The sequence below is a fragment of the Cuculus canorus genome, chromosome 8 (genome assembly GCF_017976375.1).
Source record: "Cuculus canorus isolate bCucCan1 chromosome 8, bCucCan1.pri, whole genome shotgun sequence".
NCBI lineage: Eukaryota > Metazoa > Chordata > Aves > Cuculiformes > Cuculidae > Cuculus > Cuculus canorus.
In genome coordinates this window covers 2,401,830-3,555,262 of record NC_071408.1, presented here as the reverse complement: position 1 = coordinate 3,555,262, position 1,153,433 = coordinate 2,401,830, and the positions used below count along the sequence as shown (strand labels likewise).

General features: G+C 42.5%; 8 protein-coding genes, 3 long non-coding RNA genes, 1 other non-coding gene and 1 pseudogene across 30 annotated transcripts; 6 read left to right on the top strand and 7 right to left on the bottom strand.

The window, feature by feature from the left end:
- Positions 1-437,548: 437,548 nt before the first annotated feature.
- LOC128852936 (uncharacterized) lies at positions 437,549-471,144 on the bottom strand. Of its 5 annotated transcripts, none has more exons than XR_008451085.1 (10): positions 471,060-471,144; positions 470,372-470,634; positions 468,516-468,663; positions 466,118-466,301; positions 464,512-464,675; positions 455,595-455,677; positions 453,928-454,050; positions 452,341-452,519; positions 450,817-451,063; positions 437,549-438,267 (listed from the first exon to the last, which is right to left on the bottom strand). It is a non-coding gene; the product is annotated as an uncharacterized LOC128852936 (long non-coding RNA). The 5 variants fall into 5 exon arrangements; XR_008451084.1 differs by having other exon boundaries at positions 468,545-468,663; XR_008451088.1 differs by having other exon boundaries at positions 450,941-451,063; positions 468,545-468,663.
- A 352-nt stretch (positions 471,145-471,496) lies between these two features.
- On the bottom strand, positions 471,497-524,574 carry LOC128852937 (uncharacterized). Of its 2 annotated transcripts, none has more exons than XR_008451090.1 (9): positions 524,483-524,574; positions 522,006-522,157; positions 518,152-518,286; positions 488,548-488,697; positions 488,163-488,301; positions 486,470-486,561; positions 479,010-479,364; positions 477,355-477,468; positions 471,497-471,583 (listed from the first exon to the last, which is right to left on the bottom strand). It is a non-coding gene; the product is annotated as an uncharacterized LOC128852937 (long non-coding RNA). The 2 variants fall into 2 exon arrangements; XR_008451089.1 differs by lacking the exon at positions 471,497-471,583 and adding an exon at positions 473,689-473,766.
- Positions 524,575-550,113: 25,539 nt separating this feature from the next.
- PLA2G4A (phospholipase A2 group IVA) lies at positions 550,114-775,251 on the bottom strand. Of its 5 annotated transcripts, XM_054073588.1 has the most exons (24): positions 773,739-775,251; positions 741,568-741,671; positions 739,969-740,022; positions 725,929-726,040; positions 684,019-684,076; positions 661,802-661,919; positions 616,486-616,581; positions 616,190-616,330; positions 608,917-608,998; positions 593,012-593,160; positions 590,382-590,495; positions 588,349-588,386; positions 585,729-585,870; positions 578,387-578,523; positions 573,926-574,148; positions 572,416-572,530; positions 568,184-568,321; positions 567,132-567,224; positions 564,423-564,494; positions 562,079-562,321; positions 557,038-557,222; positions 553,967-554,162; positions 553,628-553,785; positions 550,114-552,180 (listed from the first exon to the last, which is right to left on the bottom strand). In XM_054073588.1, exons 8-24 carry the CDS (start codon positions 616,220-616,222, stop codon positions 552,049-552,051), a joined length of 2,250 nt encoding a protein of 749 aa, XP_053929563.1. In that variant the 5' UTR covers positions 616,223-616,330; positions 616,486-616,581; positions 661,802-661,919; positions 684,019-684,076; positions 725,929-726,040; positions 739,969-740,022; positions 741,568-741,671; positions 773,739-775,251; the 3' UTR covers positions 550,114-552,048. The 5 variants fall into 5 exon arrangements, with proteins under 5 accessions (XP_053929563.1, XP_053929564.1, XP_053929565.1 ...); XM_054073589.1 differs by lacking the exons at positions 661,802-661,919; positions 684,019-684,076; positions 725,929-726,040; ... (1 more) ...; positions 741,568-741,671; positions 773,739-775,251 and adding an exon at positions 652,190-652,505; XM_054073590.1 differs by lacking the exons at positions 661,802-661,919; positions 684,019-684,076; positions 725,929-726,040; ... (1 more) ...; positions 741,568-741,671; positions 773,739-775,251 and adding an exon at positions 634,680-634,783.
- On the top strand, positions 669,246-677,987 carry PTGS2 (prostaglandin-endoperoxide synthase 2). Its single transcript, XM_009565436.2, has 10 exons — positions 669,246-669,337; positions 670,658-670,774; positions 670,884-671,027; positions 671,481-671,624; positions 671,991-672,172; positions 673,001-673,084; positions 673,271-673,517; positions 674,529-674,815; positions 674,979-675,126; positions 675,281-677,987. Exons 1-10 carry the CDS (start codon positions 669,286-669,288, stop codon positions 675,685-675,687), a joined length of 1,812 nt encoding a protein of 603 aa, XP_009563731.1. The 5' UTR covers positions 669,246-669,285; the 3' UTR covers positions 675,688-677,987.
- On the top strand, positions 757,823-777,351 carry PDC (phosducin). The gene is made up of 4 exons (XM_009565441.2): positions 757,823-757,882; positions 773,471-773,554; positions 775,274-775,434; positions 776,095-777,351. Exons 2-4 carry the CDS (start codon positions 773,494-773,496, stop codon positions 776,620-776,622), a joined length of 750 nt encoding a protein of 249 aa, XP_009563736.1. The 5' UTR covers positions 757,823-757,882; positions 773,471-773,493; the 3' UTR covers positions 776,623-777,351.
- Positions 777,352-778,041: 690 nt separating this feature from the next.
- ODR4 (odr-4 GPCR localization factor homolog) lies at positions 778,042-796,522 on the bottom strand. Its single transcript, XM_054073593.1, has 14 exons — positions 796,392-796,522; positions 794,385-794,518; positions 793,831-793,962; positions 793,366-793,461; positions 792,110-792,216; positions 791,346-791,382; positions 791,094-791,234; positions 790,375-790,470; positions 789,791-789,856; positions 788,111-788,239; positions 787,339-787,429; positions 785,662-785,847; positions 780,321-780,413; positions 778,042-779,107 (listed from the first exon to the last, which is right to left on the bottom strand). The coding sequence occupies exons 2-14, from the start codon at positions 794,481-794,483 to the stop codon at positions 779,040-779,042; spliced, it is 1,341 nt and encodes a 446-aa protein (XP_053929568.1). The 5' UTR covers positions 794,484-794,518; positions 796,392-796,522; the 3' UTR covers positions 778,042-779,039.
- Positions 796,523-796,875: 353 nt separating this feature from the next.
- On the top strand, positions 796,876-836,685 carry TPR (translocated promoter region, nuclear basket protein). Of its 2 annotated transcripts, none has more exons than XM_054073583.1 (51): positions 796,876-797,068; positions 800,229-800,333; positions 800,778-800,851; positions 801,986-802,082; positions 802,428-802,531; positions 803,198-803,362; positions 803,690-803,782; positions 803,890-803,970; positions 805,404-805,491; positions 806,011-806,151; positions 807,126-807,217; positions 808,013-808,210; positions 808,707-808,814; positions 809,325-809,551; positions 810,727-810,890; positions 811,290-811,429; positions 811,514-811,662; positions 811,959-812,121; positions 812,572-812,706; positions 813,470-813,610; positions 813,769-813,937; positions 814,432-814,598; positions 815,544-815,696; positions 816,372-816,488; positions 817,432-817,635; positions 817,728-817,912; positions 818,352-818,499; positions 818,892-819,029; positions 819,738-819,869; positions 820,106-820,236; positions 820,572-820,782; positions 821,144-821,290; positions 821,737-821,935; positions 822,589-822,794; positions 823,502-823,563; positions 824,500-824,708; positions 825,002-825,274; positions 826,030-826,178; positions 827,041-827,124; positions 827,446-827,646; positions 828,687-828,818; positions 829,350-829,440; positions 829,636-829,820; positions 830,188-830,256; positions 831,240-831,331; positions 831,980-832,086; positions 832,831-832,926; positions 833,122-833,278; positions 834,876-834,994; positions 835,506-835,604; positions 836,549-836,685. In XM_054073583.1, exons 1-51 carry the CDS (start codon positions 796,918-796,920, stop codon positions 836,602-836,604), a joined length of 7,104 nt encoding a protein of 2,367 aa, XP_053929558.1. In that variant the 5' UTR covers positions 796,876-796,917; the 3' UTR covers positions 836,605-836,685. The 2 variants fall into 2 exon arrangements, with proteins under 2 accessions (XP_053929558.1, XP_053929557.1); XM_054073582.1 differs by having other exon boundaries at positions 831,237-831,331.
- Positions 836,686-836,761: 76 nt separating this feature from the next.
- On the bottom strand, positions 836,762-856,405 carry PRG4 (proteoglycan 4). Of its 3 annotated transcripts, XM_054073584.1 has the most exons (12): positions 855,064-856,405; positions 854,340-854,438; positions 852,325-852,447; positions 850,034-850,153; positions 847,177-847,296; positions 841,621-845,193; positions 840,447-840,530; positions 840,215-840,354; positions 839,246-839,402; positions 838,248-838,427; positions 837,920-838,045; positions 836,762-836,901 (listed from the first exon to the last, which is right to left on the bottom strand). In XM_054073584.1, exons 2-12 carry the CDS (start codon positions 854,434-854,436, stop codon positions 836,798-836,800), a joined length of 4,824 nt encoding a protein of 1,607 aa, XP_053929559.1. In that variant the 5' UTR covers positions 854,437-854,438; positions 855,064-856,405; the 3' UTR covers positions 836,762-836,797. The 3 variants fall into 3 exon arrangements, with proteins under 3 accessions (XP_053929559.1, XP_053929560.1, XP_053929561.1); XM_054073585.1 differs by lacking the exon at positions 852,325-852,447 and having other exon boundaries at positions 855,064-856,404; XM_054073586.1 differs by lacking the exon at positions 852,325-852,447 and having other exon boundaries at positions 850,034-850,150; positions 855,064-856,404.
- LOC128852938 (uncharacterized) lies at positions 840,538-881,594 on the top strand. 7 transcript variants are annotated; one of them, XR_008451093.1, is made up of 8 exons: positions 840,538-841,220; positions 841,339-841,644; positions 847,433-847,532; positions 857,218-857,335; positions 872,237-872,480; positions 874,121-874,306; positions 874,783-874,918; positions 879,704-881,594. XR_008451093.1 is itself a non-coding variant. In XM_054073594.1 (7 exons), exons 1-6 carry the CDS (start codon positions 841,196-841,198, stop codon positions 874,804-874,806), a joined length of 645 nt encoding a protein of 214 aa, XP_053929569.1. In that variant the 5' UTR covers positions 840,538-841,195; the 3' UTR covers positions 874,807-874,918; positions 879,704-881,594. The 7 variants fall into 7 exon arrangements, 1 of the variants encoding a protein (XP_053929569.1); XR_008451092.1 differs by having other exon boundaries at positions 840,538-841,444; positions 841,585-841,644; XR_008451096.1 differs by having other exon boundaries at positions 840,538-841,644; positions 874,142-874,306.
- On the bottom strand, positions 874,925-1,071,726 carry HMCN1 (hemicentin 1). Its single transcript, XM_054073595.1, has 107 exons — positions 1,071,455-1,071,726; positions 1,039,194-1,039,264; positions 1,036,064-1,036,222; positions 1,035,511-1,035,633; positions 1,024,910-1,025,081; positions 1,023,151-1,023,257; positions 1,016,405-1,016,525; positions 1,015,605-1,015,868; positions 1,015,206-1,015,350; positions 1,012,200-1,012,321; positions 1,006,804-1,007,079; positions 997,378-997,519; positions 996,316-996,443; positions 995,536-995,649; positions 994,317-994,475; positions 993,413-993,607; positions 992,382-992,480; positions 990,780-990,907; positions 988,148-988,292; positions 986,497-986,609; positions 985,462-985,621; positions 984,490-984,664; positions 981,980-982,107; positions 979,544-979,816; positions 978,509-978,604; positions 977,908-978,102; positions 976,767-976,897; positions 975,947-976,094; positions 975,320-975,446; positions 973,905-974,059; positions 970,977-971,255; positions 969,609-969,890; positions 969,198-969,306; positions 968,463-968,632; positions 968,099-968,253; positions 967,194-967,317; positions 965,576-965,677; positions 963,280-963,456; positions 960,694-960,845; positions 959,803-959,926; positions 956,072-956,247; positions 955,666-955,762; positions 953,505-953,627; positions 950,709-950,870; positions 949,534-949,815; positions 947,889-948,056; positions 943,737-943,850; positions 939,774-939,860; positions 939,069-939,260; positions 938,165-938,338; positions 936,843-936,956; positions 934,877-935,022; positions 932,825-932,975; positions 931,916-932,119; positions 930,805-930,918; positions 929,067-929,254; positions 928,125-928,221; positions 925,014-925,175; positions 923,917-924,030; positions 923,616-923,818; positions 923,308-923,389; positions 923,044-923,175; positions 922,664-922,813; positions 921,811-921,970; positions 921,104-921,228; positions 919,487-919,670; positions 919,227-919,324; positions 918,591-918,869; positions 917,828-918,018; positions 916,270-916,351; positions 915,346-915,482; positions 911,783-911,924; positions 910,457-910,601; positions 909,179-909,306; positions 908,684-908,840; positions 908,090-908,211; positions 907,728-907,892; positions 907,496-907,603; positions 906,879-907,016; positions 906,590-906,724; positions 905,851-906,120; positions 904,937-905,127; positions 904,357-904,570; positions 903,663-903,797; positions 902,931-903,121; positions 902,296-902,377; positions 901,222-901,491; positions 900,172-900,342; positions 899,801-899,971; positions 898,649-898,819; positions 897,241-897,411; positions 896,662-896,832; positions 895,961-896,131; positions 895,421-895,570; positions 894,943-895,080; positions 894,559-894,680; positions 892,847-893,084; positions 891,092-891,154; positions 890,192-890,311; positions 889,828-889,962; positions 889,274-889,387; positions 888,772-888,897; positions 887,015-887,143; positions 882,900-883,250; positions 879,696-879,815; positions 879,016-879,142; positions 874,925-877,580 (listed from the first exon to the last, which is right to left on the bottom strand). The coding sequence occupies exons 1-107, from the start codon at positions 1,071,690-1,071,692 to the stop codon at positions 877,214-877,216; spliced, it is 16,890 nt and encodes a 5,629-aa protein (XP_053929570.1). The 5' UTR covers positions 1,071,693-1,071,726; the 3' UTR covers positions 874,925-877,213.
- On the top strand, positions 884,101-884,174 carry TRNAN-GUU (transfer RNA asparagine (anticodon GUU)). The gene has a single exon. It is a non-coding gene; the product is annotated as a tRNA-Asn (tRNA).
- A 39,985-nt stretch (positions 1,071,727-1,111,711) lies between the features above and the next one.
- LOC128852962 (U1 spliceosomal RNA) lies at positions 1,111,712-1,111,865 on the bottom strand (annotated as a pseudogene).
- Positions 1,111,866-1,115,454: 3,589 nt separating this feature from the next.
- LOC128852939 (uncharacterized) lies at positions 1,115,455-1,123,019 on the top strand. Its single transcript, XR_008451097.1, has 3 exons — positions 1,115,455-1,115,823; positions 1,116,589-1,116,719; positions 1,118,190-1,123,019. It is a non-coding gene; the product is annotated as an uncharacterized LOC128852939 (long non-coding RNA).
- The last annotated feature ends 30,414 nt before the right edge of the window (positions 1,123,020-1,153,433 follow it).

Sequence of the window (1,153,433 nt, the reverse complement as noted above, 5' to 3'; positions counted from 1 at the left end):
TTTGATTGGGGTTTTAACAGCCCCTGCAGCCTGCATTTACACTAATTTGTAGCTAGTGCAAGGCAGAATATTTAGGCACTAATTAGAAGTCTTTGCGTGCTCCTCTGTTTGAAATGTCTGAACTGAGTCAGAAGCTCTTGCTCCAGCAAGACAGAATGAGCTGGTTATTAGTAATGAAAGCTGATCACAGAGGGAGATACTCAGACTGTGAATCTAATTCGTAACAGGCAACAGAGCACGGCTGCAGCGGGGCGAAGACGAACGTTTCATTCTCTTGTTATACACCTTGGCAGGGGAGAAAGCCCAAACGGAGCATGTCACAAAGCCTGAAGCTCTTGTGCTGGAGTATGTGATGTACCAGAGAGAAGAGGTGGGGGCGGAGGTGTAGAAAAAAAGCCCTAACGACTCATGGCTCCCGGTTTGTTTAATAGACAGTAGGATGCATTTATAACGAGGGTTCATGTTCCTGTCTCCACTGAACCAAGCCATGGTCCTAGCTTTGGCTTCCCACATCATCCCTTGTCTTTCCCAAGGCACCAGAACCTGAGAGATCCCATCTAGGAGGGACTGTTGTTCTGATTGCCTTCGCACGGGTGCATGCGAGCTAAGGAAGGGTTTCTCACCCAAGTTAAAGGATAAACCACAATGGGCACCATTTGCGTGTTTAATTTATTAACAGGTAGCTTTAAGTAAAATTTAATAAGGCTGTATTTTTCTCCTTGGTTTACTGCTTGGCTAAATTATTTGATTTAAAGAGCAAATAATTCCGGTTTGGGGTTGGAATAAAGACCATGTATTTCCTCCTGCTTTCCCACTAGGTCTTGGCTCAACTCTTTTCCAGTGACAGGTATATTCATCAACTGCTTGTGTGAACAAATTCCATCCTGCGGACTGTGCATGACAGTTGGTTACGGTCACGGGAGTCACACAGCCATGCAGCTCACTACTTGGATGATGTACCCTGCGTAACTGCAGAGAGTACCTGAACGATTCCCTGCAACTTTGGTTTGCTCAGGGGCCTTCAGGGAGCAAAAGACTGTAAAAGAGAAGGAGGCTTTCAGAATCTGAGTAGGGCTGTGGGAAATAGTTTCCTTTTCTATTGAAGGACCGCAATATTGTCTGTGTAAACGGCCTTGGTTGGCGAGCAAGGATTTGCATAGTCTTTACAAACATTAATGATGCATTCCCTTGAGAACTGCGTTAATCCAACAGTGCGTGCTGCAAAGGTGAAATAGCCCTTGTGGTGTTCTTAAACAGTGTCCCTTACCAAAAACCGATTACACAAGCGCATCTACTGTGTATGCAGAAAATTATAGTTAGATACCGCTTGATAACTCCTGGCAAATGGACAATTATGAACATTTCTCATGGTAATTGGTCTCTTTCTCTGTAAGGTCACAGAAGGTTTTGCGAGCTGTCTATTAGCTGTGCATCTCGGCTTTTCTTACATAGTGTGAAGCACATTTAATACACACTTTTTCAGTGTTCATGAAATATTTTAACTTTGCAGCAGTAGTTTTGGGAAGTCAAACAGAGAAATTTTGCATGACAATAATAATTGCTCCAGTTCCTAAAACCAGGAGCAAGCCTGACAAAATATTAATACCACTGACACCTTGAAAGTATTTTGTTTTGTCTCTTCCCTTCTCCTTTCTTTGGAACATTTGCAAAGAAAGCATGACACCTTTGCATAAAGAAAGGATTTTCTTATGCAGCATGCGACTGTCATCAACACAAATGTAATTAGGACAGGAATAAAAAATATTCATCAATGTTATTAGAGTGAACATGGTACTCAGAGTGTGACAACCAAGCTCTTATGGAGAAGTGCCTACCCAACAAGCCGTCACAGGTGCCAGCAGTAACTCTGGCTGGGCACACCTCGTAGTATTTAAAATTCTTTATAGAACTGCTTTGTGAATAAGATTTCAGGAGAAGCAAGCAAAAGGTGAAAAATCTCTGTTATAAAAGTTTCAACACAATTTCTAGAGAGGGCAAACATAAAAGTTTACAGTTCCCATTATGGCTTTCTCTGAACCAGACAAACCCTTGAGATTACGGTAAGGCAGACATGCCAGGGTTATAAATATATTTATAGGAAGCACTGGTGCAGTGAGTAAATGGGCTGTTGCTTCCAGCAAGCTCCCAGGAGGGATCTCACACGGGCTCTGCAGCTTCTCCAAGGGCAGGCATCCTGACCGGCAAGTCCCACCACCAGCAGGTAGCAATGAACTTTCAGCAGTCTCCGAGAGTGCCCTGGAGCAGATGTGTCATGCGGGATCTTTCTTGCTGCAGCAAATAACTGTTCTACCCAGCCAGACACGCTCTCTGTGCAAATATATAACCTACGCGTGTACATACTGAGGTCCTCGGGTGCATCCAAGAAGCAATGAAGCCAGGAGCAGGTGGGAAGGGGTGGAGAACTTCTGTCTATTTTTGTGACTGTTACATGGGGATATTGCACGGAAAACTTAGCTTAGTAGACTAACAATGAGTAAGTATTCCTTTTTCCTGATAGCCTTAAAATAATACTTTTCCTGCATATCCTGCTGTGTCCCAGAGAATCACGCCTTGATTAGAAAGAAAGTAAACCACACGTCATTATGTCCCAAAGGTGATCTATTTACACCATAGAATGGTTTGGGTTGGAAGGGAACTTAAAGGTCATCCAGTTCCAACCCGCTCCCATGGGCAGGGACACCTCCCACTGGATCAGGCTGCTCAAGGCCCATCCAAACTGGCCTTGGACACCTCCAGGGATGGGGCAGCCACAGCTTCCCTGGGCAACCTGGGCCAGGGCCTCACCTGAGGAAGAATAAAGAAGAATTTCTTCACTATGAGGGTGGTGAGGCCCTGGCCCAGGTTGCCCAGGGAAGCTGTGGCTGCCCCATCCCAGGAGACGTTCCAGGCCAGGTTGGGTGTCACATAATGGGAAAATCATCCCATATACCGGGAATGTTTTTCAGCTGTTACTATAAGCAGCCAAGGCGAACGGCACGGTGTGTTTGTACAGACAAAAGGAAGTCTTGATACTGCAGAAAGCTGCGAGGAGCTAATGTACCAGAAGAATTGACTCCTATCACCATCAACAGGATTTTTCCTGCTTGGAGTCAGAGTGAGTGCTGTCTTGTTCACAAATGTGTCAAACTCCTTGGATATTTACTCCACTCAGGTCATTTCTAATTCCAAAATTTCCAGAGCGCTGCCTTATTATGATAAATTGATTGCACTTAGGGACACGTTGTTGTGCCCATACCTTTTTACTTTATAAAAAGACTCAAAGGACAAATTAGTTATTAAGGTATCTGTGGAATTGCTATGGGAAAACACCTGCTTATTTGATCAATTAATGCTAAGTCATGGTAAGGTCTGTATACCTGTAGGTTTTGAACATCTCATAATCTTGACATTATTTATACTCCCCACGAGCCTTTGAAATGCACTGATATCCCACGCATTTTAGCTCTGGGAAGGTGAGGTGAAGTACTAAGAATTAGAGAAAAAACATAAAATCAGATGATATTAAGTTTTCAAAAATCAGAAAGCAGTGTTGCCAGAGGTAAAGATTAATATATCTCATTTAACAAGACTGTGATATTCACATGTCACATCTAGCATTTCCATGAAGAGTTTACTGCCGATAAGGTAGTCATTTTCAAACACATTAAGGACTTTAATGAGTTGTTTTGAAGCATTTCAAAACTATCAAAGTTAGAATAAAACTCAGCAGCAGAGTGAAATATCACGGAAACTTGGTACACAGTAGTCAGGTTTTAAACTTTTTTCTTTAAAATTGATGCTAAAGTGAATTTGTTTCTCTAAAAGTGGTGTAGCTACCTGATAAAGTAGAAAAAATGGTTCACCAGTTTCATCTTTTCATAGTCTGAACTGGATTGCTTCTGGGCAGCCAGGTGAAGCACCGCTGCTCTTGTTTCAGTGGCTTGGGAACGGTGGGACAAAAGGGGGCAGCTACGGCGATTTCATTTTAGCAGTTTAAAACGTAGTAGTAGGTGTGAATACCTTTCTTCGCACAACCCTTCCTACCTAGAAAAAACCTCTTCAAGACCAAGGAGGTCAGCAAAAAAATGGAAAAAAATACAGTGTGGAAAGTCTTGCTTATCAAAGAAGAGGGGGAAATGGTTCAGAGAGAGGAGAGTACATGTGGAAAACTAGATGCAGTCTGTAGATCCTCCAAATATCAATAAATCCTTTGCTCTAAAATGCACTGCGGTTGTGTGCAATCCTACCTCGGCAAAGGATTCTGGGATAATGGTTTGCATCCATTGGTTTCTTTTTTCCCAGTTGACTTTTTCTTTTTTTCATTCTTTTTCCTTTTTTTTTTTTTCCTTTTTCTTTTCAGTGGTTGAAGAGCTCCCGTTCTTAATTAGAGCATCAGTAGGGATTTTGCAGGTGAAACTTTTGCAATTCACACATCTGTCTTCTTCAGGAAGGTTATTAGACTGGAGCACGGATCCATTTGTCTCCTTTTGCAGTCTTCTGACAAACTGTCCTTTCTTCACTACGGGAGTGTGAGAATTGTAATATAGGCGGAAAATTGACCCTGCATGAGCAGGTCTGCGAGAGAAGGAATACATTAGCAAATGATCTTAAAACAACAAGGCAAACTCTAATTTGCAACATTTAATAAAGCATGCGAAACTGTTGAGGAAGAAAGAGAAAAGGAACTTATTTATAGGCCATTAAGAAGAAAAATTATGGCTTAATCATGAAATAATTTGCCCTTGGTGTTGACATCGCTGCTTCTTTTCTGAAAAAGGAATGTTTGAGTCTGTCTTACCCTGGAGCAGTGGAGGATAGACCACAATGTTTTTTCTTTTCTCTGGCCTTACTGCTGGAGAAATGTGGTGTTTTATGCAGAATGTCCTCCCGATGGGTATGTTTTCTTAAAAAAAAGCTCACTAAACGCATGAGTCGTGATGCCTCTCTTAATTGTGCTTCTGCAATGCCTCTTTTCTAGACTCAGTTTACTGCCCTTCTCCTTTGATATCTCAGGCAGGAGCAGCACCTACCAACCATTCCACCAACTTCTATAACTGGCACTAAAGTTCTTGTTGCTGAAGTGTATGCAATTTGCTGCTCTGCTCGTGTCACCACAAAACTGGAGGTGGTATCTGTTAAGAAGCCTAATTGCTAACAATTCAACACCTGCGAAAAAACGTCAACGTTAGAAGATCACTCAAGTCCTTAATTCCTAAGGAAGATATATCTCACTCTTGGTGGTATGGGATATTTTAACTTCACCTCTGCTCTGGGTTTCAGGAGTAATTCTGCAAGTGTTACCTGTCCTTGGAAGAGGGAATTGCTTGGCCTACAGAAGCGGGGTCAGATCACTCTGAGACAAGCAGTGTGTAATAATCTTTTGTTTTCAGAGTTCTCCTTTTTCCACAAGGTTTTATTCCATTTTAAGATCACTTGTGTTTATTTTTATTAGTAGTAGTATCAATAACTAATGCAGCTTCAGTCACTTTTTGTGTTGTAACTCCACTTACAATCCCCAAATAAATATGTTTTCTTTCTGCCTCCTGGCACTGCTATTTATATGGCTAGGTTGCATTTTTCCAGTACACTTTTCACCTTTTCTCTATCTGCTGTTGTCTTATAGGGCATTTACTTTAAAAGACTGTAGGGCGATTATCACAACAATGAGCTCTGAAAATAAATGGTAATATAATAAAAACCTTCTTTATAGGTGGCTCCATTATTTCTGCCATTAGACAAATGGCTAAACTAGATATAATAATCAAAATACATTAGGAATTTAAAGCAGTATGTGTTGTGCTGGTTGAACATCTGGAAGGCAGTATCTTTTTTGTTCACTAAATTATGCCAGAGGAACTTTTGGAGGAGTAGAAAGTTCATTGATGCTTGCCTGACCTATTCCACGGGGGCCCATTATTTATTGCAGGTTGCCCAGTTACCTTCTGCTTGGTCATTGAATTCACCTGACATGAAGCTTTTATCTTCTAGTGGAAGGTTGTTGACCATGTCATTTATTTCAGGAAAGATTTAGTCTGTCACTTTTAGTCATAGCTGCATAAATGTAGTGATGATAATAGTAGAAAACTTGATCTCTTAAAGTGGCAACAGTTATTTTATCCCCTGGAGCAAACTGTCAGGATTCCTAAAGGTCTTATATGAAATTGCAAATTTACCACCGTTGTGTCTGAGTTCTAATTTTAGATGGCCACGTTAAAAAGTGTAGTTCTGAGGAAATGTTCAGTGAATGAAGGCTATGTTTTGGAATTCTTTATCTAAGAAAATAAGCTTTTCCAATTAGTTCAAAATCCAATTGATATATTTCTAGTCCACTTTTTTTCTGAAATACGATGAAATACAAAAAAAAAAGTCATTAATTTCCTAAGTACTCAAGGTAGCTTTCTTTAATATTGGATTTTGTGTACAGAAAAAGTTGAAGACTGCCTGCTAAGGAAAAAATAGCAGCTGATGATCCAATAACTGAAGTCCACCAGCCTTTCATTAGTAGCTGATCAGAAATGCCAGGAGTCTTTAACATCAATCCCTAGAGCTATATTTGACTGTTACAAATTCCAAATAGCTTTCAGCGAGCCCTCAATTAACACGTTGTAGGCTATTCCACAAAAAATACCTCCTTTGTAAAATATATTTAACTCATGAGGAAGACATATCTTAAGTCCTCTTTCTACCTGGTCTGCAAAGGAATGGTAACAGAATCATAGACTCATGGAATCATAGAATAATCTAAGTTGGAAAAGATGCTTAAGATCATTGAGTCAAGCTGTTAACCTCACAATGCTGACGCCACCACTAAACCATGTCCCTAAACACCACATCCACACAGCTTTTTCACATCCTCCTGGGGTTGGTGACTCCACCATTTCCCTGGGGATGGTGACTCCACCGCTTTCCTGGGCAGCTTGGTCCAGTGCTTGCTAACCCTTTCAGGGAAGAAACATGAGACATGGCAGAGGTCTACAAAATCCTAAGTGGCAGGAAAAGCCTGACTATGGATGGGCAATTCTCTGCTACTGCAAAATCTTGGGGTCATCTGTTGAAGCCAGGAAATCACAGGAGATTGTGATTACTTAAACTATGGTGGAAATCCTAAACTTCACGTGAGTGTGAAGGGACCTCGTGGAAGAAACTATCATTGACAAAAATTGAAAATGCACAAGGAAAGTAGAAGCATTCAGAAAACTCTTCCCTATGTTGCAAAGATTTCAGCTAAGAGGGCAGTCACATGCCGTGGATTGGGGCTCCGCTCTTTAGCATTACAGGGCACATGACCTGCTATTTGCTGTCTTGCTCTCCCACCCTCTATCCCAGCTACCAAAGGTAAATCTCAACACATTATTTTTCTGTCTTGATCCATAAGACATCTTTCCCAGTCTAAATAGGCATTGATTGTGTCCAATGGACACATTGATTGTGTCCATTGATTGTCCCACATCCCATTGATGTGGGAAGACAACCACACAGAGGATTCTATGAAGGCACCTAAGATGATTCCTGTAAGATTGCATGGTTAGAGGGAGCCAGAAGTGAAGGTGTCTCTTGCTGGCAGTGAGCTGCTTCCACATCTCTGAGTTTAGCTACAGCAACAGCCATAAAAATACATTCCACTGAGCTCAGGTAAGTCATTCAGTTGAATATGAAGTTGCAGAAACAACAAAATTAGATGACATATATGTGGTAATAAATTGCTTTACAAGGTTTTGAAAGAACTACTATATGCTGTAGCTACTTCAGCTGCCAAAACTGGCTCTATTTGGTTCACAAAGGCAGTAGAGATATTCATTCGTATAAATAACAAATCAAATAAATATACTTCTTTTAAAAATTATAAACTGACGGTTTAATGTAGGCTTCTTTTTTTTCCCAGGTCATTTTAACTTCTTCAATAAAACCTCGTGAATGTAACATATCGATATGCAGGCACTTGTATAGACAAAAAGATGTAATTAAGATTCTTGCCCATTTATTTGCATCAGTTTCAACACAGACTTTTCCTCAGAATTACCATCCCTCTACAAAACAGCAGTAACGAGTTAAGCTCTCTGTTTGCACGGAGTTCTTTTTTAAGTTGTATGTCATAAAGCAGAGGTGAAATCCCAGAATAAAGCTCAGATCTAATTAGTATCCTCATTTGAGCATTAAGTTCATTTTCCTTTAGGTTACAACTTTCTAAATGTTCCAAACCAGATGCGTCTCATGATTCCTCTTCCACTTACTGTAACGCATGCGGCACTTTAGCACTCTCAACTGGCACTTTAAATCACTCTCCTTGGTGCCGTCTCATTACATGCACATACACACATCCCTCCACTGATGATCTGACCAGGAAAATCAACCTCATTCCTTTCTCCCTCCTGCCAAATACCTGTTACCATTCCAGACAGCTTTGCTTTGCATCCTCCTACAAAACGCTGCGTGGTTTCCACATTCTTGACCAACTGTTGTCTCACGGAATAACAGCGCTCCCTGCAAAACACAGGGATGTGGGTTTTTTCCTAACAAAGGCTGCATCGTCTCCAACAAAGCAAGGATTACTGAAATGAAGTATCTTTGCAGCTTGGGGTACTTTCTGGTGCACGGTGATGTTGCAGTAAATGAAAATTAACAAAGACTTGTACTCCTTCAGTATCTAGGGTACGTTTTTTAAGTTTTTATTAGGAAAATATTTAAAGTTATCCTCTGCAAGCGTCCTTTCTTACCTCTGCTTCTTTAATATGCATCTCAGATTAGCCCCGTTCAGGTACCTTTAACACTGCCCACACAAATAACTCACAAGAGATGTAAAATGATGGCTTCTTAGGAAGAAGTCCGTTATTAGCTTGCTGAATGCGGGGAAAAAGATGAATGTGCCTTGAAAAATTGCTTATTAAAAGTGGTCACATGACGGGATCATTGCTCCTATCCTCTGATGACTCTCCAGCTGCCCCTATCTTTTTCTCCAAAATAGAACTGGAACCTCAGCAGCTCCCGTATTTCTAATCAGCATGGTAATTCAACATCTTCTCTATTTCCCCCGGGACCAATTAAGAAAAACATCAAAAAGTGTAGTGACTTTAATTAGCCAGTTATTCAGCATGGGTTTATCATTAGCCTGCTCTGTAACCACCACCCTCATCACAACTATAATGATGGAGTAAATTAAGCTATAGATATTGACCACATTTAATAAGCAGTTCCAAAGCAAACTGGATTTCACCAGAATCTGGTAGGTTGGTGGATGTGACTGCAGATCAGGACAGCCTTTCAGCAGGCTGAGCTCACTGTCTTTGGACCCGTAGCTACGAGTTTGAAAGTGTCTGTGAGTTAAAACACTGCAAGGAACTCTCGGGGAGGCAGCGCAAAAATCAAGATTGATTTAAGAATCTTATTAGTAAATAATGCAAGATGAAAAAATAATCCTTTCTGGAAAGCAGTACAGGATTTTTATGTGTGTTAAACAGCAGATCATTTTATTTGTTGATATCTTGTCTAATATTAAACCCAGATTATTGATTTCTGAACATTATCGGAGAAGGAAGAAGAAGAAGACATGGAACATCTCTGAGGAGTCTTAATGAGGTCTTAGGGAAAAACATTCAACAACTGCCAAAGAATCACAAGCCATAGCCTTTGATGAAGGAGGTATGGGTGTGGTTTTGGTATTCTCTTCTCCGTGGCATACATACCAGTGACAAAGACGCAGCCCGTTCAGATGACCTTTGTGATTACGATCTCTGCACGTTGTAAAAGCTCTTACACTTGGATCTTAGATGTATAAAAAACCGACGTGACTTGGTGAGAGGCGCGAAAGAGAGCCAAGGCCTGACAAATTTCTTCGGAGCCTTAGGCTGGCGTTTCAGTTTGTATCGTATGTCTGTACCGTGTGAAAGTGTACTGCATGCGCTCACAGACGTGAGCAAGTCTAATCAACTCATTTCAGAACTAACTTCTGCACCAAGACTGATGCTATCAGCCTGGAAGATGATTATTTGGACTCCCACGTACAAAGAAAGGAGAGCAGCTCAGAGGTCCCAGTTTCCAGTGGGGTGGGAAGATCCTGGGAGCCAGCCCTTGTCTCCTGCCAAGAACACATGCTTCGTTCCAGTGCTTTAAAGTGTTTGGAGCAAGTCCAATCATGCACATGTTCACATCTAGCTCATGAGGCTTGGGACTGACCACCGCTCTGGTGACAAATTCATGCTAATCATAGAATCATAGAATCACTAGGTTGGAAAGGACCCACTGGGTCATTGAGTCCAACCGTTTGACTGCTAAGGAGCATTAATATCTGGGAATTTTAGGAGATATATCAGAGCTTCAAGCTGATTCTTTTCAAATCCCGCGTGATGCCAATGAAGCCTGAGGTCAGTGCACAAGTATTCTTGCTAAGATTAATGGAAGCTTCCATCGTGACTACTTAAAGGCAAAGAGAAGTGTCAGGAAAAGAAGGAGGAGGTGGGGACATTTGAAGTGATGGTGTTCCATCTTCCCGAGTAACTTCAGAACACGGTTTCACTGGGTACATCTGGACAGTAGGAGGGTAAATGAAGAAAGCAAAATGTAATTTTATAAAGCAGAGTTTCTACTCCTCCAAGAGAGTAGAGGTACTACAGGATTAGCATGAATGGATTACATTTTCTGGAGGAAAATCACAGTGATGAGTGAACACACAGCACTCCCACTGACATGCTGATAAATAAAATGAGTGATGCTAGAGGGGCATCATGGTCCAGATGATGTTCTTGTTCTTCAGAGACTCTGAAAAAGAGAGAAAATGGGGAATGAAGAAAGGTCCCCACTCCCTATGTGCCAACTAATAAGGGGAAACAACTTATATAGAATGTTTTTCCCTCCACTCCATTATTTGCTTTGCTCTTCCATCAGCAAAGAATGTTGGTAGCTGACTTTTCCCTTTCTACTCCCCGAGTGTAAAGATGCATCTGAGATATCTGAAGATCAGTGGATCTCTATGCAAATACTTCAGGGAAAGCTTTTCCCGTGCAGTTAACTGGGGGGCCATCTACCTGCCCCAAATATACCTCCGTTTTGTCAGTACTTTTGGATAAATACATTTGCATGTCAGAAGTACAAGCTGACACATGTTTTTCATGCTCAGACACGTAACTAATAAAGAGTTATGTATTCAAGGGGATGCAATAATGTAAACAAATGATTCACATTGAATATTTATTAGGTCAAAGTCAAGCTTTGGTTACAGTCAGTAGTTATAGTGAAGTCACTAGATTGCACATAAGATCAATTCTATTTTCCATAGCAAAGAATTTTTACTTTAATGGAAATGTAAATCTGTATGTTTGCCTTATAAAATAACTATAGAGTTCTTAACGTGCCATACATTTCTATCCAAGGACAAAAAGAACAGAATTTTCTGTTTACAATATACTTCCCTCTGGTTAACTCCAGGCCAAAGTCAGACACAAAATGCATTGCTTGGAAGGGCACTCAGGTGTCCCCACCAGAATGTGCTGCTGAGTTACCCATTATTCTGTTGTTTTTCTTTAAAGAGAAAGCATATAATTAATGGTGTAATAGAAATAATGGTTTATTATTAGCAGATAATAAATCATATGTGATAAAAATCATGCTATGTATAAACTAGTAGAACAGAACATATTAATAGTTTGTTCCTCTAGTCCTGTTGTAATTGGTGCAATATGTGTAATGCAAGATCAAAGCTATCGAAATATGTCTGTACCACTATTAAGAAAAAATTCAACCTCATGTTCTAATTCCACATACACATGAAAAAATGTGAATTGCTGCAAGCAAAATCAAAATAGAGAATAAAACTACAGTTTTATGATGCACAATATTGAAAATTCAGTTGTGCTGGTGGTGCCCAAATTTGTCCCTACCTTCGTAGTCACGCTAAGGATCTCTAAATATACCGAAGTCAGGACTTGAATAAGCTGTGGCTTTTAGATATCATGAAAGTTAGAATCAGTTCTTTGATCTGTCCTGTACTACTAATAGCAACAAAGAGAAGGACTGTATTTAAAGAATCTACAATCACTTAACACCCACTATCTTCTTAACGTATAAAGTTGTCTTTATACGTTGCCAGACTTATCAGGAAATTAATTCTCTGTTCTATATTACATGCTACTGCAAACCTTTCAGGTAAGAATTTATCCAGCTGGTTTTTCACACCTTACACATCAGCATGGCAGAAGGGAGAAAATTCATGGGTTGAGATAAAGACAGTTTAACTAATAAAGAAAAGCTCTGTGCTGAAGCAAAGCTAGAAGAGGAATTCACAGGTAAGAACCCACTTACTCGTCCTTTCACTCCCAGCACATCAGCATGGCAGACGTTAGAAAACTCATGGGTTGAGATAAAGACAGTCCAAAAGATGAAGAAAAAACATGTGCTCAAACAAAACCAGAAGAGGAATTTGCAGGTCTGACTCCATGCAGATGCTCATTCCTTCACTCTCTGCTCATCAGCATGGCAGAAGGCAGAAAACTCGTTGGTCAATACAAAGGCAGTTTAACCGACCAAGAAAAGCCCTTTACTCAAGGAAAGCAAGAAGAGGAATTTGCATGTAAGGCTCATGGGTTGAGATAAAGACAGTTTAACTGATGAAAAAAAAAAAAACTGTACTCAAGCAAAGCCAGAAGAGGAATTCACGGGTAAGACCCCATTCACTCATTCTTTCACTCCCTGCACGTCAGCATGGCAGAATTTAGAAAACTCGTGGGTCGAGATAAAGGCAGTCTAAAGATGAAGAAAAGCTGTGTGCTCAAACAAAGCCAGAAGAGGAATTTGCAGGTATGACTCCATGCAGAAGTTCATTCCTTCACTCTCAACTCACAGGTTGAGATAAAGACAGTTTAATGGTTAGAGAAAAGCCACGTACGCAAGGAAAGCTAGACGAGGGATTCATTCACCCCTTCCACCGGTAGGCATATGTTTAGCCATTTTCAGGGAAACAAGGCTTTATCACGTGTACCAATTCCTTGGGAAGTCAAAGGCTTTTATTATGAGTTTGTTCTTTATTGTCTCCTCTCTTCCCTGAGCTTTCACCGCCAAGCGTGACTCCTTGCGGTGCAGAATAAACTTTTGCTTGGCTGGGGTCTGTTCTTTGGGCTGTGTCCCCTTCCAGTCTCTTGTCCATCCCCAGCTTATTCATTGAGTGGGAAAAAGGGGAAAAAAAAAATGTTGGTGCTGTGCTAACACCGCTCAGCAATCAGGAAAATGCAGGTGTGTTGTCAACACTGTTTTGGTCACAGATGCAAAGCACAGCACTGTAGGCATCGCTACAAAGAAGTCCCTCCCCAGCTTTCTTGTAGCCCCTTCAGGCACTGGAATGTCGCTCTAAAGTCTCCTCAGAGCCTTCTCTCCTCCAGGCTGAAGAACCTCAACTCTTTCAGCCTGTCCTCTCATGGAAGGTGCTCCAGCCAGAGCATAAATAAACCGGAAAGCTTTATTTCAGTCATATTTTCACTTAACTAATAGGAAAACTTTGAACAATCTACACTCATCCGGCTGCAATATGAACTCTAAATTGTTAGTGATGGTTTATTGGCGTATGAACATGGAACTGAGAAAAAGATTACAGCAGCTGATACAAACTTCAGTTTTTTCTTTTCCAGCACAGAGCTGTTAAAAATATTTTTTATTAAGCGTGTTTAAATGGTGTAGTGTAACAGTCTCCCACAACCACTGCACATTATCCTCTCTATTTTTCCATTGCCTTAGAACAGCAATTAGAAGTTGATGAGAAATGTCCAGGAACAATAATAGTTAAGGATCAATTAGGAATCCATGCAGCTAGGAAGATTAAATATTTATTAAAATAACAACAACCTTTCAAATAATAGTTCAAACATCATTACTCTAATACGTTCTTGAACTTGTATTTTCTGCCTCAGTTCACTGTAATTGCAAACTGCTATAGTGACAGTGAGTGTTTCAGACTAAAGTACATTAAAACCATAAAGCTCTTACATTACTGTGACAGTGGTTGAGAATTTGTAAACAAATTTGAACCGCCTTATTTTTTATTTGCTTGCACATTTTTGAAGTTATTTTCTGGTATAAAATGACAAAACTATCCCATTTAGCTAAATTTAACTGGAATTTGTAGCATGCATGCCTAACCTTCCGCTTGTATTCAGGCGGACAAGTGGTCATAGACACAATGTTCCTCTTCAGTAGCAGACCCGGAGAAGAGGAGACATTGGGAAGCTGTGTATGAGGCGGGAAATATATTTGTGCAGCAAGGGCAGGGCTTTCTTTTGGAATTCATTGCAAAAAGTGAAAGTTTCTGAAAGGTTTCTGTAAGCAGATGGGTCAAAGTGGAAATGCCATGTGATAATAAAGCAGCAGCTACGGCCTCTGTCCGTGCCTGCCTTGGTGACATACAAAAAGTACACAACCCAGTGTTGCTCAAACACATAATCCAAAGGTCTACTCTGAGTCATTTAAAATGGTAATTTTAAGTCTATGGGGCCAGATGAGCACTACCCAAGGGTACTGAAGAAGGAAGTGGCTGCATCATCCCTGGAGGTATTCAAGGCCAGGTTGGATGGTGTTTGCAGCAACCTGATCGAGTGGGAGGTGTCCCTGCCCAGGGGACTGGATGATCTTTAAGGTCCCTTCCAACCCAAAATATTCTATGATTCTGACTATTTGAGAGGTGCAACTACCATAATGCCTACAGGAAGAGCTTTGCTTATACCATCAACCTGAACAGTGGTTCCATCTTGCTGTCTGGAGCAGGTCTGCGTTATAGAAAGTGCACAGTTAAGAGCACCTTCCCTTTACCACAAATAATTTAAAACATAAACGGGGTTAAGGTTCTGATGTTTATTCTAGCGAATAAATGTCTTATTGAAATATGTCTTTAAATTTAGAAGAAAAAAATCTCAGTTCATTTTATATAAGACAATGGGGAAAGAGGCACTTGACACTCTAGCTCCATTTCTCCTTAACCATCCATTCTTCCCTTTTACTGGTAGCAGGGAAGTGATGGAAGAGCCAAACTTGCATAACAAAATGATTATGTCATCAAAACAGAGTTTATTTTGTTTAATAAAAACAAGTAAAACAGCTGTTTAAGATAATCTCTGGATGAAGTAGGCAATGATTCTAAATGCCTTTAAGATTTGAAAATGCACAGCTGTTCGCAGAGTTATCCTACGGTTAAGTTGCCTTAACACTCCTCCATAAAGGTTTCTTCTAAACTGCTAACAACGGAAGCGCAGCCACAGCCACGACCTGCAGCAGCTACGGAGCAAGTCAGGCCTGCGGCAGTATTTATTTCCACAGCAGTTACTGCTGGCAAAGCCACAAGAGGTACTTCAGCCCATAGCCACAGCTCAAAGCCAAGAATAAATACAAATATTATTGTCAAGACTTGTCCTTTCCAGGCTTTGTGCATACTCCATGTGTCGCTGCGCTTCAGCAGCCTTCCAGAAGGTCTCTAATTGAAGCTTGCATCTTGATAAAGGATGGAGATTTTGCAGTGATGATTGGTCTAATCTTTGTGTCATTGATGTCATAAGGCCAGCTCACCCAGATAAGCAAAACACAGAACTATTGGCAGAGCATTCGGCTTCTTCTGGAATGTGTGGAAGCCGAATGAAAGTTGCTACTTCATTCTTTCACTTAACAAGAAAGCGTTCAGTGCTTGTAAAGTGAATTAGTAAAGGGCAACAAGTGATGCTGATACATCAGGTAACAAATATGCACAGAGATCCTCATCTCTGTTGTTTTGCATTCTTCAGTCCTTCATCGCAATCTCTTCTTCCCTCAACTCCACCCAAACACAAAGGGTGCTGAATCTTAGTCTAGTAGCAGCATAATGTTATAAATCAACTAAATTAAAAAGCATTCGTGGGCAACTTGCTTTAATGTAGATCTTTTATGACAAATACTACTTAGAAAAGTGCATTTAGAAAGAGTGAAACCGTTTAAGTATAAAGATATCTAATGGATCTCGTGTAAACAAGTTTCATACTTCAAACCTTTCTTCTTTTCGTGCCCAACAATTTTATCTCTGATCTTTAAAATGCACTGTATTTCTGTTGCTGGCTCTATGCCTTAGGGAAAACACGCTAATCATCCCGCCTGTGCTTCCTCATGTTCTCAACTTATTTCCCTCTGTCGCTTCCACACATGATTATAACTCGTTGATAAGAGAAACAATTTAAAACTTCAATTATGAAAGCATTTCTTTGTTAATTCCCTCCTGGGTAAATGACTTCCTCTCACACTAGGAAGTTAAACATCTGACAGCACGACTGAGCTTCGGGAACTTTAATTTTCAGTCACAAAAGCCTGCTTTTCTGGCTACTTTTCACAGTCTTGTTGGAATTTACACTGATTTGTTCTCTGTTTTACTTTCAGGTTCAAAGATCCCGAGCCTCAGCCTGGAGCCAATATTCACATTTAGTTCGGAGTCTTTGTTTTAGTTTACATTACGCTTCGTGTATTTCATTACCTGGGTAGATGAAGAATATAAGCCTTTTTGGTGGTTCTTCCTTTGGGCATCATCTACCTAGCTCAGCGAGCAACGTGGATCGGAGAAGTACAGCACAATGCTACCAGAAAGATTAAGCAATAACAGTAGGCTGTTTCGTGAAGTAAAATTTTACAAAGGAGCTCAGAAATTATCTTATCAATATTACAATGAGATCTATTATCAATATTGCAATGAGAAAATCAGAAGGTAGAACACATGGTGGGATGAAAAATTATGTAATTGTTACCTATAAGTAGGTAAAATTATGTGCCATAATAATGTTATTTGCAGTTCAAATAAAGGATAAAAATTGCAGGGAGTTGACTGGGTTACTTTTTTTTCTTTCCTTTACCTCTAAAGTCATACTCAAAATAGCTATAAAAGAGAACAGGGAATCGCACAATTCAATCGCAAATGCAACAAAGTAGGCAATAAAAATTATCCTTATTTATCCACTCATCTTTATTTCACTGTTGTTAGTGGATAGCAGAGCAAGTCAAGCAACCAATATAACATTCACAAGCTTGCTGCTAAAAATACGTAACTATGATTTAAGGTAATTTGTTTAAAAGCCTAATGAGGTTGACATTTGAAGCAGGTTCCTGCCATTTCTGTTGCTTCTGGCTTCACTGAGATGAAATAAAATCGTGGCAGGTGACTCATAAGATGAGTTCATCTGCCAGAGCAGAGCAGATACTCTGAAATATCCATGTGGAATGATGTTATTTTTGAGCTTTATTGGATATGGTAGCAAGTTCTCCTGTACTGCTGGATTTGGTCCAAGGACAAGACAACCTGGAAGGAGATAGATGGAGGCTCTCATGTGGAGAGAATTTGGTACAGGGGAGGGAGGAGAGACAGGAAAACCATCACAGGTGTGGCAGAAAGAGGATCAGTAGTGTGGAACTGGGCACAGCACAGGATTCCTGAAGGCAGAGGGCACAGTAGTAGCAGCCGAGGGCAGAATAGACCGAGAGAGGATTGGAGAAATCAGTTGGGAGGCAGCTTTGACTTCCACAGTTTACCAAACTGCACCAGATAAGAGCACCTCCAACACAAGCTTAGAGGACAGGAAAACTCTGCTGAGCTGCAGTAGAATATCAGTGGAAGAAAATTACTTCAAACTCCTTTATATTTCTTTATGGGACACGATTTTTATCATCCTAAGCTTCAGCTTAGCGTATTTATTACAGTAAAGGGGTGAAATACCTGTCTTCATGTTTTCCGTTTCTCTTGGGCACCATGATGAGAAAGTAAATTAACGTCTGCATGGTACACTGATCCTGGTCATTCTTGGCACTCATGAATAACAAGAGCATTCATAGTCATTAAAATAAACAATTGACTCAACTTGTTCACATTGAAAAGTAGTGAGCAAAACCAGTGGAAAGTATACTGGTAATGCACACAGATGGTGTCATGGCAGTGGCAGACCAATGGAGCTCTTATCTCCATTTGGAAGGTCTTGAAATGTGTTCAGCCTACAAAAATAATATAATGGCTCTTAGCCATTGCCCTATCACCATGAAAAACAAAATGTCTTACTTTAGGAAACAGGATGATGTTGGATTGGTAGCAAGCTCTTCAGATCTGGATTGTCAAAAACCATCTTTGGATGAAGAGATACAAATTCTTCTATATAACAAAATTGTAAGGACAAAGACATGGGAGATGATACCAGGCAGTGAAGAAACAGGTATAAAAGAAACCTAGAGAGATGAATAGGAATGTGTGAGCAAATATTTTTCATGCAATAGAAGTATTCACAAATTTGAAGGGTTTTTTTTAAGCTATTATCTAGTTTACTTGGGGATGGAGTGTTTTGCTTTACATTTGTATCTCATTTTGCTTAAAAGGTCCTTTGACTTATATATAAAGGCATATTACTGAACACACGGTGAAGGATAAGCTACTGACATAGAAGAGTCTATGGGCAAAGTCCACACTAGCAGAAAACAAAAGGTGGCTGAGAGGGTGCTGAGGGACTAGATTAAGTGGTTTTGTGAGAAACAGGATAAAAACAGAGAAGAAATGCTCAGTGTTTCTCTTGGAAATATAGAAATGTTATGCATTCCGTACCGGCCATGAGCTAGGCTCAATGTGAACATTAAGAACCATCATATACAGTGTAATTTCTTATACTGCTTTTTCTTACTTTGACTCATGACCATAAACTTTAAAGGAAATGCGATCCGAGATAAGCAGGTCTTTTTGCTCCTATCTGTCTCTTCTCATCTCGGAGAGTCCTGGTCAAAAGGTCACAACATGGATAGTCTTTGCAAGAGGACCCAAACTGTTCACTTGGGCTCCTTTTACTTTTTGTCACACTGACATCTGTAATAATCAACTCCCTTTAATGCACTTTGCAAGCAGTGCCCTTCTCAAATCAACAAAGAGAACATATCCAAATAAGAATTGTTTTTCTCTATCAAAAGGTGCTGTATTCCAGTTTAATCTGATTTCAGTTTAAATTCATATTCAGTATACACACTCTCTTTGAATTTGTGTTTTTTAGGTGAATAGTGTCAGAGACAGCAATCTGCACAAAATCACACTTTTCAGAAGGGAGAGGATAGAAAAATAAACTCAGTGTACAGCTCCAGAACCACTTTTGGCAGTGAAAAATAATCAAGGAACGATATCACTTAAAATACCTACATTTTAAAAGGTTTCCTATCAGTATTAAAATGGATTAAATTGATTAAAACAATGATATCTCTTGACTGAAATGTGTTGGGAAAGTCATGGCTACAAAAGCATCTTGATTCACCTCGGGAAGGTAACTAGTAAGACGAATGCCTTAAACAGAGGTGTGCTGAAAGTAAATAAAATTGCAAAATAAATAAATGCTTTGTCAGAGTTTACAAGCTCAGAGCCACACTAAGCTTTGTATACAATTTGGCCCAATGCTTAAATACCTGTACGATGACATATTGAGGTTAGAGTTTCCAACGAAGCAATGTTGTGTATCCGACGGCATTTATATTGATTTTTATCACCAGATAGCTGCAACGTGACAACTGATGGATTGTAGGGAGCACACTTCGTTAACTCCATATGCCTGTGTCTCGCAAGCAGACTTTTTAATCCGCTTACTTTTTAGCACCCCACTCAATTATTTCTCTTAGCAGCACGTGAGTCTGGCTTGTCCTTTAGTGGTCTTTCCAAATGGGGAAATCAATGGTATTAAATACTCGTGGAATGACATGTAGATAAGCAGCTATAAAGTTACCTATATGTATATTTGAAAATATTTTATATATTATAAGATTTTCAAGAGATATTTTTATAATAATTTTATAAAAATATTTTATATTAAAATATCTTTGTGTATGCGGCGTAGGAGTCTGTATTTATTTGTACTGATGATTATTCTTCCAATTTATAGAGCTCTTTTGAAAGTTTTATTATTTTCTTCACTATGTTAGTAATATGTTTAATTGGAATGTGCTTGAAGAGAAGAAGAAAAGCAAACAACTGAAGGAGAAAAAGCATTTACATTTAAGGAACTTGAAATTAACTTCTGCGCTTAACTGCACTTTGTCAGATCAGTCGTAACCTATCTTTAAACCAAAGAAATGACAAATTAATAATCCAACTAATTGACAACATCATTATATTTTGCCAGGCACGAAAAATTTCGACCTAGAGGTACCCAGTGATGAAACCGACCTGTGTCATCTTCTATTTCTGGTTTACATGAGACTCTTGTTTGAAACATACACATTTAATTGCTTCAAACAGTGGGACTCCGACATTATTCTGATGACTACTGAACTGTTAAATTGATCAGCACGCCGCGAATATGTATATGTTTTTAAATCAGCCTACTGGCAAATTTCCTTTGCCTTAATGCTTTCCCATTACCCTTAATTAAATCCTTTTCTTATCCATTGCATCCCAAATTATATCACTAACCCCTCTCTTCCTCATTTTGGTAGCGCCTCCAAAATTTACAAAAATTAATGGCTCCTCAAGCTTTTAAACACTTCAGGCAAAATTCACCACACGTGGTTTCATTTGGAACAGATGGAGCTGCACCAGGAATGAATTTGGCTGCTAGGAATTACCGAGCAACCTGAGGACTAAGGTATTTATGCATTTTTGCTTTGAAAACCTGAATTCTCCGGTAACATCAGGAAAGATAAAGAAGAAAAACCCCCAAATTTTAAAGATGTTATGATCTCTGTGAGGCTCAGCTTACCCTCAACGCACGCGTTCACAACTCCCAGTGACAGTGATGAGAAGCTTGCCATGGATCACAGAGGGTCATAAACCTGCGTCTGGTGGTTGGTTGAAGCATCTATTTATCTAAATATATTTAAAGCTCTTTCCCTACAGACATTTTTACTACCTGGTATATGTGTTGGAATTGAATTACTACTACCTTATTTTAGTTTTATGTCTTTGTAATGACATTAAAAGCAACACTTCACATAAAACTGGAGAAAAGGGATGGCGAATCAGGCTCAATTCAGTTTTCTGTAATTGTGCTATTAAAAAAGGTGGGAAGTATCGGATTATGAAAGAAGCAAATAATTGTAAAAACTAGATTGTTTGGTTTTCTTTTTTTTTTTCTCCACAGCATCTTGAAAAAAATCTGCTTGGAAACAGAAAAATCAATTTTACTGAAAGCATTACTTTGATAATAAAATATATGTATAACACAATTGCTTGAAAAGCAAAATGCCAGAGAAGAAATGTGCCCAATTAATTTTGAAACATTTAAAACAATCAATTGAAAATTTTTTAAAGCAGCACCTTCTGATGAAACATAGCGTTTTACAACATTAAAAGAGCCTGTGGGTGTAGTTCTGAACTGAAAAACCTGAAAATGGTCCAGGTAAACCGCAAATTGCTTTGAGATTCTGGAAATACAGAATGAGATGTTATAGAAAGAATTGCGTATTACTTGATCTGGGCCAGGAGAAGGGGGAAAAGTGTGACAGCTGGCTTTGAGGGCACTTAAGCACATTTCCCTCCAGAAGGCCGTCAGGAAAAACCAACGTCCATGTTATAATTAAATTACATGATATATATAGTCGAAGAGTTATCTCTATTGGTTCTTAACCGTAATGAATTGTTTTGAGGGCCCAAAATGCTCTCATTTTACAAAATTATATGTTTTCCACTTTGTACTCTAATGTTATTTGGAAAATTAATCATAGGCAGGATTCTAGCTTCACTCTGTCACACAATCCCCCCCCTGTCATTTAAGGGAATGGCTTGCTAGGATTGATTTATAGATATTATATAATATAACATAATGATACCTAACAAAATTTCATTACACAGTAAGGTTAATTTGAATTATGATTTGTTCTCCCTGGCAGGCAACAGGAGACACTCGTGTTCAGTATCTGCTGCAGCGTTTTACACCAGGATTTCAATGAACTGTAGCGTTCGGAAAGTGCAGCAATTAACCACCCTGAAGATGGAAAACATAAGTGTTCTACGAGGGTTTACAGGTATAAGTTTTTTAAATGTAGTTACTACAATATATGCTGAAAATCTTCTGCTTCGAAGCAGTTAAAAAGGTAGCACTGCCTCGAAGAGGCAGTGAAGAAAAGCAGTATGAAACAGGAATAATGTTTGGTACTTGGTGAATGATTTCAGATTTGGAGTTAAACGGAAGGACCAATACAAGCGTTGCCCTTCATACAGGGTTTGTGCTCACGTTTTTCTATTTTTAACTGCCTTCTCTATAGAAAAGCGGTAACTGCTGAGCAATTAGTAAGTGTTTTTATACTTCGATCTAATTATTTGTCAGCAATGTCATTCCAGGAAGACCTGCGAGTCAGCAGATACTGTGATAAAGTCATTTGATGATAATACATTGTCATGAGAAATAAGAGTGTATTTTATTCTTCAGACAAGGAATTTTGGGTAGATCATAAAATGTTACCTGAAATCTGATTCGGAGAAGTAATTAAACAAGCCTTTACAGAAAGAAAGAAGAAACAAAAAACAATAAACCGAGACAGGTCCCATTGAAAATTGCAATTACACTACTTTTCACTGTTTACAGGAAAGAAATACCTCAGGAAAAAAAAAGTTTCATCAACAAAACTTTCAATAGAGGATCTGGCAATCAAAATGTATTTGAATTAATAAAGCACTACAATTAATTCTGTATTTAGCACTTGTTTGGGAAATTTCCCATCAAGGTGAAATCCTCCTCAAGCTGATGCACAGTGGATTGTGAGTCTTCGCATTACAATATTTCCCTTATCCTTTAAAAAAAATACACCTTTTAATCAGGTCACAGTATCAGAACATTTTTAAGAGGGGATATTGAAACTCAGACAGGAATAATTTCCTCAGGGCTGGTACGACATGAGAGCCTGCATGTCTTTCACATCATTGAAAGTAAGTGATTTTCTAACTCACCACTTCCAAAGTCCACAAAAGCAGGTTCAGCTTGGGCTGCTGGCAAGAGCAGCAGGGACAAGGAGAGGAGGGTCTGCCAAGAGCAAAGAGATGATGGAATCAACATCCCTGTGGATTTCTTTCTCCTTCTTACAACCTATCCTGCTACTGACTTGCAGGGTTTTTTTTCATATTACTTACAGCTGTAAATGTGAAAGCAAAGTAGTAATGATTTCAGTCAGGTGCCAAGAGAACAACAAAACACAGGTTCTTAAAATCTAAGGAAAGATGTGAGGTAGTTAAAAAGATAGAGTGAGGTCAAACACACAGAGGTTCTGGTTCTTTCTGTTACAAGATTCGCCAGGAATACTTAACAGATATAGAAAGGAATATTTCATTGGAGACCAAATCACTTAAAGCTGGGGAGTAATGATAGAATCTCTACTGTGAGGAGCTTCATGGATTCGTTTGAACAAATTCAGATTCTCTGTTATGTTTGAAAAGTAGACATAAGAAATACCTACTTGCTGGAACTCAGTAGACTTCCATGATCGTAAAACTGGGGCTACAAATAGAAGCAGACCTTGAGAAACCATTCAATAATATGATAAAAGTGGCAAGAACTTTGAGATCTGGAAACAGAATTGAGTTCTTGTCTTCTTCAATATTTCATTTTCCCTATAACTGTTTACAAAATAATCCAGGCTTTACATTTCAGTGTCACTATCATTTAGGGGCTTTGAAAGATGAGATGGAGTCTCTGTCTCTGCTAAATGAGACACATCTGAAAACACAGCAACACATCTCTGGGGGAGGTGAAAGCCAAGATAAAATGTGAGGTCTGAAAGAAAGCCTTGGCCACCGGCAAGTCTTGTGGTTTGTTTTGGGGTTTTTTCTTCTTAAGAAAGTACTAACCTTTCTAAATGTGAAATATATGAGGACTTCATGCCCTTAACAAATGAATGAGTATGAGAGAGAAATGGAAACCAGGCCTGGGGGAAAGTTTGATCCCTGGTTCTTAATAGATACACAGAATGCAGTGCAAGTATAATCAGACTGAGTCTGTTGGAGAAGAGAGATGTGTGGCACACCAATTACCGACAGCAGGGAAAATTGAAAGAAATTACATTCAAGGGACTGTGAAATGTGAAAGTCAAGGAAATAAATTAGATGTTGTATGACCTCTAGTGTAATATGTGGAGAACTAATACATTTAACCTAGTTGTAATCATGTCATAGCTAGACTGCATTAGGAACTTTTTCATTTAAATTTTCCTCTCTGTGGCTCTGTGCTCAACTTTTCAAAATGGAAAATAATGCAACAACACAGGCAGATCCTGAGTTGGTTCTGGAAAGTGGAGATATGCAAAGGAGCACAGCTCGGAATTTGATAATCATGCATCATCCAAATCTGATGACGTTAAATATTTGAGGTCACCGGAGGTTTCCTTGAAGAAGAGAAAAGACAATCTATCTACTGCAAAGTGAGACGCACTGTACCAGCCAATAGGCTGGAGTGTCTACTGAGTAAAAATGATCTATGTAAATATTCTTACTAGTATTGGAAAAGGAGGAGGAGTGGTTTAAATTGCTTAAAGATATGATTGGAGAGCTTTAGATATAATGAGACTTCTTCAAAGAAAGCACAGATTTTGGTTGTCATTTGTTTTAAAGAAGGTTCTAAAAATAGTAAAAGCTCCGATGACTGAGAAGCAAAAGATTTCAGGAAGTATCTGGTGATGTGATCATACTGAAGCTCCGAATATCTCGATGTCTGCCTGCTACCTGATTTAAGTATTTCCCACTTTACGTCTATTGCTTCTTGTCCAAACAATCAGAGACTTGGAAAATAGTGCAAGCAAAAGCTTTTTATTTCTTCTTGTCTTCAGGGTAAACAACTGCCATTGTTTCATTTTTTCCTCCTGATTTCTGTAAAACATTCTGATTGCATGCCCTTTGATCTTTGTTTTATGTTCCTGATGCAGTTAAGATGCTGCAAAACCAGCGTTCAGTAGACATGAAATCCATTTCCGAAGTTCCCATCATGAGTTCACCTCAATCAGAATTGTGACTGATCTGCCCAGCAGAAAAAAAACCCACAAAAATACCCCCAAATCAAATAATCTTAATAATATTCATTTGTAAAGGTACTTGTTGGATGTGGGTGAGAAGTGCAGGAAGGGAAGAGTTAATAAAAGATGCACTACTCTGTGATATTGTGACAATGCACAGGAATATGTCTTTTGCCCATAGAGGTCTTTATCATAAGCAGAAACAAAGGCTTTGCTCCTGCAGCGCAGTTGTGAAGGTGGATGGGACAGCCCAGTTGTCTTGGAAATTATTTGTGTCACTGTTTAGCTGAGTACAATCTGGATACAATCCCTCCAAATGCTTTACTACGTTGATGGTGGTTGTTAATTGTTATGTGTATGTCTGGCTCAAAAATGAAATTCTGGGGGCCTGTACCTTTCAGAAAGACTGGCAGAAATGATGGTTACACCTTAATGCTGATTAATTAGAGCTCCATCACTGTTAAACTAGATTTACTAAAAGACTTTCTTGGCTCTGAATGAGTCTGAGCAGCCTGGCCCTAGTGGCCTGTTGTATTTAACTAAACTTTGCTTGATCATGCTTAAAACAGGTTAAAAAGTAATGTTTCCTGTCCTTATACTTCTTGCATCAGAAAGATAACTCTACCGACATAGGAAATCTAATTTTACTGAGCACATCCTGCATAATTTTGAAATAAATTGTATCTAAAACATACCACAAACCCAAACACAATGTTTATAGGATTTCAATTTACTTTTGTCTGTGAATGTGTGCTTGTATTCTTTGGATGAAGCGTGACTATCAAGTTAATACATATTTGCCAACCATCTCTTCACAGATAAAAAAGTAACTTTGGTCTTGAATTTGGAACTTATGCAGACTGTCTATTTCTGTCCGTTCCCTTGAACCGTGCTACTTTTTTTTCCATGAAAAAATCAACTTTCACAAGTGAAAAACAGACCACTCAGCCAATCCATCCATACTTCCATCCCTCAAAGCCCAGTTTTCACACCAAACCATTCTCTTCTCAAAGCCAAACAGGCCCTCACGTCCTTTCTGGGGATCTACGTGGTGGTGCTGGGTTTGAAGATGAGATGAGTTGTGGGAGTGATCTTCCCAAATCCCAGCGGTGGCAGTTGTGTTGGTGCAGATTTGCTGACCACAAGGATGTGGCGTAGCCAAACTGTCCTTCTGCCCCAGATATGCCATCTGTGTCCTGCCCTTCACTCTTCTGTGTGTCTTGGGCAGAGGCATGGGAATCTTGAGTTCTGCAAACATGGAAAGAACCTTACCACCAGCTAAGCACAACTCACTGAAATCATTTAAAAAGGTCTAATATCTGCTCTCAGACCTGTTCTTTTCTATACTATTTACGTTCATGCTATTTAGCCAGTGAACTTTGTTTTCTCTGTGTACTCTTTTGTACAAACGTGTCCTGATTTTCGAGCAAAACACAATTTAACAACTGAAAAAATCAGAAACTAATGTGTCTGTGCTTCTCTGTGACTACTTACCTCATCTAAAGCAATTCAGCCTCTCTACAGTCTTAAAATACTGATGTAAAAACTTCAGCAACTCAGCTACTAAATTATTTTCTCCAGCTTTCAAAAGCCCTATGGATAAAATAAAAGATTTTACTTGTGAGGAGCACAACAACACTGTTTTCGCTGAAGTAAATGCAGCGTCACAGTAAAACAAATCTACCGGAGAAAACAAAAAGATGAGCACAGAAAAAAAGAAAGAAAAGGGGGCGAGTAAAAAATACAGAATTACATCGAAAGAGGACTGGAATATAGAACATGGCCAGGATGTGGGAGACTGTAATTCACTGCAGGGTACAAACAGAAGAAGTTATTGAGTTCCAGCGATAGGAAGAGGCTCTTGAAAAGAACATGGAAGGAGCTAGAAGCACATTTAACTCATGGCAGGAGTATTTTCCTTTTAAAGCCACTGTCTCTGGTCATTTAAATCCAATTCTAGCGAGCACTAAGTTGTCTCAGAAAGACGATCTGAAAGCCTGAAATTGTTTCCAGAACATACGATTAAACTGTCATCTGGATCCAGGCTTATTTGGAACCAGACGAGCACAGAACTGAGAGGAGAGGATTTGGCTCCTGTTTTTCCCTTCTGCAGAAGGCGAGACTTCAAGCACTGTGAGATTAAGGTAATTCCTGGATAGAACAATGATTTCAGAAGTGAACTTACTTCTTAGAAAATTCACATTGTTACTGTCCGCTATATCATTCTAACCTTCACAGTTTCTATTCTATCTTTTGCCACGTAATTTGGAAAATCTGCCTTTTAACGTGTTTAAACACTAAGTTAGTGATGTTGATAAGTAACTGATAACTTTTATCTCGTAGAAAAGGCAGATGACGTATTGAAGCAGCTTCAATGATGCCCCAAACTATTTGTTGGGAATGCCCAGTGCTGCACGAAGCACGTTGTAGGGACTGTAGGAGGAGGCACGGAAAGAGAAACAGCCTTCTGAGGGAACACTAATTAATCTGACAGGCCACTTGGTATCCAGTGGCGAAAGCAAACGTCACCGATTAATCAGAGTGACATCCGGAGGTCATTCACGAGCTCCTCATACATCTTTGCATCTCTAAACATGAAGGTGAGGAAACCATGATAAAGTTGAACGTCATGACTTCCTCCTTAGCACTGACCTCTTCTGCAACATGCTGTGAAAGGGCTGTCAGTTGTTGTTTCAGCCGTTTGAACTGAAGAACAGGCAGTAGGTGGTGCTGTCTGTGTGGGCTCTTTGCTGTCTGTGTGCTCTATTTCCCACCAGAGGAAATGTCTGTTCTGGACATATCAGCTTTTCATCAGAAAGCACAACCTTCTTTAGGTCAGAGTCACGGAGTTCAGCGTTTGTGGAATAAAAATGAAACAGCACAGAGAAAATTCCAAAGCCTGGGACACATTTGCACTGTATTTTGGAAAAATTATTCCTACGGTGCGGTGCTCCTTTCTGGTTACAGAATCACAGAATCACAGAATCACCAGGTTGGAAAGGACCCATTGGATCATCGAGTCCAACCATTCCTAACACTCCCTAAACCATGTCCTCAGCACTTCATCCACCCGTTCCTTAAACACCTCCAGGGAAGGCGACTCGACCACCTCCCTGGGCAGCTGTTCCAGTGCCCAATGACTCTTACTGTGAAGAATTTTTTTCTGATATCCAACCTAAACCTCCCCTGACGGAGCTTCAGGCCATTCCCTCTTGTCCTGTCCCCTGTCACTTGGGAGAAGAGGCCAGCTCCCTCCTCTCCACAACCTCCTTTCAGGTAGTTGTAGAGAGTAGAGGTTCTGGATCTGCCACCTGTAGTGGCATTGGACCACGTGGATTTCTACCCGCTCCATCCCGGCTGTGGGGCTTTGCCTTTCTCCTGTTGAATTTGATGAGACCCCTCTCATCCCGTCCCTCCAGACAGTTATTATAAAATAACTACTCTGCTTTTGTAGATATGGCATTGCTGCTCTGATCTCCTTGGATAACGTTGATCCAGAGATGCCTCTGATGAGCTCTGCAATAGAATTTTCCAAAGCTTACCAGCAGAGTGAATATCGTTTCTTACTTGAGGAAAGAGTCAGCAATTATAGAAATGTGTGAAGCTGAAATTCAGCAGTTTGAGCCCATTGTCGTCACTGACTCTTGGATTTCTGTATGCACCTGGTCAAGGAGTCAATTCTAGTCAAGCTAAGGTAACCGAGAAATCTTCAGCGGGTGCTCCTGTATTTCCTCTTGGAGATGGGCACCAAATAACCCATGATTTTGTTTTAAGGCCTTGATGTGTTATGCTTTCGGAGCTTTAGGAGGAAATCTGATTGTCCATATGATCTTGGTATGTAAGATAGTTAACTTTGCACACTCAAGAACCTCGGTCATGTAAATAGGCTCTGATGGGTGGCTCAGGGATGCCCTCCTGTTGAGTCACCTTAAACAGGTGAGATTCTGACAGCTGGCAGCTTTATTTATTATATAAAAAATATATTATGACTAAACATATCATAAATAAATAAATATTTCATTGTGTATTTTTCTTTACCCCATAAAATATAATATAAATAAATCTATCATAATATATATAAAAATATTTATTACATTTGATATATATTAAAATATATACTTATTTATTATCTACTTTATATTTCATACATGAATTATATATTTATTTATGATATGCATTTAATATATAACAAACAGGTAATAAACATATATATTTATATACATATTTCAAACATAAATGTGCATTTTATATGTGCGTATATAAATGATATATATAAATTTTATATAATATACGAAGCATATATTTTTATATATTAATATATTAATAATGTGGATAATATATTAATATAGATACATTAATAATTTATTATATATAAGATATAAATATATACAAGATATAAATATATTATATATATTATATAATACATAATACATAACATATGCCATATGCCATATGACAATTAACAAATAATATACAGTATTTATATTAGATATAAATATATAAATATATAAATATTATAGGATGCACATATACATATTTATTTTTATATGTGTATATACTTGCATCAATTTGCTTTATATGTGTATTTTATACGTACATATATATTGTATACGTAGATATAAATATACACATAAATACATATATTATACATAATATAAATATAAATATATACTAAATAGGAATAGAAATAGAAATAATAGAAATAGAAATAGAAATAGAAATAGAAATAGAAATAGAAATAGAAATAGAAATAGAAATAAAATAGAAATAGAAATAAAATAGAAATAGAAATAGAAATATATAGAAATGTATTTTTATTTACATATAGTTTATTAAAATATATGTGTATATATATTGTATACGTAGATATAAATATATATATGTGGATGAAATGTGCATTTATGTGTTAAATATGTATAGAGAGCAGGTAACAGTAAAGGCTGGAGTTGGTAATTAGTTTCCCAGGGAAACACCTGTCAGAGTCAGAGTGTCTATTCTGACCAAAAGGTATTTTTTTCTTGCTCTAGCTGGACCTGACTGAGCAGAAGATTTGGACTACGTTATCTTCAGAGGTGCCTCCAAACCCCGTTGTTCTGTTATTTTATTAGAAATGTCAGATCTTAGAAGACGTCACGGTGTTTCTTCCAAGAAATCCCACAGTCAACTGTCATCCCACATAGCTCCAGGCAGTTCAGACAAAACCATAGGTGCCTCTGCAGTTAATACACAAAGAGAAGCATATCCAGAAGAAAACTGAAATCCGCTTTACTATAAGTGCTCCAAAACAAGTGCAGGTAGACCAAAAGCAGCAACTTTACACTGCAATTTTGCCATAGCTATTGCTTTTTGACAGAGTATCTAGAAAAGTTACTTCTCACAGGACCAGAGCCGGAGTTTTTGATCTCATATTCCTCCTTTGAAGAGAGACAGATAAATCTCTTTGTATTTCCCTCTGTTCCGAACACTTTCTTTTTAAGGCTGCGAAGCTGTGTCTTTAATGGGTACACAAATGCAAGCTGTGTATCAGGGCCACATCAGGAGCAATATATATCACTTCCAAACGTTTCTCTGCTTCTCAAACTGTCCCACTTAATTGACAATTCATATAAAATATTCTGGTCATGTCAAACCCAGAATTCCTGACTAATTCAAGTCCACGTGTGAGTCTTATCATGCATAAGTCAAGTAAGGTTGATCCTTGGCTTATACAGACTCGTATCTTGACAAAGGTTTAAAACATTTCAGGAAGTCCTTAAGGAGAAAGGTAGAGGATTGACAGAGGGGGTATATATATCACCTTTTTCTTGGCTGTCATGATACCATCAGGTTTTATACAAGACAAGCGTGAAAGGTAAAATGAGTCAATCACTGAAAAATAACAAGCAATGCGAGGATGACTTGTCTGTGTTATAACCCACAACTGCTGTTGCACATCATGGAAAAAGTACTATCTCAGTTATCATCTTGGCGAAAGAATAATACTTGCGTGCCATAATTAGAGTTGTTTGAACTGATTTTACTGTGCAGTAACCTGCAGGTAAAGATGAAGTTCAACTTATAAGATCTGCTTCATAATTTAGACCAGAATAACATTTAACGTATTCCTCAGGTTGCTTTGTGCATTTAGCAAAGACCTGGCTGCTTGTTCCAAGGAGCAGAAAAAAACCAGGGAATATATTGAAGGGAATATATTTAGATGCCCCTAATTCTGTCCTATTTATTAATGATACTTTCTTACTACATTAACAACTTTAAAAAGTCTTTGGAGCTACTTCACTGTATTTGTCTAATTACTCGCCTTTCTTTTCCAGAACTAGTAACATAAAACATACTTGAAGCACTGGAATGAAGTCATTAATCAAATTGCAAATTTAACTGTCACGGAGAGCAACAAAAAATTGGCAGGAATAGATGGCGAGTGGTACGGAAGCGCTCCTGGCGAAACTTGACTCGATTTGTGATGTTTTGCAAACAAGTCACTGTTTCATGGAAATACTGTTACCATTTCTTATTGCTCAGGTAGAGCAATAAGATATTTCTTTCTGGATAGAAAGAAATAGTAAAAGATTCAGGCAACTGCCAGACCTGCCAAGGCATGGGAATGTCAGTCAGTGCTGGTGGTGGTGCCCCTCATTGGTAGAAATTGAGGGCTCACATTGAAAATTACAACAGAATCCTTCCACCTCCTAAACCATTGTCCCATCTACAACCAGATGGGCCAGAAGGCGTGCTCACCGGGCTGGGAACCGGAGCTCCAGTTCTTATTTTTCTGATGCTGCACAGCAAGTGGATGTAAAATGTCTGAGGGCTTATTTTAGAAAAAGCCTTGTGACCCTGTTAGCTTTGGATATTTGCACAGTTCTCCTCCCTTCAGGTTATTAAAAATTCAGGGATGAAATGAGTACATAGTTCCTTCACCACAATGCCAACAAAATATGTGGCTTCCTCTGGCATTGTGGAGATCAAACGCTGCCTCTCACGGACAGAGACTATAAAATAATGTTTCTGTCAGTAAGGAGCATTAACAAATTTTTTTCTTCTATTCATTTCTATATTTTGAATACACTTTTTATTAATTCAAGATGTTTTTGAGGTATCTGACAAATTTGAAACTGCCCAATAAGACCAAGAATTCTAGGAAAGCAAGACAAGCAAATACATGTAAACATTCTGTGTACTCAGAAATCAACCTAATATTTAGTAGTTTGATCCCACTATTTGTACATAATTAACCACTGCAAATAATTGTAGTTTTTATTGTATTGTCCTTACTTCTGAGAAATTCTCATGCTTCCACCTTTGTGCTGGGTGACATCTCCTTCTCGCATAACTAAAACCTGTGAACTGGAAGTACGCACATATTTTAACTTTCTGGTGGTAAGTTATCTGTAAGAAGAAAGTAATCTTTTTTATATAATACCAAGGAAATTAATCCTCAATATTTAGTCACTTTCCAGCCCACTTTCAAACACCTTAACAAACCACTCAAATAAAACATGCATTGTAATTTAAAAGGAAATATATTTCAAGAGAGTTAATGTAGCCCTCTGAAATCAATATATTGAATAATAGATGTCTAATTCAGTGCTAGTGTGTTAATCCTTTGGAAATGGCACATTAGCAGCCTTGTTTAGATGGGAGAGTCTTTGCATGAACGTTATTCATTCAAAGCGTGCCATTCACAATTCATGTTAGACATCTGATATCATCAAGTAATGCGTATGAACTTGTTTAAGACTGAAGATCTGGGTATATCATAGATCATTTTCCATCTACTAAGGAAATGAAAATTACATGATAGCACATTTGACTCCTCTAATGATTTTTAACCTTGTTTAGGCTTAACTTACTAACTTAGTGACTAACTGTTACTCATAGTAACTGAATTTTGGGCTGATAAAGGTGTAGCAGAGTTCTGGATCCATTCTGCTATGACTTGGGAAGCGGGCTGGTGGAGGATCCAAGCTTTGCATTTGTTTTTGATCAAAATGTTTATTTTTGCCGAATTGGCAAGTAGAGAGGGTTTTCCCAAACCAAACCCTGGCTCCCCTGCAAGACTGAGTGACCGAGGACTCGGGTTGCTGTGAGGAGGGTGAGGGAGAGGAAAGGGTGGAAGAGAAAGAGACTTCTCAACTTGGAAAAAATCCCTCCGAAGTATACACATTTATTGCCAAAAAGATTGAACAACAAGCTCATCCCTGGCTGTGTCACGACACTTTTATGCATCGGTGTTATGAAAGATTCAAGCTATGTTGCCTGTCACTATTCCTCAGTGTCTTTGATGCTGCCTTGCTTTAGAGTAAAATAAAAAGCAGCAGCCAGGGACTCAAAGCCCTGTTTTCTGCTTAAAGACCTGTTTTTAAGCTGAGGCAGCACTAACAGATGCATGGCTTGATTCCCCCTTTGAACTATGGAAAGAAGAAGTACAGTTTTGAAAAGATATGAAGTGTTTGTTTCCCAAAACAGCATGATAATTTTGGTGTTCAGAGAGTAACCTGAGTCACGTTATTCGAATGAAGTGAAAAGTGGTGCGCTATAACTGAAAGATGGTGGCATGAGTGCATACAGACAAGCACAGATCAAAGATAGCATCACACAGGTACCCGCGGTGATACAAGGGTAGAAAGAGATCTACAACAGATGGTGGAAAGAGAGAACTAGGATGAAGCAGCTAGTGTGATCTATAACAGGTCTTATCTACATAGTGACACGTTGTAGGGTAGTAGAGCTTGATTATGCTTTACCATGGGGATGCAGTCTTTCATTCTGCAGTGCTGGTTGGTTATGCCGCGGTTGTGCAGGAATTAGTACAACCCACATATGCATTAAGCATGGCACACGAGGGCGTGATAGCACCGGGGCCATGCACTGCTTATGCGTTGGGTGCCTGGTGGGATGCTGTCCCTGTTACATCCTGCATCATCTGCTTATTTTCTGGCCAAAAGTAACATATTACACCTTGGCATCTTGGCTTGGATCAGAAGCAGCGTGGCCGGCAGGTCCAAGGAGGTGATTCTGCCCCTGGACTCAGCACTGCTGAGACCGCACCTCGAATACTGTGTTCAGTTCTGGGCCCCTCACCACAAGAAGGATGTTGAGGCTCTGGAGTGTGTCCAGAGAAGAGCAACGAAGCTGGTGAGGGGCTGGAGAACGTCTGATGAGGAGCGGCTGAGAGAGCTGGGGGTGTTCAGCCTGGAGAAGAGGAGGCTGAGGGGAGACCTTATTGCTCTCTACAACTACCTGAGAGGAGGTTGTAGAGGGGAGGGAGCTGGGCTCTTCTCCCAGGTGACAGAGGACAGGACAGGGGGGAATGGCCTCAAGCTGCACCAGGGGAGGGTCAGACTGGATATCAGGAAAAAACTTTCACAGAAAGGGTCATCGGGCACTGGCAGAGGCTGCCCAGGGAGGGGGTGGAGTCACCATCCCTGGAGGGGTTTAAAAGATGAGTAGAGGAGGTGCTCAGGGACACGGTCTAGTGGCAGATGGAATGGTTGGACTCACTGATCCAAGAAGTCTTTTCCAACCTAGTGATTCTATGATTCTATGATTTGCTTGATACCCAAGCTAATTGAGGCAGTACATAGCCAGTAGTAGTCTTGGGTTGGTCTATGTCGGTGCAAATTTAGTGCTGCCTGGAAGCAAGGAGGAGAACTATAATTGAGAGATGTGTCTGATTTCCACTAAATCCAGTCATGAAGATTAGTTATTATGGTTTGCTCTGGGATGCCTCTTAAAACTCACTCAAGTCCACTATGTTAAAGTTGGAAATTAATCTAGATTTACAATCAAAGCCATAGTTTCTTTTTCTTTCTCTCCCCTCTCCCCCAGCCCCAGTTTTTAACTAAAGCCAGCTTGCCATATGTTGAATTCCATACCTATAGAGATTATTGCAGATAGAAACCCCTCGACTGTGTAAATAGAGACAACAAAATGGCTTCTATTGCACATAATGGATCACCATTTATTTGAATTAAACATTTAAATGTGGCTAATTAACTCATTAACCTTTACATTAACAATTATATTTCACACTGTGCACTACACTGCTGCTCTTCTGTGGTTCATGGGTTTTTCAATTATATCTAAGTCCAGTGGTCTTTCAAAGATTTCCTATTAACTCCTCTTTTATCATCCACAAACCGGGGGAAAATATTCCGGAGACTTTGTCTTCTGATAGGCTTGTGGTTACAGCCATCGCTGCAAGAGCAGTGGTTTGCCTTTAGTCATTCAGTTTGAACCACAGAATCCTGTGGTATTTAATTAGAGAGCCTATTTAAAGAGTTTATGAAGCAAGAGGCGTAGGAAGGGTTTTGTGACAGTGATTAAGATTTCCACTAGCTCAAGGGTTTTGTCTTTTCATACAGCCGTGCTTGCCTTCACCATCTCAGAATGACTCTTCTGGGTCCTGTTCAGAGTTCTGCAGTGTTCAATCCCTATTAAAATTCCAATCTCAACTCCTAACTTCTGTCTGTCTGTTTGTCTGTCTGCCTTCCTGTGTCTGTGCGTGCATGCCTTTCCCTTCTCAGTTAACTACAAGTTGAGGATCGGATAGTACTCCAATATTTGGAAATCTTGCATTGAAAAGCTCTTTTGGTTAAAAGAAAAATAACATAGCTGCAATTCTCTGAGCTGTAAAATGTCCAGTGCTCCGTGTAGTAAAGTTGTCTGAAGTTTTGGCCTCAGTGCCAGTTAGCAAGTCATGGAACTGCCCTTGCTGAACTCGTATAAATGCCACATAGCTCAACAGCCCTAGTGCAGAGCTGATCAGCTCCTCCTGTGGGACATGCTCCTAGCAAGGTCTGCGGCATGTCAAGGCACAAAGTTTTCCACTGGAATGTAGCCCGAGTTTATAACACCAACATATCACACTGTTCCTCAGGTGTGAACGTTGTCAGCCAGAGTCTCTACGAGATAAAACCTCTTAAATCACCTTTTCCTGGAATGATAAAAAAAGAAAGAAAAAGTTAATTACTGAAACTCAAGATGTATGATAGCTTTTTATGTGTGACTACTCAATGACAGAAACAATTTAAGAAGCTATTGCAAAAATGATGACATTAGATTTATGTCTTCTGAGTTTTTCCTCTTTTCCTTCTGGCTTTCACCCAGTTCGCCAGGTAGAGTTTAGTGCCAGAATATCCGTCTGCTTCATTAAAACGGCATCTATATGTGTTTTTATAATCCATTGTGTGTGTTCTCAGGATGAATTATATCATTTCAAGATTTGCTCTTTGTTGATCTCTTTGAAAATATCGGCCACTGCTCCATAAATCATCACAAGCTTCTCATTTCTGTCATTTAATACTCCTCCCACTTCTAACAGTAATCCAGCGATGCTCATTCTACCATTTTATGAAGCTTCACATTGATCTTAAAGTACATTGTAAACAATTCCTGAATTTGGGAGACAGGAGTACTGACACTTTTATCTTACTTTTCATCACTTCTGGATTAAAAAAAAAAAAAAAGAGGTTTAGAGTTTTTCTTTTTTGTGATTGTAACCTCGAATTTCAGGTAGAGAGAATATAGTTTACTGGTAGAGAAACTGGCAATAATATTGAAATAAAACAATGCAGTGTATCATTTGTAGAAAAGCAGAGACGTAGGCTCAATTTAACACTTCACAGGAAAAATGACAAGTTTCTTTAATGCCATGTTCAAATATTGGCTTGGAGCAGGCTCCAAAGGAAAGGAAATATCCCCTAGGAACGCTACTGGTTATTCAGGAATATTAAGCCCCAACCCGTTTCCTAGAACACAGCTGCTGATGTTCCCTTGACCTAGCTTGACTTCCCCGAGCAAAGTTAGTGAACACAAATACTGAAAAATAGAGTTCGTGTTGACAAGACAGTGTAAACCAGGATTTCCAAAGGGAATTTCACTTTTCTGGAAAAAGGCCTTTCTGTTTTCCATCACAGTGATCTTGCACTGCGAATTTTGCATCACGCTACTCACAGTACAAAGGAAATTTCAGCTCCGTGCTTCTGTTTGCTCTTAAAAGCCCTTCACACTTTATTGTTTTTCCTCAGTGTGACATCAAGCAGAGCGTAGTGGAGTGGCAGAACGGTTACAGTCCTCTTTCGCAAAACTTCCATAAGCGACCCACTTACAGTTTTGCTTATCAGCATATTCCCATGCTTTTCTTCCCCATCCTACCAGCATTTATAGCCAAAAATTGTTGTCCGTTGTGTACTCTTGCTAAAGAGAGTAGTACATCACATCTCTGTGACAGACTAATGAACTCACGCCAAGGAGAAACACTTATGGTTATTCATACATTATTGTCCCTTTTAAGGGTCTCATTCACTTCATGTTACATTGATGAATGCATTCTGCGTATAGACGTGTTGCCAGAAGTTTTTCTTCATGAGGATTTTATTTTCCAGAGGTTGAAGAAAGGTTGTCTGGCTTTCTTTCAACTGGAGATCCTTTTTTTTTTGTCTTGAATCCATTTAGACACTGATCACAGGCACTGAAACATTAATAAGGATGCAGTTGCATTTTAGGAGTGCTATGAAGATTGACCTCTCTCTCGCAGAGACAAAGGACTTTAATCTACCTATAATTGTGACAAACTATTACCAAGAAAGAACATAGTGGAACTGACTTCGAGAGCCCACCACAAGCTGTCCCCACACTGACCATTATCCCAGAAAAGAAAGACAACTTTCATGTACAAGACGCCAGATCTTCTGTCCTTCCTGAGGAAACATATCTTCTTTTCTTGAGCTGAGATCTAAGGACAAAACTTCATCCCAAGCTACAACATTTCTGTGGTGTTTTGTCAGCCCAAGCCATTGTTTCCATATCCCAAGAAAGTTAGAAAGTTAAGGAAACTAGGAAGCAGGTGTAGAAGCTTGGAAAAGAAAAAAAAAACAAAACCCAAAACCCAAGACATTGCAGTGATTCTTTATGCAAAAGTGTAATCCAAATTTTTGTTTAGTTTATTCAGGTGAAAATATGTCTGTGTTTTAGGTAATATATGTTTTTCTGTCTCCTGAATGTCTCTAAATGCCACTAAACTTGTCCTGCTCCTGTTTTGATCTGGGTGTCAAAAGCAAGTGGTGTGAGAGCATAAATATCTATGGTTTGTCTTCTGCCTCTAGGCAGAGGTGCGAGGCAGTCACGGCAACGGCTGCCAAAGTCAAGGAGTTGGTCACCCACTGCAGAGAAGGAGAAGTTTCCAACTATCCCCTTGGACACCAATTTGGGCTCTTTTCTTGGATAGTTTTATTGCTTAAGAAATTCTCCTCTCTACCAACCATCTTTGTGTCATGTTCAGATAACTTGTAACTAAACAAATGAATGGAAACATTTTGTCTAATCAGATTATTTTGTTGCTAATTAGACAGAAAGGAAGAATTTAAAAACAAAAACCAAACGAACAAACCAAAAAAAACCCCTAACCTAACAAACCAGCACAAAAAATCACCGTGAAAGTCAGAGATGCAGTTAGTGTGACGAACAGTTTCTCTCCATTCAAAGTCAGTCTGGTTATGTATTTCAAAAAAAATACAATAGTTTTTGGGTTTTGTGGGCTTACATTTTAATGAAAAGCCACAGTTAATTATGCAGAGTAGAAAAGAATAATGTTATGCATAGTATTAATGAATCTCAAAAGCTCAGTATCATTAAAAAGAAGTTCTTTGGAGTGATGAAAGTACCCAAGAGTGAAAAGAAATGCCAGTCTTCTGTCTGTTTTGAGCTGTTTAGCAACTGAACATGAAAGAATCATTTTGACTCAGTTCTGCAGATCCCATAGTATTTTGTGTCAGTTTGTTCAGGCACCATTAGCCAGGTACCGAGGAACTCTGCAAGCAGGATATGTCCAACTCCATAGCTCCCAACCAGCCTCTCCGTCTTTTCCCATCAGCATTTTATACTTTTCCACATCAGTGATTTTCTTCTTGAATCCTCAAGCTGTTGCTATGCCCCATCTCAGGAGCTGCGCCTGTCTCTGCAGTTTCACCTTTCTCATCTTTCTACAGGCTTTTTTTTCACAGCAAAATGATCCAAGGTTTTATAGTTGGGCCATATCGAGCTGCGACCTGAGTCCGGACTAAACAGAGAGCTAAAAATGCTGGAGAGGCTTTGTTGTCTTTTTTGTTTGTGTGTCGTTGTTTGGTGGGTTGTTGTTTGGGGCTCTTTTTTTGAGCTGGTGGTGGTGGAGTTAAGTTCCATTTAAGATGCCAGGACTGCAGAGAAGAAGGCTCATATAGTTGCACTGGCTTTGGTACCACATTTTCCAAAGCAATTGTATTTGCTTCCTTTGATTCTTGTGCGCACCTTTTCACTTTCAAATTCCCTAGCAGATAACTTTCTTTCTTTCATTCCCACACCTTATACAATAAAGTTGGTTTTCCTCCCAAGACGATGCATAGAAGATTCCCTGACATTCGAACAAATGTGGGCTGTAGTACCAAAAAAAGGATGAAAAAAAGGAACAAAAGAAGCAACATGCCATACAGCTAATTCTTGACTAACCCTGTGTTTAGAGAACATTTGTTCCCCTTTTGGAGATTGTTTTGTGCAGTCTCCCTGGTGGGACGGCACATCAGACCCTGGGCTCCCCAGGTAGGTGCTATTCCCCTCCTTCAACTGCCTCCAGCCCTTGACTTTCAGTTCAGGCTCCTGCCACCTGCTTCTTTTCACTCTTCTTCCTTAGGGGAAACCTCACACAGCTGCACTCACTGAGAGCATGAATTCTCTCAAGAAACAGTTGTTGTAGGTGTTCCAGTTCTTTTCAAGATTGCAGCGACGTGGGTAAACAGCTGAAGACCTGGATTTTTCCTGTGCTTCCTTCCTATCCCATTTTCAGATAAGCATCACGCGGTTTGAGGGCTTTCAGCTCCCCTCTTCTAACCTCACGGCAGCACTCTCCTACGCCAGCAGATTAGCTGGAAGTATCAGTTGGAACCTCACTTACTGTCTTAAAATAGCAAAGCATGATTTTTCTGACCCCTTCTAGGATGTACATCTGCTTTAGATCAGATAAGATTTAACAGACATTTTAAAGTAAGGCTGTCGTCTGCCTTCCTGGAATACGAAAAGAAGGGTATTTACAAGCCACACACCTTAGAAAGCCTTTCATTGTCCCAGAAATCTCTTACTTATATACTCGAATATATGTGCTTTGTTGAAAGTTTAAAGCCACTTTCCTTTGTATAACTATCTCAACGCTTGTTCACTGTTTTCCACTTTGCTTCTTATCACGTCTGGGAATGGTGCATTACACAGGCACCCTGCAGTGAGGGAGGATTTCAGAAATATATCGGTCTGCCCCAGAATCTATCATTTATTAATCACCATGCCTGGTGCTGTTCCTGCCATCTATCCTCTGCCCCAACCTGAGCCTCTTCAGAAGCGCGTTTTCCTTTTTTTATATATATGTTTTGTATCCTGCAGCAGGAGTGAAGTCAATCAGGTTCAATCAATGCCGACACTATGAAACACAAAAGCAGTACATCAAAATAGGAAGATTTGAGGGCAAGGTTGCTTTAGGAATGCACAAGTAATAAACTCCAGCTGTGCCCTGCCAGTGGCTACATCAGCTACACAATCTGTTTTATTGGTTTGTTTGTTGGTTCAGGGCTTTTCTGTATCTCTGCGTATCTGAATTCAGCCTTACATAGCTAAATCGAAGGGTTTGCCTATAGAAAGAGTTCCATCTTTGAGATGGAAGATCCATAAACATAAATGAGTTTCTTTCAATAGCTAAGTGAGCAGCAGATATCTATTTCTTAGGAACAAACTTCACAAACAAGCCTTTACAAATCTCCTTTGAGGAAAACAAAGGCTTTGCAAAAGGTATAACGATCTGTTGCTTTTGGACATAAAGTGGCTTGGATATCCATCAGCTTCTTCCTTTTTAGCAATTTCCCTAGAATATGGCTCAAGAGTGGTTTGCAAACTGTGGCAGATTGTGCACTGATGTCTCAAGGGCTCGACTGGTGATCCGGTTTGCCCACAGAGCTGTATTTCTTTTCTAAGAAGGTCTCTGTGCTTTTCTGAGGGCTCACCGAATGGTGAATGCGCAGGATGGTAGCTTTGAGACATCATGCACGGAACAGACGCTGAAATATTCAGGATGAGGATAACAGGAGGTAGTCCATGGGTAAAAATTGTTTAGATCCAAGATAAATTATTCACATAGCCTAGTACAGATGAATGAACAAGAGGCTGAGCAGAAGACGAAAAATCTCAATAAACACCTAACTGCCAAGTAACTATGGGAATATGACAACTCTTGAAAGCTGTTTCGTGAAGTTTTCTTTTGGCCTTCTCTAAAGACTCTTTTTACGTAGATAGGTGGAAAAATCAAGGATCTGAAATACGTGTTGTGCAATCAGGGATGCGCTTGCACCTCCTTAATAAAGGGTTATTTCTGTTTCTCAAAGGTCATATTTCCAGCTGTCTTTCCTCAGAGCAGAGGTTTTCCCTGTGCTGGTAAATGTTGGATTTAGCTGTCGCAGACTTTGTCTGGGGTAACTCACTGGAAAAAAAAAAATGAGGTAAGAGAAGTGAAAATCTCTCATTCATCCTTATTTTGACTCATTAAAATAATTTATCTTTAAACCTCCAAAGCCTACAGGGCATAGAAAGATAAGGGTTACATTCAATTTCTTGCTATATGTAAATGTTATATAACAAATTTCATCTTAGGGGATATTTTAAAGGTATTTCAGGGAAATATCTGATTGTGAAAGATTTCCGATAGCCTTGCTTATTTCAAACCTGAGAAAACGTGTTTCCGAAATGATTTTCAGTGCTTTCAAGTTAACTTTTTTGAGAAGTTAGTAATTTTAAGGATTGTTCTATTGATTAAGAGACAAAAAACAATTGCACGAAGAACTCATGTGTAAGGGAACACAAGGTGGATTTGTCCTATGACACTTTAAAAGTTGTGCTTTACAAAAAAAAACCCCTAAGAAATAAAAAAAAAGAATGTGAGTTTTTTCCTTATTAAATTTGAAATATTTGTAGATGAGCAAAAATTTTTTTAAACTGAGAAATTGAAAATGTAGCATTGCACCTCAGTACAAAATATTAATCAGTTTAGGCAAAACTGTGTTCACTGGCAGAAATTTGATTTGACTCATTTGAGTGTGATAGAAGTTGCTCATTGTTTTAAGTGGTTTAGATTTGATCTTTGTACAAGTTTCTAATTGATCTTTTGGTAGCTGAGCTAATTAAAGACTTCTTACTGCTATTATGTCTAAAAAATGAAATTAAGAGTCTATTATTCTCCATCTGAGCAACGTACTTGCTGCATTCACTGATAAGCCCAAATCTATTTCGAAATGAAGCTGACCAAGAAACCTTGTCGTCAAGGCAATACCACGATGTCATGTTTTTGTGAATACTGACAAAGAAATTATGAAGTGTATTCTTTAGCCATAGGTTTTCCTTACAAGCAACATTAGCTGCAGCTAATGGAACAAATTGAAGCCAGCAAAAGAGAGAGAGCTTTTCATTTCCATCCCATGACTGTCTGGAGCTGGAGACAACGTGCATTTTATTACCCAGAGTTTCAAAACTCAAGTTGATTAACAGTTTGGTCAGCTTTGCTATGTGTGTGTACCTGGAGATACAAATTAGCTTCCCATGCGATTTCTGTCGGGAAGATTTGTAGGCGATGGTACACTTCAAAGTTTCACAGTTTTTAACAATTTTAAACCAGGTGTTGGCTGAGGATGCTCATGCCTTTTACCACAGGGCTGGTTATGAGCTACTAGAACCCCACTCTTCAGTATTTCCCAGATCTTGGGGTCAGGTGTTTAAGGAACATGAATTTAAGCAACTTCCTTTTGGCTGGGACCTTGATTTTTCGTATGACTGGAGGCTTCAAACCCATGCAATGACTTAAATACCCCTCACAACATCAAGTGTGTTATTAGATACAATTATCTTCCACCTATCAGTAAAAATGCAGAGGATCATTAACTTCAATGATGTCAGGGTGTTTTTACCATTACATTTACCGTTCTTACTGTTACATTCACCGTTATTACTGGAAACCTGCCTTTTATTATTATATTTGACCTCCAACACATGGAAAGCATTTCTCAGCCAAGAAGGAGAATGGAATGATATATATATTTTTCAGGCTCATTATGATTCTGATAGAAGATGCAGCCTGTGTGCCAAAGAAAGAAAAGCAGGTGAAAACCAAAGAAAATTATTTTGACAAAATAGGCTTATGTAAAAGATGTTTAAGTTTTTATAATTTCTTTTTTAACTATTAGTGCTGATTTTAGGAGAAGATGTATTCATCTGTTACCTAAAGGGGACAAATCTGGGGACTGATTACAGCTCATTTTATTGCCCCTAGAAAAGATAAGCCCATATAAATTAGTTCTGCATTGTGAGAAACCTGGAATATCGTCTATGAGATGCTGACATCTGTATGTAAAATTTTCATATTCATTAGAAGAAAGATTGATTTTTAGTCTCACACTTTAGAATATACATTTATGATATCAAAAACTAAGGGTTGATATGTACAACCACTCCAATCTGAAACCAGAGAACTCCTGTATTTTTGGATATACAAGAAGTTCTTACACTTTACCGTTAGCCTGACTGGCCAAGTATAAAAAGGACAACTTCTCCTATTCTACAGGTTATCCACCATGTTTTAGACACTGTAAATTCATCAGTTTGTATGCTGTTTGTTCTTCTTGTCCAAGTTAATGGCTATCCTCTGAGAACCCCGCAGTGCATCTAAAGTAGATATTGAAATTACACGGGAGTCTGTGGGAGTCCAGTTTCCAAGTGCTGTCGTGAACTGCAGCTCAGGCAGAGGCTTCTGATGAGCGTTGACATTGTCCAAAGAGAAAGAAATCTGAGTCTGAGCTCCCTCTGGAACTGGACCCAAGTACATTTCTCTGTGGTGTGAATGAGCTGTCACCAGAACTCCAAGTTAATCCTGTTGCAGTATTGCATGATTGATACCTCCGGGCACAGACACGCATTTCCTCCAACTGATGATTTGAATTTGTAGTCATCACCAGGGATTTAATTCTATCGACAGTCAAACTATAGGCCTGATGTCTAAAGACCGACGATGTTCAAAGTACTCCATTCTTCTGCCTCAGGGCATTTGACACCTGATATGACCTGATATGGCAGCACCACTTCGAGGAGCCTTCCTCAAGGTCTTGCACGTTTTGATCGAGCAAAGCCCCACAGTCCTTCATATAGTTTTGTTGTAAAGACTATAGCACATTGCAAGGTGTGGTATTCTTTCATGTACCAGATCTATCATCACTTAGAAGTTGGTTGCAATAAAAAGCAGAAAACTCAACAGCTGACTGCCTTCAGTTATGATGAAAATTACAACATTAGGCTTTATCACTACCTCCTGGGATGCCTTAAAGCTTAAATAACACATAAGTACAACTTATCTCACAACTGGTATGAATGATAATTACCCTCTTGATCTATTTTGCCTAAAATATCCATGTAATGATAATGGTGCAAACGTTAATAGATGAATGATCACATTTTCCCTCATTTGTCTATCAGCGCATTATTAATGCTGATAGATAAGCAATTGCATATTCCCTCCTCCCAGCATTTCAATCTGAAGTCAGACTCTCTGCTACTTTCTTTATTTAGAATAAACCAGACTCCCACACCAAACAAAGCGACATCAACAATTATTATCAGTGTTAATTTCAAGCATACACAGAATAATTTGGCCTGAGATTTTATTGCTGCTGAAAAAGGTAAAAGCAAGCACTATCCTTGGCTTTTACAGCATAGTTTATTCAGAAGCTTTGCAATGGTTTACTCCGGTATGAACTAGTTGAATATTTTTTTAATCCTTTAATTTTAATTAAGAGGCTAATGGATATAATTGAGAAAATCTTTATTTCCTTTGGAAATATGCTTTTGGGATATTGTAGAGAATGCTTTCAGGAAGAAATGCCAAAACATATGGGTTTCATATACCTAAAAACCATTATCTTATCCCTTTTTACGGATAATGACAAGAGAAACAGAAATGCCCTTTGTGTCACATGTTTATACACTGCTTCTGCGCATACTGGGATTTTTTTATTGCTGCGTTGTCATACATTTATATGTTATAAATGCAATTTACTCAAGGTCAATAGGAAAAATTACCTCAGTCAGGAACAGGACCCAAACCAATTGCCTGGCTTCCCAGTCCAAAGCTGTAATTACTGGCCATTTCTTTCTTGCACATGGTATTAGCTGTGAAATATTCGTGGTGGTTAACAGTAATGACAAATCTTTCCTGTTCTTGCATGCAATAAGTTTTTTTTGTTACATCTATTAGAAATAATAGAAGAGATTGTGTGAAAATGGAGAAAGAAAATCTAAATTAGAGTTAAGGTTCATTGAAATTAATTCTTGATCACTTTCCTCTCCGTAAACTCGCTAAAATAATTATCCATACATTCCTGTAAAGATCTATTTTATTATCAAAAAAACTATCTGTAGGAAGTAGAGTCAACTGAGTGAAAATCTACACTCACTCTGAACAACTGAACTCCAAAGTTTCAGAGCAGAGGAAAAAGGTAAAAGCATCTCAGCAAGTAAAATCAGAAATTAATTTGCGTAGTAAATTTATAGTATTGTATCCAAACATGACATTTCTAATAGGGTTATCCAAAGCTACATTTATTTGGGGCCCTGGGAGAATAAACAGTAAGGAAAATAGTTGAATTAAACCTGATTTCTTTCCTTGAAATATCTCAGAATTAAATGTTTGGACTTGGACAGAGCTATGTAAGAAACAATCTTACACGCGAAAGCCTAGGATGGTAGAAAATGTACACAGTGAGTTATACACGGAATAACAGTCTGGGAACCTGTGCAGAAAGGAATGACTTATAACTATATTGTTTCTAATGTACGCTTATATTTATTCTTAGGTACAAACAATATATTTCCAAATATAGTCTGCATGGCAATATTTACTGCTGGAAGTTATTTTAGGCAGAGTAATTGATACCTAATTAATCATAAAGCTGCACCTCTTTATTGAATCAAAGGACTAAATTGCTGTGATTATGAGGTGTGCAGAGACTTCAAGGTTCAGATGCTTGCATCAGTGAGATTTCAGTCTAAATCTTGGATCATGGACATGAGGTAAGAGTAGATATACAGGAAAACATCGCTTTAGGAACTGAAACAGAAGGTTAGGAGCCATGGATGTTGGGAGGTCTTAATACCGTTGACCTTAATTAAATGGTTTTTTTGTTGGCTTACTCCTGGCCCATTGCCGAAAGTGGGTTTTTGTAGGTTTTTGTTGGTTTGGATATTTGTTGTGTGCTTGAAAAAGAAGTATGAGCTGAAGCTATCACAAGCTTTCAAAGCCTCGAGCCTCACGTGCTTTGAATTCACATCTTGATTCATGATCATAGGGTTTCAAAACTTATTAGGAAATCCTAACCAGCCATGGCGAATAGACACTCCCCTAAACACCTTAAAGGGGCTTTTGGAAACTATGAATATTCTTTATGAAGGTTAAAGGTGGAAGTCTTGAGAGCTGGATACACTTCTGCAAAGTACCTAGATGTCAGTGACTCTTATAATCTTCCAAAATATAAGTTGTGAGCAATAACATTCCATAACATATAATTGATTTTAAACACTAGTAACTATATAGTAATACCGAGAGTATCTTAAAGTCTACTACAGATGCTCTTGTCTGCAGGCAGTGAAAAAGCCCTGATTAAAATGAACTGCAGTGGTGTTTGTCTAGCGTGTGATTTGACACGTTATAAATTCATTCCCATATTAATTGAGAGTATTTTTTTTTTTGAGTGGTCTCTGGATTAATAATAAGAAAGGGGGACAAAAGACAAGAAGGTAATTTATTTGTTCTTTCTTCAGTACTGACATTTTTCACCTTAATGAGCACTTAAAATGTAAATTATGCAGTCAGCTTAAAAACACAGAGCAAAAGATATCTGTGAGGCCTTTTCTTATTTTTCACATCAAAATTAGCTGCAATTATAATAAAAAATTTTCATTGTTTCACACAAGACTTTGTGCAAAAGTACTGGGCATCAGGAAATAACATAAAACATTGAGGGTTCTTGCTGATATTTTCATTGATTGAGACCTCAAAGTTATGAAGTTTTGTTTTTTTTACTTTAGCTGAAGACAGAAAACTGAATCAAGAATCCTTTTAAGTATTTCCTTCAGTGTTTGGGGGTTTGATTTTGGGTTTTTTTTGGTTTGTTTTTCTTTTTTAACAAATAAGAATGGAGTATTGAACCTAGTCTGGCATCTTCTACTACATTCTTGAGTAAGAGAGACCAGACCACATGGAAGCTACTTAACCTTAACTCCTTTTATTGGCATGTAGTGTATAACTTCTTCATGGTTTATAAAGTACTTTGAGGCATTGAAGTGAAAGGTGCTTTAGGAATGAGGTGATATTGATGGTTGTTACTATTATGCACTTATTTTATAAACCTCAGAAAGGGAAGATTTCTTTATAGCTTCATCCTTTTTTCACCCATATATAGTTGAAATTAGACCTCAGAGCTCATTGATGCTGTTCTACTATCTGGCTTTCAAAAAGAAAATGATCCCACCAAAGGAAATTTATCTTAAAGAAAATACTTCCCAGTAGAAACACTTCAGTTATCCCTAACGTCGTGGACCTCTGAAGGGAAAGGACAGAGATCTGTTAACATTATGCATATTGCGCCTTCATTTCCCCAATAATATAAGAGTTATTTATGTAGTTCTGTTTTGGAAGACGTGATTCACTTGAGATTACTTGGAAACCTGCGTAAAAAGTTTTAATAATGCTACGAATGCAAAAAATATTAACATTTGTGAAAGCTAATATACTAAGAAAAACAAGCAAGTGAACGATAGCCTAAAGAATTCAGTTCTGGGAACTGGCCCGTTCTTTGTTCTCAGCATTCATAATCCTCTGAGAAAGCACACAGAGCCTATGAATAATTATTAGGGAAAACAAAATATTAAGCTAAGAAAAAGAAATCTTTCTATTTCTTTGGTAATATTATCACTATTTTTACAAGCTAACATTATAATGGATACAACACCATAATTGTTGAATTATTCCCCATCTTCTAAATTAATTTCCTGAGAGTTTTCCTATTTTCATACCAGAAATGTTTAGCACAATATCTGTTATAAAGTTCAGTAAGAGTCTCCTGGAGCATCTTGTAACGCAACGAAAACTTTTCCACAGGACTCTTTCTCAAAGAATACACATAATTGTCACATTTTCACTCCAGCCCAGCTTGATTGGCAACCAAACATGAGCAGTCTCTCCCCTCCCACTCTCAGTTCCTGAGCAATAGGGTCAATCTCTGGGGTTTTTTTGTGTTGGATGTCTTCATTACTGCTCTGAGATTCCCACTTCTAAACTTTCACTAGAGATACACTAGATAAGTGGGAAACTGTTTCCTCTTCTAATCCATGCCTTACAAATACAAGAGTGAGGTACTGAAGAAAACAATAAAATATTCATTGAACGCAGGTAAAGAAAGCAGTGATAATCAAAAAATGAAAATTTATTTTTGCTATAAATCTCAAACTTATTTCCATTTCCAAATATTGAAAAATAACCCCTTTTTCCCACATAAATACGTGTATATTTTAATTGCTTTTTCATACTAAACACTAAATGAAATATTTTCAATCACAGTTTCATTAATTGTTATAACATTGTTTTATTTCATGCGTGAACTTTTTGAGAAATTGTGTATTTGTGCGATTGTCTGGAGTGAGGTTAAGAGCTTTTGTTTATCAAGACTTAGTTATATTTTTAGCCAACTTAAAAATATATATTTTTCTTATCCTTCTCTTCCTTCCCCTTCAAAAAAATTCTATTGCAAATACAGTGACTGTGCTGCCCAATGAATTAAAAATCTAAATGAGAAATTCTATAGGCAAATTGGACCTTTCCTTAGCAAGTGTCACCCTTTATCACTTCCTTGCATGCCTCCTATGCTCTCTTATGGTTTTCTACCAATGACTTGAAGTTTCATGTAGCCATTTTAGGTGTAATTAATTTTTTTGTGGAGCAAACACCTAATCAGCACTTTCCAGGGTACCTGCAGCTCCGGGGTTACCAAACTATCTGTCAACATTTCCATGGTGTCTGTCTTAGGTCACGTCCTTCATTCCTAGCCTATTGCAAGCAAAGAACTGAGAGGAAAATCAATCACGTTTTGTTTTCATTGCAGCTTTTACTGACTATACCTAAAGCTATATATATATTTTTTTGCAGTTGTTTGTTTAGAACTTTATTGGAAATCCATTTTTAAAACTTATGTATACTAACAAATACACGAATGCACATACAAACATATGTGTTGCATATATAACTCCACAGCAGCCTTATGTTTCCAAGTGCTCTGGAGACTTTTTTGGACTTTCCAAGAGGAGTATCACAAAAAAAATATTGAATTACTATAGAAAAAAACATTGCCTTTCTTCAAAATTCAGGAATGCCTAAAGAAAGTATTTGTAGAAAAGAGAAAACGGATAGCAAATCCCAGGACATGATCAATGTACTAATTTCCAGCATGAATGAACTCTCCAGAGTTGAAATGGATGCATATTTATCTTCTGACTAAATCAATATTTGTCCTACGGAGAACTATTGATAGTCTCAAGATTTTTTTATGATATAATTGTACAGCTTTCAATTACTCTCTCTTTTGTTCAGTTCATGCTGAAAAGAGAATCGGGTTTTTTTTTTTACCACTGTTGACTTAAGCTATGAAAAGTTAGCATTTTAAAAATTGTTTTATGCATCCCCGGGAAAGGTCCTAGAATATTTTGCAATGTTTTGCCAAATATCTGTTGTTGGGACTACTGCATTAATGCATTTTGCAACGTCCTACCATTGTTTACAAACCATTTTTCATTACCAGTTTGTGCCTCTATCCGTTCTACTGTATTGATGAAACCTGGGAATTGAAACATGGTGTTTATTTTGTGGGAAATTGATATGTTTGGACAGTTAATTCATGGGTGGCTAACTTCACTGCTGCTGCTATTTGATCAGTGCACAAGTGCTGATCAAATTTCTTTCACGCTGTCTTCTCAGGCTGGCTTGGAAGAAGTAACAAAACTTATAGTTTGATCTACTTTCTCTCAGCAGGCTCTGACTATGAACCGTGGCATAGCTTTATGTTTCAAAAATTCATAACTCTAAATAAGCTCAGTTGCAACACCTTGAATTTCAGAGTTTAAAATGAAAACAAAGGTAGATGTTGATTGTTGTTCCTACCCTTCTAAGTCTTCATATAAACAGATATGTTTGTTTCTTCTTGGGTTCTTATTACATGCATTGCCTTCATTCAAACTTGTGTTTGTATTCATGTCATGTCACAAACTTCCAAAGATGAAGAGTCCAGAAGTTAAGCGCTGATGGTGACTGATCACATGTCACCTACTCCAACTGCCTGTCCACTTCAGGGCTGACCAAAAGTTAAAGCATGGCATTAGGCACATTGTCCAAAAGCCTCTCAAACACAGGGCATCAACCATCTCTCCAGGAACGCTCCTCCAGGGTTTGACCACCTTCTCAGTAAAGAAATGTTTCTGAATGTCAAGTCTGAACCTGAATTGTTGCCAACGTTTCTGATGGGAGAGGTTCAAAAGGATCATCACTTCAGCACCCTGCTCCGAACTCAGCTACACAACTAGAGAGGAACGATCAACCAGATCAAAACCTCTCTTAAAAGATCGTCAAAGGTCATTCCAAAAATTAAGAGGTGGCTAAACTGGGCCTGATTGTGGAGTCTGGGTTTTCACACTCTTTCTGGGTGCCAGGGAGCCTTATGGAGTGTTTTTTACGTGCACCTGTGCATGTCTGGTCCTCTTACCTGAGCACCTTGCAAGAGAATGGTGTGAGCTGGGCCCAGGGATGCTCAACGCCACCAAAAAGGTAGGGGCTGTTTGCCAATCTCAGAGTAGAGCTGGAAACCTCTGGGGAATTTCTTCACTACGAGAGTGGGGAGACACTGGAACAGGTTGTCCAAGGAGGTTGTGGCTGCCCCATCCCTGGAGGTGTTCCAGGCCAGGTTGGATGGGCCTTGGGCAGCCTGAGCCAGTGGGAGGTGTCCCTGCCCATGGCAGAGGGGTTGGAACTGGATGATCTTTAAGGTCCCTTCCAACCCAAACCATTCGATGAATCTATGTTTCTACGATTCTAATTTTAGGGTAGAAATCTGAAGGCAAGTAAAAACAAAACAAGATAAGACTATGCTCAAGACCACCAGTGCAGCCTCTAAGGCTGAGAACAGCCTTCCCACCATGCGGTTCAGATCCTGCCAGGGCATTGCTGGGAAACAGGGGCTGAGAAAACTCTTAAAGATGTCATGAAACTGGGCAAATGTGCCACAGCAAGGGCATACAGCTTGTGAGGGCTGCCCTGCTCTGTATGACACTGCCTTTGAATTCACACATCTACACTGACAATAGAATCACTTCTAACAGCTGTGACCTGAATCACAAAATTAGTTTGAATCAGCACCCCTGGATAAAGTTTCTGTTATTTCTTTTGCTTCTGTTACTGCTTGGTCACCTCCATGACATTCTTTCTCTGAAGAAACGGTGCTTTGCCATTTCATTTTAGATCTCTCCTGCCCCTTGTCTGTATAGCATCTCACAGTCAACAAAACAGTAAATAAAATAGCGGTTATTTGCTTGTTGGCAGAATTGCTGGTGCTGTTGTCAGCTCTATCTCCACCAGCTGCAATGTCACAGAGGTGCCGTTTCCAAGTTAACTATCATATACATACATATAACTATCATATACCCATGCATATACATAAACACAGAGATATACAGCTAGTTCGGTTTGAATGCAATATGTCAGAGCAGGTTTTTTCTTAGAAAGATGGCACCAGAGCTCAATGTTGTATTTTTCGTTGATGTGCGTATAACTATAGATATGAATATTTATTAATATAGGTGCATATAATGCAAATATACAATGCATGAAATCCTGAATTAGGTAATCTAATCATAGAATCATAGAATCATAGAATCATAGAATAAATTGGGTTAGAAGGGACCTTAAAGCCCATCCCGTTCCAACCCCCTGCCATGGGCAGGGACACCTCCCACTGGATCAGTGGCCCAAGCCCCATCCAACCTGGCCTGGAACACCTCCAGGGATGGGGCAGCCACAGCTTCCCTGGACAGCCTGGGCCAGGCATCTTTTTTTGCTTTCCTCTTATAAAAAGCTTCAGCAGACCAATGAAACAAGCCAGATATCTCAAGTTAGACAGCAGAAAGATGCGTCAAAGGCTCATTTCTTCTTTACTACTAATCTTTGCTACTAATCACATTAAATACTGTTATCTATTTCCCATTTTTCTGTTGTAACTGACCAGTGCAGTTGCCCTTGCACAGACATTTGTAACAGTAAGTTTCATAGGAAATGAATGAATGAATGGGAGTGTCTGGATTTGGAAGCACCAGAAAGAGCAGCTTAAAGTGAGAGACATTAAACCTCACTCTAAAACAAAGAACAGATCAGAGTAGTGATGAGGTCCTAAGGCACATCCAACATCCCCCACATAGCTATCAGTTCAAGGAGAAGGTAAAAGATGGGCTGATGACTCTCTATTCATCACCCATCCTCTGAGCACCTGCAGTTAACCCTGGCTAAAGCATTCACCCCCCACTTCTTTGGTGCTTATGGATGTTGTAGCATGAGATGGAGTCAGTGAATGAGTGAAATGGGTTCAGGTTTGAACTGCAAATGCCTTTCCCTGCTCTGTCCCCCAGAGCCTTGTGACCTGGCTGTTACACTTCTGTGATGTTAATTGCTGTACAGCGGGTCTATAACATTTGAAACCACTGTTCTTAGCCCAACACACTATTATACCAGGATATTTTGATCATTTATTTTGTGCAATTTAAGTTTTCAAGCCTTTTGAATTTGTAGGCAGTTATACATTTGCAGAGACCAAGGCTACAGGTCCTTATAGACACCAGAGAGTCACATTAAATCAGTATTGTTTTAAAAGTCCGTTCTAAGTGAGAAATAAATTGAGTGCAAAATGTTTCCTTGTCAGGATGCTGCTTCGGAAATAAACTATTCTTGCAATTTCAGCTCTGTTCCAGCCTCTAAAACTTCTTATAGCAGTGAAGTCCACCTAGTTCTGTCATTGAAGTGTTCTCATTAGGCTGTGACAGATGAGGAAAAATTCTTAATATGCCATTGCTCTTTTTTTTTTTGTTTATTAAAGCTCCATCCAGATCAAAATATTTCTCACTTTGTCTCATTTCTCATTACACTTGAAAGGCTTTTGTGTATGCTCATTGGCTAGTGAAGAGAAGTGGGATGTTTTAGTTATTTATTTTTGTTCTGCAATTTGTTAAACTCTCTATCGCTCAGTCAAAAGGAACCAGGGCTAAAAAAGGTAATGAATTGTGCCTATATCATTCGTGTGTTTCAGTTCCTGATAATTGAGGTTTCATTTGTGTATTATTTAGCTAACATACACTTGTCTGACTAAGCCAAGTACCAAGAAAAATAAACAGAAGCCATAATCGAGGTTTTCTCTGAGACAATTAACTGAAGTGCTTATAAGGTATGAGCAAGGGTTTGTTATTAGGAACAGGAGAGAAAACTCATATTTCATTCAGTTTGGGTTCATTCCACAACAATTGTTCCTGAAGGGACTGCACTTCAGAAAACTTGCAGTTTTGCAATGAATGCCTTTTCTGATAACCAGAATTAACCTTTTATTTTTTTTTTTACATTTTATCTAAAGTTCTGAATATTTTTACCGTGGTTTATTTACCAAAACAGTGTTGTCCTGCATTTAAGATTTGACATAAAGTGATACAAAAACGATTTTCATTAAGTGAAAAATAGGAGTCGCAATTTTGATAACACTTTAACCACATACTACTTCCTTCAGTTAAAAATTACTTTAACTACTTTACTTACTTTTAATCTTTTTCTTTAAACAGCGGAGACAAGTGTCAGTGCTCCTTAGCCATCAATTCATTTGAGAAACCATTCCTTTTCACAACATCTCCCCTCCTAGGAAATCTATCCTCCAGGGAAGACAAAACCACATGTTTCATAAGGGTTGGCAAATTGTGGGAGTGTTGATTACTCACAGAGTGGATGGGTGGTTGCCTCAAGCTTGCTGGATCATGCTTCTAGTTAGTTCATTCCTTGGATTCAAGACCTTCTTCTCTCCTGAGTGAGACTGAGCTGGGCATCAGTATAAAAATCTGGACATTTCTCTTTTAGTTATTATTAAATAATTTTAGAAACTTAGGTTGGGAAAAATATGATCTTTAGAAGCTCCTTCTTGAAGACAATCTCCAGATAAATGAAAATATAGTCTTAAAGAAATTTCCCTTCTCTGAAATGTGTGGAATCTGCTGGATAACACGCTGAATTATTAAACTCTAGTCAAACAGCTCCACACATGCACTGCTGTGTTCATATGTGCCCCAGAACAGCATCAGAAAACGGGATTCAATAATTGCACAGTGGCCTTTTTGCTGTTTGCTGAGAGTGCGCTGATGCTGCCACTGGTGATGGATAGAATCAGAGAATCATCGAGTATCCTGAGCTGGAAGGCACCCACAAGGATCATCGAGTCCAACTCCTGACTCCACACAGGGTAAACTAAAAATTAAACCAGCTATCCTAGTGTTGTTCAAATGCTTTTTTGACACCACTTCCCTGGGGAGTTTGTTCCAGGACTTGACCACCCTCTCAGTGAAGACCTGTCGCTGTTGAGACACGACACGGTGATGTGGAAGCAAGTTTCTTTATTGAAGTTACAGGGCTGGCCGGCCCGGTAACTTCAATAAAGAAACTTGCTTCCACATCACCATGTCGTGTCTCAACAGCGACAAAGACCGTTTTCCTAATGTCCAGTTAAGCCATTCCCTAGGATCCTATCATCAGACACCAGAGAGAAGAGAACAGTACCTCCCTCTCCACTCCCTCTAATGAGGAAACCGTAGACAGCAATGAGGTCACCCCTCAGTCTCCTCTAAGTTGAACAAACCTCGTATCCTCAGACCCTCCTCTTAACTCATACCCTCCAGTCCTTTCTCCATCTTTGCTGCCCTCCTTTAGACACAACTTAATCCACAGTTGGCTCAGCTGCCTCCCAGAGAGTTCAGGGTTACCCAGAATGTACACAGAAAGCTAGGTGGCTTCTCAAAACCCTTCAGACCAAGGTGTGAGGTTTACCTCTGAACCCTCATGCACTCGGATTTCTGGTCCCAGAGTTGTTGCCTTGCCCCACCAGGAGCAAAAGGCTGAAAAGCTCACCCTAGAAATAGCAGTGTAGCATCACCAGAGAATGGGGAAGGAGAAAGGAGAAACTTCAAGGGAGATGGTGATGTATTTCTAAACATCTCCTGGCTCGCACTGTGGAAAGAAGGTGCTGACACTTCCAGCACCTCTAAGAGCACCCCAACCACAAAGTACAAGAAATTAAGTGTAGAGGCACAGAGGATGAAGAGAACAATGGTATGGATACTATCCAAAAGCAAAGGACCAGAAGAAAGAAAAAGGAAAAATGTTATGGAAGAATTCCTTCTAATGTCTACAGAGCCTTTTCTTCTTTATTTTTTTTTTTCTTTTTTAACCACTGTTCTCAACTTTCATCTGACTGGGGAGTTATTTAAGTCTTTGGAGAGCACACAAAATAAATCTTTTTGAAATGTATGCATTTCTGCAATGGCTGCATATTCCAACTATTTCCCACAAGTGATCTGTCAGTGTCTTAGCTGAGACTTCGCTTAATAGAGTCTCAAATAAACTTTCTGTGTACTGAAAGTCTTTCAAGTTCTGGAGCTTAGAAAATCCTGTGATGCATCCCTCCTCATTAGTGCTGCTATATTCTGAGTTTCACTCTTCACATCCGTTCCTTCCATAAAACTCTCCAGCTGAGCCTTGAACAGCCTTCATCGCCATATTTTTCAAGTAATTAGACAAATTAATTCTATTGATGAATTTAAGCTCAAGGCAAATTTGATATATTTGGATAATTCCTTATATATAAGCAGAGAATATTTTTGTACCTGTTATCCAGAAGCTATCACTTGTTTCCTTGCAGAAGCTTTAATTTTCTGCCAAGTATTCCATTTTTTTATTATTTCCTTCACTTTCTTTCTGACAAAAGTAACTCACACTCATAACGAAGAACAAATCTCACAAAGAGAAAACAGGACATTTCTCTGGGCTCTTCTGAAGAAGCTTATTCACAAGGATTTGACGCTAGTGGAATAAATATAAATTTCCAATTTATCTTATATCTGTCAGTAGGTCAAAGTCATTTTTCATGAGTCAAAATTAGTTAAGCTCAACTTATGCCTTGCAAGAGAATGGATTTTATAGGAAGACATCAGCTAAAGTCTGACATCTGCATCAGTGTTGAGGGAGGACGTTGTGGAAAGCACTGCTGGACAGGTGTGGTACGAAGTAAGACGGCAGATTCTCCATCCTCAAGTCTTTAAGTACCTTTATGTGCATTTTTTTGTTCCTGGGAAATTTTAAAGATATGTTTCCATTGCTCTTTGCAAAGGAGCGCAAAGCTTCAAGATTTCAATAGCGCACACACCCAGCAATAGCAAAGTAACTTCTGTCCCTGAGTGTTATAAATCCAGGTAAAAATCTTTTTCACCACGTCACAAGTTTAGAAAATAAAAGGACATATTTGAGCGAGAAACAGGTTTATTAGAAAGTCCGGCTCTCATTTATAGCATTAGGATGCAATTACTTCATTTCAAAAAATTCTTTTACATGTAATAAGATATTTTTTGAGATCTCCGTAGATTCTTATGACTTTACAGGTTCTGCATCTACTTTATTTTCATCGATATGTGGGAGATTTCTTGCCTGAATGCATGTTGCAATAAGCCAAAAAGTATACAAACTGAAAGGATGTTACTTAACAAAAAGTTTATTTTCAGTGAAATTTTTTCCTCTAAGATGGAAAAGTTTCCTAGCAGAAGGGTTTCCGAGCAGTATGGGTCTATGGAATTGAGCTGCTTTTAATACATTCCTAATTTCTAACTTATGCCTAAAACCCACCTCTTTAATGTTACTGAATTTAATTTCAAGACATTCACGTTTAACTTCTCCATATTTTTCATATTTTTGGAATTTTTCATGTAATGGCATACTGTGCAAAACTGTTGGACAACAAATTAATAAATGACAAGCTTATAATTACAACAAGTTACCAACATGGTCCTTGGTTAGCCTGGTGCAACCTGGGGCATCAACAACATGCACAGAACTCTCACTATTTTACTCTTCTTTTGGCTATGAAAATTATATTTCATCCAGGTCAGTTTTAAAGATCTGATTTCCATGATATTTACTTCATACCTTATATCTGCCTCCGGGTTTTGAGTAAAAAGGTTTATTTAATCACAGTACAATCTTCTGCTTTTTTTTTTTTTCCTTTTTGTTACCGATGCACGATGATTCCATTCACAGAATTCATAAATAAAAGGTCTCTGATGAGATATTCTTCTGAATAATTCATAGTCGAACAAAACACTTTTCTGATATTCCAGACCACTATTATTCGTTTTGGAAAAAAAAAATTGCCTCAAGATCGTTCTGAACAGAGTTCTAATTTCATTTGGGTGAAATATAGAGAGACTCAAAGACCGTTCATGTTGTAAATGATGTGCAGCATTCCGTTAAATGTGTTTACAGCAGATGCAAAGATGTAAGGCCTATCTTAGAGATGTTCATCCAGCTTCCCAAAGAGAAACAATGCTGTCTCAGTAGGATCTTTCAGAGATATTGGCTCTGTTTTCACAGAATTAAGCCTGAGTGCAATGCCTCGTCTGTCCTGCTCCATTGCTCTTTTATTCCACTTTTCTTGTAATACTCTCAGCCAGGGCACCTGATTTCACTTGTCCTTCCAGAACTATGTTCACGTGGCCCAGCGTGTATTTAATCTTGCCACGTGCGACTGTGATTTGGAGAGTGGCCTCTCTTTTCCCTGCTCAAATAACTCACCCCGTGCCATTTAGCTTGGATGGGAGGTCAGCCAGGTTCAATACCATCTAACACAACCCCTGGCTCGTCATGGCTCATTACTTTGAAAGCCCCAAAGCTGTTGCCTTCACTTCATCTAATCAAACCATTCTTTCTGGCTAGTGGAAGCCTTCTAAGGTAATTTCGAATCAGCGCTTAAGATGGAAAACGGAAGTTTCGGATGAGCGTGCACCATTGTAGCTGAACAGCCAGGAAGGGTATTCTCAACACCAGAATGAAATTCCTGAAGAAGAAGATGATGTAGGACCTCACCGGCATGTCGTGCTCACCGTGCCATTCCTTGCTTTAGAATCCTAGGCAGCAACACTCTGGGACCTGAAGCTTTAAGTCTTTTTTTCTGCCTTGTTCCTCTGAACCAGAGTTGTTGCCCCTTCACTGCTGAAGGACTATCAGCTTTTTGGGGGATGGAGAAAGGAGAATGTTGAAAGAATTTTTCCTGAAAGGTTTTCAGGATGAGAATTACCTTCAAATATTTAAAAGTTGATGAAGAGAAAGAAATATTTTCTTTCCCAGCTCTCTCTCCTTCTTCATCTTGCTTTTTAAATGTAGATGTGAGTTTTATTTGCTTTCCATTCATTTTTTTTTTTACACCTTACTTCCGATTTTGTATCTTGAATACAGACCCTACAATATCCTGTGTGTGAAGAGGAATAAAACGGTATAAAATATACATCTTCAGAACTTTCACTTCTCTGACAGACTCTACCTTTTCTTCCCCAGTGATAGAAAGGACCCTTTCAGATTTATTTTCCCAGTTGTGAAAGCTATTGTATATCAGGCACACTAAACTGCTTACCACTCGAGTTTCTTTAATAGAAAAGGAAACTTTAAAAGAGACACAGTCATCTATGGATGGCTGGCAAAGACAGCCGTGGTTAGAAAAGAATCAAAAGCAGTTATAACAGAATAAATCTAAATCAATGAAACAAGTAGAATAAGATAATAGCAAGGGAAGTGAACAGAGCAGGTAAAGAATTACTCCTTCTCTTCTCCCTGAAGAAAGCTGACAGCGGAACAGAAATAATCTCTATAATAAAAAGGTGTGCTCAGATTTTTAATGGAATATAAAATAGAAAAACATGTAATACAAAATAATCAAACATCTAGGAAACATAAGCTACAAGGAATGATTGAGAGACCTGAGAAAGCTTAGGCAAGGGAAGACTAAAGGGAGATGTGGAACAGTCATCAAATACGTAATAAGGTGAAAAAAAACAGGAAAAAAATCTCTTCTCAGATGAATAAGAGAAGACTAATGACCCTAACTTGCAGTCACGGGTAACTAAGTTAGGAAAAGGCCGATGAAAGTTGGTGGAGACTACTTCCTTGGTAGTATTTACTTCCCTTAAAGTGCTGAATTTCAGCCTGGATAACCTCTTGACGTCTTTCTTACCCTAATTTTCTGTGATTCTGTCAACAGGAACAATAAAGAGGTTTCAAATGCAAAGTGACCATTTGGCAGCTAAACTGTTTCACCTGAGTCAGATTAGAACACTCATTTTAAAGATATTCTGCTTTTCCAGCCCTGTTTTGCTTGAAACTACATTTTTATTCCTAAAATCCTGGAGCACTATACTTAGTTTTTGTGGATTCTTTTCTGGAGTAAAAGTAGATGATGCATAAGTAGTGACTGTAAAAGCTAAAAGATTTAAATAGCCGAACTAGGATGCTTAGGTCCTTTCAGTGATTGTTGAGTTTCTCTTGCTACTTATTTATGCATTTCAGTATAATTGGTACAACTGGGTGGCCTTAAACCGCAGGTAGAAGAAAAACTTTCTGACCTCACGTTTTAGCAAAAGGCTCATTCTGCTTAGAGCAGTCTGACGGGCAGGGGAACAGCTGTTCAAGGAATCTGAAATGTGTTCTTATTCAACACGTAGTGAAAGTAAACAACCTTGACACTCCAACAAAGGTCAAGGATGAGACGGGATGATGCTGTTATGTATAAAGAATAGAAGTACTGTGATACTTCTCTAGTATATATTTAACTTTTAGTCTTGTCTATTGTGATTAGCGTAAATGCAACTTGTTGCCCAAATGCATAATGTTATGGATGCTTCAAAATAAGTAAAATTTTTTAATCATTGAGCCCCACCCCTATAAGGACAGGCTGGGAGATCTGGGGCTGTTCAGCTTGGAGGAGAGAAGGCTCTGGGGGGATCTTAGAGCAGCTTCCAGCACCTGAAAGGGCTCCAAGAAAGATGAGGAGGGGCTTTTGACCAGAGAGTGCAGGGATAGGACAAGGGCAAATGGTTTTCAGCTGAAAGAGGGGAAGATTGAGATGAGGTATCAGGAAGAAATGTTTTCTTGTGAGAGTGGTGAGGCCCTGGCCCAGGTTGCCCAGGGAAGCTGTGGCTGCCCCATCTCTAGAGGTGTTCCAGGCCAGGTTGGATGGGCCTTGGGCAGCCTGAGCCAGTGGGAGGTGTCCCTGCCCATGGCAGGGGGGTGGGACTGGAGGGGCTTTGAGCTCCCTTCCATCCCAAACCCTTCTATGATTCCATGAATGACCCATTTAACCCTTGCCAGGATATAGTGACCATTGGCGCATGACAGTATGAGACCTTATTTTAGGGTATTCATTTTTAAATGCTTATTAATTCTGAAAATCTTACGGGGTTCAGCCAAGGAAGGGAATATAAGGATCAAATGCTTTCTCAATACAAAAAAGTGTCAGGAAAATCTATTAGGGAACTTATTAATTTATAAACATCCTGTGGATTTTTTGCACTCTTATAGTCAGTATCACAGTAGGAACTGCACTAAAAGTGAATACAAAGGATTTTTTTCTCCCCACCAATCAATATTCATAGAATCTGTTGTATGTAATTCTCAGCCTTAGTTAAAACGAAACAAACAATAAACCTTACAGTTCATAAAAATGTCTTAGAGATCCATTGGGATCACATTCATTGCACCTTCACCTCTAAAGTTCGCTGGATGAGTCCTGGAGGACATCTCTAAAATAACAGCAGCCTCATGAAAACTTGTTCGCATCCAGCTAGGAGCTAATGACTGTTGGTGCAGTAAATGCTCTTGCAGCAGTTTGATCCAGCTGGGGAGGACTATCCTTGCTCTTTTTGTGGATATAATTTCACTGCATCATTCCTATCAAATTGACATCACATGGAATATTTGGCTAGTGTCATAGAAGTCTGCCTGATTTTTGCCACTCAACTGTACCTTTATTTCCTGAAGGTTTATTTGGCTTTACCTTACGTATATTTTATACTTGATTTGCAGTAGGTATAGCATCTCCCAGAGGTATACAGTGGCATCTGCAATATTTTGCTGCCTAATACTTAAAGTGCCACTTGTTCTAGAGCCGAAGCCTACAGTGAATTGCAGCTCTTTAGAGGTCCAGGATCCACATTATCAATACTCCTTTTTCACACCCAGAAGGGAGCCTTTTCACTTCAATATTCATTTAATATTTAACTAGATGATCCTTTCCTCTTATTTAAAAAAGAACATTTCCTATCATAGGGTATCAAAGTTTGTTCATGTTGTTAAACCATACTGAGCAATAGTGTGTGATACCCAGAGTCATACTGAAACACTCGGGCTAAATTTAGACTAGTAAATTAAATATGTCCACGTGTGTTCTATTGGCTTAAAGCCAACTGCGGCAGAATTATCTGTGCCCATGCTAAATCTGTGTCTGACCCATCAAAACAGGATGGGTACAGCTAAACAGCCAGTGGAAACGCTGCTCCCAGCGCCGCTTCCTCCGAGCCTGGTGATGGTTGGGGTTAGTCCTTGGAGACCTCAGTGAGATCCTTTCCTGGGGCTGCTCTGGGAACTGAACACCTCAGGCAATCACGTTCAGTGCTGATCAGCGTTTCCTGGCTCCTTTTTGTGGATTAAATTGTAATGAATACCATTTAATGCATTTATTACTGCTCTAAATTTTCCTTTAAAATTCTGCCCTTTTATCCCCACTGCTAAACCCATTTATTCTTCAGTTTCCTTCATGGTTAAGTGGCTTAGGAGGGACAGGAGCAGAGCTTTTTATCTCCTTTAGGATTCAGTCTCAGGGAAGTGCTGGAAGTGACAGAAATTTTGGACCAGCACTCACTATGCCTGAACAAACTCTAGAAAATTAACAGAGGATGCTGCCTGGCGCTATCCCAGCTTCCTCTTGACCTGTCCCATCCTTTAAAAAAAAGCAAACAGAAACATCAATAACATTTTCAAACACCTTCAATAAAAATATATTTTTTGCTTCATATGATGGCTTTTTTTTTGTGATACATATCATGTATAGCTATGATTATTCACAGAAAGGGTAGTACAAATAAAACCTTTTTTTTTCATTTACTGCATTCATTGCAAACAGACTTCTGTGGTGTTAATTAGCAGTTACATCAATGAAAATCAAATTGGATTCCAAGTTCATGCCAGTCAATGAAGATGTATTTAACTTGAAAAGTTCTGTTCTGATATTAAGTGCACTAATTGATTATTATTCCTCGTCAGTTGAAATATATACCTTCATATCTACTGCATTACTGCGTGGGCAATCACAATCAGATCACGTTCAGAATAAATACATACAATTACCTTTGAGAAGCTGGAAGGCTTTATTCAACAAATGTGTTCTGGTTTCTAATCCTTTTTTGCAAGGGATTGACACAATTTTCTCTGCTGAACAGTGTCAAGCAATGATCTCAAGTGTTAAAGGGCGACAGTGTATGTCATAGCTTTCAACATCATTTTATAATCAGAATATTGCATATGGTTCGAATAGGATAGCTGGTGAAATTCGTTACCAATTAGAATGTTCTTTCCTCTTCTCCTCTTTGTTTCTTTGATGTTAGTTTTATGTCAAACAATGCTCACTTATGGGAATCATCCAACAACCGCACCAATGCAGGACAAGAAATTGTCCTGATGTCTCCATCAGCCGCAGCAGCTGAGTAAATGAAAAGTAATTTTATGCTGAATGTTCAGAACTGGAGGAAAATGATGCGGAGAGAAAATATGAGGGAAGTGAAGGAAAAGCAACAGCTGAGCGATAGCTCCTCTGTGTATATGTCCGTTTTACATTCATAGGGAAGTTGAATTTTTTTCTCTCTCTCCTGCTGCATTTTAACAGTTTTCTGATGCTAATCCTAAAAACTTTCTCATCTTTTATTGATCATCTGACAGCCATAACTTTGCTCATTATTCTTCCAAAAGCATGCTATAAACCCAGCACATTCCAGTAAAAATGCAGATGTATTTCATAGCCATCACCAGCATACACCCATCTGATTCATCAACGCACTTTGTGAAAAGGTCTTTTGTATCTGCCCTTCTGACCCCTTAAAGAGCTGCAATAACATCAGAAATTTCAAAGTTTAACAAGATTTCTTTTTCCTTATGGATCCTTTTATTGAATATTGGTGTAGCCCACCTACTATACATATTAACACACCTTCTAAATATCAGCAAAGGCTCTAAACCCATCTAAGTTCCATGCCTGGAGCCACAACCTCTCCTCCAGTTTCCAGGGGAATGCTCAGGCCACAGCATAATCACTTGCCCCTACACCTTAACTCTTATGACAACACTTTATTTGATGATAAAACTGATATTACGTGTGCCTTTCACCAATGTAACACGGAGCAGCAAATGAAAAACAAACCTCTTTCTGTCCCTCATCCCTTGCAGGGAGCTTACCAACCTGAAATTACAAAAAGATCATAGAACCATAGAATAGTTTGCATTGGAAGGGACCTTAAAGATCATCCAGTTCCAACTTCCCCCTGCCATGGGCAGGGACAGGCTAGAAAAGCAAGACAATCCTGCTCGAAGCAAAGAAAAGAGAAGATAATAACTTTTCTAAGAAGGCTAGGAAATTTGTAGCATTGTCTTAAATCAATTGGGATGAAAGTCTGTCTGGAATTGCGTAAACGCAGAGAAATCTTCCTCTGAACACGAAGGTGAAGCCGGTCACTTCTTACAGTCCCATCTGGATATTCTGCTGCCTTTCTGCATCAAATCCTTCCTTCCGTGTCAGCTTTGATGACACTGAAATTTCTGTGGCAAACTGAAACAATGGAAATTGTCTCCTTTAAAGCACCAAACCCAGAATTACCTCTCCTTTCTAGCTCAGTTTCGAAATGACTGCAGTGAATATAGAGTCAATAGTGGGAAAAGGTCGCTTGATCTACAGCTCTGAATAATGCATAGATTGGCGCTGACTGAACTGCAAACTTTGCATGACACTGCACACGAGCCTGTTGGGAGGTCTTATGGTGACAACCCAAAGCTCATCTTGTGTCTAGCCTTGTTCCTTCACATCTTCTACGCAGCTTTTAATATTGACAGAATACTCAAAAAGAAAATATCAGCTTAAAATTAGGAAAATTAATGTTATTGAAATGTTAATTTCTCTTATAAGTCTTGCCATAGAATTCTGCTTTTTAATAAATCTTTACCTGAAAACTCTGTATTTCAGATTTTGTAACTCCAAAACACGTATTTGTGTCCTTCACAGCTCTTTACGCCTTCCCCCAATTTTTCACTTGCTCTTTGGAATTTTAATAGGAAGGTCCATCAGAGGATCATAGTTTAATAAACCTAGAGGTCAAACAATGTTGGTCTGTTGCCTTAAAAGCAGTATTTTAATAAAATTATGCTGCACCACAGGGACTGGCATTCTTTCCAGACCTGTTATTTAAATTCACATGTTTTTTGGAGGATATGCTGAAAAGGTTTTATTCACTGGGCCTATCATATTCCAAAGGCTAAAAATTCCTTAATTTCTGTTTAGCAAGACACTAGATTAAGAAAAGTTGCTAATTGTATTTGCTGAAGTTCCTGTTAATGCTTCCACCTTAAGTAACTAGAGTAGAGCCTTATGGATGAAATCCAGTTTCTGCTTAGTATTAGAGCCCTTGGCTGGTTATTATGTAAACAAGTTAATAAATACACATAATATGAATCACCCTGGCTTAGTTATTTGGCCAGAGAATAAAAGGACTATAGTAGTTTATACAGGCGTTTATATAGCTCAGCAAATTGGCAAAATCACAATGTTTGTTTAACCTCCAGCAGTATAAAACATTCTCTAACCTGAGCAGAGAGTAGACTTTAAATATCTGCTGGCTGGATGTCCTGATGGGTTGTCAGGGTGAAAGGATGGAGGATACAGCTGCAAGCTGGTTACGTATATCTGATGCCAAGTTTTGTAGCCCTCAATCTCTCCAAGGCTCACCCCCAAAAAGCTGGTTGTCCCTGTCCCCAGTCAGTCCCAGAAGTCAGATATCCTAAACAATGAGGGGTTTGCTCCAAACTTCATGTCATTGTTTTCGTCCGCTGAAATAATCAGGAGTAAAGATTTTAAGAATAAGGCAGGCTTCAAATAGGTCTTTTATTAACCTTATTATCATGAAGAAGAGCCTCTGCTCGTTGTAAAACATTATAATCAGGGTAGCTGCACCTTTTAGTTTATTCCATTAGCAGCCACGAGGAAACTTAGGAATAGCAAATATGTGTGGGAATAGGCTTTGTGCTGAAAAATACTAAATTTTAAAATACTAGTTTGGACTCATATCTGGCTAGATTTTTTCACTTCTACACAATATAAGCTCCCCCCCAAGCTAAAGTTGAAGGTAGTGTATAAAATCACATCTTTTTAATGGAATACCAACATCAGGTACACCAGAATTAAACAAACCCTTCAACCTTTTTTTTTAACTCCTGTCTCTCCGAGGAAGTGTTTTAATAAGCCATTTGTCAGAAAAAGCTGATTCATTCAGAAATGTTCTGCTCTAGAAACAATGTCCACCTGAAGAAGATAATCATAGAATCATAGAATAGTCTGGATTGGAAGGGACCCTAAAGATCACCCAGTTTCAAACCCATGGGCAGGGACACCTCCCACTGGCTCAGGCTGCCCAAGGCCCATCCAACCTGGCCTGGAACACCTCCAGGGATGGGGCAGCCACAGCTTCCCTGGGCAACCTGGGCCAGGGCCTCCCCACCCTCATGCTGAAGAAATTCCTCCTTCTGTCCAGTCTAAATCTGCCCCTCTCCAGTTTATACCCGTTCAGAAGGGACTGTTGAGGCAAAGGAAGGCTTCATATCCACCTGGGCAGGTACAGTAGACATGAGTTCTCCATCTGCAGAAGTGTTATGTATCCCAGATGCCCTTCAGGATTTATCTCTTACATCATTTTTTTCCCAGCATGATGTAGTTCTGACTAGTGAAGAAATAAATCTTCCTTCCCCAGACAGCCTCTCTTCAGCAGTCTATTCTTACTTGTGTGGAGACTACAATTCAGATTTACCTGAACGTTTCAGGGTTTTCCTTTAGGATATGGAAACTGCTTAGAAATCTGAAGGCAGCAATTCTTTGTTTTCTTTCGTATATACAGAGCCATTGGTCTCTCTCCAGGATGTCCCGAGTCTTTACAAAAACATGAAACTAAATAGAATGAACTTTGAAGGACATATTTTGCACAAAATAATATTCTTTCTATATCTTTTTTGTGGTTCCACCATCCCCACAGGTGGGTGGTCTCCACTCCTAAGCCACAAGCAAGGGCTGACCCAAGGTGAGAGGTGATGAAGGAATAAAGACGAAACACCCTAATCCATGCAACAAGAGAAAGGATGTTTCTTTTCGGGATTTTTTGCTCTTATTGGCAGTTGCAGACATTATTGCAAATAGTGAGAGTCCAGGGCACAATAATGAATAGAATATTGTGTATCTGAGTGAACTTAATGACTTTGGAAGAAGTATAGTTATTATGAAAAAAAGTAAGAAAAACAAACTCAATTTTTAAACTGATACACAGAATGGGATAATAATGCAGTATTTTATTGAAAAATCTTACGCTGTGTTTAAAATGCTTATCATGTTGGCCAACAAAGTGTTGAACCAGAGAATCCATAACTGTCCATCCCTGCCATGCATTTTCAATGTGTGTATATAACCTATTGACACAATCTCAAATCTTCAGTATTTTTGAACAATCTGTTTTATTTTCCTTCTGACAAATAGAATATATTTGTCTTTGAATACTACATACTTTTTAGCATGTATAAGCCTTCTTGTCTCATGAACTACACTAAAATTGGTCCTAGGTTCATATATTTCATATATTCCTGCCTACACGAATGAATTCTGCCTAGATTTATCATACAGGGGCGATGAATTATGTAAGTTTTTGTTACAGTGTCAATGAATGTGAGGTCCAGAACAGCCTTTGGAAACAGCGGAATTTCTAGATGCACTTATGGAACAAAATGCTTATGAGGAGAGAGAGGAAAATTTGCACACTGATTTCTGACATAAGATGTTCTGGGATACAAGTAGTTTATGTTTGAGAAAAAGCACATAAATAAATGAGGAAGCAAATGATCAGAGGTTTCTCATCTTATAGAAAACATGGATGTCTTCTGGCCCTTAAAAATAGACTGTGGATAAAGCACATTAGGAGTTTTATGGGGCAAATGAACACTTCAGAAATGGTCAGAAATTAGGGCAGATCTGGTTCTTGAATGTAAGAAGTTCATCTTGGACACAAGTCTTCTTCATCCTGGGTTTTACAAAGCATCCCCTCTTGAGGTTATGGATTCACCAATTTACAACAAAAGTGTAATGTGTGAATCTTTCTTAATGAAAACACTAACTTCAAATATGTTGTGTAAAATTCATTCTAATTAGGGATTAGCCTGAAGTCACAATCTTATCAACATGGGGGAGTCTCCATTTACAAACAAGCAATGAAAATGGACCACAGAAAAGATATTAATGTGCAGATCATGAATTCCTGTATTAGTGCAAAAGTGGACAATCAGCCCTTTAGGGAATTTATTCTCTGGTCTCCTTTGAGGTCCACCTCTGTTGCAGCCCCTGAAATTCATTCAGTCTATGCCCGTGATTAGTTGCTGTTTGTTGCTTGTACTCTAGATTTCCCCTCTCCTGAGAGAAAGAATTCAGGTGAAATGATTTGCGATTTCTGTTGTTTCAGTGCACTCTGATATCTCTCTTCAAGTTCACAGTTCAAATTCCTTCCCAGTCTTGTCTGTTGGCTTTTCCACACTTCTTCTATAAGTAGAATTCCTGCCGGTTTCTGGCCCATTTTTCCTTTGTTACAACAGCTTTTTCCCGTCCTGTGTTAATGCCTCACAACTCTAATTTAACATGACTTCCCACCATTTACTAAACAAAACTAAACTAAGGAATCAAGCCACAGTGCCTCGTGAGTCCCAGAAACTGATTCTTCAGGGATGTTATTGGGTTTAATTAATTTGTACCATGTACAATGTGCAATGCTTTGAGATCATCTTATATAAGAATTTGCCTGCGCTTCCACGTGACTGTTAATCACTAGACAGACAAAGCAATGAGTCTCCAATTCTCTCTTACCCAGTTATAAATGGAAAGAAGAAGAAAAGGGAGAATTAACATGCTGCTTCTCTACTTAGGTCTCTGACATTCTCTCTTGTCTCCTAAGAAGGGCAATTTTCTAATCGCTTCCCTCCAGCTGCATTGACATTTTTATTTTTATATTTGGAAATAAAAGGGCGAAACCTCTGACAACTAGTTGGTTTAACAAAGTTGAGGGTAAGGTGAATACCTCCCTAAATTAGCTCAGCACAAAGGAAGCTGCTGTTCAGCACTTATTTCCAACTGGCAGATATTAGTATTCCTGAGGGAAATATGTACAGCGAGCAGAAGGATTGAGGATAAAAAGCATTTAGGCATCCAAATATAAAACCAGGACTCAAACTATGGAAAAGACATCCTGAAAAAAACCCCAAAATCAAATAACTGAACAAACAAATCCCAGTGTAAATGAAGACCTTGAAATTTTCTTTTCGTTTAAGAAGAAAGCAAGTTTAATCACACAATGCTTATTATTCTCCTTGTTGGATCCATTATAGCCTGCTTCAGAAGATTAAAATTCAAGTTTTCATTAACAGAAGAACCCTGAGTATGGTGCTTCTCGAAGGAGTTACGATGACTTTAAAAAAGGAAAGAAAATGTGGTGGAGTGAAGAAGTGGGTATAAAAGCAAGAGAGTCTTTCAAGATTTTAAAAAAGAAGAAATTACGGAAAATGACAATGATTTCCTATGGGGACCACAGAATGCACAATGCTGCATCCATGCTGTTTTGAAGATATTAAAGTAAATATAGTACATCTGTTGTACAGCATCAGGATAATATATCACAGTGGGAAATTCCATGATGATTACATATGCATTCAGCTCTTCTGTATACTCCAATTCCTCCTCTTCATTATTTTCCAGACCAGACAAACAGCCATTATGAACCAAGTGAAATTGGAGAAGAGAAGACTCAGAGGAGATCTTATAGCGACCTTCCAGTACCTGAGGGGGGCCTACAGAGAAGCTGGGGAGGGGCTGTTCACAAAGGCTGTGGGGATAGGACGAGGGGCAATGGGGATAAACTGGAGAGGGGCAGATTGAGACTGGGCATAAGGAGGAATTTCTCCACCATGAGGGTGGTGAGGCCCTGGCCCAGGTTGCCCAGGGAAGCTGTGGCTGCCCCATCCCTGGAGGTGTTCCAGGCCAGGTTGGATGGGCCTTGGGCAGCCTGAGCCAGTGGGAGGTGTCCCTGCCCATGGCAGGGGGTGGAACTGGATGGGCTTTAAAGTCCCTTCCAATCCAAACTATTCTATGATTCTATGAAATAAATACTTTACGCCAGCCCTCCATACTGCTGCTACAATAAAGAAACTGGAAGAATTCTGCTTTGACCGTTTCCTCTGTCCTGTGGCAAGGTCACTAAGTGTTTTGGCTTTGTAAACTCTCAGAAGTTGTGTTTGTTCCCAAATAACTTGCCTATATGTGAGCTCATCCCAGTGCTAATCCTGCAATTATAGAATCACTGAGGTAGGAAAACACCTCTAAGCTCATCCAGTCCAACTGTCAGCCCAACACCACTGTGTCTACTAAACCACATCCACAAGTGCCATGGCTACACAGTTTTTGAGGCCCTCCAGGGATGGAGAGTCCACCACTGCCCTGGGCGAGCTCTGCCAAGGCTTTGCCCCTCTGTTAGTAAAGGAATTTTTCCTACTATCCAGTCTAAACCTCCCCTGGTGCAACTTGATGCTATTTCCTCTCACCCTATCACCTGTCACTTAAGAGAAGACACCAGCACCCACCACACCACAACTGCTTCCAGGGAGCTGCAGAAAGTAATGATGTAACGATCCTACTGTGTCTGAGGGGAAAAATGCTTCCTCACCTCTTCCAGCAGAAGAAACATTCACTGGTGGTGCACAGTTGGGGAAAGGGTTGTGACAGGCATGTATACACAAAGGTAAAATAAAAGGCAAAGGATTAAAAGACTTTATGGAAATATGCTGTAGTTCTGTGCTGTCATGTTGTTTATGATGCTTTCTTCTGACAAAGATTCAGATTTGCCATATAGGAATCATATTACAAAGAACTGCTATTTCTCTCTCCATTTGATTCCGTAAAGTTATTGCCTGGTGTGATGTAAGACATCAGCTCAGTTAGATGAGGGAAAGGTGGGGGGAAAGGAGGAGAGGGAAAGAGCGATATTTCCTGATGGGTGAGCTCATACCTCTTTTGTTGCTTGCTCTCTACCCAGTGAAATAAAATCCCAACATGGTCACCAATTGTGTAGAAAATGGGATGTTGCTTGGCACTGAAAAAAAACTAAAAATACTTTCCTCACTTACATGGCACACTAAAATCAAGAATTTCAAAACTTCCATTATCACAGGCAGAAGCTTATTATTAATGTGTTTTTCTTTTTCAGAGCCTCTCCACTGAAATAGAATTCAAAACCCATGCTGCGACTCTGCAATATTGTTCACTGCAAGAAACTATTTTGTTCTGCCTCAGAGGCAATACATTTTTATGTTTAATTTTGCCCCGGGTATATACAACACTTGTTTATGTCCTTAAAATGTCTTTTAAAGAGATTGATTTCAATGCGTCTCTAGTAAATCCAGCTACGAAGATTTAATTCTCTCCCTCATGCAGCAAGACAGCATTTACATTTTATTTTGGTAACTCATATGTCTGCGAGGTAACGATGGACACAGCATCTCATGGCATGCATAAAGAGATATGCACATATTTGTTTCATGTTCTCAGTGAAGCTTAATTATATAATTTTACTTAAAGTTTTATTACTAGCTACTTTAGCCTCAAGTGCTGTTACCGAATTTACCTCGGCAGTAAATTAGCTTCATGTAAATAGATTCTTTTTCTCTGAGAAAAATACCAGTAAATGGCACATGAGCATTTCAGAAAGCTTTTCATTTGACCCAGCGCTACTCCCTTGGAAATGGCATAACCCGAGGTTTAACACATGTGTAGGCGTGTTGTGTGTCTGTTCTTCTCTGTTGTCATCTAACGTGGAGGTGAGGAAAGCAGACGCTGGGTTTTATTTCTGTGCCCACCACGAACAACAGGGACCCTGAGGGCAAGTCTGCAGGAGTTTATCAGCCCAGAGTGTTTTGCTCAACATGAATGTTGTTTATTACACACATTTTTTCTGTAAAAGACATTCAAGGGAAAACAATGCCACTCTTACTTGAGCCTTATTCTGCTGGTCTCTCCAGTCCTTCAAACATGAGTGCGTGGAGTTAATATCTTGTAATATTAAGTATAATAATGAAATTTTCCCCCTCACCTTGCTAGGAAATCATTATCCTTTCCAAAATCAACATAACACTTTATTCCAAACACACTGAGTGTGAACAAGTCACTCATCAACTTCAAGCAGTAAGTTGGATGTTAATAGCCCTATATATGCGAGCATATGAAAATACTGGTTTAAACCAGCAGTCTATTTAAACTTGACTGTTTAAAATTTATGCATTTACTTAGTTTATACATAAATGTAGTTTATATATAAACTGCAGTTTCTTAATAGTCAGGCAAAGAGGGTGAAAAAAAAGCTGTATATAATAATGTCAAGCACAAATGACAACGCTTGCTTTGCATTTACTCAGCTTTTACGGTGAATGAGTAGGAAAGAGCGCCTCCAGAAATTTAATGAGTCTAGAAGGTGAAGCATAAGTAGAACAATTTCAGGAAGATTATCAGCAAAGAACTTTCTGACTTCTGCAGGCTTTCACTCTGGACAGGGACCATCTGCTGGTGAAATTCTCAATAAAAGCAAGTTTTGCTTGGGTAGCTCCATTATTGCAGATAAGCCCCTGCAGCTGAAACTACACATTTTAATTTTCCATTACTAGATTGCATCTCCAGATATTGTCAGATGCAAGGGATTACCATTTAAGAGAAATAAATAAATATATCTTTACAATGAAAACAGAGAAAATAGCAATTGTAGCCTTAAACCCAAAGCTATGCTAATATGCTCGTGCATTTGTTTTCTTCGTCTTTTTCTACCCAAGCACGGTTATCTAATTCTATATATACTGGGACCTGCAGACTGGAATTATTTTGCTATCAAAACTGTTACCCATCAGTGGATAAAATACATTTCTCTGAAGGAAGTGCAGTTTTCAATATAAGCCAAATCTAGAGCTGAATTGTGCCATTATAAACCTATTTGAAGTGGTTCTCCATGAATAAATGTTATTTTAGGACCTGTCAATATAATTTGTTATCAAATTTCATTTTTTACACTCTCCTATATGTTTGTCAGTTCAAAAAAACAGTTATGAAAGATTGTCGTTTCTCCTATAGAAGGAATGATATGATTATCTAATGTAAGAGAATTACATTTGTAATGTCCAAATTTTAAACAGAATACCTATTCTCTTGGGAAAAAAATGGGCAAGCAAGAAGCATTCTGTATCTATGCAGAATTGCTCTCTGTGCCCTCCGAAGCTCCTCCAAGTCCAATTTAACCCTTCACATTTTCCTGTTAAATTTTCCGATGCACTTTTATGCTGTCGTGGTGTTTGGCAGTTTAAGCAACAATATTGACATTTATTTTGAGCACAGCAGAATTTACAGATTACATTAAGGCACTGTGAGTACTGAAAATTGGGGCTAAGGATTGCAGAAGCAATTGCTGACGATGCATGATGGGATAATTAAGCTGCAGGTGAAATTCAAAGTAAAAGTAAAGAACGTGTAGAGAGACAGTTTAACTTGACTACTAACATGAAGGGTTGGAAGCTTACTGCTAGTACTCTGGAATGAGATCTTGGGTTGGCTTAGATAATTCCATGGGAAGTATCACTCTATACTCAAAATGTACTCGCTAAGAGAACACGAATGAAGAAAGATCTGTATAAGCAATTACTAAATAGAGTAAGATTCTGCTGTCTGTGAAACGGATGGTTCAAATGTAGTTTACAGAGCTCTACAGAAACAGGAGCAGCTCAGAAAAGGCAGAGAATCATGAAATCATAGGATAGTTTGGGTTAGAAAGTTAGTAAAAGCCATCTAGTCTAACTTCTCTGCCATTAGTAGGGACATTTTTCACTAGACCAGGTTGCTTAAAGCCTTGTCCAACCTAACCTTGAGCATTTCCAGGGAAAGGGCTTGCTCTTGTCCTGTCACTGCATGTCCTGAGCATCTTTGTGGCCCCCTCTGGACTCGCTCAAACAGATCCATGTCTTTCTCGTCCTGGGGATTGCAGAACCGGATGCAGTACTCTGAGTGAGAGTCTCACAAGAGCAGAAGTAAATACAGAATAAACAAAACACCAGAACTAAGAGACATCAAATGAAACTAGAAAAAAGCAGCTCTGAAATAACGAAAAAGAGGTGGCTCTTCATAAAAGATGTAATTCAGTTGTGGAACTTCTTGAAAGAGAAACAGGAAAAAGTGACAGAACTAAAATACGGGAAGAACAGGACTTCTGATGCTGGAAGCCCTTAACCTACAGAGAAGGGAAATCTTTCATGGAGGGTATTGAAAGTATCGTAGGGAATTATCACTATCCTCTTAACTTGTTCTTGTTTGATACTCAGCTCCCTGCCGCTGGCTACTGTCAGAGTCTGAGCAAGATCTCTCTCCGGTTTCAGTTCAGTCGCTTTTGCACCTTGCAGATAGAATCTCGCAGATACAAAGACTGTGTGATGGATTTCTTGAATATCTTAATCTGGTATATGGATTTGTGACGCTTTTCTCAGTCACTGTGTCAGCAGGTATCTCTTCAACTTACTTTCACATAAGTTCCTGCTTTCTGGAGTGGGCTTCGTGCAAAGCAGTTATGATTTTAACATGCTTAGATCATTGGAAATTGCAGCTGACTTAGTTTATTTATTTTATTTTTTTTTATAGCCTTGGATATTTTGATGCAAATTATGCATAAAATTGTTGAAGAAGAAAGAATAAAAAAGACAGAAAATATCAATGTCCCACTTTCTATTCATCACCCTGTTGAAAACTGGTGGAGTTTCTTCTCAATTCAATGAATTTACAGTGATGTAAATTGGTGATAACAGACCCTGGTATGCAGGGTTTAATATTTACTGATAAACACAAAAGAATAAGTAGCTCACGTCTTTCTCCCACATGAAATATTCCTTTACATTCACTGACTTTTTATGATAACAGTGTTGATATATTAGAAAAAAAATACCTTTGGGAATAAAGAGCTCTGGAAGTTCTCCTGTAGTAAGGTGTTCTCCTAAGTTTGAGAAGACGATTTGTATCTGGTACAATTTTAATTCTAACCTGTTCTCAGGTTTACAAGTACTCTAGATGTAAGTCATTCGGTGAAAATGGATCTGTGGAATGATTATGTCAATATAAGCATTTATTCAAAGAGAGAAAAGAATTATTCCTGCCAATCTAGTAAATAGTCTGTATGCTATAAAAACACTTATGGATGGTAAGCATGCTCTGAAGTGGTCTTTTCTGGCTATGAATCACTGACAAAATGTGATATGATGCATAAACACATTTCAGTTTGAAGTTTGCCTATGAATTTGTCTGTGGGTGAATGGTTCTTCTGCGAAAAGCTTTGTTTTGTTCCGTTACATATGCTTCTCTTTAGAACTTCAGATCACATTTCCATACACAAACGAAAATAGGAGTCAAGAAATCTTTTCAACTCAATTGTTGTAAATTATTCATTGTCACCAAGTATAAGGGGAAGACTTTCAGGGAAGTCATTGGAAATCAAATATTTTGGGCTGGCACTTAAGCTGTATGGATCATTACAACCTGCAGAAGTGAATGGTCTGGCTAGGAAATAATCGTAGAGTAATTTGGGTCAGAAGAGACCTCAAAGCCCATCCAGTTGCACCCCCTGCCGTGGGCATGGACACCTCCCACTGGATCCGGTTGCTCCAAAGCCCATCCAACCTGGCCTGGAACACCTCCAGGGACAGGGCAGCCACCACTTCTCTGAGCAACCTGGGCCAGGGCCTCACCACCCTCAATCTGTTATGCTTTCTGCATGCTGTTAATGGTAGAGGGTAAGGTAATGGAATAAAATAACATCTTCTTGTCTCAGAAACACTTCAGTCTCTACTTTCATCTTCCTGGATTTCTCCAATCTTGAACCTGGGTTTTGACATTTAAAAAAAAAAAAAAAAGAAAAAGACAACATAGGCCAAACCACATAATACTGACTTAGAAAGAGCTAAGTAGGGGATTTGTCCTTTCAGGGTTTTGATCCATGTAATCTCTCAACACAGGCCAAATCCCAAAGTCCTTAATTATCTCAGCTCCACTGTTAGCCTGGCAAAGCTCCCACTGACTTCAAGGTCTGAATTAATGCTTCAAATCTGGATCAGAATGAATGAAATTGAGAAGCCATCTGAATATCATAAATCCAATATAAAGCGAGCACACCCGTTGATTGGAGCGTTCTCCTCTGTGATATGATTTTTTAATGGCACCCAGCCCACATGGCAGCTGAGGGACACATTCCTCAAACATTTCTGTTGATACATAAAATTAGATGCTAACCTGTTAAAATGCTTAAACTGTACTTTTTTCCAAGGAGCTTGCAGTAGGTCATGTTTTGTTAACATTTTGCCGAAAAATAAACTTCACAAACAAAGCAGCGTGCCAAAAATCTATGGATTCTAGCTGTTAAGTACCTGGAGGAGACCTACAGGAAAGTTGGGGAGGGGCTTTTTACAAAGGCTTGTAGTGATAGGATGAGGGGCAATGGGGATAAACTGGGGAGGGGCAGATTTAGGCTGGACAGAAGGAGAAATTTCTTCACGGAGAGAGTGGTGAGGCCCTGGCCCAGGTTGCCCAGGGAAGCTGTGGCTGCCCCATCCCTGGAGATGTTCCAGGCCAGGTTGGATGGGCTTTGAGCCACCTAATCCAGCGGGAGGTGTCCGTGCCCATGGCAGGGGGGTTGGAACTGGATGGGCTTTAAGGTCCCTTCCAACCCAAACTATTCTATGATTAACAGCAAAAGTGCACATCACACTTTAGGGTCATACAGTTATTGTTATATCACACTGAAAAGAAGTGCAAAAGTTTCTTCCTTGGAAAAGGATATTAGTGGAGTAACATAAACCAACCCATCAAATTTTTTTTCCTTTCTGATGTAGACAACCCCGAGTGAGTCAGACTGATTTCATGATGTTTAATTGGAGCTGGATGCTTTGAAATAGAAATATGTATTGTTTACTTTCAAATTCAAATTGCATTCAAACTCATAGTGAAAGGAAAGTTTTGAAATTAAAGGCTATTAAAAATATGTTTGAGATCTTTAAATCCTTTCAAACAGTTCTCAAGAAATTGCTTAACTTGGGAAAATGAGGTCTTGCTATATGTAAGGCAGCATAGTCTTACAAAGAGTACCATGGTCTGTCTCAAGTTACAGTAGAGATATGTTTCTGTGGAGAAAAAGAGGATTTACTCTATTTATAACTTATTGTAGGTTAGGCATACATGTCAAGTATAGAAATATACCCTTGGGGAGGACGTCATACTTAAACGGTACTCTCACAAATAAACTAATATTACTTTTCAACTAGGATACTTTATTAGTTATTCAGATACCACCATCCCCACCCTGCCTCAAGTAAATAAGCACGTAGCATTTAATATTTTAATTGTCCTTGAAAAGGAGTGTCTTGATCTACTATATTTAAAAATTTGGTAACCCTGGCCTTAGAATTAAAATCAAGCATTACATTTAGCTGATCCACTATGGTTTTCTCTGAAAGTGAAAGGTAGACCTGTTAAGGACCCGCAGTTGATAACTTCATTGTGAATTAAAACTTCATTTTTAAAAGATCATAATCTTCCTGAAATTTGAGCTTTACATTTGTCAAGGCAATTTTAGTATAAGGCTCGGGAGAAAAAATCTTTAAAGTATCCATTATGGCACAAATACTCTCAGAATAGAGCTGTTACGTAGGTAATATTTTTCATAAGTGAAATGAAACATAACCATGGGAATGGCTATTTTTTTTGTTCCATTCAAGAATGTCCCTTTTTGTGAGATGCAAACCTCCATTCACTTAGAAAAGCCCGTTTTTGCTTGTGGTCAGGAGTTCGGGAGGAGCCGAGGCCAGGTGAAAAATGGGGAGAACATTTGCAAACAACCCACATCACCGGGTTCTGTGGGCATAAAAAACATATCTATCAGTCTGGCAATTCATTCCTTCCTAAGGCTATTAATGACTTGAGTTAACGAGAGATGTAGATTACTATTTATAGTAGTGATGTGCCTTCAGTTCTTCCTTTATAGCACTAATGAGGCATTTCTTAGCTGCTGAAGGGAAGAGATTTTAATTCTTCACTCTAAAATCATGGCTGGGCTCTGTAGCTACAGATTCCAGGCATCTGGTAGATCATTTGCTAACTGTCAGCAGCAAAGACTATCTATTTTCTGGATCAAACTACCAGAATATCACAGCCCTTTAATTGGGGCTCTGAAAAAATAAAACTTGGAGGGTCGTAAACTTTTATTCGGTTACACTACAAAATAGGCTAAATGATATGCACGACTGCACAAAACCAGGGTAGTCTCAAGCTCCTCCTTCACTGATTAATGGGCTCATTTTCTGCTGCAAATTTAAAGCATTAGTGTAGGCAACTCCTGGAGCTATTCTGTGGCTCCAAAGACGTTGGTTTTCCCCTTGGTTTCTCAGCTCTACAAGTACCAGTAGGGAACAATTGATCTGATCATTGTCTAAGGACACCGTAAAAACATTCGAGTGCTCACTATTCTAAATTAATTCTGATGGAGAACTACAGCAAATTGATTCTTTACTCAACTTTTTCTGTGGTGGGTTTGTCCTTCCTCCTTTTTCTATCTACCAGAGGTCCACCTGGGAGGTATCAGAAGTGTGAGAAGAAAAATAAACCTGTTATGTCTTGAGTAGAGCAGACTACCTGAAAAGAGAAGAGCTAGGAATTTCATTTTGGAAAGTGCTTTTGGTCTTGTCAAGACCAAACACAAGACTTTTTTCAGTTTCTTTGGGAGCTTTCAGGGCTTGCTGGAAGGGAGAAGCCATGCTTTACTACATGAAGCAACTATGATGGTTTTCCACTTTCCTTGTGTAGATTCCTCGGATCTGACACACCCTTCCAAATGGCTCTGCTCACATGCTGAGATTTGGGGCAGAAACCAGCCTTCTCTCTGGCCTGGGAAAAACTCCTTCTGAAGTCTGAGAATCCAAATGTAGAATTTTTCATTGACTATTATTTTATTTCTTTAGAAAATTCAGTAAAAGCTATATATATTAATATTACTCTTTGCCCCGTCCTTGGATTGCAACCTGAGGATGAAAGTACATAGATTTTGAATGATATTCCCAAGAGCAGATTATCTCTCTCCACACAGCTGCCCTTTTAATGTAAACCTTAATGTAAGTGTTGCTTATAATACATTTTAATTCAGTAACTTAATTTTTCACAGGGCATAGGACAGCACAGACTTGGTCAAATGGATCACTGATATTACACAAACTTGACCTCCATGAGGTTTTCTGTGGATGAATGTTAGGCATTACTCTGTGTAAAAAAGCTTTCATTATTTAATTAAATGATCGGTTATATTGTTTTTTTTACTGATAATTCATCTTTTGTCTAGCAGTATGTCATTGACAAGTATTTGATCACTTAGCAGCATCACATCATAGTAACAACCAACCTAATCTTCCCGCAGAAGCATTTAACACAGCTTTTTATGCTTTTTCTTGCTTAAGCATCTCCTGTGGCTTTAGCCTACTGACAGATGCTGCTCATTGCAGCATCTTCCACTATCGAGGGTATCAAAAGGCTCAATTACAAAAGCCGGAAGAGCAGATCACAGTAGTAGACTTTGCAGTCACTCTGAAAATGGGCAAAACTGCCCAGAGTGAGGACATATCTCCAAGGTTAACCACCGTGACAGGAAGAATGGCAGTTGGTGTTTGCTTTGCTGTTTAGAAGAGTACAGGAACTGGACTCAACCTGCTCGGTAACAGAGAGCTCTGTGGCCGTGTGCGCATCCAGAAAGGGCACTGCTCCAAATGTTGAAAGAAAAATCTAAATACTTTTTAATGTACCTATCTCAGTGTTAGCGACTCTCATAGATAGAAAAAAACCCACATTCCTAAACCCATTTATCTTCTCATTCATACTTGGCTTGGCCTACTTTTCGCTTTTGACTTCTCATTATCTTGAAGATGAAGGACTGATCTCCCACTTCATAAAAATCAGGAGATAAACTTCTTTGTGCAAAGACTTTCTAGTTTCTATTAGATGAAATTCTGCTTTAATTTCTGTATTTATATCATAAATATTTTAGAATAATTAGTATCCCATATTGTTATTATCCTTATATATTGGAGAGGAAAGGTGTGAAAGTGTTATCATTTTGCAAGTATTTCCTTCTAAATTTTTAGAAGAAAGAGAGTTTTCATTGTTAAACTCAAAATAACACAGTGTACAAGAGAAAACTATGTTTCTTCATGGACCATGAGCAGATACTCTTCTAAAAGCTTGTTAATGGCTGTAAACTGGAGAGGGGCAGATTTAGACTGGACATAAGGAGGAATTTCTTCACGGAGAGAGTGATGAGGCTCTGGCCCAGGTTGTCCAGGGAAGCTGTGGCTGCCCCATCCCTGGAGGTGTTCCAGGCCAGGTTGGATGGGCCTTGGGCAGCCTGAGCCAGTGGGAGGTGTCCCTGCCCATGGCAGGGGTTGGAACTGGATGATCTTTAAGGTCCCTTCCAGCCCAAATTATTGTATGATTCTGTGATTCTAATATTTGACCAATATCTTTACTCTAAAAACTATATTTTACTACTGGCAGCATATATGACACCATTGTTTCTGTCAGAAAAATCATTACCCTGAAAAGCTTCAGATTTTCTTCGAGTTAATCATAATTTATTCAGGTATCTATTCAGTTAAAGTTTTCACCGCAGCTGGAGAAAGATATTTCATGCTTCTCAAAGCAGTTTACGAATATACACTTGCCAAGTTATCTATTAATTTAATCATCATCAGTTATCACTTACAAGATTTGAATAAATAAGGATTTTCAATAAACTTAAGGCAACTCAAAAGGAAGAGGCTAATTTTGCATTAATGCTCATTTGGAAAAAAGAACCCAAATACTCAGATAGTGAAACCAGGAAAATAACAAAAAATGTCACTCAGCTATTCTCTTTTTTAAAAGACACAATATTATTTCTCTCTCTTTTATGTTTTTACTAATTCTTTATATCCAGCCTTATAACCTATAAAGTGGCAATATCATGTTTAATTTTCTTTGCCTACCCAGAAGTCATTCTACAGTTAGACAGAAGTAAAGTAGTTAAGAACTAGGCATTTTATTTGAAATGTCAGAATAAAAAATATTATTTTTAGTTTACCCTTCAGTAATGGACAATTTTGCCTGGCTATTCTTTTTTTTTTTAATTTTCCTTGCAAAATGCAGTACCCTCTATCTGTCCCATCAGGGTGCCCTTATGATTTCACATTTTTGTACAGGAAAGTTATGCCTCCTCATCTGTTCTGTCATCTCGTTCCAATTTTGTGCCACAACCGATCTTTTCTCAAAAGCACTCCTGTAATTTTTTTGGCTTTGAACCAATCCTTTTCACCTTGTCCTCCTGAAACAGCCCACATGTGATAAACTTTCTGAATTGCTGTCTCATTATCACCAGCCCATGTTGGTTTTTCCAGTATGGGTGTTTTCACATGACAAATGACCCTGTCAGTTTGATCTAAACCTTCTAGTCTGGAGACTGCGACGTGGCAAACACAAATAACTGCTCCATTTCCACTTTCTATTGGGCAGTGATTGTGTTTACTTCTATAAGGCACTTGGCAGAATATCGACCCCTGTCATCTTCATGGGGCTGGGGTCTATCCCTGGTGTAAACAATAACACACAGGAAACACGAATAACAAAATATATTGATTGTGAGTGTCTCAGCAAAGAGAAATTAAAGAAGAGTCAGCATTAGCTTCTTAGGTGGGGGATTCTCTGCATAAAGAAAAGATCATTCTATTTATGTCGAGTAACAGTGATGAAGAATTGAAGCCAATCTATGGAAACTTATTCCCAAGAAGCACATCATTGCAAATATGCTCTCTGTAAACGTGCTGAAAGGAGGAACTCATTAGCAAATCAGTTGCTTCCACCGAGTTGAATGGGCATCAATCACATTCTGCAACTGGGGCAAATCAACGTCGGGCAGACCCGCTCGGCTGCTGTTGTTTGGTGCGTGTGTTCCCGAAGGTGCCCAAGGAGCGGCCAGCTGCAGCGTGGTGTAGAGGTAGCGTGCCGTTTGTCTTGCAGGACAGAAGCATATTTTATTTACTCCCTTTGTGGTTTGTTTGGGTGTTTTTTCTTACTGCAGGAAGACAAGCTGCAGTTCCATGATTAATATTGAATCTGTTGCACTTCCAAATCACCCAGCCGTACAAATATGATTTGGACCAAAGTGCCTTTCTGTTAAATGAGCCACATCACCCAATATAGACTTGATGTTGTCTTTATGGTCTGACGATGACTTTATGCCAGCTGCCGTAGGCCTGGTGATACCTGATCTGTCAGAGACTCTGCTGGCAAAAAGTTAATCCATCAACGTTCTTGAACAAATTTGAGACGGTAGCGAGAATTTGTAGCATACCAATGCTCTGTATCATGCGCTCGTGACCTTTTTGATCTGCTAGCAAGGCCTTCGAGATGCATTTACTATTTTTTCAAATGTCAGGTTCTGCGCTGCTCGCCCTTTCCCTGCAATGGCAAGAAGTTGTGGTTGAGAAGCTGATTGACAGCATGAATGAAAAGGTACAAAACTACGTGCCTGCAATGAAGATGACACAAGTCAACATCTACCTCAATCATCATCAAACTTTAATCTACACGTATAATTGATTCAGTAGCTGAAGAGCCGCTCCATCCTGTACAGATATTTCCCATACAACTTAATATACTTGCTTCCACTCCTACTAAAAACCACTTCAAAAGCAGCTGAAGCAGACACCCTGTTTTGTTTTCCAGCCTGAAAAGAATACATGGGAGTTTTACAATGAGCCATAATGAGCCATAAAGTGGGATTTGAATAAAGAAGCGTATCTCATGAAGTACAGCAAAGTCTGTATGCAGGCAGGTGGGTGTTTTTGAGGGGGCACTTATTTCTCTGCTGCTGAACGGTTTCTTGCTCTACATTGTCATGCAAATTTCACCTTGAGGTGGTGAAAAGTCTAAATTGGCAGTAGAATATTTTTCGTGCAGTCTCTACTTCCACAAACAGTCAGTGCCTTCTCTTTCCATCACTGCTTTGTATTCAAAAGAATGAAATCCTGTCAGCGTCTCATCCAAACAGCAGTGTCAGCGTTAGCAACTGAATAAAACATCTGCATTTTTTTCCAATTAGCCGGTCTGAGATTGCATTTCCTAAAGTCCTTCTCATGGATATATGGTTTAAGGGCAAATCTCCTTTTTTTTCCAACCCATAGTGAAGCTCTCAACTAAAGTAAAATCTCCAAAAGAGTCCACACCTACGCCTGCATGGGACTCCTGGATTTACATGAAGGAATCAATCATAGCCAGCTCCTGGGGAACTGGCTTACAAAACAAGACTAATTCCGAAACAGGCGGCTCTTTTTTTCCCTCATTGAAATGTATCTGTGGGTTTCAGGTTGTGGGTTTTTTTGTTTTAAGTTTTTAACTAAATAGTTTATGGGTGGCTGACACAAAACCACTTCCCTCTTTACAGCCAAATCACTGTGAAAGATATTCAGTGGCTTTGTTTCATTCAATTTAGGCAAAAACATAAAGATTTAAAGGTGTTTGAAACAGTTACATTTTAAACGTTTTCCTTTGTACCAAAAGAAAAAAGGAAAAAAACTCAGGGGTTTCAAAAGATTTATAAAGTCTTTTGTTTTGGTTTTGTTTTTCCTCTTTCTTTCAACTTGCTAAACAAACATCAAAGGCGTTAAATGGGGAGGCAACATAAAAGTGCATTTTTCTGATACTGAGTACAATGCATATTGAAGTTACGAGACTCATAGCCTGGAAAAATTACTTTCTAACTATTCAACAGAAAAGGCATTGGTGAATTCATGTGTGATTGGTGAATCCATGAGCTCTGGTGTGTTCCTCTCCAGACCTGGAAAACTGCCTGTGGCGTAGTCTCTTTATTTCTTTAGCCCTTCTACTGAAGCTGTTGATACAAGTGGTAGTTAGCAATGATGTGCTCATGGAGGTGTGTAAATCATCTCATTTCAGTCTGGTCAGGAAATGCCAATCAAATAACACACTTTCTGCTGTTATAGAACCAGTCAAGCTTCGGGTTAGTAGCCTGCCAATGGAAAAAGTCTGTAGTTAATGGTCACAAAAGATTGTTTACATGTGAGCTTCACACTTTTGAGACTATGGATGACGCAGTAACTAAAGTGACTAAAAATCTGGATGACATTCAATGTGCCTAATTTTGTCCTACTGGAACACATTAGGGAGACACATGATGGAAAAGGCTTAAATAGTGCTGCCCAGTCTCCACAGATGAGAATTGTCTACATTTTAGGTGACTCATAACTATTTCTTTCCCACCTACAATAAAGAACATTTCATAAAATATCAGTAAGTGCACTTGTCTTTCACGTTTGACAGAAGAATTGCTGTCAAAGTTGTTTAAAAGAAGCATCTGATTAAGTTTCTCTCTCAATCTTCCATTAGCAAAATTGCTACGTGGGCAAAAATTCCCAGAAAAAAAAAACAACCAACAACCCAAAAACTGAAGCAAAAAACCCTGATGTTCTTACATCCACAATATCCTTATTTTCTCTTACAGAAAGACACAGACTTTTGGGTGGCAGAATATTTAAAGTTAGTAAATCAACATTTGCCTCACTTTTTATAGTCCAACCAGCCCGGGCAGAGACTCCTGGACACAAAGCTGGGATCCAGCAGCAAGGAAGGACTATATTGGGTGGTGCTGGTTGGCACTGGACTCCAGAAGCTGAGCAGGAATGAGTCCTGGGACCAAGTTTCTGGAGGAAGCAGCTGCATCTTAACATCCCTTAACATCTGGAACGGGCAAAAGCTGTTGGATTTTGACTGAGAGCTCTAAGCAGTGTAAACAAGTACCTGTATAAGTGGCTTTATGGTCGTGTTTAGCAGTTTTACAGAAGAAACTGTAAGCAAGAAGGGGATATCGCCGGTGTCTTAAATTACTGAGGAATGGCCAAGAAGGCCAACGGCATCTTGGCTTGTATCAGAAATGGGGTCACCAGCAGGTCCAGGGAGGGGATTCTCCCTCTGTACTCAGCACTGGTGAGACTGCACCTCAAATACTGTGTTCAGTTCTGGACCCCTCACCACAAGAAGGATGTTGAGGCTCTGGAACGTGTCCAGAGAAGAGCAACGAAGCTGGTGAGGGGGCTGGAGAACAAGTCTTATGAGGAGCGGCTGAGGGAGCTGGGGTTGTTTAGCCTTGAGAAGAGGAGGCTGAGGGGAGACCTTATTGCTCTCTACAACTACCTGAAAGGAGGTTGTGGAGAGGAGGGAGCTGGGCTCTTCTCCCAAGTGACAGGGGACAGGACAAGAGGGAATGGCCTGAAGCTCCGTCAGGGGAGGTTCAGGTTGGATATCAGAAAAAAATTCTTCACAGTAAGAGTCATTGGGCACTGGAACAGCTGCCCAGGGAGGTGGTCGAGTCGCCTTCCCTGGAGGTGTTTAAGGAACGGGTGGATGAAGTGCTGAGGGACATGGTTTAGGGAGTGTTAGGAATGGTTGGACTCGATGATCCAATGGGTCCTTTCCAACCTTGTGATTCTGTGATTCTGTGATTCTGTAATATAAAAAAGGTGTAAAAGACATAATCAAACTGGTAAACAGGATTTTGGTGAAAAAAATTACCCTTTTAGAGAAACAACCTGATGCCAACTGCAGAGGGCAGTTCCTCTGCTCTGTCTTCACATTATTTGGGAGTGCTATTGTTTCAGTGAAGCACAACCCTAACTTCTAATCAAGAAGAAGACACAGAAAACGTGATAGACTACCGCAGGCAGAGGGAAGTATTATGGATGAACTAACAGATCAAAGTGAAAATTATGCGAGCTGAAACTTCCGAAGCTACCCATCAGATTTATTAATCCAATATCTATTAAAGGTGAAAGAGAAATAAAAATTCCAGTCCCTTAAAACCTTTGGAAAATCCCATTGGCAGTACTCAATGATGGATAAGATTTCAGAAGTTGATACTACAGTGCTTCTTCACTGTGCTTACATATACATACATACATTTAACATAAAATGTTGCTTTTAGAGTGCCATGAATTTCAGTGCATACTCTTGGCTAGGTCAGTGATCAGTCACCATTCAAAAATTAATGCCAGGAAAACCTGTTTTCACTTCAGGTGCAAACTAATCAGTCTTCCTGTCCTCTGACAAGCTGGGCAAAATTCAGAGATCTCTCAGCAAGAGACAAAATGTTCAGTATTTCTTAAGTACGTAAGAGTTTTTGATTTCCCATAAGTACATCATAGTAAAAAGGTTCCATGAATTATCCAGCCCAGCTCTTTAATAGTGAACGTGGCCCAATTTCTCTACTTTCTTGGCTGAAATTTATATCCCCCAGGAGGTGGTAAACTGCCCCCAATGACGCTGTGTGATTGCAGGAGCATCAGTATCCATGACAAGGGTTCATAACAACTGAATGATGACATCCATAAGGAACTGTGTCACTGTAAGCAAAGGTACTTGAATGTAATTGTTAATAGGAAAGTTTCAAATCAGTGCGGATTTATATATCATGTGCTGAGAATTCTGTGTCACTTTTTAGCAACACTTTTTATGTCTTGGAAGTTTTAAATGTTCATATTGGCTTGGGTCAAAAAAACCCCAGTGTTAAAGTACCAAAGTCCCTACAGATAGAAATTCTGAATTTGATATCACCTGAAACATTAGGAAATACTTTCAGATCTCTGGTATGGTCTCATTTGCACAGATGCCGTTAGGGAAAGGCTTAGGAAAAGGGGAAGAGATGTTTGTTTTTTCTTATTATTTGAGACTTTCAGCCTATGTTGCTGAGATAGGATTTACTTTGTGCTTTTCATCTTAAAAAAACCATAAATTGGAGAATTAATTTTCCCATCATGGATCCTACCTGAAAGAAGCACCTTCTGGACATTGAAATAATTGGAAAACTTTGATGTTTAATGCTCTCCAAGGCCATGCATTTTGCACAGAGATGACTCTCTGGCTCCCACTGCGGATCAAAACGGTGCCACAATCCACGGATTGCCTTTCCCTGGTCTTAAAAGCTCTGGAGAAATGGACACCACTGACAGAGTGTCCTTTGTCAGCAACCTGGGGTGTTTGCTCTCTTTAACAGTAATTCATCAATCCCTTTTAAGCCTGAACTTTCTGAGGAAACTGAAAATTCAGTGCTGGCAAGCAAAGGTTTGTTGTATGCATTTCTGTTTGCTGTAGTTTCAATTTGACACTTTAAATAGAATGTTATGATATAATTTTTATTCATTTATTATTTAGTTAGTTAATTACTTAGATAATCTATTATAAATTGAATGTACATTCTGTGGTCTCATATGGAAAGAGATTGAAAAACAAACAGAATCTTGTTTGGGTATGCATTAATTTAGAAGTCAGATAATCAATAAAAGGGACATCTGAATTTAGTGCAATTTGAAATACTCATGGCAAATATATTGAATTGAAGAAATTGTCAGATTTCTCAGCAGAAATTAGGCAATTTTGTGTGCTGGCTCATAAAAATGTGTAGGACAGATTTTGGGTAGAGAGATTGATGCAAATGTAATTCGCAAAAGCAGTAGCACAGAAGATAATGTGTCAATGCACTTGAATCAGAAGAACTTCTGTGGTCTTTGTTGCAAGCAGAGTACACACACAGATGGATATGATCCTCTCATACCGTCCTTTCATCTTGGGACATGAGTGGTCTGTTGTCCAGCCCTGTAGTTTATATAGATGCACACAGTCTCATCTGAAAAATCTGGGAATAGATTACAGAATCATAGAATAGTTTGTGTTGTAAGGGACCTTAAAGCCCATCGAGTTCCACTCCCCCCCCTACCAGTAATTGTTATAAACTAAGATAATGGAGGTTTGTGCCCATATTCATCAAATAAGAAATAGTGTATTAGAAAGGCAGCAGGTGAATACTGACTTGGTTCTGTACAGATCACTGAAGACACTACACATGATCTTACTTACTTATTATTCATTATTCATACACTTCAATTTCCTTGCACCCCTGCACACTTATCAATAAATGTATAAAGCTGATCTGGGAAGCAGGTAGAAAATACAAACGATCAGCATATCAAAACCCAAGAAGGTTCTGTAAACTGCAGCGACATCATAGCATATCACAGTTTGCACACTGGAGATTCCTGAGTTATTCTATTTTTGAAACACTAGTTTCAGTATGAGAAAATACCTGACGGGGCATTTTGGGGTTAGGAGCTAGTTAACATGTAAAAATTAAAAAGAATCAGAAATGCAAAGTTTTCTGAGGGTACTCCTTTGCCAGGGTCTGAATTTAATATCTGCACCTATTTATTCTCCATTGGCACCTATTTATTAGTCTATTAAAAAAAGAACAAGCCCAAATGAACAGGAAAAAAAGCTAATATCAGTAGTGAAACCCCTTTATTATTACAATCAGATTTTTTTAAGGAATCTTTGTATAGAAAATAGCTACATGTTATTGAAATCCCAACACTAAAAATCTTAGCTTGATCGCAAGGGAAAAGAAAGTGTCTGAGTTCCTTCAAAAGAAAAAATAATTGCCCTCATTTACATCCTAATTTTTGCTGACAGTAGGTGTTTTCTTAACGGGATTTTCGTATAGTTCATTCTAAATGCACCCTTATGGAGAGATAGAAAGTTTCATGCAGGTAAATTGAGAGGAGATGGAATATTTTAAAGTTTGATTAGTGTAAAGCTCGTTGAATATAACAGAACCGATGGTCATTCCCTTGGCAGAACTGGAAGTTCTTTAACTGCTGTGGGGAAATAAAGAGTGTCAGTACAATTGCCAGTGTACTGGTAAAAGACCTCATGTAAGACGACCATCTCATATCTGATATAGGAATGACAGAAAAACAGAAGAAATTGGCATTCGCAACATTCATATAGAGAAAAATCCACAAAGAGAAACAGATTTTATCCAGACTCTATGGCATGTGAGTTACGTGCAGGGGCGTCAGAGTGGTCCAGCATTAATTAATGCCTATGTACAGCCAGAGTTTGTTCAGTCCGGAATGGCTGCTTGAACACAACAACATGCAACATCTTCACTGTGAGATAACCGTGTAGATAAGTTTAGCAGCAGTGTTCGTTTCCCCCAGGAAACGGCTATAAGTGCTTAAGCCAGTGGGTTATCTGCTTAACCTTGCTCTCAAGGACATATCGGAAAGGGAAATAAGTACTTTCTGTTGCATTATTGGGAAACGTTATATAAAAAATTTAAAGGCCCGTGCTGTTCATTATAACTTAGCTCTCCTCCTACAACTACAAGGTATCACCGAGGCCAAGAGCTTTGCAGAATTTAGAAATCAATTGGATAATTATAATGATCCATGAGTTGTCATAGTAGAGACTAAACAAAGAGTAATTTCCTCTACCTCAATAAATAAACAAACATGCGCCTTGGAAGGGATAACGAATTTTCAACCTTCAGGGCATAAGCAGGCTCTAACTAATGGGGTTTGGGAAGAAATACGCAGGAAGATATTCCGTACCCAAAACAGTCTTAATGGTTACTGGTTTAATGCAGGAATTACAAGTTACTCAGCCATTAGGGCTGAGAGTTTGTAGGGGTACGTAGTGGTGTCTGCAAGGCTCTCCCTGCACCCACTGCCCTGCACAGGAATTCCCTACCTTTGCTGGTCCAGAAAATATTTCATCACCTTTTCTACCTTCCTACCCAGGGCTGTTTAGAAATAGAAGTTGGGTCCCTCCTGCGCGGAGGAGCTCTGTGAAGCCGCTTCGGCACACTGTGGAGGGACAGGAATCAGGTCATTAATTAAAGTGAATTAGCATTTCGGTGTCTGTGTAAAAACGCAACTCTCTGCGACTGCAACTGCTGCTGAAAGGCAGAGAAGATGGATAGAACACCCGCAGACAGCGAGAGGAGCCTGCTTCCGACAGCGTGTGGGCAGAGACTCGGATTCTGAAGGCGCTTAGCAACGGATTCAAATTAGGGGAAACTTTGTGTAAGTAAATCTGTAAAAAAAAAATAAAAAGATCAGAAGGACCTCATTCTCAACAGGTCAAAAGGGTGTTTATAAATATCATCTCACTCCCACAGTCGGTGTGAATCTCAGACTCTCCCTGAGCACTTTGGGGCTCCAGGGATCTGTTTTCCTCCGAGGGAGAGCTGCAGGCTGGCAGCAGCTTCTAAAAATACCCTATTTAGACTTCCTTCCCAGCCTCTAAGTGCATGCATAGGATTGGAAGTCACCTTCTATCTTATCAATCCAGTCCCCTCACCTCACAGGAAACTGCTTCAGTTAATCTTTTTCACGAAAGGAACAATCCCTGTTTACGTGATAGGAAACAGCCAAATGTATTCCTCCACAAATTTGTCTTGGAATTCTGTCCTTTCCTACCCCTGTACCAGTTCTAACTGAAATGTAGATATTCAACGTTTCCAACAATAGTTTCAATAGGTGAGATTGTGTGTTTGTGTGCATACATATAAGCACATTTGCAGGTACATATGTGTGTGTGTGTAGCGTATACTCAGGATTTAGAAAGACAATTGCCGGTGTAGGTATAATCTGCAATTAATTTTCCAAATTTGCCTTCATCCTTGGCAATCTGAACGTTGCCAAGGTGATTCTGCCCCTCTTTTCCTCTCTTGTGAGACCTCACCTGGAGGATTGTGTCCAGTTCTGGAATCCTCAACAGAAGAAGGAGATGGAGCTGTTGGAACAGGTCCAGAGGAGGCTACAAAGATGATCCGAGGGCTGGAGCACCTTCCCTACGAGGACAGGTTGAGAGAGCTGGGGTTGTTCAGCCTGGAGAAGAGAAGGCTCCCAGGAGACCTTAGAGTCACCTTCCAGTACCTGAAGGGGCTACAAGGAAGCTGGAGAGGGGTTGTTTACAAAGGCTTGTGGGGACAGAATGAAGGGCAATGGGGATAAACTGGAGAGGGGCAGATTTAGACTGGACAGAAGGAGGAATTTCTTCACGGAGAGAGTGGTGAGGCCCTGGCCCAGGTTGCCCAGGGAAGCTGTGGCTGCCTCATCCCTGGAGGTGTTCCAGGCCAGGTTGGATGGGCCTTGGGCAGCCGGAGCCAGGAAGAGGGGTCCCTGCTCACTGCAGGGGGGTTGGATTGACATGATCTTTAAGTTCCCTTCCAACCCAAACTATTCTATGATTCTACATGGTGCTCAAAGAGGGAAATCCTAGGATGTGAGTCGTGCCCATGATGTACCAAGCTTAAACTACAGTAAGGTTACAAATGCTTTTGGAGACAAAAGAACACAGGAGATACACAACTTTTTTTTTTTGCTTTTGTGACTGTTCCTTGGAAGAAGCGGGTCACTCCACAGGTGTAGTCAGGAATCCAGTGAGATATGTTGCTGCTAATAACCTCATGGCAGCCAGTGATCCTGTGACGTGAGAACATCCTCTCTGTTACTGCAGTGAGACCTGGAGAATAAGTGCCAACTGCTCCACCCTTTCGGCAGGTAGACTTCCCATTTATGCTTGATGCCATTAAAATTAATTAGCTAAGAACTAGTTCATAATGTCTACAGATATGGAAATAATAAAAAGTAATTGACTGGAAGTAGTCATAAAATATTTTGAGCAAAGGTCATTAATTTATGCTAGCTCAAACCTAGGACTGCATGCTTGAATTACCAAAATACGTGAGCCATAAAACACATATTAGGTACTTATACAAAAACTATCTACTGTTTTATACTGACTATATACTTTGTGGGGTTCAGATCGTGGTTGTGAGGGGCAGGGACACGAATGCAGGAGGTTGATTATCTCAACAAGCAACCTGTATTTCCCTGGACAACTTATTCCAGTGTCTCACCACTCTCATGGTGAAGAAATTCCTCCTTCTGTCCAGTCTCAATCTGCCCCTTTCCAGTTTATCCCCATTGCCCCTCATCCTATCACTTTCCAGCCTTTCTGTGGTCTGTGTTGCAGAAGATGTTGCAGATGCCTGAAGTAATCGCTTTGCTGATCAACTGATCTCAGAGCTACAGGTGAAATCACAGCAAAATGTCTCAGCACGTCTAGCACATCCTTAAAGGGACTTTCCAAGGACTCATTGTCTTGGTCAGATTCATTTCTCAACAGAAAAGAAGACAAGAAATTAGTCTTTATGACACCTGCAGCTAGAATATTATTTAAGAATAAAGCATAAGTGAAAAAATGAATTTTCTGTTTCACATTCAACCAAACCACGCGAACATCAGGAGGAGCTACGTTTGCAGAGCGGATTTACTGATGATAAACGCCCTGGTACTAACAAGACCTATTAAATGAATAATTAACAATTCTTTTTGAAGAAGCAGATTGGATTCTGATGTAATTACTCAAATGTAATGGAAGCGGGTGTCTACCGAAGTGATGGAAAAGGATTATTTTGTTTTATATAACTTCCACTTCAGACCTGACATTTAATTTTTGTGAAATAAGAAGAGGAAGATCTCATTTTAGATGCTGAAACCTGAATATTCTCTGGACCTTATTGCTGTTTATTTTCTGCTGTAATTGGCAGAATGTACATTTTATAGCCAATTCAACTACAAAAAAAAGTATATATTTCATAGAAAATTTTACCATAGGAAAGTATCCTCTTGTATGACATGTCTGCACAGATTACTTAGAAGTAATGAGAAATATAGAATTCCTGGCTTATTATTAATTAATTAATTTCACTCTTACTCCCCAGTAATCTGTACTTGTGTCTCCCAATACCTGAAACTGTTTTGGCAGGATGGTTTGTGCCAACTTCAAGCACATCTCACTCTTTATGAGTGAAATTGAGTAAGAACCTATGATTTTTAAAAGCATTTATGGCTTCTCTATAGTGAGAGCGGTCTTGAAGCGCCAGTGTGCTCTGGATTTACACAGGCACCACCTGATGTTTTCAGACAATGATTTATTCAACCAATTTCAGAAGAGCATCTGCAGTACCTGTATGGTAAATTATTTATTCATGGCTACTTGAATAAGTGTATGAGTCTGAATAAATTTTATGAATGTAATAATTAATGGGAAAGGCAAGTCTGTGACCACGGTGGCATTGAGTCAGTAAATAAATCTCAGCATTTCATTGGCTGAATCATCAGAGGTTGATGGTAGATCTTTTTCTGAAGATGGTATATCCCTGTAGCTGAGGTGTAGAACCAATACAAGCTGTGGGAGGGAATGACTTTAGACAAGTCATTTAATTTATCTTATTTTTCTTTCGACGGAATACTCACAGAATCATCAGTTCATGCAATGAGGTTCTGATTATAAAGAGTTTTGTATCAGAACTATGTGTTATTATTCTTTTAATGTTATTGTTTACCAACAATATACTTTGAGTGCACTGTAATCGCTTTGAGTGCCATATTGATGATACAAAAGAGAATTATTTGCAGATTATTTCTTTTGTATGCAATATAATAATTGCATATAATTAGGAGCAAAACCACTACAAAAGTTTGAATGGGGTAGTTTTATGTCTGATGATCAGATATGTAATTACCAAAATGCAAAGTATTTCTTTTCTCTACTTATCTTCTCTCTGATTTTTCCTACTACTTTTGGTTGGTTTTTTTCCCTAGTAACCAAATATATGTAATTTTAAAAGAGATATATTGTTGTGGGGAGTATAATTGGAAAAGAGAACTTTAACAAATCTGTTCCTGAAAGGCAATCATATACTGATAAAATATGTACATTTAACATTTTCATGTTGCATTCTTCCACTGTGCATCATGATAACTGGATTTGTGGATCCGTTTATTAAGGTCCTTCCTTACAATTTCACTGTTTCTTTTCCAAAGGAATGCTAGCAATACCCAGTTTCTTTAGCAGCTCTTCTGTACATACCTTCTCTCAAAAGCACCTCAACCATCACTCACTTATTTCTTCTAATGTTCCTCTCAGTTTCTGAAGGAATTACCCATTTTCTTGAAGCTTTATCTGGCTTTAGTGAGTTTTTCCTTACCTAAGCCTTCTTCTGCAATGAAATCCTTTCACTTGTACCTCTCAGCAGCTGGAGAACATGGTTTCTTTTATTTATACCATTTCACCCCAGATCTCCCTCACAAACACAGAGAAACGCAAAACTCATTTAATTTTGCCACTATATCCTCTTCACTTCATATTAAGTTTTTCCCTAATCCCTTAGTGGGCTAATTATTTCAGTTTTCAGCCCTTTATCTCTTTCTCTTTATATATTTAAAGAATCTTATATTGTTTTTTAGTTACTCCCAGGGTAATAATTCCCTTTTTATTATATTTTTTACATTGCAACATTTTGGAGACGCTGACATCCATCTTCCTCTACTACTTTTATTAATTTTCAGGGACATTCATTTACACAGCTCAGATACATTTTCTTCTATTATTGCTCTCTCTCTCTCTCCGGTGCCTCTTCCCTCCGGGACTGCATCTTTTTTAAAGCTGGCCCAGAGCAATTACAATACAATTAGAGGGGAGCCCACTGCAGGACAATTTTAATTTCCTTAAAATATTGCCTTTCTTCCTTCCAAATCTATGGCAGGGATTTTTTTTTTTCTCTCTTTCTTAATTAGGAGAAGACAGGTCAAAATATCGAATTACAGGATTTCTGAGGTTTCTAGTCCCAGAAAGAGCCGTGTTTCAGGCAGGTACATGCTGTCTTTCTGCCCAGTGCCGCTCCTGGGATCCTCCCTTCCATGAAACAACCACTTTTCATGTATTATCTTCCAGCTGCTACACTTCTTGTCTGACTTCCAGGCGGCAGAATTTCGGTTTCTTACAACCGCAGCTGTAATGGACTCAGCATGCTACTTCTGCTTGCAATAACAAATTTGGCCCAACAAAATGTAAAATACGGTAACTATAAGATGTACATTTGGTGGTGTACTTAGATCAGCAGAATTAGGAATTTCATACTAAGCATGTTTCCAGAGAGATAAAACGAAAATGCCTAAAGCCTATATGTCTCTCTGAATATATTTTATATATTCTTATATATAATCTTGTATTCAATCTTATATCCATATAATTACATATGGATAATAGGCAATTTTTTTTCATAATTTTGTGTGTGCTTTCGCTGGAGCTGCATTTGAACTTTTCAGAAAGATGAGGTTATTTTTCCTTTCCTGGATTTTAGCCAGTCAAACATAATTTATAATGAGGCAGCTGATGTCTGGCCTACTAACTTAAGTCCACCGTTACTCACCAACTCACTCTGTTCCACCTCAAAAGTGTAAATAGCGAAGCAAGTACACTGCGTTTGGAGTTTTTGTTTGGTCTGTTTTCATTTCAGTAATGCCATAGGGCTTTCAAATGTTGCTGCTGCACGGCTGGAGTTTGAAAGGAGTCAAGTAGCATTTTTTGAGCAAAACCTCTGAATGATTTTGTAGATTACCATTAATTAGTCCGCGCGGAATCCAATCGCTTCCTTAATCTCTAAATGAGTGAGCATTGTTGAGAGAGCTACCGATGTTCTCCGTCTGCAGATACTTTCACTGCTGTTTAGCTCATCCAAATTAGAACAAAACCAATCTTAACCTCTGTTAATATTCTTTAAAATGCAAATTTGATTTCCCCAGCTCATTCAGTGTAGAGCCCTATGGAGTTCTACTATTCACCACTGTTCAAGGCAGGTAATTGGTAGAGCAAAGGAAAAGATCCCTACAGGCTTAGTGTGCTCAATTCCTGTATGATGCACACACGATTCAGGGCTTGGACTCCATATCCAGCACATGGCAAAGAAAAGGGGTGGGGAAAGAGGTGAGATGAAAGCATCATCACTTCTCCTTTCATGTTCATGCAAGGGCTTCAGATTTTGCATAAAGCTAATAATCATGTTCTTTACTTATTTATATTTATCGTAACCCGTGCAGGTGTTTCAGCAGGTGGACTTCCAAACGATTTAAGAAGTATAAAGGTCTGCTTCTAAGGTATTCCATCTCGCTCAGTCACCTAACACAGGAAGGTGGTTCCGATTGGAAGTGCCATGGGTGACAAATACTGTCTGAACACTTTTTCATGAGGGAACAGAAAGAGATAAACAACCCCGGGCTCATAATGCTCCCCAAAACATTATCATCATGTTTGGAATTGGCTGACAAAAAGACTTTAGGACTGTTTCAGGACAGACTTGAGTTAGAGTTGCTGTTTTAACTTGCACCCCGAGGACTGGGTTTGATTTTATAGAAACAAAGGCAAAGCGAAGAATTGGGAGATGGCTTTGTCTGTGAGCAGAAATGTGTGTGCACTATAGAACCACTCCATCAACGCCGAAGCAAGACAGAAACACATAACTCAGACTGAGTGTGAGATGTACTGTTTTCAGCGTTTGGTTTCAGTGATTAGAACGTGTTCGTGAAGGAGGGTAAGTTAATGAGACTAATATATTATTTGTCTTATTGTCTACATTCATGCAGGGAATAAACCATGTGTCTTAGTTACCTATGATGATATTTCCTTTGGTTTAGAACTGATTCACACAAATAAAAATGTAACTTCTATGAATTTATGTTTATCGTTTCTGGACAATTCTATGGATGCTTGCAAATACAGCAGAGCCCCATTGGATGGTGAAAAGGGAAGATTCAGTCTGATTCTCTGGATTAAGTGGATAAACTCAGCCAGAACTCACGAGAGGAGCCGTGATAACACCAACAACTCTAACGAACACATCTTCCTCAGGATACATTTCTCCAATTAAAACTTACATTACTATTTAAGGATCTCTAATGGATGTTTCTTTACGTGATGGATGATAGAAGGGATTGAACAATGTGTGATCTTTAAGAAAAGTCCTAGTTAATGTTTAGAAATCTAGATTTTTGAAGTAGCGTCTAAAATGGTAGAGATTATATATATATTTAAATTGGAGAAAAATATCTGCCTTAGAGCTGCTGGCAGGACTGCCACATTCTACAGTGGTTTTGTGGGTTCCAAAGTCAGCTTCATTTATGTGAGAAGTTTAGAAACTAGCTCACTTGCAGGAGGAAAATAAAGCAATTTTTAGATATGTCGGTGAAAGAAGATTACAAATGAATTTTGTAGATATCGTAATGCACAATTCTAGCTGTTTAAATTACTCAACGGGTAAACAAAAAAAAAATGAGCCTTTTTATATGATTCTAGAGGAACAAATCCTCTGTAAATCTATGTTTACAGAATATCCTAGCGGATGAAACTGGAATTTTGCCCCAGGTCAATCTGTAATTTGGAAACACCAGAAGGCTGTGCATTTTAATTAACTTTCTACTCTTTCTCTGATGCCTTTCCCCTCTGTTTCCTTTCTGCTCGTAATGATAAAGAGACAAAATCCTGCCCCAATTCCATGCTCAGGAATGCTTCCCAATTTGTTTTCATTAACTTCTACTATGCAAATATGTTTAATTATTTATCTGCTTATTTTCACAGGAAATCCTACAGAGGTGCAAGTATTGTTTGTAAGGATGTTGTGTCAGCAGGAGTTGGAAAATCCCATCATCCATTGTTAAGTGAACAGAAGTAATGCATTCTCTAATTTCTTTACTGGTAAAGGAAGAATACTTCAGTTTGGGTTAATATTTGAAGGCCAGAGACACGCTGAATCAGGTGGTACCTCTCTTATAAGCTTCAAGTTTGCTGTGTGGGGAGTTGGAAACTAAATCTTTAAAGACTGTGAGGAAAGAATGTTGCTACAGCACATGGATGTAGCTGTGTGTGTTCAGGTTCGTGCACGCGATATAAATCGTAAATGTGATTCTGTTGTACAGACCAAGCAAATTGGATCCCAGTGGCTAGTGTGGTAGCCTACTTTATCCAATCACCCACAAACCCAAGTTTTCTCTACCCAAAACAACACTCACTGTCTCTGTGAATGATTTCATGCCCACCTCTGCAGCGGTTATGGGGCAGGGGAAAGATGTAGAGATATTGCAGGTGAGAAGGTCATTGGCAAGAGCCCAGGCAGGTCAAATGTATGGTTTAGCAATAGAAAAGCATTTTGAGTTGCACTCCATACTACACGCTTAATTAAAACCAGTCGAAGCCAGTGGGAATCTCTTTAGTTCTGTCTATAGGACTTTGGCTTAAGGGCTTTGAGTTTAGGTTTGAGATCTCAGAGACAGATGGCTTAAGACAATCACATCCACATTGATCACCACAGGAGATTACTCTTCTTATGTTCCATTTCAGTTTTCCTGTGCCTCAGCTTTCCTGTCAGGAGAGTGACTTGGCCTACTCCAGACAAAAGCCAATGTGTGAGACAGTCTAGGAGTTTGGTTTGGGCTGCAGGACCATACAAGGATGAGGCAAAGACAGCAGTGGATTCAGCTGGCCTTGGGTCAGGCTGCACAAAGCTTGTTTTGTCAACATTCTCTAAATGTCTGCATTTGGTGCTGGTAAGTCATATACTTGAGATTTTGTTTCTTAGCCACTTTGTTGAGATTGTTGTTGACAGGAACAGAAACAGATCCTGTTGATTTTACAGCTCTGCCTTTGCTGTGCTTTAATTCACACAAAGTGTGAGATGGTCAGGATGAAGTATGAGTAACCTATCCTGTTCTCAGAGGCTTTGGAAAGAGATGAGATACATCTGAGGATAATTTATAATTGTTCATTGAGATCCATTCATAAAAATCCTAAAAGTCTAGGATTCAAAGCTTCATGACAGACATCTTTACCTAATAGATGGGATTGGGAAGAAAAATAAGTCTTGTAGCTTATCATTGATCCCACCATGGAATATCGCGTTTCATTATGTCTTTAGGACTCTCAGAGAGATCCTGTTTGATACTAAGGAGTGTTCTGTGTTGCTCCGGTACACAATGAAATTCCATCTTCATTTTCTCTCAATTTCTTTTCATTTCTGATATCCTGGATGCCACTCATCCGAAATACACCAAGTGCAGTACACACACCTATTGCTCTTCTGCCCACCGGTATTCCCAGTTCTGGTTCTGACCCAAGGCAGGACGCTGCATATGTAAAATATCATTGAAAATAAAGGAAGGTTATTGACCCTCTCCAAATTCAAGAGAGATCCTGGTTCAAGTATCAAATAATGATTCAGGCAGTGCTTTTGTACTACTCTGTCCTAATCAGAGAATCAATTGTAATTGCAACCTGCAGTAGGCTTTTTATTCAGATGCTCTATTTGTATGATGAGGCTTAACTGAGAACTCCTTTCAACATTAAAAATGCACAAAATATATAGAGGTTCCTCAAGACTTCACCAGGGTATTGCCTATGGATTAAATCTGGGTCAGACAATCAGAGTGCAGACAAAGCCAGCTGAATCTAATGGCCCATAACTCAAATGTTGGCATTTGGAATTAAGTTGGAAATTGGTTGAATTACATAGGAATAAACCATTTAGTGATCTGGGATTAGGACACGCCCAAGAGGAAATTAGGTTGGTTGTTTGGGAATAAATATAAAGAAAGAAAGAAAATGAAAGACAGTCTTAGATTACAAAGCTGATGCCCATCTATTCCAAAACCAATGGTGTACTTAAAGTTATTTCCAAAGTGGGATGAGATGAAGAAGAGAGATTAAACTCTCTGCAGTGTGCAGTATTGACTTTTTTGTGTGTGTGCTGTGAACCTTTATGAAAGCAACATCTGCTCCCATTTGTATGTTAATTTTTTTTGGCATTTAAAATTTGGCTTTTAAAAATCATTTTCTCTCTTTTCCCTTAGAGTGAGGAGCTGAGATATAAAGCAGGTGTTGTACAGAACTATGAGAGCATCTGAGTTAAATTAGAAATAAAGTTATCTCAAAGAAATAACTTCAGTCATCATAGAAAGTGAGTGTCGAATGCCAAGTTAAGGCACGCTAATAAAATTTGAACCCATATTGCCAGATCAAATAGCTTTGCGTTCATTTTGTTTATGTTTTATTTTTGACATTAGTCTGTCTTTTCCATTCTCCTTATCATGTTCTCTATTCCCTCCCAAGGCAACCATTTCAGAAGCAGGAAAAAGAGCTGATCCTCCATCCATATTGCTCATCCCCCGAGCGCCTGAGACGCAGAGCTGGAATCTTTAAATAGAAAATATATTAGTTTTCTCTCTCTTCATGATCTTAGCTTTGTTAAAAGAAAATGTCTGCAGTGCCTTTACATTATTTGTTTCCATGAGTTCATAAATATCACCAGATCACAGAAAAAATGTAAGTTCAAAGGGACCTTCAGGGGCCGTCTGCCTTTGTCCAGGTGAGTTTTGAGTTTAGGGTATCTCTGAAAGCAGAGATTCCACAGAGCGACTGGACTTAACTACCCACACAGTAGATTTTTTTTCCCATATCTAATAAGACTTTCCCGTGTTCCAGCCTGTGCCTATTGCCTCATTTTCTGCTGTCTTGTATCTCTGGAGACAGTCTGCCTCCCTCTTCTCTACACCTTCCACTCAGCAGCTGTGGATAGCAATAAGGTCTCCCCTTCTCCAGACTGGACAAATCCAACTCTTGGTCTCTCCTTGCACATCACAGGGAGCCCACAACTGGACACAGCACTCCAGATGCAGTCACGGCGCTTCAGTTTTCTTCTCTTCTGCACCAGGTGGTACATATTTACAATCCAGACTGGTCTGACCTGTGACACTTACCCTCTTGATTGGATCACATTTCCACTTGTTAGCTAATGCTAATGTTTTGCACGCTTGTTTGAGAGCTCAGGAAACTGAATTCCTCATTTTAATTAGAAGACAAACAGTTAAACCCAAAGCTCAGGTGTTTGTGGTAATGTATAACATAATTGTCTCTTAAATCCTCATTCCTGTGCTCATCACATCCCTTCACTCTATACCTGACTCGAAGCCCATCAGTGGAGAACTCCAAAGACCAGAAAGTAAAGGCACCTGTGAGCTGATTGGCAGGAAAATCCCCAAATATCTGTTGCTGTTTTTCCCATTGTTTCTCAAACAGAAGTGATCTTCAGTTCAGAAAAAGGAAAATATGGATTAATGTCTTCATATCCTCAAGCATCTGCAGGAGCTCTGTTTTAAAAGCCGTTGAGTAGATCTAATGTAAATATAGATTGAATATGTTTATGTTCATGTTCTTCAGGAATGAGATCACTTCTGCAGGTCTCTGGATCGCCCTCCTTCTGGTGTAAGACAATCTTTGCTGTTAGATTTTATATTCTTTTTTATTTCCTTTTTTTTTATGTTTGTTTGGTTTGGTTTTAATTTAGTTCAGTTTTGTTCTGGTTTGCTTTCTTGATTGCTTTTCTGTTTAAACAAGTATGGGGACCAGTTACAAGGTTAAGTGTACATCATTTAGTGATGTGGTTGGGTTGCTAGTCCACAATGTTCTCGTCTCCCTATGCCAACCTCCTTGATTTAAGCCTATGACTCAAGAAGAGCCCTAAAAAATGTATTTTATGTTCTTTTTAGTGTTTACTACAATAATGTAGGAAGGTCCTATGTATTTTCTATGAACTCAGCTTCTGTTTTTTTCTTTCATAGCAGAAATCCCTTCTCTGGGATTCCAGAAAAGAGTACTCAGAAAGCTGGAATGTAGGAGCAGCAGCAATTTTATCAATTTATAAGTCAGTTAGTCTGTATTTATTGCTTTTACAATGATAGCAACACATTATTCTGGTATGAATTGTAATGATTTTCTAAATTCTCCTTTCCATGGATTAATTTTTTAGTTTAATGCACTTTTCCTCTCCTTTACAGAAAGCAACCACATTAAATAGGCTTCAAGAAAGGTGAGTACATTTAAATAAAATCCAAGCTGTTCTTTAAAGAAAATGTGCCAGAACTCTGGTCATCTCACTCTGTACCTCAGTGCTTCATGAGTTACTGGTATTTCGTACCAGAAAAGGAACAAAAAAGAGGCACCCTTCAATCACATCCAGATTGTAGGGTAAGAGGTGATATGATAATAAAAATTCATTCACCTCCCAGAAAATATATTCTGGATTTTACAGATAAATCAAACTCTGACCAAACTCCCTTACCTAAAATAATAGTGCATTACAATCAATGCAATATAATTTTGTGAATCTTAAGGGGCGAAGAAGTATTTTAGTCTAAATATCCTATGAATTTAAAGAGAATTGGGTTAAACCCATAACCACAAAATCAGAGTAATCAGATGGAAGTGCTGTTGTAATGTAACATTCACAATCAGACTTCTGAAAAATGAAGTTCAGCCAGTTTCAGGCGCTGGAGTAACAGAATTGAAATTTAAGTTTCTTGTTTCATTTAAAATTCATTTTTTGAGTGTGTGTTTGTTTGTTTGTTTTGAAAGACTTTGTATCTTCTCAGCTGGACATTAATCTGAGTGAAGAGGGTTGATGGAGATGTAGTTTGGAGCCCGTAGTCTCCGATATCCACTATGCACTGCGCTCGCCAGCCTCTCCGTTGGGCTGTGGTGAAGGCTGGTGGCTCCCAACAGGATGGGAGTGGGAATTGTCTGCAATTCCATGGCCCCTAGGCTCGCAGGGTGACCTGAGCAGCCCCAGCCCTGATCACCAGGTAGGGCAGAGGATGTTGTCCCACAGCTCAGGTTCTGCGGTGCCCAGCAGGTCACTGTGGGGATCTTCCAGGCTAGAGACACGTGGAGGCTTGAGGGTCTGGTCAGGGTCAGCGTGGCTTGTGGCAATCCCTTCTGGTTTAATGTAGGTCTTCTCCTTTGAATTTTTTCGCATGTCATGCTCATCCTGTGGTGTTAGTGTGTTGCAGGAAATACAGCCTGCCCTGAGATTTTTTGTTATCAAAGATTTTGTGGGCTTGATGCAATAACTGCCTCAAGGAGAAGAACCTACAAATGTTTGTCATGGCAGAATTCTGTTTTAAAAAATCAAATGTTCTCTAAACAAATTATTGTTGAACTGCTCAATTTGAAAAAAAAATGGCAGTCTGTCCTGATTCCCATAAAAATTATTGTTTTGGGAATCTAGATTGAATGGCTCCCATTGCTGCCCTAATGGCTAGCATGGCAGCAAGACTACAGAATGCAGAAGGAATTATTTATCCTCCGTTTTGTATGATGTTTTTCTCAACAGAGTCCTGCTCTGGCTGGTCATTAGATGTTTCTGTAGGATCTTGTTCATTAATCTCATATCAGTATTTGCCATTAACTTCCTTTTCTTCTCCTTTTTATTTTGTACATAGTGTTTATTTGGGGTAAGGTGAGGTAAAGAATCCATTTCCTTGCTATCGTTTTAACAGTGGAGCACTTACCTGAAGGAAAAATAATTTGATGCCTGTTCTTTGGTTGTTCTTTCTATTAATTAAGGGACTTTATCTTCTCAACTTCTAAATTTCTAAGTACTGTCTAGATCCTGTGACCTAACTTGCACCGAGGTCCTGCCTGTTCTGAGTTAGTCTGGACCTTTTAAACTAAAGTTTCACATTTAATAATCAACTACTTCTTGATAATGAGATCTTTGCCTGCCTGAGATATCAAAACAACTCAATTTAATAAAAATGAAAGAAAGCAGCAAGAACGTTCACTCGCAGCTTGTAAGCTGCTTCTTGCTGCCAAATATTGAGTATTTGCTTTCATATCAGTGTTTTGACATTTATAAATTGGAGTGTGTAGGGAGAAAACGTCGCGCATTCTTTGTATAATTAAATGGCAGAAAGACTCTTTGGACAGTTTCACAAGTATTTCATAAAGTTGGCTCTCTATTTTCATATTTAAGCACTTCAGATTCACAGAAATATCACAGTATAATACAGTATAGAATATCACAGCTTCTCCCATCCCCCAGGCATCCAAAAATCGTGGGTAGTTTGTATATGAATGAACACGAAACCATCCAGGATTTGTGGGTTTGTCATCAGCCGAATCCGAAGTACACCGTTAGCCCTGACAGGTTTTTAAAATACTTTAATCTAAGCGCTGTGTAGAGAGGTTTTTGTTGCTTTATTTTTTTATGTTGTTGTGATAAGGGTTTGCGTATTTGTGTTTCTGCAAACATCCAGCTTCAGGGATCAGGGGATTCTATAATACTTAGAATCGTAGAACCATAGAATAGTTTGGGGTTGGAAGGGACCTTAAAGCCCATCCAGTTCCAACCGCCTGCCATGGGCAGGGACACCTCCCACTGGATCAGGCTGCCCAAGGCCCATCCAACCTGGCCTGGAAACCCTCCAGGGATGGGGCAGCCACAGCTTCCCTGGGCAACCTGGGCCAGGGCCTCACCACTCTCTCCTTGAAGAAATTCCTCCTTCTGTCCAGTCTAAATCTGCCCCTCTCCAGTTTATCCCCATGGCCCCTCATCCTATCCCCACAAGCCTTTGTGAACAGTCTCTCCTCAGCTTTCCTGTAGCCCCTTCAGGCACTTGTCTTCCTTTTGGAAAAAATTTAGTCACAAAGAGAGAAAAAAAAGAGAAAATGCCCTTTGAAATCAGTCTGCATAGTCACAAGTTAAAAGTCAATAACGAAAAACCTTCTTATAAACAAGTAATCTAGAATTCCCCCCAAACCTCTATGCCAGTTCTGCACAGCAATTGAATCAGAATGGAGAAAAAAAATTTGGTTTGAAACAAGTTTCTAAGAACACAGATGATGGTTTTCTTCTCTTTTACTGATATGTCTATTTTTTTTATGATAACATCATAAATACTATAGAAATCCACAAAATTGTGTAAAACACAATCAGCATAGATTCTTATTGGCATTTCATTTGTTCTTTTTCAAAACATGTTAATATTTTTTATTTTTACTTCATATTTTACAGTGAAAGTTTGAAGTATATCTTCAGAAGGAATTTCCTGAATTTTTGATATAAATAAATTTTGTTTTTCAAATTAAAAGTACAAATCACCAAACCAAAGTTCTTGACACAACTTGTCTGTTACCTATGTCAGTAAAAATGAACCCCATCAGTTGTCTCAAAATGAAAATTATTTTGGAAGGCTATGCTCTGGATTGTGAGTGCTATAACGCTGAACAGTTTGTAATCCATATCTCTTTAGAAAATCAACACTTTTCAGGCTGATGTAAACGAGCATTTCAGAGAAAGTACAGTTTATCTTCTTAATTTCCTTTAGAATAAATGTGCTGAGTTACAGCAAACTCAAATGTCTGATATTCTTGGATTAAACTGATACAGTTTGAAGCAGTTAGAACTAATGTTGTATTCTCCATGCATATATATAAAAATGTACTTTTAGCTGTATCCTTTCATTCCCTCCAGAGACAACACTCTATATCAAGCCTAATAATTTTTTAACAGAAAGGAAAAGGCATACAGCACAGCAAAAGCTGCCTTATATTTAACTCTTTCCCAGGGGATTGGCCAAGGTTTGAGTGTGGTAGGTTAGAAACTCTGTTGTTCTTGGGACTGGTGTCCAAGAAGAAGCCTCTGCGAGGTCCTGGGAGCTGGGACTTTACCTTTCTAATTTAAGGGCAGAGTTTGTGAGGTTGTTGACTGGCTCACACTTGTACATTTGCAAACCAAGTCTTTATTAGGTGAGATAATTTAGCATCCTAGGCAAACACCAACTCAACGTTCCCCCTTACTTTCAGGTAGGGAACAACTTCACTCCGCTTCTTCAAAGGTCAGAGCTCAGGCATCTTATTGCCATTGTTTTGACCACTCAAAGCAGAAATTGTTTCATCTTCTTCTGTCAAAGCTCACAAAGATCAGGAAGAACACATGTTATACGCAGTACATCAGGGTCTACTTGTTGCACAAGCTCCAAGACACAGGAAAACCTCTTGGACTGGATGTTGTAACTTGCAGCTGAGAGCTCGGTGTTGAAAAGTTTTAGATACTTGTTTTCAGGCCACAGGATGATTTCTCTTAATTGCATTCTCTTGCTCAATGAGGGGCACACACGTGCATTTTTAGCACGGCATTGCACTGAAAATGGAGCTGGTTAATTAGGGCAGACTCAAACAGTACTTAAAGTGTCTCGCCATGCTTCGCTTTATGTCTTTGTTTTATACCCTGCAGTGTCTAAAGTTTCAAATACATTTTGTTAAAAGCAGAGTTAACACAAACCAACAAAATCCTATATTCCTATTTGCTCATTGCTTATAAGTTCAGATTTAAAAACAACGTAATAAGTCTTGGGGGAATGTTTTCTGGAGCTTGTGGTTTTACCATAGCTGCTTTTACATCAGTCTTTTGCTGCTCCTAAAACAAAATTGCAGCGTTGTCCAGAAACATCTAATGAGTTTGAAACTGCCGAAGTATGTCATCAACATAAGACTGCAGCCGCTGGGCTGCTGTGCTCTATCTAGACTATCGGGGTGCTTTAGGGTTAATGGAAAACATCCATTAATTGTGAGGTTTGCTTTATGGTAGTGTGCTCTAAAAGTAACAACTGTTTTCATTTTAATTTCATTGTGTTTGATCTGTTAAGGTCGTATTTTGCAACTTTCATCTTCTGCCCTGAGGGATTTAAGTGCGTTTTAAATCAAAATACAGTCTGGATTTTTTTTTTTTAAGTTTTTTTTTTAATGTGAACCACTAGGCCAAGTTTCAATTAAAGGTTGTGAAGTAGCCGGAGACCAAGAATAAAATCATAGGCAGTGATGCTGGTGCCTCTCGCTATCAGGGCTATGTGGCAAAGTATTGGCAGCAGGAGGGCCAAAGCTCTGCTCCTCAGCGACATTGGCAGAACCTCTGTGGTAAAGGGTTTCAAAAACCATAAAAAAATACCTTGAGGCAGCTGTGAGAGAAGAAGGAGAAAGTGTGAGAGGAGCAACTCTGTAGATGCCAAGGTCAGTGAAGAAAAAAGGGAAGACGATGCTCCCCGGAGCAGAGATCTCCCTGCAGCCCATGGTGAAGGCCATGCTGATGCAAATTGTCTCCCTGCAGCCCACAGAGGGCCATGTTGGAGTGGAGATCCACGCTAGCCGGTGGGGAATGCCACACCATAGCAGGTGGATGCACCCTGAAGGAAGGCGCAGCCTCTGGAGAGCTCAGGCTCCTGGCAGGATCTGTGGCCCAACAAGAGAAGCCAGCACATGAGCAGGCTTTCTGGTAGGTTCTACCTGTGAAGGACACATATTGGAGCAATCTGTTCGTGAAGGACTGTATCCCATGGCAAGAACCTCATGCTGGCGCAGGGGAAGAATGGGTGAAAGAAAGAACGCTAAGGATGGATCACAATCTTCATTCTTCATCCCCTGCACTCCTCGAGGGAGGAGGTAGAAGGATCAGGAATGAAGCTGAGCCTGGGAAGAAGGGATAGCTGGGGGGTTAGAAGGGATAGAAGGTGGTTTTAGTTTCATCTAGTTTCCTACCTTCCACTGGTGTTGTGTTTCTTGAGCTAGGACCTTTCCTTGCAGACATGATGTGAGCATCATGTAAGGCTGAGTCTATCGCAAAGAGGGATTTGTTAGCGGCTGAGGCTTATTATGATTTCCTGTCTTACATAGCGAATGTTACCTGGGTTAAATCATCTATCACTAACTCTCTTCCCATGAGGAATCCAGCTGCAATGGCCTCAGTCTCCAGCAGAGAAGGAGAATTTGAGTAAGGGAGATTTGCGATGCCCCATGCGATCTTCAATTTCAATTGCAAGACTGTAGGATGTGATTTTAAAGCACATTTAAATAGAGAAAAAAATAGAGAAAACAAAGGCAAAATATAAAGGTTTCCTGGTTTTGCATAATGTAGTGTTTCATACAGAAATTGATGTATTGAGAGGTGGGAAATGGAGGAGGATAAATGCCTTTGTTCTCAAAATGCAATGCACTGAAAAGCTGTCCGTTCTGGATTTTTACCCATTCGTTGATACAGGAAGATGCAAATCCTGTTGTCTGTGATAGAGTTTTGCAGAACTTGTGCTATAGCCCTTTGACTGGTTTTGGTCTGGATTTTCCTACTTTCCCTCCTTTTTACAGTGTTTCTGTTTATGTAACTCATTTCTTAACTGATCTAGGAAATTGTTTCAGAGGTGTTTCTGTGGCTTGAATTTTGAACTTCCATGCCTGTTGTACATAAATCTTGCGGTTCTTAGCTTAATATCCTTTGCAGTCCGGAGGCCGTGTCCCATCAGCAATGATTTTTCAGTAGAAATGTTCATAAAATATCTTTTTAGGGGATGTTCCTAGGTTTGCTTAATTAACTACACAGATCTCATAAGGCTGTGTGGCAGGTGGACGTGGCTGGATCCCAACCACCTACCAAAGCCTCTCTATCACCCCTTTTCTTCAGATGGACAGGAGAGAGAAAATACAACTGAAGACTCATGGGTTGAGATAAGGACAGGCAGCAACCACATGTCAATTACCGACATGGGTAATAGAGAATCATTCCAGGGGAATTAATTTAATTTATTACCAATCAAATCAAAGTGCAGTAGTGAGAAAATAAAACCAAATCTTAAGGATTACCTTTCCCCTACCTCTCCCTTCTTCCCCACCTTAGCTTTACTCCCAGTTCTCTCTGCTTTCTGCCCCTCAGCTCAGGGGGATGCAGTCTTGGGGTTGCAGTCAGTTCATCACACATTGTCTCTGCCAATCCTTCCTCCTCACGGGGGGGTGACTCCTCACACTCTACCCCTGCTCCACTGTGGGGTCCCTCCCACAGAAGGCAGTTCTTCATGAACTTCACTAATGTGACTCCCTTCCATGGGCTACAGTTTTTCATTAGCTGTTCCAGTGTGTCCTTTCCACACGGTGCAGTCCTTCAGGAACAGACTGCTCCGGTGTGGGTCCCCCATGGGATCACAAGTCTTGTCAGCGAGTTTGTTCCAGTGTGGGCTCCATTCTTCGTGGGGCCACAGGTCCTGCCTGGAGCCTTCTCCAGCACAGGTTTCCCATGAGGTCACATCCTCCTTTGAGCATCCACCTGCTCCACTGTGGGTTTCTCCACAGGCTGCAGGTAGGTATCTGCTCCACCATGGACCTCCATGGGCTGCAGGAACATGGCCTGCCTTACCACAGTCTGCACTATGGGCTGCAGGGGAAGTTCTGCTCCATCGCCTGGAGCACCACCTCGCCCTCCAACCTTTGTCTCTGCAGAGTTTTCTCTTACACTTTCTCACTCCTCTCTCCAGCTGCAAATACTTGGTTTTTTTCCCCCCTTTTAACTATCTTATCCCCGGGGCGTCACCACCACCTCTGATAGGCTTTGCCTTGTCCAGCAGTGAGTCCTTCTTGGAGCTGGCTCCATCAGACACAGCAGAAGCTTCTAGCAGCTTCTCCAAGAAGCCCTCTGTAGCACTCCATCCAAATCCCACACAGGCTGAACAAACTGGAACCTCTGACCGAACCCACCTTGCTCTCTGTGGTTAAATTGTCCACTAAGAAGAAACAAACACCCTTCCAAATATGTCTTTGTCTGTGAGCTGCTGGTAAAACTATAAACTTTATAAAATTATTATTATAACTGAGATTTTTTTTTTCACAAAGAGGTTTAAACTCAATACGTTTATGACCTAAATGTATCCACTTCTATATTGCCCATGCACCACTTTTTCCCAAACGCTGGCAGATACTTTCTGAACCGCTTGCTCTCCCCATTCTTAGGGATATAAATGAGACAATGTTTTTGCTACAGTATTGAGCAGTGTTTAGATTAAGGAAGGTTGCTGAGAAATCAATCTGAATGCTGACTGATGCTTTTTGCCAGCTTTCAATTATCAGTTGATGCTTCCAATGCTCCTCTAATGTCAGTAACTGACACACCATAGCATCCTTAACAACTGATCTGTACCTTTATCTCAAGATAGTGGAATTTATTACTTTTAATTAGTTTAACTGCTCACTTGAAAAGATTCTTTATTTTCAAGCTTTTTTTCTTTCTAGCAAAACAAAAAATGAAATAAGAGAACCAACTTTGCATTTTAATTATGTCAATAACACACAATTTTCTGGTCTTTTCTCCTTCCCTGAAGTTTAATTAATTTTGAGCAAGTAATAAATTGTCATAGCTTTCAGTTCTGTTCCTAGATTCAAAATGAATACACTTCATTTGATGAAATTAGATTTGAGATCTGTTATCATCTCCATGAGCTCCAATTCCTGGCTAGAATTCAAAATGCAAATACTTCGCAAGGACAATAGCTCAGCAGTCTGTGTTAACGGCGATTGGTGTGGCCTCTGACAGTTGGACACGTCCTACTCATACCATGATTCATACCATGTCTTTCCAATCCCATCATTGCCATGATACTGCCCTGAGTACTCTGATACTTTCTTGCAGGGAAACAGTCCTCTCTGCTTGTTGCCGTTGTGCCTGGGGTCAAACTGAGACTGTTCAACCAAAATACCCCTTTGTCCTTCAAAAGAGCTAAATGCACTGAAGCGTGGTGACCAGGCCAGAAGATCTGGAGGCTTTTCTTTGCCTCAGAGTCAGTCAAAGATTAAATACTCGTGTCAACTGGAGATTTATCATTTCCTACTTAAAAACCACCTTTCTTTGGGTGTTGTGAACACAATAAATACCAACCTATAGTGGCACATGGAAGGTGTTTGGATTTTGCATTCTCATAGTTTCTGCTGGTTTAAAAGTTAAAGTCTTAACTTTACATACTTCTCCTAAGTAACCAGTGATAGGAAGAGAGGAAATGGCCTCAAGTTGTGTCAGGGGAGGTTTGGATAGGAAACATTTCTTTACCTGAAGAGTGATGAAGCATTGGAAGAGGCTGCCCAAGGCAGTGATGAAGTCTCCACCCCTGGAGGGGTGCAGAAAGCATGTAGCTGTGCCACTTGAGGACATGTTTTAGTAGGCAGAGGGGTGCTGGGCTGAAGACTGAACTGGATGAGCTTAGAGGTCTTTCCCAACCTTAACAATTCTATGATTTTATATACTTTCTAACTGTGGAACCTGCCGCTGTCAAGGTCTGACCCAAGAGCCTTGGGTAGGCACGTCAGAGCGTGATAGCAAAATCTAATTAGACATGCATAGCTAGATTTGTGCTTGGCAATCATTAACTCCAATGGTAGCCTTCTTTAAGGAAAAAAAAAAGATTTGAGAGACAAATCTGTTAAATTGGGATCAGTAGGCTGGAGACTCTCAAAGGATGGAGTACAATAGCGTATGATATTGGCATGTGAAAATGTAAGGAATGATGAAATCTAATTGCAAAGAGTCTAAGACCACTGAATTTAAAATGAGAATCTTTCATTCCACTCAGTAGCATCCTCCAGTTTTTCCCCACGCTTCAGACATATAAACCTCCATGCAGCGTGCAAGGGAAGTCAGTGTAATTGCAATTATTATAACACTATCAGTATTGATTTATTATAATAAATGCTATCATGTTATTATTTATGCCATACAATAGTACAAATACAAAAATGTAAAGAGACCTGGAGTGAAAAGCTTGGAGCATGGATCTCTCCGCTCTCCAGCTCTGCCCCAGCCAGGTTGAACACCACACCTTTCACCTTGCACTGCTGACGCAATTGAGCTGCAGTGGGAGAAGAAATGTTCATCCTGGTTCAAACTGACAGACTGGTGCACTTTCTAAGGTCAGAGACCTCTTTTCAGCAGGTCTCTGCTATTCCTCGTACAGCTCTGAATTTTACCGTTTGACTGAAAATGAGACAATTTGTAACAGTGAGATGAATAACATTGCAGACTGTCCAAGTTCTAAAACTGGAATAAAAACTGCTTTACTGAATAGCTGTGTTTCTATACTGAAGAAAATACATTCTGTTCAGAACATGTTGCAGAGGTATTTTGCTCATGTTTTCCTTCTCTCACAGTGAGATTGCAGGCAAACCCCATTTTCTTGCAAATGGAGTTACATGGCATGATTTTTTTTCTCCCTTGCTTCTGTCATTCCTCATTTGCACCAAAAATCTTATTTCCATTTCTTTCTATCCAGCAGGGCAGTGTTATTTATTATTTTGCTTCCTGCCGATTATTGATTCCACTCTGCAGAATAGATTACAGTTGCTGGTTGAATTATTTTTTCCTCTGGGAAGAGAGAAAATCTTTATAAAAAGAAAGTGTTTAGTAAGCTTATCTCCTGGTCCTTTCAGAGTTGAGATTCAGGCAAGAACCAGCTGGAAATTCCAGGCTCTTCTTGTTGGGCTTTACTTCCAGTGAATGTGCTGACAGCAGATTCAGGAGTGCATTTCATCCATTAGGGGCAGCTGAGGTGATGTATATCTGAATTTCTGATTTTGAATATTTTATCCTCAGTCACAGATGTTTTTGAGTATATTTTCTGGAACAAAGAAGCACAATTAATTCAACTTTTTTTCTGATATTCAGGTTGCATCATGGGAAAGAAAAACGGTGAAGTCCAGTTCTAAAGCCTTGGAAACTGTAAGTTAGGAGCCAGCTGTGCTGTGTGTGTGGAGGCAGAGTATTGGGGCAGATCTTGTGAAAAGAAGCTTGGATATCCGAGGTTAATGCAGGATTCACCTCTGGAAGAAAGCTGCTGTTATCAAAGAATTATGTCCTATATCCAGTTTTGTTGTAGCTTCCAGCTACCGGGGTGTAATTCAAGTCTGGGTTAGGACTCTGGTTGGGGTTAAGATCTGAGGGAAGAAGATGTGAAGGACACATATTCTATTAGATTCTCCTTAGCTATAAAGATATATATACAGATAAAAGGTTATTGTGGGGGGTCGTTGCCTTAAGTTGCATTTGGGTGCAGGTGCTGCCCATGCAGTTGTAATTATAGCTTTGACTTTATTCCCTGACCATGCCGCAGGGCTCTCAAATCCGGAAAAGGTTCGTGGGGTCTAAACATTTTCACACTTTTAATGTATGGGTGCATAACCCCTGGCTGAAATAAAAGCCAAGACTTGGGTTAGGGGAGGGCTTAGTTTTCCAGCAATTAAGGAACCCACGTCATTGCTGGGTGCTTGTGGGCTCTTCAGTCAGTAAACTGACTGATCTTAGGTCATAATTAGGTTGTTTCTTCCATTTCATTTTTAGATTTTACTGTATTGATAAGATAGTGGTTAGTGTTACAATGGAGGTAAAGTTAGAGCAACTAAATACAGGAGAATCATTTCATATTGTTGGAAGGTGCATGACCATGAGAATTATGAGTGAACTGGATGAAAGCTGCGTCCTATTTTTTATTATACGGATGAGGTTGTAGTCTCTACAATTTTTCTGGCGGGGGTTTTAGAATTTAGAGATTGAGGATCCCATGCTATTCATAGGTTCTGCAAAGCCCTCAATGTCTGGGTAAGTCCTGGCATGGATTTAGGAGAAAGTTCTAGGATAGGCACGCAAATCTGGACTACGATGCAAAGTCATGTTAAGGTTTCGGGCTGGGAAATACAAATGCCCTGAAGACCAGTTTGTTCCTATGTACCTCTGGATTCCCCTAGGCAGGGAGAGGATTAGTAGAGAGGGCAGTGATGCCTCTCAAATTTTATCAGCATTAAGATTAAGGAAAATCAAAGACTGAGGGTTTATTGCAGCCTTCTGCAAGGGTTTCGGTGTTAGGGAATGGGTTGGTATTCGTGTTTCTTTCCATTAAAGCAAAGTGGCCTTAAATTTCACATTGTGGGTTAGAGGGCTGGCTGGTATTGTTTTTAGACAAAATTTTATGCTACATTTAATTTTATCCTACATTTAATTTTATTGATAAAGATAAGGTTACATTCTATGATTTGGATTCAAAATTATATATTCATTTTATACTGCACTTAGGAAAAAACTCAGAAGCAGAAAAAAAGACAAGAGCTGATTATCATCTAAGCCTCATATTTCTAATAAAGTGTAGTAGCTTTATTACCTTTCAGACTTGCATTATCTTTCATATTTAGGAGTACTTTTTCTACCAGATGCATTTTTGGCTGCACCAAAAATGGTTAATGCCTTATGTTGCTTTTTAGTGTAGGTTAATATCACCTGCATATAATTCTCAGTGGATTCAGATGTGGCAGACTGACACCACACAGTCCCATTTATTGTTGGTTTTTTTACACCCACAGAAAACTGATTTCAATAAAGAACAGACAGATTTGTTGTTGTGTTGTTTAACAGAGGAATATTATCCTGATGCAAAATAATTTTAGGATTTAGATTTGAATTAGATTTTTCAGATCTAAAGCCTAGATTATTTTTGCATTTTCTAAACCCATTGAATTAGGAAGTAGATTAGTGTTGTACTGGCCAATGTCTCATTATTGCATTTTACCCTAGGTCCACATTGCCCGTATTCAATTATACAGTGAATTTTGTGGTTAGAGCACCATATAATGCTTTAGGTTTAAAAAGACCTTTAGGAGTCAAACCCCATCACTAAACTATGTCCATAAGCATCACGTCCACATGTCCCCAGGGATGGTGACTCCACCACCTTCCCGGACAACCTCTGCCAGTGCCTGACAACCCTTTCAGGGAAGAAATTTCTCCTAATCTCCAGTCTAAACCTCCCCTGGCCCAGCTGGAGGTCAGTTCCTCTCATCCTACCACCTGTTACCATTCAGGGAGCTGCAGAGAGTGATGAGGTCTCTCCTCAGCCTCCTCTTCTCCAGACTAAAAAGCCCCTGTTCCCTCAGCTGCTCCTCATAAAAGCTTGGCTTTCAAAACGAACTCCTCAAGAACCCAGCTCCTGGCTGCTTTCTCCGAGACTTACAAAGAAAGGAGGTAAGCGGAGACTAAACAGATGTCATTCTTTTTATTTACTCTTTAGTATGGAGAAAAGGTTTCTTGCGTTTGGATTGGATGGGGGTTAGCAACTGGAAAAGTGAAACCTTGGGAGCCCAGCTTGCTTTTGGATACTCTGTTGACCACAGAGGGAGAAAGGATGCTAGTTTCTGCAGAGGCTTTATATTCTCTACTTGTTCTCTACTTACAACATAGATTAGGTTACAGCTGGGTTTGGGAAATTAAAGCTCCAAGAGCTTAGTTTATTACTTGATTTTGTATTTCCCACCCACTGGCTTAGACGGAGAACTTATGCTGGGAGTGTTGGACTGAAGCCTTTGGGAAATAAGCTTAAAGAAGTGAAATCGTTCAATTTTGTTCGATGCAATTTTGTATCGTTGCTAGAGACAGGAAGAGGGTTATTAGAGCTGGTGGTTGCTGGTGACATAAAGCCTTATGGCGTCTTTTAGTGTTACAGTCAATGTGATAATTTTAATTAAGGTTAGGGGTTGGGAATCTAAAACTTGCTATTTTACAGGACCAAAAGATTAAAGAAGGGGACCAATAAGAGCAAGCACTGTATGTGGTGTTGTTGTTGAATGTAACGAAGGTTACTGTTAGCATTCAGGTCAAGAACAGGCCTGGGGAGCTTAAAGGTATTACAAACCACTCTTACTGGATTGTCAAAGTCTGGTGTTTCAGTAAGAAACAACAGTTTAGCTTTCCTTACAGCAGAATCTGAAGCCTGGAAAGCGGAGCAGCTGGAACTGAGATTTAGGAAGAGACTTAGCCTGGGTTGCTGTTAGATTATCTTGTTGTGATGATGCAACACAAGGTCACTTGTGTTTGACTGTCCTGCAACTACTTTTGCTTTAACTGTGATGCTGTTGGGAATTGCTATTAACGTTAAGGCCTTTTTGAACAATGTTTTAATTGAATTGCCAGTGTGGGAAGAGACTTGGTTTTATTCATTGATGTTTTCAATTTAACTACCTGTAGTCCACGGTCCAAGAACTTGTGAAAAAAGCTTATCCACATTATAATTTAAGCTAAAAGTCCTTTTCTGATAGATCCACCAAGCAAAATTAAAATGAAACAAAACCTCTATGTCTTTAAATGAAATCTCTTTGAATCCATAACACTTGTTAAAAACCCAGGAGATGTAAAAGTGGATAATAAGATTATTCACAATGCATATTTCCATAATATCAATTAGTACTATGAATAGTCTGGAGTTAGGTGTAAAAGAAAGGTCAGAATAATTGTTTTTATGTCGTTGTCTCTGACTGACTATGCTTTACTTAAGGGTGGGATAGTAACCTGAAAAACTGATCAAAGGAATGTACCCAGTGGAAGAGAGCCTTCCTTGACTAATGGTACAACAGGTGCCCAAAATAAAATATATGTCAGTATATTTTATTGGACAGAGAATTTTGGGGAGGACGTTTTGACTAATATTATTATTCATACAGAATTAGAAAGTCGTTTAAGTTGGAAGGGACCTCCTGAGGTCATCTTGTTCACACTCACACACACATGCTCGGACGTGTCACCTACACCAGGCTGGCCAAGGCTGCTTCCAGGCTTTGAATCCGCCCACAGAGACTACAAAACCTTTATGGGCTGAGCAATCTGTTTTAAAGTAGATGCAATTTATCTGAATTTATCTGACATAAAATTAGATCCCGTTCCATAAAAACCTTGTCATATTTGAATGAAGTATCACGTTCGGTGCGTTACCACCAGCTATGTTATGGCTTCTTATTTTCATGAAAGCAAAATTTATCCAGGATGGTTCCCCTCAAAGACAGTAGGTATGTCTGAGAAACCCTAAAGGACTGCAAGAGTGCTTTGAAGCATAGTTTCATATGCTTTTCATTCACTAATGGCCATTTTCAGCAATAAGACACATATTGTACCTGGGAGACCTTTGATCTAACCTAGACAGTATGAGGCCGTTTTAATACCCAGAGATTCTTATGTTTAGGAAGCAAATTTGTAGCTGCTATCCAGTTGAGTTAAAGGTACTGGGGGGGGAAAAAGCCAGGTATTGACCCTGAGCAGGGAGAAACAGTGAAAGTCTAAGAATACAAATGAATTGACAGTAGAATAAGTGACTATAGCTAGAGATAGTAAAAAGACACAATATTGTTACAACAATTTGAACTTAATTTATGTTCTAAAAAGAGTAGTTTGGAGGTTTTTGTGGTTTCTTGTTGTTGCTATGAGTGTCTGAGTGTATGAGAAAGGAATAAAGGTCTGCAGTGTCTCCTGTATTCTGTTGGAAGGCGAGGACTGCAGTATACCCTCTTCAATTTCAAAAAATTAGAAAATCTTTATGCTTACTTCTTCCTCCCATTTTTTCTTCATCACCTGTCTCTGCACAGAAGGTTTTTTTTTTTTCCTCTGTCTGATCCAATGAAGTGAGCCGTGAATTGAGGATCCTCAATTAGTCAGAAAGCACTTGCTGGACGCAGATAATATCAACAGGGTTATAAGGTAGACACGAGATTGTGGCTCCATACGGTTAAGTGGTTTACTCATAAAAATGGTTTTTGCTTTGAAACAGTTTCCTTTTCTTCCTCCACTTCTTTAATTTATGATTCCTGCTGAGCTGCATATTGAGGAGTAACAGATACTCTCTAAACCCTCACGCACCCTGCTTTAAATCTCCATTCAGCTGCTGTGCTCGTAAAATCCTGCACAATATTATTACAAAATAATTGATCTTTGAATAAAGGATGGCAAGATTAAATGGATTGGAAAGGATTTTTAACGTGAAGCTTTTCCAAAATCATGTTTTCATTATTTGCAGATCTGCACTCTTGCATAAAGTCTTCCAGCTCACAGGCGTACATTAAATCTACCATCTTATGCCATTTTGTCAAGTGAGCTGGAGATGTTTGTCTTTCTTGCTAAATTAAAGCTTCAGGAAATCTATCGTGTGTTAGAATGAACACTGGCTACACATCTAGTAAAAACCTCCAACTAAAATGCATTTCATGAGTACAGGATCCGAACTCTCTCCAAGTCAGCACATTTGAATTTATACCCTCACTCTCTCTCTTCTTTCAGTCATTCGACTTCTTCTTGTCTAAAAATATAACCTGCAAGTTGTTAACACGACTGAGGGACACTACAGGAGCACCCGTCTGAAATTACGAGAGGGACATTTCACTAAGTACATTTTGGCTTCGGGTTTCCATTCTGTGTTCTTTCGAACTTCATATTAAAAGGCTTTTACTTTGCATGTGTCGCTCTTCTCAGCAGCAGCGAGCCGTTAACTTTGTGAATATTTGGCTTCTCTCCGGTTTTCTGACATGCACTTAAGCACTTTGGGGACCGCAAATCATCTCCATGCGTGGCAGTCTTAGGGAGCAGCCGTCAGCCGATGCGCACACATGCATGCTGTCATTTTTGTGTTGTCAAAAAATCACTGTCTTATACTGTCTATATATAAACTGGAAACCCTATAGAGTTCAAGTAAAGAGAGTAGAAAATTCCTAAACTCTGTGCCGCTGCCCTTTGCAATATATTCTATCTGTAACTTTTTGAGGTTATTGTCCAAATTTATTATCAAGTTTTCTTTCACTGCTCATTATTTTGACCTTCTGGCTTAGGAAGCGTTGAGAGACTTTTGTTTTGTTTGGATTTTTTTTTTTGCAGTTCACTCTATTTTTCCAGCGCTAATCTGCTGACATATTTATACTGCAAGCTATCAAAGTAATATACTTAATATTTATATATTGTTTATTGTGGCTTACTGAAAAATACTAATCTATCAATAGACTGAAATAAAAAAGGAAAATAAAAGGGTTTTGGGGAGTAACAAAAAGTAACATATTACAGGAGAAGACGCCAAGGTATATTTTCTTTTTTCACAAGTAATAGCAAGCAAGTTTTGTGTAATTTATTTTTAAAATATGTTGTTTATCAGCCTTTTTTATCTCATTCCAAGAAGAACTGAAAGCCAAAGGGAGTAGCTGTCCTAAGACATATTATAGCACTTCTGCAGTGCCGTGAATAGATGAGGAAACTTGTGTTTTATTTCATGAATTTCAAATTATTTAGTGTAATTTAAATTAGATGTAGAGTTATAGATCCTTGTGACCACACAGCTCGTGTAGTCAACAGAAGTAACGTAACACATTAGATAGCAGCATCCCTCGGTTCTCTTAATGGACTGCACCTACGCCCAAGGTGACTGAGATTTAGGGGTAAAAACTGTGATACAGGAGCTTCGTTCTCTGAAACTACCTAAATGCCCGGAGTATACATGTGCTGTCTGATGTGTTTAAATGTGTCATCCTCACGGTAATTACAGACTCGCACTGTGGTGAGAAAGACCTGGATAGGATGTTCTGGTCTACCTTCTACTCATCAAGGTCCAGCAATGGTGGGCTACCCAAGATCGTATGCAGTGGTGTTTTGAGCATCTCCAAGGATGGAGACTCAGCAAACTCTGGGCAACTTGTTCCACTGTTTGACCATTCTGTTTTCTTACATTCAGACTAAAACTTTATTAATTCATGCCCGTTACCTCCTCTATTGTCATAGAATACCTCTGGCTCCATCTTCTTCTCTGTCTTCCCATCAAATAGTTATAAACATTGGTAAGATCCCCTGTGAGCCTCCTCTTCTCCAAGATAAGCAGTGCTGGAACTCTCAGCCTTTCCTCGTATAAGAGTTGCTTCAGTACCTAAACTGTTTTCACTGAGCTTGTTTTTGTACTGGGAAGCTCACAACTGGACATAGGACTCCAGATGTGGCCTCACTGGCACTGAGTAAAGGGGAAGGGTGACCACCCCAACCCTGATTAAGCTATTAATATCTCTGATGAGAAGGACAGGGATGATTCTTCCCCTCTGCTCCCCTTTTTTTCTCCACAGGGCGTCATTTTTTTTTTTACACGTAGTTAGATGAAAAATAAACAGGGTTTCCATTCTCATTTTTATAGGTGACAAATAAAGCACACGGGAGCTTTTTGCCCAACTGTGAGAAATTTACCTGTGCTTTGAGGTACATGCTGACCCCCTTGCCACGCAAAAGCCTCATCGTGGAGCAAAATGAGTAATCTCATCATAAAGCAAAATAAGCTTTGAGTTCTAATGGAGAGGTGACTCAGTCAGGTACTAGCTGCCTTTTCAGAAAATTATTAAAGGAAGAGGTCAAGATGCTGATGTACGTGTGGACCTATAGGACAAAGTCTACGTGTGGACCTATAGGACAAAGTGAGATGATGAATGGGGAATTTTACTTGAAAATGAACTCTAAATGCCATGGCTTGATCTTACCTACAGTATTGAAAAGCACGTGAAGACCCACAAAAGGGTATGATGAAAAAGCAGTGAGAACAGTGTTGGTTCTAAGATAAAACCATGGTGGTTTGGACCCGTCTTTAGAAAAACAGCTTAGAGTTTCCACATTGATCCCCAGGGCATTGCTATGTTTTTTACTGAACTCAGCTTAGAGTGAGTTTAAATGATTCGAAAGATTTAAAAGGTATTTTCAATGTATTTGATTTTTATTTGCTTTGAATTGCAATGAGAAAGTACAGCTTTTATGCGGCAAAAAAATAATTTGAAGAGGTGTTATCTTTTTAGCTTATTACCATTTTCAGAAGATATATCTGAAAGATAAGTTTTATATAGAATCGAGAACTTTCTCACAATGTCTGTAAGAAAAGATCCGTTTTTCAGGTGAACGCATTACAATTTAAAAATTAAATAACATTTTAAATCCTGTTGATAAGTTGAATGTAATAAAATAGTAAATTACTTTTTTCCATTGCACCTCTGAGTTTATTAATGACTTCGCATGTTACAATTCATACTAAACTTTAGTAAGTATATTTAAACAGTTTCTAACAAAATACTTGTAATGTGCATGAAGTGATAGTGAGATATAAACGTTATTTAATCACTGAAAATGACAATGCAAAAGAGAATTCAGATTAAAAAGAAGATTAAAAAGAGATATCATTTATTGTATCATATGGTATGTGTGAATTTATTGAATTAAATTGCCCCTTTATTTCCTCCTAATGTTTTAATGATGATACAACTTTTTTGAGGGAAGTCGGATGACTCTTTCATTACAAATCATGAACTTACAGAAGTTTTCTAGTGTTTTATGCTTGCAAATATTCAGTCATATTTATTTTTTCCCCTGTGAGGTTGGCTGAGGTGAAAATTGAGCTGCCTTTTGTGAAGTCCATCTTGTAGATAGTGCTGCAAAAGCAGGAACCAGGGTTCAAAGCAGAGCTTTAGGAGCTCGCTTTCCCAGCAGCTGTCTCCCACAACTGTTTGGAAGAGGTAGAACACTTCAAGGACAAGAGAATATGCATACACAAAGAGACACATTTAGATAAGCTAGGAGAAACATACCGGTGTTAGAGGACTTTGAGGCGCTTCTTGCTACATGAAGCCACCTACTGCGTAGCTCATGTGTCACATAAAGTGAATAAAACCAGATTTCCTCAAAACCTCATGCTGCTGTTCCGTGAGAACTCCAGTGCTTGGATACTGGGTGTTAATTTAGCACCTCTCAACACCACAACCAGAAATTCAAAGTCTTCTATTGAGATAAGAAATATCACACATTCTGCCAGCGTAACAACTGTAAAAAAAAAATCAAACCTTTAAAAAGTCACAAAATAGACTTATAGGCATTGTTTGCATAAAATAGGTGACGCCCCCACTCCCCCCCCAAATCATATATGCTATTCTTGGAGTGAAAACTTAAAATTCAATAGCATCATCCTCTCCTGTTCCCTTGGTTGTGATAGATCCACCTGTCTGCTGACCTGCTGCGCCCCAGCATTGTTCCTCTCGACGCTCTTCAAGGAACCGATCCCAGAGCAATGAAAGCACGGCGTTCACCCCTGCCTATCGGTTCCTTGTTAAGCAGGTAGCAAAGTCCTTCCTTTATCCTGGGGTCAGCGGGTTCGAGTCTTGTCGCTTTTGAGAGAGGTCATCAGTATCTATCGTCTGTAGCTCTGAGCTCGCGGGGTAGAAATGACATTTACAAATTAAACTGGATGCTTTGACTCCTTTTCCATTTAACCTGCTGACTTTCTTGGTGCCAGGAAGGCTGCTAGGTGAAAAGACTTTTCAGATGGTACAGTCCTCGTCCTTTCTCAATGTGTTCTGCGCTGGCTGTGGCTCAGGGGGTTGGTTTTGGTCGATTGAATACAGAGCCTGCAATAAGCTTTGAAAGCTTGCTAGACATCCTTTCCTAAGCTAATTATATTTAAGTTGTCTTATCACAGCGCAGATGTTCTCTTTGGCTTTCTGCAGGCAAGGATCCCATGGTCTTGCAGTATAAATATTTCCGAGATGTTCACCTGCAACTCTTGAGTATTTTTCTCATCATGCGGCTTTTAAAAACTTGCAAAACACTGAGGAATACATTTCCTTTTGCCAGTGGAGTGAGGGCATTTTCTTAGTGCGTGTACTATGCTTATCTCCTTCATTTCCCTGCTCTCAGACCAATAGAAATTTTCCCCTTTCATTGTTTGAAGATGGATAAATGGACCTCGCATGAGAAAGGGTTATTTAGTGCAAGAAAGAAAAATGCAATTGGTATGTGGCGTGGCAGTCATGGGAAATGGTCAGGAAAGGATAATATTTCAGTTCCACGATACTGGGAATCTGGGGAAATCCTTTTGTCCCATAGTACTTGCTTGGCCGCTGGCAGCTCGATACCCCTTTATGAAAAGATTTAGTATTGATGAAAACTCTGCTGTAAATAAATTGAAGGGTTTTGTGTGTTTGGTATGTGTTTTTCCTTCCCTTGAATAAAAAAAATAGGAGAACCTCAATACAGAATGTTTACCAGTTAAAATCAAACTACTGCAAGAGCAGCCCGAAACTCACTGGGCCGCTTCCATCGCCAATCTGAAATGACAGAGAAATTTCAGATTGTATTTTAGTGGGCGAGTGTCTTTGCTGAAGTATTAGACTGAAATGGGTGTCAATTAGAAGGAAGAATGAACGTAAAGATATATAAAATTTAGAGAATAGCACGGCATAGTGGGAGAAGAAGAGTGGTCTGGTGTTTTCATGGATCCATAAAAGCCATTTGCAAAGTTACTTTGTTCATATAAAGCTTTACAGGTTGTGAGGTGCTGAGATAATAATAGCCTGGGATATAATAGCATGGAGGAATTTGCACCTACTGCAGTTGGTGATATAATGGGAGAATTTCTCTTCTAATCTAGAAAATTGTCATTTGTAATGAGATATGTATCTCATGTCCTGACTTGGAGAGAAAAGATTGAAAAAATGGAAATAAATACATCTGACACCTTTCACTGGCACTAAAAGCTCATTTAAAAATAATTCTGAAAAATTCATTTTGAGGAAAGATTAAAGACCAACTCAAGCACCTTCACAGACGTTAAGGCAATTCGCTCTGGAACGACAATACCTCACACAGAAAGACACACAGCAAAGAAATGAAATGTACTGGAATCAACAGAGTTCCAACGAGCAGACAGAACCACAGAATTATGTTGTTAAAATGACAGCTAAAATGGGAACTGCTATGGTACCAGTTACAGTCATTCTCATCTTCTGCTCTTATTAAAACCCTCATTACAAGAATGAAGCCTTAGCATTTTAATGCCGATTTAAAAGATAAATTTTCTTTCATTTTGATTTCCTTTCGACTATTTATTTTAATTATAAAATATTGACTGACTAGCCTAAATATTTTTTTAAGCATATCGCCTTGTGTAAGTACCTCATGGGGTTTTTGAGGTCCTTCTTTTCATTGTACATCGCGTGCAATATGAACGGTCAGGTCACTTTGCCTTGTTCCTTCCTTAGCATACTAATTCTAAAAGAGTATTATATTGTAGTAATCTAAGTAGTGTTATATTGTGCTAGGAATAATGCACAGGAAATCTTCTTAGATGAGATTTTAGGAAGAAATTTGTTACCATGAGGGCAGGGAGGTCCTGGCACAGGTTGCATAGGGAAGCTGTGGCTGTCCCATCCCTGGAGGTGTTCAAGGGAAAGTTGGATGGTCCTTGGGCAGCCTGAGCCAGTGGGAGGTGTCCCTGCTCATGACTGGGGGTTTGCAACTGGATGAGTTTGAGGTCCCTTCCAACCCAAACCATTCTATGGTTCTGTGAGAACTTATGCTTGTATTGAAGTTGGCTCCCAGGGAGGGGGAAGGTATGGATTGTGCTCCAAGGCTTGTACAGGACTTCAGCGCTTCTCACAAGCAGTTTACCTTTCTCTGTGAGCTTCCACTGCTTTGGTAGAAGATCTGGTGCCAAGAGCACGTGGCAACTGTTTCGCTCAGCAGCTACACGGTGGCCAGCCGTGCTTTGCTCCACTCGTGGGGCTGACTCCATGGGTGTCATAGCATTAGTGTGTAATTGCTACCACAACACACACTGTCATTCTTCTCCACTAATGGTTGCAGCTCCACGCTCCCTTTTCCCTCTGCCGTGCACCAGCCTCTCTTTGTCACTGGCCCTACAATTATTCATTATTGTGCTGTTGCAGGATTGACGCTGGGCTGCTGCACTGAGATAGTCCAAATTATAGCCAAAACTTGATGGTCTAATGTACAGAGAAAATCAAATGCATGCAAAGAATAAAATAAATATAGGCAGTCTGACTGGGAAAAGTCTGTAAAATACAACTGGTCTCTAAACAGTTTGTACCTATATTGATTCAATAAGAATTTAACGTACATAATTTCAACTACTTCAATGCTTAATGGTATCATTTTGTCATGTGTTCCTCTCATTCCCAATTGGGAGAACTTGGAATTGATACAGTAAGCAAATGCACCCTGTTTTAATTAGCCTTTTAATTTATTTTTTTTTTTTTACAAATAAATACAAAGGCACTGATGGATTCCTTAATCCATTTTTCAACAGAATTTGTTCACTAATTATCAGTTATTCTTTCTTGTCCTATTACACCTGCTTCAAGGTAACAGTAGATTGTCTCTGGAGGGAAAAGAATTTGTCATAACTGTGGCCCCTATTTAGAGACAGAGAAATGTTTTTCGGTGCACGTCATTGTGTTTGACAGCTTCCCTGCACTTTGATAATAAAAAAGAAATCCTTGGCAGAGGCACCTAACTGCCCCCCTGCAAAAGAAAAATTAAATGGGCAAAGAAGGGAGCTGTAAGTAAGCTAAATCCCTATTTTCATTTCAGGAATCTATCCTAAGGATGGCCTGTCAGCTGTTCAAGGTGCGGAGCAGGGCTATAAGGACCTAGATCAACCCTCTGGGAAAGTCCTTCTAATTAGGCATGTCCATAGATTGAGGTGAGATGTTGGCTCATGAAACCTTTTCCAAAAGGTAATGGGACAGAGAGGGTCAATAAGAACAAGGATCTGGGAGGGAATGGCTTTTAAAAAATAGTATGCGGCAGGCAGAAATGCCAATGAGGCAGATATTGCCACCAACCGATATCAGAACCCTATTTTCCCTTTGGCAAAGTAGAAAGGTCCTTATGAGGTTCCCTGAGTGTAATGAGGATACGATGAGGCAAAAGGTATGCTGCGAAGAAAGAAATGCTGTTATACTGTTAAAGATCAGTTTGTAACGTGCAGATACACGAGGCTCCTACTCAGGGCTGCCTTGTCAGCTTAGATTTTAGATCCTTACCGTCTGCTTTCTGGTATGTCATTAGTTATCTGTTTATCCATTACAGAGTAGGACGAAAAAAAGTCTCTGAATAGGATGCTGCGTTTAGAGTTGTTATCTGAGACAATAATACCCGCCTAACACAGTTCCTAATAGGCAGGAACTGAGCCGAGTGTGCAGTTAACAGTCCTGCATATAAAAAGCATCTTCCTTTTTGTTTACTTGTCAACTTCCCTGTTTCCTCACCAGCCTTCCAGAGACAAAAGAACAAATGTCATCCTGTAAACAATGAGGGAGTACAGAACCCATGGAAGTTGGCAGCCAGAGCTGTAGCATAAGTAATAAGGTTTTCTTGGTATTGCAACTCAAGGGCATGTCAAAAGGGAGCAGCTCATTTGCCATGAATGCTATTGACACTTATTTATTATGCTTTCTTTTAAAGGAGGTTAATATTTCAAATAATACAAATTAATGGAGATGTCATTCCTCAGCTTAGTTATAAAAAGCGCTAAAATGGTCAACAGGTTTCTCATACATCATTGGCTGGGAATGTGGGCTGCTGAAAGGAGAGGGGAAGAAAATTTAAGAGCAGGTTTCTGTAGGGAATAATTTAACCCTATGGCTATTTAGCTCGTGACCTAATTCACCGACACGGATGTCAGGTATTTTATGTTGCACCCAAAGTCGAGGCACACCACCCAAAAAAATGGTATTTTACTACAAGCGGGAGACAGAAGAAATACTGCAGGATGATTAAGTCTCTTTATTATCTTCCATTTTAGGGCTCACTATTTTCTGTTGACCCTCTGAAGAAGTGTATTTCCTCGGGTATTTTATAAGTGCCCCGACCCGATCAGTAGGATTTTTAACACTCTGACAGCTTCCCGTGGAAAGGCAAATGCTTTCAGTGAATACCTGAAAAATCATGACTCTTCTGGCAGTATCCCATACAGTTTGGAGCACATTTCCAAAGCAACTACTTATGCTCAGCTTTAATTCAGCTTCATAAGACAGTTGCAAACATGTTATGTACCTTCAAATACACGGTTTGGGAAGTTAACCTCAACTGATAAAGTTATGATTAAAATACCTAGTTTTGTAGCTTATGGCATCCGTAAAGTTAATTAACACATTTGTTAAGGAGTTGGCATTTTTATTAAACTACCTTTGAAATTGTTTAACCTTCTTGCACTATACACGATGCTTAGATATTTGTTGGCTACTTACTTTAAAAACTGAACACAAAATGAAATATTGGAAACGGGAGACTTTGCTTAATCAAACACTTAAATTTATGGATCACAGATTTGGAAAAGCATTTACTTTGTCATACATTTAAATCCCATTTGCTCTGAATTCTGAGCTAGGGCATATTGTAATGTTTTATTCTTACTAGGTATGTACTCTTTTGGGCAGACTTGGCAGAAGAAAATACACTATAAGGTAAGGTAGCTGAAACAATAACAAAGACTCACAGTGGAAAAAACACATTGTCTCCTTTCCTTTTGTCATCCTCTCTGCCCCCTCTTCCTTCTCATAGCTGTTACTCAAACTTCTTTATAAGCAGGGATTGTGTTTCATCACATTGGATGAATTCTATGTATACCAGCACACAAAGAAAACGGAATTCAAGAGGTTTTATGGAAACTTAGAGGTTGTTGAATCCATAGTAATAATTCTGTGCTGCCATAGAGACAGGCTGCTTTTTCTTTAAAATGACTTTAAAAATTCCAGTGACACAGCATTGATTCCTTTACTTAATATTTTACCCTAATTTATGCCTAAAGTTTATCATTTGATGCTCTATTAAATATTAGTCAGATTTCAAACTTACCAAAACAGGGCACAGTGGAGGGTTGGAAAGGCAAAATAAAATCTATCAAGGAAACTTAGAAAAGCCTTTATAGAATAAAAGTTACATATAATATTAAGCGGCTTTCCTCACTGTGCAAAGAGAGAGTACATTTAAGCCAGGATAAAAAGCAACAGACTTGTAGGATGTATTGACATAGCTTTGCTGTGGAAAATAAACAGTAAGTAGTGAGTCACAGAACCACAGAATAGCTGAGGTCAGTGACCTCTGAAAGTCATCTTGACCGATCTCCCTGCTCAGGCAGGGGGTCCTAGAGCTGCTTGCTCAGGACCACGTCCATACAGCTTTTGAATGTCTCCAGGAATGGAGACTCCACAACCTTCTGGGCAGCCTGTGCCAGTGGTTGGTCATGGTCACAGTGAAAATGTGTTTTCTGATGTCCAGAGGGAACCTCCGGCGTTTCAGTTTGTGCCTGTTGCCTCTGGTGCTGTCACTGGCTCCTCTGAAAAAAGCTTGGCTCCACCTTCTTCACACCCTCCCTTCAAAGATTTACCTACATGGATAAGATCTCCTAAGCCTTCTCTTCCCCAGGCTGAACAGTCCCAGCTCTCTCAGAATCTCCTCACAGGAGATGTTCGAGTCCCTTCGTCATCTTTCTGGCTTTTGGTCTCTCTCCAGTATGTCCATGTCTCTCCTGTACCGGTGAGCCCAGAAGTGGACTCAGTGCTTCAAGTGTGGCCTCATGAGTGCCGAGTAGAGGAGAAGGATGATCTCCCTTGACCATCCGGCATCACTTTGCCTGATGCAGCCCAGGACACCAAAGAGAGCAGTAGCCTTTCTTTTCCTCTTCAAACCACGGCACAGATCTCTGGTATAGAACTGTCTAAAGGAGAAAGAAGAATTCTGTTTACACATCTTATTGTATAAGGAGAATATGACTATTCAGATCAGAATTTGGCACAAGGTTCATTTGTCCCATGGGTGGAAGTAAAAATATATGCTTTTCACTAATTATGAATGGAGGAGAAGCAAAGAGGCTCTTATCAGTTCTTCAGTGGAGATGCCACCCCGTTACTGAACACAAGTCAGAAAAATTGATACTGTAGGAACCTGTCACTGGTACAACTGGGAAATTCTTGATGGAGAGGTGTGAATGTGTTTTCAGATACTTAGAGAAGGCCACTGAAAATTGTTCCTTCTGCCCAAAACTTTCAGATTCTATGAAAACCTAAAAAAATTCTTAGGTTATTTGCTCCCTGTGTGCGAAAGAACTGGTGCCTGAATTCAACCAACGTTGCAATCCACCCTTTAATTCGATTGTGAACTAAGCTGAACTATTTTGAACTCAGAAGAATTGTGTTCAAATGCTTAAACTTCGGCCTGGCTCATGTGAACTTCGACTGCTTGGTATATTGACTCGCGCTCCTGCCTGACTGAGGATTTTAATGCTGCACATTCCAGTGGCACTCCCAGAAATCCAACTCTCCTCTTCAGTTTATGACTACTTCTGCTCAGCCAGGTTGTTACCTCAAAAATGCCCTGCCCTCCAACCAAGAAATCAATAGCAAAATAATTTTAATTATTTGGAAAATAAGAGAGTCCTTAAAAAAATAATAAATAGAGACCATCCCTCCATTTCTATATAAGTTTTCTTAAAAGGCACAGTCTTGCTTAAGTGATTTAATTACTCTACCTCTCCTGTGTGCACCATACATGAAGAGATGTAGCCATCCAGATAATAAGGCCATAAAAGATGGAAGTCACAAAATAAAATGTCTTCTTTTGTTTTCCTTCTCCACCCTTCAAAGGAAATAAACTCAGACAATACAAAGAGAAGATAAAACCGGGATGCAGTTAGAAGTGAAATGAGAGATAAAGAAAATGTTTGCTTCCTCAGATATTCCCACCTGATATAAAAGATAAAAAATTGGACTTTCAAGATGATATTGCCTGAAATATTTACCTTATTTATTCTGCCATCAAACTTTTTCTCTGTGTGCAGAATGTTATGTTCATCGAAAGAGTAGTGTTTTCTGGTTTTTTCCCAATAATATTAACTGCTCTTCCCTTGAACTGTGGAAATGGTAATCCTCACTAGATGTAACAAAAATACCAACCAAGGCAAGTATCTTGCTTTTTTCTTTGTCATTTTTATGCTGGTTTTGTCATAAAAAAAATCCTGCAGCTGTACAGGATTTTCTTATTATTTGATATTTTATACGTACTGGATTTGGTGAAGTTAGCAGTTAATGTGTTTAGGAAACACTGGCACAGGTTTCCCAGAGAAGGTGTGGCTGCCCTATCCCTGGCAGCGTTCAAGCCAAGCCAGGTTGGATTAGGTTCTTAGCAATGTGAGCTGGTTGAAGATGTCCTTGCTCATTGCAGTGGGTTGGACTGGATGAGCTTTAAAGGTCCCTTCCAACACAAACCATTCTGTGATTCTGTATTCTAATGCAAAGTGGGTATCAACTGGCTTTGTGGAAATTATTGGCAGTCCTGGAGGACAAGTTGAACGTGGTACAAATGTGTTATCACAGCAAAGACCAACAGCATCCTAGGCCTATTTTTAGCAAGAAGGTAACCAGCAGATCCATGGAAGTGGTCCTTCCCTGCTATTTGACGTTTGCAAGATTGCACCTGAAATATTGGGTTCAGTTTCGGTCTCCTCAGTATAAGAATGGTGTTGACTCTACTGAACTAAATGCATCGGTGGGCCACCAAGACGATTAAACGGCTGGGAAGTATGACGTACCGTGACAGCCTGAGAGAAATGGGTATGTACAGTCTTCATAGCGTTCTTCTCATTTCTAAAGCTAATTGCTTCTTGATAATTTAGTTAATTAGGCTAATCACTGTTTTTGTCTACGTTTTGGATGCTTAATAGACAAGGTGGAGTTAAGACTCTTCTCAGAGGTTCACAGAGAATAGATGAGAGAGTGTGGTCACAAGATACAATGAAAGGGATTTCAACTGGAAACCCCTAAGGGCAGCTGAGGCTGGAGGACAGAAGGATCTGGAGCCAATCAGGACAAAGTTGTTCTCCATCCACAATTACATCTCCAACTAGCAACAAGGCTAGACATGAATTACCAGGAGGTACAAGCACACTTTATGGTTCTGGAATCCTCAGTACAGGAAGATCAAGGAGGTCCGGAGGAGGGGCACAAAAATGACCTGAGGGAACACACACATCTCCAGTGAGGAGACACAGAGAGTTGGAGTTGTTCAGCTTGGAGAAAAGAAGGCTCCAGGGAGCCTTTCAATTATTAAAGGGGGCCTATTATTGCAGCCTTTCAATACTTAAAGGAGGCCAACAAGAATGACAGCGAGAAAGTTTGCAGGGTCTATAGAAATAGGACAAGGCAGAATGGTTTTAAACTTATAGATAGGAGATTTAGAGTGGATATAAGGAAGATATGATATAAAGTAGTAAGAGGGGAGGTTCCTAAAAAGATAGACTGCTGTGATTAGGTGGAGACATCAGCCACGTAAACCAGCAGCTCACACGCTGCCAGTCTGTCACACACCACTATCCTTTTATGCTTCCACTCCATTTCCTCCCTGGTCCACCTTGATCCTTGCTTTCAGAGGTTTCCTTTTTTTTCCACCTTCTCTCGATGTCAGCAAAGTCAAAACGCATGCTGTAAATCTTAGGAAATGTAAATATTGTTGTGGGAAAATAAGATTGGAGAGGAGGAATTGTTAAACACGCTCAAGTGACCTTGCAGCTGGGATACAGAAAAACACATCAATCATGCTAATCAGTGCTCAGTCTGGTGTGCTCGGCAAGTAGAACCTTTGTGTTTAGATAACACAAGCCTGCGAGAAGCTTAGGGCCATCTCAGAAAACACACTTGAGATTTCTGCCCTGCTGTGAGAAAGACCAAAGCACAGTGAAAACTACTCCACCTTTCCCTGACAAATACAGGCAAAGCAGGAGGTTTGAGATTTGTACTTTCTAACAAGAACCAAGCACTGCAGGGACTGTGTTCCCACCTGCGTTCCCCTCTACTCAGGTGCTGTTTCAGAGTTTCCATTGTTCACACGACTGGTGCTGCCTCTTCCAAAGGCAAAAGTGAAAACCAGCTTGAGAAGGGCTGAGAAGTTTCTGAAATATCCATGATAGTCCCTGAACTATGGAAAAAGGTGAGAAGCATTTCTACCATTGAGGTGAAATATTCAGCATGTGAGCTGTGATCTCTGTATTCCTGTCCCAGAAACGGTGATTGTTCACAAGGCTCTGTTGTAATTTACTCCCTTGAGTACAGCCTTTGCGGTGTCCTATGCAGGACACGGTGTGTAGGGAGATGGCACAGTGCCTGAGGCCACATGAAGGTCCAGCTAGAGACGAGGTGTCATAGCCATGGCTGTACTATTCATCCCACCCACAGCAACAACCACTGATCTCTCGGAGAAAACACTATGCAACGGGAAAAAAACCAAAAAAGAAATGGGACTGAGCTCAGAAAACTCAGAGGGAAGCATTCGTCTGATGGTTCTCAAACTTCTTTGTGAGAAATAAGCAGATATGAAGGACAAAGGGAGAATGGTGACCTGCTAATGGGCCAAGCACCTGCTCTGGAATGCCCTTCTGGGGGGTATCTTTTTGACTTCTCACTGGTTTAAGCCTTGGAAGACCAAGCATCCTCCTCCTTCTCACAATATTCTTGCAGCAGTAAAATATTTTGAGCAGTGCAACAAAGCACACACCCCCTGTTTATTTAAAAATCACCTTCCATTTGAGTGCTAAAACCAAGTTTAAGACTGTTCGTTTATGAAAGCAGAGAGACCTTTTGTTCACAATGTGCTAATTCGCAACAACCTATTAAGTTGCACCACAGGCACCGTTGTGTGCTTAGACACAAATTGCTGAGAGAAAATGTTTTAGCGCATTTCATTTCCATGTATTCAGTTGCAGTATATTTACAATTCTGCGGATTGTGAGGTAGATGTAAATAAGTTTCCCCCTTGTATGTAAGTAAGCACTTTGTAGGATATTTCCTTGCTGATTGAAAGTAAATTGATAGCAACATTACAGTGCTGTGAATCATAATTTGTGCCTGGCTTCTTGGATCATCAATTTCAAAATATATCAGAACATATTGTTATAGAATAAACAGTTCGACTCTGTTTGAGGCTCTCTTGCTCCTTCGAGTGCTCAAAGTACTGCAAAGTGCTCCAGAATTCAGTCAGCTGCCTCCCTTCAGAGGAGCTAATAAACCGAGGTTCTCTCTCCCTGTCTCTGGGATTAAGCTAAATCCAATTGCATCTTTCAAAACAAATACAGCTGCTAGTTAAACATCCTTTCTGAGGTATGAAAAAAGTAAGAGAGGCAAATTCTTCATGTCTTACCAAATCCACTTAAAACACAGGTGCCTCCAAGGTCTCTAATCTTATACCTTTATACATACAGCAAACTCCCATAAAAGCCAGCAACCAATTTCTGATACATAACACGAGCCCTTCCCCCTCAACCTTTTAAATGGAATCAGTGTTAAGAGACGTTCGTTTCTAGGTCATTTTAATCACTAAACCGAGAGCAACAGAAATTATAATTCAATTGATCTGTCTTTGTTGTCTCTAAGTATTTGCATTACCGACTCTCTTTTCAGCTTAAGCCGAAACAAGATTTTCCCTGGTCAATCTTGTTGACATACGTTCCTCCACTAATCATATTTAATGAAAATTTCAGGGATATTAAAATCATTTATAAGATACAGGGAGAAGAAAAGAGCCCTTCTCACCAGGGACCAAGGACAAAACATGGTGTATCCAAGAGGCATTGACTACATCATATATAAAACCAACGTATTTTTAAAGCTTATTTGTCTCTGCAGAGCGGAGTACACAAATAATGATCACAATTTAAAGTATGTCAACTTTAAAGAAAGATGTGGGGCAACTTATTATATGCATAATAAGGAATGCATAATATATAGAAAATACTCAGATAATGTTGCTTATGGCATAATTTTACAGATTGCTTCTCAGAAGCATATTTTTTATGGGGAACGGTCAGATATTCTCAGTAACCCTAATGGGCTCCTATGAAAACAATTAAATTAGACTGCCAAAGGACACTCATCCATCATGTTTTAATTTCTCCTTTACATCCAAAGTGATGAACTGGTCAATATGCTTCAAAAGTAGTTTTCCACTTTTGTTTGTGATCGTTCCTATAGTAACTCTTTCCCAGCCCATCCAGGACATTTCTAGAGTATGCATGTAACAGTTTCTCAGCACAAATGGTCAACCAGATCACAGCACGAGACAATTTGCTGGACCTGTTACAAGCAAGCAAGTAAAAACAGGTCAAAGAGGGAAGGTCGAGTGCGACTGTGGCTGCAGTAACCCTGAGATGGTGCTGGTTTGCAAACCTGAGAGTAGTGATGCAGCAGAATCACAGCCTTGGACATCAAGAAAACATGTTTTACCTTATTAGCAGGGTCCGGTGGGAGCTGGAGTAAAGGACCCAGTAAACAGCGGGGGAGAACATGGGAAAGACTGAGGCACTCGGTGCCTTTTTGCACTTGATCTTTTCAGCCTAGAGAGGAAAAGGTTTGAGGAAGACCTTATTGCTGTCCACAGCCGCCTAATGGAAAGGTGTAGAGAAGACAGACTCTTCTCAGGGGTGGTAGCAGTAAGAAAAGAGGCAACAAGCACAAGCTGGAACATGGAAAATTCTTATTACATATAAGGAGAAATTCTTACCACGAGGGTGGTCAAACATTGGCACAGATTTCTCAGAGATGTGGAGTACTCATCCTTGGAAACAGCCAAAACTCAACTGGAAAAGGCCGTGAACAACCTTCTGTAACTGTACCTGTCCTGGCCGAGAGGTGGACTAGCTAGGTGACCTCTCGAGATCTTTTCCAACTTGTAATATTAGTCTGTGTCTCCGAGATACAGCGACATACAGGGAGTGTTACTGTCTTTCCCAGATGGAGTAGAAAAGGAAAGGGAAGAGGGAAATTTATTATAAGCCACGTGTGTCTGGGTTACCAGTTCTTTGACATTACCTTTCAATCACTAGCCAGAGGCCAGCATTTCTGCTTGTCGGAGTACCCTTGATGTGTATAAGGGGAAAAAAAAAAAAAAAAAGAATACAGTGCCTAAAATATTTTTCCAATGAGAAAATTTGATGATAGAAGGTCACCTCAAACTGTCCTTGTCCTGTTTTTCTCTTTCCTGTGAAGTTTCTAACTTCTCTTCTGTTTTAAAACATCTATAACTTTGTCCAAATTTGACAGAAGAATAAGCTGGTTTTTAGCTGTATCTTGTCAAACTCTTTCAAGATCATAAAAAACCAAAACAGAGAAAGACTGTTGCCTTTTCTCCTTTCTAAGTCTAAGAAACACAGAAACTCTTGCAGCACAAGTATAGCAAAGTCCTGAGAAGAGAGTTCAGAGCCTTAGGACCAGAGAAGAAAAATCCAATAACTGAATCTGTATCTCAAACCACAGCTGAAAAATTATTCAAAGGAAAGGTAAGTCCGCAAGTACTTTTTAAAATTTGTCTAAGGTTGATTAAGAACCTGAAAGTGCCTGACTTTATTCAATATTCTACCAACTTCAGTTTGTCACTCTTCTAAGCGACTGCTCATACCAAGATCAAATTCTCCACCCTTGGAAGACACATTAACCCTATTAGCAGAACAAAAAGGAAAACCTAAAGTTAAACGCTCTTCTCCCTTGATCTGTGCACAAGTACCCTTAAAGCTGTTGGTATGTTTGGATTAGAGGGTAAGACTAAAGCACATTAGAACTACACATCTGGCATTTATTATGAGAGCGTTTCAGATGACTTGATTAACTCTGAATGACAGCTTTGAATCTCTGCCTAATGTGAAGTTGATGGTAAATTGGTCTCTTTAAATCTGACAGAAATGATCAAAACTCTATGTTAGCAGAAGTTGTTGCAACTGTATTTTACTATGTTACATGAATGTCTGTGGAACACACTGGCCACACAATTAACCACTTTTTTTTTTAATATCAGCTGATTGTTTTAAGGTTAATTGTCTATTTACTGGTGACTGTAACGTTCCAACCACTTGCTTGGATATACAAAGCCATTGTCCCCAGTTCCATGGATGCATGGGAGGCCTTCTCAGAAGCTTTATGATCCATCCAGTTTATGCCCATCCAGTTCCAACCCTTGCCATAGGCAGGGACACCTCCCACTGGATCAGGGGCTCCAAGCCCCATCCAACCTGGCCTGGAACCCCTCCAGGGATGGGGCAGCCACCACTGTTCTGGGTAACCTGGGCCAGGGCCTCCCCACCCACACAGGAAATATTCCTTCCTAAAATCTCATCTCAATCTCCTCTCTTTCAGCTGAAAACCATTCCCCTTCATCCTGCCCCTGCACTCCCTGATCCAGAGCCCCTCCCCAGCTTTCCTGCAGCCCCTTTCAGCACTGGAAACTGCTCTAAGGTCTCCCTGGAGCCTTCTCTTCTGCAGGCTGAACAACCCCAACTCTCTCAGCCCTCTGTCACAGGAAAGATGCTCCAGCCCTCACATCATCTCCACGCCTCCTCTGGTTTCTCTCCAACAGATCCTAGTCCTTCCTGTGCTGAGGATTCCAGAACTGAATGGAGGACTCCAGGCTGAAGTCTGATGAAAGCAGGGAAGAGGAGCAGAATCCCCTCCTTTGAGGTGATTCGTTCTGTTTTCCACAGCGCCATAACCACCATCCCACTCCATGAAATAAAAACTAGAAGACTACAACAGGTTCCAACCTTTTAAACGTAACTTGAGATAAAACCCAATTCCACGTTGTCATTATTGATTTCATATGCTCATTTATTAAATTCACTGAGAAATAAGATTGTTGTTTCCATGGCACCCAACCCCATAAAAACGATACACTGATCGCAGCGTAATTATACATGAGAATAAAAATTAATAAAATCGTTCTAAACCTACTAAAGTTCATGCTTGGTTTGGGTTTCTTGCAGCTTCTCATCACAACAAAGATAAGCATAGAAAACAGGCCATCACACTGTTTTTTTCTAGTATATTTTCAAGTGCTTTTGTCTAGTCTTGTATTTTTGAACACAAGTACGGACTTGTAGGATAAGCACAAACAGTATTAATCCATGCTTCATGTCCTCTTAAAAGCACCTAAGTGCTAAATTCCAGGTCCCTTCATTACTACCAAACCTGTCCATCAATCATTTTGTCTCTGTGAAGTGTTTTCCTGCCAAGATGAATGCGTGAGGAGGTGGAGTGGGTTTGCAAGTGTGTAACTAGTCTTTAAATTATACTCACATCTATGTTTAAACACTCGGCAGTTCCACCCTCTGAAAGCATTACAGCATTGAGAAATGCCCCCCACTTTATTTCTCTTTCTTCTGCACACAGCAATGGTTCGCAGACAAAATGGTTTTTAGAGAGTGCATATATCAATTATTTTATCCTTTATGGAAAGAATATCTAGCCATAGCTCTTCGTATAAGGTACTAGAGATGCCATTAAGGAGTGACACTAAAATGCAATGTAATTTTGTGGAGAATAATAGCTAAGAGAAATATTATAGGAACCTGTTCCTTTTCTTGTATTTCTGTGTCAGAAACTCAGCAATTTCACCACAACTTGAAAAAAAAAAAATACAGCATTTTTATATTTTTCAAAATGATGGGAGCAAAACTGTCAAAATATGGAGAATAAAATCACAAACACAGATTTCACAGTTGTTGATATTTTGCACATGGACTGATTTTTTTTTAATTTTTCGTTGAATTTGTGTCAAAAGTTTCTCTTGCCAAAAATGCCCGAATTCTTCTATAACGCATGAAATAAAGGATTGGATCAGAATTTAATGCGTTGCTAAAAATACCAGCTGTGGATCCACCCATGTGTTCACGTATATTCATAAGTATATTTTCATCTTGTCCCTGCTGTGTATAACCTCACGTATCTTTCCACGTAACCAAAGATTTTATAGTTGCCATAAGGAACGTGTGACAAGTGGCTTTGGGGACTGGTGAGAAACGTCATCCACAACAGCCTTCGCCTACACTACAGACGTGTTTGCAGGAAAGTAGGTAGAAATGTGTAAACACAGCTGAGATAGCTGGAAGAGATTTCACATTGTGCTTCCGTAGGATAAATCTACCATTATGTGCTTGGCACACCTTGTGCTATCTTACATCTGTAGCTCCAAGATTAGAAAGCACGCGATCATGGAGCACTTGCCCTTCTGCTCATAAATTGCCATGAAGGTTGAAGGTGGGAGGTGTCCCTGCCCATGGCGGAGGGATTGGAATTGGCTGATCTTTAAGGTCCCTTCCAACTCAAGCCATTCTATGATGTAAAGAGTTAATTCTTTTATGCACACACACATACTCACAAGTAAAATCTGTATTTTGTTTTAATATAAAATTCTGCTGGAGTACATAAATTGGCAAGAACTTGCACTGCTTTATTGTTACAAATGGTTGTTGTCTACTTTAATGTACCAATAAGTATAGCGATAAGGATACCAATAAGTCTGGTATACCTCATCTGCTCTTAGATTGGTGTAAACAACAGGAATACGCTACCTTCCTCCTGCATACTGTGATTAAATGGCTTCTTAAAGCTATTAATGCACGTCTGCATGGGAGCAAAATAACAAAAAAAAAAGGATTAAAGAAATCTCTCCCCCTTCTTTCAACTATTTGCAAGAGAAACTAAGGATGGAATATTGTATTTTCCCCAGAAATAGTCTCCTTAATGTAAAAGGAAGTCTATTTCTTTAACCAGCCCATGGATATTTTTTGATAGAATCTTTAATTATTATCCCCTTTTCATCTGAGGCATCTTGTGTGTGTGTGTACATATTACAGTACATGCAAAATACACACAGAATAAGTTATCAATAAATAAATAAAGAGTAGGAGCAATATACAATAAGCGCATACCTTTTACTCACTCCTAATTTACTTACTACTGCAGTCTGAAAAATGGTGAACTAATAGCATTTACGCAGATTTTCATGCAACTCTTCATTTGTAATTTCCACATTTCAAATCTACCATTCCTTCAAAATATGTGGATCTTGGCAAACACCTAGGAAGCTTATTCTTTCTGTACTACAATGGCAAGTATTTTTGTTGAGGTGTCTTCCTGCTTCTGAAGGGACAAAGAAGTCAACATCCTGTGACTGAGAGTTCAAATCTGTCACTGAAAAACACCTGGCTGAATGCTGGGGTTTGATAGATTTGGGTGCAGCTGGACTGACCACTGTAGCAACACAAGTTGTTCGCAGTATGCCAAAAAACACAGGGGATTATTGGGTAGAAACTTGGGAATCAAAGGAATTTGGAGGCTTCAGGCAGGCAAGGACATTAAACATCTCCACTTTGCACTTCCTAGCATGTAACGTATGTGTACTAGATACCGATCTGCATCTGGGCAACCAGAACCACAAGCTGTGTCCAGCTTCGGATGAACAGGTCCAGTTTTATGCCCCAGAGGAGTCTTCCACACTAGTCCCATCACTAGTTTCATTTGTGGAGTGACCTGAGGTCACAAGTGCTTAGGGACATGTTTTAGGGAGTGTTAGGAATGGTTGGACTCGATGATCCAGTGGGTCCTTTCCAACCTGGTGATTCTGTGATTCTGTATCCAAAGCCTTCCCTGCCCCAAGCCAGCCAATCCCTCCTCCCGTGGCCTCTCCTCCCAGAGGACAGCCCCGGGACTTCTGCTCATCTTCCACCAGTTTGTCGATGTCCAAGACTAGAGAAAATATCTAAATGTGCCCCAATGAGCACTGGAGAGGAGCAATTACCACCCTTCTACCTCTTTCCAGAGAAGATTATGGATAAACATTTCAGTATATCATCAAATTCCATATAACTTAAGGTTTTCCTAAAAAAAGAATCACATTTTCTAGACTATAACAATACTTTATAAACAATATCTCTGAAGAACTTTCTCACTAACTTTCGCATTCCCATTTCCCTTACACACAGACCCTGAAGCACCTCACTAACTTCTGAAAGGTGGAGCGAGGCCTCTTTGGAAATAGTTATCCCATCTTATATGAAGTTTAATAGCACCCTTATTGCAAACATCTCAGTGCTTCAGCAGGTTTATCCCGAACGTTTCAATTGTGAGAACAGGTTGCTCTCCTGCTCTACTTCAAACACAGCTCAGAACTCACAGAGATAAAGACAAGTGTTTTCTTTCCACCATTTACACGAGGTAGAACTCCACAATTTTAATTCCATGTGGAAACACAACCATGTATTTAGTAAGACTACCATAGACATTTGAACTCACCTGGAGTATTGCATTCTGTTCTGGAGTCCTCAGCACAGGAAGGACTTGGATCTGTTGGAGAGAGTCCAGAAGAGGCCACGGAGATGATTTGAGGGCTGGGACACCTCTCTTTTGAAAGGGGGCTGAGACAGTTGGGGTTGCTCAGCCTGGAGAACAGAAGGCTTCAGAAAGACCTTAGAGCAGCTTCCAGTACTGAAAGGGGCTGCAGGAAAGCTGGGGAGGGGCTCTGGATCAGGGAGGGCAGGGACAGGATGAGGGGGAATTGTTTTCAGCTGAAAGAGAGGAGATTTAGATAAGATCTTAGGAAGGATAAGATCTTAAGATCTTGTTTTTCTGTGAGGGAGACCCTGGTTGCCCAGAGCAGTTTTGGCTGCCCCATCCCTGGAGATATTCAAGGCCAGGTTGGATGGGGCTTTAAGCAACCAGATAATCTTTAAGGTCCCTTCCAACCCAAATCATTCCATGTTTCTATGAAAGACAATTATTTGGTTCACCACCAATGCCTACCTGAGTGTATAGCACTGGCCTAGGAACAAAAACCTTCCTTCTGGACATGAGGAGTAAAAGGATAAACTGTATTTCTTTTTATTTACCTTCCTCATCTTCAATCTATAATATTAGAAGATCCTGGATTGTGGTTTTGGGACTTACTTTTTCATTAGCTACTTCTCACTCCCTGCTTGAAAACTCGTTTTCCCGGCATATGTTACAGCAACAACAGATACCCTACAAAGTGAAAAACAAAGCTCATCTTGTGCACAGCTTAAGCAGTTTCCCATAGTCAGCCATGCAAACCGTGCGTATTTGGGAGGGCATCCAAACACTGATAAAATCAGAATTTTGACATCATTTTTAAATATACTCCATATTAGGTCCCTTCAAAAAAATAATGACTTTTTTTTCACTGCATCCATTTACTGTTTTCCTTTCTTTCCACTGCAGCGATGTGAATTACTCATTTTGCTACAAAACTTAACATTCCTCGTAAGAAGTCAGCAGTTTTCAGATGGAGAGAAAACATCTCACAAAATCTAATAAAATCTGACCATTATTAAAAATCTAATAGGTCCGTTAACGATGGTTTTCCTGTGCTAATGGAGGCTTTGCCATTCAGGGGCATTAACAGGACATGTATTTAAGCTGTTCCTGTAATCAATGGCTCAGCGGTAGCTGATTACAATCTTAGCCAATTAGAAGAGTGGCAAGTAGATAATTATTGGATTTTCAAGGAAAAAAACCCAATGCCTTAGTAAATTCAAGCTAATTCAAACTTCAAGTAAATTCAAGCTTATAACTTAAGGTTTTCTTAAAAGCTATAGTATTTTCTGGTTTACAACAATCCTTTCACTCCCAAGTAGCCTCTTCACCCATTTGTGATTTACTGCAGAGCAGAAAAGACTGGCAATGCATGGAAGGGACAAATACACACAAAACAAATATAACAAGAATTCATTCATGGTAGATGCTTCTGAGAGTTAGTTGACCTCCTCTCCAAAAAAAAGAAATTAGCAACTATGCCCTTAGCTCATTGGACAAAGCCTCAACAATGAGGACAGGTTGCAAAGTACTAAGACCCAAAATCACTTGCTGACTCAAGAAGTCTCCAGTTCTCAGTATGAAGTTGAAGGATGCTTCCAGACCCAGCAATTTCAAAATGAATGACATTGGCCATGTTTTCTTCGCCTTTCTTACAAAGGAGACAATAAACCTTCAGGCCATGTAGTGCGTTATTCACAGTCAGGTTATTTGTTGTATCAAATCGATATTTGATCGATTGCTAAGGTTTAATTTCACCAGTAAAAGTAAATACATTTTAATTGGGCGCCCTCAGAATCTGCCGGTGAAGCTGCTAAAACTTATCAAATAAATACATAATTGTTTCTATTATTAAATGAATCTTTCAGACCCTGAAAACAGAGAAAAATCTACTCCCAAATCCAGTTTTCTCATAAACCTTAGAACTAAAACTGAGCCAGAATAACAAGCTTTTCCGGGAAAATAGGAGAAATACAACATAATGACCTCTCAATTTTCAGAGCCCCGGTAACCTAACCCTGGGAAAATGCTGCATTGAACTGAAGAAAGTAGGTTGTGAGACACACTGACGTTCAACAGGGTACCGGTCACACTCCTATAGCCAAAATGGTCATTGCAGCAGAAGGTTGGCCCCGATGAGGGCAAAATAACAGAAAAAAATAAACATAAATGGAGGGGGAAAAAAAATGAAGAGAATCAAAGAGCTTTTCCAAACACTGAAACTTGTCTCAACCACAACGCTGGATCTCTACGGTCACGACACTCTGATTAAAACAGTAGTTTGCCAGACCTTAAATAGGTGCTTTTCCTGAAAGTATAAGGATTAATCCTTTTTGTTATTACTTTCAATATTCCTCATTAAAGAACCACCCATATATGACATATATAAATGTGTGTACACTACGTATTAATTCAAATTAAGCCCTGCAGTGAATAACGCTAAAGCCCTTGGATTAAGCTATTTAATTCCTCTCCTCATCTAATTGCTGAGTCTATTATTTAATGTCTGTTGTTTTTCTCTCTATTAATCTGTTTGCTTTACTAAATTGCTTTCAGTTTTTCAACTCAGAAGTTGTACAAATGAGAGGGAAAGTAAAGGTTTTAAACTCAGGAGGGATGCATTTATTTGGAAGAAGAAGAAGTAAAAAGCGGTTAAGGAACCCTCTAGATTGTAGGATCCTTGTCACAAGCGGTCATCCACAAATTAGGGAAGAGCTAGAAAGGTTCAAGCGAGGTGGGAGGACTGTTAGTAAGAGCAGAAAGATAAGCAGTGGCTCCAGTGGGTGTTGGAGCCCGTGGCTCCGAGGAGGCTGTGCGGGACAGCAGCTCTGCCAAGGCCTGAATTGTGAGGTCCAGTCCAACCGATGGACCGGAGCTGACAGAGATAAACGGCTAAAGCCAAAAAGACAAAATACTGTGCTTAACATTTTAATTTTAAACACAATCGTGTCACCAGGCTTCTCATGTGCTGCTGTAACTAATGGCTATGAACAGGCACTGCGACAGAGAAAGGTCTGAAAAGCTTCTCCCTCTCGGTGTTATCTGCCCAGGTCACTCCATTTGTGAATTATTGCTTGCATTTAGCATACAGCTGCTTTGTTCTGGTTTTTTTTCTTTGTTTCCTTACTCCTGAAGGAAAGAAGCAGAGCAGAGAGGTTACGTGGAACAAATATACGGTTCCTGCTCATTCCGTAGCTCTCCGATGAAGCTCTAATGCTGTTGATAACACGTTTTATCAGCCTCTCTGCCACCACTGAGCTCCACTGGGTGCCTCAGAGAGGACAGACAGGTCCTCTGGAACATCTCTAAGGTATTGTGCCTGCAAGACCTCAGATGCGCTGCCGTACATTATAGGTCAGTACATTATAGGTCGCTACTGCGGGAAGATTCAGCTCCTAGGAAAGCGCAGCAGGAAAGATTTGCTCCTGTGAGCCGCTACCTCATCAGTCTGTATGATTTTCCCATGGCAGTGATAGCCATTATTACAACTTTTGGTAAAAAGCAATTTACTCAAGAAAGTAATAAATAAATCAGGGCTTCTTGTACTATAGTACCAATGGCTTTAACATAACCTTTAAGGACTGATTCCAGCATTCCTGTAAATCTATACACGAGGAACATGCGCATATTTGAAGTTCACATTGTTCCTGGTATGACTAAAATATCTTGTGCAACAAGCAGGTAAAATAATTGCATCGTTTCTGCAAATCTGTTCTCTGTTCTGGAATGAGCTATGCTGCTGCAGAGACACCTGCATTATTTTCTGTATTCACAGTTTCCCTTCACACTGATAATTGGATACATGGCTATTTCCACAATATTTTTTTCCCCATCAGCTCAGAAAACACCTGATTTTTTTTGCCATGACATCAGTCAGCATGGACGTACAGCACAAAGAGCAACAGAAATGACATTAATCCCTGCTTTTAACTGCAATATGTACAGATGCCTTAGCAGGATCTGTTTTTCTTAGGAGAAACAGCGCTGCTCATGGTCTGAACCAAATGTTTACACCAATCACTGCCCCTCCAGTTAGGGGGAAAAAGAGGGTAAAACATTTCAAGAAACCCCACAGTTTTAATTTCAAATTCCTTCTAAAATACATAATCTAGATAAGATTTTTTTTTCTGTGCTGTGGTCCAGGGTTCTGTGTCCTCTCCTGGATTTCCACAAGGCACCAGCCACGGCATCACTGACAAAAAATCACACAAAGGCATTTCATCAGCTAAAGAAAAGCAGCAGCTCTGTGGCCATCTGCCCACTTTGCTTACTGCAGAGGTGTTGGGCAGCCTGGAGCTGTTGACTGAGTTTGCCCAGAAAGAATTTAAACAACCTGGCTATTTAAATTTTGTGGATTTTTCTTTTTTTTCTTGGGTTTTTTTTGGGTTTTTTTTGCTTCCTTAATATGCTCAGGCTGTAAAACAAAGTCTCTTTTCTGCCTGTAAGCTCCAGGATATTTACATGACTGCCAACTATTCCAGGCTGGGTAGCCTGGTAAAACCCTGTTGACAAAGGGAACACCTTTCCATCAGGTGCTGCTTTCTAAAGCCCAGAGATGGCTTTTTTTCCTGGCACCAAAGTAACTGTCTCTGGGAATGAACCATGCAGGCATTTTGGTCATCCTCCTCTCATTTTGCCGCAACAACACTCTCATAGGGACCTAACGTTAAAGCCCATTCTCTGCAGATGGGCTATATTTTGTTGTACCTTAAACAACCAAGGGAACCACTGCACAGAGGGCTCCCATCTTGTTTATGGTGACATTTGATATAATCATGGAAAATGGACCAGTTAAATTTGAAAGCTCTCGACTATCCATCAGCAACTGCCCATTCATCCAAAAAGCAGGGCTGTGCTTGGCATCCAACACCTTGCAACGCACGGTAGTTTTGAGCATTTTTCTTTTCAGCTGTTACACAGAGGGGGTCAAATACTTCTCAGAATGCTTTGGGTCAGAAGGGACCTTAAAGCCCATCCAGTTCCACCCCCCTGGCATGAGCAGAGACACCTCCCTCTGGATCAGGCTGCCCAAGGCCCATCCAACCTGGCCTTGAACATCTCTTCTTCCTCTCGTGGAAGGTATCAGCACCACAGGGGTTGCTGTCACGTAAGGTTTAAGGAGTATTAAGAGGTGTGTCTCTACAAATGATGCAGCAGGAATTGCTTTTTCTCCTTGAGCATCATGTGTCCACCCTAAAATATATAGGCGTGGGATAGAGTTGACAATGGTTTTAACAATAGAGGAAATAATTGCCTTTGAAGTATGAGCGATGCAGTGGAGAAGGGGACGCAGTGCAATTGGTTACCTCTTCATCTCTCTCCAAGTAGTCTATTACTTTCAAAGGTTTCTGTTTGCATAACTATCAGTAGTCCTGGGCTTTGCTGTAAAGAGGTAAGCTGGTTGGCTCTTGTTTGAGCTCTGATCTTCTCTATATTCTTCAGGGACTGCAGTTACAGACTAACCTCGTAGCCAGAATCAATCTGTTACAAACAGAAAACTACATTTACATGCAAAAGCTTTTTTCTTAGGATCTCAGAGCTTTGCTCACCGAGATCGTAAGAGTAAATCCGATGTCTAAACTTTTCCACACATTTTCTATTCACTTCATGAATTTCCCTCCGGAGCATTCTCTGTTGTCCCTGATAAGATATGAGATAGCGCCTCTGATGGCCATGAATCTGAAAGAGTAATTGTTTCTTACATTTTTGTTTTGTTTTGTTCTATTCTTTCCTCTCGGCTGGTAAATCTTTAGCTGGGATCAGTGTGATTATAGAAAAGACAAATCTGGTCCACCGTATACTGAAATGTGCTGTGCTTGCAAAACAAAAACCTTATGAAATAAAGTTAGGAACTGGTTGAGTGTCTGCAAACGAGAGCTACGCTGTGCTTTTAATGTCAGTTATTTCATTTCAGCAGAACTCACCCAGTGACTGAGTTTATCGGGGTGACAGGGAAGGGCTTTATTACAGTTGACTTCAGTTAGGGGAATGCACAATGAGATTCTTTAAATTAGTCGAATGTGTTTAGACAGCTAATATCTCAAAAAGTCTATTATCTGTATTGACTGCAACACTACAGAATGTTATAAAATTAATTATGTTCTTCATAGCTTTAAAATGATTGCCTCATTTAGAAATATAATTACCTATCATTGAGGTTTTCAGCCAGAAGGGGTTTTTTTAGGAGCATATAACAACTCTAGTTTGCCAAGCTTCAGTTAAATCCCATGCCTCCTCCTTCCCCTTGTAAAAGTTTGATATTTTAGAGGACTCTTTTTTTTTTAAATATCAATTTTTTTATACCAAATATTTCATATCATTATACACAAAGGACAGATTGACACTAAAATGGCAGCCTGGCTGATAAAACAAGAAACCAACAAATCATAGAATCATGGGATCATAGAATAGTTTGGGTTGGAAGCGAACCTAAAGCCCATCCAGTTCCAACCCTCCTGCCATGGGCAGGGACACCTCCCACTGGATCAGGAGCTCCAAGCTCCATCCAACCTGGCCTGGAACACCTCCAGGGATGGGGCAGCCACAGCTTCCCTGGGCAACCTGGGCCAGGGCCTCACCACTCTCATGGTGAAGAAATTCCTCCTTCTGTCCAGTCTAAATCTGCCCCTCTCCAGTTTATACTCACTGCCCCTCATCCCATCACTCCACATCTTTTTAAACAGCCCCTCCCCAGCTTTCTTGTAGCCCCTTCAGGTACTGGAAGGTCACTTACAGCATTTTATAGACTCCCTGTAATGTAAGAGGGTAGGGGAAGCAATGTCCTCCTCCTTAAGATTTAAAAGCAGGACAAACTACTATTCAGGAATAAACATTACGATTCATCTCCTAAATGGGTCATTCAAAGACACACAAATAATAGGCTTAAAAACCTGAAGGTCTTTTCCCCACTTTCCCAAGAAAACTGTTACAAGGGTTTATGTTCTGGTTTAAAATTATTTCAGAGAAACACAAATATAGTTCCCACAGACACGGCAAAACCAAACCCACCGGATTTGGCCTGTTACAAACCATAATTTCTACGTGCAATAAGGCATTGGTAGATAAAACCGTTACTAAACATTGTCAAGCGTAAGTAGATGGCACCCGTTTATTGTGGATGCTCAGATATCCAAATCACGGCAAGCCTGCCATCCCGCTCACAGGCTTTCACCTCCTCATCCAGCAAAGCACCACGGAGTTGAGAAATATTGCCCAAAGCAGAGAATACATTTTGTTACTATTATTTTTCCTGTAGACATTATTCTTTCTCCTTGATAGTATCAGAGATCATCATTCACCAGAGCTATTAATCTGGCATGTGTATTGACATTGTGTGATTGTAAAAGCTGCTATTTATTTCCTGCTGCCTTAAAGCTCAAATAGAAAAGAAATACTGAGATGGCCCAAATCTAAGGAACAAAATAAGAAGAGAGAAAAATGATGAAGTGAGATAATTTAAGTGCAAAGAGATGTGATCCTAATATTCAAGACATTGGTTTTGCTTAAAAAATACAGGTGTGGGGTTTTTTTTTTTGATTCAAGTTTAGCTTAAAATTAGAATGTGGATGTTCAGATTGCAGCCAATTCAGTGAGGAAAACATTACTTTATTCCAAAATATATTTTAAATAAGAACAACCAGTAAAAAAAAAAGATGAATCAGTAAAAGAAATACAAGAGTGTAACGTGCATGTGTCTTTCTCTCACCCCTCATTGGTGTAGGTGATAATGTGAAATACATCAGTAAAATGAACACAGGCTGGTTATTACAGAGACACAGTAAGTCAAAGCAAACAGCATAAATCTTTGTCTCAGAGTAGGGCTTTTTAGCACAACCCCTTAAATCCAGTATAAAATATGACATTGAACATAGGTATAACATCACGTACATCTCGGATCGCTTCCACAAATGCAGTGTCTAAAGATGTACCTACACCAAACGTTTTAATACATGAACTATAATGCCTGTAGAACACTTTACCTTTTTTTACTTACATAAATATCTGCACCGATCGCAGCTCATCGTCCTGTCAGGGCACGTGTCACGTCTTTTGGCTGCTGGTACATATGGGTTTCTTGCATCACACAGCTCTGCACCGCATTCTTCTCAGCAGCCTGTGGCTCTGAACCTTCCAGGACTATCTTTTTTCCCTAATTTGCAATTTTTTTCACTCTTTCAGTACGCCGAGCACATTCCTATTGCTCCCTATGCCCTCCCAAAGGGATAAATCTAATAAAAAAAAAAGAAAAAAAACCCCATGTTTTCAATATTTTTAATTCAGATAATATTTCTTCTTACCTAGTTTTATCAAAAAGATACCAGAAAGTTCCCAAATCCTGGCAGTAACTGTTCTAAAACACTTCTTTCTTGGGTTTGTTTGCAATTGGTCTTATTAATATGGTTTAGTAAGAATTACAGAATTTTTAAAAAATTATTTTTATTGTAGAAAAGTTTCAATCCTGGCCTGAAAGTTATTCTTTTACTGAAGAAAAGGCAAATAAATTTAACTTCAAGGAAGTAAAGCATGGAAACAGTAATTCAAGGATCTTCCATGTCAGGAAAGTCTCTATCATACGGATAGGGATTCCTTGGATAGGTGAGTCTGTAGCCACTACTGAGCCCCAATCTTTAGACTGTAGCATAGTTCCTAAGCTCAAAGCCTGACTTTTCCTCTGTCCTTAGTGAGACAGAGCACCTACTCTGCTTGTAGACAGCGTAGTGCTCTACGGTGTATCAAATCACCCGGATTCTTTCTTTGCCTGTTTGGAATAGCATATAAATGATGGGGGGGTTAAGTATTTAGCGGAAGCGAAGCCCTTACGATCACAGCACATAGTCACATATCCTGGGGCACAGAGTTTTCATACACAATACTACAATACTTAACGCTTAAATATATTCTTCTGTACAAATTATACATATCCTAGAATCATGGAATGGTTTGGGTTGGAACAGACCTTAAAGATCATCCAGTTATAACCCCCTGCCATGGGCAGGGACACCTTTCACTGCATATTTATATGTATATGCAAAAACACACACATTTAATATTACAAGAAAATTATTCGAATGCCTATCGTAGTTCTGAAAACAGAGGGTTCTTGTTTTGAACCACCAAACAAGAAAGCAAATGCTGGAAATAATGCCTGTGTCTGAAACTTATCACTTTGAGTCCTGGAAGTGCTGTGAAGGTATAGGTTTGTCAAAAAAAGGGGGGAAATGAAGAAAGATAAAAGATCACAAGATGTGTAGAAGCAGCACTGTTAGTATTATGTGAACTGAATCCAGACTTAATACTCCCTTAAAGTAACTAAAAAAGTAAACATCTTTTCAGAACTCCACACAATGCAAGAAAAAGTAATTTCATCTTGGATCAATATCTGAAAGTGGTGAGTGGAAATTATAGCTCAGTAAGGATTTTGGCTCACACGATTCCATTTCATTTTGCTTTCAGATGGTACAAATCTGGCTTCCCTGGGCAACCTGGGCCAGTGCTTCACCACTCTCATGGTGAAGAAATTCCTCTTTATATCAAGTCTAAATCTGCCCCTCTCCGGTTTATATCCATTGCCCTCTTAGTCCTATCCCCACAAGCCTTTGTGAACAGCCCCTCCCCAGCTTTCCTGTAGGCCCTTCAGGTACAGGGAGGTCACTATAGGGTCTCCCCGGAGCCTTCTCTTCTCCAGGCTGAACAACCCCAACTCTCTCAGCCTGTCCTCATACGGGAGGTGCTCCAGCCCTCGGCTCATCTTTGTAGCCTCCTCTGGACCCGTTCCAACAGCTCCATCTCCTTTTGTTGAAGATTCCAGAACCGGACACAGTACTCCAGACGAGGTCTCAAAAAGAGACACCTATAAAAGAGAGACCTATAAAAGAGGTCTGATCTTGGTCGCTCGGGATGCGTTATTGTTTTGGTTTTAGATTTTTTTTCTACTTCTGTTAGTTATGAACGTGTAGTAAACAAAAAGCAGACGAATGGCTGGTTTGACTCGCTTCGCCCTCAACTCTCTTTGTCCCTCGCTTTAGAAAAGCCAGAAGGCAGCAGCGCACACACCAGAGTCAGCGGGCAACAGGACAGACTCCAGAAGTGCAAGTGTAGGACATGCACCTCGCAACAGCTACAACGTGGAGGTGTCAGAGCTGTGCCAGCAGTGGAAGAATTTGCTTAATGAAAATTTTCCCCAGGCATCCAATAACGTCGCTTGTGATTTCCACTGAAGATTACCCATCAGTTAGCACAAATTTGCTTTTTAATTGGCCTGTATTGCACCTGCCACACTCTGACTCCCCAGTCTCTGAAGTGCTGGCGAAAGAGGGAAGGTAGATATCTGGGGGGATTTAATCTTAATACTTTACAGGAAGGGCATGCACAGCAACAATTAATGTTTAAAAGAGAAGAATAATGTGCACTAGCACGAAGTGATGAGGAAGAGGGAATGAGACCTGGGGAGTAACTAATGAACAAGATTAATTAGCCACAGCAGAAAGATCTAAAGCTCTAGTGAATTCAGTGGGAAGCTTTAATTCTGTTGACTTTTGTGGGTCCTGGGAACAGCCCAAGGAGACCAGAAGTAGAAAATCCAGCAGCGAGGCTGCACTTATCCAGGCTTATTTTTAAAAGAATAGCAAAGTTAGTGTGTGCTGAAGGTAAATTGTGGACAGCTCGGAGAGTTAACTAAAGGGAAATGCAACACAGGAGGCTGAGGAGCACATAGTACTGAGTGTGTGAGGAGACAGCAGCTCCGTGTGCTGTTTCACCGCAACTCAGCTACTTGGTTTTGTTGTTTATGGTTCCGTTGCTGTTGTTGGCTGGCTTTTAGGGAGAGAGAAAGAAAGTAAATAATTAAACTGAAAAATAGAGGATGTTTTCACGTAGAAAATAATGGTTAGAAGTTTGGCCTCACATCAGATCTGATGTGCTGCAGAGTACACAAACAGCCAGTACGTGGTATTTTCTGATTTGGGAGGCTGAAACCTGAACAAAAGAAACTAAGGGTGAAAACAAAACAGGAGCACAGAAACAGGGCCACACTGACCTGGTGGAGCTCAGGAGGAGGCTTCCAGGAATCCGTGTGCAGGCCACTGTTCCAGGTATGAGATCCTCCAGGTCACAATTTCCCGTCTCGAAACGCGATGCAGCTGACTCCACATTCATGGGTGCTACCAGACTTGCTGTCTTCCTGCAAGGTTAACCCATAACAAAGGCAACCAGGTTGGTACTTTGATGCTCCTGGTGACAGGGATGAAAGAGGGCAAAACAGGTGACAATGGTGACCCAGGACAAGGGAGAGAGGAAGAAGGGTCCGGGAGGAAAAGAAGTCATTAGTTTTGAGTAAGCACAGAAGGACATCGTGGAAGCAACAGCAGAGCCAGAGGAAAAGGGCAGTAAACCATCTTATTCTGGTAAGGGAGAAGGAAAGGGTGGGACCGAGAGGCTCTCCTGTCCAGCATAATCTAAACAAAATACTTATGATTAAAATTGCACCTTTTTGTGAGATCAAGTAAGAACAGTTTTCCTCTAAAGCTTGTATAAACCTTGTTATTGCATTCAAGTTCCTCAACTTAATGCAATGTACTTTAAATACTTTTAATTCTTTGCCTCTCTTGGCTTAAATTTTCTGCTTGGTGTTTCTCCTCTTTGGACATGCAACGGTTTTGAGAGTTCTCACTGTGTGGTGTTAGCAGGGTTAGCGAGAGCCGCAGGCACAGGGCACAGAGACCTGAGCCATCAGGAGCTCTCCTCTCTCTCGAAAGCTCTCCTCTTCCCCATTTTCCTAGTGACCACCTTCACTGCTCTCAGTATTCCGATGGACAGTTTGAGGTTTGGTCTTTTTTTATAGTGAAGTGTTAAATATATTTGGTTTTCTTAAAAGCAATACAAATTGAGCTTTCAGTGCAAAAGTTTTAGATTCTGCTCAGTCTTCCTGACAGGTTTTTTTTCACATCTTCAAACTATTTCTCCCTCTCTTTCAGAATGGTTGGATACTTCTTGTTTGGATTGCTATGTAGCTCTGAGAATATAAGTTTGTGTATCGTAAAATCATAGAATCATTTGGTTTAGAAGGGATCTCGAAGACCATCCAATCCTACCCCCCCGCCACAGGCAGGGACACCTCCCACTGGATCAGGGGCTCCAAGCCCCATCCAACCTGTCCTGGAACATCTCCAGGGATGGGGCAGCCACCACTGCTCTGGGCACCCTGGGCCAGGGCATCCCCACTCTCGCAGGAAAACATTTCTCCCTAAGATCTCATCTCAATCTCCCCTCTTTCAGCTTAAAAAGCAGGTATGTAAATAAGAATAAGTTCCTTGCTGTACCTTGCTGGGAAATTCTGCTTCCAAACTGCAGAGCTTCCTGGCAGCACTGCCATCTGAAGGAGCACGACTCCACAGGTCCCAGATACGGTGGCTCTGGAGAAATGTTATCATGGAGACATCGGGGCCATGGATGCTAATTTCTAATGTCTGCATCTCCTAGGGAATACCGGGAACTGTGGAAATTGGAGCATGATAAAACCTCTCGGGGCTGGACACACGGTGTAAATGTTGGAGTTGTCCTGTGCAGGGACAGGAGTTGGACTCGTTGATCCTTTTAGGTGCCTCCAACTCAAGACATTCTGTGATTCTAAGAACTGTCTCAATCTAAAACAAATACATATTTTGATTTGCAATTAAACATGGAATTGCAACAATGGAATCCAGGAAATCTGTGCAATTGCCTTTAATGTTTTAAACTCCTTTAGACTTGCAAAACATAAAGTTTCACTGATTTATTGAAGGTTTTCATAAAACTTACCACATTTCCTCACAGTGGAGCTGGACAAGCAGCTTTACCGGAGGGATTCTGCATGGCAGTGAATGAGCAGCTTCTCCTCCCCTCTCCTACACACCACGTCCTTGGCTGCGTCGTCCTGCTTTTTTCCTTGGAGTGGTTAAAATAACCCCACAGGCATGTAGTGAGTCACATGAGCTGGAGGAAAGCAAATTTTTCCCCTCCAGAATTAAATTTCAATCAGGTCAATGAATGTGTCGCAGGCAGAAGGGAGGCAGGATCACCTCCAGATTCCGTGTGATTTTATACTGTGCCTCACTAATCATGCACTTTGCATTTATTCTCTGTTTTCCTTTGCCTTCCGCCACCCCATCCCCTTTCCCCAGGTGCCCGCTCCCCCTGCTTGTAACCATTCATTGAGTCCTCGGCTTATTTGCAGGAGAAACAAAGTTATTCAATAAAGGCATTCAAAATAAAGATATTCATACAGTAGCCGTATAAATAAGACTATTTGAAATTTTATCTTTGCAGTGCTATTTTGTGTTGTAATATCTGTGATATATTGCTGTTCCCTTTACGTTATAACAGATTGTCTATTATAGAGGCAAAATTTAATAAGGGCATGTACATTAACATTATGGCATAATTTCCTGGCTGCCAGACAGGAGATATTTTGAATGTTAAACTGTGTTTGATATGTTAATATATGATGTAAGCACCAAATGGGGCTCTATTAACATCACTTGCTTAAACATTTTCTAATTTTCCTGTTAAGTTGGAAAGGGGGGGGGGGAGGTACTTGGTTCAAAGCAAAGAAATTGGGAGCTATTTGATATACTTTAATAGCAGCCCAGTTGTTACAGTTAGCAGCTATCCGTGTGAAAATCCAGCGAGCAGGAGAACACATCTTGTTAATGGTATAAGCACCAGCAGCGAAGAGTCCACACACAGCAGCTTTCTACTGCACAAAATAGAAGGAAAAATAATTGTCATCATGCACTTGTTCAGCTGTCAGAGTCATCATTCAGAAATAGATGGGCTCCATGAGGCCACCACTCCACCTTGCCTCTCGAATTTATGCTTCCAAATGATCTGCATATTTCCTTTTTATGTAGCACGTACAATGTGCTGTTGAAAGGAGCTGCAAAAGATTTAGGTAAATTGAGAAGCGCCGCAGCGTCAGATCAACAGCCTTAGAGGCCAACTCCAGCTCCCCCAGTGACCTTCATCTTCACTAGGGACAAATGGCTTCTTTTTCCTCTGGTAGCATCTGGTTTGTTTCTCTACCACTTTTAACCCCTTTTGGTTGGATAGCTTGTCTTTTGGGTTGCTAAAATTTAGATGTGATGAATTTCAAGCGCCCTTCGGGGTTTGAGGCTGCAGCAACATTGAAGTAATTATCATCATTATCACCACACATAAGTAAGGGTAACTGTAACTGTTTATGCAAGCCTAGAAAATATTAGCTTTTTACAGGAGTAGATTAGTTTCTTATTTTTTTATGAATCTATGGGTTGACCAGATAAAGGGCAGTTGCATCTATCTTCCAGTCCAAAGAAGAGCAGATACTATAGACCCTAAACAGACATGAGGAAACCTTTGACTCAGCCTTCGTTAAGCCTGAATACAAGGTGCAGCTCAAGGGCAGCCGTATCTAAACTCCATCCCTCATATCATTGCTTGTACGTATATACATGTGCATGGATGTATGCTTTTATGTATAGTGGCTAAAATACACCTGTATGGCTAAAATATAGCACAGTCTTGACACCGTCTGTCATCAAAAGGGTTAATTGCCAGGATCTGAGCCTCTGCTGAGGGCTGACACTGAACTACAGCAAACTGGAGACTCGTCTTTGTCAGTCAGATGTGACATTTAAACTCATTTCCCACCTCTATACTTTTTCTGCCTTAGGTGCAGCAACCGGTAATGTCATTAGCAGAGGCAGGGTGTTGTTACCAATCAAAAAGGCAGCGGAATTAGCCTTCTGCCCATAGTCATTGAACCAAATATTTCTCTTTCTACTCTGAATTTTTCAGATATCCTGAAAATAGCTAAGCAAAACTTTAAATCTGTCATGTTTTAGTTACAGTAACCACAGAACCCACTTTATCTGTTGGTCTCAAAATTGTGTCACCAAAATCATGAGAAAACTCCCTCGGTTTGTTTATAAGGGGATTTATAAGGGTCTCTTCCTCTTCCAGCTGTAGTTTTAAGAGACACTTTCCCATTACAAATACATGCCAGAGATTTAAGACCAGTGAGAGCACCAATGTTTGCAAATGACAGTCAAATCTAATCTGTCTTTTAGAAATTCTCTAGGGATTTTCAGTTACAGAGTGCTCAGCTGTTCTGTTCTGGGCAACTAAACCACGTGCATAGGACTTGAATAATTCCTCCCTGCAGGCTGCACGTGATTTCTGCATGTGTAGAGTTTGATTCTGCAAAACAGTTAACAATTAGACGGTTAGGGTGATGGAGGGGGGGGACATAAATGGAAGGAACACAGTGTTCTGAATTAGAGATTATTGACCCCAACCATACCTCTTCCACTACTAAATCATATGGGCACCTCATATGCCCACTTTTTAAACACCTCCAGGGATGATCACTTAACCACCTTCCTGGCAGCCTCTGCCAGTGCTCGATAACCCTTTCTGTGAAAATTTTTTCCTAATGTCCAATCTAAACCTCCCCTGGTGCAGGTTGGGGCCATTCCCCCTTGCCCTATCTCCCATCGCTTGGGAGAAGAGCCCAGCATCCACCTCTCTACAACGTCCTTTCAAGTATTTGTAGAGAGCAATAAGGTCTCCCTTCAGCCTCCCTCTTCTCCAGGTTAAAATATATGCATTCAGGAATCAGTCTGAATCCAAGGTTATAAAAATGGGGATGTGAATGCTCTGCTTCACCAGGGGAAAGAAAGACATAAGAGAGAGAAGAAAAAAAAACCAATCAAAATACCTATTATTCATGGCCCTAAGACTACGAGGATTCCAATAGCTGATATGAGTCAGTTTGCTAGCTATGCCCACTACAGCTTACTCTAATCCTTCCCAGTCCTATGACCTTCATATTCTTGATGCATCTCCCGTTAGAAAACGTTGAGCTAGGACATCCCCCGTAAAGAAAAACTCCATCATAATAGTCAGACTTTCAGTTCATCAAGTTAACTAAGCGCAGGAGGTTCTCCACCATTGCTCTTATTCTTGTTTTCAGTACCTCCCTAAACAAGCTATTAAAAACCACTGCGGTGTGATCTGTTTTTTTCAGTAGCCATTGGAATGCCTTACATAAAATTACTGTGTGGGAGTTGCAGCAAAGTTCTGTGATTCTCTTTTTTTTTTTTTTTAAAAAAAAAGTCTTAAAACTAGTCTTCACAAATTCTGAAACTGAAATCAGGCAACTGAGTGAAAAAATGAGGTTTGACAATGCTGGAACCTCTCTGCAAAACCAGACACTTCTTTTCAGTAGCACAGACTTTGAGAACTTACATGTTTTTTTTCCTCTTCGGCCATCTAACTTCAGCAATTTTCAGTTTGGGATTTGAAATAATTTGGGACATTTCCAGTATACAATGCATCAGTCCCAAGACATACAGTGAATTGGTGATATTGGCGGTTGGAACAGAGGCTGTTCCAGTCTGGGTAAGGAGACATGGAAGTTAGTTGAAGGTGGTAAAAAAGGACCAAAGATTGGCCACGACAACAGGAGGGAAGAGTTGCCAAACAATCAAATCAAATTCTGTAGTGTTGATCTTGGTACAGTGTACAGACACATGTTCCCAGAAGATTTGCCTCACCACGCTGTTCAAAGCTAAGTATAATTTCCTGTTATAAGCAGACATTTCATCCAATCCATGTTCAATATCTGGGATTCACTGCTATCACAGAGATCTTCTCCATTTTTCTTGTCCTTATTCCACTGACCTCACACGAGGATACTAACAACTCTTCCATAGATTTGTAGATCACCAAATTGTTTAAGCTTTTCAAAATCTAGTAGAATATGACCCAATTAACAGAATAATTTCCTAGTTCTTTTGGAGACACAAGGGAAAAAAAGCAAATTTCAAGGAAAAGTAGATGAAAAAAACTGAGGCAATGGACAGTAGTGATTATATTTCTCATATTGTGACTGCGAGATAACCTGCAGTCAATGCCATTTGTGTGTAATGTCTCTTCCTTAGAGGTAAAAGGCTGTTGTAGAAGTAGTACAAGTACAGGGTTATGTTGCACATAATGTGGACAAAGTGCTGCTGGGGCTGAATAATGACCCGACCTCCACATCTACCGCACTCGAGGGAAATGGAGAGGAAACTTATCACTGTGGGGACCACAGAGTTACCGGCTGGTCAGTCCTGAGTGTGAGCTGTGTGTATATAAATACTTGGAACTCACTGTGCGTATGTGTAAAGTACTGCAGACAGTACTCTCCAACTGGTGGAGAATCAGTTCCTGGGGAGTTCATTTCAGTTCTTCTTGGTGAAAAGGAGTACACAAACCTACTGAAGGACATAAGGCTGGATTTTTTTCTTTCTTTTACTTGTTTTGCCATGCTAGGATAGCATTCAAAAGATTTGCAAGAGTATTAAAGGTACTCTTTAAAGCAGTAAATATCTTTCCTTAAACCACGCTGTTATTGCTGGTTGATGGGAGGTACTTGCAAAGCCTCCTCTATAGCTCTCTGTATTCAACAGAAAGCATCACATTCATTTAACTTCTATGCTTAATCATGTCCAACATGACTAGGTCTCATGGCAATGTCTGGAAACAGCTTTATAACTTGCCTTTTTGTTGTCACCACCCATCTGGGACTGCACATTTTGGTCAAACTGCAGGAACAAAAACCCAGTATAAGCCATAAATGAAAACGAGAAATAGATGAAATGAATAATTCCAACAGAAAACTACTCAGAGTAACGGACAAGAAAGAAAATGATGAGATTCAAAGATAGGATGTGTATTAAATCTGTTTCAGTTCACGCATTACTGAAATCACTCCTTGCTGTGGTCGAGAAAGGTAAAATGCTTTTGATAAACTATTGGATATTACATCTCTCTGATTTGTTTCACTTTCAGATTCAGGAAAAGCAGTGAACTTGGTTGACTTCAGCAAAATATTTGATACAAAGTCACATTCTGAAATTATTGGTTAGGGTGAAGATGATGGAGAGTAATGCAACGGTCTTGAGGTAGGTACAGAAAGAGCTAAGCCCTTAACGACTGAGCTGTGAAAAGGCGTGCGGCTATGAGAGCTGTTCAAAACAGAGCTTTAGGATAGATTTCATTTGTTATTTTCATTAACACACATAGAAGAAAAAGGGTAAGAGTATGTGAAACACAGTAAGCAATTCTATGGCAGAGCTTGATTAATTTAGAAAGAGTTTTGTATGATAAGAAAGTTTTCTGGGATAGCAAATCCCCAGACTGTTCCTTCCAGCCCGACATTGCTAAATTAAAATCTGTGTTACCAAGCGCTATCCAACCATTTTACTCATGTTTCAGACACTGGAGGGTTACGCAGTGTTGGAGTGAAGAACCCAAGAGGGGCAGATGCGCCCACACTCCAGCCATGCCCACAGTTGTCCCTTCCAGGCAGGTTGTGGCTGACGAAGAGTCGGTGGACACTATTCCCATAGCTATGGGCCTGGCTTTCTAAATATAGGCTGTCTACGGAGGATAACACTTCTAAAAGTCATCATTAATATTTGAATGTTTGTGGACACTTGTTGGAGACAAGGTTTCTTTCTTTTGCCTTTCCTTTTTCTCCAGCTTCAGCTGAACATGCCCACTTCCCTCCTCGTTGCTATGATGGACGCGCTGTCCTTTCCTCTCAGCTTTGATATTGTGGTCAAAGGAACTCTGTGCTTCCTGAAGGTCTGCCTCATTCTTCTTCCTGAGCCTTGTCCCATATTTATCAGTGTAATAAAGCAGCTGCAAACTGCCTGGCTGCCTCCATAGAGATTTGTTTGTTTGTTTGTTCATTGGGTTTTTTTTTTTTATATAAACATGCCAGGTGATTTATTTAAGACTTTTCATATCATGTTCACCTGACAGAACATTGCTGTAATAATTTGCAATCTGTTTCCATTTATGTGTTCTTTTCAGCACATCCTGACAACAGAAGACCACTAATAAATGGGAGATGAATTATATTAATCCTTTCTGCCATTTATAGAAATGTTTTTCTCCCCCCTCCATATTTCAGCTCAGTCCCTAGGCATATCATTCTCTGCTGAGTTATAACAATGTGAAGAAAAAGTCTTTTTAGAAGTAGTAGTGATATTTTTTTCCTCACAGGGACACCAAACGTCTGGCTTCAAAGATAATGGCAGCAACAATTATTTGCATCATAGCCAGAGCTAACTTGATAGCTGAAAGCAGCTGGTTTTATCTCTCAGCCTCCTGACCCGTCCCCGTACGAGATGCTTTGCCATTTCTCTCTGTGATACCAAACGTTATGAAATGCATATGAAGAAAACCAGCTGCAAAGTTGCCTTTTGTGTTTGTTTTACATACGTAAATGACTTCTGCAGGGTGAATCTAAATAAATAAATAAAAGCAAATATTTAAATGCTGCTTCTCCAATAAGAAGTGCAAACTCCTAATAAATTTCCCTAATAGACCATCAGTGGCTCAGAGGCGTTGCCTGTGGAGGGGTATTGCTGCCTCAAAAGAACACAAGTAATAATGAGTCAGGTTGTTCTTATTCTGCACCAGGAGAAGGATCTGCAAAGTGAAGGGCTCAGATATGCAGTTTATCCAAGTCATGGTTCTGCTGCCTCTGTTAATGTGATTAAGCATAAAGCATTCACTTTATGAGTATGGTACTACCTCCCAACGCCGAGTACACAGCTGCAAGAAAGAGCTGCTAGCAGTCATCCTGGTGCCCTACGCACATTGCAGGATCCTTTTGGATCTTCTGGCCCTTCTGAGCAGCTTCCACCCCCTGCCAGCCTGCATCTGGGGGTGGGACCTGCCTAAGGTTAGGGGGCTGGGGCAGGGAAGAGGCACTTTATAGCCTCCCTCCCTCACCACCCGTTTCCTTCTCTGCAGTGCTCCTGCAATCCCTGAGAAACAGAGGAAGCCAAACCGGTTAGAAAACATCACCTGATTCTCAGACTTTGTAGCTTCAGTAGTGCATTTGTGTAAGTTATATTCATCAAGAGAACCTTATATAGGCAGGAAATGGAATTGGTAAGATCCAGATGGGACGAACTACTATTTTTGGTATTATCTCTTGACCTTTCCATTGCCTTCCTGAAAAACTTCAGTCCTGACACAGCACTCTGTCAAACAGCTCCCACAACTCAGACACAATGTATGTTTTCTGAGTTTCACCACCAAAAAAGCTACCGCCATTACTTTTTTAGACTGATGCTGGATGACCCTCCTTTAAATTCTGCAAGACTGTGGCAATCACAGGCACACACATATTAGTGCCTCTGTGTGTGTGTGTGTGTCTGTGTGTCTACGATATCTCCAAGCGGTATTTTTTAAACAAAAATATCTTGAACTGGCTGACATAGTTTATTTTGTTTTATAAAAGGAGCAATTTGGCATGAGCAAAGCTACATTTCCCTGTGCTGTTATCAACAATAAATAGCTCCATCGTCACCAACGCTTTCACGTTGTCAGCTGTTATAACACCAGTGTACATAACCAGAGCGGGCATTCTGTCAGACTATTCATTTTATATATCCGAGCGTGGGTATATCTCAGCTATATCTCTCACTGCTCCCTTATTTCCGATACAGATTTATCTCTGTCCCCTCAGAACTGTCATTTGCTCCCTTTTATTACTGTGAAATATTTGCGCGGCGATAGCGGAATCATAAAACACAGGTCAAGGAACAGTACCCTGTGTTCACAACATGCAAATGCGGTTCCTCTCCTTTCCCATCCTTTTCATCTTTGTGGATTTACAATGTCTTGTTTCCCTTTCTCTGGCTCCTTGTGCTGTGTGATGTTTCTCACATTTAGAGCTTGGCAGGCTGAGAAATGCAATCTTGGCTGTAGCAACAGACTGCAGAGTCTTGGCACAGTTGCCCACACAGATGCAAATATATTGAAATTGCTCATTAACTGAGAAACCCTTAGCTCTTCAAAAGGAAACAAATCTCTTTTTTCCTCCCCCTTTTCCCCTTGCACTACACTTCCGTTTAAAAATAAGGCAAGAGCACCACTTTAGAAATACCTTGTGCATTAACAAACATACAGCAAGGTCACAGCCTTTGATTCCGCTCCCAAATATCCCATGCAATCCCCAAATGCTCTTACCCTGCATCTATACTGTACCAAGGACCCTGAGCAAAGAGGACCCTCAGTCTGTGAGATGATCCGGTGAACTCAGCAATGGGGACCACCGAACCCATGGGGCAGACAACCTCCCAGTACAGCCCAGTCTGGGACTGGGAGATTGGGGTTCATCCCACAACCTTGTGCCCCTGTGCTTCTTCTTGGTGGAGATCAGCCTTCTCTCACATAACCCAACTGGCTGAAAACAATCTCTAAGTCTGGAGGTGTTTTGGGGTGTGTCGCCCTGAAAGTGTTGCTGGAGGTATTTCACATTATCAACACTCTTTGTTACAGACAAATGCTGAAGGTGTTTCATACAATCAACACTTTCTGTATGAGACAAATGCTGAACCACCTTTGGAATAGAGGAGCTGAAAAAAATTTCATTCACCAGCCAGAACATAAATAACAACAAGGCTGTCTAGGGATGAAAGGACTGACAATATGACAGATGGCTAATGCTGTTTTCATGGCCCTGTGCTCTAATAAATAGAGAAAAGAAGTAGCCAGCCTTGAACCAAAGAAGAGAGAGAGAGGAGCAGAGAGCTTGGGAGGGTAAAACAAAGCTTCTGTAGATCTTATTTCTATATATATGTATAATACAGAGAGGAAACTGAGGCTAAAATGCTCTTAATATCTCTAGAGCACGTTTAAGGTCTTTGAATCCACTGCGATTTTCCAAGTGCAAGTTGAACTGATTTAAAATAACGCTAATCAAGTAGTAGGAAGATTAAAACTCAGAACTGGGACCATACTAAAAACTTTGTCTGCTGGGCACCTTTGTCATAATTGCTAAAGGTCTAAGTCACATTAGTGTCTTAGTGGCACAAGAGGAAAGAGGACGTACTGTGAATTTTCTTCTTGCCTTATGTTCTTATTTTGTTCTCCATCCAAGATGATCAAAGAGGAAAAGGAAACAGCAATTAGGAACTAAAAATAGTGTTAGAAACATTAAACTTCCTGCCAGAAGATAAAGCTTTGGGAGCAGGGCTTCAGGTACTTGGCTAGATATTTCATCTCAAAGTACCTGACACATGAAACAAACTCAACAAAAAGAAATGCTTTGTAGAAAAATGAGGATCAATGTGACAACACTATTGTGCATCCTGGTTCCCAAACGGTTTGGGTCCGGGGACGATTTTCTTAGCCTTTGGCATGCACAGAAATAAGTATTTCTTTTAAGGATAAAAGTTGACAGCTGTTTATGATGAGCAGAAGGCTTTTTCCTTCAAGCTTACCAGGACACCTCCCTGAGTTAAATGATTTTTCTCCTGGCTCAAGGGTAGATTTATAGGCACCAGATGCAGAAAAATGGTAAGCAACTTTTTTTCCCCTGCAGGAGTTCCCACAAAGCTAAACAGTCAAGCCCAAACAGAGCCTCAGCACACAGAGATGCAGAGCTGGTGAAGCGTGACATAATTTGTAAAGTGAAAAGCATCCAAGCACACGCGGAGACTCATTCATAGAAACAACACTGCACACTCTGTCATCTGCGCGAGTGTGGCTTAACAAGGAGGTGCCCACAGGTCTGGGGGAGCAGAGGTTGGTTCGTTTTCTGTGTTTTCTTACCCACATCCAAAGTCCTGAGGGAACTTCAAAGCTATTAATGGAATAGAAACCCATGCAGACGGACTCCTCCCAAAGTGGCACATTAAAGCTGCTGCAGAGGTGTCTAACAACACTTATTTTTCAACTATATTTTTCTTCACTATTTATAAAACCCAATAGTATGTTCCAGTAGTGACTGGAGGGTAAATAGAAAGAGGACAATGAGATCTAGAGTTGTAACAATCCATAGGAGGAGAGTGGGAAAGGACAAAGTAGGAGGAATGTTTTGGACAAAATGCCTGAATTACCAACAAAAATATTACCTGCAAATCCCTGCCATGCACCACATGATACAATCAAGCCAAAAAACCAACCCCAGCCCACTAGTCTGACAGAGGCTGGGGGCAAATTCCTCCCTCTCTTCTCAGACTTGTTTGGTGATTCCTGCATGAGGGCTATTTACATACCACAAGCTTGGTTTTTGTTTTCTTCGATCCTGTTATATGCTCTTTTCCACAAAATTTTCAAACTCAGGAATTCCTTTTTTTTTTAAAAAAAAAAAATAATAATTTCATTAACAAAAAGGAAAGGAAAGGAATGCAAGGTCCTATGCAAAACCAGAATAAAACAGACTGACCCTCTAGCTCAGGAATCAGGACTGGAAAGGGAGGAATAGAGAGATGAGTATAGAACATGCTCAGACCTGACACAGTGAGTCAGGGCTCAGCTCAATCCCTTCACTCAGTGCGAGTGGATGCAGGTTCAAATAGAGATATTCCCCTACCCTCAGTCAGAAACGTCAGTGTGCGAGAGCAAACGGTGAATGAACGTCCAGTTTCTTCTGCAACTGAAGAAATCCACAAAGGAAACTTTTCAATTATTGGCTGAGGCTGATGAAGAGATCCCAAAGAACCCCTCTGTGCTCAAGTGAACCCATTGTTTGTCGGCACAAGATATGCAAGCAAAACCGACAGAGATCCCGTGTCAGTTTTGAAATGAGAACATTAGTTGCAAATTATTTGGGTACTTTTGAGCTTGAACCAAGACTTTGTTTCATACCTCACTCAAAAGGTACAAGTCCTAAACACTCAGTCTTCCTTGGAAACAGTTCAAGGGGTACCATATAACTGTGCTTGTAGATGAATTTTACTTGTTGAAATTTGATTCAAGTAGGAGGGTGGCTTTGTTCAGCTCCTGTCGTGGTCTTATGGATCCCTCTGATCTATCATTCTTAAAAATAAGGCACTTTTTTTTTTTAAGGTATGGATGAGATCTCTACTGATTTCAAGTTTGGGATCTGCAATCGCTGTAGTGGTGGGATCTCTGATAATGCCAAGATCTCTAAATACTCTCCTTCTTAACAATGCCTTTAAAATTTTGTTATTTCATGTGGAAAAGGTGCTGCTGTACTCGGTATAACTCTGTCTTTCTGGCAAATAATTCACTGTTAGCATCAAGATACCAGAAGAACATTTTTCTCTTTTGAGAGGGTTGAGGTGAAGGATAATCTGTGGTTTAAAAATAAAGTTATATGTTTCATGCAAGAGTTACTGTATGATTATACTATCACCCTACATGAATCTAAATAAAATTCTTAGTAAAACAATTTTGGCTTCATGTTTTTATTGCTTTCATCCCTTTTCTTCTAATAAAGCCCCTGGAGATTTTCACTTCAAACTGTATTTGAAGTGGTGCATTTGAGGGATCATCTTTCAGAGGAGATCATGGCAACTTGTGTGTGTAGCCAAGTAATTGTACAAGGTAAATAGATGGTCAAGGTAAAGCTCAGAGATAGCTTCTGTATAGAGGGGGAAAGTAACCTTTATCTAAATACCAAATTGCCCCTCTGGAATTTTAAGGACACTTTTCAACAAAAAAAAGAGAAAACACAAATCAGAAGCATCAGCTTTTCTTCTTTTAGATTTACACCAGTTTTCCACTGGTGGCAAGTTCAGCAGCTCTCCAAAGTCAAAACCAATCCTAAAGATTTCATTCAATATATATCTTTGGAGGGACTTTATTATTAAATCCAACAATCCTTCATGGGAAGAGGTACCCTGGGAAGAAAATCCATGCTTAATTTACAGCTTTTTTTCTTTAGGAAGAGGGCCAAGAGTTCCCAAAAATGGAACCTGGGTTTTTTTCTCCCTCTTTACTGCAATTAACTGCTAGTTCTGCACTCTATTTGGTGATCACCTCTGTGTTTGCATCACCCAGTCCTAGCTAATCCCGCTGGCACATTCTGTTTCATTGCTGAAAGCTTTCAGTCCTCCTTTTCCCAGGCTAATGTGGGTTTTCCCTAAGTATAACCACACTCCCGCCCTGCGCTGCCGTTTCTGCTTAAGTGTGCACTCCTCCTGCTATGCTTGCTTAGCCACTCCAGAAAAGACTATCGTTTCCATGGAGAAAGCAGAGCTGTCCAGGACAAGTAACCACTTGTGAGGCTGTGTGTGGTTTGAGATTAAAAGAGACCATGGCCAATTTTCACCATTCAATGACTGCAGATTGCAGCTCTGTCAACTTTTGTCCATGTACAATATTTATTTGGGGTTTTAGCTTATATAGAATCATAGAATGGTTTGGGTTGGAAGGAATCTTAAAGATCATCCAGTTCCAACCCCCCTGCCATGGGCAGGGACAGCTCCCACTGGCTCAGGCTGCCCAAGGCCCATCCAACCTGGCCTTGAACACCTCCAGGGATGGGGCAGCCACACCTTCCCTGGGCAACCTGGGCCAGGGCCTCACCACTCTCATGGTGAAGAAATTCCTCCTTCTGTCCAGTCTACATCTGTCTCTCTCCAGTTTATCCCCATTGCCCCTCATCCTATCCCCACAGCCTTTATGAACAGCCCCTCCTCAGCTTTCCTGTAGCCCCTTCAGGTACTGGAAGGTCGCTCTAAGGTCTCCTCAGAGATCTTATATATTGGTTCAGAAGCACATGGAAATGCCTCTTGGGATAAACCTCCTTCTCAAACGGGGAGGATATCTTTTCCAGTTCTGGGTGGGAAAAATAATTAATTGAAAATTGAGCACACACACGCTTTCACTGAGGTTGTCCACTATTGTAATGGGCATTACTCGTAACTCAGGAATTTTGGACCCTGGACATGGTCACGAAACACAGTAACAACCCGCTTCAACCTTGTTGATCATCACTGTTATCTTTTCTCCATGACTGGCGCTTTAAAACCAAACATTTCTGTTTAATGAAGAACATTTCACTTCACTGATATGTTTCCATTTTTTCTTTTGACTTCCACTTTTTCTACCTGAATCAGATTTTGTGCTAACATAACATACACATCTTAATTTCATTTCTATTTCATCATTTCACTGTAGGGACAAAAACTAAAACCCTAAAACATGCTTGCATTTATTTTGTTACCCAGCAAAGACGATTGTGCCACGTGCTGTAAAGATTTTACATTTGAGTTGTCACATCTATAACACCCAGCTGTCAGGACACTAAATATTTATAAACAGAGATTGTAAATATGGTGATTTAGAAACAGAATGAAACACACACTTTTTATTCAATTTGACCTTATCTGTCACAAACGAAACAAAAAGTGCTGTGAGCCTTGTCAGGAGTATCTGGTATTTAGGGTTTTCTCTGCTCCCCACAGAAATTAAGAAGTTAGATTAAGTAATATATCAGCAAAAATAAAACGGTGGGGAGAAAAAAGTAGCTTTTTGTCTTACTGTCTGAATGGGTATCTTGGTGTCGCAGAGTGACATTTACCCCAGTACACCAACAGGTAGAAAACCAGAGCGATTCTTTACCCGTTATCTCTGTTTTATAAAGCAATGACCTATATATTTTCCCTGACTTGTACAGATAGAATTCTCATCTGAGATAGCGCTATTAATTACTTCCCAGATTGTCATGTTTCTTCACAATAGAAGGCAGGAACATCATCTTAATTAGTGCAATCGTACAAAACCAGAGGAAATGCAAATAAGAAACAGAATGAGTCTTAGAGCACTGGAAGCTCTTAAACAAGCTCTGTCACCGAAGGCACGCTTTCAAAACAGAAAGCAACAGCATAAAATACTTCAATAAAAAACATCACACTGTTTTACGCCCTCTGGAAAAGCACGTAAATGCGTATCTTTCGTAACATCTTACCCTTCACTCTTTTGAGTATTTCTTTCTTAATTCAGAACTGCAAAATGACAAATACTTATAAGCATTACAGAGTACTGCAAATCCTGTTTTATAAGTGCCCTTACAAACTATTGTGAGTTTTGCAGCGTTTCTTCCTTCACATTTGAACTAAACATGAAAAGAACGCATTTCTCTACAGGCAAAAACCAAACCGATCCAAACTTTTCATTCTGAGAAAATGAAAATTCTGATTTTAAACGTTGATGATAAAGAGTTTTGAAGCAAAAATTGTTTTCACCAGAAAAAAAAAAAACCCAATACAAACACAAGGCCTGAGAAATACCATTCGATACTGTCAAATCCTACTTTTTCAGGCCTTTACTACTTCTAACGTTAAGGCTTGTTAATTGAAATCCCACCAAAACCAGAGAGAAAGTGAACTTATCCTCACAGCTAATACTTCCAAACCAGTGTAACCAAACTAACGAAGCTACTTGCAGAGGTCAGTATGGGAAAACTGCACTAGATTGGGTAACCCCGTGTGAAAAGAGATCCATAGCGGAACAGAGATGGCTTTTAAGCCATTAAAGTTTTTTTTTCGCCCCTGTATTTAGCCTTTGATTTTCACTTCTGCATTTGGTTGGATCAATGCATTCTTTTCTTTTCGTTGCACCACTACACACAAGAACAGACTGATAACTTTGGTGCCTGCGTTGGTAATGAAAGGATGTGTTATGTTGCAACGTATGCTCAAAAACGACGGCAAGAGTTAGGATTTTCAAACCATTTTTCCATACTCCATAGAACACTGAGGATCCCTTAGGATGTTTTAAGTCCCTCGGCACGATGTTTCACTAGCCTTTTTGTAAATTATTTTTTAATGCAGTCTATTCATCCTGTATCTGGTACTACCTCCTGCTTATTATGTACCATTTCCATTGGCCAAAATGGCCCTAGCTGTTTGATTTCAGATTGCACCCAGAGCCATGCCTATGAGACAAATTAATTGCCTGCCCTTTACACATTCAAAGGATTTCTCTCCCTTGGTCTCTGGTTTTGTTCTCAGGTAGAGGTATTAACCCTCCTTCAGAAAATATAACCCCCGTCACTAAGGTGGAATACAAATGAGCAATTAACCACAGCCATATACTTTCAACCCTGGTTTTCTACCACCTGATCCTCTAACGGCGCTTTGACTTGATGAGATATACATCTTTACCCTGTATGGAGCAGAATTTTAAACCGAGTTGTAACAAGTGGAAACGGCAGGAGAGCTTTCTCAGAAAGTAAATGGCAGAGAAAACTACATGGCACTACCTGAAAGGCCATTAATGTCTGTCAGAAAAAGAAAGGTTATTTAATGCCAGAGGAATTGATACTGTACTTAGGCCAGCCCAAACGCTTATCCCACTAGTGAGATAACCTTCTATTCTGTGAATTAATTTATGAATCGTCTTTGAAGCTGAAAAACTTCTCCAATTATCGTTTCTGGCCAAGCACCATCAAACAGTCTCTCATTTGAGAAGTTGCCTAGGAAGGGAAAAGTTGAGTAACTCTGAGTTACTGTTGGATTTAATTTGTTTTTCCTACATCCCCTATAAAACTCCATTTTAATATATTTTGGCTTCTCGGTGCTTCCTGAGGTATCATAGATACCACTAAGAAAACATCTTGATGAGCCTCCTGCAGACATTCCACACCACACGCTCAGATGCCTGCTACAAACATCTCCATCCTATCGTTATCGAGGTGCTGAGAAGTCAACACCGCAAAATTTTCACCCCAATTCTCGCTTGCTCGGGGTGTTCACATACAGTGCCGAGCACGAGGCTAAATTAAAGCCTGCGATTACAATTGAAAACAAGGTTGTGTTAAAGAAACGATATCTGATTGGCAATATGAGACCGTTTCAGAGCTGCAAAGTGTTCCTGTAGTGGACTCAGCAATAACAATAAAGCTTCATTAGGAACTGTACAGAATATCAATACTTTTAAAGTGAAATATGTTGCCTGAGGCTGGTGTAACTGAATTTGCACTGAAGCCATCTGCCAACCCGGCAGTGCCGGGGAGTCACGGCTTTTTCCACTTCTGACCAACAGAGCCGATGCCAAAGAAATTCTGCATTGAAGCTTCACATGGATAAAGAGAAGCATTGCGTTGGCAAGCTACCATGACTAAATTGCACATCGAATAGCCAACACATAGAAAGAGAAAGGGAAAAAGATGTCTGCTATCATGGAAATGTTCTTGGTATTTAAACCTTTCTCAAAGACTACTGACAGCAACGGGAGTTTGCCCCCACTGTAACCTAGGTGTATCAATACAAATCACACTCGGCTGAAATTACTTGTGTTTGTATCAGGCTTTAATATGTGTTAGTGGAAACTATTCAATCTCCGAGGCTGTCTTTTCCTTCCTTTATATGCCCACCTGGGAAATATGGAGGATGTAAAACTCTGCTAAGATCAACCTTCCTTGGCAGAAATATTTTTATTATCCCTCTATTTCTTAATAGCCAGCACAAATGTTGGGGAAAACTAGTTCCACATAAAGAAACTAATTTGCCTCCTCGTCATTATATTCACAGGGATTGCGTTTCAGCAGTCAGAAGGAAGTAAGGGAATATTAAAATCTTTAGATAACTGTCTACAATTATGGGAGTCTGGAAATATTGCCTATAAAGGGAGGAGGTCTCTCGCACCGCATTGTTTGTGACTGCCCGAACAGCACTAGGCAGGTATAATGCCCGAGCCTGGATTCCCTCATCGGTACGCCCGCAACCAAAATTCAGCAGAAAACCACTGTAGCATATTAGATACCACTAGTCTCAATTAAGGGCAATTAGCACTGCCACTGTGCATGGGAGTGAGACAGATTATTGGGGCACCAGAGACAAAACAGATTCAGAACAGGAAAGAGAACATGGCTTTAACATCCTGAAGTGTTGTTTATAGCAATTCATAAACGTTTTGCACTGTGTTTATCTGAAACGGATGATGTTCTGAAGGAAAAAAAATGAAACCTGCCAGACAGAAAAAACCAAAGTACTGCAAGAGAAAAAAAAAATAAGAGAAATATCCCAGCAAATCGAGCCAACAATCTTACTGCTTAATCAGGTTATTATAAAAACTACCTTCCCAGAAAACAGATGAGAGCTGAGAGCAGCTATCAGAGCTAAACCACAGCTGTGTCCCTCCTGTTCATTTGGAACAAAATAGAAAACCACTAAGAATTAATTTGATAGTGAATTCAAATATTATCCTATCTAAAAGTATTTTCCTTTAGGACTGAGAGCTTTAAAACCAGTCAGCATCAGGTTGACAGGAGGATTCAGATCTAGATCCGGACTGGAAAAAAGTAAATCAAGAGGAGGATTTCTTGCTATGTATTTTAGGAGTTACCAGTTGGGAAGAGTGTTTTCTCTGGCTCAGGCTCCTCTTAAGGGTACTGCTGGCTCTGCCAGGGAGAGGACAATTGCCAGAGTTCAAAACTTTTTTGTTTATTATTACTTATTTCCTAATGCCTAAATAGGGATCTCTGTCATAAATAGGCTTCTTAAGTGTTGTGGTGGTAATTGAGTGATTAGGATAAAATAATATGAATTCCCTCATTACTAAATGGGTCAGAGCTCTCTGGTGCTTAAGGGGTGGGGGCAAAATGACCATTTTATAAGATATTCTTGTTACTGCTATTCCAAATTCCTGAATTCCATACCCAGACCAAGCTCTCAAAGACTGCATAATTTATTCCACTTTTATGAACGTGCCTTCTAGAAGAACAAACCATCTTTACAACCTAAAGAAAAATATACCCAGGAACCAAATAAGTTTCCCTAAACCATAAATTTAACACAGAAAATCTTCCCTAGGCTTTGAATTTCATAGAAGTGTGACCAAAAGAACTGCAAATAGAACCAGCAATCCTTTGTAAATGCTTTCAATTGAAAGCAGATTCGAAGCCTTCAAGAAAGCAGTGTTCCTCTGACCAGAGCCTCCATCATATCAGTTGCTATTTCCACATCTGTACCTTTTATTCTGCTTTAATTGAATGCAAAGAAAGCAATGCTAGCTAAAAGTAAGCACAAACCTCCGTTCATGCAATTAATGGAGAGAGAGAGAGAGAGGAGGACTTGCAAAGACTCACAGAGGGTCGTGGGAGTCTCTCACACACAGAGAGGCTCAGGCAGAAGATTAGAGTGCACAGCTTTTATATCTGACAACTGAGAAGATTAGTTGTCACAACTCGCTGTTGTCTGTGTGGACAAAGTTCGGTAATTATTGCTAGACCACGGTGCCTTCCTGACAGCTCATTGTTCTCAAAGCAGCGCTTTATCTGATGGCCTTTTCAGAGAGAGGTGGATTCTTTACCTACAGCCTTTCCTGCTCCTGGTGCTTTTCAGTTGCTGTTGATTGTGTACTACGTGATCCACCTCAGCCAGGGGTGCCTGACAGCATCAGTCCTGGATGTTCTCAAGCAGTGATCTAAGCGCAGCATCAAGCTCTGTAAGTCACAAATGACTTGGCATAGACATGAGCGGGCATTAATCACATGGAATTTTCTCAGTTAGGGGATAGTTTTATTTGGACAGTCACACACACAGACATTCGCACATCTATAGTTTGTCCTGGTTTTGTGTGTCCAGCACACCTGGCATCATTCAGCCCAGCCTTTTCAATGGCATGGTTCTTTCAGTTGAGAAAATGCAGAATACAGCGGCGTTGTGTGTCATTCCATCTTTGATCATTTTTTTTCTCAAAGGCATAAGATCTTTACCAACTATTTCTATTTCAGATAAAAAAAAAAACAAGTAAGTTTTTCTTCATCTTCTTTTATGTGACAATGACCATAAAAATTTCTCACTGAGTCAAATAAGTCAGAACAGCCAAAAGCTTAGCTTTCATCCCCAAGGAAAACAAAGAGGTGCTCAGCTAGGAACCTTTCCAAACCACTCCGGTTCTATATGTTGCTTATGTTGTTCTGTTAGAGACCAATCTGCAGACATCACCACTATTTTAATCTTCTTGCTTAAAAATGTACTTGTACCATATTCCCATCAATGACAACATTTTCCACGGCACATATATTTTTAGGTGTATATGCAGTGTCACCTTGGTTTCAGTAACAACATGACGCATCATTTCTTCAGCTCGTGCTGAAGGCCACTGCGTAGCAGTAAAGGTCACTTTCACATTTTGCCGTGTCCCTTTAGGCCATTCTCATTTCGTTCCGTAGATGGTTTGTCATCTGCATCATGAGCCTTTTCTTCAACTGAAAATGGTGAAACACTTCCTAGTTCACTGTTTCATACTTAAAGATCTCCCCTCGTCAGATTTACAAGCAGAACAGCCCTATTGAAAAGTCTCATTTGGCATTTCTGCTGGGCAGGCTTGGAGCTTTCCTACAAGCCCTCGTGTATAGCTGATTTGCAGCTGCGCTCTCTGAGGAGTAGACTGTAGAGAAAGCACTGGTGATAATACCACATTGTCCCCTCTGTGATGCCACTGTGCCCACACTTCATGAAAAGGAGTGATGAAGTGAGACAGCATCCATCTCAAGCTTTTCTCATTGCCTGGAAGGCAGTGTCAAGGTCCTATTCCTCATTCATTCCTCATTTGCACCAAAAATCTGAGGAGGGTAAAGTTTCCAGGTGACCTCTGGATGAATGACAAGGCTCACTTACTCTCTTCTGTCAAAGCCCAGAGAGCTAGTGACAATTTCACCCTGCATTAAAAATGCAGTGGATAGGATAATTACCTCACAGAAGCCACAATTAATCTTCTTAGGTGTCCTCCAAAACTGGGGTAAGTTGTGGGCCTACAGTATCTGTGTCACAACACTTTCTTGAGCACTTGCCCGCATCAGCTGGAGCTTCATGGTTAATACTGCCTGGTGTGGTCCATGACAGTCTGTCCCAGACACCAGCCAGGTCTTGGCAACAGCACAGTAGCTGTCTGGAGATGATCACCATGGTCTGAAGGGAAGGAGGGTTAGCGTAGATAGCGCTCAGTAGGCTGGTTTTATTTAGTTGCGTGTGGGGAAAGGACTGTCTCCCAGAAGGCACAAGCTCCTGCCTTGATCAAGAGAGGACGCCTAATCTTACAAGGCTAAAATTAGCGTTTATGAACACCTCCACTAGTAATTTATCGGAACATCAGGCAGTGACTAAACTTTTCTTATAAGCCTGCTGTGATGATGTACCATAGGTAGCAAGTATTAAAAAAAAAAAATCCTTTTTTCTTTTCTTGCTAAGCTGTTTGATGTGACAAGCGGCTATTTCTGTTGCGCTGCCGTGTTTGGTGAGCGTATTAAGTGTCACAGCAAGATTTCTACATCATCGTCATCCATTTGTCTTCCAGCTATGTGTTCATGAATTTGTCTCTCAGTTTGCTCGTAGCTTGTAGCGTCTGACATGAATGCTTTTATTGAAAGCCTTGTTATGTATTCCTTGAACTACCGCTACCGGGCACCAACAAACATCACTGACCATCTTCATTTTAGAGTGTATCTATCTCCCTCTTTTCTGTCTACTCACCCACTCTTTCATTTATTACCGTACACTTTATCTCTGTCTCATTTTGCCTTATTTAACTGCATGGATTCCTGTTTTCTTATTGATTGCTAACACATCTGAGAAGCAAAATTTTCAGCAGATCCATCTCAGTCTCTCATTAACCACAAAGTCACTTTTTATTATATTCAGCCACCTCATTTTGATGAATTGCTGTTTACGCAGAAAGGAAGCTGCCAAGTCCAGCGGGCTTTGGGATTGAAAGCTCCCTCCTTCCTAGCCCATCACAGACTGGTATGGAACACCTTCCCTCTCAGGAGTTTCTTCTGCCCTAGACTGATGGACGCAGTTGCTGCTGTCTCCCAGTCCCACTCAACACCCCTCTCTCCATTTTCCCAGGCTCATTCTTCTTCAGCCTTGACTCCTACCTTTCTCCATTGTAAATGTCACCCAAATAAACATCCTGCCCCTAATTATGTTTTCTCTGTTAGTTGCAGCCTTGCAGCATCTACACGCAAATTTGGTATTTCAGGTGTTGTTACCAAAGTGATCATGGCTTTACCTATCGCTACTGATAGGTTAACCAAGGCCTTGTTGGCCTTGCAAGATTGCACCCTCTAAAAGGTCCCTATCACACCCCTTGCATTGCTGTGAAGCCTAGTTGTCTCTCTCATGGTCTCTCTGTGCAACACAGCCGTCCTTGACAGCCCTATCTGTACCTTTTGCACCACCTCACTTTGTTACATCATGTCCAGCAATTATTCATAGAATCATAGAATAGTTTGGGTTGGAAGGGACCTTAAAAATCATCCAGTTCCAACCCCTCTGCCGTGGGCAGGGACACCTCCCACTGGCTCAGGCTGCCCAAGGCCCATCCAACCTGGCCTGGAACACCTCCAGGGATGGGGCAGCCACAGCTTCCCTGGGCAACCTGGGCCAGGGCCTCACCACTCTCATGGTAAATAAATTCCTCCTTCTGTCCAGTCTCAATCTGCCCCTCTCCAGTTTATCCCCATTGCCCCTCGTCCCATCCCCACAAGCCTTTGTGAACAGCCCCTCTCCAGCTTTCCTGTAGCCCCTTCAGGTACTGGAAAGTTGCTCTAAGGTCTCCTCTGAGCTTTCTCTTCTCCAGGCTGAACAACCCCAACTCTCTCAGCCTGTCCCTATATGGAAGGTGCTCCAGCCCTCTCATCATCTTTGTAGCCTCCTCTGTATCCTTCTTGTGTTGAGGATTCCAGAACGGGACACAATACTGCAGAGGAGGTCTCATACTCCAGATGGTCATACCCAGTTGTTTCCCAGGTTCTGCCGATTTAGCTAAACCTCAGACCAGGGCCAGGGTATCTGCCTGCATACCTTAATACCTTTTGAGCTCTGGTAACTGCTCCAATTAATATGCTTAGTTCTATAACATCCATGATCTCACTGTTTATTTCAATATCTGTTTTTGTAAAGTGCATTATTGTCTAAATCCCAGAATTGGCATCCAGCTTTGTGTAACGATTTACAGTTCCTCATGCACTCCTGTAGGAAGCTGCAGAGCTCCTTGGTGCTCCTGCATTTTGCACTGGGGATGATGTCAACTCTTCTGATGTCTCTGCAGTCCCTCACCCTTTGACACACCAGGTCATCACTTGCCTTCGCCTGGCAGGTTTGTCCCCACAGCGAGACATGCAGTTTCTCCCACTTCAGTGAATCATTCAGTTCACACGCAACACCGACTAACAAAATTACGGACATAAATCCTGGTAAGAGACAATCAGACCTTTTATACCTTAATGCAACGTCAGTAACACAGTGGAGCTATAAGGTGGTCAGCAGAGAGTTACTCGGTTTCCTCCCCTTTCCAGCAATCAGTAGAAGATGCACGCAAGCTCACCACACTGAGTGCTACCAGCTGCTCACATTTCCCCACGGAACCTCAGAAATGCTTTGAAATCTAATATAAGGGCATATTCTAGAAATGAAATTATGCAAAGGCCCCCTTTCTTTGCACACAATATTAGCCTGTTCCTAGTTAATTCTGTTCACATTCTCCTAGATTGCCTTAATATATCACTGTGTGGAGCATTTCAAAGTTAATATTTTGCTGAAGGGCCAAATACTTGTATTAACCTATGCTTTATGACAGACTTTAGTTTCACAATTACAGTTTCTATCATTTTCCTGGTTCGCAATATTAAGTCTGAGAAAATGGCACTGCGCTAATTCATCTGCATTAGAACGCTTCCTAGGACCAGATGCATTACCTTCCTCGTTGCTCTTGCATTACTTTACAATAGGCCACGACCGAATTAGAAATGGACGCTTTTCAATTCATTTACTTTCTATGCAAAAAAAAGCCTACCATTTTCCAGGAGTTATTTAGTGAATACATTTAAACCCACCACGGAGAGCAGTTGTGACTAACCGCTATTGTTAAAATGCTTGGATGGCAGAACTAGCTCCTAATTTTAGAAAAATAAGAGTCGTTATCTGGACTCAACAAACTCAGTTCCCACAGAAGCAAGTCTGATAAATTGCTTCAAACTGTCTTTTCTTGGTATTTGCAAGCACACAGTTCAGAAAGGAGTGATGCATAAAATTTCATGGGGAAAAAATGTATGTAGGTAATATATAGGTACATGCATATATGTAAGTAGAAATAGGTACATAAAAATGAACATAAATAAAAATATACACAATAGATACTGAAGTATATACGTATATAGGGAGAAAACGTGTTTATCATAACCTGATCACTGAGCTCAGTAGTGCAGTAGCTGTTTTCACACCCGTGGAATCACTATATTCATGGATCTGGTCCTGTGACTGATGTTGGATCATTTGGTTTTTATCAGGTAAGGAATGTTCCCTACACATTAAATAAAATATACTAAAACACACATGCAAAAGTTCGCACTGGTTATATTCAGATATTTCCACGTGAGAAGGAAACCCAGTCTTTTCTCTTTTAAACAAATTTGTGTATATGAAATAGGATGCACAAGTATAGAGAATGATTCAATATTTAAACAAACATCAAGATTTGTTGCTAGCTCTGACTCCAGGTCTCATAAATACTGCATAATTCAGGTGGATGTGTAGTCTGTGGTTCACAAACAGAGAATGCGTATTGCAAAGCGTGGCATCTGCCCTTCTTTTCCTCATTACTTTATCTTTCCTATTAGACTGTATTTTATAACACATTGGCCCATCCCAAAATTCTAAATAAAGCAAAGCAGACAACCAGCAGGCACATCTGTCTTTGCTTTTTTCCTCTGTCCTACATACCTCAGCCACTCTTATCATCCCTTGCTTTTGTCCTCTCTAAAGCTTTTCATCATATAAGCTTCCTCCAGCAAATCCAGCAGTCATTGTTCTGTCTGTAGCTGTCATCGCACACCCTGTCAGAATTGTGAGACAAGTTCTCTCCCCACCACACTCCCTCTGCAGCCCTGCATCGTCTCTATACAAGTAACACCCTATATATCCTCCCTTCTCGGTCTCATAATCCTAATTAGCATAATCTGGCCTCTTCGAGCTGCACTTCCACAAAATCTACACACATCTACACGTGTTTTCCCGTAATTAATCTAACTGAACACAACACTCATAAAAGCAATAGGATAAAAAAAGGAGGAGTGCTAATGCTCGAGGTGAAGATTAATTAATTCAAGAGGATTTTAAAGCTGCTTATGGAAACAATGCTTAACAGTCTTTGCTTTTCCTAAACCGTACACTGCATATCTTAATCTAAATATTCTCCGTGTGCTTGTCGCGTGTCTTCTTGCGCCAAAACCAATGTATTATAACTCAGAGATAGACACGTTTCTAACCCAGCACAGTCAGTCCCATCTAACACGAATCTGAATACCACTGGGGGTTAAGGATTATTGGAAGTCTTTTAGTAGGTTGTTGGATTTTCTTGGTGTGGAAACTACGGAAGAAGAAAAAAAAACTGTTTTTGCTGAAAAAGTGTTAAAGCTGATTTTGATCTCAAGTTCCACCCACTGACTGCCTGTATGCAATGAGAACCCTTCAACCATCCAGTCACCACCTCAAGCCTTCCGCTTTCCTATCTGTGCAATGAGACAGTAACAGATACCCATATAAAAACTGCCTATAAACAACTATGGAAATATTTAACATATGTTTCAGGAAATAAAAAGCGCCAGAGCTTCTTCAGTTTCCACAAGGACCTCTCACAAGAACCAGATGAATTTTATTTACCTTTCTTAGAAATAATTTGAGAACAATCTTTTATGACATGAGCATGTTCTCACTGATCCTTTGGCTCGCTGTGTTGCAGCCCATCTAAATAAGAAAGCCCTAAAATGAGGTATATGCCCGAGGGGTGTGCTGTAGCGAGTGTCCTTAAAAAAAAAATGTCTCAAAATAAAAACATGGGAATCAACCTGTCTATCCTTCACTTAATAACTGAATCTCAATCATTCTGCCTTTAAGAACACTGTTACAAAGTCGAATAAAAATAATTTCTATTTCATCTCTCAGTCTGGCCACAATTCGCTGGTGGTATTGTTGATACATCTCTTCTAGGACAAGGGGGGATGGATTTAAGCTGAGAGAGAGGAGATTGAGATGAGATCTTAAGAAACATTTTCCTGTGAGGGTGGTGAGGCCCTGGCCCAGGCTGCCCAGGGAAGCTGTGGCTGCCCCATCCCTGGAGGTGTTCCAGGCCAGGTTGGATGGGGCTTGGAGCCCCTGAGCCAGTGGGAGGTGTCCCTGCCCATGGCAGGGGGTTGGAACTGGATGGGCTTTGTTCCAACACAAATCATTCACTATTCTATGATTCTTTAGTCAGTACATAGGGAATCATTTACCATCCAAAGGCAAAAACCTCAAAATTCTGCCAGCCAATCCATAAATGATCTAGCACTGTACCATGGGCAATTATAGATGCTACTCAGGCAGTTTTAGCCATGAGAACACGAAAAGTCTGGAAACAAAACTAAAGAAAAATTTCACAATAACACCTATAACAAAGGAATTAAAACAGAGCCCCAAAGTAATTTTCATTTGAAATTATTTTGATGTAAAAGGGGTCAAAAGTTCATCTTAAGACCAGCAAGGGAAATTAGCTATGAACTGGGAAGAATCATATTCTATATCCCTTATTGATGACTACAACTATTGGCTGAGAAAGAAATGCAGCCACCAGTTACACATTGTAACCTCACGCATCACAGGTGAAGCTGAGAAAGAGGTTTAAAGCACTTGTGAAAGGTAGTCACTGAGAAAAAGTGATGCTGGAAAATCTGGGATGTGCTTGTTGTGACGATGCGACTTTCATTCATATTTATCCAACCCTCTAAGAAAGGGGCCAGAAATAACATCCAGAATAATTATAAAAGAAGCCATAATTGTCCATATTCCAAGAAAGATGCTGTAACAGCTGTGTAAAAGCTTTACTTCCCCTCCTTTCAAAGGGAAGTAAAGATGCTCTAAAATATTTATATTTCAAGAGTACTTAAGGAAGGAAGTGGTTGGATTTCAACCCAGTCTATGGCAAACATCCCATGCAAAAGAAGGTGCCCTTCCATCAAGCAATATTAGAGAAACAATTCCTAGAATATAGAACAGTCTGATAGATGCAGCAATGAATTGAGACACAATGAGGTGCTGGAGATAACGCAGTGCTCTGAAAAAAAAATACTTGTTTGGTACAAAAGCAATTTTAAATATAAGAGAATGGATGGCTAAGAACTGTAAAGAAAAATAGCCAAAGAAGTAAAGACAGCAGAAAAAAACCAAATAGCTGAGATCTCTGCTTCAAGCAAGTGTGTTGCAAGCAGTTGCTCACATAATTAATACTGGATTATTTGTTTGTTGATACCCTCACTCACTAATTAGCTACTGACACATATTCTGCATTTCCAGGAGCTCTAGTGTTATCTGACAGGATTATCCAACCAGGGTTAGAACAGAAACACACTGTCTCGCTTTGCAGTGGAAATCACCCAGCAGACTTAAGAGCCAGTGCCAAAGCCGGTGCCCCTGAGCTACAGCCCCTTCCCCCCAGCTCTGTTCCCTTCTCCAGACATCTCCAGCCCCTCGATGTTCTTCTTGGAGTGAGGGGTTCAAAACTGAACCCGGGATTCGACGTGTGGCTTCACCAACGCTGAGCACAGGGGAACAATCCCTTCCCTGCTCCTGCTGGCCACCCCATGGCGGAGCCAAACCAGGATGTTGTTGGCCTTCCTGGCCACCCAGGCCACTGCTGGATCATGTTCAGCCACTGTTGACCAGCACCTCCAGGTCCTTTTTTGCCATTTTCTGCTGTGGGAAACATCATGCTGGCATTCCTTGATTGACCGAGAAGACTTCAACCCCCCTGACATCTGCTAGAAAAGTGGCAGAAGCTGCAAGCAGTCTAGGAGATTCCTGGAGTGTGTTAATATAACACCCTAATCCAGAAACCCAAGTCAGAGGAGATGCATCACTGGACCTATTGCTCACTAACACAGAGGAACTTATTGTAAAGGTCAAGACTGCTGTTAGCTTGAGCTGCAGTGATCACGTCCTGGTGGAATTCACTGTCTCAAGGGATATAGGCTAGGAGAGATGTATGGTAAATAGTCTACAACTTATGACTGAAGCTTTGGAATGCTTAAGGTGGAGGAGATGCCCTGGGAAATTGTCCTGAGGGATAAAGGAGCAGAACATAGTTGGCAGCTATTTAAAGGCATTTTTCTGAAAGGACCAGAACTCTCAATGGCCGTATGCAAGAAATCAGACAAGGAAGACAGGAGACCAGAATATATGAGCAAGAACCTCCCTGTAAAACTGAAACATGAGACAAATGCACAGAGAGGGGAAATAGGGACATTTGTCCTGGGAGGACTGCCCAGGAGCGCAGTCACGGGCTCAGGAAAGCTAAGGCACAGCTGGAGCCAAAAACAAAACAGCAAACAAAAGGCAAATTACGTAACAGCCTTATTCATACCACATTTGTTATATTCTAGTTTAGAAGCAGAAGGAAACGCATGCAAACAGGAGAAAATGCACGCAAAATCAATCCATTTTTCTTCTGCCAAACCTTCTCACTGAATCCTTTCCTGTTCTGATAGTGGCATTGTCTGTGCACAGTTAGATATTTGATGTTGTTCACTCCTTTTCACTCTTATTTTCCCTCTGGCACGTCTAAGGAGCCACAAAAACAAAAGGACAGATAATGAAAGTGATGTGGTCTAATGAAAGTACACGTTGTGCTGTTGAACAAGTTCTCTGAAATATGCTTAGAACCAATACACACCCACACAGAACATGCCTTTTCCTCCATTAGCTCCTCGCTGTGTTGCTTTTTGATCCTACAAGCTTTTTAGTTGTAATGAAGGAAATTGAGGCTAATGAGTCGAAAGGGCAGCAATGATTGATTCATAATGTAATGCCTGACCTTCTGCAGGGCAACCTTTAGTAAAGGCATTGACAAAAATAAGTTAGGCTGTAAGAAGGAATGTGACGGCGGCAGTTGGAAGCCATTCAGGAGGCAGCAGATAGGTAGGTGATGCAAAAGGTATTTATCTAAGCGGCTAACTGCACTCTGAACGCCTGTTGATTTGAAAGCAGCGGGTTCACAGGGAGAACTTGAAGAGAAAACCAACTAAAACCAGATTTATTTAACAATATATGAGAAAAAGTATTTCGGAAAGAGCCTTTCACTGAGCACATTAAGGATTCGGGAGTTGCAAGATGATGTCATGCAACACACACACAAATGTTCTTTGGAGGTTTAGGTTTCTTTTTTTTTTGCCATAGTGTCTCAAATCCATTTTCACACTCATTCGCCTTTTCAGTAACACGGGCAGAACACCTCAGCAGGAACTGTCCTGACACTTCGTCGTACTCGTTCTCTTTCAAGAGCAATGGGGTGAAAACATTACATGCAGGTGCATCAAGAGGCAGAAGGGATGTCAGTCTCCATACAGGGTTGACTCTCTTTCTTTATACTTCTTTAAATATCTATTAGTGCAGCACCTGTTGGAGATTGCTGCTATTTTACATTCAGCAGGGATGTCATAAGAAGGAGGAAGCTGGGCTCCGAGGGAGAGCCAAAGCCTAATTCTGGCCCTTAAGTGACAGCGACTATTACAAAGAGTACGGACATCTCTTTTCCCCAGAGACATAAGTAGGGAGGATTTCCCTGACTCTAAGGGACTCCCAGGGAGCCAGGTGAGTATGAGACAGAAAGGGAAAGAGCAGGGATAGATTAACACATTGCAACACATATCATTGCTAAATAATACAATTACAGCCACAATAACAGAGTTTTAACAAGTTTAAAAATCCCATTGCAAAGATTAATAAAAAAATAGAGTGTTTTCTCTGTTTCTCTCCTCTGAGAGAAGAAATACTCCTAATTTCCATTTTGGCCAATAACTCAGAGAATGAAAAGGACAATGATAACCTTCAAAAGACTGTTCATAATTAATTTTTTTCACTACATACTCCAAAACAACTTTATAAAAAAAAGCTCAAAGTGAAGAACTTCCTCAAACTGAATTAAACAAAATCTTCACAATAGTAAAAATTAGGGCCACAAAAATAATCTGAGGGCTGGAGCACCTCCCATATGAGGACAGGCTGAGAGAGTTTGGCTTGTTCAGACTGGAGAAGAGAAGGCTCTGAGGAGACCTTATAGGGACCTTCCAGTACCTGAAAGAGGCTACAAGAAATATGGGGAGGGGTTTTCGGTCAGGAATTTAAGGGACAGGACATGGGGAAATGGTTTTCAGATGAAAGAGGGAAGATTTGGATGAGATCTTAGGAGGAAATGTTTTGCTGTGAGGGTGGTGAGGCCCTGGCCCAGGTTGCCCAAGGAAGCTGTGGCTGCCCCATCCCTGAAGGGGTTCCAGGCCAGGTTGGATGGGACTTGGAGCCACCTGATCCAGTGGGAGGTATCCCTGCCCATGGCAGGGGGCTTAAACTGGATGGGCTTTGAGGTCCCTTCCAACTTAAACCATTCCAAGATTCTATGCTACTGAAAATAGATTTCATTTTTCAAAACTCAAAATATGTTGCAATTGGAAGAAAACTCAACCACTTCAAGAAGTCAGATACCACTGCCATATCTGTTCATTATTTCTCAATTGTTGCCAATGACCGATTTGGGATAAAGAGAGGTGAAAATCTATGTTCCTGGAAACTTCTTTTTACGTTGGCATGCAGTACTTTCAGCCATCACTAGCATATTAAAGTGTCCCAGCTTCATTCTGACAGCAATACCTTTTTTTATGGCCAGATGTTAATTTACAGAAAAGTAAATGCAGGAAAGGTTGAGCTGACCTCCTAAATGATTGACTGTCTTGACTGGGAAATGTGTCATGAGGCTGCAAATCTTTAATGGACAGTCACTTTAATTATTTAGATAGAAGTGTCAGCTGAGCAGCCCACACGGTGCCTGCTCGCAGTTTGAAGTTAGACAGAAATGTTCCCAGAATTATCTCACAGAATTATGAGATGAGCAAATAAGGAAGAAACACAGTACGAATCAATAAACACGCAGAAAGAATCCAAAGTTTCAACTCTAAATTCAATATGTTTTTCTTCAGTATTCATTGTATGATACTGAGTAAAGAAATCTATTTTTTAATCAAAATTTGGCTGAAATCCTTCATGAAACTGTTCTCTAAATATCGGGGAAAAGGCATACAGTAAAGCAGACCTCAGTGCTTCCCTATATGATTAATAACACTCTCCCTTCTTCCAGTCATATAATTTTCTAAAAAAATTGCTGTGGAAGAAATAAGTTAAATCTCCAAAGACTGATAATGATATTGGTCCAGACCTCAAAAAAAAACAAACAAGGAAGAAAACAATGCATCCATATCCGAGGAACATAGTAACTATTCTTAACTTACTGTGTTGTGAATCTGCAGGATTTGAGTTTAAAATAATAGAAGGGTTTGGGTTGGAATGGGTTGCAATGCCCACCCAGTCCCACCCTCTTCCATGGGCAGGGATACCTCCCACTGGATTGGGAGCTCCAAGCCCCATCCAACCTGGCCTTGAACCCCTCCAGGGATGGGGCAGCCACCACTGCTCTGGGCAACCTGGGCCAGGGCCTCCTCACCCTCACAGGTAAACACTCCTCCCTAAGATATCATCTCAACCTCCCCTCTTTCAGTTTATGTTTCAGCTTAAGTTTCTCCAGATATAAACAAAAAATCATAATTCTTACACAAAACTTTTCTATTAACAGGGTAAATCTGAATTTTATCCAACACCATTTCATCATGCAGCCACACAGCACTCAGGACACTGCTGGATCAAACAAAGTTGTTGGAAGGTTGCTCCAGTTGTTCATGTCCTGACTTTTTTTTTCCCCAAGAGTTATCACTTAAAGATCATTTTATGCTTTTCCTTCTAGAAACCTGCTGAAGGAAAACAACGCCTCCCTCTGTCACGGCATCTTTCTATGTTGTTATCATTTCAGGAGTTCACAGAGAGAAAAAATGTTTTGAATGACATGCTGCTACAGTTTCCAAATGAGGATCAGACAGTCAAGCAGGGAGCAACATTTTTTTCCTTCTCCTTTCCTCTTGTTTTTTCTGTATTTCTTGTTCTCTACCTGGACTAGCTGCAAATAAAACTCCTGCTGTGCATTAGTTTATCCTCACAATATACACCTCAAAGCACAATATTCCAAGGGATGCAATAGATCTCACCACTGCCAGTAGGATCAGAACTCCTTACCTAAATTACAGGCACTTCAATGGATATAATCTTCAAATAAGCATGACAAAATCCAAAGAACATTTTAGTGTTCTTACACGGAGTTTCTTTTTAATTTTTTTTTTATATACAGGGGATATGATTTCCAGATGGCAAATACAGGAGTTTTTTTTAACTAATTCCCTTTTTTACTTTTAATTGCAAGTACCATAAATGCAGTTCAGGAAGAATGGATGAGATTTGTAAATTTGTCATTCTCAAATAGTGGGACCCAGGCAGTGAATACTCAAAACATGACAAGAAACATAAAATTTCACCTTTTCTTTGTTCATCTGGACTGAACTGAAGTAAAGGATTTTCCAGATTTGAGTTTGGTTTGAGGGAGAGTCTTAGGAAGATTAATATTGTAAAAGGCACGGGGTTTGGTGCTGTTAGAAATATAATCAAGTTTTGAGAGATTAAATCATAGAAGTTAAAAGGAAAGCATATTTTCCATTGCTTCTCCCACTCCCCACGTTTCCAGTAAATTGTCTATTAAGACAGTTCTTTATGACCTTTTTATGCTGCTTTGGTAGCATTTTCTACACTTAACTCCATCACATCCTCTAATTTTACTGCGGCAACATCAAAACGTAATGATCTTCTTGCCATAAAGAAAAGTATTGTCATAAAGACATCTTTTCACAATCTGGAAATGTTTAAGTGGAGCAAGCAGGCCAAAAGAAAAAGCCTCCTCAGCACTCAAAGCTCAGGCACAAACACCAAAGCCACAAGAACTAATAACGTATGCACGAAGGAGGACAAAAGGGTGAACAGTTCCTAAGGACTTAGTTTGGGTCTTTTTCTCTTGCTTTTATCTCCTTCTCCATTTTCCCAGAAATCCAAGATATCTTTAAGCTGAAAGAGGAGAGATTGATATGAGATCTTAGGAAGAAATCTTTTCCTGTGAGGGTGGGGGGACCCTGGCCCAGGTTGCCCAGAGAAGCTGTGGCTGCCCCATCCCTGGAGGTTTTCAAGGCCAGGTTGGATGGGGCTTGGACCAACCTGATCCAGTGAGAGGTGTCCCTGCCCATGGCAGGGATTAGAACTCGTTGGGTTTTGAGGCTCCTTCCAGCCCAAACCATTCCATGATTCCATGGCTCTCTAGGTAATAAAAAGTAATAACAGAGAAGAAAACACATCACACAAGAATATAGGATACATATATACATACAGCAGATATCTTGAAAATAGAGAAGCAGGTTTATACTGGAGGCTCCAGGACTACAAAAAATTCATCAGTAGTCAGGTATTAATCATCAGAGGATCACAAACTCAGGAGCTAACTAAAAACAGCTTTGGGGTAGCAAAAGACCAAAGAACACGTGTCTATAATCTATAGCTCGCACTGCTTGGTAAACTCACACACACCATGGAACCATAAATCAAGAGCAGGTCTGCATTAGCAAATGCATAAAAATGAGCTCAAGCAGACCCAAAAATGCAGAGGAGGAAACCTTCACCGTTAGAAAGATAGACCTCTTGGCAAAGGACTCTGGATGCTGACAATTCTCTGTAACTCTCCTGTCTCTGCAGTCACAGTTTAGACCCAGCCTGGCCAATTTTAGCAGCTAAAATCAAGCAATTGAACTCTCAACTCCCTTACTTCACACACCACTACCCCCATCCCAGGAAGCAGGACTGAAAGAAAAAGCCTTGTGAGTCAGGAAACTAAAACTACAGCTTTAGTAAAGTAATAATAATAAATGCATTTGCAAATATTTAAAATTGCTCCCCCAACCCTCAAGGACTAAATGTTACCGTAAAAGCTGTCGAGCAGGCAAGGAGAGCAGCTGGAGGGAGCTGGACCCAGGAACTGGATTCAGGAAATCACATAATCCAAGATTAGAGTCAGAGACAGACAGACAGACAGACAGATGATGTCCTCACTGGACATCAGCCATCACAGAAAAGAAGAAGACCTCCCTGATCCCTCAGTTTTATACCAAGTGTGACCTATATGGAATGGAATCCTCAGTTAGTCAAGTTGGGAACAGCTATCCTGGCCACCCCACCCTTTCTTGCCCCTTAAGTATTCTCTCAGCTTGAGGATGGCCTTTCTGCATCCCAGTGCCCTGTGTGATCGCTGCTAGAGAGAAACCCTGTCTGAAACGCATACAGTTAACTCTCGGTAAATGAAGCTTCTCAGATGAGACTCAGCTGAAGTTAGAAAACTGATTCTACTTTAGCCCAAACCACAACACCTGGCTGAAATCATCAGCCTCGGGAGTTAAAGGGGCACTGACAGAGGAGCATGATATCAGAGAAAGGGTGGAATAGGAGCTATATCAGCTTTAACCACATATAATGTGAACTTTCAGCGCTAGCTTCATTGCAACGGAACTAATAATAATTCTTTGATCAGACTGTTAAGACCTTAATTAAGCTAACAAATTCTCAGCTTTGCATATAAGGTGTATTCCTTTGGGCCACAATACTGCAACAAACTGATGAAGAATTTGAGTAATATATTCTGTAAACTGGATGCAACAAACTGGTAACAGATCGGGAGACAATGCACCGTTAACACAGAGTGTTAAAATTTAACACGACAAATGGGCAGCAGCTGTGATGTACAAACTTCCAGGAAACCAATCGCGTTCTCTGCAGAGGCACCATTGAAGTAGTTACAGCAAGTTAAATTCTGGTTCCTTCTGTGCTCCAGGTTGGAAAGCAGCTCCCTATTAAATGTCTTTCTGTCTTATCTTCCTGTTTTGCTGTCCCCTCACCAGTAAGATTCCATCCATCTATTGCCCAGCAGTACAGAAAGTTCAGAAAGACAGTGAATTTACTGCCCATCCACACTAAAATCCAGATGCGAGTAACCTCTTCAGTGAATCAGAGTCACCTTTGCCTCTAAAAGGTCCAGTAATGAGATGATTTGAATTCTAGTCCAATGTTAAGAACACGCCTTCCTGAGCTGATTTGGAGTAGCCTTTGAAGCTATGCAAGATGGAGTTTGATTGGGATATAATCTTGATTCTTCTTTTTCTTTTATGCTTTCTCTTGACATCTAGCTACTCCTCCAGCTGCTTTCCACCTAATTACCTGATAGCCTAAGAAAAGCTTCTTTGCTTCTGTTCATGCATTTTTTTCTTCATTCTATTATTACAGAAACCAAATTGCATAATTTTCATTATATATGCTTCATGTTTTGGTGAGGATTTTGAGATAATACTTACAAACAGAAATGCTTAAGGTTTTTAACTGAGAAGGAGAAAAGCAATGGAGGATCACTTGTTCATAATCTGACCTTTACATATCGTGATTTGTCAGACTGAGTAGGACTTCGGATGCTTTGTGTTCTCTTCCTCCACTGAGACAGTGTCTTTCAGCACAAATTACAACATAACTCATTTCCTTAGTGATAGAAGAACATGTTCCTTTATCATAGGGAATAATATTTCACTTGTATTCTGAAAGCAAAGACATTTTCCAAGACTCACACTACAATATTTTTAAAATCATTACATTAGTTAGCTTAACCAAATAGCTTAACAACTTAAGAATTTAGGTTATTTTTATTGTTTTCTGCATGTATTTCCAATCTTTTTTTCTCAGTCTCTCAGGGTCCCCAGAACACTGATGATCAACAAGTTCTTCCATGTCCTTATTATCTTCTGATGGGATGCCATATCCATGGAGGTGTTTAAAGCCAGGTTGGATGGGGCTTGAAGCAACCTGATCCAGGGGGAGGTGTCCCTGCCCATGGCAGAGGGGTGGAACTGGATGGGCTTTGAGGTAATTTCTAACCCAACCTATTCTATTATTGCATTTACAGGCAAGGTGTTTCCTATCTTCTCTCTGCAACAGCCACCATTCCCTTCCATCAGGCCATCGCCAGTTTTCCTTTGGTCTGAAGAGGTAGCATCCATACCTACGGCTCCTTGTCTTCACTACTGAGGATACTTGGGCCATGTTCTCTTTCATTTGTCATTTTGCCACTCCTTATAAAGCAAGGAGTCTTGATCTTTTCAATCTTGCTTCACACAGGAGCTTCATATGCTCCTAATCAGTTTGAAAAATCTGACTGACAAGCAGAGAAGTTACAGGTTGGTGAAGCTAATGGTTTCCTTTGACCTGCTGCTGTGTTGTAAAACAGCCGATTCCTGAGCATCCGAGCTGTCCGCGCACTGTCGGCGCTGGAGACAGACAGCAACTTTATCAGCCAGCTGATATGATTCCATCTCTACACGTCAAGCAAAGCCTCCAGTCATATTGCTAAAGATTTTTCCCATCTCTTGGGTGGTTCGGAGGTGGAGAGACCTGAACAGAACACAGTCATCCGAGGGCAGGCATACTTTTTATAATATTATTATAATAAAATCATCTATATCATCTTTTATTCCATTTATCAAGAAGCTCAGCATTGTATCTGACTTTTAATCACTGCTGAAAAATGAATAGATAACGTCAGAGATATCTCTGTAAATAACTGTTGTGATTGCTTCTTGAATATTGTCTCTGGATGCAGGCTTGATGTCCTGAGTTTCATGTCAGAGACATCCCATCTTAGAGCAAAGAGTAAATTTAGAAGCTATGGGTTCTATTTTCCCATCCCCAAACACACCAGGGCTGGTGGGTGAAGACTTCAGACAGTTGATAAGGATCTTAACTACCTAAAGAATTCAGTAACCCACTAGGAAACACAATCCGATTCCTATTGTCGGGCAATGAGTTAATTTGCCAGAAAGGAGCTTCACCTCTCTCAGGCTGAAGCATCACTAATTGGTACACTTCAGAAAGGCCACACAGAATCTGGAGGATAATTGCTGCTGCACTGATATTATCTGCAGGAGTAACCTCTGGACAGGCAGCAGGGTTACCCCAGCTGGCCTTTCTAAATTGTAGATCCTTACTGTAAGCCCTACGTGATAAAGTGCGAGCCTGAGTCGACTCACAGAACTGCTCTGTTCTGAGGGCTGAAAAAGAGGATTTTAAACCAAATCCAGGAAGAGGCAGGTTTTTTTTTTATTCTCGGCCAAGTCCAACCGTGTTAATTTTCACTACTCAGAAAAAGATTATATTAAAGTGACATAATGATAATATCTACCTATTTTAAAATATTATTAATGCTAATAATAATAATACTATAATTTTATGCTGATAGATCTCCAATCAGTTTCTTGCCTAAATACTTTCTTATAGAAAGCTTTGAGAATAAGGACCGGTACTCAGAGAGTGACAAGCCATGTCAGTATAAACTGGAGAGGGGCAGATTTAGACTGGACAGAAGGAGGAATTTCTTCCCCATGAGAGTGGTGAGGCCCTGGCCCAGGTTGCCCAGGGAAGCTGTGGCTGCCCCATCCCTGGAGGTGTTCCAGGCCAAGTTGGATGGGCCTTGGGCAGCCTGAGCCAGTGGGAGGTGTCCCTGCCCATGGCAGGGGGTTGGAACTGGATGATCTTTAAGGTCCCTTCCAACCCAAACTATTCCATAAGTCTATGATTCCAAGTCTATTGTACTTGACAAAAAATCAGAACCTCCCTCAAAACCAAGTTAAAATTAGTTTCAGATGAAAGCCATATATCTGAAAATACAGGACAGCATAGTGAAAACATGTAAGGCCTCTTGCTCTGCGCCTTTAGGCAGAATAAACAGGGGGTTTTTTTTCCCTTCAGTTCCTGTAGGATAGAATAACCATCCTCATTGTGAAACTCCTTATTTAAAAACAATTGTAAAGCACATTTGGAGTGGAGAGGATATTTTCTCAGGGATATGTTTTTTCCATGATGAATGCGTCAATATTCTGCCATTAACAGTGTCAATATGCAGAAACAGATCTTTAAGTTATAGATAGTCATAGAGCCATTAAATGATAAATTAACATTAGCTGTTGTTTTTTTCTTCTAAAGATCAAAACCAATGCTTTAACTACAGGAGATTTACACTAACCCTGACTCCATTCCTCTCAAAAAAATGTACAGTTTTCTTATCACCCTTTCTTCATAGAAAAAGATGATGAAAATGATGCTAGCAGAATGGTATAAGACTTTGTGTAGTGTTCAAGGAAGTACTTTTCAAACTAGCAGAACTCTTCTTTACAATGAATATCTGAATTCTGAATTTTGGTTTGCTGCCTTCAATCTTTTGGAATAGATCAAATATTCAACAAAAAAAAAAAAGAATCAAAACAGTAAACATCTGTATCGAGGAAATTCCCTAAGGCTTTCTCATGTGAATATTCATTTCAGTAATGAACCCCATGATTAATCTGTTTCACCCCCATCATATTTCTCTTGGAGGCCACTGTGCTGGATGCTCATCTTGCCACAAAACTTCTTATAAAGGTCAGGGTTGTTCTGTTGGTAGCATCAGTGGAGGATTGCCTTCTTCAAACCTCTGTGCTGTAAGAGGAGATAAGTAAGTACATTTTCTTTCTCAGGACTTTGTCAAGAATCTTGAAATACAAAGTTGGAAGAAAAGTAAAAGAGAAATCATTATATGCAAGAGAAGTCAAGATCAATCATCATGGAATGGTTTGGTTCTGAAGAGACGTTAAAGCTCATACAGTTCTACCCCCCAGCCATGGGCAGGGACATCTCCCACTGCATCTGGTTGCTCCAAGCCCCATCCAGCCTGGCCTTGAACCTCCAGGGATGGGGCAGCCACCACTGCTCTGGGCAACCTGGGCCAGAGCCTCACCATCCTCACAGGAAAACATTTCTTCCTAAGATCTCATCTCACTCTCCCCTCTTTCAGCTTAAAACCATTCCCCCTCATCCCGTTCCAGCACTCCTGGATCAAGAGCCCCTCCCCAGCTTTCCTGGAGCCCCTTCTCAGTACTGGAAGGTGGCTATAAGGAACAAGCCCAACCCTCTCAGCCTGTCCTCATAGGGGAGGTTCTTCAGCCTTCAGATCATCTCTGTGGCCTCCTCTGGACTCGCTCCAACAGATCCATGACCTTCCTGTGCTGAGGACTCCAGAACTGGATGTGGGGCTCCAGGTGAGGTCTCCCGAGAGCAGAGTAGAGGGGGAATTCCCCTCCCTCACCCTGATGGTCTCACTCTTCTATGCATCCCAGGACACAGGTGGCTGCAATTGCCCAGATGATGAACCATTATGAAAGTCTGAGAGTCCTTACATTGTGTGTCTGGGAAAGCAAAACAGTCTTTAGAGATTTAAGCTCCCTACAACGAATGGCCGTTTAAAGGTAGTTAGTCCTCAAGCTCTTACAACAGAGAAAAACACACAAATCAAAGGCAGAACCTGCAGTCTATTACCATCCTCTTGTATTCATGGCCTACAACAAGAAATGGAAATGAATACAATTAAGCTCTTGACATCAAACTTTCAATTACTGCTTAAATCTCTATCTCTAACCTGTTCATGAAACATTTTTTTTTTGCCAGAAATACTGTGCCAGAGTTCTTAATCACCTTCTGTCTCGAGGTGGATGCTGAGACAAGGGAGGTTAAGTGTGGAGAACAGGTCTGTAAAAAGAATGAGGAGAGAAACTGTAATTTTCTCATGCTGCCGTTCATTATATTATTCCCCCGTGTCTTCTGCCAGCAGCACTACCAGTATTTTACCCTGGCTCCATTTGATCCACGGTATTTTTTAGTCATGAAATAGTACAGCACTGGATGGCTCAGAGCTGTTGGTTCACCGAGGACAGGTATCAATGGGCACCTCTGGAGAGGAGGGCACGTGCTGTGAGGGTCATCAAATCATGGAACTGTAGAATCATTAAGGCTGGAAAAGACTTCTAAGCTTATCCAGTCCAACCATGAGTCCAACTTCTCCATGCCTACTAGACCATGTCCCCAAGTGCCACATCTATGCAGTTTTTTAACCCCTCCGGGGATGAAGACTCCATGGGCAGCCTGGTCCAATGCTTCAAAATCCTTTTAGTGAAGAAATTGTCCTAATATCCAATCTAACCCTCCCCTGGTGCAGCTTGAGGCCATTTCCTCTCATCTTGTTACTTAGGATGAGAGACCAGCACCCACTTCACCTCAACCTTCTTCCAGAAAGAGTGCGATGAGGTCTCCCCTCAGCCTCCTCTTCTCCAGACTAAACAGCCCCAGGTGCCTCAGCCTCTCCCAGAACTCATGAGCTCCAGACCGTTCCTCATCTCTGTATGAGCTCCAGCTCCTCAGTGTCTTTCCAATACTGAGAGGCCTAAAACTGAACACACAATTTGAGGTACATCCTCATCGTGGCCGAATGCAGGGGAAAGATCCCTTCCCTACTCCTGCTGCCTTCATCGTGGCCCATCCAAGCCAACATGCTGTTGGCTTTCTTGGGTTTCCCTATTGATCACAATGATTGGATATTTCATCCGTCCCTCCTTTACAACAAAGCTTCAATCCCCACCCACCGCAGCTGCAGAAAATACTGCAGGGTTCACTGTTAGATTCTGGAAAAAATCCACTTTCTACCTTTCCCGGCAAGGCCTCCTCAGAGCCCGGTGTCTTCATCAGGAGCTAACGCTGATTAGTGCCTCACAGCATCAGGTCATTAGACATTTCTTAAAGATTATAGCATGAAGTAAAGTAGTGAATTAATTAAAATAAGAGAATTTTGCTTCTCATAATGCAAAAGCAAGCTTGGCTTTAGAAGAAGGAACTTTTTTACTATTTTTTTATGGCAGTAGCACTGTAAAATTTCAGTTTTCCCAGCAACGGAATCAATGGAGTATTATATCTAAAATCTTCTGAATTCTCTAAATGTACCGAGTGATTCGTGTAAGTCATTTAGAGGGCAGACTGCTGCAGAATCACCTTCCTGAGAAGTTCATAATGCCAGCCTTACTCCCTCTCCTGTTATTGAATTCTTCCATAAGAGATATGAAAACATAAAGATAGTGTCACAAAAATAGTGGTTGTATAGGAAGTTATTGCCAACCAATCCATTAATGAAACGTGTGCGTAGGAGAAAATATTACTTCACCTCATCACGTAGGAAAGCGAAAAGGTTTTCCAAGCACAGAGTCATCCTTGAACATATATGAATTGCCAATATTATTTGCAATTAAGCACACCGAATGAAGTACACATAACTACACCTTCAATGGTTATCACAAACCAGAGCATTAATACTTATTCTTTGCATTTAATTGCCCATTCCCACCACATAACATACTTAGTTGTAAACTCCTTGAAGTGCAATGAATTCTTTTAGTAGCTATACAGCAATTCAATTTTAATTTGCTTTTTATGTAGCATCTTTGATACAATATATCTCGGATTGTGTAATAGTAAGGTAAAAATAATGAGAACACTTTTCAGAGCTGCATGCTGCTATTCCCATTGTGGAGCACTAAGGTAAAATGATATATGGACATAAGCTAGAGGTAAAAAAGAAAATGAAAGTATATTTTAAATCAGGAAAAAAGTAACATTCAACTACTACTCCATTAGCTTTCATCTTTCCTTCATTAAATGCTTTTGGAAAGACATTTTATGAAAGAATAACACTCAGAAATGCTCATACTGTTCAGAACAAGGAAGACACTTCATATTTCATGAAGGTAATTATTTTGTTTCTGGTTTCATCTTGCATAGGAGACCACAAGGAGGGCCTGTAGATAAAGTATCCATTGCTAACTTCACCAACTTTCAGGCAAAAATGTCAGACCATAGCTCTTAGATGGGCCAGAAACTTCAGGGGCTCATAATTTAGATGACAACGCAATTACTCATATTCTGTGGTATGATAATGACCTTTGTTAAAGCAGTTCAGGTCATGAAGTCGTGTCAGGAGTCCGGCAGGCAATGCGTTTCGAGCAGGGATGAAGCCTTTGAGACCTGCAGGAACTTGCTGGTAGAAACTCACAGCAAGGTACAGGCATAGCAGAAAGTGCAGAGCAAGGATGAAACACACCAGTTGAGATTACGCTTAACACTGCTTCTCTGTCCCAGTCCACCACGTCTGAAGAGCACTTGAAAAGTGGGAGGGAGGAAATTCAGGGAAATGGAAAAATTGTTCAAGGGAAGCCCAGTTTTGTTTGAACAAATCCTAGGGGATGAAAATCATCCTTGTCTGGGCAGATTTATAACTTTCCTAAGCACCCAACTCCACTTGGTTTCAACAGAATTAGAAATCAAGAGGATCTCTAAGATGCCTAAAAACCTGAAAAAAAAGCTTTCCTTTCATCATTCTGAAAAGTAAAGGGTTTTTTTTTCTTTTTCTGAGGGGGTGATCAACTTTTACGCTGGCCAATCAATAGCTACTAGCATGTTGGGCCACAAAAATTCGGATACCCCTTTAAAAGAAGGAGAAGGAAAAAGAGAACATAGAGCAGTTTCTGTGTTCCACTGCAGGTCATAGTGATCAGAGGTGTTACTTGTAAAAAAGCAGATTATATGGCTGCTTTTATTTACTCTGAGGGTTCCTCAAGTTCAGAGAATGCCATCTAGGAAAGAAAGAGTTAAACCATATAAGCTTTTAATTGAATAGAGTTTCCTAACTGGAATTCTCAGTAGCACAAGGCACACCCTGCACGTCAGCAGCTCAAAGCTATAAATGAACAACAGCAAATCAACAAGAAAACCAAACGAATAACACCAGCAAATTACTCAGCTTTCTATGCTGGCAAAATATCAAAAGCATCCACAGCTCCTTGTAATTTCCATCAATGTATCTTCCATCTCATTCCCCAAAGCTATTAGATGGTCCCAAAAAAATAATGACTTGAGAAAGGCGGTCACCTACCAACTGATACACGTCAGAGCCAAACAGATCTGGCGCAGGAAGGATCACATTCCTTACAGGCTGATGGGACAGCAGCCCTTCAGCTAAGCAGTTTTCCCAAATGGAGGTTGCTAGGTGCTGACCTGCCTTTAATGCCACCTGCCAACGCGAGATACAGTTTCCAGGAAACATTCTGGTGTTAATGTGGTATTTACCTCTTAAATAGAAAAAAAAAACCCTTCTGAATGCATAAGCATTGTTCGACCGAGGGCAGACGTGAATTGCTCTGCCAACACCAGTCTCAAGCAAATTACCCAGGCACACAAGTTTTATCATGGATATCCTACCAAGCATTCGCTGGCATTGAGAACAAATGCAAGAATACTGAATTAAATGGTATCACCAGAAATGAACACAACAAAACCACACTGAATCAAGACACCCAGTATTAATGAAGACATTGTTACAACCTCCATGTTCTCAATCAGCTTCAGGAATCATAGAATCATACAATAGTTTGGGTTGGAACGGACCGTAAAGATCATCCAGTTCCAAAGGTGATGTATGTCTGGAAATCTGTAATACTGACAGACTGAAGGACTTAAGTTTTAGTGATATGAAATATTCGAGAAGCACGTTAGTAAATTCTGATTTAAAATTCTACTGCAGTGGCTAAGAGTACACATATTTCTTTATCTATTACTGTGTGCTGCCCTGCTGGAAAAAAAAGGATATTTGAAAGCAAACTGGAAGACTTTTCGACATGGCTTCTTATAATGCACAAAACTCAATGCACTCATTGTGGAATCAGAAAGGATTGTTTATGAAGTATAAAAATATATACATTAATGAAAAGGATGAGGTCACTTTTGTGCAACCATAGTCACAAGTGGTAAATATGCCTTTCCATTCAGAGACTTTTTCTGTGATAGTGAGAGCTGCGTATTAAAAAGTGATCTTATAAAGGAGATAACCTTCCTTGATTTCAGAACTGTCCTAAAACATTAAGAAAGGAGTGGAAGTGTCTTGGTTGAAGTGTCAGAACTCTCTGATTATTTAGAAAAAAACCCATTTTTTTCCTAACTGATGTGCAAAGTATCTGCTGACTCTTGGAAATCTTTCCATTCTTCTATGCTAACCAAGGAACTGACATGTATTTCTGGCTGAGATAAGCAAAGGTTGATTGTAAATGCTACAGCCATGTAAAAATCTTGCAAGTATTTATTCACCCTACTATTAGTAAGAATCACTTTTCCTGTCTTAATAGGATTCAAGATTGTGAAGGAAATAAATTAGCATATATTGAAATGACAGCTACTTTTTCTTAAGCATAGGCATTATTGTTTGTAGGAAGAGATTTTTATTTTCTTATATGCAGATAAGATCATGGATCTATGATGACAGCAACATTCTGGAGACTGAAACCTACTGAGAAATGAAGAATAAATAGGTTTTTTTCAGACGTGGAAGTGAACTTTTTTATTTCTTTAGTAAATATTGTAATTTCTTATAAAATTACAGATAAGCAGCACGTCCTTAAAGTTTTCTTGATTGGATGTAGGCATTGGGTTCTCTGCACTCAGAAGTGATACAGACTGTTGATTAGATTGAAGGCTTTAATAGAGCTGCTCAATCCGTGCTGCTGTGAGCCTCTCATTTCTGCCAGGTCAGAGCAGTTTTTTGTTTCTTTATCCATATTTTAAAAGGACACGAGACATCCTCGCAGAAGATACACACCTCTTCCAACTCAGGTCTGGATCACAGCAGTAGCTTCACATCTCTTTTGGTTTACACTTTCCTTGTGAGTGATATTCCTCATGGAGGCAATGTGCAGCCCACTGGGATGTATTTCTGAGCAACAATCACTAACCACAAAAGAACTGTGTGTAGTCTGAAATTAAAGCAAAATCCAGCTAAAGCCTAACAAGAGAAAAACTTTTATCTGTCTGCCTCCACGAACAATATTATGATCCCTCCAAAAAGCTGGCTGGCTAATAAATAGCTATTTTTTCCAATACCTTACACTGGGATTATAATTCTTCTATTCATTTTGGCTCTTTTACTGCATAAGAATTCCCGCTGACTGCAATTATAGTAGAATTTGGCTCAGAATCGGTACTTGGGAATAAGCTGTATCTGATTCCCTGGTTCAGAACACGATCCGTGTTGATACAGAGACTGACACTGTTCAGAAGGCATGGTCATTAATCCTATCACTCCGATGTGTAATCTGATTAACCCTCAGGCTTTCTCAGCGGTTTGGGATCCTGTTTCGGGAGTTTTATTTTTTAAAACGTATTAAGAGTGCCCTGAACATTATTTGCTCTGCTACTGTTATTGTTATTATTGTGAGCCATTTTTCCTAGGAGCTTTCTTACAACCTTGGTGGTGGGGTGACTGCAGTGTGCAAATACCAAAAATACTCTTGCTTTTCTCAATGCCTCCTTAAAGGAGGTGCTTTATTTTTCTCTTATTTTCTTTAATTTCTGAATTTACCTCAGCTAAACAGTATTTTTTTTAAAATTTACACTACTCCAAGCAATTTCAGACATGAGGATTTTCACCCATTAACTCGATTCTCAGAGCCATAAGAATTCTCCCTTTGATCTCCTTAGCATACAAAATAAATTCTTGATCAAGTGACTGCAGGTTAATCTCTGTTTATGTTGGAGAAATTTGCTACAAGATTAATGACCATTGGTCAGTTTTTTTGTCCACTTTCATTCTTCAGAACAGTTCTGGTTTGTATACTCTGTAGTCTTAAGAAGAGGTTCTCCTGGTTGTTGCATGAATTCTCAGTTTACATCTGTCAAGAGACTGGGCAGAATAAAACATAGCCCACGATCGACCAAGTTGGGCTTAGTCAGAAAGAAATGGGAAAAAAAAGTTATCACAGACTTTGACAGAGACTTTTGATGCTTTGAGGCATTTTTGCTATGAATTTTAGCCAGCAATCCATGTCTATTTTCCATCTGACAGTATATTTTGATGATGGTAATAACAAAGCATAGAATCATAAGACCATTGAGGTTGGAAAAGCCCTCTAAACTCATCCAGTCCAACTACACACTTTTTTAACCCTTCCAGAGATGGAGATTCCACCCCTGTCCTGGACAGCCATTCCCAATGCTTCAGCACTCTGTCAGTAAAGAATTTTTTCCTAGTAAGCGTGGTGACATCAATGTGAAATTTAGGTTTATCCAACGAAACATAGAATACATCGTATCAATGTGTGTTCCCAAACCAAAATATTCATTATGAGAATGCTGAAATGAAATGGGCCCAACAAAACAAAGAAGTCAAAACCCCTACAAGAATGCTTCCATTCCTAGAACTGAAGTACAATTTTTCTGCAACCTGTGACCGACATCAGTGAAATATTACTCCATCTTGCTAAATGTTTCATGACTTGCTTTTGGCTAGTGATTTCTTCTGACACACACACTCTAGAAACAGGGAGAGAAAGCAAATCAATACTCCAGCTAATCTGAGTTTCTGAAAGCAGTTTGTTCCTTCCACATAATTCTCCTGATAATCCATACAGCAGATTAGCATAAAAAAAATAAAAGCCTAAAATCCATAGCAGCCAGAAAGGGAACATTATTTCTAGACTGAAAGAAGTGTCACCTATACTACTGAAGGATCTGAAAAGTTTCCAGTTTGTTTAACATTAATATTAAAGTCAGCCAGGAAAGCATGATAGCAGTAGTGGCGTTGCATACCATGATGACCCAAAAAGCATGTTAATTTCTTCCCTCTATTTTTAATTCCATCCAGCCGCTAGCCATCCATTGCTCAGTGCAAGATTAATGAATCATGCTCTAATTGCTTTTCACATGTCAAACTCTACTCTGAGTCTTAAGGTTTCAAGAATCTAATGTCAAAACACTTCTTCTTTTTTAGCTAAATCATGGGAAACTTACTCCATCAAATGTGGTGATGCATCAGGAATAATATTAATTACACAGTTTCTGAAGGTTTCAATCTGTTCTGTAGTTTGAGTAGATTACAAGCATTAGCCATTAGTTTGAACAACGTAAATTGATTCAGGCTTCTGAAGGAGATGTGCTAGCACAACAGTAATGCTTCCTTGTACAAAATCAGTCTCATCATTTTCTAATCATCAAATCAGTTCATTTTTTACATTAATAACTTTTGTTGAGCATATAGGCTTGTGGCTTATGATTGCTCAGGCTCAGTGTGCTGAGTGCCCTCATGCACCATACTTTGGAGAGGTTGTTTTATGGGGTTGGATTAAATTCAATGACTTTGCTATAGTTAATCCAAAAAAGTTTCTTCTCTTCTTCTTTCATACTGACAACGAGGCCAAGAGGTCAATATCTTTACCACACCAATACCAGCTTGGGGGTTTGACACTTCACAGACGACAGCCAAGGCTTTAAATCAAACCATCTTTTTAGATCCTTCACCACGCTTGCTCATTATATTGTCTAAACGGAAGGCTGAGCTGTCTGCCACGTTAACCCCTCTCCACTGCTCCTGCCTGTGATATTTCTTATTTGTACGTGGTATACAGCTACAGGCCTTACAAATAGGAAATATGAAGCCAATAAGGCAGAGGTGGTTTTAAAATGCTTTTCCAGTTCTGTAGATGTGACCGAATAGCACAGCCACCTTCTGGCGGTTGCATTTTGTCTTATAGGTAAACTCTACAGAAGTGACATAAATTTGAAAAAGTGATCGCTAGTTTGCTGTGCATCGATTATATTAATTTGACCAGAAGACTCTGGAGAGGGAATTGCGCTGCCTAGTCATCAATAATTCACTCTTTTTTTGCTAGAGCCTAAAATCAGACAAGTCCCTTAAAGAGCTTGTAATAAATGCAGCTCAGGCCTCCAGAGATTCATTCCTGCCCAGGAGTCTGAAAATAGCTATCTTCAGCTGAATTAAAAATGTCTTTAAATACATCATGACATTCCAAAATTCTGAGCTAGTTCAGGTATGTCCCTAGATTTACATGGCCCCGAATAACTCTTTTTTGTCTAAAGGGTTTTCTAAGTTTATAGCAGAGTAATAATTTCTGCCTCAGAGGCATTAAAATATTAGCAGTAAGTTTTTCCTGTAGAAAGGGAAATGCAGAGGTCTGTCCTCCTGAATGAACATCTCAGTGATATTTTTGCCATGGGAAAGGTACCTGTGCCTGGTTACTAAGTCTATGCCGCGTCGTGATAGGCACAGCTGTAGCAGCACAACCCACGCGCGGGAGAGACACTGCAGCAGCCTGACGGCAGCCTTCAGAAAGACGAGGCTGGGGCTACTGCCTTGTCCCCCTTCCAAAGAGCTTCGAGCAGTCAAATTGCATTGAAAATGAGAGAAAATTGGACAGGTAATTCCACCACTCATCTGGAAAACGAGATCCTGTGCTTTATAGGACACAGTAAAGGAGCTTGTAGGCATTATGTGGTGCTCGAAGCACTGCAGTTCACAAGAGAAAACATATTGGCTGAGCTCAGGGTCTCAAATTGTCTTTGTTTGGACTTCCTAGGGTAATCTCCCAAGGAAGAGGATCAGCTGCTGCAATCTGCAAAGTACAATGTTGTTCCATCATCATCCAGTCTTCCTTGTTTTTCTCCGTGTCATACTGAGCACAAGAAGGGGCTGTCAGAAGGGAAATTAAACGAAAAGAACTCTTTAGTCTGGCACTGCACTGAGCAGAATAATGCACTGCATCACTCACCAGTTGAGGGAGGGGATTTTCCTGCTCTGCTCCCACTGGCGCAGCCCCACCTGGAGCACTGGGGGCAGTTTAGGGCACCACAGGATGAGAAGGATCTAAAGCTCCTGGAGAGGGCCCAGAGGAGGGCATGGAGTTGGAGAAGGGTTTAGAAGGGAAGCCGTATGAGGAGCAGCTGAAGCCACTTGGTCTGTTCAGCCTGAGGAAAGGGAGACTGAGGGGAGGCCTCATTGCGCTCTGCAGCGTCCTCACAAGAGGAGGAGCGGGCGCTGAGCTCTCCTCTCTGGTAACCTGAAGGGGCTACGAGAAAGCTGGGGAGGGGCTGTTCACAAAGACTTGGAGTGATAGGATGAGGTGAAAAGGGTATAAACTGGAGAGCGGCAGATTTAGAATGGGCATAAGGAGAAATTTCTTCACCATGAGAGTGGTGAGGCCCTGGCCCAGGCTGCCCAGGGAAGGTGTGGCTGCCCCATCCTTGGAGGTGTTCCAGGCCAGGTTGGATGGGCCTTGGGCAGCCTGATCCAGTGCGAGGTGTTCCTGCCCATGGCACAAGTGTCCCTGACAGTCCTTTGAGCCATAACATCACTTCTGACCCTGTGTTTGGTGTTGGTGATGGAATGAGTTGCCATAAACGCATGTTGTTACTCATCTTTCCTACAGCCTCACTAACACTTTTGTTTTATAACGAATTATCAGCCTCCACTACTGTGGGGACCACAGCTGGCCTTATCTTTAATCAGTGTGAAATGAGTGTTGAGTTGCACAATTCTTCGGGTTTCACACAGGGCTTCTGCTCAGAGGGGCCCCGTTGGGTCTGGGTTTATTGCATAAAGGCAAAGCTCCCCTTCAGGTCCTGCATCCAGTGATTGGAGTACAGCTTACCACATAAGAGCGTTACTTATTCCACTCTCACTGTGAGGAGGCATTGTCCCCAAAGGCTTGAACACATTAAAGTACAGAGTTTTCCATGGTACAAGTCTGAAAACTAAAATTCAGATGTTCTGAGTTTATTCGAGGGGATGATGTCTGCAGGAATCCCGTCACGACTTGAGCAGCGAGGTCGAGATCGTTGAACAGGGCTGGCAAACCCTGCCAGAGGTGATTTATGAAGGTGACATGAGAACTGTGAAACTAGTTACTGGTGTGCTAGGAAGCCTTTCAGCTGCAAAAAATAATCTTATCCCATTCTCACCAAACTTTTTCAAGTGCTGCCAGCAACAAGGAGTGTAACTTTTTCAGTTTTCTGCTCAGTGGTCTCCGAGGAAGGAAGCCCAGCTACTAGCAATGTTCAAATTCTGGTTTTCATACAGTAAGGTTTAAGTGTAAAGGGAAATTCTCTATTTATTGCCTATAAATTGTAGTAAAAATAGGATATTAGTGTGTATGGTATACATTCAGAAACTGAAATAGTAAACTCTCCCCTTCTGGATGCTGTTCAGCATCAGACACAGCAACTCATTTTTGAACCCTCTTATGAATGACAGTAGATCTGAAAGCTGTTAAGAAATCGTTGTGCTGATTCACTGAACCCACATCTGGATGCTATCTGTTAGCTTTGAAGAAAACACCCTGCCATACACCTTAAGGCATTGCACCGTTTTGGAGAGCACGTGCAGGGATCGCCGCAATCACTGGCTTCATTACACCACATCATTGATTCTTCTACCACAATACAGCCACTTATGGCAGAAGCAAAAGGAAACAAGCTACGCTTCTAGAGGATTCTGTCTGACACTGCTTAAAAATAACGATGTCTTCTTATAGAGATTGCTCTTAGGGTTATAACGTGTGAGGCATGACACACATTTGGAGGAAGGTTCAACAACCATTTAAAACATGAAACAAACAAAGTTCATTAGGTCAATAAGGCCAATATTAATGTTTCATTTTCCTCTGTGGCATTTGATAACTGCCTGCACAGAGACAGCAGTAGACATTTACGCAGTGAGGGGCAATCAGACTTTTTTTTCTGAAATTCTTAATATGGATTCCTAGAGATAATGTTATGCTATGATATCCCTGTGCTTGCTTTCCCCTTGTTATCAAATAAGCATTCAGAAAAAATACTTTAAAAAATGTGCTATATTACATATAGATAAGACATAGATACAATACATATATACAAAATACATATCTATAATATGTATTCTCCATCACTACGGGTCTATGGACCACAATCTGCAAACCAGTGAACTTCAATAGAAATATGCAGAGACCAATATTGTTCAAGAAGCATAAGATTTAAGGTCCTAACTCATGCCATTATTTATTAGCAATTGTACAAATCATAATTAGGTCTATTTTAAAAGCCCACACTGGAGGACTCGTTGCCATTTATTTACAACAGCCCTTTATAAATCATTCATCTGGAGAGTTCTCTCCCATGTGTCGTGAAAACATTTCTGTAAAATCCTCTTAATGGAGTCCATGAATCAAAGCGCAGTAAGTGTCACAGACTGAATCAGTGGCTTAAGAACCAAGCAGGTCTTTTTATAGGCAGGTGTCAAAAGCACTGACTGAATTAGAAACTTTAATCTACGGCAGTCAGTGAAATTTATGCCCCGAAGAGGGAGCTTGAAAGTCCTACCTTTTTCATTGCTACGGATATGAAGTTCTGCCAAGACCTAAAAGAAGGGCCATAGGGATGAGAACTTTTTAGTCTGGAAATGAGAAGACTGAAGGGGATACATGATAAAGTTAGACTAATTCTCAAACACTTAAAAGGCAACTATAAAAAGAAAAAAAAAGGGAAATTCACTGTGTTATGTGGCTTAAAATGCAGAAAGGGGTGCAGAGGTTGGATCATTGGGAACACTGTCAAATAGCAAGGGCTGAGGTCCTGGAATGGATTATATGGAAGCCTGTGAAATCTTCATTACTAGTCTTTAGGCACAAGCCAAACAATCTAAAGAATGATTACATAGTGACAGATTCTTCCCTCCTTATAACAAAATATAATCTTAGTCTGTTACAGACGGATCATTAATGATTTTTATTACTTGGCAATGGGGAGGATTCAGTCGTTGCTGTGACTCATATCTCTAATGTCCCACAGGTTCTGAAACACTGACACTCCGGCACTAACACCTACTCTGGAGTCCTTTTGAACCAGCTTTTGGACCTACTTGAAGGGTCTTTCTCCCCCCTCCAATGTCATATGTCATCAGGCAACCCCTAAGCAAATGGGAGTTTGGGAAACGCAGCATGTATTTAAAATGTGAGGCAGGTTTGAAAAGCAAATTAGTCAGGTGAAAGGAGAAGCAGAAAGAAAATGTGGGTGGGGTAAAGATATTTAGATGTTAATGAAGAAGGTAAAATCCAAACCAGAACCTTACTGGTGAAAATCACTCCCCTAAACCAGAACTCAGTTATTAAACAGAAGTGACCTCATTATAAGCTATTCCAGTATCATGAGTTACAGCCCCATTATCTATTTGAATGACAAGTATCCAGTGAAATAACCGGGATATCACCTTGGTGCTCACTTATCCATGGAGATGCTGCTCAGATAACAAACCTAAATGAAAGCACCCCTCAAACCACTCTGTGACTCTGCAGATTTATTACGGTTGCCAGTGGTGTCTTAATTGTAGCTGTACTCTCCCAGGAAGTGCATTTCCACATGCCTTTCTCCGGCTGCAACGGGACTGTAAAACACAGGAAATTTCTTAATGTTGTCTTTCAAGGTATCAGCTACTTCCTTGTCAAATTCCTTCTTAGCCCTGATAAGTTCAGCTCAGCATTTCAAACATTCCAGTTAATGGTTTTCTTATTTCCTTAATTAATTTTATAATTTGTTTTTTGAAGTAATTACAAAATATGAATTGATGAAAAATTTCATCACTTGTTTCGCCAAGAATTCATCCTTCCTTCCTTTTTAAGATAGTGAAATAAGAATGTGAAATATAGAAAAATGATTTCTGATGCACAAAACGCCCTAAACCTTTAACATAGCACAAAACCTGAACTCTTGTTAGAGGAGCCAAGCGTAATTGGCTGAATGGTGAATTAAGAGCTCAGACAATGAAAATGGAGAGCACTGCGTACGTATGCAAAAAGCCCTCTGAAGAGTTGTAAAAATCTATTGCCAGTGTCACTTGATCACGAAAACATTAAAGCAATTAGATGCCACTCTGAGCTGTGCAAAAAAAAATGGATTCAGGTGTAATTTAACACCCAGTTTGTTTAATTCCTCAATAACTTCTATTAATGTTTATTAAAGGCACTTCCATATGCAAAGAGCGATAACGTTTCTGGGATCTATAATGTCAGCAGGTGGTGGTACAGGAAAGTACACCGAGGACAGCCTGCTCCACTTGGAACAGTCGCTTCTTCCGACTGTAACAATTTAACAGAGAGGAAAACGGTCCCACAGAGCTGCAGAACAGAGCTCTGCCCGATGGTTTTAATGAGCAGAGCAGGTCAGGCAGAAGGAAGGCCAAGGCTTTGTTAAGTTGCCCTACGTTTCTCCCAGTCCTGAGCTTCCTGGGGACTGAAAGGTGGAAAGGAAATTCTTTAAGACCTTGTTAAAGGCAGAACATGCAAGCTTCTATAACCCAATGTTCCTGTACTTACCCTTCTTTTAGTTATTTCTACCAAATCAAAATTCCTAAGATAAATAGACATTATTCCATAGACCCTTAGTCTAAAATTACATGATCTGAAATAAAGACTTACAATTAATCTATAGCATCAGTTGCCGTAGTTTTACTTTTCAAGAAGTTAGATATTTTCAAGCTATGCTTGGTGATCCTTAACAGTCCACTATTTCCATATTCAGGATAATTGTTTGGGTCTGTGAAGCCTTGGAAATAGAAGAAGTTTGAGGGTGAAGAGGAAAAAAGATCAGAAAAGTGATTGTATTTTTAATTCAACTTTTTAGGAAAAAAAGAAGTTTTTTTCTCCTACTATCTTTTACTCATTAATTAAAGTTGACGCTTCCAAAACCAGTGTTAAATTTAACTGTGAATTAAGAACTCATCTGTTAAGCTCATCTATTTTAAGTTAAGGTGACTAGACATGAAACCAGCTGCTGCTCCTAACGGAAAATGAAGTTTATGACTACATATCAGATGCAAAATCTAATTCTTATGCAGAAATGTTCAGATTTGCTGATAGCAAAACCCTCTACCCTCAAAATAACATTTGTTAATCAAACTACAAGTTTTGGGGTTTTTTTTAATCAACCTATAAGAAAAGATTTTCGTGTTGTGTGGATTTGTGGATTTTAACTGTTGTTGGATGTACATGGAGCAGGTATGTGCTGAATTTACCTTCACTGACTTGCACTCAACTCTATCAACTCCCAGCTCATTCCCTATAAATGTTTGAAAACGCTGTTTTGATTGTGATCAATCAATATTTGCACCACAAGATAGAATAGTTTTAGGATTTAAAATATTTTTCTGCGATTTCCTTGTGGCAGATATGTTTTACAGAAACCAGAAAGGCTGCACAGGTCTTAGTTTCTTTAATTTCTTCCCATGAATATATTTGAAGAAGGGTGGCAAGAGGAAGAGTTTTGAGGTTTGGTTTTGTCATTTTTTGTACTCCAAAAAGAAACTGGAATTGTTTTCCGGGCTGATAACCCTGTGAGCAGCACAGAAATCTAATACATGGCAATGAAACAACGAAAGTGATATTCGCCATGTGTTCATTTTTCGATACGCTATGAAATAAATAATAAATAAAGCTTCTTAGGAAATGAACCATGTTATAGTTCAGGTCTAATTTTAGGAGAATACCTGAAGGGGAGGCTACAAGAAAGCTATGGAGGGACTGTTTACGAGGGCTTGTAGTGATAGGATGAGGGGCAATGGGGATAAACTGGAGAGGGGCAGATTTAGACTGGACATAAGGTGGAATTTTTTCACTGTGAGAGTGGTGAGGCCCTGGCCCAGGTTGCCCAGGGAAGCTGTGGCTGCCCCATCCCTGGAGGTGTTCCAGGCCAGGTTGGATGGGCCTTGGGCAGCCTGAGCCAGTGCGAGGTGTCCCTGCCCATGGCAGAGCAGTTGGAACTGGATGATCTTTAAGGTCCCTTCCAATCCAAAATATTCTATAATTCTAATAGAGGAAAAAAAAATAGCCCATTTTATTTAGAATCATGTTGGGTCAAAGCAGGAAATCATGGAGGTTCTGTAATTTCTTTTATGGTGAAAAAGAAAAAACAAACCAAGCAAAAACTCATAATAAAAGCTATGACTACATAAAAACTACATAGCTGTCTTTTAACGAGCCTGCTTTCACATCTATACATCTGGACATAAACATATGCATGTTGTACTGGGAAGCAAAACCAAAAAAGGTCAGGAATGCAGAAGACAGACGGACACTTCTCATTAATTAGGTTTCCAATCAACAGCACAATCAGCACATGCACAGAGCTGCCATGGGTACTGCTTGCAATTACCCACTGGAAGCCTTATGCTAAGGCACTCCTACACCCCAGTGGCAGAAAAGGGACATATCGTCAAGCAAACTCTTTTGTTCAATAGGGATAAGCAAACAAGCAAAACCATCCGATGAGCAGATTCAGATTTGGGATTTTTCCTTAAATATTTCATTAACCAAAGGGGATGTTTGCAGATGCTCTCGTTTTTCACGTTCAGTACTGGGACACCAATCAGCATTGAGGTTCATGCAGTGAAGACGTATGTAAATCCCTTCATTACAAAGTCAATCTTAATATGGAAAAGGGCAAGTGCTCCACGTTCGACAGGGTTATAACAGTTCAGTTGCTATCGTAATGAGAGTGTCACGGCTAAATGCCATCACACCGTTTTAGATGTCCTAATGCCTAATTCAATTCCCACCGAAAACAGTAGGGATCAGATCATTCAATTAACTTCAGTGGCCTTTGGATTGGAATTAAGGTTCGACTCGGGATGAGATGAAGTTCTCCATGGAGAGACTGAGCACTTCCAACTCCTGTTGAGTTTGGCACCTTCTCTCTAAAGCTAAATATCCAAAAAGAAAGTAGGAGAGAGTGCCTTTTCTACACCGAAAACTTTTAAAGAAGCCTAGGAGAAGTTGTCTCCTAACTGCAGTCATTTCCTCTGAAATTCCAAAGCAAAATGCTTAAGGGAAAAAAAAAAATTACCTTCTTTCTTAATTTACAGATTATTATAGACAAAGCGTAACACAAAACATACAGGTTCGTATTCAAATCTTGCCTTTTTTACGTAGCACACTGGGAAAAATTAGCTGAGAGTTTTTTCCGTGGTTATACTATTATGCAAGGCAATAATATTATAAATTAACTGCTACAATCCAAGTAAAATTTGTCAGCAGGAGTACACTTTTCCATATATTTAATGCTTGTTTGCAGTTATGTCCTAGGAAGGACATAGATCTGCTGCTGTTTTCAGAATATCAGAGAACACACGTGGGATACACACAGGATACACATGGGATACACATGTCCAACAGGAAACAGTGCAGTAACTGAATGACATGATTAGTGCGTCCTCTAGAAACATTCAGCATGACAGATGATGACAATTTCCTCATAAATCTCATCTAAACCATGAAAAATGCAATGGAATCTCATTTCATTAATGGGATCTTATCAGTACTAACGGAGGAGGTAGAATTTGAGTCTGCAGAGTTTTCCTGCCTTACTTTCATGACAGAATATTCCAGAATTTGAGATCATGAGTGCATGGAGAAAAAAAAAATCTTAGTCCAGATGAGCAGCACAATATATTTTGCCTCTCCTGTGTTGCTGTATTATTTTTACTGATCCTTGATGAGTGACAGGAGAGCAGAGCTGCAGCCTACTATTTCCGAACATCTTACCAAGCCGGCAGCAGAGGGGTTTTGTTCATTAGGACTAGCGGAATAAAAGGAAAAAGAGAACATTTGAGACTCGGAGAATCTAACGTAACAATTCTGCATTTCCTCCATGCTTTCAAGCTGGAATGTTTTCATTATTTTTAATATAAAGGAAACTCTTTTTAAAATATTTTTGACGGAACCCATTGAATGAGAATAAGGCTAGCCTCCTCCGCACTGCGTTTTTATTCAGTGAAAAGCTCGTAAATTGAAGTTCCAGTAACATTTTTAAGCATCATTATCTCCCCTATTCCACCTACACCTCCTAAGATTTTCTATTCATTATAGAATGTGGTTGCTAGTTGACTCTGCTGTTCACAAGTGTTTGATTTACAAGTAACATTTTGGAATATCTTGGTGAAGAAGGTGGGAATTTTGAGTCTTGAGCAGACATTCCCCACTTTTGGCAGCACTGGGATCCAAGAGTTTTGTTTGGTGCCCTGTTTGCCTTTCCCACAGCAGATTTAGCACTCCAGGATGGCTTTACTGGATGATTTTTTTCAGAAGGAAGAGTGAATACCCTTGAAACTGTCCTATTGCTATTGGCAATAGAATTATTGTTAAGTATTACTACAGCTTCCATTTAGACTGCAAAGTGACTATGTTAATGAGATATCTCACTACACCGAATATTAGTCTCTTCTAAAAAATCTGACTGTCTATATCACATTGACAGTTGCTGATGGGCTCTTTTCTAGGGGTTTAATAGGAACAAAAATCCGTTGAATATAGGAACTGGTTCTGGGTGCTGAATAGGTGACAAAAATTCCTGGGCTGGTATGTTACATCTAAGATTCTCCTGCCAGCTAACAGTTCTTACTAGATTTTAAGACAGCCTTATAATTCACAAAAATATCTCTAATCACTGAAGAAGCAGAACGAGTTATTTGACTGGTGCTTTTTCCTAGCAGGTATGCCTTCTGCCATTACAGGGTTAACTCTGAGTTGCATAATTGCTTTAATTATCTGAGAAATTCCAGCGATCTGTAGACATGAAAATCTTAATTCATACAAGTCTGAGCTAGAAATAGAGGGTATAAAGAAGAAACGATATCACTGCAGGCCACAAGACTGTGGACTGCATTTGCCATCTTGTTTCCCTGGAAGAGGAATAAGTACGTGAGAACAAACGTCTTCAAGTCATTAAATCACATGATGCTTTCATGCCCTTTTTCTCCCTTCTTCCCTCACAAAGTCACCAGCAAGACAATCATTGGGCTTTCTCTGCTGAGCTGCCTGGTGGACATTGTTCTTTCCTCCTGCAGTCCTGGTGAAGATCAGTAAGGACAGGACAGAGGTCTGGACAACCTGTTGTGGTGGGCTGGCCTTGGTGGGACAGCTTACCCCCTTTCTACCCCCTCAACAGCCACTCTCTCATTGCCCCCCTTCAGCAAGACAGAGGGAGCAAATAACATGGGAAAGCTCATGGGTTGAGATAAAGACAGGGAATTCACTTAACAATTACTGTCGTGGGCAAAACGGACTTGGGGAAATTTAATTGATTTTCTCCTTCCTCTTCATATTTTTTGCCTGCTCTGACCATGGATCCTGTCCATGGGCCACAGAAATTCCGGAAAAGCCTGGTCTGGTGGGTCCTTGCCACAGGCTGCAGGGACAGACCTGCCCCACTTGGTCCCACACGAGCTGCAGGGGAATCCCTGCTCCTATGCCTGCAGCAACTTCTCTTGTCCACTGCCAGGACCGGTCAAGGAGGACCAAATCAGATCCAGAGAAGGGACTGCTGCATCTTTTAAATAAAATATTTTGAGGACAAATTGGTGACCACTCTACTTTTCTCTCCCAACTTTATACCAAAAGCACAAAGACCTCTCAGCAAAAGATGCTGTTTTAATTTTTGACATCCCCAGAAGACTCAGAGGGTCTTTCAGCATTAAATGCTTTACTTGCCCAGAGCACTGCTGCTGGGGACCTCCTCTCCTGCAATGCCTCCCTCTGTCAGCATCTTCAACGTTGAACACCTCATTTGCCTCCAAGTCACAGCATTGAGAAAGGAACAAAAAGATTTTAAATATGAATTGCAGTTTTCCTCATTGTTTCTGAAAAGCTCAAGTTTGTTGATCTTTGGATATGCTGCAGGGGAAAGCTGCTTGCAAGGGTTTCTGCCCAGATCACAAGATTTGCAGTCCCTTTTAGGAAGAAAAGTGAATCTTTCTCTTGGATACTCGATCAGCCTGGCAGCTCTGTACCTAACCTGGATTCAGCAGAAATTGAACTGTATTTATGCACATTACAGCTCCATGAATATGCTCCAGCCTGTAACCACCCAGAACAAAGTTTCCTGCACAATTGCAGACTTAAGGCCTGAATAAACTGCAGTTCAGCCAAAGTTCAAGCAAATACTAGATGTAAAAGTAACTAAAACACCAGTTAAATCTATTGTGTTTTTTCAAATCTAGCAAAATAACGGAGATCAAGTAACTGTCATAAGATGTCAAAATTACAGTAATTGATTACACTGCATCTCCCTCCACACACGCAGTTATCTCTAAAGTCAAATATAAGCAGGCTTTCTGTTTCAGTTAAAAATTTTATTACTTTACCGTTATGTTATGAACACTTAATTTTATAGGCTACGATTATAGGAACTGCGTTTCTGAGTTTCTGCTTTTCTGTAAGCACTGCCTTTGTGTAACGATAAAATAAGATGAAAGCGTGCCAGCGTTCAATCTGCACTTAAATCTCTGCCTCTCTTTGGAAACCAGCTGAACCTCCACACTCAGACACAGCTTCTGCGTGACAGACAAGGCACAGCTGTGACATTTATCCTTCAAGTTCCATTCAGCGTCTGACCCTTAAAGGCGTATTAAAAGAAAATATACTGTCTATGTAGCTACAAACACACACAAGTGCCTTTGAGACGACTAGAAGTGGGGCTGGACTCCCTTAGCCCATCCTCGAGGCCAGGTTTGCTGAGTGCCGGGGTGAGCGTAGCGTCAAAGGAAGGCAGAGTCCATCTTAAATGACCTCTTCAAAGATTTCCATGTGAGACATTGAACTCCCCAAAGTGGAGGGCAGCAAATGCAAAGATCTCAGAACAGAATCCCACTGAAATTAAGGTTTCAGCTATATAAAGTTGTCACTGCTTTTGAATACAAACATTTTTGGATGCTGGGCTAGGCATCCATCTTCCAACTCAACCCATGGGAAGCTATAGGTAGAGTCAGCATAAACTGAGGAAAACCTTTCTGGTGCGTTCTTTATTTTCTGAAATAGTAATTCAGGTTTAGGAGCCCCATGGCTTTGTACCAGACTCAGACTCAGCTGGAACAAAGCTGTAAGGCAGCTCTGAAATGCATTTCTTTCATATCAAACACAAACTGCTTTGTTGCTTTGAAAGAATTAATATTCCAGTACTTGTTACAAAAGCCACAATCCCAATCCTTACTTTCCAAACAAGGAAGAAGGAAAATGATGGAGAATGCCCCCTTATGAAGAAATAGCAAGTAGAAGACAAAATATTGAGAGTCTGAAGTATAAATGCAGGAGTTCATAGGGATGTTTAAATGATGTGTGGGTTTGGCAGTTGGAGACATAAGTGGTGGCATTGGCAGCGTTGGGTTTACGATTTGACTCAGTGATCTTAAAGGTCTTTTCCAACTTGAAAGATTCTGTGATGTTCTTACCAGTAAGCCTGCAAGCAGTTTCCTATGTTCAGTCTATTGCAGCCTATATATAGGTACAAGCAATTACCCCCCGGAATATTTTAACAGTGAAGGGAAGTGCTGCTTTGAGCACAGACTATGAGCAACAGAGATAACAGTAACTTCTCTTTTAGCCTGGAGAAAATGGAGAATAACCACTTAGAAGGAAACACAGCACGTTGTGTGGCTCAAATTGCAATACAATAAAAGGTTTTGAAATATCAGCACTTTTAAACCCCATGTAATGAAAACTCGCACAGGTCAACAGTGCGTCTTCTAATTAGGCAGTAGGTTTAGGTCAATTCCAAAAATAACTCTGGCACAATATTTGCCAACATATTGGCTTCCCTGAGAATGAAAGGAATCTACAGCTAAGCTTACCCACGAGGATAACAATTAAAATAACCACTAGAAACCACTCTGCTATTCAAAGAGCTGAGTTTCTTTGCTATGCTGACACCAGGCACATTTTTCATTAAGTATTCCTACAATAACAAAGGGGTATGAACTACTCCGAAAAGCATTTCTCTGAATTTATAATCACCAATAAACTGAGCATGGGTTGATAGTATTATAGCTGATAAAATCCAACTGTTCTGCTTAAAAGGTTACTTACCCAGCAGACTGTCTCTCAAAATCTGTCTCTTTACACGTGCAACCTGCATTGTGACAAATACAGCACGAGAATACCTTATGTAAATTCCAGTTTCAGGTAAAATAATAGCAGTATTGGTTTATTGCAAGATATTTGGCTATATAGAACTTCTAAAAAGAAAAAAAAAAAAGATAGTAGCAAAACTTCCATCAACTGAAACAGCAGAAGAATAAAATCTTGTCTCAAAAATTGCCTTGAAATAAAAATTACTTTTGCAAACCTGGCTCCGAGACAACATAATTTTAACTTGACTTCAAAAGAACCTCAGTTCTATCTGTGAGCTCCTCGGGGTCTACATTGGATTCACTATGAATTACTCCTTTATCTTTAAGAAAATCGTTAGATTCTTAAAGATATTTGGGAACTTAATTCCAACAGATGTTTCTTTAATATTTATACAGATTCAGTGGCGAAAATTCTCTTCGCACTCCCTTATCGGATACTTTCTCCATTTTCACTCTTTTCCATTTTCCTAGAGGAGTTTACTGATTGAACATAAACCAGCAAGTCGTCCAGATTGTTGCAAAAACTGGATTTAGGGTACAAGAATGGATAGAAGTAAGAAAAACAAAACCAGGACAAAAGTGGATTCTGTAAGATACCACTGTATTATATGCAACAGCACGTGAAGTATTTCCCTCCTGTTTGGGTTTGAGGGTTTTTTGTGCTCTACTGTAACATTAGCATACACATTTCTGTTGGTAAATACAGAATCATGGAATGGGTTGGGTTGGAAAGGACCTCAAAGCCCATCCAGTTCCACCCCCTGCCATGGGCAGGGACACCTCCCACTGGATCAGGCTGCCCAAACCCCATCCAACCTGGCCTGGAACACCTCCAGGGATGGGGCAGCCACCACTGCTCTGGGAAAAAAACCATTCCCCCTCACTCTGTCCCTGCACTCTCTGACCAAGAGCCCCTCCCCAGCTTTCCGGAAGGCTCTTTCATTACTGGAAGCTGCTCTAAGGTCACCCCAGAGCCTTCTCTTTTTTCTCCAGGCTGAACCCCATTTCTCTCAGCCTGTGCTCAGACAGGAGGTGCTCCAGCCCTCGGATCACCTTTGCGGCCTCTTCCAGACACATGTGAATGTAAGTGTGTGAAATGTAATTCTGTGCATATTTGCACGGGGTTTTTTAATCATTATCATTATTATCATTTCACTTTAAAAGATAAATTAAAGTTTGCATGTAAGTCATATTAAAAACAGCCTAAGTGTAGCTCAGGCTACACACAGACATCTTAGTAGTAAACCACCTATTGGAAGATTGCCCTTCTGTTGATCAGTCTTAAACTCAAACTGTCTTTCTTTTCTTTCTTGATGGCCAGTGGCAAAATACATACAATACTCAGAAAAATGTCCATGAGACAAGAGCCAAGGAAAAAGTCTTCCGTGTACACTTTCTCTCATTTCCAAGTTCAAATCAGAACCTGTAATGTTACTTTAACGTAGTTTGCATCTGTTAATCATACCATTAATGTTATGACTGACAGATAGAAATTAGTTTAATGGAGAGTTCAGGGTTCTTAAATCAAGCACGACAGGCTTTTGGGTTCTCATGATTAATAGATCAATACCCAAGCCACATATGGTCTCACCGAAAAGGGAGAAAGATAATGAGTTCATGCATCCATTGAAGGAATTTTAAAATATATGGTGGACTACATTACAACGAAAGCACATTACACAGGAATTAATGCTTAATAATTTGTCTGTCATAGGCAATGCTAAAAGAAAAAGGTGAAGCCCAAGCAGGGATAGTCACAAGTTAGACTGCAGGACATCCAATGAGATGGAGGAGGGATGGGGGTAAGAAAGAGAAGAAAGCATCGTTGGATTCATTTAGAGACTTACAGAAAATTCCCAAAATGATGGTTTTTGCCATGGCTAAGTCTCATGGTTTGTGCGGTCCTCACCTACAAACACCGAGCTTCTAAAGAAACAAATACACCCACGTGTTTTCTGCCCACTTCTTATTCCTGATCCTGAGGAGGAATTGTATTTCAGACAGATAATCTGCTCTTGTAGCTTTTGATGAGGACAATCCAACGGAACTAACTGTAATGATGAAGGAAAACACAAGTAATGTAAATATCTGTTGGCATGCATAAAGCTAAAGGTAAGAAGGAAAGCCAGTAGATAATGAAAACAAAGAACCAAGAGAAGTCGTTCAGGATGGTGTGAAGCTAGAGTAAGACTTATAGAGTGAAAGAACGGTTGGAAAGTCTTGGCTGAATAAGCTACAGACCACAATTAGTTTTAAGTTTCTCTCATTAGAAAATTATGAGTTCCCAGAGATGAAATTTTAATATCTGATTTTATAATTGCCATTTTATCACAGCAACCACATAGTCAAAAAAAGTTGATTTTTAATCTCAGAAGTTTTGTCCAGCTGGTATGATTCATTCTGATTCCTCCTCCTCCTCACCTCAAGAGAGGAAAAAAATACAGAGAATAAAAGTTTGGACAGGATTTTCCTGAATTTTATAAGGAAATATCTATGCATGAAACTAAAAATATTTTGTTTTATTTATTTTATTTACTTATTTTATTACTTGCTAATCTACTGAAATACAGTCCCTCATTTGTTATCTTTATCCATATCTACATCGAATGTTCTTTATCCAATGCCTGTAGTCCATTCTTCTGTTCTTTCATACTTATTAGTTAGCTCATTACAAGATAAAGATTTCAGCATAAACTTATGACTTCAAAAAAGAATTCTATCATTCTGCTTTATTTTCAGGATGGGGCAGAAGTGCACAGAAAAGTAAATTAATCATATAATTTCCAAATAAAGTGAGCAACACTGAGGAAAGCACTTGAGGTGTTCTCATTTCTCTGAAATTCCCATCCTACGTGTGGGAACAGATGGAGGGCGCTGGCAGAGATAAAGGGAGGGGTACAACTCATTACTATATGTCAGCGTACATGAGATCACTCACAAAAAATACAAACAAAACTAGGAGGAATAGAAGAAAATTACATATTCCTAAAACCAGAAAATAAATACTGCATTTGTTGAAGTGTTTTTCCCCGAAGAAATTATTTGTATTGCCAAGAACCATCAAGTCCATTTCAAACTTGCATCTTTGCAACGTACAGGGAGAACAATTACTCTTTGTACAAAGCTAGTAAAGTGTGTAAACTAATTTACTGCATCAGTGCCTGTAATAAATGTTTCCTAACTCATCTCAGATCATATATAGTACATTACACCTGTAATTTTCCCAGGTCATTGGCAGTACATTACTGCAGTGCTGCTAAAAATCCATCTGCATGCTGTGTTTTCTTTCTGTAAAGAAAAGACCACTGCTCCTGGTGTCTTAGAACCGGATTCCCTGGAGCAGAGCAACGTCACCAAAAGTCTGTGTAGATTTGATAAACAATTCAGCAAATTACAGCGGACACACAAGCAACAGTGACAGAAGAAAACCATGAAAGAGCATTTTGAAACTCCCAATTCTCCCAAGTAACAAGTGACAGGATGAGAAGAAATGGTCTCAAGTTGTGCCAGGGCAGGTTTAGATTGGATATTAGGGAAAATTTCTTTACTGAAAGGGTTCCCAGGCACTGGGACAGGTTGTCAAGGAAGTGATGGAATCCCCATCTGTGCATGTGTTTAAAAAATAGGTAGATGAGGTGCTCAGGGATATGGTTTAGCAGTGGACAAGTACGGTTGAAGTCGATCTCAAACGTCTTTTCCAACCAAATGGTTCTATGAGTCTATCAACTCCTTCATTTCTACCCTCATCATTTTGCTTTGGTTAAATCAAACATCTTTTCCAACCAAATGGTTCTATGAGTCTATCGACTCCTTCATTTCTACCCTCATCATTTTGCTTTGGTTAAATCAAACGTCTTTTCCAACCAAATGGTTCTATGAGTCTATCGACTCCTTCATTTCTACCCTCATCATTTTGCTTCGGTTAAATCACGCTCAGTTAAAAGACTGAGTAAACAAGGTGATATAGGGACAATGAGACAACTAAGCTTGCCTGATCTGTAGTAGACAACAATTGAAATGACCTGAGGCAAAGTGGCATCAGTGGCAAAAAGTCAGCTCTGGTCACTACTCTAGAAGAAATTTTGGACTGAAAGCTCTTCTGGTACCCCCTGGAGTCCTCTCTGCCAAAGACATAACTTTCTTAAGCGTTCTGCTCTCCTCTATCTGCACCAGCCCAGGGGAAGTGTCGTGATTTTTTTTTTCGTGGAACTAAAAAGAATTAGCACGTACTTGGAATTTTTTCTCTGAAAAGTTTTTGAAAACCAAAATATCCACATTGTTAAGAGATTTGATAGAAATAGGAGAAGTCACTGACAACTGCAATAAGGCAATTATTGGATAACTTACCTTCAGGGAGAGTGTTTTTGTAACTTCTAATTGGAGATTTAGTTAAGATCTGAATCAAGAGGTTTTATATTCCTTCTGTATATTATATTTTAATTGCTTTTTTACAGTCTGGCTGAAAGTGCCACAAGGTATAGAGTTATAATTTGACGGTATTATAAATTTTCCTTTGGGAAGTGTGAAAAGTCAGCAGCAGAGGGGAGCCTAGAGAAGGTAGAACTCCAAAGGAACTGCCTCCATCCAGGTAGATGCCCCTGGGAATTAAGCACTTCGCTTCCTTTAACAATTTTAAACCTATCCCTCTGCTGAAACAGCTATTGCATTATTTGAAGGTGTATTTTTCTTTCTTTCTTAGTCTTCTCTCTCGTTTCTATTTTACATGATCAGCTCAGAGAGAGTGCCTTAAGAACTGTTAAGGGCAAAAACGTACCCCGGGCTTCATGCAAATGAGACTTGGGCTCTGCGTTTTAATGACGAATGCCTGTAAAGTTTCTGCTTGCTCATTAGCAGAAAGATGTGTCAGGTTATAGAAGTGGTATTGAGACTGACAGTAAAAGAGTTTCAGGGGGTTTTGGTCTGCATCTCCTATTTCCTAATGTTTTAGTTACTCTTTGCAGACTCTGATGTGATGCAGCAGGGAAGGTACTAACCGGGGTTTGCAGAAATTGCGGTAAAAGCTATAACATTTTACAGCGAAGCCAAATTCTTACCACAGCCAATAAGCATGCCCTGACTTCCATAGCCTGCCATCAAAAATATTCTGCATGAAGTTATTCTCTATTAAATTGTTACACAACTTTTTATTAAAACACCTTGAAAGCTTACTGGAAACATTAAAATAAAATACTGAGATTACTTCTAATACTGGGCTGCCTCTTGGGAAGGTCACAGTCTTGGAAGGTAACCCGTTTTACAAGCAGATGCACTGCTGAGAGAGGGAACACGTAATATTGTTAGCGCCGTACAACCTGGAATGTCTCATAAGAGAGTTCGGTGTGTCTCAGCAAAAATTCATTCCAGAAGAATTCAATCACTTCCTGGGAGAACTTTCTGATGTGAAAAAATAATTGAGTGCTTGACATCTAGCTTTATGGGTCAAACACTGAAAAGGCAATATCTCAGCAATAAATTGGGATGAAATTGTAGAATTTTAGTTGTGAGGGAAGTTTGCGGTTTTGTGGAACAGATGGTTTGGATTACGTGGGTTTCAGAGAGTGCTTTCCATTAGGACAATAACAAACCAAAAGCAATGAATTTGTGGGTTGTTTTTTTTTTTTGGCCCAACTTGATAGATTTTATATTAACCATTTTATATCAAGTGTGATATTCCAGAAGTGAGCTGACCTAGATCTAAAGCTTAAATCAAGAAAGAACACACCTGTTTCAGAATTGTCTTGGCCTTCAAAGTCATGTGCTTTTTCCAAAGGGAAAAAAATAGTTCTAATAAAGGAGATTATCTCCTTCTCACAAGATGGTCTATTATATAGTCATAACTGATGATGGCAATACCACTCGTGCTAACTTAATTGCAAGTGTTATCTCGCTTCTAATTTTGCCGACATACATCTTGATCGACAGATTGGTAAAAAAAACAGTCTTAATAACAAGATATTTGATAGGATTATTTTAGTGACTTTTAAAAAAGTGGTGATCTAACACGATCACAAGACCTTGTCACACAGACAGCAGCTTTAGCATCCACCTTTGATAGGTTTTCATGTTTATTTTACTCTGTTCTTTCTTAGGAAAGGGAACAAATAAAAGATCTAGTAAACTTTTATTTACAAGCTTAAATAGTATTTCTACCTATGTTGCTGCTATATTCCTAATGCTGGAGGGGGAGTGGAAAAAAGGTGGATGAAGTTGCATGGCTGCAAATGAGGTCTTGCATTTGTTTTGCTCAGTGTTTGCAGCAGTGATATAAAGGAAGAAAGGTTTTAAACCACATCAGAGTTTAAGAATTGTTTGCAAAACATTGGGGTTTAGGTTAAAAAGACAACTTGAAATCTAAATAGTCTTTACACAGTGTCCTGTTGCACAACCACATGGGGGAATACAGCTAATGCACCTTTACATTAGTGAAATGTCCCATGTCTGCTTCTCACAGGTAGCTCCAGTCCTACTCTGCTAAAGTCCAGAACAGGGGAAAAGCACGTTTGTGTCTGCCTTCTACCACAAAAGAGGCATTCGGACATACCTGACAGTGCTATTAGTAAACCATGAAAGCCACAGCACATCATTATTTATTTTTTTCTATGTTCAAGTCCCCTTGAAAGCGAGAAGTAAAGGAAATTCCTTAAGACCAACACACCAGAATACATTATCAATGCCAAAATCAATAATATTTAGATTATGTATTAGTCACCTCGACCATCACACTAAAAGGCCATAATTGCACAGATCAGGAAAATACTCTAAAAAATTAATCTAGGGCATTAAGAATATTTAATCAATGGAAATTTTGCACAGATCCAGAAAGGGGATCCTGTTCTTTTAGGAAAAAATGTTGTTTCCCAGTCTTTTTCTGTTCTAAATTCTTTGTTTTCTTTGGACTCTGAGGGTGATCTGACATGTAATTTGAGCATTGGCTATTGCAAGTCTCCCGCATTGATTTTCTAGCGAATGTGAGATTATAATTTCCCTTTCATTTTTCCCTAGTATTGTTTTGCACTGTGCTTATAACAAAGTCATCCTTGATCATTCACGAGTCTAAGTGTGAGTTTTGACTGGAGAGCCATGTTAATGCCACATGTGGGGTTTTATTCTGCTCCACTACTTGCCTTTTCCTGAAAAAAACATTTGAAACCAGTGGGAAAGACCAGACATTTCATTTTCTTAACCTCAAACAGCGGAGGCTGTTTCCTCTCCTTTGAGATTAGACTAACATTCAGGGTTCACACTCCTGATTTCTTTCTTGCAGCTCCCTTTGCAGAGACAATCTCAGAGAACAATGTGGGAAACCTATTTTTTTAAGAAGCCTCAATTATTTTCCATGACATTTAAAGAATCCTGTTGTTCAACTTGTTTTATAACACAAAGCCAGAATCTAGCAGTGCAAGTACTGAATCTCGTTTTCCTATCATCACCCCAGTGAAGGAAATCAATCCATCAGAAAGGGTAAGAGTTGAAACCAGCTGGCAGTAGTAATCCTATAAAGACATCAATAAACAGGGGGAAATACCCTGTATCAGGGCAAAATGTCAGATTTGCTAAATATGCAGTGCACGTGTATAAAGAAACCTGCATTGTGTTTTGGATGGCAGTGTTTTTTTATCACAACTTTGGGGGTTTTGCAGCACACTAATATTCACCACTGGGAAAAGCTATTTAGCAACCGATTAGACGCATCTGACTATTTATTGCACCGTGCTGTAAACACCACATCACGCTTGAGGGTTGGAACTAGATGATCTTAAAAGTCCCTTCCAACCCAAACTATTCTATGATTCTAAAACCAAAATCATGAACTTGTTCTAAAAAGCAATACTCCCATGAAGAAAAGACGTCTTGGTTTCAGCAGTGAAGCAGTTTCTTGACTGGAGAGAGCAATTCCCATGTTTGCATTTCATCCTCTGCAGCCGATAGCTCCAGCCTCTTGTCTTTGGTCCCAGGGAATTTCACAGCAACAGTGGCCCACGGTTGAGAGTCTACAAAGGCATATTTTGATCTCTAGCACCCAGAGTGCCACCAGGGACCAGTTCTGGGTGTCCACAGGCAGGAACAAGGACAGGCCAACCTGCTGTTAGTCTTAAATTCACACCACAAAACCAAACCAAAACACAAAAAGTCATTGAAATCACTGATAATAACCACTGTCACGTTATCAGACTGGTAAATTTTAAAACCCTAAGTACTAAAAAACATTATTTGTGCAAAGATTTTTGTGTAGCAGGGATGTAGGGAGTCGTCTTTGTTTGTCTGTTCTTTGTTAAAGAAATCCACGCTACCCAGAAGAGTCCTCCAAGGATTCAAAATTGCAGACAGTTTCTGCTCCAAGTACTTCCAGCAATTGCTGGCATCTTTTAAGACTGTCTGAATAGAATTTATTAACATATATATCCAGAGCTCTATCCTCTATTGAAAGGCAATATAACACACGTTCCCTGACAGATTAAAGCAAGCTGTACTATAAATTGTGCAGATTGAGCCCTCTTACATGGCTTATCCTAATCATAGCTCTGCCATTTGCTTCTCATGACAGGATAAAAATAAAAGTCCCATAAAACTAAAATAAAATAGACAGTCTGCCATTCCTCCCTTAGAAAACATTTGTCAGAATCTCTTCAAAAATAATTGGGAAGAAAATGTGCTGAATTCTACAATCTATTGAGTCATTTTTAAGGCTCGTCCAGGCATGTTAAAAGGCGGCATTCTTTATGATCAGCTAGCTTGAGAGAGGATGTATTTTACATTGTCAAAAGCCTTTCATAGTTTGCTTTTTTCTCCCTTAAGAATAAGTTTCCTCGACTTTAAACTTAAATATTTATCCAGTGAGCAAGAACAGTGAAACATTTAGGTTCACTTTCTGTTCTACGGTTCTCAGTGATCTAAACCATGCTTTTCCCCATACTTTTTTCCTGCAGCCTCACAATTTGCATTTTTTCCTTCTCTAGAGCGTCTGCTTTTGAACTGTTGATACTTAATGAAAGCAGTGTGGAAGTCTTCTTTTGCTGTGTATGAAGGAAAACGGCTTATGGTACATTCTTTGGCTCTTTTCAAATACTACTGCTGACTGAAACCTGGACCCTTTGAGTGCCACAGGCAGAGTTTGGCACCTTCAGCTGGGGAAGTTGTTTCCCTTCATGCTAAGGAAATGGCCTCTGCAATTATGGGCTATTCTGCAAAGGGTGATTTCTGGAAACTCAGTATTCACCTTTAACCACAACGGTTCACATCTAGGAGGTGCCGCGACAGTCCAGTGATACAGGGAGACAAATATTTAAAAGAAGGATTGGTTCCTGCTAGAGATGGCGTGGCAGAGGAACAAGCCAGCACCAAAAAGCACCTGTTCTCTGCTCAAGTGGAGGAGGTGCAACGCTCTTTCTCAACTCTGACCATACAACAGAGATGAGGACAGTAGGTTGACCCATTTGACTTCAGATCTATACAGCGACGCCAGCCAAGAGTGACAGAACAATATGTGGGCTGAACACCCTTCTCTGCATTTCTCCCTACCACTGTGAAATACAGATGTCTGGGGAGAGGACAAAAAGCATGAGATGCAAACTATTGCCCCTGAAAACTGTTCTATCTATTCTATGACACATAGGATAGCTTTAGAATAACTTTACTACGCTTCTGATACAGAAAGGACCAAATAAAACAGCAATATTCTGCGTACCGAGGGTCTTGTCAACAGCAGAGAGTGGCTTAGCGCTTCAAAGTTCATCACCAGGATTGAAGGCTACCTCTACATAATCTGTTTTCAGAAAGACTTAAGCCTCACTAGAAACTTTATGAGCTTTTGTAATCAGAAAGATAGTTCAGTTAGCTACATAGAATTTATTTTAAATAATAATTTACAGCAGAATTTCATCCACTTCTGTGGCGCTTCATGTGATTTTTTTCACTATTCCCATGTTTAAATATCTCTATTGGCAACTTCCCTTAGGCAGGAATATTGCGACATTTCCTTTTGCAGGTGGGCCACACCAACTGGTCCAGAGAAAGCAAGCAGAATGGTTGATGCAAATCAGGGCCAGTGTACTTATAACACTGCAATTATACAAAATCAGCAAAATAATTGAAGCAGAGAGTAATAAAGCCAGCCTTAATAGTGCTTGGCTTCACTACAATTTGTCATATCTAATTGGATTAACGTCTCAGTCAATGCTACAGGTAGTTTAGAATGAGTATCAGTTGTGAGATTAGAAAGAGCTCTTTGCCTGATACTCAAAAAAAGTGATGACATGCAGTAAATTCAGATTATAGATACACAGGTTCCTATTAGGCATTAGAAACTGTGCGTATTGACCAAGATAGGAAAACCACAGGTATGAAGGGTTGGTACCAGCAGGTGCTTAGCATCTACCACAAAGGACTGAATCTTCCTTTTGCCGTAGGTCATGAGGAATTAAGGTTGTAGTCTTTTCCCTCTTAATATACTTGAAAACATAGTTGCTTTCAGACTACATCATTCCTGGTTTACGCGAGGACCAAAAGCAGCAGAGTTGCAGCAGTGCAAAGCTGGTTTGCCACTCCATGTACTCCAGCTCCTCCGAGTGCCGAGCATCTGCTCGCTGGTTAGGGAGCTCATCCAGCTATGCACAGATTACATTTTAATTTCTAATTCTTGGAGGAAGCATGCGCCTGAGACAGAAGAGATAAACAAAGCATATGCTTTTCTATTAAAAACAATTATACTCGCTGCCCGTTGTGGCACATTACCATACCACACATTTTTTACCTTAAGAATATGCATTGCAAAGCATGTGTCTGATTAGCCCTCTCAAGCATGGTGTCTCAGCAGATTTTCACTGAGGCAGAAAGAGCTAGATTTGCAAATGGATTTTAGTGCCGCAAAAGCATCTTGAGGCACTTGACATACAGAGTGGAATCCGATGTCCTGGCCTAAGCATCTGGGCAGGAAAACCGCTCTATGCCTCAAAACGATCTCCGCTGAACAGAGTGGGAAGCTGGCTCTGCTAACCAGCGGGATAGGGAGTTTTGGACAAGGCAGTTGGCATGGCTGAGAACACTCCTTCTATTCAGGTTTCAATACGGAATGCTCTTTTCAGTCATGCAGTGACGGAGACCAGCTCACAGGGACGCCTAAATCAACAGACGGACTACCGCTCTGGTGGCAAGTAGCAACATTTTATTCTCCAAACGGAGTTTTTATACTCTTCTGGTTGAGATAACATCGTACTTGTATGCACTGTTTACATACTTTATTATTATTCTTGTCGTGAGAAAGCAGGCTCTACAAGTTCCACAAACAAGGGTCTACGTGTCTGTCCAGAGTTCACATAACATCCTTAACTAAGTCTGCAGGTGTTCCTGGAGTGTATACATTTAGCTTGGGCCCTGGAATGGGGAGAAACCCATTATATTGCCAAGAACCTCTGTGTCCACATCCTCCCTTCCAGGAGGAGCGGCTTTTGATCTCAGCACAGTTTTCTGTTATCGACCCTTTCAGGCCCTACAGAACACTGCTCTCAAGGCCTCTGGCTTCGTCATTCTGCTTTTGACCCTTTCAGGCCCTCAGAATGTATAATGGTTCTCCTCAATGCAGCTCTCTATGAGGAAAACTGAATGGAAAAAGATGCGTTTTTGCATAGAAAAGAAACAAGCCGAGTGACCAGGGCAAGGGTGTGTAAATAGTGCAGACGCAGAGAGCCATTACGCAGCTTCTCGCAATGAAAAGCAAAAGAAATCAATGATTTTGATCATGCTACAGCTTTAAAGAAGTATGTTTTCAAGTCGTGCACAGTAGTTAAGTTGAAGAATGCATCACTGAAGGCCACAATATATTTTAATTTATTATTTATTATATATTAATTTATATTTATTTATATTTATATTATAAATAATTACAAAACATATGTAACTGCGGAAAATATTCCAAAAACAAATTAAAGAATGTAATTTCATTGGTGTCTGTTAACTGCAATAATTCAAACGGGTTCATGGCTGTTCCCAATTCAGCAGGTTATTACCACAAGCTGAGGGGGAAGGTTACTCCATACTCTTCCTGCCCTTGTTCCCTTCTGCTTGGTTTCCAGCAGAGGGACAGACCTAGCCCAGTTCTGAAACAAAACATTTCCACAGAGATTAGGGGGAAAAAAAGGGAAGAGGACAGGACTGGGGAACCAAATAGGTTTGGGACACAGATAAATAAAAGGAAATTTGGTTGCAGGTTAGAAGTAAATAGGCATATCAAGAAGACCATAGCTTGGTCATTAATCATAATGGCTTCAGTTGTGAGGATAGGCGCAGGCATATCTGGGGAAAAATTAAAAGCATCCCCAGGAATGACAGACCTCAGGATAAGAGAGCAATATATAAATCAGAGACAAGTGATAAAAAAAAAAAGAGGTGAGGATAAGGTACTAAAAATGAAGCAGCTGCAGTGATATAAAACCCACAAGCCTGTACTGTTCAGACACTCAATCTGACAGTGAAAATGAATGTTTCTGATATCCCTACCAGCTTTAAAATCCAGTCAGAGGGGATACTGCTCCTTTTTCCTCCAGTGAGTTGGTGTTTTATAGCGTGTACCCCCAGTGCAGTTTGTGTTTGTTCCACTCCCTCTTCCCCTGTGAGGATTCAGCCTCAGATACTCCGATCTGCCCTTTGATCGAGTCCACTTCAGAAGCTTCCACCTCTATTTGGAATTTAACATCTCTTCTTAGGAGCAATTGTCCAATCAGTAGTTTAATTTCTCCTGCCTCACACAGAGATGAACTCAGAATAAAATATTGATTTTTCTCTAAACTTTATCCCACCATCCTCAATAGGATTTGGAAGTTTCTATAGAGATGACATTTCCGCTACGACTTCTATGGTTTTCCAGTTCCAGGTGGGTGGCAGAGCAGCAGAAGCAGAATAATAAAGGAAGGACTTTCAGCAGATTTCTAGAAAAAAATTAGGTCCGATTTCATTAAGATGTGATTGGGTGACAAATCGTCCTCAAAACCGCTCAGTGTTCAGAGAAGTACAGACAGATGCATCAGGTAAAGACAAGCTGACAACAGACCTGTTCCCACAGCCCTTGGGAAACAGAGAATCCGAATGTAAAGGTCTTCCCCCAAGCCAGAGAAGGCAGAAACACTTTTAGTTGTGCGCACACACACAGAGGAGAATTTCCTAATAAGAAAAAAATCTCAGATCCACTAAAAAAATTCAGATTCTCTTAGACATGTAATATTCAGAACAGAGAATTTAGCATCATAGAATGGTTTGGGCTGGAAGAGACTTTAAAGATCATTGAGCTCCAACTCCTGTATCAATGAGCAGTAAGCGAAAGAACTGTGTTAATAAAGAAGAATATTTCCTCCAAATTTAAGTCTCTTATAATTTCTCCCTTTTTAGTTCAGGGCTATACAGAGACGTGGCACTGTTTATGAACCAAAGAGGAAAATATCCGGATCTGAGCCATTGGATTACAAATTCAAAAATGTCTGAAATACCCACATAGGTCCAATTTAAACTGGAAAACATCGAGAAATAATAGTGAACATTCCGATGAGCTACAAAATACTGACACATGTTTAATGTCAATATCGAGAAGTTAAGTGTATCCTCGTTAGAGGGTTCAAAGGACAACATTGAAGGTAGATACATGTGTTGGCACTTTCTCATCATCGAGAAGAGAGGAAGAGTCTTATAAAATGAAATTGTGTGATCACGTAATCAAAGATGAAGATTTAATGTGTGACATCTAAAAGGAATTAATATGAATTAGGCTGTATGCCGTGTTGTACAGCAAGTATTATTTTAACAAAAGATATATAAATGACTGTGAATTTACTTTCCAAACGCTGACAATTTGACTTCTCAGAAGTCAGCATGAAAAATAATGAATCCTATTTAGCTCTCTAAAAGACTACATATAATTATATTTTATAATTATCGGATTATAAGCATGTAGGAGAGGGGAGAACTCACTGAAGCAAATTGGTAAGAACCAGCAATATCACCTAAAATAAAAAGATAAAACAAAGGTACATTGAAGCCATTTGATATTTCCCTGAGTGAGTCAGACAGATCAGCTGCACATAATGTTTTTAATGCATCAGGCATAGTGTGCTAAATGTTAATGATTACGTTTTAAGGGTTTAATGGCTTACTATATTTTTAATGTAAGAAATAGCCATTCTAATGGGAACGTACATAGGCAGCTACTTCCTCAAAGTTATAAAAAAAAGATTCAGTGGTCCTGAGGGGGAACCACACAGTTGTAAAGGTATCAGGGTTAATTGCCTGAGTTATTGGGACACCTTTTTCATGAGCTTAAGTTATTAAAATGGGAGGCTTTGTGCAGTGAACTTTAGATGCATACTTTTGACTAAAAATACAAGCTGATCTTAGGCGAAAAGAATAATTTTAAACATTTCTTAACATCTTTTAAGATGTCTTCATGAGGTTTTACAAGAGAGAAAGCATGAAAGATTAAATTTGGGATTCTTTAACAATTCTTCTCTAAAACAGAAACCTACTAGCAGGCAAGAGTCCTCTGAGTGGAAGGGTAGGGATCTCCAATTCTTGATTATTTTTCTCCTGTACTCTCAATAGATTCAGGGTGAGCAGAGGGAGTCTGAGAGAAAGAAGAAAGTGAGAGGGAAAAGGGGATGGGAGAAAAAATATATATAATAATCAAACCACAAATCAAATCCACCCTGTCCCCAAGATAATTCCAAAGGAACACTATGCGCAAGTGGGATTTTTCTAGCTTGGCATGCAAAATTACAGAATTTTAAGGTTCTTTTTCTGGTTCCATGAGAAAAGACGTGTGCAAGCATACGTGCATGTTTGAGATGTAATGTAAAAGGAAAGCATTCAACTGGAAAGGGCTTTCTCTTCCTTTGCTTCTGGAAGATCTGGGGAAAAGAGCCTTCCTTACAGGCAAGCTAGAAAGAACTGAAGTTTACTTTTAATTATGCCGAAAGAAAACAGGGAAAAGCACAGCTGAATTCCTAAAGGAACCATGTGAGAAAGCACTGCCTAGAAGAAAGAAATGCCTCCCTGCAAACAGAATCTAACGTCTCCGGAGAACACGTGTAGCATCTGACACAGCTGTAGATGGTGTTCAGCTGTAATATTGAGAGAGATATATTTCTTACACAAACTGGGAGATTTGGGGTTCTTTATTCAGAGTCAGCTAGTGCGTCAAGTGACTTTTGTTCTTAGCTACTTACTTCTTTAATGCCTTTCCGAAACGAGCAGAAAATATGGTCCTTCTCTACGATACAATTAGGAGGCTTTCCAATAGAAAAACAATGGCAAGTAACAAGCAAAAAGACCAATCGCCTCTTATTCGTTCATACACCCCCATTAAAATGACATTACAGCTGTGAAGTCAAGCTCTTTGATGTTAGGAAACGCTAAAGTTAAGATTGGCTCACAGTCAAGCAAGAAAGGTTAAATACAGTTCACGTGTGACAAGTCTTGCCTGCTTCTCCCACTGGGTGGGCAAGAAGGGGACCCCCACGCCGCTAAGGACCGTGCTGGTGACACTGCCGGGGTGAGGATGCCTGTGGGAACATACACATAAAGGACGGGGATTTCTTGGGATTGCAGAAGGGTGTTTATGAATTTGTTTATCACTGTGTCTGCTATTGTGGTTTGCCTGTTACACTGTTAACGCTGATCCTGGTAATATCCTGATCTCTGCTTGTTAATAACATGTCATATGAAACAACAGACACCTCAAATCCTCGTTTGATATAAAACTATGAGAACTGAGCAATTTTTCCTTCCTATGATCAGTGCTAGGAAGTGGCCTTTTCACCAGACACTGCAGAGGACACTCAGGAGGTCAGAATAAGGATGTTTTGGTTTTTACTTCCCCACCACTGCTAGACAAAACCCATTTCTCTCATCTCCAGTTCTGCAACCCAGCCCATTCCCAGTCCTTTTTTTCTTTTTCCACTTTGGCTGTTTTATTTTTCATTCTTGGTCTCATTTATTGCTTTAAGACATCCAGCACAGTCCAAAACTGAGTAACTTTAGTGTTTCTCAGCTTCTCCTCTTTTTCCTTACCCTGTTCCTTCATGTGAACTCAGCCTCTTTGGCAGACTAATCAAAAAAAAAAAAATATGTTTAAGAACAAATCTATTTCTTTCCAAGGCAAAAACCTGTCACTGATCCAACTGTGCTCATCGTACTTATCTACCCAAGAATATATGAAGGCTACACGAATAGCATTAATCTGGATAGCTGAACCCAACTCACCAAAAGGATATCCCATGCCACATGACATCACATTCAGTAATAAAATTTGGGGGAAAGGAGCAAATGTTACATGTGCTGAGGGTCTGCTGCTCAGGAAGAGACTGGACGCTTGCCTGCTGATGGGAAGTAGTGAATAAATTCCTCTCATTTCTTTGTGTGTGCTCACAGCTTTTGCTATCCTGATTAAATTGTCATTATCTCAATCCATGAGTCTTCTCACCTTTCTCTTCATCCCATGGCAGAGAGGAGAGAGAGAGAGACATAGGATTAGGGTTTGGCTGCTGGGAAGGATCAACCCTCCACAGGTATAAAGACCAGATGGCACTGTAAGACCCTTGGAGACTTACTCTAGAAGATCTCCAGGAAGATGAACCCAGAGAGGCTTTGTGCTGCACAGACAACTGTGCAAAGGTTTTGACGTCTCAGAAGAGATCACGCGAGAAGCCAGTGGGAAGAATGACATAGCTTAAAGGGTGAGTAGCATGGAGGGAATGGGGAGCAATGTTAAGCTTGACAGTGAGAATACCTGGGAAGCATAGAGCTTCATTCATCCTTGGATTCACTGCCGCACTCCTGGCTTGCAAGGCAACCTCTGTCTCTGCTGTATCATACGTATCTTTAACGGCACTTCTGCAAGAGTCTGTCCCCTATAGACTGTGGTGGTGTCTGGTAGCTAACGGAACGCAGCAACCTGAGGCTCCAAACTGCTGCAAGCAGTTCCTTCAGAACCTTCAGGAGGTTTCTCATCTATCCATCTCTCTCCAGAACAGATATGAATACACAAACCATCTCCAGACTTGAGTCTCTGCTTCCAGCCCTGAGTTGCCAGCACAAAGACGCAAGCCAAGTAGAAAGGAGAGAAGGTGGCCCAATATTTTGCCCAAAGCTCACTCAGAAGCCATGATCTCAGCGAAATCCCTAAACTCCACTGATTTCGATTTGTTCTCTAAATTTATCCTTCTTGAAAAGGGAAAATGAAAAGACGGATCTGCAAAAAAGAATGCTGGATTCAAGGAGATGTGAGAAATTTGTTCTGAAAAAGAATGCTGGGATAAAATTGCTACCGTTCCTCTTTGTCAAACGAAGTTGACGTTAGACAGCTGAGTTAGAACGTGTCTCAGACCTGGGAAACTGTTCAATCGGATGTAAGTAAATTATATATGCGATTGAAATCCTAGCAAAGCCATAGATTAAAATGAAGTAATAGATGATAAAATGGATTCTGTAGGGTATGACTGTATAATATTCAGAGAAAATGTAAAATATTGCTTTTTAAAATCATTTTTAAAATTTTAAGTAGACTTGCGTATTTATGGGTAGCTATTCTTCAGCCCCCTGTCTTGTAACATATTCTGCTGGCATGTCTTGCAAATTTCCAGCTCTACAAAAAATGCATGTCTCCAGCAGCAAACTGCCAGGATCACGTTTCTTTTCATAGGCATTGTATTAATCAAAGTTCAGGCAGAAATAATTCCGCGGCTTTCATTCATGCCCTTGAGAAATCAGGCTTTTGCGAGGCCCGCACTTTCATTACTTTCTGAAACCCCTCTGCACCTCATGTCACCTCAGTAGTGCTTTCTTATCCTGCTTTCTCCAGCCTGGAGATTCAGGAGTCTCTGCAATTTCAAGGTCTAATCCCACCCGGCTCTGTCTGGCTGATCAGGCTACATCAGCCACCTTCCTCACCTGGTAAAATGAACATCACAAGGTCTAAAGCGTTCGAAGGAAGCCTTTAACTGCACTTCAGACAAAAATCCCGAATGCTCACGTAAGCCTGGTGCGAGCAGAGCTTCATTAGCAGTTAATATTGTGTAAATCACTTAAGCAAACATTGTAAACTTGAAATGGGATTTCTGCCTCCAGTGAATCACTTTTTCAGTACCATTGAGTACCTGGGTTAAACACAGGAGCTACGCTGCTCTTCCGAAGCACTGGGAGCACCAGGGTACACAATACACGGGCTCCACTAAATCCCTGGCCAGCCCACAGAAGGATGATACTTCAATTAAGCCGCGCGTTTATCTTTTTGCCAATTGCCTCTCTCTGTTCCGAGACTTTGAAACTGAAAATATGACCAGAGCTGACTTAATTTTTGCAGCTGTGTGAGGGTGAAAGTTACTATTAGATTGCTCTAGTGCTCAGACATGTTTAAGGAAATAATGTTAAGATGCATACGTAAGCATTGAATTCAAAGGTTCTCCTTTATTATAAAGGAGAACCTTTGAATTCAATGCTTACACCTTTGAATTCAATTTGAATTCACCTTTGAACTCAATGTCACATTATTATAATGATGCATTATATCATTATATATATATATATATATAAAATCACAAAACACACATTAAAAGAAGTGAAAGTGGAAGCATCAGGAAATAAATACAGAAATGGATTCTATAAGGCCTGAAAACAAAATGTTCATCTTTCTAGAAAGCCCTCTTAGGCTGAGTGTATGTGTACTAGAGCCAATTTACAGGAAAACCAGATGGACATGAGGGGCAAATGAGCAGAATTCTCTCTTTTTAAGAAAAGCTACTTTTGTTTAAAAGGAGAGTAAGATCAATAGAGCAAAATCCCTTTGATCTTTACCCAATGCTCAAAGTCTTTTCTTTCCTTTTATAAGATGTACTTGGTATTTATGTTCCCTGTGTTAATAAGGTCCTCACAGCAGGTCTTGTCTATCTACATTTGTAGGATATCTGGCACAGCAGGGTCACCTGAGTTCATATCTTGGGTTTGTAACAGCACTGGGAATACACCTAAATAAGTATTTCTAATTGATTCTATTTCAGCAGTTCCCCAGCAGCAATCATGATGCAAAGCTCGTCTAAACAATGGGAACATTTTCAGTGAAACTTATTAAGATACCATAGGAAAAAATAACCATGCATACACCAGTTACAGCGGTGTACAAGAGAAATGAAGCATGAGCTCAAAGGCCGGTTCAACCCATTAAAAGCTGCAACTTGAACTCAGGTCTCCCATGACCTCAGCAAATGCCCCTACCATCATGTTTCTGCTGTGTCGGTAGGGCAGCCAGACATCGCAGCTGATGCTCTCCTGCTTTAAGAGCTAATACACTCATCAGGTCTGAAAGAGCACAGTAAAGCAATTTCAGGATTTCATCAGGTGGAAAAGACTGGGCAAGTGCCCTGTGTGAGTCTGCTAACGATCACTGCAGTGCTGATCATGGCACCAAAGGTACAAGGGCCATTTTCAGACTGATGCCACTACTGAATACCTGAGCAAGCTCAGTCCAGAAGACACGAAAGCCATGCAACAAGAGCAGAACTCAAACATCTATAAATTAGAACTGCACTAATCAGGATAGAATATTCTCTTCCATTCAATCTAAATTTAAGCATTTAAAATGAACAGCAGTATCCAATTATGTGCTGTCATGATGTTACCGAAATACACAAGGGCTTGACACAGGATCTCCGAGCAATGTGCAAACCAAAGTGTGAACAAGGAGGGCAGACTGCTTGATAGGCAAAATGACAGTCAAAACTACAACCCAAGAAAACCACTATAGGTGGCAGATGAAACCGCTCGTCTGTGGGAGGTGGGTTGAAAGCAGCATAAAATCACCAGCATTTGTTTCTAGAGAGGAGACAAAACAAGGCCACCCCAGTTTTGATTTCTCTCTTCAAAGAGCCGTCCAACTTGTCTTTGGCTTACTAAGACCACTAAGGACCACCATCATCTCTGCTAACTACGTGGCATCAGCTCTGTGGTCTTCTATACCCTTTGATAATTTAGAATATAAGCATTAAAGATCAACAGCTCTGTATACGTAGTGACAATAATGTCTAACCACCGTCATTGACTGCACAAAGCTGATCTGGGCTGTCTAGGATTTTAAATCAGTAAAAATAAAATGGGACATTAAACACTGTAGGATTTCATCACAGTAAATAACAATAGCTATATGTTCAGTATTGAGTAAATACACATCTGTGACTTTCAGGCTCATTTTCATGCAAGCACGTTTTTCTTAAGTTGTTCATAAACCCTTTAGATACGTTGGATACCTAAACCTCTTAGAAGCGGTCAAGGAATTTTTATGGCACTCCTGGAGGTGGTTTAAACATATGCCTTTGTGTAATTATTAAAAAATAAATTAACGAGCACTGTGTTGGGCAGAGCCCTACCACCATTCGCAGTTCTACAAGGAGTCTACACAGATGCGCCACCAGCCAGCTCCACAAAACCACCTGCACCAGTACCCACCCCAGAGCAGTGCCATGGGGTGCCTCAGCCCAGCCTTCGGTCCGTTCTCCACCCAGCTGCCCAAAGGCAGCCCCTGAGTATGCCAGGGTTGCTGGAAGATGATGCCAAGACTGTTCCTTATCTCATCACCAAGGGAAACTTCAGTCCCTTGCAGGGCGCCCTGCTGTCTCTGTTCTGCAGCCACACATCACCACTGCTGAACAGTTAAAACGTTCATTTCCCCTTCAGACTTCAAGTGTTTCTAAAGCACAGCCCTTCCTAAAGTTACTATGAGTTAGACCACTGAAACCTCCTGTAAATCTTTTAATTTCACAGAGACAAAGGTATTGTTGAAACATTTGCTTAGAGTCGTGTTCAAAGCTTGGTAAATTCTCACCTTAGAAAAATTCCAAACACATAAGACTTGAGCCACGTCCAGAGAACCAGACAGACTCAGTTTTTCCTGCAAAAGGTACTGAATTACATGTGCTGGTCCTTGTTTTCCAAGCATTTAATCCCATAATCAGGACACTTGGCACAACCAGCTGGTATCTTATTCTTTCTTTTTTTGCTAAAAATTTCTACCTTCATTTTTTAGTCACTGACCACGAGTAGTCCTAAATGCCAGCGGAGGGTGCGTTGGCCAAACGTGTCATTAGGAATCATCACTTACAACCCTGGCAAATACATTCGTGAGGCTGCCAGTGGCCACCAGACGTAGAAAAAAAACAGGCAATAGACCAGCCGAACACTGGCAATATTCTGCAGTACACATCGGTAGAAACCTACAGCTGGAAAACAGGAGGGAAACAGCTTTCGCCTGCCATCAGGAAATCACAGACACCAGAAGGCTTCACTTCCAGAGATACTTTGTTTGCCAATCTTTACCTCCTGTTTAGTCAGCTTGTGAGCTTAATGAAACCCTTTCCAAGGTACAAATGTTCAAGTGATTCAGAGAACCAACATTCAAAGAGAAATAGCAACTCTTCTTCTCTCTGCGTCCCTGTGGAGCGTTCAGCTTCCCAGGTTGGCAGAGATCTGAGAAGATGAGCACCTCAGTGATAAACAGGTAATAACTCTTGGCCTCTTCATGCAAGAGTGACTGCCGAGCTCACATCTTCCCAGCTTTCCATTATTCTTTCAGTTCATTTGAAAGACTCAAAACACCTACACTTTTACTCTGGCAGTTTGAAGTCTGGCAGAAAGGTGGGCCGTGAGTTATTTCCTGATTTGAGAAACTCACAAATTTCTAAATCTCTCTGTTTCTCATTTATTTTTTTCTCAGCACAGCTTGTCCCTGGCTTGCTGCCCAATATACATTCCACCGTGCCCATCACTCATCTCTCTGTACCACTCGGAGTACATTCAATTAAATCCAAACAATTTAAACAAATGAAAGAAGAGAGCAGGCTCCACTCTTTTAGTTCTGAGTGAGAAAAAAAAAAGAAAAGGCTTGTAAGAGCAAAAATGTGTTAGTGTGCAACAGCTGAGGACTATAATGCACGCAGACAGAGGAGAATTAAACTTGTAGAGAAAAATGTTCACTAAACTCACTTTAGGGACATAAATACATTCTTTCCAGGCAATTTTGAGGGCTATAACATACAGTTATAACAAGAAGAGAAATCACTTCTTATCAGGAAAAATAGATAGAAGAAACAGGTATTTTCTTCTTAGAGCACCTACTTTATCTTAATAGACACAATAGCATACGTACCTTAAACCAAACCACCAAACCAACTCTATTTTATAAAGAAACACTTACCAATTAAAAAAGCAGACATCAGAATCTTCTTTTGTGAACATTCAGCAGGTCACCGAGTAACACCACATTTTTTTTCCTCCTAAATTTAATGATAATGTAAGGCATTTATTCTCTCATTGACTGCAACAAGAATTTCAATTGAAAAAAAATAAAATGTAGGAAGCTGCAGAAATACTCAGCAGCTTTTCATAAAAAAATCTCCTGCAAACACTTCATGATACACCTGAGGAGGATTTCTTCTCCTATTTATGCCCATGGAGCCTATTGCACTGCTGATGATTTACAGGTGTTACTTAAACGAAAAATCACACTCTAAGGCAGACCTCAGTACCTGTTCTTGCCAACACAACCCACAAAAGGACCACAATAAAAAGGGGCGGTTCCCCACCCCTACACCACCCTTTCACCCTTCTGCCTAGGCCTAAATTGGCCTAGATGTAAATCACCAGCTGATGAAAAGGACTCAAAGTCCTCAACAGATACATTGGAAGGAGTTTTATCTTGGATCATCTTTTCTCTAGTCCTGTGGACCGTTAAGGACTGGAACATTTCAGTGTCTCTCCCAGTTTAGGTTACTCTGAAAGGAACAAGGTTCATCACTCAGGGATGCGCACCAAAACACAGCATGATAAAATATATGATAAAATTTGATTTAAAAACCCCAGGGGTTTAATTTCCAAAATTGTTATAACTAGAACACTGAGAAAACTATTTAAAGTATCCTTTTTCTTTGTTCCATGCTTTACCTAAGAACTGGTTTCTCTCATGAAAGGAATGAAGTACTGAAATGCTGTGAATTGCAGTGAAGTCTTGGCTAAAGCTGATTTTTAAAGTGACTCTGGTCAGGATCCCTTTAGGGTCAGCTGTGAACTCATATTAATTGATATTGTATGCTTGACTTCAGCAGAGCAACGCCAGCCACATCGGATGGAGGAGTCAGTCTCTAAATGTTTATGACTATATCACCTCACTCTTCTCAGAGGCACAGTCACAGGTGTTTGTGAGGCAAAGGGGGGTGAAAGGAACTTCTGCTCCCACTCCTGCCTTCCTTGTGAAACTGATACCAAAAATGCCGGCAAATAAACTCTCGAAGACTCATTTGGGAGTTTTAGAAAGCAAACACCCTTTGTCAGGTCTGGACACATGAGGGAGTGATCTCCATCAACCACGTGCAGTGAGACAAGTGCTGGTTAAGAACAGATTTCCCATTTATATGCATATGAATAAATTTTCCCAGAAATCTTATGCATATTCCATTGCTTTCCAAGGACTAATTTTAATGTTATTGTGAACTTCACAACAGTCAACACTCTTGCTAATTTGGAGCTGGTTCCAGTTCTGCCTGACCTTGCATTTGAGGTGGGGAGAGATGCAAACAGAGGGGATTAGAGAAGACGACACCTCTGTTCAGCACAGAGCACATTGAACACAAGATGTTCTCATCTCCAAAGAACTAACGTTGTCTGGAAAAACAATGTTTGGAAGAAAACCTGAAATCAGAAGACATTCCATCTGACTTTCAAAAAATATAGTTACTTCAATGAAACGTAATGAAACATCAGAAACTGCGTGGCCAACAAGTCCAGGGAGGTGATTCTAAAGTGCCCTTTACTCGGCACTGCTGAGACCGCACCTCGAATCCTGTGTTCAGTTCTGGGCCCCTCACCACAAGAAGGATGTTGAGGCTCTGGAGCGTGTCCAGAGAAGAGCAACAAAGCTGGTGAGGGGCTGGAGAACGTCTGACGAGGAGCGGCTGAGAGAGCTGGGGATGTTCAGCCTGGAGAAGAGGAGGCTGAGGGGAGACCTTATTGCTCTCTGCAGCTGCCTGAAAGGAGGGTGTGGAGAGGAGGGAGCTGGGCTCTTCCCCCCCAGTGATGGGGGACAGGACAAGGGGGAATGGCCTCAAGCTGTGTCAGGGGAGGGTCAGACTGGACATCAGGAAAAATTTTTTCACAGAAAGCGTCATTAGGCCCTGGCAGAGGCTGCCCAGGGAGGGGGTGGAGTCACCATCCCTGGGGGGGTTTAAAAGACGGGTAGATGAGGTGCTCAGGGATGTGGTTTAGTGGCAGATGGGAATAGTTGGACTCAATGATCCAAGAGGTCTTTTCCAACCTGGTGATTCTATGATTCTATGATTAATTCCACTGTTTCTAACAGTAACTACTTCTTGTATCAAACCCCTCCTACTTCTTATATCAGAACCCCTGCCCCGAGCCCAGCAGTACTCACAGCCCCCCCCCCTTTTCTCTCAGCCGGCTGTGGCAGGGATGTTGGCTCACACTCTTTTCCCTCCCTCCTCGCAGGTGTGTGGCACTCGGCCCTTTCTTAAGTGTGTCCTCCAGAGGTGTCCCCAGAGCTGGGGCTGTTGTGGCTCCAGCTGGAAGCTGGCTGCGACCACCACGGCGATGGCGAGGCACCACGCAGCCGTGCTGCTGCCAGCACGCACAGCCAGCTTCCAGGCTGTTAGAAACCTGTCCTAACCAAAATATATTGGATCAGTCAGAAACCTCATAAGGGGTGCACTGAGTGTGAAAAATTGAAATTAATTTCTGCAGTTGAGCAGACGGTGATCTGACTCGCAAAAACCTGGGGCACCGTCCTGGAGTCGAGAGCTGTGGTTGACAGGGAGAAAAGCGGGGTGGGTTTGCAGCTGACACCATTGCCACTCCTCTTCCCGATAGTTTTTCTTCCACAGACATCTCCTAAAGTGGAGCAAGACATTTTCTCTCCCTCTGTCTCCTACACCATGAGTGCCAACAAGGGGTTGAGGAGGGCAGGGTGTCTGTAGGATGGCGCTAACAGATCGCAGAATCATAGAATAGTTTGGGTTGGAAGGGACCTTAAAGATTATCCAATTCCACCCCCCCTGCCATGGGCAGGGACACCTCCCACTGGATCAGGGGGTTCCAAGCCCCATCCAACCTGGCCTTGACTATACAGCAAGGGTTAATGTCTCTCTTACCTCAGACAGGTTTATCCCACCTAGACAAGCTCCGTGGTCAATACACACAGGGGAAATCGTATCTAAGCACGGTAATTTATATGTGTTTTTGAAAACCTGGGACTCAAAACTCCCTTCTGGCCCGGTCTGAGGTGAAACTCACTGTTTTCAGAACCCAGAAGTAATGCCACCGAAAATGAGAAAACAAATTAGGGAGCACAGTTGGTTATACAGATGAAAATCTGCAGCTTATTTGCCAGCTATAATTGACTGTGCACAGTCATCTAAAAGCAAGATAGAGAGTTGTCTAAAGCTCATCAAGAAGTTGATGGATTTTTTTTCATGCACTAATAAAGAAAGGATGGCTGCTATGCTCAGATATTATAAGGGACTCTGGTTTTAAAATTGTGGGCTTTTTTGGCTCCCCCAAAAATTGGCTTAGGCTGCCTTCCATTTCTTGGACAGCTTAATGCAGGTTACCTTAAAGAACAAGAGTTTTTGTAGGGCAAGTGCCTAGATTTTCCCTGAAAATAGAAGTGTTTCAGAGCTTGTGAAACCCATTAGATGATCCAGAAATCAAGTACCCTAAAGTTTTTAGTGCCTTTTGGTCAAGTGAAAGGACTGTCATGAAATTTAATCTCAGACATGCAAAACCATTGCACTACTAGCAACCAAGTCGCATAAATTAAAACAATAATAAACTACATAAAAGTATAAAGCTTAGAGGTGGGCCATAAAGATTATCCACACCTCTGCTATGAGGACAGGCTGAGAGTTGTTCAGACTGGAGAAGTCCAGAGAGACCTTAGAGCAGCTTCTAGTACTGAAAGGGGCTACAGGAAAGCTGAAGAGACAGGACAAGGGGGGATGGCTTTAAATTGGAAGGAGAAAGATTTAGATTACACATTAGGAAGAAATTCTTCATGATGAGGGTGGTGAGGCCCTGGCACGGGTTGTATAGGGAACTTGTGGATGCTCACTCCCTGGAGGTGTTCAAATCCACGTTGGATGGGGCTTGGAGCAACCTGATCCAGTGGGAGGTGTCTCTGCCCACAGTAGGGGGGTTTAACACTATGAGGTTTATGGTCCCTTCTCACGTAAGCCATTCTATGCTTCTATGGTATACATAGCAAACCATAACAATAGAACTTAAATATTTTAATACCCTGATCTGGTTTTGGTCTCCTGGACAAAAGGTTCCCAACCTGCAGTCTGCTAGAAACCTGCATAGTAAGTAACCTGTAGGAAGCTCAGCATCCTATTGCATACAGCACAATTTTCATAACCTTCCTGAGGCTTCCAGTGGTGCACTTCCTAATAAAGTTATGTGCTAAAATGTGAACAGTTGAGACGTGCTGACAAGTTGAAGAATTTGGCAGGTGTTGCACTGAAGAGCAGTGCTGCCCTCCTTTTGAAAGACAGCCCCACATCTCTCAGGGGTGGACTGGGTGTGATATAGTGACTTTTCAGCTTCAGATTCTAGCTGCTGCTCCTCTTCAGGAGGTTCTAACATTCATTAGGGGACAATGTGCTCATTTGAGATACTTCACGAAGCTAAGATATATGATTCAAAAGCTCTACATCATCCAATTACATAGTTCTGAATGAAGATGTTGAAAAAGAGGAAAATGTTCATTTTCTAGTTTCCCTGTCTTGCAAATTAGTCTGATATTCATTCCCATTTGTATCCTTTATGTGTAAAGACCTGTGTACTCCGACGTTTTGTGCCCCTCTTTGGACCAGTTTTATAATGAGAATAAAGGAAGAATGCCTGTAACGGTGGGGCTGATTTTCAAGTCATTTGAGGGACATAACTGCTTCCAAGTCATCAATCTTAAACAGTCTTGGGCACCTGCACCCCCATCGTGCCTTAGAAAGCCTCTCCATATATATTTTGTAATAACTTTGGGAGATCAGCTTTTCTTCCCTTTTCTTCATTCCTTTAGCAGGGCCATTCATTGCTTTATGCTGCTACCAGGTGTGTGGGAAGAGACAACAAAATTACACATCTATCCATGATTTGGTGACATTCCCACTAAGGCATTTCCATTCCTGGGACCTTTTAGTAATAATATCTTGCATTCAGTTTGTGCCTTACTCTAAACTGTCATCGCTCTGCAACTGTGTATTATTTGTCGTCCTTATGGTCATTTGCTAGAGAGTTAAATTTCCTAAGAACCAAAGACTCTAAACGCAGTGGCCTGAAATATTAGCAGGTTACATCACCTCATTAAGCAAAAGAAAATGGTGTCTTATTCAAAGCCTGCATATAGACCAACATTGTCTTTATCCCAGAGATCCTTCATGCTCAACTGAATCTTTCTTGGGTCAGAAATATTTTCTGTACCTTAAGACCATGATGGGAGTCCTGTTTTACAGGTACCAACAATTTTACATGCAGCAAAGAAACTTCCTGAGAGCTGAAAATAGCTTCCCTGTTTGTCCTTGGTTTTCCCAAAGGCAGAAATGTTTGGCCATTGCTCTAACTTCCAGTAACAACATGACCCTGAAGGCGGAGAGCATCGAGCAGGAGCTCCTGAGAGACTTTGGAGTTTATCCCTGTACTCTTGCTCTTTCACCTCTGCAGCTTTCATGTCTATAACATATGACAAGATGAGCATGAAGGGGTTCGCCTGTTTTAATGTAGCGACTGTGGCCTTTGTAGGCATGAAACCATGAGGACTCGGGGCAGTATTGGTGTGGGCTACGTGCCCCGGTGTTTTGCTGATCTTCATAGCTCACGTGGAGTTATAATCTTCACCCAGACAACTCAAGAGAGGGCAGGGCCCTACATGTCCCTCCGGAGGGCCAGGGGACACCTCGGCTTGTCCAGGCAGCCAACGGGCACAGCACAGGGAACTGCAAGATGAAGTAAATGGCTCTAGAACAACAAGTTTTCTTCCTTTAAACCATTTTACCGTTAAAACGACACACACAGCTGTATATGAATGGTAATTTTAGAATAGGTTGTTTATGAGAAACAGCAATAAAACCCTATTAAATTAGCTTATTACTGAATTAATGTACTCTCTTGATCCTGCCAGTAGCTGAACAGATGTTTCAGAAAAGGTGCATGAATATCTTTTGTACATTGTATAGCCAGCTAAGTGAAGGAACCCTTCTTTAAATACTCAGCCAATTACTGCAGATTATCCTTTTCCAAAAAGAAGAAAGCTCCACAGCGAAATTTTTTTTATATTCCCTTATTTTTGCTGTATAAGCTCAAAGTTTCTAAGAAGTGGTCGCAAGCAATATATCTACTATAACCTAAGATGATAAATAATGTTTGAAGGCTTATTTAGTGCATTACTGCCTATTTATCTTATTATGGAAAAGCACAATTTTCCAGGCTGTAAAATGAGAATCTGTTTCCGTGTAAGAGAAAAGCTTGCAATACCTCACAATTAAAGATGTCTTGCTGTAATACTTAAGCAGTTGATCTCAATTCTTCTAGTTTTGCTGGTTTTCTTTGAGTACCATGAATAGCAAACCTCAGATGTGAAAACTTGCTCTTTCAATCTCTTAGGAATATATTTGCCTTAATTTGAGCAAATGTTTTCTTTCTTTTCTGACAATTGTCACTCCTAACTCACTACAAGGTGTCAATTTTATGGTTTCCCAATGCGTGGTCCCTTCTGTCTTACTTTCAGGCACCCTTTGAAATCATTGTGCTGTACTGTTTAGAAAAAAAACCTTATTACATGTGTAGTAATTGGCAAAGAGAGAATGGTAACAGCTTGTTTCCATACCCAACCACGCAAACCAGGCCAAGGCACCACTTTTCATTCTGCTGCAGTGTCTGCTTCTTCGTGAAGAGTTTTGCTCAACTTCATATGAGGATACTGGTGTGTGTGAGCGCTCTCCTCTCTTCTCTGTTAACAATGACACCAAAAACTGACCCTCTGCTCAGCCACTGCATACTAACATTTAGTGTCTCAAATGTATATTTGTATTTTAGGAATAGTTTTTCCAAGCAAAAGGGAAGTGGTTAATTTAAGATCATATTCTACAGCGAACATTTAATGCATATTTAACTAAAGATTTAACTGGTACCTCTGGTCAGTGCTTGTACAGGTTCCTTGTACACTGCGCTACCGTAACAAATGAGTATTTGACAGATCTCATGCTTTTCCCAGTGCTCAACTGGCTCTTCATGGAAAAACATTAAACATTATTTTTTAAGACTCAACAAAAATGATCACCTAGGTTTATAAATATAGCTATATCACAAGGGAAATCTGAAATTGCAAAGTACTCTAGAAAGGCAAAAGTGCTTTGACAAAATACACTTATAAAATCATATCCAATGTACTTCTACCAAATACGGATTAAATCTGCAGGGAGAGCTGAGTTTTCAGGACATTTGGACGAAAGAGGCATAAAATTTCCAGCTGAGAACTCCAGACAGTAGTGTTCTTCATGGCATGAGCAATTTCAATGATCTGGAACCATCTAACCACTACCCAGCTGGATTTAGAAAGAAGGAACAGTTATTAATGTACTTGTCTGGCTCGTGGTTCATGTGAGAGCCCAGGAAAGCATGGCAACATAACATGGCTCTGGAGCGTGTCCAGAGAAGAGCAACAAAGCTGGTGAAGGGGTTGGAGAACAAGTCTTACGAGGAGCGGCTGAGAGAGCTGGGGTTGTTTAGCCTGGAGAAGAGGAGGCTGAGGGGAGACCTTATTGCTCTCTACAACTGCCTGAAAGGAGGTTGTGGAGAGGAGGGAGCTGGGCTCTTCTCCCAAGTGACAGGGGACAGGACAAGGGGGAATGGCCTCAAGCTCCGCCAGGGGAGGGTCAGGTTGGATATCAGAAACAGATTCTTCACAGACAGAGTCCTGGGGCACTGGAACAGCTGCCCTGGGAGGTGGTCGAGTCGCCTTCCCTGGAGGTGTTTAAGGAACGGGTGGATGAAGTGCTGAGGGACATGGGTTAAGGGAGTGTTAGGAATGGTTGGACTCACTGATCCAGTGGCTCCTTTCCAACCTGGTGGTTCTATGATTTTACAGGCTGCCAACACAACCTGCAGTAAATAGGACTGTTCATTTCTTCTAAGAAGTTGGCCATTGTTCCACGGGAGCTTCATGACCTCTTTTTGGAGAGAAAGTTGAAGCTGAGTCTCTTTGATGCATTTGAAATATGTGCCAATCCAGAACTGGCCCCTTTCCTAGGGAATATCACATTGCTGTGAATATACCCCTGGTAGTTCAGCAACGCCTCTGGTGGTCCGGGGGTTGACAGTGTGCATTGTTAAGTAGCTTATATTAGGTTAAATAATTCACTATGGAAGGACAACGAAGCTTAAAAGGCAGAGCAGATGGTTAACTTAACAGAGCAGAACATATTGCTATACTAAGCGGTAATTAATTCAATTGGAAACTATCGCTTAGGCAGTGGCTGATCTCCAAAAAAAAAAGGTAAACTGAAAGCACACACTGATGTATTGAGAACTGACAATGTGAACTGTTTCTTTACCGCTATTCATAACCACTTGTTCTCTAAGATAACTCACAGAGAAATAATCCAGACTTGATGTAAAAGAGAATAAGGACATGGAACAGCTGCTGAACTCTTGGAGGGGGCATGGAGAGAGGGTTTGATCCAGGACAGGAGGAACAGGCTGACTGGCGTGAACCTTCCCTAAGGGAAGAGCCCCTATTCATATAGTCATTCCATTAAAACTGTAAGTAGAGCAAACCAACTCTGTGCACCACACACATACAAGCTCAAAGGGGGATTAAAAAATGCTGGCATCAAACTCTCCTATCCTTTGGGAAGAATACAGACAAAATGAGGGTATGTCTGCCTAATGGACTATGAAGTGCAAACAAAGCAACCTGTAGCAAAATGCACAGTGTATCGAGGCTACCCCTTCTCGTATTACTTGATTTTTTGGCTTCATTTTTTAGATTTTATTTCCACTCCAGCAGTTGTTCATGGGATTGGTTTCTTTATTGTTTTTTTTTCCCCTTGATTATATCACTTTTAAATTGTGATTGTTGGTTTTAGCTGCTTTTTGTAGCTTCTAAGGACTTTCCTGCATAGTTTTCAGCTCATATGGAGTGTCTGAGTGCCTGCTGTTGGCACTTAAGACAGCGTCGGGCCACCAGACAGCTGCTGTGGGACAGTGGGTTAGCTGCGAAGGTGGCAGCTAGCATCTCCTTACATGGGAGATGTGTGTGTGAGCATCAAAATACTTGAAAGAAAAAAAATTGGTTTGCGTGGTTGCATCATATTTATGGCTTAAAAATGTATTTTTAAATGCAAGGGAAATTATTCCAGTGGAAATAAAACTTATCAAATAAAATTAGCCAAGCATCACATAGGATAGGATATGATAGTATCTGTTATAACCTGTAACCTGAGCCAATTAAGCACACAAAGTCAATTAGATCCCAGAGGAGATGAGAAGACTGTGTGCTCTCCTCCGTGGATACGGGGCCAAGGATACAACAGGCATTTTCCCTGACACTCAAGGCACCGGCCACCTGATTGCCTTTATTCCAGTGGGAACTGGGGTCTCAAAAGGCAAAACTCTGAATTCGAAAAAGTCTGAACTTCAACAGGAAATAAACCAGCAAATATGAGAAGAAAGGGAAAAAAAAAAATCTTCCAGTGCCATCAATAACTTCAGCAGTTTTAATACACTCGCCACGAAGGCAGAAAACATATCGGAAGATTTGTATTGTCATACTTCACAGATGCTTGCTTGACACAACAAATATGTTTTTGAGGAAACGTCATAGAGAAAGCTAAGCTTAAAACCCCTGTAAATGGAAATTTTCTTCAGCACTGAGCAGGTACCGTGGGGAGGGTTTTGTGGGGGTTTTCATTTTAATTTGTTGCAGGGAGACAATTCATTACAGGCGAGGGAGGTTAGGAGTAGTTTCTCTGTTAGGGCTGATACAGCCAGCTTAGATTGTGTCATTTAAATATAATTGAAAGCCTAAGCTTTTTCTTTTTCTTCTTCTTTTAATATTCCAACAAAAGAGTTCTACTTAGATTTCTGGATGGTTTCCCAGAGACAGAAGTTGCCTCTGTAAAATATATTCTACCTTTGCAGAAAAGCCCTTTTACCATAAGCACAAAACCAAGGATTGAGTCAAGTATAAGAGAGAAAAAATATGGCTTGGGAGCCCGATGGCCCTTCTGACAGCATTTTTCTTTGATGAAGCACTGCTGCTGATAAAACCTGCAGCTCTAGAACAGAAATTCTACAGTATTTCTTCAATACAAAAGTCGTGGTGGTCACAGGAAGCCAAGAAAGTCTTTCTCACTCAAGAGTCGCTCAACAAGGAAATCCTAAGAATTCCAGAGTTTAGGGGGAAAAAAAAGATGTTAGTGCAAGGATAGAGGAGAAAGCAGTGTCTGCTTTAGCGTGGTGATGTCCTGGGTGGGTACGAGCAACTGTTCAACATCCCTGATTTTAAATCTTACTGATAAATAAGCAAATGTCTTACACCTTCTTTGCTCTACAATATACACTAATGCTTTGCCTGGAAGGGGCAGGTTTGGGTGGAGCAGGGGAACTTGGCAGTCTCTCTGTGCTTACACACCCTGACATCATAACATCAGGGTTGTAGGGGTTTTAGAGCCGTTTGGTGCTCTAAAAGGGGTGCATTCATACACAAACTAATATTGGTATTTGAGAAAGATCTCCTGCAGAAAAGAGGATAAAAACATGTGTCCACTGGGGATAGGTACAAAAGAATGACCTGTCAAGTAAGTAGCCGAGGGTACAAGGCTCGGAGGAGAGTGGTAAAACATCAGGATAAAAGATCCAGGCAGGTTATATTATGTCATTGGACAGCTTTGGACAAGGGGAGCAGTCGGGGTCGCGTTCAGCTGTCTCGTGCCATGATCAGCACGATCCTGCTCATGCTGGGGAAGCTGAAAAAAATGAAGTTTTATTTCTTTGTATTTTTTAAAATATCCGCTCTGTTCTGTAGAAGTGCTCTTTTGTGTAGTCAAGCCATACTTGCCTAGTCAGTGTTTCTGTATTTGCATTTAGAGGGTGATTTCAGACAGGAACAGAGGTTTTGGTCTTGTTTCACAGTGTTTAAGAACTTTGATCCATAGCATTAAAAAAAAATGGTTTTTTTATAATTCATGTTATTTTGATGTTTTGATATTTTTTATCAATTCACGTGGCTTTGCAGAGCTCACAGAAAAGCAAACTACATTTTTGAATTGCTGTTACACATCCTTTCTATGGTTTCTTTACATTCCTATGAACTCAAATGTGAATACTAATGTTCCATCACATACTGAATTGTGATTTAAACAAGAAACTCAAAGTCCAGAATCCAGTGCATGGTGAGACATGAATTCTACCCCCCCACCCCATGTAATTTCACCCAGGAGTCAGCCCCACTAATTATCAACAAAGGATTGCTCAAGTTAATCAGCCTTTTAGAAGACTTTGGGGACCTTAACTGGTGTTTACTGCAGTGCCTTTTGAAATGTAAATCGCTTACAAAAACTTCAGAAAGCCACAAACTCTATTTGGATTCATTTATAAGTATTTAAAGATCAAAGTCGCTCCATCCCAGAAAGAAGACACAAAGTCTTTTTATCCAAAATGCTGATTTATTTTCCCGACAAACTTTCACTGAAGTGTTTTGTCTCATACTTTTGGTACCTGCAAAGAACACTCAGGAATCCTTCTCTCCCTTTGTCTAAAGATTCATAAATTGTGAGCTATGTTTCTTTAGTTCATAACCTCTCCTATCACAAGAGGTCACTCAATCTCTGAAAGTGACAGCTTCGGATATAGCTTTACAACATTCCAAATGGGTGACCCACAGTAAATTATACAGCTTGTTCTTTTCTGGGCAGCTGCTGTCAGTGTTTTTCATCTGTGGCTTTTCTGCAACCCTATTTGTCGTTGAGAAAAGATTCTATGGTGGAGACCATTAAAGAATTCTCATGGACCACATTTTCAGAAGTGAGGGGTCTGAACTTATCTGTTACACAAAGTCAGAAGAAACAGTAGCTGCTCCAACATAGATCAAGACAGATCTCATTGGCTTTTAACATGCACTATAATTATTCCAGACTGTGAGTTCTCGTGCCATCTGGATGAATTAATTTCGACATTTCACCCATATTATAATCTCAAATGTAATGATCCAATTATTGATTCGTTGTTTTTTCCAGCTTCTTTTTCACTTTTGAACACTGAAAAAGGATGACTATGAAGGTCAAGACGCATAGTATCAATCCATTCCAATACTGTGCACAACTGCAGTTGTTGCTGTTGTGACACAGAGAGCTGGGAGGAACTGCTCGGGTGTCACAGACAAACCCTGTCAGACCTCCCGGCCAAAGGAGAAGCAGTGATCCATGTGCTAATCTTCAAATTCATCCAAAAGTCTGACCCAGTCAGGCTGCACAGAAGAAACCTCACAGGTATCAATGTATAGGTATCAATGTATAGGTATCAACAGGTATCAATAGGTATCAATGCCAATACAAATGCTTGATCTAGGATGGTGCAGGTGTTTAAAACACACTCCGGTTCATAAGTGACTGGACAAATTCTGGAAGAAAAATCCAGCTAGTTCTATCAAATGTTACAAATGCCACCATCGTACTATTCCTGGCTCCAGTCTCCTCGGCTTGGAAGGTACCCAAAGCCTTGCAGACAGTGTTATTCTTAAGCAATGGCCTGGCTGTCGCTGATGGAGGAGTCTGGGTTGGCTCTAATTAATTACCTGGCTTTAATATGTGTTAATGTGCACTGTAATGTTGTGCACTGATGAATTATGCACATGAAATAGATGTGGACAGCTATGAGCTTCTGACACAGTTAGCACAATACCAACGTTATGTACCAACATTATGTAAGGAGTACAGCCCTTCTGCTTGTCCATACACCATTTTGGTGGCAAAACCATGTTTTATCAAGCTTCAGAATATGAAGGTTTCCCTCTTTCCCTTTTTTAAGCTTAACTGAAAAGTTAAATGAAAAATGCCGGTAATAATAATTTAAAAAATAGTCATTTTAAAGCATAATTTATCCTAACTAGAACTCACTCAAATACTGAAGAAGAGGTGGTCTTTTTAGTCACACCCAAGCCACAGATGCCAAACTCACTAGATAAAGACAGCAAGTATTTCTGGAGACATTACACAAGTCAGGTCAGAGACCAGACAATAAAGGAAGAGAATATAAACCGGGGGTCATTCCTGTGCTCGGGCAGGAACCTAAGGTTCCAGCTATAATTAACCACTACTAGAAAGCACTGCTAGCTTTCCTGCTGAAATAAACGCGCACAGATTTACCAAAGTCAGCACACCAGTGACAGGTACACTGGCAGAATATTTGACCCACCTACCCATAGGTTCCTTCAAACTCATTTTCCCCTGCTAACTACTTAATTTCTATCCGTGCTGCGGACAGCCAAGCTGATTCCTGCCTTGCCGTTCTCCCACCTCCCTGCTTTTTTCATATTACCCCGTTTACAATCTATATTTATCTTCTTTACTGGGGGTCAAAGCACGTGGATTAGCATGATTCCAATTAGATAACTTCTGGGATACATCTCTTTGAAAGAAGATGTTATAAACGGTGAGGTAGAGCTGGCAAGGTGTTTCTAAAAGGCAAGAAAAGACGGTTCCTGCTCAGCATGGGGGTAGGAAGAGTAGCAAGGTTAATACACTCTATAGAACCGTTGCTTAAATTAAACATGCCCTTTGAATGATATCCAGCCCCAGATACACTGGATAGCACCTTAAATTGCTTCAGTCTTGCTTTTTCTTCTCTCGCCTTTTATCCATTCAGCGAGTCCTGACTCCAGCCGAAGGCACCTGACGAAAAGCCAGTACTCCAAAGCTTCCTCAGAAAATAGCTTCTACATGCTTGCTCGCCTTCCACTCTCCTCCTTCCCTCGCACAAATTTTTGCGCTCACCCCTCGACTGCAAACTGCCAACGCCTGCGCAGAAACCTTTAGCCAGATCTCCTCTTGGAAAAGGCAAACAGTGACAGGGGACAGGACAAGGGGGAATGGCCTGAAGCTCCGTCAGGGGAGGTTCAGGTTGGATATCAGAAAAAAATTCTTCACAGTAAGAGTCATTGGGCACTGGAACAGCTGCCCAGGGAGGGACTTGAGTCACCTTCCCTGGAGGTGTTTAAGGAACGGGTGGATGAAGTGCTTAGGGACATGGTTTAGGGAGTGTTAGGAATGGTTGGACTCGATGATCCAATGGGTCCTTTCCAACCTGGTGATTCTGTGATTCTGTGATTCTGTGAAACACTAGAATGCAGCTGGAGCCTTAGCAAGAAGGCTCCTTGAGAGGAAAAGCGACCAAAGCCCTTTTGCTTTGGCTGCAGAGATAACGCATCCTTGGCTGACCATTTCTGTTGGGCCACCTGGAAATTCCAATACCTGTAACGTGTTTTCCTTACTAGGGAAACATTAGACAACACTTGTGGAGTTACTCCGTGCTACTGGAGGGAAGGAAATTATCCAGTGCTCCAATTGCTTGCCAAAAGCAGAGAGCTAAGCTTGGGTAACAGCAAATCCTCAGAGAATGCCTAGAATGCCTCTTTCCCCTTCTCCCTCTTCTCCCTTTCCCTTCTCCCTCTTCTGCCTTCCCCTTCTCTCATTATTGCATAGATGTAAATACTTAAAAAATACCCCTTCATTTCCACAATGAAGCAGGACTGCCCGTTCTTGCGCTATTTACAAGCAAACTGAACAGTGTGCTTATTTATTCCCATGCAGTGACAAACTGGAGAAGGTTATTAAGCTGTTCATTGCTCCAAAGGCGGCAGTTTATTTCAATTCAAGCTCAGGTTTCAGCTGGCGTTTTACCATGGCCACAGTTAAAGTCATGAGTTATGTATTTCCGAGCGTTTTGATGCTCTCAGCGGATGCACAGATCCCAATATCAATGACGAATTTGACCTCATAGAGATGTTGAGCTGTGTTAAGTGTGCTGAGAAACTGTCTGCTCCTAGACAGTGCTGGTGTACTTAGGAATACACACGGGCAATTGCCATCTGTATTTCCTTGCATGTTAAAATGAAAGGAGATTTGTTGTGCTCAGGTGAAATTCTACTGTCTGTAGTCCATATTTACAACATATGCACCTCCTTGGGCCCTATTCCATTTCAACATCTCTAAATTTATTAAATATGAACCCAGAGAATGAATACTTCAAAATTGTACTCAGGAAGGCCACAAGCTGAAGCAGTCAGGAGCTTGGAAGAAGTTGCTAATGATCTTCGTAGCCTCAGACTTTGCCTGAGCATCCAAGAGGGGAATCTCTGTACCACCAGAGGCTCCTAAGCCGGTTGGATTCCCAGGCATTTTAAAAACTTCCTAATACCCACGCCACAGCCAGCAATTCAATGCTAATTATGAACTGACAAACATCATCAAGTCCGATTTCTGGAATCTGAATGGAATAATCCATCTCTAATTCAAGAAAATTGCCATACTTACTCAAGATAATTAAATATTATGTGCATGTATAATTAATAGATGTCTAAGCCTTCCAGAACAACAAATCCATCTTCATTTAAATTTAAAAACAGAGGACATTTAGATAGAAACTGATCGATGCAATCATGATTATTACTTCCCTCCCGCCCCCCAGTCTCTGACAGCGATTGTTTGGAAGCTCTTGGCACTGAGAAACTCTGCTTCCATTGAAGTCAATGGCAAAAAAACCCCCATGGGACTAAAACTTGACAATGGATACTGACAGCACAAACCAAAGGCTTTAAAAACTCCATCCTAATGTTTCTTCCAGGATGTGCACAGGCTCCCACAGTAGCAATTTGCCTATACAATAGCTTAGTTGCACGGGATTTTATATCCAATCTACCTGAAGTTTTAGAACAGACACAATAATTCTACATATATTCATAGGAAACACCCCTTAGTGAGGTTACTGTTCAAATTAAAGCAGGAAGCAGGCTGTCTTCAATTCATGCTGATTACGTTTTAAATGGGGCTTCGGTGTATAATGATTAATATTTCACTATAATTATTTGTTCCAATTAAATGTAGCATGATTAAGTGACATTTTCCCCTGTGCAGCTAAACTGCATTTTTTTTTAACAAAAAGTAATGATAAAATTAATTAAGGGAGATTTGCCTTGCTTATTGTGCAATTTAAACTGCTCTTCTTTTTCAATTGCTAATTGAGAAATTGAATTTCTCCAGTATAGTTCTATTGTAAACAAAAGTGGCTGCAATATGACAATCAAAAAAAAAAAGAATGAAGCTTTCCACAAGCAAAAAAAAAAAGAGAGAAGAGATTCATAGCATTAAACCTAAGAGTAGCTCCTGTTGGCTTGATCAATGGCTGTATATTTGATAATGATTTCTCGGTGTTTGGTTTATGGAAGACTTTGGAAACAACTGCAGGAAGAAGCAGACTGTTTGCAATTCTGGTGTTTGAAACTTCCAAGGAACTAAAAGAGCAGAACATGAAAGGTGCTGAAAAACCTATTTTCTTATTGTTTTACTTACGCAAGAAATTTGTTAATTGATTGAGGGACTTCAGCTCTGAGTTTTAAAGGGAAAAGCAGGTGTACAGGAGGATAATTAAGTGTATGGCTAGTAAGAAAAATGAATGAAAATGTAAAGTAGACACTCTGTGGGGATAACAGCCATAAACATATGTTCCTAGAGAAAAAAAATCAAACCAAACCAACAAAAGCCTCAAAAAAACAGACCAAGCACAGCAGAACAGGACCAAAAGGCAGAAAGAGGCACACGCACCACCCGATGGAGCACAAGTGTCCCTCTTGCATCTGTCCGTACTTGGGTGTTGGTGCCCATTGCTCTGCTACTCTTGCTCCTACAGGTGGAGCAGAGAGACACAGTAGATTGCCCAGCACTGAATCATAGAATCATGGAGTTATTTGGGTCACAAGGGACCTCAAAGCCCATTCAGTTCCACTGCCTCCCATGGGCAGGGACACCTCCCACTGGACCAAGCTGCTCCAAGCCCCATCCAGCCTGGCCTGGAACACCTCCAGGGATGGGGCAGCCACAACAGGAAAGCATTTCATCCTAAAATCTCATCTCAACCTCCTCTCTTTCAGCTTAAAACCATTCCATTCGACGCATCTCTGCAGTCTCTGATCAAGAGCCCTCCCTGGCTTTAAGCCAGGCTTACCCTGAGAGTGCCAGAGCTGGTCTGAAATATTCAGTTCTTGCCACCTAACGTAGGTGCTGCAACAACACCATGAAATCTTTGTATAACATTAGCGTAATCTTCCAGTACTCTGTCCATGAAATCTGTGTACCGGTGCTCCCACTTGAGTACAGCTCATTGACCTTTAGATGCAACAAGGCTGCTGTAAATTAGCCCTGAGCCATCACAATTAGGCTTAAGCTGCTTGCTTGCTTTCTCAAGGCAAAATCCAAGTTGTTGATGGGCTTCTAAAGAAGGTTTATTTGTTCTGAGACAATCGCTTGTGACTCTTGTCTTTAACAGGTCTCTTACAGCTGAGAAGTTCCAGCTTGCTCTGGAATTCCCTTCCCTTGGATATTCATTACACTCTGGCTGATATTTTTAAACCTGCCTATGGGATTTGGATGCCCAATTCCCATTAAAATTAATGTAAATTAATGGGAAATGAGTAACCAAATTAATTAATTGAATTAAAATTAATGAGAGCTGGGCATCCATATCCTTAAGGCAAGTTTTAAAATTTCAGCCGGTGAGTTTTAGGACACAACATCGACATAAATGTGCACTTTGGGTGTGTATTGACCTACAGGAAATACGGGAAGGCGTTTCCATCAGGTCTTTGAAAACATTTAGAAGTCATTTCTGGCGATGTATGACTGAAATTTCTCCAAACACTGACCGATGCTAAAAAATGATAGTCTTAAACTCCCCTATACACCTATATCCACATCCTAGGCAATGGCTGTACATAATTCAGCTTAATTCCAGGTAATAAGAGCTATCAAAATATGATTTAGAGCTGCAGTTTGATTTTTAAAGAGGGAATCTCATAATATATTTAAACATTACCATATACTATTATTCAGAACTTCCCACAGATTTCCCGAACTGTCACTTCCAGCATTATTATTTTATATTTCTAGGATATATTTATGATTGCCATTTAATATATTTAAGCTACTGATTTCCCCCACATACCTTGTATAGTTCTTCTATCCCAAAAAAACACCCCATAAAGTTTATAGGCCAGCAAGAAACTGGCTAATAATACAAATCATGGATTTATACTAGCATTGGAAGTAGAATTTGGATGTCCCAAAAGCATTTATTTTTTGCTGACAACAGAAATAGAAACAACAATGTGTCCATAGAAATCAAAGTGATTTGTTTTAATGTAGTTTTTCAGTTTTTAGAGTGACCTTACATCCACTGGAAGCCTTTCCCCTGAGTTTTTAACTACACCACGTTCATTTTTCCTATAGGGAAGAACTTGTGCATATTCAGGGACCTCACATCACAGTCATTAGAATCAGTTCACTTCTTGTAAGAGCAAAGATGTCATTTTTCACATCCACGAACAGAATTCGTTTGCAAAATGAAGGTTTGGCAAACATGAAACAGTGAAGGTATGGCAAACACGTAAACCTGGGTGTACCATTTTATTAATAAACAGGACTTTCTCTAAAATACATTACTTAAATTAACAACTTAGTATTGAAGTAAATATAATAGTTGGACTAAGCCATATAAAGCTGATGCCTTGAGATTGAAAGTTCTCTTATAATAAACTTTGTCAGAGTTTTTATTTACATACGATGGCAGAGAATGAAGTTTTTTTGTGTAGTTCAGAAACTGAAAAGCACCCCCATGTATAAAAAAGAAGGCTGTCAGATTCTTTTCTATATACAGGTCTGTCTGTATCTTTATGCCAACGTTTTACAAAACTAACCCAAAGTAGGCTGCTTTGAGCACCCTTCCATTCTTCAGATTCCTGAATTATATGGAATTTTAGGCCGACAGAGTATAACAGAATGAATGCTCATTACAAATGCCTGCAGAATAGGCTGCAGTCATGTTGAAAAGATGGGAATTTTGCTCTTGCAGAAATCATTCTACTGTATCACAATTGTGACAATACCCCCACATTAAAATGCTGTTAATTCCTCTCTAAATCGTTCCGTCACAGAACATGACAAATGACCATAGTCATTTACGTGCAGGAGAAAAATTGATTTAGGTAGAACTTGCAGGCTTCCTTCACGCCTTCCAAAGAGCCCGTTAATCTCGTATGACCCAAAAGTACATGTCAGCAAAGTATCTCCAGCTAAGCCACAGCACATCCCAAAATCCGGAGCATGACCACAGTGTGACCAGTTCTCATGGCCCATAGCAGAAGACGCTGTCCTGGGAGCACTCACTGCACATGGATTATTAGAGACTGAAAACATTATTTAACCCGGAATATACAGCTGGGCTGCGGGGAAAGGGAATAGGTGCAATTGGCCCAGAACTTACTGGAAGTGCCAATAAACTCCTGTCCAATGGGGAGCGTTAGGATCCTGCTGCAAATCCCACTAGCAGTGTCTGCTACACAGCACTGATGCTGCCCCGAATGCATCCTGCTCAGAATCGGAACTGAAAGAGGAAATTGGGCTTTTTTTTATTATTCTGTGTGGTAGACACTCAAGTGCTGTACGTAGATCACTCTAATATAGAATCATCAAATCATTACTTGTGGAAAAGCCCTCTAAGCTCATCCGGTCCAACCATCAGCCCAACACCACCGCGCCTACTAAATTGTGTCCTGAAGTGCAACAGCTTTTTTTAACGCCTCCAGGGATGGAAACTCCACCGCTGCCCTGGGCGGCCTCTGCCAGTGCTTCACCACTCTGTTAGTATGGAAATTTTAATATCCAATCTAAACCTCCCCTGGAGCAACCTGAGGCTGTTTCCTCTCATCCTGTCACTGGATAAAGATAAAGCAAGTCACACTGCTAATTGCAAATTCATTATCCAGAATGTTTGCTTATTTCTACGTTTCCCTTCCACCTCTCAAAACTGCATCTCGTATTGCAAGTGCAATAAGTCATAACAAGTGGGTTGGTTATTTGGTTGGTTTTCAACGGCATTGAGTCAATAGCCCAATGCAACATAGCCTATAGGCACTCTTCTTGCTGTGTTCAAACACAAACTTTGTAACAGCAGGTGGAAAAAATAAAAGTTAACAAAATTATAAGAGTTTAGGAAAAGAACTGCCAAGACAAAATGATTATTTGTTGTCCCATTATGACCTGTAATACACATCCCTGTTGGCCAAGTCTGCTTGTTCACTACCCTGAAATATTCACAGCCTTTTCCTTCTGCTGTATGTTTTATTATTTTTTTTATTTTATCACCACACACACATCTAAACAAGAAGTTGTGTCATATTAAGCACTTTAAAGGATTTACATTACACACTTATCACTGAAAATGTTGAATGTCTTTAATAAAATTGCCCCTAATTTTTAATAAACTCAAGAGTTTCACATAGGAACACACACAGATATAAAAGCTGAAAAAAATAGATTTATGATGTCATAAAGGGTAATTACTGAGAATATTATCAAGGCAAAATTTCTACAGTGCTCACTACAATTACTGTCCAAGGATCTGTTTAAAACTTCTGCTTCCTACAAGTGATGTAACAGTGGTTCAGAGGAAATAAAGCGCAAGTCATCAACTTTGCTGGTGTACTCACCACCTGGTTAGGTGTGGGTTTGATGGTGGCAAAAGATATGTAATGGCTTTTGGAGCTTTTCCCGCTTTGCAATTGCTACACAACTATATGTTTTATTGCAATTATTAAATGACAACCTTTTATGACTTATGCACTCTTAAGCAAATTTTCCAAGAGAATACGGACCACGTACTGGAGTAGATACAGAAGTCCAGTTCTTGCAGTGCTAGACAGCCAGAAAATAGAGTGCCCCAAACAACCTCCATCCACATTCCACTTTAAGCAAGGAGAAAGTCTCTTCTTTTAAGCCTACTGGAGCAGGAAGCATTGACACCCACCGGCTGCCAACTCTGAACAAACCCTGACAATAGTCACTGGGACGTGTCCCTGCCTGTGGCACGGGGGTTGGAACTGAATGATCTTTAAGGACCCTTCCAATACAAACTATTCTATGACCCTATGATTCTATGATTCTATGATCTCTTTGTTATGGAAACAGGGTACAAATGGAGTCTTGTAGCTGTCGCTCAAGCCTGGGTCTCCTTCTGAACCTCTGCAACTCTATTCCAAATTGTGTTGCCTTAAATTGTTGAAGATGCTATTCATATCGCTCCTGCTAACGCTGCTCACTGACTTGGCTGACGTGTTTTACACATGGTAATTCCTTTCCCAATCAATTCACGTCGCCACTACCCTGAATTCCTGGGAGAGGCTGGCAGAGCTTGGATCTACAACAACAGCACCTCCTGGGAATGCCGCAGTTAAATACACAAATGTTAAAGTGTTCCCATCCAGGCAGATACATAGACAAGACACTGGAATTTGCTAAGCCATTACAAGCCTGCAACAAATCTCCAGAGACCTTTATTTACTACAGAATTATTCTTCCCAGAGCCTAGATAATTGGAACAATACAATCTATAGTCTCTCTGACAACAGCAAGACATGTTGGGATGTTATAGTGGACTTTTGACATGACACATCAGTAAACTGTATCTGTATTTGAGGAAAGGTTAAAACAAAGTCCAATCTACATTTTCCCTGGAGAAGTTTATGCTACTTTCCAAACCACAGACCTGTCCCATATTTCACCCCTGCTGCAAACACCAAATGATTTATTAATGGTCCGTGCTGTTTAAATATTTCTTTCCAGCTGTTTCTGATGTGCATGTTGCTTTTCCATTAGCAAAACATTAGACACTGTCCATGGGAAACCCCTGCAAAATCATTTCATTGACCATGGTGGCAAGCCTTTTCTCATTGCTTGCACACTGGATGTCTAGTCCCACGCTCTGGGGGCAGTTTCCATTTAATTTGGTGAAGGATACGCATTTGCCTTTTGCAGGCAGTGATTATGAGTTATAGCAGCTCACCAATGAAAATGCTGGATTCCACAGGGGTTGGAAAAATTACTTTGATATATGCAGTTATATCACTATTCACACACACTCTCCCCACCTCCAGCCTCTTTAAAACATTTCCTTACTTTAGATGTAATCATAGGATCATAGAATCATGGAATGGTTTGAGTCAGAAGGGACTTTAAAGCCCATCCGGTTCCACCCCTCTGCTATGAGGAGGGACACCTCCCACTGGATCAGGCTGCTCCAATCTGGTCTTGAACATCTCCAGGGATGAGGTAGCCACCACTCTCTGGCCAACCTGGGTAAGGTCCTCCCCACCCTCATAGGAAAATGTTTCTTCCTGCTATCTTATCTAAATCTCTATTCTTTCAGTCTGAACCTCTTCCACCTCATCCTGTCCCTGCGCTCCCTGATCAAGAGCCCCTCCACAGCTTTCCTGGAACCCCTTTCAGTACTGGAAGCTGCTCTAAGGTCTTCCCAGAGCCTTCTCCTCTTCAGGCTGAACAACTCCAGCTCTCTCAGCCTGTCCTCGTAGGCACATACATGAGGAGGTATTTTTGCTACAATAGGTCAGTTAAATAAGTACCTTCATTGTATCAACCACTGTTGGTGGTAGGATGCTGAACACTACAGAAGAGACCAAGGATGTGAATTCTCTTTGAGGAAACTCAGTAGGCAAAGATAAAAATTCTTAATGTATTTGGGGGAGTTCTAGAGCTCTAAGAACTTCTTATATATAAACTCTGAGTTTAGCATTTAAGTCGATAATCAGTGTGTTGTTTATGACTGAAAACTGTTTGAAAATAGTCAAGGGACACTGGCATTTCTTCAGTCTAACATATAGAACAAATAATTGTCTCTCATTTTGCATTTTGTTTTAAATGTATCAGAAGATTATTGATGTCAATTGTTTAGCCTTTTTAAAAGGGTGAACACTGAGAATTAGTCCCTTAAATGCATTTGGTAGACAAGAGCTTAATATTAAAAAATTCTAAGCAAACTACTCAATAACAGAAAGGCTCGGTCTGATTTTTGCTTTACATTAGTAGATTGTTTTTCCAAAAATTTGCTTACCAAAATCAATAAAACAGCCTCACACTGACTAATATTTATTACTTAAGACATCAGTCAAAACTAGAGGTTTGAGTAAAAGCAGCAGTGGTCCTACAAGTTGCGTCACTTGGAATATATTTCATGCATAGGCAAGCTCCAGAAATTCCCCTGAAAATCAGTCCTTGTCCTGCTTTTCTCCTGATTTGAGGTATGCTTGCATATGTTAACATGAAAATGTAAGGCCTCCTCTTAGTTCCAAGGTGTTAGTCAGCATATCCAGGCAAAGCACTGCAGAGGTTCAATCCATCCCTGCAAAACCGACTGCAGCTGCTGGAAACAGATACAGTAAGAGAAGGCAGGAGGTATAAAACCATTTTCACAAAGCTCTGTGCTGGCAAATGATTATATTTGGCAAATCAAAAAAAAACTCCAAACCTAAAAACCATCCTAATGAACCCACATATGTTGCAGGAGAAAACTTGTCACCTGATACAGACTGCATACATTTGTGACTACAACATAGAGTGCTTTGAAAATCAAGTAGTGACTGGAACACATTAAAAGATAGAAAACAGACATCTGAAAGGGCTTCCCTTTGTCTCAATAGAGAAACTTAATAAGTAACAATTTTCCCAACAGGGTGCATGCTAAAAAAAGATATTATAACATATTCTTCTGTCAGCAATATGTTCCTCAGAGGTTTCTTTCCATACTTCACTCAGACTTTTCACAAGAAAAGGAGAAGAAAAGACAGTGAACATCTAGATTGGATTAATTTTAATGGGCCCATAAGAGGGGTTTTCAGGTGTGAACATGCCCAAACAGATCTTCTGACACACCTTTCTATAAAGAGCACCCCTTGACCGTGCTTTTGAAGAGCTTATCTTTGAACAGAACACAGTAGAATATTTCAGTTAGAAGGGACCTACAACTATCGCCTAATGCAACTGACCAAAAGTTAAAACATGGTATTAAGGACTTTGTCCAAATGCAATATTGAGGAAATATTGTCCACAAACAGCAACAGTCTTGGAGGATCCACAACCTCTCCAGAAAGATGGAGTTTGCCTTCCTGGCTGCCAGGGCACTGCTGGATCCTACTGAGCCTCCGCCACGCAGCATCCTCTGGTCCCTTCTGCAGGGCTGCTCTCCAGCCACTCCTCTCCCAGTCTATACTCGTGCCCAGTGTTATTCCATCTCAGGTGCAGAATCCGGCATTTGAACTTATTAGATTTCATGCCATTAATCACTGCCCAATGCTCCAATCCCTATAGATCTCTCTGCAAGACCTCTTGTCCCTTGAGAGACCCAACAACACCTCCCGGTTTAGTATCATCAGCAAACTGGCTGATGGTGCATTCACCACATTCATCCAGATCACAGATTATTATTATTCCTCCTCCTCCTATTATTATTATTATTATTATTATTATTATTATTATTTCTAGTTCAGTAAGTGCCTTGTCTATTATAAATACGTTTTCCACCGAGTAGCGCTTTCCATTTACCACTGTTCAGTGACACTACTGGCACTGACTCTTAAAATAATGATCTTTCGTATAGAGCAGTGCCACTTTGCAGAACAGCGCTTTGATGGACTTCCCAACCCAGCGAACACCCATGTGTGCCTGTAACTAAGCAAAAGTGTGTTTGCTTAACCTTAGACAATGGTTTGACAGTGCACTAAATCTGACTCTGGTCTCCCAGGAAGGCTTAAAAATACTGCAGTCACATGGTTGAAATTCCGTTTAGTCGCCAGCAATATTTCCTGAGCAGTGTTGACCGGTAAAGAAAATTTTATTTCAGATAAGTTTTTGCAGCTCTGCCACAGTAAACATTATACTGGATCAGATATTTTCTGTCTTTCTGCAGCATAAACCTTTCAAATCATCTGGGAAGAGCGAACAGCCCCATATCTGATCAGATCTCGTTTTTCCTGCTGGGTGCCTCGGTCACGTGTGGATCAAGCATGAAGAACTGTGGCTTTAGATGGCACTTTACTATCATTCCCACTACTGAGCAGTAGTTGTAGGAGGACTCGTCATTCTGAATGAGGCATTCAGTTCGGCTGGCGACTCACAGGGATTCATCCGTGTTGTTCACCCAAGTTCAGTGTGAATACAAGACAAAAGACTGTTGTTTTTATTACATAAATGCCTTGAAGGCTCAGGAAATGTAAAACTTCCTGTGCCAATACTGTAGGTATTGCATTATCAGTCACTGGCTCTAAAAACTTATAAACTCAACATAAATAAAAGTGTAATAAAACAAAGTATTTTTATGTGTAAGCATCTCACTGAAACTGTGATTTTGTTTTTTAATTAACACTTCAGTTGAGGAAACAGTCAAATTTGAAGTTGAAGGTAATTAGATTATTCAAGTCAAATTGCCTGCTTTGGGAAACCTGAGTAATGAAAACACTCTTACTATACTTTACTTTTTATAAAAGTCAAATATCTGTTTCAAAAATTTCCCAGATGTAATAAAAAGGGATAAAGCCAGAAAGGAACTTCAGGAGCAAAATTTGATTGTTGATATGAAGCTATTTCTTCTCTAGGGTTTGGGGTTTTTTTCATTGTTTTTCTTATTTCACTTTTTTTTTTGTTAAACCTCACTATTGCATGATTTTTCATCTCAGCCAATGAACCAAACCAATCAATCAGCCCTACTGTCCTTCTCAAACCTTTGGAGTCTCAGAAAATGCCAGTCGGAGAAATGGAGCAACTTGCCCAAGGTCACAGAAGAAACTAGGAAATTATGTGAGTCACACTCCAATGGCTTAGACATCCTCCCTCAATAGACTTCATTAATAAAAACTGGCTGAATTATATTAATAGAAATTAATTTTGTCCAGGCTGGAGTGGAGTATGATAGGGACATAATACAACTGTTATAGGTGGCTCTCTGTGGCATTGCTCTCACTTAGCTATAATATATATGCTTAAGTCTGTGAGCTATGGCAAGTGAGAGGTCTCACATGAGCATCGTTATAAGAGGAAAATGAAATACGCAGGATAACAGGCACTCAGATACAAATCAGTTTTCGTGTGTATTTGGACCGTGCAGTACAAGTTCTAGTATTAGTTTATAACCATAGTTTCACTATGGCAGGAGCTTTGATTCAGGCTCTCTCTCCTCACTAATAATGAATGAGTTTATGTTGTCATATTCCGGGGTTTAACAGATGGAAATCACTCAGCAACCTTTTACGTAATCTGAAACTCGTATTTCAAAACATCAGGATGCACGAACTTTATTCATGGACTTAGAACATGTAGGTTTTTTGCACCTTGATTCTGGGTAAGTATGTGCCACGCAGCTTTATAATATAAGACAGGCAGAAAAGATTTTTATGAACAAGGCATACGGGTGGGGGTGATGTAGATTTTGTCCTGTTATTAAATAAGCTGTCCCTTTTTAATGACTGCTGTTTGAGAAATGTTAAAGCAGCAGCTTCTGGTGTTACCAGAGAACATCGGAGAGCTGTTCTCAACATACTCTTGCTAAGCTCATGAGACTCAGTTTTTGTCTTTTCGTTTGGGTCTTCCCCATACAAGCTGCTTTCTTTTTAATAATCCTTTCTGTTTGATTTTAGGACTTTGCTTAACCAGAGTTTCCCACCTCAGCTCTGCTCCCAGAAGAGCCCACAAAGTATACTTTTTCAAACCACCAACTAAAGTGAGGTATCATCTCCTCCTGCTTCGGTCTCTATTCTCCTTTTTCTGTCACCTAATGACTTTTCTACTCAGCAAATATTCAGTCTGTACCAATTAATAAGCAAATTAATACAGCAATAAAGGTTAGCCAGCTTTAGTTTAGACCTTCTTGATTTCCCTTATGGATTTCCTTTACCTTACTCTAATAGCTGATGACAGCCTTTATCAAATTTATTACTTTTGTCAATCACTGTATTATGAGCATTCATCTGAGACAAGAGTTACCCACCAAAGCAAACGTGAATTTGCATGTAAACAACTTGCTTCATTTCTACTGATAGAAACGGGCTGGGAAAACTGTGACATTTAAACCTGAGATTCTAGAACTGAGGCCTGTTTTCTCCTAAGTTTTCTCATCCTTCTCCCCACCATTAGTGTGAAATTCCAGAATAGTTAACGACTTTTCGACCATAGATTTTGCCTGATGTGTGCCTGTAACCGGCATGATGTGTCTGCAAATACTGCACACTGACTCTTGTTCTAAACGTCCTACTAAGTCAAACTGACATTTCTTAAAAGGAAATCTCAAACAGAACACCACACCCCAAAATCTAAACCAAGCAAAGCCAAGGGATCATCTGCAGTAGTCAACTTCACATGACTAAAGCAACAGGGCTACTAAAAGTGTCCAAAATTAAGCAAAATTAGGCTCTTCCAATTCTGCAACCGTTAGATGGAAGCTTGTGTTTCCAGTTTCCTACTCAAACAAAATATGTAGGCTACAGTTAACCACTACTGGTCATTACTAATCACAAAGTCAAGTATCCAAAATTTTCAAAGTGACAGAAGAAAGAGGATGCTGAAAATAAGTTTTAATAATATCTTAGGCCCCATAATTAAATTTCTTCAGTAGTACCCAACAACTGTATATCTATAACCATCGACACCTTTAATACCCTGAGTTATTACAAAACGTTAAGGCTCTCACTCAGATAACAACATAAAGAAATGTATGGCTTAGGACTTTTCCAGCTGATTTAACACCAGATTTATTCCCAAAACACTCAAAACTTTGAGAAAATTCTTTGCTAATATCCATTTCAAATACATGTAAATCCAAATCCCTCTGCCCATCCATAACCATAGCTTTTTGCCTATATGTGCTGTGCCTCACCACTGCACACCAAGCTCACGACGCATAAATAGCATCAGAAACAGAAATTCTGCGCGTTTTCTTTAAATGTATCACCATATGAAGCCTAACCCTGAAGCCCTTACTCAGTTGTATGAACAAGAAAGTAATTATTTTAAGTTTATTTACTCTGTAGCACTGATTCTGCCCACAAAACATGGTTCTCGTGTCATTATTTCAGTCCTAAAGTAATTCATGTTTAACCATGACACGACAATTTTTCATTTCTCGCTCTGCAGACAAATTTCTTCAGTAAGAAAGAAGATGTTGGGACAGGCTTGCTTATAGTGATGAAATAAGTCCCTGTCTGTGTAACATCTCAGACATGAAGTATTCTTATTTCTTGTCATAGCAAGACTTTATTCCATTATAACAGCACATTGTAAGCCACAAATACAACAGAATGTCAAGCAAAGCGTGTTCATGGTGACTCAGGACCTGATCCTGAAAGAACCCCTGCCGCAAGCTCTAACAGAGCTTGAGCAGTCAGAAAATTCTTGGATTAAATTTGGCTTTCAAAATTACTTTTTTTTTTTAATTAAAAAATATTCTGCTAGAAGTTCCTCTAAAAGGAAAGGGTTTCTTTTAGAAAAAGAGTACTTTTTCCCTTTTCTTCCAGCTCTACCCCTAATCATTTGTTTCACCATCAACTTTCTGCTTGGAATGATTTTAAGAACAAAAAGAACTAGATGTTCCTGTTTTCATCTAATTATAAATATCCGAAGAACAGGTAGTATGGAAATAACTTTTTTAGTAATTGCCATATCAATTGCTTCTTCCCAAAGTAATTCATTATTGGAGTTGTTACCTGAAATTCTACCTTTCTACCTCGCCCTGCGTCAGGAAGAGCTTTGTTTCCTCTTGGAAATCAGTGATTTGGTTAAGACTTTTAATCTTAAACCTGCTAAATTGTGATAACAATTAGGTTGATTTCCTTCCCTCCGCAAGTGCTATACAAAAAACCATCAATCAAGGTGTATCTAATTATGAAACTAAGTTAGGAGGTGTTTGAACAAGATGGCTAAGATTCTCAAGGGACCGGAGAATTGAATTGGTACTTCAGACATATCAAATTAGTTAATGATTTGGGGACCTTTATTCTGCAAGAGCATGTAAATTAAAAAAGAATAATGAAATTCATTAAAGCTCGGTAACACGGAGAAAGGAGGACATTTGGGCCTCACTGCACGCAATTTTTAGAACCTGATTTATCTTAGTAGAATGACAAGCGGCTCGGCGAGGGGAGCACTTTTGTTTTCAGCAGTCACATTACAAATGACCACAGTTCACCTCTCGTGTCTCGTTGTCCAACAGAACTCAGCCTCCGACCCATTTCAAGCACTTGCAAAGGACTGTGCCTCAAAATCGCTGCAGACCCTTTATTGGGTCTGTGGACTTAGTCCTTGCACATCCAACATCCAGGAGGTACGGAATTATAGGTCATAGATTGGTTTGGACTGGAAGGGACTGTGAAGGTCATCTTGTCCAACTGCCCTGCAGTGAGGAGCGGATCCCACTGGATCAGAATGCTCAAAACACCATCCAACCTCACCTCAAACACCTTCAGGGATGGGGCATCTACCACCCCTCTGGGCAACCTGGGCCAGTGTTTCAACACTCTCATTGGGGACTATTTCTTCAAAGGATGTAGGACTGCTTGGACGAAACATGAACAGAAACACTGGGAAGCGTCCTGCTTTTCCACAAAGATTGTAGGCAGCAGAGGTTCCCACCACCTCAGAGCTGCCTTGATTTCATCTAAGCTTGTGTCTTGACAAGTAAAATCAGGCTCTTCATTTATAAAGAGCTTCTGTCTTGTTCTAGAAGACTGCCTTATCACGGAGGGGCGTTCCCAGCCAGCAAGCAGACACATTTCCGAGAAGCAAGAAATGAGAGTACTGGAAGGCACCCTCTCCATTGCGAAGAGAGATAAGCTGTCGGGATACAGGAGTAGTGTAGGCTCCTGCAGGGCACTCCACCTGGGGAGAAGTTTGTTTAAGCCAGAAGGTTTGGTTAGAAAGAGTGCTTATGCTCATCTTCCCTTCATCCCCTCTATATTAAGATTCTGTTTGACAAATCAAGATTACTGCTTACTCTTATGTGGTTTTTTTCTGACAATGAAGGCTTAGAGTCTATAAAGTCGATCCTGAATCAATACATTTGCATTGAGGAGTTAAGAGGTTGACCGCAACACCTTTGAACAGAGTTGGAGATGTCTACATACATTCAACAGCGAGCGACAAGTAGTTTGGCAGAACATGTTAGCTCATGTTCTGCATGGAGTCCTTTTAAAATGTCATATTCTCTTCTAGTTTCCAATTAGGTTTCAGTTGGGAATCTACCATACTTTTGTGAAGTAGCTCGTTAGCACCCATTTTACCAATATTCTTGGAAGTGTATTGTTATAAAGATGGATAAAGAAGGGCCGGTTGCCACAGTTGAGAAATTTCATTTTGTTCTGTTTTGGTTTCTTTCCAAAAGGAAATACAACATCTAAATTTTAGTAAGGACTCAAAAGATGCTTTTAGACAAGGAAAATGCCATCAGCCAAATTCCTTGCGTTATCACACATGCTGTTGCACAGCTGCTCACTAACACTGTTGGTATCAGTCAATACAGTTCCTGTGAGTAAAGCAGAACAATTCCAAAATACAAGTTTCAGAACTTGACCTAAAACACAGGTAAAAATTCAATGTGTGCCAACTCAGAGTATTATTACAGATCATATTTCAAATGTTAAGCAAACCATAACACCCATGTTCGCTCTTGCCTCGTCCTTTCTAATGTCCTTCAGAATTACCCGAACGTGGAATAGTTTTAATACTCATCATCTGGTAAAAAAATACATTTACAATCTACTGACCAAAATCTGAAGGAGGATTAGGAGGTTTTTGAGAAGGTTTTATGATTACCCTGAAAAGACCAGGCAGATTTTGCAGAACTGGGTGACGTTGTATGGTTCTAGCTTTGCTTCCATTTATGTATCTGTCATCTCTTTATTCCCATCCACGCTGCTGCTGACCAAGAAGCTTTTGAGGAGCCTCCACTCCAGCAGGATATGTTTGCAATGCATGGTTGCCTGGGTTACCAGCTAATAAAAGATGTATTGCAAAATAATTTTTCTTTGGAAAATTAAAAGCACTTATTTTAGTGCCTTTTAGGACCACATTTAACCCAGGTGTTTCATCTAGAGGGATTTCAAGTGTAAGCAAGAAATTACTCACACAACTAACACCCACTGTAGAGACTGCTGGAAAAACACTGACTAGAGAACCAGCGAAAAATAACCATAATCATAGAATCCATTAGAAAAAATTCCTGCAGCCAATCAAATTAACCTGCACACAGGTTTTTTTATGATTGATGAAGTATTTATTGAAAGTGGCTTCAGTGGTTTTAGCCAATGCAAGTAGATTTGGGTTCACGGCACCTTCAGTTTTCGACATCTGCTATTTTCTTAATTAAATACATTTAGAAAAATTATTACAAAAGTCCATTTCTGATATCTTTGGAACTCACTCAGTAAATGACTGCTGAGTAAACAAACTGTTAATCTATACTTTCTGAAAAGGAGATTTTGGTCCCTGAGCAGTGCAAGCAAGTACCTAGGAAAACCGTGACCCTCTTGACTGGAAAATTGCCTTTCGAACCACAAACATGCAATCAGACCTGTTGCAAAGGTAATGAAGATTAACCTAATATCATCGAGGGATCACTAACAAAACTAATTTAGATCATTCCACTAGGAGCACGTGTCAGATTCCACTATATTATTTGTTCTTAATTTATGAAAATGCTTTTAACTCCCTGGGTACACAAAGACTGTGCCTCGAACTTATCAGTTTCTTTATACCATATTTTCCTTGTTGTTTCCTCATTTTTAATGTCACTTGTTAGTTCACAAACTCTTTTTTCACTACGATGACATGATAACAAGTAGCTTCCTTGGGATGAACATTGCTAGCACTAAGCTGCATTAAAATATTCTGCTGTCAAAATCTTACCATGTTCCATGTTTTTTACACATTTGTGTAAAATTCTTGAAAGAAGCAGGTTTTTTTTTTTTTTCTAAAACAAACCCTAAACATTGGGTTCAGAAAAGTGTTTTTTTCCTAAAACAAACCCTAAACATTGTTTTCAGAAAAGTGCTTTTTCCTAAAACAAACCCTAAACATTGGGTTCAGAAAAGCGTTATGGAAGTCACAGCACAATTATTTTTGAGAAACGCTGTTTTGCAATCCAGGCTGGCATTGACTGAAACCTTTTTATGTCACTCTGCAGTTTGTGGAATCAAATTGAAGAGTTCCTACTGATTTCAGGACGGTTTTGGAGCAGACCTTTGCTAAATGAAATTTTATTTCTTCAGGGCTCCAATGGACATATTTCCTCTTCTTCAAAACCCAGCGTTCAGAAAGCACTGCCTCGAGCCTTTGTTAGCACAGATGTGCCCTGAACAACCATCCTGAAAGGAAGAAAGACTCACGAAGGCACATCATCCTATAACAGAACACTGAAGCCAGTGTGAGTTATTCCATTTTCTTCCAGTAAAGAAGTCGAGAATAGAGGCACGTATTCTCACTGGCATTAGTCAGATCCCTCAAACAAAAATTTCAGTAAGAAGAAACTTTGTCATTCCCCCACTTTTGATGTTTTGTCATTTCTTTCTACAGACAAATCATGAACAAGAATAAAAATTGAATTACATTATAGTAACTTGTCTGGTAGAGTTTAACGGGACAAAGGTACCTCACATTTGTTTTCATCTCGGCTGCTCTTTTTAGCCTAAAGGGGTATCACACTTGTATTTTGAGATAATTCACCTTGAGTCGCAGGGGAATTTTGAGAAGAACGTTAGGGTATGTGAGCAAAAACTAACATTCCTTGTAAGTTTTATTAAAAATCCTCTTCTTTCATGCTTTTGTAAACTTTTGTGTAAAACGCATTCTGATATAATTTTTAATAATGTTGTAATAAATAACCTTCTTTATCCAATTTATTAATAGCTATTTTAGGGTCAAGGAAATCATTAGGTTTTTTGTACATGTGGAAAGGTAGTCATAGAATCATGGAATGGTTTGGGTCAGAAGGGTCCTCAAAGCCCATGAAGTTCTACCCACTTGCCATGGGCAGGGACACCTCCCATTGGATCAGGTTGCTCCAAGTCCCATCCAGCCTTGCCTTGAACCCCTCCAGGGATGGGGCAACCTGGGCCAGATCCTCACCACGCTCACAGCAAAACATTTCTCTCTAAGATCTCCCCTCTGCCAGTTTAAACCTGTCTCCCCTTCTCATCTCCTCCTGTCCCTTCCCTCCCTCATCAAGAGCCCCTCCTCAGCTATCCTGGAGCCCCTTTCAGTACTGGAAGTACTCTAAGGGTCTCCCTGGAGACTTCTCTTCCTCAGGCTGAACAACCCCAACTCTAACTAGCATTTAAAACAGTTTTGTAAAATTTATCTTTATTATAAGCGTGATTCTCACTCACACATTGATAATCTTCAGGACTAGAAAGTGAATATGTACGGTAAAAGTCTCGCCAGTTGAAATATATGTGATGCTTTATACATATATACTTACACAAAACATAAAATAAATACATATTTTAACAAGACTTCATATCCTGCTGAAGGAAACCACTCCAAGCCAAGGAAGGGAGTGCTGCCAAAGGACAGCCCTGCTGTGAAATTTAAGAATGCAGCTTGTCATGAGGGGCAGTTTCTGGCACAGATGAGAAATACCACTTCTAGCCAGTTACAGCATAGGCAAAGATCGAGTAATACGTTTTTAAGGGGTATTTCCAAAGCTGGTAAATATACTGTTTAGTGCCAAAAAGGTCTAATTCCCATTAATTCTATTCTATACCAATGCACGAGTCACTTCTTTCTATGGTAAAGGCTTTCTTAAAATTCATGACCAGTATTACATGGTTGTTTTACAAACTGAAAGGAGGGCACTGGTGTTTCTCTATGAGGAAAAGCTTAAATACAATCCTTCCACGGGATACACTTTCTTCTAATAAACTCCACTGAATATCCCATCCCTGGAGGTGTTCCGGGCCAGGCTGGATGGGGCTTTGAGCAGCCTGATCCAGTGGGAGGTGTCTCTGTCCATGGCAGGGGATGGAACTGGGTGGGCTTTGAGGTCCCTTCAGATCCCAACCACTCCTAATAGTAAATTTAGGAGATGGCTGAACCACCTTTGCAGTCACTGCCTGAAAAGGAGCTACAACGTGTCCACGAAACAGGGCATGCTGCTGTTCCTGGAGAAGAATTAGGCAGAGAAAGGAGGAAGGAGCATAATAAAAGCTAATTCTACATCTTTAGCAACCGGAGAGGTCCTAGCAAATGCTTTTTGGAATTGGAACTATGTAATTTGTCTGTGCGCTGATTCACATATGACAAGCTCTGAATGAAAAGTGCATACCTGATCTAAAAGCTTCTATCTCGCATTGACAAAGCGCCCAAGTCAGAAAATACAACCTCAGGGGTCTGATTTATTTATTCATGTTTGCAAACTTATTGTTTTCAAACTGCAAGAGCAGAGTTCGCTTCTGTCCTGGTTCTTCATGATAACACTTTCATGAAGATATTGAAGATGAAGAAGAATCTGCTTTTTGAGCTTAATAAAAAGATAGATGAGTGGACCTGAAATTGGTACAGCCTTTGAAAACAGCCTGCCGAGGAAAATTCTTCCTTAGTTCGTTCTGAAAAGTGCATTTTGTTTCATTACAAATCTAAAAAGGGGCAGAATGAGATGGAAAACTGCAATTTCAGAAAAAGAAATCAATTTTGATATGCAAATACAAACAATAAAAGATCAGATTTTGCTCCATTTTCCTTATCATTCAAAGGGGTTTTGTTAGTTTCTCCTTTTCAGCACAGTCTTCTGCCTGCACGAAAAGCAGAAAGTTTTACACTGGGACATTTGACAGATGTGAAGGATTTCTTGCTTCCTACGCTGTTTATAAACATTATTGTATCAAAATTTGTTTTGCCAAGGGCAAACATTACCTCTGGAAAGAATTCAGCTTTCATGAAGAAGAAAGTAGCGTTTCAGGAGCTATCTGCAGAATTTCCATTATCCGAAGGCACATTACGCAGATCTCCAAGGTTACATGCTCTCCAAGGCACATTACTGAATATGTGCAAGGTTTCCATTTTCCTGACAGGAACAATTACAAATGCCATGCAAGAGTAATTTCATACAAAGACCTGAGACAGGCACCAGAAATTCTCTTCGGAAGCAGTTACAAACGCTTACGCTAACACTGCAGTTGCAAAACAAAAATAGTCATCGGTAAACAGACAGGTATTGACAATTGTCTTAAAACCTAATTAAAGGATTTTATAACAGGCCATTAAGTAGGTATTACCTGACGTGATAATAGTTTCCTTCAAAGTTTTAGCATACCTTTTAAGCTCAATTGTTCAGATATCAGAACTCCCCATCCTGCGCCTGTCCCAGTAACACCAGCAAGAGCTGCTGAGCGTCCCATTATGACTGCCTCAGAATCACAGAATCACAAGGTTGGAAAGGACCCATTGGATCATCGAGTCCAACCATTCCTAACACTCCCTAAACCATGTCCCTAAGCCTCCCATCACACTAACACTTCTGGTTAAAAAAAAACCCAAAAGCATGGGAGAAGGAGAAGCTTGCTTTGACCTTCCAACACATGCAGATCCGAGGAGTCAAGGCAAGTGCACCTTGGAGGACTGGATGCCTGCTTTTTTCGCCAACTCCCTATTTGATTTGGAATTCTTAGAGAATGCTGAAGTGCTCACTCGGTCTTTTATAGGAATATTCAAAGAACATATTTGAAAATATACTTTGCCATACAGCACTATGAATAAAATATGATGTTTTCAACACCGTTTTGTTTTGACGAGAGGATACACAAGCACCATAGATTCATTTTTAATTTCGCTCTGGACAGCTCTGGGATGTTTTAGTACTTTTTCCACCATGTTTGCCCTCAGCTTCTGCGTCTGCGAAGTGAGGAATAACCAGGAAGAATGTTTTGCAATACAGCGTAGAACTAGAGCAGGGAAGATATATAAGTAAGCGCTAACATAAGTTACCTGAGCCAGCCCGTGCCTGCGCTGGACGTTGCTGACATTTGGAAGCAGATTGGAAAAAAAGGTGCACTCAGAGTTGATAAAGGTCTTGCAGCACGTGATGGGATGACTACGTTAATGGGAAGAGCCTCTCCCACCATTTCTATTTTTCACTGGGCATTAGTCTATTTTCTGTCACGTTCGGCTGGATTTCATATTTTTTAAGATTAACCACTTGATATTCCATCCTCTTCTCCACAAACTACTTGGTGCAATAGAATTTTCCCCTGGAAAACTCTCTCTCATCAAATCAGCAATGTTTTTGAGAAGCAGCACAATATACCAGCAACAAAGGCAACAGGAACCTTCCTCATGTTCAGGGTAGAGTTTGTGATTCATACAGTGGAGAGAAACGTAACTCAGCCGTAGCTGGAAAGCAAGAAATCCAATTCCCAGTCTGTCCTCTGCCTGACTTTGGAGAGGGCTCTGAACCATATCACCTACACCAGCACCTTCACTAACAGCTACTGCGGGCTCTGCTACAGTACGTGCATTCTTTCCAAAACTAAAGTAACACTGAGTCATCAGAATAGGGTCATTCTTTTCTGTTCAACTGTGCTGAGCAGATGCTTTTAACTTCATCTCAGGTATTACCTGAAGAGTGGTGACCAATGAGTGATGACTGCCATGACTTTTCAGGCAGGAGTTTAGGTCAACTTAAATCCAGAACATAGATTTTCCTTTTTTTTTTTGTCATTATCTATGTCTCCTCTAGCCACTCTTCTCCCTCATTCATCCACAGGCAAGCATATAGGATGTTTATACTGTCAAAGCCTTCTTCAGTTTGGGGATCTCCTCTCTTGTGAGACCTCATCTGGAGGACTGTGTCCAGTTCTGGAATCCTCAACATAAGAAGGAGATGGAGCTGTTGGAACGGGTCCAGAGGAGGCTACAAGGATGATCTGAGGACTGGAGCACCTCCCATACGAGGACAGGCTGAGAGAGAAGGCTCTGAGGAGACCTTATAGTGACCTTCCAGTACCTGAAGGGGCTACAAGAAAGCTGGAGAGGGGCTGTTTACAAAGGCTTGTGCGGATAGGACGAGGGGCAATGGGGATAAACTGGAAATGGTCAGAGTTAGACTGGACAGAAAGAGGAATTTCTTCCCCATGAGAGTGGTGAGGCCCTGGCCCAGGTTGCCCGGGGAAGCTGTGGCTGCCCCATCCCTGGAGGTGTTCCAGGCCAGGTTGGATGTGCCTTGGGCAGCCTGAGCCAGTGGGAGGTGTCCCTGCCCACGGCAGTGGTGTTGGAACTGGATGGGCTTTAATGTCCCTTCCAACCCAAACTATTCTCTGATCTTTACCTTTCTGTGAAGCAGCTTAAGTGTGATGCCTCCCACAAATTAGCCGTACAAGCTGCTGAAATACAGTGCTGTATTTCTCAGATGCCATATTAAAATTGTAATGCTATTCACAGGGACATTATAGTAACACCGTTGTCTGAGAATAATAAACCAGTGTCAATTTTATTTTGTTAAGAAATCAGCATTGTGTAATAAAGTGTTTAGGAGGGGAGAGAGAGAGTCAACCACTGTGAAGTTCAAGCCAGCACCTCTCTACAGCTGCAGCATTTCTTACCTACTTAAAGTCTCTCCTGGAGCCACTTTTAAGCTTCAAAATATTTCCTCCTTCTGCCATTTTACACACCAATATGTATTACTTTCCACATCTAAATATAGCGACATAAACTTTATACACATCTAAATGTTTAAAATACTAACAAAGGTATTCCGCATTACCGTTTCAAAAGGTAACGTGCCACAGTTCTGATGTAAAGAGAGCTCATATAAACACAGAATCCTGGAAGCAGAATTTTGGAGGCATCAAGCACTTTAGTCCAACCTCCTGCTCAAAGCAGATCCATTTGCTACGGGTTGCTCAGGCCATGCGTGGTAATGTTTGGGATATCTCCATAGGGCAGAGGTTTCACAGTCTGAGAAACTTGGGCCAGTGGTTGCCCACCTCCTGGTAATATTTTTTTCCCCACCCTCATATTCCTCGAGTTTCCTCTGACTTATGCCCAGTGCCCTTCACCCTACTGCCATGCATGCCTGAGAAGGGTCTGACTCGGTGGTTTATCTTCCAATCGGGCAATTGTAGACAGCAATAAGGGTTCCCATGAGCTTTCTCTTCTTCAGCTTGAAGAGCTCCAACTGTCCCAACGCCTTCATAACACCTTCCTTAGTTTTCCCAAGAATAAGCTTGGTCTGAATAAACCATTCTAGCCCAGACTGGACCAAACAGGTAACTCCATTCCAAATACTAAGACTTTTGATCCTTTTTCCCCTCAGGAGCACTACTCATGCCATTATTTAACTTCTTTCTGCACTTTCCCAACTTAATGCTCTTCATCAGAGCAGGACACTGTTGCAGAAAATTTGAATTGCACATACAGGAAAAAATATCTCCTACTTCTCTACAACAGAACAGCTGACTGGTTTTCACAGTTTGGTTACTGAGCTTTGACATATAAACAGAAATTTATTCTGACTACTTAATTAATATTCAAAAAATTTACATTTCAGATAAAGGCCACCCATTGTCACATGTAGCCAAAAAAGACATTCCAATAGAAGCTTCTAAAGCCCGTCTTACTTGTTATTTTGGAATTATCATAACTTTTAGTCCCTGAGGATAGCAAGTAATCCGCTGATGTTTGTCAGATACTGATAGAGCATTGCTTTAGAACCACTCACAAGTTACAACCATCTGATCTGTGACTCTTCCATGAAAGGAACTGAAAAAGATGACAGCAGAAATCCATTTATTAAATGCCAGTAGGTTTTCCCATAGTGCTGTTCCTGAGATGGCGTTTCAGAAAATTCTGCTGTTTCCATTTATGCCCTGAAAGAATGTTTGGATGACCCTGTCAAGGATATTAATCGTGTTTGGTTGATGCTATGCAGAGGAAGGATCTACTGTAGTGGCAGTAAGAATTCCTCTTCCTTTATTTTGAGTACCTGCATACCTGCTGTGAGTGACCAGGAAATTTTGTTTAATGTTCTGTTCTTTAGAATAAGAGCCTAAAGCTTCCTTTTGGAACCACCCCAGTTCACCATTTGTAGTGCTTTGGGTCTCTAAATCTAATATCTTTAACTCTGAGTTTTCCAATTAGGGAATTAAGACTTATTTCTATTGAAAAGTCCTATTCAGATCAATACTAACTCATTTTTAATCCTTAACTGAGGAAAAAATTGTGGAAAATGTAAGACTTTTTTTTTTATCATTTTTTTTTTTCAGCCATTTGTATGACTCTCAGTCCCAAAAAGCTAAATAAAATCAAAAATCACTAAAATGGCACTTGCCAACATCTGCTATTTTGAAGATGTTAGAACTTCTTTCTTAGTGGGTTTAGGTAACATTTTCACTCCAATATTAACTTTCAAGAAGTCAAAAGAGCATTACTTCTTCACTAATATGAACCCATGCCTGATATCTGCCCTATTTTTGGTTATTAGTCATCTTGTTTAACAGTTTCCTTCTTCCTATCAAGGTACAAATGCTCATTTCATGAAACATACTCCATGATCCCACAGAAGTTGGACGCTGCCTTATCAGGGTCCCTCTGCCTCGAAGGTTTGCAGGTCATGGCAAGGTACCAGCCTAATGTCCCATCTATTTCTAGCTCTTTTTACAAGCCAAACTCCACTCACAACTAATACAAAAATTGGAGTTTAATCATACTGCGGTGATAGACCTTAACGCTGTGGACAACTCTTTTTCTTGGATGTGTTAATCAATTGCAAGAACATTCAGCATCCACTTTAATGTCACCCTCCTGGAAGGAGCAGGAGAAGTCTCAGGCAAAAAGGATTTCACAGCTTGCACCAGAGTCACAATTTGAGAAAAAAAAGCAATGATTTCATCTTTTTAGATAAAAGCTTTGACTTGAGAGCTTTAAAGTAGAAAACACCACGCAAATACCAGTTAACAAGACAGTACAAGCCAGACCAATTGGACTAAGATTAGACCTGCTGAGCAAGTGAAAAGACCGGCTCACGTAGGTATTTCATTTACGGTCAGGGTTATGCTGACCCCCAACCACACTATCCAAGCAACAGTCACGTTTTGCCTGTATCTTGCCTCAGGCTTAACAGCTCTTTTCATACAGAGTGGCTCGTGAAGACAGCTGGCTCTCCAGACCCACCTCGACCAAACGCCAAAGCACGTATCTACCATGACCATTGAGAAGCAGGAATTTACTATAGGTAAATTCCTATATTTCAGTAAAATATAGGAAGTAAATTACTATAGGCATTCTCTACAGGTTTTAAAGCAACATTAAAATCCCTTTTGACTCGGTGTTTCACAGTTAAAGAACCATCACACACATTCTGGTGTTCTTGCTATGAAAGAAAGCATAGCCCCTCAGAATATATTAATAAGAGAACCTTAATTGGTATTCCACATTGGAATTGGACTTAGGGGTTCTGATTGATGGGAAGCTTGACAGGAGCTGGCAACGTGCGCTCGCAGCCCAGAAGGCCAACGGTGTCCTGGGCTGCATCCAAAGCAACGTGGCCAGCAGGGCGAGGGAGGGGATTCTGCCCCTCTGTTCCTCTCTTGGGACACCTCATCTGGAGGATTGTGTCCAGTTCTGGAATCCTCAACATAAGAAGGAGATGGAGATGTTGGAATGGGCCCAGAGGAGAAAAAAAGGTTCTGGAGAGACCTTTTAGTGACATTCTATCCCTGAAGGGGCTACAGGAAAGCTGGAGAGGGGCTGTTCACAAAGGCTGTGGGGACAGAATGAGGGGCAATGGGGATAAACTGGAGAGGGGCAGATTTAGACTGGACACAAGGAGGAATTTCTTTATGACGAGATGGTGAGGCCCTGGCCCAGGTTGCCCAGGGAAGCTGTGGCTGCCCCATCCCTGGAGGTGTTCCAGGCCAGGTTGGATGGGCCTTGGGCAGCCTGAGCCAGTGGGAGGTGTCCCTGCCCATGGCAGGAGGGTGGAACTGGATGGGCTTTAAGGTCCCTTCCAACCCAAACTATTCTATGATTCTATGATAGCTGTACCATGCTCTACCGTGATGTCAGACAATTACATCATGAAGTATTTTTTTAACTAACAATCTAACTGTGGCAGGTAAGTGTGTCTGGCACAGTGTGGCATACAAAGCTCAGTTCTACAAGATATGCATTCAGTCAGTGACTTGGGCACAGGTGACCCTTACAGCACCAGGGAAAAAAGGAACGGAAAAACCTGTGAAAGCCACTGGGAAAAAAACCCAAAACATGGAGCTTGAGACTTGTTCTGGACTGGTCATCAAAGGGCTGTACAGGAATTATTGTGTGGTGCCAAGAGGGCTTAGGGACATAAAGGGAACTTTTCCATATGGTGGAGATCATGGCTATGCAGCCTTTTCAAAGTCTTGAACCCATAACTAAAGTGGTTTCATGGTTTTTGAACAGAACTTGTCATTGCAGCCTGAAATTCCCTGAGCTGCCTTAGGTTTCACTTGGGAAACACAGGGATGAGTTGGACTAAGGGTGAAGGGAAAACTAAAAACTTTTCTCACCTTTCCTTCCCTCCTTCCTTTCCAACCTAAAGATCTTACACAAAATAATGGAAACATCTGGTACATCTCGACAATGGTGCTGCTGGCTTCAGTATTTGTAAGAAAGGCAGTCAGAGACATCTGCTGTTCCATGCTGCCTGCTCCAGTGATCTGCCAGCCTCAGGTGTTGCCTCCAGAGCCAATATTTCTTCCCTGCTAGCAAACAAAAGAAGAACGGTCCTGTAGCAGCAGTGACTCAAATTGTACTTTGGAAAAACAGAACAGAAGGGCACAAGCAGGTTTCTAAAGCAAAGTCCTCACAGGCCTCTTAAGGAGGCTAAAGTGGCAGAGGGAAGTGGTTTTGTGTTATTTGGCATCAATTAACCCATATAACACATATTTGTGTTACCATCTCACAAGTCGTTCTTAAGGACCTTGGAGGACTTCTTTCTAACAGTGTGATTTTTCACTTGGCAACATTTCTTCTCTAGAAGAGAAACTATAATGTTCCCTTTCTCGTCCACCTTCACCTCCACTAATGAAACAAGCACCTTAGGAGTGTCACCACTCCAGTGGTGGAAACTGGTGTTGCAAGAAGACAATCAGACCCCGAGCCATTGAAGAGTGCAGATGCAATAAACTTTCTAGGCACATGAACTCTTCCCAAACTGTTAACGTGTTCCTCTAAATTCTATCAAATTTCTATAGAGTAGTGTTGAGACTAACGACTCAAATGTATAAACCCAATTTTCCTTCAGGAAAATCCTTTTTAAAAAGAAAAACCAAAAAACAAACAGTAAATAAAAGGAGTTCACTATGTAGATTTCCAGGTATAAACCATGTTAAGAGAAGTCTTAATCACACCCACAATACAATCACTCCTTAAAAATGTCTGGTGGGTTGACTTTGGCCAGATATTGGACCTTCAATCAGCCATTGCCTCACTTGCAGTCCTCAGCTGCATCAGGTGGGAGGGAGATAAGACTTAAAAGCTCAAGGGTTGAGATAATGACAGGGAGATTGCTCACCAGTTACCTTCACGGGCAAAGCAGACCCAACTTGGGGATAATTTGATTGATTGCCAATTAAACTACACCTGGGTGGTGAGAAACAAACTAAAACACCTTTCTCCTAACTCTCTTCATCCCAGACTAAACTTCTTTCCCAACTGCTCTTTCTCCTCCCCAAGTTGGGAAAAGGAATGGGGAATGGAGGTCGCAGTCAGTTCATAACACCTCCTCTCCACTGCTCCTTCATCCTCACTTTCCCCCACTCCAGCATGGGTCCTTCCCATGGGCTACAGCTTCCTTCAGGACAAACACACTCCAGCACAGGTCCGTGTGCTTCAGCAAAGGTACCTCCTCCACCGTGGTCTCTCCAAGGGCTACAGTGCAAGCCCTGCTCCTGCAACACCTCCTCCCCTCGCTGTTCCTCACCCCTCACTCCCTAGACAATGTTTTGCCCTTTCTTAAGTACGTTTGCAAGGAGGTGCCACCAGCATGGCTGTGGGGCTCAGCGGGGGCTGCTGCCGAGCTGTCTGGGGCTGGCACGGGACAGCCCCTGGTCTCCTCACAGAAGCCTCTGCAGCCCTCTCGCTGCTGACACCTTGCCAGAAACACCTAACGCAAAACATTCAATTTCAGGGTTAGGTTACTGGACTGAAGAAAAGAATCCTTTTCCCACCGCAGGTGGGCTCTCTGCACCCCTATGCTATTACTATTGTGCACATTGTTTTGTAGGTTCCCACCAAACGGATTTTCAAGTCTGTTTTCCCTAATCCCTTCGCTTTCATATCCATAATACTCAGTGTAAGACTACAAAATAATTATGACGTTAGCACCTCTTTCAAATATGAAATATTGCTAGCGTGTGGTCTTCAGTTAAACTCAATGCTTTTCTGGGAAAGTGCCTGGTTCCTTGCATGGAGGCATTCGGATACAAGCAGGAAGAGAAGCTCACAGACCACTGCAAGGCTTTCTCAAGCTGTTAGGAATAAGCTAACAGTGGCTAATTTTAGCTTTTGGGGTCAGGTTCATTTGTGCTGTCTGATTTCTTTCTTTGTTTTGTTGCGTAGTGCCAGATGGGCAGGGAGCAGACCGAACAGGCTGGATTTACATCAGCAGGGGAGCTCCAAGCAGTGGGAGCTTGCAATTCACTGCTGCCCGAGACAACCCCTGGCTCACGTTTTCCTTTCCTTCCCACTGTTGCCCAGCGTGAGCTCACCCACCTCCCCAGTTCTCCCCTTCAGTTAACAAACTCAGCTGAAGTGCATTCAACTGCAGCCAGGAGATAATGCTGAGAAATAACAGTAGACACTTGAAGGATGAAGATATGAAAGGAAAATGCCCAGAAAGGAAACATCTTCTATTTCCACTCCAGATTGTTGATATTTCCCACGTGGAGAAATACGTATCCTGCCACATCTGTTCCATAATCATGGAAACACCAAAGAATCTGAATGCTTTGTTTGCCCCTAAAATCATCAGGATAAATTTTGATGTCCTTATAAGAAAACTGTCATGGAAAACATCCTCTCCAAACCACTGTTAAGGTCAGGCATGTGTCTTAGCCACATTGCAGGGCGTTCTGTGCCCAGTGACTGCTTTCCTGATCCTGCAACACAGAATTTGATTTTCTCAGTCCTGCCCCATCACCTTTGGGATCTCTGAACAGCCCCCAGGGAGGGGCTGGCCCTGCTCACCACCAGCAGAGCTGCTTGCTGGGTGCTGCAGGACTGCATCCCTCATGGATAAGAGCACAGCCAGCATGACTGGCATCCTTGGCCCTCTTTACCTTGCAGAGCAGCCAGATCTGGCTGTTCCCTGGCATTGCATTTCTCAAAATCAAGGAGCCACATCCTCACATTACGCATGTCAGGGTCCCATCTCTACTTTAAATCTGAGGAACAGGTACAGAGAGACACAGAGAGCTTATTCCCTGTTGAAGTCCCCGGTTTTAGCCGTGCCGATAAAAGTTTCTCATGAGAAGTTCTAGAGCTAGTCCAGGGGTGGTCATAAAGATGATCTGAGGTCTGGAGCACCTCCAGTCTGAGGACAGGCTGACATAACTGGCATTGTTCATCCTGGAGAAGAGAAGGCTCCAAGGAGACCTTAGAGCAGCTTCCAGTACTGAAAGGGGCTCCAGAAAAGCTGGAGAGGGGCTCTTAATCAGGGAGTGCAGCGACAGGATGAGGGGGAATGTTTTTAAGCTCAAAGGGGGCAGATTGAGATGAGATCTTAGGAAGAAATGTTTTGCTGTGAGGGTGGTGAGGCCCTGGCCCAGGTTGCCCAGGGAAGATGTGGCTGCCCCATCCCTGGAGGGGTTCCAGGCCAGGTTGGATGGGGCTTGGAGCAACCTGATCCTGTGGGAAGTGTCCCTGCCCATGGCAGGGAGTGGATCTGGATAGGCTTCGAGGTCTCTTTCAACACAAATCTTTCCATGGCTCAATAATTCTGAGTATCTCTAACATTTATTTTCTCTTTCTACTTAAACCACTTCTCATCAAACTGCCTTAGAAACACTAAGCTCTGATTTGGGGAAAATAGTGCCTATATGGAAACACTGAGATGCCGACACCACTGTAACAGCATAGCTCCACTGGAATAATTTTCTCCGTGTAAATAAACCCTGTGCTAACACCATGGCACCAGTGACAACGTCGTGCATGTGACAGACTGATGTGGATTTTGCAGACGTTTTTATATATAAAGAAAAAAGACAGTCTTTGCAGCAAATACGTTCATTGGAAGCAATTGTTAGAGGCATGGAAAGAAAGCAAACTCAGAAAATTCCCTAAGGAGACACTTGACAAGAATCCTGCTACTGCTAAAAGGAAGAATGAGGGATTAGAGAGGACAGTGCTTTTATGCGAGCTGAGCAGACATGGATGTAATGCACATCGTCAGGATTAGAAGAGGAGGTTTATAACTTAGAGAGTTCACAGCTTTATTTTTTTTTTTTATTCCAGAGTTACTGGCATTCTCTCTTATATCTGCAGCTATCAGGGTCATGAGGAATTTGAACAAAGCAGATGAGATAGTAAGGAGAAGGACATGTGAAAAATAGAATTTTCTGTTCTCTGTACTCAAAAGGCGATCGTAAGCATCAGCAATTGCCCCAGACAAATAAACAGTCTCCCACCTCCTCCACATCCTGACCAAGCACTTTCCAACTACGTTCTCATCTCCGTCGTTTTTATTCTGTCACATGTGCTCATAGCCTGGCAAGTAAGTTCCACGCTGGATACAGCACAAAAGTTGTTAGGGACACATATTGCATGATTTCAACACTTAGAAGTGAGCTCATTGGCACGTTCCGTAACACGTGCCTAAAACAAAGGGTAAAGCCAAGCTTTGTTTTTAGCATAGGTGTCTTAGCCTGGCCAGTGCTGCAATAAGTGTCCCTTGGCGAGTCCGTGTGACAGCCACGACCATGAACAGGTGAAGATAAAATATCACTGAGAGCACTTCAAAACAAAGGGAAAAATATTGGCCTCGGATCCAATTTCTGTTTGTTTCCCATAATGGTTGTTCACCAACTCAGCCCGTTCCAGAAGCGATTTTGCATTGTTCGCCTGCATTGTGGAGGGAGCTGTTGTAGCACACACAGACTTGTTCCAACCTGTTTCCAACTACGTGAGGCGGTGACCGGGCAGGGCCACCACAGCTGCCGGCAGCTTAATGCATTCTAGTGGCTTTTTTCTTTATTCAGCTATTTTAACACGCTTTGTCAGCCAACCCTGGGCTGTGGAGGTGTGTGGAGCAGCACGGCTGCAGACCAAGCTTGTGCTCCGGCAGAGCTATACCAGCTGCTGTCAGCAAGCTAAGCTTGAAGAGGAAAGGCTAATAATTTTCCTTGAGCACAGGAGAAAACCAATAATAATTAAGTCATAGAATCGTGGAATGGTTTGGGTTGGAAGGGACCTCACAAGCCATCCAGTTCCAACTCCCCTGCCATGGGCACGGAGAACTCCCACTGGATCAGATCGCTCAAAGCCTCCTCCAACCTGCCCTTAAACGTCTCCAGCGATGGCTCAGCCATCCAATACTTTGCCATTGTCTTTTTCACATAGGTCTTATTGTAAAATGATTTGGACCACAGTGTTTTACTCCAGACAACATCAACTCAAGTTGTCTCCACCACAACAAGTCACAGAAACTGTGTAGGTGAAATTTTGCTGCCATTTTTTTTACCTATTTATAAGCAAATGAATCTGGACATAAGCCTCAAACCCACCTGCGTTTGCTAGTGTCCACTGTGAGCAAATTTCTTCATCCAGATCTAAACCTCGTTTTTGGATAAATACTTTCCTGAACAGCTGCCCGGTGCTCCTTTAATATAAGTTGTCTCAGCAGCACTAAAGCTGTATACTGAGGGATTGACTCCTGGTATGGAAAGGCGAGTACAAACAGGTGTATACAGGTAAGAACATTAGTTTAATAGAGCCTAGGCTGTACAAGAGAGTATCACAAGCAGAGCAAACCCTTCACTAAAATATAAATTTAGTATATACTGCTTTTCTAAGGCAGGTGTTTAAATGAAGGAGCTCTACCCTGTTTCTCAAAGTCAGTGGTCCATCTTGCTTGCAGTTTAGCTTACTAGGAAACAGATAGCAAGGGCAGAGAAACATTGCAGAAAAGCTCAGGAAGTTTGGAACCCATTTCACTTGAAGATACCAACACACAAGACCTCACAACCTCTTGGGAAAAAAAAAATACAACTCACCAGGTTGTTTCCTCTCCTCTTGGAAGTCCTAGACAAGTCCATCTGTGTGGGTATGTAATCCTACCTTTCCTTCAGCTGACCAGTGTTATAGGAAGCTCGTTAAGGAAGATTGCTAACCTGGAGCTCTGCTATAAGAGCCCACCAGGGAGAGGTGAGGCACCTGGGACTTGTTGCTGAAGGAACTGCATGAGATTACGTTCACCTTGAGACCTACCGGGCTGCTCTCTAAGGTAAGAAAGTTCCCAGAGTGGGTACAGTTTTGGCGCTGGAACTGTAGTGTAGGGTGCGTGGTTATAGGAGAAAAGAGAGGGAAAAGCTACTGAAGGGTTAAAATGGATCGATGTAGATCTATGAGGAATTTATCTCAAATGGAAGCTGTGATTGCAAACCAGCAGAGTTCTCGGCCTTTCTTGCTCTGTTATGTGCAAACCAAACTGTCTGAGCTGTACTGTCACGTGTGTTATCTGAATTCTTGTGCTACAACTTTTCTGTAATATTGCTGGAAGAACTTGTGTCCAGGACTGGATTGAGCTCATGGTTGTTAAAAGGACTTCTTTTGCTGTGGAAGGGATTAAGTCAATGATATTAATTGCCATCAATTGCAATTAAAAGGCTTCAGAAGCTACTGTAGTCCAAAATGTAGCTGTGAATTATGTCCTTTTCCTTGACACATTAAGGGCGTCAGCCCCTTCTCAGGGCTGTGTATCAGGTACTGAGAATTGATTGCTGCACAAAAATGACAGCGGGACGAGGCCCATAAACTTCAGCACATACCACAAAAATACTGAAAAGAACAAATAAAAACCGAGAGCAATTATTATTCCTCCCCTCACAAACAACAAAAAAAAAAGAACAAAATAAACAGAAAGGTAGGAAGGATATGTTTTATCCATCAAGATTTAACTGCACCATTACTTTGGCCCTTTATGGGCCAAGATAATAATCTTTCTCGGTGCTTGTCAGGTGGAATCAATCAGTAATTTATAATATGTGCTTTGTAACCTGGTTCTCTTTTCCTAACTATCAGATACATAAATTACTTCACAATGTTAAATCCATAAATATTATGTGCCATCTCTTCGGGGTTCCAGGGATGTTTATAGCTATTAATCAAGCTGCTTCATTCCTAGGTTTTAGTGGTCTGTCTCAGCCTGACTATTAATTGTTTGTTTAGGACATGGGCACTAGAAATCACGAACTGACTTTGATGCCAGCACTAATGCCTGACTAATGCTAAACGTGTGCGTTGAAACACGGTAACCTTTCGTTTTTGATGTGAGAAAAAACACCTGCTGATATAATTCTGAAAGTTAAGTAAATATACTTCACTGTAGAGATGGCAATTACAAAGAAGGAGCAAAAGGACCACAGCTCAATAATGCATCAGCAGTCTGCAGGAGTATTTATCTTCCCCAAACTGGGGAAGGACCTTCCTTCAGGGCTTTAAACCACAGAGGCTGCCAAACATCTGCCCTTACTTCATGTATAAGGTGTGAGTTCTCGTATTGCTGGTGGAAATCCATGGGATCTCAAGTGGCCGCTGGGTTTTTCCTGTGTCCAGCACTTCTCAACTGCTCAGCCCTCATCAGTCCACCCAAAAGGCTGCAATGATATTTCTGGTAAGGTGTGTGAGACCTTACTGGGCAAGAATCAGGTTGCCGTTGCACCAAGTGATCTGCAAGGATCTGCTTTTCCAGTCTCCTGACGGCAGTGTCACAAATCTGTAGGAACCAGAGGCACTCTTCTGTTACTGTTTATTGCATCTTGCGCCACAAGAACGACTATCGGGTCACCCCAAAACACAATCCAGATCTCTCTGCCGTTTCTGATGGTAATTTCGGTTTAGCAAGCATCCTTCTGCAGAACTCAGCAGTTTCTGTCTCAAGAGCTTCCTCAGCAAGGCTCTCATCTCTTGCCTTCGGTCACCCTTGTGTCACAGTTTAGCCCTGGCCCGGCTTGATCAGCAGCTAAACGTGAGCAGTTGTAACCTCAAATCCTCCCTCTCACCCTGGGAAAAGGGGGTAAAATGAGAGAAGGATTTGTGCACTAGAAACTAAAACACCTTTAATGAAACAATGATAACAATAAAAAAAACCCTATTATTAAGAAAACAATAAAATATGCACAAATATACAAAATCCAACCCAATGACTATGTCAGCACTGGGGCTTGTTAGAAAAGTTAGAAAGTTAGCTGTGCTTTAGCTCTAACCAGAACACTGACTTTTTCCTTAGCTGTTTTGTCCAATTATCTTTTTTAACCCACACAATTTTTGGCCACCCTAAACACCTTGTTTGAAGAGCTTTACTGTTTAAATGTGTTTTATTGAAAAAATACAGAGGGTTTTTTTTTTGGGTGGGATGTTTGTTTGTTTTCCTTGGGCCTGAGATATTTCCTTTAATACTTCCAGTTCTTCTGCCAGGGGAGACAGACAATGAATAACAGCCCCTTTTTCATTTTCTCTGCTCTGTCTGTGATTTATACATCTCGGTCTCATCCCCTTCCCCTGAAATGCCATTCCTTGCCTTTGATGAGTTTTCCTGCCCTTCTGTGTTCCTTTCCCAGCTCTCTCGTACCTTTTTTGAGGCCAGGGATCAGAACACCAAATAATACTCAAGATACAGGGATGCTATCTATGCAGTACTGTAATTATGTCTTTGGGGATCCCCCCTGCCCTCTGTTCCTTTCCTAAAAATTCCAAACATGATTTGACTTTGACTGCAATGGAGCAACGATGTGGAGATTTTGTAAATATATGACTACTTGAGAAGTTGTAATATTTATTTTGGAGTTCAGTATTGAAGCCTGGACTGTTTTTCCTGTATGCTTCGTGTAATATTAATCATTCTTTAATCTATTACTTTATTATCTGTTAATTACTGTTCTAAGACCCTTCTGCAACTGTTCTTAACCCAGCTTTCCTCTTTTTGCCTGAGCAATTGAATGATCTTCCTCCACTTAGACAGCTGGCCAGGGAAAACATTCCTTCGTTTCCTATATTTTAGCCAACTGATAACAACCCACGTCAGGGCTTTTGGCTTTTACCACCCATAGCTTTGTTTCTCTCAGAGACTTTGAGGGGGGGTCCCAGGTGGATGAGGAGCTCAGACAGCAGCACAGGATCACATCAATGAATAGTCCATCTGGTGAGGTGGCTTCTCTCCTGCAAGGACCAACAGCAGATGCCAAGGGAGAAACGCGCCCACGTGGCAAACGTGCAGCGATGCTCTCCCGGCACATTTACCTCCAGCAGTTTGTAGAGCAGTAATTCCTTTAGCTGATAAAATCAGCAGGTGTCCATGTCCACACAGTCAGTGTCTCCGTCCCTAGAGTGCAGCACGTCGCTCAAGAACAACGTAACTCTACAGAAGCCATTTGGACTATACTTTAGTATTTTAGATGAATGTATGAAGTTGCTAGTTCATCTCTTTATTATAGAGAGACAGAAACTTGAATTCTGGGAGGCAGTCATGGGCTTACAGAGTTAACAATTGTCATGGGAGCTCCCTCTTTTACTTCAGCATAACAAAAAATACAGACATAAAAGTAATTAAAGTACAAATTAGCATTAACTCTTAGTATTAATATGATCTCTGCTAACCTGTCTCCAACAAAGAGTAGTCGTGGCTAGCTAAGATCATTATAGTAAATAATATACAACACTCTTTCTTCCCAAACACCTGATTTTTGCTGCTGCGTAGCATCTGTATATTTCCCCAGATACTTCTCTGCCTATTAAGATAGCAAAAATACCTTTTTAAATGGCATGAAATGGTGAATTGCTGAATTGTCACTTTCATTCATTTTGGTAGAGCTTTGAAAGTCATGTACGGATGGTGTTTGCACAAACAGCTGAAAGGCTGTGGAAATAACGAGGGTACCTTGAGAACCAATTAAACCTTCCATAAGTTTATGATGCTGAAAAGGAAGCATTGTTATGCACATTTTCTTTACAAAAAAAAACTGAAGAGCGATATTGAAAAGGCTTAATCCCACCTGCTGAGTAACCTCAGTTGCAAGGCAGAACGTTGAAATGAGCGTCCAAGCTGTTTTCAGAAACTGTTTGATATTTTAGAAAGGGGTGTATCTACTTTTTATTTTCTAGCAGGATAAACTTAATGAAGCTGATAATTTCAAATTAGAACTGAGTTGCTGGTTTTACAGGACTGAAAAATCTGCAAGAAAAACTTTACGAGACAGATGCAAGCCTAGTATCCCAATTTTTTTCACCTTTATTCTTTCTTTGCCTTTTAGTGCCTCTGGAGGCATATTTCTCTTGGTCAGCAGCACGTACCCTTGCCTTGTAGGGCAAGAAGAGATTCCTGTGGGTGGTCCACAGAGCATATCCCTCCACCTTACTTGCAACCAAGGGCCTGAATCTGGCTATCCACTAGGGTTTAATGCACTTTCAATGCTTTGCCCGTCCCAGTTCATCCCTGGCTGGTGTAAGGAAAGGTAGAATGCAGAAAAGAACCTTCAGAAAGCATCCCGTGTTACCAATCACTAATAGCTATTATTCATCTATTATTAATATCCCTGTTGTTGGTGGATTTTCACCTCACAGACGCATGTAGAAGGGTGTGAAGTGGGGAAAACGCCTTTCTGAAGATTCTTCTCATCGTCTAAATGGGGAGCCCAGGTTCTCGGTGGTTATCGGAGGTTGAGTGTTAAATGAGGTGAACACAGACGGCTGATCAAAGATGCTGATATGATCCATCACCTTTAGCTTCTGGGTGCTTTTGTACCTCATAATGGCCACTGTAGATTGCAGGGAACTAACAGACCTTGACAAAACCTCTTTTTCCTTTGTCACCCTGGTTATAATTTCAGCTGCTGAAGAAAGTACCGCTGTACCTCACCAGCTCTGTCCTCTCAGCTGCTCTCTCGGCACTGGGATTGTCTCATTAGCGCGCGTCCATCCCAGCTTTACAGTATCTATGGGTGGTACCACAGAAAAAAAAGGTCATAAAATCTGCTTCATGTATCTTAAGGACTGGCCTGGGGAAACATTTTTGTTTCATTTATCACAGTCGATAAGTGGAGAACAGGAATCTTGGAACTGCAGCAGAAAAGAAAAGCAGCATAACACCTTGGCATGGTCTTTAATGGGAGTATTCCTTTTTTTACTGCAGGGGTGAGTCTTAAAGCCAAAATGGGAATGCCTATGGCTTTTGAATCTAAAGATCCAGCTGGCATCAAGAGTTAAGATGGGAGCTGCAACAAAGCATTAGAGCTCTAAAGCAAACATTCACCCTTTATAGATCCAATTAAAAAATTACAAATAGATGGGTACTCGCTTGCTGACTACACGATGATAGGCATGACCTCTGCCACCCTGCTCCCTGGCAGGATAAATCGGATCGTGCCAGACTCTGGGCTGCAGTATGGAGATTTAGATCAGGGTGAACCAAGGTGCTAATGAAAGTCTCCTCAGTGGCGCTGCTGTAACACTGGGTGATCTCTCATCGCTGCGGGGGCTGCAGGTGCTTGGAACCTTGGTGCTGTGTAAGACATCGCTGGTTCATCTGGAAGACAACTTTATTTAACCGCTTTATTTAGGATGTGGCCTCGGGTGTGGGGGAAAAAAAAATCATAAAACAAAAAGTACCTTTGTTTTCTAATAAGTTCCTTTTTGTGGAATGAAAAAAAAACCAAACCCCCCCAAAAAACCACAACCCCCTCGCCAAATAACCACCACCACCACCCATTAATGCTGATTCCTATTTTGATGGGAAAGCTTCTCATCCCTATAGAACTCAAGATGTTAAAAGCCACAGCCTGACCACAGGGACTCCTTTGACCTGAAGAGACATGCTAAGCAGCAGAGAAAGCAGGTGATCTGACCACACCATAAGAGAATTCATAATACCCAGAAAATAGCATTTCAAGTCTTTTCCACATGGTAGGCAGATATATTCCACTCTCTGGGGTAACCATAGCTGAGGCACATTATGCCTCATAAAATACATGTGGCAAATGTAGTAGATAAATGGCTTTGTCAGCTTGCAAAACTCTGTATGATTATCTAAATTAAAATTTTAAGACAAGGTAAATTGCTGCATTAGTGTTTCAAAAGTACAATTTAATTATTCTCTACATGGCTTGCATTATTGCAAGCTTTTGGTCGGAAATAATGTCATTCCTCTTAATTGCTTTAAATGACTCTGGGAGATCTGATTTACACATGCTCATCAACACATCTGTTTATTTTTAACAATATGCTAATTTTTAAATGGCTTTTCCATCACTGCAATCACTGTCAATATTGTAAAGAAAGCGTAGCTGGAGTTGGAAGAGCATCACCCCTTGTAGTTCCCGTTGGGCACCAAACGCTTGCCAGGGCTGTTTCCACTTTTCTATGGGTTTGTTTCCCTGTCAATTCAGCAGCTCCAATCTTGCTCCGATTTTACCGTACGGTGACTTGCATGCTGGACAGGAGCACACCTTCTCTTTGATGGGTGTAACAGCAGAGACATGATGTGAGGCAAACTCTCAATTACTTGTAAAATGCCTCCAGTTCAGTCCTTATAGACTACATTTTCCTCTAAATCGTATCCTTTGTGATGCCTGCTCATACCTTTTTTCTATTTATTTTTTTTGGCAACATATATTTTTTTCTGGTTATATTGACAGGTCCCAGAGAATACACAAAAATACATCAAATAATGTGTATGTGCAGTTAGTGAATAGAGTAACTACAGGACTCGGGGGAGGTATCCTCTTTTGTTATCATTTGTAGATGACTGTTTTCAATAATAGAGCTACAGCTACAAAATGTAATGACCATAAAGGCACAGAGAGGATAGGTCAGAAATGTCTCTTCCCTCATTTTCACCACCTATCTATAAACACTACAACACTTTTCCTCTCAGTTCCCCATCCTCAAAAAATTTTAATATTACTCAGTGAAGAATCCCCAAAGACCACCTGGAATATCTATCTTCCAGTTAGGTCAGTTCTACCAATATGTTATGACTTACTGTAAATGAGAAAGGTATCCCTTTGAGGATCCGGTATATTGAAGTGTTGCCTTGCAGGCTTATTGTTGCCAAACAATTCAATAGTTTTTTTTTCTCTGACTGACTGGTCTTAATCCAGCAGAATGAAAAAAGCATCTTGTTATAAAGATATTAGCCCTCTATTGAGGACACGATGAGCTGTTGGGAGGATTTTTGTCTGGGTAGAAACTGCTGAACAAAGTTAGTTCTTACCTCTCACAGCAACTCTGTAATGTCAAAACTAGAAGTCAAGGTCTGAGAGAGCAGTTCAAGCTGTTTGCCTGCAGTGGGAAGCGGCTTTAGGATGATAAGGCATTGAGATGAAGGGTTATTCTTATTATCTACTAATTTACTTCCCTCTGAGCTGGAATTGCCCTTTCACTTGTCTCCTTCACCCTCCAAAAGAGGGCAAAATAAGAGGGAGCTGTTGAGTAGGGTCCTCCAGCATTGAGGTCAAGAGGTGAATAAGTGGTAGTAAGACCCAGACTGGGGAACAGATGATGTCCTCTTCCTACAGCAAGTCATATTGTCCTCTCCCTAAACTCTTCTGTGCCTTTGGCTGGAAGCTGCACAGTCCTGTCTGCTGCCACCAGCCCATTCAGCCACTTCCCCTGCATTGACTTTTGTCTAACGGGTTGCACTAAGGAGAGAGGTAGCTAAAGTCATTGCCTTCAAAGAACATAAATAATTATTCAATGCTGAAGTCCCCACCAAATCACATTCTTGTTTAAGTTAGCTCTTGAAAAGGGTTGCTTCCACGATGCATTGATGACACAAAGGCTTTTATTGCTTTCCATTTCTCCACCTTGCCTCTTTCTGGTGTTAACAGTGATTTCTCACTTTCATCAATCTGAATCAAATACGTCCTCAGCTGACGCTGAGAATTTTCGCTCTGACAAATTTGAGGCCCATCTGTATTTATATCAAACATCCCCTTCCTCCAGTTATGTTATATTCATCTTGTACAAGAGCTCTGCTAAGATCCAACAAGATCTGTTTATTAAACGAGCTCCCATTAGATCTTTGTGCTGTTCTCTGGGAACGGTCAGTCTGCCTCCAAGCCCAGAAATGACAGCGCTTTAAGGGCAGGGAGAGGTGTCTAATTCTTTAAAGGCTGATAATGACACTTCTTGTTCTCAGGCTTCCCAAATTGTCAGGTTACGTCTGGCTCAGCACGCCAAGCCACCTGCTGGGGAGGTGGCACCTCTCTGAGGTGTCCACTGGAGAGGCAGGTAGTGAAGCTGAACCGTGCCAGCATTTAAAGATGAAAATGAGCCTTGGGCTGATGAGGGTCTGGCAAGACCTCATAGGGCATGCTGCAAAATTACAACAACTAGGTGGGAAGTGGCTGCCTTGGTATGGAGAGCACAGCGCTTCCAGGCTGGAGTGCTGCAATTATTTCACATATCGGTTGTCTAAGTCCATGGTGACAAACAGCCTTGACCTTCCAACCGCACCCACGCGGGGCAGCCAAAACATGCAGTAACCACAGACAGCTGATGATAATTATTTCTGAACCGATGGGCATGAATGTATTCCAGTACAACTTTCAAATCTCCACACAGGAAAATATACATCAGGTTAGAATTAAAAATTCTTAGAGTGTCTTACACATCATTGCCTCACAGTGTCGGACAAATACAGGCATAAAATAAAGCCAATGTCTTTGATGTATTTTGTTTATTCCCGAAGCAGGAAAGTCTTGTCATAGTAATCTCCCATAGTGTGAATTATCTCACCTAATGACCAGGTAGATTTGGGAAGGATTCTGAGCAGGCTCTCCACAGCCAGAGCTGAGACAGTTCTGGATTTGTACATGGGTTGTTTTGCAGACAAAGTGTTGCTCGTGATAAAGGTGGAATCTCTGAATTTGTTAAAAGAGCAGGCACTGTAATACTAATGAACATCTGCAGGGTTTCTAAGCAGATGATTGATATCAAACGTTCAAGATGCTAAATTTTAGAAGTAAAATTTTTGAAGTAAAAGAATATGTAGGAAACAATCCTACACCGATGTTAAGGTGAAAAACATTGATCTCCGTTACATATCTCAAACCCTAAAAAATTAACATCTTTTTAAGACTGTCAATAAATATTACTTTTTAAGCACATGTAAAGCCAGGGGAGGTTCAGATTAGGTAGCAGAAAAAAATCCTTCATGGAAAGGGTTCTCAAGCACTGGAATAGCTGCCCAGAGAGACGGTTGAGTCTTCATCTCTGGAGGTGTTTAAAAATTGAGTGGATGAGGTGCTCAGAGATATCATTTACTAGTGGACAAGTTTAGTTGGACTCACTGTCAAAGGTCTTTTCCAACCTAATGGTTCTATGATTCAATGGAAAAATATGTCAACAAAGAAAAGAAAATGTAAAGAGAGGGAAAAGAGCCTTTGGAATTGTCTTAGGTATGGAAAAACAAAGAATGAAGACCAATAGTGTATGGTGAAGTGGACAGATGCCATTCTGCCATTTGGGGTAGAAGTCCTTCTGTGTCCTGGATCAAGGTACATCAGGTCACCAAGTGTCCTGCTGCTGCATCGTTCAGCTCTCCTCTCTAGAAAGCAATGAAGTTGTTTACAACTTTTCTCAGAATTCCTTCTAGACAACTATAGAAAAAGCATAACACACTTTTCAAACTCCTTACTTGACACTTTTTAAAGCACTGCCATAAAGGAACGCTTTTTCATTCCTATCATGATTTAAAATGGGTGACGAGTAATGAAAGAACATACAGGCACGCATATGCACATCTTTCAAATTGACAAATCTGTGTTAAATCCACCACTATTAGCAACCACTGATCAACAGAGTATTCCTTTCATGGAAGGGCACAGCTGGCTTGACAAGGTGTCCTTCGGCTGGCACATTTTGTCATGCTTCATATTAAACAGCGACAAGACATAATGATACCTTACGTGTAAAGTAATGTTTGTATGGTACCTTCCTTAGCTCAAGGGATGTCCTTGAAAAATTGATTTATCTATTTAAAGAAATCTCAGTAGCTCACAAGTCTGTCTTGTTGTGATAAGGCATCGTCACCGAATGGAGCCTAACCTACACATTTTATAGTGCTATGACACGCATTGAACTCAAATGCAGGGCTAATTCTGCCCTTCTGTGCAATTCCCAGGCTAAATGCAGTTTAACTCTCCAGCTTTTAAAGGACAGTAATAACTTTAATATATCAACATATTACTCGGAGGATTAACTAGACAGTCACGGCTAGGCTTTATAAATATACCAAGTTCTGAGAGGCACATCAGTATATGTAAAAAGCTACAAAGATTTGCATTTGATTTATTAGTTGTGTGTGCACCAGTATTTTAAGATTGCTGAAAGCCATATATTCAAGAACTCGGCAGCTTCCCTGAGCAGTGCAACACTCCTGGAAAACCTTCCCTGTTTGCAGCAGTTCCTATGGTGATCTAAAAGGGCTGCATTCAACCTAAGCCATTTGCAGAGCTGTTTTATTGTCTTGCAACACAGTGTATAAGCATCTATGAAGCTGCTTCTATAGCTGAGGCTGCACAGCTTCTCTGCGTGTGGATTTTCTGGAGTCTACTAAGGGCTGAGGTCACACTCTGCCTTTCGCTCACAAAGTTCTCTCACTTTTACCTGTCACTGACTTCCGTGAGGCTTACAGAAATCCAATATTTTGGAGTCTGTATCCTGCTGTTTGGTCTGGTTGCACTTGACCTTTAAGTCTTAAGTTGACGCTCCTCCCCAGTAATGCCCTGGGATCTGTGTGCTTTTGTGGCCGTGCACAGTGTGATCGCAGGTATCGCTTTCTTGGGTTAAAGAACCCCCTCCCTTACTTGTGTTTTAAAGAATTTTCCTTCCTAAACGTGCTCCCTTTGGGCACCCCCAGAGATGTGCAGAGCCTTTGCACTTTCAGAAGGCTATTTCAGGGTAACCAACCTTTCCTACTGATACTTCAAAAAGAAATCAATACAGGACACTTCCTGAAATCAGAAGTCTCGGTTCTTTCTAGTTGAAAAAGGAAGCGGTCAGGTGCTTTCAAATTAGTTAACAACAGCGTGTTCAGATTCTCTCTTATTGAAGATGAGCAAACAAAGCTTTATAATAACTTGTCATAACATCTCAGCCTAATGAAAAGATAGGAGTATACAATAGACAGGATTATGACCCAGCTCACCCAGGTGTGGTCTGCAATAGAATTCTTTACTAAGGTGTTTCAATGAAGAGAAAAACACTGAACAAGAAAATATGCATCATTTACCGGAATAGCACTTTCTTTTAAATATTGTAGACTTTGGAATGTAATGAAACTATATTTCACTTGAGTGGAAAGCCCTCCTGCAGCAGAAAAGACAAAGTAGATATGTGAATCAACCCTATGTTTAAATATCATTGCAATTGTAATTAAACAAAGGGGTATCCGGGCCAGAGGAAACATCAGCACTGTAGACAGCATTTTGCACCTTTAAGTACCTTCATTGGAATTTTACTTTTTCTTCATGACACAGGCGTAACCGGAGCTGTAAAAGCATAATTTAACACTACAGTAAAAATAAATTGTAATGCATTTATTCTGTATCATATTTATTATGAATGTTTCTGCTCAGCAGGATAGTTAAAAATTAACATACTATAAGTCACTGAGGGGAAGTTTAGAAGGCAAGAGGTGAATCTGTCATTTGCCAATAGATCTAAATTTTAACAGAAACCAGGCATGCTACTGTGATACGCCTTTTATGTAGAAGACACAGAAGAAATTGTGGCAGTGCTGAATAACTCCAGCTCCTACTGCTGAAGGCTTTACAAAATGACTTTTTCAGTGCATACATTGCAGTTTTGGCTGATAATAATAAGTAAAACTAACCCAGGAACTAATCCATCCAAAGGACTTACTGACACAGCCTTTGTTGTCTAACGTGAAGAGAGCGTTGAACATGATCCTAAAGCCCCGAGGGTTGGTGCTGTCAGGGTTTCATCCTCAAGCCCTACGGAGATAGAAAGAAACACAGAAACATCGAGGTCTACAACTTGGGCTGTTAATGATGCTGACAGTAGGGATGATGGGGAGGAAGCACAAACGAGAAATGTATTCTGTTTCATCATCTCTGTATCCTAGCGTGCTCTTGCTCGTGTTGTCTCAGGAATCAGCTTCATTTGGAGGGGATTATGTAGATCTTTTTTCAGTTAGAAAAGCTGTTAACCCGACTGCTGGCTTTCATGACTTTCATTTTTCATGAATTTTTGGATGGAAACCCATGAGAAATGAAGACTTGGATCTGTAAAGTGTGTCCCACAAGCACTGTGGCTCCAGCAGCTGATGGAGGCAGGGAAGCTTGAAATGGATCCAGATGTGATTCCCAGAGCTCTCAGCCCCTCACTAGTGAGACCTGCTGGGCAGAAGCTCCAGGCTCTGCTAGGGAGGCAGTGCTTTTGGCCAGGGGTGACTGAACCACCATCCCTCCCCAGCAGGGGAGGTCCCAGCTAACTAATGGCATTCATGTTATTGCTCCCTGATGCCTGCTGAGGCCAACGTGGAAGAATCCCATCCCAGAATTACATTAGATGTCATAGTTGGTAGTTGCTATCTGTGATCTTCATGCCTACAGTAAATAAATAAATACATGAAACTGATAAAAATACTTCCAGCTCATTTTCGCTACCCAAATCTGCTCGTTTCAGTAGAAATGCAAACTTTTGCAGGTTGGTTGTTTGCTCCTAGCAGAACATCAAAGGAACCGGGGTAATATTTTTATAAAAAAAAATTTTGATTTCCCACGAGAAAGAACAAAGTTATCTTAAATCACCTTCTACAACTGCCTCTTCAGGAAGGTGCTGGAGAAAGTATCAATCATTCAAAAGCTGGATTGCTCCAAGCATCTAGTTACTCTTAGTTTCTTCTGACTTCTGGGAAGAAAAAAATACTTTAAATTGCCTTCTGATTTTCTGTAGTTCAGGCATATCATTTGTGGGTTTTTTCCTTCCCTGCTTTTATTCATGAGTTGTCACTAAAGTAAGAAAGCAAAACAAAACAACGGATACCTCAGAGAGCTTGACAGTAGGTTTTGCCCTAAAGCCACCAGTTCGAACCCATCATAAGTCAGCGGTAGCTCAAGTATCTGATACCTAATGGTTGTCTGGCGACCTCAGTAAAATATTTGAGCGTGTTGGTTTCATACAGCAGATCTAGGCTGTCACAGCAAGGGATTCTGCGGAGAATGTGGAATACATTCTTGCTGGGCAGGTGACCCTTCAGGTCAGTGATGAGGAATGCATTATGGGGTGCAGGTCAGAAAACTTGCTATTGCTTGGTAAACACACAGGAAACCGCTGCCTCGTGTTAGTACTGAGAAGCCTTGATCCGAGATAGACTCACTCTGAAAGAGAATATATGCATAGAGATTGAGTTCAGAAATAAACACATTAAAAAAAACCCCAAAGTTAGGCTCCTAAATGTTTTTCTAATCACAGTAAAATACTCTTGCTCTCTATATGCTTGTTGAAATACGCTGTAAGTGGGAAAGAATCAAACTGTTAATGGAAAATGGATAAAAGGTTTTAAATTAATGCTTCTAACTATTTTTACAAAATAATACAAGACAGAAGAGACTAAGAAGCACCCAGAAAAACAGAAGAAATTAAACAACAAGTAGCCCAGTTCCTCCCTTACTGAAGTTAAGGAAAATACACTTATTTTTTCACTGAAACAGCCTCTATGCTTCTATATAATCTTGTTGAAAATCACCATTATCTTTCTTTTGAAGAAAATCCTCATAGGAATCATTAAAGTTACTGCATAGACATTATTTCTATGGGAATAAGGTTTTGTCTCCATCCATGTGCTCAGAGGTGGGACAGAGGACCATTCCCATCCCCGAGGGCACACGCAGCCCTTGCACAGCACATGTCAGGGTGAAGGAAAGCCTCTCCTGGTCTGTTCTTTCCACTTATAGTGCTTTGCTGGCTCTGTCTGGAATGTTTTCTAGCTCCAGAGGAAAATGCCTCTAACGCTAGCGCTGGGTTGGTGCCGCTCTGCAGAGCTTCCCGGAGCTTGGAAATGAGATGCACCATCCACAGCAAAATTAGATGTTTGACAGAAGAATTATTATATGAACTTTTCTGACTGGGGTTATGTGAAGTGCAGATTAGACTGTCATAAAGGTGCTTTCTGGTCTTGAAATGTATGGCAATATAGGGAGCACAATTAAGCTGCTTTATTGCTGGTTTACTGGGAAGTTGATTACCGGGGCAACATTTGTTGGTGGTGGTGTTACAAAGAGAGGGGTTTTTATTATGGCTTTTGATTTAAATAATCTGACCATTTACAGTCATTAAAGAAAATCTGTGTCACCTCATTAAATCGATAGTTTCAAATGTCTTTTGCTGTCAAATTCTGTTATGGCATACTGATAAAAGTGTGTCTGATTATTAATTAAGGACAAATGAACCCAGGGAGACCTGCAGCTCATTTCTAATGTGAGTTTCGGAGGGCAGTAGTAATCAAACATGCAAGTTTGTCACCATCACAAGTAGTCCCGTGGCATCAGTGGCATGAGAATGCCTTCACAGCTCTGAGGTTAAGTGTAGACAGAGCACCCCTTTCTCCTGGCCGTGATAATTTATGCGTATCCTTCTAGGAACTCCGTGTGAATCTCACCATGGTGTTTTCCATACTCCTCTCAGGGATGGAAGCTTCTAGTATATCAGTCCTTTGCTTTATGAAGGGTGACTCCTTTGGCTTTTGGATAATTCAAACCTTATCAAATGGGAGAAAACTCACTTGGCTGTACAGCTGCTTACGTTTGTGTGGTAGGCACCTAATACCAGCTTAGGAGCCACTGAAAGATATCATTCCTGGTGAAGAAAATAGACATCAATCCACCTTCCAGTACCTGAAGGGGCTACAAGAAAGCTGGGGAGGGGCTGTTTACAAAGACTTGGAATGATAGGACGAGGGGGAATGGGTATAAACTGGAGAGGGGCAGACTTAGACTGGACAGAAGGAGGAATTTTTTCACTGTGAGAGTGGTGAGGCGCTGATGGCACCTGGTGGAACAGGTTGCCCAGGGAAGTTGCGGCTGCCCCATCCCTGGAGGTGTTCCAGGCCAGGTTGGATGGGCCTTGGGCAGCCTGAGCCAGTGGGAGGTGTCCCTGCCCATGGCAGGGGATTGAAACTAGATGGTTTTTAAGGTCCCTTCCAAGCCAAACTATTCTATGATTCTATGTCCATCAGTTCATTTCCTCGTTCCTCTTCGCTTCAAAATAACTGCATGGTGATGCAGTCTTTAATCGTGTCTTCTGGCCTGAATGTTCTTTGCTTTTCTACAAAGGTTTGTTTGGGAAAAGGTGCTCTGTACGATATTAATCTGTGAAGGTTTCCTGGAAAAGGCTGGTGGCGTTCACCTTCCGACAGAATAAGACCAGAAAGATGGGATCAAGAAACAAAATTGTCAGCATGTTTGCTCCCTCCCCATTTAAGAACCTTATTACCCGTGATGAATAGTACCTCTAGATAAATAAGCATGCACTCCTTCTTCTGGAATAATTGGCTTTATCTTTTGCCTACCAGCTATAAGCCCTACTTTTAATTTACTCTTCTTCTTATTCACTTTTTGATGTAAAAGTTCAATGAGGGTTTAAATTCCTTTCCCCATGCAGCCCTTTTATCGTGCTTCTAATTACCTAGCCTAATTACTCTGAACTGGTATGAGCCTGTGCATTTTTAAATGATTTTCTTTAATTACAATTCTTTACTGAAGAAAATGTCACTGAAATACATCTTACTAAAACAAAATAAATCTTCCAGCCTCTTGAAAACGCAAACAGATAATGTGGACATTTGAAATATTTTACATTCACTCTCATCTTCTCCACAAATTTGTGCAACAAAACATAGCAGAAAAGGGGGCAAAATAGAAAAAATATTAAAATAAGAAGATAATAGATGTGAATTCTTTTTAATAGAATTCTTTTTAATAAGAAAAAAATGTGAGTGTGTTAGTTGAGCATGAGGAGGACTAAATTATTATAACTACAAAGAGGAGGGTGAGAAGAGTGCATAGAATATTCTCCAAATTTCACTGCGTTTTTACACTTTTAAGTGTAAATGCCATCCTCTAGGGGGGAGCAAAGTCTTCATTGTGCTGAGGCACTCTTTGAGTAGGGATTAGAATCAGTGGATGGTAATCGGTTGTGAATAAAACACCTGACATTTCCAAAATGGGTCCTACAGATGCAAATTAACAACTGCTTATTTTATGTTTTTTTTTCTATAAGCATAAGATACGCTTTGGATTTTTTTTTAATCTGTGAAATATTTTCATAATCCTGCAACTTCAACAGTGACAAATTCACAAATGAGAGTAAGAGAGAGTTGCAATTGTAATTTGAAGTGGCATTATAGAAACTTCCCTGTAGGATACAGGTTATTGGGGAAAAAAGAAATAATTTTTACAAACCAGTCTTCAAATCTAGTGGATCGTGTTTAGTACAGCGCCACAAAGAGATGACTTACTTAAAATTTCCTTAGCCGTTAGACCTGGAAATTTGATAATGCAAAGGTGTTGATATTTACATTTTAACATATAAGCTCTTCTAACCAAAGATCTTGTTTATTCAATTTTGGGAACAAACTTGGGTATTTTCTTTTTAAATAATCCAACGTTGTTGGATTCGCATTGTTGTCTGAGATTATTCCAATACAAATCCCAAAAGGGAACAGTCATTTCTTTGTTTAATGATATGAGAAACTGAACCTCTGAAAACTGGTGCATCTTTACGTACACGTATTGGTTCATTTATCGCCTTGCAAGGCTCAGCTTCAACTTTTCCATTAGCCGCTACCACAACAGATAAAATAATCTCTGTTGTCTGGGATATATTTCTGTCACTGATCTGTATCGCAGCTGCTGTATGAAAGATGAATGTTACCCCTCATTGATACTCCTTACAATTTAATTAATTTCTCAGCAGTATATTAATTAGGCAACAAAACCAGCCTAGAACTCGGATGCTTATAAATGAGGTCAGAAATTGATACCAACTTTCTCAACTCAGCCAAAGAAAGTTGGTATGAGGATATTGGCTGTTTATGATAAGAAACATCTGTTGTCTCTCAGGACCACAAAAGGCAGCTCAGCAAACAACCAGCACTTGGAAAGCTGGTTTGCAAGGAACATCAGTTCCGGTCTTCTCTAATGACCGCATCACATCCTATGCATTGGTGGATCTGCAAACTGTTGCTAAGGGGATGGTAGCCGAGAAGGAAGAGTCCAGTGGCTTCCGCAATGCCATCCCTCGGAAAGGACAGAAGTCCAAAGGACAGTGCAGCTCAAGTCATTTGGTCTGTTCAGCCTGGAGAAGAGGAGACTGAGGGGAGACCTTATTGCGCTCTGCAGCTTCCTCACAAGGGGAGGAGGGGGAGCAGGCTCTGAGCTCTTCTCTCTGCTAACCAATGACAGGACTCAAGGGAACAGCAGGAAGATGCCAGGGGAATGTTAGGTTGGACATCAGGAAAAGGTTCTTCCCTCAGAGATTGGTGGAGCACTGGAAGAGCTCCCAGGGAAGCAGTCAAGGTGCCCAGCCTGACAATATTTCAGAAGCATTTAACCACCACTCTCAGCCTTACGATGTGAATATTGGGGTTGTCCTTCGCAGGGACAGGAGTTGGACTTGATGCTTGTGGGTCCCCTCCAACTCAGGACACTCTATGATTCTATGAAAGACAAATATAGCCCAATCCAAGCTCCCTAAAAGCACTCACTGTCCATCCTCGTGGACAACTCTTTCAAACAAATCACTTCAGTTTTCTTTTTAGAAGACGGGCATTAAATACAACAGGTTGAAAGAAGACTGAAGATTTTATTGCTGTGGCCATAGACTTTCTGGCAATGCCTACTGCCTCAGGGACAGAGCTGTTGGAAACAGGGCCTTGAAAGTCAGAATCCAGCTCAGAAAAGGGCTCAAACTCTGTTCAGGCAGAGAGCAAATTTGGAAATGCACTGGGTTGGTGTGGTCACATCAAGTCAACACAAGTTCTAGGATTAAAGTTTTTCAATATATGGAGTACACTGTAGTCACAAATAGCCAACACCATGGGGCTCTACAGAGGACAGGCGCTGTTTTCTTGCTTGTGTGTCTGGATTAGCAGGATCCACAGGGAGGAAAAGACACAGCTCCTCTCTTGTGCTCCTCTACATAAGGCAATTGCTCCTTCAGGAAATAAACAACAACTGGAAAACCTTCCTTCATGGAAGGATGGCTCATTCCAGATGTATACTCAGGAGCAGTTTCCTTTAATTTGGTTATCAGAGCTTAATATGAGTGTCTCAAAGGGTTTCTTTGCTGAAAAATCTCATAGCACAAAGCAAACGTGGTTGCAATGAATCTTTTTAGTGTTACTGGTGTGATGAACTGACTGCAAAGCTAACAGAGAAAGATTTGGTTTTCATTATTTTAAATAGGATGTAAATATACATGAAGTGCTTAGATAATTGTTTCTTGAGTTCTAAGGGAAATATGAAAGATTACCCTCAAGTCAGAGGTTCCCCTCATCCGAAGGCTCTTCTGTGCTCCTGGTGTGGCCTGCTGAAACAATAAGCAGCACAGAGGGAAGCGGATGAAGATATGCCTACTCTTAAGCTATTGTCACAGAGCTGCAGCATAGCTTGGGTTGGAAGGGACCGCTGATGGAGCTTGCAGGACCTGCAATGCAAAACCAGTCAAACAGAAAAGTGCAGTAAACACAGCTGTAAGATAAAACAAGAATAATTAGGAAATCGTTCTGATGTAGAACGATTTCCTAATTACTCCTGCTGGTTTTGTCAGATTCCCTGGAGTGCTGGAAGGCTCAAGATTGAAAAAAAAAGACCTCAGTGAGTTAGTACTACTCTTCCTGTTGGTGTTTGTATAGTTGCTACACAGGTTATGGCCACTTGCTTTCAGTTAATGAGAAACTCCTTTAGTGCTATACTTGCCTTTAAAAGAAACATGTGAGGATATTTATGAGCGATATAGAATCATGGAATGGTTTGAGTTGGAAGGGACCTTAAAGCCCATCCAGTCCCACCCCTGCCATGGGCAGGGACACCTCCCACTGGATCAGGTTGCTTAAATTCCCATCCAACCTGGCCTGGAACACCTCCAGGGATGGGGCAGCCACACCTTCCCTGGGCAACCTGGGCCAGAGCCTCACCGCCCCCACAGGAAAACATTTCTCCCTAAGATCTCATCTCAATCTCCTCTCTTTCAGCTTAAAACTATCCCCCCTATCCTACCCCTGCACTTCCTGATCGAGAACCCCTCCCCAGCTTTCCTGTGGGCGAAGCCTACATGTACAGAGCCTAATTTTGATATGTGAGAACTATCAGGATAATGAGAACTGGTAGAATTTGCAGAACTAGAACTAGCAGTGTGTTTTTAACACACTAATAATGCCTCAGTATTTCAATCAGAACCTTGTTCGGCCAAGTGATGTACTTCACACAAAATAACAGAGGATTCAGTACCGGTACCCAAAAACTTGCATCTAAGCCAAAGCGTAGGTTGCCACGAGGGCAAACCCATGGGGAAGAATAAGAGTCCCCTATTCTCTTATGATCCTTTGAGAACAGCAACAAATAATAGATAAAATTAGTCAAAGTAATTTATTTGGATTTTCAAAAGCCTTTTGTCAAGTTCTCTAGAGAACATTAAACTCAACAGTCTTGCAAGAAGAGGTAAAACAGCAGAAATGAATGATTTACTTTAATCACTGAATAAAAAAAAAAAAAAACGCTTGGGAGCTGCAAGATTTCCATATTTAGATTTATTCTTTCTGACTAGGGGAGGAGCAGTAATATAGCAAAGTTTGCCAATTATTTGGATAAGTTTAGATGAAAGGAGACACATTAAAGCAATTCAAAGGAATCCAAAAAAAGCTGAGTAAAAAAGGAGGGCTACTCGCTCACAGGCAGGTACTGATATTGCGGTAAATAGTTTGAGATAGACAGAAACATTCCTGATCCCTCTTCTGTAAACACCATACGAAAAGAACCATGGTTTTGGTGAAGGAAAGGTAGGGAAAATTTATTTTTTTTCTTCTTAAAGCTGAATATTGAGATAAAAAAAGGAAAAATGCCCAGGAAAAAAAATTACAACGGAATTTGAATTATCAACTAAACTGAGGTGTCTCATAGATCCAAACCGCATCTCATCCTTTTGCTTTCAAAACAGTTACGAATTAAGGGTCAGAACTCTTGCAAAAGGAAAAGTTCACATGGAAGATTTAGGTCTGGATCTAGGAGACAGGCGGAGCTAATTCTCAGCACCCAGTTATCCTTTCTCTTGGTACTGAAAAGCACCTTTTTATCCTGCCAGGAGGGGTTAGAGCTGAATTTCCTTCAGGGAGGACAAACCACGGTGTTTGCCTCTGTGGTGGAAACCTGCTCTGAGGGGCTTGTTCAGGTGTCTTTTTTTGTCCAGCTCGCTTGCTTGTCCCTGTAACTGAGCTGTCACGCTACACACTATACATTGATGGTCACTACTTTAAAACATAACTGCAGCTCCTGCCTGCCTTTAAACGTATCACGATAGCTTTCCCACTGAAGATTCTTGATGAATAATTTGTCATCTCTTCAATGTCCTTGAATCTATCTCAGGGATGCATTTGTTACTAATCATATCCTCTCAAGGTTAGTGAAAGAGCAATACTAAAAAGTGTCTTTTCTGCGGCGCGGGGTCAGTAATTCATCTTTACCGACCAGTCAAGAGTGCAGTCTGAGCTCACGGCAGCACATAATCGATGGCTGTGTTAGGGAGAGCACAAAAATTATCACAGTCATGTTTAACACTGAATTGGTACCACGCTTTGTTAAATAAAACACATTGCACCAGTTGCTTTAAACTAAGTTAGCAAAACCAGGATTGATAAGCAGCACGAAAACACACAACATATACAGAGATATTAAGCCACAGCTTTCTAATATTTCTCAACAGTCAAATTCCAGTGCTGTTCAAGGCTTAGATCTTTGTACTTTTCCATCAAGTAGCCAGCCTGTGGCAGATGGAGGTGTTTGCTACATTGGATGCTCGCAAAAAAAGTATTTGCCATTCCTCTGCTGCCATCTGCCCTCAAAAAGGTATATGTGCAGCCAGCTCTGTCCCACCTTTAGGAAGTGTAAAAGGCATCAAGGCAAAGACTAAAACCAACAAACAAAAGGTCCTAAAAACCAGTCACTCTGTTCATTCTCATTAAAGACATTTAAAAAACAAATAAAAAAGATTTAATAGCATCAAACTAGAAAATAAAAAGATGGCTCGAATCATTATCCGTGACAAGGAAACTCCCTAAAAAAGAAATGATTGCAGGCATTTCACTCATAGAGTAGCATCTTTTTAAAAGCAGGCACTGCATGTTTGATTCAGTGGGTGTGCAGTGAAATTTTGATCTGAGGAATGTTGGCAGTAACAAACAGGAGGCAAAAGGTATGTTAATTTTCACCATGAGTTCATTGCCTTCTTCAATTTGTAGCGCGTTTGGGTTGTGCTTAGGCTTCATGAGAAGCATTTATAAGAAATCCAATCTCTTTTTGTTGTGGTTCAAAAGCAGCCTATTGAGTTGGCTCCTCTCTTGCAGTACATTTCTCTCTATTTTCTCCACCAAGTACAGAAAACCTAGGAACTCGTCACCTCCCCCAGCATGGAAGCGTGTTCCACTTGAGCATAAAGCATCTTCATGTCTGTACAGCTCTGCATCTCCACATGACAGCTGGTAGTGGGGAAGGAAAGGCCACAATGCCTCTGACCAGGATTTTACTATCCCTCACTCGTTCTCATCTAAGCATAAAACATTTCTCTTTCCCCACTCCAGCCCCCCAAAAAAGGGGGAACATGGGGGTGAAAAGGAGGCCTTTTTCCCCCTCTATTTCTGGGTTCATATCTTTTCAAGGTAACAATGCACTTTTTCAGGGAGATGTGGCCTTTCGCTATTCATTTGTCCAAGCAGCAGCCAATTGATGGGGGCAAATAAAGTGGTACTGTCTTGAGGTAAAACTAAACTCTGAGATGTGCAGCCCTCTATTCCTTTCGCAGATAACCACAGAGTGGTGAAAGCAGGGTCTGCTGCACATCCCATGTAAGAGATTCTTTCCTTCAAATGGAAAGACAACACTGGGATCTTAAAACCAAGCATGACTGATCCATGTCCTCCAAGAGCAGGCTGCACTTTCTGCGGTGGGGTCAGTTTATGTTCAGTTATCAGTTTTAGTCCTCTCCTTATCATGAGATCTTTTGGAACCATGTTCTAAAACAAAATCGATGATAGAAATAAATTCAGTACAAGTTCCAAAGCACTTAAAACCAAATTTATCATAAATCTTCACAGATAAATTTGTTTAGGCACAGAACACGTTTAGGCCTTCTGAAGGGCCGTGGCATTGGCTGATATTAAAGAAAGCACAAGGTGCCGCATCTGTCTTTAGCATCATGAAAACAGCAGGCCACGTATTTCCTTTGGGATAGTTTTTCTGCTTTCTTGGATTCAGTCACACTGAAACTGAAGAGGAATAATTAACAATATGTGTTTAGTGCCACGTTCGTAAAACACCCAAATCCCTGAAGTGGGAAGAAGGTGTTGAGAGAAGCCAGAACTAAAGCCAAGGAACAAACAGTTTCTGTTGTGTATTTTTAACATTCCTCCTCGGTACAATTCAGTGCCAATTTTATTTAAGTATTGTGGCCCACACAGCTGCCATTTCTTAAACAGAGGATTGTATCCATTGCAGATGACAAGCCTTCAAGAAAGCCTTGAACCCAAGAAACCCTTGAACCTTCAAGAAAGTATGTACCCAAGACATACGTCCTCCGCAGGACATCCAGGACACGTGGGACTGAGGAGGTCTGCAGTGCCAACATGATGCTCCATCTCCCCAGGTAGGACACCCACAGCCTGTATTCCAAGCATCTGGGGAGAAGACAAACAACTCCTCCTCTTTCCAGACAGAGGAGACCCAGCTGCTGCTGAGGCAGGTTAGGGGTTGGATGGGTTTTCTATACCAACGACATTTCTTTGCTCTTTATCCAAGTGCGACGTGTTATTCACCAGCATCTTTCACTCCACACAGTTTTCTCTGTCTGACTTCAAGAAAATAGTTCAAAATTTTAGAGGACAGACAAATGCTGTCCAATGGAAAAACCACTAGTCCATAGAGTACCTCATGAGCTTATTTTCTTAATAGTTATTTCCTTGTTTCTCCGTGTTCCACAGAATAAGAAACACAAAATAGTGTTATATTGGATTAACTGAGACATCAAAGAGCCAACATACCTTTTTTTCTGGTTATATCTCTCTTCCACGAGCTCCTAGCATTGCAGCATGTTGCCAAAGAAAGAAGAAAGAGGATTAGGTGTATAATACAGTTCAAAGCTACTATGATAAAAATCCAACAAAGGAATCTAACTTATTTCAGATACTCTGTCAATCCTTATCCACCCAGCGCTGCCAAGAGCTACATTGCCAAAAGACTGATGGAAGATTAAAAAAAAAACAACCCACCTTCTGATCCAGAAAATCCGTGCCCGCGTGTTTGCACCATCTGTCAGGCAGATTCAGAGATGCCCAGCTGAAGATGGGCTGCTGTTGATCCATCTGCAAAACATGCCCCGGACCAATTGCCTGACTTATGGTAAATTTGGAAGGCTGGTCTAGTGTTTTCCTCTCTCTCTATTTTTACAAAACAGAGATCTTCCCCATAAATGTATCAATTCACAACCTGCGCCCGTTCTGTGCACTAGCATCTGGCTTATCCTTGGTGGAGAAAGGGGTGGAATGATTAACCGGACAGTTCTGTTTGAACTACGCTTTCATCTTTTCCTCCTGTTATTTATTTGCCACAGAACTTTGTTTTGTCTTCTGAGCAGGGAAATGCGATTTTACTTTATTTTGATGGTGAGAGTGGGAAAAGAAACAGAGAGAAAAGAATTTAGAGCTTTAATGTTTAGGGAGACTTTTCAAACATCCCACTAAACAATTGCTCTGAATCACATAAGTTAAAAAAGCAATTGCATGTAATGATAAATTGCTTTTTCACATGATTGCAGGCATCACATCTGATGTATAGTAGAGAAATGTACAGTACATGTCAGCTCTTTCCCTTATACATGGATTGCTTTTAATCAAAGCACTCAAATATCTTTGCTTTCCTCTCTACAACGCTGAGTAAGGGACAGAATATGTGAAAATTTCCATTACTAGCAAGAATACTTGGATTAAACTAAAAAACAACCCAAACCTCCGCCTTTTTAGGTGTCATTAAGTCACACATTTTCACAGAGATCCACAAGCCTCAGCTGATTCCAGTGGGAGAAAGCATGAGGAGTTCAAGCAGTTGTCTGAGAACAAGTTAAATTAAAAATGCAAGCTGTGATCCTGTTGGAAGGCTGCTCTATCCACACAGTGACCTTACTGGCTAATAACAACCTCCTTTTTTTTTTTACTATTATTTAAATCAGAATAAGGTACCAGATGGGGAAACCAACCAATATTCATCATCATGTGCAAACCCAGAAATGGAGTATCTATAATACGAAAAGATAACATACCATATGTGCTCCAAAAATTAACCAAAAGAAAATGCAGCTAATTCACGTCATTTCCATTTAACTGCTCCCATCCTTTGAGTTTTAATTTGCGGGCACTGAAGGTGAAACTCAAACTGCTCATCTTAATCATTGTTATGTACATACAAAGATTTATGATTAGACACAAAAAGATGATAATTTGGAAAAGTATGATGATACAATGAGCACAACATTAAATATTATGCCGAGGGTAATATTTCAGTTAGAACAAGGAGCCGGATATCACGAGTTCTTGCGCTTCTGCCATTTGTAACCTGTTTGAAATGGGGTTTGGAAACAAATACAAACGAATCTTCCGATGCTTCATTCTGCAGTGAAGCTATGGTTTGTAGAGGTGTAGATACTGGAGTGGCAGTGGTTGTTACGGAACTGGCCATGAACACAGAGTGAAAACCAGAGCACAGAGAAGAATTAGGTTTCAGAGGTCTCTGTTATTTTAGAGTGCAGGAGCGAACCACACTTGTCTTCAGCACAATCATTTCCTCTACCTGCCCGTTGCCTGCCTGCCATCCCACTGCACGTGTCACCTTGCCGTGGCTGAGCTGGAAGGCTGGTACACCCTCAGCACCACCCTAATTGCCAGTTTAAGGTAGGAGACAATGGTTTTGCACTGAGGCTTGTCCACATGCTCACATATTCTTGCTGTGGTCCAGCAGAAGCAATGGCGATTAGACATCCCAGCCGCTTGGTAGTGAACAGATTTCCCCTACGGCAGTCACTGGGGATCAGACACTGAACCCACAACTGCCTCGGAGACAGAGCAGGTTAGTCAGAGGGCCTTAATGGGAGAAATCTGGCTCTGCTCTACTGGCCAGCTATTTCAAAAAGGATTTCCATCATGCCTGCGTGTTAGCAGGCTTCTTGGGGATTATATAAAGAGGCTATCAAGCTGACCATCTCCGACAGGCAGGGCGAGGGACTGACTGTTCTCCAATTCCAATGAGCTGTGGTTAATGCAGCATCTGCCTTGTCTGTCTTCTGCCTGCCCATGTATTAACGCACAGCTTTCTGCCGTTCTGGGAGTCTCTCAAGCATATAATAAATAGAGTTCCAGCTCCCTGGAACCTCCTGCAGCAGCTGATAGTATAAGTTGTTTTTCTGGGACTGCTCATTTGGACGTTCCTGGGTTTGGCAGGACAGCAGAAGTAGCCACAGTTGAACACACACGCTTGGAAAGTTGGTGGCGTTGAGATGAGCTCCCACTAAAGCTGCAAACAGAGCAAAGGGGCTCAGGAGCAGCGTGGCATGAGCTGCCCACCTGCACCCTCCTTGGGAGGGAGCAGTGCTGGGACAGAAGCGCAACCCTGAGCAAAATAGGATGGAAGTCATATGTGCATGCAGAGCACGTGGATTAATTTTCCAGGAGTTTGCAGTTTTCTGTCACTTGATCATAGACTCAGAGAATCATGAAATAGTTTAGGTCAGGAGGGACCTTAAAGCTCTTAAAGTTCCACCCTGCTGCCATGGGCAGGGACACCTCCCACTGGATCAGGGGCTCCAAGCCCCATCCAACCTGGCCTGGAATCCCTCCAGGGATGGGGCAGCCACCACTGCTCTGGGCACCCTGGGCCAGGGCCTCACCACCCTCAGCAAAACATTTCTTCCTAAAATCTCATCTCAATCTCTCCTCTTTCAGATTAAACCCATTCTCCCTCATCCTCTCCCTGCCCTCCCTCATCAAAAGCCCCTCCCCAGCTTTTCTGCAGCCCCGTTCTGTACTGGAAGCTGCTCTAAGGTCTCCTTCAGCCTTCTCATCTCCAGGCTGAACAAACCCAACCTATGCTCTTCATTATCTGTAATCTTGAAAAGAACTCTTCTCTCCTGCGTCAGGTGGAAGCCATAAGTGACACTTTTCTGACAACTAGGCCATTTCTAAAGTTACTCCCTCAAATCATTTTTGCTCCCTTATCCAAAAAAGGCTGATCTGATGTTGTACCTTCAGCTTAGCAGAAAAACTAATGGCAGCTGATGGCTTTATTTAGCCATATATTTCAATGAAACCTGTAGGACTGTTGCTGGTTTAGTGATCTCTTATCCACAGTTTATTGTGGTTCAAAGGAGCCAATGGATTCAAAAGATACAGGAAAAGGAGAGTGAGACAAAAATCTGGCAGACACACAAAGCGTTCTCCTATCAGCTTTCTTCCTTAGGGCAATCAAAGCTAGAAAACTGAGAAACACACCCACTGTAACAGGAAAAAAAAAAAAAAAAAGAAAAAAAAAGGTGCTATCCTGATTTTTCCTTCGCCCATTTAAAATTGGAGCACAGACACCTCAATGCATGGATGTGAGATGAAACCTACAGTGTCTACCAAGTGCAAAATTAGACAAAAGTGTCAGCTCCTGGATAAGGACAGAGAGCGTTCTGCCTTCTATTTGACTGTATATTTTAAAATAAAAGAAAGAACCTCAGTAAGGCCTCATGGGGGAAAAACCTGCCTCGATCCAACATCCCACGGCCACCTCAGGGGTTTCTTCCCAGCACAATGATGTCTGCTATGTGGCTGGTTTAGACTCCTGCTGTGAATTGTTTAGAAGCTCAGCCGTAGGAGTCAAGATCCTAAACCGAGCTCCTGCCACGCTTGACTTTTTGGTATCTCAGTCTTTTATGGACTTCGGAGCCCGGTTCTGGCTAAAGAAAGCTGACCCATCCAATAAGCTGTCATCGCGTAGCTTAAGGGGGTAGAGAGATGGATATCTTCTCATATTGCTCCCAAAGCTATTAAATACTGGGAAGATCCATTTAGCACATACCCATTTTGGAATGTCATCACGGACCTGTTTATGGAGTTATTACTCTCTGTAAAACTAACTCCTGCTACCGCTGCCGGTGCCGATTCTCTTCCTCTATGGAAAGTTAAACGAATCTGTTCTCCAGGCGGTTAAACAAATACAAATGGCAATACCATTCCCCCCCAACTACAATCTACCTTCTTGTTTCCAGCGGCCTATGAGTGTTAAAGTAAAAATCCATATGAGTAAATTCAGTGCAAATAAACCAAAGCTAAAAATCCATAAAAGTAAGTGTGACACCCAGAAGCCAAACACGGTTGGCAGGCAGGAGCAGCCCAGCTCTGTCATGTTAACAACCCGAGTCATTCACTCCAAACCCCTGCTCTGACAGGGAATTGGCTCTTTCCCTCACTCCCCTGGAAGAGGCCACCAAGCAGGGCAGCACACGGAGTCATTGGCAACCTTCAACGTTTTTTGTAATCCAATTAATGGAAATGTTCCTTCTGCAAAGAGTAATGCTGCCGAAAATGTACTGTTCTGGTTTTAAGTGACGTATAGGACGGCGTGTTTATTCAAGTGCTTCCTGCTGACTTTACCTCTGGCTCAGCGCACAGCGCTGTGTGACGGAGATATGGTTTCCAGAGCCACTTCTTTTACAATCTTGCACCCACTATAACTGTGCGCTCGGTAACAGCTGCCGCTTCCCCGAGGAGTGAGGAAAACTCTCTCTGATTGTGGGTTCTTCCCTGCAATCATCGCAAAATTCATCTGGGATTCAATATTAGCATTTGACAAACATCCTCATGTCAACAATCTTTGCATTGCAAATACAATGTACATATAGGTACATCAAAGATCAAAGCGTCTAAAGCAGTGATATGAATTTGAGACTTGCTCTGTTTTCTTACCTCGGGCCTTCTAACGAGGGCTTCTCATTAAAGGATACGGTTGGGGGTTCATGTGCACAGTTTAAAGGAAAGTGAACATCATTGAAGCCACTGCAGAGTCTGTTATCTCCTCCCCAACCAGGACTATCATCACCTAAAATCTTTTCAAGCTAAAAAAAAAGGTGGCTTGGAAGGAGTTGCGAGATTGCTGTGAAAAGGCAACTTGAAAATAGATTCTAGCTGAAAGGAAAATCTCTCCTGGGAAACTTTCATCTACTGATCTCAAACAAATCCAGAGGGTTCGGTTTCAATGCCTGCTGAGATCTTAAAAGCATTGTAGGTGTTAATGATCCCCGTGTCACAAGCACATGCTGACATTGCAAAATGAACCTGGAACAGGCTCTGACTATCAGCTTCCCAACAGGGAAAAAGGATGACAAGTGGGGACATTCCCTCATGGAAAATAAATTCCAGTTGTTGTGACCCAAGGGCAGGCACTTGGCCTTGTTGAACCCCACACGGCTGGCCTCGCCCCATCAATCCAACCTGTCCAGCTCCTTCTGCAAAGCCTTCCTGCCCTCAAACAGATTGATGGTCTCTCCTAACTTGGTGTCATCTGCGAAATCCCCTCATACAGATCATGGCCAAAGACATTAAACAGAAACAAAGCCCTGGGGGTCACCACTTGTGACCGACTGCCAATGGGATTTAACTCCGTTCAACACAACTCTCCAGGTTTGGCCATCCATCCAGTTTTTAACCCAGCAAAGACCAAGCCTGTCCAAGCCATGAGCAGCCAGTTTCACCAGGAGAACGCTGCAGGAAAAGATGTCAAAGGCTTTACTGAATAAAAAGCCTTAAGGGTGTCTCGAAGGCTGAAAAAGTGGTGCTTCTGCATTGTTGAAACTGTGCATAGATGGAGGACAGTGAAAGAGGTGTATGGTAGCCCTTTCCAAACATCTACCAGCAGCACTTAAAGCAGGGAAATTGTCCCAGTTGGAATCACAGGGTGTAATGCAACACCATAAATCCTCACACTCGCAATAGCTCAGAGGTAACAAGCAAGACTGGCCCACATTTTTTTTTGTCCAGTTGCTCCTTTTCCCTGTTCTTCACCTCTACCACATGCTGAACAGCACTGATCGGCGCTACGCTGACCAACAATGAGCTTTGTGAGGAGCTCATGTCAGGGCAAAAGCCACAGAATTCTGCAAGAACAAAGAAGTTTGAACAAGAAAGCCATTTACTTCTTGAGTAATTTCTTTCTCAACCTCTTCAAAGTTACCTCATTTCATGCGTGTTTAACACCTCCTTTTCTTCTGCAGAAGGTGCAAAAGGTGTCAGGGGAGAGAAAAGGAAAGAAACAATTTGTTCTAACTCCGGCCCCGTAAGTGTCACTTACTGCATGGAATATAATTGAGAAAGGACTGTGCTAGAAGTGTAGACGTAAGATTCAGTGCTTGGCTGCAGATTTACATGTCATTGCTGCCTTGCATACAGTTCTCTTCTGCTTCAGGTCACAAGTGGTCTCTGCACGCTGACTCCTACCATGCAATTTTTTTATTAGTCACTTCACAAACAAGGCTCTGCAAAATATGAAAGAAAAGACATTCACGTTTAGTGCTTCCTACTCGTATATTCCTTTTGCCAGGTTAAAAAACAATTAAGCATGGTTTAATTACTAATCCAACACTCAAAAAACATATTTACCCCCACAGGGTATCGTTTTATCCCATTAGTACTTGATCTGTGGAAATACATTTGTATTTCGGTTTCCTATATAAATCAATATAGAAAGGTTAATAATACTGTATTGGTCCAAAAGGGATGTTTTGCATTTCTTCCACTCCATGGAAAGGCTGCAATAAAACTCAATCACAATCTGGTTTGGGTGGAACAAAGCATTTTATTCCCACCATTTTTAAACTTGTGACAGCCTGTGAGAACAAACCCAGCAGCATTATGCTTTTTTGTCAATACGTATGAAATCGATATCACAACCGTGTAGCTTCACCGGGCACAGTAACATCAGTTTTATGCCAGACACGCCAAGTTCAGTCTCAGACAAGATGAGATTTGTTAATTAGCCCCGCAGTAAATGTAACATCACATCCAGAAATCATAGAATGAGGAGGAAAAAGGTCAAGCAAAACACCAAGAGCAGCATTTGCCAGGGCAGAAAGCTACAGGCATGGGAATGAGAACTTAAAAAAAGTTATAAAGAGCAGCATAGGGCTGGCACAAGTGGTTTGGGAGGACTGATGCATCCAGCAGATATCTATCTTGCACACTGTTGATAGCAATATGCAGTCGACCATTAGTCGACATCTCTGGTGTGATCAGTGTCCGGTCTAAGAAAGCTATTTAGAAAATGTTTTCCCTTTTACTCCCTAAATTTTTGACTTTTTAACACAAAATTGAGAAGTGATTCTTGAACAAAAGTCAAAATTTCCTGCAGGAGAGAAGATGGTTTCTATAGGACATATCTGTTAATTAAAAACCATGTTTCCCTCTAAAAAAAACCAACAGGTTTGACCTTAAATTTCCCATCAGCCTCTAAAGGTCTCTGCCTGTCACACAGCTGCTGTGAGGTGGTTGCAAAAGGAGAGGGGTGGGAATCTGAAACTAGTTAGAAGAGAGAAAATGATAAGAGGAATTATTGCATTGTCCTTTTTCTCCCAAATCATGAGTTCGCTTTTGTTGCATGTACACTTAAACTGAACTCTGATGAAAGGGCCTCAGAAGTCTTTGGAGAGCAAATCAACCCGCGTAGCACCCACAAAGGCTTTGGGGGGCCTGAGTTTTGAACCTCAGAAGGTCAAAACTTGTTGTGCCAGCCCGTTACTGACCATCTCTCCCTGATGGCAAGGGGCAAAGCTCAGTACCAGTGTGTGCGGAGCAGCATTGCCCCAAGCTGCAGGAGCCCTGGCTGTGCAACGCCAAAGCATCAGGTCTTCTTCTGAAACCACCACAACCCCTCCGTGGCTTGTGAGATCTTCAATGCAGCAGGAAGAATGCTTCTTCCTTATTGTTTACTTTAATTTCTAAAAACCCCAAAATCTTTCTAGAGTAATCTAAAAGTATCTATGCCAACTTCTCTTAAAGTTGGGGGCCACGTTTCATTTAGTTTCGAGATATAAAATAAGAAGTTGTTTACTCTTTTCCATTTGAATCAAATATGCACTGTTTCTATAGCAACTCCAACAGTCCATCGCTCCAACTGCTGCACTAACAGAAAGTGTTTAACCCTTTGAAGTGCACGGATCCGAATCCTTCACAATGAATACCAAAATAATTACCCTTCATCACATTGTCAGACTGCCTCTGACAAAGGATGGTGCAGGCTTTTTATTTCATTTGGTGAAAAATATTCTGCTAAGTAAGTGGCTTATTAACTCCTGTGAACAAGAGAAGCAAGGAGTCCTTCATCTGCTTGGATTTGTGACGAGGGTAACGCGTCAGTAGATGCAAGTGTACGGTGCTAAACTCTCAAATCTAGGAATTTACCTTAAAATGTGTGGGATCCTTCACAATAGATACAAAACCATCAGGACAAATTTATCTTTAGAATACTATGGTGCAACACAAATCCCAGGTTGGAAAATGCACTGCATGGCAGTGCTGACTTCACACTTTATTCATGCCTCTACCAAGCATTCATACTATGACAACACCTTCATGAAGCACTTTTCTTTTCCTATTTCTCCTACCTCCAAGCACAAAAGCCCCTTCTTTCAAAGCTGGACACGAAGCAGCTTATGGATGGGCTTTAAGATCCCTTCCAACCCAAACTCTTCTATGATTCTATGTTATCTTCTGGGTAACCCTCTTATAGCCCCAGGTGGGCAATACAAGTGTAGATAACATTGGAAAAGATATCTAAATAGTCTTAACTTCTAAGGTGGTTTTCTTCTGGATTTAAATGCTGTCAACAAACAAGTGACTCCACTACGCAGTATCATACTGTACCAAGAGATGAAAAATTCAAGGACAATCAACCTGAGACTTCTGACGTTGTCTTCATAGTCAGAATTACCTGCTCTAGAAATCAGCCTCATTACTATCTTTGATTTAAAACTGAGGGTCTGATGAGGTGGGAAATTTGCAATGTTTCTGTACTTACTGCTTTATGACTTCAATAGCAAAGGCTTACGTCTTTTCAGCCCTCATTACATTGCACAAATTGTGCCATGTTTTTGTGAAGCATCTTAGGAAAACAATATTTCGGTAAGAAGAAAACAAAATGGAAAAAAGAATAAAGAAAATTATTTTAAAAGAACAAAAAAAATTAGTGAGTTAAAGCATCCTATTTTAAAATGTAATAACAAGAGTGAGTCATGAAAAGTCCTTTCTGAGCTAAGCTAAATGTGTGCGTGTATATACTTGCAAGCAGTTTCTCCCCTAAGGAAGGTGTGTTTTGCTGGATACTTTTTGCAAAAAAGATTTTTAAAGATCTATATTAATATCTTGTTACATGTGTTGGGGACTTTTTTATTGTGTCCAGCTCAAGAATTCAGAGGAGTTGTTGATGTTACCAACAACCCTTTTCAATGCATGGCTGCAACATCAGCCACAGAATAAGAAACCATCAGTAAAAACTTAAGTGGCTTACAAATGTTAAGTCTGCGTTGTCCTTTATGTTCATGATACACTTGCTTACCTGGCATCTCGGTGTGTTTTTAGCACTACAAATCCATAGTGAGCCTCTCAGCACAGATTTACCAGGGGCTGGTGTCACAGGCTAAAGGTCATGATGTTCTATCTTCAGTCCTGTTGATGATGCTGTCCTCTTCATGATGCGATCCTGTTGACTAGTCCCCAGGATTCATTGGTCTAGAGCTAAACTGGGTTGTGTCCACCTGGGATGCCCTGATTAACTGTTTTTCATCCATATCTCCATATCCCTATGCCTGCTGTACTCAGAAGATCATCCTGCTGCATTACCCCATCAAGAGATAACTTCAAGAGAATGGTCAAACCACAACCTGATTATGAAGAATGAGACAATGTATTTTCCTTGAAGAAAACAATGCCACTGTGATGAAAGAATGATAATTTTCTATCAGCCTCTCCCACCTCTTTACTCACCACTTGCAGCTGCTGGAGTAAGCTGTTGCGAGGGAGAAAATGTTGCAGAAACTTGTATACCACATTACAACACGGATTATAAAAGGACTAAAGCAGCTTATGGATCTTTTCTATGAGGTTTGCAGAGGTTTCCATGAGGTTTGGGTGTCTTCTATAGAAGCCATAATATCGATTGACCTAGTTTTTTTTTTGTATGAGACAAGCTATGCTCTATCCCTTAATTATTTCAGACAAATTTCAGTGGCCACACTACTAAGGAAAATATCATCTTTCTCAAAATCACAACAGTTTCAAACACTAGTTTGGGAATATGATTTGCCTTCTTCAAAATAATTGTAAGAAACTTGATTGCTGGGGCTGAGGAAGAAAAAGAAAGAGTGACGGTATGCACAGTAGGAGCTTTGTGATCTATCCTTCCAGCTGAATTGATCCATTTCTTGCTCTTCATGCTCCAAATTGGACAGATTGCAAATATATGCGTGTGTATTCTATATGGTAACTCTATGTTCTTTAATACCTTGTATTTCAGAAATGGAGGGATAAAGAAGATGAGAATTGACACGAAATACACAAAAAGGATATTAAAACCTTCCACGTCATAACAGCCTGGATGTTATGTACACCATGAATACACCACTGGAGCGTACTTTAGCTGATTAATTGGTGGACAAATCTCTCACTGGGAGTCGCAGCACTGGTTGCCAGATTTCCCCGAGACTTCATTTTCCAGTGTTCAGGCTGAGAAAGTGTTGAAATATATAAATTACGGTTAGAAGTCCTAGCAGAAGGGCTCAGCACATCAGTGGCTGACCCTGCAGATTGCAGTGCCGAGTTCGCAGCCAGGCACTGCCGCGAATGTGAGGATTCAATCAAAGTGCAGAGCAGAATGATTCTGGAGTTTGATTGCAGCAGGCAGGGGTCTTGATGAGAAACAGTGGTTGTTCACCCAGGAGAAATTTGAGAAGAGCATCCTGTCCACACAACATGCCTGAAGCCATCTTACTGGCATTCACGGAAAAGCCTGCAGGGGGAAAAAAAAAAGGAGAAATAAAAGTAAAATGATTGCATAAATACCTGTAAAGCACACCAATGTATGCATTTTTATGGAGTAAAGGTGAAACACTGTGTGGATGCCCATACACAGAGGTATTCATGCAACATTCTTCACTTTCACTGCCAGCCAAAAAATCAGCGCAAGACAAATAGTCAATGATATAAACAAAAAGGATATTATTATCAGGGATCCTTTATTAAAAAAAAAAAAACTATACAGGCAATAAAGTAATAAAATTAATGCAAGGTATAAGAAAAAATTGGTTGCAGCACTCCAAATACTCTTCAAGTTGTGATCCACAAGGATGATAACAGAAATATAAGATAAAGCTGGCAAGTCATAATCACATTAAAGCATATTAAAGGAAAAGTGGCTTAATAAGAGACCTCTCCTTATGTGGTTTTCTGGAGTGGAAGTTTAACTGAATCAAAGAATATGCAAAATATCGTACACGTTGCTTCTCTAGTTTGAATCTTTTAGGGTAGATTGAGCTGTAAGATATATTTCCATAAAGTTTAAAGCACAGGTGTTCCTGTACAATACACAGAATTTTTACATTCTACTTCTGAGTCCATGAGGAAATAACATTTCACTTCTGAAAAGTTGATCGTAAAAGTCAAACCACATCAAACGTTAGCGTGGAGGGTTTTTCTTAAAAAAAAAAGGTGTACAATTTAAATGGGCATTGCTGCACCACAGCAACCTTTTCATTGAAACCAGACTTATTGACCTTAACTGCCTATACGCTAATTAAAGCATCTCTCATCCTGTTTGTCCTATTCAGCATTACTCTGCAAGCTTAGAATGGGTTTCACAAAGCAACAGCAGTGATAAGTGTTAATAGTACTGGATGATTTCTCCAGTGCAATGAAGATATTTCTTTGGCTGCAGCCAAGATCCTCCAGGGAGAAAAAAAAATGAGTAGGAGTGGGAACATGCCCTCGTAGCATCACTGCTTCACCATTTGCGCTCTAAAGTCTGATCGTAAAGCTTTTGACTACTGCTCACGCAATGGAAAGATGCCCATACATTTATCTAGCAGCTGTCTTTATGCACTGTGTTTATCTAGAGGGGTGTACTTTGAGAGATATGCGAGCAGCTACGTGAATTATTGGAATGCCACATAGAAGGATGGGCAATGAAGTTGATTCAGTGACTGGCACTGGGGAAAAGATGACAGGATCACTTGGGGCAAGAATAGTATTTATGGTATGCCGTTTTATATAAATAAGAGCCTTCAGAAAGAGGAGGAGGCATCTCACGAGATCTATACGAATGGCTCCATTTCTGTCAATGGAAAGGCAGCTGCAATGGAAACCTCAGTAAAAAGGATCCTCAAAGGCAGGACAGAGAAACTCAGAAGAAAAGCAAAGAGATTGGAAACTTTCCTTCCACTGTCTGTGCATTTGTACTCTCAGCAGATCTGCAATGCGGCATCACCTCTACCCTGCACAGGATCTGAGCTGCTGGAAGAGGCAGAGGCCAGAGGACACCACTCCCTGCTCAGCCACTGACCTGCTGCCGTCTCCGGAGAGGCGGCTTCATTTTCCCCTTCCTCATTCCTTCTCTCTGCACAATGAGGAAACAAGATTCAGCCTTGGTACGATCTGCTGAGAATAGCATTATATAACTGCTAGACATTGACTATTAATTAGGAAACTATGAAGACGAGTCACATTTTTTTAAAAAATATGTTGTCTCTTAGCAACTCGGCTTCCGCAGCTCCCAATAAAGAATCAGAATATGACATTGTCCCATTATTTTCCACAGTAAATTTGAAATTTGGCTTAATTAAAACTTATGCTCTAGCTGGATTACCAAACAAGTAACTGCTAGTTACAGAGATAAGTGATTTCTGTCCATCTACATAACTGGGATAAAAGCCCTGATTTGGTATTTTTACAACTCTGTGTATGAGACACAATTTAGTGCAGGTGATTGCTACGAGGATCTAAGCTTTCTCACCAACAGGACGTGAGTGAAGTCTAGACCAGCTTCCCAGTGACTCTAAGTCCGCTTCCAAAGGATGACTGTTCAGAGACCAGAGCTTGATGCTGTGGAGGGATTCGAGATTGGATGCATCTATAGAAACATTTCCTTTAAGACTCTGCAAACTCAAACCCCTTTTTGGGGGTCTAATAGTAGTAAATGCCAGGAGTTCCTGCATTTGGCCAACACTCTCAGACCCATGGTGTGAATGTTGGGGTTGTCCTGCACAAGAACAGGAGTTGGACTTGATGATCCTTGTGGGTTCCTTCCAACTCAGGACACATTATGATTCTATGGTCCCCCTGGTTTTTCAGTCTTCGCTGTTGTTGTGTTAAAACAACTTTTCGCGTGTGAGTTTACACAAAAACATACACGAGATACACCTGGAGCTGCTGCATATCCTGCAAAAATCCATTAGAAGCAGTGCTCCAAACATAACACAACTCAATGCCTTCAAAGCAAAACAGCCCAATTCAGCTGTGTGAAGAGCCAAGTCCCGTGGCTGTAATTTTTACACAGGTATCCACCGAGTTGCTATAGCTGGGCTTTGGGAAGCAATGAGCCCAGAAAGCTGTCAAAATGCTCCCGAGGCTCCTCAAAACTGCACTGTCATTGTTGCGACACACCTCTGGGTCCTTCAACAGAATCTTCTTCTTGGTGATACAGCCAAGGATAACTTCAAAGCCAGCATGTTTATACCCATTCGCACCAGCAGAGCTGAGTACAAGTCAGTGACGCTTCATGTTCCACCAGCCGCCAGTGCCATCGTGCATTGTAGAGATCTACAGGAGATCGAGGGCATTGGAGGTTGTTCCCATAGTCATAATGATCAGCACAGACAGGTATTAAAAGCCTGGTGCGAGACCCAACCCAGAGCTTTGTAACAGAGCCAGAAACACACTGTGGCTCTCCCAAGCCTCAATTGAGCACTCTACCTATCTAGTCATTATACCGCACCATGGAAATAAAATCCTGGTATCCATCTCCAGACAAACAGGTACTATTATTCCCATAAAAGCAAATGAGGTGAAGAAATAACCACAGTTCTGTTGCCTATGGCATATGAAATACATTTTTAAATTCTCCCAGCTCATAGTAAAGGCTCATCATTGTTTAAAGCGGCAGAAGATTCGGTCTTTGAAACTTTTAAATATTTAATTTGCATCTTTTTAAATCCAAGGCAAAGTTTGGATTGCAAGGTGCAATGAGGAAGGGGAATATTTTTGTTCTAGTAAACACAAGTGGAGCCTGTTTCTAATGAGTAGCAATCAAGAGACACTGCAGGGACACAGAACATAAAATAAAACAGCGAGAGAATCCAATATGCTGCTATTCCTGGCAGTTCTAAAAATTAATTCAAAACTGCATCCATTACAAGAGTAATAGAAAAGTAGAGTTCCACGTCTGTAAATATTAGGACCGTGGCTGATAGCTTCATTTCCTCCCCTGCTTCAATTAAATGTGGCAGCTTGCAGCTGAATGACACAACGTGGCCCCGGTTTGTAAACAAAACAATTAATGTTACAAATGTTTGTGCCTAATAAATAGATATACTGCTGTACCGGTTAGAATTATGCCTCATGCAATAGCTGTGCACTTCCAAATAGGTATACCTCTTATTAAGCATCTGATTATTAATTTCTCCATTCCCAGTGCAAAACTTTATAACAGAAAGAAGCCTTCTGCTGTAACATCTTTTGCAAATCACACCAAAAATCTTAATAAAGTAGCTCCCAATCTATTTCAGATCAAATTCTCCCAGACAGTTGTACGTTGTCAGCCTGACCCAGATGCTTAAAATGCATTAATGTTTATGCTTTAAACTGAAAAAAAGCAATCACCGAGTATGATAATCCACGAATCAGCCTGTGCCCCATTGCACCTCGGTGGATTTGACTGCCTGATCTTCTCTCATCCTTGTGTAACCCCAGCATCCCTGGTTCATTTAATTCCTTAAGCTTTAATTAAAAAACAGCAATGAAAGCCGGCAAGACAAAGCAGCTGAAAACTCCTTTATAGCTTGCAGAACAGCTAATATCGCTCGGAGAAGAGAGAGCAAACACTGCATTCAAATACAAAGTTGGCCTCCTGAAAGTTAATCTCTCTTCTGTTGTATCTTGCTGAAGGATACTTCACAGCGCTGATCTTTTATGTATATTCTTGTGTCAGGGGAAGAAGAAACCATAACACTTGTACAGGAGTTTGTGCACCACATCTACTCTTCTTTTATCCAGTTTCCTCCTCTTATCTTCAGTAGTAAATCTGGAGTTGATATAACTAACTCCAGGAAAAAAACCCAACAAAATATTATTAAGGGTGCCTAATTTTTAGAACTTGAAATGCCCCTCAGTGGGATTTTACAGCATCTACAAGGAGACTTCATCATAAGCCAGGAGATGCTAGTTTGGTTTGCTGTTGCACGTGGAAATGGAAGAACTGTGCTAGAATCTCATTTTGATGGGCAAGGGGGGGTCACTTCCAGGAGACCCCACCTGGCCATCACCATCTGGGTGTTTTAAGAGCAATGTGGCCTCTGACCTGGCCACAAAATGCTCCCAACCACAGGGGTAACAGGAGGCTTCCAGAACATGTCAAGAGGAAGTCTTCTTGCCACCACATCATCTTCCCAAAGCAATGTAGACTCGATGTGCACTCAAGCTGTGTTAACACCAGAAATCTCCTGTAGGTTACTAGTTTGTCTGGAACAGAGAACAGTCAACAAACAACACCAACAAAACCCGCTGATACAGACTAAGACACCGCAGTCTGGGCTGCTGAGGACCCTGGTGCGACAAGATCCCTTGTCAAGGTATTATGTGACCTATGTGACTCCTTGCATGACCACAAGCGACCACCAATGTAATCCGGCTGCCGAGCTACCATGCCGGGAGGGTGTTCTTGCTGAGAAAATTAAACTTACGAACTCATCATGGTCATATTTTCCTGCCTGAACACAGCCTGCAGAGCCTGGCAGGACCAAAGCACAGCATCAACTCTTTCAGTACATGTCAGACCAAAGCATTTCACGCGTCCATCACAAAACAGCTGTCTTATACAGGTGTCGACCATCCTTCCTGACACAAAGGCGAGCATCAGCACTTGCACTACCTGCTCCAGCTGCTGCACAGCTTTATTTAAAGCCCCAGGAGCTGCAAGAGCTGCTTTGATCATGTTGAGAGTGGTTTTCATTGTTTCAGCGGAAGCTGTGATCTCTAAAGGTGGGCAAAGAATGCTTTTCCCCATTACAGGAGCCTTTTGATGGCTTTAGATTTTGTCTTTTCACCTAATCAAACAGAAATGTTTTTATTCACTTCCAAACTAACTTTAGGCCAAGGAAAAGGTTTCAGTGTGAACCTTCTTCCCCGTAATTTTTGCATGTGAACTGTATGTGAATTTACAGTTCAGAATAAGGTCATAAGACAATCAAGACAATTTATATTAATCTTTTCAAGAATTTCCAAGTAATTCTGAAGTGCAAACAGAAAAACCAAATCATTTTAATCTGACAGAGAGGAGACTGAGATGAGATTTTAGGAAGAAATGTTCTCATGTGAGGGTGGTGAGGCTCTGACCCAGGTTGCCCAGAGCAGTGGTGGCTGCCCCATCCCTGGAGGGGTTCAAGGTCAGTTGGATGGAGCTTGGAGCCCCTGATCCAGTGGGAGGTGTCCCTGCCCATGACAGAGGTGTGGATTGGATGATCTTTAAAAGTCCCTTCTGACCTAAACCACCCTACGAGCCTGTGATTCTGACCTCTGACAATGCAAATGTTGGTCTTTCCCAAAAATTGGTGCCCATGCCTCAAATTCTCCCTTTTCTAACTGGATTTTAGCTGTAATGTGCTGACATTGAATTAAGTGTGCTTCCGCATTTGGGTTTTATAGAGTTGATTCTTTAGTTCAGTAGTCTTATGGCTTTCAAATTGACTTTTTAAATAGGAGTTTATAGCGTTTCACCTTTCTCTCAAATGGATAAGCCTGTAAGAACTTTGCTGTTTGATTAAGCTATCACGCATGAAGAACCAGAAAAATTTAAGACAATTGTTCATTTAAATGGCTGTTAATTACATCCTCCTGACATAGTTATTGTACTATAAGCACACTTTGGATAGAACTGCTGTACTATCTAATTGAACTCAAAAATATTTCTGACATTTTAATGAACACACCAATTAGTTTTATTTTACAAGACTTTCAAATGAACCACAGAGGATTAGAAAATGACATTCAAGGTCTGCATATAATTAAATTGCATAACACAGAAGGGAGGGAAACGTAGTGTCACGTTGAAGGAAAAAAGATGCAGGGACACATTAGCATTTGAGATACTTTAGAATAAATAAGGTCTTTGTCAAAGAGAAGCCATTCTCTTTTTTTAACACTCAAGTTCACCGAAGTCAATGGAATGACACAGTGTCGTTGTCACCAACCACAGACTGCATGCCTGGGGGCTCCAGGGCTGTTATCCTATTCCTTGTCAGAGATCCCATTTGGATTTCAGTTTTAGGGAAATTTTGCATAATTATTTATCTAAGTCGAGTGGGACTGAACAGTGCAGCCGTGCAGGAATGAAGTAGCTGGGGGAAGAGAAGTAGTCGCTTCTAATTCCAAAAAGTCACGGTGCATGTGAGGCGTTCTACCTGAGAGATCAATTGGACAGGAACAGAAATTGAAGGCATTTAAATCAGTTAAATTAGACTTATAGATTTCACAGTTATCCAGCCATCTGGATGCATTTGACTAAGCTGCTGAGGCAGAGGGACAGATCACAAGTGTTCTCTCTGGAAATAAAGAGTTTAACGTCACGAACCCCTCTCCAGACATCAAAGGAAGGAGTAGACGGTCAGAGCAGCGCATTTTCCAGTGATCGATACCTCTGTAAACCAATCCTAAGCATGAGGAAAGTATAAATGAAATAGATATACACAAGTGCGTGTGCATACCTTAGTATGCAACAAATTGTGCGCACATAAACCTTAGGTCTCTTTAGTCAGCGGTTCTTCAAACTCTTTAAGCTTTCTGCTAAGCCTCCAGTCCCTTCAGGTGCTTTCTGTGCTGCAGAGACTACTGCCAAAAGCAGCATCCCAGCTGCACTCTGAATGAGAGAGAGACAGGAAAAAAACGTTGTTTTCCTGATCATAGAAGTCATCCTTTGAATTTATCACAGACTGGCATTTGCTTCCTTTGTACGGGAATAGCTTGGCATGCTAATATTGAATTCTCTCACCGTATTTGTCTTGCTTCCACTGTGATAGGTAGTGACAAAATAAGCATATTAAAGGGGAAAAGGGAATATCACTAAACTTGTAACAGCAAAGTGGATACAAAATGCTAATAATTCAATGCTCAGTAGCACCCACCTGAATTTCATTATACCCTAAGTATAATCTGGTATTTGTATAAGGAGGACAAATGTTCCTAAAAGACATGTTGCTCATAATCATTTCATGATAAAAAAGGCAAATAAAATTAACTGGCTGGTGTTTTGTGTCAAAACGAAGAAGAAAATGAAAAGGAAAAGAGAAAAGGAAAAATCAAAGGATGGATTTTCAACAGATGTGAACCGCTCTGGAGGCGGTTACTGCTTAGACAAATAAAGCCACAGGATCTCGGTTTTCCCATGTACATCAATTTACCACAATGGAATTACTCAAGATGTCCCACAATGTACGAGCAAGTTTGGACAACACCACATCCTGGCTGATGAGATGTAGACAAAGAATGGCAACTCCTGTTAAAGAACAGGAAACCAAATGAAATCTTGAAAGAAAACATTAATCCTAGGAGAATGTGAATCAGAGAAAAAGATTTTCTTCTATTTTTTTCTATCAATGACATAAAAGTATTTTCTGCAGCTTTTTTTTTTTTTCATATTATAGCAAAAGTAATGAAGGGGGTTAAGTGGACTATTGAAACTGTTTATCCATGGAAAACTGGGACCGCCAAAATGAAAAACTCAATCGCAAAATAATACTAACTTTACAAAAGTCCTCTTTTCCTAAAAGATTTTCCAACTTTCAGCCAGTGAAAAATAAAAGGTTTTGTTCTTGGAGATATTGTTTGCTTGCTTTGGACCGTGTGTCTTTACTTTCAACTCCAAAAATAGAGGAGAAAGCGGGAAAAGCCACTACTATAATTTTACCTAATGTGTCTGGATGGTTAATAATGCCTCTCCGATTTCTCAGGTTCTAGGATAAGGTCATACCCCTAGAAAAAGCTCAGAATTCTCACACACATCTGTCTTAACAAGAATTTAGAAATTAATAGAAATTTGCCCTTGAAGTAGTAGAGACAATTCAGTAGAAGGCAGATAAAGTAAAATAAATCAATAGCTGAGCAATCTTGGAGAAACACAACTGATCCAATTTGTCCTGAAATCTGGCATCTGCTATCATCTCTAATTTGCCAGGTCTCATACAAACCTAAAATACAAAAAGCACTAAAGCAATTTCACATCCTAATTTTGATCATTTTATACCACTGTAAGTAACGAGTTCTGTAGCATTTCTCCCAATCTCCTCCAAAATGTGAAGAACCAAACCGTCCAGTTACCAGCATTCACTTTCTTGAGTCATTTGGTCATTTCTTACGTGTGAAACACTGCGCAAATTTAAAGCCTGATCCTTACTTGTTGTCAGTCAAAATAGTTTCACCAGGGAAGGGGAAAAAAAAAGTATTACACTCCTTGCTGGCTAAGATTGTCTCACAAAATGCATCTTAACATCAAAACTGCCAAAAAAAGTACTTACTTCTAAAACAATTCAGAACCTACTTACTACGTAGGAATAAAGCATGGAAAGGTGCAAGTAACAAGATTCAGTAAATCATATATAACTTTCCACATTGGGAAGCCATAGCCACAGCCAGAAACAACAGCATTTCAAAAAGCATTTCCTAAAATATGTGTTTTCATATTGCTTAAAAGCAGTTCTTTAAAAGACTCATTCCGTGCGTATTGTGGAGAGATCAATAGAGATTTTAAAGAGTTTCAGAGTTCACTGTACAGAACAAAGAGGCACTAAAATTTGATAGCATCTAACCTGTATCAGCTATCTATATTTGACTTTATTTAGCTGTGCTTTGACTTGTTTTGCCAGTTTATATGAACACAAGATTGGTTGCCTAAAATTTCATGTCCCAGATATTTGTTTCTGGTGCCTATTTCGACACCTGCAATGGAGTCGCACTGCTTCTCTGTGGCAGAACATTTAGTCCATTACCAACAGGCAATGTAAATTTACCACATAGATTGTAAAGTCTGTAAATTAGTAATATTTTTTATTACTTATTTTTTCCCTTAATGCCTGTAAGATGCTTATACCTTCATGAAAAATCTATTTATGATCACATTAGTTTTACTTGAATATCTTCTAAATCTGTGTTTGCACCACTGGGGATCACATCAGATTCCATAAGGAAACAAGGCCAATAGTAAATTACCAGAGGCTGCATGAGTATCCTGGGAAAATGTCACTAAATGTTCTTTCTATTCTTACCTCCTTCCCCAGACGCCTGCTGCTGGCACCAGATGGAGGCAGGACACTGGGTTAATTGGATCGTTGATTTGATTGGAGTTGGATGTTCTTGTGAGATGATCGTGTTGTGCGTCGTACTCTGATTAGTACTTGTACTTCTTGACTGACTTGGTCTGGGTTCTGATGGAAGAATCTCAAGGTGACGTTTCCAGCTGTGTTTCATGCAGAATGAAAACAGGAATTCTGAAGGTGAGGACGGTTATACAATCAAAAGTCAATCAACCTCACACGGGACACTTGGCAAATGCACCAAGCAGGTGTTTGCACACAGAACTTGGACTTCCAGGAACAGCCAAGGACCCTAAGCCATCACCAGGATCCTGCTGTCCACTTTGCCCGTGCGAGAGGACAGAACTGACCAAATCAAAAATGCCATTTGATACCTCTGTCCTATGTCCTCCTCGTGGAGCCACCCCTGGCCTGGGCACCTTCCTTTGCTCTGACACACGGGTGGAGTCATGGTCATGGTTATGGATGCAAACTGGTGTCCTCACAGCCAACGCTGTCAGCAAGAATGAAAGCAGGAAATCTGATTCATGCTTTTTCTAGGCATTCTGCCATGAGGCTCTTTCACATCTTGCATGGCAACAGCACAAGACTTTTGGGAAAGCAAGGAGAAGCTGTGATGGGGGAGGCAATAGTGAGGAGGAGGCTCCTATCTCATGCAGAGGCAGTGTAAAGAAGGGGGTCGTGATAAAACAAGTCTGGAGAGACGGGAATTATTGGAGTCGGGGAATGAACATCCCCCATTTTCCTTCAGCATAGGCAGACCTTGGACACCCCCACTCTCACCACTCAATAATTCCACTCCAGGCCTTCCCACCCAGTGTGTCCCCAAGCACCAGTGCCCTGTCTCAGCCCCTTTCCCTCTGACGTGACAGAGCCAAAGCAGTTCTGTCCTCCCCAAATCCTTCCCCTCTTCTCTGCTATCTTGCAAACCTCAATTTTACTTATACTGCCAAGCAGGCTTAAACTGCTGCTGCTGACAGGACACAAACCAATCAGAAAGAAAGCCTGTCTTCTGCTGCTCGTAAAGCCAGGTGTTCAGCAGAGAGCAGGAACACAAGCTATGAAAACTTTTTGACTTATTCAGCTTTCCTGAGTCTTGTAATAGTGAAGAGCTACGTCCATATGCAGGTACCCAACTCCAAGTGCAACATAAAATCCAGACACAGACTGCTGTGAAACCTTGATAAGGAGATTAAAATTTGCCATGAAAATAAGGCACTGAATGCACTCCACCGAGTTCCAGGATAGACAACGCTCTAGCAGCTCTGGAGCTACGAAAGGTTCAAAATACCCAAAAGATAATTTATGCACTCAGACCACCCTTAAGGGAAGTTGTATGAGATGCAGTATCATTGGTAGGTGGGTAATTTCCCATTCCACACTCCCATCCTGTGAGACAGTAAGGTACTGGCGATCTGCTGCCAGCTGAAGATCAGCTGGATGGAACCAAGTCCTGGAAGACAGCACTCACGCTGGTGAAGAGAAAACATTGGTTTAAATAAATAATCACCAGTGTCTCTGTTTGCGCTAACCCACAAGAGGAGAGAGTTTAGTTTAATTTCAGGATATTTACCTGCGCTGAGCCCGTGAATAGATGGATAAAAATACATATAAAGGGCCACAGATGTATACCTGTCAAACATACAAAGAACGAGAGGAAAAAAATTAGGCATGCAAGTAGACATTAGCATGGGGTGGGAGGATGTCTGATTCTTGTCAAACAATCACAAAAGAGAACTATTTGAGAGCCAAAAATATGGAGGAGGTGACTGTGATTCAATTGTAAAGGCATTGAAGACAGCAGTTTTTGAATACAGCCTTTAGTTAGAGTTTAAGAAATCAAAGTCACTGTATTATTAATATGCCTTAAACAGCAGGTAAACTAGCAATTTCTTCCTCTCCAGGCACCTGGCATTCCTCACAAAGTAACACTCTGTTTTGACATCCCCGCTACTTGGCACAGGCTGTCTGTCGAGAAGAGGAGCCGACAACTGAGGGATCCTGGTGTGCCTTCCACAGCTGGTGCCGAGTAGACCTTAAAAAAAATAAAATAAGTAATAGATAAGCTTTATCTGCGTGGATGTTGGCACCTTTGTCATAGCACCTATGTGGGCTGTGGTTAACACCACCCTCCAGCTCTGCTCTGATGAGGAGGCTGTCTGTCTTTCCAAGCTATGAATAACCCAAGCCAGGTAACACTGAGGAACATCCACATCTGCTCCGTGAAAATCCTAAGCCTAAAGTGTAAAAGCTGTCGGGGGTCTATCTTTTTACAAGAGTTGAAGAAGAGGACAAGACGTCGAATCCTTTATCTCTGAGTATGTGCTTTGCACAGGATGAAACCCAGAAATAGTGCATGCAGCAAGGGACCACGTAACTGCTTCCACGTACTAAAAGAGTGTTTTAAATACCAGGATGCAAATACGCACGCATGTTCCATCTCCTCCAACGAACCGGTACATCAAAAGACTCGGACTTTCCCAGAATGGCCTGGTAGTCTCCAGCAAATGCAACCTGTGTGTTTGGACCCTCTCAGGATCAGAAGGTCCCTCAAGTCAGACGCTCACATTATTACTTGAGCACTTAAAGCACAGCAAAGCAATTGTACCACCACCACTGCCTCTGTGAGTCAAGCCCAGCCCTTCAGAAGCAAAATTGTCTATTTGGTTTTGTTACTTGCTTATTTAAAATCAGTTTGCGGAAAGCAGTAGGTTTCCCTAGAAACCTCTGAGCTGGAGCAAAATGGATCCTTTATGAAAAGACTGTTCCATCTTAAGATGTTAATCTTGTCTTTAATCTAAAGGCTCATAAAGGTATTTTCAGATGCTATCATACTTTTACCTTTTCTAAGCTTCTACTTGTACTTTGAAAGGATTGCCGTACTTCTTAAAAACACCCCAAAGGTCCAACATCTGGATGCAGTTTCCTTATAGTCACAAATAGCTTCAGATTGACATCAGCTCACTTTGTGACAGCAGGTTAAGCAAAATAACCTACCATTCCTATCATTATGAAACTTTTCTTTCCTTCCTTATTTCTGACAAATGCTATTATAAAGTTAACAGGAGTTTTAGCAAGGATATTTTTCTAATAGGCCTCGATTTAATTCTATTAATGCATTACAAAAGCATCGTCTGACTGAACCAGTATGAACTCTGCATAGAATTGCTCACTGTCCTCTGGCACAGAAGAATTTTCAATTCAATAAATGATTGTTGTAGTTAGTGGCAATACAGTTGCAAGAGGCATCTTTCAGTTTAACAAACGTATGATGCTATAAGAAGTATGTTGTGATGCTTGAACCTATTCAGCACGTTCTGATCCCTGCAACGGCTGAGGGGTTGTGCAAAATGTATGTTTTGAAGCCTTGAAGTATATTATTCTTCCATTTGTTACTCAGCTGGATTCAAGTGTTAAAAAAAAACACCCGTGACCCTAAGAAATCATCTTTTTCTCCGGTGAAGTATCTGCTTTGCCTTTGAATGGAATGTTTAAAGGGGAAAAAGAGAAGATGCAGTAACGTGGAAAGTTTGCTGAAAAAGACTTTTCAAGAAAGAAGTTTTTCTACTCCAATAGGAGGATCAGAAGAGGGGTGGCCGAGTCACCAGGAGTATTTTGTGAAAACCTGGAACTGGGCAGTTTCAACAGATTCCCTTCTACTATTTACTCAGATTATAGTGCTTGTTCCTGAAAGTCAGTGACTCCCTGTTCAGTTCATTACATCCAAGTTACACTCCAAATAAGTGAATGTAGTACTGCAGGTCCTTCTTCTCTCTGCACTTTCATCTCTGCAACCACTTTTCTGTCTCTAATACTTTAATTGGAAACATTCATTTTCATTTTGCTTCGCACAGGATAAGCATTTTGCCTTTAATTGTGACGAGGCACCCCCCAGTGAAGCCTGTAGATGGAAAATCCACAACGCCTAAACCAAGATTCTGCTATCTGAACCACTTTTTTAGTCACTCACCACCTAGAAATTTGGAACTGCGTGAGTGTGGGATGTAGGATGAAGATAGATCGCTGGATTTCTAATGAGCAATCCTTCGATATTTACTTGGTTAAAAGACAGTGGGTACTTTATCTTGCCTGTCATAACAAATATGTTCCTCCTGGCAACTCAGCACCTTGTGTTTAACACTACATTGACAAATGTAACTTTTCCCCTTTTCTGGTGAATACGGGCATAATTTTAAAGGGAAAAGGCCTGTGGGTTAACTGTTTTTTTTTTCCTCTATTCGTCTTTTAATTTTATAAATGCCGTGCTTATCCTAGAGCTGAAGAGAACTCCTGCAGTTTAAGCCTAAAACCCCAATTCAAAGTCACGTCAGTACTCTCCCTATAAATTCTCAGCTTCATGCACTGCTCAATAGCGTAAGTCAATTGAAACAGAAAGGTTAATGCAAAAGTCCTGAAGTCAGATAACAAGGATCAGCTTCTCAGCCAGACTTACAGCCAAAATTGCACTTGCCACTCTGAGGACAAAATGATACCTCCTTCTACATGGGATTTATCAAAAGGGTTCCTCCATACCTTTCCCCAGCATCATCTTCCTCGTAGACCTTGAAAAAGGACCTAAGTGGACTGAAAAATGTCATGACAGTAAACAAAAAAGAGATCTGTCATCTTTGTCCTACTAACTGTTTTTCCAGCAAGTTTTTCCTTGCTGGAAAGTGTGTTTTACATTAGCTGGAGTAACTTGGTCATATAGATGTGGCTGCAGAAACTGATGGTTCTCAGCCCTTTTGAGACACCTTGACAGCGATGGACTGGCAACACCTTTCCTGACATTGTTTCCCACCGTTCTGTATGGATATTGCCAAACCAAGAGGAGAGTTAGGAATGGAGTTAGGAGTGATGTTTTCTCCTTTCCCGATCCATCTTAAGATGACAATTCGATTTTCAGGTCAAGAGAAAATTCTTAAGCTATGGAAAAGTCACAGGTGAGGAGAATAATGAATAAGGGAGATGGCAGAAGAAGGCATGGATCTGCTATGGGTTTTATGGATGAGACGCATAGGACACGGCATGAGGAAAGAACACAGTGTGGGACTCATGATAAACAATGCAATGGTACATTTGCTTCTGCACAGCCAGCTCTGCTTTACTCTCAGATCACACAAAAACGCACAGACATTCACTTCTCCGGTCTTCTGACAGCAGCAATAATATAAAAATATATCTATGAGTATTCCATTTTCCCTCAGTCAAAGTCCAGCCAGATTCACTATTTATCATCATTTATTCCGGTAAATAGAAGCCACACCCAGGCCAATTATCTCCCTGTCACAGCTTGTAAATGGTGTTTTCGTATCATGGGATTCCTGTTCAGGAGCTTTGTTTTGACTTTGAGGCCTCTAATCTTTATCAGGTATTACACACCACTCATCACTGTCAGCATCCAAAGCAGCATTAGCATCTGTGGCATTACTAACAGGACCATCTTCAGCTTGTGAATCATCCTGCAGCTTATCCTCCAGATTCATACTTGGCTGAAAAAAACTAACTCCGGATGACTCTCTGGATGGCAGCTGTTCACCGCCCTCCACAGAATCCGAGGGCAGGGAATGATTTTATGAGTAATAACATTAACCAATTGGATAGCTTAAAAAGGTTTTCATAGCAACGACACTTGAGTTTGGCTCAACAAGACTTTCACCAGAGCTGAAAGCAAGTTTCCTGCTTATTGACAAAAGAAGCAGGAGACATCACTTTCCGGAACACTCCGTGCTGAAAACTCATACCACATGTCACACAGACTTAGTTGCAGGGTGAGAGGCAACCAGCATGCCTGGCAAACTGTCACCTTGCAGAGCGATGTTCTCCCACACAGCTCAAATACACCAAATACACGGTTCTCCCTGCAAGTCTAATTGCAGTGTGCAAGTCCAAGTCCCAAAAATTCGTCAGGGACCCTGCTTGAGTACAGACAAGGTAAATGACTCCTTGCTCGCATTTGATGCAAATAAATGCCAATTTCCCCATCGCCTTCCTTTGCTTCTGTTTTCCTGCTAGGCTTTAGTATTGTGTCAAAATACAACTGCGGTATTAAACAAGAGGAGATAATTACAGCAATGCCAAAGCCTGTTGAAGCACAAACAATGTGAGATTAAGGTGGCTAATGGCAGAAGATATTATATCTACAAGGAACAAATACGATTCTGATTATTTAAAAAAGGAAGTATTGTTAGCTATTTTTCATCTTAATAACTTTATCAAAAGAGATATTAATGATGGGGGAAAAAAGGCACAGCTTATCAGAGGAAGCGTGATCTTCTGGTTGGCTCACTTTTTTGTGAATTAAGTCTATTATAAAAGTTTCTTTCCTCAACCTTTTTACATTTCCCTATGAGGAACAGGCAGAGGAAAAAAGGAGGATAAAAATATAAACTGCTTTGGAAATGTCAAATTCAGAATTCTTTAGGTTTGGTTTTGGTTTTTTATAATCTAACAAGCGAAAAAAAAAAAAGACTTTTTTAATTTGAGGGAAAGCTTTGGTCCCACTTAGTAGCAGAAGAATTAATGAAAATGTCTTTTAAAAAATGAAAAAATAACCCTATTTTTATCTTGAAAAGTAATGTAGACCTGTAATTCCTGGTTTGGATTTCACAGGTAAATTGTCTATGGAAGCTTCCCTGGCACTTTTCTTCTAAAACCACCCATGCCAACAGAGGTAGAAATAGAGCCTTTAAAATTTTCAACACATTTTCACTTGTTTCTCCAACTAGACTCTTGCTGTTGGTTAACTGAAGCCAGGAGAGCATCAAAAAAATCCCACAAAATTCCCTTGGCATCTCACTTCCCTCTCTTTTTGTGATTACTCATGAACCTTCCCCTAGAGCTCAAGCATCTGTCAGAATATGGAATCTGGTAATATATTTATTACAGTAGATAATATTGGATATTAGTCACTTCTGCCCACCTCTTTTCTCACTACAAGAAATACCAATGGCCAGCTAAAGCCCCCAGGATGAGAAGTCAGTTTTAAAGTATCACTTTAAACCTATAGTCTTCTCTAATTATAGGCATTGGCAGCTGCCAAAGTGGCTCTGAAATATGCAGAAGAAAAACAGTGCAACATGAACCCCTCGGGCTCTTATTTCTGTACTACTTTTCCTCTTGACAGTGCATTGTGGTTGCTTATTTTGATCCTATTATCACATGCAGAGCAGATCTTGATGCAAATAAGTAGTAATTTCATGTGACTGAAACCACACGGTGACTCAAAACACCACTGAGTGAAACCGAGCCTGAGATGTCTGCTGGAGTCGTGGAACCATGGAATGGTTTGAGCTGGAAAGAATCTTAAAGCCCATCCAGTTCCACCCCCCGCCATGGGCAGGGACATCTCCCACTGGATCAAGGGGATAAAAGCCCCATCCAACCTGGCCTTGAACATCTCCAGGGCAGCCACCATCGCTCTGGGCAACCTGGGCCAGGGCGTCCCCACCCTCACAGCAAAACGTTCCTTCCTAAGATCTCATTTTAATCTCCCTTTTTCAGCTAAAACCCGTTTCCTCTCGTCCTGTCCCTGCACTCCCTGATCAAGAGTCCCTCCCCAGCTTTTCTGGAGCCCCTTTCAGTACTGGAAGGTCACGCTAAAGTCTCCCTGGAGCCTTCTCTTCTCCAGGCTGAACAATGCCAGCTATGCCAGCCTGTCCTCAGATGGGAGGTTCTCCAGCCCTTGGATCCTATTTGTGGATTGGAGGATAATATTAAATCCATATGGATTCCTATAACGGATCCCTTTTGCTAGTAAACAACGTTGTGTGGCATTGAGGCCAATTGCATGCGTCTACCCAATTGCCTGGCTCATACAACCATCCTGATCCCGAGGTGCTGTCCTCTCTGCAGCACACACTGCTTTACGGGGTCCAGCTCAAGTTATCCTACAGCACAAAGCAGAAGGCACTGCCAAAATTGACAAGGAAACATACTTAAAAAAATAATCCAAGGGGATCAATTTTCCAAAGGCTGGAACTCACAATCTCAGGAGATTTTAGTGAGGAAAAAATTAGGTCACTTCATAAAAAAGTTTCAATAGAGTTGTGGACAAAAAAACTCTACACCTACATAAGAGGCCATTTCTTACGGGAAGGCAACATGGTTTGTGAAGAGAAGTAAAACTGTGTTAAGCTGGCTCTGACCATGGACAGAAAGTAGCCAGGGTGCTTCTCTTCCTCCCTCACTTGTTGTCTTTCAATTTAATTCTTCTAAACACTCCTGGCTGCAAGGACATGGGGGAACACCATGTAACCAGTGTCAAGGCCATCAGTCTCTCAGGATAGAAACACTCACCTTCTGCTCATGTTGGTTTGGCCAAGGAGGATCCCTTCATTCCCCCTCTGAGAGAAGAGATCTCAAGGCACGCAGCTGCAATTTATATTTCAGTCACACCAAGCTGTACATTTTCACATTAGAAATATGAACTATGGAAGAGATTTTTAGTGCCATTATTTATTAGACAAGTTCTCTGGATTTTTATCATCCATAACTCATGCCTTTGAATGGATTTGCTGCTGATTCCCTTAAGTCATGTACAGAAGGTCTTGAAGTACAGTATTTCTAAAATACCATTTTTTAAATTTCACATTTACATGCATTCCATCTGCACACTGAGAACATTAAATATCATAAATGTAGAGTTAATGTCTCATTTTTTTAAATTATGTAGTTTTGTAATTACATTAAATGAGAGGATACTGACTTCTAGAAACTGAATTCTAAGTCCCTTTCTATTGCCAAAGCAGTCAGGAATAGCTTTAAATAAGTTTATGCTATAGGGATCCTTTAATGATCCATCTGCTGAAATTAGAAGGAAGGGTAAAAAGTAGCAGAACCATAAGACATGAAACTTCAATTCACCACACATTAATAAAAAGCTCAAAGATTGATAATCAGCAAGACTCCGATGAAGTTTTTGAAAGTTATATCCATTTTCACTTAGGAACAGAATTCCAGTAGTTCTCTCCAACACAAAAAGAGAATTGAATAAATAAACTAAAAATTTCTTACACAAGTCTACCTTTCACAACTCTAGGCTTGAAAACCGTTATAAGAATCTCAGAAAGCAGTTTTATTTCTACGTGAAGGATTTCATTGTTCAATATTTACCTAATCACGTTAATTTTCACAAACACCAGACTGCATGGATACCCTCGTGTAACTGATTTTACTAAGTTTATATCGGTAAATAAATCTGCAGAGTTTATGGTAAACAATCAATTGTAAACTGCTCGTCTCTCAAGGTCTTTGGGAAAACTCTGGGAACGGTGTGGGTATACATGATTTAGCTGGAATCTGTTTATTGGGGTTAGCGCAAGAGTAATTGGTGGAAGTTTGTAGATGACCTTACAGTCATCTGGATGCTGGCGCATAAAGCCTGCTTTAATGTTGCAGCATAACTCTTACGCAGAGTTTATTCTCCGGCTTAAATATAATTCAAGTTAGATGGCAACTAAAGGGACCCTGCTCCTTTTCATTCTGCAGAATAACACTTCATTACAAGGTAAGTGATATCCCAAATTTATGGGAAGATTTACAGAGCAGCATATTTTCCCCTGATTGCTTTTCAACTGAAATATCTCCTCAGACCAAAAAGGGCTCATGCCATTTAGTAGCCCGGCCGTGACAAAACTACCTTCTTTGACTGAAACAAAGAAGTTTAGATCATAAAGCAATGTTTGGGCATGTCTTAGGTTGCCTTGCAACATCCTGTTTCGATATTTAGTCTTTTCATATTTAGAAGAATACAAGTTACAACTCCTCAAATACAGATTAGTTGGAAAGACAGTGCAGAATGTTGATGCCACTACCATGTGTCTCACCCTTATCTGGAGTATTGTGTCCAGTTCTGGAATCCTTAACATAAGAAAGATACAGAAATGTTGGAACAGGTCTAGAGGAGGGTTACAAAGATGGTCTGAGGGTTGGAGAACCTCCCATATGAGGAGGGCAGGCTGAGAGAGTTGGGGTTGGTCAGCCTGGAGAAGAGAAGGCTTCCAGGAGACCTTAGAGTGACCTTCCAGTACCTGAAGGGGCTACAAGAAAGCTGGGGAGGGGCTGTTCACAAAGGCTTGTGGGGATAGGACGAGGGGCAATGGGGATAAACTGGAGAGGGGCGGACTGAGACTCGGCATATTGAGGAATTTCTTCACGGAGAGAGTGGTGAGGCCCTGGCCCAGGTAAGGTGTGGCTGCCCCACCCCTGGAGGTGTTCCAGGCCAGGTTGGATGGGCCTTGGGCAGCCTGATCCAGTAGGAGATGTCCCTGCCCATGGCAGGGGGGTGGAACTCGACGAGCATTAAGGTCCCTTCCAACCCAAACTATCCTATGGTTCTATGATTCTGTACGTGTGTATATATTTGCATCTGAGTGCATGTGAGTATGAGCGACCGCAACAGCCAGCATAAATGGACATTTCAGATGAGCTGTATTTACTGTATTTACCAGATAGGGGTGTGACATTCCTGAAAATTCCCAGCTTTAGCTAAGGATTGTCATTGTGGTCAGTCTAGATAAATCTCTCAAATGACCAACAAAAGCAGTAACAACTTAATCCAAGTCTTACCAATGCATAGGGCAAAATTAAGCAGTTACACTGAAAGTATTCAAACTCTGTTTGGGAAAAAAGTCTGGACTTTGTATGCCAAAGCTGAGGAAAGTCCACTATTGAATGCACTGGAATGCACCGGGCTACAATCACTGAACTGCATATCAAAACCCAGTAGAAGCTCAGAGATGTGCATGTTCTTTCCCCACATACACGCCACCAGTCACACTTCTGCATGTCCTCCTTCTCCCCTTTTCTGTTTCTTGGTGCTGCTGCTCAACTTTAGCAGTGATGTTACATGCATAGCAAAGGATGGAAAATACACAAACTGGAAAATCACACATTCATAGAATCACGGAATGGTTTTGGTTGGAAAAGGACCTAAAGCCCACCCAGTTCCAATGCCCCTGCCATGGGCAGGGACACCTCCCACTGGATTAGGCTGCCTAAAGCCCATCCAACCTGGCCTTGAACCCCTCCAGGGATGGAGCAGCCACAGCTTCCCTGGGAAACCTGTGCCAGTGCCTTACCACTATCATAGCAAAATATTTCTTCCCAAATCTCACCTCAATCTCCTCTTTCAGCTTAAAACCATTCCTGCTCATCCTGGCCCAGTATTCCGTGACCAAGAGATTTCCTGGAGCCCCTTTCAGTACTGAAAGCTGCTCTAAGATCACCCCGCAGCCTTCTCTTCTCCAGGCTGAACAACCCCAACTCTATCAGGCTGTCCTCATATGAGAGGTTCTCTGGCCCCCAGATTATATCTGTGGAGTCCTCTGGACTCACTCTAACAGATCCAAGTCATTCCTGTGCTGAGGACTCCAGAACTGGATGCAGGACTCCAGGTAAGGTCTCACCAGAGCAGAGTAGAGTGGCAGATTCACCTGCTGGTCCCACTGCTTTGGATGCAGCCCAGGACACTTTTGGCTTTCTGGGCTGCAAGCCCACATTGCTGGGTCAATGCTGAGTTTCTCATCCCCCAGCACTCCAAGTCCTTCTCCTCAGGGCTGTTCCCAATCTGTTCTCTGTCCAGTCTGTCGCTTTTCTTGGGACTGTCCCCTCAGCCTTGTTCAAGTTCACGATGTAGTGCACAAGAGGACCTGGCTTTTATGATAAACAAAAGCATTTTGATTTTTTTTCAATAAAGCCGTTCTCATTTATGTTCTACAACCTCATATGTTTTTTCCTTGTTGCACAAGGCAGTGCACGCTGAAGGTGACATTTTACCACGACCGTACTTGCAATGCCTTGTGCCACAAAGATTGCTTTGAAAGAAAATAAAGAAAGGTTTTTTAAAAAGAGGGGAATGACAGTTTTGGAGCCATTTTTCTAAGATGTTTAGAGCTGCAGCAGCAGGTACGTACCACCCGAGGAAAGACAGGAATGGACTCAAAGCCCCCGAAGCCAAAAGAGGCCTTTGCACCAGCTTCAATAGCCCTGGAGCTGGCAGGCTCTTTGAGCGCGAGCGATTGATGAGCTGTCCTTGAAATAAAGGTTTGCCCCATTTTGAGATGCACTAAATAGAGTGTCAGCAGCTCACTAAAATCTTTCCAAACAGTTTCAAAGCTCAAAGGCCGGTGCAGACAAAGGAAGGTGTCTTTCCTTCTCCCTTCCCCAAAGTTTGGCTATAGAGACTCTTGCAAAAGCAGGGGTCCATGGTAGTTTTGTTTGCATCTGTCTTCTGTTTTTGATCTGGCTTCTCAAAAGTGAGGCAGATGCTTCTGGTAACACTGAAACCAACGTGGGAGAGCCCTTCTCCTCAGGGCTGCTCCCAATCCATTCTCCACCCAGGCAGAACTTGTGCTTGGGATTGCCTTGACCCCAGTGCAGGACCGTGCCCTTGGCCTTGTGGAACATTCGGCTGGCACAGCCCCACCTCTCCAGCCTGTCCAGGTTCCTCTGGAACCATTCCTTCCCTCCAGTGCATCAACCACGCCTCACAGCTTGATGACATTGGCAAATTTGCTGAGAAAACTTGTTGAGAAGTGGCTCTTCATTTCATTTCTGGTTTACATCTATAAAAATGTTTACATGCTGCTTATTATGACAGTACCTTTTTTCTAAGGTTCTCATCAGCGTCGTGGCTCTTCTTTCAGCTCACTCCCATTTCACTGTAGCACCTTAGTGCCAGCACTAGAGCTGGGCACCACGACTCAACACTGACGTACTGTCACTTCCTCACCTCTCTCTAAGTCTTCCCCTTCAGTGCTCACACCCTTCGCAAAGTCAGAGCTTCCCAGAACAGACATCTACTACAATTTTTATTACTAACTGCAAGACCCTTCCTTTGGATGTGTTGAAACTGTTGTTTGCAGTTGCTCAGCCAACTAAAAAATTAAGGTTAAATTTTTATCAGCTATCAGTCAACTTAAGTACATAATGTCTTTTTCCTCCTTCCTCTTTGCATTATGTGGGTTTTTTCCCTCTACCAAGTCAGTCATCTCTTCCAAATAATTGACAAAGGGAATAAACATCTGCCTTGGGAGGAACCTTCCCTGAAAGCACCTCTCAGATACCTGAGACCTTGGCTATATTTGCTCAGCTCAAACACATTAACCGATTCCGGCATGTGCAGGGAAACTAAAGCATGGATAATTTTTATGGGGGAAGCCTGCCCAAAACCTCTGGACTGTGTTTATGAGGTTAATAGGGCCATTGCCTGCTTGGGCCAACCAGCCAAGTTATAATGCACTAGATTGTCCAGAGAAGTTGTGGCTGCCCCATCCCTGAAGGTGTTCAAGGCCAGGTTGGATGGGCTTGGAGCGCCTGGTCCAGTGAGAGGTTTCCCTGCCCATGGCAGGGGTGTAACTTGGTGGGCTTTAAAGCCCCTTCCGACCCAAACCATTCTATGACGCTATGACAACAAGCCCCTTTGGGTATCATGTACACACAGACTTCCAATATCATGTAGGAGTCCAAGCCCACAGTGGGACTTCTACACGCAGGGTTCAGGCTGTATCCCAGAGCCAGACATGCCAAGCAGTGGGATGTTCGTCTCCAGGTCCCCTGGGCCCATGGTGCTGGTCCCAAGTTGGATGGTGCACAGGGGAAGGTTTGCAGAATGTGAAATCTGTGACCATCGGAGAATACAAATCATACAACAGAAACATTATCACAGAAATCATAATCCACCTGCTATACCAATTTAATGAATTATAAACGTAATGCCCTTCAGTGATGCGGTTCCTTTCTTGGAGCTATCTCATCCCTATATTCTCTTGAAAAACCATCAGAGAGCACAGCACAATCCAATTCATGTCCTGCTCCAAGACAGCCATTCCCCAGCGAATCTACTTTGGTTTGCTGCAGGCTATGTTGAGGATGTTTTGCTTTCTTTTTGTCACATGCATCTTTTTTTTTTCCAACTGAGACCGAATAAGTAAAATTCAAGGAAAAAAATATATAATCCCATAAATATTTTTTAAGTGATTCTAAGTAGAAAGAGCTAAGCTAAAGTATCTTTTAGGATTTTCAACTTTACTCAACAATGACTAACATGCACAATGCAAAGAAATTACCCAAGTGCAAAAGACATCTATCTGAACTAGTAAATTACAACGGCACTGAGAGCAAATCCGCCTGTGACTTCTATTGCCAAAATCCTTTCCTGCTTTTTCACAGTTCCAGCATGAAAGCAGGAGAATCAGAGCCAGGTACTAATTCAGTTCAGCACATCTGTCTCCAGAAGCTTTTGGAGGAACTGTTTGTTGATGGAAGAGACTGTTTTTTGATGGCCCAGAAAAGAAAATAAAAAGAAGAATATATATAAAGGTGCCATTGTGTCCTCTCTTTTCTCATGATAGGGGTGACTGTGTGCCTGTTGGCATTCGTAAGTGTCCTCCAGTGTAAATTAATGACTTCACTGAGGTAGTTCAAATGCTTAAAGATAAAAACGTGTCTAGAAGTGCAACAGAGGGGCCTTTGAGTGAAACATTTTATACTGCAAGAGCCATCTACACTTACGAACTACAGCAAGGTTCTAATTTTACCATGTCCTTTGTCCTTGTCTTCCAGCATAAGGACAAATAATTTGGTGTGATATCAAATACAGAGCTGTGCTACCTTTGTTTAGATAAATGTCCATGCATTGGCAGCGTGACCTCACTTCTCTATATTACTCCAAGAGGAGCATTTAGGAGTCCTGCAAATCCAGCTCTGACTTATCCAAGGTGTTACCTGCAGCAATTACCAAGACTTTAAGGGCAAGCGCTACATAATTCTTGGAGCTGAAAAAAAAGGTGTTTCTGTGAGATAAAATGGTGTGGTTCAAAATATCAGAGGTTATCACACAAGTGGGTGTTAAACTGCTGGAATTGTTTTCAGTGCCTCGCATTAACAGTGTGTGGAGACTGCAATCCAGCATTTATTGATTTAAAGTAGTGCTGTGTTGGTCTAGAGAGCCTTCTAATCCCTATTTTGCCAATAACCCGCACCGAGTCCTTATACCAACCAGCCACTTGACCTTTGTGTTTCTATTTCTTCTCAAGCATTTGATGGAGTCATTGACTAAAAATTCATTAAAGCAAGGACTACTCGTGTTCTATGTTTGTGAAGCATCTTACACACTGTGGCCTTAGCATCTAGGGCCTGCAGCTCCTGCCACTCTATAAATACAGGCATGATAAGTACCAAGTAGAAGCTTTCTTTTCATCCCAAGGCTGTTGGTTGTTTTGTTGGGTTTTTCTCCCAAAGAAATCGTGGAGAGAGCTGCTGCAGAAACAGCAGGGTCACTCCAGTCATCAAAAATCCCAATTTGAAGTGGAATATTCATTTTAGAGATATTTTAACCTGCTGGCACAGTCAATTACTTTGTGTGGATGGCATTTTAAAAGCATTTCTTTCCTTTGAATTGAAATAACTTCTTAAGGAACGAAAGCCATGTGAATAGTTGCCATCTGGATGCAGCTAACCTCCCAGAGAATGCATCGAGCCACGGGTGTATGCATATAGATTATATTTGTTCTTTTTAGTCAGCGATCTTAATTTTTTTCATTTCCCATTTGACCTGTCTTGACTGGCAGCTAAAAATTTCAATTTAAACAACTGGTTGACATTCATTTGCTAGAACTTATAAGCAGAAATAGCGTTCTGATTAGCAATGAGGCTCTCACCCTCCAAAGAATAAAGAGAAATCCATTCTGAAGAAGTGTATGAATATGTATACAATGCCAAAGCTGTTATACTAGAACCAGATTATTGATTTAAATTACCTTCGGTTATTTACTACTGAAAGTTCTGCAGTATAAAAGAGGAGCAAATCTGCACAAAGTGCTGATGTTGGGCAGACTTTACGCAGATTTGGTAACGCACTTTAGTCCTGGCTTGCAACCTTGCTGCTAGAATGTCCATTTTCCCCTTCACCAGTCATGCAGATTATGTCTAATACTGGCATTTCTATGATGGAAATTTCAATAGCACCTCTTGATTTTAACACTGTAGGATTTACAAATGAAATGAGTGAGCAGGGATGAGGCCACCCCAAACTTCAGTGGTTCTCTCTTTGTTAGAAACTTACACCATCTGACCATTAAAGAAATCTTGTTTTGAGCTGAAGATCTAATTTATAGTCAACTGCGATATTTTAATTTACCAGGCACCAAAAAAAAAAAACCCCAATAAAACAACATCTTTAAAAAAAAGGTGGTACTCAGGACAGAAATCAAACCCAGTGCATTACCCATCAGGCTGTAATCCTGTTGTTTCTACCTGAACCATTCCTCCTTCCCTTTTCCCCAATGGCCTGTTGTTACAAATGTGATATTCAAGGTTCTATATTCCTTGCAAGTCGTTGCAATTGAAATCATTTCTGGAGCACCAAATACTTCTCTGCCTGCCCAAGTTCCTCAACCCCATTGCATTTGTTTGGGGGGAAATTTCCCAACTTAGCTTTGCAGTTACGCACCTGAAACAACTGAACTGTATTATGTGGTTAAGCCAGGTAAATTATGAAAAGAAGGTAAAGGAAGCTGAAGCCAACTGCAGCATTTCCATTGTCTTCAGACTATCAAAAATTACATTTTGGGTTGGTAAAATTGGTATTAATATTGAATTTATAGATTGCATGACTGTATATGTCCATATAAAAATGTTGCTGTGGCGCTCTATGTAAATGGTAGCACTGAAAACATTTTCGCCTCTGAATTTAATTTCATCTAACTAAATGCCATTTATTAACGTAGACGTTAAAAGGATCTAATTGAAACAGCTGACAAATGCAATTCTGTAAGATTAAGACTGATATCGACTAAATGTTATTATGCAAACTGGTTGCATTCCTGTTTGAACTGGCAAATCTCCAGCTGCTTCCCAAAGTAAAATGACCACACGTTGACCCATATGAAGGAGCACCAACCTGAGCTGTCCCAAGCACAACGTTTGCCGTGCTCACTTTCACAGTACCTCATTCAGCACTTTCCACGTCCCTTCTCGTTTCCCACGTACAGGTGTTCGTGCAAACTCCCTGTTTGCACAAGTCGTCGGCCACAGCCATTTATACAAATATCCGTATCCGCATGCAAACAGAGCTATACCTGCATAGACAATGGTTCGATATTAGTTATTTACTTTTCACTGTTTGCCATTTGTTGTTTTAATTATCTTTGCCTATAATCATTTCAGCTGGCTGATCGGGGAGTAAGCAAGTCACCAAGGAGAGGATCGCACGTCCTGAATGACAAACAGTTCAGGCAGCCAGAGACTGATGTGACCACAGCGGTGAGCAACGCAAACAAGCGCATCTACAAAAAGAACACCAAAGCAACCTCCGAAATGTGTGAGAGGTAGGCAAAAAATACATTTGACTAACTAGCATGCAATATATCTAACGGTTATTCTGGGCCTTGTTTACAAAAAGAAAAAGGCTCAGTACATTTTCTTTCTTTTTTGGAAGATGAAATATTCAGGCAAAAGATAAATGAGCATTTTAAACATTTCCAGGACCAGCTTCCAAACTACCAGCACCATAGAAATGTCCTTGTTTTAACAAATTTTCATCCCTCCCAGTTTCTTACTGCTTTGACTATCAAAGCAAAGGAGTTTTTCAGGGGGGAAAGGGAACTTGGGTTGGTCTAGTTTGGTTAGGTTTTTTGCACTGGTTCAGTTGTTCTTTTTAAGAAAGAAATTAAAGAAGGAACCAAAACCCCATTATTTTTCACAGCACTGCTGGACTGTTGGTCCCTGGGAGACAGAGAGCGAGACTAACGGCTCAAACACAACAAATATTATTAGTTCAGCCATAGCAGTCCAAATGACCTGAACGATTAAGTCACGGAAAGAGGTGTCCTGAAAGAAGTTGTGACATCCAAAAAAACCCGAAAACCCAGCACTGTAACAGCCAAACCAGCCAATGCAGGCCATTTTGTCTAATCTACAAATCCAGCTTTGCCCACTCTGTCTTCATCATGGTCTACAGCTTCCTCACAAGGGGAGAAGGAGGAGCAGGCGCTGAGCTCTTCTCTCTGGTGACCAAAGACAGGACCAGAGGGAATGGCAGGAAGATGCCAGGGAAGGGTTAGGTTGGACATTAGGACAAGGTTCTTCACCCAGAGAGTGCTGGAGCACTGGAACATCTCCCAGGGAAGCAGTCACGGTGCCAAACCTGACAATATTCCAGAAACACCTGGCCAAGGCCTTCAGACCCATGGTCTGAATGTTGTAGTTGTCCTGTGCGGGGACAGGAGCTGGACCTGATGATCCTTGTGGGTCCCTTTCAACTCAGGGCATTCTACGATTCTGTGAGGACCACCAGCAGCAAAAGGATGGAGTAGAGCTGCCTAAAATTCACCCTTTTCCATACCTACAGTAGTTGGCTTACCCATAGCTAGAAGAGCAACGATAGCTACTGTCATACAACTTCTTACAGTGGATTCTGTAGGTTTTCATTGTTATTAGATCAGATGTATTTTTTTTTCTTTTAGGAGATTAACATTAAGATTGAAGCCTGTTTGGTGCCAACATACATGCACTACTGTGTAAACAGCATAAATTAGACCTACTTCCAGCAACTGAAAGATAAGAACTCACAGGTGTTTGCATATGTAATTACAGAAAAACACGAATTTATTCAAGCTTAATGTCTTACAGGTAAAACCAAAAGTATACAATCAGCAAGATGATTTGCCTGCATTTGTCTTTTTAATAAGCCTTTTTTTCTGAGGTAAGTCTGAACAACTCATGTCTGAGCACATCTTCAGTTAACCTTGAAAACTGAAAGTCAATATTTGGGAAAAAAACTCCTTGCACCAAGATGCAGAAAAACTTAAAGCTGAAAATCTCTGCAGGGACACCTGCTAGCTGATGACTAGGCATGTTTGACATGTTGTTATTTAAACAGGATTAAGCATACAGAGAAAATGATTTGAGGGTGTTTAAAAGTTCCCATAAGCAGGAAAATTTCTCAGTATTTTCACACGCATTTGATCATCCCCGTGCCTCGGCTGACTGCTGCAGATCAGCTCCTGCAGCCCAAATACACTCTTAACAAGACAACTCATGGGGACAAGGGTACAGAGTTGAGTTTCATGTCACTTGGCAAAGCAAGTGCAAATTGCATTCGCAGGACCATCTGCTGAGATAGCAATTCCTCTCTGTCAAAGAAAGAACACATGGGTTGAAGCACTGTTAATACATTGTGCTTTTTAAATAAATCACTTTCTGCATACACAGATCATGTTGTGATATTTTTCATTTAGGACAATGTTTCTCCGAGGGCAGGAAAGTAATATATAAAGTTTGTATCCATATGGAGTTTAGGGTTGTTTGCCCCATTAATCAGCACACAGTGCAAAGCATATGTGCTAATAAAGCCCTCGCATTGCATGGGCAAATGTCATGTTCCTCCTCCTTACCTATAAAAGAAGCAAATTGTCCTGATGTATGGAGGGAGGGAGAAAAGAACAAGGAGATCTGGGCAGGGAAGAGGCAAAGGCTGTAACCTGGCCAGACAGTGATGCGCTGCGTGGCCTCCTCGGGTTCTGCTGGACAAGAAATTTTCCGGCTGAGCAACCTCCCCTTGAAAAATAGTGATACAACTGCATCACAGCATTTTGATCATTTTGTAGGTGCTTGTCCAGTACATCAAGGCATCTGACAGGATAAGGCAGAGATGGTTTTATCTGTGAATCTTTTATTCAGTTCTGGAATCCTCAACAAAAGAAGGATATGGAGCTGTTGGAACAGGTCCAGAGGAAACTACAAAGATGATCAGAGGGCTGGAGCACCTTCCCTACGAGGTCACACTGAGAGAGTTGGGGTTGGTCAGCCTGGAGAAGAGAAGGCTCCAAGGACACCTTATAGCAACCTTCCAGTACTTGAAGGGGCTACAAGAAAGCTGGGGAGCAACGATTCACAAAGGCTTTTAGTGACAGAAAGAGGGCCAATGGATATAAACTGGGGAGAGGCAGATCTAGACTCGACGTAAGGGGGAATTTCTTCACCATGAGAGTGGTGAGGCTCTGGCACAGGTTACCCAGGGAAGTGGTGGCTGCCCCATCCCTGGAGGTGTTCAAGGCCAGGTTGGATGGGCCTTGGGCAGCCTGAGCCAGTGGGAAGTGTCCCTTCCCATCGCAGGGGGTTGGAACTGGATGATCTTAAAGTCCCTTCCAGCCCAAACTATTCTATGATTCTATTTCACCCGTAGAGGAAATGCTTTCAATTCAGGCTGAGAAGAACTCCAGTCCCTGCCTATCTGTAGGTCCACAAGTAGGGTTCCAATATTTTTAGCACCATCCCCAGATATTTACTTGTGGGTTGACAGGGAAGCGGAAAAATCTATGGTCTGTTTTGTCCTTCTGGTGCTTTAGATCAAATTTGACAACAAGTTCTGATTGCCCTCCTGCCTTCACAGAGTGCTCATTATAAGATTTGAGTTTGTGAAATGCTGTCCTGGAAGTATCTCTCATGCCTGCAAAACCAAGGGTCGGAGTTACAAGGGTTCCAGCTGTCCATGTGAGAACAACATAAAAGGTCTAGCTTGGCTTCCCTACTCATAAAACTGCGTCTTGAGGACACGACCAGGTGAATGAACCTGAGATTCCAGGGAAAACAAGGAAGTCCCAAAAGATACATCTTATTCTTTTAAAGATAGACAGAAAAATTTTCATACTTGAAAAGAACAATGGTAGGTAGTAGCAATGTATTTTTTTTTAGCTCTAGAGTTTAAAATTCTGCTAGTGAGACAGCAAATTCCAAAATCAAATACTTGACAGATGTTAGTCATCGTTGGCATCTTAAATAAAGAATCAATACTGTGGACAGACTGGTGCTAATACTACAGATATTATTCTTTAAATAAATTTTAATTCGTGCTCTTAATATGTTCACAGCTTGGACATAGATAGAGATTTTACTCTTCCTCTTCATCCTCCCTTGCTGATATTTGACAGCTTTTGTTTATCAGCTGGTTGTGTTATTACCAGCCCTCGCATGCTCCAGTAGCCTCAGTGATCTGAGAGCACTGACAAAATAAACCTTGAGAACGACAATGCTGGCAGCTTAGTGGAACAAAGAAGCAGACAAGCTATGCTTTAAAAAGACAATCAATATTAACTTCCATCACGTTCTAGAAACAAGATAGATTTGACAAATGCTATCAAAAACTTACCTCCAATTGACTTTTGTAAAGGAATGTTTCTCCTATATTCCACTTATGCTCTAGAGGTGATTGAAGTAGTTTAATAACATTTTCATGTCATCAGAGAATTTGTTATTACAACTGAATATTCTAATTCTTATGCTTAGAGAAAGAAAACTTTAATCAATGTAAAAAAGACAAGACATAGAAAAGATACTTGAGATTACTCAGTAGCCTGTAAGTCACCAGGAGACATTAACATAGCGTCTGCTGCCATCACAACATAGTAGCTTACTGTCAGATGAGATTCACTTAATTATTTGGGCAAAACTCTTTTTCATGAAGATAGAAACATGGAAACCTATGCTTAATTGATTCTTCGCTGAATCTGCATGTGATTATTTTAGCACAGTAGCACCAACGATATAGGGTCAACATAGACAGAGTCCTCCTCCAAAAATCTGAAAAATCTCTATTCTTCACAAATAGCTGGACAAATCAACTCCTACACCCAGAAAATCCTTTCTGAAAAGGCCACTGGGAATGTAATTTAAGTGTAATATCTCTGAGCAAAATTTACAAAGCACAAAGAAAAGCTTCATGTTGAAACTGAGGATAGAAATGTGAAAATACATATGGATTTTGTATGTACAAAGAGGGATGTATTATTTGCAGAGTGAAATGCATGGGAACACTGAAGAAGGGCTGCAAAATCATCTCCCTGCAGGTGAAGACACCTACAGCTCTGCTGTATTCCTCTTGGATGTATACCCTTTAGTTTGAAAAGCCTCCAGTGACAGAGCTTGTATAACTTCTGATGATGATCAGTTCCAACACCTATTTCAAACTATTGGAAATCCTGTGATAAGCCGAATTTAGCCTTATGATTAGACTCAATTTCCCTTGCTGCATTCCAAGCCAATTAACTTTCGCCCTGGCACAGAGAAGAAACTACTGAGCAGCTGTGGACATTCTGGAAGACTGGGCTATCATTTCTCTCTAATGTCTTTCCCCCTCAGAAGTTAACCAATACAATTAACTCAATCTTTCCTTGTAGGTCCTGTTTCCTAAACCTGTACTCTTATTCTCTCCCTCTGGAATCCCTCTGATTGGCTCTGATTTTTCTTGAAGTGGGGTACTCAAAAGCTGCCACTAAATGGAACAAAGTCTTATCCCACACATGAACAATTTTCCATATGAAGTTTGCCTTTTTTTAAAGCACAATCCACTGTAATTCCCAGCTCCATTTCTGAAGGACTGTTATCAGTTAGCGAGTTTACTCCTAGCAAAGGACAGACTTTTTCCATATCCTTACACAATGTTCTCAGAGACTGGCTTGACTGGAAACTTATCCCTGTTAGCACAGAACAAAATTTCACAAGGAAAATCAAAAGCACAATTTTCAGAACATTTCATTGATTCTGCATCTACAAGAATCATTTTGGTTACGCAGAAGATGATCTACGGCACAGAAAACCACGCTATCTATAAACATGCACTTCATTAAAAGACTTGCATATCATTCCTATCATCTTATAATACTGAAGCTATTATACAGACCAGGTTGAATTCTTCATTGCTACGCATGGCATGTAGTTATCTACATCAATGGAAAAAAAAACCAACAGTAAACTATCTAACGGTTGATAGTTGTTGTGGGTCCAATAAGACCCACAAGTCTCATTGGACCAGCAGAGCAAGTTTCACAGGGCAGACATCAAAGAAAAATCAGTCCAGGGCTGCTCTGCATTTCAAATCCGAAGAGTTGATTTTGACTTTTAACAATTAGCAAAGGTACAAGCCAAAACATAAAAATACGAGGCTGCAACACTAATAAAGCTCCCAGAGCAAAGACACAAGAAATGCTACGGCAAAAAACCTGGCATTACAGATACTCAGTCAACCTTAAGCTTGCTAAATGCAAACTGGCTTCTGGAAAAAACAAGAGCAGCGTATTCAGACAGTGCTGTTCTTAAGTCCTGCACCCCATGAAGTTTTTCCCTAAGGTCTGGCTTAGATCGGGGCAAATTTAAGAGTGGGTCCTGCCTAGAGGAGGGACGCTGTGTGCTAGGAGCGGTGCTGTACTGGCCACAGGCTCTGGGACAGGGTGGGTGGATGGATGGGAATCGGGGACGGCAGTGAACTTGTACAAATTACAGTGGTCCGAAATTGGCTGTATTTTGTGAACTTCTCCAGTGAAAACCAACCAAATGAGCTCCATTTGGTCACAGTGCACAATATCAGGACAAGCCCAGCTTACCTGCTGCTCAACGCAAGGACAACATGTGCACAGGCTCAGCTCGATCCTTGGCTGGGAACAGCTTTTGGATCACACAAACGGACTCCAAGTGTCCTTATTTACAGACCTCCACCTGTCCCACTCCATTTCTTGGCTCCAGCTTCAGCACAAACCTCCAACAATTTTGCAACCTGCCAGCCAGGAGCCGCGTTGCCCTAAAGATAGGATATTAATGAGCAATCAGGCACGGCAGGTCTGAATGCTGCATACCCGACGGACTCCAGTGAGAGCACCTCTCATCCTGCTCGCAGCTTTCGCGAGGCGCAGCCAGCACGGAGACAGGCACGAATGGAAGGAAGGGCTTGCTTATGCAAAGAGGAGAATAGCTGGCAGAGACACACACTATGGAGATTGTTTTTCTTCAGGACACAGCGAGAAAGCTGCAGAAAGAAATACCATGCAGTCTTTTTGTTTCTGAGCCCTTCCCAATTCTTTTTTTCAGCATAAGCAAAAACCCTATAAAACTGAATAGTGTTATTATTATCATCTTTGCACTGTAAAGAGTGGAACGGGGTTTGTTCACCAGGGATGTCTATTCTATTTACTTTGCTTCCTTTTCCAGTTAAATCCGCTCTTCGTCTGCATCTCTCAGAACAGCACCTGGATTGCTTTTATCATTATTATTTCAGCCCTAATACTTATTTTTACTTGTTAATTAAAATGTGATTTTGCTGAATTAGAATAAAATAACACTGGTGACAACCATCACAGACAGAGGTCCCTCTAAGTATCTTAGCAACATAATTCTTATACTTTTAGCTACATTTTTCTTATATTCTGCAGTTGTTCTCGATTCACTGTCTGCTTCATCCAGTGCTACAAAACGTGATCCAAAACCTTCAGAGAGCTGTGTATGCCAAACTCTGGCACAGGCTTTGAAGAGTTTGATACTAGATCTTCAGACAAACCAGCCACAGCTCTGGAGCCTGATTCTGCAGACGTGGAGAGGAGCTGAGTGATGGCAGGGATGTGCTGCTGGCTGAAGGAGGCAGAGATTCAGATTTAAGCAGTGGATCTAGCTTATGAATGCAAAGATCTTAATCAGGAGACAAAAACTGGTGCAGAGTTCTGTCCTCACACTGAGGTATTGTATCTCTAACAGCAAGTATGGGTGGGATGGCCAGCATCCATGAGCGGTGGGAAGTGTAGGGAGCTGTTTCAGCATCATCTGTAGATCACCATTCAGCACATAGCTCTTTAGATACTCCTCCTCAGCCTCACAGCCCCTCCCTCACCCTATTTCCTCCATTCTTGTACACAATCCCCCCAGACACTCTAACCACAAAACCTTTAAGTTGTCCCAGAAAAATCCCAGTATTTGGTTTCCCAAATGCTTCCTGACTCTCACTTCACTCCAAATTTCCCCCTGTGCAAATCTGTCTCTCAAAGCCCCCAGTCTTGACCTGGCCCATCAATCCTGGCCCCACTCTCCTTGCCCAGACCCTCAAAGCTCTCAGAGCATCACTGCACAGTGCAGGGACAACTACCAAAATTGTGCTGCAAGACTTTGGCCAGCAATTCCCTCACTGCACTTTGGTGGACAACAGGTTGGTAGAAGGTCTGACACAACCTGGCATTTAATGGGTCTTTGTTAAAAATTACATGAAATGAATATTTAATTATGGCCATTTATCAGAACACGTAGCTAAAGAATCTCAGGGTCTTTTGTACAAATGAAAAAGAGGAGCTTGCAACCAACTCAATGTCAATTTTCAACTAAAGCTTTTGCCATTTTCAGCTGTGTCTGAAACAGAAACTCCTATGCTGCAAGGATGGACAGGCAAACAGGTGAATCAGCACATTTGACTGACCATTATCATTCCCCACCACATGTTTAAGGCAGAGAAAAATGCATCATCTTTGCAAGTTCTTATTTCATAGAGTCATCGAATCACTAGGTTGTACAGGACCCACTGGATCATCGAGTCCAACTATTCCTAAGAATCCTTAAACCATGCCCCTCAGCACCTCATCCACCCATCCCTTTATTCTATAAAAAAGAATCATTCGTGCTTTTCCCCCTGACAAAAATAGCCTTTTCTTCTGACAGTCTTTCACAGCTGCCTGGCCAGACACACACTCAAAGATCTGCAGTAAGAGCTTAGACCAAGCCGTGGTGATGAGTGAATGCGAATGTAAAGAAGTGCTACCTGGATCATGCCACGGCAATGAGGGCTTATCAGTGCTGTTTAAGCACCACGAAACACATATGTTGGTGAATAATGATTTCTATTTTTCTTCTCTTCCAAAGACAAATGACCAAGAAAGACCTTCCTATGCTTCCCATGTCCATGATATAATTTCATTCATATTTATTTCCATTATCATCTTAGAAAACCAGAAGAGCACCTTCCTTCCTAAGCAGATAGCTGATTGCAGCCACTGACAGTGATGCTTCTTCCTACTAATCCTATGCCCGAGGCCTGTGGCTCTCCCCAGGAAGTTTCCCTGTATACGTGATGTTACCTGCATCGCATACCATCATATTTGAGCCTTGTATCACAACTGAGAGCCAAACTGTAATAGAGCACCACCATTAATGTACAGGCAGGACCAGATCTGATCGCAGGTCATCTGGGCACAACAAGTACATAATTTTTTCCTTCCAGAGCACCCATCTCCTCTGCAGGAGGCTGTGCTGCAGATGGAAAGCACTTAACTGCCTGCAGCTAAAAGCTTGCTCTGTTTTTTTTACCTCCTGCTCAGGGATTTCCTGGCCTTTCTTTTTTGTTCACCTACCATCACAGGCGAGACTGGGATCCTGATTTAGATGACGTGTTTCAGCAGTTAGGCTTTGCTGCTCTTCTCAGATTTTTGGGTATTTGCTTAAAGCCCAACAAAGGCTGTAAGCATCAAGGGGTTTCTTTCACTTCCCAGAGCAAACTGTTGTCCTAGTGTTACCCTAAAGTTTTTTAAAATGAGTTTCAGAACTTGCTCAGATGCGTGGGGACATTCGCTTGGCCTGATGAAGTTCAAGTCAAGACAGTATTAGGGCCCCAAGCTGTAAGTTTCTAGGTCTCGGCCAAGATCGGTTACTTGGTGAAAAACAGAAGCAACGAGACTATTTAATTAACCTGAAATCTCCCACTGGCACAAAATTAAAGTCCTTTTGCCAAATTCATTAGTAATTTGCAAGCTCCGTTCAGCAGGAGAGTAACAGATATTTGATCAAATGTGCCCTTTCCAGGAAATGACAGCCGTTGCGATGCGGGGGGAGGCACTCCAAAATTCGTCTGATCAAGTGGAGCAACTTGGAATACAGCGTGCTCGAAAGTCTGTTAACCTTCGCTGTCATCTCACAGAACATGCTGGAGGATGAAGGCACCGCGCTGCCTTCCTGCTCCCCTCAAACCTGACATACGGCTTGGTTTTAAACATTTTGTAACACACAGTTAGACCTTACGCACTGGCAGCGGCAGGAAGGAAAGGAAGCAGCCCCCGCAAGGCTCTTCCTTAGAATCATAGAACTACCAGGTTGGAAAGGAGCCACTGGATCATCGAGTCCAACCATTCCTAACACTCCTTTAAACCATGTTCCTAAGCGCTTCACCCACCCTTTCCTTGAACACCTGCAGGGAAGGTGACTCGACCCCCTCCCTGGGCAGCCTCTGCCAGTGCCCCATGACTCTTTCCGTGAAGAATTTTTTCCTGATATCCAGCCTGACCCTCCCCTGTTGGAGCTTGAGGCCATTCCCCCTTGCCCTGTCCCCTGTCCCTTGGGAGAAGATCCCAGCTCCCTCCTCTCCACAACCTCCTTTCAGGTAGTTGTAGAGAGCAATAAGGTCTCCCCTCAGCCTCCTCTTCTCCAGGATAAACACCTCCAGGATAAACACCTCAGCAGCTCCTCATAAGACTTGTTCTCCAGCCCCTCATCAGCTTCATTGCTCTGAGTTGTTCTGCTCCTTGAGTTGTTGTGCCCTAAAAGACAATTATGTACTACATATATAATTTATATTAGGCTTAGGCAGTTTGCAGGAGGTACATTTCTATTCCTTAAGATGCATACCATTAAATAATTAACTATCAGATAATTGCACTCTTCATACATTTGAATAGCCCTTATTTTATCCTTTGCCAAGTAAAAGGAAGGATGTTGGTAAAGCCTCACGGATGCTCGTGGGAACTGCTGCTTTCGGTCAGGCTACGTTAAGCTTCTCTTCGGGAATGAGAGCCACGCTCAAAATACAGCTGCTGTGTCCTAAGGAATCTCTGCAGAGAACTGTAGAACAAAGAGAACAGATCGTGGAGCTCTGTGCAGGCAGTGGGGGAGGACACAGCAGAGGCAGCCCGGGAAACGTGACCCCGAGGAGAAAACACAACAAAGCAGAGCTTATCTACACAGCACTGGCTGCAAGAGACAGTCTGGTGAGCAAAATGTACTGTCTCCTGCTGGTTTATTCTACCCGTGTTCCGAGGCTTTTTGTAGCATCCTCATAAATAAAGGGGATTACATCATCGGATCAGTTCTCCAAACAGCTCTACTGCTGCAGACTGAGTAACCACTGCAGTCAAAAGCAGCCACAACACTCTTTTAGTTTCCCTGAAAAACACCAAAGAGGAAACTTTGATAGAGGCAAGCTGCATTTTTCAAGTCTTTCATTTTTATGGGAAAATATTACACTTCCTTTTGTCTGCCTTAAAAGCAAAATCCCATTCAAAGTGCTGGCACAATGAACATTATTTTTCGGGGGGGGGTGGGGTGGTGGAATTCCTGAATTTAGGGAGCAAAAAGACTCAGGGCACACAAGTCAGAATAATCAGAAGATCTCTGTGATGATCTCTTGCAATCTGCATTACACCCACAATTTGTTGTGCAGGAAAGCTCCCTCGAATGGAGGAAAAGTAAATAAAGGAAAGTACATAAAGCTTCCCTCTTCCAACTGCGCTGTGTCCTGTGCAAGGGAAAAAAAACGGCAGAGCTTAAAGATAGGATCATAGGATAGTTTGGGTTGGAAGGGACCTTAAAGATCACCTGGTTCCACCCATTCTGCCATGGGCAGGGACACCTCCCACTGGCTCAGGCTGCCCAAGGCCCATCCAACCTGGCCTGGAACACCTCCAGGGATGGGGCAGCCACAGCTTCCCTGGGCAACCTGGGCCAGGGCCTCACCACCCTCATGGTGAAGAAATTCCTACTTATATCCAGTCTAAATCTGCCCCTCTCCAGTTTATCCCCATTGCCCCTCATCCTATCCCCACAAGCCTTTGTGAACAGCCCCTCCCCAGCTTTCCTCTGGGCCTCCACACGTTGATGTCAGCACACACTGATAAAAGAAACAAATACCTCCATTTATGCCTGTGTGCTCCTGCGACGGTGAGCACGGCTAAGATGGGGAAGAGAAAGAAAGCTCAAAAAAGTGGCAAATCTGGAAATCATTTTGATGAACTTGCCCAGAGTATCTTGAAGTAATATAGAAGATAAACGAGCCTGCTGAAAACTTGTCGTTTCTTTAAGCATTTTGTCAAGACAAGGAGAGATGAGGCTGAGCTGCCAAAAGACAATATTTGTCCTGTACCTTTACACGGCCCAGGAGTTTCCAGTTAACTGGAGTTAAAGATAATTGAATTAAAAACCCATATAAATGACAGATCTGTAATTTGAGGAGGAAAAAATGGGCTGAGCTAAAGATAATTCACGCAGATTTTTTTTTTCCTATAATTTCACTTTGGTCATATGGACAATATTAAGTAGATGGCAGATCATTTTCCTCTTTCTGACAGTTTGCTGCTAAGATGAGCATTTTCACATGTATCTGGCAGCAGACTGGATCAACTATATCATAGAATCATGGAATGGTTTGGGTTGGAAGGGACCTTAAAGATCATCCAGTTCCAACTCCCCTGCCATGGGCAGGGACACCTCCCACTGGCTCAGGCTGCCCAAGGCCCATCCAACCTGGCCTGGAACACCTCCAGGGATGGGGCAGCCACACCTTCCCTGGGCAACCCGGGCCAGAGCTTCACCACTCAGATGGTGAAGAAATTCTTCCTTATTACTAGTCATATTATTATTTTTTTTAATTACTCAATATTCCCTCTTTGCAGAATGAAGGGCTGAAGCCCAAACTACTCCAGGCACAGCCTCTACCTCCTACTAACTTTGTGTGGCTTGGGAAGAGACTTACGCTCTGCTCCAGTGCACTCAACTCGGTGTAGCAACGCGCTCAGGAGCTCATGTATACCAGATTCTCCCTAAAATTAAGTTTTGGTTCAGTCTTCATGTTCTCCATAAGCAAATAACACCAATCCTTTGACACTTGTCAAGTGCTCCTATGCCAGCCCATCCCTGTTATATAGATTTTCCTTCTTCCACGGTTACGCTTTGGATGGTTTGATCCTAAGTAACAGCCAGACAGAGAACCAGCATTGCAGCGAGATCCCACACGGATCCACCCGCCTGGCTCTGTCTCCACTTCACAGAGCTGAAGTCTGAAGCAAAGCAAGGTCCTGAATCATTTTCTCAAGGCCCTATTATTGCTGTAATTATCCCATTATCCACCCACTCAGCTTTGCTTCCACGCTATGCACCAGCGCAGTGCTTCAGTTGTGAAGCAGAAAGCTTACTTTCCAAACCACCGTTCAGAAAACTAATGCTGATTCAATTTTTATGTTGGCACTTCTTCCAGGCAAAAACTTTTAATTCAATGAAAGTTTCCTCAGAAAACATCTTCTACCTCTAACACAGCTATCAAAACATCTATTCACTTTCAGAAAGAATAAAAGAAGCAAATCTGGTTTCATTTATTTCGATCAGAATTTACATTTTCAGGTATCTTTATACATTAAATTTTTCTTCAATTTTCCCCCTTGCTACTGCTTCTTCTCCGATTTAAGATGGTCTGAGAGTGATTCCACAGCACCAGTTTTAACCTTGCAATGTGCTGTCCAGTATAGTGGACAGTTTTGTGGAAACACTTCCCAGAAGAGAATCTCTCTTCAGTTTCTACTTCCCGGACTTTTCACTCTACCCTTTGGACTTCACAGTGTTATTGAGATTGCAAAATGTTCGAGGTCAGGGTGGACGGGCTCTGAGCAACCTAATCCAAGGGAAGACATCCCTGCCCACAGCCCAGGGCTTGAGCTGGATGATTTTTAAAGGTCTCTTCCAACCCAGACCATCCTACGGTTCTTTTTCTGCACAGCAAGACGCAGAATGAGCGTCTTGGGGGGGGGGGGAAAATCAGTGCTTCAGGGCTATTGTCTGTAATTTGCCAAAATGTTGCTGCTTTGAGTAAAATAGCATTAGAGCTGTATTAAAAAAAATATTGAGATGTAAGCTCTGACTTGGTAGCAGAAGGAGATAAAGAAGCTGGCACAGCCTTGAGTCATGCACTGTCCTCCATCTATTCCAGAGCTACATGCTGAGACCTGTTCCACCCTCTTACCCGCTTTCTTCTTAAATCAAAAACAAAGAAAAAGAAAAAAACAATCAAACAAGTACTTTCCAATCTGACAGTGCAACCTATCTCTGCTTTTCTCAGTCATCGTTTTGTTCTGACCCAGTCTTCTTCTAACACAAATACAGCTGAACACCTCATTTTTATCTAATTTTGTAGAAGGTTACAGTCTTTACCACAAAGAGAGGATCCAACAAACCCAAAAATACCACGTTGTTATTCTTTTTAGTGGGAAAAGATTAATATTATGCCTTATGAGCACACTATATATGGCAATAGGGGTTATATTTATTCATTCCACTGAGTGAACATGGGGACATGAAATTAATACAAGAGATAAAAATGGATGCTTTTATGCATATGTTATGAAATTTATGTATGCACCTTTGCTCACATTGTTCCAAAGGGAAAATTTTTCACAGTAGGCATCAGTTGCTTAATTAGCACAGAATAATTAAAACTCACTGCAGAGAAAATTCCATAGCCCCACAGCAATTATATAGGGAGAGTTCTTGGCTACTGCATGTGCAATTCAAAAATAACTTGTAGGTAGCTTCCCAAACCCCACCAGCTATTCAAAACTGCATTGTAACAGAAACAGTCCACAAGCAGCTAAGAGAATTAAACTAGAAGGAAAAAAAACCAGCAAGCTATCAGCCATCATAAGGTCCAACCAAGCAGTGCGTTAACTACTTTCACTTTATTTTTAAGGTCAGTTCTTTTTATTGATTTATGTAGATTCCCGAACCCTGAGAAATACGTTTAGTATAATTTGACAGCAACAGCAACATCAGAGCTCATTAATAATCATGAAATAGTTCTTTCACTACCAAAAAGGACTCATTTACAGTACGCTTTTCTACATATTCATAAACGTACAGCTATCAAATTTCAACAGATCTCAGACTGCTTAAAAATTAATTTAAGACACTTGTTTGATCTAGAAAAACTCAAAATTCTCCATATGAAAATGTTTCTACCAGCACATGGCTCTTAACAGAAACAAATCGTCAGCCAACATCCATGACTAATTTTAATTAGATCTTTTTTGTTGACATTTGAAAAAAGTGAGTCATTCATTTATTTTATTTTATTTTGAGTTTCTCATTTTATTTTGCTACCAATATTCTGATACATTTCTTTTTCATTTTCTTTTAGCCTCAGTATTTCATCCCCTCCCCCTTGCACTGTGTCAAACTGATATTTTCCTGTCTGTTCTTTCCTATCACGATGCCCGTGAACTGCAAATGCTTTAGCACGGCCACTTCTTTCACATATGAACACTGTCCCCTTCTTGTGACTGGAAATCTGGTAGATGTTGTGCCGACTGCCTCATTACTGAAAGAAATACAGTACACGATTACAGTACTTGTGCAGGGATCTGAATTGCTATATCCACACGGCTTATGAGGCTGCATGTAACCTGTGCTCCTGTATCCAGATAGGTCCTTCTCAGCAAGGTATTATCTGAGTGATTTTTAAGTCTGCATCAGGCTTAGATTCAGCTTAAAATTCAGTAGAGAGGTATCTGCAATTAGACAACATGGTCTAGAAAGCAGATTTAGCACCAGAGCTGCTGTCTTGTCCCTGTAACTAATACTGCTAGGTTTTATGTCGTATTTAATCAGTTGGGACTCAGAAGAGGTAACTTCGTGGGGCTGACAAATAAACTTTTCTGTCTTACTTTATCTTTAGAAAAAAAAAGAAAATAACATCCCAGAATATTTGGCACCTATGTCACAATGACATGAAATTTTTGCAGAGTGAAGAAAAGAATTTTTTTTCAGCGAAGAAACTGCCACTGTAATTGAAATTAATTTGCGTGAGCCCTCAGGAGAATGATGGAAAACTGCTAGATCTGCTGTACTGGATGTGCCAACCTCATCCACAGCCAAGCAGTGGAAGTGGCAAAGAACATTTCTCACTTGTTTTCAGAATAAATAAATGTTTGATGAAGATAAGGAAACATGGATTCAACAGTTGAGTTGGTTTTAGAAGCATGGGGTAGGAAGCAATAAAACAAAGCAGAATGAAGAAGATTAAGTAAAAATCATCTCTGCGTTCTGCACTCATGACAGCCGTTCAGTTCTGGAGTCCTCAGCACAGGAAAGACATGGATCGGCAGGAGCAACTCCAGGGAATGGCCTGAAGCTCCGTCAGGGGAGGTTCAGGTTGGATATCAGAAAAAAATTCTTCACAGTAAGAGTCATCGGGCACTGGAACAGCTGCCCAGGGAGGTGGTCGAGTCGCCTTCCCTGGAGGTGTTTAAGGAACGGGTGGATGAAGTACTTAGGGACATGGTTTAGGGAGTGTTAGGAATGGTTGGACTCGATGATCCAATGGGTCCTTTCCAACCTGGTGATTCTGTGATTCTGTGATTCTGTGATTCCAGAGGAGGCCACAAAGGTGATCCAAGGGCTGGAACACCTCCCATCTGAGGACAGGCTGACATAGCTGGCCTTATTCAGTCTGGAGAATGGAAGGCTCCAGGGAGACCTTAGAGCAGCTTCCAGTACGGAAAGGGGCTCCAGGAAAGCTGGGGAGGGGCTCTTGATCAGGGAGTGCAGAGACAGGACAAGGGAAACGGTTTTCAGCTGAAAGAGGGGAGACCAAGATGAGATCTTAGGAAGAAATGTTTTGCTGTGAGGGTGGTGAGGCCCTGGCCCAGGTTGCCCAGGGAAGCTGTGGCTGCCCCATCCCTGGAGATGTTCAAGGCCAGGTTGGATGGGCCTTGGAGCAACCTGATCCAGTGGGAGGTGTCCCTGCCCATGGCTGGGGGTGGAACTGGATGGGCTTTGAGGTCCCTTCCAAACCCTTCTACGATATACAAGAGGTGTGTTTACTCTGCCCAACTAAACCAGCAGAAGCTGCAAAAAGAGGAAGGGGAGGTTTACCTAAAACAACTAAGAGATCATTCAACACATCTTCACTTTAATTTTGGCCTCCAAGAACCCCAGCTTCTGAGGCCAGCCTCAAACGTGAACTGCAGTCTTTCTCCACCCTTCAAGAAGACATCCCTCTGCAGCTCAAAAAAAGGTCTCAAGAGCCTCCCTCCACCTTCCTGTCCTAAATACTAACTTAATCCAAAACTTAGTCATCCTCCTTTGAATCAGCTCCTTAACTCTAAGTCCTTTAGGCTAGCTGCGTTTTCATGAATGGGTCCTAGATGAAAATCTGCAAGAAAAAAAACTTCCCAAAGCACATTAAAATGTCCTATTTATGTCATTTATTATTGACCACAACATTACACTCTCTTTATACAGGAGCAGATTAATAACTAGAGGAGGTATAACACTGTGCCATGAAGATTCTGCCAGCTGCAAAACCAACACAGAGAACTTGCTTTATTAACTTCTGCAAAGCTTTCAGGGAATTGAAAGGAGAAACAAATCACCTTTTCGGGTCATTTAAGCCAATTTATAATGGACAAAATTACATCAGGACACCATAAGCAGATTTGTACAGGTGTAAGTGAAGTAGAGCCCAAATTACTGTGACATTTTAAAATTCAATTAAATGACTGAAAAATTTCTTTAATATGAACCTCTGTGGTTGGGTATATTACATGGCAGACTGTATTTGTTGCTGCATGTAGAATATTGCTGACTTACAGAATCTATACGCGGTGTGATGGATTACAGGCAGAGACTCTGTTTCCACGTGTCTGGTTTCATTAGCTGACGTGGAATTACTCCTGTTTACACCACAGTTATCGACACCCGGGGAACACTTTAATTCTGAATACACTCTCTTTTGAGAACTGAAGATTTTTAAGATGACTTTACTGTTCCTTTTATTAAGTACTATAGCAATGACTTGGGAAACAAAGGAAAGGTAGTGACAGAGAGATTTGCAGACACACTAAACCGAGAAGTGGGAGAGAGAGCAGAGTTCAGTCAAGGCAAATGCCGATGTGATATACAGTGAAGATAAAGAGAAGTTCTGATAGCGTAAGAAAGTTAAAGCCATTGGAATAAATTTGCTTCTGCAGAGTAATGTCCCAAAGCAGGAGCTTCCCTGATAACTAAGTATGATCTCTGTCCCTGAATGTGTCATCAACTTCATGCCCCATCACACACCTCTCTGGGTGTTGTTTAGTGCCACACTCATCATTTTTAAGTGAGGAAAGCCATGTTCATTTTGTTAGCTTCACTTATTTGGTGCACCGCATTCCCGAACCTACATCCAAGTTGTTTTCCACGGGACACTCTATGAGAACATGGAAAGATATCATTAGGGACTGGCAGAATTTAATTTGCTGCTCTTCATATTACTGCAGCCACTAAAGACAAGTGGCCCAAAGAAAGCCAGACCTGTCAACTCCCACAGAACAGCGAGCTCCAGTCTTGCTCTGGTCAGTCATCCGAGAGATTAAAAACACTAAGCCTCTATGTGTGTGACGATGCATCTATAATTAGTCTGTAAACCACTCTGCGGAGCTTTTTAAAGGTAAATCTCTACAAAGCACACAAATTCCCATTCTCTGTCAGTGGAATGTGCCTAGCTAGCACTTCAGCCTTGAAAAATTGAGTCCTTTTTGGCTTTGAAAGTATGAAGAAGTTACTATAAATGAAGGCGCTATGTTTCCTGCCTTTATAAAACAAATATGTCTAAAAGACCAGAACAAATGTGTCCTGAAAGGATATATTGCAAGACCTGGATCTCAGCACTCTGCTGGAAAAGAAGCTTGTGAGTATCTTATATCACACCAACACACTCTAGGCCCTCTCCAACGCATGTGACCTGGACTTCACTTACAACGGAGCAGCTGCAGCAATGCCACGAGGCCCCATTTGCTTGGCCAGAACCAGCCTTGCTCAAGCACATAGTTTGATTTGCCTAAGGTAGAGCAAATACTTACAAAAGTGATTCCCAACATATTCCCTTTATTTTTTGGCCATTCTGCTTTTTCCACATAAGTGATGTGAAGAAACAGGAATCAGTTTTGAGAGGTGATAGCATCAGCGATGCAAAGAGAAGGAGTAGGTTCTCCTCTTCCCTATGACTCACCATGACCTTAAGCTTGAAGGTGTCCCACTCCGTGAGGGAGACACAACTGTTAAGCCTAAGCAGAAACACCTCGATAGGGGTGAGCGGTTGGAAATGCACTAAACAATTAATCAGAAGTGATTAATTTTAATAATTTAGTGTCTTGTCACAAGAAGTGACCCATGTCCCTGTCAGGCTGAACTATGCTCACCCATGGCAAATGAGGGATCTTGAACCCCCACATCAGGTGCTGTATGAGACCTGATGGAGCCACACAGTGTCCCCCAGATCCCGTTCCAAGACCATCCCACAGACCAACACAACTCGGAGGATTTAACTAAGCTCCAGTAGCAGGTCTTTAAACATATGTAATTTCAGTGATGCCAGCAGCTCAATTAACTTCAGCAGATATTATCCATATGCTTAAGGGTTTCGCTAGACTGCAGTCCAAGCTATTAGTAGCAACATCATTTACTGACTGAAATAGATTTTAACATTATAAATATTGTCAGATGGAAAGACTCGGTTTGGTTGTGAGCAGGAGAAACATGGGCAAGGAGCACAAGATAAACATTCCACAGTAAGTATTCTATATGGCATTATTCAGAAGGAAACGACTCACTTATAATGCAACAACAAAATCCTTGTTGTCTCGTACTGAAGCACCTGGATTTTTAATTAAGTTTCTATCAAATACATAAGCATAACATGAGCGATAGTTAGTGAGAGGTGAACTCTCATTACCACTCCTCCCAGCCAAATTTCCACTCAAGATCTTATGGGGAGAAATTATTCCTTGGCCAGTCGTACATTTTAAATTGTGAGGGAATTCTAATATTTTTTATTAATTTACTTGCAATAAATAAGAGCTTCAGCAAAAACTGTCAAGGAATAAGCAGGGGAAGTGTGGAGTTTGATGTTTAATTTTTAGAATAAAAGCCTACTTCACTTCGAAATACAAAAAAACCAAACTGTGATTATTAGTTCTTAAATAGTGTTTCATCGAAAAAAATATGTCCAAAGTGAAAATCAGCTGCTTAAAGGGATAAATAACTGGAGGAAAAACATTTCTAAATGTTTTGCATTAACCCAAAATGAAACATTGTTTATTTCATTTCACTGGCAACAAAAACCCCTAGTTTTTATCCACTGAATTTCAATGTGGCAGGAAAATCATAAATTGTGGCTCCAGGGGTAATCCTTTGTGTCTTATGTGCTTAGCAGAAGTAAAGGTGCCAAGTTCCCTATTAGCAAAAAATAAATCCATTTAAAAAACCGTCAGGCCAGAAAGAACAATCGCAATCAATTAGCGTGACTTTCTGTACAACACAAGTTTTCTGGTTTTTTTTCTCTAGAGGATATTTTTCATGACTCTCCACCAGTACAAAACAGAAAATCATACTCAGGTTCCATTCAAGCCCTGACAGCAACAGGGAAAATGGCATAACCCTCGGTACGTAATTCCTTTGGTATTAAATATACGTACTCTGGATGCCCGGTCTGCATTCGGAATTTATGTCATTTAGAGTGGGAAGAATTAATTGTAGTCATGACTTTGGTGCCTTTCTTAGTTTCCTATTTGAAAACATTAGTAAACACTGCTATAAAAAAACAAGTGAAACATTTCCCACCAGATCTGACCTCTAAAAATGGCACTTGCGCCTTAGCTGAACACAGGCATAACGGGAACATCTTTTAAACATCCCTGTTATCTAGCAAAGGTTGTTGGAAATGTCCCCATAAAGCATATGTTCAAGACTATTAATTGTATTGCAGGAAATGAAATCTCAGCAACATGTCTCCATTACGCAGAAACCCCAGATGTTGTAGCAACAAAACCAGTTTCACCCATTGCTGGTTGGTATAAGTACCCAAAGTCTGTAATATACCTTTCCATTATGCATTGACTGAGGCAGGAGAGTTCACCAACTCAGAGTGAGATTGGGTTGAGGAGCAGTGCAATACAGAAGGTACTTCTGTAGAAGAAAGAAGCTGGTATTGGAGAAGAGAAAGGCACAACGGCATTATTCAGAAGGAAACAAGTCACATATAACACAACAAGGCTTGTTGAAAAGCTTGCAGAAAGCCCTGTGACAGGAGAGCACACAGTCAGTGCTCTTACACTTCACTGATATCCCAAAGAATTTAAGCAGGAGTTTGAAATGAAGCTGGTCTGTAAGCCTTTTTTTTCCCCCGACTCAGAACATACAGCTAAAGGGCATGTGATTAATAATGTACGCTCGGTTTAAACAGTTAAAATTATGGAGGACGCAAAGATTTTGAGTGGTCTTTACTGGACTTCCCTGCTTGTCAATGACAACCTGTAAAGGAGACTGATATGGAAACCAGAAGTTTAAGATTATGAGTATACAAATGAAAGTAAATGAGTTGTAAGGTGATTTGTATAATAAAAACAGAAATTAGCCATTGACCTTGAAGGTGCCTGGTCAAAAGAAAGAGCAGAAAGACACGGTCTGCCAGAGACTGGCGAGAATTGGATAAAATCAAGATAATATGAATGAGGAAACATCTGATTAGGTGATCCACAGAATCAGATCGGAGATCTCCAATATAATCATGGGCTGTGCCAGACCAGTTTTAGGAAATTTCTGACTTTGCCAAGGAGATCAATCAGCGAACACAACTGCCAATCAAAAGAGAAAATAAGGACACTAATTTCACTGCGTGACCAAAACTACACATTCAAGTGCTGGTCTAGATCAGTAAGAGAGTGCCCTACGCCAGCAATGGTTGCCCAACATCATCAAAGCAGATATCTTTCACCGGTGTCTCAAGCAGTGCATGAGAACATGACTTCCCTGGTGGTGTCACACTGAGTTGCTGACAGATAGAAAGTCTTTCCTTATTAATGGGACGACAAGACTATGAATAAGAGAACATGGTTTGTGATGGTATCGCTGCATATTATCCCTGTAAGCACAAGGTTAGATATCGTTTCGGGGCTAATCATTTAACAGCTGTTAGTAATAACAACTGAAATATCGGTAAACATAATAAAAAAAGTGTAAAACAATGGATTCAATCATTGGTGTTTGTGCAAATTGGTCTTTAAACTCCAGAGTTTTAGCTGCCCTGCAGCACAATCAACATGTTCTCAAAAGACCAGGCTGGCGAAACCAGACTGGAACTGTGCTGTCACTGCCAACCAGACTCAACTTCAATTCACTTGCAAGAGCTGCAGAAAAGCCCTGCAAAGCGTTGGGCAGGATAAGCTGGGGTAGGCAGTAAAGTTGTCCATACTGCTGCCCAGACAGATTGTTAGAAGTGTCATGAGAGATGATGATCACCTCCTTCTGCTGAGCTAGGCTTGCATCCAGGGCAGGGGGACCTGCATTTGATAAGAAAAGAGCCACAGAGACACTCCTGCAGCACACCGTGCCCTGACCTTTCAGTAGTACGGAAAAGTTAGCGTTGTTGCACCCACCGAAGTATCCACTAAATCCACACCAGACACTGTGCTCGTACAGAGCTTTGTTAAGTTTAAAGGTTACTGAATCTTACACCAACAGCACACTCGGATCTCGGTACTGCGAACAAGATTATGCATATCTGAGTGTGGGAGGATACAGAAGAGGAACCAGAAAGCACAACTTGTGAAGCAAAGCACGCGAGGCACAGGGATCGACCACAGATAGGAGTGGAAAGTACTGGGAAAAGGTCACTTTTAATAACACAGTAATCAGTAGATACGGATTCATTATCTGAGAAACACATTATCTGGAGAACCAGTGGACTGCAAAGGGGCTTGGGAAGTGTTTCAGACAGTTGTGCCAGTCCCGTTGGTGTACTTGGTGAGCAGACCCAAGAGGAGAGCTCAGCATCAGAGGTCAGATCGTTGTCTGGGGCAGAGCTCTGCACTCACAGCATCTACCGCTGCATGTCTAGAGGAAAGTGGAATCACTAGCAAAGTCAACAAAGGGCAAGGCACAGGACAGTGTGTGCACAGAACTTGGAGGAAATGAGAGCTTTGACCAAGAATGTCTTTGTCTTTAAAAATATAGAGTCACCTCATTAGTCACGCTGAGAAATAAAGAAGTGCAAGAAAGGGAAGAGAGACAAAGGGAGCAAGAACTCCCTGTAACTAAAGATTAGTCAAACGCTTAGATCATTTCATTGAACAGCCAAGTCCACTTGCTGGATCCCTTATATTAATTTACATAGCAGTCAACCTAGCGTATGGTTTTTTTTCAATAAAATAATGCTCTGTTTATTCTGACCCTTTCTTGGACTTTCTGATAAATATAGCATGAAGTTCCAAACCTCAAAAGTGACAGAAATTAAGTGTACTGATTTTCTGCGAATATGTGGCTTTCTAATTGCAGATTTTTCCTTCTCAAATCAGAGCAAAAAAAAAGCAACTGATGACTACAGCTGGATGAATACTGCAATCATTATCCTTGTTATAATGATATATTTCAATAACAATCACAATACTTGATCCCCACAGATGGTTTTTTTAATAACCGTGGATTATGCTGAGAAAATGCTATTCCTAATTTTATTCTTAATGGGGTGTGAAAGTCTTGATATGTGGTAGAGACTAATTGTCGCTTTAAATGTAATTTACATCACTCGAGGAACATGTATGCTTCGTGGTGTTAATTAAAGGATACCACAAAAGCTTTGGTTGACAAGAAATGGTGGATTTCTCACCTCAAGTCCAATGAAGCAGTTGCCTCGCTAGAAGAAGTCATAATACCATTTAACAAAAGCATATTTTATTATAGATACCATGTGGCCATGTGAAAGAGCATGCATGGCCTTGAGGACATTTGGTATCCACATAACTAAACAAACTAATCAATTGCAGACCAGTAGTCAAAAGTCAAATCTTAATGAACTGGAAAAATGATACTTCAATTTTCTGTCTCAAATCTCCAAATTAACATAATAAACACAGCATACTTCTAGTCAGCGAAAACCCAGTATTTTTAGCTTGTTCCTAGAAGGTTGCTGTGTATTAAAGACATTATTCGCAGTGGCTTTGTAAATCATCAGCTAGTTTTGAGTAATTTAATAAAAATAATATAAATTCGTTATGCAAAACCCACAGGTCCTTGTCCCTTTCTGCAATAATTTTGTTAAAAATACCATTTTCTTCCAATTTTTTTTTTGTTAAAAACTTCCATTCGTTTATGCTGAAATACAAATTTTATATATACAGCTCATAATTCCCAGTGGGTGGGTTCCTGCTGGGAGAGGGTGAGAATTTTCAATAAATCCATTTAGTCAGAGAGAAGAGGCTGCTGAACTGACTGGTAGAGTTCAGAAGTGACTTTTCATTCACTTTGCCTCCACTTTTAATGTATAGAGAGGGATCTGATTGCCATCAGCACAGAGATAAACCTAACAACAATCGATGCTATTCTCCATGCTACAGTCATGTGCATCAATAGTCAAGATCCAAGCCCCGTCCTACATGGCTCTACCAGCATCCAAGTCAGCCTCCAAAGCACTGACTGCAACAAATGATGGAAATTGATTTTCACCCTTATTTTGCTTATCAGAAAATGAGATATATCCATTAAACATCAGTCACTAAGACACAACAGAGGTCAGGGATATCATGAGAATCTGCACCCAGTCCTCCCGAGTCCCCTTGCCTTGTCTAAAGTTGCAAAAGCACCAGAAGTAAAATTTAGCCCAAAGGAAATTTTTTTTAGCCCAGATCAAGGAACCTCAGCAAAGACGTCAGTGAGTTCACTTCATGTGGAATTTGCAGCAAATGCCCATTATTTTCTGAACTCACTCGGCCAGATCATCAGCATTGTCTATTTCGTAAATCGGAAGGGGCTGGGGAAGGATCCTAAGCCAATTTGTTGGGACAGATTCATTAAGAATCATCCTCCTGCCCGTGAACATGGGAAAATGTGGATATTTCCAACAGTTCTCAACAATAAACCTAATCCGTATTGCACCAGTGCCCTACCTCATTTTAGCACTGCAAAATAGCCAAAGCTTTAGAGAATAGATCAGCCATCTGTGCCTGCAGGTGTTTACAATACAGAATAAATTAAGAAGCGACAAGGCATTGAGAAGGTTACAGTTGAATAATTACCATGGAAAACTCAAAATCTTATGCACCATTTCAACTGCTGAAGATTGAGTATCTTTTTCTGTCCTTTTAAAATCAGTTTCCACTCTTGTTTCATTTGCCCTTCCACCTGAAGGACATTTCCCTTCTTCAAATACAGAACACTTGCAGAAATTAAGCTATGTCAATACCTGTGCTATAAAGGGTTTTGTTTCTTTTTTTATTGAATTGATGCAAGAAATTCAGTTACCGGTGTTGAGCATAAAGACCTGTGTTGCCTATTTCCATCTACCACAGCCTGTTCAGAACATCTTCTGGCTCTAGTTTTCTTTCATCTCTGAAAATCAGAGAATCATGGTTTGGGTCAGAAGGAACCTTAAAACCCATCCAGTTACACCTCACTGCTGTAGGCAGGGACACCTCCCACTGGATTGGGTTGCTCCAAGCCCCACCCAACCCGGCCTTGAACACCTCTAGAGATGGGGCAGCCACGACTTCCTTGGGCAACCTGTTCCAGGGCCTCACCACTCTCATCGTGAAGAAATTCCTCCTTAGTCTACATCTGCCCCTCTCCAGTTTATCCCCATTGCCCCTCATCCTATCCCCACAAGCCTTTGTGAATTGTCCCTCCTCAGCTTTCCTGTAGCCCCTTCAGGTACTGGAAGGTCACTTTAAGGTCTCCTCAGAGCCTTCTCTTCTCCAGGTTGAACAACCCCAACTCTCTCAGCCTGTTTATAAGTATTATATGTTGTAAATCCTTAATAAGTATAACAGAATTTTATCACAGAAAATTTTAGGGGGTTTCAGGGCAAGTGAAAGATTGCACTTTTCCTAAAAGTGTTCACAATCAAATAAAAATAAGTTAAAAAAAGAGTTAAAGCATTTTGAAAGAGAGATCATCATCAGAAATTTTTGCATCACATCTATTACCTTGAGCCCTTTGTCTATCCATAGCACCAGCAGATTTCAAGATCTTTAGAGGCAAGATTCACACGTGAGTAAAGAAATTCGTAATTAAGCGTTCAGGTATCTTCCTTATGTGGTTCAAGGGGTTTATGATATTCATAAAAGACTGTGAGCACATGGTCACAAATAGCTCAGATGCAAATCCATTTTTCAGGACTTTCGGTCTAGATAACAGCGCCTGCTCCACAAAGTAATATTCTACCTTTAACAGTGAAGAGAGTGACAGAGATGCAACACAAGTGAGCTGGCAGCAGGCCAGAAAAAGAGGTCCAGAAGTGTAGAAGAGGAGTTTCATCTCCCACACCAAGGTATAGTTTGGCCCAGGGTAGCAAGCGCATCTCTCCATGGCATCACACTGTTCTGGAAAATGACACTACTCAGGGCCAAAAATTCAGACATTTTTCTAGGAGGTAAATAAAGGCACTTGAGCCTTTGGTTTTATCAACTGGTAGTGTTGCAATGAGGAGAAGTCTGAGATCTGTCACGTGCAGAACAGAAAAAAAGTCTGTAGGGTCACAGGGAGACCTTGTTTTTGTAGAAATGTGGGCTCATCCCTAAGGGTTTGATGCACTGATTTTGGAGCCACGGGGTCTCCCAGCTCCCTATTCCTTTATCCCAGACTCATTAAGTTGATAATTTGGTCAAACATCTAAAAAAAAAAAATCTATAGCACTTAAAACCCAAAGCAATTGGTAGGATTCTGACTAAGATAGTGATTGTGGCTAAAACAGAGGATTTGGCTGGGTTAGTAACACAAGACACATAAACAGCACAGTGAGTTGCCTTCCCGTGCAGCTGGCAAACCAGACAAGGAATATACTTAGCTTAAAACATATAGCAGCACAAAAAATATCAGCAAACCTGGCCACGGGTTATCTCTGTAAAGCAGATGTTATTAATATGTCGTATACTGGCTGGTGTGCAGAGGAAATAATAAAATGATTTACAGCTGTAATTATTTTATTATATGGAAAGAACTATACTGAGATGCAAACCTAGTAAACCCTGCTGAATATTCCTAATAAAGGAATTTAATCTTTACCTTGTACAAGAGTAATATGTGGGGGCTGACATACAAAATAATACTTTTAAATATGATTTTACACGCTGCTACCCAAAAGAGAAGCAGTCAGTTATGGTAGAGGTTGCTGAATCCAATAGCACAGTAGGCATGGTGCTTTGTGTCCCTAGGTTCATCTAGTAGCAAGACAGAGTGCGTATTCCCAGTTGGAACGCCTGTATACACTCAATATTATTTCTTTTTTTTCTCTTAACTAGCAACATTCAGTTAATTAGTTGAGTAGTGCAGATTTTGGACGACAATTACCACGGAGCAGAATCCAAAAAACACGTATCAACCAGCAAACCTCATTATCAATTTTTGTGTTGGGCATTCTAACACAGAGTTTAGCTAGTCTTTCCTTAAAGAAAGTAAATCAGGCGTCAGGCAAAAGTGCTAGAAAAGAAAAAAGTATTTCTAATATGTATATTCTGTTCCTAGATTTTGAAGTGAATCTTCATTTTCTGGTCAAGTCCAAGCAGAGTAGGTCAGTTGCTCATTTTATTCTAGCTCCTAACCAAGCACTAACCTCAAGGCAGGTCCTTTGGTTTGATGTTTTCCACCTAACCCGGTAACCTGGACCTTATCCTTGGAGCAATCTCTAGAGTGGAATAACCACCTTATTCTTCTCTTCAACTGTCAATGGTTGACAGGCATGGAAAATGCCACAGCCAATGGCACAAAAGAGTGACTAAAGGCATACAGAGACAAGTTTTCTTTTGCTTGCCCAACTGCCAGGCCAAGAGACCTATAGACCACTTTTGAGTCAAACCTATTTGATTAACCAGATCAATTATTAGGCATTTATAAGAGCATCTAATTAAAATATTAGAAGGTAAATTGGACCACTTGGAATTGCTCTACAGACAACTGCATAAGGCAACTTTTTCCTCCAGTGTAATAAACCTCCTTCTCCAAAGGCAAATTATCTTTTCATTCTATTTTGATTTTTTAAAAACCTTTTGGCATCCGTCTTGTCCCTGCCCATGGAACTGGATGCTCTTTGAGGTTCCTTCCAACACAAACCGTGCTACGATCTACGAGCTTTGAAAAATGAAAAACAAATTTGCTCCTCAATTTCTTTTCCTCTTTCCTGCAGCACATAGTTTTCAGTAAAAATAGAGTAGGAGGAAGGAGAAAGGTACTGCGAGAAGTGAGAAAGCTCACTTTTAAACTATTTTTATACTAGCACGAAGAGACAAGAAGTTAAGACAGTGCAGGATACTGCGGCAGAAACTGGAACGCATGACAGGTGAGGTGCAATAAAAGTAAATAAATGGGGACAAAGATTTCTTGTAGCGAGTGAGGAAACAACCACAAAAACCGCCCGGCACAAAGCCGTAAAACATTTGCAACAAGCACACACGTCAACACACCGAGACCACAAAACCCGGGCAGGCAGGTCTTGATGGAGCCATTGAGATTTAACACCTGAGGTCCAAGTAGAGCCTATGGTGTCAGATGTGACAGACCAGCTGGCACTCGGGTGGATCTTGCCGTCTTTGACGTCCGTGTTGGAGAATATGGGTGAAAATTAACACTGCCATCACATTTAATTATACCCAAGTGCTTTATCCTGCTGCAGAGTGGTGCTGGATAAGAAGGCACAAATATTTGCTGCCAGTATTTCGCACGTAATTTTAGCAATTAACCTATTGTTTCACAGTTACAGAAAAATATTAGTTAGGGCAACGAAGACTTGCAGCAGCATTTTGGAGTTTTTTAAGTCAGCCTGCTGTTATTTTAGCAGAGTGAAACAAAGCTCACCCTGACAAGGAGGCTAAATGGAAATGATCATTTAGTTTTGCTGCACAAAGGTCTGCACTTCATGTGAAAAACAAACTACAGATTTTTGTGTTTGCTGCCTTGTACCTAAGAATTGGGAGAGACGAATATCTCTGCATGAGCAAGTTTTCATACTCTCTCTTGTACGCTGGTAATTTCACTTGCCTGGTTCATCATCCCTTTAGCTTGTCTAACTCATCTCAGATCAATGGGACCTTGAAATTATCTCAAGGTACATTACGAAACCCATAATAGGGGGGTGAAGAAGATGTACTGAGGGATGGGGTATGAGGACAAAGCCTTTGTTACACCATAGCATGGCACAGACTACTCTAAATTGCACCGTTACACATAGAAAATAAAGCAAAACAGAAACAGCATTTCTGTGCTCTCTGTCACTTGGGAATTTTTACATTTTTTAATACAGTAGGAAATATATAGGCATTTCTAATCAGGCTTTGTCTCTGCAATATAACTGGAGTTGGTCGGTTTTCCCTGGTTTTACCCAAATTAAAGCATTAAATTGTAGGATCATGCATTCATATGTATTCAGATCTTCAGGAGGAATAAAGATATTGGAATTTTGCACTTAATCACTTAGCTCCTGAGCCAAAGATCTGTGGGTTCGTTGTTGCCTCCCAGGGTTAAAAAGAGCACTAGAGTGAAATGTAAGAAGTGTGAGGTCTATCGTCATATCTGCCATCACCCAGAAGTGGTCACACTGCTCTCATCCTCTCTGCTCTCAGAATAATAAGAGAAATAAAGTATTATTTACCACAACAACTGCTGTAAATGCAATGGAAAGGGATACGCTGTGCACATAATTACTGTCTTGTGGTTCTAAGGCATTGAGTTTTTTTCCAGATAGGAAAAGAATTAAAGTGTATATTCCTGTGAGAGATTAAAAATGGAGAGGAAAGGACTATGGCAGAAAAACAAATGCACACAAATAATTGGACTTAGCAGACAGGTGCTATCAGAGTCAAACAGATACAGGAAGAACTTGGTGAAAAATAAACGAAATGGAGACACAAAAAGAAACGAACATAAATAAAAATACATGGCATCAGTCTGCCAGGCTTAGACTTAACTAAGTTTATATGCATCAGCTTCAGTGGGACTGCTCTGACTGCCCTCTGCATTTAGAACTGCAGGACTGGTACCTGCACGTTTCATAACCTCATAGATCCACGGTGAAATTAAAATACCCCCACAGGCACCAGATGATTTGGTTACTAGGTTTAGTGTCTACCTGTAGTCTGGACAATTTGATCAGGCTGTTTTGAGCAGTAAATTTCATCCTGCGGTATCGTAGCACCAGAAAAGTGCATAATGAAAATGAACACAGATTTCCAAAACTTTTAAAACTTCTGCAGAAGACAATATAAAGTAAGGATAGGCGCAGGTTAGCAAACAACTTCATAGCAACAATGGGGAGCTGGATTTAAGAAAAAGACAAACAGAGATAATACCATCCTGCTTATAGAAATTTATAGGGCACGAAGATTAGAAACAAGCTTTTGAGATACTTCTGTAAAGTTCAGGTTCCTGTATCCTTTTGATTCCGGGAAGAATAAAAGTTTGTAAATGGTATCAGCCTCTAGATGGTTTTATCTTTAGGTAAAAAGTGGAACGCAAGAGGCATTGAAGTGATCTATAAAAGCGGGTATGCTCATTCATTCCTTACACAAAGCACTGTGAAAGAAGCAGCAGCCATCCAAGGGGATTACTGTACTTGTGCAGATCTGTGGTACCTCCTGCCCATGCTTCAGGAGAACATTTACTATGATCTACTTTTCCAAATCTTCTTCAAGCTCATCTCAACCCTCACGCCGAGGTTGCTCAATATCAGTGATGTAGTCTATGAAATGGTTCTGTGATACAAACAAGTCAAACTCTTCATTGGCTTTGGTTTCTCTGAGTGTCATAATAGGACCTTAGATTCATCGTGGCATCATAGTCACTGTCAGCAGCAAGAAACACACCACAGCAAAGGTACAGACCATGGATGCAAAGTAGGCTTTATGCCAAAACAGGGCTTCAGTGCTCCCCTACTCCTATAATGAACCGAACAGAAAAACACTGACAGGAAGATACTCTATGTCCAAACCACACACCCAAGGGTTTTTTGTCTGTGAACATCTCACTGGATCCCAAATTAACCCCAGCCTCTCTGGGGCGCTTGTGTATGCTCCTACCCCTTTCTTTCTCATCATTTTTTGAAGGTATTTATTAATAGATGCTTTCCTTCTGCCTCTCCTTATCTATCCCACCCCAGTATACCTTTCATCCTCGAAATCCAGCTGCAGTGTCACTGGCAATCTCAGGCCCACCAGCTCCTGAGTTTGTCATTCCTTAAACTCCCTATGGATATGTTTGCAGCAAACCAGTTTTGCTAAGTTTGGGCTGTCTTACTCTTCGATGAGAGCACCGTCTGGTCTGGCACAGACTACTCGCAGTCTCCATCAAACAAATGACGGATTCTGCTTTTACACAGAAATATTCTCCAGCACAGCAGTGTTCGTGATAACAACCTCATAATGTTCTGAAGCAGATGCTCTAAATTAGCTGTGCTCTACAAACCGGAGGAGGCAGGGGGAAGGGGATAGGAAAAAACCAAAGCTTTTAGCAAAAGGTCATATGTTGAACAATTCATTTTAACTTAATTTTAAAAGGCTTCTTGCCACAAGACTCCACAAAACTCTGTTTGGTTTCCTTTTCACTGAGAAAAAAAAGAAAACCTTGGAAATGAGGCAAGTCCTTTGGCTTCAGCCCTGAGAACTGTTAAGACAGCTTAAACTCTCTAAGCACTTAATTAGTTTAGTTCTTTTGCACAACAACAGAAAGCTCCACTTCTTTCAAACCATTTAAGTACTGGTGTAATTTTACTGACAATACAGTCTTTGTATCTCCACGATTTGTTGCCAAAGGAATTAAAGGGATAGAAAGCTTTAACGTGCCTACATTTTACCACAGGATGCATTGCCACGAGGAATAAGTTTTTAAACATACTCGAGACCAAACACTATGGAGAACACACCTAATAACTGCTTGCTTCTCTGAATATGGAAAATAAAAAAGCAAAGGAAACTGTCTCAACTCCTGACTCATCTTACTCCATCTGTTTTAAACACTTCACTTCGATTTCTATCCTTTTCCAGTCTGTATGCGCTTCGTCATTAATTGAGACGCCTAAACAAAAGTTCGGTCTAGACAAAAAGGAAACATTAACACCTCGGGAAAGTCAACAGAAGTGATTTTTCAACAGTTGTTGTGTCTGCCCCATCCCTGGAGGGGTTCCAGGCCAGGTTGGATGGGTCTTGGAGCCCCTGATCCAGTGGGAGGTGTCCCTGCCCATGGCAGGGGGGGTGGAACTGGTGGATCTTTAAGGTCCCTTCCAACCCAAACTATTCTATGATTCAATTTCAAATATTTTTCTTAAGTTTTTCAATAAACAATTCATTAAAACCAATCCCCCAAGAAGTTTGTTTGTGCTGAAACCGTTTCCTCTTCAAAAAAAGATCTGAATGACACCTGATTACAAAACTTCCATCCAGTTCTAATTAGTGTTCTCCCATTAAGTCAAACAGTCTTTATGTAGTACTAGTGTAAAAGAACAGGCACAAAATAAATGTACTTTTATCTAGTATGAATGCAGCCTTTTTAGAAAGCAGGTGTCACATAGATATGGAACTAGGAAAAATCAGATGCCTCTATAATGAAACATGAGTGCAAGAGAGGTCTCTAGATGAAAGGAAACAGAGAATATACATCATTCATGTTTAAAATTTGTACCATTGCTTGATACTAAGATAGATGCTTTGGTGTGAAAAGGCAGTCAGCTTTCACTTCCCAAGCGTGGGGGGGTGTTTACCTCTGAGATTGTCTAGTTTATAAGAAAGAGGAAGAAATAACCTCAACTGCATTGAAACTCATCAAACAAAACACCTCTCCACTTTCAGCACGTGCTACCACGCTAAAGTATCACACAATCTTTATGAAAAAAAATAATGTTTTCAAATATTACAATAGACAGCTCTGTCGTTCTTGCAATGTTTATCATGTTTTATCCACAACACTCAACTGCGAGGTGGAACACAGGTTGCCAGGTGAAATCCTTCCATGTACACAATACGCAGGCAATGGAAACCAAAGCAGCTGCAAGTGGATTTAGTGCACTACCACCAACCACCCCATGGAGAAAACTGTCAATGACAATCATAGAATTAGCGTTGTTAGGTTGGAAAAGACCTTTGAGAACACCGGGTCCAACCATACCTGTCGACTACTAAACCATATCTCTAAGCATCTCTTCTGCCCATCTTTAAAACACCTCAGATGCATTCTAGCTCGTTTGGGCCCTGTATGTCTTTATAGGTGATATAATGGTCATTTGTTACTCACTACTGCCTTTAAGGATCAGTCTTAAAAACTCATCAACACCATCCAATTTCTGCTGGGCTCACTATTTTATTTCACTTGACCAGATCAACACAAAAAAGGAGGATTTTAATTTAAAAACTGTAAAGCCTTTCTCTCATGTAAAAATACTCCAGGAAGCGTCATTGAGAACTGAAAATCAATAGTGTTTTTCTTTTTTCCTAGAAATGATTGTTATTTCGCAGCAAAACTCTGGTGTTAGGGAATACAGCGGTGGGAAATGCATGCACATCTATCACGTGGATTCATGAGGGCATTGTCTTTGGCTCCCATTTACACAGCATTAAATCCTGCTGTGTTGACTTTGAGTTTGACATGGTACTAAATCTTAAGTCCCCAAGCAAAACCCTCTAAAAATCATGGTGTTTCACTAGCTGTCTTGGACCACAAGTGTCACCTTCATTTGAAATTATCTTGTCCCAAGTGTGCTTAACACATTCTCATACTTTCTGATGAGCTCGGGCCATGTTCCAAAGCTCTCACAAAGCCAAAACCCCTGCAAGGGAAGGTTTTTTTCTCATCGCTTTCATAAGCACCCTTTACAGGTCTGCTCAGTCCCAAAGTAGGTCTGCTATTATGCAAAAGCAATTTAACATGATATGAGTTATGACTGAGAGGATCCATGCAGGTGTTCCTGGGCTTTAATTAATGCATTCGCTTCACACTTTTAATTAATTTGTGACAACATTCTCAAGTGTCACCGGTGCAAAGAAAGACAACTTTGCTATCCAAGGCTCAGCAGAAAGCTGTGCACCATGAACAATGCATTATAGGCCTTCTGAGGTGGATGAGTCCTTACCAACCTAAAGAACTCGGGCCAGGACAGTGGTTGGGAGCAAGAATGACTGCATGGCTTTGTAAAAATAAATACATAAATAATCATCTATGAACCAAATTAGTAAGCCCATTACCAAAAAAAAAGGCATTTAAATGTTGTCTAAAAGCAGAGATGAATCCTGCCTTATCAATAAATCAACACCGCTAGATCCTCACGAGTTCATCTATCAAACTATGCTATTTGAATAGGAGTGATCTTTTTATTTAATCAACAGCCTTCTTTTAAAGATTCTACATCAAAATATTTCTAATCTATTCCGTTCAGTCTACCATAAAGTATACTCGGTAAACTTCCTTAGCCGTGTGTCAGCATTTGTCTCCATCTCACAAATATGCGATTTGCTGATACGGCAAATCGGAAGCTGGTTAATTGCATCGAATTTCTCACTCAAAAGGCTTTTTAACTACCCTCAAACATCATCGAGGCTGAGACTAAGTACATGTTTGAATGTTTTCTTCAGTTCTCTGGTGACATAACTGCTGATGTGGTTGTTCTTACATCTATGATTGATCCAAAAAAAAAAAAAAAAAGAAAAAAAAAGAAGAAAGAAAAGGCAAAATTTTAATCCTAATGCAAACACACAGATGAGAGATTCTCCAAAGGAGGCAATTTTGTGCTGCACTGATTTTCATAAAGTTTTCAAGCATTTCATCTTTCATCAATGTTTGCTCCTAAACATCAGGCACTAAAGTAAAATGAGGTCTTTCTTATGGATATAGAATCATAGAATGGTTTGGGTTGGAGGGAACCTTAAAGCCCATCCAGTCCCAAGCCCCTGCCATGGGCAGGGACACCTCCCACTGGCTCAGGCTGCCCAAGGCCCATCCAACCTGGCCTGGAACACCTCCAGGGATGGGGCAGCCACACCTTCCCTGGGTAACCTGGGCCAGTGTCTCACCCTCACAGTGAAGAAATACCTCCTTATGTCCAGTCTAAATCTGCCCCTCTCCAGTTTATCCCCATTGCCCCTCATCCTGTCACTCCAAGCCTTTGTGAACAGCCCCTCCCCAGCTTTCTTGGTCTATAAGAAGACCTTTTCTCTAAGGTCTCCTGGGAGCCTTCTCTTCTCCAGGCTGAACACCCCCAACTCTCTCAGCCTGTCCTCGTATGGGAGGTGCTCCAGCCCTCTGATCATCTTTGTAGCCTCCTCTGGACCTGTTCCAACAACTCCATATCTTTCTTATGTTGAGGATTCCAAAACTGGACACAGTACTCCAGATGAGGTCCCACAGGAGAGGAATGTAGTGAGAAACATAACTTTGATGGCTTTCGACCAACTACTACCTTGCATTTTGTTGATAGCCGTTGATCACATTAAGATATTTTTTTGTCTGTGGGAAATCAAACTAGTCTTGGTCATTAATTAATTTATTCGCAAATCGCTTGCTCTATCCTTTCCCCTTTTCAAGTATTCTGATAAAAGATAACAAGATGTAACATATCACAACAGAAGTAGGTGAGTAATCAAATGGAGACAGTGGCCAGGAAAGAGTGGAAGAAACACCAGATTGCAAAAGAAGCTACTGAAGAAAACTAAGCTGCTAAGTGAGAGATAAGGAGTGGGAGATCCAAAGGCAGTCTTCAAGCTGGAGGAAAATGAGGCATGCAGCGTTCAGGAGAGGAAATAAAGGAAGAGAGGAATCCCAGATAACTTAATGTGTCATTGTCATTATTCCACTACCATTAGCCAACCAAAAAACCCTCAGAGAACATATATTTATGTGATAATTTCAACCTAATATTCAGCATGTAATATCATCAAGTGATGTTAGACTAACTCTATCCTTTCTCTCATGTTCTTCAACACTTTTCATTACCTTTTATTTTTCATTTACAGTTTTTTTCTCCTTTTCTTTGACCCAGACACACAAAATAATTGTTACAGTCCATCAGTATTCAGCAATCCCAGCTCAAGCTGGAGCAGCAAAGTGTGATGATTCACATAAGTCACATGGCTGTTGTTGTTCTGTTCCCTTCATGGCTGAATGTAACTTGTAATTAGTAATTGAAGCAGCCACTAGGGCTTTGAATCTCAATGGAAAAGATAACAGAGAAGCAGCCTTGTTCTGATTTATTCTCTCTGGGAAAATCTGTTAGCTAAGGCTCATCACACATTCTCTTCGTTATTAACCTTCCCGGCAAAGCAGTGAGGGGGGAGCCTATGCCCTATAGCTTTTCAGGAAGGGAGGGAGAAAAGATGCACAGCAGAATATTTGACAGTTTTTACAACTAAAGGTGGAGAAGAGAAGTTGATGCAGGTTTTACTAAAACCTTTCAGATTCTCAGGGGATATACAAATTTGCATGCTCCCGCACACTCCTCCAGCAATGCGATGGCACCGTTCTGCATTGGAATTGGTGCGAAAGAGCCTCGTTGTTGGGGAGATGGAAAACACTGAAAATTCTTTATAGACGGAAAATTTCTCTTATGGCATTGGCAGAAACATATTTCTTTCTTCATCTAAATATTAGTCTTACCCTACTGAGACAATCATGACTTGTTCCCTAGCTGCTCGCACGCAGAAGTTGCACATCCGCATAACCCTTAGACAAACTGAGAAAATGAACCTTCTTTCTTCTCCGCAGATGCATGAGAGACAGACATAATCTGCTTCCCGATAGCAGTAACAGTGATTTACTGTGTCATAAACCAAGGAAAAATGAAAATGTAACCTGCATCCCACTGGTTCAGTTGTCTGTGACCCAAAATCCATTTTGGTTGTGGACACTGTGGGATCTTAAGCTGTGCAAATATATCTGAATTAATACCCCACAAGATAAGAAAAATAAAAACATAGAAAAGAAATATTTCAGATGATAGTAGCTAGCAACTCAAGAGAAAAATACTGGTGTTTGAAGAGTTTTAAAACTTTTTAAAATGAAAGTGGGGAAAAAATAAAAGTGAAGAATAGGGCAACAGCAACTCAGGGTCATTCTGAAGGGCAACAGGGACCAACATTTCCCAATCATGGGGGTAATGAACATATTAACACTCAGCCTAATTACATAGTAACCATATGCTGTGTGTATTAGCCCACGCGTAAAGCTGAATATTCACGAATTATGTATATCGTGAACACCCCTGAGCAGAGGCCCTCTGCACACTGGAGAAGATGCCCAAGGAAAACTGGCTCTGTAGAGCGAGTCACAAGGTTTCCCTCTCTATCATGGGAGATGGAGTGCCTTTTCACCCACTGATCAATGGAAAAATTACTTGCTTGATCACAGGAACAGCTCTAAAAAAAATGCACCCCAATATTTTTGTTGCCTGTTGTCACTGACTTAGAGTGGAAGACCTTGGAATTCACACCTAATTGTTTTTGACACATGAAATTCTGCTTAACTTGTGTCCTGCCAGACCCAATGTGTGAATGGATGTCTGTGCATCGCTGTATCAACGTATAGAAACTGAGAATCACTTCCATGTTCTGGATAGAATTTCTTTCCCTCATTTTCACGGAAAGAAAGCACAGCATTTTGTTTTTAAATTCTAAAATCAATAAGAGAGAAGACCAGGTTTTCAGCCAGAGAAAACCAGCAACGATGTCCGTTTCTTTGTAGCTAGAATAATTGAAAAGTTACATGTAGAATAAATTGATTGCTGATTTTAAAATATATATGTACCACTATTCTCCTTCGTGGTGAGGAATTCAGTGAAAATACCAAACCATTTAAAAAATAATATGTAAATATAACTTTGAGACTATGGGAAAAAAATCCCATATAGAGTAGCAGAAAGCTTGAGGGAGGTTTAATCATATATTCTCAGAAAGGTATAACATTAGCATTGTCCCACCTTATATTGTTCTACTTGTATCATTAGCTTTTATTAGCACACTAGATTCATCGCATACTGGTTTATGACACGCTGTAATGTAAATCAAGGCAGTACCCTCCCAAATGACTAATATAAGCCAGCTAGCTCAACTATAAAAGAAAGGCTTGACAGATGGGAAGCCAACAGAAAACTGCAGAAGGCCGTTAAACTTATTTTTCACCATTTTATATCAAACTATACAGCTGGAAAGGAGAGTATTTTTATAGGTTAATTGTCAGTGAAAGAGGACTAGGGAACACTGCAAATTCCCCACCTCCTAGGCCCCCCGAGCTACTCTTGATGCAAAGATCACATCGCCTTAATAATATTGCTACCCTCAAAACACTAGCTCCTCATGCATCTCGTTGACCCAGTTATGCTGCTGTAAAGCATCCTGATACCCATATAGTTTGTTCCCCAGTGGGAAGAAGATTAAAGCGATGACCCCATGTACTCTTCTGGAAGATGCTGATGCCCAGGATGCTTAATCGCTGCCTTCATGGTAGAAATTACTCCTGCGCCAACTGGGTCGGCTGCACACGAGTCATCTCACTGCTCCAGTAGAGATGATGAAACGTCCCTCTGCCATCTCCTACTGAGAGGGGCTACAGGCACCCACCACTTATCACAGCCCCTTTGCTAAAGATCCCTGGCCCTCTGGGCTGCCAACTCATGGGCTACCTTGTTCCTTTCCTTTGCAATTAGTTGGGTTAGCCAAGACATTTTGGGTAGCAGAGAAAACTCAGAGGTCACTGAATCTCAGCAGATCACCTGCATAAGATACCAAGTTTTATATATACCCCTTGCGTAAAAAGAGAGCAAAGAGACAGACAAACAAAAGGCAGAAACGGCAGATCTAACATCTCCAGTACAAGAGGCTCACACTGGCTTTTCTTCCTCCAAGGGAAGAACAAGTGACTTTTTAGGAAAGGTAATGTTGAGTCAGCTGTGATGGGCCAAAAGTGCAAACTCCTTACATTAATCAGTATGACAATCTGAGAGGCAGTAGCTGTTAGCGACCTGGGAGTAGAGAGGGATGTTAGCAAGGAAAGTGGTGATAAAATCAAATTCCCTTAGATAGATAGAGAATGGCAAGTAGTAATCCAAGGAGGGCTGAAGCGTTGGCTGGCTGCCATAGCGCTGCAAAGCTGAATGTCTCTACTAGGTCCACAGTTTATGATTTAACAGAAGCAAGTATTTTGATTCCCAAATTCTCTTGAAATTCTTTATCAGGGCTTGGCTGGTTCCAATCAGAACTGCTTTGCAATATTCTCCTATCAGCTGTTTTTAGTCACACATGTTTACCCAAAATGTGAATTCTTCCAGATCTAGGAATTATTTAAATATACTATCCCTGAGAGGCTAAAAGAGGAAGAAAGCACCCAAGAGAGAACGGTTTGAATTTCACCTGTGATGGGCTTGCTAACATTCCAAATGAGATTCCCAATGGCATTTGTAATGAACAAGCAGTTCCTTGATGCTATTTAAGCGTAGTAATCAGAAAACAGTTATCCTCCTGGGTAATAATCAAAATGGAGAAGTGGTTCTTGGGACATACTGCCTTTTGCAGTTGCCCATCACTAAATTCAGCTTAGAGACAACGGTTAAATTAGAAATAAATGGATAAACACACTGATAGAAATAATTCAGATAAAGACTAGTTTCCTAAATTGGTACAGTACCCTAGTGCTTGGACACTTAAATTTCTATAGACCTCATTGAATTCAATTTATTTCAGTGAATTACAGGCTCACACTAACACTAAGCCACGTGTATAGTCCATCTTTGAGCAACTGTACTAGGGGTTTCTCTCATCATCTAATTATTCCAACACAATTGGTTAAGATGAAGCCACCAGTAGAGCACTCAGGTTATTTAAATACATGTGAGCCTAACAACCAGCACTTAGGAGCAGCAATCAAAGAATAGAGAGTATGAAAGGTGTTGATAAAGTTATCAGGTTGATGAAGAAAAGGAAACATTTAAATATGCATTATTTTATCATGGTTACTTTTTGAGCTAGAAAATCAGCCGAATTTCTGGAAGCTGTTTTGGTCTCTTCCCATACTTAATTCAGTCCCTGCAATGTTCCACATGCACAACGAATCAGGAGTCCTGTGGGGCTCTGCGTTGTTCTGGTTATGGTGAGCAGTGATTTCATGGATATTATGCTGCCAGTGATACGCATGACTTTGGCTGTACAGGTTTATTTAAATAAATTAATTTTTAACAGGAAATTTGTTTTCCCACATGCCAGTCATTTAGATCACATTCTTCTTATGGTTTTACCATCTCACTTCTTAACGTTTCTTTAAAATTACATAGTCAATAAGAAAAATAGTGATTTTTTAGAATAAAACCTCTTTATTTCATCCAAATAAAGACCTATGCAAGACTTTCCTCATCTGAGCCATCCAGATTACTGTATTTCATAGAATGGTGGAATGGTTTGGGTGGAAGGGACCTCAAAGCCCATCCAGTTCCACCCCCCTGCCATGGGCAGGGACACCTCGCACTAGATCAGGTTGCTCCAAGCCCCATCCATCGTGGCCTTGAACACCTCCAGGGATGGGGCAGCCACCACTGCTTTGGTCAACCCTACATGAAGTTACAGGGATAAAAGCAGTCTCTACAACTTTAGTTGGCACTGAGTAACTGGGTATGAAAATAATCAGCTTAATGGGAACAGAAGCAGCAGATTTTGTGTAAGAACCAAGCAAGGGCTGGCTATGATGCATGGAAGCAGTGAGAAGCACACTCTGAGAGATTTTAGCTGGCATGCTGCTACTGAAGGCATTTGAGCCCCATCTGATAACTAGCTGGAGTTTTACCATGGAATTTAATGAAAATTCAGCAGAAAGTCTCAATTGAATGGAGTCTTTCCCCCTGCCACAGTGAAGTCCTCAAACGGGATATTTTTCTGATCAAGAAAATCTTGAGGGCTTAGGTCTGTTGGGCTTGCTTGAAGGAGAAGAGGGAGGAGAAGAGCTAAAAAAGAAATAGAAACCAAAGTGACAAGGGAAAAATACGGTCTCACGAAGAAATAGAATTTAGAACATCTGCTGCTCTCTCTACAGCGCAACAATCATTTAATCTGGAGAGAGTCTGAGGTTGAAGCATTATTAAATAGAGCGTGGTAAAAACAGATAACCAGCTCTGCAAGAATATCTGAGGTTGGGAGGAAAATCTATCCTGAACCGAGGCAAAAAAGTTCCCCTCATTTGGATTGGATACCCTGAAATATTTCATTTCAACAAACTTAAAAAGATTTTGTTGATATCCTAGTTTATTTTACTTTAAGTTTTCCAGTAAAAAATCATTGTAAGTTTTGAAAGCTTTCCGAGAGGTGCCAAGTTTTCCAGCGAATCAAACAAATCTGAACATTAGGACAGGAACATCATCAAAAGAATATCTGCCTGACAGTTTCAGTTTGAAACAAGTTGCTGTTTTCTGATAGAGAAGCAATGATCAGCTTTAAACACCAGCAATTTGCCTAAGGGCGCATGGCAAGCCCCGAGTGCCTGGTTTGTATTTGGAAAAGGCTCAAACACCACCTTCTCTGACATAGCATCCAACACAGAATCATGGAATAGTTTGGGTTGGAAGGGACCTTAAAGCCCATCCAGTTCCAACCCTCCTGCCGTGGGCAGGGACACCTCCCACCGGCTCAGGCTGCCCAAGGCCCATCCAACCTGGCCTTGGCCTTGTCTGAGGCTTCCAGCCCCATTTTTTGTGGCACAAGAGAGAAAGAAGAACAGTTTGTAAAATTCAAAAGGGCCCCTGGATGCCTCAGGTCTATTTAAACACAGATTAATGAGGTTCAAATGTTTGTTTCATACAGAACCTTTTGCAGAAGGAATTAATTTTCATGTAAACCTGGAGCCTAAATTACAACAACGTGTGCTCAACAGCCACTGCAGGCTAAGCCTCTGTGTCTTGTTCTAATAAAACAACATGAGTGGCACACTGCTCCAAAATATCTCTGTTATCTCCCAATTGGAGAAAAGCAATGCTATCTCTTAAAAATCTAGGAGATGGTCCTTAAAGCGATTACCTCTTCCAAGACACAGTAAATCATCAGAACTAGACAATACTGCCATACATCAAAGTCTTCTTGCTCACCGGATTCCCAAAAAGCACTGTTGAGGTCAGGCTCCAACCACATCCTGAGGTGCTCATACACATGGACAGAAGTCACTGTCTTTCACTGCATCTGACAGCTACGCTACTCAACACCACACCACAACAAGAATTCCTGTTTTCACACCTCAACAGAGGTTTCTCACATGCAGAAAGGCATATCTCACTGCTCAGTCTGATTCTGTGGAATGTTTATTCCTCGGAATCTCCATCGCCATGAGCGTTTCCATCTTTCATTCTTTTGATGATACAAATGCGTGGAAGGTTGCTATAATGTATTGAAATCGAAACTCCCACATTAGGCACACGGAGGGAACAAGATGAAGGAACGAACAGCATAGAATGTTGGCCCCATCACTGCTCTGAGTACACCTCTGGAAAGTACACAGCTTCAAAGTAACTGAGGATATCTAAAACCCAAAGATCAGAAAGCGATGTCTGCAAATAGCATTTCATGGAATCATAGAATAGTTTGGGTTGGAAGGGACTTTAAAGATTACCCAGTTCCAACACCCTGCCATGGGCAGGGACACGGACCAAATGACCAACAAAAGCAGTAACAACTTAATCCAAGTCTTACCAATGCATAGGGCAAAATTAAGCAGTTAACACTGAAAGTATTTGAACTCTGTTTGGGAAAAAAGGTCTGGATTTTGTATGTCAGAGCTAAGGAAAGTCCAGTATTGAATGCACTGGAATGCACCAGGCTACAATCACTGAACCGCATATCAAAACCCAGTACAAGCTCAGAGGTGTGCATGTCCTTTCCCCACGTACACACCACCAGCCACACTTCTGCATGTCCTCCTTCTCCCCTTTTCTGTTTCTTGGTGCCGCTGCTCAACTTTAGCAGTGATGTTACATGCATAGCAAAGGATGGGAAATACACAAACTGGAAAGTCACACATTCATAGAATCACGGAATGGTTTGGGTTGGAAGAGGACTTAAAGCCCACCCAGTTCCACCCCCGCTGCCACGGGCAGGGACACCTCCCACTGGCTCAGGCTGCCCAACGCCCATCCAACCTGGCCTGGAACACCTCCAGAGATGGGGCAGCCACAGCTTCCCTGGGCAACCTGGGCCAGGGCCTCACCACTCTCATGGTAAAGAAATTCCTCCCTATGTCCAGTCTAAATCTGCTCCTCTCCAGTTTATCCCCATTGCCCCTCATCCTATCCCCACAAGCCTTTATGAACAGCCCCTCTCCAGCTTTCCTGTAGCCCCTTCAGGTACTGGAAGGTCACTCTAAGATCTCCTGGAAGCCTTCTCCTCTTCAGGCTGAACAACCCCAACCCTCTCAGCCTGTCCTTTCAGCTGTCATTTGCAGCTATAGGGAAATAAGCTAAATACTCAGCTGAGACAATGAAAGGGGACATGTGGACACTTTAATAAAAGAAAAATCCAGTGAAATGTCTGACTCTTTTCAATAAGCAGATTATGTTTTATGTTAAGAAATCTAAGGTTAAGCTTGACGACTTAGAAGGAAAAACCACCACATTCTAGAAGCTTTTATAAACACTGAAACAAAGTTTCAAATTCTCTAAGTTTTTTTTCAAATTCCTCAAAAATGGTAGTGGAGACAAAGAGAAAACTTTGGATAAAAGTAAGAAAAGAATGAACACTATGACATAATGAAGTGGATAGGCACTGAACGATTTCTAGAACTGATCAGAAATGCCTTGGAAAACATCATTCCATCAACACAACCTCCCTTCACATCCTGTGTCAGTCTGAAATTGTAATTTTCACTTTCTGTATTACCTGAGTTTGAATGAATAAGCTTTACACGGCCGTTGTTTTTGGAAGCATTTGGTAAAATGCATGTGTTTTTTTCAGAATATTTTATTAAGGGAAACAAAAGCCACAAAAAAAAAAATCGAAAAAACAATAAAAAACTAACCACAACAACAAACGAAAAGAAAAGAGAAGACCATTAAAGGAATGCTTTAATTTTTCATCACTACTCTATTTTTTCCACTTTCTATAAATATACACTATAAAACTTCAAAGGACACACAAAGCAACTAGACTTACTCGCTGTGATTTAGTATAATTTTAAAAGCAAATGGTAAGAAAAAAGGAATTTGACAGTTCAAAATACCGTCTTGGAATTAAACGTGGGGTTTTTTTCTAAGGTAGAGTGATTACGAGTGACAGCCCTGTCAATATTATTTCAGAAGCTGGACGCTGCTAAATGCTAACTTTAACATAATGCACTAAGGGCAATTATGTGCTGGGCTTCCATGATCCACGCTACTTTTCACAGTTTGGGATCCAAGAGACAAACCGTTACACAATTCACTGAAATCTAATTTCCACTGTGCCAAACGTCTTCAATGTGCGGGTCCAAGATTAGTATTAAATGAAAATTATATTGTTCAACTAGAGCTTTAGTGATTTCAAATTACTATTCAAAACAGAGTGAACGTTCGTAGATAAATGGTGGTTTTAATTAAACATGTGTGTATTAAGTTATTTCCTTAATTATAGTATCTCCATTGCCTCATATTGTTTTACTGTGTATGAAATTCAGTTCCTTATATTATTATATTATTAGATCAGACTGGTAATTGTCTTTTGTTTTTTTCCTTTCTCTGTGCTTATCTGAGCTTGCAGTGGTCAGTCTCACTCCATTTATCTTTTTCAACAAGAACACAGCAATGAAAGCCTGATGAAGGAACCTCAAGTCTAATTAGGGCTCCCCTTCTACATCTCAATATTCCAGAAACCTGGAGAGCTCAAGTCACGTTCTCAGAGTCCAGAGGTACTCTGATATAGAAGCGGAAACCAAACTCTCATGTTGTGGGTCTTCTGGTTTCTGCCCTTTTCTGGGAAGGACGTGGGAACAGAGAGGGGCTCAAATCACTGCTAAGCAGAGCAACTCCAGAACACAGACACAGGTCTCCAGTTCACTCCAAGCTTTCCAATTTATGAATATTTCTGAGCTTTATGGGCATTGATGGGGTTTTTTTTCCAAGTTTTCTCCTCTGTTGGAATCTTTCAGAACTCCAACTTTATTCACCAATGGATGAATGACCTCTCTCCTCCCCTTTTTTGTCGAATCACAGATGTTACATAGAGTAGAAAATCATATTTTTGATCCGCTCCACCTCAGACAGAGCCAAAGTCCCCCTCCTCCCCAGTTTCATCTGAGTCAAGTATAAAATATTTAAAGGAGAGGGGAAGCTATAGTTTTATTTTGCTGAAAAGTGGTTTGTTGAGTCGGTCATTTGGCTTCAGTATGAATTAAGCCAATCATTTCAACATTCGTAGAAGTTATTTCAGCATTCTTACCCAGTGAACCCTCATGCCCCCTTCTCTCCAGTGGGACTTCTTAGAAGCTCTCACAAGCGTGAGATGCCGTTTTCCTGTGCAGGAACAGTAAATCCAGCTTGTCGGAAGATGCCAACCTCGACTTACACAGCCTACATCCCGTTACATGATAGTTGCGAGGCCCCACGTACAGACTGTGTAACCATAACAGCTTAGGAACCGTGTTCTCCCCGACCCACTCAGCAACAGGGCAAAATCCTCCAGATAACATCCTCCTTCGCCTGGATAATGACACGCTTTCTAACCCCGAGCTTACACAAAGACACATCTCAGCTATAATCCTAAGCATCAGATAATAAACTCGATAGGGACAATACTGACAGGAGACGGCTGGAAAAAATACAATCCAGCTGACAACTTGTGCAGAGCTGCTGCAAGGTCTTCAGCGCTGGTGTAGGTGCTCCCACTCATCAAAGTGGTGCTGGTGGTTACTTTAAAAGCATTTAAATTCCCCATGTTAAAGGGAGAGAAAGAAAACCTGCACTTAATTATGACAGCAGAATCTGTTACATCACTGATTGATGGAACCAGAAAAGCATTTTTTTCTCATTAATTTACAAATCACCAAATCAGAGAGAAAAAGTGAGTTATCGCCCTACCCGTTTCTCCAATTTTACTAGAATACAAGAATTTACTAGAACATTTTACTTCTTTCTCTTTTTTCTTTAAAGAAAAAAAAATGAAAGGGAATGACAGGGAATCTAGAAATATGTTAATGTCTTTCCTTCATCAAACAACTATGAATATACATGACCAAGCTATATTACTATTTCCAGCTTCTTTGATTTATGTTACGGATAGCATGTTTATATAAAGCTAATCTTCACAAGAAGCTAAAGAAAAAGAATAATAAAAACCCACCACATCAACAGTGGGGAATCGAATATCACCTCAATTAAACTAATCCCTAAAGTAGGACAGACAAAAAGTGGGAAAGCATCCTGGATTTCTGAGGCACTTTATGATAAGGGGTTTTTCTTTAATATCAAGATTTATGCAAAAGCGATCTATAAAGATACTCAGCCAAAAAGTTCTTAAGGGTGAGCTCTTCAAATCAGGGTGGAGGTAATTAAGCTGCCCAGACCAGGAAAACTGATCCAGCATCTACTGATTGATATTTATCGCTTTTGATTTCATGTCAGCCCCTCCCAATCCCATAACCCCAACATTAATTTAACCCAGAGCAAGCTGTTTTCAGCATGACAGAAGCGTAACTGAACAAATTCCTGCATGTAAAGTTTCCGCAATAAAGTTTTTTTAGTGGCCACCGAATTTAAAAGTTTCTTATTTGCTGTGTTTTGTGCAGTGGGACTCAACTGACTCCAAGCAGCAGTTGTACTTTAGACTTTTGGCAGGTCTACCAAAAGCGCTCCTAGATCAAAAAGTCTAAATGCTCTAAATGTTGCAGATACCAAATTTTGGGGTGGTTCAGCGCTCTTTCCAGTCATTAGTGCGATCTAAATGACATTCTTCCTCACGCCTCACTGATCCCATAGACAGACAATATCATTAGTCCTATCTAATGAACCACAATCCTAATGATTAGCATATCTCTACTAGCACTCGAATATGCGGACATGAAGTGTATCAGCTGTATCATATCCATTTTAATGAATTTTCTCCACGTGTATCTTAAAATAGACATGAAGTTCTGATATGGCTTAATGTCATAGTTTAGCCCCAGCTGACCTATAAGTACCATACGGCTGCCATGGTGGGATGGTGAGGAGAATCAGAAAGAAAAAAGGTGAAGCTCATGGGTTGAGATAAAGACAATTTAATAAAAGTGTAAAAGAAGAGAAAAATAATAGCAATAATAATAAGAAAAGAATATAAAAAGTGAGTAACACACAGTGCAATTGCTTACCACCTGGAAACTGATGCTGAGCCCATTTCCAAGCAGCGATTCCCCACCTCCCAGCCAACTGCTCTCTCATGGTATGCAACGTCAAGGACTCTGACCGCCAAGGACAAGAGCTCCAAGCAGTGGCATTCCTGCTGCTCTTGCCTAAGGGCTGTTCCCAAGTACACGGTACCTGCACGATGGACAGGCAGCTGGCTTGGACATCCTGAGCCATGGAGCAGCTAAGGAAAACTCTCTTAAAGCTGGTAGAGCAAAAGCCTCCAGGAGCTTTGAGAAGCCAAGCCTCACTTGCAGTGACACATCTCCAGGCAAGAGCCAAAAGAAAGTGAGACTTGAAGAAGCAACCTGAGATCTGCCAAAATTAGCTGTGCTCGCCACTTTAAGTACTGAATAATACCATAACTCCATGAGGATGCCCATGTGGCCTCAGAGTAAAAAGGTACTATTCAGTGTTTCCGTAGGCACTGGAGCAAACAGAAGGTTTGCCCTTAAAGTGGCACTTGACTGAGGCTTGTGGCTTGTCGAGATTCATTTGTCTCTGTTGTTGATATGCTCGTATAATGCTATGTTAAATTACAGAAAACAAAATTATTACTTACAATTATTCACTGACAGAATCTTCACCAGAGTGCTCATAATCATTTTGTGATGATATCTACCTGTTCCGATTTTTCTGCCAAAGCCTAAATGACTCCTGAAATGTCACTCTTTTCCACTGCAGTAAATGCCTTATTTATTCCATTGCTGTTCTGTATATATGAAATTCACCCCATTCAAAGAATTGCATTGTTGTCATTGGAAATAATGATCTAGATATATTCCAGGACTTAATCTATAATTCCTTGAGTGTTTTATAACATGCAGGAGGTAGCACAAAAGACCTTAAGGTATTTTGGAGGAAATATACATTACTGTGTCCGTACGGATTTCTTCAGGCAGGTCTTGTTATCGGAATTTTTTCATTTACATTTCTGCTATATTTATGTGCTCTGTTCTAATGTCGCTTCACCCAGTTTAGATATTAGTAAGTGGAGTAAGAAGCATTTTTATGAGCCATACCCAGTGAAACAAAGAAAAGTTAAAAATTGATATGCAATACTTATTAATATTTCAGTGCACAAAGAACAAAATCTGATTTCCAGAGCCCTCAGAAATGAAACCTTTAGAGATATGGATTCAGTCCTGATGGCTCTACAAAAGGCAATTCAGGATTGATATGATTATGAGGAAGTTTCAGCTCCTCCGAATAAATACATTATGGGTGAGAAACTGAGTAACTCCTTCACTATTTTTTTTTTTCTTTTGAAACAATATCTGGTTGTAGTACTGGAAATCGCTGCTTTTATGGGCTTGTAAAAGGTAGCGTTAAAGCAGATGGGAATCATGCCAATTCCACAAATTCATTTATTATTAACATGAAATACATTGTGAAGAATAAACTATTGGCTTTAGAAATGCTTCAGCATTTTAAGGCACATTTAGCAAGAAGTTTAAGGCTCCCTCATCCATCAGGTACTTGCGTTATAAAACACTAACAAAGTAAAGTAGCAAAAACTGTTGGTCTATATCAATACGTTTGACTATTTTTTTATACTGGGTGAAGAGTTTTGAGGCACAAGTAAGAAAGAAAACCTCGTCATCTACACCAGTCCGCAAAAATGGTGCTGCTTTGTCCTCCTAACTCTTCCACACATCTTAACGGGGTCCTATCAAGCCTCCTTGGGTGTTTCCATTGGTAAAACTGATCCTCCGTGAACAAAAGAGCTAGTTCCCTCATCACACGCTGTGCTGATAGCTCTGTAGAATGAAGTATAAATGGATGCTAACGTTTGGAGAGCCGAAGTATAAATCCTACTTCAACAGACAATATCAAGCCTACCCTTAGTGAACAGGTTGGTTGCTTAGAGTTTCTTACTTCCTATAGCAGAGGCTGTAGAAACATGAGACAAGTGTAAGGAGTATTTTTTAAAAAAGAAGTTATTAAAAAAAGATAATTTGAGAACACTCCCACCCTCTCTTCACATCATGCTGCTATCAAACCATCAAGATGTTTTCCCAGCCTTGCACCTGGGGATCTGATTACCAATGTGAGAAGGAGCGGCCCAGAAACACAAGTCTACCGAGTCCAATTATGTGTTTATCAGTAGCTATTTAGCGAGAGAGCACTAGAAAAAAGGGAGGAGAACAATCCTTTCTCCGTCATTCTTTTGCATCTTTCTCCAGTCTGTAGTTCAGGGATTTCCTGAGCAGAAATTCAAACCACAACATCACATTTAACAACTCTCTGAAGAGCTGTTCTTCCCTCAATTCCAACCCATTTATTTCTTGCCCTTGCTACAGCACTGGGTAATGTCAGGATCTTTTCCTTTTCCTCCTGTTTGGTATCCAGTGAGAGAGTCCCTTTCCTTTTTCCATTGCTGCTCGTTCTGGATGCACGTTTAAGATTTTATCAGCTCCAGCACTGGAGGAACTTAGCAAATGAACACATTGTTTTTCTTTATGTTTTCTTTGCCGTTATATTAGGGAGGATAAAAGCGTGCTTGACAGAAACTAAATGGTTATATCTGCTGTAGTCTGCTTCCTTATCTGCTGTTTTCTATTGTTTCCAGGGAAAAAAACACCTTTTTAATGGGGAAGGAACTAGATAAGAAGTGCAGAGTAAGGACTGGGCTGGTTCAAAGGGACATTTTTCTGCCCCTAGGTGTTAAAGCCATGACCCTGTTCGTGAACAACAAACACGAAGGAGATATATGGATGTTCAGTATGTCACCATAGCACAGAGAATATCCATCATCTTTCCAGACAGCCTGAGGGGTAAGAGCCACAGACACGCGCTCTGCATGTCTAGTCCTAAAGATAACAGAAGCTGTTGAATCTTCAATTCCTGTATATGAAATCCTAGCAACAATCCCCAAATCACTTTCTTCCCCAGCCGTCTCCCCTTGGATGCATCTCACTCACATTTGATGTGTTTCTCCTATCACAGGGAGCCTCCCCTACCCAGGGGTGGTCTGCAGGAAAATAACATAGCTCATCCGGGAAAATTACAGACTGCAAGAGGGGCAGATCTCACTGGCTTCCTTGTAGCAAGTGGTTCATGTCTAATAAAAGAAACACATGAAAGCTGGAAGAAAAAGAAGCCTGAATTCAGAGTTATATTTGGAGAAGGGAGGGGGGATAGAAATTGCTCTGGAGGTCTAACAGGTATGAAGGTTTTATCATTCTATTATAATTTATTATATTATTTATGATAATGATTCTAGTATATAATCCATAATAGTGATACACATGTTATATTGTAGAATCCTAGAACCCCTAGGCTGGAAAAGGCATTTGAGATCATCGAGTTCAACCGTACCTGTCCACTAGTAAATCATATCCCTAAGCACTTCATCCACTTGTCTTTTACATACCTCCAGGAATGGTTAATTACATTCATTTTTTATCATTAAGGCGCACCGGTGATCTCTACAGTCAACTTCAGTAGTGGCCAAAGATGTGATATCACAAATCTGGGTTTTTCAGAACAGTCTGCTGCCCTCAAACACTACCCCAGTACATCGTGCAGCAGCAGTCGCTGCATAACTTTAACCACAGGGCACTGACCAACAATTATAGAACCGGCCAAAAGTCTCCAGTGGATCCCAGACCGTGGAAGGAGCACACCCAAATGCCTTTGTGGCTGAGGGACCAAACCTATCTGTGCCTCTGTTTCCTGAGAGTTGCCATAACACTCCTTTCCCCCTCTATATTTATTAAGTTGTCACAATTTGAGCGAACAGCCAGCTCGAGGCAGCTGTTATTAACCAGGTGGTTATGGTTGGGATTGGTGAGCCTCAAGCACTACGGTGGTGCCAACATCTGACGTGACAAATGGAACTCGAGACTTCTGGCACCGACTGCTTACACATAAATTTATTTCCTGAAATGATAATACACAACTAAAAGAAACAAAACAAAAGAAAGCAAAACAAATGATGTTTCTAACTGACAGTTGCTTTTGTACTTCAAAATGAAAGCATACTTCACTAAAGTGATTTTGCTGTGAGACAGCATCTTTCAAAAATAGCTATTGGAAAAGAACTTTCCATTTGAAATAATAATCACATATCTACCTGTGACTGAACTGACAATGAGAGAGAAGGCCTTGAGACAGTCATAAACCTAAGATAGATTAATTTGTCTAGATATGATACTGTCTTCTTACACTGCCCTTGCAAGACTGAATTATGCATCAGGTGGTTACACTTCATTTATCAGATCGCTTCCCTTTCTCTGCAGTCCGCGAGCAGCATCACCACAGCAGTACTCGCACAACAGCACAGGAGCTTCTCGTTACCTAAATTGCAGCAGATATACAACCTGGTAGGAAATACACAACGGATTTTCTTATCATGCCGCTCACTGTCCCAAACATAACAAAGGCCTGGTTTCACACTCATCTTTACCTCTGTCTCGGTTTTTCTGTTGCAGCTTTACTATCTATTCATCTAGCTTTTTGTCATGCTAAGCAATAGACAATTAGCAAGTCGACTGCAATTACTTTTTTGTGAAGATTATTTTCCAGAGATGCCCTCAACTCTTACGAAAAAAAAAAAGAAGACTTGGCATGCCAGGTTTTATGTTTTTATAGCTGTCTTCAGCGACAGGGACTCTTCTGTGCTGCGCATGCAGATAGAGAGATATTGGCAGTGCCAACGTGCATTTGAATTATGAGGCATCCTCACAGCTCACGAGTCCATTCAGTGCAGGGACATAAGTACACACCGGTTCCTAATGGCAGTGGAGTATCCAGTGTTTTGAGTTGGGATGAAAATACTCATAGTATTTCATAGAATCATAGAATAGGTTGGGTTGGAAGGGACATTAAAGCCTACCCAGTTCCAACCCCTGCCATGGGCAGGGACACCTCCACTGGCTCAGGCTGCCCAAGGCCCATCCAACCTGGCCTGGAACACCTCCAGGGATGGGGCAGCCACACCTTCCCTGGGCAACCCGGGCCAGGGCCTCACCACTCTCAGCGTGAAGAAATTCCTCCTTCTGTCCAGTCTAAATCTGCCCCTCTCCAGTTTATACCCATTCCCCCTCATCCACTCACTTGGACCAACCTGATCCAGTGGGAGGTGTCCCTGCCCATGGCAGAGTACGGAATTGGATGGGCTTTAAGGTCCCTTCCAACCCAAACCATTCTATGGTTCTATGAAGCAGGCTGTATATATAAATTTATATATGTAAATAGATATTTTCAATTAAAGAAAATTAAAAAAATATGATTAAGTATAACAAATATATTTAAAAGTCCATCGCTCTGATAAAAGAGTTATCGGTGGGAAGGATGCTGGCCTTTCGCTTCTCCTTGGATGCCTCCTCACTGAAGAGCCTATGGATGCAGACAGTACCAGCAAAACACAAAACCCTCCAGAAACGTCTGTCTTGTGAAAGACAGACCTTAGTAATTCCCCTGAAATTACCTTATGGACAAAATTAACCTGATACTTGTGTCAGACAAAACACATACTATATTCCTTAGAAGGTGAAGTCTTCAATGAAGAAAGACTTCAGTGAGTGTTTGTAGAAATTTTTAGATGCTTTCAGGAAAAACACACGGAATTATAAAAAGTACCTTCACCCTCTTCAAAACTCCCAAATATATATCTGTTAAAAAAAAAAGTAAATATGTTCCAACTAAAATGGAATATATTCAGAATCAACATGTTGACTGTGAGTTCATCTGTGGGGTGATAACACATAAAGGCAAGCATTTGTATATTTTGTGGCATCTTACACACACACAGAGAGGTATGATCTAAAATTAAAGGGCCTTTGCAGTCACGTGGATTTTAAAGGGAACTGCTCAAAATCTTTGAATTGAAACGCAAATTCATCGTAAAAATATGCAACATGCTTTTTCAATCATACCAAATCCGCAGAAACATGGTTGCAAATTCAAAGTGAAGCAAAACACAGATAGACAGTAATTTTCATTCTGGTATTATTACAAGGGGCAAAAGGCTGAGAAGACTGCATTTGGATTTTCTATATTCAACTTCTTCACCTTTTCTTGCTACAAATAAGACATCCTTTAAAATATTACAAGATTTATGGTAGGTGATCTAAAATGATTTAAAACGATTAAAAAAACACATTTCCAGTCCTTGTCAGCACCAATTTTCCTATCAAATTTAAGACAAAATAGCTAATGAGGGCAACTCAGCCCCACTGACACTGTTCAAAATGCAAACTTGATTTTCCAAATACTCTCCTCCATATTTAATACGGTGATGATTACAAGAAAAGCTATGCTCCAATATGGTAATTTCATCTCTGTTTTTCTGCTGATGTTACTCTTCATTTGAAGATTGCTGTCAACCTCTATTCCACAGGAGATCAAAGTGAGGCATCCAGCTTATATCAGATGCCATCATAGAAAATTACATTTAAAAGATCTCCAATGTAATTAAAAACTCTGTATAAACCATCTCAAAGAGATGAAACATACTGTAATAATTCACCACTCCGTAAACAACTTCTGGGAAGGTGACAAAATGTGACTTAAAACTTATGCTAAATGTTCCATCTTCTTCCTTTGATGTCCTAATTAATTATATCACCTGAAAAACACTATAAACAGGAGACTTTGGGTCTGCTTTTGCATGCTGAGATATCTGGGTTCGCCTTCCCCACTGATGCACAGGAAGATCATGGTAAACTCTGGTAACCAACTCAACGTCGGACAAAGAACTGCAGGTATATGTCCATGGGACTGGATTTATGCTGGGGCCATATCCTTTCATCAAAGGCTGTTGTGTACCATGGAAGCACCTGAAGTCATACAACAGGGACATGCTTAGGGACATGGTTTAGGGAGTGTTAGGAATGGTTGGACTCGATGATCCAATGGGTCCTTTCCAACCTTGTGATTCTGTAACAGGTCTTGCTGCCCTGTCACACCGCCCCGACCCCAGAGGGGAGTCCTAGTCAGGAGCGGGGCACTGTCTCCCACTGCAGTGCTTGGAATATGTCAATGCCAAAAGCCAGAGAAGAGGTACTGATGGACAAACAGACGTTACATTTCCCAAGCCCAAAATACCACCAAGAAGAAACCAGGAAGCCAGGGAGAAAAGCTGCTGTTTCACAACCAAATCTTGTTTAATTTAGCTTGTGAAATCATGGGGCTGGGGGGGTCCTAACTTTTTGTTGTACCTTTTGAACAAAACCGTTGTTGCCTGGTACTAAAGCCGAGAGGTCATGCAGAGACCAAGAGATGTCTCAATACCAGCCAGACCAGATCTATATACACAAGGTAGCGTAGACAGGTCAAGGGCTCATCATCCTTACCTCCCCTCCCCAGAACTGCTCCAATATTGCCTCACTTGGGCACCCAGGAGACCACGAGCAGGTGCAGAGAGCCTTACGACCCCAACAGAAACATCAGCTTCGTCAGCTGTCACCAGAGTACCACCACATCTTCCAGCAACTGTCAAGAGTTAACTAATAAGGTAAGGTTGTCTCCCACTGACTGCTTTTATTGAAGAATTCACAAAGGTACTGCGCTGACTTAATACCACAAAAGACACTAATTGAAATGCATCCAGCTGCTGGTGATGCCAAGAATATGACTATAAGCAGATTCTACTGTTTATAGACTTGGAAAAGATGAAAACATCCGGTCTGGCACGTAAAAGAGTTGCCAAATCCATCCTGGAGAGCGAGTAAATGAGTTGGTATTCATTAACCCTTCTCTATCAGCATTTTTAATAAAATCAGATACGTCTTGGTCCAACCTACAAGCAAGAGTTATTTATTTTTAAATGACAAAGAAATGGAAAATACAAGGCACTTGGCAAAGTATTGCGTTGAGTGCCTTGGCAGCTTGTCATTGATAATGGAATTGTTGTTTGATCCTCAGTCATCTGCAATTTAATTTACCCACAAAATCTACCACTTCTTCTTGCACATATTTTTCCACAATGTGCCTATTTACCTTCCCAAACCAGGAAGAAATACATTAGATGATTTAAAGGGTAGCCCTTAATGCAATTTAGAGCCTTGCAAATTGATTTTCCTTAATGAACTTTATATCCTGACATCCTGTCGTTTTTCCTCTAGTACATTCAATTAGGCTATAATCAGTTATTAAGGGGTAGATAATGGAAATGTGACATCATCCACACAAGGCAGAAATTTTTGCAAGAGATTAATTAAAATCTAATTTTCATGCAAGACTGGACCATCTGAGCCAAAAGGTGCCTAAGATGGCTGCAAAAAAAAATAAATATATATATGAGGAAAAAAAATTCCAGAAAACCCAAGAGGGAGAAAGAAAGAACACCCAGTTTGGGTAGATGCTGAGATGAGAGAAAAGCACAACCAGTTCCTCTTGGAGTAGTAAGAGAGAAAGCCTTAATTTAAGAAATGAATGTGCTGTACTCATCTAAACCACAGAAGAGCAAACATTGAGAATCAAAGTATTTTAGCCCCTTCCTGCAAAAAGCTGAATACATGTCTTTGTGGATAAAACCCAAGAGCCAGTCATGCTACACTTTCAGATGGACACAAGCACACTAACAGTAGTAGCAGCAGTGCTTAAAGCAGAGCAGCCTTCACAGGTTTTGTTAATATTAACTTCTGGTAGAGAGGAGCTTTGGGCTCAAAATACGTATCTAATCTTAACTGAGAACACAGCTCAGCAATTCCATTTGCCCCATATCAAAGAAGGAAAATGTTGTTATTCTGCCAAGAAAATTGATCTATTTATCTGATGCAACATTCTCAGTCAGCATTTCTGTACAGCTCTCCCCACTCAATATCACTGCAGGATGTCTGTAGAGGATTCAGATCTTCAGAGGTCAATATGCCAGGTTCAACGCAAGGTTTGTTTTGCCTTTCCTCTATTTTTTTTTTTTTTTAAATAGGCATTTTCTAACTATTCTTGAAGTAATCTGAAGTGTAACGGTTATACTACCAGCTAAGAATTTGTAATAATAGCATCTATGTTGGTTTTGGAGACCCTCATATTTCAGACTAAAAAAATTCCAACTCGAGAAAAATCCCCAACAGAGTGCTTGATAGTTGTTTGATATTCATCACTGCTTTTCAAAATGGCATCTCCAAAGCAGGCAAGCCTCCGACATTCGGGACGTTACCTCAAAGCAAGGTGTTAGAGGTTAAAAAAAAAAGGTTCAAAGCCTACAAACAGTCCTTGCTCATGTAGCTAATCCTCAACTGACACATCTTGTGACTGCCTTACTGTCCTCATCCACCGACTCCATCGGATTTTGTCTCCATTGATGTCCAGGAAAACAAGAGCCAAGCCTGAGGGTCACAATGCTCCACAAAGATCTCCTTATGGGATCTGGGATTTGAGTCAGTTCTTTTTCGGTCTTTTGATTCTTTGTTGGCTCTTTTTTTGTAGGATTAAAAGTAAAACTCCAGCTTTTGTCCAGGTTTTCAGTTATTACAGGGCTTTGAATCTGTTGAATAACTCCTTCTCTCAAAACAACTTACAGAACTCATAGCTTTCATTTGGTTTAAAAAAAGAATCGTGCGCCCAACATGATGTATTTTTCCTTGAACTTTCCAGGCTTCGTTTTTTCCCCAAACCTTCCAACCATCCCGATAACCATCTATAAACGTAGTCTTAATTAAGAAGAGAAGTGGTTTGGATCATTAGTCTAACTCCGTTTGGAAAAGTTGTTACAAAATTGTAACTGAGGTTTTCAATAACTGTATTTATTCCCCAGAGATAAGGCAATTAAAGTAGTTTCACATAAAATCAGCCTTCTCCCCATTGCCTCAGCGTAGGTGAGCAGAAGCAAGGACGAATCGATACAGGAATATATTCGCAGGGAGAAATGAACAAATATATCTTTATAATTACAATATGTAACATTCCACAGCTGCGTGCCTGTTGTGAATGGTTCTGATCTGAATGTAAATACATGCTTTGTGCCAAGAATAATTTAAAAGAGGAAACGGGATCACGCATGGAATGAGACAGTGCTTTCTATATGCTTTTAAATATATGAGCCACGTTATTCATATTTTCTCTGCATTCCCATGATATACTGAAGAGTAGCCCGTGCTCTAACGTATGGCATGATAGAAATATAAACCAAGAATAGTTAACTGACCAAGAATCTGCAATCTCTCTTTTAATCCATGCTCTTTCTAGGCCCACCAACGTTATCTGCTCAGTTATTACTTAGGTGAGCCAGAGAATATATCAGATAGGGAAGATATCTATGTTTAAAATTATGATGTTGAAAGTACTAAAGACTACAGACAAAGATTTCTTTACTGATTTCACATTTCCCCCGACATGAAAATGAACCCATGAGTCAGTGCTGGGCATCCTGGAGGCAGGGATAGTACTAGGAGTTGTCTGAGACTCTTGTTCAGTATTCACTCAAATGAGCGAACATCGCTTATACCCACCACCCAAATCTGAATTCCCTCATTCCGTGGAAATGCCAAAAGAGCAAAATCAGTCTTCACTGGTTCCCAGTTTCCTTGCCTGGGACTTCATAGAATAGTTAAGGTTTTAAAAGACTTCTAGCTTTATCCAGTCCTACCATCAACACACCACCGTGCCCCAAAACACCCCCATCCACACATTTGTTTAACCCCTCCAGTGACAGAAATTCTATCACTTCCCTGAGCAGCCTCTTCCAATGCTTCACCACTTCTTCAGTAATTAAATTTTTCCTAACATCCAATCTAAACCTCCTCTGGCACAACTTCAGGCCATGCTTGAGGCAACTTCCACCCTTAAGAGTTTCCTCATCCTCTCCTCAACAGCTCCCAAGCCACACCACCTGGAAAACTCCACTTCCAGAGCAGTCCATGCTTGTCTGCTGGATTTGCCCTCTTGGGAGGGTAAGGTCGTTGGAGGAACCAAGGTGCACAAAATAGTGCCAGGCCATTCCATTTCATCCACAGAAAGAAAATAAATATGGAAAAAGCATGCACGACATTAAACACTTTCAGAGAAATTACTATTCTTCATAATTATCTTTCAATTTACTCTCTGCTAGATGAGAGCTGGGGCCCTTGTCTCCTAGTCAGCACAAACTTCACATTTCTTGATGTGCATCTGGGGCTTACTGACAAACGAGCGTGTTGATTACAACTCTCCTCCTCCCCTGCTCAGCCCCAGCTGCTCGTGCAGTTCCAAAAACTCAAGTATAGAACCATTTACTTACTTATTTTTATTATGCGAGTTCTGTCATCTCCTTTTTCAGCTCCCTGAGCGTTGCTGAAAGGAGCAAGCACTGCACTTTTTGGTTCAGTGCCCAGCTGCGCCCTCCGGCACGTGCAGGACCATGGGAGAGAGGGACACCTGGGGCAGGACTGCCACGATCTAATAACTCTAATAAACCCCAAAGCCACAGCTTTTATAGTTCTCCACTCCCACCTCTTGCTGAGAGTAATGAAGTTTCTAGAATCTGGGAGAGAACGAAACTGAGGGTGGAAAAGTAATGGAAAACAACTAGTTTGTGTGCTCTTGGTGACCCTAGTCTTTTACAAACAAAGCCACATTAGATGAGACCTCCTTAAAGGAGTTGGGGCTCCCAGAGGTATTCCTGAAGGTTTTCCACTGGTCTTCCAAAAAGATCTCTGCTGTGTACACCATCTGCCAGACAAACTATTCCCATATTTTCCTTTTCAGTCAACAGATTGGGGTCTTCCCACTCTCTATTCACAAGAAGATGGGTCTTCTGGTCTCCCTCTCTTAATCTATGCAAGGCTGACACACTGTCTGGCTGAAATAGGTTGACAAAGAACAGAAACATTTCGAAAGACACCAAACAAAACTCCAGAATGAAACCTTGCTCTCCTCCTCCCTACAGCATCCTTTCATCTCGCCTTCTTCTAATAACCTTGAAACCGTGTGAGAGCATCTGGGTCTCAAATAAATATAAAAATAATAGCACGCTCATATGACGGAGAAAATTGAGTCAAATAACTTTGCTGTGTTTTGCCCTGGAAAATTTTCTTCTGGACTGCTAGCAAGAGCAACTCCCCGCTCAGGGATGATGCGCCCTCAGCAAGAAAGTTTTTACATCAAATAGCACCAGTCAAGAGGCTTTTTTTGCATGGCAAAACTCACTAGCTTGTCATTCACTCTGCAGTGGGTGAACTAAAGGCACTGCTTCGCTGGCATTATTGTCATTCCCCTCTTTCAGCCTCTAGAACACATCACGCTTAGAAACTTCAATAAAAAAAAATATTACATCCGCGTCAAAAAATCCTACCTGGTCTTCTGCTGATCAGCTTTGCACTTGTGCAAAAGTCTCCTTTCGCTTTTTCAGTGTCATTTCTCCCCTCAAAAAAAGTTACTTTCTTCAGCATTGATCTCTGGTAGATGTTTCTATTCCAGAGATCCCTGTTTTACCCGGTGTTGTTTCAAGCCTCAGCAGGACGGCTGATTTTTAATCAGCCCAGCAATTCACTTGGGTCTCTCGCTGCATAGCAGAGATTTACTTTAGGATTTTTGGTTTTGATGAAAGTACAAGTGAGAAGGAGCAAAGCTTCCGCTCCCTTTGTAATTAATCACAGGTTAAAGTGCTATATGAATTATACAGGTCTCAGGAGAGACATCACTTTTTGATTTTTCAGCAAAGCACACAACTTAAGACATACTTTGCTTTGTGTACTTGGCTAAGAGAAGCATTAGGCACTGAGCTGGAGGGATGAGCTTTTATTCAAAGTTTGGAAATAACCTTGATAATCTGTAGAAGATGATTTTCCAACATGAGTTCTACCTTTATGACTTGTAGGAAATTCAGTAGTGTATTAGATTGTACATTGTGGCAAACTGATAAGGTACAAAAGAAAGTGAAAAGTAATTGTCTTTCAAAGCAAGCACTCAGATTTCTTTTTAAAAGGAGGATGGGAAGAAGAGCCACTCAACACATTCAGTTGCAGAGAAGCAGACGAGTGAGGGTAGCGTTGCAGCCAGATGCAACTCCTGCAAATTCATCAACAAATACCATCACAGCTTTTAACATCCTTCCCTGCTAGGATGCCAGACTCATCCTATTGTTCACACCACAGTAAGAAACAGGCAGTTAATACATATCAGTATCATAAGCAATGCTTCAAAAGGTGTTAAACCTCCCCATATGTGCCAGTTTCACACATCCTAATGAGACGGTCTCTGTTTTCCTTCTTAATAAGCATTTCTAAATTCAGACAAGAAAAGTCTACTGAAAAAAATATACTATGAAAGATTATTTCACTTAAATAGTAAACTGGAACATGTTGCCGAGGGAAGGTGTGGCTGCCCCATCCCTGGAGGTGTTCCAGGCCAGGTTGGATGGGCCTTGGGCAGCCTGAGCCAGTGGGAGGTGTCCCTGCCCATGGCAGGGGGGTTGGAACTGGATGGGCTTTGAGGTCCCTTCCAACCCAACTATTCAATGATTCCATTTCATTCTAAGCGATAGAAACAAAGGAAAAATTCTGAATCCAGCCTTAGAGTATTTTTTTACAGCCATTGCCTGCACAGCTGTTGTGCCATAGATGATGTTCCCAAAATGGGATCTGTGAGGAAACAGCTACATCAATGCCTGCAATGCCTTTTGAGATGGAAAGAACAATGGTAAGGTGGTCAGTGAAGGTTATCCCAAAAAGCAAAATACAAAAAGCCAAAAGGCATCATTTTTGGTAGCTGGATAAAGTTAAAACAATCTAGGTGACATCTGTTGTCTTTACACACAGCCAGGGAAACCAGCCTTGGCTCTTTTTCTCTAGAGTAACAGAGCAAAACGCATCCCTTTAGGGACTTTAAAGTGAAAAACTGTATTCCCAGCAGCTCTGAGAAAAAAAATTGTACCTACTCTCTGGCTTCTTAAAAAAAGTCAATCAGAATTGATGTAGAGACTCCCACCTGCCAGTTCCCTTATGGATTCAAGAACCAGTTCAGAATACTTGGTTGCTGGAAAAAAAACCAACCACAAACCCTCTGGTTGTGTGACTAAAGGTGCAAAGCTACAAACGAAAAACTTCTGAGAATATAAACCTTCTGGAGAACAGTTCAGAGAGAAGAAAAACCTCTATTATGACTTATGTATGATGCTTTTATTAACAGTGCGGAATGACTTTCCTCTTCCTTTCTTTCTTCTCACCCAGAGCTTTTTCTCTATTCTTTCTTCTGAAATTGTTAGTAAAATACAGAAAAAGTACAAACACCGACAATAATATATGAATGGGATTTCAAACTGTAAATCATGAAAAGCAGAAATACAGAAATATTCCTGTAGATTCGTTAATGTATGGTTTATGGCAGGGATTCAAGAAGTCACCTTAGTTCATTAACACCAGGTCAGGCCCCATGGCTTTAAGGTTCTCTAACAGGGATAAATACGAGGGAATGTAAAACAGCTATTACTACATCTGAAATCTCCGAATAGCTCCCAACAAACCTAATGGGAGGACTTGGGCCCCAGAGGATACCAATAAATCTATTTTATTTTTAACAAAAAAATTCAGAAACATTAAAAAGGACATCAATCACACTTTTCCTTACAGAGTGCTCAAAAGTGAAAAATGAAGATGTCCCATTGCATCACAGCATAGCTTCAAGAAGCTTTCAGAGGTTGTTATTGAATTTTTTACTTCATTGCATTAAAATTTAAGATTTTGAATATTTCTTCAATATTAGTAAAACAATCGAGTACTTTTATGATTTTAAAACTTATCTTTCTCTTTCTTGTAAATGCTGTTAAAATAAACTAAAATTTGCTTATAAAAGGATACATTCAAAATGTATTTATTTAATTTATGGAAATATTAGAGAGTGAAGGAACATTCCAGGTACAAGAAAATTAATCACTGTGTCCAAAATGTAGGTTTTGCTTCTCATAGTGGTACGATACCAAAATCAATTGCATTACAACAGGACCTTCAAGTCTGAGGGGCTACAAACTTCTTGCCCTTCCTCACTACTATCCTCTGCCTCCTGAGTTCAGCTGGGCTGCCAAGGGAGGATCTTCAGAGAAACCTGGAATGGTTTGGGTTGGATGGAACCTCATCCCTTTCTACCCCCCCTGCCATGAGCAGGGACACCTCCCACTGGATGAGGTTGCCCAAAGCCCCATCCAACCTGGCCCTAAACACCTCCAGGGTTCAATCTTGCATGGAGGATCAGCGATCCAATTTGTCTCGTGGGCTCAGGGCAGATGTTTTAGTAACCTAAGGAAGTATATTTCGAGCGTTCACCGTACCAGCACGTTCAGACTGTTTTTCATGCACATTTCATGATTTCAGCATCAGTTGATGCTCGAAGTGCGAGTGTGGGTATGGAGAACCTGTGTGTGTATCTTCCTCTGACTGAAATCTAACAGTGATGCATTCTTCACCTCCTGACAAAAACCATACCTATTGGCCAAGTAGTTCCATTTAGGGGTGGGTTATCAGTTTGCAGGTTGTTTCCTTTTTATATCAATACATCTATGCTGTCTGTCTACCTGTAAATACTATTACCTGTCCTGTGATGAGCACTTTAAGGCCCCTTACCTTTAAGGCTTGCAAAGAAAAGAGATGATCTCCAGCTCACTTCCATACCCTCTGCTGAGCTGAACTGCTTTGTTTCAATTTTCCTCTTTCTCTTCCTTGACTCTAAAACCAATGCTTTGATCTGTGCAGTCCTAAAAAGGCAGGAATTATACAAACTACCTCCTGGAGCTTCCAGCAAGCCAGACTACTTCTCCAACCTGTTTTCCCTTGCTGAGGCAGAGGAGATGGCATTGGAGTGCTACTGTTGGAGCACAAGACCAAGCATCTCCAACCCTGGGCTGGAAAACCCAAGCAAGGGAGACTTTGATGGAGATTTATGGCTGCCAACAGCTGACTACAGGTCATCCAAGGTTTCAAGAAGCTTTGCAGCCTGTGGCTTTGCCGGCCTGGGCTAGCTAATCATGAAGTAAATTGGTTTAGATCTTTAGATCTAAAGATCTAAACCAATCTTTAAATTGGTTTAGATCTATATATATATTTATATAATATATACCACTAGACTACATTGTAGACACAAACCCTCAGTTTCATTCGATGCCTCGATGACATTTACAACTACCTCATGACTAGTATTTCTGGGCCACTCCTAGCTAAATATTTACTTCAAGTTGTTTTGGTCATCTTGCAAATAAAGTGATTGGATTTTACTCACTTTATTGTGGGCAGCTCTATGTATAGCTACATTTGATGAGTCTATTTTTTTCTGGAAGGAATAAATCAGGTATTTCTGGTTCCACCCCCTCCTTAGCAGATGCAACAAAAAGTAAGACCAGGACCATGACATCTCTGATTCAAAATTACATCTACAAGCCACAGTTATTTCTCTTTACAAAAGTACCCCTGGACAGACCAAATCCGGTTCATGTTGGTACTCTTCATCCATCTCCCAACGGCCACATGTGAATTATGTTTCCTAAAGCCTGGTAAGAAAATAGGCTTGGAGGCTGATTGACCTCCTAGGGAAGGAGCTTGGAAGACACAGGCTTGTCAACCAAGTTTTTCCCATCTTTTCATCTGCCTAATAGGTCCAGGAAAAGGAGGTGTCATCTGCTTTATATTCCCAGCAAACAGAAAACCTGGACTTCGTAGTTACCAAATGCTCTGTTTAACCCTAAAATGGAAATATATTGAATTCTTAATTTTTAAGATGTCCATCAAGATAAAAAAGACTGTAGGACAGGGTCTGACAGGCAGCGGAAAAACCCAAAGTACAGAAAGATTGCCTAAGGGGGATGTGTTGGATAAGCTCGGCCACAGACCTTGAATAAGCTAAAAACAAGAACTCCCCTCAAGAAAAGAAGAACAAGGAGTAACAGCTAAGTGGGCTACGTGCAAATGGCATAGCAACCATCTAGATAGGAGGAAACCTTGTTACTGTCTAAAGAAGCTAATGACCTACAAAAAGAGTAGATATCTGTAGCAGCAATGCCAAATATTAGCTCATACAGCAATGGACTATAACCAATCAGCGTGAAATGCGTTGCTTGTAAGTCACTTATAACTAGTGTAAATATATGTTAAGAATACAATAAAATCGACATCTTGCTTGCATCAGGCTGTGTCCCATCTCTCAATCGCGGCAAAAGACCAGATGTCCCAATGAGATAATTCATCTTTTGCTTTCTGGAATAAATTGCAGTAGTTTTCCATAAGCAAGTCTGTAAAATTTTCTCTAATCTATTTTTTTATTATTTTTAGGAGCTTCTCTTTTCCACCTGCTTCCATTTTAATGTGCCCTCAATATCAGTTATTTTTGCTTCAGCTCTAAAAGGCAAATAACTAGGATGAACAATATCTCTTCCCTTCACAAACAAAAATATGATATTGCTAGTGGAAGAAAACATAGAAAATTGCCATGAAAATAAAATCTCAGCAAGTGTTTTCATTTGTCAAATTTGCTCAGCGAGAAGGTCGTCAGTAAAGAAAACACAATCCATAAACCCAGCATCAATTATCACAGAGCGTAGGCACTAGGCTCCATTCGTTCTTAATTTTTGCATATCGGAAAATGATCATTACACACACTCAATCAACAGTGAAGCAGTGGATTCATAGAAACTGCAAGAATCCCCATCTCTTGCTGAGCATTGGGGAAATCTATGAAGTTCTGCAAACTTGTAAACCTCTGAGCTGAAACAGTAAGCTGTGTTAATCCATACAACTGACCCAGAGATATAACAGCTAATGTTCCAGGAAAATATGAGAAGCAAGATGCCTTGTTAATCGTGCATTAGTTTTTCACAAAGATAAGTCCTTCATAACCTTTCGTCCCTTAATTGGTTTGCACTCTGAGAAGTGCACTTGTCATTGTCCTGGCCTTGAGCCTTTCAGTGCAAACATTGTTACTGATGCTGCTTTCATGCTGCACGCGTTCCTTCCCCTAAGATGAGTCTATCAACGAAAACTGAGAAATAAGAAAGCAAAACATGAATAAAATGGGAGTTTTGAATCCCAGATATCTCTAATTAGCTGCTTACGGCCACGTTCCCCATCTCACATCTAGGAAAATTAATTAACACGATGGCCAAATCCAAGATTAAGAGAGTCACGTGCAGAATATGTGGATGCAACTTGATACTCTAAAATACTACTGTTATACTATATGGAGTCATGCTGAACAATTCGGGTTTATTTGGAGCTCTTCGGTTCCCATTGTGGTAAATCAGTAATATTTTATTTCAATAAAGAATAAATGAAATAAAGGGAAAGGAGGAAGGAAGATGATGGTAAGGATCTAACTGAAAAAAGGCAATGGAAAGAGTTGAGACTAAGAGTGGAAATGACAAGAATTAGAGCTTGTTTATATAAATCCATGGAAATTGCTAAAATAACCAAAAAGTAAACCTAAACAGAAAACAAAGGGAGCATAGTAATTACATAGAGGGAGAGCTACAAAAAAAATCTAAGATATTCAGAATATTTTGACCCTTTCTTTCTTAAAATCCAGTAAAAAAAAAAATCGGAGACTTCAGCTACGTCCTACTGCTCCTTTGAGAGTATACCTTCATTCTCTCCCTTTTTTCATTAAATTTGTCTTTGTGATGCTGAGCTCAGCCCTTTTCTTAAAATACACTCACGTGGCCTCTAAAGTGCCATCAAGCAAATGCTGAAAGCCAATCTACTCACTTTAAAGTAGATTAAGAACATCTACAATAGATGACTGGGACCATGAAAAGCAATTTGTGATTGTTCCAAACATCCATTCATCAATACTGGAGGTGCCAGCTACTATTGAAATAGTAAGATTTATAGGATACATTGTATGGTGAAATATTCCAATGACATGGCTTCCGGGAGTGATATACTAAGGCTCTAGAAATGAGCGGTACGTTCACTGCTTTCCTCGACTGTGGTAATCTACTTCACACTGACCTTCAGATCCAATTAATTTGCAGCTAATGGAACAATATGTTCAAAGGAATTCTGAATATTACTTGAAATTCCCAAATGACTTTGTTAGCCAACTGTCTTGGAAGTGCTGATAAGCAGCAAGAGCGTGGGGTCTACTGACAGCGCAAAACAGAGTTTTGCTTCCAACATATGCAGCTTGGATTTTGCACACAAATTTTAAGTTTCTTAAAAGGGTTGGGGTGTTTGTTTGTTTTCTCTTTAGCACAAAGGCCTCTGTGATACCTCTTAATGTCAAACAGTCTCATGAAAGAGCATGGGCTTGGCTCTGGAATGACTTTGAGTTTCTTAATTGCTCCAGATCTAACTCCTCCCCCGAGTTTGCTCCACTGCTGAGAGCCAGCGGTGAGGTTGAAGTCCATTGTGCAGTTGAGGCCAGGTTCTCAGTTCTGTCATCTCACCTCGTGGCTAGGATCTTAAGTTAAAGATAGAAATGTCATTTTCTCTGCCTGAGCCTATCAGCCCTCTTCTTTGGCCCCATAAGGGGGAGGCGTGACGTGTCGCAGGATAACCAACATCACCCAGTCAGTAACAAATAATCTAATCTGCGAGGTACAAGTCGTAAGGAGTAAATGAGAGTTGTGGTGTAGTTGGGCATCATATCATGGCTGTGCCTGTGTGCTCTCCCAGAACACTTGGTCATTTATCCCCTCCTGGGTGGGCAACGACTCCTCAGCCAATTTCTGCATATACAACACAGCCTGAGATGAGACAAATTTGAGTCAATGGACCGCACCGAGACAGGAGATTGACTCAACTCTTCGCCAGCTTCATAGGGGAGTATTTGGCTGAGCTCAAAGGAGCTCTCCAGGAGGAGACTTTGGAAGGTCCTGGAGATTCCCCCAGGCAGCTCTGGTCCTGTGTAGACCAATCAACACTTAAATGCCTCGATTAGTATCATAGGTGGAGACTCTGCAGACCCAGCATCAACCCCAGACAGCTGCTGCTGCAGGATTGACCGAACTGAACCTAGATAAGATACTTGTAATTATTTAGCAAAAACTGTTCCTGAAGAGTCAGGAGTGACTGGGCACGCAGATCAGTCTATTTTTACTTCGCTAAAGTAGAGGTGGGTTGTGCCTAGTTTAAGGTAGTAAACAACAACGGATCCTGTGTTCATAGTGGTTACACAGAACCACAGGGCAGTGGAATTACCAGAATTCAACAGAACAGGTTTGGGGGCTCTGACTGGACCCTGTAGGAAACACCATCACAAGGACTTTGGTGAACAACTCTGTCACCACTGGGAAAACGACTGACGGTCCTGCCTGAGAGGTATGATTCCCCAGATAATCATTAACCTAAATCAAAAGACAAACAGATTGGAGAGAGAGGTGCGTGTCTGCAGAGTACCCACAGCAAAAGCCGCAGTGCATGGGCTCCTGCTACTCTTCAGCTGCTCGTTTCCATCTCCCCGAGTAAAGATCCTCTCTTTCAGCAGCAGATGGGAACAAATCATCCCTTTTGAGAATGAAGCAGCTACAAAGCCGCACTGCAGACTTAGAGCAAATCTCTGTCATAACATTAGAGGAGGTAAGGAAGAAAGATATCCATAGAAACTGCTGCTCTCTGTGTAGAGTTGTCTCCCACGCTCTGGCGCACAGAAAGACCTTCCTGAGCTGCACTGTCCATATACGAGTGATACACAGCAACCCTGACAGGTCCAGCATTAACTCTTCACCCTTTTTCTCAGTGAAAGGGAAGAGGCGTTTTATCTTCTAGTGCGAGTTTTACCCAAAGGAAAACTCTTACTGAATCAGAAGTGTTACAATTCAGTAGCTGCATATTTAAAATGTGGTTTCTAACTATTCAAGTCATTATAAATCCACTGACTTCAGCAGAGCTGCGCAGAGTTATGCCAGCTATGAATCTCTGCTCTCTGTTTAAGTACTTTCCCAGCATTAAAATCCTTTTAAAAGAATGTCATCCAGGTGATGTTTGCCCACATGTAAATCAATTAAGACATGAAAGGCTGTATGCAGGTGTGGGGATAGGAGGGGAGCAAGGGGGAAGAGGAAGGAACACTTCTTTTTTTAATTTTCCAGGTTATTTTCCCCTCCAGTGTGTCCTGTCTTCAGCCCACACTGTTCTGTGTGTCCAGAGCTACCCATTCTCTAATGTCATTAAAGGTTCAACAGGATTTATAGCATACATCCTTGAAGTTGTATTAATTGTATATTGCTTCATGAAATGGGAGCTTTGCAACCTGGGGTACTCGTAAGATGAACAGCCTTTGTTAGGTTCTAGCAGAAATACAATTTTGAACCATCCCTCTAGAGTCCCTCTAATGAAGTGACTGGTTTAACTTTTTTTTTCCCCTAAAATACTATCAATGAAAGGTGTCAGCCTTTAAAAAAACCCACTTTCCACATGCAGATTTTGCAAAAAAAAAAAAAATTGGAGCTGTGTATTCTTACAAATCAGTGATGTCCTCCTGAATCATCTCTGAAATGTTTATTGTCACACGATCGCTAAATTATGTTTTCTTGCTTCTCTGGGCTAAGCTGTAAAACAGAAACTTGTTTGGCTTACGCTGTTCCCAGGATCAAGGTGTCACCGTCAGAGCCAAACTGCCTCTCTTTCAAAGAACTAACTCTGCTTAAAAGCACACATAAAAACATTACTATTTTTCCTGGTAACATTGAGGCTCATGGCAGTTTTCAACATTAAATACTGTTAACTGGCAATATTATTCAAGATCCGTGCTAAACTGACCGCCCCCCTTTGCAGCATTAATAGTGGGTCATTTATTAGCATCATCGGTTGCCTTGAGCTCAAGTCTGAGCTGACGACACGCTTCCCAGGGAAGATGAAGGACAGGTTTTAGGCTCTAGCTCAGACTAACATCGAAGCATTATTTTTGACATTGTTTAAAGGATTAGCACAGCTTTTTTTCAGCAGCGCAAACAACTGCTAAGCAGCAAAACACTCTCTCAGTGGTCACACAAGTCAGGGAGCGTGGTGGCCAGGGTCAGATGAGAGCTCAGATTGCTGAGATAGGTCCAAGGTGCAGCTAGGGAACCAAGACCATGGGCCGGGATCAGGCTGGGATCAGGGCAGCGTGTGCCCACCCCCAGGCATCGTTGTGTCATAGCTCAATCAAGGATCAGGAGTGAGGACCTGAGTGGAAGTCAAGCCCTGAGCAGAAGTGGAGAAACCCCCCCGCTTCCCCCAGCTTTGTCCAACAGATCCAATCACAGTCAACTGCTCCAAGGTCACAGCATCTGCACTGAGCGCAGGCAGACTGACCCCTAAGATGGGGATAATATTCCTGTCCTAGGTTTGTACCCTAAGATTTGAAGCATCAACAACAGGAGAGTCAAACCCCCTCATTTCCAAAGAGTACAACAGATGATATAACTCTCGGTTAAGTTCTTCAGACACAGCAAAACTTTGTGCTGGTCCTCCGTCAAGAGGAGATTCAATATTAGCGATTCTTAACTTGCCTCAGGTTTTCAACAGAATGTTCTGCTTGCCAGTAAAATATCAGCAGGTTTACTGATTTTATACCAAAAAGAAGATAATCAAAGGGTTATCCTAGAACTGTTGTTATCAGCCTAAAAATGAGAACAAAACTTTACAGCAGCTCGAGGCGACTGAGGTTCGTCTGGATTAGATGGTGGCAAAACTGAAAGACTGCTCAGCCTATCAGAGCCATCCGGTGTTGTGAGACTCACCACAAAATATACTGATTAAAAAATAAAACAGCTTAACAGAAGCCTCATGGAAGAAGAAAAAGTGAAAATCAAACCACAAAACTGAACCAGGAATACTGATCAACTACAGTCAATCAAAAAGGCTTTAACTGGAAATAAATATTTGCTCCGGATCGCATAAATCTGGCTTATGGCTTTTTTTATTGGCAATGTAAGAATAAGTGAGTTATTCCATTATTCTTTGCTTTTCATTTTACTTATCCATCATAAATTGGCTACTGAAGCCATAAATCTTTTGCCTGATAAAAGTATTTTTCAGTAGATAGTCTTCTGAGAACATATTTAGTGAGATATCATGCACAAACACTATAAAGAAGAAAAAAAACCCAACAGGAATAATTCTGTAGTCTAGGAAAAAACAGAACTATACTCAACATCAGCGTTTAGTTCGAAGACAAAATTTCTTGTTGAGTTTGGAACCTTAAAATTACACCTATATGTTAGTGACGGAAAATTGAGAGCCTTGAAACACATTTAAAGCTTAATTTCCCTGGCTTCCCCTTCCCCTTAAAAATGAGCATAACTATGTGAGGAACATGAGGAAAGGTGAGGGAAGAATTATAAAAGTGAGGGGTTTAGAGATGTTTAGATCACAAATGAAGGGTTTTACTTTTCCTCAGTTACAAATTTAACCTGGTTCTGAAAAACCTGATGCACGCTAAGGGAGGGTTAGATAAAGGAATAAAACGTGGAGGTTTCAGATTTATCTTGCAGAGAACTTACTCAACCAAAAAAAAACTGAGGAATGAAATCACAGTCCTTATCTACACGCCCTTGACACTGATTCAGCTCACATGGATCTGCAGTAAACTCTTTTGCTCCTCAGCATCATTGGCCAGGCCAAGTCCTTTTGTGACAGCTGGTTCTTAAAGCTTTAGTTTCAGGAATCTGCGTGAATAGATCAGTCTTGGTTTTAGAAAATGGCATTGCTAAACCCAATAGCTGCAGAGAAAAGCTTCAAAATGTGACCCAAGTGAATCCTAAAGCGTTCAGAATCTAATGATAAATAAAAGAGCCTGGTGTCTTTATAAAATTTCATCATTCTTCAACATTTGGACTCAGTAATATCATAACCATAAAAACAGCACTTACAGAGTTTAATGTAGAAAAAAAAAGGAAGATTTTTTTAGATGAAAAAGTGAAGACCTTTCTCGTTTCAGCTCCCACCTCAGATGCCTGCAGATCCTCGGTCGTGTCCATTCCACATGCTCTTAGTCCGGTCCCTGATCCAATTCGGTCAATGTGGGTCAAATGCAAAACCTGCTGCCTCAAATAGTAGAATCATAGAATAGTTTGGGTTGAAAGGGACCTTGAAGACTATCCAGTTCCACCCCCTGCCATGGGCAGGGACATCTCCCACTGGCTCAGGCTGCCCAAGGCCCATCCAACCTGGCCTGGAACACCTCCAGGGATGGAGCAGCCACAGCTTCCCTGGGCAACCTGTAAAACTGCTTTACCCCAATGCAAAGTTCTTTTTAGCATGAATGACCTTCCTGGTGGTGGTGACAGTCTCAAAACTCTCATAGTAGTTTATGAATCACATTTTGGGAACAAAATTCAATGCCCACGCAACTTATCAAACACAACCTCCGATTTCCTTTGAGGTCTTCGTAAAGGCTTAGGTTTCGTTCTGCCGAGTACAACTTGCCACTGAGAATGACAGATTTCTCAGTTAAACTGCCGTCTCCCTTTCCCCACTATTCATAAACTCGCATCTATAGTCATTCCGCTGGCCAGGGACTGTTTTTATTGCACCTATGCCATGTGCAATGAAGCCTGAGGTGCTATAAGCACCTCTAGGTGATCATGTAAAGCAAGATATGATTAATATCAAGTAAAGAGCCACTCTGCCCCTCAAAAATAACATTACCTCAGTGTAACAATTTGTGCTTTTGTTTTATCTCTGCATCTCTCAGTTATCGCTGGAAACCTGACATTTCCATACCAACAGGTTTGGAAAGATTGTTCCCAGAAGATTTTCTGGCTAGTATTGTACCTAGCAAAGGTCTGAGTGGTTCATGCACACCTAGGGTTGCACGAGAAGTTGATGATGCTCCTCCAAAGCCCCAACTCACACATTACCAGTCATAAAATCATAACGACACCACTTGAAATTCTAGGAGCGTTTCCACTCGGAATAGGACTTGCTGATCTCAAAGGCGTTCTGAGCGCCATAATTATTGCAATTGTCTGTGGGCATCTGTCTCAGGAGGCAGGAGCTCCGCAGCCTCTGCAGCATAATTTCTTGGTCAACAGCACCATCTACCTCCAATAACTGAACGCTTGGAGCAGACCGTGTGTTATCACTGCTCCCTTGCACTGCTTGTTTCTTTCTGCAAACCCATCAACAGTGATGTTACCACAAGGTCTCTTCTGTACGTAAACCAAGGTTTAGAAGCTTAGAGGCAAGGTTTTCAATTTCTATAGTTCATAAAGCACCCGAAATGGCCAGCACCGTATCGCTATCCGAGTCATTACTGGGAAATTGGCAGCACTAATCAGGCACTGTAAAAAACCACGGCTTTGTCCCATTATATGTCAGGGTGGAAAGCAAGGACAAGCACCGTGGAGTAAAGATGAGTCATGATTACCTTTTTCTGTGCCAGAAGACACAAATATGCAACTTGTTAATTTGTCAGGCTTTCTACAGACTGTATCTGTTCACAACAGCAAGAAAGGAACGTTCTCCCTGGAGAAACAAGCGGGTTGATCTTTAGGATGGAAATGCTCCAAAAAGCAGTGGTGAGACTGCAGTGCTGTAACCACAGCAATAAAAAACACAGCAGTCTCTCTGGGTGGGATTGATGGCTGGTGTAAGACTACCATGGACCTGGGGTATTACTTAGAGTCATAGAACGGTTTGGGTTGGAAGGAACCTGAAAGATCATCCAGTTCCACCCCCCCTGCCATGGGCAGGGACACCTCCCACTGGCTCAGGCTGCCCAAGGCCCATCCAACCTGGCCTGGAACACCTCCAGGGATGGGGCAGCCACAGCTTCCCTGGGCAACCTGGGCCAGGGCCTCACCACTCCCACCATGAAGGAATTCTTCCTAATGTCTACTCTAAATCTGCCCCTCTCCAGTTTATACCTGTTCCCCCTCGTCCTATCACCACAAGCCCACTGACCTGGGCTGTCAGTTTGTGCTGCAGCCTGGGATCACTATATAGTCCGTGCTGTTAGAAGAAATACAGCTGAGCCATGCTAGACACTCAGCATCAGAGCTCCCTCCATAGTCTGGTGTGGGAACCAGTATAAGCAAGAATTTCTTCACAGGATTAGCCAAAAAGTAGAATGAAATAGCCACAGGGAATACTGAAAAGAAATATTGCAGACATGGTACATCTATAGCGTCTCCAAAGCATCTGTGGTCATATGATTTTTAAATGTTTGTTGTACAAAATTCACATTATTTAGGGCTATTATGCACTTACATAGCATTTTGCAGGGTTGGAAAATCAAGAGTTCTGCTTTTTTGCCTCTCTTTTTTTTTTTTTCCTGAACGTGTAGATTCTGGAGGAAGCCATGGCTCCTTCGGTTTTCTCCACTGCTTCAAGGAGACCACAGAAAATCAACATTAATAGAGAAGCCTGGTGCCCTACTTAAAGTCATGTCCTGAATCAACAGCAAGATCCCACAGCGTCGGTGGATTTTGAACCATTGAAATGGAAAAATGAGAAAGCCTGAACAAAAGTGCATGGGAGTACATTTCATGAGGCCTGAAACCTTCCCTAAAATTCAATGCGATGTCTGTGAATAAGCAAATGAACACATAAAAGTGGAACGTCTTTCAATCTTATTAACAGCCATTTATTCTTACTATTCAACCACCTAGATTGCAGTCATAGAACTGTACAATCACCAGGTTGGAAAAGACCTCTTAGATCATTGAGTCCAACCATTCCTATCTGCCACTAAACCTGAGCACCGCATCTACCCATCTTTTACAAACCTCCAGGGATGGTGACTCCCCCCCTCCCTGTAACCCGATACAGAATGTATGCTAGAAAATACAAATCCACCCCTCGCCCTCTTGTTTGGTTTCTCAACATTGCCACACTTTCTACCCTGCAGAAAGAGTAAATGGAAAATAGAGATAACCAAAACCTCTCCATGTTACCACTCATGTTCACAGGCATGGCAAGATCCCCAGTCCTGTCTAAGCTCTGAACCACCGTAGCCCTTCTGTACGTCTACTCTTAGAAACAGGTCTTTTAACTTCAGAAGTGAAGTTCAACTACAAATTATCACAGTCAACTTTTCTTAAAATGAAGATAAATCGAATTGGACAAAAAGCAGCTAAAAGTGTTAGTCAAAACCCGCCCCATCTCCCCTTGTGCCCTGGGATACCTCAGGATGAGACTTTCCTTTCAGGTCCACCATCAGCACCGTGACTCAGGTTTCTCCAGCCCTCCACCATCTCCCCAAGCACCTAGGGAAAGGTCCTTCTTTCCCCCAGCCTGGCTTGGCACCTGCTCCCAAGTCTTTTCTGGAAAGCCCAGGGAATTAGGCGCCTGAATATTCTTATTTATAAAGAATAACATTAAAAATACAAAAAAACCTAAATGCTTAAGATCATTTTTGAAAGCCAGACGTTGCAATACGGATTAATGCAGACTAAAGGATTACAACACAATGAAGCGCAATGTCTCAATGCTTTTCAAATATTGGACCTTGCTGTGGAATCAGAAACACTCAACACCACACAGGACTGAACAGTGTTTGTTCAAAACTGTTCCCTAGTTCCAGAGGCAGCCTGTCAGTACCCACACATCAGATGCCACCTACATATTTTAGAAAGCTATGTGTTTGGGTTTTTTCTTGGCACCAGGGAGATCTTAACACGCAGCCTTTGGTTTCCTCAGGGAATGTGGCCCAGTCTCTTTTCTTTCCAAGGCCAGGTTGGATGGGCCTTGGGCAGCCTCGTTTAGTGGGATGTCCCTGCCCATGGCAGGGGGGTTGGAAATAGATGATCTTTAAGGTCCCTTCCAACCCCATCTACTCTATGATCCTTCACTGATTTTGCATACCATTTTATATTTAATCAAGTTTCCCAATATTTCAGCCTATTCAGCTCCGAATGCTTTAACTACTCAAAATGAGCAAGGAGGGCTTGTCTGTACAAAGGAGCTGAGGAGACCCTAACTCACATTCTTTCACCTCCAACTCCCTCCTTAAGTTTTCCTTTATTACCAACATAACCTTATTTCAATCCGTGCCCTCCCTTCTCCCATTGCTTGGGACTCCAGATAATTTCCTCATTACAAAGCCAACCGAGAGGTGCAAATGATGGCCTCGATACTTTGTTTTGGGAGGATTTATCCAGGGGAGAGCTGCAGGAGTGAAGCCTTCTGCAGTTACCTGTCGCCTCCTACACCGAGCGGTCAGGGTGAGAATCAGTCTCCTCCCAGCCGCTCATTTTTGCGGCACTGAGGCACTCAATATATTTCTGTTGCAGGTACCCACTCTCTCCTTGACCACAACCCACTTCATCCAGCTGTCATTGAAGCCCTTGAAGAATTCAGATCTGGGAGTACCATCTCCCTGTACACACAGAGTCCTCTCACCTCAAAAACAACAACCCCAAACCCCTCAAACTGAAGGTAAATGTGTTCATAACTTCAGAGTGAGAACCATCCATCTATTACACCGCTGCTAAAACCTATTGGAGAACACTTTATGTGGCAAAGCATTTATAGTAATGAAATGCATACAGCATCCCTGCTAAAAGACAAAGGGAAGAAGCAAGCTAACAAGCTTGCAAAGACCAGGGAAGATGTTGGACTCTTTGGAGAGCCATTTAAATTCCCAGCCACCAGTTTGGAGGTGGCGAGTGGGGCCATTATCGATTCAGCGCTGCCACACCTTAAGCAGCAGCAGGCAGGATGCGGCACGGAATGGGGATGCCAGCTTTCCCCACCACACTCCATGAAATACAGTTCTTTCTTTCCCTGCAAAAAGGTTTTATTAAAGCTGTCGGCCTGCTTTAGAATAATGACAGGTGTTACACAAATCAGCAGCCTTAGTTTCTTACTTAGCAAAACGCCGGTGCCCGCTCTAACAGCACAAACTGAAATAGAAAAAAAAAAAAGAAATAACACAGCAAGCTGAAAACGTCCAGCACTGTGGAAGAACATAAAAAATTATCTGATATGCTGTTGTTATTAAGGCACTGGGAGAAATATGGTAGCAATTTTAATGCAATAGATCTAAATATCATAGATATTTTCATTTACAACACCCAAGGATGGACAGGCAAGAGAAATTGCCATTTACCTCATCCTTACAAGGTATTTTATCCCAATGTCTGTAACTAGGTAGGAAAATTATCACAATTGTAGACAGATTTTAACAGAGCCCTGGAAAAACGGCAAAACCTTTTCACTGAGAGGAGGAGGAGACAAACAGCCACGATTTTTCACTAGAAGTTTGCAGTCTGAAAAATTGCCAGCCAGCTGCTCTGCCGTGCTGCGCCTACCTTGGCAGAATGCTTTAGCTGTTAAGTCTGGACAGTTTTAGCACCAATAAATAACGATTGATAAAAAAAGAAAAGGAAGTCACGGGGGGGTCCCAAGAGGACTGAAATCAAGCGGCTAGAACAAGCACCAGGGCTCAGCCAGTCCCTCCGTGCTGGTCTGTAATGTCTGTGGAGTGCAGAAGGGCACCACCGCACCCTGGGAATCCGCACCCACAAAATATCTCCTTACTACCATCACACGATTTCAACGGCATTATTCATAGACTTTGAATTCAGCGTATTCTTTAATGCGTTGCTGCATTAGGGCATCAGTGCAGTGACACAAGTAGCTCTGCTCAGCGAATGGTGTAAAGATATACAGACCCCGATCCGGCAGTTAACAACACACAGAGCACATGGAACTGGCTATAAAAGCTCATCCACTCCTTCACCAAGCTCTTATATCGTGATGCAGCACGGAGAATGGAGGAAACCGAGAAGAAATAAGCAGAACACGCACAAGGCAGAGTGGCAAAGCCTAACATAGGGCTTTCCATCAGTAACAGCTCCACACTCTGTTTCAAAGCATTCACACGTTCCCAAATCATAGCAGATCACTTAGCCAGTGGTTTAATTATGCCTCTGGGAGCTGCTCCAGGAGGTGGTACAGCACCACCAGAAATCCACCACTCCCGCGCAAGCCCCAGAATGGCGAGTGGAGGTACCTCTGCCACTTCCCACAGTGGAAAGGGCACCAGAAAGGCAACACCCTCCCAGGTAAGAGCTAAAGGAGCTATCTTCGGACTGAAGTTTTATCCATCCTCTTAAATTACCTCTCTTTCTGCTGAAAAAAATAACACTGCAAAAAGCAGGAGGAACACTTCAGCCAACAATCCTGTGCTCCCAAGGCAAAGTACTCAAAAATCAGCATACTGTCTTTCTCTGAACACATTTACATGAAACCAAGAGAAGATTACTGCCTTGCACAAAACCATCTCTTCACACAAATTTCTTCCATTAGAAAGCGAGTTTTATTGCCTACTGGTCCTCATCTGCAAGGCTTTAGCTAAAGGATTTTCATGTCTTATTTTCCAGTTAAAGAATTTTAGCATTAGTAACAGTAGTCGCAGTAAACAAGTCTGTTTTCCAATTGACAATAACCATTCTTACCTTTTTAAAGCGCTCCGGTGAAAAACAGCTGCTGAAGGGTTCTTTTGTGGAGTATTTCGTAAGACCTAGAAATATGAGGTTTCCATTAGAAAAAGGAATCTCTTGAAAAAATGAAAAATGTATTCTCTTTAATTATTATGAGCTCATTCAAAACACTGGCCACAACACCTCATAAAAGAGAGGAACCCTACTGAAGCGTAAAACTTTATCTGCATAAAGTCATGCGTGTAGGGAGAAACATCCGAGTTTAATTTACAGGATGCAATGTTCTGCCTTGAACCACATACCACTGTGAGACAGGAAAGGAAAATATGCTCCCCCTCCATAATCTTATAAACAACTTTGGAACAGGACCCACATAAGTTATTTGGTTCACAGAGGGACAGATAAAACTTTGCAGCGCAGCACCCAGTCCCCCTAACCTTGAATAGAACCACCGATTCATTAAATCTGGAAAAGCCCTCTAAACTCATCCAGCCAAACCATCAGCCCAGCACCACTCTGCCTATCAAACCATGTCCCCAAGTGCCATGGCTACATGTTTTTTTAACCCCTCCATGGAAGGAGAGCTGGGACCCTAGAACCATTTAGCTCTCTTCTTATTTGTGTTTCTTAGCACTGCTAAGGCAAGTCTATTCTCAAATCTTGATGCAGACATTCTGGAAAAAAAGATGCTTTAAATATACCAAAGCTGCTAGTGCTGTTAGCGTTCTTTAACACACTGTGGGAGTCTGAAATTGTTTGTTATTACTAAGAAGGTGCAGCATAATTCAATTGCCATAGAGATTTGAGAGGCCATTCCTGTCTTGAAAGTGCTACGGCTGTCCACAAAGAGACCTGGCACGGTCAGGAGCAGCAGTTGAACTGATTTTCTTTAAGAAAGGTAACTTGTTAATTCAATCTCTATCCCTCAGGGGTCAATGCTGGTGCCAATATTGCTCAATGAGTTTATTAAATGACCCGAGCGATCCGGTAGAGTGCACTCGCATCAAAATCAACGATTCATAACTGGGGAAAGTAGTTGGTATGCTGGCAGGCATGGCCACCATTCAAAGAGACCTCAACAGGTTGGAAAAAATAAGCCAACGCAAACCTCCTGAAATTCAATAAAGGCAATAAAGGAAAGTGCAAAGTCCTGCCCCAGGGGTGGAATGATTTCAGTACAGGATGAGGGACAACCAGCTGGAAAGCAGTTTAGCAGAGAAGGACCTGAAGGTTTTGGTGGATGTGAAGTTGAACACAAGCCAGCAGTGTGCCCTTGCAGCAGAGAAGGGCGATGGTGTCCTGGAAAGTCATTGAGGGAGGGGATCTTTCCCCTCTGCTCAGCACTGGTGAGGCAAAGTCTGGAGTGCAGAGTTTGGGTCTGGGCTCCAGAGTACAGGAGAGAATCATAGAATCACTAGGTTGGAAAAGACCTCTTAGATCATCGAGTCCAACCATTCCTATCATGGACATTCTGCATAGACTCCAACAAAGACTCCACCAAATATTATTAAGGGACTGCAGCATCTGACAGACTGAGAAAGTTGCCACCAGTCAGCCTGGAGAAGAGTTCACCTGCCTAATAGAGAAGGTCAAGCCAGATGTGCGCAGAAAAAGCACAGGAGGCAATGAACACAAGCAGCAACAAAGGAAATTTTGAGTAGACAGGGCCACATGTCAAACAAATCCATCATGCTGAACATCACGCTTCACAAAATACATCCACAGGATTAAAGTTTGTGCCGATGGTCACAGAGCATTACTAAAACTCCCACCCAGGTTTTTTACATTCGCCACTTACAAGTCTTCTAAAAAATCTGACTCTGTGGACTTAATTGCATAAAATCCACAAGAGTGACGTTAAGTGGGAATTGATCCTTTTAGAAACAACTATTCCTAATCTTCTGAATAATCTTCCTTTATGACCACAGTATCTGTCTAATGCTTATCTGGGTGCTCTCAAGGGAAATTTCATCTCAGCTTTTTAATGGATGGGGTAGATTTGGATGTTAACTTAAAAGCAAAAATTTTCCCTGATGAAGTGGATGAGATGTAAATCCAAATGCAGCAATCTCTGCTTTATCCCTTTGGCTTTGACCTGCTTGTCCTTTAAACACCACCTGAGCAATGGTTTCTCCCAGAGGTGAGTCCTGGGAAGTGATGGAAATGAACCCGAGTTTCAGAGCATGATTATATGAGGTACCCAGTAATAAAATTAGATCAAACAACATTCTAAGCCAGGAAGACCAGCTGATTAACCGGAATGCAAAAACACCATCATTTTTAAAAACAGAGAAAGGTGTGCTTGCCATAATTTTTTTTTCCTCACATAAATTTTCAGTATTTTGGATACATTTACTCATTAAAAACAAAACCCGCATGAGACTTAAGAAATAATACCAGATTGTTCCTTTAGCATTTGATTAGGAATAAAAGGATTGTCGCCCTCACTTGTCAACAGCCCTTCCTGCCCATTAAAACCCAGCAGCGTGAGTAAGGGAGAACATGTAACACACGATTTTTATTCTCACAAGGAAATTAACTGAAAAAGGAAAGACTTTTCACTTAAAAGTGTGCTAAAATGTAGTTCAAAAACTAGGTTCTTAGGTTAGGCTTCCTTTCTTTCTTCCTCAATAAAGACACAAAGGACTATTAGCACTAGATACCACTCCTTGGCAGAATCGGAAGTTTTTAAAATGAAAATAGGAAAAACAATAACGGGAACATAGAGTTAAATTGGATGAAAGTAGGGATGGTTACTCGCACGGTCATACTTAGTTAAACTAGCTCGGATTTAACAGTCTGGCTTTGCACAGTCGTGCAGACTCAAAAGCAGTCAAAATACATAGCTATGAATATTCGGGTTTAAGTTTTAGCTTGTCAGGTGGCAAATTGCCTGAAGAAGCCACGAGTACCTGCTCAAAAGACAGAGACTCACGCAGACCCTACAAAGACAACTCCCCAAACGCTGCCCAGCTCTCATTATCAGTGCTCTCTATTTTTCTCTCTCTTCAAAGCTAAGAATACCAATCAACTTTAATGGTTGGAAAGAATTATTCAGCCTGTTTGATAAAATTGCCTTCAAGCAACATATAGGCAGTGACAAAGTTTTCTAATTAAACAGTTTCATTAAGCAGAGAGCACACCTTTCTAAATCCCAAAGCTTCCAGCTCAGGGCTTGATCCTCCTCCCACTGAACTCCACAGGAGAAGGATCCCCATATTTACATTTCTCCCTCTTCAGGAGATTTTAGGAATCAATAAGCAAAAGTTATTCTAAGTCTCAAAAAACATGCATTCTCTTTGGGATTCTCTGGGCAAATTACTTATTGATTTTTCTCAGCACATACTCCTGATTTTCGTAGGTCTCAGACTGTTGGGTTTTTTTTCCTGGCATCTTGTCATGCAATCATAAAAATTTTCCTCTGATAATATGGATATAGCCCAAATTTATAATGGATTTTAGTCAACATAAACCCAGGCTGTCTCAAAACACCAAGGTTATAAGGTTAGTGTAGCTGGAGAGTAAACATCATTGTGAGACGCACATCACTCGCTTCAGAAGAAGAGCCCAGATGGAAACACAAACAACTCAAGATGGACACAGCCATAATGTAAAAGCAGCTATGAGAGGGAGGAAGGTGAGGACCCTGAAAGTCGCGTGATGAAGGCCTTTGAACAGAAGCTTCACCCATTCCCTCTCATAATCCCCATCTCATTGCAGTCCCCCACAGTGTCATGGTTTCCACCTACCTTCCCATCTCTGCCATTTGCTCGCCCAAGTGAGCCCTGTCTCCAGCCCAGCTGCCAGGCTGACAGTGCAGATGAAGGAGGAGTGATTTATTCCTCTCCTTAATTTAATCTTTACTGCTTTTTTCCCTCTTCACTTTCTCTGTACGTGGCCAGAACCAGAAGCTCTGGAACACCATAGAGAAATGTCCACCTATGCCCTTCAGACCTCAACCAAAGCTGGAAGGATTCATTAAAACCCATGTTTTGAGAAAGATGACTCCTACCTTCTTGCAAAAGTGAAAAGCCAAAGTTCCTTTGGTGCGAGTCAGGAGAGCCCCAGGACACACAGATGCAGCCTATGGGCAATTCCCCACTCCCAAATAAGTAAACCCCACCCCACCCCAACTGGTAATCAGATCATCGCTCACAGCTGCTCCCTCCACCTGCCTCTCATAGATTTGTTGACCTGTTTGCAGCAGTTTTCACCCAAACTGAGGAGCTGCTCTTCTGTATTCCAAACACGTGCTCTGTTTGTCTCCCATCCCATCCTTTGACAAGCCCAAGGAAAGCCCTTAGAAAGGTCGTCATCAGGCAACCGCACATGAAATAATTTAGTGAAAATGAGGGTCACAATCTAGAAACCTTCAATGCTCTGATTAACCTTCCAGCAGAGAGTCTCCCCTCTCTGGTTCTTTAAAATAACTGAGCACAGCGCACAGGTCAATGGCGACGTCCCAAATAGGCAGGAGAGGCTCTGTGATTCAGGAAGACTTTTGGGCTGCACGTGAGTGGATGCAATAATCTGAGAGAAGACACATCTTCCTGCGCCTGCTGGTGCTCAGCATGACTAAGGAGAATAGGATCCAGTTTATCAGTGTCCCATCTTTCCATCGCTTTCTTCCAAGTTGTGCAAAATGCCAATTTTCATTTTCCTTAATGCTTTCAGGAGGAAAAATCTACCCAGTTTGTGCCAGCAAGGAGGGTTAGTGTTTAAGGAGATTTTTTTCACCTCCCTCATCTAATAGGAAAGAAAAAGGCAGGTTTTTTTTTTCCATAACATCATCTGTGGAGTAGCCCTTGAGCAAGGGTGTGGCAACTGCAGATTGCTTTATCCAGAGAAAGCCTGTCACACAGGGAGAGCTCATATATCAGACAGAAATCAGCCGCACTGACCCACACACGCATATAAATAATACAGACTATGAGATGTTTGTGTGAGCACAGAGATTTCTGGAGGGCACTTTAATATTTTGTTTACATCTAAAAGTAAATACGGTGCCTTAAACAGCTGCCTCACGATCCCTAGCTGTTCATAAATACAAAAAGAAAGTGACGTTTGCTTCCAAACAGCTAGTAAATTATATATCTAGAACAAAAATCTTGCCATTCTGCTTGGATTTGTGCTGCAGTGAAAATATCAGCCAGCATACAGATCTGCAGTGTACAGCAGTGGAAAATACACTCGCTTCCCCACTAATGACCAGAGCTTGAAATGGGAAAAGGTCGGACTTTTCTTCCTTAGCCTTTCCCAGCAGCAGACCCCTGTGAAAGGGCAGCATCGCTCCAGAGCTGACACTTTGCCCAGCATCCCGTGGAGCAGCCAACCGTGGTCAGACCTCCTGCGCCCTGGGGGACTGCGGAGGGGAGGGAAGCAGTTCCAGAAGCAGGCTGGGAGGCAGAGACTGACCCCACGATCTCTTGCCATCACTGATCTCCAAAAGCATCAGCAAAACTTCACTGAGCATCACTCATTACCTGCTGCTATAAAGCCATTCACATGGTCTTGGGGACCCCTCTGGTGCCCTGAAATCCCCTTTGACCTCCCTCAGCCCTGCTTCAGCCTTTGTTGAAGATATATTTCCTCATTATGGCAAAGCTTTAATTTTCCCTGGGCTGCTGAGAAGCCTTGAATTACCCCTTCTGGGTTTTAGAGATGTTGGAGGGGAAGGTTGTGGGTTTTTTAAATGGTCTTCACTGATCTGAGGGGAACACAGTTTATAGGTTTACTTTTCATTCCTTTGTCCTATACGTATTATCTCAGGAAGGGCTTACACACCTGAACACCGTCTGGTTTTTTCTTTTCAGCTACAGCAATTGTTATAAAAAGAGAGATAAACCTTGCCTGACCTTACTTTGATGGTATTAAAACAAACTCATTTTGAGTGGGCTGACTTGTCAAGCTATCTAGATCATTCCCCAGCCTCCTCATTATTTACCACTTCATCAGCCCTCTGTCATCCCTACACTTTATCTGCAATGAGTTTGCACTGCTTCTAGAGAAAAATACTGAATAGTTTGTCTGCTCCTAAGCCATGCAGACCTCAGTTATGGGGGTAAAAAAAAGAAAGAAAACTCTGATGGTTATTTTACAGTAACTACACCTTCAGCCGTGTCAGTCAGGTTTTTAATCCAATTAATGTGAACTTCCCTGATACGGTAGCACTAACGCTTTTATGGAATGTAAAGCAAACCAGGTTAAATCCTTTACAAAAGTCTGCTGGACTATCAAGCTCACCACTTCCACCTAAATTTTGATCTCATCGTGATTAAACAAGTCTTGCTTGGCAAGAGCCTATTTCTGTAAACCATGCTCTCTGCTGTTCATTCTATTCCCGTTCTATCATTCTGTATTAATTGAATACCGTATTACATCCACAGATGATATTGTGCTAACCAAGCTGGAAATATTCAGCTGACATGTGGACTTTGATGTGAAAGGTTGTTCTTTTTAAATATTTAATTGCGTTGCCATCTCTGAATCACTATTAGAGATCTTATCGTCTTCATCTACTAGCGAGCCCGTAACACTGCAAAAGCTTCTTCTTCCAAAGCTAAATCAGAAAATCTTTCTGCCAGGTGTGTTTTTTCCTCAGTATTTTTAGATCCCATATCGTATTGACAGCTAATTTCCTTTTTTGTCCCTTTTTGTGTAGTTTTTTCTCTTCTTCCTGCGCTTCTCCTTTGCTCTAGAATGGGCCTTAAGCTAGAAGCGTTTCTTCCCTCCCCGCGGACTGCTGAACTGCAACGATTCATTTTGAAAGCCCTTCAAACTAACACAAACACAATCTCACGAGAATCTTGTTTATTTTATTATAAAACCCATTGTCTGGCATCTAAGAGGACTTCACACGCATCTCTCCTCCAGCTTCCTCTCTTCTGCTTACGATTCTGTAAGAATATCTGGCAGAGGGCAAGCCCACCTTCCAATAAGTTTGCTAAATTAGGCTGATATCTAGAAAATGGTTGTAAGCTTTTTCCCTTTTCTTACTTTATCTGCGACTGCAGAGACAGCCTGTGAGAACAGATTTCATTTCCGAAGCTGGCCAGCAGTAAGTTTTGTCCTAAACCATATTTATTTTTGTGTTTCCAAAAGTTTCCAGTCAGAGTATCAAGTTTAGTTCTTATCAGATAATTACACAGCACTTGCCTCCTGAGGCAATTTTAAATCAATCTCAGGAAAGGCAGTAACTATACACTGTAGATAATTATAGTCCATTAAAGTACTTTAAGATTAGATTCAGAGATCACTAATCACACAAGGTCATAAATGTACTGCACCTTTCCGTGGTGGTGTCTGCATTTTGATATGTAGCCCTTTCGCAGGAAAAAAATATTTTCTAGCTTTTTTTATTGAGCAAAAAAATCAGAGGCAATAGGAAACTAATTAAAAACGTGCAAAATTATTGCCCTAAAAGCAATTTCAGTTCTAACCAGTCAGTCACAGAGAGAAAATCAGAGCATAAAGCAAGACTGTCATTTTAAGGATACTCTTGACAAAACATGTCATATTTTATATTTAAAATGACGTCTATCCAAACGCCTTCCTTACTTCAAGAAAATGGCTTCTTTAATTGCTGTGAGAGACGTGTGAAGTGTGCTTGACAAGTATTTGATTAAACGAAGAAGCTTCCTTGCAAGTCGCAATGATTGGAAATTCTCTAACTAAGAGTTTTCCCTGTGGCAAAACATCATTTTGCTCAAAACATATAAACTCCATTAAAACAAGCAAAGCAAATCTATCTGAGGTCAGATTATCCCCAGCTGAAACACTTCCTCCATTCTCTGAGCTCACACCTGGGATGTCCTGGAACCACCTAACGTCTTTTGTCATGGCTGATGGTGATCACCAGTAACAGCCATGGGGGTCGTTGGTCTTCTTGTGGTGGTGGCGTGTTGGTGTCAAGGTCCCAAGCACTGCAATGTCAACAGACTCCTAGTCTGGAGGTCTCAGCCAGGTGACTTGTCTAAACAACAACTTCAGAGGGATTTAGACACAACAGATTTACTAAACCCAAGCAAAGTTGGAAGTCTACTGACTTTAAAGGTAAGCCACCTGTGTTTGGGAAAAATGGTTTGACAGAAAGCTCCAAAATGCTTCAACTAAGATCACCATGCTCATTACTAGGTCTTTATCTTCTTTTGTATCAGGGCAAGAATGCTTATGTCAGACATTTCTTCCTTATCTTTGTTTTATGGGAGGTTTTCTCATTCCAGCCTTATCTAGATCGTCTTGCACTCGGTACAACCTCTCCTGCCTCCCAGCCTACATAGTACCAACCATTATCCATCACCTTCAGGTTGGTACTTGCAACTTCAGCTTCAGTTTACCCATCAGGTTTGCTAGATAGGGATGACTTCCACCACTACGTGGGACCGATGTCTACATGTGATTCCTGCCACCAGAGAGCAATTAAACATACCGCAGCGCGTGCGATTAGCTGCTTACTAGATTGCTGTAAAAGGATGTAGTTCCTCCATAATTTGGTAATTAAGTAGTTTTAGCTCTGCCTTGCAGCAGAAATCTCCAGAAGCATTTCAGAGGTACCTGTCTCTACACTGAACATCTTCTGCTGATAACCCACAGCTGAAGATAAACCTGTCTGAACTCCTAAGACACTCCTGAAGGCTACTAGGGATGTGAGCCTTCTGAGGCATGCTCCCAGCTACCCAGAATTCAAAGATGGGGAGAAAAGACAACGGAAAAGCAAAAATTTACTGTACAGTCAAAAGCAAATCTTGATTAGACAAAATTGTAACCCAGTGTTGCTAATCCTGCTGCTACGTGATGAGCGGTTCTGTAAATCCTCACACGACTCAAATCACAGCTCAGATTAGATGTCAGACAATTGTAGACAGGCACAGATTATTATCAGACCAGGCCAAAACAAAATGTTTCTATGATTTGCAGCTGATCTTTTGAAAGCCAGTTCTTTCTACAAATGCTTTATTGTTCCAACACAAGATGAAAGCAAAAATTAAGAAAGAAGAATTTGCCTTAGGACAATCAATCTGGGTTTGCATAGGCCCCATTTACTAGCATGACAGAAAACAAGAAGTATATTTATATGATGTGAAATACATCATTTAGTGTCATATACGTAGACCAACCCTTTACTGGAGACTTCCCAGATGCAGATGGTCGTAGTTTCTCAGGTTTTCAATGGCTATTACTACTATCTCTGCCTCCATGAAGTAGTCCTGTGTTGAGTACTAGTTCTTGAGGAGCAATTGTGTGCTTTCTCCAAGGCCCCCATTCTCTAGATGAGTTATATTCAGGGTTATCCCTTCTGGTGTATCTCACGTCAAAACAACAATGTAAGGTTTACAAATGTTCTTCCAGTGTTTTAGAAAACTGCCCCATCTGGCCCAGAAAAGGGAGTAATTATAAGCATTTAAAATCAAATCTAAATATATTTCCCTGCCTCCCCTCGTGTGCTGCATTCATTGAGACAAAGTCAGAATCTGAAATTCCCTCCCTTTGAATCACAGTATCTGACTTCCTCGCAATAAAAGAAAACTTATTCTGACTTTAGGTGAGTTTATGTTCCTTTATCCATCCTGCGCATTCAGATCTGAGTGTCTCGGAGTTCCTCCCATGGCCCATCAATAGGGTATTTATCTACCCTAAAGCCAGGCAATTCATCTGAGCTAGTTGCCCACACTGCTTCTACAGACATTAGAGAGAAACAGGCACTCTCAGAGAGTAATCACCTAATTTTCTTAGACATCTCCTCCAGAATGAGATTAATTTCTGATACAGTAGCTCCCTAACCTCAGTCAGAATCTGTGAATTGTGCATACAGAAATATCCGAAAACTGCTGACTTCTTTCACATGCAGAGAACTGGCTCATTAATTTTGGTTTGCACATAATTAAAGACCCTAAGAAAGGCTGAAATTACATACCTTCCCATATTCTTACAGTGAGATCGCTAGTGCAATGAACATGGTGATATTTTCATCAAAAACAGACACTTTTGAGGGCTAGGAGGAATTGCTTCTAAGAGTGTTCTACAAGTAATAACTCGCTCCTGTAAGGGTCAGATGGGGCTTTGAGCAGTGTGATCCAGTGAGATGTGTTCCTGCCCATGACCAGGGGCTGAAACTGGATGCGCTTTAAGGTCCCTTTCAACTCAAACCATTCCATGATTCTATATGTGGTCAAGGAGATTTCCATGCAAGATCACTAAACAGCATTTTAAAGCACTGCGAAGAATCAGATTTCTTATATTTTATTCCAATTCAGTTTCTGTCACATACCTATCACTGCAAACACGAGCACCCACTCGTCAGCAGAGCTGCTCAGGTTTGCGGACAAGTCATTAGAGGGTTGGGAGCTGAGCTATCAGAAAATCAACAGAGGAACACAGAGAAATCAATTATTTTTGTTTTCTTTTTAAGATCTGAATTCTCTCAGTAATTATTAGCTGATATAACTTTTAAAATTGGGCTTTAGGCTACTCATCTGGAATATGTTATTAATCATAAGTATTATAAGCGTTATGTACTAATGACTGAAGTCCCTTGCTGGGATCAGGGTCACATTGTGTTTGCTCTGTCCGTTTCAATAGGAAAAAATCCCATTCCCTAAAACATTTGCAGTCTTTAAGAGACAAGGCAGGTGAAATGTAGAGGAGAAATAGACACCGCTAAGTAATAAGTCTGTGAGTAAATAGCAGGTCTGAGGTGAAATCAGGAGTAGAATCAAGGTCTCTCACATCCCAAATCAGTACCTTGTAAACAAAATCATTATATTCTAATTAAAAAATCTTTATCAGTAGTAATTGAATGTAGTATAAACATGGATGGGTCTAATTTCTTTGAGAATACTGTCTAAAAATAATATTCTGAAGAAAGTCTTAAGCACAAGGAGGAAAGTCTCTTGAGAACAAAATTGACTGTCGAACACATTGCCATTTGCTAAACACTAAAGAAATTACTGTTGTGTTATGAATGGCTCTTGGCTGAGGAGAGGAAACCTCACGCTGAAAGCTACTGTGTGGAGCTCTCTGCACACTTAGGCAGACGTGGCTTTTACATAAGGTTTATTACATTGCATTGCTCAGTTACTCTTGAGTCATGTTTAGAAGATTTCCTCTGCAACGCTTCAAATATTTCTTTGCACATGGCAGTCAAGACCTGAGGGATCAGCAGAAAAGTCCATCACTTCATAAACTGTCACATCGGAGTAACATCTGTCTCGGTACCACTCCATGAACACGTTCATTTATGTGACAATGCAAACGAATTACGGAAAAGATCTTCTTGGTATTACTAATTGCCCACTTGCAGTCCTAATATTTTGAGTAATCTCTGGTAGCACCTAACATGGGATTGACCCACGGCACTGGAGACAGTGTGGAAAATCGCAGCTAAGTTCCAACACACATTATGTTCTAAAAAATATATAAAAAAATGGCTTGTACACGGAAATACAGGCAGAAAGATTAAGGGCTAGAGCTTATAGAGAGAAGCGTGCACTGCGTCGCACTGAGATGTGGGATCCAGAGTGAGACCAGAAGCACTGTAAGACCTTCAGAGGCTCTGGGCAAACTCCAACAATCTTCTAATTCAATCCTTTAATTAGAACTAGCTAAGATATCGAGGACAGAAATAAAACCCAATCTTCCCCCATGTCTTTACTTATGCCTGCAGAAGTACTTTTGTCTGTGACCCCAGGAGAAAAAGGAGTCTTGTCCTGGACAACAAGTAATGGTTTTAAACTAAGAGAGGGTAGATTTAGACTGGATATAAGGAAGAAATTTTCTACTACAAGGGTGGGAAGGCCCTGGCCCAGATTGGCCAGTGAAGTGGTGGAGGCCCCATCCCTGGAGGCATTCAAGGCCAGTTTGGATGGGGCTTTGAGCAACCTGATCTGGTTAAAGACGTCCCTGCTTCTGCAGGGGGCTTGGACTGGATGGCCTGCAAATGTCCCTTCCAACCCAAAGCATTCTGTGAGTCTAAGAAAAAGAAGGTAAAAAAACCCAACCAAACAACCAACCAAACAACAAAAAAAGCAGCAAACATACCCCAGAAAATGAGTGTACACTCTTTTCTTTACACAGAAGTGGGAATGTTTGGTTTCTCACTCTACCCGAGTAAAAAATCAATACCAAATCCAGCTCCTCAGGGACCAGGAAAGATGATCTTTGCCTTGTTCAACACCAAACAGACAAAGAACTTCAAGATTACTTGACATGGAGACAGAGAGAGCAGGAAAGAAAGCCAGAGCCTGACTTCACACAGTAGTGGCTGATGCATTCGTGTGAGTCCTGCCTGGTTCCAGTCCTTGCTCTAAAGGCTAGTTAGGTATTTCAGCTAATTTCTGTATAATTTGAAAGGCTTTTACAGGAAATAAGTACTTGTTCCTCCCTGCTCCTGTCTTGCACACAGCCAGGGAAGAGTCGTGCAGACTTCTCGTGCTGTATAATCAAATCCATGTTTGCTGAGGCTGCACTAAAGGAGGGTCACACCCTTCCCTCTTGCTTCCTGCACAAAGACAAGCAGAAATCTAACACTTTGGAAATATAACAGTATTTAGCCTGGACACCTTTCATTTCAAACCACATGTATTTTGTGCAGGGGGGTTATACAATCTCCATTTTTATAATATTTCATTTAAATACATCCCATGTAATGGAATCTTGGTATTTTAATATCACACTGCTGGTAAATGAAACTCTCATCTCATTCTGTAAGAACAATGTTTGCTTTTGGCCTAGAGCAGAGAACAGTGATTGAAACACTTGGGAATTCATTTCAAAGCGCTGTGGAATGCATTACCACGGCCACGTCCTCTCCTTCAGAAAACACCCACAAACTGTGTCAGTCTATAGGGTGCAGTGTGTGAAGGGATGTGTTAGCAATTGTCAGAAACTAAATGAAAGCCTAAAGGAATGATTAATTAGGAGTAGAGCCAGCAAATTGGCACAAATGGTGAACATGAGAAACACTTGTCTCAACAAGCATTTATAATTTCCTTTCCTAATGTCAGAGGCAAACCCCAGCAAAGATGAATACAGGACCCATTTTTGAAGTTTTTATTCAATTTTGTTGGAATATTCATATAGTTCTTGACCCCCTTTAATCCCACCAAAGAGTACAACAAAGCAGTAAAATTGTTATTGAAACTTAAGGTGGTCAAGATAATAAGAAATGGAAAGTTGTTAGGGCAAAAGCTGGGGAAAGGTTTATCACCTATAGCCATGCCGCATCAAATTGAAGGAACAGGAAAAGGTCGTTAGTTAATGATCAGGATAGTCTTTTCATGCCGGAAAATTCACAGAATGTAGAGTCACTTTGCCTTGTAGTTAAGGAAGTGTACATGATCCACAGTATTTCCCAATACTGAACAAATCTCAAAGAGTGAATTCTTCCCAGTGAAGTGCTACAGGAAAAATAATTCAGCAGAAAGATCTGTTATCCTCATTTAGAAAAGGTCACTATATCCAGGATTGTCTTACCTCCATGGCCAAACTTACTTAGACATGGCCTTCTGGAGCTGTGGGTGGTTGTGACACAGCCTTTCCTCCTTATCCAGACTCACAACAGGCATTACTTTCTCTGGAGTCCAAGTGAATGAAAGTTGCTGAAGTCATATTTCTCATACACAATTCAGTACATCAAAATAAACTTATTTTTGTAGTTTTGTACTTCTGACAAGTTACATATATTAATAAAGGAAAGCACTTGTCTTCTGCTTGAATACATTTCCCAAGTGTCCTGTTTTTATTGCTCAAGTACTCATAGTTACATTCCAGCAGAGCATGAGTTTTGAGGAATAAAAGCACAAAGAAATAAGTTGGAACAAAGCACTGAACAGTTTTAGCCTTGAAAACTTTAAGTTCTATAAAGACCTTATTAATTCATCCAAGGGTTGTGATCAAACTTGAGAAGAGAGTCGTTGAGCAGAAAAGAAAATGGACAACTATATAAATCAAATACTAACATTAATGTATAACATTATTAATTAAATAAATACTAGTATTCACTTAAATTATAATAATTAAATATGGCTTCTTTACTCCAGAAGTAGAGGGTAGCCAATACCGATGACTGGTATGTTTGGTATCTAGAAATTATTGCCTGGGCAACATCTGTTTAACACAAGGAAAGAGTGGGAAAGAATGCTCTTAATGCCAAGCTGCAGGAGAAACCAACAACTGTATTACGTTCAAAAGACAAAATGATATGGGGTAGATTATCTTTATACCTTTCTCAAACTAATTGATGCTGTTCTTCAGATAATCTCATATTCTTCATCCACAGAAAATATATGGTTGAAAGGTTTCAGTCATTCCTTTCCAAGGGAGAGCTTGTATCGGGTCAGCGTCACTCAGATACACAGGAAAAGAGCTATTTTCAATGTTTTAACATTGATTTTTTCTGAAGAAAACTCAAAATTTAAAGAGTTTGGTCATTACGCTATCGAGTCTTGCTTTTTGGTATCTATCTAGTTAATTTTTTTAGGACAAAATAAAACCTTGGCCAGTTTAACACTGCAGTAAAAAAAAATGTTACTGTGAGTAAATATCCAAATGTTAATATTTCCTTGGTGAAAATAAATACTTCCTTTTTCTGTATGTTTAAAGCATCTTTAAAAACTTTGTAAGATTTTGTAACCGATGATGTCTGTACATGTAATACAGCAAAGATTTTCAGAAGTGAGAAAGGATGTGAACACACAACCTCTCCCTGATGAATGGAGAAGTGCAAAGCAGTACAGTCCTCCTTTGTTTGTTAGAGTCATAGAATCATTAAGGTTGGAAAAAGCCTCTAAGCTCATCCAGTCCAACCATCAGCCCAACACCAACATGCCTACTAAACCATGTCCCCAAGTGCCATGTCTACACGTTTATTTGAACTTCTCCAGAGATGGGGGCTTTGCCACTCTTTCATTAGAGACTTTTTTTTCCTAATATCCAATCTGAACCTCCCCTGGTGCAATTTGAGGCCATTTCCACTCATCCTGTCACTTGTTACTTGGGAGAAGAGACCAGCACCCACCTCACTACGTTCTCCTTTCTGGGGGCTGCAGAGAGAGATGAAGTCTCCCCTCAGCCTCATCTTCTCCAGATCAAACAACCCCAGATTCCTTAGCCACCCTGGTAACTCTTGTGCTCCAACCCCTTCTCCAGCTCCATTTCTCTTCTCTGGATGCTCTCCAGCCCCTCAATGTCCTTCTTAAAGTGAGGGGCCCAAAACCGAATCCAAGATTCAAGGTACAGCCTCACCAGTGCCAAGCACAGGAGGGTGATCCCTTCCCTAATCCTACTGGCCAAACCATTCCTGATACAAACCGGGATGCTGTTGGGCTCTCTTTGTAGATACCTTATGGTAGACACTCAAATGTTTCTCATCAAAATTCTTTGGGGCTTTCAAAAGGATTGTCCAGTAATCTGCTGCTCTAACAACGTGGCTATTTTGGGTTGTGAAGCCATGTGGTCTCCTGTGGGGTTCAATGGGCTCTTTGTATGCCATACATCTCCAGGTCATAGCGATGCGCTGCCTAATCCTTCAAGAATTTTCAAACCAAAGAAGTAGACAGTTTGGCAAACCAATTTAATTGCACAAATGTAACAGTGGTGATAACAGCGAGCCGTGATGAACATTTTTTGAGGGAATCTGATTGGCTTTAAAAATAGAATGTTCCACTATAAAAGCTTATTAGGAAAACCATGATAAAGTAAGGAGGAAATCTAATACTGATAAGCTAGGTATGCATTAAAAATTTCATAGAATCATAGAATGGTTTGGGTTGGAAGGGACCTTAAGGATCACCTAATTCTAATGCCCCTGCGATAAACAGGGACACCTCCCACTGGCTCAGGCTGCCCAAAGCCCATCCAGCCTGACCTGGAACACTTCCAGGGATGGGGCAGCCACAGCTTCCCTGGGCAACCTGGGCCAGGGCCTCCCCACTCTCATGGTGAAGAAATTCCTCCTAATGCCTAGTCTAAATCAGCCCCTCTCCAGTTTATACCAGTTTATTCCCATCTTGATTGCTTCCCAGAGAACCTTTTCATCATAAAACCTAAGGGATATGTGATTAATACAGCTAAAAAGCAAAACAAATTTTCAACAAAACATCTGAAAATGAGAACCAAAGCATTCCTTCAAAGTGTATTTTCACAACTGAGAACACACTTAAAGTTTTCAGACTGTCTCAATTCACTTCAGGGGAAGAGAGTTGGGCTAAAGGAAGACAATAAAATATATGTATAACAGTGTTCTGCCTTTGGGGGAGGCTGAAGGGTAAAGATATTCTAGTAGCCAGCTGTGAATTAAAGAGCAATCAAACTACAACCACGGCCTTAGGTAGTGTTGTCTTATTTATTTTTTTTTCTTTTCTGCAAGATGTCTAAAAATGTCCAAATGACACATTCTTTTAAAGCTAATGGCATTAAATCTTAATGAAAAAAACCCTCACCGGCACCAGAAGAGTTCTGCCATCTGGCTAACACTCAGAATTTTAACAGGGATCCTAATTAGGTTTCATTACTTGAAAGAAGGCACCAGGTGAGGTTTCTTTTATCTCAGAAATCACAACTCCTGCAAAGCATGTGAAGGAAGCAGAGAGGTGAGGAACTTACTTGGCTGATGTGTGAAATCCACAGTGTTGTTAAGGCGATATTTTACAGCTTCTTAGGTGTTTAAAAACAGATGTTACAAAAAAGAATAGTCTCATTACTGAAAGAAATCATAACATCATAAAATCATGATATTATAAAACTGCAAAAAGACCCTAAATTCAAAAGACTTTTACAAGGAGCTAAAAGTCAGATTGCAGATGGTTTTGTTATCACTAAGCTTGTTATGAAAAAGGGAGATATTTGATTAAATGTATTGTCATTTTAGCAAAACTAACCTTGAATAGGCACCACGGGGTAAATTTAAGGTCAAAAATAGTCTGGTCAACAAGGTGAGGCAAACAAGGCTGTCAGAACCGGGAAACACCAGGACTAATGGTTTAACTTTAATACGGTATTAGGAAAATCCAGTGAAAGTTCATCAGTGAAGAACTGTGGAATAACCACTACAGATCACATAAAGATAACAGTCCACACTAGCATTTGGATTTATAACATTGACATGATAAGAAAGATACAAAAACATCGATTAGGCTGCAAAAAGTGATGAAGGAGAAGCAAGACCCTTTAAAAAACCCCCAAACACTACTGTTTAAGACATGGGGCACGCCTGGCTCAGAGATTTTTTTTTAATGCTTCAGCTGCACAACACTAAGATCTTTCATACAAAATATGAATCTCCCTCCAGGTGTAAATGTCAATAATTATTTTTAGAAACCATTAAAGAACAATGAATAATTTCCAAAAGGAAGTATTTCTGTTTGGAAAAAGCAAATAAAATGTCAGACTTCTGTGCTGCTTTTCATGAATGCAGGATTTAATAAATTCCTCCATTAAGTCTCTTATAGACTCTGCCAAGAAATAAATAATTTCCGTATAACGGGTCACTTGATGTGTCAATGAAGGGATTCTTTCCGCAATAAAAATTATAGTTAGCTGCCTTATCCTTTCTATACTGAATATTATAATATATATAATATATATTTTCCATCAAAACTAAATCCTTGGTATAAAACAGCCATTCTCACAACCTCCTCAGTGCTTTACTGAGTTCTTCAGGAGAAAAGTTTGACCAAGAGTTACAAAAGTAAGATACAGGTGGGAATCTCATGCTTTTGTAGACAGATTGAAAAATACCTATCCTTGGAAATATTCAGAAGGCAAATGGACAAGGCTCTAAGCAAGACAGAGTGACTTCAAAATTAGCTGTGCTCTAAGTGAGGGAAGGAGCAGGTGACCTCAGGAGTCCCCTTCCAACCTAAACAGTTGCAATGAATAACATGGAACTTAGAAAGAAAAATAGAAATAGACTGCTTAAGATATTAATAAATAAAATTATTTACTAACTAAATGGTAAACTTAAATATAAAATGCAAACAATTGAACACAGTGAAATTCTATTATTCAGAAATTATTATACAAAATTATGTGCTCTTTGAAGTAAAAAATTGAGCTTTACTACATGAAACAACTCCATTTTTCATATAGGCCACAACTCGTGCTCTTAACTCCTTGTAAGATAGTTGATGACAAATTAGATTCCCACTCACTATAAAACTTGTTTTCCATTCTTCTGTAAAGCAATAGACATTCGTTTTTAAAATGTTTTATTTTAAGCACGTACTTGAAGCCAATCTATATATGAGCCTGCAAATAATGTGTCCAAATGCAATGTTTGTTGAAATCACAATATTGAGTTTTAAAATGCAAGGCTTGAGATGGGAGAGCAGTTAAGGATGCAAAACCAGGACACAGTGTGAAGACCTCTGTGGCAGTGGAACACAGCTGTGTAATATCTCACCCTGAAGGACACCACCACATCTACCCACAAGAGCCTTTAAACTCTATCATCATGCAAACTGCAAACCCTAAGGAGCTCTAAGGAAGACAACTGACTGCACAAATAATGTTTGCTACATTGAGTTTGCAGCCTCTTACTGCTCAGATAGCCCCTCCCAAATCCCATGGCTAACATGATTAACATGCTTACATCAAGCTATTGGATTTTATTCCTGTTTTCTGAGACACACAGTTGCATAAAATACCGTTCATGGAAAAATGCTGTGGGATATTTTACAATCCTCTAAAGTAATGTTCCACCTAGAGTGAAGAAAATAACCTGAACCCTTCACGTTACTGTCTTTTCTCCGGTTTATTGAATATTTTATAAGAATTCCATAACAAGATTGAAAATGTTTGTGCATAAAGAATCATGATATTGATTTAGTTCCCATAGTTACAAAATATAAAACAACTACCAAAGAACAACAATTCCCACCCCTTCAGTTGTTATATTTTGCATTCCATTTCATTTTCACAAGATGGTACAACACATTTATTTACGTTACTGACAACAATATTCGGTGTATCATGGGAGTTCATTATGGGAGTTTTCAGGGCACTGGCCACGAGAACATTTCTCCTGGTTCATAATTCAGCAACAACATACAAGTGAAGAGTCTAATGATGATTTGTATGTGCTTTGACTTTTCAATAAGTATTGTTATTTATCATTTATATATACCAGCAGCAGATTATCTCACAGGTTTAGACTGGGGGGGGGAGGGGGAATGTATGCGTTTTGCTGCATTTCAAAAGGAAAAAAATTAAAAGCAATAAAAGAGCATATAAATTCAATTAAAAAAACAACCCTCAGAGTTCACAGATGTTTTCTATACTAAAAACTAAGCGGCTAAATTCATTCCTAGGGAGGTCAGTAAAATTACTTTATGTAATGAACTCGCTTCTTGTGCCGGCCAACCTATTTTGAGGACATAACCTGTAATCCCCACACTTGGTTCCTTCAGGTGATGAAATGTGGACTGGCAGCCACAGCCCTTCTGTCTCCAAGCTGTGCGTGCGGCCCAGTTACTGCTGGGGAAAAGAACCAGACCTGTAAGCAAAGCTGCAGCAGGACAGGCTCCCCGACACCTCCCGCTCCCCCCGATTTACAGAGTGGAAAACATTTTCCAGAGTTTCCCACCAATCTCACCCTGTTTTCCTCACTTTCCCTCCACAAGTTCAGCCTGGAGGAGAGAAGGTTCCCAGGAGACCTTAGAGTGACCTTCCAGTACCTGAAGGGGCTCCAAGAAAGCTGGGGAGGGGCTGTTCACAAAGGCTTGTGGGGATAGGATGAGGGGGAATGGGGATAAACTGGAGAGGGGCAGATTTAGACTGGACAGAAGGAGGAATTTCTTCACTCTGAGAGCGGTGAGGCTCTGGCCCAGGTTGCCCAGGGAAGCTGTGGCTGCCCCATCCCTGGAGGTGTTCCAGGCCAGGTTGGATGGGCCTTGGGCAGCCTGAGCCAGTGGGAGGTGTCCCTGCCCATGGCAGGGGGTTGGAACTGGATGATCTTTAGGGGTCCCTTCCAACTCAAACTATTCTATAATTCTAAGTTCCCCCCCATTTTTTTTTTAACCCACTTATTCTGCGTCCCTTCTCAGTATCCTGTGCGCCTCAAGGCAGCGAGCCCTGCACCTCAAGGGGGTGTAGAACTGGAAAGCTGCATGGGCAGAAAGCTGAGAAATTAAATCCCTTCCTTCCACTTCGCAGTCCTATCAATCCCTGCAATCCTTTTTCTTTCACCTGAATCTTCACTGAATTCTTCTGGGTTTTTTTCCAGCTGCAGTTTCCCCCTAAACCTCCTGCTTCATCCCTTCAGCATTCCTCTCCAAGGGCTTTTATTGTTGCTCCTGCAAAGCTAAATTTTGCCTGTATACCAGGTGCTGCTTCTCTTAGGCTCATTAGGACTAGTTGATCCACAAAAAACAAGTTTATTTTGAAGCCTCTTTGTGCGGGTAAGTAAATGCTTGCTGGAAGGCTTCTACAGCCCAGGTCCTGCCTCCTAATCCTATGCATACTGCTTTACAGAATTTTCCGTTTACAATAGACACATTTGTATATTTACAATAGGCAAATGCAAAAGTCCTACATGATTAGACCTGTTAGCAGGAAAAAGACTGTGCTATTTTTTTTTAAACACTGCCAAAATAATATAATTGGAAGTATATGCACAACCCTGAATGCTTTTAACAAGCAATGCCCACCAAGTAATTCCACATCACTGTGATTCATTTCACTAAAACTAGTGAAAACGCAGCAGTGGGCAGAAAGGAAAAGGAAAACCTGTGATACACCGAGGACAACTCAGAAATGTCCCCAGTTAGGCTCACCGACTCCTCCCTCTGCCAAAGCCTTTCGCCCTCTTCGAGATTATCAGTAAAGTCAATACGACTCAGACACTTGGATCATTTACCCCCGGTGAGCTGACAATTCTACTTTATTGGAGACAGAGAATGGAATAAAAGCAAAATTAAGGGTAAAAAAATGGGGAAAATAGATTATTCAAAGTCTGAATATATCAAATTTTGCTTGGCGAAAGCAATGCTTAACTTGAGTTTTGTTCAACTATGAACAAAAAGAGCTTTAAGCAAATAAAAAATAACAGCTAGTATTAAGCTATCCATTTATGTAGTTATTTATGCTCAACGGCAGGCACCGAACCTATGAAACAAGATGGATCTTCAAACGTATTTCAGGAATGCTAAAGCCAGTTTAAAGAAATCAAGAATCTGAGCTTTCAGATTAAAACAAAAAGAAAAAATTAGAAAAAAAGGGAAAAGAAAACTTAAAAAAAGAAAAAAAGGTGGCAGATTCTGGTTTCTTTTGTGGAAATTAACATCTCAGTTTGGCTCCTCCATACTTCTGGAAATAGGAAGGATGGAAGATCATGTCAAATCTTTTAAGTTTCTGTGCGCAAAAACATTGCAAGCTAAAATTTCCATGCCCCCAATCAGAAAACAATGTCAGAAACTGTCAGGTTTTTATGTCTGCTTAGAAAGAAAACAGTAATAATACAGCTTTTGAGAGAGATTCAATTTCTACCTGACGTGCTGCTAAGGTAAGATCAGTAGAAATTAGACAGGCCTAGAAATGACAAGAGAACCACAAGCTCCACCACTCATTGAGGTTTCCAACAGCCTTCTCAGAGTTATTAAGCTGAGGATTTAATTAACAGGACCAAAATGCATTCAAAACTATCCTTTCGAAGCATTCCAGCCCAGGCTGTTTCACTGGTGCAGGTGTCCTTAAAAGGCCTGAAATAGTCCTTGTGATTTTAAGTGCAATGTGTACTATTTTTGCCATTCTAATGCTTTTCGTGTTAATGTTTTCTGTTTTGGTTTGGATACATTGAACATTTTTGAAATACAATGCCTACAAGACAAGCTTCTGCTTTAGCCTAATTTTACTTTTGGCAGAAAAAGAATCATACGCGCAAACGAAAACCAAATCATTGGGGTTCATCTTCTGAGTTTAATACATCTGAGGGGAGCGTGAGCCAGGATTTCCCACCAACTGCAAGCCAGTCTTTGGACTCAACATCTGTGTTCAGCGGCTCAACAGTCTCAGGAGACAATTAGGGCAATTCTTTTCATGGTTATTGTAGTTCTAAACTGATAGGAAGCTCGTGGACCTGAATCATCCACGACCTTTTCATTTTAGTCTTCCCTGGCATCATTAGAGTGATTAGAATTCCCAAGGGAATTCTTCGTCATGTGAAGGACCCCTTTTCCACCTCATTGTCTACTCTCATCAGGAATAAGCCTGTTAATGAGCCCACATGATAATATGAGCTCCCTCAAGGACCACTCCAACTGCAGCCTTGGACCTGCCACTTCCTTCGAGATCTATAGCAAAATTTAGGCAACTCTCAGTATTTTGGGTCTCCATCACCTCCTTCTATAATTTTCCCCTCTGAAGGTGGTATGTGCTAAAATGGAAGGTGTGCCATGCGATATCTTAGCATGAGTCTTTTAAAATGGGCTTCAAACAGGTAAATATTTTAATGAAAAATCCTATTTAGTAATAAGAAAGAAAAGAAAGACGGGTGGTTTTTCTGCAAATTGCTCTACAAGGACAGAGAAAAATAACAGCAAATCAGTAGGTTGCAAACAGTTTTAAAGTCTGTACCCTGAGGAGGGCATGAGGAAAGCTTTTCCTCGCTAGGAAATGTCTTATCTGGATGAGACAGGACGCTTTACAGCACCCAACAAGTGGTGTAGTGAGAAGCAGGACAAGCTCAGGCTGTAGATGAAAGCAGCAAAAAAAGCAGAGAGGTGTCCAACCTGCAAGCAGCCAAGGATCCAGGTGTATGCTCTGACTGTCCCCAAGGGAACAGCTCGGAGCAATGCTGCCCCTGCACACATGTCTCTGACCATGGAATCACAGAATGGTCTGGGTTGGAAGGGACCTTAAAGCCCATCGAGTTCCAACCCCGCTGCCATGGGCAGGGACACCTCCCACTGGCTCAGGCTGCCCAAGGCACATCCAACCTGGCCTGGAACACCTCCAGGGATGGGGCAGCCACAGCTTCCCTGGGCAACCTGGGCCAGGGCCTCACCACTTTCATAGTGAAGAAATTCCTCCTTGTGTCCAGTCTCAATCTGCCACTCTCCAGTTTATCCCCATTGCCCCTCGTCCTATCCCCACAGCCTTTGAGAACAGCCCCTCCCCAGTTCTCTCTTTGCAGGCTCCAGACCCTCATCTGTAAAGTCCTGATTGTAGGTGGAAACAGCATAAATCCGAACAGATGTTTTTCAAATCTTCTATTGGCAAGCTGTTTTGTTTGTTTTCTTGTTTTTAATTAATATCTAATTGAGTGTGCAGACGTGGGGTTATCCCATCAATTGTTGCAAACTCAATTGTGCACCCTCACAAATTTCTTCCTAATATCTAATCTAAATCTCTTCTCTTTCAACTTAAAACCGTTACCCCTCATCCTATCACTTCATCACCTGATAAAGAGCCCTTCCCCATCTTTCCTTTAAATACTAGGAGACTGCTATAAGGTCTCCCCAGAGCCTTTGATGGCAGAAATCTTCCCAGAACACCTGAAGTGATACCTCCAGGCTCCCTGAAAGCTGCATGCAAGCAGGTAGTCATCATCCTCCGTCCTTAGCCCAGAACCAGGTAGACCACTTGCCGAAGGTAACTCCTCCTATCTAGAGCAAACCCAGATCCCAGCCAGGACTAAAACATTCTCCTAATACCACAGGCTCTCTTTCCCCCCCATTTTTCACTTTTAAGTGCAATAAAATTGTAATGTGAGACATTCACTCTGTGTCTTCTTCAGGGTTGTGTTTGGATGCCCTCCTCTCTCTCCCTAAAGTAAAGGCTGACTGCTGTGCTTCATGATAGGATGGGGAAGGATGCTGCCCCACCCTTGCATTAAAAGCCGTACAAGATTTATAGGATTATAGGGAGGGAGAGTGTGATGCCCTGCAAACATTTACTTGGAAGGATTGCAAATAGGCAGTGATTTCAGTCTCTGCTCTCACAACAGAGCAGATTGCACAAAATCAATAGTTTTATTAAAAAGCAAAAATAAACCTCCCACCAAAACCTTCCCTTCCCCATTCAGGTAAATTATAAGTCACGGAAGAGGGATGTTGCACGGTGTTTTCTTAAGCATAGACTGATAATTGGTTAAATAAGAAGGAGGTAAAGGGTTTCTCTTCTCCTAATTTTAATTTTAAAGGGTAAATTAAAAGTCAATATTCGCATCTAGCAGCACAACAAACATTTTGGTGTGTGCACAGCTTGGAAAGATTCTCACTGGGCTACAGCACACAGGATTTGCCTTTCAGATAAGGATTTTGTGGTTGTTGGAATATATCCTTTAATAGAGTTAGAAACATTGCTTAAATTATTTGTCAGTCATGATTAGTGCTGACACAACCATGCAATCAACAAGCTAACAAGTTCAGCATCTTCAGTGCTGTATTATACTAAAACTATTTAAGCAATAGAACTAATACCTTGCCTGAATGCCTTCATTAAAGAAAAGGTGAAATAGTCAAGCTTACATTTTTATGTATTATAGACTCCAGTTAACCATGCTCATTTACACACTCAGTCGTGTTACTTCTAATACCAGAAATAAGTTCGTGCTTAATAAAAGCCACTGACCTCTGCAGTGAAGTAACTGAGGGGGGCGAAAAGCATTTTTTTTTCTAATCTGAACCTTTGCCTGTGGTTATAACCATCTATTAAATCAATTTGGTGCCTCTTTGTCAAGAAAGATCTGAACCTAATGTCACACAGAAGCCTGCTCTGAAGGGCACAAGAGCATCACTCCTTGTACGAATTCTTATCACCTGAGCGGAGTGCTTTGGTCTGTACAAGAAGTGGTAAAAATTAACTACTGAAGGGACCCAATTTCTTAACTGTAGCTGTACAATACTTTCAGATACAAATGAAATAAGACAGTAGTGTGAGCAGAAAGAAATCGGATTAAGTTTGTCTTCATATAAAGATATTAAGCAAAGAAGCAAGGTCAGGTGGACTTTTGCTGGCCTGAACAATGGCAGGAAGCTCTAAAAACCACACAATGAGAGAGCTCAAGGCTGGTGGCAATACAAAGACAGTCTTATATGGTAATAAATTGCCAGGGTAACCAATTATTTCATCTCATAGAAGTCTTTAAAGTGAGCGCTGATATTTCAGGCCTCTTGAATTTCATGACGAGCTCAGCAAAGTTACAAAAGCAGTGAGTGCGTATAGTGTACCTGCCAACGACCCAGCAAAAGTACCAGCACTGGGTTTCCTTGGACTATAGAAACTGCAAACACAAACATCACTAACCTGTAATGTCGAGATCATCACACTGGATTTAGAGCCTGGATCCCCAAGCCCAGATCTGGGGTTTCTGGAGCACAATTTATTCAGCCATTGTGCGGTGACTCTCCATAGCGCACATTCACTGAGTTCATCTTTGGGACATGCTTGGGTTCCTTGTAACCACTGGCCTGAGCACCCACCAGTTCCTGTGCCATGAACAACAACCCAGAGTCATCTACAGCATCCAAGGCATCTCACAAGCCGTTTGTGACACTGAGCAGTTAGTTTCATGCAAATTAAAGCCAAATGACTGCACTTGTCAAATTACCGATGTGGTCAGTCCAGCCTTGGCTCTACATCATGTGGATTCCCACCACAGAACAGTGCTCCCTCTCCCAAGAGATTTGTCACAGTCAGGAACTACTGGGTACCCCTAAGAGTCAAAGCAAAAATTATAGCTTGAAATTCCTTGGGTTCATCTCTGTCACAATTTTCAAAAGTACTGCTAAAAAGGTTTATATACCAACTATTACAGTGCTCTTTTATTCTGCAAAGCAACTCTTAAAATGACACCCAGGGGTTCTGCATTTAATGTTTCGCAAAGTTGCTCAGACTACAAGTAAAAAGGTATTTTTCTTACCACTGGTGTCACAGACCAGCAAACCGTGCATGACTAGTGCTTCACTCTGTCTCCTGTCATTGTCAGCAAGCAGCGTTATACAGCACTAAAACTCTGTCTTTCTCCATACCTTTTATGTTTTGTCCTTTTCACCTTTCTGCTTCCCCCCGTAGATGTATAGACACAAAGACAGCACTTGGTCCTGCACTTTTCTAATAGTGTATCACTACAAAACCAGAAAAAAATCTCTTCCTCTCTTTCTCCAAAAAAACCCAAAGAAGACTTCTCAAGCCATTTTTTATGTGGCTCTGCTTAGTTTGCTGTCTTGGGGGTGAAAATAACATCTAAGTGAATACTTTTCCATACGTTCTCTTCACAAGGCCAGCAACCCTAAAGGAGCAAATTGCTCCTTGTGCTGATGCAACTTTTCCCACGCACATGGAAAATCTCTGTTTCTCTTCATTCCCTTCAAGATCACCAAACCGATGTGACAATTTCATTGGACCTTGCAGTTCCTGGCTTTTAATCGCATCTCAGTGGCTCTGTACAGCTTGCGGTAGCCACCAGCCTTTTCAAGAGGGGGTGGTAGATCTATACTGCCCTTTGAAAGTCACTGCTGAATTCCGTCCTGAATATGCCGAGACACAGGGAAACCACTACAGCTCCCTCTCTCTGCCACGCTTGTATCCTCCTCCTTGGGAGTTCAAATGAAGGAACGAGTTACAGAAATGCCTTGTCATTTTAATCCCTGAAGAAATTCCCGAGTGCAATTAGAAGAAAAGAGGTCACTGTTTAATAGATATCCTTTGGCTTGAACCAAATTTCCTCTGCTATCCTAAATCAAAAGCTCTGTGGAACACAAATAACTTCAAGGTAGCTCTTTGTTAGAGAAAGACAGTCTCCAGGGACACGTGCCGTGTTTCATCCAGGACCTGTGCTCTTCATCACCCCTGGCAGCTCTGGCTGAAGGACAACCCAAGCCAAGTGCAGCATTTAGACCTCTGCAGGCTGGCAGAGAGGAGCATCTTCTCCATCAGTCTTGAAGGACCGAGTAATCCTGGCTGCTGAAGAGCCCTTTGGCTAGCTTCAATGCCTCAAATGTGTTGGAAACTTGCTTTCCTTCAAAAAGGCTGCTCTTAACTGTGGAGAACAGTAGATGAGGTAGCCTTCAATGTATAATACGTTTACTTGACCATAAATGCTGTTGCAAAGTGAATGTGCTGAGAATTACTCTTTAGCATCCTTCCTAAATGCAGACATACACATATCGTTGAGCACTTGGGGAAAATACATTTTTATTGGCTCATCGACAGGGAAAATAAAGTTGCTGGCAGCAAGAACTTTACGTGCCCTAAAAACAAGAAATGCATTAGCATCTTTATTACAAATGTAATTGGGTTTTTTTAATTTGTGATTGGGGAAAGGGTCACCAGTTAAAATACACCACTGTAAAATCTGCAATTTAAATTTCATTTCACCCTGGAATGTAGAAACAGTTTACATAAATAGTATCCATTAATCATTAAAAAGAAAAGTTAGATGCAAATTAGGCTGCTATTATTTTTTCCTGTCATTATTTATGGGTTGGTGATGAAATTTGTCTTCCCAAGGAAGAAGAATTAAGGCTTTTTGAAAGCAAAATCGCGTTCCTAGAGAAAGTATACATTTCAAGCAAGGAAGGCAGAGTACTTATGGATTTGACCCCCAAGGGCAGCCATAGAAATGTGGAGTTTACTGTTGTTTACCTTTAAGGTAGAAGCCTTTCACTTCACCCAAGTACAATATAGCACCTTCTGCATTGCCTCTACCCAGACTACCAGCTTCTGGCAACCCATTTTACTTATCCCACGTTCAGTTTAGAGGAGAAAAAAAAACACAAAAGAAAAGAAAATATCCTGAGGGTAGAGAGTGCTCCCTCCTCAGCTAGTGCAGACTGCCTTGATGCCTCTGCAATCAGGAGGGATAATAAGGGACAGCATTTTGTGACTGCTTTTTTCAAGGCACCCAGTTCCAGAAGCAGGGACAAGCCTTACTTTTTCAATAAAAATTACTAAGAACAAACCTGCCTGTTCTTTCAGAAGAAGGGATCTGATCAGCAAAGTCTCAAGATGTCCTCCATAAAACCAATCACATAGATTGTCATTGCACAAAACCCCGAGAAAAAAAAAAGTGGTTTCCCTTCAAAATTATCCATTAGGAATAGCATAAGGTATATCACATATGTTACAGTGGTCTAGGGTACCGTGCCCTGTTGTCAGGGATACCTTCTGGTTGCAGCAGAAGAGATGATCAGCAGCAGCACATCCATGTGCCCACGGATCGTAAATGATTAAGATATTTTGCTAGATCTGAAGACAGAAGGAGAGCCCTCTGTTACACAACAGTTTATTCTACTGTTTTAGGAAACCTCAGGCCAGTTTAATCTAATTAATCTCATCAGACTTTTTGCACGACTGATGGATCAACAAGAAATGTTATTAGGATTTCGCCAGTCCTGAATCCACACGCTTAATCCACCCCGAAAGGTGACCACCCCATCCTAATTCCTCACAGGTGAGCTTTACACTTCCTTGAGTTAATTCCCACAAAAGAAAGGACTTTCCCAAACTCTCTAAAGAATTTTGAAAGAAATCTCAAATTTTGAAAGAAATTGTAAACAATAAAAACTGATTGCCAGGGAGACTCAGTATCATTGCCTTTTATAATACTTCTTTACGCACTTGTTAGTACACAGACTGTGGTACACAATTGGGGGTCAAATCTTTAGCGGCACTCCTCTTTGTGTACTATTTGATTTCTCATGGGGCCTTGGCTTGCAGCTGTAGCATCTTTTATTTTGTGATTTACTGGAGAGAGCCTGTTAACACTTGGAAAACAACAGAAGAATAACAATTGCTGAGATAATGTAATTCAACATTCAAAAAAAAGAGAAGAGAGGCTTTTTTACTTTGCAATCCAATAGTTTCAAGGTTGATATTGCGTCAGTTCATGGAGCGCCCATGGTAACATACTCTCGAGATATACTTCTCTCACCCATTTTAAAGGCTTACAATAGCACATTTTTTCAAGCTTGGCACACAAGACTATTCATGTTTTCTTCTATGTTATTACACTAATTGTCACTGCTTTAATAGGTATTATTGATAGAGGGGTTCAACTATAAGATTTATAAATGCATCTGCTGAGGTTCCTATAGATGCTACAGAGCACCCCAAGGCTCTTTAGAGTGAAGTAATTTAAACATCAGCCTCTGCTTGAGGCTGTATTCAAACCCACAGTCAAGGCCTCATCAGCAGAAACTTTTTGTTTCCACTGTGCATATTGGTTATTTCATCTGAGTATCAAAACCAGCAGGAAAATTGAAAAGCTTAATAGCTTTTGTGATCTCATTGTACATGCACACAGAAGAAGTAGCTAAGTTTTAGTATATTATTGACCAGACCGTTTGCCTAAACTTCTTTCCTCTTATTTTTCTGCCCGCACCCATTTGAAATGGAAAGTGAAGCCAAACTTTGTGTTATGTTCCCAGCGGAATGGAAAACCACTAATAAGTTACCCTATTTACACGGGGAAACAGTGAATAATCTAATTTAAAATTTGAGAACAACTGTTAGACAAAAGAAGTTTCTGATGTTATTCCTGAAGGACGTGCACCAGCCCTTGAACTCTGTATGTGGTATTCATTACGGTGCCTTGGCGTAAGCCCAGACGCTGTCTCCTACAGACACCTGTTAAAAAATGCATGAGGGCCTAGAGAGCACAGCAGGGCAGCAGAAACCGCCTGAATTCTGCATATTAGCATATTCATTAAGCATAATCAATAATTAATATGTCACTTCAATGAAACATAAGGATTAAATTACGTCTTGGCTAAGACTAGTCTAAAAAGATTCATAAGTATGCAGCCCATTGTTTATTGTGTAAATTTAATCTCAAAGCAGATACCCTGGCATCGACAGAGCAGGACTGATCATCCTTTTTCCAACTGACGATGCTGAGAACTTCCCGATGGAAGGAGATATCCCTCAAGAGCAAAGCCAAGCCTACTGATGACAGATTTATTTCTGTCAGGTATCTTTTGCAGCTCCTTCAGAGGTAGCTGAGGAGTGATCAGAGGTCTTGCAGGGCAGCCTTTTTGAAGGAGGGCTGCGTAGGGCACGGGATGACATGAGGGCACGGGCGAACACAGAGACTCATTGACTGCGAACCCTGCTGACGATCTCACTTCTTGCACCTCCAGGAGCACAAATATGTTTAGAAAAAGACTATCCGTACAATGGAAAAAAGTATAATCCAAAAACTTACAAATCAACCTCTCTATTGGCTCTTAGAGTATATTACAACTCTACTGGTGCTGAAGAATTTGCTGCAATCATCCATAAAAACAGAACCTGGGAGGACCAGAAAGCAACATGCAACACACATTGATGAGGCTGAGCTTGGTTCCCATTCCTCTCAGAACTGAACACCTGGTTTATAATTCGGGATGGCGGGAAGATCCTTTATGGTTTTATATGGCCAACATATCTTTAAAGTGGCAAGGGTTAGAAACACTGTTTGGAACAAAAAAATATCCCAGTCCAGCTTTTTCCCTTCCAAGTCCAACATCTCCTTGTTCCCATGTTAGATACAGGGTAGAATCGTAGAATCATAGAGTAGTTTGAGTTGGAAGGGACCATAAAGATCACCCAGTTCCAAGTCCCCTGCCATGGGCAGGGACATCTCCCACTGGCTCAGGCTGCCCAAGTCCTTTTCTCCCTCACTGCATATCCATGAGCTACCCACTGCCCGGAGCAGAACAGTTAAAAATAAATATGCTTTTAACGTCTTTTCCATTCTCCATTAAATCTTCATACCAAGTGGGAAGGGTAATAGAAAAGCAGATTGCACGTTATTTTGTAGAAGTGGTTGGCCACACTGTTCTCAAGTAGAATAGGGCAGGGAAAAGCTGAGATAGAAATGTCATTGCAAAATGGAGGATTTCCTGCTCTATCTCTGTCCTTTCCTTTGTGTTTGTCTTGATCAGATTTAAGTGATGCTCCCTTGAGTTTCCAAATTATATTATTATTGTTTCAGAAATATTAAAGGACTGTGACACTCGCAACAACATCGTAAACTGTTTCTCAACAAATTCTGATTTAAAATGTGGTATGAAATGTTAATGTATGAGACAGAGAACCCTACAGAAAGATTATGCAACACACTCAGGTTTTTCCTCTAAAAATCCATTTGCATTGAATTATTAGCTTTTCAGGATGAGATATTTCTGAAAGATGATTTAATTTCTCCAAGAACTATTGGTCTTTGCCTGAAATGGGGTATTGAGTTCTGTCCCTGATGATTAATTTGGAATATGATGAACAGTGTCAGATGTGGAAGTTGTACTTTGCATGTATTAATAATATTAGAATTCAGTCATTTTTTCTCATTTCAAAAAAAAAATGTTATGACATCTAGAAAATAAGAACAACACAAATGCATTATTTAAAAAACATGATTTATGGCAAAAATAAACAAATTAAGAGTCTAGTCCTGAATTTGCTAACAAGGCTGAACTGTACAATGCCTCTATACTCAAAGCTTTCCATAGATAGATACTTTGGCCAGGGCTGTTATTAGTCATTTGCTTTTCGATTTTTATACTCATTTTGTTATTAGCAAAGTACTTTAAAAAGGCTAAAACTTACTTCCAGTCGTGACTGCAAGTAAAATTGGGTGCTACAAGATGAAAAATCATCACGCAGGAAAAGAACCACAAACTTCATTTCTAATTGCTAACTGGAAGAACAAAAGTCTTCAATAACAGAAAATTACTGTTCAGCTAAAAATAACTTGATTTTCATTTAGCTGTAACTGATAGTCTTTAACAGAGGCTTTTTACCACAATACATTCATTATCTGACCACAAACAAATTTCTAATCCTATATGAAACGTAGCAAACGTGTCTTAAATTAAACAAATAAGAGAAAAATGACAATTTACTGAAAGAGATTTCCTTTCTATGCCTTCTCCAGAACAAGTTCCCTCATCTCAATTTCTTGCTGTTCCCACAGTAAACTACTTTCATGGGTGAAATGTTGGATCTTATTCTTAGCCTGAAATTCAAGCTTGCACTTCAAGTAAACAAATAATTGTCTCAAGATAGGTAATAAATTGAGCATTTCAGTTTATGTTCCATTACCTGGGGTTATAAGTTGCTGTCAGAGAAAGCAAGAGCTTGTGGGTAAAGAGCATCTTCCTCCCGGTTTTGGGTAACAGCAAGAGCCCCAACAGAAGCCCAGCAATTGCCTGTGAAATGTTGGTACCTCTGAAGGTGTCAGCATGTTGCAGAGCCAGAGATGCCTTGCGCCGACGCATTTGGAACTGCTCTTTGCCTTTACACATCACATCAAGTGAGGAAAGCCTTGAGTTACCTTCTTCGGAAACAGCTGGGAAGAAAAAGTGCGTTGTTTATTCCAAATATTTAAACATAAACTTGTTTTCAAAAGCCATAACTGCAGATTTTAAATGCCTCGTTTTAAAGTGAAACATAAACTTTTAAGCTTTTTCTTTTTCCAGACTTCAAAACTGGTTTCCAGACACGTGTTTCTGTCCACCATGGAAGCCGAGAGGATGTTTCACTATTTGTAAGTTTTACTTAACCAAAAAATCAATTGAGAAATCATGTTGATATTACTAAATGTAAAGGATCGCCTGCATTTCTGAGGAAAATATATGTTTATGGAACAAGAGGTTTAATATTAAACATTCATTTTTCATGGACTTCCATGACTGGTTTCACTGTCTTCAGATACATTAACCTGAAATGGTTTGTCTGAATCTCACAGTATATCCTTAACTGACTCTTAGCAATATAAAGCAAAGTCTATTGGCTGTGCTGTTCCGTCCGTACAGGCAAATATCCTATACAACTTGTAGAAAAGGTATTCTCATTTTCCCACTAAAAGCACCTGGGAATTCTGGCTAGAAATGCAGAGATTTCAAACCTTGATACCACAAACTAATCCACAACGCAAACCAATTCACTAATACACAAGGAGCACTTTGTGTATTTTTTAAAGTAAATGATGTAGATATTTAAAAATATAAATTAGGGAAATGCTCTTGGAATTAAATTTTGAGTGGCAACTAGAAAAATTATTAAATTAGACCTCTGTAATTTACCTAATAATCCTGTTATATTTCTTTAACATAAACTTGATAGCTGTTTTCCAGTTATATTTTAGTCTCTCTTGTTGATTAAACATTATGCATCGATGTACGGCAGTGCAAAACTCTGAGTTGTAATGATAATTATAATTCATTAAATATTGATCAAATTAAATCTAAAATTACTTGGATGCCATTCATTTGCTAAATATAAAATAAAATTCTATATCATGCAAATCACTTAGTAGCTGTATACATAAACTAATAAAATGAAAATGTGAATGCGTAATATTCTCATTAAGAAAAAAATTGTACTTAAATTAAAAACTGTAATTTGAACACGAAGATGATCCCTGGTATTGCCCTTGAAAGGCTGCCATTTGAGTGCTGTCACTAGCAGCTTAATTGAGAACGCAATGTTAAAAAATTGCTTTAAAAAACTTATCTACGTTCCATCTGCACTTTGGAGTTTGTAAGTGCACGTCAAATGTCTGATTTTGGCAGACAAAAGGCTTGCACGTACTGTTTCATACAGAAAACTGCCACTTGCACTTACCAACTGTCTCACTTGTTCGAGTAATGGATGTGCCTTTCTGCCACAGAAGTGTCTGATCCAAGACCTTGGGAGCGATGATAGCAAAGATGCCCCTACTGGGTGCATTTTGATCAGGCTGTTGAGCTTCAAGTTGTGCGTTTCTTGTCACTCTCGGCACCCACAGTTGCTAGTAGGAAAACCTAAGCAGGAACAGAGGATTTTAGCATCTCTGTGGGATGGGTCTCCATTTCTTGATTCTATTTATGTTTCTACACTGTTGAGATTTTAAAGTGTTGGAGGTACTGACTAACTCGGTGGTGCTACACATGGTTAAAATGCCTCTTATCGAACCTGTTATGGATGGTTTTCCTACTCCATTCCTCAACTTGCTTCAATCACTCAGTCCACTAGGGCAGTACTCATTTTCCCATGGGATTTACCAGCCAGTGAAAAGCTCTCACCTTCTACCACAAGAGATAAAGAAGGCATAGCCATCCACATAGCAGCATTTGGGCCAAGCAGGCCCAGGAGGTGGTTGAGTTTTCTCCTAGGAGCTGAGAAATGCTTCTGCAAGGGAGAAACAGTCACCTCATTAAATAGCTGTGTGGTTAGCGTGCCTTCACCCAGCTTGCTTGCATGCGACTATTGGAAGACTATTTCTTTTCTCCCATTTTCTTATTACCTTGTTATCTGAAGATTATTTAACTTTTCATAATTCAAGAGCACTGAGTAAAAACTCATCAAGGTCTTAAAAGTAGTGTCATGAGACAGCAATGGAGATAGTTGCTTAAAACCCTTTATAATAAACATTTCTACTGGTTATCCAGATATATTTATTACTGGTCTTAAAAAGTGAGAAATACCATTGTATTGCTGAGAAGCTTATGATTTTCTTTTCTTTTCTTGACAGTTTGCTAACATAAACACACATTACTCCAAACCAGACACAACAACTTTGGAAATATGGAAATTTAAGTTGACATAATTCTATACTGTGAAGGTATCATTTCAGTGCGGAGCTAAAACAAAACCGTACTGCAAATTTGAGTCTTTCTCAGCAAGTGACAAAAGTCTGGTGGATTACAAAAGTCTTCCAAAACAATTGGCTACTACTCTGGACAAAAGTTGCCCAGGCAGCTTTTAGAATTTATTATTAGGAAGTTCATGAAATAAGATCTTAAATTCAGGTTTAATAGAAAATCAAGGAGAATACAAGAATCGAAGTCTGCTGCTGTACAGCTACAGACAGCACACAAACCTGGAATATCTATGGCTGGCTCATTTCATTTTCACCTCCAACGGCTGGCGCTGCATTCTATTTCCAATTTATTTCTCTATGAAAGCACAACAAGAAGCATGCTGATAACAGCTACTTTCTATTCAGTACTTTTATCCTTATTTGCAATTGTACCTATTCAGGGATGTGCAGCATATTCCACCTGATATATTGGAAAGGGCATCTTCTGAGCTTTTAATTCTGACTTTGATGCTTACAACACTCTTGGTAAGCTCAGACACGGCACGAGGCCCCGTATACTCTGAGCCCAGACACTTCACCTTCATGTTTCCTTCACAGGCATTCAAATTCACGCTCCCTGCAAGCAGTACCTGGGCTTTCAGCAAGGACTGTGGCCATCTGGTCTGCCTGACATCAGATGTGTAACACAGGACAAGTCACTCTTCACTCAGTTTCCGTGGTGCTCCAGCCGGCAGCGAGTCTGGACTTCAGCCCTACACGGAAAAGAAGAGATATCTAATGGCATGATTTGGCAAGAAACATGATATATGAAACACTTAAATGTCCTAGAACAATTCTACTGGCCATTTTCTTTATCCAGCCTCACTTATTTTGGCGCTGGTTCAACAAATGTTCTAATTTCTTCAAAACCTTGCACGAGCACTTCACTATTTTGAGTTGGTTTGGATTTGGGGTTTGGTTTGTTGGGCTTTTTTCCTGAGCAAAGCGTGAGATTTTAAAGAAAAAGTAGCTCTTGCAAAGGGTTTTGAAGGAAGCCAGATGGGTCAGGATGCTTTGTCAGCACCCGGTACGGAAAGAGAGCGAGACAGGACTTCCAAAGGGACCCCATAGGCTGCAGAGATTTCATTGACTGCATGTTATACATAACCAGAGCACACCCAGTAATGAGAGCTATTTCTGTAGAGCTGAGAGGCTCATGACAAATAGTAGCGTTGCAGAAAGAAGGAGCAAACTAGGGAGCAGAGCGGCTGGCAGGGCTGAGCAGCCAAGTGTACGCAGCAGGGGCAGCTGATGGAGGACATGAGTGGTAGAAAAGATGAGCGATACAAACACCGGTGCGGATGGTGAACCGATTTTCTAAAAGACAGAAGCCTGATAGCAGGAACAATGAGCACATACACGACTATGGGGAGCTGCTGAGAGCAAAATGCTTGACTGTTTGGCAAAGAGCAGCTCTGGTAAGATCTCCTTTCTAGCAGCCTACAGCTGTTGAATCTCAACAGGCTTCTACGTTTTCCGTGTTTCATCGTGAAATTTTTAAGGAATCATTTCAGTTTATTCCCCTGCAATTTTTGTCACCAGCTCTGTGTGTACAGCAAAGAACAAACTGTCTGCCAAGATGCACAAACCTTCCGCGCCTGGAGACAAACTGGAGCACCCACAATCCGTTTTAACACAGATTAAATAATGAATGCCATGTGATGGAATAATAGAACATCAAGAAATAAATGTTTACATGAGGACATGTTAACATTTTAAAAACCTAAATTAATTGGTTTTAACAGAAAATTTCACAGAGGTGTGACTATGTCAAACTTGTCTTACATGCTCTGAGCAAGTCAGAGGACAGGTAAGATGTTTAATACCAACAGAGAAGTAGTAGACTAGATATATGTCCAATGACTTGACCGTGTCAGCTACAGGTTCCTTCCCCGTCCCTGGAGGTGTCCAAGGCCAGGCTGGATGGGGCTTGGAGCCCCCTGATCTGGTGGGAGGTGTCCCTGCCCATGGCAGGGGGTTGGACTGGATGGGCTTTAAGGTCCCTTCCAACCCAAACTGTTCTATGAGTCTATGACCGAAAGCAACTAAGAAAGACTGAGATACTAAGTGACAGAAAATCTGCATTACACTAGTCAAAATCAAGTTGGGGGTTTGCTTCTCATTTATAGAGAGACTACAAATCAAGATGAAGTTTCTCTGGTTTGGAATTTTTACCAAAAACGTTACTTGAAATCAGCACCTCTCTCAAATGACAACTTGAGGCCCTGCACTAGGTTCGAGGTGGTTTGGTTCTCACCCCAGGATGACGACTCCCACACCAAACGGGTGTCCTCTCGCTGATTGGTAGGTGTTGATGTATTTCCCAGCCTCAGGATAGCACTAAGGAAAGGAAAGAAAGTTTAGAGACACATTCATCCTGGTGGTAGATGATAGCAAGGCAAACAGGCAGTTTTAGGTAGTGCTAAATTTTCACAACTGCGTTGCATTTGTTTCCTCTCTCCGTGAAATAATGACATCCATAAAAACTTGGACTGAAAGATTATCTAAAATTACTACAGAATAATTTAATTAAAGGGGGAAAAGCGAAGAACTAGCAATATGTAGCATGCACTGCAATGACAACAAACAGATGTTTGCACTGGGACTGCCAGCTTCAACATGTGCTGTTATTTCTTACAATTAATTATTTTTTCACGTTCTTATTAATTTTATATATGACGTCTTAGCTGCACCTATTTAGAAATGTTTGCATTTGTGTCATGATGTCCTAAAAAATGCAGCCGAAATCACTGTAACAATATATAAATCAATGAACAATTAAATTTAATTTGACAGTTTACAAATAAGTAGCAGATTATTATTAAAAAGAAATAGGGGATTACGAATAAATTCAAGATTTCAACTTGTATTTGTTATCCATTATAGTTGCTGGACAATTATTTTTCAGTTGAATTATACACAATGGGGAATAGGATGCCTTACAGAAACTGAATTTGATTAAATAAGATTGATTAAATGAGATTTTGGATAGACTGGAGGATCTCAGAGTTCTTTTCCAACCTTAATGATTCTGTGATTTTTGAGTAGGTTGAGTTATGTGGTCTGATTCTTATTTACACCACGGTCTTCTGATTTTATAGAGACAATAGATGTAATAAGTAGTATAATAGATCCTCAAATACAGATATAAATTTTACTTACACAAACTACAATCCTCTTTAATATGGGCATAAACCATCTCTGAAAATTAAAATACATTGCAGAAGCTCAAAATCTCATTTCAGTTAAAAAGCCGTCAAATAGCAGAGGACCAGTCAGTGGGCTATAATCAGCGAAATTATGGTATGGTATATTAAGGACATGGACACACGACAAAAACATCGGCTGGCAGACTGTAATTAAGGAAAGGGACTATCTTTATCAGCCTTGTTTAAGTGACTAAACCAGCAAATACTAAGAAAGAAAGATTGTCATAATCAGTACTAAAGCAAACATTTTTCATCAAAAATAGAGGCCAATTTTTTGTTACGAAAACTCCCCAATAAACCACTCAGCCTTCCTTCCTCTTGCTGGTGGCCAACCCAATGCTGTCACGCATGACCAAGGCCACTCGCTGCCCATCTCCCTCAAGAACGGCAGCTTCAGAATTGCAGAGCTTTTGGTTGTTTAAAGTAACAGAAGGTGCCCAGACTAGGATGGGAAGCCCAGCACAAGCTTCAGCCCACAAACCAGAAAGATTTAACAGCAGTTTACAGCAAGGTTGAGGCAATTTTCCCCGAATGCCTCGAAAGAGCCAGTGTGAAGCTGCTGCAAGAGGTTTGGGAGCTGAGCGAGGATGGTATCGGGAATGCATCAATGCACATAATTTAGATGATGTATCAGTGTGACACACAAACGGAGTAGTCCTAATTGCATAGCAATAAAGAAAGAAAGCCTGCCTAGAAATTTTCATACTGGCAATAGCATTCTTTTTAATTTTCCATGTTACTTTGAAAAATATATTAAAAATTCTCTATTAAACTCTTTTATTAGGCACAAACTATATTTCTGTGGAACTCTGCTCAAAGGCTATAATTTTATTTCTACAGAGTTTATTAGTTGCATCTCTATTAAGTTTTTTAGGGCTTTTTCAATGCATCTAATGCAAAAGATGAGAACTAGGTAGGTCACCAAGACCTGCCTACTCCTATCCGTATACTAAACTCCATATTCAAGCTTGAAATATTTTCAAATGCATTCTTATCTATATATGTTCAACCTGCTCCCATGTTCATTTTAGGATTTTAAGCGCTTGTAATCGCATAATAAATGCTACGCTATTTTCTCTTACTCCCTTTATTGCTAGACAAGAGAAAAATGAAGATGCCTTAGCGAAGACCTTTTTTAGAGGTCACCTCTATTAATAGCAGAGATAATCTCACCAGGTTATCAATGTTCAACACCACTGTTTTGATTAAACACCATTCTAACATGCAATGACTATAAAATAAGCTTTTCCAAGCAAGCCCCTCTCCCTGGCTAATAGATAGAAATTCTTAACTACAGTGAATGGATGGGCATAACCATCAGTTTTATCTGGATTTTCCAAAGCCACAGCATTGTGACATGTAGGATGATACATTGGTGCCATTGATGTTAAGTGAGCATTTATGCCCTGGGAAAGTACTGTTTTCTGTTCTTCATTCACTGTAGTCTGAGTGTCTAATGGCAGACAGGTAATCTAACATTCATTAAATGTGTAAATTGTGTAGTCATTTACAGACATGAAACAGTAGACAAATCTGTTAAGCACTTTGGTAAGATGATAATTTGAAAGCCATGACATTATCAAACCTTTCCACAGTTCACCACAGCTAATGCATTCAAATCCAACATAGTAAATTTGTTAATGCTGTCAAATCCAGTTTATTCGACACCGCTTATCTGCCAGAGGCAAATGTTTACATTATCGCTCCTCCGGAGACATCCCTTTGGTTTCACTGGGAGAAGGGGAAGTTGCCCCTGTAGCTTGGAACAGAAATAGCCAAAATTTTAGCACTTTTCAAAAGAAAGAAAAAAAAAGGACAGATTATTCAGTTTTACCTTTCATTAGCAAGTTAGTTACAAATTCTGAACAGAGGAGTGCTCAGTGATTTAAATAACATTTCAATCATTAATCACTCAAAATTATGGTTGATCACTGAATGAGAGATACGCGGGCTGGAACTGAGGCTGGCACGCAATTAAGTAAAATTCTCATGCATCAAGGGGAACATTTGGGGGATTGCTAACACTTCCATTTTTACATACGTTTCTCCATGCCATTGTTTGAAATTTAAAGACAAATTTAGCAAGGATTCTAATCCTTATGTAAGATGCATTAATACAAAAATGTTTCACGTTTAAAATCCAAATTTCCAAACTCTGCTACATTTTCAGCAAACTTGAAATAGAATCATAGAATCATAGAATAGTTTGGGCTGGAAGGGACCTCAAAGATCATCCAGTTCCAAACCCCTGCCATGGGCAGGGACACCTCCCACTGGCTCAGGCTGCCCAAGGCCCATCCAACCTGGCCTGGAACACCTCCAGGGATGGGGCAGCCACAGCTTCCCTGGGCAACCTGGGCCAGGGCCTCACCACTCTCATGGTGAAGAAATTCCTCCTTCTGTCCAGTCTTAATCTGCCCCTCTCCAGTTTATCCCCATTGCCCCTCATCCTATCCCCATAAGCCTTTGTGAACAGTCCCTCTCCAGCTTTCCTGTAGCCCCTTCAGGTACTGGAAGGTCGCTATAAGATCTCCTGGGAGCCTTCTCTTCTCCAAAACACCCAGTCGTTATCAGTCCTTCCAGTGTATTACTGCAACTTTGAATAAAAAGTACATATCTGGTTCATCTAGATCTTGAGAGACTGGAAAAGATAATTCTCTGCTGAAGGATTATTCTCTCAGAACAGCTTGGACACCTCTAGCCTGTGCTAGATTCATCAGTGTAAAGACACCCAAGTCAGTTTAAGTACCATCTATGACTGTGTTCCTTCCTCTCACCGAATATACAGGCTACATCCTAGTAGGTTATGATTTTCACAGTTAACTAAAATATACGGCTTTTTCCATCTGCTCAGATTAGCAGCCAAGATCACATCCCTTATGGTGGCTAAAGCAAATTCCCACTGTCTGGTATTTCTCGCACATATCTCATAAACCTATTGGCATTGATTTTATAATCCTGTTGTCTGCAAGACTGTTACAGCATTTTACAATCATAGTAAATATTCATAATAAATGCACCTTATCAAGGTCACAATCTCCACTTGACTTTGGTCCACATGTAAAATTAATAGTGTAGGCACTGCTTCTGCATGAGGATGCTTATCCAAGTACCTCTTAGCTTATCTAAGTACCTCTAAGCAATTTCAGAAGCTTATGCTGCCACAGCAGCTATGGTTTTTTCTTATTTATATGTGAGGCTTTCTGGGTTGGGAGTTCTGATGGTTTTTTTACTTTTCATCGAAAGTGAATAGGAGTATGAAAACACAGATTCAGAACTGAATTTGGACCAGGGTACAAAATTCTCCATAGGTACTCAAATCAAAGGTTTTCTGTCCCCGAACAAAGCACTCTCTTTTCATCAAGATGTCACACTTTTGGGGTAGGGTGGTGCCAACTGCAGTGTTAGCTCCTTGCTGTTCGCATGTGCCTGCAAAAAATAGCCAACATTGCACATTCTGCACCCAGAGCTGCTGAAAGCTTTACTGATGATGTAACCACCACTGTAACCTTGAGCTTAGCAGAGGATTTGTGATACCATAGGCCTTCTGGTGCACGTAACATTTTTTGCTGACTTCCAAGGGCTCCTGACAAGACCAGAGGTCCTCACCACGTTTTAGATAAAATATAAGTCACTGTTTTTCTTGACATATTAGGACACGTCATGAGATTTGTTCTCAGATTGCTTTCCGAAGGTCTCACTCAATTACAAACCTGATGCTTTTCCTCATTTCTTGCCATTTGAAAGCTGGTAGTATAAAAATAATTGAAGAGGACAGGCTAAACCTGTGGAGATCTTCCTTCTTTGTCATCTATTAAAAAAGATCCCCAGCGGATCATCTTCAAAAGAAAAAGCAGCACTACATCGTTAACCTGTACAGAAAGCATTCTCTAGAAGAACAAAGCTATTACATTAGTGGGCAATTAAAACTCTCAGATACATTTCCTACAATATTCCACGCACGTGCCAATATTTAAGCATCTGCCAGATAGCAGGTGGTTTGTAAATCATTATCTTTTCAAATTATGTTGCTAATGGCATGTGTGAAATGACTGAAAAATTACGTTTCCCCTTCTCCATCATTAAAACAAAATAAATTGCTGCAATACATTATCTAAATCTGGAGAGTCATAAAGCACTTGCAAACCTGGGTTTCCTGCTCTCCACTCTACTCCCTTAGAGTTGCCTCTCCCATTAGCAGTGAGCAATACAGCCAGTGACATTTGGCCCTTATGATTTCTTTCTACCAGGAATAACTAAATACTACCAAAAATCAGCAGCATCACCTCCTCCTCAGATGGAACACAGCCTATTAATTAGGAAAAAATCAGCCAATTCTTTGAACGGTATTGACAGATAGCACAGCATGACTAGAGAAATAATGAAGGATTCCTGTAATAGCACAGGGACCTAAATGGAAAAACATACTCCAAAACACTGGTGAACAAAGCATAATTAGAACTATCATTTTTGATTTACAGTGGAGTGATGAAGAGCCTGATTATTCAAATACCAAAGCATGGACAAGTCTCTGGGTTTTTTTTAAGTCACACTTTAGTTCAGAGCTCTCCGTGACTGCTTGCTCCTAGTTCTCAGAACAACTCCACAAAGTAGGAATTTAGCTTCTTTTCCACAAGCTTACCGTCGACAGCATGCGGAGCGCAAACGCTTGCCCTTCCAGGCTGCACTGCCAACAGCTGAAGCTTCTGAGGATAGAACACTTTCACAACTCCTTGGTTTGGCTGCCCAGATACCGAGCATGGCAGCTTCTGTTCTACTTCTCCAACACAGCAAAATTATCATAGCCTGCTGGGTGATAGAGATATTTGAAAGCAGAAAGGATGGATCCAGGACTGCCCTGTTTCTCTTCATGGACAGGAAGAACATTCCCATGGCCATGGATGTCCCAGCTGAAACCAGCTGCCAGCTCAGAGGGAAAGTTCAGGTCGGCCTTTCAGTGAGCAAGTTTTGCCTGTAGTAATAGGACAAGGGGAAATGGTTTTCAACTAAAAGAAGAGAAGTTTAGACTAGATATTAGGAAGAACCTTTTTATGCTAAGGACAGTGAAACACTGGCCCAGGTTGCCCACAGAGGTGGTCAATGCCCCATCCCTGGCGTTCAAGGCCAGGTTGGATGGGGGTTGGACCAAGCTGATTTAGTGAGAGGTGTCCCTGCCCATGACAGAGGGTTGGACTGGATGACCTTCATGGTTCCTTCCAACCGAAGCCCTTCTATGATTCTATGATACTTGGAAATCCAATTTATATCCTATATAAACTTCAAGACAAAGGGAGAAACCTACAGCCCTAAATAACCATTCCATTAAGAAATGATCTGAAAATAAGTAGTCTTTAAATACATGGCTTTCAGGGTCTCTCCATGGTACAAATAAAAATGGCAGAAAGCAAATAGGCCCTTATCATAAAATCAGGTAGCCAGCAGATAAGGATTTGGATAGCAGGCTGTCTTGATTTTGTGTTGGAAAACTTTTCTGAAATAAATTAAGCAGGACAGATCATTTTTATTTTCATTCTTGTTTTTTACCTCTTCTATTAAATGAATAGTTTCTTCAAAAATTCATACTGTTTCCAGATTCTGACTATTCTGGGTGATTCGAGACATCCAGATATTTTCCATCAAGATAACTGGCAGTTAAAATGACAGACGAGGGATGCAAAAGTGATCCTAAGTACTGGAGGATGGCTGTTGTGGCTTTAGCTGTAGCCTTCTGCTATAGTCAATAAAGACAAAACAATAGAGAAGATTTACTGCAGAAAGTAGCTGTAAACGAGGTGCTAGTCAGTGAAAAAGTGTGCTGCAGTGCAGGCACAAACTCTAGCACCGTGCAATTCAGGGATATTTCTATTTCTCTGCCGAAAACAAACATATAAAAATCATAGCAGATTCAAACTAAATTTTTTTTCAATTTAGGAGACTGCATTAGCAAAGCCTTGCAGCTTCTAAGGTCTTCACAGAGAATTAAAATACCATAAAATACCATTATATTTTGACTGCGTCCATGCTTTATTTCCATTTCCATATTACCTGGTAGGATCAATAGATCTGCTTCATTTACTTTAATCAAAAGTTCCCACCAAATATCTCTAGTTAGTATTTAGTCTACGTGAAGCACCTCATCAAAGTCTCCAATGATTCCACTAAACGCAGCCCACCCAGCTGAAAGGCACATAGCAGCAAACCCACACAATTAGTACCATAAATCACAGAGAATGGATTTTCCCCTAAATCTTTCCAGCTTCATTAATTAAGAGAGCTTATCCAAGCTTGCTGAAGTCTTCAGTGAGTTTTAGAGTGTAGCTGCGTCAATGGTTCCCAGGTCAGCTGCACTACTGTGCATATTGAATTATCCACCTGGAGGGCACAAAGCAGTTCAATATCGGAAATGACCTGTTTAAGAGTTTTCTGCAACGCTTGCACTGAAATTTTCCATCTAAACTCTCCTGGATTGTTTTCATCACGTTTTTGTAATAAAGGAGGTTAGACGGCCAATTCGTTTTTTACACCAAAATGAGAATCTGCAAAGTTTTGGTTTACTTCTACATAGCCTTCGCCACAAAGGCTCAGGTGAATGTGGTGATGGACAACGTACCTGGTGGTGAACAGTCTATACACATCGGGGTCCAAGCATGAAGAAACTCCATTGTAAGAACATGCATATGATCCAGCAATACCAAAAGAGGCCACAGTTCTTTCAAATTCCATAAATCCCATTTCCTGGAATGGAAATATGCAGCAATGTGCACTCGCAGCTCAGAAGGCCAGCAGTGTCCTGGGCTGCACCCAAAGCAGCGTGGCCAGCAGGGTGAGGGAGGGGATTCTGCCCCTCTGTTCCTCCCTTGTGAGCCCTCATCTGGAGGATTGTCTCCAGTTCTGGAATCCTCAACATCAGAAGGAGATGGAGCTGTTGGAACAGGTCCAGAGGAGGCTACGAAGATGATAGGGCTGGAGCACCTCCCATACGAGGACAGGCTGAGAGAGTTGGGGTTGTTCAGCCTGGAGAAGAGAAGGCTTCGAGGAGATCTTAGAGTGACCTTCCAGTACCTGAAGGGGCTCCAAGAAAGCTGGGGAGGGGCTGTTCACAAAGGCTTGTGGGGATGGGATGAGGGGCAATGGGGATAAACTGGAGAGGGGCAGATTTAGACTGGACAGAAGGAGGAATTTCTTCACCATGAGGGTGGTGAGGCCCTGGAAGAGGTTGCCCAGGGAAGCTGTGGCTGTCCATCCCTGGAGGTGTTCCAGGCCAGGTTGGATGGGCCTTGGGCAGCCTGAGCCAGTGGGAGGTGTCCCTGCCCATGGCAGGGGATTGGAACTGGATGATCTTTAAGGTCCCTTCCAACCCAAACTATTCTATGATTCTTTGATTCTGTGATTCTAAGAAATGTGAATGGAAGAGTTGGAGGAAAATAAAAGTAAAAATCATTAAGAAATCTCTTATCACTGAGACAACAAACACTGCAACATTAATTAATCCTTTTTAACCCTTGCTCTAGCGTTCTGTTAGCACACGCAGTAAAAGTGGACATGCTTTGTTTAAGAAGCAGCCCCTTAACTGCTTTTCCTCTACCCATAGATGATGCTGACAGGAGCAGTGGTGTTTCCAGCCCAGCTGGCGTTGTGCAGGTCAGCAATATGTCAGATTTCAGCATATTAGTTACAACCTATTCAGGCAATCTCCTCTGCATTTCTGCTGTGTGCAAAATTAACTTTAATTTCCCATCTAGGGCTGTAATTTAATATTGTTGATTACATTAAGGAGCTGTCCTTCACAGTTAACAACAGGTACAAATACACAGTATAAGATACACATCTCAGATAAAATATTTATAAACTTCCAAGTGGTTTTAAGTTCAGAGAAAGTCTACAAAAAATAGATTTTGTTCCCAGAAAACAGTCATTTTAGAGAACAAGTAGCTAAAGGCCACACCTTAAGTGGCATTTACCTACCTAAAGACGCAGGCAGATTTTAGGTTAGGAATCTATTAAGGTTTTCCAGAGTAGCAAATCTTGCATCTTTATTCGTGTAAGTGCTTGCAGAATTTTCTTCTCTGTCATGTTTGAAAACGTAATTTCAGCTTCTTTTTCGCTTGGGCTTCTGAAACAGGTACCTGCTGTGAGGAGCACTTGTAAAGCAGTTTAAAAAGTAGTTGCATAAAATAAAATGCATAATGTTATAACAAGTGCCCTGAGCCCATTATTTAAGCTGAAATCACTCTTGACATTAAATTTTTACAAATACCTTCAAATGTCTGTATGTCTAAGATGGAGGGCATCGCATTAACTTTTTCATATTCATCACTATAGCAAGTGAGAGTCCCTGATCGTAGTGTTAAGCGTTACGCATAGTGATGAATACATTTTGGTTCAACTAATGATCACTTTGCACTTGCTCTTTCAGCCTACAACGTTCCCACCCCACCCCGTCTATCTGAAATTTTCATCCCAGGAGCAGAGAATGCAAACTGAGCACAAGGAACAACCTCACCAATGACCATATCTACTCCAAAGTCAAATGGTTTCCTCCAGTGGGTAGTGGAAAAGGCACAAGAGACATGAAAATGCCTTACGTAAGGAGCACTGCTGTGCATTTTCGTCACCCTTCTCACACTGTACTTGCTTCAGACGTTAAAAGCTATACTCTAGGAATAACTGCAGTCAGAAGTGCAGCACTGCAAGCAAACCTCTGCTTCACGTTTCTCAGCTGGTGTCATGCTCATTACTCCAAGATCATGAACTTGGCAGGTGATTCCTTGCTTCGAACACCAAGCTTAGAGCCTTCAGCTCAGCTTGCCAGAGTTCATCCCAAACGCTCTCCAAAATTCTCTCTAGGCAGAGTTCTCATTAAGATGTGCATGAACTAGATGAAACTAAAAAAACGAAAGCGTATCTTTCTTCTGAAATGGGGCGGTTTGATCCTTGTACTGCAGAAGGTATCAAACTTCAGGATTAAAACATGCTTTAGAGAGACATGCATGACCAATCTGATACCCTTCTCTGATAGCAAAACTGCGTAGGTAAATGAGGGGAGAGCGATCGATGTTGTCTACCCTGACTTGAGCAACACCTTAAACGCTGTCTCCCATAACAGCCTCATAAGCAACCTAAGGACATGTGGTTTGAGAGGTTGAGAACTGCCTGGAAGGAAGAGCTCAGAGGGTTGTGACTGGTGGCTTAGAGGCTTGTTGGAAGCCTGTAGCCAGGCTGCCCAGGGAGGGTGTGCAGTCTCCTTCTCCAGAGGTATTCAAACCCAGCTGGACCCGTTCCTGTGCAGCCTGCTGTAGGTGACCCTGCTTTAGCAGGGAAATTGGGCTGGATGAGCTCCAGAGGGCCCTTCCAACTCTACCATTCTGGAATTCTGCGATTACGAAAAGGTAAGGAGAGGTCTTGTTTATAAAGTGAAGGGCACTTTAGCGTGGATTTGTTTTTTAATTTTAATCTACAAGTGCTTGTTCCTCCTAAAAAAAGGATGTAGAACCATTTTTGCATGTTAATAGATGTTAATAGCACCTTCATATTGCTCCGTTCTTTCCAAATTAGCTAAAATTTTACTTACACAATTAATTTATCAGCTGTAAGATGTTAGTCTCTGTTCTCTTTCTTCTATTAGAAGTGATTGAGTTTCACCTTCTTTCACTCTGAGGAGGGCTGTCCTCTTCCAATGCCTCCAGCTTCTCCTCCATCTCATTAAAAGCTTTTGAAGTTGAAGGCTGCCCAGCAAAGCGGTGGAGTCTCCAGCCCTGGAGGTGTTCAAAAAACATGTAGATGTGGCACTTTGTAACATGGTTTAGAGTAGGGACAGTGGTGTTGGGCTGACAGTTGGACTGGATGATCTTAGAGGTCTTTTCCAACCTTAATGATTAATGATTCTATGATTTAGAGGAATAATGCAACAGGAGTGGTTCTCCTTCCACCCTCCTACCAGCCTTCTTCAGGACAGTTACAGACATCATCACTGTTGTTACCTCATTGAGGTCAATGGGAATGAAGTCAATGGCAAGAAGACAGCTTTGCTCAGAAACACATACATTTCAAAGCGATGGCAAGATAAGAACTCCAAAAAACATGTGCTATAGATAAGAGCCCAAAAAACCAGGACAACAATCTGGGTAATTGAAGCCTGTGGCGGAAAAAAAAGGAGATGCTATGGAAAATTTTCACCTTGTTAGCAGTTCTTAAAATGTAAGAAAACAAATCAAAAGGTAACCTATCCAGTCTTGGAAAATAACTAGGTCTCTACACCAAATATGCAACTAATTTTAGAGGAATTTAAAGTATGTAATAAAAAAAAAATCTTGAATTTAAATAAAATATTAATCATTATATTCACCAACAAAAATTGAAGGCAAATTTGGGACTTCATCTTGAAACTAGATCTCATTTTGCAAGTGGAAATGTTGAAGAATAATTTTTAAGTGCTCGACAAGATCATCTTTAATATTGTACATTAACGGCTGATAGGTTGATAGAGCCATTATTTTATAAGTAAAGTCACTGTTAGGAGTGATAGTGAAAGATTATACAAATAACTTCGTCAAATGCAATGAAAAAATAACTGAAAAAAATCCCAGTTAAATAGTGATACACTTCATAAACAGAATAAAGGGTTCTTTTTTTGCAGGTTTAACTGCTTCATTTGAAATGAGACCATCTGAGGAGGGGACTACAGAGAGAAAGTTCAATTTAAAATTTCCAGTTTTTTAGCAGAAAGCCAACTCATCTCAAAATCACCACGTTCAATGGCCGAAAGAAATGGTTGTATAAGTGAATGGGAGTCTAATTATGTACCGCAGGTAGTAAATGTCATGTTATATTTCAATGATTTTATGCATAAGAAGCTCATTTGTGCGCTATTTCCAATATGAGTTTTATGACTAACTTTAATAAATAAAAGAAAATACGTTCTGATTTTTAACAAAATGTAGTTTCTTATCACAGCAGTTTATCTACATTAAAACGGTATCTTAGCCCTGGGGACAACTCTAGGGCAAGGCTTAAAAAGCAAGGTAAATTATATTAATTCTGCTCACCATTGCGTAAATACATACTGTATTATTTAATTGCTTACCACCACTGTAATTCCTTCCCATAAAATTAATTGTCAATAAACTTTCTATGATGACAGTAAGATTGAAAAAAAAAAAATCAAAAGAAAAGGCAAAAAAGCTCCCAATCATTTTCCAGTTCTTTTGCAGGAGTAATCTTTCCCTGGCAGTCAACAAAGTGCTGTTACCATGCTACGGATCACAGCATGACAGTTCCTTTTTTAATTTCCTTTTTCTTACTAAGAAGCAAGCTTTGGCCGTTTCCTTTAACTCCAAGTTAGCCTCTTCGGTTGTATAAATCAATACAGATCTGGCAGAGCTAAGCCAGTTTGCAACAATTGATGGGATAACCCCACGTCTGCACACTCAATTAGATATTAATTAAAAACAAGAAAACAAACAAAACAGCTTGCCAATAGAAGATTTGAAAAAATCTATTCAGATTTATGCTGTTTCCACCGACAATCAGGACTTTACAGATGAGGGTCTGGAGCCTGCAAAGAGTGAACTGGGGAGGGGCTGTTCACAAAGGCTGTGGGGATAGGACGAGGGGCAATGGGGATAAACTGGAGAGGGGCAGATTGAGACTGGACAGAAGGAGGAATTTCTTCACTCTGAGAGTGATGAGGCTCTGGAAGAGGTTGCCCAGGGAAGCTGTGGCTGCCCCATCCCTGGAGGTGTTCAAGGCCAGGTTGGATGGGGCTTGGAACAACCTGATCCAGTGGGAGGTGTCCCTGCCCATGGCAGGGGGGTTGGAACTGGGTGATCTTCAAGGTCCCTTCCAACCCAAACTATCCTATGATTCTATGATTCTAACTGTGGTAGAGGAAGGGAGTGATCTAAAATCTCTATCCAAGGCACTGCCCAAAGATTTCAAAACATTCTTCTGCTCAGAGATTCAACTCTTACACGGATGTATCTGTAAGTATAAACCGTACAGCAATGTGCTGCCTTATTGTTGGAGTCTCACGTCTGTCTTGATCTGCACCAGCCCAAGGAGGACACGGATTTATCATACTTTGTAATGGTGAAGGATTCCCAAGCACGTAATCCATCTCTGGGGAGAGAGCACAGACCAGGGTGAATTTTATGTTGTGTGTGGTTGTTTCAAGATCTAGAAATGTAAGGTGCATCTCTGTAGGGTTAAAAGGTGCAGGAGAAAAGTTCTGCAAACCACAGTGAACACAGACAGTCACTGACAGAGGGATAAACTTACTGAATAATTCAGCTCAAGGGCAGCTCTCAAATTAGCCTTTTAAAAGCAAAATCTCCTTAAAAGGGGGAAAATGAAGGGAATATACTTTTCCAACAGATTATAAAAATCCTCTTCCTAACTGCTTGCTAACTCTACAGACCTGAGTTGATGTCAGCCCATAACCACTGTAGGAGCTAATGAGCTTAATGGCCCAGCTAAATTAATCAAAATTATTTACAGTATACCACGAGAGCGGACAATTTACGACAGAAAGTCTTGAACACCATCATTGTCGCCAGTACAGTTATAAGCACCATAAATCCAGAGATGATGGATGACTCCTTCCTTTTGCTGATAAAGGGAACTGCCATAGCGTTCTATATGCTCAAGGTTAAAATCGATGGTTACCTGTTAAAATATCTGTTTGCAAGCTTCTCCGGGACAGATTCACAAGCCATTTATTTGCCTGGCTACAAAGATAGTAGAAGGTGAACAGCCTAAAGCTCATGCACGCCAATTTTCCATTTGAACCATCCAGATAAGAAAAATGATTCGTTAGAAGAGGGTAACTTCAGATTAAAAGTAGCAATAAGACTTACATTTCTAGATTTTCTGTGTTTCAGATTCACTGTTGTAGAATCTGGATATTTGCATGCGGTTCATTATTGATTAGTACAACTTATCGTTGAGCATAGAGCTTCATAAATATAGGGCTGGGGTCTAGATTCAATAATCTCAACATTCACCCTGTCCACTGTTTATTCTCAAATTCACATGGAAATGTGGAAATATACTTTTCTCAGGTTTTATTCCCGTGATTCCTAGAAGAAGAGATGGTAGAGGACACAATATTGCACTGCTGCGAAGTGGAAAGTCTTTTTTCTTTTTCTTGAAATGTGATTTCATTTCTTTCACAAAGCATCTAGGACTAACAAACCCTTTCCAAAGCAGAACCCACAGATATTTGGCTTGTTTTCCTCTGGAATCAAGGCTTTGATCACAGTGTTGAGAAACATTTTCCCTCTTCAAGATCCATCATCCGCCAGGAAAAGAAAATTTCCCAACACTGCTAATTCCTAAGTGACAGCACAGTTTAAATCTCCTTCACAGATACCTTAAGGATGAGGATGTGGATAAGATGGATATCCCAGTGCATATCAGAAAGCAATTAGACAAATGGAAGTTCATTTGAATATAGTCTGTGTCTTCTCTAGTTCAATGATACTTCGAAAATGTCAAAATATAAAAATGAAATTCTGGGAGCGTAGAGCAATGAAAGGTAGGGAACAGATAAGAAACTTAGAAATCAGAAACTTAGAAATCTTAGAAACTTAGAAATCCATTAAAACTAAGAAAGAATTTGCCTTTTGTAAAGAAAAGACACTCAGAAGGGCTCACCGTTAAAAAATATGTATTTTTAGTGATTAAGGATAGGAACATTTTGGTATTTTTTTTTAAAGAAAAAGTGTTTAGATGAAACGTACTTGTCTGTCTCGAGGACTTAGGACTGTTCCAGATTACGTGTAGACAGGAAACACTGTTCCCAGAGGAAAAGAAAAAAATTACTGACCTTTAGTAAAACTCATGGTAGTTCTCTGAAGGTTGTTAGCATTATTCCAACTCCTAATGCCATGACGCATATTAAATCTTGTTGATGATGATTGCTTGGTTTTGCACAGTCGCAGTGAGATTTGTTTTTAATACCCTTCCATGGAGTATCCAGGAAACCACATCTGCAGTGCAGGCGGCCCCCAAAGTGCTTCAGGATCTCCAACCATCTGCCTCTCATCGAGATCAAGACATAAAGACATACCTTGGTTTCAAACAAATTACCTGTAAGCCAAGAGGTTTAACATCAACTTTGCTTTTGAAAGGACAATTAGAACAAAGTAAGAGTTCCACGTGAAACTTCTGTACTAGAGAAGTTTACAAGAAGAAACGGGGAGCATGGAGCTCCTGTGAGAAAAATCTGAGTTAAGGAGATCTACTGACCTAAGCTGTGCCCTTTTCTATAGACTGTCTACTCCTGCTAACTATTTACTAGGTCAACCCACAATTGTGGTTCCCTGGGTCTTTCAGAAAGCTGGCCTCGATCTTCTCATAGCAAAGAGAACAAAACACATTTAAGTTTACAAGGAAAGCTTTTAAAACCCTATTTTGTACGAGTAAGCTTTTGCCTTCTTGACTCTTTTATTCTGAAATTTTAGAGGTAACAAAGAGAAAGAGAGGACGCACAGTCCCGACGGATCAGCACAGACCTCAGCCCAAGCATCCACGATGGTCGCAGGACTCCTCCTTCTTTCTTAATCCCAGCATTGCTGGAACTAACAAAGTGTGTTCAGGATCTGCATCATGAAAATATGAGGTTCTCATGTTATGAGATATCGGATAGGGAACACCTCATATGAGATAAAAAAAAACCACACCAGTTTTCTACCAGGTTGAGGCATCCTATGCAAACCTGCACTTCTCAGCCTGGTGAAAAGCAATATTCATCCCTTCAGAGCACTTTATTATGGGAGTTTTTAAACACCTCCTTAATCACAACACCTGCCTCAAGCCTGTCTTTTTAAAAGCTGCTGCCTCAGAGTTATTTTCCACTGCGGATTATGTATTCTGTGCAAGCAGTACATAAAGCTCTAAGCTCATCATTGTCAGTAAAAGTCTCATGCATGTAAACAAGGACTGAACTTGCCTGTTATTTAAGAACAGAGCTCAAGTCTCTTTTTTGATCCAAGCCCATGCTGCTCTTACAATTTCTGAAGGTTAACGCGAGCCTGTTCTTAAAAAAAAAAGGTGACACACAAAATCAAATTCTGATTGCGGTCTGGTCTCCAAATCTGCAATTTAATTTAGCTGTTTTTTCTAAATGTCCTACACATGCCACGATACACAGTAATGTCCTTGCATAATAAACAGTAGGTCATTTAAGAAGGAAAATACTGAAGTGAAAAAGAAAATTACAAAAAAAAAAAGAATCTAAAGAAAGCCACATGCAGAACTACTACATTTATTCTGCTGCTATGACCTTCCTCCTTCAAGCTGAAATGCACCTGAGATTCACACAGACCATTAAAACCTCAGAATTGCTTCCAAGAAAATCATGATTAATAAACAATACAGAAAGAACAAATCCAGCTGTGTTTGACCCCCTCTGGCAGCTCATCCATGTTAGATGCAGACTAAAAGCGGCTCTTCCGTTCCTTCCATTTTCCTGTTTTGTCACTAGGTCCTCGGTGAAACTGTCATCCGGTTCTCGAAAGCAATTTCCACTGCTGAAAAGCACTTGAGCACCTGCATAAACCACAGGTAGAAGAAGCTGAAGGTCTGGATTTGGCTACAGACGTGTTCTAGCCCGGACAACACCCACTTCTGTGCCATGCAGATGTGCCTCAGCTGCCTTCCAGTGGGGCACCTAAAGGTAGGTATGATGTGTCCATACGACAAAAAGGTCTTACAAAAGTCAAAGGATGCCTCGTACTCCACAGGTAATGTTTGCTACTTTCTTTCTACACACAAAATGAAGTTTCAAACCAGGCTTGTAGTCTAAGACAGCTTGAGGTGAAGATATTGTAGAGGTCTGAAAGTGGATTGTGTTCCACTCCCCCATCAGTGCTGCAGCATTAGAAGATGTGGGATGGACCAATCACAGAGGAAGCCAAACTGCAGTGTGATATTATCCTCACCACTAAGGTCACGTCCAGACCTGAGCTAACAATTATTCCCCTAATATTAAAGAGTGGAAAGTGGAAAATATTTAGCACACCTGAAAGCATTTCACAGGCAAGGATGGAAGAAATGAGCCCCAAATCACCTACACGGAAACACACTGTGGTAGATGCAAAAAGAGAACTGCGAATTTCCTACTCTTGGAATGGTTCTAACATGTATTTCATTTAGGAGGGCTCTTTTTTCAAGATCACCTGGGGATCGGATGAAGCTCTCTGAAGATTTAAATATGGAAGGATAGATATATTCTTTCTATTATTTCCAAATTCAATAACTAAGAATTTCAGCTGTAGTCAGATTTTTCTCCTGCCTGCAAACAGCATTCCAGCAGCAGAAGCGAAAATACCCAAACGCATTTTTTTAGGAATATAATAAGAAATGATCGTTTAAATTTAAAGATCGGATTACGTTGCCTATATAAGAAGGAAAGAAAGTTCCTTATTTATACCACAACTGTCTAAACTGACATTTTTCAAAACTCCTTTCAGGAACAAAGCTACCCTTGTGATACACAATGTAAATTCTAAATTGAATCCAAGAGAATGCAGTATTATTGTATTAATACATATGATACAATTTCCATAACATTTCTCAGTGTCTTAGAGTTGTCTCAAACTTGTAAGCACTTAAGCATTGCAGCACCTGATGAAACGGTTTTCCAGCTAATCTGTTCACAATGGTGAATAGTTGGCTGTAGGGTTTGAAAGAAGAAAAAAAAGTCATGTGTTTCTTTTTGACATTAATCCATGGCTGAGCTTATTTGGTCATCAAGGTTAAAAATAGACACGTTCAACCGAACTGCAAACAAATTTCCCAGTGTAGCATTAATGAGAACAGGCAAGTGAACAGCCAATGAAAACAAGGATTATTTTTTTTCATGGCTTTGTTCTAAAACATCTTCATTCCATAATTAGGAGCCTACTCTTCAACTGCAGGAACAGAGGCGTTTCTTTGTCCCAGTAGAGCTACTGATAGTTGCTTTACCAGTTTTGTTGCTGCTGGCAAATAGGCCAGGAGGAAAAGCCTTTAGAAATTAAAGTACCTGATGAGGGAATGGAAAGAAAAAGAAATATCTAGTTTTGTTTGCTGAGTGATTACTCAGAGCCAGGAAGGCTGACAAACCTTGTAGAAAGTTTAAGTGCTTTAGTGGTTGCCATTACCTCTGTGAACAGAAGCACAGCTCTACCGGCAGTTTCCCACAGCAGCAGCTCCGGAAGCATAAATTTAAGCACTTGCCTAAATATTACAGAATTACAGAATCATTTCTGTTGGAAAAGACCTTTAAGATAACCAACCGCAACCATAAACCTCATACTGACATTCCACCACAAAACTGAGTCCCTAAACACCACATTCACATGGCTTTTAAATCCCCCCAGGGATGGGGACTCCACCACCGCCCTGCACAGCCTCTGCCAGGGCTTGACAACTCTTTTTGTGAAGTGCTCTTTCCTAATGTCCAATTTAAACCTCCCCTGGTGCAACCCGAGGCCATTTCCTCTCATCCCATCTCTTGTTCCTTGGGAGAAGAGACCAATATGAACATACTTCAGTATATCCTTAAATATCGGATGTGACTGACTTGTGGCCTGAAGAAGGGAGGACTCAAAAAACCCATAAATGATACAGTAAAAGCACCAAAATTTCAGCGAGATTGCTCATCATATGATAGAGGAACTTGAATATTCTTAAAAGGTCTTAAAAGACCTGTTACAAATTATGGTGCACTTCTTCCAGATTATGCAGTAAGTAGCTGTCAGAAACATTTATGCTATTTCCCCAACTTCAAGGGAGCTGGATCATTGCACATGACAGCAGAATTTGCCCTGTAGGCAATTGCAAACAATTTCAGGCAGATACCTGCCCTCAACCTCAATCCTCTCTCCATCAGTGAAACTTTTCGTACTAATATCTTGGGGCACGAGATGATCTTTTTGTTCTGTCTTTGTTCAGCGACAAGGACAGTGCTCTGTGATTTGCGATTTCAGAAGGACCCAAACACTCCGTTTCCCTACAAAACAACAGAAATATTCCCAAGGAATCTAAAACCTCCTAGCTCTTAGACCATTTAATTATCCTCTTATCTATAAGACACTAAAAATCCAGCAATTTAAGTTGCAACCTAATTAAAATAATACATATTTCAAGACTACGATATTTTGTGCAAAACAATTTATGTTGGAAAAAATCACGTTAGAAAGTTTCTTTATGAATGTCGATAGCTATTTTAATAAAGCGTGTAATTTAATGAAGCGTTTATTCTCTTTTTCATGAAAGAGTAATTGAATTGTTAATTCAAATTGGATTGGACAGATCCAAGTCCTGACTAATTGAATGTAAACAAAAGACGTCAAGGAGGAGTAGCATGCCAAGTTGACATCTTCTGTGGTAATGAAGGAATCGTGGCTATCATTCCTATTCTTTAATATTTTCCTAAGTGATCTGGAAGGGTGAGAAATAATCATATTAACAAAATTGGCAATTTTTTTCTGTATTAGGAGACATGGTTAGCACCAGCAAAGCAAACAGATTGGAAAACTGGACGGGGCGGGAGGGGGTGAGACCTAATTTGGACATATCTGATGTTGTAACAACATTTTAGCTAATTCAGATGGTGAAAAATAATCGAAAGCATATATTGTTTGACTCAAGGAGGAACCAGGGAAGAAAAGATAGGGAAATCTGTGAGCTGGCAGCGATGGTGACCCAGTTAGAGGCTGCTGGAAAAAGACGTCTGGGCATAAGTATACATAGAACAGCATGTCCATGCAGGAACAATCCTGCTGCTCAGTGGAGGAGTTACTCCAGCAGGAATACTGCTTCTCCAAAAAAGCCTCTGGAGACAGCACCCAGGAGCAGTCTGGAGGAGTCGACAAGAGAATACAAGCTCATGGAAGATAGCTCAGACAAAATGTTTGCATGCCTAAGATAACTATGCACCTCGGATTCTGGCTAATAGTAGCAAGGGTGAAAAGAGATGAGAATTAGTTTACATCAGCCTACATTTTTGGGTTTTTTTCCACATTAGTCAATGGCTGAACTTCTCTTAGTCCTTTATTGCAATGCAAGCTGGGGACTATGATAAAATGCTATTACAAAAACGGGCTGAAGTGATCACCACAAATACACGACCAAGATCTCTGAGAGGAAAATGAGTGATCCAACGCGGTGAGCTGAACCACAGTATTACTGAATAAACAGGAAAAAATGAGAACAGATTAATGGACTGAACACCTATAAAACTTGAATGAAAGTCTTCTCAAGGAATGCTGGAAGCTTAAAGGAAGATTAAAGAGGTGCTAGGAAGTGGATAGTCCTTTTGATCAGACTTGGGCTAGCTTACATAATAAATCTGCCTTCCATCTATAAATTACGACATCATATTAAATAATTTCAAACAGGAAATTCAAACATCTTCCCTTATTTTTCTGTATGTAACTGGCATCTCAATAAACAAATGTAACTGTATATTTTAAAGAACATTATAAATCATTCTCCCCTCTAATTCTGTTTTTCAGCAAAAGTATCATTTTATGCCCCTCATTTTTGAAGCTGACAGGTTACTAGCATCATACATTACGTCTAAAACAATTGGAGGAAATAGAGTTGATAAAACAGAAATAGAAAATGTCCAGAAATGAAAAACTAAAACAATAACATACTCTGAAACATTCATCAAAGCGTATTAGCAATAAATTTTAATCAACAGTGTGTCACTTCCCATCGAGTGAAAACAGAGATGCTGTGCTATTCCCACTTACTGACATAATATAACCAGCATTATAGAAAAGTTGGTTATCAGATGGACTTTCAACTTAAATCAGAAGAAAGTAGCACAATAAAATAAAATTGAACTGGGGAAAATGAAAGAAAGAGAGTGTGGAAGAGTGTGTATGTCCAAGAAGTAAATTGTTCAAAGAAGGTGTAGCTGCAAAAGGTGTATTAAAGGCCTGAAATGAAAGTCCATCCCTATCAAGTTAATGGAGTTTTTCCAGCAGCGTAAGGCACATGGTCTGCCCCTGAGTGATTTGTAAGGAGCCGGGCACACAGCCAAGCCTGCGGTCTCTGTCTAATTTTCCTTTGCAAGGCTTACTGCAGATGTGCACATGCACTGAACCAAGAGGGGTGAAGGATCCCAAAGACGTATCCGAGTCAGCATCAACCTTCCCGCCTTGGGTACCTCCTCTTGAACTTAGCCCACAGCTTAAAAACTCCAGCCCAGAAGAAGAGAGCCCTGTAATGCCACAGCTACAGGTTCATTCGTATCCAGACTCCTCAGCTGAAAGCCACCACCAACTTCTACCAGCTCAGGATCTGTCTCCTTAAATCACCCTTTACTATTCAAGTGATACAGGAAAATTATTTTAATAATATTCAAAATACAATTAATAAACTTCTTTCTCAGCCATGAAGAAAGAATTCCATTTGCATCTTATCAATCAAGAGTCAGATCTGCCCACGCAGCGCAGTCTTAGACAGTGATGCGCCTAACAATTAACTGTAACATTAAGAAATTACCAGTGATATCAGTATTAAACTCGTCAGCAAACCTAGGTTACAAAACCAGTCCTATAATACAAATTCATCTGCAAAATGCTGTTGGTCTAGAATAGCATTTTGCATGTTGGTTACCACCTCTGAGGCTTAGAGAGAAGAGTACCTACATATTATTACCGCGAAGCAAAAGGTAGTTCGCTTCTTGCCACCTGAAGCTAGCATTTCAGGGATGATAATCAAACACAATTGCCAGCACAGTCTCCATATTCTCAGCAGAAAGAATTTTTCACGCGCCCGATTTCGGCAATTTGATTATCAAAGCATTACCTTCTAAAACTGGCTGGGTGTTGACTCTTTCGACGTGACTTTGAGAGTCAAAGTCCCTGGATGGAAGGGATTTAGATGTAGCAGAGATGCTCATTATCCTTCACGTTGCCATTCCTGTGAAATATTATGCAGTCTGTCAATAAAGCATGTTCTGCCGTAATTTGGCTTTATGACTACAAGTAGAGGAGATTTTGAATTATATCTGTACAGTCAAGCCAAACATCATGTAAGATCGAATATTCACATCTTTTAATTCATTCTCTTTTTGAAGAGCGCATTTCTAATATTCACACAAGAAAACATTCACATTTGCACTTAGAAACATATAGTGCAAACTAATTAATTAAAACTACACACTCACAAGTCTGAAATAATTTCTATGGTCTAGCACGTTACGTTCACTTAACTTTGCTTTGTTATCTGTCCTCTAAATGAAAATGTTTTACCAATTAAAAGAAATTAACTGTCTGCTTCGGATCATGTTTGAGTATCCACGTTATAACGCAGAGATCTGATGCATTTTTCTGACACTGAAAGAGTCAGAAGATCCTTTTCTTTGTCAGAATTCATCACGGATACTTTGCATTCTTCTGTCTGTTTGACCATATAGCTATAATCTTTAATTAATGAAAGAAGTTAAAAGAAAAGTTAATAATAGCATCCTGAAACTATTAATTAAAAACTAAAGTATTCCTCCTCGGATTGAATGGCTCGCTATATCTCTAAAGGCAAATAATGATACTGAGATCCAAAGTAATCCATCCTCAATGACTGCCACTCCTTGTCATTTGATTGCCTCGATACAGCAGATAAATTCAAATGGCTTCAGTTCAATTTGAGGCGTATGAGTGTGAAGAGCACAGTAATAATAAAACCAATTGACTCAAACTGGCTCTGCATGTGGAAGTGACTGCAAGCGATATCTCTTCTTCTGCTGTTAATACAGACAAGCAGATCATACTTTTGCATCGGGGGCTGTAATTATAAAAGAATTAAAAATAATCTACAGGTACCTAGAAATAGAGCTTAATAGCAGGACTAGGCAAAAAAAAAATGCCATATTATGCATATGCTATAAGCTGATTAGCTGTGGACTTCTCTGAAAGGCAATTGAAATCCATGGGGGAGCACATTCAGTGGCACCGAGGAGCCTTTCAACCTCCTCACCTTCATGTTCGTTAAATAACTTCATCTTTCTAAATAGGATGGCACAATTTGCTCTTCCATTGCAGAAAAAGCATAACTGAAACGTATGCAAACCAAACCCAAAGACAACCAACACAGAGGACAGGAAAACGCAGGTGTTCGCCAGCAATGAAAACAAAAAGAACAGAGTGCAAAAAATGTTGCAAAACAAAAGCAGGCAAAGAACTTATTAATAGAATCACCCCAAAACAAAGCCTAATGAACATTTTATCTTCACCTTACATTGAAATTAACTTTAAAACACCTCTTGCAACAGAAAGGACTGCAGTCGTGGCAACGCTACTCCACATTAAACTGTCTCTTTCAAATTCTCTGCTCCCCAAGGAAACAGATTCCCAGCGAGGCAATCTCAAATTATGGTTAACGTAAAAGCCAATGGATTTGAAAAGGACATTCTGTTTTCATCAGGGTAAATCCAACATACAGCATCAAAGGAAAAAAAATCTGACCTGCTGCATATGAAAAGGCTTCATGCATATTCAATTTTTTGTTTCATCACAGATCACACCATCCTGGTCCTTCCAGGTCTTCCCTACGAGCTTTTTACATGTGTTTGGAGCAGTCCTGATTCCAGCTGCATTTCAGACTTTCCATAGACCCATGGCTAAAAGCTAAATGAAGAGTCGTCAGAAATTATCTGTAGCTTCTAAGCCGAAGATGCTTTAACTTCACTTAAGGTTTTTTGCCATCAAAACAGGAGTTATTGTATTTTCAGAGAGTCAAGCACATCCTGTGGTTCCACGGACATTCACGGAGGTGTGGGTTCAGACCGCTTTGGAGGTACCAACTACTCCAGATACAAACCTGGGAAAAAAAGTCAGAAAAGAATTTCCTCTAGATCCGCCATAGGGAAACCATATGGAAACTCGGGGCACACGAACTCAATATAACTGCACTTTAAAACTTGAACGCTTGTAAAAGCCACATTGTTGGGTTATTAGCTCTAAGCTTCTGGGATCCAATTTGGATTTCAAAACCCTAACAAGGTTTCATGGCATTAGCCTCCGTATCCTAGTGTAAATTTTATGTCAGATATACTTGTTCTCCCTCTGCACACCCCTGCAGTTGAAGCTGAACACAGGATTTCCATTCACTCTTCCTATCATATCCTCTTCACCACATTCCACTTTCAGATGGCTGCAAATTAATTTGGCATTACAGCTATTATAAAATCCAGTATTGCTGCATAAACTCACAACCTACTGAACAGTGGATTTGTAAACTATTAATCATCATTTTCAGTCTCCTAGGGGCAGGGAACAAGGTCACTCAATGGGCAGAAAATAAGAGTTCCTATTTATTCTGCCTTATTTTTTCCCTCCTGTTAGCTAAGCTCTCCTATTGAAAGCCTAAAACAAAGTTTTTATCGTTTCTGGTGCTCCAATATATCGATATCCTGGGGTGAAAACTTCTACCAAGACTGATAAATTATTTTTCTCCACACTATTGCCTTTTTTCCTACACAGCCTGAACACTCAAAAGGGTTTGGACAGCACGTCCTACTTCTGCACAGCAGAGAAGCAATCCTCACCAGGAGCAGAGGAGAAAGGTCAGGTGCCACGATGGAACTCTGCAGACCTCTTCACTGGATCAACTTGAGCTGCCCTCCTTAACTCCAGAAACATCTTTTAAAATCTCTTCTTGCTTCTTTCCTCAGCCAAAATGCTAAGGGAGCAAAGTCCTCCCAACACGTTGTAGGCACCGAGACTTGCCATGGTTGCCCAATCTGGCAACGTCAAACCTCTTGACTCCAGCAGAATGGCGTCAGGTGCCCGGCTGAGTTAGCTCAGGGACACACTAAGTTAGTTTGTCCATTTTTTAGCCTCATAAATACATCTGAATGCTACCACTGCTTGCATATAACAGTTTCTATGCATTATCACCCACGGGAATTTAATGAGCTCTCCATTAATGGGGATAAACTGGAGAGGGGCAGATTGAGACTGGACAGGAGGAGGAATTTCTTCACCATGAGGGTGGTGAGGCCCTGGCCCAGGTTGCCCAGGGAAGCTGTGGCTGCCCCATCCCTGGAGGTGTTCCAGGCCAGGTTGGATGGGCCTTGGGCAGCCTGAGCCAGTGGGAGGTGTCCCCCATGGCAGGAGGTGGAACTGGATGATCTTTAAGGTCCCTTCCAACCCAAACTCTTCTATGATTCTATGCTTAAGCCCTGAATTTCCTTAACTTTCATGCTGGGATAACCACCGCAAGTGCCACAGTTCCCCTGGCTGTTTAAGGATTTTAATCTTTGACTTGTGTCTGTCTCCAGTGACATCAATAAAACCCTGCCCAACTAATTCAGTGACATTTCAGGTCACCAGGAGGATTTGGGTACCTGTGAAACTTCATCTCTGGCACTCATTAGTCCGTCTGTATTTTTATTTTAAAGAAACAGATAGCCGTATCAGACAGAGATAAGGAAAAAAATCTCATCAAGCTTCAAAATAAACACTGAGGGAAAAATAATTGAGCTAAGATAACTTTTCAAACAAATGAGCGCTACTTAATTAAGTTACCCCTCAAGGTGTATAATGTGAGAACCATGACAAACAAAACCAGCGCTGCTTAAACTCAGTATGAATGAGTTACTTCACTTGAAGGAATTACACCAGACACTAACTAGAAGGGCATCACACAGAGAAAATAATATTTTGCCTACTTAATTAGTGTTGTCTACCTTACTTTCCCTTCCACCACTGCATCTCAGTCCTTTGTTGCCCAGTGCTGGCAAAGGTCTCCTCAGTTCCCTCCCGAACTCCCACTCTTACTTCTGCTCCTTACAAAGCAGCTCCAAAAATCAGTCTGATGAGTTTAATGCAATCTCAGCGCTTGTGGTGCAGTTCTTTTATCATTTTGTTACCCAACAGGGACAATCCAAAAGCAGTGACCTACAAATTCAGAGTGAGTCTTAATCAATAGGCTCAAAAATGTCACAAAACAAAATGCAAAACTCCAGCCTGACCCATTCTGCTGCTTTCACGAGCCAAGATTTCACTCCCCAAGTCAGCTTAGGAAGCCACAGTGCTTTGATGGTGTAGGAATTAACCTGTCCATCTGCAGAATTCCCACAGAAACAACCTTACTGCTCTCACACTAAGAGCAGTGTAACTCTACGATCTTCCACTCAGGAGCTGAGCAAAAAAAAATCATTTAAAAAAAGAATTAGAGTGAGAATAATACTAAATTTAATTTATTGCTGTCTTCTCCTCTGAAATGAAATACCTCAAGGGCATAAAATGACAAGTAAAGATTCCCTTTATGCCCATACACTGCATTTTGGGATTCTTGCAAGAGTAAAAATGGAAATGAGGAGTTTGGAGTAGATTCATAGACCTGAAGGGGAAACAAGAGGGCATGTCAAAATTTTACATATTTCATGGACATAAAAAATAGGTTGAATGTTGTCCTATGCTCAGATCTGAATTCTGCCTCCTCTAAAAGGGCCTTTTTAACCCTCTGTCATAGTCTCAGATGCATCTGTAAGGAAGGAATCTACCGTTAACACTGCTTTTGTTTCCATGAATAAAGAAATCCCTATTGCAGGAAGGAACTAGATTACGGGCAACTCTTCCTCCCCTGGGCAAGAAAACCAGCACTTCAGCAAGATTTTTAGTACGTCTTGATGCCTTCAAAATGGAAATCTTAATTTTTTCTGAGTTGGGGTGGGGTGGGATGAGGCATCCGGTGGCTCTTCCTCTCCCCATCTCACCTGGGAGCACGATGGGACCTTCCTGTCCTGTTTATAAACTGTGAGCAGGAACCTCACGAAGATGAAAAAGGTACTTTGAAAGTGTTATTGTCCTTTGCATTATTTTCACAGCTGACGAGTATATATATTAAACCAGCTGTTAGGGACTTAATTTACTCACAGCGAGAATAATCTCTTCTTTTTGTTAGAAGACTCACCAATCTTGCTGGAAGTCTGGTTTCCACTCGATTACAAATTTCTCATCAACTTCCCTGGGATCTGGAGTTCTCTGCTTTTATGGAACCTGAAAACAATCATTACCAAGCAGAGCAAGATGGTATTTTGAACAAATTACAGAGAGTGTCACATTAATCTTGATAGATGAAGAGTAAGAATCACTTTAGGAGTGAAACACAGATCTACGAGTAGTTCTAATGTAAAAATCCACGGCCTTTGAGATTAATTTGGTGGGAAACAAATCTGGTAGGAAAAAATAAGCCATCTTAATATTACCACAGGGCTAATCTTCAGAAACAGATCTGCATATGTGGCAGCAGGGCAGGCTGGGAAGCCTGAATACCTTAGGAACGTGTCTTTAGTACTCTGAGATTGGAGATGAGGCAGAAGCTACAAGAATAATAAATAACAGGTTTTAGCTTTAAAGTAACTCCGGGATTCGCGGCTGCAATAAAGAATAAAAACCTTTTTTTCTTCTTCCTTCCAACCTAGGTAAGACCACCTGAAGCAGCTGACACTGGTCAGGCTGTAGATGTCCACCGAGCCAATTCTAAACTCCACATTCAAGGCAGGTCCCAATCTAAAGCTCATTTTTGCTCACAGAGAACGTGCAAAAGAGAAATTACAGGTTATAATCAGCTGTGTGGAAAACATATTGTTCCATGCCTTTTCATCAAAATTTGGTGAGGCTCAGAGGTGAGCACTTAGAGGGGGATCTGTGGAGAAAGATTTAGCATAACTGCCGCATTAAATCAAAGGAAATCAACAACAATAAATAACCTCTATAGCAGTATTATAATAGGGGAAAATTCCCATACTCTGGGGTTCTTTTGGTTCATTAATCCAGAGTGGCCCATCGACTAAGAAAAAAGCCTAAAAAACAATTATAGAAAGGACAGGAATACTCTTTAACATCTGTTCTTGCCCAAACTGGAGATTTGAGCTAAGATAGAGCCAGGATAAATCGCACCATATTTCTTTTTCCATTTGAAAAGGGGTTCTGCAGATCCCAGATGCTGCACTCGTTTGTAACTCTCCCTCTTTCCCAAGAAATCCCTTGCTCTTTATTTCCTTGGAATTGATTTTTCTTTTTCTCACACTTCAAAACGCCTCTCCTTATGCATTCGCTACAATAAATGGAGCTTAGCTTAAAATTCAAGTCATACATTTGAAGCAAAACCTTTCACATTAATTCCAGACTTTTCTAATAACATTTCTCAATATCTATTTATCTATCTAGAGATATATACACACACACATAAATAGAGACGGGTGTTGGAGGGAATGTCACTAAATGTCTACTCCAAGCGCTAAAAGCCTCCCCCATGCCAGGAGAGCAGCTCTTCTAACATTTTCCTGTCCTTTCCCTGCAAGTCTTTCATTTATTTTCCTTAGTATATCACACACTGATTAAGAAGCTGCAGCAATTGATGCCCTTTAGGTGTCTGTGTCTTCCCTGCACTTGTTGGACACTCTCTCCTTCATGTCAGTGGGTTGTGTCATATTACGAACTAATAAGAACATTGTCACCCAGAAGCCAGGCTCCCTGCTGGGAGTGATGGCTCTCCACATTTGCTTTCATACGTAGCTGAAAAAGCATCTGCCAGGCTTGACCTCACCTCTGCTTTTGCATTTTATTCTCTCTTCATAGCCTCCTGTCTCACAAAAAAATACATCTTCCTCTACCTTTCGCTCCCCCCCAACCGCGGGAAATGCCAGGTGCTTTATTCCATGTTTTAAAAAGCTGATTAAAGGTATATTCCGGGAAAAATTTGCATGCTTGGCTAGCAAGGGGTTCCATTTTTCCCTGCATTCTTTGCTATTGATTATTTGCTTCTTTCTCCGTTTTTTTTTAATAAAATGCTGCGACTGGATGGTTTGAATACGAGGATTAACTCCTACTCCACTTCATTCAGCTCTTACACTGTTGATCCACATCGCAGTTCCACTTTAAACCTGGCTCCAGGTGTTTCTCACTACCCACCTCCTGGTTATCCCATTGGTTTTTTGAGTCCTTCACTGGAACCCACAATCCTTTTCCCATCTCAACCCATACACTGCAGCACCGCACGAGGAAGAGTTTCTTATTCAAGAAGGTGCTGGACCACGTTCAATTTTACTACGAGGGTTTTGTAGGGATTTTTTTGTACAGCCTCTCTTGAAGCACAGCCTCTATTTAATCCACTTAGTTTTGTTATTGATGAGCTCCACTGCCCACAGGCTCAAGTCAGCAAACCTTTTATGCATATGTCACCTCTATTGACACCAGTGGATTGCTTAGAATGAAGCTCATGCTCAGACACTCCTCTGAACTGGAGCCATGACTTCTTTTTTCTTCCGCAGGGGCGCAGCAGTAGAGCTACTATCCTAATTCCTTAGAGCCTAAAGAGGAATGGACTGTTTTCCAATTAAACTACTTTATCAGGTAGGTCAAGTCTTAAAACATTCAATGACACCACTAATTTCACAAGTACAAACACAACATCACTGCTTTGCCACAAAGCACAAATGAGGAACATTCTCCGGATAAGTCTTGTCTGTTATTTTTTGCATTTGATGTCATCTTTCTATGCTTTGTTACAGGCATTTATGTTAAATATCTTTCTAAACCAATGTTTTCCAACTTCGTATAATTAAGAAGAAGTTAGGATACTGATTGCTTATGAAGTTCAACACAAAGTTTTACATTGATTTCCTTTTGGTGCTACTCCAAAATTAAATCCCCGGAATTAGAGTGACAAACACGATTATCAAAGATCTCTCACAGAATAATAAGCTGATACCTATCACCGCCTATTCCTGCAAAGTGGGAAGATTTATTTTGTGTAGGAATTTCACATTTACATGCATCAGCTTTGAATTAAATGCTGATCACTTTATCCCCATAAGCAAAACCTGCACGCCGGGACTGCAGAAAACAAGGATCTTCAAGGAAACGCTTAAGCATGCACATAATGCAAAGCACATGAAAAAGCAGCTATGGCACTGTTATGGGAGTTCCAAGTTTGGTGAAAAAATGTTTGGACCGTTTTGCCCAGACTGAAAAAACCAGCTTCACACTTACTCAGTGCTAAGCATCTCAGTAAAACCCAGAGGAATTCTTATATTCTCCAAGATTTTTGCACAACAAAATACTCCATGTCTAAAATGGATTATTTTCAGCAAACGGATCATGTTAGAACTGGTGGCTTAGAAACTGGAAGGTTTATGGTGCTTTATGAACTCGTTCCCTCACTCTGCAATTGTTCTTCATTATCCTTCAATTCCTGCTGTACCGACTAACAACGTGCTTCCTATAAAACGAGCTGTATCTCCACACTATTAGAAGCGCTCTGGAAATAGCACTTCAAACTTTCTCAAATGTCTCCCATAAATGATCCGCTATGCTAAAGTCGTTGCACAGATAGCTGGAGAAGGTTATTCTACCCTCAGTGCCTAACGGAATCGCCTCAATAGGAAATGCGGTGAAAGAAGTAAGGAATGAGAGCTTTTATTCAAAGAATTTGCCCCTGAAGCAGGCAAACTGGTTTTGAATGTAGCTTCACAACGCAGTCAGCATTTCCCGAGTATAAATGATGTGTCAGGTTTTAGTAGGGCAGTACTGGTATGTCCATAGCAGGGATTATTTACTTGTCCTTTGCCCACGATGAGAAAGTCAGGAGCCGCTCTTTATTTGAGCCCATATTTCACCGTCTGCTCTCTTTCAACTTGCCTGAAGAACAGGAGTGGGAAGAGGAGCTGGCGTGCAGGGAGACTGCAGAAATGGTTCGGCTTCAAAGGATGATAATGACAGAGCTTTGAGCTTTTGTGTTGTATGGGTTCAAGGCTGCTGGAAGGAGACAACCAACACCACAAAGAGATCGGCTTTTGCTGATCTGTGGCTTCTAATGTGCTGAGTTTACACTTAGTCCTCTTATATCATTCAACAGAGGGGCCGCACAAGGACAATTTGACTTAGCCAAATACTGTGACCCCTTATCTGGTTACCTTCATTTAGGTGTATCAGAATTCCGCATTTTTCGCACTGCTTTCTCCTTTCTGTCTCTGCTGTTCTCCATTTTCTTCTCCTACGTCACGATCTGAAAGAAGACGGTCACTGAAATACTTGGTTCCTGAATATCACCTTCCTACCCCAGAAAATTCATCCACCGAGGCCAACAACATTTGGAGATTTTCCACTGCTTCTCTAGAAAGGATATAAATACAACACTGAGCAGGATAATATAATTAAGAGTCAGGAAAGGGCAGTGGTACATACACAGGAAAATAAGCTGATGCTGAAGAGAATGTGCAAAAAACCCAATTCTGATGATTCTTTGTACTTCTAAAGAAAACAATATACTGCATTTACTTGAAGGAAAGAAGCATCAAACACAGCTGAGCATTACAGAGTTTTGGGGGCCTTAGGTCATCCTCACTGAAAGATCTGTGACTGTGACACGCCAGTGCTTCCTCACTGAAAATTACTGGGGGGCAAAGGGAAAATCCAATTAAAAAAACCACCTTACTCTTTTAAAGGAGTAGAATTTTTTTTTTTCTTATTCCAAAGTTTCATAGAAACCTATGCCAGGTCCAGCCAGATCCATAACAAAACCAACAGCTGGCTTGAGACTGGATATTTTGTTGTTAACTCAAAGATCAAGTTAGATTTCTACAGGAGTTTATAGCACATCTACGAAAAGTCTAACTGTGCAACCAGAATTTACCCTCAAGAACCACTTCATACTCTTCTCCAAACTCATGATAAACTAATAGAGAGTAGGTCATTACTTGAATGGCCACCAGGCATCTAATCTGTCCCCATCCCACAGCAGAGTGAGTTCAATTCCATTTTGGAGGCCATACAAGAGATCAGAGCAAGTCATGAGAAGTGGAAAGCCCACACAGGTTAACCCTTTGTCACTACCTTTCTCCACATCTAAGGATTCAAAAGTCTCAATGTCACTGCTATTAAGAACAGCAAGAAGTCAACTGTTTTGATTATTCTTTCGTTAACAGCATAGGAAAAGAAATCCAGACCAGAAAGCAGTGCAGCACAGAGGTCAAACCGTCTGCCTTCCACTAGAATTTTCATGGAATATTAAATAATGGAAAATTTTGATAATTTATGCTCATGACAAAGGTTGTAACAAGAATGAGAAATGGAAGAAACTAATTCTTCATATGGGAAACAGTAAAATTATAATTCACTGTGATCGCTGCCTTAGATTTTAATTTTCTGGTTCCCTTGGGCTCCACAATAGAGAAACTGAAGGACCTTGCAGAAAGATTAAAAAAAAATTTATATCAGTGAAAGAAATTAACTCATAAATAGTTATAGATTATATCATAAGTTTTCAGCAGACCTGTTAAAATCAAAACAGAAAGCCTTATCTAGCTTGTCAGATGGTTTTAATAATGGTCCTTTCAATTAAAAATCCTATAAATACATAATTGAAAACTTATGTTGTTTTCAGCAAACAAAATTACGAAAAGAGCTGATGGAAAACAATGTGCTGACCAAAAATGCTTTTCCCTTTTATCTGTTTAACTCTCCAATTTTCCAGTTCTCTGGCTCTAAACCTAGAAAAGGTTAATCATTAACCTAGAAAGCACAGCCCATGGTGTGGAATCTGGCTCTCTGCCTCCACACAACTAAAACGTGACAGCAGGGACAGCCCAAAAGGGTTAAGTACTCTACCTTTTGTTTCAGAAATGTGGTTGACGGTGCTGACAGTGGAGACAGCAGAGTTGGGAACCTGTTTGAACTGTTGGATTTCTTTTCCACTCGGTGTCAGGGTAGTATTTTCATGCTCACGTGTGCACAGATCTCACTTGGTCTGGAGCCAATGGATGTGGATGAAGGGAAGGGAGTGAAAAGAAATCAGTGAGACAACACCCAGACTGAGACAACAGTATTAAATTCCTAGAAGACAAAAAGCCTCAGCTTTTTCATCCACTTCCCTACTCTAAACAAAACCACACACACCCCGAAACAACTCTGTTTGACAAAAGCAGTTAGGGTTGGTCAAGTCGCTTTCCCAAGCAGAGTTTGCAATCTTCAAGTCAAATGAAGCATGGCTCACCTCAAGGGGTGCTCCTTTCTCTTGCAGCGCTGTCTTTCAAAGAGCATCTTGGCAGTATCCCAGCGAAATTCAAAGTAGACACATCTCACTATGGGGCACATTTCACAAGTGCTCTGCCATGAAATGCTGCTTTGCCCTCTTCTCAGGGGGCTCGATTTCATCAGAAAGAAAAAAGAAAGCAATAAGTGACAAATGCAGTTCTGTTTTATTCTTTTAAGGGATGGGATTCATTAGCATTTTCAGCAAGAACTCATTTTATTTCAATGCAAATTCATTCAGTTTATCTATTCATTAGCAAAACAGGTAGATTAGATACATTTTCAGTCCTGGAATAAAACATAGAAGCTACTTGGCCGGAAAGTTCTGGCATCTCTAAGTAAAGCAAAGTAATAGAGATGAGAGATGCTCATCTTTTCAGAGACAAGCACTCTCAAAAGTCCCCTAACCCTAAAATGCCTTGGACAATTCTCTCTCTTCCACTAACAAAAGCAGCGTGTGACGTGGAGGGAGAGCAACATTCACTGTGGGCACTATCAGCCTTAGAGAAGGGATGATTGCCCTCAGGAAGGAATGGAGTCTCTTAAACAGATGGAGAATCACATCTATTGAGACAAGAGGGAACAGCACCCAAGATCTTCTTATTCCGAGTCATAGAATGAGTCAAATTTGCAATTAAGACATATTTCTGTTGCGCAACCCAAATTTCGCTTAAGATAACACAAGCCCTTAGCTCCATCCACTTCTGAACGTTCATGGAAATAAAGGCAACACTTGGAGGTTTCAAGTGCTTCTGCTACAGGACACTACAACACAGGTTCAGCAGCACCTCTACCAACTCAGAGCCGCACACGCCCGGTCCCACAACAAACAGTAGGAACTTCCTTCACCTGGACTGGGGCAATCCCTGATTTCAGTACACGATGGGGGGGGGGTTGATATGACTGAGAGCAGCCCTGCAGAGAAGGACTTGGGGTGCTGATCGATGAGAAGCTCAAGATGGGCCGGCAGTGTGTGCCCACAGCCCAGAAGGCCAACGGTGTCCTGGGCTGCATCCAAAGCAGGGAGGGAGGGGATTCTGCCCCTCTGTTCCTCTCTTGGGAGACCTCATCTGGAGGATTGGGTCCAGTTCTGGAATCCTCAACATCAGAAGGAGATGGAGCTGTTGGAACGGGTCCAGAGGAGGCTACAAAGATGATGAGAGGGCTGGAGCACCTCCCATACAAGGACAGGCTGAGAGAGTTGGGGTTGTTCAGCCTGGAGAAGAGAAGGCTTTGAGGAGACCTTAGAGTGACCTTCCAGTACCTGAAGGGGCTACAGGAAACCTGGGGAGGGGCTGTTCACAAAGGCTTGTGGGGATAGGATGAGGGGCAATGGGTATAAACTGGAGAGGGGCAGATTTAGACTGGACAGAAGGAGGAATTTCTTCCCCATGAGGGTGGTGAGGCCCTGGCCCAGGTTTCCCAGGGAAGCTGTGGCTGCCCCATCCCTGGAGGTGTTCCAGGCCAGGTTGGATGGGCCTTGGGCAGCCTGAGCCAGTGGGAGGCGTCCCTGCCCATGGCAGGGGGTTGGAAATGGATGAGCTTTGAGGTCCCTTTGAATCCAAACTATTCTATGATTCTGTCGCTCCCGTGTGAGGAGCAGCTGAAAGGAAAAGTACATCCTGAAGCCTTCCCCTTCTCACTGCTCTTTTCATTACAGTCCATCTCAGTTTGTCTCAGACTATGAGACAGACACCTATTGCACCCAGGCTACTGGCTGATGGAAACAAAGCCATTCAGAAGCACTGGAGCGCTTGAGAAAATATATAGAAATGCTTTGTTTCCTACACAAAAAGAATGAAGATTTTTGGTAAGAGGGCAGATTTCTGGATAAAAATGTGTTTTTCTCTCTCATGCTTGAACTAGCTGGGAGAATGGAAAAAGAGAATCATTTAGCTCTACCTCTACCAATTTTTTTCTTGTTTTCGCATGGGGTTCTTGATAGTGCCTCGCTCAGTCTCTTTTTTTTGCATGTCTGTCTAATAAATTAGCAGAGTTTACATTGCAACTTGTGTGTGTGTTGATGAAACCCATAGTCTGTGAGGTTTCTAACTACCTCATGCAGTTGAACTCACAGTTCTGTACTTCTTTATATAGAATCTTAGAGCTGCGCATCGCTAACTGTCCTGGTAATACAGAATGAAGCGGGTTTCCTGTGCCTTAACCCACGTCTAGCTGGGCCAGGCAGGCCAAATGGCGTTTGGTCATGGCACTTCCCTGCAGTTTTTCTGCCTCTCTCCATCACGCTACAGAGCTTGGTTCCCTCTCCTGACCGACAACATAATTTTCAACCAAAGAGCCCAGCTGAAAAATGCACACTCTGCAATTCTGTTTCACTTAAAAGACACAAAGAGGCCATTGTAAGAAAAATAGAATTAACAAAAAAAAAAAAAAAGGCACCAACATAAAGCTAAGAAACAAACCCCCACTCTTTTCCAAAATGTTGTGGTTATGTTTATCTCAGTCAAAACACTGTACCCTTATGGTCAGTTCTTCATCTGCAAAGTGGTCTCTTCCACAGCTGCAAAGTGAGTGAGTGTTACCAGAGAAGCTATAGGCAATATTTGTCCCATTTCTTTTTTTTCATCCCCGAAAGGATGGTTTGTGTTGAGCTGAGGACTTCCAGATACTCCATCCCTGAGGCTAAATATTAGTAGCAACAAAAACAGTGAAACTGATGTACAAGACAATGCCCCTTCTTCCAAGAATCGGCCCGATTAGGTTATTATTTACTACTACATGTAGATAAATTAGAATTCTTTTCTGTAATACTTTAAGGTAAAAAAAAGTTCTTCTTCATGTTTCAATTTGCACTGATATAAGGATACATCTTCTTTAAAAAAAAAACTTTAAAGTATTTTCCTTTTTCAAACAAATCATTTTATCTAAGGGTGAGACCAAGTTGTTCCTTGAGATTGTTTGCATAGAATCTTATTAGCCTATTGATTCTACTTCTAACACCTCAGGCAGTACTTCATTACCATGCAAATAAAGACAGACTTTTTACATGTAGCTTAATGCAGGGCTGATTATTCTCTTTTACATAGCACGGCAACAAAGCACTATTAATGACAATCATCAATAATTGTTCAACAGGTGAAATAGATTAGAATCAAACAGAGCCTTTCTTATCAGTAGGAACCTCCTTTCTCCCTCCAAAACACGAATTCTGTTGATTACCGTCCTGAGGAAACCGCACGACGCCGAGTTTCATCTCTTTCTCTCACAGATGGACACATTGCACCAGCAGACTAAAATATTCTTTCATTGAATCACTCATATAAAAAACCTTTTTGATATAATTGAACATGAGGCAGCTGTGCCCTGGGGTGCACCCAGCAGGGCATCGCCAGCTGGTCGGGGTGGGGATTGTCCCACTCTGCTCCCACTCGAGAACTGGGGGCAGTTTAGGGCACCACAGGATGAGAAGGATCTAAAGCTCCTGGAGGGGGTCCAGAGGAGGGCACGGAGTTGGAGAAGGGTTTAGAGAGTGAAACCGTGTAAGGAGTGGCTGAAGTCACCTGTCTGTTCAAACTGGAGAGAAGGAGACTGAGGGGAGACCTCATCGCATTCTATTGCTTCCTCACAAGAGGAGGAGCAGGCGCTGAGCTCTTCTCTCTGGTGACCAAGGACAGGACCCGAGGGAATGGCAGGAAGATGCCACGGGAGGGTCAGGTGGGACATTAAGAAAAGGTTCTTCACCCAGAAGGTGGTGGAGCACTGGATCAGCTCCCAGGGAAGCAGTCGCGGTGCCAAGCCTGGCAATATTCCAGCAGCAGGCATACCCAGAGTGACCAGCTGTTTTGAGAGAGCCCTCAGCCCAGCCCTGGCAGGTAGAAAAGAAACCAGAGGAAGAGAGGAAAAAGAAATTAAAAATCCCCACAAGCACGTTTGAAAGGCGGCAAAACACAACTGGACTCACTGGAGCAAACATGCCTTGACAGAAAACCCAGCACGAAGCATGTAAACTGCTAAACCCAAACGAGGGGTGATTTTATATGATTAGATGGGTTTTTTTTGCTTTTGTGCTAGCGCACACACACTAAGCATGCTGCCACTGCGGACACCACAGACAGGATTAATAGGGGTGGGCGTTATTAATGGGATGAAATTTGCTTAAAGCCTGGCTGAAACCAAAAATCTCATCTTCTTCAATTCACTGTTTGCATAAGGAACCAAGGGGAGCTGGCTACAAGATCCTGCTGGGCCAATAACACCTGAACAAGTTCAACCAGCAGCAGCAGAGTGCAGGGGAACAAAACAGGGGCGCAATATAAAAGCTAGAAGTAACTTCCAGCTCTTTTACAGTAAGGTGTATAAGTGCAAGCACAAAACAGCAGACAGAAAACAACCGTAGCAGTACTGGAAATGTGACTGTGAGAAAAAGTGAAGGAGACCTCTTTTTGAGTAAAGCGCTAACTCGGAGGGAAGAAAAATGGCGTAAAGAAAAAAAAGAAAAATTTTAAGTGAACAAAACACTTCCTATTTGTTTCTCATAAAGTTAAGGACAATGGGGCTTCTCTTGTAAACAGACAAGGCCTTGGCTATGAATTTAGAATCACGGAATCATAGGCACATAGAGTGGTTTGAGTTGGAAGGGATGTCAAAGCCCATCCAGTCCCATCCCCTGCCATGGGCAGGGACACCTCCCACTGGATCAGGGGCTCCAAGGCCCATCCAACCTGGCCTGGAACCCCTCCAGGGATGGGGCAGCCACCACTGTTCTGGGCAACCTGGGCCTCTCCACACTCACAGCCAAACATTTCTTCCTAGTATCTCGCCTAAATATTCCTTCTTTCAGCTCCAAGCATTCCCCCTCATTCTGTCCCTGCACTCCCTGATCAAGAGCCCCTCCCCAGCTTTCCTGGAGGCAAATTTCCCCTTCAAAACATGAGCCTGCAAGAAAGCAAGCCTCTAGCAAACTGCCAAACTGAAAAGAGAAAACCATTTTGGCCTCATGCTAAAACACATAGCCACTCTATTTTTGGATTTTTCCCTAACAGCCCTAACAAGCCCAAGGTATTGTCAGCTACGTCTGCTTCTTGTTGGCAGGAACGACGTAAGGAAGAGCACGGAGATGCAGGTACCTATTGTATTTATTGGTGTTCTCATCAAGTTCTTCTGCAATCTCCTGCAGCTCAGAAGAAAGTCTGGTAATTAATTTGAGTTTCAGGTTGAGCTTCTCCCTTAATTAAGGATAAGAGATCCGCAGTATTTTGGGAACATGTTTGTGGAAAAAAAAGGAAGGAAATTTCAATTACACGTGCATACAGTATAATGAATTGGGCCTAATTTCTGTAGCAATTGCTAGCTGAAAGCCAGAGCCTTGCTATAATTCAGTTTGATTACTGTTGTTGATTTCCTTTTCATTACTTTTTCCAAAAGAGACGGCTTCTATTCAGAAGCAGTAGGAGAAGCTAAGAACTGATTATCAAAAAGTACAGCAAAGGGGGAAGAAGGACTGAACACACGAAATAACAACAAGTTCGGTGCTTTGAGCAGAATCCCCTGCTTAAAAGGAAAGGATTTTGCTGCATAGGGAAATGATGCTTAATTGCTGAGAAATAACAAGGTAAAGGGTAAAAAAGAAATATATAGGAAATTCTGTTCTGTGTAGTTAAAAGCAAGCCAAATCAATTGTGTAAGTATACATAAAACACTAATGATAGTATCCAACTCAAGCAAAACCAGCTAATGAATCCCACCGACTAGATCTGCCTAGTTCACTTCTTAGCATTCCAGTCACAACTGTTACCATTTCCTCTTAAACTGTCAGAAGACAGAAAGGATTTAAAAAAAAAAAACAAAGAAAAATCTTAGAAATGTATGTATAATATTTCCTAATCACCACTAGTTCGGAAAGATTTAAGAATTCATATGCCTTGCACTGTCAAATATAACCTGAATGTTTTAATACTCTGTAATATCCTTATTGTCCTTTCACTTGCAGCTTTTATAGGCAGGATTACACTTCATAGAACCATAGAACCATAGAGTAGTTTGTGTTGGAAGAGACCTTAAAGATCATCCAGTTCCAACCCCCTGCCATGGGCAGGGACACCTCCCACTGGCTCAGGCTGCCCAAGGCCCATCCAACCTGGCCTGGAACACCTCCAGGGATGGGGCAGCCACAGCTTCCCTGGGCAACCTGGGCCAGAGCCTCACCACTCTCAGAGTGAAGAAATTCCTCCTTCTGTCCAGTCTAAATCTGCCCCTCTCCAGTTTATCCCCATTGCCCCTCGTCCTATCCCCACAGCCTTTATGAACAGCCCCTCTCCAGCTTTCCTGTAGCCCCTTCAGGTACTGGGAGGTCGCTCTAAGGTCTCCTGGGAGCCTTCTCTTCTCCAGGCTGAACAACCCCACCTCTCTCAGCCTGTCCTCGTATGGGAGGTGCTTCAGCCCTCGGATCATCTTTGTAGCCCTATTCTGGACCCTCTTCTGGACTTTCTTTGTTAGGTTTTTTTTTTGCACAAAAATGTACTCTGTGTTAATCACATAATGGTGATTAACAGCACAGATAAAAAAATAAACAATAATGTTAATACTGTTAAAGCAGCACTCAAGTCATATGTAGGATAGGAAAGAAATGCTACATTCCTAGCACTGTTAAGTGAAGGATTCCAACTCATCGATGCACATCATACAACACTCATCAATCAGGAAAGGTGATATCTTTAAAAGATACCAGCACTTTTATCACAAAGAGGTGCTCTGCTGCTAATTCAACAGATACTGGTATTGATCTGACAACTATCTCCATGCTCTCTTCTTTGCTGCACTTTAGGAAACAAGAAAAATTAAGCTGATGACAAATGCAATCCCAGAGCTTACCCCAAAATGGTGTGGGGTTTTGTTGGCTTTTTGGGGTTTCTGTCTGGTTTTTAAGAGCCAGAACCACCTATTGAACTTTGTATTAAACTTTGTATTTGATTAACTCACCTTGTATTTTGTGAACACAGATAGCAGAGGAGTTTTCTGATGGGAAGAACGGAAGAAGCAGCACACCAGTCCTGAAGGCTGACATTATTGGATAGGGTCGGTGTCAATAAACACAAACTCTACCTAATTCACACCTGCTACCTAGTTCATACTTGGTATGTTAATATGCAACTAGGTATATGGCTAGGTTAGCTCTTTCTTTTCCAATTCACTTTGAAAGCTATTAGGTTAAATTGCACCACTACAAATTGGAAGACAGTTTGCATTCCTGTTTAAAAATCTATAGTCTGAGTAAATCGCCCTCAAAGCCTTATCTCAGTTAAACTAAAATATAAGGCTCAATATTAAAGAGGAAAACTTACCTGTTGACAGTAGTGATGGACTACCTTTCCTTAAAAAACATTGCTTAATTAAAAACAAATGGAGTTAACATGAATTAAAACTACTAACTCAAGTGCAATCAAGAGCCAAGTCAATCTAAGAGTGGTGTGACCTTTAAAGGAGAATGTTTTCACTCGTTCAACACACTGCTGACTTTTTGGAAAGATAAAGTTAAAAAAAAAAAAGAGAGGAGAGGATGTTAATAGGTTGTAAGAAAAGAATCTAAAGAAAAACAATCTTACGTCTTGCTCTTCTGTGGCTAACAAGGCAAAGACCTATATTTTAATGAACATTTTCTGTACGCATTCATCTGTCTCCTCGCAATTGCTCTCCCTAACTGCCTAGAGTTAAACCAAACGAGATACTCACCAGGGAAAAATAACTCATAGGAGTCTACCAACAAAAACAAAGTACTGTCAGTGATGGCCTCCTTGGCTTGTCAGGCTCCCTGCAAGATGGAGTTAATTTGAAATGGAACAGCAAGCACTAATCCAGTTTAAATATACAGGACTGCTTCTTTTTTATTCTATTTTATTTGTCAATCATGACAAGTGGTTAGAAGAAAAGCAGTTTCCATGTAAAACATCATGAGTTTCCACATCATTTCACCTAATCCTATTTTTAACTCGCCACCCATTCAATTATTTTTCCCCAAATTGAGTCTGTTTGGCCTGTGATGGCAACTGTCAAGTGCCTTTTTAATTTATTTTATCTTATTTTCTCCCCAGAACCTGTTGGGGAGTGGAGAGTGTGAGAGCAGCTGCGTGGGATTCTGGTGGCCAGGCAGGGTCACTCCAACCCACTGCTTATCTACAGAGATTCCTAAATGCCTGGGAGAAGGCTATTTCCTTCTGCTCCAAAAAAAATTACTAATAAAAGAGTCTTTGGAGGATGCCATACTGCTACAATAGGCCCAACTCCATTTATCTGGGAATTTCCATTAGGAGAGAAGCACAGGCCTGTGAGGTACTTCCCATGCAACGGATGGAATTACAAGTTTTATGGCATAGCTGCCTGCAGAAAACTTATTTTGCCTTTTACAACTTGCTTGATTGCTTTTTCTCTTATTATTGGAAAGTCATTCCATAACCTCATTTCCTCTATCTGTGAGCAAACTTCTGAAGTCCAGCCTGAATTTATGAGTAGGCTATTTGAAACCACTCATTCTTATGCTAACATTTTCCTATAAGTTTCTCCATTGATGACTTTTCTCTCTCAAGTGCTTCTAAAGAGAATGTCTATCACCTGTCCACCCTAATTTCACAATGTATCATCATATAAAATAGACGTCTATTTCTTTGGTCAATCTAATCATTTCAGAAAAATACAGGACATTTTGCGAGGTAAATGTTAAAGAGTTAGGATTTAACATGAGTAATAAGACTTGGGGTCAGTGAAAGTCTTAAGGCAGGAGGCCTTCCTGTTCTCCATCCCTCCTGCTTCCTTCTTTAAAGTGACACCTCCAAAAGATGTTTTAATGACTAACTATGCAATTAAACGTCACAAACCTCTTATCCTCTACAAATAAATTAAACTGGGTGTTGTCCTCGCTAATGCAAGCATCCAATTCTTTCCTTTCTTACAAAACAAGGGTAAACGCACATCTTTTTTTTTTTTCTCCTTGGTTAAAAAACAGTTTGAGGGTCTTTTCCAAGGAATATAAAAGGCTACAAGAGATTAGCAGTCTTGCAACTCATTTTCTCAGGGAAGTCAACCGAAGTCCCAGACTGAAGACTAGATGAGCTACATCAGATTGATCACGCGCTGTTCCCAACGCCGGGAGAAGAAAAAACAGCAGCAGCGCTCTGTCTGCACGCTGTAGAGAGGAAATACGGATTCTGCCGTTTACACATAACTGCAGAAAACAAGTACGTAACAAGAAGAGTTTCTCACTATACAGAAGAGTCTGGGAACAACCGTAGGCTCCAAAATACCAGGTAGTTTTCTATGTGTGGTTTCCATGGATCAGGTTTTATAAAAAGCATATTTTTTCAACTGTTTTCAGGATCCTGTCTTTGGGCCGTGTCCCACACTCAGATGACCACACCAGCGAGAGGAACACGCCGGCCCTGGGGAGTGCCCTAAGGCTTAGGGATACAATGACATTCTGAGTTGAGTGGGAGCAGTAAGAAGGGCGACGCTGAACGATCTGAAGTGCTTTGGAAAACCACAAACACTTCAACTACAGCTAAACTAGCAAAATACGCATTTCACAAGCGGTTTAAAGCTGCTATAAAATGGGGGGGGAAGACAGGATAATTCATGAAAGACAGGATAATTTCGTGTTTCATAAAAGGTCACATGAGGTTTGTGATGGACAAGAACTTAATCCATTTCCTCCACATCACAAACACGAGACCATTCTTTCCTTCACCAGATAAGGTCCTGTCCGAGTCCTAATTTGTAGATAGAGATCATGTATTTTCTTTTTTTTTTTTCTTTTTTTGCGAATTAGATAAAATTTAGAAAATGAGGCTTGCAGGATGTGTCCCCTTAGAGGCAGGCCGTGATATGCAATGTCATCTAAAGTCTCCCTGATGTGAGGAGCTCAAATTCCTTTACTGTCTTGCCTAGAGTAGATGAAGTATAAACAACAGCATTTGCTACAGCCCCAGATGTGTTACTTTCCCTTCTACCGTTTCTCTTCCAGACATGTTTTAATAAATTTCAGAGAAATACAAATGCAGAAGACAGACAGTAGGTGACAAGAATAATTCAGTGAAGCTGAGCTACTCGTGTCCCTCTTGATTTTAACACAACAGCAGCTTTCACTGTCTTCAAAAAAGAAAACTGAGGAGCTCGGCACTCTGTAATAGCTGGGTCTCCTGGCACTTGCGGTTTCTCTGAAGCAGATATGTGAGAAGAAAACAAGAGGCTGCACTGAGTCAGGAGCACCACAGTCTGCACCAGGAATTCATCAAAAGCTGCCAAAAGGGATAAATGAGCGCCGAATACTCCTATCTGGAGTTAGAAGCGAAATAAGGAATTTAGAAGAAGCACTTGCTGCCAACAGGATCCATAAAGCTGGCAGATGGGCTCTTCTGTACCCAGGGCTCAGGTAGATGTTAGGGAGCCAAGAAGAAAGTCCAAGCTTTTAAAGCCACCCTGTCCATCCCCTCCCAAATCATTCCTCCTTCAAGGGTTCTGAGAGCATCATCTTCACTGGGGATGTCTGGCTCTGAACGGAGAGCTAACCAACCCCTTCCCACAGCATTTGTAGTGCTTTGGCAGTTTTTGAGAGTATTTTTGTGGTTACCACAGGAGCTCATTAACCTTCTCCCTGTCGGGAGAGGAGGAGAAGAGCAAACCACCTTAGAGGGTGATCTTTAGTATACTCATCTTGTTGAACTGGTGCCTGTCAAGACAGGAGGGAAGATCCTACCTTCACACTGAAAGGGCTGAGGAAGATTATCCTTTGAATCCACCGCAGGGATGTTTTGCAGGTCAGACCTACGCAGTTAGCCCCACTAAGGACTGACAGTGTCAGCGATATCAGCCTCTCCTGTAACACTCTCATAACAATTAAAATGTTATATGATTCACCGGCACTATCGCTTTTGCCCTCAGCACTGATAACAAAGTTGGTTTGGACAAAGTAGCAGCAAATGAAACACAAAAGAAATAACTTTATTTTTATTATCACCACTGCTCTTCTTTCAGAAAGAAGTCAGGAGAAGAATTTCCCATGAAACGCACTCTTTTTTTTCTTAAAGACCTACTAACACCCATTTTAGACTACATCCAGCCACCACCACTATGGGAGTAAAAAGAAAGCAAAGGGTTTGAGGAAATTGCAGCACTCAAGGACGCTTTGGTTTAATCAGCAGACAGGAGGGAAATGCCTGGTTTTGTGTGGTAGCTGCTCTTTCAGTGTGATTGCAGGAGAGATTCACCCACCTATCATGCTGCAAAGGATCCCTTTTTCCTTACCTTTTCTATCACTTGGCAGATTTTAGGGAGTGTTCACGGCTAGTGGCAACAGCGCATAGCATCACAGAATGACCTGCACTGGAGGGGACCCACAAGGATCAGCGAGTCCAGCTCCTGTCCCTGCACACAACACCCCCAACATTCACACCGTGGGGCTGAGGGCATTGGCCAAATGCTTCTGGAATACTGTCAGGCTTGGCACCGTGATTGCTTCCCTGGGAGCTGCTCCAGGGGTCCACCACCCTCTGGGTGCACCCTCTGCACCAGGATCTGCTGCTGCCGCTAACGCCAAATGAGCTGCCACGGACCACACTGAGACACCAAAACATTTCGGGACCGTTAGATGTCTAGGATGCAACTGGAAGTAAAAAAAATGTTTTAGAGCTATTGTCTTGTCTGTCATACGGCATTACTTTGTTTAGTCAATGTTAAAGCTTGTTCTGTTCCTGGAAGAACGTGTACCTGGCACCTCAGCTCTGCCAACCTGCATTTAAGTATGGTACATTAATTTATCAATAATAACAGAGCATGACTCAAAAAAGTCAGGTCACAAATGCTCATTCCCTCCTGCCACTCAATAACAGAGTGACTAAAATCCATTAAAGGACTAAAGTGGACAACTAAAGACTAAAACCTTAATCCATTCCACCAAGAGGTCTTGAAGCCCTCCCTGGTGCAAACCTCTTCCAAAAACATCCCGCGCTAGAGAAAAACACAATAGAATTTCAAATAAGAGAGGAAAACACCGAGTTTAAAACACACTAGTGCATTGGTAAAAGGGGTTTGTGATGGAGTAGCCATCGCAGCATACTGTATTTGTGGCTTTAAAATAAAAACAGCATCATGAAATCCCACACCAATCCAGATAGTCTAGCACTCTTTTACAAGACTGGGCTGGCAAGGGGCTCTGGATTCATTCGCTGTTGTATATCCCCTTTGAAAATCCCAAACATTCACGTATGTGTGTCTGCTCAAATGCACATTTTACTTCCTTACTCAAATACTCAAAGAGTAGTTTGATCTGATAGATGTAAACATGCAAATACCAACTTAATGCATGTAAAACAATTAAAATTCTACTCACCAGCCCATACACAAAGTAAGCACTATCTGCCTCACATATGAAACAAGTGGTTGACAAGCTGCTTCCCTTCTGTAAGAAATGTTTATTGCAGTGCTTCCCAAATCAGTACTAGGAAACTGTAGCCAAATTAGAGGCTACTTATAAATTTACCATTCAAAATGCAATTACTAATAGCCCAGATGTAATTAATATTAGCTTGCCTTGAGTCCAGAAAAAAAAGCGTACTTACCTAGCACAACAGTCTATGGTATACACTTGGTTCTGTAACACTGTGATGATGCAGCCACGCACAACACACCAGGAGGACAGTAATGTGCTCACCGAAAGGGTAAAGACTGATGTGTGTCGCGGCACAGAAGAGGTACTCGACAAAACTTGTCACAAAAGGGTGAGAGGACTACTTAGAGACTGCCAAATACACTGGAAAGGTGGCTGGCAAAACCAAAAAAAGATAAGCAGCATCAGCAGCTCCTTCTTCTTTTAGAAAGGAGGCCAATAGCATAAAAACATCAGGTATCAGCAAAGAAAATAGCTGGAGATAGATGACAACCCACTCCATTTTGGCCTTTTCTCATTGATGAGCTCTTGATCTAGTTCACCTGGACCTCAGCCTCTTGGACCACCGGGGACCACAGCCACCAGCACACGATGGCATCACCTTCCTGGTCCTGTGTACTCACAGCTAATTAGAACGTTAGTGGTAAAGAGTAATGGTTCTGTATAGTGCTGGGGACTAATATTGTGTAAGAACCGACCGCTCACCAGGAGCGTGCTGTTAATGAACTTAGTAACATCCTGCTTTTTCAGTCTCCGAAGCAATCATACCAACCTTCACTTCCCTAATTCAGCTGTTTATACACACATATTCCATTCCAACAAAAGCTGTCGATCCTTTTATTCAAGCATCGTACCCAGGAAACTCGGCTTCAGTTTTGCAGCTCTTTGCTCCAGAGATTTGTCATGTCACTCGGTCCATCCCTGCCTCCTTCCGCAACACAGGAAATAAACAAGCTCCGTTTTCCCACTTCTCGTCACCTCATTCATTTTAATTTAAACAGCTTCCCGTTCTTTGTATGCCAAAACTTGCAAATGAAGTAGAATATCCAACAAGAATACGGATGGGTGTCTCTCTCCACATGACACAGGGGAGCAGATACTTCCATCTCCAGACACATCGCTCCTGTGCACCCACAGTGCTCTCAAGCCGGATGTTCAAAAGCCCCAAACTGAAGTAGTAGCCCATTATAATTTCAGTGTAACACTGAAATTAGAGTTAACAGACAGTAGGAGCCTTCCTTATGCATCTTTGAAACTCCATCTAAGGAAAGGCAATGGGACATTGTGAATATTTTATCTCTTAGTGAAGATAAAAGCTGGAGTCACACTGTGTTCATCATAAAAACGCTCTCTCTTTTAGACTCTGGTGTTATTCTGCATTTTTCAACAAGAAAGTTTCTAACAGTCTGTTGTTTCTCAATGGATCTCTTCTTCAGTTTCCACTTCAAGTTTTATTTATCTAAATTTTATCAGAGAGAGGAATGAATGACATTTCTACCTGAGTAGCAATCTTCTGGATATGCGCTGCCAGATAAACGAACACATAAATGTGCTTTCTGAAGCTGCTGAAAATCAGAGCAAATTCCTCATAGATAATTTGCACATGTATCATACGGTGACACACCAGGACACAACGGCAGCATTTAGGAACGAGAAAAGAGCTGGTAGTCCATCTGCTCCAACAAACAGCAATATCTTCTCTGAAGAGAGCAAAGCTTGTTTCTAAACGTCGATGTCAACAGCTCGTCGAGGAAAGTTTGATTAAAACAAACAGAATAAAATAGACATTAGGAAGAATTTCTTTGCTCTGAGAGTGGTGAGGCCCTGGCCCAGGTTGTCCAGTGAAGCTGTGGCTGCCCCATCCCTGGAGGTGTTCTTCAAGGATATAAGCCCATGTCTTCTGTTTCTTTCAATGGAAAAGATGTGTCTAGATTTGCCAGCACAATCAGCACACAGTGGTGCGACTGCAGCCAACTCTAGGAGGAATATAGGTCTGGAAACACTTATAATCCAGAATTCCACCTGTGAAATGGATGACAATTTGCATAAAACATGACATGAATTTTAAAATCCTCCTACAGAAAACAGTTGAGACATTGTGTTTGAAGGCCACCACACCTTGCACCAAAACTCTGAAACCTTACCTGCTTTGCACATATATTTGTTTTGGCAGCAATGGCCCCACTTTCCAATTCTCCCTGCATGGTCTCCTGGGAAACGTCCTTCCTGTGCAAGCCAGAAAAAGCTCAAATCAACTCCTGTGTGTAAAGTTCTGCTCATAATCATGTTTTAGCTTAAGAGGCTGAAAGTTTAGGGAGCACATTCTGGTCAAAGACAAACCCACTTGACAAGATGAGATGATTTGTGAAGATAAAATTGTTGCCGCTGTTAATGTAATTAAGTTGTGCCGAAGAGAAGCTGCCAAAATCACAGCACCCTCCACTGGGGTAAACCAGAGTCACTAAAGCGGTTTTAATGCCTATTTACACCAGCAAAGAATCTGGCTCTAACAGTGGCTGTCAAAAAAAGGAAAGACAAAGGCCGTGAAGTTACATCATTTCATGAAAAGCTATTGCTAAATAGTGAGAAATAGCTAATTATCCATCAGCGTATTAACCTCTTTGCTCACTGATGTCAAAGTGTGAACAGGAGCCGTGCATTCGGTGCAGCCACACGCTCCCCGAGCCCCTAACAACGTTTAATATCATGAGCCACTGCCAGCAGATGAGTTCACATTTCAATTTGTTGAGAAGGTTCGGCTCATGTGTTCTGCTCTGCAAACCCCCCCCCTCAAAAGGGCAAGGGCAAAGCTTTCCACAGCAAAAATGGATTGACAGGAAATCTTTGGAGCTAGGGAAAAGCAGAAAGAGCGTTAACACTTCGAGTACAAGTCAGATAACCCAAACCACAAGTTACCCAGGCTGCTGAGTTAGGCAAACCCTACCTAAGCTCAGCTCTCTCATCTCCAGACTATAATATCCTTGATCTTAAGCACCGTTTCTCTTCCTATGTTTCCTGGGGAAGAATTTGCAGTTAAGATCTAAACACTATCCACAGGAAGCTCAGATAACGTTAATGGGTGAAGAGATAGGAATACTTTCTTAACTATTACCAGCACTTCTATGATTCCCATATGTTGTTGAGATTTGAGGGGCAGAGGTTGTTTTGCCTTTTTTTTCTTAATTAAACAGAGCAGATAATTTATAGTCACTCTGTAATTTTCACCTCGCCTACGGAAGACCTTTGAACAGCAATCACTTCTTCCAGCTCTCTGCATTTTACCTACGGACTCAAAGCTGACTTTCCTCTACTGCTGACAAAGTGAACTTGAGCAGTGGGAAGCCAGTAAATCTCAAACAGCGGTGACGCTTTATGGACCTTAAGTAGTGTAAGATTAAAAATGTGGTTTTATCACAGTGTGGTACCAACTTTAATAACTAGACCGGAGGAAGAATTCAAAGCTTTCCGTATTCTATAATTGAAAGCAGCCCAATCACACATGGACTCGTCTAGCGACAGAGGAGCTCAGATCGTCTTAGTCAGTATTTCACTCAAATAGGAAAGCTTGAGGTGGGCATCACATATCAAAGGGACGCAGAGCAACAGGAGCAAGAGGGACTTGAGGAACTACAGAGCAGAGAGAAGGGCAATCCGCCTCGAGTATGTACATGTACACAGATGCACACAGCCTGGGAAGCAAGCAGGAGGAACCGCAGCTCCGCGTGCGGTCACCAGGCTACAGCATCTTTGAAGGACATAAGGTGGGACGCTGCACGACTGGAGTGAGGGATGGACACGAGTCCATCAGGAAAAGCAAGCAGGAACAACGAGGAAGGCAGCTCGCCTGCACGTGAGAGAGCAGATTGGATGTCACAGTTCTGTAAAGGGATGGAGGAGGAGTAGAGTGAGAGCTTTGGGTCCAAAGTGGAGAGAGGACAGTGAGGGGAACACTGTGGTGAGGTCCGAGTGAGGGAATGAAAGAAACCTCCCTTAAATAACTTGAAAATATTTTTTGCCTGGTTCTGGTAGGGGACTCTAACTTCCCTGACGTCTTCAACTAGATGGAGGTGAATGACAGGAAAAGAGCAGGAAAAGCCAAACAACCCTCAGCAAGAACAACCTGAAAGCTCCACAGCATTAATCTGGATGGTGACCTCATTTTCACATCTTTTTCTTAGCTGTTGCTATTATGAAACTTAATACACAAGGCAGAATCTGAAATTATTGCAAATAAAAGCAACACTTTCCTATCTACTCTAGACTTCCACCGAACTGGGGCCACTTTCAGTGATAGGGCCGAAAGCCAATTTTTTTTAATTTCCCTTAATTCCTTAGCTGATCACGGCTAGAAGACCAGCTTTCTGGCACGCCTCGTGCGTCGTCCTCCAGTGTGCTCCTTGTGTGCTGCTCTGAAACCACTATCTCACTCTCACACATGGTCTTCCCCAGACTTTTCTAGGACTCACACTGCTGCTGCGTACTTTGCTGCTCCCTTATTCTCCCATTCTTGTACTCTATCAGGAGAAGTGCATCTCCTTTTACTTCTAAGGATTAACTAAAACATAAAACATTCAGAAACGTAAAGGCTGCTCTTTCACAGCTGCAGCCAGCTGGAAGTTGTTGATTCTGTTCATAAAGACAACGTGTCTGTGGTTGCCTGGGACAGATAGCAGTTGATTTTCTCTATTAGAGGACATTGGAAAGCAGAACAGCAATGAACTGTGAATAATATAATACTATATACAATACACCAGTTCTCTGGAGAAATGGACTTATTTGGGTCTAATAAAAATGTCAAAATGTCATTTTAATGGCTTTTGGTTACTATTTTATCCTTCTCTCTCCCAGTACACGCATCTGCACCTGACCTGAAAAGATCATAAAAATGTCAAGGACACCAAAATGCTCTCTCTGGGTGTTCACAGGTATGGGTCTAAATCAACTCTATGGCTACAATTACTTCTGAACAACAACAAAAGTCTCTTGACACGAACTGTTCCCATTTTTAGCTTCTAAAGCAGCTTAAATATAATCCCATATTTAGGACCCAATACCAACTGTAAGCCTGTGCAAATGGCTCTCTATGCATATACATTGCTCATTTCCCACATGGATTTTCTGGTGTCCTTTTTCATTTACACAAAGCAGACCAAGCAGGTGTTTCTGTTCCAGCTCAGTCTGCAGAGGCGTTTGATGCAGCGAGGGGAGCTTCAGCACACAGGAGAAAGGAGAAAGTCACTCCTTCCTTTAGAAATCATAACAGAACTAGGTAGGTAAAACACGATATAAACACAGGAAAACTCCAAAATTTCTGAGGAAAGAAACCCAAGGCAGCCAGACACACAGGAATCGAAGTGAAAAAAAAAATCATAGAATCATCGAATAGTTTGGGTTGGAAACAACATAAAAGCCCATCCAGTTCTACCCCCTGCCATGGGCAGGGACACCTCCCACTGGCTCAGGCTGCCCAAGGCCCATCCAACCTGGCCTGGAACACCTCCAGGGATGGGGCAGCCACACCTTCCCTGGGCAACCTGGGCCAGGGCCTCACCACTCTCAGAGTGAAGAAATTCCTCCTTATGTCCAGTCTAAATCTGCTCCTCTCCAGTTTATCCCCATTGCCTCTCATCCTGTCACTCCAAGCCTTTGTGAACAGCCCCTCTCCAGCTTTCTTGGAGCCCCTTCAGGTACTGGAAGGTCACTCTAAGGTCTCCTCGAAGCCTTCTCTTCTCCAGGCTGAACAACCCCAACTCTCTCAGCCTGTCCTCGCACGGGAGGTGCTCCAACCCTCGGATCATCCTTGTACCCTCCTCTGGACCCATTCCAACAACTCCATCTCCTTCTGATGTTGAGGATTAGACAATTATACTTTATCAAAAAGCAAGAATGTATAAATGAAGTGGGTAGATGTCCTAAGGTGGAATTGCAGGAGTATTATTCAGCCATCGTTTTGTATGAAAAGTTTAATAACACCTCTTGATTTACATTCTATACATCATTCTGCTTTGTTTTTGTAGTTGCTGCAAATGCTATCAAAACAAAATACTACCCGCTATTTCTAGTAGTACATGTTTATGGTTTCTGGTTTTTTTAATCCAAACAAATTGCAATCCATGCAAAGAGTCTCAATCTCTTTAATTTCCAAATTATTTAAGGACTGATGTTCATTTTCTGGTCCATGAAAAGTCAGGTGGAAAAGTTTCTACCTTGTAAAGTCAGGAAAAAAATGCTCAAGTATTTTTTTGACTCTGCAATAGACAAGTCTTGAAGCCTTAGATATCCCTACACATTTTCTCTTCTGATGCTCAATATCTTTTGTGTTGCCCCATTGTGATAACAATTCCTCTGGGGGATAATGAGGAAAAGTAAACATTTGTTCCACACAGATCCTCTCTTCCATTAATAACACTGACAGGGATGTAGATGTTGGAGGCAGTTTCTGTGCATTCGACAAAGATCCTGATGTGAAACTGTGAAAGCATTTTTAGTTCTATTTATCATCAGGTGTAATGTTTAAAGATTGACGTGTCTGCAAAGTGAACAGAAGCAACCATCGTGGCCACAGCTGCAGAAAGAAAGCAAAAAGCAAGGAGCAGAACTGGCAGTTCCTGAACGTCATCACTTTGGCTAAATGCATAGATCTGCACGAAAGGATAGGCACATCATATATATTTGAATTTAGGTCAAATTTAGCAATCTGATGTTTTGCTAAATGCACAGAACTCTTAGTATAGGCCAAGAGTCTGGAAAAGTTATGAGACACTGCCACAAAACAGTTGCTCAGCCTCTAATATTTGACCACTTTGCATCCTTAAAAGTTAAAGACAACTCAAAACTGTTTGTCTGCCCTTTCATCTTCCATTACTGAAATGCCACTACTAATTAAAACCTTGAGTTAAATTAACAACAGAGGAGAAAACAAATTCACGCTGCCAAAATTTCCAAAAAAAGAGATCAGGAGATCCTGAAACGAATATTTTTCCTCTTTTGAAATAAAAGTAGTACAGCAGCCATGAACCAAAAGTAAAGTGATTTAAAAGTAAAGTGATGTTATGAAAAAAAAAAAAAAAACCATGAAAAATCCAGCTGGAGTTTTTTCTTTTGCCTGACAGGATATCGAGGCACGCTACTGAAATTAAAGATCAGCCTCCTAAATAAAAGGTTCTTCAAACTTCATCTCAACTACAAGAAACAGTCTCATGTCACAAGTCAGCATTGCGGAAAAAGACTGAAATAACATGAATCCAACTCATCCTTAAAACAGGTGGGGTCCGCCTGCCCCCACGGCGCCGCTGTGGCTGGTGAGGTTACCGGCTTTCATTCTTTGCCCCCTCAGCCCATCACTGGCAGTGAACAAACATCTCTTACCCATAGACTTCCCGCTAGAAAAGCACTGAAGCATAGAATAGTTAACATTGGAAAAGACCTCTAAGATCATGAAGTCCAACTATCAACACAAAATAAACGTAACATGCCTACCAAACCATGCCACAAAGCACCACATCTACACGTATTTTGAACACCTCCAGGGATGGAGACTCCACCACCGCCCTGGGCAGCCTCTTCCAATGCAACATCACTCTTTCAGTAAAGAAATTTATCCTAATATCCAATCTAAACCTCCCTTGGTTCAATTTGAGGCCATTTTCTCTCTTCCTTTCTCTTGTTACTTGGCAGAAGAGCCCAGCATCCACCTCACTACAACCTCTTTTCAGGAAGCTGCCGAAAGCGATGAGGTCTTCCCTCAGCCTCCTCTTCTCCAAGCTAAACAGCACCAGGTCCCTCAGCCGCTCCTTGTAACGCTTGTTCTCCAGAAGATTACAACGCACATGATCCCACCTTGAGAACCACATTGGAACGTCAACTCCTACAGGTTAAACCGTTAACTTGATAATCAACGGTAAAAATCAAACAATGCATGGCAGAATTTCTGGATAGGCTGCTGGCCTGAGGGGTACCACCCACACAGCCATGAAGGAGGACTGCCCCCAGAATGCAAGTGGATAAGGAATACGGAAGAATTGCTTTTTCCATAGAAGATTCCCCTGCTCTTTCTATCAGCACTGAGACTCTGCACCAGTTCCTGCTCATCATGAATAAATAAGGAACTTCAGCACAGCACATGAGAGGGGAGGAGTATTTCCCCAAGATTATGTTTTAAACTGCTTTAAATTTAGTGCATTCTGGTAAGATTAAAAAGTAAAATGTAGACCTGGAGAAGTATTTTACGAGCCTGAAGGATCTGCTGCTTGGCAGAAATAACTTAGTGACGCAGGGAGGGGAGATGAAGAAGTGGCAGAGTGAATAAGTTATACCAACACTTCCTTCTCCAGCTTTTGACAGCGGAATTCTTAGAGGACATAGGAAAACCTCAAATCCATAGTAATTTTCAGAGTCTGAACGTCTCTGCCAACAAGCGACAGTTATATTCTCCGGTACTATGGGGAAGCTTTTGTCTTTTTCAAACCTGTAACTTAGCAGGATTGCAAAAACCACGTTGCATCTAAACTCGCAGATGAAGGGAGATACTCATGGGTTACAGCACTCGCACTGAAATCCCTCCTTTGCTGGAAAATAATATGATTTATGGTGCTTCCTCCCGCTTTCCCTCGAGAGCTGTTCCCAACGCATGCATAGCCACCTCACCATTTCTGCATATTCGAGGTTTATGGCATAAATATGCTGGGGAAGGAGCTGAGGAAATAACTCCACCACTGAACTGCCTCACAAGTTTTTTCTTGCCTGCTGGTTGGAGGGAACCTCGTGCATTTCTTTATTAATGAAACCGAGAAGTCTTGTGATTTCTATTACTTCTTTCTGTCTCTGTCACCGCTGCCCAACAGTACTTTCACCACAGTCACCAGCAAAATATGTTTCCCGACACTTAAAAAAGGCTCCGGGAAAGCTGGGAAGAAGCTTTTTATGAGGGAGTGCAGGGACTGGGCAAGGGGGAATGGTTTTCAGCTGAAAGAGGGGAGATTGAGATGAGATCTCAGGAAGATATGTTTTCCTGTGAGGGTGGGGAGGCCCTGGCCCAGGTTGCCCAGAGCAGTGGTGGTGCCCCATCCCTGGAGGGGTTCCAGGCCAGGTTGGATGGGGCTTGGAGCCCCTGAGCCAGTGGGAGGTGTCCCTGCCCATGGCAGGAGGTGGGGCCGGATGGGCTTTGACGTCCCTTCCAACCCAAACCATTCCATGATTCTAAAATTCTGGAAAATGTCAAGATTTTAGAGGCTAAATCTAACCTAATATAAATTGAAGTAAACATGCAAATAGAGTTAGGCAAAAAGAACTGTTTGTCTCTATATCTTACTTATATGCTTCTGTGCTTTTTCAATCATTTTTGTTTTCTTAAATGGGAAGAGAGACCAGTCGCAGGAAATGTAATATAATTGCAAAATTTAAAGGTTACTATGCAAGTATATTTTCATTTATCCTATTTAACTCTGAAATATGCCACTAAGCTGCTAATATCTAATCATCCATTTATAGAAGCTGACTGTTATCCGTAAAAATTTAATTGTTTACATTCACAATGTCATTCAGCAAGTATAAATACTCATTCATTATTTAAAATGTATGTTTCTTCACAGCACATTTACATCATGGCAGATTTTATGTTGTCCCCTCTCAGTGTTGGCTAATCAAGTCCTCAGATGCATTAGCACCATCTCTTGGCTAAACTGTGTCCTGGTCTATAATTCTGCCTTACAAAATCTATCACAAATTGGGTTGTTGTAAAAGGACAGTGACAGGGGTAGACGATGCATCCAAATTCATGATGCTGCCATAAACATTCAGTAGGAGTTGTGGAGAGCTTTGGAAGCAAAGGGTCATCCAGTTGGTTACCCATTCTCCCTGAATACAAGATCTAAATCGGGCCAAGAAATTGGGACTGAGGTGGACAGCCATCCATCCAATGTACCTACATAACCCAGCTCTGATATTTCCCCAGGGAATAACTTCTGAATGTGAAAAAGAGCCAAAATGGGTGTTGCTGCTCAGGTTCTGACTGATAATCCAACTAAGAAAACACTATCGGTCCCATTCTGAATATACACCGAGGTGCCTTTACATTGCTGAAGCCCTAAAACTTAAGTTTTTATGATGACTTTGTTGTCCTAGAATTGTATAAAAGTGATTTTGTGTACAAACGCAAATCAGCTCTACTAATTATTAATCAGCTATGAATACTCATTTGCATCATATTCTTTTCATATTAATGTGAGACTACTTAGGGATTTGCTGCTACTTTGCCATTCACTTATAATTTATACTTCACATTACCTTGTGTAAAAGGCTCTATATTGACTAGAGATGATTCACAAAGAGTTTTTTCCCCTCCTTATGTTTTGTGCTCCATTTCTTAAAGCACTTGTTAAAATTACTTTAAAAAGAGAATGAAACTGCTGCTATTTATTTAGGCAGAAATCTCCACTCGCTTCTGTATTAACATTATCCTTTTGTCAACTGACATCGCGTCATGAAAAAACACCTTACATGTGCTGCATCTAATGGACCCTCAACAGGATCATGTAAAAGCAACGACGGCTACTTGTCCAGTGAACAGGAGAGAGGGAATATCTGCCAAATAAGGCATAAATCCAAACCTTCAAGAAGCTGTATATAAGGCAAACTGATGGAATTTTGGGAATATTCCAGAAGAGAGAAGAGAAGAGAAGAGAAGAGAAGAGAAGAGAAGAGAAGAGAAGAGAAGAGAAGAGAAGAGAAGAGAAGAGAAGAGAAGAGAAGAGAAGAGAAGAGAAGAGAAGAGAAGAGAAGAGAAGAGAAGAGAAGAGAAGAGAAGAGAAGAGAAGAGAAGAGAAGAGAAGAGAAGAGAAAAATAACTATATTAAAACCATTTTTCTTTGCCTTTCTGGATCTGGAGTGATTCTGGACAAGCATTTATTTTCCTAACTTCAAAAATTAGGACTCGGGGAGAACAAATATCCCCAGAAAAGGCAGAACCAACCATCTTGCTGTCACCAAGGCAGAGGGCCCTCCTGATCCAGCCTTAGTTTCATTTGAGTGAGGTGTCAAATCCTGCTTCCCCCAAGGCCTCCAATGTTTAGTTAATGACCTCAATGAAAGCACATGTAGACTCCTGCGAACTTGAAAGGCGCGCTAGGATGACAAAGTTCCTTAACTATAGAACCACAGAATCATTTAAGTTGGAAAAGACACTGAAGATGATTGAGTCCAACTATAAATCAACACTGCCAGGTCAACCCCTACACCATGTCCCTAAACACCACACCTTTAAGAGTTTGCTCTGTGTAGATCAAAGGACACTCAGCGTATCACCACACACACACAGCTGGGGGCATCACTCTTGGTATAAAAGGAAGTATCATTTTAGGGCAAGACAAAAACTGTAAAATACAAACACCGATGATTTCTCACTGGTCAAGGACAGAACTTGGCGTACCTTCCTGTTGAGTTCATGTCATGTATAGAGCTATTAATCCCATCAGAAACCCCTCTACCTCACCTGTAAAAAAAGTGTTCTCCCAGGGCAAAACAACATAAAGCATTGTGTCTTTTTAGTGCGATGCTTTATATTCCAACTACTGTGATATGTAATCAATTTGACATTCTGCTTTGCAAAGCAGTCATCATTCATTGCCACCCTGATCTATGAGTGCAGATATATCATGATTTGCCCATGGCACTGAGTATTGCAGCTTCGTTAATCTATAGCAGAAAGATAATTTACTGCATGACAGGATCAAATACCAGTGCAAAACTTAATGTAAAAGAGAAGTAATAACACTTAGGAAGAAATACGTGCTGTGTGTATATTTAATGTAGACCTATTAGAAAATACCTATTTGCCAGTAACAATTAGTGAGGTGGGTCAGATTCTAGAAGCACTACTGCTTTGAATTAGTACCTTAGCACACAAAAGTGGGGTTTTTTTAGATTTCTTATGCAAATTATTGTGATGAAACTGTTCTTTGTATATGAGCAACTGCAAGTTTAGCTGTAGTCTGGTGGTCCGGCAGTTTTGCCATGGTTTGCAGTGGGACTTTATTTATAGCAAAGTGCCCTCTTGCACAAAACGGGCTGAACCTGTCCAATCTAAAGGCACTTCTAAGTTCTTTCAGGTTTTCCTCTGCAGTTATTTAGAGGCAATAAACAAAACTGGTAATAACTAAGTAAATTATGACTTGTATGCAAAGCCCTGAGGTTCATAAGTCTTCTTTACCCCCTTGGTAGGTTTATTTGTACTCTTGGAGTCAGAGATGCAAGAATGCTCCAGCGACTGAGCACAGCAGAATAGGCAGGAAGTCCATGAGAAGAGTTTGTGGCCTGAAGAAAGTCAAATTAATTTAAATAGAGGCATCTAATAAATGCTATTAGCATTGTCATAACTAGAAGCCTGTTAAGATGTGAATATCAAGTACTCAGAAAGGTATTATGTATATAATTTTATATATATATATATATATATATACACACACATACATACACACAATTTTTATCTATGTAACATACCTGTACCAAAAGATATTCTTTTATCTCAACTGGTGTAATTTGAATATTCAGAGTTGTGAAATATGGAAATCCTGAAGTAAGAATGCATACATGAATAAGGACATTTTAAGGCCATGTGGAAACACATCCGGAAACAGGAGCAAGACAATCATGTCTGAAAATATTGACCTCTATCTGAAGAAAATTATACTAAAATTGATAGTCAAAAGAGAAGTTATTTAAGAAGTTATTTAAGAATAGAGACACTGATGGATAGCAACTTGAATGGACGTGCTATCAAAGAGGAACCTTCTGTTGCAAACCAATTAACCTTGTGTAGGGAATCACATAATTCATCCACGCGTAAGAGTTGACTGTACAAACTGCAAAGGTGAAGCTGCCTCTGGATTGACTCTAAAAGTACAACCATCTGCAGTTAGTTAGGAGAGGGGCAGAACGAATCGCACTGCGGTCCCACGTGTGTACTACCACACCTGTAAGTTCTGTCTTACCATTAAAGGAGAGCATACCTGGTATTTGATCTACATGTGTGTAGACTGCTTGATTGCTCTGGTCATCTGCATCGTTGTGTGTGGTGATTAAATCCGGATGCAGCTAGGAAATGTCCAGTCTTCCCAAACCTTTCTCCGGCCTTGGTCTTCTGACATTCAAGAAGCTATGTGAATCCTTGCCTTGGTGGATGTGGTACCAGAAAGTAAACCAGAAAGCAGACAAAAAAAAAAGCAGGAAAGTACAATAGCTTGTCTCATTCTAGCTGGCTACAATTACATTAACCAGGGATTGTACAATCCCATCACTAGAGAGTTATTTATATGATAGAAAAACCTATAGCTTGAAATTTCAAAAAGGTGGGGGAGATCTCTACTCCCATTATTCAGTAAATGAGGGGGGAAAGTGTTTACAGAGCCACGTTGTTTATATGCTTATCGAGCCCATATTTCCTAGCAAGGGAAAATCTTTCAAGGAACTAGTAGGTTTCTGCTTGCTATCCAAAGAGCCAGTGTATCGTAACTTTGCATCATTGGAAGTACAGTGTCGAGGGCTGTCGAGGGACCCAGCCTGGCTCAATCTCATTCTCGTCGCTTCCAACCACATCTAGTGGAAAAGCTACCCTGACAACACACACAACTAATAAAATCCACTACAGCAAAATTTAATATAAGGAAAGAGAAGAGGAAAGAATGAAAAGGAAGGAAAACATTTATCACTATGCGGAGAACACGGAGGCAAAAACTGAAATCACCTAAAGCATGTTAAAACTGGATGATCTTTAAGGTCCCTTCCAACCCAAACTATTCTACGATTCTATGAAAACTGTAGAAAGGAAAAATCAGAGAAATAAGTTCTTCTTTGAGTTTTGAAAATCTGAAGCTTCTGACACACCTACTGCCATGGTAACGCTTAAGTTCAAGCAGATATTTTGGACAAATAAAAAGAGATACTAAACCCTGCGTGTTCCTTTAAAGGTAGTATCCAAAGTTGCTTAATTAGCTTAAATTGATTCAGAAAGAATTTAAACTACACCACAAAAGGTTTCTAAGCGGAAATACGCCCAAACGAGGCAAGGGAGGGATTTTTCTCCCTGTTGCACTGACCTTACAGGTTATTTTTAAAAACTTCTGTAAGGCTTCTTAATCCCTAGTTCACCCTTGTGAATATTTTTAAGTGTGGGAGCTTTGAAATTTAAGCCAGAAGGATTCAAAACATACCTTTTTTTTTTTTTTCACTTTCCCAGTTAATATTTGATAATTGGCTACGAAAGCACTTATTTGAACAGAATCCAGACAATCTCAAGTACTTTGGGTACCTGCCGTTAAAAGCAGTATTGTTGTGCAACTTACAAATGGCAATTTTCCCATGCCAACTACAAATTATCTTTAACAGTCATTTGGCACAGCGTGCGTCTGCTGGATCATTATCATTGTAAATGTTTTGTTTATTGAAAACCCACTCTCTGTGAACAACCGAGCCAACTAACAATACATTAGGTATTAAATAGCACTCTTCACATTCGTCCCTGAGCAAGTGCCGTTGTACTAATATATTCAACTACGTTATTGCAAGCAGCAGAATATTAGCTACTGCCAAACATTTAAATGTTCTTTTTCAAACCAGCTACGAACATCGCAAGGGAACTGGCTCATTTGAGAGATTCGATGTCGCTGCCAGAGGAGTTGGGGTGATGGCACTGTCATTGCCTTCTTGTGCAAAGTGAGGTACAGCACAGGGAGGTGGGAAGCAAAGAGCACGTCTTGGGGGGTCCCAGTTCCCAAAGAGGGCAGAGCTCGTTCTGTTGAGGAGAACATAGACAGAAGACGCACTTTGCCATCCTTCCGATCTCCACCATCCTACCAAGAAGCATCAGCAAGGGAGAAGGATGGGAGAGTGAGCTCAAGGACATGATTTTATGATTTTTCTGAAGAAGAGGGTGAGAACAACCAAATTTTTCTTGTGCATTGAGGGACATCTAGGAGAAATTCGTTTTGCCTCTCTACCATGTCATCCTCCATTAAAAAAAACCCACAGGAACCATACTGGAAGACCTTAAAAAAAGAAGGGAGGGGGAGGCAACCCCACAGGAATTGTCATCTTGGATGATCCATCCCCTTCTGTAAACCTGAACGCCGCTTCCCTTTCGGCAGGAGAGGATCATTTTAAACAGCCCTAACAGACACGCTTCACTGCTCGGCACTCAGGTTTTCTTACCATATAAAACCATCTATCACAAGTCAGTGAAGACCCAGGAAGACATGAAATACAAAGCAGGCTGAGCTCTTTCCTGCTTTTAAAAATCAACCTAAACATGAAAAAAAAGATATGAAACTTCTCAGCAACGCTACATTTCCCAGGCTAAACCATAAAGGTATTCAACCAAGTCGGTCTTTGAAACTTTTCATTTAGCTCTATGAAGATAAGCAGTAGATCAGCATTTTCATTAAAAAGAAATGTCATGGCTCATTCCTTTCTGTGATTGAAAAGGATGTAGCAACATCTTTCAAAACTCAGGAGAAACACGAATGCTTGCAATAAAAATATAAATAAAAATGTGATTGTTGTTCCATTAAACATTGCAGCCTGTGATTATAATTACTTCCCAATCGGGAAGAATTCCCATGTTAAAAAGTGTGGGTAACAATAGCTAAAGCAGATCAAAACAGCAATGGTAAAGCTCCCTGGATCAGCCAGGAGTTGCTTCCCTAGACAAGGTGCAGGGACAGAAACAACTGCTCTTCATATGGTTTTGGGTTTTTAATTAGAGAAAAAACTTTCATGCCCCAATGGTTCTCTGTTCTCTCCCTCCAACGCACATAATTTAGCAGAGATCTGGAACAAAACTACTTAAATAGCATAAGTGACAACAGATTTTGATCAGAAAGTCCTTACACAGGCAGTGATAGAGGAGAAATAGTATTTAACGGCTAGAACTGGCTGACACAGTGGACTCCAGCTGGCACAGCAGCACCAAAAATACGTCTTTCCCTTTGATGTCAGCAACAACCAGATTGGGATGGCTGAAAGTCTGGATATGGATGATTCATTGTCCACAAAGGAAACCACTATCACAAAACAGGAGATGGTGTCCTTGTGTCAGGCCGACACAGCCCCTGCAGACTGCTTTGTAGAGGAGCAGCCCGTGATTAAAGGCTACTGAGACATAGACCAAAGAGCAGCTCTAGAGCAAAGCAAATCAGGAGGGTTTTGGCCAACGTGTTCCTTCACTCTAGATCTTTATAGATCAGAAGTTTTCTTTGGAGGGTACAAGTTTCAAGGAAGGATTTATCAAGAAATATTTCTTCAGTGTTAAATGACTGGTTCAAATGAAGGACTGATGGAGGAAATGAGGGAGGAGGAAGGAGAGATCCTCTAGAGGCAGTAGCTGACCTTCCCAACATTATGAGCAGTGTATCTAGTCCTTTCCATAACCCAAAACCATTAATAATGTAACTGGAAAAAAGAAGGAGATAGAGCAGTTCTTTCTTACAAGCAACACATGGCAGTTCCTCTAGGGTCCACAGAAGGATGACGTTAACGGGGATGCAACCAAGTCCCGGACAAAATTAGCCAGACTGGCCTCAGCCTCCCCTCCGAATCTCCTGCTCCTCCCAGTAGTGTGACCTCCGTGCTATTTCCATTACCGTCCTCCTAGGAAATCCCTCTGCTGGTAGTCTGGCACAGTCCAGGGTGGGAGTTGCACTTGAGCTGCTGAGTATCAAGGTGGAAGCTGTTACTCGTTTAGATTTTAACATGGAGTTAAACACCTGGGGCCACCAGGGAAGGCACACAGCAGTTCCTGCTCTTCTGTGCAGTTTCTGTGAGGTGTTACACAAGGAGAACCAACCAGAAGAGATTGAAAGGAAACGGAAAAAGCAGGTTTGTTTTAGGTCCCCAGGAGAGGTGGAAGCAACAAAGACAGGATGGATATCAGACCAATGACTGGCAATAAACTACCCACACGTTCAATCCATCTTTCAGACAGTAGACTCCTGGACATTCGTAAAAACATTCAAAACACAAAGAAAACCTCTCAACTGTGCATCAGCGCCTGGATGCTCCGTAGAGTAAACTGGAAGACAAATGCCTCCAAATTCCTCTTCTTGAGAAGCAGTAAAACAGGCCCTGGTTACCAGACAAGAATTGCTGAACAATTTCCAGTCAAAAGTAAGCTTCTAAAGTCCATACCTCTCCCTCTTTTACTGAAGGCTTCTTTCCCAGTTGGTGTGTAAACTCCAGTCAAGAGCAGAAAACAGCAGTAATCTTCTCAGAGCATCTTTCTCCAAGAATCCAAGCCCAAATTTGCAAACCAAAGTGAAAAACCTGAAAGAGTTTTGAATGTTTATACAGGATTTTTCTCCGGGTCTTTAGCACCATAACGCAGTTTACTAGTGATTTAACATAAATATATAACTGTACATAAAAAGGATACACAGAGGCACCCAAAAAAAAAGCATCCAGAGAACCTACAGATAAGGAACCGGAGCCCTTTGATGCTGATCGTGAGTACTTTCTTTGTGTTAACTTTAAAACAGTAATGATTTTCTTTTATCTTAAATACATGAACAATGAAGTAAAACAATGTCAAGTCAGATGAGAAAATCCTAAGTCACTTCAAACAATCGAGATCTGATGCATACTGTAAGCACAGTTCTGCTTTCAACAGATTAAAGTCCTCTCAGATCTGGCTTTTGTTCTAGTCAAAGGCAGGCACAGTGCACAAAGCATCAGGGGGGCTTTCTTTGATCAGATGCATATCTTTACGCTTCTTGTTAAAGAGCTATAAAACTAAAAAAGCCTTATAAGAGGTAAACTCAGAGGATATTTATATTTTCCAAATGACAGTTCAGGCAGGGTCTTGAATTTAGTATCACTTCTGAGGTGTAAAAATAATTATTTGTACAGTACGTTTTGGAGTTATATCTCTAGAGGAGCTAAAGGAATAATCCACGGCTCCATGCAAAACAAGTCGCACTTGGAGAGGGTTGTTACCTTCACTGAAATAAACCTCTGCTTAATATCACTGGATTAGAATAGCGAGAGTTTCTCAGCATTAATAGGGCCTTTTTGTGCCACTCTGGAAGTCCACAGGAATGATAAAACTGTCTTAATTAAGTCTAAAGGTTTTCTCAGCGTAAGAGATTAGCCCTCGGAGAGACAGCCAGAGCACTTCTTTGTCTTCAACAATTAGATCAGATCTGAGGTACGAATGGCAAAGCCCAGAACAGGAGCTGCTAAAAATAAAGCACGGCAAGGACAGGGTGATGTTCAGCCTCAACCTATAGCCTCGTTTATCTCTTTTTTTTAAGGCATTTCCAAAAATAAAACTGAATTTGAGCTATCAAGTTTTTATATTGATTTTCCTCTGTGTCATGAAAAAAAAAAAAAAGAGGTTTAATCAACTGCTACAAAATTGGAAGGAGATTAACCATATAAAAGAGCTTGTAATACAAAGGAAAATGGGACCATTAAGACCCTCAAACTCGGGGTGAGATAAAAGCCACGCTGGAGTGAAGAAGGTTGATTTCTCCAGCCTCTTTTTATCTTGCAGCTCTGCAGACTTCAGCACCCAGCAAAACAGATCAAACCATGCAATGAAAGGCTGCTTTTCCATGGACGACATTTGTTTGTCAGATCACCAAGCCGCACGGAGCAGCACGGGTGCGTGGTAACAGTTTTCTCTTCCTGTGTTTCCTAGGCAACTTAGTTTTAACCGTCAGAGTAAAGGAGAAGGAATTCTTCTTAAAACATCAAGAAATCAAATAACGTTCTAGCAGATTTAAGGAGTTTTATCCTCGTTTATCTAAACCACTCGTCAACATACTTCAACTCAAAGAGATGTAGGTCAGCTGTTCTGTCCTTTCTTGAGTCGTATCTGTAACCGTGACAGGGCAACCACTTTGAACAGCGTCTCCCCAGTGTCTGCTTGCCAATCCCACCCCCCGTCTCAGAAATTACAACTTTCATCACCTGAACCATCTAAGGATTTTTATAACCCATTGCAGGGCCCTTCTGAAAAGTGCAGTTTCTTCTTATAACAGCACCACGTCGAGGACCAGGTATCATTTCTAAAGGCTTGGTCTTTCAAGAAAGAAAGCACAGTGGTTATGCAAATAAAGGCCAGCTCAACGATTTATGTTTTCAGTGAATCAGCACAGAGCAAAGGATCTATACAAACATTTTTTTCAGACTGTAGAAAGCAATTTAACCCTGATTTGCAAGACCACGGGTAAGAGCTACGTAGCTCCATTTCATTAACGTTCACTGCGCACAATGCCTGCTTCCATCTCACAATGTGTCTAAAGGCACGTTATAAGATCCACGCAGTGGATTTCAACTCTACAAGTGATAAAACTACGTGCATGTACCTATGCTTTATATCTGTTCTCCTTCCAAAAATTAGAATGGATCAGGAATTTCTTATTTTAAACTGGCTCTGCAGCATCTATATAGCACAGTTAAAACAAGGTTAGTGCCTTTGTGTTTTCTCAAACCAGACAACTTCTGTACCTGAAGTCAGCTTTCCACTAAACCAATGCAAGAGGGAAGGAATTATTCTGAATTAGTTATACTAGACCACTATTCTCCGTTTCTCCGTAGGGCTGGAATTTGTATGAGTTACAGAAATTTATAGAAATAACATAGGAAGATATTTTTCTCTGTGGGCAAAGCTTTGATGTCCTCAGACAAGAGCATTGGCAAGATGGCCAATTCATGTTATCCCTTGTGGGGATTTTTCATGTCTACGGGGTGAGGATTTGTCCGCTAGGGAATCCACTGAGACTTTTGATATATCTTTCAACTGCATATCAAGCATTTAAGGATAAATATCCTCCCGGTAAACAAATGCCTTGGGTAGCACAGCTTGGGAATACTGCTTCTTCATGACAACTTCCAGTGTCAGACATTCTCTCCTGTCTACATTTGTGCAAAGTAATTTTCAAATGCCAAGTACAATGGCAGAGGGTTGGAGGATGAGAAAAACTCTTTTTTTGCATTCATAGGTGTCAGTGTATTCTTTTTGAGTAGTCCAGCATGGCTATGTGTTAAAATTCTAATGCCAACCATTTGCATAGTCTCCTTTGAATAATGAATAGCGGAGCCGCACCGAATAAGAATCACAGAGTGAATTCATTGTCGACACAGACTCGCCACTGACCTTACCAGCCAGTCTCCTTTACCAGTTTCAGGACATTTTCTTATTTCACTTTCTTGGAAAGCCTCAAGCGATATTTTACTTTCATTTTAATGCTTATATTCACTACGATTTATCTTTCATTACACTGATCCCCACTGTGCGTGCTTCGCCATCCCTTGGAAAACTTCTCTCCGCCCTTTTCACATTGATTTTGACAATTCTTTCCCGTAACAACAATAAAATCCCAGATTCCAAGTAGTAACAATGGTACAAAGAGGAAACTCTTCCATGGTAGCAAGCGATCAATGGAAAGCATTGGGAAGAACTACCCTTCGTCTTAAAGGAATGTATCCGTACATTGGTGATAATTGGGAACATGCTGGCAAACCAACCCATAATGGGATAAAACAGCCATTTAACCAACCCTCCTCTTTGTCATCTGGATTTCAGGGCCTTTTTTTCTGTGAAAGCATGGCTACTATACTGTGTAGATAATGTTTTTAATTCTTTATTTCATTTATGCAAACTCAAATCTAAACAGAAAACTAAGTTTCCCTCTGGCTCTAATTTTGATATCTGAGAGTATTTCTAAGCTGAAAACGCAATATGAGGCCACGGTGGAGATAGTAAACCTTATTTCATTTTCAGGGGTTTCAAGCGTAAAAGAATCATAGAACGGTTTCAGTTGGAAGCAACCTTAAAGATCATCTAATTCCAACGCCCCTGCGATGGGCAGGGACACATCCCACTAATCAAAGCCCCACCCAACCTGGCCTGGAACACCTCCAGGAACCTCTGCGATGACTAAAAAGCTGTAGTTCCCAATCTCTTTCAAATTAACTCTATACGAGACAATACAAAACAAGCACATAAGCAAAACAGTTTGCAAAGTGTTTGTTTTTACCTGAAGTTTTTGCTGGGACCCAGACCTGCACCACATGCGTGTATTTAGCCTTGCAGGTGTGAGCAGCCTGGCTGCCGCGTGGGTGTGGTGGAGGGGCTCCTCAGAGGACACGACTGGAGGACACGTTGTTTTCCAAGATGGAGCTTCTATAGCTGAGAACCAGATTTCATATACACATTTCATGTTAGAGTATTACACCTTAAAGAGATGCAGACTGGTGTCTGAACAGGAAGAACCTCACGGACGCAATCATAAAGCATAACCCAAAACCAATTTAACTGTGCTGATTTCAGCTAATGAAAAGCTCTTAGACAAATGTTACACACATACACATACTCCCTCCACTAAATCTTTGTGAAAAGACTGAAACAGAATCACAAAATCACAGAATCACCAGGTTGGAAAGGACCCATTGGATCATTGAGTCCAACCATTCCTAACATTCCCTAAACCATGTCCCTAAGCACTTCATCCACCCGTTCCTTAAACACCTCCAGGGAAGGTGACTCAACCCCCTCCCTGGGCAGCTGTTCCAGTGCCCGATGACTCTTACTGTGAAGAATTTTTTTCTGATATCCAACCTGAACCTCCCCTGACGGAGCTTCAGGCCATTCCCTCTAGTCCTGTCCCCTGTCACTTGGGAGAAGAGCCCAGCTCCCTCCTCTCCACGACCTCCTTTCAGGCAGTTGTAGAGAGCAATAAGGTCTCCCCTCAGCCTCCTCTTCTCCAGGCTAAACACCCCCAGCTCTCTCAGCCGCTCCTCGTCAGACGTTCTCCAGGCCCCTCACCAGCTTTGTTGCTCTTCTCTGGACACACTCCAGAGCCTCAACATCCTTCTTGTGGTGAGGGGTCCAGAACTGAACACAGTACTCAAGGTGCGGCCTCACCAGTGCCGAGTACAGAGGGAGAATCACCTCCCTGGACCTGCTGGTCACACCATTTCTGATACAAGCCAAAATGCCAAGAAACCTTGCTTTAAAGTCAACATCACGCGTTTCATAGATGTGAGCAAGCCAGGATCTTGTCCTGAATGTCTGAGTCTTTGCATCAAAGAAAATTATCGCAAACTGAAATCTGTGTTGTGCCCCAATACTGTAGGAAGTGTTGCTGCTTTGTAGGTTTTTATGGGGCAGGGGGCTATTTATTATTTAAAGACATCTCCTGTGTATGTCAACCAGGTCAGAGGAACATGTGGCCTCTAACCCAGGGTCATCAGCTTTCATTCCTGCATTTAATTATCAGAGAGAGCACATGTAAGAGCTTAAACAGAAAAAACAGGGAATTAAAGAATGGATACACTAAAAAAAACTTCAGAGGCATTCAAAAAATCACAGAAAGGGTGAGGTTGGTGAGGACCGTTAGATATCATCTGGTCCAGCCTCCACGCTTAAGCAGAGCCACCCAGAGACAGTCACCCAGGACCATATCCAGGCGGCTTTGGAAGGCTCCAAGGATGGAGTCCCCAAAGAGCGCGGCAGGGGAAAACACAGATGAGGAATGGTCACTGGTAAAGGAAGACTGACATTAATCTTTAGGAGATCAGGTAAAACAAGCAGCACTCCTCTAAATACAGAGACACACAAAATGGTACATCTGTTCATAAAGAGAAGACACAAGATTTAATCATAATCTATAAACGCCAATATCAGGAATTTATCTGTGGCGCTGAACTCTTCCATTTTAGCCAATCAATCTATGGGAAGGCCCAAAAATACAAGAAGCACCCAACAAATTAAGGCAGAAGATCTGATTCATGTATTTGATGGTGGCACTTTCAAAAGATACAAGAAATTTTAACACTTCATTTTTTTTTTGAAAAGCTTTGTATTAAAAATCATATATATTCTATAGCCTCTTTTTATTAAAAGTTAAACTAAGTGGTCAAAATATTTGTCTCTTCATTTATTAAATTAAACACTTTATTTCATACCAGAGTTAGAGAGAATCGTTAGAGGGGGCCTTCTAATCAAAACACAGGGTTAAGGAATGGCGTGTTTTACCTACGGTGTCATGCTACAAAACACTAAGACAGATCACAGCTCCTTTATCTAGAAAATGTTTAAAAGGGCTATGTAATTACTTGAACCGATTTAGTCATAAGTCAATCCTGTGATGATTTCCTGGAAGCTTTGGGTTGCTTTCCTTTACCCTGACAATATGCAGATATGCTTCCTGTGCGGGTTCAAGGGAATTTAATTATTCTCAAACTTAGCTGTTAATTCATGAGGAGGGAACAGCAAGCCAGCCAAGACCATCAAGATACTTCATGGCTTCTAAATAACCCATCCGAGAGTTGCTGAAGTTTGCAGTCAAGGGTTTTAAATAAGGGTGAGCTTAAGGAGAGGCACCGGTAAAGTCAAACACATCCATCTCAGGTGGAAAGAGAGATGTTATAAAAGGATGGACAAAGAACAGTTAACAAAGCCATGACTGGCGTTTAGATTGAACCCCAGTTAAATTGCATGCAAAGATATTACCTTTTGGAGAAAATAAAAGATCCTGCTGACACTGATAGCATAGATCCAAAGCTGCTCAAGTCCCAGAACTGATAGGAAGCTTGATATCGCCTGAGTGAGGGAAGAGAAATCACAAATGATCAACACCTGCTGCGTTACTGATTTGGACTCTCTTCTTTTAAGCCTGTGGGCATAATTTGAATTTTCAGTTCCATTTGTACTAGACCAAAGTTTTCTGTCAAAGCACCATCTGTAACAATGAAATTCCCATCCAATTCCAATTTCTGACACAAACCAAACCAAATGAAAATTATTCCAGCAAAACAACTACACGAAAGCACACAACTTCAAAATACCAAACTCTGTTTATCATGCCGTATTTATATATAAATTTATGTCTATAACACCCTCTGGGATGACTTGGAATGGCCACATCCTGCAAAAACCTCAGTAAAAGCAAAAGAACAGCAATCTGAAAAGGGCTCATGGGTCTGCATCCCCAGATGGCTCCAAAAATCACTTAATTTGTTCTTCTGGAGGTAGTTGGGACTGCATGGGTCAGTCCAGCAAGTGTAGGTGTGCCAGCCCAGGGGCACATAGGTGACCGTGTGCACAGCACAGTCAGACACAGGCGAGAAAAGCAATTAGGAGGAGGAAAGAGAAGTGTTTCTGATGTAAAAGAACATCTCCGAATCGCTCTATTTTGTTTTCCTTCTTCTATTTCATGATCTTCTGACAGAAGAAAATGACTGGTGGTGGGAAGATATCCAGCAGTTCTGCATATATTTTTTTTGCAGAAGCATTCAGAGCAGTGGATTCTCAGCCAGGTAACAAAAACAGGAATGAATATCTTACACGGGAAGAAATTGAAGGGTTTTCAACACTTCCCGTATTTTAAATTGGGACAAGCACAACACAAACTGTTGCCTAAACACAACACATAAGCAGAGAAACCTGTCCACATTCTTGCTGCGCCTTTGTTGAATTGTGGGTGAGAGGAAGGGGAGGTGTTGTGAGGCGCTCACGAGCCCTTGCCAAAGCCATCGCGCAACTCATTACTACAGGGTGGAGCCAAGAAGAGATCGAACCAGTAGGGTAGTGCTCAGCACTTCTCTCATCCCAGTAAATATTAATTATTGTGGGCCGGTAACCCAACAGAACTGTTTGGCATGTGCATTCGTGTCTGTCGTTTGGAGAAAAAAATTGAGAAATTGCATGCCTTTGGTACCACGGTGGTGGTGACCATCAACTAATATTCATATTAAGGTTAATCCCAAGGGAAATTAAGCTTCGAGGCAGCAGAAGAGAGAAGCAAGCTGCTGGTGAAGGCACCTTTCATGGAGGCATGAGTTGAAACCTTCTCAGATAAAGGAGAAAGCTGGGCTAAGGTCTCCTGCACCATGGATGACCATGAGCCCTACCTCTTTTCCAATGGATGGAGTTCATGGAAAAGAGATTCCATGGGTATCTAATTTCGGAAGACAGTTCAACATGATGATCCTGCTCTGCCAGCCACAGAAAGCCACAGGTAGAGCCAGCACAGCCTGGGCTGGGGCCGGACATGTACTCCCAACCTGGTCTGCTTGTCCACCTCCATCACAGCCTCCAGAGCCAAAGATCAATCAGCCAAATCACATCAGCCCATGACTTCTCTCCTAAAGTTAACAGACTTTAAACGGTTTCTGAAAGCGATACGGTTGACATGATCAAGAGGATGTATTGAGCTGTTACTACAGACAGCGAACATTTATGAACAACTTTGGATTAATTAGACTGTATATAAATATTTTAAAACAGCACATACAGAAATAACTCGGAATAGGAACTAAAACCTCCAGGATTTACTTTGAGAAATTTGCAGGCTTTCTCTGAAAGCGTGTACGTGTGACCACAGGCTTTGTAGTCACAGCTAACGAGCGAGATATCTTGTGGCTTTTTGTCCAGGGTTGCTTAACAGCTTTGAAACCGCCACCATCCTCTGAGGAGCTGGATGAAGGGTTTAGTGTACATGCCTTTTCTTGCCTTTGAAAAGAACATTCAAAACTGAGCAGAACCAGCTCTTCCACAGCATAAGTTGTCTATTATTAATTAACTTTTGTGCCACACTCAGCTGCATCTACGAGCCCTTTTCCCTGGTCACTGCACACACTGATAACGAAGGATAGACTGGTGCAGTGATTAAAAAGTAAGAGTGGAGAGGAAAAGGTACAGGAATGCAATCTGGCTTTTAAACGGCTTAACCCTACTAAAGCCAGTATCTCTCTGCACACTGAGCCCCTGAACAACCAGAGGAAGCGCTGCTGTTCCCTAATGATTTAGCTGCAGGGATAGCCATTGATTTGTGATTTAAGGATGACCAACACAACATCACCTTCCTGAGCCTGCAGACAGCCTGAAACTATTTTGGGGACATTCAGCAGGATACGTGGATGATTTACCCTCCCTAAACTTCCCAGCGTGACAGCAGATTGAAAGCCTACTCATGACTTTCTGCAGTTGCGTGCTTTACTGGAGATCTCCTAATCGGATGGAAGGAAATAGGGTAGAAGTCTGTGAGCTTCAGGAGCTTTACAGTGAATTATGGCTGAGCCTATCAAGAAGGTCATCAGTGCCAAAAGCAATAGGTTCATTCCTTCCTACCTTGCTCCAGGAGCTGCTTCCCACTGTCCCCAGCCAACCACTGAAGCTCCTCAAACACAAGTGGAGAACAAAAACCCCAAGGAGATGGAGGGCAGGATGCTGTCCCCACCTCATATTGGCTGCCCACCGCAAAGCTCACTTATCAGCAGAAAGATTTGCAGCTTTTGTTTAGATTTGAAGGAGGGGAAGTGTTGGTCCAAGTTGGTTTTCTACCAAACTAATGAGAGCATGAGTAAAGTGTCGAACCGGTGTGGTGGAAGCCACAACCATGTGAGATGGGCCACAAGTAAGCAGACTGGTTTGCACTAGCCCTCCTCATTTGGCTCTATCCTTAAATGAGGGTCCGGAGGAAGGATGAACACAGCACAAGAGATGTAAAATACATAACGCTTCACTTCAAAATACTTTTTTCTAAGTGCTACGTCACAACAAAAAGATTAAAATATGAGAACCCAAAGTTAAAATTAATGATGAACTTCACATTCCTTCAATCCCTGTAACAGAGAATGTAAAGCTCAGTAAAAATTCTTTTCAGGACTGAAGTCATAAACTCCCAGAAGAGTTAAAAAGGATAGCCTTACTTTTGCTGCTTTGCTTTTTGAGTGTTGCCACGTACTCAATGCATCTAATGTGCTTAAAAAAGGGGCAAGAGAGGTCTCTGCAACTACGAGATTTAGAAGGAAATTGTCACTTTCTACTCTTAAGTGACAATTTTGTAAATTCTAGAAGTGACAGTAACAATCGAAAAAGTAAATTATGAAGGGGGGGGGCGGTGAGCAGGAAGGGTTTGACACACAGAGTGCTCTTCACTCTCAGTTGCAGAGGTTTGGTCAGGAATTCGGTGGAGCTGCTATAAGGCACTGCTGCAGACCAACAGTAACATCTAGTGGACACGAGGGAAACTTCTACGGTGGGACATTGCGGCTCTGCATTCACCAGTAGCAACAGAAACAGATCTAAGGAGAAAATATGGCTTTGCCTTTACTCACCCACCTCATTTGTTTTTAAATAGATGCATACACCGACTTAAACAGCCCCCGTCAAAGCTCCCCGGTACTCCGTCACATTTAAATGGGATGCTCTGCCATTTCTTCTGGCAAGAGAGGAAAATTAACTACCCACACCCCAAAAAAAGCCCTGCAGCCCTCACAGCGGGTGGGGAGAGGAGGATGAGCTGCAGGGAAGGAGAGCTTGAAGGAGATGCTCAAATCTGTCCACACACACCCGGCTGCTGCACTTAAGTACCAAAATGAGCGGTTTCCTTAATTCACAGAGTCCCAGTACATTATTTTACATAAGCAGCATGCTAGCACAGACAAATCCATCTGGAATACTCTCTAAGCAAGGGGCACTGTATTTTGCATTGAGGTGGTCTCGTTCTTTGTCAAAACGCTTCATGCAGGGAGCAGCAACCGAACTGCAGACTCACTCTTTTCCTAAGAAGAAGCCAACTTTACTAATTGCTCTCTTATAGCATAGTCTGAAATCTTGGAAACTCAGGGAAGGGAAACAAAGTGAACTTTAGTTCTCCATTCTCTCAGAGTCAACAGTTTGCAATGGGAGAGGCGCCGTCCACCTGTCCCAGCTACATGGTGAAGCCTCATCTCTGATAAGAAGAGTTGGAAATACATCAACTCTTCTATAGGAAATATCTGGAAATGATCACTTTAAACAGGAAGATAAATTAAGAAAATATAATGGAAAATTTAGCATTTTAGAAAACCAAACATGAAACACTTCAATTTGGATATTTTGGTTATTTTTTTTTTTTTAAAATATTATTATCTGAAAGTGTTTTTCTTTTCTTGAAAGGACACTTAGGTTTTGCTTCTTTTACTTTGGAGGTAGCTTTTATATCAGAGTGAGTTTTCATTAAAACTCAGCAACAATCTTGGCTGTACGATACAACTTCTGTCTTTCTGAACAGGAAAAACAGCTTCCTATTGCCTGCAAACAAACAGATACTGCTGGATCTGCAACCTTGTTTGACTGTCACTGTGACAGAAGACATCCAATACAAGCTTTGGGAGGTCACCTTCTCCTCCTTCACGACTTTCTTCTTTTCCTACGCATTTACTAAAACTAAGAGCTAACTTATTGCCCTGAGGCTCCCTTTTGAGAACGAGCATTCAGATATTTCAGATTCATAAAGGCTTCAGAGGCAAAAATCCTCCAAGGATCCTTCCCTCAAGCAGAATTCAACCAACCCTTATCTCTTTCCTAGTTGAAAGCCTATCTGGACAGGTTCAAGGCCAGGTTGGATGAGGCCTTGGGCAGCCTGATTCAGTGGGAGGTGACCCTGCCCATGGCAGGGGGTTGGAACTGGATGGATTTTAAGGTCCCTTCCAACCAAACTGTTCTATGAGTCCATGACTCTAAACCTGTAGTAGCTGTTATCGCAACTTCTGCCCAGGTAGGACCACATCTCCACTGACATCCAGGTGCGCTCAGCCCTTTTGCTTCACCTTGGCTTTATTTTTAATGAGAATTTCTACAGCTGGACTTGCAGTTTCTTTGCTGGAAGTGGTGCAATAGCAATCAGCTGGAAAGAAATACAGTCTACCTAAAAGAACTTCATTCAGTCCAGCTAAAATATTTCCCACTATCCATATGCCATTCCTCCCCAGTTGCTGAACGATACATATTCATTGTCACGAATATTCACGTGTAGCTCCATTTTAAAGACCTTACTATGAAATAGGTTTAGCAGGTAGGATCGATGAAGATGTGGAGGCCCTGAGATCTCTTCCCTCTGGGTCTATCAGCACTCTTAGTATGTACTGAAGAGACAACCACCCACTACAGCTGTCTGACTACCCAAACTCTTATAAATCTTGTTGTTTCTCTCCTTTTGTCTTCCAGTTATTGTTCTTTACAGTCAAGTAGCTCCCTGTTAGCTGGCCTGGATGACAGTCTTCCCTAGCTTCTTCTCGGTGTTTCATTCTGTCTAGTATTATAATCGCCTTGTTTTAGACAAATGTGTCACAAATGGTAACACTTTCAAGCATCATTTCTTTTAACTATTATATTAGTAGTGACATACCTAGTTTTAACAAACAACTTGTACCACTTCGTCTGTTCACTTTGGAAGATCACAAGAAGGCCCGATATCCATCACGTGTATTGTTGCATCCAGATTTTACAACAGCCTTTGAGGGCAGACAACCCTACCAGCAACACAACCTATGTGAGCCAAAAGAACACACCTGATATGCAGGGCCAAGAATTTATTGATAGTCTAATTAAAGTCTTGACAGTTTAATCCAAGACTTATTATCAGTCCAATTTCAATTATATGAACATTTATAGTGCAAAGCATCCGATTAGAACAGCTCTTTTGCAATGATGATATCACTAAAATCCATACATGACAGTCTCTCAGAGCTACCCCTTTCCCTGTTGTTATGTTCATCCTTCACGGAATGTCATTATAGGAGCAGCATCCCCCACTCCTCACCAGGAGGATTATAATGCTGATAATAGGATTTCTTCCTCTTCACTCAAGGCTGCACAGGTTATGACTTCCCTAGTGGTTTGCTTACTTGTCCTTTCCTCATTGGTGCATAAATGCCATGTTATATCAAGTTTTACTGTATATGACAAGATTCCTGTATGTTGGATACTTGTTCTTTGTTCTCTTTGTTATACCAACGTTCAGCTTGATCCAGTGTCCTTGGTTAAATCCTTTAAGGACCAGTAACAACCACTCACCGTACGTGTTCACAAGTAGTTACTATTCTGTGCCCTGTACTCTCAAGGCCTCTCATTCTTCCATTATTAGGGATTATTGCTACAATCTTCTATTTTTTGTGTGTGCTAACAAGTTATCAGCACAAGCTGCTTGTGCGTATGTCCCTATTCCAAGGTCACTGTATGGCCCACTCTAAAAATAATGGTTCATTAGAAGGGAAACCTACACATAAACACACACAGACACACTGCTCTGGTCACCATTTAGTAACAACACTGCAATATCTACAGCAGTTTCACTAGTAGACGGTCAAGGTTGCTCTACAACATCTTGGAGTCTCACATTACTTAGAGAGAGAACGGCAAGAAGCTTCCTTCCTGCTGGTACCTCCTGGTGGAGAACTAGAAGGAAAGGCACAAGCTGTAGAGGAAATACCACATTTCTCTTATTTACATGTGAAACTAAGCGTCTCTGAATCACTCTACTGAGAGCAGATCTTGGTATTTAGTTTCTTTCAATCTTTTGTCAATCTAAGACTTCCTTTCTGCTCACTCCAGACCCTTCCCTGAACCTCACAGCCAATTGCAATTAACGGCTACTTGAAACTTTATTTACATCTATGGAAATAATAGCACAGCTCGCCCTCTCTGGGACAAATTTTGCAGCATTTTGGTTCATTTATTCATCTTCCTGAGTGTTTCTTATTGCTCGTGTCATGCTTTGCTCTAGCTCCTTCTGCAAACTTTCCAGCTGTGATGAAGGAAGTATCCATAAGGACCGGTATATGCTCCATCTGTGTTTTAACACAGATACTGGTTTCTAACGGCTTCTCCTGAAAACTGGATCCCACCTATGGTGGTCTTACGCTACCTCTTAAATACATCAAGAATCGCGAGTTGATTTTGCCAGCAGTCAAACCAACAGTGGGATTTGTGCCTTCTTGGCAGTTTTTCATTGCTGGAGAAGTCAGACCACTGCAGTCTGGTTTCCCCACTCAGCTCATAACGCAGTAGGTGCCTTCCCCTTCCCTCTCTCATCTTCCTGTCATCCCTGAAAATACACTTAGACTCACCCTGAATAAGTGATTACTATTTTTTTAATTTCCCAGAGGTAAGAAAAGCCTCATTAAGTTTGTCACTGAAGTTTTACCGCTGGGAATAACCTGGCAGCGGTGTCCAGAAATAGAACTCAGCTCTGCCAGCCAGTTGGGTTCCTGGGAGCCAGACGGGCTCCCTCCTCGATACAATCCACCTGCTCAAGCAAGGGTGCCCAGGGACCCACAGCACAAACACTTTGGCTCTGAGGAACCCCTGAGGACCAAGCTACCAGAAGAAAGAGGCCAATAACAGTGCTGGAGTTAAAGACCACCTGGAGCTCCACTATGGTGGAGACACACCGGGAAGAGTCTGTGTGCTTTTTTAGTTCCCATAAAACTAATAAAACTGCATGCTACGGTGTGCTAAGCGAGCAAATTGCAAGCAAATATATTCCTGCAGAGAGTTTCTCCATCACTCCATCCACTGGGAAAGCTATAAAGCTTCACGTCGCCTTGGAGGCAGCGTTGGGTGCTTCATGCAGACCAGGGCCTGACTAACAACACAGCCTCGAAAGCTAAATTCCCAAACTCTTCGGTTTAGGACCACCCAACTTAATATTCGGGGTTCTTCAGCTGTAACGCCGTGCAGCCCTGAGGGACAAATACATCACATTTTACTCCTTTAGCTTTAAAGACAGATATGATATCTACAAAAGGCTAAATTCTCTTTTACTATAACAGCAGTTTAGCAACATAAAAGTGCAAATGAATTTATCCAACAGCATCTCTATCCCAGTATTTGGTGCATGCCCGCTAGACCCCAGAGTGACACATTACCATCGTTCCCATCTTGCTGTCTCTGACTCATTCCCTTCAAAGAAATAAAAAAGTAATTTTGAACAAGATCTTAGGAGATGGCATTATCGATAAAAGAAACATTTCTTAAGAATAATTCAGTTTATTACTTACTTGGACTACGGATTGCCTGGTTAAATCGTAATCTATATTTTCTCATTTATTGTTCGCATTAAAATAATGACACATGGTCAAAACAGAGGGTAAAATTAGAAAGGGAAATTCATAGCATTTTCAGGGTGCTTTGTTTTGTACATACAAATATTGACTTCTTAGGATGTTTATAATAGTGTTCTTTCAAAATTTGACTTTGTAAGATCAGACAAAAGCATTAATCAGTTAAACTGTCCTTTGAACCACTTTCAGTTTTCCCTGATTTATCCCTTAGGGGAATAAATGAGCAGAATAAAATTCCATGTTCCTAACAAAAAGGAAAAATCAAAAACTCAGAAACAAGGTGCTGCGGTGTTAGAAGCCTTATGAGCATTTGGTTGGACAGACAGAATGGTACCTCTGAACCTCCCAACTTTTGCACGTAACAGCGAGCCAAGGAGGAGACAGATCCCTGAGATCATAGAGTCACAGAATAGTCTGGGTTGGAAGGGATCTTAAAGATCATCAAGATTCCAACCCCCCTTCCATGGGCAGGGACACCTCCCACTGGCTCAGGCTGCCCAAGGCCCATCCAACCTGGCCTGGAACACCTCCAGGGATGGGGCAGCCACACCTTCCCTGGGCAACCTGGGCCAGGGCCTCACCACTCTCATGGGGAAGAAATTCCTCCTTCTGTCCAGTCTAAATCTGTCCCTCTCCAGTTTATACCTGTCCCCCCTCATTTTATCCCCACAAGCCTTTGTGAACAGCCCCTCCCCAGCTTTCTTGGAGCCCCTTCAGGTACTGGAAGGTCACTCTAAGGTCTCCTGGGAGCCTTCTCTTCTCCAGGCTGAACAACCCCAACTCCCTCAGCGTGTCCTCATATGGGAGGTGCTCCAGCCCTCAGATCATCTTTGTAGTCTCCTCTGGACCCATTCCAACAGCTCCATCTCCTTCTTATGTTGAGGATTCCAGAACTGGACACAATCCTCCAGATGAGGTCTCACAAAGGAGGAACAGAAGGTCAGAACCCCCTCCCTCGCCCTGCTGGCCACGCTGCTTTGGATGCAGCCCAGGACACTGTTGGCCTTCTGGGCTGCGAGCGCACACTGCCGGCTCATCTCGAGCTTCTCATCAGTACCACATGGAAAATAGTCAACGCCTCATGCCCAAGGCCATCCTAAGGGACAGCCCATAGCATGGCTGAAAAGGGTGGTTCATTATGGATGTTTTACTTGGATATAAACCCTCTGCCATCGTCGGTACCTGGCCCAGATGGCACAAATAAAGAAATTGCATTCCCCAAGATGAGTAATGATCCCTGAAAGCTCCTTTCTCCTGATGAAAAGTAAATAATGCCTCAAAATTCAACTCAAAGCATAATCCATTCACAACAATTTTACTTTTATGGAACAAATCTGGTCCCTTGAATGACTGAGGCAGCAGAAAACAGTGAGTAAGAGACTATTTCGTAGAGCTGATAGTCATCATTACACTCACGAAAATAAAGCCCTTTATTTGGCTGGGTAGGGGACAGAGGAATGACGATGATCACGAAAATAGAGGATGATCACACAGATCATCCCATTCTCACCTTAGGAAAGACAAACAAATAAATAAATAATCAATCAATCAAACTTTGCCACTTCATTCCCCGGTGTTTTGCTCCTGCCACACTGGTGTTGCTCTCCTAGTTAATTCAAGCACTAATGAGAGTAAATGATCGACCCGTCAGAGACGCACTGATTTCCAATTCCCATCCTTCCTAACGACCTCAGTGACTCTGAGCATAACCGAGCAGAGTTCTGCTAAATACCTTCTGAAAGGGAGGGGAGGGAAACTCACAAAAAGAAATGCTGTCACCGCAAGCTGTGCCAAGAGGAAAGCATCCTCTTACCAAATCCTCCAGAGCATGCAAACAGCGGTCTGCTGCTCCTGAATAACACCACCATGAAAACCCAGGTCACCACCATGAAAACCCAGGTCACCCGAGCCCCTCCACAACTGAAACCCTGCAGTTTGCTGCCCACCTTCAGAGTGCGCGGAGCGCGGTGCGTGACCTCTCCATCTACTGGGCGTAGGTACCTGGCGAGGAAAGCAGTTTGAAAGCAGTGTCACTTCTGGCTGTAAACTCCAGGGCTGTCCTCAGACGTGATGGATGCTCGGGTCACACCTGTGAGAGAAGGGAAACCTATGATGGGGTTGAGTCGGGGAACACTTTAAGTAGATTTGCACTGGTGCAGCTTAACCCTATTTCTTTTTGCTTTGCCGTCGCTGCCTGGACTTTCCACTATCCTTTCAAGATTTGCAGGCCTTTCTCCATTCCTTTAAAACTTTCTATTGTTCCTTTTATTGATTCTTTTATACCCGATTAAGACAGACTAATAAGAGGGAATATCCTCGTGCTTTTCCCAACCATCCCACGACCCCATAAGCTCCCGTTGTTATTAGCTGCACCGTTCTCTCTCTACCTCCTGGCAATTAATGTTGTTCCCCCCAGCTTGAGCCAAACTGCAAATAAAGAGGAACATAAAAATGTCCAAGTCCCATCCATTACAAAGCGCAGAGGTTGGCACCCCTTGTTGCTGGAATTTACGGACTGCTTTTTAGTTTTATCATTTTATCTCCCTTTAATGGCAAAATCAGTTAATCCTGGGTGGCATCATAAAACTTGCAAACAGAGGCAGACCATAAGTCAGCAAGTCATTCCTAGAGCTCTGCAGCACAAATCCCTGTTGTAAAAAGGAGCAGCTGTTAACTCCTTCCCTTTCTGCTCCTCTTCCAAGGACTTGAGGCAGGCTACAAAACTGCTATTTATCTAATTAACACCTCTAACCGTGCTGCAATTCCCGCCCTTTAATGATATAAAGTGGCCCGAAGGCACAAGTCCCTTAATTAGTCAGTAAAGTACATTTAGTTTTAGAGCAGGGAGGTGAACCTCCTTGATGAGAAGGCTCAAAGCATGATGACATTGGAGGACTCGGGTACCTGGAGCGCTTAGATATTGCAGGCACGGAGGAGAAAGTTCATTTTAAGCTAAAATCCACACCTTCCATCCCACCCCGGTTCTGCAGACCTCCTTCATTTGCAATTCCCCAGATAAGGCCCCAAGATTCACTCAAGCACTACAACATTAAGCAACTAAGGGATGAGATTTTCATCCAAACGTTAAGGCAGGATCCCAAGGGAAAGCCATCACCATCTGCTCAGCCTTCTCTCTGCACGCCACTGGGAGCTTGCAAACCATCCCGTAAAACCCTCCAACACTTCCCATGCTGGGAAAGTCTGCTTTCCTGAGGACGATAACAAAGGAACTGAAATGCATTGTCTTAATCAATTATTGAAACTTTAATCAGTTATGTAAGAGTTTGGAGGAATGAAAAGCAAGCCAACAGAGAGCTGCACCTGCGCTGCTGCGAGCTCATAAAAGGGATGCTGAATCTCATCCTTTGATGTTCTCACATTAAACTACTTCCTCCCGATAGGGTAGAGTGGGTTTCTTTAAAAACCCTGGCACAGGTTGGACTTGGGGACTAAAAACCCCATCGAAATAATGAAAATAAAACAAACAAAACCAACCAGATGAAGTAAGGAATGAATCATTAAGAATAAGAAGAATCAAATCTTGCAGTAAGCAAGAACATGAATGTAACAGGAGTTTAGCTTGTTTAGTAGTTGAAACAAAGACAGTCCCTCAGCAGAAACAAAGGACAGACCTGAGCCCACCAAGGACATAAGATAAACAGCATCAGAGGATTCCGAAGACACAAAGAAACTGCGATGTGCGTTCGAGAGTGGGCGATAAGATACGATAAGGAGATCTATGTGTGTTTAACCAATACTTCCAGATTATGTAACCAGCGTTTCTCAGAATCCATAGGAATATGAACGTTTAACCACTATAAAAGTTCTGTAACCAGTCTCAATGGACACATACATTAGGCGAAATGACTCCCTGTGTGTCCGGCGTCGTTATGTATTAAAGCAATACCTGCTTAATAATCAAATTGGCATTGATTATTGAGTTTGGCCTTTTTTTTCATGGCATCACAGACAAACCTGCTCTGATCACAAATATTTGATGCTGTTTCTACTCACAAACTTATGGTTTACAAAGGTAGTTTTAGATTTGGGTTCAGAGATGCAGATTTTTTTCTCCTTTCCTTGGCATGCTGTCACTAAACTTTCGGCTGATGGTGCAGAGGGATTTCAAACAAGCTGCTGCAGCTCACACTCATGGTTCTCCCCACCAAAGAGCAGATCTTGAGGGCAGAGCCCACCCCTCAGCCCCAGATTTGGTACCAAACCTGACCACGCGTCCCACATCTCGGTGCTACATAGAGAAGCTCAAGGAAAGGATATGAGAAATGCATTGGAAGCATACAACCATGATCCAGCTCCAACACCGGCAAGGTTTGCTGCCAACCTTCAGAGGAGACAACCGCATTGTAGAGGACCTCTCTGCTTTTAACCAGATCATGAGAGACATATGGTTGTCATTGGCATTATGTGTGTTTTAATATTATTTTCTTGAAAGCCCAGTGTGGAAAGAACAGAGGATGTTGAGGACAAGAGCTTCACAAGCCCAGCAGAAGGGATGGTCCTTCTGCAGTGACCAAGAGGTGGCGCCCAGACACCAGCAGACACTGATTTCAGGTGGGACACTGCCCAGCAAGATGCTGCTCGGGTCAGGGTTAACAAAGCAGGTGAAAAACAAATATCAGAACATTGCACATTTTTTTGTAAGCCGTATAAACCCAGGAACATCCATTTCCAGCCTCGATTTGGCAGCTTTCCCGACCCCTCAGCTTCCAAGCACCTACACCTCAGGTCACTGCATCATTGCATGACCCAAATGAGCGAATTTCTCCTTCCCCACGTCTTTGCTAACGGACTTACTCCAGACAGACCCTTGGCTGTTTCTGCTGACCTCACCTTTAGTTTTATACACCCCTTAGAAGAACATCTGAACACAGTAAATTCAGAATTCCACAGCAAAATTTCATGCAGTCTCTTCCAGTCCCTTTTCCAGTTTCATTAAGCTGAAATTTCTCACGTTTAATGGTAGAAGGGATGCAATCCAGAGGGACCTGGACAGGAGAAGAGAAGGCTCCGAGGAGACTTTAGAGCGACATTCCAGTACCTGAAGGGGCTCCAAGAAAGCTGGAGAGGGGCTGTTCACAAAGGCTTGTGGAGATAGGATGAGGGGCAATGGGGATAAACTGGAGAGGGGCAGATTGAGACTGGACATAAGGAGGAATTTCTTCACCGTGAGAGTGGTGAGGCACTGGAACAGGTTTCCCAGGAAATTTCCACCCCCTCTCCCATGGGCAGAGACACCTCCCACTGGCTCAGGCTGCCCAAGGCCCATCCAACCTGGCCTGGAACACCTCCAGGGATGTGAAATTCACTGTCAAGACATTTCACTGAGGCCAAAATATTATAAGCATTAAAAAAAAAGTGTTTATACAAATAAACAAAATATTTGCAGGATTTCAAGAGACTGATAAGACAGTAAGCATTTCAGCGTACCCAGTCACTGAGATCTGGAAAAAGATCTGGAACACTATATTCCCATATTGTGCATGAGGATGAAATTTATGCTGCACTAAATCAACTGCTGAACCACAGGAAGAAACTCTTCCTCGTTATGGGCTGATTTTTCTACAGCTGCTTGTATTAAAGCTTTTCTGACCACAAATGAAGGACGTACCAAGCTTAATACCAATTAACAGCAAGGAAAACCATCCCATAAATCCACCTCACAATTTTATCCAGGGAAAGGAGCTGAGGATGAAGCAAACATGTGACAACTTCATTAAATGGTATTTGTCTAGATTCATAGCTGCCTTCTTCATTGCAGCTGCTTGCCTAAAAAAGAAGAACAGAACGGGGCAGGGCTGCCAATATTTACACGTGCATTTGAGAAAACTGAGATTCCATCCTATACCGAACCCAACGGACCCTCTTCTGTCTCTTGAAAGGAAGAAAAAGAGCTCTGGAGGTTTCACGCTGCAGGCTTCACGCTATATACACCTGCTTTAAAGCCCTGTTCCATCTGGAGTGCCGTAAGTGTTTTAATTAAACTATTTTCATGGCATAATAGCAAGACAACAGAGCAGTAAAGTCAAATACAACCACGCAGCCTTCTCGCCTTTAAACATAATTCCTGCAAAGTCTACAGGTTGCTTTTTTACCCTGCGGCTTGGGCTTTTTCTCTGCCTGCATGGAGTACATTTTTCTCCTTCTTTCCCCTTTCGACTGCTCTCCAGCTAACAGCGGGACAACAACAGATTCAAAAGCCATTAGCGCGACAGGCAGCCTTCATGTGACGACGGTAAAAACCAACAAAGACCGACGTAGCTGGTTTGCCAGCAAGGTGCTGATTTAAGTGGAAATTCTGCAAACAGGGGAATATATTTATTCTCCCCATGAAGCTTAACAATACAGTTGAATTATTTCACTTAAAAAGGGAGTCTTTCATGCATATATTACTACGGCTAAAGCCTATTATATCCTTATAGCATACTTTTTTTGACTTATGTCTAAAACCACCTCCAGCTGCCTTTGCAATTTGCTTGATCTGCTTACTAACAACAATCAGTTGAAAACTCTACAGCTTTTTGTGCCTTCTATGTTTTTCTCCTAAGCATAAATTACTTTAGAAGAGCACTCTCTGTCTTAACTATGAGATTTTTCAAGCACAGGAGAATTAACCTCTTATCCAACATAGTGCGTGCTCTGTATTTATTTACGCCACTCATTACCAGTGCCACGCGGGGTAACAGGCAAACAAATTTCTTCAAAGCACTCACAAAAATTACAGCAGAATTTAAGCACTTCACCTACCAGAACAAAAAGCCTTTACAGTGTGTAGAATAGTGTGTTCTTCCCTTCCTGTTTCTCTGGGTCTGCCTTAACTTTTCTATCATTCCAATTTAGATGACAACATTCAGAGGACAGCTGAAAAGTTTTGGAAGGGTCCACTGGATGGACCTTCAAGAAACTCACGTAGTATGGCTGAATCATTTTGTTTAAGAGGACAAGGAGCAAAATTTGAGCAGTGCTACAAACACGGGATGTAATAGAAGCTATAAAGGAGAAATAGCGAAAAAATGTTGGACTTCCAGGCCACTAGATAGATTTTGTATCACTAATAGACCAACCCTGTTAGGATTTTATATATGGCATGAGTAGTGTTTGTATTAGCACCAGTCACTCCACAACAGTCCGAAAGATGGAAGGTTCTGGGGCTCAGCTGGGTGCTAAAGCAGCTGCTCTCAGCTCCTGAGACAACGGGCACAGCCTCAACCCCTTCGTGGGTCTGGCCCTCCTGCTCTCTTGCTCCACTCTCAGCAGTGGTAAGACATGATGGACCACCACCACCATCATCGCTCAAAGGAGAGCAGCGACTTCTTTGCCACCCAGGATCATTTCCAACTCTTCCTGAAACAACGCCATTTCTGCAGCCAGATACCAAACAGCCAACAATCAGCATTGACTTAGTAGTGTTGGGACCTGTCCTCAGGTGGGAAATGGTGTTCTCCAGAGAACCACATACCCAGCCAGGCTCCTGCAAGCAACCAACACCTGCAGAAATGCTACTTGGTTTCCCCTCTATAGGGCAGGACCAGACTTTTAACTTGCAAATTCGCATCCATTTTAGAGCTAAAACTGACTTTAATTAACACTTTTGCTGCACTACCAACAGTAAGCCATGTCCTCATCTTCAAGTCAAGGGTCTGTAAAAGCTTAATATGTTGTTATGCCTCCTATGGTCATCACTGCGGTTAAGTGTTTGCAGAACCTTCACCACATGTGATTTCAGCACCAAACTATACCCTCAACTGCTAATTGGGTCAAACTCTTACCAAATAACACTACCTGGAACTAAAACTTTCAGGAAATAAAATCTAAAATTAAACTGTTTGCACTGGCAAAATTTTCTCTGGACTCTTTTCCCTTTTTACATCAAATAAAAATAACCACTATTAATCCCAAACAAAGAATTATTAAAGTATCACCCTTATAAAATTCATGACCTTTGGACTTCTAGCAGTTTTTGCACACTTCCTAAAGTTTCCTTAAATTGTGAAACAACTCTCATTATGGGCTTTATTTGGTGAATTCTAAAACAAATTCAGCTATTAATTGCAGAGAGATTGTTTTGGATAAATAGCATAGATCCCGTGACAGTCCTTAAGCGGAAATCCATATAAATATGAGCACATTTTGATAGTTGTCTTCCAGCCTCAGGATTTTCCAATTCGTTGTCAGGAAGAGAAAATAAACAGGTAACTCTTGCAAGATAACCTGTGAAATAATCACAGCCTTAGCCACAGGAGTAAACATTAACTAAGGAGGAACTAAAGGTTTGTTTAGTTCTGGGTTGGAGACTTAAAACAATGCTTGACACATCTGGGAAAAACGCGACAGTGAATTGGTATTTTGCTATTCCCCTTTGGCTGAAGAATCGGGGAGTTTGAAGGTGTTTCTAGCCAGCAACTAGGAAAAAAAGGGCAGGATGACTTTCATTTACCTGTCAATGGATGTGGGGAAGGCATGATGAGATTTACTCTCTCCTGCTTGGTTGCCGTTCCCCCATCCCTGCACCTGTACGAGTCCCCTCACCATGAAATTCTGATAAAGAATGTATTTAATTGGAGATTTTCACTTACCGCTTACAAAATGCAAAAAGCCCCAGAGGCCACTAGGTGGTATATCAGTCCTTCACAGGATCAGAAGCCAGAGATAAGTAAAGATAGGAGAGAAGAGCAAGTAGGTTTAGGAAACTGTGTCAGGAATTTTCACTGCTGGCAAAAAAAAAATGGGTTGAGATGATAGAATCATAGAATAGTTTGGTTCGGAAGGGACCTTAAAGATCATGTAGCTCCAAACCCCAACAAACCACCTATCATGTTATCGGTGCCCGTAAATAATCTACGCTATGTCTGAATCAACCCCTTGGTTTTTCAGAAGGTAAACCAACAGTTTTTATGTATGAAAGCACGGTACGTCAGTGGCAGCAGCTGGAGTCAGGGCAAACTGCAGTAGAGCACACCAAGAAGGCACCGCCCAAGGCACAAACCAAAGCCCACAAAAAGCCAGATATTCCTCTACCACCTGATATTAAATCCAACACATTTTGAAGGTTATGTCAGATCTTTTTCTTCTAAAAAATGATCCTATAAACATATGTATGTATGTACATACAGAATTAAGTCTGGCTACAGAGTCTCATTTTTCTTTTCTTTCTTTCAAACCAGAGCGATCCATTAAAATATATTAGCAACCTTGATATTAGGTCTTTACAGCTGAAATTACCTAAAGGCAAGAGAAACAATACGGCACGGAGCAAAATATTAGTGACTTTGTGATAGAATGCCTATTCTCCATGGATTTGCCTTCCATTCCCTAAGACCAAATCCTCAGCGGCAATCGATCACAGAGGTTGACTCACTTGGGGCAGGGATGTCCTATGTTTTCTCCACATTTTTATGCCTAGAGCCGAAATTCATCCTAAACTACTACCAAACCATTTGTAGCATGACAGTGGCATGTAAAACAGCAGTTCGGTGTAAAACACGAGCAGAAAGCCCACGGGACACAACTGTCCTTCAGCAGCCCACGTGCAGACGCGGCAGGAACCTGAGACACGTGTACCCCACGTCGCGGTTATCAACAGCACCGCCAAGGCCACTCTCCTGCGCAGACACTGACTCATTGCCATTCTTACCAGATAAGAGAAAGGGCCAGCAGCTCTTCCTTGATTTGTCGCCACCACAAAACCACTGGAAATCTGGATTTTCCTACTTTTAGAAGCAGACACTTATTTTCTTCTTAGTTCTGCACGCAGCTGCCCTTGCTCATAGCAAGTCACAGACTGAAGAGGATTTTTATTGCCACAGGCTGCTATGAAGCAAGTGGAGTGATATGTAAATTGTGTAGCAAATAACCATACTTTAACTAAACTAACAGCCCAGAACAGCACCTACAGCTGGAGCTAACGGGAATAAGCTCAGAGGCTCACCGCATGCAGGCACTGACAGGGACTTCTCCATGTTTTCCTTAAACTTAACTACAGGATGCCTATTCTCCATGGATTTGCCTTCCATTCCCTAAGACCAAATCCTCAGCGGCGATCGATCACAGAGGTTGACTCACTTGGGGCAGGGATGTCCTATGTTTTCTTCACATTTTTATGCCTAGAGCCGGAATTCATCCTAAACTACTATCAAACCATTTGTAGCATGACAGTGGCACGTACAACGCAAAGCTGATCAACAATTCATTCACAAATGTCTTCTGTCCATATACTGAGAGCTTTAAGAAAACATTTTGGGTTAGGATTGCTGAAAAAACTCTTATGATAGACTGGCAGACACACCCTACCATAAAGCAAGACTGAAACTTGTTCAATTTTACAAGGAAATCATTTCTATCCCAAGGTTAATTACCTTTTTTGCAGCTCGATGGACTGATTCTGTGCCGGCCTGTCCTCAGGCCACAGGAAGGGCTGGTTCAGGTCCAGCAGGCTTTGTCCTCCTCACCTGAGGGGGATCTAATGGCTCAGAGGCACTTAGTATTAATGTCCTGCAAGATGTGTGTTTGTGCATCCAGGAGAAATCTCACGATTCATTAAATCCCCATTTACTGAGCCCATACATCACAGCATTTAGCACCTTGTTCTACCTTGAGGAAGGGCTTTATCACCTCTGGGAGGCTTGAGCTCGCCCAGGCTTTCCAGGGAGCAGCACGTGGCTGCCCAGGACTGGATTATAACGCTGGGTTAAAAACCATCAGTCTACAGCAGTGAGAGAGGTGGTGGTGGTAATGCAAACACCAAAATAGTTAGGATGCCACTTGAGCACCGTTTCTTCCTTCTATTGGGAGAAGAAGGATTTTTTTATAATTATTTTCCTTTTTCCTAAATTAGAATCATAGAATAGTTTGGGTTGGAAGGGACCTTAAAGATCATCCAGTTCAAACCCCGCTGCCATGGCTGGGGGGGTTTGTGTTTACTCGGCAAAAGAGCATCACTTGGATATCACCTGTAGACTCATGAGACAAAAGTTTTCTGTTTTGCAAGAGTTTATCTCAGTGTCCTGCCACGATCGAACCAGGAAAATATTAGGAAGGCTGTTTCCCGCTGTGATGGGCTGCCATCAGAAAGCTGTGATGCAGATGCATCCATTAAGTCAACGCATTTTTGCCAAGTGCATCTTACAACATCACTGGCAATTATGAGAAGACAATTCCATGATGTCAAATTTTTCAATCTGACATTTATTACATTACACAACACAGCAGCAAAGTTGGCTTTTGTCACATTGTAGGCAATCAATGTTGAAACTTTGCATTCAAGTGATGTGCTGAAACTTTACCAAAGTGAGTTTCTTCAGGCGGCTCAGCTACAGGGCTCCGACTGCTCACTCTAATTTGAAAGGAAACCAAATTTAAAATAGCAAATTCTCCTCAGGTCTACACACAAGGTTCGAACTAGCAGCTATTTTGTGCACAATTCTCATGTTTTTCCAACTTAGCCACCAGAGAGCTTTGGCCTCACCCTTCCAGCCACCTGCAAGGAAGGAGCCACTGGGTTTACAGCTTTTTTTGTGTTCCTCCCTTCTTTTAATTCCTGTTTAAGAAATAAAACCATGGCTGGTAGATGCTGTTTGGATGACACAAAGGCTCTCTGCTGACCAGATTAGAGCAGGTGATGCCACAGCCTCAGCAGCTCATCCATGGAGCTGGAAACAGTAACGAATCTATGGGGACGGCTGTTTCCAGGGTGGCCACACGGCTAACGCACCGGCCAGATGCTTTTCTTTTACCTTTGGTATATTCATAGAATCATAAAGTCATAGAATAGTTGGGGTTGGAAGAAACTTAAAAGCCCATCCAGTTCCAACCCCCCACCATGGGCAGGGACACCTCCCACTGGATCAGGATGTCCAAGGCCCATTCAACCTGGCCTGGAACACCTCCAGGGATGGGGCAGCCACAGCTTCCCTGGGCAACCTGGGCCAGGGCCTCACCACCCTCATGGTGAAGAAATTCCTCCTTCTGTCCAGTCTAAATCTGCCCCTCTCCAGTTTATACCCATTCCCCCTCATTCTGTCACCACAAGCCTTTGTGAACAGCCCCTCCCCAGCTTTCTTGGAGCCCCTTCAGGTACTGGAAGGTCATTACATGCCGTACTGAAAGCAAGTTGCAAAACATTGAGACTTCCAGTGAACCAGAAACCATTTTTGTGGTTCTTTTTCACCATGGCCACATACGGAGCCGCTTGGCTACCAGGTGGCTGCCTGGGCTTTCATCGCACCAGCCCACATCCCGCTGCTGGACCTTCTGGCTTTGCGTGACAAAGCTGTGTGGAACTAACCCAGAACAAGGTGACACTGGCCTGGGGAACAGCACCGTGGCGGATGTCAAGTGCCCACCTCCTCTCACGCAGTGCATCTGAGCAGGCAGTGGGAATGCAGGACGGGCAGGGAAGCAAGCTGAATTTTAAGCTGTTCTTCTGTGGAATAAAGAAAAATAGCTATGACCTTTTGCTATTTCTATTTTTCATATTTGATATTGTGACCATTTATCATATTTGATAATGTGACCCACTATTTCCCTCATCTCCTTTACCGCTGGATGCAACCATTACCCACTACTGCTTTAATGAAGCCTATGAATTACAGGCATCTCACTAATCTCAGCATTGTTTCCACATCTTTCAGAAATGCTATGGAGGAGTGATGAGGAAAATAGAAGTCCTTCTTCTCAGGGAACCCAGATCATATGCTGTTGAACAGTTTCTGTTCCTCGCTGCCAACGCCCTCAGCCACACAGTTCCTGCATCCCTCGTGCTGCCGTTGTTGGCAAACACCACTCACTTGGCACAGCACTGCAGACCAAGGAAGAAACAGTTTGGGCTCAAAAAGAAAATACAAATAAAAGAAGAAAAGGAAGTGACCAATAAAGTCACTGTGAGGACTTCAGGTGCCAAGTGATTTTCTCATTAATTTTCCAGCAAGCCTTTCTCCCACGCTGCCAGGAAAAAGAGCAAGAAAAGGCACACGGGGCATGCAATAACAGCAAAAGGTCTACGGTTCAGTGGGTTATTGAAATCTGCTCTAAAGCAGCTTGAAAGAAATTTCTCCACCTAAAGGGAGAGGAAATGTAGCTTTCAACAAGATGTTAAAAGAGTTAACCAGCATCACTAAATTTTGGACTGCTGCAAGGTAAAACAGTTCAAAATGGAAAGAGGTTACTGGAGGTAAAACTACTTAATTGGTGGTTTTCAACAGCTTTATTAGGCAAAAGGGAAAATGCTAAACCCTGCGCAGGCTGTTGGGCCATGGGTTCCTCGCAGATCCCATCTTCAGCTGCACCGGGATGGCAGAAACAAACCCCGGAGGCTGCCCACGGCACGTATCCTGCCACGGTCACTCCAACGGGGTTTGTCACCCACTGATTCAGACCTTGTCTCAGTTTCTGCTCCCGCTGCAGTCGCTCATCCCACCCTGGCATCACGGGCAAACAAGGTCACAGCTCTTCCCTGCTACTGCCTGCGGCATCTCGGGTGAAAACAAGAGCCCTGGGGCTACAGCCAGCCAGACGGACTTTCATATCCGCATCTGCCAGCACGCAGATACTATCTCAGTTGACAGCTCACATGAATTAGTGTCATAAACAGTATTTGACTGTAACATATAAACGTCCTGTAGCAAATCCCCAGGGTTTAGTGAAACAGGGCCAGACGGACGGATTTGTATTAAAACCACAGCTGCAAAGCATCACTGCTTCTATTTCCCAAACACACCAGCAAAATACTTGCCTCGATTTCTTTTAATGTCATGGCGTTAATTCTGGTTTGTATTTTCCAGAACACACCCTAAACAATGTGTGGGCAACAAACTGTAACGCGTTTAGCACGAGCTGGATGTGCAACGTGACTCCCGTGTTACCTCCTCATCCTAAGGATCTGCCTTACCGAGAGGAGAGCTTCCATCTCCCGGGCAGAGCAGGCGCTGGTCCCAGCCGTCTCCTCCCATGGCCCTGTCCAGTGAGCTGGGAAAGGAGCAGATAAGAAGCTAAATTAGAAAGCGCTAACAAAGGAACTGCATAACTTGCAGTTTGTTTTGCAGTAGAGGAGTTATAGTTTCACATCTGAGTGAGAACGGAGCTGCCTGTTTTACTCCGCTCACTTGCACCTTGTCTAAAAAACTACATCTGGCTGAGGATTAGAGGGAAACAGGCCAAAACCACCCCAAATCACTCAGGTTTCTGCTTCTAGCTTGGCCACAGCCCCCAAGGAGCCTCAAAGAGCATTATTCTGATTAAAGGCAAAATATTTTTGAACTATAAAGTTGGGTCAACTCGATTCTCTATGGTTTTCCTTGCAGGTCTTGGGAAGACCTCAGGAACAGGCTCATGACTCCGGTTGCAGACGGAGCCACAGGGAAGCCCCGGGCACTGGGTGGTCCCCTCTGCAGACATCGGACATCCCTCCTGCCCCAGTGCCCCCGTTGCAGCTAAGGTTTGCCTTTTGGCACCCCAGTTGCCCACATTTCTTTCTCAGATTCAGCTGAATTTGTGGCAGCCTGGGGTCCAGGTTTTTCCTCCCGTGCTGCCATCTCCCGTAGCTCACAGCTGACTGCTCTGGGACTTCTATTCCCACATAGCTCCTGGCAAAAGCTAAAGAGAAGAGAAGTCTTTTGGTTTGGCCGTTGGTCCCCGATTTCTGCTTAAGCCAAGTTTGGTTGCCCCGGCACTCAAGGGTTATACAGTCATATAAGGAATTCCTGTTCCTATTGTATCAAATACTGGATTTTTTTGGTCAGTCTAAAGGTTAACAAGTTGCTCGGACCACTTTAGTGCCACACCGCCTGTTGTTCGCCTGCCAAATAGTCTCATGTTCTTGTTGCCACGGGGAATTCCTTGCCTGTGAACTCTGACAGTCTTTCCCTTTTACCTAGCGTGAGAACGGGTGTGTATATAACTCAATTGCATGAGTCACATCAATACACAAATCAAGGCCGTATGAGAAGTGCAAAAGCAGTAAGAGTGATGGGTGAATTTACAGCTTCAGGAAACATCTACATGCTTTTGCTTTGAGTGAGCAGCAGAGCAGACACGTGTTATGTAAATGCACGCGGTTGCACAACTCGCTCCTCACTGTTAGGGACCTCGCGTCCATCTGGGTGTCCAGAGCAGCTCTCCCCAAAACCAAGCTGTTCGGGGCTCTCTGTGGGTGATCCAGGCTGCGTTAAAGAGAACACTACAGCCCATTGACACCAACCTCTCAAGGTTCACCCCACAGACAAAACATGCCGGGTCAGACCAGAAAGCATGATCTTTCTGGCCTCGGTTTCCCTGCCAAAATGCATTTTCTTCTGGCTGATGCAAACACTCTTGAGGTCAAAGCTCTTGTACTCCTATGCTTCCCGGGTCAATAGGATTTTATTCTGAGCGTTTGTTTCCACTACGAAAGAGTAAAGGCAAGAAGAGAAATCAGATGTCTGCCTCGCAGCTGGAGACAGCCCCAAGTTCCTATGGGAACGCATTGTGACCTTCTTAGGCTAAGGAAGAAATATGTGCATTCTTGGTTTCACATCAATCAGGAGTGGAAGAGATTCTTCATCGCATTATTATTCTCCTTTGGTGCAACTTTTAACACAATGTGTAACTCATAACTCTTAGCATTCTGCTCTGCAGCTGAACTGAAATAAGATTTCAATTTCTAACTTTCTGATCACACTAAGATGGGTTTTTCCGTTTGAAGTTTATGGACAGAGAATTAAAAAGTGGGTTTTCGTTCAAGACTGCAGTGAAACTTCAGCCGTGAACTCACCAATGAGCTTCTGAGAAGCCCAAGACACTTCAAATATTTGAAAAAAAGGGTTACTTTATGACGAATTTGATGTTATCAGAGAAAAAGGGGCTCTTGCTATGCCTAACGGAGTGCCTGCTCCAAAAGGAGATGCGCACTGGTGTCTACAGCAGCATAAGGTCTCTGCAGTGTTGGTTTGAGAACCGGGGCACATGGTTTACACGTGCACATCCATTGCGTCCTGGGCACTTGTTCATCCCCCTGTACACATATCAGACCCCACGACTGTGATGCCTTTAACCTTTTACTCGTAGACCTATCGGTTGTAGCTGACTCAGCCTTATTCATCAGACAGTAATGGTAGAAAAATACCAACGTGCTTTCCATAGGAATGGTGCCCTGCACTCAGAATCAGAGAATAGTTTGGGTTGGAAAGGACGTTAAAGACCATCCAGTTCCAACCCCTCTGCCATGGGCAGGGACACCTCCCACTGGCTCAGGCTGCCCAAGGCCCATCCAACCTGGCCTGGAACACCTCCAGGGATGGGGCAGCCACAGCTTCCCTGGGCAACCTGGGCCAGGGCCTCACCACTCTCATGGTGAAGAAATTCCTCCTTATACCCAGTCTCAGTCTGCCCCTCTCCAGTTTATCCCCATTGCCCCTCATCCTGTCCCCACAGGCCTTTGTGAACAGCCCCTCCCCAGTATTTTGGCGTACCTGCAAACGAGGCTGCTCCGGCCTCAGCAACACGCCGGCAGCCATTGGATCTGAACGGGTTCGGAGGAGCTTCCCTCACTGATCTGCTTTTTAAGAAAAAAAAAATTTAGATGAGATTTAGATGAGACATTAGGCAGAAATGTTTCCTGTGAGGGTGGTGAAGCCCTGGCCCAGGTTGCCCAGAGAAGCTGTGGCTGCCCCATCCCTGGAGGAGTTCAAGGTTGGATGGGGCTTGGAGCCCCTGATCCAGTGGGAGGTGTCCCTGCCCATGGCAGCGGGTGGGACTGGATGGGCTTTGAGGTCCTTTCCAATCCAAATCATTCTGTGGTTCTACGAAACCCAAGATTAAAGGTAACAGGGCCCCAACATCCCGTTGTCATTCCGTAGGAGCTCTTAACAGGAGAGCACAGAACATCCAGCAGAGCGCTGATAACAGTATCAGCAGAAATAAACACAGATTGATGTGCTGTCCCCATACTGAACTGCCCCAAAAATTGAATTTTTCACATATAAACCAAAAAGACAGAATAATGAGCAAAACCTCACTTGCGCGCTCCCTCTCCCAGTGGGCTCCACATGGCATTAGGCTCTTCCGCACCTCTTCAAATAGTGAAAGTAACACAAATGATCAAAATAAACTGAGTGAAAATGGCAGGTGCCAAATAGAGTTGTTTTATTTCTTATTGTCTGACAACGCTGTGATAATATAAACTGTATAAAGCATGATGAAACACTCCCATAAAACAGCGGAGGTACATATTGTAAAATAAAAAATAAAAATATGTTAACAGAAGGAAATAAAAACACTAAAAAGAGAATACGACAATAAAATAACAGTACCAGTTTCCTCCTGTATTCCAAAATTTATTGAAAATATTTAAATTATGCAGCACTAAGATAAGTTACTTTTATTTTCTCTCTTGATTTTAAACATGCACTAACTCAAACAGAAATAAAACCTATTGATCAATACCAAAAACATTATTAATCACATAATATTGCATGTAGATTTAAGGAAGGATGATGCAGTAGCTGTTAAAAGAAATGCGTTATAATTACTTCTCTTCCCATGGACTTACAGATTTTAGCAATTAAAACCAACTCAATAATTCACAATAAAAGGAACAGCCACCAAATTAGCAATAAACTCTGATAAATGAGCTGTTATTGTAGAAACTGTCCAAAAAAAAACCATTCAATAAAAGATCACCTCCGCTTCCTACAGCCCCCGCACAAAGCGACGGCACTCACCACGGCCCCTGGGTCCGCTGGTACCTGACAGCTCCACTGGAAAGGAAGGGGGTGAGATCGGAACCCTAGCGACAGCCAAAGTCCTAACATTGAAATTCCACTTACAGCTCCTTCTGACCACGGTTCTGCAACTCTTCCTACTGAGAATACGCTCTGTAGATTGAGACGAGAGCCTAAAAAGAGAAGTTTTCCTGTGCGGGTGGTGAGGCCCTGGCCCAGGTTGCCCAGAGAAGTCGTGGCTGCCCCATCCCTGGAGGGGTTCAAAGCCAGGTTGGATGGGGATTTGAGCAACCGGATCCAGTGGGAGGTGACCCCAAGGCAAGGGGTTGGAATTGGATGGGCTTTGAGGTCCCTTCCAACCCAAACCATTCTACGATATGACTCTATGATGATATTGCCAGTGGAAGGAGTGCTTTGCTCCTCTGCCTGCCTTGGTGCCCGCAGGGCAGCCAGCGACGCGTTTTCCCCTCTCCCCTCCACAAACACGGTTATATTCTTTTTCACTGTTTCAGAGTCAACAATCTCACCTTGAACTGAACTACTAAGCCCCTCCAATCCCCTCCGAGCTCCAGATGAAAGCAGCTAAGGAATAACAGCCACCAGGTGCATTTGCTGAGGGTTCATCCCACAAACTTAAAACTTAACAGGAAGAAGCCAGCGCAGCGCCCCGAACGCTGCTCAGTCCTGCACGTTGTGCATGGCCACCAGTGACCTTCTGCCCTTTCCCGTGCCACACACGTAATTCCAAAGAGGGGGGAAGGTTTTGGAGGTGTGACTGCATTTTTCTATCCATGTGCCAAGTTATTTTAAGGGACACAATTCATGCAAAAAAGCAAAACTGGAAATAAACACAGCCTGCTGATAGAGTTCTGCTAACGCCAGTACAGCTGATGGTTACCAGTGAGCAAATCCATCCCAGTATAAGAAACCAACCTGACCAGAGCAGATAAGCAGCCAAGCAACTTCACATCCTAAGGAGCCACTGCTGTCTGGCAGCGGTTTGGAATTACCGATTTCTCCAACCAAAGTGAAGGGCAATCTTCTCACTGAGACAAAGCAGAGTGGAATCTGGCCTGATCCCAGGGCCATGCATCGTTTCTGCTATTAAAGTTTTATTCTACCATGTTTCTAATTCCATCTTGCATTTGAAGATATGCCTGGGTTATATCAACTAAAAATCAGGCAATTGCCCCACAAGGAGACACCAATTCTGTAAGAAAAAGAAAGACACTGACCCCAATGACCATTATTAAAATAAACCCATTCCATAGGTTTTAAAATAAAGATATCGGCGTACTGAAATGTTTCCAATGTTTTAAAAACGTACAAAATCATATCTAAATGTGAAAATCCGTAAGAAAGTGTTTTCAGGAGTTGTGCACGGCCCCGTTCAGGAGCAGCGACGCTCCAATAATGTCTGTTGACTCCAGTTATACAGAACCACCTTCTTGAAGGAGTAGGACCTACGATGCGTCCTCTATGTGTGGTTGTTGTTAAGATTGTTCTTATTAAAGAACCTCCTTGCTTCAACACTGCTGAGGGACACAGAGCAGCGAGAGGGGTTCTCTTTTCTGTATTCAATGCTTTCCATCATGGCTTGCTTGATCACCTGGGAAACAGCAAAAAAGGTGTCGTTCAGGGAAATAAATAACATTTTAGTGATTTATTAACCGATAGAAAAGCCCCCTTCAGATGTTAATGACTGCTGCTCCTGATTTTATCACTGCTCCATCATTGAACAAAGTGATTGCTGAGTGTTATTAAATATAAATACTATTTTTGTGACTGTATAAAACAATGATATCAATGTTGGTAGTAAAGATACGACAGGATACCACCAACAGCAAAGAAGTCACACAAGAATACATCACTTAAACCAAATCCCAATGAAATCTGAAGGATAAATCAAAATCCTAAGAAAATCCATACTAACAGTATACAGAAAATAATTATCTTGAGAAAGAGTAAATCCTCACTTTTGCTTCCTTTATGCTGAAGTAATAAGATTTGTTCTTTACTGTGAAAAAAAAAAATCCTTTCTTTATCTGGGATGAGCATTTGCACTTGTGAATACAGCGAGTCACTCTATGGACGCTGGGATCACAGTCTTGTGTTACAGCTACGATCAAGTTCAAAGAACTATTACAGAGATAAAGACATTTCCAGAGATCTTAACATAAAAAAAAAAAAATCCGTTTTCCTTTTTTTTTCCAGTTATAAAATCAGCAGACAAAGACCTGAGTAGAAAATCCTGCCCATAGTGGCCGCATCCCTTGCAGACACCCTTGCTCAGTCACCCTGCAGGACTCTGCGTGGCCAAACAACAAAACCAATAGAGGAATCAAATAAAAAACATGAATTTGAGTGGATCCTAAGAAGCACGGGCTCAAACATTGTGAAAACCACACTTGGTACATTCCAGTAGTTCTTGGAAGATGGCCACATTATCACATCAATCTTCTTAGTCCCAGAAATACTGTAAAGGCTTTCCCCCCACCACCGGAAAGCACCTCTGGCCTTTTAAGCCGTGTATTTGCTTAGCGGCTAATTATTAGAGGGACATAGATGGTAACACCTGCTACAACACTGCTACTTCCATACTTCAGAAAACCAAGAGAAAAGAATAAACTCTCTTCACTGAATTCTCACCGTGTGCCTCACTCGGTTCTCTTCAGGTAACTCCAGCCTCTGCGCTACCTACAGAGACCAGACTCTTCTTTCCTTCCCAGGCTGGAAGGATGCAAGATGACCACTCCAGTTTGCACCTGCTTCTACACAATCTCATGAAGAACTTACCTAAAGCACACTTCAGCCCTCATTAAAATAAAGCCTGTTTTTTTCCGCTGAGTTTAATGGCTTCTCACCCAGCCTCAATTTTGACAGCAGCAAGGAGCGCAACTAAATGCAAGAAGCGCTTTGTATGTCGTAACGACCGGGCAAACACGGAAAGAAAGCCCTGCACCTTCTGTACGACAGAGGCAGGGTTTATCCGCATCACCTCCTTTCCCATTCAACAATCTAGGCCCTGTAAGCCCCCTCCACAAGGGCATACATACGTCTATATTATTGAGGGTGTTGAATTCCATGAGATCGTGAAGCCTCTTGAAAGCCTCGTTGGGATACTGGAAGTTGAAGGTAGAGAACGGTGTATTTGGGTCATCAAAAATGTCAAAGTCTGCAAAATCCTTCTCCTCCTGTGTTTCTCTTGGAACACCTGCATGCAGAACAAATACAAAAATACAATCTAAATGTTAGCTCCGAAGACTCACCATCTTATTCCTTAATGGCTCTTCTGAAATCCCTAACAACAAGAGACAGTCTTATGATTTATTCCAGAGACAAAACATTTCTCATACATAACCAGCGGCAGATTTAGCATCAGAAACTATGCTGACCTGGAGCTTTGTACTTTCGGAAGTTGATGTTGGCCAAAACAAAATGAATAATAGTTGGGCAGTCTTTCTCCGAGGAGGTATCCTTTGGTTTGAAAACATAGCACTCCTTCATGCCCTCTCGATCAAAGACATGCGGGTCTATCTTCGGGAAAGGAAGTTTGTTCATTTTGGCCCATTTTTCGGCGAGTAAAATTTCCTGCAAAGGTAGCAAAGACTCAGGTGCATAAAAGCATCCAGCGTAAAGTGATTTTACATAGAGGTGCCGAGGTCAAGTCGGTTCCTAGCAGCAGTTTTATTAACACAGATGGCAGAAGGACTATCAAGTCAATCTTGTCTAGATGACCAAACCAAGCACCAAACTCAGCCTGCCCAACCTTCACCACCTGCGATGATTCACAGGAAGGAAAGAGCTGCTCTGTCACATAAATCTTTGGGTGAACTTACAGAGCTGACAGCTAGAAAAAACCATCCATAATTTTCCTCGCAAACTGAGTATCGGTGCTATGGAAAACATTGAGAGTTAATAAACACCAGTCCACGCGTTGTTATGTTCAGAGTCATCGCACAGCGCAGACCAGCATTTGAAAGCATGCGAAGTGAGGAAATAAGTCTGGAAAACAGGTTTTTTCTTCCTTGTAACAACTCAGTAAACAAAATAATTTGTAAATAATGACTCAATAGCGTGTAATGAGGGTGTGTGAGAAGAAAGGTCAACATCCTTAATCTTGGGTTTGAATTAAATGGGACTTTTCTTTAGGCAACTGTTTTGGATACACAAGTGATTAAAAGCTAGCGGGTGTAAAATGATAAAACAAGAGCAGAGCCATTGCCTTCAGCCGGCTGATTTCCCTGTGTGTTGGAGTCATAGAAGTGTATTAGAGTGCTCCCAGAGATACCGGGCAACTACGGAACCGGCAAATACTCCTTGTAACGCAAGCAGAACCAATGGGTAAACAGAACTGGTTTCTGTCCTTTAGGCCATCCAGCCTCCGCTTGTGGACTTCGCCTGTGCCTCCACTGGAGGTGCATCACTTTTCTATTACACACACATTTGCGCTTCGGAAATAATGAACCATTCTCTTTAACGTGACTACATGAAAACCCAATGCGCCATTTAATTTTCCCACCGTTTTTTTCTTGCATAAAAGGTTTCTGCCTTTTTGAAATAGGAGTTTACAGAAAAACCTTCAGGACACCACTTGACTTCCAATCCACGTCTCCATCTTACGTTATGCCCCCCAAAAGGGAACAGAAGAGTGCAGCTGATGGAGACAGAAAGCTCAGTGCATAAGCTAAGAGTAATAAAGGGGACTACACACAGCCTTGTGTGCAGCCTCTGCGTGCAGAACGCAGCACAGACGGAGGAAAAAGGTTTCCCAGGAGATGGCAGTGCTGTGTCCGCAAATTTCGCTGGCAGGAGGAATACTCAGAACAAAAAGGGAGCCAAATTCTGAAACACAGAAAACTAAAGAAAGAGGTTCAGTCAATTAAGGAAAAATGAAGGATCTCAGCACTCGTACGAGTCTTCCCAGTGCTCTGCTCTTCCAAGTAGTCCCCAAGAGATCGAGAGATAACAGAAGCCACTCCCCTTTGTATTCTCCTGAAGGTTTTCTTTGCATTTGATGACACTGATCTCAAGTCAATTTTGTTACTGCTGTTATTTTCTAATGTAGTTTTGAGGTTTTGTCAGCTGATGGCAAAAGGAAGGAAAAAACACTCTCTTCTAACTGCAATGTCTCTGCAAAGCAGCAAATAGCACCAGTCATTTCTCAAAGAGGCACGTTTTCTTGGTCTCCTTCAAAAATACTGTTTGAAATCCACCTTGGTTTCAAATAAATATCACCTCTCTTTAAGCACTTCCAAATAGTCTTGTGAGTGCTGCTTTTTCTGTGTTAGCTACCAAAACAATCCAAAATTAAGCTTTCCTGATCAATTGGAGCTGTCTGGGTGTGTAGGTTGTCCAGGTCGGACAAAACAGCAGGTGGACTTTCCACATCTGGATTTTTCTGTGGTTGCTTCGCTCTTGCCTGAACAGATTTAGAATTTCTATTTAAACCAGGATTATCCTAGTGAGACCTTGAATCATAGAATAGTTTGGGTTGGAAAGGACCTTAAAGATCACCCAGTTCCAACGCCCCTGCCATGGGCAGGGACACCTCCCACTGGCTCAGGCTGCCCAAGGCCCATCCAACCTGGCCTGGAACACCTCCAGGGATGGGGCAGCCACAGCTTCCCTGGGCAACCTGGGCCAGGGCCTCACCACTCTCATCATGAACAAATTCCTCCTTCTGTCCAGTCTCAATCTGCCCCTCTCCAGTTTGCCCCCGTTCCCCCTCGTCCTGTCCCCACAAGCCTCTGTGAACAGCCCCTCTCCAGCTTTCTTGTAGCCCCTTCAGGTACTGGAAGCTGCTCTAAGGTCTGCTCGGAGCCTTCTCTTCTCCAGACTGAACAACCCCAACTCTCTCAGCCTGTCCTCCTATGGGAGGTGCTCCAGCCCTCAGCTCATCCTTGTAGCCTCCTCTGGACCCGTTCCAACAGCTCCATCTCCTTCTGACGTTGAGGATAGTCCTCCATGTGCTTTAGCATAGCATAGATGTAAATTAACAGTTAGCCCCACTTCCAAAATGTTTCATATTTAGCAATACCAGAGTGACTGAGACACATTTCTGCAAGATGATGCCAGAAAGCCCTTCGCTGACATCACAGCATCGCAGAGCACAGCTGTGCAGGGCAAGAGCACCAACACAATGGCAAGTGCCTGACTTCATTGTTTAATACTGACACAAAATAAAACTCAGCAGTTAAAGGTGAAGGCAAGACTTCCATAAACACAAAAGATCAACTGCTTCAAATGAGTTATACTATCCTTCTTTGTGCCAGTTGTCTCATGTGAGTCACGTAAACAGGAACTGAGGCAGAGTGCAACATTCTGCCTTGACGTGGAAACAAATTGCTCCAATGCTGTCAATACAAAAGCACTAAGGTCTTCTGGAACCAACCTGACTGGAAGAATACAACTGAGTCAACTTAAATTTATGAGTGTAAACAAAGGAATAACCTATCTTACTTACTTTGAAAGGAGGACTGGAATCACTTGGCCTCGCTGAAAAATCAAAAGAGATGATGAGGTCCACGCCTCTTTGAGGCCTTAAGATCAGTGGATACGGCAGGTTAAACGTAAGCCCACTGTCCACGATATGAATCTTTTTGCTCTTCACATCTAGCGGCTCGTATATCCTCTCAAACTCATCAGGATCTGATGAAAACAAAAGAAACCAAGAATATGCCAGTTAAGAACCGAAATTGCGATGACCTTTCCAGCTTCCCCGAGATTCCACAGAATTCCAAATGTACAGTATCCCAGCTAAGCACATCGCAAACTCCTGTGTCACCTTAGCTCTCACCTTAACAAAATAATCAGAGCTGGAAGGGACCTCTGTAGGCCAAGTGCAAACACCCTGTCCCAAGGCAGAAGCAGGAGCGGCTCAAGGCAAAACTGAAGGAGACAAACACCCGGGCTTTACAGACTTCCCAGCTTTACCCCTTCATCCCTAATAACTCATGCGCAACGGAAAGTGTTTACGGGATGTTGAAAGACAGATTCCTAATGTACATTCCCTCAGCGTCCTACAACTCCTGCCCAAACTTCTTCCTCCAGGTTCTCTCCCAACACCCCTCGTCCTTCTCAGCTCCTCTTCCCGAATAACTGAAGTTGGCCTAAAAAGCCTTAATAAGGCTCTGCCCTCGCGTGATGCTTGTCTGTGTCTGTGTTTGTCCATTAGAATCAGGACAACTAAGTCAATTCACTTGCTTATCCACCTACGCCAAATCCCGTAACTTGACAGTCACTGCCGCACTGGAACAAAAGGAAATGGTAACTCACATCCGTAGCTGAAATCAAATCACTGGGCAGAACTACACAGGGCACTTTCTGCTCTTACCGTCACAGCGCAGTATCAAACAGCCTCCCAAACCGAGGCTCAAACCGAGGTGGAAGACGATGGTTCCCTCTGAGCCCCAGTACTCCCCGGTGCAGCTCCGGAAAGAAATCTTCCTGTCTTTGCACTGCTCCAAGCCTCTGGATACTAATAAATGGTCTGGACACTAATAATTTACCTGGACACTAATAAATGATTCCTGCAGGACTTCTCTCCTGACAATTTTTTCCTGTTCTTAAAAATATTGCCAAGTCCGTGTTTTTGCCTTTTGACTACAAACTATTGCTGATATCTGCAGAGGGCAGCGTAACCCAAGGAATGCTGAATAAAATAATACAAATATCCTTGTACAATCAAATTTCCTAGCACCTACTTATTGGTGATGAAAGTAATCCAAACCAAGATATTTTAATGTGAAGAAAATACATCAAAAATAACTCAAACTCTAGCTCCTTATCATTTCAGGATCCTTGGAAAAAAATTTTGCTATAAGCAGCAAAAAAACCTTAGGACGTTTTGACTTTTTATTTCTGTTTTTGTTGTTATTATTTTTTATTAGAGGACACTTTCTTAAGAATGAGGCACCACTTTCCTCGTATTTGTCTGGATTTCTACAGAAGGAATCACCTCCTAATTGTTGCCTATCGCTAAAAGTTTAAGTATAGATCCATTTTAGAATCAGACATATTTCCTAACCATGAATTAGCATAAATCAATGAAAACGTATTAGTATTTATTGAATTCACCATAATTAAAAACACACTGATACAGAAACACAGTTACAAACAGATCCTTTTAGCACGACTAACCCAGCATTGTCTTCCCCCTCCTTTTTTAAAGACAATATTCCAACCAAAATTTAACTCTTACTCTCAAGAGAATTTCTAGAAATTGCAGGAGCATTTCTGTTCAAGTTTTGTATTACTTTACTGTACAAAATTTGAATTTGAAAGTCAAAAGTGATCCTTTAAACAAGACTTGTGCCACTTATCGTAACGTTTGTGATAGAGTGTTACTGCACACCCAAACTTCTTCCCACAAAGGCACTGCGGAACAGGACGGTTCCTATCGTTGACAGCCTCCACAACTCCATCACTACATTTATCACAACAGTTCTATGATATTTTAACTGATGATAAAGTGTTACTTTAATGACACACCTTTCAAGGCAGATTTGGTTTACCCGGGACCTGGAGCCAGAGGCTGGAAGCAGCATACCACACCCAGCGAGACAAAGGCAGTGGGCAGACTCAACTGTAGGTCAGGACACTGCAAGAGAACCTGCAGTTGCTCCTGGGAGAGATTTAATGTGCAATAAGCATCCTTGGTACTAAAAGAAGTATTACCTCCTTAATGACTTCTGCTGTAGTTATTCTGCAGGGCTGGATAAGAAGCCTTTGCTCTTTTTATACGTTACCCCACCTGAACCCAGGCCAATTGTTCTCCATCCTCCAGCAGCCCTGCTCCATCCAATCATCATTATTCATCCAACATTATGAAGCCTGAATGGACCCTTTATGCTCTGCGAGCCCAGGATATTAATTTCCAGCCCACGTGGACTGCTTTTATGAAAGACGCATCCATATTTTGAGCGGCTTTCAGTCCAAAGAAGCAAACCAGGAGAAGGCTGAGATGTTTACAAGCACAGCTCTGTGTGAAGCTGGCACAGCAGTAATCAGATACACAAACGGATAGTAAGAATTGTTTAGAAATAAAAAAAACCCACGTTCTAGAGACTAAACTTTGTCACAGACGGCAGCTTCAATGGGAGTATGGGAGATGAAAAGGGCATTTGCTACTGACGTGCATCTCCTATAACAGAGTTTCCATAAATACCGAAATAAGGAAGCAGAGATTATGAGTTATTTTTTCCCTACTGTTATTTACATGGCGTTTTCTCAAGCGATTTTGGTGTGTTGTAACATCAAGGCACAGAAACGTAACAACTCCGAATTCACAACGAAGTCACTCAAGGGGTGTAAAGTTTTAAAGCTTATTTGAGATCAGTTAAGAAAATGCTCAGGAAAAATAGCAAAGCCAAGCCAAGCATTTTCTTTCCAGCTCCAGCAGCAAGGATCTCTGCCGTGTACGCACTGCAGCCCCTAAATTCAGCAATCAGTGATGACTGTACCATTGGCTCAGGTCTCCACAGCTCACCTCAGTGGGTCTACAGAAGGTTTGAGACAACTGGAGATGTAAAGTACTATTTATATTCCTTTTAATTTATTTATTTCTCCTTTGGAGAACCTGGCAGTAACGAGAAAGTGCATCCTAAAGCAAATCAGACTGCGCTCTGCACTCAAGCTGATAGGCAAACTGCTAATGGCAGGAGTAAATATGCAAAGTGTGAACGCATCCACTGCTTTGGTAATACAATATTTTAAATTTACACCAAAGTTTCCTTTTTCTCTGTTCCCTCGGGCTCCAAGGCTCTCACACACATCAGCGAAACTCACAGCATTAGAACATGGACACTCCTACCACACTGCCGAATGATTAACCTTTATATAAACTACTGAAGTTTCAAGGGATTTTTAACTATTCTTGACTACAGTAGCACGACTACTTATAGCTGCTAGATTTGAGCTGAAGTTCAGGTTTATGAGTGTGGGCTTCAGCTAACACTACAAAAATTGCAGTTATGTCAAACTCCTGCCAGACACTTTACTCAGAGGAATTTCAGGCACTCCAAAGTAATTGTGGCGCAGGCTCATTCTGTCAAACCAGCATTTTATTTTAAGTGAAATTAAATCCCCAGGAAGTTGATAGTTGATTCTTGAGATTATCTGCATCTCTTAATTATGCAAAATTCTCATCAACTGCCATTTTTTCCAACCCTAAATTTACTACCTACTCTCCTGACTCTTTTATAGCTACTATAAATATTAAGATTACCTCGTTGTAAACACCTCTGAGATGATGATAATATTTAGAAAGTGGAGTACAGATGGAAATTACTATACAATCACTCAAAGGGATTTGTTACATTAACAAATACACATTAGAGAGCGTCTGCTACTTAAGCTCTTAAACGACATCTGGTATTTACTATTGCATAATGACCAGCGAGGACAATCTCTTTCCTCTGAATAGAAAACCAAGGCTGAAGCGACCACTGTTCTTACGAGGGATGGGAGGAACACCGCTTTCAGAGATTTGGAGGCCCTCAACTTGATGGATACCAGGAATAATCCGTAATAACCCAGAAGCATCACAGTTTGCATCATAGAAACCGTACGTGGAGGCCGCACCAAGTGTGCGCCTTCACCGCGACATTGTATTTCCACATCTATAACTCGGTGCTCTGCTGCCCACTGAACGGAAAAAGCAGCACGAGAATACCACAAAATTCATCAGCTCTCACTGAGAAGATTGTGGTGAACACTGCCTATGGAAAATCTTCAAAATACTAATCAAATGCAATTCCTAATTCTCTGCAGCTGCTGTCCCAGACAGTATGAGCTTCATGGAATGAGGGAAGACACTGAACTTCTTCTGCAAATTAACATTTTTCTGAAATTCTAATTTTCCATCCCTATTCCTGCTTAGGCCAACGTGTAATCTGGATACATCTGCACATCAGTCACACCTGACATGCGAATGCACCTGACAGATCGGTCAACCTGAGGAGAACATGGTGTTCGCAAAGCGAGGATCTACAAGAAGTGTGTTGCCTCCACAGGTTTTTCAGAGGAAGACGAAGACAGCAGGAAAGCTACAACATTTTTGGAACAGGGAAGCCTGCGGTGGACAAGGAAAGTTTTGTTTCCATCAGAAGGCTTACGGCCAACAAGACAAAATGAAACCATAGGATATCCTTAGCAGAACTCCAAGAGAATAAGAAAGCGGCCGTAGTGAAGGGCACCACAACAGCTTGGTCACCACTGCCAGGAATTCCCTCAAAGCGAAGCGCTACTCCCTCTCCTAACGGCCCTGTTCGGCACGCCAGGGCAGACAGGAGGCAGGAAGCAGACAGAAGTCACTGTGTGCTGCCCTCTGTGACACCCAGGCACCCCACAACCTCTGCTGATGACCAGGACTCATGAATGCCGCCAAAGGAACGTTCTCGTGCCTACAGCACAGCCTCACGATTGGGGGTCACCATACTGAGAACCCCCTGAGCTTCTGGTTTTACTAATGAACGTGCAGCAACGTAGGCTTTCTATAAACCAACCTGCAACGGCCGCATCCAGTTCGTCTTCCTCCACGGACTCCTGGGTAAGGAGATCTGCCAGCGGAGAGAGCGGGTAACAGCTGTTGAGGTTCAATCCCAGCATGAAGTTGTGCACTTTCCCAGCACGTCCTTCCCTGGTGTTGAAAAGGGCACTATCGCCCACCAAAGCCATCAGCATTCGTTGCACCCAGCTTTCTTGGCTGCTGTTCTGATATTCTTCATTTGCCTTGGCGTTTTCAGTGCCTGTAGAAGAAAATGAAAATAACCAGTAGAGACACAGGTAACATAGGAAGTATAAACCCACGATTTCCTGGTCTGCTAAAATAAAGGATCCATTAAAATAAAAGGAATTGGGTCATAGCCTTCTTTCAAGGAGCCGAGGACTGAAAGAAGGAGCTTTGCTATGAGAATTTCAGGGGAATGGAGAGAAACCATCCTCTTAGCTTCACAGGCCAGTAAAAATTTACACCTGCAGTACAGTAGTGTGGATGTGTCCATCAGGAAAATAGACTGGGAATGCATTAGATGACCTGAGACAGTCTTAATTAATCTGGATGGCACAGGGAACGAAGAGAAGCCGCAGGGAGACCTTAGAGCAGCCTCCCAGTACTGAAAGGGGCACCAGGAAAGCTGGGGAGGGGCTCTGGATCAGGGAGTGCAGGGATAGGATGAGGAGAGTGGTTTTCAGCTGAAAGAGAGAAGACTGAGATGAGATCTTGGGCAGAAATGTTTTCCTGTGAGGGAGAGGAGGCCCTGGCCCAGGGTGCCCAGGGAAGCTGTGGCTGCCCCATCCCTGGAGGTGTTCCAGGCCAGGTTGGATGGGGCTTGGATCCCCTGATCCAGTGGGAGGTGTCCCTGCCCATGGCAGGGGGTGGAACTGGATGGGCTTTGGGCTTCCAACACAAACCATTCTATGATTCTCTAATGATATGGCTTTATCTGTGCTAGCACCCAAAATGCAAACTCAGGGGACAGACTGTCAAATCCATACTCTTTGCAGACCGAAATTCACCTGGATGTGTATTGACACCCTTCTCCATCCTTTGCCGACTGCTTTCCTTAAGAAGCCAAAGTCAGTCTGCATGAAAGACAATGCTGTAGCGTGGGAATTCTAAAATAGCTGAAAATATCCTTTCAGCAAACTACAGATCGCAATCAATAGCTGGTTTTAATTAATTGAAGACTACAAGGGAAGTATATGGAGGTCCACTGTACAGGAATACTCTGAGGAATTGGGAGGGTTTTCCAAGATTTTACAAAACACAAATTTGTAGGTAGTTTGCTATGGCTACAAACTTTGAGAGAAATGCAGCGTTTTGTGCTGGCTACAGTGCTTACACAGGAAATCCACAAACACAGAATGTGGTATCACCCTCTCCCTATTATTTTACACATTAAGAGGAACTGAAGAAGAAGTCATATAACTGAGCTAACGACATAATTCACTGCCTCATCACACAAGATTTTCTTGTCTTCCTCTAGATCCTAAAATTATAGAGCTGCATTTCCACCTTTGCTTAAAAACATGATTTCTTCATTTGAAAAATCACTGTGGTCCCCAAAGGACCACTCAATACAGAAGGCACTAGATGGACGAGATGGAGAACCTGAATGAAATCACAAAAATTCCCAGTGTTTTAGGTGCCTGAGGATAATTTTCAATAGGATCTTTTCTTCCCACTTCCCAGTGTTCCCCTTGTGGTTTTGCCTCCTTTGGGAAATGAGATTTAGGCGTTGTTTAAACACCGTGCCAAGTGCTAGGAACTCCCAGTATCAGGTGTCACTTGTAAAGGTGCTAAAGACATCCCTGAATGCTGAAAACACAAACTAAACGACTCTCAAATAAATATTTGATCAAGGAACCCTTGAAAACAATTGATAATGTTCGTTTGCTGGCCTGGTGACAATTCAACCATGCCTCTCAGCTCAGGAGCTCGCTGGCAACAGATGCCTGGGGTTCACTGGCTCAGCAAACCTAGTTTTGGGATGTGTATGTGAAACTGTAGACCTCTGCGAAGCCCTGCTGAGCTGACATCGAGACTGAAGATGGGCGAGAGAATCATTTGATCATCAGCTTGAGCAGGAGGCATGAAGGCAAGGCCCTCCCGAGGTCCCTTGTTCAACACTCCTCTATTTTGCTGAGCCCTTGGTTCTTTTAAGATCTTTGGGCCAGGCAATAAAGTTTTACCTGCAGTGTAAATGAAAGCACAGCTCTCAGATGAAGACAACTATTGTTCAGCCAGCAAACCTGGCTGTGGCTAACTACCAACCCACAAACTAGACCATACTACACAAAAGCTGATGAAAAAAGTAACCCTGAAATAAAACGTGAGGATTTCCTTACCTTTTGGATGCTGTGACTCATCCTCACTGTCCGAACTATCATTGCTTACAAGGTGCTTCAGCCTAATATTTTCTGTTGGAAGAAATATAATATTACTTCGAAGTTTAGGGTTTGATTGTCAGAACAGCTAAAACTTTCAAACCATTTTGAGTCATAAAACTGTCACAGAAAATACAGCCAAAGAGATTCAACCTGCTGCCGACTTCTCGTCATTCAGAATATGATCAGAATGTATCCGCTTTAGCCTGCAGATTTTGCAAAGCAAAGCTCCGCCGGTGAGGGCTGAGAAAACGGAATGGAATCCTGACACAGCACCTACCGCTCACACAGCTGACACGTTTTATTCACCTCAATTAAAATTTAGATACGTAGCTTCTGTCCTCTCAGTTACTCCCAAGTGAACTAGGAAGACAATGTCAATTTTTGCTATTTATGTGCTAATTTAAAAAAAGAGGAATGTTTAATCTCATTCATACATACACGAATGAGCTAAAAACAGTGAGGGAAAACCAAAAGCCAGCGTGGTTATGAAAGTTCTGCTGGAATATGTGTGAAAAATAAAGGCCAATGCAGTAACACAGGTAGAAAAGGTTGTCATCTACTTAAGTCTGAGAAATAAAACCAGAAAGGATTGGAGTCCTTTGGCAAAAGTCTGCATTTTGTGAAGGTTAACAGAGTTGTTTCCCAGACAACCCCACAGTCCTTGTTAACTGCTCACTGCTACCACAAGGCAGTATTTTAAAGGCAAAATGAATCCTGAAAAACCAACCCATTCCACACCCCAGGTACGGTCTGCAGTGGGGGTGAACTCATGCGAGAACAGAAAACAGGCTGACAACGTTATTTTCACCAATCGTGGAGGGAAGCCTTTCTTGAAATACAGTAGATTTGCAGTGTTTTACCATCAGCCTCATCTTGGAAGCTTATACCCTACAGGCACTCAATTCCAGTGATTAAGTATCTAAAAGACGACTTTAGAAAACTATCCGCCTTCATTCCTTAGTACGATGTGTGCTAAGAATCACCTCTAACTGAAATGTGAAGCCAGTCAAAATAAACTCAGTGAGGGTTCTTTCCTAATGAACTTCAGCATGTTATCAGCTCGTTGTTTTTCTATTAAGAAATAAGAATAAAATAACATCTACTGTTTCTCCCAGAAGGACAACGCGGACATTGGTCTCTTGTGGCACAACCCAGCTGTCATCATAACATCAAGGGTAAAAAAACAGCTTTTATTACCCTTGGTAATGAATCTGGATATAGAAAAGCACCACTGTTGGTTTTTCCTAAAGAGGATTATACCCCGGACTTAAAAATGACACTAAACCCCTCTACGGAAGCAGAACAGCTCAGTCATCAGGTATTTTTCCCTAAATACTACTTCTTTGTAACAGTCTGTGGGTCCTCCATCCCCACACCAATACCATCAACGGACAAACACGCGCCACGGGCAAACACAGACAAATTCTTGAGTGATGACAGAGAAGACAGGTCAAAATAAGAATCAGTGACCAAAAAAGGGAGCTAACCCAAACAATAAATGCGATTACTGCACATGAAATCACCTCTTTAAAGCCAAATTTATTATCTACTGTTCTAGTTGTGATTTAGAACTGCTGTGTGCAACACCAGCTCTTCTGGTGTCCACGAGCATTTTGGTACTCACATTGGTGGTACCAAGGTTTTGCTGGGACATCTTCAGCTCTGGTAATAGATTTTGATTCAAGTCCCACCAGTATTTTCACATCTAATTCCACTTCAAAGCATATTTTTTATACTATATGTGACACGAGCCACAGATGAGACAGAATATATTATCTCCCAACATCTTATAAAGCAATAATACAGATGCTTCCACTATCAAATCTATTGGCAGAGATCCTCTATTAGTGGGGTGTTACCAGAAACAGGGACCTGGGGGCACAGGTCTCATGTTCATTCATAAATAAGCACATCATCAAACAGCTGAACACCACCTCGTAAGAGACAGAAACAGCTAAGAGGCTTGGGTTTGGGGTTTTTTTTTGTAGTTGTTCCTGTTCTTTTTTAGATCAACTCAATCTGTGTTTTCTCTCTACACTCTTCAGAAAAATGTGGCTGTCTAGTACAATTTATTTACTGGTTACGTATTTCCCTGTAATGCCATTTTCTGAATAGGAAAGGAGTGCAAAAACTCCTTTCATCATCAACTGCATTCTTGACTAAAACACAAAGTCTATCCAAACCAAGCTACAACTCATTCCTCACAGTCATGCCATTTGTGCGTTAGGGATAAACCGAAACCATTAAATTGGTAAGCACAGCATCCGACACCAACTGACGATTTATGGTGAGAATGGAACAAATCTCACAATCCAGAGATGACAAAAATTCAGTTTTACTAAACTAATCCCTTCAATAAAACAGCCCATTGTCAAGAGATTACACAAGTAACTACCAAGTATTTGTCAGCTTCCGCTCTCAGCGACTAGGATAACAAGACAAAAAAAGGGAGTTGGAATCTTTTAACTCCAAGGAAATAGCTGGATATAGGCATGTGACCTTCAGTACCTCTGAAACTGCGCAGAAACAAAGTGAAGGAAAGAAAATTCCCAGCAAATAGCGACTTGAATGCCACACTCCTACAATGCCTTCCACCGAGCGAGAGTGCCAGAGAGATTCTTGCCAGTAACCGCTTTGCACAGTAGAAGAATTATTTAGTACTATTACCTAATTCTTCTTCCATGGTGGGACCTTTATTCTGAGAATTGGAGACACCGAGCACTCTGTTAAATAATATAGAAAATGCACTTCCCCAGACACCTGAAAGGGAAAAAAGTAAACAATGACTGGAGGGTGGTAGAAGGAAAAAAAGACATATACTGCACTAGTTAAGCAGTTGCTCGCTCTCAGAACACACTGCTGGTTTTGGAACATAGCGAGTCATAAGTTCAGTTGTGTATACCAGAAATAAAAAAGCAGGGACTGTCAATCCATGGCTGTGAAATCTATAAAATGAATGATATGAGCCGGCAATGTGCGCTCACAGCCCAGAGGCCAACCATATCCTGGGCTGCATCCAAAGTAGAGTGGCCAGCAGGGCGAGGGAGGGGATTCTGACACTCTGTCCCTCTCTTGGGAGACCTCACCTGGAGTATTGTCTCCAGTTCTGGAATCCTTAACATAAGAAGGAGATGGAGCTGTTGGAATGGGTCCAGAGGAGACTACAGAGATGATCCAAGGGCTGGAGCATCTCCTATATGAGGACACACTAAGAGAGTTGGGCTTGTGCAGCCTGGAGAAAAGAAAGCTCTGAGGAGATCTTAAAGCGACCTTCCAGTACCTGAAGGGGCTACAGGAAAGTTGGGAAGGGGCTGTTCACAAAGGCTTGTGGGGATAGGACGAGGGGCAATGGGGATAAACTGGAGAGAGGCAGATTTAGACTGGACAGAAGGAGGAATTTCTTCCCCATGAGAGTGGTGAGGCCCTGGCCCAGGTTGCCCAGGGAAGCTGTGGCTGCCCCATCCCTGGAGGGGTTCCAGGCCAGGTTGGATGGGCCTTGGGCAGCCTGAGCCAGTGGGAGGTGTCCCTGCCCATGGCAGTGGCAGTGGAACCGGATGATCCGTAAGGTCCCTTTCAACCCAGACTATTCTACAATTCTACGAAATTGAGAACTCTACTTCTTGTCTCCTGCTTTCTGTGATCACATTTTAAAGCCGTTGTCCATGCTCTACTAAAATTAGTTTTATTTTAACGTCTCTTTCTGCCACATACTCACTCACCCATCAAGAAATGTAAGGGATTCTCCCTATATTTCTTCACCACTGTCCCCATAAAAAATTTGCTTCCAAACAAATCTGGAGACATAAAGGTGCCGTACTTTGCCATTCCAATCTCATACGGACTGAATTCCACCCAGTCTGCAAAACAAGAAACAAAAATGTGCTTAGTAGGAACATCAACCTGAACATAAACAGAGGATGAATACACATAAGAGAATGAAAGTTCTGTCTAAGGAAATACATTTTAGGTAAATGGAAGCTAAAAAACCCAACAGGAATATCTCTTAGGTTGCGCAGACATCAAAATTTGGATTTCAATTGCAGGACAGTGATGTCACAGCAGATAAAGAATTCTCATTCTCTCTCTTCAATAACAACCTTTGGTGCAAATAAATGAGGCTGTAAAACCAGAAGTATAAAAGTAGCCATCAGGAATGAGAAAAACAAAAGGACATCTGGTTTTCATCTCATGCTTCAATACCATCCGCCGTCACAGGAAATGCAACATGGGTCTAACTTGCAAGTTTCTTCATTGCGATCCTACCAAAAATGTGGAGGGCAGCGAAAAAGGTGGCAGAAAAATTATTTCATACCACAAAATTTGTGAAATATTCTAGGAGAGGCACTTGGATTCCACCAAAGCCTGAAGTTTCTGATGAAATCCAATCTGGAAAGGCAAAGCTGAGAAACTTATTAATACCGACCAATGCCAAGAGTATGTTTTACAGAACCCGCCGTTTTATTGAATAGAGCTCAATATAACTATGGAATCAAAGGTTCAAGGGCATTTACTGATCTTAGCAGAAAATTCCAGAAGTGATTTACATTCTACGATGTGAACTTCTGTTGAAAATGGATTTTAGCTGATTTTGAAATATTTTCTTTGATACCAGAAGATTTACTTATATGAGAGAATCAATTTCAAAAAGAGAGAAATAACTAACAAAAAATAACCTATGTTTTTAGTATTTCACCCATACATCCATCCATTTTCTCTTCCCTACTGTGATTGATTGGAGTGCTTCTGGAAACAAATCAGAAATAATTCTGAAAAGTATAGGCAAAAGAAACAGCTCTGAAAACTCCCCACAAGTCACAGGCTGCCACCTGCTCCTCAAGATATTCTGAGTTTCCGAAGAAACATTAATCATAAGGTTAACTATTTCTCCTGAAAAGATTTCATTATGACTTCTCAGTTTTGTCTGATGGGGCAATGCTTATCTACGCTAAGTCAAATACAACATCCTATTTTCCAAATAAACCACCCACAAACCATCATTTTTATTGGAGTAGAAGGAAATTCCTTAGAAGCCCCAGTCCAGGAATTGAATGGCATTTCCCCGTGGACGTATAAACATGAATCGGCAGATAAAGAACCACATTGGCAGTGAAACTGGATTAAGAACTAGAATTAATATAAACTGTGACAGTCCGCTTTCATTTCGTCTTTGCGCTGATGACAATGATTTCTCAAATCCCATATCCTGCTTATGGAAACAAGGTTTCTGCCCTACAATTGAAGGGCTTCAGCATTAACTTCTGCCATTTCAGAAGCTCCGTGGGGCAGTGGCCATTTCAATAGGCAGGTCGGGAATTTCCCAAGAGACAAAAACTCTACACCAAAAGAAATACTGAGTGTTTACATTCCAGTAAACCCGGCCGTTTTCTTGGCTGGGGTTTAATCCAAAATGTACTGAAGTCAAACCTCTCAGCTGTAGTCACCGCATTTTGGATGTGGCATTTACTGGCACGGAGCGACACGGGCGACCCCTCTCACAGACCTGAGTTTACTATAGTGGCTTTCAAGAGGAAAAACCCCCAAATCAAATTGTGACTGGCCTGGCACTGCAGCAGCAGCAAAGCTGGTGAACGAGGCTCTTAGGGGATGGAAGCTCAGAGAGTTGGGCTTGGGCAGCCTGGAGAAGAGAAGGCTCCCAGGAGATCTTATAACGACCTCCCAGCACCTGAAGGGGCTACACAAAAGCTGGGAAAGGGACTATTGATAAAGGTTTATGGTAATAGGATGAGGGACAACGGGTATAAACTGGAGAGGGGCAGATTTAGACTGGACAGAAGGAGGAATTTCTTCACCATGAGAATGGTGAGGCCCTGGCCCAGGTTGCCCAGGGAAGGTGTGGCTGCCCCATCCCTGGAGGTGTTCCAGGCCAGGTTGGATGGGCCTTGGGCAGCCTGATCCAGTGGGAGGTGTCCCTGCCCATGGCAGGGGGGTTGGAACTGGATGGGCTTTAAGGTCCCTTCCAACCCAAACTATTCTATGATTCTATATCAAAGTTAAATATTGAGTTCTACTCCCCTCTTTATCCCTGGACATCAGCATCTTCAGGTAATTTCTTATCATTAAAGATACTATCATGATATATTAAAAAAAAACAACTTCTTAAATTGCTGTCGGTATGTTCAGTTCAAATGATTCCTGCAGTTTGGGGTATGGCTGGCCCCACCTGGGTCAGAAATGCTCCTGGGAGGGCAAACATGCAGCGCCTGGGGCAGGGCACCTATTAGCAGCTGCAGGAAATCTTGCACCATCACTCCCGGAAGGAATGCGATCTGATATAATTAATGCATTTCAACTTGAAACAACATGAAAGATCTCACCTACACCCACAATCTAGTAAAGACGAAAGAGTAAATATTTCTGTTCAGAAATTACAACGTATTTCACATCAAGAACAGCTGTTCCATTCTCAAAGGAGAACAGCTTAGAACAGAAGCAATAAGGATCCAGCATCCCACTTAGTGCTATAGATGATAGCCTCAAAAAAGAGCAAAACCAAGACCCAGAGGCAGAGCTGATATGCTTTTATAGACCAGCCGGTAAGGTCAGAGAAATCAGACCAGCCTTCAGGTGCTCCTGGTCTTGCTTCAAGAAGGCCATTATTAACTATTATTATTATAGATAAATTTGGTTTCAAAATGGGAAATTAGGAACATTAGGAAGAATTTCTTCACCATGAGAGTGGTGAGGAACAGGTTGCCCAGGGAAGCTGTGGCTGCCCCATCCCTGGAGGGGTTCCAGGCCAGGTTGGATGGGCCTTGGGCAGCCTAAGCCAGCGGGAGGTGTCCCTGCCCATGGCAGAGGGGTTGGAACTGGATGATCTTTAAGGTCCCTTCCAACCCAAACTATTCTATGATTCTAAATAAATTACCCAAATAAAATTTCTCAGAAAAACTCAAACCCCTAAACACCTCTGTTTTCAAACAAAGAGGTTTCAGTTTCCTAAGGAGGAAAGTAGACATCCTCCCATGAAAATTTAAACCTAATTTACAAGCTCATTTTCCATTCCATGTGGATACAATGAGCCTCCTCAGCCTCCTGTATAACTACGTAGACATACATCTCCTTTTCTTTGCACAGCACTTAGCACAGTGGACCCACTCGCAATCAATAATAGATGCCATTAAATCTATGAGATAGATAAAAGCAAAAGACCTTTTTGTGTCAACGGGAGACTTTACACTATGTAAGCAGTAAAAAAGAGGGAGTATATCTAATTTGTTTGTTCAAGTGTAATTCCACTCTTAGAAAAAGATAACCCTGTAGGACTGCAGACACTTCCCTTTATCTGGGTGACAGATTGATGTTAAGCAGCTCGCTGATGCTTGAGAAACACCAGCTTTCCGTTTGGCCTGACTCCTGCAATGTACTCAGCTATTCACGGATGTTGCTATTCAATTGGTAGGAAATAGTTCTTTTGTACCACAGGGAGAACAAACCTTGGCCACCACTTAACGTTCCACTGACACCTACAGAGCCTGTTGTCACTTGAGACTTATTTTCAGGCAAAAAATAAGTCCTACTGACCTACCCACGTGTGTGAACTCTTATCCCTGAGTAACTTCTTGTTATCAGACCTACTGTCAGATTCCCAGAAGCTGCTGAACACGTGTCCATTTCCCCATCACCTTTAAAACCCATCAGACCCGTCCTTATGACATGCCTGTCTGTATCCTTCAACACTGCAACTTCCTATTCTTTTTATACACTAAAATCTCCTTCTACTCAGTTCATAACAATGCAAATTCTGTTAAGCCCTGAAGAATGTTTCATATCATGGCAAATTCCTCCCTAATCCCTGCCATGAGACCAATAATTTGAATGGGTATCAAGTTGCAGGATACAGTTATTCTCGGAAGTAACAAAAAATAAGGGTTTTTTTTCAGCCAGGCACTTCTTTGCAGGAGTGACTCCATACATACATTGAAAAACATACCTGCAAACATCAGCTCTGAGACATCTGGTTTGACGTGGAGACACGTGAAGAGTGGAAGAGCACACTGCGCATTATCAACTTTCTCCTTCATGTTGCTCAGAGTAGTGTCCATCCTCTGAGTGAAAAGAAAGACCAAAGGAATCCTATAAAGTCCTGCTGATACCTGGGAAACTACTCATTGCCCTGAAACCCCCAAAGAGAAGGAAAATGGACAAATCCAGTTGCTTTCAAGAAAAACAGAAGAATTTGTAAAAAGAAGTAATCTGCCTGAAAGCCTTTTAAATGCACATTTGGGAAGGAAGGAATGGGAAAAGACATGACAGGAATACAAAATAAATATGGGATATAGAATCGAAAATGACACGGCCAAAAAAGACAACAGGATTGCAGGACAAAACAAGTTCTTTCCCTCTGCTATTGTAAAAGACAAAACCAAGGAAGAACCTCTTTAGCAGAACCACCGTTCATGACCACGCAATGTTTTCCAACTTGTGCCGTTTCTGAAAAGTCAGCAAAGATATCTAGGAAAGCAAATGAGCCATCAGGAGGCTTCCATTTGCTAACCAAGGACCTGCATCGCCCCCAGAAAATGTTCTGGAGTCCACAACCAAGACAGATTGCAAGTAACTATGACACAATAGCAATAAGATTTGTTATATGTGCATAACTAAGAGCATTATTGCCATTGTTCACTGATCGTGTCAGGTTCAGGTTTCAGCTAAACATCTGTGCCTTCAGCTCCTTAACAAACAGGGACTTTCATTCACCCTCAAAGGATCATTAATATCCCCTTTTTTTGTTAGAAACTTGCCCTTTATCACAGTTACTAAAAGTTGCGTTGCCTGTTTTTCAGTGTTTTTAAATGTTTAAAACCTAATAGCAATGTATATTCATGAAATACACAAGAGCATAAAACTCATCTGTGAATCTATTAACACATTTCAATCTTACGATAAGATCAACTCCGAATTCTGCTCACCTGACTCATTTGAAGTCCGTGTGCCTGATTCAGTCAATTAGGATTTTCAAATAACAAAATACAGCAGTACGAAACCCTCCCATTGTCTTATTTCTCAGGTAATAATTAGAGATGTGGAATTTTCACCTTGAAACCACTATTCTGTTAAGCAAGCGCTGAGGGGTTTTGGTAGCAAAATGTGCAGAAAGAGGTAACACCATTCGTCGTTGAAATTGCTTGAGCAGTAATCTCACTGGGTGACACACAACGTCAAGAGTTTGCTGCAAGTACCCAGAGATTGAGTTCATCTCTGTTGCACACGACATGTTTTCCCAGCTCTTAAAGAAAGGAGCACCATTCAGAAACATGTCCCAGAGCAAGGAAAGCATTTTACAAGCTCCTTACTCAGCGTCTGTTTGGCTCTAACTTTAAATGTTCCCATTGCTAAACACGCTTTCCTAAATGTTACCGAGCTCATTTCAACAAAGCAGCAACAGTGGTTCTTATGCAATAGTTTCACAACTCTAATAATCATTAAAAAAATGAACTCACATCATGGATAAGCGTTTCACCTATCAGCATTCCAAAGATATCCGTGAAGGTGACAGGCTGCCCTGAGCTCTTCTTATTCCACAAAGCTTCAATGTAGCGTTTGACTTTCTGAGGAGTGAGCAGCAGGAGCGGGTTGTGACTCACGGAGTTCATCAATTCTTGATTAATCTCCTTTGGTCCTTTTTCTGGAAAATCTGGGTGTGAATACAAAGTGGACATGTACCTGCAATGGAAAACGGGCTCAGTAAGCGGCAAAGCCTGGTTCAATGTCAGCTGCCCGAAACGTACAATAAGCTCGTAAATAATGTGATATAATGACTGATTAAATCAGATTAATTTCCTCATCATTTATACAGTAAATTTTCAGTTCCTTTTCTCAAGGCACAGAGAACTAAACAATTTGTTCTAAACGTAACCATACAGCCAAACACTCAGCACACATTTCCATAATGTCCGTGATGTAAAAGATCAAAGCATTCCTCGTTTCTGTTTAAGGGACAATGGACAGAATCATCATAAGCTGAAAAAATAGCTTCTTGAGTTGTCACAGCGCACCTCAGTTCGGCAGACTGGAGGTCCTCTAAGTACATACGCACAGTTCTTTTACTCTAAGGTGGACCTCTCTGTCACTCCAGGTCACCATCGCTATTCAAAAATACCTGAAATACATTAGCACATGGCATGCTTTCCAGGATCTCCATGGTTTCATAATAAGAACCAGCACAATAGCTACAACCTGTGCAGACATTTACTCGACTCTTGAGAGTTCAGAAGAGGCCAATCACACCAGTCTTGATTGTGTCACTGAGTAACTCTGGAAACTGAAGGTCTGTTTACTCAACCCATGCAGATAACAGTGGTTGAGGCTTGGTTAGCTCAAGTAAAAACGTGGGTGAAAACTCAAAACATTCTGAAGTCCTCCGCACAGGAAGGACATGGATCTGTTGGAGCAAGTCCAGAGGAGGCCAAGAAGATGATCCACGGGCTGGAGCACCCCTCCTACAGGGACAGGCTGAAAGAGTTGGGGTTGTTCAGCCTGGAGAAGAGAAGGCTGCAAGGAGATCTTAGAGCAGCTTCCAGTGCTGAAAGGGGCTCCAGGAAAGCTGGGGAGGGACACTTGTTCAGGGAGTGCAGGGACAGCATGAGGGCAGAATGATTTTCAGTTGAAAGAGAAGAGATCTTAGGGAGAAATGTTTTCCTCTGAGGGTGGGGAGGCCCTGGCCCAGGTTGCCCAGGGAAGTCTCAGCTGCCCCATCCCTGGAGGTGTCCAAGATCAGGTTGGATGGGGCTCGGAGCAACCAAATCCAGTGGGAGGTGTCCCTGCCCATGGCTTTAAGGATGGAACTGGATGGGCTTTAAGGTCCCTTCCAACACAAACTGTTCTATAATTCAGAGATAGGCCATCCTAATCTACCAGGGGTCCATTTCACTATTATTTCTTGAATTAGCCGGCCCAGACACACCACGCTGCACAATCCTGCAGAGCAGCGAGACACACACACACACACACAGAGCGTAAGAATGCCCCTGAGATCGCTGCTTGGCAATTTACTTGACAGCATGACGAACCCTGTTGCATGCGTGACATAAGAACTCGATTCATTAGTCCTTGCGCAGTCTCTAAAGCGCAGCGTTCACATCGGCTCGTGGGCGGAACAAGCGCAGCACCAAGCTTCCACGTGAGCAGAGAAAGGAAAATGCAGGAGGAAGAATTCAGCACAAGGTTGAAGCAAGATGACAGACACAGTCCGGGAGGTAAATGCATTATTTTGAGGTTAGGCACACATCTGAGAGAACAAGTGAAAACCTGCCTCTCCTCCAGGAAAGGAATTCTCCACCCTTCAGGGAAAAAAAAAAAAAAAGAGCATTATTCCCAAGTAATAGATCGCACAGAAAAAAAAAGAGAGGAAAGGGAATGCCAAAGCACCCATTTATTTATCCATCAAGCAACAAAAGTCCGAATAGGTGACACAGCAAAAGCAAATTTGTTTAAATACGGCCGTTTCCAATGTCTATTCCTGACTGGATCCATTCAGATAACTCTGCTATTTAAATCCAGATTTTATAGGTTCACATTAGATCAGCTATGAATTCACCCCTGGGTTTTGCCACCACATGACCTCATAGCCAGTGGACCAACACCTTTTCAGACTCATTCAATCTGAACAAGAAACTTACTCTGGTTCATATACACTCCTGGCATTTCAAAACCTTCTGGCATTTTGAAAGCTTTCTATCCAGTCTGGGAGAGAGGAAGGAAACTTCACGCAACTGAAAAGTAATTGAAAAAAACCCACAAGGAACAGAACAGATCATTATCTGTTCCAAGAGACTTAACAACTGTGGGGATAGAGTATTTCCTTAGAACGTGTGGAAACAAATCTTATGTGCTTCCTTCAAGTTAAACCAGGGGATAAAACTCAGCCCAGGCAGATTCCCTGCTCATTTAAATGTAGCTATTCCAACAAAAGTCTTTTTCTCTTAGTCTTGAAGAAATAAAATATTCATATAATCTTGTAATTTAGCCTGAAAAGAACCCTGAGGTCTCTCTTCCCACCTCCCGCTCAACGTAGAGCCAACGTATAAGTCAGATCAGGTTGCTCAGGGTTTTGTTCAGTCAAGTTCTGCTTTCACACAAAGTATTCTGAGTCAGATGGAGAGAGGATGACACCTTACCCAGCCCAGTCAAGTAAGGATGCGGCCACACATCCCAGTGCTTGACCACTCTCGCCGCAAAATAATTTTCCTGATAGCTAATAAAGTTTTTCCTGTTGTCACGGCCATTACCCCCCGTTCTTTCTCCACACATCTCCCAAGAGAGTGCGTCTCCTACACAGCCACCCCTTTGGCAGCTGAAGGGCACAACAAGATCTCCCCTCCCCACCACCCTCTATTGCTCCTCGAGGCCAAACAAACTCAGCTGCCTCACGTTCTCGTGCGTCCCAGCTCTTCAGGTGGTTCTTGATGGAACTAATCCACTCTGTTAACACCTTTCCTATACTAAGGGGCTCTAAACTGGATTCAGAAGCAGCCCCAGTATTCAAACTGGAATACAAAATAAACCTGGTTATGAAAAAAACGTATTTTGTGACGTGTGGGATACTCCCTTGACAAGTTCAAGGTTTTCTTAAGATGTAACGTCCTCTTCTGCAACCTGAGCCATTGGCATTAAAATCAAGTTTAAAGTTAGATAAAAGAAAACCTTGCAATTTTTCACTGAATGAAGAAAAGAAAAAATGTAGTGTTAAGGAGTCCAAACAGTTAAGAAATGTGGATTGAATTTTTCAGATGTCTTTGGCTGATGAAAATTACACAGCTTTTAAATACGTTACATCATTTCGTTTAAGAAACATCAAAACACATAGTTTCAACATTTGTAATAAGTGTAATCTGGGACACCTCTTGTAAAAGCCGAGAAGACAAAAGGCTACAGGTTCATAGCACGGGGCAGGGAGAAGAGAAACCTTCTCATTCAGCAGGGTGGTTGAGGCAGACAGAATACTGGGGCTCAAATCGTTCCGCTGCCTCCAAAGCCCGAAGCTCTTAAGGCCCAGAAGCACCTTTTACACAGTGACACCACCCTGATTTTCTCCTGTTGATGTTCCTGTTCACAGGCTGAAGCATTCGTTGAGTCAGACAGAAGGACACCATGACTACCTGGTCAGGGCATCCTCATTGAGACATCTTTGAAGATCTTTACTCCCATCTAAGAAACTATTTTAGAAACCAATGTAGCTTCTAAATTAAACAGTGACAACAGGAGCGATACGAGGCAGCCCCAGCCGGATGCCCTGGAGCACGACAATCAGTTGGGATTCTTTCCCACAGGCTGAAACACAGCTGCTCAAATCTCCTTATGCTAAGATGTTAGGTCCTAGATGTTCCCAGTAAATCCACTAAAAACAGACGAAATGGAGCAAAAGATCTTTCAGTGATTTTGAGAACTTCTGAACGGTGCCCCAAAAGGATATAATTCGTTCCAGGTTGAATGAGACATCTTCAAACAGTGAGGAAGATGGTTTTTTGGTTCCATTTCATCAGGAAAAGAAACCAACATATAAAATGTTCCATATTTATACCAACAGGTTGAATTCTTAATTTTTTTGTTATCAAGATTCAATTACAGAGTCCTGGAACGAACAGGACTGGCTGTTGATAAAGAACTGTGATGTGTGTAGCACCTCTTCTCTCCCATCCCTGCCATGGAAGCTCTTAGGAAGATCACCTGGAGACTGAGTTGCCCTCACCATTCCCGGAATCCTGAAACACCTCCTCCAGCAGATTTGCTCCTCTGCCCAGCTATGCTGCAAGACAGCTCTGTGTGTCTTCTCTGTGCTGATTTGTGCGTGCATAAAATTAGCTGTGACTTACAACTCTAGAAATGCGTCAACTCTAATCAAAATTCAGACTTGAACTTCCCAAAAAGAAAAACTGGAGAAACACAAAAGAAAAAGCCCTTACCACGTCGATCCTGAGAGACCAGCAATGTAAGTCGCACAGTCTAGAATTCCCGACTCGTAAAGTGCTTTCATGACTCCAGCAAACCCAACCATGGCACGAAATCCACCTCCGGAACCCAGTATCGCTATCACTGGCACCTGCACAGATAAAAAGAACGGCATATCACCACATCAGTTCCGATAAAGACTTAAAAGGACTAAATAAACATTATTTATGCATCACTAGTCAAGCACACCAGATTTGAGTGATTAATAGGTCACTGTCCCGATATCCTCAGAGCAGGGAAGAAACCTGTGCTCCTCCAAATCTGTGTGCAAAAGCTCTAACCCGTCCCAAGGAAGGCATTCTGCAGTCTTCTAGTAGTACTTGAGTAAAACAACAACAAAATACTTTAATAAAGCACTTTGAGACGCTGCAGGTAGAATGGAACAGCACTGTAATCCCATCCACAAAGCTCCCTCTTGCCCTGGGGTTCTCTGGCCCCACGAGCGATGATGTGCAATATCTGTATGTCATTTATTCAGTCCCCACTGTTTCACGGAGAGCTGGATGGCAGACGTGCTTTTGGACTGCAGCATGAGAGGAGAGCACTGGTGACCACAAGCAGGGGAAGCCAGGAACCAGGCAGCTCCATGGGAGGTTCTGCCTGCCTTGGTGGAAATCTCCGAGAGGGAGAGCAGGGTTCCTTCCTGCTCCCTACTCATCTTTGACCATTAGCAACGAGGAGGTGCAAACAGACGGCGTGGAATAAAGCACCTGGCATGCAGAGATATAAAGGGAAGCTAAAGATCATGCTCAGCTCCCATGTGGGCAAGAAGGAAGACATGGCTGAAGCAACACAAGACGTTCCCAGGAGAGAGGAAGCTGCGAGCTTGCTACTTCTAAGTACTACTACCACTTAGGCAAATCTCTCCTTCCGCCTTCAGCTCTTCAACCTGTTTCAGAGCCCTGGTGACAGAGGAGGAACAAATGCTGCCAGGGAGGATTTTGGACCAGACACCACTGTTACTCCTCACTATTCATCCATTTGGGCAACGGTGGTACAGGCAGGGGAGATGCTGAGCAGACAAAGTGCTTTGCTCACTCTCAGAGCACGAACAAGGAGCAAAGGCATCAAAGGCTGTGGCCTATGGACTTGATTTTTCCACTGTGAAAGAGGAATGGCTCAAGCAGATGCTACTCAGCTCAGATGGTGCCACCAGTGAGACTCATGAAGCCTTGCTTGATGATGGAGCTGGCCCATGGGTAAGGAAAGAGGACAATAACAGAGTCAAGAACACCTTCACAGACAGAATTGCTAATATAAAGAACAAATCAGCCAGCTTAGACTCGCTGACATCCACCTTCCCAACAGCACTTCTCCAACTCTGCTATATCACATGTATAACCCAAACCATTCCACGATTCTATGATAGGATATATATTTAGTGAAAGTCAAATCGTTATGACCCTCCTTAGCTTCCTCTTTACCAAAGCAACGTGTACAATCTCAAGTTCAGTCCCCTCACACTGATCTGTGGCACTGCCTCAGACCTTCACATAAAACCATTAAAGCCTAAAAACTGAGTGAATAAACCAGGTCAGGTCTCGGCATTAGTTAAGCTGTTGCCCCTGTGATGCTCTGTACTTATAACTCTAATTACCAGCTTCCTGCAGAATTAGAATCTACTTGAAGAAGTTGCCACTCGTAGCAAAGTTTCTAAATAAAATTAGACTCAGCTTCTTTAGAATATCTATCCTTATTAACCATAATCCACAATTGAGAAGATATTAAATTCAGTTATTAAATAAACTATTTAGTTACAAAACCACAGCGATTTTTAAAGCCATCCAAACATCAGCTTCTATCCAACGATATCTTTGTGCCAGAGCCAAAAGCAGTAAAAGTTCCTAATCAGAAACAGAAGGGAGACAAATAATATTTTGGCTGGGAGTTTAAAAACACATTTTCTAATGAAACCATCTGCTGCTACTACATAGCATGAAGAGTGTTTCAAATTGATAACTACCTTGCAAACACGACAGGAGAAGTAAGGAGGATTTATGAGTACCTGCTCACCTGCTCAGCTACTTAGAGTGAGTAAAGCCATTTACGAGGGACCACACTGCAAACCTACCTACACAGGGGTTATTTCACACTTCTTTCCTTCTCAGCTCCGACTCCAAAGCCGTTCCCTTCCACCGCACAGGTTCTCCAAGAAAGAAGATGAAATAAAATAGCGACAGAAGAAAAGCTGCCGGCAAAACCTCAGCCCTGGACACGGGGCGAGCAGCCCCGGGGCTGCTGGAGGAGCAGTGCCCTGGGAATCTACTTTTGAAGGGTCCATGACTGCTGGTCACTTTTTACGAGCTAACTCTTAACACCGCAAGAGTGCTGGAAGTCAAGCAAGAGGGGAAGAAGGCCATCTTGCCTGAGCAGGGATCTTCTAGAACTCAGATGGAAAAAGAAAGCATAGACACTGGCAGCAAGGACAGGCAGCTTGGGAAGACTACGGAGATGCTGTGTGCCACTGCTGGGAGAAACGCCACGTGGCCAAAACTCAAGAGTTCACGGTGGCCACCATTGTAAAGGACAACAAAAAACGGTTTTTAAAATATGGTAGCAACAAAAGGAGGATCAGAGATTACATTGATCCATTACTAATGAGGTCAGTCACCTCACAACCAGGGACACATGAAAAGCAAAGATGTTTAATGCCTACTCCACCTCTATCTTCAACACCGACGCTGGTCCCTTGGACCGTGACTGGGGGGGATGACAAATCTCTTAACTAATCCTGAACTCATTCAAGACTTACTGCTCCTGCTAGGTGTGCATAAATCCATGTGAAGGATATCAAGCGATCAGTGTGCCCAGATGATGGTGACCAAGTTGGTGAAAGGCCTCAAGAGCGAGACTTAGGAGAAGCAGCTGAGGTCACCGGATTTGTTCAGCTTGGAGAAGGCTACGGGGTGATCCCATCACAGCCTACAACCTCCTCAATGGAGAGGTGCTGATCTCTCTCCAGTGGCTGGAGACAGGACAGGAGGAAGTAGAATGGAGCTGTGTCAGTGGAAGTGCAGACTGGACACGGCAAAAGGTTCTTCACTGGTTGTCAGTCACTAGAACAGGCTCCCCAAGGAAGTGGTCATGGCCCCAAGCCCACCAGAGTTCAAGGACCATCTGGACAATGCTCTCAGCCATATGGTTCAGTTTTAGGTGGCCCTCCAAAGAGCAAGGAGCTGCACTTGATGATCCTTATGGGTTCCTTTCGACTTGAGATATTCTATGATTCTGTAATTCTAACAATTAAGTTGCTACCATCATCGAGAGTTTTAGCGAAGGTCCCACCTGGTTCTCAGTTTCTGAAACCTGAGAGAATTTTCCACTGTTCAACAGTGACAAGGCAGCTACCTCTTGATTGTTACTAAGCATAAAAAGAATTAGTTGTGTAGGAAGCCCCTATCTGATCCAATAGGTAATCAGTAAAAAACTCCACTGAAATGCAATTTAAGGTGCCAATAGATGGGATTAGTTATTAAAAAAAAAGAAGCCCACGTGACTACCGAGTTCAGTTTCTTTCTGCAGACTCCACACGCCAAGCCACGAAACTCCCTTCCCTGCAGACTGAAAATGCACAGTCACACGGAAATGACCGTGCACAATGACCAACTATGTTGAGACATTTCTCGAGGTTTCCATCTCACAAGAACTGCTTATTCTTGATGCGGTAAGATTATTTGATTATCTTTATAAGTGTTAAGCTTTAGTAATGGAAACCGCAAGTATTTACTGGCATCAGCATTCATCATGCACCTCCAGAGATAGGCATCTATCAAAAAATGACAAAAGAAAAGTAAAGATTTAGGACATGCTTGTTTTGTTAAGCCAACACCCCAATAACGGGGCAGTTTCTTTGAAGAGTCATATTACTAATCACAAATGTAATAATGTACGTTAAGGCTTTGAAAGCTCTTTACAAACACTACCTAATTAACCTACACAGACAAATCCCAACAGGATGAAGATGGTGGTTTGCAGGTGCAAGCCTGGAAAAAGTATGTGAGAAGACTTCCAAACCACCACTATTCAACAAATCTATTCGTCAGCGAAGTGGCATGAGCACAAGGGAAAATCTGAGTTTTCTTCAGGGTGCAGAGAAACCTGCAAGGAGGATCAACAAAGAATGTCAAGAAGCGTCCTGACTGCAAATGCTTCCTATATCCTTAACCCACAGGCATTCTGGGAACCCCGGATTCCTATAGTGAGGGAGGGGAGGTATACCAAGATGTAGGTGAATGTATAGAATCTCTTGACCTCCACTTGATACCAAAGGAAAGTACGAAGAGTAGCGATCACCCGGCAATGGAATTCAACTCAAGGGCTCTAGAGTAGGGGCAGCAGCTTAAACGAGCTTTCCATAGTAAAGCAAGCTTTGAAATGATGGGAAAACAACCGAAGAGAAGCACCCACTGGGCATTCACCTTCACTTATTTCAGCCAACTGAATACAAGCTGACTCGTAGGCATAAGTCAGGAGGATGTAAAGGCTGAGAGTCCCGTCCTGCTTTGCAGGGGAAGGCAGAGCACGTTCCTGAGCAGGCAGGTTCACTAAAGCAGCTTTGTAGCTGCCATTCAGTTTCCAACAAGTTTAAGGGCAAGAAGTGGTAAGATTTGAGATGATGTGCACATATCTTACGAGTTGCCCTCTAGGATAAGGAAGGTGGAGGCAGAGGGGAAGAAGCTGAAGACAAAGGGAAAAGAACCAAGAAGCCATCTAATGAAGAAAAGACGGGAGACCAAGGCGTGCACGCTTCTGCAAGTACAGAGGCTGGGACTGACGCACTCCACTCACCGAGGCACCTTGAACACAATCAGTAAAGCCAGGGCAGAGGTACCAAACCCATTCAGGCAAATTAGTGAACTCAGACCAAAGGGTAAGTGACTCACATGAAAGCGATGTGGTGAGTCAACAGCAAAGATGTGAATTCAAAAGTCTTGGAGACAAAACCCATTGCTCTAATCCCTGGCACTCAATTCTTCCGAACAACTGAAAGCCACGCCAGGATGGCTTTCCTTTTCCATCGTTCTTATACACGGCACAAGGGACTTAAGTTAGCTTTGAACATATCAGCTTTGGTATTATCCAAACAAATTCCACTGAGCCTGATTTAACAATGCAGATGAAGCGTTTTGGCTTATATCTGTACCATTTCTAACATCCACGGGCCCTGCACCGCGTGGACAAGCTCAGCACCACACAGTTTCCCTGCAGCCAATGGGTGCCTCATCTCAACAAGGGCCGATTGCTTCATCACCAAACTGTGGATGAGAATCAAAAGGATTTGGGAAATGAGACCTATTTCAAGAAAAGCAAGCTCCAAAAAAGATCTCAATCATATTTTCCAGTAATCTGGCAAAAAAAAAAAAAAAGAAAAGCTCAAACGTATTAAATCTTGTTTTGGGAATGAGGACTGTAGATGAAAACCATCTCCAAATGCCATGCAAATGCCCTGGAAACACAGTTCATAAACTCTGGACAAGAATACCTGCAGTGGAATAGAAACTCCACGGCGTACACAGATGATTATTAAAAAGTTGTTCTGCGAATCCAGTCTTAGAGAGCTATACACTGTCTTTAATCGATTATAGCATTTTTAGGAAATTGTTCAGAGCAGAAGAAAATCGTAAAAATAAACTGCACAGGAACACGGGTCCAAGAAATCTCATCCTCTGTGTTTGCAGAATGGGCCTCAAGATTAAGTGAGGAAATCTGAAAGCATTCACTTCCCCATCCAGGCTTGTTTAATTATTTCACAGGTATTAAAGTCTCACAGCATGCCCGCAAGGCACACGTGTTGCTGTTCACGGACAGAAAAACTCAGGCGAACTTTGAGTGAGCGAGTGGCTTGTTTCAGATTACACAATGACTCACGGGGTGCTACGGAAAGAACCAAAATGAAAATTAAACCCCCTTGAAAACGTTCCTTCACAACACACACAACCTATATCTCTATAAACAAAATATGGTACTTGTTCTACCTTTTCACCTTCCTCAGAAAGCTCTCGCAAGCACATTTTACTGTGTGAGACGGAGTTCAAAAGTATTAAACGATGACACATATACCACCTTCTCCAAACTTCAGATAACGTAAAAGGAATTCTTCAGTGTCAGTTCTAGTTTCTGCAGAACACTCACATTCTGCTTACACTGAACATGCACAAAAGGAACCAATTATTGATGAATTAATCAGCTCGGATTAATTCCTCGACCCTGTTCATTGCTTGACAACCTCACTACCACCACCCCTAGTCTTCTTGCCACAATTCCAGAGGCAGAAGAGGATGGGGAACAAGCAAGGAAGAAAGAGTAGGACAGAGAAGCTACTACAAAAGAAGTGGATATGTACAAGTGTATCCTTAATAAATTCAAAATAATACAGGGTCTACAAAGTCACTGTAAAGCTCATCAGGGTTGGGCACCCTTCCTCACTGTGGTGGGACCACAACGACCACCAGTCCATCCAGTCTCGTTGGCCGGACTCTGTAGGCTTGGACAGCACCAGCCAGGAGATGAAAGCTGCAGTTTCTCAACTCCTCTAAGAAATAAACTTCATAATCCAAATCCTTTAAAATGGATTAAAGGAAAAGAAGAAAGGAAGGAAAGAAAACATTTCCTAAGCCTACTCTAACACTCAACCAGCTCAGTTCCTGCTGATCTTTCAGGCACGAAGGCCATACACAGCTGAGGCCGTTTCAAGAGCACAGGCCGGGGATCAAGCACCCAAGGGCAGTTCTAGAGCTGGCATGTGCCCGGAGCAGCCACACACTTCTTGTGCAGCACGTATTTCATGTGCCCTTCAAGCATTCTTCAGATGACGATCTCAGCTCAAAACCATCTCCTTAAGAAAGCTAGGAATTCAGAATCTGAGCAAAACGAAAAGCTTGGATTTATCTCCTTTACCTGATTTTTACCTAAGCACAGCCTACTAAGAATTCAAACAGTACAGAACCAGGCAAAAGTTAGAGCACTTAAAGTTGCCAGCGCAAATGGAAAGCTGTGATTTTTGTCTCACGATAGCATTCACACAGCTTTGTCCTTTTTCACATAATGGGCACACCTTAAGTGAAACTTCAGCTGGGCGCAGGATTTGGTCTCCTTAAGCTTTAAATGTAGAGCACAAGAAAAATTATTCTCTATTCTAAATGCCATATGGGCATAGATGATTAAGAATTTTTCTTGCTTCTTCCATCTCTCTTTACATCAAACCTTTCTACTTCCTAAGTCTCATTCACTTCTTTCAGAAACAGAGACAGGGCTCCAAAGGTGATACTAATCCTGATGTGAATGCTCCAAACTTACATCACGGGAAGTGGTCAAGTTCCTGCTGTTTTCCTCTCCCAGAAAGGTTTTCATACTGTGCATGATATTATCTCTTCTCTGTTGCCGAAATTTCTTCTCCTCATCACACAGAGCCATGCTGAACCGGAGATCAGTTGAAGAGCTGTTTTGCAAAACAGACAGGCTTTAATAAGAGGCATAATTGAAAACAGAACCAAAAGTATCACCTAGAGAAATGAATAGAAGTAAAATCCTCATTAGCTTACAGAAGATGGAAGAAAATAAAATAATTAGTCATGCAACATAAAAGCATCAGTTGATTTCATGGAGTGATGGATGCAAACAATGGCACATTGTATCCTTAAGATGTGTATTTGATATAGAAACCTCGGTGTTCACATACCAGTGAAAACCAGACATAAAATACGCAGTTTCTAGTGGTGCATTATATGGTTGTAAACACTAAATTGAAGTATAGCAGGTGAGTTCACCACTTACAATTATAAAGGCACAGTCTAGAAATTTAAATTCTCTGCTTATCCACTGCAGAGAGAACTGCAACGTGAGTTGCATGACAAGCTGAGAGGGTTGGGGTTGTTCAGCCTGCAGAAGAGAAGGCTCAAGGAGACCTTAGAGCAGCTTCCAGTGCTGAAAGAGGCTCCAGGAAAGCTGGGGAGGGGCTCTGGATTAGGGAGTGCAGGGATAGGATGAGGGGAAATGGTTTTAAGCTGAAAGAGGGGAGATTGAGATGAGGATGTTTTGCTGTGAGGGTGGGGAGGCCCTGGCCCAGGTTGCCCAGAGCGATGGTGGCTGCCCCATCCCTGGAGGGGTTCCAGGCCAGGTTGGATGGGGCTTGGAGCAACCTGATCATGGCAGGGGTTGGAACTGGATGGGGTTTAAGGTCCCTTCCAACCCAAACCATTCTATGATTCTACGAATTAAAAATTTTCATACATTCCTACTAACACAGGCTCTTGTTAAGTTATCAGTTCCTGTGAAAGGAAAAGGTAATTTTGACTCTGTATCCGTTCAGTCTTACAATCAAAACCTGTACGGATCTCAACACAAGTTGTACTGATTGGTCACAGGAAAACCGCTTTTTCTCTAGCTTTTTCCCCACGCTGTGTAATCAAAAATGCACACTAGGCTGCATAAAGACCTCAACGATGTACTTAAATAAAAGCTACAACTTTAGTTCCCACTTCTCTTTTCAGGTATCATGGCAGGAGGTCACCTTCATTGGCAGTCGCCAACTCACTGCACCTGTACGTCATTCCAAGGGTTTGAACTTCCACGCCTCCTCCCAACGGCACTGCCTCTTGCAGACAGCAGTGAGGAGAGAACAAATTTGTGCTGGGATCCATCTCACTGAATCTCTGCCTTTACAAAGATCAGCTCAAAGTGTTTGTGGATCCCTTGACAGGTTAGTGACAAGGCAGCGATTTTAAGAGTCCTTTATGTAAAACAAAATTGTGAAAGGGATCTGTTTAGGCACAGATTGCTCAGACTTTAAAAATCTATTATGCAATAAAATAATGGGCTTCAGAAAAAGGGGGGAAAAGTCTGCCTAGAAGCAATGTTCCATGAAGGTGTATATGATACCATGAACAATAAGTCCAGAATCCAAAGTCTACGTGGGCATCTGGGAACCACAGAGCAGAAACAATCAAATCCTTTTGTTTAACATATCCCAACGCCGGCTGCCTCAGAGCACCACGACGCAGCCAAGCATCTTCAGTTCATTTCACGTCAGATACAGAATATTTGTAACCTACAAACCTGGGAAGGTTTCAGGGTGGTCATAAGGACCTCTGCATCCCTTCCAGCAACAAGGCAGCGAGCAAGGATTCTCCCCGGGGGATGCTCTCGGTCTCCAGAGCCATTGTGAGGGAGTTCTCCAGCTCCAGGCCCAGCGCTGCTATTTATAGTTATAGACAAAATGACTCTTTGAGTGCCTTCTTCTCAGTAAATTCATTTTTAGATTTAAAAGATATTTTTCCCTGATGATGCCTCAAGGTGATTTTTGGTCTTTCCCCTACTCAGGTAAGGGAAGAGGGAGAAAGGAAGTCAGAGAGAAGGGAAAAAAAAGGAAATAAGAAGCGGGCATCGGTGAGCTTTACAGATGGTGCCACCTGGCACAACCGGGATCTTCACCTCTGACCTCGGCGCTGCACGGTATCGACATTCAAACACGTTTCAGGGGCAGCAGATGATTACCCCTACGCGATGAAAGTTAGCGTGAGATGCAAAGTGACCACCGAAGGTAGAATAATGAGGAAAACAGCGGAACCCAATGTCTGTGAGTTTATTGGAGAAGAAGTCCTTGAAAAGGAAAGCACTTAACATAAACCAGAAGGAGAAATTCAAGTGTGATGACTTCATTTGTGCAAACCTTTGGGAAAGGCATACTTATTTGTACAAGCAACGGTTTTCAAGTCAATGACAGAAGTACAATGTAAAAGTCACCCTCAGTTTTAAAGTCTTCTGACTTTACAATACTTGGTATTTCTATGTTAAAACAAGAAATTTTTGCACTTTACCTGACATGTTTTTAAGAAAATTCTAACGAACAGAGTAAAACAAAAAACACTTTTGCTGCTAATACGTTTTCCACTTTTTTAAAAAAATATGAAATACTCACCATACTTCAAGAGACAATTCCAGAGTCATTTCTGTGACCTAAACAAGAAATATTAAAGTATGTTTACACCTCTTACAGAAGGAAAAACCTCAAACATACCTGGAACATAAACTATTACTACCAGGAGGTTTTCTATAAATCACTTTTTTTGAAAAGGAGGGCATTTCTGAAACACACAAGTGAATTTGTCTATGGAATTTTCATTTAAAAGCACAGCATGTGAATCCAGAACACACTACCAGCACTGAACACAGCTGGAACGCTGTTAGGGCCTGACTTCCATTCACCGGATCCCATTGTCTTGGCTTTCTTCCACTGACAATGATTTTTTGCCGGTGCTATTCAACCTTAGCCTGAAGGGATCTAAATTGCCTTCACACTTCTGATCCTTTGGTCCTGGTGCCAGCCACAATCTGCCTGCTACACGCTCCCCAGTGTGCCACGTAAACTGCGTACTTGACTTATGGAAGTAGGAGAAAAACCTGTAAGGGAACAACCGCTCCGTGGTCCTACAAGAAAGCTGGGGAGGGGCTGTTCTCAAAGGCCTGTGGGGACAGGATGAGGGGCAATGGGGGTAAACTGGAGAGGGGCAGATTTAGACTGGACAGAAGGAGGAATTTCTTCACCATGAGAGTGGTGAGGCCCTGGCCCAGGTTGCCCAGGGAAGGTGTGGCTGCCCCATCCCTGGAGGTGTTCCAGGCCAGGTTGGATGGGCCTTGGGCAGCCTGAGCCAGTGGGAGGTGTCCCTGCCCATGGCAGCGGGGTTGGAATTGGATGATCTTTAAGGTTCCTTCCAACCCAAACTATTCTATGATTCTATGAATATACATCTATATGCATATCAAGATAACCAGGGGTGATGGGTACAGCTACAAGTACTGAATTATGCTCAGAATGGCCTGTGATGCGTTACTCTAATAAATGACGATACTCTAATACGTGTAGAACAAGCTAAGTCACACACAGACTCAGCAACGCCTTCCAGGAGTTACCGTGCAGGCAGACAATCCCTGACTCCAGCTGGTTTGCATACTTGCTTAAAGAGAACAATCCAATTGAAAATTCCCTTTTTTTTTTCAGGGAAAATTCCTGCATTATTGCATGTTAACGAGGGTTGTTACAACAAGCTGTTACAAACCTTTTTGAAAGTGAAACGTGTAATAACGAAAGAATTTCTGTGAGCTTTCCGGAAGCCGCAGGGCATCAGCAGGAGAGGTTACGTACTGACCAGGACACTGAGTAACCTCTCACGCTAACGAAGACCGTTAAGCTAAATTGAACCACAAGGTGCAGAAACTGGTTTAGCAAAGGGAAGTTTGAAACTAGACTTGGAAAGAGGGTCCTTTCAGAAGGGACACTATGGCATTCAGTGGCAGAGGGCTGCTTAGCTCTCTCAGGCCTGTAAGGATGGAAATACAGCACCTTTAGAACTCCGCGTTCATCTATGGGCAATGATGGGCTTAGAAAACGAGCTCACATAGGGTACGGAGAGAACAATCCTCACCTGAGATGTCCCCTCCTGTGTTCCTAGACACCCAGCTATCCCTGACTGAAGGGCTGCCATCCTTACCTGCTCCGTGATACATTCCAGTCCCTTCTTGCATGCAAATGTAGCTCTGCGTTAAGAAAAGAGGTACGCGCACAGTACCAAGGCAGACTGATGGGATCAGACAGAGTTTTGGATTCCTTTTCATCTAGGAACATGTATTTCTGACAAGTATCAGAAGCAGGCCAAAGGGTTTTCTTCTGCTTCAATCAGTGCCTGCGGGAATATTCTGAGCAACACCAGACTCAGCGAGAGTCTTTAGGACACAGCACTTCCCCTTCACAAGCACCATCCTCTATTGATTTGTGAAAAAGCTTATCTAATCAGAACATGGAGCAGATAAGATTCAGACATGATAAAAGACTAAAGCGTGGCAAGTTCTGGTCTACACAGTGTCTTAGATCTCCCAGTTTGGGTGTTCTTTTGAGAACTTCCCATCACGTTCAAAGCTGCAGCAACAAAGACAAAGCTGTGCATTGCAACTTACTTCATTGAAAGTTAACTGAACCTCCTTCTTCTCTCCCAGTTTCAGAGAAGATATCGGAAACGTGGATGTGCCAAGAGTCTCATCCATAACGTAGTTGGCATCCATCAAAGTAACCTAGAAAAGATACAAAGGTATTCAGTTCTGCTCTGATAAAGCCCTTTTTAATTCCACACAGCCTATGCCTAAAGTGAAAAAGAAAAATTATATGGAAAAGGACATGGCTAACCCAAGCCAGGCACCACCCAATGCCAAGACACACTCCTTTAAAGCGGGATGAGCTAATGTCCAGCATAGGTGGCACCCTCAAGGCATTGAACTGCACGAGTATGACAGTGCCGTTTAGAAAGGGTTTTTATCTGAGCATCTTTCTGTCAGTGAATCTCACTGCCTTTCTAAGCAGACATAATAACCTCAAATTATAGAATATACAATTACCTCAGATTTCCAGTTAGTAAACCTTCTTTATGGAGACACATAATTTTAACGTGAAATGCCAAAAAATTTACAGCAACTTCCCTGTGAAGATAGAAGCCATACATCCTAGCCTTACGTCTACAGACCGAGGTTTTCAAAGCAATGCTTTGGCAAAAATGCACAGCACTTCAAATTACACAAAGCTTTTCTCTGTATCCAGCCAGATCTTCAAGTCTCTTCTCATGTCCTCCATGTCAGAGCACATTCCTTTTCAAAATGTGATCCTACCCGAAGGCGTGTGTGGATACTGCAGAACACCGTGCAGTGCTTCTGCTCTAACCCACGTGGGGCTACGTCTAGCAGCCCTTTTCCGCAGTGGGAGCCTTCCAAGTTCTCAAGTCAGATGTTCAGAAAGAATTTCAAATTACCATTTTCATGGTTTTTATTACATGGGTTCTCCAAGATCATTTGGTTTACGATTTTTTTTTCCACTTTGAGGAACTCCATCTTCCAAAATATCATATGTTTGCGGCTTGGATCATCTCTTTTGCATAAAACAAATGGAATCAAGATACAATCACTTGAATAACTAGTTGCTACATCTGGCTTTAGCTTCTTCTCAGCTATAAAGAATCTTCTTCATCCTGTGCCACAAGCAACTCTTTGAAATCATGAACTGTATTTCAGGTCAGAACTCATTATTTTAATGGCATCTACATTCTTCTGTTTCCTTGCAGAACGTTGTGTACATTGCTGTAATCTCTGAGGGTGTCTTAAAATCAACAGCAAAAACTTCTTAATGGTATTTCAGAAAGCTTCTTACACTTCAGAGTGAAAACTGCACTTGGAATACAGCTAAAGATTGAGATTAAAATAATCTGAGGAGTTGAGAGGATTATATGAGTTTGGGAATTCACAAAGAAGTTCTGGGTGGGGAGGTGGTTTCATGGATTTTAATTTTGATTCTGCAATCCGTGTGGAATCCAAAGGCTCTGCAGGACACCGCATATGTGCACAACAACTGCAGAACACAAACATCAGTTTTGTCTATAAACTAATGTCTATACCTCTCACGGTGAAGAGAACGTTTGCTGTGAATGGTACACGTGCAGGCCGACAGGCGCACCAGCCAGGGCCACAGCTGCCCACCACCACAGGGCATCCCTGGCTCTCTGCAGGCCATTTGCATGGAATTTTATAGCGTGTGTCTCAGAAACCCACAACAGCCTTTAACTATTGCAAGCACACATTCCCAAATTCTACTTATAATCCATCTCTGCAAAGGCATAGGTGAAGCTACTGTGAATTCTCTAGTATTGTCTTCAGTGCAGGATGCGTATCATACATCTTCATGCCCCGCCAAGCTGGTCATGGGATTCTCCCCGAACATAGAATCATAGAATAGTTTGGGTTGGAAGGGACCTTAAAGATCCTCCAGTTCCACCCCCTGTCGTAAGCAGGGACACCTCCCACTGGCTCAGGCTGCCCAAGGCCCATCCAACCTGGCCTGGAACACCTCCAGGGATGTTTAACCTCTGTCACAGTCAGCCCGTTTAGACTGAAATTCTCCAAGCCTGGGTCAGAAGCCTAGACGTGTTATCACCATCCCCTGCGAAGCACCAACCTAACTAAGGACTACAGATAAAGGTTTGCCAGTTAAACTTAAGGCTCACCTTTAGTACAGCACCCAGAAAGGCTTAACATACTGAGACTTGGTGGTGGCTTAGTCACCAAGCCTGCACATGGGCAAAGCGTGCCCAAAACATCACTGGGTGGGCTCCTCAACCCTCTGCTCCAAGCACAGAGAAACAGAACCGTGCTTCTGCTTTCAGGCTCCTTGGGGAGAAGCAGGGAATGGGCAACGACCTGATGTTACCCCCAGCTATTCACTGTCTACAACAGTTGAATCAACATAGTAAGTAAAAAGAAAGTAATTTAAGGCTGATGTAAAGAACAGCAAGCTACCAGCCCCCAGGAGCAGCCCGAGAGATGACTCGGAGGCATATTTCACAACGTCTCTCAAAGCTAGTCCTTGAATTATACAACTCACACACCACCTCTCGCTTAGCGCCACACCTCAAGGCAAAAGCCAGCCTTTAACATTTAAAAAATCTTGAGAGAACAGATGCCATACACGTCCAAGGGAGTGTTATTTTTATCTGTCAGACACGGTACAACTTCCATTTTCACAGATGCAGCTCCGCCATGTGATTTACCTCAAGAACATTCTCTTGGTTGGGGTCCAAAATGAACTCAAAGGTCTCGTTCCAGACGGGATTCACATCATTATTGAAATGCTTGGTTCTCTTCCTGCAGTCAGGGGCGGACGGGATGAACAGCTCCACATAGGGATCTGGAGTGTCAACTACAGAGCAAAACCAACATTCACGTTAGATAAAACTCAAGTTTGGGTTGTGATAATCAATATAGTTATAGGAAACCACAGATCACCTCCTGGCGTATGACAGGAAAATGCTCAACTACATAAATTAACTGAATATTACACCACAAAGGATACGATGATAATAACAATCTCTCCCAAAGAAACAGGCATTGTGCTTTTAGGAGGGGAGAAATACCCTGAACAAACAGAAGGACACCGGGACTGACTTAAGTTTATTGGAAATACATATGAGGTCCAATACAAAAACCCAAGACTAACTCTACAGCTCAGGAACCAAGAGTGAGAGGAGAGAGAAAGAGATGTTCTAGAACATGTTCTGACCTGTCACAGCGAGACAACACTCACCTCAAGCATTTCCCTCTGTATGAGTGGACGCATGTTCAAATCGACATTTTCTTACCCTTGGTCAGTAACCTCAGTGTGCAAAAGTGAACAGCAAATGAACATGAAGACACAGTGCTTTGTTTGTAAAGCAGTTTTTGACTCATAACAACATCCCTCCGTTTGAGCATCCACCCCATTCGCCAAAGTTGGCTCCTTCTTCCCAAAGATCCAGTCAGTGCTCAGAGGAACCCATTGTTTCACAGCAGAAGATGTGAAAACAAACCCAATAAGATCCTCAATAGCTTTTCAGACAACAATCTGCAGGATTGCTTTGAATGCTGGCAGCATCAATGCAGAGTGTCAGCTCAGGAAGGTGACCGTAGTTGAATTTTCTTTATTTGTTAAATAAAAAGAGTTACAGGCGCAGTCTTGGGGTTTTTGTATCAGACCTCATGTACTTCTACCAGGTAGTGGTTATTATTTTCAAAAACCCTTGCCCTTCCTCTCTTTCTAGCCTTTAATTACTTTGGCTTATGTTACAGAAGTATTCCAGAAAAACAGTCTCCAGTTAATAACAAAAACAAGCAGCTTGGTATATAGTTCTGGGTCCTCTTTCACATTGGCTGCTTTGGCAATCACAAAGGACATCAGACAAGTCTCTGGTGTGCTGCTCAACACAGCACAAGGAGAGCACCTCAAATCCAAAGCCGCTGCAGTCACCACAGCTTTGTGGAGGTCACCACGGAATCAAGGTCTTGTTTAGGCAGTGGATTTTTAGAGCACTAACTGAAAATAGAGAAATGTATGCCAGCGGTAGCTAACCAGAATTATCAGTGGGAGAAAAGTACACGTTGACAAAACTCATCGGATGTGTCTAATGATAGCTGTTCCCGAGAGCAAAGAATGAATTGTTGGCAGCCCTGAAAATCCCACCTTTCCAACTGGTTAAAGCATGTGATGTTTCCTGTCCAGTGAGGGTTTTTCAGTTCAAACTGGGCCTGATTGTAAAGGCTGATGTAGTCCTTTAGAGATTTCCCTAAAAACTTGCTTGGCTGATTTGCAGGAGAACGTTGGGTGTTACTTCAGTGCTGGCGACAACCATGAAAAGCCACTCGCTCAGCTGTGGGAACACAGCTGTGGGCACGTTGTTCCAGCATCCTCTCTCTAAAGTTTGTCCTCTGCTATAGCAAAACATTTTCGAGCAAATACAATGCCACCAGAAACAAGAATATTTTTAAGGGTCTCTTTTTGAAAGTGATTAAAACCCATTACTAGGCAAAACAGGTCAGAACATTCCTCCTCCTACACGTTTGGAAGTCTAAAGATACTTTTTTCAACAAAGCCAAATAATTTTAGAGCCTCTTGAATTCCAGTGGAACCAGTGAGATTGCTGAGGTCCAAAACCACAGTGTCATTTTAGCTGGGACCAGAAGAGCAAAACAATAAGTTTTGATACTTTCAAATGGGAACTGATTATCTTCAGATAAAATAAACCAAACCAGACAACCAAAAAAAGGCTTTTTAAACCACCCAGGAGGTTCTGTATGTGTACCACGGCAGAATGGAATCAAAATTCCAAATGTTTGGCCTGTTGGCAATTCTAGTGAGGAAAATCATCCAGACCTAACGCACCTTCTGATGCCATCACCAAACAGATACAGAACTTACTCACAAAGCACCTTAGATATCTCTGGAGATGCAGAATGATATGCAAAGGTTATGCTTTGAATTAAGTATTCCTCTAGCTAGGGAAGCTTCAGGGATACTAAACAAACCTTCTCCTACACTCAGGCTCCCTCAATTAAAATTCTGTACGTTAATAGACTTTGTGATCCGAAGATTTTGATGTGTGAGAACTTCCTCGCCCTGCTGCAACCTTCTCCAGGACTTTGCAGGGAGTTGGATGCTGTGCTCCACGGCTGTGGGGCTCGGCTCATCTCTAGGATTCGGCAGGTCACACAGCAACCCTTTAGAATGAACAAGCGTCTATTTAAAGTTGGGGACCAGCGTGGAAAGCCTTTAAATAGCAATCTTTATCAGCTCCTAAGAATTTATGCCTGATCTTGTCTCTCTTACCTAAAAAAATCAGGGGGGCACGGGGCCCAAGCCCCAAGTGTCTTTTAAATCTGATGTAACTAACTGCCAGCTATTACAGAATATATTCACTCCCTTGAATTACTACAGAAAATCGTGCCAGAAGGAGGGAAACTGAGGCCCTTTGAAACTAAATAGCAAAATATCTACCAAAATCAGCAGTAACAAGACCTCACCTGGACATTCTGGACATGGAGCACTACTTTGGCAAGAAACACTGCACACTTGCTCAAGAGACTGAACTCGCTGACAAAAGCTTGGGGTTTAACCAAAATACAACGTTCGGGCAAAATATCAATGCTTCCCTTTCCACTCAATCTCTAACTCTAAGCTACGCAACTCTGGGTTTCTTTTCTTTTAAACACAGACAGCAAATGGTTTCCTACCTGCTCCCAAAATCCCAAAGCGTGTGGCAACCCCGTCCCTCTGCCCAGCTGCATACAGATGTCATTACTAACATCCTAGCAGACAGACTCCAAGTGAGTGTTGAAACAGAAACTAAATCCAAGGCACGGAACAGCTAAACTTAGAAAAATCAGTCTTCACAACCCGGTCCTGCCAAGCCGCCCCCTCACTCCCTCCCTCGATCAACTTTTCTAACCCGAGGCAAAGAGTTAATAATCTGCCCTTTCATGTTTGAAAGTTTATTTTGTGCTATTTTCAATTAAGGAAATGAAAAGCTATTCTTTTATAACTTCCTTCTTCAGATCAAGAGGAAAAACACTGGAAGACTGCGTGCTCCGATTAAGATATTGCTATAAGCTATACTATTTTAATCAAAGTCTCACTCATTATTACACGTTGGGGATTAAAAACTACCTACCAGGAACCTGGCAAACATCTAAAAAGTGTTCAGCTAATACATTTCAAAACATTAAAGTTACCATAAGCAGATAGATAAACAGATAGAGTGTATATCTTTTTACACGGAGGTATTTATTCCTGTTCATGGTTTTGCTGGGTGTGTTCTTCAGAAAGCTAATCTGAAAACGTAAGTGAAAAATAGCCTTGTTACTACTAAAATCTGCACTGATTTTAAAAAGAAGCATCTTTATGAAACAGTTTATGGATCAAAGGCTGATGTTTTGCAAGAGTAATCCCTACAGGAGAATTAAGTTACTCTTTGTAAAGACAGCACTGTTACAGAACTGCTCTTTTATTTTAGCTGCCTACTGCAAATACCAACCGCGGTAGTTCAGGAGTAGGAATTCCCAAGAATACTTCTGGAGAAATGAAGTTTCTAGACAGTTCAGCTAGGCTCCAGGCTCTCTGCTCCATAACTTGTGGGTGAGCAATCTGTGGTGCATCTCAACTTTTTAATGTAGGTGAAGTTTGGAAGGTCTGCAAATGGAAAAGTCTGAAGAACGAAAAACTTGGAAGGTCCAAGACCGGACACGTTACCTACAACAAGACCATGGTATGATTCCATGTTCCTCTCTTCCTAATAGTCTCTGACTATTTATGGAGAGTGCCTCAACGTCTACTTGCAACCAAAACATCACACTTCTCCCAGCACCAACGAGCTCCATCCTTAACGGCAAAGCCAATGCTGCGGAAGAGAACCACCAGACATCATTGGTATTTCCCAGAAAAAAAATGACCGTGAACCAACAACTAAGTACGAGTGTGTCTAAAATCCCACCTTTACGCTAAAAAAATGAAGTGCAGAGCTTCAGGACTGCTGTCGACAGAACTAACGAGGGTCCTGCAATTAGCAGTTTATAGCTAAACGAACACAAAGGTAATGAATAAAACGTTTACAATGATTCTGTTGTAAGATTTACGGCACCCACCACCTCTCCAGTGGCTGAAGACAGGTATTCAGCAACAAAGGCAGAGACAGCGTGTAAACGGTTTTTTAAGCACATTGGCTTCGGAACTGTCCAAGAGGTAGGAAGTAATGATCCAATGACTTTTACTCATTTGATTTATCTCCCAGTTAAGTAATTGCTATAAGTCTATCTTTACATTACATTATGAATCACAAGGAGAAACACACAATGGACACTAATTGGAATCAACCATTTTCACATTAAAAATGAGTAATGCTTTAAGCAATCTGTCTATTAAAGAAACCTGTAAATGTTTCTACAATGACTGGAAACCATTTGATCTCTTGTCATTAATTTGGTGGGATGACTGTCATCGGGGGCCCATATTAATATAATTAATATTTCAAGTATATAAATTATATTTCAATCATTCCAATTTAAATTAATAGCATAACAGACATACAGGAACAATTGAAAGCCAGCTCAAATACACAAAACCAAGAACAAAGCCCTTGCCATCCCACAACTTCATTTGTCCATTAAAACCTGAAAGAAAATAAAGACTCTTCAAGCTTTCCAAAATCTGGTTTGCTACCAAAAAAATCTGCACCATAAGGATTTGGGGTTTTTTTTTGACAGATGAGCACGTCATAAACCCTTGTGATCATAACGGATATTAAATAAAATGGTCAATTAATTTAATAAATGCACCACTATTATAGAAATTAAATCTGGATCCCGATTTTTTGGACTCAGGATCTCCAGAACCACGTTTCTGCAACTACAGGACTACTCTGGCAAGTACGTAGCGCGATTCCCTTACAGAAGATGAGTCCGGTCCCACAAAGCATTTTGCCTTCTGGTTAACCAACATCCTTCCCCCTTAAATGGAACCCCACTCCCTAAACCTTACCAGGTCCCAAAGGACCATCTTTGTCCAACTTCTACCATTTTGGGGCTCACTGCGCTCTAGTACAACCTGGTTAGCATAACGTTCCACAGAGCTGAGCAGCTTGACTTGGGAATTTCTGGACTACCTGCCTCTCCTCAGAGGGGACGGAAGGTAGAAATTGCTGGTTGTGCCTCGCAGTGCCTGGCTGCAGGGTTCTGTGGAACATTACAGAAGCTCTCAAACCTACCGTTTCCTTGGAGAAAGCCAAAGAATGGACACAAAGACGTTTCCAACAGGTTGAACATTTACTAGTACCAATCGCAGCGCAGCGTGAGCTGCACAGATCTCTTCCTAAGGCAGAAAAAGAGTTCTCCTGGGTGTTTAATAACTAAACTTTATTCAAATAACTAATTTTATGAAGCTCCCTGGACAATATGCTTCATAGTGGTAGAGAAATACGATTTGCTTTCTGCGCCGCAGCCAGGAGAAATTGTAATGAATTTTAAAATTATGGGTTTTTTCCCAGTTTAAAGGGATTTTCCAGTTTAAAACAAAGGAAATTATTAAAAAGCGTGTTTATCAATAATTGTCAAATATCAATTATTCTTAAATAGCTAACGTTTCACAAATTAACATAACGCTTCCCATGTTAACAAGAGATGGGGAAAGTCAGGGACGAGCTCTTTATCAGGGATTGCGGGGATAGGATGAAGTGGAACAGTTTTAGGCTGAAAGAGGGGAGCTTTAGATGAGACCTTAGGAAGAAATGTTTTGCTGTGAGGGTGGTGAGGCTCTGGCCCAGGTTGCCCAGGGAAGGTGTGGCTGCCCCATCCCTGGAGAGGTTCAAAGCCAGGTGGGATGGGGCTTGGAGCAACCGGGTCCAGTGGGAGGTGTCTGGATGTGGGTGGGACTGGATGGGCTTTAAGGTCCCTTCCAACTCAGACCATTCTATGATCCTATGAAATAAATGAATTATTAGATTTGGCTTACCCTTGCTCTGCTGCACCCTAAAGAAGGCATCTCTGGTATTCAGGAGAACATAAGCATCATTAAATTGCCTAATTAATTCAGTATCAGACTGGCATGGAGGAACGGAAAAAAGGCAGAGCCGTTCGATCCCAATGGAGCAGCCAGCAACGCTACCTGGCCGAGGGACAGGATGGAGCGGACAGCAGCTCAGTGCTCCTTCCCTGCCGATTCACAGGCAATAAAGAGGTGTGTAAGGTCTCTGCCACAGATGCTGGTGGTGCAAGAAAGTCTTTTTCTTTTAGAAAGCAAGATGCTCTTCTCCCACCTGAAGATGTGGAGCCCAAGAATGCCAGGAGCAGGACTGGTTGCGTTAGGCTGCCCCATACAGAAACAACTCACCTTCTTTTCAGATGATCCTTGTGTTAAAAACTACCATGACTGCACAGCCACAAGCACTCCCTTCCATACCAGAAAACACTGCAGCAATTAATAGCAATAAGGCCAAACTTTTGCTCCATCTTTTGTTATGAATTTCAATTTTCAAAGAGGACTGTAGCCGAGTCCGCTATGAATTCCAGCCTCCCGTTCATATGGAGCAGATACTTCCAAGAGCCTTCAAGACAGACAAATTCACAGTCTAGCAGTAATACAGGCACCTAAAACACCTAGGAGTACACACAGAGGTTACCAAGAAGGGGGCGCAAGGAGGAGGTGACAGGTTTTTCAGTGCCTGTGGTTTGGGTGCTACAGGAACGATAGGGCTTTGGAATTTTGCAAAGAGGATGATGCAGTGCAAGATTTCATGAGCGGAAGGTGACTACAAGTGAAGTAAGGCAGCTCCCAAAGCAGCAGCTATGCTTGTGAGAAACCCTGCGATTGAGTAACGCGTTTATTAGAGACGATGCATGGCTTTTATTACAGCGCTTTTCATCTCCGGTGTTACTTAAGTGAGGGCAGGAGCTGAGCTCCCGGCACAGGCTGTGCACCACCACCCAGCGCACACGGGTGGGACACCACTAGCAGTTTTTCTGATCCAGCCTTGAAAGGGGGAGTTAAAAAAACCAAACAAGTCAGCTGAACCCTTCGGCAGGTTCAACCCAAATCCGCGTAAGTGCCAAGATCACAAAGTTATTCACTTCCCTAAGTTATCTGCCCCATTCCCCGCAGACAGAGAGCGGGGAACGGCGACTAAAGCAGCAGTTCGCAATAGCCCAGGGAAAAGCTGGTTTTCTAACAGCATGCCAGAATCTAAGGGGGCAATGGGGGGGTTAATTAAAATGCCTACTTCCCAAGAGCTTTTTCAGCGTTAAACCTGCGAGATGTTTCCCTCTGCCAAGCCAGACATCACGAGGAGGGCAGGAGGCGGCGGCCGGGCTGCGTGGCACAGCTGCGGGTGCCCGGCCGTGCCAGGTCCAGGCAGTGATCATCCAGCCCAGAGGAGGTTCAGGCAGATCATCACATTCCTGGTCAATTACTCAAAACCCACAATATGACTTTTATTCCAGATTTATGTTAACTGATGGAGTATAGATTATTCCTCCTCTGGCATAAAGCCTGCCGATACAAATTTAAACTGGCAACGCTCTCTAAATCCGCAGAACAAGTTTACACTGGATTTGTGTTTGGTACCGTGAGGCTTTAGAGGTTTTGGTCCTCTACCAGCAGCCCTAGAGCTTGATTTACTATACCGCTCAAGTGCAGCCTCCAGGCTTTGGAGGGAAAAGAGGCTCTTCCCTTGACTTCTTAATTCAGCCAATTGTCAGGAACGTTGTAAAAACCTGGAGCTGTTCTAACCGGGCAGAACCAAAGCAAAGTGTAGGCTGTGGCTGGCTGGATAAACACCACGTCGTGGTAAAACCATCATCGAGTGCCACGGCAATCGATTACAGGAAACCGAGAACCAAAGTGCTACCTGTGAGCTGTGCTCACCCCAACCACGCCGCTCCGTCGGGTTACGCTTTGCTTACGGAACAGAAGGAGGGATTGCAAAGCACTTAGTCGGGACAGCATACGCACCCCAACATGAACAGGTTCCTAAAGGGAAAAGGATGCTTGTGCACAGGAGTTATCTGTCCAAGCAGGCATGGCACAACCTACATGAAGCAGATATTCCCTCAATTTCACCTGTCTTAGAGCGCTGTTGGCCAGACACTGCAATAGAGCACAGTTTAGTGCCATGTTTCACAAAAGCGTTCCTTTCTGCAGTGAGCAAGGCCAAGTGATTATCTTTTTTTCTCCCTTTCAGAACATGTTCAGTCATAACTGTATAAATTAGCACATGTATTTACGTGCAAGAACTTTCCTTTGGTACAGACTGATAGATGAAACAGCTTCCTACAAAACGTAACTAACCAGAGGATGCTGCGTATCATACTTTTAAAAACCCATTTTCAAAACCAATTAAAAGTCTTCGAATCACAGATTCAAACTTTCCAACTGAGGTTGGAAAAGCCCTCTAAGCTCATCCAGTCCAACCATCAGCCCAACTTCATGTTGCCTCCTAAACCACGGCCCCCAGTGCCACAGCTACATGTCCTCCATGCAGTAAATCACAGCCTAAAGTCCTTATCAGAGGAGCTATGGAGGAGAAGACTTATGTGGATTCAAGGAAAACCTGTGAAGTGTCTGCAAGAAAACCTCACTGAGGGCTGCTAATTACATCAGAAGCACATACAGCTCAGAGAGTCCCTAATGAAAGGCATCTGAGGGCTTAGAAGAGGATCAGAGGAAAGTATCGCATCCTTACACTGTTTGTACTTTTCCTTCTTATGTGACCATAACTGATGTTCTTTCTGATTCTTCCTTCAAATCAGGCTCTAACCCAACACTAACACAACTTCAAAGCCCTCCCTGGGAAGGGAGACGAGAGGGAAAAGAAAAGAAAGCAGGAAGAAGTCACATTATTAGAGGACAAATGGAATAAAAGGAGGGAGACCCCTCCTAAATGGAGTGAAAGGCCCAAACTGGAAAAACAGTGGTGCCCACGACTACCGAAAGGAGAGCCTCACCACAAAGTTTTGCCTCGAGACATGACAGCACATGAAACGGAAACAGTTCCAAGTCACCATCAAGCTCCTTTCTCCTGGGGCTGCTGTTGGCCACAGCACAGCCAGGGCAGGGCAGGGCGACAAAGAGGACCTTCAACCAGAATACCAGGCAAGATGGGGTTGTGGTCCAAGACAGCAAAACTGCTTTGATGTTATCATTAAAGCATAAGACAACAACAACAGTTCTCTCTCCCAGGAAAAATGATTTCCACTAACATTTTATGCCTGCCTCAGTAACTACATGGCAAGTGTTCAGAGACAGAATTCAGTTCTCAAAAAGGTATTTTTGCAACTGGAAAGAGCAGCATTTTCTGGATCAGTTTGTGTGTAGAAGCGTGTTTCCAACTCTACTGTCACCTCCCAGCAATGCTTCTGGCTAATCCTGCAACAGGCCAAAAATACCACGTCAAGGGAACAGAAAACAAGGCTACAGTTGCCTCAATGTCAGTGTGAGCCCTGCAACAGGCATTCCATAAGCGGTTCTCGCCAGTATTGGTCATTTTTGAAGATGAACATCTTCTGAAGGGTGCATATTTCAGTATCAGCCTACAGTTCCAGAGCCAACTGCTGTGGCTGGCCCTGGAGCATGGACCGCTACACGACACCACCAACACCAGGGCTGGTACCAGGGATGTTGGGAAGAGTCAAGTCAAAAGGCGCTGCTGAAGGCCACAGAGCTTGGTCATCCTGGGTCCCAGGTGTCCATCCAGGCCACCCTAGCACAGGCTGCAGCAGCACGGCTCCAAACAGGAATATTCCTATTTCCGTCCAGCGTTCCTCCTCCGCTTCGCTCTGATAGGTGTAAAGTACCTGTTACAACTCCTGGCCACGTGAAGATCTGGATGTGCAGCTTGCAGGACTTGGAAGATTGGCCAACTCTGACCTACTTCTTCCAGGCTGCCAGGCTGGAAAAAGGGAGGAGTTTGGCTTGCTTTCCTCTTGAAGCTTCCTTGTAAAATTCAGCTCCCGTTTCACAGCAGTGCAGGAAGAGGATTCTCTGATGACGCTTGAGTGGTTAAATCAAGGACACTGTAGCCAAGTTGAAGTGCAAGACCAGCCAGCTGTGATCCAGACAACTGGATCAGTCCTAAATGAGCTGCTGCAATATAAATTCTTTGTCCCTGCTCTGACACGGGTAGGCAAATCTCCAGTGCTCTCCCTTTCAGCGAGCTGAGGTTTAAAACACTGCCTTATGTGTGCCTGAAGTGCACCAGACTAATCCAACTCCGGCTTCAAATGAGTCAGCTTCAACACCAAGAACCACAGCTGAAAGCAAGCACGGTCCCAGGGTAAAGGCAAACAAAAGAGAGCTGCGGTGACTGCAACAGCACGGGACATCAGCTCCTCTCTCCCTCCGTGAGACGCTACAGCCAGGGCCAGGCTGGTGCTGCAGGCAGAGAGAAGCACACACTCAACCCACACTATGTCGCAGCTCCTCATTTCCTCCGGAGACGCCAGAGGCAATCAAGAAACACATCAGTGACACTGCCCCAGTGGAAGAACACCTTGACTTGGGTGGGGATGTCTGCTACCGGTAGAAGCAGCATGGGCCAACCGTGCCACGAGAAGCTGCTTTCCACACCCATCATTGCAAGTTTTGCAAGGAGGGTTGAGATGTGTTGACAGGAGTGCTCTCAATCCTTTGATTTGTTTATCTGCAGCTTAACTACAGTGGAATTGCATCCTTAATCCCACCTGGGTTGGCATAAACTGGGATAGTGGCTGAGTGCGAGGGCCACAAGCTATCCAAACTTAAAACCATTTAAAGGGAAAAGTCTTTCCTAAAAATTAAAGCACCCAGAATTACACCGTTCATTATCGTGGCATCAGAAGTAGAGGAAGGAAATAAAAGCCGCAAATCCAAAGGAGAATTAAGGAAGATCGAGGATCACGAAGAGTAGCCATACACCTGCTTTCCCTTGCAGATGCCACCAACGGTTTTGAAAGCCAGTGCACTTAAAGAAAAATAGATCTTTAAAGGTACAAGACAAGTTTTACAATGCTTCTTCCTTTGGCCCAGTTTTCCATCAAACCCCTTGAAAATCCAGAAGGGGACAGACCCTGTGGAAAGAGCCATCAGAGTTTGCAAGCACTTCTCTTCTGGAGTGCTGCAGTTTGGGACTCCGGTCCTTTTCTACAAGTTCTTGTACTATCATGGAAGTAAGGAAAGGCACTACAGCATAGGGTGATGTCTCGGGTAGATACAAAACTAAACATCCACAACATAAGAAGTCACTGCATGAGAGGCCTGTCTTTTCCAGAAGCTCCAAAGAAGTGATTTTCCCAGGCCTATCGACCCCTGCGGCCAGCAGAAAGCTGAGCAATTCACATAATAAAATCCTTGTCAACAACATGCAGACTTTGAGATATTCTTTTATCAGGTTTTTGGGGCAGGAAAGGGTTGGGGAACACAGGGATGGTTGAAGTGAGAAGATACCAGAAGCTGCCCCATGTCAAACAGAGCCAGTTCCAGCAGACACCAAGGAACCGCGGCTGGCCAAGGCCAAGCCCACCGGCAGCGCTGGTGGCACCTCTGTGATACCTATTTAAGAAAGGGCAAAAAGCACAGCACAGCAGCTGTGAAAGAGGAAGGAGAAAACCTGAGAGGAGCAACTCTGCAGATACCAACTCAGTCAAGAAGAGAGGCAGGGAGGTGCTCCAGGTCCAAAAGCAGAGGTTCCCCCATAATGATGAAGTGTGTCACCCTGCAGCCCATGGAGAAGACCACGGTGACACAGGTTGTCCCTCTGCAGCCCACAGAGAACTATGGTGGAGTAGAGATCCACACTGAAGCCTGTGAAGGGTGTCACATGGAAACAGGCAGATAAGCCTCAAAGGAAGCTGTATCCCATGTAAAGCCCATCCAGGAGCAGACTCCTGGCAGGAGCTGTGGCCCATAGGAGACCCATGCTAGAGCAGTCTGGTTTTGAGAGACTGTACCCCACAGAAAGGGCCCACGCTAGAGCAGTTCTTGAAGAACTGCAGCCTATGGGATGGGCTCACATTGGAGAAGGTCATCGAGAACATCGTGCTGTGAAGGCACCACACACTGAAGCTGCGGAAAAGCACAAGGGAGAAGGAACAGGGGAGATCACACATCATGAACTGACTGCAACCCCAATTCTTCATCCCCCTCCACCACTTGAGGGAAATGTAGAAGAGTGAAGAGTGATGCTGAGCCTGGGAAGAAGGGAGGTTTAGGGGGGGAAAGCGTTCTCAGTTTTATTTTTAACTGCTCTAGTCCATTAACTTTAATTTATTGCCTGTTTTGCCTGTGACAGCAATAGGTCAATGACCTCCCTGTCCTAATCTTGAGCCATGAGCTTTCTCTTGTATTTTCTCCCCTCGTGCGGTTGATGGAAGAGCGACTGTGTGGCTTGGCAGGGATGCGGCAGCCAGCCGAGGTCAACCCACCACGCATCTGCTGCAGTTGCTCATCTCAGTTCCTCGAGCCTGCAAAGAGGCTCCCATCAGAAGAGCCAAGCACAGCTCTAGGAGCAGCAGTCATTAACGGAGAAATTAAACCTTTTGGGAAGGTAGAGCTACACTGACTGGACGTTGACAGGACAGAACCTACACTGTGAGAGGCACCTGAGAAGGCACAAGCAAGAAATGGGTAAAGAAAGTTACTGCTGTGCGAAGGCAGCAGTAAATGAGCAGATCCCTGAAGTAAGAAGGGCTTTGCATGAATTCCTGGGAAAGAGAGAGAGTCTGCTCTCAAAACTCTTTTCCCTTCAAACTCTGGGTCACACGTTCTTACTGCGATTCATCATTCATCATCCCCCACAGACATTCACAGAATGACAAACTCTTGTCAGTAGACCGTCTTCCTTCATACGTGAAAAGGATTTGCAGAAAAAATGTCTATGATGCAATTATTGCCATTTTCATTTATTTTGATGCGCTTTATCAATGAGAAACAAAAGCAGCTGCTGTAGCTGAGCTACTCAGATGCTGGTATGACCCAGATTTAGATTTGATTGCTTGTGTTTGTCTGATCGCTCCACAAAAATCTTAGGGCTTGGAGAGACAATGGGAAACCTCAGCCAAATAAAACAGAAAGAGGACTGGAAGCTACCCTAGCTCCAGCTTTCCCTGTTGTTCCAGCCACCTGGATCAGCCAGGACCCTAAAATATGTCTTGAATCAGCAGTGCTGGATGTGTGAATTGTTTGCTCAAGGAAATACGTTGTCCATGGAAGTTACAGCATAGGTGTGAGCTCTTACCAAGTTTTAGGATGACACAATCATTTATCCTCTCCACTAATGAAGATACTAAGAAATCTGGAAAAACTTGCTTTGCCTATCTCCCCAGCCTGGGCTTGAGGAGACAGAGGTGTGGCTAACTGTGCCAAAAAAGTCAGACCCTCCACGCTCACCCACAGAGCCGAGGCACCACACACACCAGATCTCTCAACTAAGGCTCCATGAATAGAGAAAGACCTCAAATCCTTCAGAGAAAATATCAGCAAAAGACACATTTCCACAAACTTAGATTTACTCAGATCTTTCACAGCTACTCCAGAAAATCTTAGAAAGACCAACATGGAAAAAAAAAGGAAATGTAAAACACAACCTCTCATGTTCCCCAGGACCTCCAACATCACTCAATGTAAAGTTAACTCTCTTGCCCACAGAGCGTTCACTCTCTACACAAAATGAAGCAACGACAGAACAAATTAGGAGAAACCTACCAGCAAAGTCAACAGCTTGACAGTGTCCAGCATGGGAGAGCAACACTCAGGCACCCACCCCAGCCAAGGCATCACATTATCTACCAAAGCCACCCTCCCTGGTAATGAATCCAATCCTTGACATCAGAAACCCAGTGTAAAAGTTCAGAAATTCCTTCAACAAGTTATGGTTTCGGCAAATCAAATTAAAAATATACAAAATGGCTGGCATCCAACGAGAGGCCCTCCACCGCTCACCACTTCATGCATCTTTCTGAAGTGTTTAACGTGGTTTCCAACTTGAATAAACAGCTCCCAGCCTCCAACACACCAAGTTTAATATATATGGGAAAGAAAAACAGTTTTCATTTTCCCAAAATAAAGCCAGGAGCAACTACCTGGTTTTTTTCATTTCCAGGGATTTGCCAGGGCTCCGGGAACAAGCCCTGGGAACTTGGAAGCTCCTTTGGAGATACCCCAGACCACAGGGGCAGCCTCAGGCTGCGCAGCTCCCTCAGACAGGAAGCCAAGCAGGTTTCAGTGGCCCTTGAGCCAGTTCTGTCAGGTTTGACCAACACAAAAAGTTGTTATTGAGTAGGCTTTTGGTTTTGATGATTCAGCAAGACAAGTGTTTTGACTGGAAAAAACCCAATTGCATTGGTGGATATTTGGTATTTATACTACAGGACCATGCTTGTCCAGGGGTGGAGGAGGAGAGCACACCAGGGTCTTCTGGCTTTCTTCACCCTTTCCATATCGTGGGGTCCTCATTTCAATGCCGCTTCTTCCCTTCGCATGTTCCCCACAGTCCTATGCCAGAGACTTCTGTGCCTGAGGACCTGTGTCTTTCCATCAAAGCCATCCTCCTACACACGCAAAACAGTGAGCCCCTCGTTCTACTCTTTACAGCAATATTCCCAGAGTCTTCTTAGATAAAGACCCTCCCAGAGGCCACTAGGACAACACCCCACTGCATCTCCTCTGTGTGCTCCTTTCTCACCCCACAGAAATGCTGAATAGATTCCGATTCCTTCTCCTCTTCTGCCAGGGCTCCTCTCTCTCTCCTCAGGGCTCTTGAATGTTCCCCTCCCACCAACCTCCCCAGTTCAAGACCAACCATAGACTCTAATTAGGAGAGCTATAAGCAGAGCTGAGTGCCAGTGCAGCTCCTTTACTTTGACTCAAAAACAGTTTCCAAGGAGGTGCTGGGAGAGAAACAACCACGTGCGAAAGGGACCTGACCAGAGAGGGTGAGGGAGGCACCACACTCGCTTCCCTACCAGCCTACAGCCTCAGGCTCTGCAGGATGCCCGGAGGAGAGAACCTGGCAGCAAAACGATCAAGGAAGCAGGAATATTCTTTCTACAGAGTCAGCCGATATATTCTTCTCTCCCTTTTCCCCCTTAAGACATCTCACTGGTCATTCTTCCTAGTGGTTTCCGGGAAGGGAAGCAAGGGAAGAAGTGCCGGTGTCTCGCATAGCTCTCCACCACCAGATCTGCTTATCGGGTTTGGATCTTTTCCTTTCTTTTTCTTTTTTGCCCCCTCTTTACTGCATTGACTCAGCAGAGCCCTGGGCTTCTTTCTTTTTAAGTGTTCCAACCACCAAACCACAGTCTTTTGAAGACACAGCAATTACCAGCTTCGCTCTACTCACAGCAGCTCTTCTGACTGAGCCAAAAAACGACACGGAGGTGTTGCCTGCTCGTAGGCAAATTGTTTACAAGTCACTCAGCTTTTTTAGATCAAGAAACAAAATCTGCTTTCCGAGTTAGAGCAAGTGAGCAATGAAATGGGTACATCACCCCAGCTTTCACAGGCAAGACCAAAAAAAAGCCACCAACCCACTTAACAATCCTTCAACGCATGACAAGCCTGATGTGTCATCTCCCCCTGCCTACGGCAAAAGGCTCCTAGAAGAGGCAAAATAGAAAGAGAAATACTCACGCATGTCACCAATCGCTCCTTTCGTGACATTTGTGGCTTTCCTTACTGTCACAGTGAATATGTGTGAATACTGGTGTTCCACCTGGAAGTCAGAGAGTTAGAGGCGATTAAGCTCCAGAACCAAAAATAACCTCTCCAAAGAGGTTTCATTTTGTCCAAAAACAGAGAGAGAAATCACCCAGTCAAAATGTTAAGTGAAACTCATACTGGATAGAGCATCTTAAAGCTGAACTGCACCCTGTAGCTTTACTGAAAGGTCAGACCAGGGTTGCTTGATTTTCCTGCAGCCACACCTACTAATCGCAGCAAATAACACTCCTCCTCTCCACAGAACCTGCTTGGAGGCATTTAGTCAGTCTGGGACAACTTGGTAGGGCATGAAAAAGAGATATTAAAGGGGGATATTATGCAGAGCGCTTGTGTTTGTAATTACCTGCCCCTGGTAAAAGGAATGGATGCGATTAATTCAAAGTATACATTCTGGAACAGCCATGTGCATCCTGCACACGTGAAGGACAGCGTTAGTAACGCACGGGATATACCTTTTCCATACACATCAGTATGCAAAGTGCAAGTGTCCCTTGGACAATGGAGGGAAGCTGAAAAGTAAGCTGTTAAAACATTCACAAGCAAACTTCATGCAGTTGCTGGAGGTTCCCGTTTCCTGCAAAGCTCAGGCACACAGCAGGAGCTGCTTTTCTAAGAGCAGGCCTGCCCTGAAAGGAACAGGGAAGTAGAATAAGGCATGAAATTAAAACAAAAGCAAAAAAAACTTAATGAGAAGAGGTCAGTAACTATTTTTACTTTATCTACATACCCATAAGTTTAGCCAATCTACTGAATGCCATAAGAACACCGCTGCACACCGCAAGGCGGACAACATCAGCCCTTGCAGGGACACAGCACGGAGCCTGTTGGCAAGTTCTCAGTTTTACGGATAGATCAGAGCACCTCAGCACTCACGTCGACATCGACACCTGACAGCCCAAGCTGCTCGATAGCCCGTAGTGCCCCAACACGGAGCCCCCGCTGGTACAGCCTGGAGGGGACCAGCCTGCTCTCCTGCAACCGAAACCTGGGCTCTGGAAGGGGACACCCTCGCACCTCTACAGAGAGCACAAACTGCCTGGTTCTTGCAGCTCCAGACACTGTATCCGAGGTGTAGCTCCCACAGGACCTCAGGCAGTCCCTATCCTACACCGCAACCCACCCCTACCTCAGGACCCGAACTCTAAAACCAGAACAGTGACGTTTTCCATCTTTTCCTCGGCACTCCTTGGCTTGGTGAAACATGAAAATAAAACGCTGCCAATCAGTCACAGGGACCAAAATAACTAATATCCAAATTGTAAAGATCTTACAACGTATTCCAAACAGAAGGCAAACAAAGAAGTACCAGAATCACAAACTCACTGAAGTCTATTTAAAATAGCATAATAGAATGGTTTGAGTTGGAAATGACCTCAAAGCCCATCCCGTCCCACCCCCTGCCATGGGCAGGGACACCTCCCACTGGATCAGGGGCTCCAAGCCCCATCCAACCTGGCCTGGAACACCTACAGGGAAGGAGCATCCGTAACTTCCCTGGGCAACCTGGGCCAGGGCCTCATCGCGAGGAATTTCTTCCTAATGTCTAATCTAAATCTTCCCCATGCCAACTTAAAGCCGTTCCCCCTTACCCTATCACTCCAGAGCCTTGGAAAAAGCCCTCCCCAGCTTTCCTGAAGCCCCTTCAGGTACTGGAAGGTGCTCTCAGGTCTCCTGGGAGCCTTCTCTTCTCCAGACGGAACAATCCCAACTCCCTCAGCCTGTCCTCATAGCAGAGATGCTCCAGCTCTTGGATCACCTCCATGACCTCCTCTGGACCTGTTCCAACAGTTCCATATTCTTCTGCTGTTGAGGATTCCTACTGTGGGATGCACTTATTCAGGCTGCGCTTTGCCTTGTGCTTTCTGGCTATATTTTCATCTGGACACTTGCTTTGTTGTTTTTTTGGTTTTGTGTTTTATTTTTTTAAAAAACCCACCTTTTTAAAGGAACAAACAGTTAAACCAACAAAACCTTTCAACCCATACGTGGCTCCGCTTTTAACAGCGACATATGCCTCCGTCTAAGCCATTGCTGCTTCAACTGCTGGACTGCACAAAGACCTTCAGGTGGTTCTCAGCTATTTCAGAACTGGTTGCTTCAGCCAAGCCTTGTTATTTCCCATCTGCAACACACTTACACCCACAGACTGGAACCAAATCTGATCCTTATAATTGTAAAAAAAAAAAAAAATGACAGTTTCTTATAGTTTATAAGTCATTTTCTCAAAAAGGAAAAGGACAAACTTAATTTTCTAGTAATGGCAAGAGTGGCTGGTGATGCTGAAGTAACAGCCGAGTCAGGACCCATTAAGAAAAGAACGCAGACAATACCAGCGTGAGCTGCTCCACAAGTCTATAGCCGAGAGGTCTGCAAAGGCACAGTCACATCACCACGGCAAAATAAAGGAGAAAATACCCACAGCAACACCGGGGGTGTGACCTCAGTGCAGACACCAACAGACTCAGCCCCGGGACTGCTGCATCTTTTTTCAGGCTGTAATCACCCACGTGCTGTGAGGACCGCGGGAGGCTCGCTTTGGGATGGTCTGCCCAGCAGTAGAGTTCAGCCCTGTCATCTCCCCCTCTAAGCTGTAGGAGTTGTCTGGTTCAAAGAAACTGTGGCAGTGTAAACTACTGCTTTCCAAGTGCTATAAATCATCACTGTGCTGCAAGGCGGCTCAGGAACCACAGCAAAAATGGAATCAAATTCTCTCAGCAAGGACTTTTAACCCAATTCCAAAGCATCAAACCCAACTAAAAGGGTTCCGGTGCAGGAATTCAAATTTAAGAAGCAACACCTATCTAATAGCCTGCTTTGTGCCAACATGAAGAAACCAATGAGTCCAGGACATCCATCACCTTTTGCATCACAGCTTCCAGGAGCGGACGGATGAATGAGAAGAAAGATGGGACTTCCCCCTGAAGAAATTTCTACCTCTGCCACACAGCAAAACAAAGTCCAGCGCTTTCCATCCCAGCAGGGTAGACGGGGACTTCAGTGGGTACCTGGGAACAGCTGGTACCACTGTGAACACAGCTCGGTGTAGTTACCCCTGCCTCCAACCACCGTGACAAGCTCTAACGAGTTTCGTTTGCATCTTCAAAGCGCTGGCAGCTGGTTTATGAGCACGTGCCACCTCCACACACACATCAGATGGCTGAAGCGGGGGTTTCACAACGCAGCACCAGCCCTGGTGTTCTCACACCGACTGGTGCAGTTCCTTCCTCCGATACAACCTTGTAATTAAGAGGAACAGCCCAAAGCACAGACACACCACCTTCCTTATTCTCAGCTGTTAAGAAAGAACCTGTCCTCACTAGAGGCCACAAATCAGATCACCGAACATTTGGCAACGAAGAGGAGGATGGGGTTATAATTAAGTTACAAGTACGGGACACGGGCGTGCTGGATTTAGTCGTCAGCTGCTCTGCGGAACTCCTCTGCAATTCTGGGGTACCAGAATCCTGGCTGCAAAAAGGGGATATACAAGGTGCTCACTGACAAAAACCACTTCTGAAAAGTCATTTTCTCGCATCTCCTGGTCCTGCTCATGAAATTCATACGCCTAAATAAAACACCTGCCATCAGCACGAGGCCGAAGCACCACAAAGCAGCGTATTCATCAGCAGAGATCACAGCTACCACATGTCAATAACTCTTGCTAATACCATCCTGAAAGCAGCTTTTTGTTGCCTTAAGCAGCAAAGCCTGTCCTTCCAGCTGCTGTTCTGCCAAGAAAGTAAAGTCTGGTTTAAGATCTTGTATCCTCTGACATTAATGCGAGTACACAGAGGTCTGGCAAAACAGAAAACCACTATCTTCTCTCCTCACGCCTCACCCCAAATAACACACTGAGGCTTATAATTATAGTTATTAATATCTGGCCATAATCATACACTTGGAAGAAATTTGCAACTAAAATAAACCATCTCCCTCTCAGTAAAAAAAATACACAAGTTTTTGTGTTTTTTTTTTTTACCCTAAAATAAACGCTTTTCAGGCAACTTAAGTGCAATCGGAAATTAAGGCAATTTTCCACTTAGGACCCAGTTTGTAAGGGTATCAAGTGGCCTAAATGTCCAAATTGCCAGCCAGCACAACTTTCAGAAGTGTTTTATTGGTTAGTTTTTGGAAAGACTGAATTCTGAAGAAGTTAGAAGCCCTGTGAAAATGCTACAAGAAACGTATCGAGTCTAAATACTTTCATAAACCCAGTCTGTGCTGGTTCGGGTGACTAAGCCGCATTTTCTGACATGACTTATGTTCACCTTAAGTATTGATAAAAATCTGTACATTGCCAACTCCTCAGTTAATTCTGAAAAACAGACAATGGTGTATAAATCACACGTTGCAACACCACGTGGAGCAACATCTGCATACCTTTAGAAATCCAAGGCAGGTTAACAATTTCAGAAGCTCCCAACTAACTCAAACCCCTGTATCTTATCATCCAAAGCGACTGAGCTTTACGCAAGTGTTTCATTTCCCCTTCCTCTCTTCTCCATAAACTTACAGGGGAAAGGAGGAAAAAAATACGTTTTCAACATGCTGTCTCTGAGCACAGGTTTTCCAAATGATGGAAACTTCACGGACAGCATCCACTCTACTGCTTCAGACCACAAGGTTTTCCAGTATCCTGCACAGCGATGGTTCAATACCTCCTGTTTGCACACCATCTACCTCTTCTCACTCCTCATGCGTCCTTTATTCCTCTCCTGCCTTTGACCGCTTTTCCTCCTCCCAGTAAAATTTCCCTAATAATCTGATTTCCCCTACTTTACATATCACTGCATTTGTGCGTGCATAATGCGTATTTATTTCTTTTACTTCCGTAAATTAAGAAAACTTGAGCAGCTGACTGGGCTGGACAAATGAAGATGTTTGCCCTTTCCCTTAAATAACAGATTTTCATAGAGCCCAGGCTCTTTTTTCACCGAATATCACAATTCAGACAAACATCTGCAAATACACACACGATGTTACCTTGAAGTGATTTTCCCCATTGTTATAACATTTATCCCCCATAACAATGTAACTGAAGACATATTATGCATTTTAATTCTTTATTCTCCAAATCTAAAAGACAGTTCTGTCTGTACCTACAATAACTTTGTGAAAGCTTTGTTTTATTCCTCCGAGTCTTTCATAAAACGTGGGGAAAAAAGAAAAAGAGAAAACACATAATAGTTAACAGGAGTAGTTTTGGAAAGTGCAGAATTGAGTCTTTTAATGCCAAATATCATTAAAAATCCAAGATTTTTGCGTTGTTATGAGTCTGCTGCCTTTGCTGTAAATTTCAATTTTTGAATTAAGAAACCTCAAAGATTTCCATTCACTTTTCAAGTAATTACGGGATAAGTTCTTATATTAGCAGCGCTCCTTCCAGCATCAGGAACATTTCTCCAGCAGTAATTCCACACTGCCAGAGGACTGTACCTATGTTTGCTCCTACGGCTGCGTTTTATTCATGCCAATACACATTAGCATCAAAAAAGACCTTTTATATGAATGATTCAATGAGATGTAACCGAGTGCCTCAGAGGCCTCTTCCATAAAGGTACAGACCAGGTCAAGCATTCCATCCAGGAGAGGGCACTGAAGCAGAGAGGAGGAACATTGTTTTAACACCGTTAAATACAGACATCGACCTGAAACTCGTCTTCACACAAAAGCATTTGCAGAACTAGAGTGAGTAAAACATAAGCCTGACTTCTGCTGGCTGCAAACTCCTGTAAAGGATGTGACTGCGTGGGGTGGAAACCACATAATTGATAAGAGATCACTTCAAGGAAGCACAGGCTGTATTTTTAGCAACGTACAAGTTCAACATTATGACAGGCAAACAGTAACTATCTTTGGGCACACATCACTTTTTCTGCTGTGAGATTCTGGGATTGTTGCGAAAAGTGCCCGATAAGAGCACACCCAGCTTGTTCCAAGATTTCAGTTGGAGTAGGAATTGCAATGTCAGTGTTTACTTTGGGAAGTCACTCAAAAGATAACGTGTGAATATTATAGCCAAAAGCCAGCATTCAACAGGCTGCTGAGCCACTCCACCAGCTCGCCACGCAAAGGGCAGTTGTGCTCCCATCTCCTTTCTCCTCCTCCTCTTGTCTCTGCTGCTTTGCTCACAGAAGTTGTGCCCACACAGTTGTGCCCTTCCCTTTGGCCAGCTCGGACAGCACAGGACACAGAACTGATGTGCTGCACTGAACTGGTTGTCTACCAGTTCCACAAGGTCAATCGGCTTTCTCCAGTCACCCACATTTGATAGCTGCCACAAGGGATGTGGAAGGAACCCCAAAATACAGCGGGAAGGAGGGAGCAGGAGCCGCAGGCAGCGGCGTGATGTTGAGCAGCACACATTTCACCGATATCTAAAGTTTGCAGGCTCTATTTTGAATCAATATCACCAATTTACACTAATTTGAGGTGTAACTATCTAAAATCACCTACTTATCCCTCTGTGCGTGGTGATGAAAAGGGAAGAGAGTTATTTGGTAACTAGAACCATACCAAAAAAATTGTACTGTAAGGGACAAAGTTAGACACGTGATGTCACTTTTGTAGAGTACAGTTCAGGTTGGCAACGAGTGCATGGAAAAACTTGCACGAAACAGTCAATTAAAGGCACTTTGGTGAAACACTTTGATCAGGTAAGTGCTTTAGAACGACTCCCTACAGTCCCATATCCATGAGGCTGTTAAGAGCCTGTATCCCATTTTGATCCTACACGTTAGCAACTACAGCCAGTTATTAAATCATAGAATGGTCTGGGTTGGAAGGGACCTTAAAGATCATCCAATTCCAATTCCGCTGCCATAAGCGGGAACACCTCCCACTGGCTCAGGCTGCCCAAGGCCCATCCAACCTGGCCTGGAATACCTCCAGGGATGGGGCAGCCACAGCTTCCCTGGGCAACCTGGGCCAGGGCCTCTCATGGTAAAGAAATTCCATGTCATTACATGCCTTCAAAAAGCTAACTTATATGAATGAAACTGGAAAGATTCAATTCTCTGAAGGCATTTGCTCTAACCAGGCTTATCATTTCTTTAAGGAATTAATAATAACTCTGATGCTGTGCCTTGAGTTAGGGTAAATTCCAATAGGAAGCATTACACGAGACAGTACACAGGACACTGTTGTAAAGGACACTACACAGAGAAGATTCAAAGCTACTTACCACAATGTGTTGGTATGGATCTATGACGGACATCTTTGCCTTAGTTTTTATTCAAGACAACAGTCCAACTTCTATTTCAGTTCCACACAGAAGAGGCTTCCCAGTTTTTCAAAGGAGAGTTCTGTATGACAGATGCTTTAACTATTACGTAAAGAAAAAACATATAATGAGTCTTCTCGTGTTTTATATTTAGTAACAGCAAATCAGTTCCTTCACTTCAGGAAGGTTTCCACAATTCTTTTGTTTACCAAGGACTTAATTTCATATAAGCTATGGAGGTATCGATATTTACTTGCCTGAACTGGAGAAATTTCTTGTGCTTATTTCCTCTACCTCAGGGTAAAACCACAAAGAAATGTTGAATTCCAGTCATTCAAGTGTTTCTATCAGCTCTAGAGAGAAACAAAAGAATAGAGCAATTACATTTATCCATTACATTCAAGCGTGTACGCTTCCGTGCACGGCAATCCTAGTTAAAAAAAATAGCAGTACTTAGTGACAAATTCTTGGTTCCCATGCTTTGCTGAATGTGGATTAAGATGCTCACACAGCCAGGACAGGACAGAGATGTTTGCATCATCCATACAAGTGCAGCACAGGGATGTGTCCTGCACTCACACCAAGGGATGGGACTTTTAGTATGGAAAAGCCAGTTGGAGACCATAAGTACACCAGCTCACATGCGCGCCAGACAACCCCAACCCTTTGAAGTAAGGGTCCGTTTGGCCATTTTAAGGCAGTTTTTCCTCCACCTTTACTGTGAAAGCTTTTTTTGTCAACCAGGAGATTTCTGAAGCTGCACCTCACTGTACTCAAGATGAAAGAAATTCCCACACTTAATCAACAGCAGCAGCGCAGGAGAGCTCATCTGGCAGCTGCTCAAGTGAAGGAGCAGCAAGAGTGCCCTCTGTAAACCTGGAAGGGAATTCCCACCGAAGCTGTGTACAACCTCCCAGGCCGCCCCAGTCATCCAGAGACTCAGAAGAGCCTTTGATGAGCAAACCAGTTGGCCAGGTTCAAACAGGTTCTTCATAAGCCGCTTTTCTGAACACTATGTGAAGATTTCTACTAAAATGAGGGGCCACCAGAGCCGTGAAACTTAAAACTGTTTCCAGGCAAAGCAGTACACACTGAGAGGTTCTTCTTTCTTTATCTCTAATAAACCATGGAAAACTTTGGACAGGATGAGGTCTCAGATTCTGCTGAACCACAGTCACACCTGAATCCTCAGCAGAAGCTTCAGAACTAAAGGAGAAAAAGCACCATGTGGGGCTTGGTCCCAAGGAAGTGATTCCTAATGCTCAATTTGAAAAGGGCAGAATAAGCCCTAAAGAATGATGGTTTACGGCACTCCCCAGACCTTGCTCTTGCGCTATTAGGTGTGGGTATTCCCATAAAAATTTAGTTTCAGTATGATCACTGGAATATTACAATATCCCTCCTCTAATCCTGCCAGCCCTAACCATAGCCGGAGTCTAGAAATTACCCTGGGTTTATTTATTTGCTTTTATCTAAGAAAGTCTCAACAAGGAGGACTTTAACATACATTCAGTTCATAGTTTTCATTCAAGGCAGCTCAGCGCCAGGGAACAAGCTGCCTTCAACGCATACAGAGCAAGAAACTTTTCAGACTTGAAGGAAACTCTCCAACACGCAAATCCACCGTTATTTCTCCTGCTGCAATAAACTGCAAAGACTTATTTTTATTGAAGTTCTATCAGCAGCAGCACAAGCAGGCATTGTGTTTGTAGGCATATTGTATAGCTGGTCTGTTATATTCAAATTTAAGTAGGACCTAAGGTGAAAATAAAGTACAACACCTGAAAACCTTCTAGAACAAGCCCTGCCGCATCAGTTTCTGAAGAGCTGTAGCAAGCTGCAAAGGCAATCGAGAAAAGGGAGCAGTGAGGGTTATAAAATCACTGTAATGAAGAGGAAGCTTATAAATCATAAAACAGAGCACACATTTCCCCCAACTGCACAACCAGCTGCCAACAAGTTTGGGCACTCCTCTTGAGCACACAGATGAAACCAAGCTGAGGATACTGCTCCATCTGTGGAAATAAGGCAATAGGTTTGCCCTCGGATGAGAAGCCTGGTCCAAATTACCTTGCTAGCATCCCAGAGGCAGAGTTCCCGTTCCCCAGACCACCACTCCACTGGTCGACTGGCTTAGACAGGAGTTCATCCTTTTCCCATAACCTCCTGCTTTACTTATTTCAAGGTCTGCAGGAAACACATTTGTGATCCTACAAACAACAGCTTCTTTGACTACAGAGCCGCAACGAATCCCTGAGCGCCGCCTCTCCTCTCTGATGGATGAGGCAAGGATCATGCAGACAGACAAATATGCGATCACGTAATCAACAACTGTATCACAAACACATGCACAGACTGTGAGATAAAGAGACACAGGCAGAGTCCCTGAACAGGGAGAAAAGGGCCAGGCAGCAAACAGGCTCTGATATGACACACAAAGCTCGATCTCCTGCTTTCCCGTAGAGCTCCAACCAGCAGCATGAGAGATCCCAGCCCTAGTCATGCTAGCAGGACCCCACATTGGAGCTCTTTGTTTGCTTCCAGGGTGTGTTAAGCAGAAGCAGGTAGCGGAAGACAGGCACTCAGCACCCGGGGGCTGCCAAGGAGAGGTATCCATGCTCTGCCAGAAGCCAGCAGGACACCCAAGGGGCAGCAGGCACCTATGTTTGACTTGAACACTTATATCCTTCACAGCAGAGTTAACACAACTGAGTTACTTGACCCTAATACAATTACACCACCCCCTTTGCAAGCCGTCACTGTTACCAATGGAATTTGGGTTTAGCACAGTGATGTACTTCTGTATCTCAAACCTCAGCACGGCAGAAGAGCCACACCACAGCGCTAAAGGCAGCGACCCATTACACTCGGACACAAAGAAAGCCTTGAAGAGTGTTTACTTCAAACATCTACAGTCAATAGAGCCAAGATCCCAAAATCCTCACTTGACACTGCTACTATACACCGCTCAAAATCACTATCTAATTAAGGGCCGCATCACGAATGCGTACAGAGAACCGAGCTCAAGCTGAAGCTGGTGGCAGCCCAACCCTTGCCAGCCTGCAGGGCAAGCAGCACCTCCAAGCAGATCTTCAAGAACACTTTAATGTTATTAACCTGTATTGTTTAGTTTCCTTGATACCTGGTGGCATCGCCAGTGAACCACGCTGTTCCCAGGGCCGGCAGCAGTCCTTCCCAAAGGACGCGCAAAGCGCCGCGCAGGCGATGCCTCCACACCACCACTAGGTCATACATCACCCAAATTAACGAAGCTGGCTGGACTGATTAACCACAAAGTTTCACTGACAAATGCCCAAGTTTACAAAAGACCACAGCAAAAAGGCTCTGGAATTGGCTACAGCTTCGCTCCATCAGGGAACGCAGAGACAGATTTCCACTAAGTCCCTAAATCTCACTTTCACCCACGCTTTCAGCGTTCAACTTTCAGGCACAGCATTACGGTATCAAAAGCCACGAGCTATTAGTGGAGAGGTGGATTGCTGCTTGAATCCAGGCTCTTCTGTGATCTCAGCTTATTTTCACTTGTGACAGACTGAATGGATAAGAGATGGGGTTTGGAACTAGATGACCTTTAAGGTTCCTTCCAACCGAACTGGTTCTATGGTTCTAAAGAGAGACAAGAGCAGAGCAATTCCACAAAAAGAAGTTGCACACAGAGATTATTCCTGCAACATTTTCATTTTGTTGTCGATCCAGTACAGATAATTCCGTTTTACAGCATATGTCAAGCACAAAGGGCAAGAAGAAAAATGAGATTTTCCTATTACATGCTGAGTCTAAGCCTACTCCACAGTTAGCCTCGCCAAGCGGAAAGGCTCTGAAAATGAGTAGCACAGCACAGTATAAATGTCAGCACCAGAATATGTCCTCAAGAGTGCAAGAAAAATCAGAAAAGGGAGTTTGTTTATACCAAGTTGGCCAATTCTTAAAAATCAAAGAAAGGGACAATTAAAAACGAAGTGAATAAGCGCGACTCACAGGTACAGTCATTAATGCTTGATTTAATATGGGAAGAGAAAGGGGTACAGGATAAACTAAGTACTGATTCAGGCTTCTGGTATGAATGTCACCATCCACTTTTATCACATCAGATTACAGATTTCTATTTGTTTACAGATTGATCCTGTGATTCTACATCAGAATTAACAAATAATCTGTTCTGACATCATTTCGCTTAGCATCCTGGGGAAAAAAGAAAAATCACAGCAACGTTATTTCTTCATTTCGATCTTCCCATACCAGAAACAAGGTCTATCTCTTAGTCAGCGTAGAGTCCCCATCCCTCCATTTCCATCACAAAGGAATTTTGTGCTTTGCTTTCCTGCAGTGACTGTGCTTCCCACGCTTTCCTTGCTAAGGGAGTAGGGGTGGAAGGATTCCAAGCAGAAAAGCAAAAGAGCTCAACCTTTGTGCCACATTTCTGGAGGATGCTCTGGGATGAGTTTGGCAAGGAAGCTGACACGCATCAATAGCTAGGCAGGAGATTTTATGATTGGGAAACCACATTCGACTTCCTGCTGAAGAGGATGTAACAGATGAAAAGATGGCAAATCTCTTCTTGAAAGATGACCTGTCAGCCTGTAAGCAATTACTGAAACTACATGTGGCATGGAGCAACTAAGATTTCCTTTCAATGGAAAAAAGAGTGCTAGGAAATGTCCTAGTGAGGCTGAAACCCAGGAAACATCACCAAAATCTTGAGCAAGGTAGATTTACCCCCCACCTACTGCTGGAGGTTACTTCTGAAGTCAAACTCAAGGAAGCCAGAGTGTTGAAAGTGTCAAGCCAGTTCTCTACATCCAGCTGCCCAGCACCTCCTGGAGAACTCCAGGTTGCAGGAACCTCCTGCTGGAAGTGAGTCTGGTGAGTCAGGGAAATCCCACTTGCTCCGGCAATGAACTTAATTAAGCTGGGTTTAGTCCAAGAGAAAAAAAAATCCCTCTCATACACTCTGCAAGTAATGACCTTACCAACAGCAATGCCCAAGAGGCTGGAAGCGTTTCTGCCTGAATACTTGCACCTAATTCACATCAGTCATGGAAATTCCCAGTGACATTCCTACCAATCAAGTGCTCTGTTTTCACCGTGAACACTACTTACAGGCCGGAAGAACCAACAGACTTCAGGCACAATGGTTTATCGTACAGAAATGCTGCTTGCACAAAGGAGAGTCGACAAGAAACACCATCTACAACAGTTTGGAAGAGGTTATGAGAAAAAGTCTCATCCCACACGGTTTTACTGCATGGCAAACTTCCAGAAATATTAGAAAGCAGAATTGAGTAAATTCAAAGTAAAAAGTTCATTTAATCTGAGAATTAAAGAGCTCACAGAGTCAGCAATACCTTTACATAACTTCTCTCCAATGTCACTTATTTCGCTGCCATTGAAATTGCACTAGAAATGAAAAACAGTCCTGAATGTAAAAAAAGAAAAGCTCAGTTGACAGACTCAAAAAAAATATTCTTTAAAAATATCAAAGATCACTGTCTTTTTCTACAGAAACCCAAGCCACAGGACAGATATTTTGAGACTTTGCCATCTAAACTTTGTCAAAAAAACCTCAAGCAGCTGATCAGGATTCCCCACCGCATAGGTCAGACTCCCTGTAGCTTATGTGGGAACCAGTTAGCTTGTTTTTCCAACCAGAAGGCCAAAAACCAAAGAAGAATGTGAAAAATCTGATGGAAGTTCCATGAAAGAGGAGAATCTTTGGTTATATTCCCCACAAAAACAATTACAGTGCATTAGTCAAGTCCACCTGTTATTTAAATCTTTTCAAGAACATCTATGCAAGCCATTCATTATAGGGGCACTCCAATAAAGAAAAAGCAAAATTTAAAAAGCCCCAGCATTATCTGTAGGATTTTGGAATTTCGTTTTCCCACAGATAAACTGTTCATGCATGACAGTTACTCATTCAGGGGTATTCTTCCTTTTGAAAGCCCAACTGAAGGGATCAGAGAACACAATCTCACACTTGAAGACAACGGTGCCCGGAGTACCCTGCACGTTTAAAACTCTCCAAAACAGAAAAGCTCCGTAGCAGTGGCAGCTTTAAAAGTGTAGACAAAAATACAAACACTTAAATAACAACTTCTACAATTAAATTCTATAGGGACGGTTGGGCTTGGTGATCTCCAAGGTCTCTTCCAACCTAGCAATTCTGTGATTTATGATCTTAAGGGCAACACCCGGCTGGACAGAGCTGTTTGTTGACACTCTTCCTTTAAAACTTAGGTGTAGGGAAGGAAAGAAGAAAAACTCCACTCTATTTCATTCCTACCTGGATCTTTGGCAGAACTTTCATCCCTACGCTGCAGGCTGCCAGCCGAGAGCCTGCCAAAGCCTCCAGGAAACGCTTTAAAAAGAACCACTACCGGGCAGCCTGATCTGGTGGGATGTCCCTGCCCACGGCAACGGGGCTGGAACTGGGTCATCTTTAAGGTTCCTTCCAACCCAAACCATTCTAGGATTCTATGAATGTTTTAGGGCACGAGATTTAGACTCCAAAGACCTCAATCCAAATCCCTCATTCTCCCTTGGTGACAACAGGGAAGTCATCCAATTTCTAACTGTTTCTGGACCACTGCCTTTTAAAGGTTTATTAAAATAATGACAGTGTGATTCTTGCACATCTTTAACTCATCTACACTTACATTCCTTTTTTTGGTCCCTGCTGTATAATAGAATAGTTTGGGTTAGAAGGGACACTAAAGATCATCCCGCTCCACCTCCCTGCCATGGGCAGGGACATCTCCCACTGGCTCAGGCTGCCCAAGGCTCAGCCAACCTGGCCTGGAACACCTCCAGGGATGGGGCAGCACTACGGATTGCCTGGTTCAATGGTAATCTATATTTTCTCATTTATTGTTCATAATAAAATAATGACACATGGTCAAAACAGAGGTTAAAATTAGAAAGGGAAATTCATAGCATTTTCAGGGTGCTTTGTTTTGTACATACAAATATTGACTTCTTAGGATGTTTATAACAGTGTTCTTTCAAAATTTGACTTTGTGAGATCAGACAAAAGCATTAATCAGTTAAACTGTCCTTTGAATTACTTTCAGTTTTCCCTGGTTTATCCCTTAAGGGAATAAATGGGGAGAATAAAATTCTATGTTCATACCAAAAAAGAAAAACCAAAAACTCAGAAACAAGGTGCTGCAGTGTTAGAAGCCTTATGAGCATTTGGTTGGACAGACAGAATGGTACCTCTGAACCTCCCAACTTTTGCACATAACAGCGAGCCAAGGAGGACACAGATCCCTGAGACCATAGAGTCATAGAATAGTCTGGGTTGAAAGGGACCTTAAAGATCATCCAGTTCCACCCCCCCTGCCATGGGCAGGGACACCTCCCACTGGCTCAGGCTGCCCAAGGCCCATCCAACCTGGCCTGGAACACCTCCAGGGATGGGGCAGCCACAGCTTCCCTGGGCAACCTGGGCCAGGGCCTCACCACCCTCATGGTGAAGAAATTCTTCTTTATGTCTAGTCTAAGACTAAATTTTTGTTTAAGTATTTATGTTTGACTTTTTGAGGAAGAGAGAATCTTGCAAAGCTGCCTGATCCTCTCAGGCTTCTACTGTAGATGATACTCTTCTGCATGACAGTTATGCAGTGGTTACACACAAAAGGACAACCACAACAGCAGCTAAAAACCCAAGGAGCAGGTAAAAATAACAGCTGGCTCCTGTTCAAGTAAGGCATGTCAACAAGAAAAGAAATTCAGCTGAAAGTCAAGCAAATATTTCCTTTCGATGCCTTTTAACATTCTTTTCCAATTCAACTCCTGTGCAGAGCAAGTTAGCCAAAGGGCTCCTGGAGTTCCCGGCACTCGGCACACACAGGCTGCTGTCGCGCTGGCACCGCTGGGACGGAGGAAGGGCAGCACACAGAAGGTGTTTCGTCATCCTCCACTCCCAGTGTCTGCACAACGCGACTCAACACTACAACTGTGCTGCGTTCTGCTTTTGGACGAGTTACTCAAACCTTGAGCTCTCGCCACTGGTTGCAGTGAAGGGACAACTGTGCTGCGTTTCCTCTGGTCGGGAGGACCATAACATTCACCATAACATTCGAGCATGACAAAGGAGTCAGGGTGACTCAAGGAATTTGTAAGGACTTTCTAGTGAAAGCAGTCATGAACAAACTTCTGACACAGATATTTTTTTTTTCAGACTCTTCTAAGCAATAAGTAAAATCCATATGGAAATATTGTATGGCTGTTGCCAAGATGGAGTTTGAGTAAGTAATGTAAAGCTGTCCTACAGGCACAGAGACAAATCCAGACATCCCTACTGAATCACAGAATCACAGAATCACCAGGTTGGAAAGGACCCACTGGATCATCGAGTCCAACCATTCCTAACACTCCCTAAACCATGTCCCTCAGCACTTCATCCACCTGTTCCTTAAACACCTCCAGGGAAGGAGACTCCACCACCTCCCTGGGCAGCTGTTCCAGTGCCCCATGACTCTTTCTGTGAAGAATTTTTTTCTGATATCCAGTCTGACCCTCCCCTGGTGGAGCTTCAGGCCATTCCCCCTTGTCCTGTCCTCTGTCCCTTGGGAGAAGAGCCCAGCTCCCTCCTCTCCACAACCTCCTTTCAGGTAGTTGTAGAGAGCAATAAGGTCTCCCCTCAGCCTCCTCTTCTCCAGGATAAACAACCCCAGCTCTCTCAGCCGCTCCTCGTCAGACTCATTCTCCAGCCCCTCACCAGCTTCGTTGCTCTTCTCTGGACACACTCCAGAGCCTCAACATCCTTCTTGTGGTGAGGGGCCCAGAACTGAACACCGTACTGCATCTATTATGTTCTTCATAGAACATATATATGTTCTTCAGGGGAGAGACCAAGTGCTAAAATTGTACTATGAAAGACTTCTTTGCATTTTTCATCACCAAATACCTTTATAATCAATTGATTCAATAAATAAATACTAGGTCTAGCAGGACAGCCCAACTGCCATGTCCATTTTCTTGAGAAGCCTGTGGTGGGACATTTTCATAACGGGAAGTGCACCAACAGCAGTGTTCATCTTCTAACTAGTGACTTCCACACAAAGCCAAACAGCCTGGGGCAAAGCCTGATGGGACTCAACAGAGCCAAGTCTCCTGCTGGATAGACTTCCAGCCCTTGAGGTCTTTGTAGGACCTACAAAAAGAGCTCTCAGGTTACCAGCCTGTGTTTGACGCCAAACTGACATCGGCAGAGCATTTCCTCGGCAGTTTTGATTCTCTCTACAGATCCAAGTAGGACTTGGTGGTGCCTCCTTCTCAGCCCTCCTCTCCCAGCTGCAGCAAGCTGTCGTCCTGCCTGGCGACCACACAAGGGAGCAGCTGCTTATTCCGGCCCTTTGCGCTTCCTCTTTCCGTACCGTGTCTCTCGACTTCTGAGGTTCTTGCTGTGCCCACTTCCCTCTGCCATCTGTGCACCAGCCCACAAGTGCCCGCGTCTCCTCTTTTCCAAGGACTATCAAAGTAACATCAAAATGCCTTGAATTTTCTGCTCCACCGTTTTCACCAAGTTTAGGGTAGCAACTGCAAAAACACTAGAGCTCTAGCACAATCTCCGTAGATTTAGGAAGAAAGGTTTGAATCGGGTGATGTTTGCTTCCTTTTTAGACAACCGTCTCAAGTGCTGCTGACAACACCGTCAAAACTTGAGAGGATGAGGGGAAGGACCTAAGCCACTATTAAAGGATGCAGATCACCAACTAAGGCTTTGGAGATGGGTTAAAACTGAAAATAATGTTTTCATTTAAGGGAGTTATTGAAAAATTTTCTATTTATCATAAGCAGGAAGATATATCAAAGATCTCTGTGATCCGATTCTACCAGTACCAAGAGGTTGGCTACACCAGAGGTTACACAAAACAAACAAAAGCCACAGACTACCAAAAAAGCAGTAGCTGCTCGCTACCCAAACCTCAAAACACAGCCTTTCGAAATGCGATACAAACAATCTAATTCACTAAGGAGCCATAAACAATGACTCAAGATGTAAAAAGACAACAATCAAAGTCAGGAGAACCCCCAAATTTACACATTCCCTTGTTAAAACAGCTTTGCAAAATTCAGGGCGTAAGCGGAACTTCCATGCTTTTCTCCAAGGCACGGAGGATTGGTCAGCCAGAGAAAGTTCTGCAAGACTTCAATGAACTATGACTACTCTCTTGCCAAACTGGCACAGCTTTTCATCTATTTGTTCAGACACAGAGGGCTTATATTACCTCCCTCGCCAACTCCGAGGGTCGCTACACCCGCTCAGTGCTCCAAGGGGAACGACTGCCTTTATTCCCAGGCACAGGAATATAGAGAGAAGATCTTTCAGCACAGTTCAACAAGTTTTGTTCCAAAACAAAAAGTCAACTTTTCAAAGCAGAAAGCTATCACTAGAGAACTACATTAGTTATTAAAACTTTGTGGGAGAGTTTGATCACGTTTGCACTCTAAAGTTAATTCAGAGCAGCCAGTCTATACTTTGCATTCACTGGTAAAAAATGTTTTACAAGCAACAAAAGCCATTTTCCTTCCGCTTTACATATCCAACATCCTTTTCATGCCTATGCTGTTTCAGTCCCTAAATTATAAAAGATAAACCTCCAAAGCACATAAAAATAAGCCCTCCCAAAAGAGTCTTTTTTTTTTCCTCTGACACCCCCACCTAATAAAATTCACCATAATTACAGTGGCCATTTCCTCACGACACTGGATTTGGGAGGAGAGAGCATCTAAGGTGATACTACAATAAATAGTTCCAGGTTTTTCTATATAATTGCACCTCAGATTTAACTTAATGCTTAGAAAGAAGCTATTTAATTCCTCTATATCAACCCCCCCTCCTTATAAATTAAACCTATATTCATTAGGCTTCAGAAGAGTTGAAGAGCTGATTAACCTAACAAATTTAGGGCTCCTGGAAAAAGGAATTTAAGTATAAAAAGCAAAATAACGCTCGGAGGTGTGTCATAGTCAAATGCAATCGGTCACTTACCAGAAAGGTCTATGTGAGCACGTGCTATTCGAAGCGGAACGTGCCTGATAGATGCAAGATGTGGGCAGATCTTGCCATTAGTAAAGAAGTGGGTTTTGTTACTGTCGGCACAGTCATCACTCCAGCTTCCGACAGGAAACATAATCTGCCTAGTAAAAAAAATGAGTCTGCAAGTATCACTGAGCGCACACAAACCCATAAAAACGAACTGGCTGTAAGAAAAAGCCAGGGCTTGCTTCCTAGCTTTTTCCTCCCTGATGCCGTACAAGCTACGGTTGTCATTCATTCTGCCCTCTTCCAGCAGCACTGCCCAGGATTCACAGCTAGTAGAGGAAAGTAGCCTTCCACATAAAGACCACAGCCCAAAATCACCATGGCTGTGAAAATCGAGTGCATTCATGCCTTTATCAAAAGATAATGGGATGTTGCATTTAGTGCTATGGTTAGAAACTTATCACTTCTCTCTGGATTAGGAGGAAAAAGGATTCAAACAACACAGCAGCATAAGAATGGTTCGTTTAATATAGAAATTGCCTAGATCAAGATATGATCAATACTGCAGAAGCTCATTCAAGTTCATATTTCTGAAACTTAAAGAACAACGCTGCCTCAAAAGTGCACTATCTTTCACAATTCTCCATTATAGGTTATTTTGAAAAGATGATACCCAAGAGAAACAACCAGAAATAATAAGTTAGATTCCACAGGTCCGCACAGTCACCTTCTCCCTAAAATGAGGTGCAGCTCCGTAGGTTTTTCCTAATGGGACTAGGGTGTTAGGCATCAGCTGAGGATTTTGCTTAGAGTCGCGCTTTTGCATGTCGAGTGCAAAGGCACAACTCTTCCGACACAGCACGCAAAGAGCTCACGCTGCAGTGAGAGCTTCCCTGGCTTTGGCACAGCAATCACTCACCAGTGGCGTTTGTTTTCCAACCGACATTAATGGGGTTTGGAACCGGTCAGAATAAACCCTCTACTTGGGGGCATTTATTTTTAGCATCCAAGTGACAACGCAGTAAGTTAAACACAGCAAGAGTGCAATTCCAGTAGTGAAACTCCATTTACACATCCCAGAGATACAGATGTGGTAACGGGGAAGATAAAGCCAAAGCAAAACACCCCCACTCTTAACATACAAGACTTTCCAAAAGCCAGATTCTTCTGCTTAATAGCCTGGCCAATGCAACTGAGCAGACGCAATGCAACAGCCCATACAACCGCATCCACTGCGTTTCCTATTCCATCACCTCCAGCATTCCACACATCAGTCCTGTTTATCACGCTTGTTATCTAAAACACAGTCCCTTGGGGCTGGGACTGCCATTTCTTGCACAGATCTTACTAAGACCCATGTGCACGTGCAAATAAATATGTAAGTTCATAACCACCATAAGTATAAAAGGATAATTTATTATAAAAGTGGACATTCCTACAGCTCTTGGCTCAGGATGTAGGCACTGCTGTACCTGACTGATAACACCACCAGGAAAAGAAATGGAAAGTCTTACTGATTTATGCTGAGGCCATTTTAAGGAAAATGTCAGATAAATATCAAAGATAAGTCAGTTCAATAGCTTCACTATCAGATCACCACAAAAACCACACAAACTGGACCGAGTCAAAGCACGCATAGGTCTGAACTTATGTACGTGGAAGCTTTTGACCCTTTATTTTGTCTCTTTCCTAAACCTGCACGTGGGAAGGCGGAATGACAGAGACAAGGATTCTTGCTTGCAAACAGCCTACTTTGTATTTCAAAACCTATGCTTTCAGCATCCTAAGGTGGTGAAAATAAACAAGTAACATTTAATTTAGTAATTGAGCCTACAAACATCTGCCACAGTAATTCGTATCAGCAGATAAAAAGCAGCACTGTATCCTTGGCTCTGAGCTCCAGGATGCACCATTATCAGTGCTACCCCTCATCTGGAAGGGGATTGCAGCTCAAAACCCAAATAGCGTTCGCAAACAGAGAGAAAGAGGCACTCCTAGCACATGATTTATATGTGGTCTGCTGGATATCTGCCTCAAAGTCACACTACTTTCATCCTGGAAGCGCTTGTTTTCCCTCCAGGGATTTCTTGGAGAGTCTGAGCAGCTCACTCACACATCGACTTCTACGATGCCGGTATTTGTCAGCCCAGGTCCGGAACACTTCCGTCACTACGCACACTGACGGTCTTGGAAGCCCCACCACAAGCCGAGATGGGAAGTGTCAAAAGGAGAACCTCTTGGGAAGAGAAGCTACAACACGCCTGGCGCTTTTCCCCTCCATCTACACTTCAGCCTGATTTTTCATAGAATCACCAGGTTGGAAAAGACCTCTTGGATCATCGAGTCCAACCATTCCTATCTGCCACTAAACCATGTCCCTGAGCACCTCATCTATCTGTCTTTAAAAAACCTCCAGGGATGGTGACTCAACCACCTCCCTGGGCAGCCTGAATACGAATCACCCCCTTCTATACAACACTTCCAAACTGAAGAATTAATTGTTATTTCTAGGGGAATTCCACCAAGTCTCATTTCCAGTATTGTCCCAAACTGCCCAGTTACTTCCCCCAAAATCTGTTTAAAATAAAAACCCATCTCTTTGGAGCTTTCCCTTTTTGCGGATCACTTTCACGTGTCCCACTTCTCGTCCCTGCACCGTGGGTTGAGTAATGCTGCTCCAGACGTTGACACACAAGCTACTGGAAACTGGTACAGCCAGGAAATTCATATCATTTCTGAGGTAAACAACGAATGAAAGCCCTCAGGAAAGTCTGAATACCAGCGTAGTGTTTTCTTTTTTTTATAAAGGAGAGAGTTCTTTTGGAAGCATTCTATTACTGCATCACGTTACTCTAAGCCAGGGTAGCAGTGAGATCATTTCCATTACTAAGACAGGTTCTGGGATTTGTTTTTCAGACTAGTTATATCACCGAGGCACAGCAAAGGCAGACGAGTTCAGCAAGAGGATAGCCAACCCTGCGGCCACTGCCTGTGAATACAAAGAGAAATTCTTCTACAGATAACATGGAATTTCTGTTTAGAAAGAAGCAAATGGAACACAAAGAGACCAGCTGTAAACTCATTTTAAAGACTGGTGACTGGTCCCCCCAGGCTTTAGCTGGGAGCTGAAACACCAGCTGCACCAGAGCTGTCAGAAAATACTTGATTCTATCGAAAGCAAGCCCTCCTGGTCCTCGACAGGCTGTAAAAGACAGCAAAGCAACCCAAAAATACATTGAAATAAAGTTTAAAGTGTATTATTTCAGTGGATAAAGCACGGTCTGAGCTCGCGTTGTCTGCATCTCGGTTCAGGTGCTGTCAGGCTCATTTATCTCACAGAGTCAAAGGTAGGCTGGAGACAGAACTGTTTGCTGAACTCACACGGGGCTGACTCGCAGCTGAAGCTAAGGATAGGGCATGATGTGCCTGTTTCTGATGGGATTACAACAGACAGATGCAGCTTGGCAGGTAGGAAATTGCAATGTGCTTTCAGACATGCTAATCTCAGTTGGTTTGGGTTTTGTTAGTGAAGAGCACAGGGAACATCAAACAGTTTAGTAGGCTGGTGATTTGGGGCTGACAGTTGGACTTAAAGAGATCTTAAAGGTCTTTTCCAGCCTAATGATTCTACAATCTCCAGACTGTAAGACTCAGATATTTTTGACATCTCTCTGGACCAACCCCTGAAGCATGGGTTTCCCCATCAATGTCAAGCAAATGATTAGCAAAAAACTGTTTTGCTCCCCTGAGATCAAGGAACAAGCTAACTCTGATCATCATGTAAAGAACAAATGCGAACTTACTCTCCCACCATTCAAGTCCACACACTCACTGTGGACCACACCACACCCTGAACTTCTACCTGCAGTGCAAGTCACATTCTGTAGTCAGTTTTCATACACTTGAACCTCTGGGAACAAACAGGAGACACCTTCTCTGGCTGCCACACAGTTCTGTCCCCAATATCTTCCATCCCAACCCGGTCAATGAACTTAATTCACGCTGAATTCATAATTCCAGATCTCCAGAACAGCTTCAGCGCTACTGCCAGCACTGGCAAATCCTCCAGCCCATGGGCAAGTCACAGAAGTTGCCGTATACTTTACTACTGCATGTCAATTAAATCAGACTCAAGCAGAGCCATTTCTATTGCTATTATTATGGGATGGAATCCAGTGCAATGTAGCAATGTGTACCTAGAAGGTCATCGCTACATTGCACTGGATTCCATCCCATGGTACTGTCAGGAAGACACACCAAGGAAGAGAGCAGAGCTTACCCATAACATCACTGATGCCTCAAGGGCTTTAGAGGAATATCTCTGAAGGACACAGCCCAGGCTCTCTCCATACTCAGTACTTTTTCCTCATGTATCACTAAAACTTTTCAACTGAAATCTACACCAAGGCAAAACCAGATTGGCTGAAGCTTTTCCTATTCTGGCTATGTTAGGGCAGTTGACAAGTAAAATCTATTCAAAGCACGATGAAAACACAAGAAGGGCACCATACGATAATTGCATTCAGTAAAACACATTCCAGCTAAGAAGAAATCAAGTATGAGATCTTAGTGAAGCAACTTCATTGGAATTTTCTTTTTTTTTTGCTTTTTTTGTCCAATTCTTCTAAGAAAAACAAATCGTAAACAGCGCTTTGCGCCAAGAGTCAAACTGGTAGTTTTCCAGTGCACATTAACTGGCCATGCAGAAGGAGATTAAATTCTGTGATTCAAGAATAAGCATTTCCGTTTCTCTTTGGTTACACATCCCCGTCACAGCAGAACAAGAGCGCAGAAAGGTGGCTGTAGAGGGACAAAGTGGAGATTGAGACACAGCACTGGCAGAGGACCACTTAAACCCCACACTGCCTAAGCCAAACGTACCCCTAACAAAGAGAATAAACACATCAGGTTTTTATACACCATTTCTCTCTGAAATTCTTGGTGGATTGAACACCTCTTGGTAACCACAGAGCAGCCACTGCTATGAATCAACTGTTTCATGAGGTACATCTGGGCCTACAGAAGAGCAGAAGACCATCTTCATGCTAGAAGCATCCATGGCAATTAGAAGCCCTTCCTGCACCATCGCTCCTCACTTGGGATTAGATCTTTATCGGGTTTCAGATTTTGCATGATTTCATCCGCAAGGACCCCCCAAGCCAAACATGTCACACTCCCCAGCTCAGGTGGCCAAAGGGATTCTCCCCGATGGTACGACGCAAGGTGCCAATGGCCATGTTCTCATAGGGTCACAGAGCTGAGGGACACCAGAGCCTCAGCAGCTCCTGGTCCACAGCCCAGAGGTTCAAAGCCACTGTCAGCAGCTGCTTGGGGACGGGGATAGATCTTGAGGAACACGGGGAGCACAGCCACCTGTGCAGGAACCGGTCATACCACCGCGGCAGCGCCCGCTCCCAGCAACACAGTGGGATGGGACACCAACCAGGATGACAAATTAACCACTGCCCACCAAAGTGTGTACGCTTGATCCCAAAGAGGAACATGTAAGCACAGAAAAATGAGGGATGACGGCTTGTGATCACAGTTCTATCGAACAGGCACTTGCCACGGGTCGCAAACAGGAAATCTTGTGCATGTTTTTTCACAGAATCTCTTTGTTAGAAAAGAGCTTCGAGGCCATCGGGTCCAACCATACCCATCCAACCTTACTAAATCATATCTCTGAGCATCTCGTCTGCCCATCTTTTAAACACCTCCAAAGATGGGGACTCCATCACCTCCCTGGGCAGCTTTTCCAGTGCCCAGAGCCCTTTGAAGGAAGAAATCTTCCCCACAATCCAATCTGAACCTGTCCTGACACAACTTCAGGCCATTTCACACCAGACTCGAAAGAAAAGCAGCTGTCACAGGCACTTTTCAAGATTCCTCCCTAACACATGTGACGCTTCACTTCCCCACACGTTTCAACGGGGATTGCTTCATCGCTCCCAACGCGTGGGGACAAGCGGAGGCAAAGGCAGCTGCAGCCAACCTGGGCTCCAGGAGCGGGGGCACAGGGACAGAACCTCCCTGGGCTGGGGGCACGGGGACAGGGGCAGAAACGCCCTGGGCTGGGGGCATCAGCAGGGCAGAGCCACTCCGGGTTGGGACACAAGGACGGAGGGCAGAATCGCCCTGGGCTGAGGGCATCAGCAGGGGAAGAACTACCCCAGGCTGGGGGCACAGGGACAAGGGTTGGGGGCATCAGCGGAGCAGAGCCACCCTGGGCTGGGGGCATCTGCAAGGGCAGAAACAGCCCAGGTTGGGGGCATGGGGCAGAACTGCCCTGGGCTGGGGGCACAAGGACAAAGGTTGGGGCAGAACTGCCCTGGGCTGAGGGCATCAGCAGGGGCAGAAGCGCTCCAGGCTGGAGGCACAGCGACAGGGGCTGAGGGCATCAGCAGGGCAGAGCCACCCTGGGCTGGGGACACAGGGACAGAAGGCAGAGCCACCCTGGGCTGGGGACACAGGGACAGGAGCCGGGGGCATCAGCAAGGGCAGAGTCACCTGGGCTGGAGGCACAGGGCCTGGGGGGGATCAGCAGGGGCAGAACTGCTCCAGGCTAGGGGCACAGGGATGTGGGACGGGAGCAGAACCTCCCCGGCTGGGGGTACAGGGACTGGGGGCACCAGGAGGGGCAGATCCACTCCAGGCTGGGAGGGCAGGGCAGGGGCTGGGTCAGAGCTGCCCCAGGCTGGGGGGGGCACAGGGGGGATGCACTCGCGCCCCCCCCCCCCCTCGCCGCGGGAAGGCTTCGCTCGGCTCGGCCGGCTGCCCCCGCACCCCAAACTCCGCTCCCACCCCCGCGCCCCCCCCTCCGGCGGGACAGGCTCCCCCAGCTCCTCCTCCTTCCCCTCCCCGCAGCACAGGCTCCCGGCATCCCTGCCCGGCTACCCCCCGCTCCCAGCTCCCAGCAGCACCCCAAGCCCCCCAGCACTCCCCAGTAGCACCCCAGCTGCCCAGGCTCCCCCTGCTCCAGCCCCACAAGCTCCCCAGCGCTGCACCCCCCAGGCTCCCCAGCACCCCAGCTCCAGCCCCACAAGCTCCCCAGAAGCCCAGCTCCAAGCCTCTAGCACCCCAGCACCCAAGCCCACCCTGCTCCGGCTCCACAAGGTCCCCAGCACCCCCCAGCTCCAGCTCCAGCCCCTCAAGCTCCCCCCAAGCTCCAGCTCCCCACAAGCCCCCCCCAAGCTCCAGGTCCCCACAAGCTCCAGCCCAAGCTCCCCCCAAGCCCCAGCCCCCGCCCCAAGCTCCAGCCCAAGCTCCAGCTCCCCCAAGCTCCAGCCCCTCAAGCCCCAGCTCCCCCGCAAGCTCCAGCCCCTCAAGCTCCAGCTACCCCCAAGCCCCAGCTGCAGCCCCCTCCAGGTCCCCCCCCCAAGCCCCAGCTGCAGCCCCCTCCAGGTCCCCCCCCGGCTCCCCGCAGCGCTCACGCACAGCCGCGGGCCCGGGGCAGCGTCCAGCGCCCCCCCATCCCGCACGCGGCTCTTTTCAGCGCGGGGCGCGGGGCCCCTCCCGCCGCCTCTTAAGGAGGACCCGGCGGTCCGGCTGCAGCCGCGCGCGGCGGAGCCGAGGTCAGTCCCGGCTACCTTAAGGGAGAGGCTTTTCCCTTCCGCGGGACTGAGCTGCCCCGACGGCATCAAAACCATCCAGAAGCATCCGAGCTTCCAAATGGCATCCGAGCTTCCAACTGGCATCAAAACCCTCCAAATGGCATCAAAGCCACCTCCCGTAAGAGGAGAGGCAGCCGGGGACGTCCAGCCCGGACAAGAGAAGGCTGCAGGGAGCTCTGCGCCGTTCCTCGATTTGCACTTTGTTTATTTACAGTAATCCGTAACTCTGAGCAGCATCAGGTTCCGAGTGCAAACCACAGCACGAGTAGCTCTGTATTACCATTGGGGATGTTCAGCCTCCAGAGGAGAAGGCTCCGAGGAGACCCTGGAGCAGCTTGCAGTGCTGGAAGGGGCTGCAGGAAGGCTGGGGAGGGGCTCTGGATCAGGGAGCGCAGGAAAAGGATGAATTTTCAGCTGAAAGAGGGGAGATTGAGATGAGATCTTAAGGGGAAATGTTGCACAGGTTGTCCAGAGCAGTGGTGGCTGCCCCATCCCTGGAGGTGTCCAAGACCAGCTTGGATGGGGCTTGGACCAACCTGATCCAGTGGGAGGTGTTCCTGCGCATGGCAGGGGTGGCAATGGATGGGCTTGGAGGTCCCTTCCAACCCAAACCATCCTATGATTCTATCACAGAATCACCAGGTTGGAAAGGACCCATTGGATCATCGAGTCCAACCATTCCTAACACTCCCTAAACCATGTCCCTCAGCACTTCATCCACCCGTTCCTTAAACACCTCCAGGGAAGGTGACTCCACCACCTCCCTGGGCAGCTGTTCCAGTGCCCTAGGACTCTTTCTGTGAAGAATTTTTTTCTGATATCCAACCTGTGAGCCGGAGAGCCCGGCTGGTGCGTTTTTTGCACCCTGAGGCTCAGGAAGAGGAAGAAGCTGAGCTTACACAGGCATGGGAGCCAGTCCATGCCGCTCCATGCCTTCCCACCGCCAGGCTGCTGCCACCCTCTCACCTGGGGGTTAGAAGAGCCTGAACCACCCCCATGGCGCCTTCCTCACATTCCAGACCTGGCTCCGCGTCTGGAAGTTCAACATGTCTGGAAGTTCATTGCACATTTTGGTTGCGCCTGGAAGTTCAACTTTGCACATTTTGGTTGCGTGCAATGGCCTTTCCTGGAGGAAGGGGAAGGGGGAAGGAGGAGATGAAGGGAAGCAGCTAGCTCCTTTGGGTTGGTTTTAATGCCAACACATTCATTTTTATTAATTCCATCACTTTTGCCTTTTGCAATGACCTTAAAGTTTCCCTTTCCATGTTTTTTTTTTTCTGCTTTGCTTTAAAGCATTTCAAATTGAAGTATATTTTCTATATTCAGTATATTTTGGAACACTGAATTATGCAACGGGTCAAAGGTAATGGTTTAAAAGAGGGAAGATTCAGACTAGACATAAGGAAGACAATTTTTATGATGAGGGCGATGAAACACCGGCACAGGTTGCCCAGAGTGGTGGTCGATGCCCCATCCCTGGAAACATTCAAGGTCAGGTTGGACAAGGCTCAGCAAATTGATTCGGTTAAGGATGCTGAGGGTGGTGGTTTCCTTTACACAGCAGTCTTGGCTGGATTTGGGGGTTCATGCAGAATTCACCCACGTGAAGAGCGAGAAGCATTTGGACAACACCCTCAGACACACTATGCACGGACAGGAGTTGGACTTGATGATCTTTGTGGGTCCCTTCCAACTCAGGACATTCGATGATTATATATATATATATATATATATATATGGTGAATTATTGCAGTATTTGCTGCATCTTTTAATGCAAAAAAAAATAATTCCCACCTAGGTTTCCGACCTTCACAGTGAATCGGTGGGAGGACCTGGTGGGTTCGCCTGCTGCGTGCGCAGGCACTCTCCACGTAACAGATCTCGAAGAAGCCAGTGCTCTAGAGACACCCAAAGATGAGACTGGGTTTCGCTTTGATGTTGACATCAAGGTCTTTCCAAATACCCGCTTTTAAGTTCCACGATGGAATTCGCTGGGACTTTAACATATTTTGTGTCTAAATAGGAACTCGCTCCTTTGAAAAAAGCCATAAAAAAAGCTGAGATAAAAGGAAAAAAAATGGCTTAAATGACTCAACTAGGACCTCCTCAAAGCCCAGTAAACCAAAGGGTACACTTCCCCAAGTGAGAGGTAAATAAGTGGCATTCCCATTCTCTTAACAAGGTTCCCTAATGTGTAGTAAACTGGTAGCCACAATTAGAGGACAGGAAGCCACTCCTCGGTGCAAAGCGATGCAAGCCAGAAACCTCAGTTTCTCCGTCTTCTTACTGGTCTCCTGCTATGATGCACTGCGAGAGCTGAGCAACTCTGGCCATTACTTTTAACCCAGTTCTCTGTCTCATCTTGTAAGGAAAAAAAGGCATGGTAGGAAAGTGCTGCCCTGTAAGTGCTGTCACAAAGAAGGGCAAGTTTATGTTTAGAAAGCCTAGGACTGCCAGCTCAGAAAGCACTTATTTGATGTGGACAGCCTCTTTGCCCGCTTCCTCGCCGTGCCTATTTGAGGGAACATTAACCAGAAAAATGCAGCTAAACCACGATGGTGTCATTATTCAGGTCCTTTGGACTTCCACGTCAACTGCTGTCTGGAGATCACCATCAACTCATCTTTTGGTAGGAAAGGACTCTCTGAAATGTGTCAGAAGAGCTCAGTAATGGACTTAGGAGATGTAGAATCACAGAATCACCAGGTTGGAAAGGACCCACTGGATCATCGAGTCCAACCGTTCCTAACACTCCCTAAACCATGTCCCTCAGCACTTCATCCACCCGTTCCTTAAACACCTCCAGGGAAGGCGACTCGACCACCTCCCTGGGCAGCCTCTGCCAGTGCCCAATGACTCTTTCTGTGAAGAATTTTTTTCTGATATCCAATCTGAACCTCCCCTGACGGAGCTTGAGCCCATTCCCCCTTGTCCTGTCCCCTGTCACTTGGGAGAAGAGCCCAGCTCCCTCCTCTCCACAACCTCCTTTCAGGCAGTTGTGGAGAGCAATAAGGTCTCCCCTCAGCCTCCTCTTCTCAAGGCTAAACAACCCCAGCTCTCTCAGCCGCTCCTCGTCAGACGTTCTCCAGCCCCTCACCAGCTTTGTTGCTCTTCTCTGGACACGCTCCAGAGCCTCAACATCCTTCTTGTGGTGAGGGGCCCAGAACTGAACACAGTATTCGAGGTGCGGTCTCAGCAGTGCCGAGTACAGAGGCATGAATATGATTGCTCTTGGGAAGTTACTTTCTTCCCTTTCACTGGTGATGGACTGAGAATATGACCACCTTTCCTGAGCTCTTCATTTGGAGTGCCTACGACATGTACCACGTGCTGCTGAGTGCTCGAGAGGCAGAGTTTCCAGAAGCTGCGTGTGTCTCAGAGGTGACCAGAGGCAGCCACCGCTCCAGCACAAGAATGAGCTGTGTTCCTAGGATTCTTGTTGTTTGACGAAGGTGTCTCCATCCCAGTACAGTCCTGCACCACCAGCCTCATGCAAACTTCTGTGGAGGCACATGTTGGCGACAGGCTTGATGGGCTGTCCCTGAACTGTGCCAAGGAAGGGTTATCTGCAAACCAAGGCTTAATCTCCAGCTCTCTTTCTCTTGTTTTGAAATTTATGCAAAACACCATTTCCAGGGGATGGCTGTGGTCATTTTCTTTTTTTTTCTTTTTTTTTTTTTTTTTGTGGCTTTACAGATAGCAGTTGCAAAAATAATAAACACAAAACCCAACAAACAGGGGAACTCCAGTATTTCTATCAAAACGCCCTGACTTAGGTCTGAGTAGCAAAACTCTGATTTCTCCCTGTCCAAGGAAACAACGCAGACTCTTGATAAGGAGCTGACTAACTAGCGAGCAAATATTCCTCTTCCCTTCTTTTGACGCAAGGACAAACGAAACCCTTTCTTTTTCATTATGACTGTTCCTGTTATTTCATATACTATCACGAAAGTTATTTTTGGTCTTAATCCTATTTCTTCAAGAACCTTGCAGGTGGGGTCTGAGGGTTATTTTTTTTCCATCTGTGACAAACCAAATCCAGCAGACGCCTTCCCCCATCTCTCCTTCTTCTCTACACACTGCGGCTCCTTACTCACCTCACCCCACCCGGGTAGGATTTTATGGGGTGCCTCGCCAACTAATCTCTGAATTATATGCATTAAGAAACCGCTTCCCATTCTCTTTTATGTTATGTTTTCTTATGTTACGTTACGTTATGTTATATTAAGGGTTTTTTTTCCCCCTAACAGCTGCGTCCCGCTGTCTGTTCTGCAATACCCCACACCACGAGGTGTCACCTCAACCCTCCGCCGATGGGTACGTGCTGTCTATCCATTTCCATCTGCCAAAGCCCCCAGACCATGAGCTGTCTCCTGAGCTTTTCTCCCCACAGTGGAAACAAGCCGTGAGCTGCGGCGAGGCAATTAGAGGGTGTGGGAAACGGCATTGTGAAGTACGAAGCAGACAAAGGGCTTTTCTGAAGCAGACATGTAAGGGAAGCTATGACAAATTACAGAGCCGTTTTCGTGTGTCGCTCGAGAGCGTCAAAGCTCAGACACAACTTGAAGCAAACCACTGAAAAGCCAGACTGGGTATATCAGGACAAACAAGCAACTAAGTAAACAAAAAGGGAAATTTTGTCCGATGCTTAACACAAACCCAGTGTTTTCTTCCAGTAATTTTTAAGCACAGACACTTCACGATGTATCAGAAAGAAATCACTCTTTGATCAGGCTTACAAACTCCAGCTGTTGCCGAGAGGACCACCTCCCGCGCCACATTCCTGAGGCCTCCACGAGGAGCGGAACAGGAGGCATTTGCTCTTGTCAAGCTCAAATACCTCTGGTGAAAATGCTTTTATCCTTTTTGTATAACACCACAGCTTGGGGGAATTGTAAACCTTGCTCTTAAGTTTGCTTCTAGTGAAAAACAGGGACTGTTCACAAAGGGTTGGAGTGATGGGATGAGGGGCAATGGGGATCAACTGGAGAGGGGCAGATTTAGACCGGACAGAAGGAGGAATTTATTCACCATGAGAGTGGTGAGGCCCTGGCCCAGGTTGCCCAGGGAAGCTGTGGCTGCCCCATCCCTGGAGGTGTTCCAGGCCAGGTTGGATGGGCCTTGGGCAGCCTGAGCCAGTGGGAGGTGTCCCTGCCCATGGCAGGGGGGGTTGGAACTGGATGGGCTTGGAAGTCCCTTCCAACCCAAACTCTTCTATGATTCTATTTGCTTATCAATTGCATAACCCAGATTGGTCTGGCCGGGTCCCTGCCTCAGGCTGGATTCTCAGCAGGCAGCAGTTATCCAGTGCCTCCCATCACTGACATTTGGCAGAATAAATGCAGTCTTTAATTTCCAGTTTGCTTCACTCAGACAGTTTATCAGACAGATCGGTGCAGGAGAAAACTGAAATTTCCTCTAATTTGTGCTCACTCCCCCACACCCACATGCAAACATTTCCCCTATCACTTAAAAAAATAACTAATCATTCTGGAGGACTTTCCATTGTGAATGAGGGAAATTGGCTCTTAAGAAGAACTCTGCTTAGCTATCTGATTCCTCGGCAGACCTCTTCTTTCTGTCCCTCTTTCCACCTACATGGTGGTTTTCTGGCCAAATCACCCTTGGCAGTTACAGAAACAAACACGGAGGGCTAAAATAGCAGCAGGTCTCAGTCACAATCCTGTGATCCTGAAATATCTTCCGAGAGCCTGAAGTACAGAACATCGGGTGAAACCTTCGTAAGAAGTCGGTCTCCGTAATTGTCTGCTATTATATCTATTATGCCTGCTCTCATGAAATGATAGGATCATAGGATAACTCGGGCTCGAAGGGACCTCAAGAGGTTTGTGGTCCAACCTGCTCGAAGCAGGGGCAGCTCTGGGGGCAGACCAGGTTGCTCAGGGCTTGGTACGATGGGAACTTGAAAAGCTCTGGGGATGGAGATGGCACAACATCTCTGGGCAATCTGTGCTGCATCTGGACTGTCATTGTGGAGGGAATTTCTCTTTCAATCCATTCTGTCCCCCTTTTATTTGAACTCACATCCATCATCTAAGGGCTCCCTGCCAAGTGCCGCTGGGAAGGACCTGTCTCCCTCCGCTCCGTCCCTTCCCCGCAGGCAGAGCTGTTCTACTTCACTTTGGTTCCGGAATCGATGAACAGCCGCGTTGATCACAACACGAGACATCACTTGGATTGTCCTCAACCACCACAATCCAAAGGGTCAGCAGAACGCTCCGCATAGAGTGTGAACTTCCAGCTCAGTTTAAGTCATCTCACAGCACCTGATTTAAGACCTATCATATGAGGTATCACCAGCTGCTTTGCCACACGCTTGGCAGGAAAATCATGTAACTTTTCAACAAATTAGGATAATTACACGCTAAGGCTGATCTATTTTTTTACCGGGATCACTTAAAAGCATTTATTTTAAAGGAGATGAGTACAGGACCAAATATTTTAGGAAATTATAACCTTCTATAATCTACATTATAGAAGTAAATGAAGTTGCCTCAGTCTAAAGCAAAGCCAGTCACAAAAAGAAGCAACAGACAACACATTTTAACAACATGAATGGTATGGAGTTCATTATTCGGAAGATCTGCTGTCCTCACTGTAATTTCCCACCTTCCCTCTTGCCCAGTAACTTGTCTTCAGCTAAGACCAGGGGGAAAAACTGTAGGAACCGGGAGGGGTGTTAACGTGCTCCTTCCCTTGACGGCGATGTGCGGTCTGGGGACCTCCTCCCCTTGGGGCTGCACCAGGACCACGATCTTTAAATAGGTGGACATAACTTCTATCTCATCTGTCTCACCTTTTTGATAGAATATCTTCAGTCTCTGCACCTTCCTGTATCTAGAAATTCCACAGCTTGAGTCGATAAAAAGCTTACTTTTGTTTGTTTGTTTACAGGTTGGTCATTTATTGGCTCAAGCTGAGGTTTGAGTTGTAAGTAACAGCGGGTAATTTCCAAGTCACCAATCACTTACTGACTTCTGTCTGTCACCTTTTTCCCAAGCTGAGGAGTCCATATTCATTTAGTTTTTTCTCTTGAGGTGATCTTTCATTTACTTTTTCTGCCATTCTCCATACGGCAGCTGAGCAGAATGACACGTTTCATTCAAACTATGGGCTGTGAGGTCAGACAGTAGCGATGGGTTTGCTTCTTTTCTATTTCCTCCCTAACCATTTTTAACTTTCTACTTGCCTTTTGCTGACCGCTGAAGACCAACTCTCCTTCCTAAGCAGGAACCCTGAGTTTGGATCTATATCTGTGTGTGCGTACTGCAGTTCGAGCTCACAGAATAACTCCCTGCTAGCTGCAAAGCCGATTCCTTCACTATTAAACCCATTTTTTCCCCTGAATGTATATATTAAATTGCACAGGCTCCAGCAAGAGATTCCACTGGTTATCACTCTCAGTTATGAAAACCAAACACTTCTTCCTATCCTTTTTCCCCTCTTTTAACCAGTTATTATTAATCCATGAGAGGAATGTGTATATTTTATCGTCCTCAAAAATCCCAGTTTAGCAGATTAGATCACCTTCATCTAAAGGGTGATTGAAATCCTCAAAGCAGATGTGTGAGGCACAATTTCCCCTTGAAAAAAAACCAAACTATTCTATGATTCCATGATTCTATGGTTTTGAATTCCTAAAATCTGCTGTCACCCTTGAGAGATCCTGTTACACCTTGCGCACATCTAAAGGAACGGGAAAAAGAGGAAACACTACGAAATACTTTTCAGTTTGAAATTCAAACTAAAAAACAATAACTAAAAAAATGATGTGAAAAAAGGCATCAACACAGAAATCAAAAGAAGTCAAGTCAGTGACACTACTAAGCAGAAGAGTGGTTCAAAATACTCAAAGCAAAATGTCCAGGAGCTTGGGAAGACCACATAGGTGAAAAGAACTACACATTGGGACTGTACTTTGTTCATCCCAGCGGTAACACGGATGTGAATATAGGGCACTCGGGGACTTCATCATGTCCCATCCCTTACAATCATGCTCCTTCTAGCAAACCTTTGCTCGTGCAAGCTGTCCAGATAAAGAAATTGCTGCTACTCTTGGGAATAAATATTTGCAGGATTCACTGCTTATTCTTATTCTTATTCTTATTCTTATTCTTATTCTTATTCTTATTCTTATTCTTAAGCGCTTTGTGTGTAAAGAGGTTTATGGAAGCCTGCGTGATTAAAACAAAATAAACAAATGGAATGTGTAGGAATAAGTTTCTATCGTTGATAGCATGGAGCAGCTCGAGCACTCGCTGTGCTTGAGTGGCAGTCCTGGTGAGGGCTACTGCTGCCATCCACAAACGATCCTTTCTGCAAAGAACTCACATGAGTATCGCAAGAAAACGGAAAGGAACCCCTCATTTATATTTGAGACACCTTTCAGGAGGTAAAATATTTCTATTCAAAAACTGAAGGTAGTGTTTGGACAACCTTGTTTGCCCTTTTAAGAATTACTGCACAATAAACATTCTCTTGACACGTTATTACTAACATCATGGGTCACTGCTTTTCTGCGAACTCCATTCAGGTTCTTCAAAGGCAAAGCTCCAGTTAAAGGATAACTTGCAGATTTCCTCTCCTAAATGAGTACATTTTTGCTATAATGTCCTCTGCGTGTGTGATGGCAGAGATTCTCACCATGGTATTTACCACAAAATTGCTACTGCTGTGCCATACCAGTGTGAGCAAACCCCCAGGGTCCCATCTTGACATTCTGTCTCCTTCTGAAGTGTTTTTAAAGTCTTTCTTCTTTTGCAGTGAAGAAGTCTGTTTCAACAAAACACTTAAAATACTCCAGGACCGTCCGGCTTATTCAGATTAATACGGCTCTGTTTGCAGAGGAACTATTTGCTCAGGCACTTAGAAGGTGAAAATGTGTGACAATAAGAAGGTTAAGCATTTTTCCAGCTGCATCATCTTCCGTGAACATTTCAGCTCCAGTCTCCTCTGCTGTCTTTGTTACTTGAGCCCAGATTTCCAATTTATCCTGTATTCTAAAGGGACTTCTTTTTCACAATGCCCATTACTCTTCTGCTTCTCCTTCGACTCAAATCAATCTGAGCTTTGCTGTGACCACAAGAAGAGACCCATATCAGAAATTAATTAGAATGGAAAGCCAGGAGTAGTGAAAATCCCCGGTGCTATTTCCAGAGTGCCGCCTGCTGCTACAGAGCAGGGATTTCTCCAGGGAGTGCTCACCGCCCAGGAATCCAGGTGTGACAGATCGACGTGAAGGAGCCCTTGAGAAATGTGTTTGCCGAGTGGTGCATCTTCTGCTGATCGGTCGTAGTTTGATCTCTTCACGTTGTTTTGTCTGTCTCATGTCCATAAACTAAATTAGATGTAAAAACCCTGTATCAAAGACCAATACAAGAACATGCACCAGGCAAGGGGTTGCCATGATTCTTCAACATGTTCTAATATTCAGTCAAGCTTCTAGACGCTGTGGGAGTTCTTTGGCTATCAGGAAACCGTTTCCCTAATGCCTTCGATCTACTACATTATACTATGAAAGTTCTTCGGCTATCAAGAAACCTTATTCCCCAATGCCCTAGATCTCCCGTGCTATTACGACAAAAGGAAAGCACATTAAAATATTCCCCATCCACGAAGAGCCACTCTGTAAAACAAGTTAAACTCAAATAGGGAATAGAGTTCTGGACCCACAGTCCTTTTCTGCTACGAGGAAATGAAGACATTTGGGTGTGCTGAGGCTGAATTTGAATTTCAAATTACTTCTAGAACAGTGGAACCTCAATGGATGAATGCTACGTGGTACCAAGCATCAAATAATCAAAAGGAAGTCCTGTATGGAACAGCCTCCCCACCTGCAGTTTTTAAAGCTTGGCAAGAACGTAGTCCAACTCTGCAGAACGCACACGGAACTGAGCAGCTTTTAGCAGAATCAGGACACAGGATCTTTTTTTCTGGCTTTCTTTTTGGTTTGCACTATAAAGAATAGATCATCTGGAAGTTAAACACGTCTCAAACGTTTGCCTTGTATACAAGTAAACCCAAGAGAACCAGGAGCCAGCTATTTCTCAGAGATGGTACAGACTTACACATCTCTCACTGAGAAACTATGAAATCCCTTTTTTATCTCATAAACCCTCAAAGGTGCTCCAGAATAAGAGTGAACCTGGAGACTCTCACTTTTTGAAAGCTGAATTTTTAGGTTGCTGTTGCTTATCACATCGATCTTGGCAGTCAATTCTATGTGCTGTTATGAATACATCCGTTATTTATCTCTGCAGTCAAGCATTCTAATGATTAAAGACATCTGCTCCCAGAAACTGCTGGAAAACATTGAGGCCAAGCGCCACCCCCATCACCCCACCCAGCAGCAATCCATCACTGCCCTCAACATAACAAACTGACACTTAACTTTGCAAGTAGATAAGAAATAGGAGTAAAACCTGGAAAACTCCAAAGCGACCAACACAGAGATCAACACAGAAGAGCTGATAACTCAGGATGCACTCAGAAATATTTTCTTTTTACAATTCTACAAAGCTGGGCAACAGCAAGGAAAAAACTGCATTTCACAGCTCAGAACCTGGTGCTGGGATTGTCTTGGTTTGACTCTTTTGCGCAGTTCTGAGTTAGGAATATACTCTGGATCATTTTCCTACGCCTTCCCTCAGTCTCTTAAATTTACATTTCTTTTTTGAATCCTAGAGACAACCTCTAAAGCAGGAACCTGCAGAGCCGAGGCGATTTCACCCTGCGGGCAATCCAACGTGCAACACGCTTTGTTCCCTTGGTTCAGCACTAGAGCTTCTAGGGTCAGACTGATGGGTTTTCCTCCAAAGAGTTGTCACTGCTGTTATTAGCTATCTTGTTATTTGAATCATAGAATCACCATAGAATCACCAGGTCGGAAAGGACCCACTGGATCGAGTCCAACCATCCCAACCATTGAGTTGTTGGGCTTCCACCAAGCCTAAGACTCCACCGTGACTGACCTCCGAAAGCACAGCATGGAAACAACGCGTGGCCCTAAATCATTTAGTCCGACGAGGCGAGGGGTGGGAGGAGCGCTGGGCAGTGCGGAGAGCCAGGCTGACCAGGACTGTCACAGGACCTCAGTGACAGCACAAATTGGGCCACCTCGCCCTGGTCGCGCATCCCTAGTGCTGCTGCTCAAGGCTGTATGAGCCAAGAAAAGGCTTTCAGCTCTACAAACCCTGTTGTGCAGCTCTAAAGCCGCAGGCACTGCACCAGGACGGTGATCCGGGGGGCATCTATCGGAGCTAAATTAATAAAGAATTAAAATGTCTGTGCTGGATGATTCCTAAATAACCTCGGGTTTTGCCTTAGGCTTATTACTCGTTACGTCTCACAGTAAAGAATGGGACCCTCCTAGAATCAGGGGAGGTTTTGTCACCGAAGAAAACCGTGGAGATCCCTGTCAGAAGAGACTGTAAAGGTCCAAACACTGATTGAGTTCAGAGGCTGGGGAAACAGATGAAGGGTATGTCCACGTGCAGCTGTTAAATACAATGTCACGGGTATTACCTCAGCCTCAGCACGTTCTTAAACCACGGTTTGCTGAACACTGGACAGGATATTTGACCATTTCTCATTTTCTTTTCTCCAGCGTACACTACTGACCAACGCCAATGAAGCGGCAGGGAATGAAGGCACAACCGTCGCATTGAATGTGGCAGCATCTCCCGCTCTTCTGGGAGGGCCTCCCTCCTTTAGCCTTCCTCTAAACTGCAAGTCTCACCCACTGCCTTGGGGAGAACCAACACCCAGAGTGCAGAAGACCAGAAAAACAGCTTTGTTGCCTGGAAAAGAACAGGCTACAAACCCCCATTTCAATAAATGCCACCTAAATGTATTGAAGGATAGACTAGCAGTTTTTGAAACACACTTTATCCTCATGCCGAACCTCCTTGCCCCTTACAAGTGTCACCGTCTACTGGAAAAGACACAGAAATTTGCCAAATAAAACAAACCTTTACAGGAATTAGTAGAGGATGTTATTATTATTATTTGATAGAGCATAATCTCTTCTATTGATGACTAAATGGGCGCAACAGCTTAGCCCTCAATTATTATGCTTCTTTAGATTCCTGAACATGCCCAAATTCAATTGTCCTAAGGGAGAAAGCTCCATATTTACCATCAGTACAACCAAGCGTACCCATGTGAAGCTGCCAAGTAAAACAGCCGAAGAAAAAATAATTACAGACTAAATTTGTGCTAATATGTGACAGCGGAGTGTTTGAGCAAGACAAGCCAGCCCACTGCTGGCAGGAGGACATGGTCTTGTGTCAGCATACTAGGATGAGCAGTCAAGTGCATGAAACACAGGAGAAAAGAAGGTGGCAGACTGCACTGGTACTTTCATAAAGACCCCGGTGAAGAATTATTAAGGAACTCAAGCATGCAAGTTATTAGAAATAGTAAAAAAGCATAAAACAGAAGAGAACAAAGCAGTTCTAATGCTTGAGACGTTTCCCAAATTTATCTTTTATTTGTTTAGCCTTTTATTTGGTGGAGTTCTGCATGATAACAGCCCTGCGTGTAAACCGGGTACCCCAACTGCAGCGGCACTCTTCGCTCCTGGGGTTACAGACCCCATCCGCCCTCCCCTTGTTCTGCTCGCTTTTTTAAAAGCTACAGAAATAACATAAATCATGGGCAGCCTTCAGCAAGCGCTGTCACCGCTCGAATGGCAGCAAGCAGAACGCTCCCTGCTAAAACAGCAAACCAGAACTGACAGCCAGTTCAGCAGAGCTGACATCAGCGTTCCCTCTAATTTGACGCCAAGAACACAGAGCTTGTTCCAGGGTTATGCTTACAAGAATCATAGAACAGTTGGGGTTGGAAGGGACCTTAAAGCCCATCCAGTTCCAACCCTGCCATGGGCAGGGACACCTCCCACTGGCTCAGGCTGCCCAAGGCCCATCCAACCTGGCCTGGAACACCTCCAGGGATGAGGCAGCCACAGCTTCCCTGGGCAACCTGGGCCAGGGCCTCACCACTCTCACAGTGAAGAAATTCCTCCTTCTGTCCAGTCTAAATCTGCCCCTCTCCAGTTTATACCCATTGCCCCTCGTCCTATCCCCACAAGCCTTTGTGAACAGACCCTCTCCAGCTTTCTTGTAGCCCCTTCAGGTACTGGAAGGTCGCTCTAAGGTTCCCTTGGAGCCTTCTCTTCTCCAGACTGAACAGCCCCAACTCTCTCAGCCTGTCCTCATATAGGAGATGCTCCCGCCCTCAGATCATCTTTGCAGCCCTCCTCTGGAGAATAAAACTCTTGTTTCCTCGCTGGCTACCTCTTCCCTCCATTCTCATACGGCCGGACAACTTCTAATTTGATATACGTAAAAATCTTCCCTGCTGCCTCGCCCCTACTGAAACATCTTTCCGAACGTCCCCAAACAAAGCTCTCTATGCAGAAATTTGTGCAAAAGCTCTGTAAAAGTTTGCAGTAGACAATCCAGCTACCTCTGGTCCCGCGTGTGACTGCGCTTTTATTCTATAGTGCATATATTTGCCCGGGGATCATTAATACCACTCAAAAGGGCACAGAGGCTTTAAGGACTTCCGCGTTAGCTCAGTTTTAAATCTGTAGAAGTAGGAGGTGATGGAAGTTTCTTTCATCAGGACATCACCTAAGCCCTGCTGAAGTCCCATTGACGTCAAAGAAGTTTAAAAATACACTTTACTTTAATAGTACGCTTAAAGGCTGGTCTGAAATGGGTCAGAGATGGCCACCTCCCACCTTCATTCAAAAACCTATGGGATTTTGCATTTCCCTTCAGGGGATTCATTCTCATGTTCACACATTCATTTTTTCCAAGGCAAAATCCCTTCTCTGTTCTGTATGTGTAAACCATCCCAAGCCTAATCAGGAGAAATTTCTAACGCTTGAGTAATAATTCTCAGACATGACATTAAAACGCTGCTTTTCTTATAATAAACTGTTGAAAACATATCATTACTGCGGTTAATGAATAATTTGCTACGTCTTTGGTTTTAAGCTTTGCCTAAGGCTGCAAGTTGCTCTTCCAGGCCACTATTTGTTTGAAACAACCAATTTCCAAGGTGTATTTCCTTAGAATTTATTATAACACTACCAATGGGTAAAGGTCAACAAACAAATCCTTCTGCCATAAGCCTTTTCCACTCATAATCCGTCTTCCCAGTTATGTTCTCAAGCTTTCTGATTTCTTTTCTGTTTGCCCAATAGGAATATAACACGCAGACCCAGACTATTCCCATTTCTCAAATGACTACTCAATTAGTTGGTGTCGCCGCAGGCAACGGGCATTTCTTCCTCTGACTGCTCTGGATGGGAATGCATTCCCTCTGGTCCCGGGCCAGCCTTGAATTCAGGCACTCTGAACATCACAGATCCTTGCTACCGATCACTTGAGAAAAGGCAATGTTGTGGGGACTGCCAACTAAAAATCGCTGGTCACTCATATGGAATGCGTGTCCTCGGCAGGACTGAATGAACGCTCAGTCACTGAGATTAAATGCTCAAATAGGCTGGACCTGGAAAGGCTGTTGCAGAGGGAACCACCGCTGCTCAGCAGAATGGTTCTCCTCCATAAGTTTGCTCCAGTGCAGTGATGCGAGGACCAGCCAAGCATGGTTGTTAAGAGAAGACAACAGGATATTTCTTTTTCCCCCCCTCTCTTGCCTCTGGTTTGTGCCTGCTTTGCTTCTCACTACCAGGACGCCTCCACCCCATCCCTTGTGTGCTGTTCATCACCACCACTTCCCAGAAAGAGAAGGCGATGGCCTGCGAGACATCATCATTAAAGGATCCTCTCCCTGTTATCCAGACGAATGTTTCCTCTGTTACTTTGCCTGCTATTTTTACAGACACCTGAGCCTCTTCCTTCACCCCCTGTATAAACCTTCCCCATGCCCGTAGATGGCTTTCCACAGAGCTGTCGTTCAGCCAAGTTATAGTCACCTCCAAGTTATATTCACCCTCTCATAACCCAAACCTTCCAGTCATAAACCTTCTTTATTTCTGGGTCTGCTCTCAACTCCTTCCAGCAGCTTTCTGCTCCGAAGGGAATGCCATGCCCCAGGTGTAATTGCACTAAAAATTACCATGTCCCACTCCGATAAGGGATGAGATCAAAACTCTCTGGGGTTCTTTGGGGGAGGTTATGACAAAGTCGCTGTGAATGGTTACACCAGAATTCCAATGGTGTAATTCTCACCCTATTTCTCTCTATACTTTCCAGATTATTTTCTTTTGCCTGCAAATTTTTTTCCCCCATTCTGAATTTCATTTTGTGTATTTTTCTCCTGATTCCTTCAGCTGTTTGTCACTGCACGTTTACTTCTGTGCCTTCTGTCCTCACAACTCCCTGCCACGTAGAGACATTTCAGGCTTCTGAAATGAGAAGACCTCTGGAACACCTCAGCCATTTGAAGCCTAAAACCAGCAGGAGAAGCCAAACAATGAAGTATTAGAATCATAGAATGGTTTGGGTTGGAAGGGACCTTCAAGATCACCCAGTTCCAACCCCCCTGCCATGGGCAGGGACACCTCCCACTGGATCAGGCTGCCCAAGACCCATCCAACCTGGCCTGGAACACCTCCACACCTTCCCTGGGCAACCTGGGCCAGGGTCTCACCATTTCATTGTGAAGATATTCCTCTTTCTGTCCAGTCTAAATCTGCCCCTCTCCAGTTTATCCCCATTGCCCCTCATCCTATCCCCACAAGCCTTTGTGAACAGCCCCTCTCCAGCTTTCTTGGAGCCCCTCCAGGTACTGGAAGGTCGCTACAAGGTCTCCTGGGAGGGGAGACCTTCTTCTCTTCTCCAGGCTGAACACCACCAACTCTCTCAGCCTGTCCTCGCACGGGAGGTGCTCCAGCCCTCGGATCATCTCCGTAGCCTCCTCTGGACCTGTTCCATGGTACTATACAGAGTGGCACTTTTCAACCCAAGCTTGAACCAAACATCTGAAGTTTTAAAAGTTTGATTCACTTTTGAAGTCTTAAAAAGGTATCTTGGATCTGGACCCTTTTGCCCTAAACATTTTTCTTTTGATTTTTTTTTTTCCTTCAAACACACAGATGTTGAACTGTTTGCAAGATCCAGGCAATAAGCCTGATATTTTTGAGGTTCTAAGTTGTTACAGTTCAAACTGAGCTCAGTTTATTAATCCAGGTTAACAGTGCTTGCTTTTCTTGTCGGTAAACTCTGGCTGCCACTGGGAACTCATTCTTCCTGGCGTACTTACTGAAGCTCAGGAGGTTCCTGCACAGAAACCACTACCTCCTGCTCCCCACACAGCACCCTTAGTTCCTGCTCGCTGTATCGAGATCAGTGGATTCTTAAGTTTCATACATACACAGTGCATTTTCTTCACCTGCCAGACAGGTGCGGTGACTCAGAAAGAAAAAAACCGAGGGGTCCAGCAGACACAGAGGGTCATTAGCAAGGAAAGGTCAGGTAGAAAAACCTCACTGCTCCTTTTCTAATATTTTAACTGAAATTATATTCCCACTTTCAATGTAGCCCCGTGGTAAAAGCTCCACGGAAGAAAGAAGAATCTCGAGAAGGACATCCCTGTGTTTGCACTGTGTCTTAATAGGGAACTGTTTGTTCTAGCAAAGCACGCTGCTCCTCTTCGATGCCAACTTTGACAATGCCTGAACAGCTCTGTATGTTTTTACTGCAGTTACGCAATGCCTCAGATTATGCTGCCCAGCGCACACACATATAGTCTTGAAATTCCTTTCTGAATTAGAGAAATACCGGTACCATTTTCTCATCCACACACTGACGGGATTGGATGGGAATGCAGGAGGAATGGAGGAGACGGAAGGCCAGGAAATCGTTCTGCCATCCTTAATTTTACCTTCTGGTGCAAATGGGATCCACAGCGCACGGTGACGCTCAGCACCACACAAAGCCTCAGCATCTACGTGAACCGCTTGGTTTAGTAGCTTGAACTAATCGACCTCGACATTGAGATGACCACAAGTTCTACAAGTTGCCCTAAAGATTTTATCTACATCTTATCTAAGCTTTTATCACCAGCCGGAGCTTTCAGAAATTACACGCTGTAGATTTCTTATCCAGATTGGAAGTCGGACTCGAGTTTCAAACACACCAAGTTATTTTTTCACACTGCACTCTCAGAAAATCCTGTGAGCACACGTTGACGTGGCTGGATGCACCCTGGATGTACACACGTGCTCTCTCTCTATCGGTACATCTGCCCGGTACGGTACGAGCCAGCAACACGCACAAAAAGCAAAGCAATCACCATCTGCACCAGAGTGTAAAAAGAAAGTAGAGGAGAAATACTTACCTGTTCACATAACCTCAACTGGACCTGCTCGGGTTTAACAAACTGTCGTTAACGAAGCTGGACGATTAAGACTGATGCTTTCCATCGGGACGCTCGCCGTGCTCTGGCAGACAGCCACTCCTGTCGAACAAAGATGTCCCTGCATCAGCTGACTCATCGTTCTCCGAGTTCTTCTTGATTCTGGGTTTAGTTTTCACTTTGCTAATGTTCCCCAAAGACTGCGACTCTTGGGCATTTCCCCAGGACACAGTCCCGTGCAGCTCTTCACCATGCAGAAGGATGGCCTGATGAGGCTGTACGCTTTAATCCCCTCCTCTCAGATGATTTATCTGCTGAGTTGTTGTGCCACCTCATAGCTTCCTAGCTGTGATCCTGCTCAGCCACTCCTTTCTCTTTGTTTGCTTGAAGGACTGGAGAAATCCGATCTTTTGGATAGTGACAGGCACGTACATGAGACATAAATGCCACCGTGCTGTGTTTTTTCGCTAAGAGACACAAGGAAAAGTTAAAACCTGTGCTGGGATTGAGACATGCATAAGTAGATAGGTATCGATATCAGGATCATAAAATTTAGGATGGAAATCTGCTGGCTTTGACCCAGAACCAAAAACCAGAGGTCCTGCTCAGTCAGGACTGTGCCAGGCAGCAGAGAGCACAGGAGAAAACAGTCATCTTGGAAGGAGAGACGTCATGCGGTGTTGTGTCTGCAAAACCACTGAGCTGGGCCTGAGCACAGATGTATCTAAACATACGTTAAGATAATACTTTCACATGCAGGGAACTTACATCCAGTTGAAAACCATCCTCAGATTCTTCCTGTGGCTTCAAATGTTCCAAAGAGGGGAGCTCCACAGTGTCCTCCTCAGGAGGAACTGCTTTGATACCCACCACTGAATGAGCACAGTTCAGATGGCTTCTCCTTAGACACACCACTCGGAATTTCACACATTCAGCTTTAGATTCAACTGACCTGAGCAACCAAGACATCCGCAGCTTGGCTCTTCACCTCGCTAGGTCCATCCTGTTGTTCATGAGGAGTGAAGCACGGAGCCCTCAGGAAATCTGGCCAGCAGTTGTTGGATGCACAATGATCACCCTTTTGCACTGAGGTAGGGTGAGGGTAGGGTGTTTTTTAGGGAGTTTCCAAGTTTCTCAGCATCATCCAGTCTAAACCAAAGACATATCCATCTGCACAAAGCCAGTGAGGCCAAAAAGAAGTCTTTTGAGCTAAATCAGCTGCTTGATAGAAATGCAAAAGTCCATTCTTTGAGAAGTACGCTACAAAACTGATACTAGTAAGCTAAGGTCCAAGAAGACAAAGAAAATCGCATCTAATGGGACCAGAGAAGAGCTTCCATCCCAGTGATGGTGTTAACCTGCCGTCCCTCACCAATGCTTTTCCTTCCAGGATCTTTCCTTGTTGGCACAGACCTGGCTATAGGAGGAATTCACTGCCCAAACTCTGAGCAGATCTCTCTCTTCTTGGCAAGAACCACCCAGCATCCAAGCAGCCCCCAGACCACCGAGCCTCCATCTTCCTTGTATGCTGCGAAGAGTAAGAATGGATGAACCTCCACATCGAGGCTGCTTTTTGTGGGTAACGCGCACATCAGTCTCAGGTGATTTTTTGTTCTAAAGCCCGAATCAAATTAGCTGTGCGTGCGGGAAGGCAGCACGGTACCTCCAGATGTGGCGAAAGGCTATTGCACAGAAAGGCAGCTGTCGTCAGGAACAGCTTCAGCATCTCCTGGATTCTGCAGTAAGTGCGAACCACGGCTGTGCTCACCTTGACCTGACCTTGTGTGCCACCTACTGCTGCTCTTAGAAACAAATACCCCTGTGAGGAAGAAAGATGAGCCTTCAAACTACCCCCGCTCCTGTCGGTGGCCAAGATGCACCAGGCAGACGTCACGCAAAGCATTTACGTATGTTTTTCATCAGACCGCATGAGCACTTCCCCAGAATTTTCTCCCAACGCAATGAGTTCTGCAGGTCCCTTCTCAGCGCACATCGAGGGACCTGGAAAGGCATCTCAATTGCAAATGTCTATAGAGGGTCAATCCAATGAGCATAAGCAACACCCAATGACCAAAGTTTACAATCATAAACCTTCCATCCACCTTGTGAGGGAGATTATTTGCAATTTATGACACCAGAGCCTCCCGCTGCAATTCAGGGCAGTTAATCTCCATGGGAACTGCAAAGAGCGCCCCTGCCCAGAAGAGAAGCAAAAGTGACAAACAAGTCCAGTTCTGCTCTTACCCTTAGGAATTTGGCACAGGAGCCTGAACAATTCTTACCAGGTTACACATGAAGCTAATGGCAAAAACCTAATTTGAATCTCAAAGTCATCCTTCTTCTTCCAGTTCTGGAAGAACTGGTTCACTGATCCCGGCTGTGACATTTCTGCAGAGATATTTTTGATAAGGCTTCACATGATAATGCAGTGCCTCACAGAAAAAGGCAAGCTTGGACATTTGTGACAAAGTAGAAACCTGCAAAGTCATTATTTGCTTCCAAATATAAGACTTTCTTTTAAATAAAACCCGATTATTTTTTTTCCGTGTTCTGTTAGAGTGAGTGAGACACTTGGTCGCAAATGACAGAAGCTTTGAGACTGCGACGAGGTCAAGATTTGAGAACATTCATGTGACCCATATATTCATATGTTATTAATAGAGAAAAGAGAAATGGTTTTGCTCTTAAGAACGTCCATCTCCTTAAGTAACCATCCCTAACCCTAGACAGAGAACATAAATATCCATGGTTGGTCTATGGAAACACATCAGGGAGTGCAGGGATAGGACAAGGAGGAACAGCTTTCAGCTGAAAGGGGGGAGATTTAGATGAGATCTTAGGGAGAAATGTTTTCCTGTGAAGTTGGGGAGGCTCTGGCCCTGGTTGCTGAGGGAAGTCTTGGCTGCCGCATCCCTAGAGGTGTCCAAGGCCAGGCTGGATGGGGCTTTGAGCAACCTGATCTGATGGGAGGTGTCCCTGCCCATGGCAGGGCTTTGAGGTCACTTCCAACTTCCAACCCAAACCATTCCATGATTCTATGATCTCTGCCCTCCTCCAAACTGAGCAGGTCACAAGTCGGAGCAGCAGCACACACAAATCTGTAACGCTGTACATACACCTACATTATCTTTGTTCTGGGTTTTGTGTTAGCAGCTTAAAAAAACAACAGCCTCCCACTGAATTTTCTCCAGGTTTTGCTACTTATAAAGTTTTTCCAGTAGGATCCCACTTATATTAACTCCTGGTTTTGTTACCCGTAGAGAGACGCTCAGCTCTCTATGACTCGTCCAGGTGTTCACAGTTCTAAACTGAAGAGTCTGCAGAACTACGCCTTACGGGACCCAATCGAGCGTATGTATGAGTGCAGTGAATCCCAGCTACCCGCACCAGGTCCTTGGTCAAAGGCCATCCTTGCCCAAAAGAGCAAATACACCAAAGGAAAACCTTCACATTTTTACCGACTCTTTACTTTCATACTCATTTAAAATGAGTATGAAAACCGTAAAAGGCTATGTCAGCTTAAATAACGCTGCATTGGTTCATACGGGGATACTCGGGCAGACGGTGACAACCTGCACGTAGTATGACCCTCCTCAAATTAGAGTTGGAACTGGATGATCTTTAAGGTCCCATCTGACTGAAACCATTCTATGAAATCAATGAGATCGGTAATCTCTTTGGGAGCTGTCAGCTGTGTAGATAAACTTTGTGTCCAGAAATGTTAATTCGTTAGGTGTTATTTCCCTTTATTACTTTTATTTACCATTAGTTTTAATCCCCTGTGTTTAGATATACTTTATTATGCCTTATGCATATTTATTTAGTTGAGTTCATGAAACACAACAAACCGGAAACTTGCTGAGGAACACGTTGGGGTCAGAACCTGAGGGAGGAGATAGGAGAGGGCATGTGTGTACATTGCAATTTGTGACTTGTACGCTCTCACAAAGCTCAGCTAAAAGGGCCCTCAATCACATACATGCACACACCCAACTGCGAGCAACTCTTTGAAAACCAACATTCTCCCTCTTTGAAAAGGAAGCGGGAAGACAATAGGAGGAACGTACAAACAGATAATCATTTTCAGGCTTGCAAAGTTTTCACCCTCATTCTCTGGCTGCCAAACAGACAAAAGAACACAACCACTTGCCATGCCCGTCATTTGTCAAGTCTGATGTCTGAACTGAAGGCATCAGTGCAGCTGCACAGGACTAACTTGGTCCTGCAGAGCTTGCAGCTCATCGTAATCCCCAGGCTTTTCAAGAGGTGGGGTTTTTGACAACCTCTGTGAGCTGAACGGCTCTTGTAGCCACAGAAGGCAAATGATCTTCTCTCACACAGCTCCCTACGGACAAAAGGAGGTGGGGTGAAGGCAAAGAACAAGAAGTTGGCTATTGCTACCACAAAATTTGTATAGATTATTTTAGGGTGAATTCCCTGTGTAACTTGCACGTCAATTCAAATTTGTAATCTAATTTGCCTGGTGGTATTTTATTCAGTAACTAAACAAAACATTTATTTCTGTTAGCGTTGTTTACCCTAACGTTAATGATTATCTTTTAGTTCTGAAGTTGGTAAACTGAAGTTTGTTTCCTTTTTTTTTTTTCTTCCTTGTCCGAGAGGTTTTTATATGGATAGTGACTCTCAAAATAGGCATGGATGCCCCATCCCTGGAGGTGTTCAAGGCCAGGTTGGATGGGCCTTGGGCAGCCTGAGCCAGTGGGAGGTGTCCCTGCCCATGGCAGGGGGTTGGAACTCGATGGGCTTTAAGGTCCCTTCCAACCCAAACTATTCTATGATCTCATGGCTGAAAACCCACATGGCGCTGCCACACCAGGACAGATCTTTGGCTCTGGATGTACTCTTGGACATAAAATAACGACAAGTTGTCTTCCAAATCTGTCTGTCTAGCTTCTGGTTTTCGTGTTTTCCTAGCTGCCTGTTGCCTTCCAGGACCGGTTCAAACAACTGGAAAACCATAAGCCATGCTCATAAAACGCTTCTAATCCGTGACAGATGCCTGGAATGAGCGCAGGGGCAAGTCTGTGTGCCAGGTGGGACTGAGATACTTCCAGCTCTTGTCAAAACCAAAAGCATTTTGTGTATACTCAGGAAAAAACATTGTGCTGCCTTTTAAACAAAAAAATATGCAAACGTGGAATACGTGGTTTGCCACGAGGTTCATATATCCCCCTTCAGATAAGAATATGGATATGGCGGTGATCACTGTGTTTAAAGACAGGCTCTGTGGCTTTCCTGGCAGCATTCCTGCCCGTGAATGCCTGACTCTGAGCACAACTTCCTAAAATCAGTACTAGTGCCATTATTGGCCCCAGATACCAGGAATTTAAAAAGATGGTCAAAAATGGCCATAGGAAATGCAAAGCTCAAAGTGAGAGAAAAAGACTCGCCTTAAGACGAGGACATAGCTACACCAGGTGGAAAAGCCTGGCTTTAATCTACAGGTTAACAATTTATTCATATTTTAGTTAAGCACCTAAGAGGAAAAAAAGGAACAGCTTTGCAAGAGGAAAATTAAAATTGCCCTCCTAATTAAGTTGGAACCAGAACACCCGGGGGGACGTTTTGAGATTTTCATCTGGATGAAACTCAAACAGTTTAGGGCATAAAATGAAATACATTATCCCAGTCAACACTATTTTTGATGACTGCAAGCCTAAAGTCATAGTTTTTGCACAGGGACTGGTTCCAAGCTACAGTTAGATAACTGGTACCCAGCTGGCGCGGGGGGAGCAGTGTAAGAAACCTTCTGGACTGGAAGGCAGAGCTCTGCATACAGGCTCGGTGCACTCCTGTTCCTTCCAATCCAAACCATCCTATGATTCTACGATTCTTGACCTCCACAAACATTTTCACTCTCCAAACTTTGACATTATGCGTAAGTTCTTTATATTTCACATCAACCTTGCACCGCCTTGTGCCGAGGAGGGCTTGCAGGTAGCTGGCAGTCGCTAAATCATTCCATCCCCAGGATAAGACTCGTAGAGCACCCAAAACATTGCAATGTACATCTTGAGAGACTTGTTTGGGAGCAGGTAACAAATCAACCGATGCCAGAATGCTGTACGCACGGCGAGTGCAGTGAACAGAAAAAGGACAATACCCGGCTTACCTCGTAATTCCTGCTCTGCCGAGCACTTTGGGGTTTTTTCTTCCCCATTCAGTATTGCACGCAGTGTGACAATAATATATGGCTTCTCACAGTAGTGCCTCTATGTCATTTACATTCATTTGTGTTAAAGAGCAAGGGATAAGGAGCCCTGGGCCAAGGGACTATTCATTCTTACCAGCCAAGTGAGACGACAAAATGTCCTATACATAAATATTTCTCCTCTTTCCTACCCTCTGGAAAGTCTATAAACATTTTAAAACCCCCAAGAGCTACTTTGCGTGAAACACTCTATATTTAATTGATACGGGGCAGCCATTTCAAATGGGAGGAAGTTCACAAGGTCCTGCTTGCCACAACCACACTTCCATTAACAGCTATCCTGAGATGCCCACGGGGCTGACCCAGAATCATCCGAGCCCAGGAGAAAGGATGAAGGAGCCTTTGAGGAGCTGTGTTTGTGGTTAGAGCGAGCCATGGGGGAGCAATTGGCATCGGAGCTACAGAAGTCAAGAGGAAAGACACTCACTACAGAGTTAGGCAATTTTTTTTCCAAGCAGGAGTTGAAACCCTTAAGGAGCAAAGAAGAAAAGTTCATTGGGAGCCAGCAGGGAATGGTAATCCCCATCCACCCCACCACCATCTGCTGACTGGAAACCACAGAAGGCTCATCACAAGTCCGTGATAGCCTTTGCAACGGGCTGGAAGCAGTGTCTGCAAAGGAACTGGTGGTGGCTCCAAGGAGCAACGACTCCTCAGGGGCACCAGCATGAAAAGAACTCCCCAGACAGAACTCTGCAACAGTGAAATATTTCCAGCCAAACCTCGTCCCAAGCCAAACCTGAGGGCTGATTGGCCCGAGGTCTCTGGCAACTCTCTCCAAAACAATCCCAGGAGAACTGCCATGCGAAACAAAAGCCCAAAATAACACGCATTGCCCGGACACGTTGCAAAGCCCTCATTTACTTAATGAACTCCCGTACCTATACGGAGCACGCAGCAAGGCACGGAGCAGCGCCAGCGCAGAATTTCCACAGCCGGTGGGTAAACAGTAAAATAATGGAAGAAAGTCACGACACTATTAACCCAAATTTATCACCTCTCCACAAAGAAACATCATCAAAATTCAGGACAGAGGACAAATTGTGTGGAGTACAATGCTAAAAACTGTTCACAAGATCAGATGCATGACTCTTACAAATAGAAATGAGATGTTCCGCTAGACACAAGCTAGTCCCTTAACCTGTACGCGGACAGTTCAGTATCTGGAACAAGCAGACACATACTCTTTCCTGAGAAAATACCCTTTCAGAAGGTTTTCCCATGTTTTGGTTTTTGTAAAGGGGTGTTCCTACAGGCAGCAGCACAGCTCGCTGGGTGCTGCTTCCCTGGAAGCGGCCATCGAGCTGATGACGTCCCTTTCACAGCACATGGGCTGAAACCTAACCAGAGCTCAAGCACCGAAAAGAAACATCAAATGTTTTCCCTGGCAGATACCAAACTGGATGCGCTGTGGGTCTGAACTCTTACAGCCACCGCACGATTTGTATCTCCTCAATTATTTTCTATTTTTATATTTTTCATCATTAGACATTTTCCCTAATTGAAAATTCTAGGGAAAGAAATTAAAACCAGCGAGACCGTATTTCCTGATGAGTATCGCAAGGGCATAATTTCCCTCGGAGGCTCGCTTTTGAGCCCAGCGAGCCAGCCACCTCATCATGCCGTTGCATAATTGTCTGTCTCAAAAAGCATGAAAGCATTTGAACAATTTCTAAATGATTTGCCTTTGCTTAGAATCTCATGTCTTGGCAAGACACAACATGAAGTGATGTCTCCTGCACAATCATCCCATTTCACTTTGAAAAATGTAGGACTTTCTCCAGATTTTTTCTGTCCCAAGCTGTACATTTTCTTGGCAAAACCATCCTGGATTAAAACTCTTGTTGCAACTTGAGGAGTTTAACTTGCAGTATTTCTTAAAGTGCCTCCGATTCCCACTGTAACTACAAACAATTGCAGCGAGTTACCCACTTGCTCGAGTTTCTAAAGGCCCAGGAAGGAAAAGGATAGAGTAGTTTGGGTTGGAAGGGACCTTAAAGCCCCTCCAGTTCCACCCCCCTGCCATGGGCAGGGACACCTCCCACTGGCTCAGGCTGCCCAAGGCCCATCCAACCTGGCCTGGAACACCTCCAGGGATGGGGCAGCCACAGCTTCCCTGGGCAACCTGGGCCAGGGCCTCACCACTCTCATGGTGAAGGAATTCTTCCTTCTGTCTCATCTAAATCTGCCCCTCTCCCGTTTATCCCCATTGTCCCTCATCCTACCCCCACAAGCCTTTATAAAGGATCATGGGGAACAGTTTTTATCTGGCCTCCGAGTCCTTTTCCCGCACCAGTAACCACCTTCTTTAATATCATTTCAGTCCTTTTGTAAAATTCTTAATTCCTTCGGACGTTTTTCACTCATTCGAGTGTGCCGGTAGTGAGGCAAAGCGACAGACCATTACAAGAACACTGGAAAAGACTCCTGACTGAATGCTGGAAATGGAGATGACTAGAGAGGAGACGGGGTGTTTGGGTAGCCCGCCCCGGGCACAGCCTGCTCCAGGAACCTCCCCGCCCCGGTGCCAGCTAGGATTATAATTTGTGTGGGCACAGTCCACTGTCCATCCCAAAGAGCTGCCCGGAGATTTGTGTCACGGAACATTTTTGTTTGTCTGACACCAGATGACTCCTCCGGCCTCACAGCTGTGAAGAGTGAGAGTCAGTTTTAATAAACTCAACGACTTAATACCAACGTTTTAATCCATCATTTGCATACCTTGATGGCATCTTTTTCTGTGGGCGCTGAATGCAGGCTCACAACCAGAGCGGAGCTGCCTCCTTCTCAAAGCACTCAGTGTCGTTACTTAAGGAGCTTTCTTTGGATCATACTACAACCCTCAATGGAGTTGCCTTAAAAGTAATTTGCTGATGACAGTAAGCATGGCAGCGTCACAGCCACCAACTTTGGCAGTACTTGGAGAGCAGCTTTTGCAAACCGGCAGACGAGCTGAAGACAGCGCACAATTCCACAGACACCAAAATAAACCTGCACTGAATGCTCCTCTACACGCTGTGGGTGTGTTCACCTCTGCTGGTCATCACCAAAGTCCCATCAGGTGCTGAAAATGTAAAAGCTCTTACAAAAAGTCTGTCTTAGCACACTGAAGACCTAAGTTTTCACAATTATTATTCACACGTGAGCTTCGCATATAGAGAATTTATTACGACGCGTTAGACGTTGATGAAAACTCATCCGCAGCTACGAGAGTGGAAAACCACGATGAGATGTTACGTTTGTATTCAGGATTGTAAAAATATTCTGATATGTCTGTTAAGCATTACTTTAAAGACAGAAGTTTACAATGAACTGCCGGAGTTAATAAACCCATCTCTGCACGGTCACTGGCAGTCACGTACCTTTATCGTGCCCACAGCACTGCACCCCTCTGCGGAGCCTCACACATCAAAGCCTTCCAGGAAAGAACTCGGCACCCCATCAAATGCCTTCATTAGACGTTCACGAGCTGATAAAATTCTGTGAATACAGAGGATTTATAGTTATATATGGTTGTGTACGTGAATTCTACATCTCGCTATATACAGTTACTGACGTGGGTAAATGTTTTAAGCGGAGTTAGGTTCAATTTTCCATGCAGTAAACCCTACCGTGGTTTCTTTTATGCAGTTTATTCTATAGTGCTGTGGCTTTTTTCCTTTCTTCTCCTTTGGGAAGCGATTGTGCCCAAGATCTGATATACAACTCCAGAACAAAAGATTAAGTTTCAGCTATGTGGCAAAGGAGCGTTCACAGCGCATCCTGAGTTCAGCTCTTTTAGTTAAACAATTGATGAATCACCTACGAATGTTGTATCTACGTGATCTGTGGACTTCTAGCGACCAAAGGCAGCTCACCTTGTGAAACGAATTCTTGGGAAGCCTTCTAAAACCCTGCAGAGCAGAGGTTACCAGATGGAACAGCAGTTGCTGTAAATTGATCTGGGAAAAGCGCTTGAGGGGAAAAAAGGAAATCTCTTCTTTAGAAAAATAATGTTTGTTTTCTGTTAACTGAACAAGAAAAGGGATTAACGAATAAAAATAACTAAACTAAATAAACTTTATTGCGCCAAAGCATTATGCTGAAATAAGTCGGTTAAACCTACTAGTTTTCTTTATCCGGTTTAACGGCAGAAAAGCGATGAGAAATTACAAAGCACGGTATTCGCTGGATAACAAGAGGCCAGCGTTCAACAAAAGAGCGTGAGAGTGGATGAAAGGATTTCTTAGAAGTCAAGCAGAAAGTAGTTGAAATATTACGAGGAACGTAATATTTGCAAATCTTCTCTGCGTGGATGGATTTTCCGTGGAGGTTTTCCGCAGAAAGATAGCCTTTTGATTGTTTATTTTTATAGCATAACAGAGCAATTACCCTAATATGAGTTTACAGCCAGTTCGTGAGATGACAATAAGCAGATAAAATGTCAGCTGATGCTTCTTTATGTAAGGGGGCTACAACGTCCAATTACGTATTTTCCTGAGCTAACTGCGATCAAATGTCTCCATAGGAAATATAAAGCATATTGAGGCTGCCCGGAGAAGAAAAACAGGGGCTCTGCTAAAAATAACTCCGAGCACTGAATCACAATAGCAGAGAAGTTTACAGTTTAAGTTCAGTAGCAGATTGCCAATAGAGAAAACCTGTTTTTCTTCATTCAAATAACAATGAAAAATATTTTCCATTCTAATAGACACAGTTCAAATAGGAAGAAAAACCCATAGAGGAGTGCATCCAAAGTCTCTGCAAAACAAATAGCTTGTGTTTATGGCCTTTGCCTTAAAATTCACCATAAAAAGAAATTTCAAGTCTTGCCACTTGAAAAAAAAATGGGCCAGATTGTAGCTAGGATGAAATTTTCCAAGTCCAACTCTGCCTTAAACTATCATATGGGACTAGAATGTCATGCTTCACTCTCCATTCATCTACACTCCTTGGGAAAAGCTCATCCGAGAGCGCTTCAAGCTGAGTTTAAGTCATTCAGGGCTTGTTCTTCAGGAACTAGTCAGGCAGGCCTGGATTTGTGACTACTGAGTTTGCAAATGAGGAAAAGAACAACATTGTCTTAATACATTTCACCTGAAAATCAAAACACACGGTTCTAGAAGCCGTTCTGCTGAGGCTTCATGTCTTTAAAATAATGTCCGTTCGATGTCTAATCACTGCCAAAGCAAAGAGCTCAGCCTTGCTTTGGATAAGGCGGAGAGTCACATTTTAGCCGTAATTAACGAGCAATTCTTGTGTTCTTTTTCTCTCTAGTTTTGTGACACACCGGTGTTTACTACAAGTGTGCAGACTCCCTAAAACCACGTTACGATACAGGTAACTGGCAGAGAAGTCGCAGAGCAAACAGAGCCACCAGGAGAAACCTGGCCATGCTGCAGGGTGACAACAACAAGGTGTGCGGGTGCCTCATTGGTTAAATTTGACATAAATTCACTCTTTTTCACCGTAGTTTTGCTCGAGGTTTTGTCTCTTAACTGAATCCGTCAAGAATATCAGAGGATTAAATCACAAACTGGAAGATGTTAATAAAAACAGAAACAGGGAAAGAGTTACTTGGATGAGGTTCGCTCAAAGCAGGTGTTAATGACAGAAATGACCAACTTCCATATCAGAAAGCAACCCCCAAAATTCCCATTGGATTCCAAATAAAACACAAGCAGTGGATTTATGAGTCTTCTTCAGCAGCTGGAGTGCAAAGTTGAGCTGCTTAGAAAAGAAAAACGGGACCCAAACCAGCTCAGGTCTTTATGTGTTGTCTGTCTATGTTTTTTACACTGTATTTATGGATAATTCCAGTCCAAACTGACCTGGACAATAAGGTATACTCCCATTTCCCTAAGCAATGAACAAGTTTCTTTTGTGTTCCAGCCAACCATAACGCAATTGCAGGAGTCCAGGAACTCCCCAAACGAGGCACCTTTTTACTGTGATTTAAAAGAAATAAAAGTTCCTTGTTTTAAATCCAGGTAATGGAGTAATTTTCCAGCTGAACCTAAGGGTGCCAATAACCCAAATGCCCAGAGTGCTCCAGAAGGACACGGAGAGAACTGGCAGCCCAGTTGCCTGGCCAGACAAACCAGTGGGTGATTATATGGCAGTTTAAGGCAACTAAACAACCAAACACCTCTGTTTTACACATTTCTGATTATCAGAAGGCAGCAAAAGAAGCTTAAAGCCATCGACTCCTCCTAAGGTCCATAGACTGTCAAGAACATTTTCAAAACCTCCAGCATTGTCATCATATCTTTGTGCCCATCAGCCTCGGAGTTTTTCTTTCAGATGCAACGTATTAAACACTTCTGTGATAGCAAACTTCTGACTGAGCACATTTTGCAATAAAAGAGCAGAAAAGTACAGACTGAAGAAATAAAACTGCCAGGAAAGCTTGCCAGGAAATTGCTGCACGATTAAACATGACAATAAAATTCCCACAATCACAAAGGAAGGGAAAATATTGGAAACATATTAAAAAGGCTCGGGGATAAATTCACTACTAGCTTAAAATCAAAGAGCCTCATGGATTTCAATTCTATTTACTCTTTTGAACCAGGTGATATCAGGAGTCAGTGCTCTTCCACATAAAGCACAGATACCAGAAAGTCTATCGGTTCGGTGATTTTAGTGTTTTAATAGAAAACTCTAAATGCAAACAGTGGACAGAGGGAAAAAATGCATTTTCTTTTATTCTTTTTTTACAGTGTGCCTAGAGATAGAATCATAGAATAGTTTGGGTTGGAAGGGACCTTAAAGATGACCTAATTCCAATCCCCCTGCCATGGGCAGGGACACCTCCCACTGGCTCAGGCTGCCCAAGGCCCATCCAACCTGGCCTGGAACACCTCCAGGGATGGGGCAGCCACAGCTTCCCTGGGCAACCTGGGCCAGGGCCTCACCACCCTCACAGTGAAAAAAATCCTCCTTATGTCAATATATAATAATATATGGTTCAATATATATATATATATATTCTAGATATAACCTTTCGCACGCAATTAAACCTCAAGCAGGAACTAACAGCTTCCAGGGCATCACCTCCTCCAGGAATTTCAGGCAATGTAGAAATGCTGAGGTTGAGGAGACCACTGTGCTCCACAGCCCGCCTTCATCTGGACCCAAGCATACTTAAAAGAACTATCACAGAAGTAAAAATTACCTACTGATTTTTGTGCACTGGCTGTTTATACGCTAGAAAAAAATAAATAAAAAATAAGAGAGAGCCCTTGTTAGCAGATGTATCAAATCTCCACCTGGTGGTGAACATTGCCACAGCAAACCACCTTATTTTTAAGACAAATTCCCATCCCAATATATAACTCATTCTTTATTACCCTAAACAAGAGGGGAGGGCGACCTAAACCAGCACTATCCTATCTCCCTGCTTTTCCATCTCCTTGGAGAGATGACAAATCCTTTCACTTATCCTGCAGCTGGCAGACCCACCAGCGACCTTCCCCAGGTGAAAACCGGCTCACAGGAAGACGATGTTGGCCACACGTGGGCCAGGGTGGAAGGGGAAGTGTGCTGCCTGGTCTTGCAGCTGCAAAAGTGACCCTTCCCATGGAGAAGCATCCTCAGTCAAGGCTGAGCTTCCGTCCTGTTCCTCGGTTTACACTTTGTTATTTATAATAATTTGGAACTCTTAAGGATCACCTACCAATATCCCCAGGGTCCTCCAGATCACAGCACAGTTAGCCTTCGCTTATCGTTTGGGCTCGTTCAACCTGGAGAAAAGAAGGCTCCAGGGAGACCATAGAGCAGCTTCCAGCACTGAAAGGAGCTCCAGGAAAGCTGGGGAGGGGCTCCTGATTAAGGAGTGCAGGGATAGGGCGAGGGGAAATGCTTTTCAGCTGAAAGAGGGGAGATTGAGATGAGATCTTAGGAGGAAATGTTTTCCTGTGGGGGTGGTGAGGCCCTGGCCCAGGTTGCCCAGGGAAGCTGTAGCTGCCCCATCCCTGGAGGTATCCAAGACCAGGTTGGATGGGCCTTGGGCCAACCTGATCCAGTGGGATGTGTCCTTGCCCATGACAGTGGGGTTGGAACTGGATGGGCTTTGAGGTCCCTTCTGACCCAAACCACTTTATGATTCTATGATTTTAGTATTTTAGGGGTACTTCTCTAGTGGCACACAAGTAGTTCAATTTTCCTCTTAACGTTGCTGGTTCTCCAACCTAGAAACTTTTTCTGGGTTTACATTTTCCTATTCACCTTATTAAAACGTAACATCTCACTTGCCTGGTGTTTTCAGTAAAGCTTTATAATCTAACAGCACCAATAAAAGCTTTGTAAAACAGAATAAAATGAGTGCAAAATGGACATATAACACCTACAAAGCCAAACCCTTGATCTACGGCATTGTGAATTCCATGCATCCCTCTCCATACCTTGTTCCGCTGGACACTACCTGTGTTTCATGATTAGGGAATTTGGCTCTACACCTCCAGGGATGGGGCAGCCACAGCTTTCCTGGGCAACCTGGGCCAGGGCCTCACCACTCTCATGGGGAAGAAATTCTTCCTTCTGTCCAGTCTCAATCTGCCCCTCTCCAGTTTATCCCCACTGTCCCTCATCCTGTCACTCCAAGCCTTTGTGAACAGCCCCTCTCCAGCTTTCCTGTAGCCCCTTCAGGTACTGGAAGGTCACTCTAAGGTCTCCTGGGAGCCTTCTCTTCTCCAGGCTGAACAACCCCAACTCTCTCAGCCTGTCCTCATATGGGAGGTTCTCCAGCCCTCGGATCATCTTTGTAGCCCACCAACAGCTCCATCTCCTTCTTCTGTTGAGGATTCCAGAGCTGGACACAATCCTCCAGCTGAGGTCTCGCAAGAGAGGAGCAGAGGGGCAGACATGTGATTACAGGCTTCTGTCCACCACCCCATAGAAGACCGAGGATGACCCACTCACCGCTGATGTACACAAATTATTCACTCGCCACAATCCAACCTTTCTGGGCCAAAACCAAGATCTGGTTTCAACTGGACTCAATCCACTTTCTGTAGAGTCATCGATCTGTAATTTAAACACAATCAGCACCGAACCTCAAAGGAGGTTTTTATGGAAACAGCGATGGAGTGTTGCCCTTCGGTGTCTAATGCTGACATCAGGGGTGAGAGCGGGAGCGACGGGAGCCTGCAGCCAGCCCCCGTGCAGGGGATTACACAACCGCCTGCGTCTTTCATCACACACTTTCCACGCACAACGAAGATTAAAAATAGCAGAAGCGTGCGCTGATTAAAACAATAGTGTATGACAAAAAGGTAAAGCATCCTCCAGTGGCAAAATCTAAGCCGCGCTTGAAGGAAGTGAGCAAAGATTTGTTTACGGAGCAGCTGCACAGAGCAAGGGGCGCTCCAAAGGAAACGCGCCAGGGAAAACTTTCAGAATAAGGTGCCCAAGAACAGGATTGTGTCATGTTGGAAGCACAAATACACATGGAAATAAAGCCCAATTCTGCCCTCTGTACCCGTTGGGAGCCACCCATGCATGGGTCCCCTTGCACCCATGGAGAAGGCAGCTTCATCACCACTTAATGAGAGGATTGCAATTAAGTCATTCCCAGCCCAAACTCCTTGTTCCCAGCCCAACCCCCTCATTCCCAGAGCTTTTCCCACCAGGGGACAGGTGTGATGGCCTTTTTCCAGTCAGGATAAGGTGCAGGAGGAGCTGCACTCTGGACACATAGCTTTGACATGGGACAAGGGGGGGATCAGTCCCTCTTTGCCCCCTCCAACCCCAACCCACCGCTCTGCCTTCAGAGGGTGAAGCAGTCAGGGCCAGGTCGGATGGGCCTTGGGCAGCCTGATCCGGTGGGAATTAGATGATCTTTAAGGTCCCTTCCAGTTCAAACCATTCTATGATTCCATGATAAGTGTGTCCGCCCCCTCCCTCTGTGCCCCAAGGATGCAAAGCGATGGAGATCACAACCGCTCCTCAGGGAGGGATGCACAGGGCCAGGGATGCAGAGGGAAAGGGCTCCCAGCCACCCCGCAAGGGGAGATGCAGAAGGATGGGGGTCCCCACAGACACTCAGTAGGGATGCAGGGGATGCAGAGGGATGGGGATCCCAGCGCCCCATTCCAGGCAGGGATGCAAAGGGACCGGGATGCAAAGGGAAGGGGCTCCCAGCCGTGTGTCCCACCCCAGGCAGGGATGCGAAGGGACCGGGATGCAGAGGGGAAGGGGCTCCCCACCGCCCCCCGGTGGGAAGCGGGTGGGGATACGGGGAGGGGGGGAAGGGGATGCAGGAGAGGGGAAGGAGATGGGGATGCAGAGGGGAAAGGGGATGGGGACGAGGGGAAAGGGATGCAGGGGTGGACAGGGATGGGGAAGGGATTGGAGGGGACGGGGATGCAGGGGGACAGGGATGCAGGGGGGAAAGGGACGTAGTGGAAAAAGGAGATGGAAATGCAGAGGGATACGGCTGCAAGGGGAAAGGGATGCAGGGGTTGACGGGGACGCAACGGCGGGACTGGGATGGGGATGCCAGGGGAAAGTGAGGGGGATGCGAGGGGAGGAAGGGACGGGATGAGGGGGGGAAGAGAAGGGATGCGGAGGGGAAGAGAAGGGATGCGGGGGGAGAGGACGGGGATACAGGGGGAAGGGACGGGATGCGGGGAGAGAAGAGAAGGGCTGCGGGGGGAGAGAGGGGCTGCGGGGGGAGGGCTGCGGGGCAGTGGGCGCGGGCGCTGCGGCGGGGTGCGGGGCAGGGCTGCGGGGCTCCGAGCGGCACTCGGGGCGTTCCCGTGGGCGGGAGGAGCGGTGACTCAGCCCCGCGCGGTTAAATAGGCGGCGCTGCCGCGGAGGGGCACCAAGAGCACCCCGAGCATCCCGAGACACGCACCGCCCGGCCATGATCCTGCCCTGCGCCCTGCTGGCCGCGCTCCTGGCGCCCGGCATCGCCGGTGAGTCGCTCCTGCTCCTTCCCATCCCGTCCTGTCTCTTCCCATCCCGTCCCGTCCCTTCCCATCCCGCCCCGTCTCTTCCTATCCCATCCTGACCCTTCCCAACTCATCCTGTCTCATCGAATGCCATCTCGTCCTGTCCCTTCCCATCCCGTCTTGTCCCTTCCCACCCCATTGAATGCCTTCCATTCCCATCCTGTCCCTTCTCATCCCATCCTGTCCCATTCCCATCCTGTACCATCCTGTCCTGTCCCTTCTCATCTTATCCTGTCCCATTCCCGTCCTGTACCATCCTGTCCCTTCCCATTCCATCAAATGCCTTCCATTCCCATCCTGTCCCTTCTCATCCCATCCTGTCCCATTCCCATCTTGTACCATCCCATCCTGTCCCTTCTCATCCCATCCTGTCCCATTCCCATCCTGTATCATTCCATTCCCATCCTGTCCCTTCCCATTCCATCAAATGCCTTCCATTCCCATCCTGTCCCTTCTCATCCCATCCTGTCCCATTCCCATCCTGTACCATCCCATCCTGTCCCATTCCCATCCTGTCCCATCCTGTCCTGTCCCTTCTCATCTTATCCTGTCCCATTCCCATCCTGTACCATGCCATTCTCATCCTGTCCCTTCCCGTTCCATCAAATGCCTTCCTATCCCATCCTGTCCCACCCTATCCTGTCCCTTTCGTTCCATCGAATGCCTTCCCGTCCCGTTCCATCGAATGCCACCCCATCCCATGGCTCGGCAGAGCAGGAGCAAGCGGATCTCTGCCCTCCTCAGCCGCAGAATGGATTTGCTGTTCTCCTCTGTTCTGTAGTTTCTGGGACTTTTTGCAGGGGCATGGAGCGATAGGACAAGGGGAATGGCTTTAAGTCAGAAGGGGGAAGATTTAGATTAGACATTGGGTAGAAATTCTTCACGATATGGGTGGTGAGGCCCTGGCCCAGGTTGCCCAGTGCAGCGGTGGCTGCCCCATCCCTGGAGGAGTTCAAAGCCAGGTTGGATGGGGCTTGGAGCAACCTGATCCAGTGGGAGGTGTCCCTGCCCATGGCAGGGGGTTGGAACTCTTATTATAATCTTTAATGTCCTTTCCAACCTAAACCATCCTGTGATTCTATGGTAGAACAGGTGTCAGGCTCTGAGGTGATCCAGCCTCTCTGCGGAGGTTTATTGCTGTTGGGAAACACAGGCAGATCCCTGTGCTTTCCCTAATAACACCGCTCAAAGGCTGCTGTGAAGCACTGCTGACCCACGTGGGAGCAGTTAGGACGCTGCTATAGCCGTGCACGGCGCTCACCAGAGCGTTTGGTCTCATTCCAGCCAACCCCTGCTGCTCCAACCCCTGTCAGAACAGAGGAGTCTGCATGACTACAGGATTTGATCGGTATGAATGTGACTGCACGAGGACAGGATATTACGGGGAAAACTGTACGACGCGTAAGTATCTTAAATCCCTTCTCATGGAAATGAAATTGGGGAACTCTGATCCAGGACGGCAGGTTGTTTTCTGTAGCTAACTTAGCAATCTTTCTGTCAATGCTCGCAGCGGAATTCTTCACGTGGCTGAAGCTGACATTGAAACCTTCACCAAATACTGTCCACTACATCCTCACCCACTTCAAAGGAGCCTGGAATATCGTCAACAATATTCCCTTCTTACGGGATGCTATTATGAGATATGTATTAATGTGTAAGTACGAGTTTTCTCTTCTAGGTGGCAGAAGTTACTTGTAGGACTCCAGAACCTTACACTCGGTCGGTCCATATATAAAGTTTGTGAGCTAAAACGCTCCAAAGCACAAACATGCCAAAGCAAATTTAGGATTTTGGCATGTTGCAGATTTGTGTGAAGTGTGCTTTGCAATAGAAACGCGTTTTGCTCTTATCTCTAATCAAATCCAGGAGTTTGCTAGCATAAACTTTGCACCAACTTGCCTCTGTTAATAGCTGGATCCAGCTGGTGATCCACGACCCAGTCCTGTTGCTGTGATCCCATTTAAAATCAGTAACTGATATGTGTGGAATTTGTTACGCAGCTGTTGTCAAAAATAGCTGAAAAGATCTGGTGCTGTGATTTACTTCTTGAGACTGAAATGTACAGTTGAAAATAAAAGAAAACCCCACCTTTTATTGTCTTTTGCAGCCCGATCGCACTTGATCGACAGCCCACCGACTTACAATAGTGATTATAATTACAAAAGCTGGGAAGCTTATTCCAATCTTTCCTATTACACAAGAAGCCTTCCACCAGTAGGACTTGACTGTCCAACACCAATGGGAGTGAAAGGTAAGGAAAAAAGCAGATGGCCTAATATGCGCTTCTAGGAATTTCTGCTTGTCTTATCCTCTCGGAAAACACCCTGAGACCTGCTTGGCTAAAACCATTTTTCAACGTAGCTGGCTTAACGGGAGCCACGGTTTCGATAGAGAACTATTCTGGTTCTCGTTATTGAATTACACGCTAAAAGCAGGGCATTTAGTAGTTTCTAAAACCAAGGAAGTGAGCACAGAAAAGCAGATAATTCCCCTTGTTTCTGTGCTGCTGCCCTTCAATAATGCATTGAAAGCCTTAACCGTTTTTGCTGGGAACAACATAAAAGTACTGCGCGAACATAGTTGCTTTGAGTGTCTCACTATTTCTTTTCCCTCATAGGTAAGAAGGAGCTCCCAGATTCAAAGCTGATTGTGGAGAAGTTTTTGCTAAGGAAGAAATTTATTCCCGACCCACAGGGCACAAATGTGATGTTTACATTCTTTGCCCAACACTTCACTCATCAGTTCTTCAAGACGGACCACAAGAAGGGACCTGGCTTCACTAAAGCTTTCGGCCACGGGGTACGATAATAGCTCTGTGACTTGACCACAGCCCTTGGTTCTTAGGAGCTCCTGAGCAGCTCGAATGGGACCTTCCAGGTTGTCAGGGTACACAAACACAGGTGCATTTACATGCAACACTGTTTGCCGCAAACCAATGGGTTTTCCCCTTCTGTAACCTCTCCTGAGGCAAAATTGCAGCACTCGATAGCATCTCTTCCTGGGTCAGAACTGCTTGGGCAAAGCATGTGGTTCTGTTTAAAACAGCTGTACAGTGATCTGTAGGACTTTCATTCTTCTCAAGAATCCACTTTCACCTAAAGTATGTTAAGTTCTGGATACTTTCTGGCTCTGGAAACTTTCTCCAGTTGCGAAGAGCTGTATCTAGTACTCTGAAGTAGCTTGGGTGCTGCTCATTGAAGAGACTTCGTTTAAAAAGGACTTAAAAGGCAGACTTGGATTTAAGATCTTTATCTACAAAACACGCAGCCTTTAGGCAAAGTTCTTCAGTAGAAGTGTAGCGTGTATGCCTAAACCAGCCATAAAATACCTGTGTGTATACAGAGAGCTGCCTGCCTAATAGAAAGCTGCTGACACTTCGTACAGAGTCCTCTTAAACTGCCTGTTGATTTAAAAATCTGCTTTTATGCAGAGACGGCTCCAGTTGCCAGGAAATAATTTGGCTTCATCTTAAATATCTGTGTGTGTTACTTATAAGGAAATTATAATGTAATTAAAAGGTAAACGTCTATGGGTGCCTGTAGGAGTTCATCCCTTAGAAGTAGGACCTATCCTAAAACAGCCAAAAATGCAGCTTGGCTTCACGTTCTAAATGCTTTTATTTTATAGGTTGACTTGAACCATATTTATGGAGAGACTCTGGAGAGACAACTTAAACTGAGGCTCCTGAAGGATGGAAAGCTAAAGTACCAGGTATGTCTTACCTCAGAATCCCTGCTTTCATAGATGACACGTAATTCCTAAATCTGTCACTCTGTGCATGATGTAGTTGATCTAAAGTGTGAGCCTAAAGTCAGCACTAATGGAATCAACACAGCTTAATTCATAAGCACTGTAGCTTACGACTCTCGTTTTGTCCTTTCTCTCCCTGCTTTGTAGATGATCGATGGAGAAATGTATCCGCCAACAGTGAAGGACACTCAGGCGGAGATGATCTACCCTCCTCACGTACCTGAACACCTGCAGTTCTCTGTCGGGCAGGAGGTGTTTGGTTTGGTCCCAGGATTGATGATGTACGCTACAATATGGCTGAGGGAACACAACCGGGTCTGCGACATCCTGAAACAGGAGCATCCCGAGTGGGACGATGAGCAGCTCTTCCAGACTACTAGGCTCATATTGATAGGTGAGTGTCACTCTTATCTACACGTGACTCTGACCCTCTCTGCAGTGTGACATTTCTATGCGTTATCTACTGCAGTAGGTGTATTAAGAAGAGAAGCTACGAAGCTAGAAGAAATTGCTATGAGGGCGTACATCTGAGCCTTTGACCCGTCACTGGGGTTGTGTTAAGATACAGCTTCCTCTCAGCTGTGTTAAAGGCAGAACTGAAAAAAAAAACGAGCTAAGTAATACGTAATTCCCTTTTCCAAGGGAAACAGAAGTGAAGTAGTGAAAAGACAGGAAGCTGACCTCAGCTTCTCAGGGAGAAAGGCTAAATGACCTCAGGCTCTCAGAGCTTGTAGGGGGTTTTGTGGGTGTTTTCCCCTGGGGTTGGGTCAGTTCAGGTATGCTTTAAAAGCAAGGCTGTGACTAAGTCTACAGTTCAGGCAGTTACGTAAATTGTAGTTCTACATAGTCCTCCTGTCTTAATTGTCTGTTCAGTGGTATTCCATCTTAGAATCACAGAATGGTTTGAGTTGGAAGCGACCTTAAAGATCATCTCGTTCCAAACCCCCTGCCATGGACACGGACACCTCCCACTAGAACTGTTTGTGTAAATATACTTGTATATTGTGTTACTACCTGGTGTAAAGGTACATTAAGCTTAAAAAGAGCAGCTTGGAAAGTGAGAGTTGCTTTCGGAGACCAGCTTTCTTCATTATCCCCTACTTCTATCCTAGAGAGCATTGTAACTGAACGCAGTCTAGATACCGGCTAGAAGCAGGCTATAGAAAACACTTCTCTACCATAACCAAAAACTTTTGGGATCTTAAGTACTGTGCCACCCCTTGTTCTTAGATAAAATGATATGAATCATTTACTGTAAGAGATAACAGAATGCTGCAGCATCTGCCACTCCTGATTTTTCTTTAAGAGCAGTTCAGCAGTGGTTACCCTCCTCTGAGAGGAAATACCATTTGAAGTTTCTACGGCAATCGGTACCAATGTTCTCTCCTGTTTCATTGACCAACAGGAGAGACAATCAAGATCGTTATCGAGGACTACGTGCAACATTTGAGTGGCTACCACTTCAAACTCAAGTTCGATCCTGAGCTGCTGTTCAACCAGCGATTTCAATACCAGAACCGGATTGCAGCCGAATTCAATACTCTCTACCACTGGCACCCACTTCTGCCGGACACGTTCCAGATACACGACCAGGAGTACACTTTCCAGCAGTTCCTCTACAACAACTCCATAATGCTTGAACACGGCCTTTCCCACATGGTGAAATCTTTCTCCAAGCAAAGTGCTGGCAGGGTAGGTACTTCCTCAAGTTGCTTGTGACCCAACAGAGACCTAAACTGGGGATGGGACAAAGGGGTAAAATAAAGCCCTCCGGAATTCATCAGATCCTATAAAGGCACAACTTCCTCATGGCTCTTAGCAGGAGATCTTACTACTTTTCATCTTTATTAAATAGGTTGCTGGTGGGAAGAATGTTCCTGCTGCAGTACAGAAAGTAGCAAAGGCTTCGATTGACCAAAGCAGGCAGATGCGATACCAGTCCTTGAATGAGTACAGGAAACGCTTCATGTTGAAACCCTTCAAATCATTTGAAGAACTTACAGGTAAATATTTTCATCCTTCCTAGCAAACAAGGGCCCTTCTTTTAAAACGGCCAGCAGTCTTGCAATGCTACTGCTGGACCAGAACAGGATCGTGTTGCCATGAAAATAGGATCTTTTTCCACTTACGGGTTTTTTAATTCATCAATAATTGCAGGAGAAAAAGAAATGGCAGCGGAACTGGAAGAGCTTTATGGAGACATTGATGCTATGGAGCTGTATCCAGGCCTCCTGGTAGAAAAGCCACGCCCAGGTGCCATCTTTGGTGAAACAATGGTGGAGATCGGAGCACCGTTCTCTCTGAAGGGACTGATGGGAAATGCGATCTGCTCCCCCGAGTACTGGAAGCCCAGCACCTTTGGTGGAAAAGTGGGCTTCGAAATAATCAATACAGCCTCCTTACAGAAGCTCATCTGCAACAACGTGAAAGGGTGTCCTTTCACTGCTTTCCACATCTTAAATCCTGAACCCACAGAGGCAACTATTAATGTTAGTACCTCAAAAACAGCAATGGAAGATATCAACCCCACACTACTACTGAAAGAGCGATCTGCTGAGTTGTAAAAATCCATCTATCTATCTATTTATTTAACTATATATAATAATTTATTCTATTTATAGTTTAAAGTGTTTAAAAACAAAAAAAAAACTTGAGCATCTTCATTGTGGGGGTTGTCCTAGATTCCTTACTCAGGTAAGGCTTCCATTTACAAAAGGGATTTTCTGTGTCTGAGCTCTACGGTGGTGAATCCCTTGTTTAAAGTCTTCTGTAACAGAACTATGTATTCCAAAGTGGACAAAGATTCCAGCTTTTTTTAATGTTGTTTTAATACTTGACAAAGGGGTTTTGGTGTTTTTGTCTTTTCGCTTGATAGATCACATAACACTACAAAATAAGGTTATTGCCTCAGCAATTTCTTAAACTTGAAAACGGGCCATTGAACTAAAATAGCAAGAAAATTTGACTCGATGAAAACTACCAGAAAAGATCATGAATTCAACACAAGAACTCAAAGATTAACCAAAAATACGTATACTTGAGACTCGCTTATTGATGTAAAGTTAGAAAGCACATTGCATTTATTGGTGGTACTACCTCTCCCTCATTGCAAATAAGGCACTTTGTACAGTAACTTATGTTTGTTTTTATGTGTAAATCTACTTTCATGTGGCATTATACTATTTTTAATTTAATTATTTAAAGAAACTAGAACTTCTCTTGGCTCTTGTTTTTGAAGCGTTAAGTCAGAGAAGTATTATTTGTGTAAGAGGACGATATTAAGGCACTGAGCTCAGCAATAACTGACTCTCTCAGGCTGCAACACAAGGCTGCTCGCATTTTGATAGAGATGTTTTATTATGCAAGTTTGGGGAGGTTTGAAACTTAATCCAAAGTATTAGTGTTCTTTCCATAGCTGTCGTTGTATGGTCTACTTGATAAGGTAACAATATCTATCACTTTAAGAACAAATGGACAGTATAGCTTTAGGTAGGGATGTGACCGTAGTATAGCTTTGTGTACCTGAAACCTGGATATTACTGGGGAATAGTGGAAGTCGAGGAGCAGAGAAATGGATACAGAATAGATCTGGCAAAACTTAAAGCCATCATGACTTAAATACAGCTTATGTCTACATACATAAGCCACACTTGTGACTTATAGTTCTATTTATTGGAGGGAAGAGGGATAATGTTTTGTTTCTAACTTATAAACAGAGGCATTTTAAGTGGCTTAATCTTAAATAAAACTGGCTAGCTAGCACAAAATCTCCTAGACGTAGTTGTCCTGATCCGGCACTGAAATATCTAGTCTCATCTGGGCACATAAGAAGTTACAGAGGGTCTTGTACCAGCACTTCGAACTTTGCATATAAGGGTATCTTTTTTTTAATTTCTAGAGAGGAAATGTAGAAGATGATCTTCCCATAAAAACAGCTGGGGAACTGTAGGGAAAAAGAAAGAGTCACTTCAGACGGGAATAGAGCAGCAACCTGGTACTCTGTGCCCCTGCCCAAAATTCCTTGGCTACTTGTGGAAAAGGACTTGAGTTTTACGTTACATCTGAATCTCTCAGACACTTGTAGAGGCTTGTGAACCGTCACGGCTACGGCACTAGTATAGTTTGACTGTGACTTCTGTGTCTCTAAACGAATCGACACATTCCGATTTACCTTTTACTGTGCAAGTTTGATTGTTAGTGTGAATGGGAGATCTCAATTCAGCTGTAGTGAGCGATACCAGGGACCAGTTTGATTTTGGTATGAATGCTCTGGGAGAAAGAAGGGCCTTTGTTGCTTTTTCTGTTTGAAGCACGAAGAAGGGAAGAACTTCGCTCATCCCGTGTTAGAAAGTGGTCAGTACTGTGTCTGCTGACAACCAAAACCGCTTGGACACTTGTTAAACACGTAGTGGTTATTCAGATCCAGCTTTGGAACACACTTCTTCAGAGCACCCTTCTGCCATTGACGAGGAAAAGTGTTTGGCCGAGAGCCAAAGAGAGACAAGTTGGGACAGATCTAGTTATTTTTGGGGTAGGTAAAGAGGGATTCCTCAGATCCTGTCACCCGAGTGAAGTCTTAAGCTGCTTCAGAGAGGAATCGTGTTCATCCTGCATTTTGTTCTCTGCATTCACATTTCAACAGTCACTCGCCTGTGACCCAACCTGCTGGGTTTGGCTGGGTTCAAGTTGCTCGTAATAACTGTGTATGTTTGAGATTATTTATTTAAAATTCTGTGAATTGTTTTTCACTTTATTTTTGTAGGACAAGAATGTTTTTAAAATGCAATTGTTTATATAAATAAATTACCTCCATGGGCTCAGTTGCACTGATTTCTTTCACACTTAATACCGCTGAAGGAACTCTTTCATCTTTGCTGCTTTAAGATTAAATGCAGAACACCGGGGAATTATTAACACCTCACAACAAAGACAGAATTAAACTTCTGTCTTTGCACGGAGGGATGTGAGCTGGAAAGATGGGCAGTGGGGCTGCGGCACGAGCAGGGGGTACTTGATAAACGCCGAGGCAGGAACTGCATGGGTTGGTGCAACATGTTCCTCCAAATATGAGGACAGGCTGAGAGAGTTGGGGTTGTTCAGCCCGGAGAAGAGAAGGCTCTGAGGAGATTTCATAGTGACCTTCCAGTACCTGAAGGGGCTACAAGGAAGCTGGGGAGGGGCTGTTCCCAAAGGTGGTGATAGGATGAGGGGCAATGGGGATAAAGTGGAGAGGGGCAGATTTAGACTGGACAGAAGGAGGAATTTCTTCACCATGAGAGTGGTGAGGCCCTGGCCCAGGTTGCCCAGGGAAGCTGTGTTTGCCCCATCCCTGGAGGTGTTCCAGGCCAGGTTGGATGGGCCTTGGGCAGCCTGAGCCAGTGGGAGGTGTCCCTGCCTATGGCAGGGGGTTGGGACTGGATGGGCTTTGAGGTCCCTTCCAACCCAAACTATTCTAAGATTCTATGAAATGAAGAGCAACTCTGAGGACATCCAATTTCATCCCTATGTTTCTGCCTTGGATAAGAAACAATAGCAAACAACAGGGGATCGTGCCTGTTGTACAGCCTCAGTCGACTCCTCCACCCAGCCACTGACCAAATGTCCCCTCTAGATCCCTTCTGTGCCCAGTGCCCCATGATCATCCCAGGGCTGACTGTCTCCAACACTGCCCCATCCCAATATTTGTGCCTCATCTTCTCACAACCTGTTTCTAGCGATCAACTCAATAGCTACAGCCCTTTACCCAGAGTCACCTTCCTTCCAACCATCCAAAATTCTCCTTGATCCTCTCAGGGACCAACAGCTCCATACCTGTGACAACCCACCAGCTTGGGACTACGACAGTCCTCCAGCCCATCCTCTGTAGCTCCTTTCCATTTCCACCAGCGCACAGTTCCCTTCTATTCCTATTGTACCTAAACACCTCCAGCAACTCTCAAAACTCAGTCCTGATCGCTTCAGCGCCCACCTTCAGCCTCAAAAATTCAACATCCAGAGGGCACCTCCAAGAGCATCACCCCAGTCCCCCTCCAGGCCACAGAGGTTCTCTGTGGAAGGAGGAACGTGCAGACCATGTATGAGCAATGTGAGGGTTTTGCTTTAACCATCAATTAACTCATTCACTCTACAAGTTACTTCATTTCTGACATGTTTCTGCTTTGAGGGGAAGTCAAGCGAGGGAGGGAGTGAAGATGAGGCCAGTCGGTTCCTGAGGAGGAGGATGGGATGGGGAGGCACCGCATGGGGAGGCGCAGCAGTGAGAAGGCAGCAGCAAGGTCATAGCAGAGAAGGTGTTCCAGGTGACTGCTGCCCTAATTAGGGAAGGGCCAGTCCGGATGGATTTGGCATACGATGGATGAGATAGCTCAATCGTGGAGGAGCTCCTCCTTCCCTCTGAGCAGGGGCATGTCCTGATGATACAAAAGGCAAGAATGTTCCTCAGAGGAAACCTGCCCTGTGAAATACTTGCTCTCCAGCCTGGGTTGAGGTAACTGTTTCACCCAAGGCAATATGGTGAAGGAAGGGGGATCAGTGTTTAAGTCATAGCCTTGGAGGCAAGTCCATCAAGGAGCATGAGAGCAGCATGCCTTGGGAGCAGGTCAGCGTACGCCATCCCCCTTACTGAAGGCTTTTGCCGTGGGTCATTCGCTCTCTTGCCCACTGCGTAAGAGATCTTTATGGGCACTGAGCTGGAGCCCCGCAGGCATCTTGACCAGGTTTATTACTTCTGATATGCTTGTGGGAGGTGTGCTGACCTTCACACTGGAGCACTAATGCTCTCAGGGCTCCCACCTTACCCACGTAAGAAGGTTTCAGCAAACTTGGTATCACAAACAGCTTCTGCTTTGCAAGAAAATACCCCTTCGGCTTCCAGCATCAATCCAGAAAAGCCATGAGGTAGTTTGCCCAAGCTGCAGGAAGGGTGGGAAGGAGAGGGGGGACTCAGATTGAGGAGGATGGACATGTCACTGGTTCCTTGCAGCTATTGAAATAGGTGAACAGCTCTGGAAAAGCCTATTGCAAAGATGTGCCGTTTCATTTGGAAGACCAGAGAGGAAAAAAAACCCACCAGCTGTAAGAATATATCTATAGGACAGAAAGGAGCAGGCCAACTTGTCCTGGCCTACTTAGGGGCTGAGCACAATGGATAGAGAGGATATTAAAGCTTGTGAGATTGTTTGTCCTCAGTTCTGAGCAAGTCAGGTTGCCCAGAGAAGTGGTGGCTGCCCCATCCCTGGAGGTGTCCAAGGCCAGGTTGGATGGGGCTTGGAGCAACCAGATCCAGTGAGAGGTGTCCCTGCCCATGGCAGGGAGTGGAACTGGATGAGCTTTGAGGTCCCTTCCAATCCAACCCATTCTATGACTCTACCCAGCAGGTATTAGCACTCAGATAGAACGCAAAGCACAGGAAACCCAGATTTTGGGGAAGAAGGCAACTAGCATACAAATCATCTACTTTCAAACCATCTACTTTCAAACCAATCCACTGCATAGGTGTTCGGGATGTAGCCCGCAGCAGGGCACGTCTACAGAAAGTTGAAAACACATTGCATCTTCTAACCAACAGTTATTCTCATATTCTTTCCTTCTGTTAATTAGTAGCTGTCACCAAAAAGAAACTGGGAAAATACAAAGTGTCACATAACTAGGAGCTTCCTGCTTTCAATTGTCTCAGATCTTTACTTAATAGAATCATAGAATAGTTTGGGTTGGAAGAGACTTTAACGATCACCCAGTTCCACCCCCCTGCCATGGGCAGGGACACCTCCCACTGGCTCAGGCTGCCCAAGGCCCATCCAACCTGGCCTGGAACACCTCCAGGGATGGGGCAGCCACAGCTTCCCTGGGCAACCTGGGCCAGGGCCTTACCACTCTCATGGGGAAGAAATTCCTCCTTATGTCCAGTCTAAATCAGCCCCTCTCCAGTTTACCCCCATTGCCCTTCGTCCTATTGCTACAGTAGCAAAGGATTAGCGCATGCTTCTGTCTCAGGATAAAGCCAAAACTACCTGCAAAAAGTACAGGAGAATCCTGCAGGAAATGCATTCTTGCTCTGCACTTTATTTTTTCACGGTAACCGGGTGTAGCTCATTACTTCAGGCTCACACAGTAGTGGATATAGGTGTGTGCAAGCATCCTTGTTCAAACCTGCCCTGCTGACAGGGAATTTTAACACCCATTCATTTTCCACAAAAGGACTGCATTTCTGGTAGACTTTTCTCCAGGAGCACATGAGGCTTTTGAAACACACACGCTGAAATGGGCAAGAAAGTGAAAGCAATGCCCATGGCAGCTGGAGATGACACGTTCCCCAAACAGCACGCCGTCTCATCTTACTTTTCCCTATACCGTGGAGATCTACCTAAAGAAAATATTTTCCTAAGCCTGCGTTAAGAAAACATTGTGCAAATGATATTGGGTTTCACGTAATGCCATCACGTGTGGCTGCTAATGAGGATATTGCTGAATTTAAGCTGGTGGGTTTTCAGAGATGGAGGTGAGGCCAAGACCGTGAGAAACAGCACAGCCTTGGTGCAAAACCCCAGCTCCACAGACTGCAAAAGCATCAGTTGTTCAGGATGATTTTAAGCCCCAGAAAGCTTCGGTGAACCGCGACAGAGCAATAAAACATGGCTAAAAGCCGTGATGCAGATATGTTCTCCGGTGCCTTCAAAACCTCACCCTAAGAACGACACAACTCAATATCCTTTCAGTTGTGGCTTTCGAGCCCGTTGCCTGGACAATATTCATTAATCCTGCCTAACAAATAATGGCAGAGTTGCTAAGTAGTAGTCATAGGTAATAATTAAAACAAAGCTACGTTGAACTCGCTCAGCTGTGAAATACTAGTTCTTACATAAGGCTGGACGTAACACAAGGTGATCCAATCGCGTTTTAGAGAAGCTGTTAAAAAGGTGTTATGTCCAATGAGGCAGGAAAGTACGTAATCTCAAATCTAATTCCCTAATGGGCTGAGATTTTTTATAGCACAAAGAATTTCAGTGAAAGCAGAAAAAAAAATCACATTTCTGAATTAGAAACAGATGGACTTTTCTCAGTGTTCAATAAACTGATAGAAATTGAGACAAATTCAGGACATATTTTCAGCCCCGGAAAAATAAAATCAGTTTTTTCTCATTGCTTGCTAGGTGAAATGTTCCAGTGTTTGTCACTGTAATTGACCCAGTAAACTAAAGATTTCCCAACCTGATCATGAAATAGAAGGTCTTCTTATGGATTAAGGAAAATACTTGTAACAATCCAAAGAGCAAGCTGGCATTACTATATGGTCAATAAGCTTGGATGTTCTCAATAATCTTCACTCTATATCAGAGATGGATTTCAGTCAACGATAAAAGTTCTCCTGCTCAGTAGAGGGAGATGGATAAAGCACTGTACTCGAGGTTCCACTCATTCTTCCTCAATCTGAAGAAAGAAAATGAATGCTTGCCTCAGTTTGAGGAAAATTCAAGGCACATATAAGCACTTCCCATGAGTGCCAAGTGTTTCCAATACCTACAAAACAAACGACACACGAGACTTCGAAAAGTGACTCTGCCTTAGCAGAGCCCGGAGTTTTGGGTTTGGCAGCACTTTGGTGCTTCTGAAAGCATCTCTGGAGATCTCTCCGGTATTGAAGTCCACGGCTCCCCAAGAGTGCCACCAAGTGCTCTCTACCACCACGTGCCGAATGTCTAAGTCTTTTCAGTTAAAATATCACTTGAAATAAGATACAGAGAAAATAAGAGAAGGCAATGATTAGGCTGGAGAAGAGAAGGCTCTGAGGAGATCTTACAGCAAACTTCCAGTACCTGAAGGGGCTACAAGAAAGCTGGGGAGGGACTGTTCACAAAGGCTTGTGGTGACAGGACGAGGTGCAATGGGTATGAGCTGGAGAGGGGCAGATTTAGACTGGACAGAAGGAGGAATTTCTTCACTCTGAGGGTGGTGAGGCCCTGGCCCAGGTTGCCCAGAGAAGGTCTGGCTGCCCCATCCCTGGAGGTGTTCCAGGCCAGGTTGGATGGGCCTTGGGCAGCCTGAGCCAGTGGGAGGTGTCCCTGCCCATGGCAGGGGGTCAGAACTAGATGGGCTTTAAGGTCCCTTCCAACCCAAACTATTCTATGATTCTATGATCACTGGTGGGTCAAGATCAATGGGGTTTCACAGAGCAGTTTTTAACAGCAGCAGCAAAAATAAAACCAACCAAACCATTCATTTCTCAAATGAACACTTCGTAAACAGAGAATTAAAATCCTCACGGTTCCTTGTTTTTCAGGAAGATTATTTCCTCTTTAAAATCACTTCCTCAGTCACTCCTGGTTGCAAATATTTCTCATAACTCTCTTTAAACCTTTCATGCAAACAAGTCAACATTTACTGCTGTTGTCTTCAATATTTGCCTATTCGATAATCGGGTCTACAATGACTTCAGCTTCACATCAAACTTGACATTGGAGAAGCTGCACATGATTTGAATAATACTGTTCTGCCACAAATATCATTTGCAAAGTTTCTGTCCTTTGCTAGGAAGAAGGGGCAGCTATTGTTGCAGTACTTTCCAGTCTCCATCTTCAATGGGATGCAATGGAAAGACAGGGGCAAAGCCATTTTACTGCATAATAAAACCGAAATGCAGCACCTGGGGACACTTAGGACTATGAGATGATTTGAAAAAACACTTCTGTAACTGCATATCAGATTTAGAACCGAGTTCCAAAGAAATGAAGAGCTTATCTGCTTCTCCTGACTTTGCAAAAATGGACAGGGAAACTCACTAGGAAAGGTTCCCATGAGATTTCTCTCACTTCTGCTTTCAGTCCTAGCGAGACTGGGCAAGACTAGAAAATACAGCATTTTCTATAATTCTAATGTATATTTCTTCTTCACTTACATACCAGGAATCAGAAGACAGACCGAGGAACTGTTTGCTTCAGCACTTTCATAATGGTTGGCCTGAGAAAAAATAAGAGAGAAGGATGCATTACTTCCCATCACATTAAACCTGCTTGCTCATTCTCAATCGCTATGAAATTTGCTGGGAGAACTGGAAGTCAGAAAAAGATGTAAATTTTCTTGAGTGACTAATAAAATTTTTATTTGCTTGCCTCTAGCTCCATTTTCACGGGAAGGTCCTTCCTGTAGAAAACAAGTCACATTGCCTCTGATTCAGCACATGAATGGGTAATCAACTGGGAGATTATGAATAAGATCGCTTATTATTAAGTGGCCATAAAAGCGCCCTCTTGAATAAAGCTTTGAAAGAGTAATCCGTCATCAGATTTTAGGCTAGTCTAGATTTGTGTGGCTTGCACAAAGCCAGCCCCACCTTCCAATTCACAGTCACGCTCGGTTCTTTTAAAATCGGACCAAGTTCTCCTTATTCCACTATTGACATTGAATCAAAAAGAATTTAATCATAGAATGATAGAATCATTTTGGTTGGAAAAGACCTCTAAGACCATCGAGTCCAACCATAAGCCAAACACTGCCAACTCCGCCACTAAACAATATCCCTAGGCACCACATCCACACAGCTTTCAAACATCTCCAGCGGCGTGGCTCCACCACTTTCCTCAGCAAAATCCCCTCCTCATTTCCCTACTGCACTCGCTGTTTCTCATAACCCTTAGGGCACAGACTCTTAAGACAACAAAAAGTGCATAAACCTGAACAAGAAGTTGCGTAAAAGTCTATTTTTTCCTAAACATTTTGCCTTCTAGCTTGTTTTATTCAGCCAGCTTTTACCACTCTAAATCTAGCTCAAAGCCCGGATTTGCTGTAGCCCATAAGTGTCCCAGTTTTTGTCCTCTACTGGGAGGAGACAATCTACAGAAATTTGACAGCCAGGCAAGGATTGAAGCTAAAGTTGAACGTAGATTTTGATTCAGCACTGTCCCAGCTTCTCGCTGGATGGTAAGTAGGGTGGAAATTTACATCTAAGTTGATTTAACAATGTCTGAGCCACATTTCTTATCAGAAGGTGAAGATGATCAGCGGAAGTCTTGTGCAGGGATTCGAACTTCAGGTTTGCGACCTCAGGCTGCAAATCCCACAGCCCAGTAGAGAAGACCTTGGTACCAGCTGGGAAGAAGGACCAGGATACATTTCCCACAATAGATACAGAAGTAGAAAAAAGATTTTTTTTCTTTGCTACAAAGTGGGAATATGTCTCTCCTGAATAATGGAAAGATGTTGAGCAACTCAGCTTCTGCTGGCAGGGCCAATACCGTGCAGCGCTCTCTTTGCATGTGACATATTCTTCTTATTGAGAAAGTATGTGCCTGACTGAAATAAACATGGAATCATCCAATAGTTTGGGTTGGAAGGGACCTTTGAGCTCCAGCAAAAAGCAGGGGCAGCTCTAAGGCCAGACATCAGATCTTCAGCCCATGACAGGTTTAACTGAGGTGCATCTCCATTCTTCTCAGCACTATTGGCACCTTAATTTCTATGATAAAACTACTACCCTGCCCTAAAGGTAGTTCCTTCTTCAGACCTATTTTTAAGCTGTTCCTAACAGGAAGAGAGAAGACAAATCAAGCAGACATGAGAAGCTTCCAGCTTGAAACCAGAACTACAAAAAACGACCTCTGTAACAGCTGCCCATCGATCCAGAGCTCCTCAGCAGATGTTGTCCAAGATAACGTGTCTGCGTGTCCGCAGGCGTGTGTGTGCATGCCAACAGGCTATGCCACAGGCAGGAATGTGCATTCGCGTTCGGGGAATGCAATGATCAACAACAGTCATGCAGCAGAAGAAAACAGTCTCATTTTTATGCTATATTTACAACTATTTCCTGGCTTGGAAAAGCAAAAATCAGTTGCAAAACCAGGTTACCTGTTTCATATTTATTATGAGAAATTCGATATGAGCCAACAACGCGTACTCACAGCCCAGAAGGTCAACAGTGTCCTGCACTGCATCCAAAGCAGCGTGGCCAGCAGGGCGAGGGAGGGGATTCCACCCCTCTGTTCCTCTCTTGGGAGACCTCAGCTGGAGGATTGTGTCCAGTTCTGGAATCCTCAATGTAAGAAGGAGACGGAGCTGTTGGAACAGGTCCAGAGGAGGCTATAAGGATGATTCAAGGGCTGGAGCACCTCCGGTAGGAGGACAGGCTGAGAGAGTTGGGGTTGTTCAGCCTGGAGAAGAGAAGGCTCCCAGGAGACCTTAGAGGGACCTTCCAGTAGCTGAAGGGGCTACAGGAAAGCTGAGGAGGGGCTGTTCATAAAGGCTGTGGGGATGGGACGAGGGGCAATGGGGATAAACTGGAGAGGGGCAGATTTAGACTGGGCATAAGGAGGGATTTCTCCACCATGAGAGTGGTGAGGCCCTGGCCCAGGTTGCCCAGGGAAGCTGTGGCTGCCCCATCCCTGGAGGTGTTCCAGGCCAGGTTGGATGGGCCTTGGGCAGCCTGAGCCAGTGGGAGGTGTCCCTGCCCATGGCAGGGGGCTGGAACTGGATGATCTTTAAGGTCCCTTCCAAGCCAAACTACTCTATGATTCTATGATAGGAATGTTGCAATGAATGAAATAAAGTTAATGTTTAAAAGAAAAATAAACCTATTAAGATAAATAAAAATGTATTAGCCAATAAAAGGCTTTGAACCTACTTCACAATGATATAAGAAGTTAAAACAGGTGAAATGAAACCAGTTTTAAAATAAATATATTGATAACAAGGGCCTGCTACAGGAAAAATTCTTGGAATGGCAGAGCTAAGGTTCCCTTGGTTGAATGTAAAGTTTAGATAAACAACACGATATTTTACTCTCAATTTTTAACATACTTCCAATCTACTTATAAAGTCCCTGCCTCACCAGACAAGTTTTAACCCTCCCATCAACACAGCCCTGAAATAAAAAGGGTAATTAGGACATTAGGAAGTATTTCTTCACCGTGAGAGTGTTGGGGCCCTGGCCCAGGTTGCCCAGGGAAGCTGTGGCTGCCCCATCCCTGGAGGTGTTCCAGGCCAGGTTGGATGGCCCTTGGGCAGCCTGAGCCAGTGGGAGGTGTCCCTGCCCATGGCAGGGGGGGTTGGAACTGGGTGATTTTTAAGGTCCTTTCCAACTCAAACTATTCTATGATTCTATGAAAAAACCACTGTGTGTGCACACAATAATAAAGCAGCTCTTCTCAGACATCGTGGCCACGTCCACTGCTATGGAAACTCATTCGTGACCTTTTTCCAGCTGGGTCCTGGGCTTTTCCTGATCTCATACAAAAGCATCTTTAATGGGAAGTTTATTTTGCTTAATAATATTAAGTGCATTGAGTGGACTCGTGGTGAGTAAGGAGTGGACGTGTGGAGCCACATTCATTCAGAACTGGAAGACACTTCCCCCCTCCCTAGGAAATATGAGGCTGTTTTCACCTCTTTCGCATTCTGGGAAGGGAGGAAACGTCTCCAGTTGAGACCCATGGAAATTTTCGGACAAATCTGTCTGTTGTCAAAATGTAATATTTTTATGGACAGAAGCCAAGTTCAACTAAACCGTCCTTGGGAAATATTTCTCAGGTCTAGCAAGGAATTTCTTGGTCAAAACACAGCTGAGACCTTCCCCCTTCCCTCCATTTGATGGATAATGCGGAGGTTTACCCTCTCGTGAAGACTCTCAGATAAGGGCACAGGATAAGCTTTTGCAGTGCCTCAAGCCTCCAGGTAAGTCTGTTAACTACCAATAGGTTCAGTCTTGCAGGATCACTCCTTCCCCATTGACTCCTTCCTTGCTTTTTCCTTTTTAAAAAGGACAACAAAGTTTCCACTTCTCTTCCACCAGAAAATGGGAGAATTTTGGTAGGCTGACAAGTCTTTTCCTGCCTTACACTTGTCCACACAAACGTTTTCTCACTTCATAAGGGGCCTTGTATTTCGCAGAAAGGAATTTGTCTGCAAAAGACGCTTTCCTGGAAAGGCAAAATATGGAGTTCAGCACCAACACTGATTTTGGATCGTAAAGTTAGTGCGACATTAAAATTCTAGAAAAGGTGCAAGGATCAGCTGGTTGTTCTTTGCTGAAACACTCCGGAAAGTTGCTGGTTGTCAGTGAACCTCTCATAATCTCTCCATCCTCAAATTTATAACACAGTTACTTGCTACCCACATCCAGAAGATAGCAGGCAACACACATTGCTTTTATTCTTCTGGTGACCAGACCCACCTTTCTCATGCCAGTTATCCACACCTGGAGCCTTTTCTTCCTAGAGGGAACTGCCCCAGATTGTAGGTCTCCAAGACCCACCTGCTGTATCCTGGCTTTCCCCTCCCTCTCCTGCCCTTCGTGATCTGCTGGAGAGAGCAGGGGAACTCGGGAGGCAGCCAAACCTGCCTTGCCCATCTCCCAGGAGAACCCACCTTCCGAACAGAAGTGCTGGAAAGCAAAGTCCTGAGTGAGGCAGCACCAACATCAGTTTTGCAAGAGTTTTGCAAAGAGAGGGAAAATTTTGGGCGACAAAAAGAGGCCATAAATGTCGTACATAGAGAGCCTGTAACGCAGTTCTTTGGGGGAGCTCGATGAGATAGCATCTTCTGGACAGGAAGATGCCCGTAAGTTCCCAGGCCCATCATGCTCTAAAAAGAGCCCTGGTCAAAATATATTTACACCACTTGAATGCTGTTTCTTAAATTACCACAGAAAGAATATGTTTAAACTGATTACGTTTAAATTTTCATAGAATCATAGAACAGTTCGGGTTGGAAGGGACCTTAAAGATCACCCAGTTCCAACCCCACTTGCCGTGGGCAGGGACACCTCCCACTGGCTCAGGCTGCCCAAGGCCCATCCAACCTGGCCTTTTAGGCGGAACAGAAGCCTAAGGAAAGGCTAGAGATATTTTATACTGCCTTCAAGTGAACTCAGACAAGGAGAAACCTCTTAAAATTCACCCAATATGCAAAGCAGAGTCATTGTCAAGCACAAAATGCAATGCTGAGAGCACAGCAAAAGGGCTTCTGGGAAGCAAAACAAATATATTCAAATTGGCGAGGGGAAAAGAACACCCCTATTTGTTTATTCTCGATTATTATGCTAGTCTTTCTTTCCCAGGCTTGTGAAAATAGAGCAACCAACCAGTCAATTGTTCATCCTGAGCCCATTTTAGCCATATGTGGTGTATCTGAAGCACTTCAGGGAGCAGGTCCTGAGGAGCACAAGCTTTCATGCCATCATATCCCCCTCCTTCCCCTCATTCCCAGAAACTGGTGGTAAACAAAGAGCTGAATTGCCAGGGGAGTCAGGCAATCCTGGACCCGAACTGTGCAGTCACTGAGCAAAGTTCAGCTGCAGAGCAGCCCCCGCGCAGGAAACCGGACAGGCTTTTCTTCAACAGAGAATGGAGAGTCAGCCTGCCTACGTGGCTGGAAATGATCTCAGAGTTAGGAGAAACTTGGGAATATAAACCAAAAAACTCTCTTTGTGTGATGCAATGGTTCTTGGGGCTGCCACCTCAGAGTGACAGCGATCATAGAATCATAGAATCAAAGAATCACTAGGTTGCAAAAGACCTCTTAGATCATGGAGTCCCACCATTCCTATCTGCCACTAAACCATGTCCTCAAGTACCTCGATGCAGCAGTGTCAGTGCTCGGAACAGTATAGAGTTACAACACGTGTGAGAGGGTCACCTCAGTACATCCAGCATGGAGGAAATCTGACTGACACCTTCTACACATTTCTCAAGGGACATCCCTACAGGACGCCGAGTTAGGCATATCACCCAACGGCAGAGAATGGGCACATGGGCATGGGGGAAGATGGAGAAAACCAGAAATAAGAGACCTGCTGGTGCCTAATTGCCTAAATTAAATGCACCGCACTTCGATTCCTACGCCAGGAGCTTGGAGAAGGGAAGCAGCTCCCAGATGCAGGTGAAAGGGCTCCCTGTTTTCTCCCTCCACCGTTGTCTCCTCATTCTCCTGTGTCTCCTCACGCCCCTCTCCTCTAGCACAGCTCTCTGCAGGCACAAAGACCTCGAGAAGTTTTGTGTAAAGGCTGTGCAGAGCAGACACACGTCTTGATGGCCACCTCTCACTGCTCGGCTCAGCGCCTTTGGAAGAGTGCCACAAGCACACCTGGTGGTGCATCAATGCATGTCGCTGCAGTGTGACAGAGGAAACCCAGAAATACCTCTTCTCAAGTGGGGATGTTTTGGAAGAAAGATAAGGGTATTGCATAGTAAGCTTGTTCATCACGTACCGCCAACGGATATACATCGATAGCCATTGCTGCATGGAAAATCAATTTAGAGTGCGTAAGGCCTTGGCTGGTGTTTACTTTGGCCAATGGCAACTGGGCAAACCTTGCAAGGACCTGGCCTAACGTGTTTACTTCCATGTGCGGTTATCGTTCATTAAACTCACTTATGCATAGATTTATTCTATATTTAAATACCAATAGCTCTGTGCCTCATTTGTGTGTTACTGAGTAACTCCTGGGAGTTTACACCAGTCTGAAGTAGTAAGTGCTTCCGCAATTGCAGGAGAAACATCTCAGCAGCCTTTCCTTAATGGCCATACACATTCCCAGGTGGCAGCCTCATGTCGTCAGTTCTCTCACCTCTTCCGTACGTGCAGTGCTCCATTAATCATTGCTATTTATAATGTCATGGTGCCTGGGGGTCTCCATAGGGAGCAGCTTTTGTTGTACAGAACCAAAAGAAACAACGTGAACCCTCCTGTGAAGGGCTTCCTTTTCAGAAAGACACAACAAAAGAGCGAAGCAAAGCATCAGCAGGGTGGTGGGCTACGTTCCTTGTGTAGGAAAACAAAATATCACAAGGAGGCAGAGTCAAAGATGGAGCAAAGGGAGTAATGGGAGAAAGAGGAGAAAGGGAGTGATGAAGAGAAAGCACAGGAAGAGGTGATAAAGGGCATGGTGAGAGCAAAGGAAGGATGGAAATGGAAGAGTCTGAGAAGGGGAGAAAAAGAGGAGGCATAGCATGAGGTTGGGCAAACAGGCATCGAGGACAAGCAGCCATCAGATCAGTGGACAGCACTCGGTGTCCAGACTCCCAGCTGTGCAAGGAGCCTGACATCATGCTCATCTGCGGGCAGGAAGGGGCGGCAGATATGATGTGAGCCTCCAGCTGCATCTGAGGACAGCCTCCAAGGACAGGCGCGTCTGCAGGGCCACAGTGGGGCCATGCTTCCCGCCCTCCCTCCACCGCCTCTGCTTTCTGGCAATTCCCCTTGCTTTTTATTCCTTTTCTCTTTCCCTTCTGCTGAAGAGCACATTGGTACAACCAACAAGGTCTCTCCCCAGAATATGACAGCTCAGCTCCAACCAGGAAAGTTGGATCACGGAGACCGTGAAGAAACAATTTTGAAATGTCTCTTCCAGCAGTAGGGAAAACCACCCCAGATTACGTGTTCTAAACACTGCTTGAATCCTGGAGGTGCCTGCGACGCCCCACAGGGCAGTTTCTGAGCGATGAGCATACGAGACTTCAAACTCATGGCCGAGATGGCCAAAGGATTTGAAGGCAAAGGCCGACATATCTATTTAACAGATGCATTTCTGTCATAGATTAACCAAATCTCTTTCAGATAAAAGCCATGGGAGGAGTCCAAGCGTTGTAGTCACTTTCTGATGAGCACAACAGATTTTCCAGCTGCAAGGAACATCTGGAAGAGCCTTTCATCCCACTGGGAGCCAGGAGCTCCTCAGCTCCAACAGCACAAGTTCTCTTTGCAGCCCTCAGGCAAACCAGCTGAGTGAGAGGTGCTAGAGGAGTGTTGTAAGAAAAGCAATGGGTTTGGAGTCACTGTGCTCCAAGACAGGCATCAGGGGACACTGAGGATAAGAGAAAAGTGTGTGGCGAGGTTGCTAAGAAATATTTGCCACCTTCTGGGCTCTAAAGCAAGCTGGAAGTGTTACATGGAGGCTGCATAAATACATGGGAAAATGATGAGTTACTGGTGGGAAAGCACATCAGGCTAGGGGGAAATGCTCCCCACACCAGCACTGGAGACGGCTCCGGAGCCGGAAGCACCCTTGGTCTGGAACAGCGTGTCCATACTTGAGTTACACCCATCAGTCGCGAGCGCTTCTACTGATCGTTAGAGATCACATCCCCTAAGAGAAAGATGATGAGCCCTGTTTGGGGTCGCTTTGCTCTGCTGGCCGCTGAGTTCCCACATGATGTCAGGGGGAATGGGGCTCCTTTTGATAAAACCCAGACATTTTTCCACTCTGAGGAAGGAGGTGAACCTACAGCCCCTCCTCCCGTCTGATCCTCCTCCTCTTGCTGCTTTGGGAATCCGACAGAACTATGACTCAGAAGATCCAAAAAAGAACCTTTCCTCCCCAAAGCAGTCAGTGCACAGAGCTGTGCACCTACATAGGATGATTCAGACCATCTCGAGTGTTGAAAGCTTTTTGATTTTTGGAAAATCTTCCTAAATTGTCTGAAATCATAAAGCTTCCTCTGGCTGCCTAAATTATCCATGACTTACACTAATGCATAGGAGGGAGAAATACAGTCTGGATCACTTGGTAGTGTCAAAATAAGATGAAAACATCACGATTCCTCCTTACATAATACAAAATAGCAACTTTCCTGGCTTTTGGAGGGGTTTGGATGTATAGAATAATTAAAAAGGATAGAAATTGTAAAGACAGATACCGTTTCTGCCCTCTTGGGCATCAAGACTGTCACTCAAGCAAGAAGAAACTACCCAGAGTAAAGCATTTTATAATAAGAAGAGTATAATCACATCATTGCAAGGCAGAGGAACTACGAGAACTCTAATAAAGTGAAATCCCTCTGGTCTGCAGCCAAAACGCTGGGAAGCGGAGGCTAGGAGGACTCTCTGAAAGGTATGCAGGCTTAGGCAGCCAACAGTAGTATTATGATGCTTGAAAAGCTTTTCGCAACCACGTCTGTCTAGCTCTTGAGTGGTGGCGTAACCTCGCACTTGGTTCAGTTGTTTGGAACAGCAGCAATCATTTCTTTTATAATTCAAGGACTCCGACATCCTCTGGCGATTGTTGGTAAGAAAAGTATGACTTGCAAAAAAAAATGCAGCTATGCAGACTGATTGTTTTACCATTTGCTGCTCTGCTCTGCTCTGCTCGTGGAGATGCAGCGCCAGCACAGCACCACGCAGACCTGGTGGAGACTGCAAGCAATCACGTAGGACAAATCAGTGTTTTTCCTTCAAGTAAACAAAAAAGAAAGCCTTCGGCAACTTGAGCTAATTGTAGCTGTCTGGCCTCGTGTAATTTGTCTATCACACCTTTGCCCATTATCACCCTCATTGGAAATACTCTCCCCTGAATGAAAAGACCCATACGACAATAAAAATAAGAGTACATACACATTACTATCCCTTGGGCAGCCTGATCCAGTGGGACGTATCCCTGCCCATGGCAGGGGGTTGGAACTGGATGGGCTTTAAGGTCCCTTCCAACCCAAACTATTCTATGATTCTATGCTTCTAAACTAAACTGAAATTCAAACGAGCACCAAAGGGCTTCTAACAATGACACATGAAACACTTTTGAATGCTGTAGCATAGTGGATTACATAGGTAGTGTAATTACACATGTAAATGTAATCCACTGTTCCTGACCTGTTTCACTTCCATGCATTGCACACGTCACTAATCTGAATTAAAAGAAACTTATAACTTTCACAACTGACTCATCTGTCTTCTGTGAATCACTAATGCTGAACCTCTTTCTTTTACCAGAAGCAGACATCAGGTCTGTCCAACAGACACCTTAGGTGTATGTAAGCCAGTTTAGCAGAAACGGGGCGAGTCTGGATCTAAAGTCTGAAAGCCGTTCAGACATTCCTACTCTCATTCCTGATGGGAAACCCTTTTTCATTGGTATTTATGTGGCATCTGTGCAGTCATCCCACATGCTGAAATGGAGCGATCTATAACTGCTTCTAAATAGCTTAAATCCCTAAATTAAATACCATGGATTGGCTGACTTTCAAAAGTGATGATGGAGTAAAAAAAATTGCCTCTGGTAGAGCATCGGTTTAAATGCAGGAGAAGTCATTAGACTCCGAACTAATTTACTTCCAGGCCCCATCAAATGGGCTGTCCCCGCACAGTTCTCCAGGTTAGCTGTCTACGTGAGCTTTGACTACTTGAACAAGCACCATTAGGACAGGACAATCCCTCAGAGCAAAGTTTTCGCAAGCGAACTTCTTTTCATAAGCACAGTTTTGCCTCGCACCCCTGACATGAACATGACAGTAAAACTCAGGGTATCGCCTGAAGAGACCCAATCTCAACGTTGGCTGCTATCCAGTCTGCGGGAGTAGACTTAAGATGTACGTGGAAGACATGTGCCAGAGCCTCACCACTCTCAAAGTGAAGAAATTCCTCCTTATGTCTAGCCTAAATCTGCCTCTCTCCGGTTTATACCCATTGCCCCTCATCCTGTCCCCACAAGTCTTTGTGAACAGCCCCTCCCCAGCTTTCTTGGAGCCCCTTTCAGTACTGGAAGGTCACTCTAAGGTCTCCTGGGAGCCTTCTCTTCTCCAGACTGAACAACTTCAACTCAGCCCGTCCTCATATGGAAGGTGCTCCAGCCCTCAGACCATCCTTGTAGACTCCTCTGGACTCATTTCAACAGCTCCATCTCCTTCTGATGTTGAGGATTCCAGAACTGGACACAATCCTCCAGCTGAGGTCTCCCAAGAGAGGAATAGAGGGGCAGAATCCCCTCCCTCACCCTGCTGGCCACGCTGCTTTGGATGCAGCCCAAGATGATATGATAAGTATCATACATGCCATATGATAAATACCACATCATACCACATCACATCCTATATCATATCATATCATATCATATCATATCATATCATATCATATATCAAATCTTGTTTGGAGGACAGCAGGCTGGTGGGAGAAACCAACTCATAAGAAAACTCAAGCAGGAATGGCAGCTCAGAACATCTCTGGTCCAACCACCAGCTCAAAGCAGGTCAGCTCTGGGATCAGACCAGGTTGCCCAGGGCTTGATCCATGACGTAGATATGACCAGATGGCGTTTGGAAGGTGACTAGCACCGGAGTAGTCACTGTTTCTCACTGCCCAAGCTATCCAAATTATCTGATGCAATTTTAAAACAAAAGGATGACTTTTCCCACACAACTTATAAAACTACACAACATTTTGCCACTGTGTAGTGGCGAAGCCTAACGTATAAATAGATTCAATACTTAGTCAGATTAATGGAAGAAGCGTCATTCATTGCTTAGTAACCATAAATAGAAGCAAGTCAATATGGTCACCCTTATAATAAGGGGCTCTGCTGGTGCATCCCTCAATGTGGCAGCAGAACCAGCCACACAAGTGACAGCAAATTATCAACCCTGGGATGTGAACACAAGCAAACCCCTGCTAATAAGAGTTGCCGGTATGGTTAACGAACCAACAAATATAAATGTCTGCGCCATCAGCTATTCTGATCTCCTAAAAGCTGTTTTCAAGGCAGAGAGGGGCTGGCACCATCACCGCGCCTGCGTTGCGCCGAGGTTTTGTTTTGAGAGGGCATTTGTCTGCTTGGCTGCAAACAGGTCCTCCCTGGCTGAGAACAGCCCCCAGCGCCATACCTCAGGGAAAGTCCGGTTGAAGGCACCAAGTTATTACAGAACTCACATTAGCTCACACAAAACTTTAACAAATACGTAATTTTTAAGGGCTTAACGCATTCATGAAAGCATTGTTTATGGTGACAGGCTATAAAACTGTGCAATAACCTACCAAGGGAAATTTCAGAAATATTCTCATCTGACTCATCTCCATCGAGGTCATGAAATGGAGAAAGCCTTTGAAATGAATTACTGGTTTCTGGGATGGAAAAAAAGCGACCAACACCCTGCCACACACACGCACACCAATAGCCAAGTAAGATCTTTCCCATCACTTACTATTGTTTTTCTGCCACTGTCACAGAACCGCACTATTGACTCAGTCTTCTTGTATGGCACACGTGGCACGCCAAAACTCGGCATTTCCAATTTACAGAGAATTTCAACATTTTCAGCTTCCAATTCAAAGCAAAACAGGCTTTCAAGATTTCCCGAGGAGTAGAAATTCTGGAAAAAGTGTTTTCAGAAATACCAGCCTCAGGAAAAATATAAGAAAGAAGAGTGGTTGGGATCAGGAGCTGTTGCAAGATGTATTTCATCATCTTCTTGCAGTAATGACGCAACTCTAGGCTCATGCTCTCTCATAACAAGGTTTGCTACCAAAAAAATGACTTCATTTAAATTCCTATTCATATTCATGTGTCTGCCTACAACTCACAAGGACAAAGGAAGATCTTCTGACATCGATTAATAAACTGTATATTTTTACATACAGTTTAATAATACACAGGATCTGTATGGCACAAGTCTCCTGATTAGAATATATCCCAGTTTTTCAAAGTCAACTTCTCATAGTCCCTCACCCTCAACCAGGTCAATGGGTAAACAAAAAACATCCAGTTTCCAGTATTTACATGATTAAGCACACATGGAAATGAATTCAGTTCTCCACATCCGAGAAGATGTGGAGAACAACATTTCTCCACAGAAATAAGTGCCTAGGAGTGTACGGAAACATGATCCGAGCACCGCACACTCAAAATCTCTAGGAACTGACATAAAATGTTTCTAGGAGCTCACTCTCCCAAGAGATGGAAGGGAAAAAAAGAACAGAAAATCCTTTAATCCTTTAATCTGTTCAGTGCTTGAGCGCATCCTTCTTGAATCTCCCTTCTTTCAGTGTAATGGAAATAGAAATATCACACATCAAGTAGCAGCACAGGGTGGTTCACCTTGAAAAAGAACTTTGCAAAGCCAGTTATCTTCTGTTCTCCTCAGGTTTTTGACACCTATCTAGTGACTCACAGATTCTCTATGTAGACATGGATTGATCCATTATACCAGAATGTATGCGAACAATGTCTCTTTTTCTTTAATTTGCCATCAAATACGGCATGTAAAGGTCACCATGACCCTAGAAAAAAAATGTCCAGGGATCTGCCCGGGCCTGCAGCATGTAATCATCTCGGAGTTAAACTCTGCCTTCTAGAATAAACACTTTTAAAAACTTTTTTTTCACATGTAAGCAAAGTTTCCTATGTTTCTTCACTTCTATAAACATTACGGCAGCTATAAATACTCTCTCCTGGCAACTCGTGATTCAGCAGCACTACTTACAAATGAACACTCATCCAAATATCATCTTGAACATTCGACGAGGTTAATAGCCAGGTAAGAAGCTGAGGACACTGTGCTTTCCCAGTATGAAGAGAAAACAGAAATTCAAGAGAGACGATGTGCTCTTAGAAAGGAAATCTCTGCCTTTACAGTTTTTCTGTCTTCAAAACTGAAAGCGAATTCTTGCCAAAATAGGAAGTGTGGTTTGGGGATGCGGTAATCCGTGGCAACCCTGTCTAGATAGAGCTCTAAGCTGAGAAGGCCGCATCCAGGGCTGGGAGCAGGGAGAGGATAGCACGGAGGGACTCGGAAACACAGCACATGCCTGCAGGGTTGGCGTTAAGAAGGCCACAGCCACACCAGGCTGAGACTCGCAAGGGATGTCAAGGGCAGGGAGAAACATTTCTACACCTACAAGGGCAGTAAAAGGCTGAACAAGGAAAATGTGGGCCCCCTGCTGAGCAGAGTAGACAGCCTGAGAGAGTTGGGGTTGTTCAGCCTGGAGAAGAGAAGGCTCCCAGGAGACCTTACAGCGACCTTCCAGTACCTGAAGGGGCTCCAAGAAAGCTGGAGAGGGGCTGTTCACAAAGGCTTGTGGGGATAGGATGAGGGGCAATGGAGATAAACTGGAGAGGGACAGATTGAGACTGGACATAAAGAGGAATTTCTTCACCGTGAGAGTGGTGAGGCCCTGGCCCAGGTTGCCCAGGGAAGCTGTGGCTGCCCCATCCCTGGAGGTGTTCCAGGCCAGGTTGGATGGGCCTTGGGCAGCCTGAGCCAGTGGGAGGTGTCCCTGCCCATGGCAGGGGGTTGGAACTGGATGATCTTTAGGTTCACTTCCAACCCAAACTGTTCTGTGATTCTATGATTCTATGATTTAGTGCCATCTGATGCAGATGGGGATGAGGTACTCAACATCTCCTTCGTCTCTTCACCAGGAAGTTCTCCCAGGCTCCTAAGCTTAGGGACAGGGTTCTAAGAGGAGAACTGGTGGTGGAAAAGAATCAAGTCAGGGTCACTTGAGAAATCTTAGTCCCAACAAGTGCATGGGACTTGACAGTGTCACCCACCGGTGCTGAGAGTGCTGGTTGGTACTTGTAAGACCAGTCTGTCATCTTTGAAGGATCCTGGAGATCAAAGAAAGACTCAGATGACTGAAAAGGAAATGTTGGTTCTGGTACATGTCAGACCCATCTGCAAAAAGGGAAAGGAGGGTGGGGAAAGTAAAGGCCAACCATCCTCTCTTCAGTCCCTGGAAAGCCTTGAAGCGAGTCTCTTGGAGACCTTTTCTGAATGTATCAGGGAGAACAAGGCGACTGGGACCAGCAGGGCCTGACCAAGGGTCAGTGATGCCCGACAAGCCTGGTTGCCTTCCATGGTGAGATGCTGACATGTGTGAATGCAGGGAGGGCCATGAACACAGCTCTGTCTTAAAGGCTCCTGCAGTGGGGTATCACAGGGGCTCTCCTGGGACCTCTGTCCTCTGTGAGATCTGTTTCACTGACCTGAGAGAGCATATAGAGCACTCAGCTCACACAGTCTGTGATTGAGAAGATGGAGCCAAGCCCTTCACAGTGGCACATGGCAGGAGGAAGAAGGACGAGCAATGTAAATCAGAACAAGAGACGTTCGGACTGGATTTAAGAAGAATTTTTTTGACCGTGTGAGCAGTCAAGTACGGGAGCAAATTGCCCAGAGTGGCTGTGCCACCTCCGTCCTTGAACGTTTCAAGACCAACGTGGATAAGTCCCTGTGTAACCTGCTTTGAATTTAGTATTGATCCTTGCTGTGAGCAAGAGGGACCTCCCAAGCCCCTTAGACCCGGAGCAGTTCTACGAATTACTTACCATCCAGCATTATTTCTGACCAAAACAAGCAAAAGGGATGGATTTTACCCGCAAGATTTTTCCATTGCTTGAATGAAGGTTTCTACGATGGTAGAAAAAACTACTGTGAATACCAAAGAAGAAATCTTAGCCTTTAATTTCATATTTCGCTCTTTGAAAGTCAATTTTAGATCAGGCTTCAGCCAGTATTAGCTAAATAAGCTTTGTAAGGAAATTGGTTTTTTCATAAGTTTCAACTACAGAACCAAAACTCATTCTTAGTTGGAATTGATTCCCTTTTTTTAGGAAAAAGAAAGCGAGAATGCATTGAAAGAGAAGCATCCCTCGGTTGCGGAAGGTAGTAAAAGAAGTATGATGTTGGCATGTAAGCAATAAGTTAATCAGTTTTATTAGAGCTATCTTGATTCCAAAATAGTGCAGATAGGTTGGCCATTCTGTCAAAAATAACACCAAAAAAATGAAGAGGAATAAAAGCAGGGAAAGAAAACGTGTGAAGCATTTCGCACTGTACCACAGCCATTGGACAAACAGCCCTGACCAAAGCTGAAGAAACAAGGTGAAACGTTCACTACAGTGAAAAGAATATTTCAACATCCACGGATCTCCAGGCCTTGTCCAGCAGAACCCACTGTGTCCGAGAGGATTTTTATTTGCTTTCACATGCTAGAATTAGGCACAAAATATTGAAGTCATTTCCAGTGTTTCCATCCTTCTAACAGAAATTTTCGCAGAGGAGCAATTTGCTGGAGGGCCATTAAGTGGCATTGAAGTGGCATTGACAACTTGGCTAACAACAAGGCAGCCTGAGCACTCTTTGTTCATTATAGCGCTTTTGTAATTGAGTTATTTTAGCTGAGTTACGTCTGGGAATGAAATTAATTATTTTGGGTGGAGAATAAATGGTACCAGCTAAGACAGCTTCCTTACTCAAGTTTACTGTAAAAGGTTTACAGCCCAAGAGGAAGCCCGACTCCCTCATAGATCTAAAATAATCTCAAGTATAAAATCTAGCTAGATTTAGGGACCAAAACGAGAAGTCTAGACAAGCAAAACCAACTATTCACGGATGGCAGCAAGGGCAGCAGAGCATCCCCACTGAGCAGGATGTTATCCCACCACACCTGAGCAGGTAGAGCACGGAAGGTCTAGTGGCCAGGGTTATGCACAGCCTGGAGATCTCCAGACAAGCCCGTAATGATGGGGAAGGCTGGGATAAGCTTGTAGTGGTGATCATGGCGTTTTCTGTAGGACCAACGGTGGAGGCTTGAGCTGAATTCAAGCTCTCTGGCAGATGTGGAGGAAACTCCTACTTCTCCCAGCTTTCTCCCCGAGCTGCCCTTGCCATGGTCTGGTCCGTATGGCTGCACCGTATCAGAACTGGCCCCAGCATGGGCAGCTTGTTCCCTTGAATGGGGGAAACATTTCATTTGAAGCCTTGAAAACTGAACCTGCCCAGGCTGATCCTGGGAATACCTGTGGTAGCAGGAGGCAGTAAGAGAGAGCAGAACAACGAATCCGCACCCCTCAGCTCTCTTCTGCTAGAGGACAGGCCCATGGATTTGCACAGGTCAAGGGTCCACCCATGAATCGAAGTCCACCTATCGAAGGCTCAGACTGCAATTCAGAGGAGAATTGAAATGGACTGATGTTTAAATCACTGCAGTATAATTCCAGAACTGGTGTCAAATGGCCTCAGCCAAAATACTTCAGGAACATTAACCCTTTGTCCCTACACCCAATACTCAACCCATGCTGGGTTTCGCTGCAAAGTGTGTCATTGTGAAAGCTACTCCTTTCTCCTTCAAAGAACAAAACCTTCTCAGATTGAAGTTAAAGATTCCAGATCCTAAGTGTTTCAATCAAACTCAGTCACGCTGAGGTGAAACCTGAAAAATGCTTTTCCGACTGACCTGAAACGTTTTCCAGCTTTTAAGAAATCCATACATCTTAAAGCTACGCTGATAAACACTCTCCTAGTGGCAAAATCCTGAGGACTCTGAAATACCGACATTAGCAAAGCTGCCCAGCAGTCCGCTCTTAATTGTTCCTCCCACTCAAATACCTGATTTAAAGAAAATACGGTCTTATTATCCTTGGCTGTGCAATTTTAAATATAGAGTTCAAGAGACATAGTTAGTTTTAAAAAAAGGATTCAAACAGGCCAGGAGCTTCACTAACTCTTTCACAATTTGCTTAAGCAAGCATTGGAAAAAGTTGCAGTCAGAAGAATGAATTTTACTTTAATTTCATCGCCTTGAGTGGTATGTGGCAATGCGTTTCACTCTGTAACACTTCCTGTTACAGTAGCTAGTGTAAATCACCTCGATTTTGTTTATGCTGACCAAAACCAACATTTTTTATACATAAATCTCCTGGGATTATTTTTTTGGTGGGAGGAGGGTCTTTGTATTACACCACAGTTTTAATACATAAAGTTCCTATGAGTCTAATTAATCTACTTGAGAGACCAGCAGAGCAACAGCAATGGATTTGGGGCCAAAAGGTGTCATATACCCAACCTGAGCAAGGGACACCTAGTGGCAGGTGTCCCTGGCCATGGCAGAGGGTTGGAACTGGATGACCTTTAAGGTCCCTTTTGACCCAAAGCAGTCTATAATTCTATGATTATCAGCAAACAAACTGATTTCAGAAACAGATGTTACAATGGCGACTGGGACAGGAGTGACCAATGGTCACCGCTCATTTTGGGCAGGAGGAAGGTGCCACACATGCTCACATTGCCCAAGGAGGTTGTGCCGTCTCCTTCCCTAGACCTTTTCAACTTCCCACTGGTTCAGACCTGAGCAGCCTGGTCTGACCCCAGAGATGAGCAGCTTTCAGCGAGACCTCCTGAGGTCACTTCCATCTAGAGATATCCTCTGACCCTATGTCACAGAAATGGTACTTCCTGCATACATCAGCCAACAAATATAGTGTGTCACTGATCTTTGACACAATTTTTATGACTTCCTGCATTTATGCAAAGACATTTCATTGCAGGAGATACGATCCATGAGATCTAGTAGGATCATTAAGCTGACCACATGAACAGTTTCCTCACGCTTACACAACCGGTGACTTAGCAAAGAATTGCGCACTATGAACTCTTTCATTTTCTTGAAGAAATACCAGTATTCTTGGATTTACTCTGTTTTCCCCATGACAAAACGCAGTCACTGTTTAGATGTGTTAACCTATGCCGCAATACTAAGTGCATTACTCTTAGTCATGCAGCTATTAGCATTCTCTTAATTTTGCATCCATTTTCATTAGAATTGAGAAAAACAAAAAGCTGTGTAAAGGTCAGACCGTGTTTTGCAGCAGGTGAGAGCTCTGACCCAGTGACACTTCTTCCCATTGTTATAACTAGCTTTGTGCGGGAATGTGATCTGAGAAAGCCTTTAAAGTTGGTGGAGAAAAAGAAATCTTGAAATTGCAACCCAAAGCGTTCCTTTGGTCTCTGAGAGCAGAAAGGGCAGCCCAATGTTGATCATCACAAGACGTTCACCTCCCTTGACACGGGCAACACCACACATGAGAGCATGTGATCCTTTATCCACCTCAGGGTTGGATCCCAGCCCTAAATCCACACAGAAATGCTCAATAACCAATGTTATTGCTAGAGTCTGCGGCTATTTTTGCAAAGTTATTAAATTCCTCCTTACTGTGAGGCTCTTTGCCCAAGTAACAAGCGATAGGATGAGCAGAAACGGCCGTAAGTTGTTTGTGGGGAGGTTCAGATTGGATGTCAGGAAAAGTTTCTTTACTAGTGAGTGGTGAAGCATCGGAAGAGGCTGCCCAGGGCAGTGGTGGATTCTCCATCCCTGGAGGGGTTCTAGAAGTATGTGGCCATGGCACTATGAGATCTGGTTTAGTAGCCACAGGGGTGTTGGGCTGACAGTTGGACTGGATGAGCTTAGAGGTCTTTTTCACCCTTTATGACTCCATGATTCTGTGGTCACAAAGAGAAAACTCATTCTGCCTCTTAGAAGTGAGCAGTGGAGAAACAATCGTGACATATCTTATACAGCATTATCACCGAAACAGGGGAGAGCAGCCAAGTGGCAGCAGCTTCTGGCTCACGTGTGCTGCTTGAGTTCATGCATACACACCACAAAAAAGATTAGATATGCCAGTCTTACAAGAGATATATTTGCTTTGACTGGGGGTAGCTACGCTTAATTGGTTTGATTTTATGATCTGCTGCATTTTACAGCTTAAGAGTTTCCTCTTCTCACTAAATCCTATTACAATTTCAAGGGTGCTCTACTCGCCTAAGCCATCAAGATTTGGTACCAGGCATTGGCTTTGCAACATAATAGCTAAATCCATGGAGAGAAAAAAACAAGTTTAGTTCAATGCTTGAGACATGATGATTTGTTCATATCGTGTTGTACTCTGGCGCACAAGTAGGTCCCCAACAGCAGCATCGCAACAGCCAGAGAGGGGAGCAACTGCAGCCTCCAGGTCCTGCAGTCGATGTCCGTGTAGAGAGCGTGTGTGTCTTCGTATGATCCACCTGAGCTGCCAACAGCAGAGGCATTTTTTGCTAACACAAGCAAAAAGCTGCAGAAATCTATCCCCAAGAGTGACATTTGTGGGCATCTGAGACTTCGGGTCGGCTCCGACAGGCGGTGGAAAGGAGGCAGCACTCTTTGTTTCATCTCACTGGTGTTTTTCCTTCCACATGAGGTGGTGAGGTCAACGTTCATCATTGCTTAGAGGAGATGCAAGGCCATTGAGGCTTAGACACGAGAATAGAGGGGAAAGTTTGCCACGATGCCATATTTATCCCCTCATGCCCCTCATGCACTGGGACAAAGAGGGCTGCTTAAAACATCGGATGGGAACATAGCAGCTAACACAGTGGCTCTGGGGAAAAGAGGAAAACAGCACCAAAACGCAAGCTTCGACAAGACGACGCACAGCTCTTCTGAGAGGAATGTGAGCTGAAATAAGTATTTGCTCTCCCTGAGCTCCATCCAACACATTTTGAATGAGAGGTGCCCACACTACACCCAAAAGTACCACTGAAGCTCCCAAATCCTTGCATTCTTTTTCTTTGCTATGAAAAGTTCCCTTGGTTGAGTTCATAGGCTCGAAGCAGACAGACCAGATCGGCAGAACTTAACAATTGCAGCCCCACCGAGGCTCACGAGCAGCCATATCAAGCCCACATGGGGTTGTTATCAAGCTCAAGTTACTCAAGAGCACAAGCTATTTAATTATGCTGGTTTGCATCATATCCTTTGCTCTGCCCTTCCCCTCGGATCCTTTCTAATCAAATGCGAGAAGTATTTTCTCGTTGAGGAACGTGCTGTTCTGAATCCTGCAACTGCACTTCTTTGGCTTTTCAGAGTTTTTGATAAGATACATCCCAGTGTTTTATAAACCCTGAATCTTTCAATGGGTCCTTCGTATTAATCAGTAAAGTTAGTGGATAAGTTTGTTCGTAGAGGCAAGGCACGAGGCATTAAAGGCTATCCTTCCCTAATATCTATATTCCAATCAAGTTCTTCGTATCGTTAAACGTCGAACTGGCACAGCAAGTTCTGCAGATAAAAGTGCAGTAGACAACGTCCCTTTCTCTGTTCTTAACCAGAGCAGACAGCAGGCAAGTTATTTGGCCCTTTTCAGTAAGTTTTGTACCTGTGTAACTGCTGTTGACAAACAAATATTTTAATGTCTCACCAAAGCTGCGGCATTTCCATATTATATAGAAAGTATCACAATAGGGTGAGTTTATTCTGAAACCTTTGCTATTTCCTAAAACAAGATAGGATTAGCTTTTAAATACATTCCGCTGTGAATGTGAATATAAGAGAGCCAAACAGTGCTCGGAATGGAAATACAGCATAGTTTGCCATTATACCGAGCAAACTTTTCCTCTCCATCCAGCAGGTTATGGGAAATAATAGGAAATACCAAACTCTGTTCAATATGTGGGACTGCGGGACAGGCGACAGCTTGCTGAAATCAACTGCCTGGGGCAGACTGAGCTGGATTTTAGGAGAGCTGACCCTCTGCTTTGATTAGGGAGTTCAAAGTAGCAGGTTTACCATTTCGGGGAAATATTAAAAGTTCCTGGACACACTGACAGCTGTGAGCAGTGCCTAGAAAAAGGGGAACCCCTGAATTTCTTTGAGAGACAGGCGGAAAGGGGTTTTTTTTTAGCCAAGCAAGGGGCTGATGCAAAATGCCTGACTCACCCACGCGCTGCCAGTGCCCTTCCACCCTGCTATGCAAAACGCTGCTGCGTGCAGAGACGCTCACGGGGCATTTGCTGGGACTGCCTGGGGTTTGCCAGCCCGGAGGAGAGGAAACAGCTGCTGCCATTCACCCTTGAACCTGCTGCGTATGAGGACATGGGGCGGGGGCGAGAGAAGCACAGAATCAGAGAATCAGAGCATAGTTTGGGTTGGAAGGGACCTTAAAGGCCATACAGTTCCACTTTTATGCCATGGGCAGGGCCACCTCCCACTGGCTCAGGCTGCCCAAGGCCCATCCAACCTGGCCTGGAACACCTCCAGGGATGGGGCAGCCACAGCTTCCCTGGGCAACCTGGGCCAGGGCCTCACCGCTCTCATGGTGAAGAAATTCCTCCTTCTGCCCAGTCTCAATCTGCCCCTCTCCAGCCATACCCATTGCCCCTCGTCACTACAAGCACCTGGAGGCTGTCAGGCTTTGCCGGGCAGAAAGTACGTGGTAGGACAGCGAGGAAAGGCAGGAGGACATGGGGAGCGCTGCAGGCACTCAGCAACCACCTACTCCGGCTGTCGTACTGTCTACATTACAGACACACTCTAAAAGACCATCCTTGACCAAGAGATGCCTTTAAGAAGACAAACTGTGGACTGATCTTGGCTGAAAAAGCCACAGACTGGCAGCATGCATCAGGAGACCCATCTGGAGAGGCTGCTGCTGACACAGAACCTCAGACCAGCCTCCTAAGAACCCCCAGTGGTGAAATGCTCGGATATTTCCTTGACAAGTGACCACTAAGGCACGTTACAAAGGTTATTTCCAAAATCTTCTAATACATGCTTTTTATTAAGCTTCGCGTTTGAGATATCACCAAGATAGAGCACGTCTGAAGGAGGAGGGGAAGGTGCTCGTCAGCAAGTCAGATGCCGGTAGCACTACTGAACTTGTCACCAAGCCAGTCACCGTGCGTCCCAGCAGCAGCCAGCGGAAGCCGCTGAGCCCAGATCCCAGATACACTCTGTGGAAATTTTCCATTCTTTCAAGAATTGTCTCCTAAAAGCTGATGCAGCTGAAATGGTGCTTTTTGCGCATCAATCAACGTGAATCCTTTTGCATTGACTCAGTAGAAAAGCCACTACGACGACGGGAAGTGCCGAGACCCTTTCTCTCCCGCAGGGAATGGCAGAGCCCAAAAAGCATTTTCTCATCCCCTTGTACGGGCACCACAGGAACACTCCTCACCGAGGACAAGAAGTTTCACCCTTTTTTCACTCTTTTTTCCTCAGTTTGCAAACATGGGCCTACAAAAAACTGGGGAGGGACTGTTAACAAAGGCTTGGCGTGACAGGACGAGGGGCAATGGGCATAAACTGCTTCCTAAGGAAAACTAGAGGGGGCAAGCTGGAATATCAAATGATTCTTTACCAATTAAGCAAATAGTTTGTGTTGCTTTACTTCAATGTTAGATTCCTCTAAATTCAAGACAAATATCATGATAAACCTGGAAAACAGACAGGAAAAGAAAGAGGATGCTAGCAAAATCCAGGGAGCTAGCTGTGTGCAGAAGGCCTGGAGGCCAAGACACAGACCAACAATAAAAACTTTGATGAAGGCTCCCAGGAGACTCATGGCAACCTTCCAGTACCTGAAGGGGCTACAGGAAAGCTGGGGAGGGGCTGTTCACAAAGGCTGTGGGGATAGGACGAGGGGCAATGGGGATAAACTGGAGAGGGGCAGACTGAGACTGGACAGAAGGAGGAATTTCTTCCCCATGAGAGTGGTGAGGCCCTGGCCTAGGTTGCCCAGGGAAGCTGTGGCTGCCCCATCCCTGGAGGTGTTCCAGGCCAGGTTGGATGGGCCTTGGGCAGCCTGAGCCAGTGGGAGGTGTCCCTGCCCATGGCAGGGGGGTCAGAACTGGATGATCTTTAAGGTCCCTTCCAACCCAGACTATTCTATGAGTCTATGATTTTTCATACAAGACAAATTCTCTTGTGTGACTGTCACCACAAAACTACATATAAGACTTTGATGTTGTAATCCAATGTCTTACCTCAAGCTTAACCTCCTAGACTCCTGGAAATTTACTTTAAGAGCAGCGATGGGGAAGCAGATACACCTTTGCTGAAGTGTTGCCAAGAAGAAGGGGAAACCCACTATTAGCAAGTGGAGAATAGTTTTTGGGAACTGCTGCGGTTCATGCAAATTTTTTCCAATAGGAAGAACATCCCTTTATGGGAAAGGTCTTCTAAAACATTCACTGAACTCCAAAGGAGACGTTAGGCTGTGTGGTCCCAGGGGTAAATGTCCAATATGACTCCCTAGAAAAGGCCTTTGTTTCAGTCTCACTTCAAATGGAGACTGCGTTTGGGGATGGGCTGAGCACACCAGCCTTCCCCGATTGCCTCTCCTGCTGTGGCACAGACAGGATGCCTCACGATTTCTCTACATCTGGGTCCACACCCATCATCCTGTCCTTCCAGAAGCATTCTTTACTGAGATAAAAGTCATTTTTCTCAAGCAAAACATGAGTTACCCTGCTGTCAACGTGCACGTGTAAATAAGGTGTGTAAAGGTAGTGATTAATAAACATAAAACCCCCACAAAGATGATCATTTATCTGGGCCGCTGCCTTTCTGGTAAAATTCAGAATAAAAGCTAGATTGAGAACTTTTCAAAACTAAACAAAGATACGCAAAGTTGATGCATAGTTTTATTCTAGAGAAGAGTGTTTCTTGCTAAGTAGGAGGATTTTTGGCTCCAGTCTGAGCTTCAGAACACACAAATACACATGCACGTCTATCAACAAGTGACAACACGTTCAACACATTAAAAGAGCATCTGACTCGGAAGTTCACAGCCAACTGTGGATTTGAAGCCGCAGCAGCTCCCCATCGCTGACACCTCCACCAGCCGCGGAAGGAAGTTCTTAAACTAAGGGAAGCGCTTTGCGTTTCCACATCAGTTTGCCTTCAAACCGTTTCAAAGTTAGAGAATATGAACCAATCACATCAAAACAGGGTTTGTGTATTCATGAGGCGCTGTAAGATAAGAAATTTGCTACTACGTAACATCGGCACCATTGAAGGAGACCGTCACATTGCCAAACACCCCTGACAAGTGCTGCACAGATTTTCACTCCTCCTGGACAAGACCAGAACAAACCACCTTGCACTTAAAACAACCCCATTTAGACTCCTATTATCCAGGATTGGAAGCAGGTGAGGAAGAAAGTCACCTTCTGATGATTTCTACTTTCCAGTAACACCAGCAGAATCTGGGTTGTCTCCATCTAACATTGTACAGCTGAAACCACCTCGGCTTCTCATGCAGATGCTCTCACAGTTCAAACCTTTTTCTACACATTTTCACCCTCTCAGAGAAGAGAAAAAGCTTCAAACCATTGGTGCTCCTACACGTACCAGCTAAAAATGAAGTCATAGCTCACTGCAAGCATTTGTGGAACTAAGACTATTATCCTTGCAGACCTAATTGACTCTTTACTAATGCTGAGGTTTCTAAATCTTTTAAATTCAGTCCTTCATTCTAAAGCCCAAACTTGGAGGCACAGAGATCTATGGTGACTCCAAAGCCCTGGAGAAAATATCCAAGATATGTAGTAAATTTATCTGCAGACCAGAACTGCTCAGGGTGGAATTTATGGTCAGCAACTTTTCAGGACAAGACTTCTTGTCATCTGGAAGTCATCTTCATCTTGACGTCCTGAGCTCGCTTTCACAGAGTGTGGGCTTGGGGGGAAATTCTCAGGCATAGTGGTCACATCCACCCCAACCTTGTGATTTCTCCTGCCACCCTCCATCCTTCTTTGCCTTCTTGCAGATACCGACACCTTCCAGCCATGCTGTAATAGAATACAATAAATATCAAGTAGCATGACCCAGTTTCCTAACAGCTACCACAGAGAAGTGGTCAGAGCAATGAAAACCTGAAGACCTCTCTAATTACGTGGTTTGATTCATATACTACATGTGTAGCGTGTGCTGAAGGAAAAACTTCAGCACTTCTGAGACATCCATCCATCCATCATCTACCTGTTAACCCAAACAGGATTGTCAGGCTATACCAACTGCACTTCCTTGGTCCTAAATTGCTCAACTTGTCTTAGATTTAAACAGTGACTCAAAACGTAGACAATGACTTCTTAGATGCTGAAAACCGGCAGATGGGGAAAGGTCAAGTGATCCTACACCTGCGTGCTCTTATCTGGCTGCGGGTAGGGTGGCTCAACCAAAGTAGTTTAGGTGACGAGAGCATGGAAAAGGCTCACGGGAGATGAAACATCAGTCACACCTTCATAGATACTGACTTGTCACAAGCTTTCACTGTCCAAATTGATCCAAAGCTTCCAGCACCAAACTTTACAAGGGCTCCAAACTCTCTGGTCTTGGAAAGCCATGCACAGGGATAAGAACAATCAGTCATTTTCAACCACCAATACTAGCTCTCTTCCAAGAACTACACACTCCACCTGGTCCAGTTCTAGTTTTCTTCTGAGAACAGGAAAACCCTATATGGTCCAGCTCTACCTCTCTTCCAAGAACTGGACACCTTAACTGGTCAAACTGGAAAGTAGAATGGTTCCCAGCCTCCCAGTCATCACCGTGACAGCTTTCCCAAAACCACAGGCTCTGGTCACTGGGATTCCCCGTGGCTCCCTCTCCCAAGGACAGGTAACCAGGCAGGTTTATACCGAAACCCTGGCTGCTTTGGCCATGAGTCCCTGAGAAGTGACATCTTTTCCTGAATTATTTTGGATGCCAAGAGCTTAATATCATTCCTCCCTTCTCCATTACGAATTTCTTCAGTCGAGATGCATTGTGGACACCTGCATTCTCTTTTCAACAGAAAATTCTCAAAAATTGCCCATTTTTTTCTCAAATTTTTTTTCCCCGTGCAAGTGAACGTACTGTTGCTGAAGATGTCCCCGTATTCCACATTTATATGCATATGAAAGCGATGTTTCCACAACTGTCTGGTGATCAATAAGAACCAATATGTGAGAGGAGGAAGCCGCACTACCTGCAACACGAAATCCACGTTAAATAGCATTGCCAGATCTAAGAAGCAGCTTATAACAACCCAGCTTGTATTTCTGGCTGACAAGAAAGAAGATAAACCTGAGCAGGATGTGGTTTCTCTTCACCTCCCCTCAGAAGACATAAACTTTGTAAAACAGAACCCAGAACTCTTACACTAAGGAAAACATCCAAAAGCCCCAAGATATCCAAGGGAAACCTCAAGGAAGCAAAAAAAAACCCCCACATTAACTCTTTTCTTAAGGAGACCTTTGATCACCAAGCTGCGTGCAACACTCCCTCCGTACCCGTCCCTGACTGTGTCTGACTCAGAAGCACGTAATTTTCTCAGGAGTAAGATACGCCTGCCCTCAGAAAACTGAAATAGAGCAGCCTGCCTCAGTGTTCATCAGTTATCTTAAATAACAACCACAGCAAAACAACCCTGCAGGGGCTAAAATGCTCTTTGACCTGCCTTACTGCAAATTTGTCATGGGAAAGGAGTAAATCAACGCGAAACATCACCGCCCTTACTACCTGCTACCATCCTCTATTCATTTCACAACAGGGTTAAGCTTCTCATCTGTATATATCATAAAACCATAGAATCGTTAGGTTGGAATTAAGGTCTCCCCTCAGCTTCCTCTTCTCCAGGCTAAATAACTCCAGTTCCTTCATCCGCATCTCGTAAGACTTGTTCTCCAGCCCCTTCACCAGCTCTGTCCCCTTCTCCAGACGCTCTCCAATAGCAAAACCAAAATCTGCAGCCTGGTCAGTGCTCTAATCTGGTTGGAAGAGAACCTTATTCTCCTCTTCCTGGGATTTTAAGAGCGCTCTGGAAACAAATAAGTATAAAACTAGTTAAAAAATATTCCAGGTGTCTCATTCAACTTCAGAGAGTTAATAGAAACGTAGCAGGGAGGAGAATTACCTGTGATGCTAATTGTGCTGTCAGGTGATCAGGCAAAAGCACAACTGACTATGATCAGAAAGGCAAGGAAAACACCAAATCCTTCTAGAAAGTTCCCACTACACTCAACAGTTTTAGCACAAGCCTGTTCAAAAAGGAGAAGAGTCTTTGAAAGGACCTTTAGGGTTCTTTTACTGAAATCATCTTTTTTTTTCTATCCTATTTCTGGCATCTTCTGTTTCCTGAAAGTGATTTTGCCAATTCAACTAAAACGTAAAATGATAGAGGCAAGCGAAGGCAGACACTGAAACAGGCATAAGGAACACTTGAAATTTCTGATTATTTTATATATCTGGAAAAGCATTTTGAAAAAAGTCATCCCCTGCCACAATTCCACCTTAAATAAGTCCAGAAAGTCTGATAATAACTTCAAATAAATAGATCAACTTCCTCTCCTAGAAAAATCTGAGGTCAAGCTATTTCCCATTTTACGATATCCTGACCTCCTTAACCTTTATACATAAGAGTCCAGGAGGAAAAAGAGAAAATTCATCTACATATCCAGCATCCAGAAGGAGGAAACTATTTTTCAGTGCTCATCAAATTAAGTATTAGTCTTAATAACATACACAGAGGAGGAAATTTGGGAGCTGAAATGGCACTTCAGCACTTCAAACTGAAATACTTCAAGTTTCTTTTTCAGAGTCCCCGGGTTCAGGGGGTTCACCACCATCCTAAACTGGAGGTAGAAGTTATGGAGTCTGCTTTATATTTGTGGGTTTGGGTTCCTTTTAAAGCAAGCGTTTAAACGTAATTATGGACCAAACCATCCCGTTAGAAATCACACCGATTCTGGTAGATCCAGAAATAGATTTTTAGTTGTATTTGCGTAGCTCCCAGGACACAGAAATACCACCCAGCCAGCTCCACTTCAGAAAAGCACAGGGAGCAGAGCTTGGAGAAGCTGCCTCAGTGCGATCTGGATCAGGGCTGGAAGAACAAGCTGTTTGGCTTAGACAGGTCCAGAAGCATTGGGGATATAGGAACACAGATCAGCTTGCAGGGTCTGGAGACAACGCCTGAACCCAAGGAGAAATACAATCACTATATAAATACAAGCTATACCAATCTTGAAAAGTTCAGATTGACCAAAGAGCTAATTAGATCGCTTCATCTCACTACCAACAGAACATGATTTGCAGATTGATGTGAGACAATCCATGCATCATTATTAGCCGGTGGGGTTAGAAATGGAGCTTCCCTCAGCACCACCAAAAATAACACAGTTGAGACCTCATTCTTTTCCCCATAAAGATTAATTCCATTTTTATTTGCAGCCCGTGGCTGCAGGCGTCACTTCCAGCACAAATCAGTGTGAGGTGCACATATCCAAGGAGGTGCTGGAGGTGTTAAGAATGCAGCTCCATAGGATGGGAAGGAGCTGGTGGTACAAGCTGCATCTGGCTCTTCCCAAGCTCCCTACATCATCCCACAGGAGCATCACCCCAAATTGGTGGAAGGCCACTCTCTGACAGCTGCTGGGAGGTCAGGGGAAGAAAAGATGTCATCAGAGCAGCAGGAAATAATTCGACACACTTTCCATATGTCAAAGGTCTGACGTCTCATGGAGTTTGTGCCTCTAGCATCAGCGTTTCGGACCTATCGGCAAGGATGAAGGGAAGGGCTGTGTCTTTGGGAAACCGTGTGGGGCCTGGCAGGAGGAGGAGGCGGCCGATTAAGGACCTTATGTCTTAGTTCTGTTAAGATTTAGTTAAGATTTTCTGTGTAATTATATTCAGGTGCGTATGTTATAACCCATTTAATAGTTATGATAGGAAAGGAAGCTTTTTAAAAGCCGGCAGCACCTCTGACATTTTATCTGTGCTTGTAACTATTATACGCAAAGTAACTTTGGTTTGCTTTGTGCCTCAAACAGTATCTTTTTTCTCAGAGAAAATTAATTAAAAAGAAATTTAAGTGGTAGGGAGTAGAGACAGTTAATTTAACCCACCACAACGTCAGCCTTCGACCCACAAAGAGGAAGAGCGCCACCAGCGAGATGTTAAGCTTTACCGTGGCCGACTCCAGTGCTTCAGCCCACATATAAAACGAGAAAAGTTTGTGTCTCTGTTTCCCAGAGGCATGGCCAGCGTCTCCCTAGATGACGGACATTCAGCATGCACTTTTCCTACTGTCCTCTCTTCTTCCTTCCCCGGGTTTCAAACAGAAGCATCTCAAACCATCTGCTTTCCTGAATGTCTTCGGGCCAGAGAGGCAAAAAGCACAGTATTTCCACCAGGCTTGAATTAAAAGCATTGAGCCTCTTGCCAGAAGGAGCCCCGCAGGCAGCCAGATGGATTTCTGCAAGGAGAAGGATATGCAGTTCAAGCCCCGCGGCAAAACATTTTGCTGCAGTGAGCTGAGTTCAGCTCTTACCGAGTGCCTTAAATTGCAAAGTGCAGCTCTGTAACCACAGTTTTAAGTGGGTCTCTCTGCAAAGAACTCAAAGCAGCTCTCCGGCAAGCAGAAAAGCGGCACTGCCCAGTGCACACTAGAAGATATCCAGGCTTGTAGAAAAATAACACTGTTAGTAAACACGTTAGGTGGGATTCAGCTCACCTAACTTTATCAGTGCAAAGTTTAAACAATTTGGTCATGCAGGCTCCATCTATGGTCACCCGATAAGAGATGCATGTGTTCAGAGGATGAGTCATCCCACTCAGAGACAGATGTTCAAGATGTGTGGTACAAGCCTCATTTAGTCAAGAATTTCTTTCATATGCTAAATTTAGACTCAATTATTTCTATCCAACTATTATCTCACCCCGAACCTGTGAGGTCTTGTTCTTCTTACATCAAGACTTCAGGAGATTTGCTCATATTCAGATATTAGCATTTCATCATCGCTGAATGATCTGTTCAAAATCCAGTCTTAATTTCATTCATGCCACATGTGTTTTGCCATTGATGCATTAGTCATCCTGAAGATTTCCAAGGCAAATACCAAATTCCCCTTTTCTCCACCAGCATGCACCAAAATGAACTTGATTTCCTGGAATATTGACTATCTTAATGACTCTAGACTAAGATCCGTAGGAAGTATATAATTTGTTCAACTCTGCAATTAGCACGCATGCTAAAAACACTAATAAGCACTGGCTGGATCACTCAGGACCCACCATGGCTTTCCTCTCCTGGATCAACAGGCCATTAGTAAGATCAAAGCTGGCTGAATATTTCCACCTAGATTCCTGGCCCAGCCAACAGTCAGAAGGGTTCAGCACAACTCTCACTATCTCAGTATAAAAAATATCCTTTTATTGAACCCAGATGTCTAATGAAAATAGGTCATTTCAGTGAACCGTCCTCAGAGCAAACCCAGCCCAGGGAGCCTCAGAGCTTTGAAGCTCCACGATGGAGCACACAGCTCACCCTCTTCAGAATGAAAAAGAAGAGGAACAACATGGAATTTTTATTGCTTTCTAGTCTGTATTTGATTAATAGTAATGTCTTTTTCAAAGGGCTCGAGGTTACCATGGAAGAGAATGGCTGAGTTTTAACCCAGTCTCATGGATGTTTTGACGTGCAAGTGGATGAGGTGCTCCAGCCAAGCCAATGGGTTGCTTGAGGGGCTGTGAGATTACACCTTTGCCTCGTTATAAAATTGAGTTTCTTTAATGCAATTGATTTGATCTAATCATTTGATTTTAATCAAATTGATTTAATACAGCACTGAGAAAACACCAGAGCTTATTGTTTATTTAAACCACTGACTACTTTATAAGAGGCCTCCCAGGAGATGAAAGCGAGTCTTCAGTGAGAAGAAGCAACGCGGGATTTCATTCTTTCCACTCTTTTGCGAGCATCTGCCAAGTCTCACGATTACAGTAAGAAATTTCACTGAGAAGAGTGGGAGCTGCTGAGAAGAGTGGGAGCTGCTGAGAAGAGCAGGGGCTGTTGAGCAGGAGCTCCCTGCACACTGACACAAAAGAAGGGTTCTTTGTCCCCACTAAAAGCTGTATTTCAGGAGCAGGGGTATGTGCTGCAGTGCCACAAGCAGAAAACCAGAATTAAAACCAGAATTAAAACTCTTTCTGACACAGCTGACCCTCTGCCTTCCCCCCTCAAGCTATCTGGCGGTGGGGTTGGATTTGTAGAGCCCTGTGCCACTAGGAAGCTGCTTTCTCCCTCCCAGTTAAAAGTCGAGTTCAGATCACGACACCGAGTACTCCGAGAACCAGAGCTGCGTATCAAATCCGTGATGGATCACACTGAGCATCGAAGAGATAGTGCATGGCTGCTCTCACCCATCCCTGGGGCGCGGTCGGGGCAAACGCACGGTATCACACAACGATCAAATCCATTTCGGTACGTTATTGTCTCTGTTTAGCATATCAGACTCTGAAAGGTTTGCTGACTCAGGCGCTCAGCACGCACAAACCAAACTCTGGCTGGTGGTGATGACTGCGACTTCTCATCCAAGCCCGTAGAGGAACCTGGCTGGTAACTAGGAAGTCATTTCAGTGAACAGATAGCAAAATCTTACTCTAATTTTGCTCAGAGCAATTAAGGAAATGAGTTAATTGTATAAAATTAATTACTAGCGCTTGAATCGTTAAAATCCATAGTAAGGACATTAATACTGCTATGAGATATATTGTATTTCGCATCTTTTTGTTGGTTCCCTCTCCGGGCGAAAAAAATGAAAATTACATATGATACAAAAGGCTAAAAGAAGGAAAATATCTAGTGCTAGAAAAAGTCAGTCCTGGAACTGGTTTTGAGGGAAGTCATCTGCAGAAAACTTCTCTTGGGTCAGCTTTGACAATAAGAATAAGCAGTAACAGGAAAGTGCTGCACTGCTAAAAGTCAGAGCTGCTCCAACCTTCCCAGCTCTGTGTTTTGTTTGCTCAAATTACAGTCCTGTCAAAACCCAAGCACGCTCACGTTGATGTGCCCACCTGTATCTCTTCAATGTATTTTTTGTCCTCCTCCCTTTCCCTCCATCTTGGCACCACCCTGCGCTCCATAAACATCCTGTTTATTCTGGCTTTCCCCCATCCTCTTCCCTTTTTAACTCTTTTTTCCCCTTAAAAGAGCGCGTGCAGGCTGAGATACAGAATTTCTCGGCTTGGTTTTATAGAGTTCAGCCTCTCTGCCGAAGGCTGGATGCCGCCAACTGCAGAGGAATTTTCTCCTACTCTATTTCCCATCAGCTGGTCCGCAAGTAACTCGATGACCGAAACACCCACTGCCGAAGGAATCAAGGGGAGGATCCCTATTTTATCATCTCCCTCGTTAAAACAAACAAACAAACAAACACACGCATCGATGAGCTGTTTGTTAAACTGGTCTCACTTCCCCCGGGAGACCGATGCTGCTGCAGTCACAGGGTTTCTGCACAGACGGCACCGCACGTACGATATGCCTGCCTGCTCTGCCTTCCCACAACCACATCATACCCTCTTCTCGGGCGGGGAGGCTCGCACGTTGCCCATACAGGCAATAAATTAAGGAAACCCCAAGTTTCCCCTGCGGCAGACGTTGCTGCGCATTAGGGAGTGGGTTTTCCATAGCACCATCCCCACTGCAAAGAGCAAATAAATTCGTGTGCCACGCCAGAGCTTCCTGGGGGTCTCTGGGCATCTTGCAGTTTAAGAAAGAAACATTTACAATCCGATGACGACAACGAGAAAAGACAAGGAAAAAATGGAGCGAGGGACGATAACTTTCTCCTAGGTAAATGTCCCTTAAAGGAACAGTTCTGCTAAGCTAAAGGCATTCAGACCTACAAAGCTCACACCAGCATCCAAATATTTTCTTAGTCTCCCAACACAGGCGCTGAGCCCAGGCTGGAGGCTCTGAAGTCCTCTGCTCTTCTGTTCACACAAAGACTCGTTACAGCAGATCTAAGGGGCTGGGAAGGGAGATTCTTCTTCAAAACCAACAGTTTTTCAGGTTGTTTATTTTTATTATAATTAACTTAGCATGAATTTACTTAAATCAGTCTCGACGGGCTTTTTGGAAAAGCAGTGAACTGAGTACCTTCCCATACTTGCGGGAGACCACCACGCATTGCAAGAGCACTCATCCTGTTCTCTTGCAGTGAATGTAAAAGCAAGCACACATTTTTCAGCAGTTAACATACAAACGCATCCCACAGAAGCAGCAGTTCATTGGACTGTAAACAAATCACATGCTAGGGGTAAATATACGCTTAGCTTTGAGGCCCCAAACAAACACGCAAAGCAGAACTTGCCTGATCAAGTAGCGACTGAAAACCACCTCTTTGGACATATGAGAAGTCTGGTGGATCTCATCCCACCTCCTCTGAGAGATTTAGGAAGAGTTGCTGAAGCTCTTCCTGATTTCTGCACGTATCCTCCAAGCTACCAAAATTACCAGCACCTTCAGTCCCACGTCTATAAATCACTTAAATGCTGTAAAGGTATTAATGCCTCCAGTGGATCATGGTCCACCAGTTTGTGATAGCCTCATGCTACAGCCCCTTACAAGCTTCAAACATAGCGACTATGAACACTCCTGGCAAAGAAACACACCCCCTCCGTCTGGAGAAACTGCAGACATTAAGAACTCTCATGATTTGGTTCAAATGTTTAAAAACGTCATTGTACACTTTGAACTTAAAGCACGGGAATAGAGTTAAGAAGCCAGGGGGTTTTAGTCCATTGCAACCACAATCATAGGGAAACAGGTCCCGCGGTTGCTAATAAACCAATTTCTGATGAGGGGCAAGAACAGATGAAACACAAAACCCAGCACAGAACCCAAAATAGAGAGAGTCTGCCAAAATTGTATCCATGGATGAAAGCAAGGAGCTGGCAAGAGCTACCCTCGCTGGAGCTGGGGAACCAGATGCAGAAGGGAAGGGAATGGCATCTATTTCCTGAGTGATGCTCAGCTCCAAGAAAGCTAGACATGGTTCCTCCTGCTGCCCTAAGCCATGATCAATTTGACCCAAATAATTTAACAGACGCTGGTCCAACCTATTCTTAAAAACCTCAGCAGCCGAGATACCACACCCTTAGACCCATGCCTTGCTTTCATCAGAAAACGGCAGCGGAGTTTCCTATTGGAAATTAAACCCACAACCTCTTGCTCTATTGCCTGCGGCCAGGAAGAAACAGCTCATTCCCTTAATCCCTGCAAGAGGCTTTTTCAGACTAGAGGACGTCCTTCTTTCCCCCAGACTCCAGAAGTCTGTCCTCCATAAGACGCAACTTAAAACTAAGTCTACAGACCAAAGTCCATAAAACATAGCTTAGAAAAGCGGGACTATAGTTACAGGATTCAAGATCCTCTATATCCATTGAAAAAATCCTTAGTTCAAAAAACTTTAGAAGCAAGGTGTAAACAAATCCATTTTTCCATTTTTCTTTGGTGATCAAAGTGCTCCAGACATTGCTCACTCTTGCCAACATCCTCTCCACTTTAACTGAGCCACACCTTCTTAGGATCACTCAGCCACAACATCCTGAGCACCCCAAACACCGAGGGCCTTGTCCACCAGCCAACACCCAACCCAGCACCAGGAGTCGAGAAGCCACCATGGGAGACGACTCAGGATATGCACCGGCAGTGCCAGGGAGGGGGTCCGGCAGTGCCGCCGGAGCAGAGGACGCACCACTCCGCAACAGGGCTTCAGAATCCTTTTGTCTTCTCCAATCTCTACCCCTATAAACACGTGAAGTTTCGGAGCTCAACTATTTGGCACACCTAGGACCAAACCCAAACCAGGACTGAAGCTGCAGGGTTGAGTTTAAACGGAGCCCTGGGGCGACGGGCAGGGGTGCGGGAGGCCCCGGCTGAGGCCACCCAGCGCCCTGACACACGCCGCCCGCCAGCATATTTATTAGGTGTTAAATTCAACTTTTACAGGTATTTCCATCCTCAGTACCTGGAATTTATTAACTTATATCCCATCTGTGTTACCTATTATAGCACCCTATAAAATCTTCCATTTCCTGAAAGCTTTTGCTGCACTCACAAACATAGTTTTAAGTTTATTTGACCTATCAAAATTAACCAGTGTTAATACTCCAATCATAAAATAACAGTCAGAGAGGAAGAGCTGCACTTAAGTTGAAACAAAGCTTTCAGGAAACAAAGTGTTTCTGTTTAAGAAATGTTTGAAAAGAGAGCACCACGAACAGCAAACTTAATAATATGCTTTGCTGTGTTCTTACTAATTGTGCTTTAGTCTCACAGGCAGTTTTATTAGCTGACCTGTCTTCAAAGTCTGAGCTAAGGTGAACTCACCCTGTGCTTCCAATGAGCTCATAAAACTTCAAGCCAGCAGGTTCACATGCCATTAAAAAATCAAACTGGCATTGAAGAACTGTAGGAGCTTCTTTATCCTTCACCGCCTTGTGTCCCAGGTGGGCAGCACCCATCCTGATCCACTTGTTTGAATGGCTATTTGGAAACCTCCTTTGGATAAATGGAGGTCTGCAGCTCTAGATCTTCACCACAGTAAATCAGGTGCATGCAGTGACTTTCCTTGGAGGAAATACTCCAAAGGAGTCACCAAGGCCCTCGTCCACAACTATTTGGGCACGCAGTGACACCAATGAAGACATTGATGCTGGTGGTGTTGGTCCAATCATAAAATTCACAGTCAGACACATACATTCAGCCTCACACACAGCTCTGAAATAAAACATACACATTGGATGCACAATGTTACAAATAGCTGGAGGAGGATTGACCCCTAACCAGACGGAGATATTGGTAGGCCCCAGGAGGATATGTTTCTGAAATCAGCCTCAACGCGAAATCAGGCTGCTGTGAGCCTTCCCAGTCAAGCTTTTAACATCTCCATGGATGGAGATGGCATGGTCTGCAGCGCTAAACTATCTTCTCTATGAAAACCTTCTCCCTCATGCCCAGCTTTGCCATTGCTGTGTGTGCCTGTTGCCTTTTGCCACCACACTGTACAGCCCCAAGGACAGCGAGGAGTTCTTCCATACGCCCTCTTTGATATGGCTCACTGCACCTCCTGGGAGTGGCTGGCGCCCCTCTCCAAGATGCCTTCTTCTCCCTGATGGACGAGGACTCCAGCCACAGAAGATCTGGGAGTGAAATGAATGGGACGAGGGGAATGTGCTGAGCTGTGCGGCGAAGGACACGGTCAGCTATTACCATGCCAAGACAAAGAAGGCATAGTTTCCAGATTTTTTTCTCTGTGTGTCATCTTTCTCTCCCAGACAGCCAAGGCATTTTCCTACTCTTCTCAACCACCTATGAGGTTGGTGTCTCCAGTCACACTCCGCCCCGTGGCTTATTCTAGCCATGTCCTCCTCTGCCCTTAATGTTCTTTTTTGCCTTTCCTGGTCTATCTCTCATCCAGGAAATCTCTCTGAAGCATCAAGAAGCTTGCTAAAAATTGCAGGTCCACAGGTAAGATACAACCACACAAGGAAGGCTCCGGACTTCCTCAAGAGGTCTGTCTCCCATCTGATTCCACCTTTAGGTATATATTGCTGACAACAAGTTTTTAACATATCTTATTTTACGTACCCTGTAGAGTGAGCAGGTTCGGGCAGACCGAATTTACAGTAAAGGAGAATCCATACCAGTTACCCACACCCAACTGGACATCAACAACACGAACAGTATTGGTAGGAAGTCTAAATAAAGTCTTAAAAGCTGTATTTGTTACAAATTACACGGTGTTGTAGAGGCACGTCTAAAGTCTGCTTTGAAAGATTTTTTTTTACTGAAAAAAGAAATAAAATTGCCTTTAGCCGAGAAAGGGGCTGCATTCTACATCTGGAAACAAGCAGTGGATCGACTAATCCTTCCCATGGGTGTTGGAGAATCCTTGATACAGCTCAATCCTCTTCCAGCTATTCGTAACATCGTGCATCCAATGCGTATGTTTTATTCAGAGCTGTGTGTGAGGCTGAATGCATGTGTCTGACTGTGAATCATTTGTTTAACAATGCAGTTATTGAGGTAGTCTCACCCAAGCTAAACAGTGCCACAGGTGGGAGAGGGAATTTCTGGAATCGGATGATTCAGCTGGAGACCATGCACACGTAGGGAAATGCAGCCTTTGGCCAGTTTCTCAACTTTTACTAATAGAGCTCAAACAGGCACAAAATCAAATGATGCTTCCAAAGACCCTGCTAGAAACACGCTCTCCACCGGATGAGCAGAACTTGCCTGGCAGCGTCTGGGCTTGAATCCGCTGAACAGCTAAGTCTGTCTTCCTTAAAGACCCATTTTAAGCAAAAAAAGAAAAAGGCATCAGCAGAAAAATAAAGCCTCTTTTGAGCACATAAAACAAATAAATAAATATTTTTCTCCTTCCACTGTTTCAGCAGCTATTTTTCCCTCTCATCTGTAAAATCAAACACAATAAACCCCTTGAAACTCAGGTTTCGTTTAGCTTGATGAAACAGCGAAGGAAACATTCATCATTAAAACTGCAAGGCAAGGCTGGGCAGAATACTCATCTTTAAATATTTAAAGACTTAATTAGATAAAGACTTGCATTATTTCAAAAAGGAATTAAAATTGTGCTTCCTAAGGAAAACTAGAGGGGGCAAGCTGGAATATCAAATGATTCTTTACCAATTAAGCAAATAGTTTGTGTTGCTTTGCTTCAATGTTAGATTCCTCTAAATTCAAGACAAATATCACGATAAATCTGGAAAACAGCCAGGAAAATAAAGAGGATGCTAGCAAAATCCAGGGAGCTAGCTGTGTGCAGAAGGCCTGGAGGCCAAGACACAGACCAACAATAAAAAGTTTGATGAAGGCTCCCAGGAGACTCATGGCAACCTTCCAGTACCTGAAGGGGCTACAGGAAAGCTGGAGAGGGGCTGTTCACAAAGGCTTGTGGGGATAGGACGAGGGGCAATGGGGATAAACTGGAGAGGGGCAGATTGAGACTGGACAGAGGGAGGAATTCCTTCACTCTGAGAGTGGTGAGGGAAGCTGTGGCTGCCCCATCCCTGGAGGTGTTCCAGGCCAGGTTGGATGGGCCTTGGAGCCCCTGATCCAGTGGGAGGTGTCCCTGCCCATGGCAGGGAGGGTTGGAATTGGGTGATCTTTAAGGTCCCTTCCAACCCAAACTATTCTATGATCTTGTGATTCTATGATTTTAGGATTCTAAGAGAGCATGATTCAACATTTGGACCAGGTAGGCTTCAGAAAGGAAAGGGAAAACATTACCTACAATTAAATCTACATGTAAATAAGTTGATGTCAGTCATAAATCCAAAACACTGTATGCTGAAAAGCATTCAAAGAGAGCAAGCACGGAGACCAGGCACGGAGCCTGGATTGCCTCCAGTGAAGTAGCTGCCAGATTAAAAGGAAAGCTGGCTGGAGGATGGGGATTTTGTCTCGTGAAAATAATGCGAGGTTTTGGCATTCCTCGTGAACATGTCTACACACGTTAGGTGCGCGTCCCGCCCTGTTTGCATTGTGCCGGGGTAGCTGCCCCCTAAAAGGCAACGCACCCACAACGATGGCACCTCCCAGCTGAGATACTGCACTGGGTTGTTGGGATGTTGCTCCTCCTTTTGGTCGGGAGTGGGGATACGGACCTCCATCTCATCTCTTTCACGTGCCAAAGGAATCAAACGCACCTTCCAGTTGCCAGCAATTTCATGTTATTGAAAAAACAGTTCTTTTTTTTTCTATTTCTACATGAACTCACTGATCCTCCAGCCCATGGGGTCCATCAGGAGCCACGCTGGCTCCTCCCGGCCTTCACACACGTTTCCTCTTGGAGGAACGCTTTCCCATCCACCCCCGGCTACTTGAGGAGAAAGACGGAATACAGTCCCGAAAACCCCATCCAGCCCCACACGTAGCTGAGGGGAAGGGCTGGATCTCACCTGCCCCACAGGGAGTGCACGGAGTCACAGTTCCCCTGTAGATGAAAAGGGTTCATCCTGCTTTTGAGACACTTTCTGAGAAGGCTGCAAAGCCCGTGCTTACAAGAACTGAACATCACTGAAAAAAAAATCCATTTTTTTTTAACTCCAGAAGCGACCTGCTGTGGGTTCAGCTGTCCTCCACAAACAGCTGCTCACCAATTTACGGACAAAAGCGAGAGAAAGAGGAACTTTGGCTTGCTTGAGTTAAGCCCGGTGCTTACTGTGACAAAGGCGAATTCCTTGAACGATGGAAAAGCTTTTCATGCATAAGTTCTGAGAATTGGTTACGAAGAAAACCTTTATCAGAAAGATTTGCAGAGCGGTACTCCTACAAGCTGTGCTGAGGCACGTGGGAGACACGGAGGTGATATGAGACAGCCAGCTTGGCTACACCAAGGGCCCTGCCTGACCGACCTAGTGGCCTCCTACGACTACATCAGTGGACAAATGCTGGGATTGTTCACCCAGGAGAAAAGAAGGCTCCAGGGAGACCTTGTTGTGGCCTTTTCATACTTAAAGGAGGCTTATAAGAAAGACGGAGAAGAACATTTTAACAGGGCCTGTTGTGACAGGACAAGGAGTAATGGTTTTAAACTAAAAGAGTGGAGATTTAGACTAGAGATAAGGAAAGCATTTTTACGCTGAGGGTGGTGAGACACCGGCACAGGTTTCCCAGAGAGGTGGTAGATGCCTCATCCCTGGAAACATTCATGGTCAGGTTAGATGGGGCTCTGAGCAACCAGGTGCAGTTGAAGATGTCCCTGCTCATTGCAGAGGAGTTGGACTGGATGACCTCGAAGAGCCCCTTCCAGCACAAACTATTCAACGATTTGGAGAAGCTGGAGGAGGAGCACGTGAAGGTTTTGGAGTGCTAAAAAAACCTCCTTAAAACCCCAAAAGTCAGGATTGCTTTCCTGGCCTTAGCACTGCTCTGCAGCATAAACCTCGCAAAATCACACCCTCTTCATTCCTCGCCTTCCAGGTTGTAACATGGAGCAACACTGGGCCTCCTCGTGAATCCACAGGGACCTGCACACTGGTGGTACCCAGCGCCACTGCCCAAAGCTGGATGGAAATAGGTTCTGCATTTTCTACAGGCTGTGAAGACGTTAAACTACTCAGTGAAATAAAACTAAAAAAAATTCAATTATTTTCCACACAAACCCTTATTTGGAGTCATTTGCCTTGTGACATGGACTGCTCAAAATGCCAGAGACAGACATTGAAGGGGAATACAGCACGTGCTCCACAGTCAGAACTGTTTCAGAAGAGCTTGCTTCTTTTTTTGCCTTTTTCCCTTAAAATCCTCCATCTGAAGCACAAGCGACCTGCAACAGCTTTACCCTGCTTCGTCAGCCCTTTCTCCCAATGGGAACAGCGCAGAACACTGCTCTGATTAAATCCATTCCCCTTGGTATGACACTCCGAAGATCACAACTGAAAGTATAACTTTCGGTTGTAATTTCAGCCTTCTGGCTACTTATTTAATAGGTTTGTTTAATCTAAGTCTCTTTTTAATTATAGCTGTATGTGATCTTGCTGGTAATGTTACCACGTCACGGCGAAGCCAGGGGTTTGCGCTGAGACAACATCTCGATACCGGAATTGTAACAACAATGGTCCAGAAGCCAAAGGATGGTATTTAATTTACATGATGCAAGTAGTGCAAGTGCTGCAACCCTCCCGGAGCCCTTGTTGTCAGCAGAGATCCTGGGAGCAGCACTAGGGCGAGGTGACTTGCGTGACTTCCCAGTCATCACCTCCAAGCTACAACATCGACCAAACCCTCCATCAAGCTGCAACACTACAACTTAACGCCGTTCTTGTTGCCCAGAGGAACAGCTCTTATATACAAAATGTTTTTCATCAACTTCATTAAAATTAGGACGGTCTCATTGATTATTTCTCATTCTGTTGCAATGAAGCTAAGACTTACGGCATCTCTCACTCCACGCTGGCTGTCCTCTCCCAGGGCCACCAAATAACCCAATAACCCACTGCTGTTACAAGCTGTCGGCTAAGAAATATGTCCATGTGAGACCACAGCACAGTGCAAAGCTGAGCAGAAGCTACAATAAAGCAAGCAGTAGTCGCCTGGCCAGTGGAAAATTGCTTGTGGAACAGGACAAGTTGAAAGCAACCTCTGGGTGGGCCACAGCAGACCCAGATATGGCCCCAAGCTGTGCCAGGGCAGGTTCAGATTGGACATCAGGAAAAAATTCTTCACTGAAAGGGTTCTCAAGCAAAGGAACAGCTGCCCAGGAAGGTGATTGAGTCCCCATCCCTGGAGGTGTTTAATGACGGGCAGATGAAGTGCTTAGGGATATGATTTAGTAGTGATAGGTACGGTTGCACTCGATGATCTCAAAGGTCTTTTCCAACCTAGGGATTTTATGTTTCTATGATGCTATCAGAGGCCAGTCAGCACAAAGCAGAGGTGACCACACTTTTAAGTGGGCTACGAGAGCTCATAGGAGCAGAAAGGGCCTTACAGGAAACTCCCAATTAAAAATTCCCTCACTGGCTCATTACGCAACGCTGTATTGAAAGGCCAGAGGGGAAAGAGGCTGAGGCTCCACTCAAGCTTTGTCTGCAATCAGTGGAGCTCGTAGGCACTGCAGAGAAAACACCTTGGTTTGCTCTTTCCAATTCAGAATAACAGAGATTCAGAAAATACAGGCATTATGTGGCTCGTTGTCTTTTAGGTTTTAATATTCTGTTATTTTTACCTTAACGATGCACGTCGAGTAGTGTGGGATGTACCAGATCAAACACGAAGGGAAACTCTTCACATAGCAAAGATGCTCCAGCCTGTACCGTTGGCTGCCTTCCTTTTAAAACCTAAGTAGATGGAAAACAGAATATTAAAACCCGTGATCATAATAATGAGAAAAATAGAATTTAATTCCAACTCCCCCACCATGGGCAGGGACACCTCCCACTGGCTCAGGCTGCCCAAGGCCCATCCAACCTGGCCTGGAACACCTCCAGGGATGGGGATCCCTGTAATCCCTGCAATCCCAGTCAGTCAGGAGGCAGAGCCAGACTGATCGCTGAGGGAACTGGGCTCGAGGCTGCATTGCGCACTTGGTGTCAGTGTTGGCTGATTGCACGGGGAGGCGGTAGCGCTAATTGAGAAACCCCAGGTCTGAGTCTGGTCTGAGCTGCTGGAGCAACAGGCAGGGGTGTAGCTGGCTACACGGGGAGACGGAGGCTCAATTATTCACTAAGGACACAACAACTCTGTGCAGCTCCAGGCCTGGGGAAAGACAGCTGGAAAGCTGCCTGGAGGAGAAGGACCTGGGGGTGTTGGTTGACAGCAGCTGAACATGAGCCAGCAGTGGCCCAGGTGGCCAAGAAGGCCAATGGCATCCTGGTTTATATCAGAAACAGCGTGACCAGCAGGTCCAGGGTAGGGATTGTGCCCCTGGACTCAGCTCTAGTGAGGCCGCACCTCAAATCCTGGGTTCGGGTTTGGGCCCCTCACTCCAAGGACACTGAAGTCCTGGAGCGCATTCAAAAAGAGCGACGAAGCTGGTGAGGGGCTGGAGAACAAGGATTATGGTGAGTGTCTGAGGGAACTGGGGTTGTCTAGCCTAGAGAAGAGAAGGCTGAGGGGAGACCTCATTGCCCTCTACAGCTCCCTGAAAAGAGAGCGCAGAGAGGTGGATGTTGGTCTCTTCTGCCAATTGACAGGCGATAGGACGAGAGGAAATGGCCTCAAGCTGCACCAGGGCAGGTTCAGATTGGACATCAGGAAAAAGTTTTTCACTGAAAGGGTCAGAGGCTGCGCAGGGAGGTGGTGGAGTCCTCAGCCCTTGAGGTGTTTAAAAGATTGGTAGATAAGATGCTCAGGGATATGATTTAGTAGTGGACAGGTACGATTTGGCTTGATGACCTCAAAGGTCTTTTCCAACCTAGGGATTCTATGACTCCCTGATTCTATCTTCCTTCCCGCGCATCCACCCCCTCTGTGGCCTCTCTCCCTCCACTGACCACGTCCCTGCCAGAAAGCTGCAGGAGGGCAGGGTTAGCATCAGAAGCTGTAATTAAACTGCAGAGCTCCATGACACCATTCTCCAAGCATGTCCGACAAAAGCTCCACTGTGGATCTTCCAGTGTGGAGCAGCTGGATATGGATATTCCCAACGGCACCTCAGAGCAGGACAAGGTTGTGTGGCGGAGAGCCCCGCTGACGTACGCAGCCCTTTCAGCAAACCCCTGTCATTATGGGCTGCCAGGACTGTGAAGTCAGCACGGCACTGCGGGAGGGTGGGTATTTTATTTATTTATCTTATTATATTCTTTTCTCATTATTATCTTGCGAATGGAGCATGTGAGTCTGCTGGGGCGCAAGGGGTATGGTTTGAAAGCATGGAGCAAGAAAGGATGTGCAGCACAATTTAGCCTGGGAAATGCCTCAAATCAGTTTGCAGAGATGCGCGAGGCCACTCACACTTGTGTTACAAACCAAATAGGGGAAATTAAGGGGTCGAAACAACTTGTAATTCTCTTTCCTGCATTTATGTTTAGGTTCCTTGTGGTTCTCTGGTTTCTTTATGATTCTTGGACCTGGTGGGCAGATTGAATGTAGCTCTTTGTATGCACAGCACAAGGAAAATGTCAGACTTTACGGGATATAAATACACATCCGAGCCGGGGTTTGGTGTTTCTGACGCTCGGCTGAAATACTAGGAGGGGAAAAAAGGCATCTGTCATCACATCTCATTGATAAATGGCTCTTTTCTGGAGAGGGATAGCAGACAAAGGAAACAGGTTCACAAAAACCAGCACACATATATATCAGCTGCTTCACTTTCTTCCACATATCAAAGAAATTGTGTTGTTGTTGCCCTGTTTTGACCCATTTCTAGTTCTTCGCCCAGCACTGTTCTTCCTGGACTACCTGAATCAACCAGGAAATCTCATTGAAAAATACCCATCCCCTGAAAGGTCTCAGCGTTTCCCATGTAACGCTGGACAAACGTCAACCCACCCTGTCGCTTCCCTCTTCCCAGCTGCAGCAACAAGGAGAAGTCTGTGAGAATGCAAATAAGGCCATCAGAAAAGACAGTTTGTTTCCAAATCACGCATTAGGTGAAGTTTGCCATTTAAGTCTATCCGATACCTTTCTCTTTTATGTGCTGCTCCGCTGAAATTATAACATCCAATCACTTGAGGGAGAAAAAAATCAAACGTAGAGGAGGTGCATTTTAGTATCGCAAGTGAAACAGAGGCAGGAAAGTGAGAGAAGATATCCACAGGAAAAAAAATCCATCTTAATAGCTGTGTTCTAGATTGAGATAATCTAAACACCAACCCAAGCACATGGTGGCCTCGAGGCAGAGGTCGAAAACTCTACTACAAAGGCAGTGCCTCAACACACCATGAATTCTGCAACCATTTGTATACAACATGTGGTCAACACATCACCGTCACACCATGAAGGTACTTTTCCCTGCATCTTCATGGCCACACCACGCTATCTGGAAAGACAAGCATCAGCGTGACGGGCAGGCTCACTGGGCTGGACGCACATGGCCTTCTCCGCATGGGGCAATAGCATTTCCCTCAAATCATAGTCAAAGTGGACAATTGTGAAAATGTTTTGTCATCTCCAGCTCTGCCCCAGGCTGGGAATAGCCCGCATTGCAGAATTCAAAGTGAGTGATGAGAAACCTCATCAATACCATTTTCTCATTCTTAGCAGGAAGACTCTATTTCCCAAACAGCCGACCGCCCCTAGCAACTGAGGCTCAGGCTGACTCTCTCCCGTGAGGTCTTATCTTAACCCATCTGTCTTGGTTTTGCCAGTCAGGTTTTCTGCAGGACGTCGGTATTCAAGGTGTTCCAGGCCAGGCTGGATGAAGCCTTGGGCAGCCTGAGCCAGTGGGAGGTGTCCCTGCCCATGGCAGGGGGTTGGAACTGGATGGGCTTTAAGGTCCCTTCCAATCCAAACTATTCTATGATTCCATGACTGGCATTCTGAAGGAACAAGGCAAGCAGACGAACTAGCAGCTGCCATGTCTAGAGACCTGAAAAGGTTGATAATGAGACAAGAAGTTTTTTACATTATTTTTTTGTTATCTTCTCTGGAGGACCGTTCACAGTCTACCAAGTAGCCCAAACTGATCAAGAAGACAGAAACTTTGGGATGTCAAAAGCCAGCTTCCTACTAGTCAGGTGAATTAGTATCTCCTGCTTTATACAGTGGCCACAGAGGAGCAGTTGTCTGGGAAAAAAATGCCTCTGACTACGCAAGCCTCAAAAGGTTTTGGATAGAGACCATGCTACAAAGGCAGCACCACCCTCTTTGGGAAGGAGTACTTTTCCACAGACACCAGCATTTCTGGCTGTGATATTCCCCCTGTGCCCTCTTCTCAGTTTTCTTCCATACTTCAGCAAAGATATCTCCACCTCATCCTCTGTATTTCTGTCACTGGGAACATATCAGCTCTTGAACCTCCTCCTCATCTCCTGGTAACTTCCCCCAGTGTAGCCTGCACACACATCCATGAAATTGAGAAAACTAGCCCTGGCGCAGACTCGGGAGTATCAGAAATACCCGTTTCTAAATGATTAGTTAAGAATCTGTAGTGAAAGAGCGAACTTGTTGCTATCACGACTTAATTCTGCATTTGCTCCTCCTGTGCCTATGGAACATGGTACAACAGGTTCCTGGGACCAGCTCCACGTAGATGCTGGAGGTCCACCTGGGCAAGGAATGTTCCTTGTAGCACACGCAGATGGCCTATGTCCCTGGCTCCAGCTCACTCCTCTCTACGCTTGTCCATCTCACCAAATAAACAGGGAAGCATATATGAATGCTCTCTATTTGGACATAGAATGCCAGTGGAGTTGCTTCTCTGCTTTCCCTCCTTGCCCAAAAAAAGACTCCTGGCTTCTTGCCCACATTTCTTACCTATTTCTTTACTCTTTACGGTGGTCTGTACAGTGAGGGGGGTGAGGAGTTGCTTGAGCTCACTGCTCCCAAACAACTAAGAATAAAGTATTTCCAACCCCTATATGAGCAAGAACACATTTAAACCACATACTTTTCAGTATTACAGTTGCAGAACCTGGTATCCATTTCCTAGGAAAGCAGGAAGCCCTTTTCTTACAGCCTTCCAACAGTTTAACTATTAAATGCGAGCACGCCGCTCCTGAACCACGCTGGAGTGGAGGCAAAACAAACATTCTCTTACATAAAGTAAGAAAGCCCAGAGGGAAAGCTAGCGTGAGTAGAAAGTAAACTTCCTTGTTATGCAACTCATCTTGCCTAACTTTTTAAAGAAAAACGTTAAGAACTGAAGCTAAAACAACAGATGCGGAATGATCTTATTTCCTGTTGACCGTTTTTCTCTCTGCAGCCGCACAAGGGCTGTGCACGGCTGATCACCGGACACAGACCACTCCAGCTCGCAAAGCTGCTCTACGGAACAGCCCCGGCTGGTTCACATGACAAACAGAGGCACTTCATGCATGCACAGCACTCGATCGCAGACAGCCATGTCAATATTGATTTAATTGTGTCACCATTTTTCATGCCCTTTTCGTCTGTCCTCCCAGAAAAATGAATAACTCCGCCTTTTTCTTTTTCTTCTCTGGGGGGTACATCGCTTGCACACATCTCAGCAAGCCGTTCAGGCAATCCACTTACAAAGACAGCGTCACCACATCAAGGGCGAGGAGTGAAAGTCTCTTTTCAAAGCCATTTCATCCACGTCTACGCCTTTCTCACCCGCAACACGTACCTGCGGGCACCACAAACCAAGAACCAGAGCAGCGCCAGCACCCCCGATACAGACTGCCAAACCCAGACTGCCAGCACGCGCCGGGCAGAGCTGGAGTGAAGTCAAGAGCAATGTGCTTTTCCTCTTGGTACGGGATCCGTAAGAAGCAGGGCTGGGGAGATGCTGTCCTGCTCTGAAGGAAGGTACTACCTGTGAAGTGCCCAGAAAGCATCCTACCTGTTTGGGATGGAGCATCTCCCTGCCTCTGCTGAGTTCCCAGCAGCGTGTTTAGCCTCTAATTTGAGAAAGGAAAAACACAGTCTGGCACACCACCCTTGAAATACTGCCCACCCGTCTATTATGCCAAAACTAGTATTTATAGTTTCCCTCAAAAAAAAGGTCATTGAGTGCTCTGGAGCACTGAAATACGCACCACACAGTGTGGAGCTGCGGATCCACACGGGACGAGAGAAAACTCACTAACATGGGAACTCAGCTCTATGCAGAAGAGCTCTATTGCTGTAACTCACAGAGGCTTCCCCAAAGCTATGGATTTCCTCCTTCTCACCATAAGCAACCATAGGAGAAGTCCTCTAGATTTCCCATGGCATTCTCTAGAACCCAACCACACAACTGAAACTTGCGACTCATAACAAAATCAGACAAAGCCCTTGCAATGTAACAACTTTAAAAAGCTACACGGACAGCAAATTTTCTAGCACCATCTGATGAGGACAAACACTTCCCTGGTATTTTAGAAGCGAGTCTGTGTGAACCTCATGAGGTTCAACAAGGCCAAGTGCAAGGTCCTACAGCTGGGTTGGGGCAATCTGCGGTTTCAATACAGGATGGGGGATGATGTGATTGAGAGCAGCCCTGAGGAGGAGAACCTGGGCTGCTGGTCCACGAGAAGCTCAACATGAGCCGGCAACGTACACTTGCAGCCCGGAAGGCCAACGGTGTTCTGGGCTGCATACAAAGCAGCGTGGCCAGCAGGGCGAGGGAGGGGATTCTGACTCTCTGTTTCTCTCTTGGGAGACCTCATCTGGAGGATTGTGCCCAGCTCTGGAATCCTCAACATGCGAAGGAGACGGCGCTGTTGGAACGAGTCCAGATGAGGCTACAAGGATGGTCAGAGGGCTGGAGCACCTCCCATATGAGGACAGGCTGAGAGAGTTGGGGTTGTTCAGCCTGGAGAAGAGAAGGCTCATAGGAGACCTTAGAGCAGCTTCCAGTACCTGAAAGGGACTACAAGAAAGCTGGAGAGGGGCTGTTCACAAAGGCTTGTGGGGATAGGACGAGGGGCAATGGGGATAAACTGGAGAGGAGCAGATTTAGGCTGGACAGAAGGAGGAATTTCTTCACTGTGACAGTGGTGAGGCCCTGGCCCAGGTTGCCCAGGGAAGGTGTGGCTGCCCCATCCCTGGAGGTGTTCCAGGCCAGGTTGGATGGGCCTTGGGCAGCCTGAGCCAGTGGGAGGTGTCCCTGTGCAAGCCAGGGGCGCTGGAACTAGATAAGGTCCCTTCCAACTCAAACTATTCTATGCTTCTGTGATTCTATTCTATGCATGGGCTGCAAGCCACGCACATGGCCTCACAAGCCCGCTGAAAAAAAATGGTGTTGAATATTAAAAAATAGAAAACCTTGAGTTGAAATGGTTGAAAGTGCCAACAGTAATTCGTTAGAAAAGTTCAAAACTTCCAATTCTGAAAATGCTATTTGCATTTCACTGTTAACTAAAAAATATATATTTGGCTAAACCTCTCCACAAGGCTTTCGTCACTGTGCAAAACGTTCACCCTCATCTTTATATTTGCTTTTCACTGTAGCAAGTTAAGACACAGAGTCCTTCCAGTTGGCTTGCTCAGAAAGTGCTTCCCCATTAAAAACTTTGGTCCAAGCCATTAAAATGCTTGAAAGCGAAGATGTACCTCAGATCATGTTTTATTGTCCATGGATGGAATGAAAACTGGCCCTGAAGGACATAACAGAAATGGTGGTAAGAAGGCATCATCCTTCCTAGAACATCCCTGTCCTGCTGTGATGGTAATGGAGCTCAGCTTCATGTTTCCAAGCTCATCTGGGGACAGAAATGGCACGATCTGGGAACTGAACTTTCCCAAATGTTCCCCATGCAGACCTTTGTGCACCTCCATCCCCACACTGGACCTTGAGAGCAGTCCCCAGGAAGAACAGTCATTTCTCGTGTCATCTTGGTAGAAAGTTCCTTTTCAACCGTACAGTTGTGGGGTCTTTTTTCAGCCCCCAGCATCAATCAAGCCCTTTTATTTCAAGAAACAAGGTACAGAGAGGAGAAGGGCTCCCAGCCACAACTCATCAATTCTGACCATAGTCAGTGGGGCCTCTTCAGTCCCTCTGGCAGAAATCACTGTAATTAAGTGTCAGGAGTTTGATGAGGAAACCTTTCCTCACACCCACCAGCTTCTTTGTCTCACTTTTTGACAATGCACCAAAGTTACAACATAAAAAGCTTTGGAAATTTCCAACGTTTCTGTTTCCTTTAAAGGCAAGAAAAGAGCTTTTTAGGAAAAAAAAAAAAATTACTTTAGCCCCCAGATATTCAAAACGCAGCTGGAGGAAAAATTTTTACTAGTTCCCCTCCAGCAAGCAGCTTGTGTCGATGGCATTTTTGGAGGGAAAGGGAGCATAGAAGATTAAAAAGATATTAATTGAGCTTAAATAGGTATTAGCTGTTGTAACACGGGAAATCGAACCTTAACTTGCAGCCTTTTGGCTGGATGACTTGGAATGCTCCTTTAGGCAATTGTGCTGGAAAAAAACATGGCTGAGGGAGGGCACTTGCTTTCTTCTTTCTTTGCTGCAGTGGTTTTTTATGTTCTAACCTTGGAGGCATTTCCAGAGCTTTTTCTCAGCAACTGGAAATGGGTTTCAAATCCTTTAGAAGAGAAAATGGGGAAGAGGGCCTGCCTAATTCATGGATGTTGGGCAAAACCGGGCTTCACACACGGTGGATTTTGTAGACAGCTGTCTACCTGAAGAAATCCATGGCTTTGGACCTCAGCTTGTCCCAAACCCCGTCACTTCGCCGTACCCACAACAGAGCAGCAAGACGAGTCAGTCTGTCATCATCTCCTCAGCAATAATGAGAAAACTTCTGTGATTTTTTTAACAGCTCTCAGAAACACCTTCTCCTCTCCGGTTTCTCTTCTGCCTCTTGAAGTTCGTTCCCTCAGTCTGAAAAGTCAAGTTCATGTCAAGTTCACTTTTTACTTCAGTATCATGACTTCAAGCAAGGAAACACGGCAGGGAGGATGGGCAGTGCTACAGCACCACGACACAGATCTTCCAGATTTACAATCATAGAATAGTTTGGGCTGGAAGGGACCTCAAAGCCCATCCAGTTCCAACCCTCTGCCATGGGCAGGGACACCTCCCACTGGCTCAGACTGCCCAAGGCCCATCCAACCTGGCCTGGAACACCTCCAGGGATGGGGCAGCCACGGCTTCCCTGGGCAACCTGGGCCAGTGCCTCACCACCCCCTCATGGTGAAGAAATTCCTCCCTATGTCCAGTCTAAATCTGCCCCTCTCCAGTTTATCCCCATTGCCCCTCGTCCTATCCCCACAAGCCTTTGTGAACAGCCCCTCTCCAGCTTTCTTGTAGCCCCTTCAGGTACTGGAAGGTCACACTTAAGTTCTCCTGGGAGCCTTCTCTTCTCCAGGCTGAACAACCTCAACTCTCCCAGCCTGTCCTCGGGTGGGAGGCATCACAGTGGACTGTAATCATCGGACCATGCACTCAGCTTCTCTCTAATCCAGTCGCCTCACTGCAGACAGACACATGAGAAGTAGAAAGGACCCAAAAGCCGGAGCATGTGTTTAGGATAGAGAGATTTGACAGTCAAGTCCATGCCTACATAATGCAGGAAAACTCAACAAATGTTTGTTTCATCCCTATATAGAGGATGAAATTTTTCAAATGCAAAAATTTGCAGGAAATAGGAAAACGGATCCCTCTTCGATGAGCCGTTATGACCAGACACTGACAGTAAATACTCCATCTGAAATACAACATACACAAACAAGGAGCCTAAGAGAAGAAAAACTTACTATTTCCACCCTCAGGTCATAGCTCAAATTGCTAATTAACACAACGTTTGTACCCAGGAATTCTATCCCACACTGCAGCCTTTCCTCTCTGATCTGTCATCCCATACCATTAACAGTTTCTTTACGGTCCTTATTTTAACAGACAATATCTTTCACCTTTAATCACGTATTGGCGCAGAACATATGCTACTGATTACTAAACTGCATTTAACAGGCATGCAAATATTTGTTTTTGCTGAAACGCAATGAGCTTCCAGCCCCATCTATTGGTGTAAGATGCATTTAAGAGAAATTAAAGAGAAATTAAATTAAATGAATGTCAAGAATGGAAGAACTCACAGTGAAGGAATACATGATCATCTCGTCAGCTATCTCTGTAATTCCTCAAAACTTTTACCATGAAACAAAATCATAACAATTATGGTTGATTCGAGATAGAAAAGGGAGGAAAGGATGGCTTTCAGTTGGGTATTTAGGGTGACAATGATGCTCACAAGCATTTGTCTGAAGTTCTACATCTCCACATTTTACATGTAAAGGGATCACAGATGCAGATGAGTAGAACCAAAGACTCATCAGTGTACGGAAAGGAAGAGGCAGCAACCGTGTTGAGCGGGAGTGGCTCCTGGGGGACACTGGGGAAAAACATAGACTTTCTTTCTGGTTCTTCGCCGGTGAAATCAGGAAGCAGGTTCATACAGGCTGAGAGAGTTGAGGTTGTTCAGCCTGGAGAAGAGAAGGCTCCCAGGAGAACTTAGAGCAGCTGCCAGCACCTGAAAGGGGCTACAAGAAAGCTGAGGAGGGGCTGTTCATAAAGGCTTCGAGTGATAAAACGAGGGGTATAAATGGGTATAAACTGGAGAGGGGCAGATTTAGACTGGACATAAGAAGGAATTTCTTCACCTTGAGAGTGGTGAGGCCCTGGCCCAGGTTGCCCAGGGAAGTTGTGTCTGCCCCATCCCTAGAGGTGTTCAAGGCCAGGTTGGATGGGCCCTGGAGCAATCAGATCCAGTGGGAGGTGTCCCTGCTCATGACAGGGGGTTGGAACTGGATGGGCTTTAAGGTCTCTTCCAACCCAAACTATTCTATGATTCTATGAAATGTAAAATCTTGACAAGAAGACATCAAGTGGTTCACCCAAAGATGGAGCAGCGGATGTGAACAAAAAACAAGTTCCATAGATGAACCAGCAGGACATTTCCCTTGACCTTTCCAGGAAAACGTTAGGACCATTAGTCTCAGCGGAGCGAGAGAGACACACAGACTGACAGAGGCGCAGATTAGCTATGGCAGTCCAGTTTGAACTCTCCCACTAAGTTTGTATTTCATGGATTAAAGCTGCATTTATTACTTATTAGTACAGAAACAAGATCAAAGTCAGGCTGCATACCAACTGCACCGCGGTTGTGACATCTGGTACCCAGCGATAATGTTGAGCATATTAATCCTCATTATGATTTGGAGTTGTAATAAGAAAGTTGGGTACCTTCTAAATGGGTAGCCCAGAGATTGCCTTGCTCTTATACCACGTAACCAAACCAGCTGAAGAACAAAGGAAGCCCTTGCTGCGGTTGCTTATGAACACCTGGCAAAGCAAACTAGATCCAGGTTTCAAATAGCTTTTCTTCCACACGTGACACTTGCATCCTGCCCCTGAGGTGCAGAGAGCCCCAGGCTCTTTGCTGCTGTGTGCCACAGCGATCCGTTATCCTGGAGACACACATCCTGATACAATTGTGTAGTATTTCTAGCTCTTTCTCCATGCACGGCTTCAAGAGTAGCAGCCCCTACTGCCTCTCAAATCAGTTTCTCCTCTCAAAGGTCTTACACTGTTATTTACCCTCCAAATGCCCACCTGGAAGCAGTGTTGTGCCTTTGACTTGTTGGCTTCATTTCATCACTCTCAAACAACTTCTGGTTTGCATTTTCAAAGCAGTAGTTCATTCCAGTTGAACTTAAAAAAGTTCTTCAGGGGAAACTACAGAAAGTAACTTCTCCAAAGCGACCTGCCCAAGATTTAATCTTCCTCTGTTACAATTACATCTGTTTCATGAGGAAAAAACTCATAAAATTGTTATAATTAATGTGTGGTTTGAGCTCGCATCAATTAAGGACTGAAGGAATCCTTCTATTAATACCGGCTTTGTAATGCCATGTCTGTCTCCTGAAATGACCTGCAAGCAACCGAAAATAGCAAAACGAAAACCCTTTGGGGCAAGTATTGCCTCTGAAGTATAAACAGGTTCAGATTCTCATTCAGCACGCAAAATTTCTCTGCTCTAACCCCCTTCTATTTATCGGCAAGGAGCCAACTGAAAATAGATCTGCAATTAAAAGCCTTGGGATTCATGCAGTCAAGCTATTTCTTAATAGCGTTTTCTTTTAGACGCTGAGTTGGCACGAGGATACCACCGTTCACGTTTATCACCCTGTATCTTTTAATTCTTCCGCTTGCATTTAGCTCTTCCGACCATTTCCAAATGTATTAGCTGAGGAGAATTGTTCTGTTAGTGGAGAATTACGGTGCCCACGCAACAGAGAGTATAATTTTTCTACTCTTCTGAAGAGTTTCTTTTTTTTCCCCTAATTAATTTCCTTTCTGTGTGGCAATTACACAATTGCTTATTCAATCTATTCTTCTACTTTGCTTGAAATTCCTCTAAAAATTACAGCTTTTCCCAATAAAGGCTTTCATTTTCTTGTCCTTTTTATTAGGAGTTTTCCAACAAATTTGGAAACAAGCTAACAGTAAGCTGTAAATGAGGCAGAACCTTTTTCCAGCTGCGAATAGCAGCTAGGAAAGCATAGCAGAAATGTTAATTCTGCACAAATGAAAAGAGAAAGGCATAACATAACAAATTTTTCACATCAGATAAAAATTAAGTTAAAATGGAGTTAAGGCTGATCTGACCAAATTATAACTTTGTGTGAGACACGCTACCCCAAACCCAAGCATAATAAAGAGAGATGACCTAAAAATAAACTAAATATAGAGTAAACTTAAATAGATAAATAAAAAGATAGAGAAATAAATAAATATTTCTTTATTATAAAGAAATAAAGACATTTAAAGCCCATTTTAACCCAAAATTCACGCATGGTAAGGTATAAAAAAGGAATATATGTACTCAGTGATTATACTTCTGTCTGTGTGTGAGGCACAAGAGCCTCAGTCCCAAATCTCACAGACATATAAGAAGCCTTTTCCACATTTTCACCTCTTACAGTACCCTTCCAGGGCAGGTGGGGGTTGTTTTAGTATACGGATTTCACCCTGCCTAGGAACAAGGCATGAAGAAGAAGAAAAGTTCTCCGAAAATTTCACAGATCACAGAAAAGAGATTTTGGTTTATGAAGGAAATAGAAAATCAGAAATCTTAAAACTGTTTCAAAACTTCAGTTAGGCAAAGGATTGCCATAAACTGAGCAGGAAATTTGAGCAGTAACTTCATTACACCACCAAAAAATTTGGCCTGATACCAGGAACTGAATTGCACTTTGGGTTTGAATGAAGAAAAATGGGCTTTGCTGCGACCATGTGGAAAACCGAATCAAGTCTGAAAGACAAAATGCCGTAATTTCGATCACAAGACACTATCTCACTTCAATTTCCCACGCAGAACTTCCTTAACCGTGGAGCAGAATCAGCAGAACCACAGCCCCAGAGCTCCAGCAGCTCTTGGTCAGGATTGACCTCTCTTGATGAATAAGGGCAGGGTAAGTCCATCCAAAATACTTAAGCAATTAAAGCCAAAACATAAAACAAAAGTCAAGAGACAATGTTCATCGCTGCTGACTGCTGAGTGTAATTCAGACTCAGTGCGTGAGTGCATGCTCAGTATGTGAACTCACACGTACTCAGCCTGGAGGAATCCCCACCGTGGAAAACGTGCCAGAAGGTTGATTTAAGAGGAAGGATTTAAACTTGGGAGAGTTAAAAAAGAGAGAAGATATTGTTCTCTTCTGTTATCGGGTAAAACAACGGAATGACAGCTTTATTTCAGCAGATTGTGTTAGGAAGCACCACATTAAATCATATCAATAGTCCTTCAGACATTTTTAGAATGATTATTGGTAACGGAAGTTGATTCTTAATTTCTTCTATGAGAGATTCCTGATCTCAGTCTAATAGTGAAGTCACTAGAAAATACTTATCTGTCAACTAAGCAGAGAAGAAAAGTGCAACCACAGAAGCAAACGTGAAAATTATACTTTCTATATGGTCAGGACGTTATTGATACCCTGTACAGACATCCCATAGCACCAGCAGAAACACAGTTCTATCATTCAAGGAAGCCAGAAACCAATTAGCAGCCAGTGAATCGGAATTTGATCCCAGTTCTCTGTGTTTCATAATGACATTTGGCATTGAAGATTTTCCCACTGAAACCAAAGGAGGAATAAAGGCAGTTGTAACGAAACTGCCGCTCTCGGTGATGCCCGGGGACAGCCCTGGGTTAGGGTTTGGGGAGGAAAATCATCTCCTCGTTTCTTTCTAGACTTCAATATCAATTTCCGCATGCCTGTTGAGGACATGTTAACGCTTTCCTTTGGAAATTTTACATGGAAATTATAAAATGAAATATGAAAACTTCTCAGGGCTGTTTTCTCAATGGTGTTTCTAGATAAAGTAAAGAGGCTCGAGCTGGCCTCGTCAGCAGCTGATCTTTATCAAACTCGAGATCTGTATCACGGGCCGTAAGGGACGAAAAGAGTCACAGCACAACGGCTGTGAAATACGGGGCAGCAAGGTGCATTTTAAGTTACATTGCCAGGAATCGTAAAGAAGAATAAAAACACACGAGTTATGACAGAAGGAGGGTTCTGCGCCACTGAGTTGGTATCTAAGGGTCACCAAATCTGAAGGACACGGCAAACTTGCTGCCTCTACACCAGGAACCCACCAGGTACAGCTGTCCCAAATACCAACAAACAAAATATCTACCACAAACAGCAGCAGTCGCAGTAACATCGATTGCAGACGGCAGATCTCCGGCACCTGAAAAAAGATTTGTGAGCAAGATGTTAAATAGCTGTAGTAAGACAGACATTAAAATAAATATTTGGGGAAACAGGTTTACAGCCAGAGTAGTGTAAATACACTTTGCAACCTTTCGTCACTGAAAAATATATAATTGGGTCATTCAGTCTCATTCTGAAATGGGATTTGCTGTATTTGAGGAAAGGGATTAGAGTATGAGTGCGTCTATCTTCCGCAGAGAGATGAACTCTGAATTCATCACACTGCCCTATTCATGTCTTCTCCCACATCCTCTCTCTTTCTAGTTGTTCTGATTAGAGTCTCAGATTGAAACAGCTGTAATTATGGAACAATTCAATCACAGCGTGAGGAAAAGAAACCCACCAGAGCGCAGTTTGGCAAGGATACATTCTGTCTTTAAACAAGGATTAAAATGAAAAAGATTTTGTAAAATCAAATAAACTTAAGCAAGAAATTAGTGCAAATTCCTATAATCTTGGATGATTTCTCTTTGTTACTATTCAGCTGCACTAAGCAAGTCAGAACAGGGATTTGCTTCTTTACAGGTGTCGTTTCAGGCATCCGTAAAGACACCTAGAAAACACGCTCATCATCATTCCCAAAGTTGTGTTGGGAATTTAAGAACAATTAAAACTAAATTTGTTAAACTGGCTGAGTGTTAGACTGAAAAGCAATCTTAAAACCAGCAAGAAGGTTATTTCGCTAGTCTTCTTGCTCAAAGTCGAGCCGAAATTAGAAGAATTCCAATAAACGAAACCAGATGCAGACTGAAATGATTAGGGAAAAAAGATTCATCTTCATCTTATTTTCACAAAAGCAAATACCCCCTGGCTAATATTTCAGAAAATTCAACCCGTAGTCTCAAATTCAAAGGAATTTTGCGAAAAAAAAAAAAGAGTGATTAATGCCAGTTTCCCCCATTCAATGAGAACTGTGATTTCCAGGCATAGACGACTCAGGTCAGAAATGCTGTCCCGGTGGGTTAGACATCAAGAGGCCAATGGGATCCGGAAAGCCAAAGCAGAGCTTTTTACCTATAGAGGATCCCTGAAGATGCCACAGTGTTATCAGTTTCCAATGCCCTCTTCCAGGCAGGAAGAGGCTGCAGGACACCTCCAAGGCATTTGCACATCACTCATGTACGGATACCAATGCCAATTCAGGTAATCTGGGATCTTTCGGCCTCAGAACAGAAAGCTGGAAGCTAGAAGAGTGTCACTACGCCAGCAAAACGTTTCTTAAATCAGGTACAGACACTCCAGCAACAATTAAGAATTACCATCTTGTTTGGCTTCAGACATACTACCTTACCATTGGATAAACGATAATCAAGGATTAGTCTTGGGTGTTAATTATTTGTTTGGAAGTATTCTGTAAGATCAGTGTGAATTATTTCAAATAGGTTACGCTCATTAATACAGAGCAGGTAGTGGGTAATGAAAGGGAATCCGGCACCTTGAATTTAAGGTTTCATTTATTTTTATTTCAGACCTTCAGGTTTCAGGTTAGGAACACGGTGTCCGAAAAGAAGAACAGAAGTACCTGTGTTATGTCTGTAATCCTCCTGATGATGACTGTTATTACTGATGGACCTCAGCTCAGCTTGCCTTGGCTACAAACAAACATCCACCACCCAAAATAAAGGTCTGAAACAAAAATAAATAAATTGTATTAGAAAAAAAAAGTTTTATGAAGGTGGAGCTCACCTAGCTATGCTTAAAGCTAAGACAGCAGCTGGATATGGAAGAACTAATAGACCTTTATCAGCCATTAAGGTTTACATTGCAAAAGCCAGAAAGATTAGGCCACAAGAAACACAGCTGGGAACATCAGAGGTTGCCCGGCTACATCCCTGCAGGACTAACAAGACTGGGGTTTAGAATGGTGAGAAACTCTCAGGGCAGTCAGAAATCTGACCATGAAAATATTAAGGCACACATGGATTAAGATTAGTTCCATCTAACGTTTCATAAGAGCTTTTCTCCTGCCTTTCCATCAGCTACTCTTCCCCTATCACATCTTTAGAAATACTTTTTTTCTGTATAACATTACATGCCAGGAAATTTATAAAACAAAACAAGCAACAGTGAAATATTTAGTAGAACCATTGCTGAACAGGGAACAAATGATCTGCCGTGCCACAAAAAGAGAAACAAGTTGGACAGCGGTGCACGCATTAATAGTAATGATCGTATTAACCCAATCTATTTTATTAATTACTACTACAGTCAAGTCCAAGGAGTCATTACATCCTCTTCCATCTCTGAAATGTGTTCAGAGCTATGCTCTTTAAAACCTGTTAATGGTTACCACCTGGCTTGCTCACAGTAGACCCTTTGGAAAATTTGGAGAGACACTTTACATGTCGCTCTACTAATTCCCAGAATTAAAATTAGTCCCCGTTCTCTGAAAATGAGTCACCAGGTTTTGGTCCACCATCATTGTTTCCAGTCAAAACATTTGAAAAAGGAAACGCCAGCAGCCAAGACAATCAAACATTGAATTCTTGGGGTGGGTATTTTGACACCTTAAATTTTACCATGGAAATTTGTTCTGTTTGAATGAATCAGTAACCTGGAAAAACCTCAAAATGAATGAAAAATACTACAATAGGTTGTGATTCATTTTTTCACCATGAAGCATCTACGTGCATTCGTATCATGCTGAAGGACACACTGTGAAGAAAGGCACTGAAGCTAGGAAGGAGAAGGAACCCAAAGTAGCGTATGCATCAGCAAATGAGGGTGACACATCCACCAGGTTTCAGAGCTCCATCACTGAAGAGGAGCTTTGACATCGTAATGATGAGTCTGGTAGGCAAATAAGGGGAGAAAGGAAGAAAGAATAGCTGAAGAAGTCATCTTTTCACTGCAGGAATCTCTTCCTAGACATTAGGCAACGTTTCACTCCTCAGCATGATGTTAAGTATTAAACATAGTGACTAACAGAGTTTAGATTTTTCGCAAGCCCCATCTGGCTTTTGAAATGGCAAAGTCCATTTCAAGCTTGGAACAGAGTACAGGTACACATTGGCTGATCACAACAAAAGAAACTGTGCACTGGACAGCAAGACACCGGGAATGAAGAGGCATCCTGTTAGTAGGGACAGCAGAATTAACCAGTTTCCCTATTAATATTAACGATATCGTACCAGAGAAGGAGAATTTAGAGAATCACAGCTCTTGCGAACATCCATCTTACCAAAATATCCAAGGTAATTGCATTCATTACTGGCTCCACATTAATTGGCAATAGCACCATATGACAACCGTCATAAATAAGTTTGTCTATGAGACAACGTCTCTTCATCTACAGACTATAATAGTCTCCTGCGCATTGGCATTATTTTACTGATCTCATCAAAATTCCAGCTATTTTGGGCTGAATTGGATCCACAACTTGCACTCATGCAGTGCAGGGAGATGTGGCTCTCTCAGTTCAACCATCACCAGAAGGTCCGGGCACACAGCGCACACCTCCGTGTGTCTCCTCCTGCTTCCCGGCACCTCTGAGGCAAAGCAGCCAGCAGCCATCCTCAGAGAAGGGCAGACCTCAAATGTCAGACCGAATTCAAAGAAAGCCAACGCGGAACAGGGTTGGGCCAAAAAAACATTCACACACCGTACACACGGCACCAGGAATTCCACCCTCCTCAGCCTCCCCCAAGAAACGAGACAGAAAAGGACTTCAGGGTAAGGAAAGGATTTAAAAAAGCCCAGAATTGTGGTTCTATCAATTATTTTCACTTGGGGGAAGAAGGACTTAGAAAGCACAAAACCATTTAGATTTTTTGAACTGAAAAGTTTTACTCCAAACAGCACAATTTTTAACTTTGTTTTTTTTAAACGAGGTAAAACTAAAATGGAAAACTTAACCAAAGGCATCAGTGATTTCAATTTTAAATAAGACACCTTTACATCTTCATGTGGCATTGAGTTAAGGCAAAAACACTCTTTAATGTTTTCATTTCTAAAAGCATTGAAGATGTCATTTCCACTCAAAAAAAGAGCTCTTTTTTCAAGCTTCAGTTCCCTTGCTGAACCATGTCTCTGCTCCGGCCAACTCTATGGAAAACCAGTAAAGTCCACACAGCGTATAGACTGGAGCAACGAACATAGAGAGCATGGATCAGGGGGGTTCCAACAGGGTGGGGGGGAAAAAAAGCATTGTTTCAATTTCAGAAGATCACAGTTAGCCTGCTAGAAGGGGGGGGGGAAAGAGAATTAAATATCCTTAATTTAATAACTTATATGTTCAGAATGTTTCTTCAGAAATCTGTCTGGCACGCAAGACTGGATTCTCAGCTGAGACGGTTGAATCAAGCTGAAAGAGGGCAGATTGAGATGAGATGTGAAGAAGAAATATTTTCCTGTGATGCTGGGGAGGCCCTGGCCCAGGTTGCCCAGGAAAGTTGTGGTTGCCCCATCCCTGGAGGTGTTCCAGGCCAGGTTGGATGGGCCTTGGAGCCCGTGGGAGATGTCCCTGCCCATGGCTGGGGGGTTGGAACTGGATGGGCTTTGAGGTGCCTTCCAACGCAAACCATATGATCCTATGATTAAATGTTCTGAAGGTACTCGTTTTTGCGTGCACTCAGCTAACCTAGGGGATTAAAGTACTTTTTCTTCAACAAGGAAAGAAAAAAAAACCCAAAAAAACAAAACAAAAGATGTTTTCAGAGCACAAGTGTTTCTATTATTTTAGAGACTGAAGTCATAGCAGGTCAGTTAGAAGATAAGCAAAAATAGAAATTGCTATTTTCCCTTGCGTTGGATTCCCAAACCACTGAGCAAGGAGGAAGTCCCTTTATCCGTCTACTCCTTGGCTGCAGGTATGAAATTAGAGCAACACCCTTTATTGACCGTGGACAATACCTGCCCCAGTGTTCACATACAAGAATGACAGGACTAACTGCTTCTCATTTTTTTTATCTGGTAAGTAACTCTATCCCACAGAGTTTATAATAGCGTTTCGAGTTTATAATCTCTCAGCAGGCTCAGCCAGGAGGGCCACCCAGGGGAAGACGCCACAGACGTGGCTGTCCCCTCCTCGTCCCCACGCTCTCCGTTACTAACGGCAGCCCCATGCATCACACCAGGCAGACGAGCCACGCAGGCATGACTGTACCGTGATGTGCTCTAAGGTACTCACATTTTCGCATAGCTGTATGCATGTGGTACAGAAAAGGCAAGGGAAAACCTTTGTGGTGTTTGACATTTTGAGGAGCAGGGAGGAAAGACTGCGGTTTCGCGGGTTTCCTCCCACCCCTTCTCCATCAGCCCCCCGTGGTTTGACACCAAGCCTGTTTTCCTACCGTCTGGATATCAGGATAGCAGACGTGATTGCCAGACTGGTTTATGATTTTTGCCTAGCAATTATCTTCTATCTTTCAATAACACGCTGTACTCTTCTCTTTTGCAGTCAAGAGCTCTCCTGACTTCTCTGAAGCAGCTCTGGAAACTGCTGTCCACTCCAGTCTGGGGCTTCTAGCCTTTTTCTTTAAATATTTGTATTGGAACAACCTGTTGAAATATGCAAAGTGTATACAGAAAAAGCCTTGGAACTGGAGAAGACAGCCAGTACCACTGCTTTCAACCGCTTGTTTTCTTGCTGCAGTAGAGAGAAGCCAAAATACAGGGCTGGAAGGGGTTCAGACTTAAACCACTGGAACAGGGTAATGAGTTTTTTCCATTACTAGATAGAATTTATCTATCAGTTTGGAAAAGATTCTCAAACCCTACCAGTGAGGTTAGGAGAAGGTCAGTAAAAATGAGAGCAAGCTTTCAACAAGCCCCTGCTTTAACTATTTCATTTTATGAACCTACCCAAGAAACCCGAAAGACAGAAAAAATACAGGAACAGATAATGACTGCAATCTTCAGCAACAGCTGTGGGACATATTTAACTTGGAGAATGGTAACGTAGAAGAAGATTTAAGCCTTCTTCGTGGTCTCAAGCCCAGGCCAGATGTGTAACTTCATACTTGCAGCCTGTTCAGCTGTGTAACATAACTCACAGCATCCTACTATAACTTAAGGCAGTTCCTGCTGACCTCAGGGGCTCCTGGAGATCGCTGCGAGCAGCAGGTGTTCTCTCGCACCATCTCTCTCTACCTCCTGGCAAGGTGGAAAGAGAATGGAGGAAGAAGATGATGTCTTTTTAAAGTATTTAATCTATTCAGGCTTGCTTATAAAACTGTGATTATTCTGGACACATTCACTCCACCTTAAGCCTTCATTTCTCTTTCATCCTCCTTTGAAGGACTTGCATCATCTGCGCTGTATTTCCTCATTAGCGGCCTTTCACTTGTCACTTAGAAGTCTCACTGCTTGTAAGGACTACACCTCTGCAACAGAATTGCATCGATACTTGACTTGAGAGAAGAACATTTCATATAAGCAAAAGTTTCCACAATTTTCTCTCTTTGTGCAGTTCCTTCAGTAACTCATTTACAGGTCCTCAGCACACCCAGTCCAAGGTGATGCTGATACCTCCTGGTCAGCTCATGTGCTCTTCAGAAGCCCTTTCATCCTAACGTTGAAAACAGCTGTAATCTGAATTGACACTTTGCTCTTGCTCCTGTTACAGGTGCAATAAGGGAATGGTGTGACAATAACCCCCCATCTCCCTGACCTTCTCCATTCAGAGCACCCCAGCATGGCTGGACAATGCTTTACATATTCACCTTCTCCTTCACACACAAAAATACAAGCACATGTCCTGGTGAGATTTCTCTGACTCTATTTACTTTACTTGGGATATTCCAGAGGTCGGGGGTACCTCAGGAACTACTATTTATTATAAGGGATCAATGATGTGAGGCATTAAGCACGTTCTTCTCTCATGATGACAAACATTCCGTTCATCTATTTGATTTACCTTGACCAGGATTTCTGAAAGGAGGCGAAGGGGGTTAGGTGTGACATCAGTGGATTTCCACGGGCACTCAGCACCAATACTGCACACACATTTTGGTACGTCCTAACGAGATTGCCATTTGACAAGCAAATTCTTGTCCCTTATGTCATCAGCTTCAGGTTCTCACAAACAAGAGCCACAGAGATCACACACAGCATAGAAATCTATAAAGGCAACTTCTCTTAATATCTAAATCTTGACGTGGTAGAGGTCCAACTGTTCCTAAGCAAGCCACTGTCAGGTGAAAGGTTGCCAAAACAGACGATACCGTTACATCTGGGGACCCTACTCCAAGCTAAATGACAGTCCTGACCACGCATGTCCTTTTATCTTCTCTATTTGTATTTTAAGCTCTTTGGGCAAAATACATGGAAATCTGATCCAATCTAGCAAGATCAAAGCTGCAGAAATAGAAGCAAAAAGGATTCCTTTAATTTACACCCTGGATTTTTCTCTGAGCTTTAAAAGCATCTTATTTTGCTAGAGGACTGGTGAATCAGGAAACTACTGTGCTAAGTACAAAGCCCTCCAGACCCTCTCCCTCCTGCTGAAGGAGCATTTTTTTGTTTCAGAAGAGAAACTGAGATTGAAATACTCTGGGTGATTAGCCAAGCCCTCACTATGAATAAACTGATAACTACCACGACAATAGCTCTTAACATTTCCATGGATGCGTTGCAATGCAATTGGTAATGGAAGAAATAGTATCGGTGAGTTAAATGAAGTCCATTTGCCCATTACTTTAGCGGTACCTGAGCAAAGGTAAAGACTACGCTGAGACTGCTTGGACTGATCGAAATCACAGTTTTACCTCTTGACCAATTATTGTGGCCCCTACCAAGAACCACAAGCTTGGAATTTGCAAAGGAAAAATTAATTATATCTCACTTCCTTTTCTCTTTGATTAAAACCAATACACTTACACAAGGTAACATCCAGCACATCTGATTGTTGTGCCCATCCCTCATTCTAACAGAAATAACTTCTTGTGCTCCAACATCCTATTAATAACTTCCCCTGATTGTCTTCTCGTAACACAAAATTTCTCCTAACGGGTTTAAAAATCCTTAGAGAGGTATGGTTGTTCGAACTAAGAAAAAAGGATGGTTTGAACACGGTCATTCTAAGTGTCCTTCTCAGCAGAGCCTCGTGGAGCAGACTTAGCTGGAAAGCTTTGATTGGGGTTTGGTTTTTTGTTTCTTTTCATAAAAAAAGGGTTGTAGCAGCCTTGCAATGCTGGACATGGGTGATGCCTCTCTATACTCCTGGTTGCCAGAAGTTTGCTGCCATCCACTGTGAACATGCCCTGTGCTGTGTCTTCCCAACAGGGAAGTTACGCTCACCTAATCCCAGTGGCACCAGATTTGTTTATTTAATCACATGCACAAAACAGGAATTTTAAGTCTTAAACACCCCAAAGTGTGCACACAGCACCTAAAAGCTCAAGGAGTCCTTAGCAAAAATTTATTTAGGATCACACATGAATAAGGCACAGTCTGTTCGCATAACTCATTGCTCCAGAAGAGCAGATATCAATGGAAAAGTCATTTTCAATGAATTAAACTTGTTCTGCAATAATTCAGTTCCTTCAAGGAATCAGAAGCAACTCAAGCTCTCACTCTCTGACGTGCCTAAGGGTGTGTGGAACATGAACATATGCAGGTGACGTACTTATAGGTATATACATATATGACAACGTAAAACAACATACGTAGCTGAGCCAGAGATTTTTCCTCAAAAAGCAAAGACAGAAAAAGCAAAGAATTTCAACTCCCAGAGGACATTTTCCAGGACTCCAAACAAAATTACAAGTTTTCCTTACCCACCGAAAATACTTCGGCGGAAGTTGCTGAGAGGCAGTAACCATGGAGCCCAAATTATGCCATTTTTCACTGTCATTTTCCAGAATTTAACTACATTATGCTGCAGCGTTTTGTTTCTAAGACATGACCAGTGCAGCAAGCTGCCAAAAACCATCTTTGCTGGACATAATGACTACTTGGCCTCCATCTGAGGAGGAGTGGCTTAGAGCAATTAAACTCTTCCATGACGCAGGGGAATAGACCTGATGACCAATGAAGGGTTCCTTCGAAATCTCTCTCTGTGATTATATGCTGATTAAATACCTGGGTGCGTTGCCAGCTTATTTCTCTGTTTTGCCTAAAATTCAGGCTTGGATCTGCATCATTTTATGACGTCCAGTCTTATATCACGACCTATGAATAACTGCCCACCCCCTCTGTGTGTCTGCCCTGGGTTATTTTTTCATTTCCCCCCTGGTTTTATAATAATCCACTTTCTCTGTGCTCTAACCATAGCCCTTGGACACACATCTCCCACCTGACCCCAGCGTGCAGAGAGCCAGCACAAGGAGTCTGATATTCCCATGATGTATTCTCCAAAGATCTGCCAAAAAGCTGCCCTCGAGAAACTACAAACCCCCCCTAACGTTACCACAAGCAATTTGGGTTTTCACGCTGCCCAACGAACTCTGGAGGAGCAGCCGCCCGTTGGAGAGAAATCGGAGAAGGAGCTTAAGGAGACCACCAAGCACTGCACTTCTCTCACTATCAGAAACAGTTTCTTTGGGTGTTCCTCAAAACGAGCAAATAGTAGAGAGGTCCAAAAGGCCTTTTATGGGCTTTCAGCGACACCAAACAGCCAGTGTGGCTCTCTACCACAAGACTCACTGATTCTCAGAGACAGCATCCGAAGCAAGGGCAGCCGGATAGCCTGGCACTGGGAAGGAGATGCTTCACTCAGAAGCTCTTTGGACCAGGAACTGTGACATTCTATATTCAGACACCCACTTACTTACTGCCTGCAACGAGCTATCAGCTCAACAATTGTCTACCTGGTAAATCAATAGCTACGTGAAATCACCTGCGTTGCCTGGATCCTCTTAGGGGAAACCCCTGTTTGCCTGTAAAGCCTTCACTGAACAATGCGTGGAGTGCAGGTTAATCCCTACGAAGAAAAACAGGTGCAATCTGTCTGCACTCAGAGGCTGTTGTACTGGCGTTGGAGCAACCTGATCCAGCGGGAGGCGTCTCCGCCCATGGCACGGAAGGTAGAAATGGATGATCTTTACGGTTCCTTCCAACCCAAACCATTCTATGATCATATTGAGGAGAGTCAATATGAATGACATATATTAGTGCCTTGAAAAAAATACACAAGGTAAATCCCTACAAGATAATAGCAGTATTGCTTCGTCTTACTCCAAATCACATTCAATTTTAACAAGCAAAGGCCACCACCAATAATGAGAGAGACAGAAAAGTCTCATTATGTGGCAACAAATTAGCATGGAGACTGCACATGCATCCGTTGTCGAATAGTTCCCAGCCTCACCCTCTTCCCATTGTTGCGGTAAAAGAATTTGCTGCCTACATACACCCAGACAGCAGAAAGGAAGGACTGAAGAGAGCACTACCATGCCTTAGGTAAGAGTGCTCCCTTCTGGCTATGGGTCTGAAAGAAGAAAATGGGAAAAGAAGAGGTCTTCATTTGCCTAAACGTAAATTGAGAAAGTCTTGCAGCACATTGTCCTCTGCACTTAAAAACAGAAAAAGTGAGGACACCCCCCCCATCCCCCTGGGTGCAAACAGAGTATTTCAATGCTATCAGAACCCCTCACCCCACTGCCAAGATTTATGGATGGAAAACAAATATCAGAAGAGCTGTATAAGCACTTTGAGGTGAACATTTCCACTAATACATTTCCAAACCCACTAACCGCACCGTGCTTTCTGCAAACTTGACATTAATAATCTATAGTTCATAGACTTCACAAGCAACGGAATACTGATTACTATCAAATTCAATTAATTGCTTCATTTTTTTGTAGGAAAATGGTCACTCTTCCAAGAGGCATCAGGACAACTTAATTAAAGGAACACAGAGAACTATTAACAGTGGTTTCTCCTTTATCAACAGGTGTGAAACACAAGAATTCAGATTATTTTGCAGGCAGGCATGCCACGCAAAATCATTTCCAACGTCACACCCGATGAAGCTAAGGAATGTTTATTTTAGTAAACAGAGCTTCCATCTCTTGATCCAATAATCTAAGATTTTCATCCAACCAGTAAACGCATTTCACATTTCTGCTTCAAAAGCATTTGGACAGTTAAGTAAACTGCAATGCAGACAGCCTAGGGGGAGTTGATAGATACAGCTGAGGAGATAACAAATGTGCTGCAATCCACACGGTTCTTCCTTCACTTTCCATGCGAAAGCACACAGAAAGAAATTCAAAGCAATATTTTTCAAAGGTGTTTTGGTAACACGAGCTACAGTTCATTCAAACAACACTCGAGAAACCAGGATTTACAAAATGCAGCCTGCGGTCATGGAGTTTCGAGTGACTGATTTTATACTTTCTTCACCCAGCGCTTGCTCAAAACTGCTCTACAGACTTAATTTCCCAAAGAGTCTTCCATAAGGTGAGGCAGGGAATTCCTGTCTGTGATTACTGTCACACAGCCACAATGGTTACAACCACCAGTAACGGTACGGATGTGGTCTCAGGATGAAGAGGGAGGGCTTCGTTCTACAAGCCAGTAAATGACTGCATAAAATGTATGTAAGATGATAATTACACATATGGTTCCTGTTCTAAATCAACCACTATTCCTCTTTTAAATATGTAAATAGTCGAAGAAACGTCAAGCATTGGGGTTTTTTGAAATGCAATGCTTCCTCTTGAGCTTCTTGAGAAGCTGGACATGAGCCAGCAAGGTGCACTCGCAGCCCAGAAACCAACCATGTCCTGGGCTGCATCCAAAGCAGCGTGGCCAGCAGGGCGAGGGAGGGGATTCTGCCCCTCTGTTCCTCTCTCGTGAGACCTCATCTGGAGGATTGTGGCCAGCTCTGGAATCCTCAACATAAGAAGGAGACGGAGGTGTTGGAACGGGTCCAGAGGAGGCTACAAGGATGGTCAGAGGGCTGGAGCACCTCCTATACGAAGAGAGGCTGAGAGAGTTGGGGTTGTTCAGCCTGGAGAAGAGAAGGCTCCCAGGAGACCTTAGAGTGACCTTCCAGCACCTGAAGGGGCTACAGGAAAGCTGGAGAGGGACTGTTCACAAAGGGTTGTGGTGACAGGACGAGGGGGAACGGGGATAAACTGGAGAGGGGCAGACTTAGACCGGACAGAAGGAGGAATTTCTTCACTCTTAGGGTGGTGAGGCCCTGGCCCAGGTTGCCCAGGGAAGCTGTGGCTGCCCCATCCCTGAAGGTGTTCCAGGCCAGGAACCCAGTAAAGTACCAAACTACACAGCACCATTCTCCTTCTCAATTGTATATTTAGAACCTCAAAAGAGACCAACGTAACATCATTAATCCAGGGAAATGGGTGAAAGCAGGCATACAAGACAGCTGTGTGTTATGTGACAGATTGCTTCAGGCAAGCAGCACTCCTCCTTTTTGAAGGCCAACACTGACCTCTATGGGCAACATGTCATGGTGCAAAAGAGAGGAATAAAGAAGACATGGAATATGGATCCTTTCTTTGGATGCAATGATGAACTTCACAAGCAGCTACCTCCCTCATGAAAATGGCTTTCATCAGATCACAGAACCATAGAATCATAAAATAGTTTGGGTTGGAAGAGACCTTAAAAGATCACCCAGTTCCAGCCCCCTGCCATGGGCAGGGACACCTCCCACTGGCTCAGGCTGCCCAAGGCCCATCCAACCTGGCCTGGAACACCTCCAGGGATGGGGCAGCCACAGCTTCCCTGGGCAACCTGGGCCAGGGCCTCACCACCCTAAGAGTGAAGAAATTCCTCCTTATGTCCAGTCTAAATCTGCCCCTCTCCAGTTTATCCCCATTGCCCCTCGTCCTATCCCCACAGCCTTTGTGAACAGCCCCTTCTCAGCTTTCCTGTAGCCCCTTCAGGTACTGGAAGGTCACTCTAAGGTCTCCTGGGAGCCTTCTCTTCTCCAGGCTGAACAACCCCAACTCTCTCAGCCTGTCCTGGTACTGGAGATGCTCCAGCCCTCTCATCATCTTTGTAGCCTCCTCTGGACCCATTCCAACAGCTCCACCTCCTTCTTATGTTGAGGATTCCAGAACTGGACCCAATCCTCCAGACGAGGTCTCACAGGAGAGGAACAGAGGGGCAGAATCCCCTCCCTCGCCCTGCTGGCCACGCTGCTTTGGATGCAGCCCAGGATACAGTTGGTTTCTGGGCTGTGATCGCACACTGCCCGCTCATGTCGTGCTTCTCATCGACCAGCACCTCCAGGTCCTTCTCTGCAGGGCTGCTCTCAATCACATCATCCCCATCCTGTATTGAAACTGCAAGGGTATCCTGTGCCGCAGAGGTACAATAGGGCACGACACCGCAGCTCGTGATGAACAGGACACGGGAAACGCATCCCTCCTCTTCCTCTTATTTTAATCTTCCTTAAGTTAATGACAAGGATGCAAACAAAAGGAGTTTTCATAATTGGTTTAGGATCACTATCCACGTCAAGATTTAATCCACCTTTTTGCAACAAAGGGCTTTTTAAGCCAATGATGAACAGTTTTGCAAATATTCTTGCAAGTATAAATTCTTCATCATGATAGAAAACTATCATGAAATAACACTAGTAATCAATTGCTTAAATGGGTATTTTCCTGAAATTGTGGTGTGTACAGTTGCTTGCTGGCAGAGAAAACATAATTTTAAATTAAAAGCATTAAGGGCATGTTTTAATCTAAAATTGTGGAAGTGATAGCTCATCAAAAGTAAGGAGAAAAAAAAACCAAACCAAAAATAAAGAAAAAAAACACAGAAAAAGAGAAAATCTAAAAATTTAAGAAACTTACCAGTTGCAGAAGACTGTAAATTGTTTCAAAATGTTATTTTTATGCCTCAAAAAGCTTTTTGGCCACACTAATTTAGAAGTCTGCCTGCACAAAGCATATTGGGATGTTTCTTATGTTCCTGTGATTTGCAGTGGGTGATGGAGTTAAGACTGAGCGATAGGATTAAGTGGTATCCAGGCTTTGCACTAAAATAATGCTGTCACAGAGAAGGAAATTAATGCCCACAGTCTGAAGTTGTAAAACCGTACAAAGCAGTTAAAAGCAGAAGGTTAGATATTTAAAAACAATACTATTCAATGTCATACTCAAACCAGACTCAACTGTCTCCAAAGAACTGGAAGCTGTTAAGTTTCTATTTCGAAATCCCCTGCTTGCCCTCCTCCTGTTGGACCTGGAAAAGCTCCATCAGCCACTCCATTGCCAAACTACATTTTGCCTACCCGGAAAACAGCGATATTTGATGTTTTAATAGAGTATGAAATATCCTGTTCGCCCTTTGGAAGAGAGCTAAGTGAGCTTCCCAATTTAACGGGACCTTCCATTAAAAATTAACACCCACTTCATAAAAGACATCTAAATATTGCATAAGGAAGTGAAGGAAATGAAGCCCCTGAGATCCCTGACAGTTGCCGCACATCAGGTACGGAACAGCTCGGGGCAGGCTTAGCACAAAGAGACATCGTCAAGCAGGAGATAAAACCAGGCAAACACCTAAAGAACAAGTGTATATAAACTTCATAAATGCTAGAAATTGAGGGAAAAACATCACCAAAGTGGTATGTCTAATTTTAGAAGAAAATATCATCACTTCAGCTTCTAAGAATTGTGGTTTTCTTTTAATTGGAGAGCTGCAGCCTTACCTCCTGCGGCTGCTGTTTCTACAACAATATTCCATCAAACCAAGGTTAGGAGCCCCAGCATGAGCGCATTTAGGTTTTGATTGGAAATTAGAAGAGATTTCTTTACCAGAAGAGTGGTGGGGCACTGGCAGAGGCTGCTCAGGGCAGTGGTGGAGCCTCCATCACTGAAGGGGTTCAAAAACCACGTGGATGTGTTGCTTCGGGACATGATTTAGTAGGCACAATGGGGTTGGGCTGACGGTTGGACTGGGTGAGCTCAGAGGGCTTTTCCAACCTTGATTCCGTGATTCTTTGATGTCCTCCTGGGCAATATTCCTACATTCTCCACTTGGCAGCCATGCAACAGGCTGCAAGGTAAATTTTGAGCCGTAGGATACAATACACTAACGCATAGCTTTGTCTTTCACAGCAATAATCTCAGTGAAGAGTTTCAGCAGGTTCCCAACACATTAATAATATTATTTCTGAAGTATAAACCAACCTTTAATATGAAATTATCGATACTGATATCCTTCTCTGCAATTTTATTTCTAAGGAAACAGCGACCCCATTTTTCAATAATTTGCAACTGATCCTGTTACACTGTTAACAGCTTTACTAATTAATCACAGACTAGCTGGAGGTGCCTATGGAGATCAGCCAAACCCAACAGCCCTGCTCAAGCAGGGTCAGGTAGAGCACGGTACCCACGATTGGCCAGCTGGGTTTTTGAAGATCTCCAAGGATGGAGGCTCCATAATCTGTCCTTCACCAGTGCTTGACCACCTTCACAGTAAAAATGCATTTTCTTATGTTCATAGGACTTTCCCATGTTTCCGTTTGCATCCATTACCTTTCGCTTTGTCACTGGGCACCGCTGCCCACATCCTGCCTCTCTTCTTTATACCCACCCATCAAATATTCATAAACATTGATAAGATCCCCCTAACCCTTCTCTTCTCCAGGCTGTGCACTCCCAGCTCTTTTGGCCTCTCTTCATACGACAGATGCTCCAATCCCTTAATCATCTTTGTGGCCTTCCCTGGACTCACTCCCATAAGCCCACATCTCTCCCATCCTGGGGAACCCATGACCGGACACAGCATTCCAGACGTGCCTCTCCAACACTGAGATAAGTAATAATGGCCTTGTAAAGACATGGGCCAGCTCCCCCAGCACTCATGGGTGCACCCCACATCCCATTGACCTGATCACATTCAATTTGTTAAAACATCCCCTAACTTAATCCTCTTCCACAGTGAAAATGAGTTTTCTTCCTTGACCCAGACCTTCTGGGCTCAGGAGGATGGGGGTTAACAAGGGCTGGTCTTAATGAGGATGCAGATCGTTGGTGCGCTTTCGAGTTTTATCAACAGCCACTGCTGGGTGGATAAGCAGGACTGGCAGTCATAGAATCATAGAACAGTTCGGGTTGGAAGGGACCTTGAAGATCATCTAGTTCCAACACCCTGCCGTGGGCAGGGACAACCCACTAGATGAGTCAGCTGAAAGCTTGTCACTGCTTTATCACTAATATTGGTCAGAAATCACACAAACCCTTGGGTAACCTAAGCTACCAGACGGCTGCTCCAGCAACCTCGTCAGCTTTCAAAAAGCTCTTGGTACCTTGCAAGTCTTGCTCACTGTACACACGGAGCAGGAACCCACACGCTGCACCTATGTTCTCCTTCTATATATGTTATTTTAACTGGGTCACATTTGCTGATTTTGGTGCAACAATAAACTCCACTACTGCTACGTAAGGACCTAAAATGAGCTGAAAGCTAAGGATGGACTGCAACCGTGCCTTCAAAGAGAAAGCAGTTCACACTAATTTTGGTGTTATCTTTACCACAGCATAATGAAATTTACAGTGGGATAATCCCACCAGCTAATTCAGGGTATGAGCACAGAGGAAGAACTCCAAAAGAAACGTGCCGTGGAAGAAAGTAAACAGCTCCAAGGACAGCAGGTCCCCCTCTCCTGCAGAGCATCAGTGGCAACGCTTCCCAGTTCTCCTTGGAAGCACGACCAAAATGAGACAAGAGCTCAAGGGCACGAGGACTTTCTGTTACGGTAGCACCTTGCACACGGGTCATTTCCACACTGCCTCACCAGGAGATGCATGGGCATGGACACCAAAGCCAAGGGCTCCATCCCTTCCTCACTTCTGTTGGCATCCATTACTTGTCAAGATTTCCAGAGCCACCCTCCTTAGGGCTCATCTGAGCAGCAGCACTGGGGCAGGATGGGACATCCCTGGTTGCAAAACATCTGAGCACATGCAAGAGCCACAGCTGCAGAGGTGTAAATACAAGTCATAGAATCAGAGAATAGTTTGGGTTGGAAGGGACCTCAAAGCCCATCCAGTTCCAACTCCCTGCCATGGGCAGGGACACCTCCCACTGGATCAGGGGCTCCAAGAACCATCCAACCTGGCCTGGAACACCTCCAGGGATAGGGCAGCCACAGCTTCTCTGGGCAACCTGGGCCAGGGCCTCACCACTCTCTTCCATTTAAAGCTGCTCTGAATTTCACCATTTCTTAACATCACATAAGTATATAATTTATAGTGTTCCCCATCATAATAATTTATAATCATTTTATGAATATTAGATTATTAAATAATCTATGATATATATTTAGTACATATAATATATGAATATAATTTATCATTTTCCCTAGAATCAAATTCTCTCTCCCCCTTTCTGCATTTACTCTGCAAGAGCCTCCTGTTTAAATTAATGAGCAGCCAGCTATGACTGGGTGATTTATTTAAACATTAGCATCATTTCCATGCATCGTTTTCTACTTTTTATAAACAGACATCCTATCGCAACTCAGAAACATCGAAAAGGCCATCAGGGTGGTAAGGGTAGGCTTTCCTGCGTACAGTAACAGGTTCTTACACTCATAAGCCATCTGTCTATCTTCAGCATTTTTAATACACCTTGCTCTGCAACACCAAGGTGCCATCTGTATCTCTCCTTTAGGCTCAGTTGTTTTCCTCCCTTCCCAATTATATCTATGCACTAAAGCCTTTAAACCTCTCTCCAGCCTGCAACTTCATTGGCTCAAACTAATGAACAGAGTTTTCTAATTCCCTTATGATAATCCTATTACCTGTCCAAAGCTATTTCTGCAACGGTCATCATTACCCAGAGATGTAAATCGGAGACCGGGTCTATCTGTGGTCAGTCGTAATCCAGCTCCTCTCCTGGAAACCACCAAGGACGTTTGTCAGAGCTTGGAAAAAGCAGAGCTGAGCAGCTGAGCCTCTCAGGTAGAGTGATTTCTATGTCGGTTGCCTTTCAATTTTTACTTTAGTAGGGGAACAAAATATGCGTTTTGAAGATGGCCACAGCTGCTAAAATTTATTAGCAGTGTATTAAACCAAGTTGAGTTAACTGATGTGGTCTCTTAGAGGAACCTCATCTTTGCCACCAGGCTGAAATGTAGCTGCTGAGGTAAAAACTAATGCCAGATTCCCAGTTATGAATTTGGCAGGCTGGTTTGATTACACTGAGAATAATAAGCCATGAGAGGTGGCATCACCGGTGTTTTAAATAAATACAGGTTTTGCTCTAACATGGACAGTACACGGTGCTTCACTCCGGATAGAGCAGTTTTGGGAAGAGGAAGTGTATTGGAAATCTGACCCAAACTGTTGATGCTGTGCGCTCAGACTATCAGAACTAATACCTATGACTAATTTGAAGTAGCTTTTCTATTCCTTGCATGGAATCCAACCTCTCTTCATTTGATTTTGCCATTGATTTAATTCAAAATGGGATTTCTGCTCTTTTGTAACCTTCCTTTGAGTACAAACCTGTACATAAGAACCTGCAAGAGAACATAAAATGTGCCATTTCTTGTGCTGGGATGCAGTTCTGTGCTCTGTACTGGGGTGGAGTTCTGCGCCCTGGTGAAGGCAAGTGAAGGGCTCCAATGTCCGGGATAGTCGCCAGAAAATTCCCATGTCTGGGTTTGGTGTTTTCAGAGCCTCCAAGAAATTCTAAGTCTTAACTTTAGAATAAACCCTTCTGACTCGGGTATCTTATTTCAAGCTTAAAATTGTTCTCTTGCAAAAGAATGTGTTGGTAAGTATAAATATCGCTGTGAAAGAATAAAAAATGAAATATATTGGACGTGAAGTTTCACTGTGCAGCTGATGTGACAGCATTGATTTTAGGCAGGTTGTAGTGTGTAACCAAAGGTATAAACAATGTGTGAAGAGAAAAGATCAAGAAAATGGCCCTGTCTAGCTGGTGAGCCTGCTTACTTGGAGGGCAATCTGCCACCGACAGCAATGGAAAACATCACCAAGTCCACCGTTCAGTGGAGGTGCTTTACTTACCCATCAGGATTTTGCTGTCCCCAGTGGCACATCTTTGTCATTTGTACTCAGATTTGGATTTGACAGTGGGCATAAGGACAGCTATATTTTCATATAGATAAGTAATTCCTAAGAAAATAACCATGCCATAGGCAAACAAAGAAAACTTAGGATTAGTATTGGTATTGGCAATGGTATTAGTAAACTTAGACCTTAGAGCAACTTCCAGTACCTGAAGAGGCTACAGGAAAGCTGAGAAGGGACTGTTCCCAAAGGCTCATGGGGATAGGACGAGGGGCAATGGGGATAAACTGGAGAGGGGCAGATTGAGACTGGACAGAAGGAGGAATTTCTTCACCATGAGAGTGGTGAGGCCCTGGCCCAGGTTGCCCAGGGAAGCTGTGGCTGCCCCATCCCTGGAGGTGTTCCAGGCCAGGTTGGATGGGCCTTGGGCAGCCTGAGCCAGTGGGAGGTGTCCCTGCCCATGGCAGGGGTGGAACTGGATGGGCTTTAAGATCCCTTCCAACCCAAACTATTCTACGATTCTATATACAACAGCCCACTAAACCCCATGGCAAAATTTCACCTTGGATCTTTCCAACCTGCTTACACAAACTCCATGGTGTTTGCAATCCACAGCTTTAGGAGTTTTCTGAGAGTACTCGACACTTTGTAAAAAAATTTGACCTTTTGTAAAAAAAAAAAAAAATACAGGAGGAACGTTTTGAGCATCACGTCACAGCTGATATAAAGCAGATCACAAGAATTATATGTGTTATAATTCTCATCCTATTTCAGAATGAGATTTTAATCTGCTCCGTGTTATAAATATTAATGTCTAATGCTAGCAGTTCTAATTACAGCACAGCTAAAACCATAGGGAAATGCATTAGGGAATTAAAGACGGTAATCAAAATAATACAGCTTGAGAGCAAATTGTGTAGCTAAAGACGATTGTCATACGCCACTATATGCAGTGACTGCTTTTCAGTGATAAGAATAAATTCATCCCTAGCAGCGATAGATCTTGAAACCATCATGTAGTTCCCTCATTCCTAATTCACAAAAATCCCTACAGGTATTTCACACCTTCAAAAAGCTCAAGATGTCATCTGTCCATCTCCTTATCCCAACTGCAAAGTGTTTTCCTGGGTGAATTACACTATTAAAGGGCATCCCTGCCCAATTCCAGCCCACCAAAAAAACAAAGAGAGCACCAAAGCAGAAAAAAAGGGGCCTGATCGATATAATCTCCACCTCAGCAGGGAAATAGCTTTCAATAAATATTGGATATTCAATATGAATATTGAACGGGCTGGATTACAGGGATTAGCCAGTGCATCGCTGCACCTAACTGCAGCGATGGGAGGCGGCAATTCTCACTACATACAAAAGCTGTGCAACTTCAGAATAGTCTTAAATGCAGAAGACACAAGAACTTACAAAAAATCCACATCACCCTTAAAATTCCTCTCCCACCTTTTAGATCTATTTTCTTCCTAGACCACTTTCTGATAGCCAGTGATGTAAAACCAGAGTAACAAACCCATATCACCTAAGCCATCTGTGGGCACAAAACCCTCCAGACATTGTTTAGCACTCTGGTCAGACACCAGGGAGCAAGGAAAGGGAAGGAAAAACAGGTTGCCTCCGCGACTTGGTATGTTTAACATGGCAAAAGGATACAGGGAACTCAACTGGAGTCTGGCAACCAGCTTTCAGTGCTATTCCATCTTAAACCATGTAAGAGGCTTCATTTTAAGGCATATGGCTAATCGCAGTTAGAATGAATTATACCCTTAAATCTGAATTCCTTGAATGAGCACAAAGATTTAGCCTGAGTCCCAACGCAGCAAAACGTTTCTGACCGATTTAAATGTAAGCTGGAATGTGCCATAAATCAACACAGAGATCTCTGTTCTATTGCAATCATACACCACAGTTTTTGTCTTTTATATTCTATGCCGATGGAGTTAAGTGAAAGCTGTAGAACAATTTTCACAACTGGCATCCAAAGACATAGCAAATCCTATTCTGCTGCTTACTAGAATGAAGGTATTAGAGAACTACGAGGAGAAGAACATAGAATGGTTTGGGTTGGAAGGGGCCTTAAAGCCTATCCAGATCCACTCCCTGCCATGGGCAGGGACACCTCCCACTGGATCAGGTTGTTCCAAGCCCCATCCAACCTGGCCTGGAACCCCTCCAGGGATGGGGCAGCCACCACCTCTCTGGGCAGCCTGGGCCAGGGCCTCCCCACCCTAAATGAGCAAAAAATGAAAGTGAGAAATGGGCTCTACTCAACATCAGGTCCAAGCAGAGTTGGTCAAATTTTGGGAGACTGCACCAAAAATCGAAACAAAAAAAAAAAAGAAAAAATCCCTTCCAACTATTTCAAAGTGAAAGACTTTGTGAATTCATCTCTCCTCTTGTAGTAATTCCTTTTTTTAAGCTGAAATAACACATTCCAATTTTTCACTGGCACTTTCACTTTGGACAGACGCGAGATGGGGACAGCAACAAGTAGAGGAAGGGTGATAAGGCTGAAAAAGAGCTCCACGTATTTGCCTGCCATAACAAGAAACTAGTTTTAGTGACCCAGAACCCTTCCCACTCTAACAGCCAGAGATAACAGAGAAGGAACATGCAAGAAACCCCAGGGAGCGAATGCCATAAAGCTTTTCTCACTCATTCCATCAGAGGAAGGGATGGTAACATTGCGGGAACTTTGTGATTCCTGCAAAGAGCGCTAAGTTGGGTATTAATGAGCCCTCCCAAGTGTTCTGAGCAACACACCTGCTGCATTGTGGAACTCCACATGGTCCCAGCCCCTCCAAGAAATCCAAGTCTCACCACACCTAAGCCAGCCTTCCAAATAGGGGTCTGTGAACTGGATTAGCAGCAGCCACTCCAGCCTAAACTCAGCCGCGCTGTGGGGCAGAAACAGCTCTTAGTTCTTTTCAGCCACAGAGAAAATCGCTGGGTAACCGTTCCAGCCTAGAGCCAGGCAGAAATATGCTAAAGTTCTTAACAAAAACTATTTCACTGATCTTCCTTTTGTTTGGTAGCTTTCTGTGTTGATGAGAACTTCCATAAAAGCAATATGTTTGTTTTGACAAGATTAAAGCGATGCATTCAAATGGCATCTTGACATGAAACGTGTTTCTCTTTGCATATCCTTGCCATTTCAGTAGTAAAACACTCATTCATAATGACACCGTAATTGAAGTATTCTTAAACGATTCCATTCATGCAGTATCTTGCTTTGCATGCAATTAAATATTCTACCTTCATTTGAAACGAAGGTGTGTTAGAATAAAGCCTTGTCACTTTGACACAAAGTATCAAATCAAATAATCACTGTGCTGGGTCCTAATTGCTGGAATCCTACTAAATTAGCTGCCCCCAGCGGTACTGAAAGCTAATCAGACACTCCCACGCTAGCAGGGATGCTGTCTGGGCCAAAAGCAGAGCACATACCAGCTCTTCCCTTTCCCAGAGAACCCTAAGGAAGGCCTTTGTAATCTGTAAATGAAGCAAGTGGAGACTCTTTTGAAAGCAATTGAGATCGAGCCTTGGCTCTCACCTCTGTGGAAGCACACAATGATGAAATGCCCCCATTGACAGTTTTAACTAAACCCAAGTGTACCACGCTGGCCGTGCAGCTCAAGGGTGGCGTCCTCTGAATCCCACTGCGTACGCAGACCTCAGTTCTTTCTTGAGAAGAGATCCCAGAAGGCAGCATTCAGCAACCGCTCACCTTTGTTCCCTCGCACGTTGGATGCCGTCCCGGTTTCTTTTGTGACACATCGCATACGGTCGCAGGCAAGGGTCACGTCTGAAAACACAGCCGGGCTCAAAATAACCTTCCTAAGCCATAAGCCAAACAGGATGAAGTAAACCCTCAGAAAGCGTTAGAAGTCAGGCCCTATTGGATGAGGAATCACGCCAGCCACTGACCCTCTGAGGGCTACACATTGTGCCTCTAGACCCCGGGACTCCCTCAGCGCCCACACTCCAGCCACCTCCAGGCGCTCTTTGCTTTGCAGACCAGCTCTCCAATGAACATCAATTTTTATTCCCATTATCCATGCCTGCAGCCTCTCTGGATTCGTTAAGTTCTGTAGTTCATCCAAAAAAGAGCTTCAGGCCACTGAACCAAGTTGTCTTGGAGATGTCAGCCATCCCCAGTCTATGGCAAACAACACACTAAAATGCATTTAAATCAGATCTTACTTAGGTGACTGAAATCATTTCAGAACATGGCTCTTCATTTATAATAGAGCAGCAATCATTTTAAGACCTAAGAAATTTATTATACTCTTCTGCTTAGCGTGAATATCGATGCGTCATCCAAGATCCTGCTACAGTATTTAAAATGCAGGGATTAATACAGACTTGCTGTCATTCAGACCAACCTAGTGTTTATCGACTGTCAAATGAACTATAATTTGATTTTTTTTTTTTAGAGAACGTGTTGGAACACACCAATAAATGAGGCTTTTGCAGACTGAGTCACATTTCAACTGTTCCAGTGGGACAGTTAATGCTGTAGGAGTCATTTATCATGTAAATCCAAATAGCTATCACGGTAATCTGAAATAGCATGTTTTTCCTCTGGTTTATGACACTCGTGGTTTTGTATCCAAGTCTAATTCTCCCGAAGGGAGAGTGAGTGCTTTTTGCATGTATTCAGATCTTATTCTTTAATAACAAGACAGAATCTGGAGAATCCACAAATTGAGCCTCTTTGAACGCTGAAGTCACAGCGAGAAGCTTTTAGACACCAAACTCATTAAAATAAAATCCTAGAAAAATCAGATTTCGCTCCTTTTAATGCTCAGAGAATCCCTCTCCTTCCCTAAACACCGTGCACCGTATGTGCCTGCCCCTCCATCCGCTTCCCACGCCTGCTGCAGCTCATTCTCCAGCCGCAGGCAGGTCCCTACAGCGGCTCAGATGTCACCAGCTTTATACTCTGCTGCATAAACAAATCCAGAGGGAGGAGAAAACCCACCGCCAGGCACCTTCTGTAGCTGTTGTCCTTCCTGCTCCTGCTCCTCCGGCCAGCTGCTGCAAACAGAACAGGTCGGGATCAGGCGTATCTTACCACGCCAACCCCAACAGCAACGAAACGGGGTTGCTCGGACACTTGGCAGAAGGTCCCTCAATCCTGCACGCCTTCCTTCAACACAAGGAATGTTGTGTTCAGACACTTAACCACTCGTTTCCTACTTCATTCTCTAGAAACTCGTGCTGTTGAGTGCATTTCCCATTCACCCTTAAGATCAGCACGGAGGGAGCGAAAGAACTCAGGCCCCTCTGCCCACACCCAGGACAGCAGAATCTGCGATACTGCTATTTCTTGAGCTCTGCAGAAGCATTTTCACATCATGCAGGTGACAGCAACGCTTCACCCGGGCTTTGCTCCAACTTCTGTCCCTAGGAGGGAGGTAAACCAGCCTTCGAGCGCTGTGCTGGTGTGCACATCGCGCTCGTGCAAAGCAGATAAAACTAGTCAGAGGCAGTAAGATCTCTGCTGATAAGATAGTTTTGTTCCCTTCACTTTCTATTTTTCCCTCTCCCTTCTCTTCCTCCACTCTCTCTGAAGCAAACAAGTTCCCTGGCACCTCCTGCTGCTTGTTAAAAGCCCTTTTCTGCTCATGCTCTTCTCTTGTGCTCAGGCGAATAGCAGAAGCCTTCTAGAAAGATCCCCGCTAGAAGCTGCAGCCACGCTGGCTTCTTGCGAGATGATACAACCACAGCCTGACCATGGGGAAGGCTGAAATAGTTGGAATTAATTTGAGAATAAAGCCACGGCAGTCCCTGGGAAGGAGTCCTAGAAACAACTAACCACCCGCTAAAAACCTGGCCTAGAATTCGCGCTTCAGTTTCTACATAAATAAAAGCAAGTCCCAAGGAAAGGATTTACTTTGCTGTTTATCTGAGCAATGTTTTGGAGCAAAATAGGAAAAGCATGTTTTAAGCCATTGGCCTTTCCTCCAAATTGTGACATTTATTTACACGGTCAGAGAAACTTGTGCAAACGCGTTAGGCGCTGCAGAACTGCAGCCCCGGTTTGCTTAGTTTCTGTCTGCAAAGGAAATGAAAACATTAATTCTCTGCCGCTTTACAAGCCACACGTGAAGCTGTTTATAATTCAGCTGGTGAAAGTTCACCGGTCACAGGATCCAAAGACAGACAGAAGGCCTCTGGAATGGCACTGAGTATAAAAGATCTGTACAGAAAAGGGCTGAACGGAACGGCTCGCTGCAGGAGGAGCAGCTCCCCAGGGCTCTCTGTGGCCACGCGATGGTGTCTGCCTTGGCTTTCACCTCTGATTAATGAAGGTAATACGAGGAATATATTCCTACTGTTGATTATCCTTCAGGAAATTGTAGTTTTCACCGGGATGTCAGGACCATCCAGTGGAAACTCCGTTACCGCTGATACTGCAAACAAGGGGCCAGGCAACCCTGTCGCACACTCTGTGAAGCTGCAGCTGGTCGGGACGGGGCGTGGACGTCCACTGCTTAATCCTTTCCTTTATAAACAGTTACTGCGTTTTTTGGTAAATGGTCAAGTGAAAAAACTAAACCCAAACACTCTGTTGTGCCACATCCAGCTTTACAGTCCACAGGGAAACTTTGCCTTCCAACTTGGAAGTGCTGATGGGACTGCAGATTTCCCATGCCATCCTCACAGGATCTTCGCTGCCTTTTGATGAACACAAACACACCGTTTTTACACGGCGATCTTCCCATTCGAGATAAACACGGAAAATAATCCCCCACGCTAGCGACTTTCACCTTCTGCTCTGCGAAGGGTAAACGATTTTGCACCCAGTAGCTGCACACGTAGCTATCGTGTGAGTGTTAGGAGAGAAGGAAAACATGTTTTTAATCATATTTCTGCACATGTGAAACATTAGCAGATGGTTGGGAGTTCAGAGAGCTGTAGAAGCATCCCAGCTGTCGGTACGGGCTCTTCCCATATTAACAGAGCGGCTGAAAGCTATTAATACATCATGAATACCCACCAGGTAATGCAGCAGCCCAGAGGATGGGAGATGCAGACCAGCCTAACGCAGTCACCTACTGCGCACGGTAAAAAAGCTGAAAAAGGCACTACAGACTCGTTTTCTGCAGAGCCACCGGGAGGGCTTACTCCCACACATCGACTAGATAAAGCTAAGAAAAAACAGCTTCCCTGTGTTGGTGTCTTAAGTTAAATGCATATAACAAGATAATGTGAACAACTGACTCTGTCAGTTCTTCTAAAACGTGGAGATGTGCTTGGAGACTCTCCAACAAGGAGACTCTCCCTTAAGGGTCAGAAAGGGAATGGAAGAACAGCAAGGAGCTGGCAGTCACCACGACCACAAAGATTTAGCCTGAGTCCCAACAGAGCAAAATGTTTCTGACCGATTTAAATGTAAGCTGGAATGTGCCATAAATCAACACAGAGATCTCTGTTCTATTGCAATCAGCATACACCACAGTTTTTGTCTTTTATGTTCTATGCCGATGGACTCCAGTGAAAGCTGTAGAACAGTTTTCACAACTGGCATCCAAAGACATAGCAAATCCTATTCTGTTGCTTACTAGAATGAAGGTATTAGAGAACTACGAGGAGAAGAACATAGAATGGCTTGGGTTGGAAGGGGCCTTAAAGCCCACCCTGTTCCAACCCCCCCTGCCATGGGCAGGGACACCTCCCACTGGATCCAGTTGTTCCAAGACCTATCCAGCCCGGCCTTGAACACCTCCAGGAATGGGGCAGACAATCCTCTGGGCAAACTGGGCCAGGGCCTCACCCTCACAGGAAAACAGTTCTTCCTAGGATCTCATCTCAACCTCTGCTCTTACAGTTTAAAACCGTTCCCCCTTGTTCTCTCCCCGCAACCCCTGATGAAGAACCCTTCCCCAGCTCTCCTGAAGATACTCCCTTCACCAATCTCTGTAACACAACACAGTTTTCTTAGTCTGCTTCGACACAGTTTCATCTTCAATCATCACCGCAAGACATATGCAAATCTAATTAATCTGCCAAGAAGTTAATAAATACTCCCTGTCAAGAGCTACTGCCTTAGCTTGCCCAGAGCACCCGTTGGTGCACTCTGTCCAACCAGGGCGAGTAGGTCCAACTGCAGAGAAAGCACCAGGTCAGTGTTAAGAGTGTCAGAATTAGAAGATAATAAAAATTCTCAAATGATGAGACAGTAGCAAACAAAATCTTTACGCATGTCAGAGAAGGCGCGTATATGCTCAGAGAAAGCCAGGAATGAAGAATGCGTGAGTTTGAAAGCTGTCATGAACAGCTGTATCACACAAATCGCTTGATTCTCTCAAATCTGAGAGAAAGACTGCTGAGGTAGATCGTGCATTGATAGGGAACCTGCTGGCACAGTCAGGACTGCCCTTTGCAGATAACGATAACAAAGTGCAGACGAAAGCAAAAGCAAGAATTCCTAATGATTTACTTTTACAGTTGCAAACACGCAGTCCTAAAAAACCTCAACCAAGCTGGAAAATAAAAAACAACCCACCCCAGAATTAAGTCCTGACATTTCTGAGAAAATTCTATCTTGTTGACTCTTTTCTGTGTGCAATTTTTTGCATATTCTGAGCCTTAGGAGGTATTTTAGGTCAAGCCCAACCCCAAAACAGAGCGCAGATGTTCACCCAGCATCACAAGGTCTGATTCCTCCCAGCCCTCCCCTGTAGGCACTGTTTTTTCGTTCATGGAAAGGAGCAGTAAGAGTCTGTTCAAAGTCCCTACAGGTCTAGATCTTTAATTAACCTTGCAACCAGTTTCAGTTCCTTCCCTTTTCCATAAAATGCTGGCTGTCAATCCCCCTAAATGCCCATCTCCAGTCACTGCTGGAGTTACAGCTCTGACACAAGTGATTTTGGACAAATTACAGGGATTATATGCACTGCCAAACATCTGTTGAGCTTGGAAAAAAAAACAATATATAAAATCTCTCCCCTGGGCTTCTGCCATTCATCATGCCTGTGCTAATCACAGCAATGAACTCCAACTGAAACTCTGAGGAATGTGTCAGTTCTAGACGGCATAAAGATGTTCAGAAATTAAATATGTACTTAAACATCAGCAGAAAACTCTGTCCTGACTTTCAGAGTATCGTGTGAAATGGTCAATCCATCCGACAAATCAGACCAGGCATTGAGGTTAAACATGGATTGAGGTTTATGCCTTTAAATCTGCATTTGAAAACGTTGGCCATTCTGCTTTCGCTTCAAATAGATTTTTTCTTAGCATCCTTCTCTTCCACCCCCTTGATATACCTCACTTATTCTGTTTCCTCATAACTTAAAAAAGGATGAATTTATCACAATTGTAACAACTACGTAACTGCTCCAGCAAACAGGTAACAAGCTCCAGAATGTCAGATGCCGAGTTTCAAAAGACATTCTCCATATAATATAGAAAATAAAGCCTTTTCAAATAAAAAAAATAGGTTAATGATAACTGAAAATTGACATTATTAATAGCAACTAATATTTTTTCTGAAATAATAAAGCAAGTCCTGTTTCAAAATATCTGCATTCCATCTTCCCACACAAAACACACTGGTATTGCGGCACAAGTGATATCACATCACTGATTGATGTGAAAGACGTTGAACTCATTTCCCATTTGAGAGTGAAATCCAGAAATAAATGTGCAATCTGTACGAGACGAATACTTTCTTGTGAGTAACTGTAGGCCAAATTTTGAAAGACAAAAAAAAAAAAAAAAAGGAAAAGAAAGGGATATTTTTTTAAATCCTGTGATTTTCAAGCTAACACAATGCTGAAGCCAGGGGTGGTCACACGGGGAATTTCCTAACTGGCAGAGCCTTAAGGATAGATGTAATATTGGACTGCATCTATTTAAGATGTTTCCATCTGACAAATAAAGAACAGCACAACTCTCCTAAAGCGGATAGAGTGCATAATCCAATCCCATAACCCTCTCAACAGTCATAGCGACCTGCGGTGAAGCTGACAGCTTTCTACGTCACCCCATCCTGGTTTATAATTTTCCTCCTATGCTATGACCTCTTCTTCAAGCAAATAAAGTCCCGTTCTGGTGTTTTGGAATGATGTTTTCTCCCCCAGAGTGATCTAATTACTACAGGATATACTTCCTCTAGGCAAGCAAAGGAAATTTCCATTTATCCACATAATGAGCCTGTCCTTGCACATCTGGACCACACGACACCAGTGCAAGTGGTCGAAGCAGGCGACTGTGGCTTTGAAGACCAGCTCTTAAATCTGTATTTACCCACTTTAATGTAAGGGACCTGATTGACCCTAAAGGCAAAGCAGGGAGCCGCAGATCCCCCGTTCTTGTGGCTAGTGGCCAGCTGGCTTGGTGCCTGACAGTCGGCACCGGGAGCGGATCCCTCATGGAGCTCACAGACATTAACTCAAGGTCATGGTTTAGTGGCAGATAGGAGTGGTTGGAACTCAATGATCTAAGAGGTCTATTCCAACCTAGTGATTCTATGAGTCTAAGATTCACGGCTCTCGCCTCCCCCCGCAATGCTCGGGCAACGGGGCTGGAATTCTGACCTCTGATCTTGACATTGGGTTTGCTTATGTAATGATGCTAATGCCACTTACAAATCTGAACACGTACATGACCACGGGAGGATCTCTCTCTTTCTCTCTCTCTTTTTTTAAATACTGATGTGCTGCACTCCCTGCCCAGCCTCTTACTCCGAAAACATGCAACAGCTACACAACATCCAGAACACGGCATGGAAAATGAAGCCTTATACACACCCAGACCTGCATCTTCAATCGAATCTGAGCAAATTTATGCCTACAGCTTGTTTATAGTTTGAGAAAATATTTCTCATGTTTACTTATTGGACCAGTAGCAAACCCTCTTACTTTAGAGAGCAAGTTTTAGTTATTGGCATTATTCTTTACAGAATGCATCTTGTCTTTTACAGTCTGTTTAGAGTTTTTTCTCTAATTTCCTTCCCTTCTGTAACTATAACTTACTGCTAGAAGACACTATTTTTGCATTTATAGCTGCAATCTCTTCGAAGGATTAAGTAAGCCGTCTTTACAAATACACAGGCACAATGCTCTCCTCCTGAGCTAGCTCAGAAATTCAATATGTATAAGAGAAAATGATTAAAAAAATTGTAGTTTTGGATAAACAGAAAACTCTGTGAAGGCCAAAGGCACAAAATATTTTTTACTAAGTGGAAAGCATTCCTACATATCAGATAAAAAGGAAACATTTTATTAAATGGTCAATTCTACCCTGCAGCGAGGCTGGCCCACCTGACAACAGAAGGGTGAGCATCAGTAATAGGAATTGTTATTCTTAAGCTACAACAGATCCAAAGCTCATAGAAACCAAACAGCAGCTTCAGGCACACACTTAGGATTTCGGCTCTTTTCTTGCTGCAGAAGTGACTTTTGGGACACAGAAAGGTCTGAAATCTTCTCTATGAAGAAACTAATTTTTACTTAGTAGGCACGGTGGCATTGAGCTGGTGGTTGGACTGGATGAGCTTAGAGGTCCTTTCCAAGCTTAACAATTCTACGACTCTGTGACATGTACTCCACGAGGCACTTGGGCTGATGCTGGTCTAAGGGTGTTGTATTAACAGACAACCTGAATGAACTCCCAAAAGACAGCACTGTCATTCAAATAATTAGAACCCATTTGTAGGTGCGTGCACGAACATCAGCGCTGCAGTCTGTTCAGGGGGGGGCTGCAAAGTACAGCTGCTCCTACGAGAGCTGCTGTCTCATGTCAAGGACAGCTCTAGCTGTCCCCAAGCTGGGCACACCAGATTCCAGTGTGCCTGCAAAGCCAGGAAGGTGGGAACTTTAGATCTGAGCCATCATCTGATGGGTCGTTACCAACTGCTCTACCACACTGTCTGCTTTACTGTCTCAGCACCACGCAGAGACATTTCCTCGTGGAGGTACTTGCCCAATGTGCTCCAGTTCTAGAAGCACCCACATTTCTCCAAACATCAGGAACCTAATTTTCTCTTTGAAAAATGTTCTTATATGCTGAGTATGTAGAATACCACCCCAGAAAACTCCAATCAGTAACAAAAAACCTCATGTGAACCCTTCACAAGGATTTCCTACCCTGTTGATTGCGTATTTTTGCCCACACACGAAACGCAATAGCTTACACCTTCTTCCACTATACTTTCTTGAAAGGAAGAGTAGGTGCTACAGTGTGTTCCCACGGATCATCTTGCCGTTACATGTTCATGTGCCCTTGTCCTCAGGTGCCAAATTGGGAAACATCTGACTTGGACAGCCTAATACTCACAGCTCCAAAACAAGAACGATAAATATTTATAACTGCGCAGAAAGAAGAACAGTTTGCGTGACTTGCTTCAGGCTCACAGCCTGACTTAGTCACAGCGCTGAGATTAAGTTGCAGGAGTTCCCAGCTCGCAGGTCCATGGTCAGGTTACCAGCCTGTGCATTGCCAGGATCATTGCCTTATGCCACGCTGCAAAAGATGGTGAAATGTAGCTTTCCACACCATTATGATCCACCTAATCGTTTTAGATTTATTAGCTACAGCAGATCAGTAATAAACCTTATAGAGAGCTTTCATTTGTTAAGCAACCGGTTCCCATCTCTACCATTCCACCAAAAGCATGGTTTGAGCCTACAACAGACTGCTTAAGTTTCATATTCTGTATTTTTAGTGCCTTTCAGGGCTAAAAAGCCATAAAACAGCAAAGCATGCAGAGAACCAAACTCTCTCTTTCCTTATGGATCAAAAAATATAAGACAGAAGGGTTTTTTGTAGATGTTGATGCAAGTCACAGGAATGACTTGCAAGGCTTCAACCCTGCATAGTCACACAGCCGTCCATCCCTGACACGGCCAAAGTTTTGCCTAAGTGAGAAGGCTGAGCTGCATATTTCTATTTCAGAATTGATTGAACAGCAATGCATCCAGTAATCTTGATCCATGTTCTGACAACAGTCAATCTACAGATCTATCTATATAAAGAATTCAGACTAATAATGTGTAATTATATGTGTAATTCATTACCTGTTTTTCTTCCAAACTTGCTTGCAACACTTCCCGAGTTTTGATTAACTGCCACGAGTGCACGTACGGAATAATTTATTCTCACGTTCACTGATCAGCTTTCATCCCAATATACACACAAATCAGATTCCTTGTGTCTTGCTCAGTTGTTATTCTACTTCATTCTTGATGCTGGTAAAAATGAAGGCGCATTTCCTCTTGTGCATACGTGCTGCAACACTAACATCACTTTAACACACATTTAAGTTTTTAAATACGGCATTCGTGGCACGATAACATCTTAGCATTTGCTTCACGATGGGATTTACTGTGAAGTCAAATAAAGCTTACCCTAACATCTAAAACTAGTCCAGATTAAATGGGAGCACTCAAGTCACGTGCCTTAAGACTGCAGTGGACAGTGACATTAGAATTACAGTTTTCAGCTAAAACGGAAACTTGTGACTGACAGCCAACAGGAGAAAAGACTCAGCAGTAGGTGGTGGCAGAGCTGATGTAGAGGGCTATGTAGGTGTCTATCAACAGTTTAGTGAAAATGCACATGAAGACGTGGTACTTTTCTCCCCCTGTATATCCTCCTGAAACAGCTCTTTGCAAGAAAGCTGCAGGACACCAAGAACATTTACTGTGACTTCCAGGAACCAGCAGAACATTAGCCTGACCTTGAGAGCTTGATGCTCTCTGGCCAAACCCCACTGCCCTGCAATGCACCACCCAGCCCGGCTCCTCTTGCCGACGGCAATACATGAAGGGAAACCTCTCTTCTTCCCCTAAACAGCAGTGGTTCCACTTCACCCCTCAAAAACTCCACCAGAAAAGACAAAAAGGGTGTTGCTTGAGTATCGCTTTATCACGGTGCCCTGTGACTGCTGCCTCTGGCTCCTTGGCCTTATTTAGCGAACGGGTGGAGCAAGAAAGTGATTTTGATTTATAACTCTTGTGATGTTTTATGTAACAAACACGGCCCAACCAGTACAAGCAGTCAATCCCCATGATGTTCAGAGGTCTCTTGCCCAACAGGTTCAAATACTTGGCTCCATATCATGTATGAGAAATGAGCAGTTCAGGCAATCCTTAGAAACAGGGCTTGGAAAATTATCAGGTTCCCAATTCCAAGGGGGGGGTATGAAAAAAAAAAACCAAAAACACCGAGAAAATACTCACTACACATTCCTATTGCGACAGTTTTACAACCACTATTTCACTCTATATTCTCCGATGACTGAGAAGAAACAGCATAATAAAGAAACCCTCGCCCAGGCACTTTCTGTAAGAATCTGGCCAGAAATCTTTTTAAAGAGCCTAACATCTATCCTAATTGCTTTTAATGAGACGATGAGAAGCTCTACAATTATCATGTGCATTTTGATCTTCGCTGCTAGCCAGCAGCCGCTTGAAATGACACACTGCGCTGTACCTGCTTATCCCTTTTCCATCCTGTTATTAATAATTTTCCTTTTTGAACTTGCAGCATCTCCTACTCCAGTCACCAAAATGGAAGAAAATGCCAACGCCAGCTTTGAAGAAGATTTCGAAGGACAGGCGACACACACAGGCAAGAAAATTAACTGCATTTTTTTTTTCTCCTAATAAGCTAAAACATCCCTGTCCACTGGGGAAGCCCAGCATTCGAGTAGATCCAATTAGTTTGCCAACCCCTTTGCACAGAAACGTAGGCTCCAAAGCCAAGGAGAACATACTTTGGAGTGACACCCCCCCGAAGGGCAGGTAACACCAACCTGATCTTTGTGCCAATCCTCCTCACACCTGAAGCAAACAGCAAATGCAGCAGACACCTGAAGAAGCCATCAACAGCAACATCCCAATGCAGTTCGTGTCGGTTTATTGCTTGTCATGAACAATGGCCTTTCTCCTTCTGGGGAATAAAAGAGCAACAAAACACACACCCACGTGCTCGAATTAGTTATGAGGTTTCACTGTAAAGGCTGAATTATTTTGTCCTTCTTATAAAAGGAACACTCGGTGAGTGCCATAAGCGAACCTTTAAATCCTTCTGGCAAAGACAGCTTTAAAAGTTTTAAAAGCATCCTTGCTCAGAATCACAATTCTTTTTAACCCAGCACTCAATTACCATGATTTTTATGAGTTCTGACATTGCATTCAGCTCTACAGACAGGTATCACTTCATCCCACCCCACCAACAGGTGCATATGGCAATCCACCCCTCCCTGTGCTCCAGAGGCTTCTTTTTCTTTGTCCTATAATAAACGTAGCTCTTGTAACTTTCTGGGCTGCTTTTCCAACCAGCATTGCTGCTGTTGGCCAAGATAATCATTTATATACAAACTATTTCAGGAGACCCAAATGCAGGGCGCTACAACCGCAGCCAGGCTTCAAAACAGTTTTAGAAATCAGGCTACCGTAATGCTATTGCTATGCCAAGAGGCTCAGGCTAATTCCTGCTTTGGAACCCCGTTTGCCAACAATCCGGTCACCTTCCCTTTCCACCGAGTGGTGTAGCACCTCTAGCCACCACTTCAAGATGTTGAAATTTAATCCAAAAGAGAGTGTGGCAACACCACATCTCTCTCACAATAGCAAGAGCTGCTTACCTAACCTCTTCTAAATTTTCCATAGAAATAAACTTCACCTCTGAAGACATTAAAATATTCCTTGTTTTTGCTTTACAACCTAAGATGCTGATTAAAATGTTGCATTTTGAAAAACACCTCTTGAATTTTGAAATTGTTTTCTTTCCCCATTTCAAAATGTATTTGCTTTAACCAACCAGCTCCACACCAAGCCCTGCATTACAATCCAAATTCTCGCAGCATTTGCGTTTCAGGTTATTCCTCCAGCAGAACAGGTATGGGTCTAAAAAAAAGATATCTCCAGTATCGTGTAATCTTAGTTTCACCATAAGTCCTTACGCTTGTTATGTATTAAAATACACTGTCTAAAGAGAAATGCAAATATACATCTACGAAACACAAGCTTTGGCAACAGGTTCTAACAGGCTTCGACATCCTTGACCTTGAACTACTCATGTAGCTCACCAAAATCCTTTTACAGGATCCAGGCAGGAACCAGACCACCAAAGGGATCCAGGTTTGAAAAGACCTCTTTCATTTAGAGGTTAATGTAATGTATTGGTTCCAAAGCTCTGGGTTTTGGCACTCCTGGAGAATGCTCTGGAAGGAAGAGTGGTGGATGGATAAACGCTGGCATAGAAGGACAAACCGGCAAAGAGCATAAGATTCTTAAGACAGCTTCTTGTTGTGGGCAGGTTCTCATCTTGCTTCATCTCTCTTAGGGCCCAAAGGCGTGATCAATGACTGGAGGAAGTTTAAACTAGAAAGCAAAGACCTAGACTCCTTACCCTTGAGCAAGAAAGAAATTTTGAGACAAATGTCTTCACCCCACAGATCTTTCAGTAAAGATGATAAGGACACCCGAGAGAGATTCTGTCGTAAGGTAAGAAAAGCAAAACCCATTAATTTTGATTCTCTATAAAACATACCAGTTATGAGCTGGAATATCCTGAATTTGCCAGACTAATTCCTTTGCAGCTTAGCAGAGCTCACTCAATATAGACAGAACAAATGCCCATCCAACCACGTATGTAGTCCTCTCTCAAGCAAAGCCCATCTGCAGTAAACGCGGCAGTATATTTCACGTATCACACAACAGAGTATGACCTTTCTTCCCCCCTTCCCTGCCTCCATGCTCGATCTTTGGTTAAGGCAATGGAAAATTTTTAACACGTTTGAAAACCTACTAGGCAGGTTAGAGCTCTGAGTCTGAACGGCACTCGTTACCATCTATCACCTCTGAAAGGGGGGGACCCAACCCTACCAGGAATTAAACATCAATCCCACCACAGTCACTGGCAAAATCCCCACCAACTCTGAAAGATTCCGGCAACTGTCTTCGATATCATCATGCTGACATGCAAGTGTTGAGAGAGGATCTTCACCCATGTCTGGAAGGGACCTGTCAGAGCCACAGTAGGCAGGGACTGCTCCTCCGGCTAAGCTTTCAATGTGAAACGCTTTAGAGAGCAACTTCCTCTCCTCCCATTTCATTGCCAACAGATCGCCACTTATTAATATAACATTCTCTCGTTATTTACAGATGAGCATGCAGGAGTATGAATTAATTCACGATGAGCAAGAAGACGAAAGCTGCCTACAAAACTACCGCAAACGCTGCATGCAGGATATGCACCAGCGGCTGAGTTTTGGGCCAAAATATGGTTATCTGTGCGAGCTGCAAAACGGGGAACAGTTCCTGGAGGCCATCGAGAAAGAACGTAAAACTACCACTGTCATCGTCCACATTTATGAAGATGGCATCAAGGGCTGCGATGCTCTCAACAACAGCTTGACCTGTCTGGCGGCTGAGTATACCACTGTGAAGTTCTGCAAGATTAAGGCCTCCAACACGGGGGCTGGAGACCGCTTCTCAAACGACGTGCTTCCCACCCTACTTGTCTATAAGGGTGGGGAGCTCCTGAGCAACTTCATAAGCATTTCTGAACAGTTCAATGAGGAGTTTTTTGCTGTGGATGTGGAGTCTTTCCTAAATGAGTATGGGCTGCTACCTGAAAGGGAGCTTCCAGCACTGGGAAATGGCAACACAGATGAGCAAGATGTTGAATAACTGGAGAGCCATAGTCCTCACAGTCTCCCTTTCCTCTTCAGAATGTTGTAAATCCACTTCAGTAACACCCATCTCATTTAGAGAAGGCTGTCTTTGCTAACTTATTTGTAAGATGCACATACATAAACATTGTTTAACTGTTAGTAAGTGAATTTTACTTAAAACACAGACAACTGGCAGTCCTGTACATCACTTTTGCTATGCCACTCACAAGTAATAGGAAGAACAGGAGATACTATTGGCAATCTCTAAGAAACTAAGGACAAAAAGAAACTAAAAACTGAGGGCCTGTCCGTGCCTCCATTAAGCACGAGAACAACTTAATTTCAACAGGAACAGGACTGATCCATCCCATACAAAAAAAGCCGTCTCCATGCTCTGGAATTACGGCAAGTCCTGGCTCCTCAGATTCACTTGTACCAACTTCAGTAGAAAGAAGACTTCACCCAGAAGTTTTAAGGACAAACAAATATCCCAAAGTCCTTGCGCTCCAAGATAGCTCAGGTATCTAGGACATTATTTTCCACTTCTGCATTCAACTTCCGATACTCATGAGGACACAGGAGTTAGCTCAGTGCTTCTGTAAGTTTGCCACCCAGACAGCTTGCACAGATTTATCAGTTAATTGCAGTTCCTTGTTGCTCCATATTTTGACCAGTAATGTTTAAAATGTCTGTGAGTTACTGAAAAAGTATATTGTGCTAATGTAGTAACTCTGAATAAAGCCGCACAGCTCTCAAATCCTGCCACTGGAAGCGTGAAATATGTTGGTAGTATATAACCTTAACATTAAAACATGAAAAAAAAGTTCACATTCATTAGACGTGTACTAAAATCAAAATTTTAAGTTTTGCTAAAGGGATGTTGCTGAGAACCGCAGTTGGACAGTCCGGCTGAGAAGGAGGCACAGAGTAAACTCACTATAAAACTTCCTCTGTCCATCTGTAGGTGTAGAACAAGCCATGATCTCCAGTTTTGATGCAAGACAACAAAACATTGGGAACATTTCAAAGCCGCCTTTTGCACACTGCAAAGCTGAAGGCTGCATTTTACTCTGAGGGCAGAAATATCTGTATCTCACTCTGAGAACAGAAATATCTACACGTTAACTGCCATATTTTGAAGCATGTTATAAAATTCATCTCTTTTTCCAGACAGCACCCAGTCTCCCCTGGAATCAGCTGCTTCTCCATAATCCCATGTTGCCTACAGATTCCACTGTTTGCACCGAATAAATAAAACATCCATGAAACCCATCCATAAAACAGGCAGCAGCCTCCATCACAACGTTCACTTCCCTCTTGAGCAAGACTGAGCACAAAAGATCAACGCTGTGTTCCAAAAATATCGGTACAATGTTAAGAGCAGGTCTTTTTCCAAACATGTGAAAACAGAATAGACAGATGAGGCAGCAGCATTTGAGATTTCTTTCCCATAGTCGCCTTTTATTAAAAGTATCCCAGTACATCCTTGATTATGCTTTAGAACTGACGTGCTTCTATTTTTCCTTAGAGTTCCGGTGCCTTTATACAAAAAAGAAATACGCAGCGGCATTAAAATGCCCTAAAATCTGGAATTATTTTCTATTGTAGTTCAGATCCAAGTAAACATCACATTGCGTATATGAATGACTAGAATTCTTCTCCTCTTCCGCTCTCCTCACGGCAAGTAAACAGCAATGTTATCACCCAGTATGCCCAGGAGAACATCTCATAACGGAAAGCTATCTGTTTACAGTCTGAAAATCCTGATTAGCAAACAATTTTGACAACTTGCATGTAGTTACAAGATGATCTCATGGGCTGCCTAGGTGTAACTGTTGCTGAAAAAGACAACGTCCCAAGAGAGCGATGATTGAATTGGAGCTGGACACAGAAATCCTCAAGAGTCACTGAGTAAGAGGTGGCAAATACACATCCCTAAATTTCTATGCATCTTATTGAGTTCCGAGTTCTCCAGGTATTATATTTACACGCTAAATTGGTCTCACCTTGAAACCACTAGAAACTATTTGTATACCTACTATGCTAGCTAATCAGCATGACCTAAAACAACGCATACGTTGAACCGTTGGATTTGTTAAATCTTAATTTTTCCCCAAATAACTTTAATGGAATGAGATTTCTCTTAGCAAAGGAACCCTTAAAGCAAGAACTGTCATACCAGGTAACTACTCTAGTCTTCCCAATAGTCTGAAAAACACACCAGGAGAAGAATACTTGATACTGTAGCCTTGTGATTCTACTTGATACAGTAAGTGCATGCTGGAAGAAGGTAACCGAGCCTATCATTACAATTTATATTGCACATCTAATTGGTGATATTTAGGCAACAGTTCTTAATCATTAATATATCAAACCCAGATGTTTCCACCTTGTAACTGGCCAATACTTCCAGGAAGCTCCAGTTGCTTGAGTTTAATCACTGAAGTAATTGAAAGAGAAGATCGATGCAAAGACAGCAACAGCAGCTGCTATTACCACACCTGAAATAACAAAGAAAACGCACTGGGTGAGCGGCAAGGGCAGCACAGTCACCGGCAGCAACGGTGTGGAGGGCAGGGGCAAAGGGAACGAGAAGCAATAAGAACCACCTCAGACCCCATCTATCACTGCTAAGCCTAAATCTAAAGGTATAAAGTCAGATAATTGAATTATAAAGCTCCACATGACATTTCTAATCAGAGCAGGATCCTTTCAGAAATCCAGCTGACTGCACAGTAGTCCCAGTTGACTCTTGTAGTACCCTGGCCATGTCCTGGCCTATAAACTCTCGCACTGACTCTGCACCGCTGCTTAATCAGACTAGGTAAAACAACACAAATGTTAAACTTTAAGAAACAAAAGCTCTTAAATCTTTCCTCTTCTGTGTGGCACTACATCTACTCTGTCAGTCTCTTTGTAGCACAGCACTATTTTCCTCTTGATTAACGCACTTGTTACCGATGTGGCTGAGGAGGCAACACACGAAACCCAAAACAACTGACTGATGATTCAAGGGAAAACATTTTTACATCCAAAGCAAACACACATTTCCTGCTACTACTCTTTAATCTTCTAGTCACTGCGTTCTAATTCTAAGAGTTCATAAAAAACACAAGGTACTGCTTTGTTGACTAAAGTGGAACTGTATTTTAATACCAGGCAGCCAAAGCTTGCAGCAAAGAGAGCTCTAAATGCAGAGATACATGAGAGCTGGATAAACCACTACCGCAGAGAAGCTGTATTTGAAAGAGGAGTTCTGTGGCCGCTGTTCCCTGAATTATCGAGGCTGACAATTAGCACCCAAGCCCACATCTATGCATCAGCTTCGAAAGAAGATTAGTGAGTCACTAGCCGATTTATGGATGCCTATTTGACAAAGCCATTCAACCGTGTTATTTAAGCACAGAATTATAGAAGCGGTGGCTCTCCAAAAACACAAGCAGCCTACACGAGCCTTTTGTACTGACTTGCAGGCTGAATGTACGAAACCGCTGGCTTTGTTCAAACACGGGCTGTTTCTTTCTTGCTTCCCCAGAAACTCCCAGCACCAATAACACTGAAATGGGGACTCGCTTTAGAAAAGCTATTGCATTAAGCTATCAGCAGATTAAAAAAGTCTCACCAGTTTATTAATAGTTCCATGGAATCTAACAGCACTGAAAGGGCCCACTGTAGTTTCTGGATTGCCACAGTATAATCAGGGAAGTAACATACCCACATTTTGTTGAAGTTTCAGCAGCAATGTTGCTTTTGTCAGTTGTTTCTGCGGTGTGTTATCCACATTGTCAGTAACTGGACAAATATCAACTGCATGGAAATCAAGTGAAGAAATAAATACTAGGTTAAAAGGTGAAAGTTGCATTTTACAACTAAGTTAATGCAAAAGGACAAGAATTTCACATCAACTTTATAAAAAGTACATGTATGTTAGAAAGAAGAAAGTGTAGAAAAAATACAGTAGCAACAGTCTAATACTAAACAATTCTATATGGCTGGAAGAGGAGAAATAAAGAGAAAGAAATACATTTGGGAAGGAGTTCCTCAGCCAAAACCCCATTTTCCATATCTCACTTTCAGGACAACATATGCAACCCCTTCTACATAACCTAGGGAGAATTTGACTGCTCTGAGAGGGAAGCATCAAAAGCAAACCACCTTCCAAGATGAAAGTTCTCTCTTTAAAGCCGTTTGCCCCGAGTTCAGGTTACATGCAAACCTCCACTGCCACTAAAAAAACGAGCCCAGCATCATTTCCCCACCCAACACAAAAAATCCACAAAGGCTTTTTTTCAAAGCACAGAAATTCGTTTTTGAGGATCCCTTAATGATATACTTTCAGAGCAGGCATAGAGGACACGTTCCCCTTTGGAACAATTACTAAATCCCCAGATTGCTTGGCCAGGATGTGAGGGTGCTTGACTATTTCCAGACTGATGGGATTCAAACCTGCATCTATTTCCTTTCCAAAGATTTCCCTAATCACTTGGCTATATCCAGCTTGTTAGAGAGGAGGAGGAGAGAAAGAAGAGGATTAATCTTGAGTCCTCTAGCTGAACTTGTTCAGCCATGCTTTTGACTACACAGCTCAGTGATAAAGCTACTTGATGGTGGTGGGCCAAAAGTCTTTAATTCTCCTTCCTGTTCCAAACACAGTTTGCTAAGGAATCACTTGTAATCAGAACTTTTGACAATTCAGTAGCTTCTACTGCAGATATCTTTTGGACGAGGAAAGAGTAGGACAAAGTGTTTGTGCTATTGCAGTGAGATCCGATGTCTTTGGAAAGAACAGGATGGGCTCACTGAGATAAGAAAAAGACTTAAGAGATTGTTCTTGTTCAGAAGGCCCAGAAGGAAAACCCACAACAGTATCAGATATCTAGTTTCAGCAGTCCGTGGAATACCGACTTAAATTAAAACGGACCTCCTATTACCAGAGCGGGGTTGTCAATCACCAATAAATTACAAATTATTCAGTTGAGTAACCAGGCACATCCCTTGATGATTCATAAGAAAATGATTCATGGAAAAGTACTTTCTCTATCATATCATTAACTTTGTATAATCTAGATGTGTGATCAGAAAGGTTGTTTCTGTCATCTAAGATGAGTCATGTTCATGATTGTCTTCAAAATCTCAAGCTGCACTTGCACAAGATCTGCTGTTACACAAAAGCGCTCAAACCAGACATTTCAGACCTGTCCTTCGCTATTTTCATCCCTGAACTCACCGGCTCTGAACAGGATGTATGACAGCAGAACAATTAATACCTCTCCGATATGACGCCTAACTGGACAGCAAGAATAAACGCACAAACATCTGCATATATTATGAATAAACACTGCTTTGAGATCTCTCTGCAAGCTGCTCATACATGTGAAACAGAACTAAGGGCAATGCTTCAGCACAAGGGGTGTTTTTCTGAAGAGAAATTACCACATCTCTCCGAAGGCCACTGGTCCAGAATAAGCCCACAGTTTCATCATTATTTTTATTGTGAAAAGGAAAACACAGCCGCCTCAGCCTAAAATATGAGCTGGAATCTTCAACTAGGATAAGTGAACTATTAATTGTTGCAAAATAGCTTTTTTAATATCTTAAGTAGCACAGGGAGAGCCCCACATCCTCTCCAAACTGCTTAACAGTTTTCAGTTCCCTACAATATCACTTTTAGGGCAACCAAAGGTGTTTATGCCATGAAGCCAGGGAAGATTTCCATTTGAGGCAGCTGTGGTATATATCATAGAGTTGTCAAAAGCAGATGCTTTCTAGTACCAATTATATGAGTCCTCAATTCTTCATTAATGCTTCAATATGCTAACAAAGATGGGGAAGTGATTACCTCTACTGCAGTCTTATTTCTGTTCATCCACACAGAGTATCCGATACCTCGCTTCCACTCCCCCGCTCCGAGGAAGAGCAGGGATTTAGTAAAGCCAACCATAAACGCAGAGCTTTCAACTGCCTGCATTAAAAGTATCAAACGCCTTGAAATTGCAGTGTTAGAGCGATTTAGAGCTTTCAATCATAAACAGGTCTGGTTTTACTTTTTATTTGCCATGTAACGCTTTTAAAGTGCGACCAGTAGTGCCCTCCCTGGAGAGCTGTGCAAGGAATCCAGAGAATGAAGTGTAGGAGACAGCAGGAGAGGCTGTACTAAGGAAGCACATAAAACCAACGTCCTTAAAATACCTTTCTTTTATATGTTTCGACTAAAAGCTGCTAAAAAATAAGCCATTTGCCTACAGTGACTAAATCATCTTCTTCTCAAGCACATATTTTAAAGAGTAACAACAACAAAAAAGAAATTATTTGAAAAGCCTGCTTCTGTTCTTGAATTTTAAATAACTCTTTTTATCAGCAAACTTTCCTTGGTACTTCACCATCGATTTGCAGTTAGTTCAAGGTTGCAGCCTAAGACCACAGGAATCCCAATACAAACAGAAAGGTTGATGCCAAAATTCACTACAAACTAATTTTTAAACCATTACTGAGTTACTAATAAAGACAGCACCAAGCCCTAAGAAACACCAAATGCTACCCGAATTGGAATGACGCATGGAAAAAGCCTTCACTCGAGGGAAATCCCAAACTCTCACTATGTCACAAAAACATATTTGCAGCAATACTGAGACATTTCATAGAATCACTGAATCACAGAATGATTTGGGTTGGAAGAGACCTCAAAGCCCATCCAGTTCCAACCTCCTGCCACGGGCAGCGACACCTCCCACCAGATTTGGTTGCTCCAAACCCCATCCAACCTGGCCTGGAACACCTCCAGGGATGGGGCAGCCACAGCTTCCCTGGGCAACCTGGGCCACGGCCTCCCCCACCCCCATTGCAGAGAACTCCTTCCTAACGTCTAACCTATATCTTCCCCTTACAATTTAAAGCCATTCTCCCTTGTCATGCCACTCCAGGCCCTTGGAAAAACTCCCTCCCCAGCTTTTCTGGAGCCCCTTTCAGTGCTGGAAGCTGCTCTAAGTTCTCCTGGGAGCCTTCTCTTCTCCAGGCCAATCAATCCCGACTCTCTCAGCCTGTCCCCACAGCAGAGATGTTCCAACCTCCAGATCATCTCCGTAGCCTCCTCTGGATCCATTCCAACAGTTCCATATCCTTCTTATGTTGGGGATTCCAGAACTAATTTCAAAAACGGCCTTTCTGGTGTTAATAAATGTGCACATACAACCTGTGATTTTAACAAACCACAACTTAATAATGCCGTAACAATAATTAGCAGAATCAAAGTGCATTGTGTCAGTAGCTGTAATACTCTCATCACTGTGAACACAACTCATTCTACAGATAAACTTTAAGGCGTTCCCTGAGACAAAGCCGGTCTCTTGGGTTTTTCCACAACTCTGTGTTTTCCCCTGCTCCTCTTCTTAAAGCACAGGCTTTAAGAAAATCAATCCCACACACCTAATTTTATTTTCAGCAAGCTACAAGAACACACAAACTCATTTTGTGAGCTATCTGGACATCACAACATATGTATTATTGGCATTAAATCTTTATGATGCATCACTCTCTGTCTAATCGTGCTTTCTTCCTTCTCCCGATCACACATCCTTACATAAGCAATAAACCTGAACAGAACCATCTCTCTTCCTCCCACAGCAGTCTCCATTGCTACAATATTAATTTGCTTCCCTATGTGATATTACTTCTTAAAGCTCAGTGTTAATTACCTTTAAGATTATTAAAGTTACTTTTACAATGCAAATGAGATATTTATTTGCTTTCCTGTTACTCTTGAGGTTCTCGAGCTATGCATTACTTCTCAAGATAATGAGTCACATTCACAGCTAACAGGGTTAGGTAAAGCCTGGGGAAAACTGATTAATTCAGAAAGATGTAAGAATTTATCGTTAGCTCTGAAATTAAGAAACTCAAAACCCCTTCCAAGTAAACCAGCAGGTCAAGTAGAACATCAGTAATCAGAGTTCGCCCTACATCGCAAGCTCCTGGTCACATTTCCCATTTTTGTTCCTAAATACCAACATCAAAAAATGTTCACAGTTCTTATCTGAGAATCAGTGTTCATTTTTAATAATTTACATTATAAAACTATAACCTGCAGTTCTTATTCGTGTTGATGGGGGCAGAAAGGGGAGAAATGGGGTCTTGAGCAGCCTTGTCAAGTGGTAGATGTCCCTGCCCATGGCATGGGGGTTGGAAATGGATGATCTTTAAGGTCCTTTCCAACCCAAACTATTCTATGATTCTATGAAATCTCTTCCATAAGATCTCAGGAGGTATTATTAGATGCATTTCAACAACAGATTTGAGTCCTACTTTGAAATGAAAGTCACAAGGGGAAAACAAAGCACAACAGGAAGCAATGTAAACCAGAAATATTCAGGGACCTTAAAGCCCATGCAGTTCCAACCCCCTGCCATGGGCAGGGACACCTCCCACTGGATCAGGCTGCCCAAGGCCTATCCAACCTGGCCTGGAACACCTCCAGGGATGGGGCAGCCACAGCTTCCCTGGGCAACCTGGGCCAGGGCCTCACTGCTCTCATCATTAAGAATTTCCTCCTTATGTCCAGTCTCAATCTGCTCCTCTCCAGTTTATCCCCATTGCCCCTCGTCCTATCCCCACAAGCCTTTGTGAACAGTCCCTCCCCAGCTTTCCTGTAGCCCCTTCAGGTACTGGAAGGTCACTCTAAGATCTCCTCGGAGCCTTCTCTTCTCCATTTAAGCACTCAACTGCTTATTCCAAGTTATTCTAAGTAGTAGCAAAACCACTCAAACTACTGAAAAAGTCACTCGAATGTAAAGCTTCACAGGATTTTCTTACCATTTACTGGCCAATACAGAACCACCTCTAACTCACACACAGTGTAATGTGTGCAAATCTTGTTTAAATATGTATTTGTATCTACTGCAGTTCATGAGCTGCAACCACGGCTGTGCAGATAACGCAGGGAAAGAGTGAAAATATTTGAGATAAAATAGAAATATTTTGGATAAAACTGGCCTATGCCATTAGTCAACACTTTCATAATCCATGACGCAGTCTGTCCTGGTCCTCAGCTGTGGTTATTTACCTGTGTTCATCTCCTCTGCTACGTGGATGTCTTCAGCCTGCACAGACTGATCCAACATCTCAACAAAACGTTCCTGAATTTCTCCAGCGGCCTCATCACCAAACTTATAATCACTGAGCATCACACTGGATCCAGCGACAGGGACAAACAGTCTCTGAGGTAAGACATGATATTCCCTCTGAAAATCTAAAAGAAAAGAGGGAAACAAATACCATTGAAATAAAAGCCTTGCCAGTTATGATTAAGATTTCTCATTAATCTCTGGCCAAAAGATAAAGCTATTGCAAAAGAACTGCTGAAGGCTTCTAGGTAAAAATCCTCCTTTCAGGCATTGCTTGTTTAGTTGTTACTGTTTTATGCAAGTTCTGGCTATTATATTGATTTATGTTCTTACAGTAATCTCTCCAGAAACACCCGAGACATCTCTAAAACAACCCATAAAATGTTACCCAGAGTTTTTTCCATGATTAGGAAGACAAGCAAATGGACTCTGGGAAAGACAGCAGATAAGAGTGTGCTCAGAGCAGCACACGATTTCAACACCACAGAGGATTTACACTGTATTTCAAGCCACAAGGTACGAGCGCCTCCTAAAGAGGACATGGGAAGCTGCACACAACTGAAAACAGGTTTAAACCACGCAGGCTAGAGAAAGCCGGTTAACCCCAAACCAAATCATATTACCCTACAGCAGCTGGTAATTCCGCAAAGGAATCATTTTTTATTACACAATCAACCTGTTTGCATTTCTCTTCTATGTCTTCCAACATCACTACCAAAGAGAGTATCTTTTAAAAGGCTTTCCTTTAGATAAAATCTTCAAATTGGTGTTTGTAAAAATGAAAAAAAAAACCAAAAAAGAACACTGCACTGACTCAAAGAAGTTTAAAGAATGGCCCAGCGTGAGCCAGGAGATCTGGTCTCAGCATACACCTCCTTAGTTTTTAACATAATCATAGAATCACAGACTAAATAGATTCATAGAATAGTTACTAGTTTTCTTGCTTTTCACTGGATCTTTTTCTTTAAGTAGCAAAGAGTAGTTTGCCAAACTTAGGATGTACAAGATCCAAAGGTAAGCTCATCATCCTGTGTGTTGTGCACAGCTTTTAATGCATGACAAGTATACAACAAGATACTTCTTCACATCCTGACTGCCACATAAAAAGACGTATTTCATTTGAAGATGAACGACTGAACACTTAGTGTTAGTATCATAAGTGATACAAAAACAGGGAAGGTTGTATCCAGCAGGTTCTTTTAATCCTACCAACTTTGAGCACACTCCAATATTAACAGAAATCCCACACAATCATTTAAAAATCCCAAAATTTCAAATGCGCAAGTCACAGCGACCACTTCACTGACAGGAATTTCAACTGCAGAGGTTTTAAAACTTACAAAATTTCCCGTCAGTGACAAAGAAGCTGAAATTGCACTGTGTCATCATGAGAACTGAATACAAACTTGTGGTGAAAGCTGCAATGCTAAAGAACGTATCTGAGCTTGACAAAAAAAACCCAGATTTAAGAAAAAGTCAAGGTTGCCAAACAGAAATTCTGCCATTTGCTTTTTATTCTGCTCTAATTATGCCGTACCTTCAATACACCCGCAGAATTCCCTACAACAACCAAAACTTAATGCAAATGTAAGCTAGTTTGGTTTTTCCCCACCTACTTTTTTTGTGAGGTCCTTCATTTATGATCAGATCTTCGAACAGTATTTCACACCGATCACTCAATGTGTTTATTACGTCTCTTTTCAAAGCCTGCAGGGAAAAAGCAAAGCCATCAGTGACATAAAAGCCATTTGCAAAGTTTTTTGACTAGTAAGAAAAAACAGAAGTCCCTCTAGGTGTAATCCATGTTGAAAGAATAGTTTTTCACAGAAAATAAAAACTCTAAGGAGATTTTTTTAAAGTCCAATCAAAAGAAACCAACACCAAAAGAATGATAATCAAAAAAGGAAAATAAAATGAAAAGGTGAGTAGAATTTTAGCACTGTTAGAATAAGAACTGACGACATCTAGACATTACCATTGAAAACAAACAAAATTCATCACAAGATATTGACTCAGTAAGGAATGGGTGAAATCACTGAACAAACAGATCTGTATTATCCCTCTACACATGAAAAAACGGTCTGTAACCTTTTGTTAACTAAGAAAAGTCTTCAAAGCCTGATCACGGTGACAATTTGTGCAAAGCTTCACCAGAGAACAGCCTTACCAAGAGGGGACCCATCTGCTAGAAGTAAAAAGGGATCTGAACCCACCACATATGCACAGAGATGGTTCCTGAAACAATCCCCGTGTTCAAAGAGATGAATAACTTCATTTTCTACTGAATATCCTAACCCCAGCTTAGCCCGTGCCACTTCAGCAAAGAAAAAGTAGTATGACATGCATTGCAGAAAACCATTTCTGAAGCGTTAGCAACCTGTCCACTACCTGAACGGCTTCTTTAACTTTGGGTTTGTTGTTATGTACGTAGGCTTTGCATTTCACCGCACCTCTGAGATTTATGGAACCGCTGCAGACCTGGACTGTAGCTGTTGATCTAGGACTTGAACCCTGGGACTGAAAAATAAACGTTTCAGTTTTATCTTGTTACCAAGGCACTTGAGCATGAGTAACAAAAAACAGAGCTAGGAAACTAACAGCATACCTTGAGATGTTTACACACAGTCAAGTTTTGTTAGTTAAGACTGAAAATCCTTCTCTTTTCCCACTATGGAAAATTATTTACTTTTCCAGAACATTTCATTTCTGGTGATTTAAATATTTGTGTCTATAAGGCTTCTAAAACTTTCCAGGCAAGTGGCTTGAGGCTAATATTAGTCTTGCATTCCAGAAATGTTTTAAAGAATATTTCTTTTGTTTGTGTGTTTACTACATGGTCAGCACAGCCTATGGCATCCCAAGAGTCACCCCTTTCATTAGGACTCAGTTACAAATGGGGTCACATTTAGAACTGTATCAACCCATTGCCTCAAAATATTTACCCTAATTATCACAACAACGAGTGTGTTGTATGAAGCTCCCTAAGACAACACCTGGAAACACGGGAATGTATAAATTACTCATGAACTGCATCAACTACCCCCACCAAAATAAAAAGCTGTCCTTTCCTGGTCAGGGAAGCTGTGGCTGCTCCATCCCTGGAGGTGTTCCAGGCCAGGTTGGATGGGCCTTGGGCAGCCTGAGCCAGTGGGAGGTGTCCCTGCCCATGGCAGAGGGGTTTGAATTAGATGATTTTTAAGGTCCATTCCAACTCAAACCATTTGATGATTCTCTGAGACCATTAGGCAACAGAACAACTTCACACCAAAAGGCCCGGATACTCATTAAGTCTTTCAAATGGCATTTTATAAATTTCTAAAAGTTTTGCTAAAAATAACTTTAGAGAAACCAGGAACCATGTGACAAAACAGGATGGCTGGTGCGTGCAAGAAGCCCACAAAACAATACCTGGAAACATCTGGACTTCAGGAAAAGATGCCAAAATAAGGGTTCAAGTGGGCATAACCTCCAGTAGCAAGGAAACTCCTGACACAGACCTAACAGCTCGAGGCTATGATTCAGCTCACAGGATCTGTACTTTAATCCAAAGCTAGTGACAGAGCTTTGACGAAAGTATCCAAGGGCAGCCAGTGGGATGTCCCTGCCTATGGCAGGGATGTTGGAACTGGATGATCTTTAAGGTCCTTTCCAACCCGAACAATTCTGTGATTCTATAAGTAAACGCCCATAGCGAGCCGTGGCAAGGGGAAGCATGGGGGCGATACTGAACTTCCCAACGATGAAAAGTTACCCTGAAATCAACATATGCAGCAACATATGTTACTATCAAATGAATTAGTTGGCAGGATTTCATTCCTACAACCAGTTTCTCACATTCTTCTCACAGCTGTACTGTGCAATTCTTTGACAACGCAGTTATCACAGCGCAAGACCTTCCAAACAGATAAAATATTCAAATAGGTCCAGTGTCACAGTCAATATCCATGGGGAAATAAAAAGTCTTAGGACAACGTAAACTAGATTTCCAGACAAGAATGTTCTTTAATTTTTTTTAGTCTCTTTTATAAAATAACAGAGTTTATCCTTTACAAACCACTAAACACTTACCAATTGCGTCAGAATTTTGACATCAGAAAACTGAGTGCTGGGTTGAGTGTTTCCTTTCAACTTTTTCTGAGGGGAAGAAAGATTTTGTGAGTTATGAAACAGGAAAAAATAAAAATCTCCCTGAACCAAAATCTCCTCACTATAGTATAGAAAGTGCCTGGTTAACAGCTTTTAAAAGAGAAAAATGGCACAGAGAAAACAGCCATGAGAATATAATTACATAAATAACAGGAGAGAGAAATGTATCAGCCGAACAATGTGTTCCCGCTCTGTTAAATGTTTACACATGTGTAGATCTTAGAAATCTCATTGTCTACATTCACATCTTACTCGCATTCTTTAATGAGGAGACACCACGTAGAAAAATTTTTAGTCAGACTTCATGTATGATTATCGTGTTGGCTTTGCCAGAGGAAAAAGAAGCAGTTTGCAGCAATGAAGATGGGAACACAAGCAAACCTGCTCAGAGTTCCCTGAAAGGAGCCCATTAGATCACCAAGCACTGTACAGAAGATGTCAGCCAACGCTGGAGGTTCCAACTATCCATCTGTTAAGAGTTCAATTCCTTGCAGTTTGGTACTCACATGCCCTTCCAGCAGTTCTGCGTCACCGTCCTTCACTTGTCCATTGATCAGAAAAACACTGTCTTCTATTTGTTTTGACCATCTATTTAATCCATTCTTAGAAAAAGTGAAAACACAAAAATCTCGTAAGAAAGAGAAAAGAGAATTTCACTACAAGAGTTGGACAGTATCATGCTGAAAAACACAGAAATAAACTCTCAAAGTAACTGTTGAAACGTGTAAGTCTCTGAAAAATCTGTCTTTATATTTGTCCAAAGCTAAATGTTAAATCCAACACCTTAAGAATATATCCATTAAGAAATGAGAATTTCAAAATATTTAAGTGCTACGCCAGGGATGTGACTTCGGTAGAGAGGGGTGCAGCCAATTCAAAGTCAATTCGTATTAAAAGCACCCTATACCACTGATCTAATTGGGTGTGACCTTTCACTATGTGAAGTAGAAAAGATTTCAGCTGGAATACTCATGACAATTCCTAAATCATTTTGAGCAATGGAAACTGCCCACACCAAGCACAGCAGCAGAAAAGCTAGCAGTACTTCCATACCATGAATACTTCACCATAACTTCCTGTTACCTTTAAGAGTAACTACCAAAATTCTCCGCTGATTAGATCTACTCCTGTACTCACACTATTCAAATCTCTCTCTCTCATTTAATTTTTAACAGAAAAAATAATGTAGAGACCAGATACACAACTGGTGCAGCTGAGCAGTTACCTTGGTGTTCTTTTCCAGGTCATGGTTTGGTGAAGTAGCAAGAAGTGGAATGTGAATATTAACATTTACTGTGCAGTCCAAAGCTAACCAGGAAGCAGAGAGAGCACTCTGATATTTCCAGTCTGCTGGTTTAGCTGAACTCTGAGGGCAGAAAGAAGTAATAAAGCATCTGTATGAAATATCGGGTAACTCACAGAAATATTACTTGTCACAAATTAAGAGCGTACAAAACACACAGGATGATGAGCTTACCTTTGGATCTTGTACATCATAGGTTCGGCAAACTACTCTTTGCTACTTAAAGAAAAAGATCCAGTGAAAAGCAAGGAAACTAGTAAGAACAACTTCCCATTAACTTTGTCCTTTACTTAACTTCTTTGTTGAGCTATTTTATGCTTTAAAGGAAGTTTCCACATTTCATTAGTGTAAAGAAATGGAAAAACATTTGACTGTAAACTCCAGCTACCACAGCGATGCCGTCCCATGTCTTACACACAGATTAAGATCAATAGCTATTCCCATGCGGAACACCAATGCAACAGTTTGCAGTTTGTCCTTTCCTCTCTTACATCTCTAAGGAAAAACATTGCTTTCCCTCTTTGTATTATTTCATTATCGACAGAGCAGCATTCTTCTGCAGCACTAGCACAGATCCCACCTGCCCGCTACCTCCTCACTTCCATGGAAATCTCGCTGGTAACCGCAAGCTGAAGAAGCTACACAGCACGTTAGATGTTTTCTTCCATTTATGCAAATCAAAACTGACCGGGGAAAGCAGAATTTGATGCCACTACACACACATATCAAATGGTAAGAAATGATGGAAATCTTGCACGGATAAGAGGGTCAATAGTCTTACTCGTGGCTCATCGGAAAACTTTGTGGTTACAACTTCCTGATCTATGCCTGAACTCAAATGACTTCCCCCTCCCAATTTATCACTTGCTCAGAAACAACTACAGAATCAAGGCAGGGGGTAGCAGGCTCACTCAATAAACTTTGCTCATAAAGGATACTTTTTTGTAGCAGAACAAATTTGAAGAGCTGCTCTGTCCGAGACCTCCTCCTCCGCGGGTTTCCAGAGTCGCCTTTTAGTCAAGGACTTTTCCACTGAGAAGATTAGCTAAAGATGAAAAAAGTATTATACATTTTTCCATAAAAATAATGCATTATCATTTCTGGCAAACAGTCTGGCACTAAAGTTCTAAGACCAAGTGATATCACGAGTATGTGTAAAGGAGAAATACAGCTTACAACATGCCACCAAAACATCATGTTAACAGAATGTTCAACGAAGATCCGTAGGCAACTACTTCAAAGCAAAAGTTGCTTGTGAAATCTTAATTCAGCTTCTTTATAAACTGAGCCAAGCAACACACACTCACATATTTAACTTGCAAGCTTTTCTCCTTAGAAAAATATTACAGCTTTGTATCTATGGATTGAAGATCTGCAAAGACACCTGTGCAAAACAGCCACCAATTCAAAAATACAAATTTTAATTCAGGAATCACTGATCATGTGGACACAACTCATCTTTTTTTTTTTTTTCTTGGCTATCAGTTTCAGTAATCACTGGAAAAATAATATCTTTTTGAAGCCAAAACTGGATCACAAACCTTAGGCTTCAAACCCTTCTCATGTTTAAATCAATTGCCGTACTTACCTTATGAAAAAGATAAAATGAACCTACATCTACAGAACTGAAATGAAATGTGGCATTAGATGCCCCAATATTGTAACAAGAAAAGCACTTTAAGTGTATCAGAGAATAGCAAGTTCGAAGTAGTTTTTAAATATAACCCCATGCACCAAAGTAAAATCCCACTAGTTCTAGACAAAACATTCCTTTTAAATGATTCAGAACTATAGAAATTTCCCTATTGTAAACATCTCTAATCTGAACAACCCATTCAGACAAACAAAGGTAACGTGTTACCATTACTAACAATTGTGCCACAAGGATTTAACTTAATATAAGCCTTGAGGATGTTTTCCTTATGCTGGAACACCCACTTTCAGTAAACACAGGGAGATTTGCTATTTCAGTAACAAAAATCACATGAAACAGAACATTAGCAAATAACCCTGTGGTATAGGACCATAGGAGGGTGATATCTGAGGTTTCAGTCTCAAAATCACACCTCAAACCAGAATATTCATGCATTTAGGAATAAAGCAACAAAACAACCATATAAAGGCAAGGCAACGATAGGAATTGTCCAGCTACACCTAAGGATGTTCCCGTTTTCCCAGCAGGAAGCGTACTTACCTTGCGCAAAGCATTCTGACTCTCTTTGGACAGTTCTGGAGTTGCAATAATAAATACACCAAGAACTAATAAGCCTCCAGGAAGCATTCTAGAAACCTTAAAAATAAAAATGAACATGTATTAACAGGAATCAGAGCAACCAATTAACCCCACATATCAATAATTTCTAAAGAGACAAGTAACCATCAAGAGCAGAAATCAAGTAAGCCAGACTGATTTTCACCTCTTGGTTCCTCTGAAATATAGAACACAGCACTTTGCACATTTTCTAGCTTCATCATTATCAAGTCGCTATTCATCATAAACTTTGAAAACAATACAGGTACTTTGGTTTAAAATATCTCTGCCTACTGTGGTTAAGGAGGTTCTCTTCGAGAAAAAGGCACACAAGGGATGAGATTATTGTTTTAAGTCTTATTTCCTTCTTGTTCCTCCCAGCCCCTTAAAAAACTCCCACTGTGGTACCTGACTGGCGTGTGTAGTTATCCATTCTTCATCAACAGACGCCAGTTTCGAAGGAGCGATGCTGTCTTCCTTCTGCTCTTCCTTTGGAGGCGTTCGAACAGCCCGAATTACGTAGTCTCTTTGTGCAGAACACTTTCAAGAACATCAATATAAGCAAATATACCATGAGGTTGATATCAATCAAGTTTTAGAATATCCTGTGTAATACAGCAACTGCAAACCCCGCTTTGTTTGTTAAACTCTACAGGAATCTGTTATACAAATAATTCCTTCATGAATACCTTTGCCTTAAAGAGTAGTTTAGTGATAAGGTTTATCTTCAAGGATTTGATTTCTGTGTGCGATCATCTTTCATAAAACAATTCTAGAAGACTTGTGTAGTTGGTTGACACTGCAAACCCTTCACGGAAATCCCTTCTGGTCATAGCGCCACCCTCTTGCACTACCCAAGCTCAATATGATGCTCATGGACTTATCCCAAACGATTAAGGCCAAGGGGGTTGTCCCCAATTAGCAGGAATGAATGGAACAGACTTCAGCCATCACACACTTACCTGCCCTATTAACAAGCCAGTGACATAGGGCCTCAATTTTGTGCTGAGGTCTGAAAGATACTGCCCGACGGCTTCCTCAACAAAGTAAGTTCTACCCATTGCCGCAGATTTAGAACTAAATGTGTAGTTTCAACCTACAAAACAGAGTAAAAAAAATCATAAATACACTGGTTAGATGAAAATAAAGAGTCTCACATAAAGATCTGTAATAGATTAATACTTTATCTGTCAACACAGGTTTAAGTAGCTTTACAATCCACAAGTTTGGGGTTTTACAAATGAAAAGCAGAGTTCTCTACAATACAGGAAGAAGTACGTGGCCCTTATTGGAAAGAAAACCGTTTTAAATACCTACCACTGAAATGATATGGCAAGTCATGCAGGCAAATGCTAGGAAAAACATGCCTGCAAGGAACAACTTCTTGCTGCATCGTGTTTCATCAGAAACCAGAAAATATATTTCTGCATTCACGTTCCTCTTTAAGGGACTTGCTGCATTGCACATGCACAATGAAACACGCTGTGCACAATTTCCAGTCCAATTCCTAAAGCATTCACAGAATGTCCTAAGTTGGAAGGGACCCACAAGGATCATTGAGTCCAATTCCTGTCCTGCACAGGACAAATCCAACATTTATACCATGGGGTTGAGGGCCTTGTCCAAATGCTTCTGGAATATTGTCAGGCTTGGCACCATGTCTGCCTCCCCAGAAGATGTTCCAGTGCTCCACCACCTTCTGGGTGAAGAACCTTTTCCTAATGTCCAACCTAACCCTCCCCTAGCATCTTCCTGCCATTCCCTCAGGTCCTGTCCTTGGTCACCAAACAGAAGAGCTCAGCACCTGCTCCTCCTCTTGTGAGGAAGCAGTAAAATGCGATGAGGTCTCCTCTAAGTATCCTCTTCTCTAGGATGAACAGACCAAGTGACGTCAGCTGTTCCTCATACAGCTTCCCCTCTAAATCCCTGACCAACTCCGTGCCCTCCTCTGGACTCCCTCCACTATCTTCAGATCCTTTTACCCTGTGGTGACCAAAACTGCACCCAGCACTTGAGGTGGGGCTGCACCAGCGAGGAGCAGAGCAGGACAATCCTCTCGTTTGACCAGCAGGCGATGCCATGCTTGATGTACCCCAGGACACGTCTCAAACCACATTCAAAACATGGCATCTGCAGGTGACCCAAAGGGCCATCTACAATGCTCCCATCAGTGCCCACAGGAACGCAGAACTCAGGAGATGCGTACTGCCACGGACACTCCTCCCACCCATGCAGAACTGCTCTGAAATCAGCTTCATGCACTGAAAACTGTCAAAACCAACTGTGAAGCCAACGAGCCCATGAGGAGGGAGCAAAAGGCACTTGCAGCACCCACACAAGGCACACAAACCACACAGGAATGGCAGAACCGAGGCTCTGGGCCGGGACGAGGAGGAAGGCTGGCATCTGATACCGAAAACACCATCAAATCAACTCTCTAAGGCTTGCTTTGGTGTTTTAGAAAGTAAGCACCATTTCTCAGGCCTGGGTAACACGAGGCAATGATCTCTATTGATTGTGTGGAGTGAGACAAGAACTGGGGACAGAATAGATTTCCCACTTCTATGCACACATACAAATTTTCCCAGAAATCTTATGCATTTTCTATTCCTTTCCAGAAACTCATTTTAGCGCCACTGCGAACTTCACAACAGCCAAATCGTTTGATAATTTGGAGCTTTGAAGCCAGCCCCGCCTGACCTTGTATTTGAGATGGGGAGAGACTGCAAACAGAGGGGATTACACAAGAACCCCGCTCTGTTCAGCACGGATCACGCTGAACACAAGACGTTCTCATCTCCGAAGAGCGAACAGTGTCCGGATACTTAACACAAACCCGCACTCGGAGGGACATTCTGTCTGTATTCCAAAAACAACGCAATAACTCAGAGGAAACCGAGCTCTACTTCAGCTTAGATCCAAAATACTCCATTGTTTCTAACAGCAACCACTACCTGTACCGCACCCACCTCTCCTCGCCCCCGGGGCCGGGGAGCGGCCACTCCGCTCCGCACCCGCCACTCGCTCCTGCACCGCCACTACCCTAAGGTGGGAGTCGCGCCACCAGCGACATCCGGCTCGCGGTGATGACGCACATCCGCTCAGGGCCGAGCGCGGGAAAAGACCGCGCAGAAGCAGCGCTGGCCGCACGCGCCGCCATGCTTCGAGTGGCGGAAGCGGTAGCAGCGCCTCCTGTCTCCAGAGGCAAAGAAGGGGGACAGGGTCGTGGCGAGCGCCAATAAAAATCCGTGTAGGCTTCAATACGAAGTTTTCAGTGTTTATATCTCGGTTAGAATACCTTTCGCCCCTCAACCAGCAGGCTACAGCCAGGCTCAAGATGGCGGAAAGCACCACCCTACCGAAAACGGAAGTACTTCTGGTGTACTACGTCCCTCGCTGAGAACTACATTTCCCGTGATGCCGCGCGGTGCACGCATGCGCAATTTTCCGCGGCCGGCGTCGGCGAGGCCGGGAGGCACTGTGGCCGCCGCCAAGATGGCGGCCGTGCTGCAGCAGCTACTGGAGCGCGCCGAGCTCGCCAAGCTGCCCCGGCCCGTGCAGGGCAAGCTGGAGCGGTTCCTGGCCGACCAGCAGAGCGAGATCGACGGGCTGAGGGCCAGGCACGAGCGCTTCAAGGTGGACAGCGGTGAGAGCGGGGGCAGGCCCGGGCGTGCGGGGCCGAGGGCTGGGCTGGCGGGGTCGTAGAATCACAGCATGAAGTGGGTTGGAAGGGACCTTAAAGACCATCCTTAAAGCCCAACTGGATGGGCAGGGACACCTCCCACTGGCTCAGGCTGCCCAAGTCCCGTCCAACCTGGCCTGGAACACCTCCAGGGATGGGGCAGCCACAGCTTCCCTGGGCAACCTGGGCCAGGGCCTCACCACCCTCATGGTGAAGAAATTCCTCCTTCTGTCCAGTCTAAATCTGCCCCTCTCCAGTTTATACCCGTTCCCCCTCCTCCTATCACCACAAGCCTTTGTGAGCAGAACCCCAACTCTCTCAGCCTGTCCTTGTATGGGAGGTGCTCCAGACTTCGGGTCATTCCCCCCCCCCCCGAAGTGTCTTTCTGCGATGGGAGCAGTGTCTTCCTGAAGGGTTGCCTAGGCCCGGGGAGGCATCCCCCAGCCCCAGCTGGAAGGGGCCAGTGCAGGCCTGGATGTCTGTTCTTCCCCTCACTTTCCTCTGGAGAGAGGATTTCTACTGCTTTTTCCTTTGTAAAAGACTGTTCAGGGTTAAACGTGTGTTCAAAATAATAAGCAGAGTTTCATCATTTTTTTCAACAAGTTTCTGTCTGCTTTGCTTGTAGTTGTGGAAGAAAAACCGTTACTTGTTCACCCAGCTCTCCAGTAGACTTAGGTTTATATTTTTCCAGTTAGATTCCTTGTTGAAGACCTTAACCTTTGGTCATAAACTACTCATGGTAGAATCAATGTTTCTGTATTGATTCGTAGGTTACTCAATCTCAGGAATATAATACTAAAACCTACTAAAATCTGTGGTTTATGTTTGCGCTACACTTCATTAACTGACTTTGGCAAGATTTTTGTTGTGAAGGAGACAGAAAGGTTGAAGGAAAGATGGAAGTGACGTTTACTTCTGACGTAAACTTCACTTCCACCTTTCTTTCAACCTTTCTGTCTCTTTCACAACTGGAGTAGAAAGGAGAGAAGAGTGTAGATGAGTGTAAGCGCAGGGCCGGGGTTGTGAGTATGAAGTAACTGATAAGTTTAGATCAGAAGTAAGTGATGTAAGGAAGTGAATCAGAAGTAAATGATGAGAAGTAAACTTCACTTCCACCTTTCCGTCAACCTTTCTGTCTCTTTCAAATAAAAATCTTGCCAGTGTTAGTTCATATAGCGCAAATGTAACCCACAGATTTTAGTAGGTTAGTGTCTTTCAGGTCCATTCTTCTCACTTGTGGCTGGAGGGGAAGCATGACTTGGAACTGTAAGATATGGTGGTGGTGTGCATCTTGATACAGGATCCTGCGGACTCCGAGCATTTGTCATGAATTAACGTTTTACAGGGCTTTAATTTATCAGCAATTCAGGATTTATTAATAGTTTTGAGATAGATCGCAAAAATAGGTTGTCATAAGATTAGCAGCACTCAATCATCAGACAATTTAACAGCCTAATTGAACAGGAACTCGCTACAACGACTCAGTTAGAGATTCAGGAGTGGCAAGGTTCACCTGAGACATCCTGCAGGGTTTCCTAACTCATGTCCCACACACACATGGACACACAAACACAGAGATGTGTAGACAGGCAGACACGCAGGGGTTAAGCGCTGAGTAAAATGTCCCTTTTCTCAGGTTTAGTGAGTTACTCAATGCGTTGGCATTCCTCAGTGGGCAATAGTTGACCCTTCTCCTTTGTTGGCATTTATTAGTGGACAATCTTTGAATCCTTACAAAATCTACTCTGAGAGGTGTCCCAGCTCTGAGAAAGATCTTGGTCATAGAATCACCAGGTTGGAAAAGACCTCTTGGATCATCGAGTCCAACCATTCCTATCTGCCACTAAACCATGTCCCTGAGCACCTCATCTACCCGTCTGCTAAACCCCTCCAGAGATGGGGACTCCCCCCTCCCTGGGCAGCCTCTGCCAGTGCCCCATGGCGCTTTCTGTGAAAAAGTTTTTCCTGATATCCAGTCCAAACCTCCCCTGCTGGAGCTTGAGGCCATTCCCCTTGTCCTATCGCCTGTCACTTGGGAGAAGAGCCCAGCTCCCTCCTCTCTGCAACCTCCTTTCAGGCAGTTGTAGAGAGCAATAAGGTCTCCCCTCAGCCTCCTCTTTATACCCTGCTGCATTCCTGGAGAGCTCAAAGGGTCTTCCTTATCATCCCTGTTTGTAGGGTTGCGGATGAGTGACTTTGGTCAGTATTGTTCCATTCTGGCTGTGATTCGTGTTAAGTGATTCTGGTATTTTCTACCAGCTGTACAATTCCAGTACCTCCCAGATTTTGCAGTACTGGTACCTTCCTGCTCCAGCTCCGATCCACACGGCGGGAGTTCCAGGGGCCATCAGGAGATGTCTCATCACTCCAACTCACTGCACTTGTAACAAAGACAGAGACACTGGGAGTTTTGCCCTAAACATGGCTTATCCTGAGATCGCAGAGTGGCCGGGGGATGAGGGGCAGCTGTGCCACCACAGTTTGGAAGCAAAAGATAACTAAAAATCCCTTTGTGCTTCCTTAAAGCCTGCTGTGCTTAAGAGCGAGATTAGTTCTGCTGTTACGGAGTGTTTTATGGTTAAGCTCTATGACACAGTTACAGTTGCAGATAACCAAAGATTGGATCCGATTGTTTTTTCCAGTGCTGTGCGATATGCAGCATAGAGCACATGTGCTCGTTTTAAGAAGTTATCATTAAAAATTTTTGAAATGAAATCTGCTGACACTTAGGATTATGGGGATTTTATTGTATGTGTGTAGAAATATGCTACGGCTTAAGAAGTTTTAATTAGACTTAACTGAGACCAGAATACGTGATTATGCTGATACAATGCTATATCATTAAAATCAGTTAGGCTACAGCTTTATAGATAATTTCTGGGAACACACCGCTTTCCATGCTAACAAAGTATTTTAAGCAATGTTAATTCAAAGTGCAAATGCATGTTTTTGCATTCAGAAAGACTTTTCTTCAGATTCTCCTTTAGTCTTATTATTCTCAGATATTTTCTTTATAAATACTACTATTTAATAAAGTTGTCAATTAATAAGGATCCTTGATAAAGTTAAGAAAGAAAAATAAATGCTTATTAAGTGAAATTGAGATAATGCTGTTATTTTGCAGAGCAACAGTACTTTGAAGTAGAAAAGCGTCTAGCTCAAAGTCAGGAGAGACTTGTAAATGAGACGCAAGAATGTCAAACTCTGCGTGAGGAGCTTAAAAAACTTCGTAAGTATAACTGCACGTTCTTCAGTTTGGACAGGATATGCAGTCTTAGTCCAGTGTTGTGCTGAGATGCTTTAGGTTTTAACTAGGAGTTGAAAGTCCATCTGTTAACTGTTTTGGTTACTTCTGTAAGTAGGAAGGTTTTTTGCTTTTGCAATTAAGTCTGCTTTTTTAAAATGAATTTTTTGTTCTACTAGAAAAGAAAAACCTCCTTGTTTGCTGATTTTGTAGTAACAGTGGGTTAAGTATTGAACTTCAGAGCAAATGCCTCTGCTCTAAGTATTGCATTAGTTTACCACAATACTACCTAGTCTTGGATTCTTCTCTTTTTTTTTCTCTTTTTCTCATGTTGTTCAGGAAAATTTGGGCTGAATTGCATTTGGAGAGTGAATTCCATCTTTATGTTATAGTGGAGATACCTCACTACTATTCCTTCTTATCCAACAGATGAACAGTTGAAGTCACTGAGTGAGAAAAATAAAGAACTTGAAGCAGCTCAGGATCGTAATGCAGCAATCCAGGTACTGGAAGGGCTTGATGACAGGTTGAAACAGTTCATTTGTCTTATTGTGGCAGAGAATTCAGTCAATTTCCAAACTGGACTATTATCAGTACAAAAACATACTGGTGTACATATTTTCATGTCTGTATTGCCATGTGTACAGGAAAATTTTGTGCGGTTTTTAAGCATATGCTAGTATTTTAGCAAACTGAATGGAAGGGGAATGTATATTAGAGCAGATGCTTTTATTTCAGTTCGGAAGTGGCTTCAGGCTGAACTTCAAAAATAGAACTAAGGTGTAAAGAGGAATTCTGGCTTCCCACACCTTTTTCCATACTCTGGCACAAATTTCCTTGCGTTATGCTCAAAAGTCACAGGGTTGCAGGATGCGTCATTGCAGCTGACTGATCCAGCAGAACATCAGTTTTGGAGCAGGAAGCGAAAACAGTATGAGATTGATTTGTCCACAATGAGGATCTGTTGTCTTTTATTTAACCAAATAAAACTGTTTCAATGAAGTGGTAATTATCAAAGCAGTCGTTTAAAGAATATTAAAGTTAGATGCAGTTTTGAACAGCTGCTGTTGTTAGCTTTGGATTTCTGTTAGGCCTTCAATTTGTTTCATGTACTGCAAGTTCAACAGTTTTCATCCTAATCTGCATTCAAGTGCAACTCAAAGTGGAGGAAAAGTTGGGGCAGTCTGGACCTCTCTATGCCAATTTAAAGCAAAGGCATGAACGCTGCCTGTTCAGTATGCAGGTCTAGAAAGCCATGTGATACATCTCTCAGCTTTAATATCTAATCTTCCCGTGGTATTTCACATTTAAGCACAAAGGGCCAGCTGGACGTTGGCATCAGTGTGATTTATAGGAGAAGAAAGGTTAATTGAAATGTGTTGGCTATTAGGCACTAGAAGAAAGAGGTTCTTTAACCTGCATTTGTTTGAATTATGTACCCCAACACGATGGATAAAAAAATGGAAGCAACGGTGCTTCCATACTATGCAGCATAGGCTGATTCAGCTGCCCTCTTATCCGAGTTTTCGGTTGCCTGGAGTAACTTACTCTGCTTTGGCATGCTTCTCTGTCATGGTGAGTGAAAATAATCTCTATAAGCTGTTATAGAAAGCTGATCGCATTTCTTTATTTTTCAGAGCCATTTAAGTAGGGAAAAAGAAGAACTGGAAGCTGAAAAGAGAGATTTGGTTCGAACAAGTGAAAGACGGTCTCAAGAAGTTGAACATTTACACGGTATAGCCAAGGACATGCTAACTAAATAGTTCACGTGGTTTTGCTAAATAAAAGACATACTTGAACAGTTGAACTAGCGGAGAGTGTCGGGTTTGTATAGGCACCACCAAATGGTGGATTAACAGGAAATGGTATTTAGTGAAAGGAAACAAGAAAGGAAATTACATGCTAACTGTAGTTTGATCCTTGGTTTCATAGGCATAAAATCATCCATTATACGATATCTTATTGCACACTATACAGTTAAATACATAGTTTCTCGTCTGTTGTCAATTTAGTTAAGCTGAGTAATTAAAACTGGTGATTGTACAGTTAGCTTTTGTAACACTGGTTTCCCTCCTCCAGAGGATGTTAAACGCTTAAATGAGAAACTTACAGAAGCAAACACTGAGAAGGTGAAACTTCAGTTAAAGCTGGATGAACTACAAACATCAGATGTTTCTGTGAAGGCGAGTAGTACTTATATACGTAGTATGTGTTAATGTTCTAATAAGTAGTTGTTGATGTGTGATGTAGTCATCATTTTGTCATCTTTGACTTTGAAAGTAGGTCAAGTGCACTCCTGTCATTTGTAAGAATTTATTTTAATATGAAGTTGGTGGCTCTGACTGGATGCGAGACTTATATTTATAGGAGGAGAGCAGGCGTCAAGTTGGGCAAGCATGACCAAGCCTCGTTGGTGCAAATAGAGGCCACTCCTGCCCACTGGGGAGGGTTCCAGGTCCATGAAGGCAGGTAGAAAGGAGAAAAATATCTCCTTGCGACCCTGCACCATTTCTCTATGGGCAGAATAAACTCCATGCAGAACTGAAAGAGAGGAGGAATCGAGAAAAAAGGAGGAGAACTTCATTTATTTCCTTTAACTAGATATTAATCTAGTTAATCTTAATGTTCTCAGCTAACAAACTTTGAGGAAACTAACTCAAGTTTGAAAAAGTTCTTTGTTTGAGACTGGTTTAGTTTTACCAATGTAATAAGGAACACTGCCTGTCATTTGGTGCTGTTTACCAGATTACGGTACATTTTTGCTACTCCTGCTCTGATTGTAGTATTTTAATTAGCTCCTATATTTTCTGTGGAACCAGTACAATTAAACTATGCAATTTTCTTTTTAGTACCGTGAGAAAAGGTTGGAGCAAGAAAAAGAACTACTACAGAATCAAAACACGTGGCTGAACACTGAGTTGAAAGCCAAAACAGATGAACTGCTACATACTGCTAGAGAGAAAGGCAATGAAATCTTGGAGCTTAAATGTAATCTGGAGAATAAGAAGGAGGAGGTAATGTAATTATTGAATGCTTTTGCTATTTCTAATAAATTCTACATTTTGTTTTACTGTATTAAACAAAACCAAGTACTTTAATAATTGTAGGCAGGTAAAAATAGTGAATGTTTTTCAATTAATTAGGAGATGTTCTTTCTTTTAACGCATGATTTTTAAGGAATACATGTAGCTGCCATTATCTACAATGGAAAATTCAAAGATTTTAATTACAAGCCAGGCATTTTGGAGTCACTGATAACAGCGCTGTGTAATGCTATAAGGCTGCTATAGTGTACAAGACTACGAATTAATGCGTGATGTTCTAATTTATGCTTCAAACAGGTTTCCAGAATGGAGGACCAGGTAAACGGCTTGAAACAATCAAATGAAAATCTTCAGAAGCATGTGGAAGACCTTTTGAATAAACTGAAGGAGGTAAGTGTATGTGTAATGGCATCTCGGTTGCATTAGAGTTTAAAACACAACACGTGTGAGATGGAAATAGGGGAATGCTCCCCAACTCTTTTTTCTTAATTCTCTAGGCAAAAGAACAGCAAGCTGGCATGGAGGAAAGATTCCACAATGAGCTGAATGCCCACATCAAATTATCTAATTTGTATAAGGTGAGTTTATTGATTCTGCATTTGAGCTGAGTCTTAGCCTTGCATGTAATGCAGCGCAGTTGTTTTGCTTTGGGTTTTTTTCCCCCACAAAGCGTGGATGTGGGGAAAGCTAAATTCCATTGCAAAACACAGTAAAGCATTCAAAATATTTCTTTGCTGCTGCCTTCCTTGGACCATTTTGTAGATGAAGCAAAACTGGGTTTACAATAGTAATTTTATGCTTACTCTTTTGAGGCTTCGTACTGTATGTATGTGGTTATGTCTTAGGGTGTTGTGAGGTAGAGGTTTTTGTGTAAAAGATGACTGTGCAGGAGGTATTTCTGCCCTTGGTTTAGAAATTTCTTTCAAAACGGGCAAGTGTTGATCTAATTGAGACACAACTGAAAGTCACGTATTTGTGTCATAAGCACCATCTAAACAGGACATTTTCGTTTGTTTTGTTGACTCAGTGGTTTAAAACTATCCTGTAGTTTATTGACTAAGACAAAGTTGGCTAAGAAGGGCGATTGATTGCTCTTTAGTTTACGCATATTAGATTCACAGTTTAAAAAGTTCTCTTTCCTGAGTTTTCTTGCATAGATACCCACATAAACATTCTACCCTGCTTAATTCTGAGTTCTGCTTTAATACTTTTGCCTGATCAGATGTAAGCCGATGTCCCTTCATTGAACAGCAAGTCAGTAGCTGGCTTTTCTGAAACATAAAGCGTTATCATTTGCCTTTTTGATTTGGGATTTTGTGAGTTGTTTTCCTTTTTTATTCCTGTCATTCATGCTTTTATTATGGAATCATTGATTTGAAGGGACTACAAGTTTGTCTTCCGTTTAACATAAGGTTTGCTATATACCTGTAGCTGCTGATGTATTTTTTGACCTGATATTAAAAGCTTCACTATTGGGTATTTTTACCCATGGGAGCCTATTCTGAGACTGTACTGATTAGGGAAAGTTGAAGTGACTTTATTTCATTTTTTTTCTAATGGACTTGCAGAATTGCTGGAGTGTTGTACAGTCTTGCACTTGTGAGGTCTCCAACTGGAAGCGAAGAAATGTAAACCATTTACATAAATAGTCCCTAAAAATATCAAAATTCTCAGAATTAACAAACATAGAACACTCAAAATTTCTCGACTCCTGACCCAAATAATTTACGGTTCTATGAAGGAACAAAGCCAGCACCAGCTATAAGGAAGCTAAAGGGCATACATTTTATTTGGATTTGTCCTACTAAATCAATGTCTGATAAATCTTACTCTCAGGTGGGCAGTTTGCATCAAAGTGAGACAATCCAAGTGGAGAGTGAATTGTCCCATTTACATCAATCTTTTAGCATTTTAATACAAAACTGCATGTTTGTAATTTTTGGTCAGCTTGAGCTTTAATGTAGTTGCTATTACTGCATAATAGAAAGTGAAATAAATTGCTTTTATTTAGAGTGCTGCTGATGATTCGGAGGCAAAGAGCAATGAACTGACAGGAGCAGTCGAAGAGCTGCATAAGCTCCTGAAGGAAGCAGGTGAAGGTAAGCTGTGAGTGAGAAATGGAGCAGAACAATTGCTCCTTTGTAACTGCTTTGACACATTGAAAAGCAGGTATTGAGCATTTCTGAGAGGAACTTTGTTAGGCTTTTGGGGTGGTGGAAACATCAGTCCGTTTGTTGCAGAAATTTTACCTGTCCAGTTAAATTTCCTTGGGCAGGGAACGAGGGCACAAAACTGTTCTCAAATATACCTGGGATTTTACTTTTTTGTTGAAAGGGTCTAATTTTGCAAGTTAGGCCTTCATTTTAGATTCGCATTTTAGGTTCCTTTTCACTGATAAAAGAACAGTTCATATTTTAGCCCTCTACTAAGGAAAAGTGATAGGCAGCAGTTCATGCTTCTGTCATGCTACTGAGTTTCCTTATCTACATGAGCTTCTGCAGATCATATAAAGTTAGAGTAAAATTTAGGGTGCATATGTAAGTTTTGATCTTTGTTAAAGGACAAAGAATCCTTTAAGTCCTGCAGCATGACTAACTGCTTGTCTGATTTAATTTTAGCTAATAAAGCAACCCAGGAGCATTTGGCTGAGGTGGAAGCATCAAAAGCTATAATGGAAAAAGAACTGAGAGAGAAGATCAGTAAGCTGGAAAAGGAGTTGGAGAATGCTAATGATTTACTGTCTGCTACGAAGCGTAAAGGTAGGGGCAACACTGGGAACTGAAGTGCATAAAGCCCTGAGCTTTCTATCCTGAGTAGTCTCACATGAAAATACTGTGCTGAATTTCTGTGGGAACTGAGTGCATTCATCTTCATTCACCTTTGGTCGTTTCTCCTTATGGATTTGGAAAGCTTTTTCATCTATGTATAGTTTCGCATATGTATGGAAATATACTTTTTATATATCTGAAGTGTATTTTTTTTCCCCACCGGAGAATGCATTTCAATCAAAATACTTTTGAAGTTGTTTTGTTAACCTGACTTACCATCTCGAAGAAACAGGAGAGAAAACATTTCCTTAAGGCTGAATCATCGTGCTTTTAATATTTGGGTTTTTTTCTCGAGAGGGCTTGAGAGGTTGATAGACTATTTTTATTTTGCTCTTACTAGAAAAAAAAGCTGTGTAGAACAAACCTCTGTCCTTAATTTCTAATTTGCATTAAATCTTGCTCAATATTCCCTGTTCTAGTCTATCATTATTTTGTTGGGGTCTGTTTGCTACATATAGGTAATTTCTAAAGGAAAGAGAGAGCAGAGCAGAAAGGAACAGAGATGCTTGAAGTATATTTGCTATCTCCCTATGTTAATTCAGTGAAAATAAACAAGTGCTTTGCCACTGTAAACCTTCTGCAGTTTGCTAAGAAATCTGGTGTCAAGCTTTGCTCCAGCTATTTCAATTGCTTACATTCAGAAATTATCTCATTTTGAAGAATCCAGTAGCAAAAAACCTTTCAGCATTTCAAATTAAAGTAGTCGGAGACCTTGAGAATATTTGAGATGGAATATTGGCTGTAACACCAGTTGCTTGCACGTGTATGTGTAAAACGTGGATTACAGAAAACTCTTAAAACAGACTTAAGGACTTATTTAAACTACAATAGTACTATATTAAAGAATGTTTATAGTGGGAATTACTGCAGCTTTTTGATGGTGACTGGTGGAGTTTTGTCTTCAGGAGCCATACTGTCCGAGGAGGAGCTGGCAGCGATGTCTCCCACTGCTGCAGCAGTAGCCAAGGTGGTCAAGCCAGGAATGAAATTAACTGAGGTGAGTGAGAAGAAATTCTTCACTTTCAAGATTCTTGAAATGCCAACAGAAATACCTTAATAATATAAGAGTTGGGACATCGTTTTGGACTTTGTGTAATGAATGCCTAGCTGAAGTCAGTGAAATCTTTGCCTGCATTTGAGGCAGACTTTACTGGCTAAGTTGTCGGGATTTTTTTTAACATACTTTATTTCTGTAGCACATAAAAACATTTGTAGGGTATTTTGTATTTTTTCCTGAAATACATGTGCTTTTTGAGCACACGAACTTATTTTCTGTAGGTGTTTTTGGCAGTAGCTTTTCTTTTTACTTAAACTTTTAATATTTACTACTCTGCATTTGTCTTATACTTGCAGAAAAAAGTTAACATAATGATAGGTTGTACGTATCCAGGGGCTGGGGGAATTATGCAGTTATTACTTTGGTTTGGTTGGTTAACGGTCATTCTGTCTAGCCATTAAATTACTTTTTTCTGTGCTTGCTGCTTTCTTTTGTGATATTAGTTTTCATATCTCTGTTGTCTTAAACTTTAAGATTTGTCCCTTTTACATAGAATTCTTTTATTGCATACAGTTGAGCTATAAAAGTTTTCCATTTTTAAATTATTAAGGATAACAGCTTTGCCGTGGTCTGAGTCTGGCTTGTTTCTCTGGATTAACTACTTTAGAGCCGTATGAAATTATACGGCCTTAAGGTATGAAGAGTATAATTAGCAGTGGTTCCTTTTTGAGAGGTCTGTCCAGATGTATCAAAAACAAACAAACAAAAGCAAACCATAAAGATCTTCTCTTGCAGCTGTACAATGCTTATGTAGAAGCTCAGGATCAATTGCTTTTGGAAAAGCTGGAGAATAAGAGAATCAATAAGTATTTAGATGAAATAGTGCAGGAAGTGGAAGCCAAAGCGCCAATCTTAAAACGTCAACGTGAAGAATTTGAGCGTGCCCAAAAAGCTGTTGCTAGTCTGTCTGCAAAGCTTGAACAAGCCATGAAGGTTAGTATAAAATAAAGGAACTTGTTGGGGAAAAATGGGTTTTAATTCCTTGATCCTAGTGGCTGTTAGTAAATGTATAAAATGGAATCTCTAGGCCACTCTTGTTGTGGGGAGATATCTGTTGAACTTTCTAGCTTGTGATTTAGAACCAACGTTTTTCAGATTTGATAGTGGTGACTATCAATGTGGTGACTTACAATCTCATATTTTCTGAGAGAGTAGAATTCTTTATAGACAAAGATTAATATTTGTCCAAAGAAATAAAATCGAACTTCAGTGCTCTCTTCCCATTAATTTTAACATGTACACTAATGCAGCATGAATGAGTGGGGCACTTGATTCCTAAATATGTGCAGTTTAGCTTTTGGAATGTAACTTTAAAGTAGTAAAGCACAGTTTTGTTCACAAGGTATGTCTGTACATGACTTTATCTCTCTGGAAAGGGGTGTGTCAGACTTGAATTGCTGCGTGTTTCTTAACCTTTGTTTACTTTCAGGAAATCCAGCGATTGCAGGAGGATGCCGATAAAGCCAATAAGAATGCCTCTCTGCTTGAAAGGGAAAACCAGAGACTGGAAATACAAGTGAAGGATCTTTCACAGCAGGTAGAACAAATGTTGCTGTGGTTAAATGTACTATTTATAATTTATTTATTAATATGGTGCTGTATTTCTGAAGCTTACTTGGAAGTTGTGTTCAGTCACAGTCACGTCAACTGTGGTTGTCATAAGACCTTTAATGATGTTAAAAGCTTCTCCTTGGGACAACTTGGTATTTACATTCTGCTTACAAAATTGGAATAACTTTAGCTGGGTAGGAATGATGCTACTTTAGAATAATATTGTTAAACATCTGACGTTGTATGACTTTTGTTTGATGTGATTGTCCGTTCCCAGAACTGAACACAATCTACTTCTGCTCTTCATGTGGTTTCCTTTTATCAAACTGTTTTTTCTATCATGTAATTATCTTACAAGGATTAATTGATTGTAATAGTCTGTATATTGCAGGACAAAAGTACTTGATTTCCAACATATTACGTATTTCTAACATATTGTTTTGCAAAGTGATCTTATGTGTCTTTGCAAGACTTAAACTAAAGTGTTCTCTTCCAGATTCGCGTCCTTTTAATGGAGCTCGAAGAGGCTAGAGGCAATCACGTCATTCGTGATGAAGAAGTGAGCTCTGCTGACATCAGTAGCTCTTCTGAAGTGATATCTCAGCATCTAGTCTCTTACAGAAATATTGAAGAACTTCAACAGCAGAATCAGCGTCTCTTGGTTGCTCTTCGAGAGCTGGGAGAGGCTAGAGAAAAAGAGGAGCAAGAAACGACATCATCCAAGTAAGTTCCTTGTAATGAACTGTTTATACTAAGTAGTAACAGGAATTTAGTAAAACACTTCATTTTTTTGCTTCCAGTTGTTATTAATTGTGTGCATAAGTGTATGTAAGTGCACATATACTCATGAGCAGCTACGTAATTAATAAAAGCAAATTGCTATTAAGCAGCATTGTCTTCAGGTTTAGATAAAAATGGCTTTTATAGCTATATATCTTGTAATAGGTTCCCTTATCGAAATCCAAAGTAAAAATAATTGTTGGTCTTTTAGTGAATGTGATTTCACGCAGCAGAGCTGTTTTTTGAAAAAGAAAGCCAAGTGTTCCCTCCTGTTAGCTGAGCAATAAGTTAAATACGTGCATATCTCATTCACTAAGTGTGAAGCCCACAGGTAATGTGATTCTGCATAAACAGTTCCTGGCCCGATTCTCTGCTCGTGCTGCTGGCTGTTGTTTGGAATTATTCACATAAATAGAACTGCTTCTCTTCTGCTTTTTGTGGAATAGGCCTAGTTCCCTTGTCATCTACAAACTGCAAGCCCAAAGGCCAGTCTTCCTCTAAGTTTGCTCAAAAATCTCAGTGATGCTTAATTTTCAAAGCTGCAGTAAATGCACACTGAAGAATTGTTGCTCTTCTCTGGACACGCGCCAGGAAAATAAAAGAGCAACGAAGCTGGTGAAGGGGCTGGAGAACAAGTCTTACGAGGAGTGGCTGAGAGAGCTGGGGGTGTTTAGCCTGGAGAAGAGGAGGCTGAGGGGAGACCTTATTGCTCTCTACAATTGCCTGAAAGGAGATTGTGGAGAGGAGGGAGCTGGGCTCTTCTCCCCAGTGACAGAGGACAGGACAAGGGGGAATGGCCTGAAGCTCCGCCAGGGGAGGGTCAGGCTGGATATCAGAAAAAAATTCTTCACAGAAAGAGTCATCGGGCACTGGAACAGCTGTCCAGGGAGGTGGTCGAGTCACCTTCCCTGGAGGCGTTTAAGGGAACGGGTTGTTGAAGTGCTGAGGGACGTGGTTTAAGGGAGTGTTAGGAACGGTTGGACTCCATGATCCAGTGGGTCCTTTCCAACCTGGTGATTCTATGATTCTATGAAGGACTTGGGACAGAACGTAAGGGCTGGGTCGTCTTGGTCTTCCTCACCGTGTGTGTCACTGAAAACAACTGTGGTTGGTTTCAGAATTTCTGACCTTCAGAATCAGCTTGGGGAGGCCCTCAGTGAGCTAGAAAAACTGCGTGAATCACGTCATCATCAGCTGCAGCTTGTCGAGTCTATCGTTCGTCAGCGGGATATGTTCCGCATATTGTTGGCCCAGACCACAGGAGCGGTCATTCCGTTGCAAGGTAGGCTGCATGTTTCCCTAATGGTGCTGTATTGATACTAGTAACTTCTTCTAGAAAATAATACTAGTAACTTCTGCTAGTCTGGTGCTCAGCTTTTCCCTGACTTCCTGGAAAAGATGCGATCTGTTTTTTTTATTTTTTTTTAGATTTAAACACATTTATTTAGAATTAAACACATGATTTTATTTTTACAGCATAGGAACTTGCTACATAATGCTTGACATGTAGTGTAGCTTGTTGTGGGTACAAAAGTGAGCTGCTCAGAAGAGCCCAGGACTTTCCTATCAATACAGTATTGGTTTTAGCTATATTTCAGTGTGGTTATATGATCTTTTGCTTTGGCAGGCATTCACTCAGTTGTGAATGAATCTTTAAAGTCTTCTATATCGTTTTTTTTAGCTTCAGTTATATTGTCAGACGACATTTCTCTTACATCTACTCCAAAGCGCCCAAGCTTACCTCAAGCCATGTCAACTCCTGCTCCGGTGTCAATGACAGAGTCAGTGGAGACTGTGGAGGCTAAGGCTGCGCTAAAGCAGGTACATTTTGCAATAAACACTGTAGAAAGCTATCACTATTTCTTTTTACTGTGTAAGCACTTCAATGTCTGTTCTTTAATGTAGTTGCAGGAAGTTTTTGAGAACTATAAGAAAGAAAAGGCAGAGAATGACAAGTTGCTGAATGAACAAAATGAAAAGCTTCAGGAACAGGTCACGGACTTGAGGTCACAAAATGCAAAGATATCCACACAGCTGGAGTTTGCTTCCAAACGGTAAATCAGCTGTTTCATTCCATTGCCTTAGGTATGCGTCAGCCTGATCATGTTGGCTGCTTGATACCATTTGCTCGGGAAGAGTTGCCAGTTAAACATTTAGTACTGTCTGTTCTCTTAAAGAACACAAAGGAAGTGCTGAAGGTGGGGTGAAGAATATACTTTCTAGTTGAGTGAGCCACATGTGTGAGAGCTGAGGCACAAGAACGTGGAATGTAACAGCTGTGTACATACCTCTCTTGCAATTAAACCATTTAACGTGGCGAGCATACTTTGCTTTGTTGTTCCATTTGAAGGTATGAAATGCTGCAGGATAACGTCGAAGGCTATCGCCGAGAAATAACATCGCTGCATGAAAGAACCCAGAAACTCACAGCAACGACTCAGAAGCAAGAGCAGATAATTAACACTATGAATCAAGACCTGAGGGCAGCTAATGAAAAGCTGGCGGTGGCAGAGGTTAGTAATACAGTGTATTTCTATTCATTATCATCAATGCAGTGTATTATATTGCTAGATATTCCAAGTTAGCACAGGTTTTCTTAACAATTATCTTGAAAGCTGTCAGAACTTGAATGTGTGGTTTTTGAGTGCATCAGCTATGAGATTTCTAACAGCCTGTGTGCGTGTATCTTTGATGCACATATTTGTGATATTCCATTAAGTATCTCAGGTACTGAACAAGGTTGGTACTTTCCAAGGTGGCTCAGTTTACAGAGAAAACCGCATGTGATTAATCAGACAGTTGTGTTCTTAACGTTCTTGACTTGATTGGCGTGAATTTTAATTTCCAATCCATAATCTTAAAAGCTCTTTTTTAAAACTTGTATTAACTGGTCATAATTCAATATTAATGGACAGATTTGGGGGTTGATAACAAAGTTCTTGTAATTATTTGGTGTTTTAAAGGTGAGAGCAGAAAACTTAAAAAAAGAGAAAGATATCTTGAAGATGTCAGATGTGCGTTTGACTCAGCAACGTGAGTCTTTACTAGTTGAACAAAGAGGACAGAACCTGCTGCTTACTAATCTGCGAACTATTCAGGTAACTGGCATTATTCTTAAGTCCAAGTTTGTGTGTCTTTTGGAGTATTCAGAAAATACCCATGGAAATAAAATACAACAGTCAGGGGATTGGATCTTTAAGAGGATTGGTTTTCGTTACAAATTGACACAACATAAATTACTCGGGCAATTTGATTAAGCAAGGTTGCTATTCGTGTCCTAAGTTATGACACTGTTATTTCTCTGGGCAAAGTCCTGAGAATTGAGGTAATGAGAAGAGTTTTCACAATAGAATGGAAACAAAACACATGAAAGGAAAGAATCCGTATGTTAATTTTTGTGATAGCCTGCTGTGGTAGTTTATTTTGCTATTGTTTTAAGGTGTATTTACATTTATACTTTTAAGTCTTCTATTATAAGGTGTATTGACTCTAAGTGTATAAATATCTAGGGTTGAATTTTGACCAAGTTCTATTTCTGTGGTAGATCTTTGTGGGTTTTTTAATCCCTGGAATTAGACTGCATGGATAATAGGTTTTATTCTAATAATACTTACTGTATCAATGTTATTAAAAATCTTTCCAAACTCAGTCATACATTGTGAGTGCTCTTTTTCATTGTTTTCTGTATCTACCTACTATTATTACCATCTGTATCTACCTATCTATTATTACTTGCTCCCTGCAGTAATTATTTTGACGATTGGAGAAGACTTGGGACAATTGTGTAAGAAGTGCTGCTGTAATTCAGAAGGAAATTCTTAAAATGTATTGTAAGCATAATACATTATGCTCTTTTATCAGGGAATCCTGGAGAGGTCCGAGACGGAAACAAAACAAAGACTCAACAATCAGATAGAAAAGCTAGAGCGTGAGATATCTCAGCTGAAGAAGAAACTAGAAAGTGAAGTGGAACAAAGACATTCCCTTACCAAGAATCAAGAGGTAAGTGTAATGATAAATATGCTAAACTCATTCTAGTGAAAATAAAGCCGCAACTGCATGGGTTCTGCCAGCTTAGCGCATTGTTTTTCATACAGGAAATTGATAATCCTATTTGGTCTTTGTGAAAAATTACAAGTTTAAGAACCTTGTGTTTTCAGGTTCATATCCTGGATCTTAAGAGGCAGCTCGAGACTGAGACAAACCGTCACATTAACACGAAGGAACTGCTAAAGAATGCCCAGAAAGAAACAGCGCTGTTGAAGCAGCAGCTTAACAATACAGAGGCACAGCTGGCATCTCAGTCCTCACAGAGGGCTCTGGGGAAAGGTAAGGTGGTTTTCTCCACTGAATTCCATTGAATTCCTCTTTATGCCAAATGTTGCTGTCTGCAGAATGGTAAACTCCATAATTCGTAGTAATTTTGAATTAGAACACTAAATAATAAAACTCTTCATTATTACAATCACATATTGAAACAAATGGTAGCCAGGATGATTTGTTAAATTAATGTCCAAGAAGTCTTTGGCAAAGGGGAAAAATAAAGCAAAACTAATTAAAGAATCCCTTTTATTTTTATTGGTGAGAACTTAAATCTGTTAGGATACTTATTTATAAATAACCAATTTTTTTTGTCTGAATTAAAAATGTTTGTTTTAAGCTGCTATTTTGGTTAGAGCTGACAGTTTTATTTAGGGAAGCTTTCTGAGAGTGATTGTTTATTCCACGTTATTACCCTAAAAAAGTTTCGGTTTTCAACAGAACAGCAGTTTAAAAAACTGAGTTGAACTTAATTGGTTAATTACTGTGTTTTGACGTTCTAGGTCAGCCTGGTACAAACGAAGATGTGGATGATCTTGTAAGTCAACTCAGACAAGCTGACGAACAAGTTAATGACCTGAAAGAAAGACTGAAGACAAGTTCTAGTAATGTGGAACAGTACAGGGCCATGGTTCTTAGCCTAGAGGAATCCCTTAATAAGGAGAAACAAGTAAGTAGTTCCCACTGCTTTTTGGAGGAAAGAGACAAAGAAAATGGAAGTTTTCTTCTTATTTTTGTGCTCAGTACAGTCTGTGGGATTATGGGAGGAGTTCTAGACTGAAGTTAGCCAAGAATGCATTAGGATATAACGTAAGGCCATATTTTTAGATAATTTTATTAAAAACACTTGATCATGGTAACATTAAACCTTTTTGCAGCATGTTTTTAAGAAGCTGAATTGTAAATTAAAGTCAAAGCTGTGTTCTGCCAATGTCTTCCTCTAAAAGAGAGGAATTGACTTTTAAATATTCTTCCTTATAACCCTGTGATCAATGATTACAAGTATTAATTAGCTCTCAGCCAGAAGTGGTTAAATTCACACCTTCTGCATCGGTAAGGTGTTCACTGATGTAAAAGAACGCTCTTTTGGTATGTGACATTCTTGGGAAAAGCTTGAGAAGGACCTTCCAGTCTGTCATATACTACACTACGTTAATAGGAAATTACACCTGTTCTTCCAAGCTGTGCAACATGTGAAAAAAAGATAGACTGGGGAAACAAAATTGTCATTTTCTACTGGTTGCAGCACCAGGAGACAGTGGAGTGCTGCAAGTTCTCTGCCTGACTGTGTTCTGTTACCGTAAAAACTTCATTGTGGCTTGATACCCTTTAACAATATTGCAAACTGAAGGATGCGATAGAGATACGCTGGCTACTGCACACCTCAGTGCAGTCACCTAAACCTTTTCTTAATGTACTTCATGAGGTATCGCAGCTTTAGAGGGAAAAGGAAAAAAGAAATATTTTCAATGCTATTTATTTTTTTCCACGTGTTCAGCATCTTTCTAAATGAGATGCTGTGAATACCTGTTCTGGCTTTAGATTGTTAATAAAATGCGAGTTTCAGCATATTTAAATAGAAAAAAATTGACCTGTCCTGATGGTTTTCATGAAGGTGACAGAGGAGGTTCGCGCAACAGTTGAAGCTCGTCTGAAGGAATCTTCAGAGTATCAGGCACAGCTGGAAAAGAAGCTGATGGAGTCAGAGAAGGAAAAGCAAGAACTGCAGGAGGAGAAGCGTAAAGCTGTGGAGAATATGGAACAGCAGGTATGCACTGTATACCCCCTCCCTTAAACTTCCCTTGTAGAGGGTCTGCGAGAATGCACTTCTATGTAGTTCCCTAGACTGTCGTTTGTTTTCACAGTATAGTAGAGTCCAGAACTAATTCCTTTAGGATGTACAAAAGGCTTACTGAATTTGAGAGGTTTCCAAACGTTAACCTTATCACAAGGGTCATTGTGTGTTTAAAATCATCACTATCTTCCTGAACTTTGAGCTCTTTTTGCAGAAACACGAGTCAAAGCCTTTGAGAAAGGTTCCAAAAAATTATTTTGAAGCCCAAGCCAAAACGAGGTTTTTAGCATGTGTGTATTTTAAAACCAGAGTAGTTTCTGCTCTATTTGTCTGGTTTATAAAGGGGCTGAAAGAAACAAGATTACTGCAACTGCGGGCCTGACTCTGAAAGAACTTTTTTACCAGGAGAACTTTTTTACTACTTTTTTTACCAGGAAAGAGCTGAGAATATTTATAAGTCAAAATCTTAAAAGTATTTCACTTTAGATTGAAATTAGTATTAAAAACAACCAAACCAAGCACCCTTAATTCTACATTATCTATGACTGCATTCAAAGCTTTGCTGCGTTTGATACTTTTAAAATGTTTTGCCATTTAGGCTTGGGTTTTATTTGTTGTTGTTGTCCTCCTCCACCCTCAATACTATAGCTGTCGGAACTGAAGAAGAGTCTGTCAACCGTGCAATCCGAAGTTCAGGAAGCTCTTCAGAGAGCCAGCACTGCTCTAACTAATGAACAACAAGCTAGACGGGACTGCCAGGAACAGGTATGGTTGTAGGGTTTGTCTATTTTAGCCAGAGGTAGTAAACTTAATATTAGTTTTTCATTGTTTTCCAGTTGAACTTAAAAACTTTTTTCGAAGATAGTGCTGTTAAACCGAGCCTGTGGAGGCAAGGAAAGCACTATGAGAGCACTTCTTGTGAACAGCTGCTTATTTAGTGCTTCATTCTTCCACCTGATCGAATATCGTGATAATAGCAACTAAACTGACTTTGAATATCAAATTGTGTTGCAAGCACAGTTTGAGTGCGTCTAAAAGACAACAGAAGAGGCAATGGGTTATTGTTTCTAAGATCTGCTTCATTACATAAATTGATTGAGTAATGTAATTAATGCCTTTTAATGAATTGCTACCTCACTGTCCCGAGTGGGGAGCAAAAAAGGAAAGTGACCTCTTATAGCAAGACAATGGGGAAAACATCTTTCTGACCCAAAACTTAATTGTCATTTTCTAAAACTGGGGCCACGTGGTATTAGCAGCAGCTGATATGTTTGTCTTGTAATCAGCTGGTTTTTAAAGAGCATCCGCTTTTCTGAAGGTAAGAATTCCAGCAAAACTGATTGATGTAAAGGATATAGGAAACTTTTGGCTGTTGTAACCAGTGGATTTTTTTAGACTAATACTTGCCTCTTATCCACACAGAATCTACAGCAAAAGGTTTGGTTGTAGAGGAATTAGTGTGTCCTCCTTCTAGCCACTCGGAGAAAATTATTTCCCATTCTAATTTTTCTTGAAAATAGCCGTTTCTTTAAGGAACTATTCTAGGCTTATCTTTTTCTTTATACATGTTCTTGAGAATCACAGAGGTTTTGGCCTTGGTTTGTATTAGTGGTCTTAGATTTTGTCTAGAACTCGATAATCTCTTTGTACATATTGAACAGATCATATTAAAGGTAATAGAATCTATGTTTTGTATTCTTCTCTGCAGGCAAAGATGGCTTCCGAGGCTCAAAATAAATATGAAAGGGAATTAATGCTCCATGCTGCCGATGTTGAAGCGTTACAGGCCATTAAAGAACAAGTTGCCAAGAGTGCAGCAGTAAGGCAGCAGCTAGAGGAAGCTGCTCGGAAAGCTGAGTCTGAATTGTTGGAGTGCAAGGCCTCCTGGGAAGAGAGAGAGAGAATGATCAAGGTCTGATTGTTGTTATGGATTCCGTGGGTTTGTTTTTCAGTTAACAGAAGTTCCACCGCAGAATTCACAGCCTTTCAACAATTTTGTTGTAGGATGAAGCTTCACAACTTGCATCCCGCTGTGAAGATTTGGAGAAACAGAATCGATTATTACATGAACAGCTGGAAAGTCTGAGTGATAAGATGGTGACCTCTATGAAAGAAGCCATGCCAGCTGCAGGGAATGTTTCTCTCAATGAGGAAGGCAAATCCCAGGAACAAATCTTAGAAATTCTTAGGTAAATTTAGCTCTGAGTTTCTTCTCTCAATAGTTATAAATTAGTTGCCAAATTAAGTAGTTCCATACTACTTTATAGTGAAAGAATACTGTAGAAAATCTGAGCACCTTGCTAGGTAGGGGGTGGTTGTGCTATGTCAGTAACTAATAGAGGAAATTTCTTTCTGCTCCTAGGAAAAAAACAAGAGTCAATTATGACAGGAAGCAAAATCAGTTTTTAGCAAATAAGATTGGCAAGAAGGTTTCAGAGGCGGTATTTTCTCAGATTTTTTTCTTAAGGGCTGCATGTAGATTTTCAAGCGGTTTTTATCTAGGATTTTCTTTTTGTTCTTTCTGAACAATTTCTACACTCAGTAGACCTTTAGATGCTTCATCGTAAAATGTTTTGTCTTGCATTTTCATTGAAGTGATATGGTGTTCATTTTTTTTTTTCACTGCAGATTCATACGTCGAGAAAAGGAGATTGCAGAAACTAGATTTGAGGTGGCCCAGGTGGAGAGTTTGCGTTACCGTCAGCGGGTGGAGCACCTGGAAAGGGAACTCCAGGAACTGCAGGACAGTCTCAATGCTGAGAGAGAGAAGGTGCAGGTATGGTTGGATATTATTGCTTATTATTTCAATGAGTAGAGAGGGCTGTGCTCTCTTTTCTTCTCTGTCTTTGCTACCTGTGCCCAAAAATAGAGTTTTGGAAGAATCTGAGTCTTTTAAACTCGGATTGCACTATAGGCAAATAGGGGATCTTGTTCTGAATCCCACAAAGCTGCGTGGCAATCCAAAAATCGCATAAATAAGGAAAATAAAGGTAGTTTTTCTGAATTTTTTTCTCATCTCCCATTTCTTAAGTGGTATTTACTTGTTTTGAATGTACATATAAGACATGAATGCCGTGATAGCTTCCCAAGATGGTGTTATACCAGATCTGGGCAAGTATATGTGTATGTGCAAGCAAAACAAATGACCTGGTTACACCTTTTCTAAAGGTGACAGCAAAAACCATCGCGCAGCATGAAGAATTGATGAAAAAAACTGAGACCATGAACGTACTGATAGAAACTAACAAGATGCTAAGAGAAGAGAAGGAGCGGCTAGAGCAAGAGCTGCAACAGGTCCAAGCAAAGGTTAGTACTGAGCTTCACGTAATTTTTTCAGAGATTCAAGTCGATGAGTTAGTGTCTGGATATACCATTGCTAATTACAATAATTACATGACCTAGAATGTGATTATTCTTTTATATCGTAAACAAATGAGAACACTTTCCCGTTTAGAATTTTAGAAGATATTAGTCCACCTAGAACATCGTAAAGGTTAAAGCTCTGTTTCATTTAAATGAAACTCAGCACTTATCTTTGGCTAGAGGTGTACCAGTAACCATCTGCAGATAATGGAAAATTATCTTTTTCTTTATAGGAATCCCTATAAAGAGATCACAGTTTTATTAAGAGTTTAAGGAGATACTGCCTCTTCCCCTTTCTACACACCAGTTGTTTTAGTGAAATCCAGTACCGTGCTGCTCGGCTTCTAAGATATAATTAATGATCTGTTTCCTGTACCAAAGTGCAGAGAGTGAGAATCTAGAGTTGTGAAGTCATACCTATTTTTTTTCCTCTCTGTGGGATCATCCCCTGCTTTTGCTCCTCATCCTTCTCCCGACCCCCAGCTGCCACTGAAAAGCAGAGAGTTAGAAAAGAAGTTATATCATGACTTCTTGAGGGTGTTGATTTTGCTCTCTCTGTCTCTCTTACTATCATTGTTCAAGATCTACCATATTCCATTTCCTTCAGGCTCTTAATATCCAGAGAGTTTATCCCTAATTGTGTTTCTTCAGGTCCGCAAGCTGGAGGCAGACATCCTCCCTCTACAAGAGTCTAATGCTGAACTGAGTGAGAAAAGTGGAATGCTTCAGGCAGAGAAAAAGCTTCTGGAAGAAGATGTTAAACGCTGGAAATCCCGGACTCAGGTTGGGAATGCTTCTTTTCAGAGATGATGTGAGGGTGATGAACAACTAAAAGCAAGATCTAAATTTTCGTAAAAACAACAAAGAAATATATTTGAATTATAAAGTATTGTTTATGCAGCTCCACAACAGGCTCTGTGACATTCCAAATCAAAAGCAGTAGCTCTAACTTAGAGGTTTTCTGGATGTAACTATATAATCATCTCACAAAAATGCAAACTGTTTTCTCAACCTTTCAGCACTTACTGAGTCAACAGAAGGACACTGATCTCGAAGAGTATCGGAAGCTGCTTTCAGAAAAGGAGGCAAACACCAAGCGTATACAACAAATGAGTGAAGAAACAGGCAGGCTTAAAGCAGAAATAGCCAGGTATGGGATAAGTCAATTAGTAAAAATTTCTGCGCAGGGCAAAATACTTCAAATAAAGTTTTATCTGGAAGTGTAATTTTTTATCTCTCTCTGTGTAACTATGAAACCTTTGGTATTCTTACTGTAGCTTGGTAATATGCAGGTAAAACGAAGTGAGTTTTGGAAGCTCTTTTAGCTGAAATTATTCTAAACTCAAATATTGTAGAATAATTTGTGCTATAAAATCCTAGAAAGCATAATTCACTACATAATGCCTGTGATATTACATAAATGTGAAATGTAATGATTATTCCAAACGTCTCATTTGCATCTTCCTCTGATCTCTCGTTGTTTAGAACTAATGCATCCTTGACTACAAGCCAGAATCTTGTGCAGAGCCTGAAGGATGAAGTAACTAAAATAAGAACTGAAAAGGATACTTTGCAGAAAGAACTGGATGCTAAAGTGGCTGACATACAGGAAAAAGTGAAAACTATAACGCAGGTCAAGAAGATTGGGCGCAGGTACAAGACTCAATATGAGGAGCTGAAAGCACAGCATGATAAGGTAGATAAATTTCTTTGCAAGCAGAGAAAGCACATTTAAAGTGTATTTTCATCTGGAGTCATGTATAATCTAGCTAACAATCTTGATGTTCCTTTAGTGCAATACTGTATGAATGTTTATCTGTGAAAAGCAGAAAATCACATCATTTATTCTGCTGATGGCTCAAGCTGCCACAAAGCGTGAGCTGTATATCACTTAAGATTTTACAGGGTTCCTAACAAAACTCCAGCGTTTGTTAGAAGTCCTTGGTTTTGCCCAGAACTTTTTAAACACTCAAGTTTGCATGCAAGGGCAACTTGAGAAAGTAATGACGTTCTAATCAGATAGAATCTTCAGCCTGATACCGCTTGACATATTTCAGATGGTTGCTGAAGCATCAACTCAGTCTTTTGCTGAACAACAAGAAGAACAAGTTTCTGCCCAGGAAGTACAAGAGCTGAAAGACACACTCAGTCAAGCTGAAGTGAAGACAAAGGCTTTGGAGGCTCAGGTTGAAAACTTACAAAAGGTAAGAATAGAGTGAACAAGGCAAGAACAGGCAACAATTTCAGAGTACTGTACTGCACTGCAGTCTTAAGTGCGTAGCTGTGAAGAACATGAGGGTGGTTTTCTCTTGTGTGTGCGCGTGTATGCACAGAAACATGCACTTCATGTTTGTGAAATGACCCGTGTGTGCCTCTACCTTGTTGGGAAATAGGGACCTTAAACATGGCTTAAATTGTCCAGTGTGTTTCACACTGTTTCTTGGGATAAGTAAGTGGGAAAGAGAATGCTGTTCTTTCAGCTGTTGAGTTCAGAGAGGACTGGACTCCTCTGTTGCCTTTTAACCTTAAAACAATGCCCATCTGATACTGAGTTGTTGGAGCTTGTTAGGCTCTATATTTACCAAAGAAGCTGGTTGTGGCCAATAGTTGCAATCTCTCTCTCTCTCTCTCTCTCTCTCTCTCTCTCTAGACTGTAGCAGAGAAGGAAACTGAAGCTAGAAATCTTCAGGAGCAGATAACACAGCTACAAGCAGAACTTGCTCGTTTTCATCAAGATCTGCAAGAGAAGACTGCGCAGGAAGAACAGCTGAGGCAACAGATCACTGAGAAGGAAGAGAAAACTAGGAAGACCTTGCTTGCAGCCAAGCAGAAGATTGCACAGTTAGCCGGTATTGTAATATTTCTTTTCTGTCATTAAGATGCCTTCTCCTGCTTGGGTTTTGGCTTTTCCTATGAAAAAGCATTCAGATAGGATGTTTGGGAAAATATGGCCTACTTCATATTTTACTGAAAAGTGTTTTCTAGATTAGATGTTACAGGAATTGTTCCAAAATGTTAATTTTAATTCCTTCAGGAGATGATAAAAGTGTGTAACTAGCTGCACATAAGAGATTAGAAAAGATTTGCTTCATTTTGGTGAGCCAGCATGAAAGGCTCATTTTTCACCCTTCTGTTGATTAGAGCAGATCAACCCTTACTAACAGCCCAGGTAGTTCTCCCCTCTCTTGCCTTCCCTGAGTGTACAGGTGCAGAACATACTCCCTCCTCTAGTTTTCATTGGTGTTGAGAGGAGTAGTGGTGTAAGAGCTTGCTGAAAGCGTCTTGTATTTTTGTGACTACTTCTTTATTTATATTTTAATGTATATACGTTTATTATCTATTTACATATTTAAAATTAATTTTTATTTAATTGCAATGAAGCTTAATGTTTTTAAGACTTCAAAATACTCAGTAACCTATTAAAACAGAGAGGTACTCAGCATGCAGAGACTTAGTGGGCAGCTTTGCAGTGGCAGGACTGAATTCCTTCCTATTCAATTAGGTACAAAAGAACAGCTAACAAAAGAAAATGAAGAGTGGAAGCAAAAGAGCAGCTCATTAGAAGAACAGAAGACTGAATTGGAGGTGCGGATGAGCGCACTTAAATCCCAGTATGAAGGTCGAATCTGCCGTCTGGAAAGAGAGCTCAGAGAGCAGCAAGAGCGACACCATGAACAGAGGGACGAGACACCGGAGTCCACGAACAAGGTAGAAAATCCTTTTAGCTATCTGTGTGAGAGAAAACAAACGGTTTACATGGCTCATGGCTGAACAAGAAGAACCACTGGTATGAGCACCGTTACCCGAGTTGGTTTGGTTTTGTGTACACAGTCATTAATGCTGAGGATTACTTTACATGAAGGTTTTTTCTCTAAACATCCTAAATAGCGGCTGGGAATTCTTATTATAGGACTCCTAGGCTGCAAACAAAAAATACTACTGGGCCCAACAAACTGTGTGCTCTTCAAGTTCCACCATCCCCAGGTTTGGGAAATACTCAAGTTGACTTTAGTAAGGATTCAGAACTTAATGGAAAACTGATTTCCTGCCATAATCAGAATTCCCAGTGCGAAGAAGCTCACATTTATATCATTCAATGTGAATTTGCCAATGAGCTGTTTGCACTCTGCTATTGTATTTTATCCACACGTTCTGTATTCCGGGGTCTAGCTGCTCTTGTCTCAGCAGCCTCAGCAAATACCTGAGATGTCACTGAACTGGTTTACATACTCAGTATGACTGGTATGATTTGTTTTGAAGAATTTGTTATAATCCTAGAGTCTCATTACGTATGCTAGCAAATCCATTAGAGAAATGATTGTTGGCAGAGAGATCTGTCTGCTGAAATATTTTACTAAATCACGTGCTCTGTTTCCTATTTATGTGGTATGATACTTCTGTGTCTTGCTTAATAGGTCCCAGAACAGCAGAGGCAAATCTCACTGAAGTCTACTCCAGCTTCAGGTGAAAGAGGAATGTGAGTTGAAGGGTTTCAGGGTTTGTAGAGTTTCTGTGGTGGTTGGGGTTTGGTTTTGTCCTCCTCTAGTTGCTCTCTTTAGTAAAACGCTGGCTTTTCAGATTTTTCCTTAAGCAGCTTTAAAGATGCTGATTGACACAGGATGTTCCCCCTGTTTTGTCACCTACGTTTAACCAAGTTATGCTTTTAAGCTGTTAAGTTGTCACATTAACCACCAGGAACATGGTATGTGGGAAACACAAAAGATTTTTTTTTTTAAATGTTTTGAGACTTCAGGGTTCTTGAAGTATGGTTTTGATTGTTACCTTTAAGCTTCTTGATCTGGGGGGTGGATCTTTCTTGTGCAAGAATCTCCAACATGAGAAATGGACTGAATAGTTTGTAACTAATAACAGATAAAATAGTCAAACGGCTAAGCTCCAAAATAGAAATGTTACCATATTACTAAGTTGAGGTAACAAACGCACTTTCAGTTGTTATTACAGCTCCTTTTGAAAGCAAGACTTTCAAAAATGCCTCTTAAAATTTGGCTGATCGTTGGCTCAACCTAGAGATGATGTTGCTCTGTATTGAGGGAATCAGTTCGTTTTAATGTAAGGTGTATTACTCGCTGTAATAAAGACCCAGCACAGCTAATAGCACGAGCTATGCGCTGCTCCTTTTGATCTGCTTAAAGATTTCTAGCTGATTACCTTTGAAGAAACATGTCAAACCTCTAAGGTAGACAAAATGCTACTGGGGGCATAGTGGGTCTGTCTTTTTTTTTCCTGTTTTAACTGTTAACAACTTTTGGAAGACAATTCATTACACCCTGGTCAGGCTTTCAAATTTTAGACCTTTAAAAATTATTTCTGTCTATGATAATATATTTATATTTGGTCTTTTGAAAATCTACTTTCTGTGCTAGCATGATGAAACCGATATCCTATTTTTCAGTGCTAGCACTTCAGATCCACCAACAGCAAATATCAAACCAACTCCTGTTGTGTCAACTCCAAGTAAAGTGACTGCTGCTGCAATGGCTGGGAATAAATCTACTCCAAGAGCCAGTATCCGTCCAATGGTTACTCCTGCTACAGTCACTAATCCTACCACGACTCCAACAGCCACAGTTATGCCAACAACACAGGTGGAGACGCAGGAAGGTGAGTGTTTTAGTATAGCGTAAGGATTTACAGTAATCATAAATACTACCTTTGCCTCAAAGTCTCAGTAGTTATTGTTTTGAAAGTACCTCGAATAGTTGTATTGTCCCTGCATTTATTTCAATATTGCACTTCTGTGAGTGCTTCTGTTGCAAGAGAGTTCATGGTTCCTCGCCTGGAGACGGGCATAAGCAATGTTAACTCCATCTGCAAAAACCCACTTCTTGAGGGCATTCTGAAACGAGAATGTGAACTGTACCCGGCAGCTGAATGTGTTGCTGTTTGCCTTTCAGCTATGCAGTCGGAAGGACCTGTGGAGCACGTTCCCGTCTTTGGAAGCGCTAGTGGGTCTGTGCGTTCCACCAGTCCTAATGTTCAGACGTCCCTGTCTCAGCCCATCTTGACTGTTCAGCAGCAGACTCAAGCAACTGCTTTTGTGCAGCCCACTCAGCAAAGTCACCCTCAGATTGAGCCTGCGAATCAGGAGCCCTCCCCTACCATCGTAGAGGTTGTACAGAGCTCTCAAATAGAGAGGCCCTCCACTTCCACAGCAGTGTTTGGCACAGGTTGGTTGTGGTTTATAGCCCTGCCTTTTTGAATTGGTGCTATTAAGTAGCTCCATTTGAACCTTTATCAAGCTTCAGCAAAAGAATGTACTCTGGATTATTTTTCCTCTTAGTTCATTACATGTTTTACAAACTTCTGATGTTGGACTCCTTACTTGAACCTTCAGAAATGCAGTTGTGACTGCATTCCTTAAAATAGGAAATAAAAACTCATGTGTTTATCAATACATTAAGCCATGATGCCTCTCTTTTTAGGGTACCGTTGTAGCAAGGTTAATTTTAGGAGTCATGAGCAAGCTTCTTAAACTGGAATATAAAATATGAACACTAAAGCTCATTCACTGATTGTGATGCACTGTTGCACATCTGTTCATCTGTGTGAGATTTTGGTGTAGAAAGTTTATTTCCCAAAATACACTTCTGTAAACTGGTTTTTTTGTGTGTCCTGAGCCTCCTAAACTTGTAGGTGAACTTGTCAGAAGCAAAGACGTTGGAAAAAAATATCTTAGTGGTATCCTAAAACTTACATTTGGGTTTGGTCAGGTCATCAAAATGGGTCCAAGAACATAGGGCTTGTGAGCGAAGGGGCTCGCATTTTCAGGTCCTGGGAAACAGCACAAATAATTCTGTCTGATTCTGCTTTTTATCACTTAATGCTGAAAAAGATAGTCTTCCAGAGTGAAATAACAAACTTCTTGATTTTCTGTTTTGTGCATTCTTTGCTCTGACAATAACAGAAATGCTTTTTTTTTAAGTTTCAGCTACCCCAAGTTCTTCACTGTCTAAACGCCCACGAGAGGAAGAGGAGGATAACACTGTAGAAAACTCAGAACAGATTCCAGAGGAAACAGTGGATGTACCTCTTCCAAAGAAACTGAGAAGCATACAGAGAGTTGGACCTGAGGTTTGTAAGAACATAACGTGCTCGTATTTAATCTGTCCCTTTGGAAGTTTTTGATGGGAAGAGGGAGTGTATTACTTTGCAGCAAGTCAGTTAATTCTTAATGCGACTTTTTTTATCTGTGAAGGAGGAGGAAATTAGGTTTGGGTATTGTAAAGCACAGGGGTTTAACCAGTTGCGATGACTGATGGAAATCCTAGTGAACCGTAGGGTGAAAGAGAGAGGGCTGTATTCTAGAACTGAGGAGGAAGAACATAAAACACTTTCCAGTGTGGTCTGGCAGGTCATTATCTACAGTTATTCTGGAATAAAATACTGTGTATTTGAGAAGCAAAGATGAGTTCTGTGGAAAAGCTTACAGGAGGTGCATGTAAGATATTGGTGTGAGGGAACCGGTGTGTCCTGTGAAAAAAGAATAAACTTGAGACTGAACCTCACGGCAGGCAACTCAAAAAAGGCAAAGGATGAGGAAGTGAGAGATGTTTTATTAATTGTACAACTCTACGGTGCTGTGTTACTGAAGAGGGCAAGGTTGTACAAGAACATTATCGCTTAATTAGCTGAGAGGAGGGCGGTGGAGCAGGAAACCTTGAGGGTTCTTTGTTGACCCTGAAAAGATTGAAACACTGAGGTCCGGTGGATTGGACGAGGGATATTGTATTTCTCCAGGGCAGAGAAATCTGGGGTGCTAGATAAAAGCAGAGATGAAGAGTAATAGCAAAAGGGGAACAATATGTTGCCATGATCTTTATGGGAAAAGGTAGTTTTTCTAAAAAGTTAAGAAAAAATTAAATTCAGAGCATCTTAGATAACCAAACTTTGGGGCTAAGAGTGTGTTTTAAATGAGAAAAATATGTTCTTTCAGGAGGAAGTGACAGCAGAAGAGAGCACTGATGGTGAGGTGGAAGCTCAAACATACAATCAAGATTCTCAAGACTCAATTGGAGAAGTAAGTGTCTTTGAAAAGAAAAAACCCTTCATCTCAACAGAAATAACTATCTTTTTTTCGTATCAAACTCGCAATATTTTTAGAAATGAAATCTCAAATCGTGTCCTGCAGATTTCCATCCCTAACAATGGCTCCCATCCTGAGTCAGATTTGGAAGTGAAGGAGAAAATACTTGTGTTGTAGAGCCAGCCTCGATTTGGTCGAGATTGAGAGCTAGGAGTGCAGAAACAGAACCGCCACTTCCTTGAAGGGTGTTTTAAAAATACTATTTGCTGCATTTTTGTTGTGTTCCTTCTGGTAATTTCCTTTTACCTTTGACAGGGTGTTACCCAGGGAGAGTACACTCCTATGGAGGATAGTGAAGAAACTTCCCAGTCTATCCCGATAGATCTTGGACCTCTTCAGTCAGATCAGCAAAATACTTGTTCATCTCAGGATGGTCAATCCAAAAGAGATGATGTCATTGTAATTGATAGCGATGATGAAGATGATGATGATGAAGAAAACGAAGGCGAGCAGGAAGTACGTATATCATGGAATTACTTTATTTATGATTTTGTCTTTGATCACATGTAAAGCTCACTTGGCAAGACTTAATAGAATCAGAATATTTTTTTGACTGTGTAAATAGCCTGCACTTTGAGTGTTTTAAAGATGTTTATTAATTCAGTTTGATTTTTTTGGAGCCGTACAATTCCACAGTAACTCTAGATTCTATGAATATTCAACACACAAGGCTGAGGGCTGCCCCGTGCCAGACACAGCCCAATCCAGCTGGCTGTAGAGTGACCCCACTGCAGGACACGTCTGAGCCCATCAGCTGCTGGAAACACTTAACATTTCTTGTAGGAACAGCTGTTCCTTGTAGCCAATGGAAGAGACCGCAATGGAGGGGGTATTTCCCTGCAGGCTGTGGGGTGGAGGATATTCCCTGAAGGAAACTGCAGCCCTTGGAGGAGTAGGCTCTGCTGCCAGGAACTGTATCACTTGGAGAGGAGCCAGTACAGGAGCAGGGTTATCCTGGTAGACAACAGCCCTTCAGCAGGAAGGACTCATTGCTGGCTTAGTTCTTGAAGGACTGCAGGCTGTGGAGAGGACCCACACTGGAGCGGGGGAAAAGGAAGGAGTAGCTAAGAGAAACTGTTCCAAACTGACCACGACCCCCCCATTCCTTGTCCACTCTGCCCTACTTGGGGTGCGGGAGGAGGAACAGTTGGGAATGGGGAAGAACTGTTGGGGACAGTTTCAGCCTGGGAAGAAAGAGGCGGGGAAAGATGTTCTTGGTTGTTGTTGGTTTTTGTCTTGGTTTCTTACCACCCAACTGGTTTTCATTGGCAACAAATTAAACTAGTTTTCCCAACATTAAGTCTGTTTTTCCATTTTATTTTCTACAATTACACCTACATGTACTCCGTGTATAATAAATGCTGAACATCTTCAGGAAGAGATCCACAGGCAGAGGTGATCTGTGTCCCACAAAGTGAAGTGTACCGCTTCCAGACTGGAAATGATTCCACTGCCCTTCCACACTTCCTTAAGGCTTTTTTATGATCTTATCATAGGACTACGAGGATGAGGAAGAAGAAGATGAGGATGATGATGAAGACACAGGGATGGGCGATGAAGGTGATGACAGTAATGAAGGAACCGGTAGTGCTGATGGTAATGATGGATATGAAGCAGATGATGCTGAGGTGAGATTTGTGCCTTTTCTTATTGCCTGTTAAATTTCTTCGAGTAAATCAGTGCTGTAATGTATCTGCACATATTGGAATACTTGAAAGAGAAACTGTTAGCTTGAATTCATCCCAGAAAACTGAGGCTGTGAGTAGATGATTGTATTTTCTGTTATAACTGGTGTTTTCACAAGAACAATCAGCGTTGAATGTTTAAGAAGGCTGAAAAGAAATGCAGAGTACAGGAGCCTGCGGCAAGTACTGTAGCAGCAAAGCTAGTCGGGCAGTTTCTTCAAAAGCTGGCTGTTCATTGTTGTTATTAAACGGTGAAGGCTGTGCTGTTCACGTTTGTGTATGGACAGATGCGCAAAACTTTTGAAATCTCATATGGTTTTATACATTTAACTAATTTTGTAAATATTTACAGAAATATTTTAAGATATTCATATATTTTACTTCCTGAATGCTTCTGTACTGCTTTGATGTTCTCTTTACAACCTATCAGTTGTTTACTGCCAAGTCATGTTGTGCATTTATGGGTTTCCTTAGGGTGCCGATGGTACAGACCCTGGAACAGAAACTGAGGAAAGCATGGGAGGAGGCGAAAGCAACCAGAGGGCAGCAGATTCTCAAAACAGTGGTATGGTTATTCCATCTTTCTTCCAAGTCTGTGTCTGTGTGGGGGTAAAATGTAAAACGTGTTCTGCATGTGTTAAAATATACACTTAAAAGTAAGGATGTAACGCAAAATGTTAAAAGACCATTTTAACCTGAAAGGTTTTTGACCCCATTTACAGGATATGGGTTTACTCCTCTCTATTCCTGTATGTTTTAGGAGAAGGGACCACAAGTGCTGCGGAGTCCACTTTTCCCCATGAAAGTTCAAGAGAACAGCAGCCATCGTCTGCCTCGGAGAGACAGCCCCCCCGGCCCCCCCAGTCCCCACGCAGACCGCCACATCCACTGCCCCCCCGACTCACTATTCATGCTCCTCCTCAGGAGCTGGGACCCCCCGTGCAGGTAGAAACCGTCTCCAACGGTTCAGAAGGCTGCTTGAAAGTTACTGTATGATTTCTTCTAAGTAAAACTGAAGTACACTGCCTGTTCAAGTTTTCTGTCCTGAGTAGAAAGTTGAGTGAACTAGTAATGTGACTGACCCAGAACTTAAATGATTATCTTTTGTGGGTAGACCAGGCAGCAGATACAAGATGGGAAGTAGCTGCTGCGAAGGTCTGTTCTTTAGGAAGCTCTGATGCTGTACTGAGCCTTGCTGACAAAGAATTGTTACGCTTATATAGCCTCTCTCCTTACGTCTGACTGCACAGTTGCATGTTACTGGAATTCCAGGGGAGCATTCACACTGCTTCATTTTTTCTTTACTATAAAGCGAATCCAGATGACTCGAAGACAGTCGGTGGGGCGTGGACTTCAGCTCACTCCTGGTATAGGTGGGATGGTCAGTATATGAAAGTCTACTACTACCAAAAACCTGCATTGAGCTAACATTCATAGATCTTGGGGTTTATTTTGTTTTCTAGCAAAGCCTGGCTGCTGACTTCCAGGGTGGGATGATACGATTCTATCACCTTAGTCCTGTTAATTTCTATATTAATGGAAGCAAATACTGGAAAAATTCCAGGAAGCAAAATGACTTCGAAAGAGTTTGAATTGGTTTTGTCTAAGGCTGTTGTAATTATTTAGTTTTAGCAGCAATATTTAAAAAGTGCTGCTGGGAAAGATAATAAAATGTTTTCAGCCTCATCCTAAAGGAACAAGGCTGGTTTATGCTTTCTGTCTGTCTCCTCCAGCTAATTTTGAACCCTTTATTCAACGTCAGCTGTATTTAACAGAATGAATATAAGTGCATTGAGGTGAGGGGAGAGAGACTGACTGACTGAAAAGTATCTTTTATGAGATCAAAGGCGTCGGTTCAGCTTTTTATGTTCTCCTTGGCTTACATTTACCTGCCACTCGGTTTCTCCTTGGGCCTGGCCTCATACCTGCTGCCGTTTGCCCGGACAGTAACTGAGCACGTGGGAGGGACCTTACAAGCTCTTTGGAGAGAAACGTTTGAAAAACAGAGGAGTAAGACAGAAAAGTGAAGAGAATGCCTCATGGAGGACGAGGTTCTTCATAAGCCTTGGTCTCCAGACCCTTCCCTAGCTCCATTGCCCTCTTCCAGGTGCACTGCAGCCCCTCAATATCCTCCTTGTACTGAGGGGTTTATTTTGGATAGCTTTGGGGTTTTTTATAGTCTGTAAAGGCAATCTGTGTAACATGCTCAGGGTTTAGGTGTGAAACTAGACAGGAATTCTGTTAGAGCTAAATCTATTTTTGTTTGCTGGGCTGTGTGGAAAAAGCAATCCAGTTTTTAACTGAGCTTGGTAGAAACTGGAAATGCGTTATAGGTTCTCTAATCACTCTGTGTTTTTCCAGCAGCAACACTTCTTTGATGATGAAGACAGAACAGTTCCAAGCACACCAACGCTTGTAGTTCCGCATCGTACAGATGGGTTTGCAGAAGCCATTCAGTAAGTAGATGTGAAGAGGTGGGAGGAGAAAAGGCATCTATTTCTTTCTTGTTTTCATTGGAAAGAAAATAAATCGGATTAAATGAACTTGTGATTGGAGTAACCTGCTAAAACATGCTAAGCAGTATGGTAGATGACTGCATCTACAAATAAGTAATCATGGCTTGAATTGTGTCTCATAGAAAGTATCAGCAAATTAAGAGGTAATTAATCGCTAAGATATTGTAAATTACTGATATAAGAGATTAAAAAAATAGGCTGTTCTGTTTAATTTCCTTCCCTGTGTTTTCCTTCTGCCCCCCATTAATATTACCAATAAGAGTAGGAAAAGTTATCTCCAGTTTTGGATTTGGGGTGGTTCTGGACACATTCAGCAGTCCATTTATAATGAATAAATTCACAGGGTGAATAAGTAACAAATGTTCTCTTCTGGGCCCTTCTACTGTTTTGAGATACAGTCCAAAGAAGTCTGATGAACCGATAGCTATTTAATTAGCAGTAGTTTAGCTGATTTTTATGGTCAGTATTAATTCCTTTTGTCTCGTGCATAATTTGTTCCTTTGTTTTGGTCAGAAAGTTGTCAATCCCTCCCCCCGCAGTCACTGGAAAACTTGCAAAATTCTAAATGTCTCTTTTTTTTTTCGCTAGTTCCCCGCAGGTCGCTGGAGTTCCCAGATTCAGGTTTGGACCCCCTGAAGATATGCCCCAAACCAGCTCAAGTCACTCTGATCTCGGTCAGCTTGCGTCACAAGGAGGTAAACCATTCCCGTCCTTTCTTCTATGCTGGTTAGTCAAAACAAATAATGCAGTGTGTCAAATGCAGTTCCGCTTTGGGGACTTGAAGTGCGACTCTTAAATAAATAATTGTCAGCAGAGAGAGACTAATAAAAATGAAAAGGGCTTTCCTTCAAGCTGCTGCATTTTTAATTGTGCTATGGCTTAAAAAGTAGAATGCTTCTGTGGGTGGGAGCGTGGTGAACCAGAGAAGCTGATATTTTATGTAGGACAAATTGCCTGCCAAGCAGAATAAAGTTCTTTTAAGGAGAAATAAAATATTGAAGGAATGGCCTTTAAATTTACTGTTATTTATAGCTTTCCTGTAGCAAAACAATAGGGGAAAACAGCAAATGCGAAGGAATCTTTGGGTTATATCCTTACCTTCTGAGAGGTGGCGATATTGTCGTCGTCATTGTCCTGAATCGGCCCTTTCTCTTGCGTCGCTGTCGCCATGGTCAGGATGTTATTCTGTGAAGAAAGCTCATAGCAAAATAATGGCATAAGTAATGGATGTACTACTACTGCGAAGAGTAGTACTTTCATTGAGGCTTTACCTTTCAATAAATTATAATTAGCTCTCTGACTGTTATCAAAAGAACTTAAAATAACCAAAGTCTCCCTATTTAAGTGTAAATCACTGGAATTCATCAGGTGTATGGAGGAAAGGCAGCACTTGATCTGTTTTTAGCTATTTTAACTGTCATTAAAACTTTGTGTTGCAGGTTTAGGAATGTATGAAACCCCACTATTCCTTGCTCATGAGGAAGAGTCAGGTGGTCGTAGCGTTCCCACAACACCATTACAAGTAGCAGCACCAGGTAAGTGGCAAGAAATTTGCAGGCTAAGGTAACAGTTGGAAACCTCGACTTTCCAGGAAAGAATTAGATGATGGTGCTTATTGCTACATCAGGAGTGTTCCAGTAACCCCCTCCCCAACCTGCCTAGGATTTCCATAGGTTTTCTCTAGGAAATCAAACTAACTGGATGTTTGTTCAACTGCCTTTCCTCTACAGTGACAGTCTTTACGGAAAGTGCATCCGCTGACGCTTCCGAGCATGCTTCTCAGTCTGTTCCAATGGTTACGACATCGACTGGCAATCTGTCCACCACCACGGAGGCCGGAGCGGGTGATGATGGGGATGAAGTTTTTGCAGAGGCAGAATCTGAAGGGTAAACTATGAGTGATTTGCTTCCCTAAGGCTTGATGTCATGTTAGTGTTACCGATTTGTTTTCATCCGAGTGTGCCTGTGATTCATTTTCAGTTCTGTTCTGGTAGGAAGAACAGCTCAAACAGGATTTAGTAATTTTGTGAAGTGGGACAGTCTGATGTTTTCATCTAAACCAAACATTTTCTTCTGAGGTAACAGAGCTAGTGTAAAAGTCACCAAAAAGGGGAAAAAAAGAAAACATTTCTGTATTTTTTCACAACATAGAAAGCTCTGTGGTAGTCAGACTGATGGTAAAGGCCCAGTTCGAAGGACTGGAGTTTGTAGAATACAGGCTAAAGCATTCCTGTTCATGGGGAAAATCACTCCTCATTACAAAGCAAGCGTATGGAACGCAGTCATTCAGTTATGGCAGTGCGGGCACTAAAGTTGTCCCACAAGGGAGGGGAATGAGCAGTTCTTTAGAATTTGATAGACAAATGATTTTGTCTTCCACTTTGCAAGTACAATTTTTAATATTTGTGATAATTGCTGTATCTTGTGTTAGTGGGAGGTGTCCCTGCCCATCGCAGGGGGGGTTGGAACTCGTTCTTTAAGGTCCCTTCCAACCCAAACCATTCTTTGGTTCTGTGACCGAGTACATTACAAAAGTAAAAGGGGATAGGTTATCGTTTTATGCTTTATATTACTTTTCATTTCTATTGGCTGCATAATAATAAAAGAGATGTAGTTCACAATTTACCTAAACTTATATCTACTGATTGCAGCAGGTGAGAGGTTTGGCCATAAGAAAATGAAATGTTACTGCTGCAGGTTAAATACACCGCTCAGTTTTCTTGATGAAGCACCAGCCTGAACTGCAGTAATCTGCCTACGAGGAGATAGGGCAGAAGATGGGTATTCTAACGCTAAGGTCTCATATTTGTTCCTTACAAAACCATCTAATCTGGTGTTCATGGAACAATCTGTAGTTCAGAACAGGCCTTTAGCTTGATAGGAGAGCAAGTCAGTCTGTTGCCAGCAGCAAACAGAGATTTCCTACAGTTTGAGATTTACTTATTGTTTTTAACATTTTTAGTATACTAATCAGAGTAAATAAACTGTGTACTAAAAAGTGAGCTGCATTTAAAGCAGATCAAATGTTTCAGGATTTTCCCAGCCCTGTGTTGCTGTTTGGTTTTGGCTTTTGAAGGCAGTCCAAGTAACTGCAGTATCGCACCAGAGAATGGTCTTGAGCCATAACCAATCAGTGTGGCCCCTCCGCTTCATTCTTCCCCCGTTTAAACATACGCACTATCGTCACATTAGGTGTTTTGGTTCTTCTCGTTAAGTCGCTTGGATGACGTTCTCGGAGAGTTGGTGTGTCGGATGCGCATCTGGAGCTGAGCTGCGTATCGAGGAATTTACGTTGTGATATTTCTAAAAGCCAAATAAATCTCTCACGATGGGGATGTGGGGGGATACAATAAAACCTGTGAGAGTTTTCGGGGGAAAGGCATTTGCATAGGAATCTTTTTGCTCCAAGGTGCTGCTTTTTTTCCTGAGCGTTTTAGAGCTCAAATACACTCATATGTTTTTTCTCCCCTTCCTTCTCTTCCAGAATCACTTCAGAAGCAGGCCTAGAAATAGATAGCCAGCAAGAGGAAGAATCTGTTCAAGCATCTGATGAGTCAGATCTTCCTTCAACTAGTCAAGATCCTCCTTCTAGTTCATCTGCAGGTACGGGTTAATTACTGGAAACAGTTGTTTCCTGGCATTTCACTGAGTGTGGGAGGTTGCTGGACCAGCATCGTGCACCGCTGCTAGCCAGGATACACGAAATAAGACAGAACTCTTGGAACAAGGTCACATTTTGATCCCTGCAGTCTTAATAGCAAACAGTTTTTACGTGAACCACAGGTCACCGGCGTAGCCCACACCAAGAATAATCCTTTAGGCTATTGAAGCTTTGGTGGTTCTGCCTGCTGTTGTGCTCGGGGTTAGATTTAAACATTTTTACGTTCAATTAAATCATTGAAGGACAGGAAGTGAATCCTTGTTCACTTACCAATTTACCACCTAGCGTAGGTGATGAAAGAAACCCCATGCTTACTTGTCTTGCGGCTTTTATTTGTATCGGAAAAGATGTCAATGAAATAAGGATGTACCTTCATAATCAAATCACCTAAACATTATCAGTGAGAAACTACGTGACACAAACATTCTTTCCTGCACTTCCACTTCTTCACAGACACGAGCAGTAATCAGCCTAAACCGTTCCGACGTGTCAGGCTTCAGCCACCGACATTGAGAACTGGTGTTCGCGGTCGTCAGTTCAACAGACAGAGGGGTATGTGTTTGCGGTTGCTCACATTCAGACTCTTTATCTTTTAAAATGAGTTTTTAGTACGTTCTCCCCATAGGAATCATATATGAAGTACTACTTTATACGCCTGTGTTTGCTTGTGATATATTCAATACTGCAGCTCCCTGCCCTGCCTTTCAGTCTGTTACCCTGAGAGCCCTGTGCTTGTGTTTTAGTAGGTTAGTCTGAGCATGTTTCAGATGGGCGAACTTTCTTCTTACGCGGCACTTGGCTTTTGTCAGTGGAGAGAAAGCAAAGGGCAGTAGATTTTAAACTCTGCTCGTTTTAAAGGTAGATTTATAAAATTACGTCAGGGTGTAAATTTAGAAATCTTTAAGTTTAAAATTCTATCTGTTTCCCATGGGGTATGTAGGGGTTTCAGTTATCTCACTGTTAATCTCAGTTATTATCTCGCTATGTCTGACACAAAAAACTTTATGGCAGTATCAGATTTTTGTAATGCAGTTTAGACTTAAACCATGACAAACTTCTGTATTGAACCCTTCAGTGAATTATATTTAGGTTGGCATTATGTTTATGTTGTAGAAGACTTGACAGTAGCACTGAAATATAGGTATTTGGTATTTTAAAGCGGAAAAAAAACACGCTGGAGGAGGTTGACCTGAGATAGATTGTCTGTCAGTAAAGAACAAAAGGGAGGGACTAATTGACTTCAATGTGGGGAGAATGCTGTAGGTGTTCCTTTGGAGGCTCACAAGTCAACAATGCCCTTTTAAATTACAGAGGTGTGATGTGTCCCTATCCCTTGCCTCTAGGGCAGGGAAGGGGAGCTGGAATTTTATCAGGAAGGAAATGCTGTAGGGCAGTAATAAATTCTTACAGAAGGATGAAACACCCCTGGTACCAAAAGTTGATTAAAAAGGTGAAAAGACTTTCTATTAACGCATTTGTTTTCTCTCCCACTGCAGGTGTAACTCATGCAATGGGCGGCAGAGGAGGCCTGAACAGAGGCAACATTAGTTAAACCATCTGTAAAGTAATTACAGCTGTGTATACAGTGTCAGTTTGCCTGTGGTTGCCTGAGTGTAATGAAGCCAGAGCTTAAAGCAGCTTTTTATACTTAGATTTGTGTGCACACGTTTCAATGTCTTTATTAATAAAATTAGAGAAAATGTCAACATTCAAACGGCATCTTCTTTTAAAACCCCTGCTGTGCATCACTTGCTAGGACAGTTGTACCAGTCCTTGGAGACGGTCTTCCCTGTGAGAGCGGTTACAGGCCTTGCTATTCTTTTGCCAATGTCCAGACTGTAGTACCGATCTGAAACAAAGATGTGTCAGAGTTAAATTCCAGAAACTTAGCACCTGGAAAGAATCGTGAAGTTGAAGCTGTGGTTTTAATTTCATTTAGGTACGACTAAAATTTTTCATTCCACATATACATACATATATGTATATGTGGGATTGAAGGGCTTGAACAATGATTTTTTGTCCTTAACTTTATTTTTCACATGTTTTTCTTTGTGTTTAGCCAAGTTTTGCAGTACTGCTAGTAATTAAATCTGTCCCAAGAGCAGGAAGTAGGGAGGAATACTCTTACGCTGCTGGAACATAGAAATAGTCTTAAGAATTTGAAAAATGGAACAAACTAGAAAATAAACAATCTTGCACTAAGTGGGAGCTCTGTGGTCCCCAGTGTGATTTGCCCTGTGTTAAGGGTAAGAATTGGATCGAATTGGGTCGAATTGTGTTAAGGGTAAGAATAGGCAGACTTATTTCAATGTCCTGTATTTGGATAGGGTTAGTTCTTAGGGCTGTTTGTTTCTGAATAATCCAGATAATTCTGAGGAGTGCTTTTCTGTGATCCTGGCTGGAGGGAGAGGTTCTGCCTTAATCTAGAATCATCTTTTTTTTTTTTTTTTTTCCTGTGAAGCAAAAGAAGTTGATGTCCCTCCCGTTTTTTGTTGTATTTTGTCAGAAACATAGTTCTGTGAAAGCCAGTGAAAAAACTATCGGTGTGGTAGCGCAAGGATTTCACTTTGTCATTAATGGAACAAAGCAGGGCTCTGTCACTTTGTGAGCCTGAACCTTTATGGCCGTGCATTCCAGCTAGCTTGAATCGTACTCGTTGCTGCTAGTTGTCCTGTAACTATTGATTGTGTAACAGAAGCATCTCTCAATTACAGGCAACATTTTAATTTTCAGGACTGTTCAGTAGTGCTTAAATTTAGTCTTGCAGCATCACAAGCAGTGGCCTCCCACTTTGGAAAGCTCAGAAATACAGTGGCTTCTTTCTTCCGTTTTAAACCGCACAGTAACCTGCATTAGCTTTAACTTACTGTAAGAGAAGGCGTAGTAATCATAGCCATCTGGCTTATTGTGGTTAGGCAGGGATATCGTGGAATGAATTACTTTCGGGAGCCCTTTCCAGTAGGCATTCACTTTGATTTCCTTATGCAAAATTCCTGCAGGCAAAAGGAAATTTAAGTTAGGAGTTGTGGCAGCTATAAGCTAAAATTTGCTTGTGTGATCTACAGCAAGCAGGACTGACTGGATTAAAACGTTTTAAGAGAACTATCTTCTAAAAAAATGGAACAGAATATTGTGTTGCAGGAAGTATTAAGGTGAAAACTGTTGTATAAAAGAAACTGAATAAATGTAAGTTACCGGATGGAATTGGGTTGATTCTGATGGTCTGAATAACGCTCGGCATTCTTACTGCACGCGGAAGACGTCTCCTTATTACAAGCCGTGGGACGTAAGCTGGGTATCTTATGGTAACTTGGGTTCTCCTTTGGCACGTCTTGGCTGGGCCTTGTCTGTACACGTATTGTTGCATGTTGCCATCTAAAATTCATATTTGTTTGGTTAAAACAAACAAGCAAAAAGCCCCACTAAGCCACCAGCTACGAAAACGTTGTTGATGCCCATATTACATGCAGGAAATCAATAGTATTTTAACACATCTACAGCTGTAGTGGCTTTCAGCTTTCTCTATTCATTCCTACATTTTAAGATAAAGAAAGCCGTGCTTTCTAAATCCAGCACGTGTCTGGATTCATCTAGAAGTATTGTGACAGGATTCCTCGTCACGTTGGTGGTCAGTACAGTGCCAGGGGGACGGCTTCAGCTGCCGTCATTCCTGTTTAACGGAGAGGGTGAGACCATCGTTTTAGGAGGGCTGGATTCTGGAAAAGGGTTTGCATTTCCTTCACCTCTGCTTTTTCAATTCAGATTGCAGTACGTTGGCAGTATATCATTCGTATGAGAAAGAAACCACAGTAATTTAAAATACAGAATAAGGAATAGGAGAGGAGGTTTCATGAACTGGTAGGATTAAAGCTTTTCCCTTCTCTAATGAACTTGAAGCTAAAATACTTTTACAGCCACACAGAACCTATTTTAATGTTACCCCACAGCACAGGGCTGGAGTGGGTCCTTCACCATCCTGTCTGTTTTAGAATGCATTTAGAGATCTGGAAGCACCCGTATGAGTTTGGAAAGCTTCGGGCTATTTTTTGACTACCTACCGTACTATTACATCACTTCCATTTCCATTGTTTGAAAGAAATATACCTTCCAGTCAAGAGAAATGGCAGTTCATTCCTGACTAAGGTAATTCCGAGTGCCTTTTCATCATCTGTGAACTGAAATATGAGACATACCTTTTTTGATAAAGTAAACAGATTCCGGTCTGGTATTGTATCTCGCCACAGGGAGAGTTGCTACTATTTTCCCACTTAGCCCGGCAAATCCATTGGCAAGAGGTTTGGGATAGCCTTTATCCATAACGCCACCAGTGAAACGCCAATACAGGGGACCCTGAGGGATGAAGGAAAAAATGGGCTTCAGAGGAAATTCATTCTTGATAACTGAGCTTCGCACAGACATGAAAAATAACAAGGACAGCAGCATTGTGATAACTGCAGTGTAAAACTGCCTGGAGCTGCTCCTGTACCGTCTGGAAAATAGGAAAGGAATCTTACAGCCTCACAAAATGCTTTCCACGGTGTTTGATCTTAGAAATGAGCTGTTCAGAGTGGTCACTGAACAAAGCAGTTCGCTTTCCAAATCCCTAAACATTCACGGGTAGAACAAACTGCGTGGATTCCAGGCCTGAATGATTAATTGGGACAGAACGGTATAATGTCTTTAATGAGGTGTGTGCATTTCATTATCGGCTTCTTTCTAGAATGGAACTGTATTAGGAACAAATTTAGGCCCTGTTTGAGCAAGGGAAAGATGATAAAATTCCTATATTGTAAGGGGGATTTTTTGAGGAGCAGCTTGTGTAAGGACTAGTCCATTATCAGTTATTCTGCCAATGCTTCGTCTCCTGGCCAATTCCAGGGGGGAAAAAACCCCACTAAATAGAGGTTTTTCCTAATAAATCCTATCTCAGGGCAGAAATGGGGAAGAGATGCTGAACTTCACCCTCAGAGTTTCAAACCCACCCGCCCCCATTTGAAAACGCCGCTTGCTCTATAAAATGAGCACCACAATCCCAGAGCCACACAAGGCTCCTCTTCCCCGGGGCTGCGTTTCAGAACCTTTTTTAAACTGCTCTGCCTATACACCCTCTCAGCGGCCTCGTGTGCCCGTGACCCTCACTGCCTGGAGGAAAGGGCTCCCACCTTGATGAAGAAGATCTTCCCATCGCAGTTGCACCTGGAGAAGACGGAGTTGATGGGGCCTGGGATGCCCCAGCCGTCCCGGATGGTGCGTGGGTTGGTTGTCGGCGGGCTCCTGCCATTCAGCAGCCAGTAGTACTGACCTGTGTTGGGGGGAGGAGAGGCGGTGAAAGGCATGTGGACCAATGGACAGGGAGAAAGGCACTGGACTTGAGGATCCTCACCTCCCACCTACCTCGGAAGACAGCCAGGGTGCCATTTGGCAGGGCCACCATGCCATCTGCTGGCTTCCCGTTGCACAGGTCCTTCTCGTCCTTCACTGCAAAACACAGTTGCTTGGGTTTGTTCAGCTTTTAACAAAACCTGTGTTGCCTCCCAGCCCCCGCTGGGAAACGTGGAGGTGGGTATCAGGTGATGGTTGGGGCTCTCATTCAGGCCTTTGCCTGGCACGGATCAGGCACAGGGTTTAATTACTCATTTGAGATAGAGTCTTGGCAACTCTGGCACTCATGTTGTGGTCCTTGGAGTACAAGACCAGCCTTTCCCCTGACTAGTATGGATATCTTTGCTTATTGCTTACCCAAATACCTGTAATTCAGAAGACCACTCCTAAGTGTATTATGTGCTATGTCTCTCATTTAACTTCATGCTTCATGATGTTTCCTTGATGTTTCTCCAAGTTTCCCCCTCCTTATTTCTTAAAAAAAGCATTTGCATACACTTTCATTTAAATATAAAGGCAGGATGAACTTGTTTTGGACAATAATCTGAATATTTTCCATCTAAAAAGCTTCTTTTTCCCTTGAAAATATCTGTCAATGTGTGACTGAAAAAATTGCCCAAGAATCTGCTGGCTATTTCTGATGAAATAGTGAGGATGTGAGAAATGTGGCAAAATACACAGAGGAAAGAGAATACAAGGAGGAGACTTAGCTGACCTTGTTTATATGTGCCTACAAAATGCCAGGTTAGGTACCATGAGGAATGGTTGGATTTGAGGATCTTAAAGGTATTTTCCAACCTAAACTATTCTGTGACATTCAGCCTGCCTGCTTAGTGATGTTTCTGTAGAACTTAGATATTTATCTTCTTTGTCCTTGACTTCTTTCTGTTTGCATCTTCCACAGCACTTAAGCAAACGTTTTTCAGCAGGACCAGTTACTGGAACCTGTTGGTGAAGCCAGATCATGCTCTGAACTACGTGGAGAACTTCCGTAACAACCCAATAGAAAAGTGAGGTCCCAGCACTCAGGGTGCTGACAGCCGGAACACCGTGGTTACGGTTGGCCACCGGGACAGGAGCGCCCTGTGCTTGTGACACAAGGTCTTGCATTGTCTTTTACTCATGTGTTTTGTTGTGCTCTCTGGTGCAGCTGCTGGTGCTTTGGTACCTACAGGAATACAATTACCTTGTGTTTCTCCGGTCAGAGTGGGTAAGTCCGCAGTTTCTATTAAAGGCTTGTTGTTTATTTCCGGCTCCTCTTTTGCTGGCAGAGTTTCAGGGTCGGCTGGATGAGGCTCATCTCTCGTGTCAGTAACCTCCTGGAAATGTATAGTTGGCTTGGATGTCCCCCGAGAAACAATAAACATTTCTTCTATTGTGTCTTTTTTATCTCTGGTAGTGGTCTCTCTGGTGACTGTCATTTCCTCTCTGGTGTCAGCTCCAGGGGCCTTTTCAGGGGCATCTTCCATTTCTTTCTCGCGTGTGACAGTGGTGTCCTTGGTGGTCATTAACTCTTTGTTCCCAGCTGTGGTTGGCTCTACAACACCACAAGTAGTGCTTGTGCTCTCCTTAGGTGCTGTTACCGTCTCTTTTGTTCCTGTAGTTGCGTCCGTTTCAGTTGTTGTTACAGCCACCCTGGGTTTAGGAGTTGACTCTGTTTTGGCGGTTGTTGTTGACACAGTGGGTTTGGGCATGGGAGTTGTAGCTGCTGCTGTTGTTGTTCCCGCTGTCGTTGTTGCAGGGCTTTCTTCCTTTTCAGCTGTTACAGGCTCTTTTGGAGTGGGAGCCTTGTCTTGAGTAGCTGGGGTTGCTGCCCTCTCTGCAGCCGTTGTTGTGGTCTTTTTGTCCACAGTAGTTGCTTCCGGTTCAGCCGCTGTAGTGACAGCTTTCTCGGCTGGAGGAGTTGTGTTTGGAACATTGTCCTTACCCTTAGGAGAGTCATCTGGTTTAGCTGTTGTTACTGTAGTTGCAGTAGTTGTGTCTCTCCTCGCTGTGGTTAAAATGTTTTTAAGTACAGTAGTTTTTTCACTTTTGGGTGTTGTTGCTGCTTTGTTCACCGTGGTTGTCTCCAGTTTAGTTGTCGGCTCCTGGGTTATAGGAGTAGTAACAGGTTTAGCTGTTGTTTTGTCTCTTTTGGTCGTTGGCGACTCTGTGGCTACAGGGGTTGTCCCCTCAGGTTTGGGTGTTGTTGGTGCCTTGGGAGTTGCCTCTTCGGGCTTGGAAGTGGTGGGAGAGTCTGCCTTGGTCGTTGGTGCCTCCGGGGTTGTCTCTTCAGGTTTGGGAGTGGTGGGAGAGTCTGCCTTGGTTGTTGGTGCCTCCGGGGTTGTCTCTTCAGGTTTAGGGGTAGTGGGAGAGTCTGCCTTGGTCGTTGGTGCCTCCGGGGTTGTCTCTTCAGGTTTAGGGGTAGTGGGAGAGTCTGCCTTGGTCGTTGGTGCCTCCGGGGTTGTCTCTTCAGGTTTGGGAGTGGTGGGAGAGTCTGCCTTGGTTGTTGGTGCCTCTGGGGTTGTCTCTTCAGGTTTAGGGGTAGTGGGAGAGTCTGCCTTGGTCGTTGGTGCCTCCGGGGTTGTCTCTTCAGGTTTGGGAGTGGTGGGAGAGTCTGCCTTGGTCGTTGGTGCCTCCGGGGTTGTCTCTTCAGGTTTGGGAGTGGTGGGAGAGTCTGCCTTGGTTGTTGGTGCCTCTGGGGTTGTCTCTTCAGGTTTAGGGGTAGTGGGAGAGTCTGCCTTGGTCGTTGGTGCCTCTGAGGTTGTCTCTTCAGGTTTGGGAGTGGTGGGAGAGTCTGCCTTGGTCGTTGGTGCCTCTGGGGTTGTCTCTTCAGGTTTGGGAGTGGTTGGAGAGTTCTCCTGGGTTGTTGGTGCCTCTGTGGGCACACCAGTTTTCTCTTCATCTTCTGAGGGGTTAGTGGGAGACTTAGACGCAGTCATGGGTGCTTCTGTGGCTTCAGGAGAGAGCTCTTCCGGAGTAGCAGGAGAGTCTGCTTCAGTCATTGGTTCCTCTGTGGGTTCAGGGGTTGTTTCTTCAGGTTTGGGGGTGGTAGGAGGCTCTGCTTCAGTTGCTGGTGCCCCTGTGGGTTCAGGAGTTGTGTCTTCAGCTTTTGGGGTGGTGGGAGGTTCTGTGTCAGTTGTTGGTGCCTCTGTTGGTTCAGGGGTTGTTTCTTCAGCTTTTGGCGTGGTGGGAGACTCCGCCTCGGTTGTTGGTGCCTCTGTTGGTTCAGGGGTTGTGTCTTCAGGTTTCGTGGTGGTAGGAGGCTCTTCCTCGGTTGTTGGTTCAGGGGTTGTGTCCTCAGGTTTCGGGGTGGTGGGAGACTCTGCCTCGGATGTCGGTGCCTCTGTGGGTTCAGGGGTTGTTTCTTCAGGTTTCAGGGTGGTAGGAGACTCTCCCTCAGTTGTTGGAGCCTCGGTCGGGTCAGGGGTTGTGTCTTCAGGTTTTGGGGTGGTGGGAGACTCTGCCTCAGTTGTTGGTGCCTCTGTGGGTTCAGGGGTTGTGTCTTCAGGTTTGGGGGTAGTTGGAGGCTCTGCCTCGGTTGTTGGAGCCTCTGTGGGTTCAGGAGTTGTGTCTTCAGCTTTTGGTGTGGTGGGAGACTCTGCCTCAGTTGTTGGTGCCTCTGTGGGTTCAGGGGTTGTTTCTTCAGGTTCGGGGGTAGTTGGAGGCTCTGCCTCGGTTGTTGGAGCCTCTGTGGGTTCAGGAGTTGTGTCTTCAGCTTTTGGTGTGGTGGGAGACTCTGCCTCAGTTGTTGGTGCCTCTGTGGGTTCAGGGGTTGTTTCTTCAGGTTCGGGGGTGGTTGGAGGCTCTGCCTCAGTTGTTGGTGCCTCTGTTGGTTCAGGAGTTGTGTCTTCAGCTTCTGGGGTGGTTGGAGGCTCTGCCTCAGTTGTTGGTGCCTCTGTGGGTTCAGGGGTTGTTTCTTCAGGTTTCGGGGTGGTGGGAGACTCTGCCTCAGTTGTTGGTGCCTCTGTGGGTTCAGGGGTTGTGTCTTCAGGTTTCGGGGTAGTCGGAGACTCTGCCTCAGTTGTTGGTGCCTCTGTGGGTTCAGGGGTTGTTTCTTCAGGTTTGGGGGTGGTTGGAGGCTCTGCCTCAGTTGTTGGTGCCTCTGTTGGTTCAGGGGTTGTGTCTTCAGCTTTTGGGGTGGTGGGAGGCTCTTCCTTGGTTGTTGGTGCCTCGGTGGGTTCCAGGGTTGTGTCTTCAGGTTTGGGGGTAGTGGGAGACTCTGCCTCAGTTGTTGGTGCCTCTGTGGGTTCAGGGGTTGTTTCTTCAGGTTTGGGGGTGGTGGGAGACTCTGCCTCAGTTGTTGGTGCCTCTGTGGGTTCAGGGGTTGTGTCTTCAGGTTTCGGGGTAGTCGGAGACTCTGCCTCAGTTGTTGGTGCCTCTGTTGGTTCAGGGGTTGTTTCTTCAGGTTCGGGGGTGGTTGGAGGCTCTTCCTTGGTTGTTGGTGCCTCTGTTGGTTCAGGGGTTGTTTCTTCAGGTTTGGGGGTCGTGGGAGACTCTGCCTCAGTTGTTGGTGCCTCTGTGGGTTCAGGGGTTGTGTCTTCAGGTTTCGGGGTGGTGGGAGACTCTTCCTTGGTTGTTGGTGCCTCTGTGGGTTCAGGAGTTGTGTCTTCAGGTTTGGGGGTGGTTGGAGGCTCTGCCTCAGTTGTTGGTGCCTCTGTTGGTTCAGGGGTTGTTTCTTCAGGTTTGGGGGTGGTGGGAGACTCTGCCTCTGTTGTTGGTGCCTCTGTTGTAGGTGGAGCAGGACTGGTCACTTTGTTTTCCTCTGTAGTGCCATGATCTATGAGAAGAAATAGATGTGAAGTTAATGAGTTGGAATTGCAGTGCAGACATATATTTCACATTAATTTATTTTACCACTTAAAAAGAGCATTTTACCTTTCAAATACAAATACTTGGGTTTATGGTGTTCGCTATAACAACTTTTGGTCTGAAATTGCACATAATTGGCTTTAGAGCTGTTAACATGTGTACCTAATCTGGCAAAGACAACGTATACGTGGACACCTCATTTATATCGATAAGGGCCTGCTTTTGGACCTGGGTGATTGCCAAGAGAGAAGCAGTTTAGAAAAGCCAAACTAAGCTGAACTGGATTAAACCGCAGTTCCTTTTGCCTGCCTTGGACTTCGCAGCCCCTTAGTTAAGATGTAAGTAATACTTTGGGCTGAGCTATCTCAGGTCTGAGTGCAGGATGGCAGATCTTGGCTCGATGTCAGCAGGTGAGGCCACCTGATATTCCCATTCTTTTTCACGGAAGGGGAACCACGCTATAAAATCCAGTCCTTGTAACAGGTCACTTTCCTTCAAACCTTTCTTTAATCTGTTCCTCTGCCCTTGGTTGTAGCCTAGCCTGAACCCACCACCCGCACTTGCAGGAGAAAGCTGGGAAACAAGAGGAAAACAAACTTTGGGAGTAGAGACACCCGACTGCACCTTCCACTGTTCCTTTATATCTTGGGGGTTTTCCCCTTTGGGATTCAGAGCTGTCGGACTCGTTTTACTTGTGTATTTAGTTACACTGAGTTGCCATAGCTGTATTCATTAAAAACTAGCAGTAAAATGCTCTGCATTTTAATCCATCGCAATATTTTCTCTCTGTGATGTTTTGTGGTTTAGTTTGGTGTTCACACTGGTTTTTTTTGGATGATTCCTGCTGTGTACGCTCCACCATTACAACTGGATTGGTTTCCTGAAAGCCTGAATAAAACCAAGTACAGCATCAGGTTGTTTGGGACCATGTTCAGCTCCTGAACAAATCATAGAATCATCGAATAGTTTGAGTTGGAAGGGACCTTAAAGATCATCCAGTTCAAACCCCCCTGAGATGGGCAGGGAACAGATCTGAAGATCTAAAAAGATCTGAGCTGTTGCTGATGGTCACGGCCTGGTGACTGCTGGTAGCACTTCCAGCAGACTGGAAGAACTTATAATGCTGCAGTGTGAGCAGTAATCGCTGTGCAATATTGTTGTAGAAAGAGTGTGGTATGAGCAGAGCGTTACAGAACAGGCTTCCCTCCCACCCAGTGTGTCTGAAATACCATCAGCCAAGCGGGATCCTGTTCATGGTTATTTGAATTTCCTTAATTCCGTTCCATTTGACCTGCTGCATTGATTTTCATTGTAGTAAAATGCCATAGCAGAAAGGCAGGTACTCTGAATTTAAAATAAAAATCAAAAAAGGCTTAAAATATCAGCCAAAATTGACTTCTACACTCATTTCATACTCGTTACTTCAGTTTTCACATTCAAACTGATGTCCTAAGTTATCATCTAAAATGCTGGAACAGAATATCAAAGAACACAGGAGAGCAACATATTTTGCATTCAGAAAAAAAGAAATGATGTATTTTCTGAAGCTGTGTGAGGCCTGGCTTGATTAAAGTTGGAGAAACCAACTAGGAGATTTTCCTGTCTTGGTCCTGCCAATTCATCCCTGTCCCAAAATACAACACCCTTCCTGTTCCAGCCGTGGACCTGGTCCAAACCTGACAACGATGTCTAGCGTATTTTTGGAAGACGTGTGTGAAAATCCAAAGGAGACACAGGAGACATCACCACACTCCAGCATCTGTGTGGGGTGAACTCTTCAAAGTCAGTATCCTGAGCTCTAGGTGAGGTAATTAGTTTATAACCGAGTGCTTCCAAGCTTGGTAACTGTCTGGTAATGTCTCACATCAGTTTGCTATTTCCAAACAAGGAAAATGGCCTTTCAGGTTCTTTCAGGTAACACCCATCCTGTTTCATCCATAAACTTGCCTACCTTCCATAACTTCATGGGGCTGCGTTACTTCCTCTGGCTTCTTTTCCTCATCTGGGGACGAACTTTTAGGTGTCGGTTTGTTTGGTGGAGGAGTCTCAGGTGATGGCTTTTCTGCGTGTACTGAAAGAAAGAAAATAATCTGTTAATGAGAGCGTTCTCCTGCAGAGGTGCTCGCTGTCAACTGTGTGAGAAGGAACCGATTACAAAATATCAGTGACTATCTTCCATATAAATCTGAGTTTCTTTCTCTGTGTAGGTTTCTTTAAAGTATTTTTCAGGGAAAAAAGGAAAAATAACCTTTGGACCCCTAGGTCTTTCATCATCAATGGGAGAAATGTTCCTCCTGGAAGTTTGAGGTGAGGCATTCTTTGCTAACATTAATTTTGAGGTGTGAAAAAGATGAATTCTAAATGTGGAAAATATATCTTATAGCAACCTTCCAGAATCTGAAGGGGCACAAGAAAGCTGGGGAGGGACTGTTCACAAAGGCTTGTGGTGATAGGACAAGGGGCAATGGGGATAAACTGGAGAGGGGCAGATCTAGACTGGACAGAAGGAGGAATTTCTTCACCACGAGAGTGGTGAGGCCCTGACACAGGTTTCCCAGGGAAGGTGCGGCTGCCCCATCCCTGGAGGTGTTCCAGGCCAGGTTGGATGGGCCTTGGGCAGCCTGAGCCAGTGGGAGGTGTCCCTGCCCATGGCAGGGGGGGTTGGGACTGGATGGGCTTTAAGGTCCCTTCCAACCCAAACTATTCTATGATTCTATTCTATTTTTCTATTCTATGATTCTATTCTGATTCTATTCTATGATTCTATGAAAATTTGTCTAGGATTTTTTGTCAGCTTATTGTTTTGACCAGAGGTGTCTTGAGGCTAACTCGCTATAGTCATCTCTAAGAGCTACTATTTTAACCAAGTTTGATAATCCCCCAAAGATTAATCTATATTGTAGTTCATCAGACACGATATTTCTAAAAAGCAATTGTCATTGAAAAAGATGGGAGCTACAGAGTAGGCATGGACCAAGGAATTAATGCAAGATCTAAGTATTCTAATAGGTTGAATTTTAGGAGAAATTGGAGGTTTGTGTTCAGTTTTTCCAGCTTCAGATCTGATCCAGTGGGACGTGTCCCTGCCCGTGGCAGGGGGACTGGAACTGGATGGGCTTTAAGGTCCCATCCAACCCCAACCATTCCATGATTCTATGATTTGGGGGGGTCAAACTGTACAATTGGAAGTGAGACCCTCTCTTTCCACTAATGTAGAAGGATGTTGTCGGTTGTGAAAATGGTGTGATGGAGTTCAGGGTACCTGCAGGATGTCTTTAATTGGTTGGGTGCTGGACTATATCCTGAAGATTTTACTGACAAAGAGAAAGAAATGGAATAAAATCACTGTGGGAGATGATTCAGCCTTCAGAGGACTCGAGGTGGGGAGAAGATTTGGTCCTTAACTGTGTGGGTATTGTGAGGATAGAGAGCTTCTGGAGGACGGGAAGGATATACAGAGTAAACTCAGCTCCACTGTACAGAAACTAGTTATGAAACTAGATTAAGAGCAGTTGAGTTTTGTTCTATTTGAACTGAAGAACAAGTGAAATGGTTAACTGTCTTTTGTGAGCATTCATGCAGGATAAAGTCAGCATAAAGTGGGACGTTTTAAGCAACCTCAAAGGCAGCAAATTCACCTCAAGACACTTCCAAGGCATCTCTCTTCTTCTAGACATCTAGTTCAAAAATGCTCAATACGAGTCTACTTCAGTATAAATCATTATGAGACCAAGTAGCAAAGCCAAGCCTCTATATGAGCCCTTGGGGACTGGGAGTGGTTGGTAAAGCAAACCAAGTGGTAATCCGTAAGGGTCATCTTGTTTGCTCAACTGCACGCTTTGAAAAGTAGCTGCCTTGGAGGTTGTCTGGTCTGTGAAGGCAGCAATCTGGTGCCAAGCCGTATCTGCCAAGTGTGCTCACAGAACTGAGGTTCATGAGGAGCAGGAAGCTTAAAGACATGATGAAATGAAACCTATTCTTAGTGGTGTTTTCTAGACTAGAATTTAAGTGCTGGTGTCACTAAAGCTACGCGAAGGTAAAACTGCTCCTCCAGATCGGTACCTTAGTGCTCAACTAGCTAAAACCTGTCAGGTTCTGCAGGGAAGGACAAAATAATCAAAAATTACCGTGGGGCAGAGTAATCCTTCCCTGAGCTAAATTTGCAGCCCGAAGGTTAAATACTCATTTTTCTGTAAATTCCTCTAGCTGCAGGGTGATTGGGTACCTGCTTCTAACCAGGCAGGTCCTACAGTTCCTGCTTTTCCCATTTTGGATTTGGGGTGGGGAGCATCTAGGTGATCCCTAAATTAGAGCATGGCTAATGCCAAAGTAGGCTAACACAAAATGAACATTTCCTCTCAAAATTCATATCTTGGTGATGGTTTTATCTACCCATATGCACCCTAAAGTGTTCTTTGAGAAAATATCCAGTTTAGTTTTTAATTAGGTTTTGTTTTGTGTTTGGCAGCTAATTCTTGTGTCTTCAGACTCGTGGAAGCAGCCAGCAAGTTCTGGTGTTGACTGCTAGGGATGTTACAGAACAACCCTAAGTGGTGTCAAGTATCTGTGGTAATGAAACCTTTGAAAATGTTCCCTGCCTCTTTGTTCCTGTGTATTGGGTTGTGATGCTGTGGATGTTCTAGCGAAAAACATGAGATTGCCTGGCTGAATTTTGTGGGAAGATTCACTTCAGAACCAATGTGACTAATGACAACAAAGCCTGCACAGTTAATATTTCATGATAGCACAAAGCATCTATATTTACATAATTACATCTAGGAAAATACAGTGATAAAGATATTTCTTACCCTCTTTACATTCTTTTACGTAGTCTGGGCAACATTTGCCATATCTTTCACAGTCTTTGTCACAGTCGCACTCTCTTCCTCTTTCAAAGGCTTCAAAGCAACGTCCTCTGCAGGAGGCTGCTGCGTAAGACACAACGTCAGAGTTAGCATTTCGGGCTAGCTCACACTTAACACTGGGACCTTTCTACAGTGAAGTCATTTGCTTAAGCTGAAGTAAAGAACAGCTTCCTAAAATCAGGTGGTTATTGTGCTCTGACCCAGAAGTTGTTTGTGTAATCGTGGGGTTTGGATCAGGCCATACAACCAGAACTGCGTTTTGCTGTTGCAGTATACTGAGACCACATAGAATTTATAGTAGAATAAACTCAAGAGTTCACTTTAGCTAGGTCCCATCACAGAAGCCTTCCATTTCCCTAGGCAAATAGCAGTTATCCCAAGTATTATTTAAATTCTGGGTTGGGTTTTCAAAAAGGTGTTCATCAGGGTACTGCTTTGCATCAAGAGGAATATGTCTACCAAAGCATTTCTGAACGAAGAATTTGCCTAAACAGTTCATGACTTAGTGGACCTGGTGTCTGTGGGCAAATACTGCAACTTAGTTGTGTCAATGAGTTAATGGCGTTGCACAAAGTGACCGTGTTTGAAGTGTTACCCCAGTCTAGTTAAAACAGCTCTTAAATTATTAGGATTCGAGGAGTATCTAGCATGTTTGGACATGATTAATAAATACAGGCTTTTAATAATTCATTATTGGTTAACTTCTGATAAAGTCAGTCACTGAAGGACTTCTGCTTAGTATCAAATAATGACTGAACTGGATTGGAAAGTGCGTGCACAGCTCTTAAGACTTCAGCAAACCATGAGTGCTCTATTTTCAATGACAAATGACCCTATATTCATTACAATCTCATATTTATTAACATTCAGTAGTGCCTTTAATGGGTACTTAGTTAACTGTTAAATTGAAGTGATGATGTTAGACTTTAGGTGGGCACTTTTGGAGGATGCTTGGTATCTCACAGAATTGAACCAACAATGAACTATCGCTTTGTATTTCCAGACTGGTCTGTAAATTCTTCTCCTGCATCTTTTCCCTACATAAGTCTCTATGGAAGTCATTTTCTTTGAGGCATGCAGAGCATAAAAGATTATTTTAAAATCAAATAATAATCTAGTAAAATTAGGATTACTGCATGGGCAGGTTCTGAACACCTTTTGTCCACTGTAGATGCTGAGTGGGTTTGTTGATGCCACTGGACTCATCCCATATGAATTGGTGAGAATTGTTTTTATTTTAGAATGTTATTAACAAACAATGTCTGGCATTTCTCTAATCAAATAAGCATCAGCCCCACATTGACCGAGTTCTTAGTCAGGCTGTGCTTGCCTGAATTCAGTGATATAGGGTAGAACAGAAAATCTCCTCTAGCCTTAACCTTTTCCATCATCACATATACGCCAGAATAACTTCAGAACCTGTCCCACGAGAAATAATTTGCCTCCATCATCAAAATATGTCCTGTCAGCTATGAAAAATACTGATGTTCCCTTGCAAATCAGAATCGGGATCAGGCAGACTGAAGTGCAAGTTTTTCCAGTGCACGTGTCAGGATTAGCATTCTCAGAGTGTTGTGCTTGTGTTTTAAACCACTCGCAGCCTGGGTTGCTGGATCTAAGAAGTCTTATCTTGCACCCATAAGTTTGCTAGAACAACAGTGTTGCGTAACAAGCAGCAGTCATCAAAATGACTGATATTTTTGATATTGTTGATTAATATGAAAATATTTTGAACTCTCTTGTAAAACAGTTTGAAATCCCTTTATTTTTTTACACTATAGGATTCTGCATATAAAGGATATAAAATAACACTCATCCAACCATATTTTCCATCAAACTCTGGACATGGTTCTGATCCAGAGTTGATTTCTACCCATGGAACAATTCCCTCTGACTTTGGATTAGACTCTACAGCCCTCACATCTCTTCAATTTCAGTAGGAATGCCCCAGAATTTCTGCCTGGAAAACTTAGCGTTTGCTTTTACCATTTTTTTTGTGTGTGTAAGAGACAAACAAATATAGTACAATTGCACTAAGGAGAAAACAAGCAGTAGGTAAACCATTTACCCCTCTTTGAAGGGGAAAACAATATATGTATGAGAGGAGAACACAGACGCAGGGAATGGAGAGAGACATGTAAGCATTGTGAGGAGAGACACTGGGCATGGCAGGGGTTGGAGCGAACAGGGGGGGAGGTCTTGCTGATAGGAACTGGCTGCGTTTGGGAACTTACCCACTGTGCAGACTTTGTTGAAGTCAGGGCAGCACTCCTTGTAGAGTTGACAGTTAAAATCACAGTGGCAGACATGCTCTCTAGCATACCCTTCCCCACATCTCCCTGTACAGCTCGATACATCTAAAATCACACAACACTGCTGTAAACGTTGCCAAACCAAAGTGGTGTATCATGAAACGCATGATGGCAAAGTAGAATCATGGAATGGGTCGGGTTGGAAGGGACCTTAAAGCTCATCTAGTTCCAAAGTAGTAAGACTTATCTATTTTTCTACCAAATGACATTTGTTTTCAAGGCATTAGAGAAGCCGTGGGCCCGCTGCGACCCCTCCTGAAGGCAGAGGGTCAGGGGCTCACGCTCAGCCCGAGGACCGGCACCAAAGTGCTCTGGTTAGAGGCTAACTTCTCCTGTTCCTCCTGAAGTTTAGAGAGTCCCTGAGGACTGATTCAGTGACGCAGCCACACCGGTGCTGGCATCCAAACTACCTCGTGCAGGTTTAGCTTAAGCAGTACCTCAGCCAGGCACTGTATTGTGCTGCAGATTTATTCCCCATCTTATTTCGCCACATGTATGGCTAAAGGTGCCCCCTCCCCATGCTGTGCCTGACAGACCCATTCTCATTTTTGTACTGCTCTACATAATAACCAAATAAAACCAGTTTGCAAACTGGTGAGATCATTCAGAATAAATGTGGGTCCCTAAAGCCGTTTCCTATGGATGGTTTTCAAACTCTGCCTGCCCTCTATGTTATTTTTTCCATTGAGGTGAGAGAGGAATTTGGTACCAACTCAGGTTAGGAACAGTCGGGATCTAACCCTGCGAGCTTCTATAAAGCACTTTCTGTTTGTTAATTAGGAGATGACTAATCAGCAGAGTAACATAAAAGCTCGCCCCACAATGGTTTTACTGCTAGGCTGCTGCTAGCTGGAGGATGCTAGGTAACAGTCAATGGTGGAGGTTAACCATGGTAAGCAAGATGTTGGGAGGTCTGCTTTCATCCTGCACACTATCAAGCTCAGCGGTGGTTTGCTACCGTCTCCTGTCAGCCCAGATATCAACCCTTGAACAACTTCCCTCCCTGTGTGAAATCTCGACTAACATAACACGCTGACAGCTGCTTCTGGAAACGAAACATGCAGGACCATAAGTGAAGCACCCCTAAATACAAACAAAGAAGCTGAACAACCAGCAAACTCAAACGAAGTTAAGATAATCAGCTGAAACATTGAGGAACAACAAGAAAATAACAAGAAACAACGTATAACGCAACACAACACCAAAGACAGTTTTCTAATGGGACACAGTCCACATGTGTGTGTACGAAGGAAGACCATGAGATAACAAATAATTAGATATATATATTCATTTCCAGCAGTTAGGTATGAAGTTCATTACCACTTCTCTACAAATAATGAAGCAAGACTAAGGAATAAATGGAGATGCTCATGGACTTGAGTTAATGGGCCTTTAAGAAGGGAGCTGAGCAGAGAACCTAGGAATCTTCCTTTATGGGTAAGTGCCCATTATATCGCACCTTCTTCCCTTATGGGAACAAAACATTGGTAAGTCCAAAAAGTAACACCTTTTCATTCATTTAAGTTCCTGACTGGTAAGATATGAAGTTACTTCTAAGAAAAATGCCTAAATGGTTCGAGTTGCTCTGGGATATTATAACTTTAGATTCTTCCTTGAGTCATACTGCAAATCATTTAGGCTAAATATGTCAGTCTGAGGGCAACAGGATCTGTAGAACATCTACAGAAAAAGAAGTAGTTTCATACACATTTTACATGATACTCACATCGGAATGCAGTTCCTCAAAAGAAGAGGAACACACTGTATCAAAATTTATTAATAAAAACATTAAGTGATGATAAAACTGAATCATAATGCCTGTCTGAATAAATATGAAGTTCTAGAACTTAGTTGTTTTATGAAGATGCATTTGAAGCATCTTTGGTATCTGTTCGATATGCTGGACAGCCTCCCTTCAACTCTGTAAGTTACAGTACCTTGAGAAGACACTTCTTGTATCAAGGACAGTGAAAGCATCAGCAGGGATATACAAAGTATGTTCCATATGATCTTTACTTTCAGGTACGACATCATTCCTGAAAAGAAATAATCTCACATCACTACATGCAATGCAAATAATCAGTTCATAATTTAAGAAAAAACACCAAACTGTAGTGGATATCTCTATAGATGATACTGGTTTAATAACAAGACAAAACAAATGCTAGGGTTATACAAGGACAAATCGCTCATTTAGAATTATTCCATACATTCGCTGTCGGTTATCGGTTGATTAACTGTGAATTTTTGTTAAATTTAAATTAAAATTTTGGGTAGTACTACACAAATTTTGTAGTAAGACTAGGAAAATGTATTTTTAGCAAATAACAGACATTTTTTTGCAGAATACTGTCGCATAAAAGCTACAGTCACAGCCTTTTCATTTTAGCACTTCAGTACAACAACTTCTAAGGTTACAATGCTGATCGTATAGATGTAAATTAAATAAAAGGCTGTCAAAACATTAGTTATTAAGCACCATAGTAGTATTGACCGTAGCCTATCACTGAAATACTAGTATTATATGTCAAATGGAAATGTAGGTAAAGATAAATTTTCTTTCAAGAGGAAAACTTGTCTGTTTTTTCTGCTCATCGTTTTCCTTTTGAAGAAGAGGACTTTGATCAAAACTCTCAGAGAAGAGGTCAGTGTTACACTTACCTACTAAAGAATATATCTGCTCTCAGTGATGTTTCAGAAGCCTTATATATTGCTTTGTAAGTCTGCGGGGGTAACTAATCAGATTGCACGTTAACCACCCCTGCCAGGGACAGCCTATGACAGCAGACTTTCCACATGAGCTGGATGAGGTCCCAGATGACTAGACTGACACCACATCTGGAAAATACTCCCATTAAGAAAAACGATTACAGAAAAAACTAAATAAACCAGTCAAAACACATTTTGATTACTGTGCGAAACGAACAGACTGTCCTGAATGCATCTGGAAGACGTTAGATATTATTGCAGAGCAATAAAAAAATCAGGCGAATGCTGATTAAATTTTCTTTACTGTCAAATGTAGCTTAGGTGACAGAAGCCTAAACTTACGCAGCATTATCTGCTATTGAAGGTGTATCTTCTCCAAAGTTTTGAGCTCTAGTTCCTACAGTTGTAAATAACTTGTCAGTTCTGCACTGAATACACAGTGCTTTTCCCTGAACTGAATGGAAGTGTTGCCAAGGTACTGGCTAGAAATCAAAGAATTGAGTCAAATCTCAAATTTATTAAATATTTTGTATGTAAAGCATCAAAAAAATGAAAGAGATTTAAATTGTCTCAGCAATCTTTGTGTTTCTTGGTTCCAGATTCAGGGTGCTGGAAATGGTTATTTGCAACTCTCTTTCACAGATAAAGGAGTTTCCACTGAAATTTTATTGATCCAGACTCCCAGAGTCTAAGGGAGATTTTTTTATTCAGGAACTATCTTAGAGGCCCAGAAACTTTGATACTTGTGTCTTACAATATTATTTGAATCCTATCTAAACTAATTCTGTTATACCAAAGCAACAAATTCACTATAATATGTATTGATTCCAGTTGAGGAAAGCACTTAATCGTGTGCTTGAGCGTCTTGAGGAAAATAATGTAGACACTTGTGAAAACGAGTGGGTTTAGACTTGTGCTTGAAAGTTTTTCTCGCTTGGTCCAATGATTATGCAGCTTTAATAGTTGTATGCTAGAATTTCTTTCTAATTTCTGTATTATCACATTTCATTCAGTCTTCCTGCATTGTGAAGGATATATCACAGCCATGCTTCGCTTAACTGAAAAAGAGAGTGCTTTTTCATTGCTCTAGCAACACACATAATCTTTGCAAAAGCTTCTATTTAGACAAGTTTTAAATGGGGGCATTTACACAGCATTGACATTGTTGTTCAAGATTCTCTGCCCACTGCTAACCTGCCTATGAAGTAACTATCACTTTTCTCTGTGGAAACAGGAACCCAAGACTGAAGTTTTATGGAGCTCATCCAAGGTAACACATGGAAGCTACTATGTATTACATGATTTGATCACAGAAATCACTTAAGACTACATTATTGCGTATATCCTTACCTTGATATCTGTGGTACGGAGGAGATTTGTTTGCTCTTCCATCATTTCACATTCTGGGCAGCTCTGAGTCCCAGTTAATACTGGTGAGCTACCGAGGTGAAAATATAAAGTAGTGACTAAAAAGTAAGCTCAAAACTGTTATCGTGCTTCTGTTAACATGCCAGTACTTAATTAAGGCACATGGGGCTAATTGGGTACATGCACAGCTTGAAAATACTGTAGTCATCATTGGCTGCTACATTTATTATGTGTTGTGGATGTGTACGGTTTGGTGGGGTTGTGTTGTTTTATTTCTCTCACAAATTAACCTTTTGGATTGCCAGAAGTGACGTGGGGCTGCAAAGTCTGGGTGATGAGATGAGTTCCCAAAATGGATTATCGGATTCCAGTGGCAGTTCTCTTTGTTGGGAGCACATGTCTAGTCTAAATCTGCCCCTCTCCAGTTTATACCCATTAAATTGTAGTGTCACGTCTGGGGCGGTGCAGGGGGCTATATCAGCCTCTGTTGACCTCCTCTTTATTTTCAGGGATGGACTACAAAATCCTGCTTAAATTGTAGTCATTATGAGCCAGTAAAAAGGGGAATGAGAGGAACAATGAACCAGCCTACAGGGGATGCATGGGTAGGGGAGGGTGAGGTGGGAACGCAACTCAACCAGTTTCAGATTGAGCCTCCTCTGAAATGGACTTGGAGCTGTGAACAAAGGACAAGTACAAAATGTTCCATTTCCTTATTTTTATTTCTCTTGCATTTAGGGAAACAGGAATCATTACATTCCTGGAGAGTAAATAAAAGATACATGGCTTCAACACCAATTTTCTTCATCTTGGAGCAATGTATGAGACTTAATGTTGTGGTTAGCCACACCAAATGGTGAGAGAAAACATTACTTTTTTGTCTGATACATGTTTGCTTCAGTTAGATATCAACTGACCAGTCATTGAATTTGGCAAAGATTTCAGGCAGCATAACTCCTTCATTAAATCTTGCCAGGAGTATCCAAAACCTCATCTGTATCTCCCAGCTTCAGTAGCTGATTGCATTTTTTCCTTTCCCTACACTTTGCTTTGCTGATATAGTGAGAACATCATCGTTACAGTACTATTATTATTATTTTTGTGGATTAATGGATTCCTTATGTCGATGGCCATGACTCAGCTGCATCCTTATGACCTTTCAGGCCTTGGATTTTTCGGAAGCTCATCAGTCAGTCCCATTTATGATAGTGGTTTGGGGATGTGTTCATATCCTCCAGGGATCGCATGGAAAATCTAAGCCAGTGAAATCCCAGAAAACATCCATTGTGTTAATTTTTGGTCTGGTCTGGCAGCTGCCTCAGTGCTTTTTTAGTCCCACGTTGTTAACCCATCAGTATCCTGTAATTTTCGTATAAAAACTAAACTACACCTGGAGTGATCTGAGGCCCTGTGAGAACTCAGTGGGCTGTAAGAGCAGAAAGTTCTGGAAGGAAACTGAGTGTCATAGACAGACAAAGCAAAAGCTTTTATCCAATCAAACAAAAGCTTATTATGAACAATTTATTCTCAGGTGTTCAATTTTTGCAAAGTAAGGAAGCAGCATTGGGGTCTTGGTGGAGGTTCGGTCACCTCAGCCAGAGGTGCCCCTGCTCCACGCTCCTCTCCCCAAAACCGCCATGTTTTGGCGCCAAAGCAGTTAACAATAAGGCCCATAATCCCCCATCAGAACAATAAGGCCTATAGTCCCCCATCAGCGGTGTTGGGGCAGAAGGGGGGCGAGCACTGCCCCTCCATGGGCAAACTGGTGGCACCAAAGAGAGACCTTTTCTATCTCCACCCCCCCTCACGCCAAAAATGCCAATAGCCTGTTTATTTCCCTTAATGTTTCATCTAATTTTTGGCTTGAAGTTGGAATTTTAATCCACTTTTCTTTGAAGTTGGAATTTTAATCCACTTTTCTTTCCACCGTTTTTTCTACACCTGAATTGAACCCGTCCCGCGTCTGAACTACAACACGAACAATCCACTCAATTTTAGACAATCATTAGTGTTTTATCTTTCCCCCTTCACAGTCCATCATGAGGGTCTTTAGGGGTGGCATTTCATGTCCTTATTGGCATTGTTCACTGGCGCAAAGCCAACCTTTCTTCCCTGTTTTTCACGCTTGAAGAAAGCCCAAAGAAACCAAAAGAGTGTATATTTAGAGTAGTGTTGGTCTGATAAATATCCACTGATTAGAGTCCCTCTTAATCAGTCTGCACCAACTCTTAATCCACATCCAAAGCAGCGTGGCCAGCAGGGAGGGAGGGGATTCTGCCCCTCCGCTCCTCTCCTGGGAGACCTCATCTGGAGCATTGTGTCCAGCTCTGGAATCCTCAACATAAGAAGGAAATGGAGCTGTGTGGACCTGGGCTGGCAGGACTTGAATGGCTCAAAGCAGGTGTACGGACCGCAGCCTCAGGCGAGGCTGGAAGTACTGGAGAGAACCTCTGGACTTGGCTAAAGGAGGAGGAACATGCCCGAGCCTGTCCTCTGCCCTCCCACACCTGAGCAGGGGAGGGGCGGGGACAGAGAGTCGAAAAAGCCCCACAAAGGCCGTGAGCTCCTCGCTATGAGGAGGATGTGGAGGCTCTGGAGGGTCTTTGGAGAAGAGCAACGAAGCTGGAGAGGGGCTGGAGAACAAGTCTTATGAGGTGCGTCTGAGGGAACTGGGGGTGTTTAGCCTGGAGAAGAGGAGGCTGAGGGGAGACCTTAGTGCTCTCTGCAGCTGCCTGAAAGAGGGTGCAGAGAGGAGGGAGCTGGGCTCTTCTCCCAAGTGATGGGTGATAGGACAAAGGGAATGGCCTCAAGCTCCGCCAGGGGAGGTTTGGACTGGATATCAGGAAAAAAATTTTCACAGAAGGGGTCATGGGGCACTGGCAGAGGCTGCCCAGGGAGGGGGGGAGTCACCTTCCCTGGAGGGGTTTAACAGACGGGTAGGTGAGGTGCTCAGGGACATGGTTTAGTGGCAGATAGGAATGGTTGGACTCGATGATCCAAGAGGTCTTTTCCAACCTGGTGATTCTATGAAGCTCTCTTTCCGCAACTCTGCGCAACTCTTCGTTTTTGGTGGTTTTTTTGTTTTGTTTGTTTGTCTTGTTTCTCCCTGTTTGTCTGTTTTTTCTCTCTCTCTGTAACTGTCTCTGCAACTCTCTCTCTCTCTGTTCTTTCTGTTTGTCCCTCACTGTTTGTCTTGTCTCATGTTTGTGTGTGGACACCCATCATCTTCTTGCCCCGCGGGACAAAGAAACACTTGCTGCTACATGTGGAACTCCTAAGGCGGTGACTATCATCTCTTGCAATTTTATCTTTTCCTATCTTTTCTCCTTTTTTCTCTTTTCCCCTTTTCTCTTTGCAACTCATGCAGCTGTGGGCGGTTTTGGTTTGATTTCGGGTCTGACTCCGGGACACATTAGGGCTCTGGGTGCTGATTGGGGCGCAGTTAAGCAGGTGGTTACACAGCTGTGGAGCGTTGGGCTGATGGGCTGTTCCAGTCACTTCTGTGGCTGCAGCTGTTCCTTGTCTGTTCTCTGGCCCGTGGGGGTTGTTTGCTCTTTTGAATCCAGCGTTTTAAGGGCGTGCGTCTTATTGGGTAAAAGATATATTGTACATCTATAGCTCTGAGTGATTTTGGATTACTTGGGCACCGTGCCGGGAAAAAGACCTCACTTTTTTTAAAGTGGGCTGTGACAGGAGCTGTTGGAATGGGTCCAGAGGAGGCTACAAGGATGATCTGAGGGCTGGAGTACCTCCCATACGAGGACAGGTGGAGAAAGTTAGGATTGTTCAGTCTGGAGAAGAGAAGGCTCCCAGGAGACCTTAGAGCGACCTTCCAGTACCTGAAAGGGGCTCCAAGAAAGCTGGAGAGGGGCTGTTCTCAAAGGCTTGTGGGGATAGGACAAGGGGCAATGGGTATACACTGGAGAGGGGCAGATTTAGACTGGACATAAGGAGGAATTTCTTCCCCATGAGAGTGTTGGGGCCCTGGCCCAGGTTGCCCAGGGAAGGTGTGGCTGCCCCATCCCTGGAGGTGTTCCAGGCCAGGTTGGATGGGCCTTGGGCAGCCTGAGCCAGTGGGAGGTGTCCCTGCCCATGGCAGGGGGCTGGAACTGCATGGTCTCTAAGGTCCCTTCCAACCCAAACTATTCTAGAGTCTATGATCCTAACCTAGAAGGAGTTGGAGAAGGAATTTAATTGAAAGTTAAATGAGAGTCGTTCAAGTCTCAGCAAATAAGTTACTAAGAAAAATCAGGAAGAAATGCAGAAAATTTTTGCTCTTGCAGGAAGGACCAGCACATTTCTAGGCTTACAGTCATGGAAGGACGAGAAAAAGGAATGATGTAGTGGAATTAGAGGCCTTAAAGTGGGAAGGGCATGGGATTATAACTAATTATTCTGAGATTTCTGATAACTGATGGAAAGACACATTCCCTGTATTGCCTTGCACAATCAGTCACTTTCTGCCATGCCAGAACTGATTACATTTTTATTTCATTGTAGCAAAAAAATGTTAATTTTGAAGAACATTTAAATATGGTGACTTTTAAGACAGAAGGATATTAATACCATTGAATTTCTGTGATTTCTGAATAGTATTGTGATGAATTCTGCTGTAGCAAGCTGCTGTAATAAGGGTCAGGTGGCCACATGCATCATCCAGTGGGTGTAAATATAGACTTACTGCATTTCCAGTTCCTAAAAAGTTGACAGAATTGTTCAAAGGTAAGAAGTAGAGAGAAAAATATGACTTAGAAATTATTTTTGTCCGGAGAATGATGACAGATGAGCCCATAGTGATAGGTGGAGGGTAGGGGTTAGAGGCTGCAGGTTTGTGTCACTGTTACAGTATTACTGAAATCAGTAAGAGAAAAACTTCTATTCTGGAAGAGCTTTCTAGAATAATAGAATTGTTTTGTTAGAAAATACCTTTGAGATCGAGTCCAATTGTGTACTCAGCACAGCTGCAGACCTTACTGAGTGTCTTGAAGGGGAAGAGGAGGAGCAGGTCTATTAGTGGTTTACACTATAGATGTATAGAACCTGGCTCCCCTGGAGCATTGGCCCTAAGACCATCACTTCATAATATTTCTAAGTGCATCATAACAACTGCCTGTAAAAGAGCTTTACAGTTTTTATCCCAGAGCTAGAGTGTGGATTTATCTCAACTAGGCTGGAATCTCATTTTGTGTGGGATGCAGGCTCTGATTCATACACCAGGGTAGACTTTTAGTGACACAGTTAAAGGGAGGAACCTTCCAGAGAATGTCTGGCAGAGCAGGACCTTACTGAATCAGAAATATTCAACTTCTCTTTCTTTCCCACTATATGAATTATTCCCCTCCGAACACGGGTCTAGTGAAATGGTTATTTGTTTGAATCCAGACAGCCTGATTTAACAGTCACCCCTGCCTCACAGAAAAGTCACAAAATGACTTGTATTCCATATAGTTTGTTATTTTTTAAATTAATATAGTGTATGGACTAACTTTCCTACTAAATAGTAACAGGAAGAAGACAAATCCAATGATAAGAAGAAAACATTTTCACGCAAGATGTGATTAATACTAAGACTGGCACATAATAACAATAAGGATAATGAACATGAGAAAGACAAGCAAAAAGAGGTAAAAGTAGTAGAGCAAGAAGCTATAGATGTGTGTCTATAACATAAACATGTCTATAAGCATAATCATGTTTAACAATTAAACAGGGAATCCGAGTTGAACTGTAGGAGGCGAATTAGCATGGACTCCTGGTTAATTTGTGAATGAAAGATGCAGTTGGTTCTTTCAGGCTGCAGTTATTTCATTGCCATCTGCAGGACTGTTAATAAAGATTCCCAGAAGCAGTCATCACTTTTTATATGACTGAAGAACAACACCCTTGCTTTGGCAAAACAGCAGTGGAACGGTGTCAGAGTTTTTTGAGCAGGTTTTTTGACTTAGTATGAAGTAATTTTCTTCCAATATGAAAAATCATCTTTCTTAGGCTACTAGAAATAATCCCTTTATGTATTCAAGTAAAAACCATCTGTTTAAATGTGTATATTCAAGGGGGAAAGGCTTGCTGGATCGGCGCAGTTGTATGTAACACCAACAAGTAGTTAAGTTGTACTCCTCTGAGAAGATATTTATATTCTCTTTTTGTTGGAACTTCTCTGCAGTTGCTTGACTTCAGAGTGAGAAACGAGCAGTAACTGTTCTGGTGTGTATTCAACAGGAAGGACTTGAAGGTCAAATAATAAGTCCATATACAAAAAACCCTCTCCTGGCAGCACTGAATACTGTATGATAATACTAGTAGAGAAAGCTTTAGCTAAAGCCGCCAGAGGCTTGTGGAAGCTCCCCTTTATTATTCTTCCTGTAAACAACTGGGTTTGATGATTCATAGTTTTACAAGAATCTGAATTATTGATCTGAAATGTTCAGTACTTTGCTTCTGCCTCGGAGGATTCTGTTGTGTAAAAGACACTGACAGTGAACGAGAGTTGGCTGGATATTTGGCAGAGTGCATTGGCTCAGCATGATAAACCCCTTCTTTGTCAAAGGTAAAGACAATTTAAACATGGAAAAATACTAATTTTCCTTTCAGTTTCTTGACTTTCGGAATAGTAATATTTCCTTTTAAGTGCTTCCCAAATGAACTTTGCCCATGAGAAATCAGTTTTCTTCTCAATCCTCCTGCAAGAGTTGAATAGACGCACAGCAGGACCACAGCAGCTCCAAATGGGGCACTGGGAACAGAGCAGCCCATTTGCAGTTGAAAGAAAACAGGAAGGTTCTTCCAACAAATAAAATGATTGCTAAAATTTAGATTATTCAGCTACACTGTGGTACATTACAGGTTGTGCAGTGCTGATCTAAGTCTGAAAAAGGAATAATTTGCAGCAAAAGCAGGTTTATTAACTTGATCTGCTGAGATGATTATGAAGCAAAATGAGGAGGGTAACCAGCTTTATTTGTTTAGCTATGCATCTTTCTGCTGTATCAGGAAATTTCTAGGCACTGGTCTCTCTCTATAATTAAGTCTGAGGTTAAAACTGAAATAAGTATTAGGTTTTAGAAACCTAAACCTGAAAGTCCACCTAATTGCCTGTTTCTCAGTGGTGCAGGTAGCTCCCTTCTGGTACTTAAGTTTAAGTTCTTACCTCTCCTAAACAATCCTTTCACGGCAAGAACTGTCATAACTAAAAGTTCCTGTTAAGATTGGGGATCTGAATTAGTCTCCATATCCAGTGGGAGGTGTCCCTGCCTATGGCAGGAGGGTTGGAACTGGATGATCTTTGATGTCCCTTCCAACCCAAACTCTTCTATGTGTTCTTATGAGGAAAGCAGTCAGTTTAAAGATTAAAATTATGAACAACGCACCATCCTTAAGACAGTTCTGTTCCAAAAGTACTAGAGTCAGAGAATTGAGAGCATCCTTTGCTCAGAGTTAGTTTTCAGAAAATACAGAAGGTGATAAAGCAGATATATTGGACGTAAGAAGACATGATTTATCCTTTGTAATCTTTTTTAGTTATTTTAGCACTACTTTGTATTCCACAGACACTGTATGCTTAAGCAATGGCCTGACAGGTTTTTGGGCCTTGGTTGGCATCACTGAGGAAGGAAGGGGCAGGACACTGAATTCTGGCAAGAAGTTCCTACTTCTTCTGTAACTAACATCTGAGAATGTGGCAGTAGATCAGCGGCAGCAAACGTAACCTATCCTGTTTCTGTTACAGTACTCGCTTTGCTGATGGCTCAGTATTCTCTTTGCTCACTGAACTTGTTAGAGACACTCTGGGTTGTAGAAGAATATCTCCCCGGTCTGTAGAGAATTCAGCAGTTTACATCACTCTCTGAATGGAGTGGCAGGTTTATAGGTAACAACAGCCTGAAATAAAAGCTTAGTTTGAAAATAACTTATTTTCCTTGGCTGGACTGTGTTGATTCCCTTTCTAAGGTTGATTGTAGAATCATAGAATAGTTTGGGTTGGAAGGGGCCTTAAAGATCATACAGTTGCAACACCCCTGCCATGGGCAGGGACACCTCCCACTGGATCAGGCTGCCCAAGGCCCATCCAACCTGGTCTTGAACGCCTCCAGGGATGGGGCAACACATCCAGGGATGTCAAAAGGAATCTCCGAAAACAGGTTTTGGATGTTAGATTCCATAGTGAGGAATGCATTTATCACTGGGAGGCCATGAGAAGGCGATTATCCTTATTGGCTTCTGTTCTTCCAAAGAAAATCTTATCCTTGGCTTTTGTGCCTGTGGCAGCATATTCCCTTGCAGGCCGTCCTCTGCTGGGCACCCTTAAGGCAGCAACCAGTATCTTCTCTTTGTATGTGACTGTGTCAGCCAATGTTCCCAAGTACATTGAGTTTTTTAACTACTGTTGTTTTGAAGCAATGTTTTCACAATATTCAGAATCTCTTTATGTGCTTTTCAGAACAAACAAGGAAAAGTCCTCACCCTGTGCGTCTCTCGATCTAATTTTAATACCTCATCTGAGATGTATCTGGAGGATGGGATGGCTGACAGGCAGCTTTCTTTTATACTTTTTGGAATGAGTCATATGTTTTTGTAGGCAAAACAGTCGGTATAAAGATTAAAATTATTAATAATGCACCACCCTTAAGACAGTTCTGTTCCAGAAAGATTAGGGTCAGAGAGTTGCCAACATCTGTTGCTCAGAGTTAGTTTTCGGAAAATGCGGATGTTGATAAAGCAGATGTATTGACATAAGAAAACATGATTTACCCTGTGATTATGGACAATATGCCTGAAATACCAATCTGTATAGACTCAATCCGACTGCAAAGCAAAGAATTTGTGTAACCAAAATAATATACAATAATGATGCCGCTTAAAGCCTAGCTTCCAGAAATCATGTCAGTACTGCTCCCCTAGCATTTTAAGCATAATTTTGTGACCATTTCAATTAAGAGCATGTGCTGTTATCTATTTCTATGAAGATATTTTGATTCTTAGCTCTGTTAAACCTGGAGAAGGGTTAATTTGTGACTTTGGCTTAAATAAAAAATGTTTTATAAGCAAAGTGTTTTGGGCATAGTTATTTAAATTCCAAATCCATTTGATGATTAATTTTAATGCATTAAAGTGATTTTTCTATCCAAATACTGGAGTTGTGAGGACAGGATAGATTCAAGGGCTCTATTTCTGAAAAAATCAGAGGATTAAATAGGATATTTTTTCAAGCTTATGTCATCAGAGGTGCAGATCACAAACTGCAAGTGCAAGACTATTCCAAAACAACAACCCGGTGGCTCGAGCTGCCTCTGTCAGCCACAGCAGACTGGCAGGCAGGTGAAGAGATGGGCTGATGTAGCCTTACTTGGGTATAAGAAATACAGAATATAGGCATTGCTCTGTAACAGAGCCTCTGGTGCCTTGTTGGTTGGTTTTTTTTTAATTGACCTGGGACTTTCTAATCGTGAAACTATTGTCTCAAATACTTTAATAAGGAAGTGGGACCGCTGGTGTTTTCAGAATAGCTGGCAGCAAAGTAAATCGTTCTGCAAGGTGGGAAAGAACCAGCATAAATTCAAAGCTGAAAATATCGACAGAGTACAAATCTGATCTTCATTCAGTTTACTTTCTATAAGGAATAGAGAACAGAGTTGCACATTATTCAACCTCTGGTGAAGCTTTAATGCTTATTCTTTAAAGTACAATGAAAAAGTGTGTGAAAATGTTGTGTCTAACTTGCTCAGAGTGAACAACCAACAGGGAAACTCGGGTTATTTGTGGTACTTTATAAATGTGATGATATTTCATTTAGGAACTTGATGTCCTAAATTGCTTATTCACATCAGTAAAATATATGCCTGAAATAATACATTATATTGTAATATTCCAGCCTATTTCCTCTTAATAAATAAACACAAAAGATCAAGCCTGGTTTACCCCGTGTATAATAACTTTGAAACCTTACAGTGCTTTTATATTACCAGAAGTTGTGCAGAAGTGAGGCGTTTCCTTTCCTAAAAGTGTTTCAGAATGTGTACCAATCCTGAATGTTGCCTTGAGGCCTTATTGAGATTATTATGGTGTTTTATTTCCAGTATTTTTGATAAGGAAAACACGTGTTATCATCTGACTAACCTATTCTGTGAGTGATGTAGATATGGGATGAGCCCTTTCTGTTCCACCTCAAATTCACTGAGATACATGGTGACTAGAGAGAGTATATGGTGTTGGTAGTTAAATTCTGTTTTGACCAGCTGCATGATTAGATCCAGTGGCAAACCAGGCCAGTTATAATCAACTTTAAATATCCTGTGTTAAGGAGAAGCTTAGCAGCTTTACAGCATTACAGACAAGCTTGAACCTGGAGTAATAAAGTTCAAGGAGATCTTGGAGGGTGTAAATGAAGCCTGAGAGGCACTGAAAGCACAAATGAATCCCTCAGTATTGGTGGAGATGATGTATTGGTTTGTTTAGCCTGCAGAGCGCTGATGGTAATGGGTTGGGCTGCAGACACAGGATGGGTGAGAAGGAGAATTTGGCACCAGAGATCAGCTACCAAATTGCAAGCAGTGGGGGGCTAACTGGAATATAGAGTCATGAAGGAGACGGGAATGGCCCTCGCTGCCAGTAGGTAGGTCTGCGTAGTTTTCTTTTTGGGAATCCTGTGGGGGTTGGGTGAGGTGGCTGTGGAATTTGCAAAGGTTGCAGAAGTTTGGCACCATTTTAGGGCTGGTGTTATATTCATAACGTTCTGTTCCAGGGCTCTGGCTTGGGCTGATGACTCTGCATTACTTCATGGTAACGCCCTAGCGTTCTTCTCCTGAGGCCTGGGTTACTCAGCGAAGTTAATTATGTGGCCAGATCGCCGTTATTGTGACCTGTTGTTCAGACTTTTTGGATGACATTTAAACCAGCACATTTCTGAAATTTAGGGACCTAAATTCAGTGCAAGAAAGTCATTTAAAATATTAACCAGACCCCATGATCTGACATGAAACACCATGAGTGTTTTTTGCTGCTTATGCACGAGTTATTGAAACTACAGCAGGTGAAAAGAGGGGAGTGCGGTCATCAATACTGTAATGGAAAGATGCAAGAGGAAATCATAGAAGAGTGCAGTTTGTTAATTATAACAAAGAAGGGCTTTGATTTCCAGGTGTAAATACCTCCAAGCAGTAATGATGTCTGAGCATAGAAGAGTTATCTAAATTAAAGAGCAATAGCAGCCAGGCGTCGAGTAGCTTTAAGCAGTCTGTGAATAAGATTATTCAGGGAATTAGAATGAGGTTCCTAAGCATTATATCCCTGAGGTCTGGAAACAGCCTTCTGATCAAATAAGGTTTAAGATGGAGCTGGGTGCATTTTTGAATGAGGGAATGCTGTAAGAGAAGGATCTTCTTAATGCAAGAGTTTGTTCCTGGTGTCCCTCCCTTGCTCTCCTCGTGGTCTGCATCCCTAAAAGACAACAGTGAAATCGAGGTTATATTGTTAACCTGTTGTGATTTTGTGAGCCTGTTACTGTAAGGTGACAGAGCAGAGATAGTTATTTCAGAGACATTACTTCACTTTAAATGGATCTGATGAATTTCCATTTCCGAAGTTGTGTATCATGGCCATCTGTCGAAGAGTCTTAGCTGGGCAGCCAGTAAAACTTTGCCATTACATAACTATATGGAGAGGCAACAACAGTCATTTCCCAGTTTCCTGCCGCCAAAGCACAAATGATGGTGGCCCCAATATTTTACTTCAGTCTTTTTTCCTGCTGGGGTAGTTCCAGCTTTCTTAGTGGCTTAGGGAACCTGGAGTGAGGAGGAGAAAGATACTCAGTCATCCCTCTGAACTTCTTTGTCCTTCCACTTCTGTGAACTCTGTGCTTCACTCACTGGTTTTCTCTTTCTAAATGTGAAAATTACACAAGTTTTCACCAGATTAAGAGTAAGAAAAACCATGGGTGCCAAAGTAGTTGTAAAAGATAAGGCATTTGGCATCTGCAGCATTCTGTGTCATACAAAATTAGAAGGAATGTTGAAACAGGTTAATTAATAATAAGCAGGTTATTTTATAAGATGATGCTGTTAGAGTATCCAGATCGAGGCAGAAAGCTGTCTTTTAATCCAGGTTTGGAACCAAAGCCACATTTAAACTCGTATCTTCTTAGTAACAAAGATGATTAACTGCAATGTATTTCAGAGACATATTAATGTATTACCAGTTTACAGTCATACAAGATAGTTTAAATGCAGCTTTCCTGGTTCATGTATTTTGTAGAAAAATTGTATCACTAAATAGTAAAGTGTGAGAAAGTGTTTATGTTTGCCATTAGTCCCTTCATGCCACTGTGGAATGAAAGGAAATACTGCTATTGGCCCAACAGTAAAATAACGTTCTGTTCTTCTAAAGTTCCTTCCCACCTTCCATTTGCTCAGGAAAGCAGTTTCATTCATAAGTCTCTCTGCTGCCTCAGTTCATCTATGAATATCACTTGGAGAACGAATATGTCCATAGAGCATGATAAATACCTGTAGTTTTTGCTCCCTTTTTCTATTCTGTTTTTTTTTTCCTGTGAACATCACACATGTTCACCCTCTGGGACTTTTGACTTCTGCCAGGACAGTAGTTTGCTGGTGATTCATATGTGAACTTCAGAAAATAAGGACATCGAGTGATGATATCAGGGATATGATGTCACTTCCATTCTTTTTAAACTTTTTACATATATATAATCACTGTGTCTGGACTCATATTAAACGGTATAGCAAATACCGTTCATTTGGAACACTTCTTCTTTCACAAGACCATCTGGCAGACTGCAAGGTTTTACCAGATGTTCTGATTTACAAGTACTGTTGCTCAGCTTATAAATAAACTTATTTTAAGTAGGACCAAAACAACTTAAAAAAAAAACCCCACTGCATAAAAGGTAAGTCCAATATTTTCTTTAGTTACGAAAATCTACCTATGGAAAGCTGGAGTACAAAATTCATAGAATAATAGAATGGTAGAATAGTCAGGGTTGGAAGGGGACCTTAAAGATCATCCAGGTTGGATGGGCCTTGGGCAGCCTGATCCCGTGGGAGGTGTCCCTGCCCATTGCATGGGGTTGGAACACTGGAGGATCTTTAAGGTCCCTTCTAACCCAAACTATTCTATGATCCTATGTGCTTGCTAATTAGCAAAGCTTTTTGATACTGTGTGTGTCCTGTTCTCATCAGAAACATTACAACAAACGAATAAATCCCAAAGACATAAAAAAAACTCCAATTCTATCTGTTCTCTCAGCAAATATGGACTGAAATTCTGTTTTCTGATTTCACATTGTCTCGGTGTGCTATGGAAGCATGGTTGCATTTGTAAGTGTTCCCATCCTCTGCAAGGAGCTGCTCAGGGCCTTGTAAGGAATCAGTGACAGCTCTCATTGGGACTAACTCTGTAAATCCATGGTGCAATATGAAATATAATCCAGTGTTTGCTTATGCCCTTTCTGATTTAAATCTAGAAAGGATCTTTCTCTCATTAGTAGTGGGGTTGTATTGATGAGAGTCACTCATGATCATCAATTTTTACTCTTCTGTACCATTTTTCTCCTCGGTGACTGTCGCAGAGAGCACTCAGGGTATTGGATAGTCTAACCACCTACAAATCCAGGTGGCAGCAGCTGTTATTTGCAGCACGTGGCAAAGCTGAACTAGGCCTTCTGCAGCCCAAAGCTTACGGTACTAGTCTTGGTCCTTCCTCATGGCACCACTTGTCACATGTTCTGTCCACTCCTGTGTGCTCATACTTAGCAGCAACTCGTTTTAGTCATACCCTGCCAGCTAAGACTCTGGTTTTATTGATAGCAGGTTTGTATTTTCAAGAATTCTTCTTCTGCATCACATGTTTTGGTGTAGTGTCAGTGAACAAATCTCAGTGCATCATTTATATCTAAGATTGTGACCCAGAGGAACCCCATGCTCTTTCCCTAGAAGCACATTGCGGGACAGGTCTTAAAATCCCTGAACATGCGTCTTGCATGTATTCTATGTGTAATGGAATGGAGTTTATCTGGACTTGAGATACAGACCTCAGAAAACTGAATAAACAACTCAATAATCAACCCTTTCATAAGGGAAGTAATTATAAAAGTGCTGCTCATAACATGAGGTTACACTGGAAGATGATTAATACCTTCCAAACCTAATTTTTCAGGTAGCTTCTACGGAAAAAGATATTAGAATCCTTCCCTGTAGTTATGCATTTCCCCATCTTTGTTGTCTTTTATCTGGAATGATGTCCTAACAGAGAAGATCTGAAGGAGCGCAGTGAAGTGCTGCTCTGTGTGTGAGGGGAATTCTGCCAAGGACAAAGGATAATTTGAGAGGAAGAGCACAGGTACTTGAAAGTCTAGCAAGGCTGTTTCTTGACAGCGAAGATGACTGTACTTCAAAACAAAGAAGTGGCAGCTCGTATTATTAGGTTAAGATAAAGATCTTTGTGGCAGAATTTAGAATTAGTAGGGGGAGAAAGGATTTGCTGTGGTCAGAGAAAAGGTTATTGGCATTACTGAGAGATTACTGGAAAGTCTGGATGCTCAGGCATACAAACATCCTGCAACAGTTGTTACAGCTTTTAAGGCATGAGTAGAGATAGTCGTATTGTTATGATGTTTAAGTAAAAAACCCTTGGAGTTCAGTGGAATTCAAATCAAATTACTCATGTGAGGGTGATGTCTGGGTTGTGTATCTGAGTATCAGAAGCATTTGTCGAAAGAAATAGAAGCTGGTAGAAAAGCCAGTGCAGAGACTGTTAGGATTTTTAGCATGCTGAACTCATTCTTGCACACATGCATCTATCTGTCAAGGAATACCAGAAAGTCTGAGATTTAGATTAGCTAGAGGAAAAAAAATGCCTGGGTTGAGGTTTTTTTTTCTGCTCAGCATTAAGTGGGTCAGACATCTTTGTCAAAGTGCTCTAAATGTTTGCGGCTCAAACTGTCCCCCTTCCACTTTTAGGACTGTCTTTGCTGGAGAAGTAGCCAAGTAGCAAATGATGGCATTAAAGATGTCATGTTAAGGATGGAATAAATCATTTTACAGACACATAGTGACAAGTTGTGTAATAAGGTCCAAAGTAAACTTATTGAAGGTAGTAAAGTGTGTATGACAGCGTTATGTGAATGAACAGCCCAGACGCAGCCAGGTCTCACTCCTACAAATACTTGTAAATAGCTACTGATGGTTAATTTATTCAAATGTCTCTAGAGCATAAAAAATGTCTCTGATTTTACCATGACTAGTTTGGGTTTGATTTTCAGCCTAAGATCCAGTGGTTGTTATTCTCTACTAACTCTTCTAGCACACAAGGTGGGAGCACAACCAGTGCTACGTGATTTGTTTAGATAATTAACAGGGCTCTACAAATAAATAATGACTAGTTTTGCAAGGGCTGAGCCAGACTGCTCAAATAACAACTTGAGTTCTCTAAAAAAGCTAGTTCTCAGTAAAATGCAGACAGTTTTTATTAGCAACTCTGCAGAGGCTCTTTTTAATGCTGTGGTAATAAATTTTGTGATGTATACTTATTGTTCTGTCTATCATTTTCAAATCTCTATCAGGAAAATTCACTTTACATCAGCTCAAAGTAAAACTTAACTTTTCCTATTGTTCTTAGTATCTGCCAAGACCTGTTTAGATGATTAAGAGAGACTGGTTAAATGGCGTGTCCAATTCAAATGCAGTCAGGGTTGTTTTAGCAAGGTTGTGACTCTGGTGATCACTGATGGCTCTTTGCTTTTCTCTAGGAAAGCTACTGCACATAGCGAAAATACCATGGAATTTACCTCGCTGTGCATTTCTCTTGGTGCACGTGAACTACTTACAGCCTCATCTATTAAAGGACAACTGCATTTCTGCATCCAAGAATCTTTCCAAAACATCAGCTGCGAAATGTTAGTGGTAATATTTTGGCAAAGGCTTCGCAGGGTTACACCCAATTTGAGGTTCTCTATCAGTCTCCACATCGCTGAGAGCATTGCAGCGGAACCGGTAAGCAAACCACAAATACTCTCTTTCAAACAAGGCCAGGGCACAGAAAAACAACCTGACCTGTAGGGTTGGCAAGTAAGTGAAGGCTTGTGAGCTAATTCCATTAGCAGACGATGAGGAAGGATGAATAAATTTGATGTAATTCCAATTATTGACAAGGTTTGTATTCAAAGTCACAGAATCAAGGAATGGTCTGGGTTGGAAGGGACCTTAAAGCCCATCCAGTTCCAACCCCCCTGCCATGGGAAGGGACACTTCCCACTGGCTCAGGTTAGGATTATCACCTGGATGAGGTGTCTCCACCACACCTTCCATTTAGGAATCATCTGCAAACTGGCCGAGGGAAGTCTAATCTCATTTAACAAAATTATCTTCTTACTTCCAATAGTTGAACACCCAGTTGCCCTTTGCATGGGAGAGTGTGCGTATGTGTGTGTGTGTGATCCTTGGCTAATGGGACTGTAACCAGTTTACCTAAAATAGTGTTTACTGTTGTAAACATTAGCGTTTGGCACAGAGAAATGCAAAATCAAGAGCTAGACGTGATTTTTCTCTTACAACCTGGCATGGAGGTTGCCCCCCCAAATGCACAGTCATCATGACATGCAGTGGTCACACAGCATTGCTTAAGAGCATTTCTGAACCTTTGCTCTGGAACCAGAACTGCTTTATGACTTGATTGAGTTTCTGATGTCCCCATTGTTTGGCTGTTCATAAATAACAATGTGAATCCCCACTTGTGTCAAAGATTAAAGAACAATTCTCTTTATCCATATCATAGAATAGTTTGGGTTGGAAGGGACGTTAAAGCCCATCCAGTTCTACCCCCTGCCATGGGCAGGGACGCCTCCCACTGGCTCAGGCTGCCCAAGGCCCATCCAACCTGGCCTGGAACACCTCCAGGGATGGGGCAGCCACAGCTTCCCTGGGCAACCTGGGCCAGGGCCTCATCATTCTCATGGTGAAGAAATTTCTCCTTACATCTAGTCTAAATCTGCCTCTCTCCAGTTTATTAACTGGAGAGGGCAGATTTAGACTATATCCCTTCCTTTGCAAGCAACTATTTTCTGGCTCCCTTTCTAAGACTAAATTCATCAAACGAGAAGAATCAGCTGTGTGTGCCGAGTGCCACCAGTTTTACACAGAATAGCTGAACTCAATGATCTGAAAGGTAATTGGAGTTCTGTTAACTGTGTCCAGACATGCAAATGTGGTCATAAAAATCTGTTGCCAGTTAGGGACCACATCGAACATTAGTCACAGGGCATGGCTGGATAAGCTGTGCTTGGCTATTTAAGGTCATTATCACAACGCTGCTGGATGTGATGCATCGCAGCCCTGTTTTGCACCAGAGACTGGCACTCTCTGATGTTTCCTTGCTCTTTCATCTCACACTCACTACCTCAAAAAGTTTGTCCAGGGGAAGAAAAGACAAATCAAGTCATTTGCTAAGGGTGTATCAGAGCTCACGTGGAGCTCATGTGGAGCATCAACAGGAGTTGATGCGGTCTCTGGTTTCACAGTAAGAAACAGGTCTGTGTTTGAGCAAGTCTGTGGATGTTCAGGCTTTTCAGCATGAATGAACGCTGGTGTAGAAGGTGCTCCACATTTCCACACTTCTTCTGTGTTTAATTTCTCAGTGCGCTCCTGAATCATTGCAGATGAAAACCATTTGGTGTTGTGCTGAATCAAAAAGCTCAGCTGAAGCAGAGGCTGAAGGCCAGATGGCTGGAGGAGCCTTCCACAGGCTTTCCACAGAAATAAAGCCTGGGCGGGACCTGCCCAGAAGCCCTCGCCCATCGATACCTTTCTACATCTCAGCAGGGGTGAGTTTAAATGGAAAGATGTTTGTCGGCTTTACTTTGCATCTCCTTGCCAGGGTGATTAACAGCATGGTGTAGGCGATGGGTACCTCCCAGCGCAGTGCTGCATGTCCTGTTCCCCACCCGTGTGCGACTGGGGGGCGGGTGGCTGGATTCCAGCCTCATAAGCTAATCCGTGGATTTCAAAGGTCATAACGTGCCAAGTTTTTATTGGCAACAGCCTTCAATTTGAGCTGCCAGAACTAGAAATACTGCTGGAGTCAAAGGGTACCAGAGCTGCCCTGCACCCCCCAAGAGCAGTCCCGCTGTAATCACCAAGATGATGCAAGAGCGATGACCACCACTTTATTCATTATCCCTGTGCTTCCTTTAGCGCTGTCTGGATCTTACTTTAGCAAGTGGGTGCTTAGCTCTCCAATACTGCTACTCTTGTCTTTTCTGAGCATTGTTCTCATCCTATAACTTGTTCTGACCCACAGGGCTGTGTGTGTATTCTGCATTGATTCATTACTGTACCTGTTCCCTCGCTTTTTAATTCATCCAGTGGATGAAGGAAAAAGGAACTCCCATGGATTTCCTCTCTCAAGGGACTGGCAAGCTGGAGCTCTACAGAAGGTGAAAGGATGGGGGATCTGTTCCTGAATGCCTGCTATATAACAAGTGGTGATAGTTGTGGACTTTCTATCCTCTATGCCACTTAGTTCTGGTTTCATCCTTGAACTTCATTTCATGCCTTATTCCTTTTTTTTACCTTACCATATAGTGCTCCTTAGGCTTTAATCACAGAATCATGGAACAGTTTGGGTTGGAAGGGTCCTTAAAGCCCACCCAGCTCCACCCCCTGCCATGGGCAGAGACACCTTCTCCTGTTCTAGGTTGATCCAACCTGGCCTTGAACCCCTCCAGGGATGGGGCAGCCACCACTGCTCTGGGCAACCTGGGCCAGAGCCTCCCCACCCTCACAGCAGAACATTTCTTCCTAAGATCTCATCTCAATCTCTCCTCTTTCAGCTTAAATCCGCTTCCCCTCGCCCTATCCCTGTACTTCCCTATAATGTACATATTACAGCTTGCTTTCATTTCTCCTTCCCCCTTTGTCATGAAAGTCATCTTCTTTTTCTTCCTAAACTGCTTTTGTTTCTTGGAAGCCTGACTTGAAAAACAAACCTGTTTTGTTTGAAGTCTGTCACTTGTGTACATTTGTATAAAAAGGAAAGGTCACGGGAAAACTAGTGAGGTTTCACTAGTGATGGTAAATAATATTGAAGAGTCAAAGTTCCCCTGTGGAGCAATTTGACCCTGTCACTAAAAATATACTTTATTTGGAATGAATGCAATGAGTTATTCTTGGTCCATTCCTCGCACCCTAACCATGCAACACGGATACCGGAGACCCCACATGGAGTTCTCCTGTTGGTGCCTCTTTCTCACATTGACTGAAAATGGCAAACCTGTCCCAGTAATTACGCCAGTAATTCCCAGTGAGGTCCCAGCTTCATGCCCTTCAATGACTGTTTTTTAGATACATTGGAATTACAGCAACTTACTTCATGCTTGGCAATGAGTTGAAAATATTTATGAATAACTACTGCCTTTATAGGCAACAAAAACTCTCAGCAAACCCCTCTCCTCTGAGGAAATGAGGTGGCTCCTTGTCAGCAAGCTCTGGATAAAGTATTTTATCAAGAGGTCTTACAGTAAGTGCACCAGTTTCCTTGACTCAAGCACTGAAGGATGGGGGAAAGCCAGTGCCTCAAAACCCAGGAGACGTGGCTGCGTTTGCGCATGCAGCTCCTGGTTTGCTGGGCATGCTGCTTCTGTGCTCTCTGCTGGTGCTAAAGGCAAGTGCTTTGATGAAATTCACAGCAATCTCAAAGGCAAAGGGAACCTTTATTTTGATTACTTTCAATGTATTGACGTTGTCCTTTTATGCTAACTCACTTAACTGTAAAACACTCTTGATACTGCATAGAAAATACACATAGGAAAAAACATATATACACTTTCATAAAAATAGAATACATCTTGGCAAAATTACGTGTGTACAGTGTATGGACATTATTGAACCAAACTTACACCATGTTCCATTTGCAAAACCCCAAAAACATTTTAACTGCTGAGTTCAGGAGTACTGCAATGCTGAAATAGATATGATTTGGAGCTAAATAAATGGCTATACCAGAATGTTAGAGTAAAAAATACTTATAAAATACCTGCTGTATAAAGGAGAAGTAGCCGTGTTGGTTTTCCTTCCAAAAAACAGTGACATCTCTAAACTTGCATGGAAATCAAATGTACCAGTTCCAAATTCTACTGTAGATTCTTTAGCTAGAAACAAACTGTAATATCATTTGTTTCAGCATTTGCAACCATTAGGCACAGTGGCATTTGTTTTTTTGAGCACGCAATGTAGTATATTACAGCCCTAATTCTATCAGGTACTTGACAAGAAAAAAATCTAATTGACACAGAATTGTAAACTGCTTAGCAACCTTTAAAATACACAGACCACTTGAAATTACATTCTTTTTTTCTTCTGGTTATGCTTTTCCTTAGTTGCTTTCAACAGAGGCTGCTCCTTGCTCACTGCTTTCACCACATACTTCAGCTCATACTTTGATTTTTCTGCTGGTGTTCTGAACAAACGCTGGAAAACGACTTCTCCGGTGTAATAAATAAAGCAAGCGGTAACAGGTCCTCAAAGCCATGGCTTTTCCTCTTGCACTGGAATACTGGGACTGAACAGGCAGCCTCAGGGAAGAAGGGAGAAAGAAAAGAGCATAGCACCATTTTCAAGGGACATGGTTCACAACTGTTTGGCAGGCAGGAGTCAGTCTGGCAGTGGTAATACCCACCGGTATTTATGAGTGCGGTTAAAATACTGTGATTACTGTCAAGTAGTTTGGGTGTTTAATAGGGGTAGGCTGACACAGCTATATAAACAATGAAAGTCGTCCGATACTCAATATTTCCATCGGCGCTGTAGGATAAGGCTCTGACTCCCATGCGGTAAGTCTTTGGCTCTCGCAGCGGCTGGGTGGTGAACACAACTCCTTTCAAGTTCTCATCCCTCAGGGCAAACGGCATGGCTGGGTCCTCATCTGCCATTAGGAAAGTTGTCCTTGGGTGCATAACTTGATCGTGAGTATAGGCAACCAGACGGATTAAATCCTGACCAGCAGCAATGCCGAAGGGGAGGGAAAGGAATTTGTATTCCAAGGCATAGGTACTCAGATCACACTCCAAGTCGTTGGCTGGGCAGTTCTTCAGACAGAACCTAGGAATAAGCAGAGCACTTTAGCGCAGGGAGAAGGCATAGTATCAGGCTGAGAGAGCTGGGGTTGTTCAGCCTGGACAAGAGAAGGCTCCCAGGAGACCTTAGAGCAGCTTCCAGTGCCTGAAGGGGCTCCAAGAAAGCTGGAGAGGGGCTGTTCACAAAGGCTTGTGGGGATAGGACAAGGGGCAATGGGGATAAACTGGAGAGGGGCAGATTTAGACTGGACAGAAGGAGGAATTTCTTCACTGTGAGGGTGGTGAGGCCCTGGCCCAGGTTGCCCAGGGAAGCTGTGGCTGCCCCATCCCTGGAGGTGTTCAAGGCCAGGTTGGATGGGCCTTGGACAGCCTGATCCAGTGGGAGGTGTCCCTGCCCATGGCAGGGTTGGAAATGGATGATATTTTAAGTTCCCTTCCAACCCAAGCTATTCTATGATTCTATGATAAGTACTGCAATAGGGCTTAAGTATACATTGGTCTCCTGTCTACCCTTAAATTTCTTTATAAATATGCTCACACCCTCTTTATCCATTGTTCCTTTAAAGCTGCAGCCCATTTTGTTGTCCTACTTTCTCTCAAAAGGATCACCTCAGGAGGTGCCAAGAGGCAATGTAAAGAAGTTGAATACAGTATCTGTCATTGAAGTCCATGGTATACAGTTTAGGGACCTTGCTCTTTAAACAACAGAGTTGGAAAGTTTGGTTTAAAATGTACTGGGTGGCCTCATTTGAGTTGTCTGTGCGTTAGGCCATAAACCAAAGAATCTGGAAGGAAGAAGGTCAAATTAAATTTTGCTTCTATTAACCAAAAGTCAAAACAGGAGATATCTGTCAGCACTGCTTGTCACTACGAAGAGACCTCAAAGAACATTATCCATTTCAACTTTAGTGTCATTCCAGTTCAGTTTGTTCAGAAAAGACGGTTTCTGCTTATGACACAAGATATTTCCTTGAGTACATTAAAAGTTTAAATGGAATTAATATGTTTGTTCCAGTACAGGGAAATAAACAGTAACTTAAAGATAACAATTTTCATGACTGAAAGGATATCTTAAATGCTTTGAAAGTGATGGCAAGCTAGGCTTTAAAGTAGGTCTGAAACCTTAGATGCAAAGGCAGGCCCATGAGTGACAAATGGAATTACACTGCATCAGCAGATGGAATCGCAGCGTGCTGCTCACTGGAGTTTATTTGGTAAAAGAACAGTTGGTGCTATTTCTTTTGGAACTAACAGTCATATGGTGCAGGGACAGTGAGAGCCAGCCAGCTCACCAGCAGCAGGGGAAACAGGGAATGTTGCTGCTCAAAACCAGTGATCACCTGGAATACCAATCCCTGACCTTTTGCTTTACTGGTGTCAGTCAAAGGTTCTTCTTTAATGAATACAGGATCCAAGCTTGGGGTGGGGGAAAACAAGAAGGGATTGAAAATAAAACGTACCCAGAAAGAGGCTCTCGCTGATAGTTTGGTGGACAAGGTGTGTCTATGCACTGGTAGCTTCCCCTCATGTTGAAACACATCTGATTTGATCCACAATTAACATTCTGTTCGAGGCACTCATCAATATCTGACGGTAAAAAGACATGCAAACGATCAACTGCTTGCAGAAGAAACAAAGGGTTAAAATCTGGCTGGGTCAGCAAAGCAAAATCTGGTCTCTCTGTTGGACACTGCAGCCAGGAGTTCCAACAACCTGCATCTATTATTGTTGGTATTTTATTACTGTGCAGGAAGGTGTAGCATGCTAGAGCTGCCCTGCAGCCACGATCCAACGGAAACCATAGAGGTCTTGTCGACAAAAGCTAATTAGTGCATTTTTAATAGTTTTTTTGTGGATCACAAAAATCTGACAGTACCATTCTTTGACAGAGGTGAGTTAAGGACTATATTTGGTTCGCTCCTAGAGATGCTGTCTACTTGCCTGGAGTTAAACGTGTAACATAAAGTCACTGAGGCTAAAATTGTCTAATTTGCTGGTGTTTCAAGAAGCGTTATAATGTGAAATATACAAACTTCTGAAACTTGAAATTTTGAATGCTGAATCTTGTATCGTATTGAACACAATTTATATCTTTCTTATTTACAGACACATTTCTAAGCAGTCAAAGGGGTCTCTGTACCTTGGCAGGTTTTGCCATTGGGTGTCAGGCGATAGCCGGATGGACAAGTGCACTGGTAACTTCCCAGGGTGTTTCTGCACTCATGCTGACAGGTATCTCTGGTTTCGCATTCATCGACGTCTGTGGGAAGAAGCACGAACACACACACACACACACGAGGATTATTCGATCCTGGTACTGAACTGAGGTATTTTATGTCCTATTCATACACAAGCAATGGATAGACTTGGTAGAAGTTGTGTGGATCTTGTTTACCGATGGGGTTGAATGCCTAAGACTAGCAAGTCCTTTCACACCTACCTGTGCCATTCCTTAAACACTTTTAATTATTAAAGTCCTCACCTTTTTTGATGGCAGCCACACTATTTATTCTGCCTGGAGAGTCCAAACCTGCTAGAGAGTTCTAGTTAGAAAGGGAGATGTGCAATCTGAACACCTCAACAAGGTTATACAAATATAGTCTTGCCCCAAAAAGCAAGCCGAGTTGCCTGATAGTAAGGTTTTAGGCAATATGGTTAGTAAATGCTCAGATTAATTATCTTGCCAAGGGCAAGCCTTCACACTGGGGCCTTGTTCTTACAGTTAATCCCTCCTTAGGCAAAGCTGTTTCCCTTCCAAACTGAGCTTACTCGTGCCATGGGGATGAATTAATTAAGCTCAGTATTTGGGAAGACTATCAATAAATGTTCTTAACTCTTTTTGTTTTCATTTCCTTCTCAAATATAGAAATATCAGACCACTTTACATCAAATTTGCAAAGCAGACTGGTATGATTTAGATACACATCACATACAATTTCTTTTGAAATGTCTGCCTAGTTCTGGAGAGCAACAGAGATCCTACTCGAGTTAGTCTCGTGCAAGAGCTGCACAGTTCAAACAATGGAAATAAGGTCTTTGCTTGCCCTCTCTTTGTCTGATTTACAGGTGTTGCATTAGATAAAAATGCAAATACAGCAGAGAAACAGATGCGATTACGGAAATCTACACTATGCTGTGATCAGATTCTGTCTATGCACAGAATTTCCTTTTAAAAAAGCATCATTCGGGTGTATTTTTTCATATTAAACAGTAATTTTTAAATGTAGATATTAATTCCAATGAAGCAGAAGTAAGAGAATATTAACTTGTTCAACCTGGAAGTTGGGGTGAAGATGAGAGATTTTAGCTCAACTAAAGCCATAGATGTATTCCTAGGTCTGTCAGTTAAATTGCTAAGCCACCAAACTCCATGTATACGACCACTGAAATGTCTTTATAATGTCAATAAAGGGTTTGATGTCTGCCTTTCTACAATTTTTATTAAGAAATAAACTTTTATCTCTTAATAAATTTTTATTGAGGATAATTAATACATTTTTATTAAGGATATTCACATTTTTCAACATCACACATTGCTATATAACTCTAGCCATAACAGTGGTTGCTAGAATCCAGCTGTAGATCACTCTGTCTGTCCCTGAAGGATACTGTCTCTCTATAAAGTGCCCTGGTGTATGTGCTAGGTTGAAGCACATCACTTACGCACCCCAAGCCGCTGTGCTAAGTGCACTGGCACGAGCTCCAGTAAAGCCTAAATGGGGTACCCCCAGTCCTGAACTCACCAGTGTTATTACACGATAACTTAACTGGATTTTTTTTTTCCTAAGATACTCAAACTGTGAGTTAAGTTGGCAAAATTTGGCTTAACAGAAGCATATTTCAGAAACTGAACTCATTTGTTATGTCCCCTCTGTCTTCTGGGCAAAGCACCAGGTCTGGCGATGCCTCCTGGAGCAGGAGGGAGCCCTGCGAGTCCCCTCTCCTGCCAACATCTGTCTGACATCTGTCTGTGAGGAGAACGTGTCCCAGGGAGGCTGAGACAGAGCATCCCAGTTACGGGTACAAACTGGAGAGGGGCAGATTTAGACTGGACATAAGGAGGAATTTCTTCCCCATGAGAGTGATGAGGCCCTGGCCCAGGTTGCCCAGGGAAGCTGTGGCTGCCCCATCCCTGGAGGTGTTCCAGGCCAGGTTGGATGGGCCTTGGGCAACCTGAGCCAGTGGGAGGTGTCCCTGCCCAGGGCAGGGGGTGGAACTGGATGATCTTTAAGGTCCCTTCCCACCCAAACTATTCTACGACAGGGATGGGGCAACCTGTTCCAGGGCCTCACCGCTCTCAGAGTGAAGAAATTCTTCCTAATGTCTAGTCTAAATCTGCCCCTCTCCAGTTTGTACCCGTTCCCCCTCATCCTATTCCCACAAACCTTTATGAATAGTCACTCCCAGCTTTCCTGTAGGCCCCTTCAGGTACTGGAAGGTCACTCTAAGATCTCTTCTGAGCCCTTTCCAGGCTTAACAACCTCAACTCTCTCAGCCTGTCCTCGTAGGGAAGGCATCCCAACCCTCTGTAGCCTCCTCTGGACCTGTTCCAACAGCTCCATCTCCTTCTTACATTGAGGATTCCAGAACTGGACACAGTATTCCAGATGAGGTGTCACAAGACAAACCGAGGAGCAGAATCCCCTCCCTCGCCCTGTTGGCCACACTTTTGATGCAGCCCAGGATACGGTTGGCTTGCCAGTAACTGCCCTGCTCTCCTCGTCACAGAACTGAAATGGCAGTGCTGTCCCTGCCACAGCTCACGACAACCCCTCTAATTGCTCACAGTCTATCTCCCCACGCTCCATGAGTTTTGCTGCACCCCTTCATAGATCACATCTACAATCATTTAAAAGCTTCTCCTTGTACTGCCCGTAAGGCGGTGAGTCCCCCTCCGGCAGCAGTGCTGCCACTTGGCCCCACTGGGCTCAATCCCAAAGTCTTTCATCTGGTTGAAAAGGGGTTTGAAGATAACCATTATCAGCGGGAATCTGACATAAGCAACATCCCCAGGACTACACTGGTTCTACTGGTGTGCTTGGAAGTGTGGGAATATTCACAAAGGGGAGGCACCATCATCAGAAGAAAGAGAATAAGAGAGAGAAATCATTGCAAACACACAATAAACAGCACGATTCCAACAAGAAGTTACAAGAAGGAGGTTTTTAAACGTTTTTGCTACATACTCAGGAGACAAGAACATGCAGAACTGTCTGAACGTTTATCAGGGCAATATGAGGAAACCCCACAGCACCACAAACCATCAGCCCCTGGTATATATTAAACAGTAACCTAAGAATAAGGACCGAAACAAGAGAATTGCATAGATACGACTGACATTTACCTACACATCTGCCATCTCTTGCCTCATAGCCTTCAGGACAAGGTTCTCTAATGGTCCTTCTAGTCCTGGAGAAAGGTATTCTGCTGTGTCTATACTCTGAGAAGGAGCTGTAGAGATTTGAGGAGTGCCTGTAATACTGCTGCGGTTGATAGTTGTCTCTCACAGGGGAGAATTGAGCATAGTTATAGCTATTGTAATAGGCACCGTAATTTGGCAATCTCTCCAATCCAGCGCAAGATTTCCCATCACCTAATAAATGTTGTCCAGGCGGACAGACACACTTGAAGCTGCCGGGGGTGTTGGTGCATTGAAATGCACAGGGTTTAGGCACTTGTTGACATTCATTAATGTCTGCTCATGTGACATGATCCAGAGCAAGAAACCATGTGGAGAGGAGAAAGAAAAAACAAACAAACAACAACACATAACTACATGGACATGTATACATAAACACTTAGCTCAAAGCGAGACCTGTAAGGCAGTACAACATGGAGAACACAATGCCGAGCAGGCAGGTTATTCCGTCCTTTATTCTTCCTTAAGGCTCCCTGTGACACCAGATGATGCTCACGCACAGCAGGAGCTCAGCTGAAAGCCTGGCCTTGGTGTCCCTGCACGCATGGTACGGCCATAAAGCAGGGAGCCAAGCCTGTTCCCCCCAGCTTTGGCAGGAGCAGGGCCGTGTGACAGCCTGAAAGCACCAACCTCGGTTCCCTCGTTACCAGAGAAGATGCACCCTGAGAAATAAGTGGCCCTTTGGACCCACGCTGCCCACCATTTCACCCTAAGCTGCTCACTACTACCACAGCCCTTTTTTTTTTCCCTAAGGGCTCCACAGATGAAGGGAAGAGGCTGTCAGGGTGGAGGACACCCAACACTGAGGACTGTTGAGAAGTACAAGGTTAGAATTCATTCAGACCGGCAGGGAGAGAAGCTCAAAAAGCTCCGATAGGTCACTGTGTGTGGCATCAGGGGACAAATTGTGTCTCGAGGACATGTCACAGGTAGAGTACCTTCCAACCTCTGATGTTGCCATGGGTCATCCCTGCTGTGAAAGGTTGGTGATCTAATGGCAAATATTAATTCACTTCTGTACAATTAAAAAAAAAGCATTATTATTATATATGAAGGAATGCTTCAAAGCGTAATCCAAAGCGATGCGAGCAAGACCCATCCTTAAATCAAACCAGAGCCACCAGGAGTCTCTGTAGCGCAATCGGTTAGCGCGTTCGGCTGTTAACCGAAAGGTTGGTGGTTCAAACCCACCCAGGGACGGGGTCTTTCCTTTCTTCTGCCCATGGCAGGGTTGGAACTTAGATCATCTTTAAGTTTAAGATCCCTTATAAACCACGCTATAAACCAGGATGAGTGCCCTTCACTCCGCATAAAGAGAACATTAGCGCACTCGGACACCGCAGTCCCAGGTTTTCCTTCCTTCTGGCACTACCAGAAAGACATTTTCATCAAGTTTCTTCAGTGGAAGAAAACATTGACATACTCAGCATTCAAATGTGCCATCATTCTTTTTTATGAGAAAAAGACAAAAACCTGCTAATTCCCAACAGGAACGTGGCGAAACCCCCATCCCTGGAGGAGTTCAACAAACACGTAGATGTGGTGCTTCAGGCGTGGACATGGTAGGGTTGTGCCTACGGTTGGACTGGATGAGTTTAAAGGTCTTTCCCAGCTTTAAGTATTATTTAAAGGTCTTTTCCAGCTTTAATTATTGTTTAAAGGTTTTTTCCAGCTTTAATTATTCTATCGCCAGAAATAACTAACCTGATAATAACGTACCCAACAACATATCTATGATGGACAGATGTTATGAACTTCGTTTAACCAGAATTTAACGGTTATCTTAGTGGTGACTCAATAAGGGTTTAATTGTCTCATTAGGAACGCGTGTATTCTTTAAACTATTATTGTAAAAGCGGTGGTGTTATTTCAACACCAGTTGAAATCGCGTTATTTCAATTCCATTTTGGTCTTCTCTAAACACAGCATTTTGAGCATAGTTTTTAACCCTCCAAGACAGGAATGCATGATGATGGCATTTAAACAATAAAGCTGTTCAGAAACATAATAAAAATGAAACCTCATTTTCTACTGAGTATCTCATCTTGAAGTTTTCAAGAATTTGGGGCTTAAAGAGTTGGAAATCCATGAGTAATTACTGCAGAATATTACAGTATTTTCACAAACGTGTAACCGAAACTTCACATATAATCTCAGTTGAAATGTGATTAAGGTTAGAACTGTCAAGCGTTTTGTTTTTAATATGGCAACAACTAATACGAATTTTAAGTTTATTCATTTCATTGTGCGCTTAAAATGAAAGATTACTCATAGTCATGTAAAAGAACACTGAAACTCATCATTTCCTTAGCACTCAAGTTGCCAAGTTTTACATTCTTTACCTGCATAAAATAAACAACAGGGTTTTGCACCAACATCTTTACAGCAACCGATGGCGTTGGAACAATCAATGGATGAAAAGTTATAGAAATTATGAAAGAAATGAGCACTTTAACCCATCCAACAGGCAGTGAATTGTGCCACAAAGGACGTTACCCAGAGTAAAGTGGCACAGGTAGGAAGAAAGGCCAATCCTTCTGTTTCAGTCCAGGGTCCTACCTACTTTTCAACTCTTCCCTATGCTCACTGGAAACATTAATAATAAAACCTGGATTTTATTAATGCACACGAACTAATATTTTTGACCCATCTATATTTTAAATATATTTTCAAGCAGAGAAAAATTCAAAGGTGCATAAAGGTCATACTTCAATTTAGGAGGAAGCCTTCAGTGCTCCTTGGTGAGAAGATAGCTCTAAGGCAGCTGCCACTGTCTTTGTAATCCTAGACTTTATCTACCTTATTATTGTCAGAAATTTAAATGGTTTTAATACATGTTAAGGAGTCTGGGATTGATTTTATTTCAGTAGCGAGGCAGCTGGCGGAAGTCATGTCTTGGTCTACAGCCAAGCTGTTTCTTACTGCAATTTAATCTCTTTTTTTTTTAAAGGAAAAAAAACATTCTTGGCTTTTAGCAGTCCAAAATCTTACGCTGTTTAAAAAGGAAAAAAGAAACCCTGTTCTCCAACGCAACTATTTTATCACTTAGGAAAGCTAATCTTGAAGCAGTCATCATGGAGGAATGCTTCTCTGATATGATACATGAAAGCAACTAAAACCAACCTCACTGAGTGTCAAATACTAACACTCATAAATCGTTATTATCGAGGTGGATCAGCTATTATCTTTTATTATTATTAATGGTATATTTTAAATATTCCACACAAATACAGAAAGGGTGAATATAAGATCCTGAGGTTTACGAAATGCCAGGGGAAGCGATTCTTGTGCTGTCACCATACGTGAATCTCTCCAGCTCTCCACGTCAGAGCTCTGTGCGCACTCTCCAGATGCCACACACGCGTGGGTGGGAGAAAGCTCTGTGAGCTTTAATGCCAAAAGGCTCTACACAGATAGCACAGGGGAGTCACTCCACAGTCAGCATTCCTGCGACTGACAGGAATCCTCCTTCCCTGCTCTGATCCACCCAAAAATCAGTGTGTTGAGTGATAAACGCCTATCGGCTTCTTCCGCTCTATCCATACGGAGAATGCCCTCTGCAGTTCTAGTGGGAGGGTAAGCGCGCTCGTGCTCTGTGCCTGCAGAGGTGACGGAGGTCAGGGCCTGCGGTGCCTCTTGCAACACATCCTTTGGGTGTTCTCCTTTAGGGGAATCCACGTCACTCCCTGCTCGGCTGCCTTCAGGTGCAAATCCATGCGGTCCAAAGTACAGCCCGGCACGTTTCACTGTAACCCACTAACAAACCTGACCTGATTTTTAAAGCCTCATGGAGCGGCAGCTTGCCAGCGCTCTCCGTTTTCTAAGGATGGATCTATAAAAATCTCTATTTTGAATGATTTCGCTTGGACTATTCGTTTTGAACGGAATGCTTTGTTTCAGATGGGTCATTTTGAACTTCAGAGCAAATTTGTCCATATAGCAGAGTCTTCAACTGGGACAGCGTTGCTCTGTTAGAGGAGAACGCTCAGCCCAAAGCAGCAGCAGCAAATATGCAATAATTACGCGTCTGGACGACTTACCTGCACAAGGTCTTCCAACTCCTTGGGATCGATATCCTCTTGGACACACACAACGGTAACTTCCCCGTGTGTTCTCACAGATCTGGTTATAGCGGCACTGGTGGGTCCCATCCCGGCATTCATCGACGTCTGCAGGCAGCGATACAAGAGGAGGTAGTCAGATTTTTCTTGAAAGCTCTTACAGCATTAAATTCTTAATGCACAAGGAATGCAGTTAAGCCACAAGTGAATTTGATCCTCTAGATAGGTTTGGCCTCTGAACATCCAGTTTTCTTACCTGGGGCCACGGTTAGGCATTACCCTGTTTGCGTTACAAATCACAACCTGCGTATCGCAGTCTGAAAACAGATTTTGAGCTGATACACAGAAAAAAATTACAACTGCATTGCATTTACACACACTTTTTTCCATTGATTTCCAGAATTTTTAATCGAGGTTTCCGAATTCATCAGCTACTAAAGAGACATAATCCATCTTCCTGGCATACCCCAGAAGAAAAAAAAAACATCTGGTAGTATATTTGTTTTCCCCAGATTTCCCTATTTCTTTAAAAATATTTGTGAGATCTCTTTTTCTATTTCCGCTCAGAGGATTTAAAGAATCTAATAATTCCTAGATATGCTTACAAGAAAGCTGGAGAGGGGCTGTTCACAAAGGCTGTGGGGATAGGACGAGGGGCAATGGGGATAAACTGGAGAGGGGCAGATTTAGATTGGACATAAGGAGGAATTTCTTCACCATGAGGGTGATGAGGCCCTGGCCCAGGTTGCCCAGGGAAGCTGTGGCTGCCCCATCCCTGGAGGTGTTCCAGGCCAGGTTGGATGGGCCTTGGGCAGCCTGATCCAGTGGGAGGTGTCCCTGCCCATGGCAGAGGATTGGAACTGCATGATCTTTGCTATCCCTTCCAACCCGAGCTATTCTAGCATTCTATGAGTGACATCAGTTATGTTGAAAAGCACAAGGACCTGTGATCTCGATTCAGAGCTCCTGGGACAAACTCTTCAGAAAGCATTCACACATTTCAGTCAAGGAACAACATCTGTGTTTTTTCACAGAATTCAAGGTGACAACACAGAAGAGATGCTGAGGAAAACCTTATCTTAAAAGCTAATCTAGAAGTAGCAAGGACATATCTATTCTTTTAATACCAATTCCAAAAAAGTTAAATACATATCATAGAATCACAGAATCACCAGGTTGGAAAGGACCCACTGGATCATTGAGTCCAACCATTCCTAACACTCCCTAAACCATGTCCCTCAGCACTTCATCCACCCGTTCCTTGAACACCTCCAGGGTAGGTGACTCCCCCCTCCCTGGGCAGCTGTTCCAGTGCCCAATGACTCTTTCTGTGAAGAATTTTTTTCTGATATCCAACCTGACCCTCCCCTGGTGGAGCTTGAGGCCATTCCCCCTTGTCCTGTCCCCTGTCCCTTGGGAGAAGAGCCCAGCTCCCTCCTCTCCACAACCTCCTTTCAGGCAGTTGTAGAGAGCAATAAGGTCTCCCCTCAGCCTCCTCTTCTCCAGGCTAAACACCCCCAGCTCTCTCAGCCGCTCCTCGTCAGACGTTCTCCAGCCCCTCACCAGCTTCGTTGCTCTTCTCTGGACACACTCCAGAGCCATGTTCCCATACATGAACAAAAGTGGATGCCTTAAATCTACATTCACATGGGACTATTTCAAAGATTTTCTTATATGCTTCACGTTCCTCACTGTTCCTGTTCAGTACAGGAACGCCAATACAACCAATAACTCACCAATACACGTTCCATTGTCTGCTTTGGTCATTCCACTGGGACACAGGTCAATGCACTTGTAGCCCCCGCGGGTGTTTTTGCAGAGTTGATCAGGCCTGCACACGTTCTGCCTGCACTCATTTATATCTTGTTTAAAAAGGAAAAAAAGAGCAAGAATGAAAATGAACTCGCTCCCTTATGCTCAGTTCCTGAAGAGCAGCATAATCCAGCTGGAATTACACTGGGTATGTACGTCTGAATGCATTTCACACCCATTTCTTGGCCCAGTTCCCGCTGCCTCTGGATTTCATAACTGCTTTACAATTAAAAAGTACGTACTAAAAACAATCTATAGTAGGATTTTCATAAGGTTTTATTTATAAACCTTTATTTTCATAAACCTTTATTTTATTTATAAACCTTTATTTTCATAAAGGTTTCAGGTTAAAAAATAGGAAGAAATAAATGCTGAATTACATCCATTGGAAGGAAAGAAGGAACATTGAAAAAAAATCATTCATACCTATGCATTTTCTGCCCTTGAGCTGGTATCCTGGATCACAGCCACAGTGGAAACTTCCTATAGTATTGAAGCAATGCTGATGGCAGGAATTGGACTCTTGACACTCGTTAACATCTATTGAACAATACAAATCCTCGGTAACAGAGCTGTGAATCACATTGTTGTCATTTACCTGAACGGTGTTTTGGTTAAGTCAATGTTCTGGATTCTGCTATGAGCTCCACCTCACGGCTGAGTGAAGCGCTCACATCAGAAGTGCTCACTCCTCTCACTTCTTTGGAAAAGAAAATGCAGGCGGGATACAAAAGCGCCGGTGTTAGGATATTCCCCGATAAGATTTTACTTTCATTTATAAGGACAGCAAGAACAAAAGGTTTCCAAAAAAGCCACAAACCAACTCAAAATCCACAACCTGTCTTGTTAGGTTAATAATGAAGATTTATAGACATCTTCACTAGAGATACATCTTTATAAAGAATTTACTTTCAATTGTCTGAAAGACAGCATTTTCAGACCCCGAAAACTAACACCAAAACCCAGAGCCATCTCCATACCTTGGCAGCTAAATCCATCTGCTGTTCTCCTAAAGCCGTTCCCACACCGAACCACACAGCGGTACGAGCCGATGGTGTTCTCACAGTCCTGGCCAGCGTGGCAGCTGTGTCCACCCAACGCACACTCATCGATATCTGCAATTAAAAACGAGCTCTAAACTTCCCAACATCAAAATGAAACATAAACAGTATATTGAAGGCGATTAACTATGAAATTCTTGATTGCAAATATATTCAGATATGAAATAATTAGAACACTTGCAATAAATTATATTCTTGTAATGAGAAAATGGGTGTTTCCCTACTGATTTAAGTGCCAGTGGTGTTTCTGTATCCAACCTGCCCGCAGCAATACTCCTCTTACCCTGACACGTTCTACCATCCGCAGAGATAGTGAGGCCCTTCAGACAGGAGCAGTAGTAAGATCCCACGGTGTTATGACAGGTATGGGAACAAGGATTTCCTGCAGCACATTCATCTTCGTCTGGAATCACAGAATCACAGAATCACCAGGTTGGAAAGGACCCATTGGATCATCGAGTCCAACCGTTCCTAACACTCCCTAAACCATGTCCCTCAGCACTTCATCCACCCGTTCCTTAAACACCTCCAGGGAAGGCGACTCCACCACCTCCCTGGGCAGCTGTTCCAGTGCCCGATGACTCTTTCTGTGAAGAATTTTTTTCTGATACCCAACCTGACCCTCCCCTGGCGAAGCTTTAGGCCATTCCCTCTTGTCCTGTCCCCTGTCAAGGAACAAGGAAACGTTTGAAAAACCAGGGAGACTTCTCACAAGACTTCACAAGAAACTATAGCAAACCAACCCTTCTGAAGAGGTTTATGTCTGATAGAGCCCACGGGGTAAAACTAGATCTGGCAATGGAGCAGCTTCAAGGAAACAGCTGAGGAATACATTCCCTGCTCTTATTTTCACGGTTCCCAAACCAACACGAACACGTGTAGGGGCCCTGGTAGGGGGCCAGGACAAGGGGCAAGGGTTTTAGACTAAAAGAGGGGAGGATTTAGGTGGAAATGAAGAATTTCTTTTACGATAGGGGTGGTAAGGCCCTGGCAGAGGTTGTCCATAGAAATTACGGAGGCCCCATTCTGGGAGGTGTTCAAGGCCAGGTTGGATGGGGCTTGGCGCCCCTGATCCAGTGGGAGGTGTCCCTGCCCATTACAGGGGGTGGAACTGGATGGTCTTTGAGGTCCCTTCCAACCCAAACCACTCTGTGATCACACCCTGCCCTTCTCACATCGTTACCTGAACAGTAAGGCCCAGACGAGTCCAAACCAAACCCATCAGGGCACTGATTGCTCCGATCTCCTGCGTGGTAAAGGAAGCACGTGTTACTTGTAAATGAAAAAATGGTCATTTTATTACTTTTAAAAAATACCGTAACATAAAGAACCGCAGCCCAGCTATTTATAAAAGATTTATTATACTTGGACACTGGAAGAGAAACTTTTAAAATCCAGACTTTAGTGATTTTTCTACTTGGGCACTAAAAGTCAGCGGTCCACAGGCTTTGCTGTTCTCAAAAACATTAAACAGGTGAAGGGAGTTTCCCTCAGAGTGACTCCAAGTTGCATCCCAGCCTGATACATCCTGCAAAGTTCCTCCACAAAGTTTTCATTATTAAAAGAACATGAAGTTCCACTTCATGTAAAATGAGGGAAATAAACCCAAACCAAACAAATTACCGCGTCAAAAGTTATGGGAAGTGACTGCAGAACACAAGTGTGTGCTATGAGCTGCACTGAGCAGTCTCTGCAAGAGTATTCCAAAGATCACATGTATTTTGCTACATGAAAATTGACTCGTTTCTTTTTTTTTAAAGAAAGAAAGCAGTATATTAACTGTTGGAGGAAATAAATGCAAGTTCAGTAAAGGCTTGGCCAGATTCGTGCGTAGGCATAACTTGGTCTGAAGACCTCCTTTTACCAGACCTCACTTTAAAATGGGAAAAAAAGTCTTATTTAGCTTTCAAATTGCACCATGAGTTCATAGTCTGGGAGGTGGAAAGAGTAATTATTTTCCTTCATTTAGAATGCTGCTGTTGAAAAGAAAGGCCAAGACAAGCAATGCCACTGTTTCATTTACATTCAAGCCTGAGTTATTTCATTTGAAAGATTATATCAAGCCTTACAGTGTTAAAAAAAAGGCCCAAATAGTATATAAAAAAGGTAACATGACATTCTGCTAAGCAAATATGACTTCTGAAAGGAAAACCTGCTTACACATGGCTCTATTCCTGAAGATCCCTTGGGTGAGAGTTTAATGACAGCCAGTGGTGAGGCAGTCGATGGAGCCATCTGTTCGCTGCCTCTGTGTTCGGACTCGCCAGATTTACGGGGCGCACGGAAGGCTGTGGCTACAAACTGTGCACCATTCGTATCGGGCCATAAAAATATATCTATACAGCACCAATAACATTTCCAGCTGTGTCTCAGCATCACACTTTTGGTCCACGCCAAATAATTCCACAGCAGTTCAAGCTGAGGAGGCACTTAGGACATTTTACCCATTTTAATGCTGAATTCTGAACGTTCTTCAACCTCATTAGTATCTTATTTACATTTATGTGGGTTTTGCCGTGCGAAGAAAAATAGACAATCCTTTTTCTTAATAGCTATGCAAAACCAAAGAAAAGAAAAAAACCCTCACTGTCACTTGACCTCACCAAAAAAAGCCATCATAATTTTACTTTAGAGAATTAAAGGTACATACAAGGAAATGCAGAAATACTTCGGGCTGACTGTCTGAAGCTACCGGTGATGTTATCAGTGTCAGCAAGTGCGAATGGACATCACTGATGAGAAGTCACAACAGCTTCACACATCACTCTGGGTATATTAACCACACACGTAGGTCCAAGGATCTACTAGAAAGTTTCCTAAGTTGCCAGCATTTCCTTTCAAAGCCACAATCACCTTTTGAGAATGTAGGTAATGAATTCCAGGAAGACAGGATGCTATTTATCCCTTGTTTTGTTGTTGCACAAGAGGAGAACAATACCTTTTGCGATGGAGGCGTGGATTTTAAAAGCCACGCTTTCTTCCAGCGGGTTGTACTCCGTTGTAATAGAGGAAGCATGGAGTGTTTCCACCAAGAAAGGCATTTTTCCTTTGGTGTAATCGTAGGTGATCGTGTGGTTCCATGTATAGGGCACACTAACTCCATCCAAGGTGAAGAGCCGAGTAGAATGGGCGTAGAGTTGCCCAGGGCCGGTTTGAATATAATCTTCCGTGTAATCCTGAAAGAACAAGATTCAGGCATCAACCACGGATTCCAGCCAACACGACTGTGGTCTCCGTATAATAAACCAGTTTGAGATGTATTCTGAGACAGGCTGCAGCTGAACAAATTGTATTTCACAAAGCATATGACTTTTTTTCACTCTTATAACTGTTTAATCTTAGCAGTGTTCTTTCTGTCAATAAGAACCGGGCTGTGGTACCCAGGATCCTGCGACGTGGGCCACAGCAAAGCACTGCCCAACACCCCTGACCACGATCTTATTGTTCAACAACAATCTTACAGGCCTAAATACTTCTTTTATTCTGTGTCAGTTGCTGACAATGTGGGCTAAATAAACAATCAGAAGAGAAAATATTCTGGGTATAAATATCGGACACGCTACACATCGCACTGTATCAAAACGGCAAGAACTTCATGTTTATTTATTGTACCGTGGGATTAAGATACTAAAACATTTGTACCCGTTACCTACCACTAACCAATTAATATCTTTATAAAAAACAACTTTAAAGAATGTTTTGTTCTTTCACAGTAAGATCAGGCATCAACCAGACGGTGTTTTTAAACCAAAACCTTTAACACCACACATTATATTAAGCAAAATGTTTTTCATAGGCTTACACTAAACCCAAAAGACAGAAGAAGTTCCTTTGAAGTCCACCCTTCTATCAGGAGTACAAGCTCAGTGCTAGCAGCTCTCTTAATTAGGAAACTGCTCCTAGAAACAATCAGCAGAGCAACTCAGCAGCGAGAGCGTAACCTTTCGCTGTCAGGCAAACCTCCCTCTAATCCTTCCTGAAAAAGTTAATAGAGAAGCGTCAATCTTTGAAAAGGCGCATTTTGTAAAGTATTTCAGATGAACTGTGTCCCAGGACTACGTGCCATAACCCACGTCTCCCCGGGACACAGCTTTGATGCTACAGCAGAGGAAGGAGCACATTATTAAGAGCATCACGAGAGCGCGCAGGGTAAGGAGACGTAAAACACCCCGATTCGGAATCTGCCAATGCCCTGCCTTCGCCACCTCACCAGCCACAGGAGTGGTTCTCTGCCAGACTACGTACAACTGTAGCTGCAGACCAATCACCAGCAAAAGTCAGATCATTTTGCAACGTGCCACGGCATAAAAGAGACCGTGTCATCCTCAGGGAAGCCACGAGGCCCGACAGGCTCAAGATGCTCCTCCGTAACTACCAAAAGCAAAAGCTGACACGCCTGCCCGTGTCAACGAGCCCCAAAGACACTTCTCAATACTGCCCTTCCAGCACCTAAAAATCTCGAGGGACCAATACTACCTTCCCGAGGACAACTTTTTGTTTTCAAAGGCTATGTTCGCATGTGTCAATTAAAGCAGGCGCAAAATAAGTTGCAGACAGTAAAACAGTTTTCAGCACTTAGTGCCTATTTCTTTAATGTAGATGAGAGAGAGGTAGCGCGAGAGAAAAGAGTGGCGTCTCGAGCAGTTTTACCTTCACGTTAACATCAGCTACTGACTGGAGCTGCAGCACATGGCCGTTCACAACAACATCGAGCAGCAAAGCTCCGTCGGAATCCAAGCCCCGCGCAATATGAGTCACTCGCAGAATCTCACCTGTGAATTGTAAAAGCCCACGGATTTAGAAAACATCCCACCCAGAGACTCAGGTCTGACCTGGGATCCCTGGATCATAGAACCATGCAACATCCTCAGCTGGAATGGACCCACAAGGATTAAGTCCAACTCCTGTCCCTGCACAGGACAACCCCAACATTCACATGGCGTGGCTGAGGGCCTTGGCCAAACGCTTCTGGAATATCGTCAGGCTTGGCACCGTGACTGCTTCCCTGGAGATGGTAGATCAGAGGTTACTAACCAGTTGCAAACTCCACTTGAGTTTCTCTCTTGAAGACCGCATCAGTGAGCGTAAAGCCATTCATTGCTTCTCCAATTTCTTTTGCAGTCGTCCAGTAAATTGGGCTGAGTATAGAAACAAGCTTTCTCATCGCTGGACCTGAAAGAAACACAACATCATATTTGAAAGCTTTTTGCCCAGCTTTATGCGACCCACATCAGTGGGAACTGAATACGAAGACAAGTACGTAGCACTGGTTTTACACACTTTCAGATTTAAATTAGGAAAAATACATTTTAGAGTATTCAGAAGAGTAATTTCACAAATATTAATGTACTAGAAGTAAATATTGAAGATTCTCTTTTCCTCTCCTTGTCTATGGAAAGTTTAGCTCCGTTTCTTCGGTGGCACTCAATGGAATGAAGTGGCGAAAGCTGACATTGCACAGAATTCAGCCTGGCTAAAAGGAAAAAGTGATAAAAAGTGAATAAAACCTTACCAAGGCTTCGAGGAACATTTGTAATCTTTGCTTGTATTACTCTAGTTTCAGAGTTGGGGCCGTCTGTCACTGTGGCATTCAGGAAAGCAATCCCAAACTCAATATCGTTAATATTTCCAATGATGCTGCCTTTGGCACGTGAAGGCCCACCTGCGCAGGAGACGAAAGGGAAGAATGGAGGTAAAAAAAAGCCCGACGTGAAAACACCTCTGTCTGGTACTTTGGGGGTGAGAATATTCAGAACAAGTAAGAATATCTGCAAATATTACTATGTTACTTGCAAGAGTAAAGCTCACGACCTGCAAATAACAGGATGCTGTGTATATGGGATGAGATAAATGCACAGTAACACGGGAATCACCTTACGCACTCACCTCTGAAAAGCAACAATTGTTTAACAGCTGAAGTAGCAGTGGAGATTTTAAACTAAAAAAATACAATTACTTGGTCAACTGGCCAAGACATCAGACTACGCCTCATCTTGGGAGCGCCACAGGCTTCGACCACACTGTCCCGCGTGCAGGCTGTAAATTAACTCACCAGGACACGCTTGGGTATTACACCTGGAGATCTGAGAGGAATCTCCAGGACAAGGACGTCCACGATTCAACGGGGCCGGATTGCTGCACAGGCGCACTCGGGTCTGCTCTCCTCCTCCACAAGAAGCAGAGCATTGGCTCCATGTTTGCCACTGCCCCCAGTTTCCATCCACTGATGAAAAAAAGAACGGAGAAAGCCACCTTTCATTCTAAATGCATCAGTGATGCTTTTGTGTCGTTCCTTCTTGATGGAACCACTGTGACGGAGAACAGGAATAACTAAAAGGATGACAAAACCACCTGAACGGGCAGGTGTGAAGACATCTGCCTTTAGGGACACGCCAGCTCTTGTTCGCACATCAGCTGTACCAGAAACAAAGCAGTACATCCAGGGGATGTTTCTAGTTGAATTAAAACATGTGAGCTGAGCAGGAGTGAGTTCTCTGATTCTGCAATACGTCGCAAGTTCACTGGGAGCCTCATAAATGGTATTTACAGTAAAAACTAAGCAGAATTACAAGGTGTAGGAAAGACTTTCATACTTTCATTTTTCCCGCTTTGAATGATTCCACTCACTTTTGGGAAAATCTAACACATGAAGCAGGAAATAAGGTAAGGCAAGTCATTTCACATAAATCACGTATAGCCTGAAGTCTTCCAGGGGAAGTGGATTTAATGGCTGCTCTTTCTCTGAGCACTCACCGGGGCACAGTTCGGTGCTGCACCTCTGGATCTGCGTATCGGCCCCTGCGCACGCCCTCCCGCCGCTGGCAGGGCGAGGATTGTCACAGGTCCGGTATCGCCTCATCTGGCCTCCGTTGCACGTTCGACTGCAAGTTCCCCAACTGCTCCATGGGGCCCAGTTGCCATGAACTGTAAGAATAAGGCAGATTTTATCTGTCTTCCTCTTAACAACAACAGATAGTTAAAACCTAGTCAAGCTAGGAAAATATTCCTAGCGGAGAGGAACTTTTACATTACTTTACACAAAATAAAAACAAAGGCTGCTTTGACTGGACAGCTGTAGCTTTTGGAGCCGCGTGCCCTCTGACAGCCTGGCCGGACCTTAGGTACCAGCTCCTGCTGCTCTGTGAGCCTCGTATTTAATTAACATGTCCCAGACTGACGAAGAGATGCTTTCGCTCTCATCACGCAGCCAAAACACCTCCCTGTGTTCAGCCTCCCTCATTTTTGCGGGTGATTTACGGAGGGCTTCCCTCCTCTGGTGCACCCGGAGAAGCCCAGTCGGAGCGGACCAGCAGCCTCTCCCAAGGCACTTACTCGGACAAGGATCGCTGTTGCAAAAATCCATTTGTATGTCGTTCCCTTCACATTTGTGACCCCCAAACTGCGGAGCTGGGTCTGAGCAGTGGCGCGTTCGCTGCCTGCTGCCTCCACCACAGGACACGGTGCAGGCACTCCAGCTGCTCCAGGTGGCCCACTTCCCATCCACTGGCGAGAGAGGCACAGCACGGTACAGTTTCAGTCGTCGACATCAGAAATAACCCAGTGAACCAGCGTTACATCAGGGGAAAACCTACTGTAGGATACACTGACTCTCTGTAGAGCATCTTGGCTACAAAGAGATTGCTACAAAGGGATTTCCAGGAGTGAAAATGGGGAGAAGCCTGACCTGAGTCATGGTCAGGGATCACTGTTCTCAAGCTCAATCACTCTTTTTTTTAGGTATACCTAATATAGGTATAATATACCTTTTTTTTTAGGTATACCCATTTTTAGGTATCTCTAAGCGAGTTGAACTGTATACAAAGCAGCCTCCAAAATTACCACACCAGTATGAATACCACCCCAAAAACACAGTCCTTACTCCTCTATCCTCCTCTGGTTGCAGCTGTGCTGCCTGAAGATATAACCATTGCTGTCTTCTTTCTCAGACCTTCCCAACCAACCTCTGACTCACTGGCTCAGCTCTTCACAGGAGTTATTATTAAATTATCTCCCATGAGCCGGGTTTAAGCAGTTGAGTCGAAGAGTCTTCGATCATCCACATGGTCACTGGAGTCGGTGGCTGAGACAAGGCGAGTTAGTTGCCGTTAAGCTGTAAGCAACAGCATCCTCGGCAGCAGCACATCAAGCCAGAGAAATCAGTGACGTTAAAACTGCAGTTGCTCAACTACCACACAGTTTGTTCTCTCTCCTACCAGTTGGTATTTCCAGTATGGACTCAGCGTTAAGACCTGGGATGTGCAAAACAGAGCACAAAGCCAGAAGGATCCAGCCTGAACCACTGGCTGTTCCACTTCCTAATTTTTCCCTTCCCTACCCTTGCACTCAGCCAAATAGAGAGACCACATTTCAAAACTCGGAGTTTTCCTACCCAGTCATGAAGGACTCACTGAGATGTGGAAGATAAGGATAAACAAATCGCTGAACCTGGGAAAAATTTCATAAAGAAATGTTTAGGAAACCTGTAATTTAAGTGCCAAGGATCTAAAATGCTGCCTTTGCACAGGGGCAGGGCACAGGAAGGGAGACGAGGAGAGCAGAAGAAATCCTTCCAAAGGGATGCTAAAAATAGTGCCAGGGCTAGTAAAAATAAAAACCTCGCAGAGCATTTTTTCAGGGACCAGACTTTTAGAACCGGAAAGTTTTTTGATATAAATTAAGTAGAATTTGGAAAGGAAGTGATGACTTTGTCCTTGTTCTCATGGTGTCAGATGTGTCTTACCTGGGCAGCGCCTCTTGTTGCAGACCTGCATCTGTGCCTCGGAGCCGTCGCAGTACGCCCCGTCGTGTGACGGTGGGGGGTTATTGCAGAGCCGCAGCCGGGTCTGAGTGCCCTTCCCGCAGGTCTCACTGCAGGGACCCCACGGCAGCCAAGAACTCCACTCACCATCAACTGCAAAGGCAGCACAGCTATAAAACTATTTAAAACACACAGCTGCTTCAACTGGAAACCACAGCTCCACAGCCTTCGGCAAAAAAGCTCCACTGTTTAAAACCAATAGGTGAAATATTCCAAATAAGCCCTTGGAAAAACCTTCACCTTGAGAAACAGATTAACAGTTTCCAAAAGAGAGATTTAAGTTTTTTCTTTTTGTTTTCTGAACACACAGAATTATAGACTGGTTTGGGTTGGAAGGGACCTCAAAGATCATCCAGTCCCACCCCCCTGCCATGGGCCGGGACACCTCCCCCTGGCTCAGGCTGCCCAAGCCCCATCCAACCTGGCCTGGAACCCCTCCAGCTGCAATCTTAGGACAGCAGAACTGAAAACCTGATCAAATCTGGCATTTTCATAAGAGACCTGGCTCTGACCATCCTGCACGAGGCTGAAGGTCTCAGCAGGAAAAGGGACCAGGTGAGCTAAAAGCTGACACAGGGCTTGAGTGGCTGCCGTCAAGCAGGAGCCAGAAGAGGGTTTGTTGCCAACAGCTAGAGAAATGAATCTCTAGATGGTAGGTGAATACTTAGCATTGCGGTTGTAGCAAAGCCAGTGAAAAAGAGAAAAAAATCAATATAATACAAACTGTATAGAAGGAAACACACCAGTGGTAGAGGGCTACGAATAAGCTACAGCTTGTCAAACATGCAAAGTTATGCCAAGACAGGAAGGAAACCTACTAGTTCAGCTAGTTAGGAGACAGACACAGATGAAAATTAAAAAAACGGAGGAAAACGATGATAATGTCTCAATTTATTAACAGCTGTGCTCCATGTGGCTTTTGAAGAGGGTTTTGGATTTGCACAACAGATTTCGAGTAGTGATTTTTTTAATAATCTGAAACAAGCTGAGAGAATTTGTGTTTGCAGGAAAAAAACCCAGAAATCTATATAGAAAGCCCCTTTTACAACTGATTCTGAAGCAACCTTCTCTTACCTGGGCAAGGCCTAATATTACATATGACGGAGTCCACAGCGCTGCCTTCGCAGGGCCGCCCGCCGTGCTGAGCCGCTGGGCTGCTGCACGTTCTGGTCCTGGTCCTGTTGCCTTGTCCACAGCTCTTTGAACACTCTTCCCACAGCCCCCACTCCGACCAGTTGCCATCCACTACGAAACAGGAAACCCCAGTTTTAATAAATAATGTGTAAGTGGGTTTTAGTTCAAATTCTCTCTTTCCACAGAAGTCAAAAGGAATTCCAGCTTCTGAGAATAATTAATCTGTCACAAAGATCCACGGCGATAACGGTTAATTGTTAGGGCACTTAACACAAGGCTCATTAAAGGTATCAATCACATTAAAGAACTACCTGGACACGGCTTGTTGTGGCAGCTGCGCACATCTGTATCGGGCCCCTCACACCTCCTCCCACCGTTGGCCGGCAGAGGGTTGTTGCACTGACGGACGCGCTCCTGGACACCTTGACCACAAGTGACGCTGCAAGGTCGCCACTCAAGCCAATGAGAAAATCCACCATGCACTGCAACGGGCAACACGACGCTCTGTTTGTAACGCGCTTGTACTTACAACTCGCTTAGACCCATACAGCAAAGTGAAAAAAGAACTTTATAAGCCATACCCAGAAACCCAAGTCATGTCACATCTTCTTTACTGCCGAAATATCTTACTACAGATCAGAGAATACTTCAAGTGCTCTGCAACAGCTCACAGAATCATCGAATCGTTTGGGTTGGAAGAAACCTCAAAGCCCATCCAGTTCCAACCCTCCTGCCATGGGCAGGGACACCTCCCACTGGATCAGGGGCTCCAAGGCCCATCCAACCTGGCCTGGAACACCTCCAGGGATGGGGCAGCCACCACTTCCCTGGGCAACCTGGGCCAGGGCCTCACCACCCTCGGAGTGAAGAAATTCCTCCTCCCGTCCAGACTAAATCTGCCCCTCTCCAGTTTATAACCCGTAACTGGGATGCTCTGGCCCAGCCTCCCTGGGACACGTTCTCCTCACAGAAAGATTTCTTCCTAATTATTGCTTCCTAGTTATTGCTCATTTTCCTACGTGCTTTTCTGTAGAGGTACAATTAAGCTATGATATGTGTTCTGAGGACGGGGTTTAGTTCAAGATCTTTTCATTATTACTGGATGACCTTAGAGGGCTTTTCCAACCTTAATAATTCTATCAGTGATTCTGTGTCTCTCACTCCTTCACACTCATCTGTCTCACACAGGCGGATGAGTATAATGGAACAAAATGAGATGAAACAGAAACCCGCTGACATCTCAGAGCAACCTTAAAATAACGGATAGATGGTAGGTAAGATCAAATATCCATAAAATACGGGTAAGATAAAATCTTGGTCACATTTCTTCTCAGTTCATCTCCTATATTTTGTGCACCTACCCTGGACAGTCAGTGGGACTTTAACAAAAGCAGATCCCATTAGATTCCTCGCCACACACTCATATTCGGATGTATCCTCCCTCTGCGCTGCAATAATACGCAACGAGCCATTAGATAGGACAGTCACTCTCTCGTCGCTCACAACCGGATGACCCTGGCGGGACCATCTGATGGTTGGAGGAGGCTCTCCATTTGCTCGGCAGTTCAGTATTGCTGTGGCACCGGCTTCAATGACTGTCTCTACAGGTTGAACAGTTATGACTGGAGGACCTGAAAGAGAAGGGCTTCTTTAGGCAAGAGCAGACGGTTACATTTTTTTCTTCACACTGCATATTAAAAGCCCGGTCACAATAAGGGCAAAAAAAAATCCTTAGTCTGTTTATTCTGATTAAAATCATTGCTGACCTTCCACTGTCAAAAATATACGCAAGCGGTATCCATGATAGACTATTTTTAACATGCAGAAACCTGAGGACCAAAGCTGGGATTAAGGCCTGACTATATGAGCACAGAGTCGTCTTTATTACTAAAATGGGTTGCTTTTCATAAACCCTGCAGGAAGATGCTATTAATCACATCCAGAGGCAACTGAGACAAGAAGTAACAGATCCATACCCTGCTTGAGGCTGTAAGAGCAAAGAGATGTTCGGAAATTCTACTGCTAGTGAAAACATAATTCTAAAATATTATTTCTGCCAAAAATATAATATTTTCGGTGAAAGCTGGGATTCATCTCCTGTAATTTCCTCAATTTAAAAGCTAAGAAGCTAGTTTAATCCAATTGTATATTACTTATATGCTATTTCTCTTAGCAGTCAGCTGAGAGAAATCGGTCTTTCAGAGGGCGATTCACCCCCTCTAAGTTGGTTTCTAAGATGAGGCTGAATCACTCTCTATGTGCTTCTTCTCTTTGACTTGAGCCACTAGCTCACACTGAACTGTTAAATATTAACGACGAAAGATGAGATGAACCTTAACCTGACCTCCAGAACGTCAGTGGGAGCTGCACACACCTATCCAAAGGTAGGTTATTGCTCCAACCTAGTGGCGCTAAACTTATCGCTTTTGTCTTACTCTGAAGCGTTAGCGTCAGACTGCGTTCCACCGCTCCAGCCTCGTTGGTAGCCACGCACTTGTAGTCACCAGCATCTTCATTCTAAAGAACGCAAAGCAAATAGTCAACGTGTATGTAACGAGGGTTTCTGTTTGCACCTCCTGTAAAGGTATTCTCTGAAACACAATATGGAACATCCCGGATTTTAAGAGGCACGCTGTTAGATTCTAGAGCATCTCAACATTTTGCCTTTATTAACATTCCATTTTTCACTTCCTTCAGCTCCTTAATGCTGAGGATCAATTTTAAATGCTAAAAGATTTGCACACGCAGAACGCAATCGCTTTTCAGCTGACCCGACTCTGTAGAATTCAGGCTCTTTTAAGGTCAAAAGCAAATTCCCACTTAATTGGGCATAACCAGGATTTCGCACACCAATGATCAGCTTGCAGAGTCAGACCATTAAAAAGAACGACAGAGGGGCTGTCACAACCATTTGAGTCTAATTCTAGTCTGAATGAAAACAACATTTGTTAAAGGAAAAAGCAAAAGTGAATTAAGTGTCCAGCCTCGCTCTTTCAAAACAATACAGTCTGGAATACCTTCATTGATCAAGTATAATGCAGAAACCCACGGTAACAGAGCAGCGACTCACAACAGTGCCGTAGATAGCAAGAGAACCATTGTTAAGCTGTCGGATCCTGTTGCTAATTGGAACACCAACTCCTTTTTTGCTCCACTGGATGGTTGGAGGCGGATCTCCTCTGACTTCACAGTTCAACATCGCGTTGCCACCTAAGGGCTCAATTCGGCTAGAGTGGTAATCTCCTTTGAAGACTGGAGGCTCTGAAAAAAATAAGTCATGGAAAAGAAATAGCAGAGTCAAAATAAACGCCCTCAATGAAATTACTGATAGAAATAATTCATCTATGACTTTCTGAAGTGTAAAATTTCAACTTGTTTTGTTTCTTTTACTGATAGAAATAATTCATCTATGACTTTCTGAAGTGTAAAATTTCAACTTGTTTTGTTTCTTTCCATTTAGGCATAGACAAGATATTAAATACAAGGAGTACCGGTTTTATATGGAAAGAGGGGACATTTAGATTAGATATTAACAACAAATTCTTTACTGTGAGGGTGGGGAGGCCCTGGCCCAGGCTGCCCAGAGCAGTGGTGGCTGCCCCATCCCTGGAGGGGTTCAAGGCCACATTGGATGGGGCTTGAACAACCTGATCCAGTGGTAATGTCCCTGTCCATGGCAGAGGGTGGAACTGGATGGGCTTTGAGGTCCCTTCCAACCCAAGCACTCCATGATTCTACTATCAGAAGAGATGGCCGCGTGAGGCTGTCCAGTAGCGAACACAACCGCCGTTATTTTCCATACCTTTGACATACACAAACCCAATAGCTTTGATTGAGCCGACAGTGTTTTCTGCTGTGCACACGTAGGTACCAGAGTCATCTTTAGATACTCTTTCGATAAGAAGTTCACTATGTCCATTTACATCGTCGTATTGTGCTGAAGGGAGAACGCAAAGCAAAGCGTTACTGCGATGCTTTTAAACCTGTACATCTCAGTGGGTGGTACGTCCTAAGGTTGGGATGACAGGGCTGTTCAGCAACCCAGCTCGACGGCGCTGGGCCAGTTCTGAGAGCTCAGAAATGCACAGACAAGTCACTGCTATGACATTTGCCCATGTGCGTGTATTCGCTTAAGTACTCCCTTAATTTTGAGCTTTGTGCATCTGCATTCTGGGAACTGCTGAGGATTTCTTCATATTTAAGAGAAACACCATTAGATGTTTGACACTGAGTAAATATAATCAGATATCGAATGTTTTTTGTGTGTTACATCATTGGCTACAGAAGAGGAATAATGTCTCAATTACCTTTCTAACGGCTTTGTCTCAGAGGCAATTTAATCACGTGATTTCATAATACTAAAGATATTCCTCACACAACCACCACCTATGTTTGTCCTCTCTAGAGTTGTTTTCCTTATCCTAACCGAATTGCAACGCTGCATGGGAGAAAACAACACTAAAGCACAACTACCAGGAAGACCCGGTGATACCCACCTGGAATGATGTTATTGTTAAAGGTCCATGTTATTTTGGGGACAGGTACTCCAGCTGCTTTGCACGTTAATCTGAGCTTTTCTCCTTTAGTCAAAGCTATATCTCCAGGCAGTTCAGTGAAAGCTGGAAGCACGTGAACGATCAAAGTGATGGTGTGCGTGTCTTCTCCAGCAGCATTGTTGGCAATACAGGTGTAACTGCCGGCATCTTCAGGCTGGAAGAAAGCACATCGGGGGAACTTCAACTGTGAGATATCCTACACAACACTGCCACTTGAAAGGATAAGAGGATCTCCAAAGGTTTGGAACAAGCATTCAGTGAAACTCTGAACTTTTTCACTTCCTCCAAATTGGAGCAATGACCTACACGGCTTTTTTACCTTCCCAATAATTTATCAGTACAAATTTTTCATGGGTATTTTACTCCTCAGTGCAAAACGAAACATTTATAAACACTCTGGAACATTAAGAACAAGAAAACAAAATATAAAGACTAATCCAGAAGTGGGTGAAAACTAAGAGAAGCAGGGTCTTATTACTGCCAAACCTGTCAAGTCATAGCTTACATTTAAGGAACTTACCACAACGTTGTCCAAAATGAGGTCTCCATCTGGCATAGCCTGGTATTTTCCTACTATGTCTGTTAACGGCATATTGTCCTTCTTCCAGTTTATTGTTGGTGTCGGGATGCCCTCAGCCACACAGGACAGAACAGCCTGGGAGTCCTCCGTGACTGTGTACTGCGCCTCCGTACTGCGAATCTTGGGTGGAACTGCCAGGAGGTTTATTAAAACACATTTACCACTATGCTGTTACCCAAGTACAGCTGGATCAGCACACAATGATGGACTGAAGAAAGCCCTGCCCAGATCTTCTGCATTGTTTCTTGCCTCCATCAATGACCACCCTTAATAATGCCACAGAAATTTGTGAAGTATTTGTAACCGAGTTAAGGAAACACAACGTTCTTTCTAAACTCGAGCAACTGGCTGATAACTACAACCCAATAAAACTCAGACTTCAATGGTTTTAAGCTGAAGGAGGGAAGACTGAGATGAGATCTTGGGAAGGAATGTTTTCCCGTGAGGGTGAGGAGGCCCTGGCCCAGGTTGCCCAGGGAAGTGGTGGCTTCCCCATCCCTGGAGGTGTTCCAGGCCAGGTTGGATGGGCCTTGGGCAGCCTGAGCCAGTGGGAAGTGTCCCTGCCCATGGCAGGGGGTTGGAATGGGATGGGCTTTGAGGTCTCTTCCAACCCTAACTATTCTACGATTCTACGGCTTTGATCCTATGTAGACAAACAACTGAATATTTGTAACCGAGTTAAGGAAAGGTGACGTTCTTCCTAAACTCAAGCAACTGGCCGACAACCATTACCCAATAAAACTCAGACATCACACAACACGATTTCCTTTAACATCTCCCTTCCACCCTAGCTCCTGACCCTCCACGTGTCCGTGCTGTGACAACACGTGTTGTTTCCATACAATCCCACTTACCGTGCACAGTGAGCTCCACGCTAGAGCTGCTGGACCCCGCCAGGTTTGCCGCTACGCACGTGTAACGGCCGGTGTCGCCAGGCTGTGCAAACACAATCTGCAGCGCACCGCTGCTGAGAATCCTTCTCCTCATGGACTCGGATATTTGCTGACCATCTTTATGCCAGCTGATCTCTGGCCCGGGGTAGCCTTCAGCCTCACACTGCAGAGCGACGGACTGATCAGCGGGAACAACGTATTCCTTGATGGGGGACTTGATAACAGGAGGAACTGAAAAAAAAAATTAGATGTTGTAAGAAACATGGAATGCTTCAGCTCTCAGGGAAAATACTCCTAAAAACGTATTTTAAGGAGGAACTTATTCACGATGAGAGTGGTGAGGCCCTGGCCCAGGTTTTCCAGGGAAGGTGTGGCTGCCCCATCCCTGGAGGGGTTCCAGGCCAGGTTGGATGGGCCTTGGGCAGCCTGAGCCAGTGGGAGGTGTCCCTGCCCATGGCAGGGGGTTGGAAATGGATGGGCTTTGAGGTCCCTTCCAACCCAAACTACTCTATGATTCTATGATTTTGATCCTAAGGTAGAGAGACAACTGAGGTGAATAAACCTCCCGGGCTCTATTCAGCATCACAAACAGGATAGCATCAGGTCCATTTCTATTGCTGAGATCGACGTTTTGTCTAACAAAAAGCATAAACAAATTTCTTGCCTGTAAATGACTACAGGAGTTTAAAAGATGATTTACCTTGAACTTTGAGTTTGATCTTCCCCAGAGCAGTGCCAGCTGGATTCTGCGCAACACACATGTAAGTGCCAGCATCTTCCACAGCTGCTTTTGCAATCTGTAAACTGCCACTCGGCAGAACCATGTAACTGTTGCCTAAACCAAATATAAACAAAGGATGAAACTTTTGGGTTGGGTTTTTTTTGTTTTTAAAGGAATGAGTTCCTTATATCCAAATTTGAACATTAAAAAAAGAGAAAATAAGTGTCTTACAGTAAATAGGTTGAAGTCACGGCCTTTAAGAGGATACCTGTTGTGACGATATTGATGCCCTCCTTTTGCCACGTTATGATGGGTCGAGGTGTTCCCGTCGCTTCACACGGCAGCAAGATGGGATTGTTCACAATGACATCCAGCGCCCCTGGCTGAGTTTGGATAACTGGGGGTTCTGTGGAATGAAACAAAAAGGAAAACGCAAGAGGTTTTACCTTCAAAGCTAGAAAGCACAGAAGACTCTAAAGTGGCATAAACCGAGAGAAGCCTGAATTAGCGATGGCTGGATTCTGCCGTCCTCATGAAGAGCTCAGAAGTGCTCTCAAATACAGTAAATCTACTCAGCATGAGTACGAGTATAAAACATGGCCTTACTTCATGGAATTTGCCTACACAGATACATTTTTAACTCACCAAAAAGCAAAGAAACAAAAATAAAATAGAGCAGTGGACCGCAGGGCTCTAACAAAGGCGTGAGAGCTGTAACACGCAGAGCAGTGACTCCGTGAATAATGAAAGCTTCCAAAAGACAAGTGAGCTGAGCAAGACACTACCTGCAACAGCCGGCTCTGGCCTCCCCATCACTCTGCAGCATTTGTACGTATAAAATGGACAATGCTTACTGCCAGAACGCTCTTCAGCTTCCCCTCTTACCCTGAACATGGAGAGTGACGTGTCTGTGAGCCGAGCCCGCCGCGTTGCGGGCCACGCACGTGTATCGTCCCGTGTGCGCCAGCTGAGCGGCGGGGATTTCAACAGCGCCTGCCGCACAGAGAGACCGCATGACAACAGACAGCTTCTTTGCATTTACTTAATTACTTCCACGCATGCACAACTGCACTCTTTGGTGGACGTTCTGCAGCTGAGCTCCAGTCACGCACAGTACCTGAAGAGAGAATTCTGTAGCCATCTCCTCTGGGAAGCAATTTGAGGCCATTTTTGGTCCAATGAACTGAGGGGACAGGAACCCCTGATGCGGTGCAGGAAATCACTACTGGAGACAGCTTTGTTACCAAAAGCTCTGTAGCTTCATCTGCTATGGACGGGGGCACTGAAAATAAAGATCAGTGTAAAGGTTACTTTATCCATTTTCATGTTTATGAATAATAATAAAATAACTTATTTTTTAGGGAATACCACAGACTTATGGATATCACTACAATAAAAGAACGATATAAAAATCTCAATATTGAAATGCCCGCAGAAATTCTGAGATCCATAGACACGTAATAGCAATATCCCCTCTACCTTGAACAGTGAGTTCAACTGCTCTTCGATCTTCTCCTGCATCGTTTGACACAGAGCACTCATAGACCGCTGTGTCATCCACGGTGGGAGACATGATGACTAAGGAACCTGAAGACAGAAGTCTGAACAAAGAAAAGAAAGTAAAAGCCATTGAAATCTTTTATTTCTTCTCGAGCAATTAAACCAATGAACTTCCAGTACTGAAAGGGTCTCCAGGAAAGTTGGGGAGGGGCTCTTGATCAGGGAGTACAGGGATAGGATGAGGGGAATGGTTTTAAGCTGAAGGAGGGAAGACTGAGATGAGATTTTGGGAAGAAATGTTTTGCTGTGAGGTTGAGGAGGCCCTGGTCCAGGTTGCCCAGAGCAGTGGTGGCTGCCCCATCCCTGGAGGGGTTCCAGGCCAGGTTGGATGGGGCTTGGAGCCCCTGATCCAGTGAGAGGTGTCCCTGCCCATGGCAGGGGGTTAGAACGGGATGGGCTTTGAGGTCTCTTCCAACCCAAACTATTCTACGATTCTATGGGTTTAAGCATGGCTAGATTTTAAAACGCCAAAAGCACCCTTCAAACCCACAGTGAAAACAAAATCTCTCTCACCTGTACGTATTCTGGTTCTGGTCAACACTAAGCAGGTGCCCGTTCTTCTTCCAGATAATTGCTGGCTTGGGAATTCCGGTGGTTTCACAAGGCAAAGTGGTCTGCACGTTCACAGTAACTGTGATATTCATTTGTCCAGGAGCAATAGCTGGAGGAACTAAGGACAAAGCAAGCCTAATTATTCCTAATAATTACATACTTATGCCCCCTCCAGATTTAGAGCTGAACTGCCTGAACACATGCACTTGATTTTATGAAGACTAACTTGACAGTAGTAAACTTACTAAACATGTAGCATTGGATCTGCCAAGTCTTTCTAGTTCCAGTGCACAAGGAATAAATCTCTTCCTTTCAGGAACATTTGGGTTGTACCCCTAAAGCCGTAAATGTCTTTCCTTTTTTTTGTTGCTGTTGTTTTTAACGGTGTACACAATGGTGTGACTGGACTTGAGGCTTATAAAACTACACGTCTTTGTCTAAACCCAAAACTCTTACCTAGAACCTGCAGATCAATTCGTTTGCGCTCAGTGCCAGCGGCGTTGGTTGCCATACACACGTATCTCCCCGTGTCGGTGACGAGTGCTGAGTGAATGTGCAGAGACCCGTCCTCTAACACGGAATACCTGAAACAAAGCCACACAGATTCTTCTACTATCCACTGAACAGAAGATGACTCCAGGGACACAACAAAGAGCCTAAACACGTGGTATTTTACTGTGGGCACGCAGAGCTTTCTCATCTATTGCATTTATTCTGACTTCACTCTTTGCGAGGACATCCAGAGAATTTATGAAATCTACCTGACACAGTGATTCTACATAAATGATGACAGATTTGCAGAAAACATCCAAACGCCTACTTTTATGGTTTCTCATTTAACTGTAAAAAATCCTAATTAATGCCTGTATATTTTCCTTTTATTTTTCCTGTGAAAAATAACAGAATTCTTTAGCATTTGCCCGGTTCTAGAAAATGCCAAACTGCTTTAAAACGATCACACGACAGTAACCATCCACTACACTAAACGTTGATCTTAGAATGCGTATAGGAAGTTTCATATATTACAAACTACAGAGTAGACTCCAGTAGGTTTTGGTCTGCATGAAACTGCTTTGCTTCCCATCAAAACTCCAGTTTTGGGTACTTGCAGTACCTGAATGGAGCCACAAGAAAGCTGGAAAGGGAGTGTTTAGAGAGGCTTGGAGTGATAGGACGAGGGGCAATGGGGATAAACTGGAGAGGGGCAGATTTAGACTGGACGCAAGGAAGAATTTCTTCCCAATGAGAGCGGTGGCTTTGGATGGGGCCTTGGGCAGCCTGATCCAGTGGGAGGTGTCCCTGCCCATAGCAGGGGGTTGGAACCGGATCATCTTTATGGTCCCTTCCAACCCAAACCATTCTATGATATTTATACTTAAGAATACAAAAGTTTTCCATGTTTTGCGTTCAAAATACTTAATATCAGAATAATAATTATTCTCTTGGCTTGTCAAAGGAGTTTTGTGTCCTTCTTGACAATAAAAGGATTAAAACTTTGGTACTACTATATTTCTGTAGAACAACTTTTTTGCATTACTGTTTCTGTCACTGTATTTCCCACATTTGGGTCTATTTGAGATGAGAGCACAAACATGAGTTCTGACCTGTGGGAAATGAACAATTTCACAAGGCAGAGATGTCTTGATAACGATGTCTCTTGGCAGAGATAATTAAGCTTTTTTGTAATTAATAAAAAAACAATGAAGAATACCTATATTAACTTCTAGCCCATACCTCGTATTGTTTCCAGTAAAAACAGCCCCATCCTTCCTCCACGTAATTCTTGGGGTCGGAACTCCTTCTGCAGCACACTCCAGGAGAGCAGAAGCATTGATGTGCACCACTGCAGTTGGAGGGCCGCTTCGGATCGTGGGAGCCACTGGAAAGGGAAAAATCATGGGTGACACAAGAAAAAATATTGGCACTGCAATGACTGCCCAGGGAAGCTGTGGCTGCCCCATCCCTGGAGGGGTTCCAGGCCAGGTTGGATGGGCTTTGAGTCACCTGATCCAGTGGGAGGTGTCCCTGCCCATGGCAGGGGTGGAACTGGATGGGTTTTAAAGGTCCCTTCCAACCCAAACTATTCTATGATTCTTTGACTGAAACTAAACGCACAAACCCAGATGTGGAAACAGGTGTGGGGAGCACTGCAAAGGCAGAAACAAGATTCTTACTGGTTTGTGTAACGCGGGATCATTGCCAGGATGCAGTAGGGAATGAAAAAGAAAGTCTGAAAGGCACTGTAAAGATCATCATTGCGAGTGACCGCAAAGGTTATCACACAGCTAAAACAGTAAAAGAGTTCAGCATCTTTAACTCAGTAAAAAAAGGCTGTGGTGATAGTCTTGCTTTCCAATTACAAATTAAGGAGAAAAAGGGCTTTTAATTGGACTGGTAAGGACAGTTATTGGCAGGGGCACAGCGTAAAAGAGGCATTTGTATCTGGCTTGTGAACAGTTTCTTATCATCACCCAAGTATGAGACCAGAATAGTTTCTCATCAGATTAAAAGGAAAAAAATAAATAGGTTTAAAATGAAATTCAGGCCTACGGTAGTACAGGAGAGGAATGGAGATGCACAGAGCCCTTCAAGCCCGACCTCCCTAAATCTCCTGCTTACAGGTGCAGAGAAGCAGCCACTTCCCATATAATTTACTAAACTGGCAGTCAAGCCAGCTATGAAAACTAATACCCCAAGGTGCCAGCCAAATGCTTTCAGGAACTTCTCCAAATTTATCCAAGAGCATTTCTCAGTCCTGGATCTGGACGTTCATTCTGGCTGTCTCCTGACTCCGTGTCAGGATGCTGGGTAGGTGCACAGCACCCCCCACTAGCAGAAAGCACCGACAGATGGAGAGGGAGCAAAGGTGAGGCCCAAACGAGTCCTTTATCGTGGGGGACAAACGCAGACTCAGAGGCACACGTGATCCTACGCGCGCTCCCACAGTTCAGACCCAGCCTACTGCTCAGCACTTTGCTAGAAAGCGACGACAAACGCTTGAACTCCTGCAGAAATACCACACAACAGTCAAAATACACGAGATTGGATCCAGGATTTTACCGTGTACTGTCAGCACGAACTCCCTGGTCATTTTTCCAGCGATATTGCTTGCCACGCATGTATAGCTTGCTGTATCGCTGAGGTCAGCATTATTGATCTGCAGGTATCGCCCATTGGACAGGATTCGAACTCGAGGAGTTCCCTAAGGGCAAAGAGAAAGAGTTTGACGAATTTAACTTTACTGTTGTTCTCCTCGTGAAGACAGAACATGCTTTTATTGCAGAGTAATAAAGACCACGAAGGAAGGCCAAAAACAAACCAAGAATTGAATTAATTGCTGACTTAACTTTGTTTATGTAGGTGAAGATAACAGGGTAAACAAAGGTATAAAACTATCACTGCTTAATGGTTCCCCCTTGAAATCCCTCCTGGGGCTTGAATGAGGCAGTTTTTTGGGTTATGTAGCCAAAGGACTTTTGAGTTTTTATGGAAAGGTGCAGATGATTAATGACAACAACTCTATAACACCTGCCAGGCAGCCATTTGAATTCAAAATTTTTTTACTCCAACTAGTCTGCATCACATCTACATGAATGGATGACAGTAACCTCAAGTGTTCAATAAATGAGATGGATAAATAACAACAGAAGAAGAACAGAAACTCAAACTTTCACGCTTGTGCTCTTCGCACTTTGGATGAAACCGAAAGCTGACGTTTCCATCTACTCGTTGGGTCAGAACATCTGAGAACAGCAACGACAACAGAGAGGTGAAACTCCTCTGGTTCTGCACTTCTCCGCACTCGCACCCCGCTACGCTGGTCTCTAGGCACCAACCCACCAAGCTGTCCAGCACAGACCAGCAGCGCTGGAGCCTCGCAGGGGAAACCATTCCCCACCGCAGCACATCATAGACAATCAGGCTTTGGGTCCTACCTGGTGTCTCCCATTGAGGACACAGCCTATGTTCCGGTTCTAAACACAGAGGCATACGTGTGACAAAATGAAGATGTATTTAACTCCTACGTTCTACTCAAGGTATGTCAGAAAACCCGTCTTGCTAAAAAATGCAACTTCAGCAATTTTTTTGGTGTTTAAACAAAGTCAGTTAAGGTCAAGACGCTCCTACCTACTTCTTTTCTGAATACTCAATGGGCCTTTCCAAATCAATGAAGAGCGCTCGGACTCCAAAGCTGCCAGAGGCAAGATCTTTCTATGGTTCTGCTACCCAAACTGATGGTGGTGCTGCACAGTTACATCACCAAGCACGCAGAGGTCTAGAGTTGTCCTCAACATTCACGCAGCAGACGACAACAAAACCAGGAGGAACGACACCCTCCACAACATCACTTCACCAAAAGCCGTCATGACTGAAATTGAGATAACACCGCAACCTGACAAGGTGACTTTCTGCAGTCCCCTCTTGTCCCCGTGAAAACTCCATTTCTCCAAGATAAGGAGGATGATGTGCCACAGAGCCTCTCGCTCTCTACGCCCAAGGAGAGCTCTTTCCCACCTGCTTAGTATTAGGCTGTTATATCTCTTTGAGGCCGAAAAGGCAACCGGGCACTCAGGAGGACACTAATGTTTTCCTAATATCTGGAATATGTATTTGTATAAGCTAAGCTGATGAATGAGGAGGATGGTGGGGAACAGAACAAACCTACGGCTGCTACTTGAAGTCCACGTGACAAACAGAGTCCCACATCTGAACGACATTTATAACTTAAATTCAGTGCTGGAGCAGGGCTAGCGGGAGACCGCAATTCCCTACTCTACTATCAACCTGAAGGCACGGGATCTACCGCATCACACAACCACGACGCCTCAGCCCTCACACACTGACACGAACTCATGAGGCAAGAGGAGAACAAATACTACAAAAGTAATTCACAGGTTTTCAGGTGACTACATGTGTCTATCACTGTATTCCTCCATTGTTTGTTTTTACGGTGAATATTTGTTAACAGTAGCTTCCTTTCATGGCTTATTTTCATTAAGTGTTCCTCTGAAAACACAAACTTTCCAGGGCAAAAAAATACTTCTATATTTAACCTCCAATCCCTGTTCTATCTTGCTTTCATAAAGGAAAAAAAAAAAATCCTTCACTACCCAGTTAAAGAACTGACTGTTCAGAAGAGGATTGTTTCTCTGAGACTTGTTTCTAGGGAGTTCTCCTGCTATATCCAAGGTAACATTCCTAGAGGCACTCGGTAAGACACCATCGCCCACCACTGTCCTCATTCTCCCACTAATATCTCCTTCTTCAATATTTACAATAGAGTCTGAAGAACGGGATGTTGGAAGGAAAGCAAATAAGGAGAACTTTGGATGAAGACTTTGACTGGGCTATATATTAAGGGTTAGAAGTAATTTCGTTATGAATTTGTTTCCTCTTTATTGATGAATAAAGACCAATAAGAGAGAAAATCATCAAGTAATTAAGTTCAATTAATAACTGAACTTAAATTGTTCAGTTGGAAAGCACCTGGTTTCTGAGTGATCCCAAAGAAGACAAAAATTCATTCCGTAAAATGTGGATCTCGTTAGACCCCACCTGGAGCCCTGTGTCCAGTTCTGGAACCCCCAACATAAGAACGATATGGAACTGTTGGAACGGGTCCAGAGGAGGCCACGGAGATGAGCTGAGGGCTGGAGCACTTCTGCTCTGAGGACAGGCTGAGAGAGTTGGGGTTGTTCAGCCTGGAGAAGAGAAGGCTCCGAGGAGAACTTAGAGCAGCTTCCAGTGCTGAAAGGGGCTCCAGGAAAGCTGGGGAGGGGCCCTTGGTCAGGGAGTGCAGGGATATGATAAGGGGGAATGGCTTTAAATTGGAAGGGGCAAGATTTAGATTAGACATTAGGCAAAAATTCTTCCCCATGACAGTGGTGAGGCCCTGGCCCAGGTTGCCCAGGGAAGCTGTGGCTGCCCCATCCCTGGAGGTGTTCCAGGCCAGGTTGGATGGGCCTTGGGCAGCCTGAGCCAGTGGGAGGTGTCCCTGCCCATGGCAGGGGCTTGGAACCATATGATCTCTAAGGTCCCATCTGACCTAAATCATTCCATGATTTTTTAAACCATCCCCACCTTGCTAATAATCTCTCAACCAGCAACGACTCGATGCCTTACCATGACACTACGTGGAATTTGGTTCAGAGTGAAAAAGATGCATTTGACAAAACCCTGTGGTGATCAGCAACCTTTTTGCTTTGTTTTCCAACATAAAGAATCGTAATTCCTTTCTAAATACTACTAGGATATGAGGATGCATATTATACCCAAAGGAAACATAGAGTGTAATCTTTTCTCAGCTACCTTTCCTGGGAAGCCATTCAGGAGTATACCGAAGGCTTCTAGCATTGTTCAGAGGATCCAGGAGGAGCAAGGGATCCCCCTAAAGGAAAAAAGAACAAGTAACAGTGGGATGGCCACCACACGCTTGCTAGCTTCAGGTACTCCGTTAGCACTGACTGTATTTGTACTGGGGCTACTCAGCTTCCCTTGGATTCAAGGCACCATGACTTGGACTGCACTGAAGGAGCAAGTGAGCAGAACAAGAAACCTCTCAGGCACTGCGTGTTAAAAATAAACGGAGCAAAAGACTAGGACAAATAAGGTAACCACGGTACCTCCAGAAGTTCTCCATTTTTAAGCCATGAGATGGTTGGAGGTGGCACAGCATCTGACTTGCATTCCAATATAACTTGTCTGTTCTGCAGCACAGTGAGGTCCTGGGGATCGCTGGTACCGGCAATGTTAGGAGGAACTGTTAAAAAAATTAAGGGGGGAAAAAAAACCCACCACACATATGAGCTACTGTTAGAATTATTCATTGAAAATTTCCAATTTACTGCTTAAGTTTAAAACAAATGCAAAGGTACGGTGCCACTAATTAGTTCTACTTTTCAATACCTGTGTTATCTCATTTATTTAACTGGTGATCCTGTCTTTTAAGTCACACGCTGGAAGCTACTGCGACAGAAATTACTTAAAGCCTGTTGTCAGTGAGAACAGAGAAGAACAGATCTCGGGCAGAGCAGAGATCGCTGAAGCTCCATAAACTGTTCATCAATAGACAGGAAAGCTATAGTCTCAAGCAGAAACCCACTTCCAACCTTGGAAGTCTCATTTATGCTTCTTTTCTTGTCCAACATTTTATGTTTTTGCTTCTAAATACATTTCTTACCTTCTACTGAAAAACTAAGATGATCATAGATATGAGAATACTGCCCATCCTTTTCAGCAAGCACAATTAACTCAACCCAGCTGAATGCTGACACCTATGACCGTCCCGGGTGTTCAAAATGTAAGACTGGAATGATAACAGAAACCAGTTGCACCTGGCGGAGCTTCTCCCTTTTATTGCGTATTGGGTTCAGAACAGTCAACCGCACTCAGAAACGTTCATTATGATCAGACGGTGTAATATCACTTTCTCAAGACACGTAATATTTCCTCTGTAGTGGTCCGTAACTCGTTAAATGAGATATTGATGAATACCTTAGCCATCTATAGTTAGAAAGAATATTTTTTTTCCCCCAAATTAAACTCACCATGCACTCTCACGAAATACTCCTTATCATCATCTCCTGCTGGGCTAGATGCCACACACGTGTATCTTCCTGTGTCCTCCACCTGGAAACACAGGAACAACTTCAGCAGAAACCTCAGAACATGGGAATAATTAAGGAAAACAGTGAAATGTCTACATACAAACAATACATGGACAGCAACGTGTAACAGGCAGCGCTTCAACTGAAACACAATAGATAAGGAATGCTTGAAAAAATTAATAAAGTTCCTGAAAACACCTTTATTTTGCCATGGGATTTATTTTAGGGTTGTACAGGGATGGCTTAGGAGTTGCAGGACTGCATAAAACTTCTCTGGATAATGTGTCTCCAGCAAGAACCCTTCTCTCCGTGATGCTTTTGGCAATGAGTAATCAATAAAGATGGAATTGGTTATACAATCATAGAATAGTTTGGGTTGGGAGGGACCTTACAGATCATCTAGTTCTAATCCTCTTGCCATGGGCACGGACATCCCACTGGATCAGGCTGCCCACCCACCGAAGCAAGGGTCAGCTCTGGGTCCTAAGGGAATCTCTTTGTACATACGTACTCCTTAATTCCTTTATGCTTTCTCCTTCCTGTAAACTCTTCATCACAAAGACAAGAAATATTTGCTTCACAAACAAAATGAGCAGCAATCAGACTCCAGCCCTGTCCCGCTTCTGTTTAGTGAACTTCCGTCCACAGCTGAACGCAGCCTCAGTGTACTGACACAGGTTTGTAAAGGTTATTTTTCCCCAGAATCTTCTACTGTCTGAATTCACCTGAAAGGTTTTGTGTTGTCTTTATTCATTTTTCTTAACTCGCACACAGATGACTGCAAATGCAATTGTTCTCTGTAGTCAATGGCTTACACGTGTCAGGAGCAAATGGAAATTAGGAAAATCTGAGCTAACGGAAAGAGCAGAAAGGCTAAGGAAGAACTATCATAGAATCCTAGAATAGTTTGGGTTGGAAGAGACCTTAAAGATCATCCAGTTCCAACCCTCTGCCATGGGCAGGGACACCTCCCACTGGCTCAGGCTGCCCAAGGCCCATCCAACCTGGCCTGGAACCCCTCCAGGGATGGGGCAGCCACAGCTTCCCTGGGCAACCTGTTCAACTATAAAACACGGAAGAAGAAAAGCAAGAGATAGTAACAAGAGTCAAACAGGCAGGAAATCAACGAGAACAGATTACAGATACAGACTGAAACGAGGAATAACCCCACAAAAAGTCCCTAGAATTGATTCTTGTCCTTTGGAACACAAAGCATCAACAAACAAAAAAAAACAACAGACCTCTGAAATGAACTTGTAGCAATAATGCTCAGAAGAGGCAGAAGTGCTTTGGGGACTCTCAAACCCATAACGCTACTGCTCGTTCTGTACGGAAACTTCAAGGCAAGGGGTGAAAAACATTCTCCAACCACAACTGCAGGTGGATGATACTACACAAGCTTTTTAGGACACCTCTTAGGGTGGTTGTAACAGCAGGCAGCTCCACGCATTCCTCAAGGGCTTGCAAAACGGAGCCTATTTTGAAATGAACATCCTACCTGAGCACTGGTTATTCGAAGGCCTTCTCTTAGGAGATGAACATTATCATTCAGCAGAAGCGGGCGCCCATCCTTCATCCATGAGATTTTGGGGACAGGAATTCCAGAAGAGATGCAGAGAAGTTCAAGAGGGTTGTTAACAATGACAGAGAACTCTTCTGGTTGATCCGACCCATTGATATGAGGCGGCTCTGTGGAAGGAAAAATGCTCCAGTTCTTTATTGACACACAAAGCTTATAAAACCCAATATATAAGCCTTGTGGTTAGAGTTTATAGAATTAGTCTACCATTAATATTATTTCTGGCTGCATCAGGAACTTGCTGAGTATCTCACGTAATTTCCATCTGCCTCTGTTCATTTGCATATTTTGAGTTGGAATTATTAGTTAAAACGTGTTTAAATGATCCCAGAGAAATGTATTATATAATACCAGTGAAGATTTTTATTATCGCTTTAGCTGTTGTGCCTTCAGCTGCACTATCATCCTGTCCGGCCACACTTCTACTAACCAAAGTTATTCACTTAAACCAATTACCTCATAGTTTATTACTAACGATAGTGTATTTCAGTATTCCTGAAACACCGGGAAAAATATATACTATATTACACATTCACACATCTTCAGGTACATTCTATCTCCTAATTTCTCTTATTTATCACAGTAAACGTTTCTTGAAAATACTGCTTAGCCCTACAGACTTTAACTGTTGACCTGAGCAGATGCAAATTTACTTTTGTTCAACTGAAAGGCAGACACTTACCCAGCACTTTTAGGATGAAGTGCTTGCTGGTATCTCCGGCATCATTGGATGCTACACAAGTGTATTTGCCCGTGTCACCAATCTCTGCCTTTACAAAATGTAGGACCATTCCTTGGTTACTGGACGTAAGGTGAGCTCCGAGGCTTAAAGGAAGCCCATTCTTAAACCAAGACATAGTGGGGACAGGAGTGCCGTCAGTCAGACACTTCATCGAAGCTGAACTGCCTCGTACAACAGTCACATCTTCCGTTCCTCCTGCGTTATCCAGGCTTGGTGGCACTGCCAACAAATAAAGGTCTGATTCAGGGTACAACCCACGTGCTAATTCTGAACATAAATAAGCTGGGGTGCAGCTGCTCTTTTGACTTTCCCCAACTTATGTTCGTGTTAAAATTCACCTAGAAATTATACATTATTACCCTTCCTAAAAAGCCAGGGACACAGGAGCGCCAATTCAAGTAAGGACTCTTCTAGGATTAAAACCCTTTTCCATTAAAAAAACCACCCTGAAAAGTTCATGTTTCCCTAACAATTACCTTTGTGGCTGCCTGCAATTTAGTTTTGGTGAGAAAGTAAACCGAATATTAGGTTTAAGAAATTAAGATTCTTTCCATAAAACATTTCAGAGCAACTCACCCAAAACCTGAAGGCTGTAATGTTTGTTGTCAACTCCAGCCCTGTTAGATGCTACACAAGCGTACACACCCGTATCAGACGTCTGCACTCGGGCAAGTCTAGAGAGAAAATCATTTTAAGCAAGTTGTAAAGGGAACAAATTATCTTTATTATGGCACGGTTTGGATCATATTTTATTCTTGCTTCCAAAAACACTAGCAGAATTACGTTGATATAGCAAAAGAGAACAGTAAACTCAGTTAAAACAGATGAAAACCAACCTGAGAATTTGCCCAGCTGACAGCAACCTGATTTGGGAGGAGACAGACAGAGGAAGGCCATTCTTTAGCCAGTTTATCTGTGGCGGAGGGGTTCCAGTAGCAGTACATTCAATATTTAGGGATGTGTCCAAAAGGGCAGTGAGGTCCTCTGGTTCATCTTTATTATTGGCTATTGTTGGAGGAACTACATTTTGTAAATGTTGAAAAGGAAGATGTTAAAACTGGCTCTTAAAATCATTCCACATGTATTACCTTGCAGGAAATCCTGCACATAATGTCCCAAAGGCAATTCAATAACATCACCCCCGTTTTTTTTCGAAGAGTAAATCCTTTTACCAATAATTCTGAGCACTAATAAATTATCCGTTCACGTATTTAAAATCAGATGCACTGCAGGATGACAGCAGAATCCTGTCTTTGATTGGTCAGGGTGTGGCAAACAAAAGAGAGCTGAGAGCCTGAAGCTCAAGGGGAGGGGAATGACAATGCAGGAAGGAGCTGGTGGCCAAGCCTTGGAGAGGACGGGCTGAGCCACTCATGGGCCAGATGGGACCAGGCAGGTTGCTGCCACTCAAACCTTCCTACTTAAATAAATGCTAAATAAAGCGATAGCTAAACCCATGCAGGAGGAAAGTTAGTATATTAACTTCGAGATGTACACACTAACTTCATTTTGAAATACAGAAAATGCCAAAATGCCCAGTTAAGTATTTGGGCTGATTATTCTAACAGAACTGCTTTTGGGGCTTTTTGGTTTTATACGGTAGGTTCAAAGCTGTGGTTTTGGGGACAAGAGGGGACTCACTACATAAAGCAAGCCCGGCCACATGCAGCTCCAAGCTCTCGCTGTCTTAAGATCCCATCACACACCACGACAGTATCATAGGTAAGACCCTTGAAGATGGTTCTTGCTTGAATCTCAACCAACAAAGGTCATCTCGCGCCACTCTCTGCTCACACTTATATTCCAACCGACTCTGAGTCTCGGCATGAGGGGGACAGACACCTCCACCGCCGCCTGTGCAGAACCCCGCGCCCCTCCCCACCAGGCATTGTGCATCATGAATACAGTTTGCACAAACTAAAATTCCACATTCTACCCTGCTAAAGAAGAGTTACGCTCACTTTCTTCTGCACGTCAAATGGTGTGACAGAAGGACGTCATCCAAAACTCTATCATTTGTCTTTTAAACACTAAATAAACTGTTTCTCAGAGGAGAGGGAACCTTTAACTATTCGTTCCCTACCATACCACTGTGGTTTTAGCTGACGTAATGTCACTGGGACAAGTGAAGATAAACTAATACAACAAAAAAAAGCACTATCGTAGTACATCAGCCCCGAGGGCATCTTTCCCTTCATGAAAAAAAAATATCCCCACAAGCAGAATTCCTCTATTATGAAATACACCAAAGGAATGAACTTGTTTATCCCAAAACACATTTAACAGTGATTTCAATCATTTTGTCACTGACAGAACATCCCGGGTAATATACTGTGATATCTACAGTACATGAAATTGGAAACACATGCATTCCGTTCTTGGCGCTCTCCTGGGAAGGCTTACAAAGACAGGATTACAGACAAAGCTCCAGTCTCACATCTGTGAAAACTCACCATACACATTCAAGTTGAAGATTCGGTCTTCCTCTCCTGCAGGATTAGTAGCCACACAAGTGTACTTTCCCGTATCAGAGCTGAGAGCTCTGAAAATGTTTAATGTGCTGCCATCCGGAGTTACGCTGCAAGGAAGGTCATGAAACACAGTGAGTTTGTTTATATACTCCTATGACCTGGCAAAAAACAACCTGGTTTTTAGATTTAAATCGACTACCTCTATCCTCTTAAGAATCCAGACAGAGAACCATTCGTTTTTGCAAAGTATTATTATTACACATAGGCTAGGAAGTTCTTTCCTAGTGATGTCCTGTTTAACCTTGTAACGGGATTCGAGTCCAAGCAGGCTTCTGAAGGACCCATAATGAAAAGCATCAAGACTAAAATGTTTCCATGTCTCAGATCTTTACCCTCCTAAGGAACTTAATGGAACTTTTTCACCCTAATAAACTCTAATGAACCTGATGATCTTTAACGGAACTTATTAGCTGAGAGAGAAATAGATGTCATGTGCTTATCTCTGTACAACAAAGAAGTAAAAATCACAGTAGTAACAAATTACACAGGATTTCTGGAACCTAAAGAGGGAGATGATGTTCTTAACCTGGCTAAGACAAAACTCAGGCTCTTTCCATCTTCTCTTTAAGCCCTTCTGAGGTTTAAAACTATGCAGGATGAGAATGTAGAGTCTGCTTATTTTTGCTTGCCTTATTCTTTGTAAATCATCACTGGCAACTGATTTTCCATCTTTAAGCCACTGTATAACAGGCGTTGGCACTCCATTGGCATTGCAGACAAACTGGATGCTTTCTCCCAAGACGACACTGACCTCACTCGGCATTTCCGAGCCAGCAATATTAGGAGGAACTAGAAATGCATGATGGAAGGAAGACAAGATTCATCAGCAAGAAACACAATCTAAATAGTAATAAATTACACCACAGTAGCTCAAGAGTACTGCATTTATTGCAGTGCCTCTGTTCAAATCTTGTTTACAAAGCCTACAATTATAGTCATTCTCGAGGGGGTTCTGGAAAGATAAATTCAAAGCCACTTTAATCACCGTATCAGGTTCGTCTATAGATAACCAGTGTGCAAAGACAGGACCACTAATCACAGTTAAATCAAATACGCTTTTTTTGTTGAAGTACATTATTCTACCTTAACCTATTACACCCTGCTACATTAAAATTTATAAACTTACCGACGTGCCAGCTGGTCCCGGCTTGCCGAGCAGGATATATGCCAGATATTCCAAACTTCCTGGAGCCATTCCTTTGCACCTTGCTCAATATTACGCTGCTTTAGCAAGGGGAAGGACTGGATGAGCTCCAGAGTACCCTTCCAACCCTCACAATTCTGGGATTCTATTTCATACAAATTTCTGACTAATAGTACAAGTCTCTAACCATTTACGCTGTTTGCAGATAATCAAAATAATAGTCTGAATTCTCCACTTTTTTCTACGGATTTATGTTATCTCCGTGTCTCTAGTACAGACCCAGTGTCACGCTCAACCAGTGATTAACCAGTCCTGCTCACGGCACTCCCCGACCTCACCTTGGATAGAAAGCACGTAGCTTTTCTGAGCCTTTCCCTCTACGTTTGAGGCAACACAGGCGTAGGTCCCACTATCCTGAAGCTGAGGGTGAGCGATCTGAAGCTTGCTTCCGCCAGACAAAACATGAAATTCAAGAGAATCGGAGTTTTCTGAAAATATGCAAACAAAAAGTCATTCCAAACCCGGTCACAAGGGGCAAACGCATCTTGAGAAGTTCTTCCACCAAAATTTCAAAACAAAACAAAACAAAGATTCCAATCAGTTCACCTACGAGTCTGCCTGGAAGCAAACGAACACGAAACCAAAAACCAACCGCAAACAGCACAGTGGTGCTCCAAAGAGGGTGAAAAAAGCAGAAAAGAGCATAAGAGAACATTACCTATTGATTTGCCATTCTTAAGCCACACTAACGTTGGTGGAGGAATTCCAGTAGCATCACACACAAAGGTAATGGGATTACCGATAGTTTCGTTGACCAACTCTTGTTCAGGGCCTTCTATGCTTGGTGGAACTATAAATTGAATGGAAGCAGTAAGAATGGTTTGGTTATCATTTGGTTTTTTGTGAACTGACTTTCAATTGTCTCCTCTACAGTGTCTGTGGCATTATAACAGCTACTGCAGATAATGCAGAGTATACTCACCATAAACATTAAGATGGAAATTTTTATCATCTCGCCCTGCGATATTTATGGCTTTGCACACGTATTGGCCCGTGTCAGAAACCTAAAACAAAAAATAAATTAAAAGAATCTCATTACGGAGTCATATTTTAAGGCTGCAGTTTAAAGATACAAGAGCCTTTGCCTCTGCCAATTCAAGGTCCTTTTCACAGCATGAAGTGCCTCCAGCAAATCTATCTTTTATGTACAGAACACACCAATAAAGAGGAAAATAATTGCTTAACAGGAGCAGAGTCGTGGCAGACGCAGCATCCCACCAGCCTGCCTACCTCTGCACTCTTGATCCGTAATGTTTGCCCATCTGCTAAGAACTCCACATTCGCTGACTCCGAAAAGACGCGCCTGTTCTTGTACCAGGTGATGACTGGTGGTGGAATAGCATTGGATTCACACTCTAACATCACGGGGGTGCCCACTCTTACGTTCAGCACTGTCACTGAAGCGCCACTATGGTCTTTGATGCTTGGAGGAACTGTAAAGGAAGCCCAGAGTTATTTCTGCCTTTGTTTTGTGGCAGAGGAGAAAACAGTCTAATAAAAATAAATACAAAAGACCGCGAGAAAAACAAACCAAGGACAGTTAGGAAACTCTTCTTCTGACTTTCCCCAGCTTGGTTTCGGGCAATACAAGTATATTCACCATCGTCTGCTAGTTTGGCTCGAGGAATCTGAAGGGTCCGAGCACCTGAAGGAGAAAGAGAGAGAGAGAGAGAGAGAGAGAAGGCTCTTAATTATTCTGTGGTTATTGTATCCATCTCAAACTGCATTTCCAACAGACTGAGCACAGGCACTAAAGTAACCTCAGACTCCAAAAACACTGCGTCACCACTGCTTTTTGAGATTCATTAATCCTTAAAAAAACATCCAGCAAAGAGAACTAGAATTTTAGAGCAAATCTCATTAATGCTGTTAATTATAAGTTTGGGCCCCAAACACTCTTTTTAGACTTGTTTCTTTCATAGCTCTTAACTGCTGTCTCCTAACATAACTATGTCCTCACTACTTAACTCTGTTACTATCTCAGTATTCCCTTCCCAGTCTCTCCTGTCTCCATCCATGAAGCTTCCTGCCTACGCCTACACAACGAATCTATGCAGGCACCTCAGCTGCCGCTGAGCACCACAGCAACTGGTCCGCGTTTGAGACTCCGGGCTGAAGTTAAGCAGCAGGGAAGAAATGACGCAGACGCTCAGGGACTTTGTTTAGTGAGGAGCTTGGAATGCTTAAGATGACCTTCAAAGAGAAGGATTTGCTCTTCGGAGTTCAAGGTTAATCCAGCTTCCCTCTGAAGCCAACGGGCACGTTTTTACTTTTTGTCACCTCAGTCAGCAGCATGTATCATTGTCTCCATCACAACATCTAACTGTCTCTCTGGACGGTGAGTCAAAGAGACTCGCCTTCGATCATTGCCTCTACCAGAGCACATCTGCCATTTGACCTGCCCTCCGGTCTTTTCCACACGGTTCGTTTCAGTGCTTTCAGTCAGTTTTCTTTAAAAGCGAAGCCACCCAATAGCCAAGAAATCATTTCAGCCCAGCAGTGCCCTGTCTACTCACAGAAGCAATGCTAGGAACATACTGGCTCCATAAATAACGGCCATCGCCCTTAGCAAGACAGACCAGACAGACGTTGAGTCCAGAGGCTGTGGGAATAGCTGAGAGTCCTCACCAGGCACAATGAAAGTGTTGGTATTCGAACTGATAGGTTTCCCGTTCTTGAGCCAGCTGAGATCAGGAGGTGGAAAGCCAGTGACCTCACAAGTCAGAGAGATGAAGTTATTCACCACCACAGTCAGATTGTCAGGATTAGTACCAACAACAGCTGGAGGAACTGCGGAGAGAAATACGTTCACAGGATCTAGCAGAGCACCAGCAAACAAAATCCTCTTTTACTAAAATAAAGCTGAATTGTTTTGCCAAAGGGTCAGGTTGCAAAAATCTTTCACATCCTATGAATGGATCTGCTGATTCTGGATGTAGCTGGGAATCTGACTGAAGCCAATGTTAACAGTCGTTCCTGTTCCTACAATTCACAAGAATTTCCATGATTTCCTTGTGCACTCGAGGTTTTGAAGGCTGATTTAACCTGCCCGACATCCTGCAGTTCCTGACTAATGCAGTATTGACTTTAATTCACTGTACTCGCAGGACACTTGCTCCGTAAGGCAGGGCAGATTAAATCTTCCTTCTCAGGATATGTAAGATGACCAAGTGTAATTTCTTCCTGACATCATATCGCTCCTATTCTTTCTGAAATAGTCCATTTTCTCATTATGAGAACCAAAAAATGGTTCCTTCAGACACAGTTCAGAACTTCTGTTAACCAGACAAACCTGCTATTTAACAGTGAGCTAAGCAGTTTAAAATCCTGGCACGCAAGCGTTGCTCCAAGGGGTGCATTTTTAAGCTTATAAGCCCCAGTGTTTTTAAATACAAGAATATTTTGACATTTGACCTTTCTAAAAGAACTATTTAAAATTAAGTAACTGTAAATCTTTTCCTTTTAATAAATCCCAAGCTTTAGTTTCCATGTTTTTGCAGCGCGGATATATAAAACACTTAAGAGGATAGCAAAAGCATGTTCTTGGCTCCGTTGGGTGGAAAAACCATTCCAACGAACACATGGAATCCTCTTCTTCAAAGACAGAAATGTTAAAGTATTTTGGAGCGCATCCACCCGAAATACTCCAGCTGCTTTCTGTCACTTGAATGACACAAACCAGTCATTAAACCCAGTTTATTGCTCCTCTGCGGCGCTGCAGAAACAAGAGGAGTGGATGTAAATGGGCAAATTAAGTCCATATTTTTCAGCTTGGAACAACTGAAGGTTATTTCCCTGATAATGAGCGTAAAAAGGTTCACTAGAATAAACAGAGAATTCTGATCTGGTGACATTTTATAGCTATTTATGTTTATTTACTTTTACAGTTACTTTCCCACAGATGTGATTACTGGCAGTGCAAGACGGTGAGCAATTAAGCATAGCGGGCCAAATCTGAGCTATTAACGACTTTTGCTTAAACTATAGAACTGGTACATCTCAGATTCTGCAGCCTTCACGGTGTGTGCAAACAGCTCCCAAAGTACAACAGGTGATCTGCATACAGATGCACTAAGAGGCTCAATTTTAGTAGTCAGTATGAAAATTACTTATTTATTAGGTATTAAGGTTGGAGGTTAAGATTTTTAACGTTTTGGAAGGTTTTATTTTAGTTTTGTTACTCACCTTTGAAACCACAAATTGATGGTCCTTCCTTGAACAGCTACAGTCTAATTTTTTAAATGAAACTGCATTCATGGAATCATAGGATAGTTTGGGTTGGAAGGGACCTTAAAGCCCATCCAGTTCCAACCCCCCTGCCATGGGCAGGGACACCTCCCACTGGCTCAGGCTGCCCAAGGCCCATCCAACCTGGCCTGGAACACCTCCAGGGATGGGGCAGCCACAGCTTCCCTGGGCAACCTGGGCCAGGGCCTCACCGCTCTCATGGGGAAGAAATTCCTCCTTCTGTCCAGTCTAAATCTGCCCCTCTCCAGTTTATCCCCATTGCCCCTCATCCTATCCCCACAAGCCTTTGTGAACAGCCCTTCCCCAGCTTTCCTGGAGCTCCTCCAGGTACTGGATGAGATTAATAGAACTAAGTTGGTGATACCATTGGGCGAGAATTGAAGCTTCAGGCAAATACTTCTTTTAAAATGACAATATTAGATTACAGTCATTAGAAACAAATATTTTAACGAAAACAAGTTTAAATTAAAACACATGAAAAGCAAAATACTTCTATTTAAAAACAAAATTCAAACATCAGGAAATCTGGACAGACTCCACTGAAAGAAGGTAACTTCTTAGAGCACTGCCCCAGGGCAAACTCCTCCCCACGACAACACTACTTTTGGCTAATTGTATTGCTGAGTAGAAAAAAAGCACTATGAATTTGTTTCATTTAGTATGTAAATTAGCTGTGTGAATGAAAAAAAAATCTAATTGTTTCTTCTGTATGTAATAACCTGTATCATCAGATTCCTGGGATGCTATATTTGTAGCGACTTTCCAGTACTGAAAGGGGCTACAAGAAAGCTGGGGAGGGGCGGCTCACAAAAGCTTGGAGAGAGAGGATGAGGGGCAACGGGGATAAACTGGAGAGGGGCAGATTTAGACTGGACAGAAGGAGGAATTTCTTCACGGTGAGAGCAGTAAGGTCCTGGCCCAGGTTGCCCAGGGAAGCTGTGGCTGCCCCATCCCTGGAGGTGTTCCAGGCCAGGTTGGATGGGCCTTGGGCAGCCTGAGCCAGTGGGAGGTGTCCCTGCCCATGGCAGAGGGCTGGAACTGGGTGATCCTTAAGGTCCCTTCCAACCCAAACTATCTTATGATTCTTTGTTTAATGCTTTCTAATTCTTAATTTTCTTGGAAAACGAATTCCATATCAAAATAGCATATCAAAACAGATGCTAATCCAACCTGTTTGTAACTCATGGACTGGAGGCTTAGCAACGCCCACAGGGTGTTCACACACAGCCGCTACACAGGGCTTCCTCAAGAACCATTTCCACCTATGCAGAACACATATAAAGAGCTGAGGCCGTGGAGCATCAAACACCACATGCGGCAAAGAGACTTTAAACTTAGATTTGATTTCCAGTATGTCAGAATCTCAACCGCACCAGTCAGATCCACGTAAGGCTAAAGCACGTGCCTAAGCACTACGCTGAAATCAATACGTTCAAGCCACGCCAGGGTCTGAAAGAAGAGCACTGGCAAATTATGGATTATTTTACTTACCATGAACATTCAGGTTAAAATATTTCTTGGCACTTCCAGCTATGTTTTCCACAATGCAGACATACCTGCCAGTATCTGTTATTTGGGAATTCAAAACCTAAGAAAAAGAAACAAAACTGTTGTTGAGCTAATATACATGATGACTTACTGCTAAAGCACCAGGTTTTGGTGTCTCCTCAAAGACTCCAAGGTCTTCGTGCTGCACGCGTGCAGTTTCCTTTTGATCCGAGTGTTTTGCTCATGCCTTCACGGTGTTGTGGAGAAGCCAATCTGAGAAAATTCCTTTTCAGATTTCAGAAAAGATTTTTCACCTTCAGGGAAGTGATGGTACCCCTTCTAGAATCCGTTATGCAAAACTCTGCTTCTCAAAATGTTAACACGCCATCTTCCACATTAAATTAATTCAAAGCATCACAAGACAACTATTCATAAACTATTTGCAATAAAAAAATTCATGTTCTATAAAGGTTTAACATTTTATAATAACGTTTTATTGTGATCTCATTCCAAGATCACACTACAAAAACAGAGAGAATTAAGCTCAGCTTTCTAACTGCTCGAAGAGTTTCATCCACTGATATTGGGGAAAGTTCATCAAAATACACTATTTTCTTTTTTATAAAAAGTAGTTCATTTTGCAATAATTAAACTCCATTAGGGAAATGTGGACAAAATGACAACAATAGGTCATTTTTCCACCAAAACCAACATTATTTTACATCAAGGGATTGTACTGACACAGTTCACAGGATGACCCCACGGACAAGTGGGTCAACACCAAAGTGGGAAGAAGCAGCTGAGGGACAGGGACAAGGCACAAAATCCCTTATGTTTGCAGCGACTTGTAGGGAAAAAAAAGTCCAGAATCTCACGCTCAGCAAATCTGAGCTTTGTCTTTATGGGCAGCCAGACTACGCGATGCTAAAAGTCACAAAGAGCTACCTGTAACCTCCTTCCATTGGACAAGAACGCGTGTTTGTCGTCTTCTGCTAGGAGGTGGCCATCCTTTTGCCACGTAATACTTGGAGAAGGGCTGCCACTTGCGACACAGTCCATCACCGCAACCTTCTTCACCAGCACAGTCACCTCTTCAGGCAGATCGCCATCAGCTCCATCGATGGATGGAGGCACTACGAAAGAGCAGAACATCATCAGAATACTGTGACTTACTATCTCCCCGGGAGTTTTGTTGGTTTCTTAAGATCACCCACCAATCTTTTAGATTGGCTTTTACAAGGAAGCAGTGATATCTTCAGTGAACACAGTGGTAGATAATAAAATTCCTGGAGCAGTTCAGTGGGAACAAATCAGGGTAGCTCAAAGGACCCCAGGAGAACTACACAGCACAGAGACAAATAAGAGGAGGTGAAAACTCATTTTCCAGCTAGTCCGTCATATTTTTTTCTGTCAGAACAAAAGCGCATTTCCAAGACCATAACAATAAATCAGTGTTTTCAGTGGTCGATCACAAGGAGAAATAACAAAATAAGCATTTCCCAAGACAAAATCCTTGAGTACATCAACAGACCATGCAAGCAGCACAGCAAAACTTTCTGTATAATGTTTGTAAACATATCAGCCGAAACAGACTCTGCAGGTTGATCTAAATCATCAATTATGCCCTTCAGAGTTTTGCGGGTATTTCAGAACGTGACAACCAAAATAAGGAAAAAAGTCTAGTAGGTCAGAATTTTGAACTGGAAACTGGATAGGGAAAAGGAAATCCCAAAATAAAACCTGGATTGAGAAGCTCGACATGAGCTGGCAATGTGCGCTCACAGCCCAGAAGGCCAACTGTATCCCGAGCTGCATCCAAAGCAGCGTGGCCAGCAGGGCGAGAGAGGGGATTCTGCCCCCTCTGTTCCTCTCTTGAGAGACCTCATCTGGAGGATTGTGTCCAGTTCTGGAATCCTCAACATAAGAAGGAGATGGAGCTGTTGGAACGAGTCCAGAGGAGGCTACAAAGATGATCTGAGGGCTGGAGCACCTCCCATAGGAGCACAGGCTTGAGACAGTTGGGGTTGTTCAGCCTGGAGAAGAGAAGGCTCCCAGGAGACCTCAGAGCAGCTTCCAGGATTGAAAGGGACTCCAGGAAAGCTGGGGAGGGGCTTTTTACAAGGGCCTGGAGTGATAGGACAAGGGGCAATGGGGATAAACTGGAGAGGGGCAGATTTAGACTGGACACAAGGAGGAATTTCTTCACCATGAGGGTGGTGAGGCCCTGGCCCAGGTTGCCCAGAGCAGTGGTGGCTGCCCCATCCCTGGAGGTGTTCCAGGCCAGGTTGGATGGGCCTTGGGCAGCCTGAGCCAGTGGGAGGTGTCCCTGCCCATGGCAGCGGGGTTGGAACTGGATGATCTTTAAGGTCTCTTCCAACCCAAACTATTCTATGATTTTCTATGTGTACTTTTCCCCACGAAGTGTGAGTACGATAATGCAGTTGAGTTCCTATAATGATAACCTCAAACCATACTGAGGTAACAACATTAGTGCCATTTTAGTGCAGTTGTACTTCTACAAAAATCTAGAACCTTACAGAAACACGTTAACTTCACAGTTCACAAATATGCAGCATTTATAAACTTTAAAAACATTAGGTAAACATGGACTAAAATCCTTCAGTAGTTTCCACAGAACTCTCTTTTTGTCATTAGAAAGAAAAAGGAAAGCAAGAAAGCTCACAGAGCACGCGGACATCGTAATGAATGGAATCCTCCCCAGCTTCGTTTACTGCCACACACATGTATCTCCCGGCATCTTCAGCCCGGGCCCGTGGAATCTGCAACACTCGGCCTCCTGCAAGGAAAATGCACTCAAGATTTAATTGCAGCATCAAGCAGTTTCCATCATTTCCACACCACATTTCACTAGAAACCTGAGCAAGCAGATTTATGAACGGTCAGCAGTTGTTCTGAATTATGAGCAACTACAGATTTTATTTCCTAGCTACTTTTTCTACTGGCAGATACTTGGAATTCAACAACGTTCATACTTAAAGAGTAATTAATTCCACAGAAAGGAATAACGCTCTGCATCAATATGCAGCCAAATGTAGTTCTTCAATCAAACCCAGACGCATTTCTCAGCAAGGTGACAGAGAACTAATAGGGAAAAGGAAATACAAGCACAGAATATTCTGATAAAGCTGTTCCAAACTGAGAAAATTCCCTTCTCAGACTTAAGGTACTTTCTACCCTATTTCTCATTCAAAGCAAAGCCACATGAACAGCTTCAGAAAGAGAAAACACATTCGGAATGTATTTTGGGAGTGGCTGTTACTGGCTTCCAATAGGGAGACAAAAAGACATTATCCCCACCACTGCCCATCCTTACACGCGCCATCCCAAACCACACTCTGCACAGCCAAGATCCCTTTTTGTACTCTCAGCACCGTAAGCACCTCTTTCCCTTTCCCACATGAGGCTGAGTAGGAACTCATGACCGTTTTTCTGCTGGAAACATATTTACGCCTCACTCTCTAGTCAAGAGGCTTTTCTACTCCGATTATGATTTTGCTAAAGCGTAACTTAATAAGGAAATAAATCAGGAAGGTATCATTGTGGTATCTTATTTTTCAGTGCATCATATGGAAGTTAAATGGTCGTTTTAGATACTACCTTTTAAATTAAAGATAGAAACAGCTTAAGTCCAGGGAATAGAAAGAAACATTTCCAATCAAGAAAGTCTGAGAAGAACATTAGTGCAGTGTTTCGCAGGGGAAAAGTTTATCCTTTCACAAATACAGGCACTAATGTCATTTCTTACGGTCAGAGTGTGACATTCTAGTAGTCACCTGGTAATATCAGCACTTCATCGCTGGAGCTGAGAGGATACCCATCTTTATACCACGTAAGGACTGGAGGAGGAACAGCGTTGGTCTCACAGTACAGCGAAAGGGGATTGTTGACAATCACATCTTTACTTTCTCCACCTCTTCCTCTATCTACCGTGTTACCGGCTTCCCATTCCTTATACGGCTTTTGGAAACTCGGAGGAACTAAACCAAGGAGGAGAAAAACGTCAGAATTTTACAGCAGAAATAACTAGCTTTAAAGTCAAGAAATGAGAAGATGGTGTAACTGTTCAACAGCAGCAATAAAAAGTCAGTGTATTAAATTAGCCAGGAAAACTCTAGCTCTTTCCATCAGAATGAACAACGGAAATCTACTGAATACTTTCTAAAGACTAATAAATAACAGCGTAAGACCTGATAACGAAACACAGAGGGTATTAATCAACAATAATACCGAAATGGCAAACTCTCTGGTTTTACTCAAGTTCTAATTTTGTGTACATTTTCAGGATGGACTAACGGTTGTTTCCTTGTATTTACACACAGTGTTTAGGCCAATAGGATGCTCATCTCTGGGGCCTCCAACTACTACGCGAGAGAGAAAGAAAATATGATGCCCTAGTTTAACCTAATTTTAAACGTTTTCATGTAGTTTAGAGGAAGATCAGAGTTATTGTGTCATTCCACTGACTTCAGATACACTGCACATGTCAGAAAATATGAAAGAAAGAACAATCAAACACCGTATTTCTTACTGTTCAGCAAAATACACATGAAATAACAATCACACAAAAGCACTGAATTAGACCAAGCAGCTGTAAAAGATACAAAATTATAAAGAATTCCAACATCCTGGAACATTAGAGAAGGAGGCTACCAGAAGGATTTTGTTATCTGAGCTCTGTATACCTTGTATATTTAGATCAAATTCCATTTCATCCTCTCCAGCAATGTTGGACGCCAGACAAGTGTAACGACCGGTGTCTGACACTTGAGCCTCCTTGATCTGCAGAGTACGGCCACTGGCTTGGATAACGACACGATCATCTGGTTTAAGTGGCTGTAAGGTAATTTCACATATAAATTAATATCTGGTAAAATACACTCTAGAAGTAGCCACATCTGTGGAAATAATACAATGTTGTCTCCCCTTTGGTCAAATCCGGGTGATTTCCAGCCCTTCTTCAGGCAGTATACTGGGAGTAAGGTGTTCCCTCTGCTTTGATCCCACTAACAGAACACCTCTCCAGTTCTGCTCCTGCTTCCAATCCACACAAATCCAGAAGATGCTTAGGACACTAAACACTGAGGACCATCGCTTTGGGCACAGCCCTAGGCCAGGTGCCCTTGGCCACAGGCAGTGCAGCCCAGCTCCCGTCCCATCTGCTCCTCCTCTCCCTCAGAGCAGCTTCTCCTCCCCAAGCAAACCTGATCAAGCCCCACGTGCCTGGAGATAGTTTTCTTTTCATGGTTGTCAAAACCTCTGCATCTTCACCTTTCTGATTTCGGTAGCTGGTTTCCTAAGGGGATGTGAGTTTGTAACACTCCAAACCTCAGCTTCAAGTTGCTGCTTGGCAAGGCAGCGGCTCTCATCACATCGGATTAAATTGGGTCGATTCAACTCCTGAACTCACTGTCCAAGTTGATGGGCTGATAGTTTTACGTGTGTAGGTTTTCTATCAGTTTTCTACGAGGGGAAAAGTCCACTGTATGACACCCTACAGCCACACCACCACTAGGATGTGCTGCCCAGCAAGGACATGGTGGGAATATAAACCCCACGCAGCAGCAATGCAGAAACACACAGGATTTTATGCTACTATCCCTAGAAATGACCTCACACGCGACAGTAGAGACCACAATAATACAACGTGTAGCTCTCAATAATGAAAACAGAACATGTCAGGGGGTCAGCACTGCACTCCCGGTTTGAAGGGACAATTCATTTAGTCCATGGATGTGAGTGAAAGGCATTTGGCCAGGGGCAACCTAAGAGAAAGCTGCCGCTGTGCCGGTGGCAGTAAGCTGCTTATAGCCACATCTTTCTTTGGAGACCTCTCAACTCTCCTCAGCATGACTTTTCACTGGCAGCACAACCCCTACACCCAGGAGGCCTTAGCACTGCAGTACAAGCTGAAAAAAAGACAGCGGGTGGATACGTGGCCTCTCCCGTGACTCCAGGCTGCTTCTGCACGCTCAGAAAACACAGGTGCTGCAGCCTGTAGCATAAAAACAGCTGAAGAAAGCAATGTCATCGTCTCCTTTCTTATACAAACTTGGACCATTCCTTTTTTATTCAAAGCCAGCCCCCAGCAGACTGTATATCAGTTCGGTTCCACGGCACTGCCCTTCCTCTTCCACACTGATGCTGACCTGAAGACCACGTGAGGCACAAACCATGCCCCTTCCTCCCTTCCCAGAAGGTCCAGATGCTTTTGTGGCTTTGTGAGCAGAGCCAGAACTGAGGGGGAGGCTCTCTGCAGCTTCTGCAAGGGCAGCCCTTGGGCCCTGCGCTCGGTTCCTCGTTCTGCAACAGCGCCCTTGGGGAATCTATACAACCGCAAAGTGACACGTGGTCACACCACGGGACACTACTTCTAGGCAAGGTTTATGTTTAAAGCGCAGGCCAGCAGTTGGGCCTGGAAACTCCATCACTGACGTCTCAGTGGCACTGCCAAGCACCTACAGAAAACCACAGTTTTCAGCTTAGAATAGTTTGGGTTGGAAAAGACCTTAAAGACCATCTAGTTCCAGTTTGTGGAGGTCTGGCCAACAGCAACCATCTTAAGATAAGTGAGGGGCGATCCCACCGGCAGGACAGAGGGAAGAAGACTTCCCACTGACTTCAGCAGCGCAAGTGAGCCTGTGATGCTGCACCAACGCTCATTAGCAGTGACAGAGAACGTGCAGCTGTTTCCGTACACAATCCACCCGCCAGCAGGAATTAAGTTGGTGACTGGCCTGTCCGTCCTTGTACCAGCTGATGGCGGCAGCAGGAACGGCGTGAGCTTCGCACTCCAGGGTAACGCTGTGGTTTACCTTGATCTTCACTTCTTTAGGGGAGAGACCCAGCCCAGAGGTGTCCCCTTTGTTAATGATGGGTGGAACTGCACAAAAAGAAAGGCAACAAGAGGAACTTTCAGGACTTGCTATCTTACACAGCATTTCAAAATTAACTGGAAAAAGGAAAAACCTGGATTATAACCTCAGGGAATGCAAGTGCATTCCACTATAATCTGCCTCTTCCCCACAGCTGATGATTTATTTCTTTATATATATATTTTAAAATATTTTTACTATCTGTATTATATATAAAAACATATAAAACTGTGTTCGACAGCTTTAGGCATACAAGCCTGACCTAGCTGTAGCAATTTATTATGTGTTTGGCTTGAATTCTATGAAGTTCGGTGTACGGCAGTCACTAAAAAGCAAAAAAATTTTAATGGAAACTAGTACTCTCAGAAACACATGTTCGAACTGAAGTCCACACTCGGACAAGCTGGTCAAAACTCAGTGTTTCCATTCCATTGAAACCCCAAGCGTTGCAAAACCTCATTTCCTTCTGAATCAGAATGAAAACAGAACATTTCAAAGTTCTTAAGCTACCCCCTACCTTGGTCTCGTAATAGATTTTAAATGCTTTCAAAGCCTTTTCCATTCTTTTTTTCCAATGGGAAAGTTTAAATTCTCCCTAATGCTTATGGTACCACAATAACTGACACTGGCGATGGCACTGGGGGGGCTTTATGTTGCTACATGGCCATACTTCCATAAAGAACTCTTTTGTCATCTTCTCATTATTCTGAATGCAATGGGAACTTATTAGGGACTTAATGTAATTAAAATAACTGCATGGTTACTATGAGGGAGCAAACCAAACTCCAATTCAGACTAGGAAATTGGAAAAAAAAAGATGAAAATCATGCTTGACAGAGCTCTTAATGGAGAGTTTGGGCTCTTCTGCAAGACAGAATATTAGGTACAGATGCTTAAAGGACAATGTGCTGACAGGCAGCTGTGGATGGGAAAGCTTTTCCATACAGTATTTTATGGAAAGACATAAACCCAGCGTCTTTCTGTTTATCTTACTTGAAAAAGTTTCCCATTAGATGTCACAGGTCCTCTCCCCTCTTTTTTTGTCTAACCTAGTTTCTTTGCTCACAAAATTCTCTGCTCGCATCTCCCACTGTGCTGTGCTTATCTGACGTAAAAATCACTACCCGAAGCACGTCAGAAGAAACTGAAGTTCAACATATCCTAAACACCTTCGCGGTAGAAAGATTTTTAACTCGACAACAGCACTGAAAAAGCAACAGCGAACCGTTCCAGCATCTCTCCTCAAGCAACTCCTGTTGGAACGGGTCCAGAGGAGGCTACAAAGACGATCCGAGGGCTGGAGGACCTCCCATACAAGGACAGGCTGAGAGAGTTGGGGTTGTTCAGCCTGGAGAAGAGAAGGCTCCGAGGAGACCTTAGAGTGACCTTCCAGTATCTGAACGGGCTACAGGAAAGCTGGGGAGGGGCTTTTTACAAGGGCCTGGAGTGACAGGATGAGGATAAACTGGAGAGGGGCAGATTTAGACTGGACATAAGGAGGAATTTCTTCACGATGAGAGTGGTGAGGCCCTGGCCCAGGTTGCCCAGGGAAGCTGTGGCTGCCCCATCCCTGGAGGTGTTCCAGGCCAGGTTGGATGGGCTTTGGGCAGCCTGAGCCAGTGGAAGGTGTCCCTGCCCATGGCAGGGGTTTGGAACTGGATGATCTGTAAGGTCCCTTCCAACCCAAACTATTCTACGATTCTATGAGCTAAAGCAGATGTTTTTGCTAAACAAAGCCACTAACAGAAACCTGTTCACCTGGATGGGTAAAACTGCAAAGGGAAAAAACAGAACGACAAAACAAATAGAACTGGAAGTATTTCCTTACTGTAAACTTTCAATTCATAATGTTTCCGAGTTTCCCCGGCCTCATTCGTGGCTATACAGGTATATCTTCCAGCGTTGTTCTCCTGTGCGTTCAGAATCTGCAGGGTTCGACCGCCTGCCAAAAAAACATTACTTAATAGTATCTATGCTCTATTCTTACTTCCCAATTATTTAATTCATTCCTGCAGCACATTTGCAATGCCAAATTCTGTCCTCAGATGAGCATGAAGAACTGACTGCTTTTCACCACGTACGCTGTGCAGTAACTGAGGGCATAATTTGTAAGACCACTTTGGATCACAACTCCTGTGGCTTATGGATTCCCGGAAAATGTGGTAACGTAGTTCTGTACAAGCAATTTCTTGAAGCTATTTAGATTGGAAGAAGTGATATAGGGTTCTGCACTCATTCATGGAAAAACAGAAAGGAGGCGTAAGCATTAAGACTGAGCAAAACCAGTCTGTCCAACATAGAGGGGTGGCGTGAGCCGCTGAGCTGCCCTGCTGTTTCGCTTCATATGGAAGAGGCCCTTAACTCCCTCCGGAGAGGGGACAGAAGCAACAGCCACAACGAGAGAGGAAGGGCATACATGAAGGAATCAGTAGGATTTAAGACTTTAGGAGGCCTCAACAACACTGACATCTATTTCTTTCCCACAGTATCCCGCTTATATATGATTTACACTGTCCACGTTCTCAGAGATGAGTCCCTATTTTGTGTGGCTGCAGCTCCTTCCAGGCTGCATTCCTAGAAACTGTCCCTCCATGTAATAATTCAATTCCTCACTGGCACTATCGACTCATTTTTCCTTTGAACACCTGCAGTTAACAACACTAAAGTACTCGTTCATCTACATTGCTGCAGTGTCATCGGTGAAGCTCGTTCCCATTTTCCTCCTCCAAAGCTGTGCTAGGTATGAGTTACTCCACAAATTAAAAATGGCAAACTACTAACGACCAAGAAAAATGCCACCTTATCCTTTTCACTAGCATTGTTGTTTCTCTCTCTCTCCAATTTCCACACTTCATTTCAAGATATTTACATTCATTATTAACTCCAATGAACCTCTTTGCCACCACTTAGCTTTACAGAACAAATATAAAAATGCAAATAAAATACAAGTAAATATAAATATAAATATAAATATAAATATTATACAAATAAATAATCAGTTAATTGTGAAACACTCAAAAAAATACTGGGATGGAAGCCTTACAAAATTACCAACATTGCACTTAATATTTTAAAAGAATCTGTAACAGGAAACTAAGAGACAGAACAATGAAGCATTACGTTATTTCTCAATAACAACAAAGAATTTACCTGGCAAAATGCGGATATTTCTGTTTGATTCTAAAGGATTACCATCCTTCAGCCAGGTGATGGTCGCAGGAGGATACGAATAAGCCTCACAAACCAGTGATATTGGACTGTTGAAGATAACAGTGACATCTTCTGCATTTCCATGGCTGTCGGCACCCACAATGGTTGGAGACACTAGAAACAACAAAATAATTAACCAGAGGAAGGACCTCTATGAAAGGCCAATTTTCTGTTCCTTGCTCAGTTTAGGAATCTGGTTGTGGCTTTAAAGAGCCGGGAGGCATTCCTATGGGGCACAGCGGAGCCCAGAACCAGCCAACATTCATCTGGCTTTGTGCTTTGTCCTGAAGTCACCGGTCAGCCTGTGCCGGTGGATTCTATCCCCCCTCAGCCTTGGTCCCACGGGTCAGCAGGAAGCCAGCCACCACTTGTTGGCAGCAGCCGGCAGACCCACCGCCTGATGATCCCAGGAGCAGCCGACTGGTAGGAGGCATGAGCCTAGGAAACGAGGATGTGGGAAACAAACTCACCATTGTTGCACTTGGTTATGCAATAACCATCACAACAGAAGAGAACCGTAAATGGGTTTAGCTTTAAGGAAGAGATCACAATCTGAAACGCTCTTCAGACCCTCCTTCCGTGAATCACAACAGAGCAATGTTCTGTCCTCCTCATTCCATACAATGTCCCATTACAGCTCCGCATTTTCTAGCTCTTTGCGGCCTAAAGCACAGAACTGCTGTTTCTATCAAACTACCATTATTTATCAATTACTAAGCCATAAAATTTTAATTGTAGCCAGGCAACATAAGCTGTAACTGAAGTACTACAAAATTCCAATGGGATTATCCATTTTTTCCTGAGATGAATCTTTTCCCTGCAGGAGCCAGCCCAGCTGTCTTACCAAGTACATTAAGGCTGTAACTTTTGCTCTTCTCTCCAGCCTTATTGGATGCAACACACGTGTATCTTCCTGTGTCAGTGACTTGAGCGTTGGTGATTTGCAGGAAACGCCCACTGGACAGAAACTTGTGATCTTCATCCTCGGTCAGAGATTGCCCGTCCTTTACCCAGGCGATCTGGGGTACAGGGTTTCCTTAACAGAGTAAAGAAAATTGCAAGTATTAGTTGTCGCATAGCCTCTAGGATACGCTGAGATTTCTGAAACACAAGAAACAAGTTTCAGATGCCCTTTTAAAATACATCCTTTAGGAAGATGCTTGGGAACACGTATTCTGAAGTCTTCCAACCTTCTGAAGTAACATACACCTCCTCTTCAATTCTACAGACCTTTGGAGGAGAAGCAGCGCAGCGACTACCCTCCTGGCTATATTTTATACAACATTTACATGAAGGAGTGCTTAGTCCTGCCCTAATTACCACGGTTAATTACCCCTGAAGTGCTGAGGGACATGGTTCAGGGAGTGTTAGGAATGGTTGGACTCGATGATCCAATAGGTCTTTTCCAACCTTGTGATTCTGTGGTTACACCTGAAAGTTTAAAATTCCACTGAACTGAAAATGCCATCGAAAACACGCTGTTCGGAACCAATGGTAATCGACACCATGGGTCTGATCAGCAAAGACAGGTAATGTCGTATTCTTTTACCTGTCACTTCACATGCGAGGGTAACTCCGTGCCTCTCTTTCACTTTCACATCTTCCAGTGTATTTTCACCCACAATCCCTGGAGGCACTGCAAACAGACAGGACGATAACATCGGCAAGTTATTACTTATGACCACTTTAAATACAACAAAGACACACTCGGGCTATATTTCAGACTTCCTTGAATCACATCATTCTATGATCAGCTCAGTTCTACCAGAAACAGGTCAAGATATGAGACCATGTAGTGCCAACCTGCCCGGACAACAGCTACACACTCTGTTCTGCAGCCCTAAGCCACACAAGTCCATACAAAGGGCAAGAGAGGACCACAGACCTATAAAATACTCACCTCAGTGTGTCTTCAGAGCTACAGGGATACTCGGGGTGCTGATGAGCACGGTCTCTCGGGCAATATTTCTGAGTATGCTCAGTAGGGAAATGGTAATGATCACTTCTTAGTGGGGCTACATTTGATTTTACGCCCCAGCAGGTTTTGTAAACAATTTCTATCAGCCATAGTAAGCAGCAACTGAAACCATGTGCTTAAGTTTCAGAGTTGTTTGTTTTCCAGCAGTAATTGAAAGCATTATCAAGAACTCCAGGGAAATAACTACTTCATAAAAAAAAGAGCCAGCTTGACTCTTCATGTACCACGTGGGTTTTTTTCCTTACCAACACGCTCAAAGCAATGCAACAGATCACCAACAAGTAGATGCTAGGTAAAAGCATACAGGAGTTTTACACATGGGATATTATTTGTGCTTAGGGATATGATTTAGTAATGGACAGGTATGGTTGGACTCGATGATCCCAAAGGTCTTTTCCAACCTAGGGATTCTGTGACTCTACGAAATACAGCTAATTTCACACACGGAGACGAACAAATTATTAATATCTAGGTCTAAAGGCATCCTGCTGCCATACAAATGATGTTTCTCTAGGGAAACAGAAGACAAATCCATACCTTTAGAATACCCATCCGCCTCCCAAACAGCTAATTCAAGACACGGCAGCTCTTACTGTATGGCTGATCACTTCATGACAGATGGCCAAATACTCTTGGCCACCAGGACCACACAGACTCACATACTTTTGGATGTGGGATGTCCGACTATGGGTGTGTTGGTGTGCAGCTGTGGTGGTAAAGAGCTCTGATCAACTACTTCTTTCAAAGTAGAGGCAGTTGTAGGTTCAGGCCAAAAGAAAATGGAACTACACATCAAAGTAAGCCTGGAGTACAACAAGTTGAAGCGGAAGGCTATAGTTCTAAGCAAAAAAGCCCAATCTCCAAAAGGTTCTGGAAAGTTTTGTAACAAAACCGAAAGTTTTGTAACTAGGGAGCCAGGTATTACACTTTTACAATCTTCCAAAATGCAAATTTTCAGCCTAGACAGAAGCCCTAAAGAGAGAGGATCTAAAAGACATTCAGCAGCTTATTTGTCATCTACCACTAAGCTGGAAGGAAAATCTTTATAAAAATAAGAATCACAGCAATATTCACTGTCAACGGAGAAAAATAACGCTACAGCTGCTTTCTGACAGGAGCGAAAGGTACAAACTAGAGCAAAGGAGAAAACAAAACCGGAAAAAGGTCTGCATCTTGACTGGAATGGCAAAGACATCACTTCAGGGTGGCTACAGGTGGTGAGACACAGGTTAGCAGAAGGAAGATTCGGCCAAGAAAGGCACTCTCACCAACCTGTGAGGCAGCTGCAGTTTCCCTGGTGTGACTGTACAAGCAATGTAAACTAGACTTTTGTATGGGTTCTAGCGCCCAAATGCAAGGAGACAAAATCCATCAGTTAGTGAAAGAATTAGATGGGGGAAAATACAATCTAAACCCATGAAGTTCAGGTCTTTCAAGTCAGGCCAAAAGTTACTATTCATAAACAAAGCAACTCATCGCTTTGGCACCAAAATAGTGCAGGTGAGATGTCAACACATATTAATTTCAGAAATATGACAAAGCCACACCAAGCCTTTCTCAAATATATAAATGTTGTGCTTATTACACCAAGTTCTCCATGCAAACGGGCTCGCCTGTTGCGCTTCCTACAACAACTGAAAGGTCTCTGTACAGTTCTTATTTACAGTGAGCCAGGGAATATTCTGTGTAGCTATTAGGCCACATTCCAGTAACTTTCCTCTAGAAAGACAAAGAGATGACTAGGGGGAGGGAAAAGGAGTCTGAACAACGGAATTTTCCACTTAGCCCACTTGAAATCAGCTTCACTGAGCATTCTTCTTCAAGGTAAACAAAGCCTATACAATAAAGATTCCCAGAACCCTCAACAACACCCTCCTATGAAAACCTTCCAAAGAAAACATTAAAACAATGAATGCTTTTCAGTGTTTATCCATCTCTCCCATCCTACCAGACTTACACTTCCATGAGCTCATCCAAGAAACATGAACTGACACGAAGGCGAGTTATGATTTACAGGCTGAATACGCATCAGTCAGCTGGAGACAAGGGAAGCTGACAGCGCTTGACACCTTAGAGAAAAGAAACTTAGAGGGAAATGATAGACACTTAACGGTGTCAGAAAACCTGCATCAGGCCGGATAATTATTGATGAAAGCAACAGAGACTTAGTAAACCAAAAAGCAGTATTTTCTAGGAATAATGCTGTCGTTAAAAAATGAGAAATGTGATAAAATTACACATGGATGGCTCCAAACAGCCATCTAAAGAGTCCGCTGTACCAGTCCTTGTCTAAATACGTTAGCAGGGTTACCCACTATCACGCTGTTTATATCCTTTACAACACCAAAGGCCCCACTGACTGAAGGTTTCCACTGAATCCGAGGATCTCTATTTTGCAAAAGCAGCTCCAGCTCCAGTGCTTAATTTCCCCATCAATCTTAACACTGTCTTCACATCTTTGTAGCAAAAGATACTTACCATCCCCTCCCTCAGCTATACGTATTACACCCAGCGCCACACAGGAACGACAGCTTTAACGCATGAGCATTCTTAGCATAGAGGGCTGCACCTTTCTACACCTGAGCATCAGATGCAACAAATTCACATAAATTTGCCTACAGGAAAGCTGGGGAGGGGCTTTTCATCAGGGAGCACAAGGATAGCATGAAGGGGACAGGTTTTAAGCTGAAGGAGGAGACATTTAGGGGAGATCTTAGGGAGAAAGGCTTTCTTGTGAAGGTGGGGAGGCCCTGGCCCAGGTTGCCCAGAGCAGTGGTGGCTGCCCCATCCCTGGAGGGGTTCCAGACCAGGTTGGATGGGGCTTGGAGCCCCTGATCCAGCGGGAGGTGTCCCTGTCCATGGCAGGGGGTGGAACTGGATGGGCCCTTCCAATCCAAACCATTCAATGATTCCAATCTCATATGGTTTCCCAGAGCTGTAGTTTTCTTTTGACCTTAACCAGCTTAAACTCAGGCCAGTGCCAAAAGAAAGAAAACTATTCCCCAACTCCTGTCATCTGCCTTTTTCCAGGCATTTATAGGCTCTGTGCTGAACCAGCAGGGAACTGAGCTGACTGAGAACCAACCTGACCAGGAAAACACAAACCCTGACCTGCCCAGATCCCCTGCGCACTGATTCCCCCTGTTCGTCACACCCAAGCGGGAATGGAGCTGTGAGCAAGGAGAAACAGAAGAGAGGATGGGAGCCCAGCTACCAGCATCTCCCAGGCTGCTATCCAGAAGAAACCACCGTCTAACTGAAGCCAGTCAAACTGCCATCGCTCCCTGACAGAAAACGAGGAAACCAGAAGTAGCTGTCAGTTATTCCAAGTTGTACCTGAAGAATCCTAATTTTAAGAACTAAACAAGCAGTAAACGCACCTGTAAAATCATCTTCTCTTTTTTTTCTGACTGTGTTATCAAATGCACTTTTTTTCCCTCCAAAGGACATGCGATTTGTCATACTGATTTTAAAAATACCACCAAAGTATACATTAAAAGCCCTCATCACCTTATGCTGTAACCATGTACTTACCCAGAACAGAAAGGTCAAAATCCTTCCTCACCTCCCCGGCAGCGTTGGTCACGATGCAGGTGTACAGACCTTCATCTGCCACGCTCGTGTGGGTCAGACGGAGCGTCCTGCCGCCTACGGAAAAAGCCCAACAGTCATTACAGCCCTGCTCCCACCAACACTAACCCAGATTTCCTGGGCGAACACTTACATTTCTATGTTTTGGTTAAATTTACAGCACTAATTTTTTCTAACGTTGTCTGTTTTTTTCATGTGCTTTGTCAGTATCTTCCAAACTACTCAGATGTATTCCTTTTTCTCTTCCAAAAAATACACTTAAGCAAAATTTGAGGCACTTTTAGACACTTTCTGAGAATTTCTGGAGGAAGTCGGAGACCAAAAGGAAAAAACACCGCAAACTGCGGACACATCTTAGAGCAGATGTGCAGAGAAAAATCAAACATTTGATTTTCATGCAAGCTACACGCAGGGCTGCAGCACACACATAATGCATGGATCAGCACAGACACCCGGGACATGGCAGGAACACCACGTTTGTGATGTGCAGGATTTCTTGACAAAGTTCTACGTGAGGAATTTTGACAGAATACAGTGTCTCAGACACAGGATTTTCACTCACGTGAGTGCTGTGCCATACTGAAAATCTAAGTGATTATACAGGAGTAATAACAGCCTCAGTGGAGGAGGAAGGGGGGTACGCATAACAATAAGTTTATTTTTATGAACACATACAAACACTCCATGAAGGTATTTTCACACGTACAGATAAGGAATACAAATCTCCTTTCTCCTAGCGCTTATATTCATCGTGTCATCGACAGCAATAACTGGTGATGACAGCCTGGGGCGCACACAGTGTTCTACAGCCACTGATTCCCCTTAACGCTGTCAGCACAGACACGCTACTTAAAGGGATTTGCAAATATGTTTGACCAAAGGACTGAGAATATCCCTGCTTTGCCCTAGCAGAATGATTTTTTTTCTTTGCTTCCTTTTTGGCAGAGGAACTGCAACCCAAATAGTGGTGAGCGTGTGTATGAAAACAAAACTGAGGGCCGTCGTCAGCCTTGTAAAGCATCTCATGAGCAGCTCTCACACTGGCAATCATCTCCACCGCACGGAAATATGGAATGGTTTGGGTTGGAAGGGTTCTCAAAGCCCATCCAGTTCCACCCCTGCCATGGGCAGGGACATCTCCCACTGGATCAGGGGCTCTGAGCCCCATCCAACCTGGCCTGGAACACCTCCAGGGATGGGGCAGCCACCACTGCTCTGGGCAACCTGGGCCGAGGCCTCTCCACTTTCACAGCAAAACATTTCTCCCCGATATCTCAACTCAATCTCCCCTCTTCCAGCTTAAACGCATTCCCCTTTGTCTCTCCCTGATCCAGAGCCCCTCCCCAGCTTTCCTGGAGCCCCTTTCAATACTGGAAGCTGCTCTAAAGTCTCCTCAGAGCCTTCTCCAGGCTGAACAACCCCAACTCTCTCAGCCTGTCCTCCTATGGGAGGTGCTCCTGCCCTAAGATCGTCTTTGTGGCCTCCTCTGGACCCGTTCCAACAGCTCCACTTGGAAACCCACTGAGGGTGCACTCGCATCACACCTGAACGGCGCATGCCCTGCGTGTGGATATCCACAGGGTCTCCTTATTGGGACATACCCTAGAAATTTATGTTCTTGGTCCCGTACTTGGAAGGCAGGAACTGCTGACCTGGTGAAGGGATGTGCCTCTGCCCCAGGCCTCCCGCCTCCCGCCGGGAGCACTGTCAGACTGAGGAGGGCTCATGTCTTACAGCCTCCTGCCACCCTGACCCCTTCTCCCACCCACGCCTTGAGCAAAACCACAGAAGCCAAACCAACGGATTTCTGCCTGCAGGAGACTAACTTCCTCTGGGATCGTACAGCATAGCACACCTGGGGCTCCAGCGCTGGGGCAGGGTATCATTTTGCGCATTTAGCTAAAAATTAACTAAAGCTTTTACAGAATGGTTTCAGTTGGAAAAGACCTTTAAGACCATCGAGTCCAGCCCTGCTAAGCCCGCCACTAGACCACATCCTGAAGTATGACATCTACTCATCTTTTAAATGCCGCCACGGTTGGCAACTCAATCATCTTCCTGGGCAGCCTATTCTAATGCTTAACAACTCTTTCAGTAAAGAAATTCCTCTGAATATCCAATCTAAATCTCCCCTGATGCATCCTGAGGTCATTTCCCCTCAGCCTGTCGCTCACTACTAGAGAAAAGAAACCAACCTCCATCTCCCTATAACCTCCTTTTCCTCTTCCTAGAGCTACTAGGCCGCTCAGTGCCCCAGCAAGGAAAGCAACTGTGGGATGGTGGAGCTTTGTTCTTTTCTTTTTCCTAAAAGATCTGTGAGAAGCATCACCAAAAGGAATCATCAGCACAATTTCTGAATTAACAGATTGCCAGCGCTGTGCCCACACATTGAAATCATCTGCGACGCCAAGTATGTTTTCAATCAACAGAACCGAAATCTTGCTTTGGCAAAGCCTTTTACCTCTTAAATCAGTCAAGATTTTGTTGGTGGCAGTTCTGCCTTTTTACAGAAAACAAAGTCCTGGCCTGTTTCCCTGCTCCCACTGCTAACATCCCAGGACAATAAACAGCTTTTTGTCTCTCACCCTCCCTGACTCTGCAATCCGGGTGGTGATATTAGTGTGGGTGTAGAAACCAACAGGCAAAACAGAAACAATCAAGCCCAGAAGAAACTGGTTTTGTTGATGGCAACTTCACACAAAAAGGAATGCACACCAGCTCAGAGAGTCACATTTACACTGGATAATCATCAGACACCCACTCCTTTTTCCATGTGCCGCATGTAAAAATGGGAAAGCAGAAGACAGCACTCCCAGTATTGTTAAAAGCTACACAAATGAGACAAATCCTGAAAAAATTCCAGCTTCAAATCCAGCCTTAGCTGAGCTTTTAAGCACCTTCCCATTCCTTTATCTGTGTGATAGCTTTCTGGTGTTCCTGCTGTAGGATGGCTTGGCTTTACGTATCAGCTATGTCAGAGCACTAGAAACTCCATCAAAACTGATTTTCATGATATTTCTAGCTATGAGTAGCAAACCCAAGATCAAAGAAACATCTCAGTTGTTGTCTATACATCTCGGTCATAACCAGACACTTAATTCATCGTACCCATTCCACAAAGCCGGTCCCCAGACACATCAAGTCAACACAAAACACACTGCCTGCTCAGCGAGCATTTTCCGCTGGTGAGCTCAAGGGCTGATAACTCCATTTCTATTGCAAACATCCTGCAGCAAGTACTCTCATCACCTGCCTATGATACTGCAAGAAGATGGTTTACACGACAGGTTCCGAGCCCGTCCTTTTGGACACCTCTGCCAATCACCACTGCCATGAAAAGGCATCTGAACTTTGGCGGTTGTTCCAGCTTGAAAATCGTGACCCCTGATGAATCGGATTTGTTTTGCTGCTCACCTATCATAAGCTTCTCCAGAGTTTTCTTGCTAATGCAGCATTCTGTGATTCTATCTTTGATTGACTGCCTAATTCTAGCTTTTATTAGTCGATATTCTGAAGATCAGATCCAGTTAGCTCCAAGGCTGGAAGTATATGCAGGCACACATTTCTAAGGCTCATGAAGAGCCTCCATTTGTTTTTATGTACAGACCCACAGAAATAAAAGAAATGGGTTTTTTATTGTCATATATATTCACTCTCTTGAAGATTTTTTTGTCTTTAAAGGGTAAAATAAGCATGAAGAGGAAGAGGTAGAGGAAACAAACCAAACGAGAGTGCCAAGGCAGTGTATGTAGACACTGACAAAGCAAGATGTCACTGTCTGACATGTTTCTGGAAATAGGCCTTGGACTACACCATACGCTGACAGCCAGAAGAAGGGCTCGTTCCCTGCCAGAGCAGAGCGGTACTGTGCCTTTGGCCCGTACACACAAGGCTTGGTAACAGCTTCAAAAGGTCACGTTATCTCCAGCCAACCTGACCACCTTGGCACTGAACAACAGTTTCCCTTCTCTCCACGTCTTTACAGAACATTAAACCAAACCTTCTGCCATGGGCAATACCCACCCTACAGATGCAGAGAGCCCTTTGTCTCCTCCTCCCCTCTTTTTTTTTCCCTTTCAACTACAGCTTTTGTACCTGAGAGGATGCGCAGCGAGCTGTTCAGAGTGACCGGCCACCCGTCCTTCAGCCACGTTATGGATGGCAAGGGAATCCCGGAGGCTTCACAAACCAGAGAGACGGGATTCTTCTCCACAATGCTGATGTTTTCAGGCACCTGCGGGTCACCGGCAATACTTGGCGGAACTACAGGACAACAGTAAAGAAAAGTCATGCTTCAGAACATAAAAACTAAAACATTCTGTCAGGCAAATAATAATGCACTGAAGCTGAGATAAGCTTAGTAAGCAAAGAGCTACAAAACAGAGACATTTAATACTATACACTAATGACAACTTCTTACTGCGGAACTGCATAGAAATATTAAAATTAAATTCTATCAGTTCTATAATCTTTACTTTATGGCTTCACAGCCCTACCAAATAACAGTTTATTGTAGATCTACTCTTTTATTTTTTATTCCGACCCACCTTTCAACCTGTTCGTGGCTACTCTTCAATGACAGCTCTTCACATTCTATCCCTTTCCTGAGACAGAGGGCAACGCCTCCATCCTTCCTTCCTGGTCTGTCCCTTCTGAACAGCCTGTAGCCTCCGGTCATGGGATTCATCCCACTAAGTTTCAGTGATTGCAACTAGATCGTAGCTCTCTAGTAGGACAGTAGCTTCCAGCTCCTCCTGTTTGTTGCCCAACAAAATTAGTTCTGTCCATTCCAGTTATTATTGTATTCCAGTATCTAATGAACCGCTAGGGGATATTCTAACACTGAATCTAATGGAAAGAACAAGCCTCTATTAAAATAACCACCAAAACTTTATGTTTAGCTTTTATTTGCTACGAGTAAGACTATTCCCACTTTGGAAGCAGTTCATCCTTCAGAACATAAAGCCTGGAGTCAAGGATTGACCAGTACCCTTCAGCACTCCAAGAAGCGTGGGAAGGTTTAAGGTATAACACAGTACAATAATCCAGTACAGTGAACGTCCCAAATAAAAGAAAAAAAACCCCATACTTAAAACTGGTATATAATTTAGGCCTCTCATTTTCAGTTGTGGTAATCCCTGTGTTTAATATCACAGTAAACATGATTATTCCGTGTTCAATGAAGCATAAAAATATCCTACACGAACAAACTACAGTGGCTGCAAGATAATACAATGTTCCGATCAATTCCATCAAGCCAAATTATGCAGATTAATTACAGTTTACATCTTCAAATTCATCCGATTGTGCAAAATGAAAGAACTTGGTAATTAGGTCCTGGAGATACTGGCTGTCCTCAGGTAACTGTCCTCTCGTAGGGGCCACCAGCAGGGTGTTCCCACTCAAATCTTGATTGCTCCCTCCCGCAAAAGAATATTTCCTAACATGATGCTCACCCCAATATCACAGAGAATTATACCGTATCTTGGTTTTCTCCTCTTGAGAGATGAGCAGCTGAGGGTAGACTGACATAAAGGAAGAGATGAGATCTTCAAAACATTTGGGAGTTATAAAGTTGTATTTGGATTTTTGCCACACTGCAATTGAAACTGCATCATGGGTAAAGCCGGCAGTAGGTACAGGTGGTGCATTTTGATATACACTCATTTCTTGGATGTCCCTGAGTGAGCTTAAAGCTCTGATTTTTTTGTTATGCCTGTTTCATTTTGTACGTACTCACCATGAACACTTAAATCGTATTTTCTGTCGGATAGCCCTGCCACATTGGCAGCAACGCAGACATAGCGGCCAGTGTCCGACACCTGGGCATTCTTCAGCTGAAGAAAGTGACCATCATGAAGTATCGCTATGTCCCTTCCACTGACCAGTGGGTGGCCGTCCTTCATCCACGTTACTGCTGGTTCTGGAATTCCTTGTACTTTGCACTCCAAGGAAATCTCATTTCCTTCGGTAACGACAACTTCTGATGGATGGCTACCACTGTTTAAAATAGTTGGTCGAACTATGAAATAAAAAGAAACGCAGTTTAGTCAGCTGAAAGCTGCATTGCAGGATCTGCACCTCTTCCTTGACACAGAACCAAGGAAGAGGAGCAACAACCAAGTTTGTTACTTGTTTGTTATCATTTTCATAAAGAAGTTATCATGGGTTACTGCCGGCAAACCCGTTAGGGGCAGTCTGTTGGTTGTAGCATTTTCCACAAGGCTGAGAAAAGACACCCCCAGCTTCCGTCCACCCCATAAAAATGTTTCTAAAACGGAATTTAAATATCATTTTAAAACTGTAAACAGGAAAAAAAAAATTAAGAAGACTGCCCCAAATGCTTAGAACATATATATACACACACATATTTACATATCTGATCTAGTGGGAGGTGTCCCTGCCCATGGCAGGGGGTTGGAACTAGATGATCTTCCTTTCCAACCTAAACTATTCTATGATTCTATATCTCCCTGTAGGCCTTTGAATATTTTCTCTTTCATGGGATTGTCTTGGAATACCTCCTTTTATTCGGATTGTCTTAGAATACCTCCTGTTATTCCTGACTGAACTACAGAACTTGCAGTAAAATTGGAAAATCTAAGCTCAACTAGTTGCCATCACTACGACCGTCTGGTGACAAGAAACCTTATGCGAACCTCTGAAGGGGTTTTATCCTCAGAATCTTCTGTGGTCAAATGCACTTTCAATAGGAATACGGAACGGTCAATCCTGGTCAAGCTCAGAGTCCAAATTTTAATTACTCGTACTCCTCTGAGGACTGTGAAATTGTCCTATCGCCAGACATCGCTCAGTAAATCCTGCAGCTTAACATCCCTGCACCAATAACACTTCCATAACGTAAATCTAGTTCAGCACTGGAAATGATGAACAAGATTTTCCACGGTCACTTACCATACACTTGCAAAGCGTATTCTTTCTCTGCACTTCCAGCCACGTTCAAAGCAACACACGTGTAAGATGCAGCGTCAGACTTCTCAACAATTGAGATCTGTAGCTGTCTGCCTCCAGATAATACCCGCACCCTTCCGGAAAGGTCAGGCACCAGCGGAGAGCCTGCAAGACACATTCCTTCAGACAGAAACACAGACAGGTGATGCAAAGTTCCCCGGTTCATTCAAACATTCCTGAGCTGCACAGTTGTCCACTGCAGTCACTCTGTGTGCTGGAAGCTTCAAACAAGCGGATTCCAAGAGCTCCGCAGGTTAATTGCTGACTTGATGACACACAACAACTTGGGCTAAAGCACAGGAACTCCCACCACGCTCACAGCCACCCAGAAAGCCCGAGACACTTCCACTGAGCAGCAGATTTGGAATTCCTTTCAGTAAAATCCAACTCACTTTATATAAAAATATAATATGCAACATATTAATATAATATATAAAAATATATATTAGAGATTAGATAGAGAATATAAAACACATACAGTCATAGAATGTTTTGGGTTGGAAGGGACCTTAAAAGATCACCCAGTTCCACCCCCTGCCATGGGCAGGGACACCTCCCACTGGCTCAGGCTGCTCAAAGCCCATCCAACCTGGCCTGGAACACCTCCAGGGATGGGGCAGCCACAGCTTCCCTGGGCAACCTGGGCCAGAGCCTCACCACCCTCATGGGGAAGAAATTCCTCCTTATGTCCAGTCTAAATCTGCTCCTCTCCAGTTTATCCCCATTGCCCTTCGTCCTATCCCCACAAGCCTTTGTGAACAGCCCCTCTCCAGCTTTCCTGTAGCCCCTTCAGGTACTGGAAGGTCGCTCTAAGGTCTCCTTGGAGCCTTCTCTTCTCATAATTCATATATAATACGTATACGTTTTATATATATATATACACACACACGTATATATAATACATATACATATTTATATGTATAAAAACACGTATATATAATACATACACGTATTTTTATATATACACACACACACACACACACACATATATAATCTTCTCACCCAGCACAGCCAGTGCTTAGAAACAGAGAACTGAGTCTTCCCAAGGCACATCTGCACAGGCTTCTGCCCAGGAAATCCTCAGCAGAAACGTGACAGCAAAATTACACTGCATTCCATGAGCAGAATTTTTAGTTGTGAAGACCTCACCTTAGGCAAACTGCATGGAGGCTGCGTGACGGAACGAGCATCCCCGCTACCGAGGAGTTTTACAAGCCCAATCTTCATTTCCCACTGGCGTAGTTAAAATCCTCTCCATGAACAAGCGCACCACATGTCACAGGAGATGAAAACCCTAACTCTCAAGTAACATTCCAAACCCTACTACTTTCCAACTGCCTTTCTAGCCTTTCCAACAGGATTAAATTTCCCTTCTGCCATGTAAGTGCACACACTTCAGCCTTGCAGCACGCCAGCAGAACGTGTCACGCAACGCCTTTTTGGCTTCCAAGAAGACAGGGTTTAAAATAAGCAAATAAACCTCATTTTCTCTGAAAACTTCATTCATCTGAAAAATTGTAATTAAAATCTGCTGTTTCCACAAGCTCAAATTAATTAAGGTACATACCACACGGTATTGTGCCTCAAATTAATTAAGGCACATACCACACGGAATTGTGCTGTCCAGAAAAAAAAACAGATGAATAGGTAAGACTGATTATTAACGCAGGAATTACCATGCTGGATGGCTCATCTCATTTTGTCTAATATTCTGTCTTCAACAGTGCCCAGGTTTAACACAATGTGCTAAAAGCACCTGCTTTTGTCTCCTGATTCATAAGAAAGTGTCTGCCAACGTTACTTCAACCCCTAAAGCAAAAAAGGTGTGATTCCTACTCTTAAATATTAAGATGGGATGAGAGAAAGGTTGAGTAAAACCCCAAAAGGAATTACTAAAGCTGGAAGCATTTTTATCACTTGGAAGAATGCCACAGCTGCAAATTTCAAAATAACCCTGAGGATACATCTACTTTAGGCAGCGGATCCCAGGGCAAAGCCCCTTCCTCGACTCCGCAAGACAGGACTTCACAGTAACTTACAGCCTTGCTCGCTCGGATCCACAAATAAGCCTGGATGCTGTCTCGCTGCACCGTGGTAAACGAGCACGTCGAGAGGGGTTAAGTGCCTCACTAACATCTATGAACTTCCCATTTTTATGTCAGGAATCTCCTCACTGCGTTCCTCCTGCACATCTTGGGGAATAATGACATCTAATCCAAGCAGTGGTGAGCCAGAGAGAAGTACTGGTACCTGAAGGGGCTCCAAGAAAGCTGGGGAGGGGCTGTTCACAAAGGCTTGTGGGGATGGGATGAGGGGCAATGGGGATAAAGTGGAGAGGGGCAGATTTAGACTGGACAGAAGGAGGAATTTCTTCACCATGAGGGTGGTGAGGCCCTGGCCCAGGTTGCCCAGGGAAGCTGTGGCTGCCCCATCTCTGGAGGTGTTCCAGGCCAGGTTGGATGGGCCTTGGGCAGCCTGAGCCAGTGGGAGGTGTCCCTGCCCATGGCAGGGGATTGGAACTGGATGATCTTTAAGGTCCCTTCCAACCCAAACTATTCTATGAGTCTATGAATAATCTACCCCTGTAGTTCATTTTAATCTGTATCAGGACTGGTTGGATAGCTGCATGCTTCAGCTTCTCAGAACGCACCATCTGAAATGTTTACAGTAACAAAGGAAAACTGGCAGGTCAGAAAGATGATGTTTGCTTTATAAAACAGCTGAGGGAGAGTTACCCACCATTTTTTTTCCAGGTAAGACTGGGTGGTGGGATGCCACTAGACTCGCATATCAGGCTTATCAGGCTCCCCTCGATCACCGTCAGTTGAGAGACACCATCTGAGTCATAAATGCTTGGTGACACTGAAAAGAAATGCCAAATAATTGCAGCATTAGCAACAAAAATGTTATCAGCCAACAGCAGGACCCACATGACCCTCACACAAGTTTGCCTCGTTATGCTCTGAATTGATTAGAAGGTTTGTATATATTATATTATGGCAATGCAGCCAGACCCTGGGCAGGGCAGAACGGACTTGTGAATGACTGCATCCATCCTTCCAGCCTGCATGCAGCAGCTCCATTTCTGGCCGACTTGTGAACAGACTTCACAGAAGAAAGCAGTTTCTGTGAATTATGGAACAGATTCCAAGTCTAAGAGCCTGCCTTGCTCATGGCCTTAGCTCATAAACGTACAGATATCATCACTAGTCAGAAAGTGACTTTTGAACCTCACTCCAGTTTTCACCTTGATTTTTTTTCCTGCAGCCACTCACTGGCAGGTGCATCCAGCGACAAGAATCCCATCCCTTTGATGTCCTACGGAAGCAGGGTGCCCATCCTCCCTTTGATGCCCTACTGCAGCAGTGCCGGCTTTGCCCTACAGCTTTGTGACCAGAAACCAGCTATGGACAAACAGGACCACTTGGCTGCACTCTCTCAAAGTCTTAACGAACTTCGGTTCGATCGCTAGGGAACTGAAACGGGGGAACCATTTTCTTCTGATGAACATAGTGTAGGTAAAACTTGAAGAGAGACCAAAGAAAGAGGAGAACATCGGCTGAATCAAAACCTCATTAGTGAATAACTCCTCCAGCACATTCTTAATGCACATGAGAACACACAGCTTCTCCTTCTCACACTTGAAACTCTTTACTGAGCAGCAACCAGTTGTATGGGTTTCAGAAAGACTGACTGCAAAGGGCTTGATTGCCCTGTCAACGCTGGATTCAACCTTTATCTGTCCTGCTTCTAGTCCAAATGCTTATGCCATTCTCTATCGAACACACAGGCCGGGTCCTGGAACCAGAGTTTGCTCTCTGGGTTTCCCAGTCCTCAGGAGCGCTCATTGCCTGGATTTAAAACTTAAAAATACAGCAAGCAGGACTTTTGGTCCCTGGGTAGAACCGAAGGCTGTAATTCTACAGTTATTCACAGCTGACTTTCACAGGCAGCTTTTGGTTTCCGCTACGCTTATTCTATCAACACTGTTAGTTAGCAAAGAATTATCCCTCCTTTCAAACCCCTGCTGTGATGGCACAAAAGAATGAATCCACATCCCTCCAGTAGTGAAGGTCCTCTACAACACCAGAGAACTTAGAGATCTGAGGAGGGAGAGATGAGGGCTGCAGATGATACGCACAGTAAGAGCACATCCGTTTTAGCATGGGAAAATCGCACGGGCCTGCATGTGCAACACCCACCTCTAATTTCGACAGCGGGAACGTTTCTTTTTAATAAACAGTGACAGAGTTCTGTGCTAAAAATGTAGTTTTATCATTATAAACCACGTTAGATAATTCTAGTGCTGTGATTTCAAAGCAGGAAGTTAATTTGTACTAGCAAAAAAAGGCACATTTTAATTTGCACGTGGGGAGAAAACAACAGTGCAGAAAACACGTTCAAAATTAATTATTCATATAAACGTCCTAAGCCACACTCATCGCCTAGCCACAGAAAAATTTCACTAAAGCTATTTTTATGATTCAGCTCTGATAACTTTGAGCAGCAAACAAAGCTAAGCCAGCTTTTATTTATCTGAATTTCCATGCTTCAGCATTTCAGAGAGTGGGAAGTTGCTGGGTTATTTTAAATGGCATTAGAGTGCACAAACAGGAGTTATGGATATGAAACGTTATAGTTCTAAACTACTATCACGCATTCAAACTCAGCCTGATGAAATCCCACAAAGTAGCTAGTATTAACTTAGAACCAAACCAAAGCTATTTGGAAAACATGAGCACTTTCTCGTGGCTGTTAAACTACAGCAAATGGAATAACACCTCCCTGCATGACCCTCAGCAATTAAGGGTTGATGAACTACAGAGGATTTTAGTATCTCACATCATAATTTCAGTCTAAGCTTAATTCCCATTCCTGGAAAAAGCTTAATAAATCTTACCCCAAATATTGACATTATAGTTCTTTTCAGTTTTGCCCGCAACATTTGTCGCTTCACAAGTGTAACGGCCAGTGTCCTGTACTTGAGCTCCTTCAATCTAGGAAGAAAACGAAAACCTGGATTTCTTCTTACATCATTATACACGGAATTTCAAGGAGAGGCTGTTCACGTTTCGATTGTTATTTTTACACCCGTCTCTCTAAATATTAATACTAGAGTATCACTCCTGCAGAATCCATACACAAGCGCCTAGATGGGTTCAACAATGAGGAGGTGACAGACCCCTCACCCACCACTCTCTATCGCACCAGAGGTCCTAACGCTATCCTGATGAGTATCTGGTGCCTTCACAGTGGGTATGTTCCCCAGAAAGCCATCACCACCACAGCCAGAGCACCCAGTTTACCTTCAGCACGCTTCCATCTTCAGAGATGCTAAGACCTGGCTTCTTCAGCAACGGCCGTCCATCCTTGAGCCACGTCAGGAGGGGTGGCGGAACAGCATCGCTGCGGCAGAGGAGCTCCACTTCTTGGCTGAGGAGCGCAGAGACGTTTTGTTCCTCTCCCATGATGTTTGGTGGAACTACAGCAATAAATCAAAACAAAGGACCCTCAGGCATCGCGGACTTAAACGTACTGTGGAGTTAACAGTCTTCAATTCATAAAAACAAAGTGGCCATTAATATCCTTCTGACACACAACTTAAATCCCCTTTATGTCACAAAAAACACTGGACTAATCATTGTTACCTACAGGATATACTTTCCTGTACACTTTCCACAGGATACATGTCAGTGAGGTATTGGCTACAAAGAAATCACATAGATAAGCCAAGACTAGCAAAAAAAATACTTGAAATACAACTAGAGAGGAAAATCACCAGTATTTAAAGAAGGGTGAAGTATATTCCTGCTAACAAATATAAGAGCTGGTGAGTGAAAAGGCTCACAAGATAATAATCAGACCCACAAGCCGAAAATGCATTCTTGGTTTTAAGGACAGCTCTGACTTTGGGAAGAATTTTGTCCAAATACAGAAGACAGAATGAGAATTTATATGGTTCCAGCCAAGTGAATGGGTTAATGCCTTAATCATCAAGCCATAATCTCCAATTACTTGATCATCTCTCTGGTTTGTGTGGTATCTATAGCTAATTATTGCAATTGTGGGCACTGAGCACTATATTTAGATGTGTACTAATGTTTCAGTGATAGCCTCATTACTAGATTATTCTTTCCAAATTATAGGGTAGAAAAATCAGCTTTGAGAATGAATGTTTTCTGCACAGAAGGAAAAAAAACGCTTCTGAACTTTTACATTGAATGCCTGTAGCTCTTCTTGAATAGCGTCAAAATTCAAGAAGATGCATTTTTCCCTCCAGTTTTTAAAATTATATATTTCCACAGTTAGAAAGGCAAAGCAACTGAGAAGGCATCTGAGAATTAAACCTTGGAACGCAGCATGTTAGTGAGTTTCATGGGGAAAGTACTCATAGATGGAGTCAAAAAGAACACAGAAGAAATATGAGATTGACAAGATGAGCTTATACAAAAGTGGGAGGTGTCCCTGCCCATGGCAGGTGGGTTGGAACTAGATGATCTTTAAGGTCCCTTCCAATCCAAACCATTCTATATGGGTTCTTAGTGGGCTGCTCAAGCATTCCTGTTCACGCCCTTAATGGCACACATACCCTTAAAGCCTTAACACAATCCTTTCCTTTCCTTTCTCGTTATTTAAAAACACAAAGCATGTTCATTACAAAGTCTTGACATCAATGCAACATTAGCTCTGCAATTAAAGTATTTACAAAATCAAAACACTCTTAGCAAGAATTATTTTGTCTGGTTACACATATCCAGTGAGATTTTTAGGCTTGTTGTGTACTAAGATTGAACAGTTGGCCCAAAAACAGTTGAACTGGTAAAACATAAGAATTTTTATTATCACATTTTCTCCCCTTTTTAGTTTTGCAATCCATTGCTCCAGAAATTACAGTCTGACTGCACAAAACGCTGGGGTAAGAAGGAGGAAAGCAGCGCGACTGTCTGTGAGAAAGGCTCTGGGCTTCCCTCGGAACAAACGATACTGAATTAACTCGCACGTGGGAGATGTCCCAAAAGTGGTGCTCAGCAACCAGCAATACAGTTCTCAATATGCCTTGAAAAATCACATTAACAATAAAGCTTTGTTTTCCTTGCCTGGGAAGCACTAAGCAGAGTGGCTGATTTCACAGTTTGGAAACAATTAAGGGAAAAAGTTGGTCTCTGTGGATAAGAAATACAGTAACGGAAGAAAAAAAAATCTGTTTATCTCTCTTAATAGAATTCACAAAGGCTCAGAGCCTTTACAAGTGCTGTGGAACTGAAAGTTGGAAGCTGACCCAGTACCGCAGAAGGCAAATTTACCTCCAAATAGTTTTCCACCATTTACTCTTCCTCTCAGCTAAATGAACTGAAACGTGTTCAAAAGGAGACTGAGTTTATGAAACAGAGAGAGACGCTAAAGCATTTGTTTCTGAAGGAATAGGGTTTAAAATTCATCTAATTATGCTCATGGTACCTATACGTTACCCAGATTGTTCCAATTCCTAGGCTGGCTCAGCACACCGCAGATTTCTAACTATCTCTGCTCCAACTGCGGACTTCTTTCTTTTCCTCCTGTGACTTCTTAATTAGATTATCCACATGAGGCAAGTCTTAGGAGTAATATTCCTTTTTGGTTAGAGCCTCACTCAAGATGGCCCTGCAGCTGAGCTCAACTCTGGTCAGCTTCTAATACAAAAGTAATATTAAATGCACAACTTCTACCCCTAGCAAAAAATGGACAGGGCTTCCAGAGAATAAAAGAGAAATAATAAATACATCCATGCCTCTTGTGTGGTTACGTACACACACATCTGCCCTCAAACTCCAAAAGGGACCTTGATATTCCTTGCTGTAGACATTAAACCTTCCAGCCCACGTTAACCCTGCGCTTGCTTGTGATGCCAGAGTCCTGACTTCCTAAACTGCCCCTCGCAGATGAAGAAGTAGCCGTGATTCAAGTCACGAGTCATCTAACCACAGCGCATTTCCAGGGAAGCCAACTCTGAAAGCCAAACCCAAACCCCAATAACCTGGCCAGCTGCTCTTATTCACCTTAGAAAACATCCAACCTTCTAACTTCTGCAAGATTTTCCAGACTTCTGCTTATGTTGCCATAAAACTAGAGACTGTTAGACCCAAAACAACTCTCTCTCCACTGACCCACTGAAAGTAGAGGCCAAACCACACTGGTTCTTCAATCCCCAAACCCTCTGTCTCCACATCTGATACCATAAGACTCCTAAAAGAAACGGCAGATTACTGTACAAAACCACCGAGCTGTCCAGGGAAACTGAAAACTTGCTGCAGGCGAACTCCCTGGCATTCCTCCTGGCAGTCCGTCAAGCTCTGTGGTATCTGTACGTCACCAGTGATCACCAAGAAAGCAATATGAAAAGGCGCCTTACACAAGTCACAAGAGATCAGGATGAAGCTCATACAAATTAGAAGAAACCAGAAGGAAGGATGAATTTGCATGAGCTCAGCCAAAAAGACTTCAGAATTAGATTATTGCTGTAATGTGGAAAACTGAAAGTGCAGAAGCTATCGATACATTCCCCGCTTCTGGGAAGAGACAAAACCGATTGGTTGGGCTCACTGCAGCGTTGTTGTTAGCACTACAAAAGCCACAACCATTTAGGCAGGCATTGCAAGGTCTTGAAAATAGAACAGAAACTGGAGAGCTGTATGGCAAACTCGCATTGACCCATTCTAGTCCAATAAAGGCAGCTGCGCTCTGGCCCCAATAATACCTTTTGCCTGCAGGATCTACATGTTTTTTTACCCAAAGAAAAACATGTATTTTCTCCTAGCATTTATAAATAAGCCTTTATGCATTAAACTTGTAGATTCACTGTTGCAGCTACATTTCTTCGAGGATACAAAGAAGAATCACAGAATGGTTTGGGTTGGAAGGGACCTTAAAGCCCATCCAGTTCCATCCCCTGCCACGGGCAGGGACACCTCCCACTCGATCAGAGGCTCCAAGCCCCTGTTTAACTAAAGCTTCAATAATAGTTATCATCACCGAAACCAGATCAGTCAGGAAATCTCACCGTAAACCCTGAGATCAATATCTCTCTGGCTCTCGCCTGCAGCGTTCACTGCCACACAAGTGTATTTTCCTGTGTCACTGATCTGAGCACTCGTCAGTGCCAGGACTCGGCCCCCAGACAGAACCTGCAATACAAGCAGACACAGGGAGAACACACACCTCAGTGCAAAGAACAAGCAGAAAGAACTATTAGATTTCATCTAAACCCTAAATACTTCTTTTGCCATTGCTTCCTACCATCCCTCTGCTCCCTACGCTCTTCCTTGTATTTCTTGCTCTCCGAGACCTGAAAAAGCAGAAGCAGCCTAACTTCATGCAACTCCATAGGGAACTCCTGTCAGTCACACGTCTTCACAGGACCTGGATATTCCTCATTCTTACCAGTTTCCAACATTCTGTCCCACCTCCTCTCTGTGCCCTGAGTTGTTCACGTGGTGTATAAAGTTCTCCACTCTTTTCGGATCACAGAATTACCTTTCAAAAAACAACCATGCCTTCTCCTTTTAACTCTAAAATATCTCTCTGCATCACCAGTCTTTCTTTTTTTCCAACTTACTATTTCATGGAATGAGATATTACATGATCTGGAGCTCTATGGATCTCTTTGGCATGGGAACATGGTTCAACTTCCTCTTCTTGCCGTAAGTGAAACATTTGTCAATGCAAACTGTTACTCAGTACGAAATCAGCTTAAAGGACCATCTTATTTCAATATATCCATACGTTCTAATACGCACAGTGATTACTGGAGCTCAAATTGCATCAATAACCTAAAGCAAAAAGCCTTAAACTTTCATTCTAAAACCTCTAACAAATTCTGCTCCATTAAACTGCACCGGTTTAACGTTCTCCCATCACAGCAGGAAATAGCACAGGGATTTGATCCCAGTACCTGCAGTCCATCACTGAAGCTGGAAACAGGGCTTCCATCTTTTAGCCATGTCAGAATCGGCGCAGGGATGCCTCTTGCTTCACACTCCAGCCGTACCAGGTTATTAACCACCACCGTCACCGTGTCGCTGCTGCCAGAGATCGATGGCGGGACTGGAAAAAAAAAACCAAAACCAAGCTGAAACAGCTACGTAAGAGTATTAACCTCAATAAAATCAAACGGGCCACTTACTTCTGGATGTTATTTCTCTTCCTGCAAACTGTTGGCAAGATTTCTCATGGTATTCCCACTGAACTCGTTTGCTCCATGCCAAATCCCACTCTTTCTTTGCCTAAGCAGGCAGGTAATGTTAATGAAAGCTCTGTGAGCAAGGGAAGCAGGGCTGGGCCCAGGGGACAGCTGTGAAACCCAGGAACCATAACGTAACACCTGGAAATATGCCCTCAAACTCTTACAATATTCCATCTACACCTCGTGAAAGGCATGAACAGTGTGAGGAAATAAAGTTTATCGTATAAACTGCAGGAAGAAAATACATACACAGAACTACAAATGGAGCATGGAGAGCAGATGTGAACATTTAGCAGATGAGACCATCTGCCTGTCTGAGGACAAACCCATCTTAAAGGAACACCTCAAAACACTTACTCTAAGTGTACAGTTCAGCAAAGTTTTAGAACTACGATAAAAAGGAGACAAGAAGTATTAAAAGAAGGGAGGTGTTTCACTCACTGGGAGAATCAAAACAATATTATTTGCTCCTACCACAAACAACTCAGTGACACAGCTTTGCAGTCAGTGTTAGTGCAAAACTTAAACTTGAAATGACTTTTAGAAAGAGATGAGAACGGTGTGATCCGCTCACATATATCCTATGGGAGGAAGAAAACAAAATTCTGTGCTGAAGTAAGATTCATTCATAAAGTCAGCAGCCTCTAACAGCCTGCAACTCAACTGCCTACTCATAGATCCAGTAACAGCAGAAATGACAGAGAAAAAGCAAGTGTGATTTTATAACCTTTTTCCCCCCTACGCATATGCACACAGTTCCCATTTCACTCCAACAGAACCCATTGTTCTCAACCGCCTGTAAAAGCTATAGCGGTGAGAAAGAAGTGGAAAAAATTAATCCAATGACATCACACGTGTATACTAAACCGGAATTCTACCTGCTTCCTTCAGGAGTCCTGCCTGGTTTCATTCAGTCTTGAGGCTGTAGTATCTCAGGCATTGTTTTTAATGCAAATGTGATGTGATAATTTCTACTGTAGCTACTGTATCCACAACACTGCTAACAACAGAGGCTGAGTACAGCCAGTAATCACCCAACACGGGTGCTCCTTCACAGCGCCATACAGAAATCTAGAGCAGGCTTTCAGTCGATGCTGCACAGCTTTCCATACAGGACACTCCAGAGCCTGCTTTCCATTAAGCAGTCATTCTTACTTCCTCTATTAAGAGGGGAAAAACCTCAAGTTTTCTCTTCTCCAGCTCATAAAATCGAAGGAAACTGGATGATAAACCTGTTCATGGTAAAGTTAAAAAAGTCCTTGTAAGCCTGGCACGACGCAAGCTGAATTAAGTGGGTTCATCGATAGGTGTTTCAGCTTCCTTTGATGCAATTAGTTCTGGCTGCAACTGCACATATTCTGTTCTGGAAGGGGAAACGATTTTATGTGTCTAAGTCAGAAAGTATTAGCTCCCTAGAAAACTCCAGGCATATCCGCTGAAACTCTGCCACCCATAAAAACACACGCATATAAAGAAGAGTTATTTTTCATTTTTCGGTTTAACCAGAATCACGACCTTGGCTCTAAATCTTTCCTGGGTATTAATCACTGGGTGGAGTTAATTGCCGTTGACCATGTCTCTATCAGTTTCTCCCAGGATGGTCATTAATCCCATGGAAACGTACTGCTCAACTCATTATCTGTTAATTAACATCCATAGGAACTACATATTCCATGAGCATCTCAGCTGGGGAAACAGTGCCAAATTTGAGCCACAGCTCTGCATGGAAGACTCCCACAGAAAACCGGCTACACGCAGATGCACGCTTCAGAGATAAGAATTTGGAGTACAGCCCCATCCAAAAGCCACTGAAATCGGTGGAAAAGCTCCAATTTGGCTTTTGATCAGGTGCTTCACGTCTGCAAACACCCACACTTCCACTTCATCTTCTAAGAGACAGTATATTTTTCTTAAAAACTCTGGGATTATGAAAGAGCATTTGATCCGTGTCCTCTCTTCATCTACTGTGAGCTTCAAAGTCATCTACAGCAAACCCCAGCCTTGCAAGGCCTTCCAAATTGCTGAAGCGATAACGTAAATACTTTTTCCACAAAAATGGTCCTGCTGCTCTTTCTTCCTAGAACTGACTTCCCCTATCCTGTTTTCCTAATGCAAAACATGCATTCTAACGGCGCCGACAAACAGAAGAGCAAACTTTCTCCCCTCTGACCTCTGCTGAAACCCTTTCTGTACGATGGTGTGATGAGAGGTGGCAGGGCTGAGAAGCAGCCTTGAAACTCAAAAAGAGCAAAGGTGGTGCGTGTAGGTGGCCCTTCTACAGGTTACAACCCTTACCGTGAACCTGAAGGCTGTAAAACAACTCGGCTGTTCCTGCTGTGTTGACAGCCACGCACTTATAAACGCCGGCGTCGGAGATCTGAGCGCCCTCGATCTGCAGAACTTGCCCTCTGCTCAGGACAGAGGCACTGGCAGCACTGCGGAGCGGACGGTTGTCTTTGTACCACGTGATAGCTGCGGAATGAAAGGGAAGACGGAAGAGTTGCCAAAGGTACCCCCATCACAAGCAACGGGATCAAAGAGTCTTCAAACTTTGCATCTAAGCTTTCAGATACGTAACAACATTTACAAAGCAATATTAATCGTAATTAATAACATTATAAAGTAAATAGAAAATGAGGAGACGCTTAACATTTGTGCAAAATACAGACTGTGCCTACAGAATTCAAGAGCAAACCTGACACGATTAGCCGTGGGCACCACATCCTTTGGACAGGCTGGAAGAGAGGGCTAGCAGGAACCTTATGAAGCTCAATGGAGAGAAGTATAAGGTCTTGCACCTGGGAATATATAACCCTAGAGTGCAACTCAGACTGGGTTCCACCTGGCTGGAGAGCAGCTCTGTGGAAAAGGACCTGAGGGTCTTGGTGGACAACAGGCTCAACATGAGTGAACAGTGCGCTGCAGAAACAAAGAAGGCCAGCAGGATGCCGGAGTCCATCAAGAAAGGCATGACCAGCAAAGATAAAGAAGTTTTTATCCCACTCTACTCAGTGTTCGTCAGGCCACATGTGGAGTCCTGCATCCAGTTTTGGTCCTCGCTATGCAAAAAAGATGCAGCCAGGCTGGAGCGGGTCCAGAGAAGGAAAGGCCACTAAGATGATCAGAGGACAGGGAAATCTACCATATGAAGAAAGGCTGAGAGAACTGGGTTTGTTCAGCCTTGAGCGGAGAAGGCTTAGGGGAGATCTTATTACCACGTACCAGCACCATAAAGGGTGTCTGCCAAGAGAATGGAGACCCCCCCCCTTTTTACAAGGAGCCACATGGAAAAGAGAAGTGGTAATGGGGCTAAGTTGCTGCTGGGGAGATTCCAATTGGATTCCAGAAAAATATTTTCCACCATGAGTGCAGTTAAACATTGGAATAATCATCCCAGGGAAGTGGTGGATTCTTCTACTCTGGACACATCTAAGGCTCAACTCACAGGGAGCTGGGCCATCTCATTCGAACTTCATATCACCCCAAAACATTGGCATTCTATGACGTATTTAAGGAAAAAAAACATTGTGAAGGCATAAAAAGTCATCACACGATGCATACTTACTTATTCATCTCATACCAAAGTCAACAGCAACTGTTTAAAAATATGCAATAATATGATATACAGAATTCTTTTCACCTTTTACCCCAAGGCATTGCTACATTGAACTGAACCACCTGGGAGTTTACAAAATCAAGATGCAAGAACCAAATCAAAGCGTAACTGGTGACTGAAAAGCTGAAAATAAAAGCCCAGAAAATTCCTACTGCTCCAAAAGAAAATTTTATATCAACAAAACCTGAGGACATTTTTGCATCTGAGCCAAAAGATGATCTCAGCCAAAAAATGCATCTCAGCTTCGTGGTTTTATAAAAATTTACATACACCCCAAAAACTTCCAACTTTGTTTTATACAGGTATAAATGATTCCAGAAAATAATAGGAAGTAATGCACTGATGAGAATTATTTCTTAAAAAGGGAAAGAAGGTGAACCTGGATGATCATCTGAAATTTATTAATATCTTTCCTCTGCACATGGGACTATCATCAGCACAAGAGTAAATTGCTATATTAGTTGCACAAAATTTGCCGTGCAATAACTAAGAGAGACAATTACTCTCACAGAATCATGGACTGGTTTGGATTGAAAGGCACCTCAAAGCCCATCCAGTCCCACCCCCTGCCATGGGCAGGGACACCTCCCACTGGATCAGGGGCTCCAAGGCCCATCCAACCTGGCCTGGAACCCCTCCAGGGATGGGGCAGCCACCACTGCTCTGGCGCCAGGGCCTCCCCACCCTCACAAGAAAACATTTCTCCCTAAGATCTCATCTCAATCTTCCCTCTTTCAACTGAAAACCGTCCCCCTTCACCCTGTCCCTGCAATCCCTGATAAAGAGCTGCTCCCTTCTCATATTAACCTCAATACTTACTCCACATCAATCACATATTCCCATTTTCCATTATCCAGCGTTTAAAACCCACAGAAGTCGCTTCACATTCAGCATATCCACTATTTTCAAAAGACCCATAAAAAGTGAAAACCTGTTCTCAAATCTGCTCCACGTTCTCCGGGTGTACGTGCATACCTGGCAGAGGGTTCCCAGTCGCTCTGCATTCAAGCTGGATTGGATTATTCACCACCACTGTTTCATTTAACATTTTCCCTGCATCTTCCAGACTGGGTGGTTCTGGGGAAAGAAAAAGGCATCAGAGGTTTTCATTAATTCAGCCACCCAGCTAACAGAACATCCCATCAGAGAGCAAGCGTGCCTCTAGGAAACCTTGGGCAAGGAATTGCACAAGCTTCAACTGAGGACTGGATAACTGAGGAATTTCTCAAGGAAGTTTGTCTTTGAAACAGGAAAACTCTAATCGTATAACTTCATTAGTGTTAAGAGTTATTATTTTTATTACTTTCCATTTTTTTCAGGAAAAATAGCACTTAAAATGGACTTGCAGGAATCACAGAATCATAGAATAGTTTGGGTTGGAAGGGACTTTAAAGATCATCCCGTTCCAGCCCCCCACCATTCTTCTAACGTGGCAAGCTCACCTCACTTGAACTGTTAATATTCAACTGAATGTTCTATATGACTTTAACAAAGCAAAGCTCTTTACCTTACTCGAAGTCTGTAAATCTGCAACATGACAGAAACACCAGATAACAACACTTGAAACATGAAGACAGAGAGCAAAAAAGATATTTATAAGCATGGCACTGCCCCATCCTGGAGGTATTCCAGGCCAGGTTGGATGGGCCTTGGGCAGCCTGAGCCAGTGGGAGGTGTCCCTGCCCATGGCAGCGGGGTTGGAAATGAATGATCTTTAATATCTCTTCCAACCCAAACTATTCTATGATTCTAATTCAACTGTGATGCAATTATCACAGTATGAGTGCGGTTTCTAAGTCTCATCCACGGAGATACTGCAACTGCTGTTTGTTTTGGTTTAACATTTGCCAGTTACTGCCTCAGTCTGGCCATGGAAGTCAACAGAATCATACTTATCATGAGCCTTTTGCCACAATGCACTCCCACATATCCCTTATCCTTTGAGGACTGCATTACACCAAGACTGCAGAATATTTCGTGACCAGGATGCTGAGGCAAATACTGGCCTGCAAATCACGGCGGAGTGTTTATTAAATTCACACGCAAACAACAGCTGCTCAAGTTTCCCCTCACTGCTTGTATATTTTATTTAGCTGCAAAATAATTCCTTTTAAACAGTCTGAAAAATCGCCTCATAAGAGAATGTTTCTTTCTCAGAAAAGTCATTTCTATAAAATTTCCCCATTGCACGGTCACAAGGAGTACCACTATCCCCAGAAAACTTGGAAAAAATTAATAATGCCAGTAGTGATGCATCACATCTTGATTTAGAAACCTAAAGTACTCTTTGGAGCAATGGGTTAGTGGCAACGCATTTGGCCTTCTGGGATACCTCTGAAGAGAAGAGTGAACTGGGATCACACGCTCACTTCTGTGATCCTCAGTACCACAAGAGAAAGGTGAAATCCCAAGACAGACAGCTTCTGTCCTGACTTCTCACTGATGGAGTGGGACCAAGAAAGAAAACTGAAAGATGGATGTGCAGACAAGACAAAAATGCCAGAGGGCTTACAAGAGAAAGGAATACAGATGTGAAAGAGCTGCCTTACAACAGCCACGTGTAGCTTCTAACTAGAAGCAAAAACATCATTACCATGCACGTGAAGCCGAACGTGTTGTTGGGCTTCTCCTGCAGCATTTGTTGCCACACAAGTGTATCGGCCAGCATCTTCCAGCAGGGCCTTGACAACTTGCAGAATACGGCCTGAAGACTCCAGCTGTACCAAAACAGAGAGCAGGGAACCAATTTACACAACGATCTCAGGAGGAGCTGCTAAGCATCACGGCAAAGCAGAGGTTTACGCTCAATACAGCCAGTCTCCTCCTTCCTCTAACCTGGGGCTAATATTCATGCACGAGGTATCTTGGTAGTTCAGAGAATCCAGTGCTCCTGGGATGTCAGGATATTAGCTGTAGAGCTATAAGAAGACCTAGACAACAGAGGGGCAGGCAAGCAAAGTGAAGAGGGGGCTGCAGGCAGAGAGAGCTGCCGCTCACAAGATGTCCAAAACTGCTCCAGCCTGAAGTAAACCAAAGCCAAGCGCTCAAACCCCTGCAGCATGCAAGCACGGGGAAGAGTTCCTCGTTGAAAGTCAGGATCTCACAGCAAGAAGGGAACGTACAGGTAGGTGCTGCAACGGCAGCGCTTACAGAAAAATCCACCTAATCCTGCCTCACAGTGACAAGTGGGAAGAGTCACCTCGGAACTGGCAGACAACCATACCTTGAAGGTCAAAGTACAACTGAAAAGAGTCTGCTGCTGAATTTACAGTCACGGACTCTTCTGATATGGTGGTGTCTAACGGGATTCAGTCTACTAAACATTGTTATTCAATCTGCGATACCATCTTATTCAGGTAGAAAGTCCATCACTCTCTAGGATGGATCTTCAGCATCTTTGTATTACAAAAGAGGGAAGTAGAAGGGAAAAAAGAACTAATGTATGATTTACTGTAACTCTCTCTCATGGTCTGGATCCCATAAAAGAATAATGCTTACTCTTATATTCCCTCTGGCTGTGTTTACAGGTTGACCATCTTTTAACCAGGTTATAGAAGGGCTGGGAATGCCACTGGCTATGCACTGCAGAGTCACAGGCTTGTGTATCACCACAGCTCCCTCGGAAGTCCCAGTTGGTTTGATGGTTGGAGGGACTGGAAGAAGCACCAGAAACAAAAACAAAGTATCATTTGAACACACATTTAAATAAGAGCAGCTCTACTGCCATTTCATATATTCTCATCTCCAGTTTTTCAACCCACCAATACAAATAAACATTTACAGAAAACGTGAGCACCTTCTTGCCAGCAATTTAAAACAAAGGCAGACTGCTACTTCCCCTCCCACCTCCTGAGCAACCTACCGTGCACAGTAACATCAAATTCCCTTTCATGTTCTCCCGCCTTATTTGCAGCCACACATTTATACCGGCCAGTATCTGACACTTGGGCTTGAGAGATGAGAAGTTTTTGCCCATTTAGTAAGAACTTATTTCCAGCTCCCTCTTCAACCGGTTGACCATCTTTCAACCACCTACCGAAAAGAAAGTACAATCTCAGATGTCTATGAAATAAGACCAACAGCACTTCTAAAATACGTACAATTCTATTAAACAGAATTTCTAGGAAAGTTTGGAGCTGTCAGGTAGTTCTCTGCTTTTCTGAGTGCCACAGGCTCAGGAAAAGGGAGTATACAGAACAGGAACTAAAGACAAAGTCAGAAACGTTGACAGTCGGAAGCAGTAGAGAAAGCAGATGCCACCAACAGAGGCAAACAGAAACCTCCAAAGCAACAGCAGTCACTGGTGATAGATGAAAACCATACAGTTGCATTAGCAAAGGAATGAGAGTTTTGTCAGCTCTTATCTCCCTTAATTTCCAGGACACAAAGAATGGCACAACACAACAAACAACTTTAAAACAAAATCTTGGTCCTGCCACGCGTGTGTCTGACGTTGTCTTCAGAGGAGGCAGGTGTTTGTCCTCCACATATGAACCATCACTAAATTTCACGGGTAGTTCATAAAGACTCCCTCCAAGCTCACCTAACCAATCAATAGATTTTTTTCTTTCCCTTACTGCGACAGCAATCCCCTTACGTGATGGTTGGAGAGGGCGTCCCTGCTGCCAAACAATCCAACTCCAAAGGGCTATGGAGAATCACAATGTAGTCCAGGAGCTCACCCCCACCTTCCACAAATGGTGGGACTGTAAGAGAGAAAAATCCATCAACAGGAACATTTACACATTAGAAACATCATGAAAGTCTACCTTAAATAGTGACATTAAAAAATAATCTTGTTATTTATCTCACTTTGTGACACACACAGATTTGCAGTCCATCACTGATACTTTGTGGCTTCAAATTACTCTCCTTATGTCCAACCCAACCCTCCTCCAGCACATCTTCCTGCCATCCCCTCCACAGAAAAACGATCAGCTCCTGCTCCTCCTCTTGTTTATTAGATTTGTGGAAATCTGATAAATCAGTAGTTCTGTTGCTCACACACCTAAGACTTCAACTGCATATTTGATTTCTTCTTCTCCAGCTATGCTTGTGGCCACACACAAATACTGGCCCCGGTCGGCCTCAACAGCATTCAGAATCTCCAGCTTCTTCCCACCAGAGACAACGCGGAGGTTGTCGCTTGCTTTCACGGGCACACCATCTTTTAACCAGGTGAGGAGAGGCGGAGGGTTGCCTGCAGCTTTACACTCCAACGTCAGCGAATCGCCAGCAACCACCTGTCTGTCCTGGGCTGTGCCAGCATCGCCCTCGATCACCGGAGGAACTGCAGAAAGGAAAAAACACATCGCAAGTCATTATTTATTAACCAGAAAATGTATGAAGAGCAAATGGGTTAGTTCCTTTCCACCCACTTTGGCTCTATATGGCATCGTCACACACAACTTCACGTGAGAATTTGCTGCCGGGGGGGCAAGTCAAGACAAAGGGGAAGCAGAGAAGAGAAATGACGTAGTTTAAGACTGACCAGTTGTATAAAAGAGAGGCTCTGCAGGACTTTGAGGTGGAAGAACTAAATCTAAAGGTATTAAAACTGTACACTAAAGGTCCTACTCAGAGTGGGTACTTCACATAAGTGTTGTTCAGCATGCTCGTGTGAGAAAGAGAAAGGATACACGGAGAAGAAACAGCTTTGATCAGAGAATCATTAAAGCTGGAAAAGACCTCTAAGCTTATCCAGTCCAACCGTCAGCCCAACGCCACTGTGTCTACTAAACCATGTTGCGATGTGCCACGATCACTCATTTTTTAAACACGTCCAGGGATGGGTACTTCAGCATTTCTCTGGACAGCCCGGTACAACCCTTCACTATTCTTCTGATAAAGAAATACTTCCTAATATCCAATCTAAAGTTCACCTGGTGCAACCTTAGGCCATTTTCCCTCATCCTATCTCTTTGCTTTTTGGGAGAAATGCTCCCTTTCAGGGAGCTGCAGAGGGTGAGGAGGTGTCCCCCCACCCCAGTCTCCTCTTCTTCAGACCGAAGAACCCCACGTCCATCAGACACTCCTCGTAACACTCGTTCTCCAGCCCCTCCACCAGCTTCCTTGCCCTTCTCTGGACGTGCTCCAACCCCTCAATGTCTTTCTTGTACTGAGGGGCCAACTTGATACTTCACTAAAACATGGTATCAAGGCCCCTGAAGTCAAGAGCTTTTTGCAAGTCACAAAGCACAGGGTGTAACGCCCCGTCTGCACAGCCCTACTAATGCACACCAGTCTATAAACACGGGCACCGGCTGCCATTCACCCTGGAAAAGCCGGAAAGGCTCACGGTACAATGGCAGAAGAGCTTTCAAAACACGCTTCCTGCAACGTGGCAAATAACCAAGTTCAATAAACTCTCACTTACCGTAGACATCCACATCATAATTTTTTTCAGCAGCTCCAGCAGTGTTGGTCACACGGCAAGTGTACTTCGCGGAATCTGACACTTGGGCTCGAGGTATCTGCAGGAATTGCCCTCTATCCACATACAGAGCTTGGGGGCTGGAAATGATGGGGCGTCCGTCTTTGTACCAGGTAACAGTAGGAACAGGGATTCCCTTGGTTTCGCATTCCAAGTTTATAAGATTGTTAAGAAGCGCCGACACTTCTGTGGTAATATTCCCTCCTTTAATACTCGGAGGGACTATTTCAGAAGACAAAACAGCAGTATTAAAGCCTTAGTACACAAGGCTGTATAAAGTAAAAACACATTAAACACCTAAGAATGAAAGATGCAAGAGTGAAACATCAAAGAAAGAAAGATGTAAGAGTAAAACATCAAAGAATGAAAGATGTAAGAGTGAAACATCAAAGAATGAAAGATGTAAGAATGGAACAGGTAAGAACTAAGGATTTTAGCTTAATCAGACTTCCAACCCTTCCTGCTGTTGTTGTTTGAGTTTTTCCCAGCAGAGCCATACATCGCCTGTACAATTCTGAGGCACACTGAGAGCCGAAAGCACAAAGAGAACACAACATAAACGGAATGTAACCTCTAAGGGCCACTATACAGTCAAGAAACAACTCACAGCAAGTGGCACCGCAAAGCACTGCTGCCTCCCGAGAGGTCCCTGGAAAAATTTCCCTTTCCAGGCTCCAACACGTGCTAAGTTCGGAGAGCTGGGCCTCCATGCCTCCCGCAACGCATTTAGACATGGCTCTGCCTCTTCCCTGTCTCCAAGGAGTAAAGAAAGAGCAATCCTTGTGTATTTTGGGAGGCACATCCTCACAATGAGCAACAGCAACCTGCTATTGGAAACACCAAATACATCCCAGAGCCACGACGACTGGTGGGAACTGCTCGGCACTCAAAACTTCTCAAGATGAAGTCACTTACTTTGAGACTAAATAGGAGCTGAACAGTCTAGCTTTACGCTCCTATTTTTGAAACCTTTGGCCCATAGTCACTTCCCTTCCTCGCTAGGCACCAGCGCTCCGATATTTCTAGCAAACAAGCTCTCCTGTATCAGCCAATATAAAGAGTTCGTAAATCTCTGTAGAAGTAATAAAAACACAGTGCAATTGGCAACAGCTAAATTTAAGACTGCTGAAAGCACCAGACACATCTGGCAGACACATTAACTCCTCGGCTGCCAAACATGCTCAGTATATCCCAGACTTCCACTGACTTCCATGGTGTTGATTTAAAATGCCACTACAAGAATGTTCAACGGTGTCAGTGAACGGATCTGCTCCTCTGAGATGGGTCTTGCAGATTATCAAACCCTGACAAAGTATTTTCCTAATCAAATAATTTGTGTGCAAGAATACAGAAACTTATAAATACTTTGAAACCCACACAGCAAATGTTTTCTTCGACAGAGATGCGGAATGGTTTTAATACAGTGTTTAGGAAAAAACTCCAAGCCAAAAGCAGGGCTAAACGGCTAAAACAAAGTAAGAACTAGCAAGAATTAGCATCACGGTTCCTCACTTCCTCTGTGGGCTTTCATTTGTCCAGCCAGGATTAATAATAAATTTAAAAGTAAAGAGCTATTCCATTCTATTGACACAAATTCATCTCTCTCTTCTGAAGAACCTCAAGTAAGGTCTGCTCATTTGAGAAGATTTTATCTCTGTGGGCTTTCTACTCCTCTAATCTCACAACAGCCACAATCCCCTGTGAGTCCTCACAGCGCTTTCCTTGTTCCTGATGGAAAGAGACTTCGTTGTGACTGATGTGCCGGCATATTTCTGTGCGGGTGGCTACTCTGTCCTTCAAAACATCCCACATGAGGGAAAAAATGCATTATAAGTTTGCAGTTACCAGAACAAAAGACATACAACCTTCAGATGCAAAATTCCACAGCGAATGAGGACTCATCAGCTTAAAGGCTCACCGATTCCAATTCCTGCCCTTCACAGTGTGGGCACAAGAGCGTTATCTTGCCTATGGATTTCTACACTTGTTTCCCCCTAATTCCTGCTAGCACTGTGCCCTCTCAGCTTTCAGGTCTGAGTGGGCCTTCACATGTTCTTTGTGCTCCAAACTGAAGAAGTCTTCATAGAATCAGATTAAACGTTCCCCTCTTTCTCTCCCTAATGATCTCCTAATTTGCATCAAACTTATCTACAGTCCTCAGAGGAACTGTCTGTGCTCCATGTCTTTGCTAAGACTTCACTGCTTGTAAAAACACAAAAAGTACACTCATTGTGCTGTAAACTTCCCAAAATTAATAACGTTAACATTGTTATCTCCCCTCTTGCAATAAATAACATCACTTGCTTTAAATGACCACCGTTTGCACCACTTTAAGGAAGATGACACCACGCTACTTGAACATCATCTGGAACATTCTTTTCAAAGACTGTCTGGGTCTGATTCTTATTTGGTTTGCACTTTATTTTATACTTTTACACGAACTTATTCCTGAGTTTAATCCTACCACTCGGTTAAGGAAAACAAGACCATGAGCGTATTAAAACAAAAGTCTTCTGATTCATTTTCTCCTCCTCAAGACAGATCAAAAATAACAAAGCCAAAGTGATAATGATATAATTCAGTTGAAACTAATTAACAGCAAAATTTGAGAAGGCCCTTCAAGATTTTTGGCTTTCACCAATTAAATCACTTCAAGGCCAACTCTGCAAAGACTTCATCCACACGGAGCCTGATACGTATAAACGCTCAAAAAGATCACTTTGTGCACACACGAGTATTAAATTATGTTTACACAAAAATTTTGCAGGATCAGAGCCTTAATTTGTATTTATCTGAGTATCTCCATTGAGAAAATAAATCTTATGAGTAAAATTAATGGATCTTCTAGGATCAGGCATTCTATAAACTTACCGAGGATGATTAGCTTGACCTCCTTCACTTGCTTGCCAGCGGTGTTGGTGGCGCTGCACTGGTAACGACCTTTGTCAATCCTTCGAGCGTTCTTTATGTGTAGAACTTGACCTTTGTCCAGAAGCTCCACATTGGGATCATCCACAAACAAAGGCCTGGAATAGAGATAATTTTGCTTCACAGAGAGGACCCCATCCTTTCAACTTTAGTTTAAACTGACAGTAATAATAAGAGGCCTTTTAACGGCAGTAACTGTACCACTGAAGAGCATCATTTAGCAGTAGAGCAATGCCATCAATCCAAACCATCATCTTAAATCGAAAACTACTAAAATTAACTATTCCCTACTAAAATTAACTATTCCTAGTGTTTTTGAGAAACCTAAACACAAAAGTACTTTACTCGGGTCACTCAGGATGCCAGGATCAGAGCCAGAGTCCTACTCCTCATCTCAGTTCCTTTTTCTAACCACTCAGGTCATGACAAGTCCTTTTCTAGTAACAAAATGTCTGCATTGACTAAATGAAAGTGTCTACATATCACTACCAAACAGTAAGGAATAGTCCCATCAGCACGTCTGGGAGTCCCAGCCCATATCTACACTGAACCATATCCTTAAACACCAACACCACTTAAAAACATTTACAGTCCATTTTGGTTTTCAGCAAATATTTAAGCCACCAAGAATTCTTCTCTTGGTTTGCTTTCCTGGAAGATGAGGTGAAGAACAGAAACACACAGGGTTTGAATGTTTTAAAACCTTCAGTGGATCAAAAAAATGTTTGACATAGGTGCTGTCTACCAATGAAAAAAATCATGTCAGCAAAACAACTATATTTTAACTAATGATAAGTTTAAAATAATCCAGACAAGATAAACTCAAAGAAATGGTGACGTTTATGTTGGTTCAAGAATTGAAGTCTGGCTTCAGACCTGAAGGGGCTCCAAGAATCAATCAAAGGCTTGTGGTGACAGGACGAGGGGCAAGGGGTATAAACTGGAGAGGGGCAGATTTAGACTGGACACAAGGAAGAATTTCTTCACTGTGAGAGTGGTGAGGCCCTGGCCCAGGTTGCCCAGGGAAGCTGTGGCTGCCCCATCCCTGGAGGTGTTCCAGGCCAGGTTGGATGGGCCTTGGAACTGGATGGGCTTCAAAGTCCCTTCCAACCCAAATTATTCTACGATTCTATGATTCCATGATCCAAACACTGTAGATCTGCCCTGCAAGTGCCAGTAACAAGACAGTTCACACAGAAAAGCAGGATGACAGCTTTTGGTTAAAAAACTTAACCACCTCACATCACCACAAATTGTACCCTATGACAAGAACTTAAGGCTATGTAGCCAAAAGCAGTGCTTGCTGCGCAACTTCTGTGTTCTCAGGGACACAATCATGAAAGCCATAATGTACTCACTTGCCATCTTTAAACCAGTGTATGTCGGGAAAAGGGAAGCCTTTGGCTCTGCATTCCAGACTGACTTCCTGGCTCAGGATGACTGCAATTTCACCGGGGCCATCAGCACCTATTACACTTGGTGGAACTTGTAAAAGACAAACATTACAGGAAAAAATGGTACTTAGGCAGGGAAGGTATGTTATGAAACTAGAAGAAATACAGTAGTGGATCATACTATTCCCCTTGAAACAACTTTAGCTTTCACTGCACAGTCCCTGCTGGATCACATTATTTCTACCATGACAGCACCTCCACCCCTTGTGCCGGCGAGTTGGACGTAAAATAACTCCTGCGTTAGACCACTGTACACCCAAAATATAAACCAAAGTATTGAAAACCAAAATCCAGTAAGGAAAAACAGCACTTTGTATTACCAGATGAATGGCAAATTTTAAGTATCCAAAAGTCATCATTAATAAGTGCTTCCGCAGCCGACATTTAATGGGCAGCGAGAGGAAGAATCTGTTTACAAGGAGTTGAAATTTATTGGCTTCTTAAATATTAAGTGCCTTTCAAATCTCCATCTTAAAAAAAATCAACCAACCAACCAACTAAAAAAAACAAAGCCCAAAACGCAGAACTAACCTAGGATATCCAGGTTAAATATCTTCTCAGCACTTCCTGCTACATTTATGGCTTTGCATGAATACTGTCCGGCATCCTCAGTAGCAGCTTTAAGGAGCTTCAATATCTTCCCGTTGTGCGAAATCTGGAGAGTGCTGCTTTCCACAACCTTAAAGGAACCCGAGACATTAGCCGTATGTGAGCCAAGTTACATCAGCCAAATATCACAGCTGGATTTTTATAAGAAAATGGTAGTTTTAGTCTAAGGATAATCCGTTTCCCCTCCTTTCAGTTTCAGCACTAATCTCCTCAACCTCTGCAATCTGTTCAATATGACTTGTAGCTCAAAGTACAATAGAGAGTGGGAAACCCACAGAAATTCTTTGTCCATCAGTAATGGTCAGTCACAAAAGTGCATAAAGGGCTCTCTCCTCATCTTGAACTACCACTTATCAGCTACAACTGGAAGCATTGGACTCAAGGATAATCCTAAGGATCCAAGAGTTCTTATTTCTCCATCTACAAAACAAAGAAAACACCATTATTGGTCTCTCCTGCAAGGACTCTGGCATCTACAATGCTCAGAGATTGCTACAGCTGATTCCCAGGGGACTCCTGATAAATAAAGACTTCACTTTTGACTTCTGGAACAGCTGAACTAATGGATTAGCCGCATGTTAGCTGCCTTTCTGTGTGGGTGTTCTCAGTGCAGTTTAAATACACACAACGACATGTGCAAGTATTTATTTTAAATGTGCTCTCGTACCAAGCGCTCAAAAGTAACACAAAAAAAACTGACTGATGATGGCGATGCTACTTCAAATAGGTTAATTGTACATACCTGGACATCATCTTTGTACCAGGAGATGACTGGGAAGGGATTACCAGACACTTCACAGAAGAGACTTACAGGGTGATGAACAACCACAGATGTATTTGTCACCTTGTCTTGATCTCTGATTTCAGGAGGCACTACAAGAAAGTTCAAAGTCATGTATTAAGCCTTCTATTCCAGTGAGTTCCCGCTTCCTTCTTCCCTCCAAGTCAAAGGCCACTCTAATCTAAATTTCTCAGACACTTTTACTCTCTCCCCAATGCTTCCATTCGCCTTTTGGATCTGGATATACCTCCCCATGTCCTTTCTTCTCTTGATCACAACAGTCTTCTCTTTCCCAATAACAGAACCTCATGGAAACACATTCAAAAAGAATCACCATCAACATTTTAAGAGAATAGTATTAAAATTTAATATTAAATTTAGTTTTATTTAATCTTAATATCCCATATTACTTGCTCAAAATATAAAGGAAGCAGAACCCAGAAAGCCATCCTTGCTCCTGTCATCCTGAAGAACATCTGCCTATCACCTGTCCTACCATGAACGCAGAGAGAAGGGCTTTATGTAGTGGACTAGAATGTTTAAACTTCACTGATTCGTGAATTCCTCCTGGCACAAGATGGAATTCCTGCTTTTCTCAGAATAAAGACAGAGATAGAATCCCGCTTAGGCATCAGAACTAACTATAATGGGAAGCAAATAAGGCTGGAATAAAAGTACTCCGCAAGAAGCAAGGCCACCTGCAGACTTTCTGTTTTCCCATTAGGATTCTGGAAGAAGAATATCAGGAGCAACAATCCTCCTATTCTATGTTAATTCTGATAAATAACTTCTCTTATATTTGTATTTGAAAAGCACATCTATCACCCAGTCTTCAGATTCTACAGTATAAGTCCTCATTAGTTATTTGCATTAAAGTTTTCAAGTATAACTGGAGCCCTCTCAAATGAGTCAAAGATAGTTTGTGCACGAAGTCACAGAGGACAGAAAAAAATAGAGTATGAGAATGATAGAAATGCAAGGACTCAAGAGTAGATTTTATAATTCAATTGCACACGGGCATATTTGGGGCACGCAGTTTCCAACAAGAAAAGAGAAGATGTTCTTCAAAACCAATTCCCCAACAATTGTGTTTATTATTTACCATGAACTTTCAGGTTGTATTTTCTTTCCGTGCTTCCAGCTTCATTAGTCGCCACACAGATATACTCTCCGCTATCGGAAGGTGTAACAGAAGCTATGATCAGCAGTGTCCCGTCCTCCAGAACTGAAATCCCTGGTTCGCTGCCTGTTAGCTCTCTTCCGTTACGCAGCCATTTGATGACAGGCTTTGGAACACCTAACAAGAACATGGTGACACCTCAAGAAACAGTTCGCTTAGCTCAGTAAGATAGATTCAACCAATTCCCACTGCTTTCTGAAGCCCTACTGGCAAGGACAACGCACACGGGACCATGAGCTTTCAAACTCAGAAGCAGCCCTGGCTGCTTAGAGTATAAATTTAATACTAAAAATCTTAGTCCTATGCATTATAATAGCCTTGTTGGCTGGCAATGACTCCTCACAGATCTTCCACACGCGGCGGTTATTTAAACCACTGCTAGTTTGAATTTTTCCACATGAAGTAGTCATGGAAAATACTGTGCAGATTGCACATTTTTACCGTGACAGGAGTACACAGAAACTTTCAGTTGTTAACAGAAAAATACGCTGTCGTCACCACGGGTGGTCACAACGATACGCACCTTTGGCCGGGCACGGGAATGCAGTGCGTTGATTAGCCACTCTTTCTTGAAAGGGAGTGTTGTATGGAGGCTCCAAATCACCAATTGTGGGAGACTCTGAAAGAAAATAAGACCCCAGAAGAATCTTGATCTCTGCTCCCAAATGTGAAAACATGGTCTGGTGATACACGATGGGGAGATGAGGCGTTGGGGACATGATTTAGTAGTAGACAGGTATGGTTGGAGTTCTAAGATCTCTTCCAACGTAAGGATTCTATAATTCTACGACACTTCCAAGTGTCTTTCCTTCCCACAAGGTTGCATAACTTCCTTTACATTGACAAAGCGCCCTACACAAGCAGCATGGAATTAATGGGAGTTAAGCAAATACGCATTACAAAGAGGCTTTCACAAATTTGACTGAAATGGATTCTCTCTAAAACCCATTGCATTTGTTTTGAGGGTAGAGAGAGTGTTTCTGCAAGATCTGAAAAATACTATTTAAACTGTTTTTTCTCATACTACTCATCTGTACTACTTCCATCCTTGTTTTTTCACCTCATTTTAAGCTTGTGTGCAGACTAAGACTTTACACAAAGAACATTATTTATTGTTAAGAAAATTTACCGGCAGCTCTTTGTTTTTTGGAACAAGCAAGTCTCAGCACCTCTAATCCAAAGGGACGGGAATGCTGCCTTTAGACTATTACAAAGAAGAAAAAATGCCCACTTAGTTTAAGTGAGTCGTGCTACATTGACGTACATCAGCCCATCAGGCGAGGAATCACACCACATATTTAAATTGGCACGTTGACCTCTGTTGCCCCATCACATCTTGAGTTTCTTTTACCAATTTCTGCAAACTCTACAAAGACTATTTGCCTATTCTAACTTTCCATGATTAACATCAGAACGGAACACATAAAACAGACTTGGATTTTGCATCATTAACGGTTAACAGCAAAGAGCATTGCTCTCAGAAACATAAACCAGGCAACAGCAGCAGGAAATTATACCAAATCAGGGCAGGAGGCAAGATTACAGCCCTAACAAATACCTTGAACTTGTACTGTTATCTCCGACGTGTCACTGCCTGCTGCGTTAGTAGCGACACACTTGTAGATTCCGGCATCAGGAAGCTGGACGTTGCTGATGGTTAGTGTTCCGCCCAGGCCGTGGATAAACTGCCCTCCATCTATCGGCACAGCACTTCTGCCCTTGAACCAAGTGATGGATGGAGGAGGGACCCCCTGGGCTCTGCAGGGGACGTCAACTCTGTGGCCAGCCTGGACTTTCAAAACTCGAGGCCCACGCTGTATCTTTGGAGGAACTAAGGAAGACAAGTTTAATCCACAGTAGCACGAATAAAATGATGGACAAGATTATTCTTAAGGCTGAGTTGGGGTTGTTCATCCTGGAGAAGGCTCCAGTGAGAACGTGGAGCAGCTTCCAGTAATGAAAAGGGCTGCAAGGAATCAGAGGAGGGGCTCTTGATCAGGGACTGCAGGGACAGGATGAGCGGGAACGGTTTTAAACTAAAGGAGGACGGATTCAGATAAGAGAAAAGGAAGAAATTCTTATGATGAGGGTAGAGAGACAGCGGAACAGGTCGCCCAGCGAGGTGGTAGATGCCTCATCCTTGCAAACATTCCAGGTCAATTGGACGGGTGTCTGAGCCTCCTAATGTAGTCAAAGGTGTCCCTGCTCACTGCAGGAGCTTGGAGTGGATGACCTTGAAGGGTCCCTTCCAACCCAAATCATTCTATGGTTTTATGAAATTCTTTTTCGCTATTGTCATTTTAGAATGACATTAGAAAATGTTCTTCTTTATTCACTGAAACTAAACCCCCCCGCAGGTGACTCAGAAAGCCAATCTGCGTGTTCTCTGCATAGGACAGGATGTACAAAACCCTACTGCTGAACCTCTTTGAGGAAGCTGCATTTCAAATTCCGTTGCATGACCTCCATGAGTAGTGGAACATTATCACCCTAAGCACATTTGAAGACCTACGGATACTGGCTCTTCACAACACAAAACATTCAAAAGCTTTTACGATAAAGTTAATTACATTTTCCTTTTGACATTTTAATTTCCTTCCCCTAATCCTTGATCTCTGCATGCTTCCAAACACAAGTTCAGACAAGGAAATAAAATATGACTGGAAGAGATGTTGCTGGTCCTAAAGAACAATATAAATCCAACATCACGCTCTTGACAGAACGTTTTTCTTTCTAAGGATCCTTGACACCGTAACAGAGCCCACGCAGTCTGAAGGTCTCAGAGCTGCTGGGGGTAGGAGTTCCCCTCTGGTATGTTTGCGGTATGAGATCCACTTCAAACACATCTGCTGCTAACGGCCAGTGGCAGCAACACTTCCAAACTCTGCACGAACCATGGCAGAACTATCTATACACCCACAATGACTACGCGTTGGCCTCGACTGGGTCGTGTCAGGCTGTAGCTCCTGCCCCACTCTGCTACGGGCTTTAGGACATGCGTGTGCCACAGCCTGAGCTTCTGTCTGACATTGGTGAGGAGGAATAAACAAGACAGCATAGAGCCAACAAGAGTGACATCGTGCAAGTGCTTAAGAGCCTTCAGCTGAGGCCCCAGCGTCGGGAGAGCAGGAGAGAGACAAGAGAGTGAGCACATGAGGATCTGTGTTAGGGAGGAGGAGGAGGAAGGGGACGTGGGTCCCAGCTTGAGCAAGCGCAACTTGCGTTCCTGGAGGTGGAGGAAGATGGGCACAAACACACGGCGCTGGTTTGAACAGAGAAAGTACAGTAAGATGAGTTAAGGCATTACTTTGCGAAGGTGGGTACAGCAGAATGTAGACAGAATCAAAATAGAATCATGGAATAGTTTGGGTTGGAAGAGACCTTAAATATCATCCAGTTCCAACCCCCTCCCACGGGCAGGGACACAAAGCTGTGTGCCCAGACAGGGGCAGTTGCTTCTCTGCAGGTGGCACAGCCACACACCGGTTTCACCACCACCTGAGCAAACTCCGACATGTTCTACCAAAGGAGTTTGCATATGTAATTCCCAACAACTCAGCAGGAACTCGACACCTGTGAGCCTCAGCCAACTTTGCTATTCTCAGCCACTGCTTGCAAACCTACTGCTTAGGAATCACCTGCACAGGAACATCCAAGTGCATTAGAACAAGTTTTCAGCTCTTAAAATCCCTCTGTGTGACTTTTTAATAAGATTTAAATGTCATACTGTGCTATAATTCTTCCACCGGCCTCAGGAGCATCAAAGGAAGGTGGGTGGGGGTGTATATATAACATATTTATGTATACATATATGTGTGTGCACACAGTATTTCCTTTCCACGTAAGAATGACTTGCACATGAAGACAACCTGACCTGAACGAAAATAGGTTAATTCTATTTAATGTACCTAAGGAAAGATATTTGAAAAGCTGTGCATGATGCTAAATTCCATGTAAGAACTTGCATATGATTATCCTTTAAGGTAAAACTTACCGTGTACGCTTAGCTTCACCGACTGAGTCACATTCCCAGCAATATTTGTGGCTACACAGATATACATTCCACTGTCTGAAACTTGTGTCTCACTGATCTTCATTGAGCCCGAGGGTAGGAAAGTGTGTCTGGAAAAATAAGCAGCAGATATGCTGTATAAACATGCACTGAAAGGTGAATGTTCTCTACTTACACACTGCTAAAAGTCACCAGGAGCTAAAATTACACGATTCTGCAGGGTACACTGAGCATTACCAAACTATGAATTACATTTACTCATTTTCCTAACGCTGTATGGAGCCTCTACATTCAGAATATACAGCAAATACCTAAAATCCAAGATCCAAATTATGAAACATGGTTCTACCTACTTACAGGATGTATTGAAATCTGTCTTGTTTCTAGAAATGAAAAAACCAACAACAACAAAACCCAAAAGACAGAGAAACGGAGCTCTTCAATCTCCTGTTAGAAATTTTTGTTCAGCCCGGGTCAGTGGGGTCACAGAGTTAAACAACTTCTCATACTACTTTATCCTGTCAAAAAAAAGGTATTAGTTGATTCAAGGTAAAAGAGAGGGTTCTGAAGAGGATTCTAATTCCAGACTGGAGTTTATAAAAATTGTCATTATTCTTCAGTAAACAGCGATCGACACAGCCTCGTTTTTTGCTACAGTTCTGGTCCCACGCCTGGAACATTACAGGATCCATTGGGAAGCTAAGCCAAAACCTTGCTATGTAGAAGTCAAAAATTAATAGAGACAAGGAAAATAAATCAGGAGGGAAGGAAAAATGACAGCCAGGAATTGACAAAAAGAAATCCAAGTCTAGCACTCAAGGCTGTATACAGAATTTGGACATGGCCGGTGGGAAACGGTGGTGTCATCTGTCTCCCTTCCTCTGGCACAGTCTAATTAGGACAACGTATCATATGGACATGAATGATGAACTTAAGGCTTGCAACACGGAGAGATGAAGGGAAAAAAATTAAGTGTATTTCCTCCAGGCCACCCAAACGTGCCTGGCGTTACCATTCCTGCTCTGCTGTGCATCTCTTTCCCAAATTTTTCTTAAGAAACCCGAAAGATAGATTGCTGGGACAACTGACCCTCGATTATCGTGCCCACTAATTAGACCTGCTTCTTGATAAAAGTGCCCTCATTTTTTATGTCACTCTTCTTCTGTTCACAGGTCACTTTTCTAACGTCAGCTTTAAGTGGTCTCAAACAATTTTGTTTGGATAATTCTTTAACTTTTGTTGACATCTGTAAACAATTTTATGGAATGGGCTGAGCTGTACTTCTGCTACGCTGGACAACTTGGATCTCTCCACAGGAGCAAGGAGTTGAATTTATCAATGCCTCCTGAGGTAAAACAGGGACAATACGTGACCAAGAATGCAGATTTGTTAGTGCATGCAGCAGGCTTGCAGGACACAGCAGAGAATTCCACACGGATGACTAACACCAAGCCAACTCTCTGCGTACAAGCCCCCTTCACCAAACGTGCTGGCCCAGCAACTTCTCGCCGCTGCGGCTGCCGCCGCCTCGCGGGAACAGGTGGCTCCGAGGTGCAGGTGTGGCCACAGGGCACAGAGACTCGCCTTCAGGTCGGTACGATTCCTTAGTGCAGCTCAGATATTGGCTGATTGCTCCCACTCGGATCAGGGCGAGACACCAGCCAAGGGGCACAGCAATCGCTACGGGCTGTATTTGGGCAGCGTTAGCGTTTCCTGGCTGATGAATGCAGCTGTAGCTTTTACCCCTTCCAAGGTGTCCCGAGGACTGGAAAGCACAAGCACTGCCTGTGACAGAACCTGGCACTTCAAGTGGGAACATACAGAGAATAATCACGTATTGTTTCCTCTCTTATTTTGTACCACACTAAAATAATAAGGAAGGAGTCCAACACTGTAGCCTATGCTGTATACAATACAATTATATCTCTTCATCCTCCAAGGCTGTCAAGTCAACATTTTTATGAGCATTTTGCTATGTTTTCACTTGTTCAAGAATCTCTGGATCCAAAACACAGCGAGCAACGAGCCCTTGTAAGCACTCCAAAACATTTATCACCATCTGTATTCTACTGGCAGCCCAGACCTCATATGAATAACAGACAGTGCTCCCCTGAGCATAAATATGAAGTGCTTAAGAAAAGAAAAACAGTTTTTAAACATTTATAATCAGGCCCAGATTATGTGGGTCTCTGGGCACCACCACAAAACATATATAAAAGGATTTCTTTCGTCTTGGCCTCCTGAGACTGTGTAGAGACACACATTTGAAGGGAATGGAAGCTGTTCAATGAGGCACGATCCCAGTATCCACTGGGAAGAGACAGATGCTTGGTTTTGTAAAGAGAGTTTCAAGATCTAGTGAAACAAGGTCCTCGTAAAGGATAACTTAACACCTCCTGATTGATCCTGAGGTAATTAGAAATTACATACCCCTCCAAAATAGAAAAGCCTAGTCACAATTTCACTTCTCTTTCCTTTTCAGACATCCTTACCTCGGAGAGAACGGCGATACGAGCTGCATTTCTTTGGCCCAGGTAATTATGGGAGGTGGCAAGCTCTTTACTTCACATGGAAGTGTGACATCTTCCCCTGCAATCACTGACATCTCTATGGGTTGATCATAATCGCCTCCTTGCTGGTCTCCGGGCCTGGATACTCTAGGTTTCACTATAACACACAACATGTTAAGAAGCTGCAATGAATATACATATCTATACATATATAACACCATACAATTTTATTTCAGATCAAAAAACCAGCTGTTTATCAAGCTGATAACATCACAATCTTACTTGTAATGACCCGTCCGCAACAGACACAAATCACTGTGATGCTGATGTGCTGTAGCTCAGACACTGTTTGCTGCCTGCAATACCACAAATACCAGCAAGACTCCAGGATCTCTCCTAAAAGCTGGAGAGCAGCAGATCCATGCGATCCATGAATATGCTGAGCTCTGTATTGCAGAGAGAGCTTGGAACTGATACCTGAACTGCGTTACACTACAGCACCAATACCTACAAGCTGCAAAAGCCTCGCAGCCTACACATAAATCAAATTTGTTTATAATAAGGGGAGCTGGTAGGAATCTTTGGGACTGGTGGGATTAATGGATCTTCATTCTTCTATCAGCAGGAACTTCTATTCCTATACAGGTAACTTCGTCCATCCCCAACAGATGAAACGATGATCAGCCCAAGATCCTAGTCCATGACCTCGAGGTAGAAGGTAGCAGGAGGTTTTAAGAGAATCGTGACAGGCCTGTCCGTATCAGCCATTTGTAAAACTGCCCTGTTTATGGATCCAATGATCAGGGACAAAGGCAAAGGCATGAATTAGAGACAAGTTTAACTCTCGTTTGCACTGTGAGTATCCTACTTCACCTGAGAGGGTTTTACCATCTACAGTAGAACACAAAAGAGGGAGAGACAACGATACAGTATTTGAGTGTAGCTCATACACACCGTAGACAGTCAGCTGGACTTTCCGTGTCGCGTAACCAGCAGCATTGGTGGCAGTGCATGTGTATTCCCCAGTCTCTTCACCCCCTGGTGAAACCACATACAGGCTGCCATCAGATCCTGCGGAGAACTTGACGTTGCTGGGAAGAATTACTTCTCCTTTCTGTGGAAAGGAAAAGAAAATACAAGTCCACAGTACCAGGATTTTCTAAAACAAATCAATTTACAGTAACTTAATACAATAAAAGATAAAGCTTACAGTGATAAACTACAATGTAACTAAAACATTCAATTTATCAAAGGAAAACAAGATTTGTTAGTGCTTGTAGTACCTCCCCCAGCTTACACCACTGCTGTGACGCACTGAACGTTATATGATAACCAAGAAAAACACTGCTCCAGTGCTGCCCTCCCTACCAAACCAACACAATTAACTCTTCAATTCCTTCTTTTAAACAAAACTGTTCACAAGGTCCCGGCCAGGTATAGCTGCACAACTTACGAGGCATAACTACTGCTATCAGAAACTTCGCTGTTCAACTAAGCGGAAAAAAAAAAGCCTGACGTTCAGAGAAACACCCCAAGAGGTGAGGTCCTCCCCGGGGGACATCTTGTTAAGGACATGACCAAAGAGTGACTGACAGTTAACTCCAGAATTGCAGTACTAGAAACACTTTCCTCAGAGGATAAAGTCACCTTGAAGTTAGGCTCCAACCCAAAAATGAGCATGCAAACAGTGGCACGTTGCTTTATCTCAACTTACCAACTTGCAACATGAATATATGAACAGTTTCTACAGTGTCAGAAACCATAGACACAGCGATGACCAAAGCCCTTCCAAAGAACCGGACATCAACCCAGGGCTGGCCCATGACCAGCAAGCACTGCTCTAAGAAACAAGAGCAGACACAAAGAGACATTGCCAGCTCCCTCTCAACTAAGAATTTCAGCAGTGTTTCTTGCCTGTAATTTTTATGTCAAACAGATGACGTGTTCAACTGATCTTTCACTACGAACAGCTCAAAGATGAGAAATTACCTTGGACCAGACAATAGATGGCTTCGGAACTCCACTTGCTTTGCACGGTAACGTTACTGGGATGCCTTCAATGGTGCTGAATATCTGCTGTCCGTGTTGAATCACAGGCACAACTGAAAATCAATGCAAACACGAAACACGTGCTGAATAGAGATTTCAAATCATGGCACAACTCTTACAATAAAATTCTTGTGTTCAGTTACCACTGTACACAGGCAGCAAGGTCTGCGAGTTTTCTGCTCTTCCTCTGAACCCTAGCATTGACAATGACCAGCCACCCTCCCCTCCACTTGCCAGTCTTTCTAGATGGAACCCATACTTGTTCCTATCAAAGCACATCTGCCATAGGTTGATCGCCAGATGAGACACACAGAGTTTAAAGCAACTGTAGGTATTTCACTTAGGTGATCGCAATCATTCCAGAAGGTCTTTGTTACAATATCTTCTGACAACACTTTAGGCCAGGCTTCCCAAAACGATACCGTACATGATCTAACCTCATGATTTCATGAGAATGGAATGAGTTCAGCATTTTTGGAGCTCATCCCATTTCCACTGATGGCCAACATTTTGAACAGAGTAGGTGCAGAAGTGAAGAACCGATCAGACTCGGAGCTAATTTAATCTTCGTTATAAATGCTACACTGCTGTGCTCACTGCACTGGTGGCTTCTGCACGGACTGACTGATAGACAAACTTGAATAAAAAAAAACAGACCACTTCACAAAATCCATAGCAAGAGATAACAAGAACCTCAATTCCTCTACGTAACTGAGCTGGTTGTGAATTAACAACAGAAAAAACAAGTTCAGATTTAAGGCTATAATAACAAACCCTAGGGTCTCTCTAAAATCTTACAAATATATTCCCTTCTGTTCTCAAGATCTGAAATACTCCAAAAATTGGTATTGACATGCAAGACCTTATCAGACACTGAGTAGTTGCCTGTATTAGAAAATAATAGCTATTCTTAACATAAAAGGCTGTTCCAGCATCTTCAGGGGAACTTAAAATAGATCTCCCGTGATTCATTTAACAAATAAAAAAACTTCAGGCTGTAAACTTGAAGTGGTTACGACCTCACACAGATTTCACAGAAGTAACTTCAGTTGAAATGCAGGTGGCTTCTCCAACACTATCACTTTTGTCTTGCTGTCAGTGTAATTTCTGGTAAGTTTTATTTAAATTAAAATAAAATAAAAAAAACCCAAAACCCCATATTTTGCCAAACTCATAATTTGTTTCAATTCTAACTCTCCTGTGAGCCGTGCTTCCTTATGTAAGTTATGAAAGCCCCAGACAGAGCTTTTACTGTTTTACCAGTAAATTTCCACTTGTATCTGTTCTCTTAATAAAGCCAGAGATGATGACCACGCAGCCAAACCCTTGTAGGCGTTTTAAAATTAGCATCTTTCACAATTAAAAACCTGCATTATTTGTATTTTAAAACCAGCCTCAATCAGTCAGTTCTTCCCGGTGCAGCGGATCACATTTCCTATCACGTCACTTTAGAAAATAACATTTTTATAGTAGAGGAAATCTGAGAAAGGAATGTAACTATAACACAAAAGCTCTAGCGTGAGTGCTTGTTGGTAAGAAACACACTCTTATCTTGCGCTCTGCACCGAGGTAGGAGGACAGTGTTCCTTACCGTAGACGTTCACGGTAGTGGTTCTGTTGCTTGTCCCAGCAACGTTGCTGGCCATGCAGGTATAGTCGCCGCCATCCTGCAGCCGAACTCTTTCCAGGTGCAAGCTTCCATCGCTGCGAACATTAATGTAGGGATTGGGAACCAGCTGCCAAGAGAGTAATGGAACATTTTACTGAAGAAAAAAATTTGTTGGTAATATTTACTATGGGATGCAGTGTGGCTTTGCTTGACTATTCCACATCCTTAAATACTCTATGTTCTTGGAGGATTTTACTGGAGCTTTTCTTACCTTCCATCTTTCATAAAAAAACTGATTTTAAATAAGGATTTTGGTAACACCTCATAATTAGTCCTGGAGCAAGATTAAGATCAGCAATGACAACTCTGCTCTGCCACAGCATGTACAGAAGTTATAAGTTTACACTTATAACTGTGTACCAAAGCAAAACCCAACCTAGCTGACTTGTTTTACTCTATTTTTATTGGCTATTCCATTAACTCAATTTAGAATCATGGAATCACCAGGTTGGAAAGGACCCACTGGATCGAGGCCAACCATTCCTAACACTCCCTAAACCATAATCCTCAGCACCTCATCCACCCGTCCCTTAAACACCTCCGGGAAAGGTGACTCCCTCCCTCCCTGGGCAGCCTCTGCCAGTGCCCAAACTGATGAACAACTTGATCACAGATCCACTCTTGCGGAGTGCAATGACTTCTTGTTCTTCCACAAATGGACTCTTTCTTCCACAGTTATCAGACCTTCTAATCTACTATATCCATCAGTAGAAGAGAGCAGCTCTGCAGCAAATCATGGTGAAAGGTAAGAAAAATGGGTAACTTCCACAAAAGAGGAGTAAAAGTAACATATCCAACAGTAACACCCAAAAAATCAACGCGTTCGGCAATAGAGACAACTTCACAGGATGGTTGTTAGAATGCAAGTTTGTCCCTGTCACCCCATGCTCAGGAAAAGCTGCATTCTTCTCTAAATATACCCAACACTTTCCATGGGCTGTAGTGTTTGCCACAAGGTTAGAATTACAAGAAACTAACACCACTAACAGAGGAATGAGCAACTCCACAAGGAGGATCCTGCCAGCATCTCTCCCAGAAGCTGCAGCCGGTGCTTCTTGCACTTCCACAGTCTAAAGAAAAGTCCAGTGGCTCTTAGGGATTCAAAAACTGAGCAGAAAACTCTGGCCAGTGAAGGGTTAGTTAGTGTCAGGGCTCTGCCTGGTGGCAAGAATTAAAAAACTCCAGAATTTAAAAACTCCGGTAGCATTTTTTAATTACAACAGTGGAAAAAAAGGGCTTTAGGGAGAAATTAGCACACAAGTAAAAAGCAAAGCTTTGCAGGGATGTTAAAGTCAGTAATTTGGCTACTACTAAAGAAATGAAACTTCAGACAACTAATGTAGGTGTGGTGTGTCCACCACCATTCTGTTAGCAGGAGTTATAAGCTGGCAGCAGCACACCCTCAGCGGGGAAGAAAACCCACTCCTACATATTCTGAGCAGTGCACCACTAGGAAAGGAGGAGATTCTGCCCCCTATTCCTCTCCTGGGAGACCTCATCTGGAAGATTTTGCCCAGTTCTGGAATCCTCAACACAAGGAGATGGAACTGTCGGAATGGGTCCAGAGGAGGCTACAAAGATGATACAAGGACAGGCTGAGAGAGTTGGGGTTGTTCAGCCTGGAGAAGAGAAAGCTCCCAGGGGACCTTGGAGTGACCTTCCAGTACCTGAAGGGGCTACAGGAAAGCTGGAGAGGGGCTGTTCACAAAGGCTTGTGGGGATAGGACGAGGGGCAATGGGGATAAACTGGAGAGGGGAAGATTTAGACTGGACACAAGGAGGAATTTCTTCCCCATAAGGGTGGTGAGGCCCTGGCCCAGGTTGCCCAGGGAAGCTGTGGCTGCCCCATCCCTGGAGGCGTTCAAGGCCAGGTTGAATGGGCCCTGGGCAGCCTGAGCCAGTGGGAGGTGTCCCTGCCCATGGCAGAGCTGGCAGCAGCACCTCCTGAGTTGGGGCTCTCTGCTGAAATTCCCCTGGATGGCATTGGATCTCTGTTTCCAGTCCAATCTTGTGAAGCATCTTTATTTGTAACCATAAAATCAGTATATCTGTTCATTAGCTTCTGTAACTTAAACCAAGTTGTTATCAGGGCTTGAAATGTCAGCTGTAGATTTTCTCTGCCAATAAATCCTACTGGAATCATAGAATCCCTAGGTTGGAAAAGAACTTTGTGATCATCAACTCCAACCGTTCCTGCCCACTACCAAATCATATCCCTAAGCATTTCACCTATGCATCTTCTAAATACCTCCAGTGATGGGGACTCAACCACCTCCCTGGGCATCCTCTGCCAGTGCTTGAGAACCCTTTCCATGAAGAATTTTTTCCTCATATCCAGTCTGAAGCTCCGCTGGTGCAGCCTGAGGCCATTCCCCCTTGTCCTGTCACATGGGTGAAGAGCCCAGCTCCCACCTCACTACAACCTCCTTTCAGGCAGTTGTAGACAGTGATGAGGTCTCCCCTCAGCCTCCTCTTCTCCAGGCTACACAGCCCCAGTTCCCTCACCCGCTCCTCCTAAGACTTGTTCTCCAGCCCCTTCACAAAAGACTCTTACCACCATACTGTTTTTAATCCACCTCTGCTCTGGAATGGGGTTTCCTGCAAGCAGGACGCATGGCAAAGTGAGCTGCTGCCCCTCAATCACGTTGGCTGTGGCTGGACTTGCTCCAATCAGCGGCAGAACTTGAACAAAAGAAAGTATTAGGAGACATTATTAGGAATTTTTCATATATTTCTGTAAAGCATCAAATCTGAATTTTGATTATTATTAGTCCTGTCAATAATGCCTTTTGCAGCAGCATCAAAGGTCTCGTTGTGCAAGGACCTACACAAAACATAGAGGAAGAAACATTCCTGACAAGGAAAACAACATGATTTAGATAGAAAGGCAAAAAAAGGGGTAAGAAAAAAACGTGGCCATCAACAAACAGCATGCAAGTTCCAACAAACTTACTTTTACCACAAAAGAAACCAAAAGAGGTTCTGGTATCTGCAACAACATCGCAGGAAAAAAAAACAAAACAAAGGAAGAGATGGGGTAACACAGGAGAGGAAAAGAAGCTGGAGGAATACACGTACAATGATCCTAAGACTCAGGAGTGGCAGCAAATGGAAGATACTGTCCAGCTGAAATTGGATGCAATCAGTTCCCTGAAAACTCATGTTCCCCTGGATCCCCAGTTAACACATCATTTTTCCTTGCTTAGGCAAAATAGCAAAAAACCAAAAGTAGCAAGTTTGGTGAAGACAAAAAATAAGTAGTGATTTCCTTCGGGCATAAAATTTTAAGGGGTCAGAATAGAGGTCAACAGCCCAGCAGAAAATTCTGCACACTCTGTACAGAGCCAGGAGAAAGCTCTCCTCTGCACACGCTTTGTAAATTGATTTTAAATAACAGGGATTAAATAACACTTTTAAATAGGTAAAAAGCATATTGTGTATCAAATACTGCCAGCAGTACAGGTTCCCACATTTTAAGTTAGCAAATTGTTTCTTTGATGGCAGATGGACTCCATTCTTATTCTCCTGGAAATATATACATTCCATAGCATTATTTTTCCTTCTATTGCCAATTGTCCCACTGAGATAATAAACAACCCCTTAATAGCACAGCTCTTGCCAAAGCTGGAGTTTCACTGTCTTCTTGGATCACTAAGATTCCTTCCCAGTTATATCAACACACTGACCTAAGCAACTTCATTGCTGTATTTTGGTTTTTTAAGATGCATTAAGTGGCAAAACCCCAACATTCACATTCATCGTTACAGCAATTTTTCATTCCTTAATAAATTTGCTTAGGAGTAAGAAACAGAAGACAGGATAAATCACTTTTAAGGTCCACGTTATGAAGTGTAGGTGGAATTAATTCACATTCTTGAAGCCAGTTAAAAGATAATGTTCTATTGTGCAGAATTCACTGAAATCAATTATAGTACTCTATTCAAATGTCTTCTGCTCCGGTTGGCGTGGACGACTACCTACACGTAAATACAGTTACAGATAAAAGCGCGGGGATATGTCACCATGTACGTGTTCATACATAAACCACAGGCATCCTGTTTGTTGTACTGACACCACTAACTATCACCTCCTCCCGAATATCGACATGCTGCCAGTCTTCCCTGTCACCGTTGTCACCGCCTTTAACCCTCCTTACCCAGTCCAGTCACTGTGATCGTGGCTGGCCGGGACTGAATCCTTCCAAACTGGTTCTCGGCTTCACAGATGTACGTCCCTTCATCACTGACCCACAAACCTAGAGGAGGGGAAAAAAAAGAGATCAGATTGCAGCATCTGAGGTGATACTGAGAAGTCTGCAATACACGGTACCCTATCCTTCACCTTTCCCTTTCAAATATGCATTTTTGGCCGGATCATTCCTTTCCATTTGCCACCAAGTACAGAAACAAAGACTGTACAAGCACTTGAGTGAAAAAGGCATTACATACACACAGGTGATGCTTTTCATCACTTTATATGCTGCTTATATTTTGATACAGCATATATTGATGTACATAAATAATACAGGGCAGTACATTACATACTCACACATGTGTACGCTACCACGTAGCGCATTTACTGAGCAACACTGCTTATTACCTACAGCAATGAGTGTCTGTAGGTGAACACCCACATAGCAACAGGAAACATATGAGTTACTGCCCTGTAGATACAGCAGAGGGATTACTTTACCCAACCTGATTATCTCTAGAAAGGAAGAAAAGAGCTAATTAAGAAAAAAAATAATAACATCACTTAGTGTATGGGTGACTGAACTGTTCCAAGTAAGTGAAGCTGCAAAGCCACTTGCAGAATTTCTAGTTATTACCCAAGTTAGCGCTTCCCCAAACCAATGGGTTTAGAAATACTTCTCTCAAACCACACCAACCCAAACTCAATCAACCGCAGCATCAACAGGGCACATAACATTTATTTCAAAGAGAGGTGTCATAATTTCTTTGAAGAAGAGTGAAGCCAATGACCAAACAAAACTGAATTCACAAACTCCTCGGGAAATGAACCACATGTCAAAACCAAGAAAGTCTGTACCAAAAAAAACAATCTCTGATAAAAATCCTTTCTTTTTACAAAGTTAACAATTTAATAAATCAGTGCGGTGTCTTAAAACCATTGCATCTGTCATACTTCCTCTTGGAATCTGTTTCTTACAAAGGTTGGTCTACCTACCAGTGATAGCAAGAGCTCCTGTTCTCAGCTGACTGACGGAACTGACTGCAAACGGCCTGGAGAAAAGGGGAGCACCATTTAGTCGCCTCCATTTAACCTTGGGCTCTGGGTAACCCTGAACGTAGCACGGCAGCGTGATGTTAGCGCCAATATCTGCAGATTCATCACTGGGTTCCTGCGTGAAAACTGGGGGTGCTGGGAGACAAAAAAAACCCAAAAAGAGTACACAAAGTGAATTGGGGTTGAAACACGACATCAGCATTCCGCTTACACTACTGACGAGCTAAATTTATACCCCCATTATGAATAATTATTCTTCTTAAAACAAAAGAGTTCCAACTCCAGCAGCACCTTTCAGAAGCAGCTTTGCACGCTCGGTACCGCAATGGGGAGCTCAGAAATAGGCTAAACTTCTCAAGAGCCTCCCCCATCAGACAAATGTGCGTGATAAAGTGTTAACAGTATTAATTTCCTCATCTCCTTCAAACAGTGTTGCTCATTGCTTCAGAAAGCGTAAGTGCCTGATGGGAACAGGCTTTCACAACGCATGATGCACCAGGACACAAGCAGTTAGAAAGAACTGGGAAAAGAAGAGAGGAAGAGCTAAGTTACAATAACCTCATATAGTGGCTTCAGTGAGTATAATATATTCTCTACTTAACTATATTGGTTTTAACAGTTTCCTCCTTCTCTTCCTGCTCGTAACTTTCATGCTTTGCAAAAGAAGTAAGAGATAAGGGAAGCTGGATGCAACCATGACAAGGAAACAACTTACTGAACACCACCAAAAAGGCACTCCCAGCACACACAGACTTACACACACTTGTGAGAAAGGTTCAAACACTGACCAGACACAGAAACAGTGAAATTAAAGGATTTGCTGCCTATACTACAAGCTACTTACAGCCGACATCTAGAGTTATCTTTCCAGAAGCTCTCCCTGCACTGTTGGTGGCCACACAGGTGTAGTCCCCAGCATCCAGATCTTGTGTTTCCTGGATCTTCAGAAGACCCCGATGGGTATCAATAATGAGAAATGCTGATTCCCTCAACTCTAAGTCACCTAAGTCCAAAGAGAAAACAAATTAATTGAAATATAACAAGGTATTTACCAAAAGTATTGGAAAAAAACCCCAGTGTCCAAGTCTAAGATTAGTTCACAATGCATTCGTTTACTCATGCCGGCGTTCACGTACAGATAAGTGGAAAAACTCATTACTATATTAAAAACAATCACTTCTTATTATTTATTTCACAAGGGGAGAGCAAACCCAAGTGGCTTTGGACAGAGATCAGCATTAAGACAGTGTGCCAGCCTGTATTTCTCCTTCCCAAATTAGAGACACAACAGCAGTGCCGTGTCTGCCAGCTCCATACCAAGCTGGGAACCCCACAAAACCTGGGAAACAGCTCTGCTACCCCTCAGGCTCAGCAGAATCCACAATACTGCTGTCTAACATCCAGAACTGGCTCACACATCCACTTTGGGACGAGTACCAAAGTTTGTCAACTCCTGCTTTAAAACCCAAGCCAAGCATTAACTGCAGTGAGCTCAGAAACAGCTTTCCACGAGGAAAGGCTATTTGCAAACAGACCAGAACAGGGTTTGTGCTTCCCTCCAGCCACCGCCAGAGGTGAAGAACTGGACTGAATAAGCTATCTGTTGGCAACAGCCACCAAACAACATCTCTGGTTCGCAGAAAAGCAGCAGACGGGTGGTTGGTACAACCACGCAGCGACTGCTTTTTCTGAGCATGTGTGTTTAGTCTTGAGACAGAGGATTTTCTGATGCCAACTGAACTCTATGAAAACTCGTGCAGTTGTGGCACTCAATATCCTCCTCCTCCACTATTTGAGAAACTGTAGTAGATACCTCAAATTTGGAAGGAACAAACAAAAATTCCCTGAGTGCCATTAACTGTGCCACTGTATGTTCATTCCTTGTATTTAAACAGAATTTATGCCCCAGGGGTCAAGTCCCACACCTCAGAGATTTCGAGACCATCCCAGGCCAGCCACTAGTTGAGTAATATAAAAGCTTTTGAGAAAATAAGCCACTTCAAGATCATTGTTCTAAATATAGAATATAAATATATATACCAAACACAAAGTTAGAAGCGCACCTTTAAACCATTTAACTTGGGGATGTGGGATTCCAGTTGTTTTACACTCCATAATAGTTGTGTCTCCAAGGCCAACCAGAATTTCACTTTGAACTACGGTCAACGTTGGCCCCTCTAAAAAGAAATAATAGAGAAAAAATTAATTCCTCATCCAAAGCATATAACATTTTTAAGAAAAAACATGAAATAGTCTGATTTTCCCTTGTCCTCTAGTAGAATATTTGTGTTAAAAATCAGAAAGCCTTAAAAATCACCTAAGGTGACATATAAATGCTGGGAAACATGAAAAAAGTAGATGTCCAGAGCACCAGGACCATAAGTAAAATGTGCAGGAAAGTATGAGAAGACTGTAGAAAGTAAAAAGATTCAGTCTCTCCCCTCAGCCAGATGTTGATCATCAAGAATTTTAGTAGTCTGCTATTAAAACATTAATCTAGTGTTTAGAGCACACCATTTGGACCATTGGGAGTCCAGAGTGCTAAGCACCCTGCGGGAGTTTACAGAAACATAACTGCTCCTACAAATACCTGCTTGGGTTTGCACGCCTACCGCGCTCTAATACCAAATTTTAGGGTTTTTTTTCCTTAAAAACAGCATAAGGAGAAATATTAAGATCCAGAAGGAACATCTGTGAGCTGTTCAACGTCTTTGCTGAGATTTCTGACATTTCTACCCATATGGTAGAAAAGGTTCCACGTGGTTCTACTGATTTTAGCAACTCCTGCCTGGTGATGTATCAGTTTGCTTTTTCAGGTTCCCTACACTGTTTCTTTCGCTTACCGATGTAGGTAAGGGTGGAGGTCTGCTTCTCAGTCCCAGCAGAGTTACTTGCCAAGCAACCATAAACCCCTGCATCTTTTGGAATGGCCTTTCTTATGATTAAGGTGCCTTCTGGGGTCAGTCTATACCTGGAAAGACACAGGGGACCAACCAAAATGATTTGTTAAAGAAAAAAAACAATAACTGTTACATCCACACCCCGAGCGGCAAGAGCGGAAGCTTGACCAGATGGTTTATAAACGAATATTCCAGTACCTGAAGGGCTACAAGAAAGCTGTGGAGGGGCTGTTCACAAAGGCTTCAAGTGATAGGACGAGGGAGAATGGGTATAAACTGGACAGGGGCAGATTTAGACTGGACGTAAGGAAGAATTTGTGTTGGGGTTGGTCAGCCTGGAGAAGAGAAGGCTCCCAGGAAACCTTACAGGGACCTTCCAGTACCTGAAGGGGCTACAAGAAAGCTGGGGAGGGGCTGTTCATAAAGGCTTGGAGTGACAGGGCAAGGGGCAATGGGGATAAACTGGAGAGGGGCAGATTTAGACTGGACAGAAGGAGGAATTTCTTCACCATGAGGGTGGTGAGGCCCTGGCCCAGGTTGCCCAGGGAAGCTGTGGCTGCCCCATTCCTGGAGGTGTTCCAGGCCAGGTTGGATGGCCCTTGGGCAGCCTGAGCCAGTGGGAGGTGTCCCTGCCCATGGCAGGGGGGTTGGAACTGGATGATCTTTAAGGTCTCTTCCAACTCAAACTATTCTCTGAGTCTATGATTGCTGCTTCTTCTTGAGATAAGAAACAGTGTTGTTATATTTACCAGAGTGTCACTACGTCTTGTTAAAAAGCACTTAATCTAATCTTGCAAAAAGCCTTTTGAAGAAGAGAACTAAAGTATTTCTACTTAAGAGACAAGGAAACTTAAATTGAAGATTATAAAAGCAAAGGTTGAGGTAATACATCCAAATCTCACAGGCTCCTGGGGAAGAAATAATCAGAATATTTTGGCATTCCTCAAAGCTGCTTTCTCATACAGGAAAAAAACAAAAATTAACAGCAAAAGCTCTAACTCCTACCTGCTTGAACCAATAATAAACATGTCGTTGTGTGTCCATACCACTGTTGGCTGTGGATAACCTGTTGCAGAACACCTTATAGACACTTCAGAGCCTTCAGTAAAAGTCTGATTCTTAGGCGAAATGACCACTCTGGGTGGTTCTAGAGAAAAATATTAAAAAGAGCAATTAGAAACATCTACTTAGAAAACACAGGTTGTAATAATCACTTTATTCCCATTTTCAAACAGGTCTACAGAGAGAAAACAGGCTAACAGAGGTCACAGTCCTCACTTCCTCCAGCACGCTTAACCAACTCTTTGCTGTAATACACGTGTACCTGTATAAAAATCAGTCAGTCGGGACTCGAGGGACAGAGTCCAAATTAACTCATGTGCCTACATGGTTTATTTTATTCTGAGATGCTCAGAATTCTGAGAATTTGGAGCTCTCAAACGTGGGCACCAACTCTGACAAAAAGCTGCCAGAAGCAAGGAAAGCTCACCAACGTGATCCACCGCAGACACAATGCCAGGCTGAAGAGAGAATTATTACCTGGTCATCATTTTGAATAGAAATATGACGGCATGCAGATTTAACCTGAGCGTAATAATTACGCAATAATTAACTTAGACTTCTTAATGCATGCTTAAAATTGAGCAAATCAGCAACAGAGCCAATTTTGACCAACTTCAGTCATGTTTGTGTAGACTCCTGCAAATGAAAGCCAGCGGTCACAAGCCTTCTAGCAGGTCAATGCTAAGAATATTGCCTGAGCAATGAAAATACAAGTCACAATGCATGTGCAGACACCTGGAACTTCATCAACAGCAAAATCACGTTGGAGACAATTGAGCCTGCAGCGTTAGCAGTGGCAGGGGATGTTATGGATTTCACCAGATAAGTGATGAGGTGAACTTCATAGAACTTAATCACTTCCATCCTTACACAGATTTCCTCGGTAACAAAGACCACGAAAACAATTCACTGTGGCAACAGACATTTTCCTCTATGAATCGCAGAATTCTGTCTTACAGCGGCAAGAAAAAGCCCCCCATGAGTGAATGGGTGAAACAACCTGGTAAGTCTGTAGATATTGTGAGTTGAGTCACGTTCCATTGAGTTTAACGAGGTGTCCACGCCTCTGCGGGTCCACTTGACGATTATAACACACCACACGGCAGTACTCAACTGTCCCATGGACACCAGCCTGCCACAACCGCAGCTCCTACAGAACGCCTCACCGAACAAGAGGGCAAGGCTCCCAGGAGCATAAGCAGCTTTGAAAAATAATTTCTAATAACACCAGCACACAAGTCATAGCCATAACTTTAACATTTTTAGTGTCTTTTTACTGAAAATATTTTTGTGTTGGAGTTTCATGAATGTTTCGCATCTGCTAGTGTTTCATGTAAACTTATCTCTATGCCCCTATTATGCACATAAACCCTCTCTTTCAAACAGCAACGTCATTAATACGCTCCGATGCAGCACTGCTCGTGGCACTGGTGCTCTGGGAAGCAGAACTGCTCCTGCCAGGACTCAGTGCCTCCGTTTCCAGTCACTACTAAGACGCGTGAGCTTGCAAAGGATCCTGAGATGTGTAAGTAAACATGTATACAAACTACACTGCCAAAAAGAAGGAATAAATTCAACAATAAACAGCAACTCATCTGCACACAGTTGCAAAATTGTAAACACAGATGCATATAATGCCTTATCATTTCCTTTCTTAAACTGATGTCCATTAACCTTCCCCGAGTTCACGACTTTTCACTTGTACAGTATATTTAATAAAAAGCTGAAGGCCCCGAAAAGCCCCTCCACGTCTCCGAATGGGCCTGAACGCTCTGAGCTGTCAGGGGAAAGGCACCAGGGGAAGGTGGAGCTGTGGCTCCAGAAGCACTAGGATTAAAACCAGATCCAAGGGGGTAGCAAGGGGCAAGAAACGGATGCAAGTTACAGAAACGTCCTCAAGTGATTCATGATGTGCACAGCTTGCTCAGCTCTCTTTTGTTTTGTTTTCAAGCCTGCCAAGAGAGAATGGAAGATATTTTGCAGGCTCTGGGCTTCAGGAAGGGTACCTCTCCTGTTGGTATTGGGAAACTGTTTGGCTCAGATGGCAACCACACACCACACTCGGGCAACACACTGTTGCCCACACTGTTATTTTCACACCACGATAGTATCGGGTGAGTAGAAGGTGGAAGAAATAGTTGTATTTAACATATAGGCAGTGAAATGAATTGACAGAAGTAAATATACACAGCTGCGATACTCAGGCTACCAGCTAGAATCAGGGAGGTGTTCCAGGCCAGGTTGGATGGGCCTTGGGGAGCCTGATCCAGTGGGAGGTGTCCCTGCCCATGGCTGGGAGGTTGTAACCGGATGATCTTTAAGGTCCCTTCCAATCCAAACCATTCTATGATCCTATTCTATGCTTCTGTAATTCCTCCCAGAGCATAATTTCCACTTTGATGTCAGCTCAGGTGCACAATTCACATTCTATCCTAATATTATGACATAATAACACAAATACACACAACCTGAGACTACATTCACAACACGAATCCTCTCCATTCCTCTGATTACTATGAAGTTTCAATTATATTTCAACAATGTACATTGGAATTAATGTTCAGTGCAGTGTTTTATACTCCTGTTCACAAGCCAAATGAAAGAAGCATAGAAGAAAAATTGCACAAGAAGAGAAAAGCTGACAAAGGCTCCTGTTTGAATAGCAAGCCGCAAACAGATTTGTTACAGCATAAATAAAGATCAAAACATTCAATAGGGATCAGCAAAAAGTAGCCTTCAGCACTCATCGGCCAGCCGCATTCATTTATATTTCTGGCATCAACAAAGTAAGCCTAATTAAAAAGGAAAGCTGTTTGGACATTACTATCTTGCTACACTCCCCTGCCAGCCGTCTTAGTTGGCTGCCAGGTTCTAAATGATCTCCTTCCCAGCCCACCTTGGACCATTCAAAGTGTGCTACTCCTCATCACCCTCTCCCTGGCACGGAGCGAAGGCGATGCTGCACAAGGCTGTTTCCACACCTGCTGATGCAGCAGCTCGGCTAAAAGGCACACAGCAGCGCTCACAGTTGTCTCTGTGAAACCCCCACGGAGCCTCCAAGGACAAATTGAACTGCTACAGGGTGAGAGGGGGGAGCGTTACTGGGATCTTCCCGTCCTCCAGCCAGGCAGCATGCACAAACTGCCATTTCACCAGTCCTACCACCACTCCGTGCCGCCGCAGGACAGAACAGGTTGAGGTGCTGTGCTAGGGCAGGATGCATCCCCCTGGGCTTCTAATTACTGAGATGCTGTGGGAACAGATGCTTCTCACACAGCCCTCTTTGACAAATACAGGAACTGTAGCGCTGGTGTGAAAAATGAATTCTTTTCAGACCGAAGTCCTACGTGACCACAGTGTTGTCTACGAATTCTTGCATTCCTGTGAGTTTCAAGGATATGCCTTAGTTTTCCCACGTGGCGGCCAGGCAGCATCCTTCCCTGCACGAACAAAATGTGCTGTGGAAGAGAAGAAGGGACAGACCCTCCATTCTCTCCCTGTAGCCAAGAGAACTACTTCCCATAAGACATGCAGATATGTACTGTGGTCAAAAAGTCTTCTTACCAAAACCATTTTCCATAGCCTCCCTGCACTTCGCTATCCACATGCAGGCTCTACCAGGAAAAATTAAGCACAGGGTAAGTATTTACCAGCTGTGGTAAAGAAAGCGTCTGACCTCTACAATGACCAGGACAGAGACCTACAGGAAGAAAAGAAACAGGTTCCTTCCTCCTCATGTCCCTGCCTTGGGTTCGTTCTCAGCCCCAGGACATGGCAGACTCTGGAAAAACCACGACACCTTTGGAAACACAAAAATCAGGCTTCCTGCCCCAACAGAGCAGCACCGACACACTGCAAATAAAGAGATACTGCTTTGGAAAAGCAGCACTTCACAGACAGGGAGACGGGACTCCGATCACTGGAAGGGAGTGGGTTCTTCTCAGGGGATGTGGCCTCATCTCCACATGACAGACTGTTCCTCTTACTGAAATGCAGACTGACCTTGTTTGTGCTCCTGTGCCTTCCCGAGGACTGCACACAGCCCTCACGACAGGGCCACCAAACCAGCAGCTTCCTTAGAGCTACAAATGCAATACTTAATGTTTTTCTTGTGCTTTTGATTAACTGTTGCAGTAAGAGAGATCAAATATCCTGCCAGAAGCTATTTTCCAAGAGATCCACATGGCTTGCCTTGAACCAGAGGCTGGCGTAGGTCAAAGGACATCTAGAAGTACTAATGCTATGGTTCCACTCCTCCAAAACTCCTCACAGAAACCCTCCTAACAGTCTACATTTTCTGTGAGAAAGCAGCAAGAAAACAATGAGCAAGAGCAATAAATCAAATGACAGAAATTAAGATACATGACACTAATTTCCTGTTTTAATTAATACCCTAAATTTCTATCTTTCACCAAGTTAGGACTCAGGTTCTATGGAGTAAGAACTTCTCCTATGATGCATAATCTTAGTGCTATGAATAAAACCTACAAAAGCTGAATCACCACTTATTTAGTTGAAGTTGTAATGAACTATCCAAAAGACACAGCAAACGTAAAGAGATTTCTAGCTGGATTAGCGAGGTTTGTTTGTCCTGCTATTGTACCGATCCGTAGAGGATCTCACGCATGGAATATTATCAAAACATGCTTCCCAAACAATAAATTCAGGCCAACTCATGAAATCAGGCCATAAGAGTCATTAGTCTAATAATGCAAACATTTTCCCCATCGGTTCCCTCTCACCAAGTGTAGACAAGAAGCTCTCAGAAACAGCGTCTGCACAGAGAAGACAAATGAACTTAGGGATGCTCATTTGTTTTCTTGTGTGGCAGAGAATTCCAGAGAGGCTGCTCAGGCCATTCCTGACCCCTTGCTACTCCACATTTGCTGTGCAAGAGGCTGGTTTCTGAAAAAGAGCTTAAAAATACGGGTTGTGTCAAAAGCAGCGTGGCCAGCAGGGCGAGGGAGGGGATTCTGCCCCTCTGTTCCTCTCTTGGGAGACCTCATCTGGAGGACTGTGTCCAGTTCTGGGATCCTCAACAGAAGAAGGAGATGGAGCTGTTGGAACGGGTCCAGAGAAGGGCTACAAAGATGATCTGAGGGTGGGAGCACCTCCCATACGAGGACAGGCTGAGAGAGTCGGGGCTGTTCAGTCTGGAGAAGAGAAGGCTCTGAGAAGACCCTATAGTGATCTTCCAGTACCTGAAGGGGCTACAAGAAAGCTGGGGAGGGGCTGTTCACAAAGGCTTGTGGGGATAGGATGAGGGGCAATGGAGATAAACTGGAGAGGGGCAGACTGAGACTGGACAGAAGGAGGAATTTCTTCACTATAATTCTCTTACATTATATTATTTATTGGTTTTATTCTACCTATAAAGAAACACAGCTGAGCAGGACACTGACCTGCCTGCCGGTCATCCATGTGCTCCGTGTGGAGCAGCTGGCACCTAATTACCTTTAACATTTCCCAATAAGACAAATGGTCAGCGTTGCCTCACTTTGCTAATATACCGCTGCAATTCATCAGGCACTGAGATTACTAAATGCAAACATCTCTACTAATTGCCAATGTAAACACAAGCAGAAGTCCTAAGTTTCCACATGCTATACAGCTGTGTTCCAGAGACAAAAGACAGTTGTGATCATTAAAAGAAGTGCTTCATTGTCTACTCTTACTCAGAGCAGAAAACACGCAAAGCCAAGACTACCATAAAAATCTCATTTAGCATCATCCACATTTCAAGGATCTGAGTTTGAAATGTGTATCTGAAATTCTTGGGAAGGGTGAGGCAACAAGAAAACTCACCACAAATCAATCTCTTCAGCATGCACGCTATTTCAGTTAAACAAAAAAAAAAGAAAGCCTAATAGTCTAAATTCCTCAACCCCTACACCACCCCCGATCAGGATTACTTTTGGGCATGAAGACATCAGGACAAAACCATCAAGGTATCAAGGTACTCCTGATAAATATACACATAGCAAACGCATATTTTTCCTACAGAACTGTAACAAATGGGAAAGCGTTTCCATGCTCATGCAATTCCCCTCATCAGTGAGAAATCCATCCCTGAAGTTTACGGGATCACCATGTTTCCCACGCTGGCCAGTCCCTGGCCTCCCATGGCTGCAATAAGCTGCTCCAGGCTTCTGATCAATTACACAAAGCATCTGAAAGAGAAGTGAATGTCCTTACAAATTCATTTATGTTTCCATACAGCACTGCTTTGTTGGGAAGACTTGAGCAACCCACACTGTACAGCCAGCATTGAGCAAGGTCCAACCATAAGTGTGTGCTTCCAGAGCTGGTCACCACCCTCACTGAGCACCGATACCAACCCTAGAAGGCTGAGAGCTTTCACTCCTGGAAATTCATAACATTGCCCTCAGTGACCTTTCAGGCTCCTCCAAGCAGTGTTTCGCCACTCCACAAACAGGCACAAGTTTTAAACAGGTTCTAGACATAAGGAGGAAATTCTTCCTGATGAGAGTGGTGAGGCCCTGGCCCAGGTTCCCCAGGGAAGCTGTGGCTGCCCCATCCCTGGAGGTGTTCCAGGCCAGGTTGGATGGGCCTTGGGCAGCCTGAGCCAGTGGGAGGTGTCCCTGCCCATGGCAGGGGGTTGGAACTGGGTGATCTTTAAGGTCCCTTTCAACCCAAACCGGTCTATGATTCTATGATTCTTCACCCAGCCACGCTCAGTATGAGTGTGAGATGTTTCGTGGTGGGTAGAGCACGTTGTTCTTCACACACGACACGGGGGAAGGCAGCGCTCATTCGAGGCTTCAGGCTGTATTTGTACAGCTGCTGGCACAAAAATGAGCTGAATGTTCCCTTTCAGGAACAGAAAGCTTTCAAAACAAGGGTTTACTACAAAGCACTTCAGCATGTAAAGCAGATGCTGGGTTATTTTTAGAGCTACCAACATTGGTCCTCTGCCTTAATTACTACTACAGAAAGAAAAAAAAATTGGGATGAAAGCAGTGTTCATTCTCTTATGATCCAAAATTCAGAGATCTATATGGAACTGTCCCAACAACAATAAAATGCTTCAACATTAATTTTATTTGACATTCTCAAGTACTTGCAACTATACAAACCAGGAACCATCTCAATCTATTAACAAGACTTCAAATTTCCTTCTTCACAATGTTAATAATGACAACCCTGCAGAGCTTTTTCTTCTTACATATAGCCTCTCTTTACTCTTTTGCTGCCAAACCGTTCTTTTGAATGCTGCTCTAGATCCTAACAAGCACTACAGGTCACATATGACACAGCTGCACAGCAGAGAACCTCCAGAATTCTGACAGAAACCACTCTGTCCGAGCAAACTGAAACAATCAGAAACAACAGCGTGTCCTACCATCCCGATACCACCCAGCCTCCGCACACAGCCGGCTGAAAAGCTGGCAGCAGGTGACTCTACAACTACCTGAAAGGAGGTTGTGGAGAGGTTGTGCTGGGCTCTTCTCCCAAGTGACTGAGGACAGGACAAGGGGGAATGGCCTGAAGCTCCGCCAGGGGAGGGTCAGACTGGATATCAGGAAAAAATTCTTCACAGAAAGAGTTGCTGGGCACTGGAACAGCTGCCCAGGGAGGGGGGAGTCGCCTTCCCTGGAGGCGTTTAAGGGAACGGGTGGATGAAGTGCTGAGGGACATGGTTTAAGGGAGTGATAGGAACAGTTGGACTCAATGATCCAGTGGGTCCTTTCCAACCTGGTGATTCTTTGATTCTATGACTTTTTTCAAACAGAGACAGACGCTACTGCTGAAATCTCAATTCAGCTGCAGTTTAGCATTTCCTACTTTCTTATTCTCTTCTAAGCATCTTTCACCAGAAATGGAAGAAAAAACAGCTCAGACTCTCAACGCTGCCTGCCTAAACTGTCCAAGAGGGTTATCTCAGACATGTCTTAGAGCTGTTAGCAATACTGGTACCAGCCAAAATGTAATTCCCAACTATTTGATATAATCATTCTACATACATATGTGATTTGAAACTCACTGTTCTGTTCTGGCAGGAGCAAACTTCTTTAGCTTTCCTACAAAAAAAACTGCCAGAAGTAATTTGGTCATTCTGTTAAAATCTCCCAGCTGCTCTACAGGCAGTGGGGAGGAAACGCTAAGAGATGAAGAAAGGAGTGGGGTGCTTCTCCTGCTGCCTTTGACATGCTTGAATGACCATTTTAATGGAAAAACCCTGTAGAATTTAAATCTACGCTTTCCAGACCTGTAGGGGTTGAGGTTTTTTAATGTGTTTTTTCCTTCTGCCTTACTAGAAATTTAAGCTAAAAATTTCCTGTAGCCACTGCAAGGAATTCAAACAGATCAATGAAGAAACACTTCATTCTGCTGTGGTTTTTAATAGGCCCTACATAACCAATTGTACACCTACTTATTCCACCTCAGTAAACTAATATGTTCTTCCTACAAGAAAAACCTTATCCCATTAGAGCAAGCGTTACAACTTTCGACCTTCATATGGTTTGGAGCACCTTAAGTCAGGCAATTCCATTGAGTTTTTCTTTTTTTCCATCATTCTAAGTTTTCCACCAGTTAAAGCACTTGACTTACAGCAAGAAAGTTAACGAAGGTACTGATGCTGCACAGAAGATGACCCAGTACCACCAGCAGGCAGAAATCCTGCCAGAGTCACCTGCAAGTAGATGAAAGAGTTTTCTTTCCAAAACATCTTGATTTCTATCTCTTCTTGCCCACAAAGAAAGGTTCAAAGCTCCCCAAAACAGAGGGACATCTGCAGTGCTTTCTGATTCTAAAAGGATTCTCGTATTTATCCATATTTTTTGATGCTTGATCCTGCTATGAAGGAATAGCACAGCCGTAGGCCCTGTTCGGTCTCACCCACGCTGTCACTTTTTAAAACCCTTGCCTTCATCAAATCTAGCCCTTCATAAAATTACGATTAGCTCTCAGCTTTTATCGATTAGCACTATAAAACACAATAACATAACGCACAGAAAAAATTAGAAGTACTATTCTGTTATAAAGAGAGATAAAATAATCCAGATGAATACCAATTTAGTTACATGTATGAAACTATAGTTCTAGTTTCACTGAAAGATAAAGTAATCCACAGAGCCAGCCTATAAATTTCTCAAAGTAGAGGTTGGCTAGAAGTATGGAGGAGCGGGCTGTGAGAGTGTGTGCGCAGCTGTTTGTGCTTTGCTCTTTAGGAGACACCAACAACAGAGGCTCCACCAATTTGCAGAGCAGTTCGACCAGCAGCTACAGGAGGAGGAGGATCAGCCACTGCTCAGAGACAGACAGCAGAAGGCAGCGCTGTTTGAAGACTCCCACTGCTGGTTTAAAACCCTGACAGAGTAAGTTAAACGTGTGGTTTCTTGTTACCTTGCACTGTAAGGAAGACCGATGCTGCGGTAGATCCACCCTCGTTAGAAGCAACACAGTCGTACTTGCCAGCATCCGTGAGCTTTGTACTCTTCACCTCTAAAGACAGGTTGCTCATCATCCTTATCCGCAGGGGCTCCTGGAGTCTGGCATCCCTGCCATTTCTCTGCCAGGTGAGATTGTAACGCACTGTGCTTGAAATCAGGCAAGTCAAGACGGCTCCCTCACCGGGGACAACTGTGACATTATTAGGAACCTGAATCAGAGGTGGAGGCTCTGTGGAGAAAGAGGAGAATAAAGAACTAAGTTATAAGAGAAAGATTGGAGAACCGTGGCTTCATTTGTGGATTCTGGATAAACAATTTCAAGTACGCTATAGTGTAAATGAATAAATAAATAATGTTATATTGGTTTAATATTCGGTTTAAATAAATAAATAATGTTATATTGGTTTAATATTTGGTTTCGTTTTACACTGCTGAAGCCATTAAACAGAACCCAGGGCAGGATCCTCACGCTAAGCTACCTGACAGGAGCTTCCATCACCAGAACACGCCCGATTTAGGTCAAAAGCATCATACTGTGTAGGATGAAGGCTCATATAATGTCTAAGAGAGGAAACAGCTCCACGTTCTTTGAGCTCTCCCAGCACTGGGGAAAGCCAACAAGAGCTCAGAGCCCACCGCAACAGAAGGAAGAGACAGGGCCACCACCAGCTCCGAGTCCAATCTCTGACTGAAGTGTGACCACGGGTGGTGGGATCTGAGCTATGCACTAGACTTTTGTTATAGCAACAATGAAACCAACCCAGCAGCTGCTCTAGGCATCATTATGAAGTTATTTCCATGGTGGCTTCCAGAAGGGAATGTGGAAGGATAAAGCATCTGTTCCCTAAAGTTTATCTGATCGAGGACCTGGTCAAATGGGATAAGGGGAAGTAACGAACCCAGTATACAGAGACACAGACCCGACAGAGCAACCATAGCAGAAACAATGACAAGAAATAAAACTCCGCCATGTTCATTGATGGGCAAATCAAGAGCACCGTTCCAGAAAGGGGACCACCCGGGCTCTGCAGCTGGTAAGGACACAAACCTGAGGGTCCCAGATACAGGGGGAAGAACTCAAAACTATGCAGACTGACGAAGGAATAGCAGTAGAGGAGAATCAGAGAGAAGCAAAGGTGGGAGGAGGCAGGAAGGGGCAGCAGCAGTGTCCATGCGGCTGAGACAGAGACCCCTGGGCACACAGGGCTGGGCTCCAGCCAACAGGCAGGAGCAGTTCCCAGGCTGGAGCTGCTCCATGCAACAACCACTTACAACATCCCTGAACAGCTGCCACTCAAATCCTAGGTAATGCCAGTATATTTTCATTCCTATCTGCACATATTTATGGTGTAACTTCCGTTATTTGTTATTATTTGCTTTCCACTCCACTCATCTGTACACTTCTACTCCTGCTCTTCTACTCCTGGTTTAAAACACTCCTGCAAGAAAGCAGCTGCAATAATTTGTATCAGAATTAAAATTTGAAACCACAGATGCTTTAAATAGGAGCAGTCATCCTGATCCTTCTTCAGATACCTCTGATAAAAGCGGCAATACTTAAATGTTTAAGGAAGAACATACACTACACATCACTTTACGCATTCCCATTAAAATGAGTGTGTATTTATATATATATTCCATTTGGTTTTCTCCAGACTGGTTCTTGAAAGAAGAAAGATCCGCAATGAATAATATTCGAGTGGGATGCTTTAGCAGAAATAAGACAGCTGTAAAAGCAAGACCAAATCTTTATCAGTACACACTAAAAAACAATTATCCTAAGAAAAGCAAGAATAACAGGGAATAAAAATGGTAGAGATTTATGAAGGGTGAAAGTTACTCCTAAGCTCAGAGCCAGCTGTAACTCCTCCTCATTTAAGTCTCATGCGGGGTCTCAAATGAGGTTCACAAGCTTTATGCCAGGTCTCTGCACAGCAACAAATCACTCATAAGTGCCGCATGCTGGGCAGGCAGTGCTTCTCCCGATAAATCCAGTCCCTACCAGCAGTCCCCGGTGTTACCAACCATGTGTATTGTAACGTCTGCAGAGGAGAGTCAAGAAAAGCTGGAATCAGTCACTGAAAATGGGCCTTCTCTCCTGGTCTTTAGGGTTTGGTCTGTCTGGGGGAAGAGATCTGCTTTCCACAGGGATATCATCAAGTACGTCACTTCAAGAAACTTAAAAAAAGAGAGATAAAGGCCAGTACGGGACTAAAATCCCCATCTTTTGAATGAAAAGGGGCACAACACCTTCTGGATTCCAGCAGCCTTTCAGCACAACAGCGCACACAGAGCAACGCCCCAGCCAGCTCTGAGCCGCATCCCTTGTGTTCACAGCACTGAAGGTGCCCGCGCAACCTAACAAACGTTTGACGTTTTAAAGGATTTAATAACTAGGGAGACAAGGTCAAACTCAAGTGTTTGCTTTTGCTGAAACTAGAAAATGTTGACACAGTTCCAATACCTCTCACACAGCAGTTGACCAAAGGGATTATCTGTGAGACTGCCTGTCAGCTGGGCAAACCCAGAACACTTGAAAAGACTGTTTACTTTGCTTAAAGAAGAACTTTCAAGTAATTTCCTTCCAAGTATTTGTACACAAGGATTTCAAAGCATCTCCCTCACATTAATCCTCTGCACGGCTCCAAACAGAACTAATTGTTCATGTTTACACAGTGAGTCAATCTCTCACTGCTCTGTAAATGAGGGGATACCGGAATTTTTCCCTTTGTCACTCTCGACTTTCGAGAGCTCCTGATATCACAAGAAAAAAGTTAGGACTCTCCTCCAGTTTTCTTCGCGAGGAGCAGGATTATTTCAACTTCCAGATCAAGAATCTTTATACCCACAGTTTCTGTGGCACAATATAGCAGCTGCTTGTCCTCCAAAACGTAGTTTGAAACAAGCATGTGGGAATACCTTTATCCGCCTGAAGGATTTTCACAGTCGAGATACAACACAGCACTCTGGAGCTAAGACTTGGGAAAGTATTGATGTTACTGTTTTATTCTACTTGAGTACTTTGTGACTAAAAGGACGCTCCTCTCTTCAAATTTACCAATTGGTGTAAAAGGGCTGTTTCTCTGCAAAGTTTGCCTGGCATGGAATCAATGACATCGTACAGGTTTCTTTGGATCAGCTCATATTGCAGTGCAAGGAACACCTTTGCCTGCAAAAAAGAAAAGTTAAGGGAAAGTAGTCACCCTCTTCAGCTAGGAAGTGTGTTCTTTTAGAGAACAGAGCTGGAGTCTTCTCAGGACACAAAAGAAAGGATGAGAATCTGTGATCCTAACAAGCACCAGGGGAAATTCTGACTAGACACGCAAAATATTTTCCTAGTGGGGGTAGTTAAGCACTGCAGGCTGCCCGTGGAACTTGTGAAACCTCCATCCCTGGGGACGTTCAAAGCTTGATTGGACAAGTTCCTGGAACCACCATCAAGTTTGGAAGTTAATTCTCCTTTAAGCTGTGAGCTGGTAACTTCCAAAGGTCCCTCCAGCCCAGACTGCTTTGTGATTCTGTGATTCACAGTCCAGGTTAACTAATCTGAATTAGCCGCTACAAGAGATAAAAGACAACAACTTCAGTTTCAAGCAGTTAGATGAAAACCAAAGGCTGAGTGCAAACTGCCGTTCTGAGCTTGATCTCCACTGCCACTGCGCATTAAGTGACTCTACTCCGGTGCTTTCCCCGGCCAAGAGCAACAGCTCGCCTTTCTGTGTGACAGACGCCTGATCAACACAAACAGAAGACTACAGAGAATGGATCTTTGTTTCAAAACAGAAATTATTTTTCCCTTTCCCTCAGGCTGCAACTGTGAAAAATGAAGTGACAAAACTTGCTATAGCGTGGACAGGGCTTTCATCTACCCAGCCACATGCATGAAAAAAGCTGCTCTTCCTAATTTTCCCTCCAGGTCATCTTCCTGCAGAAGATCTCCCTCGTCTGCTGAAGGACTTCAAGCTCATGTCTGGTTTTATATTTTCTCCATCTCTGCTTGGGGTGCATTTTGGTTTACAGCTACTTAAGCTAAATTCCTCTGACAGAGTAAAAGGATTGACTACGTGAAGCAAAGCCTACTGGCTTACCTCGGGAAGCATTTCCAGCTGATGTGCAACTGGAACGCTCAGCATCCACTGCAGGCAGCACCCAGCACCCGCACGTCCCAGCGGGCACGCTGGCAACACACCACGCATGTAGCTTTACATTTGCCTTCGCACAAGACCAATTTTACTCTCTGTTTTTCTCCCACTCCCAGTTCTTACACCCAAAGCTCGCCCAGGACGACACTATTGTCTCTACGGCTCTCTTTTTAGACAGCTGTCTAAAAGGAGGTTGTAGAGGTGGGTGCTGGTCTCTTCTCCCAAGTGACAGGTGACAGGACAAGATGGAATGGTCTCAAGTTGCGTCAGGGCAGTTCAGATTGGACAGCAGGGAAAACTGTTCACAGAAAGGGTTCTCAGGATCAAGCAGAGGCTGCCCGGGGAGGTGGTGGAGTCTCCATCCCTGGAGAAGTTTAAAAGGCGAGAGGATGAAGTGCTTAGCAATATGATTTAGTAGTGGGCAGGTACGGTTGGACTCTATGATCTCAAAAGTCTTTTCCAACCTAATGATTCGATGATCCTATTCACTTTTCTCTTACCCAAACTAACTCTCAGTAATAATTAATGGGGCACAATCATTTAGTGCTCCAAGTCTCAACAGGGTGTTAACTTACACAGGAGAACTCCCTCTCCCCTCAGCAAGTGGGATATCAACACTCTGTGCCTCGAAATTGCTTGAACATAAGGCACACCACTTCATACTAAACGGATGACCAGATGTATAATGAGTTGTCCTTCAAAATGAGATTTTGATAAAGTTAGGAACAATAGTTTAAAACGCCCAAAACCACAATTACGTGATTATCTATTGCATAGACAAGAATTGTGAGCTATTTTGGGGCCAGTCACCAAATACTATAGTTTATTCAAAGCTCTTGAATGCAACTTCTGCAATTCCTCATCTATCGGGTAATGCGTATATACAATCAAGTAAATATAACTGCTACAGCTTGAAATAAAAATGAGAATGATCAAAATCTGTTATTTTGATTTCTGCTTCGGCAGGCCGTATCTATTCTGCAAGTCCTGCTGATAGGGGAACCTAATTAAAACAAATCATTGTTAATACTTAAAACAGGCATAAACATCAGCACACTTATGTACAGGGGTGAGGAAAGCCACGTTAATTAAAAATACACTTAGACCCTGGAACTGTGTTTTCTCGGCCCGAGGTGCCCCTGCTCTCCGTTAAGCGTTCCAGCACAAGGCGTTACCACACTCCAGCATAGGATGGACTGCAACCCACCTGACACATCCAGAAACGTCTGCGCACGGCCGGTTCCCGCACTGCTACTTGCCACGCATTCGTAAAAGCCTTCATCAGCCAAGGAGACCTGGGCAATATCCCAACTCATACTTGAGGACTCTCTGGAGGAAGAAAAGGGCACACTAAATTCCTGAAGGAACCTAGAGGTACAGGAACTTGGTGTCCCGACAACAGGCACAGGAGATTTTCGTAACAATTAAGAGGAAAACCTCACCCTCTGATGAACCAAACTGGATCAGCTCAGTCGATCTTATTGACAGAAACAATATACGCAGAGTCAGATTTCTCAGCAGCATTAAAAACTCAAAGTTTCTGCAGAATGTCTCACTTGCACAACTATAAATATACCTTTAATATACGTCAACAGCTGTCACACAACAATCAACATCCCTGGACCTGCAGTCAGTCACTCATATGATAGGGTTGTATTTGCTACCTGAGAAGACGCCTTTCCTCAACGCCAACAAGTTTCTATGTAGAACCACAATCTGGTACCAGACCTGTGGCTTATTCCTAGCAAGGGTTCCTCCTCCCAGCCTGAGCTCCTCAAACGCTCTGGTACAGACAGGGGCTGCACATAAAGGAGACTCCATCCACCACCAAATACAATCTACCTTCTCCCTCTACGTGCAAATCCACCATTCGGTTCATACAGAGGTGAGGGCAGCAGCTACCCGAATGCCCGGTGACTGCATCCAGGGAGGTGTCTCTGTACTTTTTAAACTACCTCCATCCCAAACATTTACAGCCTAGAAACACCTGAAGTATCTGTATGAGGAGGACACTGACTTCTGCTCTCCCAGCTGCACCTCGGAGCTTGTGACCAGCAATAACCATAGTTATCCAATATTCTGCACATCAACAGCTGCCAAGCGACACAAAAATAAACAGTGCAACAAACACAGACAGAATTGATGGATTCAAGACTCAGCATGGGGGTGGGGTACAGAAGAGATGCAAGCAACAGAACAGAAAAATACTTGGGAGTTTTTCTGTAAATCACAGCAAGGACACGGCTGAAAGGCAATAATACCACGTATCTATCGCATACACTGTCAAACCCAAGAGAATAAAACATAACTACACTGACTGGTACATGTGCTTAAAACCAAACACTTACAGCTTCTCAAGATTCAAACCCACATTTTATACAGCTAATGGTCCAACAAACCCACAGAGGAGAACTCTGCAGTGTCCCAGTGCTCCCTGTGGCCTGTTGCTACGGCATATAAACAAAACTGCTTAGCATCAAAACATCCACAATCACTTTGGCAAGTAATTGCCACGTTTTGGGGAAACACTACATTAGTGAACCCTTTGTCTCTCTTTTGTTTGTCCAAATAGATTGATTCATCAACCCCTAAAGCATAGAGAAAGAACAAGAGAAGAGGCAGGGAACTCCAACGCTGGAGCACCACGAGACAGACAATCCAGTTACACCACAAATGACAACAGTTGCTTGTGACCTTAAACGGCTTCCTACTCCCTCTCTCTTACTCTAGATAACCTAACCTATCTACCAAATCCATGACATTTTACAGCGCAGTGCTGACAGATGGAAACGGCAGCAACTGCCAACGCTAAAGAATAAGGTTGTGTTTCTTCCAAGTCAGAAAGGGGAAACTTCTCTTCTTCAAGGAAAGTGGGTCAATAGTGGAGTTACACAATTCTATTCTTCTTCGTTCCTCCCTTCTGCTAGACACCACATGTCAAATGTGGAAGCCTTGAGAACGGAAGCATAAAACAAGCTGTGTCCAGAGCGGAAACGCCTGGCAAACAGAGAGCTATTAAATAAAATTAAATACAAGAATGCCAACAATGAGTATTTCCCACCTCAGGGCTTCTGCTGAGCATCTACTCTGGCTCTAAAGAGCAGTAACTGCAAACAACTCTGCAACATGTATTCTCAGGTTAACCCAGCACTTCTCAGCATCAAGTCATTAGTTTCCCCGAATCATCTCATAGTACATACAATGTGGTGACCAAGCTGTTATCTGGTCAGTTTGGAAAAAACAAACATGGTCCCCTAGCCAAGCTGCAAAGCCCAGAGACCAAATCACATCCCGGTGATAAGATACTGCAGAACCACTGGCAGAGAGCACAGTGACACTCACGTTGCGTCTAACCTCATCCCTTGGCCACCATAAGCCATCACTCTCCATACCAGGTTTTCCCTTCGGGCTCACAGCAATGAACCAAAACCTGAGATTCACTAGGATGCAATGAGTCAACACATCCAACGCATCATTTGGAGGGATGTATTCTGCAGAGCTGAGCAAATTGGACACTAGACCTGACTAAGTCACCAATATCAGTTGATCCAGAATGATTTTTAAAGTATTATTCTTATTATTATTTTAATTAACCAAATGGATTGCCTTTCTTATCACAATGTCACACAATTTTTGGCAATTCTGCCCTTGGCTGGGTTGGTGGGATCTGCTATTTGTAACACAATGGATTTTAAAGACACATTAGTGCTCAGTTCCACTGACTGGAAAGAGGTGCTCAACTACTGGTTCTTGTCTCCTGAATCAGACTTGTCAGAACCGCCCTAGGATAGCAATCAAAATCCTAATTTTCTTACTAGATCACCACAGGATGAAGAGATCTAGAAAAACAAAGCTGCTATATTTTTAGAAGCAGGAAAAAGAAACTTCTCTAAAATTACAAGTTAAAAGCATTCACCTCCTAGACTTTTTAGATCCAGTTTATCACAACTAGGAGCACACATCTCAGGAGGTTTTGGCCAGATGCACATAATCTCATGATCTATACAGAGCGTCTGCCCTCCTGAAGCGTGCATAGATGTATATTATAAATCTCTTCATAAAATACAGCCTCACTAACAAAGATCCCCAAAAAAAAAACCCAGAACAAAGCTAACAGGATATAAGCAGCATATAATAGGAAATAATAAACAGAAATCACCAGATATAAATAGGAAATAAAACAGTATTGTAAGAAAGAAACGTCAATACTTACTTGAAGAACTGATCCACTCCCAGGGGTACTCCATTTTTAGTAAAACGTTGCATAAAAGGTATAAGACTTTCTACGTGGCAAGGAACAGACCCTGGCTGTAAGTAATATCCTGGAGTCTTGGTAGGCATTGTAACTTTTGGAACATCTGAAGAAAGCAAATAATCCCCAGAAGATTAATGACAGCTCCTAACATATAACCTATCTTCTTCTTTTATTGAAAGGAAGCTCAGTTTCTGATAAAGTTATACACAGCAGATAATAACACTAACTTGTCCATGAAGAGACTGGAAGGAAACGGCACAGAAAGCACTCGCGTCAGTTAGAAAAAGATATTGGATATCAATTTTAACCAATTCAGATATGGCAAATGGACATTTAATGCAACGTAAAATCTCTTACCAGGAGTAATACTAGAAAACGAAACACTTGAAACTCTCTGAAAAAGATAATCATCCTTGTCATAGCCCGTTATTTTAACAAAAAAAGCTTCATCTGGTGGAATGAAGTCAGAAATATTCCACAGTCCGTAGGGCTTTCTGTCTGGGTAGTATTTCACAGGCAAGGTCTTAAGCAGTTCCCCTGTAATACTCAGGAGTTCCAGTCGGTCTACTCTAGCTGGAAGAATGATCCCTGTGGTATTGAGCAGGACGAAAGTAGGAATCCCTAGAAAAACAGGAACATGCTATTTTAAGAGCTGTAAAAAATACATAATTTGAAAGGGAAAGGTTAAATTCCATATGTACAGCCCAGCACCCCATGAATACACCATTTAGTTTCAACCCTTCCATACCAAGCTGTGCTCTGCTTATTAGCTGTCAGGAGACACAGCGCTGAGTGGGTTTAGGTTACCAACTCCCAGTAGGTGTTTCTGAAATAGCAGACGCTTTATTAACTCCTCACCATGCCTCGGAACCAAAGGCTTTTTCTGGAACTCCAGAAGTAACAAAGAGTTACAGTTTTGAAGCATTTCATAACTAAAAATATGACAAAAAACCAAACAAGCTAACACAAAAAAAACCCCACTGTAGTCTGATAAAACGGGAGCACTGGATGGTCTCAAACATTCAAGGTCCAAGAACCAACCAACAGCAGCCCCAGATTGATCACAAAGTTCTCCAGAGTGATCATCACAGAATCCTACTTGATTTTGAGGGGGCAAAACCAGTCACGGTTTAGCACGGAATAAAATGGGAACGAACCTTGCACTGGTCTGCTGGATGTTTTTTTGAAGTCCAGTGTTGGATTCCTGGAAAACCCAGCTCGAAAGTCAATAGTGCTGAGACCAGTGATGCGCACAGAATGCCTTCCAGTGCTCGAGGTCTGAAACAGCAACAGAGGGAAAGACCACCTGCACAATTAGCATTTCAGCAACTGCAAAGTGTCTGATCCGTCCGCTGAGTTCAGTAGGTAGGTGTCAGCTTGCGTTACAAACACAAGGGAAAGGAGGCTACGTCAAAGTTGCGAGTAAAAACACCTCTAATAAAGTTTTATTTTGAGATACTGGACCCTCCAGCTGTAGCATAAACAAAAAGAGCCAGTTTGTCTCCGAGGTAAATCACAACACAAACACACAAGACCGACAGCTACTTGTCCCATACCAGGGACTGTAACAGAAGACTCTCTAGAAGTCAGAATTCTGCCCGTTCTAAACTACATTACAAAACAGACACTGAAACAAAGGTCAACAGAAAAATCCGTCCAGAATTGTTGCTGATGATGACACATAAACCATTTACTTCCAAAATTACAATAATTTATCTTACTTTTTTAGTAAGTTCCCTTTTTAAATATATACCAAGATAATTTTACCCACAAACACGGGCGCTGCAGAGCACGGGACAGGAGGCAAGCATGGAGCAGCTGCAATCAATTACGCATGCCAAAGGTTCTTCCCTTTCCCAGCCAAGGTCTCAGGTAGAAAGCAGAGGATGCAGAAGTGCCTCTCATCTGCACCACCCCCACCTTGGCATTCCAGCTGAATCAGAAAAAACAAATTGCAAACCACCCCCATCCATCCACCCACGAAAAGCTTTAGCTTTATGTTGTTTGAGGGAAAAGAATCATAAAAATATAGAATGGTTTGGGTTGGACGGTACCTCAAAGCCCATCCAGTCCCACTCCTGCCATGGGCAGGGACACTTCCCACTGGATCAGGGGCTCCGAGCCCCATCCAACCTGGCCTGGAACCCCTCCAGGGATGGGGCAGCCACCACTGCTCTGGGCAACCTGGGCCAGGGCCTCCCCACCCTCACAGCAAAACACTTCTTCCTAAAATCTCATTTTAATCTCCTCTCTTTCGGCTTAAAATTGTTCCCTTCATCCTATCCCTGCATTCCCTGATCAAGAGCCCCTCCCCAGCTTTCCTGGAGCCCCTTTCAGCACTGGAAGCTGCTCTAAGTTCTCCCAAGAACCTTCTCTTCTCCAGGCTGAGTAACCCCAGCTCTGCCAGCCTGTCCTCATACGGGAGGTGCTCCAGCCCTTGGATCATCTTCAGGCCCTCCTCTGAACTCACTCCAACAGATCCACATCCTTTCTGTGCTGAAGACTCCAGAGCTGGATGCAATATTCCAGCTGAAGTCTCACCAGACTAAAGTAGAGGCAGCAGCTTTTATGCAAGTCCCAAATCCCACAACTGCTTTCATTTTTTTTTTCTTTAAGTCACACTCTGTGCTGAGAAAACAAAGGCAAACCCATGAACAGCAGGAAAAGTAAAGATTCAAAGGGCTGTGCAGTGGTATCTAAGCTGTACGATGCCAAGATCAAACCTGCCGTTTTTGTTTGGGGACACAATACAGCACATGAGATTTGCAGTGGGAAAGAAAATCTATATTACAATGAAGAAATTCCACTTTATCTGTGTGCTTTATCTACCTAGAGACCGTTATCTGATCCATTCGCAAATACGCAATTCCCTCAGTTCAGTCACTGAGATACAGCAGCGCATGAATATTAAAACAGTTATTTCCTATAACGAACTGTCCAGGGACAGCCATTCAGACACTGACAAATTGATGTCTATCTGATTAAAACAACCTCTGTTTGCCTCTATTTGTTTAGCCTTTCACCTCAGAAAAATCACTACTAAAGCCTTTCTGATATAAACCAGCTGTTAATGATACAAAGGAATACTCAGGCATGCCAAATGACTCCTGTTATCAGGCGTTAATTGGCAGTTAAAATTTCATTAGACAATCTCAGTGACAAAGTTTTCTTTTTAGAGCATTATGCATCCGCATGAGGGATTTATGGGGTGAATAAATGGTTTTCTTTAAGTCTTCAGTCACAGCCTTAAAATCTTAGTGCAAACAAAACAAGCCAGTGCCTAAACTTGTGTAAACAATCCATAGAAGCACACACTGCAGATTATTTATCTTTGTGAATGATTTATCTTTATGAATTATTCAGACCTTTGGATATAGAGGACACTGCTCTGCACTGGAGCAGTTTGGGGCACCACAGGATAAAAACAATACAAAGCTCCTGGAGAGCATCCAGAGGAGGGGACGGAGTTGGTGAAGGTTTTAGAGGGGAAGCCATACAAGGAGCAGCTGAAGCCACTTGGTCTGTTCAGCCTGGAGAAGACTGAGGGGAGACCTCATCTCATTCTATTGCTTCCTCACAAGAGGAGGAGCAGGCGCTGAGCTCTTCTCTCTGGTGACCAAGGACAGGACCCGAGGGAATGGCAGGAAGATGCCACAGGAGGGTCAGGTGGGACATTAGGAAAAGGTTCTTCACCCAGAAGGTGGTGGAGCACTGGAGCAGCTCCCAGGGAAGCAGTCACAATGCCAAGCCTGACAATATTCCACAAGCAGGTGGCCAATGCCCTCAGCCCCACAGTGCAAACATTGGGGTTGTCCTGTGTGGGAACAGGAATTGGACTCAGTGGACTCAACTGTGAGTCCTTTCTATCTCAGGACATTCTGTGATTGAATTGTTAAGGCTAGAATAACCTTATAAAAAGTTACCACTTGCTAGTAACAATAAATCACTGTCACACCTAGGAGCTGGCAGTCTTATACCAACACCTAAAATAAACTTCATACCAAAAGGACTGCTTTCCAATTAGTATCCTTTCAAGTCTCTTCATTGTTTGTAGTTAACATTCTACATTAGCGCTGCTTCTCCACGACTGGATGAGTATGATAAAAAAGAGCAAACATATTTGTCACAGATGTCAGGGAAAAAGTGCTTTCTTGTCTTGCAACCACCACAAAATGAAATGGCCGTAAACACAGGTCGCTGCAGACAAATGGATGAAAAAATGCAGGAGTTTCACAAAAACTCACAATCCTCAGACAACAGAAAAAATCCAGCTACAACGGCTAAAATACATCTTTAATTACAGGTTACATTTATATGTTTAGGTTTAGAAGGATGGAGACACACAGCTGAATGAGGCTCTAGGGGATGTGCTCACCCTGGAGCCATCACTCCAGGCTTTGTCCCCACGCTGAGCCAGCCACGTGTGGTGGGATGAAACACACGCCAGGCAAGACCTTCCAGGAATAATTCGATACAACTGCCTTCTAACGCTGCCGTCCTGGAGCTTGCAGATAACTGCCAATTCCAAGATGACAGATGCCTCCCAAACTGCTCCAAAGAAATCTTTTAAGAGAAGTGTAACAGATAGATCTTTGTGGCAGGGATTTAGCAAAAGCAAATTGATGCTCCCTCTTCTCTTAAACGACTCAGGTGTTTCTCACCAAGGTTCAGCTCTTGGTGGGGGTCTCAGAGGTAGGATCAGCAGATAGACCTAAACTTTGAGGTGCAGGAAACACCTGCCATGGCAGGAGCACCCCTGAAAAGCTTCCGTCCCCTTGTAAACCAAGAGTGCTACAGCAGCCCTGGAAGGAAAACTTGGTTATAAAATACACCCATGTGCACAAATCTGATGTCCTCAGCACAGAGAAACTGAAAGCCATGGGAGGCACCTGGATTGCATGCTGTGCTCTATATGTTGCTCAAACCTGTGCTTTGAAGAATTCACTGAGCACTGAAACTGCACTAACAATTGTCTGGGGATTAAGGTGGGATTTCCTTGGACTGATCACTCTCCAGTTGATTTAGTAACAGCCGATTCCGTTTAGCTCACCACGATTTGTTATCAAACCAAACTGACAATTTTTTGCACTTCCAGGTGATAGATAACTCTGCACAAACCTAATTAAAATCTAATTTGCTTATAAAGCTTCAAGTAATTAAAATAATTCAACTATATTCAAGGCAAATTTTATTTCTTTTTAACCCAAAACATGTAGATTGGAATGTTTTCTTCTCCATAGAACTGCAGACAACATTATGCTGAGCTTCCTCACGGCAGGAGCAGCCCGATGCTTTGGCCGGGACTGGTTCACATCTAGCTCAGCACGCTGGCCAGGCTCCAGCCGAGCCACTGGCAGTTTGCACCACGCTGAGTGCCAGCCTCAGCTTTAGGAGCGCTTATTAGCTGTGAAGGGTGTTACACATGGAGCCTGATGAGTGGGAAGCGCCTCTCCCAGCAATTCCTGGAATCCAGAAATTTGGGCAACACAGCACAGGCTTCCACAAGTGGTTCCACATGGCTCAGCTCACATCCAAAGAGGTCTCAGCTTAGCCACAGCCCTGCAGGGACTGGGAGCCACCACACAGGGCTTTTGCTTTTTCTCTCCTCTGTTCCTTTATGTGGTAGAACACTGAACTTTTGCTAGACTGCACGCTCGACCCAAAGGAGTCCAACAAGCTACGGAGCTGAAAACTAAAGCACTGACTGCAGCAAAAATTCTCTCAGTACCAAACATGTCTGATGGTATAAAATCCACTGGTACCCAAACCCTTTTTTTGTGGTATACATGTACCAGATTTTTCAGTATTTCCGATCTTGGCAGCATAGACAAACAACTGGCCACGAGCTGCTGAGCTCAACACGCTCTGCCAGTCGCAATCCTGCAGCAGTATCGACATGTCTGCAGTGCTGTATGTGAGCTAATAATCCTTTTCCAACCACCTCTGTGCTTGCCACGCGGACAATACACAGCATGCATCCACCTGAGCTTGGCTGTAAAGGTGCCTTAGGTGACTTTTCCTCAAATGACAATATAGTATTTACACTGCTTGAATACAACACTCCGGTTGGAAGGGACCTGTTCCAGTAGGATTGCTTCCACATCAGCTTAGGAAAGCTGGGATTACGCTGCTTTACCTCTGTAAGAAGTATACAACGAGGCACGAGTCAGTTTAGGCCAGTTACATGCCAGAGTTGAGAAGATGACATAAAAATTAACAGTTCATTAGAGCTCCCTTCCTCTGAGCACACATCACAACATTCTGCCCCTACAAATCAGCTCAAGGTACAGACTCAACTCTGAAGATAATCTGCCCACAAACCATAGTTCCATAGTGCGATTTCTATAGAAACAGAAAGGCCTACAGGCCTTGCACAGATTTCAAGGTGTGGTAGCGGGGCGTCATTTGTTAGCCATGTGTTTTCAAACACCAGTGTTCAGCCACAAAGACAAGGTTGGGGCAGGTTCTTCAGTTTATGTCAATACTATCTTACCCATAGCGCAATCCTTAATGTTTTAACATTCCATTCACACTTGGTGCAATTACACTTTGAACAGTTGATTAAAAGGACGTAATGAACACGTTATAAAACAAAGTGATGAATACATATATTTCTTTAGGTCTGGCCAAGTTCTAAGCTCCATCTCCCAGTTTACCGCTTTACAGTAAGAGTGCTCTTGCTCATCCTTCGTCCCTATTACGGTTTCAGGTAAGCAATTCTTGGCCTGATGCACCCGTTAACGTGGAAATTCTGCTGAATTAGGGTTTAGGACTAAAGCAATTTCTTTCCATTCCTGATTAACATCTATTTTACATGTACATTTATTCACCTACAAACGGTACAGATTTTAGCTACAGTGGGTTCAGCTTGCAACCCCCAGCTCTTTCATGTAGCAACAGGTCACAAGCACTCTTGGAGGTTGTTGCATTTACACATCTTGTTCACCATATGCCTCACAACCATGACACAGCACCCACACGAATGCATCACCAACAGCAAACATCTGAGCAAGCACCGTCACGCAGAGAAAATTCCACAGAACCACAGTTCTGAGTGGCCCTGTCTTCACACAGACGTTTCATTGTTCCATTTGAGAAGCAGATAGTTGAATGTTCATTACCTAGGAGCTTGCTGCTGGCTACCACTCTCGGAATCAGCAAGTATGATTGCTCTCCAACTGATTCAGTGCACGTTGATCACGCTTACCACAAGGAGCCTTCCCCAAACATGTGGCTGAACTTTCCTGTTGTGGGAGCAGCAGCCTTTGGAGAATTGGATCAAGAACTCACATGAAGTTGCTACCATCAGTTCCAAGAAGACCATTTCAAAGTCTTAATTATCCTTTCTACTGTGAAACATGTTGTTAATACTGTAAAACTTCCACGAATCCTTTAGGGTCCGTTCCGTAACTGTATGTGCTAGGATAGCACTCACGTGAATAGATTTATTTACATGCTGTACTATTTAAATGATTTACTGATAACGCATTTTAATTAAATGTATATCTGTTGAATTTGTAACCCTACTAATGAGATCTCTGGCCTGCAACATGCACATCACCTCCTTCTCCTGGTCCTTAAAACATGCCACACGCAGCAAAGACCCTCTCTGTTCACACTTTTTGCAGAGTTTCCGCTCAGCAGACTTCAAAAATCCAGTGCTCTCTTTGTCGCTTTCTACCCAATGGAAAAGGATGACCTAAACGTTTGACCTAAGATAATCCAATACGTTATCTTGATCGGAATTTTATACTACTGCCTTCAGAATAAATCGCAATACATACTTCGAGAAAGGACATTCATCATAATACAAAATCATCTACGAGCATCCATGATAAATAATGCAGTAAATAGTTAAACAATCCCCTTAGAAGCTACAGAACAAGTAATAAATGAACTTTACCTTAATTGTCCACGTTCCTGGCTCTGGATCTTTGACATTTACAACCTTTGCAGAGTTATGGATATTTAGCAATTCATTCAGTCCTGATCCTTTACCAATATGTTTGCCTAACGCCAAAAAAAAAAAAAAAAAGAGAACTGGGAGTAAATTAAGTATGGTATTGCCTAAAAAAGTGTAAATACAATATTGTTCTTCTGTACTCCTATATTTTTGATACTTGATGTACTCACTATTTAGCCATCACTGATATTTACAACAGTCCAAATTCCCTGCAATTCTTTGCCAGAACACTAAAAATGCTCATTTTCATTCAACTGGGAAATATAACACAGAGCTGTGGGAAACCCAGAAACTGTAAGCAAAATCAGTTCTTTTCTTCACAGAAATGTTTGGCTCCCAGTGAGAGGAGGCAGCACAGAAGCAAAATCTCTCAAAGGTTATTTTAGAACGGGCTTACCCCAACTCACCTGCCAGCCCCCTCACCCTTCCATCCTCTAAACCTACTTCACGCAGGAGAAACTCCACAAGTAAAAATCGTGATAAGCCAGATTCTCCTGGCAGAGGAGCATCAGCACGCGACTAAGGGTGGTTACGTATGTGAGATCCACACAGGGAACTCAGCCTGTTAGACATCATGGACATGAACAAAAGATGGCAAGTCCTCATACCACACCATACTACCCTTTATACACAAATATACAGGTGTTTTATGCAGGAACTGGCTCTCTGCAGAGGCATTTTGCTCCCCTCTCAAGGGTGACTGTGAAGTATCATCAGCACTAGGACCACATCTGGCTCTATCAGAGCACTAACGCAAAGGTCAAGTTGAGAATCAGATGTCCCAGTGTCAGTTTTTAAGAGCTTTTCAGAGTAAATTCAATGAAACAATGTGGATTTAGATGCACAGAGCTGGCCTGTGAGAAAGGAAAACATAGATGAGGTCAAAGCTCCAGCTAAGCCTGGCAGTTGTGTACACAACTGTGTGTTATCACGGTCTGACAAGACATGCTAAGCAAATGTCTTTCCTTGCAGAGGATGGACCACATTATATTGCTGGGAAGCCATCCTGTGCTTTGGTTTTAGTATCTTGGAGATATTTTCAACTATGTCCTTAGCCAAAGTCACTCAGAGAATACAAAGCATCATCTGAATTAATTTCTGGAGCGCTGTTCCAGGTTCCCAAGGCATCAACATGCCAGTGAACAGTAGATTTGTTCAAAACATCTTCAACCACAAATTAGCATCCAAATGTGTCATCGCATTCCTCATCCCATGCTGTTCAGCCAGAGACAGGCACATGAGACAGGGTCTGGCTCCGAATGCTCTCATAGCGCAAAGAATCCAGATCCTGGTTTATCATTCCCCACATAAACAACCATCATGTACAACCCCCAAACGATGGTTCAATAACTACATAAATACATGAAGAACAGAAGCATCCCGAAATTTCGAATGCAAGGACAATTAGTAAGAAAGCAGATGGAGGTGAGATGAATTGGTCAGAATAGTGAGGATTTCCAGTTTCCGCTGAGTCAGAAAAATGGAAACCAGGAATGAAGTGCATACCAGAAGTGCATCCATCCAAAGATCTTGCATTTTAAACGTAAGAGTATCCTGAAATCCTGATACTGGCTTTAAAAACATGAAAGATACTTATAAATATCACAAATACAGCATTCCATATCGGATACAGCAAAGATGATTTGTCTCTTTCGTTCACTTGTTTTGCTATCACAAAAGAAGGTACAAACCACCTCACCCAAGGGATTGTGAATTTCAATTGCTGGCGAAGGACCACTCAAGGACACCGTGACCTCTTTCAGACTTGGATCAAAAGGGATCTGCCAAGTATTTACAGCCGCGGTCAAGTGGTCCGTAGACAAGAGATGCACTTTGGAGGCTTGAACTGCTTCTTCAACCCACTTTAAGACCTAGAACAGACAATAACAGTTGTTATCATACTGTCAACAGTATTTGCTGTTGAAATATTTTCTGCTGAAACAGTCTTGTAGAGATTTTATGTTAACTTCTACTCTACCAGAAGATTGTATTTAACCTATGATCTCACTGCTTGATGGCACGTGGTTCCCACATCACGCTGAGCGGACGCAGTGGTACGGCCTCATACCATCACTAGATTTCAGTCTGTATCGGCAGCGCGCAAGAGCAGAGGAATACCAAAAGAAAAGAAGACCGGATGCTGGGAATACACAGGAAACAAAGCGCTAACGTCCAAGCAAAGGTACGGTTCAGCTTCTGCCAGTCAAGACCAGAACTGATATACCTGACTTGACTAAACAGAGAGCCTGGAAAAACAAGGATCAAACAATGTTGTCTCACCTGTGCGGTTATGGGTTCGGAGGCGAACACGCTTATTTGCCATGTTATGGTAAATCGATTTTAAGAAATATTAATACTTAAAACATGCAATTTGAATAGAAGACACTACTGAAACCACAATCAGCATGATGGGGATAGGAGTATGGGAACAGCCCTGGATATGCCTCTACAGCACATCCCCATGTACGCTTCTGAAAAGGAATTAGGAGTACAAATCTATGCATATTTCTGCCCATCAACTAATTATTAATCGCCTGAGGCAAGAACAAAAATTCCCTTATCCAGATGTACTGAGTAATTGCTATCCATGGACTCTTAAGTTTTGCCTGTACCACCTAATCCAAATTCCAACGAGGCACAGCATACAGGTCAGAACAGATGGGAGCAATGCTTTAGAAGAGAAAACCAAACTTGGGCTTTGCAAAGTTATAGTTATTAACTTCAAGCATTTTCAATCAATGATTATTTAAAAAAACAGAAAAAAACAGAGGGAAGCAAAGCAGAGATCCACATTATTAGCAAAGATCTCACTCTTTCTGCTACCACTGCCTCTGAAGCTGAGCCCTACCAGACCCCTCGGCATCACCAAGGTGATGGGACGGACAGAAACGGGGTCAGGGGAGCGATGAGACACACACAGCATGCCTTGGGTGTGTGTGGCAGGCAAGAGCAGAGGTGATATTTTGCCCAAGCATAACATTAGAATAACATAGGCAGGTGAAACTACCATAAAATTCACTGTATAACTGATTTTATTCCCCTATTTTGGTCATGGTGGCATGGTCGTGACACTGGAGCACCAGGGGAAAGAAAACAGAGGGAAAACAGCCCAGCGGAGATCCACTCTCTGGCAGCCGGTGGAGCCAATGGAGATAACTTTGTGATCGATCCCCACATCAGAGCAGGTTTTTCCCCAATGGGACAGATCACAGTGAAAGAGATGAGCGTGAGGAGGAAAAGCAGAGAGAATCCCCTATGGACTGACTACACCCTCATGGCTCCACAGGGAAGGAGCAACAGTCAGAACGAAGTTGTGCTTGGAAAAGGACTGGAATGGAAAGGTGTTCGCGTTTGTTTTGTTTCCCACTACCTGAAAGAGTAATTAAGTGTCTATTTAAAGTGGAAATGAATTAATTTCCCTTAGATTGAGTTTGCTTTGCCCTCAGCGGTTGAGTATTAAATCATGGTTTTAAGTTACAGGGAACCACAATTGCACTTCAAAACAGCACTGAAAGGAATTTTTGATTATGTTAGTTCAACAGGACTTGGAAGCCAACAGTAAACTAACCTGGACCTGTCATCCGTCAGTGGTGGAAGACTCTGAAGCAAGTCCTTAGCTCTAGGACCCGCTACAACACACTAGTCCAGAAGAGCCTCACCTCCATGGCTCGTTGGCCATTACTTACATACTTTTTCCATCAAAAAAATGGGTTATACTGTGGGTTTCCGTGTGAGATAACTTTGCGATTTGAAACTAGAGGAATTTCTTCACCATGAGAGTGGTGAGGAACAGGTTGCCCAGGGAAGGTGTGGCTGCCCCATCCCTGGAGGTGTTCAGGGCCAGGTTGGATGGGCCTTGGGCAGCCTGAGCCAGTGGGAGGTGTCCCTGCCCACGGCAGGGGGATGGGAACTGGATGGGCTTTAAGGTCCCTTCCAACCCAAACTATTCTACGAATTCCAGAACCTGAGCTCTGCAGGTAAGTTTCTAAACAAACTGTAAAACTTAATGAACCTACATGAATTTTTGGAAGAAAGGAATTTTCCAGTCTAGCTTCAACTTCTTTCAAGAGACTTTAGCAAAATAAAGCAAGTCATAAGGTAACGCATAGTTTCAGGAACTTTGCCAATATATACAAGAATCAGAATCCTATTCGCATTTATATACTTATAAAATTCTTTCTCAAGCCCAGAGGGTTAATATTACACATCTGAACATCAGGGAAAATTACACTGTGACATAGATACCATAGGGGGGGAAAAAATTAGTTACACTCAAAATTACTTTAAAAAAATAAATCAACAACAAAATTAGGTAACAGTTTCAGCTCCCAGGACAGATTTTTGGGGGTTCTTAGTCATTGCTACCTCATTCCCAACTGGTGACCACCAGCCTGACAGGCTTTTCCTGCACAGCAGCTGGCAGGGTGGAGATGGCAACCCACCTCCCCAGCACTCACGGACCAGTTCTGTGTTTGCTGCTCACACCTGGGAAGAGGCAGGAGGGCTAAAGCCTTCAGCAGCTTCGCTCACCTTCCTACTCCACCCTCACGAAAGAGAATTCTCTGCGATTTGTTCCCTTTTCTATTAAAGCCATTATTGATTGGTAGAAATACATTGGAATAGAAAACACAGATGGAAAGAAGGTGCAATTCTACCTACGTCAATCTCTAAGCACTACTATTGTAAGCTCTCAAACCATCTCACCGTGGTATAAATTGACACAGGACTGGAACTGCATGGGCTTTGAGGTCCCTTTCGACCCAAACGATTCTATGATTCTACATACCTATTTCTGGGGTCATGCCGCAAGCCAGACCATTAGAATCATGGAATCATTAAAGAGATCTGTCTTAAACCACACTCACCAAAGCTCCACAGCACACAACTTCAACAAAAGGAGCCAAGACAGGTTCTTCCAGCTTTGAAACTTCTGGTGTTTGTTGTGGGGTTTCTTTTTTTTTTTGTTTTTCCTAATTACGTCTCTCAGGCTACGACAATGTATTAATTTCCCTTACAATAAATCTTGCTTTCTCGCAGCACAGTTCACTTCAGGCCACTGCAGGACCATGTTCCTTCTACAACCTGGGAGGCGTGCGGGAAGGCTCTCCAGTGGGAAATTTCTCAGCATGCAACAGTTCATTTCAAAACAAAAACCTCATCATAATAAATACTTTCATGAGCCCCAGATATCCTTCTTGGCAGTCAGGAGGGCTGAGCCATGGAAATCGTTCCAAAAGTTCAACTCTCTTTCAAAGGTAAATTACACAAGGCCTTACAGCCCAGGAATACAAGCAACAGTTATTTAATGGTGCACAGCAGCCCAGTGTACTTCAAGTGGAGAATAAAGAATGCTTGGAAATGAGAGAAGAAATTTTCAGTGTAGAAAGTAAAAGCAGGCACACGGTGTTGTACATTTTGACCTACTGTGAATGCAAAGTAAAGTGGAGCTTGGGTAAGATGTTCAGTAGAGTCCAACCAGTGCTAAACATTCACAGAATCACCAGGTTGGAAAGGACCCACTGGATCATCGAGTCCAACCATTCCTAACACTCCCTAAACCATGTCCCTCAGCACTTCATCCACCCATTCCTTAAACACCTCCAGGGATGGCGACTCGCATTAGGTAGGGGCTCTCCAGCACACGTTACACTAACTATGCCTGACTTTAGGCATATGGAAATGCATTTCCTTACATAAATCCCTACTGAACTAGCTACGTAAGGTGTGGGGTTTAGACCCTCTGGTTCCTTCAATCGTACACTCGCCAAGTTGACAAAGGTTCTGCCCTCCTTCTTGTATCTTCAGTTTGCGCAATTCCTTTGCGTGACTGCTGAGCTGTCACATTCGCCACATCACCTTAATCTCTTTACGCTCCTTAACCAAAAATGCAAGGCCAACACATTTCCGTCTCACCCGAGTGTTACGCAAACACATACAGAACTGAGGTACATAGATACTACTGCAACTGCTGTAAACCTCAGCTCAAATTCCACCTCATGAATGGTGTGCGGACTGGCTGATGGCCCTGCGGCTACCAGGAGTTCTCCTATAGCCAAGTTTGCCCTCAAAATAAAATGCATCAGCCCAAGGAAGAATTATGTTGTGCAACTGCTATTTCAGAAAATAGAAAGGAAAAACACTTTTTATTTTAACCCAGGTAAATATAAACAGTAGAAGCTAATGAGAGTAAGGGTCTGAAGTTCACAAGGCGACCCAGCTTCATTTTCTGAGAGACTTTCAAGTTCAATAGTGAAAACAACAAGCAGCAGAATGACCCAGCTGTCTTAAGTCTGGCAGTAACTTGCTTGTATAGCTAAATTCTTCCCCAAAGTTCAACAGGCAATTCTGGGAGACCCATTTCCCAACCCTGTCATTCCAAAGACGTTTGCAATATTGCTCTAACACTGGCTTGGAAGTCGATTTTTTTTTTCCTTCGAGACCCTTACAGAAAGCCCCCAAAACAACTGCAGCTTTATTGTTCAGCCAAAGCGTGACTTGACTTATATCACTGAGGGAGAAGGGCAAACACAGAAATAATTTACAACGCTTCTCCAGAGAATTTGCTCTTGCAACCTGCCCTGCTGTCAGGTCATGTCTTGGAATGTATACTGAAACCTGGAAAATCTATGGAGCACAGTCTCTATTCCCATTTGTTTACTCTGAGTCTCAAGAATATCTCTCAAACAGTCAAAGCAACAGGATTTGAAGTTAACTGTTTCATTGCTTAAGTACACATAGGTCCATACTTCCACCTAAAGAGACAAATACTCTAATAATGCTTTTAAATGCACATCTAAAAACATGACTGAGACAGCGCGTGTGAAAACTGCACTTGACAATAAAACAAATTACATATATAACTATAGTTACATGTATAAACTTATCAGCAGTGTGGTTTTTATCAGTGTTGAACCTCAAGCTCTTCAAAGTTAGACAACACAGGAACCAATCCTGCCTGCTTTCAACTGCCTTTACAACATCCTTTCGCAGTTGCCTTCTGACAGTGCTTCTGGACGTGATCACAATCTAGTTCTTCCAGAGAATTCAAGTTCCACAGGGAAAGGATGGTGCCTTTCCCCTCCTTTGTCTGACATTCTCAGTAGAACGACTCTTCAGAGTAGAAGCACACTCTCCAAGGCAGCGTTTGGCTGCCTCTGCCATGAAACCATTCCTTCTTTTTCCAGGACTACGCACGCCATCTGTTTCAGACAGAGGGAGAAGAAAAGGCAAAACCAGGGCTATGCAAAAACCCTCACTTCTAAGCTGTAATTCTGAGCTTCTGACTTTATTACCTTCGTGTTATCCTTGTAAAGCAGTGGAGAGGTCTTTCCATTTTTAATAAAGTAAAACAGAATTTGGAATAGCTTTGTGACGCAGCATCGTCCAAACACACACTTAGTTCATACCTACTACAGACCTTTAACCCGAGCCATGCAGGTACAACTCCTACGTTATGTGAGGACTAAAAGCAAGGAGAAACAGGATGCTTTTCCAGGGAGGTTTAGAGGCTTCTGGTCACAGGGAAGCCTTCATGAGCATGAAGGACACTGGACTCCGCTCCACGTGAATTAACAGACATAAGCCTCCTGTGCCTTCCCCACAAAGATGATTCATTTACATCATTCCTTTGAACATGTTCTGCTACCACTCTAGTCCTATCCCTGCCTTCAGTCCCCTTCCAATCTCCTCTTGTTCACATCGTTTTTATCCTCAGGCTTCTCACTCAAATTCCAACCTCTCTTTTGATCCACTCACATCCACCTCTCGGGTCACTCAACACCACTTCTTTTCCATCAAAGCCAGTGCCATGTCTCCTCTTTTACAGTTATTCTCTGCTCTCCTTCCATCCACGGTCTATATATGGAATCGTGTATGGAGCAACTATTTCCCCTTATTTAAAAATCAGTAAGAGAGCTGTATTTTTAAGCAGCATAAGGAAAAATTTTCCCTTCTTACAGGAAGGTTAGAACAAGAAAAATCAAGTAAGCATCTCAACACTAAAAGAAGTTGAAAACTCCTACTCACTAGCTGAGTTCTTGTCAGCTCCCAGCTCCAGCCATCCCGATACACCCAACTCATCAGACATCGTAATGACTCGTTGTTACCACAAACAATTCAAATGACCTGCAGGCATGATCTGAACCACCAACAACTAATTAGTCTCCACTGGTTTTCAACTGTACCAAATTCATACTCTGCTGGTCCATCATTGTTCATCCTAACACCAGTTCTGGCATCGGTACAAGCCTTTGGGCATCAGAAACATTTACAGGAATTTCCTTACAGTAAAAATTATGATGGGAATAAGTGAGTGCGGTGTAACGTAATTTCAGTTCAAGTCACAATTAGTACTTTCTGGAAAGAGAATAAAATAGGACATGGCTATGAAAATAGAGAATCTGTTCCTAACAGGAGAATTTAACCCATGTTTGATGAATATTCTCGAGGTATTTTAATTTTGAGCAATTATTGCAAAACTAAGCCCTGAGCCTACAAAAGGAGCCACGCAACCTCACCCTATAAAAACACCTTTCAAGAACAGGACTTAAATGCTTTGATAAATTACACATAATCATTTCAAGATATTGGAGACAAGATGAGAACATTACTGTTCTTTCAGAAGGAAAGATCTCATTTTACAGCTGATTCAATAAGATAAGTATCTCAGAGAGCAGTTTGAGAAAGTTCAAACTGAAGACCACACGATTTGTAGTTAAGTACAGTAGCATTCACAAGTTAACGTTAGTAGAACCTCTAAACCAAAATTAAAGAGTAAATCTTTCCCTTTTAAGGGCTCCGATCACAAAATACTTTTCCTCTCTTAGAATTCTGGAATGAGGTAATTAATCAAATTTTACCAAATATGAAAAAACTTGGCTCTTACCATGAGACCTGTTATGGTTTTTGAGTTCAGTTACCTCTGGAGATGCTGGTGATGATATCCCAAATAAATGAAAAAGCTAGAAGAATTTTAGATAATAAAAACATGACTTGTGCTTTGGACATTAAGAATATTCTCATTAATCTAACACAACAAAACCATTGGAAATCTGTCACCCTATGATCTTCCTCATGCTGCTAGAGGAGCTTCATTCAGCAAACAGGTGGAGATAACAGATCTTTCATTTTTCCTGGACTGAACCAAACAACTTTAGAATTATAGAATAGTTTAGGTTGGAAGAGACCTTAAGCCCATCCAGTTCCAACCTCCCTGCTGTGGGCAGGGACACCTCCCACTGGATCAGGCTACCCAAGGCCCATCCAACCTGGCTGCCCAAGGCCCCATCCAATGTTGTTGATCGATAATCATTCCGACCAAGTTAACTGTACTATTTGAGAGCATAACATCTCTTTCAGAAGTGGAAAAAAGGCAGTAAGTTTTCCCAGCCTTCTCGATAACACAAGCACTGGACAAGTATCAAGTATTGTTTTGTTGTGTTTCCTTGTAGCGAGCTCCTAGCATTGCTTCATTCTCCACTTCGTGCACAAAGGGCAAGGATGAGAGAAACGGTCTGAAACTTTATATACTAAAAATAGCTTTGTTTGGGTTTTCTGGGGGTAGAACAATCAGAAACGTTTTAACAAAACAAGACATTGGTTTGGCAGAGCATCCAGTGACTTTGCAGCTCTTTCCTAATCTACAATTCCACATTAGCCGAGCTGTCCCTAGGCTCGAAACAGTGAATATGTTTTAGCGTTTATAAACTTCATTCTTCACACATCATTGACTACTCAGATATAACGTAAGGCACATTTTATTTGTGTTGAATTCAGCCCGAATCATATACCATAAACAGCTGACGTAGATTACTACTGCATGTCCTGTCACCCCCGCACTGGCAGATGCGCTCCTTGAAAACAGGACTTCTGATCCAGAACTGAAATCTGCAGGGAAGGGTTTTATTTGAGATTATAGCAATTTGGTAAATTTACTTTCACAGTCCCTTTGCCCAGACACAGCTTTCTGTGAGGATCACCCAAAGCAATGTCAGAGGTTTCTGAGTTTGGTTTTAATGCAAATTATTCAGCAGTTATTATGGAGAACTTCCCAAAGTGATTCTGAGGGTTTTTTACACCTAGGTGAACTCTTACAGCCTACGGCCACAGAAAGGAGATGCAATTATATAATGCAGTGAACACTACCCTGCAAGAACAGCACCCACGGATGTCCTCACTTGTTGCTGTCAGCCTCCAGCTCTCGTGTGGCCCTGGGGCTGTGTGGCACATAGTTAAGAAACCCGTTACACTCAGAGCAAATACTGAGATGAAGCAGGAAGGAGGTGAAAGTGGCTACTGAAACACCCCTGTGCTTAAACCTTACTCAAAATTCAAAGACAGGCTAAACGCTCAAGCAGAAGCTGTGGTTCTTGGAAACAAGGAAGTGCCAAGAAGTTCAGAAAGCAAGAGGCAGCTGACGGCAGGGCACACCAGCTCTACTTAAGAACACGGTGTTGCCTAGAACCTGCAAGCTGGTTTTCCTGCTCATTTCTACCTGCCAAAAGCAGAAGAAAACAAAAACTAAACAATCAAAAACGTTATCCTAAAACTTGAGCCCCAGCAAAGAGCGTTCCTCACTAGCAGCTTTGTGATCCTCTTCTTTATAAAAGGATTTCATGGAGTCTCACAGAGAGGAGTTTTACCCTTCATACACAAGTCGCCTTCCCTGGAGGTGTTTAAGGAACGGGTGGGTGAAGTGCTGAGGGACATGGTTTAGGGAGTGTTAGGAATGGTTGGACTCGATGATCCAGTGGGTCCTTTCCAACCTTGTGATTCTGTGTGAATTCTGTGTGTAACAGTAAACTGCAGGTCAGAAACTGTGCAGTCCCAACAGCTCATTCTTTCGACTTAGGTCTGGGAAGTCTTTCCTTTTACAGTCACAGAATCATGGAATGGTTTGAGTTGGAAGGGACCTTAAAGCCCATCCAGTTCTAACCCCCTGCCATGGGCAGGTACACCTCCCACCGGATCAGGTTGCTCAAAGCCCCATCCAACCTGGCCTTGAACACCACCCCTCTTTCAGCCCCAAATCATCCCCCCTTGTCCTATCCCTGTACTCCCTGATCAAGAGCCCCTTCCCCAGCTTTCCTGGAGCCCCTTTCAGTACTGGAAACTGCTCTAAGGCCTCCCTGGAGCGCCTTCTCTTCTGCAGGTTTAACAATCCCAATTCTCTCAGCCTGTCCTCATATGGAAGGTGCTCCACCTCCAGATCATCTCCAGGACCCCTCTCTGCACCCATTCCCACAGCTCTACGTCCTTCCTTTGTTGAGGACTCCAGAACCAAACACAAGGCTCCAGGTGAGGGTCTCACCAGAGTAGAGGGGCAGAATCTCCTCCCTTGCCCTGCTGGTCCCACTGCTTTGGATGCAGCCCAGGACGCATCTGGCTTTCTGGGTATGGTACACCTCAAACACCTTCATGTCATTGCCAATACCTTATAAACAACCCCAAAAAGAACTTCAATTTTTCTAGGCAACAGCAGTAGAAACCTGCAATGTATTTCCAACATTTGTCATTGTCATAAAGAAAGGAATTGTCATAAGAAAGAAGAACAAATCCAAGGCAATTTTTAATAAAAAACCTCATCCAGTTATTGCTGGTACCAGGAAGTCAAAGGAAAGTGTTTACAACATTTATAAACGATTCCAGCTCCCCAGATAACTAACACAGGATTTCATCTCTCTCCCAATTACTTTCCCATGCACTACTGAAATTTCATTTCTGTTTCAGACTTACTGGAGTTTTCAAAGAAAAGGGTCATTCAAGGCTGTGGGGCAGCAATCACAATTACCGGTAGGTAGCAGAACAATAACCTCCATTAAAAAGCAACCACAGTTGCTTTGTGAACGATGGAAACCAGCTAGCTCACACCTATCATCCACAGTGTGAGGAATGTTTTGTCCAGGCTTATTAACAATTATTTGCTTGCTAACAAAATGCACATTTACACCCAATGCTGCACTCATTCACAGTAGTAAAGCCTACTGGGCTGCTCAGAGCACCCACCTGCTCCCTGTTCTAAAGGCTCTCTCCTCCTGGAAGCCTCCTGGCACAGGCAGAGGGAAGCTCGTGAGGTTTTCTTTAGATACAGCCCTTCCCATTTCCCTAATGTAAACAGAAGTCCTGGAATTGCAACCTGGTATAGCAGATGAAAACAGGAGGAAGAGAAAGGTGGAAGAGAGACCACATAGCAATAGCAGAACACTTAAGAGTTTCCCCTTCCTCTCCCTAGCCCACGATCAGCTCATTTAAAGATTCAATCCCCTGCCTTGGTTTCTCTACACAGGATTTGAGGAAAGTTACCTCATTAACTTGTTTTTTGTCCAGGTGAAAAACTTGACCAGAACTTGTTGAGGCAATTTCTTCATAGACCTTGTAGCCAATATGATCCCTGTCGTCACAGTCCCCAGTCAGCACAAATACAACCTGTATTTCAAAAGAAACAAAATGGGCATGAAGAGCACCCACACTGCACTCACTACTGATGGAAAAAGCAACGTAGAAGAAAAGGAACAAATAAGAATCACTTTCGTAGAAACACTCATCTATCAGCACTTGGTCCTCAGAGACTACTTTATATCAGAACAATATAGAAACATCCATATAAGCTTTAAACTGACCAAGAATACATATACCAGTAGAAGGTTCAGTTGCACTATTTATTTAATTCACAATATTAAAAGGAATATTCCTTTCAGTTTTTTAACTAGATCAGTTAATTCTCTGAACAGTTCCCCAGAATGGCAGTATTACGGTCTCCTGTATAAAGATTTCAGAGCCTCGCACAAGACTTTAACTCTTCAAAAACAGAGCGCTAAAGACATAAACCAGCCCTGAAGGTAAATCCCCTCTGTACCTGTGATTGTTTCTGTTGAATGAGTTGAAGTACTTCATGGGCAAGTCTATAATCCTTGGATCGTGCATCAGTAAATACATAGATGAAAGAACCAGGAAGAGAAATTTCCAGAGCGATTTTTATTGCCCCAATGCTCATCTCTGGACAGTCTCCACCACCCTGTTCACAATTACAGGAGAAAACAAAGCATTATTTTAAGAAAAAAAAGAACAGATCAGATAAATTATTTTCTTTTGGGACATTCAAGATGTCCCAAAATACTTTCTCAGCTTCTGTTATCTTCTTCACTGTTTTATTGCATTTATGTTTTCTGCAGAGTGCTGTCACAGACTCACTCACAAACAACTGCAACAACTCCTTAGGGAAAATAAAGTGAAAGGAAGAGTTGTGGTTAGCCCTGAAAATGGTTGCTGTCATGGTCAGCCTTATCTTTCCTGGGAGCACAAGCTTTTGTTCAGCTCCAGCTCTCGCGGCAGCTCAGTTTCCTACACTCACACGCTCCCTCGCTGGCCAACAATTTAATTGCTCCATTAGAACACCGCAGTCACAGGAGGTCACGGTCACAGGCACAGATGGGAAGTGATCTCAGCTCAGCTGAGCTCCAGGAGGACCTTCAGATACCAGAACAGCAAGAACCTGACCTTGACCTCACGCCGTGGGCAGCCGGTGCAGGGAGCTCCGGAGGGGACACGGGTGATGTGCGTTCAGGAATCAGACAGCAGCGTAGCTGGAGATTCTGCAGACCGTGTTTCAATAAAATGCTTCCAAGTACAACTTTCTATGAAAGGATCCATTTCTCTTCCCAAATCAAGAATTAGAGGAAAACACTATTCAAATAAAACTTCACTTCAACCTCCATACAAATACACTCTGCGAACTGCAGAGAGAACTCCCTTAAAAGCTGAAGGCCAACTGTAAAACCTTCCCCCATAATCAGCAGGTCTTCATACTTTCAACATTAAATAGAAAAGTTATTTATTTCTACAGTGAACACGCCTTCATACACTTGTATACAAAGCTTCACATGCTGGGAAGGAAGAATTAAAAAGATCATGTGTTATGTCTATATTTGATTCTTGAGACACCATCAGAAGACAAGTACTGAGCTTAACCACTCACACAGACACACAAACAGAAAAATCCTTGTCTTCCCAGTCCCCGAGTCCCTCAGAACTTCACCTGTCCCCAGTGAAATGCTCATGTCAATAACAATTTTTACTCTATCCGCATCTTTAATGCCATTTCAAAGCAAGAATATCAATAAACTTCTCATCTAAAAAGAACAGTGGTGAAGTACCTGCTTTTCACAAGTCAGTCTTTTCTAAATCTGGGAAAAGCAAGTGGTAGACTCCAGACTGCCTGAAATTCAGGAGATAATTCTCCAAAAACATCTTTGACACACATCAGAACTTGATCTTGGCAATGCTTATAGAATCCTACGGGACAAATACACATATTCAAGTTGTTTCTTCCCCGCTACTGCAAAGCGAGTACAGTATTCAGCAGAAGACTCTTCCATGTAAAGCTTTAATTTGTAGGCAAAGTCACAATAACAGCTAATTTCTACAGATGGAACAAAGAAAACCTCTAGTCCCACTTCAAGTCCACTAGATTATTGTCTCATGTAATATTCGGGTAGGGCAGCACCAATTTTCTGCAGCCAACAGGGAAAGCACTGCAAGAATATTTGCTCTATACCCTTTTCCAAAATTAACCTAACTTGAAGTTTCCCCCAGCTCCACAATATTAATTCTTGGATCTTTTAACTGTCTTTCTAGGAAAAATACTCACAATAAACAACATAGGAAGTGCTCACGTTTTCTGGGAGAACTACTGCAAGACGTCCTACCAGTCCTGTTCTAATCACTTCTTTAGTTTATATTTTGGCCCTTCACCAATATAATGAATAAATGGAAGTGACTGAAAGTCTTAATTTGGCTGAATGAGCACATGTGGAAAGCAATTACCAAATATGCAATCAATCAGGATAACAGAAATAAATCTGAAATTCATTAGACAGCAACTTTTAAACAGTTTGCTTGTAAATGAAGACATCTGAATTCCCAAAAGCTTCATCTAAATCATGTACCTTTTAGAAACAGCTGCAATCCTTCTCCAGTATAGTTATTTAGAAAACAAAAAAATAAAGACTAGTAGGACTTTTTAAGGTTTAGACTTCCTTGTGAAGGAGAAAAGCGTACTGGCTGGCATTTTCTGCCTCCCTGAAAAATCTACTATTGTTCTCTCTGAATTCGAGTCTTTCTGCCAACTTCTAAACCACTCAACTCTTCCCAAGCTAGCACTAGTGGCTTGCAAGCAAACTTTTATTGCAGGGAAGGCAGCACGTGCTAAAAGTTCTAAAAGGCTGTTCTTTAGGATGGGAGAGTCTGTCTGGCACTACCGAGTCCAGCAAGTTACAAAGCATTTTGCTTGATTAAAAGACAAGACAACAGATTGTATTTGAAGTCTGGAACTCTATACAATACTTCTCTTTCCTTCAATCACCCCATCCAGAGGTCAATTGTGGTTCATTCTCACCCAGATAATCTCCTCCAAGGCAGACACGCTGGTGTACCAGCTCAAAACCCCCTGCCTCCTGAGCATCCCTGCGGAAGGGATTGACCGAGTCGTATTAAGGCATGGCTTCACCGAGTCAAACTGGTACTTTTGAATCACAAGATGCTAAGTGACACTTGGTAATGAAGGCATTACTAGGTGTACTTAATGGTACTTAAAAGCCTTACAGTCTTTTTGTACCTAAATAAGTTAATTAAAGCTAAGGAAAATAAGTACTAGAACAGAGCAAAACGGGTTATAAGAGTGCCTGTAAACAAGTGGCAGGACTAATTAGAATGCAAAATAAATATTAGCATTATCTAACTATTCTTTTTTGTGTTATTGAACTCAGTCTCCATACAAAGATATAAACTAAGACAAAGTAATCAACCATAATCATAAATTAAGACAGCCAAGACAATAGGAATACAAAAGCTTGTGCAGGTAAAATGACAGAGCCAGATGGCCTCCATGCTGATGAAGAACTGTAGCAAAGACTTTAATATGAGAGGAAAGATTAGAGGGAGGAAACAGGGCCTTTGCTAGAACCACATAGAACCAGCAAGTTACTCACCTGAACATAAAGTTCCCTGAGTTCAAACTGAAACTTCTTGGGGTCTGTGGTTATCGTCACCGGACCAATTTCTAGGGTGAAAAAAAAGAAAAAAAAAAAATCAGGAAGTGTGAGGAAAACACAAATTTATCAAAACACGACTTCAACAGAAGAGTTAACTGTTCCACATCCATAAAAATCTAGGAGTAAGAAGCAAACTAAAAGCATTTAACGGAACAGAAAAATTGAGAACAATATACCCAGCACTGAAAGCTATGATTCCAACTCTAGTAACTCTAATATCATTCTAGTATTACCTTCTAGGTGACAAGTATCTATAGGCACATAAGGCATTCTGTGCTGTCTTTCTTTTGACCTACTCAAATGCTCTTTGCAATCAGAAGGGAACAAAAATCCCCCAAACAAACGTGGCTGCACCTAAAAATAATGCATTTTTTCCAGAAATGTTTGTATAAGCAAATGTGAAGGAAAGGTCTCTCTGAAGAGAGTACACAAACAAGTTTCACTGAGTGATATAAAACAAAATAGAAGTGCCTCATCTCTTGATTGAATGAATAGGACATGCTGGAAAAGCCTGGAGTGAGCCCAGTGCCAATCTCAGCACATCCAGCAGAAACTGCCAGCAAGAACTGAAGCAGAAACAACTTCACTCATGGCATTTACCATGTCTTTGCATACTCGGAAAAAGCAGGACATCAAATTGAAGCCATCTGGGCTATGCGAGGAGTGGCAGCACATATTTTCTTAAACTGGACATAAGGAGGAATTTCTTGCCCATGAGGGTGGGGAGGCCCTGGCCCAGGTTGCCCAGGGAAGAGGTGGCTGCCCCATCCCTGGAGGTGTTCCAGACCAGGTTGGATGGGCCTTGGGCAGCCTGAGCCAGTGGGAGGTGTCCCTGCCCATGGCAGGGGGTTGGAACTGGAGGATCCTTTAGGTCCCTTCCAACCCAAACTATTCTGTGATTCTCTTTGAGCATTTCCCAGTCACACCAGCAGCACCACAAGCTTCCCTTTGCCCCTTCAATAAGTGCCTGCCTAATTGCTATCAAATGTGACTCTACCCAGCTGTTTCCCTACAGCTGTGATTTCCTGACCCTTCATTTTCACCTCTCTCAGCACACATGCCCTTTATCCTTTCCCTGTCCTGGGCAGGGAATCCTGGACAGGCATCCATCCTCTCACTGTCCTGCCCTTTCCCTGCGCGAAGAACAGCGTTCACCAAGCTCAGCAACCTCAGTCAGGGCACTAAACCAGAAATAAACTAAATAAATTAAATTAGACATAAAACAGAAAAAAAAGTGAATATATTTCTGCCAGTTAAGTGCCCAAAGCACTCAAAGAAATCAGCTGAGCACCAGCACACAAAATGGGGCACAGTTAATGCAGTCCAGGTGAAAGGAAAGCGTGGAACGCAGTGGTGCCAATTTAACACAGCTGCAGCTCACAGGGAAGTGCTGCCTCAGCAGACCCTGCAGTGCTTTCCAAGCTCTATAAAAGTTAGTATGTACTTATCTTCCATATAATCTAGGCATTTTTCTGTATTAAACTGTCCAAAGTTTTATTTCACTGGAGTTTCAACAACAGCCACCACTAACGTCTACCAGAATCAGACCCGCGTTGGCCTTGGGGGTCTCCGCTCGTGCCTGTGCTAAGTGTAGGTTTTAATTTGTTTGAAACTCACCTGTGAGATCACACAAAACCTTTCCTACAGTATTAAGCTGTCTTAATTTAAGGGGATTTTTATGGCTTTGAACCATTTATCTGTGAATGTTATCTACTAAACCGCAACACTATCATCTTTTAGGACTCACCATTGCTCCACTCCATTCCACACGCTCCCACTCCTACCCCTCCACCTGGTACCATCTTCCTTTGGGTATTCTTTAAAGCATGTGCCTGCAATAAAGTGATCTCCAAACTGCTTTGCTTCAGACCTGTCCCCTGCCAGCCATCGTTCTCAAGTGCGCAACAGAACGTGGTCTGTACATAGAGTAAACCCATCAGCTCCATTATTCCCTCAGCTAAGGGACAATGTTTTTCAGTTCTAGAGTAGTAAATCCTTTGGAACGCCTTTCTCCCCCTATAAAAGATCTGAAAAGCGATATTACTTCAGTTAAGCTAAACCAGCACATCCAGTTTATATTGGATGAGAATTTTCCTCGTTTTCCTGCTGGCTCCAGCAGCACCAGAGAGTTGAGGCCAGCACGCTGCAGGATCACACCAGGGCTCCAGCTGCCCTCTGCTGTGAGCTCAGTAAAGAGCCAGTCTGGGACACGGCACCAAGATTAGAGGTTAGAACAGGAGTATGGCCCCACTAGCAGCATGCGGAGAGTCAATCACTGTCAAGACAGAGCTGAGAACTTCACAGGAGGCATAGAGAGCATAAATCTTCCCAGCCGACTCTGCAACCATGGCCAGAGTTCATCAGCTTCCTGAGGTCAAGCAAGGTCCCAGAAAGAAGTAGGAAATCACTGCTACAAATCATAGACTCATGCAATTATAGAATCACCAGAGTGGAAAAGATCTCTTGGATCAAGAAGTCCAACCATTCCTATGTGCCACTACACTATGGCCCCGAGCACCTCGTCTACCCATCTTTTAAATACCTCCAGGGATGGTGCCTCAACCACCTCCCTCGGCAGCCCCTGCCAGCGCCCGAAAAATGATAAATATGATGTGAATGATCCTCAAAGCGAAAACCAGCAGCAATGTGAATGACACCAGAACTCCCAGTGCAAGATAGCAACCATGTCTCTCCACATCAGCTCCTATCTGAGGGTCATCAGGAATACTTCAAGTTGTAAGCAATGCTACTGGGACTTCACGTAAACCTACAGCTACAGCCAGTTTGCCAACACTGAACAAATCACTATAGATACAGAGGGCATCTGGGATAATAACCACCCAGCTCTGGGTTAGCATCACTGCCGCCATCCACACGGCCTGATCTACTCACGCTTGGATGTAGGTAATTCAGTGTTCTTCATCATCGCTTACAATCCCATTATTCCAAGTCTAAACGGTGATGTGACTGACTCTCACCATCTGAACGCTCACCGACTTGTACCAAAACACCCAGGATCTGCTGCCTCTCCCATGCTGCTGGGGCACAGTCATCTGTAAGCTGCTTCCCAAAAGCGGTCCACCGGTGCACACAGACCCTCAAAGCACTCAAAAGAGATAAGAGTGTGAATATAATCAGAAGCACTTGAAATTTACTTGCCAGCTAGGACCCATTTCCAAAGAGGTCTTCAGGAAAGAAGGGCAAGTCCTCTCAAAAAGCACAACAGAAAATTCACAAAGAAGGTTAAATTACTGACATAATAAGAACCTCAAAAACTGTAAAATCTCAATCCAGCTGCAGTCGGTCTGAGCATGGCTCCGCAGTATGAATGCACAGAAGCCAGTCTGAGACTCAGTGCAGGTGAGACATCAATGCTGAACTACCACACTGTTACAGAACTCTATAGATCACAATAAAGAATGTTTCTCAGCACTTGGAAGGTACTGCGGCACATGAGGTGCACTCAGTTTTTAAAGGAACCTGAAAAGCTCAACAGCTTTACAGTGCCTCTGCATAAACTCACCTCCCATAAGAGCCTTCATTTCAACAATCATAGAATTATTAAAGTTGGAAAAAGACCTCAAGGATCATTCAGTCCAATTCCACCACGCCTACTAAACCATGTCCTGAATTGCCACGTCTACACCCTTTTTGAACACCTCCAGGGACTGAGACTCCACCATCATAATCAATGCCAAGAGAACCTTGAGGCACTAGACTAAGGTCAAGTTAACAAAAAATAGGAAATGCTGTGAAGAGAAAGACACCAACACAGCATTCAAAACAGGTTTTGGGTGTCTGAGAAAAGTAGATAGGCATGACATTGTTCTGTTGTGGATCTTTAATGGAATGCACGTAGCCAGTCAGCTCACAGGACTAACTGCACGTTTAACCACATCTAAAATTGCCCCAAGTCCCAACACTGCATGAAGACAAGCATAGCTACAAACGTATCATTCTCAATGCATGCAATTTATTCAGAAATTATAGTAGATCCTGAAAACAGGCCATGTAAAGCAGAAGGAAAAACTTTTTTTAAACTTCATTAGTTCTTTCGGCAAAGCCTGACACATGAAATACTCCAACAGAATATGTTTCTAATGCTGTAATATGTACCCACTTTTAGGCACCAACAGTGGCATATCTGGGACTAGTTTGTTACGGAGGTCTCCCCATGGTTCATCACTCCAAAGCTGTCTCCGATATAACATGATAGGAAAGGAAAGGTTGCACACATCACTGAACAAAGCGGGGACCTTCTGAACTGAAAGTCACAAAACTCAACATAACCCCTATGAGGTTAGAGACTGGACCTCAGCTGTTGAATTAATAAGACAACATAAACCAGAAAGGACATGTATCTGTTGGAGTGAGTCCAGAGGAGGTCATGAAGATGACCTGAGGGCTGGAGCACCTCCCATACAAGGACAGGCTGAGAGAGTTGGTGTTGTTCAGCCTGGAGAAGAGAAGGCTCCGGGGAGATCTTAGAGCAGCTTCCAGTACTAAAAGAGGTTACAAGAACACTGGAGAGGTTCATCAGGGAGTTTACTTTACCAGAGAGTGCAGCGACAGGATGAGGGCAAAGAGTTTTAAGCTGGAAGGGGGGAGATTTAGACAAGATCTTAGGAAGAAGGGTTTTTCTGTGAGGGGGGGAGGCCCTGGCCCAGGCTGCCCAGGGAAGTTGTGGCTGCCGCATCCCTGGAGATGTTCAAGGCCAGGTTGGACTGGGCTTGGAGCAACCTGATCCAGTGGGAGGTGTCTCTGCCCATGGCAGGGATTGGAACTGGCTGGGCTTTGAAGTCCTTTCCAACCCACGTTATTCTGTGATGATGATAAAACTGAGCATCAATGCATCTAACAGAGGTTAGGAAATTTTGTTTCTACCAAATTTTCCCCAGAAAGGAAGCATCATCTCCTTGAGAAATAAGAAGAGAAGTCCCTGGTAACCTGAGAAAGTGACTGTTCTGACAGGCCCAGATGATTTTCCATGACTTTCTGCCACATCTCAAATGGCTGCATGTTTACATACAAACTGAACAGCAAGCACACAGGGAAAACCACAAATTACCCAAGGACACACAATGACACGTAATTACTGCTGAGAGTGATCGCACATTTGGCACTCCCTTAATCCAGACCACGCAAGACATCTGCACCAAATATCTGGTTTCGAAAACCAATTGTTTTAGGAGAACGTAGCAAAGGAACATGGGAGCCATCTACCTACTTCTCATCAAGTCAGAACACTGGATTTGTTTGTTCTGGAAGAAAAAACTAGCTCTAATTGATTCCTGGTAGCTGAAGGAATTTCAGCAGAGATGCTAAGTCCTGTGGAGCACTCTCACCCACAGAATTCCTTCTCTCAACTCAGAGCAAGGGCATTTCTCTGATTCAAAACTACACCCAGGACTAAAACACGGAATTAAACAAACCATACCCCTCAAAACTACCACACCTTTGCGTATTTTTACAGAATGTTTCAGAACTAGCATGGAACAAATGAAAAGACATCACCAAAAAGCACACACCACACTAACAAACCCCGAATAGTTCAATAACAAATGTAATTACAACAGCCTCTACTGCATTCCCGTTTCACCACACACAATGAAGGTCATCTCAACTCTTTGCTCTGTTGGTCCGATGTCAGGCATGCACATTTTTCCCAAGGCTGCACCATCACTGGTACAACAAAATAAAATACTTCTAATTGCCTTCACTCAAAGTTACAGTGAACATGTTTATTCCTCAAACAGCTGACAAATGTCTGTACACAGAATCAGAAGAATCATAGAATCACCAGGCTGGAAAAGATCTCTTGGATCATCAAGTCCAACCATTCTTATCTGCCAACTAAACCATGTTCCTGAGCACCTCATCTACCCCTCTCTTAAACACCTCCAGGGAAGGTGACTCCCTCCCCTCCCTGGGCAGCCTCTGCCAGGGCCCGATGACTGCTTCCGTGAAAAATTTCTTCCTGATATCCAGTCTGACCCTCCCCTGCTGGAGCTTGAGGCCATTCCCCCTTGTCCTGTCCCCTGTAACTTGGGAGAAGAGGTCAGCACCCACCTCTCTACAATCACCTTTCAGGTACTTTTAGAGAACGATAAGGTCTCCCCTCAGCCTCCTAATGTTTTAACCATTAATATAATAATGCTGCTCCATTTTTAACTGATTACAAATCTCTACAGCAAGCTACCAGACCCGAGCAGCTGACTGAAAACAGAAACGGGGTAGCAGCAAGAACCACCTTGAAAAAAAAGCCAAACTCAACGAAACCTGCTTCATCCTCTGATGTGAAAGACACCCTCAACTCGCATGGAAGACAACAGGAGGTGTGTGAATAAACACCTCGCTAGCTTTTTGTAGGAACACAAGCAGCAGTGGAGGTGCTGCCGACAATCTCAAGTGCCCCAAGGTAACACACACTGCCTTGGGAAGACCCTCCCAATGGACTCAAGAGCACTGGAACACACCAAGATGCTTACCACCAGAACATGGATTAAGCTATTTAAAGTTTCTTCTCAAACGATGTTCCCTGGGGACTCCATTGCTTTTAGCTTTCGTTCTCTCACCTGGGTACAATTAAATTTTTTAAGAGCCCAAGAACTGCAGTGAGCAACTTTTACCAGATCCTTAACCAGACAGGAAAAAGCCAAACCAGCCCAGCAAGCTCACATGGTTCCCTCATGCAGGCAATTTATTTTTAAATAGGTTTTTCAGCCGCATGACTTATGACTATTAAGTTTAATATGCAAACTTCAGCTTAGGAAGACAACTGCCTGGAAGGAGTCCGACTGCACACGGCGTTTTCCTTCAGTTGGCTACTCAAACAAAAAAACAGACACTCCAGGCAAACGGCAAAGTGCTGTCAGGCTATGGAGCATTACTGAAGCTCCAGCCTCATGGATGGCACTGGCCATCACCCGTGTTCATCAAATTCTTCACCAGTCAGCCCATGGCAATATAGTATAGTTACACTGTATTGTTATTTCCCATTGTTTTACCATCTATAAGCCTGTGTCTCTTTCTTATAAAAGGAAAAAAAAGAATAGTTGAAGGAAAAAAAAAGATATTCCATATATTAGCGTTTCTTGGAAGTGAAAAGCTAGCTTGGAGACCTGCAGTGGATAAAGTCCAATATCTTTTGTCTTCCACAACAAGTGCTAAGTTTATCTTACGGTCCTCAAGTGCAAACCGCCTAGAAGTCATTAACCAAATGCAATAACCAATAACAAAAATCAGGTGTTGATTTACCCAGCACAGTAACAACAAGCACACAGTTAACTCTGCCTTCTCAAAACTACAGTTATATATGACAGGATGGGGAGGGTAACCTCTTCTACCCAGAGGGCAGTAAATTATATCCAAGTTTGGTACATAATCTTGTTGAAATGAGTGACACACAAACACAACCTTAGAGCTTCTCCGGCCCCTGGCACGGCTGGCACTAGATCCCACCGACTGTGGAACCACCAGCAGAAAATCTACTCCCTCCAGCTGAAGGTACAGAAATGCAGGTTGATGTTTGTTCCAAGAAAGTAACTCCCTTGAACACCCATTCTGGTTCCACTGCTGGGTCAGGAGGTTTTTTTTATTGCCCAGGCACAAATAAGAGCCAAAAGGACCAGAAAACTTGACTCCATGTGGTTAACATTTAAGTAATGCCAGTGGCCACTGAATGTCCCAGATGTAGGAAGACTGACACCAAGCAAGGCTTCTTTTCTTTCTGGGGACAAACGAGCCCACAGCAGCCTGGTGCCCGTGGGAGACACACTTTCCTCCTCGCTCCCGTGGCTCTCTGAGCAGCCCCAGAGTTCTCTGAGCCATCATCCCTGAAATGGCTTTGGCCACCTCCAGCCAGCTCTCAGGGTACAACTGTCTTCTGAGACCTCATCTGCAGTATTTTGTCCAGTTCTGGAATCCTCGATGTAAGGAGGAGATGGAGCTGTTGGAGTGGGTGCAAAAGAGGCTACAGAAATGATCCAAGGGCTGGAGCACCTCCCATATGAGGACAGGCTGAGAGAGTTGGGGTTGTTCAGCCTGGAGAAGAAAAGGCTCCCAGGAGACCTTAGAGCGACCTTCCAGTGCCTGAAGGGGCTACAAGAGAGCTGAGGAGGGGCTGTTCACAAAGGCTTGTGGGGATAGGACAAGAGGCAATGGGGATAAACTGGAGAGGGGCAGATTGAGACTGGACAGAAAGAGGAATTCCTTCACTATGAGAGTGGTGAGGCCCTGGCCCAGGTTGCCCAGGGAAGCTGTGGCTGCCCCATCCCTGGAGGAGTTCAAGGCCAGGTTGGATGGGCCTTGGGCAGCCTGAGCCAGTGGGAGGGATGGGAGCTGGATGGGCTTTAAGGTCCCTTCCAACCCAACCTATTCTATGATTCTTCAAATCACACACACACGGCCACAGCCAGCAACTCGGCTGACGTTCCTTAGGAGCCACCAAAGGACAGCAAGAGCCATGGAGATGCTGCAAGTCTCAAAGCAAGATGGCCCATGCAGCAAGCCCTGAACCACCGCGGCAACTCAAGTACAGACAGAACTGCTGCCCATTTCTTACCCATCCCATCCCCACACGGAGGGGTTTGGGGTTACGCCTGGCAGCCCAGCCCTGCCAAGCGCAGAGAAGCCCATACTGCTGCTTTTCTTTTCTAACAAAGCACCAGCAGACAAACAGAAAAGAAATCACTTCTTAATGGTGTGCAGCTCGCAAGCTCTGACTGGTCTGCTCCCCTCGGTCCCGAATACAGAACACACAGCGGATAAGGATGACACCCACGGCTTTCTTACTGTAGAGGATGGAAGCAGCAACCAGTTCCCGCAGCTGGCCCAAGCGCTCAGCTCCCTCCCAACAGCTGAGAAGGCCATCAGCTTACTTTCTGGTTTTGTTTATTTCCCCTTGTTAACAACAATCTGAAGGGTTTAGTAAAACCCAGTTCACAGTGCTTTTTAAATTCTTTCTGCAGACTGAACTGCAGTTCAGTCCAGGTCTATTTCTGTCTCATCTCTCGGTCTGTATATTTTGGCAATAGTCCCTCAACACTTGTAAGAGTGCTGGAGGAGAACTTCCACTCAAGAACAGGGCAGGAATGAGTGCAATTACAAGTTCTACAGTACTGCTTTGTGATTAATAACCTTAACATGTTGAAATCGAATCAAACACTATTTAAAACTCAATTTTTAATTCAAAATTTATACATGGTATGGCATTACAAAATGAACTTCCTTACCTTAACATCTCCCAATGATTCATTTTGAGCAGCTGCCCACACCGCTGCCGGCTGGGAACAGCCGAGCTCCACCGCCGGGAGCCTCCTGGCACTGCAGGGTACCACAAGCTCATCGCAAGGCTCCTCTTCCTTCACTGAACCCTGGTTCCCACCACTTCCCCACGTGAAACTCACCATAGGAAGGGTCGGTAGGCCAACTGGCAAAAACCCCACGGCTTTTTATTCTTCCAGAATAGATGAATCCAATTACAAAGACTAATTAAAAGCTTCTGTTGCTTGGAAGATTATATTCACAGATTACTTTCTTCAAAGAGACTTGGAAGCTCCTTGGAAAAGGCCATCTTACTCAAGCCAAGTCAGCTTTCTGATCATGAGACATCATCAAAACTGAAAAAGCAACTGCTCTTTCCTGCTGAAACCTCAGCTGCATCGCTTTCATGATGGATATGGAGCTACTGCTGCACTCAGCACCCACATCTACACAAAAACAGATCGCGTAAGCAAATAAAGTTCTCAGCAGCAACCCGAGCATCCTGAGAGCAGGACAACCCAGCGCTGCTCGGCCTGTGAGGATGCTAAATCCTGGGCGATACATTCACATTACATAGCACACAGTGGTAGTCTAAGTCAGGAGCAGTACTTACCTGTGTAATTACTGCCCAGTTATTAATAAACCAGAAGTTAATGTCTTCTTGAAGGAGCCATTCTTCTAACAAGCTTTATGGAGATCACAGCACCAACCTACTGGTGCTTTAAATCGACTGTGGAAACAAGGACTCCCCAGAACAAGTTGTTCTACGAGTCCTGCACTGTTCTTTTAACACCTCTGCACGGTAAAACATCGTTGTTAAAAATTCATAGTTGGGATGTGTTGTATCATACTGCAAATGGGTCTGTTGGAGTTTCTTGGACAACAGGGAGTTAACTGACCCAAGACAAAATGCCACAGCACAACTATTGGATACAAAGCTCACACAAAGCACAGCAGGTTTTAGGGTTTTCTTCTCTGTAGAAGAGAAACAGAAAAGTAAAGACCAACCTAAAATTCCTTCAAATGCCCGACACAACCCTTGAAAAGTTATTAAAGTTTTGCTTTGAAAATTATCAGCAGACCGCATCCTTAGTTGATTAGCCCCAAACAAAGATGCTAATGAGACCCTCGCCACAGACCTACACTTGCGAAATTAAAACACAAATAAGTTATCCTCAGTTTTCATAGCAACTGACCAGTCCTCTTTCAGAAAAATCTGGAAGAAGCATCAATAATTTGTTCAGTTAAAGCTCTATGTAACGATGTTAGTTCGGCTCCCAGTACACCAGGCTAAAGCGAACTTCTTGGTCCTTCTAAAAAAAAAATCTATTATTGACTATGACAACGAAGATCTTGGAAGAAGAAATGGAAACTAAACTATTTAACAGGCACTTTTCTTATTCCAGAATAAGATAGGTTGCACCAGACAATCTTTGGAGGTCCCTTACAACCCAGGCTGCTGCAGGATTCTACTGCAGAAGCAATGGGGAAAAACCGCAGAAGCCGTGACTGCAAAACTGCTCTTCTGACAGAGCCAGTCTGAGCAAAGAGGACCCTGAAACATTTTCATTTCATTTGTTGAAAAATGTGGTTTGAATTGAAACATCAATTTAAAAAGATGCAGCAAGCTTTTCATGGCCAGATAAGCCTCTCAAAACCTTCAGAGTCCTGTTGACTTTGGGAACTGGCGAGTCAGCTGGACGCAGCTCTCTCCCAGCCCTGAACTACTGCCCATGTCATTTGTAATTGTGTGATTTCCAAAAGGCCCCAAGAAAAACATTTTTAAGTGGCAGAAATCATCCAATAAGAATTAAACTTGTGCAGAACTACAGGGAGCTGTGCCTGAGAAACTCAAATGGCCATCTCAGCCGCAAGGAGAGGGGAAAGGAGGCACAGCCAGATTGAGGAGTTACTGCACAGCTGCCAGAACAGCTTGGTGGTGACAATGGTCTCACGCGTCTACTTCGTGTAGTTCAAATCAGCGAAAGAGCCTTGCAGTAGGGCTTCTGGTTCTTCCCAGCTCTCACAAGAAGGACCAGACCAGTGACATTACCAGCTCCAACTGGCACACTGCAGTCCCCATGGGTTTACCTGCTGGGACTTAATTAACAGCCACATGGGAAGGAATAAAACGTTCTTCTCCCCTCTCTGTAGCACTGCATTTTCATCATACTTTAAATCTAGGGGAAGGACCAAAACTCAGAATTTGCCCCTCCAGTAGTCATCAAATATCTTCACTGTGAGGGTGGTGAAGCTCTGGCCCAGGTTGCCCAGGGAAGCTGTGGCTGCCCCGGGAAGCTGTGGCTGCCCCATCCCTGGAGGTGTTCCAGGCCAGGTTGGATGGGCTTGGGCAGCCTGAGCCAGTGGGAGGTGTCCCTGCCCATGGCAGGGGGTCAGAACTTTAAGGTCCCTTCCAACCCAAACCATTCTATGAATTAATCCCTAAGAGTCTTTGTTAAATAAATCCTCTTGCTGCCAAGGGTTTGGCTGCAAGCCAAACGTGTTTACTTATCACTTTGGAAAGAGAATCTGCAAATTCACTGACCTTATGTAAATGCTGCAGTACCCAAACAATCCCCCAATTCATGTCTAAGCATCGTTTCTGCTGACAGTCATTTGGTGTACAAAACTGATTTCAGCCAGACAGCAAAATACTTCATAATATAGCCATATCATTTGAAAAATCAACTGAGAAAAGTGTAGAAAAGAACCAAAGCTGGAAGAGTCGTCCGCTCATTCTGAGAGCACTGATTTCATCTCGCTTCTCCAGCTGGGAAACAGAACCTCTTGGGTTTCACCACTAACAGCTCAGACACGAGCGAATGCACAGGGAGCTGGAGGCAGGAGCTAGCGAGCCAGCTCAGTGGGAATTAGCTCTACCTGGAATCCACATCCTAAACCTTCATCAGTCACTGTCCTCCTCATCCTTGAGATTGTACCTAGAATCTCTCAGGTATGAGAAGTGTTTCAAGGAGATGATGCTGCCTTACTGAAGCGAAGGACATTGCTGATGTCTCCACAGAACAAACATTTCCTGAGCAGTACGGATTAGAGATGAATAGACTATCAATGTTTCCAACTCTACTGGACAAAAAAAATAATCAGACTTCCAGCTTTACCAGTTACCCCTTCCCATCCTCAGAGCAGAAGAGCCTTTGCAATCTGCCAGCAGTCACACAGCGCCTTCAGCCCCTGTGCAAGCATCTCCCCACCGGAGGAGGCGGCCACCCCTGCACAATGAACCCCAAGCTAAGCTGGCAGAGGGATTTCAGAAGAAGCTCGTGTCAAGGCCACAAAGCAGAGCTCCCCAACAGAACAGAGACTGAGCTCAGTGACAGGGCCCTGCCACCTGCCCTGCACTGCTGCCGAGGTTCCACCTGCGAGTCCCAGAGTGGCATTTGTTCCGTCTCCATTGGCAGCCCACTCCCAAACACGCTGCCTTTCTGCCAACTCTTCCACCCAAGCGAGAATTCTGGGCAGCTCATTACAGCAGGATTCACAGGAGCTTAACCAGGCAGCAACTAATCCACCCAGCTTTGCCCACGCTTATCTACACACCTCGTTCTGCCCAATTGGCTGCGGTCTGCAGCGTCGGCAGGAGCAGAATCCCATTCTGTGCAGATTTCTATCGCCCCTTTGCAAGGGCTCATTGCCCTGGCACTGACCACAGGGACCGTGACATTACAGATCCAGATGTGCCGTGGGATGCCCGAACAGAATAGGAGGTTAACGGTGAGAGGAAAGCTGCTTTGTGGCTTTGGAAGAAGAGAAAGGGAAATCATGAGATTATCTGATGCAAGTTTGAGCGTTCAATAGTTTTTAGGAAGTTGCGTGAGAGAGGAAAACATTAAGTATTATCTATGTAATATAAAATTCCACTGAGTTCACTAGTTTAAAAAGGTAAGTGTGCTCCAAACTAATTCAGAAAGCAGCTGTGAGGAGCGAGGGGGACAAAAAGAGACAAAAACATGAACTTTCTCTACCCTAAACAACACAGACTTTCATTTCGCATGAGAATAACTTAAATCAGTTAAACAGGAATCCATTCATTACACAGAAACCTTGTTTTCCCTTTGCAGATCTTTTAAAAGTTGTTCAAAATCATACCACAGTTTATGTTTAGACAGAAGTTAGCTCACACTAACTTATTTACCCTGAGCCCTGTAGTTCCCAGCTTCACCTTCTGTCTGGGCTAGTCCAACAAGACTGGGATGCACTCAGCTGACTACTGGAAAAGCATGAAACTCACATGGAGAAATAAATCGCTAAATTATCAAAGTTACTCTTAAAGAATTATTATTTTTTTTTAAACAGAATTTACCACAATTACCATCTTCAATAAACTGTTCAGCCAATTTATGCAACCCAGAGCACGAAGATTTTTCCTTTGGAGAATCTGGATCTGTGGCCCTGAAGCCATCAAGCTCCAAAAACCAATAGTACAACTTGACTTGCACTGTTTATGTCTTTCAATCAAAAGCATATTTTCCTCCAGACCCAATGCAGACCCTGAAAAACACTGAACCTGCAGGTGCTTTTCAATACACTCTGGCTTTAAGTGGTGAGCATTCCGCTTGTGAGCCAACTCTCAGCTGCTGGAGCTGGCAGCTGAGCACATTAACGGAGAATATTCCACCCATGAGTGTGGAAAGGGTGTTTTTAGAGCAGCCTGAGAGTTTAGTCACTCACCGTTAGCACTCAGTAGAAAGAAGGAAGCTCACCGGCTGAAGCTAGCTCTCAATCGATGGTGTTTTCAGCTGCCCTACTATAAGTTTCCCACCCATTTATGCTAACGGAGTGGGGTAGGGGCACAGTTTTGGTGTTTATCTCACATTTTCCATGGGCTTCTCACCTCTTCTTCATTTGTCAGACTGACACAACACATCCAGCCCTTTAACGTCATTAAGGCTTAAGGCATTTATTTACCAAAGAGCAGCAGAACCCCAGATGTTACTGCAGAAATGTCCACCTTTAAGCAGCTCACACCACTGCCCTGCCAGAGGTGGCAAGCGAGCACTCCTCAGCCTCCTCAGGGCAAAGCCAACAGGCTTAGCACATAACATGAAAGAATTCCTAAAACTATGAGAGCTTGGTAGGATCCCAGTAGCATTAGGAAATAATACTCCTCCAAGACTCTACACCATTAAACATAAAAAGAACAATTTTCCTAAGTTGTGTGAATTAGTATCTTCAGTGGCCCAAACGGTCACACCACACTTGCTGCTCACGCCTCTTTAAAGGACAAGAGCACTAGTTACACATCCCTGGGACAGGAAATACTCTTCTAGCCGAAGCTAGTCTTGAAATAGATGGATCTTACCCTTAGAGACTGCATTCTGTCTTTGTTCCGTGCGGGCTGCTTGGTGCCCCTACTCCAAGACCTCTCTAGCACACCTCCAAGCATGAACGTCATGCCTGATGCCCTTCACAATCAACAAGACAGAATACTGAAGTGGAAAAAATGGCTTTTATACATACACAATGGGATGTTTCATTGCAAGTAACTAAGAAACCGTTTAATGCTGTGTAGCTACAACACAAAAGGTAAGATGGGTTTAAATCACCAGGTCTGCCACAGTCCCCGCGTTGCCAGAGGCGAATCAGGGTCTCGCTCAGAAATACACTTAAGCATCTGTAAAAAATCATATCAAAACCAACTGAAGACATACAAACCCCATTCTTAAAACGTTTTCCTTAACTACAGACAGGATTTGTTTGTGCCCAAGGTCTCCAAATAGTGAAGCAGGTGGTGTTTCCCATCTCCCATCCTTTCTTTATCCCTTGAGTAAGAACTGGATATTCTGGGCAGGTTTATTTACCATTGTATGAACGCAGAGATACTGTAACAGCAGAAGTTGAACACAAATGTTAATTCATTTCTGGTATGGTTACGAAGACCAAGACCCCAGAGTACCAGCTAAACTATATAAACACAGATAAAACTGTCCAAACATCTAACTTCGATAATAAATGTAATTTAACTAACAGAATAACCTATATGAAATTCCAGAGTTCTCTCACACACAATAAATTAAAATACTCCATAATAAAGCTCAAAGGACACTTCTACAAAGCTAGTGTAATGTCAGGAAATATAAACAAGACCAGGAAAAATTTAATTCATCTCATTCCCCAAAGTCACATCTCGCATTTACGAAGCTCTTTCAAACACGCTATGCTGCTGATTAACAGTAACGCCTCAAGGCACAAGCTTTTTCCTTTTCCTGATCGTCCAAGTTAAAAACTGCTTTGAAATGTCACCGAGGCATACGATTCTTACCCAACGATAACATCGGAGACCACCCTATAATTTAAAACATCACCCTTCTAATTGACAAAATTGAGTCCAGTAGGAAAAGCATGATGGATTCAGATCCTATCCTGAGCACAACGGAGCTTCAAACAGCGGGGAGAAAAATGAGAAACAGCTGAGCTAACAAAAACCAGACCCTGCTTAAACAATCTTTCATCAAGTAAACTTCACCTAGCTTGTTACTCTTGGAATCTGGGAAAGGAGGAGGAGCCAGCAAGATCTAAAGAGACATGAAAGGATATTTGGGAAATGTGTAATATTAGGCAAATTAAGAAAAGACAATGAAAGCCAGACTCTGCCCTCAGTTATACTGGTGTAAATCCAAACTAACATCATTGACAGCAATGGAATTACTCTGGATTTACTCCATGTTAACCGAGATCAAAATCTGTTCAATGAGACAGAATATTGAAGTGGAAAAAATGGCTTTTATACATACACAATGGGACATTTCATTGCAAGTAACTAAGAAACCGTTTAATGCTGTGTAGCTACAACACAAAAGGTAAGATGGGTTTGAGCCATTGTAGAAATGTTCACAGCCAAAAGTTCTAAAGTTGGAGAGGTTTTATGCACTTAAGTCTGCCTCTAAGCAAACTCTAGGCAAATTAAAAGAGTTAATGCAAAGCACGCTTCACTTATTTAGGGCTTTCTTTGCTTTTTTATCCCAACCACACTCCCCAAAACAAGACTCGTCCCCATGAAGGAGACACGCAACAATCTCAGTCAATCTCTTGAGTTGCTGCTCTACGCCCTTTCCAGAGACAAATCCACCCTCCCATCCTATTTGCAGATCTCCACCCCCACGAGCCCCCTCGCACCCCACGGAGGAGTCCTGCACCTCCCCTCTGAAAACCCCAAATCCCAAACACCCGTGGCATGCATCGGTGTAGGCAGCTGCGCTGAGACAAGGAGCTTAAGAAATTTGCCTCAACTGATAAAATTGTCAGTCTTCAAAGATGTAATTTAGCAAACACGCCATTTCTAATCTTCATCTACCATGGCTCACTGTAGGTAACGGAGCGCTATTTAATTACACTTTCAAGGGTGGGGAAAGGGCTGAGCTTTTACAGTAATGACACAATCTTCACTTTTCACACTCCAAGCGTGAGCAACAACAGTAATATTTAGAACAAAAGCTTGATCCACAAAGCCCGCACATTTTTCTCTCCCCCTGTCAGCATTGCCCGAGGCTGCCTAGATTTGCACACAGCCCTCACTCCCAACCCTGTGTAGCTCTGCCTTTATCACAGAATCACAGGATGGGTTGGGTTGGAAAGGACCTCAAAGCCCATCCAGTTCTAGCTATGCCAGCCCTGCTCACACCAACCCACCGCACCCAAGCTACCACCTTCCTCTGCTGGGCAGCAAAGCAGGTCCTGCACACTCTTCCAAACCAAGCTAGGGAGCTTAAAGAGTTCCAGCAGGCTTTGCTAGCCTCAACCATTCTGGAATGAACCTAGAATTGCAAAGCAACACTCACAGCTGGGGATGAGGAGAGGCTATAATCTCAAAGAGGAGGGAAGACGAGAACAGCACAAAGAGCAATAATGAGTTTGGCCCATGCAGCTATACTTTAAAAAAAAAAATGTACGTCCACAGATTTACCCAAAATTTCAGAGATAAAACAACATCCCTGCTACCATCCTCATTCATGCTGAAGCAACTATAAGACAAATGGAAGCGGTAAAAGAAAGATTTCTCCACCATCTCCTGCACAAACCCTACTGGTGCCTAACACGGCACTTTTTAGACCAAGAACGCGCTGCCTTTAGCGGCAACACATGTCCTCACCAGGACCCAGTCCGTATATGCAAAAGATACTCCCAACTGCCAAGAAATCTTGAGATAAAGGAGGGGAGTGCTGAGAAGGGACACTGAACATCCAAGGGAAAAGGGTCAGTGGAAACTGTGAGGAAGGGATGGGCTGAAGGCAGAGACAAAGAAGATAAAGTGATGTGGGAGTCCAACAGATTAGGAAAGAAAAGAAGCATCAAATATTTCAGGGACAAATAAGTGATTTGTGGCTTTGTGGTTAACGCAGAAGACTGACTCAGGAGTAAGTCACATGAATACCCTGTGCTTTGATTCCTGCTTATATAAAATTTAAAGGGAGAAGCCATGACCAAAACAAAACCAAACCCACACCACCAAATAAACCTACTCATCTGAAACGCCCTAAGGCACCGAGATGAGCACCACATTACGTTCTCCAAACACGGTAGGAGAGCAGCCAAATGTTATCCCAACCAGTGCACACCATGTCCTACTCCAGCAGCCCACGCTACGACGCTGGGGTTTGACTTTGCCCGTGCCACGTACTGGGGACTAGCAGTACTGCTGCTGCTCAAACCCCAGAAGACAGCTGGCAATGCATGCACACCGATGCAAAGATCTCCAGTCAGAGCCACATTACTGGTGTGTCTGTGCTGCGTAAGCTCAGCAACATAAAATGGAAAAGAAGTGACACAATGCAAAGCGATTCGCCCAAAGATTGGCAGCAACCAGTCTCTCTACCTGGATGCTCAGCTCTTTTACTTAAAACCACATGCTGCCCTAACCATTTTGTGTACTGACAGCCTAAAAAACTAGCTCTGACCCAGTGGTTGTAAAGCCACAGCCTCCTGAGGATGTTAGTAAATCGAAATATAAATTAATATGGGGGCATAAAAGAAACCACAGTATTCCTAGCTATCCTCGGACACAGGACTTCATTTTTCCTACTCAAACTTTCCTCCTCTTCTTCAGTTCCTCAATAAATTACAAGTGCAAAGGCATACTAGTTCAGTGAACTAGCTAAGACCTTACTAACTAAACAAAAAGCTCTGTCCTTTGGAAAGCAAACTCGGACATACCATTGCACTGCTTAAGAGAACTCAGGAAATGTTTCAGTGATATGCAGCATCCCCAGAGACACTTAACTTCAGATCATGAATACACACTGGTGTCCAAAGCCTGAAAATTGCGATGGCTTCCTGCTTACACCCCCTGCCCCAGGCTACGGCTCCAATTTAAACACGATGGCAGGAATCCAGCAGTAACCTATAGTCCTGAGCAAACAGGCCAGACATGTAGCTGGGACTACAACACAAGACATTCCTTCATTTTCATTTAATTATGCAAACCCACCCCCACTCACTCCACTCCAGCAGGGTCTTTCCAGGCTGGGATCATTGGGGTCCCATTCTGCTTTCGGTTACATCTCGCTGCAGATAAGCTCTCCGGGTTTTAACTGATCCTATAGTTATAAAGTTGATACTGGGAATTTGGCTCTGCCATGTATCAGGCTACACAAAATTGTCTTTTAAAGCTGTCTGCATATTTTGTAGTCCTATGGCTGGGGAGGTGGGGGAACAGCAAGACAGGAAGCATTACAGCTCCCGTGAAAGCACTGAAATAGAGACACTCCCTTCTTGATGGCAATTCTGTGAGGGGCTCTGTGCCTCCCGCAAGCGCCAGCTCATGCAGCACCTCAACCCAACAGTTTAAAGTTCTCCCTGCACAACGCTTGCACGTCCAAGTTCATTTGTGGCGACAGGATGAAGGGCAATGGGGAAAAACTGGACAGGGGCAGATTTAGACTAGACACAAGGAGGAATTTCTTCGCTATGAGGGTGGCGAGGCCCTGGCCCAGGTTGCCCAGGGAAGGTTTGGCTGCCCCATCCCTGGAGGTGTTCCAGGCCAGGTTGAATGGGGCTTTGAGCACCCTGATCCATGTGAGGTGTCCCTGCCCACGGCAAGGGAGGTGGAACCGGATGGGCTTTAAGGTCCCTTCCAACCAGAACTATCCTATGATCCTATAATTTTGGGAGCCCCGTTACATTACACACTGGCTCTAAACATCAATGTGCTCGATTCACTCTATGAATATCACACACAATCCACGGTGAGAGCACATGCTAAGGAAGCCGCTATTCCAGAGCAAAAAGACAAGGCTGCTAATAGGGACACATGACTGAAAATCAATTCAACACTCTCAATGATCTCACGGTGCCTGGGATGTACACAGCGCATTGGCAGGGTGTCCAGGAACGTGTCCTTTTCAAATACACACACATTTTACCACTCATGTTTTGCAGTGAGTGAGGCTAAGTGTATTTTAGGAGAAGGGCTGCATCTTGAGCAGAGCAGCAGAACTGCAGAGTGTCTCTAAAGAGGAGCACCAGGGATGCCAGAGACAATCAAGATGGAAGAGAAAGTACATGAGAAGTTAACACATCTTCACAAACACACACAGCCTGTTTATATTTGTAACACACATTAAGAACATGCGTCACAGCCTCCGCTTGTGGCTTATCCCCAACATCATCACCCTCACAGCTGCCAGTGTTACCCCTTCAGCTCACACGAACAGTCTCTGCTGAACACCCGCGGTTCAAACCCTGCTGACAACCTGTGGGAAGCGTGAAAGAGGTGCAAGATGTTTGGATTTAGCCATATCATTTGGCAGCCACCAGCATCATCCACAAAACAGACTCACAGAAGCCCCTAAGTTGATGGTGGAGCTCCCCGCTTCTCAACTTTACTCAAATTAGCTCAAAATGTCCCACCAGAGGAAGATCTTCAGCCCTGGGGTCCAATCAGAACCGGAGAGGACACCACAACCTGTTCCCCTCGGGGGGGTAGGAGCATCTGAGCACTCAGTATCCCTATTGCAGGATGATGAACAGTGTGAAAATTGATCTCGGGACAGACAGCCGCAGGGTGGCGAAAAGTCAGACAGCAGAAAGCCTCTCATCACCTGATTTCGTACTTCCTCAATTCAAGGCTTCAGCTGAACTACTTTTTGCTCTCTCTGCAGCCAGGGAAGGCAAATGAGACCTCCAAAGAGCATTTAAAAGTTATATGAGATTAATTGTTCCCTAAAGGCACCAGTTTCCTTTTGGGAATCACAGACAAACTTTGGGTATCTCATCCCTCTATTGAGGCTCTTCAGTTAAGTGCCTAAAGTGAAATGGGATGAATCCTGTCCTCGATGTTACAGCTCCATATATCTTGACATGATCCCATTTGAGTGCTTCAGGAACATTAAGTCATTGTTTTCCTCTTGCAAGAAAAAGGGAAAACCTCAACTCGCATCTACAGTTCCAAAGAAGAGGTCGCACGTGTTCTTCAGAAGGCAACAAGACAAGTTTAACCCCAGACAAGTACTTACCTGTAACCTAAACCACTTTAATTCCATTTACAAATACAAAATTGCAAACTATCTCTAAACAAATGCAAGTGTTGGACCCAGCGTTCACCCAACAACTGTGTAGCATGACATAACTGAAGGATGTCATGAATCACATCCGCGAGCAACACATCTAAACCAGGACATCTTAAACACTGGCAATAGCTATAAAAAATGAATTCTCTTCAACAATATAATGGAGGGGTAAAACATTCTCCCTGACAGAGGTAAAGAAAGCATATGAAGCAGCCAGCCTAGAGCACATTCCATTAAATCCATCTTATTTCTTCTAACAGAATTGTTGACTATCAAGGCATGGTGAGCCAATCAAGTAACACCGTCTCTTTCAACAGAGAAGTTGTTTTGCCATTTGCAAACTGAAAAACATATGTTCCCAATATTTTCTCTAATGTACGCGTCTCCTTCAAAATCAAAGCGCACAGCATATGCCAAAAATCAAATCACTGATTGGAAAATATATACCAACTGACATCTGAGGGCTTTCTTCATCTAAAGTTTCCCCCTGTCATGCTTCAGGCCACATTCAAAATCCATTAACTAAATGAAATAGCTGCTCCTTTTCCACTCTCTTTAATCCAGCTTATCCAGGTCCTCAACTGACTGAATTGAATCCACTCTAGTACGGATTCCAAGCAGCCTCCAACACACACGCAGAAAGCATAAAGCACAAGTTGGAAAATGACTACCGAGATGTATCTCTCAAGTCCATACAAGAATTGCTCTCAGGCTCCTAACAAGCTGGTACAGCAGGATGAAGAACATCAGATGCATAACAAAGCACCGACCCGATATAAACTCCTTTTGTTCACCATTAGTTAAGAAAAGAACAACTCAAGCCCAATTCATACCAGCAAATGGAGTTCCATCACCCCATGTCCACCCTCCCGCAGCTGACACGCAGCCCAGCTCCGTCCCACGCAGCAGAGAACTTTCAAAAGGCCTGTAGACATGTCTTGGTACCTGATCCATTCGAGCTGGTGGTGCAGCACATGGAGGAAGAGTTCCAGATCACAGTCTTGTTTCAGCAGCCTTCAGTCCTTTACTTCTTACCAAGCTGCCGCAGGGAGGAGGTGGAGTCACCCTCCCTGGAGGGGTTTAAGGGACAAGTGGATGAGGTGCTGAGGGGCATGGTTTAAGGACTGGTAGGAACGGTTGGACTCAATGATCCAGTGGGTCCTTTCCAACCTGGTGATTCTATGAGTCTTGGGAGTCCTCCCTTTATTCTCCTCTGAGAATAAACACCCACAGAAAGCACTGTTTTTCTCCCCCATCATCTTCCAGCATAGCCACTTTAAAACATCAAGGCTGGCATTCCAAGAGGCAAATATTCTCTAATTAGCCTTCCTGTCAGCTGCTCACCATGCATTTCACTGACAGGGAACACTACTGCCTCAGTTTAAGTGAGATAAACTGGTATATAATATTTACGCTTTCTTATTCATTTCATTACTGTGCATTCCCAGAAAAGAACTGTTTTCTTCAGATAAGAAAGAGACAAATAAGTATCGATGTCAGGGAGGGACAGTTTAACCATAGAGTAAAAGCACTTGAGGAGCTGCAGCACTCATCTATAAATAACTAGAAATGTGATTTGAGGGCATTTAAACCAATGCAGCAGATGAACACATCATCAGGAACTTATCTTCTCCTGCCAGACTACAGAGCTCCTAGAAAGACCCATAGCCGATGTGACCTACTGTTAAACAATTATTGTTATAAGGATTAACTTGGCTTCTGCGCATGGCTGTGTGGAAACAAACTACCATAATTCATGAGAAATGAACTGAAAATGGGAGGAAGAAGAGGTGAAGGAGCATGCAGGAAGTCAGACAACCACAAGTTCAGCCCTTACACTGTTGGTACCGACCTTCTTTACTCAAGGACATGGTTTAGTGGCAGACAGGAATGGTTGGACTTGATGATCTAAGAGATCTTTTCCAACCTGGTGATTCTATGATTCTATTCTATGATTCTCATCGCTGCTCCCAGTTATCAGATGCTCCTGCCTTAGGTCAGGGTAACCATCATTCCCTGCTTCCCGAGGAGGAGAAAGCGCAGTCCTCATGCACCCAGAAAGACAAAGACGACAACCTCAACAGATCCTCCCGCCACATGGCGGTACAAAGGGATTAAACGGTACTCACTGCTTGGGTAATTCAGGACGTGGTGAAATACGCTCTGCAGCTACTTTTAACTAGAAGGGTTCACTGGTTGTGCAAGTTGAACCAGCAGCTTGATCCCTTTCTAACCTGGTTCAGTGTCCTGTGATACTTCAAAATCAATCAGCAGGTGGTTAAAGTAACAGTAATAACAGGGCAGCAACCTCTAACGGGAAGGCAGGGACAAATCTTTCTGTGCAGAACAGCAGCAGCTGAATAAAAGCCCAAGCAGCTCATCAAACTGTCCCTGTGTGGATTCATGCTGCTCTTTAAACGTGTGTTTCATGATGCTCACCTACACTTCTACACTGTCAGCTGCAAGAACGGTGACACATGGCTCCTCAACAGGTTGAGGTCCCTGCAAACGATCTAAAGACACAATGGTACCTGGAGTGGAAGTTGCCAAACGCGCACACCATCCTTCCCTTCTCTGCAAGGGGTGTGATCCTCCAGCAAGGTCTGCATTGTGCTGCCCACCAGTCTTCAGAAAATACAACAGCAGGAAGTGATGCAAAGGAAAACTCACCACACCACAGCGTAGATTTGGACTGAACATGAGGAATTTCTTCACACTGAGAGTGGTGAGGCCCTGGCCCAGGTTGCCCAGGGAAGCTGTGGCTGCCCCATCCCTGGAAGTGTTCCAGGCCAGGTTGGATGGGCCTTGGGCAGCCTGAGCCAGTGGGAGGAATCCCTGCCCATGGCAGGGGGGTTGGAACTGGATGGGCTTTAAGGTCCCTTCCAACCTAAACTATTCTACGATTCTATACCAGGAAGTGAAAGAGTTGTTCAGGTGTACAGATGGAGAAGAGTAACTTCAAGATTCTAAGGCAACTGATGGAAAGCTTCTGCCATCCAAACCCACTGTATTTGGGAGTGAATTTAAAACTCTACCATTAACTGCTACACCAAGAGATGTCTATAGGGATGTGCCATGTGAAGCATCCTCTAAACTCCAGTAGCTACAGCGAACAGGCATACACTGGTAAACAGCAACCCTTGTCTGCTAAACGACATCGGTAATAATTATTGGGATAGAACAACACTGGGATGCATTACTAACGAGCTGCAGAGCTCTTCATGTAATTGTCACCACATGGTGTTGGGGACAGCAAAGTAGAGTGAGTAGCTTCTGTCTAAGTTCAGTAGGCAACAATTTCAAATGTAACATGAAACGGTTCATAATGCAAAGCAGAAGACAATGACATATTTGAGGCAGTGTCACTTCTTTCTTAAGGAAAAGATCATCTCCATTGTATCCTCAAGTAAAAACAAGGACAAAATTCCATTCCCTTGCAATAAAAAGATTTAAGAATCACAAGGAAATTACTACTGTGCGTATCTTCAGGGCTGGACAGGCAGAGTTAAGACAGCAGAAAAACAAGTGAAGTGATGCTCTAGGAGACTGTTGGGTGGTGTTACAACACTTGGGCCATCTCACAGGTTTTGGAGCGTCTGCCACTGGCAATACCGTGTTCTGTCATCTACATAAGCAGCTACTCTTAGAGGGATCCCAGATAAACCCTACCAGAGGATCAAGAAAACAGCCGTATGACCACACAGGATTGATTTTATAGGTATCACAATGTCTCCATTAAGGACAACAATGAGGTTTGAGAACAACTCTTTTGTACGGTTAACACAGATGTCTGAGAGATGGAAAATACCTGTAGGTGCTTTTGTCTTTGTCCTTATCAAGTCAGAGCTGTAGAGAGCATCAATGACCCGCACTCAACTGATGACAGTAACAATAATATTAAGTCCTAACAACAATACAGGGGCAGTATTTGAGCCTTAAAGAAACACTATTTCCCGCTGTAGCTGTCAACCAGAAAATAATAAGACTTGGACAGTTATAGCACAAAAGGGCAGATTTAATGGTTATTATTCCCACTTCTGGTTATTATTTATCATCAGAGATACCAAGACAGCACTGAACAGATGTAAATTCACACCGTGCCCCCAAGACATGAAAGAAACACTCGAAACTGGGACACACATTCATTATTGCTGTCACCCTATATCTAAAGTAGTCCAAAATAAAGCAAACAAAAATATCTTGCACAACTTTTGAGGTTTTTCAGATAGGATGTTCAGAAATTCAATGCCACCAAAGAACACTATTCTTCAAGATCAGCTGCGACAACTTGAACCTGATACTCTGTGGTATGGCAGTGGGGCTCCTGCACCAGAGCAGGGAGATCCCACTGGTTAAATTAGCACAAGTTTTTCTCATCACTTTGGATTTCAGGAATAACATGGAAACCACTCCCAAAATAAGATGACTACTTGAATTAAACAGAAAGAATAATTCTCTTTGCCTCTGTCTGTATTCTTATCAAATAAGAGTCAAGGTAATTCTTCCCTCTTCTTCCTATAAAAGCTAAGGGATCCTGAGAAGTACCCGTTGTTCGCTAGGTATCTGCCCACTAGAATTCCAACAGCAAGCAGTTTATTCCTCCTGGTCAGCCTAATAATTTGCCTAGTTAAGGTATCAGACAGCTTTCAAGCAGTTTTACCTACTGAGGAAGGTAAGGAGGACACATTGAAGGTGGAAGAAGAGCTACTGCTCAAAGACAGGCAGATCTTCCCAGAACCCAGAGTCCTTGGTTCCTGATAGGCAGAGGTTCTCATTTCCAGTGTGCAGAACACAACAGATTGACATGAGGTCTGTCCAGGACACATACACACAGCAGTAACCACTGAATCTTTCTTAATTAAAAGATACACCATGAAGCAGCAGCAGTATCTCTGCTCCACCTCATCTCTAATCCTGCAAACTCCATCACAGCGTACTCAAACCTCCACTAAATCCCACTGTACTACAACCACACAGTGCTCAATGTCATCCGCTGAAGCACCAGGGCAGTTTACACCACACCTCACATAACTTTTAGCCAACCAGCCTCAGAGAAGTGCTACAGCTCACTCACAAACATGATGACACCAACAGGTCTACGTGAACCCCCAAAAAACAACCACAAGGGAATGGCACACCAAACTTTTCTCATGTCTCCCCCATTCCACATACAAACTCCGCTCCTCTGGTGCTGGTCAACTCCAATACCAGTATCAAAAACTGCATTTCCCTTGACCTTGCCCTGTCCTTTGGACGTTACTGCCACGCAGCTTCTCCATAGCCACGTTCCTGTTCTTTACTAAAACTAGTACAAAGTCTTGAGGTATTTCTTCCCCCAGCCAAAGGAACCAGAGGGAATCCTGCTGCCAGTGACCTCCTCCTTCAAGCAATACCAGCAGGACCATTCAGCATCTCCCAAATGGGAAAAGGTTTGGGACAATTCATGCACATTTATTCAGCCTTTGCCGGAAAAATTTAACAGCCATCCATAAATCCATGAGTAAAGCTGAGGTTGAAGACCTGAAGTGACAGAAGAACACAGGAGGGTAAGTGCAAGACAGCACGTTGGAGAGAAGCCATGAAGAGAGTCCAATGCCAGAAACCTGCTGGGTAGGGAAAAGGCAGCGCTACCATTTGACAGAGGAATGACAAGGTGATGGCCCACATTGGGAAGGGCAGCCACGCAGCCCCAGCAGCTGAACAGAAAGTAGGGAGAGGTTTAGCTAAGTAGGGGTGGAGGTTTCATTGCTATGCTCAGAGGACAGTTTATTCTTAATCACTCACAAGGGTCTTTCTCAAGGTAAAGGTTCACACGTAAAGGAAAGCTTATACGCCTCTGTCTCCACTCTCAGCTCTCCATCTCCCTTTATTATCCACTCGTATAATCATAATACTTTTTGTATCAGGAAGTATGAGAAATTTTAATGCCGCTAATACCCTCATTTTAATGTCTTACATTCCTCTTCCGAAAAAAAACTATTATTTCTTTATTATAGCTTCTAAAAATAACCCAACTATCAAACCTACAGAACCCAAAGTTCCCAGACCTTTCCTGTACCCTTCTGAACTCGCTCCAAGCTAGTACGTGGCTTGGCCGCCTTGCCATCGTTACAGGTAAAGCACTGCAAGGCTGCCAGATAAAGGAGACCTCAACTTAAACATAATTATGTGCCTTAAGTCGATGAGAGAATCAGAGCTTCACTTGCTAAAAAAGAGAAGTGGGATCAAGGAGGAAACAAACCAACCTATCGTATTTCTAGTTCTCCTACACATGTATTATGTGGCCCAAGGTGGATAACTTCAATTCCATACCATTTTCCCATCTGAACAAAGCAGTATTAAGGTTTTCCCTTTTCTCTATATTTTGCCTACCTGATTTGTAAGAGAAAGGGTTGGGAGTTGCTCATATCAGAGACTTGCAGACACAGAGAATTAACAGGCTAAGATCATCCTGTACAGTAGAAGCCCAGAAGTTAAACATTTCCTCCATTTTTCTTGTAATTAAAGTAATTTTGTGGAGTTTGGCCTCTAAAATAGTCATTCACACTAAAGGAATGCTGATTAAATCACAGAGAGTCAGAGCTGTTACTGGTATAATTCCATTAGCTTTAGAGAAAAGTACTAGGGATGAATTTGTCCTCTTAGGTTTATTTTCCATTCCAAAATTCCTTAATGGCATAAAGAAAAAAAAACAGAAAAGCTGGCCACAGATGTTAAATAAAGACATTCTGATTCCAATCCCATTTCCACAGGATACAATGGGAGTTAGTTAGTAGGAGATCAGGACCCACAACACGCAACTACAAAAGCATTTGTTGATCTTAAGCTTTAGCTCCAATTCAAAATTTTTGTCTGCCAACTCTTCTTAACAGGATTTTTTTTTTTAATCTTTTTTTCTTTTTCAGTTTTTCCATCAAACACAAGCCTGGCAAGAGTTTTATTCACCAACAGCCCTTTTCACTATCTGCAGAACTTTGGTGACCATGTTTAGGCACTGACGGATATGATTTAGTAGTGGATAGGTATGGTTGGACTTTATGAGTTCAAAGGTCCTTTCCGATCTAGGGATTCTATGAAAAATCACAATAGAAAAAGTCCTGTAATCTGTTAAACTGCTGCACGTGCTTATGCACAAAGCGGGATCCAAAACAAAAGGCTTTTTCAAAGTGGAGACCTCAGCACGTCGCTGGCTGGCACAGCAGTATCAGAAACCCAGAACATATTTTCTGTAGGCTGCAATTCTATGCCAGAAGCCTCACATTCAACACTGTGAGAAACACTCGTGAATCATTACTGTTTCACCAAAACGCTGTGGTCTGAGCAGAATATCACTGGAGTGATCATAACATGATGTTTAAATCTGCCATCAAAGAACACAACATATTGGCCTATTTCACTGCAGCACTGATACACAACACCCAGACAATAAGGTGGTGGGATTTTAAGTAACTCCAATTAGAATCACAGATTAGTTTGAGTTGGAAGGCACCTTAAAGATAATCCAGTCCCCTGCCATGGGCAGGGACACCTCCCACTGGCTCAGGCTGCCCAAGACCCATCCAACCTGGCCTAGAACACCTCCAGGGATGGGGCAGCCACAGCTTCCCTGGGCAACCTGGGCCAGGGCCTCACCACTCTCAGAGTGAAGAAATTCCTCCTTATGTCCAGTCTAAATCTGCCCCTCTCCAGTTTATACCCATTGTCCCTTGTCCTATCATTACAAGCCTTTGTGAACAGTCCCTCAATTACTTGTAATTCAGATGTACTATGTGTGATGTCAAGGACTCTTCCAAGGCAGATTCTTGTATGGGTTTGGTGAACACATTCTCCGTGTCAACCACACTTTCCTTATGGTGTTCTGAAAGCACTTAGGTTGTTTCACTCATCAGCACTGACCAAGAAGCACCGCAAAGGAAATGGTTGGGGCATCGCTCAGCGCACACCATGCAACAAACTAGGAAAACCGCAGAAAACAGCTGCCAAATTCACACCAACTTTAAGTTGGAATCACCTATCAATGAACAGTGTACCTGGATCAGGGTGACTTTACACAAAGAGAAGCTCCTTCGTGCTGAGGTTCGACTACAATTTGGACCATTCCTCATGGACAACAGTACCTCACAGAAACATCAAGAACTTGTGTCTGTGGGGCAGCTACGTATAGAACTCTTTTTTGAAGGAAAAATATCAATTCAGCAAATCACCAGATAACTTTGGGGGGGGTGAGGGGTGCGAGGAGGGGATCATCTCACGCTCATCAATTTAATTATCTGCCTTCAGAAGGAACAATGCTCCCTAAATGAATCAGACGCTATGAAATACAGGCAAAGCAGTCTTTCTTACTGGATTTTTGAGAAAAGTTACTGCTCTATCGGTTCAAACAAGATGTTGAAGAGCTTGTCACAACAGTATTTCTGGCATTTTCTTTCCAAGCGCCTAGGTTTGGTCATCACCAGACAAGACGCCAGATGAACAGCAGTCTGGACTGTCACCTCCATCAAATTCAAGACACTGGACTGGGGTGCGTCCTTCTAACTCTAAGAAACGTTTTTAAGAAATTAAGGCAAAACCAAGTTTAAGATCATACATTCTCCACTTTCAAACAGCTTTATGACTTAACAAGTTATCCATCACGCTAAAAATCGAGGCTCCTCCGGCTGTGCAGGGAAGTTGGACTTCCTTATAGAGACATGTAACGAGATACAGCAATGTATGTTTGCCAGCAGTGCGATGCTGTATAGGCTTAAGTTTCAGTTACTCCACTGAATGTGATCCAACATTTGCCAAGGAAAGGGATCTCCTGTGGGAAGAGAGGGAATGGGGGAGGAGGTAAGGAAGCCAGAAGCTCATGAGGGGTCAAGTGTGACCCCAGTAGAGGAAGGCAGCAGTGGATTTGTTGCTAGTGAGGTCTGTACAGAGCAATAAGGCAATGGTACAGCAAAGGATGATTAAAACAATCAGTCTGTACAAAAGCAAAGAGCCAGGGGAAGCAAGAGGGTCGGGGGGATGAGAGAAAAGGAATGAAAAGGGGAAAACATGCAAAAGAAAAACCGTAACAGGAAAAGAAGACATGTGAGATGAGAAAAGAAAAAGCAGTTATTGAAACAAAGGATTTTAAAGTGGCCTGTGATGAAAATTAAGCATTGGAACTACCTATGGGATACGAACCAGAACTTCTGTCTATTGAGGATGCAAAATAACAAAGGACCACCCGCACAAACCTATAAACTAAAAGTGCACCACGCAAGATCATCTTCCTGCTCTCATGGCTGGTACAGATGCCCAAGCCCTCCGGAAAAAGAGAGCCATCAATTCTTATAGTGAACCACTTCGCTGAGCAAAAAGGGAAGGTGCATGAAGTGAGATTATGGAGATAAAATAAAAGCAAAACACACACAACCCATCCTGCTCTCTGTCCCATCACGGAGAAAGAGCTCCAAGGAGAGCCTTCAGCTTGATTTTCCAAAAGGATGTAAGAGTTCTAGGCTCTACACTTGACTAAAATCTTCTCCTCCTGTGGTATGATGCTTCTGGAGTCCCTCATATGTTTGATCCACATGATAACAAGGAAGTTAAAAGAGAGGAAATAAAATGACACCAGAGATGAAAACAATAGGGTATCCTTTTGTGAAAGAACATTCCAGTACCAAGACAAGGGACTCCTTCTAAGGAGAAAAAATGAACCACCTACACAAGTTTATAGACAACAAAACAGCAAAGATAAGGTTATCTACTTTTCCAAGCCTTTGGTTTAAGGTAGGTATCACAATAGCAAACCCATTTGTTACTGTTTGTGAACAAAGGTATCGATGACTGGAGGAAAAGAGATGTCCTCTCATTTGAGGACATCCCTGCACAAACAGAACTCTGAGAACTGATTTCTGGAATACTCCATTCTGAGACATCTCATGGAAACTAGAAGCAGAAAGGTAATTATCAAGGGCTTTTCCCCCACTCTTTGGTCATCTTTTTTTCTTCAAAAGGAGTTTCTGCTGCATAGCACAGCGCATCCCCAGCCTGGGGCATCCCGCTCCCATTTCCTCTTCAAGCCACCAGGAGATATTTGACAGGGCGAGAGGAAGAAAGCCAGAGAGCAAAGGGACAGGGATGGAATAGAAAACAGATGCAGAAAGAGAGGAACGCACGATGTCCGACAGAAAGGGGAAAAAAGGTAAAACGAAGAAAAGACAAAGACCCAAACTAAAACCCACACGGCTTGGAGCTCCTGGGTCAGTTCGTTACAAGTTTCTGGACGCAAACACGGGACACGGCTAAGGAAGAAGGACAACAGCATCCCGCGCGTTCCGCCCACAGCAGCTCAGCCCCCAGCGAGCACCAGGACAACCCAAACGGAGCGGCCCCGCACACCGCCCGCATCCTGCGGCTCAGCCCTTCCCAACACCAGCCCCGAGCAGGAGCGGTCCCTCTGGATCGCGGGAGCTCAGCCCCGAGCAGGAGCGGTCCCACCGCATCCCGGGAGCTCAGCCCCGAGCAGGAGCGGTCCCACCGCATCCCGGGAGCTCAGCCCCGAGCAGGAGCGGTCCCACCGCATCCCGGGAGCTCAGCCCCGAGCAGGAGCGGTCCCACCGCATCCCGGGAGCTCAGCCCCGAGCAGGAGCGGTCCCACCGCATCGCGGGAGCTCAGCCCTTTCCAAAAGCCAGCCCTGAGCAGGTTCTATCCCACTGGATCCCGGGAGCTCAATTCTTCCCCAAAGCCAGCCCTGAGCAGGTTCCATCCCGCTGGATCCCGGGAGCTCAATCCTTTCCCAAAGCCAGCCCTGAGCAGGTTCTAACCCGATGAATCCCGGGAGCTCAGCCCCGAAGAAGCATCCGTCCCGCTGGATCCCAGGAGCTCGGCCCTTCCCACAAGCCAGCCGTGAGCAGGATCTGTCCCCCCCGTTCCCGGGAACTCAGCCTTTCCCGAAAGTCAGCCCTGAACGGGACCACGGGAACTCAGCCCCGAGCAGGATCTGCCCCGCTGGATCCCGGGAGCTCAGCACTTTCCAAAAGCCAGCCCCAAGGAGGATCAGTCCCAGCGGCTCCCAGGAGCTCAGCCCCGAGCAGGATCTGTCCCGCTGGATCCGAGGAAGGATAGAGAGGGTTATAAGAGGCGACGGAGGAACCTGCGGCTGTTCAGCCTGGAGAAAGGGAGGCTGAGGGGAGACCTTTCCCAAAAGCCATCCCTAAGCAGGACCAGCCCTGCCTGGATCCCGGGAGCTCAGCCCTTCCCACAAGCCAGCCCCGGCCAGGATCTGTCCCACCGCATCCCCGCGGCTCTGCCCCGAGCAGGATCCGTCCCGCTGGGCTCCCGGAGCTCAGCCCTTCCCCAGAGGCAGCCCCGGGCAGGACCCGACTGCCGGGAGATCAGCCCCGAGCAGGAGCGGTCCCTCCCCGCATCCCTCCCCGCCTCACCTGGATCGTGGAACGGCACTAAGGCGAAGTTGTAGAGCGGCCTCTTGGGTCTCTTCAGCGACGTCTCCAGGATCTTGGACGCCCCTTCGATGACCTGCACCAGGTCGTCGTACATGGAGCCGGTGACATCGAAGACGAAGGCGAGCGTGGAGGCGCCCTGCGGCGGGGCCTCTGCGGGCTGGGCGCGGGGGCAGAGGGCGAGCAGCAGCACGGCTCCCAGCGCCCCGCCGCCCCCCATCGCTGCCGACCGCCGCTCCGGCTCCGCGGGGAGGCGCCGCCGCTTTTGTCCGGCCCCGCTCCGCCTTTCCGCGCCGCGCGGGGCTGGGGCGGCGCCGCCCCGGGGGATGGCCGAGACCCCCGAGGGATGGCCGAGACCCCCCCGGGGCTGCCCGAGACCCCCGAGGGCTGCCCCGAGCTCGTCCCGTGCAGAACTAGGGAGGGAGTCGTTGTTATTTGTGATTATAGGCTGCCCCGAGCTCGACCTGAGCTCATCTTGAGCAGCAGAGGGGATGCAGTTGTTGTTAATTGTCGTGAAGAGCTGACCCGAGCTCGTGCCGTGCAAAACTGGGGAAGCAGCTGTTGTTAATTGTGCTTATGGGCTGACCTAAACTCGACCTGAGCTCATCTTGAGCAGCACAGGGGATGCAGTTGTTGTTAATTGTTGTTATGAGCAGACCCGAGCTCGTCCTGAGCAAGACTAGGGGTGCAGTTGTTGTTAATTGTGATTACGAGTTGACCTGAGCCCCTCCTGAGCTCATCCTGAGCAAGACTGGGGGTGCAGTTGTTGTTAATTGTGATTACGAGTTAACCTGAGCCCCTCCTGAGCTCATCCTGAGCAAGACTGGGGGTGCAGTTATTGTTAATTGTGATTACGAGTTGACCTGAGCCCCTCCTGAGCTCATCTTGAGCAGGAGAGGGGATGCGGTTGTTGTTAATTGTTGTTATGAGCTGACCCGAGCCCGTCCCGTGCAGAACTGGGGATGCAGTTGTTGTTAATATGATTATAAGCTGACCTAAGCTACCCCTGAGCTCATCCCGAAAAGGAAAGAGGATGCAGTTGCTGTTAGTTGTGAATATGGGCTGACCGGAGCTGGTCCAGCGTTCACAGCGAGCAGGAGAGAGGATGCAGTTGCTGTTAATTATTGTTATGAGTGGACCCGAGCTCGCTCTGAGTAGGACATGGGGTACAGTCGTTGTTAATTGCAATTCTGAGCTGACCCCAGCTCGTCCTGAGCAGGACAGGGGGTGCAGTTGTTGTTAATTGTGATTATGGGCTGCCCCAAGATACCCCTGAGCTCATCCCGAGCAGGGAAGGGGATGCAGCTGTGGCTGGTTGTGAATATGGGCTGACCCAAACTCGACCCGAGTTCGTCCTGAGCAGAAGAGGAGATGCAGTTGTTAATTGTGATTATTGGAGCTGACCTAAGCTAACTCTGAGCAGGAAAGAGGGTGCAGTTGTTGTTAATTGTGATTATGGGCTCACCTGAGCCCATCTTAAGCAGGAAAGGGGATGCAGTTGTTGTTAATTGTGATTAGGAGCTGCCCCAAGCTCGTCCTGAGCAGGACAGGGATGCAGGTGTTGTTAATTGTAATTATGAGCTGACCCCCAGCTCATCCCGTGCAGGAGTGGGGGTGCAGTTGTTTTTAATTTGTTGTTGCACCTCAAATCTTATATTCAGTTCTGGGTCCCTCTACGACTACTGTCCTGGAGCACATGCAGAGAAGGGGAATGGAGCTGGCAAAGGGCTGGAGAACAGAGTTATGGGAGGCGGCTGAGGGACCTGGGGCTGTTCAGCCTGGAGAAAAGAAGGCTGAGGGGACCTCATCACTGTCTACAACTCCCGGAACGGAGATTGTAGCGAGGTGGGCGCTGGGCTCTTCACCCAAGTGATAGAATGAGAGGAAGTGGCCTTAAGCTGCACCAGGGCAGGTTCAGATTGGACATCATGAAAAATTTCTTCACTGAAGGGGTTCTCGGGCACTGACAGGCTGCCCAGGGAGGTGGTGGAGTCACCATCCCTGGTGGGGTTTAAAAGACAAGTAGATGAGGTGCTCAAGGATCTGGTTTGCTAGTGGACAGGGACGGTTGGACTTGATCATCTCAAAGGTCTTTTCCAACCTGGTGATTCAATGATTGTTATTATGGGCTGACCCAAAGTCATCCCAAGCAGGACAGAGGATGCATTTGTTGTTAACTGTTATTATGGTGCAAGGATGAAACAGCCCCTGCGCACACCTTCACCCTGGTTCGCCTTGCCCATCAGCTACCCCAACACAAACGCTCCCTGAAGCCCAGAGGCTGGATCTCCCAAGACCACTTCCAGCCTCAGTTTCCCTCTGCACCCGTGCAAGTGTTCTTAAAGTGGGCAGAAAAGACCCCACAATGTGATTTGGGCTGTGGTGCCAGGTGCAGGTGGCCTCTTGCCAAGGGAAAGACTAGAGAACCAACACAAGTAAGGCACTGCCCACCACAGTGGTCTAACTCTGCTCCATTGATTGAAAGAGGGGTCCAGAGGAGGCCACAGTGATGATCCAAGTACTGGAGAACCTCCTATCCGATGACTGGCTGAAACATTTGGGGTTGTTCAGCCTGGAGAAGAGAAGGCTCCAGGTAGACCTTAGAGCAACCTTCCAGTACTGAAAAGGGGCTCCAGGAAAGCTGAGGAGGGGCTCTTGATCAGGGAGTGCAGGGATAGGATGAGGGGGAACAGTTTTAAGCTGAAAGAGGGGAGAGTGAGATGAGATCTTAGAAAGAAATGTTTTGCTGTGAGGGTGGGGAGGCCCTGGCCCAGGTTGCCCAGAGCAGTGGTGGCTGCCCCATCCCTGGGATTGTTCCAGGCCAGGTTGGATGGGGCTTGGAGCCCCTGATCCAATGGGAGGTGTCCCTGCCCATGGCAGGGGGTTGGAACTGGATGGGCTTTGACGTCCCTTCTGGCCTAAACCATTCCATGATTCTATGATTTCAGAGCTCCTTAGCTGTTTAAAGTTGAAGCTGTGTCCCACCACGCACATCCTTGCCCAAGGGCACTGGGAAGGGCTGGGACAGAGCCAGGAGCTGAGCCCACCTACCCCAGCTTCCCTCTGCTCTGGTGTCTCGCTCCTGCATCCATTGGCTGTGGGTGCCTGCATCGCTGCTGCAAGGAGCCACCAGCATCGGCTGAAACCCCAAGCCAGAGGGAAATCCCTTCCTGTGCTCTCTGTGGGATGGGTGAGGTGGATGAAGCACACAGCACATGGTGTGGCTCGGAAAGGTAGACTACGAAGCAACATTGACCTAATTGAATTCCCTCATTAATCTTCAAATTGCTGCTAAAGCTGAACGCTCAAACCCAACTTTTTGTGGCTGGGAGATAATTGGTGTAGAAATATCACTTATCCTAATCAAGTTGTAAGGCTGGAATTGAATTATAAAAAGCAGATGTTTACATTCTTTCTCCCCTTCAGCACTGATGTCATGAGAAGGAAGCGCATAACCAGAGCCGTGCAAACCATTCGCCATAAAACCCCAAACCATGGAAAACTTGCCTCATCTGTAACTCCGCTAGCAGAAAACTCAGACCAGGTTTGTCAAAAACATTCGCAAATCTTGTGAGGAGGGATGTGTCCAAGCCATAAAATAGGAATACATAGAAATATGTATTTTGAACACCCTAGAGACTGGCAGCACTTGGATGTTCAGGCCTTTTTGGATTCCTGTTACATTTTTCCTCCCAGAGAAAGCCACCATGTTCTTTCTACCTTAAATTACTTCTCATTTCGACGTAAACGAGGTAGAACAGACCTATGAAAACATCACCCTCTTGGACATACAGTGCGGCAACTCAAAAATCCCATCATTTTAGCCTAAGGGTTTAAGGTAGAACATAAAAAATAATTTTAATTTCATAACAGTGGAAACTGATATTTATTTTAGTTGCCTAACACTTTCCGCTATAAAGCTTGGAAGCTCAAACACTATTATTCACAGCAGGCTTTTGAAATTTGCAGGAAGAAAGCCCTGTAGCAAGAGGAACGATTTTTTTTCTTCTCCAATGACATTATTCTCATAGTTTGCCAAAGAGTCATCTACTGGAAAAAAAGAAAAACACACTATGTTCCTTCTGACATGCTCTACAGTGAAGTTTTGACAGCCTGCCAGATTGATAACCAAGCACAAGCAGTCCGAGGTCAGGCCCGTGCCACGTCAAAGCGCGTTGTAGCAGAAACACCTGGCGATTATTGGGATAGGGAAACTGGGGAGAGGGAAGGGGATGCACTGGGGAGAGGTTCCCCACCACCTCTACCATTCCCCAAAGTCTCTGCTGCATGTACAGATCTGACACCTTCTCAAAGACCTTGTCTTTGACACCTTCTCATTTTGAGTGTTTCTAGCTTAACCTCGATATTCTTTGCATGCCTGTTTCGGGGATGGGATTTGATGTTTTGTTTATACAGTTTGGTAGCACTGAAGAATTCAAGAGATGTGAACTTGATCGTCTACTTCCTTCCCACCGAACTCATGGGCTGCCCCTCTGAGTGCGAGCAAGGTGTTGCCATCTGGACTACACGCTTACCCTGGGGAGTTGTAAATTGTGAGATGAGGCGGAGTAAAGACTTAAGTCATTTAACTCCTCTCTTCCCAGCTTGTCTCAAATACAAAAAGCATAAAACGTGTGTGTGCTGTGGGGAAAATAGAATCATAAAATAGTTTGGGGTGGAAGAGACTTTAAAGATTATCTAGTTCCAACCCCCCTGCCGTGGATCCCACTACATAAAGCTGCCTAAGGCCATATCCAACCAGCTTAGAAGATTGGGGAGGAAATAAAGTACTTTTCACCCTTTGAGGCTTATGTCTGAATCTGCTCCCTTTTGTAATTTGCAGCTAAAAATTGTTACTATCCAATGGCTGCAAATGAAGGAAGAGGTTTCCTTCTTGTTCATAGTAAATGAGCATCCACTTCAAGAACTGAAGCCTTCATCTGAAGGAGAATATCAAAATGATTGTTTTTAAAGCTGATGCTACTCTCTAATTACAGAGCACACTGCTGGTACCAAAACAGATTGTGCTCCTGGATCCCATGGACTCTCAGCGGGCTGCAGCTACCAGGGCTCTTTCTCACGACACCTCTTCTCTGCTCAGCAAGTTCCGCACGTAGACCAGAGACTCTAAACTGTGTTGTCACAGATATTTGACAAGGATTTTTTTTTTTTCCTCTGGAACTCCATGCACATGTGAAGCTTTTATTCCCACTCCCCTCCAAAATCCCGTCCCTCCTTTTTGCTTTGAACTTGATTAATTGTTGTGGAAAAAAAAAAAGGGAATCATTGCTGTTTGTTTTGGGCATCTGCTTTGGCTCTCCCCGTGAGAAGTATATGTGCTGTACAGTGAGATCGCTACAGTTCGCAGACAGAGTGTTTTCTTAGCCAATCTTTAGTCCCTTTATTCTATTTAATGTGTAAACACCATCCAGTCCCGGGTATGAGAGATACAACTTTGTATTTATAAAAGCTGTTCACTTCTGAAACTGCAAATCAGGTTTGGGGTCTCAAATGCTCTGCTTTCAAGTAGTGTGCAGGCAGAACCTGTGCTGCTTTGGGGAAGGAGAGGGTTAAAATGCCATGCTAAGAGAGGAATGCTGCGACAGGAATTAGCAGGTGTGCTGAGGAGCCTGAAACCAGGTAAGGCAACTCACTGGAGCTGCTGCTAAAGATCTGCGAGGGAAGATAAACAGAGCACAGGGGGGACGAAGAGATTAATCTTAAGTTACATGTGGCAAAATCTTCCCATTCTCCTACAAAGACCATGAAAAGACCAGAACTACTTTTGAGGGGAGATTTTGTCACACCAATTCCATTAGATGATCAGAGTTGAAACTCTGAAGTGATCAGTGACCCACTTCCAGCCCGTGACTACTATTTCCGTAGCTGTGCAGCTGGTCTCACACTTAGACAGCACGCTTTTAGTGCTCGTCTTGTCTTTCCTCTTTGTGACCGAGGCATTTTGTGGGATACAGCTAACAGCTCTGCGGACGGAACAAGATAGCCTTTGTACCCACTGATCCTGAGACCTTTTAATGTCTTAGACTTAATAGATTCACGTTTTCCTGTGAGATACGTTACCTTTGGCCACAATACAAACCCTATGACTTCATCTAAAAATGGCATGTGTGTAACTTTTGTTCAATTTTTGGCTTCAGAGGGGTCACGTATTGTAAGTTTTCTCCCAAATCCAAATTACTAAAACCTACCTGCTTTCATTAAGGAGCAAACCCTGGGACTGTGTGATTGAGAGCAGCCCTGCAGAGAAGGACTTGGGGTGCTGGTCAATGAGAAGCGCCACATGAGCCGGCAACATGCGCTCACAGCCCAGAAACCAACCGTGTCCTGGGCTGCATCCAAAGCAGCGTGGCCAGCAGGGAGGAAAGGGATTCTGCCCCTCTATCCCTCTCTTGGGAGACCTCATCTGGACCATTGTGTCCAGTTCTGGAATCCTCAACATAAGAAGGACATGGACCTATTGGAACAGGTCCAGAGGAGGCTACAAAGATGATCCGAGGGCTGGAGCACCTCCCGTATGAGGACAGGCTGAGAGAGTTGGGGTTGTTCAGCCTGGAGAAGAGAAGGCTCCGAGGGGACCTTAGAGTGACCTTCCAGTACCTGAAGGGGCTACAAGAAAGCTGGGGAGGGGCTGTTCCCAAAGGCTTGTGGGGATAGGATGAGGGGCAATTGGGATAAACTGGAGAAGGTCAAATTTAGACTGGACATAAGGAAGAATTTCTTCTCCATGAGAGTGGTGAGGCCCTGGCCCAGGTTGCCCAGGGAAGCTGTGGCTGCCCCATCCCTGGAGGTGTTCCAGGCCAGGTTGGATGGGCCTTGGGCAGCCTGAGCCAGTGGGAGGTGTCCCTGCCCATGGCAGCGTGATGGAACTGGATGGGTTTTAAGGTCCCTTCCAACCCAAACTATTCTATGATTCTACGATTGTGGCACAATAGTCTCTCTCTGTAGGAACTGATGCTTTTAGTAGATAATCCAGATTCTGAAGAACAAGTTTCTGATTCCCACTTTTCCAAAAGACTTGTTTGAATCTGAAATCAAGATATGGTCTCTATTCCCTGCTCCCACCCTTCAGGTATCAGTGTTAAGACATAAACTGGACCCAGAATTGTATTTTGAACTGTACCATCTGGCTGAATTCTGACCATCCAGTATCTTATGGTGATCAATTCCTTTTTAAATGTAATGTTTTACAGCAAAACCAGAGCAGAAAGGTGCTAGTAATTTTATGTGTCCTACAAATATTTCTAGGTGGTAGCAGCTTTTAATGTAAAGATTGTAAAAAATACACATTTTTAAGTTGCTGTATTTTCCACATTGTAAAGAATCTTCAATCTCACAGAGATAGTCTTTTCAATCTCCTTTCTCAGTTCCACAGAAGTTTGCTTAAATATAAATGTCAGTTTGATTCACAGCTCAACACATTTCCGAATATCACAGAATAGTGAACAAGGGCCAGACACAAGCAGTAAGTAGCTGTAGCAACTGGAGTAGTTTGTTTAAAAAACCAAGTGCCTGAGCCAAGAGACGGTTTCACCCTGCTCTAGCACTGAATCATCTCTCATCTGCAAGATGAAATCACTTTGCTTTGGGTTATAAAACATTTGTTTTATAAAATAGATGATCCTGTGATCATGACATAGTAGTAAAGGTCAGGGGCCAAAAGTTTTCTTTCTGGCTCAGAAGCAGCCTTGCTGCTTTTATTCATACAATCATGTATAAAGACCAGGACCGAGTCAGGACCTGCTGCGCGACTTCCTTCCTCACTTGGAAAAATAAGAGGAGAGAAAATGATGGAACAGAATAATCAGGATGATGGGGTCTGTACCTAGTGGGCAAGGCAGTCTGGAGCTCGTTATCGATGATTACTCTCCTCACTAGAGCCTAAGCGCTTCTGGGCACAAAGTACAAATGTGTTTCTATTGGACTCAATGATCTTAAAAGCCTTTTTAACCTAAATGATTCTGTGATTCTACGGAAATACAAAACTCCTGGGTTTTGCTGTAGAGATAGCCTTTGAAGTGAAAATATTCTGTATTTCAGAAAAAAAATGCCCATTGTGAGGCTAATTAAGTTTTGTTAGTCTCTCACAGAGGTTTATAGCTTAGTTTCTACCAGTTAATACATTTTTCCTTCTTATTTGCAAGATGTTTTACAGCATTCTCTTGACTAAAGAGAACCCATATTCACTGTCACTTCTGTTTTTTAAGTGCAATCCAGATGTTAGAAAAACCTACACTATGTCTGAAGAGCTACCAAGGAATATATGTTTTAATCTATATCGTACTGCTGTTTGAAGGTATTAGATGTATATTGAGAAAGCTAATGGCAAAACAATGGGAGTAGTGTCACACACTGAAAGCAAAAGAAGAACCACGACAGAAAGGTCATTTTTCAAAATCAGCTCCATGAAGATCAATAAATTGTGAATTTTTCAATTTATGCACACCTGAAATACACGCTAATAATCTGCAATTCCAAACTATTTTTACCCACAATCATGTCATCATGCAAACCTTATTACTTGAGCTGGTAGATTAAATGCAGCACGTGAGGCACCGCAGGCTTCATCACATCTAACATGTAAATATCTTACCATAGGCATCCACATCCAGCTCAAGCATCTCAAGCCTCTTTTCCAGTCCATGGAGGACAGACCAACATAGTAAATGGCAGCTAGACCTTAGCTTATTCTTAACAAAGCCAGTTAGAGGTGACCAGTTCAGATAGAGATGGATCTCTACCAACAACGCAGCCGATGGGGGGTAAATGCCACCTACACAACAACCGTTCTGTGTGACTGTGCCTGTCCCTGCTATTTGACTTACAGATCTCTTCACTTCTGAGTTTTAATCTAAAATTTTGAGAGAGGATTTTATCAAGAATTGTTGCCTGAAGGTTCTCTTTGAAATAAATTTTCCAAGACTTTTTCAAGTCAAGTTTCCATGTAGCAGTACTAGATCGTTTCACTGCAGCTCTAGGAGACAGGAGACATTGCCACCACAGAGGTGGCAGTCAGAATAAAACATAAACCAGTGTCCAGTTCTGGAATCCTCAACATCAGAAGGAGATGGAGCTGTTGGAACAGGTCCAGAGTAGGATACAAGGATGATCCGAGGGCTGGAGCACCTCCCGTATGAGGACAGGCTGAGAGAGTTGGAGTTGTTCAGCTTGGAGAAGAGAAGGCTCCGAGGGGACCTTAGAGTGACCTTCCAGTACCTGAAGGGGCTACAAGAAAGCTGGGGAGGGGCTGTTCACAAAGGCTTGTGGGGATAGGATGAGGGGCAATGGGGATAAACTGGAGAGGGTCAAATTTAGACTGGACATAAGGAAGAATTTCTTCTCTGTGAGGGTGGTGAGGCCCTGGCCCAGGTTGCCCAGGGAAGCTGTGGCCGCCCAATCCCTGGAGGTGTTCCAGGCCAGGTTGGATGGGCCTTGGGCAGCCTGAGCCAGTGGGAGGTGTCCCTGCTTGCTCATGGTTGGAACTGGATGGGCTTTAAGGTTCCTTCCAACCAAAACTATTCTATGATTCTACGATAAAACATAATACAGTACAGATCTCCTGTATCAATGAGGAGAATCACCAACTCACCATTTGATTCCTCCAAGAAATATTCATGCTTGTGCATTATTAACTTGCAGTCATGACCTTCCATTGAATTACATGCATAGAAAACTGCGTGTAATGTAATGGATAAGGTCCTGTTACAGCACATTGACTGCTTTTACCACTTGAGTAAATGCCTGTCAGAGTTGGGAAATTTTGCAAAACTCCTGCAGCACGACTATAAAGATGTTCTAAAAAAAAATTACCTTTGAAACTTATGATATTCTCAAGAATTTCAAGATATTCCGTTGGTCCAGGCAGGATTTTCAATAGAGTTTACAAACAGGGAAGGATGCTGCAATATGAAAATAGCTGTAGCAAGTTTAGGGCCCTCCTCCAGGACTCTTTCTCCCTCTGCTGGTAAGTCCAAGGTCTTGAAAAGAGGCTACAAAAAGTGCAGATTGTTATTCTTATTTTTAAATTAGAGAATGTAATATGAAGTTATTTTTTCCCACTTTAGATTGAGCACAGCCTTGGACTGTCAGCAGCGTTCACACAAACATGCACAGACTCCATCCCTATAGCCATATGTTTTGTGCAGAACCTTTGTTCAAGTCTTCTACAGGAAAGGTTTTCAGGAAATTAAGTTGAGCTGCACAGAGAGATTAGAGTGATTCGACAATTCGAATAGCAAGTGCACTTTTTGCATTTTTTTGGGGAAAAAAAAGATTTCTTTAGACCAGCCTGACCCAGTGGGAGGTGTCCCTGCCCATGGCAGGGGTTGGAACTGGATGGGCTCTGAGGTCCCTTCCAAATCAAACTATTCTATGATATATTTTCAAAACTGGCATAGAAAGGATACATTTAATTACTTTGACCAGAGAAAATCTAACATTTGTTAGTATTTTTCTGTCCTATCATTAATGCTTTTGAGCCATTTTGCCTTTGAAACCCTGAAAAAAAAATCTACAAAGCCTCCATCACTTTATGCAAAGAGCAACTTTCAGCATGAACTGTTCCCCATCAGAACAAGAACTGGATGATCATTAAGATCCCTTCCAACCCAAACTATTCTATGATTATCTTAATATTAGAAGCAAGTTATATACATTGAAGAAGAGTCCCTGGATTAGATATCTGCTGCAGCTCTCCCATCTCTTATCTTGCAGCAAGAAGCAATGTCTCCTGGCTGACAACCAGAACAGCTCCTGAAAGAAGAGGAAATGACTCCAAGTATCATAATCCTCCATTACAAAGGGTAGCTGTTATGCGTTTCCACTTCGGCTGCACAGACCGAAGCTTGTTTTGGAGTCAATGATAGATACTCAACGCGTAGATAACATCAAAAAGCATCCCATTCTTCTCATACCAAGAGTTATCCTCTGGAATGCAGCTGGCAGATTTGCAGCCCCCCTGAGCTTAATTACTGCACTTCATGCCTTGGAATGAACTCTTCTGTAATGTTTTTAATTTCTCAGGAGGAGCTGGTTGGGGTACAGCATCGTATTAACACTTCATGACAGAAAGGCCTTCCAGCAAACAGAGCTGCCCCATGGGAGTATTCCAACAAAGCTGCACTGAAAGAGATCTAGGCTTCTTCGATCATAAATCATGAAATAGAAGTACTCTTTTAAACAACAGGTAAGTTCAGGTGTTCATGCCATTCGCATAACAATGTTTAAAACCAAATCCAAGTCCAGATTCCGGGCATCTGTCTGTACAGGCTAAGCCTACAGTGAAAACCACATGGCACTTTTCCCCCTGCCCATCCTCATCCCCATGAAAGTGGTGCAAGAATTACCTCATAGTTTCCATCTCATTTCCATTTTTTTTCTTTTTTGCATAGACTTGGCTGATTTAAATATTTCTCACATTTTTAAGTATCCTCCTTTAATTTTTTTTTCAGCAAGAGAGCACTATAACACATCAGGTTGTGAAGTGCATTTTCCTGGCATTTAAAGAAACCAAGGTCACCCAGTTTATAAGTTCATAATTTCTGAGCGATTCTTTTTCAGTCTGCAGTTTCAGTTTTTATATTTAAGCCCGTAAAGACCAAGGCATCCTTTAAACTCCTGCCAGACTGTGAGTTAGCACCTTACCAGGAGTTACCAAGTCTAACTTTCGAAGACCTTTAAGTGGCTGGAGAGTAGGTGTGCCTACCAAGACAGCCTACATTCTCCACCATCACACTCTTCTTGGCACAATGAAGAGATTCTTACAACTTCGAAGGTTTTGCACGTCATTTTTTTTTCATTGTAGCCTGCTGCTCCCTCTGCTGGGCAAAGGGAGACCTCTGCCAGGCATGTCATTTTCTAGGGTTAGAAGGATGGGTTAAATAATGGCCACAGGCTTTTATTCATAGTAAGAATAAAAAGCCTTTCACAGGAAAGGGGTATAAATTATAGAATCATAGAATAGTTTGGGTTGGAACAGGTTGCCCAGGGAAGGTGTGGCTGCCCCATCCCTGGAGGTGTTCCAGGCCAGGTTGGATGTGGCTTGGAGCCCCTGATCCGGTGGGAGGTGTCCCTGCCCATGGCAGGGGGTTGGAACTGGATGGGTTTTAATGTCCCTTCCAACCCAAACTATTCTATGATTCTAAACTAAGAAAATCAACTGCAATCACCTTTGAAATCATTCTCTTCTGAGCTGACACACAGCTGCATCGATGCTGCCAATGTCCAGAGCCATTCCACAGATCACTGAAAGGCTGTTGAGGATCCCTGTTAGTTTTGCTTCCACATCTTCTGGGTTCCTTTGAGCACTGAGGGGATCTTTGGGATCTCTTCACTGTCAGCCTCAGTCAATAACTGAAAAGTTCCCATCATGGATTCCTTCAGTTTCACAAGAAACTCGATGTTCACTCTTGCACACTGACATTTTTCAATTGAGGGTAAGACAGCGTCCCTATTTGAGCATGCATCCCCTTGCACTGAGTGAAGTGATGGAGCTGAGCCCTGTCTCACTGTCAGGTCAGAACATGTTCTATAACATCTCTTTGTCTCTCCTCTCCTACTCTTGGTTCCCAAGCTATAGGATCAGTCTCAGGGGTTTCGTGTCAGACCTCATATACACAACTGTCCTTATTAGATCTGTTAATTCTATTAATCTGAATAGATCTGATTCTATTAATGCGAATAACCTGACACATTAAGGATCAGACTATATTATTCAGTGGGCATTTAGTAGTCAGCTACTCTGTAGACTTTTCTCCCATACACAACTGTAGAAGAATCTTGTGTTCTTTCCATGAAACACAGCTGTTTGAACAGGGAAGGACAGAAAGAATGGTATTGTGTATTGCATTCAGTGACTACATCTGTCATTGCAAAAGCTGACAGTATGAATAAGTGGGGTTTGTTTGTTTGTTTTCTTTTTGCCACTCTAGAGATAAGGATGCTCAGACTGTGAGTGTTTTAGTCCCTCAAAGAGACTAAGGAAAAAGACTCAGAGAGATGAATGATGTGATATGGTATTTACTAAGTAAAAACTAAAACAATGGACCTGGTTTCTCATACAACGCTCTGGCTGCATGAAAATTGCTTAGTCGTCAAACTCTGCATTTAGGTTTTACACATACTCACTCACTAAGATGCTGTCACGTGCCAAAGCCAAGAGTTCTCCAAGCAGCTCAAAGCTATCAGCCAGCTCTTCCCTCCATTCCTCCCGCTCTCTGCTTGCTTTTCCAGCTCCTGCATCTGATCAGAACCAAACTCTGATCTTGGTACCCTTAAAAAGTGCTGTTCATATAATGCTTACAGACTAACTAAAAGCAGGAGTTATCCGAGAAGTTATAAACCAATTTATGTTGGCAAGATTTGAAGGTCATTTTCTGAGAGTCGATAAAGTCTAATTGTTTGCATCAATACCACAGCCCTTGCAGGCTTTTCAGCTCTACCTGACAAAACCCATACTGAAGAAAAGGAGCTTGCCTGCACCCACAGTGGGTGTAAAACGGGGCCCCACAAGGACCTCAGGAGGTTTGTGCAGCACGGCAACCCTCAGGTGCCAGCAGGGCAGTGGGTAAAGCCAATTACAAGCAGTGATTTTCCTATGGTCACAGGATCACTCGGAGCACAGCAATGGTTGCCGTCGCTAGGTCAAGACCTCAGTCTAAATGAGCTTTGGCAGTGCCACGTCACAGGTTAAATGTCTCTTACAAAGTCTAACTTGCAAAAGAGAAACTTGGGTTGAAGCCAAACCACAGTGGCACGTGAGACAAGCAAGCTCATTCTACTCTAACTCAGTAAAGCATCAAGTGACGCTTTGGTCATTGCCTGTGGTTTGTCTCCAGTCCAAAAGCATTAGCTGTATATTTTCCTTACTTTGTATAACTTGATGACAAGCCCTTTCTGAAGGACCCCAGTGGATCTTTATAAGTTTACATCTTGAATAACTGACATTAGCTGAGCTGGGAGAACTAATTGTTCCTGCAATTATAACTGCTGGCCTATACACAAGAAAAGTTTCTGAGTTGCTGTAGAAAATGATCCTGGCTATGCTTAAAAAGACAAATTCCTCTTCATATGCTCCATTCTTGCCATCTGTTTTGGAAGCAGGAGTTCCTACCTAACGATTCTGTTTTATATTTTTTTTTCCCTTTTTTATTAATAAAAGATAAAGAGTAGGAACCTATAGAGTAGTATAAATAGATGTTTTTAAAAGCAAATCTTATCTACTCAAGTTAGATTTACCTCCTGTCTTCAAGTTCCTGGGTCTAAGAGACTAAAATCTAAACATCGTTACATAGAGAGGCATCAGAAATAGCACCGATTACACTAAAATATGAACAATAAACTCCTTACTGGCCTGAACTGAAGCTCACCGAGATTCATGGGCTGCTTCTCCTCAGTTTCAGCCACATTTGGGTCAGACCGTTGCTTTTTTCACAGGCAATTACATCATACCCAGCAGAAGGGTCGAATTCAGGAGAGGCTGCACAGCAGATTGGAAGAGTCTGATCTGCCTTCTCATTTCTCCCATTTGATTTCTATTATAAGGAATCCATTATTTCTATTTTTTGAATCAACTGATGAGAATGTCATGTATATTGTCATGTGTAATAATTAAAAAACATGAGCATTTTCATGAGTTTTCAAATCCACTCAGTAAAACTAGACTAACAAAGTATTCATTTGAAATGGCTCTTTCCATGACAATTTCTCTGTAGATGGGTGTTCTGGTTTGACAATGGGTTCTGGTTTGACAACAGGTTCTGTGTATCATTTTTCACTAGGGATCAGCTCAGAAGAACAACTCTATCTACAGCGTTATACACAGTTCGTGTGTTGTCCTAATTCGTGTTGTTGAAACTAATTTGCCCTACAAATGGAGCACAGGCTGAAGGGTTGGGTTTGATACACAGCATGGTGTAGATCTCCCGTGTCTCATCTTCCTTGGGCTGGACACCACACTTACATCACTCAGGTGGATCTTAGGACCAACGCACGGAAGATCCCAGGAGACCACCACTTACTTTAAAGCCATATTTCACATTACTGCACGGTGAAAGGCTGTTTAGCAAAGTCAGGAGGCAGTTGTAGAAGTCAAAACTTGGCTTTGAGGTGTTTAATTGCAGGACCTACCTGGTGGCAGGAGCTGGGGGGAGGCTGCACTCTGACAAGAGCAGCCACAAGGTGGAGACCTTTACAGAGCCGGCCAGCCCTGTGCCACAGGCTCCTTCTGCAGGGAAAACGGCTTCATCCGCGTTCAGAAACACTCTGGAATCCGGTTATAGCTTTTTGATGGTTTGGGGCTGATAGATTTGCTTTTCAAGACATCTATTTATACTATTCTATAGGTCCCTATTCTTATTCTTTACCTTTTATTAATAAAAAGGGAACAAATCAATATCAAACAGAATCATTAGCTAGAAATTCTGCTTCCAAAACAGATTCGTTTTGTGGCTTTGAAAAAAAATATTTAAACCTGTATAAAATGCTTAAGTAAATACTAGACATTGCTACTTTATGAATTATTTTGAAGGAGTTTCTGTCCTCGTATGGGAGGTGCTCCAGCCCTCGGATCACCTTTGTAGCCTTGTCTGGACCCATTCCAACAGCTCCATCTCCTTCTTATGTTGAGGATTCCAGAACTGGATGTACTGGATACAGAATAGTCTGTATCTAGGAAACAGCAGGCCACGGATCTAATTTTAAACTTTAGATTTAAGTATATTAATGCAGTGGAAATTCATATATTCAGGAAAAAATGTAGAGCTAACGATCTTTGTGCCACAGTCTGATTAAACATGGAAAAAGTATCCTTCAGGAGGAATAATCTCCTTCATTTTAAGTGGTCTACAAACTGAAAACCAAAATAGGCAACTACAGCATTTGATTGTAAAGAGCTATGAAATTTATGGTGTATGTAACGCACAAGAGGTACTACACATGCTACAAAATCCAGAGATGGTGTTATAAATTCTTCAGTGCCATCTACTGGCTCTTCAACCATCACATCCACAAAGGCAATCTCTCTGGGCCCCTTTCTTTTAAGAACAACCTCCTGTTGCTCATGAATAAACCCCACTGCCATCTGCTGCTGCTTATCACACCTGGCGGTTGCTGATCAAACAGTTACAGAGTCACCAAGTCTCATCATGTTTTATGATTAGTTCCAGATCCTAAATTAAAACGATCACAGAAGAATCAGAAAATAAATAACCAGAATCATAAATAAAAAGGAATAAAACCAGTGAAGACCACCCACCCTGAGAGCATCTGGATGGTTCCAAAGAAGCCAATCCTACAAGAATGCCCTCCCACACCTGGCTAAGAAAAAGAATGTAAAAAAGCAATCACAAATGTTAAGATTAAACTTTCTGATATATACCTCTCACTTGTTTCTTGTGTACTTACAATTAGTGAATCAGGGGATGCAAATGCAGCCACTCCCTCTCTGAGACAGAGTCCTTCCAGAGCATCTTGAAGGCACCTGCAGCAGAAAGAAAGAGAGAGAATGTTCATTTCCATTTATTGTCTTATATTTCCTTAGAAGACAAATCAAATGCTGCAATGTCCATTTTTTAATCAAGCTTAATGAGCTCATATGCAGTGGTACTGATCCCCACTCTGAGCTGGTCATTCGGTGGAGAGATAGACTTCTTAGCTCTGCAGGTAATTTCTGGAGTAATTATTGTAAAGTTTATGCTCAAACTTGTAAGGAACAGATGAATCTGAAAAGCAAATGATCCACAGATTGCTCTTCCATATCGCCAGATGCAGAACAACTGGACTGGAGGAAAGAAATCCTTCTTTAGGGTAGATGATAATAAGAATACTGACAGGTAACGAAGGGAGTGGAAAAAAAGATCCATTTAAATGAGAATTTTGGCATGGACATAGAATCATAGAGTAGTTGGGGTTGGAAAGGACCTTAAAGCCCATCAAGTCCCAACCCCCCTGCCATGGGCAGGAACACCTCCCACTGGCTCAGGCTGCCCAAGGCCCATCCAACCTGGCCTGGAACACCTCCAGGGATGGGGCAGCCACAGCTTCCCTGGGCAACCTGGGCCAGGGCCTCACCACTCTCATGGTGAAGAAATTCCTCCTTCTGTCCAGTCTAAATCTGCCTCTCTCCAGTTTATACCCAATCCCCCTTACAAGCCTTTGTAAACAGCCCCTCTCCAGCTCTCTTGTAGCTCTTTCAGGTACCGGAATTATTTGTCCCTAACCAGAAAGGGACATTTCATTTCTTTCTGGCTCACTGATTATGAATTATTAGCACAATATGATTCCATGATCCAAGCTTGTGAAGTTCCTTTCTGAACAAACCCACATTGCCTGAACAAGACAAGCATCGTGTGTCGTGGACATCTAGACTGGAAGGTAAGGCATGAAGACACAACTCAAGCCTGTAGACGTCAACTGTTTCAGCAAGAGACACAGTTCTACAGCACAGGTTTTACCCAGTACTCATGGGAGACCAGGAGGAGACGTCCCCTGGTGACCTGATGGAGAAGAGTTTTCCTTGCACCAACACTATAACACTTAACAGCAAAACAGCAAAAAAAAAATATTCGTTTTGTTCTCAGTTCTCCATTTCTGCCAGTTAGAATGTTTAAGGCATTTTCAACTTTAATGCAAGAAACCTGATTGCTTGTATATCTCATTATGAGCTTATCAGGTTAAGCACAGTGGGCACAGAGTAAAACAGCATCCCCTTTGCTGAAGAAAAGGGTACTCAAAGGTACTGAAGTAGAAAAAATTATTCCAGGAGTAACCTTAATTTTCCACTGCAAGAGTTAAACAACTTGGTAAGAGCAACGGCCTTAAGCATCACTGGGATTAAATATTAAGTATGAGTAATTACAACCATACAGCTCTTTCCTCTTTATTATTGCGCAGATATCTCCCTTATGCAACACAACTCTCAATAAATCTGAGCGCTGTGACTCATACCCATCTACCACGCTCTAAACCCAATGGTATGTGACCCCACTGTTCAAACTTTAATAATTCCATTCAGAGCTCTTTTGTTCCTCCTTGTCAGTCAACCCACTTTAATACCCAGCGAGGCTGTTAAATCTATAAAGCTTCTGATTTTTGTGTGGCTCATCTTATACAAAAGGTGATTACACAACATAGCAGTTCTTTTCACGGTACCCATAGATCAAGAACGGATCCATTGCTGCTTTGCGAAAGCAGGACCATCAAGCTACTCTAACAAAAGGAGAGGCAGCTGAGGCGCTGTTCAACCTGGAGAAAAAGAGGCTGAGGGGAGACCTCATCACTGTCTACAACTCCCTGAAAGGAGTTTGCAGTGAGGTGGGTGTTGGTCTCTTTTCCCAAGTAACAAGCAATAGGACGAGAGGAAATGGCCTCAAGTTGTGCCAGAGGAGGTTCAGATTGGACATCAGGAAAAATTTCTTCCTTGAAAGGGTTCTCAGGCCCTGGCAGAGGCTGCCCAGGGAGGTGATGGAGTCTCCATCCCTGAAGGTGTTTAAAAGACAGGTAGATGAGGTGCTCAGGGATATGATTAGTGGACAGGAACGGTTGGACCTGATCATCTCAAAGGTCTTTCCCAACCAAACGATTCTATGATATGTTCAAGTTCACAAGGTATGTGCTCACTGGCCACAGCTGGTACCCGGGCATTTCACTGGAGTCAGCCTCTGTGTATCATGTACTTCTGCACTTCGACTGCTGAGGGAAGATCATTTCCTTTGTAAAGCATTAGCATGTGATTTGCTGTTAATCTCACCAATCTATGTAGCCATTTTTTGGTAAGGACAAAGCTAAAAACTGATCCAGCAATGTGAAAACCAGTGAGCGCTTGTGTTGAAGGCTTCTTTTGTGAAGCATTTCCTAGGACAAGCTACAGGATACCTACTGAAATTCAAGATTTCTGCATTCTGTTCTCATCCTTTGACCCTGGGCAAGATATTTAAGGTTCCTTACTGCTTTGCTGAGGACAGCAAAAGGAACCTGACATTTAGATTTGGTTTTGAGGTACCTATGTTTACAGTCTTACATCTCCAAGCAAATGCCAGTGAAGTAAGTCAGCATGAATTTCCCATTACCACATTCCCCTGAATAGAACCTGTAATGCATGAAGAGAGGTGGAAACTACTGGGTTTGTTCAGCCTTATGAGGAGAAGTCCATGAGGAGATGTCTACAGCCACCTCATGGGAAAGTGCAGAGAAGATGAAACTAGACTTTCTTGGAAGTGTAGAGAGATATGGCAAGAGGCAACAAACAAGTTGGAACGTGGGAAATTCCCATCATATACAAACAAAGTCTTTTTCACAATGAAGGTGGTAAAAAATATTCAGAGTCTGAAATTCCCCTTACTGGAGATAATCAGACCTAGACTGGACAAGGCCTGGAGCGAGCCGATCTAATTGGATCTTCTTTGAGCAGGAAATAAGACCTAGATGACCTCTAGAGGTCCCTTCCAGTTATTCTATGATTCAATGACCATTATTCCTTTATTCTTGGATGAATATTCCAGGAACCGAAAGAGCAGGAAAAGGCCATTTGTGCCAACATACCACCCCTCTCTCCTCTCCCCAGGGCTTTTTCCTGTATTTTTGCCAAATTCAATTTTCTCTGGAAACACCTCAAAGGTAACTTCAACTTTTCTACTTTAAGAGCAATGAATTCATTACCTGTTGAACAGTGTAATTTGTTTTCCCACTTCCTATCACCAGGCAGTGCTCTGACTATATGGTTAAGTGGGAATCCAGACTTTTTGCCAACAACCCAAATGGAAGCCACAGGCCCAAGAATCCTCGAGCTCTGATTATCTCCAAATGCAGCGCTAACTTTTGAGAGCTGGGCCACTCTGTGCTCTTGCATTGGAACTGTGCTAGTTTCTGGCAAGAAGTTCCAACCCACCCAGATTTACTGTGTGCATTTGAGGTGTTATTTGCCAGCAGAGGTGTTTTAATTACCTTCTGAACCTGGTTAAACAAAAACGAAAATAATAATAAAGAGGACTCACTTCATTAAACACAAGAGCAGACAGACTTGTTCATTCGCTTGGATCAAGATGCACTGATTGTTTCATTTCATAACAGCTTCACTGCTTCCAGGTGATACAGTTGCATTAAAATAGTCCCCGCTGTCTTTCCAGAACTTTTATCTATTATATAACTTGTTTCACTTAGGGATCTCAAAGCACATTTTATTCATGACGATGCTGAACAAAAAAAGCAGTCAAAGAACTCGCCAAAGTCACAATTTGCAGTTCATTGTTAAAGAAACTCGGCACATCCAATTCCCTGCTCCTCAGCCCACTCCTCCTCTTATACAAGTACCTGCCTCAACAGTCGGGGAAAGGTTTTGGATGGCTGTTGATGAGGAATGCAAGTGGAATTTGAGCAAACCTTCTCAGGGGTCACGCTGCTTTCCAGACCGCAGCCTCAGAAAATGTTAATGTTATTCCATTAACAGAGCAGCTTTGCTCCTGCATCACTCCCCGAGGAGTGCTCCTGCCATCTCTTCTCATCTGTAGGCAGAATGCTTCCCAAAACTATCCCTGGGGACATATCCTTTCACAGACTGCCTGCACCGCTCTAGCTGTAAAGGTCAAAATCTAGTTTGTACCTCTTTACAACAGTTAAGTATGGTGCATGCCGAGAAACACTGTGCATCTACAAGTGCTGCAAAGCAGGAACCAGTTCTTGCTCGAACAAATGGAAGAGAAACCCAATGAAATTCAAATGATTCTGAAAACAAAGAATCTATCACCAGCAGCTAATAATGACAGATTACCTGCACTTCTATATCCAAAGCAGCATTATGAGTATTAAGGAAGAGAAAGAACCGGGACTGTTCCCAAAAGTTCACTAAATCCCTTTAATTCCAAACTGAGATAAATTTCTCATTCATATCTACATCATGAGCTCTGTGTACAGAAACAACACCACTCTGCTTTCTGTGATCATCAACATGCCTATCATATTTTCCCTTCCCATTTTCACCAAGTCATTAAATCACAGGACAACACACACTGAGGGCAAACATGAGGGAACTTAACAGAGATTTCCTCTCTCCAGTTTCTGTTTGTGCTTCTCCATCCTTTCAAGCTCACTCTGCAGTTAGAGTTATTTTGCCCGAGGTTAGATGATATTTGAATAATTTATCTCTGTTTTAAAGGAAGTTTCCTAAAGACACTTTTGCTGTTTACAGAAACTTCACCACCCCCAAAAGTTGACCAGACCACTTCAGCTGTGATACCTTACCCTCACCTCAAAGACAGAAAGACAGTTAGTTGCCACAACTCCGATTTTAACTTTCAACTTTTGTGTTAAAAGAATAACGTCCAATGAAAAGCTGCATTTACATTTCTAGGGGGGAATGTGGCTGCTCTGACTCCAACTCTTGCTCAAATGAGAGGGTGTTAACAGGAGGGAATGTAGGCTGTCAAAATATGGGAATAGGTCACTCCTGAAGCCTATTAGAAAGTCTTTTTCTTTCAGTAGCTGTACTAGAACCAGCAAAGTCCTACCGTCCCCCCACAGCCCCCATGCCCAGTGATGAACTTGTCCAATTAAACAAGTAAGAAATATCTTCCTGACTCCACCTACAGATGAGGTTTGAAGCAGAAGGCGGCGTAGCTCTTTATTTCTTCCCGGCTAACAGTAAAGTAAGCTTAGGAATTGCTTCCTGACACATAGAAAACAATACACTGGCAGCACATATGCCTGTGTGTGTTAGTGAGTGGTACGAGGAGCTATTGTTTGGCGTGTCAGCACATTAGTGTACATAAATATTAATGAAACAGAGGCCAAACAGGAACTGAAAACTCTCTGGGAACTACTCCTTCATGGCATACCCAGGGAAGCAGGGAATGAAACATTCAGCAACTGTGCAAAAACGGCTGCAAAACAAACACCGCTGTCTTCTATTGTGTCTGTCTTCTGAGTAAAGCAACCCTGAGAAACTAAACAAGCGTGTTTATGCTGATCTCAAGTGGGTTTTTTTGTTGTTGTTGTTGTTTGGGTTTCGTTTTGTTTTTAGCTCTCATTTGATTTAAATCGACACAAACAATCAAGAAGTTATTCTCCTTGGGGAATTTGTAAAGGAAATTTGCCTTTCAATACCCATGAAATTCACTGCTACAACTTAGGGTCTTCCGGCAAATATTGAGGAGGCATTTTACAAACTGTATAAGCCTTTCATATGGCAGAAGATTCTTCTCATGATATTCTTAAGCAGAAGCAACTGTATATCAACAGGCAACATTTACAGGGGAAAACTGTATTCCTTCTGCCGTGCAGTGAGACAGTATTTCTTCTGTCATGCAACGTCCGTTTTAAGACCACATGAAATGTTTCACAATTGGCATTGGATCATTGTTGGAGCTCCAAAGGGAGTGGATTTTACACACTACACAGACCAGCTTTGCCAGGCTCCTCCACTTCGCTGTTACATCTTTTATTGCTCTTTCTCATGTCTGGCCTGTATTTGTGCTGCACGCAGCTGTGCGACTGTCGCACGTGTAGACATACCTGATCAGTAGGGGGACAGTCGTTGGTATTAACGGCTGAGAAACCACAGGAGCACATCTACAGCCCTGAATGTCCAGGTCTGCCTTGGGCACTAGGTCCTTTCTCAAATATATCATTGCTGCCTGTACAGTAGAACATTAAACACAGATGGTGTCATTACTCAAAAAGGTCCCATACTCCACATCCCATACCTCAGGCAAGAAAAATGTGCTTTCTAGGGACTGAAAGAAGTCATTTCTAAAAAAAGCTTCCTAAAGGGGAAGTAGATTTTACTGTCATTGTTTTAGTTCTGAAAGGATTATCAAAATGATGAAGTGCTGAGGCACGGCTGTTGAGAGGGGCCAGCTCGCTGAACCGGGGGGGGCCTTTCTGAGGCTTCTGGAAGAAGCTGCCTTTAAAAAAAAAATCACAGAATCATAGAATAGTTTGGGTTGGAAGGGACCTTAAAGCCCATCCAGTTCCACCCCCCTGCCATGGGCAGGGACACCTCCCACTGGACCAGGCTGCCCAAGCCCCATCCAACCTGGCCTGGAACACCTCCAGGGATGGGGCAGCCACAGCTTCCCTGGGCAACCTGGGCCAGAGCCTCCCCACTCTCATGGTAAAGAAATTCCTCCTTCTGTCCAGTCTAAATCTGCCCCTCTCCAGTTTATCCCCATTGTGCCTCATTCTGTCACTCCAACCCTTTGTGAACAGCCCCTCTCCAGCTTTCCTGTAGCCCCTTCAGGTACTGGAAGTTGCTCAAAGGTCTCCTCAGAGCCTTCTCTTCTCCAGGCTGAACAACCCCAACTGTCTCAGCCTGTCCTCATATGGGAGGTGCTCCAGCCCTCGGACCATCCTTGTAGCCTCCTCTACACCTGCTCCAACAGCTCCATATTCTTCTTACATTAATTCTTGCCATGACTAAAAATTCTGTCGCTATGACAACACTGTGCCCGTCTATAACAGGATCTGGTTGTAGTATCCATCTGGTAAGTAAAGGAACACTTCATCAAAACTTAAATTTTAAAATCCATGCAAGTGGGGAACGTGTTTGCCCCGTATGCTTTGAATGGGAGGCCACCAGACACCAGAAGAACTGGAAACCTTAACCAACCAGACAGACCACCAACACGCGCCAAGGTTTAGGAGATGGTCACATGGCAGAAAACAAGCCATTACCTCACATTTTTTCCCCTTACAGCTCCCTCCCATCTGAAGCTCCTGTTGGAGGAAGCCAGGTCTGCCAACAGCTGTGGTTTCAGAGCACTGATAGGCAACACCTACAGCAAGGACAAAGCAGTGCAGGAAAAGGCTCCGCTCTAGATATTATGTTATTAACTGGTTTGCATGTAATAAAGGAACTTGAATTCCACCTTTGTCATTTTTACTATTACTATTTATTGCTTGAAAGACCAGGCTAATACTTATATAAAAGATTCATTAGTGAATTTTACAAGTGGATGAAAGCATAAGGAAAGGAATTCATTACGTTTAGAAAAGAAATTCATAGTGGGAGAAAAAAGCAGAGAGAGAGGGAGAGTAAAGGATTTTTAAAAAGAGGCAATCCAGTGACCTCTTGGATTACTTCTGTGGAATTAAAATTAAATTTTAATGTTTCTCAAAGAAAAATGAGATAGGCTCTATCCAGAGAGCAGGAAGTCTTAAATGTGCCCCGTGTTTGACTATTAGTTCATCACTACTAGGAGAGAAAAAGAGTGAATATCCATGAGAGAGCAAAAGACATAAGTAAAGAGAAAATGAGAAAACACCCCAAGGTTTCAAAGACCATCATAGACTGATCACAGCGCTGAACCAACACCAACATCTCCCCGGAGTGACACTCAGACCAGGGTCAAACAGCACCGTTTGGGGGCACATAACTGTAGAACAGGTCAAAAGTCCCGATAACAATGTGGAGTCAGTCTGGAAGGCTTGGCGACTTTCCCACCCAGCCAACTGTTTCAAGGCCTCCTATCCAAGTTCACCCCCCAAAAAACAAACAAACAAACAAAAAATTCGAGCCTGAGTGAACTTCAGAATTCAAGAGGTTGATCCTATCTCAAATGCATAGATTGAAAAAACCAATACATTTCTACTAGCCGAGCTACTAAGAGGTGTAACCTCATTGTTCTGAGGTGCGGACACCAATGAATTAGTGTTTTAACAGAAGAAATGATGCAACGTTACTTCCAAGACAGACTCAGGACCCTATTCACGAATAGCTTCTGTAGTCGAGGTATATTGTTTTCACAATATTCATCTACAAATATTAAATTGAGCAGCATGTTCTTCAATCTTAAAAAATAAATAAATACAGGCTTCTCAAGGTTTGCTGGCAGAAGGCATCCTGTCAGCTTTGTGAGATACAGCAGTTGCAGTGATATCTAAAAAGAATACAGCAGTGCCATAAGGTTGGCCTCTCTGGTTTTTCTCCAGCTGCGTGTGACAAACATTTTACACAACTGGTCACACTCCTGCTGTTCAGTGAAGGGAAAATATAGGTCTACTTAATTTCCTTTCAACTCACCTCCCGATCGAGAAAGGTACCAAAAAGGAGGCTTGCTTAGCATGAATTAACAGTGGTTTAAATGTACTAAAACGCTGAATCCATCACATTTGCACCCACGAGAGGCTCTTATCTCTGAGTTGTTTGCACTTTGCCTTCTCCCCTCCTTCTCCTCCTCTTTGTTCATCCTGCTGTTTGCCCCTAAACCTGAAGAGCTGTGTTCGTACTAATGAATTTAGGAGGAAGGCAGCGACAGGAGAAGGGGAGCTTCCCCCACTGCCAGCCTCAAACAGTTTACCCCTGTGTGAGAGAAGGAGATAAACTCTGTTTATGTTCCTGTTCCCTGGAAAGATCCCAAGATTATTTAGATGATGTCTGGACAGCGCTTTGAACGTTTAGAAGAGACATACAATACTAAGCATTATGATGAATGGTCTCCCCTTTCTTTTTAATACCCTAATTTCCAAATACATACAGGCAGCCAAAATACAGAGCTGAGTATGCCAGCAATGCTGGTGTAAATCCCTGGCATCTCACATCAATATGCTCTTTCATGTGAAATTAAAACCTCCTCTGTGAGCATTAGCAGAAACAAAAGACAAGCACTCAAACAGTCAAAAGGAAAACAGAAAATGGGAAGAGAGGCGATTGGAACAAATTGGACTGAGTTGACCTGTCTGCTCAACTCGAACCAAAGGGCAGCCAAAGAAAAACATTTTCTGCTCAGCTGCTATCACGTTGGCCACGAAATATCCCATGAGGCTTAACCAGTGAGCCCTGACCAACCGCATGCTCAGTTTGATGCCCAACATTCATTACATGCAGTTTCTATAGGATGTCTTCCACCTAAAAATCCAGTGTCAAAAGGTTCTGTGCCTTGCCTTTACATAGCTCTCCTGCAATGCCCTAGGAGAAATTACCTTTTTTTTCTTTTTTGCATTTCCCATACACAAAACCAGATAAAATACAACTTATATACCGAGTTTTGCAGTATTTAAGTCAGATTTGATGGCAAAGAAGCTTGAAGTTTCAAACTGAAATATATTCTAGAAACATTACCAATATTAAAATTAAATGCGTGATTTATTATTGATTTTTAATGAAATGCTGTCTGGTATTCTACAACCATTAGCATGCAAACCACTTTGACTGGAGCGTTCCCAATTACAACACGCTGATTTATCCAGTACGCAGGCCAGAGCCACGATAACACTTGTACTTGGCTTAACAATCCATCCCTTTTGTGAAGTCAATAAAGTGCTGATGGTCCTCAATTACAGTCTAGTTCAATAATTGTCCCTATCTGCCAGGAAAAAAAGGGGAAATCAAGTTTGAAATGGACCTCTCTATTCATCAGATTCAGTCTCCTTTTGCCATAAACAGTATTTCTGTAAAATGATTGTATAAACCCTTTCGCAATGCATCAAATTCCCTCACTCCTCCTACCAGGAAGTCTGCTAGGAACCTCATGACTCTGTTGAGAGGCCTCCATCCAATTTCCAGCTTATGCTTGGACAATCCATATCCTTTTATTCTTATGTCAACATCTGCCTTCAGCTTTATAGACTTTCCTCCACTGATCTGTCACCCCCAGCAGTATCTGCAGACAGGAACGATCCCATGTACCCCCACAAGTCCCCGGGGAAGGACCAAAGGGTTGCTCAGCTCAGTCAAACAGAAAGCAGCAGCTCTAGAGATGAAAACAGAGGAAAGAAAGTACAAAAATCAGTGTAACCAAGCTTTGCCGTATGGGCACCTGGGACCTGCTGGTGCCACGAAAGACAAACGCTGAGTAGGATTCACCAGACCCTGGTCTCTCTCATTAATATTGAATCTCCTCAAGTAGTTTTCACCCTTTTCTGCCAGGGTTGCGCCCAGCATAAAGAAACCTCTTGTTGTTGCTTCTGCCTGTGCTTGGGAAGTGGAATCTGCAGGGCAGACAGCACCGTTGGCACTCCTCAGACCTTCACCAGAACCCTGATGGATTGCTGTGTCTGCAACATCAATTATGGCCTTAAAATAGTCTGAGTCGCATCTTGGTAACCCTCTGGCAGCCTCTAGTGACTGAAGGTGGAAAAAAGATGAACATAGCCAGGACAAACAGCAATGTGACTACGTGCTGGGGGGCGAGGAGGAGAGGTAATTTCCCACACATTTGAGGAAAATCATCCCAGGGGGCTGAAAAAATTTCACAACTTTTTTTTTTTTTTTTCTTCATAAAATCCACAATAAAAACAGATCGTATTAAGCAGAAATGAGCCTACCAGAACTTATGAATAACTTGCATTCTTCCACTGGAGCCTGGCCAGTTACCCTTGGAAAAAATTCCTGTTTACTTTGTAGTGAATGTGAGAGACACATAGTCTGCCAGAAGCTGTTACGACAGTAAAAACACAGCCAGAGGCTGTCACAAATGGGGAAATCACAGAGAAAGTTAATTTGTTAACTTCAAGGACAAAGATTAAAATAATATCTATTTGGAAAAAAGTTATTTACTTTATCACGTAGAAGCCTTCAGCTGGGTTTACATGAAAGCTATTCTCATTTTGAGGCCGATCTTAATTTGTTTAGATTTATTTCTTCTCTTGTTGTTCTCAGTTTGGCTGAGATGAATATTTCACCTTAAAACTGCATCTGGCTCCCTCAAAGCCTCAACCAGGATGGTTGCAGTAAGAGTTTGGTGCCAGTGTCCTTGCTAAAGGCCCTTCCTGAGGTCTTGGGAGGTGATCAGAACCGTTTGCTTTTCTGATCTTTTAGCAGCTCAGAGTCTGACATAAATTAGGTCTTAACCTGTAGGCCTGCCATAGTAGAAATCTCAGAAAACCAAAACCCACCATACACACAAGACTGATTAAAGTGCCAGGCTCATTCAAGAAGAAAAGAGGGTAATATGCAGCCCTTACTGCTCACACATTTTTGTACTGTCGGTTAAGATTTATTCCTTTCTTCTCTTCTACAGAGGTGAATGCATTTTTTATCGGTTCCCACACTTTTGTATACAATATTTGTATTCCTCCTTTCTTGGTAAGGTTTACTGTAAACCATAAGTTGAACAGAATTGCACTATGTTCATTTACATTCTCAATCCATTTTTCCATTTAACTTATCTTTACAAGCCACGGTCCTCTCCTCCTACGAGCAAACCAAGAGCTCATTATCTACAGATGTCTGTTGTCTCAAAGCAGCTGCCGTAACTTCTTTCTGTCTCTGCTGTGTTTTCCTATTGTCTCTCGTGTTCCTTTAAAGCACTTTTTCTAGTCTTTGTTGTTTTGCTTTATCCTGAAGACCAAGAACACGCTTAATTCTTTTCCTGAACCAGAATCCAACAACTGGTGACCTGATAACCTTGTAACAGTAGTAAAAACAGGAGGCAAATATTGCCTCGAAGAGACACTTGAGCATATCTGGCCTTGTCAGGAACAGGAAATACCAGGAGACTTACGTGAAAGATTTCTAACCTAAGTTTGCAGACCCAAGGGGTTGGAATGGCTTAAATATGCTTGAGATAAACATCCAGACTTTCTGATGATTATTGAAACTCTTTAAGAATGTGGAAGTTTGGAGGTTCACTCATCAGCACCACCCTGAGTACATCCTGGAAGCAGCCTGCACCTTGAAGACAGCAGCGATAAGGCCATGCTTTTCGGAAGCCAAACTGAAATGCGTTAACTAGATCACACTCCTGGGAAGCTATAAATGATGCTGTGGAGGTTGCCAAGTGGCTCAGGAGAAAGAAATCAGAGCTCATGAGTTATCTTCAGAGTAAGAATATCAGTAATTATTCACTGCCCCAGAAAATACAGGATCTTCAAGACAAGGAAGAAGATAGTTTGAGCACCTGCTTGTAAAAATTTCTTAGCAAAATGTGAAAATCCAAGTGTAGATTTCCTCTTTCCATCCGTCCCAAAGGAGGTGGGCAGGTACAGCTAGAGAACAAGCTGGCACACTGCCGACCATGGGAATAACGAATGCCGGCGATTCAACTGCGTTAGGACAAGAGTAACTATTTTTAAAGCTGCTGTATTTATCAAGAGCTTGTGTATTTGTCGAGAGCTTGTGTAAACAGGGACATTCCATAAATTAACTTTTCAAGCAGATTAATAAAATCTCTATTCAGAAGTCAAGTAACTTTAATTTGACTTTGGAAATGAAGCCAGCTATATCAAATTAAGGCCTGTTTAATTCTGACTATGATTAACCACTCAGGCTTAATGCAGTTTGACTAATCCATGTTAAAACCCCATTTTCAGTTAATTTAGATTATTACTTGAGTGTTCCTGCAAAGGCAGGTCCTAAATCTCACCAACGCTAATTGACTAAAGAAAGGAGGCCTTTCAGTGGTCTTTCTCCATCTATTTCATAACATCTCAACTTTGAAATTGGTTCAGAACAGTGTGTTAAAGCACCAAAGAACACTTTCAGGCTGCAATAGGCAAAAACCTGTTGGCTTTGGTAAAATTATTCAAAATAATAAAAAGGGAATGTATTTTCAGATCTGGCTAGTTATCATATCTGGTTGAAGGGTTTCCAAAGACTGCCTGAGGATTCAAAAGAGACTGGTGAGTTGGGGGTATGTAGCAATGGATTATGACCTCTAATGAGAAGGTGAAGGAAGATTCACTGTCTGCAGATCCTTGCACAGCTTCTTACTGGAAGAAAAGGCTGGATTTCCATTCCCTCTCAACAACCCAATTTACATAGATTTGGGGTTTTATCTTCAGAGGGCAAAAGTCTAGACACATACAAACGCAAGTGTTCCTCAGTCTAACTCCGTTAGCAAGTGATTCCCACATTGTCTGCAAGAATTTGCTCTTCTCTTCCAGTTTACCAGTAGTAGCACTCATAAACCTCATTTACTGCTGCCACATCATAAATGTACCGAACGATCTATTTATTCCCACTTATTTCTTAGAATAGTTTGGGTTGGAAGGGACCTCAAAGATCTTCAGTTCCAGCCCCCTGCTATGGGCAGGGACACCTCCCACTGGCTCAGGCTGCCCAAGGCCCATCCAACCTGGCCTTGAACTCCTCCAGGGATGGGGCAGCCACAGCTTCCCTGGGCAACCTGGGCCAGGGCCTCACCACCCTCATGGTGAAGAAATTCCTCCTTATGTCCAGTCTAAATCTGCCCCTCTCCAGTTTATCCCCATTGCCCCTCATCCTATCCCCACAAGCCTTTGTGAACAGCCCCTCCCCAGCCTTCTTGTAGCCCCTTCAGGTACTGGAAGGTCACTCTAAGATCTCCTTGGAGCCTTCTCTTCTCCAGGCTGAAGAACCCCAACTCTCTCAGCCTGTCCTCATACGGGAGGACAGATGAGGCCTTTTTACATTCATTAGATACTGTTTACTGTCTCAAACTGTCAAACTCGAATGAAAACCCCTCGACTTTGGAGCACCTCTTGCCAGGTAATGCTTTTAATGAGCTAAAAGCAGTCAGCGGTGCTGCCTCATCAAAACTTCACGAACTGCATGCCTGACCAAACCTTTATTTTTCCACAAATTATGGTAATTGGTCTCTAAGGGGATATTGCCTCTAGTTTCACACCTTCCTTGCTGGTGTGACAGCACTGCTGCTAAACTGCAGTCACAGCCAGCTGTTCCAGAAAGGCTGGTGCTCCCCCTTCCTTCTGCTGGGATTTCTTCCCCATGCTGGACTCTCATAGTGTCATTCAAAACACACAATCTATCCGTCACAATAAATTACCTCTCCTATCTCCCAGAGCAGTGATCATCCTTAAATAACCCTAAATGCCCATTACGCCCCTGTCTTGCATCTCTTTAGAAAGAAACAGCATTTATAGTTCTCATAAGTCAAGATTTCATATGCCAACCCTGCTGGATTTAATATTTCTCAAAGATGATGGAGAGAAACAACACCCTATTTATAGAAAACCTCTGACAGGGTTTTAACAGGCTCTCACGCAAAGCTACTCTTTTGCTGTCTTATTTGTTGTCCCTATGGAATTATATCCCCCTGCTCTACATTATCCACTCACATTTATTCATATGCGGCAACGGATTTCAAGGCGCCACAGGCTGCCTGCTTGTGCCAAAATGCTGTAAGGACATTTACTGCCATTTGGAATATTTGTACTTCAAAGGAAAGGATTAATGACGATTATGGAAATGATTCTCAATCTCTGCCTTTTCACTGACCTGTTTTTCCCTCACATATCACATCATGATTTGTTAAGCTATCTGGGTGTGAGCTGCACTGTAGAAAAGATCTTCTTAGCACAATGCAGAGCAGACAATACAATCTTCCAGATGTACTGACTGCTTCCAACTCTTCGGAAGCACCAGTCCTGCACTCTTGACAGTCAGACCTGCTGTCCTGGATTGCTGTAGTGCCATTTGAGGCAAGATCAGCTCCCCCAGCCTTTCCCCATACCCAGTATATATGCGTCAACTCCTACACAAAGTACAACCACTAGTGCCATACCTGCACTACTCGGGAAAAATATTTCCTTGTCAACTCTACTCACTTCTGATCTCTTTCTCGGCTGCAAATGCACTGTGAATCCACTAAATTAGCAGCTTTAAGAAAACACAGAGATGGTAGAAGATAAACACAGAGAAAACAAGGTAAGTCTACTATCATAATGCATCTAAACAACATGAAAGAAAGAACTTCATCTATCACATCAACAGTGACAATAACAATATGCAAACTTTTGCTCTCGTTTCAGTTCTTAAGTGTCGTGAAGCTTCGTGCCCCATTATCTGTATTGATGCTACCTCTTCTACCTCTCTGTATTGACCCCACCTTGACCTACATTACACAAACTTACTAAAAGAAATGAAGCATGTGTCAAACTGCAATTACTTGCCAAGTCTTGTCATGCTTGAGACTAGTCAAACAGCATCACAGGTTGCTTGGAGGGATTGTAGAGTCTCCATGCTTGGAGATATTAAGAACTCAGCTGAGCCTTATCTACACTGGCCTTGCTTTGACCAGGAAAAGGCTTTGGGAAAGTCTGTGTCAGGGCTGCAATATTCCCACATAATTTGGTTTATAACCAGAATGAAAAGAGTAGAAAATGCTCCTTCGGACATTCCCCTCAAGGCCTGTTTATTTTCATCACAATATCAAACTAGAAAAACCAGATTGTTTGGCTCACGTGGTCAGGTAGCAGGTCGTGGTGGTGAACCCTGGAAAGGGAAATCCCCCTGTTCCTTGCCTACTTATTAATGTGTTTGAATAGGCAAACACAACAGGACATATTCAAATACTTTTGATATAACAAATTGAGATAGCACAGGGTACAGAACCACCTCAGTCCTAAGCAAGCAGAGTGTGGGTGTTATGCACAGTCATGGGATGCTGTTTGAAAAGCTACTTATATACCTCAAAGAGAAAAACCCCCACTTTTTAGATATTTAAAGTTAGGTATAAGTCATCTCATCCTTAGAACTGAAGTCATCTTAACAAAAAAAATGAGGCTACCTGGACTCTGCCAGGGTGTTGCTTCAGCTCTGTATTGTTGAAACGTAGATGTATTCGCATTTCTAAACAATTAAGCCTTCTAAGCAATACTAAACTAATTAAGCTTTATCATATTTTTATATGATTTGAAATGCAGCAGACAAGTTTAAAAACAATGTTATGTGCTGACATTTATTTTGGAGGGATTTTCAGTGGCAGACGAGTTTCGTCTCAATGGAAGATGAGTTTCAAATGCCACTGTGTGTGCATATTTTATAAGAATTCTCCTTTCATCTACCCGTTTCGAACGCTATTTTTACCAAGATACATATATAGAACAGTTACAGCTGTACTCGCACTGCCAGAGGTAAAAGATAAACCTGCTGGAGTATCTTGATAATCTCCTGTAGAGCTGATGGGCACCACAGGTTATGTGCATAGCAATCGTAAGGTGAAGATCTCATCTAGTGCAGAGGCTGCCACGTTATCAAGAGGTTCTTACACATGCCCTGTGCCAGCCAGGGTGATTCAAAGCCTGGCACCTGCACATTGTTGTGTGACCACAAACTCTATATACAGACACAAGCTGCCTTTTAATAGAATCATAGAATAGTTTGGGTTGGAAGGGACTTCAAAGCCCATCCAGTTCCAACCCCTCTGCCATGGGCAGGGACACCTCCCACTGGCTCAGGCTGCCCAAGGCACATCCAACCCGGCCTGGAACACCTCCAGGGATGGGGCAGCCACAGCTTCCCTGGGCAACCTGGGCCAGGGCCTCACCACTCTCATGGTGAAGAAATTCCTCCTTATGTCCAGTCTAAATCTGCCCCTCTCCAGTTTACAGCCAATTTCTGGTACCTAAGAAGCTGAAGGAACAACAGTTTGTCCCTGCCAACCCAGCCTTATGTGCCCTGCAATTACCATTGACAGCAGATGGAAAACTGCAGTGACTAAACCCCAGAAGCTGGTGCTTTCCTACTTTTAAGCTAATAGTTTAGTGGATTAAGGTAAAACATTTGCCTGTTGCTGGATCACCTAAAGAATATGTTAAGCTCTGACTAGGGAACAGCCCTGCGAGTAGCTAAGAAAACAAAATCTGGAACTAAACCTTGATGTGCAGGTACAAAAAGATCAGGGAGAGTCAAATAAAACTCCTACACCGACAAATGAGTTCTCTGTGTTTTGCTAGAAGTACCATGCAAGAATATGCAAAAGAAGTGCTGGTGAATAACTTGTGAAGAAGAGCTGGCTTTTGACCCCAGTAGCAGAGCTCTCACACACTAGAGGTCTGCATCCCTCCAGGGTTTGGAGCCACACTACCAGATTTGCCTCCACTCCTGCCAGGGTCCTTTGTGCTTCAGACCCTTTGCCGGAAGCCTTATTTCCACTCCAGAAGCATTGCAAGAATTGGATTTTGGTATTCAAAGGCTGAGGAATGACTCTGTTTCCACCATAAGATAGGAAGGGGGAGGTAGTATGAAAAGCCAAAAGGAAATGCTTAGAGTTGTACTGCTGATCCTGTTGCCAGGAATAGGTATAAAAGTGGAAGCAGATCCTACACTACACACCCTACTCCCTTCCTTCCAGTGCCGCAGCCATCCTGTAAAGTAACTAGCCAAGACACCGCAATCCTGCTGCTCATAGTCAGCTGCTGCACTAAATGATCAAACACTTTTGCAGCGATACAGCTTCTGTGTGGAGAGAAAAGCCACATGCTTCTCATGATTGTGTCATGTTTCCTGTTCTTTGGTTTGGCATCTCCTTCCTACAGGAGGAAGGCATCCAATAGAAAGCCCAACTTCAAGCCCTTTGTGCAAAGTCCTTCCCCAACACACTGGCAGCCACAATAGACATCCTCCGTTCCCTTGGCCCAGCACGATGAAAAGGCACAGTTCAGAGAAGAAGCGTGGCCAGCAGGGCGAGGGAGGGGAGTCTGCCCCTCTGTTCCTCTCTCGTGAGACCTCATCTGGAGGACTGTGTCCAGTTCTGGAATCCTCAACAGAAGAAGGAGATGGAGCTGTTGGAATGGGTCCAGAGGAGGCTACAAGGATGATCCGAGGGCTGGAGAACCTCCCATACGAGGACAGGCCGAGAGAGTTGGGATTGTTCAGCCTGGAGAAGAGAAGGCTCCCAGGAGACCTTCCAGCGACCTTCCAGTACCTGAAGGGGCTCCAAGAAAGCTGGAGAGGGGCTGTTCACAAAGGCTTGTGGGGATAGGATGAGGGGCAATGGGGATAAACTGGAGAGGGGCAGATTTAGACTGGAGAGAAGGAGGAATTTCTTTCCTATGAGAGCGGTGAGGCTCTGGCCCAGGTCGCCCAGGGAAGCTGTGGCTGCCCCATCCCTGGAGGTGTTCCAGGCCAGGTTGGATGGGCCTTGGGCAGCCTGAGCCAGTGGGAGGTGTCCCTGCCCATGGCAGGGGGCTGGAACCGGATGATATCAACATTGGAAAACAGGACTGATAAGCAGGAACATATCTGCTGCCTGGCAGCCTTCAGTACAGGGAGAGGGGAAACATCTTAAGTGAAGCCTGAGAAAGAAGAATTGAGAGGATGAGAGCAAGAGGAAAAGCTAACAAAGTAATACAGGCAATATAAGTAAAAACTAGAAGTTCAGGGGCTTTTGTAATTCATATCATCATGACCTCTTATCTTAGACGACTCTCAGTTGGGTTTGCAGGATCCAAGAGTGAAGGACTGGGGAGGAGACGGCTCTAGCCACAAATAACTGAAAAGAAAAGTAACAGATGTCAAGGCTTTGCTGATTCAGCAAGAGGGCATGAAATCCCCCCTCTTTCAGGCTTTAAACACTTACTCAAAATAGAAGTATTAAGAGCTAAAATAAGGATATTAGTGCAGCTAGGACATGCTGACAGCCCTCATTGCTCCAATACTCTCATTTACTTTTAAAAAGCAGAGGAATAGGGATGCGCAACCCATGAATTGCAAAGCCAGCATCTGCAAACCTTCATTCAAGGTTCCTAATTGCTCTCTGATTCAACCAGACATGCGGCTCTTTTTATTTATTATTTGTGAGTATCCAGGCAAGCTAACAGGTACCGGCCTATGCTTGGGGAATGGCCCTGTTTCAGAGGGGTGTTGGCATATTTCTGTTTTGTTTTTAAGAGGTCAGTGGTCTGATACAGGACCAAAACATTTCAAAGCCAGCATAAACATTTATTTTCTTTCAACATATCCACAGGGAAAAATAACAGCTTGACCATTGCACAATTTTTAAGGTACAGCTGTAGTTCTGCCAGCATTTTCACCCCCGATTGACTTACACTAACAACAGCACAATTCTACAGCCCTCAAGGTGCAGTTCACCACCCCAAAATGATGAGGGATTGCTTTGAAGCTCCAAGACCAAAGGCAGGAGCTGTTTCAAACAGCGTACATGTAATAGAAGGAGGACAATTAGCGCTACAGAAACGGGCCTGGAGCTTGTAGATGCATTTTTAAGAGTAATGTTCTGTAAACCTCTCAGCCATCAACTTTATATACAAAAATGTACTGTGTTTTAATTGCACAATCTGTGGCATGTACGGAACCAACACTCTCTCAGAAGACACCGCAAACACAAAGACAAAAGGGGACGAATGACATTCCAAGCTCTCTTCTAAAACAAAGCAATATACATTACTATTAGAAGATGCGTTAAATAGCCTAGATCCACCAAAATACATATTCAGGCATGTCTCTATTTCATCCTAAGGCAATTATACCCTAAAACACGAAAAATGGGACTAATGGCAGAAAACATGCACGTCCATTAACACTGTACACAGTAACCTCAAGAGAAACTGCACTAGGTGACCCTGGTACAGCTCTGACTTAGGCCACCTCCTTGATTTTTGTTTAAATGCTTTATTATAAGCCCTGTGTTAAGAAAATCCTTTTGAGCTGTGTGAACAAGTCTCCTAATTTGTTATTCAGTCACTAAAAGGAGCGAATTAGGCTGCCCAGGATATTACTTACTTTAACTGACATCCAAGTAAATAACTCTGAGACACATTACTTCACAGATGGGTGGAGAATGGCTTTAGGACATCAGAATGGAGCAACAGCTCTTTTGAGACCTTTGCAAACCTACATCCTGCACTCCTCCCCACTGATGCCATGCCAGCATTCTCAAAGCCATGCCTTAAACCATCATTACTCAGCTCTCAGCTCACAAAACCTCAGAAAGCAGTGGCAGAACAGAGTGAATTTCTCAAGACAACTACTGGGGGACAAACCAAGTGCATCTCCCAAGGGCTTCTGTATTTCCCACTTGCAGAAATCTCGCAATTCAGTTGTTATTTTGTAAAAGCAATCACATTGTTCACATAAGTGTTCACTCTTCAAACTCCTTTCTATAGCCAGGCTACAATTGAAGACAGAACATGTGAGATTACAAGAGGCTGAAGGAGGCAGCCTTTTGCCACCCTGACAAGGTGGCTCCGAAGTGCTGGCGGTGCTATACATCAGGCTTTCAGCAAGATCAACTCTGTCTCTTCTACTTGTGTGTCACAACACCTTCCTCCACAAACAACATTATGACACCCTGGTGTTACTACACCTTTGAGCTACTGCAGTCTTTCTTGCTTTTTACCTCCTTTTCAAACACAGAATCTCAATTTTCATTGAAAAAAAATGATTGCAGCTTCATTGTTAAAGAAGCGAGCTTGAAATAACAATGCAACAAGATATAGAATTTACATTGTTGTTGACTTAGCAGTCATGATTCATTAACCATCAGCAATTTTTGCAGAAATCCTTCTCCTCTGAGCAGGGAATAAACACAGGCCAATGTCTGAGTTGGCCACCGTTGATTGCACCTGCAAGGGAATGTTTTTCTACAGTCATTCTTTTCTTAAAAAGAGGGAAAGCTACGAGCAAGAATAGATGTGTTATTTATAAACGGCTTAAGTCAGTTTAATTCTGTGCTGTCAAAAAGGCACACCCCCACATTTTGCAGTTTGCACCCTCAGAGCTGGCCCAAGTCAACTGCTAATTAACAGAAAGAAGAATACAAAATGCTTTCCAGTCAGATCAACTCCCTCCCCTGCCTGCAACTGAAGTCACATACAGTTAACGCAGCTGACTCAAGGACAGGCACGACCAGCAGTTTTAGAGAGAGCACACTTTGGATCTATTAAAGGAATTGTAATCATGCATGTTCAGAGCATCCTGGGACACAAGTGACTTATTTCGCTTGAGCGCTCCAGAAAGAATCCCTTGTTCTCCCTCCCCTGAAGAGGAACCCAGGAAAAAAAGGATGTATATTAACGAAGAACAGCATTAACATTTGATATATTCTGGAAATGAGAAACTAATTGTGGCCTTTGACTATCACAGAATGGTTTGTTGGAAGGGACCTTAAAGCCCAGCCGGTTCCAAGCCCCCTGCCATGGGCAGGGACACCTCCCACTGGATCAGGTTGTTCCAAGCCCCATCCAACCTGGCCTGGAACACCTCCAGGGATGGGGCAGCCACACCTTCCCTGGGCAACCTGGGCCAGAGCCTCACCACTCTCATGGTGAGGAAATTCCTCCTCTGTCCAGTCTAAATCTGCCCCTCTCCAGTTTATCCCCATTGCCCCTCGTCCTATCCCCACAAGCCTTTGTGAACAGCCCCTCCCCAGCTTTCTTGCAGCCCCTTCAGGTACTGGAAGGTCACTCTAAGGTCTCCTGGGAGCCTTCTCTTCTCCAGGCTGAACAACCCCAACTCTCTCAGCCTGTCCTGGTACAGGAGGTGCTCCAGCCCTCGGATCATCTTTGTAGCCTGAAGAGCTACAGAGTATGTCAGAAGAGAAAAACATTCGAAACCAGGCCAAACAAAGATAAAGCATCCTGGATAGAAAAGAGCCATCTGTGTAAGGATGTATCCCACTTCTTCTGATTTATTCACTGCTTGAGAACAACTAATTCAATTTGAAACTGGCCTTTACCTGTCATGGACTGACATTATCCACTCAAACCTCCAAAGCATATTTTATATTCCATACAATTCTAGCCTGTGTGTATTCTAAAACTGGCCTTAGGACCTCTTACAGAAACCCAGATTTCAGACAAAAGCAAGCACAGCCCTGTATCCCTAGAAAACAAGACTATTTCCTAGCACATTCAGTGGATATTGTTGCCTGCACTGTGACATCTGCTTTCTGCAACCTGAAAAAAATCAGGCATAACACATAATAGGAAGAAACAAAGGAAACCTTAACCACACATAAACAGCCTGAACTTCCTCCTCCTTCCTTAGCACAGGGCTTTGTTTTTCCCCTTACAATTGTTCAGATGTCACACAGGGTCACCAAGTCAGCTATTCACCACCTGAGTTCTCAGGCAGCTGAAGGCAAAGAGTAACTTGCAGCTCTTCTCTGTTTTAGGAAGCTTTAAACGCCCTTTTTTTCAAGCTGAGCTTTGCAAACTGCAAAAAAAGTCAGATGCCCCAGAGGTCTAAATACAATCCTGCTGATGTTGGTAGCTAACCTCCAAGTGATTTTATCAAAGAAACACTGTATTCAAAATACAGTTTCATATTCTCCCCAGCCTTTCCTTACGTGAGGAGCGCTCAGCTCAGCCAAAGCACCCTGCTCCTCAGCAGAAAACGGGGCAGAGCAGAGCAAAGAGAAGATAAACCCTTTGGAGAGGTGGGGGGAAGGGTAGGAAGGGGGAAAAGAAAAAAATAAAAGGGATTTCAGGTACTAAAATAGTCAGAGAGAAAGGAGTCCAGAAGATTACCTGTGTAGCTGAGCACACTATGTGTGATTTGTAGCATACAGCCCACATTCGATAAAGAGCAGCAGGGGTTGTTCTTCTCCCTTACTTTCATTGCCTTCGCACACAGCTAAAGCCAGGCCAGGAAAATAAAAAAATAATAAAGGAGCACTAATACATTTCCAGACACTTCAATAACAATAAGAAGTGTTGGTAAATCTGAAACAAAACCAGCTCTCTACTAGGAAAGGTTTCAATCCTTATCAAGGCTCGCAGGTGTCACGTTTGTCCTTCATTAACCACAGGTGAAACACATCAAGAAACACTTCTACAGGAGCAGCTGGCTGAAAGCAACGACGCAAAACCCTGCAGGCCCACCGGAGGCTGTTTGGGAATTTGAAGCTTGCAGATGAGCAGCTTTGGTGGTGACAGGGACACAAGTGTGTGCATCCAGCATGCAAACACGTCACCTTCCCCACGCTTGTGTGCAGGGCTGGAGCATATGGGATGGAGAGTAGGGAGTAAAGAGAGAGTTTGAGGAGGATGAGGAGCTGCAGTCTTACACAACTGCAGGACACCTGCAGTGTGACCTCCAAGGAGTGGCTCAGCAGCGATGTATGCAACAGTAAAACCAGCTGAAAGGAAAAAACGACAAGAAAATTGGTTTCCAGCACTGTGGAAAATAGGACTTTTCTATCCCTGAATGCAGCCTGGCTAGTTCATAAGCCTGACTTTACCTAGTTCCAGGGTGGGGTGGAACTAGATAATCTTTAAGGTCCTTTCTAACCCAAACTATTCTATGATTCTATGATCACAGATTTTTCCTTTCACGTCAGACAGTTGGTAAGATCCCAAACACTGTCTGGTCATGCTGAAGGGCTGAGGTGTCCTCAGCTGCATTAGACCTGTAGAACATGAATCATAGAATCACAGAATGGTTTGGGTTGGAAGGGACATTAAAGATCATCCAGTTCCACCCCCCTGCCATGGGCAGGGACACCTCCCACTGGCTCAGGCTGCCCAAGGCCCATCCAACCTGGCCTTGAACGCCTCCAGGGATGGGGCAGCCACAACTTTCCTGCGCAACACATGCCAGTAGCTCAAAAATCAGATTTTAAAATAACGCAGTCCTCCACTACCACAAATTATGCAGTCGAGTTTCCCACATCTGGGGAAATCGCAGGGGTCATCAGACTCCGATGAGCCTCACCCTGGGAAAACCACCTGCCTGATCATGGTGTCTCCCCTGCCGGGCAAGTATGAAGCATTGACAACACCAGTATAGTCGCACTGAAATGGGTAGAATGGCACAGCTGACTCTTCAGAGCCGAGTGTTTTATTTACTTCTAGGAGGTCCCATCATGCTAAAACCAGCAACTCACCTACTTGTATATAAATGCTTATTTTAGGTAAATAAATGCAGCAGGCAGGTAAGTAAGAGTTTGACTTCAACATAACCCTCACCAAATTATTGAGATGTTTACTTTGGAAATTGTATGGGTTTACCTGGGCCTGAGACACCACTTCAGAAGAGGGACATGTGCCTTGATACAAAGCAAGTCCACGTGTTAGCCGACTTGGTCATTTTTTCAGGATGCACAGAAACCTTTCAACATATTCTGAACCAATATTTCCAATTATGCATCAGAACAATGGGACACTGAGTTCGTCTACAGCAAATGATGATCCACAGGGATCCCTCTTTGTGTTCTTGCATTGTCTAAACATGGCGAGAAAAGAGTCTGATGTGATTCCAGACCCCTTTCAGTGCTAACCTAGAGCTGTTTGTGTATCGGAAGGAAGAACGCGCAACGCCGCTCGACCAAACAGAGCTGAACTGCCCGCAGCCAAAATACAAAAGGTTGGAGATGTAATTTTTTGTTGTGGTATAATCGTTCTGTCATGTGTAATGGATGTACAGGCATAGTTCGGGCTTTTGAAAACCTAAAGCAAAGCTTTACTTTATTCCTGTAAATCTCATGGGCTTCAGATTGAAGCATTCCCTTCTGCCAGCAGTACAATGCTTAGCAATGAAATTCCATGGCTCAAATAGGACTTTGAGGCCTTAACTGCACTTTGAAAAGAGCTTGTTATTAATGATTTTGTTATTTTGGGGGCGTATGAGATCCGAGAGCTTTAATACATCTCTAGCCCCATAAGGGATGTGGGAAGGAAGGGACCAAACAACAGATTACACCAGAATTCTGTTTTCTTCAGATGCTTTTAAGACTAAAAATTTCTGGAGGTGTGAGAGCAGAGGAGGCTAAAGGTGTTGGGGGTGTGTGGAGGGTACAAAAATATCTGTATGCTGAAAAAATTGCTTGGTACGTTCTTCATCCCCGAGGAATGAATTAGGCAATCTCTATCAGAGTGCTTTAGGTGGAGAAGCAGTGAGAGCTGGGGAGAGTCAGGGCTTTTTGCTTAGTTGTGGAGGAGCACAGCACAGAGGCTACAAGAAGAGACACTGTAAAATCCCCCCTTATCCAAACTGAACAGTCAGCTCAAAATAAATGAAAGTAACGGATAACAATTTTTGTTTCTCTGCCCAAAAAGGCTGTTCACAGCTCATAATGCCATCTGCCAGATTGCCTCCAGTGTGTGCCTTCATTTTCCTCAGAGGATAACCAGATATGTGGTCAGGATAACCAGAAATGTGGTTATGTTTTACATAAGGGGAATTAGGGCCAAAAGAGACCAGAAGATGTGTCCACACCCAGAGTCAGCCTGGCAGTCTGTGGCAGAGGTGGGAAAGGGCCAGACTCCTGTCTTTCTTACACAATATAACTGCAAGATCACAGTCACTTTCCTAAATGCAAATCCTATTTTCATAGTGATGATTTTGAGCTGCAGTGTCCAAACTGTGATCAAAGGTTTGGATGCCTGGCATCTAGGGCATCTAAAACATTATTTCAGTGGGATTCATTACAAAGGAGGAGGCCAGACACCGCACTTGGATTGAGATTTTCAGGTTCTGAAATGGTCAGAACTAAAAACGCTGGTTCTACCAGCACCTGCCCAAATGTGGTCAGGTCCCATTTGTGCCACCACTACCTTTGAGAGACAGGTAATGATATCTCAGGCAAATGATAATAACCATATGCTTGTGACCTGGTCGTAAGACCTCTTAGAGGTCATAAGACCTAGGAGTTCATAGACCTCCTTCTGCTTCTTCTGCCTGCTTCTTCTTTCTGTGATTGCTCCTATTTTGAGAAAGCACAGTCAAGTAACAGCATGTATGTGACCATAATTTCAGTCCTGATGAATTTTTACTCTCAACAGAGTAGGGAGAAAATTCCACCAGCGCAGCCACTATATGATTATCCAGAAGAGGGAGTGCATAGCATACATACATGTAAATCAGTATTTCACTATGTGTATTTCTCCTCCCGTAGAGGCTGGAGCACCTCCCATATGAGGACAGGCTGAGAGAGTTGGGGTTGTTCAGCCTGGAGAAGACAAGGTTCCCAGGGGACCTTAGAGTGACCTTCCAGTACCTGAAGGGGCTACAGGAAAGCTGGGGAGGGGCTGTTCACAAAGGCTTGTGGGGATAGGACGAGGGGCAATGGGGATAAACTGGAGAGGGGCAGATTTAGACTGGACAGAAGGAGGAATTTCTTCACCATGAGGGTGGTGAGGCCCTGGCCCAGGTTGCCCAGGGAAGGTGTGGCTGCCCCATCCCTGGAGGTGTTCCAGGCCAGGTTGGATGGGCCTTGGGCAGCCTGATCCAGTGGGAGGTGTCCCTGCCCATGGCAGGGGACTGGAACTGGATGGGCTTTAAGGTCCCTTCCAACCCAAACTATTCTATTATTCTGTGGTTTTAGACTCTCCCCATGCTCGATGCTGCGTACAGCTTAGAGAAATCCCTACTGCACAGCTCATCCACCAGTCTTTCATTCCTCTTTGTGTGTCTGTTTGAGATTTTTCTTGAATGTCTTTTAAAAATATCTTTATTTTTGCTTTTTGATAAGCTTGATTTACATATTGGCTTGCTGGTCAAAATTAATTTCATAGAATCATAGAACCCCTAGGTTGGAAAAGGCCTTTGAGATCATTGATTCCAACCATACCTGTCCACTACTAAATCATATCCCTAAGCACTTCATCTGCCTGCCTTTAAACACCTCCAGGGATTTCTCAAGGTACAATTTATTAAGTTTGGTTCCAAGTACTATATGATTGTTTATGCTTCCTGATTTGATATGTAACCAGTAGGAAATGTTGCAAAATGCAAATTCAGAGTTAATTGCTTGGGCTTATTCAAGAGCGAAGTTTACAAATTCACTTCAGTGAACAGCCAAGTTTTTCCAAGTAGAATTTCCACTTATGTTTATCTGCTTTTGTAACAACAGACCAAAACGTTACCTAGACGGTGTTGTAGGTGCCCTTGACAATTAAAAATGCAGTCGACCACAAGAACAAAGCCACAGGCAACCGCCTTGTACAGTAATTAACCAGTTAGACCTGCGTTATGGAAAGGAACCAAGAAATGGGCAGGCACATTACAGCAAGCTTATAAGGAAGACAATTCTGATAACATTTACGTGCTTTTCTTAATTTCTATGCTGGCACGTGTCCTCTCCCTCCCCGTGAGCAGGCACAGTTCAATATCCTGCTGAACTCCACCCTTTTTATGCTGGACTAAATCTCTGTCCTTGATTTGACTTTTTTCCATTTTGCTTATCTTCGTCCTCCTCTCTAGTTAAGAAGAAAAACCACAAGACTTAATTTTGGATTGAAAGACTGTATTAACTTTGTTTAGCTCCCACTAACAGTATAAATAGTAACAACTGGATAACAGGATGCTTTAAATGGTTATTACCTGGTTTTATGTGCCTTCTTTGCCTAACCTTCCTCTTTTTTTTCATGTCTCTTACAGATTACCAACACCCAGTATTCTGTTGACTTTCGTTATTCATTAAATATGAAGTTCAAGGTCGATGTAGCTACAGCTAATAAATACACATTGTGATTATGGTTTCAAACCCAAATAACTTCCATTGTAAAGCAGTAAGATTTTGAAAAGGAAAACACTGAAAGAGGCTTCCTGCCTCTGCTGGATGATTGAGCAATTCTATATAAGTGGGGTGAAAACAAAGTCACTGCTATAATTCAAATTATCAGCATAATATGCTGCTTTGTATTGCTCTGCCTGCACCCTCTTTCTGCAGAGGAACCAAAATGTCAAGCTCGGGTAACAACCTCTGCTTATCTCCAGCAAGGTAAGTGACTGAGGAAGCTATCAGTATTAACTTGCAATTTATTTGCATTGATTTAGCTCTGTTATCAGGCTCTGAAAAGTTTAAGGACCAGGTCTGGGCTAGATTCACCTGATCTCTGACCACCTGAGGAGCAGAAGGAGCCCATAGCAGGCACAGCCTGATGTGCTGGGTAGCAGCAAAGTGGAGGCACTCTCATAATGGTCCTCACTGCAGAAGGCAATGGTTTCTTTAGGAGATGAGAAGAGGAAGGACGTGGATTTGTTGGAGCGAGTCCAGAGGAGTCCATGAAAACAATCAGATGGACTGAGAGAGTTGGGGTTGTTCAGCCTGGAGAAAAGAAGGCTCTGAGGAGACCTCAGAGCAGCTTCCAGTGCTGAAAGGGCTCCAGGAAACTGGGGAGGGGGTCTTGATCAGGGAGTGCAGCGACAGGATGAGGGGAAATGGCTTTAAGCTGAAGGAGGGGAGATTGAGATGAGATCTGAGGAAGAAATGTTTTCCTGTGAGGGTGGGGAGGCCCTGGCACAGGTTGCCCAGAGCAGTGGTGGCTGCCCCATCCCTGGAGGGGCTCAAGGGCAGGTTGGATGGAGCTTGGAGCAACCTGATCCTGTGGAAGGTGTCCCTGCCCGTGGCAGGAGGTGGGACTGGATGGGCTCTGAGGTCCCTGCCAACCCAAACCATTGTGTGATTCTATGATTTCAAGAGGCAGCGGTGGCTTCGGCTTTTACCTGCCCGCAGCGTAGTGGGTGTTTGTCTCGCTGTACACAGGTGTTGCAATATCTGGACAAACGTCAGAGGGCAGGGAGGTGCCTGCAGGCTGGGAACCTGAAGGTCTTCTGAGCCCCTGAGGCTGCGCAGGGCAAAGATCGCATCCAGCACGTCCACTGCTGAGCACACAGGTGAGTTCCAAGTGATAAGGGACAAAGCACCAGCAAGAGTTATTTACAGCCTGGGCTCTGCTGTCTGATGCAAAAACTAGCAGAATATCTATGGACATCTGGAAAGCAGGATATAAATGCTACTCTACCCATGAGTCTTTTCCCTTTTGGCAGGCCTAAGTCTATAGCATTGAAAGCAAAGACCTTCCAAGGTGCTTTTTAAGAAAGATAGCAGTAGATTTTTGGTTGCTGATATAGACAAAGTAATTCTGACCTGTTTCCATGAAACACCCAAGGTTTTTCCAGCATAAGGATGACTGGGCACACACACAACTTGCACCACAACGCTTGGCAAAGATACTAGCTTTCGCTTATTAGTGTCCAAAAGATTGATAAACCACTTAATTATTTACATTAAAACATAGAGCAAAGTCACCTAGAGGAGCATTCAGCACATGAGCTTTGTCAGTTGGCTTAAACCTTCACTGCAGTTGCTAAGAATGGGGTGGAAGTTCAAAGGCTTGCTGCTAACGAAGGCCCAAATAAAATAATCCTCCTCTGTTTATATGTATCAGTTATTCAAACAGAAGAAGGGTATGGCAGTAAATGATGCTAGCTGAATAACTACTGTCGATAAGAAGTGTCATGGAAAGTGGAAAATGATGACAAAACTGGAAGCCAGTGACACAGAGCACTGGAAGTCTGGTATAGAGCAAAGAATTACCCTCACTTGACTTGGATTTCTCCAAAAGATGAGGGTATGTTGTTCCTTTACTACCTGCTCCAAGGACTGGTTTGTTAATTTTCTAGATGCCGAACCTGTTTCCAAAAAGAAATCGTTCTTATTTTTATTTTACTTAGTTACTGAGCTAAGGTTCAGTTGAAAAAGAAAACCAAACCCAAACATAAAACGTACGCCATGGTGGAATCCAGTGCAAGCTTTTCTACAGGAGTTTCCCATAAGGAGAAAATAAGTCTCTGCCTGTTGATCAAATTTGTGGACTGAAGTATAGGAAGAACAAAAAACTACAGAACACCTCCTTGTTACACAAACCAGCTATTCTCAGCTTAACTTAGGAGCTGAATCTCTCTAAAACCATTGTAGTCTCCTGAGCTGCTCAAAGCACCAACCTTAGAGACCTCCCTCCTTCTATAGAGCTCAAAGGGTGTGTTGGTTCGCAGGTTACAGCAACACCTTCCACCAATACTCATAAAACAGCCCTTTGGAATACCTTGCAGTTTTGACCTCCTTCAGTTTCTTTACTCCTTGAGTTTTGCAGGGATTTGCATACCCATGTTAAAGCAGGACATTCTATTTTCCTGTCTGATCTAATAGGAAAATTCATTTCCTGCTAGAATAGGATCTTAAAATATGAATACGTGGTGCTGGTGGAGTGGCCATCAAAGACAATAAAGTATTCTTAAGTCCTGGGCCTCTGATTTTAAGCAGCAAGAACACTGACAGCCCATATTTTACCTTTTCTTTTTCAGGTTGTCATGTAAACTTAAAGCTTCCAAAGACACTCACAGCATTTTAAGCTCCCACAGATTGTTTGAGAAAAGAACTATGAAGATTTCCATGTACCTTTCTTTCGCTTTACAGTCTCGAAACAAACAGCACACAGGAAGGTTAAACCAAGATAAGGAAGAAAGAAAATCAACAGAAATTCCGTTGTTGTTTGCACAATTCCCATCTCACATTTGGAAAGACCACAACTATTAGATGTGCCTGTGTGCTTGGAGAGGGTTTGGGGTCTTTGTAGTTTTGGTTTGTTATTTTTTAGGAAGCCTTAAGCCTCACTGGCTGCCAGCGTGGACTCTGCAAAAACCTCTCAAAAGAACAGAAAACAATGTCCCACAACTCCCTACTCTTTGGATTTCGGGGCGGGGGGGGGAGCTGCTTTCATTGTGTAAGTAGATAGAATCATAGAAGAGTTTGGGTTGGAAGGGACCTTAAAGATCATCCAGTTCCAACCCCCTCCCATGGGCAGGGACACCTCCCACTGGCTCAGGCTGCCCAAGGCCCATCCAACCTGGCCTTGAACACCTCCAGGGATGGGGCAGCCACACCTTCCCTGGGCAACCTGGGCCAGAGCCTCACCACCCTCATGGTGAAGAAATTCTTCACTATGTCTAGATCATTGGCTACTTTGCCAGAATGACACAAGACATTCAGTGATGCAGATAAGGCAAATCTGCTAAGCTTAGGCACCGGAGCACGGAACGCCACAACTAGCATTTCAGCTCTCCAAGCAATTTTGTTATTCCAGTTCTGCAGTAGATCTTTGATTTTGCAGAAAGCCTTCTCTCATTGGAAATCTACTCAAACTACCAGTTCAGCAGCACCAGCACTGCTGTGGAACAGCAGCATAGGGATCTGTTGATGAAGGTATGAGAAGGAAGTATGATTTTTCACCCCTAGTTGGGGGTATCTCAGCTGAGAGAGGCTCTGCTGCGATGGCAGTAGCTAGACAAAGACGATGTTCTTCCAGGAGCGAAAGCCAAAGTAACCATCACAGTGCTAAGGGAGGAGACTACAGATACATCGGTAAACTTGTTAAAAATAGAGCACCTGGGACCCTTTATAGTCATCCCTATGCCTGTGTGTAAATGGTTTTAATTGTTGTTATAGTGACACAGAATTAAAATGCACTATACGTTTGTGCGTGATTGCATGTATTTCACCTGCGCTTTTGAACACAACGGGTGTGGAAAGAAAAGTAGTGAGGAAGTTACCCCTGACATCTGTAAATAAACAACAGAGAGAGCACAGCTAATTAAAGTGAACATAGAAACCCTTAGTCAGGTGAGCAATCTGTCCCCTGCAAATCGTTTTATCGATGTCAGGTGACACTCCTTCTGTGAGGCAGGATTATTGACTTGACCAAGGGCTTGCAGGATCAGGTCCAAACATTACTCCAGAAAGAGTCATCTTAGGTCTTCAAGACTGTCTTAATTATTTTGCCCTTTGTAAAGTACCCATTCAACTGAAATCTCCTCTGATAAATTCAATTTCTCCTCTGGATTTTGTATTGCCTTTCTGTTGGGTTTGAGTTATTTTCTTGCAGTCATAGCGACTGGAAGAGTGACCTGAGGTTTAATTCAGTAACACAAGGTTACCCTCTTGCAAGAATAGCTTACATTCCACTCCTAAGCTGTCTGGTTGTAGTTCATCATTACAAAGAATCAGAGTTCATATACTGTCTCTCACTGAGTTCAAGCAATGTCAGTATATCACTGTTTCCCTTGAAATGCTTCGTATAAGATTTCAGCATCATATTATTACATAAGAAATGCAGAAATCTGGCTTGCAGAAGGCTTTAAAGCTTTTAATGCAGAAATGACAAAAAATAAAGTCCTTTTCTTATATAATTTCGATCGTATTATGCCTCTAGAGTGAAAAAGATGGCTTGTATTGCAGCAGCGCTTCACACATATCAGTCATGTATCATTATAATAAAGTCATATAACATATTCATGGTTTTCCTGCTGGACTTTTAGCCTTGCTTCAATCTTATGCTATTTTGTTATTAATCACACAGCAGTATATTTAGAAGATTGTTACCAATGCTCAGATCTTGATTTCAATTAAAAAAACCCAAAAGATTATCACTTGCTAAACACAGAAAAGAATTTAGATCAGAGTTTCATGTATCTAAAATCTACCCATTTAAGACTGGTGAACAGTGAGGCACTGGTTTAGTATCAAAATGAAGACTTAGGAGTGCAGGTATCAGAGTGGGGAAGGGGTACCTGAAAATGCAGGGCTTTTTAATGGTTTTAGAGGAGGGAAAAAAAATCCCATCTAGTGTAGAATGCATCAGGAAGGATGATAAAATATCTCATGGACTGACAACGGGGAGTAGAAGCACGTCCTGCAAAACAAGCATCTCTGCTGAGGTTCAGGTTCTCCTGGGAGCAGTAAAGCACCAGTCCTGCTGTCTTCCACGAAGGTTTTATTTATGGAAACAGGTTGAAAGTGAGAGCTGAGGTCCTTCTAGCAAAGCATCCCAGCTGTGCCTACGGGCCAAGAAATGCTGTTTTCTCTTGGATTCTGCTTATTCAGGAGCTTTGCTTCCAATTCACGTGGCATTTAGTATCATTTTTTACATTGTTGATTTGCTGGGAGCCAGGGGATGGTGTTTAAGGTGCTAAATGCTGTCATTCTGCCCCAAATGGAATGACTCCACAAGTAAACGTGAGCTAACAAAAATAAAAGTGGAAAATATCTCATAGCACAAGCGGCAAAGCCCCATTTTCTCCACCACAGTACAGTTTAACAAACAATCTTGAGTTGTTATTGTTGAAAACAGTATCACTGGAGATGTCTTTAGGAAGCAGGAAGCACTGCAGCAGATCCACCATAGATTTAGGGACATTCCCATAAATACAGCAATGCAGCTCGAGCAGTTGGATGAATGTTTGAGCTGGTGCATTTTTGCATGAGTCATTTGTTTATTGCCGGCTTTAGCAGATGAATCAATGACCCCGTGTATCAAAGTCTCCAATGTTGATTTGTTTTGTTTTCTTTCCAAAATGTTAAATTGAAACCTCTATTCCATTCACCAGGTAATCTTGCAAATGATTAACCCCATGATCCATAATGAAATAAATCATCAACAGCAAACCAGAAAGGTCTTACCAGGAGAAAAATAAGCGTTTAATAAAAACCCAAGCATTAAACACTAAATTATTTCTCTCTAATTTGAGTTGCTGTTTTTTCTAGCTAGAAAAACGTGATCCCAAATGAAAATCGTTCCCAGAAAAGACCATCAGTAGCCCACGCTGTACTTTAGAAGCTTGAGTTTCTCTCAAAATTGCATTTTTACAAGACTGAGTTTCTCTGAAAATTGCAGACAGCCTCACTGCAAGAAGAGGGGAGAAGAGCAGGACAACAAATCTGAAATCTTTCATGCTTATATCATTTCAGCTCAATGTAATTGATGGCAAACTGACCACAGTGTTCTTACCCCTCCTCCCTCAATAATATTGTTTAAATTCAGCTAACATCAGTTCAAAGAAACTGCTCATAGACTGTTTTTCTGGACTTGTGCATCAGCTGAACTAATAATTTCTTCCCAAAGCCAGCAAGGCTTATCAGCAGAGTAACCCCATGAGAGATTTCAATGCATTATTTTAAAAGAGAGAATCAGACTCTGAAAATATTTTCCTTCTGGGATCAACTCACTCATTTTTATCAACATAACAAAGAAAACATTGGCTGTGAGAAAAAACCTTCACTGTTTTACGAACATAATAAATCAGGGCCAGTTGCTTGGCATTCTAGTTTCACTAAAACAAACCTGCAAACATTTAAGGTGCCTGTACTCCAAATATTCATTCTTGCATGCATGCAGTAAGATCTAAAGCTCTAAAGTTCTTCTGTTTCTTTCTATTTGCCCCTTATAACTAGAAAAGGGTCTGATCAGGAATGCCCTGAGTAGAGATTTCAGTGTCAGCCTTCCCCACTTAACCATCTCTTCAGGGACAGACAAAAGTCTTGAAAAGTTACGGTAAGGCTCTGGACAGGAGTCAAGTCAGCACTAGTTCTGATGTTGAATTCAGGTCTACATATAAGTCTCTCCCTTTAAAGCCAAGTGCAGGCTTTTTAATGAGATTTTAATAGAACTATAGAATCATAAAAGAGTTGGGGTTGGAAGGGACCTTAAAGCCCATCCAGTTCCAACCCCCTGCCATGGGCAGGGACACCTCCCACTGGCTCAGGCTGCCCAAGGCCCATCCAACCTGGCCTGGAACACCTCCAGGGATGGGGCAGCCACAGCTTCCCTGGGCAACCTGGGCCAGGGCCTCACCACCCTCATGGTCAAGAAATTCCTCCTTCTGTCCAGCCTAAATCTGCTCCTCTCCAATTTATACCTGTTCCCCCTCATCCTATCCCCACAAACCTTTGTGAACAGCCCCTCCTCAGCTTCTTGTAGCCCCTTCAGGTACTGGAAGCTGCTCTAAGGTCTCTTCAGAGCCTTCTCTTCTCCAGGCTGGACAATCCCAACTCTCTCAGCCTGTCCTGATACAGGAGGTGCTCCAGCCCTCAGATCATCTTTGTAGCCTCCTCTGGACCCGTTCCAACAGCACCATCTCCTTCTGATGTTGAGGATTCCAGAGATGGACCCAATCCTACAGATGAGCAGAATCTCCTCCCTCGCCCTACTGGCCACAATGCTTTTGATGCAGTCTAGGACAGGGTTGGCCTTCTGGGCTGTGAGCGCACGTTGCCGGCTCATGTTGAGCTTCTCACCAACCAGCACCCTCAAGTCCTTCTCCACAGGGCGGCTCTCAATCACACTATTCCCCATTGGATGCACAAGTGTCACGAAGCAGTACCATTCCAGGAGCGCTACTTCCAGGCTTAGACTTGATTTTCAGGCTGAAGGAATGCAAGTCAGAGCAGGGCTCATAACACTTCACTCATATTCTGTGAGTAACACACTCGCAGCGTGGACACTTACACCCCAAGTATTCAGTATGCAAGAGAAGCTAGTTTGGGATTATCAGTGACTTGACCCAAAGCGCGCTCCTGACCCACACTGGCCCATCTAGTTTTTGGCAGCAACATCTCTGCAGGCTTAGAGCCAGGAAACGTGAAAGAGTAGCTGCAGAGGATCAATAGGAGTCTCAGCAACCAGACACAAGCTTTTCAGGGCATCCTACCTTACAAAAGCAAATAAATGGACACCAAGGCTGGTTTTCTCCAGCAGAGCCATCAGCTATGAGAAAGTACCCATCTGCCATCTACCTGAAATCCTACGCCAAACTTTGACTGAGAGGGGGGAAATGGTAAAGTGTATCTTTCAAAAGGTGGTACTAACTGACGGATTTGCACAACAGCTAAGAGAAGGAGCTTGCTTAAAGTTCCATCCGCAAATTAAGGGATTTCCTCTGTAATCTTCAGTTTGCTTTAGATTTGTACTTTTGTAGTAATAGGAATATCTTTATATAATCAACTAAATGTATATTTTTTTGCAACAGTTCACTTCCCCTCACAAGCAAAAGTTTTCCAAGTTATATTTCTTTAACAGAACAAATATAGATACATCTCTTAAGACTGAAAGCCAAGTGTATTTTGTCTTTCTGTCTTCTTTGACTCGTACACATGACCTATAACATACCATGCCCTTTACAGAAGTAAATTTTTAATCAGCTGCAGCCTCAGTAAGCTCCTTTGGAGCATTCAAAGTACAATCCAGGCTTGGTTTACATATTGATAGCTCACTCCAGAGCAAGATCAGTGAGCCATGGAAGTGTTTCCATTCAAAACCGAGCCAATAGCACGTGCTGCCAACAGCTGATCATACTGAAAAACAGCCTGAGCATGCATGATAACTAGATTTTCTAGCTGGGCCTGGTCTGGACCCCTCTAGACAGTCATCACTGTGTTGCAGGTAGATCTAGCTGCATCTCACATGATTTTCTCTGGATCCAGGCTGAATCCAGTCACTGTTTTTCCTCCGAGGTCTTTCAGGCGTGCCTGACCACAGACCTTTTGTCCCAGGTACTTCCATAGACATGTACCTATAGTCAACATTGGTTCCTCAAAAACAGGGACTCAGACACCTACACTGTAGGGTTACACACACAAAAACGCTACTCAGCTCTTCAGGCATCTGGCAGCAGAGGGTATCCTTGATACCAGTGAGAAATACCTTGTCTGTTGTAGTAGACAGCCAACTGATGGACAGGTGGTACATGATCACCTGTTGGTGGAGAGTCATCCTCACTTCCTACCATCCTGAGGTGTAGGAAACACTAAGGAAAGGTGGTTACGCTGTAACACTGAAGGAAAGGAAGCAAGGCAGGTGACATGCAGTGACACACAGCACCATCTACCAGGCCAGGAGCAGCAGGAGGTTTCCACAACATTTGAAAACTGCTTCTTTTTGGCAGGCTGGGAGCCAGAACTGAGCAGCCCAAGCGACACCCCATGTACCTCATGGGGGAACGGCTGCCTGGTTTGCCCCGAGTTGTACTCCAGAGAGGAATGGAGAAGGCAGTCATACAAAAAACATATAATAAACCCCCTAAGAACATCTACATGTTATAGCAAGAATTGTTATTAAACAAGTGACACAAGCATAAACAGACAGATTTACAAAAGGGCAAGGGAAAACACAAGCACAGACTCCTCAGAGTAAATCAGAAGCTTGCTCTTTCTGCAGTAATCATAGATCATCCCGTAGCTGTTCCTGGACACTGTTGTAATATTTCTGTCTTGAACATAGACCAAGCAGAAATACGGTTTCTCCTGTTTATGGGAAGAATTTCCCCAAGGCACTAGCAGGCTTATTTCACTTTACAGAAGTTTATAGAAGGCCATTCCCTGCAGCTAGGTAGACAGATGGAGGGAGATCTCGCATTTCATAGAATCACAGGAAGGTTTGGGTTGGAAGGGACCTCAAAGCCCATCCAGTTCCACCCCCCCTGCCATGGGCAGGGACACCTCCCACTGGATCAGGGGTTCCAAGCCCCATCCAACCTGGCCTGGAACCCCTCCATGGATGGGGCAGCCACCACTGCTCTGGGCACCCTGGGCCAGGGCCTCCACTCCCTCACAGGAAAACATTTCTGCCCAAGATCTCATCTCAGTCTTCTCTCTTTCAGCTGAAAACCACTCTCCTCATCCTATCCCTGCACTCCCTGATCAAGAGCCCCTCCCCAGCTTTCCTGGAGCCCCTTTCAGTACTGGAAGCTGCTCTAAGGTCTCCTCAGAGCCTTCTCTTCTCCAGGCTGAACAACCCCAACTCTCTCAGCCATTGCCATGTCTTTAGCCAGCTTGCCACTAGCTGCTTTCAAGGTGTCCTGAACACCTGATGGATGGCAAGAACCCAGAGTACTAAATAAAACTGGATCTATTTCAATGCTAATTGAACTGTGCTGTCCACCACCACTTGTTTTGTGTACAATAGATAAACAGTACAAATAGTTTCGTGGAGTTACTGTGGGAATAGTCTATTTCTGTTCCCCTTCCCAAGGCCGCACAGAGTGTTCCTTCAGCTTCACACTTAACCTACTCCTTGAGCTAACATTGTGTTGATGTTTTTAATCACCTGAAATATATTTGTTTTAATGACCCATATCCTGATGTCAACTTGGCCACAAAATAAGCAAGTTCATAAAAAAAAAAAAAAAACAAACCACCACAACAAACCCTGTTGGGAAATAGAAGGTAGGAGTTCAAAGACAGGAATTTCTGTTTTGCCCGGTTTAAGGCCATGCTGGCAGCCTTCCAGGGAGCAGTGGCTGCTTCTGGTTTACACAAAGCTGAGCAGACAGCCACCTCCTGCCACAGGTATCTGAAAGCCACCTATCAGGTCAGCTACCTGCCTGGAGAAAAAATGCAAGCAAGGATCCAGCCTCTGGAAAGGTCATTTTTCCCCACAGTCAGGAGGACAGCTAAAAACTGCCCCTCCTCCTTGTGTTTTGCTTTCAGTTAGAATCAAGATTGCACACTTGAAAGGGCCAGATCCATTCCTAGAACTTGCAAACACACATTTCCTTTTAAACATTTACAGCAGAGCAGAAAACAGGACCAATTTTGGTCACTTTGCCCCAGAAGTGTGTCTGCAGTTCCATTTGTGCAATCTTGGACTTGCCTCGCTCCAATCCAGGACACAGCTCTGTGCAGCACTTTCTACAAAGAGCTGGGATAAACCATTCCCTGGTCTCACACAGATCACTGGATGGGGCCTCTCCAACGGAATCCAACGCGTGTCACATCCTTGCAGAGATACGGCTGTTTGCCTACGCTTGCTAAAATAGGATTTGATCTGCAGCGTGTTGAGCAAATATATCCCCGTCTTAAAAAAGATGGTAAAAGGAAATCTAGGTAATGTAAGAGTCAGCCAGCATTTAATCCCTTGGAAACTTAGACACAAATAAATATGAAATGAGAAGACAATCTGATTAAAAAAGGCATTGAGTAACATCAAAGCACTGTACTTACTTCCTTGGATGGGGCAAGTGGTCCAGTGGCAGAAGGGGAAGCCACAGAGGTTTCTTCTCCTCGTTTTCTAAGGCCCATTCCCGCAGGATATTCTCATAAGGAACTGTTGTCTGGAGTGTAGATACCAAATCATGTATGTGCAGTATGCTGAAAAAACTTCCTCTCCAAATGAAGCAAACAATGCGAGATTTATTATCCAACTCAAAGGGTACTGCAAGTGGGATCATACTATTTAGGGCGAGTCTAGAAGTGCATCTTAATCCGGTGACTGGGATGAAATGAGAGAAAACTTGCTTACAACATTTGCAAAGCAACAGCAGGTGCTTTGAAGCACAGGATCAGAACTCACTGTTCTTTGGACAAATTGAAAAGTAGTTCAAAAAGCAAGGAAACAAGGCCCTAAAGATACTGTCTAATCCACCCTCTGACCCACAGCACCAGTTCAGCTGAGAAAATTGCTTGCAGTTGTTTGTCAAACTTATTCTTAAAATCCTCTAGTCATCAAATGATTCCATGTTCTCCTTAGCATTTGTTTTTTTTCCTAAGGCTTAACTACATTCACTGCTAGTAGAGGTTTCCCAACAACCAGCCCAGATCTCCCATAATGTTATTAGAGTCCTGTGTCCACTGTGGACACACAGGACATTCTGTTTTCCTTTCTTTTTATAGCAGCATTTTAAGATCTTATAGATTTATATTTCACTCTGCTTATTTCAGTTGTTTTTAAACTGAGATAATCAGGGTTGGTTTAATCTTTCCCCAAGAATGTTATTTCTCAAACCTCTGACTACTCTCACTGTGGTCCCCCTCAACGCTCTCAATCAGCCCATGTTCCTCCTGACACATGGCACGCAAAGTGGGACCCAGATCTCCAGTCAAGGTCTGACTAATGCCAAGTAGGGCAGATGCATTACTGCACTTTGTCAAATAGGGCTCCTTATTTCACATTTTCACACAATATTTACCTTTCCAACCACATTAGAGCAGTGTTGATTAGCATTCGCTTTGCGATTCCCTGTAGCAGCCTGAATTCCTTTGCTGCTGAACAACTTCCTCAGTTCTTCTAGTCAAACCAAATGATCTCTTGTAATCAAACTAAAAGTTGAGAGCTTTGCAGTCCAGTGTCCACACCTCTGTTTTTTTTAGGGGAAGGTCAAACGACACAGATAGCTCTAAGCCTGGCTGGCGGTATAGTTGTGACACTTCACAGGATTGGCAAATACTGTTGCATTTTGGGACCCAGCTGGCAGAAAGAGTTTGCTCCTTTACACAACTGGATTCATCACTGCGACATGGGTTGATTTGCCAAAATAAAGACAGTGCAAAACCACCAAGAGGCACAGTCCTAGCACCTTCCTCATGAGTGACATTTCCTTCAAGCACCTGCATAGACCTGACTAATCCTGATCTTTTTGGAATCAAAGTGACACCCTGCTTACCAAGGAACTTGATTCAATCAGTACACGTTATCGCACGGCAGCCAACAAGCTCTCCCCTCCGGTCTTTCAGGAAGACCTTTGTACAGCTAGCGTCTCCTTTGATCCCTGAGCTCTCTGCTTTGGCAGAACAGCTACATCACCAGGGTCAAGTAAGGTAATCTGAATCTTTAGATCTATTACCTTGCTGTAGTTTCAAAGAGCATTGTTTGGGAGGCTCCTTATTAGGCATCACACTGCACTGGGAGAGAGATTTTGCCCCGTTGCCCAGGCCTTCAGCATGCAAGGGAATGCATAAGATTTACTTCCCCCCTTTGTTTTGTCTTTCTGTCTTGTACTTCCATGCCTCTATTATTTCTACCCTCGATTCTTCTCTTTCACTCTCTCTTCCTTCTTCTCTCTCTTTCTTTCTATACACACACATTCCCTGCCCATATCCACCATGTATCTACCAGCTCCAGCCAATATTAATGAGCCCAGTACATTAAACACTCAATTATTCAGACTTATGTTCCACAAGACACAGCGAGCAAGCATCCCATTTCCCATTTTCAGTGATGTCAGAAAGTCAATGCTTTAAAAGCCCACGGGTGCTCTTGGCAAATACTATAATCCCATTAGAGAGGGATTTCTATTCAATTAGAAATAAACAAGCACACAAAATAGCACAACACCCCCACCTCTACCCTCTAAATCGGGCTGTCACCTACCACTATTCCTGCTGTACTTTATTAAAGACACTTTGAAACACAACTCCACGAGACTCCAAGCCCATACTTATCTAAGTATGATGTCTATAAACATAAATATTTCCACATTGCCTTGTTGTTTTGGTCCAACCTTTCACAGGTAAAAGAGCAAGTCGGCTGCTGTCAGCTCGAGGTGAGTAACAATTTATCAGTGAGAGCAGTAAAAGGAGGACTAATAGGGAAGGCTGGAATAAGGTCAGCCTTTTGGTAATCCACAGTTGAGCTCCACTGGCCTGACAACGCCAAGTCACGCGAAGTCACTAATGATTGAGGAGATGGAAAATCATGCTAAAGCATCTGCATGGATTTAAACTCTATCCAGTTGCCAAAGTGAAGAAAAAACACACAATAGAAACCACTGAAAGAGATTCTGAAGCTCCTTGAGCTGGAAGATTTCCAACAGAAAAGCAGCCTTCTAGACACTCCAAAACACACCAAAAGTGAAGATATTCAGATCTCTATTTAAATCTTTTCTTGCCCCTAGATATAACAGAAATGTCAGTTTGCTACTTCTTCACCTCCCTCTCTTTTTCCAGAACCACTTTTTCCGACTGCCTTTTCAAATCTGTAAAAGTAGTCATGTCAAAAGAAAAACGTGTAAAGGACAAACATCGTCTCGCACACCTCATAAACAAAGAAAGTAGGGGGAAAGCAAGGAAGAATGCAAGAAAAATAACTTCTAAATATTGAATTTCTGAAGACAAATACATCCAATTCACTTCCAAACGTTGTTTCATCATAAAAAAAATAATCACACAGAGTAAAAGTTTCCACTAGGAATTCTTCATTCATGCTTTTGCAGAAGAATATTGACTTTTCAGGCATACTTAGCCACAAACTGCAGAGCCCAAGAAGGGAGTACATATAATAAAACCTTTTGCATCCTTTCATCTGACTGCATCAGACGTGAGAAAAGGCCAATTTTTTTCTTGTAAGCTTCCAACCCATTCATCCTTGCTCCTGCTGGTGTTCCAATAGGCAAGCTTAAATCAACAGAAAACAAACAGAAGCACTAATATTTTTCTTTCTCTTTCCTTCTGTTATAAGAAACCATGCAACAAATAAGGCCTCCAGAAGAGTGACTCAATCCGCCTCCTCGACTCCACTCTCGTGAGACCCTACACGGAGCTCTGCATTCAGTTCTGGAATCCCCAACAGAAGAAGGAAATGGAGCTGTTGGAACGGGTCCAAAGGAGGCTACAAAGATGATCTGAGGGCTGGAGAACCTCCCATATGAGGACAGGGTGAGAGAGTTGGGCAAGAGAAGGCTCCAGGGAGACCTTAGAGCAGCTTCCAATACTGAAAGGGGCTCCAAGAAAGACAGGGAGGGCCTGGAGCGATGGGACAAGGGGGAATGGCTTTAAATTGGAAGGGTGAAGATTTAGGTTAGATATTAGGAAGAAATTCTTCACAATGAGGGTGGTGAGGCCCTGGCCCAGGTTGCCCAGGGAAGGTGTGGCTGCCCCATCCCTGACAATTCTAAATGTCTCCGAATTCTTGTGAGAACATGGTAAATACATGATGCTAGAAGTAAACTACTTCAGACATATCCACATGGTAAACTATTTTATTCACTTCAGAGTAACTTTCCCACCTAGACAAGCCCTAGGTTTCACTAAGGTTTTATATGTTCAGAAACCTCCAGAAGTCTTCATGTGGGCAGTTCCAGTGGCATTTAAAATGATAACTGGAATCTCTTTTGATAGAAACAGCTTAGGGTTTTTATTTTCACTAGAGAATCTTGTTGATATCGCTAGAGCAATTTTCCCCTTGAATATGACTTAGCAAGCATGGCTGTTACTGCCTTCCTTATCTGTGTTGCCTTGGGAACACAGGCAAAGATTAATTTTCTTAACCAGGCTATTAATTTCCTCTCCCTTACATACTTGCACTATATCACAGCTCCAAGAATTGTGCTCCAATGAAACTAAAACTCACTTTAATGTCACCAAAACAGTTGGTGCTGCCGATAGAATTCTTCCATTCCTACACTTCATCCAAGCTTGAAATACTAGCACAGAAAAAAAGATCAGCAGGCACATCCAAATCTTCACAAATTTTGAGGGGAAAAAATGCAGTTGATAATTTTCAATAACTTGATCCAGCAAGCATTTTTTTTCATTTGGTCCTTGACTTGTCTTTTGCACTGTCCTTTCCCACCTGTTAATAACCTTGTGAACACAGATAACCGGAAACCCCAACATTTAGTCTTAGACTGACATTGACTGTATTTCTATTTACAGCAGAAAGAGTGATAGTCCTAGAAAACGCTAATATTTTTAGTTTCTCATGTAGATGCCCCTCTATTTCTCTCTTGTGAGACCTTATCTGGAAGATTGTGTCCAGTCTGGAATTCTCAATAGAAGAAGGAGATGGAGCTGTTGGAGTGGGTCCAGAGGAGGCTACAAAGATGATCAGAGGGCTGGAGCACCTCCCATACGAGGAGAGGCTGAGAGAGTTGGGGTTGTTCAGCCTGGAGAAGAGAAGGCTCCGAGGAGACCTTACAGCGACCTTCCAGTACATGAAGGGGCTACAGGAAAGCTGAGGAGGGGCTGTTCGCAAAGGCTCGTGGGGATAGGACGAGGGGCAATGGGGATAAACTGGAGAGGGGCAGATTTAGACTGGACAGAAGGAGGAATTTCTCCACCATGAGAGCAGTGAGGCCTTGGCCCAGGTTGCCCAGGGAAGGTGTGGCTGCCCCATCCCTGGAGGTGTTCCAGGCCAGGTTGGATGGGCCTTGGGCAGCCTGAGCCAGTGGGAGATGTCCCTGCCCATCCCAGGGGGACTGGAATTGGATGATCTTTACCCAAACTATTCTATGATTCTATGATAAGCGTTTCCTACATCAAAGGATGTTTCCTACATCACCACTTTGGTAAGCATGACTGAGCAACAGCTTAAGACTCCTTCCAAAATGCTGCATTTCAGAAACCACGATACCTATTGTCTGACTACTCTCATTTGGCCTAAGAAGCATTTGCAGGTTGTCTGTTCAGTGCAGAAGGCTACAGAGAAAAAACTCTGTGAACACATGAGCATCTACATCAGGTCTCCTTAAAAGAGTGCAAACCAGACCAGAATTGTACCTCACCAGCCCTCGCACACCCAGTGCCATTTAAATCTAAATTTGTCCCTAAGATCACCTCCTTAGTTTCACAGCTAGCATTAGGACTTGTAACGATGAATCACCAAATCCGCTTACTTTACGTTCACATTAAAAACTTAGGACTGTAAACGGTAAAAAGGCACTAGGAAAATCATTAAGGTTTAGCCCCTGTAGGGATAAACAATGTATGGGGTACAGGAAGCAAAATGCTTTGCTATTGATGTAGTGACGATAATGTACGGCTGAGCATTAACAGCAAGATGTGTAAGTAACCTTAGTCTTCCGAGGGGTGCCCAGAAGAACTGAGAGAAGCAGGTAAACAAACATAAAGACCACTGCAAATCCAGTCCTATAATCTCATAAAATGCAGGCTTTAAGCACATCAGCGAAGCTCAGGAAGTTCAAAGTGAGTCAGCTATTTTTAACCATTCAACAGTAGGCAGTAAGAGAGAGACATTATTCAGTGGGAAATAAGAGTGGTGCAGATACCAATATATTTTCTTCTTGCTCTTTGGTCTTGCATTTTAAGAGATTTAAGCAAAGATACTTCAGTGCAGAGAGGCAATTGGGAAGCTGCTCAACCTGTCACTAGGAAATACCGCAGTTTACATTTGTAAATAAATAAAAAACTGAAAACCAGTGTGAGGTTATTAAATGGAATCAAATGTTTTTGTGATTTTTAAAACATATATAATCCCTCTATGAGATCGATATCCATTTAATTGTAACTGGTGCTTAACTGGAAGGGCACACGGTACAAGTGCTGCATTTCAGGGAAATAGGACTTAATCCATCTAAACAAGGTTTTTATCAATGCTATCGGGTATTTTGTGAAGCAGCTGACTACAGGATGATGTTTGTACACTGAAGGCAGCACACTAGTGTGCACGTCCCGCTCTTCATACCATCTCCCAATACTGTTACCGACAACATCTCCCAGCCCCACGATGCCCCAGGAAATACAGACACAGAAAATACCAGTACATTTGTATTGATTTAGAGGCAGCAGAGACAAACCAGCACTGACAGCTGGAGATAAACATAACCTGCATCTGGCAAGGGACACATCGGAAAAATGAGAGAAGTAGGGCAACAAAAAGCTAATCTCAATTAGCTTTTATTGACCCTGTTGCGTAAACAGACCATATAGTAACAATAGTAACATCAGCGTAGAGCTCTAGATGCACTTTTTCCTTTGTTTGTTTCCCTAAACGTCCAAGCAAGCAGAGGTACTGAGATTATTCCACCCTGGCTACATGTGCAGCATGGCACACAGCCAACCTTAACACACTTAGAGCACGGAATGAGCCTAGAGAGCAGCTGAATAATAGTCTGGGCATAGGGTTGAGCAGCTTCTGGGGAAAAATAACAAATACGCACTCAAAAATCTGTCTCAGGAGAAGAGCTTTCATCAGCTTCCACCATATTTTCAAATGCAAACTCTGCTTTTACCATGTGTTGCCTTATTTCACATACCAAAAGTCTGTTGTCAATTTTGCTGTCAATAAAAATGGCATTTCAAAGCAGTTTTGTATGGTGTAAGAGGCATTTTCTTCAAGAGGAGCCTAGCAAAAAAGCTTTAAAGAAGTACTGAGTTTACAAATGCGTATTCGAATAAGAAGCTAACATTCCCGATTAAAAATGGCACAACAGGAGACACAAACACAGATTAAGAAGCTAGACTCCCCATTATCTGTGGAACAGATTTTACTACTAGTGGAAAGAGACTATCAATTCATTTTGTCTACTGAGGGAGTGCTCATTGATCAAAATCATGCCAAATTTTCATGAGGACACTCACACAGCCAGGTATCAGTGAAAACCAAGAGCAGAAGTGGTGAAATTTACTGTTCTAGACAGTGACTGAAACAGGTATTCAAAGACGATCAGAGGGCTGGAGCACCTCCCATACGAGGACAGGCTGAGAGAGTTGGGGTTCAGCCTGGAGAAGAGAAGGCTCCCAGGAGATCTTAGAGCGACCTTCCAGTACCTGAAGGGGCTCCAAGAAAGCTGGAGAGGGGCTGTTCACAAAGGCTTGTGGGGATAGGACGAGGGGCAATGGGTATACACTGGAGAGGGGCAGATTTAGACTGGATATAAGGAGGAATTTCTTCACCATGAGGGTGGTGAGGCCCTGGCCCAGGTTGCCCAGGGAAGGTGTGGCTGCCCCATCCCTGGAGGTGTTCCAGGCCAGGTTGGATGGGCCTTGGGCAGCCTGAGCCAGTGGGAGGTGTCCCTGCCCATGGCAGGGGGGTTGGATCGACATGATCTTTAAGTTCCCTTCCAACCCAAACTATTCTATGATTCTATGAGGGACAGTGTGTGGAGTCTGGAAGAGTCACTGCCGCTGCCTTACAGACAAAGGGAGCAACTCCTGGCTCGCTGGAGCCAGCACACTGCTGAAATTAAGATGTTTGGAAATGGGCACTGAAAGCCTTGCAGACAACAGTGCTGTGGTGGATCCCCTGCTGGTAAGGAAATTAGGGGGAGCGCATCAGTTACCATACGACTCATTTGACCAGCCATGCAGGCAAAATAGTTTACAGCTAATGGAAACATGGAAGAGATGCTCCCCAGGCACCTGCAGTGGGGAGCAGAGCCTGGGGTTTGCTCTTGGAGAGAGCAAGAATTCTTAATCTAAGTAGAAATTTGAACCCGATCCATAAATTACCCCTGTTTTCTGCAGATTTAGGTGTATGGTGTCCTCTTTGTTAGAGGCACAAAGGGCCTCAGACAAGAGCTGTGCTTGTCTGTTCTATGTCTGGAAAGAGCTGTGCTTTTCACCTTGCCCAGAAGTTCTTTGGGGAAGGTGAATATCAGCTTTTTATAAAATCTTTTTTTTTTCCCGTCATATTTCCCAGCTGTTTTGATCTCATGGTGCAAAGTGCATTTCTAGTGACGTCCATCCTGACTCATCCATCCATGAGTTTTCCAGCACTGGCCATGTCTCGCCTCCATCACAAAGCCTAAGGTACGATATCAAGGGTACTACAGCCTTTTGTCATCAAGAAACAGCATGGGGTGAAACATTTCTAAGGTATACATCAAAGGGCACCTCTTTTTTCCAGCCTTGCAAGGAATAATACTGCTACTTTGAAGCAGGGTTTTGAAGCAAACATCCCGTGACAATTATCTTCCACGTGGCTATGGAAAATAAACATAATATTTAACCATTTAACTATGCTGCAATAATGAGAGAGGGAGAGGGAAGAGGGAAGAGGCTACCAAAATATTCTCTCTGCTGCAAGGCTGTTGGTTAAAAAAGCAACACCTTGTCTTACTGATGTCTTCATGCTGCAATTCAGCCTTTGATTCCAACTGTTTTCTTCAGACTGGCATTAAATGTGCCAACTTGCCTTTCTTTGTAGCCACTGCAGCTGCAGCCACTGTCAGAACTCTGCCTCAAACAAGACCTGGCAAATTCTATTCCCTTAATCATCTTAATGAAATATTTTACACATAAACAGCTGATTCCTTGTCAATATTAACATTTTCAGAAATGCCAGAAATGGTTATTTGAAAATCAAATAGAGGAACACACTACATAAAAAGCAAGCCTAGAACTCGATCGTGGTGTCATGCTAATAAAAATTAGCCTGGTAGTACCTCTTTAATGCTACCAACTGCTGGAGAACTGTAACGACTCACACAAAGGATCAGGAATTTAAATCAATATTGCTTGTACAGAACAGGTAGGTAATGTTTAGGCTCTTCGAAGTGCCTGGCATACCTATTCAATAACAAATGCAGTAATGCTAGAAGCAGTAAAGAACATTACTCATCATATATTACAAAAATGGAAAACGGAGGCAGCAGTAAGAACTAAAGTTTCCCGCAGAGAAACACTGCAGACCAGCCACAGTTCAGTCCCATCCTCTGCAAACCATTTTAACCATGCCCTCAGCTAACAATGTCATACAAGTTTAGGCCAGCAGTAGGACAAAAACTCACCAAATTTCTAGTTTTCTGTCCAATTCTCAGGATACAAAACCATTGAATTACTGCACGGGAACTCCGATGCTGATTCTTGCACAGAATGGAAGGTAAAGACTCAAAAAGCAAAAACGGGAGAGAAGGGAATCCAGTATTTGATCTTTGGGATCATTTAACACTGGAAGACACAGCTCTATCAAATAAGGGTAATTAAAGAAATTGAAAAGATTCAGAAACAGACGGCTGGAATTAGGAATCCTTCCTGCCTGTAGAGATAAGGAGCTTGCCAAACAACTTCTCAACATACCAAAATCAGCTAATTTTCTCATTAAGCAGGCAACACAATGAGAACCATATGATTCTTTGCCTACCATAGCCCTTTAACTGTCTTTCAGCAAGCAGCTGTAGGGTAAAAGGCCCATCAGCATTCACACCCCAGGGCAGGCATGCCCCACCAGCACGGCTTCTCTTACTGCGGTGCTACACCTTTCAGGATTTGAGATGAATTTCCCCTCCCTTCCACCCTTGCTGAAGAGAAGGACCCACTCTGCAACTCCCCCCACACCAGCTGCCATCACCAAGCACAGATCCTGCCACTGTGAGCCTTCCAATTAGGTTTATCTTATGGTGCCTTCTCACTGGCTCAGTATGTTCCTACAGTCTTAACATCTCCATACACTTCAAATAACTGTGCACTAATTCCTCCTTAGGGACTTTCTCCTCCTTTTTTAAGGCTTTCCTACCTGTAGCACACATCAGCACTGTTCTGATGTCTTCCAAAGTGACCAACAGCCCTTGCTTGCGTTTGCTGTCAGTCGTGAGACCAGGATTACAACCTCCTATCAAGGCAAGGCATTCATCATTCATACTAATTCCTTCCACCATTTGCCCAACTGCATTAAAATTCTTGCCCGTCACACTTAAGAGACATTTGTGCTTTCTTTAATTCTGTTTCTGGAATAAAAAAGGCCTCAAGAAAGGTCCCCAAATCCTATGCCCAGTGGCAACCCTACGCCTGCATTCAATACGTAACTCAGGCAGGTGCACTGGCCAACAGACAACAGGAAAAAAGAAGCCGCTACATATTTTTCCTTTAATTTTCTCCCATTTTGTAGTCCCAACGAATTTTATAGGGTGTCTGTAGCTATAAATGCTGGAAGTAATTAGAATCCAACACCACAACTCCAAAAAGTTGTTATTTCTCTGGTCTTGAGCAAAGATGTAAAAATGAACACGCTGAAAAATCAAATGTTCCTAAAAATAACAGAGTTCCTCTCAAGTAGTTCTGTTTGTAATTAAGCAGGCTGTTGTCATTGTGCAACCACCAACACTTCTGGAAAAGTCTTCCTGGCTACACCCCCGCTTGTATTTCAGAAGGATCTCATATGAACAACTAATATAAGAGCCGGATCATGGAAGAACTTTGTGGGACACACAGATTCTTTACACTATTTTCCTTTTTTTAGCATGCGTTTCAGAGAAGGTTGAATTAAGATTTAGGCACACATTTTTACACCTATTACAGCAAAACATCTAATTAACATGTACCTAAGTCTTTGTATTATTACTGCCTAACAGAAAGAGATACTGCCATGCATTTTCTGGTGTGTGTATCTGATAGAATCATAGAATCATAGAACAGTTTCGGTTGGAAGGGACCTTAAAGATCATCCAGTTCCAACCCCTTGCCATGGGCAGGGACACTTCCCACTGGATCAGGCTGCCCAAGGCCCATCCAGCCTGGAGCAGCCACAGCTTCCCTGGGCAGCCTGTGCCAGAGCATCCTCACTCTCATGGTGGGGAGAAGAAATTCCTCCTTATGTCCAGTCTAAATCTGTCCCTCTCCAGTTCATACTCATTGCCCCTCATCCTATCCCCACAGCCTTTGTGAACAGTCCCTCCCCAGCTTTCTTGTAGCCCCTTCAGGTACTGGAAGTCACAGTTGTTCCATCCTTATTAAATTCTCAAGAAGTTGTGCATGAGAGTATTTTAACAGGGGCTGACAAACTGTGAAGATTTCACAGATATTCTAAGCATTTGATTATTTACATCCTTAAGAACACTGTACTCCAAACAGTGAAATTAATTTGAGCTTGCCCTAAATTTTTTTTCCAGCTTCCCAAGAGATTTTGCTACTGGCTTTAACAATATCAAGCTGGTAAAGAACAAAGCACCACGAGATTTGCAGAACAATTCCTAAATCACATAGAGAGTACAAGTTCACAGAATTAGATCCATTTGAAAGAAGAGAATTATAATAAAAAGAATAAAGTGAAAAAAAAAAAAAACCTGCCAAAAATAGTGAGGTTCTTACCAGACTGTAAGTCTGGATCCGTAGCTGTTTTTTTTCTCTATCTGACATCTTGCCAGCTGGTGTCTGACTATTTTTGCCAGCTATAGGTAGAGATGGGAGGAATCTAAGAAGGTTCACTTTCATACTAAAAACTAGATTAACTTCACCTAGCATTTGATACTGAAAGTCTGCAGAAGCATGCCATAATATCAAACACCTTTTAAAAACGGTTTCCCAGAAAATATGCTGCAAACTTTTTTTCTTCATGTTATATATCATAGATATCATGTACACGGAAAACAAAGTAGTCCTTTTGCCTTTACAGCAGCTTCTTAGTCCCTGAAAACTGATGTTGTCTCCTTTTCTTTAAGCAGTAGGATTCTCATGCTGTCGGACTGCCTCATACACCTTGATTTCCATATCCCTGATAACTCTCCTCATTGCCTCCAGCCTGTTTGCATTGATCCACCTCATTCTTGGAATGCATATTTCGAACACTGAAAACTCAACACGGCTTTTGACTAAAGGCTTTGCTGGAGGCAAAAGCTTCTACCCTAATCACTAAGCAAGATTTTCCTATGGAAAAAACAGACCCGGACTTCAGGAGTCAGCCTGAAGGAATGGGAAGGGACAATCAGTCCTGTAGTGCGAGAATGGCAAAAAAAAGAAACTAATATTGTTTTTCAATTTCAGATTTCTATGATTAATCATAAGCGTATTAACATATTTTCAATAACTTGAAGGTATCTCATTAATTACCCATTACAAAGTAATGGCAGATCGCACTGCTCTGTGTCACACCGCTATGATTATGGTGACCCCAAACTGCCACAACAAGATATTTAACACTCATTTTCAGGTCAAATGTAAAAAAGATATTAAAATGCCTAAAGATGCAGATTGAAATCACTCAGCCTATAAAAGCTAATTAAATTCAGCATGCATATACAAGTATGATCTTGTAAATAGCTGTAATGAATAATTTTATTCATTAGTTTGGGAATTATTAAGTCAACATTTTGAAGAGCTACGGGAAAATGGGCATAGCAAGAACTAGGGTCCAGATAAAGACTTTCATAAAATCATCAGGTCATACTTGGCAGCTGTCAAAAATAACCAGGTCTCAGGGAAGTTATTATGAAAGCAATAGAACATGAAACAGAAATAAACGTTGTGCCATTACATACACCAACAGCTCCTTCACAATGAGTACTCTCTGATGCTTTGGTCAAACACAAAACACTAAAAATGGGAAGTGTTCATATGACAGCAATGAGGATGATTAAATGTATGAAACAGCTTCCATGCAAGGAATGATTGCGCAGGAACTCAGCACGGAAAATACTTGTCCTAAGGGAGATATTTCAGCTGTTTATGTACTCTTGAATAGTCTGGAAGGGGTAAATAAGAAACAACCATTCATCTCATGGTTCTTGTGCTGGAAGAGAAAGTGAAGCTAGCAAAAATCAGGGTAAGAACAAACCACAATTGTTAGTGCTTTCCAAAGCACTTGGTCAAATATCTTCAAACTGACAAAATGTTTGTGCATCTGCAGCACACTCTTTACTCTGTGAAGAGTTATACAGGTCTACCACAAGATGCATAATGAACTCTCTTCTTTTGTCTTTCTCCTGTGAAATTCCACTCAATCAGACTTCACAAGGACATTGTTCTGTACCTTTGTTGCTCTTTCCATTTGTTGCCTTTTCCATTTTTAATAAGCAAAAATCTTACATAAGATCACAGGTCAGCTGGAGAAATGCTTAGGAAAGAGCTGCAGTTGGGAAAACAAAATTTACAGATCCCATCAGCCTTGACTGAAAATCATAGAATCATAGAAGGGTTTGGGTTGGAAGGGACCTTAAAGATCCTGCAGTTCCAAACCCCTGCCATGGGCAGGGACACCTCCCACTGGCTCAGGCTGCCCAAGGCCCATCCAACCTGGCCTGGAACACCTCCAGGGATGGGGCAGCCACACCTTCCCTGGGCAACCTGGGCCAGGGCCTCACCACTCTCATACTGAAGAAATTCCTCCTTATGCCCAGTCTAAATCTGCCTCTCTCCAGTTTATCCCCATTGCCCTTCATCCTATCCCCACAAGCCTTTGTGAACAGCCCCTCTCCAGCTTTCTTGGAGCCCCTTCAGGTACTGGAAGGTCCCTCTAAGGTCTCCTGGGAGCCTTCTCTTCTCCAGGCTGAACCCCAACTCTGTCAGCCTGTCCTCGAATGGGAGGTGCTCCAGCCCTGATTGGGGATTGGAGTAGGGAGAGAAAGAGAGGAGAGGGAAAGTGTTTTACTTTTTACTTGGCTTCCATCCACTTCTGGCCAATATTAGAGTCAAAGTAGTGGCCACGTGAACCCTTGGTCTGAATCAGCGTGTTCATTTTTCTGATGGCTAAGATCAGAGCAAAGATAAAAAAATAATAATGTACTTCAGCCCAAAAAAATGGCATAGCATTTACTGTTCCATCCTAAGCTGATATGGTTGGAGTACCATGCTAAGTCATAGCTACTAATTAATAACTAGTAATTGGTAAATAATTACTGCTAGCATTGGGAATCTTGCTATACAGTTCATGATTTATCAAGAAGTTTTGGAAAGATGTATTCTCATGATGCAGTCTTCCAAGATATATTTTTCCCTTCAGGACTCCTGTAAGTTCGCCACGATGACTCATTCCTGTTATTTACTCTCCATGCTAAGGGCACAGCTGTTTCGTGAGAATGGTTGGCCAGACTGATGGATTATCATCAAGATTAGAGCAAAACGAGATGGACAGCTGCAACCTTTCACACAGTTTTAATGTTATTAGACAAACTGCCCATAAACTGATCTAAAAGACGCAAACCAAGTGACTCCAAATTTGGGGATAGGTCCATTATTCCGACACACAGATGTTTTTAAGATACCTCTGACTCCCTATCTTTGCAAGGCAAAGGCCAGAAATATGTGATTTTGAGTTGTAAAAATACAATAAGCACACACAGATGCTTCCTGCTTGATAATTGACAAGGACTGAAAGAGCCCTCTGTATCAGCAGTAAGACCTGACACTGGCAAACAAACTCTTTATCTTTGTTGATATTTTGATTGCTTTGATCCTCTTATTTCAAATCTGAATCCAAAAATTCCCAATTTATCTTCATTTCAGCCTCTGAAAGAAAACAATCTTTTAAAATCCATGAAACGTCCGAGCAGGGATAAAGCAGTGTATTCTGAAAACCTCTTTTCAAACCCAGCAGCATTCAGAGGGAAAGGATGGGCTCAAGAACAGGACCTCTGTCCATGCCAGCATTTTTAAGGAAACTTTGTTCCCTGTTGTAGCAGAATAGGTTCAAAAGATGCTGACTTTTATCGCCTCTAGCCCTGCATAGAACAGGTTCATTTCAAGTACCAGACAAACCTTACAGATGTCAGGACTCTTCTGTTCGGATTTACTTTGCTGACTTGACACCAAATATTTCCACATGTAGAAGAGTAGCATTTAAGTAGTATTTAAGAGAGTTATTAAATTGTCAAAGCCATTTTCTCCATTAGAATCATAGAATGGCCTGGGTTGGAAGGGACCTTAAAGCCCATCCAGTTCCAACCCCCCGGTCATGGGCAGGGACACCTCCCACTGGCTCAGGCTGCCCAAGGCCCATCCAACCTGGCCTCGAACACCTCCAGGGTTGGGGCAGCCACACCTTCCCTGGGCAACCTGGGCCAGAGCCTCACCACTCTCATAGCAAAGAAATTCCTCCTTCTCTCCAGTCTAAATCTGCCCCTCTCCAGTTTATCCCTATTGCCCCTCATCCTATCCCCACAAGCCTTTGTGAACAGTCCCTCTCCAGCTTTCTTGGAGCCCCTTCAGGTACTGGAAGGTTGCTATAAGGTCTCCTGGGAGCCTTCTCTTCTCCAGGCTGAACAACCCCAACTCCCTCAGCGTGTCCTCGTATGGGAGGTGCTCCAGCCCTCAGATCATCTTTGTAGCCTCCTCTGGACCCATTCCAACAACTCCATCTCCTTCTTATGTTGAGAATTCCAGAACTGGACACAATACTCCAGATGAGGTCTCACAAGGGAGGAACAGAGGGGCAGAGTCCCCTCCCTCGCCCTGCTGGCCACGCTGCTTTGGATGCAGCCCAGGAGATGGTTGGCTTTCTGGGCTGTGATCGCACACTGCCGAATCCTGTCACGCTTTTCATCAACCAGCAGCCAAAGTCCCTCTCTGCAGGGCTGCTCTCAATCACATCATCCCCCATCCTTTATTGAAACTGGGGATTGCCCTGACCCAGGTGTAGAGTTACATTTGCTTACATGCCAGACTGCAGCATTTATAAATGCCTTTGCATGGCAGTATTTCAGGAGCAGCAGGATGAAAACAGCTCTCTTTAATCAGGAAGTTAACAAAACCTTGCCATAGAACAACATAAGCAGAAAAAACACTTTTACATTTTAAGACCGTGATAAACAAGCAACAGAATTTCTAAATTTAAGAAGGAAAAAATGAACAGATCAAAGTGAATGAAAAATGTATTTGCTGCATGCTCTTTGGAAACTCCCTGCTGGTGAGACTGCACGCGGAGCCACCACCAATCATTCACAACGAGCCAACCTTCGTTGTGTACAAGTCAAAGGTAGCAGCATGCACTCCATTAAATAGAGGCTGTAAACTAAATTCTTAACAGGTTTCGTCTGATTCCTTTATTTATAAGGAGACTGAAATGAATGAACCAAGTTTAAACTTACCAGAAGCAAGACCTCATTCCTAGTATAAACATCAGCAGAGTGACATCGCAGAGGAAAGAGCTGCTAAATCCAATTTACACTGTCTGATCTTCTCCAGAGACAAACATTCTTAATTCCTGCAGAGGTAACTTCAAAGCAGTTTACAACGCTGATCACCTTGTCTTTGTAGGCCAGCCTATCTTTACTAGCCCCAAGAGTTGTGATACTAACCTCGTCTGCAAATTTGGGTCACCTGGATTTTGTCTTTGTGACTACACACGCTTCATTTATTCTGCTTCACAGGAAAGAAAATTGTGCATGGAAACCAACAGCTCCTCTCTCAAAGAAAGAAGTAGGAAAGGGCTGCTGAGAACAGTGAGGGCATTTACCGGTAAAAATCAGTCAGTAATGAAGCAATAGAATAATGTAGACTGGCAACAGAATAGATGTTAGCAGAAAAATAGATTGTATTGTATATAATTTTTTTTAGAATGCATTATTATTTGTACCCTTTCTATGCAGCTGTTGTGCATTATTATAGTAAATGTAAAAGCTTAAATTCTGATTTTTCTTCCTGAGCTGCAAACACAATATTTTGCCACACTATTTAAACTACAGGAATCAAAACTGTCCCTTGCTGTGGCCAGACACTTAGGAAACACAGCAGTTCCCAAAAGTCTGCAAGAAGGTTTATTTTTCCTTTGACTACTCAGACAGCATTTCCTTTTAGCCCTGTCATACTGCTCTTTCCACCAGATGGTTTGCTGGTTCCTATCCTAGCTAAGAAGGATTTAACCAGCTTGAATTAATCTCTACAGTTGTCATCAACTAAGTGTTAATGCTCTGACACTGATCTAATCCTCTGGGATTTCTTTCCACTCTGTCCCCGCTATGCCTTTTGGAAAGGGAAAGAGAGGAACATCTGTGGTGTTGAGCTGACAGAGAACAGCACAACACAGGGCTCCATTTCAGCAACAAGGTTACAGGTGCCCACCAGGCACTGCCTGGAGAATCTAACCAGGGACACTTGTATAGTAGAGAGAAATGGCTGGAAAAGATCTTACCTTATCATAGGAAAACTTTGTAATAAAAGCCATTATATACAACGCCAATGCACATGTCAAATCTTGCTCATTTGGTTTGTAATTTTTTAGTTTATTGAGGTTATTTAATGTCTTTCACACCGTCCTGGTCTTTCTGTTCTCCTCCTTTAGTATATTCCTTTTCAACTTTAAAAACTAGAATCTCTTGCAAAATAGCTTTAGCTCTGTTTTCTTTCCTCCTAGAGCTCCTGTTTCCTATTGTACTGCTGAGATTATGGATCCAACACACCTTCATGCCCTCTGGGTACATTAAGAACAACGCCTGGAATTTGGGTCATTAGCATATCACTAATCTCTAGAAAGCGCACGCCCAGTTTATACTGACCTTTTCACCACGTGGCTTAGAATCCCACTAAACAACAGACAGGCTTCTTGATTCACACTGCCACTTGGGGAAGGGAGGATTACTGGGTGTTCCCAGCAACTACAGGTGTCATCCGGCAGACACTGGACATTCTGTAAGAGATATTATGACCATTTAAAATAAAAGAGAAAGAAATTAAAGCTTGGCATCCTCAGCTTCACTGAATGTCTACAGGAAAGCTGAGGAGGAACTGTTTACAAAGGCTTGCAGTGACAGGACGAGGGGCAATGGGGATAAACTGGAGAGGGGCAGATTTAGACTGGACATAAGGAGGAATTTCTTCACGATGAGAGTGGTGAGGCCCTGGCCCAGGTTGCCCAGAGAAGCTGTGGCTGCCCCATCCCTGGAGGTGTTCCAGGCCAGGTTGGATGGGCCTTGGGCAGCCTGAGCCAGTGGGAGGTGTCCCTGCCCATGGCAGGGGGTTGGGACTGGATGGGCTTTAAGGTCCCTTCCAACCCAAACTATTCTATGATTCTATGGTAATGTTTGTGACTTGTTTATGTTTACTTCTTTATGGAAGCTAACAGGGAAAAAAAATTTACATTAGAAGAAGCCTCTGCTACTGATGGAGCTCATCGTGCTAAACCCAGCCTCCAGAAAACATCTCGGCTCCTTCTGCAGTGTTTCTGCTGCAGACAGCAATCCAAGAAGGACCTGTATCTAAGCAGGATGGTTATCCCAGGGCACTGTTCCTGCTGTCCTTGCAGGAAAGCTAAGCATAACAGAGAACTGATTTGGACTATTATGTTTGTATCAGAAAAAAAATTCAGGAGGAGTGATTTTAAACAATGCAACATCAAATCTGTTTAACTGCAAAAAAATCTTTTCAGCAAAAACGGGCAGTCTGCCCTCTCGCAGATCTGAAAGCAGTTGTATTTGAATTTTTTTGCAAATACTTTGATTCATAGGCATATAATCTTCCCTAGTTAAATTGTCTCAACAGCAACCAGACAAACCCAGACCTGCTAGTATACTAAAGATTGTGTAATTCAGCAGAGCTTAGACAGCGAGCTCACATCCACTGAGCTCAATAACCATTCACAAGTATGAAATACAAACTTCTAGATGTTTGCATATTTTTAAATAAATATTTTCGAGTACTGAATAAGCAATTTCAAAAGAAAATATAAGACCTCTCTGGTTACGGCTGGGATCCTGAAAAAGTCATTCACATTACCAGTTTTATCTTTTCTGTCAGTGGTTTTTTTCCTTTTGCATTTGCATTCTAAGAAGCATAATCAAAGTGTTTTGACAACAGGAGAAGTGCAGATTTATTCTACTTTCCCACAATGCCTTCAAGATGCAGCAAAGGAATTTTTGCCCAGGTTTTCTAACATTAGTCTTCAAGCAGCAGCAGGTCATGCAGGACTTCTGCCCAAAAATAAAGCAGGTGAAAACAAGTTGGAATAATGGAAACTTTAGCAAGACTGCGGCTGGTATGACCAGCTTCCCGCATTAGGGTTTAGGTTATATTTATGATTTCCAAAGACCTCTCCTATCCCTCCACATGTTTACACATGTTGTATAGTCTCTCTATTTTGGTTACTTGGACCAAACTGCATTTTTTCCCCACTGCAACGCCTGGGCTCTGGTCCCTCATTGCTTCCACAGAGAAGAAGACAAACAAATACAACTTTTCCACACACTTCTGTGACTCATGGCCCCTGAATTGATATAGGATAGTTAATTCTAAGAATACTTTTGACCAGGGATAGTAGAAGATAAAAAAGACACTACAATTACAAATGTGGGGGGGTAGTTTAGTGTCCTAGGATAGCTTTTATTTTCACATTACACAGAAGCTTGTTGTGCGCTTTCAGCTCAGACTGTGTTTTTTTCCTGCTGTGCTCCAGAGGTTGAGTAGATCTACTTTGGTTAAGTACAGTACATTCACTTAATGCTTTCAGAATTATGGCCATGATTCTTATCCCCTAAAGCCTGTTAATTAAAAAAATCTGCTCATTAACACTGCATCGTTGTTTTGCATGATGTCAGTGATTACCTCTGCCATTACCCAGCAGAGCATCCTGTGTAAAACTGTGTCTCACAGTTAATGAGATAGTAACTCCTGGTCAAGAAAGAGAGCCAACAATTATTTCACTCACATTCTTCACTGAATTTAAGCCCTGACATGTACACCTGCTCACATTAAATACCACTATTATTATCATTTTTTATTCAAACTAAGTATAAATGTATATTATTTTAACCAAACAGGGAGACCTAGCTAGAACATGTAACAACTAAGAATCTTGGTCTTGTTATAACCTGTAACAATAAGCACACTTTCCAACCAGTCTGGTTTAATGTTTGCTTTTATGAATATTTTCCCTTCTGCTCACTAGTTAAAGTGCAGAGGGAGTTCACCCATAGCAGTGGGTGCTTGCTGCCCCGCACGCTGCCCCAGCTGCTGCAGGGAGACGTAAGGAAGGGGGCAAAGAGGTGCACGCGCAGGATTGTACAGAAAGGCAAAAAGCACATGGGAAAGGATGTGCCCTCCTGCAGCCTCGCCACTCAGGCAGCCTCTGGCAGAGAGCAGAAGCAGCGTGGCCAGCAGGGCGAGGGAGGGGACTCTGCCCCTCTGTTCCTCTACTGGGAGGTGTCCCTGCCCATGGCAGAGTGATGGAACTGAATGGGTTTTAAGGTCCTTTCCAACCCAAACTATTCTATGATTCTATGAAAAGACATCACAGAGCAGTTTGTTTCCCTGCAAGGGGGATGGAGATAAAGCAAAAAGAAGCAGCAGAGCTGTTTCTACTCTCTTGAGAGTCAATGCCTGTTAACCTGTAGCGTCCATCATAGGAGGAAGATTTGAAGTAGATAAGTGACAGCAGGTGTCTTCTCCATTAAAAACACCAACCTGGTCTTTACAGATTGATTTAATGGTCGCTAGCATAGAAGGAACAGAAATTCTGCACTCTGTATCACAACCACTCTGTCTGAACTACCCCTGTGCCTGGAGTAGCTGGCACAGTTCCATGGCACCACACCATGCTCTTCTGTTCAAAAAGATCCAGTGGGCTCAATGGATATTGTTTGATTTAGACTCTTTCCCAGTCCTCTGTCCTTTCTTGGCCCGCTAAGGCTTGAAACAGCCTCACAACCTCAGTGCCTGTTCAGGTCAGGAAGTCCCACGTGGCTCTGGACTAACCAGTCACCCGCAGGACCAGAGTGACCTAAATCACAAAAAGCCTCTAAAAAAGAGATTCTTGGCTGTAAAAATCACAGGTAAATTAAAACATATGGTTGTTCTCTATCCCACTGCAGGTACTAATGGGAAAATACAAATTGATTCTGGTGAAATGTGCTATTCTTTAACCATTTCGGATACGTTGTTTTGTCAAGATAACAACAGGCTTTTACATCCGTGGCTTTCTTACAGGAATCCAGAGCTCTGCTTTCAAAGGAAATAGCTTTAGGCTGCATCACATGTTATAGCTCCATATGGGGACAGTTATAAATTCCTTTTCTTAGGCATATCCAGGAAAACTCAGAGCTGCTGTCAAGGCTGACATAACAGTCTGCTTTATCTCCTTAGCGCATGAACAGCCTAAAATAGCCTTTTTCTCACGGAATGCTAATACAGTTCTGTTTCTATATATAAGCCCATGGATTTATTGCAAATCTGCTGATAAAACAAGCACCACAATAACTTCTGCAGACTATTTAGTGGGGGTTTTTTTCCTCTTTAGAAAATTTGAATATACTCCAAGTACTTTTCATTTTAAACCTTCTTAAAAGACGCTCCAGGAAAACAACTTTTTTTGAGCGCATTCCAACATCCCCTAATTTGAGAAGCACCTCAGAAAACAGACATGAACCGAACAATGCTAATTCATGTGTTTTGGCTGAATCTGGCAGCTAGAGAAGTGAAATTAAAGTTTAATATATGTCCCTTACCTTATCAAATGTCCAGCAAATAATATCATATGCAAGTTAATTGCCAGCTTTGTTGGTTGTGGTAATTTCAAACCCTGCCTGGCCAGCATCTAACTGGTGACAAGCTTCAAAGACACTGCATAACACTGCCAGTCACATGAGTTATGCCAGCTCCCAAACACCTTCCCGTCCCTTATGGCTTTGCCTGAAGCATTAGTAACTCTCCCTTTCAGATACAAACTCTGCGTACTGTTAACAGCTGAGAGCATGCCAGAAACTCTCTCCTCTCCCAGAAGGCCAACCATGTCCTGGGCTGCATCCAAAGCTGCGTGGCCAGCAGGGTGAGGGAGGGGATTCTGACCCTCTGTTCCTCTCTCCTGAGACCTCATCTGGAGGATTGTGTCCAGTTCTGGAATCCTTGACATCAGAAGGAGATGGAGCTGTTGGAACAGGTCCAGAGGAGGCTACAAGGATGATCTGAGGGCTGGAGCACCTCCCCTATGAGGACGGGCTGAGAGAGTTGGGGTTGTTCAGCCTGGAGAAGAGAAGGCTCCGAGGAGACCTTACAGCGACCTTCCAGTACCTGAAGGGGCTCCAAGAAAGCTGAGGAGGGGCTGTTCACAAAGGCTCGTGGGGATAGGACGAGGGGCAATGGGGATAAACTGGAGAGGGTCAGATTTAGACTGGACATAGGGAAGAATTTCTTCACCATGAGGGTGGTGAGGCCCTGGCCCAGGTTGCCCAGGGAAGCTGTGGCTGCCCCATCCCTGGAGGTGTTCCAGGCCAGGTTGGATGGGCCTTGGGCAGCCTGAGCCAGCGGGAGGTGTCCCTGCCCATGGCATGGGGTTGGAACTGGATGACCTTTAAGGTCCCTTCCAACCCAAATTATTCTATGATTCTTCACCAATTTCCACTTCTCTATGCAAATCTATTTGGTAACATAAAATGACCTCAAGAGTCTTTTCCAACCTAAATGATTCTTTGAAAAAAGACCAAAAAAAGGAAGCTGTTCCACTTTCAGCAGTTTTTCTTCCACTTTCTTCTTCCAGATTTCTTCTTCGTCTCTGCTGTAGTTACTGGCAGGTTCTAACTGCTTGCTTACTCCGGATTCAAGCTCAAGATCTGATGTAATTCTGATAACAACAGACCACACCTTTCCGTGTAAAGTTTCTAAGGTGTGGTAACAATTACTGTGTCTTGTGCTCAGAGGGATGGGTAAATAGGTGAAATGCAGCTGGATTGGCAAGTGCAATTTTATAATGCAGCCAGCTTGAGCTCCAATTATCTAGTAATGTAATATTTTTTTTGTTTTCTTAATGTTCTTCTGAGTAAGCTCTTTTTTTTTGGAGCGTTTTAGAACAGCATCAGCTTTAACGCTGTACAGCAACCATATTCTATTTCCTGGTTGTTAGCAAATGCTGGCCTAGATATGCTAGGGCTCGAACAGAACAAAAGCAAAAGAAGCCTTGAATTATGCCAGAAGGCTTGTTTTCTGTCTTGACAACTTGTTTATTTTCTTCCTCTCCTTTTGAATTTTCAATGTGGTATTTAAGGGTTGTGGGTTTGGGTTTTTTTAAATGACTGTTTTCCCTAAATACAGAGGATCATGCAATGAGATGATGTTCACAGGCAGCTGTGCTGCCTGCCACCTCTGCAGGCTTACACCAGATGTAGTTTGCACCAAAAAACCTTTGCTAGCCGGACCTCAGAATCAGATCTTGAAATTCAGGAGGCAATCAGATGGATTTTTGCATGTCAGATCTGGTATAGAGACACTTGCATTTTCCTTTATTACTCATATACCGACTACCCAGAAATCATTTTAAATTCAGGTAATTATACTGCTGTTGAGCTCTAATATTTTGCTTTCAATGCTCTTGTATCTTGCTTCCCTCCACTGACTGAAGTGACATTGTTTTTTCGGGAAGGGCAATTAAACACTGTCACAGAAGCTGAAGCTGAGCCACCCAGGAAAGAGCAAGATGTCCCCTTCCCTGAAAACATCAAGCAGAATAAAAATGAAGAACAGATCTGGCTGCCCAGTTTCCCTTTATTATTTGTGCTCTCTGCATACTGGGGATGGCAAAAGAAATTGTCTGCTCTGAAATTTCTTTTCATTGCTCCTGAATAGTCTAGGTTGTCCATATAACCCAATCTCCTGTTGTTGAGACAGACTTCCTACTATTTTCACCTCCTTGCTTTGTATACACATGACAGCATGACTAAGTACATTTTTCTCTTACTATACAAGTAGGTGTTATGATTTATGCTTTGTTTTCTTAAATAATCTCCTACGACAGACTCCTTCGTCTTCAAAACACAATCTCTACCGCATTATTATTTTTTCTCAGGAATCATATTAGGTACAATTCTCATTGTTGTTTATCTAAATGCCTCTCAAAAGAGAGGCAGCCCTGGTAAAACTAAGCAGCACTTACTCAGAGCTTACTTAGAGCTGTCTGTCAGCCACAACTTTGATGTAAAAAGCTGACTGAAGGGCTTAGAGAGAAAGGAAGAGTTCATTCTTCAAACCTCTTTGATCCTTGTAAAAAACTGAAGCTCTGGGGAGTATGATAGAATCACAGAATAGTTTGGGTTGGAAGAGACCTTAAAGCCCACCCAGTTCTGACCCCCCTGCCATGGGCAGGGACACCTCCCACTGGATCAGGCTGCCCAAGGCCCATCCAACCTGGCCTGGAACACCTCCAGGGATGGGGCAGCCACACCTTCCCTGGGCAACCTGGGCCAGGGCCTCACCACTCTCGTGGTGAAGAAATTCCTCCTTATGTCCAGTCTCAATCTGCCCCTCTGGAGTTTATCCCCATTGCCCCTCATCCTGTCACCACAAGCCTTTGTGAACAGTCCCTCCCCAGCTTTCTTGGAGCCCCTTCAGGTATTAGAAGGTTGCTATAAGATTTTCTCAGAGTAGAAACAGTTGTCTCTCCTGAACAGAACAGAAATCACATTTCTATGTGGCGAGCATATGCCAATATGAATGGGAGCTGTTAACTTCATAGATGAAAGTATCTAAGAACAAAGTATTGGTTCTTACCCTTCAAAGCAATTATTCTTTACCATCAAACACTACATTTTCAACTACAGAATGTAAGGGAATCACTGTGTTTTGCGCATGCCTGCCCCTAGCAATTTCAGGCTGTAAGTGCCAGTGCCTGTCTATGACTTCGCTGTTTTACAAGTCAAAATGACAGAAGTCTTCCCTGACACGGTACAAGAATTTCAAATTCAGCTAGAAAATATGTACTTTTGTAGATGAAAAACAGGATTACACTACTTCAGAGCAAAAAATTACTTCCTTGACAATACTGCTGAAATAAAGCAGAATAAAGATAGAAGGACCATCACACTGTACTTATTATTAGATACACACCTCTCAATTAGTTCCGCTGTTTCCCAAACACGTGGATAGTATTTACATTACAGATTAATTATACTTGGGTGCAAACATAAACTTCGTCACTAGCTAAATATTTTAAGCTAAATTTTTAAGTTAAATTTCAAACTCTTTTGTCCAATTCTATTTCATTAATGTTTTTCTCTCAAACATCTTTCTAAATTGGTTTTGCTTTGCTTCATAATTGTTAAAGAAGCTCTAGAGGAAGTTCACATGATAGGGATTTATCACGTCTTTCCAAAGAAATTGTTGTAAGAAACAAGCAAAATACTGTACTTAGAAGCTGATGAACTTCAAAACTTATAGACAGAAAGAGACATAGCTGATCCCATGCTTACGCTATGTATCTTGATTCAAATCCCCCCTATAGCTTGCCTAAAAAAGATATGCTCTGCCACAGGTGACTGCCAAGATCTGTGTGGGAAGCAGACATTGTGTTAAAGGACTCTTATTTCCCTGCTCTTCATCTTTAGGTGAAGCCACTTCACCTCCTCTGCAGGAGGCCGCTTCATACTCTCATTTACTCTGAGTTGGCCATAAACAGAGTCTGGATTGGTGTGGAACCTCCTCAAAGCCCTTTGCATTTGAGGTATGAAAAGAAAAGGTTGTAGTTATAAGGCAGAAAGGTTTTTTTCTGATAGAAAGAGCCAGCAAATTCATCAGTGTGAAATAACTTCTGCTCAACTAAAAACTTGGCTAATGCCTCTGCAACCCAAGCTACATTCACGACTTTTGTTTGTCCTGGAATCTGGATCCTTCTGTCTATCACAGATCTGTATTTTCAACATATAATGCCATTAATAAATGGATACCTTTGTTCTCTGACCATGAGAACTAACTTATATGTGTCACATAACATCCTCCTCGCTTCAAAAATCTAAGAGCTCTTCATCTTTGCGTTCGTTATCTTTTCATCACTGTCATTACAAAAATGGAGATGTAGTTGAAAATGGGTCATGTGAAAAAATGATCTTCCAGAAATGATGCCCCAAGACATAATCAGACCCCTTAAATATCTGTATTTCACTTGGTTCAGTGAAGCTATAGCTATTTCAGTAATTCTTTTTATAGTAGTCAGTGATCAGAAAATATTTCTTCATATTCAGCAATGTTTTAGCACTCATTTTTTACCACTGTAATAGCTTCTTTTTCCATTTATACTTGTGAATTTGGTCTTGGGAGGTTAGTGGCATTTTCACATATTTATAGAAGTTTAGTTTCATAAATGTAGTGTCATGAATAACTGTCATCACCCAAGAGGGCTGTAAAGCCTACCAACTTCTTTTTTAAGAAATTGGATAAACCTTATCTCACACCAGGGATTTCTTGATTTAAGTGTCTTCAATTAATTACTGTTGCCTGGTAGATTCATAAGTTATCCGATATTTCCTGGAGAGATGTAGAGGCAGCATTCTTTCAGACAAGAACATTCAGAAAATAAAATTTGCTAACTACAAATGATGCTTCCTGGTGTTCACACCTCACGGTTCTCACGTCTTAGAATCATAGAATCATAGAATAGTTCGGCTTGGAAGGGACCTTAAAGCCCATCCAGTTCCAACCCCACTGCCATGGGCAGGCACACCTCCCACTGGCTCAGGCTGCCCAAGGCCCATCCAACCTGGCCTGGAACACCTCCAGGGATGGGGCAGCCACAGCTTCCCTGGGCAACCTGGGCCAGGGCCTCACCACTGTCATCGTGAAGAAATTCCTCTTCATGTCTAGCCTGAGTCTGCCCCTCTCCAGTTCATCCCCATTGCCCCTCGTCCTATCCCCACAAGCCTTTGTGAACA

Bases quoted from the DNA above. Each gene is read 5' to 3' on its own strand.
- PLA2G4A (XM_054073588.1), bottom strand. From the start codon at position 616,222: ATGTCCGTCATAGATCCATACCAACACATTGTG. The intron at 590,496-593,011 runs GTAAATCACATG...TATCTTTTCTAG, and splicing joins ACCAAGAGAATGTTCTTGAG to GTTACTTTGATGGATGCCAA. The intron at 564,495-567,131 runs GTAATAGTACTA...TTCTTCCAACAG, and splicing joins CACCATGGAAGAAGAATTAG to AAAATATTAGGCTGAAGCAC.
- PTGS2 (XM_009565436.2), top strand. From the start codon at position 669,286: ATGATCCTGCCCTGCGCCCTGCTGGCCGCGCTCCTGGCGCCCGGCATC. The intron at 671,625-671,990 runs GTAAGGAAAAAA...TTTCCCTCATAG, and splicing joins AACACCAATGGGAGTGAAAG to GTAAGAAGGAGCTCCCAGAT. The intron at 672,173-673,000 runs GTACGATAATAG...TTTATTTTATAG, and splicing joins CTAAAGCTTTCGGCCACGGG to GTTGACTTGAACCATATTTA.
- PDC (XM_009565441.2), top strand. From the start codon at position 773,494: ATGGAAGAAAATGCCAACGCCAGCTTTGAAGAAGATTTCGAAGGACAG. The intron at 773,555-775,273 runs GCAAGAAAATTA...CATCTCTCTTAG, and splicing joins AGGACAGGCGACACACACAG to GGCCCAAAGGCGTGATCAAT. The intron at 775,435-776,094 runs GTAAGAAAAGCA...CGTTATTTACAG, and splicing joins GAGAGAGATTCTGTCGTAAG to ATGAGCATGCAGGAGTATGA.
- ODR4 (XM_054073593.1), bottom strand. From the start codon at position 794,483: ATGGGTAGAACTTACTTTGTTGAGGAAGCCGTCGGGCAGTATCTTTCA. The intron at 792,217-793,365 runs GTAAGTACGCTT...TTTCATCTTTAG, and splicing joins GTCAGAATGCTTTGCGCAAG to CTAATCTTCTCAGTGGAAAA. The intron at 791,383-792,109 runs GTATCCTTTATG...TAAGTAGCAAAG, and splicing joins ATTTGTTCTGCTACAAAAAA to AGTAGTTTGCCGAACCTATG.
- TPR (XM_054073582.1), top strand. From the start codon at position 796,918: ATGGCGGCCGTGCTGCAGCAGCTACTGGAGCGCGCCGAGCTCGCCAAG. The intron at 805,492-806,010 runs GTAAGCTGTGAG...ATTTAATTTTAG, and splicing joins CCTGAAGGAAGCAGGTGAAG to CTAATAAAGCAACCCAGGAG. The intron at 810,891-811,289 runs GTAGGCTGCATG...CGTTTTTTTTAG, and splicing joins AGCGGTCATTCCGTTGCAAG to CTTCAGTTATATTGTCAGAC.
- LOC128852938 (XM_054073594.1), top strand. From the start codon at position 841,196: ATGGTTGGATTTGAGGATCTTAAAG. The intron at 841,445-841,584 runs GTGAGGTCCCAG...TCTCTGGTGCAG, and splicing joins CGTAACAACCCAATAGAAAA to CTGCTGGTGCTTTGGTACCT. The intron at 841,645-872,236 runs GTAAGTCCGCAG...GCTTTTCTCTAG, and splicing joins TGTTTCTCCGGTCAGAGTGG to GAAAGCTACTGCACATAGCG.
- PRG4 (XM_054073584.1), bottom strand. From the start codon at position 854,436: ATGATGTCGTACCTGAAAGTAAAGATCATATGGAACATACTTTGTATA. The intron at 850,154-852,324 runs GTAAGTTCCCAA...TGTCTTACGCAG, and splicing joins CAACAAAGTCTGCACAGTGG to CAGCCTCCTGCAGAGGACGT. The intron at 838,046-838,247 runs GTAACTTACATT...TTTTGCCTGCAG, and splicing joins AATCAACCCAATTCCATCCG to GAATTTTGCATAAGGAAATC.
- HMCN1 (XM_054073595.1), bottom strand. From the start codon at position 1,071,692: ATGGGGGGCGGCGGGGCGCTGGGAGCCGTGCTGCTGCTCGCCCTCTGC. The intron at 992,481-993,412 runs GTAGGTAGACCA...CCCCTCCTCTAG, and splicing joins AGGAGCTCTTGCTATCACTG to GTTTGTGGGTCAGTGATGAA. The intron at 896,132-896,661 runs GTGAGTGCTCAG...TTTTTTCATCAG, and splicing joins CAGCACCGAACTGTGCCCCG to TGGATGGAAACTGGGGGCAG.